Below are 1,027,874 nucleotides of genomic sequence, written 5' to 3' on the forward strand. Positions count from 1 at the left end.
AAGACATTGACATGACAAACATTAAAGCTATTCAAAAGAAACAACCAACGGCCTGATCAACGATAAAAACAATTATTGGGGCGGGAATGATATAAAGCAACCAGAACAAGGACTGAACTACAAGTAAGTAATTATTTATTATAGTTACATGTGTATCACAACATACATATACAATCATATACATAGTAATTTGATATTTACACCAGGCCCATTGGACCTATATGTTTAAGGTTTTCGCTATAGTCACTAAAATTGTCTAATGCGGTCATAGGTAGAAACCTTTGTCTAAGTTTTTCATAGTATGGACAGTTTAACATAAAATGTTTTTCATCTTCGACCTCTTGCTTTTCACACAGTACACATATTCGGTCTGGTAGCGCTTCGTTACGGAACCTTCCAGTCTTAATGCGTATAGGAAGAATCCCACATCTTAATTGGGAAAGAGCCGAGCGTTCTTGTTTAGACAGATTTGATGTGATATAATGTTCTAGTTCGTAATTTTCTTTGAAGGTCACAAATGTTCGTAGTTTCGGGTGATAAAGCAGATTTGTATTTCTATTCACTTTCAGTATAACATAAAAGTTTTTCTTTAGCTTCTTGTATGTCCACTCTTTGTTTTGTTTCATAGAGGTTACTTAAGCCAAGTTAATTAAAGATGTCCATTGTGTGCACCATAATCCATTATTCTTATACTCCCACTCGAAAAGCCGTGACTTGAACAGTGATGTCGGTTTTAAGTAGGTTTGTGAATATTTTTTTTCAATATGTAAACATGAGCTTGATATGGGAGAACGCTCATTTAAACGTCTATTTCGAATTCTAAATATGACGTGGTTTCGTCGTATAAAGTAAAATCACAAAAATACTAAACTCCGAGAAAAATTCAAAATGAAAGTCCCTAATCAAATGGCAAAATCAACCAATAAAACACATCAAACGAATGGACAACAACTGTCATATTTCTGACTTGGTACAGGCATTTTCAAATGTAGAAAATGGTGGATTAAACCTGGTTTTATAGCGCTTGTATGACAGTCGCATCAAATTCCGACATAATAGGTCAAATTGTCAAAATAGGGATACAGCAGTCATCACTGTGTCATAATTTCAATTAGAACAAAAACAGACAAATATTTAACAAAGACACACAGAAAGCAACTATCAAATAGCAAATTTACCTGACGATATCGGGATATAGGTATTTAGTTGGATCTTAACATGTACTCGTGATTTGTTTAAAACCGGTTTTGATAAAAATAAACGAAGAAATGTCGAAATGTTCAGGACTTAATTAAATCTGTATTTGGGTAAGATGGTGCAAGCATACGATTTTTATTGCGTCTTACACTCTGAGAAGCAAATAATCTTTAACTACATTATTAAAATATTGTGTAAAAACGTTAATTATGAGCTATGAAAGTCAAGTGGCTCGCGCATTTTTCTGAGGAAGTTTTAAAAAATTGCAAAGAAATATTTTTTACAGTTGGTTAGCTTTCATTAGTCTTCACTATCCTATAGATTAACAACTTTTGGTTATATTTATAATTTTGAATCATCATTGAAGGTGGAGCACGATTGCACAGTTAATTTTAATTATATTGATGTGCCATTTGTATGCAAGAGTGACATTCCTTTGTATTATGTGCCGATTCGAAAAAGGAATGCGAGTATTGTCTCCCTTTAACAGGTTCATTATTTTATAATCAAGTTTAGGTTTCTGATATAATTTTGAATAATTAAAAAATGTATCAATTCAATTTATTTCAGTTTTTGTAATTGGTGTATCAAAAACATTGATGTACGAATATAATTTGATAAATTTGAAACGTTTAAAATGATAACATATATATACCAATATAAAGAACCGCTCATCATTTTTGAAAAAGGCTATAAATGAAAATAGAATTATGTATCTCCCCTTCATGATAGATTGATTGGAAAATTAACCAGAGTTATCTAATAGTAATCACAGAGAGAGAATATCAAGCAATTTTTAATTGTAGCTTATTAAACGTTAAAACAATTTTCCACTATAAACGAATATTACTTTATACAAACATAAGGACTTTGTTAGCTAAATCTACAAATTTTATTAGATATTATGAATTTTTATTACAATAGATTAACATGCTATATCAAACTTAACATGTGTGTCGAGCCTTAACTTGATTATGTATTTATACTAACATAAATAGCTATTAAATTTTTAAAACTGTTAAACACATTTTTGGATGAATAGATGGACTCCTGTGTGTATTTTCAACGTAACTGTTAGCCTGATACCTAAAAAGAACCTGTAGTTTTTAACTTATTATTAATTTATTTTTGAGCGCATCTGCATACATCACGATGGGGAAAATATTCATCATTATTCTTTGTACGAATTAGAAGAGATAACTAATCACAAAATGAATATTACCGGGATCACAACAGGGAAATCTTCTGTATTTTGGTTTTTAGAGTCATTATAACAAAATATAACAAATATCTGGTGGTGAAGCTCATATGAACAAATATCCCAACAAATAAGAAGCTTTAACACTCGATATTATTGAAATAATAGGTTGATGATGGGAGTTTTTAACAACGTTGACCGGCTATACATCACTCACAAGGTCGGCTATTGTAACCTTGCAAATTTTGAATGGAAATTGATTATAAAAAAAAGTTATGAGTTTTTGTTTTAAACGAGGATCGACGATACATGTTTGGTTTTTTTTTTCAATGTTCAGCATAAAAAGCTCCAAATACTAAATATGTAATCGTATCCTTAAGCAAAACAGTAAATCTGGCTTCTATTTGTACATTGTTATTTACAAGAGAATAGTTTACACCATCAACTTTATTATATATGTACGTATATGACTATGAAAATTAAGTATGATTGTACAAATAGATATCTGTCATTTTAGAACCATACCTCTTAAGTTATTCATTTACCAATCATCAATTGGGAACAATGTCTTGTGTAAAGTCATTAATATACACAGCATCATTCCAGAATAATTCCCTTTTCATTTTCTGCTCCGATTATGTTTGATACATTTGTATAATGTATACTTACAACAAATTGTCACATTTCTCAAAACGTACCCACAAATTGAAATGGGTACAACGGCTCAAAAGTACAAATAAGAGTAAGCATCTTTAAAAATGTAATGAAAAACATTTCTTATCGAAAGAAAAAATTCTAAAGACAGTATTACTATATAATTGTTATCTTAATAATATTTTATATGACAAGTATTTTTTTATTGTAGAGTAAAATAAATTTGGGGAACATTGGCGCTCTATGTCGCTTTTAACATCTACAACGTCAATTATTGTCCAAGACATAATATGGCATTTCAGAAAATAGGAACTCCCTTTCAAAATTGCATGACAAATAAACAATTCTATTATGTCTAATTTATTCAAAATAAACTGTCAAATTGAGTTTCATGTTAAAACTGCCAATAACTTTACTATAGTAAAAACTGTCAATACCTTTATAAGAGTAAAACTGTCAGAATATGTTCAAGACTTAAACTCAATCTTTCCAAAACTAAACTAGAATTGAACTATACAAAAATTTTCTCATTAGATAGATAAAGCACAAAAACATCTAACAAAACCACAGACACGACTTAGCGGTTTTTATACATCTCTAACAACAAAAAAGACACAGAGAACATATATGAGAGTATCCGCAGTACCTACCGCTAAGTTGTGTGAAAATAATGAAGAAGTTGTCATCCGTTATATAGTCCACAATCTATGAATGAATAATATGACAAAGGTCAACCCGTTTAAGCTAAACAAAAAAAATGAAAAGGCCAATAGGTTGTTTTGACTAAACGAAGAAAATAATGTATACACAGCATGAATATCTAATAATGAATTACATCTAAATCTGATTCAATATAAAGGATTTAGACATCTTATCAGAACCTGTCGGAAGCTAGAGCGTTAACTTAATTCACTATTAGTATAAATAAGTTAAAACAAGAATGGTTAAGGCAAGAAATGTCGTGGTACATAAAGATCATACAAAATATACAAATGTGCATTACTTTGTAATGTATATGTTGTGTACAAGTTGTAATGGTGTACAAATTATAATTTGTACAGATTTTTTGTACAAGTTATCAGTGTTTTATGGACTGCTTAACACAAATGGATGATGCAAGCACACAGTATTTTGTTTCACAGATTTCTGTCATAGTTTCACAACTTCATCATACAGTCTAATACTGAGCATTGGTACACAAAACATTGTAAGACCGAAAAAAAGACTTTTTATGGGTATTAATGTGGTATAGGGAGAAAAATAAAATTATAATTTAAACCATTCAGGTATCCTCATTTCCAGTTTAAGGACAAGGAGACTAGCACTAAATGTTAGGTTGAAGTATCAAAATTTGAATTTAAAAACATTAAACAGTACAGTTTAGATGATAAACCTGTATCACCTGGTGCAAGAAGGTTTGTGTCAAACACTTATAAATTGTACAAAAACCCTGTACAAATAATTATAATTTGTACAGACTTTCATCTTGTACACAACATATATAAAAGCAACGTAAAACCTAGATCATATATTTATTTATAACTTTATACCACTGATACTTTTCAACGTTAACAAAATACTTTTCAAAAATTTAATATCGAAAGCTCCTGCTTTTGATTTACAAAAAAATACTGATAAACCGTGTATAATATGAACAAATTACGAACAAGTATAATTAGTTGTATAGGTGTAAACCTTCTTACCTTCAGTAAATGAATGTTCAAACAATTATATCAAGGAGTAGGTAGAAATGACCACTTATAATATAAATCTTTATATATACTCAAACACCAAATGCACGTGGTATCGTAAAATTACAATATATACATATATATATGCATAACGTTATATGATTGGTTATTCTTTTATTCTGACTTTTGAATCTTATGTTGTTGTGGACTATCCAATCCCGTTTATAGAAATGTGTCTTCTTCCCAAAGTATAATTGAATTATACCGTTTGAAAAGCTCACAGTGTTAATTAAAATTCTTTTATGTACGAGTAATTGAAAATAGTTTTATCAACATATGTCACCTCATCCACTTTCATTCGATGTTATTCAGAAGAAAATGGTGTTCTAAGGAAAATGTGTTTTTCTAAGTGAGAAACGTTTTTTCAAAGGAAAATATATTTTTCAATATTTTGCATTATATTTTTTTTGTAAAAATCTTGTTGAATAAAGTGACGCTTTTCAATTATTTTCCTGTTTAAAGATAAGTATATGTGGTATCATTGCAAATAAGACAACTAAACACCTAGGCAAAATATTTTTTTTCTTCATCAAATCAGGATACTTTTTTAATGAGAAAAAAACATACCCGCCCCCCCCTTTTTTTAAAGTCAAATGGTCATTCCCTTATCTTGGAGTCTCTGGTTTTTGTCAGCTAGCCTGTTGTCATTTTCGAAATGGCCTTAACCGGCCACACCATAAATAACTTATACATTGTAGTTTGTCTCCAATTATATTTAAAATGTTATGTTATGATAATATGTATATCGTAAAAACGCGAAAAGGCGAAGTCGAAAACGCGAAATCGATTACGCGTATTCGACTTCGCGTTTTCGACTTTTCGACTTCGCCTTTTCGCGATTTCGCGTTTTCGCGTTTTCGCCCTATAGAATAAGAAAACGCGAAAAGGCCTTAACCGGCCACCATAGTTTCTTTAGAAGCTTTTCCAAGTTGATATCTCCGTCGATAAAAGCATGGAAGGTTTTGATGTTGACCGGTTGTATCGTCAAGTTATCTAAAATTCAATGGGTACTTACTTTGCATCACTTATTGTGGACCTGTTTCTGTAGTTTTATGATTTACAATTTATAACTGAAATCAGAAAACATCTATCGAAACAAAGTCTGATAAATTAAATACTAGTAACACTTTTAAATATTTTGATGATATATTGGCTCACATTTAATAACACTATTAAACATTTTGATGATATATAATATTGGCTTCAGAATGTACACTTAAGAGATTTATCTTGCTGAACTAAATTTAAATAAAGATAAAACTAACAATAGACACTGCCCTTTCCTGGATCTCAATGTGCATACCTTTAACGGGAAGCTTAACACCAAAATTTACAAAAAATATTCATTTGTTTATGGTGAAGTTATCTTAGCTAGTTGATTTGATCGTGTATGTTTTTACGTATTTGATTTAAACGAAAGAAATCTCTCTATACTGAAAAGTTATTACACCAGGGATCTCGATATTTCAAACTTTAGACAAAACATTTATAGCCAGGCGTTGTCAGTTTATTTTCGATTTATGAGTTTGACTGTCCCTATAGTATCTTTCGTCCCTCTTGTATAGTTATGATACAGTTGTCAGGTCATGTGAGATGTTGATTCTCTAATATGGTCTTTGCATCGGAAATAAACACATTTATTCTAAAACCAGTTGTTGGAAGGATACGTGTTATGTTCTTCTCATAAATGTTTTGATGGTACAGTTTTTCTGTATGATACTTAATTTTCATATGATGAAGACATAATCTTTGAATCAGTTTAATCAGAGACATATAATTCAGTTGTTATTATATTATGTGTCTTTGGTTTAATTGAGGGCTTGTGATGACATGTCAGTAACTGCTAGTAGTACTTTGTTAATTTATGTACTATTGTTATTTTGCTTAATATTTTTGTTATCTATTCTGGCAGCGGACTTGAACTTCATTGCAACTGAATTTTATTGTACGTATTGAGATCTCACAAAACATGTTTAAACCGGCTGCATTTCGTGTGCTTGACCCAAGTCAGGATTACCTAGCCTTTGTTAGTCTTGAATATAGATATAGGAAGATTTGGTATGAGTGCCAATGAGACAACTCTCCATCCAAATAACAATTTATAAAAGTAAACCATTATAGATCAATGTACGGCCTTCAACACGAAGCCTTGTATGTTTGTTTAATATAATTTAGCTCATTATTACATGCTTTGGAGTTAAGTGTGACGTCCTTTTCCACTGAAGTAGTACACATTTTTGTTAAGGGGCCTGCTGAAGCCAGTCTCTGATTGCGGTATTTTATTGATTACCTTGGGCTGTTTTCTGCTCTTTGATCCAGAGAGATTCGTTTGCGCCAAAAATGCAACTACTTTTTTTCTCCTATGCTACGTTAGCGCCACATGTTTTAAAATTACATGGTTTCATTTGCGCCAAAAATCAACCATACGATTGCGCCAACTAGAATGACAATGACTTCTCTACTCCTTTATTCGGACTTGGAATCGTCAGTTTACATGTCAATTGTTTCCTTTTCTGAAATCTTTATTAAATATTCAGCAAAACAATTACTTTTATTCTCTCTTTGTACGTTGACTGTCTAATACATTTTAAGTCATTTCTCTCCAGATCTTCATGGTGAAATGTCTCTGAACATATGATAAGTTTTAAGCAAAAAATTAGAATTAATATACATTAATCATTTGTATAAAGCCTGATAAGTGTACAGGTAAATTTGCGCAAATGAGTTCCGAAAATTGGCGCAATTGATGCATTTAGAAAACAAAATTTGGCGCAAATGATACCCCTGAAAAACAGTAATTGGCGCAAAAGGACTGCTGCCCTTTGATCAAGCTGTTTTCCCTTTGACACATTCCTTATTTCCGTTCTCAATTTTAATAGTAACAATCAATCAATCAACCAATACATCATGGATGAATAAGTTCATCACTTCAATAACAAACCATGTAGAATAACAACGATATCCCAGAATATTTCGTTTAAGGAAATATAAATAAAATTGAAATAAATCTAGTATTAGTAATCAATCAATCAATCAATCAATCAATCAATCAATCAATCAATCAATCAATCAATCAATCAATCAATCAATCAATCAATCGATCAATAAGTTCATCGTTTCTATTAATGTTTGTAAATTAATTTTGTGATATGCTAAAGAGCTTCTTTCACTGATTTAGCCATGAGTTATTTCCCCTTGGACATCTGTTACATTTCCATAATTAGGTTTCAGAAGTACGCCTAAATATTACGTATAGATTAACTATAAACTTTCGAAAGATTCGATACATGTGGTAGACGTTATATTATACCCTGCTGGGGACGTATTATAATTGTCCATTGCTGCACGAAGAAGGGCAATATTCTTGTTTAAGAAAGAAAAAGATTTCTAATTATTTCTCCTTACGAATGTTATCATACATTATTGATTGAAACTGGACCAGACAAAAATATTTTCTAATGAATGCATTCTAAGGATAATAGTCGAAGCAACAGATGATTTACAAAGCAAAATGTAATGCTGCAGAAATTCATATAGTTACAAAACGAATTGTTAACGCTTTTCCTATGATTATAATAGAATTTCCCATGTTTTATAAAAGCCTGGATAACAATAGTGTGTCTAGTTCTCGATATCTTCCAATGAGAAAGATCTTATTGAATTGCTATAATCTTTAAATCTCTGATATGATGTCATTACAAACGCACCAGAATATTCCCAATCAAAAGAGAAGAAAACCATAAGTCGTCAAAGCTATTCTTTTCTACGGTGTTACGGCTTTTTTTTCAACTTCAGGATTTTGGCATCCATTTGATGTCGTAAACATTTTTTTTTAATTTTCTAGCATAGGGGCCTTTTTGGTCGAGTGGTATTCTGGTCTAAGTAGTCTAACTAATGTATCACTAGCCTGAACACTGAGGTCTAAGTAGTCTAACTACTGTATCACTAGCCTGAACACTGAGGTCTAAGTAGTCTTACTACTGTATCACTAGCCTGAACACTGAGGTCTAAGTAGTCTAACTACTGTATCACTAGCCTGAACACTGAGGTCTAAGTAGTCTAACTACTGTATCACTAGCCTGAACACTGAGGTCTAAGTAGTCTAACTACTGTATCACTAGCCTGAACACTGAGGTCTAAGTAGCCTAACTACTGTATCACTAGCCTGAACACTGAGGTCTAAGTAGTCTAACTACTGTATCACCTGAACACTGAGGTTTAGGTAGTCTAACTACTGTATCACTAGCCTGAACACTGAGGTTTAAGTAGTCTAACTACTGTATCACCTGAACACTGAGGTCTAAGTAGTCTAACTACTGTATCACTAGCCTGAACACTGAGGTTTAAGTAGTCTAACTACTGTATCACTAGCCTGAACACTGAGGTCTAAGTAGTCTAACTACTGTATCACTAGCCTGAACACTGAGGTCTAAGTAGTCTAACTACTGTATCACTAGCCTGAACACTGAGGTCTAAGTAGTCTAACTACTGTATCACTAGCCTGAACACTGAGGTCTAAGTAGTATAACTACTGTATCACTAGCCTGAACACTGAGGTCTAAGTAGTCTAACTACTGTATCACTAGCCTGAACACTGAGGTCTAAGTAGCCTAACTACTGTATCACTAGCTTGAACACTGAGGTCTAAGTAGTCTAACTACTGTATCACCTGAACACTGAGGTTTAGGTAGTCTAACTACTGTATCACTAGCCTGAACACTGAGGTTTAAGTAGTCTAACTACTGTATCACTAGCCTGAACACTGAGGTCTAAGTAGTCTAACTACTGTATCACTAGCCTGAACACTGAGGTCTAAGTAGTCTAACTACTGTATCACTAGCCTGAACACTGAGGTCTAAGTAGTCTAACTACTGTATCACTAGCCTGAACACTGAGGTCTAAGTAGTCTAACTACTGTATCACTAGCCTGAACACTGAGGTCTAAGTAGTCTAACTACTGTATCACTAGCCTGAACACTGAGGTCTAAGTAGTCTAACTACTGTATCACTAGCCTGAACACTGAGGTTTAAGTAGTCTAACTACTGTATCACTAGTCTGAACACTGAGGTCTAAGTAGTCTAACTACTGTATCACTAGCCTGAACACTGAGGTCTAAGTAGTTTAACTACTGTATCACTAGCCTGAACACTGAGGTCTAAGTAGTCTAACTACTGTATCACTAGCCTGAACACTGAGGTCTAAGTAGTCTAACTACTGTATCACTAGCCTGAACACTGAGGTCTAAGTAGTCTAACTACTGTATCACTAGCCTGAACACTGAGGTCTAAGTAGTCTAACTACTGTATCACCTGAACACTGAGGTCTAAGTAGTCTAACTACTGTATCACTAGCCTGAACACTGAGGTCTAAGTAGTCTAACTACTGTATCACTAGTCTGAACACTGAGGTCTAAGTAGTCTAACTGCTGTATCACTAGCCTGAACACTGAGGTCTAAGTAGTATTACTACTGTATCACCTGAACACTGAGGTTTAAGTAGTCTAACTACTGTATCACTAGTCTGAACACTGAGGTCTAAGTAGTCTAACTACTGAATCACTAGCCTGAACACTGAGGTCTAAGTAGTCTAACTACTGTATCACTAGCCTGAACACTGAGGTCTAAGTAGTCTAACTACTGTATCACTAGCCTGAACACTGAGGTCTAAGTAGTCTAACTACTGTATCACTAGCCTGAACACTGAGGTCTAAGTAGTCTAACTACTGTATCACTAGCCTGAACACTGAGATCTAAGTAGTCTAACTACTGTATCACTAGCCTGAACACTGAGGTCTAAGTAGTCTAACTACTGTATCACCTGAACACTGAGGTCTAAGTAGTCTAACTACTGTATCACTAGCCTGAACACTGAGGTTTAAGTAGTCTAACTACTGTATCACTAGCCTGAACACTGAGGTCTAAGTAGTCTTACTACTGTATCACTAGCCTGAACACTGAGGTCTAAGTAGTCTAACTACTGTATCACTAGCCTGAACACTGAGGTCTAAGTAGTCTAACTACTGTATCACTAGCCTGAACACTGAGGTCTAAGTAGTCTAACTACTGTATCACTAGCCTGAACACTGAGGTCTAAGTAGTCTAACTACTGTATCACTAGCCTGAACACTGAGGTCTAAGTAGTCTAACTACTGTATCACTAGCCTGAACACAGGTCTAAGTAGTCTAACTACTGTATCACTAGCCTGAACACTGAGGTCTAAGTAGTCTAACTACTGTATCACTAGCCTGAACACTGAGGTCTAAGTAGTCTAACTACTGTATCACTAGCCTGAACACTGAGGTCTAAGTAGTCTAACTACTGTATCACTAGCCTGAACACTGAGGTCTAAGTAGTCTAACTACTGTATCACTAGCCTGAACACTGAGGTCTAAGTAGTCTAACTACTGTATCACTAGCCTGAACACTGAGGTCTAAGTAGTCTAACTACTGTATCACTAGCCTGAACACTGAGGTCTAAGTAGTCTAACTACTGTATCACTAGCCTGAACACTGAGGTCTAAGTAGTCTAACTACTGTATCACTAGCCTGAACACTGAGGTCTAAGTAGTCTAACTACTGTATCACTAGCCTGAACACTGAGGTCTAAGTAGTCTAACTACTGTATCACCTGAACACTGAGGTTTAGGTAGTCTAACTACTGTATCACTAGCCCGAACACTGAGGTTTAAGTAGTCTAACTACTGTATCACTAGCCTGAACACTGAGGGCTAAGTAGTCTAACTACTGTATCACTAGCCTGAACACTGAGGTCTAAGTAGTCTAACTACTGTATCACTAGCCTGAACACTGAGGTCTAAGTAGTCTAACTACTGTATCACTAGCCTGAACACTGAGGTCTAAGTAGTCTAACTACTGTATCACTAGCCTGAACACTGAGGTCTAAGTAGTCTAACTACTGTATCACTAGCCTGAACACTGAGGTTTAAGTAGTCTAACTACTGTATCACTAGCCTGAACACTGAGGTCTAAGTAGTCTAACTACTGTATCACTAGCCTGAACACTGAGGTTTAAGTAGTCTAACTACTGTATCACTAGCCTGAACACTGAGGTCTAAGTAGTCTAACTACTGTATCACTAGCCTGAACACTGAGGTCTAAGTAGTCTAACTACTGTATCACTAGCCTGAACACTGAGGTCTAAGTAGTCTAACTACTGTATCACTAGCCTGAACACTGAGGTCTAAGTAGTCTAACTAATGTATCACTAACCTGAACCCTGAGGTTTAAGTAGTCTAACTAATGTATCACTAGCCTGAACCCTGAGGTTTAAGTAGTCTAACTACTGTATCACTAGCCTGAACACTGAGGTCTAAGTAGTATTACTACTGTATCACTAGCCTGAACACTGAGGTTTGGAGTTTAAATCCCGCATGTGGCAGGGGTATGCTCGACCTCAATCAGTATTGCCTAGAATTACCAGTTTTACCACCAAAAGTCGGAGTCCCTCAGGGCCTTTCAGCACCCACCACCAATAAAAACTGACTGTTCTGAAGTTGGCTTTAAACTCCGATCAATTAATCAACCAATCTCTAAAACCTTTGTAAAAGTAACATACGACTAAGGATGTTTTAGCTAAATGATGATATGCATTTTTGAGAAAAATGTCGAAGGTTTTCAGCATCAAATATTAATCAAATTTAGGGGTACTATTTTACCACCAAAGTTGAATTATCGACGCCGATTTTAGCCAAAAATATTGACAACATACCATTTAAATATTTAAATATGTTTGATCTAAATTCTTCAAAAAAAAGAAAGAACAAAGCATCGGTGATATATTTTGGGCTTGTAAGTCGATAAATCAAGACATTTTAATCCACATTCATGCATCTTTATATTTGAACGTAAGTGAAGTTTTCCATTATGTGGTCATTCATTAAAAAGAAAAAAATGCAATTTTTGACAAGTGAAACAATGGCGACAACTGGAATTATAACCTTTGTTGACTGATGTGTCCCACAAAAATCCTTTTTATTCAGGTATAACGATGATTATATTTTTAAATGAAATCAAACATGAAATCAAACAGACCTTAAAAAATTGCGATTGCACGTGCTCGCTATATATTTTGATATATATTTTTGTTTACATCAGGTTCTAGGGCCGTCAGCAGTCGTCGGAAATCATCGAAAAAAAGAGTAACATCACAAAATTACTGAAATCCGAGGAAAATTCAAATCGGAAAGTCCCTTGGGCTAATCAAATTTCAAAATCAAATGATAAAATACATCCAACGAAAGGACAACAACTGTCATATTCCTGACTCGGTACAGGCATTTTCAAATGCAGAAATGAAGATCGATTGTTAGAACATATACATGTACGTACGAAATGCTGATACATTTTAAGGAGCCTTAATGCGTTGTCAATTGATTCTTTCTGACTTTTTGTAATTTTGATATACGCTTTAGTATGTTTTGTTTATGAATTAGACATGAATTAAAGAGATAAATAAATGACCTTTCAGATAAATGTATGGGGGCTTGGATTTTTTAGTTCTTGTTGCTAAAATGAGCTATGATAATCGCGAATTCAGGTGAAACGATTGATCGGGCGCTAAAGCTCAAATATTGTATCGACGCTAATTAAGGGCTGTAAGTTCGGCGCTAAAATTTCTCTAAAATATCCTGCGTAGTATTGCTAACATTTTTTTAGTTTTTCTGTGTAGAGTAGTGTTTTTTCTTGTTGTAAGCTTTTGTTTTGGTCTGTTTTTATTTCAATTTGATATTGCCATTATGTTTATTGATTTATAACATTTTTTTTTTCTCTCCTTTGTATCTAAGATAAGAACACACCTTCCCGCACAAAAGATAAAGCATTAGACCTGCAGTTTTTCAGTTTTTGTTCAAGTAGTATTGGATTTCTGTCATAGATCTATATGGAAATCCGCATTTCTTTTTAGCTCACCTGGCCGGATGGGCTTTTGATGACATTTTTAGGAAATAAGGCGTCCATCGACGTCATCTGACGTGATTCTGTCCATCCGTGTGACGTTGCTGATCATCTCCTCTGAAACTTCTATGGAGTTATAGTCACAGAAATGTATTTTTTTAGTAAATTTTACAGTTTTTAGCTTCCAATATCTCAAAAACTTAAGAAGTTAGAGCAAGTCTAACAAGAGTTAAATGAATATAAAGCGAAGGTAATTGAAATTAACATAACAAAAGAACGACTTGATGTACGATAAAATTGAAACTGCTTAATAAATATAGGTAGCCTTTGTGAGAAATAAATAAAGATATTAAAACAAATACTTTATTCAAATAACTATATATGGTGAGAGGTATAGATATATAGATCGATAATGATTACATGTACATGTACATTTATACAAGGAAGGGTCAGAAATAATATTGACCCTATACAGATCATAGTATAAGGATGATGCAAAACATCGAGGTTGGGTTAGAATAATATTCAGTTTTCGAATCCCAAACTCATATTGCTTCGGTACAAATATGTTACTTTGAGGATAAAGACTTTTTAGTTCAGTTTTAAATTTATTTATTGATTCCGCATCACGAGTTGAATCATCAAGTTTATTCCAAAGACGTATGGTTGATGGAATAAATGAATCATTAGTCGATGCTAGTCTGCAGAATGGAATAATGATGTCATTTCCATTGCGTAGAGGATAGACCGTCATACTTTTTTTTTTTTGGGGGGGGGGGGGGGGGGGGGGGGGAAATTTGTCAAATATTCTGGAGCATTATTTTTTGGAATATTATAAAACATTTGGATTTTTCTTCTCTCTCTCCCTTCAGCTAATGTTTCCCATCCAAGTTCTTCATAAATAACCCTTGAGCTTGTGAATATAGGTAACCCCGTACCTATTCTAGCAGCTTGGAGCTGTAATTGCTCCAGTTTATTGATATAACCTACCCCAATATTATCCCATACTTCACTGGGATACTCAAGCAAAGGTCTTATAAAAACTAAATAGAGCTTTTCTAAATTGTTTTTTTTTTTTAAACATTGCTCTGTACTTATACATCCCGCCTGAGTCCCCCAAGGAACGGTACTAGGACCAATCCTCTTTCTTTGTCACATAAATGATCTACCGGATGCAGTAAACGCGTCAATCCGACTGTTTGCAGACGACTATTTGCTGTACAGGGAAATCAAAAATCAAAATGATCACAACAAACTACAAGAGGACATAAAATCAATGGCAAAATGGACAGACGATTGGGGTATGCGCTTCAATGCCAAAAAATGCTATATGCTTAGCCTGAAAAGTAAAAGCCAACGGTTCTACAACCTAAATAACCACACTCTCGAACAAGTGTCATCTAACCATTATCTCGGGCCACAAATACAAGAAGATCTTAAATGGAAGGAACAATCAACAAACACATGCAACAAAGTCAGTTCCACGCTTGGCTACCTTAGTAGAAACCTACAAAGTTGCCCTATGGAATGCCGGAAAACAGCATATATAGCACTCGTAAGATTTATTATGGAGAACGGATCAATTATTTGGGACCCATATACCCAAAAAGACATCCACATATTGAAATCCATACATAATTGTGCTATTGTAAAAAAAATTGCATTCTTGTCTTTCATTTTTGCTAAGGTGATTTGGGTAGGCCTTTTTTTAAGGCCCCGAAACGAAGTTGTCGGTGCCATATAGTTTTACCCTTGTCCGAAATTCCGTAGTTCCGTCATTTTTGGCATGCGAGTTGACAATGATGAGTTAAAGATCAAGTTTATGTTTCGTTCCGCTCCGCTAATTTGTGCTGAAATTATGGGCTTTGATAAATTATTGAAAATCACAGTTATACGGATTTTTTTTCTATACGCCTGCAGATTTTTAGCTGATTTTTGATATGTGAGACTAGTACCGTCATGTTTGTGTCCACATGTGTTATTGAAATTGCAGATTTCCCCACTTTTGAGGACGGGTCCATTCGTGTCGCTTTGACACATCTAGTTTGGTTTCTTTTATACATATGTAATGTTTATTGGTTGTTAAGGTAACAAACAAGAAGAATCTTGTTGTATATATGCATATTTCATGTAGAAGGAAGCGTTGTGTAGATTTAGACCTTCGGCGGGAGAGTCAGTGATTGGGTCCATTGGTATGAGGTACTCTTGTGTTCGGTGTCGGGAACATTTAGAGAACACCCCTATCCAGTAAATAGTGAACTCGCCCTAGAGTATATAAGTGGGTGAGGAATACAAATCGGGTTCTGTTAATGTTCTTACAGAAGAAGACTGGCTTACAATAGTAAGTACGCTACATAGCTGTAAGTTTGGGTGACAAGAGGACAATTTGTACTGGGGACAACTTGTACTGGGTACAAGTTGGTCTAACATTGGAAGTTGGAAGCAGACTGTCTCACTCGGAGGACAAGTTGTTCCAGCCCAGACTGTCTGGTAGTGACAGACTGTCCTACTAGGAGGACAAGTTGTACCAGTCCGCACTGTCTGGTAGTAACATACTGTACTCGCCCGCACTGTCGTATAGGACAGATTGTTCTATTATGATGACAGGCTGTGTTATAAATATATTTGTGTATATATAATTGCTTTTATTGTTCATTGTTACTTTGTATCGGCAAGGAGCTACTGTGTATATTTTGGTTCATTGTGAATAATATAAATAGTTATAGTTTTATGTATTGACGTATTGTTTGTGAACAACTTGGATCCAAGTATTTACTGGAACGTTCGTTTAAAATATAAACGCCTGGTTACACGTTACATATTTGGTGGCTAGCGGTTGGGATTCAAGTTGTCTATCAAATACTATTTGATTGATTGATCGTCATTTAATTTATTGTCAGTTAACATCAATGTTTACTTTAATAAAAGATTAAAGTGAATCAACCGTGAGGCATAGTTGTAAGTCACGGCTGAGTTGTAACACGATTGTATTATTTAATAAAAATTGTTTCATTTTGATTACACTGTACTGTAATAAATAATTTTTTTATGTCAAATATTGCCGATCAGATTGCTGAAATAAGTAGACAAATACAGTCTCTTAGCAAGAGCACAATACAACATGGACAAGGTTTTATATCTTCTACACCTTGAGGTCAGGGTGTACGTCCAAAAGTTGTTGAAAACAAAGAACATGATTCAGGCGTAGTGACGACAGGGCCATCTCTATCAACACCTGTAGGATTAGCCGTGGGTGATACACTACCTTTGCTAGTTAGGGATATCATAAAAAATCCTCAGGTAAATAATAGAAAATCCATAGGGCAAGATAAAATTCAAAATTTTAGTCCTAAGCAGGAATCAACAAAAAATCAAAGCACTGCTCATACTGTAAGCTCTGGATCAAATGATGTTAAAATCAAACCTTCAAAATATGATGGCCTTACTCCTTGGATTGATTATTTTTCACACTTTGAGATGTGCGCCCTTGTTAATAGGTGGTCTGAACATCAAAAAGGTTTGTACTTGGCCGTGTCACTGATTGGACAGGCCCAAGCAGTCCTTGGTGATTTACCAAAAGAAAAGAGACAAATATTTTCAGACCTAGTATTTGCACTGGAGGAACACTTTGCTCCATCCAGTCAAACGGAACTTTATCGCGTTCAATCAAAGAACGACACCAGAAAGCAAGTGAAACTCTACCAGAGTTAGGTCAGTCAGTAAAACGACTGTCTAATCTGGCATACCCTACTGCCCATTAGAATGAAGAGACACGCTTGCCAAGGAACAATTTTTGGACGCATTAATAGACTCTGAAATAAGACTTAGAATTAAACAGTCTCGTCCTAAAGGTCTCAATGATACTATACGGTTGGCAGTTGAGCTTGAAGCGTACAACAAAGCTGAGAGTAGAACAATGAAAAGCATGGGTCACTTACAACAGACTACGAGTGACGAATGGACAGAAGCATCTAATAGTCCGGATACTGTTGTCAATAGAGAACATGACGACATAGATGCAGACAATGGAGAATAATTTACAATCTTTAACGAAAGACATGATGACGCTTAAGGATTTAAATTCTCAAAAGAAATTCCAACCACGTGGGTAGACCTATAATACTCAAAGCAACAGAAAAAGGAGTGGTCCTTGTTTTAGTTGTGGTGAAATAGGACACTTTGCAAGAAATTTTCCCAATGGTATTAAGAAACAAAATGCTCGGGGAGGATATACGAAAGGACCTGATACGGACGGATCAGTCAGGACACTGAAGTCTGGAAAAAAGGTGGCAAATAAAGATAAAGGCGCTGTCAGTTCAGCATCAGAGGATGCAGGACTGTGTGTTGAGTTACTTATTCAAGATATACTAGTCAAGTTCGTAGTGGATACTGGAGCTACGTTAACTCTTGTTTCTACCAAAGTGTCTACGATCTTATTCCTGACTTGTATAGGCCACATCTGAAGGCTACTAAGTCACAAATTAAGTCCGCATGTGGAAACTTTTTGAACCTTAGAGGTAAAGGCAATTTTAAACTAGATTTTGGTACAGAAAGGTTTACTTCACAGGCCGTAGTAACCGAGCTACAAGTTGATGGCATTCTTGGTTTAGACTTCATGAAGAAAAACAAGTGTCTGGTTGATGTGTCTGAAAACATATTTGACATCGATAACCTTAGTGTTATTAGGATGTTTTAGGGTGTTTTCTACAGAATCTGTTATAATACCAGCTCGATCAGAGATAGTAGTTTCTGGGAAAGTTTGCTTGTCAGAAGGTCAGACATTGCCAACAAATGATGTTTTAGTAAAAGCTTGTTAAAATAAAGGAAAAGATTACATTTTGACGGCACGTTCCTTAGTCAAATCAAATGACAGTATACCAGTCAGACTCATGAATGTAGAGAACGAGGCTAAGACTATATTTCCGGGCACAACTATTGCACAGATGTGTGAAATCAGCCACGTAGCAAAATCTTTGCCCTCTCAGAATGACGGACAAAATAAAAAGGGGTTGGGGTCAGATATGCATGATCTTTTGAACAGAACATCTGACAAATTATCAAGGTCAGAAAAACAGAAGGTCAAAAGTTTAGTGCAAGAATATGAAAGTCTGCTGAAACAGATATAGACCTAATTAAGACTAGTTTAGTCAAACATGAAATAGAAACTGGTAATGCTAGGCCTTTCAAAGAACCTCCTCGCCGCACATCTTTTCATTTATCAAAAGTTGTTTATGACAATATATATAAAATGTTAGAAAATAAAGTTATTGAGCCTTCACACAGCCCATGGGCTGCAGGTATAGTTTAAGTCAAGAAAAAGGACGAAACCGTACCGTTTGTGCGTGGATTACAGGAAACTGAATAGCGTGACTATCAATAAAGACGCATACCCACTGCCTAGAATAGATGAATCACTTGACCATCTTGCAGGCAACAGCTGGTTTAGTACTCTTGACTGTTGTTCTGTTAACAAGTTGAACTGGCCGAGAAAGATAAACATAAGACGGCATTTGCGACTAGAAAAGGGTTGTTTCAGTTTAAGGTAATGCCGTTTGGGTTGTGCTGTGCTGTACAAACGTTTGAGCGTTTAATGGAAACTGTTCTAGCAGGGCTCCAATGGGAGGTATGTCTAGTATATCTAGATGACATTATTGTTTTTGGCAAGACATTAGATGATATATTGGTTAATTTAAGGACTGTTTTTGACAGATTAAAATCAGCAGGCTTGAAGCTAAAGGGTTAAAAGTGTAACTTATGTGTTACCATGGTTCGTTATTTAGGGCATATAATTTCAAAAGATGGCATAGCCACTGATCCTGAGAAAATTAAAGTTGTACAAAATTGGCCTGTTCCAACAAACCCTACTGAAGTTCGTTCACTTTTAGGTCTGTGCAGCTATTATAGAAAGTTCATCAAAAACTTTGCCTCAATTGCTAAATGTCTGCATGTTTTGACTGAAAAAGGAAAAATGTTTGAATGGATATCTGATTGTCAGCATGCATTTGATCTACTTAACATAAAGTTGACAAACGCCCCAATATTAATACATCCTGATTTTAACAAAGAGTTCATCTTAGATACAGATGCTAGTAATGTCGCATTAGGGGGTTTCTTATCACAAAGTCATGAAGACGGTAAGGACAAGGTTATAGCATATGCCAGTCACTCAATGTCTAAATCCGAGCGTAGATATTGCGTGACTCGCAAAGAGTTGCTAGCTGTGGTATTGTTACTTTGAATCTGCAAGGAGCTACTGTATATATTTTGGTTCATTGTGAATAATATAAATAGTTATAGTTTTTGGTATTGACGTATTGATTGTGGACAACTTGGATCCAAGTATTTACTGGAACGTTCGTTTAAAATATAAACGCCTGGTTACACGTTACATATATATATGACCTGGCTCTGTACTTTCCGTCCTTTTGTTATTGTACTATGGTAAACTATGGAATTCTTGTCTTTAATGTTTGCTAATATTGGTCTATGTGCCATTTTGTGCTTCTTTGTTACACATTTGTTTGTTTTGGTGGTGATTAAGATTGTACCACATTGACTGCTGTTCCCCTATTTTTTGACGTTTTTACCTATTATGTCTGTTTGTTTTGATCACTCATCGTAATGAATATAATGGAATTTGATGTGACTGTCATAATTTCTAAATAAGAAAATGCTTTTACTAAGACAGGAATATGACCGTTGTTATCCGTCCGTTTGATCTGTTTAATAAGCTTTTGAATTTACCATTTGATTAGGGAGCCGAATATTCGTGTGAGGTTGTCAAGCCCTATGTTTAATTGATGTTTCATGCGGAATCCGAGTTGTGATCCGGTCAATACAGTATTTTGGAACGTCTCTTGATTTTAGATCGAAAATCACGATAAACAAAAACTGAAAGTAAACAGTTGTTTGGAAGACGCAGTTTTCATCTACTCACCATAAACATGCTGAAACGTTCAGTATGGCATTTATTTCATGCTATAGACGGTCACATTTATTTAAAAGGCATTTTGAAAGCAAACAATAGAATTATTTCAGGTTTGGGGAACGAGTAGATGACACAAAGTTCATTTCTTGACGACCTCATTTCAAGATGGTACAAATCGATTTACTGTTTACTTTCGCTTCTAATGTTTTATAAACTCATTTATTTTTAAACCCGAACCAGGCATATGCATTCAGTAATTTTCCAAATATTCGTTCTTTGGTCATTTGGATTGTGGATAGTTGTATCATTTTTAACTCCTACATAATTATTTTTTTTAATATATTCAATATGTTTCTGCACAACACATGCAATGGCAGTACCTTTCCAATTACTATTTATGTGTTGCGTCTAAATTTAAGTTGTAACACTTTATACTGACTGGAAAGGGTAGAAAAATTCATCAGATGAGCAAATGCTGAAGATACCTGGAAACAACACCAGATCATTTGATATTGCATCTTATAAAAAGAAACTGAGATTTGGATTGTTCCACTTCTAGGTAAAAATGTTTATCTCTTGTGAAATAAAATTTAAAAAATCTAATGAAGATACTACTAAGTGTATTTCTGTATTGGCCTTGTTATTGGTCAGAGGATAATACAGAAATACTTACGTTATTATAGTATTAATGAATGGGTGTTTTTATAATGGCCCTGTTATATGTCCAATGTCTGTAATAATGGTCGAGGAAGTCTGTAATGGCCCGAGGCAACGCCGAGGGCTATTACAGACATCCGAGGCCATTATAACTGACCGAGGACATATAACAGGGCCATTATAAAAACACCCATTTCTTAATACATTTATTAACCAACTGAACAAAAGTGTATGTGTTGTTGCTAACTTGATGTACTGTCTTACTCTTTTAATGACAGTTTAGTTTGAACAAAATAATTTGTACTTCACCATTTTAAAGCTTTAAACATACCAAATATCCAAGATATTAAGTTGAAAGAGATATGTGTTAAAAACAGGATGAACAGTGATCCCTTTATATGGTTCTTTAATGTTGGTTGCTGGTTACTAAATTAAATAAAATACAAAAAGGTATTATACTCTTTACAACTTAGTTTTGTTAACTTTATTAAAAACCCTAACAGGGCTTAATACAGACAAACTGGGCATTAATACAGGGCCATTACAGAAAAACAGGGCCATTACAGAAAAAACAGGGACATTACAGAAAAACAGGGCCATTACAGAAAAAACAGGACCATTACAGAAAAAAACAGGGCCATTACAGAAAAACAGGGCCATTACAAAAAATATGTAATTCTTAATAAACAGTCACTTTTGGCAATAATGCACTTAGTTGGTTAATAAAATATCATAATATACAAATAAATCAACTGACTCCTTTAACGTCTTGTTTTATATGTATTTTGGCCGTTTGTTTTATGGCAGTACGGTGTTTCTGTTGTTCCGTTGTTTTCCTCTTGTAGTTAATGTGTTTCACTTTGTTTATCGAGTTATGACTATTGATCAGTGATAATTATATTACTGTTGCCTTTATTTCCCTTGAATAATTTTTACCTATTTAATGATTTTTTGGCAGATTCAAAGATACATAGACGGCAAACAAAATATAGCAAAAATCACGGCAAAATAAGATGTACAAATAATTCGACATGGTTGAAATCGTCAATTGATTCAGAGGAGAGGTGTTTGCCTTTGAAAAATGATTTATTCAATATTTTGCATTTTTATTAAACACTATAGGTGAAACTTTAAAAAAGCAAAGCATATCACCAAAGAGTATCATAAAAGCATATTGTTTTTACTAGGTGAGCGATTCGGCTTCTTGTAAACCTCTTGTTAGTCAAATATATTGCAAAGTGTATTTGGCAAAAACATATTTGCTGCAAGTTATAGAAGCCTTCTTCTGTAATGAATAACATGTTTATATGCTAGCTACTTTTAAAGTCCTGCTCCTTTAACAAAATCAATGTACATTTTGACAATTAAGCGTCTCCATAGATTGTTGGTATAGTGCAGTCCTCTACAAGCAGACTATATCCAAATATATACTAGTCAACAAAAGAAACGATACAAGACTTTTTTTCAAATTTAAGATAAAGTTTTCCGTTTATAGGACCAATATAGGAGGTAGTAATACTTAATCATTATGGAAATATAAATCCGTTTGAAAAAAATATTTTTTTGCTTTCGTGATGTTTTTTGACGATTTTTTTTTTTGTTTTTTACAAAATTTACACAAAACGACAATTTGAAAAACAGAAGTTTCAACTAATGATGCCAACCTCGCATTTAAAGGTAAAGACAATGTTTGCCATCAATTTGTTTTTAAAAATCATACAGTTTCTTCGTTTATTTGTTTACCAAAGTTCGGCCCCACGAGAAATCGTTAAAATGTATACATTATCAACTGATTTACCATAGACAGTATGTGTAAAGTGATATTCAAAAAGCGGTCACAATCTTAAAACTAATCCGAAATGTTCCAAATTTACTGTGTGTTGTTTTCATATCCAAAGCATTGATTTGAGACAAAAATAAAAAAAAAAAACACTTTTTTTCCCAAAAATTTGAAAAAACAATATTTCAACCCATTAGTTACAACATGAAACACAACTTGATTAGCATATTGAATATTTTTAAACAAAGTTGGAATTTTATTTAGTACTTAGAAAATTACGTGTCGATTTTTTATTCAACTTTCCGCAAAACTTATTTGCACCCTATAGTCGTTTACAGGAAATTTAGATACTTTCTGACAAGTTTTGATTTTCATTATCACACGTGCATACATTGCAAATGAAAGCTTTTTAAAATAGTGTATTTCATTTTGTTTTATATTTAAGACTTTTTGATAAATTTTATTTCAAAGTCGTGTATCGTTTCTTTTGTTGGCTAGTATATTCTTTCAAATTCCGTTACATTTATGACATTTACTGTTTTATTGATAAAGAATTCTTTAATTTAGATGCAAATGCACATTTTCTGGTATGTCTTATTCGATTGTATAATGCAACCTTGTATGCTGAAACAATTTTATTTTTATGAAATCACGATATTCCATAACTTGCATTTCTATTCATACGATAATATATGTACTCAATATGCAGGAGCTGTTTGAATATACTTTATAGAAATTAAAAATTCACAATGGGGACACTTATGTAATTTAGGTACTTTACAGTAAAGGAGGAACTAGTTGATCGTATATGGTAGAAATTCCATAGGAACATAAACCGATCTCTAAATCTTAACAATGCTAAACCATGTCGATGATTGCACTTGCAAAATGCCAGTGCTCGGTACTTTAACTTCTAATTTAGGAATTGTTCTACCCTGTACAATATGTACGTGAAATCTTTGAATGAATCATTTATCAATGACTTGAATGGCAACATAGAGCATAATACAGCTACAGTAGTCGCATGTGCACACAAAGTTGTAAGTATTTGATCTAAACTTGTGTTTTATGCTTTTTGGTTTGTTTTGACAAAATATGTTCAAAATAACATGGCTACTAGTGTCACGTTTTCCCCATAGACTGACATTATTTTAAAGACTTTTTATAAGGAGTTTAAAACAATTGTTGGCTGGTGTTTGGAGATTTTTTTTTTATTGTTTTTATTTTGTTAAATGTCTAGATTGCAACAAGAATCTATGTCACGACATTCAGGATTCAATTTATTAGACATTGTTGCTTACCTAAACAAATTCGAAATTAGTTATGTTTACCGTACTGTGTAATACATTCTGTTTGGATGTAAAAAGAATAATTCAATAAATTCACTTAAAAGACATACTGCATATGTATACTGTGTATGTTTATTCACACATATAAAAATGTGATTGAAAAGATGGTATTCTTTCAAAAGAAAATAATGAAATCGACAGCAGATGTTTTCTCTTTATTATAAACAGTTGTGTACGATACCATCTGTCAAGAGTCAATTATATTATGCATTTGTTATCATAATTTTTATTCAAATATTGTAACTTCTTTCTGCTGAGTCAATTTTTATCTTATTTAAAATTGCAATATTGCGCAATAAAATAAAAAATTTCTATCTTACAGGAAATAACTAATTCATTTCTACGTATTGTTTAAGATCTATTTCAATAATTTTTTTACAACATCACACTATATAAATGTTCATGCATCCAAAGCGCTTTTCTGGATTTACCTTCATAAGGTACGCTCAAAACCAATTATTTGAAAGCCTAAGATTCATAAGAACAGAAACAGTTGAAGATCTATATGACCAAAATATACCAAATAAAATAGCTGAAATCCAACTTTAACTGAGGGAGTGGAAAACTTTTTTTTTATTTAATTAAAAATTTTATATACACAAAAATAAAGTTTCAAGCTACAGAATGAATGGTGTTATACATCACATGATACAATACTTATCATTCAAAACAAAACAAACTGTTTTAGATTAATGGCAAAATTATAAATTAACTGGTTGTTGCTTGATCATTGCATCTACTGGTTTATTTTTACGAAATTATTTTTTAAAATTATTTTCCTGCATTGAAATTTTGTAGATTTACTGAGGACATTTTTTCCAGGCTGTTGGTTTCCGTCCCACTGAGATATACTATATTCTTGTTTGTTATTTTAATTTATATCATAATTGTAATTTAGTTTTCCAGATGAAGGAAGGAGCAAATAAAGGTGATATCAATTTGGTTTCATACTTTTAATATGTGTTTCAAAAGAGGGTCAATAAGATTTGTTAAATTATTTCTAAGAGCAAAAGAAATGTTTCGTTTTAGTCGGGTGATTTGTTGGAATAACATCCATCTTCAACACTTCCAGATTCAATACCTGATACACTTTTGATGAAAATACGACTATTGTATCTATCATATTCTTTATTTTGTCAACATTGTTTAAATCATGAAATCATAAATGGGTTATTTATTACACATTTCGCATGCATATGCTACAGGATAGAGCATTTTCTTTCTATATCCTAGGTTAACCATAGTTATCGTGCATTGATACTATATGGTTAATTTATAATATAAAATAAAGGAGAAGTGTTATGATTGCCACTACACATATATCCACCAAAGGCTAAATTGAATGACGTATAAGTTAATACCTTGTTTATTGGGTATGTTATTTTCTTACGGTGTTTATTTTGCGTGTTTTTTTTTCTGAATTGTTTTTCGATTTTTATATTATACAATTTTGATCAACTAATTGAGATTAAACGGTGATTTTCAAGTGGTACAAAAGTAAATTCCAACCACACATGAATCAAGTTTAGATTGCGAATTTCTGTCAGTTTCTCGTACGTGTATTCACAGCCTTTCTACCATTTTCTACACAGGGAAACGACTGTACAAAGTCAAGAATATGGCAGTTGGTTTTTTTCCCATTTGTTTGAGTTTTTCATTTTGCCATTTGATAAATGACTGTCTGTTTAGCATTTTCCATGGAGTTCGGTGTTTTTTGTTACTTTACTTTTCCCAGAATTAGTGCCGAAATTTGTGGATATTCTTCACATCACATCATCTCGTGTTTCGCTAGAATAAAATTTCAGAAAAACGTCGCCTGAAGGATTCTTTGGAAATATAGTATATTTTTTTTTTCAGTTTCACCGTCATGTGGTTAAATTGTTAGCGATTGTTACATATCTTAAAAATCATCTGTTTATTATAATGACAGAGAAATCATGAAGGATAAAAAAATGCCAAGAATGTCAAGAGAATCATACTTTCTATTGCCATTAAAAATATCCGAAGACTCTTTATAAGAATCATTGCCTTTAAATGACATACTTTTTTCTTATTGTAGAGTTCCCGCTCAAAATTTTGAAAAATACGATACACACTGTCAGACATTATGTATACGAAACGCGCGTCGGCGTAAATATAAAATTTCGATCCTGGTATCTATGATGAGTTTTATTTACAACCACTGGGTCGATGCCACTGCTGGTAGAGTTTTAATTCCCCGATGGTATCACCAGCCTGAAGTCAGCACTTCTGCGTTCACTTGAGTTATCATTGAGATGTTTATAATTATAAAATGACTGTTAACAAAACTTTGATCTTTTGAAATACTAAGGCGTTTCTACCTCAGGAAAAGATAACCTTAGTCGTATTTGGCAAAACTTTTAGGAATTTTAGTCCTCAATGCTCTTCAACTTCGTACTTTATTTTGGCCTCTTTAACATTTTTCGATTCGAGTGTCACTGATGAGTCTTTTGTAGACGAAACACGCGTCGGCGTCAATATAAAATGTCAATCCTGGTATCTATGATGAGTTTATTTACAACCTTCTCAAATGACTGAAGCTGTCAATTTAAACCTATCTAATAGAACAATTTACCTATAATGAATTTTAGTGTTGAAAACTGATCGATAGACAGAAACTGTAAACCAACCGTAAAGTAATCACAACTGACAAGACATGCTTTGCGTACAACTTTGCCACATGAAAGAAATATTCTATTCTGATTATCTGAAAAAAGGAGGTTCCGCGGGACAATCATTAGTCGAAGTACAACAAACCAAAAGCCACATAGTAAAACGATGAGAATGCAATGCTATCATTTATTAATAACAATTAAATACTGGTAATATCAATGGAAAGTCCTATAATAAATTGTTCAGATTACTGACTACTTTCTCAGCTTTTCTTGCACTTCACCAGATTCTGAAAAATAAAAATAAAGTGTGTTTCAGTTTATTAATTTTCTGAAAGAAAATAAAAAACATCTTAATTTGCTTAACTTATGTTTGGTTAGTGTCTCACTATTAAAAAATTTCTACTTTCCATCAGACTCGTTGCGATTGAAATTGTTTTAACATGCATTGTCAGCTTAAATAAAGAAAAGCGCTTCGGACACGCAAAAGTAATATATGCAATGAGATAACTCGCACAAAATATGCATTTGCATATAGACATTATTCAGGTGAAACTTTTTACAATTTTTAATAGATTTTTTGCGACTAGAAACATATTGCACATGCTGCGATAATAAATATATTTTTTTAAATTGTGTTTGCTGTAACAAATGAATTATCTGAATTGAATATTTAGTTTGTCGAACCCTTCGCACTAAAAAAAAATGCCTTACCGAACCCTATCCGGCATCTAAAAGAGCTTATATTCATTGAAATCATATACAAGCAAGATTGATATTTAAGTCACTGATTTTTTTATTAACAAAAATGTATCAATTTTAGTATAGAAAATGTTTTCTGTCTTACTAGCTACCTATATGTCTTCTTCCAAAAGCCAAAACTAAATGTCCTTTTGGACATAAATGGTAGATAATTCATTAGACGAAACTTATATAGTAAAATTGTATATATGAATTAAATATTACCTGTTGATAAACAAGCATCACATTTACAGGATCCAGCTTTTATTACAGGTATGTAAGCCTTTGTCGGTCCAACTGGGTCAACACATACAATATCCAAAATCTGGAATCTTTCTGTTGTTCCTGAACAACATTTACATTGTTTGTTAAAGGACATTGAAGTATCTATGGCGTCTAGTACAAGGAGAGGCGCCATGAAACTAGTTCCGCATCCACCAGAACAGTAGGATATTTCTATACTTCCATTTGTACGACAGAGGCTTGATCCAATTCCATATTCAAGAACCTTACGTTCAGTAACCATTTTACATGTAGCTGTAAATAAAGATATCGTTATCTATAATCTTTATATGAACACCATGTGTTATTATAATGCAAAAAACAGTTGCTGTTGTTGTTAAAGAGTTTAAATTCTTCTTTCATTGGAACTCTGTTGTTTGAGCTTTTGATTTTGCCATTTGTTGATGGACTTTCTTTGGAATTGGCATTTGTTTATTTCTCTTTTTTGTATAATTGTTGCATTGACACTAAAACCATGCACGTTTCCTTATTTTATACTAGCAGTTATACGGAATTCATCTTCTTTTATATTAAAAAAATGTTTTGTAGACCTTATATTTCTACATCTGCAAACAAATATCCATATTGCCTGAAGTTTGTTTTTACAAGCCTGCAGCAAAAAGGAAACTAGAATAATTCACTAAGGACTTGTACACATGCTGTTGATAATATTATAGGTACTTCGGATTATAAGTTCTAACCTTATATAGATAAGCAGGTACTTTAACCGATGTTCAATTGTAGATTTTAAGAGGAATACTGTCCTGGGTATTCTTGCATTAATATGTACTGTATTATGTCATGTAATGTCATTTAAGCGGTATATTTAACATTGCCATAGAGCGCAAGGTTTGGCTAGCCACAAAGCCAGGTTTAATCCACCATTTTTACTTAAAGTCTCCTGTACCAAGTCAGTTAATTTGTATGTATGTTGCATTGTCGTTTGGTTTTTTTTGCACTTCATTTTTTTCAGTTGCTTCGTTGTTTTCCTCTGATAGTTGACGTGTTCCCTCGGTTTTGGTTTGTAATGTTATGACTTTTGAACAGCTGTTGCCTTTATTTACATCTGCGTTGACGATATTATAATAAGAATCAATCATACAAATCGCAATTATATGTTTTATAAACTTACTCTGCTCTGGAATACATGATCGACAACACGCATCGTCTGTTTCGTAATCAAGTACTTCGCCCTAGAATGGACAAGAATAAAAATCATTTGGGTATATATCAAACAAATTTTAAGTTGAGAAATGGTAACTTTTCTTTTCTTATATCGGTAAACTACTGTTGCAAAATTTATCTAAATTACAATTTGGACAAATGGATCAATTTTTATAAAACGGGGGGGAAATATACATGCTCTGTGGCTCAACGATTTATAAAAAGTATATTTTCTATACACACTGGTAGTCATTCATCGTTCAACGATTTCATAATAGAACATTTACTGTACATACCGGTAGACATTCGGTAGGTTCATCACACTGTCTCGTACATTTTACTTCACCATTTATACATTCGCATATTTCACATCGTTCCTCAGAGTTTATGATGAAATCACCCGGCTGAAATATAAATAAAAATATATTAAGCACGACCCAGCCTATCATGGTACTATCACTACTCAAAGGATAATTCAAGACTACAACAAAGGAAACTATATCAACTATAAGTTGAAGGAAGAAAGACAAAACATGTTCTTTGTGTTTCATGCAATTGTTGTCTGATTGCAAGATAAACAAATTTATCATATACTTAGACTAAATAACATATGATTTTCACTGTATGATAATAGCATTAAATTAACGTAAATTCCACATTTTTCGAATTGGTGCTTAGCGGGCTGATATGAAAAGTTTATCACATGCTTCGATTGTTATCACATGCCTTTCCGTAACGTTATCACATGGCATTCCGGTGATACTCGGCAAATTCCGGAAAATACACCTCAATCAGTGGCGGATCCAGGGGGTGGTCCCACGGCGCACCGGACCACCCCCATGACGAAACTCAACTTTTTTAAAAGGTCTTTTTTTTCAATAACTAGCCAATTAACAAATTAACACTTAAGATTAATCCTTTCATCGCACTAATTGGTTATGGATTACCTGGATACCTGGAGGTGTCACAATGATAGAATACGGATCAATGCGTTTCACCGGTATACATGTAATTAAATTGTCAAAACAGCTCGTCAATGAAAAAGTTGATATTTTATTTTGAAAGGTAAATACAAATTATTTTTGTATTTCTAAGTGAAATTTCCATATATAATTGCATTGTCCAACTAACCGAGTCTCGGTTTTAAATTTCATTTATGTACATTTTATGTACATTTTGAAAAAAAACAATCATTATGAATGAATTAAATTAAATTTGTTTATTTATCTCTTTGAGCCCCGATATGAAAAATGCCATGTGATAATGACATGTTATGATCTTTTTATCATATGCTTCAACAATGGAGAAAAATAACAGATTCATATATTGAATACAGATCCTTTCATGTGGTTCCCAAATAGAAGTTCAAAGAGTGAACGTTCACGAACGTCGGACCCCAAATTTAGTACATTCGATATGAAATCTTTCTATCATATGCATCAAAAGAGAAGAAAAACATTTTAATATGGACGAATCGACAAAAAAAAAAATTTAACAATCTACATAATGAACACTGTTTGGAAAAGTCAAATTTTATAAAAGTTACTTTCTAAATTATGTTTGAAACTTTTAAAAATGCATTTATTTTGGGTTTTTTTACACAATATACTTTCCACTATTCAAAAAATTGTTTTGTACACTACTTTGTGATGTTTTTCACTGAAAACGTAGCATTGAGGTGTATTTTCCGGAATTTGCCGAGTATCACCGGAATGCCATGCGATAACGTTACGGAAAGGCATGTGATAACGTTCGAAGCATGTGATAAACTTTTCATATCAGCCCGCTAAGCACCAATTCGAAAAAATATGAAATTTACGTTAATTTTATGCTATTATACTGCAATCAGCTATTTTGCTATACAGATAAAGCTATACGTATAAACGTTAGCTTTATACGTCAATGACCCCAACTAACCTATAAGCCCCGCCTCCTTATTGTATTTCATCAACAACGTCACGTCACGACCATGACAACGTAAAGTAACAATGGTCAAACTTTTATGAATTTATACTTTTATGTCTTCAAATTGGTTTTTTATATACCATGATTATCAAATGTTATTAATTAAGTTCATTTTCCCTTTCTAATTCCTCAATATGTCAATGTCTTATCGCCTGGACTACGCTCATAGGGAAATACCCCAAAATGGTACCCCAAGAGGGAAATTCCAAACACTTTTTTTAACAATTTTTGTTATATAATTTTTTCATTTTAAAATATTTTTTTCGATTTCAGTATAAAAACAATATACGTATAGTGTCTTGAAATATGAAATTTATTTGTATTCGACACGAAACGGGAAAATGCTCGGTAGAACCTCGCATTTTCCCGTTTCTAAGCCTCATACAAATAAATTTCATATTTCAAGACACTATACGTATATTGTCTAATTATCATACAGTAAAAATCATATGTTATTTAGTCTAAGTATATGATAATCTGATATTATCCGACTTTCTTTAATTGATATTAAACCACAAAACCAACTCTTCTGCATTGCAAATTTGTTTATTTTCATGATACATCAACCCAACACAATAAACCAAGCATACTGTCGTGAATATAGGCCAAGAGACATTAGAACGTTTTGTAATGTAATTGTTTCCCGTACTTTCGCGCACACTATTGTTAATGTAACGTAACGTTATTGTTACGTATATATATATCTCATCTTACGATCATAAAGCATCTGAACTAGCAAGACGTTATTTTCTTCCACAACAAAGGTGAATAACCCTCAAGATATTGGTGCCGTGACGAAAAACCACAACTAGAGATGAGTTCGAAACTCAAAACAGTACGAGCCGCACATAGACGAGCAGTAATAAAACTACTGAAAAAAGCAGACCCGACAGAAGAACCGCAACAAGATGTTGTCAACCTCAGATCCATGATGGAGCTTATCAAAACCAAGAAGAAGACATTGTCCGACCTCAATGAGAAGATTTTAGAATCTATTGAAGAAGAAGAAAACCTCGACGAAGAAATTGAAGAAGTTGACAGATATGAGTTAGAGATTCAAATTGGAATAACGAAAATTGAAAAGTTCATAAAAGAAGTAAGTGTTAGTCAGTCTAAAAATCAATCAGCTCTTAACCCTAATGCATCAGATTTTATATGCAATAACCCCAGCGTGCAAGAACATTCTAACCAGATAATTTTCAACTCAGAGCAAACAAGCCTAAGCCAGTCAAGCATGCCCACCTCCACAGTTTCAAGTCATTATAACAAATTGCCTAAACTCAACTAGCCAACTTTCGGCGGAAATCTATTGGAATGGTCAGCCTTTTGGGATTCCTATAATAATTCCGTACATGAAAATCCTTCATTGAGTGACGTGCAACGATTTAATTATTTAAAATCGCAACTTTATGGAGAAGCTAGCCAGTGTATTTCGGGAATGCAAATGACTAATACAAACTATAATCAAGCAATACAAATTCTACACGAGAGATTTGGCCAACAACACAAAATAGTAAACGCATACATGCAAAATTTGCTAAATTTGCCTGCACCAACGCCTGGAATTAGAGGACTGAAATCGTTCAGTGACACAATAGAAAGTAATATACGTGAATTAGAAGGAATGGGTCGATATCAGGAATCGTACGGAAGCCTATTAATACCACTAATACTCAACAAGCTTCCATGTTTTGTCAGACAAAACATTACTCGAGACCACGGTAATGATGATTGGGATATTTCAAGTTTACGCAAAGCAATAAAGAAAGAAATTTGTATCCAAGAGGCCGCTAACGCCAATCCTATTGAAACCGATATTATCCCCACCGCATCGTTCGTGACAGAAACTACAAATAAAAGATGGAAGTCAACAGGGTCTAAAGATAGTGACAACAATACTCACTGAGATTGAAACTATTATAAACAATCGCCCACTTACATATATATCTTCAGATATAAGAGATCCCGAACCCTTGACGCCATCTCATCTTTTACACGGGAGGATTATTACGACCACAGAGATGCACAACGACAAACACAACGCGAATATTCAAGAACTTGATACGATCACAGCAAACAAACTATTTGAGAGAAAATGACTCTTATTAGATCATTTCGCAAAACGCTGGACTAATGAATATCTTACCGGATTACGTGAATATCATCGAGCCTCTGGAAAACATACTGGACAAGTTAACATCGGTGATGTAGTTCAACTAGGAAGTGAATCGCCACGACTTTTATGGAGATTAGGAACAATAGAAGACGTCATCAAAGGAGGAGATGGACTTATTCGAGCAGCAAAAGTACGGACTTCTAGAGGACTAGTTACCACACGACCAATTGTGAAGTTATATCCATTAGAACTATAGTAACTGTTATAGGATTTTTGTGAAGGACAGTTAACGTAAAGTGAAATTACAAAAAACTTTCAATGTGATCCATTTATAGAACTTTAAAGTTTTGATTATTTATCATTTAAAATATTTTTATTTCTTATGCATTTTGAGGCCCCCAGAATGTCGTGAATATAGGCCAAGAGACATTAGAACTTTTTATAATGTAATTGTTTCCCGTACTTTCGCGCACACTATTGTTAATGTAACGTAACGTTATTGTTACGTATATATATATCTCATCTTACGATCATAAAGCATCTGAACTAGCAAGACGTTATTTTCTTCCACAACAAAGGTGAATAACCCTCAAGATACATACCATATAATCGACGTCATTATAGCGACATTTGGCACACTCCTCAAATGTTACACATTCATGTAATTCATTCCTAAAGAATCCTTCTCCACATATACAGCCTTCGTGATCACAATCGGCACTCATTTCAACAGGACTTGTTATGTTGGCACAATACTTTTCAACACATGTAGAATATACGCTCCACATTTCATTTTCCTTCTCACATTCTAAAACGTTAACAAGAAAACGTACATGATTAAAAGAGAATTTTATACAATACAGACGTTGGTCGCAGTCATCAATAATGCCCTTATGGTTGTGGTCTGTTATCCATTTCATGAATGAACAGATATTTCTAGTATCACACTGCACGGGGTGTGATACGAACAGTGATACGAAAAATGCGTTAATTTAATTTGCTTATCCAGAATCCAGACGATATAATAATACTCCAACTGAGTATCGTTAAGTTATTGTTGACTTGAAAGGGTTGAAACAATGAACATTTCGTCCATGACATCGGACATATGACATGTGAATTCTTACATAATATAAAAAGCTCACACTTTTCACCTTAAAATCATCGTTTGTCAAATTGTATTACATTTTACTACGTTTTATTGAATTAGTTTTGAATAATTACCACATGATGGAAGATGGCATTGTTCATATATAGTATCCTGGTCAGCACAATCGTCACTACCACTTTGTAACGTGCCAAGTAATTCTCGTACTCCACTACCACAGTCTTCTCCATTGTTACTGTAACATTGATCAGCAGGGACATAGTTATAGATACATTCACCTACAATTAAAAATAACAAGTACAAGTTGCTGATTGTTTTAGACATCTTGGTGTAATCAGAGATGTACAGAATTTTACACATGTGGGTTAAGTTCTCTATTATGAGTTTATTTACTCATTTCTAGAACCGTATGTTAAATTGAAAAAAAAAATATTATGAAGAACTGTTTTTTTTTCAACACAGACGTTGTTGTCATTAGATTATATTGCAAGATGTTGCTTCATAAGACTTAAACTCTTTTATTGTTTTAATGGTAGTTTGAGGTTTAAATATGTTGGCAGTCGTCCTGATGCTAATATGTCAGTTCGATTTAACATTTTCGAATAGTCTTACTACTACGGAAGGATTTGCTTGTCTCGAAACCTTGCTGTGACAATGCAAAATCAGAAATATTGTTTGTTCCTAGCAACGCACAAAATAGAGTGGCACATAAAAGAGATTTACGAGAACAAATATATGTACATGTATATGTCGTGTACAAGTTGCGATTTTGTACAGGTTATAACATGTACAAAAATATTGTACATGTTATAACTTGTATAATGCAAAAATGCAAGTTATAACATGTACAAAAGTACCTCATACATGTTATAACCTGTACAAAATATTGCTTAAAAATGGTTTTAACTTGTACAAAATCGAAAAATAAGGATATTTTTCTATTATCGCAACAGATGATATTGACCTCAATAACATTTTCATAACTTTTTTATTATTCCTTCATGTTAGTGTGTTTTGTCCTTTTTTTGATACAGTTAATGTCCAGGGGTCGGTATTACGAAGCATTCCTAAGACCTGTCATAAAATATATCTTAGGATATGTCTTATGATCCTCTTATGACTATCTATGGACATATCTTTATTTGATGAATTATAATTGTGAGTGTCCACTTTGAAGGCAATAGTAAAATACTTTCATTCTAGTTGACACTAAAAGACATAAGAGGATAGCCAGGATAGATGTGTCTACAAATAAAATTGGGAATTGAAATGGGGTATGTGTCTAAAAGACAACAACCAGCCCATGGAGCTGACAACATCCAAAGGCCACAAATACATGCTTTCAAAGTAGAGGATATATAATTAAAATATCAAAATGACATTTGCCTCATGCAATGATCTTATAGTTTATAAACAAAAATTGAGTTATAAATTTACATAAGTCATGCTGAAGGCCAAAAATGTTGAAGAGTAGATCCAAAGATATTGATAATGAAGCGTGGTCCAATGAAAACTATTTCAGCTCTCTCTTGCTTTTACAGAGTAAGCATATAACACATTGTTTTAGTCTTTGCATGCTATAAAAACGAGAGGGAGGAGTATTTCCCAAAATTATTAGGAATCGTTCTTAAATTTTTTGGAAGAATTTAGTTACTAGTATCTAATGTAATTGTCATTGAGGAATGCAAGCTTTTAGTAAATAGTTTCACACTTATTTAAGCCATGATGGACTGCAGAAAACATACAATTACACGAAAACACATTTTGCCAACATAAGTCATGAAAAATATATTTCTGAAACTTTGTGATCATTGTCCTCTACAGAAAAAGACACGTTCTGGCCTATTTATTGTTGTTCTTTATGCATTGGTGAATTTAAATGTATATTTTACTTCATTAAGATTTATTTTAAATTTTGTACAAGTTAAAACCATTTTTAAGCAATATTTTGTACAGGTTATAACATGTATGAGGTACTTTTGTACATGTTATAACTTGTATTTTTGCATTATACAAGTTATAACATGTACAATATTTTTGTACATGTTATAACCTGTACAAAATCGCAACTTGTACACGACATATACATACATATGCAGTGTAAACATGTCATGTATTTTTAAACTTATTATGACTTAAGAGGGTTCTACATATTTTACAGGTACTTACAATTAGTAACGGTACATTCACGAGTGTCGACCAGTTCAACACCAGGACAAGTTGTTGAATTAAACGGCCCAACAAACTGGCGAGTTCGTACTTGATTTTCACCATTACTGCAACTTGTTGGACATTCTGTCCAATCGCTCCAATCATTTGTTGTACAACCTAGAGTAGATATTATACCAAATACAATGCATATTTTATGCTAACATAAATTTTATCACGGTACCATGTCCCTTATTCTCATACGATTGTCTAAATATAACATACCATAATTCATTAATTAATTTCTTGGAAAACAACACAGTAAGAAAAATTTAACGTCTGAATTTATTACTGATTCAGAAGGTTTTTTTTTATTTACTTCAAAGAAAAAATGATATTGATGAAATTGAAGTTAGTTTACAATTCAAGACTTGATCTTTAGATTCCAAGCCGAACAAAGTATAATTTTTAATTTATTGGAATATAAGAATCATCAATTAACATCCAATATCTCCATCAGTTAATTTTGCGTATATCTTGAAACTTTAAAAATATTTCAAAATAGAAGCAAAAAAATACTATACCAGATAAGATTGGAGTGTGACTTACATAAAACATCGATGTTGCATTGTTCATATTCTTGATTTTGACCTTGACAAGGTGACCCGTTACACATAGGTAGAGGATTATTGCACTGTCTTGTTCTTGTCTTCATGCCACCTTCACAAGATGTCGTGCATATTGACCAGGATGTCCATTCATTCCAATTTCCATCAACTGCCAACACAAAAATGCTTTTATCATTTTTTTTATTTGAACAGATATTTGATTAAACTTTCGAAAAGCCTGATAACATTAACAGGATAAGGATATTATTATGACGTACAACAAATATTTTTGGTAAATCCAGTTTATTTTAGATCAATGTTTTTGTATTATACATGTTCTTGGTTTTATCTTTTTAATAGCATGGTAACAACAGCTTTCCGATCGTTGATATCTTCGAGTTTTATTACAATTGGCAGTAAATAATCAGTCCACTTTTTTTTCACAGAAACATTCAAGAATGTGTTTGTGGATATTAAAAGTAGACGAAGAAAATCATTTGATTTTGTATTATGGCTATAACTGTTTATTTTTATACAAATAACAATATGTTGGTTTTTTTTGTTGTTTTTTTTTGTATTTATTAAAACCTGTACTTTGTTTTCTGGCATTTCCTGTTATGATATCCATTTCTGATATCCACGCTACCTATATGCATGGCTGTTTGATGTTTTCTTATTACTTCTACTGTACCAATAACAACTCACCGTTTGTATTTGGGTCGTTAACACACTGTGGACCACCAGAATAACAACTCACCGTTTGTATTTGGGTCATTAACACACTGTGGACCATCAGAATAACAACTCACCGTTTGTATTTGGGTCATTAACACACTGTGGACCATCAGAATAACAACTCACCGTTTGTATTTGGGTCATTAACACACTGTGGACCATCAGAATAACAACTCACCGTTTGTATTTGGGTCATTAACACACTGTGGACCATCAGAATAACAGTAACTGAAGTTGAAAAAAAAACAGAATGAATATGTAAAGTATTACGCTTTACAACAGAATTTGTAATATTCAGCCTTACAAAATATTATTCTTACTGAGCCTTTGATATAATGATTGTATGAAGATGTAATACAAAGAGGTATCTTTTACCTTTTAAACTTTTTAAACCTTTTGCATTGAAATCAAATAACATTTACATTTGACCAGGTATACTCCTTAAAGTCTGAACCTTCTTCAAAGAAAAGAAAAGAACAATGTATGGAAGTTGTGGAAAGAAAAAGATATAACAGTAAGCATTATATATCTACCATTTGACACATCCACCATTCTGAGTATTAATAAGATCTCCGAGTGCATACGATACACCATCCACCTCACACACGTGGCATTCCGTTGTGTCCTTAGGTTCACAACTTTCGGTTTCCATGTCATTACCACAAAATTTTAACTCCCCAATATTCAAGGTTCTACAATATACATTGTTAAAGTATTATTTGCATTGCTCGACTTATTCTCTATATACATGTGCATGTAATTTTATACGGACTCAGTAATTCTTTTACTGGTTTTTTTTTAATCAAAACTTTTTATTTATCATATTTGCCTAGATAATTACTTTTCGGGTTGTTTTTTTCTGTGATCAATAATACAAGAATTGTCAAAAAATTACGCAAAGAAATTGTAAGCTTTAATGTTTTGATCTCCATGTTTTTTTAAATGCGTAGCTCTTGCCACGAATTTTTAATGAAAAATGAAAAGACGCTCGGCTGAAAATGATCAATTGGTATTTATTTTTTTATTTTTTTGCATGTGCTTTCGATGCACATTTTCTGGCTAGTTGAAGTGCAATCGTGATCAGCTGTTATCGAAGCAATATGTTTGAAAATATTTAGGATTTGAATCGTTATGATGTACATATAGTCCCTTTAATACTGTTAAATAACGACTCTGTTTGTAATGTTGTCTCACCTATATCGCCTTTTGACACCAGTTTGTAATGTATTTTCACCTATATCGCCTGTTGACACCAGTTTGTAATGTTATCTCACCTATATCGCCTTTTGACACCAGTTTGTAATGTTATTTCACCTATAGTGCCTTTTGACACCAGTTTGTAATGTTATCTCACCTATAGCGCCTTTTGACACCAGTTTCACAATTAGAGTCGCATTCACCCCAGTCTGTCCATTCGTTCCATTCACAACCTTTCAAAACAAACATATTTTTTTTATTATATGCGAACAAAAACATTCCATTTGTGAATATTATATGGTAAATACATAGATTACTAGAAACAAAGTAATCACAAAATTTCTTTTCAGTGGCTTACATTTCAGTATTTTGTCCACGGAATCTGTTTGATGGTGAAATACTTGAGTGTGGCAAAAGAGGATATGGTATGATTGCCAGTGAAACAACTTTCCGCCAGAGACCAAACGATGTAGAAATTAGCAACTATAGCCGGTTTATAGACGTGAGTTTTCTGAGACGTCCAGGTTTATAGACGTAAGTTTTCTGAGACGTCCAGGTTTATAGACTTGAGTTTTCTGAGACGTCCAGGTTTATAGACGTGAGTTTTCTGAGACGTCCAGGTTTATAGACGTGAGTTTTCTGAGACGTCCAGGAAACTATAGACGTGAGTTTTCTGAGACGTCCAGGTTTATAGACGTGAGTTTTCTGAGACGTCCAGGTTTATAGACGTGAGTTTTCTGAGACGTCCAAATCAAACCAATATCAAAAATAATCAATTGAGAGAATTTAAACTTTAACCCCGAATTTCATTTTCTAAGGTGGACCGACAAAATAAATAGGAAAATCGAAAATGAAGTAAGAAACCAAAACGTGAATGTACTTCAATAGTTTGTATTGCAGATAACTGAATAAATGTAAATAGATTTAATATCAGAGTGATTTTACATCAACACATGGCAAGCAATGTATGGCTTGTTTTGATTTGAGAGTAAAGCATTATAAGAGAAGGTACAGTACTTACAATCAGGTTTTTCATAGCAAAAATAGTTTGATGGTCCATTACAAATGCTGAAAAAAGGGAAAACATTTTCTTCAAATGACCAAACGTTGTTTTCGGCAAGTTATGGAGATTATTTTCAAAATAATATCTTTTAGTATATTTGTAACACTCTCAAACGTGTCCTTCCCCCAAAAAATGTCCGATTCCCCCAAACGTGTCCTAAATATTCAATATTGCCCAAACGTGACCGATTTCATAACCCCCAAACGAGTTCGATAATTGTTATTCGCCCAAACGTGTCCACTTTAAACGCCATATCGTCTCGCGTCTTTTCGCGGTAATACATATATGTCCCTAATTACATCAATAACGTTCACGGCGGCATTTCTGTGATGGGGGACACAGTTGATGGAGTGGTCATTTATTAGCATCAGTTTGTTCAATGCCGGTTATAACTGATTACTATAACTGAAAATTCAATCTGTAACATATGAATTAACTTCTGACTGAAATCGCTTTTTGTCCAGTTGCAAGTATTTCATGCTTATTTTAATTCGAATATTGCACGGCGGGCTTTCAGCAAAATTGACTTCACTTTTTTCAACACTTCTGATATTTTAAAAGCTGTCCAAATCATTAACTGCGTAGTTCTCATGTTTTAATCCAAACTAGTATTTATCCCGAGTAACCGTAAAAATTTAGGCATAATCCTAAATTCCAGGTATGCCTGATAATATGACCTATGTCGTTCAAATAATGCATGAAATATTTGGCACTGCACGTTATGTCTCTTGTTCGTGTGTCTTTAGTGATGCCGGAAACCTAAAATTTAGGATAAATACTATTTGGAATTTGCATTTAAAAAATTTGAAGAGCGAGTAAAAAAAAACGATTTTGAATGACTTCAGTAAGAAACTATTTTAATCTTCGTATATAATAGAGGCCGTTTTAAATGAAAGTAACGGAAATTTAAAACTAGCCGAACGGACGCTACCACTTTACTAAGGTTATTTTGCCGGATTAAAAAATATATTTCTATTTTTTAATGAAATAGTAAAATGAGTATACATAAATAAAAAAAAGTAATACCTAAATAACCAACGTATTCATAATATGGACAAGAATGATAATTCCAGTAAAAGAAAAAAAATAAGCTAGATATGACCACGTTTGGGGAATTGGACACGTTTTGGCATTTGTACAAATGACACGATTTGGTGCCCTTTTACAACTAGACATGTTTTGCAGTTCAGTGATGTCGATGTGGACACGTTTGGGAGAATCAGACACGTTTGGGGGAAGGACACGTTTCTAAGTGTTACATATTTATCAGGATAGTAGAATTGACATTGTTAGCAAACAATTAATGGTTTCGGCAATGTTGACGTGCCCGGAAAAGAAACATGGACAATACACCTATTTTGTTATTGTCTTGTCTCATCCGTGCGAGAAAAAGTGTACAAAAGTTAACCAGGAACATATATATTGTTAGACATACCGTTCCCTGTGCTGATCGAACGCTATATCCGAGTATTTTCTGCTATAAAACAGAAAAGTGTGATGATGGCGTCGTATAAAATAGGCTTCGTTGACAAAAGAGGGACGAAAGATACCAGTGACAGCCAAACTCATAGATTGAAATTTAAACTGACAACGCCATGGTTAAAAATAAAAATAAAAAGACAAACAGACAAATGATAGCACAGTAGACACAACATGGAAAACTAAAAACTAAGCAACATGAACCCAATCAAAAACTGGGGGTGATCTCAGGTACCGGAAGCGTAAGCAGATCCTGCTCCACATGTAGCACCAGACAATTATTTGTCAAATTACTTGAAATACTAAAGTAATGCAGCAGCCGAAAATAGTACAAAATTATTCATATGTTAGTAAAATATATGCATAAGAATAAATAATTCGGCATATGAATTAATAATAAAGTAAATAGATGAATAAATGATCATTAATTATATCATTCTTTGTTTAACCTGGGGTCACACATTCACGATTTTTTTTCTGCCGTCTTTGACAGGACCATTCCCGATTAAAATTTGTCAAAAGTCTGATCAAGATCCTGTGAATCGTGGATGGAAATTCAAACTTTAATTAAAATTTGTAAAATAAATAATTCAATCACGACAACAATCAGATATTGTTCAGGAAGCGTCGATAGTCAAACGTTTCCAAGCGAATTTATCCCGATAATCCCGTTCTCAATCCGCTTATCCAATTTGTATCTTTCGCCTAGTAAAATTCGACCGAGGCTGTCACGACTGCGTTCCGATTCTACCGAATGTAATCCGACAGATATCAGACAGTGAACCGACGCTGACGTTCTAAAACTGTCGGCAAATTCGGGATGATCAGGTACTGTCGGAACGTAATCTATCACGGTCCGCTCTATCACATTGCAAACGGCTTTGTATGGTCTCAGTTGTATTGTATTCTGTAATTGTCGTGACTCTGACGTGGGTGTATTATCGACGAATTTCGTATTAATAACGGGACTGTTCCAGAACGGTTTCGTCAAAAACGGTTCGCAATCGACAAGATCTGGATGCAATCTGGACTCAATCGGCAGAAAAACAACAATGAAAAATTTCTCCAGATCATTCCCGTTCTACAGCACACCGTCCAGAATACACAGAACATTGTTAGGATTTTGATCAGATACAGCAGAATCTGTCACGACATAGGCACGATTGTAATCCGACTAGACAAAATCGGCTGAGTTTCCCCGAATGTTACGGGACGCACCTAACTGTCGGGATGCTTCGCCGAACTATTCGGACCCTTCCCGACCCGTAGGAATCTGTTACGAACTAAAACGACTGCGTTCAAACAATAATAGGACATTCCAGATAATTGAGGATACTAATCCGACTTTTTCACTTTTCGTGTCGTATCGCTGTCTGATCTCAAACGGGAGCAATAATCGGCAATGTGTGAACCCCGCATTACTCATATAAGTTGTAAAATCGATACATGAACATTGATGTCCCCTGCATAACGCGAAGATTTCAAATCATCAAAAACATGAATATTAGCATTTCACTAAAAGAAACATCACATATATCTAACAACAAGGAGCGAGCTAGTTTGTAAAGTATCAGTTATGTTGTTTTGCATTACTGAATCCCGTCATTTTTAATGACAAGTAATATCGTGCCAGACATATGATAAAAATACGATAATTAATATTGTCTACGGTATTACTGAATAAAGTCCGTTGATGTCTGTGTTTTTGTGTGATAATGCTGTATTTTGGGGTATCTTTCTTGTCGATCTGTAACCGTTAATTTGTCTTCATTTATTCCTATAAAAATGCTATCAAACTATATAAATATTTAAATATATTATTTAAGAATTGAATGCTCTTTTTTGTAAATGTATTGGGGTGTAAAAGCGTTGACCGAAGTACATTTTGTATGAAGCGGGGAAGCGCTTCATACTAAAAATGTGCGCACGGTCAACGCTTTTACAACCCTATAAAGTTACAAAAAAAGCATTCAATACTTATAATTACAGTTTTACCTATAAGATCATGAAAACATGCCTTTTATCAAGTTTTTATTTCATTTACCTGTGCACTTTATTGTGGACCTCGTGTCATCATGAATGAAAAGTTGCATTGTGTAATGCAATTGATTAAGGAATATCACGAGATTGCTAGTTAGCCAATCAGAATAACGTATTATAATAAAACATACATCTAATGTAATTATAACCAATTAAACATTACCATTCTCGACAGGCTGAAGGACCTGGGAAAGTCATTCCGACATTAACCGGTACTCCGTCAGATTTGTAGCATACACAGTTCTCTACTGGAATACAGTTATCAGTGGCTTCATCAATAACATATCCTTCTTTACAACCACACCTTGGTGAAAAGTCTTCATCTTCGGAACAAGTTTCAGGATTTTGTAAGGTAAAGCATGACATCTCACATCGAGGTTTTGTCAGTAAGATTCTTGGTTCCTCACAAACTGAAGTCATAAATAAACATTATTTTCCTGATAGATTTGAATTTGTTTTTATGGTTTGTATTAGCAATCTCTTTCATATCACATTTATATCATTTTTTGTTAAAATCTTTTTATAAATGAAAACCAACTTGATATTATTTTTTCCAGAGTTTAACACTGCTTGAATGGTAGTTTTTAATTGTAGTGCTATACCATATTCATTTTAAATATTATTTATTTGTAATTTATATTGGTTAAGCTTTTGTTTAACGAAACGCATTATTTAGTGGACAACAATCAAAATCAGTTTTGAATGACTGATTAATAAGGTAGTGTTTGTCTGCTGTTAAGGTGGTACATAACACTACAGGGTGATAACTCTGTAAAAATCAGCTGACTGTTTTAACCACGTTCTAGTGGTAAGGAAATATTTTGTAAAATTTTTAGAAAAATTAAACGGGCCAAATTATTTTTAAACAAGGTGTTTTGTAGAACGTTTTAAAATGGCAAATATTGTATGCATACAATAAACTAAAATAAAGTACAAATACAATAAGCATAGTTTGTAAATGCTACTTTGAACGCTAACAAATTGTCAAATTATCTCGTTTATTAACGAAAACAACAGTCATCACTATACTTGCCTGGATTTTTAGGACAGTCATTTGAACAGCTTTGTACGTCACGTATAATTTCACCAGTACAATTTCGTTGTCTCGACCTTGTACCTTCTGTACACGGTAGGTTGCTGCTGTCAACACTACAATCTGTCCAATCATTCCAGGGTCCACAAATATCCGCCGTTGCTAAGTTAAAAAAATATATGTTCTAATTGATTATACATGTAACGTTATGTGTTTTCACATACTTTTCGATATCCTATCACCAACTTCAAGTGTATTCATGGGTGGTAGATCAACTTCACTTCAGTTGCTGAAAGTCCTAGACAAGTGGACAAAGGTACTTGAAAAAGGAGGTATATTACACTTGATTTATATAGACTTCATGAAAGCGTTTGACAAGGTGCCACATAGGCACCGTGACATATGAGACTACTACACAAGATTAAACACTATGGTATCAATGAACAAATTACAAACTGGATAAGAAGCTTTCTTAGTAATAGACAACAGTGCGTACAGGTCAATGGATCAAGATCTAGTTGGAGGAATGTTACCAGTGGAATTCGACAAGGCTCTGTATTGGGACCAATTTTGTTCGTCCTATTCGTTAACGACTTGCCAAACAATGTTATATCAGATGTATTCATGTCTGCAGACAATACCGAATTATTTAGAGAAATAGTCGACCAGAACGATCAGAACTTTATTGAGGAAGACCTCGACATCCTCTTTGATTGGAGCAAAACTTGGCTATTGCAATTCCACCAGGACAAGTGTAAAGTTTTACCGATTAGTGGAAGAAATACTACACATGAACCTCCAAACTACAAGATGAAAAAGTATGAAGGCGGTTGCACTAACCTTGAAAATGTTAAATCAGAAAAAGATATTGGTGTAACTATTGACACGAATCTGACATTTGCAAATCATATTCAAAACCAAGTTAATAAAGCTAATCAGATCGTAGGCCTCACTCGCCGTTCCTTTGTCCACCTAGACAATCGCACATTTACATTAGTATTCAAGGTACTTGTAAGACTGAATTTGGAGTATGCAAACAGTATATGATCACCCTACAGGAAGACTGACATTACAAGTATTGAGAAGGTGCAAAAGAGAGCGACCAAAATGCTGCCTACATTGAGAGATAGACTTGCCACACGCAGACCGCTAACGAAAGCTCAAGCTTCCAATCCTCCGTTTCCGCCGTTTACGAGGTGACATGATAGTAGTGTACAAGTTATTGACAGGATTATACGACACTAGAGTAACAAATGGTTTACTAGAGATGCACAACACAACTACAACGAAATGATGCCACTAAGTGAAGCTTATGAAACAACGAAGTCGTCTGGATCTGAGGAAGTATTTTTTCACCAAAAGAATAGTGGACATATGGAACAGCATCCATGAAGAAGTTATATCAGCAAAAACTTTAAACACTTTCAAAAATAGATTAGATAAATTTTGGGCCAACCAACCATTAATGTATAATTTTGAAGCAGGACATGAAATTTTATCCGGAAGCGAGAAACGTACAATTAAATACATCGATCATGAGGTAGAGCAGAATATAGTGGTGCAACAGTGCCAACGTTCTGAAGATCCATAGGTATCCATAGGTATTGTTCTACTAATGTTAATAATCTCTAGTTTCCATGCTATTTTTAACTTTTTCAATTTCTGAAATCAGAAACAAGGTTTGTTCTCTTCGATAGTTGTAGTCAAACGGGTATACGTAGTGTATATTATCTTCCTTTAAACATGCGTTATACAATCGTAGAGAAAATATTTTTTACTTTTATACTTTCCTATTTGTATATGATCGGAACCAATTGACGACATTTAACATACAGTTAAACAACTAAATAGTTATTGTATCCTTTCAATACAGGTCAATGAAAATAGCAAATATCGTGCAATGTTTAAGATCTTTAGTCAAAGTTGTGATGCCATTACTTACTTGGTGTAGGACAATTGTGAATGTTACAATCTTTCGTCTGAATCAAGTCATCTGGGCACCTATCTGGAGTTGTCAGAGAGAGCTTGGTTCGTGTTCTAGACATTGATCCTACATCACAATCCCTTGTACATTTAGACCATTCTCCCCAATCTGAATATTTACAGTCTAAAACAGAAAGTATAAAAACGTTAAAAAAAATAGCAAAAGGTTTCACAAACTTTTCTGAACAACGACAAACATGTTGTTATACCTTATGAAATAGAAACTTTATCAAAAAATTAATTTGCACAACAAAAATACAACATTATATTGTAGATAATTATTTTGAAGTTTTTTTTATGAAAATTTATTGAATGTCTGTTAAAATCGGTTCTTTTTTTATTTGAATTAGAAAACTACAATGCTTGTTCAGTTTTATCCTATTAAAATCTATCAATCCTTATAATACCTTGACACTCTCCAATCTCACAGCCAATTGATCCGTCTTCTTCACATGAACTGGAAGTGTAAAACATGAGTAAGAATATACGAACATGATGAAATGAGGTCGTATTGAGGAATGTTTACGACACAAAAAAGGCCTTCATCAGTATCATTCCTTTTTATCTCCTGTATAGTTATCTTGTTGCTCAAATATTGACTTTTATAAGTTGGCCTGCTTGTACGATCCGGTACTTATTGGATTACGAAGCGTGTGATCCAAAAGGAAGGTTGACAAATAGGAAAATCTTATCAAAATACAACAAAAGCAGCATTTCACAATTCCAAGGAACGACATGTATGACAAATTTTCAAACGAATTGTACCTTTGTAGTCATTGGAGAATTTCAAAGAAATAATTTGTTCTTTTACCAAAAAATAAGACAGCTCATAATTTGTGTCATGTTTGTTTGGGTTATACGGTAAATGATACCACAGAGGTAAACATTCATATATATACTGTATATATAAGTCAAAATATACTTTACGTTAGTTCAGAAGACATTGCTTGAATATGTGAGATCATTTCAAAGTTAATATAGTATTCAATTATTTTGATTTCTACCGACAAAGCTAAGTCAATTATCTTGTGTAAAAAGTTATTTAATAATTGGCATATATGACTCCAACGGAAACTGTATGATACCACCCTATTCCCACGGAAACTGTATGATGCCACCCTATTCCCACGGAAACTGTATGATGCCACCCTATTCCCACGGAAACTATGATGCCACCCTCCCACATCCTGAGGAGACTGCGTGATGCCACCCAATTCCACGGAAACTGTATGAAGCCTCACTATTCCCACGGAGACTGTGTGATGCCCCTCTTGCGTTTGACCATATCAAATCGTTATTTTGTTTTGACCCGATTTATGTGACTTGTGGGGCTTTTTCTCATATTTTTATACATACCACACTAACACAATTTTGTTCCCCATTTATACAACGCAAGGGGCATTTGACAATGGTGTGGCAATCTTGTAAGTCTATGATAAGATCAAGTCTATGATAAGGTCAATTCATTTTCATACTTTAATCACACAATTTTCTTTTATTAAATTTTAATTTATTTTTTGCTGTATGACTTCAAACTTCTTGCATTTAATGCAACCGACATAGAAAAAAAAACTAGGTTTCATTTTAAGATCTTTTCATTATTTATAATCGGGTATTCAAATTCTTGTACATTCGAATAGTGAATTGACCCTAGCGCATAAATCCACGTGCTTAGGTCCCTGGTGTATAGTTGTCTCATTGTCAATCATAACACGTCTTCTTATTGCTAATCTATTAGGATTGAACCAAAACATTTAAGAGAAAAACACTGGTAACTTCATGTAGCCTTTTTTTTTTGTTAAACATAACTGTCGAGAGAATGTGCTAAACATCTGTTCCATAAAAACTGATTGTTTTCCATTAAGGCACTTTAATTTTTATCTTTTACAATAAGGAAAATACGTACGCAATGAGAACTACTTGTAATCGTTGCCTACTGTCGTAATTTCATATAATACAAGATACAAGATCTCAACATCTGTCTATAAATTTAAATTGTAAATTGCAAATTTTTCAAAGTTATTTGATGAGATGAAATTTGTTTGGATTATTTCATCTGAAGATTTCTTTGTAACTTCAAACTTATCTAATACCATTAACGGTACCAATTTTCCTGCACCAGATGCGCATTTCGACAATACATGTCTCTTCAGTGATGCTCGTGGCCAAAATATTTGACATCCAAAGCTTATATAAAAGATGAAGAGCTATAATCCAAAAGGTCCAAATAGTATAGTCAAATCCGTGAAAGGAATCAGAGCTTTGCATGAGGGAGATACATTCCTTAATTTATAATAATTTCTTACATTTTGTAACAGCAAATTAAAAAAAAATCCGTATTTGCATGCCAGTACCGAAGTACTGGCTACTGGGCTGGTGATACTCTCGGGAACTTACAGTCCATTGCACACCCTAATTATAGAGCAAGATAATCTTTTAGAAAATATCAATGTGGAAAGAGTCGATCAGGAGTTGTCTTCCTTAGGCTAGATCTATAAATTAGATATGAGAAAACGTATCAACATTGTTTATAGGTGTCAGACCAACAATTACTAAAGAATCCCTATCTGTTCAACAAAATTTTACAATTTTCACAGCTTTCTAGATATTTTACCTTAAGTTTAACTTCATAGAAACCAAGTATATCCTGAATTGTACATGTATCGGCTTTCTACATGCCAATTTTCAACATACTTTTTAAAGCCTTCTAAGAAAAAGAAACTGACCTTCGAACAGAGGTACTCCAAAAATAACAGAATAACATCTGGTTTTCCGGAAATCTTAAATTAGTCCTAAATTTTTAATGCAAACTTATAGACAAGTAAATATTGGCTCAAAATGGTCTAAATATATTTCTCTTTCTCTAAAAGTTTCATTTCTGCAAATTTGTTGGTTAGTTAAAGTCAAAAGCACTATTTTGTGTCAGTGTAGGGTTACTTTTACTGTATTTTTTTATTATTATTATAGTATTATAGTAATTGGTGATCTGACACCTCTGTTACTTTGTTAAAATGTATATCAATGTTAAACTTTAATCACTCTAATCATTATAATCAATCTACTTACGTTAATTGTGAAACAATTCATTTGACTGTATTGCTCAAAAGTGCATGATGATTAGTTAATAAAATATCATATCTTAAAATATCTTACCAGTTACTACATCCCACCATGACAACAACACCTGCCTCCACGGTAGATCCGATATATATCTTTTCCTCGTTATCAGTTATTCCTGGCTGGTTATCTTTCTCAATATATCCAATAAGTCCCATTTGTTCAAACCCAAAGTTGTCAAAAAACTCGTTTTGGGTAAATTTACAAAAACCTGGAAAGTAATAATCTCATGTTACTGCCAAATTTTTTAAAGATAAGATATAAACAACGACTTTTCTTTTTATTATTAAATGATATGAGCAAATCAGCCCTGATACGGACAAATCAGCATGTACAATACTTATGAAGTTTCACTGTCGACAAACATTAAGAGTTTAATATATTGCTTTTCACACCGAGCCAATACGGAAAAACAGGACTAATACAGAAAAAGTTAAAATTATGTTCAGTGTTTTTTAACGTCTTGATGTCTTGAAACGGAAATATATCACAGACTTTTCGAGTACGACTTTCGATTATTGATACTGTTTCATTTCCGTTGATCAATCATCAGAAAGCAAGTAAAAAAAATAAACTGTCTGATTATTTCTTCCTAGATACTTTGTATTTCCTAGATAGCATAATATTAAGTACTTGGACGAGAAAGCAGAAATTACATTTAACAATGTGGACAAAAAATCAATGGACGTGAATGCGAATAGACAACTTTAGATATGAAATTCTGTATCTTTTGCTAGGAATATTCTAAAGTTTAATCGAATTAATATTATTAAAATCCTTTCTTTAGAGTGCAATGAATTGGCTGCTTCTGTATTGGCCCTGATAAAGATTCTGGATCACCTGCATTGGCCCTCATTCATCGCGTCTCAGGTCTAATACAGCTAACCTTAAATCTATCAGTACTTATACCTGGAGACGGTGTTTCTTTTGCAGACGGTTGACTTGTTGTTACTGCTGTAGATGGTCCTGCAGTTGTAGAAGGTGGACCAGTGCTTACACCTGGAGATGGTGTTCCTGTTGCCGAAGGTTGACCGGTTGTTACTGCTGTAGATGATCCTCCAGTAACAGAAGGTGGACCAGTGGTTACACTTGGAGATGGTGTTCCTGTTGCAAAAGGTTGACCGGAGGTTACTGCTGTAGATGGTCCTCCAGTTACAGAAGGTGGGCCAGTGCTTACACCTGGAGATGGTGTTCCTGTTGCAGAAGGTTGACCGGTGGTTACTGCTGTAGATGGTCCCGCAGTTGTAGATTGTTGACCATTGCTTACACCTGGAGATGGTGTTCCTGTTGTAGAAGGTTGACCGGTAGTTACTGCTGTAGATGGTCCTCCAGTTGCAGAAGGCGGGACAATGCTTACACCAGTTGATGGTGTTCCTGTTGCAGAAGGTTGACCGGTGGTTAGTGCTGTAGATGGTCCTCCAGTTACAGAAGGTGGGCCAGTGCTTACACCTGGAGATGGTGTTCCTGTTGTTGAAAGTTGACTGGTTGTTACTGCTGTAGATGGTTCTGCAGTTGTAGAAGGTGGACCAGAACTTACACCTGAAGATGGTTTTCCTGTCTCAGAAGGTTGACCGGTGGTTACTGCTGTAGATGGCCCTCCAGTAACAGAAGGTGGACCAGTGCTTACACCTGGAGATGATGTTCCTGTTGCAGAAGGTTGACCGGTTGTTACTGATGTAGATGGTCCTCCATTTACAGAAGGTGGTCCAGTGGTTACACCTGGAGATTGTGTTCCTGTTGCAGGAGGTTGACCGGTGGTTACTGCTGTAGATGGTCCTCCAGTTACAGAAGGTGGTCCAGTGGTTACACCTGGAGATGGTGTTCCTGTTGCAGAAGGTTGACCGGTTGTTACTGATGTAGATGGTCCTCCAGTTACAGAAAGTGGTCCAGTGGTTACACCTGGAGATTGTGTACCTGTTGCAGAAGGTTGACCGGTGGTTACTGCTGTAGATGGTCCTCCAGTTACAGAAGGTGGTCCAGTGGTTACACCTGGAGATGGTGTTCCTGTTGCAGAAGGTTGACCGGTGGTTAGTGCTGTAGATGGTCCTCCAATAACAGAAGGTGGGCCAGTGGTTACACCTGGAGATGGTTTTCCTGTTGCAGAAGGTTGACCGGTAGTTACTGCTGTAGATGGTCCTCCAGTTGCAGAAGGCGGGCCAGTGCTCACACCGGTTGATGGTGTTCCTGTTGCAGAAGGTTGACCGGTGGTTACTGCTGTAGATGGTCCTCCAGTTGCAGAAGGTGGTCCACTGGTTACAACTGGAGATGGTGTTCCTGTTGCAGAAGGTTGACCGGTGGTTACTGCTGTAGATGGTCCTCCAGTTACAGAAGGTGGTCCAGTGGTTACACCTGGAGATGCTGTTCCCGTTGCAGAAGGTTGACCGGTGGTTACTGCTGTAGATGGTCCTCCAGTTACAGAAGGTGGTTCAGTGGTTACACCTGGAGATGGTGTTCCTGTTGCAGAAGGTTGACCGGTGGTTACTGCTGTAGATGGTCCTCCAGTTACAGAAGGTGGTCCAGTGGTTACACCTGGAGATGGTGTTCCTGTTGAAGAAGGTTGACCGGTGGTTACTGCTGTAGATGGTCCTCCAGTTGCAGAAGGTGGGCCAGTGATTACACCGGTTGATGGTGTTCCTGTTGCAGAAGGTTGACCGGTGGTTACTGCTGTAGATGGTCCTCCAGTTGCAGAAGGTGGACCAGTACTAACACTTGGAGATGGTGCTTTTGTTGCAGGAGGTACACCCGGTGTTGATCTTGACGATGGTCCGCTAGTTGTAATAGGTGAAACAGTATTTAAAACTGAAGATGGTGTTCCTGTTGCAGATATTTCAGCGGTGGTTACACCTTGAGATGATGTTCCTGTTGCAGAAGGTTGTCTGGTTGTTACTGCTGTAGATGGTCCTGCAGTTGTAGAAGGTGGACCAGTACTTACACCTGGAGATGGTTTTCCTGTTGCTGAAGGTTGACCGGTGGTAACTACTGTAGATGGTCCTCCAGTTACAGAAGGTGGTCCAGTGGTTACACCTGGAGATGGTGTTCCTGTCGCAGAAGGTTGACCGGTTGTTACTGCTGTAGATGGTCCTCCAGTTACAGCAGGTGGACCAGTGCTTACACCTGGAGATGGTGTTCCTGTTGCAGAAGGTTGACCGGTGGTTACTGCTGTAGATGGCCCTCCAGTAACAGAAGGTGGACCAGTGCTTACACCTGGAGATGGTGTTCCTGTTGCAGAAGGTTGACCGGTTGTTACTGATGTAGATGGTCCTCCAGTTACAGTAGGTGGTCCAGTCGTTACACCTGGAGATGGTGTTCCTGTTGCAGGAGGTTGACCGGTGGTTACTGCTGTAGATGGTCCCCCAGTTACAGAAGGTGGTCCAGTGGTTACACCTGGAGATGCTGTTCCTGTTGCAGAAGTTTGACCGGCGGTTACTGCTGTAGATGGTCCTCCAGTTACAGAAGGTGGTCCAGTGGTTACACCTGGAGATGGTGTTCCTGTTGCAGAAGGTTGACCGGTGGTTACTGCTGTAGATGGTCCTCCAGTTACAGAAGGTGGTCCAGTGCTTACACCTGGAGATGGTGTTCCTGTTGCAGAAGGTTGACCGGTGGTTACTGCTGTAGATGGTCCTCCAGTTGTAGAAGGTTGACCAGTGCTTACACCTGGAGATGGTGTTCCTGTTGTAGAAGGTTGACCGGTAGTTACTGCTGTAGATGGTCCTCCAGTTGCAGAAGGCGGGCCAGTGATTACAGCGGTTGATGGTGTTCCTGTTGCAGAAGGTTGACCGGTAGTTACTGCTGTAGATGGTCCTCCAGTTGCAGAAGGTGGGCCAGTGACTACACCGGTTGATGGTGTTCCTGTTGCAGAAGGTTGACCGGTGGTTACTGCTGTAGATGGTCCTCCAGTTGCAGAAGGTGGACCAGTACTAACACTTGGAGATGGTGCTTTTGTTGCAGGAGGTACACCCGGTGTTGATCTTGACGATGGTCCTCTAGTTGTAATAGGTGAAACAGTATTAAAAACTGAAGATGGTGTTCCTGTTGCAGATATTTCAGCGGTGGTTACACCTTGAGATGATGTTCCTGTTGCAGAAGGTTGTCTGGTTGTTACTGCTGTAGATGGTCCTGCAGTTGTAGAAGGTGGACCAGTACTTACACCTGGAGATGGTTTTCCTGTTGCTGAAGGTTGACCGGTGGTAACTACTGTAGATGGTCCTCCAGTTACAGAAGGTGGTCCAGTGGTTACACCTGAAGATGGTGTTCCTGTCGCAGAAGGTTGACCGGTTGTTACTGCTGTAGATGGTCCTCCAGTTACAGCAGGTGGACCAGTGCTTACACCTGGAGATGGTGTTCCTGTTGCAGAAGGTTGACCGGTGGTTACTGCTGTAGATGGCCCTCCAGTAACAGAAGGTGGACCAGTGCTTACACCTGGAGATGGTGTTCCTGTTGCAGAAGGTTGACCGGTTGTTACTGATGTAGATGGTCCTCCAGTTACAGTAGGTGGTCCAGTCGTTACACCTGGAGATGATGTTCCTGTTGCAGAAGGTTGACCGGTTGTTACTGATGTAGATGGTCCTCCATTTACAGAAGGTGGTCCAGTGGTTACACCTGGAGATTGTGTTCCTGTTGCAGGAGGTTGACCGGTGGTTACTGCTGTAGATGGTCCTCCAGTTACAGAAGGTGGTCCAGTGGTTACACCTGGAGATGGTGTTCCTGTTGCAGAAGGTTGACCGGTTGTTACTGATGTAGATGGTCCTCCAGTTACAGAAAGTGGTCCAGTGGTTACACCTGGAGATTGTGTTCCTGTTGCAGAAGGTTGACCGGTGGTTACTGCTGTAGATGGTCCTCCAGTTACAGAAGGTGGTCCAGTGGTTACACCTGGAGATGGTTTTCCTGTTGCAGAAGGTTGACCGGTAGTTACTGCTGTAGATGGTCCTCCAGTTGCAGAAGGCGGGCCAGTGCTTACACCGGTTGATGGTGTTCCTGTTGCAGAAGGTTGACCGGTGGTTACTGCTGTAGATGGTCCTCCAGTTACAGAAGGTGGTCCAGTGGTTACACCTGGAGATGGTGTTCCTGTTGAAGAAGGTTGACCGGTGGTTACTGCTGTAGATGGTCCTCCAGTTACAGAAGGTGGTCCAGTGCTTACACCTGGAGATGGTGTTCCTGTTGCAGAAGGTTGACCGGTGGTTACTGCTGTAGATGGGCCTCCAGTTGTAGAAGGTTGACCAGTGCTTACACCTGGAGATGGTGTTCCTGTTGTTGAAGGTTGACCGGTAGTTACTGCTGTAGATGGTCCTCCAGTTGCAGAAGGTGGTCCAGTGGTTACACCTGGAGATGGTGTTCCTGTTGCAGAAGGTTGACCGGTTGTTACTGATGTAGAGGGTCCTCCAGTTACAGAAAGTGGTCCAGTGGTTACACCTGGAAATTGTGTTCCTGTTGCAGAAGGTTGACCGGTGGTTACTGCTGTAGATGGTCCTCCAGTTACAGAAGGTGGTCCAGTGGTTACACCTGGAGATGGTGTTCCTGTTGCAGAAGGTTGACCGGTGGTTAGTGCTGTAGATGGTCCTCCAGTAACAGAAGGTGGGCCAGTGGTTACACCTGGAGATGGTTTTCCTGTTGCAGAAGGTTGACCGGTAGTTACTGCTGTAGATGGTCCTCCAGTTGCAGAAGGCGGGCCAGTGCTTACACCGGTTGATGGTGTTCCTGTTGCAGAAGGTTGACCGGTGGTTACTGCTGTAGATGGTCCTCTAGTTGCAGAAGGTGGTCCACTGGTTACAACTGGAGATGGTGTTCCTGTTGCAGAAGGTTGACCGGTGGTTACTGCTGTAGATGGTCCTCCAGTTACAGAAGGTGGTCCAGTGGTTACACCTGGAGATGCTGTTCCTGTTGCAGAAGGTTGACCGGTGGTTACTGCTGTAGATGGTCCTCCAGTTACAGAAGGTGGTCCAGTGGTTACACCTGGAGATGGTGTTCCTGTTGCAGAAGGTTGACCGGTGGTTACTGCTGTAGATGGTCCTCCAGTTACAGAAGGTGGTCCAGTGGTTACACCTGGAGATGGTGTTCCTGTTGAAGAAGGTTGACCGGTGGTTACTGCTGTAGATGGTCCTCCAGTTACAGAAGGTGGTCCAGTGCTTACACCTGGAGATGGTGTTCCTGTTGCAGAAGGTTGACCGGTGGTTACTGCTGTAGATGGGCCTCCAGTTGTAGAAGGTTGACCAGTGCTTACACCTGGAGATGGTGTTCCTGTTGTTGAAGGTTGACCGGTAGTTACTGCTGTAGATGGTCCTCCAGTTGCAGAAGGTGGGCCAGTGTTTACACCGGTTGATGGTGTTCCTGTTGCAGAAGGTTGACCTGTGGTTACTGCTGTAGATGGTCCTCCAGTTGCAGAAGGTGGACCAGTACTAACACTTGGAGATGGAGCTTTTGTTGCAGGAGGTACACCCGGTGTTGATCTTGACGATGGTCCGCTAGTTGTAATAGGTGAAACAGTATTTAAAACTGAAGATGGTGTTCCTGTTGCAGATATTTCAGCGGTGGTTACACCTTGAGATGATGTTCCTGTTGCAGAAGGTTGTCTGGTTGTTACTGCTGTAGATGGTCCTGCAGTTGTAGAAGGTGGACCAGTACTTACACCTGGAGATGGTTTTCCTGTTGCTGAAGGTTGACCGGTGGTAACTACTGTAGATGGTCCTCCAGTTACAGAAGGTGGTCCAGTGGTTACACCTGGAGATGGTGTTCCTGTCGCAGAAGGTTGACCGGTTGTTACTGCTGTAGATGGTCCTCCAGTTACAGCAGGTGGACCAGTGCTTACACCTGGAGATGGTGTTCCTGTTGCAGAAGGTTGACCGGTGGTTACTGCTGTAGATGGCCCTCCAGTAACAGAAGGTGGACCAGTGCTTACACCTGGAGATGGTGTTCCTGTTGCAGAAGGTTGACCGGTTGTTACTGATGTAGATGGTCCTCCAGTTACAGTAGGTGGTCCAGTCGTTACACCTGGAGAGGGTGTTCCTGTTGCAGGATGTTGACCGGTGGTTACTGCTGTAGATGGTCCTCCAGTTACAGAAGGTGGTCCAGTGGTTACACCTGGAGATGCTGTTCCTGTTGCAGAAGGTTGACCGGTGGTTACTGCTGTAGATGGTCCTCCAGTTACAGAAGGTGGTCCAGTGGTTACACCTGGAGATAGTGTTCCTGTTGCAGAAGGTTGACCGGTGGTTACTGCTGTAGATGGTCCTCCAGTTACAGAAGGTGGTCCAGTGCTTACACCTGGAGATGGTGTTCCTGTTGCAGAAGGTTGACCGGTGGTTACTGCTGTAGATGGTCCTCCAGTTGTAGAAGGTTGACCAGTGCTTACACCTGGAGATGGTGTTCCTGTTGTAGAAGGTTGACCGGTAGTTACTGCTGTAGATGGTCCTCCAGTTGCAGAAGGCGGGCCAGTGATTACAGCGGTTGATGGTGTTCCTGTTGCAGAAGGTTGACCGGTAGTTACTGCTGTAGATGGTCCTCCAGTTGCAGAAGGTGGGCCAGTGACTACACCGGTTGATGGTGTTCCTGTTGCAGAAGGTTGACCGGTGGTTATTGCTGTAGATGGTCCTCCAGTTGCAGAAGGTGGACCAGTACTAACACTTGGAGATGGTGCTTTTGTTGCAGGAGGTACACCCGGTGTTGATCTTGACGATGGTCCGCTAGTTGTAATAGGTGAAACAGTATTTAAAACTGAAGATGGTGTTCCTGTTGCAGATATTTCAGCGGTGGTTACACCTTGAGATGATGTTCCTGTTGCAGAAGGTTGTCTGGTTGTTACTGCTGTAGATGGTCCTGCAGTTGTAGAAGGTGGACCAGTACTTACACCTGGAGATGGTTTTCCTGTTGCAGAAGGTTGACCGGTGGTAACTACTGTAGATGGTCCTCCAGTTACAGAAGGTGGTCCAGTGGTTACACCTGGAGATGGTGTTCCTGTCGCAGAAGGTTGACCGGTTGTTACTGCTGTAGATGGTCCTCCAGTTACAGCAGGTGGACCAGTGCTTACACCTGGAGATGGTGTTCCTGTTGCAGAAGGTTGACCGGTGGTTACTGCTGTAGATGGCCCTCCAGTAACAGAAGGTGGACCAGTGCTTACACCTGGAGATGGTGTTCCTGTTGCAGAAGGTTGACCGGTTGTTACTGATGTAGATGGTCCTCCAGTTACAGTAGGTGGTCCAGTCGTTACACCTGGAGATGGTGTTCCTGTTGCAGGAGGTTGATCGGTGGTTACTGCTGTAGATGGTCCTCCAGTTACAGAAGGTGGTCCAGGGGTTACACCTGGAGATGCTGTTCCTGTTGCAGAAGGTTGACCGGTGGTTACTGCTGTAGATGGTCCTCCAGTTACAGAAGGTGGTCCAGTGGTTACACCTGGAGATGGTGTTCCTGTTGCAGAAGGTTGACCGGTGGTTACTGCTGTAGATGGTCCTCCAGTTACAGAAGGTGGTCCAGTGGTTACACCTGGAGATGGTGTTCCTGTTGCAGAAGGTTGACCGGTGGTTACTGCTGTAGATGGTCCTCCAGTTGTAGAAGGTTGACCAGTGCTTACACCTGGAGATGGTGTTCCTGTTGTAGAAGGTTGACCGGTAGTTACTGCTGTAGATGGTCCTCCAGTTGCAGAAGGCGGGCCAGTGATTACAGCGGTTGATGGTGTTCCTGTTGAAGAAGGTTGACCGGTAGTTACTGCTGTAGATGGTCCTCCAGTTGCAGAAGGTGGACCAGTACTAACACTTGGAGATGGTGCTTTTGTTGCAGGAGGTACACCCGGTGTTGATCTTGACGATGGTCCGCTAGTTGTAATAGGTGAAACAGTATTTAAAACTGAAGATGGTGTTCCTGTTGCAGATATTTCAGCGGTGGTTACACCTTGAAATGATGTTCCTGTTGCAGAAGGTTGTCTGGTTGTTACTGCTGTAGATGGTATTGCAGTTGTAGAAGTCGGACCAATACTTACACCTGGAGATGGTTTTCCTGTTGCAGGAGGTTGACCGGTGGTAACTACTGTAGATGGTCCACCAGTTACAGAAGGTGGTCCAGTGGTTACACCTGGAGATGGTGTTCCTGTTGCAGAAGGTTGACCGGTTGTTACTGATGTAGATGGTCCTCCAGTTACAGTAGGTGGTCCAGTGGTTACACCTTGAGATGGTGTTCCTGTTGCAGGAGGTTGACTGGTGGTTACTGCTGTAGATGGTCCTCCAGTTACAGAAGGCGGGCCAGTGCTTACACCGGTTGATGGTGTTCCTGTTGCAGAAGGTTGACCGGTGGTTACTGCTGTAGATGGTCCTCCAGTTGCAGAAGGTGGTCCACTGGTTAAAACTGGAGATGGTGTTCCTGTTGCAGAAGGTTGACCGGTGGTTACTGCTGTAGATGGTCCTCCAGTTACAGAAGGTGGTCCAGTGGTTACACCTGGAGATGGTGTTCCTGTTGCAGAAGGTTGACCGGTGGTTACTGCTGTAGATGGTCCTCCATTTACAGAAGGTGGTCCAGTGGTTACTCCTGGAGATGGTGTTCCTGTTGCAGAAGGTTGACCAGTGGTTACTGCTGTAGATGGTCCTCCAGTTACAGAAGGTGGTACAGTGCTTACACTTGGAGATGGTGTTCCTGTTGCAGAAGGTTGACCGGTGGTTACTGCTGTAGATGGTCCTCCAGTTGTAGAAGGTTTACCAGTGCTTACACCTGGAGATGGTGTTCCTGTTGTAGAAGGTTGACCGGTAGTTACTGCTGTAGATGGTCCTCCAGTTGCAGAAGGCGGGCCAGTACTAACACTTGGAGATGGTGCTTTTGTTGCAGGAGGTACACCCGGTGTTGATCTTGACGATGGTCCGCTAGTTGTAATAGGTGAAACAGTATTTACAAATGAAGATGGTGTTCCTGTTGCAGATATTTCAGCGGTGGTTACACCTTGAGATGATGTTCCTGTTGCAGAAGGTTGTCTGGTTGTTACTGCTGTAGATGGTCCTGCAGTTGTAGAAGGTGGACCAGTACTTACACCTGGAGATGGTTTTCCTGTTGCAGAAGGTTGACCGGTGGTAACTACTGTAGATGGTCTTCCAGTTACAGAAGATTGACCAGTGCTTACACCTGGAGATGGTGTTCCTGTCGCAGAAGGTTGACCGGTTGTTACTGCTGTAGATGGTCCTCCAGTTACAGCAGGTGGACCAGTGCTTACACCTGGAGATGGTGTTCTTGTTGCAGGAGGTTGACCGGTGGTTACTGCTGTAGATGGTCCTCCAGTAGCAGAAGGTGGTCCAGTGGTTACACCTGGAGATGGTGTTCCTGTTGCAGAAGGTTGACCGGTAGTTACTGCTGAAGATGGTCCTCCAGTTACAGAAGGCGGGCCAGTGCTTACACCGGTTGATGGTGTTCCTGTTGCAGAAGGTTGACCGGTGGTTACTGCTGTAGATGGTCCTCCAGTTGCAGACGGTGGTCCACTGGTTACAACTGGAGATGGTGTTCCTGTTGCAGAAGGTTGACCGGTGGTTACTGCTGTAGATGGTCCTCCAGTTACAGAAGGTGGTCCAGTGGTTACACCTGGCGATGCTGTTCCTGTTGCAGAAGGTTGACCGGTGGTTACTGCTGTAGATGGTCCTCCATTTACAGAAGGTGGTCCAGTGGTTACACCTGGAGATGGTGTTCCTGTTGCAGAAGGTTGACCGGTGGTTACTGCTGTAGATGGTCCTCCAGTTACAGAAGGTGGTCCAGTGCTTACACCTGGAGATGGTGTTCCTGTTGCAGAAGGTTGACCGGTGGTAACTGCTGTAGATGGTCCTCCAGTTGTAGAAGGTTGACCAGTGCTTACACCTGGAGATGGTGTTCCTGTTGTAGAAGGTTGACCGGTAGTTACTGCTGTAGATGGTCCTCCAGTTGCAGAAGGCGGGCCAGTGCTTACACCGGTTGATGGTGTTCCTGTTGCAGAAGGTTGACCGGTGGTTACTGCTGTAGATGGTCCTCCAGTTGCAGAAGGTGGACCAGTACTAACACTTGGAGATGGTGCTTTTGTTGCAGGAGGTACACCCGGTGTTGATCTTGACGATGGTCCGCTAGTTGTAATAGGTGAAACAGTATTTACAAATGAAGATGGTGTTCCTGTTGCAGATATTTCAGCGGTGGTTACACCTTGAGATGATGATCCTGTTGCAGAAGGTTGTCTGGTTGTTACTGCTGTAGATGGTCCTGCAGTTGTAGAAGGTGGACCAGTACTTACACCTGGAGATGGTTTTCCTGTTGCAGAAGGTTGACCGGTGGTAACTACTGTAGATGGTCCTCCAGTTACAGAAGGTTGACCAGTGCTTACACCTGGAGATGGTGTTCCTGTCGCAGAAGGTTGACCGGTTGTTACTGCTGTAGATGGTCCTCCAGTTACAGCAGGTGGACCAGTGCTTACACCTGGAGATGGTGTTCTTGTTGCAGGAGGTTGACCGGTGGTTACTGCTGTAGATGGTCCTCCAGTTACAGAAGGTGGTCCAGTGGTTACACCTGGAGATGGTGTTCCTGTTGCAGAAGGTTGACCGGTGGTTACTGCTGTAGATGGTCCTCCAGTTACAGAAGGTGGTCCAGCGGTTACACCTGGAGATGGTGTTCCTGTTGCAGAAGGTTGACCGGTGGTTAGTGCTGTAGATGGTCCTCCAGTAACAGAAGGTGGGCCAGTGCTTACACCGGTTGATGGTGTTCCTGTTGCAGAAGGTTGACCGGTGGTTACTGCTGTAGATGGTCCTCCAGTTACAGAAGGTGGTCCACTGGTTACAACTGGAGATGGTGTTCCTGTTGCAGAAGGTTGACCGGTGGTTACTGCTGTAGACGGTCCTCCAGTTACAGAAGGTGGTCCAGTGGTTAAACCTGGAGATGGTGTTCCTGTTGCAGAAGGTTGACCGGTAGTTACTGCTGTGGATGGTGCTCCAGTTACAGAAGGTGGTCCAGTGGTTACACCTGGAGTTGGTGTTCCTGTTGCAGAAGGTTGACCGATGGTTACTGCTGTAGATGGTCCTCCAGTTACAGAAGATGGTCCAGTGCTTACACCTGGAGATGGTGTTCCTGTTGCAGAAGGTTGACCGGTGGTTACTGCTGTAGATGGTCCTCCAGTTGTAGAAGGTTGACCAGTGCTTACACCTGCAGATGGTGTTCCTGTTGTAGAAGGTTGACCGGTAGTTACTGCTGTAGATGGTCCTCTAGTTGCAGAAGGCGGGCCAGTGCTTACATCGGTTGATGGTGTTCCTGTTGCAGAAGGTTGACCGGTGGTTACTGCTGTAGATGGTCCTCCAGTTACAGAAGCTGGTACACTGGTTACAACTGGAGATGGTGTTCCTGTTGCAGAAGGTTGACCGGTGGTTACTGCTGTAGATGGTCCTCCAGTTACAGAAGGTGGACCAGTGCTTACACCTGGAGATGGTGTTCCTGTTGCAGAAGGTTGACCGGTGGTTACTGCTGTAGATGGTCCTCCACTTACAGAAGGTGGGCCAGTGCTAACACCTGGAGATGGGGTTCCTGTTGCCGAAGGTTGACTGGTTGTTACTGCTGTAGATGGTCCTCCAGTTGCAGAAGGCGGACCAGTGCTTACACCGGTTGATGGTGTTCCTGTTGCAGAAGGTTGACCGGTTGTTACTGCTGTAGATGGTCCTCCAGTTACAGAAGGTGGTCCAGTGGTTACACCTGGAGATGGTGTACCTGTTGCAGAAGGTTGACCGGTGGTTATTGCTGTAGATGGTCCTCCAGTTACAGAAGGTGGTCCAGTGGTTACACCTGGAGATGGTGTTCCTGTTGCAGAAGGTTGACCGGTGGTTACTGCTGTAGATGGTCCTCCAGTTACAGAAGGTGGTCCAGTGCTTACACCTGGAGATGGTGTTCCTGTTGCAGAAGGTTGACCGGTGGTTACTGCTGTAGATGGTCCTCCAGTTGTAGAAGGTTGACCACTGCTTACACCTGAAGATGGTGTTCCTGTTGTAAAAGGTTGACCGGTAGTTACTGCTGTAGATGGTCCTCCAGTTGCAGAAGGCGGGCCAGTGCTTACACCGGTTGATGGTGTTCCTGTTGCAGAAGGTTGACCGGTGGTTACTGCTGTAGATGGTCCTCCAGTTGCAGAAGGTGGACCAGTACTAACACTTGGAGATGGTGCTTTTGTTGCAAGAGGTACACCCGGTGTTGATCTTGACGATGGTCCGCTAGTTGTAATAGGTGAAACAGTATTTACAACTGAAGATTGTGTTCCTGTTGCAGATATTTCAGCGGTGGTTACACCTTGAGATGGTGTTCCTGTTGCAGAAGGTTGTCTGGTTGTTATTGCTGTAGATGGTCCTGCAGTTGTAGAAGATGGACCAATACTTACACCTGGAGATGGTTTTCCTGTTGCAGAAGGTTGACCGGTGGTAACTACTGTAGATGGTCCTCCAGTTACAGAAGGTGGTCCAGTGGTTACACCTAGAGATGGTGTTCCTGTCGCAGAAGGTTGACCGGTGGTTACTGCTGTAGATGGTCCTCTAGTTACAGAAGGTGGACCAGTGCTTACACCTGGAGATGGTGTTCCTGTTGCAGAAGGTTGACCGGTGGTTACTGCTGTAGATGGTCCTCCAGTTACAGAAGGTGGTCCACTGGTTACAACTGGAGATGGTGTTCCTGTTGCAGAAGGTTGACCGGTGGTAACTGCTGTAGATGGTCCTCCAGTTACAGAAGGTGGTCCAGTGGTTACACCTGGAGATGCTGTTCCCGTTGCAGAAGGTTGTCTGGTTGTTACTGCTGTAGATGGTCCTGCAGTTACAGAAGATGGACCAGTACTTACACCTGGAGATGGTTTTCCTGTTGCAGAAGGTTGACCGGTGGTAACTACTGTAGATGGTCCTCTAGTTACAGAAGGTGGTCCAGTGGTTACACCTAGAGATGGTGTTCCTGTCGCAGAAGGTTGACCGGTGGTTACTACTGTAGATGGTCCTCGAGTTACAGAAGGTGGACCAGTGCTTACACCTGGAGATGGTGTTCCTGTTGCAGAAGGTTGAACGGTGGTTACTGCTGTAGATGGTCCTCCACTAACAGAAGGTGGGCCAGTGCTTACACCTGGAGATGGTATTCCTGTTATTGAAGGTTGACTGGTTGTTACTGCTGTAGATGGTCCTGCAGTTGTAGAAGGTGGAACAGTACTTACACCTGAAGATGGTGTTCCTGTCTCAGAAGGTTGACCGGTGGTTACTGCTGTAGATTGTCCTCCAGTAACAGAAGGTGGACCAGTGGTTACACCTGGAGATGGTGTTCCTGTTGCAGAAGGTTGACCGGTGGTTACTGCTGTAGATGGTCCTCCAGTTACAGAAGGTGGTCCAGTGGTTATACCTGGAGAGGCTGTTCCTGTTGCAGAAGGTTGACCGGTGGTTACTGCTGTATATGGTCCTCCAGTTACAGAAGGTGGTCCAGTGGTTACACCTGCAGATGGTGTTCCTGTTGCAGAAGGTTGACCGGTGGTAAGTGCTGTAGATGGTCCTCCAGTTACAGAAGGTGGTCCAGTGATTACACCTGGAGTTGGTGTTCCTGTTGCAGAAGGTTGACCGGTGGTTACTGCTGTAGATGGTCCTCCTGTGACAGAAGGTGGTCCAGTACTAACACTTGGAGATGGTGCTTTTGTTGCAGGAGGTACACCCGGTGTTGATCTCGACGAAGGTCCGCTAGTTGTAATAGGTGAAACAGTATTTACAACTGAAGATGGTGTTCCTGTTGCAGATGTTACAGCGGTGGTTACACCTTGAGATGGTGTTCCTGTTGCAGAAGGTTGTCTGGTTGTTACTGCTGTAGATGGTCCTGCAGTTACAGAAGGTGGACCAGTGCTTACACCTGGAGATGGTGTTCCTGTTGTTGAAGGTTGACTGGTTGCTACTGCTGTAGATGTTCCTGCAGTTGTAGAAGGTGGACCAGTACTTACAGCTTGAGATGGTGTTCCTGTTGCCAAAGGTTGACTGGTTGTTACTGCTGTAGATGTTCCTGCAGTTACAGAAGGTGGACCAGTGCTTACAGCTGGAGATGGTGTTGCTGTTGCAGAAGGTTGACCGGTGGTTACTGCTGTAGATGGTCTTTCAGTAACAGAAGATGGACCAGTGCTTACACCTGGAGATCGTGTTCCTGTTGCCGAAGGTTGACTGGTTGTTACTGCTGTAGATGTTCCTGCAGTTACAGAAGGTGGACCAGTGCTTACACCTGGAGATGGTGTTGCTATTGCTGAAGGTTGACCGGTGGTTACTGCTGTAGATGGTCTTTCAGTAACAGAAGATGGACCAGTGCTTACACCTGGAGATGGTGTTCCTGTTGCTGAAGGTTGACTGGTTATTACTGCTGTAGATGGTCCTCCAGTTACAGAAGGTAGGCCAGTGCTTACACCTGGCGATGGTGTTCCTGTTGTTGAAGGTTGACTGGTTGTTACTGCTGTAGATGGGCCTGCAGTTGTAGAAGGTGGACCAGTACTTACACCTGGAGATGGTGTTCCTGTCTCAGAAGGTTGACCGGTGGTTACTGCTGTAGATGGCCCTCCAGTAACAGAAGGTGGACCAGTGCTTACACCTGGAGATGGTGTTCCTGTCACAGAAGGTTGACCGATTGTTACTGATGTAGATGGTCCTCCAGTTACAGAAGGTGGTCCAGTGGTTACACCTGGAGATGATGTTCCTGTTGCAGAAGGTTGACCGGTGGTTACTGCTGTAGATGGTCCTCCAGTTACAGAAGGTGGTCCAGTGGTTACACCTGGAGATGCTGTTTCTGTTGCAGAAGGTTGACCGGTGGTTACTGTTGTAGATGGTCCTCCAGTTACAGAAGGTGGTCCAGTGGTTACACCTGGAGATGCTGTTCCTGTTGCAGAAGGTTGACCGGTGGTAAGTGCTGTAGATGGTCCTCCAGTTACAGAAGGTGGTCCAGTGGTTACACCTGGAGATGGTGTTCCTGTTGCAGAAGGTTGACCGGTGGTTACTGCTGTAGATGGTCCTCCTGTGACAGAAGGTGGTCCAGTGGTTACACCTGGAGATGGTGTTCCTGTTGCAGAAGGTTGACCGGTGGTTACTGCTGTAGATGGTCCTCCAGTTACAGAAGGTGGACCAGTACTAACACTTGGAGCAGTGGTTACACCTGGAGATGGTGTTCCTGTTGCAGAAGGTTGACCGGTGGTTACTGCTGTAGATGGTCCTCCTGTGACAGAAGGTGGTCCAGTGGTTACACCTGGAGATGGTGTTCCTGTTGCAGAAGGTTGACCGGTGGTTACTGCTGTAGATGGTCCTCCAGTTACAGAAGGTGGACCAGTACTAACACTTGGAGATGGTGCTTTTGTTGCAGGAGGTACACCCGGTGTTGATCTTGACGATGGTCCTCTAGTTGTAATAGGTGAAACAGTATTTACAACTGAAGATGGTGTTCCTGTTGCAGATGTTTCAGCGGTGGTTACACCTTGAGATGGTGTTCCTGTTGTTGAAGGTTGACCGGTGGTTACTGCTGTATATGGTCCTCCAGTTACAGAAGGTGGTCCAGTGGTTACACCTGCAGATGGTGTTCCTGTTGCAGAAGGTTGACCGGTGGTAAGTGCTGTAGATGGTCCTCCAGTTACAGAAGGTGGTCCAGTGATTACACCTGGAGTTGGTGTTCCTGTTGCAGAAGGTTGACCGGTGGTTACTGCTGTAGATGGTCCTCCTGTGACAGAAGGTGGTCCAGTACTAACACTTGGAGATGGTGCTTTTGTTGCAGGAGGTACACCCGGTGTTGATCTCGACGAAGGTCCGCTAGTTGTAATAGGTGAAACAGTATTTACAACTGAAGATGGTGTTCCTGTTGCAGATGTTACAGCGGTGGTTACACCTTGAGATGGTGTTCCTGTTGCAGAAGGTTGTCTGGTTGTTACTGCTGTAGATGGTCCTGCAGTTACAGAAGGTGGACCAGTGCTTACACCTGGAGATGGTGTTCCTGTTGTTGAAGGTTGACTGGTTGCTACTGCTGTAGATGTTCCTGCAGTTGTAGAAGGTGGACCAGTACTTACAGCTTGAGATGGTGTTCCTGTTGCCAAAGGTTGACTGGTTGTTACTGCTGTAGATGTTCCTGCAGTTACAGAAGGTGGACCAGTGCTTACAGCTGGAGATGGTGTTGCTGTTGCAGAAGGTTGACCGGTGGTTACTGCTGTAGATGGTCTTTCAGTAACAGAAGATGGACCAGTGCTTACACCTGGAGATCGTGTTCCTGTTGCCGAAGGTTGACTGGTTGTTACTGCTGTAGATGTTCCTGCAGTTACAGAAGGTGGACCAGTGCTTACACCTGGAGATGGTGTTGCTATTGCTGAAGGTTGACCGGTGGTTACTGCTGTAGATGGTCTTTCAGTAACAGAAGATGGACCAGTGCTTACACCTGGAGATGGTGTTCCTGTTGCTGAAGGTTGACTGGTTATTACTGCTGTAGATGGTCCTCCAGTTACAGAAGGTAGGCCAGTGCTTACACCTGGCGATGGTGTTCCTGTTGTTGAAGGTTGACTGGTTGTTACTGCTGTAGATGGTCCTGCAGTTGTAGAAGGTGGACCAGTACTTACACCTGGAGATGGTGTTCCTGTCTCAGAAGGTTGACCGGTGGTTACTGCTGTAGATGGCCCTCCAGTAACAGAAGGTGGACCAGTGCTTACACCTGGAGATGGTGTTCCTGTCACAGAAGGTTGACCGATTGTTACTGATGTAGATGGTCCTCCAGTTACAGAAGGTGGTCCAGTGGTTACACCTGGAGATGATGTTCCTGTTGCAGAAGGTTGACCGGTGGTTACTGCTGTAGATGGTCCTCCAGTTACAGAAGGTGGTCCAGTGGTTACACCTGGAGATGCTGTTTCTGTTGCAGAAGGTTGACCGGTGGTTACTGTTGTAGATGGTCCTCCAGTTACAGAAGGTGGTCCAGTGGTTACACCTGGAGATGCTGTTCCTGTTGCAGAAGGTTGACCGGTGGTAAGTGCTGTAGATGGTCCTCCAGTTACAGAAGGTGGTCCAGTGGTTACACCTGGAGATGGTGTTCCTGTTGCAGAAGGTTGACCGGTGGTTACTGCTGTAGATGGTCCTCCTGTGACAGAAGGTGGTCCAGTGGTTACACCTGGAGATGGTGTTCCTGTTGCAGAAGGTTGACCGGTGGTTACTGCTGTAGATGGTCCTCCAGTTACAGAAGGTGGACCAGTACTAACACTTGGAGCAGTGGTTACACCTGGAGATGGTGTTCCTGTTGCAGAAGGTTGACCGGTGGTTACTGCTGTAGATGGTCCTCCTGTGACAGAAGGTGGTCCAGTGGTTACACCTGGAGATGGTGTTCCTGTTGCAGAAGGTTGACCGGTGGTTACTGCTGTAGATGGTCCTCCAGTTACAGAAGGTGGACCAGTACTAACACTTGGAGATGGTGCTTTTGTTGCAGGAGGTACACCCGGTGTTGATCTTGACGATGGTCCTCTAGTTGTAATAGGTGAAACAGTATTTACAACTGAAGATGGTGTTCCTGTTGCAGATGTTTCAGCGGTGGTTACACCTTGAGATGGTGTTCCTGTTGTTGAAGGTTGACTGGTTGTTACTGCTGTAGATGTTCCTGCAGTTGTAGAAGGTGGACCAGTACTTACAGCTTGAGATGGTGTTCCTGTTGCCGAACGTTGACTGGTTGTTACTGCTGTAGATGTTCCTGCAGTTACAGAAGGTGGACCAGTGCTTACACCTGGAGATGGTGTTGCTGTTGCAGAAGGTTGACCGGTGGTTACTGCTGTAGATGGTCCTCTAGTTACAGAAGCTGGGCCAGTGCTTACACCTGGAGATGGTGTTCCTGTTGTTGAAGGTTGACTGGTTGTTACTACTGTAGATGTTCCTGCAGTTGTAGAAGGTGGACCAGAACTTACAGCTGGAGATGGTGTTCCTGTTGCCGAAGGTTGACTGGTTGTTACTGCTGTAGATGTTCCTGCAGTTACAGAAGGTGGACCAGTGCTTACACCTGGAGATGGTGTTGCTGTTGCAGACGGTAGACTTGTTGTTACTGCTGTAGATGGTCCTCCAGATGCAAAAGATGAACCAAGGCTTACAACTGGAGATGGTGTGCCTGTTGTAGAAGGTATACCGGTGGTTACTGTTGTAGATGGTCCTTCAGTTACAGAAGGTGGACCAGTAATCACAATTGGAGACGGTGTTCCTGTTGCAGTAGTTTGACCTACTGTTACTGGTACAGATGGTAATCCAACTTTAGTTGGTATTCCTGTGGGGACTCTTGTAGATTGTGATACTGTTGAAGAAAGTTGAAAAATTAAATAAGTACAACCAGGGATATTTGATTGTTTATTTTAACTATATAGTCGTTTAAGGTAGCACAATACAAAGATTTTATACCTCCAATTCTCTAGTTTTAAAATGCTGTAACTTTCTTTCTAATGCTTGAAAATTTATAAAAGTGGTATCTGTGGATAGCTAACAGATTTCTCTTTCAAAGTAATGCACAGTTAGTATTATACAACAATTATGTAATCAATTATAATTATAACTGTGTCTATAAAATTTTACAATAAATGTTCACTTTCAATTGAAATTAGCTTCTTCATGGATCCCCCGAGAGGGATGATTTTATGATATTTTGTTCCTAGAGCCATTATCTGCAAAAGGATGTCTCAGATTTTGGATAGAATGTTTAGATTAAATTTTACCCCTAATCATACACTATCTTCTTTTATGTGGTTAGGATGTTTACACTAATTACAGATTTATGAGAGAATGGAATACGATAGCGATAATTTGGGACACCATTTTGTAGATCCTGCTGTGTTGATTAAGATAACGTTAAACTTTTTTGTGTAGCTATAGAGATGAAAGAGCTAAATTCATTCTAGTGAACTGACCAAGATTTTGCCATTGATTGCATAATACTTAATTACATAATGATTGCATAACAAAAATATTGCATTCATTTAAAAGATCAATCTTTTATATATCTATGTATACCTCTTTTATTAATTTATATGCAGTTTTAAGAAAGTAACAGCATTTTAAAGATTGGAGATTGGAAAGAAAAAAAAATCTTTGTATTGTACTACATTAAGTAAAATTTTCTGATATTAATTAAAAAAAAAACGTTTTACTCATTAATACTTTATTTTATCAAAGTCCTTCTATTTGCATAGTCAGATAATTTGAAGTCACACGTATTACTGAATACTCATTTGCTAGTGTAATTATATACTGGTTTGTTTAGAATTAAGTAGAGTAGATGTTTTGCAGTTCATAATTTGATAACATACCGACGAAACAGGCGTTAAGTTTGACGTCTACATAGTACGGTTGATTAGGATTATTCTTTGTCAACAATGTAATGATAACTTTATCTGCAAACACACCAGAGGGGAATGTTGCTATTTCGTCTCCGTTGTAAACCTTGAATACAGAAAAATATAAAAAATAGTTATATAAGTTAAACAGATCAAACAAATATTCACTACAAACACGAATCACTATAAAACAGACTTTAACTGTTTGGACATCTCCTAAAGTAATATGTCAATGAGACAGCTACTATAAAAGTAAAAACACATCCGAAAGACAGCTAGTGATCATTATACAGTATTATCTATAATGTTTTTAAAATATATGAAGATATTCTGAATAAATTAAAATGGTATTTCCAACGATCTGTTATTAACACCATATCCTCAAGAAAAACAGATTTAACAAAATGTGTCATACAACAATCACAGATAAGATATTAGACTTAACAAAGGCATGTGCATAAGTGGTAGTGGTTCACTAGTTGTTTGAACATTTCAATTTTACTACTCCTATTGAGATCTTGCTGGGTGGACTTCAAAAAGTACATACATGAACAGACAGAACAATCAACACGGGAAAATGATTAAGGTTTAATGAGCCATAAATCATAACCAAAGCAATACGAAACAAGATTATATGGTATCCACAAATACTCCCATCAACTCAATGTCAGATTAAAATACCTGAACTGCTGATTTAAAATTATGTTATCTTACAGTCTAAGATCTGATGGTGTCTGTCAATGTAATTTTAAATCGTTTGTCATTGACAGTTCATAAGGATGCAATCTTATAAAATTTTAATAACAAACAGTATCTAGTTATAGCAGTAAAAACGAAAACAATATCACATTGATTGATGATATTCTTATAGTAATTTTAATCTCAAAATTGGAAATTAGCAAAGATGTAACATTGGTTTTAGAGCATGCTTCAACATCGATATGTTGTAAACAGATATCGAAGTTGTTGTTATGTTTGTTAATTTGTATAATTTTGGAGACAGTTTTATAGTGTGGGAGCATATCCTACTAACTAATAATGCAGAAGGTTTATATTTCGGTCAACTGTACTTTGTGATGGTATGGAAATGAAACGCTTCATGTTCTGCCACCTTTCGACACAATCGAAGTGGGAGATTTTTCAGCGCCATATGAACTTTATAAATCCAATACTTTCGAAAAAATTCTTTTTCTCTTTTTTTTAATTGCTGAGGGGATTGAATATTGAGGAATGAATTGACTCACCTTTCCAATCTGGTGTGGCAGTACATCCTGTGAATCTTGTACACTTACAATGTATGTATTTACATTGCTTTCATTGGAACTTGGGTAAATTTCTACACTTTCTAACTCTGGTTTCTGTCTAAGCAAAATAGATATCGTAGGGATTACAATCTTATTGTCCAATATGATTAATGAATCACCTCCAGGTCGAATTTTCTCTATATCGTTTTGTGTTGGAACATTTATTCCAATACTTCCGTCAGGAATTAATGCAGGACTTGACATACCATCGACTGAATTGCATGTTGATGCTGTAAGTTTAAACAAATTGTCTATAATATCATCAACTATTTTAGGATGCAATCCAATCTTAACAAAATCACTGCAAATGGTGTAAGCATTCATTGCAAGCACTTCGAGGAATATGCAAGACATAATAGTGTCCTATGTAAAAACGCTATCTTGTTCTTTTCAAGACAATTTTACAAGACAGTTGTTTATTCATTATGCCCAATATTCTTATTTTCGATACAGCAAGAATAAATCATGCAGTCCGATAAGTTTGAAAGTTATTTACAGAAGTAATGTTTTTATTAATACGGGAAGTTTTTCTAATGTTTCGGGCTCCAGAACACGTTCCTCGTATTTCGAGTTACAACGCGTTTGTGTTTTTTTAAATTATGTCATCAGTTTCATACGACAAAGTTAACTTTAGTGCTAAGGGTTGAAGCGTACTAATTTCTAAATAGCTGAACTAATTGAACATACAAATCATTAATGGAAACGAAAAAGGAAGAATTTTTTAGTGTAGACGTCCTAAATTGTATGAATTAATTGAAATATAGTACATAAAATGTGCCTGAGGCGAGAGATACTGATATATACACTATGTATCTATCATGCAATGATGAAAAAAAATGAAAATACCAAAACTAATAACTATTCAAAACACTTTAGTTAAATTACTATAAATAAAATACCAGCAAAGAATCAGACATATTCCTGATAGTGGTGTGCTCATGAATGCATAAGCAAATATTAACAAAACAATATCCGTTTACACACTTCTTAGTCGTTGTATATAAAGGATCAACGCTGTGGTCCACCAAATGACCATCTGACCCACTAACAGTTAAATGCAATAGAACTAATAGTTATATGAAGCACAACTTCTATAGCTTACCATTATCTAAATGCAAAAGAGATGGCACATATATCAATCTGTTATATATTTTTACCATGATTGAGGGGGAAGGAACAAAATAATCCCATTGAAAATTAGAAGTGCAACGGCTTATACATCTGCAAAACTAATATCATTGACCTACCACTAGTGGTTCTGCATAAACTGATATAATCACAAACTAAAACGGGTTAATTAAGCACAACTTTCAACGTCACTAGACCATGACCATGACCATCACCTGATTGTGTATTTTTACTTGATACCACAGAAATAAATTGATACCTTTGAAATGAAGTTTAAACAACTTTAGCGTTCTAATTGGAAAGATCAAACAATCAAAAATCTGAAATATATTTACGATGATGCAAAGCTAACTCGGTTTTAGGGAGGCCGAACATTTGTGTCGCTGTAAAATAATGTCTCACTCATATCCCTTACTATTTTGAGACAGAGTAGTAGTTCTTATAATAGAAATCAGTATATAAATGTCTATGCAAGTGTACTATCCCGTTCAAAAAAGATACTAAGACTAAACAGACGTAATTCATAGGCCTCAAATATTTACCTGAAGCTGTAGTCAAGGAAGGTATAATCGAATTTGGTTCTGAAGTCATGAGATGTTGACTTGTTGTTAAAGATGACGTTCTTGGTAGATCACAGACAACCAATTCAATCATATCAATGGACACATCATTGTCTTCAACTCCAGTAAAGGATATTTTTAATACTTTCGCAGCGTCATAATTCAATAATGTATCTTCATTACTATTAATAATGACCTATAAAAAATCATATCAAATTAGATCTAAAAATGTCAGAAAAGTAAATTATGAATAGTGGTCTATAGGAAGTAAAAACTTTCAACGTATGTGCAATTGTAGTCTTTAACAATATTTTATTTAAATCTTTTTTTTTTGGAATTTGTTAACCCTAATAAAGGATAAAAGAGGGACGAAAGATACCAAAGGGACAGTCAAACTCATAAATCTAAAACAAACTGACAACGCCATGGCTAAAAATGAAAAAGACAAACAGAAAAACAATAGTACACATGACACAACATAGAAAACTAAAGAATAAACAACACGAACCCCACCAAAAACTAGGGGTCATCTCAGGTGATCCGGAAGGGTTAAATTAGATCAATTTCACGGAGGTTTAGATAAATAAATAAAAATTGAAAAGTAAACCTTTTTTCAAAAAAAGTCTTCTGCATTCATAATCTATGTATGGTAAAATAGTTTCATACACTTACTGTTTTTATCACGTTTGTGATTTCATCTGTATAAGTCAAAGTTATCTTCTCAATATTGTCTCCATTCACATTGATTGACACAAGTGTTGAGATCTGCGTAAGTGAAATAGTCAAAGTTGATGATGATAGTACAGTTAAGCTTCTATTATCATCCGAGCTTTGAAGACCATTCAAAGTGTCAGCTGAAATTTTCTCATCGTCATATGATATTGACAGACCAATTCCTGAACCTTCCATCAAATTAATAGATGGACATTCCTCAGGTGCAGGTGATGATGCCACTGTCGCCATTGAAACTGATGTTCCTTCTATTGAACCCGTCGATGGTGTTGTCGTTGTACTCGGTGCACCTGTAGTCGAACCTGACGGTCCTGTTACAGTTGTGGATGGTGTTCCTTCCGTTGCACCTGTCGTCGATGGTGCTGCTGTAGTAGATGGTGGTCCCCCTGTTTGACCTACTAGTGGCACTGTCGTTAAACTTGGTAAACCTGTGATTCCACTTGTCGTCGGTGCCGATGTAGCTGATGAAACAGTGGTTGGACCTGCTGAGGTTGACTTTTCACATGCAATTAGTTCTATCTTATCAACAGAAACATCAATGTCCTTATTCGATGCAGTAAAAGAGATTTCTATTTCTCCGGCTATAACATAGTTCAATGGTGTCTCTTGATTTGCAACAGTAGTTACCTGGAACGAGTTTAATAACACTGTAGACATTTTATGAACGTTGCATTACTTATAATATATTTTATCTCATATTATTGTTTTTCTCGACTAAAAAGAAATATTCTATTAAAAAGTGGCGACCAATATTAAAAAAAAAACGTGTGACCAATATCATAATAACAAAATGTTGCTTATATGATTAATAATAACCTTCTTGGACTGATTGTCTTAAGACTGTGTTTAGTCGTTTGAATAATTTGCATTGATTTTTTTTGAATATTTCTTCCTCAATTTTCACTAGTAACAAGCCATGTGGCTAAACAGTAATGAGTTTCCAGTGATATTTAAGTCCGACAATTTACAGAAAGAAACAACATAATTTTATTTTGTATTTAACTACTTACTGCAATGGTTGCCTATACGTACCGTTTCTATCTGGTTTGTGGTTTCATCTGTAAAGGTCAAAGTAATCTCCTCAATATTGTCTCCATTCACATTGATTGACACAAGTGTTGATACCTTGGTAAGTGAAATCGTTACGGTTGATGACGGTGTTACAGTTAGTTTTCGATTATCATCTGAGCTTTGAAGACCAATCAAAGTGTCAGCTGATATTATCTCATCGTCATATGTTATTGACAGACCAACTCCTGAGTCTTCCATCAAATTAAGAGATGGACATTCCTCAGGTGCAGGTGATGGTGTCGGTGTCGCCATTGAAACTGTTGGTCCTTCTGTTGGACCTGTTGATGGTGCTGTCGTTGTACTGGGTGCACCTGTAGTCGAACCTGATGGTCCTGCTACAGTTGAGGGTGGTGTTCCTTCGGTTGCACCTGTCGTTGATGGTGCTGCTGTAGTAGATGGTGGTCCCCCTGTTTGACTTACTACTGGCACTGTCGTTATACTTGGTAAACCTGTGATTCCACTTGTCGTCGGTGCCGATGTAGCTGATGAAACAGTGGTTGGACCTGCTGAGGTTGACTTTTCACATGCAATTAGTTCTATCTTATCAACAGAAACATCAATGTCCTCATTCGATGCAGTAAAAGAGATTTCTATTTCTCCGGCTATAACATAGTTCAATGGTGTCTCTTGATTTGCAACAGTAGTTACCTGGAACGAGTTTAATAACACTGTAGACATTTTATGAACGTTGCATTAATTATAATGCAAGACAATTTTATCTCATATTATTGTTTTTCTCGACTAAAAGAAATATTCTAATAAAAAGTGGCGACCAATATTAAAAAAAAACCGTGTGACCAATATCATAATAACAAAATGTTGCTTATATGATTAATAATAACCTTCTTGGACTGATTGTCTTAAGACTGTGTTTAGTCGTTTGAATAATTTGCATTGATTTTTTTAGAATATTTCTTCCTCAATTTTCACTAGTAACAAGCCATGTGGCTAAACAGTAATGAGTTTACAGTAATATTTAAGTCCGACAATTTACAGAAAGAAACAACATAATTTTATTTTGTATTTAAATACTTACTGCAATGGTTGCCTATACGTACCGTTTCTATCTGGTTTGTGGTTTCATCTGTAAAGGTCAAAGTAATCTCCTTAATATTGTCTCCATTCACATTGATTGACACAAGTGTTGATACCTTGGTAAGTGAAATCGTTACGGTTGATGACGGTGTTACAGTTAGTTTTCGATTATCATCTGAGCTTTGAAGACCAATCAAAGTGTCAGCTGATATTATCTCATCGTCATATGTTATTGACAGACCAACTCCTGAGTCTTCCATCAAATTAAGAGATGGACATTCCTCAGGTGCAGGTGATGGTGTCGGTGTCGCCATTGAAACTGTTGGTCCTTCTGTTGGACCTGTTGATGGTGCTGTCGTTGTACTGGGTGCACCTGTAGTCGAACCTGATGGTCCTGCTACAGTTGAGGGTGGTGTTCCTTCGGTTGCACCTGTCGTCGACGGTGCTGCTGTAGTAGATGGTGGTCCCCCTGTTTGACTTACTACTGGCACTGTCGTTATACTTGGTAAACCTGTGATTCCACTTGTCGTCGGTGCCGATGTAGCTGATGAAACAGTGGTTGGACCTGCTGAGGTTGACTTTTCACATGCAATTAGTTCTATCTTATCAACAGAAACATCAATGTCCTCATTCGATGCAGTAAAAGAGATTTCTATTTCTCCGGCTATAACATAGTTCAATGGTGTCTCTTGATTTGCAACAGTAGTTACCTGGAACGAGTTTAATAACACTGTAGACATTTTATGAACGTTGCATTAATTATAATGCAAGACAATTTTATCTCATATTATTGTTTTTCTCGACTTAAAGAAATATTCTAATAAAAAGTGGCGACCAATATTAAAAAAAAACCGTGTGACCAATATCATAATAACAAAATGTTGCTTATATGGTTAATAATAACCTTCTTGGACTGATTGTCTTAAGACTGTGTTTAGTCGTTTGAATAATTTGCATTGATTTTTTTAGAATATTTCTTCCTCAATTTTCACTAGTAACAAGCCATGTGGCTAAACAGTAATGAGTTTACAGTGATATTTAAGTCCGACAATTTACAGAAAGAAACAACATAATTTTATTTTGTATTTAAATACTTACTGCAATGGTTGCCTATACGTACCGTTTCTATCTGGTTTGTGGTTTCATCTGTAAAGGTCAAAGTAATCTCCTCAATATTGTCTCCATTCACATTGATTGACACAAGTGTTGATACCTTGGTAAGTGAAATCGTTACGGTTGATGACGGTGTTACAGTTAGTTTTCGATTATCATCTGAGCTTTGAAGACCAATCAAAGTGTCAGCTGATATTATCTCATCGTCATATGTTATTGACAGACCAACTCCTGAGTCTTCCATCAAATTAAGAGATGGACATTCCTCAGGTGCAGGTGATGGTGTCGGTGTCGCCATTGAAACTGTTGGTCCTTCTGTTGGACCTGTTGATGGTGCTGTCGTTGTACTGGGTGCACCTGTAGTCGAACCTGATGGTCCTGCTACAGTTGAGGGTGGTGTTCCTTCGGTTGCACCTGTCGTCGATGGTGCTGCTGTAGTAGATGGTGGTCCCCCTGTTTGACTTACTACTGGCACTGTCGTTATACTTGGTAAACCTGTGATTCCACTTGTCGTCGGTGCCGATGTAGCTGATGAAACAGTGGTTGGACCTGCTGAGGTTGACTTTTCACATGCAATTAGTTCTATCTTATCAACAGAAACATCAATGTCCTCATTCGATGCAGTAAAAGAGATTTCTATTTCTCCGGCTATAACATAGTTCAATGGTGTCTCTTGATTTGCAACAGTAGTTACCTGGAACGAGTTTAATAACACTGTAGACATTTTATGAACGTTGCATTAATTATAATGCAAGACAATTTTATCTCATATTATTGTTTTTCTCGACTAAAAGAAATATTCTAATAAAAAGTGGCGACCAATATTAAAAAAAAACCGTGTGACCAATATCATAATAACAAAATGTTGCTTATATGATTAATAATAACCTTCTTGGACTGATTGTCTTAAGACTGTGTTTAGTCGTTTGAATAATTTGCATTGATTTTTTTAGAATATTTCTTCCTCAATTTTCACTAGTAACAAGCCATGTGGCTAAACAGTAATGAGTTTACAGTAATATTTAAGTCCGACAATTTACAGAAAGAAACAACATAATTTTATTTTGTATTTAAATACTTACTGCAATGGTTGCCTATACGTACCGTTTCTATCTGGTTTGTGGTTTCATCTGTAAAGGTCAAAGTAATCTCCTTAATATTGTCTCCATTCACATTGATTGACACAAGTGTTGATACCTTGGTAAGTGAAATCGTTACGGTTGATGACGGTGTTACAGTTAGTTTTCGATTATCATCTGAGCTTTGAAGACCAATCAAAGTGTCAGCTGATATTATCTCATCGTCATATGTTATTGACAGACCAACTCCTGAGTCTTCCATCAAATTAAGAGATGGACATTCCTCAGGTGCAGGTGATGGTGTCGGTGTCGCCATTGAAACTGTTGGTCCTTCTGTTGGACCTGTTGATGGTGCTGTCGTTGTACTGGGTGCACCTGTAGTCGAACCTGATGGTCCTGCTACAGTTGAGGGTGGTGTTCCTTCGGTTGCACCTGTCGTCGACGGTGCTGCTGTAGTAGATGGTGGTCCCCCTGTTTGACTTACTACTGGCACTGTCGTTATACTTGGTAAACCTGTGATTCCACTTGTCGTCGGTGCCGATGTAGCTGATGAAACAGTGGTTGGACCTGCTGAGGTTGACTTTTCACATGCAATTAGTTCTATCTTATCAACAGAAACATCAATGTCCTCATTCGATGCAGTAAAAGAGATTTCTATTTCTCCGGCTATAACATAGTTCAATGGTGTCTCTTGATTTGCAACAGTAGTTACCTGGAACGAGTTTAATAACACTGTAGACATTTTATGAACGTTGCATTAATTATAATGCAAGACAATTTTATCTCATATTATTGTTTTTCTCGACTTAAAGAAATATTCTAATAAAAAGTGGCGACCAATATTAAAAAAAAACCGTGTGACCAATATCATAATAACAAAATGTTGCTTATATGGTTAATAATAACCTTCTTGGACTGATTGTCTTAAGACTGTGTTTAGTCGTTTGAATAATTTGCATTGATTTTTTTAGAATATTTCTTCCTCAATTTTCACTAGTAACAAGCCATGTGGCTAAACAGTAATGAGTTTACAGTGATATTTAAGTCCGACAATTTACAGAAAGAAACAACATAATTTTATTTTGTATTTAAATACTTACTGCAATGGTTGCCTATACGTACCGTTTCTATCTGGTTTGTGGTTTCATCTGTAAAGGTCAAAGTAATCTCCTCAATATTGTCTCCATTCACATTGATTGACACAAGTGTTGATACCTTGGTAAGTGAAATCGTTACGGTTGATGACGGTGTTACAGTTAGTTTTCGATTATCATCTGAGCTTTGAAGACCAATCAAAGTGTCAGCTGATATTATCTCATCGTCATATGTTATTGACAGACCAACTCCTGAGTCTTCCATCAAATTAAGAGATGGACATTCCTCAGGTGCAGGTGATGGTGTCGGTGTCGCCATTGAAACTGTTGGTCCTTCTGTTGGACCTGTTGATGGTGCTGTCGTTGTACTGGGTGCACCTGTAGTCGAACCTGATGGTCCTGCTACAGTTGAGGGTGGTGTTCCTTCGGTTGCACCTGTCGTCGATGGTGCTGCTGTAGTAGATGGTGGTCCCCCTGTTTGACTTACTACTGGCACTGTCGTTATACTTGGTAAACCTGTGATTCCACTTGTCGTCGGTGCCGATGTAGCTGATGAAACAGTGGTTGGACCTGCTGAGGTTGACTTTTCACATGCAATTAGTTCTATCTTATCAACAGAAACATCAATGTCCTCATTCGATGCAGTAAAAGAGATTTCTATTTCTCCGGCTATAACATAGTTCAATGGTGTCTCTTGATTTGCAACAGTAGTTACCTGGAACGAGTTTAATAACACTGTAGACATTTTATGAACGTTGCATTAATTATAATGCAAGACAATTTTATCTCATATTATTGTTTTTCTCGACTAAAAGAAATATTCTAATAAAAAGTGGCGACCAATATTAAAAAAAAACCGTGTGACCAATATCATAATAACAAAATGTTGCTTATATGATTAATAATAACCTTCTTGGACTGATTGTCTTAAGACTGTGTTTAGTCGTTTGAATAATTTGCATTGATTTTTTTAGAATATTTCTTCCTCAATTTTCACTAGTAACAAGCCATGTGGCTAAACAGTAATGAGTTTACAGTAATATTTAAGTCCGACAATTTACAGAAAGAAACAACATAATTTTATTTTGTATTTAAATACTTACTGCAATGGTTGCCTATACGTACCGTTTCTATCTGGTTTGTGGTTTCATCTGTAAAGGTCAAAGTAATCTCCTTAATATTGTCTCCATTCACATTGATTGACACAAGTGTTGATACCTTGGTAAGTGAAATCGTTACGGTTGATGACGGTGTTACAGTTAGTTTTCGATTATCATCTGAGCTTTGAAGACCAATCAAAGTGTCAGCTGATATTATCTCATCGTCATATGTTATTGACAGACCAACTCCTGAGTCTTCCATCAAATTAAGAGATGGACATTCCTCAGGTGCAGGTGATGGTGTCGGTGTCGCCATTGAAACTGTTGGTCCTTCTGTTGGACCTGTTGATGGTGCTGTCGTTGTACTGGGTGCACCTGTAGTCGAACCTGATGGTCCTGCTACAGTTGAGGGTGGTGTTCCTTCGGTTGCACCTGTCGTTGATGGTGCTGCTGTAGTAGATGGTGGTCCCCCTGTTTGACTTACTACTGGCACTGTCGTTATACTTGGTAAACCTGTGATTCCACTTGTCGTCGGTGCCGATGTAGCTGATGAAACAGTGGTTGGACCTGCTGAGGTTGACTTTTCACATGCAATTAGTTCTATCTTATCAACAGAAACATCAATGTCCTCATTCGATGCAGTAAAAGAGATTTCTATTTCTCCGGCTATAACATAGTTCAATGGTGTCTCTTGATTTGCAACAGTAGTTACCTGGAACGAGTTTAATAACACTGTAGACATTTTATGAACGTTGCATTAATTATAATGCAAGACAATTTTATCTCATATTATTGTTTTTCTCGACTAAAAGAAATATTCTAATAAAAAGTGGCGACCAATATTAAAAAAAAACCGTGTGACCAATATCATAATAACAAAATGTTGCTTATATGATTAATAATAACCTTCTTGGACTGATTGTCTTAAGACTGTGTTTAGTCGTTTGAATAATTTGCATTGATTTTTTTAGAATATTTCTTCCTCAATTTTCACTAGTAACAAGCCATGTGGCTAAACAGTAATGAGTTTACAGTAATATTTAAGTCCGACAATTTACAGAAAGAAACAACATAATTTTATTTTGTATTTAAATACTTACTGCAATGGTTGCCTATACGTACCGTTTCTATCTGGTTTGTGGTTTCATCTGTAAAGGTCAAAGTAATCTCCTTAATATTGTCTCCATTCACATTGATTGACACAAGTGTTGATACCTTGGTAAGTGAAATCGTTACGGTTGATGACGGTGTTACAGTTAGTTTTCGATTATCATCTGAGCTTTGAAGACCAATCAAAGTGTCAGCTGATATTATCTCATCGTCATATGTTATTGACAGACCAACTCCTGAGTCTTCCATCAAATTAAGAGATGGACATTCCTCAGGTGCAGGTGATGGTGTCGGTGTCGCCATTGAAACTGTTGGTCCTTCTGTTGGACCTGTTGATGGTGCTGTCGTTGTACTGGGTGCACCTGTAGTCGAACCTGATGGTCCTGCTACAGTTGAGGGTGGTGTTCCTTCGGTTGCACCTGTCGTCGACGGTGCTGCTGTAGTAGATGGTGGTCCCCCTGTTTGACTTACTACTGGCACTGTCGTTATACTTGGTAAACCTGTGATTCCACTTGTCGTCGGTGCCGATGTAGCTGATGAAACAGTGGTTGGACCTGCTGAGGTTGACTTTTCACATGCAATTAGTTCTATCTTATCAACAGAAACATCAATGTCCTCATTCGATGCAGTAAAAGAGATTTCTATTTCTCCGGCTATAACATAGTTCAATGGTGTCTCTTGATTTGCAACAGTAGTTACCTGGAACGAGTTTAATAACACTGTAGACATTTTATGAACGTTGCATTAATTATAATGCAAGACAATTTTATCTCATATTATTGTTTTTCTCGACTTAAAGAAATATTCTAATAAAAAGTGGCGACCAATATTAAAAAAAAACCGTGTGACCAATATCATAATAACAAAATGTTGCTTATATGGTTAATAATAACCTTCTTGGACTGATTGTCTTAAGACTGTGTTTAGTCGTTTGAATAATTTGCATTGATTTTTTTAGAATATTTCTTCCTCAATTTTCACTAGTAACAAGCCATGTGGCTAAACAGTAATGAGTTTACAGTGATATTTAAGTCCGACAATTTACAGAAAGAAACAACATAATTTTATTTTGTATTTAAATACTTACTGCAATGGTTGCCTATACGTACCGTTTCTATCTGGTTTGTGGTTTCATCTGTAAAGGTCAAAGTAATCTCCTCAATATTGTCTCCATTCACATTGATTGACACAAGTGTTGATACCTTGGTAAGTGAAATCGTTACGGTTGATGACGGTGTTACAGTTAGTTTTCGATTATCATCTGAGCTTTGAAGACCAATCAAAGTGTCAGCTGATATTATCTCATCGTCATATGTTATTGACAGACCAACTCCTGAGTCTTCCATCAAATTAAGAGATGGACATTCCTCAGGTGCAGGTGATGGTGTCGGTGTCGCCATTGAAACTGTTGGTCCTTCTGTTGGACCTGTTGATGGTGCTGTCGTTGTACTGGGTGCACCTGTAGTCGAACCTGATGGTCCTGCTACAGTTGAGGGTGGTGTTCCTTCGGTTGCACCTGTCGTCGATGGTGCTGCTGTAGTAGATGGTGGTCCCCCTGTTTGACTTACTACTGGCACTGTCGTTATACTTGGTAAACCTGTGATTCCACTTGTCGTCGGTGCCGATGTAGCTGATGAAACAGTGGTTGGACCTGCTGAGGTTGACTTTTCACATGCAATTAGTTCTATCTTATCAACAGAAACATCAATGTCCTCATTCGATGCAGTAAAAGAGATTTCTATTTCTCCGGCTATAACATAGTTCAATGGTGTCTCTTGATTTGCAACAGTAGTTACCTGGAACGAGTTTAATAACACTGTAGACATTTTATGAACGTTGCATTAATTATAATGCAAGACAATTTTATCTCATATTATTGTTTTTCTCGACTAAAAGAAATATTCTAATAAAAAGTGGCGACCAATATTAAAAAAAAACCGTGTGACCAATATCATAATAACAAAATGTTGCTTATATGATTAATAATAACCTTCTTGGACTGATTGTCTTAAGACTGTGTTTAGTCGTTTGAATAATTTGCATTGATTTTTTTAGAATATTTCTTCCTCAATTTTCACTAGTAACAAGCCATGTGGCTAAACAGTAATGAGTTTACAGTAATATTTAAGTCCGACAATTTACAGAAAGAAACAACATAATTTTATTTTGTATTTAAATACTTACTGCAATGGTTGCCTATACGTACCGTTTCTATCTGGTTTGTGGTTTCATCTGTAAAGGTCAAAGTAATCTCCTTAATATTGTCTCCATTCACATTGATTGACACAAGTGTTGATACCTTGGTAAGTGAAATCGTTACGGTTGATGACGGTGTTACAGTTAGTTTTCGATTATCATCTGAGCTTTGAAGACCAATCAAAGTGTCAGCTGATATTATCTCATCGTCATATGTTATTGACAGACCAACTCCTGAGTCTTCCATCAAATTAAGAGATGGACATTCCTCAGGTGCAGGTGATGGTGTCGGTGTCGCCATTGAAACTGTTGGTCCTTCTGTTGGACCTGTTGATGGTGCTGTCGTTGTACTGGGTGCACCTGTAGTCGAACCTGATGGTCCTGCTACAGTTGAGGGTGGTGTTCCTTCGGTTGCACCTGTCGTCGACGGTGCTGCTGTAGTAGATGGTGGTCCCCCTGTTTGACTTACTACTGGCACTGTCGTTATACTTGGTAAACCTGTGATTCCACTTGTCGTCGGTGCCGATGTAGCTGATGAAACAGTGGTTGGACCTGCTGAGGTTGACTTTTCACATGCAATTAGTTCTATCTTATCAACAGAAACATCAATGTCCTCATTCGATGCAGTAAAAGAGATTTCTATTTCTCCGGCTATAACATAGTTCAATGGTGTCTCTTGATTTGCAACAGTAGTTACCTGGAACGAGTTTAATAACACTGTAGACATTTTATGAACGTTGCATTAATTATAATGCAAGACAATTTTATCTCATATTATTGTTTTTCTCGACTTAAAGAAATATTCTAATAAAAAGTGGCGACCAATATTAAAAAAAAACCGTGTGACCAATATCATAATAACAAAATGTTGCTTATATGGTTAATAATAACCTTCTTGGACTGATTGTCTTAAGACTGTGTTTAGTCGTTTGAATAATTTGCATTGATTTTTTTAGAATATTTCTTCCTCAATTTTCACTAGTAACAAGCCATGTGGCTAAACAGTAATGAGTTTACAGTGATATTTAAGTCCGACAATTTACAGAAAGAAACAACATAATTTTATTTTGTATTTAAATACTTACTGCAATGGTTGCCTATACGTACCGTTTCTATCTGGTTTGTGGTTTCATCTGTAAAGGTCAAAGTAATCTCCTCAATATTGTCTCCATTCACATTGATTGACACAAGTGTTGATACCTTGGTAAGTGAAATCGTTACGGTTGATGACGGTGTTACAGTTAGTTTTCGATTATCATCTGAGCTTTGAAGACCAATCAAAGTGTCAGCTGATATTATCTCATCGTCATATGTTATTGACAGACCAACTCCTGAGTCTTCCATCAAATTAAGAGATGGACATTCCTCAGGTGCAGGTGATGGTGTCGGTGTCGCCATTGAAACTGTTGGTCCTTCTGTTGGACCTGTTGATGGTGCTGTCGTTGTACTGGGTGCACCTGTAGTCGAACCTGATGGTCCTGCTACAGTTGAGGGTGGTGTTCCTTCGGTTGCACCTGTCGTCGATGGTGCTGCTGTAGTAGATGGTGGTCCCCCTGTTTGACTTACTACTGGCACTGTCGTTATACTTGGTAAACCTGTGATTCCACTTGTCGTCGGTGCCGATGTAGCTGATGAAACAGTGGTTGGACCTGCTGAGGTTGCCTTTTCACATGCAATTAGTTCTATCTTATCAACAGAAACATCAATGTCCTCATTCGATGCAGTAAAAGAGATTTCTATTTCTCCGGCTATAACATAGTTCAATGGTGTCTCTTGATTTGCAACAGTAGTTACCTGGAACGAGTTTAATAACACTGTAGACATTTTATGAACGTTGCATTAATTATAATGCAAGACAATTTTATCTCATATTATTGTTTTTCTCGACTAAAAGAAATATTCTAATAAAAAGTGGCGACCAATATTAAAAAAAAACCGTGTGACCAATATCATAATAACAAAATGTTGCTTATATGATTAATAATAACCTTCTTGGTCTGATTGTCTTAAGACTGTGTTTAGTCGTTTGAATAATTTGCATTGATTTTTTTAGAATATTTCTTCCTCAATTTTCACTAGAAACAAGCCATGTGGCTAAACAGTAATGAGTTTACAGTGATATTTAAGTCCGACAATTTACAGAAAGAAACAACATAATTTTATTTTGTATTTAAATACTTACTGCAATGGTTGCCTATACGTACCGTTTCTATCTGGTTTGTGGTTTCATCTGTAAAGGTCAAAGTAATCTCCTTAATATTGTCTCCATTCACATTGATTGACACAAGTGTTGATACCTTGGTAAGTGAAATCGTTACGGTTGATGACGGTGTTACAGTTAGTTTTCGATTATCATCTGAGCTTTGAAGACCAATCAAAGTGTCAGCTGATATTATCTCATCGTCATATGTTATTGACAGACCAACTCCTGAGTCTTCCATCAAATTAAGAGATGGACATTCCTCAGGTGCAGGTGATGGTGTCGGTGTCGCCATTGAAACTGTTGGTCCTTCTGTTGGACCTGTTGATGGTGCTGTCGTTGTACTGGGTGCACCTGTAGTCGAACCTGATGGTCCTGCTACAGTTGAGGGTGGTGTTCCTTCGGTTGCACCTGTCGTCGATGGTGCTGCTGTAGTAGATGGTGGTCCCCCTGTTTGACTTACTACTGGCACTGTCGTTATACTTGGTAAACCTGTGATTCCACTTGTCGTCGGTGCCGATGTAGCTGATGAAACAGTGGTTGGACCTGCTGAGGTTGACTTTTCACATGCAATTAGTTCTATCTTATCAACAGAAACATCAATGTCCTCATTCGATGCAGTAAAAGAGATTTCTATTTCTCCGGCTATAACATAGTTCAATGGTGTCTCTTGATTTGCAACAGTAGTTACCTGGAACGAGTTTAATAACACTGTAGACATTTTATGAACGTTGCATTAATTATAATGCAAGACAATTTTATCTCATATTATTGTTTTTCTCGACTAAAAGAAATATTCTAATAAAAAGTGGCGACCAATATTAAAAAAAAAACGTGTGACCAATATCATAATAACAAAATGTTGCTTATATGATTAATAATAACCTTCTTGGACTGATTGTCTTAAGACTGTGTTTAGTCGTTTGAATAATTTGCATTGATTTTTTTAGAATATTTCTTCCTCAATTTTCACTAGTAACAAGCCATGTGGCTAAACAGTAATGAGTTTACAGTGATATTTAAGTCCGACAATTTGCAGAAAGAAACAACATAATTTTATTTTGTATTTAAATACTTACTGCAATGGTTGCCTATACGTACCGTTTCTATCTGGTTTGTGGTTTCATCTGTAAAGGTCAAAGTAATCTCCTCAATATTGTCTCCATTCACATTGATTGACACAAGTGTTGATACCTTGGTAAGTGAAATCGTTACGGTTGATGACGGTGTTACAGTTAGTTTTCGATTATCATCTGAGCTTTGAAGACCAATCAAAGTGTCAGCTGATATTATCTCATCGTCATATGTTATTGACAGACCAACTCCTGAGTCTTCCATCAAATTAAGAGATGGACATTCCTCAGGTGCAGGTGATGGTGTCGGTGTCGCCATTGAAACTGTTGGTCCTTCTGTTGGACCTGTTGATGGTGCTGTCGTTGTACTGGGTGCACCTGTAGTCGAACCTGATGGTCCTGCTACAGTTGAGGGTGGTGTTCCTTCGGTTGCACCTGTCGTCGATGGTGCTGCTGTAGTAGATGGTGGTCCCCCTGTTTGACTTACTACTGGCACTGTCGTTATACTTGGTAAACCTGTGATTCCACTTGTCGTCGGTGCCGATGTAGCTGATGAAACAGTGGTTGGACCTGCTGAGGTTGACTTTTCACATGCAATTAGTTCTATCTTATCAACAGAAACATCAATGTCCTCATTCGATGCAGTAAAAGAGATTTCTATTTCTCCGGCTATAACATAGTTCAATGGTGTCTCTTGATTTGCAACAGTAGTTACCTGGAACGAGTTTAATAACACTGTAGACATTTTATGAACGTTGCATTAATTATAATGCAAGACAATTTTATCTCATATTATTGTTTTTCTCGACTAAAAGAAATATTCTAATAAAAAGTGGCGACCAATATTAAAAAAAAACCGTGTGACCAATATCATAATAACAAAATGTTGCTTATATGATTAATAATAACCTTCTTGGACTGATTGTCTTAAGACTGTGTTTAGTCGTTTGAATAATTTGCATTGATTTTTTTAGAATATTTCTTCCTCAATTTTCACTAGTAACAAGCCATGTGGCTAAACAGTAATGAGTTTACAGTGATATTTAAGTCCGACAATTTACAGAAAGAAACAACATAATTTTATTTTGTATTTAAATACTTACTGCAATGGTTGCCTATACGTACCGTTTCTATCTGGTTTGTGGTTTCATCTGTAAAGGTCAAAGTAATCTCCTTAATATTGTCTCCATTCACATTGATTGACACAAGTGTTGATACCTTGGTAAGTGAAATCGTTACGGTTGATGACGGTGTTACAGTTAGTTTTCGATTATCATCTGAGCTTTGAAGACCAATCAAAGTGTCAGCTGATATTATCTCATCGTCATATGTTATTGACAGACCAACTCCTGAGTCTTCCATCAAATTAAGAGATGGACATTCCTCAGGTGCAGGTGATGGTGTCGGTGTCGCCATTGAAACTGTTGGTCCTTCTGTTGGACCTGTTGATGGTGCTGTCGTTGTACTGGGTGCACCTGTAGTCGAACCTGATGGTCCTGCTACAGTTGAGGGTGGTGTTCCTTCGGTTGCACCTGTCGTCGATGGTGCTGCTGTAGTAGATGGTGGTCCCCCTGTTTGACTTACTACTGGCACTGTCGTTATACTTGGTAAACCTGTGATTCCACTTGTCGTCGGTGCCGATGTAGCTGATGAAACAGTGGTTGGACCTGCTGAGGTTGACTTTTCACATGCAATTAGTTCTATCTTATCAACAGAAACATCAATGTCCTCATTCGATGCAGTAAAAGAGATTTCTATTTCTCCGGCTATAACATAGTTCAATGGTGTCTCTTGATTTGCAACAGTAGTTACCTGGAACGAGTTTAATAACACTGTAGACATTTTATGAACGTTGCATTAATTATAATGCAAGACAATTTTATCTCATATTATTGTTTTTCTCGACTAAAAGAAATATTCTAATAAAAAGTGGCGACCAATATTAAAAAAAAAAACGTGTGACCAATATCATAATAACAAAATGTTGCTTATATGATTAATAATAACCTTCTTGGACTGATTGTCTTAAGACTGTGTTTAGTCGTTTGAATAATTTGCATTGATTTTTTTAGAATATTTCTTCCTCAATTTTCACTAGTAACAAGCCATGTGGCTAAACAGTAATGAGTTTCCAGTGATATTTAAGTCCGACAATTTACAGAAAGAAACAACATAATTTTATTTTGTATTTAAATACTTACTGTAATGATTGCCTATACGTACCGTTTCTATCTGGTTTGTGGTTTCATCTGTAAAGGTCAAAGTAATCTCCTCAATATTGTCTCCATTCACATTGATTGACACAAGTGTTGATACCTTGGTAAGTGAAATCGTTACGGTTGATGACGGTGTTACAGTTAGTTTTCGATTATCATCTGAGCTTTGAAGACCAATCAAAGTGTCAGCTGATATTATCTCATCGTCATATGTAATTGACAGACCAACTCCTGAGTCTTCCATCAAATTAAGAGATGGACATTCCTCAGGTGCAGGTGATGGTGTCGGTGTCGCCATTGAAACTGTTGGTCCTTCTGTTGGACCTGTTGATGGTGCTGTCGTTGTACTGGGTGCACCTGTAGTCGAACCTGATGGTCCTGCTACAGTTGAGGGTGGTGTTCCTTCGGTTGCACCTGTCGTCGATGGTGCTGCTGTAGTAGATGGTGGTCCCCCTGTTTGACTTACTGGTGGCACTGTCGTTAAACTTGGTAAACCTGTGATTCCACTTGTCGTCCGTGCCGATGTAGCTGATGAAACAGTGGTTGGACCTGCTGAGGTTGACTTTTCACATGCAATTAGTTCTATCTTATCAACAGAAACATCAATGTCCTCATTCGATGCAGTAAAAGAGATTTCTATTTCTCCGGCTATAACATAGTTCAATGGTGTCTCTTGATTTGCAACAGTAGTTACCTGGAACGAGTTTAATAACACTGTAGACATTTTATGAACGTTGCATTAATTATAATGCAAGACAATTTTATCTCATATTATTGTTTTTCTCGACTAAAAGAAATATTCTAATAAAAAGTGGCGACCAATATTAAAAAAAAACCGTGTGACTAATATCATAATAACAAAATGTTGCTTATATGATTAATAATAACCTTCTTGGACTGATTGTCTTAAGACTGTGTTTAGTCGTTTGAATAATTTGCATTGATTTTTTTAGAATATTTCTTCCTCAATTTTCACTAGTAACAAGCCATGTGGCTAAACAGTAATGAGTTTCCAGTGATATTTAAGTCCGACAATTTACAGAAAGAAACAACATAATTTTATTTTGTATTTAAATACTTACTGTAATGGTTGCCTATACGTACCGTTTCTATCTGGTTTGTGGTTTCATCTGTAAAGGTCAAAGTAATCTCCTCAATATTGTCTCCATTCACATTGATTGACACAAGTGTTGATACCTTGGTAAGTGAAATCGTTACGGTTGATGACGGTGTTACAGTTAGTTTTCGATTATCATCTGAGCTTTGAAGACCAATCAAAGTGTCAGCTGATATTATCTCATCGTCATATGTAATTGACAGACCAACTCCTGAGTCTTCCATCAAATTAAGAGATGGACATTCCTCAGGTGCAGGTGATGGTGTCGGTGTCGCCATTGAAACTGTTGGTCCTTCTGTTGGACCTGTTGATGGTGCTGTCGTTGTACTGGGTGCACCTGTAGTCGAACCTGATGGTCCTGCTACAGTTGAGGGTGGTGTTCCTTCGGTTGCACCTGTCGTCGATGGTGCTGCTGTAGTAGATGGTGGTCCCCCTGTTTGACTTTCTGGTGGCACTGTCGTTAAACTTGGTAAACCTGTGATTCCACTTGTCGTCCGTGCCGATGTAGCTGATGAAACAGTGGTTGGACCTGCTGAGGTTGACTTTTCACATGCAATTAGTTCTATCTTATCAACAGAAACATCAATGTCCTCATTCGATGCAGTAAAAGAGATTTCTATTTCTCCGGCTATAACATAGTTCAATGGTGTCTCTTGATTTGCAACAGTAGTTACCTGGAACGAGTTTAATAACACTGTAGACATTTTATGAACGTTGCATTAATTATAATGCAAGACAATTTTATCTCATATTATTGTTTTTCTCGACTAAAAGAAATATTCTAATAAAAAGTGGCGACCAATATTAAAAAAAAACCGTGTGACCAATATCATAATAACAAAATGTTGCTTATATGATTAATAATAACCTTCTTGGACTGATTGTCTTAAGACTGTGTTTAGTCGTTTGAATAATTTGCATTGATTTTTTTTGAATATTTCTTCCTCAATTTTCACTAGTAACAAGCCATGTGGCTAAACAGTAATGAGTTTACAGTGATATTTAAGTCCGACAATTTACAGAAAGAAACAACATAATTTTATTTTGTATTTAAATACTTACTGCAATGGTTGCCTATACGTACCGTTTCTATCTGGTTTGTGGTTTCATCTGTAAAGGTCAAAGTAATCTCCTCAATATTGTCTCCATTCACATTGATTGACACAAGTGTTGATACCTTGGTAAGTGAAATCGTTACGGTTGATGACGGTGTTACAGTTAGTTTTCGATTATCATCTGATCTTTGAAGACCAATCAAAGTGTCAGCTGATATTATCTCATCGTCATATGTTATTGACAGACCAACTCCTGAGTCTTCCATCAAATTAAGAGATGGACATTCCTCAGGTGCAGGTGATGGTGTCGGTGTCGCCATTGAAACTGTTGGTCCTTCTGTTGGACCTGTTGATGGTGCTGTCGTTGTACTGGGTGCACCTGTAGTCGAACCTGATGGTCCTGCTACAGTTGAGGGTGGTGTTCCTTCGGTTGCACCTGTCGTCGATGGTGCTGCTGTAGTAGATGGTGGTCCCCCTGTTTGACTTACTACTGGCACTGTCGTTATACTTGGTAAACCTGTGATTCCACTTGTCGTCGGTGCCGATGTAGCTGATGAAACAGTGGTTGGACCTGCTGAGGTTGACTTTTCACATGCAATTAGTTCTATCTTATCAACAGAAACATCAATGTCCTCATTCGATGCAGTAAAAGAGATTTCTATTTCTCCGGCTATAACATAGTTCAATGGTGTCTCTTGATTTGCAACAGTAGTTACCTGGAACGAGTTTAATAACACTGTAGACATTTTATGAACATTGCATTAATTATAATGCAAGACAATTTTATCTCATATTATTGTTTTTCTCGACTAAAAGAAATATTCTAATAAAAAGTGGCGACCAATATTAAAAAAAAAACGTGTGACCAATATCATAATTACAAAATGATGCTTATATGATTAATAATAACCTTCTTGGACTGATTGTCTTAAGACTGTATTAAGTCGTTTGGATATTTTATTGATTTTTTTAGAATATTTCTTCCTCAATTTTCACCAGTAACAAGCGATGTGGCTAAACAGTAATGAGTTTCCAGTGATGGTGAAGTCCGACAATTTACAGAAAGAAACAACATAATTTAATTGTGTATTCAAATACTTACTGCAATGGTTGCCTATACGTACCGTTTGTATCTGGTTTGTGGTTTCATCTGTAAAAGTCAAAGTAATCTCCTCAATATTGTCTCCATTCACATTGATTGACACAAGTGTTGATACCTTGGTAAGTGAAATCGTTACGGTTGATGGCGGTGTTACAGTTAGTTTTCGATTATCATCTGAGCTTTGAAGACCAATTAAAGTTTCAGCTGATATTATCTCATCGTCATATGTTATTGACAGACCAACTCCTGAGTCTTCCATCAAATTAAGAGATGGACATTCCTCAGGTGCAGGTGATGGTGTCGGTGTCGCCATTGAAACTGTTGGTCCTTCTGTTGGACCTGTTGATGGTGCTGTCGTTGTACTGGGTGCACCTGTAGTCGAACCTGATGGTCCTGCTACAGTTGAGGATGGTGTTCCTTCGGTTGCACCTGTCGTCGGTGGTGCTGCTGTAGTAGATGGTGGTCCCCCTGTTTGACCTACTAGTGGCACCACTGTCGTTATACTTGGTAAACCTGTGATTCCACTTGTCGTCGGTGCCGATGTAGCTGATGAAACAGTGGTTGGACCTGCTGAGGTTGACTTTTCACATGCAATTAGTTCTATCTTATCAACAGAAACATCAATGTCCTCATTCGATGCAGTAAAAGAGATTTCTATTTCTCCGGCTATAACATAGTTCAATGGTGTCTCTTGATTTGCAACAGTAGTTACCTGGAACGAGTTTAATAACACTGTAGACATTTTATGAACGTTGCATTAATTATAATGCAAGACAATTTTATCTCATATTATTGTTTTTCTCGACTAAAAGAAATATTCTAATAAAAAGTGGCGACCAATATTAAAAAAAAACCGTGTGACCAATATCATAATAACAAAATGTTGCTTATATGATTAATAATAACCTTCTTGGACTGATTGTCTTAAGACTGTGTTTAGTCGTTTGAATAATTTGCATTGATTTTTTTGGAATATTTCTTCCTCAATTTTCACTAGTAACAAGCCATGTGGCTAAACAGTAATGAGTTTCCAGTGATATTTAAGTCCGACAATTTACAGAAAGAAACAACATAATTTTATTTTGTATTTAAATACTTACTGCAATGGTTGCCTATACGTACCGTTTCTATCTGGTTTGTGGTTTCATCTGTAAAGGTCAAAGTAATCTCCTCAATATTGTCTCCATTCACATTGATTGACACAAGTGTTGATACCTTGGTAAGTGAAATCGTTACGGTTGATGACGGTGTTACAGTTAGTTTTCGATTATCATCTGAGCTTTGAAGACCAATCAAAGTGTCAGCTGATATTATCTCATCGTCATATGTTATTGACAGACCAACTCCTGAGTCTTCCATCAAATTAAGAGATGGACATTCCTCAGGTGCAGGTGATGGTGTCGGTGTCGCCATTGAAACTGTTGGTCCTTCTGTTGGACCTGTTGATGGTGCTGTCGTTGTACTGGGTGCACCTGTAGTCGAACCTGATGGTCCTGCTACAGTTGAGGGTGGTGTTCCTTCGGTTGCACCTGTCGTCGATGGTGCTGCTGTAGTAGATGGTGGTCCCCCTGTTTGACTTACTACTGGCACTGTCGTTATACTTGGTAAACCTGTGATTCCACTTGTCGTCGGTGCCGATGTAGCTGATGAAACAGTGGTTGGACCTGCTGAGGTTGACTTTTCACATGCAATTAGTTCTATCTTATCAACAGAAACATCAATGTCCTCATTCGATGCAGTAAAAGAGATTTCTATTTCTCCGGCTATAACATAGTTCAATGGTGTCTCTTGATTTGCAACAGTAGTTACCTGGAACGAGTTTAATAACACTGTAGACATTTTATGAACGTTGCATTAATTATAATGCAAGACAATTTTATCTCATATTATTGTTTTTCTCGACTAAAAGAAATATTCTAATAAAAAGTGGCGACCAATATTAAAAAAAAACCGTGTGACTAATATCATAATAACAAAATGTTGCTTATATGATTAATAATAACCTTCTTGGACTGATTGTCTTAAGACTGTGTTTAGTCGTTTGAATAATTTGCATTGATTTTTTTTGAATATTTCTTCCTCAATTTTCACTAGTAACAAGCCATGTGGCTAAACAGTAATGAGTTTCCAGTGATATTTAAGTCCGACAATTTACAGAAAGAAACAACATAATTTTATTTTGTATTTAAATACTTACTGCAATGGTTGCCTATACGTACCGTTTCTATCTGGTTTGTGGTTTCATCTGTAAAGGTCAAAGTAATCTCCTTAATATTGTCTCCATTCACATTGATTGACACAAGTGTTGATACCTTGGTAAGTGAAATCGTTACGGTTGATGGCGGTGTTACAGTTAGTTTTCGATTATCATCTGAGCTTTGAAGACCAATTAAAGTGTCAGCTGATATTATCTCATCGTCATATGTTATTGACAGACCAACTCCTGAGTCTTCCATCAAATTAAGAGATGGACATTCCTCAGGTGCAGGTGATGGTGTCGGTGTCGCCATTGAAACTGTTGGTCCTTCTGTTGGACCTGTTGATGGTGCTGTCGTTGTACTGGGTGCACCTGTAGTCGAACCTGATGGTCCTGCTACAGTTGAGGGTGGTGTTCCTTCGGTTGCACCTGTCGTCGATGGTGCTGCTGTAGTAGATGGTGGTCCCCCTGTTTGACTTACTACTGGCACTGTCGTTATACTTGGTAAACCTGTGATTCCACTTGTCGTCGGTGCCGATGTAGCTGATGAAACAGTGGTTGGACCTGCTGAGGTTGACTTTTCACATGCAATTAGTTCTATCTTATCAACAGAAACATCAATGTCCTCATTCGATGCAGTAAAAGAGATTTCTATTTCTCCGGCTATAACATAGTTCAATGGTGTCTCTTGATTTGCAACAGTAGTTACCTGGAACGAGTTTAATAACACTGTAGACATTTTATGAACGTTGCATTAATTATAATGCAAGACAATTTTATCTCATATTATTGTTTTTCTCGACTAAAAGAAATATTCTAATAAAAAGTGGCGACCAATATTAAAAAAAAACCGTGTGACTAATATCATAATAACAAAATGTTGCTTATATGATTAATAATAACCTTCTTGGACTGATTGTCTTAAGACTGTGTTTAGTCGTTTGAATAATTTGCATTGATTTTTTTTGAATATTTCTTCCTCAATTTTCACTAGTAACAAGCCATGTGGCTAAACAGTAATGAGTTTCCAGTGATATTTAAGTCCGACAATTTACAGAAAGAAACAACATAATTTTATTTTGTATTTAAATACTTACTGCAATGGTTGCCTATACGTACCGTTTCTATCTGGTTTGTGGTTTCATCTGTAAAGGTCAAAGTAATCTCCTTAATATTGTCTCCATTCACATTGATTGACACAAGTGTTGATACCTTGGTAAGTGAAATCGTTACGGTTGATGGCGGTGTTACAGTTAGTTTTCGATTATCATCTGAGCTTTGAAGACCAATTAAAGTGTCAGCTGATATTATCTCATCGTCATATGTTATTGACAGACCAACTCCTGAGTCTTCCATCAAATTAAGAGATGGACATTCCTCAGGTGCAGGTGATGGTGTCGGTGTCGCCATTGAAACTGTTGGTCCTTCTGTTGGACCTGTTGATGGTGCTGTCGTTGTACTGGGTGCACCTGTAGTCGAACCTGATGGTCCTGCTACAGTTGAGGGTGGTGTTCCTTCGGTTGCACCTGTCGTCGATGGTGCTGCTGTAGTAGATGGTGGTCCCCCTGTTTGACTTACTACTGGCACTGTCGTTATACTTGGTAAACCTGTGATTCCACTTGTCGTCGGTGCCGATGTAGCTGATGAAACAGTGGTTGGACCTGCTGAGGTTGACTTTTCACATGCAATTAGTTCTATCTTATCAACAGAAACATCAATGTCCTCATTCGATGCAGTAAAAGAGATTTCTATTTCTCCGGCTATAACATAGTTCAATGGTGTCTCTTGATTTGCAACAGTAGTTACCTGGAACGAGTTTAATAACACTGTAGACATTTTATGAACGTTGCATTAATTATAATGCAAGACAATTTTATCTCATATTATTGTTTTTCTCGACTAAAAGAAATATTCTAATAAAAAGTGGCGACCAATATTAAAAAAAAACCGTGTGACTAATATCATAATAACAAAATGTTGCTTATATGATTAATAATAACCTTCTTGGACTGATTGTCTTAAGACTGTGTTTAGTCGTTTGAATAATTTGCATTGATTTTTTTTAGAATATTTCTTCCTCAATTTTCACTAGTAACAAGCCATGTGGCTAAACAGTAATGAGTTTCCAGTGATATTTAAGTCCGACAATTTACAGAAAGAAACAACATAATTTTATTTTGTATTTAAAAACTTACTGCAATTGTTGCCTATACGTACCGTTTCTATCTGGTTTGTGGTTTCATCTGTCAAGGTCAAAGTAATCTCCTCAATATTGTCTCCATTCACATTGATTGACACAAGTGTTGATACCTTGGTAAGTGAAATCATTACGGTTGATGACGGTGTTACAGTTAGTTTTCGATTATCATCTGAGCTTTGAAGACCAATCAAAGTGTCAGCTGATATTATCTCATCGTCATATGTTATTGACAGACCAACTCCTGAGTCTTCCATCAAATTAAGAGATGGACATTCCTCAGGTGCAGGTGATGGTGTCGGTGTCGCCATTGAAACTGTTGGTCCTTCTGTTGGACCTGTTGATGGTGCTGTCGTTGTACTGGGTGCACCTGTAGTCGAACCTGATGGTCCTGCTACAGTTGAGGGTGGTGTTCCTTCGGTTGCACCTGTCGTCGATGGTGCTGCTGTAGTAGATGGTGGTCCCCCTGTTTGACTTACTACTGGCACTGTCGTTATACTTGGTAAACCTGTGATTCCACTTGTCGTCGGTACCGATGTAGCTGATGAAACAGTGGTTGGACCTGCTGAGGTTGACTTTTCACATGCAATTAGTTCTATCTTATCAACAGAAACATCAATGTCCTCATTCGATGCAGTAAAAGAGATTTCTATTTCTCCGGCTATAACATAGTTCAATGGTGTCTCTTGATTTGCAACAGTAGTTACCTGGAACGAGTTTAATAACACTGTAGACATTTTATGAACGTTGCATTAATTATAATGCAAAACAATTTTATCTCATTTTATTTTTTTTCTCGACTAAAAGAAATATTCTAATAAAAAGTGGCGACCAATATTTAAAAAAAAACCGTGTGACCAATATCATAATAACAAAATGTTGCTTATATGATTAATGATAACCTTCTTGGACTGATTGTCTTAAGACTGTGTTTAGTCGTTTGAATAATTTGCATTGATTTTTTTAGAATATTTCTTCCTCAATTTTCACTAGTAACAAGCCATGTGGCTAAACAGTAATGAGTTTACAGTGATATTTAAGTCCGACAATTTACAGAAAGAAACAACATAATTTTATTTTGTATTTAAATACTTACTGCAATGGTTGCCTATACGTACCGTTTCTATCTGGTTTGTGGTTTCATCTGTAAAGGTCAAAGTAATCTCCTTAATATTGTCTCCATTCACATTGATTGACACAAGTGTAGATACCTTGGTAAGTGAAATCGTTACGGTTGATGGCGGTGTTACAGTTAGTTTTCGATTATCATCTGAGCTTTGAAGACCAATTAAAGTTTCAGCTGATATTATCTCATCGTCATATGTTATTGACAGACCAACTCCTAAGTCTTCCATCAAATTAAGAGATGGACATTCCTCAGGTGCATGTGATGGTGTCGGTGTCGCCATTGAAACTGTTGGTCCTTCTGTTGGACCTGTTGATGGTGCTGTCGTTGTACTGGGTGCACCTGTAGTCGAACCTGATGGTCCTTCTACAGTTGAGGATGGTGTTCCTTCGGTTGCACCTGTCGTCGGTGGTGCTGCTGTAGTAGATGGTGGTCCCCCTGTTTGACCTACTAGTGGCACCACTGTCGTTATACTTGGTAAACCTGTGATTCCACTTGTCGTCGGTGCCGATGTAGCTGATGAAACAGTGGTTGGACCTGCTGAGGTTGACTTTTCACATGCAATTAGTTCTATCTTATCAACAGAAACATCAATGTCCTCATTCGATGCAGTAAAAGAGATTTCTATTTCTCCGGCTATAACATAGTTCAATGGTGTCTCTTGATTTGCAACAGTAGTTACCTGGAACGAGTTTAATAACACTGTAGACATTTTATGAACGTTGCATTAATTATAATGCAAGACAATTTTATCTCATTTTATTTTTTTTCTCGACTAAAAGAAATATTCTAACAAAAAGTGGCGACCAATATTTAAAAAAAAACCGTGTGACCAATATCATAATAACAAAATGTTGCTTATATGATTAATAATAACCTTCTTGGACTGATTGTCTTAAGACTGTGTTTAGTCGTTTGAATAATTTGCATTGATTTTTTTAGAATATTTCTTCCTCAATTTTCACTAGTAACAAGCCATGTGGCTAAACAGTAATGAGTTTACAGTGATATTTAAGTCCGACAATTTACAGAAAGAAACAACATAATTTTATTTTGTATTTAAATACTTACTGCAATGGTTGCCTATACGTACCGTTTCTATCTGGTTTGTGGTTTCATCTGTAAAGGTCAAAGTAATCTCCTTAATATTGTCTCCATTCACATTGATTGACACAAGTGTTGATACCTTGGTAAGTGAAATCGTTACGGTTGATGGCGGTGTTACAGTTAGTTTTCGATTATCATCTGAGCTTTGAAGACCAATTAAAGTTTCAGCTGATATTATCTCATCGTCATATGTTATTGACAGACCAACTCCTGAGTCTTCCATCAAATTAAGAGATGGACATTCCTCAGGTGCATGTGATGGTGTCGGTGTCGCCATTGAAACTGTTGGTCCTTCTGTTGGACCTGTTGATGGTGCTGTCGTTGTACTGGGTGCACCTGTAGTCGAACCTGATGGTCCTTCTACAGTTGAGGATGGTGTTCCTTCGGTTGCACCTGTCGTCGGTGGTGCTGCTGTAGTAGATGGTGGTCCCCCTGTTTGACCTACTAGTGGCACCACTGTCGTTATACTTGGTAAACCTGTGATTCCACTTGTCGTCGGTGCCGATGTAGCTGATGAAACAGTGGTTGGACCTGCTGAGGTTGACTTTTCACATGCAATTAGTTCTATCTTATCAACAGAAACATCAATGTCCTCATTCGATGCAGTAAAAGAGATTTCTATTTCTCCGGCTATAACATAGTTCAATGGTGTCTCTTGATTTGCAACAGTAGTTACCTGGAACGAGTTTAATAACACTGTAGACATTTTATGAACGTTGCATTAATTATAATGCAAGACAATTTTATCTCATATTATTGTTTTTCTCGACTAAAAGAAATATTCTAATAAAAAGTGGCGACCAATATTAAAATAAAACCGTGTCACCAATATTATAATTACAAAATGATGCTTATATGATTAATAATAACCTTCTCGGACTAATTTTCTTAAGACAGTGTTTAGTCGTTTGGATATTTTTTTATTGATTTTTTTAGAATATTTCTTCCTCAATTTTCACTAGTAACAAGCGATGTGGCTAAACAGTAATGAGTTTCCAGTGATGGTTAAGTCCGACAATTTACAGAAAGAAACAACATAATTTAATTGTGTATTCAAATACTTACTGCAATGGTTGCCTATACGTACCGTTTGTATCTGGTTTGTGGTTTCATCTGTAAAAGTCAAAGTAATCTCCTCAATATTGTCTCCATTCACATTGATTGACACAAGTGTTGATACCTTGGTAAGTGAAATCGTTACGGTTGATGGCGGTGTTACAGTTAGTTTTCGATTATCATCTGAGCTTTGAAGACCAATTAAAGTGTCAGCTGATATTATCTCATCGTCATATGTTATTGACAGACCAACTCCTGAGTCTTCCATCAAATTAAGAGATGGACATTCCTCAGGTGCAGGTGATGGTGTCGGTGTCGCCATTGAAACTGTTGGTCCTTCTGTTGGACCTGTTGATGGTGCTGTCGTTGTACTGGGTGCACCTGTAGTCGAACCTGATGGTCCTTCTACAGTTGAGGATGGTGTTCCTTCGGTTGCACCTGTCGTCGGTGGTGCTGCTGTAGTAGATGGTGGTCCCCCTGTTTGACCTACTAGTGGCACCACTGTCGTTATACTTGGTAAACCTGTGATTCCACTTGTCGTCGGTGCCGATGTAGCTGATGAAACAGTGGTTGGACCTGCTGAGGTTGACTTTTCACATGCAATTAGTTCTATCTTATCAACAGAAACATCAATGTCCTCATTCGATGCAGTAAAAGAGATTTCTATTTCTCCGGCTATAACATAGTTCAATGGTGTCTCTTGATTTGCAACAGTAGTTACCTGGAACGAGTTTAATAACACTGTAGACATTTTATGAACGTTGCATTAATTATAATGCAAGACAATTTTATCTCATATTATTGTTTTTCTCGACTAAAAGAAATATTCTAATAAAAAGTGGCGACCAATATTTAAAAAAAACCGTGTGACCAATATCATAATAACAAAATGTTGCTTATATGATTAATAATAACCTTCTTGGACTGATTGTCTTAAGACTGTGTTTAGTCGTTTGAATAATTTGCATTGATTTTTTTTGAATATTTCTTCCTCAATTTTCACTAGTAACAAGCCATGTGGCTAAACAGTAATGAGTTTCCAGTGATATTTAAGTCCGACAATTTACAGAAAGAAACAACATAATTTTATTTTGTATTTAAATACTTACTGCAATGGTTGCCTATACGTACCGTTTCTATCTGGTTTGTGGTTTCATCTGTAAAGGTCAAAGTAATCTCCTTAATATTGTCTCCATTCACATTGATTGACACAAGTGTTGATACCTTGGTAAGTGAAATCGTTACAGTTGATGACGGTGTTACAGTTAGTTTTCGATTATCATCTGAGTTTTGAAGACCAATCAAAGTGTCAGCTGATATTATCTCATCGTCATATGTTATTGACAGACCAACTCCTGAGTCTTCCATCAAATCAAGAGATGGACATTCCTCAGATGCAGGTGACGGTGTCGGTGTCGCCATTGAAACTGTTGGTCCTTCTGTTGGACCTGTCGATGTTGTTGCAATCGATGTTACTCTGGTATTAACTGAAGTTGAACCTTAAGAAGATAAAAATGATAATTAAAATCATATTGATCCTATAATTAAATGATATTGATATAAATACTTTATAAGATTGACGGTCTTATTTGAAACAACAATTAAGTTAGGTCTCTTAGATTTAGAAAATTGTGAGGCTCTGAAAGACATTCACGTAGTTGTTGTTTCTTCAGACAGACAAAATATTTCCTGCAAAGTTTAAATATTAATTATAAATTAGAGAAGTAAGAGAAAAAATATTGAAAATCAATAGAGTAAGCATGTTGTGGTTTTAAAATTAACATTAGTTCGTAAGGCTCTGGACAACGTGCTCCTCTATCAATTCCATAAAATGTACCTTCTATGCATATATTTATTAAGTCATACTTACTGGTCGTCGGAAGCATTAAATTAATACTTAACAATATGGTATACGTGTCCATTACTGTAGGTAAATAAACAAATATAGCAATATGGTATACTTACCCCCTGAAATATAACAATATGGCATACTTACCATCTGAAATATAACAATATCTGAAAATATAACAATATCTGAAAATATAACAATATTGTATACTTACCCTCTGAAATATACCAATATTGTATACTTACCCTCTGAAATATAACAATACTTACTCTGAAATACAACAACATTGTATACCTACCCCGTCTGAAATATAACAATACTTACCCTCTGAAATACAACAATATGTTATACTTACCCTCTGAAATACAACAATATGTTATACTTACCCTCTGAAATACAACAATATGTAATACCTACTCTCTGAAATATGACAATACTTACCCTTTGAAATACAACAATATATTTTATTATACTTCACGTTAAAATGCCATATTTTGATTGCCTAATACGAGGGTGTTAATTCAGTCTATCACATGGCTGAGCGGGTGACATTTTTTTTAATGTTACCATCTCGTCCATACCAATCAAAAATCGACAATTTAAAGGACAATGAATTGAATGTACATAAAGTCATTAAATACATTGCTTAAGTTCTAGCTTTTGGCTCAGGTTTTTATTATTTGACTGTCAAATTAAAAAAATAAAACATCTTGCTTAACTTTTGTTGTTATTTCTAATACCCGTAACGTCCTTATGTAAGTGACGTCATAAAAAATACTTTTAAAATAAAATTAATCTGTATAAGACAATTATGATGGGACATTCAGTATAATAAATTAAAGAGCACATAGCTGAAAGGATGATAGAGCAGATTAGTACCCCTCGAAAAAGCATTGTCAACCTTGGCTTCGCCGCGGTTGACAATGTTTTTCGAAGTAACAATCTGTTATATCACACTCTCAGCTATGTGTTATTTATATAATACTTACCCTCTGAAATACGACAATATGTTATACCTACCCTCTGAAATATAACAATATGTAATACTCACCCTCTGAAATATAACAATACCTACCCTCTGAAATATAACAATATGTAATACTCACCCTCTGAAATATAACAATATGTAATACTCACCCTCTGAAATATAACAATACCTACCCTCTGAAATATAACAATATGTAATACTCACCCTCTGAAATATAACAATATGTAATACTCACCCTCTGAAATATAACAATACCTACCCTCTGAAATATAACAATATGTAATACTCACCCTCTGAAATATAACAATATGTAATACTCACCCTCTGAAATACAACAATACCTACCCTCTGATAATAACAATATGTAATGCTCACCCTCTGAAATATAACAATACTTACCCTCTGAAAATATACCAATATTGTATACTTACCCTCTGAAATATAACAATACTTACTCTGAAAATATACCAATATTGTATACTTACCCGCTGAAATATAACAATACTTACCCTCTAAAATATAACAATATGGTATGCTCACCCTCTGAAAATATAACAATACTTACCCTCTGGTACTTAACCTTTTGGCCAATTATTTTGGTTGTTTAAACACCCGGGTATGTATCCTGCTCGAATAAGTATGTGCCCATTTGTGAGGAAATTGTTTTTCATTCATCCCTGAAATTACATGTATTAAATTAAAAATAAATGAAACTACATTGTGTTAAATTTCCATGATTTACCTTGTTCGTTCATATGAAAACAGCAGTCATCTACAAACCTCATAGTAGTTATAAACACCAAAGTTTTGTCGAAGTGTCTAACCATTTGTTCTACCACGACGGATGTGTTGTATCACCCTGCCTCTTGTGTCTTCTTATTAAAGTTTGGCCTATACATTATCCTGCAGATTTTCCATATTTGATGTATATTTGCGTATCCCCTGTAATAAATAACTGTTTTCATTAATAGAAAGATAAAATTATTCTAATTGACAGTCTGGTGTGCTTTGTTTTGATCGGATAAGTCCAGCATGTTTGCTATTTGTTCTAATTCTGTTCCTTTTCACCAACTTACCAAGTACTGGGATGGTTGAGCACTCGTATACATGATTGGCCCCACCCTATGTAGTATGTGTTTGTCACAAGTCAGGTGCCTGAAATTCGGTGGTTGTTGGTTGCTGTCTATCATATTTGGGTTTGTTCTTTGTTGTTGTTTGGTTTTTTTTTGCTCAGTCTTTTAAAAATACATTCAGGGCTGTTGGTTTAACGTTGAATTGTTTTACATTTTTCATATCTGGGCATCTTAGTCCATTATTGGTGTTAGTTTTGCTCACGGTTTTTATACATTGAACTACATTTGCTTACTTCTACGTCATTTGGTTTCTGGCTGATTGTTTTCTCATTGGCAATTATATTCTTTTATTTGTATTTACTGAGAAACAACGAAGTATATGGAATGGTTTCGTAATGTAAATACATTTTTTTTTGTATTTAGATTTTAACAACTGAATCTTAATATGCCGAATGTACATCGAAGGATAAAATCAATATATGAGATTTCATTTGTTCCTTTTTAACTTATTTTCTCTCTTTTTCATAAAAGAGGGTTGTTTTTGATTTTCTTTTTAGGAATTTTGTTTAGTTATTATGGAAGGGTGTAAAAAAAATTATGACACATACCCCGGTAATTCCAATAGCACAAACACAAAGACAGCTGATATATTCCAAGAGAAGGAAAGTCATATTGATATTTATAAGACAAAAATTTAACCAGGAAATAAATAAAGGCAACAGTAGTATACCGCTGTTCAAAACTCATTAATCCATGGACAAAAAACAAAATCGGTGTAACAAACTAAAACTGAGGGAAACGCATTAAATATAAGAGGAGAACAACGACACAACATTAAAATGTAACACACACACACACACATTCCTGACTTGGTACAGGATATTTTTAAAGGAAAAAATGGTGGGTTGAACCTGGTTTTGTGGAATACCAAACCTTCCTCTTTTATGGCCATCTGAAATATAACATTAAAACGACTACACAACATTACAGGACTACAATATAAATAAATAGGAGAACACAATTGACAAAGAAACACACGAATAATAGCTAACAAAAGGAAACAAGTTTAAATAATTTAATACGCCAGAAGTGCATTTTATCCACACAAGACTTATTAGTGACGCCCAGATACAAAAGTTTGAAAGCCAAAACAAGTACAAAGTTGAACAGCATCGAGGACCAAAAGTTCAAAAAAGTTGTGCTAAAAACGGCCAGGGTTTTCTGTTAGGTACAAGAACATCCCTATTATTTAGAATAACTTATACTTTTGCAAACAGTAAATTTTATAAAATGACTATACAAAAGATGTACATGATAAAACTGAAGTATTAGCTAATTACAGGAAACAACCGAAATACATTACATAACCCGACAAAATGCAACACATCCGAATAAGTTTAAACCTCAACGCCAAGTGACGTCATATTAGAAATTGTAAAAAATGACAAAAAAATGACGTCACATTTGAATATGTAAAACAGATCATCAAAACATGAAAAATGACGTCACAATTGAATGAATAAGATAGAATTAGGATTGATTTAAGATTATATTTGAACTAAATACTGATATTACATTTAATAACAATGCACATTTCAATACTTATTAATAGAATAGCAAACTAGGGTAGCAATTTTAAAACTGTATTATAAATGAAGGCGGTGATTAATTTTCTTTACCATAACACATGAATACAATAGAAAAGACGTCAACACATTTGACAAATCCGATGAGAATTACAAATATAACATTAAACATTTAAACTAAATACATAAATTTGGGATAGATAAGTATCGTAACACGTCTTATGGTAATATAAATTCACACTCAGCAAAACAGTCACAATTGGGAATGAGTAACGTTTGGTAATTAAAAGATTAGACGACGTAATGACAAACCACAATCTACCATGTAGTAAAAATGTCCTTAGCTAGTTTGGTCAAAGACACATCGTATGGATCCGCCAATTGGTGATGGTGTCCATAAAATTTACGGAGTGTCAATTTTAATCTGTCCTCCTCATAACTTTGTTGGAGCAGTTTCTGCGTAAGGAGCACACTCCTGTATATATATGAAGTTCGTATAGTGTGAACAAGCACGAGAATAACGTATCAATTGTGATATGTAAACACCATACGAAGGGGCATATGGTATGTTACTGCTGAGAAATGGGAAATTGATAATTGGGAAGTTGAAATCGTCCCGTTTATCATAGATTTTCGTGTGAAGTCGTCCATCTGCGTCAATATTGAGGAAAAGATCAAGGTATGATGCAGTCCTTTTAGTATCAATAGTATCCTTAATTTCAAGTTCACTGGGATACATGAGATGTGGGTAATTCAATGATAGAACATCATCAATATATCGGAAAGTAAAATTAAAGAATTTCGCAAGGTGCTTTTTCTTTTTGTCTTTTAGAAGGTTCTGAATGAATTCTGCCTCATACGAGTACAAAAACAAATCGGCTAGCAGGGGTGCACAATTAGTACCCATTGGAATACCGACTGTCTGTTGAAATATAAATCCTCCACACTCAACAAATATATTGTCGATCAAAAAGTCCAGCATTTTGATAATATCATCTTCAGTATACTTTCTGGAAGATTCAGTGTGATTCTTCACAAAATATGAATTATTGTAACCCAAAACAAGAAAATTTGTATCTACGATTCCCATTTTTATAGAAAAAGCTCTGTTTTATGAGATGGTGAAGTCAATCTTTCAACTGAGCATGGGGAATGGTAGTATATAGCGTAGAAAAATCAAAAGTTTTTATGTTGCTGCAAAATTGCAAAGATTGTGATCGAAGATTAAGCAGTAGATCTTTCGATTTTTTGAGAATCCACATCTGGTTAACACCACTGGTAGAATATATCTCATCACAATATTTTTGAAGCCCATCTTTAACTGTAGAAAGAATAGTAGTCAGTGCTTTAGAAAGATGTTTAGTCGAACATTTTGAAGACCCAGCTATGTATCGTTCTTTATATGGAGTTTTGTGTAATTTAGGTATCCAGTATAATGAAGGTAAGTTTTCTTATGTTCTTTTTCACGGGTTCAACCGAACATAAAGCATTTCTTTTCTATACAAGGCTTAATAACACAAAACACAAATATACTATGGGATGTAGGTTTGCAGCATCCAGTCTTTTAATAAAACATTCGGAACATAATAACATGTGGAAAAAAATTTTAGAATGGCAGGTGTTACGCCAAAAAACGGTCCTTATCACATTCTCTTGCCTAGAAGTATGATCAACAGCCTGAACAATCTACAAAATATAATTACAAAAATTAGAAACAATTCGCAACTACATTTAAATGAATGAAAAGAGAAATTGATTAAATACTGTAACTTTGGACAGTATACATGTGCATCTATTGAATTGTACAATTCTATAAGAATAATCTTAATATACATGTGAAAGACAGTACCTATAGAACAACAAGTGTTTTTTTTTTAAACAAAAACAAAATAAAAGTCAAACAGACCTTAACAGCAATTGAATTAAACGTGTAGACTGATTGAATGCAAACCGTCGAATGATTTAATTCCCGCTTAGGTATGCACGGGTGAATCCACCCGTGCAAATTACTACGCATAACGGTATTCGTTAAGCCTTATAACGAAAAGAAATTTATTTATGTTCTTTTTCACGGGTTCAACCGAACATAAAGCATTTCTTTTCTATACAAGGCTTAATAACACAAAACACAAATATACTATGGGATGTAGGTTTGCAGCATCCAGTCGAGACAAAAGGCGAAAGAGTGTATATTAGATGCTAAGGTATAAGAAACAGACTGTATTTCACCTATCCGTCTTTAGAATTTCGGCTCGCCAACGGCCATTAACTTTGAAAAGCATATCTGAAACACCGTTGTTTGCGGTTGAGAAGCGCCTCCTCTTCGTAAACTATACAAACTAAATTGTTTTTGTCTAACCCTATTGCACCTAAAGCTTCTCTGGCTATAGTATAAGATGAAGGCTTATATATTTTACTCAATACTAAGGTATCTTTTGGGGGCTGCAAAGAACAAAAATGTACTCCGAAGAATTAATCTTAAGATTGCTAATTAAGTCACAATAATATTTTAAAAAAAAAAATTAACAGGATAAGTTGGTATATCCGTATTTGCTATCATAACTATACTACCTTGTCTATAAATATCGGTCTTGCCATTGTGAACTATGATTTCAACGTGTGTTTTATGAAAATTGATATCACTCATTATTATAAGCAAGAGTTCTTTGTATCTAAAAAATCAAGCATGCATAAGCCAATTATAACATACAAAGTAACCTACAATAGGACAGGTTAGAATTATCATGATACAGGTTAAATAGGAAGTTAAATTCTTTCTTTTGTATGGTTTTCGCCTATCCTTCAAGTACAGAAAATCACGACCAGGTCCGTGATACAAGCGGCCAGGTCCGCATATTAAACACATTTACAATGTACAATCTACTGTTACAATACCAGAAAACAAAAATCGGCAAGGTCCACATAAAGAAATTTTTACTCAAAATTAATTAATTCATTTTAGCATCAAGTTTCAATACAACATGGAAAGATATGCAATATCCTATCCTTCAAGGACAGAAAATCCCGGCCAGGTCCGCATATAAAACATATGTACACTGTACAATCTAAAGTTACAATATGAAAAAACAAAAAAGTGGCAAGGTACGCATAAAGAAAGTTTTACTCAAAATTCATTCATTCATTTTAGCATCAAGTTTCAATACAAGACATGGAAAGATATGCAATGTCCTATCCTTCAAGGACAGAAAATCACGACCAGGTCCGTGATAAAAGCGGCAAGGTCCGCATATAAAACATAATTATGTATACTGTACAATCTACAGTTACAATATAAAAAAAACGAAAAAGCAGCAAGGTCCTCACAAAGATATTTTTATTAAAAATTCATTCATTCATTTTAGCATCAAGTTTCAATACAAGACATGGAAAGATATGCAAAATCCTATCCTTCAAGGACAGAACATCACGGCCAGGTCCGTGATAAAAGCGGCCAGGTCCGCATATTAAACATATGTACACTGTACAATCTACAGTTACAATATCAAAAATCAAAAAGCGGCAAGGTCCGCATAAAGAATTTTTTCTCGAAATTTATTCATTCACTTTAGCATCAAGTTTCAATACAAGCACATTTGAAATAAACCTATAATCGTTTAAAACCGAATTCTCAGCACATCCCCTGTTCAAAAAAAAATTTAGAAGGGGTTTTATACTCAACAAAGTCTTGCACTAAACCAACAAACTTGCCGGTGTCAACAGACTCCAGTATCGGCCAGAAAACTGTCGATTTCAGGTAAGGGATACCCAATGTACCGTTAGCTTTACATAATTGAATATGTTTTACAGTGTAAGCTATTAAAGATACATGTGACAAGAGCAAATTATTATCGATTGACCAGTCAAACGTGAATGCATCAATTATAAAAATATACCTTTTGTTAAAGGATCAAAAAGCTTTGAATTATACCTTGGGAGTTAAGCATTGTCACTATTAGCAAACCGATATAAGCTAAAAGGTCCCAATATTTTATTAAAATAATGGAAAATTCTGTCCGACAACGACCAATCGTCAAAATCAAATATTTTCCTATACTGATCCGCGGTAGTATTCAAAGTTCTTGGTATCCACTCAATTTTCAAACACATCGAATTTTTTTGTACAAACATAAAAAATCTCCATAGCTAGATTGGGCAAATCCAGTTTCATACTGCCAACTTCGAATATTTTATCTACGTTTTGGTAATCGGTGAGTAGTTTGAAATTTATTTTAAAATGATCAGGAAAGCTTTCCAAGTCAAAATCACTGCCTTTAATTCTCGCCAAGTTGACCTTGAGATTTTAGTGAAGAATGCCAAAATTCTAACTCTTTAATAGACACAAGATCTAACTTAACTCTAGAGTCCCATCGATCATTTACTAAATGGTGTGTCTTGTCAAAATTCTACATATATTACTTAATGCGGGTAATAATGCAATGATTTTACCAATATCCGCTGCAAATTTCCTTGCAGTCGTATAACAAGGATTTATAAGTGTCACTTTTCTATGAAAACACAAGAAACTTTTGTGATTCAACATGCATATCTATATCATGAAGGTACCCCGATGATGTCTTGAATCAAACCTCGTATTTAAATTTAAATAACATTTCGTATTGATGTACGTGTCTGGGGTCAAGAATCAACACCGATAAAGTATTAACAACAAAAGGGGGAGTGCTAACTTCCTTAGCGACTCCCGTAAATACCAAAAATACAGAAGTAGGTGCATCGGTAATTTTCCAAAAAAAAAAAAAAAAAAAGTTTCTCTATCCAAAATTGTAGGCTATTATACAATCGACCTTTTACATTATAAAGTTGTATTAACTCATTGTCATACTCATATGTGTCTAAACATAAATTAAAGTCAATCAAAGATAATACCTCATTTGGAACTGCTGGTGTTGTTAGACCGCTTATTTCTGGACAATTAGACGACCAATGTCCTGTGGAAAACAACGAGAAAGCATCAGCTGTAGGGATGCTAGTAGGATTGTCATCTTCACTCCTATAATGACTTCTTGCAGGTGCACATTCAGGAGAACTTTGGACTTCCTCGTCAGACATGAAGTAGAAAAAAGTCAAACAGACCTTAACAGCAATTGAATTAAACGTGTAGACTGATTGAATGCAAACCGTCGAATGATTTAATTCCCGCTTAGGTATGCATGGGTGAATCCACCCGTGCAAATTACTACGCATAACGGTATTCGTTAAGCCTTATAACGAAAAGAAATTTATTTCGTTTTCTTTGATGTTGATACCAAAAGAAAGAAGGACAGATTTATGATTTTGAAAAATTTCGTCCTTGGTAAATGTTGTTAAAGAATATGTAGGGTTACCAGTAGTTTTATTTATTCCAATAATAACCCATTTTACAAATCAATGTATGTTGCTGCTCTTAATCTTAACACTTTAGTGAACAAGTTAAGCGATTGAACAGTATCAAAATCTAGCATACAATTCGGAATCGGATTGTATTCAGTTAGAAAAGAAGGTAGTCTATTTTTTTCTGTTTAAGAGGCCTTGTCTGACAAAGTACATAAAGTGAACCTTCTGCGCTTTTGTTTGTCTGAATGCATTATGATATAAGCTAACAATCCACATCAACTATTTGACAAGTACTATCTATAAAAAAAGGACATCAGACGCATTCAGATGTGAGCATATAATTTAAAATAAACCGTACGGTAAGATCATTGCTTACATGCACTTTATTTGAATTTTGGTGGGTAGTTGTCTCAATGGCGTGTAATAAGAATTAATAAATTCTATTCTACACATAGATCTTGACAAATTGTTAGAAAAAATAGAATTTACCATATTTGCAATAAATGCTTTTTTTACGAAATGTACTGATATATTACCTCAGACGTTCGCTTAAAAAGTATGCATACATAATCAACACTTCTGACTTCATAAATTTTGTTATGGAGTCGATTAACTTTATTTGATGAAAATTAATCAATTTCCTTATATGAAAATGCATCACATATACAAAAGAAATGAGAATTAGATTTGCATTTGACGTGGATAACAGCAATTATATAGGTCAATGTACAGTCAGCTGTAAACGGCCTCAGTATGACAAAACGATAAACAATTCAAACAAGAACACCATTGGCCTGGTTTATAATAAAATTATAATTAATACTAATCAATTATGGCTGAAAGAAAACAAGCTACAATCACTGAATTACAGGCTCTTGACTACAAAATGGTAAATCTGCATTATAATCATATTTTTCCATTGTTAAAAAAGTTTAGTTTTATATTGCAGCATTTCAGCAGCACTTCCATATGCACAAATCTGTTTCCAGTTGACGATTTATTTATTACAGGGCTCCAGTTTTCGAAAAGAGTTTACTTGATTGATGGGTGTTGCTTGCATGGAGTATTTCGATTGATGGGTTCAATTACAATGGTAAAGTTGACGTCCCTTTTCGAAAGTTTAACGGGCGCTGTCATGACTTGTTTTACTTTGTCCTCTTTCTCGTCTTTTAAGTAAAATTCGTCGGACAAAGCGGCATAACTCAGATTTTAATAGGGAAGTGTTACATGTAACCAATAGAAAATTGAAATAAGATAATTAAAAACTAGATGCTTTTACGATATTCAAAATCTCCGAGGAAGATAATATGAAGTTTAGAAAATTAATTTTGGTATTATAATGCAGAACGTTGCCGCATGTATTTCATTTTTTATTCTTTTATATAAATGTGTAGATCATTTGGTGTTATGTCTGTAAAGTCTTCAGAAAATGTGTTCTTTGTTTCACCAACTCATTCATTTAGCATTCTTATATGTAAGTAGTTTCAAATAGACAATCGAAAAATCGTCCAAGTTCAATTTATAAATTTCAGTCACTTAAATTTTGATATAAATGAAAACTTAATCGATAAAAGTTTACATGTAGAATATGACAGACATGAACCAAAGACAACCCCTGAATTACAGGCTCCCGACTTGGGAGATAAACAAAACGAATGTGGTGGTAAACATGGCTGTGAGCACTCAACCCTCCCCGGGGCCAGTGGTGTTATATTAAAAAATAAAAACAAACTGTAAAAAAACAGATGCAATTGACAGAATTCAAAAGATCGGTACAAGATAAAAAAAAAATATATAAACTTAAAACATAGGCACAAAGCAACGACATGTTGTTGGCTATTAGTTTTCATAACTTTACATATATAGCGATATACATTTATATTTAGTTATGTCATAGTTTTGAAGAGAGAAAAAACAAAACTTTGTTAATTTGGTAACCTTTAAAAATAGGTTTATTCAAAGGATCAACTAGTTTCCATGGATCGTATTTTTTCCTAAATATTGACAACGTCGCCGTTATAATTTGACTGTGATTTCACGTTTTTAATAACAGCACTACCAGTACAGCAATTTTTTTTGTATCTATGAAAGAATTTGGTAAAGGTTTTAATTATTTTATGGAAAGGAATCCCTGACTTAATAATTTATAAGTTAAACATAAATTCCGTTAATAGAAATCCAAAAAAGGAATGAAATATATACATCGTAGGAAGGGACCAAAGGAAAATCGACGTCCAAATAGGGCAAATTCGAAAACGGGATCGAAAAATCGTCGCTTTTGTCGTTTTTTGTTTTGTTTTTGTGATGGAGTTCCCTGTATAGAACTGAATTATCCAAACCTAGAAAGGGACAAATATTGCTGTCTGAATAATATCTTTTATTCGAAATGAGTTCCTATGGGTAAAATTTCATCAGTAAAATAAGAAAATTCTTATTATTTAAAGGTTAAATATTTTCAAGGTAATGGTAAGTGTTAAACGTATCAATAAAATGTAATTTCGACGAATCTTTACTTTGTTCGGCCATAAACTGTAATTAATCATTATTCAGGAACAAGTTTGCTACGAAACATTTTCTTTTGAGATCATGATAATAGTCTTTGGTAAAATGCAACAAACATTGAAAAGATCAAAACTTTTTTTGTTTTCAGGGGAGGTAATATTTTGACTACCCTAGTGAAGTTGATAAAGGCGCGACCAACTATCACTTGTATCCATACTATTTGACAAAGCTTGAAGTTCTGTGATGTTTGATATAATGTTGAAAGCATTCACAAGATTCTACATGTAACACTACTGTACAGATAAAGAAAATATATAAAATTACGATACAAATTTATAGAACACTTTTTATTTCAATTTCAAAGCTACAACTTCATGTCGTATTTGTTTACTTCCGATTCGAAATAATTTGTACAAAGTGTTAGCTTCCACAGTTTTCCTTTCCCGTTGCAATAACAGAATTTGCAATAGTCTCCAAAAGAGGTCGCATCATAGGTCAGATGAGGTCACATCATAGGTCAGTTGAGGTCAAATTATTATTTTACAAGACAATAATATATCATCGAAGTTTAGGACTCATTATGCAAAAATTATACAAAAATGTGTGATAGTTAATTACGAATTATTTTCCATATTCTGTTTTTGTAAATGTATAAAACAAAGAAAATACGTTTTATTTGCCCAACTTATACTGTCAAAATCGTAGCAAATCGTAGTCAGATAAATGGCTGACCCGTGTTAAGAGAGAGCCATATCTCGTACCCGCATAGTGGAAAGGGATTAATATAAGTTGCAAAACTTGTTTCCCAATCCACTATGAATAAATATGTTTAAACTAATTACTATTTACTAATTACTATTACTTCACGTTTAAAAAATATATAAAATACAAAATACATAAATAAAAAAAATTACAAAGCACTTACTTAAAAGAATCAAACAAGCATATAAAAATTTATAAGATACTAAAAAATAAAAAAAATAAAATGAATAAAAAATGAAAAATGCATGTAATAAATCTTGTGCTTGGAATGGAAAAATAAACAAAATTTTAAATATGACTGAAAAGGTAAAAACATTTTACTCACATAATAGCTATATCTTGAAGATTGATGTTCAAATGCCAAATCTATGATATATTTTACATTATATATGAAGTTCAATCTATAAAATGTTGCGCACGCATATTAAAAAGCTGCAATATTTCATACGTGATTGATCTCTGGAGTATTAGGCTCCTCCTCATTGTTTTTTTGCATGTTGAATTATTTGACTGGATTTATGGGTTTTGGGGTTGTTTTTTTTAAATTTCAAAGCAAGAAAACTAAAACAGATGTTGTATACGTCGCACATCATGACTTCTACTGTTCTAAAGTATGGAAAATATTGAGAACATGTCCTTGGAAGATAATTTTATAAACGTAGAAATATTCAGTCTGACAAAGTAATTAACCAAATGTTAACGTTACAAATATTTTGCAAACTAATATTGTTTCCAAGGAATAAATATTCAAATGAGTTTCCTATTATTATTCAATACGTAAAATGTTTTCAGTTTGCTTTTTCTTTATATTAAACTGTTTCAATCAACTTCAAGAATTAGAATGTTACTTAATGGCAAAAGCTCAACTAATATTAAACCGCACTAAGCTTTTTTTTTTATTTTGGTGAACTAACTCATAGTTAGTTTATTATATTTGGTTGAAGTTTTCCTAATATGAAATGCATATAAAATATTTGAGTTTGAGTGTATTATTTATTGACTCAAAATATCTAAAGCAAAATAAATAACACTTTTATTGACGTCCTTCGTCTGCACAACAAAATCTTTGATATGTTCTCGTTATACTGTTTCCGTCTGATTTTCTATCTTTGATATGTTCTTGTTATACTGTTACCGTCTGATTTTCTATCTTTGATATGTTCTCGTTATACTGTTACCGTCTGATTTTCTATCTTTGATATGTTCTCGTTATACTGTTACCGTCTGATTTTCTATCTCTGATATGTTCTCGTTATATCGTAGCCGTCTATTCTCCCGGGAAATTGTTCTTATTATACTGACGTCGTCTATTCTTTCGGAAAATTGTTCTCATTATACTGACGTCGTCTGTTCTCTATTAGGATACATTTTTTTATGATACAAATGTAGTTATTTGTTCTCCTGTTCCAAGTCAGGAGTCTGTAGTTCAGTGGGTATCATTGGTTCATGTCTGACATTTATGGGTTTTTTTCTTCAAATTTATTTGTTTTATAAATTAAGCAGTTAGTTTTCTTAATTGATTTGTTTCACATCTTTCATGTAGAGGCTTTTATAGTCGATTATAATGTATAGGTTTTTCTTGTCGTTGAATGCACGCTTGCCTATCATTGCTTACATCCACTTCATTTTATTTGAACTTTGGTGGATAGCTGTCTCATTGACAAACTAACCACATCTTAGTTTTATATATATAGAAAGGAGGTTTGAAAAGGTTTTTGTACTCTATAATGGCATGACTTTTTAAATGAAATTATTCATTTGTCGTTTGGTGTTTTAAGAATGTTCTGATTTAAAAAAAATTAAAAAAGGAAGCTCTTGTCCAAATTTCAAAATAGGCTGAATATCAGATTTTCTTTAATCTAGAGTATTGCTTTATTAACAACATATTTCCATCTTTAAAACTTGTTTTAGGAAGGGTTTTTTAGAAGGACACAAACATGAAACAAGGCGTACTCTCTTTACGAACACGATCGACTTATTTTAATAGAAATGTTTTACAATAGAAAGACAGTCCAACTCTTTACATATCTTATTGTCCATGAAATTCATCAGATAACATTTTAATTCTGTAACTGAAATACTTTTGGCATAAATAAGATCAAAGTATATTTATAACCTTTTGCATTGGTAATCAGATTTATAAGATAAAAATGACAAAATTCGTAGAAAAGCATAATGAATGATTGTAAGAGGAACATATGTTCTCTTATTGCTCAGTATAAATAATAACGTCATTTGAAAAACAAAATCAATTTGAGTTTGTCAGTGACCGTGGCGTAATCAAACCATTATAATTAAACCGAATTAATCAATTAGATAATTTCTTCATAAAGCATTCGTAGTCCTTGTAAATAGTGAACATCTTGCTTTTATATCTAAAGAAATTATAATTAAATCAAATAATTCTGCACTTTTATCAATCGTTTTTATAAGAATAACGAATAATATTTCAATGTTTACTGATAAATACGTTTTAATGACATCCGACTCGGACTTCTTTTAAACTGAGCTTTACTATGCATTTTGCTGGTTTTTTTTGTTTATTCTACTAATTCTACATTGGCTAGGGGTATTAGGTGGGGGGCTTTATATCACAAAACATGTTAACCACCCCCCCCCCCCCCCCCCCGGCCGCATTGATGCGCCTGTCCCAAGTTTTGAGCCTCTGTTGTTGGTTTTTTTTTTCATCTTTTTTTCATTCTTTTTTATTAATTTTAGTTCTTAATATGTTTTGGAGTTAAGTGTGACGTTCATATTAACTGAACTAGTGCACATTTTGATTAGGGGCCAAGTTTTTTCGCTATGCTGAAGACCCACTATTTTCTGCTCTTTTCTCGCGATGTTGTCTCTTTGACAAATTCCCCATTTTCATGTACAATTTATTTAATGTACTTGGTATTTGAAATGTTTTTCTTTTAACCTGATAAATTGCAATGGCATAACGTATCCGCATCATTTATCGAATACACTGTGAAAGCAGTGTTGATAACCGTTATTACAGATATAGCGCCCAGTTTAATACATGAAAAGCGACTTCGTATATGCTCTCTCTGTATATAAACTTTCAATATTAAAGTATGTTTGTGTCATCGTTTAGACAAGTGATAAGACCAATGTTGGCTCTACTTAAGTACTTAGTAATAGAAACAGTAACTAAGTCAGTTTTCATCCTCTGCAAAAGTGAATTAAAATAGTAACAATTAAAACGCAAAATAAAATTTGAATTCAAAATAAAAAAAGAAACAACTGTAATTTCATTGGTAATATATTCAAGACGTACATTCTTTATCAACTTTTCAATAACTGGAAGAATTGTCTACCAAAGGAGCTAATATTCACCTCAATAACTGGAAGAATTGTCTACCAAAGGAGCTAATATTCACCTCAATAACTGGAAGAATTGTCTACCAAAGGAGCTAATATTCACAAATAGTTTCATCAAATTCAGAAGAGAAATGGGGAATATGTCAAAGTGGCAACAACCCGACTAAATAGTTGAAAACAGCAATATTACTGCCTTCTGCTTTATGACCGACCATTGTCGTACAGCAAGAATAGACTTATATATTCTTTTGTGTTTTTATTATTGACAATTTTATTTTTCGTTATAAATTTAGTATCGTTGCAGCGACCAATGTGACGATTTTGATGTTTTTCAGAGAAGTCAAACTTTTTGTGATAAATATTAGAAATAGCAAATTCGTCCTCTATCATCATAACACTGTTGTATCCCCTGAATAGTAGCATTATCTCTCTCCTCAGTTCGTTAGTTTCCTAATCATTTTACATTTTGAGAATCAGAGGACATTGTTTCATTAAATCGGTGTCATTCATATTGGTTTGTCATTGCACTTATCAGTTTGAGAGATGTCAACGATAGACAGAAAATACATGAGAAGAAACATAACCAAAATTTAGCTTTGAAAGGAAACTATAAATATGAGGTACGAAAGTCTATATTTTGGCAAAATTATATTCGTGAATGTTTGAATTTTGAAAGATTAAATACAAGTAAAATTAGAAACAATAAAATTCGCAATTTTATCATGATGAAAAATGATATAAACCCAGGAACAATAGAATTCGCAATTTTATCATGATGAAAAATGATATAAACCAAAATCTAATATCAAAGCCAAATTTCACTATAGTGACGAATAGCCAAAGACAAAAAAAAATCGATGACAGTGGTCACTCAAAACATGTTGTAACAATCAACGGTATAAAAATCCTCAACGAATCAGAACGAGAGAGGGGTTTGTTAGAATATTTGTAAGAACAGAGATTTACGAAAGATTGAAATATGTATGTATTATCAATGAAGCTTAAGCAACTTAGTTTTCATTGGGAAAAAAATTAAAAACTTTAACCCACTGGATAAAAATGTATTTTTACTTTTCTTGCGAGTAGACTTATTTGGTAATGTATTTTCCGTCTTAATGTTCTCTGACAATAGGAATACATTTGCACCTGAAAGGGGAAAAAATAGTGCTTAAAAATGCGGGTGGGATTCTTGCTGCCTTGTAGGCCCATTGGGCGGTTTTCCATTGTTTTGTCTGATTGTCGTCTCTTTGACATATTTCCCCGTTATCATTCTCTATTCTACTTTGATTGGAAATTGATTTGCCAATGTATGTCCTTCTCGTTCTTTATTTTGCCAAATCTTTCAAAAGCCAAGTTTACAGACATATCCTAGCAATTACAATTGGGTTAAATGTAACAAAACCTCAACACAATGTTGCTACAGCTTTAAGGTACGGTACACACATGTGAAGGTTAAGTTTGAAATATAATAAAAATACAGCCATAATGTGCAATAAATACAGGGGTGGGGGCAATTTAATTATTTAGAGATCTTTCTGTCAATGAGTACACATAAATTTCGGATTTGTATATAGTAAATCAAGTGTGTCAAACACTTCTTTACAACCTTCGGTATAATATAAATTAGACTTGTCAGTGATCTTTCTTAAGAAATACACTATGATTGAATAACTTAAATGTGTAAAAAAAATTATTCGGAAGTATTATATTTCGATACTGCATAAGTATTTAGTGTTTTTGTTTACAGAAATGATAACTAAGGTATAACATTTTACACGTGAAAGCAATTTTGAAACATAATACCTCTAATTCACGGCCGACACTCGGCTAACCGAGAGATTGGTCGGTTAATCTATATTGAGTATGCGGCTATATCGGCGGTTGGTCTGTTAATCGGGTTGGCTAAAGTCTGTTAATCAGGTGTTATCGAGAAAATCATTGAAAGTTCAGCATGTTTCATTGTATATCTTTCTAAATATATTTTCATCATAAAAAGTATTCATGTCTAACAAAACAATTCAATGTACTGAATTCAGTGGTGTAATTATTATTTTTCTAGCTTCGATGTAAGATCTATAAAATGAAAAGGCGGTTTACTCATCAATAAATTTATACACATTTTACACACATAACATGTACACAAAATGACACATTGGTTAAATTTACTTGCATTCAATATTTTGAACATCGAAAAAATAAAGGCATTATGTTTGTTAATCATATTGAAATCATTGTGTGAAAAATCTACACGAACATCTGTATTTTGGTGACATAAATCAATCTTTATTTAAAACCTGGTCTGTTTATGCATGGGTCGGATGTATAAAACCCGGTCTGTTAATTGGTCTGTTAAGAGTTCTGAATGGCAATAAAATTATAATTTTATTTGGCAATGCTATATAGATGGGGTGTTATCGGATCAAATGAGTAGGCTCAAGACGAGCGGCTAAAATATACGAAAACAATACATGAGCAATGAAACATAACATATACGGAAACAACACATGAAATTGAAAATCGATAAAAATGGTTTCAAAAAGTGTAATATTAAAGTAATATTAATTTCATCCAAGAATGATCGCATAAATCATGTTGATTCTGTTTAATTGTCATGAATGACACACATTTGTCATCTACATTGGTAACCAGAATATAAATCAGAGATGTAACTAAACATCAGTAAGTAAAATATATTGGGATGACAAAATATGAAAAATGAAGAAAGAATAACGAGTAAGATAAATAAAATGTAGAAAAAAATGACATAACAATTTAAAGAATACAGAAATAAACAACACCCCAATCCGGACCCTCATGGTATACACGAGAATCTGGATGGAAACGCAGAATATAGAATAATATATAAGGACAGTAGAGAGTGATATATTGCTAAAAACGAGAGAAAAATAATACTTGTTTAAGAATACACACATGAAACACCGATGGCTGTTGAAACAGTAACGGACTGCGATGTACTTATATTGGTGACAAATTCTAGAAGTTTACATGCGGACAACTATGGTGGCAGGTTAATGCCATTTTGCGTTTTAGCGCTTTAGCGTTTTCGCCTCACATATTCTATATGGCGGAACCGCGAAATTGCGAAGTCGAAAACGCGAAAATGCGAAACCGATTTCTCGTTTTCGACTTCGCGTTTTCGCGTTTTCGACTTTGCGATTTCGCCTTTTCGCTATTTCGCGTTTTCGCCCTATAGAACATGAAAAGCGATATCGCGAAAACGCGAAATTGACTTCACCGGCCACCATAGACAACTGTACTTCTCCTCTGCACTTATGTAGAAAGGAACTAAACGGAATAAAATTAATTGAAACTTAAAATAACCAAATGTAGCTGCATTCGCTCCTTTCCGTTTACTTCTTTAGAGTGATTTGTAAACAACATATGATTTAGTAATAGAAGAAAAGAACCAATTGGATGATGCTGACGAATTAGGGTTTAACGTCCAGTGACAAATATCATGTTCATATGGGAACGAGAACACGTTATATGTACCCTGTGTTGTAAATTATAATTAGAAAGACACTTTCAGTCGGAATTGAGAACGTGCTACTTCAAACAGACACAAAAATTAAGGCTGCTTGAAAACGTCAATAAAACATTCATACATATTCCAGAGGCCAATACATATCACGCTATATTGAAGTGACACACCCTTCAATAAAATGCGAAGAAAGTCAAAATAAAAATCCTCTTTCTAGGATACTGTGGCACCGTATTGTCATTTGTGTTTACTCAGGAACATCTCAATCTTAAATTTGTCGTGGCTAAATAACTCTTAACTGACACATTTCAATTGTCCAACCCATTAACAGACTTTATTCCCATAATTTTCACTAAAACGTGGTATTATTCATTTTATTTTACAATTATGAAATATTTACTAATGTCAATTTATTTTTTAGAACCACAGTACTATTTTTTGTCCTTTAAATGATATCTAAATTTCTTTTTTTCGCCTTTTATTCAAAAAATTGCTATGCGTATAAGCATAAATACTACATACTTGCGCGACGCCTTTTAGTTTTACTGAAAACTGCACAGACTAAGAAATGTTTTTACAAATGCAAAATGTTCTATGATAGATATCATTTTGTCAGACACTTTTCTTTTTTTGATTTGGTTCTTATAACATGCCAAAAATCTGTATATTTAATACAGTTTAACATTAAATTAAGCGTTTTACTCTTAACAGACGTATAACCAACACGATTAACAGACCAATCGCCCATATAGCTGCATACTCAATATAGATTAACCGACTAATCTCTCGGTTAGCCGAGTGTCGGCCGTGTAATTGAATTTTTCATATAAGGTTTATATTTTTATAATATTAAAACCAAAAGAATTACTGCATCACCAATCCAAACTAAGCGGATCCCTATTTTTTTTAACATGTATCATTTATGTGGGGCAATCTGAACCTTGATTATAATTTATCAATTTTTGTTGATAAATCAAAACAAAGAGTAAAATGATTAGTTTATCTGACTGTGTTACACTGATACATCACATGCCTTTGATTATCTTGTGATATGGACGAATACTTTAATCTGGACCAACATGGCGGACGTCACACAGCTGATATTCTTCACCCTTGTTATATTGACATGTTACGTTTATTCCGATGATCCACACCCCATTATAGATGTTTGTAGACAGAAAAGTCCATGCTTGTGCGAATATTCCAATGGGGACTTCGTAGATCTCACATCTCTATCTAATGATAATGACACAGAACCCAGGTAAGAGGTAGCGCCTTTTCCACTGAGATCAATTCACTCAGAAGTATATATATAGAACTTCAAAAAACATTTAGAATTTGAATAAATAGAGGAGTTTGAATAGTATAACATCAACATGTTATTCGTCGCTATACATTACTACTAAAGTCTTGATACAATAAAATTGAGAAAAGAAATGAGGAATGTCTCAAAGCGACAACAACCCGACCATAGAGCAGACAACAGCCGAAGGCCACCAATGGGTCTTCAATGTAGCGAGAAACTCCCACACTCGTAGGCGTCCTTCAGCTGGCCCCTTAAAAATATGTATACTAGTACAGTGATAATGAACGTCATACTAAACTCCGATTTATACACTGATACCACATTTGGCATCCTTAAACAACATGAACTAGTTTTATATTTATTATGATTAAATTCAAAAGTACACATAAAAAACTTTCACACTGCGCATTTTTGATATAAAGATTGAAGAACTTTTTTAAATGGCTCTGTTTTTTAAATAATATCAAATTATATCAAAAGACAAAACACTTCACTGACGACCAAACAAAAAATTACAAAACTCGAAGCCCTCCTGAAACGACGGTCAACTCAGTAGGTGATTCGGAAGGGTACGCAGTGCCTCCTATCCTGTAGGCATTCGTCATGTTCCACATGACAGTGCCAATCCGGCGATGACTCGCATTCGGAGGATATAATACAGAACTGTGGTAACGACAAGCAAAATATATCCTTGGTCAGATTTGTCGTAGATATTCTGTATGGAGCAACCAAATCCTGTACAATTGAAAACCCTTAATTGTTTCATTACATTTCACATAAGCAGCAAACCAACAAAGAGGTCATGGTAGAAAGAACAAGTAATGGAATAGTATAATATTGTTACTGTATATTTATTTTTATACATCATTTTCCAAGGAGTACACTAGAATTGTAAATAGTATATATCACTTTCAGGATCTTATTATATATTGAGCAGAATATTGTTTTCCCGTTAGATGGAGCAAATTATGATATTGACAGTGATCTTGCTTTATATATGATCTTGCTTTATATATATATTATTTAGGTTTAAAGATATTCCTTCTGAAATATTTGGTGGAGCAAAATACTCGTGGAATCCTTGTCATCTATTTAGTGAAGGAGAGTGCGCAAACGTCACGGTAACAATATTTTATCTTTAATATTGGATTGCAAATGTTCGGGATTTTTTTTTTATATATGTTTCAAATCCGCTCATAGTATTGTTTGCGTGAACATTAAAACTGTATTTTAGATTGCTGTTTAATTTCGTATTTAATTGAATTTTTATCTGATTTAAGCGTCACTGTTAATCTAGGACATCATGGTGGGTAAAGAAATAGAATACGAATAGTGACTTAGATGGAGAGTTTTCTTATTGGCACTCATACCACATCTTCTTATATTATTCTGCTCATTATAGTTAATGATATGTTCTAATTATGCAAGCATTTTACTTTGCAATGACTACAAAGGTGATAAATTTTAATATATACAGCCTCCTCCATTTATAACTGCTGTTTCCTCTTTGAATCTTAAATAGGAAATCAAATAAAACAAATGTTTATGTTATTACGCATATGTTTGCGTTATGACGCAACGGTTTGCGTTTTTACGCAAATGCTTGCTTATTTCGCAAATGTTTGCGTTATAATGCAAAGGTTTGCGTTGTAACGCAAAGATAGGAAAACAAAATTATAAAAAATGTGTGGCGCTAATACGCTTCCGTACATCTCTTTAACATTGTATATCTTCAGTTGACTTTAATTTAAAAAAAAAAAAAAAAAAAAAAAAAAAAAAAACATTGTACAAGAGAGAGACATTTTCTTTTTTAGATGTGTGAAGTTATTGCTGGGGCACCCATTCCGAAATATGTACCAATTGGAAATATGATGAACGCAAAGTTCGATCATAACGAAGTAAACGGCGACCTTCAACTTCAATATGGTATAACAGGTGAAGAGAACAGGTAATGCATCTTGTAATCGAGTTGTAATCAAAAGTACTCAGACAGAAATGAGGTATCATTCATTACCTAAATTACAAACAGTAAAGGAGTAGGTATAGTTAGACCCCTTTTTGGCCCCAAAATTTCATACCCAACTATGTCAGTCCTATTCAGGACCGATAACTCTGTCGATAGATATTATAGGATATACAATATTGTTGAAATCAGAGCAATCGTATTATAGGTCTCTGTTGAAATGTAAACAATAAAATATTTTTTACAAATGTTAAACTTCATATCGATTCATTAAATGCCTGGATTTAGCTTAAAACATTGAATTAGAAAAAAAAATTAATCATATGCAATGAAATCTCGTTGAATTTCCTATAAAATAAAAATAAAATCCACTTGAATTTAAATTTGAATCATAATATTTTTTTTAAATAATTATGGAAAAATAAAAATATTTGAAAATCTTTTAAGCAAAAAAAATATTTTCTTAAAGACATTTTCATAATATTCATAGTTTCTTAAAGTTTATTATGATAGATACTTTTTCTGATTTGAAACGGGAAAATAAGAGAAAGTTTATTTGAACATTTATGAAAACTTTTGTATATCGCAAAATTTAAACTCTGGTAATACATGTACACACAGGATGTTTAATGTCAACTGGTTGCTTTTAATTTGCACGTCTACCTGACACTGTATTGTTATGTAACATTACAACCCAAGTCAGAGTTCACCTGTTCTGTAAAGGGATGAAATTTTGGTAAACGGACAGAAAGTCACAGGACAAAAAGTCACAGGACATAAAGTCACAAATTTGGTAGAACAAAAAGTCACAGGACAAAAAGTCTCAAATAATATGTTGACAATTGTTTGAATATATAAGAGAAATATCTTGAAATATTTACTTTTTTATACATATATTCATATAAAAGCTTAGGAAATGTGTCATTATACTTGAAAAATGAAGATTTATTTAATTTTAATCATGCAAAAGAAAGATTTCTTTCTTTGAAGCCTTTCAAGTGTCAATTAAGCCATTTGACATTTTTTTTTTAACAATTATTTGATTTACTTTGATATTTTTTTGATAAATTTTGTTTATTAAGTCAGATTTCCTACAATACTTCAAAAGAAATACAAAAATATGTTTGTAGAAATAAGAATTTTTTATTCAAAGAAAATAGTCAGAAAAAATTAATTGTGACTTTTTGTCCTGTGACTTTTTGTCCGTGACTTTTTGTCCGTTACTTTTTGTCCTGTGACTTTCTGTCCTACATTCGAAATTTTAAAGGTATAGAATATTTATCTATATTAATTTTCGGGCATTGGTTTTTTTCTCATGGGATGAAAACATTTTTTGTTCTAAAAGGGATGTATAAATACATTTCTAAAGAAAGATAAAATATACCGGAAAACACCTATAAAAAAAGAAGAGAAATTTTTTTATATTGTAAACTATTTTCTGGTAACAGTATATCCTGGATATCTGTCAAACAAATGTTCCCGTGTCACACTTAAAATATTTTTTTTTATCAAGAAATTTTGAAATCAATCATACCGAAATATCACCAAAGAAAAGAACAGAAACATCAGAGATTCTGCATGAAAATATTAATATAATCTAGGAAAGTCTTACTATACAAATCCTTGATTTGATGCAACATTTCCATATTATGGGATATTCATCATCCGCCATTTTGAAAAATTCCGAAAAATTCCATTTTTTAAATCGATATTTGACCGACTTTGACATGAAATTAAACTGTTTTAAGTAGTATTTTTCGCCAGATATATGTTTTAATATACTTAATCGATTTGCAAAGTGTGTTTTTAATGTACGGAATTTCTTTATTTGTTGTACAAGTAGACATGGGTATCGGTAATTTAGCATTGAGGCAACGGAGAAATGACGAGAAAAGTGCATGTTTTTATAAGTCTAAAATGACCGACTTTAATCAAAAATTAAACTGTTAGGACCAACATTGTTTGATAAAAATATGTTTGAATATCAAGGATTGATTTGCAAAACTTAGAAAACTGGTCAGGTTTATGAGAAAATTAAACTTTATTGAAGCATCTATGCATTTTATATGGGGAAATATAATACAAAATGGCGGCCAGAATACGCCACAAAAGTCACGTGATGTCTAACTGAGTTGGATATGAGCAGTTTACGAAATTGTTAAAATATAAACTGTTAGCTATTTACTGGAAAGTAAAATACTTCTGTTACATAAATATGGGTTGTTTTTTTACCATACAATACACATATACCGAGTACTAGCATCATTAAGTCACGCTAAATTACTGAAATCTTTACAATTTTGGCATTTGAGTTAAATTTTAGACGGTTTCCGTCTTTAATAGAAGTGGCTGCATTTGTGTCCATTCTTGATATTTAAATCTAAGTTGTATGTGATGATAATGCATAACATATATAAAGGTTGAGAGTGAACATAGATGCGGCCACTTTCATTTATGGCAAAAAAACATCTGGATAGTGACACATTTTGGCATATTTGACGATAGATTTTTCATAATTTAGCCTGAATCTGAGCGTCTGTAATGATAAAAACAGTTCAAATCTTACACATAAATCAATTGAATCGACTGAAGTAGACACTTACGTGTACAAAAAGTGTCCAAAATCTTTCATCAGACGAACCTGAAATTTGGGGCCAAAATCGGCCTTTACCGGACCTACTCCGTTTATTGTAATGATGTTTAATTAGTTTAAACAATATTTTATTCAAATAAATTGAATTGGATTGGGAAACAGGCATAGCCTATGTAAGCACTCTAATAATGTTAACAAATGATTTGTATTTTATAAATCTTGTCTCTACCGACGTCGCATTGCAAGTTATGATACACAAAAAGGGATAACAGCAATGGAAAAACATATCTCGTAGTATTAAAGACCGCACCAACCACGAACACCGATCCCTCCGAAAGGAAGAAACAATGGGCAGATAACCCCTGCCCTAGACCATCCACCATATGAGGTCACATTGTATTGGATCGAATGTTTATTTATGGTTAACTGTGTTTGAAAAGTAAACGCAGATATCCAAAACAATAATTACTTTTAAAAATCTTAAAACTATAAGCCAAAACAAAGAGAGTGATTTTGGTATTTGTCAATGAAACTGAACACATGGAACATACAACATACAACAAACAATACAAGTACAAAGACTTGATTGCATTAATAAGAAGCGACAGTAGATTTCCGATGTTCAAATATCATTAAGCATTTTTTTTTAATACAACTCGCAAGTTAAGAAACAAAAACTGTCGCAATCGCATGAATTCCAAAAGGAACGTAATCGGGTACGACGACATAGAAATAACCAATAGTTGCTGTTTTGGTCACATGGCAAGAAAACAGTTCAGCTGATAGAAAATTCTTTTGCAGTACTTTATGTATCGTTGGTTAAAATTCTTGGATAGGACACTGATAACAGTTTTATAAACAAATTGTTAAATGAAAAATCCGTGTTGAATTTAGTACATTTATTATAGTACCTTGACAAATAGAAAAACAAAAATTCTAAAAACGCAGACACTTTTCAGTATCATTTTCCATAAGGACTTTATACAGTGTTCAAATATTAATGAGTTCTAAGCCACATGCACACGCACATAGAAACAGTTTAAATGTAATGTATAATCTGTAATCACTATTCACTATTCACAGGACAGCATATTTAATATTGTTCTGTGATAAAACCCAGGAAGGACAATTCATAGTCAAAGGTGAAGAGCCTGCAGGGAGTGGTAAATATGTAAGTTATCAAGTCATATACTAGTAGATCAATATCATACTTTTTATGCTTTAAAGATTTTTCATAAAATATTAACACCATATTCAATTCAAATGTTAGACGTATGATGCACTTAAAATCCATCCATTTGTTTTATGTACCATCGAGAAATACGTATTTCTTAACAAATTGTAGTCATATAGATCTGCTCGGAACGAAAAAGTCATGACCCATGTTTAAAAGAAAACATGCAAAAATCCTTTCGGGATTCTATAGGAATTTAGTACAGGAAAGTAAACATTGTTGAAGATTTATAGAACTGAAAGAAACAGACCATAACATGTATGATAGAACGAATAAATCCAAATATGATCACATCTGATTCCACAAAATACATACATTCTCATATGTTTTCGTTTGCAGTACTTTGAGTTACATAGCAAGCATACATGTCGATTTACGACGTCTCCAACTATATCAAATCCGGACAGTGGTTTGAGTGCAGGATCCGTAATAGGTATAATGTAAGTATTAATAAACGGAAGAAGTAAATGTGTAAAGAGCACACTTTGTTAACTCTTTCATTAAAAAAGTTTACACTTAGGAATATCAAATCAGTCTAATTGAATAAAGCAAGTAGCATATTACGAACATTACATTTTTGAAAACTATTTGTTAACAATCCCTATTCGAGATGTAAAAAAGGCAACATTAAGAGTGGGGCTTGTAAAAATTCTAATAATTAAGGTAGCAACCATTCAACTCCAAAGGTGGTATGGATTTTAGCCTGCGTCAGAAAAAAAAAGCGCGGAATTTTTGTTTTCTTTCTATGCTATCAATCAAATTATTTTAGAATTTAACACTATAAGGTATTATATGAAAAATCTGAATTCAGAATAATTTTTGTTGTCATCTGCTAGACCACAACCCTGAAGTTAAATGGTCGTTCCCTAACCATTTATGTAGCTCTATAAATTAAGGCACCCTTAAATGTGTATCCTGAGTGAAGATGTCTGTCCTATGTGTCTCATCTGACTTTTATTTATTTATCTCCTTTGAATGGTTTATAATTTGTCAATGTTAACTAAGTTTTCGTTTTTATGTTCTTTTTCGAGATACGTGTACTATTTTAAGTAGTATGTCAACTATAGGTGATGCATTACTTTGATTTAAGGTGTTTCAGAATTTATCTGACCTTGACCTAATTTGCATGGCTCCTTTGGAAACATTAGGTGTCTATGAGAAAGTGCGTTACTAAGATACAATTAGCAAAATGTCAACAATATTTTGAAAATAAACTGTTTGTAAGATGTATAAAAGTACGTTAGTCTGACTTTCATCCTATTTGAATGGTTTTAGTAAATATTTAGCCGTTAGTTACTCCTTTGAGGGATGTCAAATTTTGCTTTTTATCATCCTACGACTCCGAAATAAAATCTGCATGTTTAGTTCAAAAATGGCTAATATGGTGATTCTTTTTGGAGATTATAATATGTTCTTTTGCATCATATCTATCGTACTCGGGAGTAGGTTGTTTTTGTTTTTAAACCATTATGATTGACCAACACAAAATTATGATTGTTTTCGTACTGTAGAATTGCTTGTTTAATTGGAGTATATTTACTGGGAGGTATGGCATATCAAAAGATAAATGGAGCTACAGGGAAAGAAATAATACCTAATTATCCGTTCTGGTCAGCCGTGGGCTCCTCAATAAAGGTATGTACTTTATATTTGGATATTCAAAGCCTTTAGGTCTCGATATTTGCTACTGTCGCTGCACTTTCAATCCCCAAAAATATCAGCAGCCAAGTAGCAATTACTGCGGTATTTATGAATTATCAAATCTACTGTAGATTTCGAATAAAACCACCTCGGTCTATTTTTTTGTTCTAAACCATTTATTTTTTGTTTTTTCAAACTTTCCTATCTTGAGCATTGTTAATGAATTTTATACCAGATACGCGTGGTGTGCACACATAATTGTTGTCGTATTTATGAAATATAATTTTATTTTATTTTTATAATTCTTTATTTTGTATTTCTTCACCTCATACAATATTTATATGCATTTTATCAAAGAAAAATACAAAACATGTTTATTCATTTTGACCTGTCAGTGTCAGTGCTTATATGAACATCCCCCTCCCCATACAAAAAAATACAAAAAACAAAAAACAAAAAAACAAAAAAACAAACAAACAAAAACAAAAAGTACAAAAAACAAACAAACAAAAAATAAATAAAATAAATATAAAAAATCATTGACTTATATTCATATCCGATTAAATTGATATTAAACGATTATAATTATTATTAATGCAACCTAATTATTCTATTCATACATGTACTCATAATAAAAAAATAATTAAAAATAAATTGTATATATATAGTGACATATATCTATATTTTGTTGTTATTTTTTCTCCCAAAAATATCTAGAAATCATATATAAAAAAAAACAGTAGTTTAACTCCTATTATCATAACATAGTAACACATATTTAAATCTTCCATACATATATATATATAATATCTATAGGATGCACACTAACCACTGTCCAATTGTGATGTGCATCCAGTTGTTTTCAGTCAAATATGAGTTATCTTTCTTGTATCATAAAATTAGTTGTTGAAATGGTTCCCATTTTTTTTCTATTTTTTCACCTATTGCAGGAGAACTGTGAAAAGTGGAAGATAGTTTTTCAATAGTATAATATTTTTTCAATTTCTTTAGTGCAATCTTAACACAAGGTACCAGTGAGTTCAATCTACAAGAATAAATATAGTACTTCATGAGAACAGTGAAAAAATTTCCCGAGATATCTATAATATCTGATCCCAAGAGGATGTTTTGTTTTGATATCAGAAGCTCATAATTACAATCTGAAAGTAGTGTATCAACTAGTTGGAGCCAAAAGTTTTTGACAATGTTGCATTCCCAAAAAATATGTTCTATTGTCTCTTTTGTTTCATTGCAAAAACTGCATAGGTGTGTTTCTTTAAGTTTACACTTATATAGCAGATCATTTGTGCATAAAATTCTTTGCAGAATTTTGTATTGAAAAATGATCATTTTATTACTCAAAGAACACTTGAAAGGATGCATATAGAAAAGATCCCAGTTAGCTATTTCCATATGCAAAATTTCTTTCCATTTATTTTGTGATTTTATGGGGTTTTCATGATAAGTAGACAAAAATAATTTATAAAAATATGGGCATGATTTCTGATTTGTTTTCAAAAAGTCTAAATTATCACAAGTAATGTTGATTTTCTTTTCACAGTTTTTGATGTGGTCCTTCCAACTGCTTGGGATCATATGATATATACCATAGAATTGAAGAAAATTTGTATCAATATCATATGTTTCTTTAAATTGATTAAAAGACAGAAATTCATTGTTCTCGTTCAGTAAATCATTGACAAAAAATATTCCTGCCTCACACCATTTTTCATAAAAAATAGTTTTATTATCAATTTTTAAAAGTGTATTAAACCAAATAGGTTGACCCATAAAATCATTATGGTCATGGGTAGCATTCCTCAGTTTAGCCCAATTTAGTAGGATGTCCTTCCAAAATCTATTAAAATATATTGAAAGGAGTAGGTCCGGTAAGGGCCGATTTTGGCCCCAAATTTCAGTTTCATCTAACGAGATATTTATGACACTTTTTAAACACTTAAGTGTCTATTTCAATTGATTCGATAAGTTTATGTAAAATATTTTAACTGATTCAGTCATTAAAAACGCTCCGATTGAAGTTTAAATGTGAAAAATCTATCAAATATGCCAAAAAACGTCACTTTTCAGATGGTTTTCGTCAAAAATGAAAGTGGCCGCATCCGTGTTCATCCTCAACCTTTATATATGTTATGTATTATCATCAAATACAACTTACATTTCAATATTATGAATGAACGCGAATGCGGCCACTTTCATTTAAGACGGAAACCGTCTAAAATTTAACTAAAATGCTATAATTGTGAAGATTTCAGTAATTAAGCATGACTTTATGATGCTAGTACACGATATATGTACATTGTATTGTCAAAAACAGCACATGTTTATGTAGCAGAAGCATTCTTCTTTCCAAACAATAGCTAAACGATTACATTTTCACAATTTTGCAAAACTGCCTAATTTTGGGGCCAAAAAGGGGTCTTATTGAACCTACTCCTTTGTTCAATACTATCCTTATTCATCATCCATATTTTATCTGCACCATATTTTCTATATTTATCATTAAAAAGAATTTTCCAAGGAGAATGATTAAAAGGGTCTAATAATTTATAGATCCATGTCATTTTTAGTGAATAACAGAAGGATTCAATATGAGGCATCTTTAGTCCACCAGTATCATATGATCCAATTAGTACATTTCTTTTGATTTTATCTGGTTTGCCATTCCATGGAAACTTAAAAAAAATATTTTCAATTTTCTTAAAATTTTCAAAATGAAATATAATTGTCATTATAAATTTTTGATACATCGGTGGAACGTCCTCTCGTGTAGTAGTTTTTTCGGAACGTAGCAATCGATAGTTTTTAAAAAAATAATGGTACAAATATATATAAAAAAAAATATGTGGTATGATTGCCAATGAGACAACTCCCCACAAGCGACCAACTGAGACAGAAATTAACAACTATTATAGATCACTGTACGGCCTTCACCAAAGAGCAAAGCACACACCGCATAGTCAGCTATAAAAGGTCCCGAAATGACAAATGTAAAACAATACAAACGAGAAAACTAACGGCATAGATTATATAATGATATATAGTTTATACAAAACAAATTAATAATTGTATACAAAACAAAGCTTGAAGATAAAAAATGAATAAAATAGGACTGTATATTCATGAGACAAGGTGATGGTATTGATGAAGTACTATATTTCATTCAGATTGTAAACGTCCAACACTAGTTCTTATTCAGATACAGGTACAGTTATACATATGTGGAGTGGTCCGTGCAATAATTGAGATTATAATAAATAAAATTCACTAATGTGTAAAATTTAAAAAAAATAACTATATAACTTTATATAATGTATGGTATCTCTTGTAGGCTGGGGTAGTTTATGTCTTTACATGTGGAAGAAAATCGGAATACGACGAAATTGACGAAAAACAAAGAATAAACCAACAACCACAACAAATCTAAATATATTGACTCATAGAATCACTAAGAATGTCGTTCTCTGTGTGAACTGTTCGTTATTGTTTATAAAGTGACTACTGTGTGTAAATGACATATTAAAAGAGAAGATACATTTTGTGTCCTTTTATGGTCCTATAGATTCGCCAATAACGAAAAATTGACTGATCCAAATATAAGTTATATTTCAAAAATTATATTGTTCAATTTTGAACATAACCATATATTGGAATACTGTACTTTAATTTTGTACACAAAACTCCATCTTGAATTTATTTTATTCTCATTGTTACATGTTTTTCATACGAAAATGTCAGTTCTATAAATGGTAATATGATGATGATTAAGTGGAGAGAGCTGCCAGCTTTTACTTCAACTTCCACGTTGTGACGACTTTTAATCACTTTTATTTTACGGATATTACAGAATAAGAAGTAATAAAATCCCAAAAAGTTGGTCTTATTGAAATATATTTATCATAAGTCCAGTTCCGGTGCGTACAGTGTCAGGATAACGCATTTCAAATTGGTTTTTTTTCTATTCTCTATCTGCCATTCATTTAAATATCTGCAAAATCATTTTTTTTTAATGTTTTATGATAGCAAAAAAAAATAAAGCCTGTCTCTACGCAACGTTATTTCCCTTTTCTACAAACTGAATTCAATCGGCTTACATTAAATGCATGTCTATCATCTTACCGGTACTAAGGGGACGACCTTTTGATATTCTGGGGGGGGGGGGGGGGGCAGGAGGATTTTGAAAATAAATAACTCAGCCGTGATAATCACAAAAATAAATGGTTTGTTCTGTGGTAGTTTGAAAATAAATAACCTGACTTGCAATGTATTGAAAAAATAACTCAGTAGTAGGTCTAATCGAAAGTATGAGATGGCACCAGATTCTTCATAAATTCATCTTTTTCCCCAAAAAAATCGGGATACACTTCCCAATTTTTTTAATAATAAAAGTATAAATATTATTCAAATATACTTGAAATGTCTGAAAATTGGTTTCATTTAACTTGAGGTATATCGTCTCAGGAAACCTTACCCCACTTTTATTTTAACAGGGCCGTAACTACATTGAGGCAAATGCCTCATGTACGAAATTTCAAAACAAAACGCTTGTCTCCATATCAAATTGTGTTCACGGCGAGTCATACTGCTATCGGCAACATGGTAGACAAAAAGGGTATACAGATGAAACATATTAATATGGTGATATATAATAAACGTACGTTCCTGTTACCAAAAACAACACGACAAAAGTAGGTCAGCATACAAAGTAATAACATGATATCAAAAACAATGAACATTGCCAGTTGCTATCTTTGACGTACGGCGCTGGCGGTTATTTTTCTAACCTTTGAAAATCAAATTTAAGAAGTATTTTTCAGTACAATTTATTTATTATTATACAGAATACAAAATATACGGAAGTTTTTACTCTTGAACACCATTTTATTGGCCACGAAGAAATCAAATGACACCAACATTAACAAAGTAACTATTGGTCACCGTACGGCCTTCAACAATGAGCAAAGCACATTTAAAAAGATCGAATAGTCGGCTTCAATAATCGAAAAAATAACGAAAAACAAATATGTAACACAGCAACAAACGACAACCACTGAATTACAGGCGCCGGACTTGGGACAGGCACATATATACTGAATATGTTGGAGTTAAACATCTTAGTGAGATCCCCACCCTCCTTTTATCTGTGAAATCGGTGTAACAGTACAACATGAAATACATCTAACAAAAACAAAGAATAGACGTGGCCGGGTACTTGTGTATCCCAATAACAAAAAGACACTAACGGTACATATCTAAGAGTACTCGCAATTCCTGGAAGCTAGTTCACATCCAATAACAACTATAATAAAACAAATCAGGCATCTAAGACTAAATTATTCATCAGTGCACATCCAAAATCCAATGAATTTAGTGTAAAGACTTCATAAACAGTCAGAGAAAAACATGACATTGTGTAATGCCAAGATACACAAAATATGTAGTTTGCTTTTGATTTACTGATAATAAAATCAATATTAATACCAATGAAAATAATATTTAAAGATCTAATTACAGTGTTGAATCGGGAACCTTTTAGAATACGTTTATTTCAAGTTTTGATAAGTTTACCAGAATCGTTTCTAAATTTCCAGGCACGGTAAACAGCATTTTCGTAAAAATGAGGATGTGCTATCCAGTTTAGCATGTACATATATTATATGTTAAAGAAAACAACTTAGGGTATCAGTCAGATTTAATGTATGACATATTCATAGGTAATTGTCATGAATAAACATGTAATATTTGACGCTGAACGTCATTCATCCATCAACCATACAAACTTTGATCACTAGTCATAGGACAAAAGTGAGTTCCCATTCAAAAAATGTCCTATCATTTCAACTAAAATCGATATTTTTCAAAAAAATTATTACCAAGTAAATCTATGAGCGATTCTTATAAAATAAGATGCAGAAATGTCTGAAGTTTAATTTTTTACTTGGCTATAATTTTGGTGAGGTGCGTTTTTATTATCTAATTGGTTAAACACAAATGCAAATTTTCACCATTTTAATTTGGTAGTAATATACGTAGCAAACTTTTCAAGAAATATTTTTCTTTGTGCTCACCTCGTCATATATTTGACATAAGAATGAATTATCATCATGGCCAAATAAACAATAAAGCTTCACACATTTCGGCATCTTATGGTAGCTATTTTATAAAAATCGCTCATACAGTTACTCGGTAATAACTTTTTGAAAAATATCGATTTTAGTTGAAATGATAGGGCATTTTTTTAGTAGGAACTCACTTTTGTCCAACGACTAGTATATCTTTCAAAAAATTATAAAGCAATGTTTCGGGGTTGTTGTTTCTTTTTATCAAAAATAATGTGTATGGTTATTAATACTTTTTTCCCACTCCCCGAATTATATACGATATAAAGGCAAAGTGAACGTAAAAGGGCACTATTTCGAATTTTGTTGAAAGTGTTTACGCTTGTAGAACAATGTTGTACGTGCATATGACAAAGTGAAAAAAGGACAATGTTGAAGGTGTATATGACAAAGTGAAAAAAGAACCCTGTTGTACGTGTATATGACAAAGAAAAAAAGAACAATGTACATATATATGACAAAGAAAATAAGAACAATGTTGTGTATGACAAAAAACAAAAAGTACAATGTTATATTATTAAGAACAAAAAGTCAAATGTTGTATATGACAGAAAGAAAAAAAGAACAATGTTGTTATATAAATGGCAAATAGGGGGAAAGAACAATGTATTACTTTGTGATATCATAAGGCATAATTTGTTAACAGCGAAAAACAAAAAGGTAAAACATGCTACACAGAAGAACAAGTGATCAGTATGCTGGAGTTTCTTATTGACAACATATTTGTTGAGTTTGGAGGTAGACTTTTTCAACATGTGCGCCTCTCCTTGCCGACCTTTTCCTTTTTTCATATGAATCGGAGTTCCTTCAGACACTTGTCAAAAGCAAGAGGATCAAAGAAACCAGATTATTTAATTTCACTTTCAGATATATTGATGATGTTCTTTCCATAAACAATCCGAACTTTTCTGATTGGGTCCCATTAATATATCTCCAGAACTAGAAATTAAGGAAACAACAGACACGGCTTCCTCCGCCTCATTTTTAGACTTATATCTCGAATTTGACTTACACAGTCATCTTAGTACCAGAATCTATGACAAACGAGACGATTTTAATTTTGAAATTATAAATTTCCCCAACCTTAGTAGCAATATATCAACTTTACCTACATATGGGATATACATTTCCCAACTTATTCGATATTCAAGAGCTTGCAGCTCCTACTCAGACTTTGTAAAACGTCATCAGTGTCTGAGCCGAAAGTTGATGAACCAGGGGTATGTCAAAGAACGTCTCGTCCTTTTTCTAAAAAAGTGCATCGGAAGGTACCAAGACCTTGTTGATAAATATTCCGTATCAACTTCGATAAATATTCCGTATCAATTTCACAAATAATACATGATGGTCTCTGCATGCTGACGGTTTATCATCTTTACAACGTGTTACATTGTTTTTTTATTTGTCTTTGTTCTATTATTTATATTACTTTTACTGTTGGATTGTTTTCTGTGATATCCATTGACGTGGCTTGGTACTTATACATCCCGTCAATGTGTTTGTATTATATCTTTCATTTTTGCTGGTGTGTTTTCTATATGCGACTTTTTGTGTTTCGTTGGTTCTTATAACATGTATAACGTGACTCTGTACTTTAAAAGATCCTGCCAGTATGTTATTGTTCTATAATATCTCATTATGTTATATTTCTATTATGAGTCCTATAACCCCCCTTGGAAATTCCTGACTACGGGCCTGAAGTTCACGCATCATTGTAAATATAACTGAATTTGATGAGACTGTCGTTCAAAGTTAGAGGTTTAGCGCTATACAACCAGGTTTAATCCACTATTTTCTACATTTGAAAATGCCTGTTCCAAGTTAGGAATATGGCAGTTATTGTCCATTCGTTTTTGATGTGTTTTGTCATTTGATTTTGCCATGTGATTAGGGACTTTCCGATTTGATTTTCCTTTTGTAATTTTCCTTTTTTGTATATAACAAATAGGGAAAAGTACACAAACAGAGAAAAAGTCATATTGGTTTTATCTGATTGCTTTTATTAAACTGATGAAATGACTATTTATTTATCAGCTCATCAAACAAATGAGATACACAAAGTATTGATCGTACTACTGACCTTGACTTATCGCGATACACAAAATATTTTATCAATCAACCTTGAGGGTTTTCATTTTATAGATTTGATCTTAATAATAAGCCTTTCTTTTCTGTTTGATATCTTCTACAAACAAAAATCATCAGACAATTCTTTCTTTCGTATGCATGGCATCACGGTGTCTATTGGTTTAAAAGACTTTTTTTTACAAATTACATATAGAAGAAGAAGAAGATGCTTTATTTTCATAAAATGGGCTCATAAGGAGCATAATATAATATCATTATACTATTATTCTTTTACAAATACAATAAACAATACAGTATACATAGTTACAAACACAAATAAGAAACAACAGTTAACATATTATTAGTACATATATATAGGAGTATATCATGTATATATAAAACCTTCGTCTCAGGCACACCTCTAGAAAGTTACAAAAATTAATACTGTGGGTAGGTTAAATATATCTAGCTGAACTGAAGGAGGCACCAAGGGACGGTGCTATATGGCATCGTGGTGCATTTTAAAATGTGTATCGGGACATTAATGATATGGTGATATTGTAAGAAGTTGCACATAACTGGTATGTCATCATCGTGCCTGGTGCAGAGGAGTCAGTACTATTTAAAGTGACACAACTGCAAGAGGCACCAAGGGACAATGCTAATTGACATGCCAAAGTGCACCTGGGCTCAGGTGGTCGTGTGGTCTAGCGGGACGGCTGCAGTGCAGGCGATTTGGTGTCACGATATCACAGTAGCATGGGTTCGAATCCCGGCGAGGGAAGAACCAAAAATTTGCCAAAGCAAATTTACAGATCTAACATTGTTGGGTTGATGTTTAGACGAGTTGTATATACATTATGTACACAGCCATGTATCACCATCATTGATGGCGATCCGATGTATACATCTGCTGTAGAGTTGTCACTGACTCAGACGTACTTATATATATATATAGCATGGGTTCGAATCCCGGCGAGGGAAAAACCAAAAATTTGAGAAAGCAAATTTACAGATCTAACATTGTTGGGTTGATGTTTAGACGAGTTGTATATATATATATATATATATATAGTGAAACAATATTCACTTCTCATATCAATTAAAGATAAATTTTGCTTTATCAAATCACATGATAAACATCACGTTAATCTATTAAAATGGACATTTTAGGGAAAACTAAATATTCATAATTGCAAAAATGAATATCAAATTGAGCTATCTTCAAAGGAAAAATTCTTTAATGCATTAAACGTTTACTAAGAAGTGGAACAACTGCAACTTTCGTTATCCGTAAATTGTATGAAGATGACTCACTATTCATTATTTTGCCTTTTATTTGTTGTTTCACTATTGACAGAAAGATGTTATGGGTTTACTTGTGTTAAGGTAAACTCGTGTAAATGTAAACTAGATGATGGGACTGTCATCGACTTATCACCGCTGGGGTTGACGAGCGGAAACCCGAAGTAAGTTGAAATTACTCCTGCAGTAAGTTTTGATACGAGTTTTTTAAGTGCTGACAACTTAATCTTTTTTCATGTATCTGATTACCATTTCTTCAAATAATATTTCGTTAGAGAGTTTTGAAGACAAAATATTTTGAAATCAATAACACAAAAATTAAGCAACGTCATATGAGGTCCATGCTAACATGGCTAAGATATCAATTTGTTCCTCACCCGATTGTTGGCCGGATTACTTTATTTGTTATAGTTCTGAATAAGTACGAAAAAGTTGTCTTTTAACAATCAGCACACAAAAATAAACCAAAGCTGACAGCAGAAAACTGGTGAGTAGACTACTGTCTACAATTTTATAATTGACACATGTTATATGACTTTTCTGAATCATTTTTTAAAAATAAATCAAAGAAAATAAAAAAAATATAAAAAATGGAAATGGGGAATATGTCAAAGAGACAACAACGCGACCAAAGAGCAAAAAAAAAAAAACAGAAAAAAAGCTCAGTAAAAATGGAGTTTGTCAGCTTGTTTTTGTTGTGATCCTATCCGGTTTATGTCACCGTTACAAATATGTTCATCGTCAATACCAAAAGGCGAAAAACATCATTAAGGACCCATTATAATACGCATTCCATGATAATGACATCTGTGAAATAGATTTGAGAAAATCGCTAAGTTTTCTTTTTACAGCGGATGGCCGTAAGGGCATTCCGGTGTATTGCTATCGATATATTTCCATTACGTAATATTCGTTTTGGGTTTTTAACCGATTTATAAACATGCTGAATACGCTGAAATGATCGAGTGCAAAAGTGCAAAATAACGTTCTTATCGCTTGTTATAAATTCATTTCTTCATTGAATACGCATCAAATACTTTTTAAAGAAGACAAATTTATAACATTAAAATGTTTTGTTTTAAATATATATACATATAAGTAAAAAAAAAACCACATTAATATCTATGCACACGCATGCGGAAGAATATCTCAAGAACGTTTGCAATCTTAAGGAACGATAACCCCGCATCGGAGATTAAACCTTTTTTGCGGGAAAATACGAATGCCTTCTCAAATCCAATCTAGTAGAACAATCGAATTATTACAGAAGAGTGTCCACCAATCACTTGCACTGCACTATTATTAATATAGTAGAATAGAATGATATACAAATGCATGAAACTTATATATACGTGTTACTTTCCAATTGTGAACTTTCCATTTCTAAGTAGCAACATTCCAGCAGCACCTGCATACGGTGTATATATCTCCTAATTGATACGATATTCCCGTGCTTGCATTTGCTATCATGATTTTCTTGATAGAGTGTTGTTGCTCACAAGGAAGCTATTAAATCAAGAGTTCCAAATGGTGAAGTTGAAATCATCTCTTCGTAAATTTTACGGACGCCATCACGAGTTGGTTGACCGTTATGGAATAACCGTTTCACAAATGATATCGGATATGTTCCTTACGTCGTAATTACAATCCCCTTCCCTTTTATAAATGTGACCTACCAAATTAGACTATTTACCGGATTTGTTATCTCATAAGCAACACGACGGGTGCCACATGTGGAGCAGGATCTGCTTACCCTTCCGGAGCACCTGAGATCACCCCTAGTTCTTGGTAGGGTTCGTGTTGTTTATTCTTTAGTTTTCTATGGTGTGTCATGTGTACTATTGTTTGTCTGTTTGTCCTTTTCATTTTTAGCCATGGCGTTGTCAGTTTATATTCGATTTATGAGTTTGACTGTCCCTCTGGTATCGTTCGTCCCTCTTTTAATATACAAATATTAATATAATATATATCAATAAACCAGAGTATACTGATTTGTATCACTACAACATAATAGTCATTACGGTGAGGATGAATTCCCTGTCATTAATTTATCACCCACGCACAGTCACTAACTTGTCTCAGAAAAAAATAAATATCTGTACATTAACCTCATTTACATGTATAGAGATGTAATTTCATTTTCTGGGACAAGTGTTTGTCGGACCATCCACGAGAACTTGCGGCCATCCGATGTTCAGTACTTCAGTACTTTGATTTCTTTTTGTTCTTTAGTTAAATTATCTTTGCATTTGTTTTATTATAGATATAAAGATGTACCTGACGCCGGCGCTGGTGACGTCTTCTCGTATAACCCTTGTTACAGTTTTACAGAAAATGCGTGTAATGATGTTTCAGTAAGTTCTACAGTAATTACCAGTTAAAGCAAATCGCGACTGGGAAAATTATTCCAATAAGGCATGATAGTATTAACGGGTGTCATTCGTTAAATGGAGAAAAAAGATCACAAAAGAATACCTAACGGTGGTTAGAAACATATATACAAACAAACAAACAAACAAACAAACAAACAAACATTTTATTTGCCAATCATGGCGCCCAAATGAGCAAAATAATTACAATATAATTTTCAAACATAATGTAAAGTAAATTAAAAATAGGTTAAACACAGTACATAATATGATTGATTTTGATTTAATCGATAAATATAAAATATCAAAGCAAATGAAGCAAACAATTTATGATAATAAAAATATATAATATAATATGACCCTTTGTCTGTTACTCTGGTCTTTTTATTGGACAGCAAACCTCATGGTATACTAATAATTTATTAAATGTAAAAGAAATAACTATGTAAATGCATATATTATCATACATATCATTCTATATCTTTATATAGAGAAATATACATGTGTATATAATAATGTCTGTGTGGTAGTTTAGTATTACAATTGGATCGTGAAAGCTCTAGTATAGGATCGTGAAGGAAATCTTATCGAGAAAACATATGCAAGGTCAAAACGGACCCCAAATCATTGTTCTGCGGTATCCGTGGTTTCATTATATTAAAAGCACAGAGAAAAGGAAATTGGTATATATTATAGCTTCCGTTATTCATTTAGTTATTTTATTTTCCAGGTAAGGGGGGCTGCTAACATGTTTAACCCCGCCACACTCTGTATGTGTCGTCCCAAGTAAGGAGCCTGTAATTCAGTACATCTGTCGTTTGTTGCTGTGTCACATATGATTTTTTTTTTCGTTCATGATTCATCATCATTTAGTTTGTACATAAATTAGGCTGTTAGTTTTCTCGTTTGGATTGTTTCGATCTGTAGTTGTTAAATCCTGTGTCATTGTTGTATCTTGTAAAGAGTTGTCTCATTGGCAATCATATCACATCTTTTTATATTTAATATACTAGTATCTTTTAGTAGCAAACTTGTTCACTGCTGTTTCTTATTCTAACTTTTGGCATCATTTTAATATCATTTTACAGATGTATCATATTAGAATAAGAATATGGAGGTACGTTTGTTCATAAAAGAAAATATAATTTGAATATCGAATATACCAATAACACTTTGTCTAGGTATGTCAGATACGGAATGGTGCTGGGTTCAGTGCAGGAACACAAGATAGTGCAAGATTTCAGTATGATGAGCAAAACGGCCTCGCTCTTGTGTATTCAGCTACGAGTGACGTTTTAAGGTCAGTATTTTGTGTTATTAAATTCAATATGAAAATGGTGATACATGTACATGTGATAGAGGACGAAGTGCATATCACTAGTATTGGCATATAGGAAATCATATAGTATATATTATAGCATATTAGTATACTATAGGTAATCGGATATCAGGCATTTTGGGAAATCGTATGATGCTTACTGAGGTATATCCCGAAAAAGACGAAACTGCCAAGAATTATAGTACAGGGAAACGGCTAGAACTCTGCAACTAAGCTATGCAAACATAAATCAGAACGGGATTTTATATTAACACATTTATAAAAGAACATTCTTAGTGATATTACTTTTGTGTTGTCCTCAACAGTCTAATTTTTAAATTATTTGATTAGCATTTTGTAATGAACATATGACGAAGATTCTTTGGGTATCAAATAATACCATAACGGCATTCTTTGCCAAGTCAAGAAATACAATTATTAAAAATTATTTACAGAACTACATATACTTATCTCCAATGTGAACCTGATCAGGAGGGGGCATTAAATGTGCTGGGTGAAATTGTAGCTGATGGTAACTATGTAAGTTTTAACATTCTAATATGTGTTATACAATGACATAACATATACGTATTGCAAAACTGTTTACATAGCCTAGCTGTTAGTGGAACATACAGGTTCATGCACATCTATTGTAACTATTTCGTCCGATGGTTGTTCCTTCTAAAAAAAGCACTGGGCGAAACGATTTCAAACACGACAGAAATGTTATTGAAATTTGTTATGTTCAGTCCGAAGTTTTATTCGAGTTATATATTGCAGTGTGTTCTGGCCAGTAACTTAATTTTGTAGATTGAGGTTCTGTTTGCTAGTTTGGTTTGGAATTGGGTCTCTTTAAACACTTACTCCCCTACAATCTTTAAACACTTACTCCCCTACAAATCTTTAAACACTTACTCCCCTACAATCTTTATACACTTACTCCCCTACAATCTTTATACACTTACTCCCCTACAATCTTTAAACACTTACTCCCCTACAATCTTTAAACACTTACTCCCCTACAATCTTTAAACACTTTCTCCCCTACAACACTTACTCCCCTACAATCTTTACACACTTACTCCCCTACAATCTTTATACACTTACTCCCCTACAATCTTTAAACACTTACTCCCCTACAGTCTTTAAACACTTACTCCCCTACAATCTTTATACACTTACTCCCCTACAATCTTTATACACTTACTCCCCTACAATCTTTAAACACTTACTCCCCTACAATCTTTAAACACTTACTCCCCTACAATCTTTAAACACTTACTCCCCTACAATCTTTATACACTTACTCCCCTACAATCTTTATACACTTACTCCCCTACAATCTTTAAACACTTACTCCCGTACAATCTTTATACACTTACTCCCCTACAATCTTTATACACTTACTCCCCTACAATCTTTAAACACTTACTCCCCTACAATCTTTAAACACTTACTCCCCTACAATCTTTAAACACTTACTCCCCTACAATCTTTATACACTTACTCCTAATCTTTATACACTTACTCCCCTACAATCTTTATACACTTACTCCCCTACAATCTTTATACACCTACTCCCCTACAATCTTTATACACTTACTCCCCTACAATCTTTATACACTTACTCCCCTACAATCTTTAAACACTTACTCCCCTACAATCTTTAAACACTTACTCCCCTACAATCTTTAAACACTAACTCCCCTACAATCTTTATACACGTACTCCCTTACAATCTTTAAACACTTACTCCCCTACAATCTTTAAACACTTACTCCCCTACAATCTTTAAACACTTACTCCCCTACAATCTTTAAACACTTACTCCCCTACAATCTTTAAACACTTACTCCCCTACAATCTTTATACACGTACTCCCCTACAATCTTTATACACGTACTCCCCTACAATCTTTAAACACGTACTCCCCTACAATCTTTAAACACGTACTCCCCTACAATCTTTAAACACGTACTCCCCTACAATCTTTAAACACTTACTCCCCTACAATCTTTATACACTTACTCCCCTACAATCTTTAAACACTTACTCCCCTACAATCTTTAAACACTTACTCCCCTACAATCTTTAAACACTTACTCCCCTACAATCTTTATACACTTACTCCTAATCTTTATACACTTACTCCCCTACAATCTTTATACACTTACTCCCCTACAATCTTTATACACTTACTCCCCTACAATCTTTAAACACTTACTCCCCTACAATCTTTAAACACTTACTCCCCTACAATCTTTATACACTTACTCCTAATCTTTATACACTTACTCCCCTACAATCTTTATACACTTACTCCCCTACAATCTTTATACACTTACTCCCCTACAATCTTTATACACTTACTCCCCTAGAATCTTTATACACTTACTCCCCTACAATCTTTAAACACTTACTCCCCTACAGTCTTTAAACACTTACTCCCCTACAATCTTTATACACTTACTCCCCTACAATCTTTATACACTTACTCCCCTACAATCTTTAAACACTTACTCCCCTACAATTTTAAATAAGTTTTCATATAACTAATTGAACGTTATACACGAACTCTAAACCAAACGTGACCCTAATAAAAAAAACTTTATTTCTTTTGTTGTTTCTACGTGAGTTGTATCCTATCTTTACCAATTTGCATTACAGTTATGTTTTCGATTACTTTAACCTTAAAACGTAACAGTAAATACAACGGTAAAACAAACATCATAAGTCAGAGCTCGAGAAATAGAGAAATAGAAAAGTATGGTCCAACTAAAATAAACCAAATAAATACAATTTTAAAAAAGGCTCAGAAAGCAAAAGATAAGTCACCACACGTTTTAGTTAAACCATGCATGGGGTTAACAGAAATAATACAGCAGCAAACAGTGTCAGTCTCAATAGTTATACCAGGATTATAATTTTGTATGCCAGACGTGGCGGTTTCGTGAGTTATGGATCAGCTTTTCAACTGAACTATATAATGAAAAGGTATGTCTACCGGATGTTGTTACATATATATACACATTGAAGGAAGCTCAACTATCGTTAAAAAGTATAGCCATTCTCTTTAGCTGTAAAGTTAGGTTTGCGTATGGTCATCATGAAGATTTTTATTTGAAAGTAAGGAAGGTCATCACAAATACAGCAGAACTTGAAGTTAAAAGGCTTATTTTTCTCTTCTGGGAATGCCTTGCATGATATGCATCTTTTTGACATAAAGTTAATTATAAAGTGTTTCGTGAAATCGCTAAAACTAATTGTTCATATGGTGTATAGATTTTTACTTAATTTCATTCATAATTAGATTATGTATAAGGGATCATTTGAAACTACTTTCTTTATTGTTTTCAGTATCTGTATTTGGCTAGCAAATATGCATGTCCAACTAAAGACACATCCGGTTCTAGTGGTGGTGGTGGTCTGTCAGGTGGATCCATTCTTCTGATTATGTAATTATACAATCGAAATGTTAAGTTAATTTTTGTATATTTAAGCTTCCATGCATTTTAAGTCGAATCAAAGATAAAGCTCTTCGGGTTTGGTTCGCAAAAACTGAGGCACTCGAAAACAAACGGACAAAATGGAAAATGCTGAAAATTACCGAAGATGCTATCTCACACAACGGATGAACTTTTCAGATCTTTAGATTAATTCCACATGAACCGTTATGCAAAAAAACGGTATATTTTACATTTGAAATTGTCCTGTCAGTTGTTAGTTTTTGTGACAACGCAATTATATTCGAATCTTAACCTGTTTAAAATGGAGGAATGTCGAGATATTCGAACAAAATATGGGAAATTTATATTAAAATTCAGATATATTGACGATAAAGTCATGATATAAAACATAAAAGGCCTGTATTTACACCTATCAATTATTCAAGCACTCCTCGTGATCTAAGTCAAGAACAGGCTCTAATTCATTTCTAATATACCAAAATATATGTCAAGCTTTCAACACTATGAAATGATTCCACTACCAATTTCAGAGTTGTTGTGTTATTATTTGTTTACCTTATTGGAGGGTTAGCATTCCAAACAGCTGTGAAAAAGGCAGAGGGCACAGATAGAATACCTAACTTAGGTTTCTGGGTGACATTACCAGGCTTGATTAAGGTAAGTATCATTTATATTACTTCGTTTGCATTGCTTTATGGTTAATTATATGCCTTTCTGTTCAAGCAAATATTGAAGAGAAGCTGCCCAATTTTGTTATACAGGTATGATCTCAAGCCTGTCAACACAATTATATGACCTACCGAATTAGACTTATCACCAGATTTGAAGTAACATGAGCATCACAGTTGCTGCCACATGTGGATCAGAGATTGGTTTACCAGGGTACCTGAGATTAGATACCCACAGGTTCGATTGGGTTCGTGTTAGTTGGTTCGTGTTGCAGTCTTTTGTTTTTATGTTGTGTTTTGTGTTCTGATGTTTGTCTGTATGTAGATCTAATTCTTTTTTAGACATAGAGTTGTCAGTTTATTTTCGACTGATGAGTTTAAATGTTCTTTTTGTATCTTTCGCCTCTCTTTTATATATAGCTGGTTTCAAGCTAAATTCAATATAATTCCAAAAACTTTCGCTGCAATGTTTTACCTTTGTATATAACTGGGTTTGTGCCGCTAATTATATTATGCACGAAAGTTTATAACATACTTTAATGTCTATGTGCATTACCGCTGTTGGTATTATGCATGCAAGTTTTGAGCATACTTTAGAGCATGTATACTTGTATTCATACCTCAGGGTTGGTGCCGCTGGTGGTATCATCAAGCAAGTCTATAGAATACTTTAATAAATGTATTGTATTCATACCGATGGGTGGGTGTCGTTGATTGTATTTTCCACGCAAGTTTATACCATACATGCCGCTATAAAAGTATAATGTTACAGTTTATAATTATCATACATCGATCGTAAATATAAAATATGATAAGAATGAAAAAAGAGTAATGAACAAAAAGACATATTCACACTTTCTAAACGATATCCCCATTTGATTGTATTAATAAGTCCTCATAGTAAATATGAAAATATATGATTTTGTTGCATTAGTTTTTTTCGTAAAAAAATAATTTTGTTATTATTTTTCAGGAAGGATTTTCGTTTACCTTCAATACAGCAAAATTAAAGGCTGGATATAGTTCGATATGAGATACTATGAATGAATATGTCGATTATGGAATAAACATTTGGAAGCAATATTTTTAAAATGTGGCTAATTATACATGGATTTTAGACTATTGCTATTGACGGATCCTGTTGTATGAACATTCAATATAAAATATATTTGTTATAAAATAAACATGTTTTTGAATGATTTTTCTCCAATTCATAATATAAAACCGGAATACGACAAGACCCCGTTATTTTAACAACAAAATTTAATCAAATCCAAAGCTCGACTATCATTTCGGAATTTGATGAATGGATTTATTTGCAAAGTAAATGCAAATTCAGAACTAACACATACTAAAGCGATATAACTATTTATCATAATTATGTTTAGTAGTAAATACAGTAGTGATAAATAGCCTGCTGTTTAATCCATATCGCGCAACTTTGATGCGCACCCTTTATCATACCCTTTATCACACCCTTTATCACACCCCTACCCGGCCTTTATCGCACCCTTTATCACACCCCTAAAAAAAAAATTTGCAATTATTAAATTAACTCCGTTTAATTTATGCAAGCTTCGGATGAGTAATTGAGCAGTTCTTTTAAAGCTTTTAAAACAAGACAAAAGAAGAACTGAAGGTAACCCAGGTGCTAGGGATCAGAAAGCAGTTCATAGTATACTCTCCGGTTGAAATATATGATAAAGCGTATAAAACATGGCAAAATCCGTATCACATGCCGTATCACCCTCGACCAATATCATCCCTCGGGCCTAAAGACCCTTTGGCTGATATTGGTATCTCGGGGGATGATACGGCATATGATACGGATTTTGCCATGTATTATTCTCTATTTATAACCAGCTTTTTGTACAAGAACAACACAATTAGTCGCATATTTTTCCATGCTGGTTCACACTTGTTACACTGACAAGGTCAACCTACCCAGTTTGACTCCAAGCCTACTATAGTATTTACTCTTACTCATTGATGCCACGTGTGCTCAGTAAAGAAGCAGCGAATACCAAGTCTTTTGTCTTCTTACTAGATTCGTAGAGAATAATACACGACACTTGAAACTAGGGTGTATCAAAAATCGATCCAGCAATTACCTCTTTAAATGCAAGAAAACATGGTAAATAGTTGATTCAAATGAACTCACCGTATGCATTTTAATTCTCATAAATTTTAAGGAAATCTCAAGGAATTGAAGGAATTTATTGACTAACTACTGTATTTCAGAAAAACCTTGATATTGAAAATTTAACTTTAACATGTTATTGAAAGTAATAATTGCGTGATAGCTAGTTTTATAGGAGTAATCATCATCGTGAACGCTTCAGACCCCATTCTTGTAATGACCAACACACTTTGAGTATCGAAAAAGAGATACACCCAAAATAAATCATGTAAATAAAACATTTGAAGGCAATATAAGAAAACCAAAATCAAACAATCGACAATTATTATTTGGATGGATTCTACTTCAAATTGCACTAATTCTATTTTGCTATATGATGTTGATTTTGTCATCCAATCTTACTCCTTTTCCTTGATTACTCGCTTTGGTCGAAGTTTTTGTACTGCAGTCTTTTCCTTGGTAGTTCTCTTTTGGCGGTTTTTGACCTGCAGTAAAGATTTTCAAGATTTATGTGTGCATAAAAGAAGCCAGTAATTACACGATGAATTTAAGTAAGTTTTGTCAAGGATTTGTAAACTATACAAATCCTTGGTTTTGTGTCCTTTATGATATCCGATTTTTATATTAAATAAAGTTATGTAATGATTTACTTACGTTGTTTAAACAAAACACATTACATCATGTACAATGTACTGTTAGTAAGAAAGATCGAATGGAACTACGCCTTCAAAGCTAGAAATAAAAAATAGCGGACCTCTTTCTGTTACATCCGTCGAAAGATCAGTATTGTAGGGTTATTGCATGAACATTGGGGAATATTGTCCCGATTAGAATTTTATATTGCACGAGCTTGCGAGTGCAATATATGTTCTACGAGGGACAATATTCCCTTATATTATTAATTCGTATATTTTAACAAATTTGATTCGTTTAGAGATAGTCACATGTTAAACTATATTTTCGAAGGTAGAGAGAAAACGGCGGATAGCAAAAAGCATATTGACCGGCAAAAAGCATATTGCACGGTTATTTTTAGAATATCTAAAAACCGATATATACTTTGTGACGTCATGTAATGAATTTCAGGATGTTGTTTAACGTTTTGAAACAAATGATATCTGTGATCGATTATTTGACGAAAAAAAATCTTCAAATACATAAGATATAAAAAAAAAAAAAAAAAGAGCAAATGAAATAACAACTAATATGTTGTTATTGTCAAGGAGACAATGTAATATCTATAAAGTTCCAACAAACCTAAATGACGATTTTGATACAAACATGGTCGAAAATTAATAATATAACAAATATAGCCTTTGTATGAGGTCAATACAGGATATATCGACCCAAAGAAGTATATCGACCTCGGACTTCGTCAATATACTTCTTTCAGGTCAATATTATAGTATTAATGAATGGGTGTTTTTATAATGGCCCGGTCATATGTCCAAGGTCTGTTATAATGGTCGAGGAAGTCTGTAATGGCCCGAGGCAACGCCGAGGGCTATTACAGACATCCGAGACCATTATTACTGACCGAGGACATATAACAGGGCCATTATAAAAACACACATTTCTTAATACATTTATTAACCAACTCATTTATTAACCAACTGAACAAAAGTGTATGTGTTGCTGCTAACTTGATGTACTGTCTTACTCTTTTAATGACAGTTTAGTTTGAACAAAATAATTTGTACTTCACCATTATAAAGCTTTAAATATACCAAATATCCAAGATATTAAGTTGAAAGAGATATGTGTTAAAAAACAGGATGAACAGTGATCCCTTTATATGGTTCTTTAATGTTGGTTGCTGGTTACTAAATAAAATGAAATACAAAAAGGTATTATACTCTTTACAACTTAGTTTTATTAACTTTATTAAAAACCCTAACAGGACTTAATACAGACAAACTGGGCATTAATACAGGGCCATTACAGAAAAACAGGGCCATTACAGAAAAAACAGGGCCATTACAGAAAAACAGGGCCATTACAGAAAAAACAGGGCCATTACAAAAAAACAGGGCCATTACAGAAATAAACAGGGCCATTACAGAAAAACAGGGTCATTACAGAAAATATGTAATTTTTAATAAACAGTCCCTTTTGGCTATAATGCACTTAGTTGGTTAATAAAAGGATGTATCGACCTCATATGAGACAAAGGCTATATTTGTATAATATTCATGCAATAACCCTTTTATTGTATATATAGCAATATAATATTTGAAAGTAAAAATAATTAATTGATTTAAACTAAGATTTTGTCGTTGATGACGTCATGAATTTTGAAGATTTATTGCACTAGTGCAATATTATAGTGCTATTAACTGGCTGTTTCTGTATTGGCACTGGTATAAGAGTCAAGGTTTGCTGTATTGGCCTCGAGACCCGTAGGGTCGAGGGCCAATACAGCTGACCGAGAATCTATACCAGTGCCAATACAGAAACAGCCAGTTCATAACACTTTTATTAAATGTTTTCAGTGTTCCACATGCTGATATATATCCGTATTAGGGCTTATTTGCTCATATCATTTAATAATGGAATTTATTGCCACGCTAACTTTTGGTTACTTTCTGTGGGAAATATTATATTGCAATGCAACAATACGTTATACTGTTCTATGTTTGTCCGTCGTAAGACAGACGTCAGTTCAAAACATATCCTCTGAAAACTAGAATGCGAAATGGAAACACTATGGAGAATCAAATCATCACGGTACATCTCCTGTGTAATCACAGGACCTATTTGTACTATGTAGTATTGGGATTTATTTTATTTTAATCCGATTAGGGACTATCCGAACAAACAATTCCCAATATAACACGGAACGTAAACGTCACGGCATTGATGAGATGTTGTTACCATTGAAACTAAATGCCGCAAAATAAGTTAAAATCTTCTTTTCTGAAACTACTATCAATCAACTTAGTCGTGTAAGGAATAATATATGAACGATCATCATGAAGTCAAATGATCTGAAATTTAGTTATGATCTAACAATAGTATGGCAACCAATACATTGAAAAACTGTTGTGGTCATTTAATATTCCGAGGCCTGTTGTTCATAATGATAACGTAAAATGTTGGTTAACCCAAAATAAACTATTATGGCCAAATTGTGAACTTTTAAATAGCTTATAGTACCAACTAACGACAGGAGTCATTTTATGCCAATTACTTGGTTTTTTTTTCTTCGGCAGGCGGGTATCAATAGCGCCAAGTCTTATTTTTCAAATGTATCAATTGCTCCAATATTCAGTACTTAATTGCGCCAATTTACCTATACACATATAAGTTATCCTACATATTGATATATGATATATTAAATGCTTGGCGCAATGATACCAAGTAATTTTAAAACACGTGGCGCAAACATAGCATTAGAGACTTGAAAAAGTTGTGGCGCAAACGGATTTCTCCCGACTAACAACTATACGTATAATATAAAGTATGCCACTGATGTCAATACAAACAATATTAGTTTCAGGAATAACCTTGCGGAAGCAAATTTTTTGTTCTTCCCTGACTGGGATTCGAACTCGTGCTACTGTACTGAGATATCGTGGCACCAAATCGCTTTCATAATGCCCGACCGGCTAGACCACTCAACCACTTAGGCTCTACAAAAATAAAGCTTTCGGTGGACGTGTGCTACTCTTCCTGGCGTCAGTTTTTATCTAGCGTCGTAACAAATCCTGTTAGTTAAAACCATGTTACCAATTATAGCTTTGCTGTTACTTTTTATCGTTTTCATGATGTTGTAGAAAAGAATTATGCGCTTTGTGTGATGGTCCTTTTGATTCTGTTGACAGTTTTTACTTTTTAACTTTTTACATTATACTTCCACAAAATCTTATCAGACTAAAGTTGTCCTATTTAATTAAAAGGAGTAGGTACAGTAAGACCCCTTTTTGGCCCCAAAATATAGCAGTTTTACAAAATTGTTAAAATGTAAACTTTTAGTTATTTATTAGACAGAATTAATTCTGCTACATAAATATAGGCTGTTTTTGACAATACAATGCACATATATCGGGTGGTGGCACAATTAAGTCATGCTAAATTACTAAAATCTTCACAATTCTAGCATTTTAGTTAAATTTTTGACGGTTTCCGGGTAAACTGTGACGAAAGTGGTCGCATTCGTGTTCATCCTTAATATTGAAATGGAAGTTGTATTTGATGATACTACATAACATATATAAAGGTTGAGGATGAACACGGATGCGGCCACTTTCATTTTTGACAAAAACCATCTGAAATGTGACATTTTTCGGTATATTTGGTAGATTTTTCATATTTGAGCATGAATTGGATCGTTTTTAATGCCTTAATCATTTTAAAATCTTACACATACACTAATTGAATCAAATGAAATAGACACTTAAGTGATTAAAAAGTGGTCAAAATCTTTCGTCAGATGAACCTGAAATTTGAGGCCAAAATCGGTCCTTACCGGACCTACTCCTTTATGGTCGTACTGTAAATCTGAATGCAAATATGTTTGCTGAAATTTATTTAAAGCCTTTTTTAATGAGAAAGGTAAATATGCTAGATATACTTACTGGAGGTGTGATGACTTTTCAGTAAATATTCATTCAAAGTTAAAAGAGAAAGTGTCAAAGAGAGGAACAAAACATTATCTAAAATGACAAAGGTTAATGAAACATAAATTTGAAAATACATGTGGGAGAAAGGAGAATATGGATGAGAGAAGTGAGGAAATGGATATTCAAAAGTCTACCCCTCAGGCCTGTGCCCTCGTATGCATGTACTGGTAGATTCCTCCGTTATTCGGAGACCTCTCTCATTAACAGGAAATTAAAATGTGAAAAGCGGAAAATTACGGTGTGGTTTTAAAATTATAATAAAGCACATGGGAGATAACTTCAAATTTTTTATTAAAAAAAAAATCGTGAGTGTTGTGGAACTGAAATCATTTAATAAATATCCAGGGCATACACATTTTTAGTATTTAGTCATGACAGAAAAGGAAACATACATAGAGAGAACAGGTGTTGTAAAAGACGAAGCGACAGGTAATAATTGAAAAGAATTTTCGAGGATTTTTTACCCGGTTTTGTCGGTTCATTGCAAATTTGACTTCAGAACCAAGTGAAGTCTACGTCAGATTTTGTCTAGGGATGTCTATGTGCAGTTAAATTTGTACAAAATATTCCATAAGAAATTAACATCTTACTTTTTAAACTTTGTAAGTGTTAGGTACATATTTTGCAAAAATTACAATAATATTCCACAAAAGTCAAAAGAAGCAGTCTCACCAATTTGTGAAGGTTTGTGGTCTAGTGGTTAAGACCGATGGCTACAGGGCTGAAGGGCCCAGGTTCGATTCTGATTCAGAGCCGTGGAAATGTCAGTATAATAAATAAGCTTTATTTAACATCTTTAAAGTCGGGAAGGTTTACAAACAGATCTAGAGACAACGTAAGCTCTATTGAGCTTTTAACCGATATTTCAGTACATCACAAGGGTGATTTTCACACTTCCACACATTTTTCTGGTACCCAGACCTAGTTTAAACTAGAATGGGTACTTTGGGGGCCTTGGTTGGTCAAAGTTGTTCCCTGCTTTGACCTGTGATCAATCTTCTGAAATCTCTCCAGTTTGTCTGTTTCCGCCAAGTGGCCAGGTGATTCTCTCAAGTACTTTGGCTACCTCTACCATAATAAAAAGACTTCCAGGTGTCCTAGCACTCCCTTTGTGTTGGGTGGGGATTGATTGTACTTTGCTTTGGTTACCAGGCTGGAGGTCAAGTTCAATAATGACGATTTTGACTTTTACCGTTCAGGAGTTATGGTTCTTGAAAGATTGAAAAATGGTGTTTCCAGTTGTGTCCGTGCATTTACGCATGAACTGTTTTACCAAAGCTTCCCAAATTTTAATATGTTGTTACTGATGACAAAATAGAGGTCAAGTTCAATAATGACGATTTTGACTTTTACCGTTCAGGAGTTATGGTTCTTGAAAGATTGAAAAATGGTGTTTCCAGTCGTGTCCGTGCATTTTCTCATGAACCATTCAACCAAAGCTTTTGAAATTTTTATATATATGTTGTTACTGATTGCAAATTAGAGGTCAAGTTCAATAATGACGATTTTGACTTTTACCGTTCAGGAGTTATGGTTCTTGAAAGATTGTGAAATGGCGTTTCCATTCACGTTGTTGCATTTACTCATGAACCATTCAATCTAAGCTTTTCAAATTTTAAGATGTTGATATCGATACTGATGACAAAATGGAGGTCAAATTTGATATTGACGATTTTCACTTTCACCATTCATCAGTAATGGTTCCTGTGATATTGCCAGGACACAAATAAATATTAATAAATCCGGTTTGCTATCGTTGTGACAGCCTCTTGTTTTATACTTAATCTGAGTTGCCATTTATTATTGTCGGTCTGAGTTGACTCTGGGCCTACTTGTATCAAACCCCTATTCACCAAAGGCTGTTGAGGGATGTCCTATAGTCGTTTACTGTCTGGGACTAATGAATACCTGTATGTTGATGTTCTGGCATATGGTGCAAGAAATTGTGTTGAGTTTCCTCTAAACTGTCTTTAACTCTTTATTGCAGGTGAATTGTTCATTCCTGCATCAAGGCGTCCAGATGGTACTTGGAGAAAGCCACGTAAAGTGAAAGATGGATATATTCCACAAGATGAAGTCCCAACGTAAGGCTTACATTTGAAAGTCACATTTAACATGTTTAATTTGCATCAATAAAATCTGTGTTAATATTCTTCTTGGACCATTTTAAGAAGACATAGAAACATTGTAACAAGTACTTTACTTCATATCATTTAATGTCATGAATGTAGTATATCTATGTATTTTAATACATGTAGTCTCTTATAATTCTGTATAGAATGGCTCTCATTTTATGTAATGTTGTTTAATAATTCATAAAAATTTTGAATGTACTGATTTATGTTGATAGATAACTTTGATAAAACATTGAATTGGTGAAAAATTGTGCGACACATACATGATATAGAACATAATAATCAAAAGTGTCTCCTTTGTAAATTTTCAATTTGTTCAGTCTAGAAAAAAGCTTGGCTTTGATTATGTTCATACTGTTAGTACAAATGCACATGCAAGATAATTGAGAAAAGGACCAATTTTGCTAATTTTGTCTGTAGTAAGGAAGCTTGTTTAGAATCAGATATGGGAGATAATATAATAGTCCATGAATGGTACTTATACAGCTGACTGAAATGTATAGAGATGTATATGTCCAGCTGTCTGCCACACTGGTTTTAGGAAGTAATTCAGTTGTTTGAATTGAGTGTATTGTACCCATAACCACAGGTTTAGATTTGTTTGTCTTATTTGTTCTTAATGAACAAGAGTAATCATGGTTATGGTCCTTGATGGTTTAAAAAAATCAAAGTTTTTCATTTTCACAGATCATATTTAGAAATTTATTTTACTCTCAAATAACATGCATTTTTTTCATCTATTGGAAATAGATGTTTGTGGTTTTCAGGATGATGAGCCCCTACTCAAAAATGATTGAACAATGTTGAAATTTCACAGTACCAAAATTTATCCATGTGTCATGTGACTTCTTTTTCAAAAAGAAGGCCATGTGCATATTATGGTATATAGAAGAACTGTGTATTTTGTCTTCTTTGAATATACATTGTTCTTAATGTTATCAATTAAAGGTTAAAATACTGAACATTATCTGAATACATTCATGACACTGACTATCTTTCAATCATCTTGATAACATGTACATGATGTACTGGTATTGAAAAAAAAAAAGTTCAGCATTGTCAAGTTTTCAAAGATTGAATATTGATCATGGGAGATAACTGTTACAATAGTAGCAAAACATTGAAATGCACTTATCTGCCCCTGCCAGTGTGAGGTTTACCATTAAGTTTTTGGCCATGAATACTATTAAAGTTAATAGACAATCATGTGATGCTTAATGAATATCAAGTATTTAAAACATCTGATATTGATTTTTCATCCTTTCAGCACTTGTTGATGATACACTGCTAGCTATATATATAGCCTGTAGTTGAACATGGACAGTAACACATTTTCATTTAAAAATATGCCAATGGACGTTTAGCCACAAGCAATCAATCAATTCGAATAAAAATTCATTGAATTATTAAACCGGCCTAAAGAAGGCAAAGAAATAGTTGAATTATTATAGAGACAAACAAAAATTATATACCATATTTCTTTTTTTCAGGTATGAAAATAAAGGTGTTCAATGGATGAAGAGTAAACCTTCATTACCACCTGGCATGAATCCTGGACAGGAACCACCTAAAACACATGTACAGGAAGACACATCCACCATGTCAAAGTCAGCGAAGAAAAACATGAAAAGAAAAGAGAAAAAGAAACAAGGCCAAGGTGAAGGACAGAGCAGCCAAGTAGATCACCTAGCAGACTCATTAGCTAAAACAGACATAAAAACAAAAACAAAAAAATCTGATACAACAAAAAAATCAGATTTAAGAAAAAAGTCAGAATTAATATCTGTGAAAACAGTTGAGCCTGAATCAAGTGAAAATGACAAAGCCTGTATTGAGAAAAAGTTGCGTAATGTGAAAAAGAAGCTCAAACAAGTTGAGGATTTAGAAGCCAAGATAAACTCGGGTGACTTGAAAGAACCTGAGAAGGAGCAGTTGGAAAAAATAGCCAAAAAATCATCATTGTTAGCAGAAATTCAAGATTTACAATTAGACTTAAAAGCATTATAATCAGAGTTAAATGAAATAAAAATGAACTTATATAATTGCATCTATGACCTTTGTCTAATGGTTTGTTTATATTCATATTTTATTTTTTTAACTCAATTTTATGTGGCCGGAGCTCCAAGTGAGTTGGTGTACATCTAGGATAGTAAGTTGCCTTTTAAGTCCCCTACAGACAAAGTTAAAGGGAACTATAGTTTTGCTCTATGTCCATCTGTCAGTCTCCATGCAAAAGTCTGGCAAATCAATTTATCACACTTTTTCCTTCATCCTTGAAGAATATGATTTGATATTTGGTATATAGTTTTTTTTATGACCAGTTATTGATCAAGTTTGAATTTTGTTCTGGTCTGATAATTTTGCACAGAGCCCAAAGGGTCAAGTGAGCTTTTCTCATTACTTGGCATCTGTTGTCTTCAATTAATAGATTTAAGAAATTATGGTATGAGTGCAAATGAGACAACTCTCTGTCCATGTCACAATTTGTAAAAGTAAACCATTATAGGTCAAAGTACTGTCTTCAAGACGGAGCCATGACTCACACCAAACAGCAAGCTATAAAGGGCTCCAAAAATTACTACCTGTAATGTTAAACCATTCAAACAAGAAAACCAACAGTCTAATCTATATATAAAAAACAAGAAACGCTTACAACAATGTATGAATCATATCAACAAACAAGAACCACTAAACATCAGGTTCCTGACTTGACAGGTGCAAACTAATGCAGCAGGTTTAAACATTTTAATAGGTACCAAGCTTCACCCTTACCTGAAAAAATAGTGTAACATCACAACATTAAAACAAATTAACCAAACTTGACTACAATCATCATTGGGGTATCTAGTTTAAAAAATGTGTCTGATGACCCAGCCTGCCAACCAACATGGCCTACATGGCTATAAAAAGAACAAAGGGGTAAAATGCAGTTTGGCTATTATCTTTGAAACTAAAGCAATTAGAACAAATCTGACAATGGGTTTAAAAATATCTGACCTGAAATTTTCATACGATAACTGGCTAGTGGGTTGCTGCCACTGAATTGGTACATGTAATTTTAAGGAAATTTTGCAGTTTTTGTCTGGATTGACAGAGTCAAAAAGCTAGTCATTGGTATGCTGTATCAGTGGCATCAACAATGTATTATATGTTGTTATAAGGTCTAAGGTATAATATATACTTTTGCTTAGTTTGCATGTACTAGTTTGTGATTAGGTCAGTTTATGGGGAACCACTATTAGTAAGTTAATGATAATTAATATGCAGTTGTATAAGCATTGGCATATCTCATTTCCATGGAGATTATTTGGTCAAGTCCCCTCATTCATGGTCTATTGACTTTGAAATTTTTGCTTTGTTTTTGTTGAGCCTGCTACTTTTGTCACAGAAAGCTCGACACAGGGATAGTGATCCAGCGGCGGCGTTAGCTAACTTCTTAAAAAGCTTTATATTTTAGAAAGTGGAAGACCTGGATGCTTCATACTTTGTATTATGTATATGGATGCTTCATGTTACGAAGTTTCTGTCAGTCACATGTCCAATGTCCTTGACATAATTTTCATGGTTCAGAGACTAATTGAAACAAAAGTTAAGATTTTTTGTAATGTTGAATTCTCTCTTATAAGTAATAGGATAACTATATTTGGTATGTGCGTACCTTGCAATGTCCTCATGCCTGTCAGACAGTTATGAATTTATCACTTGACCTTGACTTCATTTCATGGATTAGTGAATAAGGTTAAATTTTGGTGGTCAAGTCCATATCTCAGAAACTATAAGCAATAGGTCTACTATATTCGGCATATGGAAGGACTGTAAGGTGCACATGTCCAACTGGCAAGTGTCATCTGACCTTGACCTCATCATGGTTCAGTGGTTATATATAGTTAAGTTTTTGTATTTTGGTCCGTTTTTCTTATACTGTATGCAATATGTCTACTATATTTGATGTATTGGATGATTGTAAGTTGTACATGTCTTGCTGGAAGGTGTCATCTGGCCTTGACCTCATTTTCATGGTTCAGTGGTCAAAGTTAAGTGTTTTCGAGTTTTTGTCTTTTTTTCTAATACTATATGCAATAGGTCAACTTTTTTTGGTGTATGGAAATATTTTATGATCTATATGTCAGTCGCACAGGTTTTATTTGACCTTGACCTCATTTTCAGGGTTCATTGCTCAGTGTTAAAGTTTTCGTGTTATGGTCTGTTTTTCTTTTAAACTATAAGCAATAGGTCAACTATATTTGTTGTATGGAAGAATTGTTAGCTGTACCTGCCTGCCTGTCATGGTTAATCTGACCTTAACCTCATTTTCATGGTTCATTGGTAATTTTTTTATTTTCTTGGTTAATGTTAAGTTTATGCGACAGTTGTAACAAAGTTTTATATTTAGGACTATCAACATAATATCAATGATATAAAGTAAAGAAGGCGAGACATTTCAGTGTGTGAACTCTTGTCCTGTATTAGTTTGTGATTAGGTCAGTTTATGGGAAACACTAGGGGTAAGTTAATGATAATTGGTATGCAGTTGTATAAGCATTTGCATATCTCATTTCCATGGAGATTATTTGGCCCAGCCCCCTCAGTCATAGTCTATTTACTTTGAAACTTTTGCTTAGTTTTCATGTATTAGTTTGTGATTAGGTCAGTTATGGGAAACCACTAGTGGTAGGTCAATGATATTTGGTATGCAGTTGTATTAGGATTGGTATATTTCATTACCATGAAGATTATTTGACCCTGCCCCCTCAGTAATGGTTTATTGACTTGGAAATTTTGCTTAGTTTACATGTATTAGTGTGTGTTTCGGTTTGTTTAAAAGGAACTTCTTATGTTAAGTCAATGGTATTTGGTATGCAGTTGTATAAGCATTGGCACATCTCATTTCCATGGAGATTGTTTAGCCATGTACCTTTTATAGTTATGGTTAATTGAATTTGAATATTTGCAAAACTTACATGTAAAAGTGTCGCTATTTAATTTCAATATTTTAATTATCAAAATTACAAAAAAGCGAGACATATCACTGTGATAACAGTTTATTTGTTATTTTCTTGAATATTAATATAGATTGAGGTGAACTGTAAACAGTAATAATGTTCAGCAAAAAGTAAAATCACAAAAATACTGAACTTAGAGGAAAATCAATTCAGAAAGTCCATAATAACATGGCAAAATCAAATAACAAATTGCATCAAAAACGAATGGACAAAAACTGTCATATTCCTGACTTGTAAGAACTACAAATAAGTCAACATGACCAAAATTGTTAATTGGCCCCATCAGGAGTTACTGTCCATATTTTAATACAAAAATCTTCTCCTCTATACTACTTCAGCAAATTTAAACAAACTTGGCCACAATCACCATTTGGGTATCTAGTTTGATTTTCTTATTTTGTTGCTCACCTCACAGTTCTTGTAAAATTATAAGAACATTTAAAATAAAATTTATTGAAGTTATTGGGCTTGGACAGACAAAATATGAGGAGCAGCTCGATACATTAGATTGCTGTTCATCTATTTTATTTGTTCTGTTAGATGCATGTTGCTTGGTTTATCACATAAATCAAAGGATGACTGGCTAAAATTGATTCAAAATAGTTCATTGGTTTTGGAGAATATTAATAGTTTTTAAGGTCAAATAGTGTTTATAGAATAGAAACCAAATGATTAAAAACATTCCATTATGCTATATTTTATACTTTTTTTTATTGTATATTAAAAACATTACATGTACTAGTAAATCAACATAAGTATATTTAAAAAATACAAAGTATATATGTCAATAATGGCCATCATTTATATGGTATATAGTATCAAACAGTTCTTTATATTATGTTTAAGCATCATTTTTTTTTAATAAAGGAAACTTTGACTCAAGCAATGTTTGTTATGATCCAATATCTAGTACAACAATTGGTATGTTACTGCGTCTCCTGTCTAAAGAATCATGGTGACCATGGAATGAACCATTTCAACCTGCACATCAGGATAAGCATCTCATATTTAACATTTTTGTTCAACCTTGTTTTTACGATTTCCAGATAAACTTGACCTTGAAATCTTTCAGTATCACTGACCCTAAAAAAATAAAGGTTAGTTGTTAATGGATGTATTTAAATGCAATATATAAACTTTAATGTTGCAATTGAATTTGGTTTACTATTTTAAATTAAACTAATTTTTGCCTCCCAGTTTACTTTTTTTTACAACAACATCTATAATACCAATAGCCTTGGTTGGCTATACTTTGTGGATTAGATCCATGGTCAGGTCAGACTAAAGACTTCAAAAGGTTGTGTCTTCTGCTTCAATCATATTCATGCATTTCAAAGCAAAAGCAACAAATAGTCTTACTGCAGACTATTAAATTATGAACTAGTACATGAAAAATCCGGATAAGCCACTGGAAATCTATGATTTTTTTTTAATGAAGTATTTACATTAGTAACATATCAGACAGTACGAATGTGTTGGTATTCTATAAAATGACCAGTCTTTGTTACCTTAAAGGGAGTTAAGATAATGGTATACAGTAAATTCAGAAATTATTGTGTGCATTTATTATTGTAATTTTGTCATTTTAGTCTTAAATGCGATTTTATTTTTTGCGATATTGAGAAAAATCCTGTTTAACTGATATATATACAAAATTTCAAAATGTGAGTTTAAATTTTTGCCATTATAACCCTGTCACATTTTTCCCAATAATAAAAACTGCAATAATTTCTGAATTTACAGTATACAATGAATTAAAGTCTTTCAGTAATGATGATTTTCCTAAGGATTTATTCATAATACTTTTTATGTATGTATTATTCAATAACTTCAGAAATATTTACCTTCTATCTCATGTTGAGGATACTCTTGGATTGATATTTGTTGTCAAGATAAACCATATTTTCATGTTTTCAAGTGACATCCTCAGTTTGTGCACTATCTAACTTCTCTCTGTCATTGTTTTGAATTTTGAGAAGATTGATATAATTTTGAGCCATATTTGTCCACAAATATTTTTTTACTTGTACCTACAAATAGAAAATATTCATTTTATAAAACTTTGAGTTTAAATATTAAAAACAATGCAAACATTCATTAGTATTTTACTGATGTGTTCATTTTGTTTCTGGTATCTAAATATTACACATTACAAGCATGGTTGACGTGTTTATTCTTGTTATAAAACTTTCATATACATAGAGTAGCATCAAATACTTATCAGACCAGACTTAAATGTATATTTGCATAATTCCAATTATCAAATGTTTAGGAAAAACAAATATAGACAACAACTCACAACAACCACTGAGTTACTGGCCATTTGACAACATAGCTCTGCACGACATCTTTAAAGTGATGTCATAAGAAAGATATAGTTTCAGGACCATTTTGACTAGATCAAATAAAATTTGGCAAAGAATAGATAGACACATATACACTGTATGTATACAACCAAATGAGTTCACAAAACAAGTATATATTGGATGCAAATGTATACTCTGAAGGCAATTATATGATCAAAAGACAGTACCTGTATAATACATTATTAATTTGACTGAAATACTTCTATCTTTATCTACCCTAGTTGTGTAATGGATTCACAAATGTCATTCAATAATGTACTTTTAAATATTACCTGACATATATGGTCTCTGGCTAAAGCAGGGAATTTACAAAACCGTCTTAACGATTTAATTAGTTGTTTACTGGTATTATACAAGTAAAGATCTACAATATAAAACTAGAGGCTCTAAAGAGCCTGTGTTGCTCACCTTGGTCTATGTGAATATTAAACAAAGGAAGAAGATGGATTCATGACAAAATTGTGTTTTGGTGATGATAATGTGTTTGTACATCTTACTTTACTGAACATTCTTGCTGCTTACAATTATCTCTATCTATAATGAACTTGGTCCAGTAGTTTCATTAAAAAATGTTTGTAAAAATTTACAAATTTTATGAAATTTTTTAAAAATTGACTATAAAGGACAATAACTCCTTAGGGGGTCAATTGACCATTTCAGTCATGTTGACTTATTTGTAAATCTTACTTTGCTGTACATTATTGCTGTTTAAAGTTTATCTCTATCTATAATAATATTCAAGATAATAACCCAAAACAGTAAAATTTCCTTAAAATTACCAATTTAGGGGCAGCAACCCAACAGCGGGTTGTCCGATTCATCCGAAAATTTCAGGGCAGATAGATTTTGACCTGATAAACAATTCAACCTATGTCAGATTTGCTCTAAATGCTTTGGTTTTTGAGTTATAAGCCAAAAACTGCATTTTACCCCTATGTTTTATTTTTAGCTATGGCAGCCATCTTGGTTGGATGGCCAGGTCATCGGACACATTTTTTAAACTAGATACCCCAAAGATGATTGTGGCCAAGTTTGGATTAATTTGGCCCAGTAGTTTCAGAGAAGAAGATTTTTGTAAAAGATTACTAAGATTTACGAAAAATGGTTAAAAATTGACTATAAAGGGCAATAACTCCTAAAGGGGTCAACTGACCATTTTGGTCAAGGTCACTTATTTGTAAATCTTACTTTGCTGAACATTATTGCTGTTTATAGTTTATCTCTATCTATAATAATATTCAAGATAATAACCAAAAACAGTAAAATTTCCTTAAAATTACCAATTTAGGGGCAGCAACCCAACAATGGGTTGTCTGATTCATCTGAAAATTTGAGGGCAGATAGATCTTGACCTGATAAACAATTTTATCCCATGTCAGATTTGCTCTAAATGATTTGGTTTTTTTTTAGTTATAAGCCAAAAACTGCATTTTACCCCTATATTCTATTTTTAGCCATGGTGGCCATCTTGGTTGGTTGGCTGGGTCACACCACACATTTTTAAAACAAGTTACCCCTATGATGATTGTGGCCAAGTTTAGTTTAATTTGGCCCAGTAGTTTCAGAGGAGAAGATTTTTGTAAAAGATTACTAAGATTTACGAAAAATGGTTAAAAATTGACTATAAAGGTCAATAACTCCTAAAGGGGTCAACTGACCATTTTGGTCATGTTGACTTATTTGTAAATCTTACTTTGCTGAACATTATTGCTGTTTACAGTTTATCTCTATCTATAATAATATTCAAGATAATAGCCAAAAACAGCAAAAATTACCAAAAATTACCAGTTCAGGGGCAGCAACCCAATAACGGGTTGTCGCATTCATTTGAAAATTTGAGGGCAGATAGATCTTGACCTGATAAACAATTTTATCCCATGTCAGATTTGCTCTAAATGATTTGGTTTTTTTTTTAGTTATAAGCCAAAAACTGCATTTTACCCCTATATTCTATTTTTAGCCATGGCGGCCATCTTGGTTGGTTGGCCGGGTCACGCCACACATTTTTTAAACAAGTTACCCCTATGATGATTGTGGCCAAGTTTAGATTAATTTGGCCCAGTAGTTTCAGAGGAGAAGATTTTTGTAAAAGATTACTAAGATTTACGAAAAAATGGTTAAAAATTTACTATAAAGGGCAATAACTCCTTCAGGGGTCAACTGACCATTTTGGTCATGCTGACTTATTTGTAAATCTTACTTTGCTGAACATTATTGCTGTTTACAGTTTATCTCTATCTATAATAATATTCAAGATAATAACCAAAAACAGCAAAATTTCCTTAAAATTACCAATTCAGGGGCAGCAACCCAACAACAGGTTGTCCGATTCATCTAAAAATTTCACGACAGATAGATCTTGACCTGATAAACACTTAAACTGCATGTCAGATTTGCTCCAATTGCTTTGGTTTTTGAGTTATAAGCCAAAAACTGCATTTTACCCCTATTTTCTATTTTTAGCCATGGCGGCCATCTTGGTTGGTTGGCCAGGTCACGCCACACATTTTTCAAACTAGATATCCCAAAGATGATTATGGCCAAGTTTGGATTAATTTGGCCCAGTAGTTTCAGAGGAGAAGATTTTTGTAAAAGATTACTAAGATTTATGAAAAATGGTTAAAAATTGACTATAAAGGTCAATAACTCCTAAAGGGGTCAACTGACCATTTTGGTCATGTTGACTTATTTGTAAATCTTACTTTGCTGAACATTATTGCTGTTTACAGTTTATCTCTATCTATAATAATATTCAAGATAATAGCCAAAAACAGCAAAAATTCCAAAAAATTCCCAGTTCAGGGGCAGCAACCCAATAACGAGTTGTCGCATTCATTTGAAAATTTGAGGGCAGATAGATCTTGACCTGATAAAAAATTTTACCCCGTCAGATTTGCTCTAAATGCTTTGATTTTGAGTTATAAGCCAAAAACTGCATTTTACCCCTATGTTCTATTTTTAGCCATGGCGGCCATCTTGGTTGGTTGGCCGGGTCACGCCACACATTTTTTAAACTAGATACCCCAATGATGATTGTAACCAAGTTTGGTTTAATTTGGCCCAGTAGTTTCAGAGGAGAAGATTTTTGTAAAAGTTAACGACGACGGACGACAACGGACGACGACGACGCCGGACGCCGGACGCCAAGTGATGGGAAAAGCTCACTTGGCCCTTCGGGCCAGGTGAGCTAAAAATTGTATATAACATTTTATGAATATAAATGGCCTTGCCTTTAATTGTTTTTGTTGTGTTGTTACATCACTTTCCAAGGTAAAAGAGAGACTATGTCCAAAGTCTTGAACCTATAACTAAGTAGATGATGTTGGTTGCTGGGTATTACAATTGTTTTTCTTTTACTGTTTTGTAAAAAGATCAGGCAGTTCTTTTTCTTTCTTGTTGGGCTGTTTTACATTTTGTTATGTTTTGGTCTTTTATATCTTCCTATACAGTAAATATGTGTTTTGATCATAGTTGAAGGCAATACTATGACTGATAGATGCATGCATGCACATAATAGGCTTTGTTGAATAGTTGTCTCATTGACAATTATAGCATATTGTCTTCTTTTAAGGTGGCTCGGGACTATTCGACTGCGCATAATTTCACGCATGAATTACAAAAGTATTTGTAGTAAGTTCCATATATTTTTTTTAAATATTTTGATTGATTAGAAATGTTAAATCATTGTAGTTATGCGACTCATAGATTATTTTCGTTGTTATCCGTATTTGTTTAAGGTTCAAAATGACATTTCTCCCATTTTCACCATTTTCCCGCCAAAATTTGGGTTTTAAGGCAAAATATATTTTTTTCCTTATCCGTGACCTATGTTTTTTATTTGCTCATTCTTTGAAGCTATATTTCAGCTTTTTATATAACAATTTTGGACAAAGTGTCATAGAAAGTTTTTTTAATATTCCGATAAAAATATGTCAACACCTCTATTTTCCCTATCATTTCATTGAAAAAGGGTCCCTTTTACATACCTGTTTAAAAGTAAAATTTTGAGCTAAAATGGTCCGTGACCCCCTATTTTTTTTCGACCAATTTGATTCACTTTCTGTAAAGAATAAAATAACAAAAAATACTGCACTTCTGATAGAAACTTCGAATAGGCCCGAGCCACCTTAATATCAATCCACATTGATCCTTGTACAAGGGATAAAATAACGTTTATCTGAATTGAAAAATCATTTGCGAATGAAACATAGGATTCAAGCAGAAGTACTGCTGTTATCAGGTTATCTGAAATGAGCTTAAGAACGTGACATATATGTGCTCTGATTAGTTTAAAAACAATATACCTGGGAATATTTCAGGATAAACAAGTCTATTTGGACACATTGGGTAGCAACCATAATATACAGCTTCTAACCTATAATAAAAATATCAATACTGATTCATTAAAATCTTTCATTAAATTTTCACTACAGGTACATGTATATCTGTATAGTGCATATTGTAACATGTTTAAATAACACTTTATTGCACAAGCATAAACATGCATTATCTATAATAACATATATATTACATGATACAACACAAGGACAGAAGCATAAACATGCATTATCTATAATAACATATATATTACATGATACAACACAAGGACAGATAGCAGAGAGTAAATGCTATGACAAATGAAAAGTTATGAAACTATATGCAGGGGTGGATCCAGCCATTTTAAAAAGGGGGTTCCTAACCCAGGACAAACGAGGGGTTCCAACTACATGTCCCCATTCAAATGAATTGATCGTCCAAAAAAAAGGGGGGTTCCAACCCCGGGACACCCCCACTAGATCCGCACCTGATATGTTATCTTATATTCCATTCAGTTTTTATATAAATTACAAATATTGTTATTTGATAGTGGGAGACTTATAGTCAATTTTACATTTATTTAAAAAGCTTAAGATTGTTTTTTGATTGAATTTATTGCTGTCCAGTAAACGTTTAACAGTATCTGTTTCAGCATGTAAGCTAATACTACATTCTCTAAATAAGGTTTTATTTAGACAGTACTTCATCTATGATTTTTTAATCGCCTCCCCATGTTTTATTTATACAGAAACAATTGATATCATGGAAATGTTCTCAGTATACTTACATGGAAACTCCAAAGAATTCATGTACTGCAGTTGATACTACTACATCAGCTGACTTCAGTATGTCAATATAGTCTTTTCTGCTCTCCTGGTAGCCCCAATTCACAATATGTCTTCGTAACTTCTCTTTAGCACTATCAAATACCTCTAAATTCATAGAATACAATGTTAAATACCTCAAAATTAATAAAATGCAATGTTAAATACCTCAAAATTCATAAAATTCAATGTTAAATACCTCTAAATTTATAAAATGCAATGTTAAATACCTCAAAATTCATAAAATTAAATGTTAAATAACTAAAAATTCATAAAATACAATGTTAAATACATCTTAATTCATATATATAGATATCCCCAGACTCAGTCCAAATCAGAAAAATTCTACCACAAAGTGTAATGTGAAAAGCAACATTTTTCATTATTTAAAAATATTTAATTGAAATTTGGTAATTTGACATATTTTTAAAAGAGCATAGGTAATTCCTTACAAGTAGTCAAATATAAGATGTATTTAATCCAGAGAAACTCGAATGGGTCGAATTTGGAGCTCAATGTTGTGAGAGTTACATCATAGACAATGTGACGTCAACATCAGCTAGGATAGTAGTCCCATTCAACAATGTGGCAGCCAAGGGTTGATAAAATTGTTAGTGGATTTAATATTTAATTACAGGCATCATGGATAATCTACCGAATTTGATACTTTACAAGGAACAACCATGACACTATGGAAAACATGCTTGAAGTTCCCTGGTGTAATGGGTAGACATGTCCGGGTATATAGGTTAGTAACAACCCAGGGCTATGGGTTTTATAAACCAATCAAAATCATAACAAGAGGCTGTCACAATGACAGCAAACCGGATTTATTAACATTTATTTGTGTCCTGGCAATATCACAAGAACCATTACTGATGAATGGTGAAAGTGAAAATCGTCAATATCAAATTTGACCTCCATTTTGTCATCAGTCAGAGCTTCAGATAAGCTGCGTATTTGCGTGATCACGCAATATAAATAACAAAAAACCCAATGCAATTGCACATTGCAGGGTTCAATAACCCAATTAATTCAAAGGAAAACCCAATTATACGCCAAAACCATGAGTTCTCAACCCTTTTATTGGCTACCATTTGAGTTATTTACCCTTATCTGTTTACAGTCGTCGCGTTGACTTTTTTTTATAATATTTATAATTGGAAATTTCCTTTCGTTCTAAAAATAGATCCCTGCATCAAGTAACTGAAATGGGTCCCTGTTAGAGTTTTCCGTTGTTCGATAGGTACACATGTTTTTGAAAACATTTCGATCTTCTCGGCGTTTATCCAATAGACCACTTTCGAGTTCATCCGTCACCAGCAAAAACTCGTCAATTATGCACGCCTTTATGACGTCATTTACCAGATAGAGGGGGTCGCCTGTATCCCTGCACTATTTACGTTCATCAAGCGTCTTAGTGATCGTCTTTGTGCAGGATAAACTAGAAATAATGGTTGCTCTGTAGGTACTTACTGACAATTCCCTAATGACAGCAGTGTTGATTGTCAATTTTGAGAATTCAATTTGCCGAATAATTCGTATAATATAGAATTATAGTTTTCCAACCACTCGCTCAACATTGGAAGGGAAGTGACGACGCCCCAAAACGCACAAATGACGGTGATAAAAGCGCGTATAATTGACGAGTTTTTTCCGGTGACGGATGAACTCGAAAGTGGTCTATTAGCGTGTGTCATGTAGTCAAATTTTTTTCGCATTGCTCTGGATTTATCATAACATACATTGAATTGAAACGAAAGTGAATGTCCGGTAAAAATATTGAATAGAAGCATGTTTTCTGCTTCTTTTGAAAAGCTGAGGAAAAGTTATGATGATAACAAGACTCAGTCAGTGTTTTTAGGAAGCGTCAATCGAACACACGGGCGTGTGTGCGTATCTTAACGAGAACATTGCTGATAAAAACGGGGTTTCCTCAAAAACGAAATCAGTTGGAAAAAGTGAAAGGCCAAATCAATTATGACATGATAAAGCATCAGAAACCAAAAGTTCTAATAAAAGACAACTAAACCCAGATTTATGAAAATTGGAATAAAACAAAAACATTCAAGTATAATTAGAGTTTATATACTATTTTTTTTCATTTTACGGTTAATTAATGAGCACACACAGGCACTGGTCTCAGAATTTATTATATAAAGGTATAAGACGAGTGCCTGTGAATACACATATCCGTTTTGTATCAGTTTATATGAGAAAATACAAAACTGGCAGAAGGTTTGAAAGGGAACACAAATGAAACAGCTAGCAAATGACCCTAACCCTAAACCAATTAAAACAGCTAAACAAAGAAAGAAACATCTTTAAGATGGAAAAAAATCTGGGGTTGATATTCCCTAAATATTCAATATTGTGTTGATGAAAAAAACCAATACATCAGACCTGCCAACTTTTGAAAATCTCCATGGGGGATTTAGCGCGCGACCAGATTTTTAAGGGTTACAATTTTAGCGACTTTTCTGTGTGCATTGTTTTTTACTCCTAAAATATTAGTAAAATAGTCTAAGTCCTCTTCTTTTTTCTTTCGGTATACTAATGATGAGCTTGTAGGTCTTGATTTCTTTTATTTGCATGATTCTTGAACTATTAAATTATAAAATTGACAAAATAACTGAAGAATAGAGAAAAATGGCATTAAAAATAAAGGATTCAAAGTAGAGACCCCCCCTTTCCCCCTCCAAAGACCTTCTTATCTATAAACCTTGACTCAAAAGACCTTAAACTACATGTCCTAAAGTTAGAAGGATGAAGACAGATTTTGATTTAGTCTTACTTATGGTCTTACCATCAGTATCAATGATAATGGATAAAATTTGAGTTATCTTTCTTTGTATTCAGAGGTGCTCTTACCGGCGGAGGCTTATACCGTAACACAGTAGAAGGGAATACAAAATGGTGTCGATTTGAAATCAACAGACACACGACGTCTGGTTTCAAAAATTAAACGGATTTCAAGATAAACGATGTTTTCTTGAGAGTTCATTACAGTTCTCATCTTTCAATTAATTATGATTTTGTTGTGGAACTACGGCAAATGTTGCAAATTGTGCTTGTATGATAAATTGATTAAAATTGAAAGGCTGTTTGACCAAATTTGTGTATACAAAATTAATTAATTTTGAGGACTGTTACGACCCATTAGGTAATCTGATTACCTACAACCACTAATTATGACACCTGTTGTGACTGTTGGTTAGCGTAGGATCATTAACTTGTCATAATATGTCCCCAGGTAAAATTATGGATTTTTTAAAATTGATCAGAAAATTTTCAAAATCAGTAAACAATAATTTTTTCGGGTATATTTGTTGAAAATCGGGATTTTGACTAATTTTACGATCCCGATATCGGGATTCGGGTTGAGGGATAAAAATCGGGATGATACCGCGAAAATCGGGATAGTTGGCAGGTCTGATACATTAAGGAGCTTGGTGGTGAAAAACCCAATTTGATATTTACGTGAGGGGTGAATATGAATTGATAATGCAATTAAACAACTTTATCACCCAATTGTATAAGAAGATGGTGGGTAAAAAACTCAATTTGTGAATTCTTATCTGGAGCTCTGCATCAGTATCAACATATTAAAATTTGAAAAGCTTAGATTGAATGGTTCATGAGTAAATGCAATAAAGTGAATGGAAACGCCATTTTACAATCTTTCAAGAACCATAACTCCTGAACAGTAAAAGTCAAAATCGTCATTATTGAACTTGACCTCTATTTTGTCACCAGTAACAACATATAAAAATTTCAAAAGCTTTGGTTGAGTGGTTCATGAGAAAATGCACGGACACAACTGGAAACACCATTTTTCAATCTTTCAAGAACCATAACTCCTGAACGGTAAAAGTCAAAATCGTCATTATTGAACTTGACCTCCATTTTGTCATCAGTAACAACATATTAAAATTTGGGAAGCTTTGGTAGAACAGTTCATGCGTAAATGCACGGACACGACTGGAAACTCCATTTTTCAATCTTTCAAGAACTATAACTCCTAAACAGTAAGAGTCAAAATCGTCGTTATTGAACTTGATCTCCATTTTGTTGTCAGTAACAACATATTAAAATTTTAAAAGCTTTGGTTGAACGGTTCATGAGTTAATGCACGGACAACATTTTATTGCCGCCCGCCCATTATATTAATCAAAAATATATTAAGCCAGGGATAAGACATTTATCATATCTACTGAAATCATTAGCAACCAAATTTACAAAATCAGTTGATAGAGAGTTGACAAAGTGAAACCTACAAGAGCTGAGTGCATCCTTCATATGTTTCACTTATTACCTGGTATATCTGTAAACTGTTCACCAAGTACAGACAAATCAAATCCACTTCCACTTTCAGATAATGATGTCACAACCTCAAAGAATGTATCTGGATCTTTGTCATGCTCCCTGCAACATATTCATAAATGTCCTTAAATTTGTGGGGAAATACAGGTACAAACCTTACAAGTTACAGTTAGTTTATAACTGTTAAAAGCAATGACATAGTATATGGTTAAACCAAACAAAATGTAATGAATGCCCCATCAATTAGATAACAGAAGGACTCTGCAATTTCACTAAAACCATGTCATCAGGAACAAAAAATTAAATCAATTTTGTTAGTCACCATTATACACTTATAAAGCAAATTTTTGTACATGTATTTTTTAAAAATTAAATTGAATCATGATCAATCAACTGGAAGATAGTAAACATAAATCTAAAATTAGGCTTTTTCAGCATAATCAAGGACATAACAAATAAGCCATGTGAGTTTTGACACTAAAATATTATGATGCCTTTAAAGTATTTCCATACAAGTTCATAATCAATTGACACCTAAAAGATGAACAAATAACCCCTAAATTGAATTTACTAAGTTTCTGAGATGCAGAAAATCCACAACTGAAACGAGGTCACAAGATCAATAGAACAGAAAAAGAAGTTAGAGTTACAGGACATTTGGAGCCATTTAACCAAATGTAAAATATATTATAAATATGTATTTACCATCTGTGTGCCCAAACAATATGAAGTGGCTTCACATGGCTACTATGCTTTGCTATGGGTGGACAGGGGTCTCCTGCACATGTCCGGTTGCCTTCCTTATCCTTTGTGCCCATGTCCTGTGATTTAATCAGCTGATCTCCAATTTGACATTGGCTGTCTGATATTATGTTATCAGTGTTGTTCATATAAGTAGATGGTTCAGGCTTTAAACCTTCTATAGATTGATTACCATTCCTGTCTAAATAAGTCAATAAATATCAAGAAAGATGAAACAAATTAAGCAGTAGACATTAACGTACTGCATTTAATTTAAAACATAAAGATTTTGGTTTGATCAGTCTGGAATTGAAAGTCTTCCAACGATGTCTTTTAAAAAAAATGTTCTCATTGGTCAAAGCTCATGTATGAGGGTAGTATTAATGCCCTTTACATTTTCAGCTACCGTTAGCTTCAAATTAATTAAAATTTTACCGTGATTTGTCAAAATATTCTTATCGGGATTCGTCAGAGGTCTCAAATAATTATCCTTAGAGTTATTTTTGGAAAAAAAATATTCGTCAAAATCATTCAATTTTTTTATCATCTAAAAGAAAGTGCATATTTTATCGTCATGCACCTAAAATTACCCTTAATGTCATTTGGCAAGATTTTTTACCGTTATTCGTCATGCAGGTAGCCCATTACCATCCTCATGTATGTGCTGCCATATTGGTCTTATTCAGTGTTCTTCTCACATTATCAAAACTTAAGTACAGACTAGAGTTTTTATAAACATTTAATATTTAGAATTACAAAATGTCAATTTTGGCTGTTCTTGTGTTGGCAGTAAAAATAATGCAAATGCTATTCTGGAATACATGTAGTAAGTCATGAGTGAAAATATAATTGACTTTTTTAGACATAATATTACCTGGAAAGTACAATACCTGACATTAAACTACTATAAAGGTAACAAAAAAAGAACAAGTCCTAACATTATATTACCTGGAAGGTCCAAAGGAAAGTACATGACCTGACATTTTGGTCTGATGACATCTTCTAACGCCTTTGGTCTGTGATCAGGTATCAAGTTCAGAAAGGACTTAATTGATGATAAAAATGATTCCATGTTGTATTTGGAATTAAAAACGACAGTATCAGCTACCATACTGTAATATAAAATGAAAGTTTGCTATGATTTGTTTAATCTGTTTTGACCAAATCAGGTAAAATTTTCATTTTTAGTGTTCATAAGACACATGATTTGTAGTAAAAGAAGCTATTACAAAACATAAAATTAATTTCCTTAAAGCATTTTTAAAAACTGTCAATCGTGATTTGTCTGACAGAGGTCTTAAATAATAATTTGTTACCTTTATTTAAAAAAAAAATTATATATCAAACATGATTTGTTTTTATTGTCGTGAAGAAAATGTATATAATGATATAAGTTCAATTAACGCCATATAAGAAATCTCAATCTTGCTGCTTACTCATTGGATGATATCTTACCATGATATTATCTGATTATAACCATACTGGAAGTCTCGGTCTTGCTGCTTTTTGATTGGATAAACCAACTGATTTTCATGGAAATATAGTATCTTTGTGAGTCCCTGCAAATCTGGTCGTAAGGCAACAAGTTCTGCTAGATTTAATACTGAACTGGCAAACAGAGTCCTGCAAAATGATAAGTGGGTAAAATTGAAAACATGCAGAAATGTCTCACCTGCTTTAATGACTATGATTGGTTTACTATGAGAAGTTTCAAAGATAAAGGTTTTTACATATGTGTACACTTTATAACAGTAACCATGTTAACGAGTCATGGATACATGATTTTGTTATAACCAATATTTGATAATGGTAATTCTATAACATTCTTCTTACACATTGGATACAAAGCAATGTTCTAATTCCAATAAAACATGGGCTGCACTTGATTGACATCACAAACAAAATTGCAACGTCAGATGAACTTTGAACAACAACGGAGATCAAAATGGACATTTTTGTTGGTGTTGCTAGCTAGGAAATTAAATATTAACATTCTAAAAGTAAGTTTAAACGTTTCTGTTCTTTTTTTATAGATAAACTGTTGATTTTCTATAATGTTTTTGGTACATCAAATCAAAATGGCGACATTTCCAGCATGTATTATAGCTCTGGTTTGAAGTACAAAAGTTCAAAATATTCCTATTAAAATCGAAATAATTCTATCCTGCCATGCTCTATGCTCATTTTAACATGGGTAGGCATATTTGTAAACATTTAATACCGAGCGATGATATTGACAAATATAATGCCTACCCATGTTAAAATGAGCATAGAGCATGGCATAAATGTAATGCCTACCCGGCATAAATATAATGGCTACCCATGTTAAAATGAGCATAGAGCATGGCATAAATATAATGCCTACCCATGTTAAAATGAGCATAGAGCATGGCATTAAATGAACTAGCTATCAGTTACTGTAAATTATAGATCAATACTTTGATTAATATGATTTTTATTAATTTTAGTTTCTTGTGTATAATTCGGAGTTTAGTATGACATCAATTATCACTGAACTTGTATATATATTTGTTTAGGGGCCAGCTGAAGAACGCCTCCAGGTGGGGGAGTTTCTCGCTGCATTGAAGACCTATTGGTGACCTTCTGCTGAACATTGTCGGTTCTATGGTCGGGTTGTTGTGTCTTTGACACATTCCCCATTTCTATTCTTAATTTTATTTGAGTGGAACTGATGAGTCAAGTCTTTTTCAACTGTTTTTTAAATGTTCATGATGTTAGGGTGAGGGTTTGGTTTCTGTAAATATGTTTAACTCTACCACATCCCTAATGTGTCTGTCATATGATGAATTGAATATTGTAAAAGTATAGTAACCCAACAAAACAATGAATATATTGAAAATTCTAACTGCTTCCAATGATTTTAATTTGCTTGCAACGCCTTAAACATGTTAAATATGTTAAAGAACATGACTTAATTTGTTTAATAACTGAATATCAGTTTAGATCATAATGATAATCAAACCTGTATTTATGAGAATAAGAAATTTGTTGACTGAGGTATAAAGCACTAGTTCTTGCTCTCCAGTGCCATTTCTTGGCTGGCATTGTCATCACATCACAGTCACTGATCTTAGACTGAAGTAAATCTACCATCTGTTTGTGTGATCCACCATAAAATGGTTCAACAATAAGTATCTCTGCCTTCATTATTAGTATCTAAAATAAAAAGATAGTTTGCTGTATTCCAATTATTGTCACACCTATATAATATAGTGTCCTAAGGTCCATTTAGCCTTATACAGTCAGGGGACTTATTAAAATAAACGATTTTTTAATCACTTATTTGAGTAGCAAATTCGATGTTTTGTCACAAATTGTGATTTGTAGTTTTACCAAAATTTTAAACATGTAGGTTTAATAGATAATATCTTTTCATTAGTAAAATTGAAAAAAATGAACTTTTTGCTTCTTTTAAGTAGCAAGGTTATTGCCTTTGATGCTATCATTTAACTGCAAATTCTATTTTAGTTGAAAAAATGCTATAACAATGGCTTTACATAATGAACTGATACTTTCTAAACAGATTTTTCCCAGCAGTGGGAGTATTTTTCCTGTAGAGTTCAAGGTTTCATCTTTTAGATTATGTAATAAAATTCTACTGTTCACAATGAAATTTCACTGTTCTAGGGTGTTGTAATTAGTGGGGGTTATTAAAATAATGATACTTAAAGAAGTGATTTTTGGGAAGGAAATTGAGGTATGATACTTAAACAAGTGATTTTTATGTCATTATCCTAGATTCAGTACAAGGTCATCCTATCAACACAGATGTTGGTTCTGATAATTTTAACAACATAATTAGTATGTGGATCATTAGTATTCTATATTTAAAGCTATAAAATTAAATCACTACTTCTAGTGATAATTGTTAACTACTTAAATAGGTGATTATTAAAGAAAGACAACTCTAACTTCCAACCGTTATGCACATAATGTTACTTGAATCAGCATTTAGAAAATCACTCATTTAAGTAAGTCACCTGACTGTTTTAGTTTCATAGAAGAAATTGGAAAAAAAGATGGATTGTATGGGCTATGACAAGTGAGCTTTAGAAAGTCCTCAAAACATAGTAACCAATGTAATCATTACTCCAATGAGGGTAACAAAACAAGATACCTATATTCACTCTGGAATGATGTGAATGTTTTGTGCCATATCTAAACGAAAGGTACAGATAATCAAGATTTGTTTTAAAATATTCATCAGGTTTCAAATCCAAAATAACTTACTTTTTATGCTTCGCTATTAATGTTGGCTTAACACATGTACATGTACATTATCTAGAAAGCATACCAGGCTATTACAAATAGCATGAGAGATAACCAACCCGAAAATAAGAATTGGAGGATCCTAGGAATACTAGGGAGTGAAACGCGTCTTTTAAGAAGTATTTTCTGAAAATCTCCTATCTTCTGTGTATAAGCCTCCAATAAATAGAAGCACCTCCACATTGAATTTAACCCTTCACTGAAAGATAATGTACATCAAATACACATAAAAGTCTTTTATAAATCATAAGATATCACATATGTAAAACATAACTGTAATAGTTTAAGCTTTAAATCTTGTAAATATATTTCGGAAAAGGGCGAAAGATACCAGAGAGACTGTCAAACTCATTGAGTGAAATTAAACAGTCAGACAACGCAATGGCTAATGAATAAAAACACAAACAGAAAAAAAAGTACACAAGACACAACAGAAAAAACTAAGCAACACGAACCCCACCAAAAACTCGCCGGGTTATCTCAGGTGCCCCGGAAGGGTAAACAAATTCTGCTCCACATGTGGCACCCTTCGTGTTGCTCATGTTATACAAACCCGGTAAGTTAGTTTAATTCGGTAGGTCCTATACTCGTTGTGAAAAGGGAAATGGGTTGTAGTTACGACAAAAGATACATATCGGATATCATCTGTGAAACGGTTATTCCATAACGGTCAACCAACTCGTGATGGCGTTCGTAAAATTTACTAAGGGAGGATTTCAACTTCACTATTTGGAATTCTTGGTTTAATAGCTTCCTTGTGAGCAGCAACCATCTAACAAGGAAATCATGATAGGAAATACAAGCCTGGGAATATCGTATCAATTGGGAGATATATACTCCGTATGCAGGCGCTGCTGGAATGTTAATTGCTACATAGAAATGGGAATTTCACAATTGGGAAGCTGAATTCATCTCTTTTGTCGTAAAGTTTTTTTTCAACCGACCCTCATTGTCAATTTCTAGATGTACAATTTTGAATTATTTAGTGAGAGAACATCATCTATATAGCGGAAAGTAAAGTTAAAAGATATAGCTACATTCTTATCTTTCTTCCTAAGAAGTTCCTGTATGAAGTCAGTCTCATGATAATAAAGAAACAAGTCGACAAGAAGAGGGCACAATTGGTTCCCATAGCAATGCCGACAGTCTATTGAAAAACACGTCCCCAAAACGTAACAAATATGTTGTCAATCAGGTACTAATAATCAAGCATCTTGATAATGTCAGTTTCAGAGAATGTTTTGTGTAAATCAGAGTGATTCTTTACAAAGAAGGATAAATACCTTCTCAAGACAAAATCAAACGCCACGGTAAAACCGGCTTAACAACTGTGTGTGACTGTACCAGCCTGAGGGAAGTTTCTGCTACGGGGATATTAAATGGACATCACCTTCAAACATACCCTTGTCACCAACCAACAAGCTATTTTTGTTACTAACTGGCCATGGTCAAAGAAGAATTTTGACCAAGCAAGCGCCAGGCAAAAATGAGTGATCATAAGAAAAAAAGTACCAATGCATGCCTGGCCCAAGAAATCCTCGCTAAAAATTCCGGTTGACCTCCTACGGCACTCATTAGTAGTCAAAGATTTCATTTCATTCAACAAAATTATTTATGACCTGCGTGTTCGTGTCGCTTAGAACACGGCCATATACCAATTAAATGGTCAATATTTATCATCCATGTTATTTGCTCTATGGGATGTCTGCAAACTTTCAAAGGAGGCAATTTCTTGGCATGCACCATCGTCACCAGTGGCTGCTTATCATCTTTATAACACTAATCCGTGACATGGTATAAGTATAAAAAAAATTAGACTTGATGTCCCATTGCAGTTCAGTAAGGACTAGTTCCATCAATCTTTCAAATGTACTGTGAGCACAGCAGACAAAAAAGCATGACTCTTTATTAATACAAGCCTCATCCGGCAGCAAAATCTGAGTTAAAACGATCATTCTGATTCATTTCCACCTGCCAGTAACCTGAACACAAGTCCAAAGTTGAAAACCAGGTATTGCCTGCAGTTGCTCACCAGGATTAAATATGTCATTAATAATTGAGACAACTTCTGACAAATATTTAATTTTTGAGAAAATCTAGTCTAAGCATCTCTTCAGCTTTCACTGATGTCTACAACTATAGTGTTTTCAACTTTAACTCTGAAACATATCATAGCACAACACCAGCATATGGAAGTACTTTTAACCTTTTCTTGTGAGGGATATTATGATATTCTTATTGGACATCTACCCAACTTAAACAGTCCAATAAACTCATCATTAATACCAGGATAAAACAGTTGGTTGGCCGTTATGGAATAACCGTTTCACAGATGATATCAGATATGTTCATTATGTAGTAACTACAATATCCTTCTCTTTTCACGAATGTGACCTACCGAATTAGACTTTTTACCGGATTTGTAATAACATAAGCGTGTTGGTTAGTCTTTAGTTTTCTATGTTGTGTCTTCTGTACTATTATTTGTCTGTTTGTCTTTTTTTATTTTTAGCCATGGCGTTGTCAGTTTATTTTCAATCTATGAGTTTGGCTGTCACTCTGGTATCTTTCGTCCCTCTTGTATTAACACCAGACGCACGTTTCGTCTACAAAAGACTCATCAGTGACGCTCGAATCCAAAAGAGTTCAAAAGGTCAAAAGGTCAAATGTCACCAATTGTTTGATGTGAGTTTTCTAGCTACTGTCGAAATTGTTGTACTTTTCATTTTAGTACACTTTCCAAATGGTGAATTTGCAATTGCAATCATCCCTTCGTAAATTTTACGGACGCCATCACGAGTTGGTTGACCGTTATGAATTAATAACCGTTTCACAAATGATATATATAGGATATGTTCCTTACGTCGTAACTACAATCCCTTTTCCTTTCATGAATGTGACCTACCGAATTAGACTATTTACCGGATTTGTTATCACATAAGCAACACGACGGGTGCCACACGTGGAGCAGGATCTGCTTAGCCTTCCGGAGCACCTGAGATCACCCCTAGTTTTTGGTGGGGTTCGTCTTGCTTATTCTTTAGTTTTCTATGTTTTGCATCTGTACTATTGTTTGTCTGTTTGTCTTTTTTATTTTTAGCCATGGCCTTGTCAGTTTATTTTCGATTTATGAGTTTGACTGTCCCTTTGGTATCTTTCGTCTCTCTTTTACATCTTTTTTTTCTATTGCTTCAATTGATTCCAAAGATAGTTTAATTATCTCTATAGAGCTTATCACTACTTGAGGATTTCTTTCGTTAGGAACATTGTTGTTTTGAATGGTTGAAAGCAAATGTAGCTAAACGAACAGCTTCGTCTAAATGTGTAGTCTACAGAACAGTTTTGTTGCCAGGCTTATTTGCTTTATTCTAAGTCTTGTTTCAATTATAATTTATTAATAAAATTCATGAATTAAGAATTAACGTCTTTCACGTAGCGCTAGTTGGTATGTAAAGATAGAAAGTTTCCTCAATGCCTGGCCCAGTCTCATTTTAGGCAAAATTTCCTAGGCTGTTTCCGTTCACGGAACAGAACACGATATAGCTCGGTTGGCTGGCTTCTAAAAGTACACCAATAATTACTTTTTAGACCAATCAAGCTATCTTTGATACTAACTGACCATGGTCAAGAAGAGTTTTAACCATTTTAACCAAGCAAGCGCCAGGCAATAGTGCCGGGTTAAACCGCTTATCTATAATTTGCTATTGCCAATATGCATCGTTTACTAGTATGTAGGCGCTGCTTACAGTAGTAATTAATGTTTTACTAACGAGTTTGTAATGACAATGTCGTGGTCTGAAAGTCCTGGTGCATTTCTAGTTGAATTGACAAGGGACGAGTTGTTTGTGAATACCAGATCCAATAGATTTCCCTCTCTGGTTGGTTTGTCGTGGATTTGGACAAGGCCATGTTCGACAGATATAAGTCCATAAGTGCTTGTTGTACTTCTTTGTCTGGAGCCTCTGTTTTTATTTCCATATCTTCCCAGTCAATGTCTGGACAGTTGAAATCTCTAGCGCTAATAATGTGTTTAGGTTTTCCTAAGTCGTCTTTTCTAGTGATCTTTAAGATTTGTTATGTCTTTCATGTTTCTAATAGGCATGTAATATGATGCGATGAAAAGGTCTTTGCTGTTTTCAATTTATTTGGGACCATTCAATTTCGCAGTTTGTGACGGGTTCAATGAATTCAGTTGAAATGAGATCTTCGTGTATACCTTGGAATACTCCGCCCCAAAGAGTGCATCTATAATTTCTGTAGATTTTAAAATTATCTGGGAAGACATCAGATGATTTTATTGCGTCTTTTTTCATTGGCTTTCCTGGTTTTATTAATGTGAGCCAAAATTCAGTGCCATAAATGATGTCTGGTTTGGTGTAGTGTATTGAAGCTTATAGTTCAGCCTTTGTGTCCATGATTCTGCGACAGTTTACCATCATAATACATAGGTTGCCTTTGGGTGGTAATTCAAGTTCATTTGAATTGATGACTTTAGTGGAGTTTGTACTTTGTATAAGGTTACTGTTCTTTTTATTGTTTCTACCTTGACGCATTTTGGGCTACTAGTGTGCACTTGGTTACATACTGAGGAGTTAAATGCGCTATATTTGAAAAATCGTTTTTTGAGAGTACTGAGAACATGTTAGTTGTGTACAGTTCAAAAATTGTGGTAGGTAAACGAGTCTAAATTCTAGCACATCTACTGGACATTTGATCTATGTAGTAATTCATAGTCCTGACTACAAAGTTCGATACAAGATCTGTGATGCCAAATATTACAGTCATTACATCATACGCTTTTACATGACCATGTGACAGATCTGTCACACAAACCGAAAATAATTTTGGCGATATTTCTGTTTTAAGGGCCAGGATTTTGTTGGATGTCTCCTGCTATTAGTAGAACTAGATTTAGTATACATCTTTTCAGATGGTTTGTTCAGGACTGTGTATAGATGTATATTGGTGACAGATTTGGTTTCCATACATTATTTGTGTCAGCATGTTGGCTGACTGCTCTTATATAAGGTGAAAGACTGAAAGTGTTTTTTTTTATTTTTTTTATTATCCTTTTCGTCTTTGTAGACGAAACGCGCATCTAGCGTATATATAAAATTTAGTCATGGTATCTATGATGAGTTTATTTACAACCACTGGGTCGATATTTATTTCCCCGAGGGTATCACAAGCCCAGTAGTTAGCAGTTTTTGTGCTGACATAAATTATCATTGGTATTGTTATATTTATAAATTAACTGTTACAAAATTTTGAATTTTTTGAAATACTATGGCTTTTCTACCTCAGGCATAGATTACCTTAGCTGTATTTGGTAACACTTTTAGGAATTTTGGATCTCAATGCTCTTCAACCTCGTACTTTATTTGGCTTTTTTTTAAATTTTTTTTTTAACTTTTTTGGATTCGAGCATCACTGATGAGTCTTTTGTAGACGAAACGCGCGTCTGACGTATATATACAATTTAGTCCTGGTATCTATGATGAGTTTATTTCCTTTGTTATTAGATGCTTGTGACAAAGTATTTTCCATTTCCAATCCAAGGAAAAAGGATGAGAACGAACTGGAGATCGTAGTTATGCAATTGATGTCAGAGATTGAACTTCTATAGAAACGACAAGAGTAATTGATCAACAACAGTAAGCATAAAAGGACAGATCTGATACAACATACACCTGATGAAACTATAGCATATGGACTATTGGAAAGGAATCAGAGAACACATAACGTTAGAAAATATGTTGGAGATGCGGACAACTTGGCCATATTGCTATTGGATTTAAAGTAAGACTGGATAACTCTATGAAATTTGATCGAGCCATGAATTATCAACTAGTCACAAATGATTATCAACCAACGCCAACTACATGCAAGAAAGAAGAGAGATTTTGCGAACCAGCAAATGAAGTTTCAATCAGCATAAACGGAATAGATACAAAAGCATTGCTGGATACAGGATCATCGGTTTCCAGCGACTTCGTGATGTAAATGGAGGACCTAATTTAAATTAATATAAAAGTTTCATCCAAATCTGATATACCATGCATTCCCTTGAGGTTAAAAGTTATATAAATTGAGGGTATTTTTGGTGATAACTGAGAATTGTTCTTAATAGATCAAAATCAATTAAAGGGATCTTCATGCCATGAAACGATATCCAAGTAAGTTACCCACCAATACTAAGTATTTTATTTATCATACTGTTAAAGTAATTTTATTCGATAGGTACCAATTTCCTTGGTTTTCATGGCTCAATTAATTTCTTGGTCCAACAAAATACAACAATTGTTGTCCAAATCAGCACATGGAAGGATCACCATATATCTACATTGTTACGGGCTTTTAATCCAGAGAATACATAAAATTTTAGCAAATATACTACAATGATGAAGTGTTCATTTTGTCTCCTCATAATTCTCACAGAATCAAATTCAGCTTGCTTATAAAAAAAAAAGATGTGGTATGATTGCCAATGAGACATACCCTAACAAGAGACCAAATGATATTAAGTTCATACATTTATTTTATGCTCACACCTTGCTGTCAATATAATGGAATTTTACACGTGAGAGATTTTCTACATAAGGAAATGCCTGTGCCAAGTCAAGAATATGACATAATGTGTTAGAGCTTTTGATTTAGCAAATTGTTACAGAAATTTCCATTTGAACTATCCTTGTAGTTCAGTATTTTTGTAGCATTTTTTATGTAACGTTTTTCTTTAAAGTATCTTGTTTATGATCCATTTAACGAGAGGTGAACAAGTAGGTGAAAATGCACCACAAATCACTATAAAACAACATAAGAGTATTTCAAGAATCTTTGTTCCTGATGGCTTCATACAGACCGTGTGAGGACTGCATAGCCAGTCAAGGTTGTTAATAACTTCCACTTGTATGGCTTCACTTTCTTCACTTGATTTTTTTCACAAAACTTTACCTAAGAATTAAAAAACCAATGAACATGTAACTTCTGTTTAAACCACGAAAATTTATACCCACAAATAAAAGTATTTTCACAGGATATAAATCTAAATGACTGACGAGTAATATGCTCCATACCACATGTGTCTAGTGCAGGGTACAATAAAAGTGTCTGAAATACTGTTCTGTTTAATTCAAGTTTTAAGTATAGAAATACATATTTAATGAATAAAAAATAATCAAATTGTCATATAAAACATATATAATTTTTAAGACTCAACTATTTTATTGTTTTATTGCCTTCCAAATTATTGTTTATTTACATGATTGACAAGAACAATTTCTAATAGATTCCTCAAGTGTTTTTTGCCTGCAACTGGTTCTGCTGGTGTAAAATTGTAATTTTGACTACCAAAATAACAATGTCCATTTCAACATTTGACAAGTTTACAATACTGATAACCAGAAACAGACGGTAGTCTCACCTTCCACATTCCTTGCACAAACGACTAAAAATGAAGTCAACTATTTTTAATAGTTGGTGGTGTATAAAAATTGGAGTTATTTGTTAACATGCCTGAGATCTTTACATAACCTGATTATACAGATTTTTCTGTATGCTACAAATTCTTAATTTAAAGCCATTTACAAGCTGTACACAATATATGAAAGATGAAATGACATCAACAAAACAAACCTAATACATTGATGATAATTTAATGACAATATGTGATTGATGATGATGATGTACATAAAACTGTCTCATCTATTATCAATAGATATTAATCTGAACACAATTAAGTTCAATTCTAAAATCATTGCCACTGTTTTTCAGACTTCTTGCCATATACTGTGGCACATCATTGAAATTGTTCAAGCATCAGCCTCTAACTGTTGTAACAAAAGTCTTCTCTTCTTCTCTAACTCTCCTTCACTGAGATCACTACCTGACGACGCCCAATCATTGGCCTGAAAAACAAATAATATTACTTGCATACTATTAGAATAACAATGGCAGTTAATTTACCTTCAATTTTCAGATTTATTAGGTGTGCTTAATAACTTACAAACTAGAAATAGAAAGTAATCATTAATGAATAGAACTAAGCTTCATGACTATATAAAGAGATAAATTTTCTCATTGTGAAATTTTATTTTCCTGTAGCAGCACTCAAGCAGTGCATGGAATACATATCTCTCAGTAAATACAATATTTTTAACTTTCTATTACCATCATGACTTCCTTTCTATTGATTCAAGGGTTCTTAGCACCAAAATTGAGATCCTCTCTTCAAAAGTTTTACATACACAGTTATGACATTGTTCATTTTAAAGGAATACTAGCATCTGTGTCGTAGATGACTACTGTTATGTTCATTTTGGCATTGCTGTACAACTTGTCCTATATGCTTTTTTGAAAATAACTTATGTATATAAAAATAACGAGATGAGGTATGATTGCCAGCGAGACAACTATCCACCAACATTCAAATAAAGTGGATGTAAGCAATTATAGGTACATTACTAGTACATGATAGTTATCAAAATCTCAAAGAGTGTAAGGCTGAAAATTAAAAATTAAATGTAACATTTCTTAAACTGTTGTCAAAATCATTCAATCAATATTGCAGTATAGAAAAGTGCACATGATAACTAATAATTCACACAGTGACAATTCTACTTAATATGAAAGATAGAAGCACAAAAGGTCTCAGTAGGACTAAAAAATCCTATAATTTAAAAAAAAGCTAAACGGAAAAAAGGGGTATAGTTTGGTGAAATATACATGATGACAAACAATTGTACTAAGTATTTTGGACATACAGACTCAGAGGAGGACTTATTATGCTACAATAGGCTTTTAAAAATTCAACATCCTATAACAAACATCTTCTTATCAAACTGTCATTATATTATGGTCCACTTAAGATGATGACAAACAAAACCACTCAGTATGAACTTTTTGGGCAAAAATGTCACTGAAGAATTGCATTCATTTAAAAGGCCTAATATAGTCAAATTCTAATAAACATGGCAAAATAGAAGGGCAAAATGCAAATAAAGATATTCTAAACACTTTCAGGCAAATCATCTGATAGGTGTAGCATTCACATGGTTTCATTATGCTACACTAGGCTAATATATTGCCAAAGTCCCATAAGTCTTGCCAAGGTGATTGATCTACATGTATAACTATGGACATTTGGTATGATTGCCAATCAGGCTACTATCCACCATAAGGAACATGTTGCTATCCTGTTTTTAAGATCGAATTTAAAACAACATATCCTTTCAAAAAGATAGGTCAATAAGAAACTGCCTGCTTCTAAGATATATCTATAGTAAATAGAGACTTTTCTACTAAGGACAAAGTGAAGACTTAAATATGAATATCTTGCAACCTTTTCTTTTCGTGTTTCCTGCTCATTTTTGTCTTTTTTCTTTTTCTTTGAATGTTCTTCACCACCGCTCAAACTTGATTTAGATGGCTACAAATATTATAAATATGTCAAAGCAGAAGAGCCATCAATTAAATTCGCAACCTCAACGTTGAAAAAATTAACATGGAAGGAAAAAAAAAAAAAAAAAGCCTTTGACATTCAGATTCTAATCATGTGACATAATTAATTAGTGCTAACCTGTAATAATGTATGATGTGACCCAAAGAGGTGACTGGGGGTATAGAAATATCTTTATATAGTCTGCTTCTACTAACTGTTATTTAATAATAGTTAGGTTAGAACATCTTATGTCAATTTGTTAATCTGTCAATGCCCCAATGCATTTTTATGTCAAACTATCAATATGATTATCTATCTATTGTCTTCTTGTCAATGGATCAACTTATCAATATTTAAGGTTACAATATTTACTGTCTGGTGTAGTAATAAACTAAGTCCTTACTTGAGGACTGTCAAGGCACCACATGTAAGATAGATATAAGATAGTACATCATACTATGAAGGCAAAATCAGATGAATGGAACTAAATGACAAACTGCTTAATGAATTTTAAATGAAATTAACCAGTCAGCTGAATTTTGTTATTATACAGAGCTGTTCCAGGAAACAACTAATGTGTTTATATTATACAGAATTGTCAATAGTATAGCTGTCAATGTAACTGTTGGTATACTATAAGCAAAAGGTTACATGTTAGTTTAATATAAAGATCATCCTTTCTCCCATTATTAATACATCAAACTAATTAGTGAATCTACAGAACACACTCAGATGTTATAACTTACAGATCTTGATACATGTTTCTTCTTTTTAGACTTCTTTTTGTGTTTCTTTTTACTGTCATCCCTTTCATGATCTATAAGTATAAAAAGAGAAAATCTTTCCAAAATGTACACTTTTACATGTTTGATTGTCACTAACTGTTCCTGTTTTATGTTAATTATTATTTTCCTGCTTTCATGAACAAATTCATTACAGGACACCTAATACCATTCATTAAAACCACTCTATGTTGATGGTCACCCTCACTTTTCACCTCTTACATTGATATTATACAGAGAACATTGTTGGATGTGTACTGATTGATATTTTATTCCTAGAAACAAATTTTGTTTTGTTAGTTGTAATAGGCTTTGAACTAGCTTTCAGTTACTGTGAGTACTCTAAGATCTGTACTACATCTTTTTTGTTTTTGTTTATTATGGATGTTTTTAAATATCCTGCCACGTTCGGTCTGTGTTTTTATTAGATGTTTTTCTGCTTTGTATCAATCTGAAGAGATAAGCTCTTTTCAACTGATTTATCTTGTTTGTTATTTTGTGCTGCTGTCATACGGAAGTCCAAGGTTACGGGTAGGGCCAGCAAACATGTTTCACCACATTTTGTAAGTGCCTGTCCCAAGTCAGGAGCCTGTAATTGAGTGGTCGATGTCTGTTGTTATTTATCATTTATTATTAAGTACAGTTTGTTCTTGTTTTGGTCTGTTGCACAACTTTCCCATGTTAAGTGGGAGGATTGAGGCCCACTAACATAGATCATAAATGTTTTTGTTCCTTGTTTTGAACATATATCTGGCAGTAACATTTCTCATTTTGAGTTTTATATTTCTCATTTCTGACCCTTTATTAGCTTGCTAAGTAGTAAGGATTTGCTCATTGTTGAAGGCTGTACAGTAACCTATAATTGCTAATGAACTCCTAAATCATTTGATTTCTGATGGAGAGTTGACTCAGTGGCAATCGCATCACATCTTCTTATTTTTATATTCATTTCAAATTTTATATTCAAACTTTTTGGACAGGAAACATTATTTGATTCTAGCCACTACATGTATAGGATGGAGACCCATATTTCAAAACATGCAAATAACCATTATATAAGCAACAGGAAATTGAACAGTTTGGATAAAAACACAAATTATTTCACTGTCTTTTATCCACATCTTTTCTGACATTTAATAATTTTTATTACTTACATTTGAAAGAGATACGGACAAGATCTGGTAAGGATTTCAGTTAATTAAAAAATAAAAACAATAAACTAAGTTTACTACTAATATGTGTCCAATACCTTTGAGCTGTACAAATAAACTAGCAAAATTCTAAAAAAAACAAAAAACAAAATAATCTGGCTCTTGAGCAAATGATGTACTTTTTAAACAAAATAAAAAACTCATTTCTCTAAAAAGGAAATAATTTTTTGACGATCCAATGTTAAGAAAATTTTCATTCAAATAGATGATATTTAATTTTACTTTTATAAACAATGAAATGTTATAAAGATGTCATTTACTTAACAAACTTGTAAAATAAAACCCTGTGGAACCTAAACCGTGCAAAAACCTGAAACCTGTGGACACTAAATTCTGACAAACATTACAGTTGTGGATAAAATAATCATAGATACATGTACCAGGAATGAAATTTTGTATTTGCGCAAGACGCATGGTTTGTCTACATAAGACTCATCTGTGTTGCTTGAATCTAAAATAGTTTAAAAGGCCAAATAAAGTACAAAATTTGAGGACCAAAAATTCCTAAAAGTTTTGCCAAATACAGTTGTTCTAAAAACATTTTTTTAAGAAATCCTAATACCTGTTTGTAACATTGAAAGTAAACATAGTTTCTAATCTCAATCAGCTGGAGGATCTGGATAAAATTCAGTAAATACTGTGTAGCTTAACAAAACATATCCCAACAATCATGCTTTATCCCTGTTATGTACTCACATTTAACACTGCTTTGAGAGACAGAAACGTCTTCTCTCCTGCTCATGTATCCTAAATTTCATCACATGTTAAAAGTGAGTACAAATAACCATGCAATTACAAAAGTTTGATGAAATATATCTTTAATTCATTGACACCATCAAGACACACATTTGATCAGGTCAAGTTTGTCTAATCAAATTGAAAAAGAATAATTATTGTGATATTACAACTATGTCACAAAAAGAAATGGAGACTACTTTTTATGGTTAATTTCAGAGTTTTTACTTTAAGTTATAAATAAAAGAACTAATGTAAATAACAGTGCCACTTAACCAATAAAATACCAGTGTTGTTTATAACTGTTCTTAAAGGAAGTTAATTTCAAACATTAGTTTATTTAGTTAATGTAAACTATAACTGAAAACTGGATGCAGAGCACAATGAAATTGACAAAAAATACAATATTCAATAACAAGAATATACCTGATTCAGAGAAGCAACTAGAATTTGTTCAAGCATATACATGATTCAGAGGCATAGTTAGAATTTGAAAAAAGAATTTACCTGATTCAGAGATGTTACTGGGTGACCTTGATCGGGATTCTGATCTGTGTTTTCTTTCTTTTTTCTTCTTTCTGTGTCTGGAGGAAGATGCTACAGTTTCTGCTTCAGATTCACTTTGCTGAAATTCAAATCATTGCATTGAAGGCTAGTACAGTACAGAAATGTAAGGCAATATTAGGCGTTTCTATGATCACCCATCAGATTGACCCATTCAGGTACATAGCCTAATTTACCTCCTAGTTGATATGATCTTGGTAGCTGTTTCAGACATGCTCATGTCACTGGATGCATTTAAGCCTTATTCTCATATTCTCACATTATAAATAAATCACCTATCTTTTTCTTGTTTCAGAGAATGAGGAAAAGTGGTAACTCTTTTAGAGTATGGTACCATTTAAACCCAATTATTCATGTTCTATATTTCTTTGTATAAAAAGGAACTTATGCATACTTTACTCACTGATTTGGATTTTGACCGTGAACGTCTAGTTTTATGTTTTTTTGTCTTTTTCTTTCTTGAATGATGATGACTACATGATTCCTCTAGAATTTGTTGATATTCTCTAAACAATCGAATCCTTTCAGACTCCACTGTCACAGCTTGATAGGCGGAGTCCTTCTCTAATTTCTCCCTAACCTACAAAATAAATTATATAATTGTTTAATGTTTACCACTGCTCTTATTCAATGCAACAAAACCAAACACTTCTTAAGTATTAATGAGGTATACAAAAGTTATTATTAGACATATTATTGTAACAGAATGGTTGCTAGTCTTCATAGAACCTAATATTGTATAAAAATTTGAAAAGGATAAATTAAAGCATATTGGAGTTGTAATAAGACAAGATCCCAGAGACAGTAGCAACATTATATTAGAATATATGTCTGAAACTGGCATATAAACATTATATTTTTAATTATAATTTTCAACTTTTACAAAAAAGAATCTCTACCCAGCATTAGCAATTGTTCAACATTTGAAACTGAAGTGAAGTGAAGTAAATTAAGTAATAGCAACCTTAAATCAAGATTTTATTAAAAATATAGACATGTTTTAGAAGTAAATCATAAAATTCATTAATAACTACAAATTAATACCCTTCTCACCTTTTTAATAGCTCACAGTAACAGTTAAGCAATGTTCGTTTGTGCACTTTCTTAAAATACAGAATAAATTATTACTTCAGTAGTTTTAAATTTTTTTTGGTTTAATTTACAACATGAAATAGTAAAGTGACAGAGTAGAAACATGTGTATAGTTTTATTCCGGTTCACAATTCATTGTATAACTACTCACATCTTCCCATCTTGAAGTTTCATCAATCTGTGCTGGACCAGATTTTAACAGGTTTCTAAATGAACTCTCTATTTTTCTCAACTGTTTAAAAGATAAAAGAATATATTGCTGCTGTGAATAAACAAGTTTAAATAATTAAAGAATAATTCAATTTTGGATGTAACACGTCTTCTGATTGGCTGACGTTGTTTTGTTTATCATATCATAGACACAATTTTGTCATGTGACCATGACGTCATCAAAGTTTTTTCATGATTAACGCCGGTTTAAAATGGAATTTAGAATTAAATTATAAGAAATAACTGTAGTATTATGTCAGTCTATTTGAAATAACATAACAAATGTGGTGCACACTGTTAAATAACCCACTACACGCGTTATTCAGTGTGCACCACATTTTTTAAGTTATTTCTTCATAGACAGAAAAAATATTAGTCATTACTTAAATAAATTACTGCTGTGAATATACAAGTCAAAATATAAAGACTACTGTAAATTCAGAAATTATTGTTTCCACTTATTTTTGCGATATTTTTATTTTGTTAACAATGGTTAATATCAATATGTTTTTGAATTAATCTTTCAAAATAAAAACATCTCAAAATGTCAATTGAACCTTAGACTCATTCTTTAAAACCGTTATCAACAAGTGAAAATTTGGCTAACACTTTTATATTATGTATTTTTGCAATGTCTAGCATTGAACAACATATGGTGGATTATTGGTATATATATTTCCTTAAATAGAGTTTTCTTATACTTGGCCATAAAATAGATTTTTCCATGCTGTTTACAAAATTACAATCAAAAGTATGTGCATAATTAAACTCATCATAGATATCAGAATAGAAATTTTATATTGAAGCCAGACACATTTTTCCTCTACAAAAGACTCATCAGTGACCATCGAATCAAAAAAAGTTAAAAAGGCCAAATAAAGTACGAAATTGAAGTGGTTCAAGGACAAAAAAAATCCAAAAAGTTTAGCCAAATTAAGCTAAGGTAATCTATTCCTGAGGTAGAAAAGCCTTAGTATTTCAAAAATTCAAAGTTTTGTTAACAGTTAATTCATATAATTATGAACATATCAATCACACAAGTAGTTCAAAATTGATGAAATTTCCAAAGATTGTTCATAAAAAAAACAAAAATAAAATATGACAATGTAAGTTTTTAAAAATAAAAGAAAAAATGGTGTTACCAACCTTGTTTTCTTGCTACAAGAAAAAAAATGAAAAATTTCTCTATCATTTCCAATTTTACTATTTGAGTAATCTCTTCTTAACCCTTTCAACGCTATACACGGCATATGCTGCAATGACTTACACCGGTCGCCCCTGCTATTCGTGGCATATGCCGAGATGACAATGGATTAATCATCAGGACTCTTAAACCATTCGGTTGTCATTCGGGACCCCTCTAGGCTAGGTTGACAATTTGATTCAAACAAATGCAAATATTAGGTTTTTAATAAATCAGTCTAAAAAGTGCAATTAATCAATATTTTTTTCTTTATTCGAGTAAAGAGACTTGCCCAATAATTGCCACAATCTGTCTCAAAATTGTCAGATGTAATCAAAGGAATAGACCTATTTGCTATTTGACAATCTAAGATGGTGGTATACAGTGTATTTATAACATCAGTTTTGACATCATTATACATGAAGTTTAGTGAATAACTTTATATTCTGACATAACATTAAGTTTAAAACTGTAGGAAAATATAGGCTTACTTTATCAAATGTAAAACATTTTTGTGGAAAATTTTTGGTTGGCTATATAGGGAATCACTGAAGCGTGACAAGAGGCCCAAATCTGACATAGTTTTATGACATAAATTGGGTAAATAAGATGTAATTGGACAGTTTATAAACAGAATTAAAATTTTTAAGTTTTTGAAGCTAGTAAAGATGTAACTCACCTTTCTTGCCTCTTCTTTCAGTCTTTCTTTCTCTCGTGCCTCTGCTTTTTCTATTAGCTATAATTTTACAAAATATTTATAAAGAATAATACTTCCATGTTTATTAAGTTTCTAACTATACTCACCAAAATTTGATTTTTTTTTCTAATAAAGTATTTATCATTGCATATTATTCTACTACTAAATCTTTGTCAAACAAAGGTAAAATAAAAAAATACTTTGAATTCTTCATCAATTCTAAACATTTTACAAAATGGGTATTGTTTACATGAATTTATTGTTCTATTATATCAGAAACATATATATTGACGGGACTTGAAACTACCTAATTGTAGCCGATTTCTTCGTCAGGTCATAGTTAATAAAAGACATAATAAGAAAACAGACATGCGTTAAAAAAGTACTCGCTATTATCATAATAATACCTGATAATATCAATAAAATGTCAGTCAAACTAAGTTTTAAAGTGATGCCAGTGTATTGAACTTATAATCTGATGCTTCAAATTTATAATAATTGCATTCATTTTATCAGAAAGTTACAGAATGCAAACAGCCAAACAGGGTAATACAAAAAAGATATTAAAAAACATTTTACATAAAATAAATCACATTTATTTTGGTCATTTCATATGACAAAATATATCAACTTTATGACCAAACTTGTATTTATTTAGAATTAGAATAATGTGGTTAATTTATTGAGTACTTCTGATACTTTTTTCAATCAGACACTACCAAATTTAATAAATCTTGCGAAGTTTCGTAAATTTCGAGATTTTATCAATTTTATATAGAAAAGCCTATCAGATTCATTTCCCGTTATATATATACCGTTCCAAGGTTATATAGAACTTTTGTCTTAAAAATTAAGCTTATAGTTGGAGCAGCTATAGCATTCCTGCGATAAAATTTATTGCAACCAAGAAAAGATTTATCAGTGTCAGAATCAGTAAATTCTAAATATTTTTCCAGTTAAAAACTTACACTGTTATATGTGAGTTTGATATTGCCAGAATCCAAACCAATTGCTCTTTTATCCTCAGCTATAACATAGGCCAGATCTTCAAATGATGTGGTCAGATCAATGCTAAAACCTTTGTCCTAAAACATCAAATAGAAACAATGATGGTTACAATAATTCTATACATTCTAAAAATACTACTGTATTAAAGTTTTTTGAAGATGAACATACACAGATTGCATTCTTGAACAATCAAGGTTACATTCAGCAAATTTGTAGAGGTCAAAGTTAGGTCAATCCTGTCAGACAGCTATGGACATCTTGTATTAATTCTATGATCAAAATATGCTTCACTTATACTTAACTGACCTATCAAAAAACTTTAGCATAAATCTTTGAAGCATGAAAATGAGGTCAAGTCATTACACAAGTGAAAAAAGTTATATCTATTCTTGTATGAAAGAATTACAACCAGAAATTGAAAATATATATTATGTACACTATCTGTAGAATTATTTTGAAAATCATAAAGTTAACATTTGTAAAATCTTGCAACTTGTCCATTGAGGAATTTAGTGCTTACAGCTATTCTTTGTCTTATAACATATACATTACTAACACTGATATATATCTTACTCGTAATATTTCTTTAACAACTTTCTTTTCATCATGAAATCTTGCTTTCAAATCTTCAACATAAAACTTAAATAAATCTAAAGGCGTGGAACCTGCAAATAAGAAAAATACAACAATTACAAATAAAATACAATATCATCATTACCCGTTATATAAATATTGTTGTAGTTGTAATGTGTCAAATCTATAATTTCAATACTTATAAATTAGCAATAGATCTTTTTATGCAATTGCTGAGTGTTTAATGATGTACCAAGAAAAGGGCTATTTACAATTGTAAAATAAACCATGGATTCATTTATTTTTGTTGATACCAAATTATCTGAATTAAAGAAAAATTGTGGCTTTTTGATTTGGGGTTTTGTATAACTCTGCATAAAAGCCTATAGAAGATCATTAAGATACAAGTCTTGTCAAGAGTAAAATATTAACACTTAGTAACTGTTTTTTTTCTACTTCATAGGAACCACTAAGCAAATTGTCTGATAAAAGAAACAGAACTAACTTTCCTTTGGTAATGCTTAATTCAACACTTCATGTGATAACCTCAATATAAGATTAGAAGATAAACGTTAATTTATTATGCTATATTGGATTTAAATCTTAAGTTTCTTATTAAAATTTGTCATTGAAATCCCTTTTTAACCTTCAATATTAATATGTTTTACAATATGTTTATACCTGGTTGTCCTAACATATTTGTAAATCTGACATCTTGTGTGATGATAGGATACAGGTCCATCCATAAAGACATGGAATTTAGTTTGCCCTGTTCATGTAACTCATCCAGTAATACCTACAAATAGGGCAAATATACAAAACATTATTTAGATACATTCTAGTTACTGACACATAATCAAATCAATGCTTTAGTGTTTTCGTTTGTAACTTATAGATAGATTATATCTACAAGCAATAAAGGTCCATTCTATGAACATGATAAATTAAATCCAGCATATTGATCAACAAGAATGTGTGCATTGTACACTGATGCCCAGTCTCAATCATTTTCTATGTTCAATGGACCGTGAAAAACTCTAATTTGGCATTACAGTTAGAAAAGATCATATCTAAGGCACATGTGTAATCATTTTCAAGTTGATTGGAGTTAAAATTCATCAAAAACCAACTTGACCAAAATTTTTAAACTGAAGCAGTACAGATGGACAGAATAAATATAATGCCCCTAGGGTGGGCATAAAAACATATGACACAAATATATTAAATACTGGAATTTAGATTTAACTGCTTTTCAGAGCAAGTTTTATGGTACTTTATTTACAGTAATTTTTTAGAATCAAAATTAAATATCTTGAAACTGGTCTAAAAACATGTCTTTTGTTAAGACTGTATCACAACCTCTAAATGTCTTATTAACAACTCTTTTTATTCGTAAATTTAAATTCTTATGAATTTTACCGCTCTCCATTAAGATTTCTGGAAATTACAAATAAAGTTCCTTTTCCTTTTTTCAAACAGAAAACACAATGAGATCAGAATCCTGCAATATTAATGGAATCATACTAACCAGAAAACCTTCCCTATTTTTCCTTTGTTGTCGTTTCATCCTGCGTCTTTCACGTTCTTTTTCATCATCATATTCTTGTTCCAACATTCTTATGTGTTCCTCAAAAGCTATCAATGCATCTTCTTTATCCATATCTAAAAGTATTAGTAAATAAAATTGAGAATGGAAATGGGGAATGTGTCAAAGAGACAACATCCCGACCATAGAAAAAAAAAAAACAACAGCAGAAGGTCACCAACAGGTCTTTAATGTAGCGAGAAATTCCCGCACACGGAGGCGTCCCTCAACTGGCCCCTAAACAAATATATACTAGTTTAGTGATAATGAACGCCATACTTATTTCCAAATTGTACAATAGTCTGAAAGAACTATCTAAATCAAGATTTATTTTCTTTGTACCCTAAGCTTTTCTAGATCTGGTGATGAAAAAAGCATTTAGATTCCAGAAAACAGAAAGTAGGCTGTACTTCTAACCACCATTGTGCTATTGAACACAGCTAGGCAAATCAGGGATATTAAACCAAATCTAATTATAGCAACAGTGTTCTAATACTTACTATGTAAATCTGGGTCATCTGTAAACCGGGGATTATCTAGTAACATCTGCTGTGCTTCAGACCATGTTGTACAGTATGTTAAATTAGGCATGCTGTCTAAAATCTCAGCAAACACTTTGGTATTTCTTTTTCTTAAAGTTTTGGCTTCTTCCTGAAAAGAAAGTTTGAATTGTAACTTGTAGTTGAAAATTAAATAATGTGGTTTAAAATTAAATAATGTAGTTGAAAATTAAATAATGTAGTTGAAAATTAAATAATGTAGTTGAAAATTAAATAAACAGGTTATTTGGACTGCATTCAGATAGAAACGATGACAGATTCAAAGTGTCATGACTTTAATAACAACCACTGACATATAACACAGAAGAAACTCTTGACCTCAGGTCAATACAGTCAATACATAGTGTAAGCCTGTACAGGAGCCTGATATTCGGTGATTATCATTTCCTGCTCTAAATCATATATGTTTTCTGTTTATAATTAAATTAGGCTGTTGGTTTTCTAGTTTGAATTGTATAATATTTGTCGTGTAAAGGATTCAATTGAAGGTCACATGAATACAGATTCAATGAGGTAAATTTTTTCACTTGAAAGTGAATAATTCATCATCCATGTTTCTAAGCATATATGACAAAATTGAACCATACTGGCTGCTCAAAACAAACCATTATTTTACTACTTCACTCTCATCAATAATTGAACAAAGATAATCATATTTAAATATTTTTATATATCTCGTAGCTAGTGCCCTTTAATCTGAATTAAATTTATCTTTCTTCACTCACAACCTAACAAAATTGTGGTTCATCCAAAGATTATTCTGAATGTCTGTATTACAGATAATGGATATACGATACTAGAGCAACATAAAAATAAACATGCACCTAACACCACAGGAATCTGAGATTATTTTCGTTCATGAATTTTAAAGATATATGGGTTTTTCGCAATTCAACATTAAAGGAGTGTAGTTATATCACAAGTTATGGCATAACCAATAACTTATTTATCAAGCAGCTATGATTTAAAGTTGGTGAGAAAATTTGATAAAAATGTCCTATTGTGCATGTCATTCAACAAACAAAGTATAACAACTAAGGAACTGAAATAAGTGTCACAAGGAACGTCATAACCAATGAAATTTTATGCTTTATATCAAGAATCTACCGGTACATGTACATGTACATGTATTTGCTGAGAAAATGTGACAAATTTGTTAAAGAAAAATGAAGGGAGGGAACCCACCATATTCCCCTTCTTTAAAGAATTTTCACCCAGTACATCCCCTCCTTGAGACCAGAGGTATAAAAAAAACATGCAATAAATTCTAGCAACTCTAACTTTATGTTCTGTACCTACAGATTGGTGCATATTGAACCGTAACAAAAAAAATCATTCTCACTGAGTTAAGATCTTGCAATTTTGTAAGAGGAATGACTATAACAGCATTATACTAAAACAGGCCAAAATAATTTGGACTGCTTTAGACTTCTTTGATGAAAAAGAGTTATTTTTATATAAATTCATTTCCTTTAATGTATACACAATTATAACTGATTTTTTGTCACACTGCTTAATTTTATGCAAAACATTCATTGATAATGGCAAATATTTATATTTGCAACTACTTTAAATTGTATATTTAGATCTGCACCAATCTGTAAGCTATCCAAAGCCTTACCCACCACCCATAGGAGAAAATGTCCCTAATGCAATATCATGAATAAGGTCAATATGATAATGGAAAAGACGAAAAGATGAATATTTCAGATATTACAAAGTATTAGTTTTTCTTTGTAAATTCCTTTAAATTAAGTATTTAATTCATTTTTCAAAATAAGTATCAAATAAAATATTCCTTTCATTCATGATTTACAAAATTAAAAAGGTATAATTGATTTCCTCATTTTTTCTTACCCCTAATATTTCCTGAGAAAAGTTTATTTGAAATAATAGTCAATGGAGTTTAATTAATATTTTTCTAACACTTATAATTTCAATATTGCATTCAAAATTCAATAGTGGATTAGTGGTATCAATGCAAGTCACATGATCAATTGAGATCCAATATCTTGATTAACCATACTTAAAAAATCTTTATTTTATTCAACAGCAAAAAAGACTTGTATAGTATTTTTTGTAGAAGTAAAATGAGATGATTAGTAGGAGCAGTAAAGGCTAGGTTAATCTACTGATGCTGATTTGACTGATAATTAAATACAGGTTACTACAGAATAAATATCTATATAAAACACCAGCAATATTAATATAATGTTTAGTAGCAGTGTATATTACTAAGTGTAATGAAATAATGTATGTGTGTGATTTTGTCACCTTTTCTCTCTTAGCAAGCATGTGTATGACATCATCAAATAGATCCCTTCGATCTCTGTCAGGTACATTGGCCCAAACATCCAGGTGACCAAACATGTCATCTGCTTTCCTGAAAGCATAAAACAAAAATCTGATCAGATATAAAAAACACATAAAATGCCATTTTTTATTCATCAATGATTATATAAAGTTGGTCAAGTGTCATTATGGTTCAATCAAATACATACATACATAAACATAAGCATATGTATTTAAATGATTGTTGTTTTATGGGTTATTATGAACAGATATAAATAAATTCAATATATTTAATTCCAACCTAACTTCTCTATCAGGAACATTTAACACCGAAACCTTGAAACCATGTGACCATATTGCTTCAGTGAACTATAAGGTATGAATTTATCTCATTGTTGAAGGCCATACTGTTGCCTATAATTTCTTACATCCACTTATTTGTACCTTGATGGATAGTTGTCTCATTGGCAATCATACCACATTTCCTTTACTTCAAATATGGCAGGTTTAGGACAGACATACACAATACTTTATAAAGTCATTAGAGAGCATCATTAAATGCAGTGGCAGAAACAAATAAGAAAATGTCTTTATCATCATACCTTGAATATATTCTAAATTTCCAAAAGTAGCAATTGTTCATTTATATGCAATCAATAATGAGAAGTGTGTTTTGAGTGAAATGTATTTGACTGTAGAACTAATAGTTTACCAATATTTAATGTTTGAGTTCATTTTATCACAACTCAGTAAGAACTGCTCTAAATCTTCTTTGTTCTGCTTAGCTCTAAGTCTCTGTTCCTCCTATCCAAATGACAAACAAAGCCAATTAATTTATCATCAACATATCACTATATTTTGATTCAGTTACACATTTCTCAATATAGATTATCATCTTTGTCAATCATCTCTTTTAAAGAGCACCACTGGTAATTTATTTGTATTGTTTCACATTTATTTTGACTTAAAATAGTGAAAACTTTGTTGCTGAAATTTTTAGGTCAGATATTCACCATTATCATAAGTCTTTTGAGTTTAAAATACATCTAAAATCAATTCTGTGACCCTAATATCAACTATATATTATCAAATTCATGAAGAAACAACATATAAATGTTAAAGAAAAATTTCTAAACACTATAGACAATACCATAAAATTGAGAAAGGAAATGGGGAATGTGTCAAAGCGACAACAACCCGACCATAGAGCAGACAACAGCTGAAGGCCACCAATGGGTCTTCAATGTAGCGAGAAACTCCTGCACCAGTCCTTCAGCTGGCCCCTTAAAAAATATGTATACTAGTACAGTGATAATGGACGTCATACTAAACTCCGAAATTATACACAAGAAACTAAAATTAAAAATCATACAAGACTAACAAAGGCCAGAGGCATCGACTTGGGACAGGCTCAAAAGTTAAACATGTTTATGAGATCTCAACCCTCCCCTATACCTCTAGCCAATGTAGAAAAGTAAACGCATAATAATACGAATAACCAGTTTGAATTGATAGGTTGCTACTCAACTCACAAAAGTCCATTTTTTGGTGTGTACTTAATTGGAGAACATAATCAATCCTGCTATCAACATTATTCAAATATTATTATTAAACAACTGTGATAGATTTCTACATACCTTCTCTTCTCTTGCCCTCTTTGTCTTATATTCATTGAATGCTTGTTTCCTTTCGTTCAGCTGTTTAAGAGCTCCATATCTAGGGTCATTAACTATCACTTTCAGAGCTTGTTCCCATGATGCAGTAGACGACACACCCTATTAAAATACATACTACTATGAAATTTATTTAAAGTTAGCACTGTAATCAATCGACTTGGTCTGATAGTAAGAGATCACCTCTCCATTCATTTAAAACAGTAGATGAGATGAACATAATTGTTGATAAAGAATTTTTAAAACTTTTGGTTTTACTGAGAAGTTACAAATACTTTTTTTCTATGAACTATATACATTTTGAAATAATGAATTAGAATAAATACCCTGACCCTGACGTGTCTGCAATATTTTACCTTATCACGAAGCAGGTTTTTGAATGCTTCCATCGCCTCTTTTTTATTCCTAAATACAAGTGGAGCTTGTTCTTTTTTCACTGGTCTTTCTTCTTCACTTTCACTGGAACTGAAAAGACAACAACAAATTTCACAACCATTCTGTGAAGTAATTTAAGAATTTCATGTGTCTTAAAATCACTGAAAAAAATTTAACACTATCTCCCTGTAAAGAATCCTTGCAGCAATTCAGTACAAAGCCTGTTATAAGAAAAGATTACAGAATCTAGTGGCAGTTAAGCACTTCAATCTGGTTGACTTCTTTGCAAAATCAAACTTTTGGTATAAATTGTTTTTTTGTGCTTGTTGTGAATATGCATGAAATATTTGCCTCTGGATATTAAGTAAGCAACAATCAATCATTTAAATGGAATTGCTCAAGTACAAGGTCAACTGTAACAAAAGTCATAGATAATCTTACCTGCATATTACACAATTTCATCATAAACTTCTAGCATGGTTAAGAGTAGGTGAAAACTTTTTTTTTTTTTTTATCTATTAGTCTCAGGACTGGTGTTAAGTTTAAAGAGTGTTATGCTTAAGGAAACTCACACAAGTTTTTTCAAATAAAATCTGAGAGCTTTAGTTAGGTCATAATAAGGTAATGAAGAACAAAGCTCTCACATAGTGCTGCTGTAAAAAACCCAGAAAGACTACTAATGAAGAATGCAAAACAATGGGAACAGATCACAATGACCTCCAGAGGTACTGTGAGCTATAACACACCTATATAAAACTTATGCATAATGAACTAAAATAGAAATTGTGTCTAATAAAAGAGCTCCCTACCTTTCTGCTGTGTCAGCATCAGCTGGCTGTGTTATTCCAGAATTAGGAGGAGGTAATTCAATAGATGCTAGTGTAGCTTCCATGGCTGCCTGGATGGCAGATGATGGTTTTGATGGCTGGTTTGGTGCTGTTGTTGACTTTGCTGATGAATCTGTGGTATCATGGCCTGTATTTCTATTAACATACAATAACATTGAAATATTCTCATTTTCAATTAATTTTTAGCTTTTTAATATTTTGTGTTTTTAAAGCTACTATTTTTTCCCTACAAAATACAATGTCATTATAATTCAATGGATATATAGTGTTAATGGTACAAAACATAACAAAAATCAGTATTATGCATGTAATTCAGAGTTCAATGCTATTTTATGAGTAATAAGCATATAATTCTATAGGTCTATGTTGTATAATGAGTAATATATTTGTAGTTTCAGAGGTTAATGCTGTTTAATGGTAATATATTTGTTTATAGATCAATGCTCTTTAACCAGTAAAATGCATGTAAATTGCTGTTTTTCACATCAAATTAGGTTTCAATATTTCGACTTAGTTTAGGCGAAACAAAAAACCTCATATCGTTGGAAGTATGTTTAAAAAACAAAAATCCACAGCAATTGCAACAAATCCCGCTGGAACAGTCACACTTAAATTCCAAAGTCAACTCTGTCAACCTAAATCATTATCACATATTCCCAAAATACTAGTAATATATAAGGACTTTTCTACAATCACACTATGATTTATAATGCTTGTTCATTCAATAATTTTTTTATCTAAAAATTTATTTGTTTTTGTTTATGTGTCATATATCTTATAAATTTCTTTATTATTATTCTTGTTATAGATGAAAAATTCAATTCACATTGTTAACAAATAAATTGAAATTAAAATAATCTGAATATTTTTAATATAAATACTTACTTGTCTTGTTTGCTCATAGCTAAAAAATAAATAATAATGTCAGTATAACTCTTGAAGAGGGTTATTTTCGTGCAACGTGATCACCGTTTTTTATTTCACGTTCAACATGTTTTTACTTTTATTTGATGTTCAGTCGTGCAAGACGGGTGCCTCGTTCAACGTGTTCTGCTTATTTAATTTTACGTGCATCGTGATTTTCAAAGTCTTATTTTGCGTGATCGGTATTTTTCAAATAAAATTCAAAAACTTGGCAGGGATCTTCAAGAAATACGTTTTTAAACGCCGTAAACCAATTATAACATTAATGTGTATACTAAATCGGGAAAATCAAGTAAAACAAAGAGTTAATATATACAAGAATACAGTGATTGAGTCATAAAAGGTTCACATAAAAGTATTTATTTTTCGTGCAACGTTCATTACAGAAATTATTTCACGTTCAACGTGAAATTATGTCTTATTTCACGTTTTTTTCGTGCAAGCATCCCCCTTTACCATCCTCCTTGAAGAACATGAACAATTCAGATGGGTGAAAGCTTTATATATAACAGTGTTTTCCCTAGGCTATTCATGCATTGTGGTACCACTACGCATAAGATTCGGCCGCCATGCATTTATAATAGCCCCCATGCATCCCGCTATGTGTGAAATTTTTATTATCTTAATATAATGTGAAGTGACAAAACTCGGCAGGTGTTTCAAAATCACTGGACTGATAATTAATCATTATTAGATCTGATTTTACAACCACGTTGATTAGATAGAACAACAGTCAATGCTTCGATTACATAATAGAACTCGGGAGTTCAAATTGTTTTATTGATAAATATTATGGCCTCACACAGCTTCCAAATAGCCTTCCGTTGAACATAAAAAGTAATCCTTTTGCAGCATAAATTTTACATTTTTAAATCATGTTTGACATCGATAATTTATTGATTTATTTATATATCAAGCGCAGTTGATTAGTTGTAACAGAGAATAGTATACAAATCATTGGTTTGAAAAATGATATAACTTTGACCTCTGTAGCAGAGTTCAAACAATAAATGAGTCACTGAATATTTCAGATCGTCTGTTGTTGTGATGGATGATGTCAAAGATTATTTTATTTTTTAAACTGATCTTTCAAATTAGTTTTATTTAATCCAAAAGAAAACATTGATTGACTGTACCTTAAGTTGAATATCTATATCCAAATTAAATTTATTAAAAGGGCTGTAACCCATGATCACAAATTGAATGCTTTGTTTACAGTTGTTGAATGCCATGTGCTTTTTGGAGGGAAAATTTTAGGAAACCCCTTAACAGGAAACAGTTACATTTCATTGCTATTTATAGACAGTAAGAATTTCCTTTTGATTAACTGCTCAGATTTATAAATGAAAAACTAATTATTTCTTACGGTGAAACTGATAATACTTTAATACTCTACACCTAGGGGTTTGTAAAATGAAACGGGGGGACTGTTTTTTTGGGGGGGGGGTTATTTTTTCATAATATAACAAATATATTAAGCTCACCAGTCTGAAAAGAAATGGTTGAATGGATTTTAATTCTGAAAAACTCAATGTAGTTATTATTTCCATTAAAAATCTGAAACAAGCTATATATATAAGGTATTTCAAACATATATTATTGGCTTTATAAGAACATTAAAGACTGGTATGTACCTGTAGTAAAAAAATAACCTGGTAGAGCTTAAAAAAAATTCTACAGGGGCCCTTGGAAAGAGCTTTTGAATCCAGACTAACCTTTTGAGAAAATGTTAAGTATTGTTCCAGACTGTCTTGCAGATTATTGTTAAGTTTTTAAGCAGACTTACACAATTCATTTCAATAGTGTAATAAAAATAATTCTACAAAACAACGCCACACGCCGCATTGCAAATTCACCTTAAACCCACCATGCATCAAAAATTTTCTAGGGAAGACACTGTATAATAATTAAATAATAATTAAAAAGGTCATAATAATATTCATAAAAGAACAGAATTCAATTTCCCCTGTTGTTCCACATATTTAAACTTCCAAGGACAAGGACTCCAATATATATTTTGGTTTTTCTTCCAAATTATTCATAAATATCCCACAAGAAATGAAGGTATAAGATCACTTACAATGAAAATTTCCTTAAGAATTTAATTCCTCTAAAAATCAGTAAAGATTATTGAACTCATCCAAGACTTTGTTGGAACAAATTCCATTAAAATCTTGCAAAAATGTAGGGGTGCTTACAATGATTTGCAATTTTTCACATATATATTAATTAGATTTCAAATGGGCATAATTCCTATAAAAATAGTTGATGGTACTGATTTTTAGACTTTTTCTCAGATATTGGTGAAATATACCTTTGATAAGAAACATTCATATCAAACTCTGCTAATTCCTTTTGCAAGTTTGTATGAATGAGTGGATCAATCACCATACAAATATTTATACTTGGTCTATTTAAAAAAGCCAAGGGAGACATTATTGCTGATGTTTTACATTGTACATCAAATGAGTGTTTCTACCTTCTAATTCTTCCAATTCTTTTGGTTTAGTCCATCTGGATTCTTTTGTTTCTGTATTGTGGTAATATACTTTTCCTGTATCAGATTTATATACCTTCCAAGGACACTGTGATAGCTTTAGCTGAAATGTACATAGAGTCATATGAAGAGTTAGTTGATAATTTCTACTTGCCCTGTCAATAACTTATATCTAATTTACCATGTTTAATGTATTTTTCGATAGAAGAATAAAAACTGATCAGCTCAGAGACATAATAATTAAGTATCTCAAATAAAAAGTCACTTAATGATTAAACAGAATTGAATGTAAATAAAATAAGCTGTTGAAATAGGGCTGTTCATGGTTAGTTCAGCCATATTGGATAAGGGGCAGATTTTTTTGAAAGAGGTGGAAATAGTTTGAAAGTCCTATGCCTGTTTCTAAGCAACTGCTCTGTTTTAATGAAGTGTTCTCGTATTTTTCACACCATTATTACCTCCATTATGAAAATCTGCCCCCCTATCCAATATGGCCGAACTAACTGTGAAGAGCTCTATTCTTCCAGTTAAACTACACCAAAACTTTGTCTTTCATTTTTCACAAAAAGCACCAATAATGAGTTGAGAACAGCATTTATAAAGACATGCTTTTGTCTAATTCAATTTAAGACTACTATTAATCATACTTCTGCCTTTGTTTTAAGATCATCTGGTTTCTCCCAGCTGGAATGTTTTGTCACAGAGTTATAATAGTATGTCCTGCCATCTGGTGCCTTGTGTTCTGACCACACACTTTTCTAAATTTAAAATCAACATGTTATTAACAAGCCAACAATTTAAAAGCACACCAACATGTTATTAACAAGCCAACAATTTAAAAGCACACCAACATGTTATTAACAAGCCAACAATTTAAAAGCACACCAACATGTTATTAACAAGCCAACAATTTAAAAGCACACCAACATGTTATTAACAAGCCAACAATTTAAAAGCACACCAACATGTTATTAACAAGCCAACAATTTAAAAGCACACCAACATGTTATTAACAAGCCAACAATTTAAAAGCACACCAACATGTTATTAACAAGCCAACAATTTAAAAGCACACCAACATGTTATTAACAAGCCAACAATTTAAAAGCACACCAACATGTTATTAACAAGCCAACAATTTAAAAGCACACCAACATGTTATTAACAAGCCAACAATTTAAAAGCACACCAACATGTTATTAACAAGCCAACAATTTAAAAGCACACCAACATGTTATTAACAAGCCAACAATTTAAAAGCACACCAACATGTTATTAACAAGCCAACAATTTAAAAGCACACCAACATGTTATTAATAAGCCAACAATTTAAAAGCACACCAACATGTTATTAACAAGCCAACAATTTAAAAGCACACCAACATGTTATTAACAAGCCAACAATTTAAAAGCACACCAACATGTTATTAACAAGCCAACAATTTAAAAGCACACCAACATGTTATTAACAAGCCAACAATTGTATACTTTTGTTCTGATAAATGAGGAATAATTAATGAACTTAAGGCTGTTAGTTTTCTCGTTTGAATTGTTTTACATTGTAATATCGGGGCCATTTATAGCTGACTATGCGGTATGGGCTTTGTTCATTGTTGAAGGCTGTACAGTGACCTATAGTTGTTAATTTCTGTGTCATTTTGGTCTCTTGTGGACAGTTGTCTCATTGGCAATCATACCACATCTTCTTTTTTTATATTCACATCAATTGCCAAGTATTCAGACCTCACAAAACATATTACGACTAGAAATTGATATTGTAATTGATAATTTAAGTTTATACATAAAAATGTTTATGAATTATTTTCTCATAAAACTTTTGAAGACAAAATTTGAAAAGTGATGTTTCAGAAATTAAAATTTAAAACAAAAGCATTTCAAAGGCCACAACTGTACTAAAACTTTTATATTACAGACTTTGAACATAAATGCAATCATGATAAATATAGCAGGGGTAAGTTAGGTTTACCTTTTCCTGTTTACCGTCACCAGATGAAGGAGAATTAGATGCTGAACCTGTCTGTGCTACAGCTGCCACGACGGGATTTACTCCTGCAAAACAATTTATAAGTTTTTTTATTATACTTTGTGGACAACATTTAAACATGATAAACGTATTAAAAACTAAACTCCATTTAGTGTTGAATATGTACATTGAGTCATGACAGGGTGTTAACTCCTGTCACAATTTGCAATGTGCAGTAAACCAACTTATTTTCATGGACACTATTTTGTGTTTCCCTTTTCTAGTTCTGTGAAAAAAAAATGACTGACTAGGAATCGTAGCTCTTTATGAGGGAGATCAATTCCCCGAAAACATACAATATAAATCATGAAAGCTAATGTCACCTGCTAATATGCACCTGTCTAATTCTGCTAAAGAGTGAAGGAATGTGACCATATATTTTTTTTTAAACAAAATGATCAAATAAACAATACCTGCTGGAGGAAACATAGGTGGCATTCCTGGTGGCATCCCTCCAGGTGGAAATCCTCCTGGTGGCATTCCCCCTGGTGGCATTCCTCCAGGTGGAACTGGGAAACCTAAGATGAAACAAAAATAAAGTTTTTAAATTAAATCTATAGGGTAGTACATGTATGAAGTCCTATTGTGTGTGTGTGTTTTTTTTACCACAGCACTAAGGCAAATATTTGTTTACACTTTAAATGTTCTATTTTGACACACATTATTTAGTCATTAATGGTTTCTATATAACGCCAGTCATTCATGAAGTGTAATATAACAAATAGTATTAACAAATTCTGTATCTAACATTAATGTTTAGGGAAAGTATCTTATCTAAGTGTAGATAGAGTTTGCACAATTTATGAGACAAATTATTTATTGTGTATTATAACCAATGTGTAAATCTATAATAAACACATGTACAAGTAACAGTGTGTTGATATAATAATTAAGATAACACTAATAGGGGTGTAGAATACAAATTTTGATAGTGAAATGATTTAATGGTATTGTTTCACAGAAGCATTTTGTCAGTGACAAATTAAATGTACTTGACAGAAATTATTCAACTCATCATTTTTTTAAATACTGTACATACATGACATACATGATAAAGTTTAAAGAAGACATTTTGAATCTTTACTTTAAATTTTTGATTGAACAAAATATGAAAAAAGGTTAATGCGAGGGCAACTTTGACAATCTATGCAGTACATGATTTATAGTAATTGACATCCTTAATAGGAGGATAACTAATTACTTAGTACACTACCTGTTAGGATGATAACTAATTACTTAGTACACTACCTGTTAGGATGATAACTAATTACTTAGTACACTACCTGTTAGGATGATAACTAATTACTTAGTACACTACATGTACCTGTTAGGATGATAACTAATTACTTAGTACACTACCTGTTAGGATGATAACTAATTACTTAGTACACTACCTGTTGGTGGCATGACAGGTGGCATTATTGGAGGAGCATTCATATCAGGCCCTCCTGGACCCATTGGTGGCATAAATCTTGGTGGTCCTCCAGGCATGCCAGGTGGCATCTAACAATTAAAATAAATAATATTTAGTTGTAAATAATATAAACAAAACAGTCAATTGTAAGAGCTGTAAAACAAATACCTCACAAATGTTTTCTACAGCCAGTTACATGTATATGTACTTATTTACAAATAAGTAAAATACAAAAAATATGTGCATGTTTTTTTTAAAAAAGGCAAGCAAAATGAGTTACAAACAACTTGACATAAAAACTAGTGTTGAGAAAAATTCCTGGCTATTGATTACCGGTAAATTTAAGAAAATTCAGGCCGCCCGTAAAAGTCCAAATTACTTTTTGCCAATTCATTGTCAATTTCTTAGTTTTGGGTTCTATTGTACTAAAATTTAGGAATCAAATCGACATTTAGCCTTAAAGCATAAAAAGTATGGAATATGATGCTAGATGATACATGTATATCATTTGTCTTTTGTTATTTTTAGGTTGACAAAACACTTTTAAACAGTGGACCCAAACACACCTGAATGTTAAAGATGTACCAATACTCTGTTGTTTAGATTATTAATTTACATTTTTTCCTGATTTTGTTCTTTCATGTTGACAGTGGACAGAGATGCTAATTTATTTTTAATCAGATATCATTTTGTGTCTTTCTATGGACCTTTTTAAATGTTATCATTAATTTTTATTTTTTAAGCATTTGTTTTGTCCTATTCTAACGGAAACTTAACTGTTTTATATACTATATGTACTAAAGTTCCACATAATTGTATGCAAACGATTTTAAAATAGTAACTCAAAACTAAAATGACATGTTGATGTTAATTATATATATATTATGTTAATGGAGTGAAAACAAGTCACTTGTTCTCAGGTTTGAGTCTAAACTAAAAACGCATGGCAACTAAGAGTTAGTTTTGTATTTCTTAGACTGCAGAAACTATACATATTTTGTTTTACAAACCTAATGTTCCATGCATATGCATGGATTATCTATAAAACATCAAAAATCAAAATTTTGTTAGTTTAAGTACCTACCCCAAAAGGTGACCTTGAAGCTGGATTTGGAGGTCCTGTTGGATAATCAGGTGGTTGCTAAAATTAAATTATTCACAATTTGTTATAATGATTATGATGAACGTTAAATTATAAATGAGGCTTTAAGTTATTTATAACAGAGATTTCAAAGTTAAAAGTTCATTATAACAAATGGACAAAAATGGCTGTATTTACACCTCAAAAACTACTCTGAGTACACTTCAGACTTGTCAAGTTGTTAAAGGTTTAAATGCCTGGCATCCAACAACAAATGGAAGTTTTTAACGACCTTGACTGGCTATACAGCCGTTGCACGGTTGGTAAACCTGGCATCCACTAGACATATAAAAGTTTAATGCATTTTGTGTTTCAGCATGTTCAGAGAGATATAACATGTATAATCTGTTGGGGATTTTGATGGGCATTTTTTTCCCTTTCTGCGGAAGGTGCAAAAATAAGAAAACACAGGTCTGAATTGCTTTGATTCTCTCTACTCAGTTAAATCCTTTAATCAGTTAAACCCTTTAACTCACCTATAGTTGAAGATACCTATATATATTGTCCATGTCAATTAAGGACAATCAATACAATAGTCAATACAATGTAGTTTTAACCTGAGAGGGAGCATCTCAAAGTTGTTCATAACTTAGTTTATTCTTACACCTTCTCGGCTTCTGCATGAAAAAAAAATGCCCATCAAAATATTTAATAAATCAAAGTGCTGGATAGCACCTCAGGGAAATTTGCAACTGAAGATGTGTATTATTTCAGATAGGTTATAGACGTGTATTATTTCAAATATCACAGCTTTGATGTCTTTAACTAAACCATTGTCTCTTCAGCAATTTTCAAAAATCACTTTTTTCATGTGTTCATGGTGTTTGTCATATAAAATTTTGATATTTTCTATTGCTACCTTAAACTGTAGATCTAAAAAAAAATCAAATAAACAGAAAGCGCTGTTAATTTCTTTCTGTGCCTATGCCATGTGAAGGACCTGTGATATTTTTTTTATTGATTTAGTTAGGTCCTTCATATTTGTTTTTAGTAAATTGTTTTGTTACTGATAAACCCGTTAGTTTTCTTGTTTGAATTGTTCCACAAGTTTCATATCAGGGCCTTTTTATAGCTTACTATATGCATGATATGGTATGAGTTTTCCCATTGTTTACGACTGTATGCATGGTGGCCTATAGTTGTTAATATAAATTACTCCTTTGAACTCTTTGGATAGCATTGATTCATTTGCCAAAAATACCACATCTTTTTTTTTTTAAATAACTTAAATTAAATTACTTAAATAAGTGCAACTGTTCATGAAAGTGAATTTATATTAAAGGCTTTGATCAGTAAATGTTTCCACCAAAATTGAGATTCAAGTTTGAAAGGTCCTTCACTCAGTTTTTTGGAGCATATACTATCAGTTCCGTATTATCCTTGTTTAATTTTAACATGTTCGAGCACATCCACTTGTTGATATCAGCTACGCAAGCCTCAAGTCGCTTGAACATGAAATAAACTTGTGTGTCGTCTGCATAATAGTGATAACTCATGTTATGACGTTTACATATTTCGCCAATTGGTCTTGAGAAAATGCAATAAAGTTTTGGTCCCAGGACCAATTCTTGAGGAACACCAAAAAGGAGACGAATCTCATCTGAAAGAACGAACCAATAGCCATTCGTTAAGTCCGCGTCTTGAGATACGACTTCAACAAACTAAGTGCTGTACCGGTTATCCCACAAGAGTATTCCATCCACTTTATCAGAATAGGATGATCTTTAACATCGAAAGCAGCTGATTGGTCTAGTATTAGTAAAACGACACAACAGTTGTTATCAAGTGCAACAGTGATGTCATGATGTACACGAAGTAATGCTGTCTCAGTCAAATGACACGCACGGTAGGCTCATTGTACATTGTCGTGAAGAGAGTTTGTCGTATGATGGTTTTCAAAGCGGGTCTCAACAACCTTTTTGACTACTTTGGATACAAACGGAAGATTCGAGACGGGTCGATAATTTTTCAATACCTCTTTGTCTAGACCAGCCTTTTTCAAGAGTGGTTGAACAACTGCCTCTTTGAAAGATGGTGGTACACAACACTGTTCGAGTGACAAGTTCACTATCTTGGTGATGACGGCAGCCAAACTGTTCAAACACGGTTTTAATATCTTTGTCGGAAGTGGATCTGATTCGCATGATTTTGTTGGAGCTTTCAAATTATTATACATACTTCCTGTACAGATGCAGGTGTAAAGTAGGTGAGTGGTTGGCCTTCAAATTTTAAATCGTATTTGAGTTCTTCATTCTCATATGCAGACGATTCATTCAGTAAACAAAGGTTGGTCTTTTGACTTTATTGTTTCAATTTTTCCAAGGAAAAAATTCCTGAATCTACATTTGATAATTCAATTTCACTCTGATGCAATGGCAAAACCACAATGTTTATGTTTCCCATTAGACCGTTTGTGAGCTTATGTAGTTTCTTTTGACCATGTCCAACTTCAGAAATTTTATTTAAGTAATAATCTGTCTTGCATTTGAAGAGCAGTTTGCTTGTTCTGGAACAATGTTCTTTGTAAATTTGTTTATGTACTTCAAGTTTTGTTTTTCGCATTTGGCGCTCAGCTTTGCGCCGTTCACGCTTATCAAATCGCAACTCATCAGTGTACCACTCAGTGTTTGGTCGTTGAGTGATAACTTTTGATTGTTCTAGAGCATGCTTGTCGAGGACAGTTTGAAGCACCGAGTCGTATGACGCAACAACCTGTTCAACCGAAGTATTTTGCTCATTTAGGAGAAGAGAATTGTTTATATCCATTTCGATGTTTTCAATGTTTATTTCTTTGAACTTCTGAAAACTCACGGACTTTCTTTGCTTTGGTGGTTTTGTTATATTAAGTTTACAACAGTCAAGGGACTTACTTAAATGAGTGATTTTCTAAATCACTGATTTAAGTAACATTATTTCCATACAGATTGGAAGTAAGAGTTGTCTTTCTTTAATAATCACCTATTTAAGTAGTACAAATTATTCACTAGAAGAAGTGATTGAATTTTATTATAGCTTTAAATATAGAATACTAATGATCCAGGGACTAATTATGTTTCTAAATTTATCAGAACCAACATCTGTGTTGTCTAGGATGACCAAGTCATTTCAGGTGATGACCTTGTACTGAATCTAGGATAATGACATAAAAATCACTTGTTTAAGTATCATACCTCTATTTCCTCCCCAAAAATCACTTATTTAAGTATCATTATTTTAATAACCCCCACTAATTTCAACACCCCCGAACAGTGAAATTTTTAATCGCGAACAGTAGAATTTTATTACATAATCTAAAAGATGAAACCTTGAACTTTACAGGAAAAATACTCCCACTGCTGGGAAAAATCTGTTAAGAAAGTATGAGTCTATTATGTAAAGCCATTATTATAGCATATTTTCAACTAAAATAGAATTTGCAGATAAATGATAGCATCAAAGGCATAAACCTTGCTACATGAAAGAAGCAAAAAGTTCATTTTTGCCAATCTTATTAATGAAAAGATATTATTAAAACCTATGTGTTTACAATTTTGGTAAAACTACAAAATCACAATTTGTGACAAAACTTCAATTTTGTTACTCAAATAAGTGATTTAAAAATCACTTATTTGAGTAAGTCCCCTGACTGTACAAAGAACTGCAAAATGATCTAGCGAGGAAATGCCTTTGTCATCACAGATTTGCAGATCCTCAATTGACGGCACTCTAGCAAGAATGGAACTATTCTCCCTTTTTGGAATCAGGGGACTTATTGAAATAAGTGATTTTTAAATCACTTATTTGACTTGAGTAGCAAATTCGAAGTTTTATCACAAATTGTGATTTTGTAGTTTTACCAAAATTTTAACTACATAAGGTTTAGGGGTCATCCATAATTGTCAACCATTTTCCAAAGTGTACAAAACGTACACTTTTTCAGACCCCCCACCCTCCCTCAAAAAGTGTACATCAACCATTTTCCGATTTCAAGAGAAGAATCCGTCATTCTTAATAAAATAGAAGATCCTGTCAATTATATCTTAGTTTAATATAGAAATTTGCATTGAAAAAAAAACTAAAACATATCTGACTGTTTTATTTGATGACATCTATCTGTGATGCTTGTGTTTTGTCAGAATAAAGAGTACAAAGATTAGTGTTTCCCCTATCACACAGTGGGAATGGTAAGAAAAATAAGTTTACTTCCGGTTTACTGGTTTACTATAATTTTGGAATGCGCTCATTACAAGGAAATTAATCGAAGGACCAGTTTAAAATCTTTTCATAAAATGGCGTCTTGTCAAAATCAAAACATTCAAAGAATTTAGTGTTTCCATCAATTTTGTTTATTAAACAGAGTAAAACGATATAGATCAACAATAAAGCAGGTGAAATTGACAATCGGGGTACTGAGAAATGCTTGCAAACTTTTTGTTTAAATAATTTTACTAGTTCACATTTTTGAAAGATTTAGTTTTCATATGATTTGATCTTTTAATCGTTCAATCCCGATTGAGTAGCATTATGATATAGAAATCATTATCATCAAGTAAAAAATAATAAAGAAGAAATAAGAAGAGAACCACACCCAAGCCAATTCTCGATTTTATAAATCGACTTTCCCTACGGAAACGATATAAATTCCGGAAATTTAAAAAAAAGCGTACTGTAAAAATGTTGATTTTTTAACCCCCTCCCCCCAAGTGTACGTTTTGTACACTTTGGAAAATGGTTGACAATTATGGATGACCCCTTAAATAATATCTTTTCATTAGTAAAATCTTTTAAGTAGCAAGGTTTATGCCTTTGATGCTATCATTTAGCTGCAAATTCTAATTTAGTTGAAAAAATGACATCTGGCACGCCGGCTATTTTTATTTTTTTCTGGGACGCCTTCCTACGATGTAGTTACAATGTCCAACCTTTTTGTGCTTCTTGATGCAAAATAATTCCAGAAATATCCAAAAGAAATGATAAAATAAGATACTATTCCATTTGAGGTGGGCATATATATTTTCTTGTTTTCAAAATGGTTTCCCAGAATTACAAAGAAACATCACTTCCGGAGAATATAAAATATTAAACTCAGTAAAATTTGATGGAACTGAATTTTCGGAAAGATTTTATTCACATTCAAATTTCGGGTCTGTCAAATTTTACTGAGTTTTGGGAAAAGTTGCAAGTCCAAATATTTATGATGTCTTGAAAGGCTATTTTCTTTTTTTTTCTTTGACGCCTTACATCCACTTCCAACAAAACATAAAATAACCTTTCAAGACCTCATAATTATTTTGACTGTCTATACTCAGAGTAGTTTTTGAGGTAAATACAACCATTTTTGTCCATTTGTTACGATGAACCTTATATTATATATTCTTAAATTTTCAGAAAAAAATGACATCTACAGGATAATCTGGAGGACGATAGGACTCATCTTGTGTAATCAGGACGTGTCTAGCAGACTCACAGGTTCGTGATACACTGATACTGCATAAAAAAAGTAGCTGAACGTGTACTTCACACTTGTTTAATTATTGACAAACCTGATGCAGGATATTTATCTTATCATACGGGTGATAGTAAAGGAATTTTCTTTATTTTTTGGTTGATAGCGAAACCAGTTTTCTTTTAAAAATAAAGAAATATGTGAAAACAAAAGTATTTTTCATAAAAACACGCAACCTACCGCCATCTTGAATTCGGAAGTCCTAAAAAAATATAGTTTTGGAAACAATACCGGATACATTTCCGGAATTTTATTTCAATTAGAAGGTGTCAGACCACCACTGATTATAAAATATCCCTAGTATAGATCTGTTCAACCAAATTTTGAAATTTTCACAGCTTTCTAATTTAAATATTTTAGCTTAAGTTTAACTTTATAAAAACCAGGTATATCCTGAATTGTACATATATCAGCTTTCTGCATGTAAATTTTCAACATACCTTTTTATTAGGGTCTTTCCGTTTAGAATTTTTCTCGGAGATAAGTTTTTTGTCATTTGTCATTATGCTTTTTTCTTATTTTTGATTTAAAACATACAAAAACGTATATCCAAATTTTAAAAAGTTTAAAATAAACAATTTAAAATGCATGGGCTTGATAATATGTGTATGGAGTTTCGTGTGTAGGTTTTAGTAGACGACATCTGATTAACTATATAGGGGACATCCAAAGACTGCCGGCGGTTGAATAACCCGATATAAACATAAATATAGATATGAATCGATACTAGCAAACTAGTGGAAATGGATTTGTTTAGGTTTGTTTGATTTTATCAGAGACATATAATACAATATGTGTCTCTGATTTTATCATATTGGTTTCGAATAATCATTCATCATCGTTTTACTGGTATTAGAATGAGTTTTTGTGGATCGAATCAGTTAATCAAATGGATTACCCCTGTCTCATTTTCAATTTGTTGACATTCTTGTCCTTTTAATAACTGAACACGAATAATTAATTCTTAATCCATCTCTAACTAAGGGGTTAAATGGAAGGTAACTTGAATACGAATTAAACGAGGTCAAATCTTTCACGTGTAAGTGAATAACTAATCGGCGATGTTTCTTAGCTTATTTTGACAAAATTTAACCAAATTGGCTGCTAAAAGCGATTTAATATTTCACAGTTTCACTTTATAAAGTAATGATTGAACAAATGAAAATATTTTTATTTTATTAATTTTATATCTCGTAGCTATAATGCTCCTTTAACAGTTTTTTTTTTGATAGTTAACCAATACATATTTTCAGAGGAGTGATGTTAAGGGGTTATTTTTATATGATTTAACTTCTTCTTTTAGTTTTCGTATAATTAAGGAAACGTATATGAACCTATGACAATACTGGAGTATTTATACCAGTATTGGCATGCACTTTTATTGTAGTATTGTTCCGGTATTGGTGCATTTGATCATAAGATCACTGATAACGTTTTCACCCATATGAAATCAAGTTTAACACGCAAGGTTCATTTTCATTAATTTAAGGTAGATCATAGGTATATATTTCTTGAGATAGAATTTTCTTATACTTTGCCAAAATGAAGCTTTTACTATGCTTTTTTCAAAAATATAATAAAAAGTATGAGTCTTTGAAAATTGCCTAAATTTGGTTAGATTGTTCATGAAAAAACACATTTGTGTGCATAAAAAAAATCTATCTGTGATAGAATTTTGAAATAAATTTTGAGAAGAAAGGTTTTATAATATGTTATAAAAAAAGAAAATGAAAAAATAGTGTCACGGAACTTGTTTTTAAACATTAAGAATTTCCCTGTCAGTCCAGCATACATTTTAATTTTACTAAAAGAGTTATCTCCCCTTAAATGGTTTGATAAAATTGATTCTTAAACACAGAATTTTATATTTGTTTAAATATTTTGAGTTAAACAATAAATCACCAAGTTTTCTTTATATAAATACAGAGTCTAACCTATAAATTGCAAATCTGTCTCCAAATTTGCAGATTTGGGCAAATAGCTAGACCGATTTTGAACTGGGATTGAACAATCCTAGATGGCGGTATAACATGAATCTACCTTACTATGCACAAAAATACAATTGACACTAATGCTGAAAGTCACCGGACTGTCACACTTAAATGTTTATAAATATCAATATTGCCATGAAGTTCCATGGCTTCTTTTGGTTTTGAATTTCATCTGTCGTCTGTCCCATCAAATAATGTGTAATTGAATTTTGGTACATATTCTATAAAACAGAAATCACTCTGCAAGTTGGATATAGAAATAGTTCGTTGAAACAGACTTTCATTACTTTTTTTCAAACAAACCTGGGTTATTTACAGAGAATACTTGAGTATGTCTTGTAAATTTTTACAATTCTTTTTAATTTGTTGAAATCTCGACCCCTCCCCCGAAGTGGAAACAAGTTGTTTTTCAGTGTTTAATAAGAAAAAAAAAACGTGCCCATTAGAATAAAAAGCTTGAGTTGAAGATTAACAAAATAAAATTTGAAACTTTCATATGAATTGCGTTTAAAGATTGACATGATATTGAAAAAATAATTGTTCAGTCGAATTTAAATATCTGTTAAGCACTGGAAAGTTATCAAATACTTACCTGCTATACTCAACCATATCATTCAAGATTGAAAATATACCGAAAAGGTAAGTTAATATTTAATGCTATTGAGAGATATCTCGAATAAAGGAAATATTGGTTTTTATAACAATAGCTTATTTAGACAAAAAAAAAACCAAGTATATTCTGACAATAATTCAATGTACTCAATCAGTACCAGTATATATTTACAAAAAGTTGTCTCTATATGACGAAACGTTATAAATTTGTGTGAATAATTGTCTCGTAGTTTCAAATAATTAAATGGCGAAACTGTTTGTAGGTGTTCAACGTTGGAAGAAACACTCTTCCTTGTTCATTAAAAACTTATCACAAAAGATATATGCACATTGCTATATCTGTGAATTGACAGTCACAAGATTTTTGCAGAAATAAAAACACCATGGTGGGACTGTTACATTAAACAGTTGACACCAATGTCTCGCCTTTCTCGACTTTCATCGCAGGCGAGACAAAAACCTGTCTAAGGACTGCTTTTTTTCTTATCTTCTATCTACATGATAGCTGTATTTTTAACTTTTCCAAAATAATTGGCACGGCCACTTTTTTCATGTTGCGGTGTGATTTTATACCAAATAACTCCAAAATAACCACAGCCTAATAGGTCTTACTGCCATACAGAATCAGCCACAATACCGCTAACATAATCGATCTGAGTGGATTTTAAGGGGCATTGGCTGTCAATTTATGTTCACCGATTTGACCAAAATTCTCATATTTAATTTATAACATAATAAAACTTATTCACAAATAAAAAAAAGCCAATACAGACAATTTTCAAGGCATGGACTCGATAATATGTGTCATCTTTTCATGTGTAATTTCGTCTGGACTCCATCTAAATAATTCTCGAGTTGAACTCCGAAGACTGGCGACGGCATGAAAGCGATATAGACATAGATATAGATATAAGAAGATAGCGAACTCGTGCAATTGAATTTTTAAGACTGTTTAATTTCATATTATAGGTTATAAATATATGTCAATCATCGTTTTTAAAAGTACAAGTATGATTTTTTATGGATCGAATCAGTCAATCAAATGATCTGCTTTTGTTTCACTTTCAATGTTGAACTGCTTTATGTTTTAATATCTGAACACGCACAATTCATTTGTAAACCTTCTCTAGCTAAGGGGTTAACTTGAAGGTCACACGAATACGGATTCAATTAAGTTGAATTATTCACTTGCAAGTCATCGTTATTTCTTAGCTTACTATGACAAAATTGAACCAAATTTGCTTCTAAAAGCGAATTATTATTTCACTTTTTCACGTTAATTGATAATGGGAAAATATGTATTTTAAAGTTTTAATATATCTCGTTGCTAGTGTCCGTTTAAATGATATAACTTATATGAAGTGCCGAGTAGCCATGAAAACATATATTCAAACGAATCGAAAAATTGAAACTATATTCCTGTACTAAATCAAGATAAAGATAAAACATTAAAACATAAAGTGACTATAAAGATTACAGGCTCCCGACAAGCACTTCAATCCCTGACTCAGAGAATATAGAATAATTACATTTTCTCGATTAAAACCAAGTGAACGGCAAGTTCGTCAAGTAAAATAAAAAGTTTTAATATAACGTAATCTGCAAGTAAATTGAAGTTTCTTTTGTATGAAAAGAAAATGTACCAACTTTTTTTCAAACATCATGGTATTATATACTAGGATAATCTAACCTGAAGTTAATCTATCGTGGGTATTGATAAAATAAGTTATACACAGTTGTGTTTAAAACATCACTTAAAGTATTAATATAAACATGCATGATATGCTGTAATATCAGCAGTTACAAAATACTAGGTTAATGTTATGTAAAAGTATGGTACATCTGTGTGACTAGTTTTCTCCAAAAACAATAATCAACTGTGGGCATATATCGAAGGTTAATTGGAATATCAAAATTATTTTTATTGATTTATCCAGTATATATTTAAATGTTACCAATGCATAGTTGACATACACCAGTAAATGAAATTGTGTCGTGACATAGATTAAAGTATTTCTTTTCGCTACATCCAGACACTAGCTGTATTGTCCAAAAGTTTGTCTACAATAACTACATGTTTATCATTTAATCTTTACTATATAGTTATCAAAAGTACCAGGATTATAATTTTATACGCCAGACGCGCGTTTCGTCTACATAAGACTCATCAGTGACGCTCAGATCAAAATAGTTAAAAAGCCAAACAAATACAAAGTTGAAGAGCATTGAGGACCCAAAATTCCAAAAAGTTGTGCCAAATACGGCTAAGGTAATCTACTCCTGGGGTAAGAAAATCCTTAGTTTTTCGAATAATTCAAAGTTTTGTAAACAGAAAATTTATAAAAATGACCATATAATTGATATTCATGTCAACACCGAAGTGCTGACTACTGGGCTGGTGATACCCTCGGGGACGAAACGTCCACCAGCAGTGGCATCGACCCAGTGGTGTAAATAGTTATCAAAAGTACCAGGATTATAATTTTATACGCCAGACGCGCGTTTCGTCTACATAAGACTCATCAGTGACGCTCAGATCAAAATAGTTAAAAAGCCAAACAAATACAAAGTTGAAGAGCATTGAGGACCCAAAATTCCAAAAAGTTGTGCCAAATACAAAATATAAATAGTTAACCAGATCACAATGTTTTTATTCTTTTGAAATAATCTTATCAAGTTGTTCTTATTTCAGATCTCTATCATCTTCACGGCACAATATTTTAATTCGAATTGAAAAATTGATTAAGACTAGAAAGTCAAATACCTATGTTTCCCATTACAGGTTTTTATGTGATACGCTTTCTAAAACTTTGGTCGTGATCATGTCTTCATACTTTGATAGCAGAAATGTAAATACATTTGTTATAAACTTTTGATGCAGTTTTGGTGCAGAACACTTATAATATGGCATATAAATTCCATATGTGTATGTTACCATGGACTTGAAAAATAAGCAAATAAAAAAATCATTGTATCAATGTAACTTTAATTTGAATTTCAAATTGTTGACGACCTTTAATTGACAGAATTTTTTTTTTTTAGTGTATACCCTATACTTATTCATGTGCAATCATATACTTTAAGTGAATAGAATTGTATGTCACAAGATAATTTGAAATATTGAAGCAGATTATTTTTCTTATACATATAAAACGTTTCAAACTAATTTTTGTATAAATTATTTGATCAGTACCCATGAATATGACTTGGTACATGGCATTTTAAGAAAACATGGTGGCTAGCCAAACCGTGCGCGTTATGGCAATGCTACATATAACGCTAAAAAGTCAACATTTCATGTCAGTAGTAAAGTAAAAATAAATGCAAGAACACTCAGGACAGCGAAATAAATAAAAAAGATAATATAATAGTTCATTTCGATATGTAAGCCACAGAATAACAACGAATACCTAAAATAATTTAGAACAGTACACAAAAACAGCATAATAAAATTTGCGTCACACGAATGTATCAACGCCACAAAAACTGATATCACAGGTAAATTTAAAAAATGGCTATAAGTCGAGATTAGGTTTGTAATAGTGTTGTTAAACCGTACACTTTTGCCTAACCGGAAACTCGGATAATCGTTCGACAGATTAACAGGTTAACCGGTAGTTTAATTTGGTGCTTGTAGTACCCTACACTTAGATATAAGATGTGGTATGATAGTCAATTTGTAAACCTTTCATCCAAGTCATAAATTTACGCTTTTATAATTGAAGTTTGTCCTTTGGCATTATAAGGCTTGTCTGTGAGGATTTCTGGCGAAGTTTGACTTTAAATAACCAACTACACCGTATCAACAAAAGCGTTTGTACCAACTTCAGACTGAAAAATAAAAAAAAGACTTCTTGATCTCTTAGAATTGAATATGTCTGAAACTGATCATTCTTTCCTTTTCACTTGTTGTCTCCGAAAATGATGTGGAGTGTTTCAGTTTGAATGATTAATTATAAAAAAAGAAAATGTGGTATGATTGCCAATGAGACAATTCTCAACAAGAGATCAACATGACACAGAAATTAACAACTATAGGTCACCATACGGCCTATCTCTTTACTTTGTTTGCATGTTATTCGTACTATCACGGATACATTGAGTACATTCACATTGGTTTGCATTTCACAATTTTTGAGTTAGCATTTCGTTTAAAGTAAGACTAAGCCTTGCACGACGGAGGTTGCACATTAGATGTAATTAGTCGCATTACTGATTTAGAGTTACTGTTAAAAAAACATGTATACTAATTATGTTTCTTTAAGATCCTGCCCCGAGCTGAAAGACAAGTTATAATTAATTTTATGTTTCTAGGATTAACAATAGCAATCAATATACTGGACAATTGATTTGTCTAATTAATTACCACGACGACAATTTTTAAATAAAACCTAACTATTTAATGATTTCAATACAAATTTATATCAAATCTATCAAAATTGCTTAAAAGTCCGGTTAACCGGTTAGCGTTTTTGGTATTCGGTATTTGTTCGTTCGACCGGTTAACCGTCGACAACACTAGATTTTAAATATGCTATTTTAGGTATTTTATAATAATTACAAGAAAATAATTGTGTAATAAATTGTATTATCTAACTATGAAGGTATTTCTTCTAAATCAAACTGTAATAAAAATAAATTCTGTACATATAGGTGATTTAAACTAAAATAATATAAATGAACTGGGTAATAAAATATCTTTACTTCACATACGAATAGAAAATTAAAAAAAAGAAAGAGTTACAACTACAACCGATAAGACATACAACAATATCTGATCAGAATTACACATAATTATAATAGTTATCAAAGGTACCAAGATTTTAATTTATTACGCCAGATGCGCGTTTCGTCTACATAAGACTCATCAGGGACGCTCAGATCAAAATTGTTATAAGGCCAAACAAGTACAAAGTTGAAGAGCATTAAGGACCCGAAAATCTAAAAAGTTTTGCCAAATACGGTTAAGGATTATGTACCCTTGTGTTGATTCAATGTTAAGGTTTATGCACCCTTCTGTAGCCATTTTTGTACCAACTTTTCAAACTTCAGTTGTATCTAAACTACAGATATAATGAATAATAGAGATAGGCCATTTTGTACATATTCCAAGGGGAAACTTGATGCAAAGCATTATTTTTTACTGTTCCATTGCATTTAATAGAAAAAGAGGACTTTGTGGCAAATAAATCCAGATTTTTATAGAAAATCCACAGCCTTTATCCTTGTACTCTCATATTTGGCAATTTGATGACTGATAGATATAGGATTATTGCATGCAGTGCTAGCATTGATTTCCTTAAAACAAGTTTATAAATGTAGTTATTGGTTAAGACAAGTATAAATATGGCCAAAATAAAGTACACCTTTTAGGGTGCGCTCGACTTTAGTGACTCAGCACGAGGTGTTTTGGAATTTACAGGTTACTTAGAACTTTTTGTAAAAAATAAAAACTAGCACATCATAGAAAATCAAGTGAGTAATTTATGTTTCAAATTTTATAACAAAAATCTCTATATTAAAGGCTGTGGATTTTCTATAAAAATCTTGATTTATTTGCCACAAAGTCCTCTTTTTCTATCAAATGCAATGAAACAGTAAAAAATAATGCTTTGCATCAAGTTTCCCCTTGGAACATGAACTAAATGGCCTATCTCTATTATTTATTATATCTTTAGTTTTGATACAATTGAGGTTTGAAAAATTCGTACAAAAATGGCTGCAGAAGGGTACATAAACCTTAAGGATTATGTACCCTTCTGTTGATTCAATGTTAAACATATGGAAATTTTATAGAAAACCCACAGCCTTTATCCGTGTACTCTCATATTTGGCAATTTGATGACTGATAGATATAGGATAAGTGCTTGCAGTGCTAGCATTGATTTCCTTAAAACAAGTTTATTAATGTAGTTATTTGTTAAAACAACTAAAAATATGGACCAAATCAAGTACACCTTTTAGGGTGCTCTCGACTTAAGTGACTCAGCACGAGGTATTTTGGAATTTACAGGTTGGTTAGAACATTTTGTAGAAAATGAACACTAGCACATCATAGAAAAGCCAGTGAGTAATCTATGTTTCAAATTTTAAAACGAAAATCTCTGTATTAAAGGGAAATTCCGCGATTTTTTACTTATCATCTAATTATGTTCATCTTAACATAAAAAACACATTTGCAAAGTTTTAAATTTATATTCCTTCTAATAACGGAGAAAATCAAGTATTTGTAACTTTTTTGGTTGAATTCTCGAGTGGGTCGTGACGTATTAGCCCGATTTATTGAATTCTGGGAAAAAATAAAATCTGTTTAACTCTTATAGCTTATCGACAATATACGTAATTAAAAGCGCACAGCTGACGAATGGTCGAAGTTATTAACCACAATATAAGAATGAACGAAAATGAATATGCATATACCGTTTTGTATTGATTGAATTAAACTCCTATAAAATTATCTCTAGTAAATGTTTTTGAATAAATTTAATTAATTATTGTTGAGATTTTTTTCATAAAATATTTATTGAACATTTTTACTGATATTGAACTGAAAATATTTCAGTTCTATTTACCGTTATTGTTTTGATAATCATTTCAATGCAACTAATGTGTGAGCAGAGTGTGTATATTATTTTGTAAAGGTCACTGTATATTTCTCGGCTTGAGGTCAATTCGTTTACCTTGTAGCTATTTAGCAGCAGGTGTGAGTTCAAGCGTACACAGGTATACATGTTGTTATTTGGAAAGGATAAACAGAAAGGATTAGACAGAGTATGCTGTCACGATGTTAATACACTAAGATTTAATACACGATGAGAATAAAGATACAATAATTAAATTGTGTAAATTAATTGAAAATAAAATTCAGATTCGTAATTCCGAAAGTGTATAAAAATAAAAGGAAACAATTTTTGATTACTTTCTTAGCGGCAATTGGCGTAAAGATTCAAATATGAAGCAAAAAATAGTAGTTTTAATCTTTTATAAAAACTAAATGCAATATTACCCAATTTGATATACCATTGTACATCTGTTTGATATCATTGACTTTACCGGAATTTCTTAACTTGTATTCGAATCTTGCTGTGTTTAAATGCTAATAAAACTATAATTGCAGTTTTAAAGTTTTTAATTGACAAAAAAATACAACATACAACATGCATTTTTTTTTTTAGTTTCTTTTTAACATTTTATTCTTACATAATTAAATTCATTTGACAATCATTTATACGAACTTTTTGTGAAAAGAATATCAATTATCTAAGCTAAGGCATTATTTCTTTTGAGGAATTTTGAGGATTTTTTTTTTAAATTCTATGATAATATTTGTGCAATGTTGAACATGATAGCCGTCATTAATCCAAATAAGTAATACAGTAGTTGTAATAAAAGTTATATTTTAGTCATGCATAACTGATATTGACGAATTTATAATAGTTCGTCCATACATCGTTGTTCTTGAAACAATCATTATTAGTATACATGTAAGTTTCCTGACGTATAAGAGCCATTGAGGATGAGCTCCAGAGAAATCAGACTAGTGGCGTTTCGTTCGTTTGTTTGTTGGGAAAGGAGAGGAAATGCAACCGCTTGTACAGATAAACGACAGAATTACCATACAAGCATTTATAGTCAACACAATCAGAAAGAGTTCCAATCGTTAGACGGGGAATATGAAGGCTTCCAAGAATGAACAAGTGACATGTCTAACTCTGAACAGTTAGAAAACAGACTATCGACATCGACCGCTTGTTCTTAATATTTGAAACTGTATGCATATATATACGTATACGTTTATGATATATATAATGATGAGTTCTTGCGTCTGACAAAAACTAAATTCCTTCATGGTTATATCTTGCCATACGTTTATATTGGTTTGTAAGGTGATTACTCACAATCGTTATTTGAAAATCCTGTTTGTGAGATGTAGATTCATTTCAATACAGAAATTTCGTCTATATATTTCACAAGTGTATAACACGGAGAAGCTCTGAAGGTCCATTACTCCCATTTTGTTTGGGTGTGAACCATCGATGTTTACAGCAATATCACAGAATAAGATGATGATGGTAGAAAGAACTATGTGCGTCATGTGGCAAATATTACATGCATATCGGACAATGAGTTGTCAATCTGTATGAAAAGATTTCCAATACAACCATATTATTGAGAAGGAATGTTGACATGCTATACTCTCGTACTAGTATTACAGGGTTCTTGTGGCGTTCACCTTAGACACACATCTTTTTAACGATGTTTAAAAAAAGACAGAACCAATTTAATGTCATATTTCCCTATTTCTTAAATATAACTAAAAGTCTTTTATCTGACAAGAATACCCCTATTTAGCGAACAAGTAATTTATTCTTTTTTCTGTTATTGAATACCAAGAAAGAAAATAAATCCCGAAATTAATTTGAAACTTTGATACTCAAAAGTTTCCCAGCAAAATATTCACATTCCCTGGGGATAATTAGTGTTCGTCCAGTGGCATATATAACAATTGTGATGACGAATTACTTCCTTTGTTCGAGAACAATCTTATTGAAATATAAATCTGTTATTTTACTAGGTCCACAGCTTCAATGAACCAAAGCAAAAGTTATACATCGACCTGTATTTAAATCAAATTGGTTCTCTTCTTCTTCTGGTATACAATAGTCTATCGACATTCGATGATTACATACTGTTGGCATACGTGGACTAGTCTATTTACAACACTTTTACCCCTATTTATTCAAAATATATGTTTTTTTTCTTATGTTCAATGTATACATGTATATATTTTAAATTGCGCTATAGTTCCGTAACTTTCTATCCAGTCGTATAAACGAATCGTCGGCAAGTGCGTACATTTTTTTAAATCAATATTTCTGGTCTGTTCCAATCTGTCCTTCACTATTGACAATGACTATATATTACATTTTCCCAAATTCACCCTTGGAAAAAATATTTAAATAGATTTTAATTTCATCAAATCTTATTTTTTGGGTATTATATACATATGTTTATGAATAATATTCTTTACACCAGAAATGTTATTTATAAACAAGCGTATGAGTTTAGTAATGACAAGTAAGACAGAGTTGTATATTATTCATCTGATAGTTCAAAAGTTATAAGGGTTCATTCCCTCATTCCCTCTATTCCAAAGGATTATACTGTACAAACATTTTTTAATCAACTGTTAATTGACCAGTGTTTTTTTTTATTAGAACAGGTAATAAGTTATTTTTGCATCTGTATGAATTCTGTTTTTTTTTAAACAAAATAAATAATGAAATAAAGTTAACAGTTTTCACCCATTATTTTATATCTTTCATTATTGGTCCAAGTAATTATATTTTAAAGTATACTTTTATTCCACATCTTAAGCCAACAGGAATCACCAAAAGCATTAAATTATCGTTAATTTAAAGTTACTTTGGAGTTTGAGAAATATTTATTTTGGATGACCGGCAGATATCCTTATTTCTTAAATTTGGAACTTTGAACATGAAATCTCCAATAGAAAGGCAAAACATAGAAAGAGAAAACAGAAAATGTGTATTGTGTTATTCAGATGCCATTGGTGATGAATACCATTACATTTTTTATTGCTCAGCTTTCGATAATTGTAGAAAACAATGTATTGCATTTTACAATAGAAATAGAACAAACACATTGAAGTTTTATGACTTAATAAATTCCCCAAAATGTACAGAACTGAACGAACTTTGTAAACTTCTCAATTTTATTGTTTTTTATTTGGTCGGGTTGTTGTCTCTTTGACACATTCCCCATTTCCATTCTCAATTTTATTATTAAGGAGATCAATAACAAATTGAACTTTTCTGGGTGAACAATTGTGAATGCCTCTATCTACTTTCGTACATTATATATTTATGTAATTGTATTGAAATATGTAAAATTATCTCTATACCTTTCTGTTATTTGGTTTGTGAGAATAAAGATTTATATATATATAAGATTATACTTGGTTATAATATTATTTATATGATGATTAATTAGTAAAGCAGACAATTTTTTAAAGTTACAAATTCAAAAATTATTAAAAATAAATCTGACTCCAATCTTTTTACCTGATTTTTCTCTATTTTTAAGTATTTATTTGATGAAAAAAGAAACATATTAAAATTAAATCTTAGGTGAAATTCTAATTAACCTTGATTGTTATAAAAACAAATTATTTATCAAAACATCTATTGTTATTTGCAAGTGGGAATAGAAGGAATAGTATTTTTAAAAAGTGGGAATAGGAGGAAGACACCGTTATAAGTTATCAGCCGTGTACACTGATCAATACCTGCAGAAGTGAAACGATGCATGAACTTGCAAGCCCGACAGGAAATCGCTTGAATACCTGGACATGTCACCTCACACCCCTCACAATACCTTTGGAAGTAATACCTTTAGCCATGCTGGTGATCAGATGAGGGAAGATCAAAATATATTTGTTTATTACTTTAAAGAATTATGAACAAATTAAATTTTCGAAAACAATTTTCACGGAACACTTATTTATGATTTCAACTTTGACTTTTCACCTAATTCCAATATCAACAGTTTAAAAACAACAGACCATGGTAATTTAAAAAAAGTAAGAATATTTTTCGTATCAAGTTAGTTAGTCGGATAAAACAACCGTACGATTGACAAGATATCGACACGCAATTACGACTACATCGGTTACTGTAGTTTTGTTTCTTTGTGGTTTATAGACATATCGTTTTTATTAATCGGGAAAGAAGACAAAATGGCGGATCGCAGAGAATTGATACTCTAAATTTAAAATCGATGGTGATCGCTTATCTAGCGGAATAAAACTTTAATATCTATGAATTTGAGCATTTTTATACAGAATGAACATAATATCAATTTTTGATTTTTTTGCGAAGTTTCCCTTTAAAGGCTGTGGATTTTCTATAAAAATCTTGGTTTATTTGCCACAAAGTACTCTTGTTCTAGTAAATGCAATGAAACAGAAATTACTTATGCTTTCCATCAAGTTTCCCCTTGGTATATGTACTATAAAATGGCCTACCTCTATTATTCATTATATCTGTAGTTTTGATACAATTGAAGTTTGAAAAATTCATAAAAAAAATGGCTACAGAAGGGGTCATAAACCTTAAGGAAATCTATTCCTGGGATAAGAAAAATAAAACATTATAGCTAAAAACATGAATGTTGGTTAAATAAATACCGCGACATGTCTTATAGCAATGCGAATTCACACTTAGCAAAACAGTCATATTTTGGAATAGGTAACGTTCGGTACTAAGATGACCAGACGACGTAAATGGTAAAGCACAATATATAACTCGGTAAAAAATTCATTATTTAGTTTTGACACAGAAACAACGTATGAATCCATGGTGTAAAGCGTAGAATATTTAATCTGAATTTATCATGAGCATAAAACGCGATAATATGATCTCGAAACAATTCGTGAACAACTTTCAGGACAATGATGGTATTGAAAGGCTATTTGATAATGTTTTGGACTATAAACTATAAGATTCAACACATTATCCAACCGAAACTCATAACAGAAACATCAAAAATAAATACATGCATGTTGGATGCACAAAATACCGAGACACTTCGTATAACAATGCAACATAGCAATTTAATTTTGAATAAAAGAAGATTATTTTCCACATGATAAGGGATATTGTTTAAGGTTATTCATAAGTGGTTTTAAATAAAGGCAACAGTAGTATACCGCTGTTTAAAACTCATAAATCCATGGACAAAAAACAAAATCGGGGTAACAAACTAAAACTGAGGGAAACGCCATAAATATAAGAGGAGAACAACGACACAACATTAAAATGTAACACACACAGAAAAGGACTAAGCATTAGACAAAATCCTATGAGAATAACAAATATAAATGTTATCCCGTTTAGTTCTTGTATTGTTTTTTTTTAAATCTCCTATCAATGATCATAAGAAGACAGATAACCTTTCCACCTATATGAAATAAAATTCAACACACAAGATTTATTCTTTTAACATTTAAAATGCACATCAATACATAACTCTGTCTTTATTTTAATAAATTATAAGTGGAACTAACGCTAATGGTGATATTCGTTGAACTATACTTTAGTTACACATTTAAATGTTTATAAATGGCAATAGCCATGAAGATCCATTGAATCCTATGGTTTGGATTTCATCTGTCGTGTGTGTTTGTCCAATTTTTTTTACTGTCAAATGGTTTATATGAATTTTGGTATAAATATTATAAGATAATGATCACTCTAAACGTTGAATTTAGAAATAGTTTCTTCAAAAAAAATTTCATTACTATTTTTGTAATCTATCGGCACTTCTGTATGTCTTCTAATTATCAACATATCTTAATAATTTTATTGCAATAAGTTGTTGGTATGTTCAATATGAATAACAAGCTCATTGAAGCATGCATGTGATGCAGATTGCCAAGATCAATTTGAAATCTTTAAATAAATCAAGTTAAAAGATTGACATATTATTTACATTTCCAAATTGAAAAAAAGAATAATTGTTCAATCAAATTTAGATATCTTTGAAGCACGCGGAAGTTGTCAGATACTTACCTGATATACTCAACCAAATCATTCAAAATTGGAAATATAACGAAAAGGAAAGTCCGTATTTATTTCTATTGAGACATGACATCTCAAAATAAAGTAAATATTGGTTTTAATATAGCTTATTTAAATAAAATAAAAAAAGGACCAAGTATATTCTGCCAAAAAGTCAGTATACTCAATCAGTATTTTTACATATAAAAATATTAAGTCGTCTCAATATGATAAATTGGAATCAGTTTGTGTTAAGAATTGTCAAACATATGCATGACTTTTTCTTATGTCTACCTTATATAGTTGTTATCATTTATTCCGTTTTTATTTATGTTGGTGTGTTATTTTGTAGCAGTTCATTGTTTTTATTAATCCGTCATTTTCTCTTATAGTTGATGTATATCCCTCTGTTTTGTTTTGTGACTAGGCTTTCGTTTCGCCTAATCGATTTATGACAATTATACATCGGTATACTTCTATATAATATTGCCTTTATTTATACCCGATGACTACATTTCCCCCTGTTTCACAAAATTTGAAACAGCCACGAATATGTTTGAGTTGCTGTGTATTTCTACACTAAGAAAGGCAAAAGTTCCACCATACTGACCTTGCTACTATGCAGAATTGGTCTAGGTCCTTATAACTCTCATTCGGTCTAAAGCTAACTATTTATGAAGATGATAGAACATTAAATTATATCATTTATGCTAATGCTGAGTAGCCATAAGGTTTTATACAATGTTTTAAGAAAAGAAAAAGAAAAAATGGTTTCACGGAACTTTTTTTCTTGTTACAAGTAAATATCAAAAATTTCCCTATCAGTCCAGTATATATTTTTTTACGAAAAGAGTTATCTCTCCTTAAATGAATTGATAAAATTGATTTTCAAACACAGAATTTGTTTAAATATTTTGAGTTATACAAGAAATCACCAAGTTTTAAAATAAAAAGCGTGAGTTGCAGATTACAAAATGAAATTTGAAACTTTCATATGATTGACATGTAATTAAAAAAATAATTGTTCAATCGAATTTAAATATCTATTAAACACCGGGAAGTTATCAAATACTTACCTGATATACTCAACCATATCATTTAAGATTGAAAATATACCGAAAAGGTAAGTTAATATTTATTGCTATTGAGACATATCTCGAATAAAGGAAATATTGGTTTTTATAACAATAGCTCATTATGACAAAAAAAACACCAAACCAAGTATATTCTTACAATAATTCAATATTCTCAATCAGTACTAGTATATATTCACAAATGTTAAGTAGTCTCTACAGGACGAAACGGAAAAAAAATGTGTTAAAAAATGTCTCGTAGTTTCAAATAATAAAATCGCGAAACTGTTTGTAGGTGTTCAACGTTGGCAGAAACACTCCTCTTTGTTCATTAAAAATTTATCACAAAAGATATATGCACATTGATATTTCTGTGAATTGACAGTCAAATGATTTTTGCGGAAATAAAAAACACCATGGTCGGACTGTTACATTCAACAGTTGATACCAATGTCTCACCTTCCTCGACTTTCATCGCAGGCGAGACAAAAACCTTTTTAAGGACTGCTTTTTTTAATTCACATCTATCTGATAGCTGCATTTTCACCTATTGCAAAACAAAAAACAAATTGGCACAGCCACTTTTTTATGTTGCGGGTGTTTATACACCAAGTTTCTCCAAACTAACGACCCGGCTAAGGTATTACTGCCAGACATAATCAGTCATCAAACATTTTACATAATCGATCTGAGTGAATTTAAAGGGGCATTGGCTGTCAATTTATGTTAACCGATTTGACTAAAATTCTCATACTTAATTTATTACATAATAAAACTTATACACAAATTAAAAAAAAAAGTCAAAATAGACGGTTTACAAGGCATGGGGTCGATAATATGTATCATCGTTTCATGTGTATTTTTGTCTGAACTCCATCTAAATAATTCTGGAGTTGAACTCCAAAGACTGGCGACGGCATGAAAGCTATATAAACATAAATATAGATATAAAAATATAGCGAACTCGTGCAATTGCATTTCTAGGATTGTTTAATTTTATATTTTAGGTTAGAAATATATGTCAATAATCGTTTTTACCTGTACATGAATAAGTTTTTATGGATCGAATCAGTCTATCAAATGATCAGCTTTGTTTCACTTTCAATGTTAAAATCCTATTCATTTTAATATCTGAACACGCACAATTCATTTGTAAGCCTTTGCAAGCTAGGGGGTTAACTTGAAGGTCACACGCATACGGATTCAATAAAGTCGAACTATTCACATGCAAGTCATCGTTATTTCTTAGCTTATATAAATATCTCGTAGCCAGTAATAGGAAGTGCCGAGTAGCCATGAGAACATATTTTCAAACGAGTCGACAAATTGAAACTACATACCTTTTCAAAATTAAGATAAAGGTAAAACTTTAAAACATACAATGACTATAAAGATGACAGGCTCCTGACAAGCACTCCAATCACTGACTGAGATAATGTAGAATAATTACATTTGCTTAATTAAAACCAAGTGAACGGCAAGTTCGTCAAGTAAAACAAAAAGTTTTAATATAACGTAATCTGCAAGTAAATTGAAGTTTCTTTTGTATGAAAAGAAAATGTACAAACTTTGTTTCAAACATCATGGTATAATTTACTAGGATAATCTAACCTGAAGTTAATCTATCGTGGGTATTGATCAAATAAGTTATACACAACTGTGTTTGAAACATCACTTATAGTATTAATATAAACATTCATGATATGCTGTAATATCAGCAGTTATAAAATATTAGGATAATGTTATGTATAAGTATGGTAATATTTCATGGGTACTGATCAAATAATTTATACAAAAATTAGTTTGAAACGTTTTATATGTATAAGAAAAATAATCTGCTTCAATATTTCAAATTATCTTGTGACATAAAATTCTATTTACTTTAAAGTAAATTTAAAGTATATGATTGCACACCAATACGTATAAGGTATACACTTTTTTTCCCTACCTGTCAATTAAAGGTCGTTAACAATTTGAAATTCAAATTAAAGTTACATTGATAAAATTATTTTTAATTTGCTTTTTTTTTTCTTAAAGTCCATGGTAACATACAAATATGGAATTTATATAGCATATTATAAGAGTTCTGCACAAAAACTACATCAAAAGTTAATAACAAATATATTTACATTTCTGCTATCAAAGTATGAAGACATGACCACGACCAAAGTTTTAGAATGCGTATCACATAAAAACATGTAATGGGAAACATAGATATTTGACTTTCTAGTCTTAATCAATATTTCAATTCGAATTAAAATATTGTGCCGTGAAGATAATAGAGATCTGAAATAAGAACAACTTGATAAGATTATTTCAAAAGAATTAAAACATTGTAATCATGTTAACTATTTATATACGCAAATATATAGTAAAGATTAAATGATAAACATGTAGTTATTGTAGGTAAACATTTACACAATACAGCTAGTGTCTGGATGTAGCGAAAGATAATACTTTAATCTATGTCACGACACAATTTCATTTACCGATGCATGTCAACTATGCATTGGTAACATTTAAATATATACTGGATATATAAACAAATAATTTTAAATTTCCAATAGACAATCGATACTTTTCCACAGTTGATTACATTATTTGGATAAAACTAGTCACAGAAATGGTATAGGATAATATAGGTGTGACGGAAGTATCTGTCTTTCAGAACTCTGATTTAAAAAAAAACACACGTATTTGTTTCAAAATGCAAATGAACAATTGAACGGCAGTGCTTACACCACCAACAATAATTATCTTAAAAAAACAAAGGACTCCAAATGAGAATTTCACTAATACGCGAATAAGTAAAGTTAAAAATCGAGATGTACATCTAATAATAAACGTCTTACTCCACCGGAGCACATAACGAGTTCATCAAAAAGTGATTCATGTCGCTTTTTGCTTTAGTTTTATTTGTTGTATTTTGTGATGTTCCATTTTACAGTCAAGTCTTTTCCCTCTATAGTCTTTTAAATTATGTGTACAAAAGTATTGCGTTTTCATTTCAAGTTTCAGATTCAAGTTTGTACAAATGGTAATGTCTAATGGTTAGGCATATATTTTGACTTTATATTAAATGACACATTAACTGTTATCACTCACTGTGCCGCTAGTCGCATCACGGTTTGATGTTTGGTTGTGTTGTTTAATATTAAGTGTTCTGGGAAGTTGTTTTCAAATGGCATTGTCCTCATGTTTTTTTCTTCTTTCTGCTGCGGTTAATTATATACGACATTTTGTTTGTACTCCTGCTTACCTATACGTTGTTTTAATTTTCAAAATTAAAACAATACAGATGAACTCGTCGGATTTAAATAAAATTTATCACGTAACATCCACTGAAAAAAATCAGACATGATTGTGTATAAAAATACCAAAGCCTTGGTTAAAATCAAGTATATACTAAATTTATTTATAACAGCACGAAAAAAATCAGGCTTACTTCATGCTAAATTGTGACTTAATACTTGCTAAATCAATTACAGTGACACCTTTCCTAAAACCATAGGTTTATATCTATCAAGTGGTCCAAAAACAATCATATGCATTTCTGCTCTTTTTTTCCATAAAATTGAATTGAAAAGATCGAGCGCAAAATCTTTGTTGATAAACACTACAATAATTCATTGACCTATGTGCGGTACGAATAGGGAAATACGGACTGTCAAACAGATAAATGGCATATAAAACATGCTAAAAACAATCTAAATGTTCATATAAACCCAATAAAAAGGCTATATTATTCTACAATTAACTTAAAATCAATTTTATTGTACAAAATATTTCATATTTAAAAAATTCACAGGGGCCATAATGCGAAACTTAACTTCTAACTGTGTATTGCTACCCATAACTTCCGATGATGCATCAAATTGAGGGGCTGGATATTCCGCAACTGCGCAGAATTGTGTTCAATATATACTTTAGAAACGTGATACAAGGACTCATTTCTACTTGCACAAGCGTGCACATTTTGCTCCCTCCGATGTCAAAGAAGGAACAACTTTGGTGGAAGAAGGGTCATAATAGAGGCTGCTATCTCTAATGACCGTAAAACGTAATTGGTTCATGTTCCATGTAATTTGCTGGCTCAAAGGTACCTATACGACATTCTCAACGTCACCTTATGTTATTAACTGAAAGAGGGAGTAATGCCAACAGAAAAATGAGATGCCTCACACAGCGCTTTTAACAATGGACTACCTTGAATAGAATAAAATCAAGGTGTTACCTTGAACTTTCAAATCGTCTTGAATCCTTTTGAAAATCTTTCAGATCAACTGGATTAACCCTTGCCTAAGTTCCTTGATCAGATTGACAAATGTTGCATCAGGAATGGCGAGCAACTCAACGTAAAAACATGAGAACATTGATAGTATGTATGCCGATATGGAGCAGTCTAAGCAGAGAAAGTGATCATTCACTTTAATGGCACCGAAAGTAACCCCAACTGGGATGAATTGACTTTATCTTACCTTCTATACATTTCTAGGAATATGATGGGTTAAAAGCGTCCGCGTGCAAACCGTGTATATTTGATATTAGGTTAGTAGGGAGGCGGGGCTTATTTCATACACGGTTAGTAGTGGTGTTACGTCCCTTTATATTCCATATTAGGTAAGAAGGGAGGCGGGGCTTATTTCATACACGGTTAGTAGTGATATTACGTCCCTTTATAAAAACAAAACAGTACTGGGAAAAAATCTTAAAGGTTTCAACAGACGAAGAAATTGATAATTACGATGGAAATAAATTCATAAAACACATTTAAACCTAACAAGTTGTTCTTCTTGGCATCTGTTTTTGAAGGATCAATGGAAGTAGTTTCTTAATGCTAACAGTATCGAAGACTTGCTCATTTTCATAGGTCTCTAGTCTAAACTGACACGTTAAGATAGTCAGTAAGATAAATTCGTTACAAAGTGTGCAAGTGACGTAATACGGTATATATGGGGTCAGTAAATTCCATATGGGGATTCGAGCTTCGCTCTCACTAGCACACTATGTAACTAATACTATTGATCAAACTCGAATTGAACTGTTTCCATTTTGTCTTTCAAGCACGTTTTGACTAAATATCTTTATTAGTTATTGTAATTCCTTTCAAAAGACATGTTAAAATTCCTAAAATTCGTTATATGTTTCTGTTTTTGCAGAGTATATGTACACACTAAAAATGAAAGAGTTACGGTTTTTGACATTTTTTGTAGCAATTTCATCTTAAAACAATTCTAAAAAATCAATCTTTTTCTCATGATAATGGATATGTTGATAGGCAATTCTTTAAAAAGGTGATTTTAATTGTTTCCCAGTATTTTTTCGATATTGATTCATTTTTTATCGCCATTAATCCCCTGATAATAAGATCACTGATAACTTTCCAACCATATGACACGTGTTATAGTAGCATGCAATTCCTGTGTTGCGGATTAAAATCAAAATTTGAAACTTTCATATAAATATGTTTAAAGTTTGATATAATTATTATATTTTCTATACTAATGAAAAACTATACTTGTTCAATCGAATTTAAATATCTGTTAAGCACCGGGAAGTTGTCAGATACTTACCTGATATACTCAACCATATCATTAAACATTAGGAATATACCGAAAAGGTAAGTCAGTATTACTATTGAGAAATATCCAAAAGAAAGGAAATAGTGTATACCAATAGCTAACCTACATTCAGAAAAAAACATATATATTCTAACAAAAAGTAAAAATACTCAATCAGTATTAATACATATAAAATGGAAAACGCTGAGTAGCCATAAGTAAAGGCAACAGTAGTATACCGCTGTTCGAAACTCATAAATCATTAGAAGAAAACAAATCCGGCAATAAAACAAAAAAAATTAAGAATTGAATAAAGATAATTGACCATTTGTCATGTCTTAGGAAACTTAAAATCTGCACAAAGAGACTCGAAACGAAAGAGACGAACTGTAAATATTTAGATTACAGGCTCCAGACAAGCACCCACTCATCAATAAAACAGTGTGGTTTATAACAACGGAAGAATAAAAGTTGCTCTATAACAATTTGTTGAAGATCAAGGGAGCAATAGTTATGTAGCATAATCTGCAAGGAAATTGAACTTTCTTGTGTATCAATCCAATGATATATATTAGGATTAAACATCAATTATAGTATAAGCACAGTGTTTTAATATAAGCAGCTATAATATACTAAGATAGCGTTATGTGTAAGTATGGTTATCTTTCATGGGTATCGTTTAAATAATTTATACAACATTTGGTTGAAAACGTTTTTTTATAATTTAGGAAAACTAATCTGCTTCAATATTTTAAATCATCTAGTGACATTGAAGTTAACTAACTAAAAGTATATAGTGGAGCAGTTATGTGTAGTATTACAAGGTATACACAATGACTTATTGTTCTGTCAATTAAAGGTTGTCAAAATTCAAATAAAATAACATTTATACAATTCATTTGCTATTCATAAAGTCCATGGTTACATAGACATATGAAAGCGAGATGCCATTTTTTAACAGATAGAGTTTTTCACCAACATCATAAAAGCTTCATAAGATCAAAATATGTATTTACATATGTTATTCCCACACAGTATAAAAACAAGACGGAGTCCGAATTAAAAAAAAGAAATATCCTGGTATTGGATAACTACTCGTAGTAATACATCTATTTGGTCAATATAGTTGAAATAGATCTGATTTTTTTTTATAGAAGTTTGATAAGATTAATTTAAAAAGAACAAAACATTTTAATCTAATTATATATTTATATCAAAACACGATAGTCAAGATTAAATGATAAACAGTTTTATTTGATAAATATTAAGATAATTCAACTTGTGCATAGTGTTGTGGCCAGAAATAGCCCAAAACTATGTCATGGCACAATTTCATTAATTGGTTCATGTGAATTGTGTATTGGTAACATTAAAATATATACAGGATAAATGGATAGATAGAAGGCACTTGTCTTCTATGATGTTCTACTTTACAGTCAAGTCTTTTGTCCTTTATGGTCTTGAATATTATTTGTCCAGACGGTGTGCGTTTTCATTTCACGTTTACAGAATCTGGTTTGTGTTTGAACTAAAAAAATCAAAATGTCAGATTTTTTGTAAAAGGTAATGTTTAATTGTTAACCATGCAACATTTATCAATTCGTTATAATAATATGTCTTATCGCCGATTTTTATCTGGATTCAATAATGGAACCTGAACTGAATATGGAAAGACGACGAACATTATATATTATTCAGAATGTCTTAAAAATATAGTTGGATATCTTTCTTAAAAATAAATAATTATATAATATAAAGGACGAGAAAAAGGATTGGTGCTGAAAATTAGGATGTACTGTAAAACCAATGAAGAGTATACCCCTACAAATGTACACAAAGAGAACATTGTAATGTTTGCCATATAAGTTTATAATGAATATTAGAATTGTTTCAATGTAGGCATATTTCAAATCTGTATAAGACTGCAAATCTGTGTAAATACATCTTTTTTCAAAACAGAAGTTATATTCAGTTTCTGTACGTTAGATATACATACTTTATGTATATTAAAGTTTGCATTAACTCCTTAATTCAAGCAGACATATAATGGCTACGGTATGATATGAATTAGGTCATGAAGTTAACGTTTATGACGAATGCTGGCTCCAAATTTAGTTACAATAAATGGATAAACAATTTAAATAACCCGTTTTTAACGATTACATTATAATTATCCTGTTATAATTTGAGGTTTTGTTTATCTTTCAAATAATACTTCTACTTTGACACGCAATGTGGATATGTCATATTACTTTTTTCTTTATTTACTTTATAGGAATTTTTAATTTGCTTTCCTCTCCCCCAATCATGATCTGTCATAAGTGAGGGCAGCAATCCGATTGTTTTTTCATGATATATCATTTGTCCCAAATACTAATTTTGGTTTGTATTAATTACTAATTCATTAAGTTAATGTTTTACCGTACATAATAATCATATAATACTTGGTCGTAAAAGTAAAAACAAATACGACTAATTGAAAGTCAAAGATGGATAATGCCTTGACAAGTGAAGAGCTAGACTACACGAACAAAACTAAAATAGCCATATCAGGTCAACTTCCCTGCGAGAGTAGGAGCCCTATTTTTCATGAATTTAAAAAGGTTGATATAATAAAAAAAAATGTGTATACTGTATTATATTCTGAGTATTTTCCTTGACACTCCAAAAGTATTTCACAGGGATACTTTTTTTTAGTTTGGACAGTGTAGTAAAATTGTAGTAAGCAATCTGAAGAATAAAGAATATTTATCTTTTGTTAAAAAAAAATATTTAAAAAAATATTTTTTCTCAAGTTGGCACATGGTGCAAATTTGAAATCTCCAGAATAGATTAGCAGAAGCACATTATACCTACATGTAATTATCACTTTTCTTTGAAACCTTGAAAATCATTGTGTTTTTTCAACTAACTGATTAAGATTAAACCAAATTGTTTCACAATTACAAGGATATTCCTCTCATAAACATAAATACGGTTAAAAACGATTGAAGTCAGATTTGAATTATTGTTTTATGATACGAAATAGAACAAAATGTTGACGGGCGGATAGACATCGATTGAGCGTTCCTGATGAAGGTAAATCGAGAAAAGGGCTTCGGACGCAAGAAATTATTAAACGTGTCGTTTTCAATTTTTGAGCATCACTTTATGTTAAAACTATAATTTACAAAAGTTTAAAGGGGCACTAGCTACGAGATATAATAAAAAAAATCTAAAGTATGAGTTTTTTTGTTCAATCATTAATGAAAGTGAAATTATGAAATAATAATTCACTTTAAACAGCTAAAATGGTTTAATTTTGTCAAATTAAGCTAATATGATAATGAAATATTTACTTACAAGTGCATAATTCGACCTCATTAAACCTGTATTCATGTGAACTCCAATTTCACCTCGTAGAAAGAGATAGAAAAACGCATGCATTGTCCGTGTACGGTAATTTAAAGGAAAAGAATGTCAACATTGAAAGTGAAACAAAGGTAAATAATTTGATTGACTGATTCGATCCACAAAAAATCATTCTTATTTAGGAAAAAACGACGATAAACATAATTTTTTTAATCTATAATACAAAATTTAGTAGACCTATAAAAATCCAACTGCACGAGTTGCTTAATCTATTTATATCTATGTTTATGTTTACATCGCTTATATGGTCATATAAGGTCAACTCAAAATTTAATTATATGGCGTCATTGCTAACATTCACACGAAACGAAGCTAAATCTTACTGAGACCATGGCCTGTAAATTGTTTATTTTATACTTTTGATAGTTTGGAAAAATGTTTTACATTGGTTTAAATAAAATATGAGAATTTGAGTCAAATTGGTGAACATGAATTCGATAGCTAGTGCCCCTTTAAAATAATTTCATTTACCTATTACAAAGTTTAGGAATTTAAATTATGCATGTATGATTTAATTTAATTCAAAATCATAGTGTCTCCTCATCCATAAATAAGCATGCACTATAAATTAGATACATTTAATATTACATTACCTATACATTATATATCACAAAAATGATTGAGATGGTAGGCATACACGTCAGTGTGACAGAAACCTAGCAACAAATGAACAAACTTATGTTTTAAAAAAAAAGCTAGCGTCTATACTGCGTGTTAAACTTTTGCCGACCGCTAGGCTTCCTAGTTGATATTTTAGAGACTTTTTTTTCCGTTTTGAATTTTTCTCGGAGTTAAGTATTTTTGTGATTTTTCCTTTTTATTACAATCATGAATCGCTCAGGAGAACACGATGTTGTAAAATTCCAAAAGTAAAACTTAAAAACAAAAAATAAAATTATTGAAATTGTCTGTTTTACAGTAAAGTATTACTTATAACCAATGATCATCAAAACTGTGTTATGTTTTTTTTATTATGTTGTTTCTTTTTTCAGCTGTGTGAGATTGTTTCACATCTCTGTTTTAAACATTAAGTTATCTGGTTATGTATTTGAGTTATGTGGTTACTTCTTATTCTTTTAGTTGTGAGGTTCCATGTTTACGTTCTGTAGTTTCATCGGTACGGTGTTTAGGTTCTTCTTTATGTTATGCTATTACTTTCATAGCGTTCTGTGGTTTATCTTCGAGTTCTGTTGGTTTATCTTCGAGTTCTTTTGGTTTATCTTCGAGTTCTGTTGGTTTATCTTAATTACGTCACGGGATTTATCTTGGGGTCTGTGATTTTATTTCGAAGTTCTGTTGGTGTACCTTTACTGCGTTCAGTGGGTTTATCTTGAAGTTCTGTTGGTTTACCCTTGGTGTGTTCTGTGGTTTAATCTTAAAATTCAATGGGCTTAACTTCACTACGTTCTTTTGTTTTTTTTCGTAAAGTTCTGTGAGTTTACCTTTACTACGCTCTTTTGTTTAGTTCTTTAGTTCTTGGGGTTTACCTAAACTACGTTTTTGGGGTTTACCTAAACTACGTTTTTGGGGTTTACCTAAACTACGTTTTGTGGTTTCATCTTTATGTGGTGTGGTTCTATGTTTACCGTCTGTGGTACAAGAACATATTCAATCGTTTTATAATATGTGCCTTCGTCTTTAGAGACACATATTGTTTCAGATGTTTTGTGAACCTCTAGATGTCTTTGTTTTTGTTTTTGTGCCGTTGTGTTACTATTTCATCAACGTCTACCCACGAAAACTATCAAAAATCTAAATCCACTCCGCGTGAAGAAAAATTACATTCTAAGATAATTTTATGTTCCATATGTGTGACAAGTCTATTAAGCAAAAATAGAAGCGTTTAAAGTAAAACTGAATACCTATATACTTCGAAATACTTTTTTTTTTTTTTTTATCTTGGAGCTCTGTGTGTCTACCCTTAGTGCAATCTGTGGTTTAATCTTGGAATTCAGTGGGTTAAACTTTACTACGTTCTTTGGTTTTATAGTGAAGTTCTGATTGTTTACCTTTACTAAGTTCTATGGTTTTTATCTTGAGTTCGGTGGGTTAACATATACTACGCTCTGTCGTTTCATCTTTGAGTTCTGGGGGGTTACCTCAACTACGTTTTGTGGTTTCATCTTTCACCCCTCGGTGTGTTCTATGACAAGAAAAAACTTAAAATATGCATTATCCATAACATATCTAGTGAATATTTTATAATGTGTACCTTCATCTTTCGAAACATATCTAATTGCAGACGGTATAAGAAACTTCTAGATGTCTTAGTTTTTGTGCCGCTGTGTTGCCGTTACTCACGAAAACATATTAAAAATCTAAATCCACTCCGTGAAGAAAAATTACATTCTAAGATAGTTTTATGTTCAATATATGTGACAAGTCTATTAAGCAAAAAAAGAAACGTTTAAAGTAAAACAGAAACCTACTTATTTTGAAATACTTTCTCAAGGTGATATCACCTAACGAACTCCACTTTTGATACTAAGTTGCTATCACGCATATCGATAAACGATCGTATTACAACTTGACGATTAAAGCAATACTATTTATTTTTATTTTTACATTGTTTACTGTGAACCTATTCAACAGTGTATTAGAGCACCACGATTCCGTCGTTTCAATCACTTAAGTAACTAGGACGTTGATTACTTTACCGATTGTTTCCAAGTCCAAATATTTAAGAAAAACAATTCACGATGGTATATTGAAATATGGTTTATGACTTATTGTAGCATGTGAATTGTTTGCATGTTATTATTTCATTCAGTTTATAACAGGGAGCGACATGTAAAACAAAATTGTAGTCTCCTTACATACTAGTTGTTGCTGATTTTACAATAAATCAACATACCAACAAAAAAAACTGGTTTTGCTCTACTTCATATTTTGTCAAAATCAGTATCGGAAATAACAACAACATCTACCAATAAACGAAATAAGTTGTATGTAAAAGTTTATAAACATTTTGATAATATTATTCGACAGATGATGAGACAACTGAGTTAATGTAATCAAATATGGGACTGAACAAGGTAGAAATATCTGAACTTTCGAATGAGCAAGTAAGTTTTGACCAACTATTAGACATAGCAGTGTTTTATATGAATTTTAACAGTTATGGTGTTATGATAGTTCATTAAGAACAAAACTTAATTTTCCTATTGTAATCCCTGTGTGCTACAGTATGTCTTATACAAAAATGTACTCAATACAAAAATAAAATCATATAATCAATTTCTACTTTGCTACATTTCCATATAAAGGAAATTGTTTTTTTTTTTTGTCTAAAGGGAATTTTGCGTGTGAGTATATTATATGTGTGACAAGCTCTCCATTGTGAGTGGTATCGAATCATGAGTTCCAAAACATTCTGAACTATGAAGTTTTGATGTTCAACAGTATTTGAAAAACATAAGAAAAACATAAGAAAAGGAAACAGGATAAAAATTCAAAACAAAAGGAAAATGGCATCGACATAAAAAAAGCAATGTCGTAGCTTTTACTGAATAGTGTCCATCTGAAAATTTCCAATTCATTTGCGTAATTTTTTCCTAACCATCCCTCCCCCCTCACACGCAAATCACGAAGTTATATTTTTCCTGAGGGAGGTAACATGCAATGTATAGGTTGTTGAGTAAAAGTGAATTGACTGTCCATGCTTTTCCACAAGAGTCTTAAAATGTTCATTTATTTTCGTTACTTTGTTTCGAGATGGCTATGGTTGCTCATTTATATCTTTTGTTGTTTTTATAACTTGAAATATACCCGTTTTTTCAACTCTATGATTTTTTATAGCTTATTTACAGTATAGGTTATGTTAATTGGTAGAGGCCATACGATGACCTGTAACTATGACATAAATGATAATCCGTCTTAAACAAAAGTTATCTCACAAGCAAACATAACAAATATTATCTTTTACAAATACCTTTTTTGCTGCTGGATTGTTTTATATTAGATATACAATTTTTTTTAATTCAGTTATCACAAAAATTGATTGAATGTGTCAGAAAGAAGGATGCAAAAAATGCAGCAGCCTTGATAGAAAATGGCGCTGACTCCAATTATGCTGATGAGGTAAACGTTTAATATGTTCTTAATACAATAAACTTGTTAGAAAGTTGTTTTTAGTTCTGTTACATTAACAAAATAAGTTGAACAACCTATACAGACATGAAAGCTTAATGTGACAATGATTCGGACCAAATAAATCCAAGTAACGTAACAGAATTAATCTAAGCAACGCGCGAAAAAATTTGACATTGTTGATAATAATACCGTAAATGTGGTTCACTTTCTTTAATTAGTAAAAAATAAGTTAATATAAATATTTTCAAGGTCAACAAAATAGAAACAGGATATTCAATTCAATTCAATTCTTTATTACTTCAAGCACATTATGCTTATCAGTGCAATAAATACAAATACATTTTTATAACACAACATGACAACATACATCAGAGAAGCAAATAAATATTAAATATTGACCAATTACAGTTAGGTCCTATGTTTAAGTGCATTAAACAAGAATTTACACAAATTACTCAAATCTTTTACATTTTCAGTGCTGAGAAGTTGCACTTATTTGAACGACGATGGAAGTCTATAATAATAAACTTTAATAAACTGTCTCCTTAAGTCTCTATAGCATTCACATTGTTAAACAAAATGGAAATGCATAGTAAACACCCTTTGTTCACCACAGGACCAACCACCCCCACCCCCTGTATCAGGAAAAATAGTAACCTTTAATATATATGAATCTGATGTTCAGTAGTTGTCGTTTGTTGATGTGGTTCATAAGTGTTTTTGTTTCTCGTTTTTTATATAGATTAGACCGTTGTTTTCCCGTTTGAATAGTTTTACACTAGTTTTAGTGCCCTTTATAGCTTGCTGTTCGGTGTGAGCTAAGGCTTTGTGCTAAAGTCCCAACTATATAAAGATTTACTGATCTTACATTCATTACTTTTGTATATTACAACGAAGCAAGTTAATTGTATACAAAAAAAAGATAAACCCAGGTTTAATCAACCTTTTTCTACAAAAAGAAATGCCTGTACAAAAAATACTGAAACAAACCCGAACATAATATATTGTTCTAAACAAGTTAACTAAACTATAAATTTACATTGTCAAAAAGTATAGTGTTTAAATTCATATTCATAGAGTACAATATCGTATTCAATGACAATTATTTCCCAAACCTATCGCACATCAATACCCTAATTATAAATGTAATAGTGAATGTAGAATGTCCTTTGTATACCAGTACAGAACTCTGATACGGACTTTCTCAAAAGCAATAAAACAATGACCAGTATGATAGAACGAACAAAGAGTATATATTTCTTGCGTTTATGAACTGTATATACGTACAAACATTTCTAGTTAATTTTTTTATTGGTAGAATAAGGTTTTTGTGAAATCATAACCTGCAAACTATTTATATCTTTTATCAGTATTGTTTTGTTCTTTCGTTATATTTTTGTTTTCATTTTCAAAAGTTGTAAACTGTGCGAGGCTTCATTTTATATTTTTATTTAAAGGATACGTTTAATCGACAGTTTTGCTTACTATACTAATAACAATGTTGGCATTTTATTTCATGTTTGTTTAGTTATAATATTGCATGTTTAGGCCTTTTAAATTGTATTTGTTTTATTCAAATTATTGTTATATATCGTGTTTTAAAAGCGTATGTAGGGCTGGGTATTGATCTTTGTTTTTAATTGTATTGTGTACAGAACATGCATATTTACTGAAATATCGATATAGGACGCTTTGATAGAATAATCTTTATCTTATCTTATTTATTGGTTAAGAGTATTTTCCAGTTCAAATATTATCTAAGTGTTTAAACTTTTCAGCAACGACGACTTCGAGTTCTTGTATCCAACTATGCATGCTATTGTCAATTATAATTGATCGCAGTTTTATATATTCCTTTTATATTTATTGAATAATAGTTTTGGTTCTGTTTAAGGCTGGGATTCCTTTAACTTGCATTGCCCGTGTTTCTTTTTAAAAATTATATACTACACTTTTTTTAACTGTTCCTTGCTTGTAAATGTAACAATTGCAGGAATTTTAATCAAAGTAGCTGTTTTATACCACTTTGTAGTATGATACACATTTTACCAAAATTGATATTTAATTACAGGACTAGATTAGAAAGGTATTTGACTTCTCGATTTATTTCTTTGCAATTAACCACAGCAGAAATTCTTAAATTTGTATGAAATTAATGTTTTGAACAATCACTTCTGAAGCAGGCTTTCAACGCTCACATGCAATAAAACAATCCTTCTGTATTCTTATATTTACTGCCCTCTTTCTAGATGTGTATTTTTTATATTTCCGTTTCTTTGCTGATTTCGTTTTTAAACCTTGTGAGTACGATATTCATTAAGTATAAAAGTTTTCTATAAAAATCTGAATGTTTTTATTTCAATTGTAAATAAAGCCGTTTTTGTCAAAATTATGAATGAAAAACACTGAACCAAAAAAAACCCTGCATCTTTGTAGATTGCAAAATCTGTTTTTGACAATACACAGATATAATTAAATTTCACACCTAGATTGTCGAATGACATACTAGATTTAATAAACATACGAAGCTAGATTACAGAATTTAAAGTTTAAAACACAGAAGAAATTCAAATTCTGATGAAACAAGACAAGAATATTCATGAGATGCACAATATTTGAATGGCCTTCAAATTATTCTAACTTTTAAATCGAGTTGTGACTTCAAATAAACATGACAAATGCACATGATAAAGGCAATTATTATACCGCTGTTCAATTAAGATGTAATTTAAGCGGTTTAAAGTTATATTTGACGACACGTGCCTTTTTTTATATATATATATATATACAAGTTTTACCTTTTGAAGTAAAAAACGTTTTTAATTGGGTTTTCCTATTATAAAAAATAAGTTTTCAACGAAATCTTTCCACGTGTTACAAATGTAGACACCTCAATAGTTTAAGATTATATATGATCACGATTTGGCCGTTTTCTGAAGGTTTTTATAATATGATTGTGTTGTTTTTGCCATTTAGCAGGCAGGACTTTTTGTGTTCACGATGGTAGATATGGAAGAAAAACAAATAATATGTTCATCAATCAAAACCTCTAGAAAATTATAAAATTTCTTTGTACTACCAATTTAAGACTTACCAAGGCATGGTCACCACTTAATTTCTGTAATAATTGGAAAAAAGAAATCTACATTATATTAAGTTTTCGTAAACAGTTTGTATGTAGTCCAAAAAGTGTTTGATGAATTAGCCTATTTTGTTAAAACATTTGAATACCTAGAGTTTTTATTTCTTTGTTTTCTTCACCTCTGAATATAGTCGTTTATAACTCTCCTACTATATCTTGATTATGAGATTTTCATATGTTGAACTGATATCCGTAGCTGCAGTTATTTCTATTTCATAATGAATGTTATTTGATATCTTTGGATATCCATAACTGTAGTTTAGGACATCAGCTTTAACCTAGCTGTTATAGGATGGTAAACATGCATTAGAAATGAGTTTAATCTACTCTTCGTTACAGGCTGGTTGTACCCCTTTACATTATGCTGCACTTGAAGGTTATGTTGACCTTGTAGTCCAAATGATTCAAAATGGTGGAAACGTTAGAAAAGTAGATATGGTAGGAATTTACCTTATTAAAATTATACTTCAAATAAATATGAGTTGAAATATTTAACACACCAATAAGATCGGTACATGAAAATGGAAACATGTGGTAGTTTTGGTTGAAAATAAAAGGATTGAGTATAAAACTAAATTTCAAATATTTAATAACAACTGGAACAAACCGTGACATTCCGGTTTTATTTTACCTACCTTTTTTTGTTATCAAAAAGATTAAAATGTTAGATCACAAATCTGACGACAAATCACTGTGACAATGAATTATCATGTCATTAAATGAGGATTCTAGCGTACTCTAGCTAACCAATCTGGTTACAACCGCCAATGTGTTTGTATTTTTTTCATTTTTGCAGTCGTGTTTTGTATATGAGACCTTTTGTGTTTCTTTGGTTCTTATAATGTGACTCTGTACTTTGAAAGATCCCGTCATTATGTTATTGTTCTATTATAAATTTGAAAATACTTTGAACGTCAAACGACAAAATTATTTTACTCGCTTAGTGGTATTAAGAACGTCTGGATAATTTTAAATCTCAGTATGTTTCTGAAAATTAATTCTAACATAACTTTTGATTTTTTAACCCTGTATACCACCATTCTCCATGTGAAATTGTATTTGTTTATACACTGAACGACAAAATGTCGTCCTATGTGACGTTTACATGATATGACGTCAAACACGCGAAGCAATGAATATGTTTTTGAAATTGACAGATGCTTTTTGTGATTTTTTATTAATGTTTGTTTGTTTTGAGATTGTAACACAGTGATGACTGCCATACCCATATTTTGACTATTTTACCTAGTATGTCTGTTTTGTTGACGCATCGTAGTAAATATAACGGAATTTGATGCGACTGTCATATACGTGAGAGGTTAAGCGCTATAAAGCCAGTTTTATTCCATCATTTTCTACATTTGAAAATGTCTGTACCAAGTCCGGAATATGACAGTTGTTGTCCATTCGTTTGATGTGTTTTATCATTTGATGTTTTGCCATTTGATCAGGAACTCTCCGTTTAGAATTTTCCATGGAGTTTAGTTTTTTTGTGATTTTACCTTTTCTGAGAGAGAAATTTTGCCCTCTTTAGAAAATTAATTTCATAAAGGATCAAACGATCTAATTTGCACTTTTGCATTAAACAAGTTGAGCAACTTATTTCTGTAGAACAAGTACACACCAGTACAGCGGTATTAGAAAATTCAAATAAAATAACTTTTGCTAGTCCAGGAAAAGTAAAACACTTGATCGAAGCGCTATCAAAGCAAATAAATATGCACCGAAGACCCAATTGATACATTGAAAATAGAAACTCCATTTTAAAAATGTTATATATTTACAACAACATAAAAAAAACTGCTTAGCGTGCAATTGCAATTGGGTTTTTAAGTGACTGACTTATTATTTTCAGAATGGCGAAACTGCAATTCATAAAGCGGCACGGAAAGGACACATTGAAGTGATAGTGGCGATAGTAGCACACGGAGGAGATATAAACATATTAAATATGGTGAGATACTGAGACTCGATATTAGTTACAATTAATAAAATTCCGATAATTCGTATACGAACACGTCCAGAAGCATATACCTTTTTCATCGAATTACTTTATTACCAATGTATTCCACATGGCTACTTAAAGTCATGTACACATACAAACATGCAGATATTGTTTCCAAAACAAAATCGACAACTGCTAGAGAAATTAATTGAAGAGTTGTAGGGATAAAAAGCATTCTCTAGAGTTTGTTGAAGCGATAACCGAAGAAATATGTGAATCCTCACGGTAGATATAATGTCCGGCTAGGGTCGTGGTTTTTCGAGTGAATCTGTCCATTTTTTTCGAGTGTAGATCGGGCTTTTTCGAGTGATAAAACATGCGATAAGATCAATTAATTGATATTTCGTAACTATAATAGTTTTTCACATGACTACCCATCTTATTTTTTACACTATACATGTTTTGAGGAACAAAGAAGCACAATTTTCTTGTATTCAACCAAAATATTCAATGTTTGTTAATGTCCGGGCTTTTTTCGAAAGCAACTATGAAACTATCCTGGATTTTGAAAATTGGTCCGTTTTTTTTACAGAAAATTTGAATAAGAAAATAGGTATTCTTGACTTTAAAAAAATGACATTTTCTAGTTTATGACTGTGATTAAGTGAAAGAAAATATCATGTATTTCGAAAAAATCACCAAAAACATATTTATGTAAATGTTTTGTTCGGAAAACGTTCTGCATCAACTTTATAGTGTTAAATTAGAAATTACTGGATCCTTTATAAACCGGTTTTAAGAACAATTGCAGGGGACTTTTAATCTTTAACTTCGTTTCATGCTACCATTGTTTTTACAGTTAATAATATTTAAAAAAAAGAATGAGAAAGAAACCTTCTGGACAGCAGTAATTTTCAGAAAATGCTATGTAATAAAAAAATTTCTACCATATAAGACTTTGCCTCTCCTCACCAAAACAAATCCATGAATTAAAAAAGACACACACATGCATCTGTCCCATTTTATTCCCATTGACAATAAAATTTGAATGAATTTCATATACAACTAACAATGAAATGAATCATTCATCAGCTTAAAACACTATATGTATGAACGTCTAAACCCAAATTGTCTATCCTTAAATCAGATTGTTAATATCACGAATAAATACTGTACATGTAATGTATGAGATGTGACAACCAATATCATTATACTTCACGTTAAAATTCCGTATTTTGATTGGCTAATACGATGGTGTTTACTCTATTTACAATCCTGAGCGGGTGACAATTTTTTAGAATGTTACCCTCTCGTCCAGACCAATCAAAATCGATATTTTAAAGTACAATGAATAGAATTTGCATCAAGTAATTAAATACAATGCTTGAGTTATACGTTGTGGCTCAGATTTTATATTTGCCTGTCAAAATAAAAAATAAAACATCTTTTGTTGTTTGTTTCTAATACCCGTAACGTTGTTATGTACGTGACGTTATAAAAAATACTTTTTAAAAATAAAATTAATATGTAGAAGACCATAATGATAGGACATTCAGTATAATAAATTAAATAGCACATAGCTGAGAGGGTGATAGAGCAGATTGGTACCCATCGAAAAAGCATTGTCAACCTTGGCTTCTCGGGGCAATAATCTGCTCTATCACCCTCTCAGCGATGTGTTATTTATATAATATATACAATGTGAACGACACTTGTTTATAAAATGTAAGTGTTATAAAAAAAAAGATATGGTATGATTGACAATGAGACAACTCTCCACAAGATACTAAATGAGACAGAAATTAACAACTATAGGTCACCATACGGCCGTCAACAATGAACAAAGCCCATGCTGCATAGTCAACTATAAAAGGCCCCGAAATGACAAATGTATAACAATTCAAACGAGTAAATTAACAGCCTATTTTATGTACAAAGCGATGAACGAAAACAAAAATTAATGTCGGATTGATAACATCTTTTTATCGTGAATACTAACATATATGCCGTGTATAACCTTGTATATTAAAATCAAGCTTCTATATCAAGTCTTGTCAGAAAAGATGTCTGTTTGTTTACATTTTTATCATATTCACTCGAAAAAAGGTGGTCACACTCGAAAAAAACCGATCATATCACTCGATAAACCACGATCTTAGCCGGAAACTATAACTACCGTGATCCTATAAGAATTCTTTAAGTTTGTAGTTAGGAACGAAGTTAACTCTTCAATTTCAATAAAAACGTTACAATTTAGATCAGATTTAAGTTAATTAATTTTCTCTATCATAAAATGGTTAACATGTCATATCAAGTTGTATATGTTGTGTTGCACAGGGGTATGTACAACAACATTGCAATGATACTTACTGGTTGCAAACGACTTTCACTGGATTGCTCACCATTCCAATTTTTCTTTTTAAGTGTAGATTTCTTTTGAAATTTCAGATATTTAATAAGTTTATTTTTAAAATCAAACATGTGAGTTAACAAGTGTTTTGAAGGTCCATTGGTGGTATTGGGGTGTTTTCTACCCTGTTGTTGGGTTATTGTTTCTTTGGCATATTCTCCATTTCCATTCCCAATTTCAAGTTGTTTTCGTTAAAAGTTCATAACCTAACATAACATGATGGTACCTATACAAGATCCATACCAGCAAACAGAAGCAAACATATTATCAAAATCATTTCAAATTTCAAAACAATATGCTTAAACTATATTCTTCTGTGTCTGATTCGACATTTTAAATCACATTGACATAGTGTGATATACTGTTATACCCGGCTGACATGTAACTTGGAAAATTCTGGACATATAAAACATGTACTTTGACCAAGCAGGTTCAGAATAGACTCCGACTTAATTGAAAATAATTTGACCATCACAATTCAAATACTGGGAGATTTAACATAAGTAGAATAAACTCCGAAATCTGGTTGCAATATTCATGACAGTGAGCAAACGTTCACTGCATAATTTTTTCTCTTATAATGGGCCTACAATATCTATAACAAGTCTTGTAGTTCTGTTGTCCAACTATTTGTTATCTGTTATTTTTTTCAATCTAATCATGATTTAAACTTGTTTCACCTGAATCGTTACTATAAATTGCTCATTATCGTACATGTTTCTGATCGACGGAACTAATTTCTCATATTTAGAACATGTTTGCAGCAAACAACCGGTATTTTTATGGAACGTACTAAGCTCATCTTCAAGCCAACTTTCTTCAATAATATTAAGCATACTTCATTCAAGCGCTTTCTTTGAAGAATGGATAACCATTTCAAATTTCATGTCGCTGTACATGTGCACTCATACCATATCTCCCAATATCTATGTAAAGATTATCTGCTATCACTAAAAACAATATATTGTAGTGAATATAATGAACGCATCTTTCGCATTGAAATTGACTTAAATGAATTAGCACATACAGTTTAGTTTTGTCTCATATTTTGACTTTTTGCAATTGACAATGCGGATGAGTTGAGAAAAAGAAATTACGACAAAATGTTTATTTTTTGTCGTTGTCATTAATGTTATCATGATCCTGTGTTAATGTGCATATCTAGTGAGTCAATCGTTTTCTAACATACTTTTACTGTTGTTTGTTCTTATTTTTCTATTGTTTAACCTGGAAAATGGTATGCATGTTTTTAGCGCTAGCAAACAGTATACCGGTAAAAACAAGAATAGTTTTTTATGATCACCAACGAGACAAACTGCTTATAGGAGAGCAAATGACAAAATCAGACTTTTTTCGTAATTTAAAACAAATCATTTGGAAATATAAGCCTTTCCACATTCATGATTGTTATAGAATAAATTATAAGCAACGCATTTTAACACATGCATAGTGTCTTTCAACAGCATGGTCAGAGTGGCCTTGAGCTTGCCGTAATCAGAAAGGATGCAAATGCAGTTCGACTGTTTTGTAAACTAGGGGCAGAAGCTGCTCTTCAGGATTGGGTTTGGACAATGGGTGATACTAACATGCTCGGTAAAAAAGACAAATGGGTTTTAGATCTACTTGTTTTACAGAGCAGTAGATACCCAGGATATAAGTATGGGTAAGAATAAAGAATACAACATTTTTTATGTTGCAGATTAACTTATTATAATTTTTTAGCGACAAGCTTGCTGTTAGGTATGAGCCAAGACTCCGTGTTGAAGACCGCACTTAGACCTATAATGGTTTACTTTTTCAAATTGAGACCTGGATGGAGAGTTGTCCCATTGGCACTCAAACCACGTCTTTTTATATCGTTATATTTGAAGAGCTATGTAAGAAATAAGGTCCAAACGTATAATAGCCAAATCCTTCTAAGGTCAATTTTGCATGAAGGAGTTGAAACCATTGTTAATTTCTAAATTTGTAAACTGACAAATTTAGTAAGGTTTCTTATAAATCAACACATTGTAACGACATTAACTGTGTCTGTTTCTTAATATAGGTGACAAATTTGAACGAGCTCTAGTTGATACAACCTTATAAGGGACCATGTATACTTCGATTTTTTATTCAGGTTAATGATAATCATCATTAAATCTAAATGTATATTACAAGGAACATGTCAAAGGCCTGCAAACTTTCCAAATTTGTATTTCAATGACAAATAAAGGCATACATAAATTCCAAATGTTTATTACAACGGACGAATAAAAGACAAACATAAATTTAAATTGTGTATTACAAACCATATTTTTAATCAGATATATTCGAATACAAACACGATAGATTTATACCTGAAAATATTTGAATCACGACAACAAAAATGTTCTGTAGTTAACTGCAAAATTCTTTCTCAAAAACATATGACTTCATTTTAATTTATAAAACATCTTCAACTTTGAATATCCTACTCATATTTTACTAATTTCCTGTTTTCTTTTAGTGCAATATCTTTTAAAGTATTAAAAGTTCAACCAGGAATAGACGATATCAAAATAGGAACTCTTGGAATTTCGATACAACCACACGGTATATTGAACAGTTTCTACTTATATTGTTGTAAAATGCACCCGGAATACTCAAACGCACGTGATCGTTTGCAACAGCAAGAAAGCTTATTTAGTGATGTTGTGGAACTGATTGTCTGGGGTAAAACGCCTAATTCTCTAAAGTTACAGATCACAGTACCTGGTATACCTAGTTGCAGCGAGCGACTGTCGTTGTTTTCTATTGACGGTTCAGTAAATGGAACAATTGATGGATTCGACAAAATCGAAACTGATGACCCAGACGTCTCAAATGTAAGTTAGCTTTGTCTATTTACCTAATAATGTAATTTTTCTGTCTATATTAAACAACCAAAGATTTGAAATTTGTCGAAAGAAATTCCATTTAATTATTGCATTCTTAAAACATTGTCCAGATGTTAAAACTTTCAAAGCAGGAAACATTTTCTTTTTTGAAAGGTTATGGACTGTTTATAATAGTATATACAATTATCTGACCTCCAAATCACCAAGCATTTTTTACATTCCAGTACACAAATGTAACTCTAACAATTACCTTTGGAAATAAAGACACAGTAATGTTTGCCATAATTACAACAGAAGTTCCCGAAACATTCACAGTAACAGAAGATGCTGTGTGTATACAACCTGTAATGGAACCAGATGCCAAGATAGATATACCTCAAGGGACATTTGAAGGTCTTGGTCATTTACAAGTTAATGTAAGGAAAAAATCCTCAGTTGTTTTCGTATCATTTGAATATCCGGGGTTTAACCCTGTATAAGAGCACTCTGATTAACCGTTTCGTGTCATTTTATCAATTAAGGCTGTCTTAAAAAGTTATTTTATCTGATTTGTACCGAATAAAAAAAAATAATTAAAAAACATTATACAATTTTCCCGAATGAGTCAAAAGTAAAACCATAATCTAATAATAATATTTGTTAAAAGAGCATGTTGAAATGTTTCGTAAAACATACATAAATAAGGCCGTTAGTTTTCTCTTTTTAATTGTTTTACATTGTCATTTCAGGGCCTTTTATAGCTGACTATGCTATATAGTCTTTGCTCATTGTTGAAGGCCGTACGGTGACCTATAGTTGTTAATTTGTGTGTCATTTTGGTCTCTTCTGGAGAGTTGTTTCATTTGCAATCATACAACATCTTCTTTTTATATTGGTTATGGAAGCAAAAGACTAAACTAAGACAAACCTTTATTAAAATTGGACGACTGATATGATTCTTCTTTTTATGAGAATATATTATATAGGTTTCAGAAACCAAAGATTTAATAATGGATGAAAAAGATATAGACGAACCACTACTGATCACCAATGTATTGGATTTAACAATGTCAGATGGTAAACAGCCCAAGAAAACAGTTAAAATGCAAATGCCAGTGCACACTCAGACCGATACAGATGTTATCATCCTTGGCTGTCAAAAGGAATACCCAGAAGAGGATGATGACTGGGAAATCATAGAAACAGATAACCAAAAGAAATTTGTGACATTCGACGTCAAACATTTTTCGTTGTAAGATTTTTGTTTGTATCATTTTTGTTAATACTAATGGAATAACTTTAAAACTCAACTTAAGCTTTTGTGATTTTCATGTGACTTCTCTGGTAATCGAAACCCCCCCGGCCCATGAAATCTGTAATGTGTGACTGGCATGAACACATCGTCGACACCTCTTGGCTTCCAATGGGTTGCAATTAAAAGTCTATTTGATATATATAAATAAACATATTCACATTGTTGGGCTGATATTTAGACGAATTATAAATGAACATGTGATACACAGCGGTACAAGGGACACATAGTTCTTGTACCTTAATATATCTACATAATAGTCAACCATATAGTATACGATTGTAGCCGCGAGGTTGAGTGGAATGAGTTGTGGCGTCATTTTAGATGAACATGTATAGACTTGTCGGTTTATGTTTGAATTCCTGTTTTGTCTTGGCTTTTTTTTTCTTAGTTTGTTTGTTATTGTGGATATTTTTGTAAGAAAAGACCTTAAGTTTGAATAGCTATCAAAACAATATTTTCAAGTAAGAGACACAATGGCTCACGGTTTTTTTTCCAAGAACCAACGCTTATCCATTGTATCTATTATACTTACTCACAGTTACTTAAAAAGCTTGATGCAACAGTAATGAATCGGTATTCAAATTTTACAAATCTATTTAGGAGACAGCTTCAGGATAAACAACATTTAATTGATGGAATCGCGAAAATATCAAAAGTAAAAGGCAGGTGTCGACAGGAATTACGTCTCATTTAACGTAAGCGTCACCCGCTATGCAGATCCACACTCAGCAATAATATCACTTTCGGTAAATTGAATCTAGTTCACAGCTTATTCGAATGAAGAAATAGATTATGTTTTTTTAAGGCCAAATAACTGAAATTTGTACATAAACACTTTGAGACAAAATTTCTTCCTAACAGTAGAAAAATAATTAACAACACAAAAAACTCAGTTTGTTGCATAATCAAATTTTTACATGTCTTCAAATAGAAATTCCAATAAATAGCTTGCCTTTAATCATAACACGTTGTTATTTTTTATTGGTTGTAGCTATGTTGCCGGCTCGAGAACATATTCGGAGAAGGCTGTCAAATTAGCCACTCAAGCAATTAAGAAGGAGAAACAGATTGAATTGTTTGCAATGGTAAAGTTTGAAACAGACCGAGTGTTCACCTTAATTATTGAATGCATTCTGAAGAAATCGGGCAAGAAACGACGTAAACAATGGAAAGAAAAAGGATTTGAAACTCAGTCTGTGGAATACTTTGACTGTATTGTACAGGTGTACCAACAGTTTAAGGTACAGTGACATTTAGAAGTCGGATTAATATGGGAAGATTATGCTTGTACTCAAATATTAGTGGTTTAAAGGTGGGGTACTGATTTCTTGTTGCCATTTGGTAATATTTGTAGACTTTCATGTCTTAAATCCTCTTGTCGTAGCTGTTATATAATAACTTGTTTAATATTGGCTGGTCAATATCGTAAAATATATGACAAGAACAATGCTGCTATGTTTTGAATGCTCATTTTGTGATTTCGACTTGAAGATAGGAAATAATACTAATTATCTTATAGTCATCGCTCATTCTACCATTTATCTCTATTATTTTGTATCTTCTGTTAGACATTTGCACCATTATTCTCACAATTTTCATCCTTTATTGGTTAACTCAAAGGTTACTACTGTTCACAGAATTTATTAATATTGTGTTATCATAGAAAGGAAAGTATTCGACTTTTGTTAACTTCACTTGAATATAAAACAAATCCCGAATCAAATGTGTTGACTCTTGTGGATAAATTTATTAAACTATAGGTTGCAATAATCGATATAGCATGGCTTTTGCAATTGTGTACACATATAAGAATTTATACTGGTTGATGTTTCACGCAATAATTAAACAGAAACTAACATATAAAAGAATAAAGAAAATTTTAGAAAAATTAAAATGTCACATTTTCTTATGTATTACAAGATGAAAAGCAATGTGAATTATAATAAACATCTAGTAGGAAAATGAAGTCCTTTGACGTCATACACGCGAAATTGTTTCTTTTAAAATTGTATTACGATAATGGCTGCTGTATCCATATTTTGACTATTTTATTCATTATGTCTGTTTAGTTCACATCATTGTAAATATGACGGAATTTGATGAGACTGTCGTACAAAGTGAGGGATTTAGCGCTATTAAACCAGGTTTAATCCACCATTTCTACATTTGAAAATGCCTGTACAAAGTCAGGAATATGACAGTTGTTGTCCATTCGTTTTTTGTGTGTTTTGTCATTTGATTTTGCCATGTGATTACGGACTTGCCTATTTGATTTTCCTCTTAGTACAGTATTTTTGTGATTCTACTTTTCAATTTAAAAGGTTTTATCCTAATTCAGAATTTACAGTCTGATTCAGACCAATAGTTTCAAAAAACCGATATTTGTTTTCAATTGAATAGATTTTTATGCGAATATACTATATTTGCTTTTGAGACAAAGAGACCATTCCAAAACGTTTATGTACACGGATTTTTTCTCTTAGGGGGGATAACTTCGAGTCCACATTTTGATTTAAACGAAGTTTATTCTCTTACTTTTTCTAGATAACGTTCTCAGGAGATCTGCCTATTCAAGAAGGAACAGAAGGTGACCAAATTATTATATTTAATCCAAACAAAAAGAAAAACCACAGGACTTTCAACTTAATTGATCATTACAAACTGCCTACCGGTGAGGTAACATTTGATTCACACAAACTGCCTAGCGGTGAAGTCAGAATTGACAAAATTATCGAAGTGGACACAAAGTCAAACAAGAAAGTAGATTCGAATAAAGTGCCTGAAGTAACACCAAAAACTGGTATTTGTAGTTGTTGTCCATGGTCAAAGACCACTGCAATTAAAAATGAATACGTAGAGGAGAAACAAAAGCCTCAGACTGAATATCTAACAACGTTACCAATTGCTGTCAAAATAACTGAAGTAGAAAGTGAGTTAAATTATTAAATTACTAATACATATATGTAATCTGTACCATGTGACTATTTAAGCTGTTGCTATTGTGTGGTTTTCATAATTTACGTAGTCCAGTTGCTTTCAAATCGTCTTTCGGGTTTTGTCGAATACCCAGTTATTTGCAAAAACGATATTCAGAAATCGTTTTAAAAGTTGAAAATGATTTCTTATTTTGTGTGGTTTTTTTTCTCCATTTATGACTATATGAACTACCACTTATGACAAACGTAATATAAAGGTTTAACCTGAAAAATGTTGGACAATTGACGTCGCTGTATATATATACATCCCACACAGCTAAGCCAGAATCCCTTGTGACTTCTCCAATAAAGCATATAAAACTTAAAACGTTTCTCGTTTTCCTATGCAATTTAGTTTTCGATCATGTGTGAACCAAGAATATGACAGTTTTATGAATAAATGTTTATTGAATATTTAATTTTGTACGTACATGATTTGTACAACTAAAAATAAATGGTAGTATCCTGTGAAGCAGGATTGCAATGCATATTAATTGTATAGTTGCTAACGTATGATATTCTTATCTATTGACTATATTTTAGTTCCAGATGAACTGTTAAGAGAAACCAAACTTGATCCAAATGATCCTGAATGTAAGTTGAAGATACATAATACATAATGCAAATGACAGATCCAGCTGTTAGCACAACAAAAGCAAAATTATGAGCAAGATTGCCATTTGGATGAAATTATAAATGAACCTATGATAGCAAAAAAAAAACCCAAAAGTACACTATCCAGCATGCTGTCTCAAGTTAAGGCTTGCATTATTTTCCAGATTTAGATGATACATTTTGACAGCAATCAGTATGTTTGAATTTAAAAGTGTCATAGTTGTAATGACACCCAAGTAAGTTCCTTCGAGAAGATTTACTCATCGAGAGCTTTGAATGTTCTGTCAAAGCCTTTTTAGTTTTTTTTTTATCCCTCAAACGTTTGCATTTTAATGGTTTGTGTCGGTCTCGAAACTTGACTTTGTAGTTTGGTATCGGATTTATTAGCTAATATCTATGTTAAACTCATGTCACTTTAATTTTGTTTTTTGTGTTTTCCTCCTTTTTCATTGCCTACAATTGACATTCTGTTTATTCTCAATCTTACAGAAAATAACATTTGGTTTTCAGTAATCAAATGATGAATAACTTCTCATTAAAACTAAGTATTAAGCATTGTTTCATCATTAATAATCTTGACTTGAGCTGATTCTATAATAAATACCAGGCGATTAGACACTATTTACATATCAAGAAGAAAGGACGCCTTCATGGTTGTTATTTGTTTGAGCAAACAATTTAGTAAAAACAGAATCTTTTACTTTGACATTGGTATTCTATGTCTTTTTAATGACACCGGTTATCAAAAGAAATGGACATAATGTTTATATTCAGTTATACCAAATAGCAACACGTTGTCATAACAACAACTTATTAAAATGCACACATTAGGCAACGTGTCCGCGAAGAGTAAAAGAAGGATTAAATATAAGTTTTGGCAAATATCACTACATATAGGGTAAACTACGTACACAAACCAAAACGAGGGTGAAATATAACAAGAATTTATCAGATAAAAAATATACAACAAATTGATACATGCTGCCAATCAAAATCAAGGACACTTTTGTAAGGCATTGTAAGGGTAGGTATACCTCAAATTTCATTAGCATTTATTTGGCTATATGACAACTTCTGATTTTTATAAAGACATATTTCAATTAAATATGTTAACAAATATAACAAAAATATTAAAATAATTTTAAATATGCAGCCTTTGGTTTTGTTTCAGGTCCGATTAGATGTACAGTCCTTCGATATGCGTCACTCAAAAAGCTTGGTGACAATTTAACTGAGCAAGAGTGTTTCAGATTAGGTGTTAACTTAAACATGTCAGTGGACATACTGAACGGTTTAATGAAGGAAGACAACTTTAAAGAAAATATGTTTCAAAAGTGGCGACCAAAACGACCTTACGAAAGCCTGGTAGAAAGCTTAAAGAAAGCTCTGGAAAGAATCGACAGACAAGACATTGGATGTATGGTACAAGAGGCATTTGATAACGAAGCAGAGTTCAAATTCAAAAGTGTTTGAACAAAATGTATAGATTCCATTCTCAATTTTATAATCAGTAAAAACACGAATTGTTTAAATGGAACTATCAATGATAGATTGAAGCAGAATATTTTAGTATGGTTAAATAATAAACAAAATATCGACCAAAACATATAAATAAGGAATACTTAAATACAAAATTCAAAGATACCAATATATAAAGAAGAAGATGTGGTATGATTGCCAATGAGACAACTATCCACAAAAGACCAAAATGACACAGACATTAACAACTATAGGTCACCGTTAATTAACAAGCCTGTTAATTTATATATAAAATATATAAGAACGTAAAGCAAGCAACAAACATTCAATCAATCGATCAATCATATCGCATGAACGAAATTAATGTTAAATTTGCCACTGAATCTAAAACACAACTGAAACATCATCATCATCGACTCTTTTATATAAAACGGCGGAGGGCAGATTTAAAAGAGAAAAAATCCCAAACAACTGGCTGATCATGTCATATGATATTATATGCATATTCCAACTCAAAAACATTGTCTTGTTTGCCATATCTTTTTTTTTACTACTAGTATCTTGAAACATGTAACGTTGTTAAAAAATGTGTTAACTACAGGATGGACTCCTTAATATTGATATTTATATAAAAAAAAAAAACTTCTTGATTTTGATCCAGCGAGTAAAACAAGTAAATTAAAATAATAATTGGCCACACCTTTTTTTCTGAATTTGACTGCATCAATGATATCGTTTGAAGTGTTTCATGTTGATGGCAGATCTTTGATACTGTTGATTCGTTTATTTTCGGGGATATTTAATTAAACCAGTTTGCGAAAGTCCACACCGGTCAATTGTTGAAGACCTAATGTTGTTTGATTTATGTGGAATTGTGAAACATTGTTTTTTGGGGTTTGCCCAAAATCTGCTTTTATTAAACAATTTGTTATATAAACACCAGGAATCACCAGCCCAATAGTCCACAATACTGGGTTGATAAGCAAATTCATTTGCACGGTCTTTGTATTGTATGAATCTATTGTGTATAAAATATTGTGCAACTCAAAACACTAATAATAGTCCTTCACAGACAAACATGAACATAGCTAGATGTAGAACAATCTTTGTGAATACTAGTATTTGATTGTCATATTCTTCAACTTCATATTTAATTTGATCAAAACTGATAACACCTATCTTGTCAAAATGCACGTTCGTTGTTCCAATTTTTATAAATATCTTTGTTGACATTTTAAAAACAACTGGGTCGATGCCCCTGCTGTTTGACGCTGTTAACTCCCCGATGGTATAACCAGCCTAGAAGTCCACATATCCGAATTGACATGACATGCCATTAATTGAGCTATTTTATATATAAAATGATAAACTATCCGAAACAATATGGTTTTTCTACCCCATGACATAAATGGCATTAGCCAAACCTAACGAAACTGGTTTTGATTTTTATCTTCAATTCATAAAATTCGACGGCCACACATTTTTTGTAGCTATTCAAAGAATGTATTTGTTATAACCCTTTTCTCATGTCTCGGTATCTATGCAACTTATAAAGACTAAATTTTAGGGAACTACTTGCTTGATTTATCTTAGCTTGTTATGGAACCTTTGTCTATATAAGACTGATCACGGGGGAAAAGACAAGTAAGAAAAGTAATAAACAAATCTACGTTGTTTTGGACCACTTTAATTTTCTGTCGACCTTACTATAAGAATATAAAAAACCTGCTTTTACTTTGAAATTATTAATTAAAACAGTAGCACAGTACACTATTGTTCTTTACGTATACTTGAATGTAATAATTTTAAAGCTAACAAATCAGCAATGAGCACCATTTTTATTTTAACATTTTGCTGAAGGAGATGGTGGCAATTGGTTATTCACAGCGAAGTGGTAAAGACCTGCAACAAAATATAGTATATGATGATGAGTTTATAGTCAGTCAATATATGTTAATATCAATTCTTTGTCATATTGATAAAATGCCGAAGGTCAAGTAATGCTCGTCACAGATGTTTGTAAAATTTTATATTTGTTCTTTTGTTCGATGAACTATCTAAAAATGTAATGCATTTATTTCTTTTTCTAAATATTACTAAATGGATTGTTTCAAAATAAGTAAACATTTGTACAGAAAGCAAATAAAATCAGCGAAGCATAACATATTCAATTCAAATCCATAGATTTTCCTAAAAGAAAAAGACATGTTCTTGAAACATAATTTCCATTTTCATTATATAACATACTAGTAGTTACAGGGTCATCACGTTGTTAGTCGTAATACACATTTTTTTTTTCTTCACTTTTTACGTGTTTCCTTACCAACTAGGTATAAGATTATCAAATAAAATAAAAACAATTCGATAAACCCAATATTTTTTTTTAAATAAAAAACCTAACATACACCAGAATTCCCACACAATGAATAGAATATAGGATTTTTTTTTACAAATCTCTTACGCAGAAGAAACACTCCCTGCTTTTAGATGTATTGTCGGAGGTGGATGTGATAACCATTCACCAACTTTAAAAAAAATTAAAAGACAAGCGAATGACAAGCGAATCTCACTCCCCGACAAAAGTAATCCTACAAAGTAACTGCTACAAACCTGCATTAGCTGAATGGAATCCTGCATTATAATCACAGGCTACTTCATTCTTGACGTAATCTTGTCTATTGTCTTGGTAATCGTCATTACGTCCTGGACCACCAACCATTGCACCATCAAGTTGATGGGGACTATCCTGACCGTCACTTACACACCCACTCTGAGTACAAGATCTAAAAACAAAACAAAATCAAAATTATTTCACGTTAGATTGGAAAAAGATGTATTTTATACAGGGTTTGCGTATATTTTAATTATTTGTCTAGCATTTTGAAAGTGAACGTATGAAACACACTTCTCGAATAAATTTCATAAGGCGCGATCAAGATCAAAAGTATATAACATTTGGGAGCGTCAACATCTAGAAAATCCAAACCAACTAAGGCGAAGTTTGACCACTGGAGCAGAAACCTTACTTTAAGTATAATGAAATACTGTTTATGGTCAAATTATCGAAGCATTTGTTACATTTGTACCCTCAGTGAACAACAGTCTACCTTCAGTATTACAGAACAATTAAAAGTAAACAACCGTATGCTTCCACAGGTATATGGAATTAAAGACATCTGTTATTATTCTAACTTATTTATAATCTTACTTCGTGAAGTGTTCTACCGTATTGTCTGTGACTATAAAACTAAGATAACCTTAGTTCAGAAACTGGATGATTTTTGACAAGATTGAGGGGTAAGTCAAAATTATCTTCTAGACCAATTTAGAATGGGAAATTCAATATAAATATGCTTACAAAGTATATCTTGATCTTATTGTTTTATTTGTTCGAGAATTATGGGACACCTTTTTAGAATTAACGACATGACATTTCAATATTTTTCCTTATGTTTATCCTTAATTCGTGCAGCGCATTCCATTATTTTCAGTGACTATAATGGTATCTTTCATTATTATAAGCCCCTCAGCTCTGCTAATGCGCTCCTCTTTCATAAGGTGTCTTTGTGAAACTATTACCGAATCATATTATACGTGCGCTCCTCTGAAGTGGTGTTTCATTGTAAAACTATAATCAAATTCTTATATACTTACGCTCCTCTGTGATGAGGTTTCTTATGGAATTTTTTACCGCGTTTCCCTCAGTTTTAGTTTGTAACCCGGATTTGTTTTTTTCTATCGATTTATGAGTTTTGAACAGCAGTATACTACTGTTGCCTTTAATTACCGAATCCTAATATACCTACGCCCGTCTGTGATGAGGTTTCTTTGAGAAAATATTATCGAATTCTGTATTAAACTTAGGTACCTTTGTCATGAGGTTTCTCTCGGAAATTATTACCGAATCTTTTTATGCTTTCGCTCCTCTGTGATGATGTTTCTTTGGGAAATTATTACCGAATCTTTTTATGCTTACGCTCCTCTGTAATGATGTTTCTTTGGGAAATTATTATCGAATCCTATTATACTTACGCTCCTCTGTGATGAGGTTTCTTTGGGAAATTGTTACCGAATCCTATCTCGTAGCTCATGTGTTTGTTGTTATCACCAAGAATATAATTCATCTGTGACATGGCAAATTTTTTATAAGAATCACCACCAATACCATCAGCAGCCGCTGTGACAGCAACAAAAGCAGCATTGGCTAAAAATGAAAGTCCCATATTGAATTCAGTGAATACATCTAACGATAATATAACCGATAAACCAACGCAGTGTAAATTTTTAATAACAGTTTCATACGAAATCAGTTGTAGTCTTTAACATTAAATACTAAATGAAAATGGTAAATCATGAGTTTCAATTATTTCTTTTACTATAAATGGTAAATTTTCGATCTTTAAGATTGGCTCTCAGTGCAAAAAGGTTATTTTTTTTTAATTTGACAACTATTAGGCTTCCGACGAAGAAACTAGAGAAATATGACTACTCTCTGGCAGCTAAAAAATCTACTGACAGTTAAATTAGAGCATCTTATAAAAGCATGAATACAGTATTCCTATTAAGAAGACTTGATTCATTTATCAATCTTTAAACCGAAATAGTTAAAAAGAGTTAAAGCAAGCTTGGTTAAAGTTATGATCATTGTATGCAAGAAAAGTTAAGAAATCCCCAGTTTGTGTAATAAATTAAAATGAAAATAAATCAGAGGTAAAAAGGGAGTAACAAAATGTGTTAAAAGACAAATATTGTTTACCAGCATATCTGTTAGCTCCCCATTGATCTCTCCAGGCCAGACCACATGGTGTGTATGGTACAGATCCACCCGGCATATATGATTTTACAAAGGCCTCAACTGATGTCTTATATTGAGCTTCTTGTGTGGCCTCCCATAATAAAAGCTGAAATAAGATGTGTTTTAAAAATGTGTTGTGCATATATTAATACAAAAAAGACATTATACTGGTATTATTCATAGAATGTTATTAGTACAAGTTAATGAGATACACAAAACAGCAGATATATGAATTTGTTTATAAAACGACAATCAAGTTTCCGTTACCGTTTTCCTCAAGGGTGTAATACATAAGCCTATACATAGTCTTCAAGAATTTATTTTCAATTTTCGAATATTCCTCCATCTAAACCGTTATTGGAATTAAAGTTCAAATTTATTTTCCAGAATTCTTAAATTTCATGATCCTGAAGATTTGCTCTTGATGAAAGAGTTCTGTACTATTTGTGTTAACATTATATCTGGTTACAGTAATAACAGTATCATAGTCTCCATGGTACCCCATTGTCCTAAAAGATCTAGCATATGGAGGTAAAAACTTTAAAATAGAGACTAAAAGGACAAAGGGCACCATATTGTATCAAGCTGCATGTGAAACAATTTTTTATCTTGATAACAGATCAGTAACAAATTTACACGCTGATGCAGTACAGCATCTGAACCTAAGTAATGGCCAACTAAGATAATCTTATAACTTTATATGCCAATGAGAATAGTCTTTATAGTTTTCACATGGCATGCATCATCCTTAAACTTCCTTCATTGATGATAAAACCTACCTGACAGCCTACATTCTGGTCGTCCCAGGAATATCCCCATGCAGTTCCACTATTGAACCAACCTTTAGCATCGCTTAGATATTTGGCATCTTGAGTAGCCTTGTACAGTTCTACAGCGGCTTCACACATATTATCTTTCCAACTGGTTGATCTATTGAAGTGAAAAGCGAAACGTTGATATTTCTTTGAAAACTGTTAATTAAAACACATACAAACATTCATGTGGAACACTGTAGGAATGTTAACCAGTATGTTCTTAAGCAAATGTATAAACTAATTTGACATTTTACAAACATTTGCAACAAATGTAGTTTCTGATAAAAACATTCATATTGATTGCCTTACAATGATCAACAATGCAATTAAAAAACAATTTTGGTGTGCAAATTAAAATATATATATAAAACATTATAAATGTGATGACAAATAAACACAGCATTTCGGAAAACGAATTCCCATCTACAGGCGTATAAATGTTTTATATACATCTGATGTGATTAAGGTAGACAAAGAAACCTTGTAGATATTACACATCTCACTAATTCTGTAACTGTTTTCGTCTTTCTTATTTAAACCATTACGCTATAAGGTATAACATGGTTTTATTATATGTTTCTTCTCTCAGAAGTTCAGTTTTATAATTCGGAAAGTGACGTTCTGAAATAATTGTTTCCTAAAAAAAAATGTTTTTAGAGGGGATAGTTTTTGTTTGTTTTGTACAATGATCGATGGTTATATAGCCAAATGTTAAATTTATCCACGAACTAATAAACATAGGTTTTACATGCTAACACATATATATTGAGTTAACAATTTCAGATAATTTACAAATCTTTATAATCACTGTAAAGTAAAGTGTTTTTGTATTCCTTGTATCATGAAAAATTGTTCACAAAGTAGACTAATATAAATGTTTTCAAATATATTCCAGATCAACATTAAGTTAATGATAAGTAAGCTGAAAGTAAGGTTACATCATATATGATTACCCATAGAAATCTTTTGCTTGTGGAACGCTGTTGGAATAGATACCAGGATGGGCCTTAGCAAATGTATACAAAGATTTGGCATTTTCCAAACATTTGCCAGCGAATGTAGCATCTAAAAAATAAATTTTACAATACACTTAAATCGATCAGTGAAGAAGCTAAATGCTATCACTATTATATATATATCATTATCATTTGATACAGGTTTATTCATAAATAATCTTATTCGGAAATATTTAATTAACTTATTTCTAAATGCAAATGTTATTTTCAGTTATTTGAAAAAGTAAAGTAACGAAAATAATGTTAATATATTAACTATAATAATAACAAAATGATAGTAAATAATGTGCTAGGGGAAATATATTTTATTGCCAAGTGGCTCATATGTATTCTATATGTACCGTCGATTTCAGTGACGGATGATATGTTAATCTGCAGTTAAGTTGGGAAAAAACATCAAGAGTTACTTACCCTTGTCTTTGAAAACAATATATCCGGATGCCAACGCAGCAACTGTTGTTCCAGCAACGTCACTTCCTGGGGCTCCTGCTGTTATTTTGAAAGCAGGTCTGTTCATATGCATGTCTTCAGGTCTTCCCCAGAAACTGTGGTCTGCATGTCCATCGCCTACCTGTCCAAATAATATAAATACAAATTATGAAATTTTATATGCTTAAAAAAGTACCATTTGTGAGGAAATGTGATTCTCTTTTAAAAGACTGGCATGTACCTCGAATGTATACTGATCGTGAATTATAATAATAAAAAAAAAAAGAGTAAAAAACAACAGATCCTGGCGATATTTCATATACGACAATATAATTTAACACTCTATATCAATAATAATTGATGAATATCTCAAGATACATCCATGGACTCATATATCCCCTGGTACAGCTTTATTGAATATAATGTGCCATGATTGCCAATTAAACAAATCTCAACAAGAGACCAAATGACACAGAAATTAACAACAATAGGTCACCGTTCTGTGTTTGTTTGATGTCATCAGATAAGGTAGTAATGACAATAAAGTGAACAGGCCAAAATGATCTTAACTGGAATTCAACTGGTTTATGGATGGATTCAGAGCGAATTGTTTATGAATTCATAAAATCATATTTGATATTTATTTTTGTCATTCTATTTGTGTTCTTAATAGTTCAACTCAGATACTAACTACAACACTATATCAGTCTTCACGATTAACCTTTGAATTCACAAGCCCGAAGCTCAATTTTACAACATTTTTAACTGAATTCTGTTGGCTTGTAGAGAAGAATTTCACAAGCCTGAAAGCAATTTTACAAGCATTGGCCGTAGGACTTGTGGTTAAGAGTGAAGACTGCTATAGAATCATATTCAAAACAGTGTGGCTGTGGCCATTGATTGACGACCTTAATTATCCCATTGACTGGGACAGATTAGGTGAACGTTTATCTGTATCGACCACTGCTCACTACTTACTTATTATAGAATTTAAACTGTGGGGTAACCAAAGGTTCTTAATAAAATAGTTCGAAAAATTAATCAGGAATAACCTTTATGTTTTGATTTATATTATTGATATAAATCATAACATCGTGTTATTCCTGATTAATTTTTCGAATAACTTCATTTAGGTGTTGAGAACCTTTGGTGACCCCACAGTTTAAGTGTCTTTAACAAGTACATAGTGAGCAGTGGTCGTTACAGACAAACGTTCACATAATCTGTCCCAGTCAATGGGATAATCTAGGTCGTCAATCAATGGCCACAGCCACACTGTTTTGAATATGATTCTATTTATCCTGACGATATTAGTTTTGTTTCGGATACTGAGCTAACAATACAAGCTGTTAACTTACCTGTACCCAGTACTGCTGTTTACTTGGTTCCCAACATTTCATAAAATATTCCAATGGCCACTTTACCATATCATACATCATATCTAGTTGACCTGCACCTTCATAAGCGTCTTTGAATTTCTCTAATCCCCAAGTAAGCACATGAGACGACCATGCCATAGGGAGGTTAAATTTAACATGATCTCCAGCTATAAAATAAAACAATATAATGTTAAAGTTACTACTACCTTTCTCTCTGATTTCTCACTCTTTATAAATTTTTGATTTGAATATACGCATGTTTTGCAGTGTAATGCTAGGCTTGTTATACCTTTCGAACGTGTTAAAACTTTTCGTGATTGTAAATAAAGGCAACAGCATTATACCGCTGTTCAAAAGTCATAAATCAATTGAGAGAACACAAATCCGGATTACAAACTAAAACCGAGGTAAATAACTTACCGTCATACCATCCACCAGAGAGATCGTGACCGTCGCCATTATCATTCACTGCGGAATCACTACGCCATGGGATAGGGTTGTTGCCAGGTAATCTGCCAGATCTCTGAGCATCATAAAACTTTATGGAAAGTGACATTGCCTTTCCGTAATCGTATTTCATTTTTGAGCCAGCTAAAAAAAATATAATACAATCAAAATTTACAGCGAGAAAGCAGTTTGGTGTTCAGTCGGATAAAACAGTATTTATAGTTTTCTTAATTGCACTTCCTTTATGTTCAAGTCTTTTTGGCCATTTTTTTCATTAGTAAGGGTCGTGGCATCAGAAAAGTTTGTTTAATTATAAACCCAAAGTAACGGGTATAAATTCCTACATACATGAAATAGTTTTGTGAGTGCTGGTGAAATTTTTGATAATTCAAAGCCTTCAAAGCACGAGAATGGTATCAAATTATGCCAATTACGATGCGAGAGGGAAGTATTTCATCGTCAAAATAACAAACATCCTTTATGAAGACAGATCAAATTATCTATACTTTCCGTCTTGACATCCATAGCATTAACCCATAAGAAGAGCGTCCCTAATGTAATTGGGAACGATTTTACATTTTTCTACTAATAATCTTTGGGTGACAGTGAAAAGAATTTGGAGTACAATTATCGTTTTTTTAGTAATCGACAAATTGGAACGGTCTTCCTATTCTACTTACCGACACCTTTAGCTGGTGCTGGTGTTATGGGATTTCCTGTTCCAGTTCCAGTTCCAGTTCCGGTTCCAGTTCCTGTGCCGGTCCCGGTCCCGGTTCCGGTTCCTGTACCTGTACCTGTCCCTGTTCCTGTACCCGCATCTACGCCCTCTATCGTTACAGTGGCGGTTGGGGCGGAAGTTCCAGGAGCACGTCCATTAAAATCAATCTTTAATTCACCTCCTGCATCAATGTGTTTATCATAATCTTTGTTCGTAAGAACAAACTCTGTATGATCACTGCTACTGGAAACCAAATTTGCTGTCCAGGTCTTAAATTTTCAAAATGTATAAATTAAGATGAAAGTATACGACGAGGAACATATTACTATTTAGGGCAAATCGAAGCATTTATAGTTCAATTTGGTGGTACAATTGCATTTTGATTTTCAATAAACACGCTAGTTCTTATCACTCGTTCTATAATATTAATGATATTTTAATCTTATATAGTGTCTTTAATTCTTCATGTACTGATATTACAACTTCACGACATACGTCACTTGATTTAAAAAAAAAACACCACACAACCGTACCTCTAACTTGTCTACAGCACCACTGAATTTCAAATGTGCTGTCCAGCCATCTACTGCTTGACTTGGACTAAGAGTAAAATGTCCATGGAAGCCTCCATTCCATGTATCGGTGATATATACACCTTGACTTTCACCCCTTGTTGATGATACAAACGCCAGGAAAGCTACAATTAACAAAGTCCTCATCCTGGAAAATATATAAATTAATTTTATTATCATAACTCAATGTCGACACAAATAGTTATAAGTTTTCTATTGTCCTTACTGTAGGTATCGTATGTAAAAGTCCTCGATGTCAATGTAAAGATTGAAACTGAAGCACTGATGTAAACTCTTATTGTCGTCGACAAGTACCTATTACGTCTTTCAATAAAGAAAAGTTGGACCACAAGAAAAGAAACATGTATTTCATTGGCGGATCCAGAAGGGGGGGTTCCGGGGGTTGAAACCCCCCTTTTTTTGGGAACATATACTTGGACCCCCCCTTTTTACTCTGGGTTGGGAACCCCTCTTTTTAAAATGGCTGGATTTGCGCCTGTATTTATTAACATGAACGAACAGGTTACCAAAAGGTAACCCGGCTTTTGAAGGGATTTTTTAAGAATGAAAGAAACGGGCACTCAAAACGGCAGACTGCGTAAATAACTCATAAAACCATACCATGACTTACACAAAGCATACTTTTACATATAAAATAAACACTCGATAATTGATCAATATTCTACAATAACTATAACACAGGGAAATGTCTCTGTGTACATTGGAACACAATTGACCAATAAAAAGGAATGTTCTTTCAACTTATATTAACACGATAGCTATGTCATAGGGTAATGTCGCTGTATAACTGTGGAATACAATTGACCAATAAAAAGGAAAACTACTTTAACCAATGTTAACGCGATAGCTATGCTAAGGGAAATGTCGCTGTATAACTGTGGAATGTAAAAAAAAATAGAAAGTAGGAAAGCGGTTATGCAAACGGTCTCAGGAAAGCTGCATTTACATTGTGTTATGGTGTTACAAAAAATCCCAACAATTATCAAACTCAAAACTCTCAAAAGAACTGTCATATCGAGATGACAGTAGTGTATACGTATGGCCAAACTTCACATGATGACAAACAATCTTATTAAATATGAACGATTTCTGTTAAAAAGTTAACGTGGAGTTGATTTCAGAATTTGTAACTGAGAACCAACAGTAAAAAGAAAGTTAACTATACCTACAAACAATCCTACAAATAATAGAATATCAAAACGGTCGTGAAGGAGTTGCGTTCACAAGGTGCATGCTTAATGTTACAATCATAAAACACGGTTGTTTTCGTTTCATAAGATACGTTTAATAAAATTGACACTGTTTCTGCCTCATCAAAATAAATCGTGTCTTTGTATGAAATAAGAATGCTTTTACAAAACAGAATGTACTCAAGAACTGAAGTATTGTATACTCAGATGACCTTGACTTTGATAAGTTTGATCAAGTTCTAAATGCCTGAAGATATCTCAAAAACGGAAGTTTGACAGGATTTGGCAAATTATAAGTATTAATCAAAAAAGAAAAAAAAAAAAAAAAAAAAAAAAAAAAAAAAAAAAAAACGATATTCATCACCAAAGTCCCAAACTATGATGGAACATAAGTTGTATATTGTCTGTTACATATATTTCACTTTGATAAGTGACGTGCTTCGATCCACAAACAATCCTTTAAAAATTTTAGTTATGCCCTAAAATGACTTCAAAATAGCAAAATTTAGCGCCGAATTTTATTTATAACATGTTGAAAATTGTTTGAAAAAGTATATGATAATTATAGATGCTAAGACTTTGACTCTGTGACTGAAAAGAATACAAACATGTTTACAGGGAAATTTGTAATTCCCCTTTCTTTAAATTTTTACGAGTAATGCTTAAACTTAATCAAGTTAATGTTGACAAACTGTGACATAAAATTCCACCTCAATTGCAAAATAACTCTGACAACTTATTATACAGTTATGTCATATACATATTAAGATAAGACCGTTTTAAAAGTAATACGGTAGGTCAAATTTTAGTATTAGATTCATGCAAGACGTTATCACTACGTACGACTACCTCACAACTTGGTTTTAATGACCGTGGACATTAAAGAGTGCAGTATATTTTTCAATTAATGCATAATTGTGACTGGACGGGAAGCAATCACCAATCAACCAATCAACAATCAACAATTGATCAATCAACCAATCAACAATTAACAATTGATCAATCAACAAATCAACAATTGATCAATCAACCAATCAATCAATATTTATGAAATAAAATCAAACCACAACACTGGCAAACCCCAAAACATATTTGGAGTATTACTAGTATCAACAATTCAAATATGATGTGCTTGTTTTGCATCTGAAAAATGTTGGCGCATTAATGTCATTAACTCCTCTAATAATCATAATATCTCACTAAAATGGAGTTTTTGATGTATAGAAAGTCTTGCATCACTTTCTATTGTATTGCATTAGCTGCACATTTATGGATTTCATAGAATAGATATGGCACATGTCAACTGATGATTTGACAGTAAATAGTAGTAATTGCTAAGAAACTCATTATAAATAAAAGTTTTGGTTTGAGAATAATAAGAGTTATATTCATTTTTTCAGTTGTTTAAGAAAGAATTTATCCAAGCCAAAGATTTGTTGGAAATTTTAGGCTTTACCATTACAGGGGATAGAATAGAACAGCCACAGACACGGCACAATTATCTCCCTTTCGCTTTTTATAAACTATGTTAAGTCTTAACCTATTTGTTGTCATTTTTACATGGCCTTGGTCGTTTTACTCAGAACCACATAGAAACAATAAAAACATTAAAATATTTAGGAAAACATCTAATGATTTGTTAGATAATATGGTTATATTAAGTTGATTGTTGAATTCCTTATGTTTTTTTTTCTCACTTTCTTGTGATTTTTGTAGTTGCTAGTGATCTTTAAAGTCTACATATTAATTTGTTCATAAATTTCTAAACAAGGGACGATTTACAGCGGGAATATTATTTCGACACATTTCTATTGTTGGTTACCCTTTGTTGAACTAACTAATAAAATGTAATTCGGTTATTTGTGTTGTTGGTTTGTTGTGTCGTTGAGGTATTACCCAATCTCTTTTAAAACAGCAATATACAACTAGAATTGCCGCAATATACAATTAATCGAATTGTTAACTTGAACCATCGTATATATACTATACCAATCTGTAAGACGCTGACTATAATAACAGATACATACCTGTCGGTCTCGTAGTTATGTCCACAATAGCTACTGGGACGATGTTGAGGTCTTATTATTAAACCATTTCTTATCAGCATGTTCCCATTTCGTGAACGTAGGTCACTAGGTTCTTATGCATTAATCTTCTTCATATACCGGTATATAACAAAGTCAATTTATGTAATTTTAGAAGTCAAGGCAGAACCTGCCCAATTTCAAAGGAATTTGTCATAGCACTGAATATACTTGGGGGCAAATACTAATACTACATAGACAAGAGTACCAAGTACAGTTCAACTAGTTATTGCATAGATTTTTTTTACTAAAATTCTGTATCATTTCGCAATTTGTATAACATCAAATGAAATTGAAAACAAATGAAATTGATAAGTATACATGGACCACACGACCGACACTCGGCTAACCGAGAGATTGGTCGGTTAATCTATATTGAGTATGCGGCTATATGGGAGATTGGTCTGTTAATCGGGTTGGCTACACGTCTGTTAAGAGTAAAACGCACAATTTAATGTTAAACTCTATCAAATATACAGATTTTTGGCATATTATAAGAATCAAATCAAAAAAAGAAAAGTGTCTGACAAAATGATATCTGTCATAGAACATTTTCCACCTTTAAAAACATTTCATAGTCTGCGCAGTTTTCAGTAAAAGTAAAAGGCGTCGCGCAAGTATATAGTATTTATGACTACACGCATAGCAATTTTTTTAATAAAAGGCGAAAAAAACAATTTTAGATATCATTTAAAAGACACAAAATACTACTTTGGTTCTTGCATATAAATTGACATTAGTAAATATTTCATAATTGTAATATAACGTGAGTAATACCACGTTTTAGTGAAAATTATGGGTTATAAAGTCTGTTAATGGGTTGGACAATTGAAATTGTGTCAGTTAAGAGTTATTTAGCCACGAAAATAGTTTTGCTACCTTTATATTTTCCCATTGAAAAAGTTAAGAATGAGAGATTCTTGAGTAAAAAAAATGATAACACGGTGCAGCACTATCCTTCCAGTAAACGCATTTTTATTTTGACTTTCTTTGCATTTTATTGAAGAGTGTGTCACTTCAATATAGCGTGATCTGGGTTGGCCGCTGGAATATGCATGAATTTATTATTAACGATTTCAATCAGCCTTAATTTTTGTGTCTGCAAAAAGTAGCATGTTCTCAAATCCGACTGAACGTATCTTTCTAATACAACACAGGGTACATATAACGTGTTGTCGTTCTCATATGCACATGATATTTGTCACTGGACGTTTAACCCTAATTCGTCAGCATCATCCAATTGGTTCTTGTCTTCTATTACTTAATCATCTCATTCTAAAGAAGTAAATGGAAAGGAGCGAATGCAGCTACATTTGGTTGTATTAAGTTTAAATTCATGTTAGTTCCTTTTCTACATATGTGCAGTGGAGAACTGCAGTTGTCCACATGTAAACTTCAAGCATTTGTTACCATTATGAGTACATTGCAATCCGTTACTGTTTCAACACCCAGGGTGGTTTCATGTCTTTATTCTTAAACAATTATTGTTTTTTTCTTTCTTTTTTAGCAATGCATCACTCTCTACTGTCCGTATCTTTTATTTATATTCTGTATCTCCATCCAGATTCTCGTGTATACCATGAGGGTCGGATTGGGGTGTTGATTATTTCTGTATTCTTTAAATTGTTATGTTACTTTTCTATACATTTTATTTATCTTACTCATTATTCTTTCTCTATTCTTTATATTTAGGCATCCCAATATATTTAGTTGTTTAGATGTTTAGTTACATTACGACGTTATTCTCTGATTTATATACTGGTTACCAATGTAGATGACAAATTGGTGTCATTCATGACAATAAAACAGAATCCACAGAATATATGCGACCATTCTCGGATAAAATTAATTTTACTTTAATTTAACACTTTTTGAAACCACTTTTATCAATTTTCAATATCCATTGCCTAAATTGTTAATCGTTCATGTGTTTTGTTTCCGTATATTTTATATTCCATTGCTCATGTTTTGTTTCCGTATATATTTTTATGTTCCATTGCTCAAGTGTTGTTTCCGTATATTTTAGCCGCTCGTCTTGAGCCTACCAAATTAACACACTATATAGTAATAACATTATACTTTTATTGTCATTCATAACTCTTAACAGACCAATTAACAGACCGGGTTTTATACATCCGACCCATTAACAGACCAGGTTTTAAAAAAAGATTGATTTATGTCACCAAAATACGGATTTTCGTGTAGATTTTTCACACATTGATATCAATTTGGTTAACACACATAATGCCTGTCATTTTTCGATGTTCAAAATATTGCATGCAAGTAAATTCAACACATGTGTCATTTTGTGTACATTTTGTGTGTGTAAAATGTGTATAAATTTATTGATGAGTAACTTGCCTTTTCATTTTATAGATCGTACATAGAAGCTAGAAAAATGATAATTACACCACTGGATTCAGTACATTGAATAGTTTTGTTAGACATAAATATTTTGTATGATAAACATATATTTAAAAGGTTATACAATGAAACATGATGAGTTTTCAATGATTTTCTCGATAACACCTGATTAACAGACTTTAGCCAACCCGATTAACAGACCAACCGCCGATATAGCCGCATACTCAATATAGATTAACCGACCAATCTCTCGGTTAGCCGAGTGTCGGCCGTGGACCAGTGTCTATCTTTTCGGCACATAGACATTTTGATAACCGTATATGTCTACAATTATTTGAAACAATCATTGAATGATCATTTTTTTTCCATCTTTTATTTTTGTTACGGTCTAGTCGTTCTACTCACTTGCATCCTGACTCCAAATCGGCAATGTAACTACAAAAAAAAACCTGGCCAACAAGATTAGACTAAAAGAGTTGCTGTCTGATTGCCAATGAGACAAATATCCATCAGAGATCAATCTACCTAACTATTGGTCATCGTACGGTCAACAATGAGCAAACGCTAATAATAAGCTGCGTAATGACCCGGTGTGATCAAATATGAAAGTCCGGTGTTTACTTAAAACAAATCAAAGGGAATACTAACAGCCTAGATTTTACTTAAAGCAATTGAAACGAAAAGACCTATGTGTTTTTACTTTAAACAATTCAAACGAAAAGACCAATGTGTTTTTACTTAAAATAAGCAGACCAATGTGTTTTTACTGAAAACAATTCAAACGAGAAGACCAACGTGTTGTTACTTCAAACAATTCAAACCAGAAGACCAACGTGTTTTTTCTTCAAACAATTCAAACGAGAAGACCAACGTGTTTTTACTTAAAACAATTCAAACGAAAAGACCAACGTGTTTTTACTTCAAACAATTCAAACGAAAAGACCAACGTGTTTTTACTTAAAACAATTCAAACGAAAAGACCAACGTGTTTTTACTTCAAACAATTCAAACGAAAAGACCAACGTGTTTTTACTTAAAACAATTCAAACGAAAAGACCAACGTGTTTTTACTTCAAACAATTCAAACGAAAAGACCAACGTGTTTTTACTTCAAACAATTCAAACGAGAAGATCAACGTGTTCTTTCTTTAAACAATTCAAACGAGTAGACCAACATGTTTGTACTTAAAACAATTCAAACGAAAAGAACAACGTGTTTTTACTTCAAACAATTCAAACGAAAAGACCAACGTGTTTTTACTTCAAACAATTCAAACGAGAAGATCAACGTGTTCTTTCTTCAAACAATTCAAACGAGTAGACCAACATGTTTGTACTTAAAACAATTCAAACGAAAAGAACAACGTGTTTTTACTTCAAACAATTCAAACGAGAAGATCAACGTGTTTTTACTTCAAACAATTCAAACGAAAAGACCCACGTGTTTTCACTTCAAACAATTCAAATGAGAAGACCAACGTGTTTTTTCTTCAAACAATTCAAACGAGAAGACCAACGTGTTTTTACTTAAAACAATTCAAACGAAAAGACCAACGTGTTTTTACTTCAAACAATTCAAACGAGAAGACCAACGTGTTTTTAATTTAAACCATTCAAAATAGAAAACCAACGTGTTTGTACAAAGAACAATTCAAAAGTGAAGACCGTTTTGTATTCAAAATAAAAATACCCAGGGCATGGTTTTTATTTTAAAACAAATATGTCAGATTTCACCCAAAGACTTTATATTCAAAATAAAAATACAAACGGCATGGTGTTTATTTCAAAACAAATATGTTCGATTTCACCAAAAGACTTAGGATAGGCACACAAAGACAGTCGAGTTTCGGCTTTGTCACTCAGGATAGGCACATAAAACCAGCTGGATTACAAGTTTGTGACTTGTGATATACACCCAAAGACAGCTGAATTACAGGTTTGTGACTTGTGATAGACACATAAAACAGCAGAATTACAGGTTTGTGACTTGTGATAAACACATAAAACAGCAGAATTACAGGTTTGTGACTTGTGATGGACACATAAAGACAGTTAACAACAGGTTTGTGACTTGGGATATACACCAAAGACAGCTGAATAACAGGTTTGTGACTTGTGATCTACACCAAAGACAGTTGAATAACAGGTTTGTGACTTGTGATCTACACCAAAGACAGCTGAATAACATGTTTGTGACTTGTGATCTACACCAAAGACAGCTGAATAACATGTTTGTGACTTGTGATCTACACCAAAGACAGCTGAATAACAGGTTTGTGACTTGTGATCTACAACAAAGACAGCTGAATAACATGTTTGTGACTTGTGATCTACACCAAAGACAGCTGAATAACAGGTTTGTGACTTGTGATCTACACCAAAGACAGCTGAATAACATGTTTGTGACTTGTGATCTACACCAAAGACAGCTGAATAACAGGTTTGTGACTTGTGATCTACACCAAAGACAGCAGAATAACAGGTTTGTGACTTGGGATGGACACATAAAGACAGTTAACAACAGGTTTGTGACTTGTGATCTACACCAAAGACAGCTGAATAACAGGTTTGTGACTTGTGATCTACACCAAAGACAGTTGAATAACAGGTTTGTGACTTGTGATCTACACCAAAGACAGCTGAATAACATGTTTGTGACTTGTGATCTACACCAAAGACAGTTGAATAACAGGTTTGTGACTTGTGATCTACACCAAAGACAGCTGAATAACATGTTTGTGACTTGTGATCTACACCAAAGACAGCAGAAAAACAGGTTTGTGACTTGTGATCTTCACCAAAGACAGCTGAATAACAGGTTTGTGGCTTGTGATCTACACCAAAGACAGCAGAAAAACAGGTTTGTGACTTGTGATCTTCACCAAAGACAGCTGAATAACAGGTTTGTGACTTGTGATCTACACCAAAGACAGCTGAATAACAGGTTTGTGACTTGTGATCTTCACCAGAGACAGCAGAAAAACAGGTTTGTGACTTGTGATCTACACCAAAGACAGCTTAATAACAGGTTTGTGACTTGTGATCTTCACCAAAGACAGCAGAAAAACAGGTTTGTGACTTGTGATCTACACCAAAGACAGCTGAATAACAGGTTTGTGACTTGTGATCTACACCAAAGACAGTTAACAACAGGTTTGTGACTTGTGATCTACACCAGAGACAGCTGAATAACAGGTTTGTGACTTGTGATCTACACCAAAGACAGCTGAATAACAGGTTTGTGACTTGTGATCTTCACCAAAGACAGCTTAATAACAGGTTTGTGACTTGTGATCTTCACCAAAGACAGTTAACAACAGGTTTGTGACTTGTGATCTACACCAAAGACAGCTGAATAACAGGTTTGTGACTTGTGATCTACAACAAAGACAGCTGAATAACATGTTTGTGACTTGTGATCTACACCAAAGACAGCTGAATAACAGGTTTGTGACTTGTGATCTTCACCAAAGACAGCTGAATAACATGTTTGTGACTTGTGATCTACACCAAAGACAGCAGAAAAACAGGTTTGTGACTTGTGATCTACACCAAAGACAGCTGAATAACAGGTTTGTGACTTGTGATCTACACCAAAGACAGTTAACAACAGGTTTGTGACTTGTGATCTACACCAAAGACAGCTGAATAACAGGTTTGTGACTTGTGATCTACACCAAAGACAGCTGAATAACAGGTTTGTGACTTGTGATCTACACCAAAGACAGCAGAAAAACAGGTTTGTGACTTGTGATCTTCACCAAAGACAGCTGAATAACATGTTTGTGACTTGTGATCTACACCAAAGACAGCTCAATAACATGTTTGTGACTTGTGATCTACACCAAAGACAGCTGAAAAACAGGTTTGTGACTTGTGATCTACACCAAAGACAGCTGAATAACAGGTTTGTGACTTGTGATCTACACCAAAGACAGCTCAATAACATGTTTGTGACTTGTGATCTACACCAAAGACAGCTGAATAACAGGTGTGTGACTTTGGATATCAAAAGACAACTGAATTACAGACTTGCAACCAAAGATAGGCATAAACAGCTGAGTTCATTTCTGCATATTTTCATAAAATTAAGATGATATATCAAACTTTGGTTCCCATTGTATTCAGATACTTTGAAGCAATTACAATGTACGTGAATGATAGAGACTCAATAAAATTATTTTTTTTCAGACTTCATGATATAACTGTATTAGCGGTTTTCATACACAGTATGTTTTTATCGAAAATAATCGACTTCAGAAGGGTAATATTTCAGTTGGAAGTAATATATATGTTCAGTGCAAAAACTGTATATAAAAACATATTGTTAAAATGAATTTTTTAAAAGTATTTTCTTACTGAAAGATTCAACTGTTCACTATAAGTCTACTATAGTTTGAAATAATAAGAGCACCCTAAAAATTATTCAACAAATTGAAAAAAAAAGCTTAAGAAAATTGTCAAACAAAATAAGTACATTTGAAGAATAAATTGAAATAAACAAAAGATACAAAATGGCAATTTGGTAGAATCTAACCATTCAAACAATAAGACTTTGGTCGAGAATAGTTAATAATCGTGTGTCGTTGAGAATGAAGTACAGGCACAACTTATAATAACAAACCAAATAAGATCTTCTACAGGATTAATGACAACTGGTCTCCATTTATGACACTGTCGCTTTCTATGTACCGTGTTTGTGACATTGATAAACTTACAGGAAACTTTGTAGCAGATGTTAGATAAAAGTGAATATTTGAAAATGGTGAAATCAATGCGTGCTATGATAACTTGATTTTAGTTATGTATGATCAATGTTTTATTGGAAACATTTGTGTAAACTTAATGACAGTGGTAATCTATTTTCTTATATATTCGATACATTTAGGTTTATGTATATTCACTAACAAAAACGCCAAAGGCCTCTGATGAAATAAAAATTAAAGAAAAATCCCAAATAATTGATTGAAATAGTTCAAACGTAAATCATAAACAAAAATATCTTATTGGAGTTCAAGTGTATTGGTGCTGTCACAGCAACCATTAAAGACTAATTGGTTCTCTGTTACAACAATGCTCGAAGACTGAGGTAAAATTTAACAACAATCATCGAAGAGTTATTGGTTCCGTTGCTGCATTCATCGAAGACTTAGTGGTTCTGTTACAACACTCATTGGCGACTTAGTTTTTCTGTTAAAACATTCATTGACGACTTAGTTTTTCTGTTACAACTTCATCGAATACTTTGTGATCCTGTTACAACACTCATTGAAGACTTAGTAGTTCCGTTACAACAATCATTGAAGACTTTTTTTTTTGTATTTTTTTTTGTATTTTTCAAGACGAAACATGTGAAATTACATAATACAGTATTAGACACAAAAAGTACACTTGCAAGATCGATCAAATCCTAATGGTATAATAAGATATGAATATTACAACTGATTTTGTTAATTATTTCGAACCCAATTGTACCTTACCACAAATAATAACAGATTCATCTGATAGTTACATGTCCATTTAAACTTTTGGCAGTTCTGTCATGGATTAATTTACCTGAGTAAAAAGTTTATCTGCTAAATTGATGGAAATAACATGTTTAACATTTCATAAAAACTGCATGTCATTTTGTGTTTATTTAAGAATTCCAAATTGTATGTCGAAGGAAATTAAAATTTTAATTCACTTAGTTGAGAAAAGTAAAATCTTTACTATTTAGCTAACTGAGAAACATAACAAATATTTTTATTGCAATTAACATATAATTATACATAAAAAGTAAATAAAATTTTAGTTGACAATCATAAGTCATGTCGCGAGGGGTCTTAAGTTTACGACAAAAGTTATGACAAATCGTAACGTGGGACACTTTCGAAAACATATCTTACGACTATGACATGTCCTAAGACCATCATAAGACATGTCTTAGTCATAAGATACTTTCGAAAACCAGGCCCCTGGATACTAACTATAAGTAATTTAACATACTTAAAGGAAGTAAGATAGTTTTATAAGTGGGGGTTTTAACACTTTTCGTAAATAAATGAGTTGTCAGATTGATTGTGTAATTTAATATTACACTTTTTCAAAAGTGGGGCGAGTCGGTAAACAAGAGTGGGGCGATTTTTTTATAAAGTGGCGATCTAGTGTGGGCCGTTTGGCCCGTGGGGCGATTTCACATTGTTTCATATTTAATCATCGTGGTCGGGGATCATAGAGGGTATACACTATAAACTAAATTTTATGACTTGTAAATGGTTTTTTGTCTAATCTAAAACAGCTGGGATGTAAAATAGTTATCCCATTCGGACTTGGTGTATCAGTGTTAGATCAGGTGATCTTACACTGACACACCGCGTCCTCATGGGATAGCTATTACAGAGAACAATACCAGTTGTATTTGTTAAATGGGACAATAGAACTGCCAAAAGTTTAAATGGACAGGTAACCATCAGGGGAATCTGTGGTAAGGTATTATTGGGATCGCAATAAAAGATGTTTCTAACAATTGCCACTTTTTTTTTGTGCAGAGATTAATTTAAAGAAACATACACATATTTTTCTATATTAATCCAATATTTCAAATATTCCACCCCACCATATTTTGTGGGCAATATGCGCTTACATCTACATTTGTATATAATAGCATTTAAGCAACAAGAAGATATTATTAACTGTTTTACTGATGGCAAAATCCTCAGACACACCTAAAATGACCGCTGTTGCACTGAAAGGTAAGACGATGTCATAATTTCTAATCAAATCTATAATGAAAAGCCAGAAGTTTTGTGTGACATTCCCAGAACATGTGAAAAATATTTTCTCTAATTTCTGAACAAAATGTATAGACTTCAGTTTCTTTTAATTTATATTTCAACAAAAAAAATCATTGAAGACTTTGTGGTGATGTTACAACACTCATCGAAGACTTAAGTGGTTCTGTTAAACTCTCATCGAAGACTTTGTGCTGCCTGTTCATGTTAACTTGTCAATAGTTGAACTCCTTTTCATCCTTTCTGAAGGGCTATGTTGTTATTTGTTTTTCTTCAACTAATGGATTTTGATTGTTTCCTTCCATTTTGTCCTGTTTTAAACTAAGATATTTGTTACTAAATTAACCATTAATTTTATGGAAAAACAGAGAGATGAATATTGTTTCCTAACATATCATTAGATTTTTCATTCCATATCTGATTCACAATAAATGTAGTGTCTTTAGTTTCCTTGAAAAAAGTAAAATCACAAAAATACTGAACTCAGAGGAAAATCAATTCGGAAAGTCTATAATCACATGGCAAAATCAAATAAAAAAACCGCATCAAAAACGAATGGACAAGAACTGTCCTATTCCTGACTTGGTACAGGCATTTTCAAATGTAGAAAATGGTGGATTGAACCTAGTTTTATAGCTAGCTAAACCTCTCACTTGTATGACAGTCGCATCAAATTCCATTATATTGTCACCGATGCGTGAAAAAAACCAAACAGACACAATAGGTAAAAAGGTAAAAAATAGGGGTACAGCAGTCAACATTGTGTTATCATCTAAATCACTATAAAAACAACAAATGAAACGTAGAAGCACAAAAAGGCATACATCAAATTTAACATCCTCATTTTGTTTATATTATACGATTTAATTTATCTATGTAAAATGCTCCCATAAAGGATGGAGGGTTTTAAGTATTGGTGTAAAATTGCGCGTTTGAAATTCGCACAGGTAGACATGAAATAATTTTGTCGTTCAAAGAATGACGGGATACATAAATACAGTCACGTAAAATAGATATAACAAAAACAGACTTAACTGTAAAAGTAATAATAATAGATAAAATAATAGTGTGGTTCAAAGTATGATGAGATACATAAGTACAGAGTCACGTCAAATGTGTATCACAGAAAACATACATAACAGTAAAAGTAATATTAATAAATAAAATAATTTTGTCATTCAAAGTATACATAGGTACAGAGTCACATCATAAAATAATTTTGTCGTTCAAAGTATGATGGGATACATAAGCACAGAGTTACATCAAAAGAATATAACAAAAAACAGATTTAACAAATAAAAGTACTATAAAGCACGTAGTTAAGATGATAAACAACATAAGTACGCAGAATCTATACATCAAGACCTTCGTGTATTATTTGTGAAGTTGATACAGAATATTTAACAACAAGGTCTTGGTACCTTCCGGTGAACTTTTTTAGAAAAAGGACGAGACGTTCTTTGACATACCCCTGGTTCATCAACTTGCTACTCAGACACTGATGACGTTTTACAAAGTCTGAGTAGGAGCTGCAAGCTTTTGAATATCGAATAAGTTGGGAAATATATATCCCATATGCAGGTGAAGTTGGTATATTGCTACTAAGGTGGGGGAAATTTATAATTTCAAAATTAAAATCGTCTCGTTTGTCATAGATTCTGGTACTGAGATGACTGTGTAAGTCAAATTCGAGATGTAAGTCTAAAAATGAGGCGGAGGAAGCCGTGTCTGTTGTTTCTTTAATCTCTAGTTCAGGGGATATATTAATGGAACCTAATCAGATCTTCTTGTTTTTGACAAGTGTCTGGAGGAACTCCGATTCATATGAAAATAAGAAGAGGTCGGCAAGAAGAGGCGCACAGTTTGTTCCCATAGGAATGCCGACAATTTGTTGGAAAAGTCTACCTCTAAACTCAACAAACATGTCGATAAGAAACTCCAGCATACTGACCACTTGTTCTTCTGTGTAGCATGTTTTACCTTTTTGTTTGTCACTATTAACGAAATGTGCCTTATGAAATCCCAAAGTAATAAATTTATAGCGCATGCTACCATTTTTATGTTGAAAGGCATTGTGGATTATTTCTTTTAGGCGATTTTTCAATTTCACATGGGGAATGGTGGTATACAGGGTATACCGTTATAATTTATATTTGAAGCCCGCTTTTTATTACAGAGGGTCGAAAGATACCAGAGGGTCATTTAAAATCATAGATCGAAAATAAACTAACAACGCCATGGCTAAAAAAGAAAAAGACAAACAAATTATCAATAGTACATAAGACACAACATAAAAAACTAAAGACAGCAACACGAACCCACTACAAACTGGGGGTGATCTCACGTGCTCTGGAAGGGTACGCAGATCCTGCTCCACATGTGGCACCCGTTGTGTTACTTATAGAAACGAATGTTAAATAGAGCGTTTGGCAGATTTTTCATTATAACGTTGTTTGTAAGGAAGCACACTTGTGCATTTTGGTATCCAGTGGAGCGAAGGCTGCTCACGTCTTCGTTACTTGTTCTACAAGTAGCATACCACAGACTGGTGCTGGTCCAAGAATTATCTGTGTTGGTGTTATTCGATATATCCTGAATTTCCAAGTGAATTGTTATTTACTATAATTGATAGTATTAATATAATATTTAATTAGAAAATACAATTTGTGAAGGCTTACAGTGCTATTTAGTGCCTGGTATACATGATCTCTTTGACGCATTCCCCCATTTCCATTCTCAATTTTATTATAGACAGATCTATAGCTTAAGACCGTATGTTGACCGCTAGATGGCGCTTCTTTTTTCTTGTGTTGTCTTAATGTTGTCTCATTGACGTATACCGGTTGGTTCATATTTTTTTTCTTAAAATGTCCTTGTACCAAGTCAGGAAAATTGTAATATTATAGTTTGTTTCTGTGTATGTTACATTTTAATGTTGTGTTTCTGTTGTGTCGTAGGTTTGAGTCCTCAATGCTCTTCAACTTGTACTTGTTTGGCGTTATAACTATTTTGATCTGAGCGTCACTGGTGAGTGTTATGTAGACGAAACTCGCGTCTGGCGAATTAAATTATAATCCTGGTACCTTTGATAACTAATTCTCTTATAGTTGATGTGTTTCCCTCACCTTAGTCTGTAACCCGGATTAGTTTTTTCTCTATCAATTGATGAATTTCGAACAGCGGTATACTACTGTTGCCTTTACTGAGCATAATTATTATAGAAAATGTATCAACGATATTTAGACACAATAATATCAACTATAAAGCTTAGCTATTGGAATTAAAGGGTCACATAGTATAAAATCTGGCGCAAATATAAAATATAAAATTTCAATCATGGTATATGATGAGTTTATTAAAAATTGATTTGTTTAAAACTGTATACGTAATTTGAACCCTACTTTCAAAGTACACAATTCGCTGAAAACAATCGTTGTAAGGCGAATAAACTAAACATTCCAGTAATCAGGAAAAATACATTCCAGTAATCAAAACACGGTCTGGCATATCAGGAAAAAATATCTCATTAAAATGTAATATATATTTTCAGGTATCAATGTTCATGTTCACATCATCACGCAAAGCACAACCAAACTGTCAGAAAGATGGACGGAAAATATTACATGTGTTTACTTATTATTGGCATCCTCATTAATTATGGTAAGAAAATCTTGATTAAATTTAATTAAATGACAAAATATTCAAGTATACCTTTCTACTTTTCATTAATCAGTGTACGGTTATATAAATGGGTTTAAAAACAAAAGTATGGTATTCATCAGAAATAAAAGACATTTTTAGAATATTTTATTATTAATAGTTTTAACTCCTGGTTTAGAAAGGATAATACGAACTAAAAAAAAGTAGATGTATTGATTTTCTGAATAATAAGATGTGTTTAAAACCAATTGTTTACAACAACAATGAGAGCACACCACTTCTAAAGTCTTGCAATTATTCCGATATTAGTCGAAATTAATCAATGATTTTTATAGGAACCACTGAAAGAAGCGGGGATTGCAATCGTGTCAGATGTAGAAGAATTTGTCTTGGTAGCATGTTCCAAGCCGATGACAATGGGTGTATTCTTTGTCGTTGTAAGTTTTTCTCTGCTAGTTTAGGATGTGTGTGCTGGTTTCTTGTATTTGTGTGTTTGTTATAAAAGAAAATTCGGTAAAATATCCTATAGCTTTGAACGTTATACAATTGGATTTTGTGTGTCGACTTTTACAAAGTGATGGATCATAACAACATGCAGAATTAACATTCAAAATCAAACAATAAACCGGCATATTAGAAATAATTGCAATTTATAGTTATCATATTAGCATGTAAACATAAAACCAAAGTTCAAACCCCACTTTCATTTAATAAATAGTAAACGATAATCTCTCTGTCTGAAATGTCAATCTGCACACAGATAAAGAGTGTCTGTTGTGACGTTTCTGATTTAAACGAACGTAATCTATGTATTACTGGTAAATTATTAAGCTAACTTCGTTTTCACAAATTATTCAAAACCTTAAACTCAATTCTCCCATAGATGATAAAGATTTGGTTTTGCAGTTTTTGTTATTTCAAAGGGGATAGCATATCCTCATGTTTATGGAGATGTTGTTTACCGTGCCCGGAAATTTAGAAACGATCATTGTAAACTTATCGATATTTTAAATAAACTATAGTTGTTTATTTCTGTGTCATTTTGGTCTCTTGTGGAGAGTTGTCTCATTGGCAATCATACCACATCTTCTTTTTTTTTATAATTATTCTAAAAGGTTACAAACATCATTCATTTGAATATTGGTTTTATTGGTATTAACATTGATTATGTAATCAGTAAATTAAAAGCACACATTCATGGATACAATCTGTCGATACCTTTATCTTGGCATTACATAAGGTCATGTTGTTCTCTTACTGTTTATGACGTCTTTACACAAAATACATTGGATGTCGGATATATACTGATTGATAATTTAGTCTTAGATGCATGATTGTATTAGTTGTTAGTGTCTTTGAACTAGCTGTCAGTAACTGCGAATACTCTCAGATCTATACTTAGTGTCTGTTTGTTGTTGAGATTTACAAGAACCCGGCCACGTTCACTCAGTATATATGTGCCTGTTCCATGTCAGGTGCCTGTAATTCAGTGGTTGTCGTTTATTGCTGTGTTACATACTTTTTCCGTCCATTTTTATGGCCCGGAACGAAGTTGGGAAATATAGGGAAAACCCGGCGATTACGCGCATGCCTTCTTAAAAAAGCCGATCATTTTCATCTTTTCTTTCCCTTCGGAACACTAAAATAATTACAAGAACGATTTCAGTTGTGAACTATTGCTGATATGACGAAATCATGTAATGAACGATATCACCGGCCGCGCGGAGACCGGAGACTCTACTGTAAGTTAAAAGATATACAGCTCGACAATATATTGTTCTTACCTTAAGTCACAAAATGTATACCTCCATTAGATTACAAGACACCCACCTAAATTAATTAAATATAATCTCCTTAAAAACACAAGAAACGCACCTCCACAACAATAATTACTTTCACTAAGTAATACATTCTTGTAATATTCTTTATCGTGGAATTTCCTATAAAATTACATTCATTCATGGACATAGAAAAGAGGTGAAAGGCGGGACTTTAGTTAAAATGTACACCGCGCTGAAGTACGTCCATTATTCATAGTTCATTATTCATTATTCAATAATGAACAATGAAATAGTTCACTATTCACTATTCAATATTGAAAAATGAATAATGAATAATGAAATGGTTTATGTCTCATTATTCAAATTGAAGCGGAGAATAGTGAAAAAAATATATAAAAAAAATTGACTGTGACACTATATCTATATTTTGATTCGAAATGATCATAAGACGGTTTACGGAGGACGCGTGAAAATTAATAAATAGCCAATTTTGAATAATGAAATGGATATTTTGAATAATGGAATGGACTGCGGCGACCCTTTAGCCCCTAATTATAGATAAATCTTATGCCTCATTCGAAAGCTGATTACAAGAGGAACAAAATGTATATAGTCAATTTGTTCCGCAACGAATATTAGAAGACCTAAATGCCAAAATACGCGTGAAAAAAAAAGAAATAGCCAAATTTGGATAATGAAATGGATATTTTGAATAATGGAATGGAGTGCGGCGACCCTTTAGCCCCTAATTATAGATAAACCTTATACCTCATTCGAAAGCTGATTACAAGAGGAACAACATGCTTATAGTCAATATGTTCCGCAACGAATATTAGAAGAGCTAAATACCAAAATACGCATGAAAATTAAGAAATAGCCAATTTTGAATAATGAAATGGATATTTTGAATATTGGAATGGACTGGCAGGACCCTTCAACCCCTAATTACAGATATATAGTATACCTCAATCGAAAGCTTATTCAGAGGAACAAAAGGTATGTTTACGCGTAATTCGATCTTTAAGTCCTTCGTTACTCCACTAATATGCGTTGCGGAACAAATTGACTATATACCTTTTGTTCCTCTTTTAATAAGGTTTCGATTGAGTTATAATATATATCTGTAATTAGGGGTTGAAGGGTCCTGTCAGTCCATTCCATTATTCAAAATACCCATTTCATTATTCAAAATTGGCTATTTCTCAATGTTCAGGTGTATTTCGATTTGAAGTCCGTCGTTACTCCTCTAATATGCGTTGCGGAACATATTGACTATATACCTTTTGTTCCTCTCTGAATAAGCTTTCGAATGAGGTTTAAAATTTATCTATAATTAGAGGCTAAAGGATCACCGCACTCCATTCAATTATTCAAAATATCCATTTCATTATTCAAAATTGGCTATTTCTTTTTTTTCACGCGTATTTTGGCATTTAGGTCTTCAAATCTTCGTTGCGGAACCTTTAATAGCTGACTATGCGGTATGGGCTTTGCTCATTGTTAAAGGCTGTACGGTGAGCTATAGTTGTTAATGTCTGTGTCATTGTGGTCTTTCTGGATATTTGTCTCATTGGCAATCATACCACATGTTCTTTTTTATATTTCCTCATTTTTATGCATATTGTGGCATTTAGGTCCTCCGTAAACCGTCTTATGGTCATTTCGAATCAAAATATAGCTATAGTGTCACAGTCAAATTTTTTTATATTTTTTTCACTAATCACCGCTTCAATTTGAATAATGAAACATAAACCATTTCATTATTCATTATTCATTTTTCAATATTGAATAGTGAATAGTGAACTATTTCATTATTCATTATTGAATAATGAATAATGAACTATGAATAATGGACGTACTTCAGCGCGGAAAAATGTACATTAGAAATATATTCGCTATCATCTATGAAACGGACGTTCCATAACTTGTGATGGCTGGCGTCCATACTATTTTCGAAGGGATGATTATAAATTCATCAACTAAATGTAGCATGCATTGAACAGGTCGAGACCTCTAGATTTTCTGACGTCAAAATATATTTGCATAGTAATTTCCAAAACACAAGGCCAATATGGCCTTGAAAAACTGACCAATCGACTCAATGAACTACAATGCATTGTGGGCTACTACGAGTAAACTACTATAAAAAAAAAAAAAAAGTGTGTGATAACATTGTGTGAGGGGATTCGACGTTTGCTGTACCACTGTTCACTCCAACGCAATTTATGACAATACCACTGCATCAATCTGTATGATTATTTTTGCAGTGTTTTAAAAAATGATTTTACTTTGTTGTCGCGTATTATTTTTGAAACATTCAATGTTTTAAAAAGGCGAATTTTCTGTATAAAGTCAATAATTATGTTGACTTTTGAAGCCCAAACTTTCTACAGCCTTAAATACGCAAATAAAAGATCCAAAAACTATACCAATACAGAACGACATGTTTATGGAATTATAGCAAATCTTTTGGTTTACAAATTTTTATTCGTTATTGCAAAATAATGAACTTAAAATATCTGACATTTTCTCCCTACCCAGTTTACCCCTAATATTTTTTATGATGTGGACTGGTCATTGTTATTAATTCGTACGCAATTTGATTGGATTAACTTGTAATTAGTTTACCTTCAAACTTGTTTATGCTTTTCATACATGACTATTGATAATAAGAACGTGCATGTATGTGTACGGTAACTAAAATGACCTTCAAACTGGACACTGGACGAGTCAATATTATGTTTTATCAATGAAAGTTAAGGTATGAAAGGTAAGAATTGCCACTTCTTCTATTTTCACAAAATTTTCCAACTACACAGTTGATAGATTATTTTTTAAAAGCCTATTGTGGAGATAAAAGAGAAAGTTTACAAACAAGACGTTTTGTTCCATTAAACAAGTCATTTTCTTAAGAGAAATGCCGAAATACATTTTACGCACAGCTACGGCAGGTAAAGTTATTAGTTATCATAACAAAAAAAAAGCATTATTCAGTCTCATTGGAATATGTTAATTACAATAACTCCCAAACTTAAGTAGTAGGTATATGAAGTCAAAATATGTCCGACATGCCTATTTTTGGACATCAAAAGTCAATACGATCGTTTTAAAGTCAATTTCGTCTACCTCACAAAATCTTGTTAGGCACTATACTTAAAACACGTGGAATTAGTGGGAAAACAGTCAATTAATATATTGTCTGGGACTCTCATCACCAAAGTTTTCATTCTGCAAATATATTTAATGTAAACTTTATAACGTAATCTTCAATTTGCATGCTCAGATTAAAAAAATATTGTTTATTGGCTTCACGATTCGACTTTCTTTTTCGCCTTGCAAAAGTAGTTGAACCGGTTTTGTGCTTTGTTATGAATTAAACCTGCATTAACTTCACGACATGACACAGTGAAATATCCAAATGAAGTGACCACTGTCCAGTAAGAAAATCATTTGAGCTCTTTTAAACCTGTATAATGTCATTGCAAAATCATTTCTGCCTAGAAAAACACGAAACTTTCATTGAAACACTTCTTTCTGTACTGAATGTGTATTTTTTTTTTTATCAGGACCTGAACTAATAGTAAGAACATCATAACATTCAGTATGCTAAAACGAAGTGTTATGAAAGCGGCAGGGGCGGGTCCAGCCATTTTAAAAAGGGGGTCCTAACCTTGGACAAAAGGGGAGTGGTTCCAACTGCATGTCCCCATCCAAATGCACTGATCGTTCAAAAAAAGGGATTACATCCCCCGGAACCCCCGCCCCCCCTAGATCCGCCACTGAGCGGGTACGGTATATAGCTCAATACATTTTTTATAGTTTCATCCATCGATAATATCCGTTTGTTGCTAATTTTATCACAAAATATACCTCGGAGGTTTTTTTATCGTTCGGCTGCTGTCCTGTTGACATATGTAAAATATCTCCAATATTAAAAGTCTCTGGATCATAGTGGGTGCCATATTACCTATTTTTTTTCTTTCTAAAACGTGCTTTGTATATAGAAATAAGAAGATGAGGTATGAGTGCCAAATGAGACATCTTTCCAACAAAGACATAATTTAGTAAAGTAAGCAGTCATAGGTCCAATGCTGAAAAGTAAGCTATTAATGACCCAAAAATTACTTGTGTAAAACAATCCAAACAAAAAAAAAACCAAAAAAAAACCCCCGGCCCAGTTAAAGATATAAAAGGACAAGAAATCAATCCCATAAAAAAAAAATTGTATAGGAGCCTGTATTTCAGTGGTTGTCGTTTGTTTATGTGTTACATATTTGTTTTTCGTTCATTTTTTTTTATATAATTAAGGCCGTTAGTTTTCTCGTTTGAATTGTTTTACATTGTCATATCGGGGAGTTTTATAGCTGACTATGCGGTATGGGCTTTGCTCATTGTTGAAGGCCGTACGGTGATCTATAAATGTTAATTTCTGTGTCTTTTTGGTCTCTTGTGGACAACTGTCTCATTGGCAATCATACCACATCTTCTTTTTTATTATAGATCCAACGCTGCAATTTTCACAAAACATATCAAATTTTTCACCTTGTCGCACATACATATGGATAAAATCATTACAGCTTATTTTACTAATGCATGTGGAGCTAAACTTTGGTTAGCTTGCTTGCTTTGTTTGTATATTGTACAAAATATAAAATATACAACTGAAGTTAAACTATGCCTATATATATATTGTTTAAAGATGTCAATCTTATTTTCAAAGCTTGTATAAACAACTATACAAACAAAGCAAGCAAGCCAACCAAAGTTTTACTTTGCAGGTTTAAGAAATCAGCTGTAATGATTTTTTTCAGTTTGGCAAATGCCCGAGCCAGTTAAAAAACGAACAAACTGAAACTACAGTTTCTGACTTCACTACCTTAAAAAAAAAAGGGAACAGTTTGGAAGTCCCATATACTGAAATGAGACCAACAAAAATACTTATAGATTTTGTTAACACTGCCATGTATGTAAATATTTCTTCGCCTTTTTTACGAACACAAAATCCAAGGATCCCACATTTGCCTTTAATTATCTATACGAACATTGCTGTACTCTTGAATATCAGCACCGGCTGTTATCGACGGCTTACTTAACACCAGTAAGTTTGTCTCATGGGTAATTGTGTTTTTTCGCTGTTGTTTCGTTGCTTCTGGTGGACAAATACATGAAATCTCTGTGCCATCATCAAACATGTTAATGGCTATATATCGGGTAATTCAAACCCTTAAATTTTTTCTTCGCATAGAAACAACTCGTCGTTAATCTGAGCATGGAAGTAATACTTTATATCACGAACTATAAATGAGGATACACAAAATGAAAAACTAAGCGAAATTGTGAATCCCGCATTGCACGAAAAAATGTGTTGTATTTCAGTAAATAACACGTGTTCTTGGTTGATTGTAAACACGTAGTAGTCCATCATGCATTGTGACTCATTTAGTGGATTGGTCAAAAACCTAGGTAAAAATAAATTGCGTCACATGTAAATAAACAATTACATGTGCGAGAACATAAGTATGCTAATTTATGCATTTCCATATAAGGTAGTGGTCTCGACCTGTTGAACTGTTAAATATAATATATATTTTCGTTTATGTTTACTAGTATAAACAATTCTGAAAAGAACGACTGTTGCCTTTTGAGTTTGCTTAACCCTTTTTTGTTCTCGTTTTAGGTTGTACGTCTCCAGGACCAAACTGTATTAACACAAGACCACACACATCCTTAAAGGATTTACTCAGATTGAATTAAGGATAAACTTATTGAAATAAAGAATTCTATAAAAACATGTGTAATTTGTTATTTTTAAATATCCAAACCTCACGAGAAGTGTTCATTTGTTCGTTTTTATTATTTACATTCGAAATTTGGGACGCGAGGATTGTTGTCTTCGTATTGAAATAGGATCAATGATTAAAAAGGGAAATAATATGTCTTAATGAAAATTTTGCTTTTTCCAATCCCTATGTGTAATAAAAAGTCTGTATTTGTTCACTTCTTCACAAGATATTGTATTGTTTATCATAGAGTATATGTGTGTATATTGTTGAGGAGGACGAGAACCGTGGGAAGCGCGAGATTTACTAAGCCATTCGATAGTTTCGTTCAAAATGCAACAATTGTTCATTTTTGCCGACATAGACCTAAAATTATATATTTATACTACGGATTACAACTGCTACAATTATAGTTATGCAATGTCAACTTATTTTTCCACCAATTAAACGAACCCCAAATGGTGAAAATACTACTTGACATGAAAAAGACATTGCACGAAATGTCACTTTGTTACTATATATAATTGGTAAATAAAGACCATCTGGAGTGCTCTAGCTGCCATATAAATAACGTTCTGAAATTGAATAACCATTCACTATTCATATGTAGGAAGATGTGGAATGAGTACCAATGAGACAACTCTCCATCCAAGTAACAATTTAAAAAAGTGAACCATTAAAGGTCAAGGTACGGCCTTCGACACGGAGCATTGGCTATTGACATTACTGGTATGGGACTATGCCTGTTCGAAATTAGGATTCTGTAATTCATTTGCTGTCGTTGGTTATTTTGTCATAAATCTAGCCGTTGGCCTTCTTTTGTTTAAAATACATTTTGTAAGGTCGGGATTCCTTTATATATTTTAAGACCATAACAGAGAGTGACTGTTTAGAAGTTGTTTAGAAGTTTATATACAAACTTTTTGAGAAAAAAAACCCAGACCTAATGATCGCTTTACCTGCTAGAATGGGTTCCTGCAATATATAATAACCTTGTTCCTGCAATATATAATAACCTTGTTATATATATATATATATATATAAGTCTGAAAATTATACCAAACAGTGTTAGAGTTAGATTTTATACTGACAAATTTTTGTCCGTCCCTCAGCGGGATTCGAACTCACACCTTTGATACACTACAGCACCAATCGCTTAGCCTCATGTCCAGCGCTCTAGACCACTCGACCACATCCGCTATATTAAAATATAACTTCAATAGTCGTAGTGTTATATATTTTAGACAAGGTTATTATATATTGCAGGATATATATATATATATATATAACATGCAAAAATGTAATATGCAAAAACAAATATAGACAGGAGAACCAGTCTATATATTCGTATTTATATGCTAGTTCTCGTGATATTTTGAAATTTGATAATGGTTCGTTATCCTAATGGGGACGAGAAAGAAATATATGCAACGGAAAATGTTTAAAAAAAAAAAAATTCGTATCCTCATAGGCCAAATTCTTGGAAAACGGCTAATAAGAAAGTGGTCACTGGCAATGTATTTGAAGAGGCTTACTTTTGGTTTTATCCCCCAGTATAAAATGTCATTTCTTTGATTTCCGATGCCCAGCCAATGATGATTAGTGATCATATAGCTGTATTACGTTTGGTGGCTTCTTTAACGGAGAAAGGCAATACAACATTCATACTTAGTGAACAGTGGCTTCTTTAACGGAGAAAGGCAATACAACATTCATACTTAGTGAACAGTGGCTTCTTTAACGGAGAAAGGCAATACAACATTCATACTTAGTGAACAGTGGCTTCTTTAACGGAGAAAGGCAATACAACATTCATACTTAGTGAACAGTGGCTTCTTTAACGGAGAAAGGCAATACAACATTCATACTTAGTGAACAGTGCCTTCTTTCGGAGACATTTTTTAGACTGGAACCGAAACACGCACGATTAATTTCATTGATTTCATGCTTTTGGGGTTATCTTTGGTGCCAGAAACATCCATCATGACTGATTAATGTCATCTTCCTGTTGATTAAGAGATTAAGGTAATTGATATCCTCAACATTATCCGTCATTATAGCTTGGCATTGTTAACTGATCAAATTCGTCTGTAACTGTTAATAATTCTGTTTGATAAGGGTTACTAATTATTTTGAAGTATGATTTAATAAAATTTCTAAAATTTACAGGAAACATTTGCATCTTACTAGTGGATAAAAATTATTGCAGTTATCTCATGTATCTTGAATCAATATTTTTTCTCGGATCCAATTCGGATTGTTTTCTCTCTCAAAAATGATATTCGGGTTAAGGTAGATGGGGTGTCTAAATTATAATCCATAGAATTTTTTTAATAATTTGCCGAAATGAAGTTTATATTATGCTTTTTAAAAAAAAGTAATAAAAAGAATTGGTCACCGGGCTTTTTTTCATGCTACACGGTGTTCAAAATTTTCAAATTTTGTATAGATTATGCATGGAAACCCCAATTTTCTGCAATAAAGCGTAAACTACACCATAGAATTTTGAGATAACATATGAGAAGATAGCTTTAATAGTATGCTTTCAGTTAAGAAAAAGAAAAAATCGGGTCACCAGACCTGTTTTCTTGTTACATAATAAAATAGAGAAATTCCTAACACATTCTATTGTAAAAATACCTTAATCTGAATTATCTGCCCTTGCATTTGAGTTGCCTCCCCTTATGTGGCAAAGTTGGAAAAAAATTGTTCAAACAAAAAATTTCTGTTTTTTGTAAAATACAATCATAAATATGATAAAACATGTCATTTTCTATGTAGAAGTGGAATTTCTTACACATGAATTATCTACTTCTCTAAAAATTTGCACATTCTATTAAAGATCTAGACCTTGCTTTCTGGTATTTCCAAACCCAAGATGGAGGAAGACACCCTATCTACCTTAATACTCAATACATCAACTTCAATGTTTGAAAATGATAATAATAAAAATGAACACGTTACAACAGTTTTGGGTTTGACGGCTTCAAATCCATATTTTTTTTTTACTTTTCAAGCATTTGTAAAACTTTTTTCTGTAAAAACCCAATCAAAATTTTTTTAAAACAAAATCGGTGACCTATGATTATGTCTGTTCGTTGGCAGCAGCATATCAATTTTCTAAAAACAAAATATAATTCGGTTTATACATTTAAATCTAGGTAATTCCAAGGAAGTTTTTTATCAGCATTTACGTCAGTCTTATATTATATAAAACAGCACTGTAAAAAAATATCAGATAACATTAGATTACACACACACAAATCTATGGATGCTACTTAACCAATGAAATAAAAGATCATACGTTTGTCAAGATGATTTCCTGGAAGTTCTATTGATTTCAGGGAATATGTCAAAATGTTTAAACTTGTGCACGTTACTTCAGCAGACCAATATTTGTTATAAGTAATTTGTTTATGTAAAATGTACCGTTATATACAGACATCAGTTAAAATGTCCAAACTGAAAGCATAAGGGCTTACTAAGAGTTCATTACAAGTGTCATCCGTCACAATAACAGTTGAAGCGTTAAAGATTTCATAAAAGAGACAGCAACCCAACAACATAAATAGCTAACTCATTTGTAAATCATCACAACAAAACTAAAACATGTTTCTTTATCACTTGTCATGGTCTAAATCGCCTTTTAAAACTAGGGGAAACATGATTTCAAATGACAGATATTACATTTACTATCATATAAATGTGACAATTCTATATCAGGCTGTTACGTGTACATGTAACTTCCGACGGAATTCCGTCAGTAGTGTAGAAAACATCTTTTTCACCACCACACTGGTTAAAAGTATGTTATTTTTATACATTTTAAGTGATTAATAAGATAAAATATAATAATAATCAATAGTAAGATATTGAATATGACACGAAGTGGTATCGAATAATAGCTGAGGAGGTCAGTTAAATTAATACTTTATCTTTTACAAAACGTATAAAGACGTTGAGTGAGTGAAATATACCTCCATTCTATAGATCATATATTGTTGTTTTATTCACGTACAATAGCAAATATGTCATGCATATTGTGGTCGATAATAAATAATTAACTAGAGATGTCAAAAATTTAGACTTGCAACGATACAATAAGTAGGTCCTGCATATTGGGTCGACTCAGTATCTTAGGGGAGGGGGAATTTTACTTGCTATAGACCATCTAAAGATCCACCAAAGAGCTGTTTCAAAATACTTTATTGTACATTGAGCATGGGATCCCCCTACATGAGGATAGAAGTTATCGCCACAATTAATGGACGCGTATCTATACATCCCACAAAGCCTTACTAACACCTTTATGATGGGGAAAGTCAGGGTTTTCATATCTATATATACCAAGATCTAGAGTTATAAAAGTCTTTGAAATAAATCAAGAAACTAGTCAATAAATACAGAATGTTTTAAAGTTTTACTGGTAGAACACTAACAGGAAGTCGTCATGAAACGAAACTTGGCGGGTGTGTTAAGTTTTGATAGTCGATACAATTTAGTGGTTTTCAAATGTTCAGATGGGACCTTACGTTGGTATATGAAATGATTTTTACCACTTGTTTCTCCAGTAAACATTATGAGATAAATTTGGTTTAGAAACAGAAATTTGACACATCATTTTTCTTTGAAAGATTTTGGTTATCAAAATGTTGTTAGTTCCCTTTGTCAAGCTCAACAAAACTTGGCAATGCAGACCCTAACAAGGATAACGCTGCCGGTCTCATGAACTACTCAGTAATTTTTTATCTTTCTTCAACACTTGCATACTTAAAAATTTGACAACATTCTAAAGAATGTTCTAACTGAAATATTATGGTCATTGAATGAAAACCATTAGTATAATATACATGTTGGCTACATCACTGGCTGTTTTGTCTTATTTGCTATGTTGTTATATTTTAACTTGCTCAAACATAAAAGGATGGATAGTTTTTTATGGAACGCCATGACTGCCTTATGTTGATGATCAGCATTATATATGCAGTGGTCACACCATTATATGCAGTGCTCACAACAATATATGCAGTGCTCACAACATTATATACAGTGCTCAAGACATTATATGCAGTGCTCACAACATTATATGCAGTGCTTACAACATTATATGCAGTGGTCCCAACATTATATGCAGTGCTCACAACATTATACGCAGTGGTCCCAACATTATATGCAGTGGTCCCAACAATATATGCAGTGCTCACAACATTATATACAATGCTCACAACATTATATGCAGTGCTCACAACATTAAATGCAGTGCTCACAACATTTTACGCAGTGGTCCCAACATTATATGCAGTGCTCACAACATTATATGCAGCGGTCATCTCAATTCCTCATTTCCTCAGAATGAACTTACCATAAATTAATAAAATAATGTCTGTCCAATTTGCAGACAATAGCAGTCGTTATCTTTTTCTGATAAAGTTTTCAATCGAATTGCCTTGATAACATGACTTCAACAGCGGTTTCAATTTGTTTGCGGGGCATTATCAATTATATCTGTATTCGGTATTTTCCGATAAAAAAATCCGAAGTTTACCGAATCTGAATCCCCACCACCATCACATAGATCAATCATTATCATCACCATCACTGATCATCAGTTTTAGGTCTTTCCGTGGAAAGACCTATTGATTTTGTTCTGAATTTTTTTTTCTCTTCCGCCTAATTTTTTTCTTGCGTAGTTTTGTTGTTTCATAAGATGTCGCTAAGATATTTGGAATATGATATCGTATAGTATATACGCTTTTAAAATTGACAACCGCGTAACCAAATACTTTACGTTGTAAGAGTTATCTCCCCAAACACTGTTTTTCTTGTAACCACTACTCCTTCGCAACTGTAAAAGATTACGACAAATTTATTTTACCAAATTGCTCGTTACATCTTCAGAATTAGGTTATTCATTTGGACCGAAGCTTTCCGGAGACTCCATATGAGAGTTATTTCCCCTTATGCATTTGATATTATCAATATCCGTTTCTAACTGGTAAACAATAAGTGATAGAGACCTAGGGTCTTTTGATTAAAGGTCCTTGGTTAAAAGAAATGAAAATTAGGTCAAGGTCAAGGACATATTCTAAATTTTGATTTTGGCTTATTTTCACTTATTTTCATAAAACGTATAACATATCGACAAATTATTTTTACTAAATTGTTAGTTGTGACATGTCGTAACTTATGAATTTTGGTTGAAAGGATGCGTAGACAATAAATGGGAGTTTTCGCCCCTTTTACATTTAGAATTATGCATAAAGTGATATAACTCAACTATACATATTAAGGACCTAGGGTATTTTGATTTAAGGTCGTTGGTTTGTGACCTTGAAATTGAGGTCAAGGTCATAGGTTAATAGGACGTTCTAGATTTTTACCTTTGCTCTAAATTCATATTTTACATCATAAAGCCGTTGGAACTGACATTTTAGACTGATTTTTATTATTTTAATATCAAAATATACCTTTACTGGTGGAAAGACCTTCACTTTTAATTTCTTAATATTTTGTTTTCGTGTTTTAATGTTTGTTAATATTTTTTTTTATATTTTAACTCCTTTTTATCTGTTCTTGATATAATACCCATACGATTTTATAATAACAGTAGTTGACATATGATGCCCCCCTCCCCCGCCCATTTTATGTTTGGAAAATAAGAATAGAGGGTGATCATATTTGCTAGATGTATAGAGAAGGGTTGAGATCTGACAAAACATGTTTAACCCCGTCGCATTTTTTGTAACTGCTCAAATTCGGGAACCTCGAGCTTTTGTTAGTCCTGTGTGGGTTTTTTTTAAGTTGCACGAAATAATAGAAATAGCGTAAAGCAAGCAAGAATAAATCACTAGACATAACATACAAATATCAAATATTCCACAATTCTCATCAAAAAGGGTAACTCTCATATTATAACCGACATATCCACTTTAGTGTAAGTGCTGTATTATCGATCACACAAATTATGTTGGGTAATTATCTAATTTTGGTGTCTATTTATGTAATTATTGTATAATAATAAGAACTTTTGTTAATTTATTACAAAAATGTTGTGCCAATTTTTAATAGCATATCACAGATAAAATTCTTCACGAGTTAGCAAAAACCTGAAGATATGATAAAACATGTAAATGAAGTATATTGCACGCCGGTGTTTTCTTTTCTGGGAGGATGCAAACACTGATAAAAATACGTCAGAGATGATTCTTATCAGATTTCAAAATTTAACATTATATAAATGGTCGAATCGAAAAATGTGAACACATAGCAGAAGTTAGGAAGGTAAGACATGTTATTTTATTATATCTTATTAAATAATGGTTTGATATTGTTCATGTGTTTTTGCAAAGATAAAACGAACAAGATGATCTAACCTTTGAAGTTTTTATGAAACTTTAATGGGGAACAGATTAGGAACCTCACTTATTCTTGGTAAAAAATATGGTTTATTGAGAATAAAGATATAATCGAAGCTATAAATAACCCGTGACTCTTTAATTTCCCTAGCAAGCTCACAGTTTGTTTTTGTACGCGTGTAATCATCTATGGCACATGCTGTAAAGAGTTTCCACTATCTTGACACATACCGAATATCAGTACATTCCCCCTTTCATCCTAAATTCATTTGTTGGTTTCTTATTTACATTTTTCTTTAAAAGTATTTTGCACTTGAACTGATTTTTTTTTGGCACAGCCAGTCATTTTCAAAAGAGGTATTTAGCCTTACTGGAAATTTTTATAAACTCCGTTGTCTAGTCATTTCACTCGTTGAACTTATTGTGACGCCGCCCTAAACATTAATGTGGACAGTGTTCTACTTGCAAATATTCCCATATATATACCTTCTCAATTTATTTCCTAATGTTATATGCAAAAAGCAAGCAGGGGGTGATAGTACACCGTTGGAAATCTGGGTCATGAATTTTGAGATACAGTTAAGTAATTTGGTCTAGTGAAAAATTGCAAACAATTAGTGTGTGTCAAGCTGTCAAACTGAACTCAAGTCCCCTCAACATAAGGTTTGAAGCAGATAAAGTCATCAATGCAAAAATGATTTCTTATTTTTTTAACAGCAAGTTTCATTAAGATAATGTTAATGTCAGCTTTTCCCTAATTTCGGGACCTTTATTTGTTGACAGATTATTTGATTATGTTGATGGTTTGATTGACTGCCGTTGACATTTTAATCACTTTAATGCATGATTGTTGAAATGATGTGGAACAAAACATTTTGTGCAATTAATTGCAGTCGATTGCTTACGCAGTTGGGAATTATGCAGTCCTTCTACTATTGTGCATTAAAAATTAAAACATGGAAGTTGAGACCACAAATTATCATTGCATAACAGTTATAGTTCTGTGCTTGTTATGACCTTATTGTGTTGTTCTCTGTTTGTGCACTGTCATTATTGTCATAATATGTTATTTTATTTTGCTATAGCATTATGTTTGCTACTGCAATAAAATATTCATATATTCATTCATTAACAACAAGGGATGACTGGATTTCATGTGTCGTCAACAGCAATGGATTACTGGACTATACTTGACATTAACATTATATTAAAAATTCCCTTCAGAACTATTTTTCTCGTAAATGTTACAGCAATCATATGCCTGTAATTTTATTGGAGTAAATAGTAAACGATTGTAACCTGTTTCCAAATCAGAAAACATAAATCTGGCCATTGTTTTTCTTTTTATACCCCCGCTTTGAAAAAAGGGGGGTATACTGTTTTACCTCTGTCTGTCCTTCCGTCAGTCCATCAGTCCGTCAGTCCGTCAGTCTGTCAGTCAGTCCGTCCGTCCCAAGAATATTTTTCGTCACATTTTTCTCAGGAACTACACTACCAGGATTTCTGAAATTTGGTTTCAGGCTTGATATAAGTCAGCTATACTGTGTGATGCGTTTTCAGATTCATCACTCGACAACTTCCTGTTTACCGAACACTTGTATCATTTTTACACCTGATAGCCAAGTTGAAACATTTTCGTCACATTTTTCTCAAGAACTGCACTGCCAGGATTTCTGATATTTGGTTTCAGACTTGATATAAGTCAGCTATACCATGTGATGCGTTTTCAGATTCATCACTCGACATCTTCCTGTTTACCGAACACTTGTATTATTTTACACATGATAACCAAGTTGAAAATTTTTGTCACATTTTTCTCAGGAACTACAATACAAGGATTTTTGAAATTTGGTTTCAGGGTTTATATTAGTCTGCAATACTGTGTGATGCGTTTTCAGATTCATCACTCGACAACTTCCTGTTTACCGAACACTTGTATGATTTTACATATGATAGCCAAGTTGAAAATTTTCGTCACATTTTTCTCAGGTATTACTATACAAGGATTTCTGAAATTTGGTTTCAGGAGTCAGCTATACCGTGTAATGCGTTTTCAGATTCATCACTCAACAACTTCCTGTTTACCGAACACTTGCATATTTTTACACTTAAAATTATCCACTTGCGGCGGGGGTATCATCAGTGAGCAGTAGCTCGCAGTTTCACTTGTTTGAATTGTGTCTCATTTTGTCATATCTGGGTCTTGTATAGATAACTATACGGTATGATTTTTCGTTAATGAAGGCATTAAGTTCATCTATAATGTATAGATAACTTTGAGGTACGGTTTTGCATTATTGAAGGCCTTACGAAGTCCTACAGCTGTTTACATTTTCTTCCTTTGGTTTCTGGTTAATAGCGTCTCATTCGCAATCAGACCTCATTTCGTTTTGCATGAGTCGTAAACTTTCTCACAGACAAGTATTAGTATGAAAAAGAGCCGACGTGGTGGCCACACTTAATAATATTTTTGTTTGCCCAAACCCTACCCAAAGGTTGAAATTGTAGGTAGGTAGTTAGACATTTGTTTTTTGTTCGACAAAGAGAAATTAAAGCGTCAAATGTGTTTAAGTCTCCATGCCTATCTGAATAAAAGAACAACTTTTCCACATCAGGACAATAAAAGATTTTGAGTAGGCAGCTATTTTTTGGGTAGGTAGGGTTAGGGCAAACACATTAATATTTTCATGGCCTGTGGTATACACGAGCGAGACAACAAGCCAACGAAAATGATTTGTTAGAGGGAAGTATAAGTCTACAACAAAAGAAAGGTGTCTACTCAATATGTCATGCAGAGTTGATGTTATGTCTCTTAGTAAAACAATTTAGTGCTCTGTTCTTTACTTCAAGAGCACAACTCAAAAAAGAGCTAGGAAGTTTCCGCTTCATAAATAGTATCGTCCAAAACCCAATTGTAGATTGTGAAATACAACAGTTGATTATGCACATATATATGTTTACAAATTTTGGAGATAAATTATAATTAATTCGCTGATTATCAACCATGCCTGAATAAACTGAAAGCTAACATTAATCAATCGATCATACACGCGCGAAAATGTTATAAAGCAAAAAGTACGTTAAATAATAGCAATGCTTTAACGAACAAATGCTTATTATACATTTCAGGTTACTGAATATGAAAGATATGCGATTTTCTTCAAACCATTGTCAATGCGTAGTTTATCATAACAGCCATTTATGTGTTTAATTGACGTTTAAAGGAGAAGTAAAGGAGGCTTTTGTGTTTTAACCGTTCTATAAGAAAATGATGTCGAACGTCACCGACTTGATCAATAATTATACGGATTATTTTGGACCATTTCAGACTGGATTATTTGGAACTTGGTTAATTATTATAATTATAGCTTCAATAATAGGAAATGTGATGGTTATAATTGTTATACTTCGAGACAGTAACATGAGAGCAGCTAAAAATGGCACCAATTTATTTTTATTCAACTTAGCTATTTCTGATATGATGGTCGGAATTTGCATGGCACCGGTGTCTTTGAATACACTTATTTACGAAAAATGGCAGTTTTCACAATGGTTTTGTAGTATGAATAGTTTTCTAAATTCTGTATTTTTGTCGTTATCCATTCATACTCTAATGTATATTAGCATCCACAAATATTTCTCATTGAAAAGGCACTCAAATGGAGACCGAACATTTATTTCTCGAAAAATATGTGTGTTAATGATAGTTGCAGCTTGGTTATGGGGGATCATGTTAGGTGTCGCTGCGGTTTCTGGACTCAGTAAAGCAGTCTATGGACAAAAGAAACTTCAATGTGGTCCGATGTACCCATATTTCAACATCCCAAAAGATTCAATTCTGTTTTTCGCTAATTTTACAATAAATCTCGTGCTACCAATTGTGATCATGGGAATTACATACAGAAAAATATTTACAATTCTCCATCAGTCTGCTATTTTCCGACGGAATTCCGCCAGTAGCACAGAAGATATTTTTTCTGATGACAAACGTGTTATTATCACTCTGATTCTTGTGTTGGGAGTATTCATTGTGTGCTGGTTACCTTATGTTGTTTACATATTCTTGGCTTTGATGTTAGAGGACAAAAATGATATTCCATCATACATAAATCCGTTGGTAAGTAAGCTATGTAATGATAATTGTGTAAATAAAAAAAACAATGGCACCCGAACAACAAATAGAACACTCTAATGACATCTATATGTCAACATTCCGATTTCCTTGATAGACAATTGTCCTAATTATACATGTTATTAACGGTGCGATTCTTAAGAGCGCTTTTACTATGTGCAACGTTTTAAAAAGCTGTTGAGAAGTACAAAGATTGATATATATATATATAATTTTTTATGAGAATTTCTATGAAGATATAAAAAAAGATGTGGTTTGATTGCTAATGAGACAACCATTATCAATGAAATAGCATTATTAAGACAAAAGTTTTTCGGATCATCATTTTGGTTTCTATATATATATATACTTATTGTACATATTGTAGTAATTCACACGTTTTGTAATTTTAGGTAAACAAATTCCCTTATTTACGAAGGCCCGTTTATTATTATATTGGAATTAAATAACTCTACTTGATATCAACCGATATTCAATTCACATTCGTTATGAAACTTATAACTCTCAATACATTTTTTATCACATATGAACGTTACAATATCTACTCAATCTTCTTTGAATGTTATTTTTAAATCTTTGTATTGAAGAAGAAACACAAGATATAAGTGCTATTGCATTAGCATGGTGTACTGACACAAGAAAAGCTTGTTGGATCTAAATTATTGCTTATCATTATATGAAAACTTCACAAGTACTTCAAGTACAAAACTTCACAAATACTTCACGTACATACGTGTTGCTGCTTCAATGGCTCTTGTATTATTATGTTTTACGAAAGCTCACACAGTTTAAATTTTGAAAACCAGAATTCAACTAATAAATTTGAAAAGCAGATTCGATACGCAATATACATATATTTTAACATTATAAAGTAGTCAAAAGAGGAAAGCTTTTTAGAGATACAGTTTTCAACAAACTTAGTCCTAACATTAAATTAACCATTAAACCTGTCAATTGTATAATATCGAATGAGATAAACAATCAATTTGACCTTTATTACAAATAGTGTCGGGTTCAGTATCTTTTCAAATGGGAATGAGGTCTTACGAATAACATAGGATTTCAACCTTCTATAAAGCGTCTATAATAGGGAATGTCAAACAATAAAACCAAAATGTATATTGCAATGGAAGGCTTTATTTAAACGTATGTCTAACTTATTAAAGCTATAATAAATTTACAGCTACTTTTACAAAGCTAAATGAGTAAAAAAAAATATGGAGAATGTGTCCATGGGACACAAATGATGCCTCCGCTTGCATATAACATTATAAAGGGACATAACTCAAGAACAGTAAAATGGAGGCTACCTAAATTATTAGTTTATGATCTGAATTTATTGGTAATAACCGTTGTGTTTAATTTTCATAACATTTGAGTTAGGCAAATTCAAGTTCAGAGATTTCAGCAATTTATCCATTTGTAAAGGGACATACCTCTAGATCTGTTTGAGTGAATTCATTAAATTCAAATTTGATCTGTGTTATGTGGTAATTAATAAGCTTTGGTATACATTTGTAGGTTTAATAACATTTGATTGAGGCAAACTAAAGTAAGAGAAAGGAAACGAAAAATTCAGCATTTTTTTTTTCAATTTGTAAAGGGACAAAACTGTAGAACGACTAAAGTAACGCCACCAAAATTTAATGACTTTGATCTGTATATTGTGTTAATACGCATTGTGTATAAGTTTTATAACATTTGATTGAGGCTATCTTAACTAAAAAAAAACGGAAACAAAAAAAATCATTTAAAATTAATTTTTTTTCAATTGCAAAGGGGCATAACTCTATAACAGTTAAAGTGATGCCACCAACATTCAAACTTGATATTTTAAGTGGAAATAACCACTGTGTATAAGTTTCATAACATTTATATGAGGCAAACTTATGTTGGAGAACTGGTACCAACTTTGGGACGGACAAAGGTAAAGTTTAATGCCCCTTCCGCTACTGTGGGGGCATACAGATATATTTATCGTGTTGGTATTAATTCAGACACTTGGATTGTTGGTCTCAGAACGGAAATGACTTATTGGTTTTAGCAAGGGACATTTGATTCGGTGGGCTTAATACGGAAACTTGAATTATTGATTTCTGTTCGAATAATTGACCTGTTGGTTCTAGAACTGTTCTAAGTAGAACTGTCAGAATCAGTTGTAGGTAGAACTGACTAAATCAGGGTAGAACTGACTAAATCAGTTCTAGATAGAACTGTCAGGATCAGTTCTAGGGTAGAACTGTTTAAAACTGTTTTAGGTTAGGTAGAACTGTCCAAATCAGTTTTAACCGTAGAACTGTCAGCAAAACTGACTAAATCAGTCAGGACTGTAGAAACAGTTTCTTAAAACTTATAAATCAATTCTAGCCGTAGAATTTATAAATCAATTTTAGCCGTAGGATTTATAAATCCATTCTAGCCGTAGAAGTTATAAATCAATTCTAGCCGCAGAACTGTTCTAGAAGTAGAACTGTCTAAAACTGTTCTAGGGTAGAACTGTCAGGATCAGTTCTAGGTAGAACTGTCCAAATCAGTTCTAGGTAGAACTGACCAAATCAGTTCTAGGTAGAACTGTCCAAATCAGTTCTAGGTAGAACTGACCAAATCAGTTCTAGGTTAGAACTGTTCTAGCTAGAACTGACTAAAAGGTGTCAGGCTGACAGTTCTACGTACTGTCCTAGAACAGTTCTCCTGACATATTCTGACAGATTTAATGAGAGGTTAGAAGTGATTTCCACTGTAAGGCCATTTGCATTGCTCGGAAGGACACAAGACTTAATGTTCTCATAACGGACGCTTGACGCATTGGTCTCAGTACCAACACTTGGATGTGTATGTCTCTATACGGATTACTTAATTGTTTATCTCAGCAATGTACAACAGATTGTCTGAGGGCTTAAACTTGACTTGTTGAATTTCAGTACGGATTCTGATTCTGAATGGACAATGAAGCACTATGTTATCGGGGTTGTAAATATATGAGTCGGGGTTGTAAATACAATATTATTGATATATATATATCCCCTCTACGTAAAGAAATGTCATAGATTACGTTATAATTACAATTTCCACTAGTTAGAATTGTATTTATTTAAAAAATACATTTCAATGGTATGACTTTAAATAGTTTTATAATAGTATCAACTTATTTCGAGTATACAATTTTTGGAAAAAGAATAGTAGTCTCAGTCTTTCGAAACTGCAATTACCTTTATTGATAACATTTTGTTTGTGTAAATTGATAACATTTATTTTATATTAATACTGATCAGCATTATATTTGCCTTGACATTTTAACAAAACGACGTCCTACATTGTATATCATTAGTGCAAACATCTCTAAATAAATCATTCATCAAGTACAACTAAAATAATAATAAACAAACAAGAATAAAGAAGTTATTTAAAATAGAACTAAGAAACAAATTCATTTTACTATATCCCCAAACTGCGCACAATCTATATTTATGTAAATTTACCTTTTACCGATGTTATGAGGGGACGAAATATGGTCTACATAGAATTTAAATAATACCTTTTTTTTCTCCTTTTTTTTTTTTTAATATTACACGGTTTCTTTATGAATACAGTCTTGTAGCTGCTCATCGTATTAGCTACACAGATCTCTTCATATTTCTCTTGGTATATAACAGTATTTACATCGACTTTTAATTTTAGAGCATTACTAAATGTTTTCCTCCATTTTTTCCTCATTAGCTGCATTGGTATGTATCGTGTACATATAAACTGCATTAGTCATATTGTTTATTTTTTCATACTCTGTAATACCGATTAAACTCAATTAAATGCCTTTGCCCGTTTTGATTCACTGCCTATTAAAAAATGACATTTCCCGCTGGCTATCCGATGGAAGTATTTTTTGTTTTATTCCCAATTTTGCTAAAATCAGTATGGAACAAATGGGGCCCTTTATAGCTTGCTGTTCGGTGTGAGCCAAGGCTCCGTGTTGAAGGCCGTACCTTGACCTATAGTGGTTTACTTTTATAAATTGTTATTTGGATGGAGAGTTGTCTCATTGGCACTCATACCACATCTTCCAATATCTATTTAATCTATTTGTGAACCTATATATATGTATAACTAAGTGTGGTTCTAAAATTGAGGCTATTATTCTACATGCTTTTGATTTTACGTAACATCTCTATATTGAAAGAAAAACTTAAATAAATAATAATAAAAATGATAATAAACCAGCTGTATTAAGATTCGGCATAGTATATAAAACAAGGAAATAACATAAGGTCTGATGTGTTTTTGAGCGACATAAAGGGCATGTATAAATTATATCAAAAACAACACCTGAAGCATGCACTAAGTGACATAAAAATACAAACTGAAGCCCTATAATTAAACAGGGTAGTTATAATTAGATTTATCAAATTTAATTTGATTCGATTTAATGTACAATCTTTCACTACAATTTAGTTATGTAAATTAATGAATACAATTTATAAAAAATCAATAAACATGTTACGCAAACGTCTAATTTTAAGGGATGGGATCGTTGTTCTTACAAGTGAATAATTCACCTTACATATTATTAAAGTTCTTTATATTTATAGTACGGTGACCGAGTAATGAAAAGTCGCTTATTTAAAGAGTTTAATTGTCAGTCGGACTATACGACTATAAATCACAGTATTGGTAGATCAAAGGTTAAACTTTACATTTTAACTTATCGTCAAAAAATCGTACGGTGCAATTTTTGTAAAATGGACTTTGAAGTACTTTAGTTTACTTTAAAGAAAAATCGACTTTGAAAAGTTTTGAGGTCTACATTGTAAAAGAACATCCGTGATATAATTTCTGTTATTATTTACATTGTTGCAACACCTTATTTTAACGATTTCAAATAAAGTTTAGCAAAATTAATCAGTTATTGAAGAGTTTTGGTAAAAGTTTAACAGTACGAAAATTTTGCAATTAATAGAGCACGTTTCAATTCAATTTCATCATTTGTTTTTATGGAGAATGTAAAATAGTTAACATTAATATGATTTTTCATACCTTTATTAAACAACACTATCACATTCATTTATCTCAGAAGCAATATTTCAACAATTCAAGCCAGACACAAGGCTTAACGCCTAATATGACGGAGCTATCCAAAGCTCATAAACAGCCCCTTTATAGATACACATAAGCAACAGGGATATGCTGCATCACCTATATTCAAATACTGGGATATATTTCTTGAAGTTGTAGAAAATCTGCTGTCAAATGTTAGAGCAGAACGAAAATTTAATTGGTCACTTGATTTGAGATCGTCATCTCAAATGTTTCCTTTTTCTTTGGTAAACAACCTTGCTGTGACCAATAACTCAAGGTGGATGCCAGTTTACATACTCGATATGCTTCAATTTCCTGAGAATATTCGATCAGGTTTTATAAATGGCGACTTTGCTATTAGATAGACTCCTTGACATTTTAACAGTATATATATGGACCGACACTGCAACAGAAAAGACCGTTATAAAAGAATCAAAGGGATCAGGTGGCATTTTAGGCTTAACAAATCAAAAGTCTGCGATTGTTTTATAAACTCATCACAGATAACAGGATAAAATTTTGAATCTACGCCATACAGATGGACACTTACTAGACATGTTCTAGCATCCCTTAGTCGTGTAATGCTTGAAAGGGCTGCAATTGAAATAATGCAAATCATTCACTCGAGGAAACAAACCAACAGCAATACAAAGAGATGAAGAACATGTTATTGCCATTGTGTATGATCTAGTAAGTGAAACCATGACTGATCCTTTTGATGTTAATTCTCATCCTCATCTTATCAATATTCCTCTGGAATGCATACTACAAGAAACATTCAAGATTCTTTGCTCGCAGCTGTCGAGGGAGGCTTGAACATGTCTAGACATTTCATCACTAGTACTTTTTCTGTAGTTCAGTCAAAGAGTTTTTATAGTCCAATATCAAAGTCAAAATGTTTGAAAACCTGACCACAAAAACAAAACCTTAAATGCAAATCGGGGGACATAATTTCAGGTCACATAAATCCAGAATCTATATTTAGACGTGCACTAATTTTGACAAACTGTAGAGATGATGTTACAATAGAAAAAGTGTTGTCGCACCCTGTAGGTCTCATTCCAGTTTCTAATTTTCACGATGACGTCATAATGAGAAAATCATGCAAGTCTGATTTGTTGAAGCAATTCGAATCCAAAGTTTCTTGTGCACTTTCACTACCTTCCTTTGGGCCATCACTCACAACTTACATCAGATATGGTATTGAATTGGTTCAATGTACTCGTGTTAAGAAAGACAAATTATTCGGTAACCTTGCAGCTGAATATTATAAGAATATGTTCAAATGCTTTTATATAGCGCTTTTGACCACTACGACATGAAAAACTCTATAATTTCTTCTGAGAGGAAACGCCGCACAAAGACTACAGCTGCCTCCAAAGAGTATCATATTATTAAAGGGAAGTATTCCTGACTGGAAGAAGTTTCTTTCTGTTAATAAAACAAACAAGTTATCCGGAATTTCTTTGGTACAGTTTTATTCTTCAGAACAAATCCCCTTTGATTCCACCTGATTGTGAGCTTTACTTAGCCGGAACGGTTGTAAATCCCGAAATTGTCAAAGTTATTTCAACCAACACTGTTAAAGACTGTCGTAACTTGATAAGCGCTCAAGATGAAGCCGATGCTCGTATGATACTTAATGTATTATACTTTGACACGAAGTTTAGAGAAATGGCGACAGAACATGTACAAGCACACGGACCTATGATACGGATGTGATTGTTCCGTGTGCTCACTACTACAAACATATGACCATTAGAAACGAGTTGTGGATGCAGAAGGAGGACATTTGCAGTGTAAAGGATGAACGAAAGTTTTTACTCATTCACCAACAATGTGCCTGCCTTTCCCCAACAATACTTTGAAGGACACGCACTATTTTAGTGGTTGCAGAGCTTCGGTAGAACTGACAAAGATGAAACCCTTATTTGGACAAGACAGTTAATTTCAAAGCTATATATGATTCTAAAACTCTCTTAATCATTCCATCATGATATGAATAAAATCCGCGTCAAGTTTAGTCAGATTACCTCTCTGTGAAACGGCACTGAAATAGCATGTTTTACAAACTTCGTTTTAAACTACAATTTGGACCGCATCGATCACACATTACTAAACCCCTATTTCGTCACCTTTAAAATACGGTTGACGAGAGTTAAATTATTCATTACAACCTGTGTATTCTAAAGTGCATATGTCAGTAGAATTCTTGCAAGATCTTCTGTTTTCATGTAAGGGAAAATCTCCATGTAAAAAGTCATGTGTTTGTTCACAAAAAGACCTTACATGTACGGAGCTTTGCTCCTACAAAGGATAAGAATTATGCAGAAGTTGCCAATCATGTTCCTTGACAGATGAACCAGAAGATACTCCTGGATGAATTTTGTTGTGTGGATCTCTTAGTTTAGATTTTTTTCAATTGTAACTGTTTTCGAGGTCTTGAGTGGTTTTTGGTTATTATAAATTACATAATGAACTTTAACAAATTACGCCTTCAAGATATTAGTCTTCAAGTAAAAACAATTTTGATCGTTTATTGCTGAGGTTGAAGGTCACCCGGCAAGGTAACTACTGTATCTTTTACAAAATATGTGTTGGTCTTGGATAACAGAACAAATATTTGAAAAACGCCAATTTTCAGAACAAATCGACCAACTTAATCCTTTTTTTTTTTTTTTTTTACATTTTCAAGATAATTCATTGCTAGTACATTTGGAAAAACATGTCTGTATCTGAAATTTAACAAAACTTGCTGTATATATCTTCAAATGAAAATAAAGAAGAAAAAATGAAACAGAATTTGATCTTTGACCTTATTTTATGCAAAACTTATACCACATTTCTTTTTGACGACATCAATATTTCAAAAGTACTCATTTTTCCGAATCCAATGATATATACTATAGCCATATAGTATGTTTGACAATTAAATCTAAAAAAATATTGTGTCTGGTCTCCGTACTATTAGTCGTATAGTTCTTTTTGATTTTGATTTATATAATGGTATTACATTATCTGTAAAAATACCACGTTAAATGGTCAAGTTATATGAAATAAATGTGTGGAAAATGGTAAATTTAGTAAATTTGTAAGAAAGCAACCAATTCGCTCTAAGAGATTCTTTACTATAAATGTGTTCCATGTGTTGATTAGAATTCAGTGGATAATCAGTATCAATATCTACAAGTTTAACAATCTCATCACATAATATTTTACCTGACTGTATATATCAAAACCAGCTTTCTCCTAAAATGTTTTTGTTCACAACTGCAATAGCTTGGAATTTATCAGATTTTTCACACATACAGTTAAATTTAAACTAATCAACTAACTGCATAAATTGCTACCACTATTCAAACTGAAAGTACTGGAAATATGTAATTAAATTAATGTCTAATAAATATGTACATCTTTTTTCAGGCTTACTGTTCTGGTTTTACAAACAGTATATGTAACCCGGTTATATACGCCTTCCGATTTAAGGATTTCAGAAAAGGATACAAACATATTTTACAAAGGTCGTCCTGTATGAGTGCCAGAGGTAAATGTTGTGTAAACATTAAATAAAAAAAAAAAAAAAAATGCACATTTCTAGGGAAACTATAAAAGGCCCCAAAATTACAATTTAAACGAGAAATCGAACGACCTGATTAATATATTTTTTTTTACAAAAAAAACCAAATATGTAATACAGCAACAAATGCCAACCACTGAACGGTAGGCTCCTGAATAGGGATAGGCACATGCATACATAATGTGGCGGTGTTAAACATGATAGCGGGATCCCCCTCCCAATAAACAACCCCTAAACTAGGACAGTTGTGTAACAGTGTTGTATAAGAACGAACTATAAAAATCAGTTGAAAAATGCTTAACTCATTTGAAGGATACATATAAAAATACATCTAACAAAAACAGTGTGGATGTGGCCGGGTACTTCCAAACAACATAAAGACCCTTAGTAGAGTGCTCGCAGTTACTGACAGCTAGTTCAAAGCCAATAACAACTAATAAAAAAATCATGCATCTTAAACTAAATTTTCAATCAGTACACATCCAACTCCCAACATCAAATGGATCAAGTGGAAAGACGTCATGAACAGTCACAGTAAAACATGACCTTGTGCAATGCACAGATACAAGAATCGACAGATTGATATCCATGGAAGTGCATATGTATATAACAATTATATATGGTTTGCTTTTGATTATCTAAAAAAAATATCAATATTAATAAAATCAATATTCAATGATCTAATTACAGTGTTAATTTGGTAACTTTTTAGAAAAAAATTTATTTCAAGGATCGACAAGTGTACCAGGATCGTTTCTAAATTTTCAGACACGGTAAACAACATCTCCATAAAACTTAGGATGCGCTGTTAAGTTTAAAAGCAAGTACAAGGTACAACCAAGCTTCAGAACCAAATCTTTATGTATGGAATAACCGTTTCACAAATGATATCGGATATGTTCCTTACGTCGTAACTACAATTCCCTTCCCTTCATGAATGTGACCTACCGAATAAGACCATTTACCGGATTTGTTATCACATAAGCAACACGACTGGTGCCGCATTTGGAGCAGGATCTACTTACCCTTCCGGAGCACCTGAGATCACCCCTAGTTTTTTAATGGGGTTCGTTGTTTATTCTTTAGTTTTCTATGTTGTGTCGTGTGTGCTGTTGTTTGATTGTCTTTTTCATTTTTAGCCATGGCGTTGTCAGTTTGTTTTAAATTTATGAGTTTGACTGTCCCTTTGGTATCTTTCGTCCCTCTTTTATGTCTATGAAAGAATTTAAAAAAAGTTTAAAGTAATTTGTGGTAACATCTAAAACGTCACAACAGACACGTGCATAGCGAACGAGTTGTTAAATTAAAAACACCGTAAGATTGTGCTAAGGGACATCACTATCCAAAAAAAAAAAAGAGAGAAAAAATAACAATAGGGAACAACAAATCGTCCCCTTTGTCGTAAATTTTAATGTGGAGGTTCTCATGTAAGATAAAACGTTTATTATTTTAGTCTTATTTGTAGCTAATGACCATTTAAAAAGATTATATTATACTGATTTGGTTATTTATGTGCTTTCAGATTTAAGAATGATTGAACTGCAGGAATCTCGAAGACCCTCACAGAACTTGATATGTGTAGGAACGTAACTGCCATAAAAGAATAAAGTTATAGACGAAATGGACTTTATCATTTTCTTTACAATTAATGTAATAGAAAAACAAATAGTTATCACTGAAATTTGAATCTTGCTATATTTATATTTTCTTTCGCTTATTAAATCTAAACAGGTGGTGACAAAACCATGACCAGAGATCACAGATTCAATTGTAAAATAAACTCAAATTATAATTATTTAGAAAGTAGTATATATACATGTATCATTATTAAAGAATTTTAGTCAATGACTATATAAGAAAGTATACGCGACTTGTTTTGTTATTAAACCGTCAGCAGCACAAATAGAAAAATTATAAATACTGGTTTTCGCAGCCAACATTTCAAAACTAATCATTTATCTAATATTGACTGATATTTTTGAAGCAGTGCTATTTGATAGCGTTATCTGATAAACTTTTCTGTGATTTATTTAACAAAGATAATCAGTGACATAATAAACATCTGTAGCATGTTATGATGAGTAAGACATGTTATCAAGCTGTTGGCTGTTTTAATTTTACATAATGACGACTGTGTTTTGCCTTCTTCACATAACGATGTATGTTTCAGATACACTTACAAGCCAAAGGTCAAACACATCTTGTGCAGTACAAATTCTTCCCAGTTTTAAATGGTATAATCAGCTACTGTCAGGATTATAACATAAACATTTTTACCGTTCCGTTGGTAGATTTAGAAATAATGATTAAACCAAGGTTCCAACTGCCTCAGGCATTTGATCTTAGAATGTTCTGTTTTGTAAAGAAAGGCAACAGTAGTATACCGCTGTTCAAAATTCATAAATCGATAGAGAAAAAAATATAAATCCGGGTTACAAACTAAAACTGAGGGAAACGTATCAAATATAAGAAAACTACGACACAACACCTTGTAAGTAGGTCCCTATGATCAATTAGCCTTAACATATAGAAAAGCAGTGATGATGTAAACGATACATAAATGTTGTTTTAACGTCCTTCACCAAACAACCTCTCAAAATAAAATATATCCTAAAACAATCGCGAAGAATGAAGTTACAGGCAGTATGTTAACACGCGTTATTTACTTATACATATATTAAGCATTACACAAATTTCTGATTTTCCCTAATTGCTTATTAGTATTTATTCTAAATACGTTCGAAATGTGATGAATGTATAAAGGCAACAGTAGTATACCGCTGTTCAAAACTCATAAATCCCTATATATGAGCCCTTATTCTAAATCCATTAGGTGTATACTTAATCTTAAATAACATGACTTATGTTTTACTTGTTATTCATTATTTGCGTTCAGTTAGCATGGTAAATGAGTACTCTTATACTAGTACTTCAAGTCTTTTTGTTAATTTGGTTTTGTACTGCGTATCAATCTGACGAGTCGAGCCATTTCCAACTGAATTTTTCCCTTTTGATCTTGTGTTGTGCTGATACACCACTGTCATGTGATAGTTATAGGGTTTAGCGATCAGATACATTTTAAACAACTCCGCCACATTCTATATATTTGTCTTGTGATCAACCAGTAGCTTCTAAATAAACTCATCATAGATACCAGGATTAAATTTTGTATATTTACGACAGACGCGCGTTTCGTCTATTAAAGACTCCTCAGTGACGCTCGAATCTAAAAAAAAGTTAAAGTACGAAGAGTAGAGCATTGAGGACCAACATTTCTAAAATTTTTTGCCAAATACAGCTAAGGTAATCTATTCCTGAGCTAGAAAAACCTTAGTATTTCATAAATTCAAAAGTTTTGTAAACAGCTGACTACTTGGCTGGTGATACCCTCGGGGAATGAAAACTCCACCAGCAGTGAAAAAAGGGGCCGGCGATAGTAATGAGACATGCTGGGACATGCTTATTATAAATTGGTTGAGAAGTGCAACAAAAAGTGTTTTTTTACGTAATCATTAGTCTATAATTTAATCGCTTATCAGTGTAGAATCTACAAGACCTGTTATATCTTATAAATTTCATCTCAAATACAGATGATGCAGGTATGTTGCTGCTGACAAACTGGAGCCTCATACACTCCAGTTTTCTTTACTGTATTTATCAAATAATAGATTATCTTTCCTATATGTACCACACTGATTCAGATAATTATTTTAAGTATAAATATCACTGAAATCTTCGAGTAAGCAATCAGCGGAAAACGGATATATTTCTGCAAATAAACCCATCATAGATACCAGGACTAAATTTCATATATACGGCAGACGCGCGTTTCGTCTACAAAAGACTCATCAGTAACGCTCGAGATCCAAAAAAGTTTTAAATAAAGCCAAATAAAGTACGAAGTTGAAGGGCATTGAAGCTATTCGCCATTGTATAACTTGTTTTGAAAATGTGTTTACGTACAGTGAACATTTTTAAACGTCCATATTCTTAGCGGACGTGGCTTCGTATTTATGCATTCGGCATCTTCAGTATAATCAAATTAAAATACGCATGAAAAACATATATTAACTGTGTTACTGGCTCATTCTTTAATCTGCCATACATTGATTTCTAAACGATTATGACACGAAGACAGGTACATATCGTCTATTTACAGATAAGCAATAACTCATTTAGCAGATTATGTAATGTTGGCAAGTGTGCACCGTTCAACAATATTAATTATGGTTGTATCCATTAAATTGTACATCGATTTGGTTTTTGAAGTAGGTAAAAATATTTCTTTGCGATAGATTCTAAACCAATGAATTTTTCATATCTTTGTGAGATGTAAAAAGACTGCTCATCAAGATATGGCAACTTTTTATTTAATACTTGCAAAATCCAACTTGATAACAAAGAAAAAAGACAATTTGAATTGTTGACGAAAACAAAAACAAATATAACGTACAAGAAAATGAAGGCTTTTTAATTATATATGATATAGCGGCATCTTAGTTTGTCAATTCGTTTTAATCATGCAGTGTTCGTTATCTTTGGGGCATTACAATTAATGAATGGGTTATACTGAGTCTCTTAAATACTCGAGTTACAAATATTTTATAATATGAGGAAGGCGCTACCTTAAATGCCAGCTTTATACATGTACATGTTTATGATATACCTATAAGCTGTATTGCTAACTATTAAATAAATATTTAGACAATGTCCTATATATATTGATTGGTTGTTGGTTGTTTAACGTCCAGTGCCAAATATTTCATGCATGTTCAGAACGAATGTCCCAGGCTACCATTAACATATTGTTTATGTCTAAAATAAAATTATAATTTCAGAGGGAAAATGTTTAGGGAACGATCATTGAACTTGAAAGGCAGGAGGGGTTATGGTATTTTCCCTAAAAAAATATCCTGATTCCCAAATTGATGAATAAAAAATCTGTTCAAGCAGAGGACAAAAAAAATATTTTGAATTCAAACCTTCACCAAAAATGATTTAATCTTTCAGATATGCAAAATAAATTTAACTTTTATATATCTAAAAACATTTAAAACTTCCCAAACCGCACAGATAAGTCTGTACACAGTAGTTTTTTAAGGTGATAATGGCCGTATTTGCCAATTTGTTATAATAAACCTTAATACTATTGTTAAATTTTGACTAAATAGTTTAATTGATAGCGCTGAAAGGCTTCGGTGAAAACAATCTGACTCGAATGAAAAAACATTTGTATTCCTGATCATCTTCATTTTGTGAGTCTTATGTATTCAGAGTCAGTTTTATGTCCTTTCTTGCATATATTCTTTTTTTTTTGTTACATGTACATGATGTACTGTAGATTACTTTTCAAGTTTTTATATGACAGCAGAATAAAATTGAGAATGGAAATGGGAAATACAAGCATGTCAAAAAATTTCTTTCGAGTAATGCTTAATCATGTCATAGTTGTTTTCGAGAAGACACATTTGGTTTCCACACAATAACTTGAGTATAAGTGAATGGATCTCTATGAAATTTTACTAGAAGGATCAATACACGAAAGGAAGATTAGAATTGATTTTTTTTCAAAATTTTTGGTTTTTCTTCCAAAATTTAACTTAATTGTATTGATTTTACTGGTCTAGTATATATAGATGCAAAAAATACTGATTTGGCACGAGATGCACACAAAATAGTGTGTTTTAAATATTTTATCTGTAATTGGTGCATTTTTCCTATGATGTTTACTTCTTGATAATGTCGACGTGAGTATCATGATAAAGAAAATATATTTGGTAAGTATATATATATATTCACAATTGATATGCGCCAGTGCGCTGCAAAAGGATCTTCTTTCTCTTTAATTACCAAAATTGCACATGTTTTTCTCTCTCACAGAAACACATGAGTTATTTGGTAAATAAAACACTTGTCATTGGTTGAAACTTTCAGTAATAAAAATTTAGTTTAGCCTGTTTGAATGTTTCACTTATTGTGTGAAAATGTTAACAGAAAATGTACAAAACACTTGATAAAATTGCATTATCTGTAGAATTATTGATAACTTTCCTCACTACATATTCACAAAGACATATAACTAACATATTGTCCATGCTATTCTGATCTGAGTTTTTATTCATACATACATGTATACTGGCATGACTGGTGCTGTTCCAAGTTGTCTTCTTTTTCTGTTTCTTGAGAAGTATTTGTTTAACCTGTTCAGTCACTATAAAGTGTTACAATTCTTATTTAGACACAACACATAAATAGTGACCAAAAAGGTACCTTTTTCACATGAAAGAAGCTAGAAAAAAAATTAAATGTACACATTTTCAATATTTTTGTAGGACTAGTGTATTCTGTGCTTATTTTGTAGACTATCCTTGTTTACAATATAGTTACACCTATTTAATTTTGAGTCCATGTAGAGTAATAGCAAAATGGTTTTGAAATGACCTCCAAACAATCCATGATATTGTAATGAGGTCAGTACCCAAATTCCATACATCATTACATGTATGGTTAATTTCAAATCCTTAAAACTGGAATATAAACAGATGTTTTGTTTTATTTCTTCAAATATTTCAAACAATTTGACATTATTCCACGCTTCAACTATTATATTTGAAGAAAAGGATGCTGGTAACAAATTTAATTTGCTCATTTTAAAAGATGATAATTATATAACTTTACATGGTGAAAGAAAACTTGTAAGATTTTTGCAGGTTTTTTTTCCTGAATAGGTGCAAATTGGTAACTGAGTACAATTTTGGTACTGTAATGTTATATACATGTAACCATAAGTGTGTATTGCTAAATAGGTTGAAATGTGAACCTGATAGTAATATAGTGATAAAGTACTTAGTAGAGTGAAAATGTTTTGATCAGGTTTAAACTGACACAAAAAATATATACAGGGGACTGCTGCAGCTTGAATTTTAAAGGATGTAGCACACCCATTCCAAGTAGCATGCCCTGTATATACCTATCAAAGTCATGGTATTCTCATGGGTTATCATAATCTTCCCATAAAATCCAATTTTGGACAATATGGGAGCATACAATATATACAGTACTAAATGTACTACTCAGACTCAAGTCTCCTTTTATGATTAAACTTAGAGAAAGAGAAAACAAAACAGTTCCCTTCTCTTGGGACTTATAAGGTAGATATCTGATATGTGACATAATCAATAAAAAGATTTGTTGAGAGTTTGCCAAAGGAAGTACAGAATTAAAAGATTGTGAATTATTTGAATATTTTTTTTTTTTAAACTTTTGTTATTAAAGTTGTGATTTAGTCTGTGGGCTACCATAGGCGGATTCAGGGAGGGAAGGCTTTTTCGTTGAGGAAAATTTGTTGATTATATAGGGAATCACTGAAGCATGTCTGGAGCGCCCCGTCAGCGTGCCCCCTTATGAAAAGTTCTGGATTCGCCATTGACTACATGAATAACCGTGATCACATTCAACAGTATAAACCAACGTCATTATCACTGTTCCTTGATGTGTGGAATTATCTGGCAGATGAACATAATATAAGTAGTCCTGGTCAATCAGTGCACCGGAGTTTACCCCGCATGCCGCATGATGATTATATAAAAAAAAATCCGAAATGTATTGCTTGCAGAGTTTTTTTCTGTGTTCCCATGGCTGGACGGAACTTTTACGCTAAATAAAGGCAACAGTAGTATACCGCTGTTCAAAACTCATAAATCCATGGACAAAAAACAAAATCGGGGTAACAAACTAAAACCGAGGGAAACGCATTAAATATAAGAGGAGAACAACGACATAACACTAAAATGTAACACACATAGACAAAATCCCACGAGAATAACAAATATAACATATGTATATAACATCAAAACCAAATACATGAATTTGGGATAGACAAATACTAAATATGTTATCGATAATTATGATTTTGTGACTTTTAAATGAAGTACCTGTGATTATTCAAGTAATTTGTTTTGACCTCACTGATAATGGAAAGTTGAAGCAGACGAAACATGGCGTCAGATGTTGTTGTCCTAACTTCGGTAATTTCCGTGGTACAATACAATTTAAATAAGCTACACAAGTTACCAAAATTTCAAAATTCTTGTTTCTGTAAACAAACAAAAATTCATGTCGTATTTAACATCAAAATTATTCCGATCTGTCCTGTTTTTTCAAGCTCGCGTTAAAACGTTAAATTCGGCCGCCATTAAAAAAAATAATCGTACGAGATTTAACGAGAGTGACGAAACTTTTCAGATCGGTCGTGTAGAGAGAGTTATCGTTCTTTATTCCAAAACGATGCTTCTACCATAAGTGCCAGCAATTATTGTTAATAAATAATATAAACCCTAACCCTAACCCTAACCATAACACTATACTAACCATAACCCTAACCCGAAAATTTTAAGATATCGAACCCCTGATAAAATGCATATAATTGGAAAAAAATTAAAATTAACATTTACACAAAATTTATTGCTTAAATAAAGGCAACAGTAGTATACCGCTGTTCAAAACTCGTAAATCCATGGACAAAAAACAAATCGGGGTAACAAACTAAAACTGAGGGAAACGCATTAAATATAAGAGAACAACGACACAACATTAAAATGTAACGCACCCAGAAACGGACTAAGCATTAGACAAAATCCTATGAGAATAACAAATATAACATCAAAACCAAATACATAAACTTGGGATAGATAAGTACCGTGACACGTCTTATAGTAATGTGAATTCACACTCAAATATAAGAGAAAACAAACGACACAACGGAAACAAAACGTTATAATGTAACACACACAGAAACGAACTATAATATAACAATGGCCATATTCCTGACTTGGTACAGGACATTTTTAAAGGAAAACAGTAGTAGGTGTTATTTATAAAAATGTCATGTACAAAACACAAACTTTGAAAAAAGAAAAATTGTTAGCAAACAGATGGGGACTAATTTCGATTACTAAAAAACTATTGGTTAAATTATATTGTAACGTGTAAAAGAGATGCAAACGATACATTCAGATTCATATGTCGAAGATATACCGACAACGCAATGACTAAAACAGACAAAGACAAAGACAAAGACCAAACTTACAAACAACAAAGCATAGAACATTATGAATATCTATGATTTCCTCCTTGGTAAGTGTCATGGCGATATATGTTGAGTTTCCAAGTGAATTGATTGTGAATTGATTGTACCTGATTCATTTATGAAGCAGTGTATGTAATGGGATATACTCGCAAAAACGATATTGTCTTGGGCTCTTTCTGTGGTGAAAAGTGTGATTGGCTAACGCTATCAACGATAAATGACTGGTTATCGGATAATTCACCTAAATCATCATGATATTTATAGAGTTTTAGTAATTATACTAATAAATGTTATGCTAAGTACTTATATACTTATAAACATCTTATTTATCTTTTCAGTATAAACCAGGTCACATATCGTATGTTGATCGGGTCGATCAGTATACGGTATTATGACATCACAAATATATACACAAAACATTGAAATAGTTATCAAAAGTACTAGGATTATAATTTAGTACGCCAGACGCGAGTTTCGTCTACATAAGACTCATCAGTGACGCTTAAATCGAAATATTTATAAAGCCAAACAAGTACAAAGTTGAAGAGCATTGAGGATCCAAAATTCCAAAAAGTTGTACCAAATATGGCTATGCCTGGAGTAAGAAAATCCTTAGTTTTTCGAAAAATGCAACAGGAAATTTATAAAAATGACCACATGATTGATATTCATGTCAACACCGAAATGTTGACTACTGGGCTGGTGATACTCTCGTGGACGAAACGTCCAACAGCAGTGGCATCGACCCAGTGGTTTAAATAGTTATCAAAAGTACCAGGATTAAAATTTAGTACGCTAGACGCGCGTTTCGTCTACATAAGACTCATCAATGACGCTCAAATCGAAATATTTATAAATCTAAACAAGTACAAAGTTAAAGAGCATTGAGGATCCAAAATTCCAAAAAGTTGTAAACAGGAAATTTATAAAAATGACCACATGATTGATATTCATGTCAATACCGAAATGTTGAGTACTGGGCTGGTGATACCCTCGGGTACATTGTTTCCCATTAATGAAAATCATTTATAATTGACATTACCTCATAAATTTTTCTATCGGCGTAAATGGACCTTTATATAATTTTGAGCAAGCATAACACAGCGAGAAAGATTATGAACATTCGTTCCTTTGTTACATCAGGTAGCACTGATGACATAGAAGTTATATGATGGGTCATAATTTTTCTTTATAAGTTAAAGTCAGGCGAAATAATTCAAAAACAAATTCAAACTTGTAAGCCGAAACTAACTGACAATATAATGGCATTAAATGAAAAATGACAAGAAAACAAACATCAGTATACTAATCACAACATATGGAATTAAAGTCTGCACAACACGAACCTCACCTTTCAGTCAAAAATAATATAATAAAAAAATCGAACTCCGGGACACATTCAAATCTTATAATAATAAAAAGCTCAAACTCATCAAACGAATGAATAACAACTGTCATCTTCCTGACTTAGTACGGGCATGTTCTTATGTTTCAAACCACCCAAATATTTGGGATGCAATTCTCTCAAACAGACTCCAGAATATCTTTTGTCGGGAGTATAAGTTCGATAAGAAGACAATAAGAAGAGAACGAATACCCGAAAAGCTTCATCTTTTGAGTTTGAATTAAATGAAAGCAATATTCAACACAACTGTGATTTTGAATATTTCGAATGATTTAAGATTAAAAACAAAGGAGACCAACCTAAAGGATTGAAATTATATACTCATATTTTGACACATTAAAGCAAACAAACTAATTTTTGTTTTAAGTCTCATTGTTTGAATTGCATATTAATGTGTTAGCACATAAACCTTGACTAATTATATCGAAAGTCATTTCTTTATTATTTAAACTGCAGATCCTCTTTTAACTTTCCCTTGTTTTGCAGTTTTTAAAATTCAAGGAGAAATGGTTATTTTCTAAAGGCTCAAAATAATTACAGGGGCTAGGTAGTGAGTTCTGTATCTTATAATCACAAGAATAAATGTTGTTGGATTAGTAATTGTTCTGAAAATTAACAGACAACGTCATTTATTTGACATTACAAAAACCGTACACGATCCCTGGTGCTCCAGCGTTTTGCAAACGTTTTGTCGCCCATTAGAAGTACAAATTACGTGATAATCCTTCATCATAATATTACAATCAATGAAACGAGGTTATGTTTACGACAATTTGAACAAATTTGAGGTCATATTTTGCACAGATCTTGACCCCCTTTTTAAGCCTGGGACAATTGAGTAGTAGTACAAAATGAGAAAAGACTATATCATCAGTTGAACAGGGTGTAACCCATTAGATTGATGCAAAGCAGAAACACAGACCAAATGCGTCAGGTATTTATACATCCTTCACAACAAAACACCGATCTGAGAATACTTGCAGTGACTGACAGATAGTCTAAAGCTATTAACAACTAATAAAAAAATCTTAATTATCTAAGACTATAATATCAATCAGTAAACATCCATTATCCAATAGATTTAGTATATGGAAAACTCTTTCACTAACCTGGTACACTGTTGAAAGTCTCCCGACGAAATATAAAAATAAGATGTCGTAAAATTTCCCATCCAGACAACTTTGGTTTATTATTTACTATGGCATTGTCAGTTTATTTTCGACTAATTGAGTTTGAAGGTACCATTTGGTATCTGTTTCCTATTGTTTTTTTTCTCTCTCTCTCCAAGAAACTAAATTACACAGAAGTTACAATCTACTGTTCACCGTACGACATTAAACAATGAGCAATACCTATACAGCATAGCATATTTACTCTTAATTATAAATCAGTTCTAGCTTTAAAACTGAAAAGGATTAATCCTGGTACGGACTGCTAAGCACATGATTTCATTTGATTACGGCTTATCGCATCTCCCCCTTTTTGCAAAAGAAAAATAATAGCAATAATAACCATGTTTATATAAAATGATAAAATATATTTTGGTATTAAGAACGAATTCACTGGACGTTTATCAAACAAACCCATCAATCCAAGACAGATATGAAAATTGGATTATATTGTAACGTGTTTAACGAAGGAAATGCGATAGATATCAACGATAAATGGCTGATCATCGAATAATTTACTTAGATCTTCTTGAAACTGATAGAGTTTTTGAAATTAACTAATAATGGTTATACTTTGTACTGATAATCAGTTCACATATCGTACATTGAACCCAGATCATGTCGATGATTATATTGTACTTTGACATCACGAACACAAAAAATACTATTTCATTAAAACAACTTAAAATTCCTTGACGCAATTTTTATGTTTAAAATTCATTTTATGACCTGTGAAAGATAGAGGATTCGAAAACCAATATCAAATGATGTGTGTCGTTTTAATATAATTCTTATAAACAAATATGACCTTACATAAACAAGTATTTGGCTTCACGTTTAGAAAAAGAAGAAAAAAATGTTGTAAATTAATGTTTGATCACTTCAACTTAATAGTATAATAATCAAGTAATTTTGAGTCGCTTCATGCAAATAGAAACAAAGTAAAATAACAAAAATACTAAACTCTAAGGAAAGTTCAAGACAGAGAGTTCCTAATCAAATGGCAAAATAAATGATAAAACACATCAAACGAATGGATAACAACAGTCATATTTCTGACTTGGTTCGGGCATTTTAAGATGTTGACAATGGTGGTTTTAACCTGTTTCTTTAGCCCTAAACCTCTCACTTGTATGACAGTCGCATCAGATTCCATTAAATTTATAACGATGCATGAACAAAACAGACATAAAAGGTAAAATTGTCAAAATAGGGATACATCCATCATCACCGTGCCACACAGGAAGAGAAATAAAATAATTTTGTCGTTCAAAGTATTTTCAATACTATATAAAAGCAATAACATAAAGACATTATAATAGAACAATAAATATATAAGCAACTTTGCTTTGGTCTAGTTGGTCATCTAATCTGCCGTATGGACAAATTCCACAAATTATCCCGAAAACTTTATATTACTTTACATTTGTTTCATCAGCATAAAATAATCATATATCTGTGCTCAAGTAATTTCGATTGACTTTTAAAGAGTATGCCTAACTTTAATTTTTCTTTCAAAACAATGCAGATACTACCATCTTCTACAAAAAAAGCGCATCGTATCAAGATTTGTGTCTGGTATCAAGATAAAAAAAGAAAGCACATTATAATTAACACCTGATAAAACCATAATTGTTTGAAATTTTCGTTTAACGCATGCGACAGATGTTAAAGGAAAGGAGAGACAACAAAAGGGTAATACAAATAATATTAATGGCATTTAATCCAAGAAAAACAACTATCCCATGAGCAAGAGAGAGAGAGAAAAAACCACGACAAACAATATTATAATAAAAAGAGATTGAACAACATAAACTCAACCAAGAAACTTTGATTTATTTAACCTTCAATTATTTGACCATAGAAAGCAAGATTATGTAATATTTAAGAATTATGCTTTTATGTCTTTCGAAAAGCAGTACACTACTGTTGCGTTTATTTATCGCTTATATCATGAGATGCAATCTTATACAGAACATGCCGTCAAAAGGTTTTCGCAATTGATGTATATGAAAAGGAATGTAGTATGATTGCAAATGGGACAACTATCGACTACAGACTTAACGATGATGTCAGATATTTTGGAATATCAGCCTTTAATTTACATAACTCTTGTCTAATAAGTTCAGCATGTTGGTTGAATCAGTTTACTATACGACTAGTTTTTATACAGAAATATATATCAAACCATGAAAGAAATCATAACCTTTCCGATGCACAAGGATTTACCATCTAAAAATCTTTGATATATTATGTGCTAATTAATATTTAATTGTCTTGTGATTTTGGAGACGGTTCGCTACTCCAGACGGCAAGTTCCAATTGAGATAGATAGAATATGTACATAGTGCGAATTCAAACATGTAGAATTACGATATGATTTATTTTGTGAACGTAAACACTTTATTGAAAATTTGATACAATGCGTATGGACGCTAAGTTTATATTTATAATGAGACCCGAGCAAATTCAGAAATGATTCTTTGAAATTTGACAAATATGTTTTCTGCTCTTTGGTCGGGTTGTTGTCTCTTTGAAACATTCCCAATTTCCATTCTCAATTTTATTTGTATAAAGGAAATTATTATTACATTCGCTTGAACAAAAAAAACAAATTATTTTTTGATAGCCTAGTCTTTGTCTATTTTGTTCCTTTTGGAATGATCCCGACATAATAAAACGGGAACAGTTAAAGGATTTAATTCTGATTAGATTGCTATACAGCCGTCTGTGTAGACAATTTTGTGGTGTACTGGTACATGTATCATTATATAACTTGTTTAAGCAGTATATATTACGTAATATCATAATAATACTAGATAAATATCTGCCAAAACAATCTTTGGGGGAAAAATTAATTGCTTTTTAACATTACCAATATTCAATTATAATTTAACCGTATTCCAGGGTAGTGCATTTGTGTATCTACAAGATCCGACATATCTTATAAATTTAAATCTCAAATGCAGGTGATGCAGACATATTGCTGCTCAAATTAAGATGTACAATTCTATATTTGAAATGGTCTCATTAATTTCAAAGGAGGAGTATCATTAACCCAGATTTTATGATGTATATTTGTTGATATCAAATAAACAAAGATAAGTTATTTTTTCAATAAAAATATCTTTCCTGAGTATACCACTACGATTTAGAACCTTTATCAAAATTGAAATATCAACTTGACCTTCCAGTAAAAAAATATTTGATATATTTCTGAAAACTGTTACCAATGATATAATGAGTTAGTCCAGAAACTTGAGTATATGATATAATAGTTTGTACTTCTAATAACTCCGTTGATATTTAATTGTACTATTAACTGCACTAAGTGGTTATGTTGGTTAATCGGGTCTTATAGCTCTTCAAATATGATTGATTGAAAGTTTGCTTTATACTAAGTCGCAAATGTTTCATACAAATTTAGCCGAGAACAAATTAGCAATGAATACTATAGGGAGGTTCCTAATAGAGACGGGATGTAGAGCGGATCAGTACGGACTACCATTGAAATGTATACTTGATAGGTACAGATAGTAACATTTGCAGCAGGCAACATACGGACCAATCAAAGACATTTTGCAAAGAATCTTGAACTTTAAGTGAGCCTGGCACTCTCACCATAAGGTATGAGGTTTGACGTCCTTATTCTCACCAAGCATAGCTTCGTATTTATAGGTTACAATACACCATTAGATTGTATGGGCGCAGCCATTTTATGAGCATAACATGGTATTCAGAATTAAGAGTATGGGTAATTCTGATTGGTTGATATGTGCACCCGTAATTTTTTATTATTAGAGACTTCGTGCATTCTGCATTATACCATAGGCCAAAAGAAATATTGTCCTTAGCCCTAACGGAAATGAGCTGTCTTTTCAACTCTAGGACAGGACACGTTTTTTAATTGCAAAATTGATAGGCATAGGAGATAAGAACAAAATACGTAAATAAAAGCAACACGAACCTATATTTTTTGGACCAAAAAATACTGTCCGAATAACTTTTCTGTAATTTTGGAGAGGTTTCGTTTAAAAAATCAACTTTCTAAAGTCTGTACCTCAAAAAAGGCTATCATTGTCGCCCATGGGAAAATGAATTGTTCATTTCAATCAATAAACCCTTAGGCTACATCTTTATCATGAAACTAGATTTCTTATTGTTAATGATATGAAGACAGGTATATTTCATCTATTTACAGAAAAGTATAAACACTTCTTTTAGTAGATTACGTAATCTTGGCAAGTGTTCATGGTGCAAACATAATTGTTTTGGCTGTTTGCGTTAAAATGTACAGCTATTGTTTTTTTTAATAAAGTGGAAATATTTCTTGGCATTAAACAAATGAACTTGGATATTTGTGTGAATGCAGAAACATTTTGCTTATTATTTTTCAAACTAAAAAAAAAATTAAAAGGTTTATTTAAAAGAAGGGGGAAATATACCAGAGGGACACAAGATAAGGCCACTGTATGACTTTTGTTTAATCCTAACAAAATCAAGGATCTTTCACTTTGATTTAAGTATTATATATTAGCTTTTCATATCCGAGGTGCATTATGCCCGACGATATGAGACGTTTACATCTGATTTCATAGAAGTAATACATAAATATTTTATCTTTTCTCTTGTTCTAAAAGAGTAATGAAATTTGATAAAACAGGAAACCGTGTCATTTGATTATGTCAAATATTCCAGATGCAGTAACAGTTTCAGAAGATGTTTTGCTTTACTATCTTGCCTTATTTTAGTTAAATTGCCAAAAATCCGCACTTTTTGCTGATAAATGAAAACACTTCTATGTTAGAAAACCCCATCTAACGAATTTCTGACTACCCAAACCAATATATGAAACTTTATACAAGAAGATGTAGCCTTTTAAATGGTATCTGATAAATATAAAACAACATGTGTTAGTAAGGTGCATTAAATAAATTCATGGCATGCTACTAGATCAGAACATTTAAGCGTGCCGTTCTTTTCAGAGCATTTACAAGAATGAATGCATGGTGTATAATCAATTTGTTAAAAGCTAGTACACTCATCATTTGTGTTAAATATGAATATAAAAGACAATTTACTGTGAATTTCATTCATCTGTAATTGAAATGATTCAACTACTTACATAAAATAAACTAAGAAGAAGCCCTCGCTACATGCATGGATAAAGAATAGTAATTAGCCTTTGATCTAGTAGTAAACAGGGATGTTGATATACAATGTAAATGATTGTACCTGAATTAACTTTTTGATGATCAAGGGTCAAACACTCTATCATCAGTGAAAATTTAAAGAAAATGAAACTCCCGATGATTAGCTCAATCTAAAAAATATCCAATAGTTTTAAAAGGAAAATGTATAATTTCACCAAAGAGAACAAAGCACAACTTTCTGTCATTTGAAAAAAAACAACCAAAAAACACAAACATGTCTTTTATTTAAAATACACTTAATATAATATAAAAGTGCAAGCATAACATATATAGTAAGAGATTGCTGGACAAACTAAGAATGCTTAACGTCACAAAAAAAAGTGGTAAAACATATTATAGAAAATTTAAAGAAAATCAAAACTCAGACCAAAAGCACATATTTGGAATAAGAACTAGAACCTTACTTTGCATTACAATTATATCTTGAATACTATAGGAGGTGTTTATCGGACAATGTAACTCGTTTAATTATATCACCAATAAAAAGACAAAAGTCTACGTCCTGATATTTGTGAAAAATATAAGAAAGGCTGAAATATACAAATAAGATACATATATTCGTTAAATGAACTTACACTCTACACAATAATCAAGTTATAGCTTGAATGCTGTAGAGAACTAACCGATCAAATCATATATCGTATAGATTCCTTACGACACCTGGATTGAACAAAGTGTAGACCGTTGGTTTTCCCGTTTGAATGGTTTTACACTAGTAATTTTAGGGCCCTTTATAGCTTTTTGTGCGGTGTGAGCCAAGGCTCCGTATTGAAGGCCGTACATTGACCTATAATGGTTTACTTTTATAAATTGTTGTTTTTAATGGAGAGTAGTCTCATAAGCACTCACACCACTTCTTCCTATATCTATGAGTAACATAATGGGTGCCACATGTAGAGCAATAAATGCTTATCTGTCTGAAGCACCTTGGATCCCCCGGTATTTGTCGGGGTTTGTGTTGCGCAGTTTGATTTACGTTAACTTTTTTGTCTGGTGTTGTTTGTCTTGTCGTCGTTTTTACGGTTTTTGCCATGGCGTTGTCAGTTTTTCCTCGACTCGAATTTTATACCGCAAGGTATCTTTTGCCTCATTTTCATTTTTTAAAAGTGTTTACACAAATCTACTAGACGTTAAGCAACCTACAATAATAAAAAAAATAAAATCGAATCAAACATTTGAGTTTGACTGTTCCTCTGGTATCTTTCGCCCATGTTTGATGACCATTTTTCTTTGTGATAATTGTATTGGTTAGATTATATTGTAACGCGTAAATCGAAGCAAATGCTGTAGATATACTATAAATGGCTGATAATCGGAGATTTTACAAATCATTTTGATGTGTTTTATCATTTGATTTTGCCATTTGATTAGGAACTTTTCGTTTTGAATTTTCCTCGGAGTTCAGTATTTTTGTGATTTTACTTTTTGATACTGATAGAGTCTAAGAAATTATGCTATAAATGAGTTTTATGGTAAGTACTTATAATTAACTAGTTTATTTATATAGCATGAATCAGTTCATATATCTCATATTGAACCTGGATCGTGCCGATAAGTATATTGTACTGTGACCTCATAAATATAATCACAAAAAAAATTAAATATTTCAGTTAAATAGCTTAAAATTGCCTAACATAATCTGATTCCTCTGAAAAGTGCATTAATCGACAATATTATTAATCCTAATGTGTCGTTTTAATATAAAACTGATAGATATAAAAAGGTCTGGTATGAGTGCAAATGAGACAACTCTCCATCCAAGTCACAATTTGTAAAAGTAAAGCATTATAGGTCAAAGTACGGACTTGAACACGGAGTATTGGCTTACACCAAAAGCAAACAAAAAAAGTCCCCAAAAATGACTAAGTGTAAAATCATTCAAATCCTGACATAGGACAGGTGCAAAAAAATGCAGCGGGTTTAATGTTTTAAAAGGTACAACTCACCCTTATAATTGCCTTATCTGAAACAATAAGGTTAGATCACAACATGAAAAGACACACTATATAATATCAATTGAAATGGCTTAACTTTATCAAGACATATTAACACAAGTGAACATACACTGAAAGAATAATTTTGATCTATGACACACTGTAAATGCACAATCAATAAAATAAGGGATAAAATGTTAAACAATTTTAGAAAATTAACCATAACCTCCAACAAAATGACGCCAAAAAGAACAATGTAAGGTAAATGAATTGCACATATAGAGCTTAACATATATATATATTTGGTTTTCCGGTTTAAAACACTGCTGTAATGTTCGATCACGTTCACTCTATTTAGTAGCTTTGCTTTGGTCCAATTGGTCATTTTGTCTGCCGTTTTGCCCACAGTGCTAATAATAATCCCAGTATAACACGGCCGACACTCGGCTAACCGAGAGATTGGTCGGTTAATCTATATTGAGTATGCGGCTATATGGGCGATTGGTCTGTTAATCGGGTTGGTTATACGTCTGTTAAGAGTAAAACACTTAATTTAATGTTAAACTCTATTAAATATACAGATTTTTGGCATGTTATAAGAACCAAATAAAAAAAAGAAAAGTGTCTGACAAAATGATGTCTATCATAGAACATTTTGCATTTGTAAAAACATTTCTTAGTCTGCGCAGTTTTCAGTAAAACTAAAAGGCGTCGCGCAAGTATGTAGTATTTATTAGTAAATATTTCATAATTGTAAACTAACGTGAATAATACCACGTTCTAGTGAAAATTATGGGAATAAAGTCTGTTAATGGGTTGGACAATTGAAATTGTGTCAGTTAAGAGTTATTTAGCCACGACAAATTTAAGAATGAGATGTTCCTGAGTAAACACAAATGACAATACGGTGCCACAGTATCCTAAAAAGTGCATTTTTATTTTGACTTTCTTTGCATTTTATTGAAGGGTGTGTTACTTCAATATAGCGTGATATGTATTGGCCTCTGGAATATGCATAAATTTTTTATTGACGTTTTCAATCAGCCTTAATTTTGGTGTCTGTTTGAAGTAGCACGTTCTCAATTTCGACTGAAAGTGTCTTTCTAATACAACACAGGGTACATATAACGTGTTCTCGTTCACATATGAACATGATATTTGTCACTGGACGTTAAACCCTAATTCGTCAGCATCATCCAATTGGTTCTTTTCTTCTATTACTTAATCATATGTTGTTTACAAATCACTCTAAAGAAGTAAACGGAAAGGAGCGAATGCAGCTACATTTGGTTATTTTAAGTTTCAATTAATTTTATTCCGTTTAGTTCCTTTCTACATAAGTGCAGAGGAGAACTACAGTTGTCTATGGTGGCCGGTGAAGTCCATTTCGCGTTTTCGCGATTTCGCCTTTCATATTCTATAGGGCGAAAACGCGAAATAGCGAAAAGGCGAAATCGCAAAGTCGAAAACGCGAAAACGAGAAATCGGTTTCGCATTTTCGCGTTTTTGACTTCGCAATTTCGCGTTTCCGCCATATAGAATATGTAAGGCGAAAACGCTAAAGCGCTAAAACGCAAAATGGCATTAACCTGCCACCATAGTTGTCCGCATGTAAACTTCTAGAATATGTCACCAATATAAGTACATCGCAATCCGTTACTGTTTTAACAGCCATCAGTGTTTCATGTGTGTATTCTTAAACAAGTATTATTTTTCTCTCGTTTTTAGCAATGTACCACTCTCTACTGTCATTATATATTATTCTATATTCTGCGTTTCCATCCAGATTCTCGTGTATACCATGAGGGTCCGGATTGGGGGTTTTGTTGATTTCTGTACTCTTTAAATTGTTATGTCATTTTTTCTACATTTTGTTTATCTTACTCATTATTCTTTCTTTCTTTTCATATTTTGTCATCCCAATATATTTTACTTACCGATGTTTAGTTACATTACGACGTTTATCTCTGATTTATATATATTGGTTACCAATGTAGATGACAAATTTGTGTCATGCATGACAATTAAGCAGAATCAATATGATATATGCGCTCATTCTTGGATGAAATTAATATTACTTTAATATTACACTTTTTGAAACCATTTTTATCAATTTTCAATTTCATGTGTTGTTTCCGTATATGCTATGTTTCATTGCTCATGTGGTGTTTTCGTATATTTTAGCCGCTCGTCTTGAGCCTACTCATTTGATCCGATAACACCCCATATAGCAATAAAATTATACTTTTATTGCCATTCATAACTCTTAACAGACCAATTAACAGACCGAGTTTTATACATCCGACCCATTAACAGACCAGGTTTTAAATAAAAATTGATTTATGTCACCAAAATACAGATTTTCGTGTAGATTTTTCACACATTGATATCAATATGGTTAACAAACATAATGCCTTTCTTTTTTCGATGTTCAAAATATTGAATGCAAGTAAATTTAACCAATGTGTCATTTTGTGTACATTTTATGTGTGTAAAATGTGTATAAATTTATTGATGAGTAACCCGCCTTTTCATTTTATAGATCGTACATCGAAGCTAGAAAAATAATAATTACACCACTGAATTCAGTACATTGATTTGTTTTGTTAGACATGAATACTTTTTATGATGAAAATATATTTAGAAAGTTATACTATGAAACATGCTGAACTTTCAATGATTTTCTCGATAACACCTGATTAACAGACTTTAGCCAACCCGATTAACAGACCAACCGCCGATATAGCCGCATACTCAATATAGATTAACCGACCAATCTCTCGGTTAGCCGAGTGTCGGCCGTGTATAAGTTTTCCTTAAAATAATTTAAATAAGCATAAACGGACCATATAATATTTCATTTCGTTTTTTCATTTGCCTTGAACTAACAATACGCTTAGAAAGTATATTTAACTTTCTTTCTTTAAAAAAGTGAAGATACTGTAATCTTCTACAAAAAGACGCATCTTATCAAAATAGGTGTCTGGTTTAGAGATAAAATCGAAGCGAAAATGATAAGTCATCCCGTATTGAATATAACAATAAATGTGTGAAATTTTAGGTTAAAGAAAAGCAACAACACCATGATTACGAGAAACACAAAGAAAAGACAAACAATATAAAAACACTGCATGGAAAAATAGAGATTGAGGCACACGAACTCATCCAAGAAACCGTGCAGAAAACTTATCACCTTCATTAATACCCTTTAAGTATTTAATCAAAATTATGCAAAACCAATGAATTCGTCTTTTATCGCTAATTTCACGAGAAGTACTTTGTCGCTATCAAATACAGAAAAGTCGTCAATAGCTGATCGCAATAGGTATATGAAATGAAATGCAGTATGATTGCAAATTGGAAAACTAACTGCAGACCAATAAAGGCAACAGTAAGATACCGCTGTTCGAAAGTCATAAATCAATTGAGAGAAAACAAATCCGGGTTACAAGTGTGAGGATGTAAGCATTTCAGGAATACCAACATATTTACTCAATTGTATAAGTCTTGTCAAACAAGTTCAGCATGTTTATAATTCGTCTCCTCGCCGGAGTAGTTTTTGTACAGAAACATATATCATGAAATAAACTTTTACCTTTCGGAAGTACATGCTTTTACGATCCAAAACCTTTGCTGTCTTCTATTCTGATTAATATTTTAAATGATTTTTCTTATGATTATTAACTTGTTTCTGACTTGTCTATTACTTCATTTTGTACGATAAAGGAAACTTTTATACACCTATATATAGCATAAATAATGGCTGAATATAGGCGAGTCTAAACTGTTGTGGTAATTCGTTGCATTCGTTGATTGATCGCATGCATGATTGTCTTTTACTAATTTCCCAAAATCACTTCACTTACGTTTTATGTATCTTACGTGCGTCTGTTTTGTAAAGACTTTTTGTATTATTAGGAGCTTTATAGTAGTTTAGAAATTAACCTGATTCCTATACATATTCAGGACTTAGTTCTATACAGACCTACCCTATTACTCGTAAATATACATGCATATAATATAAGAAGGTGAACAAAATAGAATTAACAACTTGTTATATTATGCTTTTAAATTGTTTTAGTGTTAAAACGTATTCATTGTAGTTTTTTTTTATTGAACCTTATTGAACATCGACCGTATAATGCATGCCCCTGCCGACACACCGGGTATCGCTCTTTTTTAAAGTCACGTGATTCAGTTATTGTTTGCTACTTTGATTTGTCTTCACAGTCGATAAAAGAGGGACGAAAGATACCAAAGGGACAGTCAAACCCATAAATCTAAAATAAACTGACAACGCCATGGCTAAAAATGAAAAAGACAAACAGAAAAACAATAGTACACATGACACAACATACAAAACTAAAGAATAAACAACACGAACCCCACCAAAAACTAGGGGTGATCTCAGGTGCTCCGGAAGGGTAAGCAGATCCTTCTCCACATGTGGCACCCGTCGTGTTGCTTATGTGATAACAAATCCGGTAAATAGTCTAATTTGGTAGGTCACACTCATGAAAGGGAAGGGGATTGTAGTTACGACGTAAGGAACATATCCGATATCATTTGTGAGACGGTTATTAAATAACGGTCAACCAAACTCGTGATGGCGTCCGTAAAATTTACGAAGGGATGATTTCAACTTCACCATTTGGAACTCTTGGTTTAATAGCTTCCTTGTGAGCAGCAGCCCTCTATCAAGAAAATCATGATAGGAAATGCAATAAGTGATATTTGAACACCTGTAAACTACTATTGCCTAATTGTATGTATTAATAAAGGATATGAAAAGTATAAGTATAAATTACAACATCTAAAAACATAACAACAGAACGGGGACAAACTATAACAATGAAGTGATTCAACAAAACAGTACCAATCATTAAAGAACGATATCAAGAACATAAAATGAAAAAACAGTAAATACACACAGGCTTTGTCTTTGTTAGCACTCATAAAAACTCTCACACATTTCATCTTCTCGATGAGCCAAGTTTCCCTAAACTATTTGCGTAATGGGTCACATTTTCGTGTGATTCGTCTGATGGTTTCATAAAATACCAGAACAAACATTGACTTTTTACGTGAATAGTTATCAAATGTACCAGGCTTATAATTTAATAGCCAGACGCGTGTTTCGTCTGCATAAGACCCACCAGTGACGCTCAGATCAAAATAGTTATAAAGCCAAACAAGTATAAGGTTGAAGGGCATTGAGGACCAACAATTCCAAAAGTTGTGCCCAATACGGCTCAGTTAATATATGCCCGGAATAAGAACATACTTAGTATTTTGAGATATATAACTTTAATAAACAGAAAATTGATATGAATGACAATATAATTGATATTCATGTCAACACCGAAGTGCTGATTACTTGGCTGTTGATACCCTCGGGGAAGAAACGTTCACCAGCATTGGCATCGACCCAGTGGTGTTAATAGTTATCAAAGGTTCCAAGCTTATAATTTAATACGACAAACGCCCGTTTCGTCTACTCATCAGTGAATCTGCAGCTCCTGTTCTACTATTGTATTCAGTAAAATCCATCCGACAGGTTAGGAGGAAGTAAGATTCGTAACAAGTTGGACAGCTCTTCAACTTCGTACTTTATTGGGCATTTTTAACTTCTTTGGATCCGAGCGTCACTGATGAGTCTTTTGTAGTGCTGGTATCTATGATGAGTTTATTCATTGTTTTACACTGCCTCCAGAAAATACCTTTTATTGGTAGAAAAAAACTTCAAAGTTCAAGTTTGTCTAGCTTTTAGGCAGGACTAACAATTGACCAGCACTCATGATTGTTACAAAATTCCACTTCGCAGAACAATGTTATATTTCAGAATACAACGTTTTTATCTTGCATGTGTTTGAGATAAATCATTTTACTGGTGTCTCCATTATTGAATTTTCTTGTATTTCCTGCCACTTATGGAATCGTCGTTTAAGGTCGCCATGGCTAAAAATAAAAAAGACACACAGAAAAACAATAGTACACACGACACAACATAGAAAACTAAAGAATAAACAGCACGAACCCCACCAAAAACTAGGGGTGATCTCAGTGAAAGATATAGTGTTTCATGTGATACATTCTTAAAAAAAACAATATATTTGCGAATACCGTATCTATGCATAAGAACAGGTAGTTTTTTTTTATACGCCCGTCTTTTAGACGGGACGTTTTATGGTATACCGTTGTCCGTCCGTCCGTCCGTCCGTCCGTCCGTCCGTCCGTCGTCCACACTTTGGACAATAACTCAAAAACACTTTCACCAATTACCATGAAACTTAGGTGAATTGTTTATATCTATTGACGTAAGCTGCCTTTCGTTTTTTTTTAATTTCAGATTTTAAGTTTTGGACTTATGGGGCTTTATTCATAAAAAGGGGGGGATTTTCAACACTTCGGACAATAACTCAAAAAGGCTTTCACCAATGTCCATGAAACTTTGGTGAATTGATTATATCTATTGATGTAAGCTCCCTTTCAATTTTTATAAATTTCAGATTTTAAGTTTTGGATTAATGGGGCTTTATTCATAAAAAAGGGGGATTTTTAACACTTCGGACAATAACTCAAAAAGGCTTTCACCTATGTCCATGAAACTTTGGTGAATTGTTTATATCTATTGATGTAAGTTCCCTTTCAATTTTTATAAATTTCAGATTTTAAGTTTTGGATTTATGGGGCTTTATTCATAAAAAAGGGGGATTTTTAAAACTTCGGACAATAACTCAAAAAGGCTTTCACCAATGTCCATGAAACTTTGGTGAATTGTTTATATCTATTGATGTAACAAATAATACTTAATAAAATCTGATGAAAACATAAAATTTGTAAAATCTTTAGTTCAATTTAAAACATTAAATTTCTTGTAAAAAATAGGTTCCATTAATGTCATACGTTTGTACTATTATTGAATGGTTGCAAGGATGAAAGCACATTAGCAGTCCCTGAGATACTAACTGTTCCCTGAGGCATATATCATTTTATGATAACATTTTTACTATCTAAGCTTTGGATAAAAATCAAATACTGTTTTTGCATATAGAATGTTTTACTCTTGTTAAAATTGGTTGCAATTGAAATCACAAATGATACCTTAGCATTGCAGCTTTTTTATAGAGTTCGGTTTCGGTGGAAGGGTTGAGCGCAATAAAAAATGTTATAAAACATAACTAGTCTACAATAGCACATAATAAGTGAACAAGTGACAACATCAAAATCCTAACATGTGACTTAATATTCCTTAAATGTTTTAAAAGGGCGTCATTTTGTGAAAAAAATAAGGAAATCAAGTCTCCTAAACATTTATCAATATGATCATCTTGTGAATATTCTAAACAATAAAAAGGTAATATCCACCATATTAAGCACCATTTGAACAACTTTTGCATACATCTTTGTATAATTTACTATGGATTCCATACTGTGTTCAACAGAATCTAACTATGAGCAATATACCCCAAGAAAATTACCTTCTTTCAAACTACTATCAAATTTGGAAATCAGCCATAGAATTACTAAAACCCATAATCATATATCACTTTCCTTATATTGCATTGAAGACTTCTATGTTATATGCCAATGTTAATGATATTTGTTTTTTATGCTAAATATTGAAAAGCTGAACTAGGTTTAATCATCAGTGTCTTCTTCAATGTAATCACTGTCCTCATCATCAGAAAAATCCTCATTTTAATTCTCAGAAGAGGCGTCCTCATTATCAATGAAATCTTTATCTTCATCATCAATGAAATCCTTTCTTTCATCACCTACTTCCTCATTTAGATCATAACTTTCAGTAGAGTCACTCTCACCATCTTCACTTTCCCTGTTATCTTCTTGCTGCTCCTCATTGTCAATGTAGTCTTTTTTGCCATTTTTATACGCCCGTCGTCAATGAAATCCTTACTTTCATCACCTACTTCCTCATTTAGATCATAACTTTCAGTAGAGTCACTTTCACCATCTTCACTTTCCCTGTTATCTTCTTGCTGCTCCTCATTGTCATTGTAGTCTTTTTTGCCATTTTTATACGCCCGTCGTCTTTCAAACAACGGGCGTATCATGCGCTAAAGCGCAGCCCTTTATTATGTTGTGCTGTGACAGCATTGTCTCAGGTTATATAATCCCCAGTGGTTGTCGTTTGTTGCTGAATATCATATTTTTTTTGCGTTTATTGTTCTCATTATATAAATCAGAAGTTTTCTCGTTTACATTATTTCACATTTGTCATTCTGGACAATTTATAGTGTGCTATGTGGAATGGGCTTTGCTAATTGTTATAGGTTACTTCGATGTCGTTGGTCTCTAGTAGAAAGTTGTCACTTATGCATTTAAACTACATCTTCTTAATTTTTATATATCATCATGTTCTTAGTCAGGAACATGTAGCTCAGTGGTTGTCGTTTGTTGATTTGGTTCGTTGGTGTTTCTCGTGTCTCATTTTTATATAGACTTCATCGTTGGTTTACTTGTTTGAATAGTCTTATACTCGGTTCTTTGTAGGCCGTACTTCCATCTATAATAGTTTACTTTTACTAATTTTGACTTGGGGTTAAAGAGTTGTTTCATTGTCATGTATACCACATCTCCTTATGATCTACTTAAGAGTGTTACGAACTGAATCACTAACCTCTATCAAGAGGAATAACTCTTAATACTAAAGTATCCAAGATGTAGACAATTGTAATATAAGCATATCAATAGGTATGATTTGGGTTATATATCAGTATACAAACTACTAGTAATTCGGTTGCTATAAAGTCATAAATATTTTATTAGTTGGTATACTCTTTTAATTTCTGAGAGTATTTCCAGATCTGGACTATGTGTATTTTGTGACTTTGCTATTTGTATGGATCTGATGAGTTGAACCATTTCAACAGATTTTAATAGTTTGTTCTTATATATGTTGTGATGTCACATCCCTATCCCAGACTACTGGATTGTTTAGGAGTCTTCAAACATATTGAGGTCATTTTGGTCTCTTGTGAAGAGTTGTTTCATTGGCAATCATAGCACATTTTCTTTTTTTATACTGTAAATTCAGAAATTATTGCGTGTATTTATTATTGCGATTTTGTCATTTAAGCCTTAAATGCGATTTTAAATTTTACGATTTTGAGAAAAATCGTGTTTATTTCATATACAAATTTAAAAAATGCAAGTTTAGATTATTGCGTTTACAACTCTGTCGCAATTTTCGCAATATTAATCCCCAAAATTCTGTATGTACCTGTAAAAAGTCAGGCGCCTGGTATTTAATGGTTGTCGTTTATTGCTGCATATCATATTTAATTTTCGCTACCTTTATTGTTTTGTATATTAAGCAGTTGGTTATTTAGTTTGAATTGTTCTAAGTCTCTTTTAATTTTTAAATTTGTAAACAGGATAATCTAAATGATTGATTGTCGGCTGCCTAAAATCACTCGAAATAAGACGATTCAAGCAGGACACTATACTTACCGTGATACAGAAGTTTTGGGTAAAATGAAATCGGAAAACAATCGAAGCATTTTACTAATAAATCAATAATAAGTCATCAATAAAATAATCGTAAACAATTTGTATATGTTCCACCCTTCGTCAAAATATGCTAAAATTACGATAAAATAAAAAATTCTCGGTTTGTATAAGTGTGTAGAGACCGTAAAACATTGGAAAATATTAAACTCCAACCTTTGAAGATGTGTTTTGATCCAAATTGCTAAATCTGTAAGTCAACATACAAACAGAAATAGAAAATATGCACTCTGGCTTCCTCTGTCAATAAAAACTGACCGTCATGAAATGGCATACTAGTGCTGAAAGTGTCGTTAAACACCACCTTTTCAACCAAGCGATCTATTCTCTCTCAGTTTGTAAATGATGTAGGATGGATACGTTGTAGATGACATTTTCACGATAAATTGTGGTATACAGATTTATGAAATTACTTGCAAATTATTTTAGAATTCCCATTATTAAGCTGTAATCAGTTCTTGACAAATTGATACAATCAAACGTAGGTCATTAAATACCGAGGAATATGGAATTATGTCACCGTTACTATTATATTCATTCAATAATAACCGTCTGAAATAAATTGACCATTATTTGATATTAAAACTGATGACGATGTTCTATATGTAATTTACTGAAGATATTAAAACTGATGACGATGTTCTATATGTAATTTACTGAAGATATTAAAACTGATGACGATGTTCTATATGTAATTTACTGAAGATGTTAAAACGCCTGTGAAATTAAACATTGCAATTCCGTAGGTGCGATGATTCGCTGACCATGATAAGTGATCTGACATGTAGGACGAACTTAATTAACAGCTAGCATTGTGTACATCAATGTACAGTATGTTTTTGTATTATTCGCGCAATAAAATAAAATAGTTCTTTCCGTTTTGATGTCGTGGGGTCGGTATTATTTACGTATAAATAAACTCATCTTAGATACCCGGATTGACATTTTATATTTACGCCAGACGCGCGTTTAGTCTACAAAAGACTTATTAGTGACGCTCGAATAAAAAAAATGTTTAAAAGGCCAAACAAAGTACGAAGTTGAAAAGCATTGAGGTCCAAAAATTCCTAAAAGTTTTGCCAAATACAGCTTAGGTAATGTATTCCTGAGGTAGTATTTAAAAAATTCAAAGTTTTGTTAACAGTTAATTTATAATTACGTATAACTTTAATCTTGTTTCGTTCAAGATTACAATAAATCAGTGAATGAATATTTATTTTTTGGCAAAAATGCAGTTTTCTCTTATATTTTGATGACTAACACATAGATATTGATGTGACAAAATTCGGTTTCCGGCTTTTATTTTACTTCTAAAACTTTCCAATTCTTTTATTCTATTATATATTATTATATTTTATATATTACAATGCTAAATTGAAAACAACGTCCAAACCTATAATATTACAAGTCTGAATTGAAAACAACGTCCAAACCTATGATTGCGTTGGATAAAAACCGTATCCAACCGCAATTTTTATACGTGTGCATGGAACAAATGTCGTTGTAGAAGGGTCTAAACACAGCACAAACAACATTTTCCAAAAGACCAAGAGAAGGAAAAAATATATTTTAACAAAACGCATTTGACTAACAGGTCGCTTACTGCCATTGGCGATTGCCAAATACAGTCACAAGGTGTAACAAAATATATCTCTATATTAACTTAATACCAAGTGGAAAACAATAAACTTGCGGCAAAGATTGTAAACCACAACATGAGGTGCTAAATCTTTTACACCATATCCGGATTTCGACAATAAATGTCTCTTCAGTGATGTTAGGGATAGAAAAATATTTGGAAGGCCATTTAATTTACCTTAATTTAGGATAGACTTTTGAGCTTTAAAGAGTCAAAATAGGTTGAACGGATTATATAACCGGAGGGAATATATAATATACAAACCCAAACGAAATAAATTGAAAACAAGTCTAAGTTGAAAACAACGTTCAAACCTATGATTGCGTTGGATAAAAACCAAAATTTGTATACGTGTGCATGTATTTTATATATTATACATACATATGTAATAAATATAATATACCAGAATACAAATATATTGTCAATAGTTATCAAAGGTACCAGGATTATAATTAAGTACAAAATAGAATGGTGCTCTTTTCTTCAGCTGTTAACTGCAATATTTTTATGCTTTATTGCTCTATATCCTGAAGCAAAGATTGTACAAGATCAACGCTGTCATATTTGCCAAGAAAAAATATTTCATAGAAGCATTTGGACCGTGTAACTGTGGACGTTTGAATATGAAATGCATGCCCTCTTTATAACAGGCTTATTTTGATTTTATAAGGATATTTTGAAACTAAGTCTTAAGAAATGCTTTAGATTCTTCCAGTTTTTCATCAAAAACTTCATCTGATTTTAATTCAACTGCATTCCTTTCAGATTCGTCTTTTTCTTCAATCGTCTTTTCTTTAAAGCAGTTAAAGATATCAAATTTCTTATCAATCGTGTTATTTGTGAAAACGTAATCTGTTAGAAGAGAAACTCCTATTATTGTTATCACACACACCAACATTGCAAATGTTTTATGTGGAAATAGCTGTCCATCTACGGGATCGTACCATGGATATTTGATGACTGCTGGGAAGGACAAAATCGGTTCCCCGCCAAGTATGCGTGAGAGCAGACCAACAACGAATCCGACAAGTGACCCATAACCGTTTGCTTTTTCAAACCATAACGCACATGTTAACTCCGGCATTTGGATGACATACATAATGTCCACACATAAAATAAACAACCCATACACACTTTTAACGACAATAGCGATCACCGTTCCCAAAATTCCTGTTAGTAAAATACTGACTCTCAGGACCCAAGTTAATTCCCGCTGTGTTGCCTAAAAAGAGTATATAATTATAGAAAAAATGTTATGAACAATATAATTTTTGTAAAATAAACAGGCTTATGTTTTAAAAAGATGTCTCACGTTATACAAATATATTTGATTGTCATGTGTATTATTATTTTAGTTCCTGTCCAGGCTGCTCTTTGGTCGGGATGTTGATTCTTTGACACATTCTCCATTTATATTTTCAATTTTATAGTCTTAACACATTGTATTGGTTTATCAGGAGCAATAGTTTTATGTTTACTGTCAAACTGTACAAACTAGCTCAGATTTCAGTTTTTGGTGTAATCTTTGAATTAAATTGGTTGTCTATTGCGTCTTTTTTAACCTTTTGATCATAATTTTGTCTACCTAACTTTGACCTTTAATATTTTATTGAAGTTTCGTGGTATCTTTTTAATTATGTGTACCAAAACGAAATAATGTTTTGTCTCATACCTTTGGTTGAAAACAGTTTTTATATAAATTATGGCTGATGACAGATCCAGTTGCAAGAACAATAGAATCTGCAGACGACATGACAGCAGCACTTATAGCCCCTAATCCAAAGACTGATACAGCCATCGGACAAAGATAGGCCAGCACCATAGGTAAAACATAACTCCATTCTTCTGTTGACAATTCGGGGTTTCCATTGTACATAGTTTGATTCCAGTCTGCAATGTAAACTTATTGTATTTTTAATGGGTTTTACTGTGAAACATTGTATTAGAAATGACAATAGTTTAGCTATTAATAAATAATGAACAATTTTATACAACACCAACTGGTAATTTCTACGATAACACGCAGTATATGGTTAACATTGTACTGTAAGAAAGTTATATGCAAAGATACCATTAGGAACAAACAAAACTCCTCGGAAGTTTTGCGAAAGAGGGAAAGATGTCACCTCCTGTTATATTCGTTACAACTAGAACATATATGCAACATCTCGGGTCCGGGACTGCATTAAAGAATCTACGCATAATTTTCCATAGAATTTACTTACCCTCTAACGCATCGTTGTCAATATCATGGAATTTGATGCGACTGTCACACAAGTGAGAGGTAAAGCTAGCTATAAAACCAGGTTCAATCCACCATTTTCTACATTAAGTTTGAAAATGTCTGTACCAAGTCAGGACTATGACAGTTGTTTTCCATTTGTTTGCTGTGTTTAAGATTTTGATTTTGTCATTTCATTAGGGGTTTTCTATTTTGAATTTTCCTCGAAGCTCAGTTTTTTGGTATCTTACTTTTTCCTCTATGGATCTGTAGGAGGTCAGTAGTGAACCGTTCATCGAATTTATCGCACATGGGGTGTTCGTGCTAAGTTATGCACAAAACTTGTTACGTGGGGTCTTCTACTTATTTATATTTCAAAATGTTTTCTTTTTTTTTTATGTTATAAAACTTTCAAATCCTACAGTTCAATATACAGAAACAAACCTGTAGCGGCTCCAATAACTCCTGCTAAAGCTGGTGGTACACCCATTAACAAAGCCAAGAACGAACTGACCAACACGGCATCTCTCGCCATTCTACTGGTTTTACATGCAAGTACACGCTGATAAAATGCCTATAATATTCGAATATAACTAAGAAGGTAACTACCGTATGTTACATGTATTGAAGAACTTTTTTATATGTAAGTCAGAGCAGAGTTTGTTAAAATGTATAATAGTAAAAATTTCTTTAAGTTTGACTTTTCTAGTGTTCATTTATTATTTTATGTCGCATCACATATCCACAATTTATTACCTGCCACGTAAAACATCCTCCAATGGTTATCAACCACATATCAATATATACACCTGTAAACTTTGGTTCCAAGCTTCCTTTCCAGTTGTCTTTTATTCTGCTCATATCAACAGCAGGATTTGTCCAAGCGAATGGTATTATTAAAAGCTGGAATATTATATAAAGTTAATGTATTACTTACATTTATTTAAATGTTTCTTGCATTCCGACCCGAAGTTTAGATCATCACCACGTGACGAATACACTAACATTTTCTAAAGTAGCTCTTCTGTGTTTTATCATAGAAATTATAAATAAAGTAAGGTTTAATTCCCTAATACAAATTTAAACATATATAGATCTGGCTTTTTTTAAGTCCCTTTTGGCCATATACATGTAGCTCTGTATGTGGTCTGGTGCTAATACACTCTCTGGGGTTCAGCGTTCCTGATAAAGTTAATAGAAAAAGCGTTGAGAAATTCTCATTTTGTATTTTATGAATTAGGGCAAAACTGTTTGATTTAAAGTTTATTTAGATAAAGATATGAATTAAAGGAGATGTGATGCATAGGTTAAAGAGAAGGACCTTTTCACACGAAAAGAAGACAACATGGAACAATTCTTCTAAATAGACTATAGCATATTAGTCTTAAGATAACAATTTCAAAATGAGAACAGAATCTTAAGAAATTAAAAAGAAACGGTGAAATACGAAGTTCAACAAAAATAATAAAATTTAGGTGATTTAAGCTTTTGAGGGAATAATTTTATATTTAACTTATCTTTAATAGATCATAATCAAACGTATCTAGAATAAGCAACATACCAGTCCAATAGATATAAGAAAAAGTTGAGCTACATCTGTATATGCAACAGAATACAATCCTCCAAAAAAGGTATAAAACACAGCCACACAGGCTGACACAATGACAGCCGTCGACATATCTATACCAAGTATTATATGTAAAGTTGAACCTGTATAAAACAATCACCTTAATATTCAAACATCTTCACCAAGTATATGTATATATGTAAAGTCTTATCTGTTAATATAATGTAAAAGACGCGATATCATATCTGCAACCGTATTACAACTTTATTTAAGCAAAACAAGAATTAAATAAAACATAGTCAAAATATTAACATGTTATGGCATTTTTTTAACGAGTGGTCTGAATCTGATTGTTTAACAAGCAACAGATAATTAGATTGGAATCTTTTTTATGAGGTTAATACATACATTTGTAACTCAGGTGTATGAATTTATAATAATGTTTAATATGTGTTCTTTTGATAACGGGCCAGACAATGCGTACGTAGCCTTCTTCGGGTACAAACAAAATTTAAAAAAAAAGATTAAGAAGTCAAAAACAAAATTGTCATCTGAATTTTTAAAAGCTGCCTTTTCAACTTTTAATTTTATTTGTTTAGTTTTTCACGCGGTACATGTACAAAGATAATATTATATATTATAAGCATACGACAATCTGTTGGTTTGTAACCCTTAAGGATTGTATATCTATTATAGTATATACCTAAAGCAGAGAGTATTGCTGATTCCCAAAATACATCCGCCAATAACTCGTTTATAAAAAGTAGTCCACCAATTCTCTTTCCATATTTTTCTTGCAATAAGTCAAATATTGTAGTATACTTCTTCTCTCTTGCTTTTGGAGCATAGAACAAGGCAGCTTAAACAAAAAAGTCAAGATTAAAGACGATCATGAAACGTCACATAGTATTGTATCTTTCTATGTTCAGTCATTTTTACCAACTTACCCTTTTCAAAATATGTATCAATTAATTACGTGAGTTTTTCCCTTTTAGAGTTGAATCTTAGTAGTAACACTATACTAACATTTAATTACATGTAGTAAATTTGTAAAGTTCATTACATTTGTTGGGTGTTTTCCCCTTTCTATGACTAGGCCTATACCGGGGCTGGTGTATTGCTAGTCGCCGATGATTTACCAAACCAGTAGCCAACATTTTCGCATATTTATAATTGCAATGACGGTATCAATTATAATTGTTGAAAAATGAACTGTTTCAATTTCTCCGTTGTCATTAGGAAATTTCTAGGTCTTAAAAAAAGTAAGGATCACCCCTCTCAGACAAATTTGGTCTTATACGGATTTGGCTATTCTTTTATGTCACCGTTTGGTCATATCTCTCTTCGCGAAATCAATTGCTTATTCGTCCTTGGTTTACAAGTTTTGTTTTGAGATTTCTTGATGAAAAACAAATCACAGAAGCGCTTCGGGCTAACCAAATGTGTTTCCTATTGATTTGTTTTAAGTAGGGAATTCGTCATTGAGCGACAATTGAAATTTCGTTATGAGATTTTGTATGCATTCAAAGAACTGCATCATAATATCTAGATATGAAGTTGTAGTCATATCTTATGATGCGATACAATTAACTTGAGTTTTTAAAATATATCTATAAATGTATAGATATGAAGCAACGTCAAAAATAAACATTTATTTTCACTATAAATTTCTTGAAAACCTGTCCAAAGAATTTTGAACGTTTTTGTTTTTATGATAAGATATTATATGCCATTGGGTTGAAGTTATGTTTTTTTTTAAATTGCTGTAAATGATAGGTTTTCGTGATTTCCTTCATCGCAGAAACATAAATAATTTTCACACTAAAAATCCTCCATATAATTCTAATCTACATGTTGTAATAAACATGTAAATGTTCATAGCTATAACAAACATATGCATAATCTTAAAGACTATTATCAATTACCGATTATGATTCCTATGCAAAAGCCAACAGGTGCAAAACACCAAACTAATCCGTCTCTACCCATGACTTCCGCTGTTCCGTTAATGTAGGCACCTCCAACCATTGTTGCTATAAATGAATAAAAAATTAATAATCAACTAAATACATGATTAGATAAGAAAAGTTTAACATTATGCTATAAACAAAAAGGAGATGTGGTATGCTTGTAAATGATACATGTATCAGGCAAGGTCAAATGAAGATGTAAGAAATTAAAGGCAACCGTGTGGCCTTTAACAATGAGGAAATACCATACCATATAGCCTAAAAAGCATCGACATAAAGAAAATTAACCGATTCAATTGATAAAGCTAACACCCTTAACAAAACAATGAACGAAAAACAGTGAACCAAGTGAATTTAAAACTTTATGTCACCTGTATTCGTCATGACCGCAACAAAAAATCCGAGGTTTCTTCCAGCGACTAACATTTCATCTGAATCGCCTTTCTTGTTCTTCTTTCTGCCAGCGATTATTCCAATAGCCAGAATGAGAAGATAGAAGATAATGATACCTATTAGTCCGGGTATATGTATCGCCATTGTCGTATTGTGTCGAACTGAAGCACGTGTACTATGGTTTTATCGTCCAACAAAATAGCATACACCTACAAAGAGAAAAACAATGGAATACAAAAAGTAAAATGTTACAAAGTTGAAGAAGTTGTTTCTTTACTGTAAACATAACCACTCAACTTCTACCAATTTTGAAGCATTACATGTTTTGACCTATTCAGCAGTAATAAGGACTCTGCCATCTTAACCAATTTATAGCACTGTTGACCAACATATTAAGTTTGCTTGACGCTATTTTGATTTTATTGTTTTGCTATACTTAACTATTGTTTTTAACAAATAAATTAAACTTGTGATTTACATTTTGGTTTACATGTACGATGATTGTTTTCCAATATGAAATGTATAATAATTTGACGGAAACAAAGCAATATCGTATGAAATTTACCAATACTCTTTTTATCAAAATAAAACAAGATACACCCAACTTGTATTTGCATGAAATTATACAATGCAACAATAATATTTGTGAAGGATGGAAACTATCTAGGTAAAACTTTTGTCTTGTTGATCAGTTTTTGCTGACCGAGTTTCTATTAACTATATTTATTATTTTAAGTAAACGAAATAGTAAAAGATGATCATTTGAGGACAATTACTTCTCAACAGAGTCGATCAAGACTGACGATTTCAACTCGATGATCAATTTGCAGTTATGTGTTTCCCTGTATATCCGATAATTTCTGCCTAAAACACAAAAAGGGTGGCACAGTTTGCTGATCTCTCTATCTGCTATAGCTTTCAGATCAAAATCAAAATAGATTCAAATCTTTTTAGCTCACCTGTCCCGAAGGGACAAGTGAGCTTATGCCATCACTTGGCGTCCGTCGTCGTCCGTCGTCTGTCGTCCGTCGTCTGTCGTCGTCTGTCGTCGTAAACTATTTCAAGAATCTTCTCCTCTGAAACTACTGGGCCAAATACTTTCAAACTTTAACTGAATGTTCCTTAGGGTATCTAATTTATAAATTGTATCCGAAGTTGTGATCTATCAACAAACATGGTCGCCATTGCTAAAAATAGAACATAGGGGTCAAATGCAGTTTTTGGCTTATAACTCAAAAACCAAAGCATTTAGAGCAAATCTGACATGGGATAATATTGTTTATCAGGTCAAGATCTATCTGCCCTGAAATTTTCAGATGAATCAGACAACCTGTTGTTGGGTGACTGCCCCTGAATTGGTAATTTTAAGGAAATTTTGCTGTTTTTGGTTATTATCTTGAATATTATTATAGATAGAGATAAACTGTAAACAGCAATAATGTTCAGCAAAGTAAGATTTACAAATAAGTCAACATGACGGAAATGGTCAGTTGACCCCTTTAGGAGTTATTGCCCTTTATAGTCAATTTTTAACCATTTTTCGTAAATCTTAGTAATCTTTTACAAAAATCTTCTCCTCTGAAACTACTGGGCCAAATACTTCCAAACTTTAACTGAATGTTCCTTGGGGTATCTAGTTTGTAAATTCTATCCGAAGTTATGATCTATCAACAAACATGGTCGCCATTGCTAAAAATAGAACATAGGGGTCAAATGCTGTTTTTGGCTTATAACTCAAAAACCAAAGCATTTAGAGCAAATCTGACGTGGGTAATATTGTTTATCAGGTCAAGATCTATCTGTCCTGAAATTTTCAGATGAATCAGACAACCTGTTGTTGGGTTGCTGCCCCTGAATTGATAATTTTAAGGAAATTTTGCTGTTTTTGTTTTTTATCTTGAATATAATTATAGATAGAAATAAACTGTAAACAGCAATAATGTTCAGCAAAGTAAGATCTTCAATTAAGTCAATTGACCAAAATTGTCAATTGACCCCTTAAGGAGTTATTGCCCTTTAAAGACTTTTTTCACAATTTGTTCATCATGTTGACTTACTTTAAAAAAATCTTCTCCTTTGAAACTGCTGTATCAATTTCAGCCAAACTTAGGCTAAATGAGTTTCAGAGTATCTAGTATAAATTTTATATTTTATTTCCTTGTATGTCAAGAAACATAGCTCCTATGGCTAAAATAGAACATAGGAGAAAATGATTATTTTTTTTGACTTTTGAAGAAAATAGGACGATCCAAAAAACATTTAAATAAATTGAAAAGCCAAAATAATCATTGATGAGAGATTTAACCAAAAGAATTAAGGTGAGCGATTCAGGCTCTTGAGAGCCTCTTGTTTTAAGAACTCAAACTGTCCGTGGCAGATTTTTCTATCTATAACGGTTTTTAAGATACTAGACAATACTTAGATATAGGAAGATGTGGCATGAGTGCCAATGAGACAATCTCCATCCAAGTCACAATTTATAAAAGTAAACAATTATAGGTCACAAAACTTGCATTTTTTGTTCTATTTTTAGATTATGTGGCCATCTTGGTTGGCGGGTAGGATCATCAGATACATATTTAAAACTAGATATCCCATGGGTTAGTAGAATACTTTGGTCCACATCGTGCAAGGTGGTGTTAAAATAAATGTAGTCCTTAATAACATGTATATATATATAAAAATTTGCGAAAGCAAATTTACAGATCTAACATTGTTGGGTTGATGTTTAGACGAGTTGTATATACATTATGTACACAGCCATGTATCACCATCATTGATGGCGATCCGATGGATACATCTGTTGTAGGGTTGTCACTGACTCAGACGTACTTATGAATATAATTATTTTCTGTGACTGTATCTTACATTAATTTGTAGGATCCTTTACTATAGATAATTTAGCTGATCTGTAACAATAACATCTTCATGCCTTATATATCATGTACTGTAGTACGCCGCTAGATTAAAACTGACGTGGAAAGGTAACACATGCCCACCGAAAGCTCTTTTTTTGAGAGCCCAGGTGGTCGTGTGGTCTAGCGGGACGGCTGCAGTGCAGGCGATTTGGTGTCACGATATCACAGTAGCATGGGTTCGAATCCCGGCGAGGGAAGAACCAAAAATTTGCGAAAGCAAATTTACAGATCTAACATTGTTGGGTTGATGTTTAGACGAGTTGTATATATATATATATATATATATATATGTTAGTATATGGGACAAATTGTGCATGCATGAGACTTAGTCGTAACTCTATTCAGGAGGGAAAAAAAGAAAACTAAAAGCAGACCAGTGCAATGACACTGTTGTTTATCGTATTGTAATTTTCCTTCACAAAACGGTTCATGTACTGGTATATGGTACAGTGTTACAGTATGAAATGACAGAAGCATGAAATGGATATTTTCGTTGATTAATTCAAATTGAAATCCTATATGCTATAGATTCTGCGTACAAATAAACTATATTACGGTATAACCATACAATTAAAGTCTTCGTGGTGGGTGAGTAGATCTTACTGCGTTTAAAAGATTTAACAAAAAAATCAAATACAAAAAAATTCGTTGTGTTTTTTCATTGAAATCTTTTATGTTGATTTATAGGATTCATTTTAAAATGTATTACCTTTTCTCTTATCTTCATATTTTTTTCCATTGAGGTACATTCTTTTATTTAAAACAGGACATATTTGTGTTAGTGTTTGATGTTTGACAATGCTGTGGCTAAATAGATATGTCTGTACAGGGATATGTCAAACAAAGATGCTTCCTTGCTATCAGCATATATTCATTATATTCCTATATAGTTGAGTAACTATGTACATTTTACGCTGACCACTGAGTAGCTTCATAGTTAGGAGTAACCAATGGTAATGTAAAAGTCGCGATTTGCAAAAACCGACACTAATACTATTAAATCAATGTGAAATATATAATTATAAATCTTAGTCAACACGTCTATAAGTTCTGGAAAAGATGTTTATATTTCAAATGTATCAATACGTTTAGTTTGTAGTGAGTGCTAACATGCATCTTGTCGAAAAGACAGAAAACATATATTTACTAAACAAAAATTATTATCGTTAAAGAGAGGCGAACGATACTAAAGGGACATTCTAACTAATAAGACGACAACAAACTGACAACGTCATGGCAAAAATAAAAGAAAAAAGAGAAAAGCAACAAAAGAAAAACAACAGTATACACAACACAACATATGAAACTAGCGATTGAGCAACGTTTATCCCCGGCTTAGTATATATCTAGGATTTTGATTGGTTAACGCTCGTCGTTACAAACCCCATAGCCCCTGGGTATTGCTAACCCATATCCCCGGACGTTGCTAACCATTATCCCGGGGAACTTCACGCAAGTTTTCCTTAGTTCCATGATTGCTCCTTGTGAAATATTGAATTCTCTAGATTATCCATGATGTTTGTAATTAAATATTTAATTCATTAACGATTTTGTCCTATTATGCCGATCATTTACACTCATTTCATTATAAATGCATCACTTGATTGCCACATTTTCAAGGAATGGGACTACTGACCTAGCTATGCAAATTACCCATGTTGACGTCACACCATCTATGGCGTAACGCTCACAACATTGAGCGCCAAATTTGACTCAATCTAGTTTCTCTGTCTCCGTATTAAAAACGTCTTATATTTGACTACCTGTAGGGTTCTACCAAAGGTAGTACCCTACACCCCGTAAAAAATATGTAAAATTTCCACATTTCAATAAAACTTTTTTAGATGATGAAAAAAACGTTGTTTTCGCGTTACACTTTGTACCCGAATTTCCATAAAACTCGCCCGATTCGGACTAAGACCGGGGATAAATTCGTTATCTACATTCATATCCGTAGATATGGATATTTTAACACCCTTCAGTACCCTGTACACCCTTCGGCTACGCCTCAAGGTGTACTGGGGTACTTCAGGGTGTTAAAATATCCATATCTACGGATATGAACGTAGATAACTTATAATAACCCATCAAAAGCCGGGGGTTATCTCATGTGCTTCAGTAGGGTAATCAGATCCTGCTTCACATGTGACACTTGCGGACATGGTACCCACAAATGCGTCCAACAGCATATGCAATGAAAATATACAGACAAGTAAACATATTCATCTGTCATTTTCATATGATTATGGACTTTTCGATAAGATTTTCCTCTGAGTTCAGTATTTTTGTGATTTAAAAGCTACTTTTTTCAGAGTTAAAAACTGGTACACCATAAAATATAAACATCTTACATAAAAGAAATGCACATTATGTACAAAAAAATATATATTTGAGTTATGTGTAATATACCACATAAACAAAAACACATTTAAACTTAAGGTTTGTGTACTTTTTACTCATATGCTGATACATCGCTAATTTCATATTCCATCGGTCATATTAATTCTAACTCTGAAATGTCTGAATGACGGACATGGAAAAATTTACTTACAGCCATACTTATGGCCAAGAATGAAATTAAATCTTACGGTTAGTTAATATTTCTATTTGTTCAATCATCTTTATGTTCAGTACACATGTGTGTAAATACCGAATCAATCCGTTATCTATAAATGTCTATTGACAAAATATGACCATTGTTATCAACGCTATGTTGGTATTTTAAGAAATCGAGGTCTCCATTTGGATATGCCAAAGAGAGCACATATGAACTGCGTTTGGATTTTAAAACATAATCATGTAATTTTTTTTAAATTAATTTGTTTTTGGTTTTAAAACAACTGATTTGTATAACACTATTATTTTATGTTTGGACTCTAATTAAATGAATTTGTTTTTTTTTCAATTTGTTTATTGAATTGGACTGCCGACTTGGATGTAAATGAACTGTGATACATTCCAATACATTATCTATCTTAAACCTAATATATCATATATAGGTACCGGAAACATTTTTCCTGATATTACAAATTCGTATCTTGTTGACATATATATAGTCTAAGAGGTAATTCGTCTATTTGTGTCTTTTGTTGCCGTCGCATTGATTTATAACACCTATCTTCTTTCATTCCTTTTAATTGACACCTCACTCATTCATGGGTTTACTGACAATAACAAGTTAAACATGTATTACATTAAAGTATAAAAGATACAGTTCTATACTGTAGAAGTTAATTCTCAAATGTGTACTTGTATGATCGAAGTCTGTACAAAGTGAGTGTATTTTCGAATATATTTGATTGAATTTGCTGAAACATGATATATAAATGGTCGTGAGAAAACAAGACTGTTACGACGACCTTGTTGATGCGTGCTCATCTCGAATGCGAGATGTCGTGGGTTTGATCCCCGGCATGTATCAAGTTTGCAGCCACGTCCGGTCAGAATGGGGACGTTAAATTCGATGCCTCGTGTACAGAGAGTGCCACACTCTTTGCATGTTAAGATTCCTTGCAACAACTCTTCGAGATGTCCGTATCCAAGATACCTTCATTTTCGAGTGGCAGTCATAATTTCCCCCACTTTCATCCCGAATTGCCTCTATCACAAGACCTAACTATTTTATTTATTGTCAACTTGATCTCGTCCTGAACATGCCTGAAATATTGGACACTGGACGTAAAGCAACCAACAATCACTCAATTGATCCCCAGTTATGTCATAGTTAGAAAGAAAAGAAACAGATGACAAGTGGACAAAGTCGACATAAAGTGAGTGAGCAACAAGAACCAAAAAATGGATTTGATCTCAGGTGATCTGAAGAATTGAAAATATTATTTGCTTCTCCTTCGCTTAGCTCGCGGCATTTAGGATTAAGAGTAAATCGGTTGGGTATACTAGCCATTGCACGTTAAACATTTCACCATAACCCTCATAAAATCAATGATGATTATATTTGCAAAACGCAATTAAAATTTAATATAAAGTTAGTACGAACATACCTTCTTTGTACAAATCCAATGAAGTATATATATACGAAAAGTTTTAAAAGTTTCACCTGAGATACATTTTTGATGAGATTTTTGTATAATCTCATATTACCCGTCAAACAACCGTTGAAGTTGATGCATTGAGGTATAATGTTTAAAGGTTAAAATTAAGTTGTGATGTTTTAAAATGAATAAATTAAGTATTACATGAACTACAAAAGATACATTGCCATCCGTAAATGGGATCATGAGAGAAGGTAAAAAATATAGTGTAGCAACATGTTGTCTCTGTAACATTATATATGTGTTAAAGAAACACAAATAAGCAATGCATACATTTTGTCTGGAAACCTTGTATGTGTAATAATAATCTCTCTCTGTTATAAACACTCATTTTCAATACACATACGGTAAGCTGTGTCGTTCACACTTTAACGTCAGTGTTATCAATGCTATCGTTAGTACAAACGCTTCGTGAGTATTTAATATGCTATACTAAAAATATCGGAAGTTGACCTACCAATGATTTCGACGGACAAGAACGTCAACAGAGGCAGACAATCTCAAATATTAAAATATTTATTGAGTGTACAATCAATCAGACAAGTTTGACACATTTCAGTGAAAGTGGGACAATAATGAACACATATATGAAGCCCATTGATTCTTATGTACAATTAATTTAAAAAAAGAAGATGTGGTATGATTGCCAATGAGACAACTCTCCACAATAAACCAAAACCACACAGAAATTATAAACAGTTTATAAAACAGTCGACGAATTCTTATAAAAACTTCATTGAACAGCCCGACAAAACGACGGGATGCAAAGAATACGCCATAAGGCGTTGGTCGCAATAATCTCTCGAAATCCTCCAATTTAGATGAGGAAGGTTTTCGCTTCATGCATAACATGTTGCTTTTCGAAGAGAAAGGTAGAATTGAAGTAAGCATGTTATGCAAAATAGACTGTTAATGAAGCAGAAAGAATACGGTGTATTAACTCATGTCATCAAATATCTACACGCATTATGAAAAAAACAACGTTAAAAAGTAAAATCACAAAAATACGGAAATCCGAGGAAAAATTCAAAACGGAAAGTCCCTTATCAAATGGGAAAGTCAAATCTCAAACACATCAAACGAATGGATGACAACTGTAATATTCCTGACTTGGTACAGGCATTTTCTGAAAGACAACCTTTTTACTTACACAGTGAAACCTCTCCGCATGGAGTAAGTGTTAACACTGCAATTCAACATTGACATTACTTAAATAAGGAATGTCACGGTTTCTTTAAATCCGGCTAACAAATTCAGATGAAAACAATAACAAAAATTCAACCGAAAGCAAGACAGAACTGCAGCAAGATATGTTTAGTATCATAATGATGGACATACATTATTTCTTCGTCCTGTTCGTTTGTCACGTTATAAAAAAAAAGGCCTGTATATATATCAAGTCAGAAATATGACCGTTGTTAAAGTCCGTTGTTATCCATTCGATTGATGTGTTTGAGATTTTAATTTTTAAATTTGCTTAAAGGCCTTTCCGTATTGAATTTATATCGGAATTCCGTATTTTGGTTATTTTACTTTTTTCATATACGTTTGGACCGATAAAACAAACAACAAGTTTCTTTATTAAAAAAAAGACACGCAATACGCGAAGCTGACTGAGTTCAGCTTTTAGTACAATTTTAACGCACTCAATCGATTACTTTTCAGAAGAAGTAAGGTCGACATGGATTTTTTAGAATACCAATATATAAACACAACTATGTCAGTCAACATTCTTTTTAAAAACTCTTAGGAGATTCCCATCTTTGATGTTCACTATCCGGTAAATATTTTCGTCTTCCTCCCTGAAACAACATCGTACTTAAAACCTGAAACTTGACAGAAACGATGTGCGGATGGTAGTATTCTACAAATCATCCGCGTTTAGATTCTGATTGGCTAATTTGTAAAAATATCCTTTGAAACTAAACGTAAGAATATTTTGGAAAGTTACAGGTTAAATAATTTCAGGGATCTTCTAAAACAATCTTTATCCAATGTTTAGTGGGTGTACTGACTGGTATTTAGTGTTGAAAAACTCAGTGTATGCATATATAAGTTCAACTTGCGCTTTGGAATGGCTCTCAGTAACTGCGAGTATTCTTTTAAAATCGTTAATGTGTTTGTTCTTAAGTGTCGACACGGCGGGTTAAGCTCTTTCCAGCGGATTACGAGTTTGTGCATATGATGTTATGTATTACATTGTACCACTTCATAAATTGGAACGATCGATACATTAACATAATTTGGAAACAAATAAGTCGAGTATCAATAATGTGTATTAAAAATTAAACTACTGGAAGCTGTTCATCATGAAAATAGTGGCTCACATGAGCCGGATTCTCATAAATTGCAAAACTAGGCAATATTATACACGACTTTTCAAGTGGAAGTCACAAACACTCACACAGTTATATTGTTACGAAGGTTGATACAGATTCACATGGAAATTATTTGAACAAAAATGTAAAGTCTTTTAAGAACGAAAACCCATATAAAACATTACATAACGATTTCCATCACTTTGTTTTCTTGTAGATCTTTTCTTGTAAATCAATTTTGATATCTAAAGCCACCCTTTATTTTTTATACCCCGTTGTTTAAAAGCCGGTATTCGGAAATAAAACGTTCCCATACAGATACAGATTATAGTTTTCAAGTAATTGCCAAAATAAAAAAGAAAGACAACGCTCAAAATTTTATTAATAAATCATATTATATCAGAAAACCACTATAAACACAGTAACCTCTTGCTGACAAGGTATACAAACATGGTGTTATCTCATCATTATAGGCTGTAAATTTGAAACCCTTGTGATAATATCAGTAACTCAATGTACGATGTAACAACTTCAACTTTAGGTAGTCGTTTAGGCAGATGTATGTCAATTTTCTCCCAATTAAATAATAATCTGAACTGATGACATTTTGATAAAAAAAAATAATCTTGGTATATATAGTTATGATCCTTTACATATGCAAATAGAAACACTATATAGAGAAAGTATATATGATATAAATCATGCAGGTAATAATTTTTATTTTTTCCATATGTTTTAGATATTTTTGAATTCATTTTTTTTCTTCAAATATGTATCTTTGAATATATTTTTCTACTTTTATGGCATATATATGGTTAACAATGTTTGACTTATTTGGTATACTGAATATATAAACATATCATTTCTCACAAATGTCAATTCATGAACTATTGATGACTCCAGGGCAGTCAAGTACTATGCAGAGAGCCTACGCTCATGTGTATGCAACTCTTTTTGGTATCTTGCAACATATTTTTACCCTGTCCAACATTCTATCTATGCACACGTGTCAGTCTAAATTTCTCGCCTTCATCACGGTCGACACCATTTGTATTACAAACATATTTGATATATTGTTTAAGTTTCATTCCGCCGAGAACCTTTTTGAAATATAAACAACTGGGCGCTAAACAATTTTTAATGTCTTAAAATCATAGTAACAACAAACCTGGAAATCTCAACAAATTTGAGATGTGGGAATAAGGATTGCAAATGTGGACCGCAATTGAAAAAATATGGTGAACTATGTTGGATAGGGACCTAAATTAAGTTATGCCAACTTTCCATTCAAAAAGAACAATTATTGATATTTTTCATAGGGATGGTTTTTAATATGAACTTGATTGTAAAAATCATGAACAGCTAATATACCTTTTGTTTTGAAGAACACAGATTTGCATCATGTCAATGTTAACGTTTAAAACATGGTCATTTATTTAAAATAAAAACCTTTCTTCATAATAATCGACAGCTCTGGAACAGATGCATGCATCTGAAAAAAAATAAGCATGAAGTAGAGATTGAAGCCTGCAGACACTCAACAACCTGTCTCTTTTTAGACTTTCAAAAGATAATTTATCTGTTTAAAAATTGACGATTATTAAACGATGTCACCCTACTATGACTGTTACAACTTATTATATAGAAGGCTAATATGTTATGTCTGCTTTTCCCCCCTTTTCTATAGTTTATTTAAAAAAAAACTAACTTAATATACATTGTAGCAAGAAAGAGATTGTAATTTGACAGAATAACTATTATCAGACAGTCTGACAAAATCATCAACCGAATACGATGCCTGATTCGTCATACCAATTTCTGTAAATATCACTAATGACAACTTACATTTAACGAACAGCTTTTTAAATTTATGTTTAATGAATCTTAAAACTTAAAACTTACATGTATGAAAATATCATATGAAGCTAGAATCATTAAAATGTTCGGTCCTCCCGGTTTTAAACAAGTAAAATATGAAGACGCGAGTTTGGCCCTTTTCTGTTCAAAAACATTTGCACATATTTTTTTTTAAATGCTTGTGTCTTATTGGACACTTGGACAAACACTGTTTAAAATTTGTACAAGATTTTTATCATTCAATATCTATAATAATTATTCCATTGATTGAAATATACTGATAGGTTTCATAACAAGGGTGACTAGGGATTTAAAATAAGGTCATCATATGTCTTCTTCCGACTGGCAGTGAAACCTTTGACAAAGTGGGGCGTCTGATTGACTGCGAATTGTATCAAGTACACAGTCACTTCTGGTCAGAATGGGGACGTTAAATATGATGCCTTGTGTAAAGAGAATTAAAATACCTCGTTTTTTGCACGTTAAGTTCCCTTACATCAACTCGTTAATGTGTTAGTAGGAAGCATATTGAAACATATATCCAACATACCATAATTTTCCAGTAAAAGTCATAATTTCCTTTGCCCCGGTCGGCCTGTATTACAAGACCTACCAATTGTATTCATTTTCAATTTGTTCTTGTCCTGAATATACATGCAATATTTGCCACTAGATGTTATGCAACCAATAATCAATCAATCAATGTGTTAAATAGGAAAGTCCGCAAGTCGGTATACTCAAAGTTATTGATTTATTTCAAGTGATAATGAGTTGTTTTTGTACTGTAAGTTGTAAAAAGAAAAACAAATTTGTCTTGGTAAATATGTTAATATATTCAAAATCATTGTTAACTGTTAATTTGTTTAAATTTTGAGAGAGAAAAAACAGCAATAATTCCAATAGTTATCTTTATGTTCTCTTTCACAGTTTAAACCTACCTCATTCGAAAAAATAGCAAAGATAGAATCATCATGCAATAAAAAATATTCTTTCAGTTTTCAGTAACAATCGCTTGTATTTTGGTCCTTGGAGTTATGGCAGCTGAAGGTACAGATACGGTGTTGTCAGATGCCAAAGGTTGTCCACAGTTGTGTTCTAGTGAATATAATCACTGTCACAAGTTGTTCATGTGTAATGAACGTAACTCCGAAGATGAAAGCATCCAGTGTTTCCAGTATTGTCTTGAAAGATTACAGACTTGCCAGAAAACTTGCAAAGTGCAGTAAAATTTACATGACTACAGAATCGTTATTGCTAAAGGAAATTAGAAAAAAGACATGTTTGAAGCACACGTATGCTTATATATTATGATTAAATGAATGTAATAAAAGAAATAATTAGGATTATTCAATATGTTGTTGAATTCTATTTCCAATACCCAAGGTGTTTGTGACCTTGTCGATAATTCGCTGGACAAAGTGTTTTGTCTTTGAAACGTAACTTCATATGTTAAGGTGTTACTCTTAGTCAAATTTCAAAATTTCTTCTGATTCGATTATTACTGCTGCTATAACATTATTCAATATTTTCCACAGCAAATGAATTTTGTCGGAAACGTAGACGAAGAAATAAGAAAATCAAACTTGTTTCATAATGATCTAAACAAAATAATATTGAATCTTATACATGTAGGGCATATCATAGTGTATTCATAATTCCCTATAGATCAAATAAACGCAACATAGATACAAGATTTGAAATTGTGTACGCTAGATAAATCTACAATAAACTCATCATAGATACAGGATTGAAATTTATGAATTTGCGCAAGACGCGCGTTTCGTCTACAAGAAATTCACCAGTAACGCCCGGATTAGACGAGTTTAAAAGGCCCGAATACAGTACGAATTTGCAGAGCATAAAGGGCAAATTTCCAAAAAGGATTTGCAAGAACAGCTTAAATAATCTGTACCTGAGATAGAAAATCCCACAAACGAGGGGGAAACTATTGAAATGATTATTTTTATCACCCGAGTATCGACAGTCTAACATTACCCGCCTTTTGCGTGTATAGTTCTCAACTCATACGATATTCAAGAGCATGCAGTAGCTACTCAGACCTTAATAGTTATAGTCTACATAAGATTCATCAGTGACGCTCATATCAAAATATTTATAAAGCCAAACAAGTACAAAGTTGAAGAGCATTGAGGATCCAAAATTCCAAAAAGTTGTGCCCAATACGGCTAAGGTAATCTATGCCTGGGATAAGAAAATCCTTAGTTTTTCGAAACGATACCAGGACAAAATAAGTCAGCCCGGGTTTTGTTTAGGAAAGTCTTGTCCTTTTTCTCAAAATATTTCATCGAAAATTGCCATATAAATATTAAGTCTAAAATTCGCAAACACTTTGACAAGATTGCGCTGAGCTTTATTTACTTTACATTTTCTCTTTATTTTTCTCTTTTTTTGTACCTTTTTTGTCATACACAGCTACTTTTGCATAGGTACTATTTCTGTACTAAAAATCTGTAGTACTGGAAATTTACTTTTAATATTCAGTACTATTTTTTTACTTTAAAATTATTGTAATATTTAGGTACCTGTATTTTACAGTACTTAATTTGTACTTGAAATTTAGGTACTACAGATTTTTGGTGTATACTAAAGTTACATTTTCAGCATTTTGAAAGTTTTTCTATTTCAAATCTCTTAAAATTATGATTTTCAAACATGGATTATTGTATGATTTCTGTACCAAAATATTTAGTACAAATCAAGTACTGTAAAATACAAGTACCTAAATATTACAACAATTTTAAAGTAAAGAAATAGTACTAAATATTAAAAGGAAATTTCCAGTACTACATATTTTTAGTACAGAAATAGTACCTGTGCAAAAGTAGCTGTGTATGCTCAGTCTTTATTTTTCTATGTTGTGTCTTTTGCACTATTATATGTCTGTTTGTCTTTTTTTTTTAGCCATTGCGTTGTCGGTTTTTTTTTATTGATGGGTTTGCCTTTCGCTCTGGAATCTTTTGCCCCTCTTCTACTTTTTTTGGACTGTAGTATTTCTAGAAGTTGCTTAACTATTTCACATTTAATAAATTGAAATAAGTTAAACATCAAAAAACAGGATTGCTTGTTGGCAGAAAAAAATGTATTGCTTATGTGTAATTTGTATAACATAATGCAAATGCATATATATTTTTTTATGGAAGTTAATAGTCCAGGACTGGTGACATTTTCTTCAGAAAAGTAGCGATATAGAAAACACAAATAAATATAAAGGCTAGACAATCACCAGCTGTGTCGGCACATTTCCCAATAGTGCAGTACATACTATAATAAAGCACTGTTTGATTGTTGACTTTCAGATTAGTTTCAGTAAAAAAAAGACCAGAAAATGCGATTATATTATCGTTTTGAAAAAAGCATTGCTGTTAAATATTGTTCAAACAATGGAAGTGTTTTTACTTTTGACACTTCATGCAAATTAAACTTTAATATGTATTTCCAGTTTATGAATGAGTGCAACAATATTTTAATATCAATACAGCAAAATAACTGTCATTAATATCCCTTTCCAAACATACTCTCAAACCACTACAGCATAAATAAAGGCAACAGTAGTATACCGCTGTTCAAACTCATAAATCCATGGACAAAAAACAAAATCGGGGTAACAAACTAAAACTGAGGGAAACGCATTAAATATAAGAGGAGAACAACAACACAACACTACAATGTAACACACACAGAAACGGACCAAGCATCAGACAAAATCCCACGAGCATAACAAATATATCATCAAAACCAAATACATGAATTTGGGATAGACAAGTACCGTGACACGTCTTATCGCAATGTCAATTTACACTCAAAAATAAGAGAAAACAAACGACGCAACGTTAAATTGTAAAACACACAGAAACAAACTATAATATAACAATGGCAATATTCCCGACTTGGTACAGGACATTTTTAAAGGAAAAAATGGTGGGTTGAACCTGGTTTTGTGGCATGCCAAACCTCCCCTTTTATAGCCATGTGAAATATAACATTAAAATGACAACTCAACACCACATGACTACAATATAAATAAATTGGAGAACACAATTGACAAAGAAACACACGAATAACAGCCAACAAAAGGCAACAAGTTCAAAATTTTAATACGCCAGAAGTGCATTTTGTCAACACAAGATCTAATAGTGACGCCCAGATACAAAAGTTTGAAAGCCGAAACAAGCACGAAGTCGAACAGCATCGAGGACCAAAAGATAAAAAATGTTGTGCCAAAAACGGCCAGGGTTTTCTGTTGGTTACCAGAGCATCCCTATTATTTAGAATAATTTATACTTTAGCAAACAGTAAATTTATAAAATTACTATACAAAAGATGTACATGATGAAACTGAAGTATTAACTAATTACAGGAAATAACTGAAATACATTACATAACCAGACATTTACAACACAAAATGTAGACACATCCGAATAAGTTTAAACCGCAACGCCAAGTGACGTCATAATTGAAATTGTAAAAAATGACAAAAAATGACGTCATTTGAATTTGTAAAACAGATCATTAAAAAATGAAAAATGACGTCACATTTGAATGAATAATATAGAATTAGGATTGATTTAAGATTATATTTGAACTAAAAACTAATATTGCATTTAATAACAATGTACATTTTAATACTTATTAATAGCAAACTAAGGTAGCAATTAACTATATCATAAAGCTATGTCCGGTTTGTTTTGGATCTAACTTGAAACGTAAAATATCGTACTGATTACGTTGAACAAAATCAAATCTAATAAATGAATGCGGTGATTAATTTTCTTTACCATAACACATAAATATAATAGAAAAGACGTCAACACATTTGACAAAATCCGATGAGAATTACAAATATAACATTAAACATTTAAACTAAATACATGAATTTGGGATCGACAAGTACCGTAACACGTCTTATAGTAATGCGAATTCACACTCAGCAAAACAGTCACAATCGAGAATAAGTTACGTTTGTTAATTAAAAGATTAGACGACATAATGACAAACCACAATCTACCATGTGGTAAAAATGTCCTTAGCTAGTTTGGTCAAAGACACATCGTATGGATCCACCAATTCGTGATGGTGTCCATAAAATTTACGGAGTGTCAATTTTAATCTGTCCTCCTCATAACTTTGTTGGAGCAGTTTCTGCGTAAGGAGCACACTCCTGTATATGAAGTCCGTATAGTGTGAACAAGCACGAGAATAACGTATCAATTGTGATATGTAAACACCATACGAAGGGGCAGAGGGTATGTTACTGCTGAGAAATGGGAAATTGATAATTGGGAAGTTGAAATCGTTCCGTTAATCATAGATTTTCGTGTGAAGTCGTCCATCTACGTCAATATTGAGGAAAAGATCAAGGTATGAAGCAGTTCTTCTAGTATCAGTAGTATCCTTAATTTCAAGTTCACTGGGATATATTGGATGTAGGAATTGGCTGAAATATGGGTTATTCAATGATACATGAGATGTAGGTATTGGCTGAAATATGGGTTATTCAATGATATATGAGATGTAGGTATTGGCTGAAATATGGGTTATTCAATGATATATGAGATGTAGGTATTGGCAGAAATATGGGTTATTCAATAACATATATAAGATGTAGGTATTGGCTGAAATATGGGTTATTCAATGATATATGAGATGTAGGTATTGGCTGAAATATGGGTTATTCAATGATAAATGAGATGTAGGTATTGGCTGAAATATGGGTTATTCAATGATATATGAGATGTAGGTATTGGCTGAAATATGGGTTATTCAATGATATATGAGATGTAGGTATTGGTTGAAATATGGGTTATTCAGTGATATATTAGATGTAGGTATTGGCTGAAATATGGGTTATTCAATGATATATGAAATGTAGGTATTGGCTGAAATATGGGTTATTCAATGATATATGAGATATAGGTATTGGCTGAAATATGGGTTATTCAATGATATATAAGATGTAGGTATTGGCGGAAATATAGGTTATTCAATGATATATAAGATGTAGGTATTGGCTGAAATATGTGTTTTCAATGATATATGAGATGTAGGTATTGGCTGAAATATGGGTTATTCAATGATATATGAGATGTAGGTATTGGCTGAAATATGGGTTATTCAATGATATATGAGATGTAGGTATAATGTTTTGCAAACATATTAAGAAAGAAAAATAAAGACATGAGGTTTATTCAAATGTGCATATAAAACAGTATCTTAGATTATAAAATATTGACATTTGTATTTCATTTTTGCTAATGTGCTTTGTATATATGCCTTTTTGTGCTTCTTAGCTACACATTTGTTTTTTATAAGGATTGAGATTGTAACACAATGTTGACTGCTATGTCCCTATTTTTAGACATGCTTACCTAGTATGTCTGTTTGTTTTGTTCACATATCTTTGTCAATATAATGGTATTGTATGCGACTGTCATACAATTGAGAGGGTTCACTAGCTATAAACTAGGTTTAACCGACCATTATCTTCATTAGAACATGCATATACCAAGTCAGAAATAAGACAGTTGTTATCCGTTCGTATGATGTGTATTGAGCTTTTGATATTGCAATACAAATTAGGGACTTTCCGTTTTGAATTTTCCTCAGAGTTTATTGCCTTTGTGTTGTTATTTTTGTTGATACAATGATTATCAATCCTAGATATTAGATATTCACCGAGGCCAACGGTCGTGTCTAAATGTCATATCTCTGATTGTATCAACTGATATCCTCTCCTTTTATTCATACTTAATATATCATCTGATTTGGCAGTTGTTTACTTTTATCAGTTAAAATATTCATTACCATTTATTAAATGAATCAATATAAAAAAAAAAATTAAAAATACATTACGTCATTGACGTTACCTCGTAATAACTATAGTTAGGTAAACGTTATGTGTTCAAAATCTTTATTAAACTTTTGTTTAAACCTTTGCAAGTCTTTAAAGTAGATAAACAGATACAAAATAAAATATTCGTTTTAAAAGGACGAATCATTTTTTCGCTCACCTTCGAATTTATATAACTAAGTGTTGTGACATTTAATTTTGGTAAAGGCCGCACAGTTATCTGTTATTTTTAAATAATTGTCTTTTGGTTTACGGATAGATATGTCCCATTCGCACACATACCGCATCCCTTCAATTTTATATACATATCCATTTGTCATTTTGAACAATAAAATACATTAATTTGATTAATATAGTTTACTCCAAAAAAAACGCTTGCCAGTTCTTAACAATAGTTACTTTGTAAGGAATTTCCATGCATTCTATCCACTTAAAGAAAGAAATATGTAATGGTTTAATCAAATACTAGTATAGAAAAATTTTCAAAATAATTAAAGTTTATACATTCAGAATTAAAGTTCCTTTGTTGTATTTATCAGAATTCATGTTTACTCTTAAAAAGTTTCATGCATACGTATGAACCTTCACTATTTAAAAATTGGCACTGAAGTGTTAACAACTTCGTGGTTTACATTTATCTTTTATTATTACCTTTAGATATCTGTCTAAAGTACAATTTCCAGTCATTCTAGGAACAAATTGTTTTAGAATTTATGAAGAAAGAAAAATAATATCATATAGGTTTAGTTTTCACGAACCTTTGTTACTTACAACATTGTTCCATAAGGACATATATCATTTGGAACGGTGAGATTTTTGAACTCTAAAATAAATGAAACATAGTCAGTTGCCTTGTTTTTGTTGAGAAAAAAGGGGTTCAAAATTTAGTATTCATGTATTAGGAGTTTCGTAAATAAGAATTGCAAACTCACAAAACCAACTCGTCAAAAATTGGTAGTTGTTGGAGACCTTTGATGAAAAGATTTACAAGGATCGTGTATCTTTCTGATTGAAACCAATAAATTAATTAAATAATTTTTCCTGGAAATGTGTTAAAATATTATATACAATGATCATTTACACGCGTTTAAAAATAAATTAACGAACAAAAAGTAAAATCACAAAAAAAAAAAGAAAAAAAAAGGTAAAGTTCCTAATAAAATTACAAAATCAAAAGCTCAAACAATCAAACGAATGGATAACATCTGTCATATTCCTGACTTGGTACAGGCATTTTCTTATGTAGAAAACTTCATAAAGACGAATTACATCTTTTACTCAAATTAAGATATTGATAGATGAGCATTTTGAGGTTCTTTAAGTCACTCCGCAGCCATAACCAATTGTTATACAGAATGTCAGTGCTGAACTTCTGCTTTTGGTTTTTGCGATGTCAAATAAGTGAATACAAAGTCGGACAATGCCTGAAAATTCAGTGTATTTTCTTAAATATGTATAATCATTAGTTTAATTTCTATTTTCTTTAATAAATTTCTGAATCTTTTAAGCGATGACTCTAAAACCCCTTCAATGTTGACCCATGGATATTTGTTAGATAACATATTCAAAATTACACATGTAGAATAGGTCATGGTGTAAATCGTTTGATGGAACTTTTTTAATCATAAATTGTTACCGTATCAATTATTAATAATAAATATTTACGAGCAAATTTAAGTAACAGTTACCTTGTTTATCCAATAGTTACTAAATGTGTGTAGATTCAATATTTTATTATAGTCTCACCCAATTACATATATTTACACGATAAAATATTTTTAAGCAGGTATATAAAACATACATGGATAACAAAAAACGTTAAATTAACATTGTAACCGCCAATCTTAAAAGATTTTTGAGAGACTGTGCTAGCAATTTAAAAAAAATCGATGATGTACATATTATATATAATATATATTTACTTAAGAATATCATTAAAATACAGGATAATCAGTTATATAAAAACAATTTCTTTTGATAAAAATGGTAAAGCAAGTTTTAGTGACACTTTCAAAAACTATCATTATTTGAATAAGAAAATGAACTTTTCATTATTTGATAAAACGTGAAAATTCACATTGAAATAAGCAGCTTCATGAAACAATGAGGGTAACAGTAGTTTTTGAGGTTGCACTTTGTAAATACAGCTGTTTCTCAAACCACGCCTCTTTTGGGGAATATTCATGAAAAAATAATTTTGTTTACATACTGGTTCTCAGTTATGCTCTCTGTGTTTCATCTCAAAGAGACATAACTTATATTTTTTAGGTAAATTGTGTCAGATATATGGTTACATATATATATGGTTACAGATGATACTGTTGTGATAAGAACTAAAAATTGACAATTTCAGGTATAAAATGTGAACTTTAATTGACAAATAGGCATACAGTAAGATGTGGACTGGAGACATAGGCAGGATTGGATATTTTATATAATCTTGAATGTTGTAATGATTGACTGCTAAACATAACATTTATAGCATTCTGAAATGCTTTCAATATGTTATCAAAACAGTTTTATACAGGTTCTAGGCATTTTATATCAGAAAATATGCAAATAGGGTAAGCTGGCAATAATTAAAGACTTGTTTTCAAATTCTTTAAAAAATTGAAACAGGGAGGGGTATAAAATGTTCAGTAAAAAAAATTAAAGTCTATACAGTGATTTCTTTCAGGCTATAATTCTGATAAATGAGTATTAATGTGAGAAAAACTGATTGTAGAGAGTTTTCTATTTGAATAAATGTTTGTATAGGTTGTACGTTGTAAATACAGATGTTTCTCAAACCACGACTCTTTTGGGGTGATTTAGAATATTCATAGAAAATTAATTTTGTTTACATTCTGGTTTCCAGTTATGCTCTCTGTGTTCTATCTCATAGAGACATTACTTGGGTATGTTACCAGTAAATATACATGTGCATATTATTTACATTGAAATATGTGGTAACCCTTCATTCGAGGTAGGGGTAGTTACGAAAATTAGTGTTAGTATAAACTCTGAAAAGTTCAGGGCATATAAACGTTGAAAATATGCCGCACAGCCCTATATTTTGACCTTTGAAAAAATATTGTAGTGCATATGAACTTTTATACTTGGATAAGATTTTTTTCAAAACTTCATAGTAAAAGTAGTACAGTTTTAGCTGTAAAAGGATTTCCTATGGAAAATTGCATTGTCAATATTTACAGAAATGCAACCTTCATGATCATTTCAGCACAGTAGGTGAGAAGCTTATTTCAAATCCTCACAAAAGTTTTAAATCTGAGAAAAGTAATAACTATGTCAAATCAAAAATAATTGATTATACTCAATTTTTATCATATACTGTCACAAATGTGGAGGTTCTACTAGGTCTAAAAAATCTAGATATAACTAAATCAACAAGATCTGATTGAGTTGGATCAAGCATTTTAAAATTATCAAGGTTGATTGTAGCATGCCCCCTTGCTTATACACATATCCTCAGTGATTAATATAATCTTGCATCCAGTTCATGTTAAGTTATGGGCATAGAAAACTCTAGAGGAAAGAACCGAATACAAGATAATATCTTAACGTTTCAGAAACCAAAATGTGGACTACCATGCACAATGCAATGCAGAAGAGCTCACTGGATATAGTGCACTGTTGTTTTTCAGTTATAAAACTACTCTGGAGCTCATAAAATGAAGCATTATAATCAACATTATTGTCATCCGAGATATATAATCTTATTTTTACCATTGTAATGAAAAAGCAAACACAAACATGCCAATATACTTGCCCTAATTGACCTTTCCCTTGAAAATCGATAAAGCGAAGGTTAGTTTTGTCAACATGATCCCATGGTAATGCTCATGTTTTTCTAATGTTGTCTCGTGCTCATCAACCCAAAATGCATACATGTAATACCAATATTGAAATATAAATATAAAAACATATCCACATTTTGGTACTTATGGGTGGGAGAGGGGTGAACTTATCAAGAACCTCATCAACCCAAACAGGCAATATGTATTGCCTGACCAAACATAGCCCTTAAACCAACCACCACTTGGATATTGAAAGAATGAGGATGTATCACATGTACTTCCGCCAAAGATATCAACCAATGAGGTTATACACATATCCTCAGTGATTGATATAATCTTGCATCCAGTTCATGTTAAGTTATGGGCATAGAAAACTCTATAGTCCATACAGCATATTTGCAGGCCAATCTCAAAATACACCACTAGCAAGGCTTTCCCTTAAGGAATAGTATTCCCAATACTCAAAACAAATTCAACACTTTTATTAAATATTATTCCTTTTAAAATTACTTTAAAACACTTCTAAACATTTAAAGATGCATGTAAACAGTTCTTTATAAATCGTTCATGATTCAATAAATTCTCATGAATTTGACCACATACGGACTTTTAAAAGTTGAGTTAAGGCAATGAACTCGTATCAAAATGAAAATTGTCATTATTCTAATAACATCTTCAGCAAGTGGAAAGCTTGTAAGCAAAGGGACTTAACCTCCAAGGCTTGTCTCTTTCTTTACTGTTGTTGAATCAAACACACTCTTTACTTTATAATCAGGAACATTGACAATTGTATTTCCACTCGATTCTTTACATGTCTGCTGAAAATATATTAACCAATAACAAATTGTTTATTTGTACTAAAGACAGCATTAGTCACACTTTGAAAAGGAAAAATCCCTTTGCCTACAATCCACGTGGAAAACCACTAGGGAATCAGTGTCCCTCGAACTGTAGACAAAGAAATTTAAATTAAAAAATTTAACCATACATAAAATTTAAGTACACATTTGTACTAGTATACAAAATCATTCAACATTATATTTATTTATTAATTTAGATAAAACAAAACAAAACAAAACAAAAATATTGCAACCATTATTTAATCTCCCAGGACAAAAAGATTTTTGTGACATATTTCAACACATCAATGAAATTAAATACACATCCAATAGAAAACATCATGAAATTACGGAAAAATTATTAGCATTACTTTTAAATAGATTCATTTGAACATAAAGCTGCTTCCATCACAGATTTTTTTTTAGTGCCGTGCCATATTGGCATCTTCTGCCTTTCTCAACACAGACATACATAATTTAGTGTAGTATCAATATTTACCCCATTCATTATTTTCCTATTTTCAGAAATCAAAACATTACTTCAATTGCAATTTGTTCTCACCATATTCTGATTAGAAAAAATCCTTTCCTTTTAAAAAGGTTGTTCGAACTCATTGACATGAATCATCGTGCAATGTCATATTACTTTTTCATTCGTCAGCCTGTCAAAGCTGTAGGTAACACCATCTGAAAACAAAAACATTCTATTCAATTCTATGTACAATCAAACAGACCGCTGAACGCGGACCTCGACGAAGACACCTTATAATTCAAGATAAAAAACATGAATATCAAGTGACATGTCACACTAAATTATTCCACTTTCTCAATAATTCTATTCTTTTCTAACAAAGTCTTTAAATAGCATTTCTATCAGTATGTACGATGTAAAAATAAATGAAAAGTCCACAACACAGTCAAAAGTAACAAAAGAAACTATTAGTACTGCAACTGACATCGAAAAAGACGCTTAGTTAACGAGTTTAATGGTCCGGGATAACACACGGCTGCAAATTGTTTTAAATGATAGAATAATATCTATATTTTAATTTCCGTCGGGTCGTAAAAAGTTTCTATGGTCACATTTTTGTATTTTATCCCTTTAATGGGGGTACCCTTCAATTTACAGTTTTGGGTAGTTACCTTAAAATCCAAAAATATATTTTTTGGTTAAATTTCCCGCTATTTTCGTAAATATTTTCTATGCACATATCATCAAGGATCATCGGAATGATGAAGACATAAATATAATACCATCTCCAAGTAAAACGTTCAAACTTAAAGTTGGCTGTTTTTTAGATAGAAATTTAACGCGTTTTTCTTTGAAAACGAGAAAACATATGATTCAAAATCAGTATTTGACTTTTAGAGGACAAAACATATTATTGCGATACTGCATGCAAATTTTGTTGGGCAAATTCCAAACAATTTTGTCAAAAACTCAAAAATAAAAACATCATTTGTACCTTTTTTAATTACGGAAATTTCCTATCCGTCAATCAGCTCCACCATTTATTTTTTCATCAACAATCAATTTGATAGTTTCGATGTGATTATGTAATTTTGTAGGAGAAGTTAATCTATTTTTGAGTGATTTGAATATATATAGTAGTTCTTTCGTGTATTTTCTGTAAATAAGATATATTTTTGTTAATAAAATTTTGACTTTATATAAAAGTTAACCAAATCCTTCGGATAAGAGGTTTTTCCGGATAATGACTATAGTTGACATTGTGTGAAAACACATTGTATGTCAATGTTTAACCTTAGAGCAATTAATATGCTTGCAAGTGGTCGGTGGAAAAGTACTATTGAAGTTTCGCAGAGATTTGGTGTGTGACAAGGTGATGCTAAAACCAACTTCTCTTGATATTCTGCTTTCCGTGGGCGAATCATCAGTGATGTTATGAGACTTGCACCAGAAGGCAAAATTGGTGCGTCTTTAAATTAGATTGATTGATTGATTGTTGGTTGCTTAAAGTCCAGTGGCAAATATTTCATGCATGTCCAGGACGAGAACAAGCTAACAATAAAAACAATAGGTAGGTTTTGTCATAATACAGGCCATTCGGGATGATAATCGGGAAAATTTAGACTGCCACTGGAAAATGATGGGATATTGGATTGGGACAGAAATTTTCCATTGTAACATGCCACCTACGGACCCCTCAAAGAGTTGATGCAAAGGTTTTTAACGTGCAAAGAACGTGACACTCCCTTTACACGAGGCATCGGATTTAACGTCCCCATTCTGACCGGACGTGACTGCGAACTTGATACATCCCGCACAGCTAAACGGACGCCCAACTTCGTTTTACTGGCGGTCGGGGGAAGACCAAGTGACCATATTTCGTTTCCCCAGTCACCCTTGGGGAACTTTAAATTAGAAACAACAGAAATCCATATATGTGATCAAACTGATCGACATGTATTCTCACAACCTGACACTTTCATACGATCTCGCGCCCAGTTTCTTCCTTGTAGTTTGGATATGAAAACAAGATTTTTGTGTAAAAGAAAAACCTTTAAAAAAACAGAAAATTACGCAAAACTGAGTCCTCTAAACGTGTGGACAGTCTTTTAAGTTGTGCTTATTAATGTGAGTAATCATTTATCCATGCATAACCAAGTACTTATTGAAGTCAACACCTGTGCAATTAAGTAAAACAGTCACTGAAAAATTAGAATTTGAACTTGCTGTCAGTTCATTAATAACGATTGTTAGTGATGTAATTTGTTCTTCCATAAAAAAAAAGCCTTTCTCATGTAGCACATCCTCTATATATACCGATCAATTTTACCCAAGATTGTCTCTGATGCTTACCAAACTGCCAAACTCCAAAACTAACTAGATATTGTGACACCTTACAATTCAGGCAGAGTGGGCCAAGGGATATGAATTATAGAGTTTAGCTCTGAACTCAATTTAGGGAATGCCATATCTGCTGCAGGAAAATTGAAGTCTATATTAAGATTTTCAGAATTACACCAAGGTGTGTCTGAAAATATCAAGGATACATTAAAAGAAGAAAAATTACTTCATCCTGCCACCAGTGCTCTTATGGGCTATGTCCTCGTTTTGGTATTTCATTGAAAATGATGCCCGCATAGCTTGTTAATAGATATAGGAAGATGTGGTATGAATGCCAATGATACAACACACCATCCAAGTCACAATTTATAAAAGTAAACCATTATAGGTCACGGTCCGATCTTCAACACGGAGCCTAGGCTCAAAAGTTCATTTGATAGTTAATCGATGAAAAATAACACAAAGGCGCTTCTGAACCGTATATTGTCCCTAAAGATAACAAAAATTCGTAAATGTATGGCTATTACAAAATGAATCGGTTCTGTAGCAACATTCGCCCCATTACATTTGGGATTGGCAGTGCAGATACATCATGCATATGCATATTGGAATATGGGTCACGAACATTGATCGAAACTTTGTACTCACATTTCTTTTGTGTTTCCTAAGCAAAGGTAAGACTATATCTGACGAGTTTGACCAAAACATGACGGTATTTACGCTCCAGATAGCATTTGTACTAAAAAACTGTGTTTGTTTTGAACAAACTCTGTCCTGCGCCGAACTTGTTCTTATGAAAAAGGGAAGTGTCTTGTAATGCTAATACGCGTACTGAATCCGCATATGATGACTAAGAGATTGATTCATGTCCCTATTTTATGAATACTTGAGCTATTGTGTGACGCTTTTAAAAGTTATATAAGGATCATGACTAATTTTGAATTACAACATTAGAAAATTGGCATTGCATTGTATAATTTTTCATCCTTCCCTTAAAAAATTAATGAGTTAACTTTTTTACCAGGATTATCCCACTAAAAAAATGTTCATGCACCAAACTGACTTTGTTTTACACTCAATTTTTTTTTAAACCTCGCATTCGCCTCGGGTGACTATAGTATATTTTGTGTTATAACTGCTCTGTCCAGACTTTACAAATACACAATATGTATTTATCTATAACTAGACACTAATTTTCACAAAATACACAACCTTTAAGATGCAAAATTAAAAACACTGTTTCAGCGCTTGAATTTTGTTTTTTTTAAAGATAGAAAAAATATTGAAATAATTTGATAAACTGGTGTTTTATACTTTAGAAAATAGTTCTGTAATATACTATAGTGAAATACTATACACAATATGAAAGTTTATGGATGTGAAAAGGTCAAGGCCACTTCTTCTTTTGCTATGTCTTAAATGGAAAAAAATCAGAAGGTTCCAAATCAACGCCATTTTGTAATGGCAGCTCTTCATATAAGTGGTCAAATTTGTCGTTTTAACATCGTTTATAGCATATGCTTATGATTGAATCGTTTTTGTAGCATTCTATTGAATAAATATCAAAATATTTCTCCTTTTTGTTCTTGTGGTTGAAATATTGATATTTTTAGGTCTGACCTTTGACCTCAATTTCACAAAATTGTGACCACTCTGGATTTTTACGACCCAACTTTTCTTATTGTACACGTTTTCCTCTTTCCATCGATATATAATTTAGGTGTGTGTTCTTCCGGACCATTAAAGTTTTAAAAAATGAACTCTGGTTGCAGTACTATATTTTCCTATAAACAATTTATTTTTCTCCTTTCAACTACAATTTTCCAAAATGGCCAGAGCCCCCACTATGACTTCCACATATATTTTATATAGCGATAGCACTTTGCCCTGCGTTTAACCGGCGCACGGCATAACAAATATCTGACCACCTGGGTTGATAATAACTACCTAAGGTCTAAATCCCAAAACATTTTGCCACCAAGGTCAAACATTACCATCAAGTTCTATCAAGAAGCCGCCAAGGCGAATATAAATGACCACCAAGGTCTTGACGCCCCCAAGGCTAGTATTTTTAATTCATTGTTGCCATCAAGGCAAATGTAAAAAATCATAAAAATGACCACCTAGGTCTATTGCCACCAAGGCATATAAAAAATGACCACCTATTGCCACCAAGCCATATTTAAATTACCACCTAGGTCTTTTGCCACCAAGGCATATATAAATGACCACCAAGGTCTTAAAGCCACCAAGGCTATATTGCCACCAAGGCAAATGTAAGTAAAAGTTAAAGAATATAGTTACTTTGCCGACAACACGTGGAGCACGACCTTCCCACAGCTTGGATATTGAAAGAATGAGGATGTATCACATGTACTTCCGCCAAAGATATCAACCAATGAGATTACACAATAAACCTTAGTTAATGTACAGGATTATTTCCTAATATATTAAAATCTGCTAAAGTTGCTTCCATATTTTCCTCTCCTAACCAAACTTCCTCTTAAACATTTGTTGTAATAATTTTTCTATAATATGTACCTATTTGAACAAATATTCGATATCATTTTATCCGTCCGAAACAAATTGTGATATATTTCATCAAGAGGAAAAAGTATTACAGAATAAATCTTCTTTTTGGGCTTATATAATATTTAGAAATTTTAATTTTACTGCAGGGTGTTATTGTGACGAAATAAAAGTGCCATTATTTTTTGGAACTAATATTATGTTGGAATGAAAAACATATGGATTCCTATTGTGAACGTATATTTGTTCTGCCAAACAGGTGCTAATCATGCTTAAGGCCGTACAGTAAACTAAGGATTTTTTTTTTATCCCAGGCATTGATTACCTTAGCCGTATATGGCACAATTTTGGAATTTTGGATTCTCAATGCTCTTTAACTTTGTACTTGTTTGGCTTTATAACTATTTTGATATAAACGTCACCGATGAGTCTTATGTAGACGAAACGCGCGACTGGCGTACTAAATTATAATGCTGGTACCTTTGATAAATTTCTACTTCTTTGTCCTTTGGTTTTCGTAGAGATGTGTTTTATTGGCCTGCATACCGCATCTCTTTAATTTTATGTACATATCCATTTGTAATTTGGATCAATGAAATATCTTTACACTTCATTGAGGTGACTTATATGTTTTACTCCAAATTTATCATAAATATAGCACTTTTGGGTTCTTCAAGTCACAATGCAACGATTAAACCAGTGTAAAATACACAATATCCATGCGTAGCTTCATACGATTGTTTTTTAAACAGCCAAAGATCGCTTTGGTTTTGACAGTTTAATATTTTTCAGAAATGATCATTATGCAGAAGAAGTTTTATAAATAATTATTTCGTAATGGATAGTCTTGCTCAAATTATTTTTAACGGATATTTAAATAATAGTTATATATATATACTTTGTTCAATTCGAAATATTTTATAGTTCAAATACCTAATGTACATTTAAACAACGGGATTGGACAAAAGGCAATGCCTTTTAAAATACGTTCCCATACACGATGGATTGAATAATCTTATAGTATATATAATATATTTCTAATAAATTGTAGATCATTCACTTTTATAGTGAGTCAGGGGAGGCAACTTAACCATTTCTTCAAATATTTTATTGTGTATGCATATATACTAAATAGTTATCAGTGAATCCTTGCAAGTTCACTAACAAAGTTTCTTATTATGGAATTTCAATTAATTAAATTCATGTAAAAAATCATAGAATGGTTACATTATATAAAAAAAAGTTATATGTTCAATAATCATATATGCATTCGTCATTTAAGTTCTTTTGTTTTATTTCTCAGAATCCATATTTATTCTTTAAAAGATTCATGTATGTATAGACCTTTACTATTTAAAATAGGCACTGTGGTGTAAGGATAAATACAACAACTTCTGAGGGTCGAGGTGGTGCCCAGACCCTGCCGAAATAACTGTCTCGTTCATACATAAGACTTGTAATAAGCGATATGGGCTTACTTCATTGTTGAAAGCCGTACGGTAACCTATAGTTGTAAATTTCTGTGTCATGTTGGTCTCTTGTGGAGAGTGGTCTCCTTGGCAATCATACCACATCTTCTTTTTTTTTAATTTCATTTCAATATTCATCAATTAAGTATGATACTAGTACTGAAAATGTGAAGATGACGATAGTAAAAATATGAATTAAATGTGTACTTGAAGGGACATAAGCTACGATTAAAGTACGATTCTTTTTGTTTTAAGTATTATTTTTTTTTAAATCCGGAATTTTGAAATAAAAAGCAGTCAGTGTTCAGCCTTTTTTTTTCTTCTTTAAAATAAGTTCAAATACATTGATAATGTATTAACCTCATTCAATTCGTATTATCAACCTTTATTCATGTGACCTTTCATTAAACTCGTCAGCTGAATATGAGTTACGCATATACTAGGTGTGTTCAGCTATTAATAGGAATATAATGTGAACAAAGAAAGAGAAAAAAGGGTTAACCATTTCGTCGGCTGATTCGATCTACATAAAATAGTGCGTATACAGGTTAACACGACGATTTATATGTTTTGTTGTAACCTAAAACATCAAATGATACAGACCTAGAAAAGTTCAATATTACGTTCTAGCAATCTGTCTTATTAATATGACTGTTGGGGGTCATTTCCATGATAAATAAGAAGGGGCATAGACAAAAATACACGAAAAATGCTGATAATACATATTATCGAGTTCATGCATTGTTAATTATTTATTTTGACTTTTTCAATTAGATATATATATATGTATAATCGGTCACGTAGCCAATAGCTTGTTGGTACTTTTTAAACCGTAATTTTTTTTTTGTCGTATTAATTATTAATAAAAGAAATTTCCATAAAACATTAAGTTATAGTTAATCACCATTCAAAACAAACAGAAAAAATGTTAGTCGGAATAAATGGTTTAAATTCAATAATGCTGTAAGTTTATCAAATATTTTGCAAAGGAAAATAATTTGTAACCGGCGAAAATTTCATGACACTATAACACTCAAATATCAATATAAGTTTTGATACGTTTTTACCGGGAATAGACTTTATGTAAATTGTGTGACTAACAGAAACCGAAAATGAATTTAATAAATTCCACTTCAAAATTATTAAAAGGACAAAATGCAATGGCGACATAACTATTTTCTAACGTAGTCGTATATAGAAATATTCTGAATCGAAATATTCAGTATGTACCAAAAGTCCCAGAAATTATAATTATATACGAGAAGTCATAGGAATAAGCATTGCGTAAATAATATTTCTGGACTAAGTATTTCAAAGGTAATTTAAAGATTTTTGTTCAAATCAAAATATTTTTTGTTCAAATATTAAACGTACATGTAAACGGAGGGATTGAAAAAAAAGGTAAAAACCTATAAAAATCCTTCACCATGGATTGCAAACGCTGATAGTATATAATATATTTCTGATCATTTATAAATCATTCATTATTGCATTGAGTTGAAACGCCCCTCCACTTCTTGAAATATTTATTATGTATGCATAGAGAATAGATAATTATCAGTGATCATTGACAGTTCACTTCAATAGTATGAGGTTTAGATAATCTCGTGATATTCATTTATCTTTAGACCTTTAAACATCAGTCTACAGTACAATTTCAAGTAATTTTGTGGGACTTCATTTTCCAGGAAATTATTTTATGAAGAAAGAATTAATATCCTATCATTGCATTGCATGTATGATACGTTATTTTGATTGGCTAACAGCAATCCTGCGTTCTGAAATTAATCTTCATTTAAGTCTTGAATGTTCTTTTTGTAAATTCATTTGGGTCTAAAAGCGTTGACCGAAGTACTTTTTGTATGAACTTTTTTTTATATATATTTGTCAGTTTTAAAGTACTTTATAAGACACGAAACAGATTACCCGTTTTTAAAGGACAAATTATTATTAAAAAGAATCAACTACTGGTAAGTGTTAAAATGATCGCTACATATAGCTTAATACCTTAATTATGCAAGTTTTTGTATAACACATAGTGAGTATAACCCAATATGACAAAACAATGAAACATGAATTCAAAAGTCATCCTGAACAAATCTACAACCATACAACTTTTGGTTAATGAACAGAAAGTAAATAAACTTAAGGTCAAAACGTTAGGTTACATAAGAAACATGTTTTCTTTATTTCACATATTATTTTGAAATGACAATATTATTTTACGCGTCTTCAATTTTATAACAAAAATGATTAATGCAAGTTGAAAAATTATTTAAGTCGGAGATAATCATAATTCTATGTTCGACCATTTTGTAAGAAACACTTCCGGTGAAATAAGTTTTTGAAAAAATTGCTGGCTTTTGTGTGTACTCTATTTGATAAAGAAAACTCATTAAGCGTGTGCACAGTTCCAGTTCATATAGGCATCGTCTGTTTTAAATTGAAATAATTTTTTTTTGTAATTATTGTGGTATTATCCCTATTACTTCAAAAATAAAACGTGTCAGATTAGGCCGATATTTGCGCTCGATCCGTCTTGTTCAGAATGCATAACAACCAGTAATTTTAGCAAAACTAGTAGAACTAATTAGGACAGTTTATAGAATTACTAAGGTATGCATTTTATCAATGGCTATTTGAAAAAAACGATAACTGTCCAATAACTTTGCTTTTTTTGTCAATGTTTAATTTTTCGGTTCAATTGGATTATGACCCCCAAGGGTGACTGGGGAATAGAAATATGGTTACTTGGTCTTCTTCCGACCGGCAGTAAAACGCTTGCCGAAGTTGGGCGTCCGTTTGGCTGTGCGGGATGTATCAAGTTCGCAGTTACGTCCGGTCAGATTGGGGACATAAAATCCGATGCCTCGTGTAAGGAGAGTGCCACGCTCTTTTCACGTTAAGAACCCTTGCAACAACTCTTTGAGGGGTCCGTAGGTGGGCAGTTGCAAGGCAAAATTTCTGTCCCTATCCAATATACCTTCATTTTCCAGTGGCAGTCCAAATTTCCCCGACCATCATCCCAGATGGCCTCTATTATTTCAAGACCTACCTATAATATTTATTGTGAACTTGATCTCGTCCTGAATATGCATGAAATATTTGCCACTGGACGTTAAGCAACCAACAATCAATCAAACAATTGGATTATGAGGATCACTAGTATATATGTTTAGTATATGTATCAATGTGTTGATTGTTTCAATTGATTTGTTTTAATTTAATCATGTTTTGTCTTTGAATAACTTTTTACCTGGTAGGGACTCGATGTTGAAGGCCGTACGAGAAGCTGTTATTGTTACATATTTGTCCCTTTGTTTATGGATAGTTGTCTCACTTGCATTCGTACCACATCTCTTAACTTTTATATGCTTTGAATTGAATATCTTTTACTTCAAGTTAATTATTAATAGAAAGTATGTTAGTGCTCTTCGTGTCACTTTATGCAGTCTGTAAACCAGTAAACTAATGTGAAATTCAAACGAATGAATTCATACCTAATACGCGGAGATCGCTCTTGGTTTTGAAAATGTCAAAGTGAACGGTTGGAAAATGACTGAATGTTTGCTAACTGTGCAATTTCCTTTTTGTACAATGAATTACCATTAATTTTTGTTTTTACTTCCATTCATCTAAAACTCTTTTACATCAAGACAAAAAATATGTCTTGGAGTTTCTTAAAATCAGTTTTTGCACCATGACATGCTCAGCTTCTAGCGGCCAAAGCGGCAAATTAGACCCTTCTAAATAACAATCTCGCTAACTAAGGCTAAGTTATGTAATAAAATATCTTCTTGAATATCTAACAAGTAACCATAAAACTGAAAACGTAAAGAAGATGTGTTATGATGATTGAACAATAATATTGACCCATGGCTGATTATTTGGATAGCATTTCCCAAATACATATGTAGAAGAGGTTACATGTACGTAGTTGAGTAATATTTAATCCCTCTGTTTATCTAAAAGTTTAACACAATAGTTACAGGGTAAGTAAAAGGTTAAAGAAAAACAGGTGGGTGGATTAAAAACAAACAAAAAGAATTTTTAGTTTTGTTCTTGTTCGTCTATCGTTTAAAGGAAATAACATTTATAGAATAAAACCAAACATTATTTAGGATATCATCTCGCCTAGAGAGTATGTATTACTTATTAATTGTTATAACGATGCACTAATGTTTATATTGATCTGCATGCTCTTATCATATATCTCATAATATAATTAAACAATTAATTACAAAATTAACAAAATAAATATATCTGTTCACCATAACCAGAATTACAAGTATGAATACGTAATAGTAACAACTACTTTGATAAAGCATAAGTGATTGTTTTAAAAATGGTGGGTGGATGGGTGGATCAAAATTGACCCGACTGGACTGTCCGAAGGTAAGGGTTGAATAATACAAAATATAGCTTTTTCGTATGTTCGCGGAAGGTAAAAACAAACGTAAAGGGAGCAATGATTTCACTCCTACGATAATACTGAGAGTATAAGAAGTATCCGGTAAAACGGCAATCTTTTCAAAATCAAATGCATCTTAAAAATGTTAGCAAATCATAAAAAAAACATGCATTTAATTTCTGAAAAGTAAAGAAAAATAGATTAAAATCCACATACGTTTAACTGTTGCTGAGAGTAACCACGCATTTGCATGGGAATTGTTCCAGCATGCATTTTATTAATGCTTAAACCATTCCTGGAAACCATAAACATAGTTGAAATTTTGGCAGAATGATAAAAAGTATCTATGATCTAGATTTAACGACAAAATTTAAAATGATTGTATGTATTAAGGAGCATACCATCATAAAATTATCAACAGGAATCATTAAGATTTACCAGACAGCTACAATGCATAAGAAACAATTGAAAATATTTAGTAGAAGGAAAAAAATACTTTGTGATGATTTGTTTTCCCATTTATCTAAGGGTTAAATGTTAAACGAAACATTATGCGACACTAGTTTGCCATCATAGTAAAAATATACTAAACGAAATAAATATTAATCGTTTAAAATTATCTTATAATTGTGGACTAGTCAGGCGTGTATTTAGAATTTACAGAAGATGAAAATTCCAGTGTCAATCTCTAGGGAAGATCAACACATGTACCCCTACAAACAGCTTTTTACACTAGTAGTTATATATAGGATCAATATCCATACCAACAAATAGAGGATTTTTGCGCCTGTCCCAAGTCGGTAGCCTCTTGCCTTTGTTGGGATTGTAAGTTTTTCTTTAAGACAATAACAATCAAAACCAAGAAGTAAACAGAGACTCACAAAACCAAAGGACATTTACATTAACAGTTATAAATAATAAATAAGAAACAACACGAACTCCACTAAAAACCGGGAGTGAAATCATGTGCTCCGGAAGGGTAAGCATTTCCTGCACCGTATACGGCACCCGTCGTGTTATTTCTTTGTTCAGTTCGGTAACGATGGGAGGTTATTATGACTGAGGAAGAATATCAGATATGATTTCTGACACACTTTTGTCATAATGTCTAATCAGCTCATGATGGCGACCGTAACATTTTTTCAGTGGTGACCTAATTTTGATTGATTCATAGCCCTGTCTTAGCAACTTTTGAGAAAGCAGTATTCCTCGTTCAACAAAAGTTTAGTTCATTTATATGTTTTGGGCTTCCATTTTTACTGAAATAGTACATAAGAGGGCCAGTTGATAAAAGTTAAACACGTAAAATCAATAAATGAACAATTTCACATTATATATTTTTCGGATTTATACTGACGGTTAAACATTAAACATGGAAGAAAACACAATTACATGCCAAGACAACGATTCAGGAGCTAAGTATTAAAACCTGGATCTATGGGTGTACATTTACACACCAAGATATGACAAGGGCTAGCGCTATTACCTATGGGATGGAGCGGATTATCTTTAAAGGTTTTTATAATATATGTTTAACAGATATTTAAAGAATTATAGTTACTTTATTCAATTCAAAATATTTATAGATCATATATCAAATTTACATTTTAACAACAAGAATGGAAAAAAGGCAACCCCTTTACAAATTCCTTCCCATACAAGATGGATTGAATAATCTGATGATTTACAGATAATTCATTATTGCAGTGAGTCCGAGGAAGCACCCCGTTTACCCACTTCTTGAAATGTTTTATTGGGTATGCATATGTAATAAATATTGATATGTAATTCTTGCCAGTTCATTTCAATAGTTATACTTTGTAGAGAATTTCCATGAATTATGTCCATGTAAAGAAGCATAGAATGGCTATATTAAATATCGGACAGTTATGAGAATAATTATCATATACATTGTATACATTCGTTATTAAAGTTCATGTGTTGTATTTCTCAGAATTCATGTTCGACTCTCGCATCTGAGTGCGGGAGACCCATTGTTGTTATTTCGTTTGCTCTTCGGTCGGTTTGTTGTCTCTTTGATACATTCGCCGTTTCCATTCTCAATTTTATTACTCATGAAAAGCTTCATGTATTACAATTGAACCTTCACAATTTCTTTATTTAAAATCGACACTGAGGTATAAAAAAATCTCGTGATTTACATTTTATTTGTTTACCTTTAAAGTTACCTTGGTTTACAGTATCATTTACAGTTATACTAGAAACAAATTAAATTTTGTAGGACTATATTTTCAAGGAAATTATTTTTTGAAGAAAGAACACATATCAAATAATTTAATTCTCCACTAACATTTGTTATATATACAATGTTGTTACATATGCCTTGATATTTGAACTATATAAAAAAAAAACTATTCATTTCGTAGAAATTGTTTGACGACTTTCCTATCTAAACCAAATTATCAAAATTGTTACATTTGGAAACCTTTTATTAAAAATTTTATAAGCCGGTTCGTGTTATTTTTTTCTGCTTGAAATCAATAAATCGAAAGTGTGTAACCGCAGTTCTTATATAAAAAAAACTATAACATCAAAAAATGTGTTTATCATATTCTCACTACATTATTTATACGAACAAATATCATTTTCCATCGTTTAAAAAAAAATAACGCCGTCGCACGTTAAATTCTAAATGCCGACAATAAAGTCTGACAAAATATTCAAGCCCTTGTTATGTTACCTATTTGGTGAAAAATTTTGCAAAATGCGCCGATTTTCTTTTTTTTTTTTAAGTTCAAAAATTATATTCCATTATTATGATAACAAAAACCTAAAAAAAAACAAGACACGAACGTGCATTTATCGCACAAACAGTTATCTCCCCTCGAAATATCTGTCAACCAATCTAATCAATACTTGGAACCTGTATTTATATATTAAAGTTCTTGATCCCTGTCAATAAACAGTCACACTATTTATATTTTGAAGTCGTTATTAAAATACGACAAAGGTTAAATGCAACCGTTGAAAGTAAACTCAAGTTGAACCTTGTTTAGACTCAGATCTTAGATAAACATAGTTGCATTCCAGTTTACAGTTATTGATCATCAGCCCACGTGATACTATAATTTTGTTAGACCACGTGGTATTTTGCTTTAGCAGGAAATGTTTAGATGATTAATATATTAAATGTGAAGTAGGAAGTAATGACATGGTTTTTATTTTAAGATTTTATCTGTTTTTACCATTACAAAAAATTGTGTTGGAAGCTAAGACACGTCTTATTAGCCGAACACAACACCTTACTAAACTTCTGATTTCACCAATGATTACGTAACACGCTGTGTGTATTAAGATAGTGTTAACCTCAGTGTTTAAAGGTATTGGATTAGTAAACACAAACAATACTTATAAGTGAGTATAAATAATGAAACTTATTATCATTCAATCATTAAAATCAATGGTCTTGTCATTCATCGTATGTATCGTATTTCAGTATGGTAGGTTACTTTCTATTTGATTATTGTATTTCACAAAACACACTCATGTTTACATATACAGTGCGTGCTTTTAAATTGAAAAGAATAAACATACATGTGCGAACTTTTCACTTGAATTATTAAGAACAAATAAGAAATTATACATGCGTGTGTTTATAAATTATAATCAATTTGAATATTGCATTACATTTAATGAAAATTAAATACGTTATGGTCAAACCGTTTTCATGAATGAATGTTCATCCTGCAGACGACATTTCGCTAAATCCAGTATTAACTAGTCGGCTGTCATTAAAAGAGATTAAGGTAAACAGTCATACATTTCACTATGTTAAAACATCTCGATAAACACTGATTAAAAATGATATATTTGATAATCATCCAATTTCTAAAAAATAAACCTGTAAATTTATTTTATTTAAATACTACATAGTTCCGTAGACAATGGTAGAGGACTTTTCGTTAAAAGTCTACAAAATTTCAAAAGATATGTACTATGAGGGAACACACGTTAATTTTGTACCCGTATTAGAAAAAAACAACAGTTTTCACTCATGCACTCTTCATTTTATAGATTTATCCTTATTTACGTTATTTACCGGTTATAGTTCTACAAATCAGTGTTCTACGAACTTAAATTCTCCCTCTTCCTGGTCTTCCGAATTTAAAGTATTAATCTCTAAATTCAATGGACTATAAACAAGACAAACACAGATATAGGATTCGAGATAGGATTAGTTGCTCGCAGTAACATATTATTTTCTCTTGTGATACAATCTTATTGTACAGATTTATTCGATTCAAACAACATGTAAATACATGACATATAACATTGTTCCTCTTTCGCATCGTTTCTTTTTCCTCCGCTAATACCTCCAACGCCTGTACGTACAACATACATAGCAGCAACTGTATATATACCAATGTGACCAACGTCAATTCGATGTAACTGCGAGCACCTTCGATACTAATTTTATTTATCACTGGGTCGATACCTCTGCTGGTGGACTATCAGTCCCTGAGGGTATCATCAGCTCAGTAGTCAGTACCGGTACTGACATGATTTAACAAGCTTTACTGAAATTGTCCGTTTATAAATTATGAAATTATTATGAAATTAAGGTTTCAACTCCCTCAGGCAAATAAAATTGAGAAAGGAAATGGGGAATGTGTCAAAGCGACAACAACCCGACCATAGAGCAGACAACAGTCGAAGGCCACCAATGGGTCTTCAATGTAGCGAGAATTCCCGCACCCGTATAGGTGTCCTTCAGCTTGCCCCAAAAAATATGTATACCAGTACAGTGGTAATGGACGTCATACTAAACTCCGAATTATACACAAGAAACTAAAATTAAAAGTTGGCTTTATATGCATTTGGCTATTTGTTTTAGATTTATTTGACATATAGCTCTTCAACGGTTTCAGTACTCATACATCTTCGGATTTCAAATGTTTGGCTTTGAGCGGTCCTGATGAAGGTAAATCCAGAAAAGCGCTTTGGACGCAAGAAATTATAAAACGTGTTGTTTTCAATTTTATACATCACTGGTTCGATACCTCTGCTGGTGGACTATCAGCAGCGCTTTTCTGGATTTACCTTCATCAGAAACAATTTTAGTAAAGCTTGTTAAAACATGTCAGTACCGAAGTACTGACTATTGAGCTGATGATACCCTCGGGGACGAATAGTCCTTTGGACGCAAGGAATTATTAAACGTTTTGTTTTCAATTTCTAATACATTTGAATGCCAACTTTATATAGTACCATTAAACCCCACCATTAGAAACAGCCACAACTGTCATCGTGCCTTATGCACCTAACATCAAACTTTATAAATAGTACATACTGTTGCAGAACCGGTATCAGAACTAGTTATACCAGTTTCCATCTATAAATAATTACTACAAATAGCAAACGGGAAAAATCCAATTTCAAATGAAATAAAATATATTTAATTTGAACCAACTCCAAAACATACTTGAATAGAATATTTGAACTGACCTCTTAGCGATCCAAAATTATGTTATGAGGGAGGATCTTAATTGCATTCCGTAAATAATTTTCGATGATTTAACATATATTCCATGCATAAAGTGACTTTTGTAATAAATTTATGCTTATTTTCATCTGTCTTTTAACAGAGATTTATGATGCGTGTCTATATACATAGTATGCGAAGAGTAGTAGTTTATAAGTTGTTGTTCTGATATATGTATTTGATAAAGTGCATTTATTCTGGGTATATTTTATACTCCATTCATGAAAATCTATAGAGCGGAGAACTTTAATTAAAATTGAAAATCAATGGAATTGTTTGTATCTATTTAAAATGTGTAGTTATCACTTCTTTAAAATACTTAGTTATAAATGGCGTCTTTCTAACAATGACTTTTTACCTTCATTAGATTAAAAATATCACGGAGGATCAAACATATAACATCAACGTTTAGTGGATCTTGAAGTTTGTCTTTAGCTATATTATATGTTGAAAGATGCTTTATGACAAATGATAAATTGATAAAAATTTGGAATTTTTCATTCCTTTAAAAGAAGACTTATCTGATTTCCGTCGCTTTTTTTTTGCAAATTGGATACCTGGTATATTTGGGTACTGCCATTTTTTCCAGAAGACCGGTTACCGAGTTTTTCTGTTGCTTTTTTCATATATCCAGGCCACCAATATAAAAAAAACAAGATTGAAGATGTGGTGTGATTGCCAATGAGACATCTCTTCACAAGAGACACAGAAATGAACAACTATAGATCACCATACAGCCTTCAACAATTAACAAAGATCATACTAAATAGTCAGCTATAAACAGGATAAAAGGCCCCGAAATGACAATATAAAAAAATTCAACCGAGGAAAAAAACAGCCTATTTTATGTACAAGAAAATGTACGAAAAACAAAATAAACGACAACCACTGACTTACAGGCTCCTGACTTGGGTCTGCATCGCAGTGAGAACATCCTGCACTTGTAAGCGGTCTTCAGCTGGTCCCAAACAGAAATGTACACACGTTCAGCGAAATGGGCACCACATCAAACTCCTAAACATAAAAATTAACTAAAAAAGTAGAAAAGCAACGTAACACAAGCCTATCAAAGGGTTGAGGTTTCTGACTTTGAAAAGGCCCCAAATGCGGTGGGGTTAATAACTATGTTCTATGAGATCTCAACCCCTTCGTGAATATATCTAGTCTCTGTGTAAATAAGAAACACACAGCAATACGCACAGTTAAACGGATAAACAAATCACAACAATACGCACAGTTAAACGGATAAACCAACACACAATACATACAGCTACTGACATGTCAGCTACATCCCTCAATTAGACTGATCGAAAGATTACATCATATGAAAATCAAGCACAAACCTAGTCATTTTCTATATCTGTTTATTTCAGTAAATGGGAAATATGTCACAGAGTGACGAAATTGTGATAACACCATTTGAACATCAAGTCGGAGGACATAAAGTTGTTCTACAAATTTCAAAAAACCTAATTTGTAAACCTAGAGAGGACTCCGAGGTTCAATTCTACCGACGACTACCTGATCATTTAAAAGAATGTGTTCCGCATTTCAAAGGTAACAATCCTATATATATTTGGATGATTAAAATGTTTTTTTTTCTCAGTCTGATGTTCAGTTGGAAACATTTCATGCATACTTAGTACGTGAACATATAAGCAAAATGGGTTGATCATGATGAAGGGTCTAGAATATATACTGCCACTGGAAAAAGAGGATGTGTTGTTTAAGGAACGAAATTTTGCCTTACAAAAGTCACCCACGGACCATGCAGTTTAAGAGATGATACAAATAGTTTTGAATGGTTTTATCTTTGTTTTTCAAATCAACAATATACATGATATATATCTTAAAACATTTAAACAGAATATTAGTATACAACATGTACAAACCATCATAAAAGCCCTTGCCTCTCTATCTAGTCATCAATTCGCATTCATTCTGAAAAATATAAAAGAAGTGAAATATTATACTCTTGTAAACGATCATGTAGTATAACAACTTATATTCACTTATGAGTATAAAACGGTATCTCTTTTTTATTAACACATGAAAGCGACATCTTCGCTACAGACAACCTATTATACATCAATGAAACTTTGACCATGAACGACACAAGAGGTTGACGGGTGTATATATATAAATGTGGTTTACCATGAACGACACAAGAGGTTGACGGGTGTATATATATAAATGTGGTTTACCATGAACGACATAAGAGGTTGACGGGTGTATATATATAAATGTGGTTTACCATGAACGACATAAGAGGTTGACGGGTATATATATATAAATGTGGTTTACCATGAACGACATAAGAGGTTGACGGGTGTATAAATGTGGTCATCCCTTGGGCTTTACCCGTCCGTGCACATAAAAGAAGTATTAACACAACTCTGAGGGCTTGAAGAAGCCATTTTATATATATTTTTTTTAAATTCTGCCCTCTAACAAACTAACCCTCATTCACAGTTTGAATTTCAAACCATTCATATCTAAGAACTCACTTTACAGAAGCGTAACCTATTTCAATAATCGATATTTTGATCGTATCTTTGATATTCATGTTCTATATTGTATCAGGGATCTTTACGAGTCATTTGGCCCATTTTTCAAAACAACTAAAAGGAGCATGCACGAGAAATATGAGGAGTATCTCTTAACAGCAATATAAAATTGTTTTAAATGTACATTTTATATGACTGAAAATATCAATTTACTCTCCACACATTGGAAAAAAATAGGGTTTTGTCTTAATTTCACTTGAACAATTTTGAAAAACTGCATTCATGACATTTTGAAGTAGAACAAACTGATCTGCTGGTAAAAACAATCTGACTCCTTAAAATGCTTAAATTTTAGTTAGGTACGCGATCCGGTTATAAGGGGCCTCTTGTTTTATTTTGGTATGTATATATTCTATTATCTTATATTTCTGCAATACTTGCAGGTGAAATTCAAGTGCAATATGTAGAAAACGACTCGGGTTTCCAGCTACGTACAAAACTGCCAATAAATTTACAACAAGATTTCCAGAATGAATCCGACATGCAAATGGACAATCATTGTATTAACGCTAATTCAAAGTTGTGTACTTGTGATATTATACCGTTAGAACATTCATCAAATAATAGTATGAAGCGAACGTCTGAGGCAAATACTAAAAGGTAAGTTAGCAGAACTTCGACAACAAAAAATAAATGCATCATGTATACGCACTTCACGTGTCGTAGTCTCTATATATATACATGATATACAATAGGAAGATTGCCGATGGTACAACTGTGGTCGCCCTGTGTCCGGGTGGAAGAAGTCAAGTAAGTCGATGACATGAAACATTGTCCAAATGAAGCGAATTCAATCAATTAGTATGATTATAGGTCACCGTACGGATTCAACAATGAGTAATACCCAAACATCATAGTCGGCTATAAAAGGGTCCGAAAGACAACTGTAAAACAATTCCACCAAGAAAACTAACGGCTTGATTACCAGTATATACAACATAATGAAATGAAAACAAATATTAAATACAACAACAAACGACACACTTTGAATTGCAGTCCGAGGGCTCCTGGTCTGGAACAGGCATATACATAATGTGGCAGGATTAAAACTAGTCTTAAGGTACTGGGATAACAGTGTAACATAAGAACATAAATCGTTTGAAAAGGGTTTAACTCGTCAGATGGTTACAAGGCAGAAATACAGTTAACAAAAACACTGAGTGGACGTGGCAGGGTACTTATACATCCCCAAAACAAAAACACACTTAGCTAATACCTCTTTAAGCAAATAAGAAATATATCAATTCTATTTTATGTCTTGAATGATTGTACTGATATATTTCTGCCTATCCGCCTTTACCTCATTTTCGTGGTTCTTTGGTGAATAGCGTTAAGTTTTCGTGATTAGCTTTGTTTATCCTACTTTTGGGTCGTTTTTATGGTTTTCTGGTTAATAACGTTCGGTTTTAGTAATTATCTCTGTTTATCTTACTTTGGTGTCAATATCATTATTCTTTGGTTAATAATGCTAGATTTTCAGGACAGTCAATTTAGGTGTAGAAATACGGCAACCTAGATTTTCCCCATCCACCAATAGATATAAAATAAAGAAATGTGGTATGATTACCAAAGAGACAGTATAAATCACCCAGCGTCCAAAATGTGCATGTAAGCAAGTATAAGTCATCGTACTGCTTTTACAATAAGCATAACCTACACCTATAGTCGGCTATAAAATGACTCGATTCTTTAAATCTAACTTGGGACGTTTGTTTTGATGTGCGTGATGTATAATTACCCTGACAAGTCCGGTCGGAAGAGGAACGTTTACTCAGATGTCTCCCTGCACGTCAAATAACTTGAAACAAATATTTCATGAATCAGTGGATGTCTTATTGCATGGCCAAAATGATGACAATGTTCCAATTCTATTTTTCACACAATGTACTCTCATTCTTTTAACCTTTAGTTCTTACCAATCTGTTTGCCACTGGACGTTAGTTAAACAACAATCAATCAACACTGATTGGCTTGCCATGCCTTGAAATCTGATCGTATCCGATGAAGCGTACACCATAATCTTGTGTCATGCGTACACTTACCTGCTCCGACTACCATTGAAGGGTTGTAAACCCGGCATTAGGTTTATAAGTATGTGCGTCACTTTATATCAGGTTAAAGTCTTTGGTTAAAGTATTTGACTAGGATTTGAGGTCACACCAACTTGAAACATAGTATCTTTTTATGCCCCATTATGTTTTCTGATCTGTGCTTCCGATCGTTCGTCCGTCTGTCCGTCCGATCGCTAGTCCGTTCATCTATCCCGCTTTATGGTTTACTTTTTTAAAATTGTTATTTGGATGGAGAGTTGTCTCATTGGCACTCACACCACATCTTCCTATATCTATTAGGTGGAAGTTTTTGATCAAGGTAGTTTTTTATACGACCGCAAAAATTGAATTTTGTTTGGTCGTATATTGGTATCACGTTGGCGTCGTCGTCTGCGTCGTCGTCGTCGTCGTCGTCGTCGTCGTCGTCAGAATACTTTTAGTTTTCGCACTCTAACTTTAGTAAAAGTGAAGAGAAATCTATGAAATTTATGACAAGGTTTATAACCACAAAAGGAAGGTTTGGATTGATTTTGGGAGTTTTGGTTCTAACAGTTTAGGAATAAGGGGCCAAAAAAAGGGCCCAAAATAAGCATTATTCTTGGTTTTCGCACAATAACTTTAGTATAAGTAAATAGAAATCAATGAAATTTAAACACAAGGTTTATGACCACAAAAGGGAGGTTGGGAGTGATTTTGGGAGTTGAGGTCCCAACAGTTTAGGAATAAGGGGCCAAAAAGGGGCCCAAATAAGCATTATTCTTGGTTTTTGCACCATAACTTTAGTATAAGTAAATAGAAATCTATGAAATATAAACACAAGGTTTATGACCATAAAAGGAAGGTTGGGTTTGATTTTAAGAGTTTTTGTCCCAACAGTTTAGGAATTAGGGGCTCAAAGGGTCCAAAATTGAACTTTGTTTGATTTCATCAAAAATTGAATAATTGGGGTTCTTTGATATGCTGAATCTAACTGTGTATGTAGATTCTTAATCCTTGGTCCCGTTTTCAAATTGGTCTACATTAAGGTCAAAAGGGTCCAAAATTAAACTTAGTTTGATTTTAACAAAAATTGAATCCTCGGGGTTCTTTGATATGCTGAATCTAAAAATGTACTTTGATTTTTGATTATTGGCCCAGTTTTCAAGTTGGTCCAAATCGGGGTCCAAAATTAAACTTTGTTTGATTTCATCAAAAATTGAATAATTGGGGTTCTTTGATATGCCAAATGTAACTGTGTATGTAGATTCTTAATTTTTGGTCCCGTTTTCAAATTGGTCTACATTAAAAGTCCAAAGGGTCCAAAATTAAACGAAGTTTGATTTTAACAAAAAATGAATTCTTGGGCTTTTTTGATATGCTGAATCTAAACATGTACTAAGATTTTTGATTATGGGCCCAGTTTTCAAGTTGGTTCAAATCAGGATCCAAAATTATTATATTAAGTATTGTGCAATAGCAAGAAATTTTCAATTGCACAGTATTCAGCAATAGCAAGAAATCTTTAATTGCACAGTATTGTGCAATAGCAAGAAATTTTCAATTGCACAGTATTGCACAATAGCAAGAAATCTTCAATTGCACAGTATTACATGTGCAATAGCAAATATTTTCAATTGCACAGTATTGCGCAATTGCAAGAAATATCTAATTGCACAATATTGTGCAATAGCAAGAAATTTTCAATTGGAGTTGTCTTTCTTTGTCGAGAATAGTAGTTGAATCAACTTAAATCATTGTTTTATACAATATACAATGTATATTCACTTTTACTACCAACTGATAAATTAAAACAATCTTTACCATTCAGTGATAACAAGCACTTTATTTTACATTTTAATATTTTATGATGTATTTAAATGAGTAGTTATTGTTGCAAACTCCATTAGAAATTTGAACTGAAATCAGTTTTGGAAAAAGGGAAAGGGGGATGTGAAAAAAAATGAGTGGGGGGGGGGGGGGGTTAAATTTTTCTCATTTCAGATTTCATAAATAAAAAGAAAATGTCTTCAAATATTTTTTTGAGAGGATCAATATTCAACAGCATAGTGAATTGCTCAAAGGCTAAAAAAATATTTTAAGTTCATTATTCCACATTCATTCTGTGTCAGAAACCTATGCTGTGTCAACTATTTAATCACAATCTAAGTTTAGAGCTGAATCCAGCTTGAATGTTGTGTCCATACTTGCCCCAACCGTTCAGGGTTCAACTTCTGCGGTCGTATAAAGCTGCGCCCTGTGGAGCATCTAGTTCATGAAGCTGAAGTCTAAGCAACTTGAAACTTAGTACGCTATGATCTTTCTAATTTCGATGCCACATTAGATTTTTTACCCAATTTTAACGGTCCACTGAACATAGAAAATGATAGTGGACCGTTGGGGCATCCGTGTACTATGGACAAATTCTTGTTTCTATTATAAATCGTATTTCCATAAAACTTATAATTAATTTAACAGGAACAATTTTATTTCAGTGTGTGGGTAAAATTTGTAATCAAAGTACAAGGTGACACTCGAAATGCTTAATTGATTAAAAATTTACAAAACAAGACAAAAAATAGTTTATTAAACTCTCACGTCATGTACATGTATATAAAATAAAAACGTCTATGTTGTGATGTTATGCTATTGTTTCAGAAAAAGGGAGAAGGTTTGGTACCATTAAAACGTTTGATCCCTCTGCAAATGTTTGCACCTGTCCTAAGTCAGGAATCTGATGTACAGTAGTTGTCGTTTGTTTATGTAATTTATACGTGTTTCTCGTTTCTCGTTTTTTTATATAGATTAGACCGTTGGTTTTCCCGTTTGAATGGTATTACACTAGTAATTTTGGGGCCCTTTATAGGTTGTTGTTCGGTGTGAGCCAAGGCTCCGTGTTGAAGGCCGTACATTGACCTTTAATTGTTTACTTTTTTTTAAATTGTTATTTGTATGGAGGGTTGTCTCATTGGCACTCACACCACATCTTCCTATATCTACGTACATAAAACATAGAGGTACATGTATGTAAAACAGAGGTACATATAAAAGATACACACCAGCGTATACATAAGGTCATTCAACACGCATGTAGTATTAATGTAGTATTAATGTGTTGTTTTTTTTAGTATAAATGATACAAATAGTTAATACTCCTTTCTATTTCAGTTGCAAAACATGTCATACTAGTGATTGGAGTAACCAGTGCCTTAAAAGAACCATGCAGCAGTACGCATTGTGGTCAACCAGTTGTTCACAACGTATCCTTACAAATGTATTTAAGACTACTTTCCATCATTACAAACTATCGCACAGAAATCATCACTAAAAAGGGTTTAATCATGGCGGTTAAGCTTCATTGGAGATGATACGCAGATAACATTATCAATGCAAACATGTAACTCCAAGTGTACATGTAACGAGGGGCTTCCTCAGAAAGCATAAATGCGTTAAATATCTCATATAAAGAGCTGAGTTATACGGAATTGACTGGCTACGTCGGTTATTTTTCTTGTTTTTAGGTCCTATTTTGTTGATTTTTTTTTGTATTTTACAGTTTTTCAACGTTTGTCTGCTATGGTTTCCGCTAAAAACAAACAAAAAAAACGGTAAAAATCGTCATTGGATATTAACTCGACTAAAGATCTCGGCTAACAACTGGCCAGTTGTTGGCATGACACGGGTTATGTTCTTCTCATATATGTTATGATGGTATGATACTAAACCCCTAACGGGAAGGATTGTGCCTGATGTTCATATGATGAAATCATAATCTTTCAGTCAGTTTAATTGAAGTCTGGAGCTGGCATGTCAGTTAACTGCTAGTAGTCTGTTGTTATTTATGTATTATTGTCATTTTGTTTATTTTCTTTGGTTACATCTTCTGACATCAGACTCGGACCTCTCTTGAACTGAATTTTAATGTGCGTATTGTTATGCGTTTACTTTTCTACATTGGCTAGAGGTATAGGGGAGGGTTGAGATATCACAAACATGTTTAACCCCGCCGCATTTTTGCGCCTGTCCCAAGTCAGGAGCCTCTGGCCTTTGTTAGTCTTGTATTATTTTAATTTTAGTTTCTTGTGTACAATTTGGAAATTAGTATGGCGTTCATTATCGCCGAACTAGTATATATTTGTTTAGGGGCCAGTTGAAGGACGCCTCCGGGTGCGGGAATTTCTCGCTACATTGAAGACCTGTTGTCGACCTTCTGCTGTTGTTGTTTTTTTTCTATGGTCGGGTTGTTGTCTCTTTCGCACATTCCCCATTTCCATTCTCAATTTTATGCTGTCTTGTATTGTAGGGTTTTTGTTTGCCGATCATTTTTGTTTTGAAAAATTTTCAATAACTGTCATAGTTTTAAGTATATTAGCCAAAAACGGACGGATATTTAAATCGTTATTTAAGGGCACTAACTTAAACAACATGCTTTAAGGATGATTGCTGCTAAGTTTTGTCGCAATTGATCAAGTAGTTTCAGAGGAGAAATAAGAAGGTGTTTGTCAAAGAAGCGGGCGACAGACGCCATGTGATGACTCCAGCTCATATTGGCCATGTGGGCCATATAAGGTTTAAAAAGACGATCGTCAAATTATAAAATTAGATACAATGTATAAACGAAAAAAAGCGACCTCTCAGCAAAAACAACATAATCGTCGATCTTGCAATAACTGCAAACTAGACCCCAAAACGGTAATTTAAACAAAGCAACCAAGACAACCAAATAATGAAATACTTATGCTATAATACTGCAACCAGTGGTACAGAGTAAACTTAACATTAACAACATTCGTAAATGCTAACTGAAAAACATATTTAAAATGTATAAAAAAATCTTTAACTCACGACTAGAGTTTATTGTGTTGGAGAACTTGCTTGCTGGTTTAAACAATCCGTGTATATTAGATATGAAGTTGGGCCGTAAACAGCGAGCGTTTGATTGTACAGAGGCCAAACGTCAGCTGTTAGAAAGTAGATGTGCAAACTCAACATCTGCCTCATTAGGATTTCGAATCTGTGGAATGCAGGTAAAACTACATTTGTCTATTATTTATCATGGAGATAGGTCTCCACTAAACGTCATATGCAATAGCAACATTCAATCAAGATGACACCTATATTAAAAAATTTCAACATATAAGTATCGGAATCCAAGATATTATTCAAAAAAAGGGGGGCCTAAAAACTGACAAAATTAACCTATGGAACAAGTGCAAAAACAACTGTCATATTCCTGAATTAGTACGGGCATGTTTTGAAGAAAATGGTGTTATAGCTGGCTAAACCTCCAACTTGTATAACCAAAGATTCGGATTTAAACAAAAACATTAAACAAAAAGTTATCAACCAGAAATGTGCCGTTCTCGTTTCTTTGCTTGAACATGTTATAATATGATTACTTTGATGTATGTATATTAACCTCTTGCGCATATTATTAACAGCTTTTCCAGAAACACACTGGCGAATACATATCACAGAATAAATACATAGGAAGAGCATTAGACGATGAGGGTGCACAGTTGAATTTAAAACAGTATTTTCATGATGGTATTACAGAAAGAAGAAAGGAAATGCTAAATATTGTGGAAAAACTTAAACATATACATATAGCAATGTCCGAACAGACTGTGTTCAGTTTTATGTCTGTGTCACTTCTCCTTATCTATGACAGTAGTGCAGATGGTAAGATAGATGCTCGACTAATTGATTTTGCCAATGCAGTAATAACAGATGAATCCTCTTTAGATGAGCGCGACAAGGAATGTAATGCAGACCTTTTGTTTGGTTTATCTAATATAATTAGTATAATACAAGGTTTCTTATCATAGATCTATCTTACCTGCAGTGAATGCTGCGAGACATACATATGGGTTTCTGACAATGTTTTCTGTAAAGTTTGCTGATGAGGCTTGTCTCAAAATATAAAGGATATGCATGTATTAACTTGATTACCCAGCACCCTTCCCAACTTTTTGCCCACCCAAAAACAAACAATTAAATTAGAATAATATCCGCTGATAAATGTTTTCAATGTTCACGCGTTTTAAGTTTTCTAAATACATTAATAATACTTATATTGATATATAACGGCAATCCTCCTTTTAATCCATAATTTTATGAGTGAAATATGTTTTATGATATTCAACTGTACGTGTGTGCTTATGTGGAAAAAAATGTGCAGGAATTTACATTAGATTTATGACCAATGACGTAAGTTTAAAAAAGAATGAAATACTCTGCCACTTTGATATTTTTATATATTTGTATTTTAAGTTTTTATGTTTATCAACTTAATGAAAAACTAGTTATGATAGATTTTACCATATGGTGTTCTGAAATATTATCAATGAAATAATAATTTAATTTTGGATGTAACGCGTCTTCTGATTGGCTGACGTTATTTTGTTATGAGCTCATAGACATAATCTAGTCATGTGACCGTGCCGTCATCAACGTTTTTTCATGGTTTTCTACGGTTTAAAATGGAATTTAGAATTAAATTATAAGAAATGACTGTAATATTTTTTCTGTCTATTCGAAATAACATAAAAAATGTGGTGCACACTGTTAAATAACCCGCTACTCGCGTTATTCAGTGTGCACCAATTTTTTTATGTTATTTCTTCATAGACAGAAAAAATATTACAGCCATTCCTTAAATGTCTCAAGAGTATAGTTATGCTATACAAGAACAGTCACGATTCAATGGTTAGTTTTAAAATTGTAAAAAATAGGTAAAAGTTATGAACTTTCATTTTAATGAAAATTATGTGGTCTTTGTATTATTTCTTTGATTTTACATTTTTGTTATTATACATATTCAATCGATATCTAGTTTGTTAAAATTTTAAGGACTTCTCATTCTAAGGACATTTGACAATCTGTTCAAAGATGGATCTCATTTTATATTTATTTTTGTACTTTCTCAATAAATTAGGATAGTGTAGCAATTATTAATCTTTTGTACCTTCAATAGCCAAAACAAATATAAATTTATAAGCATAAAATAGACCAAACTCCTCAATGGATATTTCAACTATTAATGCATATGAATGCAAACTTTTCAAGGGATAACTTTTCGACCGAGCATCATGAAAACAGTTTGCGATCATAGTCCTGACTGGTTAAACACTTTGGAGATGAAATTGCTTTAAAGTAACTGAACCATTCCAAGATTATCTTTGTTAAGATAATTGATCCAATAATGATTATTTGTAGCCGATATTTCTAACAAATGTAGCCAAAAGAAGTTTTATAAATGACACTTCTATCAATCGTAACTGGAAATAAACTCATCATAGATACTAGGATTAAAATTGTGTACGCCGGACGCGCGTGACCCTTGACCATAAAAGTTATAAAAGGCCATATAAAGAACAGAGTTGAAGAGCATAGAGGACGCAAGTTCTGCTAAGTTGATATATTCCTGGTGTTAGGAAGTCCTAAGTAAATTATAAGTTTCTGTATTTTGATGTTTGAAGATAAAGTTACTGTTTACTTATAACTTTAGTCGAGTTATGTCAATTTAGACTGGCAAATTGATAAAAAAATAAATAATCTTTACCAGTATCTTTCGAGGACTAGTTGGAAATGGTTTTAGAGAGAGGGAACACGTTTTACCTTGAAATTTTACTCTAATGAGAAAATCATTATTTCTTGTTATTTCTTGTCTTTGACACAATGTTTAACATTAATTGTAAAAAATATCTACGTTGAAGTTCACTCAATAAATTTAGGGATTCAGTATTTTATAATTTATATTTTATAACCAGTTTTATTATGATTTTCTTTTTTTTTTTTATTATTATTTTTAGTATTGTTATAAAATTATATATATTTGTTAATTTTAATTTTTTTTTATTTTCAGAATATTTATTTTGTATTATTGTGAAAGTTTATATACATGCAAAGCTAATATTTTAACCTTGTTTTACACTGCAGATGAATTGTCAATTTAAAAATTTATGCATTTGTCATATATTATTTAAAATATCACTCTTCCTGTAGAGTTGCCTCGCTTTTAACAGAAACGCAAGTAAACCATTGTTGCATATGTTATAAGAATTGCTGTATTAAACGTCTTCCATAAGTGTCTGATAGTGGAATAAACAACCTTATTTATCTTTGAAATGAAACGGAATACTATTGCATTTGAATTCTCTCGTTTAAGAGAAGTATCCAAAATCAGTAATGAAGGAAGAATATTTTTATAGTGTTAAGTAAGTTTATTTTCTCGATCAGTGACGATACTGATTTGTTGCTTTTTTCAAAATCATTAATGATCATTATTGTAATTTAATATGTGTTTGTAACAAAATGCAATATAATAATGTTCTACGACTCATATTTTTCTTATTCAAATGCCCAAATGTTTGTGATATTTTTTATATCTTAATATGTTAACGAAATATTTTATTTACATACATTTATCGCATTCAGTTCTATATGGAAGAAAACTATGAGTTCTGTTATATTACCTAGCGTCCATCTTTTTTGAAGTTCTGTCATTTTGTTTATGATTCCTTCGACTTTACGAAACTCTACACTTTACGATCACATAATCTTATCTCACAGAAGTTTTCTCATTAATCGAGTGGTCCTTTACAAATTATGAAGACATTTTTTGTTGCACCAATATAAACCTTCTGTAATAATAAAAAAGGTAAACACAAAACTATTAAGTTAAATTTAAAGATAACATCTTTGTATGTGTCTGCAATATTTTTTTTGTATTGCTTACTTTAAACATACTACATTTGCAATGGTAGCATAGGTGATTAGACACAAAACGTTACATTTATAACGTTTCAAAATGACATCAGTAATTGTTGATATTACTAATCATACATATTTTTTATATATTCTCAAATATTGTTTTATCTAAACATTTTTGATATGTAAGTTTAAGTGCACAATATGGTTTTTTTAAAGTAGGGAGATTCCAAATAAGTAATTAGAAATTATATATTTTATACATAAAAAGATAACCATATGTTCTAGTTATGAAATGCATTGTTATTTTTATAAGATAGTGTTATTTTATTTTTATTAAGTCAAAAAGTGCAATTACATTATAATGTTCAATACAAGACCAATTATATTTCAATGTATTTAGACCAATTATATTTTTGAAACTAAAATGCAAAAATAAATGATTCCTAATATAGTATTATCTTGTTTTATTTTTTCTCATAGATATGAACTTGATATTCTTACACGTATATATGTATGCGCATTAACCAGAAACATGTTTATTCCTGATTATGCTGGCAGTTTTTGAGATCAAATAATTTCCCTATCTCTAGTTTAATTATTGTTTTTCCGGCTAACAGTTTGCCTCGTTGCTCATGGGTAAGCGAACAAATACATGTCTAGGTGGTGTTTATTGTTTAGCAGGATATCGATCACACCATTATTGTGAAAACTAAGCAACAAGAGACAAATCAGTAACGCTCGATCAAACAAGTTAAAAGACCAAACAACTTGAAGTGCGAATTTGACGAACATCGAGAACCACAAGTTCCTCGAGAATTTGCTAATACAGCTTATGTATTCTATTCGTCAGGTAGAAACTCATATAAAGCTTTCGAAAAGTTCAAAGTTTAAACAGTTAATTTAAAATGATAATATATTATAAGGATTAAGGATTGCATATTTTGGTATTAATATTGATTCACTCATAGGTTCCTTGCATCAGCAATAAACACATTTATTCAAAATCCAGTTGTTTGCATATTACGGGTTATGTTCTTCTCATATACTTTATGATGGTGTGATAATACACCACTAACTGGAGGGATTGTACTTGACTTTCATATGGTGAAAGCAATCTTTCAATCAGTTTATTTGAGATCTAGAGCAGGCATGTCAGTAACTGCTAGTAGTCTTTGTTAATTTATGCATCATTGTCATTTTGCTTAGTTTCTTTTGTCACTTCTTCTGAATCCGGATTCTGACTTCTTTGAAACTGAGTTTAACTGTGCGTATTACTATGTTTCTTTATTCTACATTGGCTAGAGATGTGGGGAGGGTTAAGATCCACAAAACATGTTTAACACCGCCGCATTTTTGCGCCTGTGCCTAGTTAGGAGCCTATGGCCTTTGTTAGTATTGTGTGTTTTTGATTTTAGTTCATTTATATATGTTTTGGAGTTTTAGAGCGACGTCAATCTCAATGAACTATTACACTTTTTTATTAATGCGCGAGCTGAGGACCACCTCCGGGTGCGTGATTTCCTCGCTGCGTTGGAAAACCCATTGGTCGCCATCGGCTGTTTTCTGCTCTTTGGTCTGGTTGTTGTCTCGTTGACATATGCCCCATTTCCTATTTCAAGTTTATATATTTATCAGACAAATTTTAACAATGATCAGTTATATTACATTATCATGTTTAGAACCTATAAACAATAAATTTCATGTTTAAATTAAAAGTAAAAACACTGTAAAGATTTGGAATACATTAAGGATTTGAAAGAAAAAAAATCCTAGTGGAAAATGAAATCCCTTTTGTAATGACAGATTGTAATTATCAATATTTAGCATGTTCTCTAGCAGGACGCTAGCTGCCTCAAGTTAACAAGAAGATTAATAGTTTGATGAAAACAAAATATAAACATTGATAACTTATAGATGTCATGATACATTTCATCGTGATATAGCAAACACACAACAGAAGGAAGTAAAATTAACCTTACCTTACCTCTGTATCTTTAACCCCTTTGTAGAGGAACCATACGCTAGTATGTATAACTTGTGGCTTTCTAATATACAGTGATGCCTCCACCAAATGCTTTGAAGTGCTGAGACTATATACACGGTGAGATCCTATCCACACACAATTATATTACAATTCCATTATCCTGTATTTACAATGTTTCTGTGTTGATTAAAAGTCATGTCACATACTTTAAAATTCCTCTCTTTCTTTATATATACACTGGTATCACATTTATACCCCTAACCGATAGATGTATTCTTTAAAAATTAGTATCGATCTTTAAAAATATCAACAGCACTATTCCATAATTGCGGTAAAAACGGTAAAAAGATAAAAGAATGATGAATGCCTCTTCCTCATGAATTAAAAGTTGTATTACAAAGTAATTATCTAAAAGTTATATTCATTTCTTCTAAAAGGTCCTTCATGTATTGTTTAAAATTCTGTTTTCTATATATAATCTAAAATATTTTCACTTTAAGATCGCACACTTTAAAAAAATGTCATCACTAGCATAACTTTAGTATGTATATATATATGCTAAAATAGGTTCGCTATGTTAAATACAAACTCAAAACAATTCAAAACAGAATCAACATTATCGAATGACAAATCAAAAACTCAAACACACAAAACGAAGGGAAAACAATTGTCATATTCCTGACAAGGTACAGGCATTTCCTTGAGTAGAAAATTAGGGACTCAATCTGGTTTTATACTAACTTGTTTGACAGGTGCATTTAATTCGACTATATTGACAACACTGTGTGAGCAATACAAACATCTGTGTTTTTATGCCCCACCTACGATAGTAGAGGGGCATTATGTTTTCTGGTCTGTGCGTCCGTTCGTCTGTTCGTTCGTCCGTCTGTCCGTTCGTTCGTCCGTCCGTCGGTCTGTCCCGCTTCAGGTTAAAGTTTTTGGTCAAGGTAGTTTTTGATGAAGTTGAAGTCCAATCGACTTCAAACTTACTAAACATGTTCCCTATGATATGATCTTTTTAATTTTAATGCCAAATTAGAGGGTTTACCCCAATTTCACGGTCCACTGAACATAGAAAATGATAGTGCGAGTGGGGCATTCGTGTACTGGGGACACATTCTTGTTGTTAGATGTATTTTTATTTGTATCTATCTGATGAGTTAAGCCTTTTTCAACTGTATTTATAGTTTGTTCCTACGTTGTACTGTAATACCACTCCCAGATAAGGGGAGGGTTGGGATCCGGCTAACATGTTTAACCGCGCCACATTCTGTTTGCATGTGCCTGTCCCAAGACAGGAGCCTATAATTCAGTGCTTGTCGTTTGTTGATGTGTTACATAAAATTGAGAATGGAAATGGGGAATGTGTCATAGAGACAACAACCCGACCATAGAACAGACAACAGCAGAAAGTCACCAATAGGTCTTCAATGCAACGAGGAATTCCTTCAGCTGGCCCCTAAATAAATATATATACTAGTTCAGTGATAATGAACGCCATATTTAACTCCAAATTATACACAAGAAACTAAAATTAAAAATAATACAAGACTAACAAAGGCCAGAGGCTCCTGAATTGGGACAGGCGCAAAAATGCGGCGGGGTTTAACATGTTTATGAGATCTCAACCCTCCCCCTATACCTCTAGCCAATGTAGAAAAGTAAACGAATAACAATACGCACATTAAAATTCAGTTCAGTTCAGTACATATTTGTTTTTCGTTCATTTTTTGTTATATAAATTAGGCCGTAAGTTTTCTCGTTTGAATTGTTTTATATTTGCCATTTCGTGGCCTTTTATAGCTGACTATGCGGTATGGGCTTTGCTCATTGTTGAAGTCCGTACTGTAACCTATAGAAGATTTTCTTACATTTTTTTCGTCATAACAAGTTTTATTGTCGAGCCTGCAACTTTTGTTGCAGAAAGCTCGACATAGGGATAGTGATCCGGCGGCGGCGGCGGCGGCGGCGGCGGCGGCGGCGGCGGCGGTGTTAGCTCACTTCTTAAAAGCTATATATTTAAGAATGTGGAAGACCTGGATGCTTCATATTTTGTATATGGATGCCTCATGTTACGAAGTTTCCGTCAGTCACATGTCCATTGTCCTTGACCTCATTTTCATGGTTCAGTGACCACTTGAAAAAAAAGTTCAGATTTTTTGTAATGTTAAATTCTCTCTTACTGTAAGTAATAGGATAACTATATTTCGTATGTGCGTACTTTGCAAGGTCCTCATGCCCGTCAGACAGTTTTCACTTGACCTCGACCTCATTTCATGGATCAGTGAACAAGGTTAAGTTTTGGTGGTCAAGTCCATATCTCAGATACTATAAGCAATATATCTAGCATATTGGGTGTATGGAAGGACTGTAAGGTGTACATGTCCAACTGGCAGGTGTCATCTGACCTTGACCTCATTTTCATGGTTCAGTGGTTATTGTTAAGTTTTTGTGTTTTGGTCTGTTTTTCTCATACTTTATGCAATAGGTTTACTATATTTGTTGCATGGAATGATTGTAAGGTGTACATGTCTAGCGGGCAGATGTCATCTGACCTTGACCTCATTTTCATAGTTCAGTGGTTACAGTTAAGTTTTTGTGTTTTGGTCTGTTTTTCTCATACTTTATGCAATAGGTTTACTATATTTGTTGTATAGAATTATTGTAAGGTGTACATGTCTAGCGGGCAGATGTCATCTGACCTTGACCTCATTTTCATGGTTCAGTGGTCAAAGTTAAGTTTTTGAGTTTTGGTCTTTTTATCTAATACTATATGTCATAGGTCAACTATATTTGGTGTATGGAAATGTTTTATGATCTATATGTCAATCGTGCAGGTTTTATTTGACCTTGACCTGGTTTTCACGGTTCATTGCTCAGTGTTAAATTTTTGTGTTTTGGTCTATTTTCTTAAACTATAAGCAATAGGCTCAACTATATTTGTCATGTTTGTTGTATGGAAGCATTGTTAGCTGTACATGTCTGCCTGGCATATGGTTCAACTGACCTTGACCTCATTTTCATGATTCATGTTAAGTTTATGTGACAGTCGTAATAAAGCTTTATATTTAGGAGTATCAACATAATATCAATGATTAGTAAAGAAGGCGAGACATTTCAGTGTGTGCACTCTTGTTTACAATGCAATTATTTGAAGTATACTGTGCGTCTCCTCTTTATCTTTTAACTTGTGCTACACGTGAAGCAGATATTTGAGATCATACCCGGCTTTTTGTGGGGTTGGTGATCATCTTTGAGATTATTTGCTATGGTGGTGTCAGTCTAATTTCGAATGGTTTTGAAGTTCCCTTTTGATTTCTTTCGCCTCACTTTTTATTCAGCACCATATTGCAGCTTGCAAGTTCAAAGAGTAAAAAAATGATTATTATTTACCGTCGACAGAGGTTGAAAAGAAGCTGTATTGCTGCAATGTCACTGAGACTATTTGTTACAAATATTAATGTATTCAGATATTTAAACCAATGATTTTTATTTGTTAATTTTACTGAATATTCTCCGTGGGTATTCAATGGTAATTTAACAGGGATACTTGATGGAATGATGTACACCAATTTTAATTGTTACACAACAATATGTGCAATATACAATTAATTAGAGTGAAGAAAAACAAGATAAATGAATTAGGTATTGAGAATTCACTTAGAAACTTAGATCTGTTCATTGCGTCTTTTTGTGTCGGGATGTATGAATACCTGGCCACGTCCACTTGTATTTTTGTCCATCTGATGAGTTCAGCCTTTTCAACTGATTTTTATAGTTCGTTCTTATGTTGTACTGTTATACCACTGTCCCAGGTTAGGGGGAGGGTTGGGATCCCGCTAACATGTTAAACTCCGCCACATTATTTATGTATGTACCCGTCCCAAGTCAGGAGCCTGTAATTCAGTGATTGTCGTTTGTTTATGTGTTACATATTTGTTTTTCGTTCATTTTTTTACATAAATAAGGCCGTTAGTTTTCTCGTTTGAATTGTTTTACATTGTCTTATCGGGGCTAATTATAGCTGACTATGCGGTATGGGCTTTGCTCATTGTTGACGGCCGTACGGTGACCTATAGTTGTTAATGTCTGTGTTATTTTGGTCTTTTGTGGATAGTTGTCTCATTGGCAATCATACCACATCTTCTTTTTTATATTAACATATAATCTGACGACAATTACAAAACAGGAAAGCCTGGTTTAATACAGCTGTGTTCTATGTTTGGAACTTTAACCATAATGGAGAACTGAATCTCCCATCGCTGTATTGGATACCTAAACTGCATGAGTGTCCTTACAAACAATGGTATATTGGAGGGCATTCTTAGTGCTCCAAGAAACCTCTTTCTGAATTATTAACATCAATTAAATCAGCAATCAAAGCCGGGCTTCAAAGTTATTGCAAAACTACATATTCTAGTGGGGGCGTGAATCAGATGTGGATACTTGCAAAGATCGTTTAGAGTACATATAATCTTATACTCTTTCATCTTGCAAGAGTATTGACAAATCTGACTTTTCTGCCTTTTACATAAGTATACCCAATTCCTAACTAAAACACAAATTGAAACAGTTGGTATTGCTTTTTTCCATAGAAAAGAATGACCAACATCGGTTGTTTTCTTTAATGACAACATATTTGTTACGTTTGCAGATCGTGTTTTTTAAACAGACAATCGGCATTCTAATGGGGACCAACTGTGCATCTCTTCTTGTAGACTTCCTTCTGTCTTATCAGGCTGACTTTATATAGGAATTTCTTAGGAAGAACGACAAGAAGTTAATAGTATATTTTAACTTTTCTTTTAGCTATATAGATGATGTTTCTCTCACTTATTAAGTTATTATTCAACACATGGTGTCTCTTTTGAACGAAGTTATCATATCGAACTTGAGATAAAGGATAATACAGATACAAGTAAGTCTGCCACATATATTGACTTACATCAATAAATTGACAATAAGGGTCGGTTTAAAAACAAACTTAACGATAAAAGAATTGATTTCATCTTTCCATTTCTATGTAGCAACATTCCAGCAGCGCCTTCATACGAAATACAAATCTCCCAATTAACATGATATAACCGCTTGTATTTCCTATCATGATTTTCATAATATAGGGTTGCTGCACGCAAGGACGCAATTAAACCTAGAGTTCCTAATAGTGAAGTTGAAATCCTCCTTGGACATGTTTGACCGTATATTAAACGTAATAGAATATCCGTTTCACAGATGATAGCGGATATGTTGCTAGTGTCGTCAATACAATCCGTCCCCTTTTCACGAACGTGACTGACCGAATAAGACTTGTTACTGGGTGCCATCCAACTTGAGTAACGACATGTCACAGGATCTGCATACAATTTCGGAGCACCTAAGATCACCCCAGGTTTTGGTGAAGTTCATCTTGCTCAGGTACTAGTTTTTCTATGTTGTGTTTTGTGTGCTATTGTTTGTCAGTTTGTCGTTTTCTGTTTTAGCGTTGACAATTTTATTTTTGATTTATTAGTTTGAATGTTACTCTGGTATATTTCGCCTGTATTTCAGTAATCCCATGAAATCATTTAAATATCTTCTTAATTCACAGTTGTGTGGAAACGACAGGAATATATCCTTTAAATTCTGTGCGCTTATGTACTTGCTATTCTAACAAACAAATTCCGATTTTTCCAAATGCTAATAAATTGCATTTATATAACTCGTGGTTTCAAGTTAAATTATTGAGCTAAATAGATATTGTTTAATTATTCGACATTTTTGAAATCAATTGAATAATCTTGAGTTTTAAACTTATGGAGATTAACTATCGATTTATTTTTGTTGAAATTTTGTAGGGTTATAATTGTCATAAAATACAATGTATACGAACAATAGTAGCAATATATAATGCAAAGACAAAGATGTTTTCATCAAGTGTAGAAAAACCTTTAATATGATACTTATTAGCTTTAAATGTAGCTTGAATGATAGTTAACGTAGTATGAAGCATTTATAAAGACACAAAGGTCTGAGAAATTAACTTCCTTCTTATGCAGCTATCGAGCCTAGTAGCAGTAAAACGGCAAATGTGTGGACTTAATCACACTTGATTGCAGGTAAAATAGACATTTTTGATAGTAGGTCAATTCTTAATAGTTTGTGATAAATATTACATCTGGAAAGAGTTTACCGAAAATTACTTTTTTGTCAGTTCAAAACAGATAGATTTATTGACAGTCAAATCCACTCACGACAGTTGTTATTTTATGAATTAGTTTGATTAGGGTAATAAATTTTATGAGATTTGTTTAGAAAATTATAATACGCATAATTGTTAAAACTAATACTTCTTTTATGCATGTTCGCCTTTTTTCGTGACATCAAAAGTTGATAGTTAGAGGAAAACAAGAATATTTGACGACGTCAATTTTAAATTTGACCAAAAAAGAAATAGAATTAGACGAACCAAACCTTTGTTATACAAACACACAATCAAACTGTTTGGAAAAGGATAAATTGTGTCCGAATTACAGAATTGATAATTACATATTCAAATTCCGCGGTTAGTGTTTAACTAGTGTAATAGTCAAAACATTCAAACAATCACTTATTTGTAAAGAATCGACCTGTAAGAATTTAAAATTCTCATTATAACATTAATATAAATAGGCTATGCATAAAAGCAGACAAATTGTTGCTGATTAAATGTTCTGCGAACAATCACATCAGTTACTCTTTTATATAATCTTAAGACATCATTGTAGGAAACAAACAAAAATAAAAGAGCATTATGAACTGAGTGTGTCCAAAAATGAAATATTAATCTATCTTTGATTTCAAATTATTTTTTTATTTTGTATTCATCTCGTGTTATATTTTAGTTTTGATTTTGTATATGTTGAGACATGTTTGCTTAGAGATTGTATAAGTATTTATTGTATTAGTATTTCCGTTGAATATTTCAATATATAACGAACATTGACTTATGGTTTGATATACTTTGAGTTCATTTAAATGCATACAAAAAGGCAGTAATTCAAATCGGCAAAAAATGTCACGACAAATCAAAAATCAAGGTTCGCATCAATCAAAACACTTCCAAGGATAAAGAGTAATATAATAATAATTTCAAAATATTTAAATGCTGGTTTCATTATTTTGTTCGTGCGTATTTGTTGTTGGGGGTCTTTACGGTTGAAAGAACAATTTATAAAATAATAAAGTAGCATTATGGGCTTGTATGCTGTGTTTTTTAAATGCGCAATGAACCAACCACACAAAAAAAAACCTCATTTTTCCGTTATCTTTGAAATGCGCAGTATCATAAGTTGCATAAAATCTAACCTTAATTTGCAAACCTGAACATGTCCTGATGACAAATATATTAAATTGACCAAAATCTCCAAAAAATAATAATATGATAACATGTTCAGGAATACGTCAACATGTTGTTAGATAGTATACAAAACATGATACTTGTCTTTATAAAGATTTAAATACGTTTAACAAACGTGCCTAATGTGAAATCAATTTCCAAGATCATGGCCCTACCCCTTACAAAATGTCTCATTTGTCCAAATATAAATGGATCTCTCGTGTTTAATTGTTTGTGTAAGAATCTAGAACTAAAACAAATAAACTGTATAAGTAGGTTTTTTTTTAGCTACAAACTCTTCAGAGAATGATCAATAAAATTTAGTTAAGTTGTTACACCATTGATCATCACTCTAAAATACCTATGTGTTAGGGCTTATTGCTTTTAATTTGTTTTCATAAATATAAAAATTAAGAAGATGAGGCATGATTGTCAATAAGATAACCCTCCACCAGAAACCAAATGGAATATAGGCAAACAGCTATCGCTTTCAACAAATAGCAAACCTCATATCGCATAGTAACCTTTATTGCACCGCAGGTACATTTTCACGTTGTAATTAGTTTAACACCACTACTAGTGAACCGTAGGGGTTAGTAAATTTCGTAGGGGTTTCATGACGTCACATGTACTGTTTATGGTGACGTCATCTCTTAATGTTGTTGTGTTTCATTGTTTATTTTTCAACCCAACGCAACAGAAAAAGTCTAGCTTGCGATAAATTAGTTATACGGTTAACCACTGACCCACTACGGATCTATAAAGGGTGGGTAAATTCTACAGGAGATTCGGCTTCGGCCTACCCCCATTTGGATTTTAATAACCCTCTATATATTCGTATGTGGTCAGAAGCGAACCATACAACTTTTAATAATAACAGACCCCGAAATTACAAGTCCTTATAATTTGTTTTCGTTTTGTGGTAATATTGATTTTATACTTTTTTCATATGAAATATCATGACATAAGAATAATATAAATTGGAATTTTTGCAGAGATTTAGTATAATTAGTCAAATTGATTATTCGTCGTGCTTTATCTTAACAGTTATAAATGTATTTTAAATCTTTAGTCAAATAAATATTATATTATCATAATGCTGTCATTATTGCAAATAAATAATTTCTATTTCTATTCAGCAATTTATTTGCAGTACACAATGCAATGCGAAAAAGTGTTTCAGTAGAAATCTTGTAAAACTCATGATGCTCTAAGGACTTATGATAATGATGACAATGTACTAGTGATAAGTCTAGTAAAGATATTCTTGAAAAGAGTTCATGCTTATTTGTGTTTTACAGTTAAAACAGTTCGAACCGGCAAATTAAAATAGACTCAGTTTGACGATTTTATTACCACAAACTATACTAACAACTTAAAAAACTCTCTATACATCTTCCTACCTTTTTATTTTTGATTTTATATTTTTCTTCCGTTCGGGTTAGTGATTTTCTTTCTCTATAATATTATTAGTGTGTTGTGTCTAGACAAGCGTCTATCCTTTTGTAGAACCCCCCGCAACCATCGTTTCTTGAATATGTCATTCTGTAAATGATAATAACAACCTTATTGGTTGGTGGTTTTTTTCGAATCAAATATTTGAATGGAATATTAAGAAATGTAGCACCTAGCTTTTCCTTTATTTTAATTATAAATTTCTATACAAACATACATGTACAAAATCAGTTATAAAAGCACATACATGGTTTTTTTTTTCTGGTCGGGTTGTTGTCTCTTTGGCACATTCCCCATTTCCATTCTCAATTTTATTCCTTTTGAACGGAGATATCACGTGAACTGTTAAAGCAGCTAAACAAATTTAATCTAAGTATGTCAATAGCAAAAAGGTAGCGATTACAATTTTTCAATACATAATGCCCATTGACTTTCTTTTAAATGCATTGTGTTTGTGTCAAACATAATGTCAGTAATTCATATTTGAAAATAAAGAAATTAAGAATTTAAAATTTAATTAAAAGTGAAATCTATACTTTTTCCCAAGTTTAATGTTTAAAGGAATACGAATAAATACCATAATTAGTTCGAATCTTATATATTCGACAAAGGCCAAGGTACGATAATGCCTGCTTTTGACCTCCCTATTTTCTCATTTTTCAAATTCTGTTTTTGGAAGCTACTTATTATGTTAAAGCATTCCTTAATGTTTGAAGTTTGTTTGGATTAACTTCAAAACCACAAATTTTTGCAACTGGGGAGGTTAGGAGTTAACTTTCTGTTATTGTTCCAATATTTTAATTATTATTCATTTTGCAGTTGATTTTACAACAAATTGTTATTTTTTTGGTGCCTGCGCCATCATGACCCAGGATTTTTTTTATTCCAATGTCATGAGAACTGTTTTAATTGTTTAAATCGTCATAAATTTTTTCTGGGTCACGTAGGCGCACGTTTTTAAATTTTAAGAAACAATGGCCAAAATCGTTATTTTTCCTTCTTTTGACGTTTTTGGTGCCCTTTTACCCCCTAACCTCACCCATTTTCTGAAACTAATAGTTTTGAAGTCCATCCAAACAAACTTCAAACTTAAGAGAATATTTAAGTGTGATAAGGAGCTTTTTAAAGCAAAATTAGAAAATGAGAAAATAGAGGGGCCAAAAACGGTTTGAATCCATTTACTTAAGATTTATTATTTTGTTAGTTGGGTCTCAATTATCATGGATTTAGTTGCTATAAAGAATGAGTGATACAAGTGTTCAACAACATTCGCATATCCCTAACTGCAATGTTTTAACTACAAAATGTATACCAAATAAGGTACCATTATCCCACAATGTACGACATTCGAACCAATAAAATCTTTACTCCACAGCGCTAAAAATGCATAAAATTTAAATGTGGTTGTAAATTTACCGATAAATACATAACATTCAACATTTCCAAACATTAAGTAAATAATACATTATACTGTTTTAAAATGTTTGTATTGTGAAGTGATTTTCAAAGATCATGGGACTACCTTTTTATGCTTTTATGAAATATAGGGCGATCTTGGGTGGTGAATTGTGTGTTAGTATCTAAAATTGAAACTGAAAAACCAAAATCAGTAAAAACTCTTTATCGAATTATTAATGAAAAGTAGTAAAACAAATCTTTATAACTGATCTTTTTAGCATCAATCATTAAGTACCTACATTTAATAGTTATTGTTTATACTTTTCCTTTGATATCAGTTCCATACTTTAGAATATATGACAAATTGATAAGGATTCCACATTGAAAATATAATCTTATTTGTTGCTTCATAACTCATGAGTTGTGTCGGAAGGCAAACACAAATTGTTTTTCTCTCTTTTAATTTACAGGCACCAAAGTTTATGAACATTTTATTTGAAATGCATGTGCATAGAATTAGGATGTACTCCAAAGTGAACTCCGTGTATATGACCTACAAATTAACAACACATTTCGACTTAATTTTTAATTCAACCTTTTGCCCAAATTTTACTATTTGACAATAGATTATTCTTAACAGTTATAAACTATTTTTCTATTTTTCGAGTTTCAACATATATTACATTATCAAACGCTGTTATAAATGATTGCATATAAAACATTTTAATAATCCAAGGTGAAGTTTTACCTATTATGATGCAATGTCATTAATGTGTCATGAATAGCAATTTGTTTGAATTACATAATGTTAGATAAAAAAGTGTATTCAATTCAAATATTGTCAAGACCTGGATGTCATATCGACTCACGATTAAGGTAATATTTTAAAACAAGTGACTTTGTCCCAGTGATGAATCAATATAACTATAATATTTATGCAGGTAAAGGCCGTTTGATGTCTCAAACAACAACCTTTAAAGTGAGCATTACATTCAGTTATCGGTAATCAAATCACTTGGCCTATATATTTATCCCTCAAACGACGAATTCGTAAAGCTACTCAAGTTTCAAATAATAGATATTGGAGTCTGAAGCGAGATCATAACTATTCTTATTCTTGATTTAAAAGTTTTATGATTGAACAACAGTTTTAAACACGCCGGACAGAAAATGTTGTAATTTATGAGGACGCATCTACAAGAAAAAAAATTACACTTTCTGAATCAGTTTTTTTTTTGTCTAGTCTATAATTATAATGATAAATGGTTTCTAGTATAATAAAGAAAACGTACAATCGTATGCATGATTCAACGTTATATCTCTTATTTTATTTCTTACACCGAATACTAGGTAAAAGTTTTGAGTAGGGTGTTAAATTCAGTTTTATTTGGTTTTTTTTTTTATCAACTTATCATAGCAAAGAGATAATATATTTACTGATCTGTGCCTCCGTCCTTTCTTCCGTTCTGTTCAAAATAAGAAAATTATATACACTATTCGTGTCTGAACCGGATTATAGATTATATAAGCGTGTACCGTGTAGCATAAATTTGAGAATTAGCTTGTAGTGTACTAAAAAGTAGAATAACAAAAATACCGAACTTCAACGACGACAATTCAAAACAAAAAGTCCGTAGTAAGATCGCAGAAAAGCTCAAATATATCAAACGATTGAATAAAAAATGTAATAATCCTGACAAATGAGAAATCAAAGTATGTGTACTGTAAAAGAAAAACACAAAAAAAAAACCTATCCTAATCTGCTAATATTGTATAAGTGTAAACATATTTTATGAATTAAATGCAGGTTAAGTAATGTAAACAAATTTGCATTTACATATTACAACATTTGTTTCTGGTGTTGAAATGAAATAGTCGATATTGCCGTGTAGCAGAAATCACCATTTCCACGTTTAAAGAGAATTATTTCGGATGTTATGAAAAACGTGGTATATTTTTTTTAGTAGTTTATCAAATTTTCTTACTGGCACAGGAGACCACTTGAAATTATGTTTAAAACTAAGTTTTCTTTGATGTGTTTGAGTTTTTCATTTTGCCATTTGCTTATAGACACTTTCAGTTTGGAATTATCTCCGAAGTTCGGCTTTGTTGTTACTTTACTAAAATATCTTTTTATACTTTTAGAACACACAAGTAACAATTAAAATATATTCTTTATTCATAGTTGTGAGGAAACGTCATGATACTATCCTTTAAAATTTTGTGCACTGATAAACTCGCTAATTAACAAAGAAATTATTAAAATTTTCAAAAATACAAATAAATTACATTTTAAACTTATGGTGTCAAGTTTACTTTACTAAGAAAAATAATATCTTTTAAATGTTTGAAATGTAGGAAAATGAATTCATTTATCTTGGGGTTTAAACTTAAAGAGATAAACTATTCGATTTGATTTTCTAGAAATTTTGTAGGGTAATAAAAAATTTTAAAAAAACCAATCGTCGCAATGAGTGTAAACAAATCTTTCACAGTATACGTTTCACCTTCACACATAGCTTGAACGACAGTTCAGGTATGGTAAACCCCTTAAAATACTAAGAAGGTCGGAAAAAAATAACTTACTTCTTGAGCACACAGCGAGCTTATTAGCAGCAAAACGGCAACTTGTGGACTATATCACACCAAACGGCAGGTAAAATAGACATTTTGAAAGTATGTTAATTCTAAAGAGTTTGTGATAATTATTGCATCTGGCAAGAGTCTAATGAAAATTATTTGGTTTTTTTTAATTTAAAGTTAGACCCACTCAAATATGGCAGTTGTGAATTTTATAACTTAGTTTGATTAGAGTAATCAATTTTGTAAAATTTGTTTCGAAATGAAAATTAAATATAATAATTGTTAAAACTAAAATTTGTGACATGCCTGTATATAAACCAACTAACTGCGCATTTAAACAATCTCAAATATTTATGAAATATGTAACATCATTCTCCGCTAAGGGTTCAATAAACCCTTAGCCTGGAAAGTCACATTATATACCATAGTCTGAAACCTAGACTACAACTTTATTTATTGTTTACCGCTGTCTTATGCATCTAGTTGTTAAGGTATTTTAATATACAGTCATTATACAGTGTAGCTATACAGTTCAAGGTATATTGTTTTTACCTTAGTAGCAATATACCAACATCACCTGCATATGGGATATACATTTTACGACTCATTCGGTATGCAATAGCTTGAAGCTGCTACTCAGTGTCTGAGCAGAAAGTCGATAAACCAGGGGCATGGCAAAGAAAGTTTCGTCTTTTTTCTAAAATGTTCATAGGGATATACCAAGATCTTGTTGTTAAATATTCCGTATGAACTTCACATATAATACACGGTGGTCTTGAAGTATAGAGTCTAGGTACTGATGTTGTTTATCATCTTAATAGCGTGGTATAGTATTCTTTCCTTTGTCTTTGTAAATTATTACTTTTACTGTTTAGTCAATTTTTGGCGACATATTCATTGGGCGTGACTCAGTACTTCTCTTTGTATTATTGTGCTATGGTAAAGTTTTATATTCTTGTCTTTGGTATTTGCTAAGGTGCTTTGTATATATGCCATTTTTTTCTATTTGTTAACCTGTTTGTTTGACTTATATTGATTTAGATTTTAACACAATTTGGACTGCTGTTCCCCACTTTTGGACATGTTTACCTATTATGTCTGTTTGTTTTGTTTACACATCGTCGACAATATAATGGAATTTTATGCGACTGTCATACAAATAAGAAGTTTAGCTAGCGATAAAATCATGTTTTATCCATCATTTTCTACAAAAACAAAAAGTATGTACCAAGTTAGGAATGTGATCGTTTTTATTCCTTCAGTTGATGTGTTCGAGTTTTTGATTTGCCATTTGACTACGGACTTTGCACATGAATATTCGTGGGAGTTCAATATTTCTTTATATTTTATAACGGTTTGTCTCGGCCTTTATTTATTCTGTCGTTACGGTATTTTATTACATTAACCTTGTAGTGTTGCTATTCGTACTTAAGTACAAGTATCTGTATAATGTATTTACTTTATGAAATACTTATTTTTACGAGATACTTTTTGCAATAAAGTTCTTACCTTATATCTGCATAGTTTGTATGCAAGTTATTATTTTACCATCAGCAATGCTTAAACAAACCTGATATTTGTCCGCATACTTGAATGGTTTAGTGAATACTGCAAATTATTGCTATTTTTTATATATATAAATGTGAATAATGCGGCTGAATGAGTATCGCAATAGCATGAACTCACATTCGGATAACTGAAATATAGACCTGTATGCACCTTTTGTTTCAAAATCACAATGATGAAACTCGGACTTTTGTCCATTCTTGAAAAATAAAAATGATAAATGCACGCGATCATTTATGAATTTCAAGTATTATTTACTAGTGTAAAAATTCTTTATAACAAAAATTTCAATCATTATTTTTTTTGTGCGGTGTGCGAATAGCGCAACTTTAAATTAGACACGTACCATATACTCATGTTTTATCATAAACGAGCCTCTAACATTTTAATACTGCTAAATATTTAAAGACTATGTAATAAAGCAATGTTCGTTATAATGACGCTAACCTGGGGTCACACAATCACGATTTTTACAGCTCGCCTTGACAGGACCTTTCCCGATTAAAATTTGTCTGATGAAGATCCTATGAATCAAACTTTAATTGAAATGTTATTCCAATTTTCAATCCGATTCTTGTCCAATTAGCATGGTTAAAAACGACCGAACATGTCCCGACAGCGTCCCTATTCAATCGAATATGATCTGTTAAAGATCAGACAGTGACAAGATAGTGACCGACACTGAGTGAAGATACCAACCCAACAATGTTAGATTGATAAATTCGCGGAAGCAATTTTTTGTTCTTCTCTAGCGGGGATTCGAAATCATGCTTCTGGGATATCGTGACCCCAAATCGCATTGCACTATGCCCGAAGCGCTACACCACTCGAACACCGAGGAGCTACAAAACTAAAGTTTTCGTTGACCGGGTGTTACCTTTCCTGTCAGTTTTTATCTAGCGTCGTAACACAGGACATGATATATAAGGCATGTAGATGGAATGTTTACAGATCATCTAAATTATCTATCGTGAAGGATCTTACAAATTAATGTAGAATGCAGTCACGGAAGTAATGATATTATAGGTAAGTCTGAACCAGCGACAACTCTACGACATATTTCATCCATCGGATCACCAGTGATGATGATACAAGGCTGAAAACACATTTTGTATATATAATCGATATAAATAACAGCTCATCAATGTTAGATCTTTCGCAATTTTTTTTTTTGTTCTTTCCTGGCCGGGATTCGAACTCATGCTTCTGAGATATCGTGGCACGAAATCGCCTAGCACTATGCCCGACGTGCAAGACCACTCGACCACCTAGGGTCTACAGAAATAAAGCTTTCGTTGGCTGGGTGTTACCTTTCCTCGTCAGATTTAATCTAACGTAACACAGTACATGATAATTAAGACATAAAGATTGAATGTTCACAGATCAGCTAAATTATCTATCGTAAAGGATTTTCAAATTAATGTAAGATGCAGTCACAGAATTAATTATGTCAGAAAATTAAAAAAAAATTATAGGAGAAACAAATGTATATACATATATATATATATGTCGTGTACAAGTTGCAATTTTGTACAGGTTATAACATGTACAAAAATATTGTACATGTTATAACTTGTATAATGTAAAAATACAAGTTATAACATGTACAAAAGTACCTCATACATCTTATAACCTGTACAAAATATTGCTTAAAAATGGTTTTAACTTGTACAAAATTTAAGATAAATCTTAATGAAGTAAAATATACTTTTAAATTCACCAATGCATAAAGAACAACAATAATAGGCCAGAACGTGTCTTTTTCTGTAGAGGACAATCATCACAAAGTTTCAGAAATATATATTTCATGACTTATGTTGGCAAAATTAGTTTTCATGTAATTGTATGTTTTATATAGTCCATCATGGCTTAAATAAGTGTTACACTATTTACTAAAAGCTTGCATTTCCTCAATGACAATTACATTAGATACTAGAAACTAAATTCTTCCAAAAATTTAAAGAACGATGCCTAATTATTTTAGGTATTACTCCTCCCTCTCGGTTTATAGACTAAAACAATCACACCTTCCTATATCTAACTAAAGACTAAAAAATGTCTATATGCTTACTCTGTAAAAGCAAGAGAGAGCTGAAATAGTTTTCATTGGACCACGCTTCATTATCAATATCTTTAGATCTACTCTTCAACATATGTAAATTTATAACTCAATTTTTTTTTATAAACTATAAGATCATTGCATGAGGCGAATGTCATTTTGATGTTTAAAATATACATCCTCTACTTTGAAAGCATGTATTTGTGTCCTTTGGATGTTGTCTGCTCCATGGGCTGGTTGTTGTCTTTTAGACGCATACCCCATTTCCTTTCCCAATTTTATTTGTAGACACATCAGTCCTGGCTATCCTCTTATGTCTTTTAGTGTCAACTAGAATAAAATTATTTTACTTTTACCTTCAAAGTGGACACTCACAATTATAATTCATCAAATAAAGATATGTCCAAAGATAGTCATAAGAGGATCATAAGACATGTCCTAAGATATATCTTTTGACAAGTCTTAGGAATGCTTCGTAATACCGACCCCTGGACATTAACTGTATCAAAAAAGGACAAAACACACTAACATGAAGGAATAAAAAAAAAGTTATGAAAATATTATTGAGGTCAATAACATCTGTTGTGATAATAGAAACATATCCTTATTTTCCGATTTTGTACAAGTTAAAACCATTTTTAAGCAATATTTTGTACAGGTTATAACATGTACGAGGTACTTTTGTACATGTTATAACTTGTATTTTCGCATTATACAAATTATAACATGTACAATATTTTTGTACATGTTATAACCTGTACAAAATCGCAACTTGTACACGACATATATATATATATAATATCATAATTTCCATAAGATATTTTATTTAAAACTGGGCATATATTCAGGAATCTAAAGTTCAGAACCTTAAATGTTACTACATGTATCACATATTTATACAAGATATGTAACAGATAATATGAGTATTTGTGTCGTACGCATACGGTGCTAATTGTATACTTATACTCGTATGGTCGGACCGTATGAGTATACACACAAACAGTCTAGTACGAGCTGGGCCATACAAGTATGTCGACAATATGGGTTAATTTAGGACAGCATGTATCAACATGTTTTAGAGTTTTACAAAACAATATTATTACAATATAGTCAATAAAGTGAACACTTTGACATTCAATAAATTGAAAATGGTAGTAGCAGCATGTCAAAAGTTTTGGGTTGAAAGATGTCGGTTACATGTGATAAGGGTTTTTTCTTGTCGTAATAATCTATATAACGCATAAACCATATCAGTAGAAGTTCACCTATGTTATTACCAATTAAATACACCCATTATAGACAGAATAGTCCTTTGTTTTTCTTTTATACTGTGAACTTGATAAAGATTGAAAGACTTTTTAACAAAATCCCTTCCCCTTTCAAAATGTCTCATTTGATCAAATATAAATGGATCTCTAATGCTGAATTGTGGGTAAGTATCTTCATAAATAAATGCCTGTACCAAGTCAGGAATGTGACAGTTTTGTCAATTTGTTTGATGTATTTTATCTTTTGATTTTTGCTATTTGATTAGAGACTTTCCGTTTTGAATTTTCCTCGGATTTCAGTATTTTTTTTATTTTACTTTTTATCTAGGATTGAAACTGAAAAACTGTATAAAGTAGGATAATTTGTTTACCATAAACTCTCCAGCGTATGATCAATCAAATCTAGTCCAAAAGTCCTTAATTTTCATCGATCATTATTTTAAAATACCTATATTTTAAAGCTTATTGCCTATACTCTACTTTGATAATTATGAAAATTAAGAAGATATGATATGCTTGTCAATGAGACAACTCTTCACCAGAAACAACATGATATGTAGATAAAAAGCAAAATTTAATATTTGTTTGCCTATGCCATAATTGAATCGGTTTTAATTTTTCAATACATAATTTACATTGATTTTCTTTTCAACATAAAGGACAGTAATAAATAATTGAAAATAAAGAAGTCAAGAATTTTAAATATTTAATTATCAGTGAACTCAATTCCTATTTCAAGGTTTAATGTTTGAAGGACAACGAATAAATACCATAATTAGTCCAAACACGCAAATGGTTGTTTGAATCCATAAAATTATGTTTCATCATTCCGTGTTCGGGTTTCAATTGTCGTGGATTAAGTTGGTTTAGAGAACGATTGTTTAAAGTGTTCTACAACGTACTAATGTCCTAAATAATTTTAATTTTGGATGTAAAGCGTCGTCTGATTGGCTTGCGGTGTTTTGTCTATCAGCTCATAGACATGGTTTTGTCATGACTGTAACCGTGATGAGCAAAATGTTTGCAAGATTTACTCCGGAATGGAATTTAGAATCAAATTAAAAGGAATGATTGTAATATTTTTCTCTCTATTCGAAATAACCTAAAAAATGTTGTGCATCCCATTTTTGATGTTATTTCTTCAAAGACAGAAAAATATTACAGTCATTCCTTAAGTGCAGTGGGTTTTTTTTACTGCGAAATTAATACCAACAAGAGTGCAATCATCTGTGTAAGCACGAAAATTGAACAGATACAGTTGTTACTGCATAGTACTAAAAATTGTATAAAATGCAAACTTTAGAAAAACAGAATTCTCCATACCAAACATTAAATGCAAATATTCTGAAATACGTCAGAATGTTGTTAAAAACTCTGAGACTATACATAACTGTACTACTATGAATTGAACAACGGTTGACAGACTTTTCTAAACAGATTCTAGTGTGAAGTGAATGTCATAGATCATGGCTGTATATCTTTTTAAATGTATCATTTGACTAAATATAGGCGGATTTCTGGTTGTAAATTGTGTGTTACTATCTTAGATTGAAATGATAAAAAGTATTTGTCGCTCAACAACTTTGTGTTGCGATCGAGAGCAAACCAGGGAAGTTTTCCAATCCTTTAATTTTAAGGAATGATTTGTGAAGACACCAAAGTGAATGCACATTTTATTTAAGATGAATGTGTATGGAATCAAAATATACTCAAGAATGTTTTTTCGTTTTTTTTATTTAAATATTTGTTATTAGTAAACAACATGCTTAAACATATTTTTAAATAGAAATTTTGCACAGATTTTCTATTGGAAAATTGTTTACTCATCGTCAATGCATCCTTTTCTGTACCCATTGTCTAAATAAAATTAATCAATGTGTGGTTCAGTTCTTCATTGGTTAAAATCCGATTATGACGTCGAATATTCTTGTTTTCCTCTGAATTTCCTATTGTGACGGCATGAAAAAGGCGACCATGCCTGATGACGTAACATAGAAAGAACCAATCTTTTTGCAGATCAGTCGCAAAGAAGCAATAAGTTTGCTCGGTATTGTTTGAACATCATTAGAGAAACAGATTCCACCACCAAAGATACTTTATTCTAATTGGCTAACTGCACATCACGTGTTATTCCTTAAGCAATTACATGACTCAATAAAAAGCGCACAGGTGAATTAAAAAAACCAATTATAAAATTCGTGTTTTCATGATCATAGCTAAAATATGTAATTATAAGTATTGAATGCTTCTTTTTGTAACTTCATAGGGTTGTAAAAGCGTTGACCGTGCGAGCATTTTTAGAACCTTTGTTAGTCTTGTATTATTTTTAATTTTAGTTTCTTGTGAATAATTTGGAGTTTAGTATGGCGTTCATTATCACTGAACTAGTATATATATTTATTTAGGGGCTAGCTGAAGGACGCCTCCGGGTGCGGGAATTCTCGTTGCATTGAAGACCTATTGGTGACTTTCTGCTGTTGTCTGTTCTATGGTCGGGTTGTTGTCTCTTTGAAACATTCCCCATTTCCATTCTCAGTTTTATGTAACACATCAACAAACGACAACCACTGAATTACAGGCTCCTGACTTGGGACAGGCACATACACATATAATGTGGCAGGTAAAAACATGTTAGCGGGGTCCCAACCCTCCCCCTTACCTGGGACAGTGGTATAACAAACTATAAAATCAGCAGAAAAGGCTTAACTCATCAGATGGAATTGAAAATATTATTGGTATGTCAAATTTCTTAAGGTTAATCAATTCTTATTATTTATAGTCAATCTTAGAGTAAGGGTACGTCTTCACAATCAAGCAGCTCTTATTCAGGCCAGACACTGCCCTTTGGCGGCATTTTGAAGAACAAACCAAAACCAGCTACACAGAAACATTTTGTATTTTTATGCGATTTACATGTATTATTATTGTCGCCTTTAATTTTTCCCTATATCTTGTTCATCCGTTTTATCCGGTACGCTTCCGTTAGGTGTCCGTCTTATGCGTCCGTCGGATGTACGTTCGACATCCGTTCTGTCCGGTACGGTTCCGTTTCTCGTACGTTGCATATTCGGTGTGTGTCCGTTTTGCATTCGTTACTCGTCCGTTTTATTTGGTCAGTACATCAACGGACTCCAAACGGATAACAATTTTGTCAACGGACAACTTTTATTTTCATCCGTTAGTCGTCTATTCGTGCTATCCGGTAAGGTGTGACCGAGGCTTAAAGCCTTTTATTGATATATGTGTAAAGAATTTCCCTTTAAGAAACTTTTTCTTATAAATCATCATACGAACATAAATATAAATAGGCTATGTATAAAGAACGAAAATGGTTTCTTATAAAATGTCATTTGATCAATCATATTAATTACTCTTTTACATTAGCTTGGGGAAATTGTACGAATTTCAAAGGTTTCTTTTAATCATTTGTATACAACAGTATAAATTTGTAAACAAAACAAAATAACAAGAGCATTATCTTTGAACTAATTGTGTTCAAAAATGAGAAATGAATCCATCTATGAATTCAAAATAATTTGTATTTTTTATTCATCTCATGTTATTTTTGGTTTTAATTTTTTACATGTTGAGACATGTTTGCTTAGTGGTTGTAAAAGTAGTTGGTCCTGATCCGGTTTCTTCAATCAAATACACCTGCCTATTTCAACCACGGGTATCAACTCGATGAAAAATACACATAGTTTATTAAATTGTATAACAACAAACAGCATAAATAATGATAGTCCGAGATTGCTTTGACGATTGATTGCCTATTTAGGGACTTCTTTAAGGCATGTGATGCCGGTAGAAACGCAATCAATAGAAAAAAAAATTGCAAATCCAGCGGACTTGGGGTTGTCCTTTTCAATCTCGAAATCGGTAAAAGTTCATTCAAAAATATCATAAAATCATATGTATACATATGCCATTTCATTCAATATTCATTTTTCTCCAGGAATATACATGTAACTGCTAGTAGACTGTTGTTATTTATGTATTATTGTCATTTTGTTTATTTTTTCTTTTGTTTCCTATTCTTACATCGGACTTCTCTTAAACTGAGTTTTACTGTTATGCGTTTGTTTTTTCTTCTTTGCCAAGGGCTAGAGGTATAGGGGAGGGTTGAGATCTAAAAACAATCACCTCGCATTTTTTCAAGCTACAGGTTGTGACAAAATGACACATTTTGTAGGGATTACACAGGGGAAAAACATCATTATGTAATTAGAACGTAAACTAAATGATAGATTTGTAAAATAGAATACGTTTTTTGAAAATGCACTGTACGTTTTATCCAGTTAAATTACAGAATAGAAAAATTGCAAGGTAGAATCCTTTAGAATTTGCACCATTTCAGAGTTACCTCCCCTTAAAATACCAACTTAAAAACATGAAAAATCAAACAAAAATAATGCACACCTGTAAAAATTTATAAGTTATAATGTTATAAATTTGTTCTTTTACATGAAAATTCAAATTATCTATATGCCTTCCCGCATCAGATTTTACTAATTTGATTGAAAATCTGGACCAAAAGATCTCTGTTTTTTTACAATCAAAGATGGCGAAAGCCACTCATTCCACCTTATTTTTTTCAGGACTACGTATAAATACCATAATTAGTTCGAACTTGTATATATTTGTTTGACTTCATTTACTTCTCATTCATTTTTTTTTGTTCTTGTGGTCTCAATAGTAGCGGATTTAGTTGGTATAAAGAATGATTGTTAAAGTGTCCCGCAAAATATTGCATTTATTTTTACTGCGAATTCAATACCCACTCGGGTACATTTAGCCCACAATGCACGAAATTCAAACAAATAAAAACTTTACACCACAGCACTAAAAATTGCAAAAAATTTAATTTTGTTGAAGATTTCACTATAACAATATATAATATTCCTCATCTCTAGACATTAATGTTATGGTAACATGTTAAAAATACATCATAATGTTTTAAAATGTGTGTACTATGAAGTGAATTTTCAAAGATCATGAGTAAATAGTTATCAAAGGTACCAGGATTATAATTTAGTACGCCAGACGCGCGTTTCGTCTACATAAGACTCATCAGTGACGCTCATATCAAAATATTTATAAAGCCAAATAAGTACAAAGTTGAAGAACATTGAGGATCCAAAATTCCAGTAATCTATGCCTGGGGTAAGAAAATCCTTAGTTTTCGAAAAATTCAAAGTTTTGTGAACAGGAAATTTATAAAAATGACCACATTATTGATATTCATGTCAACACCGAAGTGTTGACTACTGGGCTGGTGATACCCTCGGGGACGAAACGTCCACCAGCAGTGGCATCGACACAGTGGTGTAAATAGTTATCAAAGGTACCAGGATTATAATTTAGTACGCCAGACGCGCGTTTCGTCTACATAAAACTCATCAGTGACGCTCATATCAAAATATTTATAAAGCCAAATAAGTACAAAGTTGAAGAGCATTGAGGATCCAAAATTCCAAAAAGTTGTGCCAAATAGTAAACCACTTTATGAATGTCTCATTTGACTAAAATATTAGTGGATCTCTGGTGGTAAATTATGTACTAGTATCTGGGGAAACTAAATCAGTACGTGTTTTTCATCACAAACTCTTTATGAATGAAAGCTAGTGACAGATTCTCTATCACTGATTGATTGAGCATCAATCATTACTTGAAAGTACCTACATTTTATAGTTTTTGCTTATACTTTTCCTCCGAATAGTTCCCAAAGCAGTTCCTTTTTTTAGAATATAAAAAGCAAATTGATCATGAGTCCCCATTGAAAAAATATTTTTATTTGTTGTTTCAATACTCTGCGTTGCTCATGAAGGCAAAACATAGTTTTTTCGCTCCTTAAACTTGAAGGCATGGTTTGCTGAAGAAACCAACGTTAATTAACATTTATTTGAAATGAATGTGTATAGAATTAGAATACACTAAAGGGTACTACTTTTATAAAGGGATAAATATACAATACGCTTCGACTGAATTCTAAATCTGATATTTTGTGAAGATTTACTTTTTGACAATGGTTTTTTTATCGTATTTTATCTTAACAGTTATCAATTCATTTTTATTTTTTCGAGTACCAACATATTTTATATTATTAAAACGCTGTCATTAATGGTTGAAAATAAAACATTTTCAAAATCCAAGGTAAAATTAACCAATTTTAATGCAATGTAATTATTGTGTCATAAATAACAAAGAATTACCATAGCAAATTCCATTCAGCAATTTGTTTGAAGTACATACATAAAGTTTAAATAGTGCATTCAATTGAAATCTTGTCAAGGGCTGGATGTCCTATCAACTCATGATTAGGTTAATATTTACACAACAGCGACTGACAATGTCACAGTGATAAATCAGTAATTAACTATTCTGGTGATGAGTTCTTGCCGATCGCAGTCTCAAGGTAAAAACTGTTTGCAAACAAATCAAAATTAACAAAATTAAGTTTCGTTTTTATGGTGAATTATTTGGTTTTTTTCGCACGCTGTTCAAGAGTTGTCTTTCTTCAACGAAATATTGTTATTATAAATTGATATCCTTTTTTCTTTAAATGTATGATAACTTATATACATGTATACACACGACAATAGCGATAATCCTATCAAATTCAAAAGGGACTATTTCTTGATTTATTTATAAATTGCATTTATACCTGTATCTTTTTTTCTTCTGTTAATTAATAGTATAATTTTGAGATGACACAGAGGTTTGAGAGTATTATATTTGAAATGATAGTTTTCAAGATCATAAAATATAAATCTAAATAATTTTTAATTTGTACTCTGACATTTGTTTTAAGTTTTGATTTTGATTTTATTCATTTGAAGACATGTTTATTTAAGGAGGCTAGAGGGTATAAAAATTTCAGAAAAAAAATAAACATTTATTTTTCATTTCAAATTTTATTTGTTACCTTTTGTAGTTGTTACTTATTATATGGTACAAAAATCATTCAATACAAACAATTCGTGTTGGCCCCAGATGACTTTTAAAATGTATACATCATTGAAAAAGTTCCAAATTATCTCCCTTTGGTGGAAAAATGCCATTTTTTGGCTTTAAAATTGAAATGTCTTTTTTAACTCATCGGTGACCTATATTTTTTAATATAATTTCCATATAAGCTGTACCTAAACTAAATTATTGTAAAATTTGAGCGATTTCTGTAATAAATTTCTTTTTTTTTTCTTCGAAATTAACTTTATTTCTCCTATTACTTCAACAGAAAAAAAACACCTTTACAAAAATGTATGCTTCTTTCGAAGGTAGATTGTGAGCGCAAATGAACAGTGACCCCACTTTTTTATTTTATTTTTCTATTAACTATAAGATAAAGTTCATTTATAGAAAAATATAGAGAAATCCTATATAAATGATTTAGACCCGCGAACCTCCTTAATATAAAAGTGTTTATTAAATTTGTATTTCAGTTAAATATTTTGATCATTGATTTTTGGAGTTATATACATTGTGTTTATTCAAATGCATACATAAAAGCAAGAATTAATATACTGGGGGACATTAGAAACGCAACATTCATTTTGTTGATTTTTTAACCAATTCATGATTGGTCCTCATACTATTCGTGCTTACCATACTTTTAGGACTTCTTTCTGATTCGCAAAATCAAACTCTTTTCGTTTTCAATCTCCTCGGAGTTCGGTATTTTTTTTACTCTTACTTTTGGTCTGTGGTTATTAACCACAACGGATTATTGAAGTCGCACAAAATTTGAAACTCATATTTGATTTTTTTCTTCGGGTAACATTTTTTTCAATCCACAACCACACGTAAGTCAGTTAAAAAAATGTTGGATCTCATGAACATGTTGTAACTAGAACATTTGACGTCTAACTGTCCTTCCAAAGACAATACTGGCAGATGGGATTTGTTGATGACCATCAATGACCAGATCAATTTGTAGTGACACCACCACGTCAATAGAATTTGAACACGCAAGTCATTTGCGACACATAATTATGGACACAACTTCAACTTCTATTAAAAAAACCATAGAACACAGATTCATGTCATAACATTTTCTTAAAAACTGAAATGCCAAGGAACGATTGCAGAAACACATTAAAAGACATAAAGTTTCTACCGAATAATTGCCAAAACACACTGTAATAGAAGTCGAATACAAACCAGAACTCAAAACATGCCCCAAAAAATGATTGACCTTTCTGACAATCATTTGGCGTTAATTACAGGCAGTCATTGTCTACGACGGTGACACATTCTGTAGTGAGGATAAAACTTGGATTTCAGTGCATACCACATGATTTGAACGTTAAAATTAACATAATCAATTCAACATTCGATCTTCTAATTCTTTTATGTTCATATATTTGGTTAACAAAAATTCCATTTAAAAATTTGGAATCAAAAAGAAAAATATAGTTTTGCGTTTCGATTCGGTTATTTTGTTCGTGGTGCATTGGTCGTTTCTTGGGAATGACATAAAAACTTTGTATGAAAGCGTCAAACAAAATACAAACATCTTTAGTACTTACATGAAGTGTTTGTTTTACTGCAAAAGCAAGTACCTAAGAGATAACAACTTTTCATCAATCTAATAAATTTGAACTAACGGAAAATGACTGCGCAGTAACACAAATTGAACACCATTCACAACTTGGTAAAGCTAAATTTATCCTTATGATAATTTATTATATTTTTCATAATCAGACATAAGTTTTATGATAACATGCACAGGAATACGTCAAAAGGTTGTTAAAAACTATTCAAAACCATGATATTGAGCATGTAATAAAGATTCAAACGATTCGGGTGTGAAGTAAACATCAAATAGCATGGCCAAACCCATTTAAAATATCTCATTTGAACAAATATAGGTTGATCTCTGGTGCTATGTTGTATTTTTGGAACTAGAATTGTATTTTGTATTCGATAAAAATGTGTCGCGAATCACAGGTTTTAATAGGCGCTTTCTGGATAAGAGAGCCAACTAGCAGATAACTTAATGTTATCAAATGTGTAAATTGCATAGCTAGTTTCGAAAGGTAATTGACGATTTTCCATTGACTATTCTTCAGGCGTTAATATAACTATCGCAGACAAACAAAAACTGCAACCATTTTTGAAACCGGAAATTAATCCTTGTACCTTGCTATTCAAGTGTTAAGTGTTATCTTTCTTCAACAAATGATTTTATTTGTACCTTCGAATACATTTTAATCTGAAAACGTATGGTATTTATTATAATTTTTATGCACGCTTCATTGTTTTCTTCGGATAACAACAATGGTATAAACATTATAAAAATTTTATATTGACGATTTTCCATTGACTATTCTTCAGGCGTTGATATAACTATCGCAGACAAACAAAAACCACCGCGGAACGATTACAAGAGTTTCGTCTAATCAGTTGAAGATTTATATATAACTAACTAACTAACTAATTTTATTCAGTATAAAATCCAGTACAAAAGGATCATCGCTGAAACACATAAACACATATAAAAAACATATACAAAACAAAAATAAAACATAACAGACAACAATTTTGACACTTATAACAAGCAAGAGACAAAACTCACATTTCAATATTATACAATTATTCCCACTGATGAATGTCTAATCAAAATACATTTGTCTATATATATAAGAAATCTGGTGAGAACATCAGTCTCCGAACAGTTCATTAAATATTTAAATTTATCAAAATTATCTAAATTGCAGAAACATGGTATAATATTAACAATGTCATCATATAACTTTTCCCTCTCCTCGTGATAGAGGTTGCATTCACATATGAAATGAAACTCATCTTCAATTTTGTTATCAATACAATGTGTACATATTCTTTGATCCAAAGGCGTTTTATTATATCTGCCTTTTTCAATGTGTAAATTGTGGTTAGAAATTCTTAATTTACATAATTGTCTAACATATTGTTTTGGGATATTTAACTTTGTATAAGTCTCAGGTTTATATTCCTCTTTTAACTTGTAATATGTGCGTAGTTTGTTTTGCTTTTCACCTGACAAACATGAGAAAAAATAATTTCCATATCTTTCTTGTAAAATCTTTTTCACTGCAGATATGAGTTTTCCTTCTGACATAGTTCCTTTATTATTCCAAACATGGTCAAAATTAATTAATTTTAGAAACTTAAAAATGTGTTTATTGAAGGTACATGGAAAGGTACAATCAACTTCTTCGATTGACTTATATGCTAATTTTGAAAAATTCAAAAGAGGGTCTTTATACAAATATAGCCAGTATTTAAGAGATTGCAAAATAACAAATATAGAGATTGGATAACGACCAAGTTCTGCCATACTTGCAATATTAGAAGCATATTTAGTGGCACCAAGTACATATTTACAATATCGAATGTGAACCTTTTCAGGAGCAAAATTTAAAAAAGTTTGTTCTAAATCATCATTTGAACCTTGTGTTAATCTTTTGTCCAGGTTAAGAATGTACGGACCCCACAATTCACTTCCATAGAGAAGGACTGGTTTTACACAGGAGTCAAAAAGTTTTAAAAGCAAAGGTGTATTATTATGTGTACAGTGAAATTTACGTTTAATCATGAAAATTACTTTAAGTGCTTTCTTACTAAGATCTTCAACTGCAGTACTGAAAGAACCCGATGCTCTCATTACAATACCTAGGTATTTATACTCTTGGATCGAACTGTTATAAAGGACGATGAGTATCTATTTCTTTTTCAACTCGTTGCATTTTTCTTTTACGATATAAATTCCCGATTTAAAATAAAGGACGATGAAACAATGGTACTTTCTGATACCATAGACTAGGTTTAAACAAAACAGATAAAAGGTTTCTAATCTACCCATTGCTAAGTAAATTATCGTCACTTGCTTACATTGTTAAACGACTCATTTTATTGATGATGATTTTCGGAAGACTTCTGCTAAATGAGATACAGTATCACAGTTTGATCGTCAGTAATTGTTTAGCTTGACAAAATCTACCAAACGTTTTGTATGAGCAAAAAGCTAGGCATACTTTTCTAATATCTTCCAGTTAACACACACAAAGCAAGATAGTCAGTTATACACCGATTTTTGTTTTTCCTACAATAATAGAACAATTAATATTGAAATATAAAAAAGCACTGAAGTGTGTACTTCTGATCCTTCCAGTGCATCATCTGTTTTTCATAGGATTTGTGTTGCAAAATTTTCAAATTTCTTTGTTACTTTTTGTTTTACTCGTATGCTTTTAAGACATGGTCATCTGTTTCTGTTTCTGATTTTGGATTTCACAAGTGGTGTCTGTTCGTTTTTATTTTATAATTGAATATAATTCAGATTGAATCAATTCAATTTGCCAGTTGAAACAGTTTGGCCATTTAAAATCAAATTCACAAAAAATTCGAAATGAAATACATCTCATTGTAGGAATTTGTGTAGGAAGGTCAGTCTTTTGAACCTTTAATCTAAAGGAATGGAATTTATTTGTTAAAATAGGGCGTTTAAGACTGGTATTAGTTTTCTCAATTTAATTGTTTCATATTTTTCATATCGGGGTCTTTTATAGTCAACGATACGGTATAATTTGTCTCAGTGTTGAAGGCCTATAAATGCTAACATGCACTTCATTTCAACTTTGGTAAAAGTTATCTCACTAACAATCATATCATATCTCCTTATTTTCATATTGGTAAGAATTTTTTTTATTAAAAGCCACCAATCAACAGACATAAAAATGAAAATAACGTACCAAGATAATTATAACAATTCATCCATCCTCAATCAGACCATAACACTCAATAGTATGAACAAACATAAAAATTGTTGCGTTTGGACCCTTTGTATCTGCGCAATTTTTCAAAATTGCTTCAAGATTTATCAACCAAATTATGTTATTGTTTCCGTTTTACTTCCATACGTAGATCATCAAAAACTTTAACCGTTCTACCAGATAAATAAAATCTGTATGGTTATAATTTTTATATTCTATTTCGCGTGATTTTGACAACCATGACGCAGAGGGTGACATGAGAATAGAATATGGTCACTAAAAATGGTCTTCTTCCGAAGGGTATTAAAACGCTTGTGGCCTCTATTACAAGACCTACCTACTGTATTCATTGTTAACTTGTTCTCGTCCTGAACATGCATGAAATATTTGCCACTGGACATTAAGCAACCAACAATCAATCAATCAATATGTAGTATATATTTTTGGGAACTTTCGTATTTTTCTCATTTGTTTGTGTCAATGTAACGGACTCTCGTAATTTATTTTTACAACTACGAAACACATCAGAATACATAGACTCTAGATGCAAATAGTACATGTATGTGCGGACAACAAGGCGACCATACATTTGATCATTCTGCTGAGTGAACACTTCTAGTTATAAAGGCTCCGTACTTTGACCTATATAAGGGTAAACCTTTATAAATTGTGACTTGGATGGAGAGTTGTTTAATTGACACTCATATCACTTCTTTTTATATCTACATCCAGTTCCATTTGCCTGAAATTCTGGTTCATACCGGTATGTGTCAAAACCCGACTGTTTTGGTTTACAAGAAGAATGCACAATTTGAGGTTCAGAGTCACAGAAATGTATCTCGACAAACCTATCTGTATTCAAAAGTATCTGCAAATTGTGTACGCTTTTGCTCTCATTATCTAGAACGGGATATATCTACGCCTTTTGGATTTTAATTTGAGCAATAAATACATGTCTTTCCCTTTTTTGCATAGTTCATGTTAAGAACGTAGATAGCTTAACTATTTCATGCTGTTCAAACTGGTTGATACATATAATAAGACAACCACAATCTCGAGTTATTCTGGTCATATTCAAAAGTTAAAGTTATTTATACATGTATTATCATCAATTTTAATGTTAAACAAAAGCTGCAGCTGCGTGTGCAATTTCATCCGTTTTAGATATATTTCTTGCCATAAACATATACGCATAGCAATTTTTACAGAACAAACTAAAATATCCGTTAAGCTAAAGTGATTTAATCAGAATAACATTTGAAAACTATTAAATAACATTGAAAATAAATCTCGAGTACGAAATCTCAATCTGTCCATGTTCCTCATAAATATCAATTACATGTATGTAGGACTATAAAAAGTTTCGCCTTTTTTTTAATATCTGAAGTATAACATTTCAGGATTGAAAAAAAAATGAAGAACAACCTGATTTTTTTTATGTGATCTATATATATATATAACAGACACTGCTGATGAAGACCAAATGTTGGCCTCTAGATGTTTTGTTTGGCTTTCATAATGCTGTGTTTGTTTGAATAGAAACCATAAAATTTATATTCGTAAATAAAAAAAAATACAGATGAAAAACAAACATTATGCTTTAAGCTCCAACATAACCACACACGTTTTTTTGTGATTCAGGATACGTTTTGCAACTAAGAAAAGGAGTTCTGGGAAATCTGTATTCAAATATTTGTTATTGAGACCACTGCGTATAGCAATCATTTCATTAACATAGAGCACATCCTTATTGGTTGTAGCATGATTAGAAAAATATAAACTGTCCAAACGGTGGTCAATAGTAAACCAATGCACTTTATTATTTTTCTAGAGAAACAATTATGACGGACACACTTCCCACAAATGGTCAGAAAAGTGAAAACACAGAGGCGTAAGTAGATACTTATTGAATTTTCAAATCTTCGGCGTTGAATCAAATATTTCTTTTCGCTGATCGACGAGTGAATTCAAAGAATTGTGCTAAATTTTCAATTTATTCCTTCTATCGTAAGTGCACTACTCCACTTGTCAAAGGGATTAAAATGTAGATAATTACGAAATTCCTAAAATTACCGATACCTAATAGGAAACATCTACAAAGTAAAATCACAAAAATAGAGAATTTTGATGAAAATTTAAAAGTGAAAGTCCTGACTTGGTACAGGCATGTTCTTATGTAGAAAATGGTGGATTGAACCTAGTAATATTCAACAGACAGGGGCTTAAAGTTCTGTTTTTGTGAAAATGGTTTCCAACTATACGGATTTAATTACCATATATGTATTCCCAAAAAACCTATCTCCAACAGTTTGTCACGTACCGGGGGTACGCAACTGCGTTACTCTGGGTTTCGTACCAGAGTCGTTTCTCTGGATACAGTCAAGGCTCAAGAATTGGTAGCGTTATTTTATCAACTGAATATTCGGATTCTCTTTATATTGATGCTGGTCGTCAAAATTAAGTAGGCTTTGGTATCAGACGAATAATGCCAAGTATGATAATTATATTGACATCCCGATATAATGCTTTATTTAATATCTGGATATACTTTTGTTTAGCCAGTGCTTTCTAAAAGCAACGAATTATTAGTTATATACTGAGCCAGTACTTTACTTGAAGCCACTGCTTTATATCTACTTTATTTGGGCCAGTGCGTGTGTTAGACTGTTTGGTCTGAGTCACTCTTTGCTCTTATTCAATGCTTTCCCCGTCTGGAAATGCTTTACCTTGTATACCGCCAATGCTTCTTTCTGAAGCCACTGCTTCTTCAGTAGCTATACTTAATTAATCACTTGGCTCCTTATTCAGGACCACTGCTTATAATTCTTATTCAGAACTATAGATTAATATCACCTTTCTTCTGTCTCTTGTTAACAATTCAACTGCTCAGCTTGAATTCCAAACCTAGAACAACGTGAACTGTGAAAACCTTGGTATATATAGTAAATTGTAGACTCGTCCATACAATAGACTATTCCAAAAACGACTTTATCACTAAAACGTTTTACAACACCTAAGCATATACGATATAACAAAGCACTATGGTGACGGTTATATACTTTGTAACAACTGATCGTGGGAATTCCGGATTTGTAGGTCAATTCCTGACCATTAAACAATTCACTGGGGTAAAGCTGATGACCGTAACTGCATTCACGGTCATCCCAAGATGTCGGATGAAAAATTAGGTCAGTTTCTGTATTGTCTGTTAAAGTGTTTCTGTATCATTTTCTTTACAAATCATACATTGAAACGATGTAAATTTATAAAAGAATCACTCGGAAATCACTAATTACTTCTGAGAAATGTGCATGAAACGGGAAATTCGATTTGAAAAAATCGCCAAGATGACCGTAAATCACAATCGAGATGACCGTAACAGAATCAGCGATTCATAACAAGGGTGACCGTAACTGCTTTTAAGATGACCGTAATTTGTAAATGATGACCGTAACTTTTAAAGGATGACCCTCAATTCTAAGAAATATTTGTATTTATATAACTATCTTTTTGTATCAAATGATTAATCGTGTTGGTATATACATATTAATATGAGAGTTTTATCCTATAGGTAGAAGAAAATAAGACGTGCTTCAAATGCAAAGATTACCATATGTATCTTTTTTACAGTAGAGAGTTTAATTTTTTAAATCCAAAAGACATGTAAATGAACAGGAAGGGAAAAAATGCTACAAAAGCGCGATAAAATGACACCTTACAAGCATAATGAAAAAAATGCGGTGCACAGCCTTCAACTGCTCGACAAAAGATTTTTTGTTTGTTTCTGGGATTCCTTTTAATGACATATAATAAATACACATTTTTAAAAATGCCAAAAAATTGCATGTACATCCATTGATATTATATCGTCTTTCATTTTGTCGTGCAAATAAAATAACAGAAATATTTTGAAAATATCATTCGAATAAACTAGTGAAAGTGAGCTCCAGCAAAGTAGATCCTTAAAATAGTATTGTACGAAAAGCGTATCACAAGGCGGAACGTTGTCAATTTGTATATATACAGAAATGTTATTCATACAGTCAGGATTCTGCTTCTTCAAAATTATCTCCCTATTACGCCAGTTCGTGCTCACAATCGTAGAAATGGAAGCCATTGTAGAGATGACGCTCTGCCAATTTTGCTCTAATTGAAAACTGATAAATTTATCCACATAGCACCATTACGATCGATCGTTATATGTCAGTTATATTTTAAAAGACAAAAGTATCTACTAGCTAATGAGCATTAGTTAATGATCTTGTCTGCATTGATTCAACTTAGAAATATTGTCTGTTCGGATGTCAGATGGAATTTTTGAAAATTCTTAATTAAATTAAATATTTCGTGGAAGGGCAGACTAAACATTTTCAGTGGTTGAAGATTATAAACCCTAGTTATCACACACAAGAAAATCATATTTTTTCGAAGATATCCATTTTCATCATCCAAATTAAAAGACTGTCGTCAAGTACTTTTAGAAAAAAATAGCTATTCGAACACACCTACTCTGTTTTTGTGATTCATTAGATAGGTATCTTACTTGACCCATATATTTCATCTTTTCGTACTGTCATTTTTTTACGTTATAAAGTCAACCTGTAGCTTTGATAGAATCTGAAGCGAGATGCTATATAAAATACTCTTGCTTTGTACGTTTTTAAGACAAAATATACACCCCAAACATGCCCTAACATAAAAAGGTGCACTCGATTTTTCTCTTTTCGATACAATCAATACCTGTTTTCGGAAATTTTTTCTTGATTCACATAATGGAAGGGTAGACACGAAAATTTCTGAACTAAAAGATTGATATGTTCTCCGTCCGTGATAAAAAAAAAATCGGAGGTTATGCATTTTCTACATCCAACTTATAGATACTATATATAAAAAAGAAGATGTGGTATTATTGCCAATGAGACAACTATGCAGAAAAGACCAAAATGACACAAACATTAACAACTATAGGTAACCGTAAGGCTTTCAACAATGAGCAAAGCCCATACCGCATAGTCAGCTATAAAAGGCTCTGATAAGAACCATGTCGTCGACTTGATATCTTATTGTTTTGCATTACTATGTAATAGATACATTGAAAACTTATGCAAATGGTGTTTTTAAAATAAGAAAATTGTCGTTTTATTTGTTTCTATTAACTTTTTAAAATTTTGATACTATATCAAACATTACAGTTAACATTTATCGCTTTCTCGATAAACACAGAGCTTCGATTCTTTTGTTCTATTTCAAAAGTGTTTCCGCCTGCATATATCAAGACAAATTAAGATTTTAATCTGCTTCCTCTGGAACCATACACATGGGCTCGATAACCAAATATTCGTATGTATTATTAATGTTTTTAATGCTCCATTTATTGGCATTATGTTTTTCTGGTCTGTGCGTACGTTCGTCCGTTCGTCTGTTTGTTTGTCCGTTTGTCCAGCTTCAAGTTAAATAAAATTGAAACTTAGCACACATTTTCCCTATGGTATGATCTTTTTAATTCTAATGCCAAATTACAGTTTTATCCCATTTTCATAGTCCACTAAACATAGAAAATAATAGTGTAGATGAGGCATCCGTGTACTAGGGACACATTCATGTTTCTTCAAATTTTCGTCGTATCGCTGTCAATTTGTGTTAAAATTTTAACGTCGATATCAATAAATATTTCATTGTTTACGAGAAATATGCAATTTACTATCATTGTTATAAATCCTAAATATGGCCAATTATAGTATAGTTTAAAAAAAGAAATTTATGAAACATATTTATATCCGCTAACCGAGCCCCTATATAGATCGACAAACTCAACAAAAAAGCTTCGAATACAATACGGATATTTCTTAGAATTGATGGTCATTCTATAAAAGTTACGGTCGCCTATATAAATTACAGTCAGTCTTTACAAATTACGGTCATCCTTTACAAGTTACGGTCATCTTTTTACCAATCACGGTCATCCTTGTTTTATGTTACGGTCATCTTGAAAATATTTTGATTATGATTTACGGTCATCTTGACGATTTTTTCAAATCGAATTTCCCGTTTCATGCACATTTCTCGGAAGTAATTAGTGATTTTCGAGTGATTCTTTTATAAATTTACATCGTTTCAATGTATGATTTGTAAAGAAAATGATATAGAAACACTTTAACAGACAATACAGAAACTGACCTAATTTTTCATCCGACATCTTGGGATGACCGTGAATGCAGTTACGGTCATCAGCTTTACCCCAGTGAAACAATTACTAATCACCCAATAAAATGTAAACAAATCGAAAGTGAAAGTAAAACAATGTGTAAATAAATGGAGGGAATGAATGATATTTCTTTCTGTTGGACTTTACAATTGGATTATAAAATGAGCAAGAACCAGGTAAGTTTGCAAATTCATCACATTTTGAAGTAGCCAACTGAAATCGACCCTTCATTTACTTTTATTGTCACTATCACGAATTTGTCGAACGATACGATATGTATCAGCTCCCTTGTGATATGTTTTTGCTGTTTCATGTGTTTCAGATTTTTAGATACGAGAAGCTGTAATTTTTTTTGCATTGCACTCCGGTGTTTACCATAAGTATCTCGTGGTCTGATCTGTAGTCTGTTCAATTGAGTCCTATTCCAAATTTGTCCCTTCGACGAATCCAATCTCACTACTTTTGGAATTCATTTATTTGTTACCTTGCTTTGTATTTTTGAAATCAATTTACAGTGATGTAACAGTACATCATAAGAACGAACTATAACTAGAGGCTCTAAAGAGCCTGTGTCGCTCACCTTGGTCTATGTGAATATTAAACAAAGGAAGCAGATTGTGTTTTGGTGATGGTGATGTGTTTGTACGTTTTACTTTACTGAAAATTCTTGCTGCTTACATTTATTTCTATCTATAATGAACTTGGCCCAGTAGTTTCAGTGGAAAATGTTAGTAAAAATTTACAAATTCTATAAAAATGGTTAAAAATTGACAACAAAGGGCAATAACTCCTAAAGGGGTCAACTGACCATTTCGTACATGTTGACCTATTTGTAAATCTAACTTTGCTGAACATTATTGTTGTTAGCAGTTTATCTCTATCTATAATAATATTCAAGATAAAAACCAAAAATAGTAAAATTTCCTTAAAATTACCAATTTAAGGGCAGCAACCCAACAACCGGTTGTCCGATTCATCTGAAAATTTCAGGCAGATAGATCTTGACTTGATAAACAATTTTAACCCTGTCAGATTTGCTCTAAATGCTTTGGTTTTTGAGTTATAAGCCAAAAACTGCATTTTACCCCTATGTTCTATTTTTAGCCATGGCGACCATGTTTTTTTATGAAATGGGAATTAAAACACAAACTTTATTTTAGATACCCTAGGAATCAATCAGATGAAGTTTGGTTTGAATTGGTTCAGTAGTTTCAGAGGAGAAGATCTTTGAAATAGTTTACGACGACGACGACGGATGGACGACGACGACGGACGCCAAGTGATGGCAAAAGCTCACATTTCCTTTTAGGAAAGGTGAGCTAAAAATACACAAAGGCTTAACTTATCAAATGGATACAAATAAAAATACACCAAACAAAACACAGAGTTGTCGTGGCCGGGTACTTGAACATGCATACAACAAAAAGACACTAAATACGGATCTGAAAGTACTCGCAGTTACTGACGGCTAGTTCACAGCCAATAACAACTTATAGACAAAATCATGCATTTCATATTAAATAATCAGTCATAAATAGAGGCAACAGTAATATATCGCTGTTCGAAACTCATCAATCGATAGAGAAAAAAACAAATCCGGGTTACAAACTTAAACTGAGGGAAACGCATCAAATATAAGAGGAGAACAACGACACAACAGAAACACAACATTAAAATGTAACACACACAAAAACAAACTATAATATAAGAATGGCCATTTTCCTGACTTGGTATAGGACATTTTAAGAAAAAAATGGTAGATAGAACCTGGTTTTGTGGCATGCCAACCTCTCCCTTTTATAGCAATGTTAAATATAACATTGAAATGACAAAATTACATGACAAGACTACAATACGAATAAATGGGAGAACATGTTGGACAAAGAAACACACGAATTATAGATAATATCAGATTATTACATGGCATTTTTCATATCGCATGTATTATCAGCCCTAGGTTCAATATCAGCCCAAGAGCCGCATGGCTCGAGGGCTGATATTGACCGAGGGCTGATAATACATGCGATATGAAAAATGACATGTTATGATCTTTTTATCATATGCTTCAACAATGGAGAAAAATAACAAATTCATATATTGATCCTTTTACGTGGTTCTCAAATAGAAGTTCAAGGACGTCGGACCCAAATTTAGTACATTCGATATCAAATCTTTCTACCATATGCCTCAGCAGAGCAGAACATATTTTTAATATGGACGACTCGACCAAAAAAAAAACCCAGCAATATACATAATGAACACTGTTTGGAAAAGTCAACCTTTTCAAAGTAACTTTCTAAATTATGTTTGAAACTTATAAAGAATGCATTTATTTAATAATTTGTTTGTTTTTTTTATTATTTTTTTTTTTTTAATTAATTTACACAATATACTTTTCAGTATCAGACTTAGTAAATAATTGTTTTGTACACTATTTCGTAATGTTTTTCACTGAAAACGTAGCATTTGGGTGTATTTTCCGGAATTTGCCGAGTATCACCGGAATGCCATGTGATAACGTTACGGAAAGGCATGTGATAACAATCGAAGCATGTGATAAACTTTTCATATCAGCCCGCTAAGCACCAATTCGAAAAATATGGAATTTACGTTGATTTAATGCTATTATCATACAGTAAAAATCATATGTTATTTAGTCTAAGTATATGATAACAAAGGGTACCAGGTTTAAAATTTAAGACGTGCGTTTTGTCCACATAAGATTTACCAGTGACGCTCGGATGAAAAAAGTTCAAAAAGCCAAAACAAGTACAAAGTTCAAGAGCACTGAGGACCAAAAGTTCCAAAAAGTTGTGCCCAATAACACATTCAATATTTAATGACTTAAGCATAAAGCTTTAAGACGTCATAAACAGTCGGAGAAAACCATGAACTTGTGAAATGCCAAGATACAGGTATCGACAGATAGCAGATCTATGAATGTGCATATGCATATCACAATCACATTTAGTTTGCTTTTAATTTACTGATAACAAAATCAATATTGATTTCAATAAAAACAATATTCAGAGATTTATTTACAGTGTTGAATTGGGGTTTTTTTCGAATAAGGTTATTTAACTAAGTAAATATTTCGCCATTGTAATGGTAAATATCTATTTAAGAAACTGATCGATTTAAAACATGTATGATGTTGAAATTGTAGCACTGAATCTTCCGGAAAAGAAAGCGACCCATATGAGGAACAGCTTAAAGATTCGAATTGTCCTTCACCAGAGAAAGTTTTAAAAGTTGGTTTTGCCATATTTCTGTTTATCATAGTGATATGTAGTGGTTTTGTAGCAAGAATATCACTGCATATCCTTATTTGGCACACGAGTCCTCCAATACAGTCCGACAGGTCCAAACTTGGTTCACTCGGTGGTTTATTGGAGTCCAACTGTTCCACGTGTTCCACGAGAAACACAACAGCTTGCAATTTGGACACGTCCCAGGTTGACGAATCTTGGATATGGGCAGTATTTCTTGTCATCATTGCACCCTATCTATTAACATTTCTGTCAACGTTTTTTAGAATTTGCTTTAAATTGAATAAAGCAATCAACTGGAAAATACTATTTGTGGTATGTATGGTGATAAGATGAAAAAAATGTGTTTTCTTTTCCTTAATACACTGTAAAACAATTGACACTTATAAAGGAAGTTCCATCGAACTGTAATTGCATACAAAAAGCACTGATAATTAAATTATGCGTTACGCGCATTTCTGAGTAAATGTGTTGCCCGGCCACTATATTTAAATTTCTCGATTAGTTTTTCTATAAATTTTGGGCTCCTGAAATGACAATAATAATAAAATTATCATAGCAGTTCTAAAGAATGTCAAATGTGTTGATAAATGAACCGGTTGATTTAAACTAGACACTTTAGAGGAGAAAATTCAGATGCAACTTAAACGGGTTTTTTTTTCCAATTTGAACACATTTACATCTGTTTAAAATACATGTCGCAGCATAATATCCCCTTTGGTTAAATTTGCTGCTACTTTTTGTCATATATGACTGAAAAAAAGGTATTTCTATTTAATCTTTATACAACAATTGGAATACTAAAACGAGTTATATTTTATTTTCAAATAATCAGCGATTTTTCATTAAATGTGCATTCATCATATTATCTATTTTATATCCTTCTTCTGAAAGTAACAATTGATAATGAAAATTTATTTGTTTTTAACATGTTTAATGAAATAATAATCACACGTTGGCTGACAAGAAGTCAATAGTATAAAAAAAACATTTTCCTTTTCAGGCAGTGTTTATTGAAACGATCCATTCTGTTGGTCTATCTATCTTAGCTTTCGTCATATTGCCTGTATTCGATCCTGCTTCTGCCTCCGTTGTGTATATGTCAGTAGCAGTGATACCGTCTGTGTTAGATGTTATTGATAAACTGGCAAGCAAACAAGCAACTCAAGTTTCTCCCAGATTGCCATTGTGCAGCGAGTACAAAAAGATCTCAATTATCTTTCCTGTTATAGGGGCGGTTCTTCAAATGACTGGAATTGGATTTGTTGCTTGGTATATAAAACATGATTTGATGGTTGGCTTGTTTGTTATGGCTAGCATTTTTGTTTCTATAAAATATTGGGAAAATTTTATTACCATTGGACAGAACTCTCAAAACTTGAATCATTTAAAAAAGCTGAAATTTGAGTTGCAAACTGGACGGACTAAGGTAGCATGCCTTGTGAGCATATGGAAGATTGTTACAACTTTTCTTGTAGTTATTGCTGTTTTTTGTGTACGATCAAATAACGCAATGGATGGTTTCAAATCTCTCTTTAATAATGGAATGACGACCTTATATGCCTTGTCTGGTACCCAGCAATTTGGTCAAAATTCAATATGCAAAGCTCATGTACCATTTTTGATAGCTATGGTTACCATTGTATGTGACTATTTATGTTACAAATCTTCAAAAATCGTGTGTGTCATTAACTGTCAAAGATTCGCTTTCAGTCCCCTATTAACTATGCTGCCTATTGTTACTACAATGTCCTTAGTGGGGTTGATGTATGATCCAAATTTTCTAAAACTTGAGTCATGTGACTTGTTTTTTTCTAACTGGTGTCTCAAGGAAGTTAATAGTCTTCCGGAAAGTTGCTTAGAAATCTTGATTGCATTTATATTGTTATCTGTTTCCATGATTTTCATAACAAGGCATATTTGGAAAGTAGATGGATGCAAGCACGGAGAGACATCGAGGTAAGTTATTTGCAGTGTACAACCTGCTCAGTAATGGATAGAAAAGCCCTTTTATTGTTTGAAATAAGCAATATAAAATGTATTGCCAAATTAGAATGAATGCTTTTCGAACGTTTTTCATAGGTCCGCAGCTACAGGAAAACTAACATTATTTTCTTAATTTTTCCTTTTAACACGAATAAGCATTTCAGTTAGATATCCATAACGCTCAGTATGAGTAGTATTAATTTATATATAATGCCTACCAATGAAAATATGAGCTTACATTAGCGATTGACATTTAAGGATTATTTTTGAATATATGAATTACACTACTCAGATTACACAGTTTTACATACTACTAAAACTAAACAAACAAAAGCTTCATTATATAAATGTTTTGATTACAGTACATGTATATTAAAATGTTAATTGAATGAACAGTTTGTCTGAATATTTAAGTATATGCAAAGCATATTTTCAACTGATAATACTGATATTTTAATGTTTGAACAGGATATTTGTGATGCCATTCTATTGTGGAATGTTTATAGACCTTTCATTGGTATTAAATCGACGAAGAAGCGACAAAGAATATGACATAGTACTTTGCACGGTAATCATTACATAATTAGTAACAAATATTTATAGAAAAAAAAACTGATGTAGATAGCGCCAAAACGGCTGTACTCGATGGTGAATACATTCTACTAGACATTAATCAACTGTAGTCTGAATCATACTTAACTAGGGATGGCAACGAGTACTCGAGTACTCGGGTACTCGATCGGAAGACCGAGTACTCGAGTACAGTTTTAGTACTCGGATACTCGTTTGCCTGTTATACAACTTGAGATATTATGTTCTCTTTACATTTCCACTCCCTTTAGTTCTGTTGAAATATTACATTCGTAAAACTTCAAAAAACAATTAAGAGCATACATATGTTTATCATGAGGTTTCTATTTGTTATAGTGGCAAAGTTCTTTTCTTCCAAGGGAATGTTTTCGTGTGCACTACTTGTAACAAAAAAGGAAAGTCAACCAGTCTTTCGTCTGAAATGGTTGACCATATCCTATTATTAAACAAGAACAAAATCAAAGTGACCTGCGATAAACCATACGCAACTGATTGGAGACATTTTTGACGGTGTTTGTACACAGATCAACTTTTCATGGATTACTAATTAACTCATCACACAAGCCGTAAAACTTATCTTTGTTTGTTAATCAAGGCTTCTATGTATTTAAACGTGATTGGTATGCGATTTGCATTTAAATCAATTTGATTACACAGTATTTGAAATTTAACTATAATTGTTTAATTTACAATTAAAAGAAAGGCGCATATATGAGAGCGGCATTCAAACTCAAAAGTCGAAAAACTGCTGACAACGTCGTGGCTAAAAAAAAAGAAAATCAAACAAACGAATGGTGCCAAATAAAACCAAACAACACAAAACAAGTAAGACTGAGAGGCACGAAAAAGCACAAGTAATTTGAAGACCAATATTATTGATGACAAGTTAGTGGACAAGTCGTATCATAAAAAATACCAACTTCCCAGGAACACTGTGTCGGACTTTATATTCAAATATTTTTTTTTTATTTTATTGAAATTTGGTTCATGAACACGTACACAAACAAAGATTGGTATTATGATAGATATGTTATTTGTAGAAACGGTGGTCGGTAATTCATTGTTAAATTGACACAAACATAAAACAGAAGAGCAAGCTATGTTTGTAAATCGTTTGACTTATGGTTATGAAAGGTAATAACAAAAACACTGCATCCCACCTTAAATCTAAACTTTTTAATAGACGTTTGAGATTCATCCGAGTACTCGCGAGTACTCGAGTATCTTGACCGAGTATCCGAGTAGTAAATTTCAGATCTTTTGACATCCCTATACTTAACAGTGTGAACGAATACAAGTGCAAAGTATTTTATGGTCAATCATGACGCCCAATATTTTTAGCAGTACAATTAAGTTTAATTTCATAAAGTTAATTAATAACATTGATTATTTAACAATGAAACATAATCAAGTCTTTCTGAGCAGAACAATTTCTACAGGAAAAATATATATTTACATAGTTTTTCAATATAATACAGATGGACAGACTAACGGTGACTAAAATGTATCTATATTTACGTGAACTGAATCTTTACTTCAGCAGTTTTTAACCATTTCAAACAGTCTAAATCATAATTGATCCAAATCTGGACCATGCTGGACCAAGCCTGAAAAATACTCGACCAAAGTATGAACCATACTAGACCAAGTCTGAGCCATACTGGATCAACTCTGCATCATATTCGATCAAGTATGAACAATCTTTGACCTATTCGTCATAGATCTATCTTAATTGGTTTTTTTTTATGTTTAGAAATTTATTTCACGTTTCTAGAATTTTGACAGATAAGATTGAAAAGATTAAAGTTTATTGGTCGAAAACGGTTCATACTTTGCTCGAGTAGAGTTCAGATCTAAAAATCCTTTGGTTGGGTATTGTTAAGACACTGGAAAAATGTCAAACACTTCTTAAGCACAGATAAAAAGAAATGGACTGTTTCAACCTGGTCGAGTATGAGTGTATATTGTTCAATATAGTTAAGATAAGGGTCGAGTGCAAGGTCAGACTGGTTCAATCAACAGTCGAGAAACATCGAGTAAAATTCAGACTATTTCAGAATGGTCGGATAAAATTGAATACAGTCGAGTACAAAAAGTATACCATTCCAGACTTTTACTAGTTTGTTGTGGATAAATATATATGTAGGACTCGGAACAGCGATGGTACATTGAACCACTATGGTCACACTGAAGTGCGATGTCCCACACTGAAATTCGTTGGTTGACACACTTTAAGGCGATGGTATAATTTATAATGCACATGTTTTAGTAGTATACTGCTGTTCGAAATTCATAAATCGATTGAGAAAAAAAAACAAATCCGGGTTAACGTTACAAACTCAAACTGATGGAAACACATCAAATATAAGAGGAGAACAACGACACATCAGAAACACATGTTTGGATTTTAAACCTTAATGAAAGTTATCAAATCGTTCTAGAAAGTAATGGGGCAAAATTAATTATAACATCTACATCGTTCAAACGCTTTATTGATCATGAATTTTAATGTTAATTTCATGTCTCCATATTAATATTGTTTATAATGTTATTATTATGTATTGTATTTGGTTCGGTTAATTATTATTTGTATGAAATGGAGAAGACGTTCTAAGTTACACAACTTGTGGCTAATCCTATTGTCAATGTTTTTGAACAATAGAATATGATAAATGATAACTGAATGATATGAAACCCATATGAATAACAACAGAGATTATTTTGGTCCACACAGCATGGTGACATTCTTAAAACAAACTATTTAACTTTCTTTGATTTATGTGAATTATGTGATTATAAAAATGAAAATTGAAATGAAAATTAAAATCAAAATCTGAAATTTATATAGATTATTTTAGTTACAATGTAGTATAAAAATATGACAGTGGTCAACACTAGATAAAAGACATTGAATAGAAACTACATAGATCATATTCACTACATTCATTTGGAATTGTCTCCACAGTTGGCACAAAAGCTCTTCCCTGTCATCAACATTCATTTTAATAGACTTATATTTATATAGTTTGAAGCATTTTTAATATGATATATTCATTTGAAAAAATAAATAAAAGCAATCAAATCATAAATCCACTTGGCGTCCGTAGTCTGTTGCCGTCATCATCGTCCGTCGTCGTCGTCCGTCGTCGTTAACTTTTACAAAAATCTTTTTCTCTGAAACTACTGAACCAATTTTAACCAAACTTAGCCACAATCAACATTAAGGTATCTAGTTTTAAAACTGATCCCTCCCGCAAACTAAGATGACCGACATGGCTAAAAATAGAACACAGGGTTAAAATGCAGTTTTTAGCTTATATCCCTGAAACTATATCTCTGACACCAAAGCATTTAGAGCAAATCTGACATGTGGTATTAATGTTTATCAGAATGAGAACTATCCGCCATGCATTTTTGAGACTAATCAGGCAACCTGTTGTTAGGCTGCTGACCCAGAATTGGTTATTATATGAACATTTTGCAGTTTTCATTATTATCTTGAATATTTTTAAGATAGAAATAAACTGTATGTTCTATAAAGAAAGGTCTACAAATAATTCAACAGGACCAAAATTGTCAAATAACCCCTTTACAGTCAAGTTTTAACAATTTTCTTACATTTTTGTTATCTTTTACAAAAATCTTCTCCTCTGAAACTACTGAGACAAATTTAACCAAATAAAGGCAACAGTAGTATACCGCTGTTCAAAACTCATAAATCCATGGACAAAAAACAAAATCGGGATAACAAACTAAAACCGAGGGAAACGCATTAAATATAAGAGGAGAACAACGACATAACACTAAAATGTAACATACATAGACAAAATCCCACGAGAATAATATATATAATCATCCTGATGGTATTTAGTAAAAGAAATGTGTCCGTTGACCCCGCCTGCCAACTAACATGGCCGGCATGGCTAACATTAGAATATAGGAGTGAAATGCTTCATCATGTTTTAAAATGTTTGATCTGAAACTTTCAGCCAATCTGTCATTGGGTTGCTGCCCCTAAATTAGTTATGTTTTGGACATTTTTCATTTGTCTGTTAATTTCTTAAATATGATCATACTTGTATCTAAATAATGTATAATATCTGATAATATATAATATCTAATAATATATAATATATTATAATATATAATATATGATAATATATAATAATATATAATAATATATAATATCTTATAATATATATCTAATAATATATAATATCTAATAATCTATAGTATCTAATACTATCAATTATGATATTAACCTTAATTTACATGATTTCAAAAATAACAGAAAATACAAGTGAGCGACACAAGGTTTTGAGAGCATCTTGTTATCCTTGCCAATAGTGGGTAGATGGAAAATTCAAAACCCATTGCTGAATATGAGAATATAAGAACAAACATACATTGCTGAGGAAAACGCAACCAATGATATAAAAAGTATTCTCGGATAGAATATGCCCATATTAGTCAATTAATGTTTACGAAATTAAGTAAAGAGTGGGGTGGGGGTCAGTAAAAAACACTATATGGATGAATTTTGTTACCCTACATTGAACTTTTGATGCCGTTCCTAAACACGCAGAAGAATGGAGTCAGAAAAAATGACTAGATGGCTCCGAGTCGAGTTTAAGGAAATGTCAAGAGTGCAAGATGTATAAAAAAATGTTCCGCGTGTCGGTCTATAGTTATTAGCAGGGTCCATCTAATTTTATTATATTTAATTTGTTCTCGTCTTATCATAGCTAAAAAATTGCTCAAAACATACATTCATTGATTTATACAATATCGAAACAGTTTTTTCGAAATAAAAGCCATCAAGTACTTACCTGCCTGACTTGTAACGAGATGTGACGCATGTTCTGTGAACCTGAGAATTAACTGCTTCTCCGCTTGGCAGTAGAAATTGAGAAGTTCACGTAGTGGCCATTCAGAGTTATCTTTGCCTAACTTGTTACAGATGATTTATACTGTAAACACAAAAAAATTAGACCTCTAGCGCGAGTATACTTACAAAGCTAAATGCATCTCAAGAAAGAAACTATATTATTTCGATTTGATATGGCAAACACATTGCTACTAATCATTTGTATTTCATAATTAAATTTTCCACACAATATCAAGTGAAAAATACTTGAAGAACAGTCATAATAAAGATCAAGATGAGGACATATAAGTAGTCAAAAATAAATGTTTGCGGCATACTTCAAAGCAATGATAAGACGAAGATCATATTTCCACAACTTTGTTTCCGATGTTTGTATGCATGACTTAGTTTTACATTATTTGTAACATCCACCGCCAATGCTCAAAACTGTTCTGAACTTGAACCGTCCATTACCTTGTTTTTCCTTTATACTATTCCGTTACAAATTTGTTCGCATGAAACATTCACCTTCAAAATCTAATCTAAACGTAACAGCAATCAAACATCATAATAAACCATCGCACTTCAGCGATAGGACCATCACATTTCAGCTTGTTCGCACTTCAGTGTCCTCATCGCACCTCCGCGTCCTACATATATATTTTCTGTACCAAAGACTTTTAATTATTTATCAATATATATGACTCGTCTAAACATAAACCCAACAATGTTAGATCTGTAAATTTGCTTTCGCAAATTTTTGGTTCTTCCCTCGCCGGGATTCGAACCCATGCTACTGAGATATCGTGACACGAAATCGCCTGCAATGTAACCGGTGCGCTAGACCACACGACCACCTGGGCTTCATAAAAATGAAGCTTTCGGTGGCCGGGTGTTACCTTTCCACGTCAGTTTTAATCTAGCGTCGTACTACAGTACATGATATATAAGGCACGAAGATGTTATTTTTACAGATCAGCTAAATTATCTATAGTAAAGGATCCTACAAATTAATGTAAGAAACAGTCATAGACAATAATTATATTTATAAGTACGTCTGAGCCAGTGAAAACTCTGCAACAGATTTATCCATCAGATCACCAGCAATGATGGTTATACATGGCTGTGTACATTATGTATATACAACTCGTCTAAATAATAACCCAACAATGTATATATCAGTTGTTTGACCTGTTAGTCAAATGCGTTTTGTTAAAATATACTTTTTCACTTTTTTGGTCTTTTGGAAAATGTTGTTTGTGCTGTTTTTAGACCTTTCTACAACGATATTTGTTTACATGATCACGTATAAAAAATAGCGGTTTTTATCCAACGGAATCATAGGTTTGAACGTAGTTTTCAATTTAGACTTGTTTATAAATATATAGTTAACAAAAACCTTTTTTTTTTCATTATGTAAAATAATTTTCTTCTACAGAAAGAAACAGATGAAGCAAATGAAACCGGGAAGAGGAAAATGTTATATGCATGTTGTGCAACAATGTGGCACGAAACACCCGAAGAAATGGAACAGTTGTTGAAGTCTTTGTTCAGGTATGAATTATATGTCATAAAATCATTGACAATTAGTCATTCTATTTATTGTGAAATCAGAAGTGATCATGAATGGCTGTTCTTTTTTTGAAGGGTTTATAGAATGATGCAAAATTATAATAAGTATTTCATGTACTATCCTTCGAAAATTGAAAACAATCGATAACACAACTGAGTCTCGTTCTTCAATAACGACATTTTAAATAGAGCAAAAATACTTGTTCAACTTGTGTATGTGGTGCTCCTCATTATGATAAAAAAAAAATTCTATAATTAAAAACACAGATATAAGTGCCGATCTACATGTAACATCCAGGACTTTCATGTGTCAACTAATCTCGCGATGTTAATCGAACAAAGACAAAAGTTAACATAAGATGATTTATAACCCTTAATTAAGTTTCTAGAAGGTATATCGTACATTACTTAGGTTGTGACATAGTTAATAACCCATTGATTATCGTCTGAAGGTTACGTATGATAATTCACTTTAATGTTCTGTACCAAGTTAAGTTAATCTGCCAACTTCCAAGCAAGGATCGAAGCTCATTTGGACCGAAGCTCATTAACTCGGCAATCAAACATAGGATTTCGGAAAAGTTCGAAAGTTGTAATTAAGTGGTGGGTGGTGCTATAACTGAGATGTTTTAAATGCCTGACTGACTGAAAACGAATAATTTCAGCAGAGTAAACCGACAAAAGTAAAAGAAATCTGAAATCTATTTCAAAATAATGAACTTATATAGTATTGCCCAAGGGAAATTAAATTAGCTGATGTTGAAAATATTTTTCCGTCGAATTCCATGAATCCTGATCTGCTGTAAGGCGTAGTTTGCGCGAACTGTGGATACTGGCGAAATTTAACATAATATATGACAATTGAGAAATCTTCAAAGAAGTCTTTATTTCATCAAATAATAAAAAAAAAAAGATTCCATTAATCTATAAGTCATCGCGTCGTTGTTATGACATAGGAAACTAGATTTTGTGTATCATTTTATCCTTCCTTCGTCTATTATGTCTTGCGTATGAATACAGTATATATGCCGATGTCCACTTTAAGCAATGCCTGATTTTCGTTTTTTTATGGGAAGTGCCATCACTAGATCCAACTGCTTCTTCCAATATTGACCAATTGCCTTGGGTAACATCTTAACCAAATCAAAACCATTTGAAGTTTATTTTGACAGCTTATGAGTAGCGCTTCTTTATTCCTCTGTCTTATTCTGCTAGGCTCGCTCGTGAGTATCAAATATACTTTATTAAAACTATCTACTGTTTCACCGGTAGTTCTAAGGAAGTTAAACGCATGTCTTATACATTACTGGTAAATATCATTAACTTTCATCAGCTAGTAATCGGGCTCCAAAATCGTTTTGCACATATTTTGGAACTATGTACAGTTATTTCCCTTCGACGAAACTTGCTTCACGATTGATGTACATTCAATAAATTTGTATCCTCACCTTAATAGTATATTACTTGTATTTAGTGTATTTAATACTCGTAGAGTTTTACTTTTGATAGATTCATGTAAATTGTTGAATTGAAGTAATACTTCATCCGTCTTGTGTATTCAAATTTCAAATAACATAATGGATTAAAAAGATTGAGTTAATTAAACATTATAAACATTCACCATTTACCTCACTACCATTTTTGGTTTCAGTTTCGGCTTCGATCTCGGCTTATGGTGAACATGTCTGAGACGAGAGTTAAGCAGCGACTTGCCATGAAATTAGAAAAATAAAATTCGTTTGTTGTGTTTGAGCATTATGTTTTGCCTTTTGATATAAGATTTCTATTTTGAATTTTCCTTGGAATTCGATATTTTTGCTTTTTCACTTTTTCCGTACTGATAGTTTTGGAGAATAACATAACTTTTATAAAAGTAATATAGTTACACTAGTGATGTGATCATTACAGATTAGACCATAGACAGTACACAAACGACTATTATGCTAGAGTAAACAAGGATGCAGAGGATGTGGAGACTTTTGATTTCGAAGGTAAATGTAAAATTAAATATGTTCTTCTTCGGAATACATGGAATCAGACTCTGAGTTAGCCAAAGGAGAAGGTCCGATAAGAGCAACTATTGGTCTAATATACGAAGTACATCTTATGAAAGATTTTTCCAATTAAAAGACTTATGTGTCTACTTTAGTCGATTTCAATTTGTGTATGTAAATCCTTTGGACTGATTTTGGCATTAAAGACGCTCAAATGGAGATTTAAACATGAAAAATCTATCAAATATGTCATAAAATGTCATAAAATGTCACTTTTCAGATGTTTCAGATGGTTTTTTTTGGGGGGTCTAAAATGTAAGTTGCAGCATTCGTGTTCAGTCTGAATGTATTATGATCATCAAATACAACCAAATGCTAAAATTGAAAACATAGAAAATAACTCAGTCTTCAGCACAGAACTCTCACAGTTGTAAAGAATGTATCCCTCCTGCATAACATCAATATTGAAAACATTAGCAGCGTATTGATTCGTGAGAATTTGTATGACAATATCGATCAAGATTATTAATTCATTTCGACTACCACCCACCAAGATAAGAATCACTTGAAATTTTACTGATGATGGATATAAGGTATCCGAAAAAATTTATATAATACAATTTTACTGTTTGAGAGCGATGGACAAAGTTCAGGCGGTGTTTTCCTGGATTCCAATAGCATGAGTTCGAATCCCTGCGAGGAATGAACAAAATTTGCTACCGCAAATGTACAGATTTAACATTCTTGTGCTGATATTTAGATTTTGTAATTGTAGGACATATTTTCTTCGACGACGCTTTTGATCCTAAAAAAGAGGGAGAAACACGGGTTGATGTCAATGAATATGTCAAAGCGTTAATCCGTGTTATGGGTAACGCTGCAAGGTAACGTGTTTAATGTTGCGTTCACATGTAATTCGACTTCTATTCGCATTACAATTGATTTATTATAATTCAATTCTAATTACAATTTAGAAAGTATGCACACCTCATTAAATTCGAATTTATGCGATTTAACTAATTCGTATTGACGAAAATGCATTTCTAATGCGAATTGAATAAAGCGAATTAAACAATTCGAATTTGATTCGAATTTTAAAAAAAAAAGAGTGTTTGAACGCGGTTAGTGATTAATAGTTATCTCACAAGGACGCGGTGTGTCAGTGTCAGATCACCCCGATGGCCGGAGGCCAGAGGGTGATCTAACACTGACACACAAATTCCGAGTGGGATAACTATTTTACATCCCAGCTGTTTTAGATTAGACGAAAAAACATTTACAATTCATAAAATCTAGTTTAGAACGCAACACAACCATTATAATATACTTTCTATATTACTATATGATGTAAATCTTTATGACCCCCGAACACGATGGGTAGATATCAAACAATGTCAACTCGCCCCACAAGCCAATCGACCCCCACTATATCGCCACTTTATAAAAAAAATCGCCCCACTCTTGTTTACCGACTCGCCCCACTTTTGAAAAAGTGTAAAATCAAATTTAACAACTCACTTATTAACAAAAAAGGTTGAAACCCCACTGAATAAAGGTCGGCCAACTCGCCCCACTTATAAAAAGATCTTGCTTCCTTTAAATATGTTAAATTACAGTTCTTATCCGGTCGTTCTGGTGTAGTGGTATGTAGCGTGGGTTGATATGCTAAAGGTCTTGAGTTCGAATCCCAGCATAGACACTGGATTTTTTCTACATGAATTGTGATAGATAGTCTTAACCGTATAAATAATTAAAAGTTTTATGGTGGATTTGACATTCCCGTCAAAATGTTATAAGGAAAGGAAAGCATGGATAACAAAGAAACTCAAACTGGGGTGATCTGGTAGGGGTGATCCGGCTCAGATCACCTCTGTTAGAACAAAGGAGCTGGGATGTAAATTCGATTCGGATTCGAATTCAATTACAATTAAACGTACGTGTGATTGATTGTTGGTAGCTTTACGCCGCATTAGCACAAAAAGTACGTACGTGTGACGAGGCATGAGAAATATATATGTATTGTATATATTAAACAGTAATTAGGTGAATTTAGGAATTACTTCTTATTGCTCAAATATATGAATTACATGTTATCCCCGATGCACTTAGTTAAAACAAGTAATTCTTGAAACTGCCCATATTTTTCAGTTTTTCTAATTTTTAAATTGGTTTTTACACCTATTTACTCACTATTTAGAACATTTTGTATTATGGCCAGCTGATCAACAGTAAGAGTATGGCTGATTAGAAGATCAGTGAATACTATTAAAAAGTGATAATCCTAAAATATACCGTAATAAGAATAACAATAAGAATACTTTAGTAATCCAATTATGGACCCTTGCGGGTTTTAAATTTTATACAATGATTACAATGATTGATTTATAACAATGAGATAATAATTAAATAAAATACCACACAACACAACACAAATTATTGAACACTGAACGGTTGTTGTATGCACATGGAATAGAAAGTAATATGGAAGACAATAAAAAAAAGAATATGTAAGGATTAATCCCCTTTTATGTAAAACTATCCATATTTGTTTGCAATGGTCAATGAGAAAAAAATTCAATGTTTCAACCAATTAATTCCAATTGCTTGTGAATAACATTGTGCCTATAAATTCATTTTGTGCTTTTGAATATAACTTTCACAAAATGTAAGGTACATAAACGAGCAACCTAAATTCCGGAATGTAAATACTACCGTGCCACCTATACAGGGCTAACACCATACTTATACATATTTCGCTGCAAATTTAGCCCAATAATGTTAGATCTGAGACGAATTATATATTCATTAATTATACCTCATATCATTTTCTACATAAAAAAAATACACAATATTTTGATTTTTTTTTCAAATTGCAAGCGTTGAACTATTTGACCGTTCAACAGTTTCCAATTATTGGACATTGGTGAAACTATTTGACCGCAAACGTCATTATACTTCGTGGAAATTCAAAATCTGCGACGGAATTGGAGGATTTGTAAAGTTGTAAAGTTGAGTGTTGACGTCTGTGTATGACGCAGCCTCAGCATGTCAGAATATTCATTATGCAGCTAAAAACCCTACATAACATTTTGATTATGATTCATTTAACATTCATTGACATTAGTGAAGATATCAATCATTTTCAAAAGTTGATGAAGGCTCCAACTTCGTTCTTCGGTAGGTTCGGTAGCAAATAGGGAATCCTCTATAAAGAGACGCTTAACATGTCTACGAATCCTAAAGAATTTAGTTTTTATTTATACTTCTACGATAAATCTATTTTTGTTTAATTGGCAAGCTGTGTTCATAAAAGAAGAGTACCACTTTCTGATGGAGAGATGTTGAGAACACCATATGGGGCACGGATAACTTGGAAACTACCCGGAGGGAATCATTTAATTGTTCATCTAAAGGATAACAACAAAATACGGAACAAAAAACGATGGAGTCAGGTAAATAGAATAGATCAACATTATGCGGTGTCAGCAATATTTGAGTATAGGGGATATCTTAAAAAAAACTTAAATAAAAGTAACATATAGGCATTTGGTAAGAAGTTTTTACCAAATTACTTTGTTTATTATCTACTTTGACGTTACACACAGTGTTCGGTTTAGTAATGGTAACGTTACTCGCCGTAGTTTTCAATTATTTCAACCGACTTCTTTACCAAACGTCAAACCTTTGCACTAATTTTAAATACAGCTGGCATTTTGATGTTTAACTACTTATATAATAAGAAGACTGTAAACATGACTGATTATATATTTTTGACAAATATATTTTATTTCCTCATGATCTTAACTTATTGAAAGTATGTATTTAAAATATTTGTCACTGCCCAAGTATGTCAATTGTTGCAAAATCCATATTCTCTTTGATGCCCAGGACTCCCTCATCACAAGTATCTAAGTCTAGGTATATTTATCGCGTGGAAACAGGCAGTACCAAAGTTCTTTAGTGCTTTAATAGTATAAATGTTATCAACCTTCCTTCAACTGTAGTTTTCGAACTACAATTATAGCGAATAATGCTACAGATACAGTTAAGTCGGCCTCATATCTTGACTTACATCTAGAAATTGACAATGAGGGTCGGTTGAAAACAAAACTTTACGACAAAAGAGATGATTTCAGCTTTCTAATTGTGAACTTTCCATTTCTAAGTAGCAACATTCCAGCAGCACCTGCATACGGGGTATATATCTCCCAATTGATACGATATTCCCGTGCTTGCATTTCCTATCATGATTTTCTTGATAGAGGGTTGCTGCTCACAAGGAAGCTATTAAACCAAGAGTTCCAAATGGTGAAGTTGAAATCATCCCTTCGTAAATTTTACGGACGCCATCACGAGTTGGTTGACCGTTATGGAATAACCGTATCACAAATGATATCGGATATGTTCCTTACGTCGTAACTACAATCCCCTTCTCTTTCCTGAATGTGACCTACCGAATTAGACTATTTACCGGATTTTTTATCACATAAGCAACACGACGGGTGCCGCATGTGGAGCAGGATCTGCTTACCTTTCCGGAGCACCTGAGATCACCCCTAGTTTTTTGGTGGGGTTCGTGTTGTTTATTCTTTAGTTTTCTATGTTGTGTCGTGTGTGCTGTTGTTTCTTTGTCTTTTTCATTTTTAGCCATGGCGTTGTCTGTTTGTTTTAGATTTATGAGTTTGACTGTCCCTTTGGTATCTTTTGTCCCTCTTTTAAGGATCTGTTTATCCGTACTATCAACATCCCCAATGTGCGTCTTTCAAGAAGATTATAATGAAAAATATTCCTTGTTCGGATCAATGGCAGAAACAGCTACTATTTATCTTCTCTTTGCTTGATCAATAATTTCAATTTCATCTTCAGATTGAAAATGGCAGTTTGGAATTGTTCATTTAGTTTAAAATAAAAAAAGTGATCTCTAGTCCTTGAATTAGAATGAGTTTTTAGCTCACCTGGCCCGAAGGGCCAAGTGAGCTTTTCTCATCACTTGGCGTCCGTCGTCCGTCGTCGTCGTCCGTCGTCGTCGTCCGTCGTTAACTTTTACAAAAATCTTCTCCTCTGAAACTACTGGACCAAATTAAACCAAACTTGGCCACAATCATCATTGGGGTATCTAGTTTAAAAATTGTGTCCGGTGACCCGCCCAACCAACCAAGATGGCCGCCATGGCTAAAAATAGAACATAGGGGTAAAATGCAGTTTTTGGCTTATAACTCAAAAACCAAAGCATTTAGAGCAAATCTGAAATGGGATAAAATTGTTCATCAGGTTAAGATCTATCTGCCCTGAAATTTTCAGATGAATCAGACAACCCGTTGGTAGGTTGCTGCCCCTGAATTTGTAATTTTGAGAAAATTTTGCTGTTTTTGGTTATTATCTTGAATATTATTATAGATAGAGATAAACTGTGAACAGCAAAAATGTTCAACAAAGTAAGATCTACAAATAAGTCAACCTGACCAAAATGGTCTGTTGACCCCTTTAGAAGTTATTGCCCTTTATAGTCAATTTTTAACCATTTTTCGTAAATCTTAGTTATCTTTTACAAAAATCTTCTCCTCTGAAAATACTGGACCAAATTAAACCAAACTTGGCCACAATCATCATTGGGGTATCTAAATTAAAAATTGTGTCCGGTGATCCGGCCAACCAACCAAGATGGCCGCCATGGCTAAAAATAGAACATAGTTGGTAAAATGCAGTTTTTGGCTTATCACTCAAAAACCGAAGCATTTAGAGCAAATCTGACATGTAGTAAAATTGTTTATCAGGTCAAGATCTATCTGCCCTGAAATTTTGAGATGAATCGGACAACTCGTTGATAGGTTGCTGCCCCTGAATTGGTAATTTTAAGGAAATTTTGCTGTTTTTGGTTATTATCTTGAATATTATTATAGATAGAGATAAACTGTAAACAGCAAAAATGTTCAGCTAAGTAAGATCTACAAATAAGTCAGCATGACCAAAATGGTCTGTTGACCCCTTTAGGAGTTATTGCCTTATAGTCAATTTTTAACCATTTTTCGTAAATCTTAGTTATCTTTTACAAAAATCTTCTCCTCTGAAACTACTGGACCAAATTAAACCAAACTTGGCCACAATCATCATTGGGGTATCTAGTTTAAAAATTGTGTCCGGTGACCCGGCCAACCAATAAAGATGGCCGCCATGGCTAAAAATAGAACATAGGGGTAAAATGCAGTTTTTGGCTTATCACTCAAAAACCAAAGCATTTAGAGCAAATCTGACATGTGGTAAAATTGCTTATCAGGTCAAGATCTATCTGCAACAACAAAAGAAAGAGAGTTTTTAACGACCTCAGCTGGCTATACAACCCTTGCACAATCAACTGAATTTTGCAGAAATCATTAATAGGATAGATTGCCCTTATATGATAATTTTTTATTACCTTTTTGGTTTTTTTGGCAAAGTGGGGGGGGGGGATGTTGCGCAACAACAAAACTACTTCACAACTTTCTCATTACTTTGCATTTCTTGTTAGATAAATTTTACAAAAATTCTCCCCTTAAACAACTGTTGAATTTAAACAAACTTGGTTTAAATCACCACTAGGATATCCAGGGACCACTGTGTATGATGACCCTGCCTGCCCACATGGCTGAAATAAAGCATAGGTTTCAAATGCACTTTTTAGTATTATATCTCTGAAACTAAACGACAGTACAACAGTTGCATTTATCATGTAACAATTGTAAATAAAAATATCAGGTGAGCGACACAGGGTCCTTGGACCCTCTAGTTTTCACATGCATGCATGTGTTTGTCGGATGCGTGGAAATGACTGTTAGTATATATAACAAACATCGTACTAGTATAAACATATATGTTACTAGGTTCCAAATTCGAAAGGTTCGGTATTATTCAAAACTTATTATTTATCAAAAACGTCGACACCTTTAAGATCAACACATGGTTTACAAAGCTTTGATGGAAGTCAAATTTTCTAGCTGAATTTTTACCTTTTAAAAGAAATCATTAAAAATTATCTCAAAACTAGAGGCTCTAAAGAGCTTGTGTCGCTCACCTGTATTTACTGATGCTTTGAAAATCATGTAAAAAAAGGTTAAAATCATAATTAATAGCATAAGATATCATGAGATACTAATAATATCTAAGATAATAGCATAAAACTGCAAAATTTCAAAAATTGTACTATTTTTAGCCATGTCTGCCATCTTGGTTCGCCGGCAGGGTCATTCGACACATTTTTTAAACTAAATACTCTTTTGATGATTGTGGACGAGATTGGTTACATTTTGTCTTAGTAATTTCAGAGGAGAAGATTTTTGTAAAAGATTACAAAAATTCAAGAATTTTTTTTTAAATTTACTATAAAGGGCAAAAACTTTAGTCATTTGACTTTATGTAGATCTTACTTTGCTTAACATTTTTGCTGTTCACAGTTCACCTCTTTCTATAATAATATTCAAGATTATAACCAAATACGGCAAAATTTCCTTAAAATTACAAATTTCGGGGTAGCAACCCAACAACCGGTTGTCCGATTCATCTGAAAATTTCAGGGCAGATAAATGTTGAATTCATAAACAATTTTATCCCTGTCAGATTTGTTCTAAATGCTTTGGTTTCAGAGTTATAAACCCTTAAATTTAGGAAAAGTATCAATGCACATAAATGAAGTATTGCTAATTAATACAAATGCTTAAAATAATAGTAATCTATAGACTCCTTACTGTTATAACCTTAGTTCGATTGCACACCTAAAGTTATCATATTTTAAAAGCAAACGAAATCTATTGAGGAGAGAAAGGGTCTTTTAATCATTTTCCAAAATGAAACTGTCTAGTCTGAGTCAGTGTGAATGACAAATCTGACTTAACCCAGACGCATATCATTTCACACCCGAAGCTAGAGTTGATATGAACAGATGTGCAATAGATTCTATGAACCAGCAGTATTCAATTAACGCCCCTACAGTGCATATCCGTCCATCAGATAATGTCATGATTCAAGTCCCGTCAGAACCGAGATCTTCAAAAACTAATTACCATAGGTTTCCAAAGTTAGACTTACCCTATTTTAATGGAGATATTCTCAAGTGTCAAACATTTTGGGATTGTTTCGAGTCATCTATACACTACAACGACACATTAACGCCAATCCAAAAGTTTAATTGTCTTAAAGCCCAGCTAGAGGGAAGCGCCTCGCAAACAGTAGAGGGATTCGCTTTGACTAATAGTAACTACGAAACCGCAGTCAACCTTCTCGGAGATCGGTTCGGACAACCTAGCAAACTTATACATGCTTACATGAAAGCACTCATGAATTTACCCACACCAACAAATGATGCTTTTAGTTTGAGGTCTTACGGAGACAGATTAGAATCATACGTACGAGGATTAGAGTCACTTGGTCAAACACCAGAGATGTATGGTTCGCTCTTGGTACCTGTAGTTTTGGACAAGTTACCAATTGACATAAGAAAATCTATTGCAAGAGAACACGGGAGAGATAATTTGATATTGCAAAATCTACGAAAATCAATAACCAATAAGAGATTGAAATACTTGAGACAGGACAGGGAGTCATGGAACCGGACAGATTGCACACCACAGCATTTTTCACAGGTACACAACCAAGATCAAACAATAAAGGTAAATTAAATGACACACGGAAGAAGGTAAATACGCATACATGTATTTTTTGTTCAGGTGAGCACTATCCGACGGAGTGCTCTGAAGTAACAGACGCAAACGCTAGGAATCAAATTGTAAAACAGAAACAGTTATGCTTTAACTGTTTAGGGTCACACCGGATGGCCGCATGTAAGTCTACAAAACGGTGTTAAAATTGTAACGGAATGCATCATACAAGCATATGGAAAGGGAAAGAGGTCAATACAGGTACGAAGCAGGAGCCGAAAATACAACAGACAGCTATCAACGTGGTTGAAACAACAAACACAACTAGCGTATTGCATGCATCACAAGTAAGTCCCGACATTCTTCTAAAAACAGCAACTGCACCACTTATATATAACGACGTAAAAATAGAATGTAACATCTTATTTGACGAAGGAGCGCAACGTACTTTTATCACTCAGAAATTAGCCGATAAACTAGAAATTAAAACAACGGGGAAAGTCAGCATTCAACTTTCTGCGTTCGGAGATTTATCTCAGAAAGTTCGTAACTTGGAAACTGCAACAATACAATTACAGACCGACACGGGAGAAAATGTGCGTATAAACACACTCATTGTACCGGAAATTGCCGTCCCGATTCATAACAATATTTCACAGACTACAAGGAGCTTGCCACATTTGAGAGGACTTAAACTTGCACATTCTGTACACAGTGGAGAGCGTTTTGAGATCGACATACTAATAGGCGCGGATTATTACTGGGAAATTATCGAGGACAAAATCATAAGAGGAAAAGGACCCACCGCTGTACAGTCAAAGATAGGATATTTGTTATCAGGACCAATTATTGCAAATATCAGCCAGCATTCAAGATCTACAGTTCTTTTAAACATCATTTCATCCCATCAATTGGAGGAGACAGAGATTGAAAAGTTTTGGTCACTTGAGTCAATAGGAATCAATACATGTGAAAACAAGGAGAACACCAACTATTTACAGACATACCAGAAGACAACTATTGATTACGAGAATGGAAAGTACACGGCAAAGTTGCCTTGGAAACTTGACCACCCAGATTTGCCTTCAAATATGGCCATTGCTAAAGGTAGGACCGAGAATATAATTAGACGCCTTAACCGGGAACCGCACTTGCTACAAAAATACAGTGAAATAATCAATGACCAAGAAAAGAGAGGATTTATAGAGAGAGTTCCAGATACGGAAGATGATAACAACAAACATATGATTCGCTATATTCCTCACCATCCTGTTAAAAAAGATTCAGAGACTACCCAAATTCGTATAGAGTACGACTGCAATTGTAAACCACAGCAAGATTTAGACAGCTTAAATGATTGCTTAATGTCAACGCCACCAAATCTAAATGACTTAACGAAAATATTAATGCGATTCAGAATCGGAAAATATGGTATCAGTACAGATATTGAAAAGGCCTTTTTACAGATAGGACTTGACAAGAAGGATCGTGACGCTACACGTTTCTTTTGGTTAGCTGACCCCAAACACCCACATGGCAATCTTACAACTTACAGGTTTAAATCGATATTGTTTGGCGCAACATGCTCACCATTTATTTTAAATGCCACTCTACTTAAGCACTTGGACGAAAATGAAAGTAGTATAACACAAACGATGAAAAGGGACTTATATGTAGACAATATTCTGTCAAGCGTTGAGACTTATGACGAAGCCATTACATATTTCAAGGATGCGAGAAATTTAATGTCAAAGGGAGGTTTAATTTGCGATCTTGGAGCTCAAACTGCAGTGATTTAACTGAAATTGCAAAAAAACGAAAATTTAGCCGAAAAGAACATAACGGTGAAAATACTAGGAATGATATGGATCACTGAAAAAGATACAATTTCTTTTCATAAAGTTAATGTAACAGATATTAAGGAACCAAACATTACGAAACGTGAAATACTGAGTCAATCATCTCGAATCTACGATCCTATGGGATTACTTTCGCCAGTGTCCGTTAGGGCCAAAATCTTAATGCAAGACCTCTGGAAAGACAAACTTGAGTGGAATGAGCCACTACCATTAAACGTACAACAACAGTGGTTGGAATTAGCTAGAGACTTAGAATTTTCAACAAACACAGAGTTACCGAGACAGTTTTTAACTGCGAGTACAGATGAACCAAAACAGTTACATGTTTTCGTTGATGCCAGCCAGAGAGTCTACGGATCAGCTGTTTATATTACAAATGGACATCAGTCAACATTAGTATTTGCTAAGAGCCGTGTTGCACCTATAAAGACATTGACATTACCACAATTAGAACTAGTGGCCGCTGTGATAGGAGCTAGAATTGCAGCACATGTAAAATCAGCTTTATCAATAAACAAAGTCACGTATTGGTCGTTGAATATAGATCAAGAGGAGAGCGTTACAAATACAATTGAAGTGAATAATACACATGGCATTCATTGCATACTGGATATTATGAGATACAGTACATTAACAAAGATACTACGTGTTAGTTCATGGATTTACCGATTCATAGCGAATTGCCGCAAATCACGCTTACATAGAATACAGAGCAAATTCATCACATGCGATGAACTACAAGATGCAACAGAAAAATGGATAATAAGTGCTCAGAGGATTTCATTTGATAAAGAAATCAAGACTTTGAAGTCGCAATCGAACACACCTAATACCTTAATTCGACAATTACGACTATATATAGATGAGAAAGAAATCATTCGTTGCCGCGGGAGAATTCATATTGCTCCAATTAGTGAAAATTCAAGATTTCCGTGTTTATTACCAAATAATTATCATTTTACTGAATTGCTTATATCGGAAGTTCATAAGAATTTAAAACATTCAGGAGTATTAGCCACAGTCACCAAGATTCGCCAAAATTATCTGATACCTAAAATACGTTAACAAGTGAAAAAAGTTCTTCGTAAATGCATTACTTGCCGTAAAGTAACCGGAAAACCGTACAGTCCGCCAGATCCTCCACCTCTACCAAAGACAAGATTAATGGAAGCACCACCGTTTACCGTCACATGTGTTGATTTTACTGGCGCGTTATTTGTTAAAGACAATAACGGACACGGAAGCAAAGTATTAATATGCTTATTTACATGTGCGTCAACGCGCGCAGTGCATTTAGAGGTCGTCACAGATCTTAAAGAAAGATCTTTTTTACAAGCGTTCAGAAGATTTACGAGCCGCAAGTCTTTGCCGAGAGTGATGATATCTGACAATGCGTCAACGTACATGGCCGCATCCGAGACTTTAGAGAGACTAACCAAATCTGAAACCTTAAATGATGCGTTATCCGTCTGTGGGACGAGTTGGAAATTCATAATAAAACGAGCTCCCTGGTATGGTGGTTGGTGGGAGCGCTTAATAGAGAAAACAACACAAGCGACATAAGTATCTACTTTATACATTAAATGTAACTTAACAATGGTATTTGTACGTATGAAGCGTCAATTTCATGTTATTTATACCTTTCAAGCATACATTGTACGTATGAAAGTGAAAATTATTAATTTGGATTGTCTTTCTTTTCCCAAAATCATTTTTAGACCGTTAAAAAGGTGAAAACTTATGTATTGCGAACTTAATCACTGACTGCATACGTAAGATGGTAAGTCGGTGATTGTTTTTACAGATATATATTTTTTTGACAGTAAGCTAAAAAAAAATACGATTTTTATAGATAAAATGAAATTTATCAGTATCTTTTAATTGAAGTTGACATATGTTATGACGTTACGCGCGATGTTCGTACCTCATTGGAAATTCGGTGTAGTTGGCAAGATGCAAGTCCAAAATATATAATTTTTTGATATCATATTCATTGATTTTGTACGTATTTTGAAAAATAACGATTTTTAAAATAAAAACGAAAAAAATGATTGTTGAAACTATGTTTTATGCTGCATGCGAGAAGCTTCATTTTAAAAAACGGCGATTTTTAGGTTGTCCCGCGTAACATATTTCATTTATTGTAACCACTAAACTATGATTTTTGTCAAAACTATTTAATATTTTGAAAAACGTTTTTTTTCATTATTAAACAGAATGGTTCATTAAGTATTTGATGCATTTTTTAATGACGTTATGATGATGTCATAGAAAAAAAAACGCGTTCCATACTACAAGGGCAAATCTGTCCCACGGTGAAAAAAAATGGGATTCCAGATTTGAGAATCAAAAAACATTTATCTAAAATGAAAAAAGTTTAGTATTTGTATTTAATTTAATGTTAATTTGCTTAATTTTATGAATTTAAAGACAAATATCCTGAAAAATGATATATGGTAATTTATGAGCGATTTTTCAAAGGCTTACAAGGTTGTCGCACCGCCATTTTTTGACGTAAAAACGAACTCAACTCAAATTTACGTCAATTGTTTGCTTATCACTGCTTTTATAATGGTAGAATTTTATGATTTTTTAAAATATTATTTTTCTTAATTTTTCAAAAAACTAAAATATATCAATTTTCGATAAGTAGTTAAAAGGCACCGTCGATTTTGCGGAGTCTTAAAAGAATGTCGCACTTGCTTAAAAACAACGTTTCAGTCCATTTTTTGGTTTGAACGTTACGAAATTTTAGCGACGTTGTGTCACGCTTTCATGTACGAACATCACGCGTAACGTCTATACATTTTTTTCCAAATTGATTATTTAAGTTTTCGGTGAAGACGACATTTGTATTTTTACAGTTGTTACGTTAATGTGCAATGTTATTTGTCAACTGATGAACATTTATTTAGATTACTAAAGGATCTTTGTAGAGTCCCCTGTCATCAATTCCAATCTTTTTAAATGCGTTGCAGCACATACTACATGAAATTGAACAAGCTTAGAAGTTTTTGCAAGGAAATAAATCAAGATTTTATAATTATAAGGAGTCAAAACAGATAAAAGAAAATGTAGCTGATGTTTGCAAAATTATTTTTTTTTGTTGCTTTCTGAAAGTTTATTCTCTTTCATGCAGAAAGAGCAAGAGCCATAACAACATATGCAAAGTAAATTTGCAGAAATTTCAGTCAAACACTGGTACACGATTTCATATTACATTCATTTTTTTATAGTCTAAGAGTAAAGCCATTTTCAATTAATATTTTATAGTGCGTCTTTTCAATTGTAATGTTATACTACTGTATCAGTTTTAGGGTGAAGGTTGGCGCCTGTTAAAACGTTCAAACCCGCAGCATATATTATATGCACCTGTCCTAAGTCAGGAATTTAAGTCAGGAGCAGTGCTTGTCGTTTGTTGGTATGTTTGATAAATGTTTCTCGTTTAAAATAATAATAAATAAAAAAAGATGAGGTGTGATTGCCAATGAGACAACTCTTCACAGGAGACCAAATGACACAGAAATTAATAAAAATGGTCACAGTAGAGCCTTCATCAATGAGCAAAGGCCATGCCGTATAGTCAGCTATAGAAGGCCCCGAAATGACAAATGTAAAACGTTTTACAATTCAAACGAAAAAACTAACGTCCTAATTAATGTACAAAAAAAATGAACGAGAAACAAATATGTAACACGGCACCAAACGACAACCACTGAATTACAGGCTCTAGACTTGGGACAGGCACATATGTACGTAATGTGGCGGAGTCCCAACCCTCCCCTAACCTGGAACAGTGGTTTTATATATATAGTACAACAAAAGAACAAACTGTAAAAATCATTTGAAAAAGGCTTATCTGTAGATATTCGGTCTCAACAGTATTTCATGTACATTGTAGAAACCCGCAAATATATTTGCTCTTCTCTTTATTTCATAGCAACGTTATATTACATATTTATATATGACCTTTAAAGCCAAGACGCAAAGATAATTATGCTGATTTAGTTTAAGTTTGGTTAAGTTTAATCGGTTATTAAACTAAATTGATTTATGTGGGACTAGTGCCTAATTAGCTATAAAACATTTTGTTGATTGATATAGATCGTTAATCATCTAGTGTTAACTAGATATATAAGTCCCTGACCTGTGAAGTGGAGCTGTAGGAGACTTTATTATATTTGTTTGTCTGTCTGTCTTGTAGTCTTTGTTGTCTGTCTGTCTGGTGGTCTTGTTTGTCTTGTCTGTCTGGTGGTCTCCTCTGTATATCTGTCTGGTGGTCTTGTGTGTCTGTCTGTTTGGTGGTCTAGTCTAGTTGTCTTGTATGTCTGTCTGTCTGTTTATCTGGTGTTCTTGTCTGTCTGTCTGTTTATCTGGTATGTCTGTCTGTCTGCATGGTGGTCTTGTCTGTCTGTCTGTCTGTATGGTGGTCTTTTCTGTCTGTCTGGTGGTCTTTTCTGTCTATCTGGTGGTCTGGTTTGGCTGTCTGTCTGTCTGGTTGTCTTGTCTGGCTTGCCTGGCTTGCTGTCTGTCTGATTGTCTTGTCTGTCTGTGCCTGTTTGGTAGTCTTGTTTGTGTGTCTGTCTGGTGGTCTTTTTTGCGTGTCTGTCTTGTGGTCTTGTTTGTGTGACTGTATGGGGGCCTTGCCTGTCGGTCTGTCTGTCTGATGGTCTTGTCGGTGTGGTGGTCCTATTTGTCTGTATATCTGTCTTTCTGGTGGTCTGATCTGTCTGTTTATCTGTCTTTCTGATGGTCTATCTGGGGGTATCGTCTGGCTGGCAAATGTCCATGATAAAATCCAAATCAAGTTCGAATTTGTTTGGGTCTTATGAGTTTGACCGAGTAATTCTCTTATATGCTGGATACTGTCCACGCTAGTCTGTGTCCACACTTGTTTCATTCGATATTTCGTATAAAGAAATTCTTCCCAAGATACTCGTTTAAAGAGATGTTTGGTAGAATATGGCAAGGAGATAGCAACTCAGATGTTCCGTTATTTTTCTTTCTAATGTTAACATCATAGAAGGAACGAACCATCTTTTTATGTGTTTAAATATTTGGTGCGGAGGGGCATTTTATTTCGTACAGACAATTTGATGAATAATATATACATGATATATATGAAGCCAAAAAAAATAAACTTTAAAAAAAATCCTTTGTTCAACCACAAAAGATGAATCGTCGACATCTAACAGTATTAACAATCAGATAGCTAACTATCAGGGGAAATAATGTTGATTTTAAGCAACTATTGGTTACCGTATGACCTTCATTTTTAGCTTTAGTCCAGACCAAGGGCTCAATTTCAGATTGCCTTAATTATGTACTGACGACAATAAACAAACAAGAACTATCTTCATACAAGATATACGACACATTTATATGTTGGCGTGAAGTTTTGTATCAACCATAAACATTTATCTTTTGATTTTTTATAATTTCACACATATGTTGATTCTGACTTGACTATAAGGTATATCTGAAGGTTTTTTCCGGAGAAAAAAAACCTTCAAAATACTAGTTATGATAACCATACGTCAAACACAACTTTAAATTAGAGATACAACCTATTTTGGTTTGAAAATCGTGGATTGACGGTCAACAAAGTGGGATGATATTTGTATTTTGAGATTTTTTATTTCAATTATAATAGTTTAATGATAATATGCTTTGACTTAATAATTAACCCTTGGCATTTTAAACAAAGTACAACAGATGTATAGCAGTGTCTCCAGTTATTGAATCCTAAACTGGATATCAGCTCTTTATACATTCCTTTGCTTCCATTAATTAGGTCTTTCCACTTTTCCGTGGAAAGACCTATTGGATTTCTTCTGATTATTATTATTATTATTATTATTATTTTTTTTTTTTTTCTTCCGCCTAATTTTTTTCCTTCGCTGTTTTTTTGTTTCGCAAGTTGTCGCTTAGATTTTTGGAATATGATATCGAACAGTTTATACGCTTTTGAAACCAACTCGTTTTAACCGAATACTTTCCCAAATGAGAGTTATCTCCCCGAACACTGTTTCTCTTGTTATCTCTAAGGCTTCGCAACCGTATAAGAAACCGACAAATTTATTTTTCCAAATTGCTCGTTATATCCTCAGGATGTTCTGTTTTATTTTGACCGAAGCCATATATAGATTCCTTATGAGAGTTATCCCCCCTTTTATGTTTGATATAAGAATTTGCATTTCTAACTGGTAAACCATAAGTGATAGAGACCTAGGGTCTTTTGATTTGAGGTCCTTGGTCCAAAAAAATGAAAATAAGGTCAAGGTCAAAGGTCAAGGTCATATTATAAATTTTGATTTTGGCTTATTTTCACTCATTTTCAAAAGCCGTATAACTTATCGACAAATTGTTTTTACTAAATTGTTAGTTGCGACATGTGGTAACACGTAGATTTTAGTCAAAAGAGTACGTAGACATTTGATTCCAGTTTTGCCCCCTTTTATATCTAATATTAGTTGTAAGGTAATACAACTCATTAACCATATATAGTAGAGGCCTGGAGTCTTTTGATTTGAGGTCCTTGGTTGATGACCTCGAAATTGAGCTCAAGGTCATAGGTAAATGTAACGTTCTAGATTTTGACCTTTGCTTTTACCTCATATGTATACATGATCAAGACTTGGGACTTTTAAAATTAGGTTGCAAGCAATGTGATCTAGAAAAAGACAACCGGAAGTGACCTTTTGTAAACCGGAAGTAGCTATATTTTGTACTTCATTAATGAAAAAGTATATAGAACCATATATTTTTGGAATCAGTGTCACTTTAACTATCAAACTATACCGGAAATAACATCGTTTGAACCGGAAGTAAACAATTATCTCCCTTATCTATATCTTTTTCCATAGAAACCATACATTTTTGGATTAGCGTTCAATAAGCTGTCATTTGACGGTACAATTGACATTTAAAACCAAATTTTAATATATTCATATAAAAAAAGGTCTTAACTGGTGGAAAGACCATCAATGGTTCTCTGAACAATTGGTTTTTAATTACGATTATGTTTCTTAAGGTTTAATGGTCAATAATTTTAAGTTACCAGAATCACTATAATTACTAAAAATCGAAACTGCTTTTTCAAGTTGAAGACGTGCATGTACGCTTAAAGATCGAGTAATTATGCACTGACAAAATCGCTATTTTGGAAAGGGAAAGGCAAGGGAATTAAAACGAGAAAGCAAACATGTGCGAACCAAACACAAATATTATAAACAGCAACAAAGTCAAGCACTGAGTAGCATACGACCGAGCATAAATTATGGCGGTGGACAAACATGTTTACCGACTCAAAATGCTCTCCTAAGTTTAGAAAGTGATGCAACAGCAGTCGGTAAAAATCAATTTAAAAAGACAGTTGCAACAATTCACACTAAATAACTCGTAAGAAAGCTAGGACATAGATTAACGATCTGAGATATTAAAGCCCGGGATGACGAAGTATGAAAATAAATGAAAGACGAAAACATTCCAAAAAGACCACACCAGACCATAAAGCATAAAACAGTCCCTTAATGGCATTGGGCTGTAACTGGTTTTTGATCGGTTTGTTTCTTACAAACAAAAAGACTTACACGTACAGTATGAAGATTGTTTTAATTGTCCAATGTATTCATGACTCCCTAACTGAAAATGAACGCTTTCCCTATGTACAACAATGTTTTCTTAATTTATATATCCTAATTAGATTAAGAAAAATATGAAGATAATGGCGAAATTATAGCTGAATGCATTTTGATATGTTTTTTTTTTTTTTGGAAAAAGGGAGACAATTCAATCTCAAATATAGTCTTAATTGTGATTTCTTACGTATACTGTATGTATGACGTTAGAAAAGTCAGATATCGAGAATTCTCTATTAGGACTAACAAAAATGTCCTTACGAAAAGTTCTTGGAAGATCGTACATTACATTGGAGGATTTACAAACAATAGTCACCAAAATTGAAGCCGTGTTGAACGATCGGCCTTTAACGTATGTGTCCACCGACATCGAGGATCAGGAACCTTTGACACCATCGCACCTGCTTTATAGTTCTTTATAGTTTCACAGACAGAAGCGACATTTCTAAACGTGCTGAACTGCAAAATTTTGTAATTGACCAATTTTGGTCGCGATGGAAATCAGAATATCTAACGTCGCTACGTGAATATCACACCCGAACAGGAGATAACGACCAGACAATTCAAGTGGGAGATGTTGTTCAAATCCAAGAAGACAAGTATCCAAGAAACAAATGGACAATCGGAGTCGTTGATTCTTTAATAACTGGAAACGATGGACTTACAAGAGCAGCCGAAGTGAGAACAAAATCCGGATGCTTTTCTCGACCGATCGTCAAATTATATCCCTTAGAGATATGTGACAATATTCACCCAAAGGAAACACGTGAAACTCAACAACCAGGAACCAGTAACATACAAAGACGATTACCGTTTCGTGAAGCCGCCGTGTGTGCCAGAAGAAAAATCCACGAATGGACTGAGAGATAAAATTAATTGTGTTCAGTCAAGGTTAAGGAATTTGATTATTTTATTTGAGATGGACATTAATTTTAAATTTATTTATCTATATTGTGAATTTACATTTTTTTATTTTCGTTACATATTGCACTTTTGTCGGCCCCCAGAATGCCGAAAAATACGCGAAGTACGAACATTACGTTATGATAACGTTGTTACCATACCGCTTAACTCTGTGACGTTATATTATATGCATTAGCTATCACGACGATTAAACGTATAGAAAAACACAACTCATGGTTTATTAAGATTCTTCAACACAGGGTATGCGATACGAGTTTACCTATGCGATATGGGGTATACGATACAGGGTATGTGATACAGACTGGAAAAAAGACCCTTCATTAGATATACAAAATTGTTGTATTTAGTATTAAATATACGATAAATAGAATTTTCACATATTTAGTACTGATATGTACGTTTTTGCATGGCTAATAAGAGCCGGAAGTCAAGGTTGGTTATCAGCCCACGGGGCTGATATCGATATCAGCTCTCGAAAATCCATATCGTGCCTCGAGTTTGACTTCCGGTGACCTGTCAATCAAATACTATTTGTAAACAAGATGGCAACTGAAGCAGACGATGAGAGGTTAATCCACAGGCACTTGTTTCTATCCATACGAAGGTCGACTATCCATATAAATAGAAGAAGGTGGCTAACGAAATTTTTTTTTAGGTCACGACAGTCTCCGCTTGGGACGCTTTTTCTACCCTTCAACTTAATGCTAAAAATCCCTACCTTATATGAATCGATTCAGTGAATATTTTCCTTTAACACTGAACTAATTTCATAATCCCCACAGTGTTCCTCTTCACGGTAATCTACTCTCAATTCACTAAACCATGTCCAAAAGTTCAACTACCATCTTTCCAATGTATCTACTTCCGGTTGTGGGCAGAATGCTATCTTTTTAAAAACGAAATGATTCTGTAAAATTACCAGTTTATTATTTTCATTATCAATATATTTTTAAAGATGAAATTTCACCGAAATAAGTACATTTATTGTTGTTATTAAAAAAATCAGAAAGTCAGAAACTAATTTGAATGAATTCGATAATACTAGAGAATTCCGAATTTATATGGTAACTCTAAAGAATTTCATCGATCTTTTATTTTGGAGGTAAAAAACGTATCAGAATTAGGGGGAAAGAAACTGAGTCAATGAAAACAAAATAAATTTACTGCGATGTCAACCGGAAGTAGATACATTGGAAAGATGGTAGTTGAACTTTTGGACATGGTTTAGTGAATTGAGAGTAGATTACCGTGAAGAGGAACACTGTGGGGATTATGAAATTAGTTTAGTGTTAAAGGAAAATATTTACTGAATCGATTCATATAAGGTAGGGATTTTTAGCATTAAGTTGAAGGGTAGAAAAAGCGTCCCAAGCGGAGACTGTCGTGACCTAAAAAAAATTTCGTTAGCCACCTTCTTCTATTTATATGGATAGTCGACCTTCGTATGGATAGAAACAAGTGCCTGTGGGTTAATCACAGTATGGAATGTTCATACCAGTAATTTCATTGAAGAAATGAAAAATGATAACACAAAGAGAAAAACTAAAAGTGACGTAAAATTATTAACTGAATGGTAAAAGGAGATCAACGAATTACGGACAATAGAGGATATATCTGTACATGAACTCAATCAGTACTTAGCCAGATTTTATTAAAAATGAGGAGTATGAGCCGGACAGCCTGAAGTCAATTCAGTCATCAACTAATAGGCACTTGATGGAAAAGAAAATATTCTTAAAGATAAGGAATTTCACCACAGTAGAGATGTGACATCAGCGAAAAGAAAGCACTTGAAGTCACAGGACTGGGAAACAAAAAGCTGAAAGCTGATCCATTCTCATGACACAACTAAGTTTTCTGTGTAATTATTGTGTGGGTAGAGCGAGCAGGGTGATGAACTATTCGGTGAGCTTACTTTCGGGTGCTGCGTGCTTCTTAAAGAAAGCTGACACAATTGTCTTTGGCAGGCCTGAAAATAGTCAAAACCAAGGATTCAATAAAAAAGAGTCTTTATTTCTTGATAGCGTATGGCAGAGTCTATAATATATATTACATCACAACATAATAATAGACAGCAAACTAACAATATCAAAATTTCCTAAACTAAGCCTTTACATGGCTTAGTAGAATAAAACCAAATAAAATATGAATTTTAAAGATAAAACATTCTGACTGATGTCTATCCCTGAATAAGGAACGTGATTTTATAACGCCTTAACCAAACAGATATAAATTTCAAATTGTATTTTTGACTAAAGATTTATAAATTTCAAATTGTATTTTTTTTGACTAAAAAATTCTTAAACATTAAATTTTATCATCTTTATAAAATATCAAAACTAAATATAAACAATCTGCATTGTTTAAAATGACTCTCCATAGACATGCCACAATGAAACATGTAATTAATCTCAAACAAGTTTATATACAAAATACTCTAATTAAAACAAACACCTGCAAACTAATTTGCATATCAAGGGGGGATAACTACTTAAGTTATCTCTGGGGACCTAGCTCACATACTAAAATAAAACATTCTGGGACTACTGAGTTAATTTACTCTAAAGTAAAATACAATTTAAATAAAGTAATATATTTAAATGCACTTAAATTTTAGGCATCAGTCTTAACTATTAGGATAGTAAAGAAACAAAGTCTCAAAATATAGAAATCACAAGGCTGGAATGGGAAATTCAGGAGAACTAATGTTTCTTTGCTTATACAAGCTTTGTTACTTGGCGACAATGGAAAACTAACATTAATGTATTGAATAATAAATGTATAACACTAACCATGACTTATTTTGGCTCTAAACTGGTGAAAATACACAATATTATTTGTCCCGCAATTTTGTCGCAAGTAAACCCTGAGTTATCTCCCATATAAATAAATCTATGGCAGCCCGCAATACCAAAACTTAACTGTACATTCAAGATATGTACACAGTGACATAATTAAACAGTAATAGTAAACTAAAACTATTACAAACTAAACTGTAACTTTGAAACAAATATATTTACATAAGTGATGTTTAAAATTTCTGTTTACCAAATTAAGTACTTTTTGCCAAAAGTACATCAGTTAACTTTTCAAATAGGATATGAAGAAACGCTTTGGATTTTCATTTTTGACGGTTTCTTAAATAATTTGAATTAAAAACCCAATATTTAATTCAACTAATTAACCTTTCAAAATTGAATAAATTACCTTCGTAGTTTAAAACATAATAGAAAAATATATATACATTAAAAACCAATTGTTCAAAGAACAATTGAAGGTCTTTCCACAAGTAAATATCTATTTTATTATCAAAATATTTAAAATCAATCTAAAATGTCAGTTCCTATGACTTTATAATGTATAAATATGAATTTAAAGCAAAGGTCAAAATCTAGAACGTCCTATTAACCTTTGACCTTGACCTCAATTTTAAGGTCACCAACTAAGGACCTCAAATAAAAATACCCTAGGTCTGTAATATATATGGCTAATGAGTTATATCACTTTAGGCATGATTTTAAACATAAAATGGGCAAAAACTCTCATTTATTGTTTACGCACCCTTCCAAACTAAATTTATAGGATCCAACATGTCGCAACTCACAATTTAGTAAAAATAAATTGTCATTATCTTGCATGGTTGTTGAAAATGAGAGAAAATAAGCCAAAATCAAAATTTAGAATATGACCTTGACCTTTGACCTTGACCTTATTTTCATTTTTTTGGACTAAGGGACTTAATTCCAAAGACCCTAGGCCTATATCACTGATGGTTTACCAGTTAGAAACGCATATCACTTATATCAAATGCATAAGGGGATATAACTCTCATATGGAGTCTCCGGATAGCTTCGGTCCAAATGAATATCCTAATCCTGAAGAAGAAACGAGCAATTTGGTAAAATAAATTTGTCGTAATCCTTTACGGTTGCGAAGGAGTAGTGGCCACAAGAAAAACAGTGTTTGGGGAGATAACTCTTACAACGTAAAGTATTTTGTTACGCAGTTGTAAATTTTTAAAGCGTATAAACTATACGACATCATATTCCAAATATCTAAGTGACATCTTTTGAAACATCAATACTGCGCAAGAAAAAAATTTAGGCGGAAGAAAAAAAAAAAAAAAAATAATAATTAAAAACCAATTGTTCAAAGAACAATTGAAGGTCTTTCCACAAGTAAAGGTCTATTTTATTATCAAAATATTAAAAATCAATCTAAAATGTCAGTTCCTATGACTTTATAATGTATAAATATGAATTTAAAGCAAAGGTCAAAATCTAGAACGTCCTTTTAACCTTTGACCTTGACCTCAATTTCAAGGTCACCAACCAAGGACCTCAAATAAAAAAGACCTTAGGTGTGTTATATGTATGGTTAATGAGTTATATCACTTTAGGCATGATTTTAAATATAAGATGGGCGAAAACTCTCATTTATTGTTTACGCACACTTCCAACCAAAATTTATAAGTTACAACATGTCGCAACTCACAATTTAGTAAAAATAATTTGTCAATATCTTTCACGGTTGTTGAAAATAAGAGAAAATAAGCTAAAATCAAAATTTAGAATATGACCTTGACCTTTGACCTTGACCTTATTTTCATTTTTTTGGACCAAGGACCTCAAATCTAAAGACCCTAGGCCTATATCACTGATGGTTTACCAGTAAGAAACACATATCACTTATATCAAATGCATAAGGGGAAATAACTCTCATATGGAGTCTCCGGATAGCTTCGGTCCGAATGAATATTCTAATCCTGAAGATGTAACGAGCAATTTGGTAAAATAAATTTGTCGTAATCTTTTACGGTTGCGAAGGAGTAGTGGCCACAAGAATAACAGTGTTTGGGGAGATAACTCTTACAACGTAAAGTATTTTGTTACGCAGTTGTAAATTTTTAAAGCGTATAAACTATACGACATCATATTCCAAATATCTAAGCGACATCTTTTGAAATATCAATACTACGCAAGAAAAAAATTTAGGCGGAAGAAAAAAAAAAAAAAAATAATAATAATTAAAAACCAATTGTTCAAAGAACAATTGAAGGTCTTTCCACAAGTAAAGATCTATTTTATTATCAAAATATTAAAAATCAATCTAGAATGTCAGTTCCTATGACTTTATAATGTATAAATATGAATTTAAAGCAAAGGTCAAAATCGAGAACGTCCTATTAACCTTTGACCTTGACCTCAATTTCAAGGTCACGAACCAAGGACCTCAAATAAAAAGACCCTAGGTCTGTAATATGTATGGTTAATAATGAGTTATATCACTTTAGGCATGATTTTAAATATAAGATGGGCGAAAACTCTCATTTATTGTTTACGCACCCTTCCAACCAAAATTTATAAGTTACAACATGTCGCAACTAACAATTTAGTAAAAATAATTTGTCGATATCTTTTAAGGTTTTTGAAAATAAGGGAAAATTAGCCAAAATCTAAATTTAGAATATGACCTTGACCTTTGACCTTGACCTCATTTTCATTTTTTTGGACCAAGGACCTCAAATCTGAAGACCCTTGGTCTCTATCACTTATGGTTTAGCATTTAGAAATGCATATCACTTAATTCAAATGAAAATGGGGAATAACTCTCATATGGAGTCTCCGTAAAGCTGCGGTCCAAATGAATATCCTAATCCTTAAGATGTAACGAGCAATTTGGTAAAATAAATTTGTCGTAATCTTTTACGGTTGCGGAGGAGTAGTGGCCACAAGAAAAACAGTGTTTTGGGAGATAACTCTTACAAGGTTAAGTATTTTGTTACGCAGTTGTCATTTTTTAAAGCGTATAAACTATACGATATCATATTCCAAATATCTAAGCGACATCTTTTGAAACAACAAAACTACGCAAGAAAAAAATTTAGGCGGAAGAAGAAAAATAATAATAATCAGAACAAATTCAATAGGTCTTTCCACGGAAAAGTGGAAAGACCTAATTAAAAACCAATTGTTCAGAGAACAATTGAAGGTCTTTCCACAAGTAAAGGTCTATTTTGATATTGAAATATGAAAAATCAGTTTAAAATATTAGTTCCTATGGCTTTATGATGTATTTATATGAATTTAAAGCAAAGGTCAAAATCTAGAACGTCCTTTTAACCTATGACCTTGACCTAAATTTCAAGGTCACAAATCAAGGACCTTAAATCAAAAGACCCTAGGTCTTTAATATGTTTGGTTAATGAGTAATACCACTTTACGCGTAATTCTAAATGTAAGATGGACAAAAACTCCAATTTATTGTATGCGCACCCTTTCAACCAAAATATACAAGTAAGGACATGTCGCAACTAACAATTTAGGAAAAAATATTTGTCAATATGTAATACAGTATTTGAAAATAAGTGAAAATAAGCCAAAATCAAATTTTAGAATATGACCTTGACCTTTGACCTTGACCTTATTTTCATTTTTTTGGACCAAGGATCTCAAATCAAGAGACCCTAGGTCTCTATCACTTATGGTTTACCAGTTAGAAACGCATATCACTTATATCAAATGCATAAGGGGAAATAACTCTCATATGGAGTCTCCAGATAGCTTCGGTCCAAATGAATTGCCTAATCCTGAAGAAGTAACGAGCAATTTGGTAAAATAAATTTGTCGTAATCTTTTACGGTTGCGAAGGAGTAGTGGCCACAAGAAAAACAGTGTTTAGGGAGATAACTCTTACAACGTAAAGTATTTTGTTACGCAGTTGTAAATTTTAAAAGCATATAAACTATACGACATCATATTCCAAATATCTAAGCGACATCTTTTGAAACATCAATACTACGCAAGAAAAAAATTTAGGCGGAAGAAAAAAAAAAAAAATAATAATAATAATCAGAACAAATACAATAGGTCTTTCCACGGAAAAGTGGAAAGACCTAATAATCAGAACAAATTCAATAGGTCTTTCCACGGAAAGGTGGAAAGACCTAAATATGTACTCACCTGAAAATAGTCAAAACCAAGGATTCAATAAAAAAGAGTCTTTATTTCTTGATAGCGTATGGCAGAGTGACGCTAATCAAGAAAAAAAGTGAATCCATGGAATTAAACTAATTTTCAGGTTTTGAGCCAATCAAAATTTATTTTACAAAATTTTCAGTGTAAAAGTGGCAGATTATCGTACCACGTGCAAAACCACTCATTGTCAATGTGGCTATTTCTATTTCCTTCTTTATCAACTTAACTTGTCAAAAGACGTCTAATTACATAAAGTATTTATATGTTTACCCTTACAAAAGAACTAATGGACATTACATAATTTAATCTGTCGCCTTGCTTTTTCATAGACGAGATAATACATACGAGATAACTTGAAAATAATCTTTTCTTTGTTTAGCAGATTTACACCTTATATTTCTGTATTAAGATAGATAATAAAGTGAAAGAAAACTTGTGAACCAAACTTCAAAATGTTTAAGCCAAATATAAAATTAAATTTCCAAAATGTCTAAATTGTTGAACATAAAAATAAGAATATTCCCTATAAAAATCTAAAGGAAATTTAATGCAATTTCTAACTATGACAACTCATCCTCTGAAATATATATGTTATTTGAACAGAATCTCCTAGGAACAGGAAGGTTTATGCAATATTATCCTGTGACTGTGCATGTACATAAAATGATAATGATATCAGCTTCAAAAATATATCTTTTAACAGTTTAAGCAGTTTAAGCAGTTTTAACAGAATAAGACGTGTCAGGCAACATCAACATAGTTTGTCATACATGTTTCAAGACAGTGAAGATGCTCTGACTCCAGTCGCTTTTATCTAAGTATAAAACGGATAATACAACATGATGCCAGTGAAAATGCTAAACAAACATGGTTTACCATGCAGCCATTGGGTAAAAATACTCTAGGAGATTTATCAAAGAAAATGTCTACTAAGTCAACCATAGCGTTCGCAAGACTACAGTTTCCTCACTTCTTCACTCCAATGTGGAGGCTACTACAGTCATGCAGTTCACAGGCCATAAGAATGTTGCTTCAGTCAAGGAGTATAGTTCAGCATCATTACATCAACAGCAAATTACGTCTAATATTTTATCTGATATTGGCTCAGGAAGCCGAGGATTAATACCACAAGAACAAACTTCAAACACTAGTTTTGAAGCCAAACCTGCAGATTTTCCTGAGGATGATATGTTTGACGGTATTGAACTAAATGAAGTCTGCAAAACAATAAAAAAAATTTGAATCTGCAGAAAAAAATGTAAAAATAAACAGTGGAAAATGTTCCACATTTTCTATTCTTCCACTAGCTTCTATTGGAAATATTACAATTAACATTTACAACTCTGAGAAATAAGATTATTGTTATATATTTGTTGAATTAATCACATCACCTTATTTTTTCACTTTGATACAAATTGTTGATGCACTGTGATACACTTGTTGGATTTTGTTTTTATTCAAATGTTATTTTTGTTGAAAATATTAAAAATAATTTGATATATGCCTTCTTTTTTGTCCAGCATGAAAATAGGTGATGAATAGATTATGACATGTAATTTTCCATATTGGCCCTGGTATCAGCCCTCGACCCATATCAAGCCCTCGGGCTAAATTCCTCTGGCTTCATATGGGAGTCTAGGGCTGATACTAGGGCCAATATGGAAAATGCCATGTGATAATCTATAAATATTTAAGTTAGGTATTTAATAAAGTGAATATGATATGGCTTTATCAAACCCCTTTTCTGTTTGACGTCATGTCGCATAAAACATGAACGTGAGGATATGATATTTTATGGACACAATCACGAATTGGTTGTTCTATACGATCTGTCTATGTTTAAACTAACTAATAATTATATTGTGGTTTAACATCTATGTAGTCTGTCTTTTAAGTATCGAACATTATTCCCGAATATGACTTTTTTGCCGAGTGTGAATTTTCATTGCTAAGCGACTTGTCTCGGTATTTGTACATCCAACATTCATGTGTTTATTTATGATGTCTTCGTTTTGGTTTCGGTTGGATATTATTTTATGTCTTATCGTTTTTGCTTTGAAGTCTGTATTTTCGGTACATTTCACATACATGTATGTCTTCTTCAGTATTATCGAGTTAATTTTCGTTTTCCATGGATAAAGGAATTATTTTGTCCAAATAAATATGACGTCGTCACATCTTTTATTTCAAATAGCCTGTCAATACAGTCATAGCCATGATAATTGTTTGGAATAATATTGTGAAAATAATTGTATGAATCTCAAGATTATATATTCTTTACAAAATTACGCCACTTTTTGTGATGTCTTGTTCTGTCGTTCATGTTCATTGTCATTCGTCTGTTCATATTGTAACGACTATTATATTATATTATTTATATGTGCGTTTCACTGTGCTATGTGTTCTTTCGTTTGTTTGTGCTGTATTGTTGTCACGACCTGAGGTAATTTTAGCGATCTTTTTTAACATAGCCTTATAAGTGAGAGGTTTTGCTAGCCATAAAACCAGGCTCTACCCAACATCTGTTTCTTAAAATTTCCTGTACCAAGACAGGAACATGGCCATTGTTATCATATAGTTCGTTTCTTTGTATGTTCCATTGCTGATCTTGTTGTTGCACTATAGTGTTTCTGTTGTTCCGTGAAATTAAAAAAACATATATTATAAGCTCTATGTATCCTTGATATCGGTATGGTAGTTTCATACGTAAGTTCAACGACTACTATCCTCGCTAAATACTCAACCATCAATAACTTACTATAATGTTAGGAGTCTTATTAAAATGACTTTCTGATATCAAAAAAACTTTTTAGAACGAGTAACAAGCGTTATTACGCATCACGTATTATGCAACTAAATGTCATTCAGTTGAACACCGCTATCGTGGATTTAAAAAAAATGGTACACGATTGGTCGAGTACTTTGCTGAAATCTGCATCGTTTGAGACTAATGGGCAATAATGTGTATGACTGTTTACTAAAGTGATGTATATATTACATTATATAGGCTATTTTAAGTACCAAATATTTGTGTTTGTTCAAATCAAATTTTCAATTTATTCATTTAAAGGAAGATATAAATCCTAATAGTATTTATAAAGGAATGTTGAGTTTTATTTTTTAACTATAGCAAGAAAGTAAATTTAGTGAGACCATTTTTTTTTTCTGGTTGAGACATCTTGAAAAGGTTAGATTATACCTTAAGTCATATATTACCAGTACGAGTTGTGACCGATAAGATCTAACTTGAAACTGAAAGTAATGTTTTTAATTTGTTGTTCTTTACAGTTAAAGTAACAGTATTTGTCATCACCTGTGAACGAATTTATTTTTCCTGTTGAATACTACATTGTACACATCTAAGTATATATGGGATTTTCCCCTGTTAATATTGTAGAATGTATGTGTTACACAATAAAATTTATCAATCCGCATGTTAATCCGTACTTCACTTTTTTTTTATAGGGGTTTTCTAATTTTTAAATCTTTTTGTTATGAAAATAGGTGATGTACATGCTTTATATACTAAAATGGAAATTGCAAAACGAGTTTGACAAATCTTGCATTCAAGATGCAGCAGAAAATACGTTTCTTCTAGCCCTTGATGGAGACGTTGATTTTGAGCCAGAAGCAGTGCTAAGTTTAATGAGACGAATGAACAAGTCAAAAATAGTTGGTGCTGCATGTGGGAGGATTCACCCAATCGGTTCAGGTATATACTGTTTATATATCTTATGACATATAAATGATACGATGTAACTATTTTTCTGTGACAATATAAAAGAAGCAATATGAACATTAAAGGAGAAGGTCCGGTATGGACCGATTTTGGCCTCAAATTTCAAGTTCATCTTACGAAAGATTTTGACCACTTATTAAACACTTAAGTGTCTATTTCATTTGAATCAATTAATTTATGTGAAAGATTTTAACTGATATAGTCATTAAAAACAACCCGATTCAAGCTCAAATATAAAAAATCTACCAAATATGCCGAAAAATGTCACTTTTCAGATGATTTTTGTCAAAAATGAATGTGGCCGCATCCGTGTTCATCCTCAACCTTTATATATGTTATGTATTATCAAAAAATACAACTTACATTTCAATATTAAGGATGAACACGAATGCGGCCACTTTCGTTTCACACGAAAACTGTCTAAAATTTAACTAAAATGCTACAATTGTGAAGATTTCAGTAATTTAGCATCACTTAATGGTGCTAGTACTCGATATATGTGCATTGTATTGTCAACAACAGCCCCTACTGTCCAATAAATAACTAAAAGTTAACATTTTAACAATTTTGTAAAACTGCTATATTTTGGGGCCAAAAAGGGGTCTTACCGGACCTACTCCTTTGTTTGGATACATGACTTTCTGCTTCAGAAAACAAAAAATATAAAAAGATGGGATAGACAACTTTCCAAGATATACCAAAATAACGTAAAAGTAAGCAATTATATGTTACTTGTAGGACCTTCAACAATGGGCAAAACAAAAACAAAATAGCGAACTAAAAACGTTATGACAAATGTTTTAAAAAAGATATCAAACAACAACAATTAAAGGTCTAATTTATGTTCTAAGATAACAATTTAACGTGGGTCTCGCTAAACCCTCACAGAACTTGGCAGGGTCAAACAAATTTGCCGTCTCCTAACCCTCCGTAAATATTGAACAGTGGTATAAAAGCACAACATAAGAAAAAAAATACGACATCAATTCAAAAACTCAAAAGATCAACACAAAGCAAACAAAAACAACACCTAACTAAATGACTAAGCACTGATAGTGATCTACCGATAGCTAATTCATAGATGAAATGTACTTCTAAAAATAAAATGACTACATCAATCACTACACGTCTAATTGATTGAGTATAAAGACGTCATAATATTGATAAAAAAGTTTTGTGTCCCTAAAAAGAAAATTAATGAATGAATGAATGAATAAAAACAATATTCAATGATCTGTTCAAAAAATTAAATTGTTAACCTTTAAAAATAAATACATTTAAAGGATCGATAAGTTTAAACAAACGAATTGTATCTAAATTAATGAGAAATTTCAACAATATCAGCATGACATTAGGATGTTAAAGTCCCTCTATCATTAATTTGCATGCTTTCAAACCAAATCTGCATTTTTTTGAAGGAATATTGTTAAGGTTCAAAGTAATTTGTGGTAACGAAAAACATGACTCGATAATAAGTTATTTATAGGTCCTATGGTGTGGTATCAGCAATTTGAGTATGCGATTAGTCATTGGTTACAAAAAGCTACAGAACACGTGATTGGTTGTGTATTGTGCAGTCCCGGTTGTTTCAGTCTATTTCGTGGTTCTGCAATATTACACTCCGACATTCTAGAAACGTATACAACCATAGCCTCTAAAGCTAGAGAGCACGTTCAGTATGACCAAGGTATCTATGATAATAAAGCTATATCATGAAATGTATGAAATCATTTGAAATAAAAGAATTATCTGCTTCATTATTACATGTAGCATAGATTTCTAGCTTGATCTTTTCCTTAATATTTACACATATTAACGACTTCCATGAAGGATATATCACAAGCATGATCACTTTCCAAGCATCAAATTCTCTGTATTCAGCAGTAACAGAACCTTTGCGGTGCCGTTTGTTGTTTAAACATATCGGTTCAAATATTACGGTATGAATACATTTGCAGAAGTGTGCTCTTAAAGCTAAAGTTGCTCCAACACAGTTATGAGAAAAAAACAAGAAATCGTCCGTCAGAAGTGTTACGGCAACTACAATGAATTGTTTTATATTTCTGCGTCTTAACTCACTAGCGAACTATATTCTCAGTATTAGATCTTACGATACCTGAAAAGACTCGAATCTGTAATTTTATCGATTGTGTCCTATTCACTATCGTGATATTTTGACTCAATAGGGATTTGCATAACTAATTATACCCGCTTATCAGGATACGATTACTATGTCGATGCAACCGGTACAACATGGTTTTTTGTCCATGATTTGTTTTAACAAGATTTAAAAAAAGGTAACTTATGCTTGACTTCACTTCAACATTATAATAGTTTTTGGATTTTTACATACTTTGTTGTCGAGCATCCATGACAATAGGCAGCATGTATTGTATATTATATGTCATGCTATTTCATGTCACCACTGAAATGGTAACTATTCTTTTGTTCATTCTTAACCGATTTATACACACACAGGTTAGTATATTTTTTTCAAATTGAAGTTGTAGTTCGCTTGTTCTCAGTTTTTCTGACTTTGATACGTGTGACTAGCAGTTGGCACTTTGTTTGTGATGTCCGGGTGTTCTTTCGTCTATATTTTCAAAGGAACAAGACCGGGATTTTCTATTTGTTCTCTTTTTTTTAAATGTTTGTGTATCGTTTTTTTTTTAGTGAAAACAATAATTGAATCACCTCAAATGATCTGTATTCAAATTATGTATCTCTTTATCTAATTTGTTACTTTAAAATACAGCCTCGAAAATTTTAATATTTTGTTTAGTTTTTACTTTAGACCATCCCTTGTCTCTATGTATAGCAAGGTTTGAAGGGTTCTTGAAAGCACCAAGGTAATGTCGGAACGCTAGGTTTTGAACAGCTTCTGATTGTTTGTGTTCTGATCGATTATAGATCGTTCGACTTTAACTAATGCCGGCGTCACACATTGTCGTATAGACCGGCGTGCACCAATCGTACAGAGAAAATTGAAAAAGTCGGTATACGTTAGTTGCACGCCAGAGGAACGCTTCAGCAATCGTTAAACGCGCGTTGCATAAGTTTGAAGTACGTCGAAAAACACAGGTATACGGTTGGTGAACGCTACAACTTGAGGAAATTTTCATGCAGCATACAAATTTTCATCCAGCTCAAGCCTGTGTCTTACATATACCTGAACGCTACACGTACGTTATACATACACTACAAGCGCGTTTAGGTATAATACCACTAATTCATAGCCCCATTGCTTTCTATGTTAAATTCTGCAATTTCAAGAATTTATGGCTACTTTGTCTTACGTTCAAATAAAGTGGCAGTTATTTCATGTCAAAACTGTATCTTATCCTAACTTGTGCTGCAAAAATCAACATACCTTTAATTGCATATTAGAGCGTACTGGTTCCCTGAAGTTTGATAGCACAAAAACAGGAATGTCTGATCTGAACAACCGGTCAAATGTGCCCTTCTATCAAAATTTCATATTCTTCTTTATTATTCAAATAAATCTTTCAACAAGGTTTGTACAGTGATCCCAAGTCCCCAAGCTTTCATTTGATACCACAGTTAACCAAATATACCCGCTATTGACAAAGATACAGCTATGCGTAGGAACTACTTTGTTTAAAATATGTACTTCTTTCTTGTATGTTCTTTCCGACCGGGCCTGAATTAGTGGTTCTATACCTTTAACGCGCTACAGATTAGTTTTAGATATGTTTAAGGCACGTTGTATACGCTTCAAGATCGTTCGACTTAAACTAAAACGAATGCGGGTTTGTTTGTAACAAAAATCTTCTAATAGAACGACCAAGACACGACCGGGACGCGTCTCAAATACGTTCAAGAAACTTTTTTCCTTCGTAGCGTGCATTTCATCTACGTTAGACAAACACCAGACATACGACTAATACGTTACTTTAACCTCCGATAAACGCTTATGTACGCTTCTCGTACGCACAATACACGCTTAAAGCTCGTTGTGTAAACGATACAGATATGATTGACAGGTTGAAAGCATCCAAAATTACTAGCGTATTTGCAGCGTATATGATTTGTTTACCACGTCCGGCGTACGTCGGAGCTATACGCTGATGTGTGACGCCGGTATTAGCTTAAGTCGATTTCTAATCAATGGTATCAAATTGTTTTTCAAACAATTAGTTGTGGGATTTTTATTTTTTTTAATTGGGAAACATTTTAATTATCAATTTTTTTTCATCTATGAATGGTATCAGTTTTCTTCTAATTTCGCTCTTAATGTTGTTTTTTTTTTTAATATGAAATTTCCTGTCCATCACCGTAACAAATTTCTCCGTTTTCTATCATTTGTTGGGAGGGTAAAGAGACTGCGGACTTCAATTCTAGCGAAATTCCAATAACAAATGATGTAATGTAAAGTTCTTTGCATGATTCGTGATTTGCGTTATGGAGATGGTTTTCTGTTTTTTTTTTTTATTTTCGTCAATATCAAATAGCTCAGATATATGACGCTTTCTTGACAAAATATTAACCATTGAATGACTAGCAAAAAACAATCAATTAATTTACTAGCAAGAAGTGTATAAGGTTTTTTTACATATTTGTTGTCAAATAAAACTTGTTGCTTTGAGGTTTTACATGTATAATCCATTATATTTTAGGAGAGGACAGATGGTTATGCACTCTGCTTTTAAAGAAAGGGTGGAAAATTGAGTATTGTGCGGAATCGGATTCATACACATTTGCACCTGAAGGGTTTTATGAATTTTTCAATCAGCGTCGCAGATGGACTCCTTCTACAATGGCGAACATTCTAGATTTAATCGAAAATTATAAGGAAGTAACGAAAAACAACCAAAATATTTCGTTCTTATACATAGTGTACCATGTCTTTCTGTTTGTATCTACATTACTTACACCAGGCTCAATATTCATGCTGATATTAGGCGCTATAATTTTGGGATTTGAAGCAATTCCACCATGGTTGGCACTCATTCTAAACCTCATTCCTGTTGGCATATTTCTGTTGCTGTGTTTATATGCCTCCTCGCAGAAACAGGTACATATATATAGTTGAAAACAACACTTTATTAACTGCATGCGGGAACATTATATCAATTGAAATCCTCGAACAACACTTGTAAAAAAGTCACATTTCATAAATTTCAAACCTAAACTTATGCAAAATAAGTATTTTATAGACGGGACTCGATATTTTTCATCCAAAATTAAACAGAACACCAAGCTGATGTGGTTATCTCTGCAGGATTAGAAATACCCACTTTAATTTCAATTTCCGATTTGGTACATGGTGTTATCTTTCTTATCTGATATATTTCCCGAATGAATATCAACCCTCAGGATCGTGTTGTTTTTGGCCAATGATAGTAATGGTCAGTAGATTGAGATCTGCCTAAGTGTGGTCAGGAGATCTGAAGTGTTTGTAAAATGACGGCCTTTAGTCTCCAACATATCATTTTTCATAGTTAAACTGCACTAAGTACACACCATGTTTAGTCTAGCAAGTTGCATAACAATATATGTTGTATTTTATGAAAATAATCTTGGTATATAGGATAAATAATTTCCCACCAGCAAGTTTTTATTTGACCTTTTGATCTCGGATAGGTTAGGATATGGTTCTAATTCTTATCAATTTTCGTGGATAACATGTGAAAAATTATAAACTGAGGTGTTATAAGAACTATGTTTGATCCCTGAAGATGCAAAAAAAGTAAACATATTCAAGCTATGTGATTGATAAAGGAGAAGGATAATATATTAATCAGGAAACCTGAAATGCAATAAGGTAACTTGTAATGTCATTTTAACGTCATAAATTTGTCGTTAATACTCACATTTGTTGGTCTATATATACAAGTGTACAAGTAAGTAAGTAAGAAAGTAAGTAAGTAATTTTTATTGGTTTAAAATCCAAAATTACAGGATTGATACCAAGACAATACAAATTTGTTATACACAAACATACAAACATATATATATCATACCAAATTCATAAACATTATATGAGGAGGTGGTACCACAAAGTTATTTAGTGCTTGATAAAGCATTTCTAGAAATGTACATGTCGCTTATAAATTTAACAATAATTCTAATTATATCAGTCTCAACACACGTATACAAAAATTTAAATCTTGCTTCATTAGTCATATTTAAAAAAGAGGGAACTATTTCACTAATTTTGGAAAACAGTTGGTCTCAAATTAGGTCTTTCCACCTTTTCTTGCGTAATATTGATGTTTCAAAAGATGTCGCTTAGATATTTGGAATTTGATATCGTATAGTTTATACGCTTTTAAAATTGACAACGGTGTAACCAAATACTTCACGTTGTAAGAGTTATCTCCCCAAACACTGTTTTTCTTGTGGCCACTACTCCTCCGCAACCGTAAAAGATAACGACAAATTTATTTTACCAAATTGCTCGTTATATCCTCAGGATTAGGATATTAATTTTAACCGAAGCTATCCGGAGACTCAATATGAGAGTTATTTCCCCTTATGTATTTGATATAAGTGATTTGCATTTCTAACTGGTAAACCATAAGTGATAAAGACCAAGGGTCTTTTTATTTGACATCCTTGGTCTAAAAAAATGAAAATAAGGTCAAGGTCAAAGGTCAAGGTCATATTTTTAATTTTGATTTTGGCTTATTTTCGCTTATTTTCAAACACTGAATAACATATCGACAAATTATTTTTCCTTAATTTTTAGTTGCGACATGTCGTTACTTATATTTTTTGGTTGAACGGGTACGTAGACAATTATTGGGAATGTTCACCCATCCTTTATTTAGAAATGCGCGTAAAGTGATATTACTCATTAACCAAACATATTAAAGACCTAGGGTTTTTGATTTAAGGTCCTTTGTTTGTGACCTTGAAATTGAGATCAAGGTCATAGGTTAATAGGACGTTCTAGATTTTGACCTTTGCTTCAAATTCATATTAATACATCATAAAGCCATAGGAATTAACATTTTAAACTGATTTTTCATATTTTAATATCAAAATAGATCTTTAGTAGTGGAAAGACCTTCAATTGTTCTCTGAACAATTGGTTTTTAATTATATTTAGTTTTGTATATTTTAAAGTGAAATGAAATTCATCTTCTACTTCTAAGAGGCACACAGGACAAATTCTTTCTTCTACAGGGGTTTTAGTGTGACGCCCTTGTTCAATTCTAAGATCACTATTACTAATACGAATTTTAGCAAAATGTCCTATTACTTTTCTGTCTATACTTAACAATAAATAGGTTTCCAATTTATAATTTTCTTTAAGCTGTTTATATGTTCTCAGCTTATTACCATGTACTGATTTTTTATCACAAAATATATTTTCTTTCCAATAATTAAGATATCTATCATTAAGTTTGGTATGAATTGCATATAATAAACGCCTTTTTGAAATAGTATCATGATTTTTCCAAACATGTGAAAAATTTAATGTAGCAAGTAACTGTTCAATCTATTTAGCAAATCCATTGGTTAATTGCAGGTTGGAACAATATACATCTTTTAGTAAACAATTGTTATCAGATTTGATCACATGCAACCAGAAGCCAATTGACAGTTTTAAAGCTTCTATAAAAACTGGATACATACCAAGTTCAGCTAGTTCTGCTAAATTGACAGCTGATTTATTTACTCCAATTAAAGTTTTTGCAAATTTAATTTGGACTTTGATGGTAGCCAATGACCAATATTTTGACTCTAGATTTGTAATATCTTTTATCATATACACGAAAACAACAATAAAACCTGTGATTGTGTTCGGTAAAACCCGCTATTGCCCTTTATTTGGCAATCGCCGATAGAAGTCAGAAGATAAATCAATGTTAACTGCTGTACGGTCCATACCAATATTTTATGACATTTTTACCTATTATGTCTGTTTGTATTGTTTACACATCGTTTTTATTATAATGGAACTTGATGCGACTGTCATTCAAGTGACAGGTCTAGCTAAATATCAAACCAGGTCTAGTCGACCATTTTCTAAACAAGGAAATGTCTGCACCAAGTCAGGAATATGACAGTTGTTTACATTTCGTTTGATGTGTTTGAACTTTTAGTTTACCATTTGCTTAGGAAGTTTCCGCTTCGAATTTTCTGTGAAGATCGGTATTTTTGTTATTTTACTTTTTCCCATATTTTACTTATTATTCAAAAAGGATATAATGAAACACCTTAGTGAATCAATAGAGTGACATAACATGTGGTACAATACTGCAATGAAATGATAAAATTTTAGATGAAAATCCCTTCATTCTTTTGTATTAATGCAAAGTTAGACCTTATATGTAAATAATATCACCTATTAACCAATTGTCTGTTAGCTGTACTTGATGTTTAAATCGTTAAAATCATTTTAACTAATTCAGGATTTTGTACATTTTGTTGATACTTAATACTTTATTTATTCAGCTGCAATATGCCGCCGTTCTGTCTGCAGTATATGTGATTGTGATGGTTATTGTCATGATTGGTGTAATACGAGATGCTTTGAATGAGGGACTATGTTCGATTACCACCATCTTACTGTTATTTGTAGCCGGAGTGTTTGTTATATCAGCATTAGTCCATCCAAAGGCAAGTGTTGCTAAATCATAATATAAGACATTATAGCTGGATCAAGGTTGATATCATTACATGAATATCAATACCGCTGTTAAAGGAGTATATAAGTAAACATTTTGATAAACAATAGTGTATTTGTTCCCGTCAAGGATAGAAAAATTCGAGGTAGAAAAATCTGTGTCAAACATATAATTGTTTACACCGTTGAAAGCGGTTTTATGCGTTGTTAAAGTCATAAGAAACCTCAAATTAAAAAAAATAATGCATATCTATACTATTAAACGAGAAGACCTCATTTTGTGTGTCGCTTCTCTTCTTTCCACAATAAATTAATCATCGTGCCTCTGTGTCCTATAGATATCATGCATAGTCGCCTTTGTTATCCATTCTTATGGGTTATTTTGGGAGAAAAACTAAAAATTAGGCATCCGACAATTGTTTCCGTCATTGGACGAAATTTTGAGTCAGACTAGACTTCCGGTTTACGTTTTTCTGTAAACTCTGAACCTGAGACTACTATAACATGTGTTATAGTAGTCTCAGTCTGAACATACATGAATAAAATGTATTTGCTATCTGCTATCATTTTGAATTTTACTATCCACGACGGTCACAGAGTTTATTAAATAGAGAGGGTCTATATAATATATAATTGACCGCCGTGGATCGATATTAAAGTAAACTAAGAATAGATGGTAAAATTTTATTTATAGTAGTGAATGTTCATATTACAAAGATAAACGCTAACATTATTGAAATTGATAGAAAACAAAAAAAATGGGAACTTTGGAGAAAAAAAAGGAGGAGCCGGGATAGAAAAACAATTATCCTGTCCCAAAGTACCTATGACTTTTGATACCTTTCCTGAATATAAAACAAAAAATTGGGAGTTTTGGGGGGGAAAAAGGGAGGAGGGTAGAAAAACAATTGTCCTGTCCCCAAGTACCTATGACTTTTGATACCTTTCATTAAATCTTTTACAAAAATTCATCTTTCAACACTTAACATACTTTCAACCAAGCTCTGAATGCACGCGATTTCGCGGGTGTGTTCTAGTGTTTTTTATAACTCAATGGATAAAATGCATTATAAAACTAATGTACATATACTTTTTTCTGAAGAAAATTCTGTTAATTTATTCATATTTAGAAGAAGTTTACTTTATTTTAATTGCTTCCTTCCAGGAAGCAATCCCCCGACATATTTTCCGTATGCAAAGTGACCTCAGTGTGACCCATCTCGTAAAAATCCGGTGATCGCAATACGCATGGATGTCCTTAAAATAACCTATTATCTGAATTTACATGTTAAACAAGTGCTCAATTTCCATGCTTTTTTGTTGATTTTTTGTCGATTGTTGACAAACAGGTGACAATCGTTAAACTTCGGCTTCAAAACACGAACTTTAATTACCTGCCATATTTTCACAATAACACTGACCGATTGAGAAAAAAAAATTGACGATTATACGAAATTTACACGAAAAAAATGATAAATTCGTGCACAGAAGACTAAGTTTATGATGTTTGTATGCATTGGTTCAAGAATTGGAAGAACATTATTTTTCACCGGTCACTCGTTTCTGATGACTTTAATAAAGGCTCTAATATCCTAACGTCATTAAGCCGTCAAATGCAACAGAAAAATATGACATAAAGATGGTATATTGCAGTCAAACTTTAGAAAAAAGTTTTGTTCAAAGTTCAATAATTTTTTTTAAATGTCGTTTTTACTGCTCTAACTATATTGACGAAAAATTAATTGTATTCCAGGAGATTTTGTGTATAATGCCAGGACTACTGTACTTCGTTGCCATACCATCTATGTCTATGCTCATGTTCTTGTTTTCCATTGGCAATTTACATAATGTTTCTTGGGGAACAAGGGAAACTAAGAAAAAAACCGAATCCGACTCCGATAAGAAGACTCATATACCAGAAAAAGAAGAAACTGGATATTTTTGTTCGCTTGGTAATTTTGTTAGGTGAGTTATTTTAAATTTGTACTTTTTATCCTTTTTAGATCACCTGGCCCGAAGGGCCAAGTGAGCTTTTCTCATCACTTTGCGTACGGCGTTAGCTTTTACAAAAATCTTCTCAAATGAAACTACTAGGCCAAATTAAACCAAACTTGGCCACAATCATCTTTGGGGTATCTAATTTAAAAAATGTGTTGCGTGACCCGGCCAACCAACCAAGATGGCTGTCATGGCTTAAAATAAAACACAGGGGTAAAATGTAGATTTTGGCTTATAACTCCGAAACCAAAGCATCTAGAGCAAATCTGACATGGGGTAAAATTGTTTATCAGGTAAGAATCTATCTGCAATTTCAGACGAATCGGACAACCGGTTGTTAGGTTGCTGCCCCTGAAATGGCAATTTTAAGGAATATTATCTTGAATATTATTATAGATAGAGATACACTGTAAATAGCAATAATGTTTAGCAAAGTAAGATCTACAAATAAGTTAATATGACTAAAATGGTCAGTTGACCCCTTAAGGAGTTTGCCCTTTATGGTAATTTTTTACCAATTTTTCGTAATTTTTTCTAATCTTTTACAAAAATCTTCTACTCTAAAATACTTGTCCAAATTTAACCATACTTGACCTTAATTATCAATGAGGTATCTAGTTTAAAATAAATGTGTGTGGTGACCCTACCAACCAACCAAGATGGCCGCCATGGCTAAAAATAGAACATAGGGGTAAAATGTAGATTTTGGCTTATAACTCTGAAACCAAAGCATTAAGAGCAATTCAGACAAGGGATTTATTGTTTTGCAAGTCAAGATCTATCTGCCCTGAAATTTTCAGATGAATATGCAACTGGTAGTTGGGTTGCTGCCCCTGAATTGGAAATTTTTAAGGAAATTTTGCTTTTTTTGGTTATTATCTTGAATATTATTATAGATATAGATAAACTGTAAACAGCAATAATGTTCAGCAAAGTAAGATCCACAAACAAGTCAACATGACCAAAAAGGTCAGTTGACCCCTTAAGGAGTTATTGCCCTTTATAGTCAATTTTTAATAATTTTGTAAATTATTGTAAATTTTAACAAAATATTTTCCTCTGTAACTAATGGGCCAAGTACATTATAAATTGAGATAATTGTAAGAAGCAAGAATGTTCAGTAAAGTAAGATCTACAAACACATCACCATCACCAAAACACAATTTTGTCATGAATCCACCTGTTTCCTTTCTTTAATATGCACATAGACCAAGTCGACGACACAGGCTCTTAAGAGCCTCTAGTTTGTTTTATCAGCTCTTCAACGTTTGTATGTGGTTATTGATTTTCAAATTCATCAAATGTATTAGCCTGCAATATCACTAAGAGACATTGATCGTCGAAATTAAATGCAATTTGATGCACTTCCAGTGTAGTCAGATTCGATTTTTTTTTTGTGGTCTTCTCAGCTTCTGTGCAAGTTGTATAAAAAGTAAAATCACAAAAATACTGAACTCCGAGGAAAATTCAAAACGGAAAGTACCTTATCAAATGGCAAAATAAAATGATAAAACACATCAAACCAATGGACAACAAATGTCATATTCCTGACTCGGTACAGGCATTTTCAAAAGTAGAAAATGGTGGATTGAACCTGTTTTATTGCGCTATATTTATCATGTCAAAACATTAATCGCAGACTTTTTTTAAATGTTAATTGTAAAAATTAAATCCGTTCATCTATCAAAAATACTGAAAATGATCATAAGTCAGCTTCAGACATTATCTATAAATCACAAAATATCTGCCATCAGTTTCATAAAATTCTATAAAGTTTGGATAAAATAATTGATGCCAAGACTATCTATTTGTTGGATGTAAAAACATAAGATTATCAGGATGCTAAAGGAGAAAGTATGATAAGGCCAAAAAAGGATAGATTATAAAACTAATCTTCAAAGAACAAAGCATTAGATGCATTGCAACATGCCTATTTTGAAGTATTAACATATAAGTACACAAAATTATCCATGCTATCATAATATGTATTAGCTACAAACCAGGTTTATTACACTATTATCTACATAGGAAAATTTCTGTACCAAGTCAAAAATATGACAGTTGTTATCCATTCGTTTGATTATGTTAAAGCTTATGATTTTGCAATTTGATAAGGTACTTTCCATTTTGAATTTTGGAGTTCGATATTTGCGTTTTTAGACTTTTTGAACAACCCTTATAGTAAAATTTGTAACTGGATGCAGCTAATGTCAGCTTTGTCATGAAAAGTTTTTGCTCTTTCAGCTGTATATTTTGTCCAACAAACAAATATACCAAAGAAGACTTTCTTTATACAAATATAATAAATAAAGTGAACGTTTTGGTTAACAAGAATGGGAACCAAGAAGGGGAGGACACTAATGAAAAAGGTATTAAAACGAACATTTTACAATTTGTGTATGTTAGGCGTCTATGTATACATTATCTCTAGTAGATGTTATGTGTTTTTGTTTATTAAAAATAATTTGTCAGTTTTTCAAAGCGTGGATATCTTTTTAATTTCATATTTTCCGATCAGTGAAAGATAATGGACGAAATATTTGTTGAAAATTAAGTGTATGTATATAGCGTAGGAAGTACAACACAAAATGAAGTTAAATATGAAGTCGTCGATAAACTTAAAACCTGTGGACATTTATGATGCTAACTTAATGAGACTTTGCGTTACTAGACTTAGACAAATATGACAGTGTGAAAGTGTAGAAAAAGAAACTTCATATACCAATGTTGAAAAAAACAGTTGTTATCATATTTATATTTAGACAAAAGCTTCACTTTATTTCTTTTTTCTTGGAATTATATCAATATGATATTTGACTTAAATATTTTCACACTGAATTCATAATATACATACCTATATATTTGAAATACCTGATAACTTGGGGTGTTGTGTATTTTTGTTGTTGTTGATGTGATAGCGTTTTATTGCATTATTTTGAAATACTTTTAGACAAAGAGGTTGTGGATGAAGTAGCTGAAGACTCAAATGTGTGTACCGATATACATGATGAAAGAAAAACTTTAGACGAGACAAAAGAAGAAAAAAATAAGGATGAAGATAGACATCACTATATCGATAAAACAGTTGCAAAGATATCGAAGGAGGAAAAGAAATTTTGGAAATCAAAAATTAAGAGATATTTAAAGCCTTTACAAACGAATAAAGAAAAAAAAACAAAAGAGCAAGAAGAACTAATTGAACTGCGTAACAAAGTGTCACTGTTTGTGTACTTGTTAAATGCAATCCTAGTTACTGTTATGTTTGGATTAACCCAAGTTAACACATTTAAGGATTCTTTGTCTATATCGATAATATGTGATAATAATCCAGTTTCAATAGTGCCAATAGCTTTACTTTTTGCTGTTGTCTTTGGGTTTCTTCTTTTGATTCAGTTTCTGTGTATGTTGTACCATAGATTTTCTACATTAATACATATATCAGCAAGCACTGACATGACAGAAAGTAGTGAAATTAAAGAGGCAAAACTGAAAAAGAATATGGTTGAACTGTTGGTGTCTCCAGAAGCTTCAGCTCCATCTAAACGCGAACCCACTTGTGATAAAGCAAAATCAATTCCAGATGGTAATAGACAAGTGCTAACAGAAAAGATCGTTCCGTTAAAAGACCTTGATGCTGTTGTTGGAGCAAATGCTGAACATCTTAAAGGTGCATTATTTCAGAAGTACGAAAAACAACTAGTTGAACAAGTCTTGGGTAGATGGACAAAAAAGGCGAAATATGTTAATGACGATAAACCAGGTATTTTACAGCTCGTACAAGAAGCTACAAAACAGAAATTAATTGGTCATAAGAAAAAGGAGAACAGCATAGATATGATGACAAAAATACCAGCTACAAAACGCACAAACAGAAACAAGGTGAAGCCAGTAGATAGTCCAGAGCAAAAAAGAAAACTTTCGTCATCATCAATTTCAAGTCAAAACGAGAGTAACGTTCGAAAGGAAAATGACAATGATTCTCTAAGTGAAAGTTACAATGGTCCTGATACTAATGACTCGAATGTTTAATAATAATAAGTTATTCTTAGATTTTTACATAACTAATGCCAATAATGGCTGCAGTTTTTATCCATTGTATTATTGTATTATTAAGGGTTTTTGTTTTTATTGATAACCACTTTTATTATATCGTTTATACTCTTTTCTAATCCTATTTTCTATAGTCTGTTATATGGATAGCGAATTGATTCGTGTTTTTGTCACTTTACTGGTTCTTCTTGGTTGATAACTTAGAACTTGACTTAGAGTTTGTTTTTTGTAATTTTTATTTATAACCAGTTGTATATACACTTATTGTACTAACTTATTAGCCGTAATAAAATTCTAAACAAAATGTAGAAACATCAAACCTTACAGTCACAAAGGTAATATGTGAAATGAAAATGTAAGATAGCATCGTAACAAAAAGAATTACTGATAATCAGTATTCATATTTTTATAGTAAATAGCGGTTAAGTATTTCATCAATACTAAATTCTGCATAGTTTTTACATTCCAATATACAGCTAACGATAAATAAAGGCTACAATTATATATCGGTGTTCAAAGGTCATACATCGATGGAGAGAGAAAAAAGCGCGTTACTAAAAATGTAATAAACACAACAACTAACAGACTGAGGTAAACAAACAAACAACAGGGACACTGAAGTGAACAACGTAACCTATTTGATAACAACTGTCATGACTTTGTACAGGAATTTTTAGAAAAAATTGTGGTTGAACCTGGTGTAATGGCTTGGCAACCGCTCACTTTATGATAATGTTTTAAAAAAATATCGCTGAAATGACAACACTACGTGACAGAAATACAGCACGAACACACGCAAATAACGGAAAACGCTCAAATAAATAATATAATACCAGTAGTTGACACAATATGCAAAATGCAGAAAAACAACGCACATATTTTACCAACAACAAATACCACAGGATAAAGAAAAACTGTAACGCGCTTACGTTACTAAAATGCTCGAAATTTTTACAATTATTTTCACAACTCTCGTCCAAAGAATTTTTATGACAATGATGTTATGTAAAGGCAATTTTAAAGTTATTTGGACTACACACGATAAGACATAACAGATTATCCAACTGAAACCATAACAAAAACAACAAAAATGAATGTATGAATGTTGGATGTCCAAAATACCGAGATACACACAAAGTAATGCAAATTTACACTAGGTATAACAGTCATAACCGTGTGACAATGACAATGATGGTATTAAAAGACAATTTTATAATTATTTGGATAACAAACGATCAGACATAACAATAACATGATTCTACCGAAACCATACCAGAAACATAAAATCAAATACACGAATGTCGAATGTACGAAATACCAAGACGCGTCGTATAGCAATGGAAATTCACACTCGGTATAACAGTCATATTTAGAAATAGGTCACGTTTGGGACTCAGCAGACAAACCGATTGCATAAAAAGTAAAATCATCAAAGTACTAAACTCAAAGGAAAATTCAAAACGAAAAGTCTCTTACCAAATAGCAAAATCAACCGAATACATAACAACTGACTTAGTACAGGCATTTTCTAAAAGAAAATGGTGGATTAAACCTGGTTTTATAGCTAGCCAAACCCCTCACTTGTATGACAGTCGCATCAAATTCCATTATATTGACAACAATGCGTGAACAACACAGACAGATATAACAGGTAAAAAGGTCAACAATACGAGTATGCAAGTCAATATAGTGTTATAATCAAACAAATATGTAAAAAAAAAAGAAGCACAAAATGGCATTAAGACGAAGCATATAAGCAAACGTTAAAGACAGGATTACATAAATTTACCATAGTACAATAACACAATGGCGGGATGTATAAATACAGAGCCACATCATATATGTATCAAAGATCAGAAAGTTTGGTACCATTAAAACGTTTAATCCCGCTGCTATTGTTTGCACCTGTTCTTAGTCAGGAATCTGATTTTCAGTGTTTTTTGTCTGTTAATGTGGTTCATAAGTGTTTCTCGTTTTTATATAGATTAGACTGTTGGTTTTCCCGTTTGAATGAATTTACACTAGTTATTTTTGGGGCCCTTTATAGCTTGCTGTTTGGTTTGATCCAATGCTCCGTGTTGAAGGCCGTACATTGAACTATAATGGTTTACTTTTATAAATTGTTACTTGGATGGAGAGTTGTCTCATTGGCACTCATACCACATCTTCTCATATCTATGTAGACAAAGCACATGGCAAAAATGAAAAACAAGCATAAAAACATGTTTTACAATAGCACAATGAATGGATGAATAAGTGCAGAGCCACGACATATGTATCGAAGTAACACCAAACAGACAAAGCACATCAGCAAAAATGAAAGACAAGAATACAATCACAAACAAGAACTTAATGACAGGATGTACAAGTATTCAGTAAAAAATTTAAATTGCACTTTCATATATCACATAATGTATTTATTCTAGTTCTAGTATATTTTTCTATCTTTACAATATATTCTAAAGTGGTCCACGACTCAGTCACAAACATAAAGATACCTGTTTAAGATCTTAAGACGTCGTTATTTTTGTAGTTATTTTTTAATTCAATCAAGTTTTCTCTGATTCTACTGCTACAATATAAAGGTGGAGGATTATTATAAGATAAGCTGAATCAGTAAGCTTTCACTACTAATTTTATTGTCCATCGCATGACTCATTTCAGGAAACATAGAAATATATCCATCCGGTCTCGTTAACGCTCTTACGTGTTAGGTCAGGTAAACGCTTTCACGTTTACATTATGTGCCAGATTTTTATTAAACTTGTATCATAGTTTTTTTTAGCATTGCCCAAAAATCGGTGTCGATCAACTTTTTCTTTTTTAATTTGTACCACTCGGATATGATAATTTTATCGGAAATCACATAAAAAGCGTTCTCATTTGTAATATTCTTGCCAGAATTTTATGAAATTTATATCATCGGTTTATATCGGCAATGTATCAAACAAGTTTAAAATCAGTGCTTAAGAACAGTTTTTAAAAGGTTATGTCCCTATATAAATCAGAAATTGCAACTACTCTCTAGCTTCATTTCTCTATGATATTTATGAAAACAAAATTTAAAGAAAAAAGAAGTCATTTTTAGTTATTGCTTTTGAACAGACAAAATATGTGCATTACGGGGAACATCGGAACTATATAACAGAATGTTTAAAACCTTGGAAGATTTAAGTGAATTTCAAAATTAGCTAGATCAGATGCGTCAATATGGCAAGCTTCTCTTTCTATGCATGCTTCACCCGCCATTCAAATCAACACTCAATCAAGATGTAAAAGTCGGAAAATGATCAAAATCGATAAGACGACTACTTTGGAGTATAAAAATGTAAAGTTGCAGAAACATGTTGCTAGTGAATTGAGACACAGACACATAGTATCAATCAACTGGGTAATAGTTATACATAGCCCCGATGTCAGTTTTTTCCAGCTCTCTCGGAGTAATTGTTATACCAAGTGCAATAAATACAGTCATTGTCAATGATTGAACTGACTTAAATGATTCTATTTTTAAATTTATATATAGGGTACACTATAACTCAGAAATAAGCTACATAAAATGTATTACTTGTGTACAGATGTATTCATCTAAGGTTAAAATAAAACAAATAAAATAAGTAGAAATGAAGCAATTCACAATCAAGCAAAAATACTTATTCAATACAACAAATTCCAATCAAATCAAATACTACAATAAATTCCTTTTACTGTTTTTAAAATCTGTGATTTTTTTCTCGTTAAAATAATAAACCTTACATTTTTTAACATCTATAAATTGAACGAAAGAAAGTGTTTGGACTTTAAAGAACAATTGTCGATATAAAATATTTTTTTTCTGTCCCAGATGTGGACACATTTATAGTTACATTTATAAAAGAGGGACGAAAGATACCAGAGGGACAGTCACTCTCATAAATAGAAAATAAACTGACAACGCCATGATTAGTTACACGTTATATATACGTTTTATGAAACATGCAACATATGCATTATAAAAAGAATTAAATAAATATCAGAAGTGTGTCATATTTTATTTACTAAACCAATTGTACAAAATAAAATTTACACAACCAAATAAACACATATATATATAATAATAATTTGACATGAGAAGCTATTTCGAAAAACTAAGGACTTTCTTATCCCAAGAATGTTTATTTGAATTGAAGTCCTGTTATGTAATGTTGTCATTTTAATGTTATATTTAACATTGCCATAAAAGCAGGATGTTTGGCATGCCACATAATCAGGATCAACCTACAATTTTATTTCTTAAAATGTCCTGTACCAAGTCAGGAAAATGGCCATTGTTATGTTATAGTTCGTTTCTGTGTGTGTTACATTTTAATGTTGTGTTTCTGTTGTGTCGTTTTTCTCCTCTCATTTTTGATGCGTTTCCCTCAGTTTTAGTTTGTAACCCGGATTTGTTTTTTTCCAATCGATTTATGAATCTCAAACAGCAGTATACAACTGTTGCCTTTATTTACCTCAGCAAAATTTGGCACAACTTTTTGGAATTTTGAGTCCTCCATGCTCTTCAACTTTGTACTTGTTTGGCTTTATAACTATTTTGATCTCAGCGTCACTGATGAGTCTTATGTAGACGAAACGCGCGTCTGGCGTATTAAATTATAATCCTGGTACCTTTGATAACTAATTAACTATACTAAACATCTTAAAGAGTGGAGCCTACTTATTTTCAACGAAATTAAATAATAGAATTTAATTAAATGAAAATTAAATTCATTTATTGAATTAACATAAACATGTATTGAGACTCGACAAATCGAGTCGTCCTTTACTCTTATTATGCTAATTTGAGCATGTGATAGTGATGTGATAGCGGAGTAGTAAAAGTCCGTGCAATTCAACGGTCACTTTTACCTTGAAAACCGAACGGAGAGGACGTTAAAAAATTAAGACCCATCCTCTCCCACCCTTAAGAATTGAACTGTTTTTGCTGCTGGTTTTATTTATTTTTCAGATGCTCCAGTCTTCATACAAATATCCGTCATGGTAACATGCTGAAGCACAGTCACACAACCGGAGCGGAATTTACTTCATTTTATGCAGACTATGGATAGACCAGCTGCTAATTCTGAAATATTGCGAAATGGACCGCCCTTCAGTACCCCAGCTTTGGATCGCCCAGCTGTGATACAATGATTAGTTCAATCGTCATCAACATTTTATTGATTGACAAATATTTTGGTTGTGTACTGTTGTTGTAACAGTTGTTGTTGTTGTATAAATGAATTTGGATTAAATGTTGTCATGACAATTCAATATCCAAACAAAATCAGTGTTTGTTATTTGTTGTAGTGAAATACAAAGCAAGGCATCAATGGCGTCTGTTCTTCAATTCTGATATTTGGTTAAATTACACCAAGTGATAACTTTGATAAAATGATATATTCAATAAATGTTCAATATTCATTGTATCTACTGATAAAAAAGGAAATTATAATTGTAAGATGTAAATGAGACCTTATTTGACTGGATTAAAAAAGGATCTTGAATGTCTTACTTTATAAAAGTGAATAATAAATTTGTTGGAATCAGATGATATTTGTTGTTGTTGTAACCGTGTATGTACATTTAAAGTTTTCTTGGTAAAATTCATTGGCATGTTGTTCGTGGCAATCAAGGTAATTGTGGTTTCTTTGATGCAGGAATCCATTAGATTTGGCAAATGCAGAAACACCAGTCATCATAAATTTCGCATTATCATTGCTATTATAAAATAGCCATATATATTCAACTTAGGTTTAATGGCTTCATGACATCACTTTTTAAATGGTCTACAATTGTCTAAAGCATCCATGATACCGAAAGCTAAATCTCCCCTATCGATGTCATGAAAAGAATTAATGAAGTCTTTTACATCCGACACATCTCCTTTTATTGATTGTTTCCAAAGCAATATCAATCTGAAGTTTTTACTTTCAACACTGCCAATCATTATTAGGACTTTGGACACAGTTCCAGCAGGAACCCCAAGTCGTATCGACAAGTCAAATCCCTCATCTTCTGACAAACAGGCGGCAAGTTTATGTAGACTCTCTGCGCTTAATAACTTCTCAATAGCTTCTGTAATACATAAAATCATGATATAAAAAGCACATCCAGGAATAAGCTGAATTCCAAATCCCTCAAAACAAGTTGATTTCAGATAAATTTGTATTTTTTAATGTTCCTTTATAGTCATATTGCTCCTAACGTTTCACATTTTCAGGTTTAAGAATTCCTGGTGAATGATATTCCGAACAATGCTTCGGAAAAAAGACAATTATAAAGTGTTATTATCAACAATAGTGAATATAATTTATGGTTCATTTACCGAAAAGAAACTTAATATTGCGGATAATTTATTTCGCTACTATATCTTTCTAGTTCCCGTCGCGACATTTCAGTTTGTGAAGGAAAGATCTAAACTTTAAATATTAGCGTTATTTTTCAACTTGCAAAATTCACGAAAATAAATTGCTCTCGAAAATTAGTTTGTTTTGATCGAAAACATATAATGAGTTTTGTGAAAACTTGTATGAATAATACTGGACAAAACTTCTTTCTAGTTACATGCAACATTTTTTTTTATATCAGCAGTAAAAGAAGGCTTCCGATTTACTTTGAAATAACGTAATCTATGTGTGGCGCAAATTGTCGATATTTAAACATAATTTATCCAAGACTTTTTGAGAAGACAAGTCCATACATATTTTTTTTCGTAAGAGAGATAAGAGAGGTGAAAGATATCATTGGTGTTGGTTTTTACGAAATTTTATTATAGCCATGGTTTTGTTTGTCGTTATAAAAACTATATCACAACTTGAATATTCTTACGTCTTCATTTAAGCGTTCATAGAGGTAGACCGCGTGTTATTTTTCTCAACGCTCATCTCACTTTTAATAACGTCGAGAATTATTTGGTGTACTGCTTATACTTTTGGAGCACCTAACATCATCCCAGATTTTTGGTTGGTACGTGATGTTGTTTTTCTGTATAGTATATTGTAGACTTGTATGTCTATTGTGTTTCATTCTTTTTTGCCGATATATTGTTTTTTTTTTTTTTTTTTTTTTTTTTGCTCCATTACTTATCACTGAATATAATTTATCACTGTCACACAGGAGTTTATCCTTGTTTTTTTTTTATTTTGCGTTGCTCGATCTTTTTTCCATGCAATGTTTTTCTTTTGTTTTTATAACTTTATATTCCCACTTTTTCTTTTTGGGGGATGATGCTGACTTGAATTCCACTTATGATTTTTGTTCTTCTTTTTTTAAAGAGATATTATCAAAATTGTCTTTTTAAGCAGCAACGGTATGAGTGTTTTTGATTTAATTCATACCTTTTGTATATTCCGGTGCTTCGATTTTGGGTACGACTGAAAAATATACAATGCAAATCAGGTAAATAAAAGTAAAAAGTAAACCTTCATATTGTTATAAATAGGGCCACAATAACTCTGTTATGTTTTTTGACCTTATAATTAAAATGTTCCCTTACATGTATCATATGTTTTAAGTGATCACAGTGATTCAATAAGTTAAAGTTATCAAGTTTGTCAACATGTCATAAATCGTAGGCAACCTTTTAAAATCATATGTATTCTTAAATTCAAGATAAGTCAATCCATTGCGTATCATGTGCAAAACAAAGGGTAATTCTTGATAAAATATTGGAACCTTTTGTGATGTTGTGTCAACTGGGAAATATAAACACTAGATGCAGGCTCAGTTGGAATATTGATACATATAAATGATTCTTTGCAATGGGAAAACAAAATCCTCTTTGATATGTGGTAATGTTCCCAACTGTCCTTCGTTGTTCATTTTTAAGTTTTACAAAGTTACGAACTTCGTTATGCTTTAAATTTGAGAATGGAGATGGGGAATATGTCAGAGACAACAACCCGACAAAAGAGCAGACAACAGCTGAAGGCCACCAATGGGTCTTTGACACAGCGAGAAAATTCCGCACCCAGAGGTGGTCATCAGCAGGTCCTGAAATAAAAGTGTATACTAGTTAAGTGAAAATGGACGACCGACTATATTCCAAAACACATAAATGAACTTAAATCAAATAACATCCAAGACTTATTCCTTTTTTACACATATATTAAGAAATAGCTTCTATAAGTTGTTACTGCCAATTTAGAAATATAACGGCTCACACTTGTAGAGCAGAAGTTGCAAATTCTTTCAAAACATCCGGGTTTTCATGATTAGTTGTGGGGTGAGTGTTGCAAAATCTTAACCAATTTTTTAGTAATATTTTGTTGACTTTTTTTTTCTTTAAATCTGTTGTTCTTGACATGTTATTGTCTGTTTTTTATTAGATCTGCTTTCTTGAGATATTTTTTCTATTGTCATTCCACTTGTCTATACTTTAGATCATTTTATTTTTAAATTTTCTACTTACCATCAAAATCTGGAATAGGTGCTGCAGTATCGATAATAACTTCATGGATAGTCTTTGTTCCGATATAAAATCGAATAACCGCTATCTTTTCCTTATCATCACAAAGTAAGGGTTTAATTCGACATTTTATTTTGAATTTCACCCGGCAGGAATGTCCGACACTAAATTGCAATGTAGGGAGTTCCTTGTAATGTCTTTGTTTGAAATTACCGTCAAGGTCAATATTTACGACTGAAGAGCGGGAAACGAAATCGATAGTACGAGAAATCCCACCATCGTCCGACATTTCCAATCGTTTATCATCTGCTAGACCAAGGTATTTACTGACCGTATTATCAACATCTGGATGTTCTACTATGCATACCCAAATGTTAAACTCCTCTTTTTTATTTTCGTGAAAGGTAAGAATTTTGCAAACACAAGTTCGTGATGAAGCAACAGAAAATCCACGTTCTAAAATCGGTTCATATGCCTTGTATTTATTTATTTCTTTGGTAACCACATACCAGAACCTGAAATCAGAGAGAAAGCTTGTTGACTTCCAGTAAAATTCCACTTACTTCACCAGTATCTTGTTTTATCGGCCTATAAAAGAAACCAATTAACAGCCATGATACATATACATCTAGTTTTTAGCGGACTAGGAAAAAATATGCGGCGATCATTCGCGATTCTTATAAGGGCGTTTTTCATTAAAAGTGCGCTATTTCAGACCTAAAAAATCGAAAAAAAATCAACTAAAAAAATGCAGCGAGTATAAACATTTTAACAGTTGTCCAGTATAATAGAGACAATGTACTTACGTTGAGTGTGTATGGTCCAGCATCACTATAAATTTCTTATCCGTACTTGTTCTACAACCGATAATATTTATTCTTCCTTGCTTCTCACGAATCAAGTATACCTCACTGTCTATCCCATATGAAATGTCATTCATTATTGTTATCAATAACGGCGATATTCGTTTAGAATACAATAATTTATTTCGTCGAATCCATAGACCATCTGATATATAGGTAATCGGGTATATAAGTCTTGAACATACGTCGTCATATTTTGAAAATCGTTCCCTGTCAATAAGTCGCACCTATAATACATATAGTCCAATTAATATAACAAAACACAACATAAGATTTCATTGTTTTCTTGCATATACCTAAATAACATAGTACCATGTACTGGTGTGTCACAATTCATAAACAAATAATAAAGAATGTAAAACAGCCAACAGATGACCATTCAGTTTAAGGGAGAAAGAAAACCATATGAGTTGGTGAAAGATAGACAGTCATTTTGGCAAAAATAGAATAGACAAACAAACTTGACCTGTAGTTGTTAATGTCTGTGTCATTTTCACAGGTCTCTTGTGGACAGTTGTCTCATTGGGAATCATACCACATCTTCTTTTTTTATATTAAGGTTGATCAAATAGTATAACAACTCTCGCTCCCTCTCGTTACTACTAATAATAATAATTGGGTTTTTTTTAATTCGGTTGTCTTGCTGTAGGAATTTATCAAATTCATAAACTATCGGTACATGAAATCTGGTGATTTTCAAACATGACAAAATATGAGTTTGTAATGATAATACGATGGTTTTTCAAGACGATTTCCGTATAACGAAGACGTTTCAATGATTTTATATAAAATCACTGAATTATGTAGTTGAATATATCATTTCTAAGGAGAACTTGTTCCATGTAAAATGGAATTTTGCGAGCAGCTGGAACATCATTGTTTTCTTATTATGTCATATTTCTTTATTTTAAGACAGATATATTCCAATTTTGATTTAAAAATAACAGTTTTACTTAATATTTTTACCTGAAATGTAACGTCTTCCGGTTCATCCAGAACTCCTCCTTTCACAGATACTTGTATGTCAGGAATTAAGGCATTTTTAAACTTGTATCCATGCTTGTCAACTTTGTAGGTGAATTGTATAAAATCGCACGTTGCAAAGAAATTTCCACGAATTTCTGTTTTGAATACCACATAACCTTCCTGAAGACAAAATTTCTAAATAAAACATTCATTTTCGGCGAGGTAAAATCGGTGAAGTCAAAATTAATAGCCCTAAGCAAATTTAAACTCGAGAAAAAAAGTCATAATCCTTTTATATATAATAGAAAAAAGACGGATAACATTATGGCGAAAAACAATCAAATTTTAACAGGCGAACGACTGGAAAATAAAATCGGATACAACTAAAAGGTGAAAGTCAAAGCAAAAAACTGGCTTAATATATTTACCATAGAGTCTGTTTTGAGTATCCATGACTAAATGTCGATATATATTAATAGTAAGTGAGTGAACATAATTTGTATATATTAAAATGTCAAGTTCAAGAACAAACAGGATTTCATAATAACACAAGTAATAGTATTTTTTCTAAAACTTAAGACAAAACATTGAATTTCCGACTTACAAATATTGAGTTTCCCGGTGTTTCCTCGAATCTAGCATCAATTCTCCGCCATACCAGTCCAACCCTCATCCTTATAAAGAATTTCAATTTTTCTGAATCGAATCTGATTTTGACCGGAATTCTCACTGTTATGATATTCATCAACTGAACACTTGGGATGTCAGATTGTAATACATATATAGATGAAATGATATCTTCATCAGGTTTAAAGTATATTTCGTTGATCATTTTCTGACAGTCCTGTTCCCCAAGTCTATCAAAGCCATCCAAAAAATCTATAGCGGCGATGTCAGCTTTTTCCAGTCCAGCTTTCAGTTCTAATTTTGGTTTACTGTGTCAGTAAAAAACAGATGGTTTACATTTTGTTTGTTCTTCGTATCACCAAAAAAACAATAATCTAAAGGAATTATTTTTTCTACCAAACTCTCTTTTATCCAGGGCCTTTATTTGATTGACACTGATTTTAATTGACTTAGATTGTCCATTTTTCTGCTGAACGTCTCCTACTACTCCGGCCTCCACCAATAAAAACTGGTCGTCAAGATATAGCCAAAAGAGTTGAATCAGCATCCAATCAACAAGTGACAAGCTTAAGGGAAGCGAAAGATACAAAAGGGAGTAGAACTCTGACTTGGAAAACCGGTTATTATTAAAGGGATTTGTGTAGTATTTATGAGGGGCCTCAGTGGCCGAGTGGTCAAAGTAGTTACTACTGCAATCACTAGCCAGTCAACACTGAGGTTATGAGTTCGAACCCCGCTCGTGCGGGTGCAGTCGACTCCAATCTTAATTGACTAGGATTGTCTGTTTTCCTATCTATCGAAGGTCGGTGGTTTTCTCCGGGCACTTCGGCTTCCTCCACCAATAAAAACTGACCGCCTCGAAGTAGCCTAAATGTGGTGCTTAAAGGTGGCGTTTAAACACACACAAGATGTATTATTTATGCTTAATAATAGCATAATTATCTAGTACTTTCGTTTCTAGTTAATAAATAAAAAAATAAAAAAAAGACGTGGTTAGAAAATACTTTAAAGTGATTTAAAAACTATTACCTTTGTAACTCCTCTGTTGATACCTCAGATCTGAAAAATACTAAAGTATTATGGTATGTGATACTAGCAGGTAAATATCAACATTACATGAGAAATTGAATAAGTATTCAACTAAAAGTTCAGTTAATAATATTTTGTAACTTATGGTATATCTGTAAAATTTCTATCAAGGACATAAACTTAAACCTTATTGTTCTGGATTTCGAAAACGCCAAATAGCTTTTCGAGCTTTTTCTCATATTTTATGTAATAAGTAAATCAAAATTACCTCTCTTTGCCCATTGTTAAATCGAACGAATCACGTCGTTCTACAGGATGCACTGTTTGTACTTCTCTGTAAATAAACACATTCATATACAACAAATGGAAGTTTTTAACGACCTTGACTGGCTATACAGCCCTTGCACGGTCGGTACATTCATATGACAATCATCTGTAAGCATCAATTTCATCTGTTATATTTACATAGTTCTAGCGTTGGAGAAAAGGATTTTTGCAGGTAAAGAAGATGTTTCATTTACAATTAATGCAAATTGATTGACTGTTATAGTGTTATGTTTCAAAAATTTTATATGTTCGGTTTACCAAACTTGGTTTCGAGTCTTTATGGTAACGGTTATTTCATGTCACATGTCACGCTGACGCTATACGTTTATCAATATATATATAATTACGGTAGGAATACACATTTGTTAGATCTCCAAATAAAATAAACAGAATTGTAGTTGTCATTCTTAGATGCGATTAGATATATTCTGTAAGGTTTTAAAACATATCAAAGAAACACAAGTACGATTAACATTTGTATATTTAACATATAGTAAGTAGACAGACCTGATAATATTTAACATAAGAAAAAGAAAATTGCTGTGTTTAACTCATTTGGTGGGAATGTATGCGTGGGTGTTACTATCATACTGACGAAATGTTTTCAAAATCTCTAGGAGAGAGAAAGAGGAAGGAAAAGGAAAAGATACAAAAAACCATGTTAATTCGGAAATGCAATGCACTTCAAACACAACCCTGGTGCCCTACTTGAACTCTGCCCTGGATCTGGTTGAAGACTAAACGGTCCCTAGAATTTTGTCTATATGCATGCCTCTTAAACATCAGCTCCCGGCATTTACTTATCAATATTACATCGTATATGCTATTTCGGATCGTATATGCTCTTTCGGATGCAACAAGTGTTAAAAGCATTTTGAAAAGAGGATGAGTTTTTCGCAATTTAATTGACTCTGAGCTCATTGTTGAAGGACGCACAGTAACCTATAGTTGTTATCATCTATGTCATTTGCCTCTGGTGGAAAGTTGTCTCATAGGCAATCATATCATGTCTTCATATCTTTATTTTTTGAGTTTAACATACAGCTGCAATCTTGTGATATGCGAAAATATTGTTTTCAAAATTTAACATTATTTTGAATGTAGTAATTAAACTATACTAGTCAACAAAAGAAACGACACGCGACTTTAGAACAAAATTTATCAAAAAGTCTTAAAACTAAAACAAAATGAGATACACTATTTAAACAGCTTTTATTTGCAATGTATGCACATATGATAATGAAAATCAAAATCTGTCGGAAAGTAATTAAATTCCGTGTAAACGATCATAGGGTGCAAATTATTTTTGCGGAAAGTTCGACACAAAATCGACACACAATTTTCTAATTACTAAATTAATTTTCAAATTTGTTTAAAAATATTCAATATGCTAATCAAGTTATGTTCATATTGTAACTAATGGGTTGAACTATTGGGTTTTTTTTCTAAATATTTGGTAAAATCTCAAAAAAATGCGAAAAAAAAATGTTTTCGTCTCAAATCAATGTTTTAAATATGAAAACAACAAACTGTAAATTTGGAACCTTTCGGATTAGTTTTAAGATTGTTAACGTTTTTTTTTTAATTTCACTTTACACATACTGTCAATGGTAAATCAAGGTTTGATAATGGTTACATTTTAACGATTTCTTGTGGGCCGAACTTTGCTTTACAAATAAACAAAGAAACTGTACGATTTTTAAAAAAGAATTGATGGCAAACATTGTCTTTATCCTTAAATGAGAGATTGACATCATTAGTTGGAACTTTTGTTTTAAAATTGTCGTTTTATGTAAATTTGGTCAACAAACAAAAAATAATAGCCAAATGACGTCATGAAAGCAACAAAATAAAAATAAATAAATAGAGAATATCATATGGCTTTTTCAATATCGCATCCGTATCAACCCGAGACACCAATAAAATCCCAAGAGTTTTGCTCGAGGGATTATATTGGTTGAGGGTTGATATGGTGTGTGATATTGAAAAAGCCATATCATATACACTTTATTATATACATATACCTCAAGTAGATGTTTTTTATGTAACATGAAGTCATACAGATTATAGGTTTGACATGACGTCATACAGATTAGGGATTTGAAAGCCTTTGCAACAGGGACTGCAATCGATGACGTGACGTCATACAGATTAAAGGTGTGATAAAGCTTTTGCAACCGTGCTGATATCGATATCATCACGGGTGGCTGATACAGCACGCTTGCCAATGATTGTATTACACATACAATTTATCTGTATTTACTACTAAGTATATAATAAACGGATTTATATTTCCATGGTAATTAAATATTACTACCTTCAATATTGGTCCTAGAAAAGGAAAACTTTATCTTTAATTTGAAAAAAAAAGTCGTGTATCGTTTCTTTTGTTGACTATTATATATAGCAAATAAACATACATCTCCGCCTTCGTAGAACTCTGAGTACCTTTCTCCTTTGTTTGAAACTGTATTCTCTTCCGTTTTAGACCACTACAAAATTAATGACAGATGAATGGTTAACTATAATGTCATGTAATTATCTATAAGTTAATAATGCACTTTAAACAACACAGATTTATTTTTCAATCTATTTATCGATTTCTAAAAAATTATACGAGATTGTGTTAACTAAAATATGAATATAAGTGAATCATCAAATAGAAAATCACATAATAACAGCAAAAGGAAAGATGCGGTAAGCTTCTCGTTATAACTTCCTGCGACATTGAGAATATAGTAGCAGAAAGAGTTGAAGACTATACATCGTAAGTTAAAAGTTATCAAAGGTACCAGGATTATAATTTAGTACGCCAGACGTGCGTTTCGTCTATATAAGACTCATCAATGACGCTAGTTTCGTCTATATAAGACTCATCAGTAACGCTCGTTTCAAAATAGTTATAATGCTAAACAAGTACAAAGTTGAAGAGCATTGAGGATCCAAAATTCAAAAAAGTTAAGATTTCCTGATACTGTCGACGCCTTTTCTGATCACAAACGACTGTCATTTTTATTATCCCAGTCGTACTGAAATGGTAGCCTTTTTCACGCACTCTAACATTTAAATTAATTCAAAACAGCGCAGCAATTCCACGAACAGTTGCGCGTACTCGATACCATCGATGAGCAACAGGTGAGACATAATGCACTTGTCCAAATTTACAAAAGATAGATATATTACTATCGAGTGTTGTTATGTCGGTGACAAAGGAGGTCTTTCAAATTTCAATCGACACATTGAGCTCGTCAATATTTATTGAATGCAACCAAACATAATTGAATTCAGTCTTAATGGCAACGTAAAAAAATAAATTCCACAAATATGCCTTGTCTAAGATCAAATCTAATTTGCTAATATGCTTGGTCTATATGCTATTTTGTGCTTCTTTGTTACATATTTGTTTGTTTTTTGGAGCTATTAAAATTATAACACAATGTTGACTGCTGTTTAATGGAAATTTGTACCTATTATGTCTGTTTGTTTTGTTCACGCATCGTTGTCAATATAATGGAATCTGATGCGATTGTCATACAAGTGAGAGATTTAGCTAGCTATAAAACCCGGTCCAATCCACCATTTTCTACATAGGAAAATGCCTGTGCCAAATCAGGAATATGGCAGTTGTAATCAATTCGTTTGATGTGTTTGAGCTTTTGATTCTGCCATTTGATTAGGGACTTTCCGTTTTGAATTTTCCTCGGAGTTCAGTTTTTTTTTGCTTTTTACACGACCTCTCTTGATGCACGAAAATAAGATAATACTTCAATGGTTGATCTTAATGTGAAGCGGGTTTTTTTTATATACATTCCACGCAACCAAAAAGTGGAATTGTTCAGTTATTACAAAAAAAAAATTAAAGCATAGCTCTGATAGAAAATAATTTGAATCTGATTTGATTTGTGTCTTATACAACACGAGCCTGGCGTTCTTATACATAAAAATGTACCTTTTACAATATATACCTTTGCGATCTCATTTGATTAAAATGAGCATATCGTTCATCATTCCTGATGTTTAGATTCCACATTTTGACTCGATCATTACCATAGTCTCTCAATGCGCCATCGACTGTTGCTCTGACCTCTGGTATTTTACTGAAGATCAGACATATCCATTATTTTAAAGATGTTTTTTTCTGATGTTTGTTATACTGACTCATATGTTTATTATATTGCAAATTTAATACTTCCATGCTTGCATTTACTTCAAGTATCTCATGATCAGGGCCGAGAGGTATATGTATTGAGTTATCACTATTCTGTAGACTCTTGAGTTGGTAAGTTCGGTAGCTCATGATCAGGGCCGAGAGGTATATGTATTGAGTTATCACTATTCTGTCAGCTCTTGAGTTTGTAAATTCGGTAGCTCATGATCAGGGCCGAGAGGTATGATCAGGGCCGAGAGGTATATGTATTGAGTTATCACTATTCTGTCAGCTCTTGAGTTTGTAAGTTCGACAAGTGCGTTTGTAAGTTCGACAAGTGCGTTTGAAACTAATCTCAGTTGACCAGGCTTTTCAGTGTCCTGTCGAAGGTCCGTTGTTTTACGCTGGCACCCAGACTTTTTCCACCAATAAAGTCTGACCGTAACGATATAGACATCAATTTTGGAAGTGGCGATAAAACAGCACCAATCAATCAATCAATTATATTTACCAGTAAATAAATGTCGATGGATTAAGACTGATATAAACACTCAGTGTTGGAGGTTTTATGTTTAACAATATTCTTAAATGAGTTGCACAAGAAATGAATTTTAACCTGTGTTAACTGCCAATGGATGCTACATATCCGTTAGAATGAACTATCTGCACTACATATTGCACTTACAATTTATTCAGCAGTTAACTTATATTATATAATACATATAAAGAACCTGCTATTCAAAATAATTTGTTTTTAAAATTTATGATTATAACATGAATGGTACCTAACGTGTTCATTATCTACCATACATTTTCTATTGATAAGTGGTTCTATCCATGATTCCCGTAAAACAAATATGATATAGGCCTTTCTTAAATTTAACGACTAGATCTATGTAGATTATTTTTATCATAATTTCATACTCTAATTTTAGCTTTATATTGTATATCCTGCGCTATTTCAAATGAAAAAAAACGACAGACCAAAAGAAACAATGTCACAACACATTCAACAAATTGAATGAAAATCTAGTTTTGAAAGTACCCGGTCAATTCATTTTTATGTAAATATGTTTGAGTTGGACATACCCCTTGAACTTGCCATAATGGGCTAGGGACTTCGGTACATCAAATCCTCCGTATGCTTGATTCGACTTTAGTTCTGTCTGATGTAGTTGACCTCTAATAAATTAAATACAATTTAATTTAAATCGTCAAGATATAACAATTGTAAGTTCAAAATAAGATTGCTGGTAAAAACTCCAAAACTCAGATGTCAGTTTGTTGTCGGGTTTTTTTTCGGGGAGGTGGTATTCGAGGAGGAGACCTCTTTTGTCGTCTTTAGCTTAAAGCGTACCTATATTATTTGCTCAAAGAGACAAAATGTCCATACACATAAGTTTTTGTAACGTATATAGTGTTCTCTTTTTCTAATACATAATAAGATATATTTTTGAAGCAATTGTTTGCTGTGTTAGTGTTATCGATAAGCTGACAGATTAAGAGACATATTGTAATTGCTTTGAGGCGCAAGCTTAGCTTGCTTCAACGGGTGATGGGTTTGAAGTATAATTAAGATTCTAGTCCCTAAATACTTTTTGTGGTTTATAATAAATGTCACTTTCATTTATTTTGAAGTTTAAAAAGTTTTTTATTATATTTAGCGCTGACTTCTGTTTGCACTGAAGACATAAGTTTTGCTATTTTGAATACTATTGTTAAATCAGTAAAGCTAGATTAGCAATATATATTATGGTCGTTCGTCCTTGTATTTGTGTTTGAACGTTCACCCGTTTGCTCATTCACAATATCAATATATGACGTGGCTCTGTACTTATACATCCCGTCATTGTGTTATTGTACTACTGTAAATTTGTGTATTCTTGCCTTTAATATTGCTAATATGCGTTGTCTATGTGGTATTTTGTGCTTTTTTGTTTCATATTTGTTTGTTTCCTTAAGATTAAAATTACAACACACTGTTTACTGCTGTTCCCCTATTTTTATAAAAAAAAATTATGTCTGTTTGTTTTGTTCATACATCAATGTCATTATAATGGAATTTGATGCGACTGTCATACAAGTAAGATGTTTAGCTAGCTTTAAAACCAGGTTCAATCCACCATTTTCTACATAAGAAGATGCATCCTGCACCAAGTCAGAAATATGGCAGTTGTTATACATTCGTTTGATGTGATTGGACTTTTAATTTTGAAATATGATTAGGGACTTTCCTTTTTGAATATTTCCTCGGAGTTCAGTTTTTTTTTGTGATTTTACTGTTTACTTATCATCTGCGATTGGGACACCAAATTGCTGTGAGCAAGTCATTGACTAATTATCTTTTCCAAATGAACATTTATGTCTCTCACAGAAAAAAAAAATGAAAACAATATAGATACAAATGAGGATGTGTGAGTTTGTGAACTCTTGTAAGAGGTTTAAGATTACCTGAACATACGTGCAGGGTCCCTGGATAGTTTGTGAGCTCTGCTAAGAGGTTTAAGATTACCTGAACATACGTGCAGGGTCCCTGGATAGTTTGTGAGCCCTGCTAAGAGGTTTAAGATTACCTGAACATACGTGCAGGGTCCCTGGATAGTTTGTGAGCTCTGCTAAGAGGTTTAAGATTACCTAAACATACGTGCAGGGTCCCTGGATAGTTTGTGAGCTCTGCTAAGAGGTTTAAGATTACCTAAACATACGTGCAGGGTCCCTGGATAGTTTGTGAGCTCTGCTAAGAGGTTTAAGATTACCTGAACATACGTGCAGGGTCCCTGGATAGTTTGTGAGCTCTGCTAAGAGGTTTAAGATTACCTGAACATACGTGCAGGGTCCCTGGATAGTTTGTGAGCTCTGCTAAGAGGTTTAAGATTACCTGAACATACGTGCAGGGTCCCTGGATAGTTTGTGAGCTCTGCTAAGAGGTTTAAGATTACCTGAACATACGTGCAGGGTCCCTGGATAGTTTGTGAGCTCTGCTAAGAGGTTTAAGATTACCTGAACATACGTGCAGGGTCCCTGGATAGTTTGTGAGCTCTGCTAAGAGGTTTAAGATTACCTGAACATACGTGCAGGGTCCCTGGATAGTTTGTGAGCTCTGCTAAGAGGTTTAAGATTACCTGAACATACGTGCAGGGTCCCTGGATAGTTTGTGAGCTCTGCTAAGAGGTTAAAGATTACCTGAACATACGTGCAGGGTCCCTGGATAGTTTGTGAGCTCTGCTAAGAGGTTTAAGATTACCTGAACATACGTGCAGGGTCCCTGGATAGTTTTAATGATGGGCCTTTTGTCGATGTGTCATCGGAGAATACTGAAAACATTCCAATATCTTCCAACATACTGATGGGATAGTCACGTAACGTCACCTTATTGGGCTCGTCATGGCTGTCCTTTGGTTTATCTATCACCTTTTCTTTTCCATCTTCTTCGTCTTTATCGTACAGCAAATGAAGTCTTTTAAGACTACAATAAAAAAAATAATGTTGTAATTTTATCATTTAAAGAACATGTTGAATGAGATATTGCATCTGATGTTGCTGTTTTATCATTTTGAAGTTATTAGTGTTTGTGCATACAACATGCATTGCCAATAATCTAATTTGATGTGGGTTTTTTTTAATTTCCAGAAATGACATCACTACAGTACCTGTGTATTCGCCCTTTAATAGCTCTGTATTTAGATCACTACAGTACCTGTGTATTCGCCCTTTAATAGCTCTGTATTTAGATCGCCACAGTACCTGTGTATTCGCCCTTTAATAGCTCTGTATTTAGATCACTACAGTACCTGTGTATTCGCCCTTTAATAGCTCTGTATTTAGATCGCTACAGTACCTGTGTATTCGCCCTTTAATAGCTCTGTATTTAGATCGCTACAGTACCTGTGTATTCGCCCTTTAATAGCTCTGTATTTAGATCGCTACAGTACCTGTGTATTCGCCCTTTAATAGCTCTGTATTTAGATCGCTACAGTACCTGTGTATTCGCCCTTTAATAGCTCTGTATTTAGATCGCTACAGTACCTGTGTATTCGCCCTTTAATAGCTCTGTATTTAGATCGCTACAGTACCTGTGTATTCGCCCTTTAATAGCTCTGTATTTAGATCACTACAGTACCTGTGTATTCGCCCTTTAATAGCTCTGTATTTAGATCACTACAGTACCTGTGTATTCGCCCTTTAATAGCTCTGTATTTAGATCACTACAGTACCTGTGTATTCGCCCTTTAATAGCTCTGTATTTAGATCACTACAGTACCTGTGTGTTCGCCCTTTAATTGCTCTGTATTTAGATCGCCATAGTACCTGTGTATTCGCCCTTTAATAGCTCTGTATTTAGATCACTACAGTTCCTGTGTATTTGCCCTTTAATAGCTCTGTATTTAGATCACTACAGTACCTGTGTATTCGCCCTTTAATAGCTCTGTATTAAGATCACTACAGTACCGGTGTATTCGCCCTTTAATAGCTCTGTATTTAGATCGCCACAGTACCTGTGTATTCTCCCTTTAATAGCTCTGTATTTAGATCACTACAGTACCTGTGTATTCGCCCTTTAATAGCTCTGTATTTAGATCACTACAGTACCTGTGTATTCGCCCTTTCATAGCTCTGTATTTAGATCGCCACAGTACCTGTGTATTCTCCCTTTAATAGCTCTGTATTTAGATCACTACAGTACCTGTGTATTCGCCCTTTAATAGCTCTGTATTTAGATCGCCATATTAAGTCTTCGTGTCTGTACTTGTATTTCCTGTTATAAAGAGATACAGAGATGCAAGAATTATACAGAACCGAATTTACCGTAACTATCATAAATTGTCGAGATGTTTTGAAACAAGTACCGTATTTGTGTCGGGTTTTAATATTGATACACGCTCCTTTTCTTGAACAGGTACAACTTCAAATTTGTGGAGAACTAGGTTTTTTTGGCAGATCTTGGTTGCTTCTGTTTAATCAGAACATTTATAGGACATGTGTTGGTTTTTAGCTTTACAAATTGTATAAATATATGTCTAGTGATGAAGACTTAATTTAACCTCTAGATGTCTTTAAATTTTAACGTTGGGTTGCTTCTCATTAACTTATACCGTTCATCTCTTTTTTCAAATAAATCAATAGTTTATTGGATCATACAAGTTTAGAAACAATCACCATACCTGATAATGGCGAAGAATTTATTAATTTATGAATAGACCAAGTTATAGAACGTTTACAGTTAAACCTCGTCACATATGCCATAGGCGGATCAGGGGTGGGGAGGGGCTTGGGGGCCCGGGCCCCCCTTTCGTGGGAAAGATTTGGTTAATTATATAGGGAATCACTGAAGCATGACTGGAACGCCCCCCCCCCTTGTTTTAGGTCAGTCAGCTCCCCCCCCCCCCCCCTTTATGATAAGTTCTGGATCCGCCACTGTATGCATGTGCCTGTTTAACGCAAGGAACCCGTTTGTGGTTGTCAAATCTTATTATTTTTCGTTACTCGTCTATTATTTTTCGTTACTCGTCTATGATTTTTGAGATAGTGTTAGTTCTTTGACATTTCCTGTAAAGTTTAAAGTCTATTTAGAACATATTGTATTATAGACATCGGTCTGTTATTGAAGATTGTAAGTTGACCTCTAGATGTCTTGTTGTTATTTGTGTAGTTATGTTGCTGTCTCATCAACGTATTGAACCACAACCCCAACTTTATCACATTACTATGAAGATCTATCTATACCTCTAGACGTCTATTAGTTTTACTTTTGTTGAATTTTAATGTCATTATATATAGACTATCATGCCTTTAGCTTATCCTGATGATACTATTTCATCTCAATTCTCCCTTTAATGATTTTGAAAAACAATTAAAGGACCCCATAAATAGATATATATATATATATATAAACACCTATTGTCATCTGATTTGTATGTGATTGGTTTCAGCATTTCATTGTATTTCTTCTCATCGTCGTCGTGCACTCCTGCCATGTTCTCTACTGCACTCCTGCCATGTTCTCTACTGCACTCCTCCCATGTTCTCTACTGCAAATGATTAACTACATTGAGAATAAGAACATTTAACAACAAAATGTTACCGTTAGAATGCATTGAAAATTTAAATTTACATAAATTAGCAAAATCATTTCAAGATTTATATTTGGATATATGTTCTTGTAAATTTTCACAATGATCACCAAGCTCTACGTAAATTGTTAATGGAACTGTAAACAGTATTGTACAATTATGTATTTTGCAGATCATAGCCTTGCAAGCCAGATATGTAAAACAAAGTGAAAAACAAATAATTTCTGTAACACATATCGTCCCATGTTGCAGTTTATACTGACTTTAACCTCACATGCATTGTAACATGGTTTTTTTTTAACTTTTATTATGGTGCCTCTAAAGTATTCTGCTATATTTAATAAAACTGAAAAAGAAATATAATACTAACCCGCGTATTAAAGAAAAAGAGGCAATGAATCCAGGATAAAGAAAATTGTATGTCCTCCAATATTACATGTATGTGGTAGACTTGGATCACTAAATTTAACGAGCACATTTAAAAATCTAGCATGAACCTAGCTCTCCAATAGGTACATACTATTTCAATTTTGATATAACTGAACATTGCTGATACTTTTATGTACCAACTGCACGATTACTTTGAAATCCGAACATTATACAATAAGTTTAAATGTACACGTTTAAATATATGAAGTTTAGGTGTTCAGTGTCATTATCGCTAATCAAGACATCATTGAAATTCGAAACTGTGTATAACATATAACAATTAACCATTTAATTATATCAATTAACAATCAGTCCCGTTATATTAATTCAAATTAACTTCCATTTAAATGCAGTTTATATGTACACAAGTTATAATTGTCTAACCAAATGAAAAAAAATTATAAAATAAGGTATGACACAGTAGTTATAACGGTTTTTGTATCGCCTGCGATACGAAAGACATGTAGGGATTACTAAATAGCTATACAGCGGCTGCGATGTTAAAACTATTTGCTTTAAATTCCAGAAGATAGATCACATGGGTACTTTGGTTCTTGTTGCAGATTAAGAAGTTTATGTCTGTTATAAGCCCATTGTCCTTGATCTCACTTTCATGGTTCAGCGACTGCTTTGAAAGATTTTGTAATGTGAATTGTTCACTTATTATGATTAATATGATAACTATATTTGGTATGTGGGTTCGATAATAGTTATACACAAACCCATTTGTTTAACCAGAGTAACATGGTGGGTGTCAGTAGTGGCGCAGGAAATGCTTACCCTTCCAAAGTACTCAAGTGTTCGTGTTGATCAACCTTCAAGACACTTGTGTCTATTGGTCAAGGCAGTATGTTGACCTCTAGATGAATTTTAATGCTGATGGTGTTAAGTTGCTGGCTTATATTGGCGATTTACAAGTTTTCTTTATGGAATAGAATTCAAACATCTCTCATTTCGTAACTGGAATATAACAGCAGATGTGTTAGTAGGTCAAAGTTACATAATTACAACAAGATGATTATATCGGTAATTGTGGGTTAATGGATCAAGTGAATGATATTTATAAATGTATCATAAATAAAGAGTTTAAATGGTAGCAGGTGAAAGTTGATGGTGCCAACATTTATTTACCTCATCGAATACGCCCAATGACATTAATATACAGGTTAATGGTATCTTATCTTTCAATAAGAAATTAAAGAAATCGTCTAAGCACGTATTCATCAGTTTTCAGATGTGTCTGACGAACATTATTTCTTTCAATAATCCAGAAATCGAAGAACAAAGAAGTACATCTATTGCATGTACTTGTCCAGTTTATATAATGTATGTTAGTACAACACTTACTGAACCTAACAACAAATGGAAGGCATCATGTTTTGTCTCTTTTCTCTTGTCTAGACACACAACAACTCCTTACCTATATCAACTAAAAGTGATTTTCAATGGAAATTTGAAGAAAATATAGTTACACACAAAGCACAGGACAACATAACAGTACAATATTCCAAACATAAGATGACAATAACATCCACACCAAAGCACTGATATAGTCAAAACTCAAATTAGGAATAAAATAAAAACAGAATAAATCGCTCTCAGTACTTCATCCATAAAAATTAACGAAAAGCAGATTTCAAATATATGATAGAATGCTTTGTGAGACGACCCAATACTTATACAGTGATCATTATGTTTTGCTGCGTTGTTGTTTCAGATTTGTTCAGACAGGATTTGTGCGTTGCTGTAGACGGTTTATTCAGAAAGGTTTTGTGCGTCGCTGTGGACGGTTTTTTTTCAGAAATGTTTTGCGCGTTGTTGTAGAAGGTTTGTTTAGAAAGGTATTGTGCGATGTTGTGGACGATTTTTTCTTTCAGAAACGGATTTCAAACACGATAAGTGTTGTTTATTTTACATAATAATTCACAAAGAACTTGAAGATATATTGAAATTTATTTGTTTGGATAATAATCGACTTATCTTGTCAGAATATTATTACTATCTTAACTTCATCATTCTTTAGACAGACATCTTATCTGCTTCATCCACATTCCTTAGAATAAACAGTTTTTATAAATTTATCTTCTACTGACAGTCACATTTTGCATATTGCTTAATTGATTTCTTTTATTTATGATGTTTACAGTTCAAACATTTAATCTTTGCTGATGATTGTAAGTTGTATTTGACATCAATCAAAGATAATTTGTTTTACTGTTACAATTTGATAGTCTAAAATCATTTAACTTTTAACAAACTGAGTCTAGAACGGTTGTTAACTTATAGTTTAGTTCTAGGTGAAACATATTTGATTGTTCAAAAAGGATAAACGAATTAGATATATAGATTCACGTAATGTATGCTTGATTGGTTAATGGTTGCTTAACGTCCGGTGTCAATTATTTTATAACAAAAAGATGGGAATGATTGCCAATGAGACAATTCTCCACAAGAGACCAAAATGACACAGAAATTAACAGCTATAGGTAACCGTACGCATAGTTAGCTATGATAGGCCCCGAAATGTATGTTTAGGAGAACAATTTAACAATAAATTTAATAGGTATAGACTCTGTAATGGAGGCCGTTCAGGATGAAGGTATGAGAAATCTGTTCTGCCTCTTGAAAAACAGGTATATTGGACAGGGGCAGATATTTAAACTTTACAACAGGCCACCATCAATGAGTTATTGCAAGGTTCTAAACGTGTAGTGAGCGTGGAACTTTCTTAACACGAGACACCGGATCTCCGGTTGAAATATTAGCATTACGATTCAGAGGGCTTAGATATTCAGTTTGTTAAAAACGTTTCAAACAGGCTATGTGCTGATCAGTCTTCATACTTTTCTGATTTTCTAAACATATATGTTTTACTGGTTTGGAATCATGTCCACGTGTTTACGTTTAGAGAATATAAATAGTCGCACAAGGTCATGTTTTTCTCTGACTGTTTATCCATTGGATATTCAATGTGTACTGATTGATAATGCTAATATTTCAACCGGAGATTTTGTCCAAATGAAAATTATCAGTCTGAACAAAACGAATGAATCAACTGTTACCCACAGACCTGAACAGTCAGGAGTCTACTTCGTCAAAATTATCTCCTCATTACGCCAGTTCATTTTCACAATCGTAGAAATGGAAGCCATTGTAGGGATGACGCGCTACCAATATTGCTCTTGGAAACCGATAAATTTATCCACATTGCACCATTACGATCCTTATATGTTAGTGACAAATGTATCAACTAGCTAATGAGCATCAGTTAATAATCTTGTCTGCATTGATTCAACCTAAAACTATTGTCTGATCGGTTGTCAGGTGGAATTTTCGAAAATTCATAAACATTTAAAAAAATTCTAATTAAATATTTCGTGGAAGGGCAGACTAGATTTTTTTAGTGTATGAAGACTATAAACCCTAGAAATCACACACAAAAAATTAGAATTTTTCGAAGATATGCATTTTCATCATCCAACCTGAAAGACTGTCGTCAAGTACTTTCAGTAAAAAAATAGCTATTCGAACACACCTTCTCTGTTTTTGTGACTCATTAGATAGGTATTTCACTTGACCCATATAGTTCATCTTTTAGTACTGTGATTCTTTTGTGTTATAAAGTCAACCTGTAGCTTTAATATATAAAAATGATAGAATCTGAAGCGAGACGATGTATGAAATATTCTTACTTTGTACGATATCAAGACAAAATACTCAACTCAAACACGCCCTAACATAAAAAGGTGCATTCGATTTTCTCTTTTTGTTACCCATTTTTTTGTTTTTTTTCTTCAGTGTCTTCAGTCACATAATGGAAGGGCAGACACGAAAATTACTAAACTAATAGATTGATATGTTTTCCGTCCGTGGTAATTTTTTCATAAAAATCGGAGGTTATGCATTTTCTTCATCCAACTTGAAAGATACCCATGTCGTCGACTTGATATCTAATTGTTCTGCTTAACTATGTACTAGATAAATTGAAAACTTATGCAAATGGTGTTTTTAAAATAAAACACCTCATAATTGAGAAGAAACCTGCAATTTTGTTTGTTTCTATTAACTTTTAAAAATTTGGTCACTATAGTAAACAATACAGTAAACATTTATCGCCTTCTCTAACTAAGAGCTTCGATTCTTTTATTCTATTTCAACCTGGTTTCCGACTGTGAATGTATCATGTCGTACCATTTCGTATTAATCAACTGTTTTATAAAACCATATACCTATATTGTAACAAACCTTATCAACTCATATAATTAACTCTTAATTATAGATCTAGACATAAAACCCGTTTGGCTGTGCGGGATGTACAAGAACGCAGCAACGTCTGGTCAGAATCGTGACGTTAAATCCGGTATCTCGTGCTGATTGATAATTTAGTCTTAAATGCAGGATTTTTTGATGAGTTGTTATTGGCTTTGAACTAGCTGTCAGTAGCTGCGGGTACTCTCAGATCTGTACTTAGTGTCTTTTGTTGTTGGGATGTAAAAGTTCACGGTAACGTCCACGCGGTGTTTTCTTAGATGTATTTCTTTTTGTATCCATCTAATGAGTTTTCAACTGATTTTATAGTTCATTTTAATGTTGTACTGTTACACTACTGTCCCAGGTTAGGATAAAGGTAAGAATCCCGCTTACATGTTTAATCTCGACATATTCTGTATGCATGTGCCTTTCCCGTGCTAGGAGCCTGATCTTAAGTATACGGAATTGTTCATGACTTACGATCAATCTTAGTGGTAAGTTTTTAGCTCACCTGGCCCGAAGGGCCAAGTGAGCTTATGCCATCACTTGGCGTCCGTCGTCGTAAACTATTTCAAGAATCTTCTCCTTTGAAACTACTACGCCAAATACTTCCAAACTTTAACTGAATGTTCCTTGAGGTATTTAGTTTATAAATTGTATCCGAAGTTTTGATCTATCAACAAACATGGTCGCCATTGCTAAAAATAGAACATCAGGGTCAAATGCAGTTTTTGGCTTATATCTCAAAAACGAAAGCATTTACAGCAAATCTGATAGAGGTCAAACTGTTCATTAGGTCAAGATCTATCAGCCCTGAAATTTTCATGTGAATCAAACAACCCATTGGGTAGCTGCCACTTAATTGGCAATTTTAAGGAAATTTTGCAGTTTTTGGTCATTATCTTGAATATTATAATAGATAAAAATAAACTGTAAACAGCAAAAATGATCAGCAAAGTACGATATACAAATAAGTTAATATGACCAGAATTGTCAATTGACCCCTTAAGGGGTTATTGTCCTTTAATGACAATTTTTCACAATTTGTTCATCATATTTGCTAACTTTAAAAAATCTTCCCCTCTAAAACTACTCAACCAAATTCAACCAAACTTCAACTGAATGATCAGTAGGGTGTATACAATAAAGTTTTTGTTTTATTTTCTATTTCGTCTAAAAACATGGCCGTCATGGCTAAAAATAGAACACAGGGTAAAATGCAGTTTTTGGCTTATATCTCAAAAACTCCAGCATTTAGAGCAAATAAGACTGAAGTTAAAGTAATTATTAGGTCACGGTCTACCTGTCCTGAAATTTTCAGCCGAATTGGGTAACTGGTTTTTCAGGTATAATGCTCCTGAATTGATGATTTTGAAGAAATTTTGCAGTTTTTGGTTATTATCTTGAATATTATTATAGATACAGATAAACTGTTAATAGCAAAAATGTTAAGCAAAGTAAGATCTACAAATAAGTCAATTTGACCAAAATTGTCAACTGACCCATTAAGGAGTAATTGCCCTTTAAAGACTTTTTTTCACAATTTGTTCATCATGTTGACTTACTTTAAAAAATCTTCTCCTTTGAAACTGCTGTATCAATTTCAGCCAAACTTAGGCTAAATGAGTTTCAGAGTATCTAGTATAAATTTTATATTTTATTTTCTTGTATGTCAAGAAACATAGCTCCTATGGCTAAAATAGAACATAGGAGAAAATGATTTTTTTTTTTGCTTTTGAAGAAAATAGGACGATTCAAAGAACATTTAAATAAATTGAAAAATTGAAAAGCCAAAATAATCATTGATGAGAGATTTAACCAAAAAAATTAAGGTGAGCGATTCAGGCTCTTGAGAGCCTCTTGTTTTGTGAAACCGACTCCTGTAATTCAAAAGTTATAGTTTGTTGCTGTTTTACATAGTTTTTATTCGTTCAATTGTTATTTTGTTGTACATTTACTGGGCCGTTCACTTTCTAGTTTGAATTGTTTTACATTTTTGATTTAGGGGCCTCTTTTTAGCTGACTATGCAGCATTGGCTTTGCTCATTGTTGAAGCCTGTACAGTGACCTATAGTTGTTAATTTCTGTGGCATTTGGTTTCTTGTCATATTACATCTTCTTTTGAATGTAAGTATGATGTATCGGGTTTCAACAATTTTAATAGGTGCTTAACGTAGATAATCACTATATATTTTTTGTCTGTACCAAGTCAGGACTATGTCGAATGTGTCCGTACTGAGTCCGGACTATTTTTGTACCAAGTCAAGATTTTCATGTGCCAAGTCAGGACTATGTATGTACCAAGGCGGGACCATGTCTGTGCCAATACCAGACTTTACATTATATTTAGCAAGTCAGGACTGTGCCTCTGCCAAGTAAGAAGTATGTCTGTACCAAGTAAAGACGATGTCTGTATCAAGTCAGTTATGTATCTTTACCCCGTTAGAATTATGTCTGTTAAAAGTCAGAAGTATGTCTTTTCCACGTCAGGACTGTTTAACTGTTCATACCTGCCCGGGCACTTGTTGATATTCTCCAAATTAGCAGTAAATAGACGGACATTTACAGATAAAGATATGTTTGAAGTTAAGTATATGTGTTATTATTCAGAACAAACCATCCTTACTTATATTGCACATATGAAATCAATTATAGGTGGGTGTATGTTTGAAACAATTACGCTTGGTTTTACTGAAAATCTATTCATTCGAGTTTGATGTTTTGTAATTTTACAGACTGTATTAAGATGATTGACTGACTAGTCTACATGTAAAAAAGAGACAGAAGATATCAAAGGCACAATAAAAAATAACGATTCGAAGAGAAACCATCAACACCTACTAAATAATGGAAGTAAAAAATCTAAATAAAAACTTTGACACTTTTTTTTAGTAGTGAAGGATATCTATGAATAGATTTCATTTAGTACATGTCATAGAGATGCTGCAAATACAAGATAACCTTCATTCATATCAGTTAAAACATCGCATTCGATGATTACCGCACATTTGATTGGTAAATACCTTATGGTAACTCATTTATAAGAATAAAGAAGCAAACATCTTTACAGTGTACATGGTGACTGCCATGAACCACAACCCCTAGTGACAACCGTTTATCATCCCACCACAGTGTACAAGACAGGGCCGTAACTACATTGAGGCATATGAGGCAAATGCCTCATGTAAAAAATTTCAAAAAAAAAAATGAAACAAAGGTTGTTTTCATGTCAAATTGTTTTCACGGAAAGTGTCTTGCAAGAAGCAAGTTCTCTTCACTCTCTGGTGTATCCCCTGGATGTTTTTTGTAATCCATGTTTCTATTTTCCTTTTAGTTTTCAGAATTGATGATCTATTGTTTGTACTTCTGTGTTCGGGGTTTGTCTTTTGTTCATTTATTGTCCTACTTTATGACTATAGTCTGATTGTTGATTTTCATTTGTGAACGTGGTTTTGCAATCTTACATGTCTCCCGATGTCCAGAATTGTGCGAGAAATAAATTTAAGAACATGCGATGCTACTCAGTGGACACAAAAAAAAATGTCCTTTCTGCATGGATAATTGAAATTGATATCAAAGAATACAAAACAGTTTGTTTTATTGTAAATAAAACAAGATAGCTGACATGGTTTGAATTAAAGTAAGGTCACATATTTCCCGGTATCAAATAATTTGAAGAAAAAAAACCAAGGTATTGCCATATATGACCTTTTACATTGAAAGGTTAAACTTGCATTAAGTCGTGTTGATACCCTTTAACAGATAATAAAGGAGTATGGGGACATAATCGCACACAAAGTCAATGCATAGAAAAAATACAAATGATCAATGGTCAAAGTTTGTGTTCCTGCTCTTAATCTTGATAGTTGCCGGATGGTCTTCAACAATACGTTTAAAGAATCATTAATACCGTAAAAGATCGTAAAACAAGGTGAAGATGGTCCCTAGTGTGGACTTGAGCAGTACTAGTACTTAAAGTATAATACTGCAATGTCACTATACTTAAATCTAGTCATAAAAAAATCACCAAAGTCTAATCACAATACAAGACAAGAACAGACAGACAGACAGATACGGTATTAATAATTATGAGAATTACGATTTTTGCTTTATCGTACATATCGGTCTTTTAATGTCTGTAATACTTAAAAGTCTTAAATTACAATGAATCGTTGTTTTTGCTTTGGGACCTGATTGTCGAAAAAAATATCTAAAAATTAATTAAGCCGTTTCAATGCTAGAAAGAGTCTGGGAAACGCTCAGAATGCACGATTTTGCGTTATTTTTCTCAGAGCTTATGGGGCCTTAAGCGGCCCCCAGACCCCTCGCCCAAAATTTTTCGCTTCGCTACGCTCGGCGAATATATTTTGCCTCACTATTATAAGAGGCTAGTTACGGCCCTGCAAGCTGACTGCCGGGAACCACGAACCCTAATGACTGGCGGTGATCATCCATGATGACAGCCGGGAACCACGACTCCGAGTGACAGGCGGTGATCATCCCGTTATAGTGTACATGGTGACTGCCGGGAACCACGAACCCGAATGACTGGCGGTGATCATCCCACTACAGTGTACATGGTGTCTACCGGGTAAATACGACTCCTAGCTTTAATGTCAAGCGTTGATCATCCCACTACAGTGTACGTTGTGTCTACCGGGTAAATACGACCAATAGCTTTAATGTCAAGCGTTGATCATCCCACTACAGTGTACATTTTGTCTACCGGGTAAATACGAACCAGAATGACTGGCGCTGATCATCCTGTTATAGTGTACATGGTGACTGCCGGTAAATACACCCCCTAATGACAAGCGTTGATCATCCTGGTAAAGTGTACATGGTGACTCCCGGTGAATACACCCACTAATGACAAGCGTTGATCATCCTGGTATAGTGTACATGGTGACTGCCGGTGAATACATCCCTTAATGACAAGCGTTGATCATCCTGGTATAGTGTACATGGTGACTGCCGGTGAATACGACCCAGAATGACTGGCGCTGATCATCCTGGTATAGTGTACATGGTGTCTGCCGGTGAATACACCCCTAATGACAAGCGTTGATCATTCTGGTATAGTGTACATGCTGACTGCCGGTAAAGACACCCCCTAAATAAAAGCGTTGATCATCCTGGTATAGTGAACATGGTGACTGTCGGTGAATACGACCCAGAATGACTGGCGCTGGTCATCCTGGTATAGTGTACATGGTGACTCCCGGTGAATACACCCCCTAATGACAAGCGTTGATCATCCTGGTATAGTGTACATGGTGACTGCCGGTGAATACACCCCTTATGACAAGCGTTGATCATCCTGGTAAAGTGTACATGGTGACTCCCGGTGAATACGACCCTGGATGACTGGCGCTGATCATCCTGGTATAGTGTACATGGTTACTCCCGGTGAATACACCCCCTAATTACAAGCGTTGATCATCCTGGTATAGTGTACATGGTGACTCCCGGTGAATACATCCCCTAATGACAAGCGTTGATCATCCTGGTATAGTGTGCATGGTGACTGCCGGTGAATACATCCCTTAATGACAAGCGTTGATCATCCTGGTATAGTGTACATGGTGACTCCCGGTGAATACACCCCCTAATGACAAGCGTTGATCATCCTGGTATAGTGTACATGGTGACTCCCGGTAAATACACCCCTAATGACAAGCGTTGATCATCCTGGTATAGTGTAAGTGGTGACTCCTGGTGAATACACCCCCTAATGACAAGCTTTGATCATCCTGGTATAGTGTACATGGTCACTCCCGATGAATACACCCCCTAATGACAAGCGTTGATCATCCTCGTATAGTGTACAGGGTGGCTCCCGGTAAATACACCCCCTAATGACAAGCGTTGATCATCCTGGTATAGTGTACATGGTGACTCCCGGTGAATACACCCCTAATGACACGCGTTGATCATCCTGGTATAGTGTACATGGTGACTGCCGGTGAATACATCCCTTAATGACAAGCGTTGATCATCCTGGTATAGTGTACATGGTGACTCCCGGTGAATACACCCCTAATGACAAGCGTTGATCATCCTGGTATAGTGTACATGATGACTCCCGGTGAATACACCCCCTAATGACAAGCGTTGATCATCCTGGTATAGTGTACATGGTGACTGCCGGTGAATACATCCCTTAATGACAAGCGTTGATCATCTTGGTATAGTGTACATGGTGACTGCCGGTGAATACGACCCAGAATGACTGGCGCTGATCATCCTGGTATAGTGTACATGGTGACTGCCGGTGAATACATCCCTTAATGACAAGCGTTGATCATCCTGGTATAGTGTACATGGTGACTGCCGGTGAATACGACCCAGAATGACAGGCGCTGATCATCCTGGTATAGTGTACATGGTGTCTGCCGGTGAATACACCCCTAATGACAAGCGTTGATCATTCTGGTATAGTGTACATGGTGACTGCCGGTAAAGACACCCCTTAAATAAAAGCGTTGATCATCCTGGTATAGTGAACATGGTGACTGTCGGTGAATACGACCCAGAATGACTGGCGCTAATCATCCTTGTATAGTGTACATGGTGACTGCCGGTGAATAAACCCCCTAATGACAAGCGTTGATCATCCTGGTATAGTGTACATGGTGACTCCCGGTAAATACACCCCCTAATGACAAGCGTTGATCATCCTGGTATAGTGTACATGGTGACTCCCGGTAAATTCACCCTTAATGACAAGCGTTGATCATCCTGGTATAGTGTACATGGTGACTCCCGGTGAATACACCCCCTAATGACAAGCGTTGATCATCTTGGTATAGTGTACATGGTGACTCCCGGTAAATACACGCCTAATGACAAGCGTTGATCATCCTGGTATAGTGTACATGGTGACTCCCGGTGAATACACCCCCTAATGACAAGCGTTGATCATCCTGGTATAGTGTACATGGTGACTCCCGATGAATACACCCCCTAATGACAAGCGTTGATCATCCTGGTATAGTGTACATGGTGACTGCCAGTGAATACACCCCCTAATGACAAGCGTTGATCATCCTGGTATAGTGTACATGGTGACTCCCGGTAAAGACACCCCCCAATGACAAGCGTTGATCATCCTGGTATAGTGTACATGGTGACTCCCGGTGAATATACCCCTAATGACACGCGTTGATCATCCCAGTATAGTGTACATGGTGACTGCCGGTGAATACATTCCTTAATGACAAGCGTTGATCATCATGGTATAGTGTACATGGTGACTCCCGGTGATCACATCCCTTAATGACAAGCGTTGATCATCCTGGTAAAGTGTACATGGTGACTCCCGGTGAATACACCCCCTAATGACTGGCGCTGATCATCCTGGTATAGTGTACATGGTTACTCCCAGTGAATACACCCCCTAATTACAAGCGTTGATCATCCTGGTATAGTGTACATGGTGACTCCCGGTGAATACATCCCCTAATGACAAGCGTTGATCATCCTGGTATAGTGTAAGTGGTGACTCCCGGTGAATACACCCCCTAATGACAAGCGTTGATCATCCTGATATAGTGTACATGGTGACTCCCGGTAAATACACCCTTAATGACAAGCGTTGATCATCCTGGTATAGTGTACATGGTGACTCCCGGTGAATACACCCCCTAATGACAAGCGTTGATCATCTTGGTATAGTGTACATGGTGACTCCCGGTAAATACACCCCTAATGACAAGCGTTGATCATCCTGGTATAGTGTAAATAGTGACTACCGGTGAATACACCCCCTAATGACAAGCGTTGATCATCCTGGTGAAGTGTACATGGTGACTCCCGATGAATACACCCCCTAATGACAAGCGTTGATCATCCTGGTATAGTGTACATGGTGACTGCCAGTGAATACACCCCCTAATGACAAGCGTTGATCATCCTGGTATAGTGTACATGGTGACTCCCGGTAAATACACCCCCTAATGACAAGCGTTGATCATCCTGGTATAGTGTACATGGTGACTCCCGGTGAATTCACCCCTAATGACACGCGTTGATCATCCTGGTATAGTGTACATGGTGACTGCCGGTGAATACATCCCTTAATGACAAGCGTTGATCATCCTGGTATAGTGTACATGGTGACTCCCGGTGAATACACCCCCTAATGACAAGCGTTGATCATCCTGATATAGTGTACATGGTGACTCCCGGTAAATACACCCCTAATGACAAGCGTTGATCATCCTGGTATAGTGTACATGGTGACTCCCGGTGAATACACTCCCTAATGACAAGCGTTGATCATCCTGGTAACGTGTACATGGTGACTCCCGATGAATACACCCCCTAATGACAAGCGTTGATCATCCTGATATAGTGTACATGGTGACTCCCGGTAAATACACCCCTAATGACAAGCGTTGATCATCCTGGTATAGTGTACATGGTGACTCCCGGCGAATACACCAACTAATGACAAGCGTTGATCATCCTGGTATAGTGTACATGGTGACTGCCGGTGAATACATCCCTTAATGACAAGTGTTGATCATCCTGGTATAGTGTACATGGTGACTGCCGGTGAATACGACCCAGAATGACTGGCGCTGATCATCCTGGTATAGTGTACATGGTGTCTGCCGGTGAATACACCCCTAATGACAAGCGTTGATCATTCTGGTATAGTGTACATGGTGACTGCCGGTAAAGACACCCCCTAATGACAAGCGTTGATCATCCTGGTATAGTGTACATGGTGACTCTCGGTGAATATACCCCTAATGACACGCGTTGATCATCCTGGTATAGTGTACATGGTGACTGCCGGTGAATACATTCCTTAATGACAAGCGTTGATCATCATGGTATAGTGTACATGGTGACTCCCGGTGAATACATCCATTAATGACAAGCGTTGATCATCCTGGTATAGTGTACATGGTGACTCCCGGTGAATACACCCCCTAATGACAAGCGTTGATCATCCTGGTATAGTGTACATGGTGACTCCCGGTAAATACACCCCTAATGACAAGCGTTGATCATCCTGGTATAGTGTAAGTGGTGACTCCCGGTGAATACACCCCCTAATGACAAGCGTTGATCATCCTGGTATAGTGTACATGGTGACTCCCGATGAATACACCCCCTAATGACAAGCGTTGATTATACTGGTATAGTGTACATGGTGACTCCCGGTAAATACACCCCCTAATGACAAGCGTTGATCATCCTGGTATAGTGTACATGGTGACTCCCGGTGAATACACCCCCTAATGACAAGCGTTGATCATCCTGGTATAGTGTACACGGTGACTCCCGGTAAATACACCCTTAATGACAAGCGTTGATCATCCTGGTATAGTGTACATGGTGACTCCCGGTGAATACACCCCCTAATGACAAGCGTTGATCATCTTGGTATAGTGTACATGGTGACTCCCGGTAAATACACCCCTAATGGAAAGCGTTGATCATCCTGGTATATTGTACATGGTGACTCCCGGTGAATACAACCCCTAATGACAAGCGTTGATCGTCCTGGTAAAGTGTACATGGTGACTCCCGATGAATACACCCCCTAATGACAAGCGTTGATCATCCTGGTATAGTGTACATGGTGACTGCCAGTGAATACACCCCCTAATGACAAGCGTTGATCATCCTGGTATAGTGTACATGGTGACTCCCGGTAAATACACCCCCTAATGACAAGCGTTGATCATCCTGGTATAGTGTACATGGTGACTCCCGGTGAATACACCCCTAATGACACGCGTTGATCATCCTGGTATAGTGTACATGGTGACTGCCGGTGAATACATCCCTTAATGACAAGCGTTGATCATCCTGGTATAGTGTACATGGTGACTCCCGGTGAATACACCCCCTAATGACAAGCGTTGATCATCCTGATATAGTGTACATGGTGACTCCCGGTAAATACACCCCTAATGACAAGCGTTGATCATCCTGGTATAGTGTACATGGTGACTCCCGGTGAATACACCCCCTAATGACAAGCGTTGATCATCCTGGTATAGTGTACATGGTGACTCCCGATGAATACACCCCCTAATGACAAACGTTGATCATCCTGGTATAGTGTACATGGTGACTGCCGGTGAATACACCCCCTAATGACAAGCGTTGATCATCCTGGTATAGTGTACATGGTGACTCCCGGTAAATACACCCCTAATGACACGCGTTGATCATCCTGGTATAGTGTACATAGTGACTCCCTGTGAAGGTGACTGCCGATAAATACGACTTCTCATGACTGGCGGTGATCATTCTTTTAAAGTGTATGTGGAGATTGTCGGTAAATACATATAATTCTTTTTGTCGCGGTTATGTTATGTGACCTTCTTTTTATTAAAAAAAATGTTGAAAAAATAACAGTTCGTATCTATTACGGACTCTTATCTTCAGAAAACTGAGAAGCGTCCATTAAATGATAGAAAACAAACCATATTCATCACTGCAACAGCGTTACCTGTCAATGTGCTGGAAACATTATAGCACCGTATCAGTTATCACTGCAACAGCGTTACCTGTCAATGTGCTGGAAGCATTATAGCACCGTATCAGTTGGAAAAAAGGAGCATGTGTAAATACATGTTTGAATGAAATGTAAGACAAAAAAATACCTAAATATGTCGTTCTTACATGAATGAATGGTTGGCATGCCATTGACAGAAAACGGAATGCAGTTTTCTATCAGCATTGATTGTATGTATCATTCTACCCTTTGATGTATGTCAAATTATGCAAGCAGTTATAAACAATCTAACAGTTGGTATTCATTCTTTTATCTTTGAAGTCAGAAAATAAGAAACATTACCTGTTTTTGCTCGTACAAGTGTTTTGAAATCTATTGGTACAACAACCTAGGATTCTGAGGTACAATACACCAAAAGGGTGTGCTGTGTATTATAACAGTTTGTTAGGCAGCAAACAAAATCGGTCTTTGTCATTACGTTGTTTTAACTAAAAATGTCTCCTACATATTTTCCTAGCAGACTCTTGTTTTCGGTGTGAAGAAATTGTTGAAAGAGAATTTGTTGTATTTCAATTAGATTATAGAAAAGCACAGTATAGTCCATTAAAAGGTTGATTGTTTTAGATATAGGAAATAGTTATCGTATAGGTAGGATTGGTTTCCGAAAGATACAAATTTGGACATAATTACCATAACTCGGTGTTTGATAATTATTTTATGTTCAATTTTACTTGAAATCTTAAATAAGTTGCTTTCCAATCAGATTAATATTCTGAAACATTAACTCGCGTGATGAGTATAATAAATTCAGAAACTATATTTGATCTTTGGTAAACGAAACACGCTACTGCAAATACAAAATTTCAATCCTTGTTTCTATGATGAGTTTATTATTAATTAGTTTACATGTAGTTTGGTTGCTTTCCTTTAAGATACAAATTGTCACCAATATTTTTTATTTCTATGATATATTTTAACATACTAACATATTCCAACAGTAAACAGAAATTTTCACTTTTATTATACTGGTATTTGGATAACTCTTAAAGTGCATATACTTCTTGTAGTCGTTTCAACTCGTTGAGTAAGATTGATTGATTGCTGGTTGATTAACGTCCAGTGGCAATTATTTCATGCAAGTTCAGGAATAGAAAAACAAATTAATTAACAGTAAATGCAGTAGGTATGTCCTTTAATAGAGGCATTCCGAAGGTGAAGGTATGAGAAATTTAGACTGCAACGGGAAAACGAGGGTATTTTGGATAACGACAGAAATTAATTTATTTTCATTGCACCTTTTCACAACTTTTTAAGCTATTTTAAAGTATCTAAATAAAAGGGAACGGTATGATTTTAAAGCCACTACAGATTTATTATCAACACTATAAGTGAGGTATACGTTAATGAAACAGCAACCCAACGCCAAATCCCAATATACATCCAAAGAAAAATACGCCAAGACCGAAAATAACTTAAAAACTATCTTAAATCTGCCGTACAATAGCAGTATGTTCAAATCGTTGTTTATCATTTATTTAATATTTTCATGTTTTGTATTTTAGATAATTTTGTATTGATGACTGATTGTTCCTTTGCAAACATGTGAACCTACACTCTGTAAATGATAAAGTTTGCCAGCTACTTGTCAACGATCGATTTTTTAACCACGTGCATTGCGTTTTCCTCTGCTTCAAAAAGACTTATATATCTACCTATAAGGCCAGTTCCGGGATACGGTTTTCTGAATCAGACGAATCTGTCAAGTAACTTCCATCAACACGCGACAAAAGAGTATGCATCGTCATTTCAAACAGATGTTGAGCAAACGGGTGAAAAAGATTTTAGAAATGACGTAATACCAACATAAAAATAAAACGTAAAAACGTTAAATGGGGAGAGTTTTACGATGAATTGAGACACATTTCAGTATCTTTTTTATCGATCTTCACAAGTCTGATGCCATCATGTATGTTTTATCGATATGTTCAAGTCTGATTCCATTATGTCTGTTTTATCGATCTACTCAAGTTTGATGCCATTATGTCTGTTTTATCGATATATTCAAGTCTGATTCCATTATGTCTGTTTCATCGATCTACTTAAGTATGATTCCATTATGTCTGTTTTATTGATCTTCTCAAATACGATGCAATTATATCTATCGCATCGATATACTCAAGTATGATGCCATTATGTCTGTTTTATCGATCTTCTAATGTCTGATGTCATTTTGTCTGTTTTATCGATTTACTCAAGTTTGATGCCATTATTTCTATTTGATCGATCTACTCAAGTATAATGTCATTATATCTGTTTTATCGATGTACACATGGATAATGCCATAATGACTGTTTTATCGATCTACTCAAGGATGATGCCATAGTGTCTATTTTATCGATCTACTCAAGTCTTGTGCCATTATGTCTGTTTTATCGATTTCCACATACATAATGCATTTATATCTGTTTTATCGATCTTCTCATGAATGATGCTATAAATAATGACTGTTTTATCGATCTATTCAAGTATGATGCCATTATGTCTGTTTTTGATGATCTACTCAATATGATGCAATTATGTCTGTCTTATCGATATACTCAAGTATGATGCCATTATGCCTGTTTTCTCGATCTTCTAATGTCTGATGTCATTTTGTCTGTTTTTATCGATGTATTCAAGTCGGATATCATTATGTCTGTTTTATCGATCTACTCATGGATGATGCCATTATGTCTGTTTTATCGATCTACTAAAGTCTGATGCCATCATGTCTGTTTTATCGATCTACTCATGGATGATATCATTATGTCTGTTTTATCGATCTACACATGGATGATGCCATAATGACTGTTTTATCGATTTATTCGAGTCTGATGCCATCATGTCTGTTTTTTCTATCTACTCAAATATGATGCCATTATATCTGTCTTATCGATCTACTCATGGATGATGTCATTATGTCTGTTTTATCGATCTTCTCATGTCTGATGTCATTTTGTCTGTTTTATCGATCTACACAAGTCTGATGCCATTATGTCTGTTTTATCGATCTACTCAAGTCTGATGCCATTATGCCTGTTTTATCGATCTTCAAATGTCTGATGTCATTTTGTCAGTTTTAATCGATCTACTCAAGTCTGATGCCATTATGTCTGTTTTATCGATCTACGCATGGATGATGTCATTATGTCTGTTTTATCGATCTACTCATGGATGATGCCATAATGTCTATTTTATCGATCTACTTAAGTCTGATTCAATTATGTCTGTTTTATCGATCTACACATGGATGATGCCATAATGACTGTTCGTTTTATCGATCTATTCAAGTCTGATGCCATCATATCTGTTTTATTGATCTACTTAAGTATGATGCCATTATATCTGTTTTATCGATATACACATGGATAATGCCATAATGACTGTTTTATCGATCTACTCAGGGATGATGCCATAGTGTCTATTTTATTGATATACTCAAGTCTTGTGCCATTATGTCTGTTTTATCGATTTACTCATAAATGATGCATTTATGTCTGTTTTATCGATCTACTCATGGATGATGCTATAAATAATGACTGTTTTATCGATTTACTCAAGTATGATGCCATTATGTCTGTTTTTGATGATCAACTCAATATGATGCAATTATGTCTGTCTTATCGATATACTCAAGTATGATGCCATAATGCCTGTTTTCTCGATCTTCTAATGTCTGATGTCATTTTGTCTGTTTTTATCGATGTACTCAAGTCGGATGCCATTATGTCTGTTTTATCGATCTACTCAAGTCTTGTGCCATTATGTCTGTTTTATCGATTTACACATACATAATGCATTTATATCTGTTTTATCGATCTTCTCATGAATGATGCTATAAATAATGACTGTTTTATCGATCTATTCAAGTATGATGCCATTATGTCTGTTTTTGATGATCTACTCAATATGATGCAATTATGTCTGTCTTATCGATATATTCAAGTATGATGCCATTATGCCTGTTTTCTCGATCTTCTAATGTCTGATGTCATTTTGTCTGTTTTTATCGATGTACTCAAGTCGGATGCCATTATGTCTGTTTTATCGATCTACTCATGGATGATGCCATTATGTCTGTTTTATCGATCTACTCAAGTTTGATGCCATTATGTTTGTTTTATCGATCTACTCATGGATGATATCATTATGTCTGTTTTATCGATCTACACATGGATGATGCCATAAAGACTTTTTAATCGATTTTTTCAAGTCTGATGCCATCATGTCTGTTTTTTCGATCTACTCAAGTATGATGCCATTATATCTGTTTATCGATCTACTCATGGATGATGTCATTATGTCTGTTTTATCGATCTTCTAATGTCTAATGTCATTTTGTCTGTGTTATCAGTCTACACAAGTCTGATGCCATTTTATCTGTTTATCGATTTACTCATGTCTGATGTCATTATGTCTGTTTTATCGATCTTCTCATGTCTGATGTCATTTTGTCTGTTTTATCGATCTACACAAGTCTAATGCCATTATGTCTGTTTTATTGATCTACTCAAGCCTGATGCCATTATGCCTGTTTTATCGATCTTCTAATGTCTGATGTCATTATGTCTGTTTTATCGATCTTCTCATGTCTGATGTCATTTTGTCTGTTTTATCGATCTTCACAAGTCTACTGTCATTATGTCTGTTGTATTGATCTACTCAAGTCTGATGCCATTATGTCTGTTTTATCGATCTACGCATGGATCATGTCATTTTGTCTGTTTTATCGATCTACTCATGGATGATGCCATAATGTCTATTTTATCGATATACTCAAGTCTGATTCAATTATGTCTGTGTTATCGATCTACACATGGATGATGCCATAATAACTGTTTTATCGATTTATTCAAGTCTGATGCCATCATGTCTGTTTTTTCGATCTACTCAAGTATGATGCCATTATATCTGTTTATCGATCTACTCATGGGTGATGTCATTATGTCTGTTTTATCGATCTTCTCAAGTCTGATGTCATTTTGTCTGTTTTATCGATCTTCACAAGTCTACTGTCATTATGTCTGTTGTATTGATCTACTCAAGTCTGATGCCATTATGTCTGTTTTATCGATCTACGCATGGATCATGTCATTTTGTCTGTTTTATCGATCTACTCATGGATGATGCCATAATGTCTATTTTATCGATATACTCAAGTCTGATTCAATTATGTCTGTGTTATCGATCTACACATGGATGATGCCATAATGACTGTTTTATCGATTTATTCAAGTCTGATGCCATCATGTCTGTTTTTTCGATCTACTCAAGTATGATGCCATTATATCTGTTTATCGATCTACTCATGGGTGATGTCATTATGTCTGTTTTATCGATCTTCTCATGTCTGATGTCATTTTGTCTGTTTTTTCGATCCACACCAGTCTAATGCCATTATGTCTGTTTTATCGATATTCTCATGGATGATGTCATTATGTCTGTTTTATCGATCTACTCAAGTCTGATGCCATTATGCCTGTTTTATCGATCTTCTAATGTCTGATGTCATTTTGTCTGTTTTAATCGATCTACTCAAGTCTGATACCATTATGTCTGTTTATCGATCTACTCATAGATGATGCCATTGTGTCTGTTTTATCGATCTACGCATGGATGATGTCATTTTGTCTGCTTTATCGATTTACACATGGATGATGTCATTTTGTTTGTTTAATCGATTTACGCATTGATGATTTCATTTTGTCTGTTTTATCGATCTACACATGGATGATGTCATTATGTCTGTTTTATCGATCTACTCATGAATGATGTCATTATGTCTGTTTAATCGATCTACTCAAGTCTGATGCCATTATGCCTGTTTTATCGATCTTTTAATGTCTGATGTCATTTTGTCTGTTTTAATTGATCTACTCAAGTCTGATGCCATCATGTCTGTTTTATCGATATACTGATGCCATTTTGCCTGTTTTATCGATCTACTCATGGATGATGCCATAAAGACTTTTTTATCGATTTATTCAAGTCTGATGCCATCATGTCTGTTTTTTCGATCTACTCAAGTATGATGCCATTATATCTGTTTATCGATCTACTCATGGATGATGTCATTATGTCTGTTTTATCGATCTTCTCATGTCTAATGTCATTTTGTCTGTGTTATCAGTCTACACAAGTCTGATGCCATTTTATCTGTTTATCGATTTACTCATGTCTGATGTCATTATGTCTTTTTTATCGATCTTCTCGTGTCTGATGTCATTTTGTCTGTTTTATCGATCTACAAAAGTCTAATGTCATTATGTCTGTTTTATTGATCTACTCAAGTCTGATGCCATTATGTCTGTTTTATCGATCTACGCATGGATGATGTCATTATATCTGTTTTATCGATCTACTTATGGATGATGCCATAATGTCTATTTTATCGATATACTCAAGTCTGATTCAATTATGTCTGTGTTATCGATCTACACATGGATGATACCATAATGTCTGTTTTATCGATCTACTCAAGTCGGGTGTCATTTTGTCTGTTTTATCAATCTTCTCAAGTATAATGCTATTATGTCTGTTTTATCGATCTTTTTAAGTCTTGTGCCCATATTTTTGTTTTATCGATTCACTCAAGTATTATTCCACAATGTCTGTTTTATGTATCTACTAAAGTCTTGTGACATTGTGTCTGTCTTGAATATTCAATTAAGTTCAAATCCATTTAGTTCATTTTATTGATCAGATTCAAAATATTGAATTGAATTCAGGTTCTTCAAGTCAACTTTGACATTTTTAAGAGGTAAAATTTTCATGGAATATTTTATTTGTTGACTGAAGATCATCGACTTTTTACGCTTACCTTGGTTTATTTTGGTACCGAGGTTGTGTCAAAATAACATGTTTTGGTTAAATAAAAAGTGTTTTGAAAACTCAACATTTTAATTTTCAAACTTTTTTCTGTCGAATGTTTCTCGAACGCAGTAGATTCATATCTTCTGAATGTCTGACTATGTCGATAAAAATATGGACAAAAAGAAATTGTAGTTATCATTAACTTCTTTATAGGCAAGCACAAATGCAGTTCAATGGTAGTTAGGATTTATGATACTGGTGCGAAATAAAAAGTTGTGATAGCAAAACAAACTTGTAAAGGGAAGACTTGTCACTTGTAAATCGGTGGAAAAGTAGTCATGACATGTTTTACACCTCATGGTCTATATTTAATCACATGTTTTAAGTCAGTGCATCTAAGATTGATATTAAAGTTTACACGATCAAAGAAACAATCAACGAAACTGAGTATTATTCTTATACACATATGCACATTGACGGTTCTAAAATTTAAAGGAGTTCGCTTCTCAGTTTCAAAGTAATCAACTTTTAAAAAAACTAGTTTATATAGATAGGGGATTAATAAAGGAATCCAAAGAGCAAAAACAAATATATAGGTCACCGTGCTTGTTTTCGAGATATTAGCCATTGAAATTTTGGCGGAAAATATTTTCTCTTGACTTTTCATAGTTTTACCCTTGTCAAGTTGAAGTTCTCCAAAACTGTTAAAAAGTAATTAAAATTTTATAAAACTTTTACAAATGGCTTATCATTATACATGTGAAAGATTTATAAAAAGAAAAATGGGGGTTACCGGGCAATTTTTTTCAAGGCATTCAAATGGATAACACCAGAGGATTCCGAAAATCTGACAAAAAATGACGTCTTTATACTAAATCCTTGGGATATTGGATGAGTACTGATTAATATTTTAGTCTGTATTAAGATAAATGATTTGTTAATGGTTGTTATTGGCTTTGACCTAGCGTTCAGTAACTACGAGTACTACTTCTTTGTATTTATTGTGCTAGTGTTTGTGCTTGTTGCTTTTTATCGATCTGGTGAGTCAAACCCTTTTCTACTGATTAGTATAGTTTGTTCTTATGTTGTACTACTACACCACTGTACCGAATTAGGGTTAAGGGTTTGGCACCAGCAAACATGTTTAACCCCGCCATATTCTGTATGTGCTTTTACCAAACCAGGAGCCACTAATTCAGTGTTGGTCGTTTGTTGCTGTTTAACATATTTGTTTTTCATTATTGTTTTGTATATACATAAGGTCGTTATTTTTCTCGTTTCAATTGTCATTTCGGAAAATTATATAGCTTACTATGCAGTGCAGCATGTATTTTTATCATTGTTGAAGGCCGAACGGTGACATATATTAATACATGAAATTGTGAACAATCATACCACGCCTTGCGCCTTCTTATATTTATATAGTCAGTTTCGGAAATCAATTAATATTTGCAAGTTTCGAAAAATTTCTCAGCAGTAACATAGATTACTCTCTGCTCTGTTGTATGGTGTTACCATATCTAAATTGATACGTTTTTTCGTGCATGTACACACTATACTGACTTCATATACAGGAGTGTGCTCCTTGCGCAGAAACTGCTCTTACAGAGTTATGAGGAGGAAAGATTAGAAATGACACTCTAAATTTTATGGACACCATCACGAATCGGTTGATCTATACGATGTGTCTGTGTCGTGTTAACTAGCTAATGACATTTTTACTACGTCTAAAACTCTGGTTTAAAATCTTTTTCGTCTGTCTGTTAAGTACCGAACGTGAACTATTCCCGAATATGACTGTTATACCGAGTGTAAATTTGCACTGCTGTAAGGCGTGTCTCGGTATTTTGTACATCTGACAATCGTGTATTTTCGAATTTTTTCTCTGTTTTGGTTTATGTTAGATTATGTGTAATGTCTTATCGTTTGTAGTCCAAATAATTATAAAATTGTATTTCAAAACCATAATGCATGATGGTCATGAAAATTGTTTGGACTGGTATTGTGAAAATAATGTTTGCGTTTCTCTTTGATGAGTGTTCTTGCGTGTGTTTGTGCTGTATATCTCTCACGTAGTGAACATTGTCATATAACCGTGAGGTTTGGCTAGCCATAAACCAGGTTCAACTCACCATTTTTATTCTTCAAATGTTCTGTACCAAGTCAGGAATATGGCAGTTGTTATCAAATATTTCGTTCTATGTATGTTTGCGTTTGTTCTTGTTGCAATTTGATCAGTGTTCCTGGTTGGTTTTTTTTTTCATCTTACAGTTTATGTGTTTTCCACGATTTTAGTTTGCTTTCCGGATTTGTTTTCTCTTGGTCGATTTATGATTTTTTAACACCGGTATACTACTGTTGACTCTATTCATTCAGATTTCGGACAATTGATTGGGCCACTTTAACAAAACATAACAATACTAATCAAAATGTTATCAGATTTATTTTAATTTGCATTCTTTGGAATGGTGTTTGCTTTGTTGCCAAAAACAAGTGTAATTCTGTGGAATAATCTATCTATAATACCTAAAACCTTCTATATTTCATAAACAATAAAAGAATAAAAGATTTTAGCACTCTCAACGCCTCATTTTCCACTTATACAGCCACATTCAGTTACAATCATATTAGGGAGAGATGTAAATATTATATTGCCATTATTATCATAATATACTATCCTTAAATGTGTACTTTTTGTTTCGGAACATGTATTGTTAGTTGTGCATGTGCCTTCACACACGCCCGTTTCAAACGATTTCGGTGCAATAATCCAGTCGGACCACCCGATAGTTTTGAAATCAACTAATAAATTGTCCATGCAACATGCAGAGTTATTTGCACATATTGATGTCTCTCTCTTTGATCGAATATAAGTTTTCACTTTAGTATGTAAAATAAGAAAAGGTCTTGTACGATTTAATCTCCGCTTTCGCCGAGGTCGTTTGATTTTAAGGTCTCTCATTTTATCCCTCGTCTTTTTAGATTTCCTGCGATTTTTTCTTTTCTTTTTATTCCTGCCACCATTGATTAAAATAAGTTGAGCTCTATGATCACAACCAACACAATTTAAATGTAAGTATAAATTTTGATCGTCTCTTTTCATTGCGTTTTCTATAACCTTTGATGGTACGGCCACTTTCAGCCATTTTGTTCTCTTTATTCTGGTTGTAACGGAAGCTACGACTGTACTAGGTTTCCCCTCCGTGTCTAAAGTCGATAGCTTTAAAAATATAGTTCTGACTTTCAATCTTTTACGTCTTCCATTGCTTCCTTTCTTCTTCCGTTTATATTTGATTTTAACCAGAAGGTCAGCACTAGTCACTTCTAGCTGACGACCTTGATTGTCTTGCACAACCTTGAACAGTACAACGTTAGCGTCACTCAGGTTTTCTGTAGAAATAATCAAACATTAAAAGTATTTTAAAAATATACAATAGTTAAGTGATAAATTCGTTATCATTGGATGGAATGTTTCTGTCCGTTTCTATAAATTTAATTTTTGGTGTGTGCATCATTGACGTTTCGGAATTATAAAGACTTCTTTGAAATGTGTTTGTCAACTGCAATGATTATTTTTTAATATTCCAAGATGATAGATGTATGTGTGTGTGATACCCTTAGTGTCTATCAACTTAAATGGTCTGATAACATGTTTTGAAAAAACTATTTACTGGGATATTGACACATCTCGTCGATTTACTTGAGTAGTAACACTACGGATGCTAATTGTGAAGCAGGATCTGTTTACCCTTCCGGAGCACATGAGATAAACCCCGGTGATAGGTTTAGTTCGTGTTAATAAGACTTTTGTGTGTTAGTGTGTGTTTCGTGCTTTTTTTTGTCATGGCATTGTCACTCAATTTGTTTTCGAATTATGAATTTGAATGTCTCTTTACAATTGGTATCATTCGTCTCTCTTTATTTACCTGGGATCTGTGAATGGCTAACGACTTCCTGTATTTCAGCATAGTATTCGCCTCTAGGTTTATTCACATGATTTACATCTTTTTTAATAGGACGACGACCGAATAATTTTCCAGTCACATGTCCTGATGCTATAGGTTTCCCGACGAATGGTCGGTCGTTTAGTCCTATCTTATTTAGTATTCTCACTTTTATAGCTGCAAGCTTTTTAAATCTTTCCAAGTCTGTTTGTATGGCAGGAAAAGAACCAAATTGTAGGGTGGATGAAATTGACATTACCATGAATAAGGTATAAAAATATATTGCATCCATTTATGGTGGTTGTCCTGTAATAAAGAAATAGATGTTTAATTCAATAATGAAGATTTGAAAGAGAGAAAAAAAAACACGTAGAAATAGATAACAGACCCCGTGTACAATTCTGTATAAGACTGTTACATGGCTCACATTATACATGATGCAATAAGTTTACAATTTTTCAGAGCTAAATTCAAAAGTAAGTCATTTGTTGTAGCTGTAAAAGTAAACAAAAAAATCTGGATTCATAGAAATTTTAAATACAATTGTTACTTGTTGAGTTCATTCAAATCTAATAATATTTCGGTCAACACAATACCAGATATCAGGTAGGAGTAATACAAGATGTTCCCGGCTGAGTATATTTCCAGAATTTTGATTGGATAACGCACGTCGTTACAAAATCCATAGCACCTGGGTGTTGCTAACCCATATATTCGGACGTTGCCACCCATTGCACCGGGGAACTTCATGCGCGTTTTCCTAAGTTCTATGGTTGTTCCTTGTGGAAATAGAATTCCGTAGATTATCCATGATATCTGTAATGAAGTATTTACTATGCCGGGAATAAGTCGTTATTACAACATAGCCATGTCGTTATTACTACAAATGATAAAAAAAAAATACTAGAAATGTATTAAAAGGCTATGTATAAAATAAGATAAGTTTTACTGTATATTCTCCCTGGATATCAGTTATAATTGTATGTAACAGGGATACTTGATGGAATGCTGTACATTAAGTAATTTGTTAAAACAGCAAAGAGTGCAATAAAGAATTTATGAATGTTTAAAAAAAAAAATTTAAATACTAGTATTCATTTTTAGCTCACCTTGTCCAAAGGGCCAAGTGAGCTTTTCTCATCACTTGGCGTCCGGCGTCGTCCGTCGTCGTCGTCGTCCGTCGTCGTTAGCTTTTACAAAAATATTCTCCTCTGAAAATACTGGGCCAAATTGAACCAAACATGGCCACAATCATCATTGGGGTATCTAGTTTAAAAAATGTGTGGCGTGACCCGGCCAACCAACCAAGATGGCCGCCACGGCTAAAAATAGAACATAGGGGTAAAATGCAGTTTTTGGCTTATAACTCAAAAACCAAAGCATTTAGAGGAAATCTGACAGGGAGTTAAAATGTTTATCAGGTCAAGAGCTGGGTTGCTGCCCCTGAATTAGTAATTTTGAGGAAATTTTGCTGTTTTTGGTTATTATCTTGAATATTATTATAGCTAATGATAAACTGTAAACAGCAATAATGTTCAGCAAAGTTAGATTTACAAATAAGTCAACATGACCTTAATGGTCAATTGACCCCTTAAGGAGTTATTGCCCTTTATAGTCAATTTTTAACAATTTTCATTAATTTGGTAAATTTATGTAAATTTTTACCAAATAATTTTCTATATTACTAATGGGCAAAGTTCATTACAGATATAATTGTAAGAAGCAAGAACGTTCAGTAAAGTAAGAAATTCAAACACATCACCATCACCAAAATACAATTTTGTCATGAATCCATTTGTGTCCTTTGTTTAATATGCACATAGACAAAGGTGAGCGACACAGGCTCTTTAGATCCTCTAGTTAACTATAGTCATAACCGACTTCCTTACAGTATAGTATTAAGTTAAGAAAATAAGTTATATGCGTAACCCAACAATCGTATGCCAGTAAAGTTGCATGTTGCATGTAAGCTGAGCATATAAATGAATGTTTATTATATATAAGTTAACTAATTAAAAAACTGTGTGCGTGATGCTATGCTCAAAATTCAAATGTAATTTGCATTATAATCACAAAGAAGTGCAGATTTCGCACGTGGCAAATTAACACCAGAATTCCAAAGTAAAATGAAAATTAAATAATTATAAAATTTATAAACACTTTCTATTTTCAGAGAAAGGTACAAGCTATTTGTATACAACATTTTTTCAATTCGTTTTAATGAACCTAAAATATATACACAATCCATGCATCTGTTAATTGATACGTTAAATTTAGGTTGATCGGTATTCTATATTTACCGTTTTAATGACTGTGTTCTATCATGAATAAACCTAATTTTAATTTAAAGCAGTTCAATTAAATGCATTTGAAGTGTAATTAAAAGTTGCAAATTAAAAAAAAACAGGCTTTACATCAGTTACAGAGTCGATGTTGGTTTTTTTAACTAAGAGTAAAAAAAAAGTAATACTGCATTTAGTCTGTTGTGAAGGAAAAAAGCGTACAAAGAGGGCAAAAAACACTAAAGTCAAGGAAGTTGCAGTGAGGTGAGATTTTTCATGCTTCGTATTGAAGGCCTCACTGTGACTTTAAGACGAAGTACCGCAATAAAAGCGCTCTTCCTTCGCTTTTTGTGTGTGTGTGTTGTTTATTAGCTGTTCGTGTACTGATTTTGTGCCATGGATGGATACCATATATCCGTTGGTTTTATTTACATTAAAAGTATGGTTTTATAGAACAATAATCTAACGATTGTTATGACTGATATTTCGTTCGAATACTCTTTTTTTTTTATACATTTGCATCAAACAGCAAAACCTAGTCACTCCCACAAGTTAATAAATAAAGAATATAATGACATCACTGTCCATTTGGTCGACACCTGTGCTAGTTGTGGGCCCCTAATTGTTCCATTCACCCAGTGTCTTGAATCTTTTTTAATATTTATAACTTTCAACATATTTCACATCATTTTAATTGAAAATACAAAGTGCATCTATTGAGAAATTCTTCAAGATGTAGACAGATTTAGTGTAAAGATCAATTAGACATGAACGGTGGCATTTATAAATGGCACATATTCATACAGTTTTATATCTCATAAAAACCACAAGACAGGTCAATTTATTTCAAAATTTTCAACTGATTTCTTGGCTACCTATTTAGTATTTTGCGTTAATTTGTATGTTTGATATTTATGATGGTGTTATCAATGATACAGCTCTGACAGACATATCAACACCAATACGCAATGAAAGATAATAATAGCTCCATCTCTGTTTACATAACCTATAACAGTTTGTAAGTCAAGGAAAGTGTCTATTATACCACTCATATCTTACCAAAATCTAAATACTTTACATATCTATAAAAATATATCTATATCTTAGAGATTATTTCATGCTGCGCTTTGCATTTTGTTATTGCTAAGCTAAGAATGCGGTGATTTACAGACTATTCAATGCCAACATAAGTATAGAAGTTATGCAATGTGTGTAGTATAGAAAGTCTTTATTCAACGTAGGCAAAATAAAAAAATTAATGATTATATCATGATGGATATCCTTTAATATGATGTGACTCGGACCCTTTTTAAAATATGACATTGGGGTATTCTATAGTTATTATATATATTTCTTAAAAATCCATGTAAAAATTTCACTGGAGCATCATTTTGTAAATATAGCTGTTTAACAAATCACTCTTAGTTTGGGATTAGTTAATTGGGGATCCTACGCAAAAACATAAAGCCAAAGGGTCTCTTTTGGGGTGATACATAGTTGTACTTTATTTATTAATAAATATTTTGTTTGCTCCTATTGCATTGACTATTTTACACAAGTGCAACCTATATTGGTCATAATAAATTCGTTCGTCAATATGTTAATGCAGTTTCCAAACTTTAAGGTTCGGCCAAATGTATAACTAACACCAATCTTAAAATACCACACCGCATTGTCTTTTTTTATAAAAAGGAAATGATATAATATAAGTACAATTTACATTCAAATCTTCTTTCAATCAAATGAAAGCAACATAAAATCTACAGTTTCAAAACGACTTTTATTTCTGTTTTTTCATAATTTGATACATTTGATACTCTTATAGTTATTTCTGTAGCTAATAAGATTTATATTTGCATGTTAAATATGTCAGCTGATTAGAACAAAACGAAATATTCTAATGACCACAAGGATCTCATTCTAATGTAACCCTTGCATATATATTCTTTGTGGCATCCAGAAGGAGAGTGACAAAGAGGGCCGGACAAAGAAGACCCTTTTCGTCGGTATTTTATTGACAGAAAAAGTAAGAATGACCTACTAAAATTCACTTTACATGTTATCCTTTTTGATCAATGTATCAGCATTCTTTGATTCTGGTTTGATACCAAATTGACTGTTATCATAATAAAGTACTTATATCTAAATATTTGTACACTGCTCTCATCTTAAAAATACATGCCAGTGTTTTAATTATACATGTAGACACAGTGTTCTTATGATAGACTAATTTATCACATGTATATCTAAAGGTGATCAAACAGACGTAGTTCATCAAATTATCATCCAGTCAAATAGGTGCAGTGAACTTACATAACCTGATAATAAGCTGAAAATTGCTTGTCAAATTCTGTAAATCCACTCTTCTGGTTAAATTCTCATCAATCAAAAAAATAATAAAAAATGTCTATCAGAGGATTAAACAGTTATTTAAAAAAATCATGAAATATGAAAAATTGTACCCTGAAAGTGTTCGCTGTTCCACAAAAGTACGCATGAAACATGGAAGATGTTGGATGAAATATTTAGTTTTGTCATGACAAGAAATGTGCGTGGTTAATTGTCAGTCGACAGAGTTTTTTATATGTCAAGTAGATACCAAAATCAACTCCTTGGAGAAGAAGGGCTAAGGTTCAGTAATCCAGGACAAACAATACCAACAAACACTTGAGAAAACTCGAAACAAAAGAACGTCTCTTTTATTGTTGTTCTTTATATCTATGTCCTAGTATGTATTATTTTTCTAACGCAGAGCATGATGTTTAAATTGACACCAGTCAATGGCTTTGGCTAGAGCGGAGATCTAGTACGTTGTCGAAAACACATTGAAAACAACAGATGCAGGGTAACACCAACAATGTATAGACATATATAGAGTGAACGTTTATAATTTATAAGTAATATGACAGTTCAATTGCTATATCACGAAACAATATATTGCTTATTACATATATATAATTTTGAGTCAACAATGTAATTACTCGAAGACACGATTTAACAATTTTGACGAAGAAAACGTTTTACTTTTTAGTGTTAATTAAATGATCTACAACTAATCACTTGAAGAAAAGGCAATGAATCTTATTCCTATTCAAGTATGCTTAATTATGTTTGAAACATATATTAAGTTTGTAATGTTGTGTTTAACTGCAAGCTCATGCATTCACTTGGTAGTAACATATGTGATCATTTGCACATTTTCATACCCGTACAAACGAAAACAAAAGAAACACAAGATGATTGTGTTCGTTGTATATTCCGACACAAACCGTACCGTACATAAGTTGCACATTTCCTACGTTTTCATTTAATCTTTTTCATATAAAAGTGTTATACGATAATTATTTACGTTCTACCTATAAATGCAAACAAGTAAACAAGTATAAAGATAGATATGAAGAATATGTGGTATGAGTGCCATGAGACAACAACTCTCCATCCAAGTAACAAATAGTAAAATTTAACCAGAGGTCAAGATACGGTCAACACGGAGTTTTGGCTCACACCAGATGTCTAACTCGCTCAATGTTAACGTTCAGGGAAAGAATAAAAACATGCAACACAGCAGTAGGACATTACCAGTTGGAGTATTTCATAATACAAGATGGAAGGAAGTGTAGTTTCTTAGCAAACTGGCACGAACATTTCATAATACAAGATGGTAGGAGGTGTAGTTGCTTAGTAAACTGGCACGAACATTTCATAATACAAGATGGTAGGAGGTGTAGTTGCTTAGTAAACTGGCACAAACTTTTCATGATACAAGATGGTAGGAGGTGTAGTTGCTTAGTAAACTGGCACGAACATTTCATAACACAAGATGGTAGGAGGTGTAGTTGCTTAGTAAACTGGCATGAACATTTCATAATACAAGATGGTAGGAGGTGTAGTTGCTTAGTAAACTGGCACGAACATTTCATGATACAAGATGGTAGGAGGTGTAGTTGCTTAGTAAACTGGCACGAACATTTCATGATACAAGATGGTAGGAGGTGTAGTTGCATAGCAAACTGGCACGAACATTTCATAATACAAGATGGGAGGAGGTGTAGTTGCTTAGTAAACTGGCACGAACATTTCATGATACAAGATGGTAGGAGGTGTAGTTGCTTAGCAAACAGGCACGAACATTTCATAATACAAGATGGTAGGAGGTGTAGTTGCTTAGCAAACTGGCACGAACATTTCATAATACAAGATGGGAGGAGGTGTAGTTGCTTAGCAAAAAGGCACGAACATTTCATGATACAAGATGGTAGGAGGTGTAGTTGCTTAGCAAACTGGCACGGACATTTCATAATACAAGATGGGAGGAGGTGTAGTTGCTTAGCAAATAGGCACGAACATTTCATGATACAAGATGGTAGGAGGTGTAGTTGCATAGCAAACAGGCACGAACATTTCATAATACAAGATGGGAGGAGGTGTAGTTGCTTAGCAAAAAGGCACGAACATTTCATGATACAAGATGGTAGGAGGTGTAGTTGCTTAGCAAAAAGGCACGAACATTTCATGATACAAGATGGTAGGAGGTGTAGTTGCATATCAAACTGGCACGAAAATTTCATAATACATGATGGTTGGAGGTGTAGTTGCATAGCAAACTGGCACGAAAATTTCATAATACATGATGGTTGGAGGTGTAGTTGCTTAGCAAACTGACACGAACTTTTCATAATACAAGATGGTAGGAGGTGTAGTTGCATAGCAAACTGGCACGAACATTTCATAATACAAGATGGTAGGAGGTGTAGTTGCTTAGCAAACTGGCACGAACATTTCATAATACAAGATGGTAGGAGGTGAAGTTGCTTAGCAAACTGACACGAACATTTCATGATACAAGATGGTAGGAGGTGTAGTTGCATATCAAACTGGCACGAACATTTCATGATACAAGATGGTAGGAGGTGTAGTTGCTTAGCAAACTGGCACGAACATTTCATAATACAAGATGGTAGGAGATGTAGTTGCTAAGCAAACTGGCACGAACATTTCATAATACAAGATGGGAGGAGGTGTAGTTGCTTAGCAAACTGGCACGAACATTTCATAATACAAGATGGTAGGAGGTGTAGTTGCTTAGCAAACTGACACGAACATTTCATAATACAAGATGGTAGGAGGTGTAGTTGCTTAGCAAACTGACACGAACATTTCATGATACAAGATGGGAGGAGGTGTAGTTGCTTAGCAAACTGGCACGGACATTTCATAATACATAATGGTAGGAGGTGTAGTTGCTTAGCAAACTGGCATGAACATTTCATGATACAAGATTGGAGGAGGTGTAGTTGCTTAGCAAACTGGCACGAACATTTCATAATACAAGATGGTAGGAGGTGTAGTTGCTTAGCAAACAGGCACGAACATTTCATAATACAAGATGGTATGAGGTGTAGTTGCTTAGCAAACTGGCACGGACATTTCATAATACAAGATGGTAGGAGGTGTAGTTGCTTAGCAAACAGGCACGAACATTTCATAATACAAGATGGTATGAGGTGTAGTTGCTTAGCAAACTGGCACGGACATTTCATAATACAAGATGGTAGGAGGTGTAGTTGCTTAGCAAACTGGCACGGACATTTCATAATACAAAATGGTAGGAGGTGTAGTTGCATAGCAAACTGGCACGGACATTTCATAATACAAGATGGTAGGAGGTGTAGTTGCTTAGCAAACAGGCACGAACATTTCATAATACAAGATGGTAGCAGGTGTAGTTGCTTAGCAAACAGGCACGAACATTTCATAATACAAGATGGTAGGAGGTGTAGTTGCTTAGCAAACTGGCACGAACATTTCATAATACATGATGGTAGGAGGTGTAGTTGCTAAGCAAACTGGAACGAACATTTCATAATACAAGATGGGAGGAGGTGTGGTTGCTTAGCAAACTGGCACGAACATTTCATAATACAAGATGGTAGGAGGTGTAGTTGCTTAGCAAACTGGCACGAACATTTCATAATACAAGATGGTAGGAGGTGTAGTTGCTTAGCAAACTGGCACGAACATTTCATAATACAAGATGGTAGGAGGTGTAGTTGCTTAGCAAACAGGCACGAACATTCCATAATACAAGATGGTAGGAGGTGTAGTTGCTTAGCAAACTGGCACGGACATTTCATAATACAAGATGGTAGGAGGTGTAGTTGCTTAACAAACTGGCACGGACATTTCATAATACAAGATGGTAGGAGGTGTAGTTGCATAGCAAACTGGCACGAACATTTCATAATACATAATGGTAGGAGGTGTAGTTGCTTAGCAAACTGGCACGAACATTTCATAATACAAGATGGTAGGAGTTGTAGTTGCTTAGCAAACAGGCACGAACATTTCATAATACAAGATGGTAGGAGGTGTAGTTGCTTAGCAAACAGGCACGAACATTTCATAATACAAGATGGTAGGAGGTGTAGTTGCTTAGCAAACTGGCACGAACATTTCATAATACAAGATGGTAGGAGGTGTAGTTGCTTAGCAAACTGGCACGAACATTTCATAATACAAGATGGTAGGAGGTGTAGTTGCTTAGCAAACTGGCACGAACATTTCATAATACAAGATGGTAGGAGGTGAAGTTGCTTAGCAAACTGACACGAACATTTCATGATACAAGATGGTAGGAGGTGTAGTTGCATATCAAACTGGCACGAACATTTCATGATACAAGATGGTAGGAGGTGTAGTTGCTTAGCAAACTGGCACGAACATTTCATAATACAAGATGGTAGGAGATGTAGTTGCTAAGCAAACTGGCACGAACATTTCATAATACAAGATGGGAGGAGGTGTAGTTGCTTAGCAAACTGGCACGAACATTTCATAATACAAGATGGTAGGAGGTGTAGTTGCTTAGCAAACTGACACGAACATTTCATGATACAAGATGGGAGGAGGTGTAGTTGCTTAGCAAACTGGCACGGACATTTCATAATACATAATGGTAGGAGGTGTAGTTGCTTAGCAAACTGGCATGAACATTTCATGATACAAGATTGGAGGAGGTGTAGTTGCTTAGCAAACTGGCACGAACATTTCATAATACAAGATGGTAGGAGGTGTAGTTGCTTAGCAAACAGGCACGAACATTTCATAATACAAGATGGTATGAGGTGTAGTTGCTTAGCAAACTGGCACGGACATTTCATAATACAAGATGGTAGGAGGTGTAGTTGCTTAGCAAACAGGCACGAACATTTCATAATACAAGATGGTATGAGGTGTAGTTGCTTAGCAAACTGGCACGGACATTTCATAATACAAGATGGTAGGAGGTGTAGTTGCTTAGCAAACTGGCACGGACATTTCATAATACAAGATGGTAGGAGGTGTAGTTGCATAGCAAACTGGCACGGACATTTCATAATACAAGATGGTAGGAGGTGTAGTTGCTTAGCAAACAGGCACGAACATTTCATAATACAAGATGGTAGCAGGTGTAGTTGCTTAGCAAACAGGCACGAACATTTCATAATACAAGATGGTAGGAGGTGTAGTTGCTTAGCAAACTGGCACGAACATTTCATAATACAAGATGGGAGGAGGTGTAGTTGCTTAGCAAACTGGCACGGACATTTCATAATACATAATGGTAGGAGGTGTAGTTGCTTAGCAAACTGGCATGAACATTTCATGATACAAGATTGGAGGAGGTGTAGTTGCTTAGCAAACTGGCACGAACATTTCATAATACAAGATGGTAGGAGGTGTAGTTGCTTAGCAAACAGGCACGAACATTTCATAATACAAGATGGTATGAGGTGTAGTTGCTTAGCAAACTGGCACGGACATTTCATAATACAAGATGGTAGGAGGTGTAGTTGCTTAGCAAACAGGCACGAACATTTCATAATACAAGATGGTATGAGGTGTAGTTGCTTAGCAAACTGGCACGGACATTTCATAATACAAGATGGTAGGAGGTGTAGTTGCTTAGCAAACTGGCACGGACATTTCATAATACAAAATGGTAGGAGGTGTAGTTGCATAGCAAACTGGCACGGACATTTCATAATACAAGATGGTAGGAGGTGTAGTTGCTTAGCAAACAGGCACGAACATTTCATAATACAAGATGGTAGCAGGTGTAGTTGCTTAGCAAACAGGCACGAACATTTCATAATACAAGATGGTAGGAGGTGTAGTTGCTTAGCAAACTGGCACGAACATTTCATAATACATGATGGTAGGAGGTGTAGTTGCTAAGCAAACTGGAACGAACATTTCATAATACAAGATGGGAGGAGGTGTGGTTGCTTAGCAAACTGGCACGAACATTTCATAATACAAGATGGTAGGAGGTGTAGTTGCTTAGCAAACTGGCACGAACATTTCATAATACAAGATGGTAGGAGGTGTAGTTGCTTAGCAAACTGGCACGAACATTTCATAATACAAGATGGTAGGAGGTGTAGTTGCTTAGCAAACAGGCACGAACATTCCATAATACAAGATGGTAGGAGGTGTAGTTGCTTAGCAAACTGGCACGGACATTTCATAATACAAGATGGTAGGAGGTGTAGTTGCTTAACAAACTGGCACGGACATTTCATAATACAAGATGGTAGGAGGTGTAGTTGCATAGCAAACTGGCACGAACATTTCATAATACATAATGGTAGGAGGTGTAGTTGCTTAGCAAACTGGCACGAACATTTCATAATACAAGATGGTAGGAGTTGTAGTTGCTTAGCAAACAGGCACGAACATTTCATAATACAAGATGGTAGGAGGTGTAGTTGCTTAGCAAACAGGCACGAACATTTCATAATACAAGATGGTAGGAGGTGTAGTTGCTTAGCAAACTGGCACGAACATTTCATAATACAAGATGGTAGGAGGTGTAGTTGCTTAGCAAACTGGCACGAACATTTCATAATACAAGATGGTAGGAGGTGTAGTTGCTTAGCAAACTGGCACGAACATTTCATAATACAAGATGGTAGGAGGTGAAGTTGCTTAGCAAACTGACACGAACATTTCATGATACAAGATGGTAGGAGGTGTAGTTGCATATCAAACTGGCACGAACATTTCATGATACAAGATGGTAGGAGGTGTAGTTGCTTAGCAAACTGGCACGAACATTTCATAATACAAGATGGTAGGAGATGTAGTTGCTAAGCAAACTGGCACGAACATTTCATAATACAAGATGGGAGGAGGTGTAGTTGCTTAGCAAACTGGCACGAACATTTCATAATACAAGATGGTAGGAGGTGTAGTTGCTTAGCAAACTGACACGAACATTTCATGATACAAGATGGGAGGAGGTGTAGTTGCTTAGCAAACTGGCACGGACATTTCATAATACATAATGGTAGGAGGTGTAGTTGCTTAGCAAACTGGCATGAACATTTCATGATACAAGATTGGAGGAGGTGTAGTTGCTTAGCAAACTGGCACGAACATTTCATAATACAAGATGGTAGGAGGTGTAGTTGCTTAGCAAACAGGCACGAACATTTCATAATACAAGATGGTATGAGGTGTAGTTGCTTAGCAAACTGGCACGGACATTTCATAATACAAGATGGTAGGAGGTGTAGTTGCTTAGCAAACAGGCACGAACATTTCATAATACAAGATGGTATGAGGTGTAGTTGCTTAGCAAACTGGCACGGACATTTCATAATACAAGATGGTAGGAGGTGTAGTTGCTTAGCAAACTGGCACGGACATTTCATAATACAAGATGGTAGGAGGTGTAGTTGCATAGCAAACTGGCACGGACATTTCATAATACAAGATGGTAGGAGGTGTAGTTGCTTAGCAAACAGGCACGAACATTTCATAATACAAGATGGTAGCAGGTGTAGTTGCTTAGCAAACAGGCACGAACATTTCATAATACAAGATGGTAGGAGGTGTAGTTGCTTAGCAAACTGGCACGAACATTTCATAATACATGATGGTAGGAGGTGTAGTTGCTAAGCAAACTGGAACGAACATTTCATAATACAAGATGGGAGGAGGTGTGGTTGCTTAGCAAACTGGCACGAACATTTCATAATACAAGATGGTAGGAGGTGTAGTTGCTTAGCAAACTGGCACGAACATTTCATAATACAAGATGGTAGGAGGTGTAGTTGCTTAGCAAACTGGCACGAACATTTCATAATACAAGATGGTAGGAGGTGTAGTTGCTTAGCAAACAGGCACGAACATTCCATAATACAAGATGGTAGGAGGTGTAGTTGCTTAGCAAACTGGCACGGACATTTCATAATACAAGATGGTAGGAGGTGTAGTTGCTTAACAAACTGGCACGGACATTTCATAATACAAGATGGTAGGAGGTGTAGTTGCATAGCAAACTGGCACGAACATTTCATAATACATAATGGTAGGAGGTGTAGTTGCTTAGCAAACTGGCACGAACATTTCATAATACAAGATGGTAGGAGTTGTAGTTGCTTAGCAAACAGGCACGAGCATTTCATAATACAAGATGGTAGGAGGTGTAGTTGCTTAGCAAACTGGCACGGACATTTCATAATACAAGATGGTAGGAGGTGTAGTTGCTTAGCAAACAGGCACGAACATTTCATAATACAAGATGGTATGAGGTGTAGTTGCTTAGCAAACTGGCACGGACATTTCATAATACAAGATGGTAGGAGGTGTAGTTGCTTAGCAAACTGGCACGGACATTTCATAATACAAGATGGTAGGAGGTGTAGTTGCATAGCAAACTGGCACGGACATTTCATAATACAAGATGGTAGGAGGTGTAGTTGCTTAGCAAACAGGCACGAACATTTCATAATACAAGATGGTAGCAGGTGTAGTTGCTTAGCAAACAGGCACGAACATTTCATAATACAAGATGGTAGGAGGTGTAGTTGCTTAGCAAACTGGCACGAACATTTCATAATACATGATGGTAGGAGGTGTAGTTGCTAAGCAAACTGGAACGAACATTTCATAATACAAGATGGGAGGAGGTGTGGTTGCTTAGCAAACTGGCACGAACATTTCATAATACAAGATGGTAGGAGGTGTAGTTGCTTAGCAAACTGGCACGAACATTTCATAATACAAGATGGTAGGAGGTGTAGTTGCTTAGCAAACTGGCACGAACATTTCATAATACAAGATGGTAGGAGGTGTAGTTGCTTAGCAAACAGGCACGAACATTCCATAATACAAGATGGTAGGAGGTGTAGTTGCTTAGCAAACTGGCACGGACATTTCATAATACAAGATGGTAGGAGGTGTAGTTGCTTAACAAACTGGCACGGACATTTCATAATACAAGATGGTAGGAGGTGTAGTTGCATAGCAAACTGGCACGAACATTTCATAATACATAATGGTAGGAGGTGTAGTTGCTTAGCAAACTGGCACGAACATTTCATAATACAAGATGGTAGGAGTTGTAGTTGCTTAGCAAACAGGCACGAACATTTCATAATACAAGATGGTAGGAGGTGTAGTTGCTTAGCAAACAGGCACGAACATTTCATAATACAAGATGGTAGGAGGTGTAGTTGCTTAGCAAACTGGCACGAACATTTCATAATACAAGATGGTAGGAGGTGTAGTTGCTTAGCAAACTGGCACGAACATTTCATAATACAAGATGGTAGGAGGTGTAGTTGCTTAGCAAACAGGCACGAACATTTCATAATACAAGATGGTAGGAGGTGTAGTTGCTTAGCAAACAGGCACGAACATTTCATAATACAAGATGGTAGGAGGTGTAGTTGCTTAGCAAACAGGCACGAACATTTCATGATACAAGATGGTAGGAGGTGTAGTTGCTTAGCAAACTGGCACGAACATTTCATAATACATAATGGTATGAGGTGTAGTTGCATAGCAAACTGGCACGGACATTTCATAATACAAGATGGTAGGAGGTGTAGTTGCTAAGCAAACTGGCACGAACATTTCATAATACAAGATGGTAGGAGGTGTAGTTGCATAGCAAACTGGCACGAAAATTTCATAATACATGATGGTTGGAGGTGTAGTTGCTTAGCAAACTGACACGAACTTTTCATAATACAAGATGGTAGGAGGTGTAGTTGCATAGCAAACTGGCACGAACATTTCATAATACAAGATGGTAGGAGGTGTAGTTGCTTAGCAAACTGACACGAACTTTTCATAACACAAGATGGTAGGAGGTGTAGTTGCTTAGTAAACTGGCATGAACATTTCATAATACAAGATGGTAGGAGGTGTAGTTGCTTAGTAAACTGGCACGAACATTTCATGATACAAGATGGTAGGAGGTGTAGTTGCTTAGTAAACTGGCACGAACATTTCATGATACAAGATGGTAGGAGGTGTAGTTGCTTAGCAAACAGGCACGAACATTTCATAATACAAGATGGTAGGAGGTGTAGTTGCTTAGCAAACAGGCACGAACATTTCATGATACAAGATGGTAGGAGGTGTAGTTGCTTAGCAAACTGGCACGAACATTTCATAATACATAATGGTAGGAGGTATAGTTGCATAGCAAACTGGCGCGAAAATTTCATAATACAAGATGGTAGGAGGTGTAGTTGCATAGCAAACTGGCACGAACATTTCATAATACAAGATGGTAGGAGGTGTAGTTGCTTAGCAAACTGGCGCGAACATTTCATAATACAAGATGGTAGGAGGTGTAGTTGCTTAGCAAACTGGCACGAACATTTCATAATACAAGATGGTAGGAGGTGTAGCTGCTTAACAAACTGGCACGGACATTTCATAATACAAGATTGTAGGAGGTGTAGTTGCTTAGCAAACTGGCACGAACATTTCATAATATAAGATGGGAGGAGGTGTAGTTGCTTAGCAAACTGACACGAACATTTCATAATACAAGATGGTAGGAGGTGTAGTTGCTTAGCAAACTGACACGAACATTTCATGATACAAGATGGTAGGAGGTGTAGTTGCTAAGCAAACTGGCACGAACATTTCATAATACAAGATGGTATGAGGTGTAGTTGCTTAGCAAACTGGCGCGAACATTTCATAATACAAGATGGTAGGAGGTGTAGTTGCATATCAAACTGGCACGAACATTTCATAATACACGATGGTAGCAGGTGTAGTTGCTTAGCAAACTGGCACGAACATTTCATAATACAAGATGGTAGGAGGTGTAGTTGCTTAGCAAACTGGCACGAACATTTCATAATACAAGATGGCAGGAGGTGTAGTTGCTTAGCAAACTGGCGCGATCATTTCATAATACAAGATGGTAGGAGGTGTAGTTGCTTAGCAAACTGGCACGAACATTTCATATGTGTAATAGAAAAACATCGGGCATGTGGTGTCCATCCATGACTCAAAATCAGTACATGCACAGCTAAACAATACACACACAAAAAAGCAAAATAAAAAAGCGCTTTTAACTACTTGACATTTAAAAGACATGTTTCGTAAACAGCAAGTAGAGCACCAAGAGTAATGAAAATGTGTGACAGGGTGTCATAGCCAGATGAAGCTAGGTGCCAAATATCAAGAAGCTATGACATGTTGTGGCTGTGAAATAATGCTTCAGAAATCTGGTTTTGATGACCTATAAGAACATTTTGGGGCGTCAAACAAAATGGTATATATCAGTCGGAACTATCTGAGCTCACTTTGTCTGAGTTTTTAAAACGGAATCATTTGCAAGATTACTGACTTTTGAATTAACAATCTAAACCTCCTGGTGTACAAATATATGGATCATGCTGTTTTAATGATGAAAACTGAAAAAAAACGTACCTGTTAGCAGCTTGCATGTATAGAAGTCCTCATGTAAATTTTAAACTATCATTTTGTCACAATTGCCTGCTGTTGTATTGTTTAAAGCATCCAATTAAGACCGTTTTGTCAGAACTTATTCTGTTGGTGCTGTTGTAACGTTACGTCAGATTTAAGTTCTGTGTGAAAGTGTTTTATCTATTTAAAGGCATTAGGTGATGATAAAATTTCAAAACTGCCACTTAAGTATAACATTGGCAATCCTCTGCATTTTTGAAATGCCCGTGGTGAAATAAAAGCTTTCTGGCAGTCTCCAGATGCAAAGTTACTAATTATTACACTTGTTTATATTCTTTCTCTCTTAGTAAGTGATTATGACTTGTTAATACTCTGATTCATTATCCACACCGATTGGCTAACAGCCTTTTGTCATAAATGTTCGGTTGGGGATTGTTAAACTTTTTAATATGCTTTTTAACTGTTCGAGATTTTTTCACCTATTCATACCGTACTCCAGTTGATTATTATTCACGAAATACAAAGAAGTCATGTACTGAATCACATTATGACTTTCACATAATTATAAAACAATTATGACATTGTTGATTCAAAGATTTGAATTGTTTTTAAAGATAAGACAGTTAGTAGACCTCTCGTAGACCTATATCTTGTGACTGACAAGCATATAAGCAATTACATTGGATTTTACCTTTACATATTGAATTATGATGGTAAACTCTGAAAGATTTTAATTTTGATACGAATAAAATCCGGAAATAGTTAAACTACCTCAAGACGGTTTGGGTAATTGTCTAGTTAACTTGTAAAAACGTTGCCGCGGAAGCATTTTATTATAAAACCGAGCACAGGTTCAATGCTTATTCCCCAATATAAAATTTGGAAAACCATTAACTTGGTCCTAGCTAAGAGATTTGTCACTAAAACATAGACACCAATTACCTCGGTCATAGCTAAGTAATGGGTCACTAAAACATGCACATCCACTAACAGGGTAATAGATGAGTAATGGGTCACTAAAACATGGGTACCCATTAACATGGCAATAGATAGGATTCTAAGTAAATGGGTTACTGAACCATGAAAACCATGTAACTCGGTCGTAGCTAAGTAATGGGTTGCCAAAACATAAACATATATTTCTTAGGTACTATTACGTAGTTATAAATACTAGTACCCTCATTCAATAACGCTTTTAAACATAACCCTCCGAAGCAAAGTAAGAGTCTTATCCGTTTTTTGAAAACCCACGAAAGCCATGTCTTCGGGGCTAGCTAAGTAATAGGTCAGCATAACACGAAAATCTCTTACCAAAATAAAAGATAAGTAACGGGCCACTAACGCATGCAAAACCATTACATCGATGGTTAGAAAAGTAACGGGTCAACTAAAAATGGAAAACACTGAACTCGGTCACATCTAAATAAGGCCGTTAGTTTTCTCATTTGAATTGTTTTACATTGTCATTTCGGTGGTGCCTTTTATAGCTGACTTTGTGGTATGGGCTTTAATCGTTGTTGAAGGCCGAACAGTGACCTATAGCTGTTTATTTTTGTGCAATTTTTGTCTCTAGTTGATAGTTGTCTCATTGGCAATCATACCACATCTTCCTTTTTTTTTATAAGTAGTGGGTCAGATCTTAACCTCAAATTCACGAGAACATGGATACTATTAACTCAATCATTGTCAAGTACCATGAAAATTCCTAACTTAGGTTAAAAAATGAGTAGTGAGTCAGTACTAAAAACTATTACATCGGCGTAAGATAAGTAATGGGTCACCAATCTTGTGACGTGGGCAAATTCAAAAATCAACTCTACGCGACGTTTCCATTACTGAAGAAATGCGATGGGTCGGAAGCGACTTCTCCGGGCGATAGAACGTGATTATTAGACTCTGCATTGAAGGCGATTTCTGGAATAGACCTTTGTTACCACTTAGCTGTGACCTTTTGATACATTGATTGCTTATTGTTTCAAGAATTGAACTTCAACGTTTTAAATTAATCTTGTACTCTCTTTAGTGAAAGATGAAAGGTTGATTTAAAACAATATAACTACAATAAGATTCTGCAAGCAGATATGAATTCCAAGAATCTTTTTGAAATCTCAGTAAAAGTTTCCAGAAGTGCATTTCTGTACGTAATGCAATGTATTTATGGGAAAAAGATATAAACGATGCTGAATAAACAATTCTTTAAAACATAATCAATGACGAGGACAACGTTCCAACGTTTATTGCACTTGACTATTATATCACATGCAGTTTTAAATTATTTAAAGAGAGTACTTAAAATTACTCTAACGCATTAGTGAGTGCTTGCTTCAAATTGAGTGTTTGTCCTATTTGGCATATTCTATAGACATGCAGTTTATACATATATTGTAAGTTGGAATTCGTTCCAGACACTTATTACAGCATGTGTATTTGATGAATGCGTAGAGAAGGTGTTAATAGCTGGCAGGCTAATGCTTGTTACTTGTCAAACATCTTTGTCATGACGAACCGATTAAAATAAGTACCGGAAGTCATGATCGCTACATTATATTTTTATATAATCCAATTCTATTCGCTTAGAAAAATACATTCTCTCACGATCCACTAAATGTCTAAACCAATTCAAATTAATATTATTAATTTTTTTTTGTGCTTTCTTGGTTTCAGAATTCTCTCGCGTGTACATTCTCGATTGTCTAATTTGTATCTCCCGCCTTTTGCTGGACATGCGCACGAAGACCTTGGGCTAGAAACAAGTTGTTGAGTGTACAATTTAGTGCTTCAGTAAGAGTATTGACATTCTATACCCCAATTATGTAAAAGTTTTGACCAATAAATGAATTATTTATAATTTTTTTCACCCCGGCTGCAAAAGATTTTTAGTGATAACAATCGATTGAATTTAAGAGATTCTTGCAGTGCAATATAGGTACGCTCTTATGTGATCTTATGTCTCAACGGGACATCATTCCCAAGAAACAAACAATGAGCAATAATAAAGTAAAGTCTTCATTATATTTGTGATCTTCGTAAAAATGCTTTTTATAAGTTTATCAACATGAATCACGCTTTTTAAAAGAATGAGTTTCACTTGTTTTTGTTAATAAAAGCACCCGTCTACACCAAAATTTGCATTTAGAACAAACAAGGCCATTCCTCCCAGTCGATTTAAGAAAGTGTGCGATACTTTGTTCTATTCGATATAATATGCTATTTTATGCATAACCACTTGGGCGATATAAAGCAGTAGCAGTATGTGGAATGTACTAAAAATGATTCTTGCTATAATGACAGTAGATATATTTATTTATTTTATATAAAAACCTCAGTCTACAATTCAGTTTCAAAATTATTGAACTATCTATAAATAGTTTAGATATAATTAACCTACATCACTTGTGAGGAGATAAGACCTCACATATTATGTCTGATAACAAATAATAATATTATTGTTCTTACGCATTTTATCAGAAAATAGTTTTTCAGATATAGAAAATAAATATCTCATTAGTCAGTTATAAACACGACAGTGAAAATAAACTGAGTGAGGTCTGGTGGTCCACAGAGTATGCATATATATCATGGAAAACGATCTTAATATAAAATATTATAATATATGACTCAGAAACATAAAAATAAAAACCACAAAATAGTGCATTTTCACACAGGGAATAGTTGATTTCTTTGATAAACTTGGAGCGGCTTACAAGACTTTTAATTGAAATTAGAAATTGGAATGCTATTTTTTGGTTGCCAATTGCACTAATATGGATTCATTGAAAATACATCACTTTGTTAAGAGCATTCTTTAGCGTTTGTTTTTTTACATAACATGACCATCTATTAACGGTCATATTTACAGAGGAATACTCGAAACAAAGATACAACATCGAATTTCATAGAATGAAATGTAATGTGCGTTGTAGAAAAAAAAACATTTACTTTTTTTTTTTAACAAAATACTTTCGATTGATGGTTATAGGTGAATTGGTGTTGGTTCTCATATGTACAAAAACATCAGATGTTTCAATCTGATAAGATTTGTTTTAGACAGTTGATTACAACGTTAAACTGTCTGATTAGAAAGCTCAGAAAGATATTTCAAGATTATAAATCCGTAATTCAAGATTAAATACCTTAAATTGTATTACCAACATTAATTTCTGAATTTGACATTTATTATTCATTCGAAATTCAATATATCTAAAATTAAAAGTTAAAAGACACAAGGTCATGTTTTTCTGTCTTTCACTGTTTATGACGTCGTAACACTAAATCTAATGGATGTTGGATGTGCACTAATTAATAATGTAGTTTTAGATACATGATTTTTTTAATTACTTGTTATCAGCTTTGAACTAGCTGTCAGTAAATTCGAAAGCTCTCAGATCTGTAGTTATTGTCTTATTGTTGTTGGATGTACATTGTGTACAAGTACCCAGCAACGTCTACTCTTTGTCTTTGTTTGATGTTTTTCTATTTATATCCATCTGATAAGTTAAACCTTTTTCAACTGATTTGTGTAGTTCGTTCTTATGTTGTACTGTTACACCAATATCCCAGGTGATGGGGCGGGTTTGGATCCCGCTAACATGTTTAACCCCGCCCCATTCTGTATGTTTGTACCTGTTCCAAGTCAGGAGCCTGAAGTTCAGTGGTTGTCGTTTGATGTTGTGTTACATAGAATCATTGTTTTTTTTGTACATAAATTATGCCGTTAGTTTTCTCGTTTAAATTGTTTTATATTTTGAAAAAAGAAAAAAAGAAAAAAAAGATTGTGATTTCAGAGCCTTTTATTGCTGACTATGCGGTATTGGCTTTGTTCATTGTTGAAGGTCGTACGCTGACCTACAGTTGTTAATTTCTGTCATTTAGTCTAGTGATGAGTTCTCTGATTGGCAATAGTACAGGCTGAGTATATCGTGTGTAAGAAGCAACCCTTTACAGCCGATTGCATTGAGTGCGTAGGCAAATGTAATATCTTTGGTTAGCTTGCTTGCTAGCTGAACCGTGAAGTTATTATTAGGTGAGGTGTACTACTATAGAATGACGATTGGTTAATACCTGGTATAGATATGATTTATCTAACTGGTACGACATGAAAAAATGACAGATTTGGATTGGTTAATGCAAATGAGTTAATTTACTCTAACCCATGGCTAACATTCTATTACCCATTACGGATACGCTTCATCAAGAGTGCGCTTGTTAATACTTATAGTTGTTATTGTATTTGAATTTAAAAGCCATTAATGACAGGACAGTAAGTACAAAAAAGCTAATAACATGACAATATTTTCTGGGGTAACAATCATATCTGAGTGCGGCATGCGGTTACTAATGAGTGACAAGAATCAAAATCATAAATCAAGTTCTAAATCATCCCGAATCTAACAGACACTCGCATGAATATTATACTAACACACAACTCCAAAATAGAGGAACTAAAGGTGACAATGGCAGTCAATAATCTCGATACGTATACCAGTAAACTTTGAGTTAAAACCTTGCGCATATATATCGATTTATCATATGCAATCGGCAAGTATCAATGGATTCTTTTGAGAATTCATGTTTTATCTCCTTCAATTCAAGTAATACCGCAACCTAAAATAAAATATGTTTTAACATTTGAATGCACATTTCTAATGCCAATAATATTACCAATGTAATATTTATTGCATTGCATTGAATAATAATACTAACTGATGTTCCTGTGTTTTCTTTGGTAATTGTATTATGAACAACAAACTAAGACAAATATTGTATAAACACAAACAATACTCACTTTCTTGAAACTATAATACTATACTATTCCATTAGTCTGAACCTTCAACACTTAGGATGGAGTAAAGTGCTTCGTTGATGATTCCTCTACTAAAAAGAACGCGGCAGTGGAAGTTGAGTGTTTCTATCTTGACGAGGTATTACGTATTCTAGTAGATAATTATTTGCAGTAGCTAGTCAATGATTTATAATGATAGCTCCCGAAATTTTTATTGGAACAATAAATTTATTTATATTTTTTTTTAAAGTCTAGACTGTTTATTGCTTATACACGAAATTTTTTCCAAACGTTTCAATTATTTCAATTTATTCCTTCTTCTTCGTGCATTTTTGAGTGCAGAAAGAACCAAAGCACTGAATTCTCATTTGTACTGATACGCAAATTGGAGATGTGGCAATTTTTAGAGCGAACAAAATGCTTATTAAAATTAAATAAATAGACTAAATTTCCTATATATTGAAAGGTAACAAATGATCTTCGAATATAAGCCATGATCTACCAGTCCATTATATGATTGAAATGAATAAATGAGCTATAAACAATTCTAACTTGTTTTATTTTTTAAATAATGGTACGTATTACAGTACAAAGAGAATTAAGTGTGAGTGACGTTATCTCAACAAAACAGGACGGGACTACAGAAATTAATTCATAATGATCCTTCATGTAATAGTGATCCGATACAAATAAATAAGAACTATTCAGTATAATTAAAAAGACTTCAGTCCAGTAATTGAATAAGCAATGACTCAAAGTTAGTATACTGTACCTTTAGGGGTGCTTCATCCGCCCTTCCGTAAAATTTTCTGAAATCTTTTCTAAATCTACCGACCTAGCAACGATACAAATAGACAGAATAAAAATGTAAAGGTGGTTTTAAAAATTGTGTTCTTTTTCATGAAATCAACCTATTGCTACAATTGATTTCAATTGGTCTTTTTCTATTTTTTCCACTGAAACAATAATGTCAATAAAATGTTGTAAATGATAATTGTAAGACCCTTTAAGAAGATTTGTTAGTTCCGGATGTCAATGATGCCACATACCATGCTATAAATGATAATAGTAAGACCATTTAAGAAGATTTGTTAGTTCCGGGTGGCACTGATGCCACACACCAGTAGGTATTATAAATCATATTTTATCTTTTTTTCAGAATTTACAAACTGTATGTCTTAAACAAACTTATTAGTTTAAAAAATGCATTAAGAATTTATAATTGTTTTAAATAAAACAATTTCATTTTGTTAAAATCAAACTATAAGTCGTATCATTTTCCCAAACTTCTTGAACCACGAAACTTGTAGAACCCTGATAAAGTAAGCATCTCTTTTAAAAGTACCAACTGCCTACTTTTTTTGCCATCCATTTCGAAGAAGACTTTGTATTTAGAAAACATTGATATTCTGGTTAATTAAGTTTTGAACATTTTTTCATTAATGATTTGGAAAGGTTGCGCAAAATGTAGAAAATATAAATGCTTTCAAAGAAAACCCTTTTTATAATTTAATCCATTTGTTTCTATATGTACGAATATTTGTTTAGTTTGTATGCCGGTTGGCGAAGAAAAAAACATTTTCTACACATATAGCACCAGGAAGATTATAAATATCTGTAATATTTCACATTTTTTTCATTACAAATAAACAATTATATATATAGATGTTCAAAAGTACTTAACATACCGATAAGATGAAGGTCATCAGATAGTGAAGAATTTCCCATAGGTTACTCGCATACTTATTTTAAATTTTCTAGATTATAAACAGACTACAAAAAGCTAAGGAAAATGAAGATGCATAGGGGAGCAATCAAAAGTCAAAACTTGAAAAAAAGACAGACACAGAAAAAAAAGGAAATATGATGTAACGACAAAAACACCGTCATTAAACACTACTGTTAAAATTGAAGATTGACTTATACCATCACAACTGGGATTGAATGAAAGTGCTTGTGAATGATTAGCAATTTCTATTCCGGCGTATATACAAAATTTAGTCCTGGTATCTATGATGAGTTTATATCCAATTGAAGCACGCGTCTTGTAACACATGACAACCAATAATCCGGGAGCAAGTCCCGTTTGGTAATTTCATGATCGAAGGAAAGGGTGTGTGATTGTAGCAATGCATACGGAACTTGATCATGGTCATCTCGGGTACGATATAGCTAGATAATAATTTTATTTATCTAATTACAAACACAATTCTATATCAATAGTATTGTAATTGTTATTAAATACATCAAATACAATAATTACAAACTTAATCTTGAATTATATCTATTTTTTAGAAATATATCTATTTTTTTTAAATTTACATGTGACGTCACTTTTGTGGCGTCGATTTAGTCGTGTGACAGACAATGCGTGGTTCTGTTGTACTGTTTTATGTCCTGACCTTGGTTGTTTTACGTGTTCGTTTTTATTCTGTAGTAAGTCATAATTTTTATAAAATTACTGTTTGCAAAAGTATGAATTATTCTAAATACAGGATGTTGTTTTTCCCGACATAGTTCACCTTAGCCGTATTTGTCACGATTTTTTTTATAATTTTGGGTCATCAATGGTCTTTATCTTTGTTTGACTTTCTATACTATTTTGACCGGAGCGTCACTGATAAGTCCAATGTTGACTGGCGCATTAAATTATTAAATTTTAATGATCTAATAATAAAATTGATTTATTGCATTAAAAATACATTTAGTTGTTTATAGTGTTTCAAAAGTCCATAAATTACGTTTTGCCATTTAAATAATTACAACCATATATTTAAACACACGAAAGAATATGATTTGAAGCGCCTCGTGGACTTTGGTCATATATAAGCACGTGCTCCCGCTAAATTTTCATTCCAAGTATATTTCAACAAGATTGCACAACCCACCATCCCTCTCTTGGCAAACAAAATTGCTGCTGTTTTTAGTTTATTTTTCAGATTACATGGTGAACAGATCCAAATGTTTTGAATGTCCCTATTAGATTGTCATGTATCATCAAAAGTGTCAGACGTTTCAATATTCATCGGCAGATCCAATGAAACCTGAATATTCTAGCAGCTAGAAATTGTTATCCATTTACTGTTGGTTTCCCTTCAGTGACCAATTGTCATCAAGTTTTAACTTGTTGGCCAGTTTGTTGATGTTGGTTGTTTGTTGGTTTATATTTTTGAATATTGTTGAATAAATGCCATGACAAATAATCAGCCAAATTTCAATTGTTTGTTTGTTTGTTGTTTATATTATTATTGCGAAAGAATGAAACAAAACAAATCTGCAGTTGTATATTCATTGCACACATTGAATATCCAATAAACCTTTGATAACTTGAATATCCAATAAACCTTTGATAACTATGAGTATGTCTAAATGTTCTATTGTAAATTTGATACGTCGCCACCTAACGTTACACACTCAAAGACGTAAGCCAAAATAAAAACGTTGGAATGTATGTTGTTCAGATGGCTTTTTACAATAAATTTTAAAGGGTTGATTTTTTTTCCTAAGAAAGGATTAATTGTTTTTTCTTAGATAAAAGATGTTAAGCTTTAGTTTTATTAACAAATTAAAAATAAAAAAATAACTTGAATTGAAACCATTTGTTTTATATACATTTTAATTATGAAGGCAATCGATTACTTTTTTAACTATGCACTGCAAATGCACTCATCTTTGCACTCTAGAATGTCAAGGCGAAAGGACTACGGCATATCTAGCATGTCAGTTCTGCACAAATATATGCAAGGGAATTAGCGGGAACAATTATCATTGCTGTTTTTTTTTCTTTTTATTTGTACTAGAACACACCCGCGAAATCGCGGTCATTCAGAGCGTAGTTTAAAGTATGTAAAGTGTTGTTAGAAGAATTTTGTGAAATATTGAATGACTGGAGAATTTCAGCAAAAGTATCATAAATCATAGGTTATTGGGGACAGGAAAATGTTCAGTTTTTTAATCCCTCCTCCTTTATTTCCAAAATTCCCAATTTGTGGTTTTTTATCAATTTCAATATGAATATACATTTAGTCATCTTCGCTAGCCAAGGGTTACGATCCACTCCCGCTCTCTTCACCCTTGGCGGATTGAGATAAAATTTCGGAGACACAGGGTAAGGATTTTTATTGGTTGCAGTCGAAACTCGAAAATCCAATCAAAAAACGCCTTTAACATGATCACGTGTATATGTAGAAAGTGTTTGTAAACAATTGCCATGTGTTTATTGTGCAACAAGTCTTTACATCCCTAAACATACGACTATATTTAGTGACAACTTGAATGTTTTTAATCAACTAATAGAAGTTCCTGTGTATGTTTCATGCACAAATGTATGAATGTTGACGTATATTTTCGTTTCCGGCTTTACCAAGTGTGTAGAATCTAGACACTACCGTGTTTTTACCTCCAAATTGAAGAGTTCAAGTGCTACCATTGGTCAAGAATGATGTATTCGGAACGGACGTGACTTAAATCTTCCGGCAGATGGCGCAACATTGTTTTCACAAATGTTGGCTCAATCCGCCAAGGGTGAAGAGAGCGGGAGTGGATCGTAACCCTTGGCTAGCGAAGATGACATTTAGTATGTTATGAACATTTAAGTAAGGAGCCTGTACTTGAGTGGTTGTCGTTTGTTTATGTGTTACATATTTGTTTTTCGTTCATTTTTTGTACATAAATAAGGCCGATAGTTTTCTCGTTTGAATTGTTTTACATTGTCATTTCGGTGCCTTTTAAAGCTGAGTATGCGGTATGGTCTTTGCTCGTTGTTGAAGGCCGTACGATGACCTATAGTTGTTAATTTCTGTGTCATTTTGGTCTCTTGTGGAGAGTTGTCAACATGGCAATCATACCACATCTTTTTTTTGTAATCAATGAATTTTGTAAAAGATTTAATGACTGGAGAATTTCAGAAAAGGTATCAAAAGTGCACATGAATAATTTTAGCGCTTATCTGTATATTATGAACATTCACTATATAAATAAAGTGTATTTACTTTCAATTCTAAGTTTTCTAATCGATCCATGGTGGTCATTGATATAGTATACAGACCCTCTCTATTTAATAAACTCTAAACGTGTATTTACTTTCAATTCTAAGTTTTCTAATCGATCCATGGTGGTCATTGATTATGATATAGTATACAGACCCTCTCTATTTAATAAACTCTGTGACCACCGTGGATAGTAAACTTGAAAATGATAGCAGATAGAATTCTGAAAATACACTTTATTCGTAGTATATATACAGAAAAACGCAAACCGGAAGTATAATCTGACTTAAAATTTTGTCCAATGACGGGACAATATCCGGATGCCCTGTTTCTCGTTTTTCTCCCAAAATAACTCAATCTGAATAATCATATGAATGGATGACAAATGCGACTATGCACTGTACCTATAGGACACAGAGGCGTGTTGATTAATTTATTGTGGAAAGAAGAGAAGCGACACCCAAAATGAGGTCTTCGTGTTGATTAATTTATTGTGGAAAGAAGAGAAGCGACACCCAAAATGAGGTCTTCTCGTTTAATAGTATAGATTATAGCGGATCCGACTATTATAGTCCGGAAAACACTTCAGTTCCGAGAGAAAATCTCTCCCAACCCCTTCTCTATGAATCGGTACTGAGCTTCAACATAAAACATTAAATTTAAAGTTTTCTTATTAAGCAACAAAATATTAAAATAGCCGTATTCCAAATATGTGAAAACCGCAATAATGACAATTAAACGGAACGTTAGAAGTATATTTTATTAAATAACGTCAAAATCGTATGTGGGGACATTGTATCGGACATTTTAGTTTTATCTCATATCTCGTATATTAGATTTAATTTATTGGAATTTAATACCAAAATAGAGATAATTTTTTGTACTTTTATCCATTATAAGATTGTTTTATGTAGCGAATGGCACTATATTGAATAAACATCATGAAAAAACAGAAAACGTAACCCAACGTTTAATTTGGTTTGAAGGGGACAAAATGTCGGACATTGCTATTCAACTCGAAAAATAAGAATTTATTTTTAAAATTCCTGATTATTGCATGAGGCGAAAGTGTGATCTTTGTACAAAATACTAGTATAAGAATTATTTACTTTCGACATGGGGATTGCTCTGGAATTCCCTTTTTTTTGGACAATTTAACAAAAATTACGACAACCTTTCGTGCATGGAACACATAATTTGTATCATCTTGATCCCTTTTTTTATATTTCCGTCTTTTCGAGAGAAAAAAATCGACATTACGTCAACGCCCAATTATGAATTGCTTGTTCTAGACAAACTTTTATATCGTTTGGTAATAAAATTTATATGTTTTTTACGGTATTCAGAATTTCACAAAACTAAAAGTGTAACGCGGGACAAGGAAATTATATTGCAAAATAAAGGTTTTATTGAGTTTTGATTAATGAAAATGGTCTGTTACATATACAAAATTGCAATAATCTGATAGAAGAGTTTAAAAGCTTTAAAATGATATACAACACTTTATAATATCAACTTTTATGTTTAAAAATTAAGAAGATGAATGTGTCTTGTCCGTGATTTTACCAAAGTAACACCAGTAGCGTGCGGCATATGATTATTTATTGAGTATTTCTCTGTCCTGAATGTTCTTGCATTTATTTGTACTGTAGTCCTGTCATGTAACGTTGTCATTTTAATATTACATTTAACATTGCATAAAAGCGCGATGTTTGACTAGCCACAAAACCAGGTTCAACCTACCATTTTTTTCTTAAAATGTCCTGTACCAAATCGGGAAAATGGCAGTTGTTATCTTATAGTTCGTTTTAGTATGTGTTGCATTGTCTTTTGGTATTTTGTTGCACTTCAGTGTTTCTGTTCTTTAGTTGTTTTCCTCTTATAGTCGATGTGTTTCCCTCAGATTTAGCTTGTAACCCGGATTTGTTTTCTCTCAATCGATTTATGACTTTAAAACAGCGGTAAACTACTGTTGCCTATATATATATAGATATTTCAAATGGTCAACAAAATCATGATCAAGTCCGTAAAGGTTTCAAAGGAATGAAAAACTCAATCATATCATTTACAAAAAGGTGTCTAAATTTTATGTAGTCGTGAAATGCAATCCCCGAAATACTATATATAGTTTTTGGGATTTATCTATATACTTCATAAGCTGGTACTTAACTAGTGATATGTGTTCCTTTGTTGACCATTCGTTTGTATGAAACAAACTTGGTCTTTCCTTTCAATTCTGTTTTAAAATAAGGAATACTGTTTGTCTTTTTTTACATTGTACGAGAAGAGGGATTGAGATCGCATGTACTCTCATAGAATTTTTGAAATTCCAATATAGCATTCCTGTTGCCTCTAGAATCGTCAGTTTGATAGAATTGGTAATTATGAAGCTCGGTTGTAATTGTCAATTGAATATATGTTATTCTATATAGAAATAGGTCGGATGGAACAATTGGTATAGAGTCAGCTATAACACTGTTTGTTTGAAGACTTCTGTAATAGAGTATCAAGTAGAGTGAAGGAAAATCACATGCTTCATTTTCGGTTCCTGGATTTTATTTACACACAAAAACAATACTGTTTTGAGATTTGTCTTTAACATGATATAGATTCCATTTTGAATAAGAAATTTTAATTATTGTGTACACATATTGTAACAGATGTTGAATTTCATACACAAAAGGGATATATATATTGTCAATATTTGGAAGAGTATAAGTACCTAGTTCTTACGTAAATTATGCCATTTTCGTGCACCTACATGCTAACATAGAGCACTCATAATAAGTAATGTTTCACAATAGATATGTGAAGATGTGATATGAGTGCCAATGAGACAACTCTCCATACAAGTCCAAATTTGTGAAAGTAAACCATTAAAGGTCAGAGTACGGCAATCAACGCGGAGCCTTTGCTCACACCGAACAGCAAGCTATAAAGGGATCCACTAGTGTAAAACCATTTAATTTTGGCAAATACCATTACTTTAAACATTGCACTAAAAATATGACTGTTTATGAACACACTAAAGTTTGTAGCAACATTCAACTAAAATGCTTAATCAATCATTTTCGTTTGACAATCGCATAATTCAGTTTTTATCATAAAATACAACATTTATAAGTCTATACCGCATAAAGAAAGTTATAGCAGTATTGGGATTATCTTTGTCCGTTTAATGTAATTAAGGTTTTAAATGGTTTCCATTTATGATTGTTAAATAACTTAAAATAAGTAAGTTCGGTCTTCAAAAATCACGAAGAAAAAAAATATTGAAGTGGTAAATGGCGAACTCATAAAACATGTTGTTTTGTCTCGATTGTATTTTCTATCAATAATACGGATACATGCCGACTATAATCGAATTTATTATATGTATCAATTTACAAATGATATCGAATTATATTCCAACCTTTAAAGGATTTCTAAATGGTTATCATCTATAGCACAGGTTCAAAGTATATTGATATAACTTCCTCCATGTTGGATAGACTTTAAATGTTTGACAAGTCAATGCATAACTATTGTGGAGCGAAATAACACCAAAGGACCTAAACACAACACTAAACCCGTCGCTCAAACTTAATTTTAAATGTTATTTAATTTTTCATACAGTACAAAATATACTGACCGTGCGAGTCCCTTGTGGGTAGCCCCAGTGGTTTAACACCCCCACAGTAGTAGTCTTGTTTCCTGTTTTGTTATCAGTGCAGTAGAGTTTCCGTAATGCTGTTAAGTCAGCAAACTGTTTAAAAAAATTTAACAAAGTCCCTAATGAAAAAGCAAAATCAAAAGCTCCTACACATCAAACGAATAGATATTTTCGACTTAGTACAGGCTTTTCTTTTGTACAAAATGGAGTATTAAACCTGGATGTATAGACCATGTTGAAGACCATACTTTGACCTATAATGGTTTACTATTACAAATTGTGACTTGGATGCAGAGTTATCTCATTGGCGCTCTTACCAAATCTTCCTATATCTACTCACACTATCTCATTACTTCAGGATAGTCATAAAAAGCCAGTTAAAAGTCGTTCAATGTTGGTCAATAAATATCAAAGGCCCACTATAAAGGTAGACAGGTTTAGCAAATCAGGATGTGTGCTACATGCAGTATGAACATATGAAATACTGAGAAAACTGACATATTGCCGCGGAAGGGGAGACCTACAAAGGTTAGAAAGTACTTTGTGTATACACAGACATATGACCTTGCCATTCAGACAGGTTATTGTACGAATATAATTAGACTAATCTAAGCACATGCATGAATTTAGCAGAAGACAATATTGACACAACTGCAAACAACATATGAACATGTTATTAATATAATGATTAACTGAATAACGCAACTGGTGTGTATCAAGGATAAATACTTTACTGATAACTCTCTGACCTAGGACACAGGGTAAGCTCCATAGGCACTTGTCTCAGAATTTATTTTCCTATATACCTTAATATAATGTTATATTAAGGTATATATTAAGGTATATATGAAAAAAAAATTGAGACAAGTGCCCGTGGTAAGCTGTCATTCCAAACGAAGCATAAGAATTCATTTCTAAAGTGTTTCAACTTCTTTTAAATTGGTCAACTAGACAGAAATGTTTCTATATAAAACATAAACGGTAATCATGGTCTTGCTCACACTGTTTTTAGACAGAAATCTTTCTATATAAAACATAACCGGTAATCATAGTCTTGCTCACACTGTTTTTAGACAGAAATCTTTCTATATAAAACATAAACGGTAATCATGGTCTTGCTCACACTGTTTTTAGACAGAAATCTTTCTATATAAAACATAACCGGTAATCATAGTCTTGCTCACACTGTTTTTAGACAGAAATCTTTCTATATAAAACATAAACGGTAATCATGGTCTTGCTCACACTGTTTTTAAAATAGAATACAGTCACTGTTGTGATGTTTAAGTGATTTATATCTCTGAACCTTGTTTCTTGTACCATATCTGACATATTCTATTTTTTTTTTAAATAATTGCTCTCAAAGGGGTCTACTTCATTAAAAAATTACTTCATTATGCAACATCCTTGAAATATTTTGACGTGCAAATTTACACGTGAACATTTCAGAGACCAACTGTGTTTCATATTCGCATTAACCTGGATTTTAGGACATTAGTTTAATCTAATTAATTATGTTTAGAAATGTTTAGAAATATGGGGCAAAAAAGTACAAAAGATGTTTAGAGTCAACGACTTTTAGTCCGATGATCTACAAAGGTTACTCTTCGCTTACCTATGATGCATGAAGATAAGATAGGTTTTTTTTATTGAAAAAAATATATGGGGAATGTCAGATTTCAAATAAAAGTCCTGAATATCATTAGCAAATTAGAATTATTGTCGGATGCAATTGTAGTTATTGCCAGAAATGCTCGTAATAACCGGTCTATGCAATGTAAAATAAATAAAAACTTGATTAGTAAGTCGTTCTTACAATGTACATTGTTCTATATTGGCTAGTGTGTCATCGAAATATTTTAAAATGCATTTATATAATTGACTTGTTAATCGCCGTTCAATGGAAGATGTATACCTCTCTAGTATGTATTTGATACAACGTTTAATATATTCTTGGCTATGGTCTGTAAAGGAGGGGCGAAAGATACCAAAGGGACAGTCAACCTCATATATCGAAAATAAACTGAAACGCCATGGCTAAAAAAGAAAAATACAACTATAGTACACAAGACACAACATAGAAAATTAAAGAATTAGCAACACGAACACCACCAAAAACTTGAGGTGATCTCAGGTGCTCAGGAAGGGTAAGCAGATCCTGCTTCACATGTGGCACCCGTCGTGTTGCTTATGTTATTACAAATCAGGTTAATATTCTAATTCGGTAGGTCACATTCGTGAAACGGGAAGGAGGTTTTAGTTTCGACATAGGAACATATCCGATATCATCATTTTAACATGAAGTATAATAATAAAAATGTAAATCTGGCTAATCATTTGTTAATACAATGTCAGAAGAAAAGATCACAACACTACAGAACTCCGAGGAAAATTCAAAATGGAAAGTTCCTAATCAAATGGCAAATCCAAAGCTGAAACACATCAAACAACTGTCATATTTCTGACTAAGGCATTTTCTTATGTAGAAAATAGTTGATTAAACTTGGTTTAATGGCTAGCTAAACCTCTCACTTGTATGACAGGCGCATAAAATTCCATTATATTGACGATGTCTGAACAAAACCAACAGACATAAAGATATAAAAATGTCAAAAAATATGGGTACAGCCGTCAACTATTTTTTATAATCTTAATCACTATAAAAACAAACAAATATGTAACAAAATTGTCATAAAACAATAACAAAATGACGGGATGTATAAGTACAGAGTCACGTGAAATGGATATCTCCAAATACAGACTAAACAGTAAAAGCAATATTCATAAAGACACATAAAAGGATACTTCAACACGTTATTAACGTTAGTACACATAATCTATACTTCTAGACCATTGCGTATTATTTGTGAAGTTGATACGGAATATGACAAGAACAATCAAAACCAAGGAGTAAACAAAGACTAAAAAAAACAAAGGATATTTACATCAACAGTTATAGATTATAAATAAGAAACAACACGAACTCCACTAAAAACCGGGAGTAAAATTTGGTGCGCCGGCAGGGTAAGCATTTATTTATCAATGATGTCTTGGTACCTTCCGATGAACTTTTTTAAGAAAACGGACGAGACGCTTTTTGACATAATCCTGGTCCATCACCTTTCTGGTGACGTTTTATAAAGTCCGATTAGGAGCTGCAAACTAATGAATACCGAATAAGTTTGGTAATGTATAACCTATAATAGTATGCAGGTGAAGTTGGTATATTGCTACTAAGCTGGGGAAAATTGATAATTTAAAATTTAAAATCGTTTCGTTTGTCATAGATTCTGGTTCTGAGATGACTGTGGATGTCAAAGTCTAGAAATGAAGGAAACCATGTCTGTTTCCTTCATTTTTAGTTCTGGGGGTATATGAATAGAACCTAATCAGAAAAGTTCGGAATGGTAATGGAAAGAACATCATCAATATATCTGAATAAGAAATTAAATAACATAGCATTTTGATCAGCTTGTTTTGACAAGAGTCTACAGGAACTCCTATTTGTATTTAGATAAGAAGAGGTCGGCAAGTAGAGGCTCACAGTTCGTCCCCGTAGGAATTCCGACAATTTTAAAAAAAGTCTATCTCTAAATTCAACAACTATGTTGCCAATAAGAAACTCCAGCATATTGACTCCTTGTTCCTTTGTGTAGCACGTTTGACCTTTATCCCAAGGCGATAAATTTATAGCGTAAAAACTATACTACCATTTTTACGTTGAAAAGCATTGTGGACTATTCAATTTAACACGGGGAAATAGTGGTTTACAGGGTTGAAATATCAAAGATTTTGATAGAACTAATTTCAGAAAAAGATCGAGATTTAAATTATCTAGAAATTCTTTAGAGGTTTTTAGATTCCACATATCGTTAATACCAGTACGCAAGTAAACAATTTTACAGTATTTCTGCGTGCAGAACTTTTGTCAATCTTATTGACAATTCTTTAGTCGAACATGCAGATAAGCCAGCAATGTACCATTGTTTGTACGCTATTTTGTGAAGCTTAGGTATCCAATACAAACCAATTTGTTGTTCAATTTAATGTTCATTGAAGCATTGAAGGACTGATGATTCGCCAAAATCTCATCCTTGTCAAAATATATGTTTTTGTATGTGGGAGTACCTGAGTGCTCATTTATTCCTAATTGTTTTACAAGACAATCGAAGTAGTACGCTTTACATACAAAGATGATATTATTTGAAACTTTGTCCACATGAACAACACCATACTTAGCATTTCACAGTATCTTTGTCTCTGAAAACCGAATTGGATCGATCATTAACACATTTTTTCAACTTAAGAATGCGACGTTTTATCAGAGATCTGATTATTTTGACCAATTATAACAAAGTGTCCAGTCCAACTTCTTCTTCTAATCTTAGCACACGCTCTGGTGTTGTCAAATGGAATAGATGTATTCTAGTCTTATTGAAAAATGTACACATATCTTATAGGTGATAGATGCACAATTTTCTTATATATATGTTTTAGATACCTTGAATATGAATACCTGGATAGTATGTCGTCGATATATTGTACAATAAACTTAGCGAGTTAATTGACGATATAATATACACTTTTCTAGTAGTATGCCGTCGAAACAATGGACAGTATATATACTTATATAGGTAGTTGAGGATACAATGTTAACCTTGTTTAATAGTCGCCAATACAACATGTATAATGGAAATTTGATTGTAAGTCGCCAAAACAATGAGAACTAGAGGCTCTAAAGAGCCTGTGTCGCTCACCTTGGTCTATGTGAATATTAAACAAAGGAAGCAGATGGATTCATGACAAAATTGTGTTTTGGTGATGTGATGTGTTTGTACATCTTACTTTACTGAACATTCTTGCTGCTTACAATTATCTCTATCTATAATGAACTTGGCCCAGTAGTTTCAGTGGAAAAATATTAGTAATAATTTACAAATTTTATGAAAATGTTAAAAATTGACTCTAAAGGACAATAACTCCTTAGGGGGTGAATTGACCATTTTAGTCATGCTGACTTATTTTTAGGTCTTACTTTGCTGTACATTATTGCTGTTTACAGTTTATCTCTATCTATAATAACATTCAAGATAATAACCAAAAACAGAAAAATTTCCTTAAAATTACCAATTCAGGGGCAGCAACCCAACAACGGGTTGTCCGATCCATCTGAAAATTACAGGGCAGATAGATCATGACCTGATTAACAATTTAACCCCATCAATTAGCTCTAAATGCTTTGATTTTTGAGTTATAAGCCAAAAACTGAATTTTACCCCTATGTTCTATTTTTAGCCATGGTGGCCATCTTGGTTGGTTGGCCGGGTCACCGGACACATTTTTTAAAGCAGATACCACAATGATGATTGTGGCCAAGTTTGGTGCAATTTTGCCCAGCAGTCTCAGAGGAGAAGATTTTTGTAAAAGTTAACGACGACGGACGACGGACGCCAAGTGATGAGAAAAGCTTACTAAAAATGTAAACTGATATACAACTTTTCGTTCCATATTGTTAATTTTCCTTTTTGAATGGTGATGTGCCTTTGGTACCATCTTACAGTTACCACAAATTACATAAAGCCTTAATTTCTTCCCAAGATGTAAAGATTTGGTTTTGAAGTTTGATTGTACCTGTAGACATCATATTTCAAACGGGATATCACATTTTCATTTTTACGGAGATACTTTTTACTGTGCCTGTAAATTTAGAAACGATTCTGTCGATACCTGTATCATGGAATTGCACAATGTCAGGTTTTTCTCTGTGTATGACGTTTTTATTCTTAATCAATTGGATGCTGGATGTGTACTGATTGATAATTTAGTCTTAGATGATTTTTTTCTTCTAAATTTGCTATTGTCATTGAACTAGCTGCGAGTAGTCTCAGATCTGTACGTAATGTCCATTTGATGTTGCTATGTACAAGTACCCAGCGACGTAAATGTAGTACTATTTATCCATCTGACGAGTGAAAGATTAACGAGTTTGACTGTCCCTCTTGTATCTGTTGTCCCTCTTTTAAGTCTCTTTCTACTGATTTTTATTTGTCGTTCTTATGTTGTTCTGTTACACCACTGTCCCATGTTAAGGGAGGGTTTGGATTCCGCTAACATGTTTAACTCCACCGGATTGTGTACGTATGTTTCCTTCCCAAGTCAGGAGCCTGTAAATCAGTGGTTGTCGTTTGTTACATATTTGCTTCTTTTTTTTTTACCTAAATCATAAGAAAATTCCTGTACCAAGTCAGGAAAATGACAATTTTTATCCATTCGTTTGATGTGTTTGAGCTTTTGATTATAGTCTTTCCGTAATGAATTTTCCTCGGAGTTCAGTATTTTTGAGATTTTACTTAATAACAATGTTACAAGATCTCGAATATCATCAAAACAATAACAAATGTATACCTGGCTAGTTTGTCGTCGATACTTTTTAAAATGGCTGGTTAGTCGTCGATACAATGACTTGTTACTTGTCAAAAAAGCGACAAATGTAGATTTTTCCCATCTTATGTCAGATTGAAGACTGTTAATTTTATTGAATGAGGTGTATTCTGAATAAATATTGCACTTCAGCATGATTATTTTCGATACAACTTGCGACTGACTATCAAAGTACTGATTTGTAATGTGCACTTTGAAAATAAAGGCAATGGGATAAACCAGGTGTTTTATGCACCAAATATCCTACTGGTCTCATAATAATATGCTCCAACGGTTCTTTTCCATTTCATCATTATAATGCTTGATTTAGAATACATGCATATGAATATGATAATGAATAAATAGAGTGTGCACGATTGCATGCTATACACATGTTGCATTAACAGTGTAAACAGCATCCAGTTAAACAAGATTGATCTGTTTATTGTCAAACTTGCGTTTTACATGCTATTAAAATAGAATTTACGTCAAGGAACTGCTTAGCTTCAAAACCTTTTTATTTATGAAATTTATAATGCTGAAATAATTTTAAAATCTATCAATCAAATTACCCATTATTTTATCGTAAATAGATATAAGAAGATGTGGTTTGAGTGCCAATGAGACAACCGTCCATTTAAGTTACAATTTGTAAAAGTAAACTATTATAGGTCATATTACGGACTTCAACACGGACCCTTGATTCACACCGAACTGAAAGCTTTAAGGGGTCCCCAAAATGACTAGTGTAAAAAGATTTAAATAGCAAAACCAAATGTCTAATCCATATGAAAAACCAGAAACATTTATGAACAATATCAGTTTCCTGACTTAGAACAGGTGTAAACATATTTACTACTTGGAACTGTAGTCTCGAGATGGTAAGATAATAATGAAGATTTGGTACCTGTACTGTAATTTAGTTGAGAGAAAAAAAAATAAGTTCATTTTCAAGGCTGTTCATAAGCTTTTTGTATTGCTTGCATATATGTTGCCAGTACATTCTGTTCAGTGACCTAGGAAAGATGAGAATGCCAATACACCTTAATATACCCGGAAGTAATAAATATTCGTGTTAATGATTTCTAAGGGAGCTACCATTTGATTTTGATGGGGGGCTAGGATTAAATTTGAAAAAAATATGCAGGACAGGAGTTTTGAGTAAAAAAAAGGCAGGATGAGACACTTGCAAAAAAAAAGTCAGGACGACAATTTTGGTAAAATAAAGTCAGGATAAACTAAAAAAAAAAGGCAGGACCGAACAGAGTGAAAAATAAAAAGGCAGGACAAAGATTGCAGCTAAAAAAAATGCAGGACAAAATTTTTCATCCTATGAGTGCCAATGAGATAACCTCCATCATAGATCATCATAGTCACAATTTATAAAGTAAAACAATATAGGTTAAAGTACGGTTTTCAACACGAAGCCTTGGCTTACATCGAAAAGCAAGCTAAAAAGTTCTTAGTGTAAAACCATACAAACGGGAAAAAAAATAATCTTATCTATTTAAAAAACGTGAAACGAGAAACACTTCTGAACCACATCAACAATCGACATTTACTGAACATCAGATTCCTGACTTAGGACAGGTGTACACAATTGCAGCGGGTTCACACGTGTTAATGGTACCAAACCTTAAAACCCTCATCTGAAACAATAGTGTATCACCACAACATAGAAAAACACACTATATAAATAACACATAGCTGAGAGAGTGATAAATCAGATTGTTACCCCGAGAAAACATTGTCAGCCACGGCGAAGCCACATCAGACGATAGGATAATTGTCATAATCCTGACTTAGTATTATTATTTCTATTAAGTAAATGGTAGATTAACCTGATTTTATAGCTAGCTAAACTTTTATGACAGTCGCATACAATTCTATTATATTGACAACGATGACTGAACAAAACAAACAGACATAAGTAGGTAAAAATGTCAAAAGTAGTGGTACAGAAGTCAACATTGTGTTATTATGTTAATCACTTAAAAAAAACAAATATGAAACAAACTTTTACCATGGCACAATACTACAATGACGGGATGTATCAGTACAGAGCCACGTCATATGAAACAAAGAAACACAAAAAGGCATATAAACAAATTATATTAGTAAAAATAAAAGTCAGGAATACAAAATTATCATAGAGCAATAACATACTGACAGGATGTATAAGTACAGAGCCACGTCATATGTAACAAAAAAAATATACAAATTATATAAGCAGCAAAGAAAGACAAGATTACTATAATTAGTATAGAACAATAACACAATGACGGGATATATAAGTACAGAACCACGTCATAGAAACGCTCAAAGGCATAAAGACAAAGCATTTTAGCAAAAAGACAACAATAGTGATCACTTTTTCATCTGTGTAGCAAGGTTTACCAGCTTGTTCACTACTAACAAAATATGCCGCATGGTATCCCTAAGTAATAAATTCATAGCGTATGATACCTTTTTTATGTTGTAATGCATTGTGGATTATTTCTTTGAGACTATTTTTCAATTTCACACTTGGAATGTTGGTATACGGGAAATAGAACTCAAAAGTTTAAATGGGACTAATTGACTATTACCGCATATACTGTTTATATCAGTGTGACTATTTCCGTGTTCTAATTAAGAAACGATTCCTTTATGTGATGCTCAATTCTAATTCATATATGGTGGAAATTATATTTGTCGATATCTCTATACGAGCACTAGTTATACTAATAAAAAAATTCAAAAGTGGACCTATAAGGCGGCAGAACCGATTGGATTTAGCAAAAACATTCTTATACACAATTTAAAGTGTACATATGAATATTGATTTATTTTTAAAAAGCTTTTATTGAATTTTATTGCAAACTTGTCTTCCACAGAAATTTAGGGTTTATTTGAATAGAGACGTCTAGCAATTGCTCAATGTTTTCTTGGTAGAAAAAACACGACTGTTTACAATGCGATAAGAGGGTAAATTATAATTATATTCAATTGCCTGTTTTCTAAAAAGCAACAATTTACAATGAAACAATTATATATACCCAAATATGATTCTCAAACAGCCTGTTCTAATGGGACAATCTGTCACACTTCAGACAGTGCGGGCTGGAAAAAACATGTCCTTTGAGTTGGCTGTCACTACCAGACAGTTCGAATTATTGCAGTATGTCCTCCGAGTGAGACAGTATGCTCTGTCAACTTTCTATGTTTGACCAACATATACTCTGTATAAGTTGTCGTCGACTTTGTAAATAATCTCATCATAGATACCAGGATTAAAAATATATATTTGCGCCAGACGCGCATTTCGTCTACAGATTCATCAGTGACGCTCGAAACAAAAAAAGTTTAAAGGCCAAATAATGTATGGAGTTGAAGAGTTGTCAAACACATCTAAGGTAATTTATTTCAGAGGTAGAAAAACCTTAGTATTTCAAAAATTCAATTTTTTTTAATATGACCATATCAGTGATAACTCATGTTAAGACAGAAAAGCTTACATAACTTACAGCTATGTAACGTACTTAATTTTGTTCACTGAACGTCTTATGAGAATGTCGACCGAACCCCAATTGTATTCCTCATCCGCTTATATACTCCAGGGTAAATACAATATTTCTTGAATTGGGGTGTTTTCGAAACATTCCCCTTTCTATAAACACAATAGTTCCTTACAATCACCCATACCCTTCGGCCCAAACACTGACTTTCCCGCCATTCGTTAAACAAGACATTGGTACAGTAAGATCATTCTTATTTGTAATCATAACGACCAATGAATATAACATTACCCACGCCTAATTTTACATGCGTTCATCACAATTAAATAATTATTTTATACCAGTAATATAATAAATAAAACTTTATTTAATCAATAAAGGCAGTAGTATACTGCTGTTCAAAAGTCATGAATTGATTGAGAGAAAACAAATCAATATCTTCCGTTTAAGATACACTTCCACTAAATATCTGAAAAAAAACTTTAGATGGCTTTTTAACTATAAATATACAGCACTACTACCTTCTTGATAGGTTGTTTCAGTCTTTACAGTCTCGTATCCAACAATGGCCATGTTTGAACTCCACATGAAACTAACAAATCTTTCCTCTTCTTTCATGTTAAACAGAGTGCCCTTCATATAGACTTTACTTTCCCCTTTTCTGGTTTGTCATCTTGTATTCCATTTCCATCAGTATACTAAATACCATCAAAAATAATCTGAACCCAGTATTCCAGTAAAAGTACTTATCACGCCTTGCAGCAGGTTTTTTTTCTAATAATTCGACGGAATTATGAGTTGCAAACAACATTTTGTTCATCTTGTCTAGATGACACCATACAGTCCCCTTTCTTGCTCTCAGTCTCTTTTAATCCGGTATTCTTCTCAAAATAAATCGTTCTCAGATTTCATGTGTCTCAATAAGTTCTTTGACTTGTCTGTATGTCTCCTGGATCCTGCCTTTTCCAATGGTCCTCAGATTTCACGTGTCTCAATAAGTTCTTTGACTTGTCTGTATGGTAGATACAGCCCTCCTCCGTAGAATTTTTTTTTTTATCTCATTCATCTTTACAGTCAAATGAAGTGGAACATTTCTACTGTCCTTTTTTTTTTCTTATTGTAATTTTAGTTTTTGCCATCTCGGTACTGCAAATATAAGACAAAAAAATTGAACCTATATACCAAGTATATATCAGTCATTCCATCTGGTCTTTTTCATTCACAACGACCTCTTTCTTCTACACTCATTATGTCATCCTGATCTATGACATCCACTATTTCAATTTCACGTGATTCTGTAACATGGGGTTTATTAATGTCTTCATACGTTTCCGCTCTCAACACCTGCTTGTGTTTTATCCAATCAACATACATACCAACCAACGTATTTTGAATTTTTCTACCATACTATCCGATTGAGGATGATAGGGTATATTCCTGGTTTTCTTGATATCAAGTACTTTACAAAACTTTTGAAACAAACTACTTTCATATTGTCCACCCTAGTGAGAGTGAATCCAAGTCGGAACTCCGAATCGAGCTATTACTTCACCTCTACAATTATTTTGACAACATTACTTGCTTCCATATTGGGTATAGGGAAAAACTCTGTCCATTTAGTATAGTAGTGTGAAACAACTAATAAATACCGATTGCCATTTTCAGTTTCCGGAAGTTCCTAAGAATATTAATTGCTAACCTTTACATAGGACTTCTTATCTCTACTATGGCCATTGGATCACGTTTCTTTTTCGTCGGGGTTTTCCTCGTAACCCACTTATCGCAACCAGCGATATATGCCCGAATGACAGATTGCAAACAAGGCCAATAGTAAGACTGACGTATTTTCTCTAGTGTCTTACGCATACCAAAGTGGCCCGCATACTTTGCATTGATCCAGTAGACTATGCGGTATGGGCTTTGCCCATTTTTGAAGGCCGTACGGTGACGTATAGTTGTTAATTTCTGTATCATTCGGTCTCTTGTGGACAGTTGTTTCCTTGGCAATCATACCACATCTTCTTTTTTTATATAAACTCTCTTTTTCGGTTAATGGAATTTACAGCTTCCGTGTTTGTTGTCGTAAAGTGTCTGAATACATCATGTTGGAGTTCTTAACTATTATACTGAATCAATAATGAACTAATAATATAAAACCTTTACCTGATAACTCATTGTATTTTGACTTTTGATCATCTGTCAGCCATTGCTTTCATTTTCAATTCTAGGTCGTTGGAATTAAATATGTCAAAGCAGTGTTGGCTGGCTAGTGAAACAGTAGTTGGACAACTCCTTTTTGCTTCAAACTGAGTACGTGCAATTGACTTTTACCGTATTCTTTTGTTTCAAAGTAACCGTTATTTATGTTTAACAAAACTACTGTTACCGTATAGTGATTATGCTTACATGAATATTAATTACAGTTATATACTAAGTATAAACAATAATGCGCAGTTTTTTTTTCACTGAAAATTATATCATATATACAGATAAACATAATAATATTCCAAATGTCAAACTAACGACGTTAATATCAGAATAAATACCTATTCATATCAGAAATGATGAATATCAACGGTTTACAAGCAGGTATCTTGGCTAAAAATTGTGAGCATTCGAAACGATGGTGGTCTGATGAATTAGGTGCAAGATATGCGATATTAATACTACAGGTCCATCAATTAGATATAAGTACTTTTCTAGTGCGAGGGGTTCGCCGCTTAAAAACAATAAGAAACTGTTGGTTATTTTTCGTTTTATAAAACTAAAAAGATATGTTTTGTTTGATAACGAGAGAAACATTCACCATATATTAAAAAACATGAACTTAACATTTATAGGTCATTGTACCGCCTTAAGCAATGAGAAAAACCCGCAAGAATTTTTAATTTTTAAGAAATTTCCAAAAAACATTTGTATTGCGAATCTCGAACACTGATCAATTAGCTTTTTTTTTATTGCGCCACAATCCATATTACTTTTGCGCTTAAGTATTGCATTTCATTTGCGTCAATAAAACATGTAAATGTTATAGAAATACTGAATTACAATGGATCCAAACTGATAGGTAAAGTTCTTGTCATTTCTTATTGATTGGCGCAAATGCAATGTATTCTCGAACAACTTACACAAACATGTATTTTAAAAATTTGACTTAAAGAAAACACCAGTAAGGATTTAATGTGTTTAAGTCTTTGTGTTCATTGCTGCTTATAAGAGTTGGCAGTTTTTAACATAATTTATTCACAGCTGATCTAAACTGGTGAATAGTTAAGCAAACTGAACAACGGTATTATATTAACATTTATTAATAGAGGCTTTGTCATGATACAGACACTATTGTTTTACGTTTGTTATTTCGGGCCTTTTATAGCTGACTATGCGTTATGGGCTTTGTTCATTGTTGAAGGCCGTACGATGACCTATAGTTATTAATTTCTGTGTTATTTGGTTTGTTGTGAAGACTTGTCTCATTGACAATTATACCACATCTTCTTTTTTTTATTTAGAAAGCTTTAACTTATTCGTGGTTTTTTTTATTGTATTACCAGTGACTTGCAACTGGTAAATTAGCTGAGCAAAAAGTGGGTGGTTATCTTTATAAGTTAGAAATCAAAATGCACAATAAGCAGAACCTACTCTTACAGGGACAAAGGTCGTGTTGCTCATTGCAAGTCAATATTTGTAAAGTGTATACTAGTAAAATACATTATTAATACCGGAATTTTATTTTTGACAACCAGAACAGCATTAGAGAGTTTTTAGCATCGAGTATGTGAGGCGCAAAAAGAAAAGATCTTACGGGACTACAAGTTATTTTCAAGCCAACAAATTGATGACAGGCGAGAAGCCTTAAGTGGGTTATTAAAACATTTATTTCCCCTAAAATAGTTTCTTTTTGTTTGCTTGACGGCAAAACATTAGCTCTTCCTCAAAGGTTGTGTAATATTACAGGTATGTAGATTCTGGTTTATCACCTTTTGTATTTTGCACCAACAAAAACAATGACAAGGTTCGCGTCTAATCAGTCTTGGAATGAGAAATATGTTGTATGTGTCACTTATGTAGGTGTTATAATCGTTCTGATAATGTAGCATTGATACTCATCTAACGTTTGCTTGTCTCATTTCATGACAACTACAAGTATTAAATATTTAACACACGCTATTGGAATGGTAGGATTGCTAAACGCCTTGTTGATTGGTACAAAATATGTTATTAATTCTTCTATAACAATGACTTGTATATTTCATTGAGAAATGTTACAAATCTTGTTCATGAAAATATATATTAATTTAACTAGAAAGTTCATTGGATGTAATTCTTTATATATAATATCTTTGGAACATAAAAATCGATACCTTTCAAAGAAAAATCACATAAACTTGAAATCATGGTAAACAGAAACACCGAGACATACATAATACTACTATTATCAGATATATGATACATTTGATAGCAGCAAAATATTTTATCTCAGAGAAGAAAATAATGCATAGGTTTTAAAACTTACTTTTTATCTGAGAGAATCATATTTTTTGTATTTAATGATTTTAAGAGGTCACACTTTTAACAATAATGCAAATAGTGGAACGATGTGAAGTTCTGTCCTATGTTGGGGACACTTTCCATTTGATTAAGGACTTTATGATTGAATTTTCCTCGGAGTTCAGTATTTTTGTGATTTTACTTTTTTCAATAAATTTCTACATTACATTTCAATGTTACAAAGTTTTATTATATTTAGTTGTTTTATATTATATTTAGTTGTTTTATATCATATTTAGTTGTTTTATATTATCATATTTAGTTGTTTTATATCATATTTAGTTGTTATATATTATATTAAGTTTTGAGTTCTCCATGATGGACATTCTTTTCTTCTATCAGATTTGTAGTTCTTGTTTTGACAATCTGATTCTTGCTGATGAAATACAAAGTAAAGATGTATAATTACCGACAAAGAACTGACAGTTTTTAGTTGATTGTTTACAGGTTCGAGTTGTTGGAAAATACTCCAAAAACTTGATAAAAATTGATATATGTCATTACATTTGTAAACACCGCCAAAACAAAGGAAAAAACGGACCAGAATATAGCCGCAGAGAACTACTTTGAGATTATCCCGTCTCAAGTGTCCACCAACACTAGATGACCATATTAACGATAATGATTTACCGAGTTATTAACCAAGCGCAACTTGCCGGCCTATTCAAAGTAGGAGTACTCTGAAAATTGAAGGGACAACTTTCTTAAAGTGACAGACAATTACAAATTAAAAAACGCTTTTTTATGGTTTAATTGTATGGTAGTTGGTCGATCTTTCTATCATTTATACTTAGTTTGCAACATTTTGTTTGGTCAAATAATGGGGATGCAAAATATATGGTTTTGTTAGCCAAATAGTTAGACTAAGGGGAACATAGTTTTGACCCGTTGAATGTTGACAGTGTAAGATAAAGAAGAATGACGATGAAAAAGAAAAGGGGGGGTGTGACTCAGGTAAACCGGAAACAGTATTTGTTCCACATTTGTCGTATTACGAATATATCAATGATTCATTACCAGTGATACATAATAGTATATATAAAGATAACAAGATGTGGTATTATTGCCAATGAGACAACTATGAAGCAGAGGCCAACAAAATAGAAGTTGACAATTATAGGTCACCACAAAGCCTTCGTCATGAACAAAACCCATACCGCATAGTCAGATATAAAAGGCCCCGAAATGACAAATAAAACACAGTTCAAACGAAAAAACTGATACGACCCGAACGATAAAGATGTATGGACTGTTTGCTTAAAGTGTAGTAGTTATAGACGTGAAGAGCAATACATTTTGTTGCTGTTATTGTTGTTGTTTAAAATTCGTATATTTCATAGTAAAGTTTGTTAAGAAAGAAGAAGAAAATGTTCATACACTGTATAACCTTGCGCTATTTGACAGACGTTCATTGTTCAAAAGTTGATGTTTGAATCCATGTTGAACCACAAGTATTCCCGAATTTTTATCGTGGTAATTTAAAATAAAGAATGTTATACAGTAAGAGAGTTAACTCGAGTTGTTATTACTTTTATCGATGAAGGCATTGATTTTATGAAGTTTGACTTAATATCATCGTTGCATATGAATGGAGAGATGTGGAGCAAGGTCTTTGGAACAGCAATCAAACGAAGAAAAACACTCCATAGTTATTTCGAAGCGTACGTTCTTTCACATTAGACAACTGTTATATACAATTTGTCACCCATTCCGAATCTTGAGAAGTATAAATTTACGATAGACGAGTTCAAAGCCCACATCAAAACCAAATCCTTTTGTTCCTTGTGTAGAAGATTTCATTCAGAAACGTCATAAAAAGTTCATAAAGACAGAACTTTGTGCAATGCTTCACATAATCTCAATACAGAAAAACAGAAGTAATAATATTATTCTTGGTTCAAACTATAAATTAGCAAATAGATGCTCATCCCGAAATAATAACAGATGAACTGATCAACAGTATTACCTCTATGAATATGCACATTATGTCAATACGATTTAGATCAGTTTTTTTAATTTATAAATTTTATTACCATTAAAAGTTGTCTGTGTAATTACATTTTTTTAATTGGAAACATCACAATAAGACCATCAATGAAATTAAAATTTAAAATTGTATGAAAGGTTGTCGCGTTTATCATGAAGATATGAAAAAAGACCCTGTCAATATTGTTGTTCACGATAACTAATCAGTTAAAATAACAGGTATAAATTTGTCCGGTTTCATTCTATACATTTTTAGACTGTTTGCATCAATATGTAATTGACTGTCTTTTAAAAGTATAAATGCTTATCATTTATCATTTTCCATATTCAGATCAGTTTAGAGACTTCTAAATCGTTACAAAATTTTCAAAATCTAACATATCGTTCAATTACGTATACTTTTCCTTTTCCTTAGAAGAAATGGTAAACTTGTAAGTACGTTCTTGAATTTTGTAATTATAATTTGAGGAATTTAGTATAGTCAACAACGTTGTTGGTGGTTTTTCTTCAAAAACAAACATAAAAATAATATTGTTTATATGTGTAATAAAGACATTGGTTTCTTGTGTTTTCGAGTTCACATTCGAAAGTATAGACGAAAGAACTAACTTACAAGAAGAATTTTAAAGACAAATTCATTAATAAATGTAAGAAATTCAATACAAAGGAAAAAAATAAAGAATAACACGCATGTACTCGTTAATCCAAAATTGTTAAATTTCTTTTTAAAATTTGATTGCGTAGTACGTACCGTAGCTATCTAGTAAATGAACATGAGTCTGAAACGGTAATTTTTATCTGTACAGGATCGGAAAAGTCAGATCAGAGCATAAATTATTCAGTCATGTTCAGCTTTATAGGCTTATCCACCGCGGTAAATACAGTGCGGTTCAGACAGATCGCTTTCAGTCAATTCAGTACTGTTCAGTATTATGTTGATGTGAACAGGTAAATTGCAGCCACTGGACAGTCTGTAAATAAATGAACAGATCTTAAATGACAGCAATATAAATGTCTGAACAGTACTGAATTTACAGCAATATATAAGTCTGAAATTTGACTGAAAAAGTGGAAATAATTTTATGTTTCAGTCTTTTAAAGAGCTGTTTAGAGCAAAATTACCGCTTTAGATCAAATTAGTTTTCAAGGGCCTGTTACATGGCTGTCATGTTGTAATACATATGATTTCTTGCAAATTTTTATATCAGATTATCAGAAAGTATTATGAATGCCTGTATCGCATCAAATAATATTTTAGTTTCCAGTTATTTTATGAAACATAAAAACAAACCAGTCATATAAACACTTTCTTAAGGTGGTACATAACACTACAGGCAGATAACTCTGTAAAGTCAGCTAAACGTTTTAATTACGTTGTGTTGTAAAAGGAATATTAAGCTTCTCGATGATCAAAATTGGTGTTTGTCAAACTGCTATATAACCAGTGTAATTTTTCTGACAAAACGGTTGGTTCAAAATATTTGAAATTTTTATAGTTTTGTTAAAGGGTCAAAGTAAATACTTTGACAAAATTTTATGAAAATTAAACGAGCCAAATTGATTTTAATGAAAGTGTTGGGTACCACCTTAAGAGGTTATTATAACCTTTTTAAAAAGAAAAGTCATTAATACTGTCATCACAGCTAACGTCATATTAAATTGGCTTTCTCTCCACTGTTTGTTTGGTGCAAATAAACCTTATTTGATGATAAATGATACGGGTTTATAATACTACATTCATAAACATTCAAAATTGTCTTCTATGAATATCAAAACAAAAAAACCTGAGAAATGTTCATTATATTAGGAAAAACTATTTGCAGTCATATTCACATGAAGAAGTGTTATGTTCATTAACCACAAACTTAGCGTCTGGTTAAAAGTAGAGCATTTTCTGAACAGCTATTGATCAATTGTATAATGACAACAATTGAAACGTTTCCCACTGAAATTGTGCGAGGACTTCATGTTTGTTTGTTAGGAGGGTTCTATACTGTTAATGTTTAAATGCGAATTCAACTTGTATGTCATTTTCTTTTTTTATATATACAATATCTTGAGTGGGTTAAGATTTAAACAATTGTTTAACTCCTTGAGCCTGTTGACATGAAAGAGTCAAACACAGTCATGGTTAGCTCATGGGTTTTAATTTCCTAATTAGTCTAGTTATCTCACTGAAACATAGCAGATAGGGCACAAGACGTTCTTAACTTTAATATGTATATGAAAGGATATACCCTTAGGTCAAACCTGTTGGTCCCAACTTCCAAACACCAGAACTCAACTGTTATGTTCAAAAAGAGCAAAAGTCCTGTAGAAAAAGCGGACATATATTTTTAAGGGCAAATTTCATTATATTGGAGCGCAAGTGTCCGTTTAAACACTCATATAGGTCAAACCTGTTTGATCCAAGTCCCAAACACCAAAGTTGAAATAGCTCAAAAGTAAAAGCGTAAATGTACTACATCATGACGTGCATATATGTCCGTCAAAAATGTAAAAGTCCTTTCAGGAAGAAGAAACGTCTCACACTAATATTATAACATTTAGGTATTCTTATGGCCCGGAATATAGAACTTATTGTGTGTAATTCATAATCCCAAATTAATAAAATGGACGAAATAGAAAAGGACAATTATATATATGTATTTATTGTAGAGAACAATTATGTAAACATGTAGTTTTTTTTATTAAGTTTTTTTTTGCCTGGAGAACAATAAATCATTTAGAAAGAAATTATCAGCAAATTTTGTTTATATTACATTTGAGAGTACCCGATACTCCAATCGTACAAAGCAAAATTTTTGTTTTTGAATACTCGTTACACTAATTTTTATAGTGCTGCTTTTTCTAGTCAACAGTTGTAAAATACATCTAATATGTCACTTAATTTATTTGTTTTTTTACAACGTTTCTTTCAAGTTTTATTAACATCTTATCCTGTCATTGGTTGTGTTAAACAGCTAATGAATGACAAGCACTGCTATTCTCTTGAGCTTATAATGAAACGTTCAAATCTTCCTATGCATATTCTCGATTGATAAAATAGAAAAATAGATCGTTGTTATCAATTATGTCCTAATTTAAGCTGAGAAAAATGGAAAATTCGTCTATAATTCCTAACAATACTACTGCTAATATTGCCTTAATACCTAAGAGTAGTAGTAGTGGTTCCGGAACAACAGATGATACATTATATTTATCAGTGTTCCTGATTTACGTACCTGGAATTGTCACGAATTTCATTTCCATCATCCTACTGTTGTCAGACTTGCGAAAGACAAAAATGACAACAAACGTTTTGCTGCTTGCCCTTTGTACCACAGATTTTGTAGCGGTGTGTCTATCGTGCTTTTGGCACATAAGCAGACGTATGGGATTGCCAATGACTTACGATTTATGTGCAGTGAAGTCGTTTCTACATCCTATAATGCCACTTTTGACCGGATCCATAAGTCTGCTGATGGCTGTAGACAGATTTTTAGCTTTTTGTAAGCCGTTCTTCTACCGTTCAAATGTATCAAAGAAGCTGTGGATGATTTGTGTATTGTTGGTGATCGTATTTCTATCCGTGATTTGTGCTCTACCACATGTTGGTTTGGGTTCACTATGGACTCCACGATACAGACGAGGCAAATTAACGTACACCTGTAGCGTCTTTACTTACCAAGAGAATTTAACAAAAAAGATTTTCCACATCAGCTACACCAGTCTAGGTTTTCTGGTAGTTTTGGGTATAATTTCATTGAACAGTTTAGTTGCAGTAGCCGTTCTTCGGCTCAGACATCGTACTATAGAAGCACAGAAAGGTCGTCCCAACCAACAAGCTAACAGATCAACGGAGATAAAGTTTGCAGCGATTGTTGGTTTACTAGCATGTGTGTTTGTAGTCTGTTGGTTGCCTTATAACGTAAGTTTTTTTCAAACTTAATAATTCAAACATTTTATAAGATATTTTTTTATTAACATCAGTTTTTAGATGGATGAACATAAAATTATATCGTTTCCTAATCAGGTTCAAATATATACTCTTAAAAGGTTTTTGTAGATTCTGTGAAGGTGAAAGTACCTTCTTTGAGACACACAAAAATAACTAACCAATCAGAAAAGGCGTACATTTTTCAGTCTCTAGTTTTTTAAGATATTTTATGTAAGCTGTTATTTGTCTTTTTGTCGTTATTGTTTTCTTGTCATGGCATCATCAGTTTGTATTCGACTAATGATTTTGACTATCCCTTTTATGTCTTTCGTCTTTCGAAATACATAAGAACACTTAATTTTTTTGTATAAAATGAACGAAAAACAGGAGATGCGGACCATCAAATATTATGAAAAAAATACACAGTGTCAAAAATAAAAAACCTTGACCTACTGAATTATTCGTGTTTTATTCCATTACATCTCTTATAAGTATGATTTACCTCAAATGGTCGCTAATTAAAATTATTTTCTGTAATTTGCATCTTTTTATCCGGATTTCAAGAGTCTTTAGGTGTCATACCACCAATTAAAAGTCCCTATCTGTTCAACCAAATTTTGCAATTTTCACAGCTTTCTAAATATTTTACCTTAAGTTTAACTTCATAGAAACTAGGTATATCCTGAATCATACAGGTGTCACCTTTCTGCATGCCAATTTTCAACATACATTCAAAATCATATAAGAAAGCAGAGAGCTTCCGAAAGGAGGTACCACTAAAAATAACCCCTGGTTTTCTGGAAATCTTAAATTAGTATACTATGGAGCGCATTAATCCTCAATTTTTAATGCAAACTCATAGACGGGTAAATTTTGGCTCAAAATGGTCTTAATATATTTCTCTTTCAACAAAACTTTCATTTCTGCAAATTTGTTGGTTAGTTTAGGTGAACAATGACATCAAATGCACTTTTTTTTGTCCGAGTAGGCCTACTTTCACATACGTTCTAAATTTGAGGGAGTAATTGGTGGTATGACACCTAAATTTCTTATGAAACCAATTTACTGGTTAACAGAAAGATATTAAAACATACAGATTTGTAAAAAAAGAGCATAAAAAGGGGAAGAACAAATGGTCGATCTTCAGAACAAACGAATATTTAATGATATAAATCAATTAATAAGTATTATTAATTCACACAAATTTTTCAATGCAATTATGTTGTTTAAAAGAAATATGCTGTAGAATTTAACAATAGTATATCTGCTTTTAAAGTAATTCAGTTTTAACGAAGTTGTAAGCAATGTAAATTTTAGAGCGGTGTGACATTTACAACATTTAAACGTCATATAATTAGTTATCAAAGGTACCAGTCGTATGATTTTATGCGCCAGACGCGCGTTTCGTCTACATAAACCTCATCAGTGACGCTAAGATCAAAAGTTTTGAAAGCAAAAACAAGCACAAAGTTAAAGAGCATTGAGGACCCAAATTTCCAAAACGTTGTGCCAAATACGGCTAAGGTAATCTATGCCTGGGATAGAACATACTTAGTATTTCAAATAATTTATACTTTTGCAACCCTTAAATTTATAAAAATGACTAAATAATTGATATGCATGTCAACACCGAATTGCTAACTACTAGGCTGGTGATATCCTCGGGGACGAAAAGTCCACCAGCATGTCTATACTATTGTAAGCGGTGAATAAATATTACTCTGTGTCTGACACTTTAATAAAGTTTATTAAATTACCAAATGATTCTTCGAATTTGACAGGCTCTTTCAAGCTGATTTGTTCTTATGTTATGCTGTGAGACCTATGGTTTTCTCGATTGGAATGTTTAACCTTTTGTCCTGTCGGAGTCTGTATTACAATCATACCACATCTCATTATCTATATATTATGTTTACATGATACTTTGTACAGTTAACAGTTTAATTATGACATTAAATATTGGAACTAAGAATGAAATAAATCATTAAAAATAACCCTAAACACATAACTCAATTGTCATTATACGAAACTTTTAATTTGACGAAAAACAAGTATATTCTAACTTATTTGAGGAACATTGATACAACAATTGATTCTAGTATCATGCAAAACAACTTATTTTAATAAGAATTAAGCAATAAAGCATGAATAATAAATGCTGTGTTCAAAGTATTCACTTTATCTGTAATTTGGTCGAAGTATGAACCTTTATTTACAGAGAAATCAATGTCCTAAGATTTTGTCGATTAGAAATCAGGAATTCAAATGATTACGAGATTTCTAAAAACTTGATGTAATAATATAACATTAGGCTGAACAGAAACTGTCTAATGAAGGAAGTGCCTTCAGTCACTGCAATGTTGCCCTGCTTTTATGACGTTTTGAGACATTCGATATAGTTGTATTGTACACCAACTACCTTTAATTAACGTGAAATCTTTCATTAGCTTATTCCTGAAATCAATGAATCCATGTTTCTTCCAGTAGCATGTCTCCAAATGAAATAAAAGCATCTATTATATAGATGACATATATAAATTCATCCTTTATTTCGTTCGATTAACATGATTTTGCTGTCTTTGTTTAATTTGCCCGTCAAATTGCAAACCAATATCTCGTAATTAGTTTTGATTATTTCAAAGGTAGCTAAGCAGAAAAGTAATGTAAGGTGTGAGTAGTTATAGTGCAAACACGACTGTGGTGACTTCTAAAGTACACATGCAATTCAAATCTAAATAAGTATTGATCTATTTATTTTTTGTTTTGCATTTATTCATTTGTAAAATTAAGGTAAAGAAATATTAACTGCGGTTTTTTTTTTATATATTACTAATGGCTTTTGATTTAAGAAATTGCATTTAATCTTTTCATCAAACTTTTCTGTAATTGCATCGGCAGTGGTTAGTTAAATACCTTGTATATGAAAAAATGACGATGTCCCTTCTTTCTCCGAATTACCGTTAAAATATCGGGGGAAAACTGCAATGTTTGTATTTTTTTTTTAAATTTAACAAACAAACACTTCCGAAGCAAATTCATAATTTATATGTATATACGTTAAAAAGTACTATAACAAAAATATCGAACTCCGAGGAAAAATCAAAACGGAAAGTCCACAATCAAAGGATAAAATAAAAAGCTCTAACACATCAATAAGCTCATCATAGATACCAGGATTTAATTTTGTATTTACGCCAGGCGCGCGTTTCGTCTACTTTAGACTTATCAGTCGAATCGAATTTAAAAAAGTTAAAACGGTCAAATAAAGTACGAGGTTGAAGAGCATTGATGACCAAAATTCCTAAAAGTTTTGCCAAATACAGCTAAGGTAATCTATTCCTGAGGTAGAAAAGCCTTAGTATTTCAAAATTTCAATTTTTTTTGTAAACAGTTAATTTATAAATATTACCATATCAATGATAATTCATGTCAGCACAGAAGTGCTGACTACTGGGCTGGTGATACCCTCAGGGAATTAAAACTCCGCCAGCAGTGGCATCGACACAGTGGTAGTAAATAAACTCGTCATCGATACCAGGATTTAATTTTGTATCTACGCCAGACGCACGTTTCGTCTTCTTAAGACTTATCAGTCGAATCGAATTTAAAAAAGTTAAAACGGTCAAATAAAGTACGAGGTTGAAGAGCATTGATGACAAAAATTCCTTAAACATTTTGCCAAATACAGCTAAGGTAAACTATTTCTGAGGTAGAAAAGCCTTAGCATTTCAAAATTTCAATTTCTTTTGTAAACAGTTAATTTATAAATATTACCATATCAATGATAATTCATGTCAGCACAGAAGTGCTGACTAACCCTCGGGGAATTAAAACTCCGCCAGCAGTGGCATCGACCCAGTTGTAGTAAATAAACTCGTCATAGATACCAGGATTTAATTTTGTATTTACGCCAGACGCGCGTTTCGTCTACTTAAGGCTTATCAGTCGAATCGAATTTAAAAAAGTTAAAACGGTCAAATAAAGTACGAGGTTGAAGAGCATTGATGACCAAAATTCCTAAAAGTTTTGCCAAATACAGCTAAGGTAATCTATTTCTGAGGTAGAAAAGCCTTAGCATTTCAAAGTTTCATTTTTTTTTTGTGAACAGTTAATTTATAAATATTACCATATCAATGATAATTCATGTCAGCACATAAGTGCTGACTACTGGGCTGGTGTTACCCTCGGGGAATTAAAACTCCGCCAGCAGTGGCATCGACCCAGTTGTAGTAAATAAACTCGTCATAGATACCAGGATTTAATTTTGTACTTACGCCAGACGCGCGTCTCGTCTACTTAAGACCCATCAGTGACGCTCGAAACTACTGGGTAACAACTGTCATATTCCTGACTTGGTACAGGTATTTTCTCGTGTAGATTTGTTACTCAAATTTCTAAGATACCACAAAAAAGCCTCATAATTTTGGAAACTAAACGGTTTATTAATTTTAACAAAGAACATCAACATTTTGATGAATAAACACACCGTATGTCTTACTTGTTAATGTTCGTTTCCTTAACACCAAATCTGACATCACGTTTTCACAATAACTAACATTTAACAACCGAATAAAACTCAACGTGATCTACACCTTTAATTAGTTCTCGTTATTATATTACACATTTAATTATAACTGTAACTGATAATATGTTTTTGCTTTATACCCGAGTCAAACACTTACTGCACGAGTTTCCCATTCCGACTTGATGTGGCTTGTATTTATACGTCTTCATGAGCCAAATGAATATAACTGTTCAACATTGGGTTAAACGTAGAATAGGATTTCCGTGTATTTTGCATAATTATATACCCAAGTAAACCCTTGAGGTTTACTAAAACAAAGATTCGCAGTCAAGAGATTAAATCAATCACTGTTAAACTAGTCGCGATTACGAATTGTTATGCTTTACAAGGTATGAGATGTTTTACTATTCTACATTTCAGCTGGTGTTGAGTGTAAAACAATTGATATTGGGATGAGCCCAAAACACCCTTGCTCTTTTTCCTTTCTATATATTATGTTGAAATTGGAACATTGCAACTATGTGGTTGACAATGTGATCTGGAGCATAATGACCTTGTAGCTCGGCGTTCTTGAGTGTTGACCGTTGCAGGTGTTGTGAAGATTTTTCTACACTGGTGATTCAATGCAGATTCAATGGCAATTACCAGCTAAAAATCTTGCAGCATACGTTGTATCATTTACAGGTTGTAAATGGCAGTAAGTGCATCCCATTTGATGCTGGTATACCCCATTTGTGTCTTTTATGGGTCATATAGAATAGTTATTTTATCTTGCGTTGGCACTGGCAAATGTTTCTCTGCAAGAAAACCCTTGATATCCTTCTTTCTACCACTTTGTCTTTGTGGGAACTCCAGTTCAGTTTGTGGTGAATTTTTGCTCCCAAATATTTTTTCTGATTCAACTTCCCAGAAGACAATGAATGTACGTGTCGGGGATTTTCGTACATGTGTTCTCTTGTTGGTAATGTGTCTTTGCATTTGATGGTATGGAATTCCATTAGACAGTCCTACGTCTATTCTTGTAGGACCCCCACATTTTCTTGGAGTAGTCAGTTTTTTGCTATTATGAATGTGCTTTTAACATCTTTTGAGATTACTAGTTCTTAAAATATACAATATTCAGTATCAAAGACATCTCGTCTTGTTCTTGATTGTATGGCATCGGCAACACTGGTGGGCATTCACTCAGTATAGTTTACTAGTATATGGTATGGAAGTTTTGATAGTACATCCCTGTATGCCAACGCCGTTTAATGTCTAGTTGATATAGTTGTTACATTGGTGATATACGGCCTACCATTGATGAACACCAGTCTATCTGTTTTCCTTCTTTTCTTGCTTCTTAAATACGGGGTACAGTTCTTTTCAATTTTCTTTTCTATCCCCGAGGGAAATTTGCACCAAAGTCACAGTTCCCCTTCCTAGCGATACGTTTTATCAAATGCATGTTCTTGCTTAATATGATTGATGAACTGAACAAATATCAGGTTAATACCAATCACTTTTGAAAGAACACTACCAAACGAAATATGTTTTGCAATATTGTAATGAACACTTCGGTCTTATATCCTGTCAATATTAATAGTTTGGTATTGCACAAGGTCATGCCTTCCTGTGACTGTTTATGATTTCTTTACACTTAAACCATATATTGTGTTTTAATTGATGTTTTAGTCTTTCAAAACATGATTTATTTAGTAGTGGTAATTAAAGTTCTATCGTTTGAATGCGTACTGATTGGTTTTTAAGTTTGGAAAACATGATTTATCTATTAGTTAGTTTCTTTGTTCTAGCTTTGAGCGACCGGGAGTACACTTTGTGTTTGTTGTTTTTAAGGCTTTGTTTGGATCTAATAGGTCGAGCTCTTTCCATTTATTTTTATATGATTTGTTTTACATTGTGCTGTTATCCACTCGTATGCTAGGTAAGGGGCAAATATGTTTAACCCCGACACATTTTGTTTATGTCTTTTCTAACTCAGGAGCCAGTAATTAAGTGGTTGTTACTTTGTTAGATGCTGTATATCATATGTGGTTTTTTGTTTGTTTGTTGTTTTATCTATAAAGCAGACCGTTTGTTTTCTCATTTAATTGTTTTAAATTTTATGATATAGGAAAAATATATAGCTTACGGTACTGGCATGAAAATACGGATTTTTTGTGTTATTAAAATTTGCTGTAACTAAATGTTATAAATTATTATAAATTAAGGAATGTATCTCCCTCATGCAAAGCTCTGGTTCCTTTCACGGATTTGGCTATACTTTTTTAACCTTTTGGATTATAGCTCTTTTATATAAACTTTGGATTTCAAATAGTTTGGCCACGAACATCACTGAAGAGACATGTATTGTCGAAATGTGCATCTGGTGCAGGAAAAGTGGTACCGTTAATGTTATTACCATTCAAGTGGTGGGGTTTTTTTTATTGTTGAATGTCGTAAGGTAACCTCTAGTGACCTACATTTTCTTATTTTAGTCCCAGTTGTGATAGCGGTTGATAGTAGCTAAAAAACCGTTCACCTTGTAAATTAAAGAAGCAAACATAAGAAATGATTTTAATAAGTTAAACCTCACCAAATCGCCAGAAATAGTTTACTCATTTGGTTTTTTTTTTTTCATCTTCGTACTAAGCGTCTTTGGTTTCCATTTACATAATGTATTTTAAAACTATACGAATGTAAATGGTATATCAATTTCTCCTATAAAAACAAATAAAATATTAGAGTGCAGATTTTATTTTGTGATAAGTTATAAGACTATTAGTCTAAAAGATTTAAAACAATCTATCCACATATATATTTCTACTTTTCGAAATTAAAATGATTGATGTTTGTTATAAAGAACAGGAAGCCGTTGTAGAAATGATACGCTGTCATGAGAACAGTGAAAACTGTTAATTTTATTCAGATTGTGTCTTTGCTATCCCTAATTTAAAGTTAAGTCAAATGTTCATTCTTACTCATTATCTTCACTTTACATATTTATATGCTATTATTACTATTGAAAACTATTATCTGATAACTTTTTAATTCTTATTTTTTGAAATTTCAATGAAAACAGAATTATTGTCTGTATTGATATTTCGTGACAAGGTCAGCTTTGAAATACTCAGACTTTGAAGAAAACCATAACTGCATTTTTTATTGGTTGCGAAACGGGGAAAGCAAAATATTTCATTTAATTAGCAGATATAACATTATGATGTAACTAAATATTTGTCAGATCTATTTAGTGTTACTTAATGACTTAAGTAAACTGCAACGAAAGGGCTAGCACAATGTTTCTAAAGATAAAAATAGAAAACTAAAGATTGAGCAATATGTAATAACATGGCAAAACTGCAGGTACTAACTCAAGTGCGCTGTAAGGGTAAAAGAGGGACGAAAGATTCCAAAGGGACATTCAAACTCATAAGTCGAAAATAAACAGACAACGCCTGGCTAAAAATAAAAGAAGAATAACAGACAAACAATAGAACACATGACACAACATAGAAAACTAAAGAATAAGCAACACAAACCCCACCAAAACCTAGGGGTGATCTCAGGTGCTCTGGAAGGGTAAGCAGATCCTGCTCCACATGTGGCACCCGTCGTGTTGCTTATGTGATAACAAATCCGGTAAATAGTCCAAAGTTGGTCACATTCATGAAAGGGACGGGGATTGTAGTTTCGACGTAAGGAACATATCCGATATCATTTGTGAAACGGTTATTTCATAACGGTCAACCAACTCGTGATGGCGTCCGCAAAATTTACGAAGGGATGATTTCAACTTCACCATTTGGAACTCTTGGTTTGATAGCTTTCTTGTGAGCAGCAACCCTCTGTCAAGATAATCATGATAGGAAATGCAAGCACGGGAATATCGTATCAATTGGGAGGTATATACCCCGTATGCAGGTGCTGCTGGAATGTTGCTACTTAGAAATGGAAAGTTCACAATTGGAAAGCTGAAATCATCTCTCTTGTCGTAAAGCTTTGTTTTCAACCGACCCTCATTGTAATTTCTAGATGTAAGTCAAGATATGAGGCCGACTTAACTGTATCTGTAGTATCCCATATCTCTAGTTCGATGGGATAGATGCGTTCCACATAGTCACCAAATTTTGAATTATTTAGTGAAAGAACATCATCTATATTATGGAAGCGCATATGGTACACCCCTTGTAAAGTTATTTTGTTGGTAATAAGTCGGAATTATAAGTTAGTGTGTGTGTTATAAGCTGGAATCTAATAATCATGTTGAGTCAACTTGTCGGAATGATGAAGAAATAATTGCATTACAATGTCGACTTTCTAATATAAATGTAATGACATAGTAATGAGAAGTCGGCATGATAAATTCAACTTGTAAATTGATTAAGTCGACAACTTGTTTATTTGAAGATGAGGTCAAACCACGTGACTACTTTGGGAAAACATAAGGCTATTTTTAAATCGAATTCCATTTTCGTTTGTTTAATGTGCTTCGGCTGTATGAGTTATTTTGTATGAAAGGGGTACGACAGTCAAATATCAGAAATAAGGTACTTAAAATAACAATATTTCGGACATAAGGGGGATAGATGCTATATTTTGATCTTCTAGATCAAAGCATCTACAAAAAACAACATTTGTTTAAATCTTGTATGAACAAAAATATTTAAAACTCCGACAAGTTGACTCCACATGATTATTAGATTCCAGCTTATAACACACAACATAACTTATAATTCCGACTTATTAGCAACAAAATAACTTTACAAGGGGTGTACCATATGCGCTTCCATATCTATATAGCGGAAAGTAGAGTTTAATGATATCGCTAACTTCTTATCTTTCTTCCTAAGAAGTTCCTGCATGAAGCCAGCCTCACAATGATAAAGAAGTCGGCAAGTAGAGGGTCACAATTTTTTCCCATTGGAATGCCGACAGTCTGTTGAAAACATGTCTTCCGAACGTAACAAAATGTTGTCAATCAAGAAATCAAGCATCTTGATAATGTCAGTTTCAGAGAATTGTTTGCAGTCAGGAGTCTACTTTGTCAAAATTATCTCCCCATTACGCCAGTTCATTTTCACAATCGTAGAAATGGAAGCCATTGTAGGGATGACGCGCTACCAATATTGCTCTTGGAAACCGATAAATTTATCCACATTGCACCATTACGATCCTTATATGTCAGTTGTATTTTAAAAAACAAATGTATCAACTAGCTAATGAGCATCAGTTAATAATCTTGTCTGCATTGATTCAACTAAAAACTATTGTCTGATCGGTTGTCAGGTGGAATTTTCGAAAATTCATAAACATTTAAAAAAATTCTAATTAAATATTTCGTGGAAGGGCAGACTAGATTTTTTTAGTGTATGAAGACTATAAACCCTAGTAATCACACACAAAAAATTAGAATTTTTCGAAGATATGCATTTTCATCATCCAACTTGAAAGACTGTCGTCAAGTACTTTCAGTAAAAAAAATAGCTATTCGAACACACCTTCCCTGTTTTTGTGACTCATTAGATAGGTATTTCACTTGACCCATATATTTCATCTTTTAGTACTGTGATTTTTTTGTGTTATAAAGTCAACCTGTAGCTTTAATATATAAAAATGATAGAATCTGAAGCGAGACGATGTATGAAATATTCTTATTTTGTACGATATCAAGACAAAATACTCAACTCAAACACGCCCTAACATAAAAAGATGCACTCGATTTTCTCTTTTCGATACAATTGTTACCCATTTTTTGGAATTTTTTCTTCAGTCACATAATGGAAGGGCAGACACGAAAATTACTGAACTAATAGATTGATATGTTTTCCGTCCGTGGTAATTTTTTCATAAAAATCGGAGGTTATGCATTTTCTTCATCCAACTTGAAAGATACCCATGTCGTCGACTTGATATCTAATAGTTCTGCTTAACTATGTACTACATAAATTGAAAACTTATGCAAATGGTGTTTTTAAAATAAAACACCTCGTAATTGAGAAGAAAATTGCAATTTTGTTTGTTTTTATTAACTTTTTAAAATTTTGTCACTATAGTAAACAATACAGTAAACATTTATCGCCTTCTCTTGTTCTTTTCAACCTGGTTTCCGACTGTTTGTTTGAATCAGAGTGATCCTTTCAAAGTAGGATTTATCCCTTCGTAAGACAAGATACTTGTATCTACGTTTACCATTCTTTTTTATGAAGCAAAGCAATATCAACTCTTTCAATTTGTCTTTTAGTTTGGAATGTGGAATACTTGTGTAAAGAGTATAAAAGTCAAATGTTTTAATACTATTACAAGATGAAAGAGAGTTAGATTGTATGTACTCTAAAAGATCTTTTGAATTTTTAAGTATCCACATCTGATTCACGCCACCTCTAGAATAGGCAGTTTCACAATAACTTCGAAGCCCGTCTTTGATTGCTGATAAAATAGATGTTAATAATTTAGAAAGAGGTTTCGTGGAGCACTTGGAAGACCCAGCAATAAACCGTTGTTTGTAAGGACACTTGTGTAGTTTAGGTATCCAATACATTGATGGAAGTTCCAGTTCTTCATCTTTGGTTGAAATTCCAAAGGAACATAGAACAGACCTATGATTATCCAGGATTTCCTTTTTGGTAAGTGTCGTGAGGGTATATGTTGAGTTTCCAAGTGAATTGTCAATACCTAATTCGTTTATCAAGCAGTTAATGTAATGAGTTTTACACACAAAAACGATGTTGTTTGGGGCTTTACAATACCTGATCATCTGGAAGCATCAACGACCAAAACCACAGACCAAATGACAAAGAAATTAACAGCTATAGGTCACATAATGGCCTTCAACAATGAGCAAAGCCCATAACGCATAGTCAGCTATAAAAGACCCCGATTATTTTAATATTTTTCATCTTTTCACTCACTTTCTAAACTCACTGTTTAAAATATAATAAAATGATCTAAAATCGGTTGAAATTATGAACAAGGTTAAATTTGATATGTACTATTCGATGAAAAAAGATGAAGAAACACAATAATGGACTTCATATTCAACGTACAATGTGTGCATTACGGAAATGTATCTACCATTAGCTTTAAGTGTAGGTAAAACAAATAAACGCAGAAAAACAAAAAACTTATTTCACAAATAACACGAACATGTGGACGCAAACACTGATTTAAAAACAACCGTTCTACAAATAAGCCTGAAATTAACCCTCTTATTTATGAACATATATCGTGTATCAATAACGTGATAGGTTCATAACAAAGTGAGATTATTTTATTTTTATTTGAATGTTCCAATCAGACGGTTTCCTTTCCTTAATCTCTTTGTTTACAAGATCAGAAGCAGCTTTTAGATTTATTGAAAGAAAGGGGTTAATTTCCTTAATATCTTTTATCCGATTTTTTATAAAGCATCCATGAGTTTACCCTAGATCAAAGTTTTTTCCATATTAGTGAGAAGACATCGATGACATGCACACTACGTATTACCGGTATGTTTCATAGAAGTTAAGTTTTAGTCTTTGTCACTTTTAACAATCAGAGAATATGGTGTTAATCTTACTTCTCTTGTTCACGCGATGAAGTTTTTGAAGTTACATATAACATTTTAACACAGTTCTTTCTACACCTTTTACACAGTACTTTATAAGTCTTTTACACAAGTCTATACGATCGGATTGTTACCACAAATATCTTAACATTTTGTTCTTAGCATAGCACTTCTAAAGGAAGCCATTCTTATCGCCCATTTTATTGTTAATTCGTTTTAGGAAGAAATTATACAGGACTAATAAAAAGAATGGAATATGATTATCATTTTCAATTAATTTCTGGTTCAAAGGTAATGTCCTGTCACTGAATATTACAAATTCAATTGACAGTTATAATCGCCCTGTTCCAATGACACAAACACAGCCAAGTCTGCTATATACATTGACTTAAATGTCTACAATTCCTTAAAAGTGGGGGGGGGGCTTGAAGCAGAAGACAGTTCCCTCTGTGAACTTTTAATTTGGATGCGGCCGTTTGCGAGCATTACCTGTGTGGACAGTATATATTACCAAGTTGAAACGAGATTTTATAGCTTGCGTTTAAAATCTGGGTTTTCTTTAAAGACGGTTATTTTCAAATAAACGAATGAAGCAAGTGTTTCATAGAATAAAGTTATCATTATGGCTTGATTTACCATCTGCTTCACATAGGAACCCTTTGTTGCAGCTACAATCCTGTTTTCCTTTTCTCGATGATGCCTTAGCACCATGAGAAACAGAACAAAAGCAGTTAGTGAACAGAAACAAAGATCATCATCTGCAAATGAGGTTAACCTGAATTGTTGGCTCCTAGTACTCAATATTTTGTTTCCTGTAAAATATTACGTTCTGTGGAGTTGTCTTTTCGTCTTTTGAGTTGACGTCGACGTACCAGGTCTCACTCCTTTTTTTTGGAGTTCACGCGATTTTTCAACTTTTGTTTGTTACAATCATTTGTCACTACCCACATTTTAGTGATTGTTTAGATCTCTTATTTTCCTATCGAAAATAAGATTGAAGATACAAACGCAACTGAACTGATCTGAATCGTTTTTAATTGATATTAGCAGAGATGTACAACTTCTAACTAAGGTATATGACAAACGTGGGGATTTCATATTTTCCGTTGTCAAGTTCAAATTTCACAGCAATTACATACCCATTGTCCATTTGTATGGCTTTTCGTTTTTTAATTGATAAGCTACGCGCATGCATATTTTACGGACTTCATTGCCAGTGTATGCAATAAGAACTGTGAAACCGACACTTCATATGTTTACGGACAAAGTTACATATTACTTGTCCGATATCATGTGTCTGTGTTTCAATTCACTACTGACATGTTTTTCAGTCTGGGATATTCAGATACCAGAATAGTCGTCACCAGCAGACGCATCCCGCCACGCTTCGATTTTCGATTCCCGCGGTTTTTTGCCAATGACATGTTTTTTATTTGATTTGAAGTTACAAGGCGAAACATTTTAAAACTTGGGTGAAATTGTTGACTTGAAAACCTCTACGCACAATCCCGTTTTTAGGTTGATGGGTAACAATCATGCATAATACAGCTTTAGGTCACATGATTCCAATGATTTTAAATCCCTTTATCGAATTTATCTATGATATAAATGTCAATTGTAAGAAAAACAAAAGGGCTTCTACAAGCATTCTTTGCTTCTGATATGGCAATTTAAAAACAAACTTTACTTCTGAAACGACACGTTGGAGCGAATTTAAACTTGAAACAAAAAATAGTCCTTTTATAAGTTATCATCTATTTGGCAACTGCAGGTTACATTTTCCGAGGCGGGCAATTGAGATTCTTTAAAGCCTTCCGTTTTTATGGCCATGGTTTTGCCTGACATTTTGATTGCTAACTTAAAACCATCTTACTTGTATGCCATATTATGTTCCCAAGTTTTCTTTTGTTAACAGATATCAAATTAAAAAATAAATTTTCCTTATGAAACCCTCCAATGTCCAAATGTGTATTTGATCCAATGAAATTGGTACCGTTTATGTTTGGGTTTTTTAATTTAACGACTTTTCATTCTCCCATAACTTCTGATGAATCTTAAAATTATTCAATACTCCTGAGTATTCGATGACAGTTTAGTACTCGGATACTCGTTTGCCTGTTACACATCTGGAGATATTTTTCTTCACATTACCACTCACGTTCGTCTGAAATTGTTGACCAGATCATGTTTCTAAATAAGAACAAAATCAAAGTGACATGCAGTGAACCCTACGCATATAACTGATTATAGACATTTTTAACTGTGTTTTTAACAGATCAACACTTTCAGGGATTAATAATTAACTCATCACAAACCTTAAAAACTTACCTTTGTTCGTTAATCAAGACTTCTATGTAAACGTGATTGGTATGAGATGTATGAGATGCATACATTTAGATTAATTCTGTATTAAAAACTTAACTATAATTGTTTAATTTCCAATTTAAAGATAGGCGAAAGTACGAGAGCAACATTCAAACCCAAAAGTCGAAAATAAACTGACAGCGTCATAACTACAGAAAATAAAATCAGACAAACGATAGTGCACAACAAAACAAAACACAGAAAAAGTAAAACTGAGCAAAACGAAAAAAGCACAAGTAATTGGAAGTTCAATATTATTAAAATTAATGGACAAGTCGTATTATATAAAATTCCAACTCCTCAAGAACAGATGATACATATATTGTCTACTTTGTCGGACTGAATATATTTTTTTAATTTTTGGAATTTGTTTCATGAACATGTACACAAACATTAACAGCTCTTATGCTAGGTTATTTCTAGAAACGGCAGGCGGTAATTCATTGTTTTAATTGACACAAAAAAAACAGAGGATCAAGCTACGTTTGTGGTACGTTTGTCTTTCGTTAGTATGTTTATAAAGGTAAAAACAAAATTACTGCATCCCACCTAAAATCTTAACTTTTCAATAGACGTTTATGTTCCATCCGAGTACTCGCGATTACTCGAGTATCATGACCGAGTATTAAATTTCAGATCTTTTGACATCCCTAATATTATGTAAATCATAAATATTTTTCTTACTCATTCTTGTACATTATCTTATTATATCTGAGTGCCTAAATGTTGATTTACAATGCTCGATGAACTTGTACTTTTTCTTTATAGTGAAAAATTGTATGAAGGAACATGATGTTTGATAAAGTAATATTTTATAAGCGAATTCAGACATGGCTTCCAGTCGATACCTAATTTAAATATATAGGTTTGTTAGAAACTATATTGCATGCAAATAACGGTTTTCATAGATATTATTGAAATATTTCTGATAGATTAGGAGGCTCATCAGACATATCTTATTGTTTTATACCAACGTTACAAAAATCAAAAGATATTTAGATGTTATTGAAATATTTCTGATAGATTAGGAGGCTCATCAGACATATCTTATTGTTTTATACCAACGTTACAAAAATCAAAAGATATTTAGATGTTATTGAAATATTTCTGATAGATTAGGAGGCTCATCAGACATATCTTATTGTTTTATACCAACGTTGCAAAAATCAAAAGATATTTAGATGTTAAATGTTCACCTACATTTAGATTAATTCTGTATTTAAAACTTAACTATAATTGTTTAATTTCCAATTTAAAGATAGGCGAAAGTACGAGAGCAACATTCAAACCCAAAAATCGAAAATAAACTGACAGCGTCATAACTACAGAAAAGAAAATCAGACAAACGATAGTGCACAACAAAACAAAACACAGAAAAAGTAAAACTGAGCAAAACGAAAAAAGCACAAGTAATTTGAAGTTCAATATTATTAAAATTAATGGACAAGTCGTATTATATAAAAGTCCAACTCCTCAGGAACAGATGATACATCTATTGTCTACTTTGTCGGACTTAATATATATTTTTTAATTTATTGGAATTTGTTTCATGAACACGTACACAAACATTAACAGCTCTTATGCTAGGTTATTTCTAGAAACGGCAGGCGGTAATTCATTGTCTAATCGACACAAAAAAACAGAGGATCAAGCTAATTGTGTGGTACGTTTATGTCTTTCGTTAGTATGTTTATAAAGGTAAAAACAAAATTACTGCATCCCACCTAAAATCTAAACTTTTCAATAGACGTTTATGTTCCTTCCGAGTACTCGCGATTACTCGAGTATCATGACCGAGTATTAAATTTCAGATCTTTTGACATCCCTAATATAATGTAAATCATAAATATCTTTCTTACTCATTCTTGTACATTATCTTATTATATCTGAGTGCCTAAATGTTGATTTACAATGCTCGATGAACTTGTACTTTTTTCTTTATAGTGAAAAATTGTATGAAGGAACATGATGTTTGATAAAGTAATATTTTATAAGCGAATTCAGACATGGCTTCTAGTCGATACCTAATTTAAATATATGGGTTTGTTAGAAACAATATTGCATGCAAATAACGGTTTTCATAGATATTATTGAAATATTTCTGATAGATTAGGAGGCTCATCAGACATATTTTATTGTTTTATACCAACGTTACAAAAATCAAAAGATATTTAGATGTTAAATACGGCCTTCAAGGACAGATAAGTGGCAATTGGTATGTCAAGCCTTAAAATTGTCCGAGTCTAGAAAGATTGTTAAATATATATTCTCCAGAAACTAACAACGAACTTTTTTTTTCTCAAGAGTATCATTCAAAAGTGTTGAAAGTAGCTAATTCATTGAAGAACGGAAAATCTCCAACTTGTAAAGGAAGTTTCTTAAGATTATCTGATCAATGTCACTAGCACACAGTTGTCTCATTTGCAATCATGCTACATCTTCTTATTTTTATATTAAAGTGTTCAAGTGTTCAATTTTAAAAACCTACCGCCATTGGTCTGCACACAAAAAAATAATGTCAACAATAACAATTTAATATCAACAACCTTAATATAACAATATTAAACAGAACTTTCAATACATTTAGATAAGCAAATAGTGCCAAAGTCGTAACTCCACTACTTACTTTGTATTGAAATAAGCCCTGCCTCCCTACAAACATAATATGGAATATACACGGTCTCCAAGCGGACGCTCTTAACCAATCCCATTCCTAGAAATGTATAGGAGTAAGATAAATTGTTATAATAGATTTTTGTGATAAATTTTCCGAATATCTTATCCTAAACATTTCATGGCGTATATCAGATCTGTAGAATCTTATAAATGACATGTATGTATGTAAAAAAAAAAAAAAAAAAAGTATAACAAAACAAACTGAACTCCAATGCAAATTCAGAAAGGGGGAACTCATATAAACTGGCAAAATCAAACGGTATCCTCCAAAGGAACACGTTAAAAACTATTGCCATTTTCCTGACCTGGTACACCCATTTAGCAGATAAATTGGTGGGTTAAACCCGGTTTTATAATTAGTTTAAAATCATCTTATAGGACAGTTGTGTATGGTTGCATTCTATTGTAAAAATTATTTAAGCAACCTAAACATACAAAATAGATATGAGACAATAATTGAGACCTAGCAGATAAAACTGCGTCAACATACATAATAGACATACAACACAAATGACTCAAAAATTAAAATAAACATTAAAATTAATCTATCAAAGACGACAACAAACAAAATGTAATTAATAGTAATAACTAATACTAGATGACATGACCAAAATGTTATACACTTTCTCTATCAAGTAAAAATATAGTTAATGGAAATGTAAGGGTTAGTAAAAAGAAATATAAGGGTGAAAAAATAGAAACAACGCTGTAAAAAACCTTGTGTTTGCGAATCACACCTGCAAGAGTAATGACCCGAATCAAAAGGTCAAAAACTCGAATACAAATTGTGGAATATTTTACATTACAACACTTCAGGTTAAAAAACTATAAATACAAACGTGTCATCACAAAACAGCTGTAAACTTGTCAAAAATAAAACGTTTGGGAGCATTAAACCCAAACGTGCGGAAACAAAACAGCTAACAACTCATCAAAGATAAAACGTTTGGAAGCACTTAACCAAAAACATGTCTTGACAAAACAGCTAAAAATGCATCAAAGAAATAAAAAATTGAAAACAACACGTTTAATAATTTCTTGCGTCCGAAGCGCTTTTCTGGATTTACCTTCATCAGGAACGCTCAAAGCCAAACATTTGAAATCCGAAGATGTATAAGTACCGAAACTGTTGAAGAGCTATATTTCAAAAATATCTAAAATAAATAGCCAAATTCATCTGAAGCCAACTTTGCCTGAGGGAGTTGAAACCTTAGTTTCTTAATAATTTCATTATCTATACGGACAAATTTAGAAAAGTTTGTTAAATCATGTCAGTACCGAAATACTGACTACTGAGCTGATGATACCATCGGGGACTGATAGTCCACCAGCAGAGGTATCGACCCAGTGATGTAAAAAAAATGAAAACAACACGTTTAATAATTTATTGCGTCCGAAGCGCTTTTCTGGATTTACCTTCATCAGGAACGCTAAAAAAATTAAACTCTCAAAATAGTCCAGTTTTCAATTTTCTGGAGGAAGTTAGAACTTCAGCCTGAAAGTAAACAAACATTTTAATTGAATCATTGAAACCCTGCTAGAACCAATGAAACACTATTAAAGGGTCAATTGGTACCCTTCTGGGACATACTCTATCGACTGTGTTATTGACGATGTAGTAGTAACTAAACAAATATTATAACGGTAGCTGAGAAAACATTCAACAATTGCGTTCACTTCTGCAGCCCTCCATTACATATAAAAAAAAGTTTCAAGAACTATTTCTTCTTTAGCCAGTTGTATACGGACACACGGAGCTTCTTTAGCCAGTTGTATACGAACACACGGAACTTATGAGACAAACTATTTGCACACATGATAACCGTGTATTACAGAAAACTTCTCAGAGAATGTATTAGAATATTCACACAGTTTTTAAAAATAGATTAAAATCGTATGGACCACCATTTAGACAAGACGCTCTAACCATTACATTGCTTAAATAGATAGGCTATTAAAACTATTAATCTATAATTTTATCTACAGGTATGGGTTCTTTATAAGCTGTTAAACATACCAATGGAGTACAACATAGTTTCAAAGATTCATTTGCTTGGAGGCTTTAATTACTCGACGGACCCATTTGTTTACATCATTATAAGGAAGTCTAACAGGAATTTGCTCGCACGTATATTTTGTTGCATTGGTATTCGTAAAAGCAAGGACCGAAATCCCTTGGAATTATCAAGTGGAAGAAATATGGATTTATCAACTCAAACCACTAGAAGTAGCAACAGTTTTTCTGATTAAATTCGACTTGTTAGTCTGCCGTTGAAATTTAATACGTATGTCATATACATTCAATATCTGTATATTGTTATCTTTTAGTAGTTTGAATAACAATACGAACTAGATTTGCCATTGCAAGCAATAATGGATGTCACCCTTTCCCCCATTGCCACTAAGCTGCAGCCATTCCAAAAGAATTAATAGTGAATCACATACATATATGCATGGCTATATATCTTTCTGTAAATTTTCAGTACATTCAGATCATCTAAAAAATTTCACATTTTTGCGGTTTCCATGGCAACGGCAGCCATTTTGAAAATTTCAAAGCCAAAAGTCTCATCTATATTTGCCAGTTAACAATAATATCAAGAAACATTAAGTTCAAAGTATTTTTAAATTCTTTGACATTTTTGCAGTTTCCATGGCAACGGTGGCCATTTAGGAAATTCCAAAGTCAAAAGTCTCATCCAGGCTTGCCAGTCATCAATCACATCAAATTTCATAAATTTTGGAGCATTTTGAAATTTTTGAAATTTTTGACATTATTGATGATTACTTGCCAGTTAACAATAATTTCAAGAAACATTAAGTTCAAAGCATTTTTAATTTTTTTTGACATTTTTGCAGTTTCCATGGCAACGGTGGCCATTTTGTAAATTCCGAAGTCAAAATTGTCATCCAGGCTTGACAGTCATCAATCATCATGATCATATTAATTTTCATAAATTTTGGAGCATTTTCAAATTTTTGAAATTTTTGACATTATTGATGGTTCCTATGGTAACAAAGACCATTCCCAAAATTTAATAGCATATACCATTTAAGTACATGGGAGGGAACATACCATCAAAGCTTCAATCAATTTCACCTACCATTTTAAGACAGTAAATGCCACTTTAAGGTTTTTGGAGCATTTTGACCTTTTTTGCATTGTTTTCATGGTAACATAGTAGTTCCAATGATTGCCAAAATCATACCAAAACCAGTGTATAGTGGGCACCTACATTGTATCAAAATATAATGATTCTATGTTTAAGCATATCCAAATAATCCACCAAAACGAAAAAGTGGAATTTTTCACATTTGTTCTGTTTCCATGGTAACGGCAGCCATTTGTTATGTTCTTAAGACCTACTGCAACCCGAAAATGTGTGTTCCTCATTATAGTTAACTTTCATTAAGATTGGTTGCATTGGCTCCGAGAAAACTGCCGGACAAAATAGGTGGAAGTATTATAACAATACAGAAAAAGAAACAGAGGAAAAGCAATATGTCACCCGACATTGTCGATCGGGTGACATAAATATACATATATGTAGTGTTTTTATTGTACAAGTAGTGTGTTGTTTCTTCTGTCTGTAAATAATGATCGTCCTAAACATGCATGAAACATTTGCAAGTGGACGTTAAGCAATCAACAATCAGTTAAGCAACCAACAATCAATCTGTAAATATTGATACTAATGATTCTCAATATATAGTTTTGTATATTGTTGATTTTTTTTAAATATAATTCTTTTACAAAATGTTTCACTTAAGGCACGTTACACGCAATTTACAAGTGTATCTTTAAATAAGAATTAAGAGTAAATAACCTATGTTAAAAAAGCATAAATTTATTTGGAACATACTAATAAAGTAATAAGAAACATGGAAGATTTTCGTACATTACATATAACTTTGCGTTATTCAACACGAATTTACTTCATATGTGTTTCATTTGTTAACACCTTATTTCTTTTGGTTCATGTGAATAAACAGGGCTTCTCAACTTTGTGCAGTACTAAGTTCTAGTATATGGTGTATGTCGTATCGTTTGTTCTAGTCTATGTTCTAGCTGTATGTTTTGTCTATGTTGTATGTTCTAGTCTATGTCGTATGTTCTAGTTTGTGTTGTATACTGTAGTCCATGTTGTAAGTTCTTTCTTCAATTCTGTATTGTATTTTCTATGTTCTAGTCCATGTTGTATGTTAGTCTTTGTTGTAAATTATATGTTGTAGTTTGTGTTGTATCTTCCGATCTATTTTGTATGCTGTATGGTGTAGTATATATGGTATGTAATATGTTCTATCCTATGTTTTAAGATAAAATTGAGAATGGAAATGGGGAATGTGCCAAAGAGACAACAACCCGACCATAGAAAAAACCAACAGCAGAAGGTCACCAACAGGTCTTCAATGTAGCGAGAAATTCCCGCACCCGTAGGCGTCCTTCAGCTTGCCCCTAAACAAAGATATACTAGTTCAGTGATAATGAACGCCATGTAAGATGTATGTTTTTGTCACTTAATATATTCGTTCTCTAACTAATAAAACTTTGTGATTACAAGAAATTCTCCTTTTTCAAAGTAAATGATTACGCTGATGTAAATTTAAGTTTGCTTCCACCATTCAATGTATATGAAAATAAATATTTAACATATTATCACTGATTTATCAATGTTCATTAAGGAAACTGCTGACTGCAGTTTAAATTCGGATATTTGAGGTATTTTCCTGAAATGCTCCAAACCTTATATCCGTATAAACTTTAAATCGACAGTGGGGGTAGTAGAAGACTTAACTTTAAAAAAGAAAGTACGTTTTCAATTCTGAACTGTCAACTTTAAGGTAACAATTTCAACAACCGTGCATACGGAGTGTAGCAGATGATACAATATACATATGATGATTGTCTTGTTGACTGTTTGTTGCTCACAGGGAAGACACTCTAGCAATGATAAATGATTTAAATGTTCAGGTTATCTTCTGCACGGCTTTTTGATGCCATCAGGACTTGGCTAACTGTGACCGAATATCAATAACATCCAAATGATCATTTGTAATTTCTTTTTGTTGTAGCCAACATCCCCTTTTTACCGAAATTTGTGACACCCAGATTTCAACTTGTTATCAGCAACACGACAGACGCTAATTGCAATAGATCTATCTCTAATCCAAAACATTTGAGTTCCCCTACTCTCTGTTTTTTTCGGTTCATATCTATTCTTTTCGGTATTTAGTTGGTGAAGAGTTTTGAGTGTTGTCTTGGAGTGGTTTTATTTTGCTATTGAACTGGTGACTTTTGATTTGTATTTCTCCTAAGATGCCTTCATTATTTCTACATCATTTTAAAACTTTCTGTACATCCACACCAGTAAAACTTTCTGTACATCCGCACCAGTAAAACTTTCTGTACATCCACACCAGTAAAACTTTCTGTACATCCACACCAGTAAAACTTTCTGTATATCCACACCAGTAAAACTTTCTGTACATCCACACCAGTAATAAAAATCCGTATCCAATATTAATCCGTCATATGATTCAATTTCAATTCTACCAAGTGTTACTGTGAAATGTAACTTGGCAAACGATATTAATATATTCACCAAATGTTTTCCGAAATAACACAGTGAGTTTATTATTTACAATCAGTTTGTCGATGCCACTGCTGGTGGAGATTTCCAGAGGGTATACAAGAGGGACGAAAGATACCAAAGGGACAGTCAAACTCACAAATCCAAAACAAACTGACAACGCCATGGCTAAAAATGAAAAAGACAAACAGAAAAACAATAGTACACATGACACAACATAGAAAACTAAAGAATAAACAACACGAACCCCACCAAAAACTAGGGGTGATCTCAGGTGCTCCGGAAGGGTAAGCAGATCCTGCTCTACATGTGGCACCCGTCGTGTTGCTTATGTGATTACAAATCCGGTAAATAGTCTAATTCGGTAGGTCACATTCATGAAAGGGAAGGGGATTGTAGTTAGGACGTAAGGAACATATCCGATATCATTTGTGAAACGGTTATTCCATAACGGTCAACCAACTCGTGATGGCGTCCGTAAAATTTACGAAGGGATGATTTCAACTTCACCATTTGGAACTCTTGGTTTAATAGCTTCCTTGTGAGCAGTAACCCTCTATCAAGAAAATCATGATAGGAAATGCAAGCACGGGAATATCGTATCAATTGGGAGATATATACCCCGTATGCAGGTGCTGCTGGAATGTTGCTACTTAGAAATGGAAAGTTCACAATTGGAAAGCTGAAATCATCTCTTTTGTCGTAAAGTTTTGTTTTCAACCGACCCTCATTGTCAATTTCTAGATGTAAGTCAAGATATGAAGCCGACTTAACTGTATCTGTAGTATCCTTTATCTCCAATTCGATGGGATAGATGCGTTCCACATAGTCACCAAATTTTGAATTGTTTAGTGAAAGAACGTCATCTATATAGCGGAAAGTAGAGTTAAAGGATATTGCTAACTTCTTATCTTTCTTCCTAAAAAGTTCCTGCAAGAAGTCAGCCTCATAATAATAAAGAAACAAGTCGGCAAGTAGAGGGGCACAGTTTATATAATCGTTTAGGAAAACGGACGCCATACTAAACGAAACAAATTAACGAACCAAAACAATACACACATGACTAACACAGGCTAGAGGTTATTGACGAGGGACAGTCGCTAAATGTGGCGGGGTTAAACATGTTTTACTAGATCTCAAAGCTCCACTATACATATACTAGTTTATGAAAAGCAGTGATGTGGTCATAAACTGTTTACAAAACGTTGAATTATTTGAAATACTATTTGCTGCCCTTTTTCGATTTGAAGACATGCAATAAGTGGTCTTAAATCATGATTAATCGAGCTGCGCATCTGGTGCAATAAAAACTGAATTTTTTCCACAAGGTTGATTCCTCTACTGGTTGACTGTCAAAAGCCCAGTACATCAGTACTTCGATAATAGCATTTACGTTGATGAATTTGATGTTATAAAGCTTCTTGGTTCAATTTTTAATAACATTTCAGCTGTCAAATACAGACTTTATTCTCATAATATGAGAGGAGTTCAGTATTTTTGTGATTTTACTTCTTAAAATATAAAGACCAGCGTTCATTGGTATAGTAAAAGCAAGAATTAAGACTTGTAACGAACATTTGCTAGTTTTCTAATCATAAACAAAGAAGAAAAACATTTCTCGATCTGCATTGCTCATTAAGAAAGACTTGGAGTACCATATCCAACAGTGTTTTGAAACAGCATTAATGATTTCTATATCAAATAATGATATGTCACTGCAATGATTCAGTACGAATCAAAAGCAAAACTTGTTGATTTATACTTATTTACTTTCATCTTGAATGGTATTCAGTACGTTCGTAAAAAGTGGTTCTCAGTTCTTTGAACCCATCTTTGGTTAAATTAAATCATTAAACGAATTATCTACGAAATGCAAATTGCATTGTACTGAGAATATCATTTAAATCACCTGTTAGAAAAACACTGACTGTTACACAATTGGCATAGATGAATATAAAGACTCACGGTGGTTTTGAATGTCAGACTAATAAGTATGAGCTTTCTCCAGCTACCGCTGTTATGTTTGGTTTGAATCAAGATGACGACTTTGAACAAAATTAACTTGCAGATTAGTATGTAATTTGAATTGCAGTGTGTGTTCAATCTGAGAAATAATAAATATCCTTGCATACCACCTATAAATGCATTACTATAACACTGATCTCTTTAAAATGAAATAGATGTAAATCGGGTTCATATTAAAGTACTGGTCAGGTACTAGTCTAACTTTCGTACTTTTTTGGGGTATATTTCGAGGGCATGTTGAGTATTTAACTAATAAAACAAACCCATGCAAGCACGAACAAACAGTAATCTCGTTTAAAATATTTTTAACCTTAAAAGTTTTAAACTAGAAATAAGAAGATGTGGTATGAGTGCCAATGAGACAACTCTCCGTCCAAGTCAAAATAGGTAAAAAGTATACAATTAGACGTTAAAGTATGGCCATCAACACGGGGCGTTTTTCTGGTTTAGACGAAAATAAAAAAAGGTGTTCAGATATTAAACTTTTACTTGTGTTCTTGTGTGTATCTTGGTTTTTGTTTGGTTATCAAGAATTTATGCTGACGGCAGAACTTTTTGTTTTGTTTTCAGAAGTTTATGCTGGTGGGAGATCTTTGATACACTTTTTTTTTGATATTCGCAACACTATAGAATTTTAGAAACGCTATATGGGTTTTAAAGACTGTCTTCTTCCAGATCGAATGAAGAAAAAAAAATAGATTGATACAATAGGAACAATCAAAAGTCTACGATAAATCGACTCCATGATCGAATGAAAAAAAGACACTTACACCTAAGAAGAAATCAAAAGTCTACCATAAATCGACAACACCAGCACAGTTTCTAAAGGTTCTACTCTAGGTCATCTATTATATTTTATTAGTATCAATGATTTACAACTTCACGTTAAACTAACAAAGATGGATTTTTCTGCCGATGATTCAGCATCGCATTTTCATATTAAGACATTTGTAGCATACATAACCAGTTTTAAACCACCATTTTCTACATAAGGAAAGGAATATGACAATTATTTTTAATTTGTTTATTTGTGTTTGAGCTTTTGATATTGTCATTTGATATAGGACTTTCTGAATTGAATTTTTCTTGGAATTCGGTATTATTGTACTTTTTTCTGTACTTATTTGCATGACAAATAAGACGATTCCCGATTGTTTACTTTCCGTTTTTTAACGTTGGTGTTCCTTTGGCTGTATCGTACAGTGTATATATTGTATAACTTGTTCTCTATGCCTGTTTCTGAAGTCTCGTTTGAGATTTCATTGAACGTAACTTATATGTAACAGGTTAATTATTTAGTCAGGATTTTCCACAGGTAAATTACCAAATTCTTTCATGGATATCAAATCCTTATTTTTACAGGATATTGTTTCAAAAGTCCTCAAATTTAAAACATGATCAAGGGAACTAATTAATCCCTTGGATTTTACTTTACTTAAAGGTACCCAGTTTAACACACTATGAAAATCTCTCAGAATTTTTTTCATCGGCACTAACAGTTATTTTAATTTTTGAAAATCTTACCTCCTGTCGATACTGATTACTTATGTTTTTGCATTGCGAGGTCATGCGTTTCTCAGAATGTTTATGACATCTTTTTACTTAGTCCGTTCAATGTGTAATAATAATTGAGACTTTAGTCTTGGAAAACATGATGTATTCATGAGTTGTAATAGGCTTTAAACTACCTTTCAGTAACTGCAACTACACTTATTTCGGTGCTTGGTGTCTACTTTTTTTTATATGTTAGTAAAACCAATCTTTTGAGTTAATCCAATTACTAAATGATATATTATATTGTTCTTATGTTATGCTGTAATACACCTGTCCCCGGTTAGGGAGGGTTGAGCGCTTATCAAAATGATATGGATAATAACGCTATATAGATTATGTAAAATTAAATGTTATTATTTTGTTACTTTTGATGGACGTAGGGTTTGATAGGAATCAACTTCTTTTATTATCATTGACTTTTTCATTTATCAATTTGAGGTAGACTTCGATTGTGCAATTGGAATGCTTCGAAGCTAGTAATATCATTGAATTTTACCTCCAGTATATAAAGATGATTCCCTGTCACTGAATTGGTGGCTTTTGCAATCGCACCTGTCACATTGGAAATGAATATGGGATTCCACAGACAAAGTAATGTCTTCTTATTGTGATCTACTATTTGAACTTTGAGTGTTTTTTTTTCAATTTTCCTATTACTTAATATGAACTCGCCATTCTTATACAGTAGCCTAGAGATGGATTTGCATATCTCACAATTGATTCGATAAGCAATATCTTGATTTCACTGTTGTTAACATTCGCGTCTTTTGATCTGAGATGGATAATTTTCACACTGACATGTATACCAGATTTCCATATTATCATTATTTATATATCTATAATGACCTATTAGCAATAGAAATGTTTGCGACTTTAGCGATCATTCTTATCTTGCAAGATTCGTAAATGATAGATCTTTTAATTCCTGACATATTTTCTTCGTTTTCTTAATTACAACCTTCTGGTTTCAGCGCTCTCAATTCTAAAAAAAAAATTAGTAAAGAAGTAAAAATACCGAACTCCGAGGAAAATTCATAACGGAAAATCCATAATCAAATGGCAAAATCAAAAGCCCAAAACACAACAAACGAATGGATTACAACTGTCATATTCCTAACTTGGTACAGGCATTTTCAAATGTAGAAAATGGTGCATTTTATCTGATTTTATAGCTTGCTTAACCTCTCACATGTATGACAGTCGCATAAAATGCCATTATTTTGGCATCAAGGTGTGAACAAAACAAACAGACATAATAGGTAAATGTGTCAAAAAGGGGTACAACAGTCCACATTATGTATGAAGTTTGTAGGGGGTGCATAATTTTCAATCATACTCCTAAGATAATACTTGATATATTATCAGTCTTTATTTTTTTAAGTCGACTTTTGAGTTCTACTAGAAGACACCCGCGAAATCGCGGGCATATACAGCTTGTGAATTGTGTAGGATGATTTTTTGTAAAAGATATTATGCATGGAGAATAACATAAAAGGTATCAAAAGCCCTCTCCCTTGTCCAAAGTCCGATATTTGTTTCCTTTCTGTTAAATTCAATTATATTCGTGTTTCTGGCCTACGACCACAATTATTCTTTTCCATTGCTACACTGCTTCTTTTGGTAAAAGTCAAATCAAATTAAAAATTTCCATCGTTTCAAACATGAAATAAATGTAACTGCTTATATATAGACCATTATTAGTCTAAAAAATATGCTTCTATGACAATCCATCAGTGATTTTTTTTTTTGAGAGCCTTATTAACATGCCAATGGTAGGATTTGAATCATGTATATACACACTCAAGAACATCTGTATCGTTTTAAAAGACCCAATAAATTCAAAAGTATCATTTACCAACACCTTAAGAAGCACAACCATCCTTTTAAATATTTAGCAGTTCAACCTTTAGAAGTAGTAAATAAGCAGCCTGGTGAATCGCATTCAAAGTTTGTACGATCACGGAAAATAATTGAATTAAATTGGATTAAAAAATTACAGACAGTTACTCTGTTCGTTACCGGTTAATAAGTTAAATAAAATTTTGGAGGATTGCAACACAATTTCATATAGCAGTCCTAAGTATGAAATTGTTCAAATTATTATGGCATATTGTTATTCTAAATTATTTCCCAAAATTGATCGCCCTGAAGATCATAAAAAACATTTTATTAAAATTAAGTATGTCAATAAAGGCTTTGATTTTGTAAATATTGCCGGTATATTTAACGACCATTCTGTTAAAGAACAAATTCCTGGATATTTTGACAATACTGAGCTACCTCTTATTTGTTATATTTACAAGAAATCTACCCGGAAATTTGTGTTTAATTATAGTCAATTGTGTAAAGATGTTAATATCAGTGAAAATACACCTACTTCATGTAATTGCAGTAATTCCGAATATATTTATGGACCCATTTCCCATGTTATAACAGGAGATCTTAACATCGTTCAAGACCGAGAGTTAAAATCATTCCTCAGTAAAGGACCTAAATATCGTCCCCCGTCAATTATTAATTGGAATGAGTGTCGTAATATCATCCACGACTCACTCCATACTTACTGTATAAAATGGATAAAACGGGAAAAAGCTGACAAAAAATCTTTGGACTCTTTTTTTAATTCAGTAATGAAGATAGTTGATATACGTATTCAACATTTTAAAGAACATTTAACAATAACCACAATAAACCTATTTCTCGTATCAAACATAAACTAAAAGAACTAGCCAAGGAATTTGTTTTTGTCCCGGCAGATAAAGCTGCTAATAATATTATTATTGTTTGACGTAAATTTTACATTGAGGTTCTGAAAAAGGAAATCACTAATTCACCAACATTCCAACTGACTCTATTTTCAGAAAACGAAATCTGTAACAAACATAAACTTTTAGCCACTGCTTTACAAGCAGAGCCAAATACAATGAAAGTCCCAACTATGTATTGGCTTCCGAAGCTACACAAAACCCCTTACAAATATAGATTTATTTCGTCTTCAAGCCATTGTTCAACTACTAAATTGTCTATTCTTCTTACCAGCACACTTGGTACAATTAAAAACCTGATAATAAATTGTTCAAATAAGGCCTTCGAAAATAGTGGAATAAATTACTTTTGGAGTGTCAAGAACTCGTTGGAAGTACTTGATAAATTGCATGCGTATATTGTTGATTTTGAATCTGTTCAAAGTTTTGATTGTTCTACCCTGTATACCACATTGCCTCACATTCTCATTAAGAAAAATTCACACACCTAATTAAATGGGCATTCAAAAAATCAGAATGTGAATATATATGTTCAAACTCTTTTAAGTCATTTTTTAGTAGCAATAAACAAAAAAACTATGTTAATTGGACATGCTTTGATACTATATATGCCCTTGAATTTTTACTAGATAACATTTTTGTTCGCTTTGGAGATTCCGTATATCGTCAGATTATCGGAATTCCAATGGGGACTAACTGTGCACCACTTATTGCGGACCTGTTTTTGTATTGTTATGAGTTACAATTTATGACAAAAATAAGCAAAGACCCTTCGAAACAACATCTGATAAACAAATTTAATAATACTTTTAGATATTTGGATGATATTTTGGCTCTCAATAATGACGACTTCAGTATGTATATTAATGAAATTTATCCTGTTGAACTTACTTTAAATAAAGCTAATACTAACAATGACCACTGCCCTTTTCTCGATCTTCATATCTATATCACTAATGGAAAGCTGAATACTAAAATTTATGATAAAAGGGATGATTTTTTATTTCCTATCGTTAAGTATCCGTTTTTAGATGGTGACGTTCCCTTGTCACCATCTTACGGTGTTTATATATCTCAACTTGTACGATTCGCTCGTGTATGTAACAATGTTTTAGATTTTAACGAGAGAAATTTATGTATTACTGAAAAATTATTACACCAGGGTTTTCGATATCACAAACTAGTCAAAACATTTACTAAATTTTATCATCGGTATAAAGACATCATTCGTAAATATAGCTCAACATGCAGACTTCTAATACGTTCAGGTATTTCACATCCAATTTTTTATGGTAATATTCTTTATAAAGCACAAAGGTGTCAGTATTCACCTCAGAAACTTACAAAACCTTTGAATAGACTTATTAAGAAGGGATATAATTACGATACTGTTGTCAAGTCATTAAAGATTGCATATTTTGGCGTTAATATTGAGTCACTGATAAGGTCTTTGCATCGGAACTAAACACATTTATTCTAAAAACAGTTGTTGGCATGACACGGGTTATGTTCTTCTCATATATGTTATGATGGTATGATACTAAACCCCTAACGGGAAGGATTGTGCCTGATGTTCATATGATGAAATCATAATCTTTCAGTCAGTTTAATTGAAGTCTGGAGCTGGCATGTCAGTTAACTGCTAGTAGTCTGTTGTTATTTATGTATTATTGTCATTTTGTTTATTTTCTTTGGTTACATCTTCTGACATCAGACTCGGATTTCTCTTGAACTGAATTTTAATGTGCGTATTGTTATGCGTTTACTTTACTACATTGGTTAGAGGTATAGGGGGAGGGTTGAGATCTCACAAACATGTTTAACCCCGCCGCATTTTTGCGCCTGTCCCAAGTCAGGAGCCTCTGGCCTTTGTTAGTCTTGTATTATTTTAATTTTAGTTTCTTGTGTACAATTTGGAAATTAGTATGGCGTTCATTATCACTGGACTAGTATATATTTGTTTAGGGGCCAGCTGAGGGACGCCTCCGGGTGCGGCAATTTCTCGCTACATTGAAGACCTGTTGGTGACCCTCTGCTGTTGTTTTTTATTTGGTCGGGTTGTTGTCTCTTTGACACATTCCCCATTTCCATTCTCAATTTTATTATAAATGACTAATACCGACTAATGCTAATTTGAGGGGTTGTCGGAGGGGTCCTGATCCCGATATCCCGAGATGCAGAATTTAAAGAAATTCATATCCCGAAATTGAAAAATATATTCTCGGATCTCGTAAGGATCAATCCCAAATTCCGCTTAAAAACACCCGATCCCGACACCCCGAAAAAATGTCCTGCCTCCTTTAATCTCTACCTAACTTTCATTTTTGCCAAATCACTTTTTTTCCTTTTAACAATAAATTTTCATGCCCCAATTATGGGCATTATCTGTGCATCCGTGCGTTCGTTTGTTCGGTCGTCCGTCCGTCCGTCTCGTCCGCCTGTCCCACTTCATTTAAAACATTTTGGTCGAGGTAGTTTTAGATGAAGTTTAGCATGTTTTACTTAATATTTTAATATATATGCAAGTGGTATGACCCCTTAAATAGTAAACATTTCAAAGAAAACAGTAAACAGAATCAGGTGCTTTCTATACTAACAGAAATTCCCTGACAGAATACAGAGAGTCTCTATATTAAAGTAGTATAATCGTAGTTTACATGTAGATAAACGCGATAAATATTTGTCCCCTCTTAGTAGGTACTAGAACACACCCGTGATATCACGGGTCCGTGACTGAATTAAAGTATATAACAATGCGCAAGCCTTATTTTAATATTAGTATTGTCATCTGATAAAGTCATGCCGATTATAAGATACACAGTTTTTCTCTGCTTTCAAGTCTTTCTGTTTGAACCCGTCGAACTGAAACAATAATAATAATTATTTGGAAAAGAAAAGGTCCTGGAATGGAGTTTTTTTTTAATAAACAGCATTGTCCCATATAAGTTATAAATAAAGTTGAATTCTTTGCTTCGCTGTTTTACGTCATGCCCACTAACAAATTGAAAACTGTACCTATACGCCTTATTTTTAGTCCAGATTTTTAGTATTCGTATTGTTATCTTAGAAAGTGTTACTGATTAAAATACTACAATAGGTAACAATTTGACAATTTAGTAGTGTCAACCCTGTGGTTATGACCCGTGTATATAGCATATTAATCCTGAATACAACGTTTGGTGGTGCGCCTGTCAGATGCGGAACGTACAGATAAGGTAATAGGTAACAGGTAACTATACTATTGGTATCGGTAGCGCACTCGACCTGGAACTTCTTAATTATTGGCAATATTAATTACGTGGAAAACAAAAGGGCCTAGAGTGGTGTAATTTTTAATCTACACCTTTGTACTATATTAGTTATATATAAAGTTGAATTCTGTTATTCGTCGTTTTTACGTGATTACGGCTGACAAATTGGACCTCGTAATTTTAGTATTATAGATAATAGTTGTGATTCTTGCGGTCTAAACACCATAATATGGAGAATGCTCTACGATTGGTTGTACTTGTGTCACATGTTTTACTTATTTTAATATATATGCAACTGGTATGAACCCTTAAGTAGTAAACATTTTTAAAAAAGTAGACAGAATACAGAGAGTCTCTATATATTAAAGTAGTGTAATCGTAGTTTACATGTAGATAAACACGAAAAATAATTGTCATCTCTTAAGGAAGTAAAATAGTTGTGGTTCTTGCGATCTAAACACCATGATATGGAATACACTCTGATTGGCTTATTTATTTTTCATTTTTGTTATCTATCATACGATTGGTTGTATTTGTCCATGTTTCAAACCGGAAGTCATATCTATGACTAAAAGTCAGTCTGATGACGGAATCATATCCGGACTCCTTTTTTGTCGTTTTTCTCCCAAAATAACTCAGTCTGAATAATCATAAGAATGGATGACAAATGCGACTATGCATGTTACCTATAGGACACAAAGGAATGATGATTGATTTATTGTGGAAGGAAGAGAAGCGACACCCAAAATGAGGTCTTCTCGTTTAATAGTATAGAAGATGACCCTTTGGTATATTATACCTCTCTTTTGAAAATATAACATGGATACAAATGCACCAGATAAAGTACTATTGCATTAAAGACAATAAAAAAGAAACCAAAGAGTAAACAAAGACTCATAAAACCAAAAGACATTTACATCAACAGTTATGAATAATAAATAAGAAACAATACGAACTCCACTAAAATTAGGTTGATAATCCTCTTTTTTTCTGTTTATAAAATGAGCCAAATTTACTTATAAATATTTGCAAAAATATAAGTATTCTATTTGTCTAATTCCTCTTAGGATTGTTTATGGATTTTTGATTAAAATAAATATTTGCCACTGAAGATGAATAGTTGCAGGATGGCATAGGGTAAAAAGTCAAAAAGCAAAAATACCGAATTCCAAGGAAAATTCAGAACAGAAATTCCTTTATCAACCAAAGGAACTTAAAATTAAAAAGTTCATTAGGTATTGAAAGGAGATATAGGTATGTACAAAGGAAGATAACTTCATTTTGTAATATTACTTTAACAATGCCATCAATTTTCTTGATAATAGATATAGAAGATGTGGTATTAGTGCCAACGAGACAACTCTCCATCCAAGTCACAATTTATAAAAGTAAACCATTATAGGTCAAGGTACGGTCTTCAACACGGAGCCTTGGCTCACACTGAACATCAAGCTATAACGGGTCCCAAAAAAATACTAGTGCAAAACCATTCAAACGGGAAAACCAACGGTCTAATCTATATAAAACGAGAAACGAGAAACGCTTATAAATGAACCACATAAACAAACGACAACTACTGAACATCAGCTTCTTGACTTAGGACAGGTGCAAACAATTGCAGCAGGATTAAACGTTTTAATTGTACCAACCTTCTCCGTTATCTTAAACAATAGTGTAAAATCACGACATAGAAATAAACACTGTAAAATATCAATTGGAATGGCTTAACTTATCTGAAACAATAGTGTAGCATCACAACATAGAAAGACACACTATAGAATATCAATTGGAATGGCTTAACTGAATCAAAAAACGTAGTAACACAAATTTTCAAGTATGCTTTGAAGACATATTAATAAATTCCTTTTGACATTTGTATGGATAGGTTGATTAACGGACTGGTTTTTTTAATCTCAAAATTGGTAATTTAAGTCGGGAATATTGATAACTATAAAAAGCCAATCACATGAGGGTATTGATGGAATGAACGCAACTTTTACCCTTAAAAGCACCTTTCAACAACTCGAAGTCAGCTATAAACGGCCACGACATGAAAATATGAAACAGTTTTAAGAGGAAAAAATAACCGCCTGAAACAATTTCAGAAAAAAAAAACAAATATGACAAACATTAAACCAACGACAACCTCTGCATTATATGCTTCTAACTAAGAACCTACACGAAAACAATTAAAACGATTAAAACTGTATAAAAAGCGCTCAACCCTCTTTGTAACCAGTGATGAAACAGTACAACACAAGAACAAATTGTAATTATCCTTCGCAAAAGATTAACTCGATAAATCGGGACAATAATATATCAAAAAAAATATATATAAAACAACAGACGCAAAGCATTGATATAAGAGTAATCGCACTAACTGAAAAAGACAGGTGGGCGAATACAAAGAGACATATAATTATATACCCAGTGACAAGTCTCATTCGTTAAGTCACATTTGGGGAAAAAGAGGACGCGGAATTGTGGTTACGACGATTGAAACATATCCGTCGTCATATTTGAAGCAGATAACGGTCAATCAACTCGTGTTTGCGTCCGTAAAATTTTCGAACACATGATATCAACCCCACTTCTAGTACTCGGAACTCTTGCATTAATAGTTTCCTTGTGAGCAGGATTCCTATACTAAGGAAATCATGATAGGTAACGCAAGCCCTAGAATGTTGTTATACATAAAAAGTTCGCATTTTGGAAGCTAAATTCACCTGTGGTTGTAAAGTGTTGTCCTTAACTAAGTCACCAAGCCTTGAATTATTTAATGACATCATCTATCTAACGGAAAGCGGAGTTAAGGATAATGCTATCTGTTCATTTTTCCTATAAAGCTCCTGTATCAAACCAGCATCATATGAATACAGAAGTAAGTCAGCAAGAAAGGGGCACAGTTGGTTCCTATGTAAATACCAATTGTTTGTTGAAAACACGTACTCCAATATGTTTACAATCAATGAATCATCTTGGTATAAATGTCAGTTTCAGAGAACGTTTTGTTTGAATCGAGTGATTTTTTTAAGTAGGAACTATTCTTCCCATACTTAAATAATTCTTGATTAATAAACGAAGAAATATCAAGAAAATAGTAAGTGCTGTAGAATCTATAATTAAATGGAATTTATCTAAGTTGTTGTCTCTTTGACACATTCCCCATTTCCACTCTCAATTTTATCTCATAAACGTACATGCAACGAAAGTTATGATGTTTTTGAACCATATGTCCAATGAGCTTCATTGGAGGGGCATTTGCTCAAAATAAAACAACACAATTTCCACCGTCAAATATCCGTATGCCAAATTTTATTCACATCTCAAAACAACGGGAATTTGTCATCTTCTTAAGCAACGTGATTTTCAGGGTTACAAATTTGTCATGGAATGATGCTATTATGTCTATTTTGTAAACGTGTCATATACGCTCGCAAAAGTGAATTTACAAATGTCTTAACTCTCCGTTCTCATTCTACTATCGGTGTTAAAATTGACATACCAGGCTTCAATACATTTCGAACTTTTCCAAGAAAGTATACCATTCACACAAAAAAGGGAGCAAATAAGTTTCAATGTACTGATCCGTGTATAAAGTGTCCTATACTAAAAGCTTGATTTGCCATTTTATAGTTACTAGTATTGCATAATTAAAAACTTCAGTAAAACTACACTTATTCTCACTTTTCTATCACAAAACTGTCAATAATGTTAGCCAAGTTTACCATTCCATAATTAATATTGTCTTTGATACGTTGTGGAAGTTGGTTGATTTTGTTGTCTGAACTTGCGATTGCTTTTTCGAAATCTATTAAACGTACTTTAAAACCTGCTTGAACATTCTGGTCGTCTACTTCCGCATTCTGTATCGACGGTGTGATGTCGGGTTTCTTACAGTCGTAAAAGAAGAACAGTGAAATGGAAAGGAATACAAAGTCGGTTTGATTTAAAATTGCAGTATGTATATTTCTAACTGTGTTAGATATATTATGAAGATTTGTGTTAGAACTATTTCCAAAGAAAGTTCTTAGTACGTCGACTGCCTGATTGTCATTTATGGACATTCCAAAGTACTTGTTGTGTTTCTCAAGTTTTCCAGTTTCCGGATGATATACCTGAAACAAAGCAAAACAAGTGTATTAACATTATCTGCGTTTTGTTTTGTTCTATCTAAATTGCATACAGCTTTTAAGTTAACATATAGTGCGAATTAGTGTGTAAGTGTTCAAAAGAACAAGAGGTTATCGTTTGTTATAGATCAAACATTGTTGTAAGCGTGCGCATAATTATTTGATTTCCTGATAGGTATTTCATTTTTGACGAAATATCAAGTATTTCCTATGATATAAACAAATGTCCCTTCATTAGATCATGCACTTACTTAACGAATAAGAAAACTGTGAAATGTAATATCAGTACTAGCATGTCATAAAAGAACCATGATCTTTTCTCGATTCCTTTGGATTTCTATTTCTGCACATAAACTAGTGAGTGGTTTCAGTTCTTTATTTGTTATTGTTTTTTTTAATATTGTTTTGACCATCCTCATCTTTGTTTATTTTTATTTTGGTCATTATTTTGCTCTTTCTGAAACACACTTCAGTTGACAGCTCTGTGGAGTAGTATAATTGTTAATTTCCTTTTTATTACATGCAATTGGTTTTGTTTAACTTTGATTTAGGTCATTTATAAACATGATTATATCGTTGCTGATGCTTGTGTTTCATATCTTTTGTTAAATGAACAGGAACTGTATAAGTTGGAACAACTTGTGTTAAATTATTCTTTTGTTTATTTCACAATGAAGTATGCTTTAAATTCACTTATAAATTGTTATAAATAGAATTATGACAGACATAATTATAGCTTTGTAGCTTGCTGTTCGGTGTGAGGCAGAGCCAATGCTGTGTGCTGAGGGCAATATTTTGACCTATAATGGTTTACTTTTACAACGTATGACATGGAAGGAGAGTTGTCTCATACCACATCTTCTTATATCTATGTACATACCTGCATTCCACAGATCCGAAACCCCAAACTTAAACTTGTCGAGTTGTTGCTCTTTTGTTCCAGTTTCTTTCTTTTATGTTCGTCTTCACATTGTCCGTGATAGTATCTACATAATTTAATGTCTAAGGCACAAGGTCGTTCAAAATCAGCCACAAGATTATCGAACATAAGGAATTCTTATGGTTAAGGAATCTAATGAAAGTACGATTAATGTGTGTGACAAACAAACTATATTTACATCGACGATAGCATATATATAATAGAAAGTAACATTATGTTTTCAGGTCTGTGCTTTCGTCCTTCTGTCCATTGTCCGTTCATGTCCAAGTGTTGGTTTAACGTAGGTATAAATTTTGGTATGCTGTAGTTTACCGTGAAGTTGTGGTTAATTGAAACATAGTGCACATGTTCATTCTGAAATGAAGTTCAAATTTATCGCCGTTCAGTTAACATGGAAATTCGTGATGTTACTGATTTTTAAAGTCAATATCTTCTCCATACATTTTTTACTATTATATTAAACTGTGTGATATTTAACTATTTCAATTGTGTTTTTGATGATATTGATTTTTTTTTGTTTCTGATAAGAGTTTTTTTGTCAGTTGGAAGTCTTTTTTCTTTAGTTATTTTACTATCCGTTTCTTTTTTCTTTTCCTTTCTACTTATGACTGCGACTTCTTTTCTTTTCTTTTCTTTTAATTTGGAAATAAATTTATCTATTTTTTACAGGTGACTGGGAAATATTGTCTGCAAAAGCTCGTCTAAGTAAGCAGTGGCAATTTATTGGAGCAAGGAATAAAATACGAAATGGGCATTGAAAACTTCTTATTAAAGAACGTTATTTTCTTCGTTTGCAGCTTACATTACTTAAAATTTAGTTCATCCAGCTGTAAACATCGACACTTTTTATACAGTTCTACCTTCCTTAACATACTAAAGGATACTTTCATTTGTGTTATCCTTCCATAAAGCCCCTCCTTCTATACAATGATTCAGACGTGACTGACTCCAACTTCCGTCACCAATGCATCTGAAAAAAATTGAAATGGCATAGTTATATTACTGTCAATTTCGTGTACAGAAAAAGTCCATAGGACGGACTCACAACGGAAAATCGATCTTTGCCTCATTTTATATCAGCTTTATAGAGATTACATTAAACAAGAAAGTTATATAATGGGGCAATCTAAGTCATACGCGAGAAAAGCATACAACATAATGGTTAAAAGAAGACAGATAACATAGATCATGGCCAAAAGATAGACAAACAACATTATGGTCAAAAGAAAGACGGGCAATATTTTGGTCAAAAGAAGGACAGATAACATCGTGAACAAAAGAAGGACAGTCATAACTTGGTCTAAAGAAAAACAGACAACATGTTGGTCAAAAGAAAGACAGACACCATCATGGTCAAAAGAAAGAGAGACAACATCATGGTCAAAAGAAATACCGACACCATCATGGTTAAAAGAAAGACAAACAATATCTTGGTCAAAAGAAAGACAGACACCATCATGGTCAAAAGAAAGACAGACACCATCATGGTCAAAAGAAAGACAATCAGCATCGTGGTCAAAAGGAAGACAGATACCGTTATGGTCAAAAGAAATACCGACACCATCATGGTTAAAAGAAAGAGAGGCAATATCTTGGTCAAAAGAAAGACAAACAACATCTTGGTCAAAAGAAAGACAGACAATATCTTGGTTAAAAGAAAGAGAGGCAATATCTTGGTCAAAAGAAAGACAAACAACATCTTGGTCAAAAGAAATACAGACACCATCATGGTCAAAAGAAATACAGACAACATATTGGTAAAAAGAAAGACAGATAATATCATGGTTAAAAGAAAGAGAGACAATATCTTGGTCAAAAGAAATACAGACAATATCAGGTTCTACCCTAGACCATATTCTGAGTTCATCCAAGAACATGCAGTTTTATTGGTACATCTCGATGAAAGATCTTCACTTTTGATATTTAAGATTCAATATTTTATAAGAGTGTATCTACTTACACAGTATATGCAAATTACAAAATGTATATAAATAATATAAAACAAACAACTTGCAAAGATAAAAAGTTACAAGTGCCATTCTATAAAGAATTATGAGAGACTTCGAAATATATTCAACATTGACCTCATATATTACATTCCACTAAAACAACTACGACTTAAGAAAATAGATGGGTAATTCATCTACTTAAAATTATTAAAGTTGAACATAAATCAAAGCGACATTAAAATGCATCGTAATTTACATACATTTGTTCTTTTTATTTGTTGCTATAGCTTTAGTTTTAACTAACCAACCGCAAACTTTAATCACTTAACGTAATAATTACAATATATTGTGGTTATTGGTAAAATTGTATAGATATCATTTGCATATGTCCGGTCAATGTTGTATACAACAATATAAAATGAATGCGTGCAAATGTCCTTTCGTGAACATGTTTAAAAGTGCAGACGTCCTGCGCCAAGTACCATTGCAAGAGTGAATTATGGTGTTTCGATGGTTGTGATAATGTTTTGCATCTACTATTGTTAAACTGAAAAACAAGAGTGAAATCGCTGAGATGACTCGCCTGCATAACTATTCATGACTGAATTCTTTCAGATCTTTTCATACTGATTTAACACTAAAGATATATGGAAATGGGGTCAAGGTCATATGACGTTTTGATTTAATCAGATATTTGTTCATACCTGTCTTTACCAGCATTTAGTCGCTGATTTCTTAGAATAGATCTTGGAACTTTGGCATAAATAGTGTGTTTACTTTCGTCTCCTTCACAGTAAACGAAAATTTCCCCTGGAACGAAAATAATTGCACGACATCAAAGCCAAGTCATGTTTCTAAACAGATCTAGTATGTTGAAAATAAAAATAAAAATATTGTATAATGAGATTTTAACGGTTTTAAGTTGACTGGGTTTTCCTATGTTGACGGGTATTGACGGATAGATTTTAATCTATTAAAAAGATAAATATAACAAATAGTTATTAAATACCATGTCGGCTAACTGCGAAAATATAAAGTGTAAATTGTATTTTGGGTTTTACTTTATTCGCATTGAATATTATCTATAGCCAGTTAGATTTGTTTTGACATAATTGAGTGTGTTAATATATATATCTTTATTTGCAAAACATACAAAACACCAATTTTGGTTGTGGCAAATACATTGACAAACAAACATAATGAAACATAATGAAAACTCGACAATATTATAAGAAATATGATAAAAACAGTTACTGTTCTCCTTTCCTCAGTTCTAATGACTCTTTAATAAAAGAAACAACTGCTTTTACATCATTTGGTGTTGATGGATTAAGTATTATTACGAGTTTATCAGTAAAATTAAGTGTATTAAAATTTACATATTTTTGTATATAATATTTTAGAAAGATTTCTCTTATATTTTTATTTATTTTACAGTTGAAGAAAAAATGAAATTCATCGTCTAAGATATTACATATTTTACGTTTTCTTTCATTTCGTGGTATTTTGGTATATCGTCCAGTGTCTATGAAGAGACAATGTTCGCTTATTCTAAATTTGGTTAACATTTTTCCTGTCTCTTTACTTGGGTGTGATAGGTAGTATTGCATTTGGTTATTTATATTAGATTTAAGAAATTTATATAGATATATTTTATTATTTTCATTTAAGTTATTTATTTTATCATCAATAACAGTTTGATAATAGTTGATATAACTTTTTTTTAATTGGGGTTTTAACATTTTAGTCTGTTTTAAAGTTTTAGTTTCCTCAATAAGTTTAATGTCAATATTTATATCTTGTGACACATTTTTTGCAAAAGTATACCAAGAGTATGTTAATTCATAAGTGTGTCTGCTATAACATATGAAGAATAAATGCTAAACCAGGAAATTGGCGGAAGTTTTTGTATTCTACAAATCACACTCGTGACAACTTATATTTAAAGTAGGGGGGATAAACAAGATGATTCTAAACATTTAAGAAATATTCAATCTTTATAAGGAAGGAGATTGTTTATAATGTCATAGTATGATGAAAAAATGTGATCACTTTAAGATGAAAAGGACTATTTTTTGCTAGTGTTACATCACACAATAAGTTGTTATATTAAGAACATTACTTTGGTAAATATAGGCGTACTCGAGGGCATGTTTTGACAGTTTTCATTTATTTAATCTAACATCTTTTATATCAACACGACAAACATGTTAACACCGGGAAAGTAGTTTCATACTTCCGCTTAGTCGTAAATTAATACGGAAATAATCTAAGTCATTTCAATTACTGATTAGCGCACTTCACACTAAAACTTAAATATTCAATTCCTTCCTTAAAGTCACTTTTGTCCACTCAAAAAAGGTTCCCTCGTGCCCCTCCTATTACTCATCATGTTTATAAGTTAACGAAATGTTGAAACTGCCTTGATCAAGTTGATGTTTTGATAATTCTTTCTTCGCACAATTATAATTCTTTATTACGCACACGGATAACTTTACATTAAAAAAGTTTTGACGGTGATCTTTTTATCCATCCGCGAACACGTCAATTATAAAATAAAAGTAAAATTAATTGCTAATTGAAATACTTTAACATGTTTTGTACATTGTTCTTGCGTCGTAAATACGACTGCTTTTTAACCTCACATTCATCGATTCAATACAGTTCAACTGAGTTTGAATAAAATCTTCCAGAACTAATCATTTTCATATTATTCAGTGGTATATTTTTGTGATTTTGGAGAAGGTACTGTAGCCTAAGACGAGTTGCGATATTTTTGTTCTTAATAAATTTCTGTTACCATTAAAATAATGAACAGAAAAATGCCTGACAATGAGTGAAGCATTTTTTTTTTTCGATATAGCCTAAAATACTTGAAGCGTAATATAATTTAAATGAACCAACCTCGATAGCCAGGAACATATGGTTTAAGCTCCTCGGGGGTGCTGTTGTAAAAATTTCGTTCCGCTTCTTCACAAGGCTTGCAAATCAAATTATCAGTAATTTGCAGTACACATTTGTGTCCACCAACTTGATGCTGGAATGCATGACAGACGACTTTTTGTTCAAATTCTTCTGCGAAAAATGGTTCCATTTGTCAACAAGAGTTATCTCCCCAGATTTCGCTACAGTCATGAATGTTAATCTTCTTGTAACCGTTAATCAATATTGTCAACTAAACAAACACACAACAATATTATTTATTGGTTGTATAAACCAGCTTGACCTAGAACTTATGTATTTATATACATTGACGGACATATCAGTCTGTAGTGTAGGTGTGTACAAGTAAATGTAGCCTATATTATATATGTATGAATGACTGGATTCGATAATCACCTGTTTCACTTATGATATATACGTGAAGGAGTTGAGGCTCTTAATGTAAAGATTTAAGTCTGTATACTTCAATAATCTAAAATGTGTCTGAATACAGACAAGGACTTAGGTGTAAACTAATGCTCTTATCAGAGAACAATACCTGCAAAAGAAAACAGTCAATTCATTAGTAAATCTCAAGGTTGTATAATGATTGATTTAAAAATGAGATATAGAATTGAACAAACTGCTTGTACCAAGTCAGGAATATGACAGTTGTTATCAATTCGTCGTTTCAGATGTGTTTGTGCTTTTGTTTTTGGGTTTTCCTCGGAGTTCGGTATTTTGTTATTTTACCTTTGGGTTGCAAGAAAATAAGTATGAAAAAAATAATACTACACGTTTGCAATAAGTTTTTGTTATGCGTACTTAATATGTAGAACGCAACATGGTTGGTTGGCGGCTTAGAAGTTTAAAAACAAGTTGCTTTCTTTAAAAAAAAAAGAAAAGCAATACATGAACCTAAGAGCGCTGACTGCCGGGTCACCAAAAGATTGTTGCTGAATTTGTGTTTGCTTTTGAATTGAAATAATTGACTGTGAATATAAGAAACCAGATGAAAGTATATATTTACAGGCTTCTATTTGAATAGTTATTTTAAAGCTCGACTATTCTATTTATTACTTGGGAATGTACATAAGTTTTCCGATTATAACCCTTTGGCAAATCCTAATTTCTACTAACCGGATGACTTATGCAAATTGCACAAACCTACTCAGTTTGCTTTATAATGTGGAATTCTGAATACAATTTTCAAAACCGTACCATATAGTACAAATATGTAGATGCTATACGGTTAAACTATTAAAACAAACAAACAAAAATTGAATTCAAATTTTATAAAAAACTAACGTTCCTGTTAGTATTTTTTTTTTCAAATTCTTTTGAATATATATATAATATCAATAAACACGAACGTCAAGTATTTACGGATGGACAGTTTATTTATCGATTGAATCTACTTTTAAATTCTAACATTCCACTATGTGAATATATTACTATACAAAATATAAGCAAAGACTTCTAAATCCATACTAAAACGTTAAAAAAAATAATCAACATTATGGTTGTAATTAAATTTTGTTGTGATTATTGTAAATTATTTTTACGGTTGTTGTGAGTTGCCAGGATTTAAAATCATGTTTTATGAATTGAAAACACACAAGTATTTTTATTCACGACCGTTTAATTTTAAATATTTACTAAATGTATCTTACTTTCCGTTTTATGGATATATTACAATACAAAAAATGAATAATAATTAATCATAAAACCTAAATACTAAAATGGTATGAAATAATTAACGTAGAAGTATAATGATTATTGTTTATAAACATTTTTTTTTGTAGGATGCAAGCATTTATTTAGATTTAATTTTTATGTTTTCTTTACAAATGAATAATTTTTATTTAAAAATACCAACGCAGAGTATCTTGAATTATAAAATACTTATTTCTTAACACATGGCAAGAGTAAAATCTCTTTGTTCTTACTGTGGTATAATCTGGATAATGCACAGCTAAGGTGTGCATTAACTACCTCAGATAACTGCACAGTTCAAATCTATTTTTACCTTTAGGGGCGGTTCTTTGATTTTGAATGGGGCGTTATTCTATCAAATTAAAAAAAAATCCACGAGTGTAGCGAGACTAAAGACAATATTGACGTTTTGAAGCTAAAACACGATACTTTGTCAAATCCAAGGGTTAACGACCTGTTCGCCCCCACCCCCGAATCTGCCATCTGCCTTGAAATTACGACAAAGATAAACTTCGTACAAACATCGTAGTTTCAAAATAGGAAAAAGAAAGGTTTCTCAAACCTTCATTTTTTTTTATCTATTAAAGCTGGGACATAAACTATTTTATTATATTTTGTGTACAACGTAAATCTATATCAGTGTTTTAAAGTAAAAAAGAAAGTTAAAACATTTTTTGTTAATTTCTGCCCAAAAAGAATTGTATCTAAGAATATCCGAATATAAAGAAATCAATCTCTGATTTAGATTAGTTTCAGACTCAATGGAATTTATAACGACTTTTTGAATATCCGAATATAAAGGAACTATTTTTGGACCAAATTTAATGAGGACCATATTTCAGTTTGTTTTAAAACAGGGGGATTAGCTGGAGATCAATCAGACTTCATTTAGATGGACGTGTCTTAAAAAGTAATACAGAAGATACAAAGAGATTGGGGGGGGGGGGGGGGGGGATTGTTAAAGTTTTGAAAGAGAAACGTATTTTCTGTTTATTTAATATTTTAGATTTAGATAATATAATATCTTCCTCGTTTCTTTTTCTCTCTAAGCATATCATTGAGGGAAAGAAATTCAAAAGCAATTATTCTGATTTAAACTCAATAACCCTTGCAGTTATTTTTTTTTATATTCATACACCGATTTGAAAGTACACAGTTTGTGAAAGTCTTAATCGTCACCAATTAAATAAAAATGGGGAATAAATTTAACGGAAATATTTTAATCAACAAAACATTTTTTTTATCATTTACCCAAGCCTGAGGAAGCGATAAAAAAAATATACCATTAAATCGCAATTTTAGAAATATGAAAAAAAATTATTAATTTTAAACTTACCAAAGTCGTATTTTCGCCTTGCTTTACCCTACAAGAAACTTTCCTAGGATCCGTGGATTGCGGAATGACGTCAACATTTCTAAAACGTTCACGTAAATTGATTGCGTCATGTGTTAAAACAGTTATTGGCCAATCAAATCGGTATATGAAATTTAATTTGCACAGCACGAGATGACCCAATAACCCGAACTCCTACGTCGTTCGGGTTATTGTGTCATCTCGTGCTGTGCAGATTAAATCCCATATACCGACTTGCTTGGTCAATAACTATAACTTAATTGCAACTCTAAAAATATTCTGATTTCAATCATTGTATATAGTTTCTTCAGAAACATAAATACAGTATATATTTTGTATATATTTCTTTGATTCCGATTGAATTAAATACTTTTGATAAGAATATTATCTTTCTGTTTTCCGATCTATTATTGATATTTTAACCAGAATCTTCTCTCCCGTACGTCTATAATGAAATCCATAATGAAATGAACTCGTGTCATAACAAAAGACTTATAATATTGTAAACTTTCAAGCCAATATTTCGTTTTTAATACCTTGAAATGTAATGTTTGCCACGGAGTGGCAGAATTCAGTCATATCATGGCGATGTCCTGAGAGATAAACTGGATACATATAATTTGACCTGTATGACTTTCTTTATCTCTTTTCTACGATGCAAAAAATCAAAAATATGTATAGAACGTCGTTTACATTACAGTAGGCAAAATAAAATTTATGTTTTCGAGCTTTAGAATCATTTTCCTGTTTCGTAGCTTATACATATTTTTCTTCTATGTACGAATAGAATATTATTCTGTACAAGTTAACTAGCCTTTTACTTCTAACCCGTTCAATGTGTTTTTTGGATGAAATCTAAATGACTTCAACTTGAACTGTGACGTAAACACAAATTTTTAAAAATGTTCGCTCACAACCAGATAAAGATACCAGGAGACAATTTCAGTTGCAGGATCGATTGCTTGATTGTTGGTTGCCAAACATCCAGTTGGTCGGTTGCTTAATTATATACTCCCTGTAAAGTATAACGTACATGGTTGATAAAACGCCTCACACAGTATAAATTCAAAACAAAAATAGGAGGTGTGATATTTATAACACCTATATTATTTGGCCCCTAAAATTAAAAAAAAAGGTAAATTTGTTTAATGACATACATGTTCATATGAATGGAATGATATGACCTATACACGTCAGTTAAATAATAAAAAATGACAATGTCACTTATTGTTTTGGGTAAAATCGAGACCTTACACAATAAAGGCAGTTTCCAGAATTGACAACTTCGTTTTAGACATCTTGAAGCAAATGTATCGATTTTGGGTAAGCCTTGTCTCAACCCTAAATATAATTAGTGACAAGATCACACACGAGACTGTTTGGGCACTTTTAAAATTTCATCGGATGGACCGAAAGACAAACAGATTTGAAGATTTCAAGAGGTATACACCCTCTTTCTGAAGATTTCAAGAGGTATACACCCTCTTTCTGAAAGGGTAAAGGTAAAAAGGTAAAATAAGTTTAGGATTGATAACAGGTGGTATTAAAAATATCATTCGGAAACAAACATTTTTGCTTAAATTATGCAAACAAGCATTAATTTCAGATGAACTTATAAATTGACATCTTTTCAAGGATTGCCCATGAAAGCACTTATTTCCAATGAGTTATTCTTATCATATATTTCTTATTAACGATGCATAAATGAAACAAATCAAATTCGGCTTTTTTCTTTTATGTGTTATTTAGATATTCAAATGTCAACGATCGATTTTTGACATATAATATTATAAATTAATTCGTATATAGGATATTATTTATTACCACACATGACTTATAAAAGGAACTATTAATCCTGTTACACAATTAATGCCATGGCCATGTGAACATACAATAGTGATATTTCACTAGTCAATTTCGACTATTGCATATAATTCGGGTAGTTAGGGGTATTTATATATATCATTAACTTCCTTGAAAGGAAAACGATAAATAATATGATGTAATGTTACATTTAATCATATCTATTTAACAGGCACGTGTCTCTGAAAAACATACTTGTAAATGATACTTTAATTTCTGTTATGGGAATGTTTTTAAGAGACAAATCCCTGTGATATACTAGCGCTTGTAGCGGCGAAAAAGAAACTGTGCAGCCTACAAACAGTCTAAAATTGACAAAAGTTTCAAGTTATAATTTATCAACATCTGGTTAAAATAATGCTTGAGAAAAATCCAGGAAAAAATACCTGGTAAGACGACAGATGTTGTATAAATATTCAGCACATGCACTTTTAATATTCGTGCGCACCAAATTGTGAAGTGTTTGTATTTTTGTGAAAACATTTATGTTGTCGTGTCTTTTCATCCCTTGTTTCTTTCCATGTAAAACATGTATTTGGTTTGTGAGTTACACTACTGTAATTCAACTCAAATTAAAAGAAGGAAATGAGTGTGTGTTTTAACTTACCCTTAAGTTGGCATCGTTGTGCCGTTAGAGTACTTTTACGCGTTTGATGTTCCTCAAATACTACCATCAGAGGTTGATAAATGTCCCAAATACCAACTAGTTCCATGAGCTATTAAATCGTATAGCGTATTTGAGTTGCTGCTCTGAATTAGCCTTTTAAAAGAAGTACAGTTTGGCCTTCGAGTCGGACACAAGAAAAAAACATGTCGGAAAGATGGACTTACTTCTATAAAATAAATAAGTGTATTTAAATAACTTTAAACTAACATATCATAAATAAGTGACTATATTTAAATAGTCCAGTCCTGGCCTCAGTGACTTATTTTCATTTTTTGGTTGTTGTCAATGACAATGGGTTTAAATTGTCTTTGTCCTTTTTAAAAGAAAATCCTATGCATTTGGTTGTTTTTAAATGATTAATGAGACCATTGAAACAAGGATTTGTATAGTAAGATTTGTATACGAGACAAATATTTGAATGATTAAAATAACTAACATTTCATGAAGTATATACATTATTCTGAATTTTACAACACAAAAGCTACCTGAATAACAAAAATCCATGTTACAATATGAAGTTTACAGACAACAAATCAATGATCTGTCACCATCTGACGAAACGCTCATTTTTAGATAAATCTAATTTGAGAAATAAGGAGATTTTTTTTTTTAATTTTCAGGTATATTGATGAATGTCCTGAATAACCCATATTTCAGTCAGTACTTGCATCTGATTCTCATATATCCATGCACTTGAAATTGTGGATTTTACCATGGAAGTATTATATTGACAGATACAAGTAGGACTGCTTCATACCTTGATCTTTTCATCAATATTGACACAGATGGACGACTTCACACTAAAATTTATGACAAACGGGATTAATTCAATTCAACTTCCCAATTATCAATTTCCAATTTCTCTGCAGTTACACATGAGTATGCTCTTTACGCAGAAACTGCTCCAACAGAGTTATTAGGAGGAAAGATTAAAAATGACACTCCGAAAACTGTAAGATACCATGACGAATTTGTTGAACTATACGATGTGTCTGTGTCTAAACTAACTATACGATGTGTCTGTGTCTAAACTAACTATACGATGTGTCTGTGTCTAAACTAATTATACGATGTGTCTGTGTCTAAACTAACTATAAGATGTGTCTGTGTCTAAACTAACTATACGATGTGTCTGTGTCTAAACTAATTATACGATGTGTCTGTGTCTAAACTTACTATACGATGTGTCTGTGTCTAAACTAACTATACGATGTGTCTGTGTCTAAACTAATTATACGATGTGTCTGTGTCTAAACTAACTATACGATGTGTCTGTGTCTAAACTTACTATACGATGTGTCTGTGTCTAAACTTACTATACGATGTGTCTGTGTCTAAACTAACTATATGATGTGTCTGTGTCTAAACTAACTAATGCCATTTGTTGAACTATACGATGTGTCTGTGTCTAAACTAACTAATGCCATTTGTTGAACTATACGATGTGTCTGTGTCTAAACTAACTAATGCCATTTGTTGAACTATACGATGTGTCTGTGTCTAAACTAACTAATGCCATTTGTTGAACTATACGATGTGTCTGTGTCTAAACTAACTAATGCCATTTGTTGAACTATACGATGTGTCTGTGTCTAAACTAACTAATGCCATTTTTACCACGTCTTAAATTGTGGTTAAACATCTATATCGTCTGTCTGCTAAGTACCGAATATGACTTTTATACCTAAAGTGAATTTACATTGATGTACGACGTGTTTTGGTATTTGTACATCCAACTTCCATGTATTTATTTTTAACGTTTTTGTTATGTTTCGGTTGAATAAAAGAGGGTCGAAAAATCCAGAGGAACAGTCAAACTCATAGATCGAAAATTAACTAACAACGCCATGGCTAACTTGGAAAAGAAAAGGACAAACAGACAAATAATAGAACACAATACACAACATAGAAAACTAAAGACTAAGAAACACGAACCCCAACAAAAACTTGGGGTGATCTCAGGTGCTCCAGAAGGGTAAGTTGATCCTGTCGTGTTACTCATGTTATTACAAACCCTGTAAATAGTCTAATTCGGAAGGTCATATTCGTGGAAAGGGAAGGGGATTGTAGTTACGACATAAGGAACATATCCAATATCATCTGTAAAACGGTTATTCCATAACGGTCAACCAACTCGTGATGGGTCCTTAAAATTTATGAATTCAACTTCACCATTTGGAACTCTTGGTTCTAATGATGATTGGACATACAAGCCCGGGAATACCGTATCATTTGGGAGATATATACTCCGTATACAGGCGCTGCTGGAATGTTGCCGCATAGAAATGAAAAATTCACAATTGGGAAGCTGAAATAATCTCTTTTGTCGTAAAGGTTTGTTTTCAACCGACCCTCATTGTCAATTTCTAGATGTAAGTATATGAGGCCGACTTAACTGTATCTGCTATATCCTTTATCTCTAGTTCAACGGGATAGATGCGTTCAACATATATAGTCACCATATTTTGTATTATTTAGTGAGAGAACATCATCTATATAGCGGAAAGTAAAGTTAAAGGATATTGCTAACTTCTTATCTTTCTTCATAAGAAATATGATGTGTTGTGTCGTTTGTTTTCCAAATAATTATAAACTTGCTTTTCAATACCATTATTAACATATTCAGGCCTGAATATAACTGTTTTAAATGAGTATTTGCATTGCTGTGCGACGTGTCTCGGTGTTTTGAACATCAAACATTCATGGATTTAATTTTGATGTTTCCGTTATAGTTTTGATTTGATAATCTGTTATGTCTTATCGTTTGTAGTCCAAAATAAAAATAAAATTGCCTTTCCTTACCATCATTGTTTTGAAAATTGTTTAATTGAATATCATTAAATAATTATATAGAGTTCGAGATTGCATGTTAGTTACGTAACGCTTCACTGTTTTTGATATCCTGAGGTGTTTATCGTTGATGGAATATGTTCGTTGTTGTTCTGTGGTTTGCATGTTGTGTCGACTATTATATAATTTGTGTGTGGGTTTCTCTGTTATGAATGTACGTGTGTTTGTGCTGTATTTCTGTCTCGTAGTGTATTGGCGATATTTAACATTGTCATAATGCAAGAGGTTTGGCATGCCATTAGACCAGCTTCAACCCACCATCGTTTATGACCCCGCAACGAAGTTGTCGGTGCCAAATAGTTTTACCCTTGTCCGTAATTCCGTCATTCCGTCATTCCGTAAATCCGTAATTCCGTCATTCCGCCATTCTGCAACAAACCATTATACTGAGTTTTTTTCTAACCGCCTGATCAAGTTTAAGTTTCGTACCGCGAAATTATGGGCTTTGGACTTGATAAATTGTTGAAAATCACAGTTATACGGAAAAATTTTCTAAACGCTTTCAGATATTGGGGTGATATTTTAGGCATGTGAGTTAACCAAGATGAGTTACAGATCAAGTTTTAAGTTTTGTTCCGCTCGGCTAATTTTTGCCGATATTACGGACTATGGACTTTGATAAATTTTTGAAAATCTCAGTTATACGGACCTTTTTGCTTTCAGATATTGGGCTGATTTTTGGTATCACATGTAAGCTTACCATGATTAGTTACAGATCAAGTTTAAGTTTCGTTCCGTTAATTTTTGCCAAAATTAAGGGTTTACAACTTTGGAAATTGTTGAAAATCACAGCTATACGGACATTTTCTATACGACTCCAGATTTTGAGCTGATTTTTGATATGTGAGACTACAATCATGTGTTATTGAAATTGCAGATTTTTCAACTTTTTGAGACGGGGCCATTCGTGTCGCTTTGACACATTACAATGTCCTGTAGTACCAAGTCAGGAACAAGGCGGTTGTTATCAAATAGTTCGTTTCTATGTGTGTTGGAGTTTGCTTTTGTTGCACTTCGGTGTTCCTTTGTTTTCCTCATTCCGTTGATGTGTTTCCCTCGGTTTTGGTTTGTTACCTGGATTTGTGTTTTAAATCAATCGATGTTTAACCTTTGAACACCGGTATACCACTGTTGCCTTTATCTATAGATGTACAAAAAAAAGTCCTCTAACTTTGATATGTAAACTTGGCACATCCCCATTATATTTTGCAATTGTATTATCAATGCTGATGAAATGTTGGTTTAGAATAGTTAACAGAATTATAAATATATGTCACGGTAAAAAACTAGTGTTACTTGTAATATAGAATACTGATATTCATCCATTATACATAATATATGTAAAAATATTCAACATTCAAATACATTGTATATATAAAGCCTTCTTTTTTTTAATTGAGTTAGATAAGCAAAATCTGTGTAAAAGTGTGATACTATTTTGGAACACTTAAAGAACAGCTAAAAAAGTTGGTACATTAGATACTGATTTCAAAGTAATAACTTCTTTTGCTAAATAAATTAGTCCAAATTAATCCAAATTAGTCCATCTTTAAAATTTTCTATGAGAAGTGTAATGTGTAAATTGAGAATCAGTACCCATGATCTCAAAATAGATTGATTGATTGTTGGTTTCTCAAAATAGAAATAGACAGATATAATACTTCATAAATAGAAAGAGATAAGTAAGTTACTTATCTCTTTCTATTTATGAAGTTTTCTATCTGTAACTTTCTACTAAGTAAAAGTATATTTTATTTAGAGTGGGGCATGATATGTACAAATTAACATATTATGATCTTTGTAGAGCTCTTAACGGAATTGATATTCAAAATGGAATATAAAAAAAAAGATATTCAAAATGCAAATGACAAATATAAGCATATTGACAGAGTACATAGCACAAATATAAATAATACAGTGAATGAATGACATGCTGTTCATCTAGGATCCTTTATTATAATTTAAACAATAGAAATTGTTAAGCAACCTATTAAATGAAATAGTTACCAAAATCACACTGAATGTTTCTATCATGATACGTTGCATTATGTTTTTTTCATACATATTTTTCCTTTATAATCTAATGTTCAACAGACACGGACATGTAACCATACTACGTGTTGATCAAAGGTTCTCCCCAGAAATAAGTTTCCATGTATTGTAGTGTTACACAATTCTTTAATGTAATCTGATCAACCTTGCAATATTCGTTTTGATTGTTAGAAGGACTGTCATGTGGAAGGAATTGACTTAAACATTTGAATACAGCTAATAGATAATTGTAGTCCACAGTATAATAGAGCTGAAGCAAACTGAATTCAAGTTTGAGGATACTCACTGCTCTGTTTAAACTACAAGCTTTTTTAAATTATTGTTATGCTTTGATGGTACATATATAACGAAACTAAAAAGGCAGAAAAAATGCAAGGTTCGTGTCCTTGTTTTTGAAAAAATAAACCTCTGAAATTTTGGAGGGAAGTCATACTCATTTCTTGCTGTGTTGAAGATCCGTTTGTGGCCTTTGGATGTTTTCGGCTCTTTGGTCGGGTTGTTGTCTCTTTGACACCCTCTCCATTTCCATTCTCAATTTTATCTCTGGATTTTCGTATAATGAACATCGGTACCCCCTTTCTTTCATAAACAATGGAATAAAACAAGAAAGATTGACCTGGTTGAGGTAGTTATTTACCCCAAATAAAATGCAAAATACAGACAGATATGTACACCATAAAATCATTACAATCACCAACTATGGTGGTTGAACCGCTTTTAGTGCCCGAGAAAAAGACAAAATCTAATAATTGACCAATGAACCATGAAAATTGGGCCAAGGTAATATAAACCTTGCCAGAAAAACATGTACACCTGACAATCGCTCCAAACATCAAATATAATTGACCGATTGCTATAGAGTATCTGATAAATTGACAAACCTACGAACACGAAAATGAGGTCAAGGTCAGACGAAATATACCAGTCGGAATTGTCTAACTTACCATTTTCCAAACATAGTGGACCTATTGCTTCTAGTATCTGCCAGTGATACACAAACACCTTACAATCATTCCATACACCAAATAAAGTTTTTCTCATTGTTAAAGTTAAAATAACTGACATTTTCCAAACATAGTGGACCTATTGCTTCTAGTATCTGCCAGTGATACATAAACACCTTACAATCATTCCATACACCAAATAAAGTTTTTCTCATTGTTAAAGTTAAAATAACTGACAAGTTTATTTCTTCTTTAGGTACTGAACCCCAATGGTCACCATTATATTCACATGCTTTAGTTGTATTAAAAGATTCTAAATATAATTTTAGATATTCTTATATTGTAGATATACCTAGGGTTCGACCAATGGTAAGAACTCTTTTAAATATACAGCTGCTGTTTTATGGAATGATCTAACTGGCGATTATAGAAAAAATGTTAATTTCAGTCAGTTTAAAAATGTTTTAAAATGAAATACTGAGAATGAAAATGACAGTATTTGCTTATTTCGTGTTTGAATCAAGAAACTGTTATCATAGATTTATGTCTCACTTTTTTGTATTTTCTATAATGCAAATGTTGAAAATAAAAAAGCAAAACTTAAACATGTAAGTTTTTTTTAACTCTAAATGGACAGCAGCTGATATTAAAGTATAGGACAGCATACAGTCAGTTATCTTTAAGCTCATCATAATACATTGTGAAGTAAAGATATTTGCTTTGTGAAAGGAAGATCATGTATTACCAGAGTAAATATGCACACTATCATATTAAGTGAATTTATCAATGTGGCCAATGATGACAAATACCAGTATTTACCATTTAAAATGGATCTCCATGGCCTGTTTAACGATGGCGCTCCGCCATCGTTCAAATGTCTTGCGCCATCGTCAAATGACTCGCTCCATCGTTAAATTATCTTGCGCCATCGTTAAATTGTCTTCCGCCATCGTTCAAAACTTCACCATTTTTTGTAGCCCGACGCCATTTTTTTTTATCAATTATAATCAAATGCATGTAATTGCATAACCCTCAGGCTTTTTGTGTTATAATCCAACACAGTTCTAACGACTGAGGGATATCCGGATTAAGATCGCTAATCACTTGTATCTGAGCTTGTACAGGTAGATCAACAAACCAGACAGGAGAATACTATCTGAGGATAGACGATCCATTTGTCGAATTAATCAACTAAGTTTCAGCAAATGATTATGATAATTTGGATTAAATAAATAAATTAATAATCCAGTTACAAAGAAAACAGTTTAACAAGTCGAACACGTGCTTTATTTTGACTTACGCAATCAGCATCCCCCTTTTTTAAGAAGTACAAAATAAGACGCAAAACAGTAAATATTATTTCATCACAAATAACTCGAGTACTGCTGTAACGATAATTTAAAATGACTTTAAAAGTTTAAAAGTAAAAACTTATAAATATTTCCTGTAAAGAAATATCGTATCGTAATTCCGAATTCATTTCGTATATTACAATCAAATTGATACATCCGCGTTTCCGGTTTCTATTCAGACTCGAAAGATGCATGTTGCACAGCATCAATTTGTCAGATAAAGTCATTAAAAACCTTTTCATTTGCTTTACAAATCTCTTTAACCTTTTACATAACCCGTACGAATCGTTTTGTTGTTGCTGCAAATCAGCCATACCGGTAATGGGTTCTGAATTTGACAGTGTCCATGAAAAATAAGCTTCCACATCATATGATTTTGACCCCCATAACAATTACCAACTAGAGGCTCTAAAGAGCCTGTATCGCTCACCTTGGTCTATGTGCATAATAAACAAAGGACACAGATGGATTCATGACAAAATTGTGTTTTGCTGATAGTGATGTGTTTGTAGATCTTACTTTACTGAACATTCTTGGTACTTAGAATTTTCTCTATCTATAATAAACCTGGACCTTTAGATACAGTGAAAAATATTTTGTAAAAATTTACAAAAATTTACCAAATTAGTGAAAATTGTTAAAAATTGAATAAAATGGGCAACAACTCCTTAAGGGGTCAACTGACGATTTTGGTCATGTTGACTTATTTCTAGATCTTACTTAGCTGAACATTATTGCTGTTTACAGTTTATCTCTATCTATAACAATATTCAAGATAATAACCAAAAACAGCAAAATTTCCTTAAAATCACTAATTCAGGGGCAGCAACCCAACAACAGGTTATCCGATTTATCTGAAAATTTCAGGGCAGATAGATCTTGACTTGTTACACAATTTTACCCCTTGTCAGATTTGCTCTAAATGCTTTGGTTTTTGAGTTATAAGCCCAAAACTGCATTTTACCCCTATGTTCTATTTTTAGCCATGGCGGCCATTGGTTGGCCGGGTCACCGGACACATTTTTTAAACAAGATACCCCAATGATGATTTTGGCCAAGTTTGGTGTAATTTGTCCAAGTAGTTTCAGAGGAGAAGATTACTAAGATTACTAAGATTTACGAAAAATGGTTAAAAATTGACTATTAAGGGCAATAACTCCTAAAGGGGTCAACTGACCATTTCGGGCATGTTGACTTATTTGTGAATCTTTTTTTGCTGAACATTATTGCTGTTTACAGTTTATCTCTATCTATAATAATATTCAAGATAATAACCAAAAACAGCAAAATTTCATTAAAATTACTTATTCTGGGGCAGCAACCCAAAACCGGGTTGTCCAATTCATCTGAAAATTTCAGGGCAGGTAGATCTTGACCTGATAAACAAATTTACCTCATGTCAGATTTACTCTAAATGCTTTGGTTTTTGAGTTATAAGCCAAAAACTGCATTTTACCCAAGGTTCTATTTTTAGCCATGGCAGCCATCTTGATTGGATGGCTGGGTCACTGGACACATTTTTCAAACTACATACCCCAAAGATGGTTGTGGCCAAGTTTGGATTGATTTGGCCAAGTAGTTTCAGAGGAGAAGATTTTTGTAAAAGATTACTAAGATTTACGAAAAATGGTTAAAAATTGACTATAAAGGGCAATAACTCCTAAAGGGGTCAACTGACCATTTCGGTCATGTTGACTTATTTGTAAATATTACTTTGCTGAACATCTATAATAATATTCAAGATAATAACCAAAAACAGCAAAATTTCCTTAAAATTACTAATTCAGGGGCAGCAATCCAACAACAGGTTATCCAATTTATCTGAAAATTTCAGGGCAAATAGATCTTGAACTGTTACACAAGTTTACCCCATGTCAGATTTGCTCTAAATGCTTTGGTTTTTGAGTTATAAGCCAAAAACTGCATTTTACCCCTATGTTCTATTTTTAGCCATGGCGGCCATCTTGGATGGTTGGCCGGGTCACCGGACACATTTTTTAAACTAGATACCCCAATGATGATTTTGGCCAAGTTTGGTGTAATTTGGCCCAGTAGTTTCAGAGGAGAAGATTTTTGTAAAAGTTAACGACGCCGGACGCCAAGTGATGGGAAAAGCTCACTTGGTCCTTTGGGCCAGGTGAGCTAAAAATACAAGAGATCTACATGGGGACCTTCATGACAGCTTTTGATCATTCTCGACTTAGGGGGGACCATGAAGACTTGGTATTTGAATGGTTAAAAACGGCAATAAATGAACATATTGACACTTCTAATTCTATAATGAAAATTCAAATAAATATAATTTCAATAAGCAATGAATTAGCATGTTCACCATTCCTTGTATGGAGGGATAAAATACTTCCGATCGCGCTACACTGTACAGCGTATACACGGTTTGTAATGGTGAAAGTTCCTCCAGGGTTCAATTTTCATCCATGGAGATCCCTGCATGATTTTATGCCGAGATTTTGTAATTAATTCTATTTGATTTGAGAACATTTTTAATATAGAGCATTGCTTTTGGTTGTCTGAATGTGACTTTCAATTGTTCCAGGTTAAGTGTTAGTGTTAAATCTTGTAAAGTTGCTAGTTTCTAAGTTGGGAAGGTGTTCTAGATCTGTAACTGTCCATATGAACGACCAAGTGCTAATGTTTCGTAATAGAAGTACTTCCTGTAATAGTAATATATATGAGATAAAAAAAGTCTGGATGTGATGATTTTTATTGATGAAATATAATTGCACGGAAACAAATATTAAGGTACAATTTATTGGTCTAAAGTTCTTGATCCCTCTAGTTACCTGTTAATGTTTTGTTGTTGGAAATACATACATGTCTTAGAAAAAAGTAAAATCTCAAAAAAACAAATGGATAACATCTGTCATATTCCTGACTTGGTACAGGCATTTTCTTAAGAAGAAAATGGTGGATTAAATCTGGATTTATAGTTAGTTAAACCTCTCACTTGTATGACAGTTGCATAAAATTTCTTAAAAGTTTGCATTAAAATACTGAATTTTGTGATTATCTTAAAATGTTCAATACAGTATAATAGTAAAATTTAAACATGATACTGTGAGGCCAAAGAAAAAGAAAATGTATGAATAACAACATGACATATTGACATAGTGATAGCAAGATTATTAAAGGAAAACTATTCAAAAATCACAATTTAAACAAATTCTGTTCTCTTTATTTTCTGCTATTTTTATAGCATTTTGACTCTTATTCTCAATTTCAAATAAGAAGCTGAATTGTTAAATTTGTAAAGTCTAAAACTTGTAACTATTTGAGATTTTTGAATGGGCTTTCGTATGACTACAAAAAATGATGGTATATATATATATATATAAACCAATATTCATTATCTCAAAGCAAGCACAGGTCAAGACTTACAGAAGTAAGTAACTGTATGTCTCCAAACTTGGTGTTGCTGAAACTATGAAAATGGTATAAAAAGAAAGTATGAAAATGATATAAATCTGTTTTTACAATTCTACATATTCAGTTCTGTGTCACATAATATTTCCACTAGCAAACTAACATAATATACTTTTCCAATGTGATTGTCTCTGTATCTTTAATTACAAGATGACAAATTTCTTAAACAATAAAAAGATTTAAAATTTAAATACAATATTTATTTTAACCTAACCTAAAGGCAAAAGCAGGTCTAGTACCAGCTAGACTCCATCCTTCCAAAACAAAACTCTTGTCAAGTTTGAAATTTTACAACATCCTGTACAACATTACATAAAATTTAAAATAACTTCATAATTCCTATTCTTTTTTTATTGTTTTATTATAAAATTGCTTTGTTTATACTTTTATAATTTTTTTCTAAATTTTTAACTATTTAATTGTTTGTAAAGAATATTTATGCCTATTTACTTTTTAAAAAATCCATCATCTTGTGATAAATCATTTCATTCACATCTGTGTAAACTTGGGAACCACTTCCTGAAGATAGGGTAAAACTTCTACATCATTGGTCTCCATTTTCTGTGGTGTAGAATAGCCATAAGGGAGAGAACTGTGATCTCGGGATATTCTCCGTTTGAAAGTCATGCTGTTTCCTCTCATAGCTCCTGTGTAACTGGTATTCTGTCCTGCTGCACTCTTAGAACTAAGTTGTCTTGTGAGATTCATATGTTTGTCTTCATTAAACGATCCTGAACTAATGAAAAATGGCATGACTGTTGGTGTCTTCTTCCTGTTAAGTACGTCTGAAATTAGAAAGCATTCAATTCAGTAATTATGTTCCTCTAGTCGAGCTGATTCAACAGCAGAAATCATGTTATAATCAACTATGGACTACCGTAGCTACTCGCCTATTAGTCGATCCGACTATAAGTCGGATGCCCTTTTCAGCTCCAAATTCTGAGGATTTAGTCTTGACCCTCGTATAAGTCAGACAAAATTTGGACATTTTTTTTGCAGCTGACAGTTACTGAACGCCGTTAAAACCAATGCAAATCCAGGAATTATATTCATTTTCTGAATGAATGTTTGTTTGGTTTGAATTTAGTTGATGTTGATTATGATAATTTATATAGCTGTTAATAATAAAGATGTATTTATTCCTGTTGTTTTGTTCACTGTTTGATTTCAGATTAGCCATGTGTTGTTTACGTAATGGCCACAGACCACAATTAATTCCTCTATTAGTTCTTTATAACTTTTTGTCTCATTAAAAAAAATGGACCTAATCTTTTTGTCAAATTTTTTGTGTGTGTAATGTATATTACTAGTCCAAAAACATATCCAAAATTCAGAAAGATTGCTCTGATGTAACTTACAATTTTAGCCAATACACATCCATACCCCTATGGACAAGTCAAGAGATGTTCCGAAAACTGAAAATATTACCTTTTTGCACTTGACCTAATCACTCTTTCCATATTAAAATCAGTTAAAATACCTTCAACAAAAAGTTATTTCACCTCTCTTCTTTCATTTCCACCCCATAAAAACTAACAAATGAATGAAAAAGGCAAAGAAAAAAAATAAAGAAAAAATACACTATAATTAAGGGGAACTATATTCGTGAACAACGAAAAGCGGGGTCATTAATTGTGGTCTTGGGCCTATTAGGGGCCAAAAACTTGACCAATTCCAATAAAACTTGGCATGATTTAAGCTTAGTGTATTATAAGTCAGTTTACAAAGTTTAAAAGCCATATGATATATATTATAGAAAATGTGGCATTTTTTATATCTCAACTTTAGTTGCTGAATTGAGACGTTGAAATAGAAAAATTTCAACTTTCAAATTTTGGCTTCAAAAATTTCCCCAAAACACCAAATTGCACTTTTTTATGTCTCAATGTGTAAGATATTATATATTCAAAGTAAATGATAGCATACTTAATGTATGAGACTTATAAAAATTTGACAAAAAGTAATTTTATATGTGCCTATGCCAAAAAATAGAGGTTTTCAAATGAAGCGAGGCCTTATATGAAATGCAATATTTTCCACTAACAACAATTTTTTGAAGTTGTTAAGTTAAAACAAAACATTTAACATATCATAAATGTTCTTTTCATGTAAATATAAGTTTCAAAAAGCATAACACATGAGTTTTACATGGTATTAAGCAATGTCAAGCTTAAAATAACAAGTTGTCAATTTAGGCCGTTCCCTATATTTCCATATTTAATTGCATATAAATGATATTGGAGATGGAAATATGCTTCTTTTTGCCAAAATCCTTGCTGAGATATGATCAAATTTGAAGCCTGGATGTAACAAGACTGTTGCTTTTAATTGTATATGTAGAAAGTATGGTCTGATGCAAAGTTTTTTCAATTTACTGTTTAAAACCTGCATGGAATTTCAGTCTTAAAATGCCAATATTTTAACCACCAGCCATCCAGCAGAAGAAAATAAAGGTATTCTGTGAAACAGACAAGTTTAAACAACCTGCAATAAGTGCTTTTCATATAGATTCAGTGCAATCTGTTTAAAGAAATACAATTTTAAAGTGCATAGAACTTCATATTTCACTTGCTTCGTACGGACCGCTAGACCTAGACTATCAAAACAGCACATTTTATACTCTTTTTATGCTTTTATCCACTTTTCCTTGTGTTCAGAGTTCACAAATGAGTAAAACACATGAAATAAATACCACAAACACAAATAGGTATCAGAAAAAAATTGTCAGAGAAAAAATAAGGATGCTGATTTTGCAAAAATGTGGAAAAAAGTGAAAAAGCTACTTTTTGGGCATATTAGCTGAAAAGTGACTTTTTTTACAAATTTCTATCAAATAAAAGTGGAAATCATTTCTTCTCATATAGTTTGACAAATCAATACCAATAGATCATTCAGAGAAGTTGTCAAAGTATAAATTCAAAATTTGCTGAAATGCGCCTCTTAGGCCACAGACCACAATTAATTCCTCTATTAGTTCTTTATAACTTTTTGTCTCATTAAAAAAAATGGACCTAATCTTTTTGTCAAATTTTTTGTGTGTGTAATGTATATTACTAGTCCAAAAACATATCCAAAATTCAGAAAGATTGCTCTGATGTAACTTACAATTTTAGCCAATACACATCCATACCCCTATGGACAAGTCAAGAGATGTTCCGAAAACTGAAAATATTACCTTTTTGCACTTGACCTAATCACTCTTTCCATATTAAAATCAGTTAAAATACCTTCAACAAAAAGTTATTTCACCTCTCTTCTTTCATTTCCACCCCATAAAAACTAACAAATGAATGAAAAAGGCAAAGAAAAAAAATAAAGAAAAAATACACTATAATTAAGGGGAACTATATTCGTGAACAACGAAAAGCGGGGTCATTAATTGTGGTCTTGGGCCTATTAGGGGCCAAAAACTTGACCAATTCCAATAAAACTTGGCATGATTTAAGCTTAGTGTATTATAAGTCAGTTTACAAAGTTTAAAAGCCATATGATATATATTATAGAAAATGTGGCATTTTTTATATCTCAACTTTAGTTGCTGAATTGAGACGTTGAAATAGAAAAATTTCAACTTTCAAATTTTGGCTTCAAAAATTTCCCCAAAACACCAAATTGCACTTTTTTATGTCTCAATGTGTAAGATATTATATATTCAAAGTAAATGATAGCATACTTAATGTATGAGACTTATAAAAATTTGACAAAAAGTAATTTTATATGTGCCTATGCCAAAAAATAGAGGTTTTCAAATGAAGCGAGGCCTTATATGAAATGCAATATTTTCCACTAACAACAATTTTTTGAAGTTGTTAAGTTAAAACAAAACATTTAACATATCATAAATGTTCTTTTCATGTAAATATAAGTTTCAAAAAGCATAACACATGAGTTTTACATGGTATTAAGCAATGTCAAGCTTAAAATAACAAGTTGTCAATTTAGGCCGTTCCCTATATTTCCATATTTAATTGCATATAAATGATATTGGAGATGGAAATATGCTTCTTTTTGCCAAAATCCTTGCTGAGATATGATCAAATTTGAAGCCTGGATGTAACAAGACTGTTGCTTTTAATTGTATATGTAGAAAGTATGGTCTGATGCAAAGTTTTTTCAATTTACTGTTTAAAACCTGCATGGAATTTCAGTCTTAAAATGCCAATATTTTAACCACCAGCCATCCAGCAGAAGAAAATAAAGGTATTCTGTGAAACAGACAAGTTTAAACAACCTGCAATAAGTGCTTTTCATATAGATTCAGTGCAATCTGTTTAAAGAAATACAATTTTAAAGTGCATAGAACTTCATATTTCACTTGCTTCGTACGGACCGCTAGACCTAGACTATCAAAACAGCACATTTTATACTCTTTTTATGCTTTTATCCACTTTTCCTTGTGTTCAGAGTTCACAAATGAGTAAAACACATGAAATAAATACCACAAACACAAATAGGTATCAGAAAAAAATTGTCAGAGAAAAAATAAGGATGCTGATTTTGCAAAAATGTGGAAAAAAGTGAAAAAGCTACTTTTTGGGCATATTAGCTGAAAAGTGACTTTTTTTACAAATTTCTATCAAATAAAAGTGGAAATCATTTCTTCTCATATAGTTTGACAAATCAATACCAATAGATCATTCAGAGAAGTTGTCAAAGTATAAATTCAAAATTTGCTGAAATGCGCCTCTTAGGCCACAGACCACAATTAATTCCTCTATTAGTTCTTTATAACTTTTTGTCTCATTAAAAAAAATGGACCTAATCTTTTTGTCAAATTTTTTGTGTGTGTAATGTATATTACTAGTCCAAAAACATATCCAAAATTCAGAAAGATTGCTCTGATGTAACTTACAATTTTAGCCAATACACATCCATACCCCTATGGACAAGTCAAGAGATGTTCCGAAAACTGAAAATATTACCTTTTTGCACTTGACCTAATCACTCTTTCCATATTAAAATCAGTTAAAATACCTTCAACAAAAAGTTATTTCACCTCTCTTCTTTCATTTCCACCCCATAAAAACTAACAAATGAATGAAAAAGGCAAAGAAAAAAAATAAAGAAAAAATACACTATAATTAAGGGGAACTATATTCGTGAACAACGAAAAGCGGGGTCATTAATTGTGGTCTTGGGCCTATTAGGGGCCAAAAACTTGACCAATTCCAATAAAACTTGGCATGATTTAAGCTTAGTGTATTATAAGTCAGTTTACAAAGTTTAAAAGCCATATGATATATATTATAGAAAATGTGGCATTTTTTATATCTCAACTTTAGTTGCTGAATTGAGACGTTGAAATAGAAAAATTTCAACTTTCAAATTTTGGCTTCAAAAATTTCCCCAAAACACCAAATTGCACTTTTTTATGTCTCAATGTGTAAGATATTATATATTCAAAGTAAATGATAGCATACTTAATGTATGAGACTTATAAAAATTTGACAAAAAGTAATTTTATATGTGCCTATGCCAAAAAATAGAGGTTTTCAAATGAAGCGAGGCCTTATATGAAATGCAATATTTTCCACTAACAACAATTTTTTGAAGTTGTTAAGTTAAAACAAAACATTTAACATATCATAAATGTTCTTTTCATGTAAATATAAGTTTCAAAAAGCATAACACATGAGTTTTACATGGTATTAAGCAATGTCAAGCTTAAAATAACAAGTTGTCAATTTAGGCCGTTCCCTATATTTCCATATTTAATTGCATATAAATGATATTGGAGATGGAAATATGCTTCTTTTTGCCAAAATCCTTGCTGAGATATGATCAAATTTGAAGCCTGGATGTAACAAGACTGTTGCTTTTAATTGTATATGTAGAAAGTATGGTCTGATGCAAAGTTTTTTCAATTTACTGTTTAAAACCTGCATGGAATTTCAGTCTTAAAATGCCAATATTTTAACCACCAGCCATCCAGCAGAAGAAAATAAAGGTATTCTGTGAAACAGACAAGTTTAAACAACCTGCAATAAGTGCTTTTCATATAGATTCAGTGCAATCTGTTTAAAGAAATACAATTTTAAAGTGCATAGAACTTCATATTTCACTTGCTTCGTACGGACCGCTAGACCTAGACTATCAAAACAGCACATTTTATACTCTTTTTATGCTTTTATCCACTTTTCCTTGTGTTCAGAGTTCACAAATGAGTAAAACACATGAAATAAATACCACAAACACAAATAGGTATCAGAAAAAAATTGTCAGAGAAAAAATAAGGATGCTGATTTTGCAAAAATGTGGAAAAAAGTGAAAAAGCTACTTTTTGGGCATATTAGCTGAAAAGTGACTTTTTTTACAAATTTCTATCAAATAAAAGTGGAAATCATTTCTTCTCATATAGTTTGACAAATCAATACCAATAGATCATTCAGAGAAGTTGTCAAAGTATAAATTCAAAATTTGCTGAAATGCGCCTCTTAGGCCACAGACCACAATTAATTCCTCTATTAGTTCTTTATAACTTTTTGTCTCATTAAAAAAAATGGACCTAATCTTTTTGTCAAATTTTTTGTGTGTGTAATGTATATTACTAGTCCAAAAACATATCCAAAATTCAGAAAGATTGCTCTGATGTAACTTACAATTTTAGCCAATACACATCCATACCCCTATGGACAAGTCAAGAGATGTTCCGAAAACTGAAAATATTACCTTTTTGCACTTGACCTAATCACTCTTTCCATATTAAAATCAGTTAAAATACCTTCAACAAAAAGTTATTTCACCTCTCTTCTTTCATTTCCACCCCATAAAAACTAACAAATGAATGAAAAAGGCAAAGAAAAAAAATAAAGAAAAAATACACTATAATTAAGGGGAACTATATTCGTGAACAACGAAAAGCGGGGTCATTAATTGTGGTCTTGGGCCTAATGCATCAATGATTTTGTAGGGTATGACTAACAACCAATTGTTTGAGAAAAGCGAACATAAACCAATATGAACCTGAAAAAAATTAAAGTCAATCAATATTTTTCACAGCACACATAACTCAGTGTATAAAAGAACATGTACACTTCATAATTCTTATTATATTGTGATGATTAAAGGATTAAAAAAAATAAGTGAAGCTAATCAACTTTATATTAAAATAACTTCCAACTCATTAGTGTCATCTGTTCACCTATCACTGATATTTTTCACACCTTTAGTGAATACAACTCTTTGTCTCTTAATTAGGGGTTATCAATGGATTATATTGGCTTGCCAATCAATTTTGTAATCTTTGTGTTTACCTGACATTTTAATGAATATTATTTTGATCTTGGGAATGAATCTTAAAATTATTTTTGATTATTGTTATATGATTTATAAGTATTGAATTGATTTCATGATATCACAATAATGACACAATATATAACTCCGCTGAATACATCCTTTTACATAGTTGGTACATTGTTATCTCGTTTTCATTTTTGGTTCTTGGCTCTTTCTTTTGGGTTTATGCACAAACCATTTGACCATGAAAATCAATACACAAACCGGAAACAGTCGGAAATTAACACAAATTGACAGAAAAAAAGTTAACAAAGTACAAATAAAACACAAAGACAGTATTGTAGTCATTTATTTTCAACAAAAACTTTTTATTCAAGGAATTATGTAGGTTTGGCAATCACCAACGTAGTTTTGACCAGGAAATTCACTCCTGACCACTTTTCTCGAGCTTGGATTTTTCCTCTGGTCTCGGGATCTCGCTTATAAGTCGGTACCCCTCTCTGGATTCTGAATTTTACTCCCAAACTTCCGACTTATAAGCGAGTATCTACGGTATTTAATACTGCTGATTCATTAATTGTCCCAAGATACCAATTTTCATGGAATTGGTCATCTTCGCTAGTCAAGGGTTATGATTCACTTCCCTCCTCTCCACCCTTGGCTGATTGAGATAGAATTTCAGAGACACAAGGTAATGATTTTCATTGGTTGCAGTCAAAACTCGTTGCATCCAATTAAAAAGCGCTGATAACATGATCACATGTAAATGTAGAAAGTGTATGTAAACAATTGCAGAGTGCTTATTTTGCAACAAGTCTTTACATCCTTAAACATACAACTATATTTAGTGACAATTTGAATGTTTTAAATCGACTAATAGAAGTTTTAATGTATGTTTCTTGCACAAATGCATAAATGTCAACCTGCTTTCCCAAATGTGTGGAATCTAGATGCTACCATGTTTTTACCTCCAAATTCAAGAGTTAAAGTGCTACTATTGGTCAAGAATAATGTATTCGGAATAGGTGTGACTTTAATCTACCAGTAAATGGCGCAACATTGTTATCACAAATGTTGGTTTAATCTGTCAAGGGTGGAGAGAGAGGAAGTTAATCCTAACCCTTAGCTAGCGAAGATGGGAATTGGTTGGTACAAGTGAACCATGAATAATCAATGAAGCATAACATTTCTAAAGATTTGTAAGGAGACTTATTTACTAACAATAATAAGGAAACCAAAGTACTTATGGATTGTATTAAAATGTCAAAATCCAACATCCAACATAAATTTAATCATAAAGTGAAGATCAAACAGAATACTCAAACTTAAGAAACAATAATAATAGTGTGTACAGTATCATAAAACATGGTTGTTTATAAATAACTATTTTCTTGCTTTCTATATCATGTTTGAATAAATCTATAGCCATGATTTTTTTTTTATTCATCTGAATAAGTTGTGGGGTAATTATCAATGAGACAGGAAATAAACCTATTAACTACATGACTTACCATCCATTGTGTTTTTAAGTTGTGTAGCTGTAGGTCTTTGATGAGGGATTTCTTCCACCATATCTTTAAGGATACATTTCATTTCACTACAGCAAGCATCAGGTATCAAACAAGTCTTAACTAGTGACGGGTTCTTTGCCAACTGAAATGAAAATAAAATTTATATTATTCAAATTACTGCTGTTTTGTAACTAACCAACTACCATTTCTATTTATCATCTGAAACCATAGTATGAAAGATGACATTACAATAACTAAATAAGGAGAAGGGAAGGAAGATGGAAAAACTGGTCAAAGAAAATTCAAATGATGCAATAAATAAAACTTTTAAGACAAATAAAACAATACCGAGTAATCCAACCCTGATATACAGGTCTGTTACCTTCATTATATGGCATGTTGGCAGTTTTCTAAGATGTGTTTGCACACAAAATATAGTACTGTTTGTCTAAGTTTTTAGGAACCATGTTGTGGAATATAGACAAAAATGCTGCAGCATGAGTTGAGGGATACAGTCACTTCTGCCAAAAAAATCTTTATTGAGATCAAATTTTAAACAAAATAAAGCAGGTAATTCTAATAACACTAGTATAAGACTTACAGAAACAAGTATGGTCTGTCTGAGTTTATTAATGGTGCCAGCATCCAGGCCATTGTAAGACATCTTCCCATTGTTGAAAAGGGAGATAACCACATGTCCCCTTCTGTAGATGAACATAATTGACAATGCCAAGGAGAAAATATCTGACTTGGTAGATATAATAAAATCTGCTGGATCATAGTTAAATAGATTCATTACTCCTGACTGGTACTTAGAGGCGATTAACTGGATCCCTAGTTCTGGAGATAGGTACTCCACTGTACACCCCATGAAGTCTGGTGGTTCTGTCACTTTCTTGGCGGATCCAAAATCTGTTATTTTAAGGCAGATGTCACTCTCTTTCTTAAGAATGCAGATATTCTCAGCTGAAATAGATATTTGAAAAAAATTAACTGAATAAAAATCATACAAATTAAATTAGGTAGTAAAATATTTCAAATAAAACAAATCATGAAATTTCCCCCCAAAAATATGATGAACAATAAGGTATCAATACAACTCACCCCACTTATGAAAATGGGTAAAATCCCTTTAAATTTAACCCTTTTCCATAAGTGGAGAAATTTCTATACATTGTATTCACCAGGGCGAGTTGGCAGATGAAGACTCAACAGGCTTTTTACTCTTTTTCATAAGTGGGGTAAGTTGTAAACCAAGAGTGGTGTAGAAAGTGGGAAGAGTTGTCATGGATTCAATAATAACTGATGCTGATTTTGAATTCTTAACCTAGATTAACTGATAGGAAAACATACAACTTTTGTCTTTCTTTGTATGTTCAAGGTTTTATCTGTCAATCAAATATATACTAGTGAGTTGGAGTACTACAATTGATTGTTAGTAGTAATGTAACAGTATAAGGTCCTACTCCACAGGGAACACTTAAAATCATATTCAAACCTTTTTTTTTAAATGGACTGAAGTACAAAAAGTGACGACAACATGCTCAATAAAAACAATTTCAGAGCATGAAATCTTTATTCAACAAAATGTGATGAACGAGAATTTGTTTCAATATGACACCATGTTGCTTCGCTCCTTCTGTCACTTTCAATTTTCAGAGAAACCTGAAATCTAGGTCAAAACCTTTATTTGAAATCATATTTCTTATTGATCTTATCTATTTTACAACTTACGTTTAATGTCATAATGAATGACCCCCTTGCTGTCAAGATACTCAAGGGCAGACAATCCTTGGTATAACATATCAATAATCTTGTCTTCTTTCAGATCATCAGATGAAGCGTCTGCTGTTGTGGTGTATTCAATCAGACTTATTCCTGAAATACATTTAAACTGTTATTCTGCAGGAACACAAATGAATGTCTGTTTTATATTTGGCACTGAACTTGAGAAAAAGATTTTAACAAAATATATTTGTATGAATATCAGGTAGTTTATGTTATTATGAACATACCTGTATTTCATATTTTGGTCAGAATCATGATCTGACTATGGAAACAAAGGAAAAGTAATAAAGACTTGACTTTTGTACAGTGACTAAATATCCAAAAAAAAGAATGCTTACAAACCAAAAGACCTATCCATATCAGCAAAAACACATTTTCTTGAAATTTAAAAATGTTCAAAATTAAGCTTATATCTATTAAAAAGTATGGGAAGAACAACACACTTTGAATTTTAAAAGAATCAAGACATAAACAGTTGATAAAAACTAATTAGTGAAATATGGAATTTGATCTTTTGAGCTAGAATGTCTAAACTGAAAGTATTTCAAATTTGTTCAGTAAATATTAAACCTGCATATTCCATAAGGATTTCTGGTACCCCATCTCTTAATACAAATCCATACAATTCAGCAATGTTCATGTGGTGCAGCTCACTAAGAATTCTTACTTCATACAGGAAGATGTTATCCTGCTTGAATATCTGTAAAATCATACATATTTGTGACTACATATATATATAAGCCATTGTAAGATATGAACGAAGACCCATACCTGACAAAAATAATTTGTTATGCAAAACAAAATCTTTCTTTAAAATAGAAATTAAACTTTGCCCTTATTTTATATTTTATCAGTTTCAAAATTCATATATTTTTACCAAGTGTACAACAAAAGAATAGTTTCTGCAACAATATTCACTCAAGTACTGAATTTTTAAACCAGGTGAGCTTGATATATGAAAGTTATTTATTATAAGTATTTTACTAACCTCTTTCTTAACAAATTCCATTCTGGTAATGTTGTCTTGACAAAGTTTGACACAGCCATATGATCCCTTACCAGCAATTTTAATAAATTTATGACCATTGCCAAAACCTTCGAATTCCTCATACTCTCCTAACTCAGTTGGCTGGTTGTTCTGTAAATAATATAAACACAACTTATATAATTGTTATAAATATATAAGCTAAACTTATACAATTTGCAATTCAAATATACAAGATATCTGAATACTAAAGACATAAATGATGCACAGTAATTATCTCCAATGGATATGTACTTATTACTGAAATGTTGGTTCATTAAATATCTGATAGTGGCAATAAAGACAATATATGCATTCAAAAGTCATACTCAAGGTTAATTATTAGTAGTTCACTTACAAGTGTTTATCATTTATCCTACTCCCTATCGTCCCCAAGTTGATCTTAGATTAATTTTGCTTTACTTTTTTAGGTTTTTTGAACATACAGCTCCTAACATTTCTTAGTATATATACATCCCTTGTTTTAAGATGTCAAGTTTGAGTGTTGTGATGCAGGTCAATTCAGAACTTCTGATGCACAATATTTGTAAGTGTTATTTTTAGGAGATAACTGTATTGTATTTTAAGCTTTGACAGCATCAATTGGTGATTTGATGGTCGCAAATTAAGTTTACTGGCAGAACTTTAGTGGAGCCAGTAGACAGTTTTTTGCGACCATCAAATCACCCGTCGGAGCTTAAAATACTATATTGTTATCTCCATTCTAATGAAACTGATAGAAAAACAACTTTAAAGCAAACGCTTAAAATCTTTCATATGTGGTCTGTGATTGTGCGTACATTTTCATAGCATCAATTTGCATGCTATGAAAATTAATGCATTATCCAATCAAAATGAACGTTACAAACGATGTTGCATAAGAATTATTTATAGCATGTCCAGTAGTTGAAGGTAAGGTTTCATGTGGTATGTTTGACGAAATATACTAGTATTAAACAAATGTCTTACTCGAGTTGTCAGAATTCCATGACAACCAATAGCTAACTCTGCAGGCTGTGTAGTATAAACTCTTAATAAGTGTGACAATGATTCCTGTGTGCCTGGTAATACATATCTATAAATAGAAAGATAATATATATTTAGTAAGGTTGGTGAAAATTTAGGAAAAAGAAATGTTCAAATAACTCAAGACACTGAAGAGCCTGTATTTATGCTTGATGTCAATTCCTTAACCCCTTTTAAATCTATTAAATTAATATTTTTAAATTATTATGTGTTTTCCTTCTTACACTTTACAAGGACAGATGACAGTGCAAACAAGGTATAATGCCCTATTTTTGAATTCAATTTTTTCTTGAAATAATTTAAGGAATGACTGTAATTTTTCTGTCTATATAGAAAAAGATTGACACTGTATTTTTTTAACACAGTTATTTAGTCTTACCCTTTCATGAATTCATGCTTTCTGAAATAATTAGAAAGATTTAGTTGTTCTATAGCCATTCTGGTAGGGTGAATGTCATTTGTATCAGCACTTGAGGGCTGACAACTCAAGGTTCTCAACTGTGGTTGTACATTTCCAATTGATGGTTTACTCTCTGGACGGATGTCATGAAACGAATTATCATCACTGATTGTGATGGTCATGTCTTCTTCTGGTGTATCGTCAGGAATAACATGCACTTGGAACTGTTTCTCCTTTGGTACTTCAAACGTATTCTCTACATCTGTGTCTGGTGCAACAGGGACACATCTCTTAGCTTTCTGGTATTGTCTAACAATTTTTTTAATCAGATCTACTTTCCACGGCTCATGGTGGCTCTGTGCCAGCTTCTGTATTTGAGCAGCAACATTTTTTTGGTCGATTTCTGTCTGATTGGCTACAACCTGGACTTTTGATGGTTGTCTGACACCACCTGATGCTTGTGCCACCATACCACGTGATTGTCGTGCATCACTAGGTTGTCCAAATCTTGGTTGAGAGTCAGTTGGCTGATAAGCTCTTGTTGTAGTCTGCGGAATAAATCTTGGGTCACATCTTGGGTCACTCCTTGCATCTTTTGTAGGTTTCCCATCAAGCTGGTCTTGAACTTTAAATGGATTAGAAACCTCTGTTTGAACATCTAGGTTAGGGGGACTAAGTGGACTTTTTGGATTCAGATTTGCAAAATCTCTTTGGAGTGTCTGCAAATCCTCATCATCCCGGGGGTCAATAACACGAGCTTCTGCACAGGATAACTGTAGGGATTTTCCACCAGAAAGGTGATTCCTAAGAGTAAATACATCAAGTTCTGAAAGTAAATGAAAAAAACATATATTCTCATTTGTAGAAATTTTAGAAATGTTTGAAAATTATTCCTTTGCAGAAGTACATGCATTAGTTTGTGTTGTAGTTTTTTTGTGTGTAAATTCAATGTAAAGTAAAAATTTAATTTAGGAGTCATCTGTGATAATGCAAATAATTCTATCCAATAATTAAAATGAAAAGTTCTCTCAAATTGCATTCTTGCAAATACATGTATATCTAAATAATTGATCTAAAAAGCCTAACAATGTTAGGTCTGGAAATTTTTATTTACCTGTTCCTCGGACATTTCTGTCGTCATCATGAACATTTGATGTATTACCATTATCAACCACCATTTGTGTTTTTCCTTTGGAACCATGTACAGCAAGATCCATGTCACTTCCCCTTTAAAAAAAAAAACAGAAATTTTATTGAACACAAACTATCTTTTTAAAATCTGATCTCATACATCATGTATCTTTTCATGACTAATGCAGCACTTTTGATTTAATAAAACAGTCACACATGCAGTTTATGTTATTCCCAAAAGCCTTTATTTCTCATGTTTTGAGTGAAACAAAAGCATTTTATATTCCCAATCATTTACAGTCATAATATACAATGTATTGTTTTTATCCTGCAATTTACATGTACACTAATTTTGACATTTTGCCCTACATCATGTACATGATGTACAGGAACATTCATATTATATTACTGTTAGTGATCAGGAATAGATGAAAGTGTTCACATCAATATCAAACTTTTGAAAATGTTCTCTTTTCTTATAAAATTGATGTTTGGATTTAGATTCTGTTTAAATATTTGACACAGCATAGGTTTCTGACACAGAACAAATTTGGTCGAAGAAGTTTCACAAATTTGATAATATGGCCCAAAATCCATCATCAAAACACAAGGTTAGCAATGGTTAGATTAAGCATTTTAATCAAAGAGCTGAATAGCTCTGAAGGGAAAGACGGCCCTTGTTTCTATTTAAATTTTTTTTTTGGAAAAAGGGGGGGGGTATCTTTTGATAGTCTTCATATAAAGAATGAAAAAAGAGAACAGCTAGAAAATGTAGAAAGGTTGACAATATTGAAATCAATTGTTGTTTAATGTAATTTCATTTCCTTAGTTTAGGATTCAATTTGGACCTGCATCTGCATCTTCTAAATCTAAACATTTGATTAAAGTTGATAGTTAATTATCTAAAATTCAACTGAATTCTGTCATTTCACAACAACTACAATATTTTTTGAAATCTTGATTGTGTACCACTGAACTGCAGACTAGGGCCATTTTCCATTTTTTGTGACAGTACTCTTAGATTTTTATTTTTTTTCTTAAGAAAGTGTGGACTGAAAAATCTATTCAGTTTTAACTTTCCATTGATAAAGTTCCCAGTTACAAATCTCATCACAGGGAAACAGGTACTAATAATCAAAGTGCTGGATAGCACCTGTGGAAAGTTTGCAACTGTAGATTGTAATATTTCAAATAGATAGTGTGTAGATTGCATGGTTACCTTTTTTTCCTACTTAAAAAAGAAAAAACTTTATCAAGAAATAATTGTAACAGGATGCTGCTACGAGTCTCCCAAACAAAGCTCTCAAAATTAGTCATTCCCACGGGTCGCCTGACATTAAGCAAAGTCCAATACAAATTGGTCCGGTCTAGTAAAGTGATATTCATGATTTGGGGTGGGGATCTAGACAGTTTACAAGTTCTCAAACAGGCAGGAGGTAGGGTGAGAGTGGCCCTAGGGGACTAGCCTTTTATTTCATCTGATTTGTTTTATTATTCCGTACAAGAATATATGTTGTTTCAGTGTGGGGATTTCAACAGTTTTCAAGTTTTCGAAAAGGGGGTGGATCTTGACTGTTTACAAGTTCTCAAAACAGGATGGGGTGGGGTTACACCGAGGGACTTAATTATATTTCACTTTATTCGTTTTATTGTCCAAATCAAGAATATTTATGATTAAGGGTTGGGGATCTCAACCGTTTACAAGTTCTCAAACATGAGGGGTTGGGGATGACTCAGAGGTACTCCCACTATATTTCATTGGTTTTGTTTTGTTGCCCCATAAAATAGAATATATATGGTTTAGGGGTGATCATCTCGACCGTATCAGTTTTCCAAAAAAAGTTGGTTGGGTCACCCCTGTGGACTTCTTCTATATTTCATTTTGATTTATTTTATTTTCTCATACAAAAATATATATGGTTTGTGGGTGTGGATCTCAGCCGTTTACAAGTTCTCAAACAACAAGGGGATGGGAGTGACCCCTAGGGACTCGCCTTCTTTTGAATTTGATTTGTTTTATTGTCCAGTACAAGAATATATATGGTTAAGGGGAGGGGATCTTGACCATTTCCAAGTTGTCAAACAACAGGGGGTGGGGCTGACCCAAAGGGACTCCCACTTTATTTCATTGAATTTGTTTTGTTGCCCTATACAAAAATAGATATGGTTTAGGGGTGGGGATCTCGACCGTTTACAAGTTCTCAGACATGAGGGGGTGGGGCTGACCCAAAGGGACTCCCACTTTATTTTTATTTGATTTGTTTTGTTGCCCTATACAAAAATATATATGGTTTAGGGGTGGGGATCTCAACCGTTTACAAGTTCTCAGACATGAGGGGGTGGGGCTGACCCAAAGGGACTCCCACTTTATTTCATTGAATTTGTTTTGTTGCCCTATCAAAAATATATATGGTTTAGGGGTGGGGATCTCGACCGTTTACAAGTTCTCAGACATGAGGGGGTGGGGCTGACCCAAAGGGACACCCACTTTATTTCATTTGATTTGTTTTGTTGCCCTATACAAAAATATATATGGTTTAGGGGTGGGGATCTCGATCGTTTACAAGTTCTCAGACATGAGGGGGTGGGGCTGACCCAAAGGGACTCCCACTTTATTTCATTGAATTTGTTTTGTTGCCCTATACAAAAGTATATATGGTTTAGGGGATGGGATCTAGACAGTTTCTAAGTTCCCAGACATGAGGGGTTGGGGCTGACCCAAAGGGACACCCACTTTATTTCATTTGATTTGTTTTGTTGCCACATACAAAAATACATATGGTTTATGGGTGGGGTGACTGACCCCTCTGGAGTTCCTCTATATTTCATTTGATTTATTTCATTGTCCCATACAATAATATATATGGTATATTGGTTGAAGTCTCAACTGTTAATAAGTTCTCAAAAAACCAGGGGGTGAGAGTGACCCCAGGGGACTCGCCTTTTATTTCATCTGATTTGTTTTATTGTAACATATAAAGAACATATAATGTTTAGGAGTGGGGATCTGACTGTTTTTAAGTATTCAAACATGAGGGGTTAGGTGGGGTGACACCATGGACTCAACCTAAATTTAATTAATTTGATTTGTTTTATGGTCCTGTGATCATTACTGAAAACCATGTGTGTCTGTCACTTACTGTTTTCTTCAAGTTTATAATTTATTATTGTTATTGAAAATTTAAAAAAAAATCCCTTAGGGTTCTTTAGTAAATTCCTCCCTTCTTTTGGCCCCTCAAAATACAACTAAATAGACCCCAAGGAGAAAAATAATAAGAAATGAGCAAAAACTTTGTTTAGGAGTCTTAATAGCAATTAGTATAATTACGATTTTTGTTATAGTCCGATTTCTTATGCCGAATATGTAAAAGGCCGAGTTTATTTTAGTCCGAGTTTGTTGTGGGCCGAGATTAGATGAGATACCATGATACTTCCGATACTCTCGGGCTTTTACATATTGAATAGAAATTTGTAAAAATCGTAGTATAAAGCGACGAAAAATGTTCATTCATGAAATATTTTAAACACGCTATTAATTTTCTCTTCAACCGGAGGAAGGTAGGAAACCTTTGAAACCGGGATTGTAGTACTCCCGTTTGGAGGCACACATATATGGATCTGACGCATGTCTGAAGAATACCGATAAAATCATAACGTAGAAACTGCTGTCTCGTGTGTGTATTGATTTTACTTTCCGCGTAGCGCAGATCCGCGAAGTAGTTTTTGTTCGTCTTTCAAATGAAGTTGAATTATTTGATTTATCGATGAAAATTCAGTGCATTTTTTATTCAAGCTGTATGCTATTAAAATAGAAGAGCTCAAAATTTCAAAAGCATCTTTCTATTATTAGTTTTCAAACACCAGTACTACATTATCTAGAAGTAGGACACACTTCCTAAAGTAAGTTAGGCTGTCTCTTTTCCGGTTAGGCCGATGCCTTAAGAAAGTTTATTGCTATAGCAAGCTATAGCAAACTTTCCAAAAAACAATAAGTTTGATGTAAACTGTGTGAAGCTTGTTTCCAAATCCTAAATTTGAAATATTTGTAAATTTATGAATAAATAGGTTGAAACTACAAAATGCAACATTTTTATCTTTTTTTTTTTTTTTTACCATTACAATGATTATGTTGGTACACAAAATTTAGTTTTAATGGAAGACTACTAATCCAATGAAATGTCACATTTTAAGTGTTTAAAATTATTTTAGTGGATAATTACTCATCAGTTAAGGTGCTCCTAATTGGAGGAAGATTCTCAAAACAGAATTTTTACAGAAAAAAATCAATAAAATCGTTTCTCTCCCCTATCTCATGTAACCCCGCGATCTTTGTTTATTTTGAAAGTTGCTGACCTACAAATTAAAGTATTGCATGTTGAAGTTTGAATTATCTACAGCAAACAATATTATGTTTAGATTTAACAAATACCAATTTGTAATAAGTGCACGATCTCTGAGAAAGATTTAAATAACCAGTGAAGGATATCCCTGCTTCTGCATAGTGTGGCATTCCAAGAATGACGTCACTATAAAATACAATGTAGGTTGGATATATTTAGAATATCTCGTCATACTGATTTTTCCGGACTGTTAAAGAAAGGTAAATAGTGTAAAGGAGAGCTCAAGATACGATAATTTCGTCAGAAACAGAAGGGAAATGTGTAAAAAAAGTGTTTAAAGTCAAACTATTCATTTCTGGGTCTCCTTCTCTTCAATCTAAGTAAGATTTGTTTGGGGGTTTTCCACACTATAAAAACAAAATGAATGATGTGAGGGAATGTCACTCTGGTCAACCCCATTGGGGATTGACGGCTTGAAGCCGTCTTTCCCCAAAAAACCTAAAGAATCCAAGCCTTTAAATTATACCCTATTGAAATTGTTCAAGAAATAAGCAATTTATACCAATTGATACATAATGTAGATTATGTCAATAATTGCAGAAAAAATGTTTTCACTCAAAGGGATTGAAATTCTACTTTCAACCAAATTTTGGTGAAATGTGTTACATTTTCATCCCCAATTTTTGCATAATTATGTAATTACAGTAAATGAATGCAGAATGTTGCCATAATTCTGGAATGATAGTCTACCCAATTCCCAAAAATTAATAAATCAGAACCTTTTTTAGAGGTATGGAATTTAGTCATATAATTAGATATCTATATATTTAAAATTCTTATTCACAAGTTATTTTCCTAAAACAAAAAAAATGTTTATTTTGGGCTCTTCCTAAACAATTTAGACAATAATTCCAGAAAATCAATCACAACCTTTAACATGTTTAATAGGCTTTATTTTGTGACGTGGAACCTTGTGGCACAATTTCATAAAGATCTGTAGTAGAAATCATCACCATAGCATTATGTGGCTGGAAAATTTTGCATTTGTATAAAAAGTATTCCAAAAATAAATTTTATTAAATGTTTGCCTAATGAGGGGGTGGGGGTGGAGTTGTACTCGGATCTTTTGACACCTGTGGTTATTTAAACACACTTATTCTAAAACCAGTTGTTGGCATGATACAGGTTACATGTAGGTTCTTCTCATATATTTTATGATGGTTACAAGTATGATTCTAAACCATTAATGGTAGGGATTGTGCTTTGATTTTCATATGACGAAAACATAATCTTTCTATCAGTTTAATTGAAGTCTGTAGCTGGTACCTCAGTAACTGCTAGTAGTCCTCTGTTAATTGATGTAGCATTGCCATTTTGCTTAGTTTCTTTTGTTACCTATTCTTAAAAATCAAACTCCAGGCTTCTTTTGAACTAGTTTTGCTGTGTGCATTACTGTGTGTTTTTTTAAATTCTACATTGGTTATTTTAGAGGTATAGGAAAGGGTTGAAATCTCACAAAACATTTTAAGTTGTCTCTTTTACACATTCACCATTATGTTGAAATAATTGATATATGTTTATATTATTAATTCGTTTAGGGATAGTCACATGTTAAACTATATTTTTCGAAGGTAGAGAGAAAACGGTGGATGGCAAAAAGCATATCGACCGGCAAAAAGCATATTGACCGGTTATTTTTAGAATATCTAATCAAAGAGCAGAATGCTCTGAGGGATACGATTGCCATATAGTTTTCATTGACAAATGTATAGCAGTTCTGCCAACTTTTCATTAAGCAAATTCGTGAGATTTGGCCAAAATAGAAAAGATCAAAGAGGAAAAAATTGATCCAAGGATACTGCTGCAAAAAAGCATGAACATGCGTGAGTCTCACACATTTTTGGCAGCCCTGGCCTTGATAGTCCAAATAATTATGACGTCTTGAAAGGCTATTATATTTTTTTTCTTTGATGCTTACTTCGACGTCGGTACAGCTGGATAGCATTATTTTCAAAACTAATTCAACTGCACATGCAAAGGTACCGGTAATATAAATCTGAATAGTCACTCAACTTTAAAAATAGCTAATCCCGGATACAAGTGTACGAGCAATGTACTTATTGTGTTTTATTTGTGTGCTATCAATTCCAAGTTTACTTTCCACAGCAGTCACTGAGAGAGAGAGAGAAGGTATTTCAGTTCATAGTTCGAGATTACTCTGATGTCCGACGGCTGATTTGCCAGACAAGCTGGGACCGTGGGGGACTTTTATGCTAGTATACTTAAATTTCAAACTTAAATAGTCCCAGTCCCATATATCATATCAAGTATTTTTGGATGCCGAATTGAATTTTAAATAGGTGCCGATTTGACTAGATGCCGATTTAACCAGGTGCCGATTTGACTTTTTCTATGGGTGCCGATTTGACCAGGTGCCGATTTGACTTGTACCCAGTAATCTCGGGACTATTCACTTCGTATCTTATCACCGTTAATTCTAGGAGGAACCCCATTTCCCAGTCCCATATATTAAATCAAATATTATTGGATGCCGAATTGACTTTTAAATAGGTGCCGATTTGACTAGATGCCGATTTAACCAAGTGCCGATTTGACTTTTTCTATGGGTGCCGATTTGACTTGTACCCAGTAATCTCGGACTATTCACTTCGTATCTTATCACCGTTAATTCTAGGAGGAACCCCATTTCTAACTCTTTAATTATTAATTTCCTTTGGGTCAGTGGGCATGAATCCTTCCGTACACACTCCTCTGTTTAAATTGAGATCGTTCTTAATATAATACGACGTTTATCGACATCTAACGAGTTAATTTTTTCTTGACGATTTTGACGGGAAATACTTCTGAAAGGGAGACAACTCGAAACGATAATATGGAAGACTCCATTACGGCTAAAGGGGTGTTATAGGTAAAACTTCATTGATTTTAATTTAAATGATGCATATGATTTTAAATTATACAACAACAATATTAAACCCTCAATAGCAGGCAGACATAGAAAGAATCCAATGAGTTTCAAATTAATTAATAAGCGGGGAATCCAGAACAACCACTCAATCTGATACCCCTTGAAATCAAGAAAACTATACGCATGCGCATTAATACATAAACAAACCCGCGACTTGCGATTTGGAACAAGAACGTTTATTTAATTTATGATATGATGAATGAGTCTCAATTTCTTTATGTGAGTACAGTATCAGTTTCATAACGGTAAAATATAGAAAACTCCACTTCAGTTCTTATATGACAGAAATAGAATTATCGGAATTCAAAGAACTCTCGCATTTATCAAAACTGGGGAATTCCCTCTGACGTGTTTCTAAATTTATAAAACACTAAATATAAATACTGCTTAATTCTGATTTTCCGTGTTGTTAAAAACACGCATATAAGTCAAGGGAAAAATCAAACATGAAGATTATGAGAAGAACATTACATGAAAGTTGTTTATGTTCAATCCTTTTGCTTGTTTTTACCTTTTAAAGCAAGACAATCATAAGAATCTGAGATGTTGCTGAATGTTTAGAATAAAACGGTTGACGTGAGGGAATGAGCCCTGAGTCAACGGTAAAAGTCTACAGATTGCTTTAAAGCAATCGTATCCCAAAAACAAATTTACTTTGTGACGTCATGTAATGAATTTCAGGATATTGTTTAACGTTTTGAAACAAATGATATATCTGTGATTGATTATTTGACGAAAAAAAATCTTCAAATACATAAGATGTCCAAAAAAAGTAAATGAAATAACAACTATTATTCTATATTGGAATTATTTTAGTAGGTTTCTCTATATGAATTGGATTTTAAATAAAAAAGCATATTCACCTGAGAAAGTGTTATTCACCGTGCTAAACGTCACGCGCTTTTACATGCAACGTAATGGTAAAATGTTTCGTGTAAAAATTTGTTTTGGTATATGTATGTCATTTAATACATTTTCTTTTCTCGGAATATGGAATAAAACAATTACTGTCTTTTGTTTCGGTAAATATGGGGTTTTATTGACTTTTGAAAAACTGATATTCACTTCGGCCGTCGGCCTCAGTGAATATCATTTTTTCAAAAGTCAATAAAACCGCATATTTACCTCTTCAAAAGACAGTAATTGTATAATATGTTGTTATTGTCAAGGAGACAATGTTATATCTATAAAGTTCCAACAAACTTAAATGACGATTTTGATACAAACATGGTCGGAAATTAATAATATAACAAATGTAGCCTTTGTATGAGGTCAATACAGGATATATCGACCTCGTACTTGGTCCTCAGTCAATAACTTCTTTCAGGTCAATATATCATTGTATCGACCTCATACATGTATATATATAGGCTATATTTGTATAATATATTTTTATTTAAGAGTGATTGACAGTATATCATCAGCAACCTTTACAAGGATAAACAATACAATAAGAAAAAATGTACAAATAAATTATCTCCATGAACCAGGAAGTTTTTATTTAATGTTAAGTTGTGCTCAGATCAATTTCATAATATAATGATTTACATTAATCTATATCTATGAACCATTCCATTAAAATAAATTAACAAAATATTGTTTATTTACTTACGATGATTAATGAAAACAAGTAAATTTCAGCTTTAGAATACTGCACTTCTGGGATGGGCATAAATGGGTATTCCCATTTGGGAATTTCCCTGAGAGGGTCACCTGATTCAGTGATTGTGAATTGAAGCAGCCATTTTGAAAAAATATTTTATCATTGTTTATCAGTTTATTGAAACGATTTAACATACAAAACACCAATGACATTTTTCTCTTGATTAAAATTACATTTCCACCAATTAAGAACTCCTCGTTGATACATGTTTAATCCACTGCAATGCATCTATTAACAATAAATGTTCATAAAAAACGTAGACATTATCTAAACTGTCATTGTCAGCCTTAAAATCAGACAGGGCTTTCGCAATATTTAAGGTTGGAGAATTTCTAGTCAAAGTTAACTTCATTTTCTTTACCTGATATAAACTTTATTTACTCTTCTTTCTTCAATGTTTTGTAAATACTCGTTGGACTAAAATCCGCTTTATCAATAAACATTGTATGTAGCCTCCGAAGAAGCTACACAAGATTTAGAGATGTTCCGAGTGGATTGGGGGAAAATTGGGGAAACTTTTTATATTGATTTAACAAGTATTTTAATTGTAGTAGAAATAGCTACGCTGTTATATTAAAGCAAACAAAATTTTATTCATATTCAAAGTAATATTTATGAGATTTTTGAAATTTGTTAAAGCTAAATACCCTCGTTTCCCATTCCTTTTCCCTTCAAATTTTCCCACCAAAATCACTTATCTGTTTGGAACGCCTTGGAGTTTTATAGGACTTCCTGTTTACTTAGCAACCTTCAATATGGCGAAGAGAATTCGGACGATGACAATGTTTTCAGACGGATAGTTAAATAGATAAACAAAATACAGTGGACCAGATCAGTGCACTAAATCAACTAAAAGAAAAACTCAAAACATACATTTGAAATTAGTTTGCTCGTTTATAGTGCAACAATGGCAACATCACACATGCAAAGAACTGGGTTAACACCAAAATCAAATATTATAATGACTGAAAACATTGTGGACAAGCCACGTATTCCATTAGTTGCTCATGTTATCACTGATGATGACATTGGATTACTCCAGGTATATACAAAATGACTATGTTTTGGGAATGTTGGTAGACATGCTATAAGTATTCGGTAAAAAAACGATTAATGGCTGTGTGTTTACACAGTAATCTCCAATCCCACCTAAACAGCTAAAGTCAATTCATCCGAAGTCAATCCTGCCCCTTAATAAAATAATGAATAATATTTCAAATCAATATAATAAAATTTACTTCAGCATTTTTCAGCAAAAAAGTCTTTTATCTTCTTCTTCTTCTTTCAGTAACTTCCTCCTGTGGTTGGGAGCACATCAATTTCTTGATTATCACAGTAGGCTTATATTACACGGACTTTTATTTGAAGTTCTAATAATTAATTGTTATATTTTTCTTTATAAAGTAACTTGCATGAAGGAAAAGAAGAAATTTACTAAATTTTAACCACTGTCTTCTCTGTGATACATGTACATGTATATATAAGAGGGGCACTAGCTACAATATGAATGAAAAATATAAAATCAGATTTTTTCATTGTTCAATCATTTAGGTAAGTGAGATAGTGAAATAATAATTCCCTTTAAGCAGTCAGTAAGGTTCAATTTATTTAAAATTAGCTAATTATATAAGTGAACCTCATTTTAACCCCTTAGCTAGAGATTGACAATGCATGAATTGTTCCTGTTGAGTTATTTAGAGAAAAATAATGTCAACATTGAAAGTGAAACAATGGTTTGATGTTTTGATCCACAAAAATCATACTTATACAGGTAAAAACAATGATTAACACATATTTTTAATCTATAATATAATATGAAATTAAACAGACCTAGAAAAATCCAATTGCATGAGTTCTTTATTAATTGCTAATAAGACCATCAAAGATCTTCAGAGGTCACCTCAATAGTTAATCAGAACATAAAATTGAGAGCTAGTGCCCTTTTAAATAAAAATAAAATCCCAATGTAGCATGTTTAGTGACTAAGTCTATAAGTGAAAAGTATTTTATATATAATAAAACATTTATACTTTTGCTAATACATTTTGTATTTTGAAGATACTGCATATGTTTTCTGTACCAGGATGAATTAGTAGTCTTTGACACATTTTATTTTAGATGCCTTCTGATTTTTTCTAGGGATTTTAATCATTACAATTTGAAAAAGAATATTTATAAGGGCCCCACAAAATGGTGGTCCCCTATAGTGATCAGTCAGTCCTTTCGTAACAAATTGTGTCCGCTCTATATCTAACAAAATGTTGGTTGAAGTTGTCATTGACAACCCTATGTCTTACAGTAAAGAACTTGTCTGCTCTATATCTTGAGAACCATTACAATTTCGAAGTTTATACTTGACATGTATATTAACCGACACCCATGGTAACATCATAATGTATGAACAACTTCCTAGGTCAAACGTCAAGATCAAAAACTTTGGTTTCAGTTGACAACCCCATGTCCTATGGTAAAGATCATGTTCACTCTTTATCTTTAAAAATGTTATGATTTTAAAGTTTAAATTACAGTACACATGTATGTTAACCAAATTAGAGTGTGTCATAATGTATGCACAATTCCTAGGTCAAAGGTCAAGGCCAAAAACTTTGATTTAAATTGACAACCCCATGTTCTATGGTTAACAGGGTTGGCAAAGTATTACCCACCCGGGAATTCCCGGGCGGGAAAACCCGGGTTTTCCCGGGCTGGGCAATACTCCCAGAAATGGGTGATAGTGGGCATTACTGGGCAATATGATTTTTTAAGCTTATTTTAACACAAAATAGTAAAGACTTGTTATAGTTTCATAATATAACAGCTAAACATATACTTTTTATACAGATAACCATTGACAGTCATTTCTAGAAAATTCAATTTCATTCTCTTCTCTCTTAATTTTATATGTAGGCAGAATACAAGATTTGCACATTTAAAGATACCTTTTAATTACCAAGTATTGTTTCAATAATCCAAACTTTGAAAAATGCATTTTATTGCAGTGTTTAAGTGAATTGTTAATTTTAATTGTTATGCATTCATATTGCTAAATAAACACCCTACAGGGTCATGCCATAAACACTTATAAAATTGAAAGGATTGATTATTGTTACATAAACAAATCTGTGTTATAATCTGAATAATTACTTATTAATTAGTGACAGTACATGTACATTATTTAAATGTGATGTTTCTTTAATACATGTAATTGTTAATTCTTAATAGGAGCTATGTTCATTTGAAAAAAAAATGATTTATTTGCTTTCTATTTACCATGTTTACAGTTTGCCAATCTAGACAAATGCTAAACAAACAAAATAGGGTATAAATATCTTATTAAATGTATTGCATTTGTGTTTATCACTGAATCCTCTTTAAAATTCAGACAAATATTTTATATTACCCAGTATTGCCCAGTATTACCCACTAAAACCCAGTAAAACCCGGGTTTTCCCAGTATTTCCCACTGGGCTGGACAATACTCATAAAACCCGGGTTTTTGCCAACCCTGATGGTTAAGATTATAAAAAATACCACACATTATTCACAGTGGGGTCAACATAGATTGATCCAATATCAATTATGTCTAGTTGTTCTATTAAGGGCCCTTGATGGGCAGTGTGACATTTACACAACAGAACAATTCACTACTGTTTTGTAAAAGCCTTTTTTTTTTTACATCGAAATGAAATATCAAATGTTTATATTGACTGAATACAATGTACATATTCTTTAATAGTCTAATATAATCTGATATTATTTGGTTTCAGGGTGCTAAACTACAGCCTATCAATTTGAACAGAGTGGTGAAGCTTCTAACAGATCCACATTCGGTAGGTTTAGTGACAATTTTAATGAAATCCACTTGTTTATTCAAATCTTTACATTTATCAATATTATCTGTCTCACACGACATAAATACCATAAGATCAATATTATCTATGATCTCACATAACTATATAAAAGACTGTTAGATATATTCCACAAAGTTTTAATTATAAGTGTCCAGTGATTGCAGATAACACAATTGTTTTTGAAATAAGTTCTTTAGATTAATTTAATGATCTGTTTTCTTCTAAGTTAGACAAATAATTGGACTATTTTTCACTCTTTTTATTAAGTTTAATACAAATGTACTGTTTCTTCTCTCTGAAACAAATTTTTCTATATTTGTCTTAATAGTTTGGTAAATTTTTGACTGATTGAAATAAACTGGTGCTTTGTCATATAAATTATATTCTTTTTTTCATAGGATTACCAATTATATATAATGTTATTGAATTCTGACACATCTTTTTTTGTTTGTAGGTTATGCTGTATGACCGACATGTTAATGCATTACAGAGATTAGTCAGACACTACCAGAAGGGATTTGTATCCTTTTTAGAATTGATTTGTACAAACAATTAGTATAGGCAGGCTTTATAAAATAATGTATTTTTTATAAACACATTTTTTATAACTGTAATGTCTAATTAACATTTTCAATGATAATTTTCTGAAATCTGCTCAATTTGTACACTGTTTGAAAGTTGTCTCATTTGCAATTATAACCCATCTTTGTATAAGTTTGTAATGTTATAAAGATAAAACAACAAGATTTATTGATTACTGTTAACACCACTTTTAGCACTATAATGTGCTTATTTTGGTGGCGAGAACCACAACCTTTGGTAGGAAAACAGATAAGCCAAGTCCATCAAGATCAGAGTCAAGCACATCTGTCACATGCAGGATTCGAATTCACAACCTCAGTATTGACAGGCTAGTGATATAGTAGTTCAACTACTGATACCACTCAACATCTAACTAATTTATAAGGCCTCTAAAAAATCCAAGAAAAACACCTATCATGCTATGTATAACATACACATGTTGAATCAAAAGGTCAAGATATAGAATATCACACATAAAAGTAGTGATAGTTGTTATTTGTTGATATATTACTTTGGAACATTATAGGGTTACATGTGTATATTCACTCTTTCCATTTTGACAAAAAAGAAAGTTAAATTCTTTAATGGGGAGAGATAACTTTTGGGATGTAGATTTCTTTGTCTTTTTTGTATTTTGTATGAGTCCTTAACTCTATAACAGCCTATGAAGGACTTGGTACAGGTTTGTAAGATATTGAATACTTGTGCTGACCGAATGCCTGACCAACCATTATATGAACAGTTGATTGTGGATATATTAAAGATTTGTAGTTACCCGTTCCTAAAGGAGAAATCATCAGATGAGTTGGTGTATGAACAAATAGTTACAGAATCTGTATCACAACTAGGTGGGCAAAACTTTATCATAGATTTATCATTATTTTATTTAAAATAATTTATTAGTACATGTATAACAGTGAAATACAGGAAAATTGTTGTGTTACATATTTTTCATAAATAAAAAATAAAGCCTTGTTTAACAAATGTAAAATCATTTGATTTTTTACAAATATGAGATGTTCACAACTAAGTATATAAGTAAGATATAAATGTAGGACTGAATATGATATCAAGCAAAATTGTTGAAATCTACTGTCTATTTTTATGTATACAAATGTGTTTACCAGGAAAGTGCATATTATTTTTTTCTGTCCTTATTGTTTTATATTTGCTCTCCAAATCATTTCAGTGTCTCCCATGATTTATATTAGTTTGTATATACCAACAGGTTATATGATGAGAGTATCCAGTCGAGACATCAGGAAACAGATTTGTTCTACTTTACATGGTTTCTACAGTGAAAAACCAAAGAATCAGAATGTTCAAAGTAAGTTCTTAAATACAATGATTAAGACATAACAGACATAGCGCATTCAGTTGAAGTTTAACACAAAATAACATAAAACCTATGAGTTTTGTAATGTACTGAGAAATGAGGTTATGAATTTTACATATACATTTAGTAAAACCAAGTTGTGAATTTTATGATTGGTATTGGTTGTGGAATTTTATATTTATAGATTATTGTTGGTCATTTCAATGAGATTGGTTTTCTCACTCTAGCCAGTACGGCGAAAGTGAGAAAAGCAATCGAGATGAGATGACCACTGATAATCTGTTAATCGCTATTTATCCTATGACAACGTTGTTAATTCGATTGACAACACCACATGTTACCTTAGTTTCTAGCAATATATCATATCACTCTACTGTGTTTAGAAAGGAAATTATAAGTCAGTTAGATCAAACGAAAATTTGTAAAATAGCGATAATAGCACATATGTGTTAGATTTCAGCAGTGTAAATAAATAACAAGGGAAACGTGGTAATCAATCTTTTTATAAGCACATAGAAAGTACTGGACTTTATTCTTTAATTTTAGAGAATACATTTAGTTGTCTCCCTTTGAATGCAGGTTTAATCTTTATTTTACAGAACACAAGGCTACATCTTTAACTTATAACCAGAACATCATAGAGAACAGTGATGTATCAGAAACATTAGTAAAGGTAAATTTTACTTTAAGTGTGCCAGCTAAAAATTTAGAATCATATCCTTTGGCAGGTGTTTCTAGCTTGATCAGTGTAGCTGTTCTTGATTCTATTATACATGTACATTTTTACCAGATATACCACCTTATTTCAAATAACTTCCATTTGAAAAATTTGGAGAGAAAATAATGTAGCCCAAAGCAATAGGGTTAATTACAACTGGACATGTTATCAAGTAAAACTCTACCATGTTTAAGGTTAATTTTATAATGTACACTATAATACAAATCCTTATGTACACCAAAACAATATTAACTAATTTATTTTCAGAATTGAATATATATGTGATTGTGAAAGCATGTATGTTAAAATCTGATTTTGAAATTTTGTAATGTATAACTTATATTTACAGTCCCTGGCTTTGATAGAGAATGAGTTGGACATGAAGCTTGGTATTTTAACTGTGCTACAGAAATTTTCAAACAAATCAGGTAGTGATGATAAAGACAAATGAGGTTATGTAAAAACAAATATTGTTTTTATGGTTTTAGCAATAAATGGCTATTAAATGGGGGAAAAAATGGTGGACTGGTCCTTTTACACAATTTTCAACACATTAAAAATGAATTTATAATTGGTAAAGGGGACAATTTAATAATGAAATTGGATAGAGATATTTAAGAGTTTAACTAAGTTAAACATATACATGTATATCAATTTATCAAATTCAGTATGAACCAAATTTCAATATTATGTACTAGGAATTGAACATAATGTTAAATGTGAAAAAAAAGATAGTTACAGTATATCTATAATGTAACATCAAGCAATATAGGAAAGGTGTACTGACATAAGTAGTCTCTAAACACATTAACTCCAAATGGAGCTTTCGTTAGTAGAAGCCATATTAACTATGTATATCAGTGAGAAAAATGTAAATATCTGAATTACGCATTTTAATGTCTAACATATTATTTTTCAGCAAAGAATTGTGATCAGATGTTACGAGCAGGTGCAGCAAATCGTATCTGTTCACGTATGATGGACCCCGATCACTCAGGACAATTGTTGTTTAGATCTGTCAATATTCTATGGAATCTATTGGAAAATGGTGATCCTGCACCACTATCAGCACAGCTAAATAATTTTGTTTGTATCAGGTAAGCATATTTGCTCATACCACTAGTAGCTTTTTTAGTTAAATATTTCACTAACATTTTATGAAATAGTTTAGACATTAAGTCTTAGACTAATGTTTTTCCAATTTTTTATGAAGTGCTTTATGTTATACAAAAAATTCGTCATTGAGGCAGCAACCATCTTGTTTAATTTCTAATCTTAATATGATTTTACTTTGCATAGGGAAGTCATCGCTATGGTTATCACATACAACTGGTCTGCACAAATATTGACTGTAAATTATTATTGGAAAACCAAACTGACATGGGTTTTAAGGCATTCATTTTCTTATTGTGAGATGTGAACTCTCACATGATACAAATAATTACATTTTTACAATGCAGTCCATCAATTGATAACCATATTGCATATTTATTTTTTCTTCTGTGTATTACAGCCAATTGAGAGATGCATTTATCTACCAGCTAACACAAGGTTACAGCCATTATGACAGACAACTAAGGAATGATTTACTGGTTTTATCTTCCCTCGTAGCCACTCACTGCCCTAATGCTCCATTTATAGAGACTGGATTTGCAAAACAACTTACTTTATTTGCAACATTTCAAGAAGGTATTGTCATATAGCTAATGTTACTGTATTAATGGGACTAAGGGAAAATACATTAATTTTTAATATTTCAGCCATCATTTGATAAAAAATGATCTTGTTGATGACACTAAATACTTATAAAAAGAAAACATACTTCAGATTTAGATGGTAGTTTTGCTTACAGAAGTGTTTGATACACTTGAAATTCAAAATAAAAATCTTCATACATATCTTATTTTTTGTGTGTGGTATCATTTGTTTATCTAATTTCAGTGAAGAGCCACAATGCACTGGTCAAACATTTGTTTATCTAATTTCAGTGAAAAGCCACAATGCACTGGTCTAACATTTGTTTATCTAATTTCAGTGAAGAGCCACAATGCACTGGTCAAACATTTGAAGTTGATGCAGAACCATGAAGACTTTGAATTGAAGAAATTATTGTTTAACATCCTGATATCTCTAAGTAAAGACTCAACAGTCATTCCAGTAAGTAACACTACAAAAGAATGTCTCTGTAAAGGTTGTTTACAGCTAGTTATATAACAGTGGACAAACAATCTTTATACAAAGTCTTTTTTACAGCCATTTCTGTACAGAGGCTTTTTCCCCACAAAGTAGACATTAAGATAAACACTTCTTGTTATTACGCAAGTGTATCCTTGTTCTGGTAAACAAGTTATTTGGAAATGTAGACAAAATTTGCACAATAGAAAAACATTTTTTTTCATATCACTTTACAGAAAATTATTTCAAGTTCGATCATGCATTGTCTAGGAATTATATTTTGTTGACCCGGAATGTAACAGGTCTTTTAACATATTGTTATTTATATATCTAGGTTTTATCAGAAGGACATTTGATGTTAGCACTGATGTCTTATGTACGAGCCAATGAGAAAACTTCTGGTCCGAGAGATTGGTCTCAAGCCCAGTTCGAGGAAATACAGCTTCATGCTTTAGGTACCCTCTGTTCACTGTGTCCACTGATGCTGGAGGATTATATGATTTGCCAAGGAAGCACCAGATTGCTGTTATTATTAGAATGGTGTACTGGATCAGGTTAGCATATTGGTATTGTCGATGACAGAAAATATGGAATCAAAGACCTAAAATTTTGATAAATCAAGTTAATGCTATCAGACTTAATACCATATATGAGAGAAAGTCCTTAATTTATATACTGTGGATTCATTTATTTTGTGGGTATCAATTTTCATAGATTGAGAAAAATTTGCATTTTCATGAATATTTGATTTCATGGTTTTGTAAATCTCCCCATACAAAGGCCATAGTAAATTTGTAATTTGTTAAACAATTGAATTTGTAGTTCAGCTGTACCCATGAAACCCATGAAAAATTGATACCCAACGATTTACAAAGTTTTGTGTTTTCTCCTATAAATTTATATTTTAATGATATAAATAATTGTATTTAATTTTACAGAGGATTTTGGTGGTCATGGTAACAGTTACCATGGAACTGGTGGTCGTGGTAACAAGAGAGCTCAGATGAGATATTGTTTACGCCTGATCAGAAGTATTGTTTCTACAGGACAAGAAACAGTTCTCCAAGATCTGGCTGACCAAGGAGCCATTAATCAGATTTCAAGTATGGAACTTATCAATTGCATTCATTTATAAGGATAATATTTGTGAGGGACCAAAAAAAACATGAATATGTCATATGTTATCGTTTCATTTTTGTGAACCTGTACAACAAGAAAATAAAAGCATACAATAAAGGAAGTGTATTAAGATATATTCTTACATTATTTGATATAAAAGACAATGGAAAGTGTAATAATAGCTGAAGATATTTGATGTAAAATCTATTTTTCTAAGAAAAAACAGATGAAATAGAACATTTTACAGTATGTGTGTGTCTAAATTAAAACAGAGAAAATATAATATTCTACATTCTGAATATGTTACAAAGTAACAAGTTCTTTTCATCTTTCAGCCATCCTCCACAATGCCACACAAAGTAAAGACAGTGACGACGCTATAGATATTGAGATGCAGTCAGACATGTTGTTTATTTTATCTTGTTTGTGTGAAGGTGATATGCACAGAAAGGTATGTTAATTTCTTATAAAATCTTTTAGACAATGAATGGCCACCTTGAAGTTTATGATATGTTGTCAAATCATTCAACCACCAGAACAAATGTATTTAATTATGGTCTTTATTGCAAATTCACTTCCCCTAAATTACAACTTTCATAATCTAAAGGGAGAAAGTTTGGATTTGCACTACATGTACTTGGAATAAGGAGACTTTCTGGAGATTAACATTAAAATCATCTGTGACAAAGCAGGACTTTGTTGGTGGTCATGCAATCACTGCTACAACATTTTCATTCTATATCAAACATATCTCTGAAATGTCTCTTCATATTTACTTGAAAGTGGTGCATTTTATTATAAACAATTTAAACTTCTATGATTTAATGGTTTCAATATAATTTATACATTTACTTTTGTACTTCAACAGGAACTTCTCGGTACACAAGGTGTGGAAGTTTGTATACATTATCTGAGGACAGACAGTCGACAGCTAAACAGTGGACTAGGTCACCATAGACTGTTGTTAGCTGCTGTAGATTGTGTATGGTAAGCATGGACTGTTTTATTTTACTTATCAATATTTTGATTGTGAATTATCTCCCCTATCTCTCAATATTACTCAAAATAGTTCTCATGAAATGGGAAAAGAAATTAATTAAGTGTTTAGAGGAAATCATATATATCATTATTTGAGAGAAAATGTACATAACAAAAGACAATTCCACCAGAATTAGCATTTGATAGAATTTAACTTAAAAATATTATCATATTTGATATTGGCAGAAAAGTATAATACCCTTTATTTAAAGTTTTTTTTTTACCAAGACATGGATTGAATGCACTAAATAATACTTTTACATCTATTGATGCTGAAATCATAAGGGAAACAGTTGAAGCAAATTAACATATACTATTGAATGTCTGACTTCTGTTTTATTTTCAAAGAAAAAGTTTGGCATTTTTTTTAAAGGGGTTTGTTTACATGATAATTTTTTGGGACTAATTCAAAAGTTTGATTTTTACCTGAACAGGTGTTCAATAATTGGGTGTTACACAACAGAAGAATTTTTTATGGAATTAGAAGGTGTATTTTTACTGATTGACTTGTTAGAGGTATGTAAATATTATTGATACTTTGATCTTTTATTGGTATTTCACCAAATTATGTCTATAGTATGTGTCTAGAAAAAAGATTGGTTTGACCCAAGATTTTTACTGCAGACTGGTTTCAACTGTAGTTTATTGGTATAGGATAAAGAAAATATTCCTATAATGATTACTTTTTGAAATTTGTGAAAAAAAATGCTAAAAACTTGAATAATTGCTTACAGTGAAGTTGAAAGAATAATGTTTCACATTTTAATAAAAAGGAAATATTTAAAGTCTTGAACATAATCGTCATTTTCTACATTAGTATAGGAAAATTTTGAAAGAATGGATCATAATGTGTTCATTTATGCTTCTGATAGAAAAAAATTGTGTAGATATTATAAAAATTGCAAACAATTCATGTTATGAATATAAATATAATGTCATCCAAATTTGTTTGGTTTAAGTTAATCCTTTTAAAAGTATTTAGTTAATAATGAAAATAGTTGTTTCTTAATTCTGTCAAAGAAAAGAAAAGTTTTGAAGAATAAAATAAATTCCAATCAAATCATGATATTACAATGTATATAGTGAATAAGTCAGGATTGTTTTTTTTTTGGTATTATAGTTAAAGCTGTACAAGACAGAGAACAAGAAATTGCAAATGTTTTGAAATGTTTATAACAGTAGAAAATCAATATCTATATATATAAACAAATCTAAATTGAAAACTACGTTCAAACCTTATAATGATTGCGTTGGATAAAAACCGCAATTTTTATACGTGTGCATGTAAAACAAATTTCGTTGTAGAAGGGTGAACAACTGATGTTCTTAAACCCTGCTGACTGCCATTGTCGATTGCCAATTAAATTGATCACAAGATGTAACAAAATGGATCTTAATATAAATTTAATACTAAACAAAAAAAAACAATGAACTTGCGGCAGAGATGTTATACCACAAACATGAGGTGTCAACATTTTTTTATACACCAGATCCGGATTTCGACAATAAATGTCTCTTCAGTGATGTTAGGGATCGATATATAGATATATGTACTGATCAATCTTCGGACAAACAAGCAAAGATTTCGTTATTCTCAATGATACTTTATTTTTTAAAGGTATGTCCTAAAAACATGCATAACATCATCTTGGGCTGTCTGCTAGACTTGTGCGAGAACCCTAAAACACAGCATCATGTTTTGTCGTGGAGAGGAAAGGGCAACTGTACTGCTGCCCATTTATTCTGTGAAATCTGGAGAAATGAGGAGAAAGACATGGGTGTTCAGAGAGCATCCGATGGCTCCATTAAGAACGTTAGCAGACCGCTGATGGGGGTACTGCAGGAACAACAAGGCATTGTATCATTACCTGCCACTATCCCAAGTCAATCAATAGTAGACGTGTCAGAAAACATGAGGGCTAAACTCTACTCCATCTTCTGTAAAATAGGTAGGTGTCTAAATCAGAAAACATGAGGGCTAAACTCTACTCCATCTTCTGTAAAATAGGTAGGTGTCTAAATCAGAAAACATGAGGGCTAAACTCTACTCCATCTTCTGTAAAATAGGTAGGTGTCTAAATCAGAAAACATGAGAGCTAAACTCTACTCCATCTTCTGTAAAATAGGTAGGTGTCTAAATCAGAAAACATGAGGGCTAAACTCTACTCCATCTTCTGTAAAATAGGTAGGTGTCTAAATCAGAAAACATGAGGGCTAAACTCTACTCCATCTTCTGTAAAATAGGTAGGTGTCTAAATCAGAAAACATGAGGGCTGAACTCTACTCCATCTTCTGTAAAATAGGTAGGTGTCTAAATCAGAAAACATGAGGGCTAAACTCTACTCCATCTTCTGTAAAATAGGTAGGTGTCTAAATCAGAAAACATGAGAGCTAAACTTTACTCCATCTTCTGTAAAATAGGTAGGTGTCTAAATCAGAAAATATGAGGGCTAAACTTTACTCCATCTTCTGTAAAATAGGTAGGTGTCTAAATCAGAAAACATGAGGGCTAAACTTTACTCCATCTTCTGTAAAATAAGTAGGTGTCTAAATCAGAAAACATGAGAGCTAAACTCTACTCCATCTTCTGTAAAATAGGTAGGTGTCTAAATCAGAAAACATGAGAGCTAAACTCTACTCCATCTTCTGTAAAATAGGTAGGTGTCTAAATCAGAAAACATGATGGCTAAACTCTACTCCATCTTCTGTAAAATAGGTAGGTGTCTAAATCAGAAAACATGAGGGCTAAACTCTACTCCATCTTCTGTAAAATAGGTAGGTGTCTAAATCAGAAAACATGAGGGCTAAACTCTACTCCATCTTCTGTAAAATAGGTAGGTGTCTAAATCAGAAAACATGAGGGCTAAACTCTACTCCATCTGCTGTAAAATAGGTAGGTGTCTAAATCAGAAAACATGAGGGCTAAACTCTACTCCATCTTCTGTAAAATAGGTAGGTGTCTAAATCAGAAAACATGAGAGCTAAACTCTACTCCATCTTCTGTAAAATAGGTAGGTGTCTAAATCAGAAAACATGAGGGCTAAACTCTACTCCATCTGCTGTAAAATAGGTAGGTGTCTAAATCAGAAAACATGATGGCTAAACTCTACTCCATCTTCTGTAAAATAGGTAGGTGTCTAAATCAGAAAACATGAGGGCTAAACTCCACTCCATCTTCTGTAAAATAGGTAGGTGTCTAAATCAGAAAACATGATGGCTAAACTCTACTCCATCTTCTGTAAAATAGGTAGGTGTCTAAATCAGAAAACATGAGAGCTAAACTCTACTCCATCTTCTGTAAAATAGGTAGGTGTCTAAATCAGAAAACATGAGAGCTAAACTCTACTCCATCTTCTGTAAAATAGGTAGGTGTCTAAATCAGAAAACATGAGGGCTAAACTCTACTCCATCTTCTGTAAAATAGGTAGGTGTCTAAATCAGAAAACATGATGGCTAAACTCTACTCCATCTTCTGTAAAATAGGTAGGTGTCTAAATCAGAAAACATGAGAGCTGAACTCTACTCCATCTTCTGTAAAATAGGTAGGTGTCTAAATCAGAAAACATGAGGGCTAAACTCTACTCCATCTTCTGTAAAATAGGTAGGTGTCTAAATCAGAAAACATGAGGGCTAAACTTTACTCCATCTTCTGTAAAATAGGTAGGTGTCTAAATCAGAAAACATGATGGCTAAACTTTACTCCATCTTCTGTAAAATAGGCAGGTATCTTAATATCGTTTATTCTTTATTCAAATGTGGAGATATTTCAATAGGTGTTATAGTGTTGTCAGATTGCTGTCTTATTGATATGTACCTATATATCTTTTTATTCATATTTATATGAACTATGTAAGCAAATAAAGCCAAACACTTTTGATTAAACTATATACATATCATTTAGCATTGAAAAAAACTATGAAAACTGTAAAATTTGAGATAAAACATGAATTTCATGCTGACTTTCACAGAGTGCAATACTAGATTTCGGGATGGTAGTTGAGTAGGCATGGAAAGTTAGTAGCTAAATTTAGAGTCATTGGTCTCCAGTAGAGAAGCTACAGAGCCACTTGTCATGTTTTCCAATTTATTTCACTCTCATGAAGTTCTTTTGGTTTTATTTTTAAATCTTCTATTTTAGGTTTCACAGATTTACCTGGGCTGACAGTTGAAGATCATGTGACTTTGGTTGTCATAGAAAAGTTCATGGATTTGAAGGTATGCCTTTTAAGTTTACATATCTTCTTATATCAGTCACCTAGCTTATCAACAAAATTTGTCATTTGAACCTCTCTATACAAGGAATAAGCTGTTAAAATTCATTTATTTGAAGGTATGCCTTAAAGTACATATCAACATGTATCAGTCACAATAAAATACATTGATTATCAGCAAAACTTGTCTACTGAGCCTTTCTATACTAGGAATCAGTGGTAAAAAATATATTTTTAACCCTTCATGATCAATAAATAAAGTAATAAGTATATAGTACATGATATTTTCACATCTAGTTGCTTACTGGTATGACATTGGACAGGTAACCAGTTGAATATATTGTAAATAAAAAGTATCTGAATGTTTCAGCTTGGAGAGGTATGGACTGAGGTGATATCTGAGTTACAGATGGAGGGTGTACGTCCAGTCACCCCTGACATGGAGGCTATAGAGGCTATATCTAGAGGTATAGAGGAGAGGGCTCAGATTGTCTGTGGTACTCAGATAGAGTTACTGGAAGCACAACAAAATCAAGATGTCCTTGATGAACAGGAATTCTATGCAGAGGTAAGATTGTTATTTCAAGTAAAAATTGTTGGACTGATGAGAGACTACAAAATCACTAATTTCTCACATGGCTGTAGAGATACATGGTTGTATATATATCCAATGGAAAGTTTGCTAAATTTTCATCAAATTAAAGTAAGTTTGAAATGCCTGATTTTGTACACCTTGTTTAAAATGGATTTCTTTCATGTTTAACTTTGGTGCTCTGTTCTTTTAAAAGAATATTTCGTTATTATAGAAGGAATCATATTATTATATTTTGCCCTATATTTTATTATTTTTGTGACAAGGAATGTATTATGACGGAGTTATTTTATTTCAGATTAGAGAGAATTACAGACAGAAGGAGAAACAGTTGAGTGACTGGACAGATTTTGTAGCCAGGACTTCAAACTTCCAATTATTAAAGGTTTGTTCCTTTCTTGTCTATAGGAAGCATGTTAATTTCCAGTTTCATAATACAAATTCCCCCATAAGGAAATTGAAGGTCTATTCTCATTTTGTAAGCTTAACACATCTTCTCTGGCACATGCATAGATGCCAACCATTACGATTTTTCCGTAGTTTTTCCGATTTTGCGATAAAAACTACGCTATTACGGTCAAAGTCGAATAGTTACGGATTCCCAATCATCGACGTTCAATTTTGTAAAACGCGGATTTTTATCATTACTTTTCCGTCTTGGTCCAGTATTTAGGAAACGCCAATGTAATGCTTCCGGTTTCTCGGGAGTTATCAACCTATTGTTGGGTAAATAACTGACTTCCGAAGAGGCAAACTTCATTTTATTAAGTAGCTTTCCCTCTTTCTCTACTTCTCCTTGACAAAACAAAAATGTTTGAGTCGAGAACATCTGAACAATTATTGAATGGAATACATACTACAGACAACATGTTAAATGACAAATTTTAGTGTACATCACTTTGCAACCACTCGTCAGTAATTTTTATTGGTAAATGCACGTTTATGAATGATTACTGAAAACTTTTCAAAAATACGGAAAATTTGAAAGTTTGTTACTGATTGTGTCAAAAGGGGGTTGGCATCTATGCACATGTCACCTGTTACCTTTTGTTGCCTGTATAGTATATGTGATATATCAATAATTTAGTCGTGTTTCCATCAGTTTGCCCCTAAATTTTTATGTGTTCACCCTTATTTTGATAGAAGAATACATTTGATCTCTTTACACTCAAATTTATCCAGACCATTGAATGATATTATCTTGCAAATAAACATAATGTGATGTTTTATGCTACAAAAAATCATTTCCTAATCATAAATAAGCTTTGTTTGACAAGTATCTGTGTTGGTGTTCATTATAATTATTAGATAATAGGTTTTCCTCATTGACCATGTTAATTGTCTACACATAGGAACTTAAGTATTATCTAGTTCAAGATTTACCAAGTGATGACCTTCAATGAGAGTATTTCAAACCATTTTGACCTGTAAATTCCATTTACCAAGATTTGGAAATTAGATACTCTTACATGTACTGTGGATTGATTTATTTTTTCGTGGGTACCAATTTTCATGGATTAAGGAAAAGTTACCTGCTTGCGGATATTAAATTTCGTGGTTGTACCAAAGTTTTCATATACAACTATAGAAATTTGTGATTTGTTGAACATTTAATTTCGTGGTTCACCTTACCAATTTTCGTGGATTTTGTAAGTATAGGTGACTTGTACTCACAAAATCCACGAAAATTGGTATCCAACTAATAATAATGAATCTACAGTATACTTTATAATAAGTTTATTGAAAAAAAAAACAATAATCACAAGATAAGGATAGATCGTCATTTTTTTACCAATGTCATGACCTACACCTACTTCTGGTTTTCAAATTTTTTGAATTACAAGTGGAAGTGAAATCTTCTTGCTTTTAAAAATCCATGTTTGGTTTCCCAATTTCCTTCCCTTTCAGCATCTCTTATGATTTCACTCAGATGCTGTTAAGGTTGGGCTTTTGTATTTTATTTGAGAATAAAATGGAATAATTACTGCTCCCTCTATTGCCCAGTGTCATCAACAGCATATATCGTACTGATGATAATTAAACAAATTTGAGAAAGAAACAAAAGAAGCCTTTATGGGTGCTTGATATTTTCCTTAATTTCTAAGGATATATATTTAGAAATACATTTACATGAAGCAAGTACAAAAAACTGGACCTATAATGTACCACACCAATCAAAATGCATCATTCTAAATATAGAAATTAAAAAGTAACACCAGCAACCCAACAACACTGAACCTAGACAGTTAGTTAAACCTTGCCATTTGATGATATTTTTTTGTTATAGTAATCAGGCCTCCAAAGTTTTTTTTAAGTTTTTGTATTCAAACTAATACTCATTTGGGCTACTGCAATATAGGCCTATAAAAATTGAGGCTTTTCACCAGGATGGAATCCTTTTTTAGGTTTGCTTGTAGTGTTTAGTTGCTGTCTCATTGATGTGGTAGTTTAGGCTCAATTTTCTTGTTATTGCTTTCAACTTTAGTGCAAAACTTGTGCTAGAAAGAAACTTGGCAAATTTCATGTCATTTCCATTTGTTTATCATTTCTGTCCAATTCACGTTAATTTATATGTGTTTTTTGGGGGATTAACTTAGAAAGATAATGATTTTTACCTCAACTATTCATGACATTTGGCATTTGATGTAGACAGAAAAGCAATGAACCTGACTTCAGTTGGCACTGCCTCATTGACATGTGACATAATGTTCTGCATGTTGAAACAGTTTTTTAGTACAATATATTTCGTTTGATATTCATTCAATGTTCTTTTTATGCCCCACCTATGATAGTAGAGGGGCATTATGTTTTCTGGTCTGTGCGTCCGTTCGTTCGTCCGTCCGTCCGTCTGTCCCGCTTCAGGTTAAAGTTTTTGGTCAAGGTAGTTTTTGATGAAGTTGAAGTCCAATCGACTTCAAACTTAGTATACATGTTCCCTATGATATGATCTTTTTAATTTTAATGCCAAATTAGAGGGTTTACCCCAATTTCACGGTCCACTGAACATAGAAAATGATAGTGCGAGTGAGGAATTCGTGTACTGGGGACACATTCTTGTTATGCCCTATTTTTATGCCCCATTTATGGGCATTATGTTTTCTGGTCTGTGCGTCCATTCGTTCGTCCGTTCGTTCTTCCATCGTACCGTTCGTCCATCTGTCCCGCTTCAGGTTAAAGTTTTTGGTCGAGGTAGTTTTTGATGAAGTTGAAGTCTAATCAACTTGAAACTTAGAACACATGTTCTTTATGATATGATCTTTCTAATTTTTATGCCAAATTAGAGATTTTACCCCATTTTCACGGTCCATTGAACATAGAAAATGATAGTGAGGATGGGGCATCCGTGTACTGGGTACACATTCTTGTTATTTCTGTTTCGATGTTTCTTAATTTAAAAAATTGCTGTCAAAATTTTTTTAAAGAAAAAATGAAAGTCTAAGTGTCTGAGCTGCCTGACCTATATAACTATATATTGTCAAACCTGCTTTCAAGGTTACTCTATTATGGTAAAACCTGTCATGTCAGATCAGCCTATTCTTGTCTGTAGAATTAACTATGTATTTTAAAGCTCCTTTCCATAGTCACCTCTCTTAAAAGGTTATTTTTTTTGTCATTAGAGTTACCTTTATATACCTTTTTGACTGTACTTTGTCTTAAAGTTAGACCCTGAAAGGCAACTTGTGGTGGCAAATTTTGTTACTGGGATTAGAACCCAGACTTTTGTCTTATCATTGCAATTTCAGCACCTCAGATCTAGACCACTCTGACAACTAGGTTATTAATGTACTTTTGTTAGTCAGCCTGAAATCGGTCTGTAATACAGTACATGAATTATGGCGGCATATAGATAGAATCCTTTACAGATCACCAGATTGTCTCCTTTGTAAACAATGATAAACCTTACATGCAGTCATAATTATAGATTTTTATTTTATACATCTTATCATATGACAACTCTTAGACAGAATTTCCTCATTAGGTAAGCTAAAGCTTAACAGGGCTTAAACACCACAAATAACATATATACTTGGTCTGCTATTTAGCCAAACATTGTTAGATCTTCTTAAACACCACAAATAACATATATACTTGGTCTGCTATTTAGCCAAACATTGTTAGATCTTCTTAAACACCACAAATAACATATATACTTGGTCTGCTATTTAGCCAAACATTGTTAGATCTTCTTAAACACCACAAATAACATATATACTTGGTCTGCTATTTAGCCAAACATTGTTAGATCTTCAATCTTGTACTTCCCTTGGTTTGGTTTAAACCTTATCTTTAAAAATTGTATGGTCAAGATCGGCTGGACATGACAACAGGGTACTTTTTTTTTTTTTTATCTAATCAGCTTCATACTGTGTTCGATCCACAGTCTACATACATTTTTGAATGTTTGTGTAATAACATTTAAGATGTACACTCACATTGTTTTCACATAAAGAGATTTTTTGTGAACCTAGTCAGATATCAGCTACATTTTCAATGCTTATTTTGTGACAGCAGCTTGTCACATCGACAACCATCAAACTTTTTTTGAATAATTAATAATACATTGAAGATATATAATGGACTTTTGAGTAAGTTTTTTGAGAACTTTTGCCAATTTTTTTTGACAGATTTAGATTTGTGAAGCTTACATGTAGTTAGTTTTCCTACAGATTGTGTAGAAATCTCTTTGTATAGTTGAATCCTCCTTTAAATTTCAACCAACAAACCTTAATATTTTTTAATATGTTTGTATATACATGTACTTAGAATATTTGTAGCCCTATAAATGTATGTATATTTTTCAGGATTTTTTTTTTTTTGGTAAGATAATCATGGAGACTAAATTATGAAGTATTTTTCATTTGTTTAATTTCAGGCTGCTAAAGAAAGACAGAAGTTATCTGTTGATGCTTCAAGAGTACAGAATAATTACAGAGAACTGTAAGTATATAGTTCACGACATAGACCTTTAGGGCAGTGTTTCAGTCACTGCATTCAAAAACTACTCCATCTTGTTTTTTTCTAAGAAGAATGCATTTACTAAAGAACTTAAAATAAAGTTTTATATACCGAATGTATGACTCCTGGGAATTGTCAATTATTCTCTAAAAATTATCAGGATCAGAACCATAGCCAAGTAATGGAATTAACAATGGAATTTTAAGCAAATAAAATTTTTAGGATTTCCAAGAAATTAATTCCAGTTATTTAAGAAAATGTTTATTTTAGTGTCTTATTTGTTGTCCTCCAATATGGAAATAAAGTGAAGTTTTCTTTAGTAATTACATATTTAGGTGTGACTCATTAAGTCATTAAATAAGAATAAAAGGTTGGGAATGATAGATGATGATGTTACAGTTCTTATTAATGTTAGATATTAATATGGTAATCTACTGGTACAAGAGACCCATAACAGATTGATAAAAAATTATTACAACCGAAGGAAATCAACGATGTCATAAAAAACCTAAACAACGGGAAAACTGATACCACAAGTATCGTGTCTATTTCCCGTCATTAATCAACGTAATCTCTTGTGGATTGAAAAACTGACAGGACTTCCGTCTCATCCATTACGTGAAGTTTGTAAAACCTTCAATAAATAACCATATTCTATAATGGTAGGTCACAAACAGATCATTTTTCCTTAAATTAACAGCTTTTTATGCACTTCAGCATACAGAAAACGGTATAATTTGGATGCAGTCTTATTTTTAATCATTTGATGATTAAACTCAATATAAGTGCGTCTCCCATTAATAGGGCAATGTCCTTTTTGTAATTAACAGTTTTTTTGTTTCACTTTGTTGTAAAAGAGATATTATTTTCAATAAAAATACACAAGATATTATGTAGTAGGTTGTTTTAATATTTGATTGTTTGTATTAGAAAGCTTTGTAGTCATTTGCGGTAATTGATTCCGTGTTATTTATCGGAAAATAATTTCCATCATTGTTTGCCATGCTGGTGCAAGAATAAAAAGTTCATTTAATTCCTTTGAACTGGGAAATTAATGTGATTGGAACCATTTTTAGTCATTTATAACAAAAGAAAAGTAAAGGGATATTTTCAATTATGTAACTTGTATTGAAATAATTTTGTGTTAGTAGTTATATTGGTTTTGGAAACTGATTTTGTTTTATTCAGGTTAATAGCTTTTTGTATTAATATTAAAAAAACTAATTGAAATTGTTGAATTAAAACCATATCAAATATATAAAAAAGATGACAAAAGTTATTTACAATGTTGGAGTAAATAATATAATTTGTTTTTCAGTGAGTCCTATCATGATACTGAGCTGAAGGATTTACATACAACAGTAAGTTTCAGTATAATCTACAATATGTTGTATACATAGAAATAAGATGTGGTATGAGTGCCAATGAGACAACTCTCCATCAAAGTCACGATGAGTAAAAAGTAAATCATTATAGGATAAAGTATGGCCTTCAACACAGAGCCTTGGCTCACGTCGAACAGCAAGCTATAAAGGACCCCAAAAATGACTAGTGTTAAACCATTCAAACAGAAAAATCTATATAAAAAATGAGAAATAAGATACATACATATTGAGATTAAAATTTGAAATAAACTATAGTTCCTTTCACAAAATATCTAGTTTTTAAGACAATAAAACAAAACTAAAATCAAGTCGTCTCTTAAGACTGCATATTTTGTGTAAGTATTTCCTATCCTACATACTGACTCATCACTAGCATTAGTAGTAATCACTCTTATTTATACATGTATTTGGGAGTTTTACATTTATATCATGTTTCAACGATTTCATGATTATAAATCACCACAGTTTTACTTAGCTATAGATCTGCATTTGACTTTGATGCTTATTTGGCATCAAGATTTGATTTGTGCTGAGTCATCAGTTTTATTTCACCAATTGATTTATCTTTTATAGTCTCTAGTAATGGCAAGTTTCCATTCTTATTTAAATTCGAACAATTAGTTAATGTGTGCATTCTGACAATTTTTGAAAAAGTCTAAGAAAAGTAAGATCAATGCACTTTTGAGAAGAATTAATAATTAATAACAGAGTAACACTAAGTTATTATTTGTGAATCACAGTTTATACATATAGATTTTAGCATTATAAACCACTGATTATGATATTCATTTTAAGATTTTTAAACAAACACAAATAAAACAACAATCAATAACAAAACTAGTGGTATCAGAAGTTTTCTAGTATTGTAGACTTGTTATCCTACAAGACTGTAACAAAACTAGTGGTATCAGAAGTTTTCTAGTATTGTACACTTGTTATCCTACAAGACTGTAACAAAACTAGTAGTATCAGAAGTTTTCTAGTATTGTACACTTGTTATCCTACAAGACTGTAACAAAACTAGTGGTATCAGAAGTTTTCTAGTATTGTACACTTGTTATCCTACAAGACTGTAACAAAACTAGTGGTATCAGAAGTTTTCTAGTATTGTACACTTGTTATCCTACAAGACTGTAACAAAACTAGTGGTATCAGAAGTTTTCTAGTATTGTACACTTGTTATCCTACAAGACTGATGAAGAAAGCAGTATTCTTTTATTGATCTCATTTTATTTATCAACACTGTTGAATAAAACAACCTTTTTTATGTAGACATTCTATTTAAAGACTGTTTAACAAAGCAATTGTCTGTTATTGTAGACCTTCTGTGGTAAATCAGTTGATGTAGAGAGTACTTCACATAATCTGACTGGTGGTCCATTTGCAAGCTATGATCCCAAAACTGGTTCCCTAAGGGACAGGAAAGCTATGAAGGCACCCAGTAATCTCAGCAGTGTGAGTATTTGTTGACATAAACCTATATGATATGTTTCGTTGATCAAGGTTATACATGTAGGAGACAGATTTTTCCAAACTTGTTTCCGATTCCCATATTTGAACTTTATGTAACATTGTAATATATATCTTGTAAATTTTCATTAATAAATACTGTTTAAACTAAGGTTATATATGTATGACGGCATCAGCAAACGATTTACTGGGTTAATTACAGAATAGGCATATTGACCTATGTAATGATTTCACTGAGAGAAAAAAATATAGATTTTTAAATCATTCAACATAAAAACAAGGTCATTTTAACCTTAAGCTGTTATATGGATGTTTGTGTTGCAATGCTGCTGTCTCATTGAAATATGTACCACATATCTTTTTATATATATGTTGAAGTGACCTTGTACACCTAAGAATTATTCAAGAGACCTGTTAATGTGTTACAGTAACTGAAATCCTTATCTTATGAAAACTAAGCAGGAATAAATGATTAATTAAAACAAAGGTTTATACAGGCATGCATATACAAAGGTGCATACAGGAATGCAAATAAAACAATGAACCTTTTGACCAATTATATATAATATAATATTGAGAAGACAATGAACCTTTTGACCAATTATATACATATAACATTGAGAAGACAATGAACCTTTTGACTAATTATATACACTATAACATTGAGAAGACAATGAACCTTTTGACCAATTATATACACTATAACATTGAGAAGACAATGAACCTTTTGACCAATTATATACACTATAACATTGAGAAGACAATGAACCTTTTGACCAATTATATACACTATAATATTGAGAAGACAATGAACCTTTTGACCAATTATATACACTATAATATTGAGAAGACAATGAACCTTTTGACCAATTATATACACTATAACATTGAGAAGACAATGAACCTTTTGACCAATTATATACACTATAACATTGAGACATAGATGCCAACCATTACGATTTTTCCGTAGTTTTTCCGATTTTGCGATAAAAACTACGCTATTACGGTCAAAGTCGAATAGTTACGGATTCCCAATCATCGACGTTCAATTTTGTAAAACGCGGATTTTTATCATTACTTTTCCGTCTTGGTCCAGTATTTAGGAAACGCCAATGTAATGCTTCCGGTTTCTCGGGAGTTATCAACCTATTGTTGGGTAAATAACTGACTTCCGAAGAGGCAAACTTCATTTTATTAAGTAGCTTTCCCTCTTTCTCTACTTCTCCTTGACAAAACAAAAATGTTTGAGTCGAGAACATCTGAACAATTATTGAATGGAATACATACTACAGACAACATGTTAAATGACAAATTTTAGTGTACATCACTTTGCAACCACTCGTCAGTAATTTTTATTGGTAAATGCACGTTTATGAATGATTACTGAAAACTTTTCAAAAATACGGAAAATTTGAAAGTTTGTTACTGATTGTGTCAAAAGGGGGTTGGCATCTATGTTGAGAAGACAATGAACCTTTTGACCAATTATATACACTATAACATTGAGAAGACAATGAACCTTTTGACCAATTATATACACTATAATATTGAGAAGACAATGAACCTTTTGACCAATTATATACACTATCACATTGAGAAGACAATGAACCTTTTGACTAATTATATACACTATAACATTGAGAAGACAATGAACCTTTTGACCAATTATATACACTATAACATTGAGAAGACAATGAACCTTTTGACCAATTATATACACTATAACATTGAGAAGACAATGAACCTTTTGACCAATTATATACACTATAACATTGAGAAGACAATGAACCTTTTGACCAATTATATACACTATAATATTGAGAAGACAATGAACCTTTTGACCAATTATATACACTATAACATTGAGAAGACAATGAACCTTTTGACCAATTATATACACTATAACATTGAGAAGACAATGAACCTTTTGACCAATTATATACACTATAACATTGAGAAGACAATGAACCTTTTGACCAATTATATACACTATAACATTGAGAAGACAATGAACCTTTTGACCAATTATATACACTATAATATTGAGAAGACAATGAACCTTTTGACCAATTATATACACTATCACATTGAGAAGACAATGAACCTTTTGACTAATTATATACACTATAACATTGAGAAGACAATGAACCTTTTGACCAATTATATACACTATAACATTGAGAAGACAATGAACCTTTTGACCAATTATATACACTATAACATTGAGAAGACAATGAACCTTTTGACCAATTATATACACTATAACATTGAGAAGACAATGAACCTTTTGACCAATTATATACACTATAATATTGAGAAGACAATGAACCTTTTGACCAATTATATACACTATAACATTGAGAAGACAATGAACCTTTTGACCAATTATATACACTATAACATTGAGAAGACAATGAACCTTTTGACCAATTATATACACTATAACATTGAGAAGACAATGAACCTTTTGACCAATTATATACACTATAACATTGAGAAGACAATGAACCTTTTGACCAATTATATACACTATAACATTGAGAAGACAATGAACCTTTTGACCAATTATATACACTATCACATTGAGAAGACAATGAACCTTTTGACCAATTATATACACTATCACATTGAGAAGACAATGAACCTTTTGACCAATTATATACACTATCACATTGAGAAGACAATGAACCTTTTGACCAATTATATACACTATAATATTGAGAAGACAATGAACCTTTTGACCAATTATATACACTATAACATTGAGAAGACAATGAACCTTTTGACCAATTATATACACTATCACATTGAGAAGACAATGAACCTTTTGACCAATTATATACACTATCACATTGAGAAGACAATGAACCTTTTGACCAATTATATACACTATCACATTGAGAAGACAATGAACCTTTTGACCAATTATATACACTATCACATTGAGTCAAAACCTTTTGACCAATTATATACACTATAACATTGAGTCAAAACCTTTTGACCAATTATATGCACTATAACATTGAGAAGACAATGAACCTTTTGACCAATTATATGCACTATAACATTGAGAAAGACAACAAACCTTTTGACCAATTATATGCACTATAACATTGAGAAGACAATGAACCTTTTGACCAATTATATACACTACTAACATTGAGAAGACAATGAACCTTTTGACCAATTATATACACTATAACATTGAGAAGACAATGAACCTTTTGACCAATTATATACACTACTAACATTGAGAAGACAATGAACCTTTTGACCAATTATATACACTATAACATTGAGAAAGACAACAAACCTTTTGACCAATTATATGCACTATAACATTGAGAAGACAATGAACCTTTTGACCAATTATATACACTATAACATTGAGAAGACAATGAACCTTTTGACCAATTATATGCACTATAACATTGAGAAGACAATGAACCTTTTGACCAATTATATGCACTATAACATTGAGAAGACAATGAACCTTTTGACCAATTATATACACTATAACATTGAGAAGACAATGAACCTTTTGACCAATTATATACACTATAATATTGAGAAGACAATGAACCATTTGACCAATTATACACACTATAACATTGAGAAGACAATGAACCTTTTGACCAATTATATGCACTATAACATTGAGAAGACAATAAACCTTTTGACCAATTATATACACTATAACATTGAGTGTGAACCTCTTGACCAATTATATACACTATAACAATGAACCTTTTGACCAATTATATACACTATAACATTGAGAAGCTGATGGAATGACAAAAACTCACAATGAATCTTGGTAAAGCACTATCTAATATATACAGTACGCAGCATCATCAGACATACACTACCTCCAGTAACTGACAAGCTTACACTTTCTGTTTACTTATGTTATTTAAACCATTTTTCAATATTTCTAATTACCATATGATATTTGATGTATTCTATATTAATTGTTTTAAACTGTTTTTTTATGGTGAATTGTTATTGTATTTCAGATTTCTCGTTATTAGAGAGGGACTTCTGACCACTTGGACCAGTCTGGCCACTGAAGAGGGACGTCTGACTGTATGGACTAGTTTGTGCTACATCTGTGATAACTTTTATAAATAATTTTCTTTCTCTGATTTGGAGAATTGATGTACATTATTATGGCATATTAATGAAGAAACACTATTGTAAATCGTCAAATATTTATTATACATTGTATGAAAGACTGTTTTGTTGGTGTAATATGAACTACCAATAAATAATTGTGTTTTAACAGTAGAAAAAGTCTTATTTATTATAAACAATATATAAACGTCCAATAATTTGAAATGAATTCCTGAAAAATAGTGAAGATCAATTTTCTTCAAAATTTTGATAGGAAAAATTATCAGTATTTAAATAGTCTCTTCAGATTTCCAGTAAGAATATTTACCCATGCAACTTTTGCATTTTAACACATCCTCCCAAATATCAATACGGAAATACATTGATAAAATTAGTCAAGATATATTCTAGAATTGTGTATATTTTTGACAATAAGTACGATAAACGGCTTTCAACTCTTTCAAAGACCTTATATAGGCTTGCCCAGTGGACTGATTTATACATGGACACACATTTTATCTGTAAACACATTCTTACAGGTAATGGTAACAATGGGCATACCTCACATATTAAAGTATCTGTTCTATGGTGAAAAATTGTCCATACCAATAATTTTATAATACAAATTAAATGGACAATAAGTCACCAATGTGACAAAAAACACAATGTTTTATAAAATGGAACAACATGAACAATCTTCAAAAAACACTCCTCTACATAGCCTTCTCCCATTCTACCAACCAAAGACATTGATCCTATTATCATGAAAACATATAACAACACATCCTTATTTGTCATGAAATGTACTAAAAAGATTTTACTATAATTATGCAAAGTATTTATTCCAAAAAATTTGAATTTCTAGTATATCAATTTTAAATTCTTTGGTTTTGATTTAGAGACATTTATGGGTGGGGTTGAGAAACAAAGTGGTAAAGACAAAAAAGAAAAAGGAAGAAAAAAAGAGAATAATAAAACAAGCAGTTGAATGAAAGAAGACATTAGATGAATTATAGAAGAAGCAGAAGAGAAAGATTTCAGATCATTCATCCTAAATTCACACAATATAATGCTATCAATTGTTTCAGCTTGAGTGAGACTACAAATCATATAAAGAAATTTTCAACTTTTCTTTAATTTCTCTATGAAAGGAATGATAGAAGAGACAAAAGAAAAAAGATGGTCAAAATGAAACGATAGGAATTTTTAAATACATTTCAACATTAGTTGTGGTACACAAAATTGATTGATAAAGAACATCATATCTTATAATACAGAACTAGAATCATTGGATTAGAGGATATTTTAAAATTCTGTTTTCGAAAAAAAAGCTAGACTCAAAATAAGAAAAATAGTCATCTTAATGTTGCATTAATACTGATGTTCAGATAATATCATTTCTAATACTAGCTGTTTAAAACTTGTACCTCTTTTGTGGCATTCCTTTAAAATGTGTTTTTTTGTTGGAATGTAGGGAGATGTTGTCATAGTAACCATTATACTACATAAATGGTCTGAGATCATTGGAAAACTGAGAAATAAAACATTGTTACAACACATGGTTAAAGCATAAAAATGAAACAAATTGTAACAATATATCGTGAAGACAACTTTCTTGAATCATAAAAATAATATAGAATCATACAAGACTAATTTGAAGGAAAATGGACTTGTTTTCTCTTCTCCAACTTAAGTCCTGTTTCCTAAAAGTTGATTAGGTAATGAAATTCACCTACAAATGTGAAATTTCAAGAAATCATACATATTTGTTTCACTACACCAGTGATATTATCTAGTGTTATACTAATGTAGTATCTTTGTTCAAGGTGTCCACTATAGTTCTACACTTCCAACTGAGTTGGTTATTTTCAACCAAAAATCCTTGCCCTTGAACTTTTAGTTATTTCGAGGCTGTCCAAGTAAATATCAGGCAAATCCTATGATATGGGTGGCACAACATCATTTTTTCCCCACTGAATTTTTGGTTCCAATGCAATGTTTATATCATACAAAGGATATATATGTCAAAGATATATTTGTATCAACAGTGGATGGCTCAGAAAATGATTTTAAAGTTCACTAACAACGCAACAAAATTTTGTGCAAAATGAAGAGTTATCTCCCCTTTTCAATGAATTTTCAGTGCTTTCTATGTATTTTTTTTCTCTTTATTTGTTGCAGTTAATAAAAAAACAAAATTCAACTTTGAGAAAGAATGAATTTGTGATAAGAAATAGATGAAAAAATTTTGAAAACAAAATATGTCATGTGCTATCCACTGCCTGGTTTTTCCATGGACACCCTCTTACATTGATTGGTTTGAAAGCTTTCTAGAGAGAGAGTGTAATTTCTGAACTAATTTCTTTGATTTGGAAATACCTTGGTAGAATGAAAAAAACAGTTCTAAGCATACACATTAACAGAACAAGACAGAAATTTGTAATATATTTTGACTATGAAGGAGGATTGAGCATATTTAAATTATATAATAGAGATGAATTTCAATGGTATCAATGAATTTCCAGTACACATGGTAATGAATTATACCTAATGGTCAATTATCTACACAATAAGTCAAAATTATATATAGTATCACATGACCATTTACGGCTCTAAAAACCAATTCACCTGTATTATTTGGCAATTCCCCCCCCCCTCAAGTATTTAATCTTAATAATTTCTTCATTGATTGTTTCCCCTAACAGCCATTTCTGAATTTTCATTGACACCAAAATAAACTAGAACATGTCCATAGTACATGGAAACCCCACTTGCACTATCAATATCTATGCTCAGTGGACAGTGAAATTGGGGTCAAAACTCTAATTTGGCATTAAAAGATCATATCATAGGGAACATGTGTACTCAAGTTGATTGGACTTCAACTTGATCAAATACTACATTGACCAAAACTTTAATCCAAAGTGGGACAAACAGACAGACAAACGAACAGACATACAGACCGAAAAACATAACGCCCCTAGGTGGGGAATAAAAAAAACTTCGGCTATGACCAACTCATTGAAATCCATTTGTCTAAAGTTGTCATGTGGCGAGTAAATAATTAAATTTTATTTGGACCAAAATGAAACAACATATGATAGACAAAAAGTGATGGATGTCAGATTAATAGATGATGAAAATTCCCAGAGTTGCTTTTACATTTGCTTTATTAAACAAGGAACCGACTTTGACTGGCCTTGTTACAGTTTTATTGAACAAGGAACCGACTTTGACTGGCCTTGTTACAGTTATATTCTAGTATTAGCTCTTATGTCACTCTAATCAATACCTGATGACTCACACAGAATATTGAACATGCTAAACTAATGCTCAGTGCAATTATTCTGATTTTATTGTAAAAGGGCTGGCAGCGATATCTTAACAAAATGTGCATCTGCTTGGCTAACAGTCTGATGAGATAATAAAGTTTATTTGCCACTTGCAGCTTTATTTTGAATCTACAGATGTTAATGTTCCTTCCAATATCTATTATTAGGTCAAAGCTAATAAAAAAAATATTGCTTCATATGAATAAACAAAATTTCTGAGTGGTTATCTATAGTACATTTTTATGTACAGCAACCTAGACCCTGAATAACAATAGTACAAATATTTACAAGTATCAATGTTGAACCCTAGGAATTGCAAGGTATAAATTCTGTTTGTCCTATTATAAATGTACCCAACCATGTTTTGGAACTATGAAATTATCAGGACGTAGCAATACAAATTTTACAGTGAGATTTTTCAATAATCTTTTTTTTCAGCAAATTCACTAAGTAGATAACCCCCAAATATACCTTGCAACTACAAAGGGAAGTAACAAAAACAAGGGAAGTAACTGTGAATACAGTTTGGTCATGAACATTAACAGTATCACAATTATTATCTACCCCTTTGACAAAAATATAAAATGAGTGATTATACATTTTGGCTAAAACACAACTATCTTTATACAATTTGAATAAGGCATTTGATCTGTAAACACATGATCAAAGAAAGTTTTACAATATTGGTATCTTTCTTTTAATTGCCACCTAAATTTGAGAATGCTATCTACATGTGTATATATACAAGTTGGTTTCTACATACTCTTGTTACCTTTATTTAACAGATGGTTTCTTGCTTAACATCCAGTGGCTTTTGTTTATTTGAATATCATATGTGGACAAAACTGGTACAAGTGTTCAGATCACAAGTAATTGCCATTTGTTTGTCATAACAAGAAACCTGAGCTAATGGAAATATAAATGGCTACATTTAGTGCATCTGATATACTGATCACAAGCATCTAGAGAAAAACACAAAATCTATGTTACCCTCAAATGTTCCTTTTAATATTTAGATATAAATACCAAATTATCTGATAAATACAGAATCAAAAGTCATCGATGAGGAAGAACTTAATTTAATAGCATTGAGTGTAAAGATTTCTGTAAAGTAACTAAAAAATTATTTTCCCTTTAATTTAAAAAAAATAGTCTTTCAAAAAGATTCATCAACAAATTTTTCTCACCTAAGTTCTGAGTTTGACTAGGATACTAATTGAAAAATTTGTACTTTTTTTTATCTATCAAAGACTCAAAAAGGCCAAAATACTTCAAAGCACCACAATTCTTCTCTGAATGAAGGTTGGTGATTAAAAAGGTCCTGTTTATTGCCTCCTCCACGAGAATGAAAATCTCCTTCTTTTTGAGAGGTTCAACAATCATATATCATCAACATACAATAGAACTAAAATATAGCACCAGATAAAAAAAAACCATCAAATTATTACACACAGTTGGGAAAGTTTAACATGGGTCAATAAAAAATAAAATGAAAAGACTAGACTAGATATAAATTCTATATACACATAACTAACACATACACATGTATACAATAGAGGAAAATAAATACTTTGTTAGTTTTCATCAAAACATAACAACCCTTTGGAATTCAATTTTTGAAAAATAAAAAAATAAATATGTTTTACATTTATCTGAGAACAAAACACACAATGTCTAAGACTGTGATCAAAGGAAAAGAAAGATTTCAATTTTAAATAAAATTAAATAATATCTTTCATGCACAAATATTTATATATATAATATACAATAATGTATACATGGTCAATGGGAGATAACTCATATCAAAACCAGACTACTAATCATTTCAAATGAATTACACATATAATTTCCCCACACATTGGTAATATGTATAGTTTTGGTGGTATATACCATGCAATGTGGAAACAATGTGACCGAAACACTTAACATCCAATCTAGACTCAATCTACCCATCAAAATATTCCACAAATGTCTAGGTATATATAAATATACAGATGTTACATCAAATGGTACAATAAAAATTAATGGTTGATGAGTTGACAATGTTAGCAAAATACCTTTGCAAAATCTAATGCATTCTGGGTAATATTTCAAAAGTGTATGCAAAAATGTTATGATTGATTAAATATGTATTTAACAATGGAAATTCAATCAATCATGTGATGTTATTCTCATTTTGTGGTACGAACAATTAAATTACCCATAGTCCTTTAGATCCTGAAATGGCAAATGCATACATATGAATATGTTTTAAAGGCATTGTAAAATTCATTCACAATAAACATAAGTACAAAGACACAGTCATTCTGATGAAAAGGATCAGTGCTGAACTTTAAACTTTTAATGTTAGTGCTAATTATATACTTGCATATATTTATATAGATAATATGCTGCTATTAAAAAATGTTAGGAATTTTTACATTATGAAGGTGAAATGATGAAAAAATTCAAATGTTATTCCATAAGATACTTGCATTAATGAATATTTTTCCAATTGATAATCTGGCAGCCAAATAAACAGTTGGTAAGACCAAAATCAAAATACAATTGGCTTGTTCTTTTCCAAGCCAACTTTTGAATACCAGGTGGGCAGGAAAGAAAAATATGACATTTTAATTTATCAAAAATTGAATGAAAAAAATAAAAATCTAAAATGGAAATGAAATAATTTTATAAAGCCAAATTTGTTGTGTAGGTTGGTAAAGAATACACTGTACATACTGTTTCAGGCCTAATGGTAAACAAACAGTATACCTTTAAATTGATTTTCAAGCATAAGATATATTGACATTTTGTTATGTTTAAATATTCCTCAATATCATTCTTTTTTACCAGTAGACCACTAAGTTAAGTGATGGACGTTATACAAAATTGTTGAAAACTCAAACTCTTTTTGGCAAATTATATAAATAACAACCTAATACATTGAAGGGTACATGTCTTTTGATTGAGTTTAACACTAACTGTAGTACTATCTTAGTTCAGTGTTGGTCCACATCATCTCTAACATTTCAAGGAGAATAACAACTAAATGCTGAACCTTCCCGGATGTAGTGACGAACAGGACTGTCTTCTTGGATAGGTATAAAATGCTGAAATATAAAAAAAAATAATTCCCAAAACTGACAGACAATATGATGCATCACAAATTTCACGGAACTTAAAACCATAATTATATTAGCATAACACATATCCATCCATCAAATTAAATTGCAAAAAAGTTTAATAGGAGAAATGATAAGCCAAATAACAGAACATACAATTCATTTTATCATCAGCTTCACATCTGCCTTTCATTATTTGCCAATAAATTCTCCGTTTATTTCAAACATTTGCCACTGTCTTTTCACTGACACTATCTCTCACTAGAAATGTTTAGAATCTTCTTCAAGACAGTCAGGGGTTTGTTTACAAAAGCTGCTTGTGTTTAGTATCAAATGAAAACCTGTTGCCCCAAAAAAGATGTTGGTTGTCAATTTCGCCACTGGACAGCTGCCAATTATACTCTGAAATCAACATTGCACAGTCTACCAAATGTTTTGATAGTAAAAAAATGATTTGATGGGAAACTGAATCTGACTAATTAACTTATAACATATTTTATCTTCTATGCTTTTTTGCCCGTTTTGTAAAAATGTGTTTGTTTTAGAGAGAGCAAGAAATCTTTTGATATATATAATACCCTTCATGAAGTGAAAGAATAAATAAATGACTTCATCAATTCACACAATTTTCACAATGATGAATTACTATGTTATTACAATAATTTAAGCTTGTTATAAATCATTAACCTGTGTAATAAAGTAGAGTTAAGGAAAGTCTTTCAACCTTTTAAATACAGAAAATGTTTGATTGATTGAATCTTTTTCATAAACTCGGCTTGATAAGGGGAGATAACTCAGATAATTAAGTACATTCATCTATGTTGCAATGTAGCAAAAAAAAATATAAGTATGTTGAACCAATCATGCTTTTTTTTTTTTAATTTTCTAAACATGTATAAGTTATAAGAGAGCTCTGTCTTTTTATCTTTCATTTCAAAATTCGATCATTTAGTATTTTTCTGTTTGCGTAGTCAATGATAGTAAAGACTTTCCATGATTAATCGATACAAATTATTGAATAAAAAAAATCAGTGACCTATCCTTTTGTTATGTTTAAAAATAAAGCTAATTATAACCTACATAAACATGATAAAAGCTTAATCTGATTTTTTTTATCATTTTTTGTATCTTGAAATTTGAATCATTTTTCTTAACTTTCCATTCACATATAAATACAATTTTCAAAGATTAAGCAGTATTAAGACACATTACTTCAATAGTGTCTTCACCAATGTTGAGCTAAAACTAATCAAAAGCAAGTTCAACAAGTTGTGTTTAATTTCTAAGAGCGCATTTGTTTCTAACCTAAACGATGTAAACGACTACGCGCATAGTCGTTTAATCCATTTGTTTCTTACATTTTTTGGTCAACGTTGACATCGTTCACATAAACGATGTACACGCAAAATAGTCGCGTAGTCGTTGATTGTTTATCGTTGAGACGTGTAAATGATAAATTTGTTTCTGCATCTGTGGTTTAAATAATTACGAGCACATGTTGTTTTCGCAAAGTCCTGGTTATTTATTTCCCGCACTTTTACCTGCTTGTTTACAGTGCGTGAGTGTTATCTATTTTTGTCTGACAACATGGGGTCGATAAAGTTTATTAAACGATGTATTTGTTTCTAGCAGCTTAACGTTTACTAAACGATAGTCATCGATGAGAAAATTTCGGGTTAGAAACAAATGCACTCTAAAGCTTCACATTTTAATGATATTTCTCTCTGAATACTTCAGCTTTAAAACAGAATAGAATGTTGTTGTACTTGTGTGTTTATTGTTTTGTTTGTATCAGTCCTGATCAAAGAATGTCTGTAAGCTCTAGTAAGTGAGATGTTTCATTAGTAGTACTTGTATCTGTAGTAGGTAATAACCAAGGTGGTTGTTGAGAGAGGAGACATCTTATATTATGTCTACCAGTTTATACATGTTGACACAAATATTTTCTTTTTAAATATTCACATAAAAAGTCAATTCATGTAAAACAAGAATGTGTCCATAGTACATGGATGACCCCACTCACACTATCATTTCTATGTTCAATGTAAAGTGACATTGGAGTCAATCTCTCATTTGGCATTGCAATAGAAAGATCATATCATAGGAAACATGTGTACTCCAACTTCATCACAAGAGTGCACACACTGAAATGTCTTGCCTTCTTTACTAATCATTGAATTTGATATTATGTTGATAGTCCTAAATATAAAGCTTTATTACAACTGTCACATAAATGATAAATCTAACATTAACCAAGAAAACTAAACATTGACCAATGAACCATGAAAATGAGGTCAAGGTAAGATGAACCATGCCAGCTGGCAGACATGTACAGCTAACAATTCATCCATACAACACATATAGTTGACCTATTGCTTATAGCTTATGAAAAACAGACCAAAACAAAAAACTTATCACTGAGCAATGAAACCGTTAAAATGAGGTCAAGGTCAAATAAACCTGCATAACTGACAAATAGATCATAAAATATTTCCATACATCAAATATAGTTGACCTATTGCATATAGTATAAGAAAAAAAGACCAAAACTCAAAAACTTTACTTTGACCACTGAACCGTCAAGGTCAGATGACACCTGCCAGCTAGACATGTATACCTTACAATCATTCCATACACCAAATAAAGTAGACCTATTGCATATAGTATAAGAAAAACAGACCAAATCACAAAAACTTAACTATAACCACTGAACCATGAAAATGAGGTCAAGGTCAGATGACACCTGCCAGTTGGACATGTACACCTTACAGTCCTTCCATAATCCAAATATACTTGACCTATTGTTATAGTATATGAGATATGGACTTGACCACCAAAACTTATCCTTGTTCACGGATCCATAAAATGAGGTCGAGGTCAAGTGAAAACTGTGACATACATGAGGACCTTGCAAGGTACACACACACCAAATATAGTTATCCTATTGCTTATAATAAGAGAGTATCTAACATTAAAAAAAATCTTAACTTTTTTTTCAAGTAGTCACTGAACCATGAAAATGAGGTCAAAGACATTGGACGAAAACTTCGTAACATGAGGCATCCATATACAAAGTATGAAGCATCCAGGTCCTCCATCATCTTGTTAAATATAGAGCTTTTTAGAAGTTAGCTAACACCACCGCTATCTCTATCCCTATGTCAAGCTTTCTGTGACAAGAGTTGCAGGCTCGACAAAAAACGACTTTGACCAAAAACTTTAACCTAAAGCGGGACAGATGGATGAATGAAGTTGGGTATAAAATAGATAATCAGCACTGATCAATTTCAAAACTAGTCAAAGCAATGCCAAGACATTGCTGAACAAAACCATGATATAAGTTTCATAAAATCTGGCAAGAATTGATCACATGAAAGTGCTGACGATGCAATTTTCCATATAGTTTATAGGTACATGTAAAGTTTCCAAGGGCATAACTCTTAAAAATAATTGATCGGCACTGATTTTTTAACTCATCCAACATGTCCAAAACATTGCTGATATAAACCTATGATATTAGTTTCATAAAAATCTGGCAAGAATTGTACTCATGTGAGTGCTTACAAGATGGACAGAAGCCTGAATTTCTATGGCCCCTGCAACACGTTGCGAGGGGGACAATATAAACATTATGAATTATCAACTTCAGTGGAAATCTTCGAGTAAAATTTGGAGATCTGTATTTCCTATTAACACTTCAAATTCCTACTTATGAGTAAATCTATTGTTAATGAGTTGATACATCTGTTGAACAAAACATGGAATAGAGGTGTATTGACTTCAACTCAATACATGCAATATATATGTTTGAATTAGATAATGGGTTACAAATGTTAAATCTCATCACAGAATTATGACAGGAAAACAACAATAAACATCTTGTCTGTTAATTAAAAAAAGTTCAACTGCACTCTAATCAACTTCCATTTATTTAGAAAAACTGACCGCAAGTTTTAGTTGTATGCTTTTTACATAACTAAGTGGTAGGCTGATGAAACACCTGCTGTACTAGATCAGAGATAAGTTTTGTGAGTCACTCATACAAGGCTTATAGGTTTTTATTTGGAGAATATTTAACTGATCAAACATCTATTGGTTTTATATTGTCTGGGGATATATTTTAGATGATCTATAGCTATGGGAAACTTCTGGTGATTTAGATGATTATGTACTTAACAGACCTCACAAGTCAAAAGATGATCTTTTATCATTGTTTATATTTAATAATTATGTAATCAGAATAATTATTAAGCCACAATGCACTTATTGTGTTGTTGTTAATTTACAATAAATGAGCGTAAATATTAGGCATCCACTACAATCCCGTTTTAATTCCAAAGATTTCTTTTCCTAAATGCAATATAGTGACCTTGAACTTTCACCCTTTAAATTTGGAAATGGTAAGGTACACATGCCAGATTCCCAATACCACTCAATCCCATAAAGTATGCAGTCTTCATGCTCAACCACAGGCCCACTAGCCCAGACTTGTCCTATACTATTGCAGGAAGGGCATAACATTCCCCCAAGGACTGGGAAAAGCCACTGAATAGAGTCAAAGCTATATGGCTACTGTGTCTAATAACATGAATAACTTACCATTTCATCACCCTCCTGTAACACTGTAGCTACTGGATTTACATAACTACGTCCTGTAAAACCAGGGCTCTGAAGTCGACAAGAATACAGGGCACATTCATCGTCTAGCAAGGCTTCTTGGTATCTCTCACTGGAAACAGTAATGACATTTCTCCTCATTGACAACCTTTTCTTTTTGGCTGATAAATCCACAGGTGACATGAGTGTATTCGCTCTGAGAGACAATGAGCCAACATTTTGATTATCATTTCTATACGGACTATGGACCCTTGTAAATGCTGATGATGTAGGTGTAGGTTTTGGCTGTGGAGAAACTGGTCCAGCACCTATGGAAATAGATGGTGTAAATGCTGCAGAATGATCATCTTCCTTTGGCCGTTTTACTGAGAGGTCAATTGCGGCTACCTGAGAAGTGCATGTTTTTATGTCATTATCACAGATTTTAGGGGTCAAGTTCTGTTGGTCTTGTGAAGCTTCACTCAAAGCTAAGGGTGTCCATAATGGAGGCACAGAAGAAGTTGAGGATACATTAACATAACTTAATTCAGATTTCACAGGAGTTGGGTGCTTGATTTGTTCCTGGAAACTTTCGTTACTTTGATTGATTAATTTTTCATCCCTCTGTGGGAATGTTTTTGTCACATAAGGTGTAATGTCAAATTGTGTATCTATAGCAATCCTTGGCTGTCTTTTGCTAGGAGTCAAGGTCAAATCTTTACAAGGTCTCCATGTTCTACTTGGTGACAATGTCTGACTAAATGCTGCTGACGAAGAGGCAAAGATGGACAATGGCTGAGATACAAAGGTCTGATTATCTTCCACTGATATCACATTGTTGTTTATAATGTTCTCTGAACATGATATCCTAAAGTTGTCACTACTTGTTACACCAATGTTACTAACAGTGGTAAAGTTGTTATTGCTCTCAATGGATGATGATGGAGTCCTGTCATGTGACACTGAAGTGGAGGGGTGTTGTTGTTGTAGTTCTTCTTCAAGTTGTTTCTGAAGAAATTGTAACTGTTCCTGTTGTTCAGCAATAAGCTGTAGTTGTTGTAGAATATTTAAGTTTGTCTGTGAACCTTCAACCTCTTTGACATCTTGCAGTTTTTCTGTTTCCTTTTGAAGTTTATGCATATGAACCTGAGATTCAACAATACTTTCATTTAACTCCACAATACTTTGGCGTTTACGACTTTTTTTCACACGACCAACAAATTTATCAACACTTTCATTGTCAGATGTTTGTGGTCCAGTCTGAGACTGAGGATCCCTCCTTACATTATCTGAATCCTCACTTTCCTCTTTTTCCTCTGTGTGCATTGCCATTTCTTGTGGATAATCTTTCTTTGACAAAAGAGTTTCACTTTTAACCTGTAAGAAGAATTTTGAATCATAATTCTACTTTAAAAATAAAACAATGTCTATATTTCAGTCAGGGCTAAAATTATTTCGTTGCAAAAATTAATTGTTGAATACACTTTTAAAACCATAAGATATATATTCAAAATTCACAGTATCATATTTAGTCAAGCCATACATTCTATTTTATGCAAACTATTTATATATTTTGTTTCTTTCATAATAACTATGAAAAAATCTGGATTTGATTTGACAACAAAATAAGTAATAGTGCATATATCTTCATTTTTCATTCTTAATATTTTGAAAATATAAATTACTTCAACAGTAAATTGAAAGCTTTTAACAGTGTGTTTTTTTTATCAAAGAATAAATGCTTTAATGCTTCATTTTTTTTAAAGAAATTTGGAATGTTAACAAATCAACCAATCAAATCTGACATAAAACATTAACAACCAATCATAAGACATCCACAACATATGGACTGGATTGGTCTGTACATCAGAACTTTGAATGAAAGGTACATGATTTCAGTGTAAAGACATCATAAATGTTTTAGGAGAGAGACATGATCTTGTGCAATGCTTAAATATAAGTAAACAGTATCAAAAAGATGTAGGACAATAGGTTCTCATAACTGTATATAAAGCAATATATATATATGTAATGTTTTACTTTTAACTTTAGATGATCATATTACATAAAAGTATCAACTCATATAACATGCAACATAGCTAGTTAATGTTGAGTAAAATTAGGTCACAGTTACCTAATTCTGCCTTGATATGTTCACCTAAACCCAAAAATGCACATTTACACAAGTTCTATTACTGAAGTTAACTTGAGCCTAACTAGAGCCTTAAAGTTAACCAACATTAACTTTGACAATAGACATAAACCTCAAATTAAATTAGAGAACTATAAAATATAGGTCACACACAATCCGTCAAAGAGACTAAGAGAACTCATACTATTATTCCTCAACAATTTTTTTAAGCAAAATAAAATAATTCATTATTTATTTAATTTAACATATTTAAATAAACCTCTAGGTATTTCAGTCAGTTTCTACATAATAATTTTGTTAAAAGTTTCAAAGAAAATTAAGACTTTAATGAAGTAGAAAAAAAAGTGATACAGGCTAAAAAAAACTGTACTTGATTACATTTTGACATGAAAAAGCCATACAGTGCCAGGTATAAAGGCCAACTTATTAAGACAGTCTCAGTATCGATGAACATTAACGAACTTAAAAGATGTTCAGAACTGGCACCTCAACAAAGACCTGCAGAATTCATGTAAATGTTTTATTAATACAGATATTAATTGAACTACCAAAAAAATCGTGATTCAGTGATCACCCCCAGACACCCAGACATACAAGCATTTAAACGATGTAGAATATTATTTCTGGCAAGCAAGTGGCACCAAGAGAGTATCACATACAAATATTCCAGACAAACCAAGTCATGACTTGTCACCTGAAACTTCCCTAAACAAAGAAAAACCATTTGACTGTGTTAATGTAGTATAGTTATTAAAACAAATAGTCAAGCAAATTTACTATAATGCAATAAAGTAAGTAGTATTAAACATTTTTTGCAGACAATTTTTTTGTTTTCATGCCAAATGTAGTCATTTATGATGTTTCATTATCAGTCGATTACAAGGGGTTATAAAAACAACCACTAGTTTGTTTGTGAAGCACTGCCAAATAGAAGTTGTTTTTTACCACAACTATCTTTGACTACTTCAAAAATAGCAAAAATAAGTGCTGTTAATTTACAGGAGATTAAAAAAATGTGTAAAGTTTGGCAACATATTTTTTTTTTCTTTAATGCAAGCACAAAGTAAAATAGTGATAATATATATATACATGTACAACTCGTCTAAACATCAACCCAACAATGTTAGATCTGTAAATTTGCTTTCGCAAAGTGGTCGTGTGGTCTAGTGGGACGGCTACAGTGCAGGCGATTTGGTGTCACAATATCTCAGTAGCATGGGTTCGAATCCCGGCGAGGGAAGAACAAAAAATTTACAAAAGCAAATTTACAGATCTAACATTGTTGGGTTGATGTTTAGACAAGTTGTATATACATAATGTACACAGCCATGTATCACCATCACTGCTGGTGATCCGATGGATAAATCTGATAAAGCATTTTTGAAAATGTTAAAATGCTTAACTTAACATTTATTTTTATAAAAAGAAGAGTTCAATACAATATTTTTTTTAGAGAGTGTTAATGACATCTATATAAACCCTATTGTACAGATGTTTGCCATTAATAGTTAACTGAAGTGCTAGAATTGTTCTCTTTATCACTTTTAACAATTGTTTACAGACAAATCATATTGTACTTTTATTTATTTCTTAACATTTAATGTTATAACTTAATACAACACAAATTATAAATCATTTTTATTAAGTATCAATGTCATCCTTACAAGTGTTTTTAATTTTCTCTTGTAACACAAGTTATAAAAACACCATCTTTATATGCTCATTTTGTTTCAAAGTACAATTTTATTGCTTACATATATTTGTACTTTATGTTTGGAAAATCTTCAAGTTGTTTTTTTCCAGATCATAAGATCAAAATAATATACATTATTTGAAACTGCATGCCAATGAACTGAATGTTTGTAAACAGCAGTATAGTCTTTATCTAGAGCAATGTTTTTTTTAGTGCTATGAATGACGAATTTTGAACAGGAATGCTTGAAAGACTATCTAAAAGCCCCTTACCTCCTCTTCTTTAACTTTGTGACATATTGCTAAATTTTTTCCCTTTTGAATAAGATATTATATTTTTATTGCCTTCTTGGTGTTTCATTTTTTCTAACGGTGTTATGTGGTTTGCAAAATGTTGCTTAGATTTTTGTATATGATATTGAACAGTTATTGCAATTTTGAAACTGACCCTGTTTACCCGAGCACTTTTTATTGTAAGATTTATCTCCCAAAACACTATTGTGTGTGCATCTCCTTCGCAACCCTTAAAGTTTAAGACAAAACTATTTCACCAATTTGCTCGTTGTATCCGTATGATCTTGAAAATAATTTTGACCGAAGCGGTCCAGAGACTCCATATGAGAGTTATTTTCCCTTCTGTATTTAACATTTATAAGTAAAGTGAAATTGTAACTGGTAAAACATGAGTGATAGAAACCTAAGTTTTTTTTATTTGAGGTGCTTGGTCCAAAAAAAGAGGAAATATGGTCAAGGTCAAAGGTCAAGGTCATATTCTAAGTTTTTAATTTTGGCTTTTTTTTAATTTGTGCAAACACTGTACAAGATTTCGACAATAATTTTTTTCTAAATTTTTATTTGTGACATGTGGTTACACGTATACAATTCTTAAAAATTCAATATTGCTTCAACTGTCTCTAATGTTTTATGATGAGTAACTCTAGTTGTATAACTATCCAGAAAATGAAGCAAAGTTTATTGTAAATAATTGTTCATATAAGTGTCCCTATATATACATGAACCAGAACTGGAGTATATATTAACTGTTTAACTGTACTATACAATAGCATGTTTATATCCATTCAAAAACAAATCCAAGCAACAATAAGGCAATCCCCTCAGACATGTAGAGAAAACTCAAGCAATTACATTATAACAAATGTATCAATGGTTTTTCAGCTGGTTTTTTTTTCCCTAAACAAAATAAAAAAAACATCAAATATATATGCATTGATCCTGATTAGTGATAGATAAATAATTATTCTGTGAAGAGGAAAGCAGTAGTAAATAACTTCAACATAAGATTCCCTCATTGATAGTGAAAATCAATGTCAACCTTGGTGAGTCATCTATTGATATCAAGGAATACCAAAATCTGTAGACCAGAGAATCAGGCTATACCCTATTAACAATAGCATTCATGTGTGGGTGGATTGAAATATAATTAAAAAACCCATAGGGCCAACATGTCAGTAGGTAGATATAGGAAGATGTGGTATGAGTGCCAATGAGACAACTCTCCGTACAAGTCACAATTTATAAAAGTAAACCATTATAGGTCAAGGTACGGTCTTCAACACAGAGCCTTGGCTCACACTGAACAGCAAGCTATAAAGGGCCCTAAAATATTACTAGTGTAAAACCATTCAAACGGGAAGTTATTAACGGTCTAATCTAAAAAAAAAATGAGAAACAAGAAACACTTATATCAACCACATCAACAAACAACAACTACTGAACATCAGATTCCTGACTTAGGACAGGTGCAAACAATTGTAATTGGGTTTAAACATTTTAATGGTACCAAACCTTCACCCTAATCTGAAACAATAGTGTAACTAAAATCAAAACATAAAAAGACACACTATAACATATCAATTGAAATGGCCTTACTCTATGCACTTTGAAATCATGTCATTGATCAAATATAGTGGTCCTATTGTTTATAATATCAAAGAAAGAACAAAACCTCAATGAAATGCCTCGCTGAGTGCAGCCTGGAAACAACCACAGAGGTCGAACTCTGAACAGTTGGGGCAAGTTTGGACACAATATTCAAGCTTGATACTGTCTGAATTTTTGACATAACATAGGTTTCTGATTCAAAATAAATGTGGTCAAAGATCTTAAAAGTCTATTGCGCAACACTGTGCAAATGAAGATTTCTTCTTGAAACTTCAAAACATATGAAATTTTCAAAAATTTGAAGAAAATAAATTGAATAAAAAATCCCCCCAATCTCTTTGAAGTAATTACCCCCAAACTCAATTTCAGCCTTCCCTTTGTGGTATGGAACCTTGTAGTATACTTTTAGAGAGATCCATTTACTTAAACACAAGTTATTGTCTGGAAACTAGAAAAATGCTTGTTTTTGTTCACTTTTTTTGTCCAAAATTCCTGCATGTTTCAGGCAATTACCCCCATACTCAGTCCTGGCCTTCCCTTTGTGATATGGAACATTGTGGTACTATTTCAGAGGTCCATTCACTGACACACAATTTATTGTCCAGAAACTACAAAAATGCTAGTTTTTGGTCTCTTTAAGGCTCCTTATTCCTAACCTGTTGGTTCCACAACCCCTAAAATCAATCCCAACCTTCTTGTAAAATTTCATAGAGATCTATTGAAATGTGTCTTCGGACAACGATAACGCAGACGACATCATAGCATTATACGCACACAAAAAAAATTTGCAGCCGTATAAAACTATAAAGTATTAAATAAACCATGAAATTGAGGTCAGAGTCAAATGAAACCTGCCAGTCGGACATTCAATTTGGAATAAGTTTCATCCATATATTCTTATTTTTCTCAATTCCTAACTCAGAACTTATTTCTATCTATTTGGGATTTTTTTAAATTTATTGTCCAATTTCACAAAAAAATAATATGATCATTTTCATATTATATGAACAATAACTGTATAAAATTTCAAGATCTTTAAAAATACTGAAGCGAAAAATGTAAAAATACATAATAAACGTATATATGTGTTATATCTAATAAAGTACAACCATTTTGCAAAAAAGATTCATCTACTTGTTTGTGACTTTCAAATTTTTTTTTTAAACATACATATAAATTCACAGTGCGTTTTTTATATAAATCAATTTCAATATTTGTTTATAAAATAAATTAAAAAAAATTCACTCTATCTTTTTTAGCAAGAGCATGTTAGCAAAAACTATGTTTACCAAAGGATGTTTAAGTAAGTTAAAATTATACTGAACTTGCTGACATTTCTTAACTGTATAAAGATGTTTATTTCAGAGTTGTAAATTTTCACAAAACTTTTTACTATGTAACCTGTTATATCATTAATATATTTTCTTATCAAGATAACTACTGTACTTAAAACAGCTAATATAAAAAAAAATAATTTGGAAATTTAAAAACATAAGTAAAAGGAGTTTTGGGGTATATAATAATGAAACAGCAGCTTAACCACAACTAAAACCAACACACATCTATAGGACAACAGAAACCACAAAAGACAGGCATCTCAACAATATAACAAGGCTTAAAATATAAAAAAGTGTTGAACAAATTGAAGACCAATTTTTCATAAGAGCAAAAAACTGTAAGATATGACATAAGACATTCACTGAAGAGGTCAGCCTTGTGATAGAATCTTTATTCTAAATCAAAACAATGAAATTATACAGCCCATTATATGATTTCACTGTAGTGTTATGTAAATACAAATCTCTATGTCATGAATTCATGCATTATATGCCTTCCGTTAAAAAAAAATTCTGATTTAATATCGTTTATACAAAAAATAATGCTTAATTCTTAACTGATACAGTCATTATAATAAGTTTATCATATAAAATGAAGATGTGGCAATTATTCTTTTTTAAATTTCATGCTGGTTTAAGCTGATGTCTATTAAATATTTTCATTTGTCAAACTTTTTTATACCTAAATCCATTAAAAAGTTATGTTTTAAAATTACTACACAAATGGCTTTAAAAAAAAGATAACAACTTTTTGGTCTTATAAATGTATGGCTATATAACCATTCCACAATATATAAACAACGGGATACCAATATACGACCAAAACATTTTCAATTTTTGCGGTCGTATAAAAATATAAAAAAACCTTGTACTTTTACCTAATTAATTTGTTCTATAAAACAGGAATCTTCCCTGGTGTAAACGTAAAACCACAAATGAAAGTACTTTAGACATGTATGGCCTTTACCTTTATTTTTAGTACAAAACGTTACAAACTTATACAAAATAAAAAGATAACATTCTTAAAATTAATTGGGTTTTTTTTTAAATCTTTTCAGACATAAAACATAAAATGTTCCACTCATCATCGTATGACTTAGTGACATTAAAATTAATGATTATACAAATTAACATTACCAATTGACAGGCTAAGGGATTAAGTTACACACAATTATATAAACAATACAAGAATCTATAATTTAATAAAAAAAACTATTTACCTAGGCTAAATTCATACACAGAATCAGCATTGGACAAGTATTTCATCTTTTAACATTGAATCAACAAACAATATCAAATATACTTTTATCAAAACCACAATTTTAACCACAACATCATTTCCAAATTCTGATATAACAGTCTGTATGTTCAGTGCTAAAAAAATGTATTTGGAAGCAGTAAAAAGTTTATTTGAAATGAAAAAAAAAATAAAAAACAATTTCATTTATTTTCATATTATTTTCCAAACATTTTTCTTTTAAATGTATTGTGTAGGACCATACAAATTAGTGTTTTCTTAAAAATATTTCATGTTGTTATAAGTTTAACTTCATTATAAGTTGTGCAAGTTCTCAGTTCAGCACTTTTTTTTTTCAATCTACTCGAACCAAAATTCAATTTTACGTAACTTCGTAAATAAATATATCCAAAGGTCTAAGGTTTGCTTTGATCATTGTATTGTCAAGACTTATATAACAATGTTTATTAAAGAATAAAGTAAAGCTAAAGTATACCCTACCTGTAATTCTAAGTCATCACAATTGTGGTTTACGGCATCATCAAATGGAACCTTTACATTTCTGAGGTTAGAATGTGAAAGGTTAAATGTAGAGCCATCTTCTGTTCCTCCCTGTTTGGGTAATGATGAAATTCCTGACTGATGAAACAACGGCTTTTCGATATTTTTGCAAATTGTCCTATATTTCTCTGTTGCTGTAACACTAACACAGTTTGGTAAATCCGAGTCATGCTTAGAAGCAGTAACAGGAATTCTCCTGGCCGCTAAAGTAGACTTGCCAGAAGTAGCATCGTGAACGTTTTGATGACTTGTGGTATTGGATGGGACTTTGCATGGTGTTGTATCTGTAGTGTTATAGTTTAGCAAAGGTTGTTGTCTTGGCTCCAATAGTTTACTATGAGTCATGGAGCATACTACAGCAGAATTGTGCGATGAGGCTGTGGCGACAAACGATGATTCATCTCTATTCTGTCCATCAGATGTGTAAGTTACATCACTGCTATTGTTGATTTCACTTTTGTCGTGCTGCTGTGAGGGTTCAATATTTTCCTTACAACTGTCACTGTCATTGTCAATTTCATCTATAGTGGAGAAAAGTGTCTTTTTCTCTTTAATCTGTGAATACAAATTTGTAAGAGATATTTATTACCATAATCAATGTGGATTTAAAGTTGCATCATATTAATTTCATCTTCAGGTGTGTAATGATGGTTCCTTCTATTATCTGGAAATCAATCTACATGGTATAATGATGTCAATTTCAAAGACAATTAGTTTCATTATCTAGGAATAGACATACTACCTAAATTGATCTTTTAATACAAATTAGTTATCCTTCAGTAATCCAAGATTGCATTTCATTAAATTCAAAAAAGGTACCTTTATTGGAAATTCCGGAGAAATACGTTTTTCTCATTTATCGGCTATCAGACAAAGTTTGATGTAACATAATTGCTTGGTATCTGTAATACCTATTCCCATTAGACATTCAGTAAATCACACAGATCAGAATAAAAAAATAATTAATTTGTAATGTAGCATTATCAGCAACCTGTGATGACACACTTATTGACCCCAAAAGTCTGTCTGGTACAATGTCAGGAATATAGTACAAAGTGGCAATGTATAGGTTTTCAGACAAATATATATACCAAGTGATGATAGTATTTTAATATCAACATTTTCCACAGCATGCTGGAATATCATTTTTCTTAATTAGAAGCTTGCTGCCGATACCACTCATTGCAATACAATATGCTTTCTAAATCCTTTATCCTTTTCAACAAGTCTTTTTCTGTATTTGTTTTAAGACAGCAATATAAAGTAATACCATAATGTTTATTGATAATAGTACAAGTTTACAAAACAAAACTAATGCTTATTTATCTTTATATAAAACTGTACTTAGTAACTTTATATGAACATGTTCATAATTTTATAAAAACCAAATTAACTTGAAATAATTTTCCTTCATAGTTGATCTATTGGAATTTCCAATGACTTTTCCAGAGGGGAATAACTCCTGCACAAATAAAGGATCTGACTTAATCAAAATTCATCAGATATTGCTGGAAAAAACCTTTGACTGACTTTCAGAAAAGACCTTTTAGAAAACTAGGTGTTAGTTGGATTAAGTGGTTGATATTTTCAAAACTTAAGGAACATGTGACTTTCAAAGTCATCTGAGATATAGCTGATGAAAACCTGAATGCTGGAGCAAGAAATTCATATGATTTACATTTCAAAAGTGGCTTTACTCTTCCTGAAATAATTTGATCAGGTCTGATTTTCAAAAAGGTGTTGCTGATATAAGTTTTATTTAACTCATAGTCTGATGATTACAGTACAAAAAATCCCTCTGAAAAGAATGTTAGTATTTCCATATCCCCAGCCCATAATTTGTGTCTGTTGATAATTTTTCGACTTACATATTACTGTAAATTCAGAAATTATTGCGAGGTTTTTATTATTTCAAAAAATGCAACAGAGTTGTAAACGCAATAATTTAATCTTGCATTTTGAAATATTTTATATGAATCAAACAGGCTTTTTCTCTAAATCGTAAAAATTAAAAGCACATTCAAGTCTAAACTGACAAAAACGCATTAATAAATGAATGCACAAAATTTTTAATTTACAGTCTTGGAAAGTTAGACTTAAGATTTGGAGTAACTTAGTTACATGAAGTTGTATGATAATGTAAATTTTGACCATTTCGTTATAAATATTTTTTATTGTAGCCTGCTACTAGACTTTCTTATTGATAACTCAATATGAATTCTAAGATCTTTTATCATTAATTAAGGGAACCTCAGTCAAAAGGTACACAAATTCATATTATGTTGATACTTAATTAACAAAACTCAATTTGGGCGTATCCAAACTAAACTTTGCCAAAATACACGAGACTTTAGAGAGGATTACATAGTACACGACATGAGAACCACTTTCTTGTGACTTGATCAAACATATGGCGTGTGATAATCCTTTAACATCTGTTGTTATTTCTTGTTATTTAGGTGCAGCAATATACCTCAAGTCTAGACTCATAAGGACATCAAAAGTTAGTTCCTCCAAAACAAATACAATGTCACCATGTCCAAAATCAAGATCAGGGATTACCATGTCCAAAACAAGTCATAATAGTCTGGGAATAAGAAAGATTTCCAATCAATTTAAGCATCTTTAGCAAGTCTTCCTTTAGAGCATCTTTAGCCAGTCTTCTTTTAGGTGTACATTATGTTGTTTGTTCTCTTTTGTTTCATTTTCATTTCGGTCTCTTTATTTGTTTTTCTTTTTTCTTTTATCATTGTATTTAAAAGTTATGGCCAATGAAGATTTTCTATGTTTATTCCCCATACAATCAATTGAATAATTCAACATTTAGAATGTAGCCTCTTTTTTTTTTAATTCTGTTTGCAAGAAATGTTAACTTTCAGAATAATATCTTTTCCTTCTTGATATGATGACCTAATAGTCAAAACTGTGAGTGTGTCTCTACTTTGTTTTTGTTACAATGTTGAAAACATGATAGCCTCAAAGACTATAGGATGAAAGATTCTGTTGTATACAGAATTCAATAACCAATTACATTTTTAAAGTATCTGAAGATCTTTTTTTCTAACATAAAAACCCCCAGATGTGACAGTTTTTGAATAGCTATAAAACAGTTCTATCTGATGAAGGACAATTGATGCACAGTAATTGATATCTATTTCTATTAATATTGTCAATTTCACATGCAATGAAATGTATATCAATCACAATCTAACTAAGCAAACATCAAAATGTCAATACATTGAAGAAAAAATGACCAACAAAAAATCTGACATAATGACATTTCTGACACTTCTATGAAATCTCCTAAATGTGATATGTGAACTTTTAGCTAATAAACAATGAAATAGACAACACAAACAATAACTGCCAAATAAACGAAGCCTAATCAATGAGTCGGATTGATTTCCCTGATGTTATCAACATACAAGTACAAAACATGACATATTTAATGAAATTAGAAAATAAACTAGGGTGTACTGCCTTATAATGATAACTAATGTCTCCATCTTTACAAGTCACTCCCTAAAGAAAAGGATCAGCAAAAACATTCTAACACTGAAAAGGTTTTATTATGGCGAATAAGAATATACATGTTTGGTTAATTGGTGAGAATCTTTTAAAATGGTTCCAATATATTTAAGAATTATTCATATGAGTCTTCCCAACACAATATTCAATTTAATCTAAAAATGGCAATTCAGAATTCATATGGATCAGTGGTTGTGATCTGAACAGTTTTTGGTATACAAGTATTTAACAAAAACTGAAATAAGGGGAAAGATACGACCCTAGCAAAAACGTATATGGTGTACTTAAAGATTTAAACTGTATGTGTCTAGGGAGTTGAGATATGTACAGTTTATAAGTTATTTAACAACTTATAATATTCTTGGGGGCAAGGCATATGATCCCTTAGGGAAAAACCATGGTTAGCTTGAAATGTCTTATCAAGGCAATTCAGCCTATATATGGTTCAACAGTAGGGATCTAAACAAGTTTTTTTTAAATGAGAGAAAAATAAAATAGATATCGTAACCTAAAGGTCAAAGTTCAAGGTTACATGAAGGTCATGGTGATATAGGACAATTATCCTAAGGTAATACACTTTCAAGCAAAACATCATATATATGCTCCTGTCAAAAGATAATAACATTATTTATAATACCAATGTTGTATGAGAAGAAGGGAGACATAATGAATTCTGACAGAAATCTTCCATCTGACAAAAGCATGAGTCATCTTTTTGTCAGAGAGGTTTTGACACAAGAGAAAGCTGACCTAATGTCTGACTTCTGTATATCAAATGCTGGTTATAGAAAAATAAATGTTCTGGCATTGGCCTAGAGATATCAACAACAAAGTGCAATATCAGTGAAAAAGATTTTGAATGTACAAGGTATGTATGGCCACTTCCCTTGTATTTGTGTTATACAACAGGGCATTACTAGATTATCTAGAAAACTGATTGAACCAGTGGAATATCATAACAAAAATATATAGATATAATATTGAGCAGAGCATTATAGCACCACAATAACTGCACACAGGAAAATACTTTGTCAAATCCATCAAATCAAATATCCATAAAAATACAATTGTTACTATCACCATGAAGATTGGCAGCGACAAAAATAAATGAATTGACAAGACCTGATTCTTTAGTCAAAATAAAAAAAAAAAAACTTTTTAAGATGCATATCAGCAAAACATGTCAAATTGTTCTGTGAATCTTATAAATTGATACTGTAAATTCAGAAATTATTGCGAGGTTTTTATTATTGCGAAAAATGCGACAGAGTTGTAAATGCAATAATTTAAACTAGCATTTTAAAATATTTAATATGAATTAAACATGATTTTGATGAAAATCGTAAAAATTAAAATCACATTTAAGTCTAAAATGACAAAATCGCAATAATAAATGCACGCAATAATTTCTGAATTTACAGTACTCAAATCTTGTCACTTGTTAATTAGCTTGTAAAGTTACAGTTTTTTTTCTGCATCAGCTGGTATCCAAGAATAATGAAATCTATGAAAGTATATAAACTAGAATTATATCTTTATATTTACTGACTATATCAAGAGTATTAGTCTTAAAATGTACATAAAATTTGACATGATATTTCAAAAGAACAAAATATGTTTTGATGTTGAGAGGTATAAGTGACAGAAACTCAGTCTTCCATTATCTACTAAACTGTGCATCTTGTTGACATGTGTTTGTAAATAAGTGCAGAAGCTGACATAGTGAACACACCCAAACAGATAACAAGTCAGATACAATGATGGATCAGTCTTATTCTTATGTCATTCTGTCTTAGTTACTAGTACAATCATCATCCGTTTATAAATATATTCCTGGAGTCATGAAGCTTGAAATCTGTACCAAAACACAATAAACCATAACCCTTTCCTCCAATTTTTCACATAAAAATGTAATATGTAAATTATTATGTGAAGCAAACTGTCAAAATTGCACATTTTGCATTAATTTACTAAGTATTTTTCAAAATTTATTCATTTATAAATTATTTTTCTAATTTTCATCAAAAATTGACATCAGAGAGTTGTTGAGCTAAGCATTCCTCCACTTCTAAATCGGAGTATGTTAAAGCAGGAAGAAGGTGTCTGAATGATCCCCAAAGGGCACACAGGTTACAACAAATCACTGCCAACATCTTTTCTGTTTACATGTATAGCAGTTTGTAGGAAAAGTGTGTTGAAAATTTCAAGTTCATTTAGTATATTGAAATTCAAATTATTAGTAAACAGGAAATAGTTTCTGAGAAAATTGCAAGCCCCTTATTATCTCAGTGACTTTTTGTGCATAACTAATTTTTTGTGATTTCTGGTTCTGACTTTCGGCCCTACATTTTCTGGTGTTATTTTGGTGTTGAATGTCAAAGTGTTGATATTTGCTGACATTTTCAAAAGACAGATACTTAATAACATCCTAGATTTTTCACCACCTTTGTAAAATGTTTGATAACATAATGATCTGATCAGAGATGTATTATGATGAATCTTCAAACTTGAAGACAGGTTTGATGATGTCTTTCTGAATGGGTTGTATAATTATTGCTTCCCTTGACATTAATTGTTTGTTTGTCTGCAGATAAATATTTGTCTTGGTTTGATTGTATCATCAGCATTAACCAAAATTATGTACAAAAGATATAATGTTTGTCAGTCTATGATCATTCACAAAGATGTTTCTCAGCTGAAAGTTTTCTGATTCTGTCTGGAGACTCAATATCATACCGTAAACTCAATGAGCCATAAATTAAAAGTGGAAGTTATTCAAGTTTTTATAAAAAAAAAATACTGAAAGTAAATGAAAATGACCTTCTCTAAGGTCACAAACCTCTGACGGAAAGTTATAACACTGAAATTTTTAACAAAACACAAATCTATTCTTTAAAAAAGGCATCTATATCATGACATAAGAACAATACAGCAGAACCTGTACATGTAAAAAAAACAAGATAAGAATGTTTAAGTCAGTCTTACCAGTTTCAGTCAAGTACTCCCCTATAAACTGTATCAAACGTTAGCAAGAGAACTTAAAATGTTTGTTAACACACAAGAAACGTGTAACAGTATGATCCCAGGATAATTATTGTGAGAGTCAATTTTTTTACCATCTGTGTCTTAGATATGATTTAATAACTGATAAACTTTCATGTCCATTTCTAATATGAAACAGATTACTAAAGTGCTCATGAGAAAAAATAGTTATTGGAAAAGTACTTCTTTAATGTTATTTTTATTTTTTTAATTGTTTTGATTTTTAAGGATGTTTATAGAAAATTGATGCATATAACACTTCTATTTGCTTTCATCAGTCATTCATGAACCATTTGTTCACAAATATATATAAAGATAAAAAATTCAATAGTAGAATCTGTCAATTATAAGATCAATCATAAACTATTATTACAATGTAGTTTTCACCTCACTCAGATGATCTACAGCAACTACATCTTAAATTTTATACATTTTTCTCGAATGCAAATTACCCATTTTAACTGTTTTGAATTGTTGCCTAATATCAAAAGAATAAAAAATATGAGATTAACATTTTCTTGTGTCAGTTTCACAGATGATAAACAAAAGAAATATTTCTCATTAAACATATGTTTGATTCCAGAATAACTAAATTTACAAATAAACAAGTGAAACAGAAGGCATTATATTCACATTTAGTTAATCACATTTAATAAAGGTGGATATCTTGATTACTTTACATTGAGAAAACAGATTTATTTAAAAGTGTTTTTGATGATTATATTGAAAAGAATTTGTCACTGCCAACTTTAATTGATATATAATAAACAACCTGTATCTTGGATAATGAAATCTGTTAACACAATAAATATGAAGAGAAACATGATTTTAACTTCCCCATCAGACCCTATACCTGGATTAATTCCAGGTGAATTGTGAAAATAAACAAATCACTCGGCACATCTGTGAATCTGTGCTTTATTGGAAAGTAATACAAAAAGACAAAGAACCTCAGAAAGTTGATGTTCACCAGAGATAAGAACTTGTCAAATGCATACATCGATGATTAAGGTAGATGTTATGCCCATCAGAATAAGGTAAAGGTACCTCAAGGCTTACCTATGGAGAGAAACTAGAGTGAGAACCGTGGGAAAGTTACCTATCGATGGCAAGCTCAAAAATATTGTTATGTTATTCCTATCCAAAATATATTATTGTGTAGCAGACATATTTCATATAGAACTAACCAAAAATTAGCATGCAATAGTATATCATATTGAACTAGTGTAAATAAAGTTACATATGTGATATGTCATCAGTGACAAAACATGTTTAATTTTTGTTTCAAGCTTTGGTGTACAAAAAAAAGTGTGATTTACAATTATCCACATATAATATACATATAATATACATGTACTCACAAGCTCATGCAATACAAAATTCTACTGGGGAGTGGGGACAATATTTACCATTTTGCATGCAAAAAACCAATATTATTGCACAATCTCTTTCATCATTCAAAATGCTCTGATTTCAATATAGAGAGAATTGAGAAACCACTGCTTTCTCTTATCACAATAAAACAAAGTATTAAATAACCAGTGGTTTCTCTTATCACACTAAAACAGATTATTGAATAACCACTGCTTTCTCTTATCACAATAAAACAGAGTATTGAATAACCAGTGGTTTCTCTTATCACAATAAAACAGAGTATTGAATAACCACTGCTTTCTCTTATCACAATAAAACAGAGTTTTGAATAATCAGTGGTTTCTCTTATCACAATAAAACAGAGTATTGAATAACCACTGCTTTCTCTTATCACAATAAAACAGAGTATTGAATAACCAGTGGTTTCTCTTATCACAATAAAACAGAGTATTGAATAACCAGTGGTTTCTCTTATCACAATAAAACATAGTATTGAATAACCAGTGGTTTCTCTTATCACAATAAAACAGAGTATTGAATAACCAGTGGTTTCTCTTATCACATTAAAACAGAGTATTGAATAACCAGTGGTTTCTCTTATCACAGTAAAACAGAGTATTGAATAACCAGTGGTTTCTCTTATCACATTAAAACATAGTATTGAATAACCAGTGGTTTCTCTTATCACAATAAAACAGAGTATTGAATAACCAGTGGTTTCTCTTATCACATTAAAACAGAGTATTGAATAACCAGTGGTTTCTCTTATCACAATAAAACAGAGTATTGAATAACCAGTGGTTTCTCTTATCACAATAAAACAGAGTATTAAATAACCAGTGGAGTATTGAATAAACAGTGGTTTCTCTTATCACAATAAAACAGAGTATTAAATAACCAGTGGTTTCTCTTATCACAATAAAACAGAGTATTGAATAACCAGTGGTTTCTCTTATCACAATAAAACAGAGTATTGAATAACCAGTGGTTTCTCTTATCACAATAAAACAGAGTATTGAATAACCAGTGGTTTCTCTTATCACAATAAAACAGAGTATTGAATAACCAGTGATTTCTCTTATCACAATAAAACAGAGTTTTGAATGACCAGTGGTTTCTCTTATCAAACTAAAACAGAGTATTGAATGACCAGTGGTTTCTCTTATCACAATAAAACAGAGTATTGAATAACCAGTGATTTCTCTTATCACAATAAAACATTCTCTTATCACAATAAAACAGAGTATTGAATAACCAGTGGTTTCTCTTATCACAATAAAACAGAGTATTGAATAACCAGTGATTTCTCTTATCACAATAAGACAGAGTATTGAATAACCAGTGGTTTCTCTTATCACATTAAAACATAGTATTGAATAACCAGTGGTTTCTCTTATCACAATAAAACAGAGTATTGAATAACCAGTGGTTTCTCTTATCACATTAAAACAGAGTATTGAATAACCAGTGGTTTCTCTTATCACAATAAAACAGAGTATTGAATAACCAGTGGTTTCTCTTATCACATTAAAACAGAGTATTGAATAACCAGTGGTTTCTCTTTTCACATTAAAACAGAGTATTGAATAAACAGTGGTTTCTCTTATCACAATAAAACAGAGTATTGAATAACCAGTGGTTTCTCTTATCACAATAAAACAGAGTATTGAATAACCAGTGGTTTCTCTTATCACAATAAAACAGAGTATTGAATAACCAGTGGTTTCTCTTATCACATTAAAACAGAGTATTGAATAACCAGTGGTTTCTCTTATCACAATAAAACAGAGTATTGAATAACCAGTGGTTTCTCTTATCACATTAAAACATAGTATTGAATAACCAGTGGTTTCTCTTATCACAATAAAACAGAGTATTAAATAACCAGTGGTTTCTCTTATCACATTAAAACAGAGTATTGAATAAACAGTGGTTTCTCTTATCACAATAAAACAGAGTATTGAATAACCAGTGATTTCTCTTATCACAATAAAACAGAGTTTTGAATAACCAGTGGTTTCTCTTATCAAACTAAAACAGAGTATTGAATGACCAGTGGTTTCTCTTATCACAATAAAACAGAGTATTGAATAACCAGTGATTTCTCTTATCACAATAAAACATTCTCTTATCACAATAAAACAGAGTATTGAATAACCAGTGGTTTCTCTTATCACATTAAAACAGAGTATTGAATAACCAGTGGTTTCTCTTATCACAATAAAACAGAGTATTGAATAACCAGTGGTTTCTCTTATCACATTAAAACATAGTATTGAATAACTAGTGGTTTCTCTTATCACAATAAAACAGAGTATTAAATAACCAGTGGTTTCTCTTATCACATTAAAACAGAGTATTGAATAAACAGTGGTTTCTCTTATCACAATAAAACAGAGTATTGAATAACCAGTGGTTTCTCTTATCACATTAAAACAGAGTATTGAATAAACAGTGGTTTCTCTTATCACATTAAAACAGAGTATTGAATAACCAGTGATTTCTCTTATCAAACTAAAACAGAGTGTTGAATGACCAGTGGTTACTCTTATCACAATAAAACATAGTATTGAATAACCAGTGGTTTCTCTTATCACAATAAAACAGAGTATTGAATAACCAGTGATTTCTCTTATCACAATAAAACAGAGTATTGAATAACCAGTGGTTTCTCTTATCACATTAAAACATAGTACTGAATAACCAGTGGTTTCTCTTATCACAATAAAACAGAGTATTGAATAACCAGTGATTTCTCTTATCACAATTAAACAGAGTTTTGAATAACCAGTGGTTTCTCTTATCAAACTAAAACAGAGTGTTGAATGACCAGTGGTTACTCTTATCACAATAAAACAGAGTATTGAATAATCATTGGTTTCTCTTATCACATTAAAACAGAGTATTGAATAACCACTGCTTTCTCTTATCACATTAAAACAGAGTGTTGAATAACCAGTGGTTTCTCTTATCACAATAACACAGAGTATTGAATAAACAGTGGTTTCTCTTATCAAAATAAAACAGAGTATTAAATGACCAGTGGTTTCTCTTATCACAATTAAACAGAGTTTTGAATAACCAGTGGTTTCTCTTATCAAACTAAAACAGAGTGTTGAATGACCAGTGGTTACTCTTATCACATTAAAACATAGTATTGAATAACCAGTGGTTTCTCTTATCACATTAAAACAGAGTGTTGAATAACCAGTGGTTTCTCTTATCACAATAAAACAGAGTATTAAATAAACAGTGGTTTCTCTTATCACAATAAAACATAGTATTGAATAACCAGTGGTTTCTCTTATCACAAAAAATCAGATTATCAAATAACCAGTGGTTTCTTTTATCACAATAAAACAGAGTATTGAATAACCAGTTGTTTCTCTTATCAAATTTAAACAAAGTATTGAATAAGCAGTGGTTTCTCTTATCACACTAAGACAGAGTATTGAATAAGCACTGGTTTCTCTCATCTCAATAAAACAGAGTATTGTATTATCAGTGGATTCTCTTATCACACTAAAACAGAGTATTGAATAACCAGTGGTTTCTCTTCTCACAATTAAACTAGAGTATTGAATAACCGATGGTTTCTCTTATCACATTAAAACAGGATTGAGTAATAAGTGGTTTCTCTTATCATACTTAAATAGAGCTTTTGAATAACCTGTGGTTTGTCTTATCATATTAAAACAGAGGATGTAACTACTTCTTTCTATGATCACACTAAAACAGATGATTGAATAACCACAGTTCTGTATGATCACACTAAAACTGAGTATTGAGTAACCACTGCTGTCTATGATCACACTAAAACTACGGAATGAGTAACCAATTCTTTCTATGATCACACTAAAACAGATGATTACATAATTACTGTTCTGTATGATCACACTAAAACTGAGTATTGAGTAACCACTGCTTTCTATGATCACACTCAACCAGAGTGTTGAATAACCACTGCTCTGTATGATCACACTAAAGCTGTAAGTAACCACTGCTGTCTATGATCACACTCAAACAGAGTGTTGAATAACCACTGTTCTGTATGATCACACTAAAGCTGTAAGTAACCACTGCTGTCTATGATCACACTCAAACAGAGTGTTGAATAACCACTGTTCTGTATGATCACACTAAAACTGAGGATTGAATAACCACTGCTTTCTATGATCACACTAAAACTGAGGATTGAGTCACTACTTCTTTCTATGATCACACTAAAATAGAGTATTGAGTTACCACTGCTGTTTGTGATCACACTAAAACAGAGTGTTGAATAACCACTGTTCTGTATGATCACACTAAAGCTGAGGATTGAAGTACCACTGATTGCTCTTATCACACTAACACAGAGGATTGAGTGACCACCTTTCTTTATGATCACGCCAAAATAGATGATTGAGTGACCACTGCTTTCTATGATCACACTAAAATCAGATAGTTGTGTACTCATAGCTTTCTATGATCATGCTTAATCTGAGGATTGAGTACTGTAACAACTTCTTTCAATGGCAACAATTACAATTTTAATTGATGCTTTGTCTACCACTGTCCCCTTAGTCAATATCCATTTTGGCCTTGAAATGGCAAACGTCCATTAGAAAAATAATTAACATATATTCCAATAATAAGAAGAATATTTGAAAATTTAGATGCTATTTGTATTAATTGTATGTTATATTAGTACCCCCCCCCCCCCCCCCCCCTACTTCAACAGACACCTGTAGCATGAAGTTTGATAACCAAGTCAACATTTCCCAGAATGCCCTCTCCAGAGAACGTTAGCACTTGACATGTTTTATAGGATGATATTAATTGTATCTACTCATAAACAGTAGGAATTATCATACAGATGTTCTTTAAGACAATTATCACTGATGACTCAATGGATTTCAAGGTTTCTGCCAAAAATTCCACTTCACGATTTCAGGTGTTTTCTCCAAAAGACAGCTATGCTTAGTTGCAGCATTTAACTTATTTCACTCAATAAAGTAAATTATGCAACATCAACAGTATATCTATTGACTTATCTAGATATGAAAAAGATTGAATTTCAACAAAAACATATAATCTTCATTTAACACTAGGTTGTCATTCAGAGGAAATATTAAATAAATATTCTTCAATATTACAGAAAAATCTATAAATTTCTGACAGCAACATGTTTCTGGACAAGTAGATAAAAAACTAGTTCATTACACCCCTTTATAATGTACAATAATTGTTTAAATATATAATATGTAGCAATTTTTGTTTTGAAAACTGATATTCACACTGAGTGCACTGGGCTAGCTAGGTTAATAGAAAATGTCCAGCACAAATCTGGAATGAAACAGACATCAATGTTTTATCACATGATACAGACAGTTATTTCTCTTTAAATGTTTTTGTTGTTGTTGGTAAGTTGATATCTATCCCTTATCTATTATATTTTTTTCAAACATTTCATTTTAATGCAATTTTTATGTAATGCCATTTTTTTTTAATTGCCTACCTTCAAATTTGCAGTGGACATAATGAATTTAGCAATTACCTAGAATGTTATAATGTATCTTCAATGTCTAAGAGAATAGTATGTTATGTTGTAACTGCAATGTCCAAGTAACCAGGTTGTCATTTTGTTTCAACAATGTCCAAGTAACAAGGATGTAATGTTGTATCTACAATGTATGAGTAAAAAGGGTGCCATGTTGTTTCTACAATGTCCAAGTAACAAAGGTGTCATGTTGTATCTACAGTGTCCAAGTAACAAAGGTGTCATGTTGTATCTACAATGTTCAAGTGACAAGGGTGTCATGTAGTATCTACAATGTTCAAAAATCAAGGGTGTCATGTTGTTTCTACAATGTCCAAGTGACAAGGGTGTGATGTTGTAACTACAATGTCCAAGTAACAAGGGTGTCATGTTGTATCTACAATGTCCAAGTAACAAGGGTGTCATGGTGTATCTACAGTGTCTAAGTAACAAGGGTGGCATGTTGTATCTACAATGTCCAATTAACAATGGTGTCATGGTGTATCTACAATGTCAAAGTAACAAGGGTGTTATGGTGTATCTACAATGTCCAAGTAACAAAGATGTCATGTTGTATCTACAGTGTCCAAGTAACAAAGGTGTCATGTTGTATCTACAATGTCCAAGAAACAAGGGTGTCATGGTGTATTTACAATGTCCAAGTAACAAGGGTGTCATATTTTTTCTACAATGTCCAAGTAACAAGGGTGTCATGTTGTATCTACAATGTCCAAGTGACAAGGTTGTCATGTTGTATCTTCAATGTCAAAATGACAAGGGTGTCATGTTGTATCTACACACTCCACATGACTAGGATGAAATGTTGTTACTACAATGTCCATGACGGTGTATCTTCATTGTACAAGTTATTAGGGTGTCAAGTTGTATCTACAACACTCAAGTAACAAGGGTGTCATGTTGCATCTACAATGTCCAAGTGACAAGGGTGTCATGGTGTATCTTCAATGTCAAAATGACAAGGGTGTCATGTTGTATCTACACACTCCATATGACTAGGATGAAATGTTGTTACTACAATGTCCAAGTAAAAAGGGTGTCATGGTGTATCTTCATTGTACAAGTTATCAGGGTGTCAAGTTGTATCTACAATTACCAAGTAATTAGGATGTCATGGTGTATCTTCAATGTACAAGTAACTACAGTATCGTTGTTTCATCAATGACCATGTAACAAGGGTGTCATGTTTCATCTACAAACTCCATGTGAATAGGATGTCATATTGTTTCTATGATGTCCAAGTAACTACATTGTCATGTTGTATCTTCAATGTCCAATTTACAAGAATGTCATGTCATATCAACTAGATTATCATGTGTTTACAATGTATGGATTCACTTGACTTAGTTTATAATCAGAATCAGAACAAACTTCTACACCACTTCCCTTACCAAACCCCTTTAACAAACAAAAACTACATGTAAAATAGAAATGTTTTCGCCAATTTGTATATACACATGTACATGAAACAACAAACATATAATAGCAATATTCAATGAGGAATTTTCACTGTTTTATGCTATGACAAAGACTTATTATATAATATCCTCCCACTATCTACTCATGCTGATTATTAGCAGGTAGATTGGTTAAACTTATTCATTATTCATTGTATATTTTATACTCCTACAATTAACCACACAGGATGTTACTGTTTACAATTATGTACTTTTATAAAAAGTTCAACTGAGGGAGAGAAAAAAATAATTTGTAGGCTAAATAAACTGATGACACAGAGAGATGTCTGGCATGTCATCAGAAAATTCAGATAAAGATAATCTGATGGCCAGCAACATTGCAACTTAATTCAAAGTTGCCCCAATGACCTGGAGGGGAAAGGCTTTCAAAATAGCCATCAAAACTCATATGTACTGATAGTATTGTAACTTTATAGAATTAAAATTGATCTATGACAAGTAGACACAGGCCAGAAGAAGATATTATTTATTCCAATCAAGGGCTAAAGGGCATAAATATTGACAATATCATTATAGTTTGAAATTAAAACAAATTCAACATTCAACAAAATCAAATGGACAAGGTTTATGTGGAATTCCCAGATAAGCCTTGGACTTGGTACTTAAGCTGTCATTCATTTAGTAGCCCTCTTATTTACCCAAAGATCAGCAGGAACTTAGAAAACCTTAAACAGATTTAAGCATTTGGTCATAATTGTGAAGAATTGAACATAGACAATAACAATAAATGCTTTCGTACCTATAAAACTATAAAAACAAATTATCCATGGCAAACAGACATTTCATGTAATATATAACGAAAAAATAAAGATGACAATTTAGGATGATGGAAAACTTCAACTTTATTGTATGGGGGATAATGTAGGATAGATTTTGGCATGTAGCTGTCCTGTTAGAGTACTTATACCATGTATACTGAACAATGATGACTTTTAAACGATTAGATTAGAAATTGAATATTGAATCTGCAATCTGATGGTATCCAACCATTTTATTACTTTATTATTTTTTTGCCCCAATTGAAAATGAATTTTGAATCTTATCATTACATGACCATACTGCCAAAAAAGATACCCATTTCAAGACCTACACGAAAACCCATAAATACCTATCACTGTCCCAGCAGTGTAAACAAACATATTGTTTCTTTTTAATAGAAACAGCGTGTTTAAATTTACAGAAAGTGCTGTGTGTGGGCCAACTGTCTTGAGGGGGTATCGACTTACACTGCAAAGAGGGTGCTTCCATTAATCCTGTTTTTTGACCATGTAGACCACCCATGTTGCCACAAGCTATCTGTCAACTCTCGTGCTGATTTATAGCTCCTTACTAATTACATATAAAATCTGTTTAACTTTTCTGTCAGCTAATGATCATAATTTAGCAAGATAAAAATCAAAACATTTTCTGTATCTATGCAGCTGTCCTCGATAAAATATTCATCCTTGTAATTTTTTGTCAATTCCAGGGAGATCCTCTCTTACCATGGGTTATTCAATGGTCAATGTATAGTGACCATGGATTCTTTAATTGTCAATAGTGATTGTGGATTCTTCAATGGTCAATAGTGACCATGGTTTCTTAAATGGTCAATAGTGACTGTGGGTTCTTAAATGGTCAATAGTGACTGTGGGTTCTTCCATGGTCAATTGTGAATTTGTGACTATGGGTTCTTAAATTGTCAATAGTGACAGTGGGTTCTTAAATGGTCAATTGTGAATTTTTGACTATGGGTTCTTAAATTGTCAAAAGTGACTTAATATGGGTTCTTCAATGGTCAATAGTGACAATGGGTTCTTCAATGGTCAATAGTGACTATGGGTTCTTACATGGTCAATAGTGACTATGGGTTCTTACATGGTCAATAGTGACAGTGGGTTCTTAAATGGTCAATTGTGAATTTTTGACTATGGGTTCTTAAATTGTCAAAAGTGACTTAATATGGGTTCTTCAATGGTCAATAGTGACAATGGGTTCTTCAATGGTCAATAGTGACTATGGGTTCTTACATGGTCAATAGTGACTATGGGTTCTTACATGGTCAATAGTAACTATGGGTTCTTCAATAGTCAATAGTGACTATGGGTTCTTACATGGTCAATAGTGACTATGGGTTCTTCAATGGTCAATAGTGACTATGGGTTCTTACATGGTCAATAGTGACTATGGGTTCTTACATGGTCAATAGTGACTATGGGTTCTTACATGGTCAATAGTGACTATGGGTTCTTACATGGTCAATAGTGACTATGGGTTCTTACATGGTCAATAGTGACTATGGGTTCTTAAATGGTCAATAGTGACTATGGGTTCTTCAATGGTCAATAGTGACTATGGGTTCTTACATGGTCAATAGTGACTATGGGTTCTTACATGGTCAATAGTGACTATGGGTTCTTCAATGGTCAATAGTGACTATGGGTTCTTACATGGTCAATAGTAACTATGGGTTCTTCAATGGTCAATAGTGACTATGGGTTCTTACATGGTCAATAGTGACTATGGGTTCTTACATGGTCAATAGTGACTATGGGTTCTTACATGGTCAATAGTAACTATGGGTTCTTCAATGGTCAATAGTGACTATGGGTTCTTACATGGTCAATAGTGACTATGGGTTCTTACATGGTCAATAGTGACTATGGGTTCTTCAATGGTCAATAGTGACTATGGGTTCTTACATGGTCAATAGTGACTATGGGTTCTTACATGGTCAATAGTGACTATGGGTTCTTACATGGTCAATAGTGACTATGGGTTCTTACATGGTCAATAGTGACTATGGGTTCTTACATGGTCAATAGTGACTGGGTTCTTCAATGGTCAATAGTGACTGGGCTCTTCAATGGTCAATAGTGACTCTGGGTTCTTAAATGGTCAATAGTGACTATGTTATCTTCAATGGTCAACATGGTCAATAGTAACTATGGGTTCTTCAAATGGTAATCATTGGCCATGGGTTCTTAAATGGTCAATAGTGACTATAGTTTTTACAATGGTCAATAGAGACTATGTTATCTTCAATGGTCAACATGGTCAATAGTGACTATGGGTTCTTAAATGGTCAATAGTGTCTCTTATGATGTATTGGAATTAAACAAATTTTATTGAGAATGTGTACCTTACTTTCAGACATCAATTGAATATAAATTCTTATTGCCAATCTTATTTCAAAACAGTGTTACACAAACAAATAAGTGAAAAGAAGAAACTTGAAAATATCTAGAAATTAATCATTTTTTGGAGAGATAAAGCTGAAAAAGTACTGTCAACTCATAAATTATTGCAATGTTTTTATTATTGCGAAAAATGCCACAGGATTATAATCGCAATAATCTAAACTCGCATTTTGACATATTTTAAATGAAATAAACAGGATTTTTTTCCAATATCGCAAAAAATAAAAATCGCATTTTAGTCTGAAATGAGAAAATCACAAAAATATATGTATGCAATAAATTCTGAATTTACAGTATAAAATCAAGAAATCATAAATGTTTGAGTTATCAAATAAATATGAGACACCCAAAAAGCTTATTTGGTGTAATTACACCTTATATAAGAATGCCAGCTTTTGATTGGCTGATAGCCAGTGTATTTTTCGCATATTCTAACATTTCTTCCTCATTTCAAACGAATCTGACTGTTTTTCACCACTGCCGCTGAATATGCCTCAAATACCATGGTATTTGCCATTTTGGATATTCCTTTTTTACCCTCGCGAGCATTTTCCCGCCATTTTTTTCGGATATGACGTTACATAAAGACAGCGCGAACGCGTATAAGTACATGTATAGTTCCCGCGGTATATTTTATGATAGTACTTGTCCTCAAATAAATATTTCCTTTTCCTAGTACAGAGAGTTTAAATTAAAATTCATTCGGTGTAATTAAACAGATATATCATGTTATGGAGGGGTATTTGAAAAAAATACAAGTCTTGGGACAAAATTTCCCTTGCCTAGCGGCTCGGGAAATTTAAGTCCCTCGACTTGTATTTTTCGCAAATACCCCTCCATAACATGATATATCTGTTCAAAATACTATGATTTTTAGGGCATATACAGGTCATTCTAGAGAACAGAAACCAATTTCAGGTTGTAGACAGACATCAGTAAAACTAAGCGTCTCCGCCATCAAAATGTGTAAGCAAACACTATTATTACAATTCCTTACCAAAAAAAGAAAATGAACTTATTGTTAGAAAAACAAATCAACAAGAGTCATTGATGACAACAGCTAAATCTGGATCTTGTTGTTAAGTGAAAGGTAAAAATAAACTGATCGATATGTCTAAAAATATATAATCTGACCATATTATATATAAAAAGAAGATATGGCATGATTGCTAATGAGACAACTCTCAACAAGATACTAAATGACATGTAAATTTAACAACTACAGGTCCATTGTATGGCCTATAATTAATTCCTGCCTGATCATATTAACTCCAGTCAAAATTCAAGGTTGATAAAAGAAAAGCTTTCCAATGTTCTAAGCCAATGCATCTAATTTATCTGTATAAAGACAATAACTCCAAAAAAAGGTTTTGATGGATTTTTAAAACATTTTCCAAAAATATCTTACTAGAAATTCTATGAGATCACTAACAATATAATTTACAAATAATTTCTTTTTTCAAGGGGCATAGCACCTGTAAAAAAGTTTCTCTAATTCTTTGTCAATTTATCCCCTTCTGCACCCATTGTATAAAAAAATTTAATCAACGTGTGGTTTGTTTGATCTCAGTTCTTCATTGGTTAAAATCCGATTATGACGTCGAATTTTCTTGTTTTCCTATGAATTTCCTACTGTCACGGCATGAAAAAAGGCGACCATGCCTGATGATGTCACATAAAAAGAACACATCTTTTTGCAGATCAGTCGCAAAGGAGGAATAAGTTTACCTGTGTATTGTTTGAAAAACATTAGAGAAACAAATTCCACCACCAAATCTCGTGTAATACAATATTTATCCACTCTCGACAGTTAATTTTAAATATTTAAAACGCTCGGTGAGCCTCGCGTTTTAAATTTGAAAATTAAACTGTCTCGAGTGGATAAATATCATATCACACTTGATGCAGTGGTAGAATCTATATGTATCTACCCCGTTTACTTCTTTGGAGAAAAAAAACTGACAATGCAAAGGCATCAAAAAAGTTCTGTAAACTAACCATTGTGTCTTTAGTAAAAAAAATGTCTTAGATTAATATCAAATGGTTGGTCAGTTATAACTTATATACAAAACATGGATAGTATATATTTTTTTCTTTCCTGAAATAAAAAGTTCTGTACAACTTGTATAAATAAAGATAAAATGTGTTAACCAAACTGTATACCTGTTTGTCTTAATGGCAATTTACACAAAATTTGATGAGTTAACAAAATATTTTCTGGAAGAAAGTTTTTTGGTTTCAATGATTGATCTGATATTCAAATCAATCAATAATGATCTTTTACTCAGTAGGGCGGACAAGATTCAGGGACATCAAAGCCATTAAAACATTCAATAATTGTTTTTCAAATAAACAAAGATTTGTTTTTTATATCAATCTTTTTCTAATTTTCACACAGACATGAACCCTATTACTTTACCATAGATAATGGCACTGGGAACATCGGCACCCCCTGGGGAGTCTGACAGTTTGTCAAAAGACCATGAAATCAAAGTAAACAACCAGAGACTCTAATATACAACAGTTGTCAATTTTTAATGATATTCGCATGTGTTCAGAATTCTATTTTATCATCTTCATCTATTGAGGTGCCATAAAGATTGTGTCAAAAATATTTATGTACTAAATTATGAAATTAATATACTGGAGATAAGAATCAGTGTTAAAACAGTTTATAGCACCTTAATATTGGCTTTCCCTTTACTACAGAATCAGTGTTAAAACAGTTTATAGCACCTTAATATTGGCTTTCCCTTTACTACAGAATCAGTGTTAAAACAGTTTATAGCACCTTAATATTGGCTTTCCCTTTACTACAGAATCAGTGTTAAAACAGTTTATAGCACCTTAATATTGGCTTTCCCTTTACTACATAAATCACACAGAAGTACTTATAGATACTGGAGTCAATAATGGCGAAATGTACATAGTTTTAATTTCATTTCTCAGCAGTGCATTGGTGCCATTAAATTTATATTTTGAAGGAAAAAATCTGAACTTAAGACAGGCTCCTAGTGAACTGATTGAAAATCTAACCAGCTGATGGTTTCTAAATTAAAAATAAAAACACTGGATGAGGTAACCAGTTTATAATTGATCAATCATTTAATAGAGTGTATGTTTTGTATATTGTATTTTATCATATAACTGTTAAAAAAAACCTCAAATATCTTTATATATAATAGGTCCTGAATTATCTACAAAATGGTCAAATGTTTAACTCTGTTAAAAACCAAGCTATACGGATTATCTTCTTTGTAATACATCTTTCTTTTTAATGCATTAATGTTTATCATTGCTATTACAGAGAACAATGAGTGACTGATTAACACCTGTTCTCATTGGATAGTAAAACTTTCAAACTTATCTTCATTATCAAATGATAATAATATGTAGATACCAGTAATAAATTCTCTGGGTTGTTGTTTACATTACAAACCAAGTATCCCTTAATAATAATATACCAAAGAATTATGTTTTCATTTCAACATCTGATTTTGTTGTAGGCATATCACTATAACTACCTGTATCTAAAATGTGTTAGGCAGGTTTGTCTTCACTGGCAACAATAAGAAGGCAAGCACTTTCTTCATTTGATTTTAATTTCTGTGAATAATGATCAAACACAGCATAGCAATCAATGCCAAAAATTACTATGGGAAACAAAATCAGAAGACCACATTTTACTATAACTTAAAGGTTACAGAGTACTACAGCTGTCTATGAAGCACTAACAATGTTATAATTATGGGTGTGATAAACTTAAATTTGGCATAGTTATACCCAAAACTTTCTTTGGCAGGACATAATTTTTTCAGGACAATAGACAAAGTCAAATCAGGTACTGAGTGTTTGCCACAGTTCAGGGATGATGTTTGTATAAACTTGATTCTGCCATTTTGTGGTTGATGTTTATATAAACACCTAAAGCTTTCAATACAGATCAAACTCAGTTTTATTTTAAAGCTAGTGAGATTGGGTTATCTTCTTTCTTATATTTAAAATTGCATACTACCAGATTTAGCTTACCATCCATACCAAATTGTCTATAAATACAGGGATTATTCCTCAATATCTAATAAAGCATACTCATTCACTTGCTCAACTTTAATCACTCAATATCTAATAAAGCATACTTATTATCTTTAATTAAATCTTTTTACTACAATTTCACTTCTGATACTTAAAACTAAACTGCACAGTTGAACAATAAGTTTTGATGTAATCGTTTAGTTGTTGAGGGAACAATCTTGCATATAACAAATGTTTCCCTAAATCAAGTAACCCAGTACTGTATATAGGCTATGTCACAGATTTTAGTAAAATTTTGAATACAACTTTGACTTGTTAAACTAAAAGGAAAAATCAGATTATAATCATGTATCACTTTTATTTTCTGAAATAATACCTTATGTATTCTTTGTTGATAGGATAATACTTGTAAAGAAAGCACATAATTTCAGCAAAAGTTTTTCTTAAAATCAATACCAATCAATAGATTTTTCTTAAAAATTGATACAAAAAATTTCTGTTTTATCAATATAAAAAAGATCTTAGGTTCACAGACTTTGTTTTTTCGTGTATTAACCAACCTGTTACCTAGTTGGTAAAGAGAATCGTAAAAAAAAATTGCACTAATTGGTTTAACTTTCAGTTTTAAACCAAGAATGAAAGGGCGCAGGACATTTGAGCGAAAAAATTGAAACTACTAGGGGACATTTGAGCGCCAACATTAGAGCCCATTTAAGCGCCGGATTAATCCGCTCACCTGAATTTTTGATAGCCCATTTTAGCGAAAATTTACCTGGTTGAATAATGCTCACCTTACTATATATACCATGAACAGTAATTTATATTGGTTTAATGTTTAAGTTGTTTATATTTTCATCATGGAAATACAAGTTGTTGAAACGAACAAAGGAAAAAATTTAATTTGTGATGGATTCCGATATAGGATAGACAAAGTATGAAAGTTATGAAAGATTTTTTCCCAAATATCACTGTAAAGTGTTCCAAGTTCCAGGCTAGAACAGACTTTCAACATCTGATTTAACCTTTTAGACTTTTAGTGCTGTATTCTAATTCAAAAGTTTTATATTGTTTTATGTTGTGCTGTCTTGAGTCTATTAGTGGTTGTATTTTTAATGGACATGTTTTATATTGTTTTATATTGTGCTCTCTTGAGTCTATTAAACATTTTTAATTTATTATATATTATTTATTTACTGAAAAGGTTTGGGCTTTGACAATTTTAATTTTCACTAAAATGGGTTAAAATTCTGGCGCTCAAATGGGTTCTACTTTGGCACTCAAACGTCCTATTTTTTTCCGCTCAAATGTCCTCCGCCTGAATGAAATGACCAACATTATTTCATTTTTATGTTTACACTATGGTAATCATTTGTATTACTTGTACCATGATTTATTTGTACATACATTCAACACTTGTTGGCAGGTTGTGTTTTGTACCTTTTTTGTATGGTATTTCTGAAATGTATATATCATTCTATTCCAACCTAAATCTAATCTTTTGAACCCTAATGGTGTAACCAACATATGATACTTGTATAATTGATAAATGGACATCATGCTTTATGTCTCTTGGTATTGTGACTTGGGTAAAATACAATCGGTATAAGATACCTTTAGCAAAATTGAGGAATACAAAAGTCACTTATTTCACCATTTAAAATGAAATTAAACATTACCTTTGGAACAGCACATGGACTGTAATATGTGCAACTTTCTAGAACATCTGACCACTTCACAGACTTGTGCTAAAAAATATATGTTCAAAAGTTTGAAAAAACAAGGAATATGTGACATACTTAACCATTGTTAACAGTATAAAATAAACAGCTACACCAAAATTGCATGAAGCACCCTAACTGTGCATATTGAAACTGCTGCAAAAATAAAATGGAATATTAAATATGCATTTCATAAAAAGCAAATAAAATGGTTCTGACTGTAAGAGCAAATAAAATGGTTCTGACTGTAAAAAAATTAGGCATGATGATATCCTTAGAAGTATGAATATTGCATCAAATATAACTGTTAAAAGTTCCATAACTCTGAAATAACAAATCAGATTTTTTTTTAAATCAAAAGTCAACATTCATCAATCCAAATAAGTGTTGAGTTTAAAAAAAAAATCCAATCCTACTAACGTTTTTATTTTTTTATAAGTGTGTTATATTCACCAATTCCAACATTAATGTAAAGTTTCCAGTAAATTAATCCAAGTGAAATCATGTAATGAAAAAAATGTGTGAAAATTTACTTTAAACTGATAATTTAAGTCCCAAAACTCTTGAACGACTAACTAGTAAATAACAAAAATCAAAAGATAGCTTCAATTTATCAATTCTATGAAGTTTTGAAAAAAAATCCATACAAGTTTACAAGAGTTCGTGAGTTATGTAAAAAATTGCCTTTAAATAATTTAAATGGTAAGTCCTGTAAATACGAAACCAAATAATGTAAAAAAAAAAGTTTTTTTTAATGGATGGGAGCTTTCTTCTGTCAATCCTAATGTTGAGTTAAAATTAAGTGAATTGGTAGATTACTATTATCTATTTTCCTATGAGTATTAACCCTTTCACCGATTGCTGCCAAGACAGAAGCTACTCTGAGACGATGGCGTCCCTGGCAACTATTACTCAAGTTGGAAATATTCATAATAAATGTCAATAAAAACTTGTTTGTAGTTATTTGTGTATTTATTTTATTCACTAAGACCATGTTCACAGTTTTGTTCATGTTTTGACAATTTTTTCTTCATAAAATATCAAAATTTTCAAATTTTCGTCATTATCAAGGTGAAATTCTCAAAATTCGACTCTTTCACCCCAAATCGTAATTTTTTAACCCAAAACGGCAAAATTTTGAAAAATTTTATGAGGCTGTACAAATTCCTCACATTGATCGATGTCCATTCCAACTGTTTTGTACATAAAACGACATTTTTGTCAAAAAAGTATACTAGTTTGGCTTCAATTCTTCCATATTCTTTCAAAAAAAATGTTCCCTCATTTCAAATTCTCGTAAATTCCGTAAATTTCCTCTGATTTTGACACGGTTTTCAACAAACGGAACCGCAATGTTTACACTTTCATCCGGGTTATCCATCAAAGAAAGATAACCCACGTTTGCACTGTTTGAGCGGGAAACATAAAAGAGGTATTCCGATCCCGGTAAAACGGGACTCATCGTCAGCTGTCTGAAGCGTGAATCCCGGTAAACCGGGACTCGTCGGCGAAAGGGTTAAAGTAACTTAACATTTGTAGCTGGAACAGTTCTCATTAGTAATTTGTTAATCTTTTTATGGGTATTTTTTCCCTTGATTATTTTAATGTATGATCAATGGGAGATAACTGTGAAATAACTAGTAGATGTGGAATATTTGTGTTTACTATCAATGGGAGATAACTGTGAAATAACTAGTAGATGTGGAATATTTGTGTTTACTATCAATGGGAGATAACTGTGAAATAACTAGTAGATGTGGAATATTTGTGTTTACTATCAATGGGAGATAACTGTGAAATAACTAGTAGATGTGGAATATTTGTGTTTACTATCAATGAAGCAAAAATTCAACAAAAATATCAAGACTGCATTTATTTGTTTGTTTTAGAAATGGAATATGTGGGTTTACTATCAATTAAACAGCAGTTCAACACACAATTTGTTCGTTATAGACATATTTGTTTTGGCTTTATAGTTCTGAATCATTAATTTGACAATATAAATATTTTTCTTTAATAAGAATGCTTTGTATGATTAGCTTGTAGCATTTTTAACAAGATCTTTAGTATGAATGAAGGTCATAACAGACTAAAACCCAAGCCTACTTTTATTTATCTAATATTATGAAATTCGTTTAGACTATTTTACACTATTCTCTGTTTTCAGTGACAACTGATGACATGTAACTAAGTTATCTAACATGGTTTACATACTACTACATGGTTGTTACTTTTGTAAACATTTCCCTGTAGAGTTAATCTTTTCTAAAAAATTAAAGAACCGTTTTGTTTAATTTGACAAGTTTTACATCTCAGGAAATTAATCCCTTACTATGAAGCTTTTTACATACTAAATATATACATAACTAAACGTATTTTTTTTCTAAGTTACTATATTTTCTTGTGATTTACCATTTCTTTGTGAAGATCCTTCTTCAGACTTTTCTGCACATGCTCAGAGACAACATTACTTGGAGAGGAGTGTTGTGATAATAGATTTCTATGTCTAGTAACAGCTGGGCTGGACATGGGATAGATATGATAATTTCCATAGATAGAATTCCTGCCCGGTCTCATCACTCTCTGTCCGAATGGTGAATCTGTTACCACAGAAGTATTTGTCTTGAATGGTGACTTACTGGTTGGTTGTTTATTATCTGAAAGGAAAATATATCATTAAGTGATGAGTAATTTATAATCAAAGCACAAAGCTCTGAAAAAACAATTTAGTATGACATCCATTATCACTGTACTAGTAAACATATCTTTAAGGGGCCAGCTGAAGGACACCTACGAGTGCAGGAGTTTCTCCCTACATTGAATACCCATTGGTGGCCTTCAGCTGTTGTCTGCTCTATGGTCAGGTTGTTGACACTTTGACACATTCCCCATTTCCTTTCTCAATTTTAATTGTCTTAACCAAAGTATGATTAATTGTTTTATTGGTATTTAATGCCCCTTTCAGCACAATTGTGCTATATTGTGGTAGACAAGCCTGAGTGCCAGGAGAGAACCATTGAAATTTGGTAGGAAAACGGACAATTATTGTCAATCAAGATTTGAAACAAGGGCAACTCCCACATGTTGAATTTGTTGACAGTGTTGACAGGCTTCTGATACAGTAGTTTGACTTCTTAGACTACTAGTCCACCTTACAATGAATGACATGTATACTCATAAATGCATTACAAGAATTATAACACTTTCTGATAAACTTTTTCCTTTCAATCAATATTAATGACTCACGTTTCAAGATACTGTATTTTATTTTAACAGTGAAAAAGCATGTAAGAATTAAATACAAGGTTAAATTGCTAGACTAAACATATTTTTGCATTATCAAATTACAAAACTATCTGCATAGTTTTTTCACCTGATCTTGTCTTGTCTCTGACCGACTGAATCAGTGCTTCCGTATCAGTCTTGGAATATGTTGTCTTAGTGATGGCCGATATACAAGACTGTCTTGCTGGTAGAGGATTGCGCAGTAAAGATGGTCTAATCTGTAAAATTAATTTTCATAATTATTCTTTTTCCTGTTTCCAATTTTCAAAATGATGACTGTATTTTTGCCAATAGGACACTTAAATATAATGGTTTAAAAAATATATGTATTCCATATTTTAAGTAGGGTTCTCTTCTTTTTTTCTGTCTTCCTCTGTACGATCAAGTTTTTCCACACCTAGACAGATCTATTCATTATGTATTGTGTGTATAGGGTTACTGTAAACACTATTTTTTAAAGGTTCTACTACAGACATATTAAATTTTCAAAATTCTCTATTTTAAACTATAGTGTCTTCTTCAGCAAATGGCAAACCATCCTCCAGCCACAATTATTTATTTAGAAATATTTCCCTCTCTAGAAAAATAATTTGTCTAACACGTATGATCCAAATTTATAGTTTGTAAGGTTTTCTTTAAAAACATGAACTTCCATTTATAAATATGATAAAGTATGCATTGACAGGTAATGATGGTTCTGTTTAACAAGTTTCAATTACATTCAAAAAATAAATTTAAACAGTCTTTTATGGAGGAAAACAACAATGGATACTAGGGTATGATTTTCAAACTAGATTCCCTAAGGAACATTTAGGTAAATATGGTAACATTTAGTCTGGCAATTTCAGAGCAGATTTTTTAGGTCTACAGCAGGGAATTATGACAATCATTCAACAATTTTCAAACAAACTAAAGAGATAATTAATAAACAGATCAATAATTTGTGTGTTCACTCGTCAGAAGATGTTAAAAATGTCCAAGTTGTTCAAACAATCTCACAAAAACCTGTAACATGAACATTTTACTCTTCTTTTAATCTTTAACCAAACTGTTAAGAGGTTCAGCATGAAATAAAACATACCACTGATCCAGCAAATGTCTGTCTGTCATCTGTAGAGGATGGTACTGTGATTCCCTCGTCATTCAGTATACTGATCAAGGCCTCAGGATCTTCTTCAAACTCTGTAATATACATCAAAATTTAACTTAAATCTAATCTCATCAAATGATGTTTTTATGTGCATGACCAAGGAACAAAATGTATTAATACAAATTCTTCTGTTTGTTGCTAATTATCTTAAATATATTTACGTCAATAACAATGGATAAACCAATCTGCTTGTAAAAATATTTTCTATTCCTAAGATAAATTTAGTAAATTCAGTATTTCCATGAACCAAAAAAAACAGTAAAGGAAAGGGTGTGATAAGGGTTTATATCCTTCAATTTTTAATTTTAAACTCAGATTTCAATTCATGTGTGCTTTTAAAGTTTAAATAATGCAAAACTGAAGACTTCTGTTTATTTACCAATGACTATAATAAATGCATAAAATGACCCTTCTACATGATTTGTGAGAAATACATAGATTTTGGTCATTTATGATGCAAGTTTGTGGACATCATTCAAATATATCATTATATAGCACACGCAAGAACCATTTAACTAAATGAACAAAATCTTTCATGTAGATATTTACATACTACTAAAATGAGCTCAATATTTCTTTTTAACAAATATTTTGAGAAAGTATGTTAATTTTGTAGAAAATTGGGAATAAGTGATTTGACTAAAATTTCTTTAATAAATATTTAAGTTTAAACTTTGTACATACTAAACAACATTTTAAAGCCTAAATCACCAAATCTTGTAATACTTCATTTTTTAGGCTGAAAAGATCATTTAGTGAACCTGTTTTTTGTTTGTTAAATATCTGAACAATTGACACACACGTGAAGAGAAATATATACTCATTCGCAATGCCAGTGTCTGTAGTAATGTTTTAATATTCAATGAATGAATCTTTGTAAAACTGGTAAATTATCAAGAATTTTGTATAAAGGGTGTGGCTTATAATCTAGGAACTAACAATAGTTTTCAACTGGTATAATGAAAGTAAATCAATCATATTTTTTGGAAAATCAGATTTCATGTGTTTTTTTTAAAGATACATGTACATTAACAACAATTTCTTCAAACTTTTATTAAATTGTTTCATAAAACAATAATTTTTTCAAAGAATGATGAAGTTTACACAGAACTTTTCTTATTTTACCAGCACTGTTAACAAGATAACCATAAAAATAAGGATGTGATTATAAGTTATATGGTTCGCTACTGACCCCCTACGGATCCATAGAGGGTTATTAAAATCCATATGGGGTGAGGCTTGAGGCAGAGTCCCCTATGGATTTTATTCACCCTCTGGATCCGTAGGGGGTCAGTAGTTAACCGTATAACGAATTTATCGCACGCTAGACTTTTTCTGCTGCGTTTTGTTGAAAAATAAACAATGAAACACAACAACATTAATAGAGACGTCACCATTAAGGCGTCATGAACCCACTATGAAATTAACTAACCCCCTACGGTCACATAGGGGTCACCACGTGACGGTGTTAAACCAATCACAACGTGATAATTTACCCTTGGTGCGATAAATCCCTATAGTAATAAGAAAACTTCAGGTACGGCCAAACTCCAAATCTTTATATTTATGAAAAAAATAGTATAGAATTAAAGTGATTTCTGGTAATGAAATCCATAACTAAATAATTTACCAGTTATCATGGTTATTCATAGAGTTTTTCCTTCACTAATTTTCATACATTAAGCTAAAAGAGAGTGTTTAAAAGCAATATCATTCTAATCTTTTTAAATGGCTTTGTGTTTTTTTTCTTCAAATTTTATGTCATACATATTTTCAAACCACATCCTAATTTTATACACAAATCATACAAAGTTGATTCCTTGACATTTGGACTTGAGCAGCCATTGTGGTTCTCTTTTAGTACTAAATAAACATTTAAACAGATATTAACTCTGCATCTCTATACTAAATGTATTATCCTTATATGAACCTGTGATGTTTTTCTTCTCTGCATCAAACTCTAATGCCTTCTTAGCACTAATGACTCTATCATCAACAGTCAGCTGGTCTGGATCACATGGTAACTCCCCTAGGATACGTCTTTTCCCTAGATTGGTACAACTTTTCTTCTTTATCTTTCCAGTACTACAAAGCAAGAGTTTTTTTTATTCATATTCATATTTCATTTAGGCATTATATAACAGGAAAAATAATATTTGGACATAGTTTGAAAAACAAACCTTTCAAAAATATTTGATGGAATTCCAAATTTAACATTAAATCAAAAAGAAAAAGAAATCCAGTTACACCACTTGCACTATCAAATTTTCATGTCAGTGATAATAAATATTTTGAGCAATAACATTCAAGATGCTTAGACTGTGACTTGATAGTAAACCATTGTAATCCTTCACTTAACAAGCATGTACTAATTTCAGACTATGTTGTACTGTGAACTAGGGTCAAAAAGTTAATCAACCAAATAAATGAAACAATTCACATAACAAGAGTGCATATGATACATTAAAATGTATCACCTCTTTCACTAATAATAATTAATTTTATGTTGATAGTCGTAAAGAGAAAGTTTTACCGCAAGTATCATATCAATTTAACATTATTAATGATTCATGAGGTCAAGGTTAGATAAACCAAGCCAGCAAGACTTGTACATCTTACAATCATTCCATACACCAAAAATAGTTGACCTGGTACTTTTAGTATAAGAAAAAAAAACACCACAAAACACAAAAACTTTTCATTGTACAATTAATACAAATTGTAATATAGACAGCATAAAATTTATTTCATTTCTTTAACACATAGAAAAATATGAGAAAATACTATAAATTTTATTAAAGGAATGACAAATATCTTTTCTGTCTATGAAGAAATAACATAAAAAATTTGTTGCATACTGAATAACGCGTGTAGTGGGTTATTTTAAAGAATGCACCAGACATATTACAGTCATTCCTTAAAATTTTATTCTTAAGCTGGAATAAACTGTGACAAAACATTGATGACGTACATGTCACATTACAAAATTATATCTATGAGCTGATAAACAACACACTGTCAGCCAATCAAAAGATGTGTTACATCAAAAATTAAATTATTTTAAGATAATTTGATGGTGCTTACTGCCGATTTTATTAAACCTCAGAATTTCAAGAGGTTTTTTTACAATACTGGTAAAAAAGAAACACTTTCTTATCCTGAAGTGAATGTTGATTAAATTTTTTTTTGATTGATTTATCTTGTTACCTCATGGACATCAGGTCCAAAGTAGTTCTGCCAGCAACCTTCCTCTCACTTAGACCTTTGTTGTGGAGAATGGTGTCTAAGGCTTTCTGGTCCAATTCAAAGTCCAATTCAAAGTCATCATCATCATTTAGGACAGTCACTTTATTCTGTACTGTGAACTTTGTTCCTGGTTTAGTTACATCAAATGGCTTTACCTTAAATAACAGAAAAGAATGATTCCAATAAATTATTACTTGGTTAAAATGATGGCATGTGGAAAATATTTCAAGCACATTTAAGCCTAGTACTATTTAATTATAAATCCAATAGGTAGGATCTTCAAAGTGGTCAACTAGGAGGAAGGGCATACAATTTTGACTGTCACTGGAAGATTGCTTATTTACTACTGAGGGGTCATTCCTATATCTATATAGTTTCATACAGCAGTTGATGGATAAAAAAATGTCATATATATATCTTATATGTTTTCTTAAAAGAGAAGATCCTCCTATCCTTTTGTAATATTCACAATAATTTATATTAACAACAAGGTTAGGCAGTAAAAACATTCCATGGTATTTATAGGTATTTTTTCTAACATGTCTGTTGCTTAAGCCAAAAAAGTTGCTGGCTAGTATTTAATGCCAAACTAAAATAATTAGAATGTGTAAAAAATTTATGTTGATAAAATTTTACTGTTTTAAACTATTCAAAGAGCAATAACTCAACCACATTCAGATAAATAGGATTTTACCTCTGTTTGAAAGAAGTTGAGACTTCAGGTAAACATGAATATTTGTATAATGTCAAAACAAAAAAGATTTGAGTATCGTAAAATTTAGGAATGAAACAACTGTTAAAGATCTGTGCAATACAATTGCTCAAGGGGATTGCTTGAGCAAACTTTCAATAACATTTGAGATAAACAAGAGGACTAAAATAATTGAGATGTGTTGATACAATGCAAGACAAAACATCAGACTTTTAAACGACTTTTTAATGAATATAGCAAAAGCAAGTTCTTGTTACTTTTCAGTAAATATCATTGCCTTGAAAAATAGGAAATTTATGTGTTTTGACAGCTATCAAGGAACAGATTGTCTAAATACGCCTTCTGAATAAAGCATAAAGAATGATGCAGCTGCTCTTTTTGTTTATCTAAGAATATTTAACAGACAAAATGAGCATTCAAAAGGACAAAAATCCCAAAGATGAAAAATTGTTTGATTTTGATTAAATGAGAGATAATGTAACTGTGACAAAGCTTAGGTTGCAATTCCCATCACTAGTGTTGATCATAAACTTAGTTGTCTTTATAGATCCTTTTCAATGTGTGTTGATTGTTGATCTTGGTAGTCACAACTTTTCTAGACTCCAGACAACTCAAATGTGATTTAATTGAACAGACTCATGATATAATTATCTATGCAGCTCTCTAAATGTCTTTTTGTTTTTATTGTCAATGTGAGTTGTATGGTGGGTCGCATTGATATTTACCAAATGGCTGAATTTCATTAAACATATTTTTACTGGACACAATTTTATTCTGACATTAAGAATAGCACGTTGTGTGGTTTGATAGGAGAGTTTCATGACACATACCTCATAAGTCAAATGAAAACAACTAACTGATCAGATTGTTGTATGTTCTAAAAATGTAACATATATATACATGATATAATCCTCATTAATGTATTATATTTGTGTTGTTCAGAAATAAGTTTTCAGCGAAATATTTTGTTGACTCTTGATTTTGATTTTTGTATCTCATTCTTTAACATAACTACATTCAGTATCATAAACAACTACTTAATTTGCTACAACAACCTATATATACAAATTATCAATATCCTACAATTGTTGTTGGTTTCTTCTTGCAGCTCAATCCATTCTGTAGTTGTTCGTCCCATTTCTTGTGTAACCTGCTGAAGTCTGGTGCTGGCCTGGCTTTCATTTTCTTCCCTGATAGCTGTGGTCTGGGGATATGACTACAATTATATCAACAAATAGGTGAAACTTTCTTTTGAGCAGTGTTGAACATCATACAAAAGCATGTTACTATTCCATGGTACAGTATGTGAAATATTCCATCTTCAGCATAACACAGCATCATCACTGGTGAAGTAGGAATTTCTTACCTTTGAGTGCATCTGAGGTCATTCATAGTTTTCGGTGGGGGGTTTCTCAAGTTGTTTGATCTCTTAATTTTCTGTGGCCTGTTAATTTTTTTTCCTCTTCAATAGACTTTTAAAAATTGGATCCCTTGGCATATTCTTATTTTAGTATAAATAAATATAGATTATATATACTTTTCAAATTTATTTTTTTACAAAATCAAAATGTATTGTTTTTATGTGTTTAAATTTCATGCTACCCATCAAGGGCTTTTCCTTGGAACAATTTTCTTTTTTATTCTTATAATTTCTAACCTTTTTGATGCAGATGACATGATTTCTTTCCTAGTTGCAGCTTTCATTGTTTTCTATATATATCCCTTTTCTGTTTATATTCCTTCGGAAGTTCCCTACAACAATATATTCATACAAGGAATTATTATTTAATAATTTGCTCTAAAAATATAAAAAGGGTTATCTACGAGTATAGTAAGTAAGTAAATTTTATTTATAGTCGGCATGATATGTACAAATCAAGTACATGTGCATGATGTGTATGTAAAACAAACAAAAAAAACAGTATCAAAACAATAAACTCAATCTAGGGTATCAGTGAATAAATGGTTGTTTGGTTGCTGTCTCATTGATGAATACACAAACACCTACTAATTTAACCATGTACATGTGTGATCAACTTCTAAATTTCATAAATACATGATGAATCATAAATGTTTCCATGTTTTCCCATTTAATATAAAGTATAAGTAATTTTTAAAGATTCTCAAATATTTTAACTGCTAGTTTTCCTTATAAGTTAGCTTAAGGGCATATGTTACAGTTACAGGGGAGGTAATGACATTGCTTACGTAAAATGTTATTTCCTAACATCAAACTATGATATATCAGGAAAAGATGCATGTTTCAACTGTTTTATATGATTTAAACTGAATTAACATGAAAAAGAGTACATGGACCCCTCTTTTTTAAAATGGCATTAGGTCCGATTATTTGTCCCAATTTAAATGAAAAAGTCAACATTGATTTTTTTTTAATTTGATAATTATACTGCAAAAAAAGCTGTTTATTCCTAAAATACTGAAACTTTATTTAAAATTATAAAAGAACTGTTGTACTTATTAAAAGAATAATTGTATACAGATTTTCATGTTTTTTCCAAATCCGCTTGTATTTATCTGTTAAAATAAAAAAAAATAGGTGTGTCTACCCATAGGATAGAAATGTCCCAAAAACTAAAATTTGGAGTAAATGTCTTAAATTTCGACTCTTTTTATCTCTTAAAAGCACATTAAGGTATATTCCTTTGTTACATATTTGAATTGCTTAGGTGAAAAATAGTTTTTATGCAAATTTTTGTTAAAAATTCATAATGGGATCGAAACTGTAGAATAAGCCCTTAAAGAATGTAACCAATTTGATGATGTCAGTGATTTTTCAGAAGTTTGGACAATGGTGTAAAAACAGTGCAGTAAATGTGGATGCATTAATATCTGCCTTTGTTACATTTGGCCTAATAAATGGATTAATAAAAAGATTTACATTGAAATTGGGTAATTTTGCGAACAAATTACTAGTACATTTGTATCTTTTTAATCTTGATTGTAAAGAAAAGGTTACATTTACAAGTCTTAATAATATTTTCTTTTTTTATATTCATATTTATCAATATGGACAGTAGACAGCTTTGCTCAAATGAATGCAATATATATACAAAAAAATTATAGAAAATTATAAAATCTAAAAAGATTGAATTGAATAGTTGTATGTATATATATGTAAAGATAAGTTTATCCCATATCTTAAAATTCTTTTTTCTTTCAAAATGTATCATGATGTATATTTTTTCCTACTTTTGTTATTTAAATATACACTGATGTATGTATGTATATTTTTAACTGAGCAGATTATTCATGCTATAGTGGATAGATCTGTATTTTATTTCTGTAGTTTCTGGTTAATATTCCTCTTGTTGGTATGGTAGCTATTCTTATGCCTTTAAATTCCCTGCAAATATAAACAGAAACAGTTTAAAAAAATAAAACAAGATTTGACAATACAAAGTACTTTCAATGAAGTCTTTAGCTCTTGTGAGAAAACACATACTACTTACATTTGGCTTAAATCAAATGAATAAAAATAAATATAAATCAAATTCAGAAATTATTGAATGTATTCATTTCTGCAATTTTTGAAGAATGGACACATATTTGTAAATGCAAGATTACAGTTTCAGGAAAAGCTGCATACTGAAATGTGATGCAGATATCAGAATGCAAGTTCTTATAATTACTGCGATACTCAGGTTGCATTATTCACATTAATAAATCCTTGCATTAATTTCTAATTTGAATTATTATTGTTTATAATAAAAATGTATCAATTGTGTACTTTTCAAAGCACAGTTGAGTTATTAACACTTTCCTCCATAATGACGCCTTTTGACGCCACCCCCTTTACTCCATAATGACGCCTTTTGACGTCTGTGTAGTACCTCAGTTGAAACGCTATGTCTCCAAAATGTCTGCATCAGACTTAAAAAAAATTGTATCCAATATGAAAAGGAGATTCATGAGAATATCTGACTTGAATTTCATTGATGAAATATTAGTTTTCACAATGCATTAACACTTTAAGCCTGATGATTTTTTTTACTGAAAAAAAACCTATGCGAATCAAGTATTTAAAAAAATAAATATCCATGGAGTAAAAGGTTAAAGTAGCTCTTTCCGCTTTATTTCAAAAGGAAAACCTTGAGAAGAACGTTCGATAAAGTTTTCAATGATATTTTTGCATTTGTGAAAAATCAAATGCATTTAAAATGTAGTTGACGATTTTTAACTTTAAACCTCTACTAATTCCTTTTAAATTTTCATCAAATAATATTTATTTATATTTTCTGGTAATATGAATTTGATTGACTAAATCATTTAGATGCAAACCGCCAAAATTTAAGAAAATGACTTTTATCAGACATATCAATGTCTTTTTTTTCTTCTTCTTCTTCCGAATACGGGAGTAGACTCCTAGGTGGGAGTGTAAAACTTCCCGGAACTTGTGTGCTATGTACATATGGACTTAATTTAAAAATAATATGACAAAGAAAAATGGTTAACAATAACATATATACATTATGTACAGTGGCTTTGTAGTTTAATAAATTGTTGTGGATCCTTCAAACGTTAGATTGGATATGCCACTTTTGAAGGATTCCAGAGTGTCAGACATACATACCTATTGCTTCAGGTAGTGTGTTCCAGTCCGAAATAGTGCGGTGATAGAATGAAAATTTATAGAAATCTTTATTTGTTGGTATTTGCCTAAATTTATGTTTCCCCCTAGTGCGTCTATCAGATATTGTTAAATTGTCCTTAGGAACTTCAACTAACCCCCAATTTATTTTATACAGCATAGTTAATCTAGCTTTTTTCTTCTTATTTCTAAATTTTCCTGTTCCAATGACTTAATTAAATTTGAAACTGCTCCAGGTGATCTGTCTTTATAATCATTGAAGACAAACCTGGCTGCCTTACGCTGTACCTGCTCAACCGGAGTGATGTGTTGTTTTTTGTACGGATCCCAGACAGGGGAACAGTATTCAACGACTGGACGGACAAGTGATGTGTACGTAAGGTTTTTAAGCTTACGTGTGGCAGTTTTTCAAGTTCCTACGTAGAAAATCTAAGGTTTTATTTGCCTTACATGTAATATTGTTTATATGTGTTCCCCAATCAAGATCATGGCTTATAGTTACGCCTAAATATTTACTGTCTTTTACTGCTTCTAAAACATGATTGTGCAATATATAATCAAAAGCGGAAGGTTTACTTTTTTTAGAACTATGAATTACATAACACTTCTCAGGATTAAAATTCATTTGTCAGTCCTCTTCCCATTTTACTAAACTAGATAAATCTTTTTGAAGTAATTGTGCATCAGAACTATTATTCACATTTCTATACAATAAACAGTCATCTGCAAAAAGTCTTGCATTGCAAGTTACATGTTCGGGTAGGTCATTAATAAAGAGTAAAAATAATGTTGGGCCTAAAACTGTTCCCTGAGGCACACCAGAGTCAACAGCTAATTTTGAAGATTTAATAGTACTTGCTGTTGCCTGTCAGCTAAAAAGTCATTTATCCAATTTAAATTTTGATTTCTAATACCATAAAATTCTAATTTCTGGGCTAATCTGGGTGATGGGGGACTTTATCGAAAGCTTTGGAAAAATCTAAAAGTATGACATCTATTTGGTAACCATATCCCAATTATTTTGCAAGATCTTGTATGCTGATGATAAGTTGGGTCTCACAAGACCTTTTACTTCTAAACCCATGTTGACTATCATTTAATATGTTATTAATTGTAAGATGTTTCCTTATAAATGTTGCTTGTTAAAATGTGTTCTAGAATTTTGCAACATATTGAATTGCAGTTAATGAAACTGGTCTATAATTAATAGCGTTATGCTTGTGACAATGTCACCTTTTTTAAATATTGGTACAACATTAGCCTGCTTCCAATCATTTGGGATTTACCAGTATCAATAGATTTTTGGAAAAAGAATGTAAAAAATGGAGACAATTCTTCTGCAAAATTATGTAAAAAATATGTTGGCAGATTATCAGGGCCAGTGGCTTTGAGTGGATTTAAGTGTTTAAGTAACTTTAATAAGCCATTATTACTAATAAATATGTCTGGAATAGTGGGGTTGGGACTTGTACCTTTATTTGGCATAGAGGATGTATCTTCGGTAGTAAAAGCCTTTTTAAATTGTTCATTTAGGATGTTAGCTTGTGTATTCGGTTCACTATATAATAAACCATCCTTTCCTCTTAATGGTGACACTCCAGATGTTTCTGTTTTTTTGCTTTTTATAAATTGATTATTTCTTGCATGTACGTGCTCTGGGCTCTTCTTATTTCTCTTTGAGCAGTAGCATGTCCAGTACCAAAATAGTTTACATTTCTCCTGGACAGGTAAAACAAGCTGTCAGAGAACTAATCATAATAAGAATCGACATTAGCAATATTGAATAAACAGTGAAGTTGGTTGAGTGAACGCAAAGGAATGACTATGGTGCAATATGATAAGGTATTGGAACAAACTTGTATCAATGGACAACACTTGTATATACATGTATGTAAACGCATCATCAATTGGTCAACTGACTGTTTTGGCTGGATGCCAATTTAATACTTTTTATTTAGGGGCCGATTTGACTTTCACCCAACCTCTCAGTCCTCTCTGTTACAAGGCAGCGCCTAACTGACTGAGCTAAAGAAGTACTTCCTTAGCTCAAGCGTTTACGGCTGACTTTGTATCTACCACATTTTCTATAGTCGCCGTCAGCTGAAATTTGTAGCGGTTATCGGTAAAAATAATCTAAACTATCAATCACGTTCACTCGAGATATAGTTTTTAACATTCCAATCATAAATCGCAAAAAGAAAAACCACTACTGACCTACATTTTAAGTGATCACACTGTAATAATCCTGACCGTCACATTTTCATAGACGATGTTGAATGGTGGAATCTGCCATTGTTTTTACCGGAAGTGTTTCCGTGGAGTTCAATTTCATAAAATTTGCATAAAGTGCAGGAAACCTTATCACATCAATGAAAAGAACATTTCAGGAAACTGCGTAAATGACGAATGTCATATGTAAACAAATGATCCTCATAGAAACGAAGATGGCGGAATTACAATGGAAAACATTCTGGAAAATGTGAAGGTCAGGATTATTACAGTGCGATCACTTAAAATGCAGGTCAGTAGTGGTTTTTCTTTTGGCACTGGCTACGGTTACATGGAAATGTAACAATAATAAAAATATTATTGTTACATTGGAGACTAATTGCCGGAATGCATGGTTGGGTAAGGAACTGTTTAATTACGAATGTAACAATAATTATTGAGGCTACGGTTACATTACGTTATTGTTACATGAAAAACAGAAATGTACGCTAGATTTTAATGCTTAATTCTTTCATATGTATTAAATAATACTTGTAATAATGATAAATAATAAATATTACTATTCAACAAAGTGCGGTGTTTAAAAAGTTTTACGTATAAATGGTTTTGATGTTCTTAAAGATACTACTCCAGATTAGGAGTGTCAAAGACGAAACATATAGTTCAATTGTTTCACTTTTAAGTATTTTAAAACTGCACACCTACTCTTATTACTGTCATTATACTTTGAACAATGGATGAAGAGATTCCTAGTACCGACTTTGTTTAGGGTGAACAATTTAAAACTTGGGATGCGTTTTAAACGAAACTGAAACAATATCAAGACACACATTTCATACAGCTATACTAACGCAGTTCTAAAAAAATGATACATCAAAAGCAAAGTTTGCTAACTGTAACTTAAATAATGTGAACTTCTGTAAGTACATGTATCCATGGAGGACGTAATTTCGTTCATCAAAAATGTGTCGGACTTAAACATGCTTTAAAAACTACTTACTGGATTGGTCATATCCAACTAAGTTAGACATCACGTGACTTTTGTGACGTATAATAGCCGCCATTTTGTATTATATTTCCCCATATAAAATGCATATATGCTTCAATAAAGTTTAATTTTCTCATAAACCTGATCCGTTTTCTTACTTTTGCAAATCAATCCTTGATATTCAAACATATTTCTATCAAGCAATGTTGGTCCTAACAGTTTAATTTTTGATTAAATTCGGTCAAATCTGAATCGTAAAACATGCACTTTTTCTCGTCATTTCTCCGTTGACTCAATGCTTAATTACCGATACCCATGTCTACTTGTACAAGTTCAACAAATAAAGAAATTCTGTAAATAAAAAAAACAAACTTTGCAAATCGATTAAGTATATTCAAACATATAGCTGGCGAAGAATACTACTTAAAACAGTTTAATTTCAGGGCAAATTCGGTCAAACATCGATTTAAAAAAGGGAATTTTCCGGGATTTTTCAAAATGGCGGCTGATGTATCATATGGAAATGTTGCATCAAATCAAGGATTTCTATAGTAAAACTTTCCTAGATTATATTTAATTTTTCCTAAAGAATCTCTGATGTTTCTGTTATTTTCCTTTAGTGATATTTCGATATCATTGATTTCAAAATTTCTTAATAAAAAAAAAATATTTTAAGTGTGACACGGGAACATTTATTTTGACAGATATTCATCCAGGAGATACTGTTACCAGAAAATAGTTTACAATATCTATAATAAAAAAAATTCTCTTCTTTTTTTAAAAGTGTTTTGAGAAACTAGCTGTCATTGTTTATAAAAAAAAAAATACAGTAAAGAAATTGTATGTAATAAATTTATGTATTGTAAATATAAAATAAATGTCTTCAACTTTTATTATTTAGTACATATTACTAGTCCAATCGTATATAGCGTTTTTTCATGTAACAATAACGCAATGTAACCGTAGCCTCAATAATTATTGTTACATTCGTAATTAAACAGGTCCTTACCCAACCATGCATTCCGGCATTTAGTCTCCAATGTAACAATAATATTTTTATTATTGTTACATTTCCATGTAACCGTAGCCAGTGCCTTTTCTTTTTGCGATTTATGAATGGAATGTGAAAAACTATATCTTGAGTGAACACGATTGATAGTTTAGATTATTTTTACCGATAACCGCTACGAATCTCAGCTGACGGAGACTATAAGGGATACAGTATATAATCTTCAGATAATGAAGGACTACTGAAAACCTAAAGAAGGGAAATAATCCCGTCACAAATGACAATGTCATTGATAAAATTAACTTTGCAGGATAGTCAAAATGGCAAAAATGGGGATAATAACTTGCCAGCAACTGTAAAATTACAGATCACGTTAAAATTACCGATATCGGTAAATTTACCAATCACTCCCGACTGCGTTGCTGGCAAGTTATTTTTACTGTTCATACTTAATTAAATTTAGGTTTTACACACATTTGTCAAAGTTTTAGGAGATCCCAGTTAATCAAGGATTCGTAATATAATGCTTTATTGGGTTCTGATTGTGGGAACAGCTTACCAAAACTTTGTTCATGTTCTTGCAGTTCAACCATCAAATTTCCCGGCCCAAATGATGTTTTGGAAATTCGGCCAATCAAGACGCTTGTTACAAAATAATAAAGCTTGGATAAAATTCTATATTTGGTTAATCTCGGGATTTCCTTTGTACAGTGTTTTGCGAGATTTTGCGAGAATCTTTAAAATAGTAGCAGAAACAATATGGCGATGACAGAACAAGTTCCGCTTCAAGTCTTCATATATTTAGGAATTATATTATTTTCTCTTGTGGATTTTATAAAAACCGAAGGTGAGTGGTGGATTTGTAGCAATTTGATATAAAAATTTCTGATGAAAACACTGAAGGTGTTCGATTTTACTAATTTTTACCTGAGATTTACCTGAGTGATTTTTTTTTTGTTTTGTATTGTAACCACATAGAACATACCGGTATGGCTTATTAGTCAAACATTATGATGTGACTGTGATTTGCGTTATATTTATGGAATCCCTAGCAATATTTCTGCTTTTATGATCGAAGAAATAAACTTTATATTTTATTTTTATTAGATTTATAAATTCCTCTGTATTCTGTATCCTAAAACATATAAAATATCTGCATGCCCTACCTTTAACGAACTTATAAAAGTTACCAGGCTTATAATTGGGTATACCAGACAGGAGTTTTCCTACCAAAAGACTTATCTGAGAGGATCAAATTGAAAAACACAGCTAAAGGAAATGTGGAAAAGTTCCCAAAATGGCAAATAATCAAATGAGTATACTATTCCTGATCTAAGCCTAAGGAATATGATCTATTCTTATATTGATTTCCTATAAATTTGTGCAATTTTCAGTTGAAAAACCCAATTAAAACACTCACATAAAAACTTAATAACCTTCACAAGTTAGTGTTAAAACTGTTTGACACATTTATTGCAGTTTTACATGTTTTAACACCATCTTCTTCCTTATGAATTTTGAATTGATTATGAATAAATGTATAAATTGAAAAGGCATACAAAATTACAAACATGTATTTTTTTATTTCAAAGAAAACTACAGGCATACATTGTAAGAGGATCTCCTATACTTAACATTAGATAAACTGGAGAACAACAAGCATGACAAATGCAAGAGTTCATTTATTTGAGGTTGATAACAGATTGGTTTATATCTTTATTTTAAAATGTATTTGTGATGATCTCATGGCAAATACATGTATGTATATGTTTAGGTGTTTCAGATCCTACATGTATATTGATTTCATGATGTCCTTTCTGGTTTTATTATGTTGTTTAATTGCCATCTTGATGACAAAATCTACATACACTGTACATATCCTTGTACAAATTTATTAGCTGAAATTTTTCTATTGCATTATACAAGCTGGCACATCCAAACATACAAACATTTTAATGAACATATCAAAAAGAAAGGCAGCAATAAAAACACTAATCCGTTGAAATCTTTATTGTCCAATATACATTTGTACTATAATTGTTAAATATGACATTATATATATACCACCAACCCCATAAATGTACGGGTATCTCTTTCTTATTTATTTATCAAAAGGTATATTGACCTCACAGTATAAGCTTTACCCCCTCCCCCCCCCCCCCCCCCCCCCCGCCCCCAACACTTTCTATATGTACATTTGTATATTATATCCATCCCATAACCCTTTCTCCTGATTGGCTTTTAAGTAAATTGTATGTCCAACCCATATCTCTTTCTCCCAAATGTCTTTCAAAAATCCATCTTTAAAATGTCTCGGATACATGTACATAAAAAATTATAAATTCCGCATCATGACCCTTTCTCCCAGATGTCTTTTAGGTTATATCCACTCAATATCCATTGTTATCCTTTTGTCTCCATCTTTAACACAAATATCCATGTACCATATCTCGTTTACTCTAGATCTACTTACATTTTTTTAGCTACTGTTTCTTCATGTATATTAATGCAACATCATATTTGTTTCTCCTCTACATCAATCATGTGCATAATCTTTTCTTGTATTTTAAACATGTATCTCTTACTCTTCAATGTCTTTTCATGTATATCATGTATATTAAACCCATATCCATTTCTTTCCAATTTATTTTCATGTACATGTACATGTTCATGATGTAAAATGATGTATACATAATAAACCCATATACATTTCTTTCCAATTTCTTTTCATGTATTTTAAACCTAAATTCCTTTCTCCCCAATATGCCTCTTTACACTTTTCTCTTTAAAGTCTTTACATCAACATTTAAATCCACCCCATATCCCTTTCTCTCTGATGATAAAATTATTATTTATGAAAGTATTGCTAAATGTTATCATAAAGACCCATCCTTAGAGGCGTCCATGTAAATCAACCCCATATCCCTTTCTCTTTAATGATAAAATTGTTTATAAAAGTATTGCTAAATGTTACATGAAGACCCTTCTTTAGAGGCGTCCATGTAAATCCACCCCATATTTCTTTCTCGCCACTGATAATATTATTTATAAAAGGATTGCTAAATTGTTATCATAATCATGGTAAAGACCCATCTTTAGAGGCCTCCATGTAAATCCGACCAAAGATACAGTCCATGGCATTATTTTTTCCTTAACAATTCTAATTTGTCAGGCAAGTCAGCACACAGTTGTATTTCCAATACAGATACACTATTTATATTTGATTCTCTAAGGAATGCTAAATATTTGCAACTATTATCAAGTGCTTGGAAAGATATTGTTTTGTTTATAGAAGAAACCAATATGGAATTTTTAGTAATTGTGCTATTGATTTTATGCTTTCTATTATGAAGAAGGGAAGTTGTTAGAAGTTTGTTTTCTTCTTGAAATCTTCAAAAGTTCATGAATATGATAACTACAATTTAATATCTTACAGTGTTTTCAAGGTTACAAAATGAGGCACAAATTACACCAAGTGCCACTATCTCATTTTAAAGGTACACAAAATGTGATGATCCGATTCATTCGTTTTTTTATGCCCCACCTATGATAGTAGAGGGGCAGTATGTTTTCTGGTCTGTGCGTCCGTCTGTCTGTCCGTCCATCCGTCCGTCTGTCCCGCTTCAGGTTAATGTTTTTGGTCAAGGTAGTTTTTGATGAAGCTGAAGTCCAATCAACTTGAAACTTAGTACACATGTTACTTTTGATATGATCTTTCTAATTTTAAAGCCAAATTAAACTTTTGACCCCAATTTCACGGTCCACTGAACATAGAAAATGAAAGTGCCAGTTTCAGGTTAAAGTTTTTGGTCAAGGTAGTTTTTGATGAAGCTGAAGTCCAATCAACTTGAAACTTAGTACACATGTTCCCTATGATATGATCTTTCTAATTTTAATGCCTTATTATATTTTTTACCAATTTTCACGGTCCATTGAACATGGAAAATGATAGTGCGAGTGGGGCATCCGTGTACTTTGGACACATTCTTGTTTCATGAATCAAACACAAGTACAAATGTACCGATTTTAAATGACTAAATATCAGTCTGCTAAATAATGATGTTAATATTGTTGACATTGGGTCCATGATAAAAAAAAAATCATAATAATATTTTAGTCATTGGACAAAAGTGAGTTCCCTTTCAAAAAATGTCCTATCATTTCAACTAAAATAAACTTTTTTTTGAAAAAATATTACCAAATTATAACTACATGGCTAATTTAAATCAAATAAATGCTATAACATGAAGAAATGTTTAAAGTTTTATTGTTTATTTTGCCAAGAAACTATTCATGCTTATTATAATTTTTTGATGAGATGAGCACAAAGAAAAGTATTTATTGAAAAGTTTGCTATGTATTTTAACCAAATTAAAATCGTAAAAATTTGTGTTTTACCCATCAGATAATGAATAAGAAAGAACCTGACAAAAATTATATCCAAGTAAACAAAATCCATAACACTTCAGACATTTCAGTTTCTTATGGTACAAGTATCTATTTTGTAAAAATCGCTCATACAGTTACTTTGTAATAATTTTTTGAGAAATATCGATTTTAGTTGAAATGATAGGACATTTATCGAGTGTGAATTCACTTTTGTCCTATGACTGTAGATATATAAAAGCCTTGTATAGAAATTGGATGATTTTACTTTAGACTTAAATAGAGGACTTCAAATTAGAACTGAAATTTGTGATAGAAAATTGCAAAAGGTCAATTGGAAATAGTTCCATGATAAACCTTATAAGCCAAATCTGATAGACACTTTTCCAGTCTACTTATAATAAAAATATTACCAAACTTTTCCAGTCTACTTATAATAAAAATAATACCAAACTTTTCCAGTCTACTTTTATTGTAAAAAGATACCCCCCTACTAACTTTTCCTGTCTACTTTTTGTACATTTTTTCCTTTCTTTAATTAAATCTATTTTATATGTTATAGAAGTTTGAACAACATTATGTTTAAGCTTTAATAAAACCTATTTATCTTGATGGTGTATTTTGCCAAGGGGAAAATATTTAACACAGATTTTGTTAATTCAGATATGTATTAAGTCAGCCTCCAAGCTGTATTGTCACCAGAAAGTTACATTTTATATGTATAAACATCTAGAGTACAAATCATAGGTAACAAAGGTGCAAAATCAATTATGTAAAGGTGAATGCATTAAGCATGGCAGGTATATTTATCATACTGACATTCTTAATTTGAAGATTATTTATTTTTTCCTCACATTTATGGGTGTTTCACTCTGTAGTGACTAGAAATTTTTCTGTGCAATGTTAACTGTTTTTTGACAAACATTAAGTTGTTACACAGGATGACGGTCAAATCTTCAATCAAAATAAATGTTTCCAAACAAATGATCTTACTAGTGGTTTGATTAATTGGGTTGATAGTTCAGTGGTTCAAACATAATATCTGAAGCACACTACACATATAAAAGAATGTTAATCAAGCTAAATAGGGGTCTGATATTTGAACTTAAACTTTTACCCCAAAATTTGGATAAATCTTGCATGATACATGTACTGACATTATCTTATGAAAGTTCCAAGTCTTTACAATTGATTCTGATCTGCTTGTCAATGTTAGTTTTGATCTTGGCAGTTTAAAGGTGATAAGGCTACTCTTGCTAGAAATAGAATGAAGTTTATACAAAATCATCTATCTTCATATATATAGATATATATGTAACATGTATTTTTGTTTTCCACCTATATTTATCTCTTGATGTCTACTTATTTACTGGTCTGTCGCTCAATGTCAGTTTTGATCCCAGAAGGTGATTATGCGACTTTTGTTAAATAAGAGTAAAATTTAGAGAAAAAAACTCTATCTTCTTGTGTTTGTTGTTCTTGGGGAAATGTGTTTTAATGATATTGGAATGCCATCACTTTTTATACGACTGAAAAAATTGAAAATGTTTTGGTCGTTTATTGGTATCATACAATTTTTGCGGTCGTATAAAAAGTGATGGCATTCCAATATCATTAAAACACTATGACATGGCGGCGTTGTCATCGTTGTCGTCGTTGTCCGAAGACATTTGGTTTTCAATTCCATGATATGCTGAATCTAACCATGTATTTAGATTTTGGATATTGGACCATAATAGGTAAATGTCCAATTTAAAATTTTTAAGTTTTTATGTTTAAGTTCTTAGACCACATTCATTCTGTGTCAGAAACCTGTGTTGTGTCAACTATTTAATCACAATCCAAATTCAGATCTGTATCAAGCTTAAATGTGTCCATACTTGCCCCAACTGTTCAGGGTTCGACCTCTGCGGTCTGCCCTGCGGAGCATCTGGTTTAGATAGTTCTAGTTCATGTACATGTAGTACCGGCATTACTTGCCAGGGAGCGTTTTTTCTTCTTTCTATGTACGGCCTTTATTTACCATGTTTACAAGAATTTCATGTTAATTTTTTTGTCAACTACTGGTAATATTCCAGTCAATCTAGCATAAATTTGACCCTAACCTTGAAGTAATTGCAACAGAAGATTTTTAAGTTTTAATCTTTAGCATTATACCCCAAATATACACAGAAAAAAGTCCCATAAAATCTAACTTGAGGAAAACTAAAAAAATATGATTTTAAAATTCCTATGGAGATTTGCATTGATATGGGAGATAACTCTGCAAAAAAGGCAGAAATATCAATAAAAATTGATACAAAATTATAACTTTACGGCTTCTATTCAACAGAATGTATTGATTCTTGATATTTTAGCTGTTTTAAGAAAATAACAAACAACTCTAAAGGTATTTTCATAATTTTTATCAAGCTGCAACCTAGATCTCATAGTTCATTATTTGACCATTTATTAGATTTTTCAGCATGTCAAGGTAAAGAATCTCAAATTGAATAAACCAATTAATAATATGTTCTTCTTTTTGTGGTTTAAAGTTTCTTTAAACAAGGTAGATGCTGAAGAAATATAACTTTCAGATATAAACAAAAGCAAATATTCACATTATTTTTTTCAAAATGGTCACAAAACCTTAAATTTGCATTTCTTTAATGAAAAATGTGCAAAAAAAAATTAAAAATACCTATAACACTTTGGTTTTGTGCATTTCATGAGCAGAAGATTGTATAAAATAGTCAATTACAAACATATAACCCTCATCAAAGTATCATATTTTACATGAATTTTAAGAAAATCAACCAAAGACTGACAAATAAAAGACTCATTTTTGCTAAGTTATCTCCCTTACCATAAGAAATTAAAAATGCAAAATTTGAGTTTTCCTCAAGTCTGATTTTACAGAATTTTTTTCTGTGTATATTTAGGGCTTAATGCTATAGATTAGAACTAAAACATTTTCTGTTGCAATTAGTTTGAGGTTCAAACTTAGTTTAACTGAACTATAAAAATCTTTATTACACATGTACATGTACCTATATAACTATATACATTTTAACTTACAAACATTTGACCTTGACCTCTGACAAATTATCAGTGATACTCATGATCATTTATTTTTGTCTTGCCTTTGACCACGATGACAAATGGCACAGAATACTACTAGTATTAAAGACAAAGAGAATAAGAGATGCTAATCTGTCATAGGGGGCCCTTTATATTTCAGAAGGTCACTGAGATAGAAGTCCCTGATAAATCATATCTTGTTGGATATATTTTGTATGCAGATGCCTCAAAGCCTGAAGTTTCTGTCTGAGATATGTCTGTTACCATTGACCTCATTTTCATGGTCCAATAACTTCTTGAATGGTATAGATTTTTTTCTATTCAGCTGTTTTGGGTAGAAGGAATAATATACTTCTTATAAAATTTAAGAATCATTGCAAGGTATACTGAAATGGACCTTAGTTCATGACTTAATGACCAATTGTTAAGTTTTCCTTAATAGATCCTTATAAAGGCTTTCATTGATACTGAAGTAATAGGTTAACTATAATTAGTTTAAAGGAAGATTGTTAGGTGTCAATGAACATGTACATTTTACAACTTGATCTCATTTTCATGGTTCATTGCTATTAAAATATTCTTAGTTAGTTTTTTTTTGCAGGTACAATTATTTAGCCGGAGTTCAACTTTATAAGGTGTATATAATGTGTATAGGTGTACCTGTTTGTTTGGTAGGGTTTATCAAGCCTTGGATGATATAATGTGTATAGGTGTACCTGTCTGTTTGGTAGGGTTTATCAAGCCTTGGATGATATAATGTGTATAGGTGTACCTGTCTGTTTGGTAGGGTTTATCAAGCCTTGGATGATATAATGTGTATAGGTGTACCTGTTTGTTTGGTAGGGTTTATCAATCCTTGGATGATATAATGTGTATAGGTGTACCTGTCTGTTTGGTAGGGTTTATCAAGCCTTGGATGATGGTTCTTCTTCACATTGGTCATGGTTATGTTTTATGCCCTGCTTATGTTTTTTTTATCTGTGCATCTGTTTGTCCTTTCGTCTGTCCTTCCGTCTGTCCAGCTGTCAAGTTAAAAGTTTTTGGTCCAGGTAGTTTTTGATGAAGTTCAAGTCCAATCAACTTAAAACTTAGTACACCTATTCCGTATGATATGATGTTTCTAATTTTAATGCCAAATTTGAGTTTTGACCCAAATTTTATATGTTTGATTTCAAAATGACCTGCACCCCTCCTAGGTTTAAAAAATTGATATGTCACTTATATGATACCTGTAGTAAGATCTGATATTTCTGAGTGTACTTTTACCTTCACCTTGACCATGTTGACTTCAAATACATTCTGCGTAGATTATTTTCTGATATGGGCATTATTCTGAGAGGGAGTCCAGAAATTTCTGTGTATTTATTATTGGTCCAGAAATTAATACATGTACACCAATATTAGTTGCATTCAAACATTTTTCACATGAAATCCTATTAAATTATGTAGCTGAAAGATACTTGGTTGACCTGCAAAAAAATGATATTCTCAAGTACAAATTTGTGTCTATGATATATGTGTTGATAACAAGACTTTGATGAATGACAATGTACTGATTGATTTTGTCAATCTGTTTATCTTAAAACATCATCAAATGAGGAGCTTTACCTTTTTGTCTATCTTATTATTAGAAAAAACATTTTGACCATTTTATCTATATTTTTATATAATAAAACATCTTCAAATGAGAATCTGTTTCTATTTTTTCCAATCTTTTTATCAGGAAACATCTTAAGATTAGGTCCTTCACTAGTCCTAAACAAAACATGTAGACATCCTCCTTACTTTAAAATATGACAATATTTACAATATACTAAAGGTCATCATTGATATGCAGTCGAAACAAAGAATACACAAAAAATACCATTGTTATTCTACAACTCCCAGTGTCGGATCCAGAAAATTTCATAAGTGGGAGCCCACTGACTGCCTAAGAGGTGGCCCGCTCCAGTCACGCTTTGGTGTTCTCTATATAAGAAACCAAATTTTTTCCCAAAAAGGGGGGGGGCTGGGCCCTCCCCCCTAAATCTGCCTCTGACTCCTTGAAAATGGCAGACTAAATAATATAAAATGATTCCCACTAAATTGACTTTCAGAGATTCTATGACATGATATGATGTTGTCCACCTGTTATTTTACATGTCTATCTTCAATTTCCTATATCAGGATGACATGGACAGACATTTCTGCTTTTATCAGTTTATTCATTGGCAACTCCTTGAATAAGGCTTGCAAGAATACTATCAAACTTAAACAGATTCTTCTAGAGGACATGACGTTGTACACCTGTTTATTTTGATATTTGATATAAAAAAAAAATTAACTATATTATTCGGAAAGAGCAGGCAACTCAAAAGTTCCTTTTACTATTTTGAGTTTTTCATCCAGAAATATTAGGTTGATATATATATATGAATCGGTAGACTGATAGATGATGTGGCATATACATGCATGTAATGTTAGTGACACAGCAACTCTTCAATACAAATATCCAATACATTCATGACATTGCAGTCTGGCAAATTGTTTTGTTTAGAATTTTACCTATTATGTTGTATGTAGTCATATTCAAATTTATGGATTACATTTTAATTTCTTTATAAGACTGGAAAGTTTTTACAACATTTCCAAACATGTACTTTTATGATGTTAGGGACAGTTTGGGTGGTCAAACAAATATCTGTAATTACCGGTACACCACTTGAGTGACTTTACTAACTTGACTGGCCACATTTTATTTATACTTGTAATACTGTTAACTAAGGTTTTATCTGTTTTGCTGTCTGTGTGGTGGGTATATATTTGATAGTGATGTGTTAAGTAAGCATGATAAGTTTTTACATTCTACAAGCTTCTGTAATAATGATTTTGGAATCAAAAATTGTTTTATTTTACATCTCTATGAAGAGTTTTAAACCCCAAAGTTGTCTCAGTGTGTCTGTTTATTATAAAGCAGGGTACTTGAATAAAACAGGACTTACTATGTAACAATCCACTGGTTAGTACAAAACAGGATACATGTATATCTGTGCCTTTCATAGCTGACTATGCAGTGTTGGTAAAGGCTGTACGGTGACCTGTAGTTGTTACCTTCTATGTTATTTGTACTCTTTTGAGAGTTGTCTCATAGGCAATCATACCACATCTTATTTTTTGGGTAAATGTATAAAGTAGAACTTTCTAAGTAACAGTCCACTGATTTGGGCACATTATTCTGAATCTCAAGCTAATGGAAAAGAGATGAAATGAGTCAATGATATGAGATGCACTAATAAAGGCATTAGTTGCTTGGGTGTATCCAATTTATACCAACATGTAAAAGCAAAGGGATAGATTTTAAGTATTTTAAGGGGGTCTTACAGCTATAGTTCTTATTTTATAGTAAAGTATGACAGATGCGGAATATCCCATTACTTTAAATGACTATCTAGTGATAGATTATACAGTATATATCTATTTCTGTGAAAGTTCAATTATTTGTACATGTCTTTTGTATGTATTGTCTTCAGAAGTATAATCACTTTTAACGATTTCCTGACTAAATAAAAAATCAGCCATATCAAATTTAAAATTGCTGCTTTATATAGATTAGATTAGATGTCTCTGTTACATGTATGCATTATGTTTTCATCCCAAGATTAATGCATATAATTAAGTCACCTATAAATTGGAAGTCTGTTCAGAATAAAGGATCTACAAGATTTTAACAGATTCCAGTGCCCATATGAATGGTTATATAATGCTTTATGTTTAAATGTTAATGGGAAATAGACATTAAAAAGAACATTGAAAGATTATCGTAATTTACTTTATATGTTTCCACCTCTTCTTTAATTATTTAAATTAGGAGGAGAAAGTAACTGGTGACAAAACTGTGAAAAGGTGACCGTGTGAAATTTTAAGATTTACTTTTCTCTTCACTAATAATTTACAATTTATTTATTAATTGCTTATTTTAGTTTATAATGTATAGTTGTACTAATTGATCATCAGTTTTTATAGTATCACATGAAAACAGTGATGGAATATATTGTTTTATCGTGTTCAAAAGTTTACAAGATAAGACATTTTTCATGTTGTATATCATCACAAATTTTGATGCATCAATTCAAATATAAAACAAGTTTATTGCATTTTCATGCAGACATGATCTCATTGAAGTAATTAATCAATTAATTGAAAGTTTTAAAAGGTGGCTATTCCACTAAACATTTATGAAGTTCATGTGCACCCTCCCTCAAACTAACATTTAAACAATTTTAATCAGAATAAAAATAAAATGGGAAACTAACCAAAATATGATTTGATTGCATCATTTTAAGCCATGACTAATTACAGGCCTGTAGTATATCTATATACTTGTTTTGTTCTTTTATGGTATAATTCGTTATTCTTCTGTTCCATACAAACATTAAAATGGGGGAAAGGGGGGAGGGGGATATTGCTTAAACCTAAATTAATGCTGCAGTTAGCTGGTTAGTTTATTTTAAGCTCATCTGCGACTTTTGTCAAGCCTACGACTTTTGTCAATCCTGTGACTTTTGTCAAGCCTGCGACTTTTGTGCAGAAAGCTTAAAATAGGGATAGTGATGTGGCATCATAAGCTAACTTCTTAAAAGCAGTATATAAATATTTCTTGCAGAGTTAATGCTAAGAAAAAGACAAAGAAGAAGGTTCACGAAGGGTTGAAATTGGCCCTGAATTTTTTATGTTTTTTTAATCGGGCCAAAAAATTACAAAGAAGTAGGTCCGGTAAGGACCGATTTTGGCCTCAAATTTCAGGTTCATCTGACGAAAGATTTTGACCACTTTTTTAAAAACACTTATGTGTCTATTTTATTAGATTCAATTAGTTTATAGAAAAGATTTCAACTGATTTAGTTATTAAAAACGATCCGATTCAAGCTCAAATATGAAAAATCTACCAAATATGCCGAAAAAATGTCACTTTTCTGATGTTTTTTTAAAAAAAATGAAAGTGGCCGCATCCTTGTTTATCCTCAACCTTTATATATGTTATGTTTTATCATCAAATACAACTTACATTTCAATATTAAGGATGAACACAAACGCGGCCACTTTCGTTTTACACCGAAACCGTCTAAAATTTAACTAAAATGCTAGAATTGTGAAGATTGCAGTAATTTAGCATGACTTAATGATGCCACCACCCGATATATGTACATTGCATTGTCAAAAACAGCCCAGATTTATGTAGCAGAAGCATTCTTCTGTCCAATAAATAACTAAATGTTTACATTTTAACAATTTTGTAAAACTGCTATATTTTGGGGCCAAAAAGGGGTCTTACTGGACCTACTCCGTTCACATAGAAATACTTGTGATAATACTACTAAGACAAAAGTATTTTTTCTGGCACTTTCCTTTACTATTTATGGAGCAATGACCCCTTAAATGAGCATAATTTGTATTAAAAGGTCAATTTTGGTACTTTTTGTCCATAATTTCAATTGTTTTTGGCATAATTAACCTTGGCCTCCATCTACGATCCAAAAAGTTTTAATTTTGATGAAATCTATATCAAAATTGGAACCTTTTGGTTACAACACATTTTGGATCGTAAGTGGCGGCCAATGTGTTTCAAAAGCTTTTAGGTCTGAAAAATGCACAAAATCATCATATTTTGACAAAATGTCCAAATGGGCTTACTTTTGGCGAATATCTTGTACTCTTATGAAAAGGACTATTAGATTTAGCATTTATACTTTTGAAATAGACCCATTTACGAAACAAAATTGAGACCTTTTTGGTGTTTTTTTGATAAAGGTGATATTTTAGACCATTTTGTGCCATTAGTGAACCTTGTCCTTTACCAATTAATGAAAAAATTGAAAAATTTATGACAAGGATGTGTTTTTATGTAAAATAAAATTATAGAAAATGCAAATCCTGAACTACAGGCAAAAAAGGATATATCTTATAAAATAATATATTTTTAAAAGGTGTAAGTTCACTAGAACAAACACTATTAATAGAGCTGGGGCCAGGAGCTAAATGAAGTCATCTGTTGGGGAAATTAGATTATGAAAAATTATCTAGAAAGCAAGTACACATGTAGTATGTTTCTAAATGGTCATATTTTGCATTAATTCCACATCTTTATTCAAATTAACAAAATGAATTACCGGTAACTTGAACCTCTATATATTCTGTCAGCCAAGATACATTGGTTTTTTTTTCTTTTGTATACTCTTCATGGATTGTTTGATACCTTAAATTTTAAAGTTATTAATTTGAAAATACTTACTTATAAAGTATATAATGTTTTGATCGGTATCATGATCAAACAAATATAGAGTAAACATACAATAGGTTTTACTTATACCATTTTAAAACCAATATTGAAGACCTCAGTGCATAGAACAATTATTTGCTCACCAGTGTACCAAAGACCAGTTGAACATTTGGCAGAAAACTATTTAGGGATATTACTATTAGTCCTGAGAACTATAATAGATAAACTAAAATAGTGAAAAAATTATCAGCAGTGGAAGATCTACAATAAACATCAATATGATTGAAATCATACTCCTTACAGAAGTTGCTTCCCATAATTATCTTGAAAACCTGAAGAAGAAAAGAATTAGACATTTATTGAGATTTAATTTTTAACAGTAAATAGAATTCAGTTTCATGAACAAAAGAAGTCCCTTTTAGAACTCTATTGTACCCTACAGGACATAAAAGCATTTGGTTTTTTTTTATCATTTATTTTGTTGCCATCAGTGTTGTGAGACTTGATGACTCTAAGATATTTTTAAATTTATTTGTTTATTTTCAGATGTTCCATACACATTGCTCAATGAACCGTCCAATTTTAACCCTGTGATAAGTTTTGAGGGACATTATAGAAACAAACGACAGGCACCATCTCCCTCCGATACAACATCTCCTGGTACAGGCACTACGTCAGGTCCTCAGAGTACACAATCTTCTTCAACATTAAGTACAATTGATATAAAGGTATGTATCACAACTTCACATACAATCAATGACTAATGAAAACAGACCTTGAAAATTACTGTTTGATATTAGAAGATGTGGTATGAATGGCAATGAGGCAACTCTCCATCCAAGTCACAATTTGTAAAAGTAAACTATTATAAGTCAAAGTATGGTCTTCAACATGAAGCCTTGGCTCACACCGAACAGCAAGCTATAAAGCTCCCCAAAAATGATTAGTGTAAAACCATAGAAGCAGGAAAACCAACGGTCTTATCTATAAAAAAAAACACCTAGAAATGAGAAACATTTATGAACCACATGAAATATTTTTCATAAAAAGTTTTTTTCGATGCTGAAGTTTGCTATACTTTCAGAAGTACCCTGGTTTATAGACTGTCATTGATTTTTTTTCCTTTTTCTGTTGTAGGATCAAGGTTCACATAAGTATTATACCTCAAAAGTTGTACTAAGTGATAAATATTGGGATGAACTGAATGATTTACCAGCTCAACATGCTTCATTAACAAATGGTCATAGAATTGCTGTGGTATGTATAACTCATTGATCAACATGTCCAGGGGAGCAAGTTCCTAATCCCCTCACCCCACATTGATCAACAAGTCCTTACAGTTTCCATGGGAGCAAGATCTGAAACCCCCTTTCTCCTCACACACACACACAACATGCTTCATTAACAAATGGTCATAGAATTGCTGTGGTATGTATAACTCATTGATCAACATGTCCAGGGGAGCAAATTCCTAATCCCCTCACCCCACATTGATCAACAAGTCCTTACAGTTTCCATGGGAGCAAGATCTGAAACCCCCTTTCTCCTCACACACACACACAACATGCTTCATTAACAAATGGTCATAGAATTGCTGTGGTAAGTATAACATTGATCAATATGTCATAACAGTTTCCAGGGGGGGGGGGCCAAGATCCTAACCCCATCCCGATCCTCCTTCCCACAACATGTTTCATTAACAAATGGTCATAGAATTGCTGTGGTATGTATAACTTATTGATTAACATGTCCTTAGAGGTTCAAGGGGGGCAAAATCCTACCCCCCCCAAACACTCACACACACACACACACAACATGCTTCTTTTACAAATGGTCATAGAATTGCTGTGGTATGTATAGCATTGATCAACATGTCCTGACAGTTTCCAGGGGAACAAGATCCTAACTCTCTTTCACCAAATGGCTTACCTTCCAGATTATTTAAAGGATTAGCCCTAAGTCATGTGTAAATGGGCAGACACCAAGTGTTCCAATAATTTTTCACATTTTTTTAAAATAGATATTTTTTAGATGACACATATGGTTTAGTACCGTGCAATATTTTTCTTCATTTGTAACTTATTTTCCTAAAAAGATTTGAATGATATAGTTGTTGTAGAACACATTTAAATTTGTAAGGGGAAAAAAAGCTCTCTATAAGTAAATCTCTACTACACCAGTCCAATATGCATATGCATATGCAGTTGCTTTCTTCAACAGAGAATATTTGTATTTCTATAACAGAGGTTTGAGAACAACCCTGATATAACAAATGTTCTTGGGAGTACTTAGCTCACATTATAAATAAGTAAAACAACAATTCAGATATATTTACAACTGCAGAAGTAATTCTTCATCTGAAAGAGGGAAACTTCATATTAATATTTCATACTTCATCCAAAAAGAGACAACTTCATATTGGTTTTACAAATCCTATTTAATCCAACTACATAGATTTGACACATCAGTGTATTATTCTCCTATTTGCTTTAATACCAAATATTATAAATGGTATTCATTTCCATTGAAAGACATTCCCTGGTTCATGAGATCATTTTTGAATGACATATCGTAAGAAATCATTCATTTTTTTACGATCCTAATAATAAACACTGATTAAGTAATATGAACAAGTGCTAATTGGTTATTTTATGTTAGGATATCGAAACATAAAATACACAGTATGCTATATTTGTTTAAATTCTGTTATTTTTATTATTACTTATTATAGCTATACTATATATAGGATCTTATAAAGTAATATAAAACACTTGGTTACTTAGTATATTTATATATATAGGATCTTATAAAGTAATATAAAACACTTGGTTACTTAGACTATGATAAAGTTAGTTTATGACAGGATATTTGTTCTTGAAGTTCATGACAATTGAGTTGTAGATGGTAAAGATGTGTCTAAAGGTGATTGTCTTACATGGCAATTAAAAGATCAATAATTCTCTCAGAAATGGGCCTTTAATGTTCAATTTAAAATGGTAGGTTAGCTGTTAAATCAATATTTCTTACCTTTAATAAGGAGGAAGTAGACATTAATACCTGGCTCCAAGCCATTTTCTTAGGACCATTTCTATTGTGACGTTGGAAAATACTTCATGCTATGTGTTATTAAAGGAGGAAATTTGTATAAATATTAAATAATAAAAATCGTAAGAAACTGAACAAATTTCCTCTTCATTTTTCAAAAAATATTTATATGGTTTTGTGATTTCTTCATTAATATACAAAACACCCAAATGTTTCACCTTAAAATGTTCTTTTTGTCAAATTTGATTGCATTTTGATTCATTCAAAAGTTTGGAAATGTCTGATATTAAAAGTTGTCTGCATTGGTTCCTAACACAATCTTCTCATGCAGACAGACTTATTTTAAGTGAAGCCTGCTGGGAAATCGAAAAACATATTTCACCAGAGCAATTAGAATTTTACCATAAGAGAAAAAAGTTCAACAACTTTGAGAATATGATGTCACTTAATATCAACTTGCTTTTTAATTTGAATGATAATAATAAACTTGCCTGATGACTCTTTAATTTTTAGCTCACTGTTCCAAAGGAATTGTGAGCTTTAGCCATCACTTGGCGTCCGTCTTGTGTAAACTATTTAAAACATCTTCTCTTCTGAAACTACTGAACCAATTCCAACCAATATAAAGCTGAATTATCCTTAGGGTATCTAGAATAAAGTTTGTGTTTTATTTTCTGTTTTGTCAAAAAAACATGGCTGCCATGGCTAAAAATAGAACATAGGGGTAAAATGCAGTTTTTGGCTTATATCTCAAAAACCAAAGCAGTTAGAGCAAATCTGACATGGGGTTAAAGTATTTATAAGGTTACGTTCTATCAGCCCTAAAATTATCAGATAATTCTAATAACCCATTAGTGGGTTGCTGCCACAAAATTAGTAATTTTAAGGAAATTTTGCAGTTTTTGGTTATTATCTTGAATAGTATTAATGATAAAGATAAGCTGTAAATAGCAAATATGTTCAGCAAAGTAAGATCTACAAATAAGTTTATATGACCAAAATTGTCAATTGACCCCTGAAAGAGATATTTAAGGACAATTTTACACAACTTGTTTATAAATCATGTTTTCAAACTTTAAAAAATCTTCTCCTTTGAAACTACTGAACCAATTCCAACCAAACTAATAAACTACGATGAAATTGGACCCTTCAACTCTTTAACCAAAGATAAATGCCAAAAAATCAAGGTGAGCGATTCAGGCCCTTGAGAGCCTCTTGTTATATTGAAATAAGATCACTCAAAATGCAAGTTGATATCAAACAATATCCGATTCACACTTGTTATGAAATTTGTAAGAAAGGTAAACACTGGACAATTTACAAGAAATATCTACAAACAAATTGTAATAGATTTTCAACATAAATGCATTTTTTCAGTAGCCTGTTTTAACAAGCTTGTGATCGAACATCTTACAAAAACTTTACACAAATTCAATTATCACATCAAGTAATAAATCTTTCAAGTTTTTATGTTCCAAAAAGGAACACCACAGTAGAAGTTTTTATGGAAAATGAATTTCCCTTTGGTCTTAAAAATCAATATCTATGTCTGAATTTGTAATTTCAGTTGTTTTAGCGATATAATTTGGTGTATACATGGTTTTGCATACAAAATAGATATTAAACTAGTACATTCACCCTTCTTCCTTAGCCATGTTTAATTGATACAAACTTTAAACAACATTACATTTCACACTGTTTCTGTGGTTAGATTGATTCTGTCTTTAATTTCCTTTGAGTTAAAAGGTTTAAGATAATTAACATATGTATACTCTGGATTCATTATTATTCGTTGGATACCAATTTTTGTGGATTTAGTGGTTACAGGTGAACCACGAATTCAAATGTTCAAAAAATAACATATTTTCAATAACCTTTGCATACAGAGATTGACAAAACCACAAAATCAAATGTCCACGAAGATGCAACAGTGCAAGTTTTAGCAATCCACTAAAATTGATACCCACGCAAAACTAAATGAATCCACAACAATAAAAGTTTGTGAAAGAGAGGGGAAACTCACATTTGATGCCAGGTGAAAGAGAGGGGAAACTCACATTTGATGCCAAGTGAAAGAGAGGGGAAACTCACATTTGATGCCAAGTGAAAGAGAGGGGAAACTCACATTTGATGCCAAGTGAAAGAGAGGGGAAACTCACCTTTGATGCCAAGTGAAAGAGAGGGGAAACTCACATTTGATGCCAAGTGAAAGAGAGGGGGAAACTCACATTTGATGCCAAGTGAAAGAGAGGGGAAACTCACATTTGATGCCAAGTGAAAGAGAGGGGAAACTCACATTTGATGCCAAGTGAAAGAGAGGGGGGAACTCACATTTGATGCCAAGTGAAAGAGAGGGGAAACTCACATTTGATGCCAAGTGAAAGAGAGGGGGAAACTCACATTTGATGCCAAGTGAAAGAGAGGGGGAAACTCACATTTGATGCCAAGTGAAAGAGAGGGGAAAACTCACATTTGATGCCAAGTGAAAGAGAGGGGAAACTCACATTTGATGCCAAGTGAAAGAGAGGGGAAACTCACATTTGATGCCAGGTGAAAGAGAGGGGAAACTCACATTTGATGCCAAGTGAAAGAGAGGGGAAACTCACATTTGATGCCAAGTGAAAGAGAGGGGAAAACTCACATTTGATGCCAAGTGAAAGAGAGGGGGAAACTCACATTTGATGCCAGGTGAAAGAGAGGGGGAAACTCACATTTGATGCCAGGTGAAAGAGAGGGGGAAACTCACATTTGATGCCAAGTGAAAGAGAGGGGAAACTCACATTTGATGCCAAGTGAAAGAGAGGGGAAACTCACATTTGATGCCAAGTGAAAGAGAGGGGGAAACTCACATTTGATGCCAAGTGAAAGAGAGGGGAAACTCACATTTGATGCCAGGTGAAAGAGAGGGGGAAACTCACATTTGATGCCAAGTGAAAGAGAGGGGGAAACTCACATTTGATGCCAAGTGAAAGAGAGGGGAAACTCACATTTGATGCCAGGTGAAAGAGAGGGGGAAACTCACATTTGATGCCAAGTGAAAGAGAGGGGGAAACTCACATTTGATGCCAAGTGAAAGAGAGGGGAAACTCACATTTGATGCCAAGTGAAAGAGAGGGGAAACTCACATTTGATGCCAGGTGAAAGAGAGGGGGGAAACTCACATTTGATGCCAAGTGAAAGAGAGGGGGAAACTCACATTTGATGCCAAGTGAAAGAGAGGGGGAAACTCACATTTGATGCCAGGTGAAAGAGAGGGGAAACTCACATTTGATGCCAAGTGAAAGAGAGGGGAAACTCACATTTGATGCCAAGTGAAAGAGAGGGGAAACTCACATTTGATGCCAAGTGAAAGAGAGGGGAAACTCACATTTGATGCCAGGTGAAAGAGAAGGGAAACTCACATTTGATGCCAAGTGAAAGAGAGGGGGAAACTCACATTTGATGCCAAGTGAAAGAGAGGGGGAAACTCACATTTGATGCCAAGTGAAAGAGAGGGGGAAACTCACATTTGATGCCAAGTGAAAGAGAGGGGAAACTCACATTTGATGCCAGGTGAAAGAGAGGGGGAAACTCACATTTGATGCCAAGTGAAAGAGAGGGGGAAACTCACATTTGATGCCAAGTGAAAGAGAGGGGAAACTCACATTTGATGCCAAGTGAAAGAGAGGGGAAACTCACATTTGATGCCAGGTGAAAGAGAGGGGGGAAACTCACATTTGATGCCAAGTGAAAGAGAGGGGGAAACTCACATTTGATGCCAAGTGAAAGAGAGGGGGAAACTCACATTTGATGCCAGGTGAAAGAGAGGGGAAACTCACATTTGATGCCAAGTGAAAGAGAGGGGAAACTCACATTTGATGCCAAGTGAAAGAGAGGGGAAACTCACATTTGATGCCAAGTGAAAGAGAGGGGAAACTCACATTTGATGCCAGGTGAAAGAGAAGGGAAACTCACATTTGATGCCAAGTGAAAGAGAGGGGGAAACTCACATTTGATGCCAAGTGAAAGAGAGGGGGAAACTCACATTTGATGCCAAGTGAAAGAGAGGGGGAAACTCACATTTGATGCCAGGTGAAAGAGAGGGGAAACTCACATTTGATGCCAAGTGAAAGAGAGGGGAAACTCACATTTGATGCCAAGTGAAAGAGAGGGGTAACTCACATTTGATGCCAAGTGAAAGAGAGGGGAAACTCACATTTGATGCCAGGTGAAAGAGAGGGGAAACTCACATTTGATGCCAAGTGAAAGAGAGGGGGAAACTCACATTTGATGCCAAGTGAAAGAGAGGGGGAAACTCACATTTGATGCCAAGTGAAAGAGAGGGGAAACTCACATTTGATGCCAGGTGAAAGAGAGGGGGAAACTCACATTTGATGCCAGGTGAAAGAGAGGGGAAACTCACATTTGATGCCAAGTGAAAGAGAGGGGGAAACTCACATTTGATGCCAAGTGAAAGAGAGGGGAAACTCACATTTGATGCCAGGTGAAAGAGAGGGGGAAACTCACATTTGATGCCAGGTGAAAGAGAGGGGAAACTCACATTTGATGCCAAGTGAAAGAGAGGGGAAACTCACATTTGATGCCAGGTGAAAGAGAGGGGAAACTCACATTTGATGCCAGGTGAAAGAGAGGGGGAAACTCACATTTGATGCCAAGTGAAAGAGAGGGGGAAACTCACATTTGATGCCAAGTGAAAGAGAGGGGAAACTCACATTTGATGCCAAGTGAAAGAGAGGGGGAAACTCACATTTGATGCCAAGTGAAAGAGAGGGGAAACTCAAATTTGATGCCAGGTGAAAGAGAGGGGGAAACTCACATTTGATGCCAAGTGAAAGAGAGGGGGAAACTCACATTTGATGCCAAGTGAAAGAGAGGGGAAACTCACATTTGATGCCAGGTGAAAGAGAGGGGGAAACTCATATTTAATGCCAGGTGAAAGAGAGGGGAAACTCACATTTGATGCCAAGTGAAAGAGAGGGGGAACTCACATTTGATGCCAAGTGAAAGAGAGGGGAAACTCACATTTGATGCCAAGTGAAAGAGAGGGGGAAACTCACCTTTGATGCCAAGTGAAAGAGAGGGGAAACTCACATTTGATGCCAAGTGAAAGAGAGGGGGAAACTCACATTTGATGCCAAGTGAAAGAGAGGGGAAACTCACATTTGATGCCAAGTGAAAGAGAGGGGGAAACTCACATTTGATGCCAAGTGAAAGAGAGGGGAAACTCACATTTGATGCCAAGTGAAAGAGAGGGGGAAACTCACATTTGATGCCAGGTGAAAGAGAGGGGAAACTCACATTTGATGCCAAGTGAAAGAGAGGGGGAAACTCACATTTGATGCCAAGTGAAAGAGAGGGGAAACTCACATTTGATGCCAGGTGAAAGAGAGGGGGAAACTCACATTTGATGCCAGGTGAAAGAGAGGGGAAACTCACATTTGATGCCAGGTGAAAGAGAGGGGGAAACTCACATTTGATGCCAAGTGAAAGAGAGGGGAAACTCACATTTGATGCCAGGTGAAAGAGAGGGGGAAACTCACATTTGATGCCAAGTGAAAGAGAGGGGAAACTCACATTTGATGCCAAGTGAAAGAGAGGGGAAACTCACATTTGATGCCAAGTGAAAGAGAGGGGAAACTCACATTTGATGCCAAGTGAAAGAGAGGGGGAAACTCACATTTGATGCCAAGTGAAAGAGAGGGGAAACTCACATTTGATGCCAAGTGAATGAGAGGGGGAAACTCACATTTGATGCCAAGTGAAAGAGAGGGGAAACTCACATTTGATGCCAAGTGAAAGAGAGGGGGAAACTCACATTTGATGCCAAGTGAAAGAGAGGGGGAAACTCACATTTGATGCCAGGTGAAAGAGAGGGGAAACTCACATTTGATGCCAAGTGAAAGAGAGGGGGGAACTCACATTTGATGCCAAGTGAAAGAGAGGGGAAACTCACATTTGATGCCAAGTGAAAGAGAGGGGAAACTCACATTTGATGCCAAGTGAAAGAGAGGGGGAAACTCACATTTGATGCCAAGTGAAAGAGAGGGGGGAACTCACATTTGATGCCAAGTGAAAGAGAGGGGGGAACTCACATTTGATGCCAAGTGAAAGAGAGGGGAAACTCACATTTGATGCCAAGTGAAAGAGAGGGGAAACTCACATTTGATGCCAAGTGAAAGAGAGGGGAAACTCACATTTGATGCCAAGTGAAAGAGAGGGGAAACTCACATTTGATGCCAGGTGAAAGAGAGGGGAAACTCACATTTGATGCCAAGTGAAAGAGAGGGGGAAACTCACATTTGATGCCAAGTGAAAGAGAGGGGAAACTCACATTTGATGCCAAACGAAAGAGAGGGGAAACTCACATTTGATGCCAAGTGAAAGAGAGGGGAAACTCACATTTGATGCCAAGTGAAAGAGAGGGGAAACTCACATTTGATGCCAAGTGAAAGAGAGGGGAAACTCACATTTGATGCCAGGTGAAAGAGAGGGGAAACTCACATTTGATGCCAAGTGAAAGAGAGGGGGAAACTCACATTTGATGCCAAGTGAAAGAGAGGGGAAACTCACATTTGATGCCAGGTGAAAGAGAGGGGAAACTCACATTTGATGCCAGGTGAAAGAGAGGGGGAAACTCACATTTGATGCCAAGTGAAAGAGAGGGGGAAACTCACATTTGATGCCAAGTGAAAGAGAGGGGAAACTCACATTTGATGCCAGGTGAAAGAGAGGGGAAACTCACATTTGATGCCATTGGAAGTAGCTTTTATTGATAGTCCCAATAGTTTCAGTTAGACAGTTAATGTATCAACTCTGCCTTACATTTTTGTACAATAACATTGGTTGAAAATTAAAGGAATTACTACACTTGTTAGTAAAGTATAATAGATGTTTAATTTGTCCACAAAAGCTAGAATCTCCAAACACCCCTACTTATTTGTTGTTTCAAGAATTGACTTATTTATACTTTAGAAAAAAACAAATGATTTATGTATGAATTCTATTCAGTCTCTAGTTTGCTTTAAGGATCTTGAAGTGGGCTATTAAGTACCCACAGAGTTAGAATCTATGTATGATTGGTGTCCAAGGACAGGATTCAAAAAAACAATTAGCCATATTATTTGATGTACAGTCTTGAATAGTTTACGTAATATAAAAGGAATGTCACACACAACATAATCAGTAGTCTTAATGAAGTTCTCCATTACTCATGTAATTAGCATGTTTAATGTTCACTTCCTAGTGACCTACTGTATATAGTATATACTGTATATAGTATATAGGAGCATCCCCTCCAAAATAAGAAAAAAAAACAATTTATGTTTTAAGAGACTAGCTGGCCCATGTGTGACCAGTTTTAAAATTTATATAAATAACCAAATTTTATTTAATATCTTCTTTCTGTACCAGTAGAATTAGAAAACAAGTAAAATTAAAATAATGTAATTGAGATTAGTATGATTAATTCTCCTTTGTGTCAAAGGCAACTTCCCTCTACACTAATGTAATGTTGTATAGTGCACATTTTACTCTTGACTAGTCAGACACAATCTTATTAGGTCAAACAGAAAGTTTTGAATTTTTCACTTATGTAAGAACAAATCAAAGTTCATCCAGGCATGTCATCTAAAATTTTGAATAGGTATTTGTAGACAAATTCAAAATTCCCATAAAAAAGTCATCTCTGGACTCGAACTGATGATAATCTAATTTTATAAATGTGTGGAAAAAAACAGAGCAAATTTTATGCCAAGTATTGAATATATATATATGTTTATTATTTGTGGATGAAGATCTATTTTATTGCATGTAATTGATTATTGATTAATAAATTGTGTTTTTGTTTTTCTTATACAGACTGTTGGTTTAACATTTGGTTTTCCTTTTTATGGCCACACTGTAAGAAAGGTCACCATAGCAACAGGAGGTAAGTTGACAAATAAAAAATGCTGTTATGAGAATATTGTCATAAACTAAAAAGGTAAAATATCAGTGGATGTCATAATGATACAAATAAGAGAAGTTTCTAGGACACAAAAATCATAAAACATCTATAAGTCATCCTTCTGTATCAATTATTTTGAGAATAGAACACCATTTAATTATTTAACAGTGACCAGAAAAGATCTTCCAAATAAACAAAATTCCCTAAATGACAAAAAGCCTAGGTATTTTAAGATATAACAAGATAACCACTGACAAGGCTCCTAACTTGGGACAGGCATATTGACATCTGGTGGGGCGGAAATTATTTTGTTGAGATCTCAGCCTCCCCTTCTCATTAGGATTATGATAATCAGTACATAAAATATTTACTGTATAATACTGTTATAAAATAAAACTAAAAAATAAGTAGAAACTGAGCAGTGATAAACAATACTGTATCATCAACCTCCTCTAATAAATAGGATTAGTGCATACTATGATAATCAGTTCATCAAGTTTTAACTGTATTATACAAGTAGAAACTCAACAATGATAAACAATACTGTATCAGCAAGGGCTCACAGTAACTGATAGCAATATACTGAAATGAAATAATGCAATTCCATACTGAGCATAAACATATACACAGTGCTTTGTTTTACTCTTACTGAATAAGGAGCACTTATTAGATATGTGTTTGGAAAATGTAACTCAATTGAATTTAAATCTGAGGTTACTTTAGAAAAGTTTACAAATCAAAAAGTATGACGAAGCAAAACTTAATGTTGAAATAATATTTTTATGTTTGCACACAGTTAATCTTTTCTTATATAATTATCCTATTTATAGGATAGGATGATCATGTTGAAATACCCCATATATCATCACAGGTCTCTGAGTAATACAGGATTAAATAGTATATATCGTGATACCATTACAATACCCTGTACTTTCATGCCTGACCTACATTGAGGACATTTAAAGTTTAGTTATACAAATTGCTTACATGGTTTCATTTTATAACCTCATATGTCCTTTTACTATGTATTTTAATGGGAAGATTGGTAACCTGTTAATCCTATGATAATATTTTACCACATTTGTGTTTGCACAAACCCTACAATATAGAAATAAGGAGATGTGGTATGATTGCCATTAAAAGACAACGAATCAACAAGGTTCTAATAAAGTAGATATAAGTAATTGTAGGAAACAGTACTGCCTTCAACAATTATTAAAAACCATACTGTATTATAGTCTACTATAAAAATCCACAACACTAAAAATATAAAACAATTTAATTGAGAAAACTATTGTCCAATTTATTACTAAACAATAATTCATTATAACTTTGCATCAAAATGTTTGCTAGGGTTTTGTAAAGTTTAATAACCTTTACTGGTATTCTTTCAGATCTTATGAAAATTTACTTAGAATTTATGTCCAAAATAATATAAATTTTGTTCCCGAAAAAGATATAATATTCTTAACTTCTACTGGCAATTTAGTTACAAGATCCATTGTGGAAATAGCAATGATAAATGGACAGATATCAACCCACATCTATGAAAACACATGCTAATTTAAAATGTTTGTGTCATCAACACTCATAGTACATGCTGTGTTTTGCATTATGTCATCTTTAATACAAACAGTAAATTGGAATCAAGTTTGATATTTTATAAATAGGTAAAATACTGACACTGCATTATTTGTCATGCATGTTATATCAAGTTTAATCAGAATATGATATCATTTTAATGGAGTTTCACAAAAACTAGCCCTCATTCATTTTAAACTATAATAGTCTTTTATACAGGGAAAAAAGAGAGACTATTCAAAATATTTCAAATTTCATAAGCAAGTAAAGAGAAAAACTTCCTTTCAGTGCAGAAGTACTGATTTGTCCTATTTATATTTGCTCAAGTACTAATGTTTAAGTATAATAAACTGAAATAATGATTATTTAAAGCTTTAGTTTTTGGCAGGTACCATCAATTTATTTGAATATACTTTAGTATTGATTTTGAAATTCATTCAACTTTGCAATGTAAACATTCACATAATACAATGTAGGTAAATGGAACGTGAATTTTAAATCTATTAAGTTTAATATCTAGAATTAAGTAGATATGTACATAATTTTTTTAACAAAATTAACAATGAGAAAAGGAAAGCTGTTATGTGAGCTTTTTAACAGACAGGAACCAAAGATAATGACTGAATTACAGGCTCCTGACTTGGGAACATGCTCTTAAAGAATGTGGCGGGCTTTTGAATGTGCCAACCTGGGACATTTGTTTAATGGTACATTTAAGTAAAAAGCTATCCAAAACAATAAACCCCAAACATGCTTAAAGGTGTTGAAAGCACTCCCCCCACCCCACCCCACCCAAAGCTGGGAAATGGTGTCACAGTACAACACACTAAAAATCAGTTGAAAGAAAAGGGCTGAACTCATAAGATTGATACAAATCAGAAAAACATTTAGCAAAAACACGATGGACGTGGCTGAGTATTTATACAGCTCCGAAAACAGAAAAGACACAGCACAGATATGAGAGTGACTCATTTACTGACAACTTATTCAAAACCAATAACAACTTATTAAAACATCATGTATCTTAAAGTAAAATATAAATCAGTATGCATCCAACATCCACTGGATTTAGTGTAAAGATGTATTTATCAGTCAGAAAAAACATGACTGTGTGCAATGCCAAAATTTAGGTATCGACAGATTGATGAGCCATGAATGTGCATATTATATAAAAAAAAAACATATTTATTTTGATTTTAAGTTACTGAAAACAAAATCAATATTTATACCAATAAAAACAATATTCATTAAAACATTCACATTAAGTTTAAATTCATCTTAAGGACTTTCAATATAAATTTAATCATGACTAATAAAGCAGACATGACATATAATCATGTTTAATGTTGTTACTTTCAGGTTTTCTGTATATGAGTCCATTTTTACACTCCTGGTTGACAGCAACACAGTATATAGCTCCACTGATGGCTAATTTTGATACAACGATCGGTAATGGTTCAGACATTTTATATAAAGATTACAGTAAGTGTATATTTTAAACTGAACATTGTACAATTGTAATGCAGATAAAGGAACGATGGATTTTGTGTACCTATTCATGCTTGGCAAACCAAAATTTAAGGAACACCATGTACTTAGATTTCTATTTTCATCTTTAAGTTCGGATTACCAGGATGTAGGCAACTTTATAGGTCCCTGTATGGTCTTCAAAAATGAGCAATCACAATACCGGTACTATATATGACCATGACATGACAATATGTGACACAATGCTAACAAGAATTTATGAAAGAGGAAATTTCTCCTTATATTCTTTTACTCTACATTAAAAATGATGAATTTACATAAATGGAACAACATTTTGATATGATCACACTCTTACGCAACATTATATAAAGTTTAAATTTACAGATTATTTTATAGAAAGCTTACTTTGATAATAATGTAGTTAGTTCAACAGTATTGAAAGTTTATCCTACAGTGTTTTCCTTAAAAGACACTGTTGTCTGTTCTTTGTTCAGGTTGTTGTCTCTTTGACACATTCCCCATTTTCATTCTCAATTTTACCAATAGATTTTGAAGAATTTTCGAAAGATGTGTTTACAAATTTTATTGAATGCTAATCCTTGTAACAGACAGGAAATTATAATATGATTATTAAATAATAGCAGCTTCCTAAGTTGTGTTTATGGGTTCAATCAGTCATTAGATGTGACTTTTGTCAAACTTAATCAGAAATTTGACAGTAGATTAGACATTATCTCCGTACAGACAAACCTGTAACACAGAAAAGCAATGTTTTATTGATTAATAGGCATACAGGAAAACAGTTTTTAACTCAATTAAGACGTGATCGAAACCTTAAACAGTTATTAGACTTGATATATCTTTGTGGAAGATTATTATAAAATGACTGAAAGTAGGCATTATCATTCTGTAAAGGAAAAACACAAAAAATGGTATGTGTAATTACAGAGAATCAATTTCTATTTTATATTGTATGTTGGTGCTATTGTTTAGGTTTGAAATAGTTGTCAAATGCAGTGTATTGTCCAATATCCTTAAACATGCCATTACCAACACCACATACAATGATAATAGCTAGTTAAATTGTTAAGTGTTTCCCAGATCATAAAAAATCAAAAAAAATCTATTGTTTTATATAAAAAGTAGTTCAAACATGTATCTAATATTGAGTTTGTGTTGTCTTCCTGTTTCAGTTCAGTAAATTTGAATAACTTTGCTTATTTAAGGTCACACACTTCAGTTTTTTTACTACAGCTTTTACACAAAGTCAATCTTTGAATGTACTCTCAAAATTTGCCCAAAAAGATATACCTTTATCCCTTTCTGTACAAGATATTTTCTTCGGATTTTTGCTCATTCTGGTCAAAGTCAGTGACTTGTTTGTTTTTATGCAGAGAGCAGGCTGCATTTAATTGATTTTAAATTCATGACATTGAATTTAATGACATCTGTGTATTTTCATCCTAATTAAGAAACTTCAGAATAGCAATATGTGATGCCAACAATATCTGAAGACATGATGTTACTCCTTGAAAAGGCAGGTTATGTATTGTGAGTCCTCAATACGTTAATAGACAGATGGTCAAATTTTAAGCAACCAGTATTTGTCATGTGAAATGAAAGCTTTACAAAGAGTATGGAAATAGATACAGCATCAACTAAATCAAATAACAAAATTTGTCATGCTACAGTCTAGCTTATCACTCAATATTTAAGAAACTAACATGTAGTTTGTTTTTTAATCAAATATTTTTGGGTTTTTTTCAGCTGATCGTTTTGTTGTGGAATGGCGAGATGTTTACCTTCAAGATCAGAATCACAGTAAGTTTCTGGCTAGTACATAAGAACTGCTGTCATGCAAACCCTTTAATGATCACGATCTTAAATGTCTATAAAGTAAAGATAATTGATTGACCTAACATGATCAGACTAACGCTGGACTTGTAATCAAAAGGTTTTCAGCGTGATATACTTCACCAGTTTAAGTGTCATTACTGCAGCCATATTTATCATTCATAAGAAGAAAATAATCATCAGAGAATTCTTAGGCAGCTTCTAGGTTACTTAGAATACTTATTGACATTGTTGTAATTATTTACATTGTCTTATTAGTAACTTATTGATATTCATGGACAGGAATGGTATCAAAGTCAATAGGAAAATTAGCTTTATAATAGAATTAAATTGGACAGTGTTTAAATGTTTTACAAGTAATTGGTGATAAGTAATTTATCAGATTGATATACTAGTACTTGCTTAAGAATAAATTGTAAAAAATATCATTTCCTGTATTAGCATCATTGTTGTCATGTTTTCTCCACAACAAGGATAAGATATTGACACTGACAAAGTTTTACACTATTGCTTGGTTCGACAAATACAAGCAGCATTTTGATAAATATTAATTTTTGAAATTGTGAATGTTTTCATAAGTATCAAATCAAATCAAATCAAATATATTTTTTGCTAATCAAAGCACCCACAAGGAGCAGAACAATCAACATTAATTACATATAAACGATTACAAGTCAGTCAAGTGATTCAATATAATTAAGACACAATGTTATAAAGTAGACAAATTTGCATGGTATACTATTTCTTGAACAACCAATTATTAATTCTCATTGCTGAACTTTAAAGTTTCTCCTCATAAGACCATTCTAAACTTTACAATAGTAACAAGAGAGCCTCTACATATCCTCAGATTTCTGTTTTGGAAATAATTAGGAGATAGCTGTATTGTATTTTAAGCTCCAACAGCATCAATTGGGGATTTGATGGTCGCAAATTAAGTTTACTGGCAACGCGTTAGAGGAGACAGTAAACTGGTATTTGCGACCATCAAATCCACAATTGATGCCGTCGCAGCTTAAAATACAATATTGTTATCTCCATTCTAATAAAACTGACAGAAAACAACGTTAAAACATGTATTTAAAAACTGTCATATGCCATGTGCGCTTGCATGTACGTCCCATAGCATCAATTGTCAATTGATGCCATGTAAGAAAGTGACCTAATCCAATCAAAATGAACGTTACAAACGTTGTTGCATTAGAATGGATGATTGATTGTATCACAAGACATAGATACATGCTATTTACCAGATTCTTATTGAGCCTTATTATAAATCTCAGAAGCTTAACATAGAAACAGTAAACTTTACTTAGGAGTCCTTTATAATTTGTCTTACATTCCAATCAGCTGATAAAGGTACTCCCACCTTACCTGGTTGTAATTACATATCATGACCAATTTTAAATGCCAGGATGTTTGACAAAATCATGAAAAAGTCAGGCTGTCAAACAAAGGAAATTGGTTTTAAGTGTATGGGGAGTGGTAGATATAAATACTGGGCATGGACCCATGTGATGGATACAAACACTTTATAGCCTCTAGTTTATATTTATAACAGTCTATTATTTGAACTTGGAATTATTTTTAATTATGGAATTTGCTTGATTTCTTGTTACTGAAATTTTTAATAAATTCCATGTTTATTCTGTACTGAAATGTTCTGTGCTGCGCACAACACTTTCTATTACAAAGAAAATAGTATATTTTCAATAGAATGCACTGTGCCGCGCACAACACTATCTAACCAAAATACATTGTATGGAAAGTGTTATTAACCGCTGAAAAGATTATGATACCAAATAAACATGGAATTTATTAAAAATATTAAACACAAGAAATTATGCAAATTCCATAATTGAAAATAATTCCAAGTTCAAATAATAGCCTGTTATATATACTTTATATTTGAAATGCCAAGTTTTACCATAAAACATGGAGTTTCTTGTAAAAAAAAGGTCTTTTAAATTATCAAAATATGATTTTAAAAAAGTACTGCTTTTATTGTCATCTTTCAGTACTATAATTTTCCAATAGCATTTCAGTATGCAGTAACCTTAACAACAAGACCTCTTGTTTTAACCTTGACAAACACACAGAGCAAGTGCAAGGGAAAAATCGGTGATGAAAGAAAAATTCAACAAACATTGGTAGATAGTGTTTATTGATTCTAAAAGAAAAAAAATAACAATTTAATTGCTATGACAAAGTTAAATTAACAAATTGGAATGATTGGGGAAATTACATTGTTCTTATATCTCCATTAGTTTCACATGCTCCATGATTCTTTGTTTTTATACGACCACAAAACTTTTTTGTTTTTCTTCATCGTCGTCCGAAGACACATTTGGTTTCCGGACAATAACTTTAAGTTTAAGTGAATAAATCTCAATGAAATTTAATAAGATGGTTCAATACCACAAAGGGAAAGTTGAGATTGGTTTTGGGGATGATGGTTTCAACTATTTAGGAATTAGGGGCCCAAAAGGGGCCCAAAACAAGCATTTTCTACTTTCAGGATAATTACTTGTGTATCAGTATTTCTCTAATTCTTCGTCAATTCATCCCTTTCTGCACCCATTGTATAAAAAAAATTTAACCAACGTGTGGTTCGTTTGATCTCAGTACTTCATTGGTTGAAATCCGATTATGACGTCAAATTTTTTTGCTTTCCTTTGAAATTCCTATTGTGACGGCATGAAAAAACAGCATGAAATATAGATTCTACCACCAAATCTCGTGTATACGATATTTATCCACTCTAGATTTGGAATCATTTTGGGGGTTATGTTGCCATTAGTTTAGGAATTAATTGGGTCAAAAAGGGTCCAAAAACAACCATTTTTGGGGAAAGACGGCTTCAAGCCGTCAATCCCCTATGGGGTTGACCAGAGTGACACTCCCTCACATCATTCATTTTGTTTTTATACATGTTATAGTGTGGGAAAACCCCCAACAAATCTTACTTAGATTGAAGAGAAGGAGACCCAGAAATGAATAGTTTGACTTTAAACACTTTTTTACACATTTCCCTTCTGTTTCTCACGAAATTATCGTATCTTGAACTCTCCTTTACACTATTTACGTTTATTTAACAATCCGGAAAAATTAGTATGACGAGATATTCTAAATATATCCAACCTACATTGTATTTTATAGTGACGTCATTCTTGGAAGAAGCAGGGATATCCTTCACCAGTTCACTGGTTATTTAAATCATTCTTAGAGATCGTGCACTAATCACAAATTTGTATTTGTTAAATCTAAACATAATATTGTTTACTGTAGATGATTTAAACATCAACATGCAATACTTTAATTTGTAGGTCAACAACTTTCAAAATAAACAAAGATCGTGGGGTTACATGACACAGGGGAAAGAAACGATTTTATTACTTTTTTCGGGTCTCACTAATTAGAGACAAGAAGCGTCAAAAAGCGACAAGAAGCGTCAAGAAGACTATTTAGCGACAAGAAAAACATATTCTTCTTGTCGCTTCTTGTCGCTAAAATTCTTTTTGTTGTTAATTAGTTAGACCACTTGTTTCTGTAAAAATTCTGAGAATCTTCCTCCAATTCAGGAGCACCTCAATTGATGAGTAATTATCCACTAAAATAAAAGTTAAAGTATTTAAACACTTCAAATGTGACATTTCATTGGATTAGTAGTCTTCTATTAAAACTAAATTTTTGTGTACCTACATAATCATTGTAATGGTAAAAAAAAAAAAAAAATTGCATTTTTTTATTAGTACCTGTTTCCCTGTGATGAGAGTTGTAACTAAGAACTTTAACAATGGAAATTTAAAACTGAATAGATTTTTCAGTCCACACTTTCTAAAGAAAAAACTTTAAAATCCAAGAGTACTGTCACAAAAAATGGAAAATGGCCCTAGCCTGCAGTTCAGTGGTACACAATCAAGATTTCAAAAAATATTGTAGTTGTTGTGAAATGACAGAATTCAGTTGAGTTTTAGATAATTATAGCTATCAACTTTAATCAAATGTTTAGATTTAGAAGATGCAGATCACTTCCATTGGTCCAAATTGAATCCTAAACTAAAGAAATGAAATTACATAAACAACAATTGATTTCAATATTGTCAACCTTTCTACATGTTCTAGCGGTTCTCTTTTTCATTCTTCATATGTAAACTATCAAAAGATACCCCCCCCCCCCCCTTTCCAAAAACATAATAAAATAGAAACAAGGGCCGTCTTTCCCCTCAGAGCTATTCAGCTCTTTGATTGTAGTTTCTGGCCAATAACTTGTGTGTAAGTGTATGGATCTCTCTGACATTGTACCACAAGGTTCCTTATCACAAAAGTTAGGCTGGGATTGAGTTGGGGATAATTGCCCAATTTATGCATGAATAAGGGGCCAAAAAGGGCCAAAAACAAGCATTTTTCTAATTTCCAGACAATAACTTGTGTTTAAGAGTATGGATCTCTCTGCAATTGTACTACAAGGTTCCATACTTCAAAGGAAAGACTGGGATTGAGTGTGGGGGTAATTGCTAAAAGGGGGGATTCAATAAGTTTTGGGGTTCCAATTTTTTTAAGGGGTTCAAATTTTTTATCTCAAATTTTTTTAAATTTCAAATTTTTGAAAAATTTCCAGACAAATCTTTTATTGCACATTATTGCGCAACAGATTTGTAAGATCTTGACATTTATTTTGTTTCAGAAACCTATACTATGTCAAAAATTTGATCACAATCCAAATTTTCCAAATTCAGACAGTATCAAGCTTGAATATTGTGTCCATATTTGCCCCAGCTGTTCAGGGTTCAACCTCTGCGGTCGTATCAGGCTGTGCTCAGCGAAGCAGTTTATTTGTTTATGAGGTCTTGATCATTTAACATCAGCATTATATGTTTTGAATCTTAATAATTAAGAGGAATACCTTTAGTGTATATGTATGCATTATTTCAATAATTTGCTTATTAATAACATTATAATTAAAAAAAACTTGTTAAAATGGCCTGACGACTGTAAATAAGAAAAAATTGCTGAAATAACCCATGACTTTATATAGAAAAACATGCTGAAGTATTTGTTGATTTATTAGAGAAGTTTTAAAGAATAACTTATGTCTACATATTGTAAATATCCTATGAAATACTGTAACCAATTTATTTTCCTTTCAGACAAAATTTTAGACAGGAAGATATTTATTGAAGTATATCAATGTTCTTGTTAACAAAACAAATGCTTGCAACCTTGTTGTAAATTTGATCATTCATTGTAAATTAGGTTTGAATATTTGACAAATGAAATGTCTGTTCGTTTTATTTCCGCCACAGATAATCCTGGTAATTGCACCTTTTCTTGTTGTAAAGTTGTTATAAGATGGTCATTGATTGGTCAGCTGTTATAAGATTGCCATCGATTGGTCAGATGTGTATGGGTTGCAAATAAGAAATGTCATACATTTGTTGTCATATGAACTCTTGAAGCTATAAGTTTTCAATTGTAAATACAAACATAGTGTGATAATATTGAAATTTAATATATTCTTCAGCTTTTTCAGTCTGGAAAGTTAACAAATGGACCATTATAATGATATTACAGTGAAACCTTGGTAAAACGAACCCTGATAAAACGAATTTCAGTTTAAACAGAACAATTTTCAAAGTCCCACAAAATTTCCCTATTAAATAATGTTAATCCAACCTGATTAAAACCAAACCCTGTCAACACCGAATTCCGAACGCTTTTTGAAGGCTAGTTAGTAAATATGTATTTGAAAATTACCTGTCAAAATCAATCGATAGAAATCAAAACAAAAAAGTATTTTTATTATTTGCATGATTTAATTAAACAAACACAGGATGACAGAGTATCCCAGAGGGTATTTGAGGTAAAATTAACTCGTGACTTGTTATAACAAACTAACTAGCATGTTTGTGTCCATGTAATCAGTGATCAAATGATTTTTTTTGTAAAGAAACGTTAACCTGCTCAGCTGCCCCGATAGCGGAAAAGAACAAGAAACGAACTTTCCCTAAGATCAATTAAATGCACGTTACTCAAGTTTTTTAAATAATCGTTTTAAAGCATTTCACTGGATTAAGTAGTCGTGGAATACAACAAAGTCAAAAACTTTTGAATTATGTTTACGGGATGCTGGATTCTGTTTAGAGGATCTATAATTCAGATGATCCTGCAGACTTCCGTTAGCTATTTTGCAACGATAAAGTCCGAGAACAAACTGGACCCCTGCTGTTGTTTTGCTCCTATCTTGTGGCGAAGTATCTATTAGCGGTTGGTCAGTTTTATAGTCTGAGAACTCTGGCGATCTCAATTCAATTACGGACTCGTCATTTGATAGTGACTGGGAATCTATATGAATTAACAGATGAGAAAATAATTTTAAAAAGCAAAATCGCTTCACGTAGGACATCATTGAACGATTTATACATTTTTACAACAGGAGCGTGATGGACGTAGTAGCGTTTGATTGATAAAAAAAATGTATCAATACGTCTATATTCATCTACTGATATTTTTACATTTACATTTACATCTAAATCAAAATGAAAATAAATTGTTGTCTGTTGTGTCACCTATTGTCCCTTGTCAGTAAGTGCCAAAATCATTTTGGTGTCAACTTCCGTTTACCTCTACAATCTGAACACCTGTGAAAACCGAACAAAACGGAAAGACCCGTGGTTGTTCATTTTGGATAGGTTTCACTTCACTTTGTTTTCATGTTTTTTAAAACACATATCATGGTCATTCTTTTCTATTTTATTGTGCTGCACCTTGAATTAAACAAGATCAGATTAAAGTCTAAATGGAGATATGTTCCAAGGCTATTATCAGTCTGGAAGCTTCCCACCATAAGGCTAACTTTTTTAAGAACCACTTAAAAGTCAAGCAATCAATATTTAGAACCAAACAAACTCTGCAGGACTTATGGTTTTTATGACAAATTTAACTTCCAAGGTGATTACTATTGTTGGTGATGCAGTACCCTACGTCACACATTTAATAAAAGCATTGGTTGCCTTTGACCCATGTGCACTGGTTGTTGTTGGTGGAAATAATGGGAAAATAATTGTCATTAAATAACACATAGAATTATATCCACCTCCAACTGACTGTTTGACCACATTCTCCAGTAAAACCACTTTGTTTAGTTGTACATTAATCAATGCTACTTTATTTTCTTTGATCATATAAAGAATTATTGAATCTTAATCAAAGAACAAAGTCCTTAATACAAAAGCTTTTATCTGTCATAGCTATAACATGATTGGAGAACATTATATATATATAGTGATAGTAGAAGGAAACAGATCTTCATTAAGAACTAAAGATTTAGACGGCCATTTGAGGAAAGCTGATTTAAAGCTAGTAATTGTCTTTATTGTCTGTTTATAGGATTCTATAATGTGATTACCTCATAGTGCTCTCTAGGAGTCAAATCTTAAATCAATTAAATGATTGACACATTTCTCACTGTATATAGTATTGATCACAGAGTTGTAACAAATGATTGACATAATCTATCAGATAGTCATTAGAAAATGTTTCTATATTCATCTGGTCAGATACTAATTATTGCTTAATAGTATGTCATTGGAGGTTGTCCTATTAATTAGGAGTTCTAAAATAGCATAATCTCATAAAACTAGTATGAATAAAGACAACCAGCCCTTAAGAAAATCCTGAGAAAGATTAATAAACCAGAAACTAAACAATTAATACATGTTATCAATATCCTTGTAATTAGCATTTTAATAGCTAACATTGTAAGTTTTCTCCGTTGAGTTAAGGGGCTAGTGGAGTATCACAGGCATTCATGTCCGATCTGGCAACCAGTTCTCAGAAACTGATAGATGACGCACATCTTCTTGGAGAGATTTAAACTATGTGCTGTAGTATGTGGAATATATTTTCTATGTTACATGGTTGAGCTATGGTTTAGTAGAATGGAGTTTTTGAGCTCATGACCTCTACCTTGGAGTTGAGATTTTAGACACTTATTGTTTAGTATTTATACCTATGTTTAGTTTTACCTCGGAGTTGAGATTTTAGACACTTATTGTTTAGTATTTATACCTATGTTTAGTTTTACCTTGGAGTTGAGATTTAGACACTTATTGTTTAGTATTTATACCTATGTTTAGTTTTACCTTGGAGTTGAGATTTTAGACACTTATTGTTTAGTATTTATACCTCTGTTTAGTTTTACCTTGGAGTTGAGATTTTAGACACTTATTGTTTAGTATTTATACCTATGTTTAGTTTTACCTTGGAGTTGAGATTTTAGACACTTATTGTTTAGTATTTATACCTATGTTTAGTTTTACCTTGGAGTTGAGATTTTAGACACTTATTGTTTAGTATTTATACCTCTGTTTAGTTTTACCTTGGTGTTGAGATTCAGACACTTATTGTTTAGTATTTATACCTCTGTTTAGTTTTACCTTGGAGTTGAGATTTTAGACACTTATTGTTTAGTTTACCTTGGAGTTGAGATTTTAGACACTTATTGTTTAGTATTTATACCTATGTTTAGTTTTACCTTGGAGTTGGGATTTAGACACTTATTGTTTAGTATTTATACCTCTGTTTAGTTTTACCTTGGAGTTGAGATTTTAGACACTTATTGTTTAGTATTTATACCTCTGTTTAGTTTTACCTTGGAGTTGAGATTTTAGACACTTATTGTTTAGTATTTATACCTATGTTTAGTTTTACCTTGGAGTTGAGATTTTAGACACTTATTGTTTAGTATTTATACCTCTGTTTAGTTTTACCTTGGAGTTGAGATTTTAGACACTTATTGTTTAGTATTTATACCTATGTTTAGTTTTACCTTGGAGTTGAGAATTAGACACTTATTGTTTAGTCTTTATACAGAGATGAATTAAAAAGACAAATCTCTTCAGAAAAATTGATTCTTTAAAATTGTTTTTTTGGCATGTGGATTATAAGATCTAATAGGATGTATCCACATGTTCCAAAAATATGGGTACCTGTACCTTTAACTTACTACGTTATTAGGAATAGAAAATTGATGAAATATCTTGTTTTTAAATATTTCTTTTGGTTTCTTTAGTGTTGTAGGCTACTGTCTTATAAATGTACATATGTATACTTTATTTCCCCTTTTATTTATATGTTTAGAACCATGTCTAAGCTAATTGAAATTAGATTAAATTTTGTATGTAGCATCGAAGAATAAAAAAACCTGATTAAGAGACTAGAGATTGAAGTCTCCACTTCTCTTCCTCATTTGGGAATATTTGTATGATTTCAGTGACCTTGACCATCTCTAGTTACTGATATGTTTATATATCTCTTGATCTTTTTTTCAGCAATTCTTGCTTCAACAGTATTCTCAAATGAATCTGTGTGAAGGAAAATAAAATGTGTTTTATTAAAAGCAAGTAGAATACATCCATTTAAGATAATAGATATTTTTGAAAATTAATCACAGTATTAAATAATGATGACATGTATAAAAGCCATTTGTACAAATATTGTCATTTAATTTTATGGGCGATTTGATTTTCTCAGGTTTGATTAAAATCGTCACTTCCTAATCAATCTGATATTCACAGCCAGACTTTATTTGATCTGATTCCCAAACAGATCTGATCAATAAAATTATAGAACAAACCAAAATACCATTTGTTTAATTTAAATTGAAGTGAGAAACATTTCAACATCATTCTTTACAAAAATAAGTTATCGTTGATAAAGAATAAGAATGAAGCACGATATTTCCTTGGAATCAACTTATAAGGGCAAATAATGAATTTATTGCAGTGTAATCAGAACTGTCTGGTCAATGTCAAAATACTTCTCAATTTTCAATTTTCAAGTAACAAGATTTGTCAGTTAGTGTTCAAAACTCAGATTTCTTTTACTTACGATATGAAAAAGTATGAGAAATAGTAACAGAACAATTTCAACTAAAGTTTTTTTTTCTAAATAAGGTCCTTTTAATTATTCAGTGTTATGGGGAAATAGTTCCTTAACTTACAATTATTAACTTGCACTAGTGATTATTCTGACTTTATAAATGCCATACCCATGTCAACTACTTTCTTATTGATGACTGATTTAAAGAAGCTAAAAAATGTAAAATGTTTAGTAATATATGGACTCAATAATGATGCTTTCAGCAATTTTTTGATTCAAATTAAATTAAGGAATAGATTAATCATTTTCAAGGGGAAATAAATTACTTCTGTCAAGAATGTGAACTGGGAAATCAAGCTCTGGGATATTTGACTCAGCTCTTTTCCACATCAAATTAATATCGAAGAAAATGAAATATTGTGAAAGTGCAATTTATTATTTCTTCAATTGTACAGAAGACATTTAGAATTGTGAATATCAAGCTGAGCTGCTCTTTCTGCTGTTGGTGGTTGGGAATGAAGTCAAACAAACACAGGCTCTTAAGCTGTTATTTCAGACTTTCTGCTGTTAATAATTTGGAATGAACTCAAACAAACATTTGGTCTTAGGCTGTCCCTTCCTCTATGAATGGTTTGGTTTGAATCTTACAAACACAGGCTTACATATTGTCCTTTCTTCTGTGAATAGTTTTGAATGAACCCAGGTAAACAAAGGCTTTAACACTGTCCTTTCTTTTGTGAATGGTAGCGAATAAACTAATTGCACCTCACAGTTCTTTGATGTATATGGTCAGATTCAAATGCAACAAACACAAGCAGACAGACTAAAAGAATATATATTTTTCCAAATAAAAGTCATAAAGACAATTCATTTTATAGACAGTCCTAACAAATGTTAACATTTAGAAAAGGCAGTTTCTTTGGTCTAAACACATTACAACTAAACAAATAGTCACAATTAACAAACACAAGAGAAAGAAACAAACAATAAATATGTATTAATCACATGTAGCTGGTTCTGTTACTCACGAATATTGAGTTAAACTTCACATCCTTAAAAGCTTTTATGAAATGTAAATTTTGTGTAGACATTGTTATTGTATCAAAGTAAATGGACTGGTTTATATAGCCATGAGTTATTTATTGTGACATCTATGCCAAAACATTGATTATACAGCCACTGACAATTAGATTTAAAGTGGTAAATTTGTTCCTATTAATCACATTGCTCATTACTAAGGCTGTTCATTTTCTGGTTCGAGTTTCAGCTCACGTTCCCATCATCTCACTAATAAGGGAAATATCCAGGCTTTATTTATATTTGTATTGTTGTGGTCTTGACAACTTGATTTGTTACAAACATTTGTATTGTAGCCTGGCTAGTAACAGTTTTGTTATGCAGTGAATACCTTATGTCTTTTGATTAGAAACATAGTTGGTTTGATAGGTTTAGGTTTTGTCTTATGTAGTAAATGAAAAAGAAATCTAATTGGCCTTCAATATGCTTTTAGAGTAATGGGTATTATCCATTAGACATGTCAAGTAGATAGAATGTTTGAATATATCCTAGTAGATAGAATGTTTGAATATACTAGTAGATAGAATGTTTGAATATATCCTAGTAGATAGAATGTTTGAATATATCCTAGGGTGCTATAAACAGTTTCGTATAAAAAACTAGGGGTTATTCCCCGACTAAAAATAACCATGGAGGGAAACCCCTGTTTATTTACTCAATTGGTGAAAAAGTATCATGTTTTTTGTATTTGATTGTAAAAATTAGTTAATTAGCTTTGAATTAAAACAGGTTGAATGATTGAAATAATTTTAAAAATTATATTAACTTTACATGTTTTGAGGGGAGACAACACTGTAAACAACCTGTTTTTTTGGCAGTGAAAATTGAAAACTTATTTGCAGCCACTGTAGCTCTTTTCGGAGCAGGAAACCGTACCCTGAAACAAGATTTTTTTGAAAGGCCAGGTAAAAACCTACAAATTTCATACAGTTTTGATTATGTAAAATGTGCATGGATCATGTCTTCATGGGTGTGCACATGACCAGGTTTCAAGTTTTTTATGTTCAAATTAGACCTTTTTTCCCCCATGTTCATTGGATGGAATATTTTTAATATATTAAAAGTACACATTATTTTTATTTCATTATAAACTAGAGAACATTCTGATTCCAGTGATATCTAGTTTTATACAAGTATCTTTATTAATCAGTCCACCACTAAGGGTCACTTATGCATGGTCCCTCAAAATGTGACGTCATAGAAAAAAACTGTTGATTGCACCCTTAAAGGGACAAATATATATTATAGTGATGTTTTCGCATAGAAATGTGTTCGCGAATGGAGTAAAACAATTCTGAAAAATATTGTACGGCACGTATACTTTAATTTAAAAGCATCAGTTTGGTATATTTAATGCAAATATTACAGATTTGTACATAGCAACCAGAAATAAGAAAACCAGACTCTGCGCGAATATTGAAGTTTTTTTCAACTTTTTGTGACGTCATGATATTTTATTCAATCTCTCATATATTTGAAACCAAAAGTTGCACATGCAAAGTGTAGATTTTTTCTACTTTGACCTGTATTTCTGATCAGTGTGACATAAATTTTAATTCATTATAATATATATTTGGTACTATTTAAAGTCATAAAAGTACAAGTGCCATCCCTAAGAAAAAAACTATTTCCATATTTTTCTCAACTCAGCTATAACTAAGTTCACATAATACTAGGGACAAAATATATTTAAAGTAACTTTATTCATGCTTATTTCATAGTTTTTATTCTATTTATTCAAAAGAAACCCTATTTTATGATTTATTTTCTTTGTAAAACTGATGAAAATGAGATACAGGAAATGTTTGGATTTTGCTGGTTAAACTGTTTGCCACTGGCCAATATGCCAGTACTATGCGACATGAAAAAAGAGCTGTATTTTCACTATTCGTGGTCACAATCCTTAAAGTCAGACATCATTTTAATCGGTATAGTGTACAGATTCAGAAAAGCTAAGAAATTTTAATATATCGCATATAAAGTTTTGCCTTAAGGGTGCTATAAACAGTTTCGTATAAAAAACTAGGGGTTATTCCCCGACTAAAAATAACCATGGAGGGAAACCCCTGTTTATTTACTCAATTGGTGAAAAAGTATCATGTTTTTTGTATTTGATTGTAAAAATTAGTTAATTAGCTTTGAATTAAAACAGGTTGAATGATTGAAATAATTTTAAAAATTATATTAACTTTACATGTTTTGAGGGGAGACAACACTGTAAACAACCTGTTTTTTTGGCAGTGAAAATTGAAAACTTATTTGCAGCCGCTGTAGCTCTTTTCGGAGCAGGAAACCGTACCCTGAAACAAGATTTTTTTGAAAGGCCAGGTAAAAACCTACAAATTTCATACAGTTTTGATTATGTAAAATGTGCATGGATCATGTCTTCATGGGTGTGCACATGACCAGGTTTCAAGTTTTTTATGTTCAAATTAGACCTTTTTTCCCCCATGTTCATTGGATGGAATATTTTTAATATATTAAAAGTACACATTATTTTTATTTCATTATAAACTAGAGAACATTCTGATTCCAGTGATATCTAGTTTTATACAAGTATCTTTATTAATCAGTCCACCACTAAGGGTCACTTATGCATGGTCCCTCAAAATGTGACGTCATAGAAAAAAACTGTTGATTGCACCCCTAGTAGATAGAATGTTTGAATATATCCTAGTAGATAGAATGTTTGAATATATCCTAGTAGATAGAATGTTTGAATATATCCTAGTAGATAGAATGTTTGAATATATCCTAGTAGATAGAATGTTTGAATATATCCTAGTAGATAGAATGTTTGAATATATCCTAGTAGATAGAATTTATTCAAGGAGGAGAAGAAGTCTCTGAAACCAGATTTGTAATATGCATGCTTGTTACTGTAATCAGTCAACTATGTTTAGATAGTATTTATTCAAGGAGGATGAGGGGCGAAAGATACCAGAGGGACATTCAAACTCAGGAATTGAAAATAAACTGACGTGTCATAATGTTTATACATTTGTACGACTTCCTACTTCCTAGGTCAAAGTTCAAGGTCAAAAATTTTGGTTTCAGTTGACATAAAGATGGTGTTCGCTCTTTATCTTTAACAGTTATGATTTCAGAGTGTATACTTAACATGTAAATGAACCAACACTAGAGGCTGTGTCATAATGTATGTAGGACTTCCTAGGTCAAAGGTCAAGGTAAACAAACTTTGGTTTCAAAGATTCCCCTATACCTTCTATTTTATTTTTAGCCATATCTGCTTGTATAATGTGTATCAGTTGTTAGTCTGGGACTCCTTGAAATTGGCATAAAAAAAATCCATTTTTACTGGTACAGATTATTCTAAAGACCATGATAGAAAAAGTACCAATAAAGATTCCATTTTTGTTTTAAATTGAAATAGCCTGGTATATATTGATGGGTAGTATCTTTAGATGTTTTGACAGTTAATGAGTAGATATCTACATAAATGTGGAAATGTCTTTAATAGAGAATTAATTCAATAAACTATTCCCTGAATCTGAATAATGTGTTTTGTCATCAGCTTTATTCCTCTTGATGTCAAATTATCGAAGCAGTGGAAACCATTCACAACAAACTGTAACTTCATTTGGCAGTTTTCTGCTACACTTCCTCTGAATTATTGTTTCAGGGAGATTGTCTAAGTCATTTTATTATATTTGTATTGACATGAAAACAGAAAAGATAAACAGGTCCAAAACAATTTTAATCTCATAATAACTAATCAGTGAAGACTAAATTGTATTAAAAAGAATAATGAATCTTTTACATAGGACTTTAATGTATATATATATATATATATATATATATATATATATATATATATATATATATATATATATATATATATATATATATATATATATATATATATATATATATATATATATATATATATATACCTGCTGACTTGTATATAATATTTGGGAAGCTCTATAGGGAAAAGCTATTTATTATATGAAATTTTTTATCAGAAATGGTGACAGTATAAATTTTAATAGCAGTATTTATATGCAGCAGTTCCTGAAATGACAATATTTTATATTTAATTTTCCTACATTGTTCCATAACAAATGCTTGCGATTATTAATAACTATGCAATATCCTGATTTTTCATGTTTCTTTCAACATTACTATGTTCGGCCAGTCTTGCTACGATCAGTAATTATCAAAGAGAATTTTGTTATCAGTTATTAACTTATATGGAAAATCATTCTATAGAGGTCAGCTGACTCTTACTGACCCTGATTTAGGGGTCTTCTAATATTCCTTTCCTGGTGATTGTAACAGGAAAATAATTATCTTTGGAATCCATTGAGTACTTGACTATTCTGCCTCTGTCAAATCCTTTCTTTGTATGAATTCAGTAATGATGTGTACATTTATTAATCTTAATTCAATTGAAAAAAACTATTGATCTATTGATAAGTGTCATTATAATGACCTTGACAGAAGGAAGTTTTTATACAAACATCCATTTTCAGGTTTACTTTCAAAATTTAATTTCAAAATGAATTCTCTCTATGCCTTGAACCAAACTTATGTCATCCTGATGAATGCAAAAGGAATGGTGAAATCATATACAGAATACACCTTCTATATTATACCATGTATAACAAGTTATTTGTCCTAATTTAGTTATTAAAATCCAAAGCCTCTAAACAAATCATTCAAAGAAATGGGATTCTGATTACAACCAAAAGTGATTCAATTTTAAAAACTTCAGTTATACTGTTTACCACATTTTATTTAAGAAGACTGAATTTTGAGTCGAAGAGTAATTGCAAAATACTAGGTTGAACTACTGGGATGAGATCAACATTTGTTAATGCAACTTATACACATATATATCATAAGTCATAAAATTGTAAATGGAAATGGGGAATGTGTCAAAGAGACAACAACCTGACCATAGAAAAGACAACAGCAGAAGGTCACCAACAGGTCTTCAATGTAGCAAGAAATTTCCGCACCGGAGGCGTCCTTCAGCTGGCCCCTTAACAAATATATACTAGTTCAGTGATAATGAACGCCATACTAAACTCCAAATTGTACACAAGAAACTAAAATAAAAATAATACAAGACTAACAAAGGCTAGAGGCTCCTCACTCAGACTTGGGACAGGCACAAAAATGTGGCAGGGTTAAACATGTTTATGAGATCTCAACCCATCTCCTATACCTCTAGCCAATGTAGAAAAGTAAACGCATAACAATACGCACATTAAAATTCAGTTCAAGAGTTCATAAGTCAAACTGATATTAATGTTTTATTAATAAATAATTAATAATATTGGTTAAAATGTATTGATTTTGTATGTACTTGGATTCCCCTGAAGATCACAGTGTTGATAAGGGAATATCAAATGTACAAATATCTGTAGACATTCATAAAATACAGTGTATATAATCCTTCATCTGTCAATGACATATCCTTTATAAAGCAGATACCACATTTATCATGAAATAAACTGTGAGGGTGGAAAGGGGATACAATATTTGGCATGAGGGTGTATTGCTATAAGACTTTTCACTTATAATTATGACCTTCATTTCACCTTGATTTATGACCCCAAGGTCGAAATAAATATTTTTAATTTACATTTTTAGCTCACCTGGCCCACTTTGCGTCCGATGTCGTCGTCGTCCGTCGTCGTCGTCGTCCGTCATCGTCGTCGTCTGGCGTTAGCTTTTACAAAAATCTTCTCCTCTGAAACTACTGGGCTAAATTAAACCAAACTTGGCCACAATCATCTGTGGGGTATCTAGTTTTAAAAATGTGTCCGGTGACCTAGCCATCCAACCAAGATGGCTGCCACGGCTAAAAATAGAACATAGGGGTAAAATGCAGTTTTTGGCTTATAACTCAAAAACCAAAGCATTTAGAGCAAATCTGACATGGGATAAAATTGTTAATCAGGTCAAGATCTATCTGCCCTGAAATTTTCAGATGAATTGGACAACCCATTGTTGGGTTGCTGCCCCTGAATTGGTAATTTTAAGGAAATTTTGCTGTTTTTGGTTATTATCTTGAATATTATTATAGATAGAGATAAACTGTAAACAGCAATAATGTTCAGCAAAGTAAGATTTACAAATAAGTCAACATGCTTGAAATGGTCAATTGACCCCCTAAGGAGTTATTGTCCTTTATAGTCAATTTTTAACAATTTTCATAAACTGTAAATTTTACTAAAATTTTCCACTGAAACTACTGGGCCAATCAATATAGATAGAGATAATTGTAAGCAGCAAGAATGTTCAGTAAAGTAAGATCTACAAACACATCGCCATCACCAAAACACAATTTTGTCATGAATCCATCTGTGTCCTTTGTTGAATATTCACATAGACCAAGGTGAGCGACACAGGCTCTTTAGAGCCTCTAGTTTATTTATCTTAGAATTTTCTTAGAATTTTTCGTAGAATTGGCAGTTGTATATTTGAAATGGTAATTGTAATAGAAAGTTTACAAGTTATGTAGCACTTAGTGAAGGGAAATCTAATTTGTTCTATTATTTAAACACTTTTGAAAATTCTAAGAGCATTTATTGATTGGTAATAGTTAAAGTTATTTGGTTATATTTGTATTCTTGGGTTAAGATAGTGTAAATAAATCTATTCACAGTGGATTTGACATTTGACAGCAATCTTGGTCTGCTTCAAATTCTATCGCCAATATTGATGTACCCTGTAATTGAGTTCATGATGCCATGCAATTAATGTGCAGAAATAATTCTTAGAAGTGCAATGAATTCTAAATGAGCAGTAATGAAGAAAATATCAGAGACAATTCTAATGTTGACAGAAGATGCCGTTCATTTTAGTTCAAAAGGACTATTACATCTATTTCTCTAAAATTCTATTTGTTAGGAAAATCAGTTTGGCATCTTCAGAGAATGATTTCATCCATTTACATGTAAATAGAATTAACAGCTCAGTATCTAAAGTGTGTTTTGTTATCGGTAGATCTGTCACTTGTAGGGTATAGGCTGACAAGACAGTGTTTGTTTTACTTTCCTAACATGAAATTAACTGATATTTTTTTGGCAATTTCCATGTTATTCCTATAAGGTTTCATCAGTCAAGCCTTTGTCTTATAAGGAGGAGAAAGGAATGCTACATATTATGTTGTATGCGTCAACATCAGCACACAAACTCATATTTTTCTGTACAGTCAAAAGATCAAAGAATAGCCTAATAAGACAACAACTCAGTTCTGTACTTTTGAAACTAAACTGTTAATGTGGTTTACTGAAAATTTTTGATTCTTTTTGTTTAACTTAAAGATTTTTGTCCAGCATTGAAAGCTGTTTATTTTGTGTTGAGTGTGATAATTTTGTTTTCTCAAACTGTATACTGACTTCATGGTATCTCATTTGGTTTTATTGTGTTGTTGTGATGCTGTCTCATTGATTTATAAGCTCCAAATATTTGACTTTGAAATCCTAAGAAAATATGAATGCAACTAAGAATAAAATCACTTTAGGAGCATAATCAAAATCAAATCAAAGAACTGTATGAAGATCAATGCTGGAGTATAGCACTATTTACTGTACAAAGGACCTGTTATAGGGAACTGTTATAGGAAACTCATTGCATGTTAATACAAATACAATTTCCTGTCTTAAGTGAGAGCATGGGGGATAGAGATTTTAATGAGAATAAGATTACCATAGTTTCAATGTGTAACTTCAGTAATTTTCAATTATTTTTTTTCTTCTTTCAGCAAACCCATTCAGTTTCCAGACCACATTACATAAAAATGGCAGTATAGTTTTTGGTTATAGACAAGTAAGTTCTGTCACTACAATAAAATAATACATAGCAACCACATCATATTAACTGACCATTGGGAATCTGTGGTATATAAAATAGTGGCTTTTAGATGTACAACAATCAATCGGTCTTTTGTGGCTTGACATTATAACTTTTATATAACATTTAGTGAGAATAGGGGCAAAAAAGGGAATGTATTCATGTATTTATTCGATAGGTAAATTACCATTGTTACAATATTATTGACCATTCAAAATTGCTCAAAATACACCACTTAGACAGCTGATTCCAAAAGGATCCAGAACAAAACTTATAGATATTGTCAATATAAGAAAAATTTGCTTTCCTTAACTGATACAATTTAAAAAATATCTATGTTTATAATGAACATAACAGGTCATTTATTGAAAATCAATATTATAATTACAGTTTAACTATTCAAAAGCTTTTTCATCAAGGCATAGCTATCATCGATCTACATGTAGCTTGAAGCATAGTATACTTACTTTTATCAATTAAAAAATGTTTGTACTAAATATACACTTGGGTTATTTGAATTATAAGATACTTACTCAGAAAAATGTGAGTTCAAAAGGACAATATGTTATAGATTAATTGTATACCACAATGGTCATAAATAAAAACTAGATTACTTATACATTTTTTGGATATTATTTTAAATGACTGTAATATATTTTACATCATAAAGTACATACAGTTGAAATCATATGAAGCATTATTACCATATTAACAATGTGATTTTATTAACCGGATTTTTGTGACAAAAATGTCGGTTATTGATTTGGGGATGTACGGCGGTCGGGCGTGCGGTCGGTCGGTCGGGCGGGCGGTCGGTCGGTCGGTCGGGCGGGCGGGCGGGAATCAAATGTTGTCCGTGCATTAACTCATGAACCGTTCAACCAAAGCTTTTAAAATTTTAATATGTTGTTACTGACAACTAAATGAAGGTCAAGTTCAATAATGGCGATTTTGACTTTTACCGTTCAGGAGTTATGGTTCTTGAAAGATTGAAAAATGGAGTTTCCAGTCGTGTCCCTGCATTTACGCATGAACTGTTCTACCTAAGCTTTCCAAATTTTAATATGTTGTTACTGATGACAAAATGGAGATCAAGTCCAATAATGGCGATTTTGACTTTTACCGTTCAGGAGTTGTGGTTCTTGAAAGATTGAAAAATGGAGTTTCCAGTCGTGTCCGTGCATTTACGCATGAACTGTTCTACCTAAGCTTCCCAAATTTTAATATGTTGTTACTGATGACAAAATGGAGGTCAAGTTTAATAATGACGATTTTGACTTTTACCGTTCAGGAGTTATGGTTCTTGAAAGATTGAAAAATGGTGTTTCCAGTCGTGTCCGTGCATTTTCTCATGAACCATTCAACCAAAGCTTTTGAAATTTTTATATGTTGTTACTGATGGCAAATTAGAGGTCAAGTTTAATAATGACGATTTTGACTTTTACCGTTCAGGAGTTATGGTTCTTGAAAGATTGTGAAATGGCGTTTCCATTCACGTTGTTGCATTTACTCATGAACCATTCAATCTAAGCTTTTCAAATTTTAAGATGTTGATACTGATGACAAAATGGAGGTCAAATTTGATATTGACGATTTTCACTTTCACCATTCATCAGTAATGGTTCTTGTGATATTGCCAGGACACAAATAAATATTAATAAATCCGGTTTGCTGTCGTTGTGACAGCCTCTTGTTTTTTCTGATTCTAAGTGTAAAGTATTATTTGGACCTGATAATTTACATATCAGAGATTAGGACTTTATGCATCAGCAGGAATAAAACATTTTTTTCGTGAATATTTTATAAAATATAACATTAAAGTTAAAAGCCTGCTGTTCAAATATTCATATACTTTTACCAGCTCTTTTTTAAAAATCAAAATTTACAATTGTAATGCATTCTGAATGAACAAAATTTCATTCTCTTGTGTGTTATACATAGCCATTACTATTCTATTGGTCCATTTAGTAACATTCCAGATCACACTTATGAATTGTCATACAATTAATCTGAACATACTCATAAAATATGAATTAATATAATATAATATGTCAGCTGCAGAAAAAAATATATCAATGGATGCATTAATATTATCAAGTTTCTATTGCTTTACTTGTAATGAATAAAACCATGTATGTCAGAATGTCAGAACTTTCTGAAAATGTATCTCCGATACAAAATATAAAAAAGAAGATTTGGCATGATTGCCAATAAGACAACTTTCTATGAGAGATTTATATAGGCCACCGTCAACAATGAGCAAAACTCATAGCGCATGGTAATCTTTAAATGGCCCAGAAATCACAAATGTAAAACAATTCAAAGGAGAAAAATAACAGCCTAATTAATGTACACAAAAAATAAACAAAATCAAATATGTAAAACAGCTGCAAACTACAACCACTGATTAACAGGCTTCTGACTTAGGACAGGCACATACATACAGAATGTGGCGGGGTTAAATAAAAATAATTTGTTACAGTTTTAGGTAGTAGAGACTGGATCCTATGGGATCTATATAAATGTTATCAAACATAATTTCTTACACAACAGTTTAAAGTTTTTTAATCTTTATCCCATTCTGATTTGATGTTTTACTATGCAGTCAGACAACCCATTTACACACCATATATGTTTATTACTTTTAAAAGTTGTTTAGACATCTTATCAAAAACAGCTACTATGTTGTATTAATTGTTTATTACTCAACAGAATAGCAACAAAATGTTTGGTATTGATTGTTGTCTGCTTAGTTTGGGAAAAACTAATTAAAAATATGAAAAATTTGGATCATTCAAATCCCAAGAGTTCTTTTAAAGAACAGCTTAATTCATATATTCTACTTAAACCTTCAATTAGGGTGTTGTAATCTTAGTTTTAGTACAATATACATGATTGTAATTGTTTTATCAATCTGTCAAAGTGTTTAGTTTTAGCAATATCACATTACATCCTGTGTGTGTTTGTTGAACTTAGTCAGATGTTCCTTTAGCAAAGGGATGAATATCATTATTTGGATAATTGCAAAATGATGGCCTAGATAAATTTGATAAATGATTTAATTGATATATTTGTGTAGGTAGGATCAACTTATGTACATAAAGATACAGAGGGATGCTTGAAAATATCAACTGGACTCATTGTCCTTGTCAGATCAATGATTCAGGGAACCAGGGTGTGCATAAAGCATTTAAATGACGTCAAGATTCAACAGAAAGTTTTAAAAAAATCTAATAAAGTAATATTTATCAAAAGTATAACACAATGTTAAAACATGATTAATTTGCAAACAAATTGTAACTTAAATTATGCCAGTATTTTTAAAACCTTTTGAAACTATACATGACATTTTTCATTGCAGGTACCACTAGATGTAACAGAAATAATAACAGCCAATCACCCAGTAAAGATAGGTGTATCAGATGCATTCTATGTTGATGCTACTGTTAGTGGTTAGTACTCAACCTTTTGTATTCTCTCTCTCTTGAACTTCACTTCAATTCTTTTTCTTTTTATGATATATCTGTTTTAACCATTTTCTATTCCTTTTATGATATTTCTGTTTAACTATTTCCTTTTATTAAGAATCCAGTTATGATTTATTTTTCATATGCATATTCTTGGCCATTCAAAACATTACAGTGGTTCAGTTTAGATTGGTGCCGTGTTTAATTTTTGTGACAATTTGTTTTAGGTCAAAGATCTAGAAAAGGTTTGTTTTCCAGTAAAGACAACAATAAAACTTTATACACTAGCAGTCACATGAGAAATATATATCTACTGCTGTTATATAAACATATGTTAGGAGGTTGTGGTTTATGGAAGGGTGTATGTTTATGCAAATGTGAAATGTCAAAAATACAGCTTTGCTATAATTATGTTCAAGTTTTGTTCTTATGTTTCATTAATTTGAATAGATAATTGAATGAAAATGCATAGTATTTTTCTGTATAATCAACAGTTGAAAAGAATGAAACGGAATATAAATATTCTGAGTTAGAAGGTAAATTACAGAGCATCATGGAATTGTCCAGCATCATGAGAATTCTCAAGAATGTTAATTAAATAAGCTTGTTATTTTGATACAAAGACACAATTTTGCAACATTTTTTGTGCATCATGTCCTATATATTATGTTTTAATTGCATGAAAAATAATCCTTAACATTTAAAGGAATTTGTACGGTAAATGGATAAAAACTTTGTTATTCCTAATAGCTTATTGTCTCTGTAAAATTGATTTAAATACTTATAAAGTACTGTTCCAAGGAAAACCCCAATTTATGTCCTTGAGGAAGGGGGACAGTTAGGGAGTTCTAGTTGTTTATCTGTATAAAGTACTGTTCCAAGGAAAACCCCAATATATGTCCTTGAGGAAGGGGCACAGTTAGGGAGTTATAGTTGTTTATCTGTAAAAAGTACTGTTCCAAGGAAAACCCCAATATATGTCCTTGAGGAAGGGGGACAGTTAGGGAGTTCTAGTTGTTTATCTGTATAAAGTACTGTTCCAAGGAAAACCCCAATATATATGTCCTTGAGGAAGGGGCACAGTTAGGGAGTTATAGTTGTTTATCTGTAAAAAGTACTGTTCCAAGGAAAACCCCAATATATGTCCTTGAGGAAGGGGGACAGTTAGGGAGTTCTAGTTGTTTATCTGTATAAAGTACTGTTCCAAGGAAAACCCCAATATATATGTCCTTGAGGAAGGGGCACAGTTAGGGAGTTATAGTTGTTTATCTGTAAAAAGTACTGTTCCAAGGAAAACCCCAATATATGTCCTTGAGGAAGGGGGACAGTTAGGGAGTTCTAGTTGTTTATCTGTAAAAAGTACTGTTCCAAGGAAAACCCCAATATATGTCCTTGAGGAAGGGGGACAGTTAGGGAGTTCTAGTTGTTTATCTGTATAAAGTACTGTTCCAAGGAAAACCCCAATATATATGTCCTTGAGGAAGGGGCACAGTTAGGGAGTTCTAGTTGTTTATCTGTAAAAAGTACTGTTCCAAGGAAAACCCCAATATATGTCCTTGAGGAAGGGGCACAGTTAGGGAGTTCTAGTTGTTTATCTGTATAAAGTACTGTTCCAAGGAAAACCCCAATATATGTCCTTGAGGAAGGGGGACAGTTAGGGAGTTCTAGTTGTTTATCTGTATAAAGTACTGTTCCAAGGAAAACCCCAATATATATGTCCTTGAGGAAGGGGCACAGTTAGGGAGTTATAGTTGTTTATCTGTAAAAAGTACTGTTCCAAGGAAAACCCCAATATATGTCCTTGAGGAAGGGGGACAGTTAGGGAGTTCTAGTTGTTTATCTGTATAAAGTACTGTTCCAGGAAAACCCCAATATATGTCCTTGAGGAAGGGGCACAGTTAGGGAGTTATAGTTGTATATCTGCAAACACATGAGAATCTGTCAACCAATGCTTTAACATTTTTAGTATTTGATTACTGATGACAAAATGGAGGTCAAATACACATTGATGCCATTCAGGAATTATGGGCCTTTATTGATTGGAAAATGGTACTTCATGTAGATTCTGTGTAGTAACTTAATAACTCTTAATCCAATCCTTTTCAAATTTCAGTAATGTGTTGCAATTGTTTCTCACGAAAAAATGGAGGTCAATATTGGTTTTTGACTATATTCACTTTTGCTATCCAGGAGTTATAACCATTGATTACGTTAACAATGGCACTAATGAATTGAACAAAATCCATGTTTACTAACATTTTGAAAGCCACTTGTTTTTCAATAATTTAGTTCTTTGCTTACAACATAACTAAGTGATACTATTATTTAAAGAAACACATTCTGTTTTAAAATTAAATAAACACAAATTAGCTCTTAAATTTTTTTTTAATCCTGTAAAACAACTATTGTAGTACTGCAAGGTTTCACTCATATACATATCAGTGTTCCAGCTAGGCCGTTTTCAGAGGGCGCGGCGCCCTGTGCCCTTTTTACAGTTTCCAGGGCGCCCTGCCTTTTTTGAAGATCGATTGCATATTAATTTGCGTATTGATATGATACGCTAATTACTAAATTTTACCTGGGGAAAAGATTATGACTTTGTTTTAAATACCACCCCAAGCTAATCAATGGTTACAACTGGTGTCATAATCTGTTGTTATAGGTAATCCGTTTATCGGATGGGTCATTAATGATCATCAACATTAATTCGTTCAAATAGAATCGGTCAGTCGGCAATTATCTTTGAAGAAATGTGCATACAACAATTTGGGCACAATTTGCGATGTTTACCGTAGTTTCATGGAAGAAACGTAATGACAGAAAGTTGGAAAACCATTATAAACTCGTTGAAGACATTGTTTTACTTGTTTTCTGTAAAATAAACAGAAAATTCAGACGTATTTGTCATTGACTGCCTTCATTTTTGATACGAAAATAACAAAATCGGCCGCCAAATTGTGATCATATTTACATCATATTTACGTACTGTTTATAATCCTCCAAAGAAGGAGCACACCCGAATAAAGAAAGATAACTCAATCTGATTTTTAGCTCACCTGGCCCGAAGGGCCAAGTGAGCTTTTCCCATCACTTGGCGTCCGTCGTCCGTCGTCCATCGTCGTTAACTTTTACAAAAATCTTCTCCTCTGAAACTACTGGGCCAAATTGAACCAAACTTGGCCACAATCATCATTGGGCTATCTAGTTTAAAAAATGTGTGGCGTGACCCGGCCAACCAACCAAGATGGCCACCATGGCTAAAAATAGAACATAGGGGTAAAATGCAGTTTTTGGCTTATAACTCAAAAACCAAAGCATTTAGAGCAAATCTGACAAGGTGTAAAATTGTTTATCAGGTCAAGATCTATCTGCCCTGCAATTTTCAGATGAATCGAACAACCCGTTGATGGGTTGCTGCCCCTGAATTGGTAATTTTAAGGAAATTTTGCTGTTTTTGGTTATTATCTTGAATATTATTATAGATAGAGATAAACTGTAAACAGCAATAATGTTCAGCAAAGTAAGATTTACAAATAAGTGAACATGACCGAAATGGTCAGTTGACCCCTTTAGGAGTTATTGCCCTTTATAGTCAATTTTTAACCATTTTTCGTAAATCTTAGTTATCTTTTACAAAAATCTTCTCCTCTGAAACTACTGGGCCAAATTAAACCAAACTTGGCCACAATCACCCTTGGGGTATCTAGTTTAAAAAATGTGTGGCGTGACCCGGCTAACCAACCAAGATGGCCACCACAGCTAAAAATAGAACATAGGGGTAAAATTCAGTTTTTGGCTTATAACTCAAAAACCAAAGCATTTAGAGCAAATCTGACATGAGTAAAATTGATTATCAGGTCAAGATCTATCTGCCCTGAAATTTACAGATGAATCGGACAACTTGTTGTTGGGTTGCTGCCCCTGAATTGGTAATTTTAAGGAAATTTCGATGTTTTTGGTTATTTATCTTGAATATTATTATAGATAGAGATAAACTGTAAACAGCAATAATGTTCAGCAAAGTAAGATTTACAAATAAGTGAACATGACTGAAATTGTCAGTTGAGCCCTTTAGGAGTTATTGCCCTTTATAGTCAATTTTTAACCATTTTTTGTAAATCTTAGTAATCTTTTAGAAAAATCTTCTCCTCTGAAACTACTGGGCCAAATTTTACCAAACTTAGCCATAATCACCCTTGGGGTATCTAGTTTAAAAAATGTGTGGCGTGACTCGGCCAACAAACCAAGATGGCCACCATGGCTAAAAATAGAACATAGGGATAAAATGCAGTTTTTGGCTTACAACTCAAAAACCAAAGCATTTAGAGCAAATCTGACATAAGTAAAATTGATTATCAGGTCAAGATCTATCTGCCCTGAAATTTACAGATGAATCGGACAACTTGTTGTTGGGTTGCTGCCCCTGAATTGGTAATTTTAAGGAAATTTTGTTGTTTTTGGTTATTTATCTTGAATATTATTATAGATAGAGATAAACTGTAAACAGCAATAATGTTCAGCAAAGTATGATTTACAAATAAGTGAACATGACTGAAATTGTCAGTTGACCCCTTTAGGAGTTATTGCCCTTTATAGTCAATTTTTAACCATTTTTCGTAAATCTTAGTTATCTTTTACAAAAATCTTCTCCTCTGAAACCACTGGGCCAAATTAAACCAAACTTGGATCTATCTGCCCTGAAATTTTCAGATGAATCGGACAACCTGTTGTTGGGTTGCTGCCCCTGAATTGGTAATTTTAAGGAAATTTTGCTGTTTTTGGTTATTATCGGACAATTTTGAACCATTTTTCGTAAATCTTAGTTATGTTTTTTTACAAAAATCTTCTCCTCTGAAACTACTGGGCCAAGTTCATTATAGATAGAGATAATTGTAAGCAGCAAGAATGTTCAGTTAAGTAAGATTTACAAACACATCACCATCACCAAAACACAATTTTGTCATGAATCCATCTGCGTCCTTTGTTTAATATTCACATAGACCAAGGTGAGCGACACAGGCTCTTTAGAGCCTCTAGTTTTCCTAGCATTGAGTAACCCATTTACATATTCTAAAATGTGTCTCCATACTTCTTGCTTAAGAATATATATGTTTAGGTATTTATTTTGAGTTATGGGAAGAGTTAAAGAGGGTCTTAGTAGCAGTGTTGGTAGGGTGCCTTGGTCATCTTTTTCTGTATTCTTTATTTTTGATACTATTTTTCACTGTTGCTTTATATCCTAAAATTGTGAATTTACTGAGCACAGCTGTTTTGTGCTGTATTGCCATCAAGCACAGCAGGGGTAGAAAGGTGAAACTGGTAAAATGTGGTAGACCATAGAAACAGTATGAAACAGATCTCCTTTCAAAACAATGAAAACATACTGCATATAAAGTTCAACTGTGCCAAGCAATGATAAAAAAACTTGTGTGACAAGCTGCTTGACAAGTTTTTCAGCCTTAAAAGTAGAAAGATAGAGTTCTATATGGGCTAAAGATGTTGTTCTGATATAACCTGTGATTCAACGAATAAACACAAATGTTTGATTAACATCTTTTATTAAAATATGCCCTTTTCATATTATCATATCGCGCGTTAAATGCCCTTTTTCAGGATTGGCACCCTGCCCTTTTGAAAACCTAGCTGGAACACTGCATATAGATCAGAATATTCAATAAAACTGTTTCAAGTTTTGTCAATAAGACAGCTATCCACAATGGAACAAAGAATGAGTTTGTAAACAATTATAGATCTCTGTCAGCCTTCAATGATGAGCAAAACCCATACTATATGACAAGGTGCTAAGGACCGTGTGCATATTGAACCATGTGCTTTTTAATATTTCTTTGAAGATAAACATAAAATGTAGTGTAATAAATGGGAACAATTTTTTTTAATTAACTAATATGATTCAAATAAAAAAGATAAAAATTCTCCTAAACCATGTGATATTTCTTTTATTTTATGAATACTTGGTCGCTTATGTGGTCCGAGACCACAATTTTTTCATAGTGCATTTCTTTTAGAACATAAATGAAAATAAAAAAAATCCCACCTGCGCTTTCTCAAAGAAACTTTTACAGTGTGTTGTACTACTTTTGGGACAAATTATATCAAAATTATAGAAAACTTCATCGGCTCTAACTCAAAATATGGACAATTTTATCTTTAGGGCGTCTTGAAATCTTTTGACAGCTTCCGAAGTGCTATTTTTCAACCTTTTTCACCTGGACCAAATCACTACTTTCCTTTAAAATTCTGGACCCAAATTTTTTTTACAGTGTAATTTCACCCCCTACTTGCAATTTGAGGCATTAAACATGGAGAAATAAATTTGGAAGGGGTATAAAAATTAATGGCAAGTAACCCACTGTCAACACTAGGGACTATATTTGTGAACAACGAAAATCAAGGGACGACAATTGTGTTGGACCATGTGCATGAATTATTGATGGCTTAGTAGTTTGCATGGATAAAGAATGGATCAGAATGGGACAATGCTTATGAACTGTTTGCATGATTTTTACCGACAAATTTTGTAGAAGCTGAATTATTTAGTGCCTACTTCAATGTATATTTTCTATTCTAATAAATTCCTTATATAATTCTATGTATGAAGCTATGCTTATAAAGTTTCATTTTATTTATCTGCTCTTTGACAAAGGGAGACAATTGTTTCAGTAGTATTTTTTCTTCTTCATATGTAAAGGTTCTAACTCTGCAAGTTTAGTCTATATTGCATTCATCTTCTTTTACTAACATCTGTTCTTGTTTGTTGAACAGTTAAAAAAACAAACTTCTGAGTTACTACCTAACAGAATGACTTTATAAGAAACTTGACAGTTGTGACCACTTTACCAATCTTCTAGCACCTACTTCCTGTTAGCCTATTCTTTGAATTGTTTGATACAACCATACTGGATCTATAGGATCACTCCTTGGTTTTAAGATTGTGCAGAATTCTGATTTGAAGACGTATGAAACTTATAATGTGTTAAAATACTTCGTACATAAGCAGTTGTAATATGTGGTAACTTTTTTAATCTGTCACGACACCTCTTCTTGTTTGCCAATATGTTGTATTTCAAGATGTTGAATAAAATTAATATTTTTGTCCCACTTTTCATTTGTACTATTGTAAAGCATTAATCAGTATTTTGTCACCTCCTTGAAGTGATCAAGTTTTAAATTGTAAACCTTTAGATCTGTTAGACATCTACTTTCTATTTGCCGATACTGTGAACACAATAATTTGTAACAAATTTAAAATTTCAATCACCCTTTTCTAAAGTACAACTGAGCAGAATATCTTCATATTTTGTCAGCAGCTTAGCAGTGGTAAGCTGTAACATGTCATGCATGTGTTCTTTTGAATCTATCTGGCATCCTGTTTTCTATACTTTGAATCCTGAGTGGGGTATGCTAAGCATGTAAAAACATACATTATAGTTTGCCAAGATGGTACCTCTTTAGTATTATAATGTGTTTGTTAGGCCTTTTCTTAACTGGAGTGACTTCTGGAGAAAGAGGTGAGACATAAATTTTCGTCCACTAAAATAGACCCACCAAATGTGGATTCCATGAAAATTTATCCTTTTTCTTGGAGTGTTATCACGTTATGGAAGATTTAAAGAACAAATATGTTGAGACTCATCACAAGGAACAATGAAAAGCTTTACAATAAAAGATAGCATTACTGAAAAACATTATTACAATCTGATAAGATACTATATTGATATGAATATATGATGAATATAAGACTTTTCTGTGTCATATAACATTTGTATGTCCTGCTTTTGCCAAGAGGTTGGCCATATAGATTGTAGTTCGCCTATTTATTTGGTTGAATATCTAGATTTGGTACATTTTAGCAAAAAAGTCTTTTTTTACTAACTTATTTAAAGTTGAATGATATTTCTTCCTTTACCATGTTTTGTATAGTTAAAAGCTAATAATCAATATTTGGATTACAGTGACCTATATTTCATGCTTTTGTGACTTCTGTTTAGTTTGATGTTTACAGCCACTGTGTACTTGTAAGGTTTAAGTTTTTCAACACAACTTGTATCATTTCTTAATTACATTTCATGCTTGAGTTACTTTTGAAGATTTTAACTTTGGTTCATTTCTGAGAATTTGGATTAATTTATCTGTTGACCACTATAGTCTAAGCTGTAATGCTACTATGGTGAACGTTGCCAATATAACTTATTCTTAACTGTCTTATCTTCTGTTTTACTCTTACTGTCAGTGGTTAAGCAGTATCTCCCATTAGGATATTCATTATAGGTTATATATAATAGCTTAATATTATTTTGTATTTGTCTAAGATATTTGTAATTATTTTCCAGGTATAACACGGAGAACTATTTATGAATACCACAGAGTAGAAGTGAATTTGACGCTAATTGAGGAAAATACAGTTGTTCTACTAGAGCCTTTATTAAGTAAGTGTAAAAAAAATCATTGTGGTACAATCTAGATAAAGTGTTTTGTTGAAATAACTTTTATATGGTCTTTTCATACCAAGCACAAAACATTGCTGTTAGTTATGAAAAACATCACATACACCTATATAACTAATAGTAACCCTGTGACAGATAAAAACTTGAAAAAAATCCATTCTTATAAATGTCTTCTGTGCAACTAAAGAAAGAGACCCATTTCACTGAACAAAAACTCTTCTGAAACCATACACAGTCAGATATATTTGTTATATAATATCACATATAAATGAAGTGATTTGTACTTCCTAAATTTGTCTTGGAAACAATCTTTTTTCCACAGAAAATTCCAAAAAAAAGACAGAATTGTAACAGGATTTTGCTGGCATCTTCTAGTAATTTTAAAAATGATTATTTCAATTCAGATCACATTTTTAAAATATATTGCATCTGTGAATATAAAAACAGCCTTGTATGTAGTAATGTTACTCTCTTTTATTTCTACTTTAAGCATGTAACGTAGCGAGTGATTGTGAGGAGTGTATACAACAGAATGCTAACTTTGAATGTAAATGGTGCTCTGCCATTAGTCGTTGTTCTGATGGTATAGACTGGCACAGACAAGAATGGATGAAAGCTGGCTGCACATCTTTAGTAAGTATTAAATACTCCCAACCATTGCCATTAGTGCAAGTTTTTTTTTTTAAAGAATATAAAGCTAAACTATTATTATTCTAACAGAAGATTAGATCCCTATGTTCAACCTAAAGAGGTATTTCAATCAGTTGATTATAGTTTAATTTCCAGGACATATTTTTGTTAATTCTGCATGTGATAAGTGAGGAGCATGTGATGAATAAGGAGCATGTGGTTAGGGAGTTTATCCTCTTTGATAAGTGATAGCATTGTTAGTGAAGGCAGTTACTCATATTTTATAGTTAGAAATATAACAGTGAAATATAAGGATAAACAATGTTGGAAATATAACATTGAAATATAAGGATAAACAATGTTAGAAATATAACAGTGAAATATAAGGATAAACAATGTTGGTTTACTGTGGATTCAGTTATTTTCATGGGTACACCATTTTTGTGGATTGAGGAAAACTCTTGTTTTTGTGGATACATATGTATTAGATTTCATGGTTTTGACAATCATTGCAAACAAAGCCTACATTAATTTTTCATTCAATGAACATTTGAATTTGTGGTTAACCTGTACCCTTGAACATGTTGAAACAAACAAAAATTGGTACCCAACCAACAATAATGAATCCACAGTTATATGGTTTAGAAACTATAGAAACTATTTATAATGGGTTTTTTTATAAGGAAAAAAATTAAACATGTCAAAAAATAAATTGATGGAAAGTTTTCCTTATTTATTACAGTCATCTTGTACAATGAACAAAAATTCTTACTAAACACAAGTATTTATAAACAAAAGAAGATGACTGTTTTCTGCAGTATTGACTATTAATATAAATGGCTGTCTTCACTCACTATCACATTTTCAATTTAGCTGCATTAAGAATGTTTAAAGCTTTGTTGATACAGTGGAGTTTGTTTCAAAGAACTGCATTACTACTACTAGATGTAATATTCTAAGAAATCCTTGACAAATAATGATATTCAGACAGAAAATGTCCTTTAACTTGATTTCAAGTAATGATTTTTTTACAGCTGAAATTTCTCATATTTTTCAGTTTGTTTTGAGCTTAAACATTTTTACAATGACATCAAATTTGTTCAGTCTTAGAAATCATTTTTCTCCTCAGAAATTGAAATGCAACAACTGTTAACTTTTTCTATTTTAAAAATGGAGATAATTTTCCTGAGACGGTTTTTAATACTAATTACTAATTTGCAGTTCTTGGAAACTTACTCCATTATTTTGTGTGGTAGTTGATTAATATCCTTTATTACATATTTTATGTTCTTTATATATGTTGTGACAAAGCTGATTTTCTTCAGGCACATGACACTGTCAGTCGCTGTAATGAAACTTATACTACCACAAAGAAACCTACTGTTACAACCTGTGACCCAATGGTAAAATAGTAGCAAGCTATGCATCATCTAGCTGTGTGTATAACACTCTATCTCTCACTATTGACCCTTATTGTACTGCAGTAGCTAATCTTAAGTTAATTGTATGCACCACTTGAAGTCTCTATCTGACTGGTAGTAGCAGGGGCTTGTCCTTATGTTTTTTCTGTTCCTCTGCTTTTATGCCCTGACCAGTACCAGTATATTTGTTCTCTCTCTTGTCTGATGTATTTAAGTCTACACACAAGTCATCTTAACTAATTTACACAGACTTAAATTGATTGATTGATTGTTTAATTCCACAGTACTATTGTGCTATTGCGATCAGTTTTTGTTGGTGGAGGAAGCAGGATTCCATAACCTTTGGTAGGAAAGCTGACAATCCTTGTCAATCACGGTTGGGGTCGAGAACTCTTGTCTATTTTATATATCAGTATGTGGTTTCAACATATAGTTAATTTGTATTAAAACCATGGATACTGAAAATATAGTTCTACAGAAAGATTTTTGGTTTGCATAGCATTTATCAATGACAAAACAAGCTTTATCTTTTTGACACTTGTTAAATGAGCAAACAATTTTGTCTGAAAACTTAAAAGTTATTTAATATTATCAGACAGTTTATATTCAAAAATTGCATTTCAGACCCCTAAGGAGTAGTTAATATTCTAAGGTTTCTTAACAATGGCATTACTTAACATCAACCTTTCATCAAATATCCTCCTCTGACTGAAAACTTATTAATCCAAACATCCTAACAGATGATTGCAGCCTTACTATACCTCACCTTCCATTTATATACATATATAAAATACTGATCTGTGTCCACACTTTGCTTACAAGGACAACACTTGGTTCTATTTTCTGTTCTGGTAATCATTACATCAGCCAAGGAATTTTTTGCCTAAATTTTTAATTTAATTCTGATGAGTCTTCAAAACAGAGAGTAGAAACAAGCTTTGTCAGATCATTGTAAGCAAGGCATAAACACACACGATCTGTATTTCAATCAGATTGTCAATGCTATGAAGGGCATATATATACATTTTCTTTTCATTTTTTATTTGCATGGTACCCTTTAATCTAGCAAAATCTGAGAAAATGTTTCTGTCTTATATATAATTAAATATTTATTGTTTTTTTTCAAACAATGTTTTTGATATAGTGGAAAGTTTGATATTAAAATATCAAACTAATATAAAATGGACCAAGTTAGATCTTCTCAGATTTTGGTATGTTTAAATGCATGAATTTAGTATAGAATATTTACTGCATGTTATATAGGCTAGTAGCAAATGTGCCAAGTCTCCTCCAACAACAAGGACTTCTAACAGGGAAACTGTAACAATAAGGTCATCAAAACCAACAACAATGGTTACAACCAAACCAAGTACTGTTACAACAAAACCAACAACAGTTACAACAAAACCAAGTACTGTTACAACAACACCAACAACAGTTACAACAAAACCAAGTACTGTTACAACAACACCAACAACAGTTACAACCAAAACAACTTCTACCTTGTTGACACAATCATCATTACCAAGAACTTCTAGCTCTGTTAAACCTTCTGAACAAGTTACTGCAATTTGTGACAGTTCATCGGTATTTTGATTGCAAGGAGGATGTCATTGAGGCCCCATTTCGTCACCAGTTTTCAGCCAAGATTCCATTTCTCATTTTGCATGCATTACACATATTTGAAAAAGAATGGAATTTTAATGCTCTGTCCATAAAGGTATTGGGTAAAAAAAAAATCAGGTCTCATGGTTTGTGTTCCACCCCCTCCATCTATTAGTCTGTCCATTGATCTGTCCAATACCAGGTTAATGTTTTTGGTCTAAGTAGATGACAATATATTTGTGGTCACCTCAAGCTGGCAAACTCAGCAAACATCTTCTATATTTGGTGTATGTTTAATACTACATGTATATACCAAATTAAAGTTTTTATCCTGAATGGAGGATTTTATTGTTTAATGAAAACATAAATCTGATGGTCAATAAGTAAATTCTCAGGTTAAATATTTGTGATGGTAGTTTTACCATCATATTTTGGTCACATCAACTCGAATCTTACGTAGTACACAGGAATATTGTGAGGGGGAACATTTGAGGTTGTATCAAAAATAACATTTTTGACAAAGATTTTTCAGCTCACTGAACATGGAAATATGATTTGGTTAAACTGAAATATATTCTTGTTTTTAATCAGGTGTTTCCTTCAAAAATTTTGCATCTCATTTTGTTATAAGCTTTAATATCTTTATTTTGAAAAATAATAAAAAGGCAGGTTTGCCTCTTTGTATATATTCAATTTACAAAAGCTTTGAAGCCGATATGGTAAATCAATGGCAACCCTTTGGATTTAGTTAAATTTGAATTTTAGAAGCGGGAGAGGGAAGTTTTTTTTTAATTTAGTGTATGTATTATTTATTTGTTTAATTGGGTGTATATATTATTTATTTGTATGATTTGGTGCACATATGTAGAATGTAAGCCACAAGTTTTGGAATCTTTAAAAGGTCTATGGTAAAAATGAAACTGGTACAAAATGTATTATGTGTGGTAGTGGAAATTTAATCTATTACTCATGGTTTATACCAAAAGCATTTGACTGACTTATATGCCCTGACAATATACAGGAAAAGACAAGGGAATGTAATAAAAGTAAAGCATTTGACCCTGTTATATGCCCTGACAATATACAGGAAAAGACAAGGGAATGTAATAAAAGTAAAGCATTTTTGCTAAATAGTTTACTCTGTACAAGCAAGGTTATTCTATATAGGTATTAAGTGCATGATAGATGATAATAACATATAAAATGTCACTACCTCTTTTATAATCAGCTATCAATTAGGTCAGATAGAGTCCCAAGTAGGAGATTAATTTCATATCTGAGTCTCAGCAGAAACTGATGGAAGATATTATAAAATATAAAAATATTAAGATGCGGTACCAGTGCCTTTAGGTTTTAGAAAAATAATAGGCTCCAGGTGGGACACTTGTGTCATAACTACACATCTTGTTTCATATTTAAAAAGAGGACTCAGGTTAACAATCAATTACCGTAATATAATTGCCTCCCAAGACACTATAATGTGCCCAAAGTTTGGAGCACTCATATTTTGTAATTATGTCATAGCTGTCAATATGTTGATACCAGTTGTTGGGTGCTGTCTCCTTGAAGGAAAGCCAATAGTTTATGATCCTTAAATCCAGTATAATTGGAGTGTGATTTTAACTAGCACATATTAAACAATAATATATATTACTTAGTGTTTCCTTATGGGATTGGATGTTGTTTAATCATGAATTATTAAATTTTATATTTTTTATTTAGATTGTTGTCATTCATTCACTAATTCAATACTTTTTACTATAACTAGTAATAAAATTAGCAAGAAAAACAGATAGTAAAACAGTAAAATATAAAGTATGTTAAATGATTTTCTACCCTTATTTCATTTGAGTGAAGAAGGTTGTTTTTGTACAATATAAGCTGTATATATTAATAAAGAATCCACACTAATATAATACTTTGGTACACAAACTTCAATGTCTACAAACTTTGGTTTTCAGATCAGCAGTGGAAAAGGAAGTTGTAGTGAAATGCAGAGACAAAAAAGTAAGTACATGTATTTGATTGATCTGATGTGTCAAAATACTCTGCTAACAAAGTAAGAGGGTATAATTACTGGCCAATATCTTACAGTGAATTGTTGGTGCATAATTCATGACATTGTTATATTTTGTTTCTGTTCTAAAGATAAAAAAGAGTTAAAAGATACCAAAGGGAAATTCAAACACATTGGTCGAAAAACAAACTGAAAATGCCATGACTAAAAACACAAAAAAACAATAAAAAAAACCAGTATTCTCATAACAACATAGAAAACTGAAGACTGACCAACAGGTACCCCACCTAGAACTAGGGGTAATTTCAATCTCTGGTATAACAGATGCAGCTTCACATGTGGCACTGGTCCTGTTGCTTTAGTAGGTACAAACCCTAGTGATCAAGTTTAATTCAGTGGTTACATTCAAGAACAAAATGACAGGATTGTAACTGCAATTGGAACATATCAATTGTTGTCTGTGAAACATAATGGTCATCCTATTCCTAATGGCTTCCAGAAAACTGTTGAAAGGATAAATTCAACTTCACCATTTGGAACTCTTGGTTTTATAGCTTTGTTGCCTAATAATTGAAATTTCTCCTAAAACAGAACAAATTGAGAAGTCTTGTATGTGTTTGGCAGGTTTCCCTGTATTAGGTGAACTATATTCAGTGTATAACATGATTGTAATATGTACATATCAGTCTCACAAGGCTCATCTGACCTTGACCTTATTTTCATGAATTATTGATAATGTAAAGTTTAAATGATACCTGTTGTAAGACCTTGGTTTTATTGGTAAGACATTTATTACCGTTACATTGGATATTTGTTGTTTTTTTATTGTAGATACACAACAAGCAGTTGGAGGGATTATAGGAATAGTTTTAGTATTACTGATATATTTGTTGTTTTACATTGTAGATACACAACAAGCAGTTGGAGGGATTATAGGAATAGTTTTAGTATTACTGATATTAATAGTAGCTATTGTTGGTTGGTTTGTTTATGCCTATAAAAATCCGACATCTGCATCAGGAATGTGGCTAATGGAGGTATGTACTAGCAAATTATTTAGGTGTTTTCTGAATTTTCTATTGTGATGTCATGAACAAAAGGCAACCATGCCTGATGAAGTCACATATAAAGAACACAACTTTCTGCAAATCTTTGAATAGAAATGATAAAAAATCATTAGAGAAATAGATTCCACCACTAAAGCTCAATTAAAACCATATTTCTCCACTCTCAACAGTTAAATTCTAATTATTTAAATAAACTCTGCAAGCCTCACACGTCATATATTAAAATTAAAATGTCTCAAGTGGAGAAATATACACACTTGTTGCAGTGGTGGAATCTATATTTCTCAGTAAGCCACACCATTGTGCTATATTTCATAATAAACAAGAGCTTTAGATTCTTAAGACAACAAGGTGCATTATTCTATAAATAGAAACATTCACAGTGATATATTCTATGCGGATCCACAAATTTTCATAAGTGGGGGCCCACTGACTGCCTAAGAGGGGGACCGTTTCGGTCATGCTTCAGTGATTCCCTAAATAATCAACTATTTTTTTTCCTCAGGATGCTACATTGTATGTCATAAAGGTATTATTTATGCTTATGTCAGTTAACTGCTAGTAGTCTGTTGTTATTTATGTATTATTGTCATTTTATTTATTTTCTTTTGTTACATCTTTTGACATCAGACTCGGACTTCTCTTGAACTGAATTTTAATGTGCGTATTGTTATTCTTTTACTTTTCTACATTGGCTAGAGGTATAGGGGGAGGGTTGAGATCTCATAAACATGTTTAACCCCGCCGCAATTTTGCGCCTGTCCCAAGTCAGGAGCCTCTGGCCTTTGTTAGTCTTGTATGATTTTAAATTTTAGTTTCTTGTGTATAATTCGGAGTTTAGTATGACGTCCATTATCACTGTACTATTATGCATATTTTAGGGGCCAGCTGAAGGACACCTACGGGTGCGGGAATTCTCGCTACATTGAAGACCCATTGGTTGCCTTCGGCTGTTGTTTGCTCTATGGTCGGGTGGTTGTCGCTTTGACATATTCACCATTTCCTTTCTCAATTTTATTATGAAAAAAAAGTAAAATCACAAAATTACCCAACTCCAAGGAAAATTCACAACTTAAGTCCATAAGACATATTCCTGACTTGGTACAGGCATTTCCATATGTAGAAAATGGTGGATTAAACATGATGATAGTATATTCATAAATTATAACCCCTGGGTGCTATATTGCATTATAAAAATCTGTAAAATATTTTAAAACATCTTCTGTTGGATGCAAAGAGGAATACATATACTGATTAAAAAGTAAAATCACAAAAATACAGAACTCCAAGAAAAATTCAAAAGGGAAAGTCCCTTATCAATTTTCACAAGCATAATATTAATAAGGGACGACATCAAAAGTTCAATGAAGGATAAAAAACTTAATTCAAATAGTTTTTTCACTGACCCCCCTGCCCCCCTATTAACTTAATTTGGGAAAAATTGATTGACCCATATGGATATATGTAAAAATCAATGTCAGATAACCAAATCTTGCAGCAGTTCAACCCCCCACCCCCAAACTATTTGAATTAAGTTTTTTATCTTACATTGATCTTTTGATGTCGTCCCTAAGAAATCGCAACTTTTGACCACTTAAATGATGGTATTTTCTGTTACGACATAATTTTGACTTGTTTAATGAATTGATATTATTGCAACTTAAGTGAATCTTAGCTCAACATAAGGTTATGGATAAAATAACAACATATACAATGTATATTCATTCTATAATTATCAGAGTAGAACCTATTTTATCATGTAATTGTGATTTTTATTTTAGCATCGACCAAGTGTGATGAAACAGAAAATGGCCAACATGAAATTCTGGAAAAGAACAACAGAGACCGGAGATAAATATAAAATAGAATCATCAGCATCGGAAGCCTAACTAAATCCATAGAATGCCTTATGAACCACCGACTGCACTGCAATCATTGTAAACTTGTCTGAAGGTTAAAGTTACTGTATGCAATAGATGTAAAACTAAAAAGTTAACTATTTTGTCTCAAGGTTAGGTTACTCTACTAGATAAACTGTATGCAAATTTAAAGGGGCATTAGCAAAAATATAGACAAATAAATAAAACAAAATAACTTTATTTTGTTTCAAACATTTACAACAGCTGATTGTTTTAAGATAATATTTTGCTATAAATGTCAGATTTCTTCATTTAAAAAAAACAAAAAACATCTGTATTGTATTATTGGCTTGCAAGTCAATAATTCAACCTGGTTTGAATCTGTACTTGTGCAACCATTAATTTGAACCTTAGCAAGAGATTGGTTATGCATGCTCTTAGTATGTTAAGTTTTTAGAATGAAAAAATATCAACATTTTAAAGTTGAACAAGGTGCCACTGGGAAGAACTATTTCTTAGACTGATTACTCAAAACGATGATTTGCATACTTTAACAAATCTTTAACATGAGATCCAACGGACCCAGAAAAAAACTCATAAATTTTGAAGTATGTTTTAGTATGTTATAAATCAAATATGAGAATTTATGTCAAATTGATGAACAAGAATTAACAGCTAATGCTCCTTTAAAATAGAAATGTCAAATTATTTTTATGAAGGTTAGATTACTCTACTAGATAAAGTTTATGCAAAACATTTTAAGCTTAATCAAAGGTCATTTTATAGTATGGGTGCATATTCTTGTTTCTAGTATTCATTAAAAGAATAGGAATTGCTAAGCTTTTTGAAGGTTTCATAATATACCAGAAACCGTTCTCTCTCATTTATATTACCTGTTTTTCTGCAGCTTTGAATTTAACGTGAAAAAAAGAATGTTCAATTAGCAATGTAAAAAAATAATCTTATTTCAAGAAAATGTTGTGTCAGGAATTTTTCCTGCCAATTTTTACAGAAAATTGAATACGACTCTGTCTAAAAAACTTTAAATCTGACAGCATAAAAAGACCGCCTTGCATCATATTTCTGTTCATAATATTTTTCCCACAGTTTTTATAAATTCTTAATGATATATGCACATCCCAAATTACCATTAAACTAATGATAATTTGAAACAAGTGATCAGTTGAATAATTGCAATCAGCCAATATCACTTGTAGAAATAGTTGGTCAAAATTTTGTCAGATTATGCATGATCCCAGAAATATTTCTAATGACATTTTTTGTACCAGATGATCAACTTTCTATACACTTTATAGTCTGTGATGTCTTAAAAAAGGGATTTAATATACAATGAACAGTTTTCATGTAACTGCGCTGACTTTTTTCTGAGGTGGGGGGGGGGGGGGGGGGGGTGTTTGACTGGAATATATTGTAATTTATAAGTCTTCTTTACATGTAAACTTTGCCCTTCAGATGAAAGTGATTTTATATTTTTAAACATTAATATTTTTCCATTTTCATTCATTGATATTATACAAATGATTCCTGATGACCTTGTGTAGGACTTATAAAATTAATAATTTGTTTACATATTTCACAAAATGGATGGTGTTTCAATAGCAATACATATATCATAATACTTACTGTACATTTTATATTAGGTTGTATTTAGATAATATGTGCAGTGTACCCTGCTTTCAAATTAACAAAAGCCTGAAATTTGAGTTAACAATACTGGTCCTTCCTTAAAAAGTTTGACCTTTGTGCAGGAAACTGCCACTAGATTGAGTCATTGACTGGTCACTTTCCTAATATCATTCTATAAACTATGTTTATAATTTGGTTAATGACCAATCATGAGAAGATAGATGCATGGTCTTTAGAACTCAAGATTCCACGACCTATACATCTGACTATCATAAAATTCAAATTATCAATTAAAAGTTGCCTATACATACAAATAAATAATGGGAACATATCAAAATCACAAATTATTCATTTTGTCACTTTAGTTAATGGAAGAAAAATTCAAGAGCTTTATTTACTCATCATATTTGTTTTTTCTTGTAGTAGTCTTTTTTTTTAAATGTAAATACTCATCTGTGTTACTTTTTATTGCAATACTTAGTAAGCAAGAGATTATAACTATGTGATGAACACAAGAGATTATTTTTACATGATGAACAACACACAAGATTATTTTTAAGTAATGAACACAGGGTTAATTTTGTTGCTCTGAATCTTACTACCAAACATATTCTGAAATTCATTATGATGGTGACAAACTGTGAATATATATTTAATTTAACTTTAACTTGTAAACAAACTTAAAGTTCAAAAACTTTCATGAAAAGATAGGATGTTAAATCTTAGAACTTCCTCTTTTTTAAATTAAAATATTGAAATGTCCTCTTGTTTTGGTTTTGATGGTCAATAGATAGACTATGCAATTTGATTATCTAGTCACTGACTTGTGTTTAGCCATCAAAAATGGTTTTAATTACTACAATAAACCGTTTATTAATAATATATATAATCAAATATTAAATTAACAAAATAAAACATATGTGTCCATACTTTAAAGTTGTTAAAAAAATGGCCGTTAAAAGTAGTTCACATCTTTCCTACCTTCAATTATTTACAAAGGGAGATAATTCATTTCAAACTTTTGCCTAAATTTAAACAATGCAATATTTTATATTAAGTTCATGATGCACAATGAAAGCAATTTTCTCCCTCAATCCTTACAAACATTCTTCTATCATTCACTTATATACCCCACATCTTTAATTCATATCTTTGTATGACACCAAAGTTTTTTGTAGAATGTCTGAAGTGTGTATTTAACATTCCATGATCATTACATATATTACCTCGGTTCCTTTGAGGGAATAAATCTTTTACTAGATGATCGTATTTTTATAATGATTGAAGATCAAATTTACAGAGAATATGGCTGAGCTAGGGTAATTTTCAGTAACTTATAAAAAAAATCTCATCTTTCATGGAATTTTCAATTTTTATATGGTTTTTTTTTAACTTTTAATGTATTTATATGTATGAAAATGAAATACGACAAATTGGTTTATCTCCACAAAAAAATGGAGGTCATTTGTATATGACCCTGACTTTCATGATTATATTTATCTACGATACTGACCTTAATAGATCTGAATTGAGACAATGACAAAGTATATGGAATCTCTTTTGAAGTGCTGCTGTCTATGTGATAGGATACTTAATGCTGGGAGATATGTATTAACAACTTTATCAATCAAAATGTTACGCAACATCAACAGGATCTCAGTAATAATTCAGTCAAACTTTTAAACTATGTTTTGGCAAGTTTGCAAAGAAAAAAAATATGATCAATATTTTCTAGCATTAAGTATTCAAATCTGTTAAATTTATGTACTAGCATATCAGTCGTTTATTTTATATTTACCGTGTTGTGTATTGGGATATTTTATGTTTGACTTATTTTTATTTATGAAAAATGTTACTTTTTCAAATTTAGACATGTTTCTTTTTACAAATAATAATTATCTATAAGCCAGTAATGAAATGTGGGATCTGTTGTTAAAACATTAAGCTGTGTTTTTGCTGTTCCTGTTTAGAAAAAAAAAACAATTGTGAAAAAAAAAGTACTTTACCCTTATAATTCTCAATCCAAGCATTGACTATTTTTATTTTGATTGAGATTCCCACTTTTTTGGAATTCCAGGATTCCCTGGTGGTGTATTGCACATTTCACAGTGAAATTAAGATAATGAAGACATAAGTTTCAAAAGTTTCATATTTGTAAATACGTAAAAATATAAAGTTATAGTGATTTCTACACTTGTACTTTTATTGTTTAAGTTTGATGGCATATATATTTTCATTGTAACATACAATTTTTATCCTATTTTAGATAACATTTGTAATGTACAATGATATGTACAGGATTTTTAACTAGTTTTTTTGACATATTTATGGGTTGAATTATTTATGATGATGTGTTTTAATATTTAAATCATAAGATATATTTGTATATGTTGAACTAATGTACTTATTGACATAATATCACGGGTAGAAATTCAGTGTATGCTCTTTAGAAGTTTTAGAGTGAAAAAAACAAAATGAGAAAAGATATTGACAAGAGTTTTGGACCAGAAACAAAATGAAGATTATCTCTTATTCTGATGTATACATTATTTCACCAGTAGCTTTAATGTTTTATTCAAATCAGTATACATCAATAATTCCTGTAAAAAGTAAGTTTTGACCAGAAACTAGGTGACTGGCTTCGTATACTGTTATTCTGATTTATATTTAATGGTTAGTGAGATGAGCCTGAATTCTCTTTACTCTAAAGGCTTTAATGGTTAGTGAGACGAGCCTGAATTCTCTTTACTCTAAAGGCTTTAATGGTTAGTGAGACCAGCTTGAATTCTCTTTACTCTATAGGCTTTAATGGTGATTTTGTATCAAAGACTTCAGGATGAAACTTTACAAAGATTTAGCCCAGCTCAGATGACAGAGATACCAACACTGTTTATTGTTTATGTTACTTTGTTCTACATTGTTTTCTTGTTATCATGTCATCATCAATACATCATTTTTGTTATAAATGTTTTCTTATTCTTTGATTGATCAAAATACATTCATAACTCCTTTTAAAAAATAACATATAAAACAAATAAAAATCAAATATCATCAAAAAAATTCCAAAATAAATGAGCTAATATTGACAACCAATGAAAAAACACATTCATTGGACTAAACATATCACCAAGGTAAAGTCATGTTTTTGGCTTGTGTCCTACCAAATTTAAAAAATAACCAATTAGTACATCTTGATATATCATTATTCTAATCCTGACTATCAATCAACTCCTAAACACGACTTCCAGAACTTAGACCATTTAATCATACATTATTTAAGAAATAATTTACGGCTGCTGTGAATTATTTTGATTCTTAAAGGACAAATTCAGTAATTTTGTTAACCGCGAAAGACCTATACATACAAAACTGATTTGGCTTTTCTGTTTTAACCAATTTTGATAATATTAATTATATTATATCATTAAAAAAAAAAAATTTTAATCACATTTTTCAATTATATATTTTCTTCCAATGTAATTGTTTTCGTTCTGAGGCATACAAGAAGCTTTAAAACGTCCGGTATTTACATTTGATTTTTTGTTTATGGAAACATAGTTGTGACGTCACCTTGTTTCGTTGCCATGCCAAGACAATAACATAATTTCGCGGAATTTTCGTTATATGAAATTTTACCAGAAATGAACGTATTTGTTTTTTTTTTTCCTGTAAAATAGAGATAAATATATTGTATCTGAATCTTGGCCTTCGTAAACAGGGGGTTTTAATGTCGAAAATTGAGAATATCTAGCAGTATAAATAAGTTATTACTGCGTTTGCGCTAAAGGTAGATATATTGCGATTATACAGGTAGTTGATAATAGGTTGTCATATTAGAATAAGGTACAATACTTTAAATGCATGTTAGGCATCAGACATTTGTGTTTTTTGGTTGAGATATTTCTGGTTGACAAGATAATTTAATTTTAAAATGGACAATTTTTTAACTGAAACAGAATGACTATTTATTAAATACAGCTTACCATCAAGCTATGACATTATGGATGAACCCCTATCAAAATCAAAGTGGAAAATTTCCGACGGGAAAGCAATCGTTGCCTTTTTGATCCAACATGTTAATACAAAAATAGTCAATAACACATGACTCTGGAAAGCATTGACACTTCTGAAAAGACATTCAGCATCTTCCCATCATGCTTAATATATATTCCCTAATGTAATTGGGCAGCCTTTAATCAGATTGACATTGACTCTAACCTGTCTTTGTGGGGAGAGGACTCTAACAATACATTATTTCATTCCTGCATGTATTTCCCTTGCCTCAGACAATAACTTGCTTGAACTCTCACAATTTTTTTATTATGGTTTAAAAACAGTTTCTATGCAAAAAGTAGAACAGTAGAACAATTATAATTTAGTATCCTGTTTTGAATACACCATTTACACTGAAACCAGAGGTGTGCATTTGAAAGGCAGGATTTTTAACAAGACAAGACTTGATTGATATCTTCAGTGTTAAGGATATATTACCCCTGAATCATGAATTTTACTAATTTAGGCAAATTGGCCAAATAAAAACATTAAAGAAGCACAACAAAAATTATCAACAGGACAAGATCTATAAATATTTCATGGTGACAAAAGTTGTCATTTGATTCCATTAAATGGTGAGTTTTACCCATTTTGTTGCATATTTGGTCAAAATTATAGTAGTGAAAGAAAAGTTGTAAATAGCAAAAATGATCAGGAAGACAAGATGTGCAAATATATACAACACGGCTTATTTTGGCCGTGGACTCCTTGTAGGCCTTATTGCCTGTTTATGATGCTATTACCCTTAAATGAGAGTTTTTGTGTTGGGCAAAAACTATACAAGATGAAAGAGAAACTTATCATAAAAAAAAATATCAGTAATACAAGATTTTCCAAAAGGTCAACAAGGTTGAAATTGTAATAAAAGTTATTGCGCTTGAATGACGATCCCCCCCCCCCCCCCCCATTTTATTCACCATGAAAGATAGATTATTATTACTGTAGAAGCTGAAGATGGTACCACACATGCGTATGCGTCGATAGAAAAACAACAGTGCACACGCTGAAATGTCTCGCCTGCTTTTATGACCATTGAAGTTGAAAGTCTTTAGGATTAAGGTTTAACTAAGAGCATCACAGAAACTTAGGTCAGACAGACTGTAAAACAAATATAGTAGACCTCATGCTTATTATAATAGAAAAAACACCAAAATAAATTGATGAAACAGAATTAAAAAGAAAAACTTAAAATTGACCAATGAACCATGAAAATGAGGTAAAGTTCAGATGATATCTACCAAACAGACACACTTATTTTTATACGACCGCAAAATTTGAAAAATGTTTCGTCGTATATTGCTATCACGTTGGCGTCGTCGTCGTCGTCGTCGATGTCAGAATACTTTTAGTTTTAGCACTCTAACTTTAGTAAAAGTGAATGGAAATCTATGAAATTTTAACACAAGGTTTATGACCACAAAAGGAAGGTTGGTATTGATTTTGGGAGTTTTGGTCCCAACATTTTAGGAATTAGGGGCCAAAAAGGGCCCAAATAAGCATTTTCTTGGTTTTCGCACTATAACTTTAGTTTAAGTTAATAGAAATCTATGAAATTTTGACACAAGGTTTATGACCACAAAAGAACGGTTGGGATTGATTTTGGGAGTTTTGGTTTCAACAGTTTAGGAATTAGGGGCCAAAAAAGGGCCCAAATAAGCATTATTCTTGGTTTTCGCACAATAACTTTAGTTTAAGTAAATAGAAATCAATGAAATTTAAACACAATGTTAATGACTACAAAAGGAAGGTTGGTATTGATTTTGGGAGTTTAGGTCCCAACAGTTTAGGAATTAGGGGCCAAAAAGGGACCCAAATAAGCATTTTTCTTGGTTTTCGCACCATAACGTTAGTATAAGTAAATAGAAATCTATGAAATTTAAACGCAAGGTTTATGACCATAAAAGGAAGGTTGGTATTGATTTTGGGAGTTTTGGTCCCAACAGAATAAGGGGCCCAAAGGGTCCAAAATTAAACTTTGTTTGATTTCATCAAAATTGAATAATTGGGGTTCTTTGATATGCCGAATCTAACTGTCATGACTGTGTATGTAGATTCTTAACTTTTGGTCCCGTTTTCAAATTGGTCTACATTAAGGTCCAAAGAGTCCAAAATTAAACTTAGTTTGATTAGTTTGATTTTGACAAAAAATGAATCAGTTAGGTTCTTTAATATGCTGAATCTAAAAATGTACTTAGATTCTTGATTATTGGCCCAGTTTTCAAGTTGGTCCAAATCGGGGTCCAAAATTAAACTTTGTTTGATTTCATCAAAAATTGAATAAATAGGGTTCTTTGATATACCAAATCTAACTGTGTATGTAGATTCTTCATTTTTGGTCCTGTTTTCAAATTGGTCTACACTAAAGTCCAAATGGTCCAAAATTAAACTTAGTCTGATTTTAACAAAAATTGAAATCTTGGGGTTCTTTGATATGCTGAATCCAAAAATGTACTTAGATTTTTTATTATGGGCCCAGTTTTCAAGTTGGTCCAAATCAGGATCTAAAATTATTATATTAAGTATTGTGCAATAGCAAGTCTTTTCAATTGCACAGTATTGCGCAATGGCAAGAAATATCTAATTGCACAATATTGTGAAATAGCAAATTTTTTTTAAATTAGAGTTATCTTTCTTTGTCCAGAATAGTAAGCAAGAAATATCTAATTGCAAAATATTGTGCAATAGCAAGATATTTTTTTAATTGGAGTTATCTTTCTTTGTCCAGAATCAACTTAAATCTTTGTTATATACAATATACAATGTATATTCACTTTTTACTACCAACTGATAAATTAAAATAATCTTTACCATTCAGTGATAACAAGCAGTTTTTTACATCTTAATATTTTATGATGTATTTAAATGAGTAGTTATTGTTGCAAACTCCATTAGAAATTTTAATTGAGATTAGTTTTGGAATAAGGGAAAGGGGGATGTGATTAAAAAAATTGGGTTCAATTTTTCTCATTTGAAATTTCATAAATAAAAAAGAAAATTTCTTCAAACATTTTTTTGAGAGGATTAATATTCAACAGCATAGTGAATTGCTCTAAGAGAAAACAAAAATTTTAAGTTCATTAGAACACATTCATTCTGTGTCAGAAACCTATGCTGTGTCAACTATTTAATCACAATCCAAATTTAGAGCTGAATCCAGCTTGAATGTTGTGTCCATACTTGCCCCAACCGTTCAGGGTTCAACCTCTGCGGTCGTATAAAGCTACGCCCTGTGGAGCATCTGGTTAATCATTCTATACACAAGATAAAGTTTACCTTTTGCTTATAGTCCTGAAAAAGCAGTCTAAAACACAAAAACTTAACATTGACAAATGAACTATGAAGATTAGGTCAAGGTCAGATGATACTTGCCAGACATACATGAACAACTTACAATCATTCCAGGCACCAAAAATAGTAGACCTATAACTGCTAATGCTACTTGAAAACAGACCAACACAAAAAATCTTGACATTGACCAATATACCATGAAAATTAGGTCGTGGTTAGATGATATCTGCTAGACAGACATGTATATCTTACAATCGTTCCATTCACCAAATATAGTTTACATATTGCTTATGGTAATTGGAAAGCAGACTTAACAACAAAAACTTAACATTGACCAATGAACCATGGATTTGGGATCAAGATCAGATGAAACCTGCCAGACTGACATGTACCCATTTCCGTTATTCCATACTCCACATATAGTTGACCTACCGCTTATTGTACGTACTTTAACCTTGATCACTGATCCATGAAATAAGGTCGAGGTCAGGAAAAATCTGTCTGACTGACATGGAGACGTTACAAGGAATCCATACACCAAATATGGTTATCCTATTACTTAGGCACTGGATTTGACTCTTCTATGTATTGATGGACACAGTTATGAACATCCATATACAAAGATTGTCGGTGTGAAATTCACAAACATATCATTCTATTGTTAAGTTATAAAAAGGGACAGAAGATATAAAAAGTAAACACCAGTCTTGCTCCTGGCAAGTACAGATCCTGTGGACAAGTCTAATTCACTGGTGTAATATCTGGGGGGTTCCAACTATATGCTCCCATTCAAATGCATTGATCGGCCCAAAAAAAAGGGTGGTTCCAACCCCCGGAACCCCCCCCCCCCCTGGATCCGCCACTGGGACTGTGGCGACAAGTAGGACAAAACTGTAACTGTAACTGTATAAACACAGTCTACCAGTTAAATATACATTGACAAAAGACAAAGTTTGAATGGATTTTCTGAATTTTTAATATAATCGATGCTATTAAAATTCACGGTATTGAGCAATACTGAATTTCATCTCAATATTACAGTCAAAGTATAGATCAGTTTTCCATGATCCATAAAATTTACCTGTTTATTTTATTGAAAAACATGGAATTATATCGACATTAATGTAGAGAGGGTTAATAATGGATACACTTATAGAAATGGTGAGTGTTCATTGATAGAATGCTTTAGTGTTTACTTTAAGTACGGAAAATCTTATATTTTTTTGTAACTAAGGTTACATTTAAAGCCTGTGTATGCTATCAGAGACCAATATGATGCTATTGGCGATTTATCATTTATCACAGAGATAAATTTAAAAAATGAGGTATGTATAAAAAAAGAATTCGTAATAAGGGTTCTTAAATTTTTTCTTCATTATAAATTGTATTTGAATAAAAGGGAGATCGATGTCAAAGAGACAAAACCAGACAACAAAGACCGTTATCTAGGGGCCAACACGGTCCCTAACTATACAGCGGTGGGGGTTTTCCTTCAAAATGTGAAGATCTAAGTCGTTCCAATTCTAGATAAGAAACGAATAAAATGTAATTCAATTAGATAACTGTCGAATAATCTCTTTTCAGTCCGATCCAAAGCATCTATTATTTCGATTATTTCCTACAATATTGATGTAAAAACTTAAAAGGACTGTCTGTATCATTATTACACTACATAAAACCCCAAACTAGTAAAACAATTGTAAAGGAATACAACGTACTGACAATTCTCTCTCGACTGACCTTGATCTTAACTTTGGATGTAAGACCATGCCTATCAAGTTATAATTTCAAATGAGCTTAATTGATTTACGTGAAGTAAACTGTTTACAGAAGAAATATTGAACCCGGCCTATTGATTTACAAACAACATGGCATATCCTACTTGTGTTGTATTCAAGCTTTTTGTAGAAAGATATGCGGTATGGGATTTGCTCATTGTGGAAGACATTACGATGACCTACAATTGATAATTTATAAGTCATTTGGTCTCTAGTTGTTTCATTGTCAATCAATCGTACCACATCTTCATACAGCAGACTTTATACTATTTAGACTGTTCTGACCATTATAGCTTTTGATCATCGGCTGTTAGATATGTCAAAGGACGCGGAGTCTTTCCTATAATTGTTTTTCAAGAAAAAATTGACACGCGCACTGGATTAAAAATCATTCTCCTGTTCATAATATTAACGAAAGAGAAGTTCAAATAAAGATAATGATCAAACTATGTGGTGTTGTTACTGTCTCGTTAATATATTAGGGAGGTATGATCGCTCACAAGCATGCTGAACATTGCTACATTCTTAAGTGCATGTCCCAAGCCTGGAAACTTAATTACCGTGGCTGTACATGTTGTTGGTCGTTGCCTGTTTTACGTGTTTTTCTATCACTTTAGGAGTATTTTTAAATTGTTGACATTTTGTCATTTCGGTGCCAGTTATATCTAACTGTAGGGTATGGATGAAGGTCGTATTATGAAATGTAACACACATTTTGTCATGAACAGTTATCTCAATGACTATCATACCATATCACCTTCTTTTTTTTTTAATATTTCGCGGATGTCACTACCTAAATATAAACATATTGAGCCAACAATGTAATGCCAATTCCATAGGAACACCTTCAAGGAAGGAAAATAACAATGAGAAAGGGAACGTCGTACCGTTTGTCATTATTTTGGTGTGTGTATTTAATGACATATAAAATTGAGAATGGAAATGGGGAATGTGTCAAAGAGACAACAACCCGACCATAGAACAGACAACAGCAGAAGGTCACCAACAGGTTTTCAATGCAGCGAGAAATTCCCGAACCCGGAGGCGTCCTTCAGCTGGCCCCTAAACAAATATATATACTAGTTCAGTGATAATGAACGCCATACTTAACTCCAAATTGTACACAAGAAACCAAAATTAAAAATAAAACAAGACTAACAAAGGCTAGAGTCTCCTGACTTGGGACAGGCGCAAAAATGCGGCGGGGTTTAACATGTTTATGAGATCTCAACCCTCCCCCTTTACCTCTAGCCAATTGAATGTAGAATAGTAAACGCATAACAATACGCACATTAAAATTCAGTTCAAGAGAAGTCCGAGTCTGATGTCAGAAGATGTAAACAAAGAAAATAAACAAAATGACAATAATACATAAATAACAACATACTACTAGCAGTTAACTGACATGCCATCATAACGTATAAGAGAAGAACATAACTCGTGTCATGCCAACAACTGGTTTTTAAATAAATGTGTCTAGTTCCGATGCAAAGACCCTATAAGTGAATCAATTTTAACGCCAAAATATGCAATCTTTAATGACCTGACAACAGTATCGTAACTATATCCCTTCTTAATAAGTCTATTTAAAGGTTTTGTTAGCTTCTGAGGTGAATACTGAGCAGACATGTTTGTGCTTTATAAAGAATATTTCCATAAAAAATTGGATGTGAAATACTTGAACGTATAAGAAGTCTGCATGTTGAGCTATATTTACGAATGATGTCCTTATACCGATGATAAAATTTAGTAAATGGTTTGACTAGTTTGTGATATCGAAAACCCTGGTGTAATAATTTTTCAGTAAAACATAAATTTCTCTCGTTAAAATCTAAAATATTGTTACATACACGAGCGAATCGTACAAGTTGAGATATATAAACATCATTAGATGTTTACAAGGGAACGTCACCATCTAAACATGGATAATTAACGATAGGAAATGAAAAATCGTAAAATCGATGATCTGTTTTAAATAAAATGACTGATGAAAACCCAAGTAGAGATCTTATAGTATTTGACTGTATTCTCGTTGTTAGTGCTGAGTCCTATTTTTTTTTATTTGTTCTATTCGTTTGTATCATTTTACATAGACAGTAGGGTGGTGTCAACTTTACCTTGTTTACAAATCAATTTTAATGTTTTCTGTCTAACAAAATCCTGCCTGTCTTGTCAAATTAAAGTCAACTTAAGTCCCTAATAAATAAAGTCCTTGTAGAATGCAGGTAAGTGTCAATAACGGTACAGTTTTCTCACAATTAAGTGAAAAGATAACGTTTAACAACAAAAGATCATACACCTTCGTTGTCGTTATAAATCTGATTTAATTTGAAAAGTTTTCTACTTTAACATAATAAATGGTATAAAAACTAGCATAATTTCACTTTTATAGGGGAAAAACAAAGCCGTCAGAACAGCTTATATAACAATTTAACAAGTCCATAAAATTCAACCAAAGTACTTTGATGATAGATGGGAACATAAATTTTACAGTAATAGACTCACAAATCAGAAAGACACCATTTGATACCCCTCGTCTCTTGTTTAAGATTAGGAAAACCGCCTCTCCTTACCGACATCTTTAAGGTCTTTCCTCTCCGCGAGGAAAGACCTTATTGTTTTTCTAATGTTTTTAAGGTCTTTCCTCTCCGCGAGGAAAGACCTTATTGTTTTTCTCCTGTTTTTTTTTTTTTTTTTTTTTTTTTTTTTCATCCAGCATTTCTTTGACATGGCCTCCCCTCGTTTCTATTGGAGTTATCAAGACCAAATATGGACAATCGGTAGAACTCATCATGAAGTATTACCAGATGAGGCTGTGTAGAATTTCATCATCCCCTTTAGAAGTTATCTCCCTTTTATTGTTTTTTTTCGACATGGCCCCCCCTCGTTGTTTTTAAAGATATCATGACCTTATTTAGACAACAGTTAGATCTCATCATGATGTGTTACCATATGAGGTTGCTAAGGATTTCATCATTCCCTATGAGAGTTACGTCCCCTTAAAGCAATTTCTTTCTTTTACATTTTTCTCAAAAAGTATTCAAGATAGAATTGATTTGAAAACGGCAACATGTACAAGACCAGATGGCAATGATAATGAACATATACAATCATTTTGTTGTTAACCCTTATAAGGAGTTATTTCCCTTGAAAAAATATACCCAATTTTTGAAAAATTGTATCTCGAGAACCGGAAGTCGTAAAGACTTGGGACCTACACCAATAATCTTAAGTTCATGTGACCTTTAATTTGCACCCAAGGTCAAAGGTCACCAAGTGCAAAAAAAAAATTACGCTGCAATTTCAAGCTTGCATATTAAGAAAACGATAAGAGTTTGCTGCATACTTACAGCGTATAAAATGTTCCTCTCTATGAGCTCTACATTTTATACACTGAGCTCAAAAGTGTCCGACTGTCTGTTCAAAAGTTACGACGGGATGATTCTTAAAAGTATAGTATTGTGTGTATATCCTTTTAAAGGTAACAGATATCAACCTACTATAAACTGCAAAGATGATCAGTAATTCAAGACCTTCAATTTGAGGTCAATGTCAGGTCATGATGAAATTTCACCTTGACCTTCACATTATACTATGACCTTGACCTTGTGATATTTGAGAGGTCAAGTGGTCCTGAGTTGAATGGTGATAGTCCCATATCTCTACGACTTCCGGTTCTGAAGTTTGGTATTGCATCATATATTTGATGATTAATTGTGACCTTGGTGAACTTTGAAATTGTCCAAATTTTTTTTCTATGATGTTGGCCTTTAACTGTAGATCATTTACCATTTAACAGATTTGAGATATCTATTGTCGTTTTAGAGATAATCCAGTTTGAAATTTTGCGAGCGGCGGCATGTATTTCTGAATCAACAACAGCTTACCACTTAAAATGTTTAGAAATTGAAGAGGTTAATATAGTTATATGTTTGACCAAATACCAAAAACATTCCATGGAAAAAAACGCCAAAAATTCAATTTGAAATTTTCAAGTTTTGCATTGACTTTGTAAGTTTCATAACTTCTATTTATATAGTTGATATTGCATCATTTTTTGCACTTTGTCAAATGGGGTCATCTGATATATCAAATTGAAGGTCTAAATGTACTCTACTTAAAAATGAAAATTTTAAACCCCCTTTTCATCCCAGGGGGACGGGTGGGGTCATTTAGTGCAAACATTCAAATTTCTCAGATGGTAAGGTTGTCGCATATCAAATGAAAGAACATAAAGCGTACATTTTAAATTTCAAATTGACGTCTCCCAAAAATGGGTTGGATGGGGTCATTGAGTGCAAAAAATAAATGTTCTTTTAAGGCAGGGTTGTTGTATATTTAAGGTCTTTCCTCTCGCTCTCCGCGAGGAAAGACCTTATTGTTTTTCTCCTGTTTTTAAGGTCTTTCCTCTCCGCGAGGAAAGACCTTATTGTTTTTCGCATGTTTTTTAAGGTCTTTCCCCTACATGGGAAAGACCTTATTGTTTTTCTAATGTTTTTTTTTCTTCCAACATTTTTTTCACATGCCCTCCCCCCGTTTCTATTGAAGTCATCAAGACCAAATATTGACCATCGATAGATCTCATTATGAGGTATTACCAGATGAGGCTGTGTAGGATTTCATCATCCCCTTTGAGAGTTACATCCCCTTGAAGAATTTTTTTTATTTGCATTTTTCTTAAAAAGTATTAGAGATAGAATAGAATTGAAAATGGCAGCATGTACAAGAACAGATGGCAATGTTAATAAACATAAAAAAATTGTAGGTTATTTTCCCTGATAAGAAGTTATTTCCCTTGAAAAATTATACATTTTTGGAAAAATTATATTTCGTGAACTGGAAGTCGTAGAGACTTGGGACCTTCACCAATATTTTTTAATTCATGTGACCTTTACTTTGCACCAAGGTCAAAGGTCACCGAGTGCAAAAAGAAATTACGCTGCAATTTCAAGCTTGCATATTAAGAAAACTATAAGAGTTTGCTGCACTCATACTGTGCATAAAATGTTCCTCTCGACGAGCTCTACATTTTATACATTAAGCTAAAAAATGTCCGACTGTCTGTTCAAAAGTTACAACAACATAATTCTTAAAACTATAGTAACAAGTGTATATCTTTTAAAAGGTAACAGATATCAACCTACTATAAACTGCAAAGATGATCAGTAATTCAAGACCTTCAATTTGAGGTCAATGTCAGGTCATGATGAAATTTCACCTTGACCTTCACATTATACTATGACCTTGACCTTGTGATATTTGAAAGGTCAAGTGGTCCTGAGTTGAATGGTGCTAGTCCCATGTCTCTACGACTTCCGGTTCTCAAGTTTGGTATTGCATCATATATTTGATGATTAATTGTGACCTGGGTGAACTTTGAAATTGTCCCAATTCTTTTTCTATAATGTTGTTCTTCCAATGTAGATCATTTATCATTTAACAGATTTGAGATATCTTATGTCGTTTTAGAGATAATGCAGTTTGAAGTTTTTCGAGCGGAGGCATGTATTTCTGAATCAACAACAGCTTACCACTTAAAATGTTTAAGAAATTGAAGAAGTTAACATAGTTATATGTTTGACCAAATACCAAAAAAATTCCATTGAAAAAAACACCAAAAAATCATTTTGAAATTTTCATGTTTTCCATTGACTTTATAAGTTTCATAACTTCTATTTATATAGTTGATATTGCATCATTTTTGGCACTTTGTCAAATGGGGTCATCTGATATATCAAATTGACGGTCTCAATAAACTCTACTTAAAAATGAAAATTTTAAACCTCTTTTTCATCCCAGGTGGAAGGGTGGGGTCATTTAGTGCAAAAATTCAAATTTCTCAGATGGTAAGGTTGTCGCATATCAAATGAAAGAACATAAAGCGTACATTTCAAATTTCAAATTGACGTCTCCCACAAATGGGTTGGATGGGGTCATTGAGTGCAAAAAATAAATGTTCTTTTAAGGTAGGGTTGTTGTATATCAAATGAAAGGTCATGATGTGTACATTCGAAATATCAAATTCCCGACCTCCAAAAATTAGTTGGATGGGGTTATTACATGTAAGTGCAAAAATCAAACTACCTAGAACATGGCGTTGTCGCATATCAAAAGAAAGCTCATCTACCCTGTGTTACATATATCATACTTCCGATCTCAAAAATGTAGGCGGATGAGGTCATTAAGTGTAAAAAGCGAAAAGTTTCAGAAGGTGTTGCTTGTCGTATATCAAACGAAAGGTCATACAAAGTACATTACGACAACATCACTTTTACAGGAAAGACCTTTCAATTGTTTTACAAACAATTGAGATACTAGTTTTTTTTTTTTTTTTTTTTTTTTTTTCATCCAGCATTTGTTTGACATGGCCTCCCCTCGTTTCTATTGGAGTTATCAAAACCAAATATGGACCATCGGTAGACCTCATTATAAAGTATTACCAGATGAGGCTGTGTAGGATTTCATCATCCCCTTTAGAAGTTATCTCCCTTTTATTGATTTTTTTCAACATGGCCCCCCCCCCCCTCGTTGTTTTTAAAGATATCATGATCTTATTTGGACAATAGGTACATCTCATCATGATGTATTACCATATGAGGCTGCATAGAATTTCATCATCCCCTTTGGGAGTAATTTCCCCTTAAAACAATTTCTTTCCTTTGCTCATTTCTCAAAAAATGTTAGAGATAGAATCGATTTGAAAACGGCAACATGTACAGGAACAGATGGCAATGTTAATGAACATATACAATCATTTTGTTATCAACCCTTATAAGGAGTTATTCCCCTTGAAAAATTGTATTCAATTTTAGAAAAAATCTATTTCAAGAACTGGAAGTCTTAGAGACTTGGGACCTTCACCAATAATCTTTAATTTATGTGACCTTCAATATGCACCCAAGGTCAAAGGTCACAGAGTGCAAAAAAAAAATTACGCTGCAATTTCAAGCTTACATATTAGGAAAACTATAAGACTTTGCTGCCTACATACAGCGTATAAAATGTTCCCCTCGACGAACTCTACATTTTATATAATAAGCCCAAAAATGTCCGACCGTCTGTTCAAAAGTTACAACGGGATGATTCTTAAAAGTATATTATTTTGTGTATATCTTTTAAAAGGTAACATATATCAACCTACTATCAACTGCAAAGATGATCAGTATTTCAAGACCTTCAATTTGAGGTCAATGTCGTCAGGTCATGATGAAATTTCACCTTGACCTTCACAGTATACTATGACCTTGACCTTGTGATATTTGAAAGGTCAAGTGGTCCTGAAGTGAATGGTGGTAGTCCCATGTCTCCACGGCTTCCGGTTCTTAAGTTTGGTATTGCATCATATATTTGATGATTAATTGTGACCTTGGTGAACTTTGAAATTGTCCCATTTCTTTTTCTATAGTGTTGTCCTTTAACTGCAGATCATTTACCATTTAACAGATTTGAGATATCTATTGTCGTTTTAGAGATAATGCAGTTTGAAATTTTTCGAGCGGCGGCAAGTATTTCTGAAACAACAACAGCTAACCACTTAAAATGTTTAAGAAATTGAAGAGATTGACATAGTTATATGTTTAACCAAATACCAAAAACATTCCATGGAAAAAAAACACCCAAAAATAAATTTGAAATTTTCATGTTTTGCATTGACTTTGTGAGTTTCATAACTTCTATTTATATAGGTGATATTGCATCATTTTTTGCACTTTGTCAAATGGGGTCATCTGATATATCAAATTGAAGGTCTCAATAAACTCTATTTAAAAATTAAAATTTTAAACCTCTTTTGCATCCCAGGTGGAAGGGCGGGGTCATTTAGTGCAAACATTCAAATTTCTCAGATGGTAAGGTTGTCGCATATCAAATGAAAGACCATAAAGCGTACATTTCAAATTTCAAATTGACGTCCCCTAAAAATTGGTTGGATGGGGTCATTGAGTGCAAAAAAAATAATTTCTTTTACAATAGGGTTGTTGTATATCAAATGAAAGGTCATGATGTGTACATTTGAAATATCAAATTCCCAACCTCCAAAAATTGGTTGGATGGGGTTATTAAGTGCAAAATTTAAACTTTTTAGAACATGGCGTTGTCGCATATCAAATGAAAGCTCATCTACCAAGTGTTACATATATCATACTTCCGATCTCAAAAATGTAGGCGGATGAGGTCATTAAGTGTAAAAAGCGAAAAGTTTCAGAAGGTATGCTTGTCGTATATCAAACGAAAGGTCGTACAAAGAACATAACGAAAACATCACTTTTACAGGAAAGACCTTTCAATTGTTTTACAAACAATTGAGATACTAGCTAAGGTCTTTCCCCTACATGGGAAAGACCTTATTGTTTTTAAGGTCTTTCCTCTCCGCGAGGAAAGACCTTATTGTTTTTCTCCTGTTTTTAAGGTCTTTCCCCTACATGGGAAAGACCTTATTGTTTTTCTAATGTTTTTAAGGTCTTTCCTCTCCGCGAGGAAAGACCTTATTGTTTTTCGCATGTTTTTTTTTTTTTTTTTTTTTTTTCATCCAGCATTTGTTTGACATGGCCTCCCCGCGTTTCTATTGGAGTTATCAAAACCAAATATGGACCATCGGTAGACCTTATTATGAAGTATTACCAGATGAGGCTGTGTAGGATTTCATCATCCCCTTTAGAAGTTATCTCCCTTTTATTGATTTTTTTCAACATGGCCCCCCCTCGTTGTTTTTAAAGATATCATGATCTTATTTGGACAATAGGTACATCTCATCATGATGTATTACCATATGAGGCTGCATAGAATTTCATCATCCCCTTTGAGAGTTATTTCCCCTTGAAACAATTTCTTTCCTTTGCTCATTTCTCAAAAAATGTTAGAGATAGAATCGATTTGAAAACGGCAACATGTACAGGAACAGATGGCAATGTTAATGAACATATACAATCATTTTGTTATTAACCCTTATAAGGAGTTATTCCCCTTGAAAAATTGTATACAATTTTAGAAAAAATCTATTTCAAGAACTGGAAGTCGTAGAGACTTGGGACCTTCACCAATAATCTTAAATTCATGTGACCTTCAATATGCACCCAAGGTCAAAGGTCACAGAGTGCAAAAAAAAAATTACGCTGCAATTTCAAGCTTACATATTAGGAAAACGATAAGACTTTGCTGCCTACATACAGCGTATAAAATGTTCCTCTCGACGAACTCTACATTTTATATAAAAAGCCCAACAAGGTCCGACCGTCTGTTCAAAAGTTATGACGGGATGATTATTAAAAGTATAGTATTTTGTGTATATCTTTTTAAAGGTAACAGATATCAACCTACTATACACTGAAAAGATGATCAGTAATTCAAGACCTTCAATTTGAGGTCAATGTCAAGTCATGATGAAATTTCACCTTGACCTTCACATTATACTATGACCATGACCTTGTGATATTTGAAAGGTCAAGTGGTCCTGAGTTGAATGGTGGTAGTCCCATGTCTCCACGACTTCCAGTTCTCAAGTTTGGTATTGCATCATATATTTGATGATTAATTGTGACCTTGGTGAACTTTGAAATTGTCCCAAATCTTTTTTTATAATGTTGTCCTTTAGCTGTAGATCATTTACCATTTAACAGATTTGAGATATCTATTGTCGTTTTAAAGATAATGCAGTTTGAAGTTTTGCGAGCGGAGGCATGTATTTCTGAATCATCAAGAGCTTACCACGAAAAATGTTTTAGAAATTGAAGAGGTTGACATAGTTATGTGTTTGACCAAAAACCAAAAACATTCCATGGAAAAAAACACCAAAAAATCAATTTGAAATTTTCATGTTTTGCATTGACTTTGTAAGTTTCATAACTTCTTTTTATATAGTTGATATTGCATCATTATTTGCACTTTGTCAAATGGGGTCATCTGATATATCAAATTGAAGGTCTTAATAAACTCTACCTAAAAAATGAAAATTTTAAACCCCCTTTTCATCCCAGGGGGAAGGGTGGGGTCATTTAGTGCAAACATTCAAATTTCTCAGATGGTAAGGTTGTCGCATATCAAATGAAAGAACATAAAGCGTACATTTCAAATTTCAAATTGACGTCCCCCAAAAATGGGTTGGATGGGGTCATTGAGTGCAAAAAATAAATTTTCTTTTACGATAGGGTTGTTGTATATCAAATGAAAGGTCATGATGTATACATTTGAAATATCAAATTCCCAACCTCCAAAAATTGGTTGGATGAGGTTATTAAGTGCAAAAATCAAACTTTTTAAAACATGGCGTTGTCGCATATCAAATGAAAGCTCATCTACCCTGTGTTACATATATCATACTTCCGATCTAAAAAATGTAGGCGGATGAGGTCATTAAGTGTAAAAAGCGAAAAGTTACAGAAGGTATGCTTGTCGTATATCGAACGAAAGGTCGTACAAAGAACATTACGAAAACATCACTTTTACAGGAAAGACCTTTCAATTGTTTTACAAACAATTGAGATACTAGTTTTTTCTTTTTTTTCTTCCAGCATTTGTTTTGATCGCCCTCCTACCGCTTCTATTGGAGTTATCAATACCAAAATTAAACCATCGATAGAGCTCAACATGAACTTTTACCAGATGAACTTTTGTAGGATTTCACCTTCCCCTTAAGAAGTTATCTCCCTTTTATTGTTTTTTTTCAACATGGTCCCCCCAAAATGTGTTAAAAGATATCACGACTTTATTTGGACAATAGGTAGATCTCATCATAATGTATTACCATATTAGGCTGCATAGGATTTCATCATCTACTTTGAGAGTTATATCCCCTTGAATCAATTTCTTTTATTTGCATTTTTTTCAGAAAGTATTAGAGATAAAATTTAATTGAAAATGACAGCATGTATAAGAACAGATGGCAATGTTTATAAACATAAACAATTAATTTGTTATTAACCCTTATAAGGAGTTATTTCCCTTTAAAAATTAAAAATATTTTTTCAAAAATTTATTTTCGAGAACCGGAAGTCATAGAGACTTGTAACCTTCACCAATAATCTTAAATTCATATGACCTTTAATATGCACCCAAGGTCAAAGGTCACCGAGTGCAAAAAAAAATTACGCAGCAATTTCAAGCTTACATATTAGGAAAACGGTAAGACTTTGCTGCATACATACAGCGTATTAAATGTTCTTCTCGACAAGCTCTACATTTTATACATTAAGCCCAAAAATGTCCGACCGTCTGTTCAAAAGTTACAATGGGATGATTCTAAAAAGTATAGTATTGTATGAATATCTTTAAATCTAACAGATATCAACCTACTATAAAGTGCAAAGATGATCAGTAATTCAAGACTGTCAATTTGAGGTCAATGTCAGGTCATGATGAAATTTCACCTTGACCTTCACAGTAAACTATGACCTTGACCTCGTGATATTTGAAAGGTTAAGTGGTCCTGAGTTGAATGGTGCTAGTCCCATGTCTCTACGACTTCCGGTTCTTAAGTTTAGTATTGCATCATATATTTGATGATTAATTGTGACCTTGGGAACTTTGAAATTGTCCCAATTCTTTTTCTATAATGTTGTCCTTCAACTGTAGATCATTTATCTTTTAACAGATTTGAGATATCTATTGTCGTTATAGAGATAATGCAGTTTGAAGTTTTGCGAGCGGAGGCATGTATTTCTGAATTAACAAGAGCGTACCTCTTTAAATATTTCAGAAATTGAAGAGGTTAACATAGTTATATGTTTGACCAAATACCAAAAACATTCCATGGAAAAAAACGCCAAAAATTCAATTTGAAATTTTCAAGTTTTGCATTGACTTTGTAAGTTTCATAACTTCTATTTATATAGTTGATATTGCATCATTATTTGCACTTTATCAAATGGGGTCATCTGATATATCAAATTGAAGGTCTTAATAAACTCTACTTAAAAATGAAAATTTTAAACCCCCTTTTCATGCCAGGAGGACGGATGGGGTCATTTGGTGCAAACATTCAAATTTCTCAGATGGTAAGGTTGTCGCATATCAAATGAAAGAACATAAAGCGTACATTTCAAATTTCAAATTGACGTCTCCCAAAAATGGGTTAGATGGGGTCATTGAGTGCAAAAAATAAATTTTCTTTTAAGATAGGGTTGTTGTATATTAAATGAAAGGTCATGATGTGTACATAAGAAATATAAAATCCCGACCTCCAAAAATTAGTTGGATAGGGTTATTAAGTGCAAAAATCAAACTTTCTAGAACATAGAGTTGTTGCATATCAAATGAAAGCTCATCTACTCTATGTTATTTATATCATAATTCCGATCTAAAAAATGTAGGCGGATGAGGTCATTAAGTGGTAAAAGCGAAAAGTTTCAGAAGGTATGCTTGTCGTATATCAAACGAAAGGTCGTACAAGGTAGATTACGAAGACATCACTTTTACAGGAAAGACCTTTCAATTGTTTTACAAACAATTGAGATACTAGTTTTTTTTTTTTTTCATCCAGCATTTGTTTGACATGGCCTCCCCTCGTTTCTATTGGAGTTATCAAGACCAAATATGGACCATCGGTAGAACTCATCATGAAGTATTACCAGATGAGGCTGTGTAGGATTTCATCATCCTATTTAGAAGTTATCTCCCTTTTATTGGTTTTTTTGGACATGGCCCCCCCCTCGTTGTTTTTAAAGATATCATGACCTTATTTGGACAAAAGTTAGATCTCATCATGATGTGTTACCATATGAGGCTGCTAAGGATTTCATCATTCCCTATGAGAGTTACGTCCCCTTGAAGCAATTTCTTTCTTTTACATTTTTCTCAAAAAGTATTCAAGATAGAATCGATTTGAAAACGGCAACATGTACAAGACCAAATGGCAATGATAATAAACATATACAATCATTTTGTTGTTAACCCTTATAAGGAGTTATTTCCCTTGAAAAAATATACACAATTTTTGAAAAATTGTATCTCGAGAACCGGAAGTCGTAAAGACTTGGGACCTACACCAATAATCTTAAGTTCATGTGACCTTTAATTTGTACCCAAGGTCAAAGGTCACCAAGTGCAAAAAAAAATTACGCTGCAATTTCAAGCTTGCATATTAAGAAAACGATAAGAGTTTGCTGCATACTTACAGTGTATAAAATGTTCCTCTCGACGAGCTCTACATTTTATACACTGAGCTCAAAAGAGTCCGACTGTCTGTTCAAAAGTTACGACGGGATGATTCTTAAAAGTATAGTATTGTGTGTATATCTTTTTAAAGGTAACAGATATCAACCTACTATAAACTGCAAAGATGATCAGTAGTTCAAGACCTTCAATTTGAGGTCAATGTCAGGTCATGATGAAATTTCACCTTGACCTTCACATTATACTATGACCTTGACCTTGTGACATTTGAAAGGTCAAGTGGTCCCGAGTTGAATGGTGATAGTCCCATGTCTCTACGACTTCCGGTTCTCAAGTTTTGTATTGCATCATATATTTTATGATTAATTGTGACCTTGGTGAACTTTGAAATTGTCCACATTCTTTTTCTATAATGTTGTCCTTCAACTGTAGATCATTTATCATTTAACAGATTTGAGATATCTATTGTCGTTTTAGAGATAATGCAGTTTGAAGTTTTGCGAGCGGAGGCATGTATTTCTGAATCATCAAGAGCTTACCACGAAAAATGTTTTAGAAATTGAAGAGGTTGACATAGTTATGTGTTTGACCAAATACCAAAAACATTCCATGGAAAAAAACACCAAAAAATCAATTTGAAATTTTCATGTTTTGCATTGACTTTGTAAGTTTCATAACTTCTATTTATATAGTTGATATTGCATCATTATTTGCACTTTGTCAAATGGGGTCATCTGATATATCAAATTGAAGGTCTTAATAAACTCTACTTAAAAAATGAAAATTTTAAACCCCCTTTTCATCCCAGGGGGAAGGGTGGGGTCATTTAGTGCAAACATTCAAATTTCTCAGATGGTAAGGTTGTCGCATATCAAATGAAAGAACATAAAGCGTACATTTCAAATTTCAAATTGACGTCCCCCAAAAATTGGTTGGATGGGGTCATTGAGTGCAAAAAATAAATTTTCTTTTACGATAAGGTTGTTGTATATCAAATGAAAGGTCATGATGTATAAATTTGAAATATCAAATTCCCAACCTCCAAAAATTGGTTGGATGGGGTTATTAAGTGCAAAAATCAAACTTTTTAAAACATGGCGTTGTCGCATATCAAATGAAAGCTCATCTACCCTGTGTTACATATATCATACTTCCGATCTAAAAAAATGTAGGCGGATGAGGTCATTAAGTGTAAAAAGCGAAAAGTTACAGAAGGTATGCTTGTCGTATATCGAACGAAAGGTCGTACAAAGAACATTACGAAAACATCACTTTTACAGGAAAGACCTTTCAATTGTTTTACAAACAATTGAGATACTAGTTCTAATGTTTTTTTTTCTTTTTAAGGTCTTTCCCCTACATGGGAAAGACCTTATTGTTTTTCTAATGTTTTTTTTTCTTTTTCTTTTTTTTCTTCCAACATTTTTTTGACAGGGCCTCCTCCCCTTTCTGTTGAAGTTATCAAGACCAAATATGGACCATCGATAGACCTCATCGTGAACTTTTACCAGATGAACTTTTGTAGGATTTCATCATCCTCTTTAGAAGTTATCTCCCTTTTATTGATTTTTTTCAACATGGCCCCCCTTTAATGTTTTAAAAGATATCATGACCTTATATGGACAATAGGTAGATATCATCATGATGTATTACCACATGAGGCTGCATAGGATTTCATCATCACCTTTGAGAGTTATATCCCCTTATAGCAATTTTTTATATTTGCATTTTTCTCAAAAAGTATTAGAGATAGAATGTAATTGAAAATGACAGCATGTACAAGAACAGATGGCAATGTTTATAAACATAAACAATTAATTTGTTACTTACCCTTAAAAGGAGTTATTTCCCTTTAAAAATTATAACTAATTTTTTAAAAATTCTATTTTCAGAACCGGAAATCATAGAGACCTTGAACCTTCACCAATAATCTTTAATTTATGTGACCTTCAATATGCACCCAATGTCAAAGGTCACCGAGTGCAAAATAAAATCACGTTGCAATTTCAAGCTTACATATTAGGAAAACGATAAGACTTTGCTGCAAACATACAGCGTATAAAATGTTCCTCTCGACGAGCTCTACATTTTATATTATAAGTCCATAAAGGTCTGACCGTCTATTCAAAAGTTACAATGGGATGATTCTTAAAAGTATAGTATTTTGTGTATATTTTTTTAAAGGCAACAGATATCAACATACTATAAACTGCAAAGATGATCAGTAATTCAAGACCTTCAATTTGAGGTCAATGTCAGGTCATGATGAAATTTCACCTTGACCTTCACAGTATACTATGACCTTGACCTTGTGATATTTGAATGGTCAAGTGGTCTTGAGTTGAATGGTGCTAGTCCCGTGTCTCTACGACTTCCGGTTCTTAAGTTTGGTATTGCATCATATATTTGATGATTAATTGTGACCTTGGTGAACTTTGAAATTGTCCCAATTCTTTTTCTATAATGTTGTCCTTCAACTGTAGATCATTTATCATTTATCGGATTTGAGATATCTATTGTTGCTGTAGAGATAATGCAGTTTGAAGTTTTGCGAGCGGAGGCATGTATATCTGAATCAACAAGAGCGTACCTCTTAAATTTTTTAAGAAATTGAAGAGGTTAACATAGTTCCATGTTTGACCAAATACCAAAAACATTCCATGGAAAAAAACGCCAAAAATTTTATTTGAAATTTTCAAGTTTGTAAGTTTCATAACTTCTATTTATAGAGTTGATATTGCATCATGTTTTGCACTTTATCAAATGGGGTCATCTGATATATCAAATTGAAGGTCTAAATGTACTCTACTTAAAAATGAAAATTTTAAACCCCCTTTTCATCCCAGGAGGACGGGTGGGGTCATTTAGTGCAAACATTCAAATTTCTCAGATGGTAAGGTTGTCGCATATCAAATGAAAGAACATAAAGCGTACATTTCAAATTTAAAATTGACGTCTCCCAAAAATGGGTTGGATGGGGTCATTAAGTGCAAAAAATAAATTTTCTTTTAAGATAGGGTTGTTGTATATTAAATGAAAGGTCATGATGTGTACATTAGAAATATCAAATCCCGACCTCCAAAAATTAGTTGGATAGGGTTATTAAGTGAAAAAATCAAACTTTCTAGAACATAGAGTTGTTGCATATCAAATGAAAGCTCATCTACTCTATGTTATTTATATCATAATTCCGATCTCAAAAATGTAGGCGGATGAGGTCATTAAGTGTTAAAAGCGGAAAGTTTCAGAAGGTATGCTTGTCGTATATCAAACGAAAGGTCGTACAAGGTACATTACGAAAACATCACTTTTACAGGAAAGACCTTTCAATTGTTTTACAAACAATTGAGATACTAGTTTTTCTTTTTTTTCTTTTTAAGGTCTTTCCTCTCCGCGAGGAAAGACCTTATTGTTTTTCTCCTGTTTTTTTTTTTTTTTTTTTTTTTTTTTTTTTTTTTTTTCATCCAGCATTTGTTTGACATGGGCTCCCCTCGTTTCTATTTGAGTTATCAAGACCAAATATGAACCATCGGTAGACCTCATCATGAAGTATTACCAGATGAGGCTGTGTAGGATTTCATCATCCCCTTTAGAAGTTATCTCCCTTTTATTGGTTTTTTTCGACATGGTCCCCCCTCGTTGTTTTTTAAGATATCATGACCTTATTTGGACAATTGTTAGATCTCATCATGATGTGTTACCATATGAGGCTGCTAAGGATTTCATCATTTCCTATAAGAGTTATGTCCCCTTGAAGCAATTTCTTTCTTTTACATTTTTCTCAAAAAGTATTCAAGATAGAATCCATTTGAAAACGGCAACATGTACAAGACCAGATGGCAATGTTAATTGACATATACAATCATTTTATTGTTAACCCTTATAAGGAGTTATTTCCCTTGAAAAAATATACACAATTTTTGAAAATTTGTATCTCGAGAACCGGAAGTCGTAAAGACTTGGGACCTACACCAATAATCTTAAGTTCATGTGACCTTTAATTTGCACCCAAGGTCAAAGGTCACTGAGTGCAAAAAACAATTACGCTGCAATTTCAAGCTTTCATATTAAGAAAACGATAAGAGTTTGCTGCATACTTACAGCGTATAAAATGTTCCTCTCGACGAGCTCTACATTTTATACACTGAGCTCAAAAGAGTCCGACTGTCTGTTCAAAAGTTACGACGGGATGATTCTTAAAAGTATAGTATTATGTGTATATCTTTTTAAAGGTAACAGATATCAACCTACTATAAACTGCAAAGATGATCAGTAGTTCAAGACCTTCAATTTGAGATCAATGTCAGGTCATGATGAAATTTCACCTTGACCTTTACATTATACTATGACCTTGACCTTGTGATATTTAAAAAGGTCAAGTGGTCCTGAGTTGAATGGTGATAGTCCCATGTCTCTACGACTTCCGGTTCTCAAGTTTAGTATTGCATCATATATTGGATGATTAATTGTGACCTTGGTGAACTTTGAAATTGTCCCAATTTTTTTTCTATAATGTTGTCCTTCAACTGTAGATCATTTATCATTTAACAGATTTGAGATATCTATTGTCGTTTTAGAGATAATGCAGTTTGAAGTTTTGCGAGCGGAAGCATGTATTTCTGAATCAACAAGAGCTTACCACTTAAAATGTTTAAAAAAATGAAGAGGTTAACATAGTTCTATGTTTGACCAAATACCAAAAACATTCCATGGAAAAAAACACCAAAAATTCAATTTGAAATTTTCAAGTTTTGCATTGACTTTGTAAGTTTCATATCTTCTATTTATATAGTTGATATTGCATCATTATTTGCACTTTGTCAAATGGGGTCATCTGATATATCAAATTGAAGGTCTTAATAAACTCTACTTAAAAATGAAAATTTTAAATCCCCTTTTCATCCCAGGGGGACGGGTGGGGTCATTTAGTGCAAACATTCAAATTTCTCAGATGGTAAGGTTGTCGCATATCAAATGAAAGAACATAAAGCGTACATTTCAAATTTCAAATTGACGTCTCCCACAAATGGGTTGGATGGGGTCATTGAGTGCAAAACATAAATGTTCTTTTAAGGTAGGGTTGTTGTATATCAAATGAAAGGTCATGATGTGTACATTTGAAATATCAAATTCCCGACCTCCAAAAATTAATTGGATGGGGTTATTAAGTGCAAAAATCAGACTACCTAGAACATGGCGTTGTCACATATCAAATGAAAGCTCATCTACCCTGTGTTACATATATCATACTTCCGATCTCAAAAATGTAGGCGGATGAGGTCATTAAGTGTAAAAAGCGAAAAGTTTCAGAAGGTATTGCTTGTCGTATATCAAACGAAAGGTCATACAAAGTACATTACGAAAACATCACTTTTACAAGAAAGACCTTTCAATTGTTTTACAAACAATTGAGATACTAGTTAAGGTCTTTCCTCTCCGCGAGGAAAGACCTTATTGTTTTTCTCCTGTTTTTTTTTTTTTTTTTTTTTTTTTTTTTTTTTTCATCCAGCATTTGTTTAACATGGCCTCCCCTTGTTTCTATTGAAGTTATCAAGACCAAATATGGACCATCGGTAGAGCTCATCATGAAGTATTACCGGATGAAGCTGTGTAGGATTTCATCATCCCCTTTAGAAGTTATCTCCCTTTTATTGGTTTTTTTCGACATGGCCCCCCCTCGTTGTTTTTAAAGATATCATGACATTATTTGGACAAAAGTTAGATCTCATCATGATGTGTTACCATATGAGGCTGCTAAGGATTTCATCATTCCCTATGAGAGTTATGTCCCCTTGAAGCAATTTCTTTCTTTTACATTTTTCTCAAAAAGTATTCAAGATAGAATCGATTTGAAAATGGCAACATGTACAGGACCTGATGGCAATGTTAATTAACATATACAATCATTTTGTTGTTAACCCTTATAAGGAGTTATTTCCCTTGAAAAAATATAAACAATTTTTTTTAAATTGTATCTCGAGAACCGGAAGTCGTAAAGACTTGGGACCTACACCAATAATCTTAAGTTCATGTGACCTTTAATTTGCACCCAAGGTCAAAGGTCACTGAGTGCAAAAAAAAATTACGCTGCAATTTCAAGCTTTCATATTAAGAAAACGATAAGAGTTTGCTGCATACTTACAGCGTATAAAATGTTCCTCTCGACGAGCTCTACATTTTATACCCGACCTCAAAAGAGTCTGACTGTCTGTTCAAAAGTTACGACGGGATGATTCTTAAAAGTATAGTATTGTGTGTATATCTTTTTAAAGGTAACAGATATCAACCTACTATAAACTGCAAAGATGATCAGTAGTTCAAGACCTTCAATTTGAGGTCAATGTCAGATCATGATGAAATTTCACCTTGACCTTCATATTTTACTATGACCTTGACCTTGTAATATTTGAAAGGTCAAGTGGTCCTGAGTTGAATGGTGATAGTCCCATGTCTCTACGACTTCCGGTCCTCAAGTTTTGTATTGCATCATATATTTGATGATTAATTGTGACCTTGGTGAACTTTGAAATTGTCCCAATTCTTTTTCTATAATGTTGTCCTTCAACTGTAGATCATTTATCATTTAACAGATTTGAGATATCTATTGTCGTTTTAGAGATAATGCAGTTTGAAGTTTTGCGAGCGGAGGCATGTATTTCTGAATCATCAAGAGCTTACCACTTAAAATGTTTTAGAAATTGAAGAGGTTGACATAGTTATATGTTTGACCAAATACCAAAAACATTCCATGGAAAAAAACACCAAAAAATCAATTTGAAATTTTCAAGTTTTGCATTGACTTTGTAAGTTTCATAACTTCTATTTATATAATTGATATTGCATCATTATTTGCACTTTGTCAAATGGGGTCATCTGATATATCAAATTGAAGGTCTTAATAAACTCTATTTAAAAATGAAAATTTTAAACCCCCTTTTCATCCCAGGGGGACGGGTGGGGTCATTTAGTGCAAACATTCAAATTTCTCAGATGGTAAGGTTGTCGCATATCAAATGAAAGAACATAAAGCGTACATTTCAAATTTCAAATTGACGTCTCCCAAAAATGGGTTGGATGGGGCCATTGAGTGCAAAAAATAAATGTTCTTTTAAGGTAAGGTTGTTGTATATCAAATGAAAGGTCATGATGTGTACATTTGAAATATCAAATTCCCGACCTCCAAAAATTTGTTGGATAGGGTTATTAAGTGCAAAAATCAAACTTTCAAGAACATGGTGTTGTTGCATATCAAACGAAAGCTCATCTACTCTGTTCCATATATCATAATTCCGATCTCAAAAATGTAGACGGATGAGGTCATTAAGTGTAAAAAGCGAAAAGTTTCAGAAGGTGTGCTTGTCGTATATCAAACGAAAGGTCGTACAAAGTACAATACGAAAACATCACTTTTACAGGAAAGACCTTTCAATTGTTTTACAAACAATTGAGATACTAGTTTTTCTTTTTTTTCTTCCAACATTTTTTTGACATGCCCGCTTCTTGTTTCTGTTGAAGTTATTAAGACCAAATATGGACCATCGCTAGACCTCACCAAGATGTATTACCAAATGACTTTGTTAAGGATTTCATCATCCCCTTTAGGAGTTATCACCCTTTTATTGATTTTTTTCAACATGGCCCCCCCCTCGTTGGTTTTTAAGATATCATGACCTTAATTGGACAAAATGTAGATCTTATCATGATGTATTACCGTGTGAGGCTGAATAGGATTTCATCGTCTCCTATGAGAGTTATATCCCCTTGAAACAATTTCTTTCCTTTGAATTTTTCTCAAAATGTATAAGAGATAGAATCGATTTGAAAACGGCAACATGTACAGGAATAGATGGCAATGTTAATGAACATGTACAATCATTTTGTTATTAACCCTTATAAGGAGTTATTCCCCTTGAAAAATTTTACATAATTTTTGAAAAATTCTATTTCCAGAACCGGAAGTCGTAGAGACTTGGGACCTTCACCAATAATCTTTAATTCATGTGACCTTTAATATGCATCCAAGGTCAAAGGTCACCGAGTGCAAAAAAAAATTACGCTGCAATTTCAAGCTTACATATTAGGAAAACGATAAGACTTTGCTGCATACATACAGCGTGTAAATTGTTCCTCTCGACGAGCTCTACATTTTATGCAATAAGCCCAAACATGTCCGACAGTCTGTTAAAAAGTTACAACGGGATGATTCTTAAAAGTATAGTATTGTGTGTATATCTTTTTAAAGGTAACATATATCAACCTACTATAAACTGCAAAGATGATCAGTAATGCAAGACCTTCAATTTGAGGTCAATGTCAGGTTATGATGAAATTTCACCTTGACCTTCACATATTACTATGACCTTGACCTTGTGATAGTTGAAAGGTCAAGTGATCTTGAGTTGAATGGTGCTAGTCCCATGTCTCTACGACTTCCGGTTCTCAAGTTTGATATTGCATCATATATTTGATGATTAATTGTGACCTTGGTGAACTTTGAAATCCTCCCAATTCTTCTTCTATAATGTTGTGCTTTAATTGTAGATCATTTACAATTTAACAGATTTGAGATATCTATTGTCGTTTTAGAGATAATTCAGTTTGAAATTTTGCGAACAGCGGCAAATATTTCTGAATCAACAACAGTTTACCACTTAAAATGTTTAAAAGAAAGTGAAGAGGTTAACATAGTTACATGTTTAACCAAATACCAAAAACATTCCATTGAAAAAAACACCCAAAAAATCAAATTGAAATTTTCAAGTTTTGCATTGACTTTGTGAGTTTCATAAGTTCTATTTATATAGTTGATATTGCATCATTTTTGGCTCTTTGTCAAATGGGGTCATCATATATATCAAATTGAAGGTCTTACTAAACTCTGCTTAAAAATGAAAATTGTAAACCCCTTTTTCATCCAAGGGGGAAGGGTGGGGTCATTTAGTGCAAAAATTCAAATTTATCAGATGGTAAGGTTGTCGCATATCAAATGAAAGAACATAAAGAGTACATTTCAAATTTCAAATTGACGTCCCGAAAAAAATGGTTGGTAGGGGTCATTGAGTGCAAAACATAAATTTTCTTTTACGATAGGGTTGTTGCATATCAAATGAAAGGTCATGATGTGAACATTTGATATATCAAATTTCCGACTTCCAAAAATTAGTTGGAAAGGGTTATTAAGTGCAAAAATCAAACTTTCTAGAACATGGCGTTGTCGCATATCAAATGAAAGCTCATGTACTCAATATTACATATATCATACTTCCAATCTCAAAAATGTAGGCGGATGAGGTCATTAAGTGTTAAAAGTGAAAAGTTTGAGAAGGTATGCTTGTCGTATAACAAACGAAAGTTCGTACAAAGAACATAACGAAAACATCACTTTTACAGGAAAGACCTTTCAATTGTTTTACAAACAATTGAGATACTAGTTCTTTTTTTTCTTTTTTTTCTTCCAACATTTTTTTGACATGCTCGCCTCTTGTTTCTGTTGAAGTTATTAAGACCAAATATGGACCATCGCTAGACCTCACCAAGATGTATTACCAAATGACCCTGTTAAGGATTTCATCATCCCCTTTAGGAATTATCTCCCTTTTATTGATTTTTTTCAACATGGCCCCCCCTCGTTGGTTTTAAAGATATCATGACCTTAATTGGACAAAATGTAGATCTCATCATGATGTATTACCATGTGAGGCTGAATAGGATTCCATAGTCCCCTATGAGAGTTATATCCCCTTGAAACAATTTCTTTCCTTTGCATTTTTCTCAAAAAGTATAAGAGATACAATCGATTTGAAAACGGCAACATGTACAGGAACAGATGGCAATGTTAATGAACATGTACAATCATTTTGTTATTAACCCTTATAAGGAGTTATTCCTCTTGAAAAATTTAACATAATTTTAGAAAAATTGTATTTCGAGAACCAGAAGTAATAGAGACTTAGGACCTTCACCAATAATCTTTAATTCATGTGACCTTTAATATGCAGTCAAGGTCAAAGGTCACTGAGTGCAAAAAAAAATTACGCTGCAACTTCAAGCTTACATATTAGGAAAACGATAAGAATTTGCTGCATACATACAGCGTATAAAATGTTCCTCTCGACGAGCTCTACATTTTATATAATAAGCCCAAAAATGTCCGACCGTCTGTTCAAAAGTTACAACGAGATGATTCTTAAAAGTATAGTATTTTGTGTATATCTTTTTAAAGGTAACAGATATCAATCTACTATAAACTGCAAAGATGATCAGTAATTCAAGACCGTCAATTTGAGGTCAATGTCAGGTCATGATGAAATTTCACCTTGACCTTCACATTATACTATAACCTTGACCTTGTGCTTTTTGAAAGGTTCAGTGGTCCTGAGTTGAATGGTGCTAGTCCCGTGTCTCTACGACTTCCGGTTATCAAGTTTGGTATTGCATCATATATTTGATGATTAATTGTGACCTTGGTGAACTTTGAAATTGTGCCAAGTCTTTTCTATAATGTTGTCCTTTAACTGTAGATCATTTACCATTTAACAGATTTGAGATATCTATTGTCGTTTTAGAGATAATTGAGTTTGAAATTTTGCGAGCGGTGGCATGTATTTCTGAATCAACAACAGCTTACCACTTAAAATGTTTAAGAAATTGAAGAGGTTAACATAGTTATATGTTTGACCAAATACCAAAAACATTCCATTTAAAAAAACACCAAAAAATCATTTTAAAATTTTCATGTTTTGCATTGACTTTGTAAATTTCATAACTTCTATTTATATCGTTGATATTGCATCATTTTTGGCACTTTGTCAAATGGGGTCATCTGATATATCAAATTGAAGGTCTCAATAAACTCTACTTAAAAATGAAAATTTTAAGCTTGTTTTTTTCCATCCCAGGCGGAAGGGTGGGGTCATTTAGTGCAAAAATTCAAATTTCTCAGATGGTAAGGTTGTCGCATATCAAATGAAAGAACATAAAGCGTACATTTCAAATTTCAAATTGACGTTCCCCAAAAAATGGGTTGGATGGGGTCATTGAGTGCAAAAAATAAATTTTCTTTTACTATAGGGTTGTTGTATATCATATGAAAGGTCATGATGTGTACATTAGAAATATAAAATTCCCAACCTCCAAAAATTCGTTGGATGGGGTCATTAAGTGCAAAAATCAAACGTTTTAGAACATGGCGTTGTCGCATATCAAATGAAAGCTCATCTACCCTGTGTTACATATATCATACTTCCGATCTCAAAAATGTAGGCGGATGAGGGCATTAAGTGTAAAAAGCGAAAAGTTTCAGAAGGTATGCTTGTCGTATATCAAACGAAAGGTCGTACAAAGAACATTACGAAAACATCACTTTTACAGGAAAGACCTTTCAATTGTTTTACAAACAATTGAGATACTAGTTTTTTTAAGGTCTTTCCTCTCCGCGAGGAAAGACCTTATTGTTTTTCTCCTGTTTTTTTTTTTTTTTTTTTTTTTTTTTTTTTTTTTTTCATCCAGCATTTGTTTGACATGGCCTCCCCCCGTTTCTATTGGAGTTATCAAGACCAAATATGGACCATCGGTAGACCTCATCATGAAGTATTACCAGATGAGGCTGTGTAGGATTTCATCATCCCCTTTAGAAGTTATCTCCCTTTTATTGGTTTTTTCCAACATGGCCCCCCCTCGTTGTTTTTGAAGATATCATGACCTTATTTGGACAATAGTTAGATCTCATCATGATGTGTTACCATATGAGGCTGCTAAGGATTTCATCATTCCCTATGAGAGTTATGTCCCCTTGAAGCAATTTCTTTCTTTTACATTTTTCTCAAAAAGTATTCAAGATAGAATCGATTTGAAAACGGCAACATGTACAGGACCAGATGGCAATGTTAATTAACATATACAATTATTTTGTTGTTAACCCTTATAAGGAGTTATTTCCCTTGAAAAAATATACACAATTTTTGAAAAATTGTATCTCGAGAACCGGAAGTCGTAAAGACTTGAGACCTACACCAATAATCTTAAGTTCATGTGACCTTTAATTTGCACCCAAGGTCAAAGGTCACCGAGTGCAAAAAAAATTTACGCTGCAATTTCAAGTGTTCATATTAAGAAAACGATAAGAGTTTGCTGCATACTTACAGCGTATAAAATGTTCCTCTTGACGAGCTCTACATTTTATACACTGAGCTCAAAAGAGTTCGACTATCTGTTCAAAAGTTACGACGGGATGATTCTTAAAAGTATAGTATTATGTGTATATCTTTTTAAAGGTAACAGATATCAACCTACAATAAACTGTAAAGATGACCAGTAGTTCAAGACCTTCAATTTGAGGTCAATGACAGGTCATGATGAAATTTCACCTTGACCTTCACATTATACTATGACCTTGACCTTGTGATATTTGAAAGGTCAAGTGGTCCTAAGTTGAATGGTGATAGTCCCATGTCACTACGACTTCCGGTTCTCAAGTTTGGTATTGCATCATATATTTGATGATTAATTGTGACCTTTGTGAACTTTGAAATTGTCCCAATTCTTTTTCTATAATGTTGTCCGTCAACTGTAGATCATTAATTATTTAACAGATTTGAGATATCTATTGTCGTTTTAGAGATAATGCAGTTTGAAATTTTGCGAGCGGAGGCATGTATTTCTGAATCAACAACAGCTTACCACCTAAAATGTTTAAGAAATTGAAGAGGTTAACATAGTTATATGTTTGACTAAATACCAAAAACATTCCATGGAAAAAAACACCAAAAAATCAATTTGAAATTTTCAAGTTTTGCATTGACTTTGTAAGTTTCATAACTTCTATTTATATAGTTGATATTGCATCATTATTTTCACTTTGTCAAATGGGGTCATCTGATATATCAAATTGAAGGTCTTAATAAACTCTACTTAAAAATTAAAATTTTAAACCCCCTTTTCATCCCAGGGGGACGGGTTGGGTCATTTAGTGCAAACATCCAAATGTCTCAAATGGTAATGTTGTCGCATATCAAATGAAAGAACATAAAGCGTACATTTCAAATTTCAAATTGATGTCTCCCCAAAATGGGTTGGATGGGGTCATTGAGTGCAAAAAATAAATTTTCTTTTAAGATAGGGTTGTTGTATATCAAATGAAAGGTCATGATGTGTACATTTGAAATATCAAATTCTCAACCTCCAAAAATTAGTTGAATAGGGTTATTAAGTGCAAACATCAAACTTTCTAAAACATTGCGTTGTCACATAATATCAAATGAAAGCTCATCTACTCTATGTTACATATATCATAATTCCGATCTCAAAAATGTAGGCGGATGAGGTCATTAAGTGTTAAAAGCGAAAAGTTGCAGAAGGTATGCTTGTCGTATATCAAACGAAAGGTCGTACAAAATACATAACGAAAACATCACTTTGACAGGAAAGACCTTTCAATTGTTATACAAACAATTGAGATACTAGTTTTTCTCCTGTTTTTTTTTTTTTTTTTCATCCAGCATTTCTTTGACATGGCCTCCCCTCGTTTCTATTGGAGTTATCAAGACCAAATATGGACCATCGGTAGAACTCATCATGAAGTATTACCAGATGAGGCTGTGTAGGATTTCATCATCCCCTTTAGAAGTTATCTCCCTTTTATTGGTTTTTTTCGACATGGCCCCCCCTCGTTGTTTTTAAAGATATCATGACCTTATTTGGACAACAGTTAGATCTCATCATGATGTGTTACCATATGAGGCTGCTAAGGATTTCATTATTCCCTATGAGAGTTACGTCCCCTTGAAGCAATTTCTTTCTTTTACATTTTTCTCAAAAAGTATTCAAGATAGAATTGATTTGAAAACGGCAACATGTACAAGACCAGATGGCAATGATAATGAACATATACAATCATTTTGTTGTTAACCCTTATAAGGAGTTATTTCCCTTGAAAAAATATACCCATTTTTTAAAAATTGTATCTCGATAACCGGAAGTCGTAAAGACTTGGGACCTACACCAATAATCTTAAGTTCATGTGACCTTTAATTTGCACCCAAGGTCAAAGGTCACCAAGTGCAAAAAAAAATTACGCTGCAATTTCAAACTTGCATATTAAGAAAACAATAAGAGTTTGCTGCATACTTACAGCGTATAAAATGTTCCTCTCTATGAGCTCTACATTTTATACACTGAGCTCAAAAGTGTCCGACTGTCTGTTCAAAAGTTACGACGGGATGATTCTTAAAAGTATAGTATTGTGTGTATATCTTTTTAAAGGTAACAGATATCAACCTACTATAAACTGCAAAGATGATCAGTTATTCAAGACCTTCAATTTGAGGTCAATGTCAGGTCATGATGATCTTTCACCTTGACCTTCACATTATACTATGACCTTGACCTTGTGATATTTGAAAGGTCAAGTGGTCCTGAGTTGAATGGTGATAGTCCCATATCTCTACGACTTCCGGTTCTGAAGTTTGATATTGCATCATATATTTGATGATTAATTGTGACCTTGGTGAACTTTGAAATTGTCCCAATTCTTTTTCTATGATGTTGTCCTTTAACTGTAGATCATTTACCATTAACAGATTTGAGATATCTATTGTCGTTTTAGAGATAATCCAGTTTGAAATTTTGCGAGCGGCGGCATGTATTTCTGAATCAACAACAGCTTACCACTTAAAATGTTTAGAAATTGAAGAGGTTTATATAGTTATATGTTTGACCAAATACCAAAAACATTCCATGGAAAAAAACGCCAAAAATTCAATTTGAAATTTTCAAGTTTTGCATTGACTTTGTAAGTTTCATAACTTCTATTTATATAGTTGATATTGCATCATTTTTTGCACTTTGTCAAATGGGGTCATCTGATATATCAAATTGAAGGTCTAAATGTACTCTACTTAAAAATGAAAATTTTAAACCCCCTTTTCATCCCAGGGGGACGGGTGGGGTCATTTAGTGCAAACATTCAAATTTCTGAGATGGTAAGGTTGTCGCATATCAAATGAAAGAACATAAATCGTACATTTCAAATTTCAAATTGACGTCCCCCAAAAATGGGTTGAATGGGGTCATTGAGTGCAAAAAATAAATTTTCTTTTACGATAGGGTTGTTGTATATCAAATGAAAGGTCATGATGTGTACATTTGAAATATCAAATTCCCAACCTCCAAAAATTAGTTGGATGAGGTTATTAAGTGCAAAAATCAAACTTTCTAGAACATGGCGTTGTCGCATATCAAATGAAAGCTCATCTACCCTGTGTTACATATATCATACTAACGATCTCAAAAATGTAGGCGGATGAGGTCATTAAGTGTAAAAAGCGAAAAGTTTCAAAAGGTATGCTTGTCGTATATCAAACGAAAGGTCGTACAAAGAACATTACGAAAACATCACTTTTTCAGGAAAGACCTTTCAATTGTTTTACAAACAATTGAGATACTAGTTTTTTTTTTTTTTTTTTCATCCAGCATTTCTTTGACATGGCCTCCCCTCGTTTCTATTCGAGTTATCAAGACCAAATATGGACCATCGGTAGACCTCATTATGAAGTATTACCAGATGAGGCTGTGTAGGATTTCATCATCCCCTTTAGAAGTTATCTCCCTTTTATTGTTTTTTTTCGACATGGCCCCCCCTCGTTGTTTTTAAAGATATCATGACCTTATTTGGACAAAAGTTAGATCTCATCATGATGTGTTACCATATGAGGCTGCTAAGGATTTCATCATTACCTATGAGAGTTACGTCCCCTTGAAGCAATTTCTTTCTTTTACATTTTTCTCAAAATGTATTCAAGATAGAATCGATTTGAAAACGGCAACATGTACAAGACCGATGGCAATGATAATAAACATATACAATCATTTTGTTGTTAACCCTTTTAAGGAGTTATTTCCCTTGAAAAAATATACACAATTTTTGAAAAATTGTATCTCGAGAACCGGAAGTCGTAAAGACTTGGGACCTACACCAATAATCTTAAATTCATGTGACCTTTAATTTGCACCCAAGGTCAAAGGTCACCAAGTGCAAAAAAAAATTACGCTGCAATTTCAAGCTTGCATATTAAGAAAACGATAAGAGTTTGCTGCATACTTACAGCGTATAAAATGTTCCTCTCGACCAGCTCTACGTTTTATACACTGAGCTCAAAAGATTCCGACTGTCTGTTCAAAAGTTTCGACGGGATGATTCTTAAAAGTATAGTATTGTGTGTATATCTTTTTAAAGGTAACAGATATCAACCTACTATAAACTGCAAAGATGATCAGTAGTTCAAGACCTTCAATTTGAGGTCAATGTCAGGTCATGATGAAATTTCACCTTGACCTTCACATTATACTATGACCTTGACCTTGTGACATTTGAAAGGTCAAGTGGTTCTGAGTTGAATGGTGATAGTCCCATGTCTCTACGACTTCCGGTTCTCAAGTTTGGTATTGCATCATATATTTGATGGTTAATTGTGACCTTGGTACACTTTGAAATTGTCCACATTCTTTTTCTATAATGTTGTCCTTCAACTGTAGATCATTTATCATTTAACAGATTTGAGATATCTATTGTCGTTTTAGAGATAATGCAGTTTGAAGTTTTGCGAGCGGAGGCATGTATTTCTGAATCATCAAGAGCTTACCACTTAAAATGTTTTAGAAATTGAAGAGGTTGACATAGTTCTATGTTTGACCAAATACCAAAAACATTCCATGGAAAAAAACACCAAAAAATCAATTTGAAATTTTCATGTTTTGCATTGACTTTGTAAGTTTCATAACTTCTATTTATATAGTTGATATTGCATCATTTTTTGCACTTTGTCAAATGGGGTCATCTGATATATCAAATTGAAGGTCTTAATAAACTCTACTTAAAAATGAAAATTTTAAACCCCCTTTTCATCCCAGGGGGACGGGTGGGGTCATTTAGTGCAAACATTCAAATTTCTCAGATGGTAAGGTTGTCGCATATCAAATGAAAGAACATAAAGCGTACATTTCAAATTTCAAATTGACGTCCCCCAAAAATGGGTTGGATGGGGTCATTGAGTGCAAAAAATAAATTTCTTTTACGATAGGGTTGTTGCATATCAAATGAATGGTCATGATGTATACATTTGAAATATCAAATTCCCAACCTCTAAAAATTGGTTGGATGGGGTTATTAAGTGCAAAAATCAAACTTTTTAAAACATGGTGTTGTCGCATATCAAATGAAAGCTCATCTATTCTGTGTTACATATATCATACTTCCGATCTCAAAAATGTAGGCGGATGAGGTCATTAAGTGTAAAAAGCGAAAGTTTCAGAAGGTATGCTTGTCGTATATCAAACGAAAGGTCGTACAAAGAACATTACGAAAACATCACTTTTACAGAAAAGACCTTTCAATTGTTTTACAAACAATTGAGATACTATTTTTAAGGTCTTTCCTCTCCGTGAGGAAAGACCTTATTGTTTTTCTAATGTTTTTTTTTTCTTTTTCTTCCAGCATTTGTTTGGCTCGCCCTCCTTCCGCTTCTATTGGAGTTATCAATACCAAAATTAAACCATCAATAGACCTCAACATGAACTTTTACCAGATGAACTTTTATGGGATTTCACCTTCCCCTTAAGAAGTTATCTCCCTTTTATTGATTTTTTTCAACATGGTCCCCCCAAAATGTGTTAAAAGATATCACGACTGTATTTGGACAATAGGTAGATCTCATCATAATGTATTACCATATGAGGCTGAATAGGATTTCATCATCTACTTTGAGAGTTATATCCCCTTGAATCAATTTCTTTTATTTGCATTTTTTTCAAAAAGTATTAGAGATAGAATTTAATTGAAAATGACAGCATGTATTAGAACTGATGGCAATGTTTATAAACATAAACAATTAATTTGTTTTTAACCCTTATAAGGAGTTATTTCTCTTTAAAAATTAAAAATATTTTTCAAAAATTTATATTCGAGAACCGGAAGTCATAGAGACTTGTAACCTTCACCAATAATCTTAAATTCATATGACCTTTAATATGCACCCAAGGTCAAAGGTCACCGAGTGCAAAAAAAAATTACGCTGCAATTTCAAGCTTATATATTAGGAAAATGATAAGACTTTGCTGCATACATACAGCGTATAAAATGTTCTTCTCGACAAGATCTACATTTTATATAATAAGCCCAAAAATGTCCGACCGTCTGTTCAAAAGTTACAACGGGATGATTCTTAAAAGTATAGTATTGTGTGAATATCTTTTTAAATCTAAAAGATATCAACCTACTATAAAAGGCAAAGATGATCAGTAATTCAAGACCTTCAATTTGAGGTCAATGTCAGGTCATGATGAAATTTCACCTTCACCTTCACAGTATACAATGACCTTGACCTTGTGATAGTTGAAAGGTTAAGTGGTCCTGAGTTGAATGGTGCTAGTCCCATGTCTCTACGACTTCCGGTTCTTAAGTTTAGTATTGCATCATATATTTGATGATTAATTGTGACCTTGGTGAACTTTGAAATTATCCCAATTCTTTTTCTATAATGTTGTCCTTCAACTGTAGATCATTTATCATTTAACAGATTTGAGATATCTATTGTCGTTTTAGAGATAATCCAGTTTGAAATTTTGCGAGCGGAGGCATGTATTTCTGAATCAACAAAGAACGTACCACTTAAAATGTTTTAGAAATTGAAGAGGTTGACATAGTTTTATGTTTGACCAAATACCAAAAACATTCCATTGAAAAAAAACACCAAAAAATCATTTTGAAATTTTCATGTTTTGCATTGACTTTGTAAGTTTCATAACTTCTATTTATATCGTTGATTATGCATCATTTTTGGCACTTTGTCAAATGGGGTCATCTGATATATCAAATTGTAGGTCTCAATAAATTCTACTTAAAAATGAAAAATTTAAACCTCTTTTTCATCCCAGGTGGACGGGTGGGGTCATTTAGTGCAAACATTCAAATTTCTCAGATGGTAAGGTTGTCGCATATCAAATGAAAGAACATAAAGCGTACATTTAAAATTTCAAATTGACGTTCCCCAAAAATTGGTTGGATGGGGTCATTGAGTGCAAAAAATAAATTTTCTTTTACGATAGGGTTGTTGTATATCAAATGAAAGGTCGTGATGTGTACATTTGAAATATCAAATTCCCGACCTCCAAAAATTAGTTGGATTGGGTTATTAAGTGCAAAAATCAAACTTTCTAAAACATGGCGTTGTCGCATATCAAATGAAAGCTCATCTACCCTGTGTTACATATATCATACTTCCGGTCTCAAAAATGTAGGCGGATGAGGTCATTAAGTGTAAAAAGCGAAAAGTTTCAGAAGGTATGCTTGTCGTATATCAAACGAAAGGTCATACAAAGTACATTACGAAAACATCACTTTTACAGGAAAGACCTTTCAATTGTTTTACAAACAATTGAGATACTAGTTTTTTTTTGTTTTTTTTTCATCCAGCATTTGTTTGACATGGCCTCCCCTCGTTTCTATTGGAGTTATCAAGACCAAATATGGACCATCGGTAGACCTCATCATAAAGTATTACCAGATGAGGCTGTGTAGGATTTCATCATCCCCTTTAGAAGTTATCTCCCTTTTATTGGGTTTTTTTCGACATGGCCCCCCCTCGTTGTTTTGGAAGATATCATAACCTTATTTGGACAATAGTTAGATCTCATCATGATGTGTTACCATATGAGACTGCTAAGGATTTCATCATTCCCTATGAGAGTTATGTCCCCTTGAAACAATTTCTTTTTTTTACATTTTTCTCAAAAAGTATTCAAGATATAATGTAATTGAAAATGACAGCATGTACAAGAACAGATGGCAATGTTTATGAACATGTACAATCATTTTGTTATAAACCCTTATAAGGATTTATTTCCCTTGAAAAATTGTACATAATTTTAGAAAAATTGTATTTCGAGAACCAGAAGTCGTAGAGACTTGGGACCTTCACCAATAATCTTTAATTCATGTGACCTTTAATATGCAGTCAAGGTCAAAGGTCACTGAGTGCAAAAAAAAATTACGCTGCAATTTCAAGCTTACATATTAGGAAAACGATAAGACTTTGCTGCATACATACAGCGTATAAAATGTTCCTCTCGACGAGTTCTACATTTTATATAATAAGTCCAAAAATGTCCGACTGTCTGTTCAAAAGTTACAACGGGATGATTCTTAAAAGTATAGTATTTTGTGTATATCTTTTTAAAGGTAACAGATATCAACCTACAATAAACTGCAAAGATGATCAGTAGTTCAAGACCTTCAATTTGAGGTCAATGTCAGGTCATGATGAAATTTCACCTTGACCTTCACATTATACTATGACCTTGACCTTGTAATATTTGAAAGGTCAAGTGGTCTTGAGTTGAAAGGTGATAGTCCCATGTCTCTACGACTTCCGGTTCCCAAGTTTTGTATTGCATCATATATTTGATGATTAATTGTGACCTTGGTGAACTTTGAAATTGTCCCAATTCTTTTTCAATAATGTTGTCCTTCAACTGTAGATCATTTATCATTTGACAGATTTGAGATATCTATTGTCGTTTTAGAGATAATGCAGTTTGAAGTTTTGCGAGCGGTAGCATATATTTCTGAATCAACAAGAGCTTACCACTTAAAATGTTTAAGAAATTGAAGACGTTTATATAGTTATATGTTTGCCCAAATACCAAAAACATTCCATGGAAAATAACGCAAAAAACTTAATTTGAAATTTTCAAGTTTTGCATTGACTTTGTAAGTTTCATAACTTCTATTTATATAGTTGATATTGCATCATTATTTGCACTTTGTCAAATGGGGTCATCTGATATATCAAATTGAAGGTCTTAATAAACTCTACTTAAAAATGAAAATTTTAAACCCCCTTTTCATCCCAGGGGGACGGGTGGGGTCATTTAGTGCAAACATTCAAATTTCTCATATGGTAAGGTTGTCGCATATCAAATGAAAGGTCGTACAAGCTACATTACGAAAACATCACTTTTACAGGAAAGACCTTTCAATTGTTTTACAAACAATTGAGATACTAGTTTTTTCTTTTTTTTCTTCCAGCATTTTTTTGGCACGCCCTCTTACCGCTTCTATTGGACTTATCAATACCAAAATTGGACCATAGATAGACCTCAACATAAACTTTTACCAGATGAACTTTTGTAAGATTTCACCATCCCCTTTAGAAGTTATCTCCCTTTTATTGATTTTTTTCAACATGGTCCCCCCAAAATGTGTTAAAAGATATTATGACTTTATTTGGACAAAAGGTAGATCTCATCATGATGTATTACCATATGAGGCTGCATATGATTTCATCATCTCCTTTGAGAGTTATATCCCCTTAAAGCAATTTCTTTTATTTGCATTTTTATCAAAAAGTATTAGAGATAGAATTTAATTGAAAATGACAGCATGTATAAGAACAGATGGCAATGTTAATGAACATATACAATCATTTTGTTATTAACCCTTATAAGGAGTTATTTCCCTTTAAAAATTAAAAACATTTTTTGAAAAATTATGTTTCGAGAACCAGTAGTCTTAGAGACTTGGGACCTTCACCAATAATCTTTAATTCATGTGACCTTTAATATGCACTCAAGGTCAAAGGTCACTGAGTGCAAAAAAAAATTACGCTGCAATTTCAAGCTTACATAATAGAACAACGATAAGACTTTACTGCATACATACAGGGTGTAAATTGTTCCTCTCGACGAGCTCTACATTTTATTTAATAAGCCCAAAAATGTCCGACCGTCTGTGCAAAAGTTACAACGGGATGATTCTTAAAAGTATAGTATTTTATGTATATCTTTTTAAAGGTAACAGATATTAATCTACTATAGACTGCAAAGATGATCAGTAATTCCAGACCTTCAATTTGAGGTCAATGTCAGGTCATGATGAAATTTCACCTTGACCTTCACATTATACTATGACCTTGACCTTGTGATATTTGAAAGGTTGAGTGGTCCTGAGTGGAATGGTGGTAATCCCATGTCTCTACGACTTCCGGTTCTCAAGTTTGGTATTGCATCATATATTTGATGATTAATTGTGACCTTGGTGAACTTTGAAATTGTACCAATTCCTTTTCTATAATGTTGTCCTTTAACTGTAGATCATTTACCATTTAACAGATTTGAGATATCTATTGTCGTTTAAGAGATAATGCAGTTTGAAATTTTGCGAGCTGCGGCATGTATTTCTGAATCAACAACAGCTTAGCACTTAAAATGTTTAAGAAATTGAAGAGGTTAACATAGTTATATGTTTGACCAAATACCAAAAACATTCCATTGAAAAAAAACACCGAAAAATCATTTTGAAAGGTTCATGTTTTGCATCGACTTTGTAAGTTTCATAACTTCTATTTATATCGTTGATATTGCATCATTTTTGGCACTTTGTCAAATGGGGTCATCTGATATATCAAATTGAAGGTCTCAATAAAACTCTACTTAAAAATGAAAATTTTAAACCTCTTTTTCAACCCAAGTGGAAGGGTGGGGTCATTTAGTGCAAAAATTCAAACTTCTCAGATGGTAAGGTTGTCGCATATTAAATGAAAGAACATCAAGCGTACATTTCAAATTTCAAATCTACGTCTCCCAAAAATTAATTAGATGGGGTCATTGAGTGCAAAAAATTAATTTTCTTTTACGATAGGGTTGTTGTATATTAAATGAAAGGTCATGATGTGTACATTTGAAATATCAAATTCCCAACCTCCAAAAATTGGTTGGATGGGGTTATTAAGTGCAAAAATCAAAATTTCTAGAACATGGCGTTGTCGCATATCAAATGAAAGCTCATCTACCCTGTGTTACATATATCATACTTCCGATCTAAAAAATGTAAGCGGATTGTAAAAAGCGAAAAGTTTCAGAAGGTATGCTTGTCGTATATCAAACGAAAGGTCGTCCAAAGTACATTACAAAAACATCACTTTTACAGGAAAGACCTTTCAATTGTTTTACAAACAATTGAGATACTAGTTTTATTTTCATATTGGTCGGAGTTCCTTCAGACACTTGTAAAAAACAAACGAAGAAACTAGATAATTTAATTTCACACTATGATATATTGATGATGTCCTTTCCATTAACAATCCAAACTCTGCCTCATTTTTAGACTTATATTTCAAATTTAAAATACGCGGTCATCTCAGTACCAGAATCTATGACAAACGAGACAATTTTAAATTTTAAATTATCAATTTCCCCCACCTTAGTATAGCAATATACCAACTTCACCTGCATATAGAATAAATGTATTTCCCAACATGGGCTCTCAGCTCCTATTCAGACTTTGTAAAACGTCGCTAGTGTCTGAGTATATAGAAGAAGTTCTCGTCCTTTTTCTAAAAAAGTTCATCGGAAGGTACCAACCCCTTGTTGATAAATATTCCGTATCAAATTCACAAATAATACACGATATTTTGAGGTATAGATTCTGGGTACTGACGTTGTCTATCATCTCAACAACGCCTTATATATAGTATTCTTTTATTTGTTTTTGTTATTTTACTTGACTGTTTAGTCTGTTTTTGTATTTGACGTGGTCCTATACTTGTAAAATCCCGTCATTGTGTTAATGTGCCATGGTGATATTTTTGTATTTTTGTCTTTAATTTTTGCTGATGTGTTTTGTCTATAAGTCTTTTTGTGTTTCTTTGTTACACGTTTGTTGTTTTGTGGTGATTAAGAGTATAACACAATATTGACTACTTTACCCCAATTATTGACCTCTTTTACAAAACTATTATGTCTGTTGGTTTTGTTCACACATCTCTGCCAAAATAATTGAATTTAATGCGACTCTCATACAAGTGAGAGGTTTAGCTAGCTACAAAACCAAGTTAAATCCACCATTTTCTCCATTAGAAAATGCCTGTACCAAGTCAGGAATATGACAGTTGTTATCCATTCGTTTGATGTGTTTGAGCTTTTGATTTTGCCATTTGATACCAATTTTCCGTTTTTAATCTTCCTCGGAGTTCAGTATTTTTTTTATTTTACTTTTGTTTTCAAAAAGAAAGCGAAGTATATCGAAAATGTAATCGGAATCTTGAAAATTAAGGGATTAGCGGCGGGACTATTTATTTTATTTCTTTAAAGAGCATAAGCATTACAAACATTGCTTCCATTAACACAATAAAGGTATGGCATGAGCCTTTATAAAACGAAAATATAAGTATGACACAGCTATAACTGTGGAATATGTATTGAGATAAGACAGGAGCTTTTGTGGTATAGGTTTAGAGATATTTTTTGTTGAACATGAAAAGAGGTATGACCGACACTTTTGTGGAATAGAAATAGAGGTGTGACAGATTGAAGCCTTTACGGAATAGGAAAAGTATGACCGGAGCTATTGTGGAATAGCAATAGAGGTGTGACAGATTGAAGCCTTTACGGAATAGGAAAAGTATGACCGGAGCTATTGTGGAATAGCAATAGAGGTGTGACAGATTGAAGCCTTTACGGAATAGGAAAAGTATGACCGGAGCTATTGTGGAATAGCAATAGAGGTGTGACAGATTGAAGCCTTTATGGAATAGGACAAGTATGACCGGAGCTATTGTGGAATAGCAATAGAGGTGTGACAGATTGAAGCCTTTATGGAATAGGAAAAGTATGACCGGAGCTATTGTGGAATAGCAATAGAGGTGTGACAGATTGAAGCCTTTATGGAATAGAAAAAGTATGACCGGAGCTATTGTGGAATAGCAATAGAGGTGTGACAGATTGAAGCCTTTATGGAATAGAAAAAGTATGACCGGAGCTATTGTGGAATAGCAATAGAGGTGTGACAGATTGAAGCCTTTATGGAATAGAAAAAGTATGACCGGAGCTATTGTGGAATAGCAATAGAGGTGTGACAGATTGAAGCCTTTATGGAATAGAAAAAGTATGACCGGAGCTATTGTGGAATAACAATAGAGGTGTGACAGATTGAAGCCTTTATGGAATAGAAAAAGTATGACCGGAGCTATTGTGGAATAGCAATAGAGGTGTGACAGATTGAAGCCTTTATGGAATAGAAAAAGTATGACCGGAGCTATTGTGGAATAGCAATAGAGGTGTGACAGATTGAAGCCTTTATGGAATAGAAAAAGTATGACCGGAGCAATTGTGGAATAGCAATAGAGGTGTGACAGATTGAAGCCTTTATGGAATAGAAAAAGTATGACCGGAGCTATTGTGGAATAACAATAGAGGTGTGACAGATTGAAGCCTTTATGGAATAGAAAAAGTATGACCGGAGCTATTGTGGAATAGCAATAGAGGTGTGACAGATTGAAGCCTTTATGGAATAGAAAAAGTATGACCGGAGCTATTGTGGAATAACAATAGAGGTGTGACAGATTGAAGCCTTTATGGAATAGAAAAAGTATGACCGGAGCTATTGTGGAATAACAATAGAGGTGTGACAGATTGAAGCCTTTATGGAATAGAAAAAGTATGACCGGAGCTATTGTGGAATAGCAATAGAGGTGTGACAGATTGAAGCCTTTATGGAATAGGAAAAGTATGACCGGAGCTATTGTGGAATAGCAATAGAGGTGTGACAGATTGAAGCCTTTATGGAATAGAAAAAGTATGACCGGAGCTATTGTGGAATAGCAATAGAGGTGTGACAGATTGAAGCCTTTATGGAATAGAAAAAGTATGACCGGAGCTATTGTGGAATAACAGTAAATGTGAGACAGGAGTCTTTGTGAAATAGCAATAGAGGTATTACAGGAGCCTTTGTTGAATAATAATAGAGGCTAGAAAAGAACAATAGAGGTATGACTGGAGATTTTTATTTTATGAATTAGAATGGAGGTATGATAGAAGCCTTTGTGGAGTTGATAAAGAGGTTGACAGCTGGGTTTTTAGCTGAACAAATTTTGTTTACATCTGGCAAAGGAAGTACGAAAAGAAACTTAATAGAACAGTAAACGAATCAATTAACACGTGGAAATAGAGATACAGCAAGAAGCTTAATATATCAGGTAATGATTACATTATACGTGGAAATAGAGATACAGCAAGAAGCTTTATAGATCAGGTAATGATTACATTAATACGTGGAAAGTAGAGATACAGCAAGAAACTTAATGGATCAGGTAATGATTACATTAATACGTGGAAAGTAGAGATACAGCAAGAAACTTAACGGATCAGATAATGATTACATTAATACGTGGAAATATAGATACAGCAAGAAGCTTAATAGATCAGGTAATGATTACATTAATACGTGGCAAAGAGATACAGCAAGAAACTTAATGGATCAGGTAATGATTACATTAATACGTGAAAATAGAGATACAGCAAGAAGCTTAATGGATCAGGTAATGATTACATTAATACGTGAAAATAGAGATACAGCAAGAAGCTTAAAGGATCAGGTAATGATTACATTAATACGTGGAAATAGAGATACAGCAAGAAACTTAATGGATCAGGTAATGATTACATTAATACGTGGAAATAGAGATACAGCAAGAAGCTTAATGGATCAGGTAATGATTACATTAATACGTGGAAAGTAGAGATACAGCAAGAAGCTTAAAGGATCAGGTAATGATTACATTAATACGTGGAAAGTAGAGATACAGCAAGAAGCTTAAAGGATCAGGTAATGATTACATTAATACGTGGAAAGTAGAGATACAGCAAGAAGCTTAAAGGATCAGGTAATGATTACATTAATACGTGGAAATAGAGATACAGCAAGAAGCTTAATAGATCAGGTAATGATTACATTAACACGTAGAAATATAGATACAGCAAGAAGCTTAATATACCAGGTATTGATTACATTAATACGTGGAAATAGAGATACAGCAAGAAGCTTTATAGATCAGGTAATGATTACATTAACACGTGGCAATAAAGATACAGCAAGTAGCTTAATGGATCAGGTAATGATTACATTAATACCTGGCACGTGGCAATAGAGATACAGCAAGAAGCTTAATGGATCAGGTAATGATAACATAAATACGTGGAAATAGAGATACAGCAAGAAGCTTAATAGATCAGGTAATGAATCAATTAACACGTAGAAATAAAGATACAGCAAGTAGCTTAATGGATCAGGTAATGATTACATTAATACGTGGCACGTGGCAATAGAGATACAGCAAGAAGCTTAATGGATCAGGTAATGATAAAATAAATACATGGAAATAGAGATACAGCAAGAGGCTTAATAGATCAGGTAATCATTACATTAACACGTCGAAATAGAGATACAGCTAGAAGCTAAATGGATCAGGTAATGATAACATTAATACCTGGCACGTGGCAAAAGAGATACAGCAAGAAGCTTAATAGATCAGGTAATGATTACATTAACACGTCGAAATAGAGATACAGCAAGAAGATTAATAGATCAGGTAAACATTACATTAACACGTGGCAATAGAGATACAGCAAGTAGCTTAATGGATCAGGTAATGATTACATTAGTACCTGGCACGTGGCAATAAAGATACAGCAAGTAGCTTAATAGATCAGGTAATCATTACATTAACACATGGAAATAGAGATGCAGCAAGAAGCTTAATAGATCAGGTATAGGAAAGGTATGACCGGAGCTATTGTGGAAAAACAATAAATGTGAGACAGGAGCCTTTGTGAAATAGCAATAGGGGTATTACAGGAGCCTTTGTTGAATAATAATAGAGGCTAGAAAAGACCAATAGAGGTATGACTGGAGATTTTTATTTTATGAATTAGAATGGAGGTATGATGGAAGCCTTTGTAGAGTTGATATAGAGGTTGACAGCTGGGTTTTTAGCTGAACAAATTTTGTTTACATCTGGCAAAGGAAGTACGAAAAGAAACTTAATAGAACAGTAAACGAATCAATTAACACGTGGAAATAGAGATACAACAAAAAGCTTAATAGATCAGGTAATGATTACATTATACGTGGAAATAGAGATACAGCAAGAAGCTTTATAGATCAGGTAATGATTACATTAATACGTGGAAATAGAGATACAGCAAGAAGCTTTATAGATCAGGTAATGATAACATTAACACGTGGAAATAGAGATACAACAAGAAGCTTAATGGATCAGGTAATGATTACATTAATACGTGGAAATAGAGATACAGTAAGAAGCTTAATGGATCAGGTAATGATTACATTAATACCTGGCACGTGGCAATAGAGATACAGCAAGAAGCTTAATGGATCAGGTAATGATTACATTAATACCTGGCACGTGGCAATAGAGATACAGCAAGAAACTTAATGGATCAGGTAATGATTACATTAACACGTGGAAATAGAGATACAACAAGAAGCTTAATGGATCAGGTAATGATTACATTAATACGTGGAAATAGAGATACAGCAAGAAACTTAATGGATCAGGTAATGATTACATTAATACGTGTAAATAGAGATACAACAAGAAGCTTAATGGATCAGGTAATGATTACATTAACACGTGGAAATAGAGATAAAGCAAGAAGCTTAATAGGTGAGGTAATGGTAACATTATACGTGGAAATAGAGATACAGCAAGAAGCTTAAAGGATCAGGTAGTGATTACATTAATACGTGGAAATAGAGATACAGCAAGAAACTTAATGGATCAGGTAATGATTACATTAATACGTGTAAATAGAGATACAACAAGAAGCTTAATGGATCAGGTAATGATTACATTAACACGTGGAAATAGAGATAAAGCAAGAAGCTTAATAGGTGAGGTAATGGTAACATTATACGTGGAAATAGAGATACAGCAAGAAGCTTAAAGGATCAGGTAGTGATTACATTAATACGTGGAAATAGAGATACAGCAAGAAGCTTAATAGATCAGGTAATGATTACATTAACACGTCATAACCATGGCGTGGTTAGTTTCTCTAGACTTATGAGAAAAGATGTCCCCTTTAATAGTATCTTTCCTCCTCTTTTTGTTTGTGTATATTTGTAAAATAGATCTGAATTTTAAACAAATCAAAAGAACTGAATTAAAACAAATGTGTTAATGCTAATTAAAAAGAACGAGTACGTGATCAATAATTAGTAATAAGTGTACAGAAAACACCCCAATCATATATACATGCACAAATTAATCCGACCATGTTCATTTCTGTCTACGTCTATCACATCTGTCTGTTTCAGTGATTTTAATCCAATTGTTATTTGAAATGTAGTTTAAAACTAATGTTTACTTGATGACAAATGACATGTTCAATGGCCGATAGATATTTATTCCATGTATATAGCGAACTTTACGGGTGAATTTATATGTGAAAAATATCTATATATAAACACCTAGAGTATATTTTTCTATTATCATTGTGTCCATTTAATTTTTAGTTCTATGTAAAGACTTCCTTTAACCTTGTGTTTATTTAAAAAAAATGTCTTACAGGGAAGTGAAGTAAAGAGATCTATAACAGGAGCATGAAATGAAGCATTAACATGTATTTCAAGTTATGTATGCTTGGGATATGGATAGTTTATGTAACGTCGAACGGTAAGTAAATAAATAGTTCAATGTATGACTGATATCAACATTTATATTTATTTTTTTACAAACAAAGTTTTAATTTCGTTTGGTCTGCAACACCAAAATATCTTGTACCAGAATTCAACTTACAAATATTTTAAAAGAAATTAGTTTTATAAATGTTTTTTTTCAACAGTGTTTTAAAATCAATTTCATTAATTTTGATTAATTCATTGATTATGGCTAGTGATTCCCTTGCCTAAAAGTGCTTATAATTATAGTTTGTTCCCAAATTGGCTTTACAAACAAAGCAGTATCTCTTATTTTAAGGTTAAGGATATTGAAGAGTGTTTTTTTATTGTTTTTGTTGAATGAGCTATGAAACAACAATAAAGAACAACTCGGAACAGTACCGAAACAAATAACTAATCTCGTCCGAAATATTAAAAAACGGACAATTGATACATGACATTTAAATCAAACAGAAATTTAAATATATATAATATTTATATAACACATTTCTAATTCATTCCATTAACGTGACTTTACGGTTAAGTGACCGAGTAAGACGAAGTGAAATAAGATATAGTATACAAAGAAAAAACATCACGAGACATAAGTTAAATGTATGTTTCATCGCCATGTGTTTACCAGGAAGTTGCATATATTTAATTAATCAAATCAATACACATAAATTATATTGTCGTATGAAACAGACTTCCAAGCGTAAAACACTTGTTTTGAAAACAAAGTTCCTAGAAACATGACATATTCTTTTGGCAGAATTCAGTTTTTTTGTTGTTTTATGAAACAACAATGTTTTTAATTCAATCATAGAAATTGGAAGAACTGCTTATATGCAGGTTGAATCTAAAACATGGGTTTATAATTCGCGTAGAATGAATATAAAATAAGAATAAAGATAAATGATTAAGTCTAAGGTAGAATTTCATGTTGTATGTTTTGGTTTTAAACGTACAAAATTTCGCTTTACCTTTCATACTAAGGAAGGAATACATATTGCATAACCAACGTCTTGGAATGTTTCACGTAATTGTAGAATTTTTAATGCTTATCATACATAATCCTTTGAAAACTATTTATAGAACACAAAATAGAGTACACAATAGACTCTGAACTAGCAAAGGAAAATCATGTTATTTCTTTCCATGATGATCGGAGAGAAAAAAGACAAGTGGAAAACAGTTGGTCTTCAAGTACGACAGCACACAGTAATATATCAATTAAACCAACGACACACACATATAGTAATGTATCAATACCAACAACACAAGTACACAGTAATGTGACTAGATCAACAACACAAATACACAGTAATGTGACTAGATCAACAACACAAATACATAGTAATGTGACTAGATCAACAACACAAATACACAGTAATGTGACTAGATCAACAACACAAATACATAGTAATGTAACAATTAAACCAACAACACAAGCACATAGTAAGTCTACAACAAATACGCCAAGTACAACAAGACTGCAATCTACAACAATAGCGCCAAGTACAACCAGACTGCTGTCTACAACAAAAGCACCAAGTACAACAAGACTGCAATCTACAACAAAATCACCAAGTACAACAAAACTGCCGTCTACAACAAAATCACCAAGTACAACAAGAATGCCGTCTACAACAAAATCACCAAGTACAACAAGAATGCCGTCTACAACAAAAGCATCAAGTACAACAACAGAAGGCCTGTCAACAGCAACTACTACAGTTTCAAAAGAAACAACGTTAAATCCACAAGAAACAACATACGTTAAGGTTTGTGTTTATTTTCATCTTTTTCAGGTTAAAAAAAAGCATAAATGTTACGTCATGTATAACACTTAAACACTTATAACATGTATTACCTTTAACACGTAAACGAACTATGCCAACACGATGAAACAAATGTGCATGGAACTATGTGTATTAGATTAAAAAAAACCGACACTTTTTATATACAATACTCAAGTAAAATTAGGCGTGACATGCTTATTTAAAGTATGCATGCATATCTCTTCAATACGTTTTTTGTTGTTGTGTAATGTTTATTGGTCGTTAAGGTTACAGTTGACTAAAATCTTAGTGTAGAAAGCATGGTTTACGCTTGAGAAAGAGTTACACAGGTTTAGACGTTTGTTCGGAAAATTAGTGGCCGGGTCGAAGGTTAAAGGGGTGATCATAAGGGACTCTCTATGCGCCGTAAGGGTAACATAAAGAGAACACCCCTATCAAGGAAATAGTGGTATCGACCACGGGTATATAAGATAATGAGAAATGGCACTCGAGACTGTAACCGACCGTGCGAGGGCTGTATAGCCAGTCAAGGTCGTTAAACACTTCCAGTTGTTGACTCGAGACTGTCGGTTGGCTGACGATGAACCGTCATAAGTCAACAGAGTGTACGTCGGTAATATTAAGTGCAGGAAGAGCTTTAATATTCAGAGGACACTTTGTACTGGGTACAAAAGTAAACGTACAAGTTGATCGGATTGACAAGGCAGACTATCCCACTCGGAGGACAAGTTGTACCATCCCGCACTGTCTGGTAGTGACAGACTGTCCCAATCGGAGGACAAGTTGTACCAGCCCACACTGTCTGGAGGTGACATACTGTCCCAATCGGAGGACAGGCTGCATGTACCAGCACACACTGTCTGATACAGACAGACTGTACCAGCCATACTGTCTGATACAGACAGACTGTACCAGCCATACTGTCTTTTAGTGACACATCGTCACATCTTGAGGACAGGCAGTTTTATTGTATTATGTAATTGTCCGTTGTTACTTTATATCGGCAAAGAGTCAATGTGTATATTTTAGTTCATTGTGCATAATATAGATAGTTGTAGTTTTTAGTATTATCGTATTGTTTGTGGACAACTTGGATTCAAGTATTTACTGGAATGGACGTTTGAGATATAAACCCCTGGTTACACGTTACAGTTGTAAGTTTTTTGTTGACACATTAACGTAAGTGCCGTTCACTTAATCTCCTTGTGATAGGGACCATAACACGCCTTCAGTGATGACATCAGTCTGAATCAAATGCTGTCTGTATACCTCCTATCTGAAACAATCTCGGATGCACTCTACTTCAAAGAAATGCAATGAGTGACTTTATTTAAAGAATAATTAAGAGGTAAACTAATTGCCTTTTGAAATGTTCAGCATTTGCAATATTTATCATAGTCTACTCATCGACAATTAAAGTAAAGATCATATTGTGATTGAAAGGTGAAAAAGAACAACATTTCCTCATGTGATATGAATGTGGGTTTGATGATAGGGTTCTGGGTGGACATTACATATAAAGATAAAATGAGATGACAAAAAAAACCGCCGACATTTAACATAAACTTTATATATTATCAAAATGTCAACATTTGTTTTAAACAAGAAATAAATATAAAAAATATGTAACCTCTATATTGTTTGGTGTTTTGAAGAGTTATATAAATTTTACTTATAAACTGCGATTCACAATAGTAAGCAATCCAATATGTGATAAAAGGGAATAGCCAAAATAGAAATAACGACTGATTACCAACTGAACATTCATATGGTAAAGCATAAAAAAAACGTATGTCATATGAACTCCAGCCAAAAGAAATCGGGTACGTCCTGAAATGTAAAGCTGTTACCCGACAGCCTCTCGTGCAACAACCGTCGTATTTCCCACTACACACACGTTTTAGAATTATGTTGCTTAGCAAGAAAAGAAATATTCAGACTAAGAAAATTTCAAACGTCTTTTGATGTGTCTAGTTTAGAATACATGTGTCAACATGTAGCAGTCTACAGTTTCATTATAGTCAATGACCGTATATTGACATTTAATTAGCTGTCTTTTTTGACATTATTTATGTACTGTCTCATTATGTATTCAACATCCTTTTATTCGCGGTGTATCCGTGTCAAAATTGTCTTAAAACCCCATAAAAATATTGTAAATCTCATTTGAGATTTTAACATAGATGCATGCAGATCAAATAACAAAAAGTTAAATATTTAAAAGACGTAGATATAAGCTGTTATGTTGATTTAAGTTCAAAGCTAAATTCACAGTAAAGTATGCACATTGCAGGGTACAAATTGTTTATCATCTCATAAAACTTGTCTATTTATACAGGTACATTGACTTGAAACATTTTAAGTTGCATGTAGGTTGAAAAAGTACATCTAATTGACAAACGAATAACTTGATAATTTCTTTATTTCATAGACTGTATAATTTTATTTTACCATGCCTCGGAGAACGTATACGAGTTTTATGCAATTTATGAATCATTATTTGAAGCTTTTTGTGAATGTGAGCGCATCGAACAAAATCAAAACGTTTCATATATTGTGTCGAGCAACTGATTTTCTACAATATCAATATGATGAAAATATGATATTCAATTGATCGATTTATATTTGTGTGTTTCCCATAATTTAAAAGATTGTTTTTCTTTGTTTCACAAACAAACGGTTATGGGCATCTGATGAGTTCGGGTCAGTGTGATGTCAGTTATAAGTTCGGGTCAGCATATTTGATGTCAAATAGTTAGATGTATAATTTTTTTAAAGAACTAACATCCAGGCAGAGGGAAGACAGATACTACGAAATTTAACACTTCTTTGGTTCATCAAGTATAAAAATCATGTGTTGTGCATTTGAATTTTTAAAAATGAATATGTACTTAAAATGTAGTTTTATTATATGTTGCCGTACTTGGTAACCTTTCAATATTTTATTTTTATGTTTTGAAAATAAACATACTTTGCTTTAAAGTACGCATTTCAGTCTTTTTAGGATATGAATTTATTGTCCTGATCAGAGTTTCCCCTGGGTCAATTATTTTTTTCGCCACCTCTTTCGCCAAAACAATATATTTTTCGCCACTTTATTATTTTTTTCGCCAAGTAACATAAATATATTTTTCGTTTAAAATTTACCTTTTTTTCTACCCCCCCCCCCCCCCTTTCCCTTAAATAAGATGATTTTGCGCCATAGTGTCTATGATTATTCTCTCAAACTTATTTTAGAGTCTATATTTTAATGAATAAACACTAAACATTTACTTTAAAACAACAGATTTTTTTTTAACTTAGTAAAAGGGAAAAATATTCATTGTATTTTCTAAATTTCTAAATGAGGGAGCAACTATACTTTTAATAACAAAGAAGATATAAGTCCTGGAATATAACACAATTAAAGGACATATTTTGATCATATAATACCAGTATAGTTCGTAGTAGGGAAAGTTTCTTTAAAAGAAAAATACTGATGTGCCCTTTTGTACTAAGACGTGGTTTTTACAACAAAACAAAAGCTTGTCTCACATGAAATTGATCCCTCATTTTTATATATATTTTATATATATTTGCTCTAAATGACTTCTTCAAAGATATCAAAATAAACAATAACGACTGTGTTTTGAATGCTATTTCTATAGCTTCAACCAATTTATTGTTCATTTGGTTTTGAATTTTTACTTTTCTCTATTTATGAAAATATATATCAATGACAGTTCCTTAAGGCACTTTGCTGGATTAACAAAGTTCCAAATGCGAGCTACAAAACCAAGGAAAAACCTCTGTTTGTCACTACAGTTCAGCATCTCTCACCAGTAATAGAACCCTGCAATTTTTATTTCATTCTAGAAGTCAAACTCTCACCATTTTCGATCTCTACCCAGCTCAGTATTTTTTATCCCTACAAACCAACTCTCTTCAGTTTTAAAATCCACACATTTTGTTGTTCTATTGAACTCCACATCGTTATTTTTCTATTCTAACAAACTGTCTCTTACCAGTTTTATACTGACGATTTTGTCACTCCATTTTCAGCAATCAGACACTCATCAGTACTACAACTCCACAGTTATTCATGATGGTAATGGCGTCTATTGGGATGAACTTGAAAACCATACCACTCATGTGGTCCTGTCGAATGCAAAATACTTATCATCAGCGGTAAATACTCTTTCTTATCTATCGTTATTCTACATTTTACCAATAGAATGAAATTCAAAACAGTGTGGCTGTGGCCATTGATTGACACATTAAATTCATCCATTGACTGGGACAATTTACGTGAACGTTTGTCTGTAACGACCACTGTTCACGACGCACCTACGATAGACATTTAAACTGTGGGGTTACCAAAGGTTTCTTAACGCCTTTGATTATAAAATAATTCGAAAAAATAATCAGGAATAACCTTTATGTTTTGATTTATATAATTGATATAAATCAAAACATCGTGGTATTTCTGATTAATTTTTCGAATTACTTTATTAAGGTGTTAAGAACCTTTGGTGACCCCATAGTTTAAGTGTCTTTAAAAGTACATAGTGAGCAGTGGTCGTTACATACAAACGTTCACCTAAATTATCCCAGTCAATGGATGAATTTAATGTATCAATCAATGGCCACAGCCACACTGTTTTGAATTTCATTCTAGGTACATGCCATGATAGCGTACTCAGGTCGCGTTGAGATAGCCGAGGGTTGTCTCCAGATGAAAGGCAAACTAGAGAATTAAAATTTTTATCTTCACCTTCTCTTACTAAGCAATTATGAAATAGATCAGTAATGGAACGGCCCCCATTATAGATATTGTGTCTAAGGTAGAGCTACATAACTCACAAAAAAAAAACAAATCCGACATAGTGTGTCATTCTAGTACCAAGGAGGTGGTATTTCTATGGGACATTGATAATCGTCCTTACTATGTTTGTTATATTGTTATATTTGTCGCTGGTCATTCAGTGTCTATTCATACATGCACTATGTATTGTGTTCACCAACCTACAGCGTTAGGAATCATATATAGAAGACTAGTTTCATCAGATCCAAATTTAAATAAAAAATATTGTGAAAAGTTAAATCATAAATCATTCGGTCAATACTTAAAGTATAACCATAAAGTTAAAAAAAAAAAGACACAGAAATACACAAATGCTGTTCATTTTCTACACCATTATTAATCCCTTCCTTTAAGAATATACATTGTTGTACTAACTACATAAAACTTGCGTATTATCTCTACTAATATTCATTTTTACAGTATTATCTCTACTAATATTCATTTTTACAGTATTATCTCTACTAATATTCATTTTTACAGGGTTTGGAATTGCCATTTACAATGCCATTTTACGGTCACAATATATCCAAGGTACAACTTACAACCGGAGGTACGTTCAATGGTAACTTATATAAGACTAACACGGTCACAATATAACAAAGGTACAACTTACAACCGGAGGTACGTTCAATGGTAACTTATATAAGACTAACACGGTCACAATATAACAAAGGTACAACTTACAACCGGAGGTACGTTCAATGGTAACTTACATAAGACTAAATGTCACAATATATCTAAGGTACAACTTACAACCGGAGGTACGTTCAATGGTAACTTACATAAGACTAAATGTCACAATATATCCAAGGTACAACTTACAACCGGAGGTACGTTCAATGGTAACTTACATAAGACTAAATGTCAAAGTACACATGAATAACTAACGAATGATCAATGCAAATATTCAAGCAACTAGAGCAATAAGCAAGAAACCAATTACAAACTGAGAAGTCGACCTTGGTTGATTTTTGTTTGGATATTTGTATTATAACGAGCTTTTTATACTGCACACATGTAGAACTAGCAAAGACGTTCATGACTTTAAATTTATCTAAACAATTTGTGCTTACTTTTTGGGTTAAGGTCTGCTGAATTCAAATGAGCTGAACCGTCAGGAGAAGAGGTGTAACCAAACAACCTAGTACCGTAACGAAACTTTTCATTCGTCATCGTTGTATTCCTTAATTTCTAATAATAATAATCTGGCTAGAAAGAAGTAACACATTGAGATCAATGGCATTGTTGTCTTTGTATATAGTAGTCTAAATACAACAACTACACATTTTAATTTGGAAAAAGATTAAATCAACGATTCATCAAAATGCATTGATGTATTTGAATATTAACTTTAATTTCATATTAATGTTGTCTTTGTTGTAGTATCAGATTAATGCTGATTTACTTTGTAGGGTTTATATACATGGCTCCATTCGTACACAAGTTTTTGACCTATTCTCAGTACGTGGCTCCACTGATGGCGAACTTTGATACACAAACTGACAATTCCGATGTATTGTATAAAAAATATAGTGAGTATATATTTTTTCGTGTATCTTTTGTTGTTTAATGCTTATTATCAAATTGAACTCACTATGATTGAACTCCACCTTAACAATAGGGCAGACACCTGTTAAAGGCCCTAAGCACTTCAACTAATAATGGTATACTTTATTTACCCCCAAATACGATGAAAATCGGTGAAATGTCCACAGCACATTCTATGTAAAAAAAAGTAACAGAAATAAGTGCATTGTGAATTTGTGGCATCACGTAAACAATAATCAGTGACCAAAAAGTGTATGACTTGCCTCGAATGGTTAAATGAAAAAAAAAAACTGTGAATGAATTGAAAAGCATCTTCATTGTCAAAAGTAATAACAATTCTTGTTCTAGAATATAGAACAATTTATTCTAGTAGGCTGTATCTCAAAGGAAGATACACGTTTGTAATTCCCTGAGAATCATAACAACATGGAATGCTTATGTAAACTATATTGTATTATGACTGTAACAATACTATATCCTGGATCATACCAACACGGAATGCTTATGTAAACTATATTGTATTATGACTGTAACAATACTATATCCTGGATCATAACAACATGGAATGCTTATGTAAACTATATTGTATTATGACTGTAACAATACTATATCCTGGAAAAAAAACCACATACGATCAAATACTGTACATGATATATCTCTTTCAGATGACAGTGTAGTAATTGAATGGCGAAATCTTCATCTAAATGATCAGCGATATCGTAAGTCGTAAATACATTCTAGTTAGACAGCAAACGGGGTCTATCAAACCCGTATTTCATATCATTCCGATGATCTCTGATAGAATGCCTGACATTTTGGGTGAACATCCGAATGCTGTGTTAAGAGGTTTCATTGGGGAAAATTATAGATTTCTTTTACTATAAAGTTGTAGAATTGCTCGATTTTAATGCATGCAGCCTAAGTTTTTTTTTCAAAAGATGGAAGTCCTACTCTTATCAGCTTCAAAATATTAGAAGCAAAAATGCATTTTTGAATTTTGAAACCGTTTTGTTTCTAGCTTCATTATCATACTAGTAGTTAATAAACATACCAGTTGTATGCGAAATCATAATATGTTGTTGTCGCCATTACAAATCGCTTTAATTAATAAATACCCTTGTATTTGTTTAAGGTGAACGTCACACTGCTGGTATTATAATTTGATATTTGAATGTCGTTCCTGTTTTAATTTGCATGTTCAGACACACTTTGAGTTGAGATAGAGTAAATGTTTATATAAAGGTCCAAAGGAATTTTTAAATATATACTTGCTGAGGAAGTAAAAGAAAAATTGTCCTGACTATTCAGAGTTTCTATTGCCTTTGCTTGTTAATTGTTAGTTCTTTTATTTTCGGTGATTTCATTTGTAGTGATTTTTGTTGTTGCTTTAGTTGATATTTCGTACAAGTTTTAAATGTACACGCACCCATTCGTGCATATTCATCGTCATAATTTCATGAATATTGGTCATCGCAATAACAAAACTGTATTCATTTCATATTATGTCGGTAATTTGTTAAGGTTGACACCGCGTTATCAACTCATTCGGTATTGAAGAGCTTGTAGCTGCTGTTCAGAATTTGTAAAACGTCACCAGTATATAAGCAGAGATTTGACGAACAAAGTCTATATCAAAGAACGTTTCGTCCTTTTTCTAAGAAAAGTTCATCGGAAGATACCAAATATTTCGTATCAACTTCACAAATAATACATGATGATCTTGAGGTATAAATTCTAGGAAGTGACGATGTTTATCATCTAAAATTACGTGTTATAGTGTTATTTTATTTTATATTGTAAAAGTATTACTTTTATTGTTTAGTTTGGTAATATCCATTTGACATGGCTTGATACTGATGCATCCCGTCATTGTATTATTGTGCTATATGGTAACATTTGCCTTTTTTGTCTTTTGTTTTTGCTGATGTGCTTTGTCTATATGGTTTTCTTTGTTGAAATATTTGGTTTTTATTCAAGGGACTGAGATTTTAAGACAAGGTTGAATGCTGTGTCCCTATTTGCACACATTGCTGTCAATATAATGGAATTTTATGCGACAGTTAGTTATACAAGTGGGTGTTAAGCTAGCTATGAAACCAGGTTCAATCCACCATTTTCTACATAAGAACATGCCTGTACCAAGTCAGGAATATGACAGTTGTCATTCATTCGTTTGATGTGTTATATCTTTTAATTTTGCCATTTGGTTAGGGATATTCCGTTTAGAATTGTTCATGTGGTATACATTGTTTTTGTGTTGCCCGAATAACTCAGTTTTTGTTTGGCTGCTCTACGATGGTGACGTAATCGATCGAATGCGGGAAGAGGATTGAATTATTTGGATAAGTTTTTTTTAGGGGAGAAGATCATTACATCCTTTAATATTAATTAGGAGACTAGTTTAAATGTTCACATCTTTGTTCTGAGGTACATATTTAACTTCACGAATCAGATATTGATACAATTTTTATTACTATTTATAAGTATGTTAGTGAAGAATAGGTATTCAGAGATCAGAAGAGATTAACATAAAAAAAATATTATATTTTGATACGTTTACAACATTATCACCGACTTTCTTCTGCAGATGGCCAATTTAGATTTCAGGCCAAATTATTTCAAAACGGAAGCATTATGCTGGTTTATAAAGCGGTAAGTAATAGTAAATAAAGGCAACAATAGTTAACCGCTGTTCAAAAGTCATAAATCAATTGAGAGAAAACAAATCAAGGTTTCAAACTAAAACCAAGGAACACACATTAACTGAAGTAATGGTACAACTTTCAAACTAGACAAATATAAGTAATTAACACTTTTAGAAATTTATCTAACGATTCCCTTGAAACTTACCAATTTATAAATATAGTAAGTGTTCAAAAGGCCTTTCTACTGTTACTTCGATATAATAAAACAATTGTGGCCCTATAGAATCGATGAATATCCAAAATTGTCAACCCTTAAAAGTTATTTCACTTCGGGATGCGCCCTCATTGAAATAACCTTCTCGTGTTAACAATTTTGGATATTCACCTTTTTAACGGGCCATAATTGTATAATATACATGCCACCATTTCATGAAAATTTATATAAAACTGTTAATACCCAAGTATCATTGTAATATGGTAAATATGTAACCAAAACTAAAATTGCCAATTGTTGACCAGCAGACATTGGTATGAAATGTTCATTTGGTAGATATGACAATGTTGTTATGTGTTGTTCCTTTGTTTAGATTCCAGCCCCCGTTATGAATATATCCACAGACAATCATCCTGTAAAACTTGGTATATCTGATGCATTTTATATGGATTACACTCGAAATGGTGAGTTGTTTTATATATTATCGCTATTTTTTGTATTTTTCCTTTGATCTGTTTTTCATATCATGCTCACCGTACCGGTATGACCGGCTCAAGCGAGGAAACCAATCTCGTTGAGATGATCAACGGTAATCTATAATTATCAATATTTTGCTATTTTTTATTCATATCTTATAAACTCATCATAGATACCACAATTGATATTTTATATTGCGTCGAACGCGAGTCGTCTATAAAAGACGATCTAATAAAAAAATGTTAAAAAGCCCAAATAAATTACGACGATCAAGAGCATTGAAGACTAAAAAACATGAAAGTTTTGCCAAAATACAGCTAAGGTAATCTATCCCTGAGGAAAAAAGCCTTAGTATTTCAAAAATTCTAAGTTTTGTAAATAGTTAATTTATAATTATGACCAAATCAATGATAATTCATGTCAACACAGAAGTGCTGACGTCTGGGCTGGTGATATATGTTTCAAACATTGTAACCATGAAGTGGATGTTTCTAAGAGTATATAGACTTATATTTGAGTATTATTTAAACATGCATACGTTTCAGGAGGATACTTAATTATCTTGTTATCAATATTAATGCCATGAAGTATACTGATGACAATTTATACGATAAATAAACGGATATTTTTAAAAGTATCATTCATATCAAAATAAGAAGATGTGCCAATGAGACATCTCTCCGCCAGTTTAAGATATGAACACAGCGAATCACTCAGAAGCATTTTTTAATATTTATGTCTAAATGTTTTAAACGTTGTAACGATACAGTGAATTTTTGTTTGTATTTATCAGTATATACAATAACGTAAGTTTCAAACTAAACTATCCTGTAATCAATATTAATGTCATGAAGTCAACTATTATAAATTTATACGATAATGAAGGATGCCTTAGTATTCATAAAAAAATTATGTGGTACGACTGCCAGTTAGACAAATCTCACCACCAGAGACCAAATGACATAGAAATTCTGTTTGTATTTTTCAGGAATACGTTACAGGCGGATATATAAGTATCATGCTGTCGACATTGAGAAGTCTTTGGTTACCAATAATACAGTAGTTATTTTTCATCCTTTACCAAGTATGGAGATTTACGTAAATTATATTTTGCATAACAAATTTTAAGTAAACAAAAAAAATCAGTATGATAAATACCTTGGAGAGTAGGAAAGAGACACATAGTGATTATTATTTTTTAACAGATATACCCAATTTCTTTTAAATTTATTTTACACAAGGGCCATTTTCAAAAGTGACAATATTCCACAAATGCCTCAATGTTTGACATACGATAACCATTAAATATGGACAGTATGTGTCTATCAATCACCAACCTTTTACTTGTTACATACGATAACCATTAAATATGGACAGTATGTGTCTATCAATCACCAACCTTTTACTTGTTACATACGATAACCATTAAATATGGACAGTATGTGTCTATCAATCACCAACCTTCTACTTGTTACATACGATAACCATTAGATATGGACAGTATGTGTCTATCAATCACCAACCTTCTACTTGTTACATACGATAACCATTAGATATGGACAGTATGTGTCTATCAATCACCAACCTTCTACTTGTTACATACGATAACCATTAAATATGGACAGTATGTGTCTATCAATCACCAACCTTCTACTTGTTATATACGATAACCATTAAATATGGACAGTATGTGTCTATCAATCACCAACCTTTTACTTGTTACATACGATAACCATTAAATATGGGCAGTATGTGTCTATCAATCACCAACCTTCTACTTGTTACATACGATAACCATTAAATATGGACAGTATGTGTCTATCAATCACCAACCTTCTACTTGTTACATACGATAACCATTAAATATGGACAGTATGTGTCTATCAATCACCAACCTTCTACTTGTTACATACGATAACCATTAAATATGGACAGTATGTGTCTATCAATCACCAACCTTCTACTCATTCACTATAGTTTGATTTGTAGTTGCAGATGCTTGATTATTGACAGTCCAATTCAAATATTTTCCACCTAACCAACAGACAATGAAGGTTTTTATAAAATACCTACCATATAATATTCATAAGAAGTTTAATTAGAAGTGATCGAATTGTTTCAATGAAGTTTATGAAAATTCCTTTTTTGGATAGTGATGTTCCTATAGCACCGTCTTACAGTGTTAATGTATCACAACTCGTTTGCAATGCCCGTGTCTGTTGTGACGTTTTGGATTACTCTAAAAGCAGGAGGCTTTTCCGTGTAAAAATGACACATAGTTCGTTTTAAGAAACGATATTGACCGTTTTAAGTAGTTTGTAGCTTTTTTGTGGATAAAAATAGAATTAAAGGTCATATCATCCTTTGTATTTAAGCATGTAATCAAGCAACTAGTTGTGATCATTGTGTATCTAGAGATATAGTTTTTGATTGTTCTTGGTGTCCGAGCGTTGGACGATGTTCTAATGGTTACGACTGGTACAGACAAGAATGGAGTGAATCAGAGTGTTGGGATAAGGTATGTTAGAATACCATTAGTTTTTCCTTTCTTCTTTAATCACTGTATTCATGTGAGTTGTTTTATAATAATAATAATGTGTATTGAGGGTAAGGCACTATATACAAATACATTATAATATTTAGGAACATAGGTAGATAAAACCTTAGGATATAGTAATTATAAGAGGATCAAAATCACCATTTGATGGTTAAAAAACCCAACATGTGGTTTAAATATATTATATCCAGCGTACATGTCTTTTTGACGGAAGCTAAATAATAATTATTAGTTGATGATAGTAAAAACTGAAGATGTTAACACAATGATAATCTACATTATGCTACACGAACTCTTTCATGACGACTTTTTATAATTGCCTGATTTTCATTTCTGTCCATTTATCAATTGACACTCAAACAAGACAGTATTGGCAACACTTCCAATTTCAAATGGAAGATTCTTTCTTCTGAACTTTAAGTTTTGACAATTATAACCTCTACTTGTAGTATAGCTTAGAAGATTATATCTATCAAACCACAAATAGTCTTCATATTGTCATTTAGCAATGCCGTTGAATCCCTGTAGAATTTTAAACCATTGTTATTTATAAAAATCGTTATACAATCTATCTAAAACAATTTAGAATTATAACAACACTATGAGCACGTGAAATCCCGTGTTTCAAGACGATTGTGTGTCCTTAATTTTTTTTCATATGCTTGTTGAATCCTTGTTGGTTGACTGGCTTGCAAAATAATCAAAAGGTATCGATATGCACAAGTTATTAGCTGTAATGAAAACAAATAACAGTTAGACAAAAAATGAAGTCAATAGAGTGACCATGAATATTTAAAATACAATTGATAATTTATATTTTATTAGGCTGGCAATACTACCGATATCTGTAGGGTGACAACAGTAGCATCAACTACAAAACTAACCACCACAACTACCATACCAACAAAACCCCCAATAACGACTAGGACACCAAGTACAACTACACCACCAAAAACTACAACTATGTCACCATCTACACCAAGTCCATCGACAACGATAGCTTCAACAGTTATACCAACGCCGGCAACAACAAGTGCACATGAAGTATCAACCCCTTCAACAAGGACTACTCCATCGACACCAACAACAATACCTTCTACTACTAAATCGACGACGAATCCAACTACTACTACGCCGACTACTACTAAATCAACTACAACTAAACCAACTACTACTCAACCAACTACTATCAAACCAACTAATAATAAACCGACGACGACTCCAACTACTACTACACCAGCTACTACTAAACCAACTACAACTAAACCAACTACTACTCAACCAACTATTACTCAACCTATTACTACTAAACCGACGACAACTCCAACTACTACTGTATCGTCGAATACAATATCGGTAAGGTATAAATGTAAATAGATGTCAGACATGAACAGTAAATGTATGCATGTTTGAGGTTTTGTTTGCGATGTAATTTTGCCATCATCTTGCGTCCGTCGTTTGTTGTCAGTAAACTTTTCTTTAAAAATATTTTTTTTCTGAAACTACTCAATGAATGGAAACCACATATTATCTGCCTCATATATACCCCATTTCTGTTTATCAATAAACACTTCAGTAGAGAAATTATCCCCAAGCAATCTCTAATGACAATATGAAAAAAAAACAATTGTCATTAAGTTTAAAAGAATACAAAACGTCAACAGGTTTGAACTAGTTTATTGAATCTTTAACCTTTACAAGCATCTGTGTTCTATGGACAAATACATCTTTTATTTCACCAGGAGAGCGATGTAGACACAGGCGTGCCTCTTGTGTCTTTCTTTTCTCTAATTGGCGTCTTTTATTGACAATAACATATATTTGATTTGATTTTTATCTCTTATTGTAGCAAATAAAAACTAAAGTACAACACTTTTTGTGTAAAAACTTGTACAAAGGAGTTGATCTATTTTATTTTTAGATGTCTGTAGATTAATTATTTTCTATTTGTTAAAGTAAACTTATATAAGAAAAATGTATCTCTATGTTTCTATTCTTAACATGCATTTATTAATTCGTTTCAGTCACCAAATCAACCCCAAGTGGAACGTCATACGCAAGTTAAAGGTAACGAGATTGACGGGTTTCACATATTTTTTATTTCTATACCCAGCAGCATTGCTTATGGCCGTCTCTGGAAACTTGTTGTCCACCAAGTGACAGCTGTTATAGCTATATATTTATATAAGAAAAAAAGCTATTTTCTACATTTGAGAATGCCTGTACCAAGTCAGGAATATTACAGTTGTTGTATATTCGTTTGATGTGTTTTTTCATTTGATTTTGCCATTTGTTTAGGGACTTCCAGTTTTGAATTTTCCTCGGAGTTCAGTATTTTTGTTATTTTACTTTTTGATACACTATGTTGGCTTTAGAATTATTTTTTTTATTTACAATTAACAAATATAAATAAAAAAGAACTAATTCTTATTTCAATAAGGGCTCAGGACTAGGAACTTTAAAAAATGAGAAAAGTTTGTATCAGTATGCGATAACTTGTTTGCCAATGGTCTGTGGTTCATTCCACCGTGTTCTATGAATAAATTATGTAGTGGCGTAAGACAATTACAACATTGTTGTGTGAAATAATAACTAAGGTTTATCATTTGCAAAATGACAGGCAAATCTGCCTATTTGTGGACTGATTTAATGCTATTGTACAATTAATACCATTTAAGGATAATATAAGACACGTAACCAAATGATAAAAGATTTAAGTGTTATTTTGCAGAGTCTTCTAACAAAGCAGCTGTGGTAGTCCCGATTGTACTGTTTCTACTGCTTATTGTTGGTCTAGTTGGTGGTTGGGTATATTACGCTTATACACACCCAAATACTAGCGCTGGACAATGGCTTATTGAGGTTAGTATCATTACAGCGACAGTGGAAATTTTTGAATAAATAAAAGCAACAGTAATATACCGCTGTTAAAAAGTCACGAATCGACTTAGCGAAAACAAAATAATATGATGTAACTGGAACAACCCATAATAGGTAAACTCAATGCCAAAAGTTGGAGTAATGATGATATTTCCTTTTTTTTTACTTTCAAGATTGCGGAATGCGAAAGTAATAATGTTTTCCCCAAACATGATTTATTTATATGTACAGTTTTACATGATGTTGAGGATAACTAACTGTTTACAACATACTCGGTCGCCATTTTTATGTGTGTCAGCAAATACTGAAAACAGTGGATATCTATTGTTCTTGTATTAAATTTTTCATTAATTTTTATGCTTGCGTTCATTTATTAGACAACGTTTTTGTACTCTGTTTTTTTATTTTTAGGACCACCCGATAAATCGCCAGAATTAACGTTAAAATATACTAAATCTATGTATATTGACGGTCTCCTTTCTCTCTATGCCAATACAAACAGACACACACACATATATATGTTGATTTTATTTTTGGAAAACAATCCTGCATGCAAATTCTATATTTTGTATGTATTTCAGCATCGACCAAGTCAATTGAAATCCAGATTTTCTGATATGTTTAAGAGGAGTACGGAAACTGGAGAAAAGTATAAAGTGAAAAACGAAGATATTGAATTTAACATGGATGATAACATGGATGAGTCAGTTGCCTAAGGCAGTATTTTTGTTTACCTATTGTATATCCGAAATACATTCTCTGTACATGGAAGTGGGAGTGCACACTTTATAACTCTACCAAATTATCTTTAACGTGTATTATAGTATCGTATGGTATTTTACCGATATGTATATATACTTGTTTAATGTACATTTTTATTATATTGGTTGGTGCTTAAAGTACAAGTGATTGAAAGTTAGCTCATATTTGTATACACTTTCAAGGGGTACAATCAAAATCACGTGATGGATATACACACACCGGAAGTAACAGTCGAGCAGACCGCTGAAAGGTAAGTAGTCGTATTTACTTGTTTATATCAATGAAATTTAATAAATAACGTAGTGCACCGAATGAAGGATACTATCTAGTTTAGAAATACACAATTATCCTTGCTGGAAAGCGTGCAGTTAATGCTAACACTTCGACACAGTTCCAAAATTTCGCTGTCGAAGTGTTTGCAATAACTGCACGCTTTCTAGCAAAAACAATTGTGTATTTTAAAACTACATACTATCCGACATTCGGTGTGCCAACTTATTAATCAAAATTTAATTGATATAAACAAGAAAATGCAACTACTAACCTTTCAAGCGGCGAGTTCGACTGTAACTTCCGGTGTGTGTATATCCATCACGTGATTTTGATTGTACCCCTTGACTTTATATAGTTCTAGTGTGTACATTTATGCAGCCTGTTTACTTTTAATGTGTTCAATGTAAAGGGAATACCGGTAGATCATATCAAAACAAACTTGAATAGATGAACAAAGTGAATAAGGTTTTCTTGTTCTCTTTTAGAGATATTGTGTTGTTTTCAGTATCATAACTGTTTTTGAAACACTTAGAAGGCTTATTTACCTTAATACATACGCGGCATTGACCTGATTAAGCATAACTGTTTAGATTATTTGGATAATAATATTCTATAACTTTGTGATTTAATTGTTTTTCCAACTGTTTTATTCGTGTTCCAATGATGAGTCAAGTATAGACTAAATCATCGCCTTGAGTGCTTAATCATCAGACTGGTATGCGTTTTAGTTCAAAATCTCAATTTACTTTGATACCTCTGTATATAAATTTTGTCTGCGTACCAGTCAAACATCTGAATACACATCGATTATAAGAAACACATATTTGTGTTTTTTCGCACAACAAAATGCGCTTTTAAAGATAATGTATGAACAGTTTTAATGATATACAAATAAATTAATAAATGCCAAACTCTAAGGTAAATTATAAAAAGGGAAATCCACTAAACATGACAAATCCCAACGCTTGCCTATATCAACCAACAGAACAACAGAAAATCGCTTTTATATTTCTGGCATCTCTCAAAAAGAATGGTTGGTTGAACCTGTTGGTGTAGCTAGCTTAACTTCCCATTGGTTGGTTGAACCTGTTGGTGTAGCTAGCTTAACTTCCCATTGGTTGAACCTGTTGGTGTAGCTAGCTTAACTTCCCATTTATTTGACAGTAATATATAGTTTCGTTGTTTTGACAAAAGATGATAAATATTACAATATTTGGGATTTAGAAGTCTAGGTGCCTAATTGCTTCTGAGTGGTATTCGCCATTATTTCAAACGCTATATTTGTATAAACGAATTGTATCTGCCGTACGGATGTGAAAATGAAATGTATTTTGACGGCAATCTAGGTTGCATTTCTGTAAATATTGACAATGTATTTTCCCATAGGAACTCCCTTTACGGCTATAACTGTACCACTTTTAATATGAAGTTTTGAAAAAAAATCATATCATAGAATGGAAAGTTCATATGCACTACTTTTTTTTTCAAAGGTCAAAATATAGGACTGTGCGGTATATCTTCAACGTTTATAGGCCCCGAACTTCTAACAGTTTAAACTAACACTAAATTTCTTAACTACCCCTACCTCGACTTTAGGGTTACAACAGATTTCAATATAATCAATATTCACATGTATAGTTACTGGTATCATTCCCAAGTTATGTCTCTATGAGATGCAACCTACAGATCAGAACTTGGAACCAGTATGTAAACAAAATTAATTATCTATGAATATTCTAAATCTCCCCAAAAGAAGCGTGGTTTGAGAAACAGCTGTATTTACAAAAAAAAAAGTAAAATCACAAAAATACTGAACTCAGAGGAAAATCAATTCGGAAAGTCACAGTTACAAAGTGAAACCTCTAGATCCCGAATCGAAATGGTGGTTGTTATATTTGGGACAAAAAATCGGATTGCAATTTGAACGAAAAACATTCTTAAGTTCTTACTGAGTTCAAAATTGATAAGAAAAGAGCTGAAACCAAGGTCGGTAATTTTTATGTAAAGTCACAATAGGACTCTACATGAAATGTTAAAGCATGTTTAATTGTTATATTGTTAATGCTTCACCCTTTTGATTTGTATATAAAATTAAAATTGACTACGTACAAGGAAAATTCACCAAAGAGAGAACAACCCGATCAAAGAGCAGCACATTTGTTCATTAAGATAACTAAGGGTTTATATATGATGAGTTTATTTTATACTTTTATACTTTATCTTTCTGATTGTCATTATTCTGTTGAAAAATGACTATATTTATATAGGCACTTTTTGTAAATTAACATTCCATTAAGTTTGGAATCATCTGTATACGTTATTGTCAACTATGTGATATATATATTTTGTTATCATTTATATTTTCAAAAAAGTTGTCATTTACTATTTATATTTTCCAAAAAAATTGTGTCATTTGCTATTTATTTTTTCAAAAAAATGTGTATCTGATTAAAAAGGTGTTTTGAAGATTTAACAAGTGAATTTTCAGAATAAATATGTATTTTTAAAACACAATCGACTACATTGACCTCCAATGCACTTTTAATTAGTTACAGGAATGTTAAATCTGATTTTTTTGTGTGTTTTACATATTGCTGTCGGTTTTCGTTTTTTGCACTGTCAGTTTGAATGTTTGAATGTCTCTTTGGAATCTTCTACTTCTCTATTAAACATCATATCGTCAAGATGCTTCAAAGGTTATAGATAAAGCAAGTTTTGTGATATGAACTCATCATAAATACCAGGCTAAATTTGATCAATAGATATGTAAGAAGGACAAGTTCAACCAACTACATACATAAGTGAAACGAAGCACCTAGATACAAGTACTCGCAGTTATTGCAGTTATTGAAAGTTATCTCAAAGCCAATTACAACTAATGAATAATTCAACCATTGGGTCGATGCCACCGCTGGTGGAGATTTTATTCCCTGAGGGCATCACCAGTCCAGTAGTCAACACTTCGGTGTTAACATGAATTATCTTTCCTTTGATTTTGATTTGATTTTTTGTGTTTTAACGCAACCTGTAAGCACCGCTTTTGGGCTATTTCGTGACGGCTAATTTTTTTTTGGTGGAGGACTTCGAAGTGCCCGGAGAAAACCACCGACCTTAGATAGGAAAACAGACAGTCCTAGTCAATTAACATTGGAGTCGAGTGCACCAGCATGACCGGGATTCGAACTCACAATCTTAGCGTTGACTGGCTAGTGATTATAGTAGTAACTACTTGGACTATTCGGCCACCGAGGATCCTGGATTATCATTGATATGGTCATCATAAATTAACTGTTTAGAAAACTTTTGAAATAATAAGGGTTTTTTACATCAGGATTAGATTACCATAACTGTATTTGGTAAATTTTAAAGGAAATTCTTGTCCTCAATGCTCTTCACCTTCGTACTTTATTTCGCCTTTTAATTTTTTTTTTTATCCGAGCGTCATTGAAGAGTGATGAAGACGAAACGCACGTCTTGCGCAAATACAAAACTTCAATCCTGGTAACTATGAAAAGTTTATTATCAGTACTGATCCAACATATTTTAATGTAAAACGTCATAAACAGTCTCAGAAACGCACTACATTGTGAAATACCAAAATATAAGTTAACAGTACCCACAAAATGTAAGATCATGATAACAAAACTACATCGTGTGGTTGACTATGATTGTTTACATCCACTTCATTTAAACTTTGGTGAATAGTTATCTTATTGGTAATCATACCACATCTCCTTATTTGTAAATAAACAATGAGTCATATTAGTGCTTTTTATTTTCTCTATAACATTTTTGCTCTGATTTATTTTTTAAAAACTTGATGATAAGACTAAGAAATAACTGAAATATAAACGAAGTCAATTGCTTTTAATGTGCGAGAAACTGTAAGTCCATATTCAGAGTTTGTTAACAAAGGCCAGGCTCCAGATTCCAACACGCTCCACTCGCTTACACCCAGTTCTCTCCCACTTCTATACACCTGGTCAGAAATTTAAAGAATCTTTTTTCAGCATATCCTTATTAGTTACCCCCACCTCTCTGTTCTCTTTTCGTCATTCCTTTATTCCTACCACATGACTCCCGCTTCCCGTCCCGAGATTAAACAAAATTTTAAGGTTTTTCGGGGTCTTTTAGGTGGAATTTTTTTAATAAAAGTAACAAAAATACCGAACTTCGAGGAAATTCAAAACGGTAAGTACGTAATAAAATGGCAAACTCAAAAGTTCAAACACATAAAACGAATGGATAACAACTCTTATATTCCTGGCTAGGAACAGGCTTTTCTTATGTAGAAACTAGTGGATTGAACCTGGTTTATAGATTACCTTAGCTGCAATTGGCAAAACTTTTTGGAAATTTTGGTCATCCATGCTCTTCAACTTAGTACTTAATTTGGCCTACACGGATGATTCTTTTGTAGAAGAAACGCGCGTCTGGCGCAAATACAAAATTCCAATCTTGGCATCTGTGATGAGTTTATTTATAGCTAGCGTAACCTCCTACTTGTATGACAGCCCCATAAAATTCGAAGAGAGGCCTTAAGCAGGGATATGGTAGCGACATGAGTATCTATTTACTACTGAATTGAATGTAAATTTACGTAATACCATACCTTATTGTTGGCTGTTGAATGTCTAACTAAAAGAAATATGAAATGTAACGTATACATTCTCTGTAAACAACAAAAAGATATGATATACTATACACCATGACTGAATACATTTACTATGCCTTTTAACTTAATTGCAATGGAACAATGTACCCTGAAATTTAAAAAATTATATGACTAATTTTCACTGGAGCTTAAAACATAAGATCTCAGAGCATACGATAGCCAATAAACTATCTTTTAGGCAATTATATTTGAATAAGAAACCAATTATCTGTGCAAATATTTTGCGTACTGCTTTAAAATATGAGCATTTTTCCGAAATGGAGCAATATATATAAACAGAATGTTATTTTGGATGTTCTACTACTAGAACAAATTACATTGCAGAATTATCTCGGTCGAGGTAAGTGCTGATGATTATAACTATGTATATACAAATTTTAATGCATGGGAAAACGACCACCCCCTTATTTCTAACGGAAAAAATTATGTAGATTAAAAATTAATGGCAATAACGTGTATACTATATAGTGAAATATGATAATAATAGAAAAATTAAAAAGGCAATTTTTGTTCTATTTTATTAATGGGCAATGATAATAAAACTGAATAAATTTCGTACATCCTTAGCGCTTTTCTGTGTTTACCTTCATCAGTAAACATTTGATAGTCAAGAATGCATACATACGACACGGTCTATTACTTGCTTAAAAGAGTTGAAACTAAGTTTCTTAGTTTGTGAACGGGGACTTACCACAGGACCGAGATGTTATAAATATACAAATATAAATATATGTCTCTTTATGATAGTTGTGTCTAAGTTGATACACCATAATAAACGATTGAAACAGTATTTAACATTTATCAATGACACTTTTTTTAAGTTTCGTGCAATTGAACTGCATTGATGAGTCGTCTTAACAATCTTACATTAGGCTTCCATATAATTATCTACCAGGATTTCGACTTTTACGACGTAACCAGTATCTTTATATTTCTGTATTTTATATTTGTTTTCTTCTTCAGTTATTCAGTATGGAATCTCCTAAGTCTCAAAGATGTCGCTTATGTAACAAACAAGCCACAAAATGGTGCCCAAAATGTGTAAAATTTGCGCCAGACATCACAACTATTCGTCATCTACAATGCGTCATGAACTTGTCAATATAGAGAACTATTTAAAATTACCCAAATCAGTTCTGTCCATTAAAGACGTTTGTATTCACCATAACAATACATACGAACTGTATTGCAAATTTCATCAAGATTTGTGTTGTACATCATGCGTTAGCGACACTCACAAGAAATGCCTCAAAGTCATCGGTCATTTTTGATAAACTGGAACAAAACCTGTCGGACACACCTACGGAAATACGATTACTGAGGAAGAAAATATACATGAATACCATTCAAATCAGAAACCAGAAGAAACAGTTCTTATCTAAAATATCAAATACTCGAACTATAATTAATGAGCACTTAGACAGACTTCAATAAGATATACAAGAGAGACTTTCTGGAATTGAAACCGAGATTCAAATAAAATTAAATAAAATGTTTTAAAGTGAAATGACAGCAAAATTAGAATTGTTTGATCAAATGAATTCAGATGTAAAAAATATCAAACTATATGCTAGTGATTTACAAACCTTTTTAGGGGTTAAAGAAATGACGGAGAAGGCTGACCATGAAAATAGTAATATAGAAGCTATGAACAATTACGAAGTCATCAAGATAGATATAACTATTTCAGATGACCTATCATCAATTGTTCAAACAGTTTCATCTTTTGGTGAAATATATACAGACACAGAACCTTCAACAGAAACTATTTCACCTAGGAGCATCGATTTTCAAGCACCAATTGAAGTGCCAACGACTTTGACAAAAAAATGTACCATTTACCTACCGCATGGTAAACATGATGTGTGTGTGTATGGTTGTGAAATATTAGAAGATGGTTTAATTCTTTTGCAGATTTCGACAATAAAAGATTAATAACATACTCTGAGGATGATGCGGATTATTTTGAATTCATGAACTTACCAGGTAAATCGTTTGACCTTGTTCATACGAAAGACGACAATATATGTGTAACACTTTCAGATAAAAAACGTATGTTATTCATAAATATATCTACTAAACTAATACTTAATTCAGTAGATGTAGGCCATCGCTGCTTTGGGATTGCTAGAGACTTGCAACATTTAGCCATTCGCGCTATCCATTTTATAACATCAGATCACGAGATCATATTTTATAATGTTGACGGCAATTTAATAAATCGTGTAAAAGTACCCGGACATTCTGCAAGACAAATCTCTTTTCGCGGTAATGAAGCGAAATGTGCTGAGTCAGATAAAAACGTAGTTTCGTGTTATACTAAAGATGGTAAACTTTCGAAACCGATTTATGTATCTAGTTGGACAGGAAACAAATAATGTCATTGTTATTTCGCCAGATGGGCAGTATTGTAATCAGATTTTATCGCTAAAAGATGGCTTAGACAAACCTTTTGCAGTATGTATCAATGTTTCAAGAAATGAATTATTAGTGTGTAACTTTTCGGGAAAGGCGTTTCTCTTTGCACTAGGTTAAAATAAATACTAAATGGGATGAACTGTCAAAAGTTCAATCCTATACAATGTCGTGTTTATATGCGTCTTGGGTGTCAGACAAACATCAACAAAAACAGAGTGACAGGGTACTTATACATCCCGACAGTAAAAGACACACAGTTCTGAGTGTACTCGCAATCACTGACAGTTAGTTCAAGCAAATAATATCTCCTAACAAATATCATACATCTATAACTAAAATATCACACAGTACACATCCAATGGATTTAGTGTTAAACTGTCATTAACCGTCAGAAACAAAAACACAGTTAGTTCCTTATAGCTGATCCCTGGTATATAGGTGTCTTATTGGAAATCATACCCCACCCTTTTGTTTTATATGCATACAATTGAAAAAATGAGTTTAACTGATCAAACAGGAACTGCTCATCATTCTGGAGCATCTGAGTTTAACCGTAGATGGCTATTATAGGTGTCTCAAAATTTAATTTTACAGCATTATGTACTGCCAATTGTTGTTTGTCGTTTCGGTGTTCTTTTTTCTCGATTTGCCATGGTTTGTTTTTTTGTCTGAGGTATTATGCAGATCTTTAAAGTAGATGGTTTCTGAAAACCTCCTACTCAAAATTTTTAAAGTTACAACCAATCGGACAAAACTTGTATCACTATCATATTAAGAGATAACATAAGAAAGGTACAATTTATTGATAAATAAATAATTCTTTAATCGGGACAAAAAATGCAGTCATAATTATTATCCTGTTCAGTAACCGCATTTTTCACTGAAGGCGTGAAGTTCTGTTGATTTTGGTGATTTTGCTGACAATTTTCTATAGAGGTATATAACAGCTCCGGCAGACGACAAAAATGCAATAAGCAAGGCCAGCAAACCAAGAATCATCGGCCATTTGTCAATGCAAACTTCACCATTGTCATCGCCATCTGAAATAAAACATTTCAACATAAGTATACGATCGGCCGCAAATTTAAAGTCAAATGTGTTAAAATGACGAAAAGACGTATCTTTTTATATATTGATTGCAGATTTATATAAAAAAAAAAAAAGGAGATGAGGTATAATAACAAGTGAGACAACTAAAATCCACTCAAGTTCAAATGAAGTGGAAATAATTATAGGCTACAGTACGGGGTTCATCGATGAGAAAAATCCATACATGGCTATACAAGATTAATTTGCCTTATAGTTTGGTAATTTCTAAATTTCTATGTTAATCAGAGCAGTTTTGGTCATAGATGACAATTATATGGTCCTTTTTATAAATTTCCTGTTACAAAACTTTGAATTTTTCGAAAAACTAAGGATTTTCTTATCCCAGGAATAGATTACCTTAACAGTATTTGGCACAACTTTTTGAAATTTTGGGTTCTCAATGCTCTTTAACTTTATACTTGTTTGGCTTTATAACTTCTTTTTTTTTATCTAAGCGTCGCTGATGAGTCTTATGTAGACGAGACGCGCGTCTGGTGTATTAAATTATAATTCTGGTACCTTTGATAACTACTGGGACTGGTAGGAGATGAAATATGTATTCCTGATGGTTATATAATTATGTAAGTACACATGTTCTGATTTGAAAGACATTTAGGATATTGGCAAATTGATCAGACTGATCTTAGATACAAAGTTCTGTTTTATTCACAACTAACAGTACCTATTATTTTATAATAAATATTATTCCTGTATTGATAGGCAGGGGTCCCAAATATGACCAAATATTGATACATATAAGAATAAAACATATTCCCAAAACGACAGCAACATAGTGACATAATTGACAACAAAATATTTAACACACAGTCTTAAGTATGAATGATCATTTAAAAAATAATTCATTTGTACAGAAATAGCGGGTAAAAACTCATAGTTGACATATTAGTCGGGCCCGGCGGTCATATAGAATAAAGGATACCTAGTTACCATGAAACTATTCAAGCTTGAGTTTCTTATAAATAACAATTACCTTCAATAACAACATCATTAGCTATAATTCTGAGCGTTGACCCGACGTTGATGTCATCAAACGGTGACGTGTCGTCTGCTGCTCTCTTCTGACGTAGACTTCCAGAAACAATGACATCCATCACATCTCTTCTTTTTCTTCCCCATCCATTATCACCACTAGAACATGTTGTCTGAAATCAAAAATATATTACAAAAAATCAAATCAGTCAGTAGAAAAATAGCTTTCGAAATACAAAACATTCATTTAGTAGTTTCAAAAATAACTAGATATCATTGAGATGGGAGCCATCTCTGTGGGCCCCGCTGTGAATAATGTGCATTAAAAAATTGTATCTTTACCATAGGACATGGGTTTGTCAACTGAAATCAAAGTTTTTGACCTTGACCTTTGACCTAGGAAGTTGTAAATAAATTATGACACACCCTTTGGTGTTGGTTTATAAACATGTCAAGTATAAACTTTGAAATGATAACGGTTCTCAAGATATAGAGCGGACACGATCTTTACCATAGGACATGGGGTTGTCAACTGAAACCAAAGTTTTTGACCTTGACCTTTGACCTAGGAAGTTGCACATAAATTATGACACACCCTTTGGTGTTGGTTTATATACATGTCAAGTATAAACTTTGAAATGATAACGGTTCTCAAGATATAGAGCGGACACAATCTTTACCATAGGACATGGGGTTGTCAACTGAAACCAAAGTTTTTGACCTTGAACTTTGCCCTAGGCAGTCGTTCATAAATTATGACACACCCTCTGGTGTTGGTTCATATACATGTCAAGTATAAACTTTGAAATCATAACGGTTCTCAAGATATAGAGCGGACACGATCTTCACCACAGGACACAGGGTTGTCAACTGAAACCAAAGTTTTTGACCTTGACCTTTGACCTAGGAAGTTTTACATACATCATGACACACCCTCTGGTGTTGGTTAAAATGGATGTCAAGTATAAACTTTGAAATCATAACGGTTTTTAAGATATAGAGCGGACACAAAGTTAAAGTGTTACGGACGGACGGACGGACGGACGGACGGACGGACGGACGGACAGACGGACGGACGGACAGACGGACGGACGGACGGACAGACTGATCACTATAGGGCGACCCGCCTTAGTCGGCGGGGCCCTAATTAATTCAGATTTATCAGTTAAAATTTACTTATTCAATGAATTTGCTTTATAAATAAATATACCTAATCAAAATTTCCTGCAATGCTGTCTGGCTTATGCATAAATTTTGATATTGGGTAGTCCAAATAATTATGACGTCTTGAAAGGCTATTATAATTTTTTTCTTTGACGCCTTACATCGACGTCATAACGCCAAACTCATAGATTCAGTTGGACTTTGAGAAGGAATTTACTGCTTTATTAAAACGTTTAGCTGATTTCTCCTAACGATGCTTCATTTTAGGTGTATAAAATATATTTTTTAACCAAACTCGGTACATTTTCACCGACCTGAATTTCCGGATAATGTAAAACAATGGTTCCGGAAATTCGGGTTTTACCGAGTTTGGTGTGAAAATTATTTTATAATCTTCTTAAAGGAAATCAGACAAACGTTTTAAAAAGTGCAGTCGACATGTTCCCGCCTCGGATGGAATTGTTCCTTATATGATTATTTCTGTAGGGATTAATTGGAAATATTTTGCACAAACAAACACATAAAAGGTAAGAATTTGGTAAGCAAAATATGCTCTCAAAGTCCAACCGAAAATGGCGGCTTCAGCATTATGACGTCGATGTAAGGCGTCAAAGAAAAAAATTATAATAGCCTTTCAAGACGTCATAATTATTTGGACTAGATATTGGGTGACATTAAAATGCGTCATCAGATCTGTTTAGGAAAAATTCGAATTTGGTATGTATATCTACAAATACTTTGACAGGCTTGATCCGGTAGATAACCTTTGTCTACACAATGTGGATCACTGTGATATATTCGTGAGCGATACACATAGAGTGTTTACTATAAATGGTGTTTATTTTTCGATTTTATTGCATAAATCAAACATTTATAGGTTTCAGCAAGTCAATATGGCGGCTTACTTCTTAATTACGACATGCCGAGTCAAATATGTGGATTATATGGTCAATCGTAGACAAAAGAAGAAAGCTAAATATAAATAAAAAATGAAATTGTTTGAGTTGAAACAGACTTTTCTTCATTTTGTGAGCTAAAGGCCACGGTTTACACGCTGTCTCACATACTTTACCTACAGGTCCTTCGTACTTATATTTAGATTTTGAGTTAATTTGATTACTCTGACTTATTTTGATGCAAATGGGAAAACCTCATTCTACATGTAGATAACACCTACAACAGAACAGCTTCCCAAACAAACTTGTAAGCTACAAGTAAACGTCATCGGAACAGATCCACCATTGAGGTCAGTTGTACGGAAAGCACCGAAAGTAGCCGACAAGTATCCTTGTGCTGGTTTAGAGAATTCTGGGAAAAGTTCTGTATCGGTTGCACATCTGAAAAATATATACATTGATTGATATATTACACAAGTATTTTATTTCGGTTAATTTTCTTCAATCCGATGTCAGGCTAAGTCTAATTAACATTGGTATGTAATGGCATTCTAATCATTACTAAAATGGTTTAAATACTACTTATCCCATCCTTATTTTATTCACATATACCGTAATTTAATTTCATCCTCTGTCTTTCTATGTTAAAACAAAACAAAACTAATTTGTATATATATGCAACTCTAAATTGAATCAGATCCTTTTTAGTGTGTCCGATGAGCGTCCAGAGAACACTTTCATCAGGAAATTTCAAACTATTTTTTTTTGAAAGTCAGGAATGCGTAAATAGTCTGCAACGGTAGGAGCTGCATGACCAAAAAAGAATCTAAAGAATAAATCACGAAAGGTTTCCATAATTAAAATCTTACGTATTTTCTGTAATTGGGATGGTTGATGCTGTGCAGTATTTCGCTTTGATATCAAAATCCTCTGAAATAAAAATAAATATTCAAACATAAATAGAAAGCTATAAATAAAACCAGAGACAATGATGGCGATTGCGTTGCTTTTTGAGCCCATTAGACACGTGGCATTTTTTTTTTTATATATATGGGACTCAGTTAACATCTCTTTGATATATTTTATTTTTAGAATTTTCAAGTCTTGTTTAATGATTTTTTTTTTACTATTCACACCTCACCTTTCAATATGAAGGTAGTTTTCTCTGTTAAAATTTCTGGTGATCTGTATGTCCAATATAAATGTTAACTTACGAAGATAATCAGCATCCAGTTCCATGGTTAATGTCAACATATCAGTCAGTTTTACGTTACCACCGGTTACATCAACTCCGTCGCTATATAACTTCATAAAAGCAGTTGGCTTTACTGTTAAATTCTGTCCGGCATCGTCATCTTTGTCCCTTAGAAAATTAACATTAACATTAATGTTATATAAACGCACAATTGCTCCAGTGATCGAACACTTTAGAGTAAACAATTGCTATTTAATAAAGGGATGTTGGCTTTGACTGATTAGTGTCGTTAAGTTACATTCACGGCCGACACTCGGCTAACCGAGAGATTGGTCGGTTAATCTATATTGAGTATGCGGCTATATCGGCAGTGGGTCTGTTAATCGGGTTGGCTAAAGTCTGTTAATCAGGTGTTATCGAGAAAATCATTGAAAACTCAGAATGTTTCATTGTATAACCTTTTGAATATATGTTTATCATAAAAAATATTTATGTCTGACAAAACTATTCAATGTACTGAATCCAGTGGTGTAATTATTATTTTTCAAGCTTCTATGTACGATCTATAAAATGAAAAGGCAAATTACTCATCAGTAAATTTATACACATTTTACACACACAAAATGTACACAAAATGACTCTTGGGTTGAATTTACTTTCATGCACTATTTTGAACATCGAAAAAAGACAGGCATTATGAGTGTTAACCAAATTGATATCATTTTGTGAAAAATCTACACGAAAATTTGTATTTTGGTGACATAAATCAATCTTTATTAAAAACCTGGTCTGTTAATGGGTCGGATGTATAAAACCCGGTCTGTTAATTAGTCTGTTAAGAGTTATGAATGACAATAAAAGTATAATTTTATTACTTTATGGTGTGTTCATTTGGTAGGCTCAAGACGAGCGGCTAAAATATACGGAAACAACACTTGAGCAATGGAACATAAAATATATACGGAAACAAAACATGAGCAATGGAATATAAAATATACGGAACAAAACACATGAACAATAACAATGTAGGCAATGGATATTGAAAATTGATAAAAATGGTTTCAAAAAGTGTTAAATTAAAGTAAAATTGATTTTATCCGAGAATGGTCGCATATATCATGTGGATTCTGTTTAATTGTCATGAATGACACCAATTTGTCATCTACATTGGTAACCAGTATATAAATCAGAGATTAACGTCGTAACGTAACTAAACATCAGTATATTGGGATGCCTAAATATAAAGAATAGAGAAAGAATAATGGGTAAGATAAATAAAATGTAGAGAAAAGTAACATAACCATTTAAAGAATACAGAAATAAACAACACCCCCAATCCGTACCATCATGGTATACACGAGAATCTGGATGGAGATACAGAATACAAAATAAAAGATAAGGACAGTAAAGAGTGATACATTGCTAAAAAAGAGAAGAAAACAAATTGTTTAAGAATAAAGACATGAAACCCCCCTGGGTGTTGAAACAGTAACGGATTGCGATGTACTCATATTGGTGACAAATGCTTGACGTTTACATGTGGACACCTGCAGTTCTCCTCTGCACATATATAGAAAAGGAACTAAACGGAATAAAATGAATTAAATTTTAATACAACCAAATGTAGCTGCATTCGCTCCTTTCCATTTACATCTTTAGAATGATTTGTAAACAACAAATGATTAAGTAATACACGAAAAAAAAAAAACAATTGGATGATGCTGAGGAATTAGGATTAAGGTGGTACCGAACACTTTCACTAAAATCAATGTGGTTCGTTTAATTTGGATAAAATTTTGACAAAGTATTTAATTTGAACCTTTAACAGAAATATAAAAATTTAAAAAAATTTGAACCAACCGTTTTGTCAGAAAAATTAACTTTTGATCTTCGAGAAGCTAATTATTCCCTTTACAACACAGCGTAATTAAAACGTGCGTAATTAAAACGTATCACTGACTTTACAGAGTTATCTCCCTGTAGTGTTGGGTACCACCTAAACGTCCAGTGACAAATGTCATGTGCATATGAAAACGACAACACGTTATATATGTACCCTGTGTTGTATTAGAAAGACACGTTCAATCGGATTTGAGAACATGCTACTTTGAGCAGACACAAAAATCAAGGCTGATTGAAATCGTTAATAATAAATTCATGCATATTCCAGCGACCAACCCAGATCACGCTATATTGAAGTGACACACTCTTGAGTAAAATGCAAAGAAAGTCAAAATAAAAATGCTTTTACTGGAAGGATAGTGTTGCATCGTATTATTATTTTTTGTCGAGCCTTCGACTGTAGTCGAAAAAGCGAGACTAAGCGATCCTACATTCCGTCGTCGTCGGTGTCGTCGTCGGCGGCGGCGTCCACAAATATTCACTCTGTGGTTAAAGTTTTTGAAATTTTAATAACTTTCTTGAACTATACTGGATTTCTAACAACCTTGGACAGAAGCTTGTTTATGATCATATTAAGATAGTATCCAGAAGTAAATTTTGTAAAATTAAAATTCCATTTTTTCCGTATTTTACTTATAAATCATGGACTTAGTTTGTTCTGCGGGGAAACATTACATTCACTCTGTAGTTAAAGTTTTTAAAGTTTTAATAACTTTCTTAAACTATCCTTAGTTTGTACCAAACATGGACAGAAGTTTGTTTATGATCATAAGATAGTATCGAGAAGTAAATTTTGTAATTAAGTAAATCCATTTTTTTCCGTATTTTACTTTTGAATGGACTTAGTTTTTCTGCGGGGAAACATTAAATTCACTCTGTGGTTAAAGTTTTTAAAAATTTAATAACTTTCTTAAACTATCCTGGGTTTGTACCAAACTTGGACAGAAGCTTATTTATGATCATAAGATAGTATCCAGAAGTAAATATTGTAAAAAGATAACTCCATTTATTCTGTATTTTACTTTTAAATGGACTTAGATTTTCTTCCAGTTAACATTACATACAGTCTGCAGTTAAAGTTTTCAAAACATTTATTAGATTCATTCACTATCCTAAATTTTTACTAAACTTGGACAGAAGCTTCTTACAATCATAAGATAGTATCAAGAGGAATATTTTTATTGAGTTTTTTCCTCATTTTTGTTGAGCCTGCGATTTACAGCAAAAGTAGGCGAGACACTGGGTTCCGCGGAACCCTTACAATATTTTTTTTTACTCAAGAACATCTCATTTTTAACATTTTCAATGGGAAAATATAAAGGTAGCACAACTATTTTCGTGGCTAAATAACTCTTAACTGACACAATTTCAATTGTCCAACCCATTAACAGACTTTATTCACATAATTTTCACTAAAACGTGGTATTACTCACGTTATATTACAGTTATGAAATATTTACTAATGTCAATTTATATTTAAGAACCAAAGTAGTATTTTGTGTCTTTTAAGTGATATCTAAAATTGTTTGTTTCGCCTTTTATTAAAAAATTGCTATGCGTGTAATCATAAATACTACATACTTGCGCGACGCCTTTTACTTTTACTGAAAACTGCGCAGACTATGAAATGTTTTTAAAGGTGAAAAATGTTCTTTGATATAGATATCATTTTGTCAGACACTTTTCTTTTTTTGATTTAATTCTTATAATATGCCAAAAATCTGTATATTTGATCGAGTTTAACATTAAATTGTGCGTTTTACTCTTAACAGACGTATAGCCAACCCGATTAACAGACCCACTGCCGATATAGCCGCATACTCAATATAGATTAACCGACCAACCTCTCGGTTAGCCGAGTGTCGGCCGTGACATTGCAAGTATATATTTAGACAAATTGGAAATCCTATCTCAATTGTGTGTTAGCCCATAGCGGGTTTACAAGAATAATTCAATTGTTTTAAATTAGACATATTTTAATAATTGCCTCGCAATTGCATCGAAATTAGGGTTGTGTTATCATACTATGCCATTATATTTATTTTAGGTATGATTTAGAAGGCGACTTCGAGATCTAAATCTTGAACACACAAAAAAGTTAAAAGCTATCATACACAGCTCTCGTGCCATATCTGTTTGTATTGATTATATGGTAGACTTAAAAACACTGAAATCTCTCGAGCCTTTAAACCAAGTTACAAGTCACAAAAAAACAGTAATTTTCATCTGATTTTGCGCCCAACTCTTTTTATTTGAAGCTCCTTTTATGAGTATTATGTAGACGAAACACGCGTCTGGCGTTCAACATCCTGGTATTTGTATGAGTTTTTTTTTTAGTATATTTAATCATAAAGAGTAAAGTTGAAAAGTATAGTACTTACAAGTTGTTAACATCCCCACTTAATGAGATGTCTGTCAGATCGGCCAAACACATAATCGGTATTTGTTTATCGTCCCCTGTTTGGTATAGTTGTTTCTTCTGGACAATTATTTTGAACGATGATTCCTAGTGAAAGTTGGACGAATTAGGTAAATACATACGTCACAATACAGGCTTTTAACAAGAGACGTGCATTTTTTCAATGTGCAATCCATGTCTGACTGTTTTTGAAAGTTTTCTACAATATGTAGTTATACACGAGAAAGTTTGATATGCTGACTTCAAAACACAATACTGGCAATACAAAAAGAAGTTACCGTGTTAGTTGATTTAATTTTTTTCCAAGTCAGGGTTTTGAACATACATGGTTATACCCAAATATTCCTTATTCGTCAATCTATCTGTTTAAAAAAGTTCCTGAGAAGAGATAACACCGGATAAAGATAAAAAATATATTACATCATTTTGTCTCCTATGGAGGGTTGTTTCGTTGGCAATCATACCACAACTTCTTATTTTTATAAATATACAATCATGAATTTACCAAAGCGCAATCTGCTATAACAATAGGTTTTCGTGATGACTTCCGGTATAGAATAAGATTCGATGCTAATCTATTTGTTTTATTCAAATACATCTATTTTTCTTCTTTTTTTTGTTATAGAATCTTCATATACAACGGTGTTTTGTGGCATTTACAGCATACGTGGTTGTGTATTATAACTTACCCATGCTATGCCACAAGCTCCAAAGTTAAATTCGTGAATGTTCGAACCGATCACTGTCAACTGTTTACAAGCCGCCCCTTGACCTTGAATATAGATGATTCCATCTTGAGCGGCATCGTTCAAAGTCAGCTTCAAACTGCTCTTTGTACAACTATCAACGGTCACTGGAACCGACCAAAATAGACATGTTACTAAATAAGCCATAAAAAAGGACACACAGTTTGTTTTATTCGAAACAGAGTCTATTAATATTTGTAACACATTTCAGAAATTCTTTAATTACAGCAAAATCATATAAAAACCTTTTTTAGTCATGTTCCCCTTAAATAAAACTGGAATCGAAAGACAGTGCAACTTTTATTATGATAAGTTTAATATCTAAAGTCATTCATGAAAGAATTGCACACCCTAATTCAAATAAATTGGTTATGATTTGTGTTCGTTTTGTTTTATAAGGTGTTTGGATATTCGAATATTTTATTCTTCGGCATTAATGAAGAAAAATGTATTGTCGAATGCGCTTTTAGTGTAGTAAAATTGAAACCGGCGTAAATGTTATAGGTGGTTTCGTTTCAAACTTACGGCTAGGACTTAATTGAGCCAGTGCCATATATGATGCTTACAATAAACTTACGATAAAGATTACATTTAGCTTTTGTCAAATTTGACGCTTACAATAAACTTGCAACTATGATTCAATTGAACCAGTGCCCAATATGACGCTTACAATAAACTTACAAGTAGGGTCAAATTGAGCTAGTGACCAACATGAGGTGTACAATATACTTACAACTAGGATTAAATTGAGCCAATGTCCCAGACGATGCTAACAACAAGACAACAAGAATTATGTGATTTTCCATTCTTCTGTAATGAAATATTTTTTATTGTTAAAAAAAATCCAAATCTTATTTGACGTCATTAAAAAGTGAATTATTCGTTTAAATCTTTTTTTAAATGCTAAACAAATTTGGTACCAAGACGAAAACCAAAGATTATCGCATATTTTGTCACAGCCGATTCCAATGGGTGTGTAAGTAAAGTTAATACCATTGGTTAGCATCCTTGCTAGCTGAAACGTGAAGTCATTATAAGTAAGGTAAACTATCTACCTTTCGAAGTAGTCTGTCTAGTCCTACAGACAGATAGCTCGGTTATCTGTCGGACTAGACTTCTCTTAAAGTAGGATAGTTTACCTAATATAATAATGACTTCACGGTTCAGCTAGCAAGCAAACGTACCAAATATATTGCCTTTCCCTACACACTCATTGGAATCAGCTGTAATGAATACAAACAGTCTTTTATTCTTACTTTTTATAAATATTCAATAGTATTCAACATACAGAAATTTCATGTTTTTTTTAATGATAAATTGGAATTAGATAGTACAATATCTGTAAATGTAAACAACTTCTCCAGTTCTGATACATGAAAATATAAACCAAAACATATGAAAAATTAAAAATACAGTTTATCATATTTTGAACAATGACAAGACTTAGACATGGGAATCTAATTCCTACTTGAAAATCTATCTATGCCTTCAAAGAATGGAACAATACTTACCTTTGTCTAACTGAGTGGTACAACCTGTAAACTAAAACAATACTACGACATTTATATACATCACTTGTTTCATAATGATATTATTTGATTAAAACATGTAATTTATAGTAAACCTGTATTATTGATTTTCATATATTATTCTTTAGAAGAATACCTATGATCTTGGGTATTCAAAGGGTACCCAAATGTTGATCAATGTAAACTAATTCACATGTAATTTAATAAAGTTAAATAAGTTATGCATTAGTAACATATTTCGTTACTATCTTAAGCATTGTGTTAGTTTTGACCCACTTCAACCAAATAATGAACCGATATATTGTTTATTAGCAAGACTATCGAAACATTACAAAACAACCTGTAATATAAAGTTGAATCTCACATCATACATAGTATGCAATAAAATTAAGTAACAAATTTAGAATAGAGTAAAACATGCTAGAATGGAGCAACCAAAAGCACAAAAATAATAAACAGCTCAAGAATTATCTGCAAGCATAAAACTCATAAATCTACATGATACCGACATATCATAACAAAGAACGAAGATTGACGAAAAGACATAATCTTCATGATACCGACATATCATAACAAAGAACGAAGATTGACGAAAAGACACGAAAACTAGAGAATGAGCAATACGAAAACTAGAGAAAGCTCGCTAACATCCAGGGTAATCAAATCCTGCTTAACACGTGACGTCCGTCATGTTACTGATGGAGAGAAAGTTTTCAGAGTTGTCTTAAGGAAAGAGGACGGCAATTTACTATGACAATTTAGAAATGTCTGTTACAATCGTTGATATAGAAATTCCATGAAGGACAACCAACTCATGATGGTGCCCATGATAAAAATTCTAAATAATAGAAAACTACGAAACAAAAGTTTTTTAATGGTAAAGTTGAGTCTACTATTCAAAAGTTTGACAGTCGACATAATGACATGGTTGGCCGTTATGTAATTCAATTTTACTAGTCGAAGTCGGAATCCCGTATCTTTTTTTCCCCGGAATATCGTTTTTGAGTTAATTTTTATTCAATAAACAACACATTGGGTGTTACTATTGATTAATGTAGTGTTTATATAAAAAAAGAAGATGTGTATGATTGTCTATAAAACCACTTTTCACAGTTCACAAGAGATCAAATGACACAGAAATTAACAACTATAAGTCACAGTACGGCCTTCAACATTAAGCCCATACCACACAGTCAGCTATAAAAGGTCCCCAAATGTAAAATAATTCAAACGATAAAATTTCATAAAACACCTGATTTCATCCCGGAACCAAGTTGGCTAATGCTGCTCACCATTTTTATGTCTAAATTTTCGTGTGGACTGGTGCTTTTTGAACTGTTGTTTTGCTTTCATCTTCAACCAACTTATCCATTTTCATACCAATTTTTGACTCCGGAATTGATATTTTTCGACGGGTAATCTTCTCTGTTGTGGTACATTCTAGTACTCGGTAAAGCGACAGCAACGTATATAAGAAAATTCAAATCGGTACAAATTTGAGGGAAAGTTTACTGTTTAAATGCTTTTTAAACACGATTAAAACATCGGAAAATAGTAATTTTTCCCCATATTGCACCGATAATATATTTGACTTTTTCTTTTTTTAGCTGCTCTTAATTGATTGAGTACCAGGATGTACTACCACAAAGTGGGTAATCTGTCGGATAATTGTTGAACCTGGAGTCAAAAGTCGATAATATGAAGTATATCATCTGTCCATGATAGACTATTCAGATTTACTTCATCTTCAATTATTTATATTAATACTTTTCGCTTTGCACTAGTATTTCCCATTCCAAACTTAATGACAAGTTGAAAGAGTTTGTCTTAATTTGTTTCATACAAAGAACGGCCAACGAAGATAAAAGTCGTAAATCGTCACGAGCGGCAAACTATAATTAATTTTTAACTCAAAATATACAATATCACATCGCTCCATTCCATTGAACTTTAACTATATGAATACATTGCTTATATATAATTTTTCAACAAAGCAGATAAACAGCTTAACGAGTTTAACAAGGATGCATCCGGAGAGTTCAATATTTCGACAAATATAATGTCGTGAATTAACCTGGATCTGACCCAATATATCAATTTAAAGATTATTTAAAAGGATGCGTATGCTATTAATAGTGGGAAATCTTTAATTATGCAGCATTGAAGAATTATAAAAAAGTATTTCAGCACAACAAACGAACTCCTAAATTTCAACCAGAGCGAGTTTTGATCAGAATCAGTCTTTTATGGTTGCCAATTTTACCTAGTACGACCGCATGTTGCATTTAAAAAGAAGATAATTTCAACTTTGAACAGGCTGTCAGAGAGACAGAAACACGGATTTTCCTGCAGAAGTGAGGCTATGAACAGTTGAGCAAGTACATGTATGGACACAACATTTGTGGTTTAAACAGCTATGAATTTGAATTGTGATTGAACATTTGATACGGCATGGGTTTGTGACACAAAATAAATGTGGTCAAAGAACTGCAAAATTTGAAATTGAACATTTAACTATTATGATCCAATATAAAAAAAATATAAGTACTTTGCTAGAATCAGCATATCAAAGAACCCCAAGAATTCAATTTTTGATGAAATACTTCTTAGTTCAACCAATTTGGTTCAAATAGAAATATTAACTCAAACTATATTTCCATAAACCACTAATGTAAATCTAAAATTAAATATGATTTTATCATTTAACTATAGACTCTAAAATAAGATATGACCTCTATTTTGTCATCAGTAACAACATATTAAAATTTAATAAGCATTGGTTGAACGGTTCAAATGTAAATGCACATATACGACTGGAAACGCCATTTTTTCAATATTTCAAGAACAGTAACTCCTGAACGGTAAAAGTTGAAATCGTCATTCTACTTGTCCTCGATTTTGTCATCAGTAACAACATTTTGAATTTTGAAAAGCTTTGGTTGAATGGTTCATGAGTAAATGTAACGATATGACTTGAAACGCCATTTTTCAATCTTTCAAGAACCATTGTCAAAATCGTCTGTATTGAACTTGACCTCCATTTTGTTGTCCTTGACAACATATTAAAATTTGAAAAGCTTTGGTTGAACGGTTCATGAGTAAATGCAGGGACAACATTTGGCTGACGCCCGCCCGCCTGCCCGCTCGATCATCCGCCGTACATTCCCATGTCAATAACCGATATATATTTTCTTCGAAAATCCGGTTAAAAATATATTATAAAATCATTGTCGAACTCATGCTATTTGGATATCTTCACTGACGAGGAAAGATAACACCAGGTCATCGAACACTGAATTGTTTTTCAGACTAGGTGGTCGTGTTGTCTAGAGCGCTAGAAACAGTGCAGGCGGTGTTGTCTCGATATCCCATTAACATGAGTTCGGATCCCGGCGAGGGGAGAACAACACAGATTTAATATTGTTATGCTGATATTTAGAGTAATTATGAATATAATATAGTAGTGCATCACTTTCACTGGTGTTCGAATGGATGAATATGTCGTAGAGTTGGCACTTGTTTAGACACACTTTATGTTTATGACTGTATATTATTACGATCCTTAACGATAGATATTTAGTTGATCTGCAATTCATTAAATCTTCATGCCTGATGTATCATGTAATGTGTTACAACATCAGATTTTACTGTCGAGACCAGGTAACACTAGGTCATCGAAAACTGTGTAACATGCCAAAAATTATATTAGAAATTTTTGAGTTACCTCTCTTTGCATATATAGAGTTCAACTATTGAAGTTTTGTAAAATGTCAAATACATTGAATTACATTAGAAATGTTTGAGTTATCTATCTTTGTATAGAGTTAAGCAAATGAAAATGATCGACAGGTGTAGTTGTGTCTCAGTTTTGTGAACAAGAATATTTGAAGATTTAAGGTTGGTGTATTTTGTAAATATTCATAATGATTGTGAATATGACTGTTTGATATAAAAGAGTTTTATAAAATACAAAAAGAACAAAAAATATGATATGTAACTGTAAATAACATTCTATATTTGTATCTGAAGTTTTGCAAATGCAAATATGATTTTGAAATTTGGTTTTATCATTTGAATTTGAAATATAGTTTTATTGAACTAATTGATAGGCATTGTTGAGAAATATTTATACTATGAAAGATGTGTTTTACATTTTAAATATAAAAGGTTCTGATAAAGTAAATATTGTTCACAGGTAGATCTATATGTGATTTTCATACTAGAGGATGATATTATTGCAGTAAAATTGTCTGCCATTTCCTTATTTAGGGTATGTATATTGAATTGTTATTATGTGCCCTTGATTGATATTATGATTATGTTTAGTTAATTTTTGATATTTCTAATTGAAACATTATTGATTATTCATAAACAAATGTTGTTTACTTTGAAGACTTTCTCTTGTGTTCATATTTTGATTTGAGAAATGTTAAGAATTGTAATATTCAGAAAGGGAGATAATTGTATTCTGATAGTCTTTTTATATAGCTTTGGATAAATTAATGTTTCTATTGTATTTAATTGATATTTCAAAAAACAATCTTTATTTCAAGTTAAATTTAATTGAATTTATATCTGCATTTCATTAGACTTATGATGTTTTGTGTTTTTCTATTTTTCCACAAATATTGAACTATTCAGCGTTGCCAATAATTAATGTTATTTTCGATATATGTATAATGTGAATAGAATATATGAATCCAGTATAATAAATTCATGAACCTTACATTTGTGCTTTCGTAAGCCAGTTTTATCGTTTTCGGAGGTTACAACTGAATTATCGTTCAGTCTAGGTAGGTGTGTGGTCTAGAGCGCCGAAGTTGTCACTTGTTTTCAGACGTTTATAAACTCTATATATATACAGGTGCAAGTAAAATGTTGACATATTGTATAATAAACACATAAATTGAAAGTTTACTATTTATTAAATTATCTCTTTTGTCGCCATGCATGTTGGGTTTTTAACCGAGCCTCATTGTCAAGACAAGACGTAAACTGGCCTGTATCTATGGTATTCTTTATTTCAAGTTTAATGAGATAAATGTGTTCAACATAGCATAGGCATCAAACTTTGAATTCTTATCACCTACATATCGACATGGGAAGCTTTAGGATAATCTAGCTTCATAATTTTGATTTGTACAATGAAGATGTAATTGTCCGTTGACTTTAAATGGACATCAACTGCAACAGTTTATATATACTTTATCTTTTACCAGATTAAAATGTATTTTAAATATAAAACAATAGCAGGATAGAGATGATTAGCAGCACAATTATATACACAAAGTAACAGTCAATTATATGATTTTTTATTTCCGTTAAGGAGATAAGAAACGGATATGTAGTTTTTGTTTAAAGTAAACAAAAGACATCGCATTTCAAACGTTTTTTTATTTGTTTTAGAGTGGTAAGTGCATTTTTTATATATCATTTAAATCATTTATAATTAAAAAAATATTTACTATGTTTTCCCCCCAGATTGATTGATTGATTGATTAATTCTTGCTTGTTTAAAACGTTCCATCGCACAAATTTCATGCACATTCAGGACAAAAACAAATTTCCGTTTATACAATAAAGTTGTTTATAAGTAAGATAACTTTATTTTTAATAAAATTGAGTTTGTAATTTTCATAGAGGCCAAACATGACAATTTTCAAATTAAGTGGAATTTCGATAAGAACCTTATAGAAAATCCAAGAATTTAGATTGTACCAAATGTCGGCTACAATATGACAACCTCCAAAGTAGTTGTTCTATAGTTTCAGACTCGTCCTTGTAAAATGTACACAAGTACTATTAACAAGTTTCATTTGAAAGAGTAGACCATTTGTCCCTTAGATATAATGAATAAGTCTTTATTGAAACCAACATAACCTTGTGTTTTTTGAAACCTTGATAACACACAATTATTTTTTCCAATTTTCTACAACTTTATTTAGAATACCTTTCTATTTTTTTTCTGCTACACAATCTGTAGGTAAAGTTCCTTGATTCAAAATAGTATACATGCATGTCCTTTGAGCCCTTTTCGGACTTGAAGAAAATATTAAAGTTAAAAGGTATAATAGCCTGATGTTTTTTTTTTCTCTTTCAGTGTTGATTCCAATGCATATACAAGTCCATAAAACTGTATACATAATTTCAAAATGTTCATATGTTAATATATTTCCATGTTCATCTAACAGGTCATTTACAGTCCATACCCAATGATGTGCCCAATTTTTATAGTAAACGCTGACATTATCAATTTTAATATGTTCATTATGCCATATAGATGTAGAAATGACTTCCTCAAAATGAAATGGATGTCTGGATTTTGACATAGTTTTCCAGGAATGTAAAAATAATCCCAAATTTTATTTTTTTATTTTTTAATAATTCCCAAATAAACCAACTCTGTAAAATTTATATTTTGGCTGGAGGTAAATAATTGAATCCATTTAGATTTTGATTTAAATAATCTTCTTACCCAAGTAAGTTTTAACCCTTGTACAAAATTTCTCAAATTAATCGTTTTTATTCTGAAATATTCTTGACATAGAAGATCCCGCATTATCTTGTCAGGCCTATCATCCTAAATGAAGGAATAAATTTTACTATTAAGTTGACTTATCATAAAACTATCTGGACCTGGGATGGACATGAACAGATGATTACAGTTTGATATAATTAGTGACTTTATAATTGTTATTTTACCAAACGGGATAAGTGACTTTTTTGACCATTTTGACCGAATGTTTGTTATGCACAGTAACATTCATTTTCATAACCTCGACAAACAGACGATCGTAAAAATACTCATTATATTTCAAAGACGGTAAATCACTACTTTATTTTAAATACAATGAACAACTATAAATTGAAATTTTCATTCCAAAATCTGAGGATGAAATTAGAATTAAGAATCGTGCAAATAGAGGATATAAAGTGACTGTTGCTTCCATTGACCCAAACGTCCCCATCGCACCTCCGCGTCCTACATATTTATAAATATAATGTTTTTTTTTAATTCACCAGCAGTTGTCTGTGGAAAAAACTCTGCACATTTTAACGGTATACACAAGATAACGGTATATGTGTATATTTTTTGTTAGAGACAAATGCATGTGCTCAATTTAGTTGGTATTGTGGTGAGCAAAATCACACTTCATCTGTACGTCGTCATGAAATAAATAAAATAGATAAACAAATAATCTTTATTTCAAGAGGATGATCCCATTATTGAAAACTAATCTTCCTGAGAGTCCTCAAAATAATTATAACATATTTATAAGTATATACAGTATTATAATGATATACCATACACAATATACAATTGTATATAGATAATGATGAAAAAGCATATTAATTTGCACAATTGATGAAAATTTTGTAACATTTTGTTTTAAAAGATGCAAGTGTATTACTCATATTTATTTCATTTGGTAAACTGTTCCATATTTGAGAACCTGAATATGTTAATGTTGTTTTTAAATGTTTTTGGTTTTGGAAGATTTGATAGTTTTTAATCAGCTGAAAGTAAATTATAATTTTGATCACCAGTAAATTGAAAATCTTTTTGTAAATAATTAGGAACCATATCATTTAATGATTTAAATACAAGTATTGCCTTTTTGTAATGAATGCGTTTTTCCACATTTAACCAGTTTAAACTATTAAATAATACACTGCATGATGTCATTATGTCATGTTCTACTATAACCCTAGCAGATTTCTCTAATAACTTATTAAGTTTAATAATTCCTTTTTCATAAAAACTCCCCCATATATTGCAACACTAATCAAACAACGGCAGAATATAAGCATCAAACAGATAACTGTCATGGAACTCCTGTCATTTGTCACAAGTGTAATGGTGAAGGCAACAAAGCAAAATCTTCTTCGATAAACTAGGGCATCGGCCAAGAAGTGAGCGCCGTGACTGGCGATAATTAATGTGAAGCAAAGTTCGGTAGGAAATAAAATGTAAGCATTAAGTGGACATAATAGTATGTCCAAAGCTAAGCCAGTTTCTTAAATAGATTTTGTTTGTAAAACATCCGAGGTGTCTCTAGCAAAACACACGAATAATAATCTTTCTACGGATAACGTAAGTATATTTTGCATGTTTGAAACCTTCTTAAAAAACTAATGATAGACCTGTTAAGCCTGATGATACGTATTCATGGACTGGAAAATGCAGGAACTCGGATATAGATAAAGGGGGTATAGGTATTTGCTTAAAATTAGACCTTCCTATTCTGTGTGTTAATGTTCTGAATAGTAAAGACGATAAATATGAGCGGTTGTTGGTCTGTCCAGAATAGGCAATACCAAAAATATTATTATAGAAATTGCATATTTTCCGACTTATGGAATTTAATCGGGAAACAAGTTTTAGCTTTCTAAAAAGCTATGGACTGCTTCGCTCTACACTAATTTAAGGTTATATTTGTGCATGTGGTTGTTAAATTAGTATTGGAAATGTGGTATTTTTAGATATTGATTGATATAAAATGGATGTACTTTACGAGTGTGCGTTATACACCCATGCTTTTAGAAAATTTAAATTTCTTGTTGAAAATAAAAACAATTATAAATTTAGAAGCGACTCTTGAGGTGTGCCTTTCTGGAGGTGTGCCTATATTGTCAGAAGTTATAAAAGACAGATAATAAAATTGAGAATGGAAATGGGGAATGTGTCAAAGAGACAACAACCCGACCAAATAAAAAACAACAGCAGAGGGTCACCATTTCATTTTTGTAAACATTGTATAGGAACACTGTTTAGCAAAGCAAATTGCAGAGTAACAAAGCAATTTAAACACGACGTCGTAATAATAATTGATATTTCAATATTGAGTTTATCTGTGAAATGTATGCATAATAAAACATACATGAATTAATGACAGTTGATCGGAACTGAAATACACATAGTTAATTTTCCGGCATTTGATGTCTTATCCTGGACGAGAAAAGTCTGTAATTCTATTAGTCCGAGATTACTCTGACGTCCAACGGCTGTTTTGCCAGACAAGCTGGGGCCGTGGGACGTCAGTCCCATATCAAAAAGTGGATATTTTCCCACCCAAAAAAGATGCGCTGCTTCGTCGCTTCTGATGCAGACTGACGGCCTTGGAATTATATAAATCGGGAATGAATCTGTTCATTTTTCATTTATCTCTTCCTTTATGTAAGTTTCACCTACCTGCCAACCTTTATTTTTCCATATTTTAACAGTTTTCACAGTGACCCATCGATTTCGGCATTTTGCCTTTCACTTTCAAATGGACGTCAAGTTACGAGAGAGTTCGTGGTCTCGAGACTAAAAATATGCAAATATTAATATTTTTTTACCTCCTTTATAGGAGATCGATGTTTAACATTTAGTAGCCAATCACGATTTTTCACCTCCTTTACAGGAGACCGGTATGAAAGCATTTAGTTCCGACCACGTTACAATCGGAAGCTCTCGGACATTTAGATAACTTGCATCGTAAATGAACGAGGTGTTACATCATGGTCATTTAGCAACTTTACCTGACCATATAGGAAAATAGGTATTCAGTCGGATCTTAACACGTACTTGTGATTTGATTAAAACCGGTTTTGATTAAAATATACGAAGAAATGTCGAAATGTTCAGGACTTAATTAAATCCGTATTTCGGTAGGATGGTGCAAGCATACGATTTTTATTGCTTCTTACACTTTGAGAAGCGAATAATCTTCAACTACTTTATTCAAATATTGTGTAAAAACGTTAATTTTGAGCTATGAAAGTCAAGTGGATCGAGTATTTTTCTGAGGAAGTTTTAAAAAATTGCAAAGAAATATTTTTACATTGGGTTAGCTTTCATTAGTCTTAACTATCTATAGATTAACAACTTTTGATTATATTTATAATTTAGAATCATCATTGAAGGTGGGGGACGATTTCGCAGATAATTAATTATATTGATGTGCCATTTGTATGCAAGAGTGACATTTCGTTGTATTATGTGCCAATTCGAAAAAGTTATGGGAGTATTCTCTCCCCTTAACAGATTCATTATTTTATAATTAAGTTTAGGTTTCTGATATAATTTTGAATAATTACAAAATGTATCAATTCAATATATTTCAGTTTTTGTTATTGGTATATCAAAAACATTGATGTACGAATATAATTTCATAAATTTGAAACGTTTAAAATGATTACATACCAATCAATATAAAGAGCCGTTCATCATTTTTGAAAAAGACTATGAACGAAAATCGAGTTATTTATCTTCCCTTGGTGACAGATTGATTGGGAAATGAACCAGCGTAATATAATGGTAATCACAGAGAGGGACCAGCAAGCAATTTTTAATTGTAGCTTATTCAACGTCAAAACAATTTTCCACTATAAACGAATGTTACTTTATACAAATATAAGGACTTTGTTAGCTAAATCTACAAATTTTATTAGATATTATGATTTTTTATTGCAATAGATTAATATGCTAGGTCATTTGCATAAATCATCACTGTTTTCTCGTGGTCACGTGATTATCTTTAAAAATGAAAGGCAAAATGCCGAAATCGATGAGTCACTGTGCAAACTGTTAAAATATGGAAAAATAAAGGTTGGCAGGTAGGTGAAACTTACATAAATGAAGAGATAAATGAAAAATGAACAGATTGATGCCCGATTTGTATAAGTCCAAGGCCGTCAGTCTGCATCAGAAGCGACGAAGCAGCGCATCTATTTTGGGTGGGCAAATATCCACTTTTTGATATGGGACGAACTCTGACGTCCCACGGCCCCAGCTTGTCTGGCAAAACAGCCGTTGGACGTCAGAGTAATCTCGGACTAATTCTATATGTGATAATTAATTTATTCAAGATGGCGTGTATTTCGACTGAAACTAATAGTTCCGCACCGTGATGCGAAGCAACAACCGATATACTCATGCATGAAAACTACTGAAAACTAGCAACAATCGATTATGAAATTTTACTAATGAGTGATTTTAATGGAAAACGTATCGTTAAGGGTAACATAACTAATTTTAATGTCATGTGTGGATTTGTTTCTTATAATGGAAAAAAAGGCTTCGTCTTTAAATGAAAGTGAGCTATATGTCACTTTTTTCATTTCATTTAATAATTAAATTGTTCATATTTAAATAAGGAAACTATACAGAAATAAGGTTTCAACGTCCTATTGCAGAGTTGACCTTAAATGGATTTGGCTATTTTTAAGGTCTTTTGGTTCATAAAGCTCTTCAACTGTTTCGATTCTTTAAAATTGTCCTTTGCTTTAAAATATTCAGTTTGAGCGTTCCTTATGAAGATAAAAATCCAGAAAAACGCGTCAGACGCATGAAACTTTGCAAAACAGTTCCGTTAAAGTCACCCATTAGTACAAAATGATGGACTAACTTTGAACAGTTTTCTAGTAATTCATTCATGAGTATTTCGGTTAGTTGTTTATCGATCGATTCATTATTTTGAAAATATACATTTCCGATAGCTGTTTTGGTTTTAACTTATCTAGACAAAATTCACAAACCAACCCCCGGAACCCCCCTCTCTGGATCCGCGCCTGAATGCATCTTTGAATAGCATTTTTTTTCAAAATTATAATACTTCTTTAATTCAGCCTTTATCTTTTGAAACTTTTTATATAGGATAAAGTTAACATACGCGATGGGATCGATTTAACAATTTTCTTGATAGACGATCGGATCCTGCACTGAGTAATATACATATATAGATGTGAAAGACAAGAGTCAAATCTAAAAGATACATTGAAATACAACACGCTCTTCGTCCTTGAATGCCCGCATTCTTTAATTTGCCGACAATCAATAGGCATTATGAAAACAATAAGATTTTCCTTGCATAATGGAAAAACCTTTATTTGTGCAGGTAAGCTTAGTCTTTTTGTTAAAATTCAAGGTAAAATTTCAATCTAATGAGATACCCCTTTTTGGCCCTAAAATATATTAGTTGTACAAAATTGTTGAAATTTAAACTTTTAGCTATTTTTTTGAAAGTAGTATACTTCTATTACACACATATGGGCTGGTTTTTTTTCTCAATGCATTTGCACATGTATCGGGTACTGGCATCATTAAGTTATGCTAAATTACTGAAGTCTTTGAAATTTTGCATTTTGGTAAATTTTTAGACGGTTTACGTCTGAAATGGAAGTGGGGGTTCATTCTTAATATTTAAATGTAAGTTGTATTTGATGGTAATACATAATATTTATAAAGGTTGAGGATGAACACGGATGTGGCCACTTTCATTTTTGACAAAAACAAGAACAGCATTAGTTGAGATCAAATATGTGACTATAAAGATCATAATTGAAGACCTGCTATAGTTTATACATATGCTCTGCTATGTGGCACATCATGGGGCTCCATACATCAGCATTTATACATATAATCTGCTATGTGGCACATCATGGGGCTCCATACATCAGCATTTATAGTTTGCATGGTATGATTCATACTTCCAATGTAGTAGATTACCTTAGCCGTATTTGGCACAACTTTTTGTAATTTTGGGTCTTCAATACTCTTCAACTTTGTACTTGTTTGGCTTTTTAACTGTTTTGATATGAGCGTCACTGATGAGTCTTATGTAGACGAAACGCGTGTCTGGCGTATTAAATTATAATCCTGGTACTTTAAATAACTATTTTTCAAGTAACGACTCTACAATTTCGTCATTATCTTGGTTAAAGAAACGAACAGAATCTTCTACGTCGAAAATATCAACAATTTTGTAGAACATTTCTGTCCGAATATGTGAAAGAGATGTACAGCAAAGTATATAATGCATAAGTATATCCGTATTATATAAGTTACACAAGGAGCATTTGCCTGTTTTGATATTATGGCTCCTAATTTCAAAAGCGTCATAAATTTTGAATTTAAAGATGGATAAGTTACCGCTAGTCATAGTAAACGATGCTCCGTCAAGCATGTATGTATTTTATAGTACCGCTTAAGTTCTGGTCGCCGTTCAACTGAGTGTTTCCATTTGTTTTCTTCGTATATGCCTAAAGTCTGTTTTACAGTTTTGCTCCACAGTAGTTTGTTTGGAAAGAAATTTTCAGCCACAAAGTTTTCAACAAAAACCGTGACATATAAAGCAATATTATAGATAGTACATAAACCGTGACATATAAAGCAATAGTATAGAAAGTACATAAACCATGACATATAAAGCTCTATAGAAAGTATATAAACCGTGACATATAAAGCAATATTTTAGAAAGTATATAAACCGTGACATATAAAGCAATAGTATAGAAAGTGCATTAACCGTGACATATAAAGCTCTATAGAAAGTATATAAACCGTGACATATAAAGCAATATTTTAGAAAGTACATAAACCGTGACATATAAAGCTCTATAGAAAGTACATATCTACACATACTATTTACCAATAAAATGTCATATCACAAGACACTTTATTGCCAATGTATTCTTACTGTAGTAGGCATTTGGCAGTGTCTACAAACTAATCAATTTCAATGTCTCTGTATTCCCGTGTTTGTCAAACACACATTCAACCTGCTGCACACTTGAGTTGTTGGCATCTGGTATGTCCCTCTTGTCGTTGAAGTTGTTCCATGAGACCCAATTCTGGAGTTGTTGACATCTGGTATGTCCCTCTTGTCGTGGAAGTTGTTCCATGAGACCACAATGGAGTTGTTGACATCTGGTATGTTCTACTTGTCGTGGAAGTTGTTCCATGCAACCTCATTGGAGTTGTTGACATCTGGTATGTCCCTCTTGTCGTAGAAGTTGTTCCATGAGTCCCTCTTGTCGTTGAAGATGTTCCATCAGACCACATTAGAATTGTTGACATCTGGTATGACTTTTTGTCGTTGAAGTTGTTCCATGAGACCCCATTCTGGAGTTGTTGACATCTGGTATGTCCCTCTAGTCGTTGAAGTTGTTCCATGAGACCACACTGGAGTTGTTGACATCTGGTATGTCTATCTTGTCGTTGAAGTTGTTCCATGAGACCCCACAATGGAGTTGTTGACATCTGATATGGGCGTTTTTCAATAAAAACGTATTTTCTTGTCACAGCCACTTTAAAAAAAACGTGTTTGATCTTTGCAAGTAATTTTTTGTGCAGTCAGTACATTGGATTAGATTTAACATTTATAAGCAAAGAAACAGTTTATTTTTAGAGGGATTGATAAGATATTGATTCCTGAATGGTCCAAAACAACCAAAATGGCATGTCCCTAGACCTCCTGTTCAACATTCATACTCTAAAATATCGTAAAAAAATGAAGAAATAAATGTTATTTTTACTTTACATAAATTCTTTAATAATTCAAAAGTATGTTCAGAGCCAACATATTTTCATAAACAGCTTTCAATATAGGATTTTTTATTTCAGAAGGTGAGTCCCTCATAAAATGTCCACTACGAAACGAAGTTATTAAAATTTGCCAGTAAACAGTTTTATAAAATCAATGTAATTTTTGTTTGCAAGAGATATAAACATTAGGGTCTTACAAAAGAATTGATGCTTTTATAACGGCAATTAAATTGTTGGTAAGAAAAATTGAGCACATCAAATGGACCAGAGTGATACCGTATTTTTGTTAATGTCCACTACGAAACGGGTCAAATCTCCTTCAGTATCTGGTTTTAAAATTATGAAAAAAATATCAGTGTACAGCTTAATAAATGCTTTGATGAATACAATCAGTCTTGTTACTATTGCAATATAGGGATTGTGAGGGGGAAAATAAAGCATGCGAATATGTCCCCTACGAAACGGTCCCCTACGAAACAAGTATGGGAGAAAAACGTTTCTTAGTGGACACTACCACTACCATGCAGTCTTTTTTTAATCTTTTTTCAATTATATTCGTGCAAAAATTAAACAAATAACAAGGGTTAGTTTCATGTAATTTTTATTATGTTTTTATAAACATATAATAGGGTTGATGTCAACTACGAAACTTTTTGTCCACTACGAAACGGTTTTGTCCACTACGAAACGCATCAAAATGTCTACTACTTAACATGAGTTGTACATTCATATGTGAAGTACTGTCTAATCTTTATCGATAAAAATGGTTTTCCAATTCAGAAAAAAATGAGATTTTTCTTGTATTTAAAGCAAACAAACTGGAATGTCTATAGGAAACATTTAAAATTGCAAAAAATATGTGTGTTTAGAAGAAGTTTCGTTTTTGTCCCCTACGAAACAGTACACAAATTATGAAAATAATATCATTTTAAAGAATATTTAAGATTGCACTTTTTGTTTACAAACAGTTCTATAATAGAGGTATTCAAAATAACTCTTGAAATTAAATTTTAGATAAGTTGATTTTCCATTTTTTTTTAGGTCTGAAATTTACGCTTTTATTGAAAAACGCCCATATGTTATTGTCGTTGAAGTTTCTCCATGAGACCACACGGGAGTTGTAGACATCTGGTATGTCCCTCTTATCGTTGAAGTTGTTCCATTATACTAAATATGTAAGGATTTTGAATTTTTAGCCTTTTCTTGATCTTGGAATGTCAGCATTCTACTTGGTCTTTCTGTTTTAGTTTAGTGCGATAAATCAGTATGAACAGTACCAGTAAGTGAATGTATGCGTTGTTTCTGTCTAGTTTTGTACTGTTATTGTGTCATTCTCCAGTTGCATATGTATATAGTAGTTGTCGAAGCATCTTGGTGCTTTAGCTATAGGAGCTTAACTTTTGTAGCACACACTTACATTTGTAAAAGTTTTGCAGATGTGATGTTAACCCCGCCCCTATAACATCAAAATCATATTGGTCGCTAAAAACGCCCATCCTTTTTCAAATATTATTATATTGTATATTAAATTTTTGTACATTTGATAGATGGGTAACAAAACTTCTCAGAGTATGAAAGATCCTTTGATGTCAGAAAAATGTCGAAATGCAAGAGAGAAAATTAAGGTCGCACGTGAGAAATTCTTGTCAGCTTTGAAAGAAGAATGTGACCAACACGATGGTGATATAGGTAAGAAATATTTTTCTCACACCGATCAAGAAAATCGCGAGGCTTGTTGTACGGGGCGCCGAATGGGACTCTTGTGGTTTTGTACAAAATTCAATTCTGTCATAACAAAATCATTTTTGTCTTACAAAACTATGTGCTACAGACTTGTTTTGTGAGAACTTCAATTTTGTGATGACAAAATTCATTTGTGTAGACAAAATTAATTTTTGTCATGACAAAATTCATTTTTGTAGACAAAATTCATTTTTGTAGACAAAATTCATATTTGTCATGACAAAAGTCAATTTTGTCTAAAAGGTATGCAAATATAAACATATTTGCATACACAATTGACTTTTGTTACCTGATATGGAAATTAAATCACAAAAGTCAATTGTGTGAGGTAAGATTCAATTTTGTGAGACAAAATTGACTTTTGTGAGACAAAATTGATTTTTGTGAGACAAAATTCAATTTTGTGAGACAAAATTCAATTTTGTGAGACAAAATTCAATTTTGTCAATTTTGTTGAGACAAAAGTCAATTTTGTTAATTTTGTTGAGACAAAAGTCAATTTTGTCAATTTTGTTGAGACAAAAGTCAATTTTGTGACGACAAAATTCATTTTTGTGACGACAAAATTCAATTTTGTAACAACAAAATTGACTTTTGTGAGACAAAATTGACTTTCGTGAGACAAAATTGACTTTCGTGAGACAAAAATCAATTTTGTTGAGACAAAATTCAATTTTGTCAATTTTGTTGAGACAAAAGTCAATTTTGTCAATTTTGTTGAGACAAAAGTCAATTTTGTCAATTTTGTTGAGACAAAAGTCAATTTTGTCTCACAAAAGTCAATTTTGTCAATTTTGTTGAGACAAAAGTCAATTTTGTCAATTTTGTTGAGACAAAATTCAATTTTGTCAATTTTGTTGAGACAAAATTCAATTTTGTCAATTTTGTTGAGACAAAATTCATTTTTGTCAATTTTGTGTAACAAAAGTCGATTTTGTATGCAAATTAGTTCACAGAAACCAAACTAAACTAATTTGAATACAAAATTGACTTTTGTCGCCCAATTTTCAAATTAGGTAACAAAATTCAAGTCTGTGTAACAAAAATGAATTTTGTCATGACAAAAGTGACTTTTGTCCGCTGATAGATAATTTTGTATGACAAAATTTTAAATTTGTAGTATGATACAAATTTTGTTAAACTGAACTTATTTTTGTTGAACAAAAGTCACTTTTGTCCGTACAAAATTGAATTTTGAGTACAAAACCACAAGAGTCCCATTCGGCGCCCCGTATGTTGAGCTTTTTAAATAGTTAAAATTTAACTGTTGAGACTGGATAAATATCGTAATACACGAGTTATATTGGTGGAATCTGTTTCTCTAATTATTTTTATCCTTCCTTTTGAAGAAAACTGTGTACTTTTTATGTGATGTCATGAGACATGGTCGCCTTTTTTCATGACGTCACAATAGGAAATTAAAAAAGAAACCAAGAAAATTTAACGTCACAATTAAAAGAGGGACGAAAGATACCAAAGGGACAGTCAAACTAATAAATCTAAAACAAACTGACAACGCCATGGCTAAAAATGAAAAAGACAAACAGAAAAACAATAGTACACATGACACAACATAGAAAACTAAAGAATAAACAACACGAACCCCACAAAAAACTAGGGGTGATCTCAGGTGCTCCGGAAGGGTAAGCAGATCCTGCTCCACATGTGTCACCCGTCGTGTTGCTTATGTGATTACAAATCCGGTAAATAGTCTAATTCGGTAGGTCACATTCATGAAAGGGAAGGGGGTTGTAGTTACGACGTAAGGAACATATCCGATATCATTTGTGAAACGGTTATTCCATAACGGTCAACCAACTCGTGATGGCGTCCGTAAAATTTACGAAGGGATGATTTGAACTTCACCATTTGGAACTCTTGGTTTAATAGCTTCCTTGTGAGCAGTAACCCTCTATCAAGAAAATCATGATAGGAAATGCAAGCTCGGGAATATCGTATCAATTGGGAGATATATACCCCGTATGCAGGTGCTGCTGGAATGTTGCTACTTAGAAATGGAAAGTTCACAATTGGAAATCTGAAATCATCTCTTTTGTCGTAAAGTTTTGTTTTCAACCGACCCTCATTGTCAATTTCTAGATGTAAGTCAAGATATGAAGCCGACTTAACTGTATCTGTAGTATCCTTTATCTCCAATTCGATGGGATAGATGCGTTCCACATAGTCACCAAATTTTGAATTGTTTAGTGAAAGAACGTCCTCTATATAGCGGAAAGTAGAGTTAAAGTATATTGCTAACTTCTTATCTTTCTTTCTAAGAAGTTCCTGCATGAAGTCAGCCTCATAATAATAAAGAAACAAGTCGGCAAGTAGAGGGGCACAGTTTGTTCCCATTGGGATGCCAACAGTCTGTTGAAAAACACGTCCTCCGAACGTTACAAATAAGTTGTCAATCAAGAAATCAAGCATCTTGATAATATCGGTTTCAGAGAATTTTTTGTTTGAATCAGAGTGATTCTTTACAAAGTATGATTTATCCCTCCCTAAGACAAGATACTTGTATCTACGTTGGCCATTCTTTTTTATGAAGCAAAGTAATACCAACTCTTTCAATTTGTCTTTTAGTTTGGAATGTGGAATACTTGTGTAAAGAGTAGAAAAGTCAAATATTTTAATACTGTTACAAGATGAAAGAGAGTTAGATTGTATGTACTCTAAAAGATCTTTGGAGTTTTTAAGTATCCACATCTGATTCACGCCACCTCTAGAATAGGCAGTTTCACAATAACTTTGAAGCCCGTCTTTGATTGCTGATAAAATAGATGTTAATAATTTAGAAAGAGGTTTCGTGGAGCACTTGGAAGACCCAGCAATATACCGTTGTTTGTAAGGACACTTATGTAGTTTATGTATCCAATTAAACTTCCACCAATCATTTGCCGAGAACAGATTTTTCACTAGTGAGGAGAAATATTTTCTCACACCGATCAAGAAATATGAAAATAGCGCAAAAAATAGAGAAAAAGAAACAGCAAACCGACCAAAGAGTAGAAAACAGCCAATGGCAAATAAAAAAATGAAAAATTCTGCACCAGGAGGTGGGCTGAAGCTGAGGAGCAATCATTTAACTTAAAAAAAAAGGGGAGGGGTAGCGGAATGGTCGATTCCTGAACAAAAAATGTACTAGTTCATATCAAATGAAAGTCACAATAAACTCCAAAACAAATAAATGACCCAAAATTAAGATAAATAAAAAATACAAGACAATGGCAAAGATAAAGTACCGGACTTGGGACAGGTGCAACAAATGCGGCGGTGTTAAACATGTTTTGTGAGATTTCAACCCTCTCCTTTACCTAGTTTATTTTTGGCTCATATTTCTAATTTATCCCACATTAACAGAAACAAACTTCTGACCCAGCTTAAACCCTAGACGGTCCCAAGATAAAAACAATTAAGATGATATAAAGTGTTACATTGACCCAGAACACATGAATGGAGTTGTAAAACATTAAGTACCGTTTTAATTTGCAATTCGAAAAATAATTGAACAATGTGGCCTTGTAGATGAGGAATGCTAATTAGCTTGTCTAAGACTGCATAAGTACAAAGACCTTTTCTATATCAGCTCAGAGTTCAGAGTGGTGTTAGCTGCTTCATCTTGTGACATCTTGTGACACCTTACAGGGTACTTTGTGATTTATACATTGATTTTAATGATTTGCAATAGAAATCAGTAAACCTTCTTAATTCCTTCTTATAAAATTATGTAAGCTATGAGTCGTATTAATACACCGAGATGTAACCATAATTTATTAGGGACCCTGGATAAATTATTTCGACTCAGAATCGATTCTTTCTTGTTTTTGCTTAAAAGTATGAAGATCCTCTTTGTCAAAATTTATTTGACTATCCGATTATGTAATGAGTAATTTGAAAAGTTCTGTATTTTAGATTTGGATTACAACTCTCTACCGCATCATGGTGATGAAGATTGTATCGAAATCGATCCATCACATTACAGTTTTCCTTTTGAGAATCTGGTACTAGAAGGAGGAGGAGTCAAGGGTCTGGTTTACGTTGGAGTTGGAAAGGTAAAGTAATGATGTAAAATCTGGTTCTGGAAGGAGGAGGAGTCAAGGGTATTATTCAAGGTGGAGTTGGAAAGGTAAAGTAATGTGTAGATCACTAGAAGGAGGGGGAGTCAAGGGTCTTATTTAAGGCGGAGTTTGAAAGGTAAAGTAATGATGTAAAATCTGGTGCTAGAAGGAGGAGGAGCAAGGGTATAATTAATGGTGGAGTTGGAAAGGTAAAGTAATGATGTAAAATCTTTTTCTGGAAGGAGGAGGAGTCAAGGGAATTATTTACGATGGATTTGGAAAGGTAAAATAATGATGTAAAATCTGGTTCTAGAAGGAGGAGGAGTCAAGGGTATAACTAATGGTGGAGTTGGAAAGGTAAAGTAATGTGTAGATCACTAGAAGGAGGAGGAGTCAAGGGTACTATTTACGGTGGAGTTGGAAAGGTTAATTAATGGTGTAAGGTCTGGTTCTAGAAGGAGAAGGAGTCAAGGGTATCATTTACGGTGGAGTTGGAAAGGTAAAGTAATGTGTAGATCTAGGAGGAGTCAATGGTTTTATTTACGGTGGAATTTGGGAGGTAAAGTAATGGTGTAAAATCTGGTACTACAAGGAGGAGGAGTCAAGGGTATTATTTACGGTGGAGTTGGAAAGGTAAAGTAATGGTGTAAAATCTGGTACTACAAGGAGGAGGAGTCAAGGGTATTATTTACGATGGAGTTGGAAAGGTAAAGTAATGGTGTAAAATCTGGCCCAAGAAGGAGGAGGAGTCAAGGGTCTGGTTTACGGTGGAGTTGGAAAGGATGTAGATCTAAAAGAATGACAAAAACGAAGTCTTTCTTGGTTACAATACTATTAAATAATTTAGTGCTTAATGTTGACATTTTTCCTGTTATGTCTGTTTGTTTTGCTCACACATATTTTCAATATTTGAATTCTATGGGACTATCTAAGTGAAAGGTTTAGATAGGTATAACACAAGGGTGCATGTGTCCAGCATTTTCCCATACCGAAATGCCTGTACATATTCAGGAACATGATATTTATTTTCTATCCGTTTGATGTGTTTGAGCTTTTTATTTTGCCATTTGATAAATTGAAATTTCGGTATTTTAGTTATTTTAAGTTTTTCGCATATTCGCTCAATGTTAAAAAAAGATAAAAATGAGAAAAAAAATTGGGAATGTGTCACAGCGAACAACCCGATCTTAGAACAGACAACAGCTGTAGGCAACCAATGGGTCTTCAATGTAGCGTGAGCTGAGGCGTCCTTCACGGCAGTTGGCCCCTAAACAAATATGTATACTAGTTCAGTGATAATGGACGTCATACTAAGCTCTGAATTAAACACAAGAAACTAAAATTAAAAATCCTACAAGACTAACAAAGCCAGAAGTTCCTGAAGCTTTTTATTTAAAGGACAGAGGTTCCTTGAATGCCTTTTTAATGGCCTATCTTAGCAATGTATTGAATTATGATAATCACTAACTAAATGAAGTTTTGCAGGAATATTTCATAACAATTGAAAAGTCACTAAGTCTATGCAGCATTAAAAATTATCTCATCATAAAAAGCAGAATTAAGATTTTGAACGCCAGGCGCCCATTTCGTCTATAAAAGATTCGCCAATGATGCTTGAATCAAAATAATAAAAGAGGTCAAATACAATATGAAGTTTCTGACGATTGAAGACCAAAACATTCAAAATGTTTTCACAAATACAGCTAAGGTAGCTTATCCCTGAAGGACAATATCCTTGTTATTTCGGAAATTAAAAAAAGTTTTGTTAACATGAAATTTATAATGATGGCCATATCAATGATTTATTATGTCATCAATGAATTGCTGGATACTGGGTTTAGTAATGCACGAATGGTAACATTACTCGACGTCGTTTTTTCTATAATTTCAACTGACGTCTGTACAACACGTCAAAGCTTTGCACCTTTTTTTTTATTATACATCTAACGTTTTGATGTTTAACAATCTATTTTAAGAAATAGACTGTTGAGATTACTGATTATGTATTTTTGACACAAAGTTTTATTTCATCATTATCATAACTTATTGAAATAGTAATTGTCGTTGCCCAAGAATGTCAATTCTTGCAAAATGTATGATATCTTCAATGATGGTCATGATTAGTAGCTAATGCTATTGAATAGTGAATTTGAATTCTTGTCAATGTTTAAATAAACCATGTTATATTTCATATTTGAAGGAGCTTGAAGAACATGGAATTTTAAAACAGATTCACAGATTTGCTGGCGCCAGCGCAGGCGCAATAAGTGCTGCATTGTACGCTGTCGGATTTAATTCATACGATGTTGAGCAAATAATGAAAGTTGACCTAGAACCTATCATTTGTGGTTAGCTATTACTATGATTATGTATTTTATACTATACCCATTGAAAAATATTTTAGAAACAAAAAACACTTGAAAGTGTGGTAACTTAAATTTTTTTTTTTAAATTTAGATGATGCCGATGAATTTTATAGAACTGTACACCAATGTGATAAAAAAATATGTGGTTGTTGTCCTCCGAGTAACCTGCGGAGGACATGGAAATACCGGGTGTCCGTCCGTCCGTCCGCGCTCTCACGGGTACAATTCCTGCCAGATTATTATAAAACTTATACTATAGATTAATATCATGAAGATCTCGGACAAGATTTATAATGGTGTACGATCGATTTTTTTAAAGGAGCTTTTCCCTTAGACATATAAAATACATGCAACGCGGGCCCATTGAAAGTCGGTTCTTTTAGTTAACATTTTATGACACAGATTACTATATTTGTTATAGATGCACCCTGTGGTTACTTCAGCCTGATCCCAAATATAATATCAGGCTATGGTTGGCATCCGGGAGTCAAATTGATGAAATTTCTTGGGGAAGTTATATCAATGAAAACTGGTGACCCAGATATAACATTCGCTGAGGTATAGTAAACATAATATCTTATTTTTGTGAATTATAATGGACCATAGAGCTTTGTTCTCCAATAAGAAAACACAATTTTATAGAGAAATTTTAATCATTCGAAGATAAGATACAATGTATACTCGTCTGATGGAACTTCATACCTGAAAGAAGTAATTAATGCGTCCAACTTCAGGCTTTGGCATACATATGCATTTTGAATTTAAAAAAAAATGTTTTGCGAAAATGATAGTAGTAAGTCAAGCCTCTTTATGCAGTCTTTGATTCAATATGTTCTAGACGAAGATGTGTTTAGAATTCTTTTTTAAAGGAATAATACATGCACATACATCTCTAATACTATAATGTTGAATACTTCCAAAATTTCGTTAAAAAATCATTTTGCTTTAAATCATATTTTGCCCGTATGTGGTGATAAATTATGTAATGAATAAATGTTTTTAAATGTATACACTAGTTTCGATATTGAATTGTGTTTTTTTTTATAAAAGAAATTTACTATCAGATTCATCAGTGTATAAGAAAATTGGTTATGCATTTTGTCATTGTAGGTATATAAGAAATTTGGTAATGAATTATGTGTTATCATTGCAAACGTCAATACTATGTCAGAAGAATATTGTCATGTAAAGACGACGCCTGATATGCCTGTTAGATTGGCTGTCCGTATGTCAATGTCTATTCCTGGTAAGATTTAGTTATTAGTTTCCAGAGAGGAATTGATATATAATTGATATGAATTTAAAATGTATTTAATTGAAAAACAGATATACATCTATTATTATTATAAGTTACATGGTATGTTGTTGACCTAATATCATATATATGGGGTCAGTAGATTCCAGTGACCTAATAAGATATATATATATATGGACCCATATATATCGTTTTAGGTCACAAGCACATAGTGTAACGAATTTATCTAGCTAACTTTATTCGCATGTGGTGTTATCTTCATCTGTGGTATTTCAATTCTCTATTTCATTTGGACTAACGGGCCATCATAGTGATTTAGTCTACAATACTTATTATTAAGAATCTAATTTCATTTGTCTATACAAAACAACAATTGCCAACAATAACAACGTGATAGCTTTAAAATTGTTTTATAGATAAATATTGCAGACATATCATTACAAAGAGTGAGGTGTGTAGAAAAAATAAGGAAACCTTTCTCGCGATCATTTGAACTGACCTGCCTGCCGTTTATGTATGGCCAGTATTTACTCATCTATGTAAAATTGTAAATGAAATTAGGAGCGATTATCAAATCGGCGCAAATTGAAAAATGAACTCGGCGCAAATGAAAGAGTGAAATTTTAAAAATCATCGCAAATGTCATACGCCCCTTGTTTAATGCATTTATTTCAATCGTGCATTATCAATTCATTTGTCTGTGTAAACCTTTCAGAATTCTTTTTTGTCATGAAAGGGAAGAAACTTCTTACTATCCCCATATGATAACTATTATTCGTGAACTTTGTAAATTTAGTTTCATTTTTTGAGTAGGAATAAATCTGAAACAATTATAAATGCTTTGCATCTAAAAAATGTTGTCCTAGATGAAACACAATAAGTTAGGTGTATATCTTCTATTTACATCGTCATTCTATTTATCTTGAGGCCCAATAATCAAAGGAAAGTAAATAAGCATATTGATATGGTATAACAGTTAGAAAACTATGAATTAAGTCTTACATTTGCATTGATATAATGATAGTAGTAATGATAGTACAAGAACACATATACGTATTAAATATGGTACAACAGTATATATATATATATATATATATATATATATATATATATATATATATATATATATATATATATATATATATATATATATGAGTCTGAAAGATTGTGTAACAATACCGATAAATAGATGGAAAACAAAACACTAAAAAGTGTTGAATATCATTGCACAAAGATGGAAAAACTGAACAGATGATATAAATTATACAATAATTGCAAATATTTCGGCTCAACAAATGGCCTTCTTCGGTGACAAAAGTTTTAACAATAATGAGATATAATGTATAAGGTGTAAACATAGATCACTAATAATACAGGTAAGTTTTGGTCGATTGATTTTAATCCAAAATCCTGAATATAATAATATTAACACTAGACTGTAAATTTAATTATTTCTTTCTATTGATTCCATCTGGATGGAGGACACCCAGTGTTTTTATCCAAAACCTCTCCCGATTTTCTCTTTGCCTATTTTGCCATGTACAATCCTGTTCGATCACAATATAAGATAAAAATGGCTCCATCTTATGCCAATATATTCATGGGTAAATTTGAAAAGCAACTGCTGGAGTGCTCCATCGAAAAACCGCTTTCCTGGTATCGATTTATTGATGACGTTGACATGAAATGGGACAAGGGAGACCAAAAATTAGAAACTTTTATAACAAATGCTAACAATCAACACCCTACCATCAAATTCACCCATGAAACATCTAATTCCACCATAAACTTCCTTGATACATCTAGCACCCTCTCTGTAGGTATAATAAACACAGATATATACTCTAAACCTACAGATACTCATCAATACTTGTCGCCTGAAAGTTGCCATCCTCCACACTGCACGAAGAGCATTCCATACAGCCAAGCTCTCAGAATAAGGCGAATCTGCTCCTCTGAAGACACTGCAAAACAACGTCTGGGGCAGCTTAAAGGACATTTAAAAAGAAGGGGATATAAACACAAAAACATCAAAAATAGTTTTCGAAAAGCGGAATCCATCCCCAGAAGCAGTCTGCTAACTTACAAAGATAAACAGAAAAGTAAAAGAATCCCATGTGTGCTCACCTACCATCCATGCCTGAGAAATAGTTTCAAGACCATTCGTGATCATTGGACAGCAATCGAGAAACATTCGAAGTTATCCAAAATCTTTCCTGAGCCTCCCATGATTGCCTTCAAACAACCTAACAGCCTGAGAAATATACTTGTCCGTGCTGACCTTTCCAAACCTAACCATACTGTAGGTAATTGTCAGCCTTGTGGGGACAAGCGCTGCAAATGTTGCAACCAATTGCAGCATTCATCAACATTTCACAGTAAGACCACAGAAAAGACATACAAGATATTTTGCAATGTCAACTGCAAAAGCTCAAACGTGATTTACGTTCTTGAGTGTCCTAGATGTGGTCTCCAATATGTTGGTGAATCTATGCAGCCATTTCACAAACGCCTCAATGGCCACAGGAGTGACCTCACAAAAAAACCGTACATTCCTGTCAGCCAACATTTCAGGTTACCAGATCACAACCTGAAAGATTTTGATCACATGAAGATACTTGTGATCGAACAGGATTGTACATGGCAAAATAGGCAAAGAGAAAATCGGGAGAGGTTTTGGATAAAAACACTGGGTGTCCTCCATCCAGATGGAATCAATAGAAAGAAATAATTAAATTTACAGTCTAGTGTTAATATTATTATATTCAGGATTTTGGATTAAAATCAATCGACCAAAACTTACCTGTATTATTAGTGATCTATGTTTACACCTTATACATTATATCTCATTATTGTTAAAACTTTTGTCACCGAAGAAGGCCATTTGTTGAGCCGAAATATTTGCAATTATTGTATAATTTATATCATCTGTTCAGTTTTTCCATCTTTGTGCAATGATATTCAACACTTTTTAGTGTTTTGTTTTCCATCTATTTATCGGTATTGTTACACAATCTTTCAGACTCATATAATTTTTCCTGTTTGTGTAGTATTGTCAATTTTGATGATCCAATACCTATTAAGTTTACTGGTTGGTAGATTCTTATAGACTCTATATTATTTTTGGGCTACCTGCATTGTGTTTTTCATGATCCCAGCAGACTTATATTCCAACTGTGTACAACATGAATTATGATCAATATTTCAAACAACTAAGGATCACTAAACAACAACAAATTAGTACTAGACACCATCTTTCTAATTACTGTCATTATATTGACAATAATGTTATTCCTAGTGGCTTATGTATTAAAGCGCTGCCTCAAACTACCGGCAACCTGTCTGATACATTTCTTCGTAGGTGGGATCAAACCCTATTTCACTGTTCCCTCCGTCTACTCATACTCCTTAGAGAACACTGTATTGAACATCTTAAAAACCTAACACGTCAATTTGACTCCTTGTCTCAGGCTTGCAAAACAGATCTAACAGCAAGCGAATTCGAGAACATCCAAGAGCGCCTGAGCGATATAACCAACACTAAGACCGCCACTCTCCGCTCCAGACAAAGATGCAAATTTCAACGGGATGGTACTTTTTTCCCATCCATTAGTACAAAAGAAAAAAAGAATAATAAAACCAAAAACAGACATTTTAGACGTAGACCTCAAGTCCTCAGCAACAAGATCAATACCGTTGTTAATCTTTCCAGCAAACAACTTACTGAGGACGAAACGTCATTACTATCCAGAGGCCTAAACTTTTGTCCAGTCCCTGGTCCAGTGAATGATACTAAATTGTCTGAGGAACTGGATTATTTTGCCAGGAGCCTCCGCATCAAGGAACATTTTGCATCGAAAGAGGACGATAGCACCACCTCAGATAGTGACTCTGATGACTCCAATGAATATAGATTTAGAAAGAAAAGCAACTGGGTCCCTAAACCAAGCAAAAACACCACCTTAGAATCATTTATAGACAATGTTAAAACGGATATACTTACAAATGTAAAAATAAACAATCAGACCTATGATAATTTAACACCTGATGAACGTGTGGCTTTGACAAATTTGAGAGATAATGACGACATTGTTATTAAACCTGCAGACAAAGGGAGTGCAGTTGTCGTCATGGACAAATCTAACTATGTCCAAGAGGCCATTCGCCAATTAGATGATGACCGGTTTTACAAAAAACTTAATTCGGACCCCACCCTCCAATTCAGCGAGGAAATAACAGAATGTTTAAAGGAAATGTGTGACAATAACATCATTGATATAGATACTTTCAAATATTTAAAACCTGAAAATTCAAAACCTGGGCGATTCTACCTGCTCCCTAAAATTCATAAACCTGGTAACCCAGGTAGACCAATCGTCTCAGCTAATGGTCATCCCACCGAAAAAATATCCGAATTCGTTGATTACTATCTTCGACCACATGTAGAAAACTTGCCATCTTTTATTAAAGATTCTACAGATTACTTACTAAAGATGCAGGATTTAAACCCTCTACCTGCCAATACTACTCTTGTCACTATGGATGTCACCTCTCTCTATACGAATATTCCCCATGCGGATGGTATTGAAGCATGTAGAGAAGTTTGGGACTCTCGATCTCCTAAAATTCCACCTACTGATTGCTTAGTTGAAATGCTTACTATGGTCTTGAAAAAGAACAACTTCACATTCCAAGGAGAACACTATTTACAGACAAATGGCACTGCTATGGGTACAAAAATGGCTCCATCTTATGCCAATATATTCATGGGTAAATTTGAAAAGCAACTGCTGGAGTGCTCCATCGAAAAACCGCTTTCCTGGTATCGATTTATTGATGACGTTGACATGAAATGGGACAAGGGAGACCAAAAATTAGAAACTTTTATAACAAATGCTAACAATCAACACCCTACCATCAAATTCACCCATGAAACATCTAATTCCACCATAAACTTCCTTGATACATCTAGCACCCTCTCTGTAGGTATAATAAACACAGATATATACTCTAAACCTACAGATACTCATCAATACTTGTCGCCTGAAAGTTGCCATCCTCCACACTGCACGAAGAGCATTCCATACAGCCAAGCTCTCAGAATAAGGCGAATCTGCTCCTCTGAAGACACTGCAAAACAAAGTCTGGGGCAGCTTAAAGGACATTTAAAAAGAAGGGGATATAAACACAAAAACATCAAAAATAGTTTTCGAAAAGCGGAATCCATCCCCAGAAGCAGTCTGCTAACTTACAAAGATAAACAGAAAAGTAAAAGAATCCCATGTGTGCTCACCTACCATCCATGCCTGAGAAATAGTTTCAAGACCATTCGTGATCATTGGACAGCAATCGAGAAACATTCGAAGTTATCCAAAATCTTTCCTGAGCCTCCCATGATTGCCTTCAAACAACCTAACAGCCTGAGAAATATACTTGTCCGTGCTGACCTTTCCAAACCTAACCATACTGTAGGTAATTGTCAGCCTTGTGGGGACAAGCGCTGCAAATGTTGCAACCAATTGCAGCATTCATCAACATTTCACAGTAAGACCACAGAAAAGACATACAAGATATTTTGCAATGTCAACTGCAAAAGCTCAAACGTGATTTACGTTCTTGAGTGTCCTAGATGTGGTCTCCAATATGTTGGTGAATCTATGCAGCCATTTCACAAACGCCTCAATGGCCACAGGAGTGACCTCACAAAAAAACCGTACATTCCTGTCAGCCAACATTTCAGGTTACCAGATCACAACCTGAAAGATTTTGATCACATGAAGATACTTGTGATCGAACAGGATTGTACATGGCAAAATAGGCAAAGAGAAAATCGGGAGAGGTTTTGGATAAAAACACTGGGTGTCCTCCATCCAGATGGAATCAATAGAAAGAAATAATTAAATTTACAGTCTAGTGTTAATATTATTATATTCAGGATTTTGGATTAAAATCAATCGACCAAAACTTACCTGTATTATTAGTGATCTATGTTTACACCTTATACATTATATCTCATTATTGTTAAAACTTTTGTCACCGAAGAAGGCCATTTGTTGAGCCGAAATATTTGCAATTATTGTATAATTTATATCATCTGTTCAGTTTTTCCATCTTTGTGCAATGATATTCAACACTTTTTAGTGTTTTGTTTTCCATCTATTTATCGGTATTGTTACACAATCTTTCAGACTCATATAATTTTTCCTGTTTGTGTAGTATTGTCAATTTTGATGATCCAATACCTATTAAGTTTACTGGTTGGTAGATTCTTATAGACTCTATATATATATATATATATATATACAACTCGTCTAAACATCAACCCAACAATGTTAGATCTGTAAATTTGCTTTCGCAAATTTTTGGTTCTTCCCTCGCCGGGATTCGAACCCATGCTACTGTGATATCGTGACACCTAATCGCCTGCAATGCAGCCGTCCCGCTAGACCACACGACCACCTGGGCTCTCTAAAAAGAGCTTTCGGTGGGCATGTGTTACCTTTCCACGTCAGTTTTAATCTAGCGGCGTACTACAGTACATGATATATAAGGCATGAAGATGTTATTGTTACAGATCAGCTAAATTATCTATAGTAAAGGATCCTACAAATTAATGTAAGATACAGTCACAGAAAATAATTATATTCATAAGTACGTCTGAGTCAGTGACAACCCTACAACAGATGTATCCATCGGATCGCCATCAATGATGGTGATACATGGCTGTGTACATAATGTATATACAACTCGTCTAAACATCAACCCAACAATGTTAGATCTGTAAATTTGCTACAGATCTAACATTGTTGGGTTGATGTTTAGACGAGTTGTATATACATTATGTACACAGCCATGTATCACCATCATTGATGGCGATCCGATGGATACATCTGTTGTAGGGTTGTCACTGACTCAGACGTACTTATATATATATATATATATATATATATATATATATATATATATATATATATATATATATATATATATATATATATATATATATATATATATATATATATATATATATATATATATATATATATATATATATAATGTAGACGTGGAAAGGTAACACCCGGCCACCGAAACCTTCATTTTTATGAAGCCCAGGTGGTCGTGTGGTCTCGCGGGACGGCTACAGTGCAGGAGATTTGGTGTCACGATATCTCAGTAGCATGGGTTCGAATTCTGGCGAGGGAGAATAAAAAATTGCGAAAGCAAATTAACAGATCTAACATTGTTGGGTTGATGTTTAGAGGAGTTGTATATACAGTGAACTATACACACTTATCGGACCACAGATGAATTATCACGTTGTGATTGGTTAAATGCCGTCACGTGGTGACCCCCTATGAGACCGTATGGGGTTAGTAAGTTTCATATAGGGTTCATGACGCGTTAATGGCGACGTCATCTATTAATGTTGTTGTGTTTCATTGTTTATTTTTCAACAAAACGCCGCAGAAAAAGACCAGCGTCCGATAAATTCGTTATACGGTTAACTACTGACCCCCTACGGATCCATAGAGGGTGAATAACATTCATAGGGGACTCGGCCTCCGGCCTCACCCCCTATGGATTTTACTCACCCTCTATGGATCCGTATGGGGTCAGTAGCGAACCATATAACTTATAATATCATGTACATGTATATGGATGTACACCATTGATATTAGACTCATATAGTATCGATTAAGAGAAATCAAATCCGGGTAACAAACGTAAACCGAGGAAAACACGGGTCCTTTTAGGTTTAACATCCTGTCTATTTTTTATGGTACTTGTTATTGTATTTCTCTTTCCGCAAACATGAATTACCCTCTTTCCTTAAACTTGAATTTCCGTTTTCTTGAAACATGAATTACCCTCTTTCCTTAAACATGAATTCCCTCTTTCCTTAAACTTAAATTCCCTCTTTTTCTGAAATATGATTGGGATGCATATGAATTTTAGAATATGATTTACTGACATGGTATATAAGATTATATTTATATACTTTAAGACATCAACTCTGTCGCATTCAGTGACTTTGGTTACAAGCAACATTTGTCGTTGTTAAAATGTAATTTTTTTCAGGTTTATTTCAAAGTCTACAGAGTAAACTGTACGACAAAACAAATAATTATGTAGATGGTGGAGTTTTTTGTAACTACCCTATTCATTGTTTTGATGGTAAGTGTAAAATCATATTGTATGGAGCCTTTTAAAACTAATCTCCAAAGCCAAAAACAATTAATTAATAGTTTAAAAGTTTTAATCAATTATTATAGTTGGGCAATTTACGATATTAACTAATCATAGATACCAGTCATACAATTGTATACGCCATTTAGGAACCAACAATAGGAAAGGTGTTCTTACTATATTATCTTTTATTTCAATTTAACAATACAGAATATATCAAACTAAGTGTGTACATTTTACATAAAAATATTCTCGAATGAAGAACGAATTACTTGCTATAAAAAAGATACTAATTTACTGAAATCAATGGAGATCCTTTTTATATGTTTGTTCTAGGATGGTGGCTTTCGATGAACCCAAAAGATAGTTTCTTAAATAGAATTCAGCCAATCAGTGATATAGTATCGCTGATGGATAGGAACAACAGGTTCCAAAGTGGAGTGGAGTCAACAAATACACTTGGGTGTATTGTCGTAAGTGGATCCCAATGCAAACTGGTATTATCAAAGAAAACAAACATCTAGTCATCTAAATCATAAGTAAAAAAAACCTAAATTAACAACCTGGAGAAAAATAACAAATGAAAAATTCCAAAACCAAAGCTCCAAATATGTTTTGACTTTACAACCCTAGACAGACATAATACTGCAATGATAATACATTTCTCTCGAGATTTAAATTCCCTATTTATACTACATAAAAAATACCTGTACCAAGTTAGAAATTTGACAGTTAATACCATTTGCTTGATATGTTTGAGCTTTTGATTTTCCATTTGCTTAGCGACTTTTCGTATAGAATTTTCCTCCGAGTTCAATATCTTTGTTATTTTACTTTGTACCCTTACAGAAAATTATTTTTAACAAAATTAGTGCATACTTATAAATGATCTACTCCTTATATAGGATGGAATTGGTAAGTCTAAAAAAAAGTATTTATTTCTTGAATAAAGGGAAGACAATACCATGGAATAAACAAAATAAATCATGACTGGGACAAAAAATAGAACATTATACACTTAAATCAAAATCTGATTATATGACGCGTTCAGTTCGTCAAAAGAAAGAAGGGAGGATAATTAAAACATATGCCTAACCGATTGTGACGCAGATAATGCAAAACGGGCATCTAGAAGCAGAATGATTAAAAGTGAAAATTTAAAAAATGACCTTAACTAAATGATAGTGATAACCAGTCTAGAAGGCCGAGATCTCCAGACCACACAACGTAGATATAGGTGCCATTATATCACAGAAGTATGGAATGATGCCCCGCACATTTTTTTTTTTGGATGAGCAGCTTACAAAGACGCTAATGATGTAATGGAAAAATTGACGTCATTTTATAGACAAACCGTTTCACAAATAATGTCGAATATGTTGCTTATGTCGCAACTACAATTCCCTTCCCTTTTTGCGAGTGTGGCCTACTGAATTAGACTATTTACCGTGTTTCAATTAACATGATTTTTAGCTCACCTGGCCCAAAGAGTCAAGTGAGCTTTTCTCATCACTTTGCGTCCGTCGTCCGTCGTCGTCCGGCGTCGTCTGATAACTTTTACAAAAATCTTCTCCTCTGAAACTACTGGGCCAAATTAAACCAAACTTGGCCACAATCATTATTGGGGTATCTAGTTTAAAAAATGTGTCCGGTGACCCGGCCAACTAACCAAGATGACCGCCATGGCTAAAATAGAACTTAGATGAATCGGACAACTCGTTGTTGGGTTGCTGCCCCTGAATTTGTAATTTTAAGGAAATTTTGACGTTTTTTGTTATTATCTTTAATATTTTTATAGATAGAGATTAACTGTAAACAGCAATAATGTACAGCAAAGTAAGACCTAAAATTAAGTCAAAATGACCAAAAATGGTCAATTGACCCTCTAAGGAGTTATTGTCCTTTATAGTCAATTTTTAACAATTTTCATAAAATTTGTAAATTTTTACTAACATTTTCCACTGAAACTACTGGGCCAAGTTCATTATAGATAAAGATAATTGTAAGCAGCAAAAATGTTCAGTAAAGTAAGATGTACAAACACATTACCATCACCAAAACACAATTTTGTCATGACTCCATCTGCTTCCTTTGTTTAATATTCACATAGACCAAGGTGAGCGACACAGGCTCTTTAGAGCCTATAGTTATAAAATTGAGAATGAAAATGGGAACATGTCGAAGAGACAACAACCCACAACCCGACCAAAGAACAGAAAACAGCCGAAGACCACCAATGGGTGTTCAACACGGCGAGAAAATACCGCATATTTTACTTGGCCTTTTGTTTTGTCGTTTGTGTCATGAATTTGTTTTGATATGACTGTTTTATATTCCTTTTATTTACTCAACCCTTTTTGTGTATGATTACTTTGATTACTGCTTACTGAATGACCTGAACATTTATGGTAACATGTTGCCCTTAAAATGAGGCAAGCAAATTATTTGTTGAATTTGAATAAATTTCATCACACTGCTTGAATAAAATGAAAATGATTAAAAAGTATTAGGAACATTTAAATCTAAAACTCTTATATGATAAGTAACAAACTTATGTATTCTTGTAACGTAAGAAAACATGGCTTCTTGGATTGCGTCTCAGCTGATAATTGTTTTTCTTTTTACAGTTTTCTTTTGATGAGGACGAATATCATAAAAAATTGGTATTAAAGAAATCTGGCGTTCCAATGGGAAAATTACCGAATACGAAATTGGCAAGGTAAAGTAAATGTCTGTTAAGTGACAGCTATTTTCGATCTATACTAGTGAACAAAAGAAACGATACACGACTCTTTTTTTTCGAAAATTCAAGATGAAGTTTTCATTATATACGACCAATACTGAAGATGGTAATACCGAATGACCACAGAACTATAAACCCGTTTACAAAAAACAGTTTTATGCTTCCATGACGTCATCGACAGAAATTATTTTTTTCGACAAAATTTACAAAAATCGACAATTTAAAAGAACCCAGACGTTGCAACTAATGATTCGAACCTCCCATTTAAAGGTAAAGAAAATATTTGCCATCAATTTGTTTTTAAAAAATCATACAGTTTCTTCGTTTATTTGTAAAGCGAAATTCGGCCCTTTAAGAAATCGGTAAAATGTATACATTATCATTTCATCTTCCATATACAGTGTTTGTAAAGTGAAATTCAAATACACGGTATCAAACTTAAAACTAAACTGAAAGGTTCCAAAAATACAGAGTGGTGTTTTCATATCTAAAGCATTGATTTCAGACGTAAACACAATTTTTAATTTTTTAATTTTTTGAGATTTACTAAAAATTAAAAAAAAAATAAAATATTTCAATCCATAATTTACAACATGAACATAACTTTATTAGCATATTGGATATTTTTAAACAAATTTGAAAATTATTTTAGTACTTTCAAAATTGTGTGTCGATTTTAATTAAATTTTCCGCAAAAATAATTTGAATCCTGTGATTATTTACACGGCATTTAGTTTCTTTCCGACAGGTTTTGATTTTCATAATTATATGCACATACATGTCAAATGAAAAGTTTTCAAAATAATGCATCTCATTTTGTTTTATATTAAATACTTTTTGATCAATTTGATTTCAAATCGTTTATCGTTTCTTTTGTTGACTAGTATACTTTACTTCTAAACTCTTTCAAACAGACAAATTAAGTTAGGAAAGGAAAAAGGACAAAATCGCATGAGCAACAATGTGGTTGTTTGACAGGGTAAACGTCTATTGCTCTGCAGGCATTATTTCCCTTGCAAATTTGTCTTGAAAATTGTACAATCGAGAATAGTAGGCAAGCGGTTCAGATCCTTATTTAGGTGTCTAAAGAATTCAGACCACGATAACTTGTAGCGACAATCAATACCTGATCATGACCGTGAAACTGTACTATCGATTACAGTTATTCTTCCTCTTAACTCTGTTGAAAAAGTCTTGTGTGACGACGCACCCCTGTTGATGAAGTTCACTAAAGTGTCAAAATGCACGAGTATAACATATTAACTGAGATATATTAACTCCATACGATGCAGCAGATGGTATGTTAAGCACGATGGATGCACTTTCTGCATATATAAGATATTATTTTCTTATTCGTGCCCTTAAACGCAAATAAAGTATTTATGAACAAAAACTCAAACATATATCTATGGGAAACAGCTCGCCTAGACGAGTGCAGCAAAGTTTATATATCAAATAAGTCAACTGTCCTCGAATAACTTTGCCAGCACACTAAGACCGCTGCAACATACATGTCTTACAAACATATCTACAATGAAAATAATGAAATATAATCTTTTATATCACAAAACTTTATTTACATAATGTTCTTTTTATCATCTGCAGAAAAAACGAAATGTGTTTACAATAATTATAAGCTTATACAAAACATGTTTACAAAAGGGGGAAGGGGGAAACTTCACTGCACTAAGACTGAGCTTCGAAGCTAGGAAAATGTATTTTCAATGTAAACTTTTACCGCAAATGACTAGTCCGTGCTAACATAAAAAAAACTTTAAACTCTTAACTTTGATAAGGCGACTTATTGTTATGCTACAATAATTTAAATATTATTGTAAACATGAACACATGTTCCCATTATAACAACAAACCCATGTGCTATCGATAGTTAATAAATACTTACATATTTTTGTATAAGTTTTAAGACCAATTTATAATTGCATTAAACATAGATATCATTTTCTTTTGAAATTGAAAATTATGAAACAAAAAGCGTCTTTAAACAATTTAATTTTCCACGATATTAAGTGAATGGCTGGACTCAAAATTGTAAGAAGCCATCCTTTTTCAAAATATAAATTAAACAAAAAGAAGACATTAGTTTGAATCACATATATTCATGTCCTTTTTGTCACAAAGGTCATCAACATCTTTGACTTTTAAATGATTGGTTTGAGCGTTCATACTAAATGTGAAACCAGAAAAGCGCTTCGGATACATGAAATTTAGTAACAGTTGTTTTAATTTTTTTTAAACATAAAATTTCACCAAATAGATTAATACACTGTTTCAAATATCGATATGTTCATCTTGACGAATTGATAAGATTTTACTTGCATTTAAAATCGTGAAATGTAGTTTTCCCGTTTGAATGGTTTTACACTAGTAATTTTTGGCTCCTTTATAGCTTTTTGTTCGGTATGAGCCAAGGCTCCGTGTTGAAGGCCGTACCTTGACCTATATGGTTTTCTTTTATAAATTGTTATTTGGATGGAGAGTTGTCTCATTGGCACTCATACCACATCTTCTTGGTAATATATTGGATATATTGGCAGGAACCTTGTTTTTTTTAGAAATTGGGCAAAAGCAGATCAAGGAAAGTGTAAAATACACAATGTATATACAGACGTATCTGAAGCTGCGACAGAATTCTTCAACGTAAGTCTTCCGTAAAATCTGATTAGTATTATAACTATAAGCATAGGTATAATATAGATTAATTAAGGAACGAAAAGAAAAAAGGAAAGTAACTAATTATACGAAGAAGTAACACTTCAGATTCATAGATAGATGTTGGATTTCGAATATTAAATTTGAGACTTCATTTATATATGCTTTCCGTTTTGTTATAATGATCTCTTCACCTTTAATTATCAAGAAATCATTTATTTTTGTATTTATATCATCTGTAGCCTTTACCTATGACATTTTGCAAATCATTACTAAAGATGACGTTTTTCTTGATCTTTTGTAGGTTATGCAAGAAAACGATTTAGATGGCAATAACGTAATTTCAAAAGAAGAATTCAAAAAAGCTTTTTCTGAAGTAAGATAAAAAATGAAAATAAAAAGATGTTGACATGTGTGATCGCTTATGCTAGAAATAGCAACCATATACCTTGTGGTGTATGTGTAAGCAAGTTTAAATCATTATTTTTATTTGAATATTTTAAAAGCCATAAAAGCGCGAGGTTTACCTTACCACATGATTAGGTTCAATCCATCTTTTCTACATAAAAAAATGCCTATACCAGGTCAGAAATATGACAGTTGTTATCCTTTCGTTTGATGTGTTTGAGCTTTTGATTTTGCCATTTGAATAGGAACTTTCCGTTTTTGTGGGTTTCGTGTTGCTGTTGTACCCCTATTCGTGAAATTTTTACCTGTCGTATCTGCGTGTTTTGTCAATATAAAGGTATTTAATGAAAATGTAATACAAGTGAGAGATTAATCAAGATTCAAAACCAGGTTTAACCCACAAATTTTTTTATAAGTGTCATGTACCAAGTCAGATAAATAGCAGGTGTCATCTTATACTTAACTTGGTCTTTGTTTCTATGTGTCTTACATTGTCGTTTGGTTTTTTTTTTGGTTGCACTTAGTGTTTTCGTTGTTTCGTTGTTTCGTTGTTTTCTTCTTATAGTTGATGTTTCCCTTCGAACAGGAATATACCTCGTTGCCTATATTTATATCTTTCAGTTGTATATACCCAACAATATAGTTCTGCTATTGTTGGATCACACTTGTAAGTCATTTCAATAACTTACCAAATTAAATTATGTATGTACCTGTAGAAAAAAATCTTTGAATATTGTTTTTACTGGTTTAAAATAATTTGTTTACCAGTAGATTAACAAATATTGCACTTATGTAATTCTACGGTGCTTAAATCTATCGATATATATAGTTTGGCATTGCCCAAGGACATGTTTTTGTCTGACTGTTTACTTCGTCTTTACACTGAGTCCATTTGAAGTTAGATTGATATTTTAATTTAGATACATGCTATTATTATAAGTTGTTATTTGTCTTTAAACTAGTTTCAGTAAATTAGGTAACAGCAGTTCTGTACTTAGTGTCTTTTGTGTTTTTGTTTTGTATCGATATGATGAGGTAAACCATTTTCAGTTGATTCTTATAGATTGTTCTTATGTTGTGCTGTTACATTACTCTCCCAGTTTACCTTAGTTACTTACCTTCGACGTCATTTGGTATCTGGTAGAGAGTTGTCTCAATAAGGAATTGTTTTGGCAATCATACCACATCTTATCCATATGATGACGAATGAAAATGTCTTTTTAATGTGTATCTCTGTTTTTTTCTGTTTTTTTTTTATGTATTCCTCATGTAACAGGTACCAAGGTTTGGTTATCAACTAAAACTGTAGTCGGGTTTAAGGTACCGATTCCGAAACTAATTTACCCTAAGAATGCATTTTTTACCAACGTAATGTCGGTTAAATGGTATATCTTTGGATATCATTTTAGTACAATTATTCAATATTTGTACAATGTAATGAATTGTTTAAGGGACTTGTTTTCGTTGGCTTCATTATTAAGACAACAGAATGGACGTCAGATCTGTAAACAGTTACCAAAGGTACCAGGATAATAATTCAATACACAAGACTCGCGTTTCGTCTACATAAGACTCATCAGTGACGCTCAGATTAAAATAGTTATAAAGCCAAACAAGTACAAAGTTGAAGAGCATTGAGGACCGAAATTCCAATAAGTTGTGCCAAATACGGCTAAAACTACAGATTGTGTCCTATTTAAAAAAAAGTGTCAATTAAGATTGATTTTACATTTAATTGAATGTGCTCTTTCTGACCAGAGTTGGTTACGAATTTATATTTCGCACAGCTAAATGTACGCCCCACTTTGTCAAAATCAAAATACTGATCTGAAGAAGACCAATATATAAATATAATTCTTTACCCCAGTCACCCTTGCTATTCTTATATAAGAATTATAGAAGTTAATTGTTGTAACTGATTTGTTTTGGAGTTTTCATTTAATGCACATTCCTTCGATGCGTCTTTCAGATTAATAGAGTTAGGAATCCAAAGCAATCTTACTTACAGTTTACGTTTTTCGATTCTTTGTAGGCCGATTTTAAAGAGAAATACAGCAAATTGTTATTCGGAGAGGAATGTGGCCCTGATCTTGCATACGATGCTTTAGACAGAGACGACAGTGGCAGTGTAAGTTTACAGAAATTGTTAAAAAAAATGTATTACAAATAATACATATTGCATCAGTACAAGCCTCACAGTAAAATTGTTAACTGTTTTATAATATTGTTGATGAGTTCTTTCGTTATCGTATTTTTAGACTTACCATTGGTATTTAGGATTATGATTTAGAACGCAAGATGTAAGTTTGATCTACAAAGACTAATCAGTGAAGCTCAAATCAAAAGAGTTGAAAAGACTGCAAACCCAGTATTCCGAAAGTTTTTGCCATTGCTCTGACATTTCTTAAAAAAATCGACACAGTTTTAACGCGCCCCACGACGAAGATCCCAAAATGAACTGGTACGGAAAAAGAAATATCCATATTAGTATTACTTGCTCAACATCGAAGCGCGATAACAGGAAACTTTATTTGTACTAATAAAGCAAAAAATATTTCTAAACCTGTAATTTGTTCAATAGTTGACTATTGGCAGGATAAATTCTATCCATGGGGTAGGAAATCCGTAGTATTTTGATGAATTGTTGTGAAAATAATTGATTTATTATTATGACCATATCATTACAGAAGTGAGGACTGCTGGGCTGGTAATAATCCTCACATAACAATCATACGCAGTGCAATCCAAGTGAGCAGGGTACCAAAAAAAACTTTTCACAGTTTGTCATGTATGCCTAGTCAGGAATATTCTAACGAACCAAATGAATTATTACTATCATTATACACCTTTACTATTGGAATTGTTAAAACTTATTTTGTTCCATTATGCATTTCAGATTGATTACAATGAACTAATAAATTTTATTGAAGTAACAGGCGTTTGCATGCATGAGACATACCTCGGGGTGAAACGCAAAGAAATCGATGGCTTTTTCAGCTTTTTGGGGACTATTTTTAATGCTCTCTCAACCAATGCCGGTAGAAAATTTACTCAGGTACATAGTTAAATAAACATATTCTAAAGGTACATAGTTAAATAAACATATTCTAAAGGTACATAGTTAAATAAACATATTCTAAAGGTACATAGTTAAATAAACATGTTTTGAAGTGCCAGCGAATTGGGGGCCTATTATTCAGAAGCTGGTATATTTCTTTTCTATTTCATTAAGGCTGTACCGAACACTTGACTAAAGTTGATTGAACTCGTTTAATTTTCCAAACAAAAAACTGTCAGGTCTCATTGCACTGATTTTGTTAATTGAGATGCTCAATATTTCCTTAAACAATAGAAAGTAATTAAATTGTTCAGCTGATTTTTCTCCCTGAAGTATTATGGTCCACCTTTATTCATTGTAATTTTACTGATACAATGTGCTGTCATCATTTCCTGTTTTATTTGTCATAAAACATTTACAAAACCTTATACTTCTATTGCCACAAAATACAATATTCGTCACACATTTTGGAAGAGCAAATCAAAAGTATCATCTTCACAACCGTTTAAGTCTATTACTATGTATATGGAGTATTAATCTTTTAAATTGTTATCAATTTTAAAAACTATTATTGTGAAGTAAAAATATGCTTGACATTTGTAATATAGTGTTAGCAATTGCTTTGTTTTCAGAGTTCTGACATAAATAGAACGATTGGAATAAGTTCATGGTACATCAAGACAACCAATTTTGATATGGAAGATGAAGACAAGAATTTCTTAATAAATGTAAGTTTAGATAATATATATTGATCCGTGAACTGCTTTTATGTGTCTATATTGTTATATCCTCCCAATTTCCTAAATTAATTTCATTTGCAGAATATAAAGGCACAGAAAGGTTGCTTATAATTTATCTTATATTAGTAGAATATTGTTATTTAATATACACACAAAATATCTTCTCTTTGACATCTCACATTATACATAACGAACACATGCTTTGCGTTGCAATGTTAAATTTGTGTAATTGTCCACTATTTTTTTTAATAGTTTTTTACGTTATTTACTGCCATCTCTGATCTAAACTGTGTTTTCTAGAGAATTTCGTGATTCAGTTATAATTTTGAAACCTTCGAATACCACTGTGGTTTAATTGCATCCATTTAAATTAAGTATTTTTGAAAGTGTGTAGAGTGTATTCTTAACGATATGAATTGAAAATTCTATCTTTAACAACATGTATTTCTAAACCTCTACATTTAAGTATAATATGTCATGAACCTTTCTGTGAACTAACTAAGGGTCCAGTAATCATGAAACTATCACATAAAGACTTACAAAGTTAAGCATGAAAACAGATTTTTGAAATTAATGAAATCAGCATTAGATATTTTAACGAGGATTGTTTAAATTGAAAGCTGTATACCAATTATATGCAGTAATAGTGCGGTGACAGAAGTGTTAAAAGTCGTCTAGATCGCGAGTTTAATCTCCCCAAATAACACACGGCTAAAAATGGTCTTAACTTAAAGAAAAATATGTCTTCTTTAGTTTTTGCCCTGTCGTCAGAATTTCGTACGGTCACTTTTTTCTAAAAAGTCGTTTTAATGACTGGTAGTATATTGGAGAGTTTCAACCCCCTTTTTCAAAATGAAAAAATGGGTATGTTTGCCTACATTTAATTGAAATAGTTTTTCCTGAAGCTATTTTTACATGTCAAAATATGCTATTCAGTATTTTATTTTCCTCTAATCTATAAAATTTGTGAAGTTTAGACTATTTAAAATTGAGGTAATTTTATTTGCAAATTCAGACTCAAACTTTAGTTTCTTCTTCATAGTAGTAATAAAAATTATCCCATGATATTTTAAGCATATAGTATTTAATAAAACTAATAAGTGATAAAAATTTCGGAACCAAAATATGAAAAAAACCTTAAGAAATCAATGGAAAAAGAATGGAGTAAAAATCTTCAATTTCAACACGGAACTCAATCACTTGCCTTCCGTCCCATTTTGTGTATTAGTCAATAATTTGCAGTGTTTTCAGTGTACACGTTCTAGAATGCAGTCGTTCATCTGGAGCGCTTGTATATTTTGTTACAACAAAACATTTTAGAAAGATAAAAAATTACTCAAGTTTGAAGCAGATGAGCGCATTAAAAATGTTTTATCCGTGTCAGATAAAGTTAAAGTTGAAATAGTTTCCCATCCATCTTTTAAACTTCAAGCACTCTGTCATTTTGGTTGCATTACAAAATATTTGCTAAAAACGGGAAAAAAAAAATCCAAACCCGTGGAAGCAGATATTTCAGAACACGATCATACTGCTTTTACTAATTCTATTTTGGCTATTGACAACGATTTAATGGTCATTCCTCATGGCACCGTTACTTGATAAATATAGATCATTTCTTCGGGCTGATTCTAATTTAGAATATTCTACATGTAAAATGCAGTTTAAACTCATTTATTTCTATAGAAATTCAGTTGTCAAACAAGTTCAAGGCAAATATAACATATTATTTAGTAGCAAATTAACTATTTTAGATGCCATATAAGCTTCTAGTCAATTGAAAACTGACCTCAAAATCTCAATGTCAACTGTAAAAGACACAAATAACGGACAGATATTTAATTCCGCTGCAAGTTTACTTAGAAAAGACATCGAAACTTTAAAGAAGACTACCCAACTTTGGATGAATTGTTTCTTCCTTCTTAATTCAGTCAATGCCTTCGTATTTATTGCAATTCATTATATGGTTACTCAATGAAACTGCATACAGCCAAGACTATTCTCAGGAAATGGCACCAGAGAAATTGTGGAAATGCTAAGCAATTGTTGAGGCAATCATTTTTGTTTTACTCCTTTTCATTTAGGATTGGCTTTACAAATGTACCGTGAGTTTGGTTCAAAATACCTTGTTAAAACATTGAATGCCAATGGATTTTATGCTTCTTAAAATAAAGTGCGACGCTATCTAATGTCTTGCCAACCATGAAATTGAGCGAATTCAAGATAGTGTGTACTTCTCGTATAATGTTTCCCCAGCATCTTTGCAGACAAGCATATGGATGTCATCACACCTTCCTAGACCCCTTATAGATCTCTGTTAAATCTTGGATGAATTGATAGGGATGATTTGAAGCTGGTATTTTTTAGGAACAAATGTCTTCGGACTTCCTACAATACGTTGTCTGTACTTGTAAAGAAAAACTCAGAATAACGTGTTTGCTTTGAGCAGAACCTTTCATGTGCAGACCTGTGGCCATGAGTGAAATGTGTAGAAATATTAAAACATGTCAAAATGTTAGAAATTATTATAAATTAAGGAATGTATCTCCCTCATGCAAAACTCTGATTCATTTCACAGATTTGGCTATACTTTTTGGAAATTTTGGATTATAGCTCTTCATCTTTAATATAAGCTTTGGATTTCACATATTTTGGCCACAAGCATCACTGAAGAGACATGTATTGTCGAAATGCGCATCTGGTGCAGAAAAAAATGGTACCGTTATTGTTGTTGCACGTGACAGTTGATGAAAATTAACATGATGGAGATAAGGGTTGATTTGGTATAAAGCTTGTGGCACTGGTACACACGAATCCAGTCCCGAGATTAGGGGATTGTTGACGTGCCCTTAAAAAAGTTAAATCCCGCCACTATCTGTATGTGTCAGTTTTAAGTTACGAGATGGTAATGCAGTGTTTGTCGTTTGTTTTTATATACTATATTAGTTTCTTTAATATTTATTTTGTACATTAATCAGGCCGTTAGATTTTTTGTTTGTTTTACATTATTCGTTTCGGGAATTGAATACTTTGCAGTATGACTTTTACTCATTGTTGAAACCCATACAGGACCTATAATTGTTTTATGTCTCATTTGGTCTCATTTGGAGAGTTGTCTCATTTGCAATCATATCACATCTTCTTTTTTATATGGAATACTTTTGAAGTATGTGGTACGTTGCAAGGGGAAAAGGGGGATATAGTTACAAAACCTATAATTAATAGATATTAACCAGAGTTAAATACACAACAAAAGATAATACTATGGTAGCAGTAATAATTGTGAAAAAAACCCAAAAAGCAACGAGTAGTCTATAAAAAACCTGAAGTATCCGCAAATTCAATTTGAGGTCATATTTGACTGTAGTGTTCGATGGCTTTGATTTCATACCTCACCCAATATGATAGTTTAAAAAATAATTTTAAAGTATTGTCCTGCATGACACTTGATTTTTACCTGAAATTGATCTTTTTCATAAGGTTAAGGTGCTCTTAACATTTTATAGGTTGAAAACTAGATTTTTAAAGTTTTGTTTATATAACGTCGTTTTAGGATTTTGTTTGATAAAAAAATCTCAATGATTAAGGTTTATGTATAATAACAAACATTACTAAAACCAAAACAGCATCATTTGTATTTAGGTAGAGTTTAGAAATAGAACAAAATGTCAAAATTGAAACCCATCCAAATTTTCACAAATTTTTACATATGACCTTTGACCTCAATTTTAAAAAAATGTGACCATATCAAGTCCTGACGACAGGCATATTATTATAGTACACGATTTCCTCTTTCCAATGATATATTATGTAGGTGTGTGTTCGGTGGGGAGATTAAATTCCAAAAAATCTGCCTTCAGTCACCGCACTATAAGATCAATGTTTTTATGCCTGTGTAAAATCACAAACAGGAAAATTGCATTTTTAAAACTTACATTTCAAACTTTAACCAAGAACAATTAATCCTTGCATTGTTGTACCGATGTCATGAAGAAAACATGTAGTCATACTGTTGTAAGCACTTGTTTAAATGAGATATAAAATGGGATGCCTTGAGATTTTTCTTTAACAAACATAACAGTTCCTAATAAAACATCATTGAGATGAAGTCGTATATTTTTGTCTTCCTGAATCGACAAGGATTTCACAAGTATAAAGTTTTGAACCAAAAAGTGTATATTGATTAAAAACAATGAAAACGTATTCATAGCATCATGACTAAATAGAATACAGATGGGCTGAAACAACCAATCGTATATAAGATAATTACCCAGGAGAACACAGTACTTACTCTTAGAATCAGTTTACAGCGAAGATATAAAACTTTCAATGCTAGAGCTTACACTTTTTGTGTGTTTTCTAATATACATAGTAATTAAAATATACTGATATAAAAATATATCTAAAACAATAGTTTAGTGAAAGAGATTTACAAAAGAATAGTGATACAGTTTATATTTTGTTTAATGAAATTCAAAACACATAATGTAAGTCCTCATTTTCCAAGTATTTCATCCAAAAAGACAACATATACTTGTTCTGTATTAAAGAAGAGTACACTTACTGTTATACTTGCAGCAAGGAAGAAAGTCTACTCTTAGATACTTACAGCATTTCGTCCGTGACAATAAACTAGAAAAAGTATCCAAAGATGTAATCAATGCCAGCGATATTCCGAATAAACCAAGTCTTACAGACGCACAGCTAGAAGCGATTTCTAAAATGTAGTAAATTTATGATTATATTTCGACAATATATATATATATATATACAACTCGTCCTAACATCAACCCAACAATGTTAGATCTGTAAATTTGCTTTCGCAAATTTTTTGTTCCTCCCTCGCCGGGATTATGCTAATGTAGTTTGATTACAGTATTATTGGTATTTGCGATGAAGAATAAATTTTTAATATTTATACAAGACAGACATATCAACAGAAAAAAAGTGTGATGGATTAATTATATGTTATATTATTGATATGATTACTGATTAATAAATTTTCATTTTGTTCTTTCATTTAATTGATTTATAACGTCAGGCTCCAAGTTCTTTTCAGGTCGGTCATGAAAAGTGGCCAACGTATTTTTTGGGTCTTTCTTTCAACGAAAACATGCCGAATCAGTATCAAAACATTATTGCCTCCTCAAAAGGTGTTCAATCTGTCAATTTTGTGGTCTGTCTGATTTTTCTTAACATTTACTTGCATTTAGTTTGGTTAGTTTGAATTCCTTGTCCATTGGAACATAAAAAAATAGATGTTCAATTACTTTATCGCCATTTGTAAAACTATAAATCCCATGCACTGTTCATTTACATTCCAAACATGAATGTGTATTGCATACAATTTATTGCATATACATGTAGTTATCAGGTACATTGAGAATGTAAAAAATACAGATGCTTTATTTACATGTATCTATACTTGATTTTTTCTATCAAAAATACTCTTGATGTAATTGATAATTCTTGAAACAAATATCTTAAAATTTTAAGGGATAATGAAATCCACCCTGTTTTTTTCAAAGATTATTCATAATCACAAATGAATTTAGTGAGTTTGCTAAATTCCTGAAACATCGAAGATTCTAAATAATCCCTGAGTATACAAATTCACCTTAACATATACATAAAAAGGCAAACAAACTAACAAAAACAAATGCCATATAGATGTTTACATACGGTCTTCAATATGACAGTCTTGAAAACACTAACAAATATACAAGTTGTTATTTTATGTATAAATGCCTCTAAAACACGCAATAGGATATCGATAAGACAATCCTAAGGCTTTTTTTTTTTAATTCTGAGTGGTTTCTCAATTTTTAATCCCAATTTAAGGAATAAAATTATGATTCATACATAGATAAGTTTACAATAAGAGAATATATAGCTTAAAATAAACATATTCTTCTGAATTGTTATAATTCAAATTTTTCAAACAAGTTTCACCTCTATAAAACGATTTTAATGGTAAATAATGTCACAAAAGGAAATTCGACACAGTAGGTAAATAATGAGACGAGTATTTTAGCATCTAAATGTCTTAGATCGGGAAGTTATATCACAAGTAAGAATGGACACAATTATAAATGTACAAACGGTTTTGTTGGTTAACTTATTTCAACCTCAAAAGGTGACTGTTGCCTATACATAGATATAAGAATATGTGGTTATGAGTGCCAATGAGAAAATTCTCTATCCAAGTCACAATTTATAAAAATAAACCATAATGTCGACTATTCACTTTGCTGTCAACTAAACTAATGAAGTGTCGATTACAGTTGTTCTTACATATAATCCTGTGTGTGCAGTTTTTATTTCATTAGCAGTTGGTTGTTTATGATGTCCATAAACTGTAAAAAATGCAAGACCGTAATTTATCTTTTGACATATGTGAAATTATTAAATTGTGAATGATATTAGCTGGGTCAGAGGTTCTGATACTGCATAAAAATATGAATTTGACAACGGGAAAGCTGAAGTCATTGCGTGTCTCATAGATTCTAATATCAAGACGTCCATATATGTCAGTATTAAGGAAATATATAGAACAACAGGACATTTGACACCAATATTAAAAAAAGTAAAAATTCCTCCAACGAACAAACAGGAGAAATATCAATCACAAATCTTATTGTTGATAAACATCACATGAATAAAAAGCAGAACAACAAAAATACCGAACTCCGAGGACAACTCAAAATCAAAAGCTCAAACACATTAAACGAATGCATCACAACTATCATATTCCTATCCAGACACAGGCATATATAAATGTAGAAAATAACGGAGCGAACCTGACCTTTGTAGTTAGCTAAGCCTTTCACTTGTATAATTTTATTAACACATAAAACATGTATACAACATGCCTAAAGTACCCCGACAAAACATATTTCCTCTCAACAGTATTTAATATCCGATACGATGATGAACCACCTACAGACAGAGTTTATTCATGATTTCCTTTTATTTATTTGTTATTAATATTGACTTATGGAATATGAACAAACACATTGCTATTTTCGATTATAAAATGTCTTATTTTTTCTTCTAAGAAAATGCATAGCAAAATGATGCCTATCTTAAAACTCGAAATTCTCTAATTTCACATAAGATTGTGCACGGTAAGGTACTAATTCCTTATGTTTAGAAGTTATCGTCTGTCTTATTGCCGCTGGATTAAGCAGTCATCCAGCATATGATGACATTTATAGTTAACCTCATTTTCATGGTTCAGCAAATGCACAAATATGGCATAGTTATTTTGTAAATCTCACGCTTAATGTGGGTGATAGGATAACTATGTTTGATAAATGGAATCCTCATTTTGTGAGTCATTTTCAAGGTTAACTTTTCGTGGCCAATTTCCATTAGTACATACCTCTGACACTAACTAATTAGGTCAAAATTATTTGGTGAATGGTGCAAATGTATTTCTGTCAGGGTTTATTTGACCGTTACCTTATTTTCATGGTTCATTGGTGATTGTGACGTTGGTGTTGTTTAAAGCCGGAACTGCACCTTCCCCTCGATTGTTATGTTATTTGTCAACTAAAAAATATGTGAATGGTATTATAAATGTTCAACAAAAGGAAGTACATTCTTGGTAAATCGTTATCTGATAACCGAGATACAAGTATTTTTTTCCATGGTGTTGTCAGATTATTTCGACGTTTGCCTCTCCTTTTCATTGTTTACCTCTACAGATCAGTTCGTAGATAAGTGCAATAAGTATGAATAAGATAATGGGGTGTGAGTGCCAATGAGACAACTCTCCATCCAAATCACAATGTGTAAAAATGTTAACAATTGTAGGTCAAAGAACGACCTTTAAAAAGGAGCATTGACTCAGACCAAATTTCAAACAATAAAGGGTCCCAAGTGTAAAACAATTCAAAAAGGAAAGCCAACGGTTTTATGATAACTCGAAATGTGTTTTATTTCCTATTTCGAAAAGTTTCCCATGAAAACTTATCTTTTAAAAAACTCTCATATACTAGAATCTCACATGTTCAGATCTATGTTGCTTCTTAAAATTGTGATTTAATAAAAAGGGTCCTTAAATGGTAATCAAAATTGACAAAACTGTTTCCTTACATATTGACATGATCCATTCCTTTTGTTCCATGTATAAACATGTTACTATTGAGGTGCTTAAAGCCGCTAACTATTTAATCTCCATGTATATATCCTTCTTACCGTACGATTATTCCGTAACACTAATACAACTAATTTAAAGCAAAGTGATACACATTTGAGGTTAAGTTCACTCTTATCATTTTGACGCGCATTTTTTTCTGAGGTCTCTTTTAATATGGTTCGGTTGTAGAGATATGACATCTCACAATCGAAAATAGTCATATGTGTATTCATATTCTACCGATCGATTCAAATAAGAAATGAATAAAAGAAAATTCAACCTTCTGTCTGTATGTGGTCCGTCACAGTATCGGACATAAGTAGATACTACTTAAAGAAGACGAAACATGTTTTGCTGGTTTACTTACAACACAGATATATAGTTAATATGGTGACTCCTTTCAAAACTATAAATTTAATTTAAATGAATTGAGGCGGATGGAACTCAAGTTAACGGGGTTTTTTTTGGTGGTGTAGGTCTGGTGAGGTATAGATACTCAGATATTTGTTTATTTGATAGGTATAACGGTAATTGTAGTAGTATCAATGATATAGTCAAAGTTAAAAATCAACTGATTAAAACATTGCATTATCGAGATAATAAGGCTTTTCTAGCACACGAACAGATTATCTTAATTGAAGTTGGCAAAACGTTTCGGAATTTTAGTTCTCATTGCTCTTCAACTTCGTATTTTATTTGACTTTTTCACATTTTTTTTATTCTTCCGTCACTGATGATAATTTTTGTAGACGAAACACGCAACTGGCTCAATCCTGGTAACTACTATCAGTCGTCAAATGGTCCATGCATTTAAAAGTGTATATAAGCTAATAAGTACTGATAGGATAGTGATATTGTATTATTATCAGATAGTAAAGAGGGTTTGCAAAAAATGTTTCAATACATTAAGTAATTATTGTTCTTCTTAGAAATTACAAGTCAATACAGAAAAAAGTAATGGTTTTCAATTCAAATAGAAAGTCTTTTAACGAATTTAGTATAATGACAAACCCTTAGAGACAGTTGGTACTTATTGTAACTTGGGTATTAATATTATACAATTACTGTCTTTTGGTGAGGTAAATATGCGATTTTATTGACTTTTGGAAAACTGATATTCACTGAGGCCGACGGCCGAAGTGAATATCATTTTTTCAAAAGTCAATTAAACCATATTTACCGAAACAAAAGACAGTAATTGTTTTATTCCATATTCCGAGAGAAGAAAATGTATTTAATGACAAACATATTATACCAAAACAAATTTTACATGAAACATTTTACTGTAACGTTGCATGTAAAAAAGCACGTGACGTTAAGCGCGGTGAATAACACTTTCTCAGGTGAATATGCTTTTTTATTCAAAATCCAATTCGTATAGAGAAACCTACTAAAATAATACCAATATGGAATAATAGCCTTTATGGCAGTTTTAATGTCGCCATCACTTCGCTTATGGAAAAAAGTTAGGAAAGCATATTTTGAATAAAGAAAACAATAGGATTAGATAACCCTTGTAAGCTTCTGGAAAAACTGTTTGATTCTTGGTAGCCCCTTATCTCCTTTATTGAAGCGAAATCTGGGAAATTCTTTCGACGTTTGATGACAGTGATGTATGGCAAGCCGTTTTACTATTTATTCGAATTTCAAGATATCTCCTATACTTTATAAGATAACTCCTTTAATATAAGATATCTTATATAACTTTATTTTTATAAGATATCTCAAATTTTATATGAGATATATTTAATGTTATATGAGATACATTGTATCTTTAATGTTATATAATATATCTTTAATGTTATATAAGATATATCATAAAGTTTATATGATAGCTTATATACTTTATAAGATATCTTCTAAAGTTTATAAGATATCTTATAAAGTATATGAGATATCTTATAAACAATTTTTATGTAAGATATCTTATATTGTTTATAAGATATCTTATATAGTTTATAAGATATCGTATATAGTTTATGAGATATCTTATAAAGACAATTATATAAGATATCTTATAAAGACAATTATATAAGATATCTTATAAAGACAATTATATAAGATATCTTATAAAGACAATTATATAAGATATCTTATAAAGACAATTATATAAGATATCTGATAAATTATATGAGATATCTTATAAACTATATAAGATATCTTATAAACTTTATAAGATATCTTATAAACTTTATAAGATATCTTATAAACTTTATAAGACATCTTATAAACTATGTAAGATATCTTATAAACCAGATAAGATATCTTATAAAGTTTATGAGATATCTTGAAGTAAGAATGAATAGCAAAACTGCTTGCCATAGTGATGTCTTTAAAAAGTTGCATATAAAAGATATAAAAGAAATCTTGGGAGTACTCTGTAAGGCCTCGAAAGATGCATGTCGTTCCGAACTTGCAAGACTGCCATTAAAAAATAGGATAATATTATAACATTATCTAGTATTAAATTCTTGGACTATTTAATCACTTCAAAAGAAAGTTTAGTTCACCAAAAATATAATGCTACAAAAAAAGCAACCCATGGGTTAAAAGGTCAAATATAATTATTCAAAATTTAGGTTAATCATATTTGTCAATTGTTAACCTTACTATTAAACCAATTTTTGATTTATAAAACAAAAACAATTGACCAGGGTTTTCAGGAACATCATGTAAATATTTCAGCATCTCCAAAATTAACATGTGTCCACAGTGTTACAAAATTAGTGAACGGGCAGCTTATGTGACGCTTTAAGAAATATATTAGATCGATCATCATTGTGTAAATTAAGAATTCGTGCTCATAATAGTTATCAAAGGTAAAAGGATTATAATTTAGTACTCCAGACGCGCGTTTCGTCTACATAAGACTCATCAGTGACGCTCATATCAAAATATTTATTAGCCAAACAAGAACAAAGTTGAAGAGCATTGAACCTTGCCATTGAAAGAGGAAGATATTTAAAAGTGCCGAAGGATCAAAGAATTTGTGAAATCTGTAAAAGTGCTGACATGAACAGCACATGCTGCTACACTCTGCAGAAGTTACTTAACAAGTATGAGAGACTTTTGGATTCAAAATGTGCAAAAATACATGAAAAAATATCACCACAGTGTTCGATAAAAATAAAATAAATCTTATACTTAATAATAAATCTTACACGGGCACTAAACGTGTCTTCTTCTTTCGTAACAAATGGTTAAAATACTAGAAGTAATCTATTGCAATAGATTTTCGTTATACCTTAAACAAAATTATCCAAATATATATTAATTGTTTGTGTTTTACTACCATGTAAATAAAGCAACAGTAGTATACCGCTGTTCAAAACTCGTAAATCTATGGACAAAAAACAAAATCGGGGTAACAAACTAAAACTGAGGGAAACGCTTTAAATATAAGAGGAGAACAACGACACAACATTGAAATGTAACACACACAGTAACGGAAGAAGCATTAGACAAAATCCGATGAGAATAACCAATATAACATCAAAACCAAATACATGAATTTGGGATAGAAAAGTACCGTGACACGTCTTATAGTAATGTGAATTCACACTCAAATATAGGAGAAAAAAACGACACAACGGAAACACAACGTAAAAATGTTACACACACAGTAACCAACTATAACAATGGCCATTTTCCTTACTTGGTACATGACATTTTTAAAGAAAAAATGGTGGGTTGAACCTGGTTTTGTGGCATGCCAAACCTCGCACTTTCATGGCATTGTTAAATATAACATTAAAATGACAACATAATAATACAGGACTTCAATACAAATGAATAGGAGAACATATTAGGCAAAGAAACACATGAATAATAGAGAACAAAAGGCATCAGGTTTAAAATTCAATACGTCAAAACCGCGTCTCGTCCACACAAGACTTACCAGTGACGCCCAGATATAAAAGTTCGAAAGTACAAAAAAAGGGAAAAACGTTGTACAGCTCTGAGGATCAAAAGTTGAAAAAGGTTGTACCAAATACGGCTAGGGTTTTCTGCTTGTGATAAGAACATCCTTATTATTTAGAACAATTTATGCTGTTGCAAACAGTAAATTTTATCAAAGGAATACAAAAGATTTACATGATAAAACTAACGTCTTAACTAATTACAGAAAACAAAACCCAAATACATAATACATTGAAGACCAACACAGAAAATAGACACACCCGACTTGGTCCAGGCCTCAACGCAAAAAGTCAATAAAAATGACGTCACATACGAAGTAGTAAAAAGGTACAAAAATTACGTCACGCAGACATTTGAATTTCTGAAACAGCACAAAAATGACGCCACATTTGAAAAACTATATCTCAAAAATAAGATAGAAATATGATTGATTTAAGATTATTATAGAACTAAATACTGATATTACATTTAAACACAATGCACATTGCAATACTAATTAATAGCAATTAACTATATTATATATATGTCCGGTTTGTTTTAAATCTATCTTCAATCATAATATATCGTACAGATTACGTTGAACAAAATCAAAACCAATAAAATATTGTCTATTGTCTTGTAAACAAAGAATTCTAAAAATATAACATTTTACAAAGAATATGGTCGGTAATATATATGCACAAACAAGTTTAAATTGCAGTTGTTGTTTTATACATGAAGTTCGAGTGGTGTTTTTACATATAAAGAAAATGTAAGTACGTTTACGTTTTATTTTTTATATCAATGATTTTTTTCGGATCGAGTTGAAACTTGTAAAAATTTTGATCTACTTATAAATAGGGCACCTCTACTTGGTAAAACAAAATAGATATGAGTCCTAAACAGGGAAAGCTGGATTTGCATATGGTAGTTATCATGTGTCTTTTTGGAGAAAGAAATGTAAAACAAACGAAATGGAAGTTCAATGTTATGTTCCATTAGTTTATTGTTTTACACGCATGTTAAAATGGCCTCGTCAACCTAGATTTTTCATCTATCGAATATTTCAAAAAGTAAAAACATGGAAATAAATTTCGTCCATGCATATTTATATTTCATGGAATTACAGTAAGCGCTTTTCTGTAAGTAAAGAACACCCTTGAAATATCAGCGGCCAAAATATTGTCCAGATGAAATGGGTCAACCTAGTGGCTTAGGAAGATGTTTATGCAAGATTCAAACTTCACAAACAGTAGAGGTCCATAATAGGGCGTGTAGTATGTGTCACAAAACGTCTACGAGTATTTTTTAAATGTTTTAAGTGTAGATTTTTGCTGTACATGCACTAAACGGATATATCTTTAAAATATTGCACACCATAAAACATTGTTCAGATAAATGGGTCAGCGTACTATTAAGATGTCAGTATCACTTTGATGACCAAAATTTTATAAAGTTTATATTAATAAAGATAAAAACAGAACGTGTTTTCCCATATTTCTTCAGTTTCATTTTAGAATAAATCTCTGACAAATTAATTTTGTTATCTTTAATAAATACTTTCGGAAAATCACCAAGGTCAATACAGGATGCAAGGAATTCAATCACTTTGTTCACCAACTATTTGTTATCTAATTGTCTCTGTATTGGCTCCTATTACATACTAAATAAAAAAGGTCATAGTTGTTCAGTTAAAAGCAAGAGGTTTGATACCCGTAACTTAGTTAATAGCAGTTGAGGGTTTTTCCGTTTTGGATTTTCCTCGGAGTTCAGTATTTTTGTGATTACACTTTTTGCATATATTAAAATCTCACCAATTGACAAAGATACAAAAGAAATAAAAAAAGACAAATTGATGGACTCGCATAAAGTTTGAATGGAGTGAGACCGACTGCTTCGACAGTGACTAAAGCAGGTAGTCATTGTTAATTGTATGTGTCTTTTGTAACTGGGGTTCATTTTGACGTTTCCAAGTTTAATGTGGCGTTGATTTTTTCGGAAGTAGTATTCAACATTGTTAATAAGTCAGACGAAGCCCTATTCATGGTGCGGAATTTTCTAGCAGCCTTGATACATTAACTTCAGCTGTTTTCAGCTCTTTATTTGGGTTGGTAAAGCGGAGTGATGTCAGAAACTTGAAAGCAAATCTTTGAAGCAGGACTTATCTTTTATCAGATTGGGTCTCTTATTGTTTTAAACCTACTGCATTTCTTATTAGCTACTTTTAATTTCGAATTTGTTCTTTGGTTTGAATAAACTCATCATAGATAACGGGATTAAAATTTTGTATTTGCACAAGACGCGCGTTTTGTCTTCAAACCACTTCTCAATGACACTCGAATCAAAACAAGTTAAAAAGTCAACATTAAGTAGATATCGGAAGATGTTGTATGAGTGCCAATGAGACAACTCTCCATCCAAGTAACATTTTATAAAAGTAAACCATTATAGGCCAATGTACGGTTTTCAACACAGATCCTTCCGTCGCTCACACCAAACAGCAAGCTGTAAAGGGCCCAATAGATTACTAGTGTAAAACCATTCAAACGGGAAAACCAACGGTCTGATCTATATAAAAACGAGAAAAGAGAAACATATTTAGACATTGATCACACTCGGGTAACTTAGAAAAACCATTATAAACATTAGAAGAAACTTGTAACACTAGGACATGATATTGCAACTCATGTAAAAATTAATCACAGAATAAAACTTTTGTTAGTGTTACAGCAGATTCCAACGAGTATGAAGCTATAGGTAGATTCTTTGGTTAGCTTCCTTGCTAGCTCAACCATGAAATCATTATTAGACCTTATTAGGTAAGGTACAACAATCATTTGGGTGGAGTCAATAGTTAAGCAGAGAACCAATCAGAACTAGTGACATAATTAAATAGTGTAAAACTAGTTTTACAAGTCAGTTTAAAAATAAGTTTTCAATCTAAATTTAAAATGTAGTGATAATTATAAGCTAATTCACACGCATGTTGTAGGTGTGTTTGATTTGTCAATTTTATTTCAATCAATTACTCAGTTCATTTATAAATCCAGTTATGTGTATGTATAAGGTTAATGACCCCTTCTGTAGCCTTTGCATTACGAATGTTTCAAACTGCAATAATATAAAAACAGCAAAGATAATGAATAATAGAGAAGGGCCATTTTGTACATTTACAATGAGGAAACTTCGATCAAGCAATATTATTTGTAGTTTTATTGCATTTAAAAGTTAAACGGGATTTTGTTGCAAATAAACCTAGAGTTTTGTAGAAAATCTAGATATTTTTGTTATAAAATTTTAAGCATAGATTACTCAGACACTTGATTTTCTATGATGTGCTAGCGTTTATTGTTTACAAAAAGTCCTAGACAACCGTTAATGTAAATTTAAAAAAATCGTCCGAAGTCACGAAATTCGAGCGCACCCTAGAAGGTGTACTTGAATTGGTCCATATATATTTGTTTAAACCAATATCTAAATTTATAAACTTGTTTTAATGAAATCATTGCTAGCACTGCTTGCAAAAATCCTCCATATATCAAGTACTAAATTGTCAACTATGAAAGTGCAAAGGAAATGCTGTGGATTTTCTATAAAATTTCCATTTGTTTAGCATTGAATCAACACAAGGGTACATCATCCTTGAACAAAACATAAACCGTAACTCCGCTTCTAATTTATTGCAATACATAGAATTGTAATTCAATGAAAAACTATAAGAAATGAAATTTAATTTGCAAAGTTGTTTAGGGAAACCTGTTTGTATGAAACATACATATTATAAACAGGCCATTGATATGAGTGTTTTCATTGGATGATGAATTGGTGCTATGCTCCTCCCAATTTTGAGGTAATAATCATTTCATGGTTGAGCTAACAAGGAAGCTAACCAAAGAATCTACCTGTAGCTTCATACTCGTTGGAATCTGCTGTAACAATGAATGTCCCATGAACATGTATTCTCACAATGGCACATGACATTGTGAAGTTGTCACAGAACTGTCAGTTCTATTCGGAAATCATCAAATTGATGACACGTATTGAAACTTGTTTCCGATGGGTTTTTTGTAGGTTTTCCGACATAACGACACTCGGATTTCCCTTTTTTATATAGGTTTATATATTTGTGATAAAAACTATTCATGTTTTATATGGTCTATACATAAATTTTCTCAGATGAGAGATCATGGGTTTTAAATAAAGTGTAATACTGTAATAACAAAAAATGTGTAGTTAACTACATTAACAAATTCAACCGACACATAATTTATGTTAACTGTGATTAAATTTATATTGCATGGGAATAAGTTTTTTTAGCGAGTAATATCACATAAATCTTGATTTGATAAGTGTTGCTACACCAATAAGCCAAGGTGAGTACATGTAATATTTCTATTTCATGTTTTTTACAACAATTACTGTTTGAAGATAGACTGTAAATTTGACCTTTTTTATTCCGTGTTATTTGTTATTACACTTGTGATTTGGACTTAATCTCCAAATGGCTTTTGTCTGCGCTGTTATGGGCCTTGGATTTAACATTAATTTTTCTTTTTGTCAATTTATTTACCATTGTTTTTATCCTATCATTTCTATTTCTTTCACGGCTTAATTAATGGAAGCCGTTCTTTTAAAATTCTTAAAAATATAATATTTATGTTTAATGAGACTGCGAAATCTGATTTTTACTTAAATTTTTTAACACAAACACAGTTGTTTGATTTTGAAATATTTTTAACAAAATAATTTCTTTTATTCTATTTTTATACAACTTTGCTCAAATTAAATATTTCGGCCGCATACTGTTTAAAAATTTTATTACCCTTAAAAGTACATCTTGCTTTCTTATTCCTTTAACGATTTTATAGGTACATGATTTCATCATCATTGCTTTAAAACGCTCGGTTCAATAAAGGCAACAGTACTTTACCGATATTTAAATCTTCTAAATCGATTAGAGAGATTCATATCAAGGAACAAAAACTAATGAAATTGATTAAATCTAAAAAAGATTGAGAATGCGCCGACGGGGTAAATAGTTATCAAAGGTACCAAGATTATAAACTAGAGTGCATTTCTTTCTAACCAAAATTTGGTAAACGATTTGTGGCGTTTGTTGTTGTTTTCTAAACGCTACAAATGCATCGTTTAATTAGTGTTTACTGACCCTGTTTGAACCTTCAATAATGCATGCACATGTTGTTGGTAAACAGACTTTTTTTTACAAACTTAGAAACAAATATATCTTTTAATCAGATCGAAGTTAGAAATAAATGTAGCGTTTGTACTATCATGGTAACAAGAATGGTAAAAAATGACATTGAAATTTCCAATAGGTAAAACACTTTTGAAGTAAGACCCTCTGATGTCCTCCTTACATTTTCAGATCTATGTTGCTTCTTAGAATTGTGATTTGAGAAAAAGGGTCCTTAACTTGTAATCAACATTGACAAAACCGTTTCCTTACATACATTTGTATTGACATGATCCTTTCCTTTTGTTCCATGCATACATATGTTACTACTGAGGTTCTGAAAGCGGCTTATTCTGCAATCTCCATGTATAGATTATTCCGTAAAATTAATACAATTTAAAGCAAACTAATACACATTTGAGGTAAGGTTCACTCTTATCATTTTGACGCGCATTTTTTTCTGAGATCTCTTTTAATATGGAAAGGTTGTAGAAAATATGACATCTCACAATTGAAAATAGAGTATGTGCATTCATAATCTATCGATCCATCTAAATAACAAATGAATTAAAGGAAATCCAATATTTTGTCTGTAGAAGGTCCGTCACCCTATCGGACATTAGATACTAATGAGAGGAGACGAAACATGTTTTGCTGGTATACTTATAACACAGAGAGATATAGTTTATATGGTGAATACTTTCCAGACTGTGAATTTAATTTAACATTTGATAAATAAATTGAGGCGGATGGAACTCAAGTTTACGGGGTTTTTTTTCGAAGAGACAACATTCTGACCAAAGAGCAGAAAGTTTATTTAAAGTCTATTGATGGTCCATGCAGTTAAAAGTGTAAATAATTTCATAGGTAGTCACAGGTAAGTTTAAACAAATTATTAAAAAAAAACTCATTTTTCACAAAGAATATGCACTTGCCGTTAATGTATATGCTTTAAATTTAAGTTGTTGTATTTATACATGAAGATCGAGTGGTGTTTAGACATAAAAAAAAAGATAACTGTACGTGTACGTTTTCTTTCCTGTATCAAGAATTTCTTATTTAAAATTTTATTTTGTTCAGGTAGATTTAAAGTTTGTAAAAATGTTGATATAATTAAAAAAAAAGTATACATTTACTTATCGTTTTTATGTCGTTATGTTGCTGCCTCGCTGACGTATACAAATAAATTTTATTCATGAGATGCCTGGAGGAGGCGACGTTCCCCCTGACGTATACAAAATTTATTTTATGCATGAGATGCCTGAGGGAGGGATCTTTCCCCCTTATATTACTAGTATTGCACACCAGAAACACTCAGAAGGTGTTTTATTTAAAAAAAAAAACATTCGTGGTGGCTTATTATGTTGGCATGAATTCATCAGTAATTTCCGGATGAAAAAGCGAAATAAGAAATGGGTATGATTTCTAAACGTGTCTGTCTGAATTATTATATGGTAATTGTTACGTGTATTTTTGGAGTAGGAAATGCTAAACAAACGGAATTGAAGATAAATGCAATCTCCCATTATGTTTGTTTTGCACACATATTAAAACGTTTTCGTCAACCTTATGTCCCATGCAATTTTTTTCCCACAATGGCACGTGACATTGTGAAGTTGTCTCCGAACTGTAACTTCTATTCAAAAATCTACAAATTAATGACACGTATTAAAACTAGTTCCTAGAAAAAACTTTTTGACATATAGCTCTTCAACGGTTTCGGTTCTTATACATCTTTGGATTTCAAAGATGACATATAGCTCTTCAATGGTTTCGGTTCTTATACATCTTTGGATTTCAAATGTTTGGCTATGAGTGTTCCTGATGAAGGTAAATCCAGAAAAGCGCTACGGACATCAAATTGATGACACGTATTGAAACTTGTTTCCGATGGGTTTTTTGTAGGTTTTCCGACTTAACGACACTCGGATTTCCCTTTTTTTTATATAGGTTTATATGTTTGTGATAAAAACAATTCATGTTTTATATGGTCGATACATAAATTTAATCAGATGAGAGATCATGCTATTTAATAAAGTATAATACTGTTATCACAAAAAAATGTGCAGTTAACTACATTGATAAATTCAACCGTGAATGAGTTATAATTAATGGTATCTGTGTTATATGAAATAAGGTGAATGAGTTATAATTAATGGTATCTGTGTTATATGAAATAAGGGGAATGAGTTATAATTAATGGTATCTGTGTCATATGAAATAAGGGGAATGAGTTATAATTAATGGTATCTGTGTTATATGAAATAAGGTGAATAAGTTATGATTAATGGTATCTGTGTTATATGAAATAAGGTGAATGAGTTATAATTAATGGTATCTGTGTTATATGAAATAAGGTATCTGAGTTATATTAATTGTATATGTGCTATATAAAATAAGGTGAATGAGTTATAATTAATGGTATCTGTGTTATATGAAATAAGGTAAATGAGTTATAATTAATGGTATCTGTGTTATATGAAATAAGAAATACATGTGATTAAATGTATATTGGGAATAATGTGTTTGCCAGAAATATCACATTAATCTTTTATTGATGTTGTTACACCAAAAAATCAAGGTGAGTACATGAACTTTTTCTATCTCATGTTTTAGCAATTACCTTTTATTGATTTACTGTTGATTGTGTCTAATTTATTCCGTGTTCTTTGTTATTTTTCTTTGTAATCTCGAAATGGCTTTGTCTGTGCTATTATGGGCCTTGCATTTTACATTACTTTTTCTTTTGTTAGTCAATATATTTATCTTTGTTTTTCTCCTAGCACTTCTATTTCTTTCACGGCTTATCTAGTGTAAGCCGTTCTTTTAGAATCCTTTAACATATAGTATTTACGTTTAATTTGATGTCGTACACTTGTCTTATAAAAGTCAAAGGATCATCCTTGTGCAGCATGTCCCAAGAGATATTTAGATAAACAGGTCTTTCATTTTCTATACTGTTTCTGTGAAATTATAAGACACTTGTGCATGATGTAAACCCTCGATTCCTCTGAAATAAAATATTTCACCTATCGAAATTTATACTATTATTTCAAATAAATAGACAGATTTGATAAAAAAAATCTACTAAACATATTTCTTGTCAATATTAAATATGATGTTTTCCATTACAGAGATATTTGAAGTTACCCCATTAGTCATAAAATATAAATATGATTTTTCACATTATTGTTTCGGTAAATCAGTGTTTAAAGACAAACATGAATTACTGCAAGAAAAAAAACCAAATGCCTATATAAAAACAAATCAAACTAAATTTCAACATGTGTATGCAAATAATCATTTCTCAGTATTACAATGGCATAAAATTCGAAAAACTAAGGATTTTCTTATCCCCGGCATAGATTACCTTAGCCGTATTTGGCACAACTTTGGGAATTTTGGATCATCTATGCTCTTCAACTTTGTTCTTGTTTTGGCATTATAAATATTTTGATATGAGCGTCACTGATGAGTCTTATGTAGACGAAACACGCCTCTGGCGTACTAAATTATAATCCTGGTACCTTTGATAACTATTTACACCACTGGGTCGATGCCACTGCTGCTCGACGTTTCGCCCCCGAGGGTATCTCCAGCCCAGTAGTCAACATTTCGGTGTTGACATGAATATCAATAATGTGGTCATTTTCATAAATTTCCTGTTTACAAAACTTTGAATTTTTCGAAAAACCAAGGATTTTCTCATCCCAGGCATAGCTTACCTTAGCCGTATTTGGCACAACTTTTGTGAATTTTTTATCAAATATGCTCTTCAACTTTGTACTTGTTTGGCATTATAAATATTTTGATATGAGCGTCACTGATGAGTCTTATGTAGACGAAACACGCCTCTGGCGTACTAAATTATAATCCTGGTACCTTTAATAACTATTTACACCACTGGGTCGATGCTACTGCTGGTGGACGTTTCGTCCCGGGGGTATCTCCAGCCCAGAAGTCAACTTTTCGGTGTTGACATGAATATCAATAATGTGGTCATTTTCATAAATTTCCTGTTTACAAAACTTTGAAATTTTCGAAAAAAATAAGGATTTTCTTATCCCAGGCATAGCTTACCTAAGCCGTATTTGGCACAACTTTTGGGAATTTTGGATCATCTATGGTCTTCAACTTTGTACTTGTTTTGGCATTATAAATATTTTGATATGAGCGTCACTGATGAGTCTTATGTAGACGAAACGCGCGTCTGGCGTACTAAATTATAATCCTGGTACCTTTGATAACTATTTACACCACCGGGTCGATGCCACTGCTGCTCGACGTTTCGTCACCGAGGGTATCTCCAGCGCAGTAGTCAACATTTCAGTGTTGACATGCATATCAATAATGTGGTCATTTTCATAAATTTCCTGTTTACAAAACTTTGAATTTTTCGAAAAACCAAGGATTTTCTTATCCCAGGCATAGCTTACCTTAGCCGTATTTGGCACAACTTTTGGGAATTTTGGATCATCTATGGTCTTCAACTTTGTACTTGTTTGGCATTATAAATATTTTGATATGAGCGTCACTGATGAGTCTTATGTAGACGAAACGCGCGTCTGGCGTACTAAATTATAATCCTGGTACCTTTGATAACTATATATCATGATAACAATTAAACAAAATAGTACAGTCACATATGTGAGATTAACACCATAAAATTCATCCAAATCGGAACTTAAATTAGTTTTAAACAATGTTTTAAAAAGAATGTGTTTTTATATGAAATAATATGGAAATTTCTAATAGGTGAAACACTTTTGAAAATATGCTATCCTTAATGGGATTTGATGTATTCATAGTATGATAGCAGAGTTAAAGTGGTATTATCCGGCAAGGAATCTTCAAAGCCTTTAAATGTATAAGGGAAATATGTTGTACCTTTGAATACAACTGGTTCTGTAAGTGTGTTCAGATTTTTTTCTATGACAACCCTGTGAATTTCTCTTCCTTTCATTTATAATATTAATTTGTGATTTTTATCATTAGATAAATGGGTAACTCTTCCTCCAAAGGTTCGGAAGATGGGTTGACAACAGCGAAATGTCGGAAAGCGAGACAAACAATCCAAGCATCTCGTGAAAAGATTTTGGAAGCTCTTCACGAAGAATGCGATAAATGCTCTAATGATATAGGTTAGTCATTACTTAAGCTTCTTCTATTTCGCTATTACGGAAGAAAATTAATTGTATAATTTGATAAATATATTTATTTAACCGAAATGAATATGAATAAGTAAATATCTGCACGAGTTGAGCAATAGTTGGTATCTCAGGGACAAAAAACTTGTTATTACCCTTATAACCAGTCAATAGGTGTATACTATTAAACTTATGTACATATACTTTTTTCTGAAAAAAATTCTTTAACTTGTCCTCATTTAGAAGAAGTTTACTTTTTTTTAATTGTTTGTTTCGAGGAAGCAATTCGAACACATATTTTCCGTATGCAAGCGACCTTAGCGTGACCCTCTCGTGAAAAACTGATGATCGCAATACGCATGGAACTGTCACTGAAATAAACTATTATCTGATTTTACATGCTATACACGTGCTCAATATCCATGCTTCTTTGTTGATTGTTTGCTATAAGGTGACAATCGGTAAACGACGGCTTCAAAACAGGACAATAAATGAACTGCCATATTTTCACACCATAAGAGAGAAAAAAAATGACGATTACACGATATGGGACAATATCCATAATGCGCCTTGAAATGAGGAACTCAAAAAGCACATGTAAACAAAAAATCTCTGTGTAGTGATATTTGACACATTTCTATGATAATAAGTGACTGAGCTTAACCATTTGTGTTAATTTAAAAAGTAGGGGAATACAGAATAAATGTGTAAAAACTATGGAGATATTAAATGTGTTCAAAGTATTAAACTTTCAAAGAACTTATTGTGTTAAAAATAGGATTGTTTACCGCGAGGAGCCGCATCACAAAAGGATACTCGGGGTTTGCTAATTTACGGAAAAAGTTATCTCACTTCGTACCCCGAAATTTAACCACATATGTGAAAATGTATCAGCTTCGAAACGAGCCATCATACATAATTTATCCAAGTTAACGATATGGACTGAGCAACAGAAGAACACGTTATCATTACCGCATATGGAGAAACTAATACGCATCTTGACCCATATGTTTGCGTAAAAAATGATAAAATCGTGCACCAAAGACTAAGTTTATGATATATACATGCATAGGTTCAAGAATTGAGTAATATTTGTTTTCATCAGTCACTTGTTTCATATGACTTTAAATAAAATTAAGCTAAACTTTATGACTTAAAGGCATATTGTGCATTATAACTTACCTTAATAAATAGATTACAAACACTTGATAGTATGACTGAACCTTTTCATACTATGTAAACATGAAAACTTGAGAACTAAGCTTATTCCAAAAATATAAAAGTTTCAGTCATACAATCAAATGTTTGTAATTTTTTTTGATGAGGTAAGTTATAATGCACAATATGTCTTTAATCATAAATGTAAGGTTGAATCTGAAAAATTCAACTAAGAAGAAAAACATGATAGTAACATGAAATAAAAAAATAACCGAATTAAAATCATATAATCAAGCGGTAAGGAGTAATGCAGGTTTTCTTAACTTGATGTTGATTTCGAGTTTTAATTAATACCTTGGTTATATTACATTCATCTTTTTTTTCTCGAATATTTAGGTGTAGCTCAACAGTTTCAAAATGCATACAGAATTTCATAAAAATTAGAAGTATCACTGAAGTATAAAGTAAAATTACAAAAATACTGAACTTCGAGGAAAGTTCAATCGTAAAGTCCCTGGATGGAAAAATCAAATGACAAAACACATCAAACGAATGGACAACAACTGTCATATTCCTGACTTGGTACAGACATTTTCAAATGTAGAAAATGGTGGATTGAACCTGGTTTTATAGCGCGAAACATCTCACTTATATGACAGTCGCAACGTTACTGTTTTAGGCTACTGATTTTCCCGGACAAGTTTGTCGGCGGTACATAAAAAAAAAATGAAGACACTGAAACTATTAAATTTAAGGAGACGATTTCCTATTGTGCAATTCTCTTGTTGACAAATATTTGCAAGCTACCATACATACATAAATGCATAAATTAGGAAATATTCTATGTAATTACAAATTTTCAACCACTTGTAGTATTTCTTTTCAATTATTGATATTTGCCTTATTTCTTGTGGCAAATATTTCAGGACATAAACCATTTTAAAGAGAGTGGGACATTTAGACTCTGTCACTTGACAATAAAGGTATATGGACAGACAGTGTTTTTTCCTTATATCATTCTGTTGGGTAAAAGAAATTGTGTTATACATATCCTTTTTAATGTAATTATGTGTGTCGAATCGGAACGTTTCTAACTATTACTTAATCAAACTTGTTCTGTAGGTTTAGGTTAATAGATTTTAGGTACGCGGACGTTAGGTGATTAATTTTTAAATTATAGAACGCCATGCTATTTTTAAATCGATTAAAGTTGTTGATTATTTATTGAATTTTACTGCAATACGATCAAATGACAACTTATTGACTTTATGTAGATTTTTAAATAAATTTATTAAACGATAAACAAGTTTTATTTGTCATCATGAAAAAAGGGTCAACAGTATATAATCATAGATAGAATTACAGTAAGTCCATTTCTGTTAGTGTATTCCATTCTTGAAAAAAATAGTGGACATAAAATAGTCAATATGAAATGGGCTTTTGATGTTATTTATGAAAGATTAAACTTGGCAATTATTAGAGCATAACAGGAGTTATGATTTGTGAAACAATTTATCTACTAAAAAAATATCTAGAAATGACTTTAATTCCCTTTTTTTAATGCTGCACATTAATGTTTAAGGATATATTTTTTTATTTTAATATTGCACACCATAAACAATCATTTGATGAAATGGTTCAACGAAGGAGGCGAAAGGTGAAAGAGTGATATGATTAACTATTAAATTAAACGTGTTTTTCAACATATTCAATGATTTATGTTTTTTTTATTGTTAATCTTTTAGAGATAGATTATTTTTTTTATTCTAAAAAAATCTTTTCAACGATTTTCTTTTTAACACAAATATATCATCAATGTCAACACAGAATGCAAAGATCTCGGAAAAGCTGGGGGCACAAATTCACGATGTGTACTGCCGTCCTTGACAGGACCATTCCCGATTAAAATTTGTTAAAAGTCTGATCAAGATCGTAAATGGAAATTCAAACTATAATTAAAATTTGTAAAAAACAAAAGCTAATCACAACAATCAGATATTGTGAAGGAAGCGTCGATATTCAACCGTTTCCAAGCGAATGTGTCCCGATTATCCCGTTTTCAATCCGATTCAAATCTGATTTGTATCTTTCGCATGGTAAAATTTGACCGAGTCTGTCACGACTGCGTCCCGATTCTACCGAATGTAATCCGACAGAGATTAGACAGTGAACCAGACAGTGAACCGACGCTGATGGAAGTTATCCGTTAGACAACTGTCGGCATATTCGGGATGATCAGGTACTGTCGGGACGTAATCATATCACGGTCCGCTCTACCGCATTGCAAACGGCTTTGTCTTGTCTCATTCGTATTGTGTTTGGTAATTGTCGGGATTCTGACGTGGGTATCATTGACGAATTTCGTATTAATAACGGGACTGTTCCGGAACGGTTTCGATAAAGACGGTTCGCATTCAACAAGATCTGGATGCAATCTCCAGATCATTCCCGTTCCATTGGACACCGTCCAGATAACACAGAACATTGTAAGGTAGCAATAAACAGTTAGGAAAAAATATTAAAATTTGCTCTCATAAATTTTACCATCCCCTTTTCATTGCTTTCTGGCAATATTAAGCTTACTGTTTGTGTAATATATGTGCATATATATGTTTATCAGAATCTTCCATAGATTTTATATCCAGTATATAAAATGGTAAAATATAATTTCTTGTGGGTGTATCCATGGCAACAATCTGCATTTATTTGTTATAAAATATTGCAAAAAGGGGGGAAAAGATGTCACATATTTCCACACAATTTGGCTAAAAGTAGAATTTCAATCGCTTGAAGTAATACCTTTTCTGAAACTCTATACATACATCATTCAGTAAATCCAATGAAAATCATATGTCTTTCATCTCCTTTTTTTGTAAAATTGCGTCAAAAACTTCGTGTAAAAAAAGTGTTTGTAAACATTACACTAATTTCTGAACCGATGGGCGGTCTAGCTATGAAAATACGAATTCTCAAACAGAAAATAGCCCATAAAACATGTAAAAAATTATCTTGATGCTCTTATAAAAGCTCTGAAAGCTAAATTAGTATTCAGCTGTCTAAAAATGAATTTTATTACACAATAACTTTCCTATTTGAAAAATCCACCGGGACCAAAATGCGAAACTAAACTCCTTACTGTGTATTGCTACCTTAATAGTAAATATTTTTTTCGAATTCTCCCTTGTAACTTATTTTCTGTGTTCTGCTAGCTAAAACGAGTAAAATGGTCTTTTAGTTTTGAAAATTGGTTGAGTAATGAATATTTTACGAAGGTTAGAAGTTGACACTTTAAACGCGACAAAAACTGATTTAAAGAAAGGTGCCAAGTCAAAATATAAAATCTTGTTTCTACCTCAATTTTTGGTAAAATCTTATAAATTATACCTCTTTTGTCAGTTTTTTAATGTTGAAAATTTTATTGGGATCTCTGATGATGCAAAATTGTACAAAATTTAGCAATTTCAAACATGAAAATGTTAATCTTTATGTTTATTGCATACCAAAGACTTGATTAAAAAATTTGGTAATGGGCAATCAATTTCTTACATCTGATTCAACTCTACATTTAATATATGAAAATGTAACAGAAAATCTTGATGAATAATAATTTGATATATTCGCAAGACAAAAACCAAGGCGTTCAATACTAAGCCTTACTACATGCAGCCCAATCCTTCAGAAGCAAGGGAAAGCCTTATGTCAAAATGTCTAATTTTGGTTACTAATGACGGTAAACAATAAAATTGACATGTATTGTCATTCTGAAACACTTAATTCCCTCAGAAGTTGATTTTGAATCTAAATATCAATAGATTTTTGGTATGAAAATTCTTAAATTATACAATTCTGAGCTTTGTAAGTATGCCATAAGGTAGCAATAAACAGTTAGGAAAAAATATTAAAATTTGTCCTCATTTTTACCATCCCCTTTTTATTGCTTTCTGGCAATATTAAGCTTACTGTTTGTGTCATATATGTGCATATATATGTTATCAGAATCTTCCATAGATTTTATATCCAGTATATAAAAAAGTAAAATATAATTTCTTTTGGGTGTACCCATGCAACAATCTACATTTACTTGTTATAAAATATTGCAAAAAGGGGGGAAAAGATGTCACATATTTCCCACAAATTTGGCTAAAAGTAGAATTTCAATCGCTTGAAGTAATACCTTTTCTGAAACTGTGTGCATATATCATTCAGTAAATCCAATGAAAATCATGTCTTTCATCTCATTTTTTTTTAAATTGCGTCAAAAACTTCGTGTAGAAAAAAAGTGTTTGTAAACATTACATTAATTTCTGAACCGATGGGTGTTCTAGCTATGAAAATACGGATTATCAAACAGAAAATAGCCCATAAAGCATGTAAAAAATAATCTTGATGCTCTTATAAACCATCCTTGAAAGCTAAATTAGTACTCAGAAGTCTAAAAATGAATTTTATTACACAATAACTTTCCTATTTGAAAAATCCACCGCGGCCAAAATGCGAAACTGAAACTGAGTATTGGTTCCTTAGGATTTTGATCCGATAAACCAGATCTGTCACGACATAATCACGCTTGTAATCCAACTAGACAAAATAGGCTGAGTTTCCTCGAATGTTACGGGACGAACCTAACTGTCGGGGTGCTTGGCCGAACTATCCGGACCATTCCCGACCCGTAGCAATCTGTTACGAACTTAAACGACTGCGTTCAGACAATGATAGGACATTCCAGATAATTGTGGATAGTAATCCGACTTTTTCACTTTTCGTGTCTTATCCCTGTCTGATCTCAAACGGGTGCAAATAATCGCCAATGTGTGAACCCCGCATTAACTTGACTCAATCAAAGGTTTATCATTTACATATGTGTTTACCTTTTCTCATATTTGAAACTTAATAAAAACAACTTCATAATAAGGTTATCGGTACCAATGCCTTTTTTATCCGTTCAGTGTTAGGACCAAATGTTAGAATTGACAAGACACTAGACATATAACATTATTTCGACGTCTTAGTATCTGTGTAATTTGGAAAGATTTTGACGTCCTATTCGAACCTGGTTCCAACGTATTGTTTTGTATTTTCAAAATCGATTCAGATCACTGTGTGATTCTGGTCTAGAAGCAGATACACAATTGTGGTAGCAAAGCCAGGGTTTCTAACGGTTTTAACATTTATACACGAAAACTTCATTTAAAGAAAAACAAAGAAACATGGTCAGGTTGTTGTCTCTTTGACACATTCCCCATTTCCATTCTCAATTTTCAACAAACAAACAAACAAAAGAAAAATAGAATTAGTTCAAGTTACAATATAAGCTATGAAATATGGTCATTGTTGTCATGTACATGTAGTGGGCGATGTTTTCAATATCAGCTAATAATTTCTTCAAAATGAAATATGATAAAAAAAATCTTGTTATAAATTATGTCTGCTTAGTTTGATTGATCTTAAATGCGTATCCAATAGATACCCTTGTGCATTTAAATATTAGTTCAAGTATACATAATTTTAGCCGAAATTGATGTAATATAATTTTATTTGATAGTTTATTTCTAAAGAAATCTTAAATAGGTGTACAGACATCCGTGTACTTTTAAACGAAATTTTATGGGCGTTTACTTTGAAATGTTCGATCTAATTTCAAAATCCAATAACTGTTTATCTATAATGCAACATAAACTACTTTTCCTGAACAGCCACGTTAATTCCTCCTCTGATCCTTTTCCCTAAATTATAATAATGGTAATGCCATTTTTTTATATAAAGTTATCCATTCTTTATTTGCAGATAGATATGGAATGTAATGATAACTATTTCAGATAATAATTAACATGTTTTTTTATTCTTAGATTTGGACGAAGACTCGCACGTACACTATGGTGATGCAGATGGTAGCAATATCGATTCGACACAATATCGTTTTCCATTTGAAAATTTAGTGCTTGAAGGTGGGGGTGTCAAAGGTCTTGTCTACTGTGGACTAGGCAGGGTAAGGTTTTATTATCTTATCTATGTCTATTTTATTATGAACTTGGTAGGGTAAGATATTGTATAAGAATAATGTTTTCTTCTTGCAGACATGAACTTTCTTCTTGTTTATTTTCAAACAAATGTGAAATCATTATTTAATGAAAAATATTTAAGATTTATATGATTTCATATACCTCACAGAAAAATAATATTAGTTACATAGTGTGCTAGTGACCTAATACGGTATATATGGGGTCAGTAAATTCCATATGGGGTGAGAGCGAAGTGGATTTTCTATAAAAATCTTGATTTATTTGCCACAAAGTCCTCTTTTTCTATTAAATGCAATGGAACAGTAAAAAATAATGCTTTGCATCAGGTTTCCCCTTGGAATATGTACAAAATGGCCTATATCTATTATTCATTATATCTGTAGTTTTGATACAATTGAAGTTTGAAAAGTTCGTACAAAAATGGCTTCAGAAGGGTACATAAACCTTAATCATCAATTTCTTCGTATGTTGGAACTTTTAAGTTTTTTCTCAGTATCGTTTTGTTTTTATAAAGGGACATACCACCATTACTAACCGTGTATGAAATAATCCCCGCCCCTTCTTACCTAATATGGAATATAAAGGGACGTAACTCCACTACTAACCGTGTATGAGATAAGCCCCGCCTCTCTACTAACCTAATATCAAATATACACGGTTTGCACGCGGACGCTTTTAACCAATCATATTCCTGGAAATGTATTGGAGGTTAGATAAAATATGATATCCATGCTGTTGTCATCAAACATTTATAACGTCTCGATACTCACGCTTTGTTTCCATTTTTCACAACTTATGGTCGATACCACTCCTGATGCACTATCAGTGACCGAGAGTATCAGCTCGGTAGTCAGTACTTCGGTATTGACGTGATTATTAACAAAGCTTTCTCAAATTGTCTGTTTATAAATTTTGAAATTATAAAGAAACTAAGGTTTCAGCTCACTCATCAAAATTGAACAGACATCATAATACTCTATTATGCTGTCATATTGATATATACTTCACAAGAAAAAATAAGTGTTATGTTCACGTTTCTGATGTAGGTAAATCCAGAAAAGCGCTTTGGTCAATAACAAATTATCCCGATATTTTTAGAATTTTCAGTCATCTATCTCATTCACGTATACTTAACTGAAAAATAAAATGAAGTGTCTACGCTTTTGCCATGACAAACTAACCCGTCTCATAAACTGATATATTTAGTATTCTCAGTCATCTTTCTCATTCATAATGTGTAATGTCTATGTTTAAGTCAAAAGTGAATTGGAAGATATTTCAATTGAAATTGAGTCTGTAGAATAAATATTAGTTAACAATGGTCACAATAATCATTAACATATGATATAATTTGTTTTAATTCTATTTCAGGCTCTTGAAGAACACGGCATTTTAAAACAAATACACAGATTTGCCGGTACAAGCATTGGGTCTATCTGTGCTGCATTGTACGCTGTCGGATTTAATTCACATGATGTTGAACAAATCATGAGTGTAAATTTAGAAACACTTGTTAGTGGTAAGCGTATGATTATCAATAGGGAAAAGTAAATCAACACAAATACCGAACTCAAAGGAAAATTCAATGCCGAAAGTCTTTTATTAAATGGCAAAATCTAAATCTCAAACACATTAAACAAATGGAAAACAACTGTCATATGTCATATTCCTGACTTTGAACGTACATTTGCTTACGTGCAAAACGATGGATTGAACCTGGTTTTTATAGCTAGCTAAACCTCTCACTTGTAAGATAGTTGCATTGAATTTTATTATGTTTACAACAATGTGTGAAAAAAAACCCTACTAAATCCATTATATGTTGGATGTGTTATGATTCATAATTTAGTCTTAGATGCCTGCTAGCTGTTATTGGCTTTTACTAGCTGTCAGTAGCTGCGAGTACTCTCAGAACTATACATAGAGCCGGTAATTCAGTGGTTTTCTTTTGTTGCTGTGTTACATATTTTTTTTTACGTAAATATTTTTGTACGTTAATTAGTTAATCTATTGAATTGATTTGCATTTGTCATTTCGGACCTTTTATAGCTGGTAAGGTGGTATGGGCTTTTCTCATTGTTGAAGGTTGTACAGTGACCTATAGTTGTTGATTTCTGTGTTATTGGTCTTTGCCTTTGGTGAAGAGATGTCTTGTTGGCAATCATACCACATCTTCTTTTTTTATATAAACATAAAAGGCTAAATTGTCAAAAAATTGGGGTACAGCAGTCAACATTGTTTTATAAAAGGAATGTTTTGTATCCATTCCATGTTCATATTGGAAATGATCTTAAACAGATACGAAAAACTGGAAATGTGATCAAATAAAAATATTTGCTACACATTATGTTTGACAGTACCAGGGAACAAATAAACGTTTATTGAAATTCTATATTTCCATCTTTCATAAAAAGGTACAGCATTATAGTTAATCAAATGTTATTTTTGACTTATTGTGACTTAATCTGACAATAATTATCAAAGGTACCAGGCTTATAATTTGATACGCCAGACGCGCGTTTCGTCTACATAAGACTCAGCAGTGACGCTCAAATCAAAATAGTGAGAATGCCAAACAACAGTATTCACAAACAGAACATTTTGTTTTAAATTCTGTATGTTATATTTATGACTTATGTTTCTTTATTAAAGATGCATCCTATGGATATTTCAGTCTGATACCTAACTTATTGTCGTACTATGGTTGGCATCCAGGATCAAAGTTTCTCAATTATCTGGGAGAAGTTTTATCTGAGAGAACTGATAATCCCGATATAACATTTAGCGAGGTAATATAATGATAATCTGGTGCAATGTCTTTTCTCAAAAACTCATTTAGTTTTGTTTATTTTCTTTAAATCAGATTGTATGTACTTGTCAATTATTTAAACGATAACCTTAGCTCTAATATAAAAATTAATTAAGCTGTTAACGATTATTCCATAATGGTGAATATAGTCTGACGATTACTGATCACAGATTAAAAACAGGATTGATGCTGTATACTTGACACTATTATTCGTTAAACATAGTTATTATCAAATATGTTGGTATAATGAGATATCGTATAAAAAGGTTTGTGCATTTAAAAAAAATAAAAGGAAATAATACTTTATATGTTTTGACATAGAGTACCGAAGCACTGCATACTGGACCAATGATACCCTGGAGGAATAGTTATCAATTGATACGATATTCCCGTGCTTGCATTTCCTATCATGATTTTCTTGATAGAGGGTTGCTGCTCACAAGGAAACCATTAGACCAAGAGTTCCAAATGGTGAAGTTGAAATCACCCCTTCGTAAATTTTACGAACGCCATCACGAGTTGGTTGACCGTTATGGAATAACCGTTTCTAAAATGATATGGGATATGTTCCTTACGTCGTAACTGCAATCCCCTTCCCTTTCATGTATGTGACCTACCGAATTAGACTATATACCGGATTTGTTATAACATGAGCAACACAACAAGTGCCACATGTGGAACAAGATCTGCTTACCCTTCCGGAGCACCTGAGATCACACCTAGTTTTTGGTGGGGTTCGTGTTGCTAATTCTTTAGTTGTCTATGTTGTGTCATATGTACTATTGTTTAAAATTGAGAAAGGAAATGGTGAATATGTCAAAGCGACAACCACCCGACCATAGAGCAAACAACAGCCGAAGGCAACCAATGGGTCTTCAATGTAACGAGGATTCCCGCACCCGTAGGTGTCCTTCAGCTGGCCCCTAAAATATGCATAATAGTACAGTGATAATGGACGTCATACTAAACTCCGAATTATACACAAGAAACTAAAATTAAAAATCATACAAGACTAAAAAAGGCCAGAGGCTCCTGACTTGGGACAGGCGCAAAATTGCGGCGGGGTTAAACATGTTAATGAGATCTCAACCCTCCCCCTATACCTCTAGCCAATGTAGAAAAGTAAAAGAATAACAATACGCACATTAAAATTCAGTTCAAGAGAAGTCATAGTCTGATGTCAAAAGATGTAACAAAAGAAAATAAATAAAATGACAATAATACATAAATAACAACAGACTACTAGCAGTTAACTGACAAGCCAGCTCCAGACCTCAATTAAACTGATTGAAAGATTATGTCTTCATCATATGAACATCATATGTTTGTCTGTTTGTCTTTTTCATTTTTAACCATGGCGTTGTCAGTTTATTTTCGATTTATGAGTTTGACTGTCCCTATGGTATCTTTTGTCCCTCTTTTATCAAAGGTACCAGGATTATAAATTAATACGCAAGATGCGCGTTTCGTCTAAATAAGACTCATCAGTAACGCTCAGATCAAAATAGTTATAAAGCCAAACATGTACAAAGTTGACGAGCATTGAGAACCCAAAATTCCAAAAAGTTGTGCCAATTACAGCTTAGGTAATATATGCCTGAGATAAGAAAATCCTTAACAGTCCATCAACAATTCAGTGCTGGGAAATAGGTAATAATGCTTTGAAAACATATATGTATCATACGAAGAAAATAGGTTAACAATTGATTTTTTGGGGTTTACACACAACAATGGTTTATAAATTGTGTCGTTGTAGGTATATAAGAAATTTGGTAATGAACTGTGTGTTGTTATTACAAATGTGAATACTATGTCTGAAGAATATTGTCATGTAAAGACCACGCCTGATATGCCTATCAGAATGGCAGTGCGCATGTCAATGTCCATTCCAGGTAGGATTTTGCTTGAATTGATCAGAAAGAAAAGGATTAAATATATTTTCAAGAGGTTGAATATATGTAAACTAGGATCTGACTCACAATTTCTTCATACAAATCATTTTAAGAGTTCTGTTTAGTTTTTTAGCTAACCGCCCCGTTTACACATCAATAATCCTATAGAAAAAATGTTTGAATTCGAAGAACAAATCCGTAAGGATAACAGACTAGGACATTGTATTTTAATCCGTTTCAAGATATCTTTGAAATAACATCGCCTAACGGAACAAGACGAGCTGTAAATTATTTTCAAAAAACTTTTCCATATTTGTTACTGGATTCTTTTATGTATCTCTGTATATGTGTTTTGATCTTTCTTTGCGGCGCATCTAAACATGCGAAGTGCATTTTTGTTTAAGAGAATGTATCATCTTGTTTCAGGTGTATTTCAAAGTGTACAGAAAAAGCTATTTGGTGTAACAAACTACTATGTCGACGGTGGAGTAATTTGCAACTATCCTATTCATTGTTTTGATGGTAACTTATTTCAATGCAAGTTTTTGTGTTAGCTTGGTAATAATGTTGTCATAAAAAGACATTTTCTTATCAATCAATGAACTGAGATGTGAATTATACGTCAACACCATGACAACAGTGACAAGACGACATAAATCGTCAGTCAGTAATATAAAAGTATATTGTAATATGTTTTATAGACACATTGCTTGAACAGTATCTGCGTACTGTTGATAAATAAAATAAGGTATCTGAATTACTAAATTGAAATAAAATTAATAATTCCGTTACATACAGATATATAATTTTAAATTGTGGAGTTCTTGTATAGAGCTTCACCGAATCTGACTTTCAAACAGACAAAACCAAAGTACTGATGAGTATTATAATGTCTTTGTTTAAGGATGGTGGTTATCTTTGGATCATCATGACAGTTTCCTACAGAAAATCCAGCCAATAACCAAAATAGAGTCAATCATGGATAGAAAAAACAGATTTGAAGTTTTACCAGGACCTATGAAAACAATTGGGAGTTTGATTGTAAGTTATTCTTACTCATTGCAAATTTCTTTGGAAACGCACTTCACTAAGCGTTTGAGTGTTCAGAGATATTGCAAGATTTGCTAGTTATATTTGATGATGGTTCTTGAACAACGGCTGCATTGAGGACCACGCCAATAATCTGGACCACTTATCAATGCAAAAATTTACAGTCATGAATCTGAAACAATAAATCAAGGCAACAGTAGTATACCGCTGTTTGAAAGTCATAAATCGATTGAGAGAAAACAAATCCGGTTTCCAAACTAAAACTGAGGGAAACACAACAACTATAAGAGAAAAACAACGAAACAAAAAAAAACACTGAAGTGCAACAAAAACCAAAACGACAATGCAACATACAGAGAAACAAACTATAAGATAACAACTGCCATTTCGCTGACTTGGAACAGGACATTTTAGGAAAACATGATGAGTTGAACCTGGTTTTGAGGCTGGCAAAACCTCACGCGTTTATGGCAATGTTAAATATAACACTAACATGACAGGACTACAGTACAAATAAATGCAAAAATATCCAGGACAGAAAAATACACAAATAAACATTACAATAGGACATTTCGACATGCTAATAGTTATCAAAAATATCAGGCTTATAATTTGATACACCATATGCGTGTTTCGTCTACATAAGACTTACCAGTGACGCTCAGCTCAAAATAGTAAGGAAAGCCAAACAAATACAAAATTAAAGGGCATTGATGACCAAAAATTCTAAACAGTTGTGCCAAACAAACAAAAAACCGAACACCACGTACATAAATAGGACAGCACAAAAAAAAACATTCATTTTCAACGACTGGATACGCTACAAAAGTGACGTCATTAATTATGGTATTTGATGTATAATATACACCGTGTAGAACGCCACTTGCGGGGTGTCGGCTATGTTTGACATGGGGTGGCAATTTTGAAGCGACGAAAAAGTAAGAAGGTAAGTTCAAGCATCAAAATTTCTTATTTCTAGAACTCTCCGTACCATATAATGTATTGCACGGAAGGAACCGCAACATAATCTATTTCCTGAAAGCAGAAGCAGTCGTTTTCAGTGCTCAGTTTTCTCAAACACCTCGCCATAGTTTTCCGTGTTGCAGATTTTGAGGCTTTATATGCAAATTTCGGTATAAAAAACTACTTTACACAGCCATCCCCCGTATCATTTATATAGAATTGTATTCCTCTCATTGACTTATACCAAATACCAGTTTCTTAGTTAAAATTAATTGGTTTTAAAACTGCTATTCATCAAAATATAAAGTGTCGCCCGGGGTGTCAGATTTTGCGTCGCAAGGGGTAGAGGCTTGTCATAAAAAAAAGAATACATTTTCTTATAAATCGATCTCTATCTGATACTTTTTAATTCAAACACACCTACAAAAATAGGAACATAAATGTAACAGAAATTCAACCCAGAAAAACACAGGTTACATCAAATTCTTCAAATTTTATTCAATTCCGGTTCGTTTAGAGATATGTATATAGTCAGAGTAGACCTTCAAAGTAGATATGATATGATAGATGTGTAACAGAAAACGGATAGTTCTAGCTGGGCGATTACGAACGAAATAACTGTCTTGAATCATTTTTTCTTGTAAACCTGTTCCGTTGTATATTGTGTACAAGTCGTTGTTTTCTTATTGACAATTGTAGTATCATCGTCTTCAGGATTACTTGAAGTTGTGTTGTCATTCGCTGAAAAAGATGCCGGTGAGTGTTTCATTGGAGAGAGTGTTCTAATTCTTTTAGGAGTAATGGATTTTTGCGGCGTGCACGAGTGCTTTTTAGATGAACCTGCTGATGAACTATGAAGCATTTTGGCTGGTGGAGGCTTCGGGCAGAGACCAAGGGCTGCAAAACTTGTGCTATTTTAATTACAGATGCTGAATTCACTAGCAATTTGACCAAGAAGTCATATTTTACCAGAAGTTACGATGATCTGAATTATAAATCGATAAATGTCGTCTACGGATTAGAGTGCAACCTTTGCGGATTGGTATATGTCGGTGAAACGAAAGGAAAGCTAAACAAACGTATGTGCGGTCATAGATCAGACATTAATTTCAATGCTAACGACATTCTATACCAGAATTTCAATCAGCCCGATCATTCCATCGTTTCTATGACAGTTCGCATTATCGAAAAGATATACCATAGCTCTAACAATCCTGATCTTTCAACGACTCTCCGTAGACAAAAAGAAGACTACTGGATTAGACAATTGGGAACTGCAACACCGTATGGCTGCAATGACAAAATTGATGGTATAGGTATTCTATCTAGTCCTTCGTGTAACTCGGTGAATGTGATGAATATTTTCAACTCGACTCCTCGACGTAGACGCAGTCATGGTCATCGTCATTATACATCACCTTCTCTGCATGATGTCTCTATTAATGACTTGCTGCCATTCATACAAAAGCCGTTAGGTATTCATCACATTCGCACGATACTTTATTCATTACCCCTTTCAAAACTTCATTCTCTGTTCAATTTATGTTTGGAATCAACTGTTACAAACCCTCATTCAAACCAATACAAACTTCAAGCTATAATTTCGGATATTGCAAGTCACAGACTTTTCAAGCCAGTTCGCATTGGAAAAGATGAAAAAGAGAAAAGATCTTTTCTAAATCTTTCCTTTGCCAACAAATGTCTCGATGGCGTCAACCTAGGCAATATCCTTCATCATAAATTAGTTCAATCGAAAATACCTCCTTATTTCAAAGACCAGTCTGTACCAATAATTTCATATACCCTCATGACACTTACCAAAGAGGAAATCCTGGATAATCATAGGTCTGTTCTTTGTTCCTTTGGTATTTCAACCAAAGATGAAAAACTGGATCTTCCATCACTGTATTGGATACCTAAATTACATAAGTTTCCTTACAAACAACGGTATATTGCTGGGTCTTCCAAGTGCTCCACGAAACCTCTTTCTAAATTATTAACATCTAATTTATCAGCAATCAAAGACGGGCTTCAAAGTTATTATGAAACTGCCTATTCTAGAGGTGGCGTGAATCAGATGTGGATACTTAAAAATTCCAAAGATCTTTTAGAGTACATACAATCTAACTCTCTTTCATCTTGTAACAGTATTAAAACATTTGACTTTTCTACTCTTTACACAAGTATTCCACATTCCAAACTAAAAGACAAATTGAAAGAGTTGGTATTACTTTGCTTCATAAAAAAGGATGGCCAACGTAGATACAAGTATCTTGTCTTAGGGAAGGATACATCATACTTTGTAAAGAATCACTCTGATTCAAACAAAAAATTCTCTGAAACTGATATTATCGAGATGCTTGATTTCTTGATTGACAACATATTTGTAACGTTCGGAGGACGTGTTTTTCAACAGACTTTCGGCATCCCAATGGGAACAAACTGTGCCACTCTACTTGCCGACTTGCTTCTTTATTATTATGAGGCTGACTTCATGCAGGAACTTCTTAGGAAGAAAGATAAGAAGTTAGCAATATCCTTAACTCTACTTTCCGCTATATAGATGACGTTCTTTCACTAAACAATTCAAAATTGGTGACTATGTGGAACGCATCTATCCCATCAAATTGGAGATAAAGGATACTACAGATACAGTTAAGTCGGCTTCATATCTTGACTTACATCTAGAAATTGACAATGAGGGTCGGTTGAAAACAAAACTTTACGACAAAAGAGATGATTTCAGCTTTCCAATTGTGAACTTTCCATTTCTAAGTAGCCGAACATTCCAGCAGCACCTGCATACGGGGTATATATCTCCCAATTGATACGATATTCCCGTGCTTTCAGGTCCTATCATGATTTTCTTGATAGAGGGTTACTGGTCACAAGGAAGCTATTAAACCAAGAGTTCCAAATGGTGAAGTTGAAATCATCCCTTCGTAAATTTTACGGACGCCATCACGAGTTGGTTGACCGTTATGGAATAACCGTTTCACAAATGATATCGGATATGTTCCTTACGTCGTAACTACAATTCCCTTCCCTTTCATGAATGTGACCTACCGAATTAGACTATTTACCGGATTTGTAATCACATAAGCCACACGACGGGTGCCACATGTGGAGCAGGATCTGCTTACCCTTCCGGAGCTTCTGAGATCACCCCTAGTTTTTGGTGGGGTTCGTGTTGTTTATTCTTTAGTTTTCTATGTTGTGTCATATGTACTATTGTTTTTCTGTTTTTCTTTTTCATTTTTAGCCATGGCGTTGTCAGTTTGTTTTAGATTTATGAGTTTGAACGTCCCTTTGGTATCTTTCGTCCCTCTTTTATATTGAGGACTATTTTGTGATGTTTTGGTTTATTGAGCCATAGCCTTGACTTTTTTTACCATGATAGTGATTGAAAAGGAAAAGAAATCGTTTACCAGCTTGAAAGCTAAATATTTTAAGCCATTTTTTTTACTATGAATGAAATCAAAAGCACATGTTTTATAAGACCAAAAACAGGCAAAATGAAAAACCCTTAATTTGTCATGGTAAAGTAGATGTGAATGAAATCAAAAGCATATATTTTATTAGACCAAAAACAGGCAAAATGAAAAATCCATGTTTTGTCATGGTAAAGTAGATGTGTTTGAAATAAAATGTATCATATGAAGACTAATTTACAAGCAAATATGTATTTTTTTTATGACAAGCCTCTACCCCTTGCGACGCAAAATCTGACACCCCGAGCGACACTTTATATTTTGATGAATAACAGTTTTAAAACCAATTAATTTTAACTAAGAAACTGGTATTTGGTATAAGTCAATGAGAGGAATACAATTCTATATAAATGATACGGGGGATGGCTGTGTAAAGTAGTTTTTTATACCGAAATTTGCATATAAAGCCTCAAAATCTGCAACACGGAAAACTAGGGCGAGGTGTTTGAGAAAACTGAGCACTGAAAACGACTGCTTCTGCTTTCAGGAAATAGATTATGTTGCGGTTCCTTCCGTGCAATACATTATATGGTACGGAGAGTTCTAGAAATAAGAAATTTTGATGCTTGAACTTACCTTCTTACTTTTTCGTCGCTTCAAAATTGCCACCCCATGTCAAACATAGCCGACACCCCGCATGTGGCGTTCTACACGGTGATATAACAATTACATTAGATTAAAATAGAATTCTGTTAGTAATTAGATAATTAATTTAATTACACCTTATGTAAGAATCCGGGGTTTTGATTGGTTGATAGCCAGTGTATTTTTCGCCAATTTGCTCTTAACAAATGAATATCGTTCAATTTTTTACGCCGCCGGAGTATATGCAAAAAAGATATGCCTTTTTTACCCTCTCTGCCGTGGTATTTGCCAAAAATACTCTATCCGACCAGACGCTTGTAACGTCACAATCATCAATGCGTTTTTGAACGTTAACATTCGGTGTAATTTTAAAACAGATATAGCATGTCCTTGAGAGGTATTTGCGAAAAATACCAGTCTTGAGAATAAATTTCCCTCGCCTTACGGCTCAGGAAATTTAACATTCTCTCGACTGGTATTTTTCGCAAATACCCCTCCTGAACATGATATATCTGTTCAGTATCATTTAGGTATGTCGGTATTTCTCCTAAAAATTCCAAAGAATGTTTACAGAACTTCAATGCTAAATCATTGTGTACACAAGATATTTTCAAGAGGTTATCATTAGTTTTGACTGTCGTCTGTGTAAATTGAAATAAATTGATTCATTTTAGCTCACGGGACCTTAAAATTAACATTTTGGCGAATGTACTCGTCGTCGTGGATATCTAGTTTGATGTTTGTATTTTTTTCAAACCAATCGACCTACATGGCTGCCATGAATATGAGTAAAACATAAGACTAAAATGCATTACTTCATGTTGCAATTCCTTTTTAGAAGTTGCCACTATAACATATTTCGATTTCTTTTTATAGTTCTCTTCAAACGAAGCCGAAGTTTACAGAGCTGAGATATTGAAGAAGTCTGGCGTCCCCATGGGCAAATTACCAAACACTAAATTGGCAAGGTATATGTATATTAATCTCACCTCCTATACATTTAGAGAAATATGATTGTTAAAAAGCATTGAAGACCGTGTTTATGTCATATTGGAAAAGTATGCGTGATTTAATTTAATACACGTTTAGTAAAACGGCGTTGACGGAAAATCTAAAAAGTTTCAACAGACGAAAAAATTGATAATGAAAAATTAAAATAAATTCATATAGCACATTAAAGTCTTACACGTTGTTATTGTTGTCATCTGTTTTTGTATAGTCCAATGTAAGAAAGATCTTATAGTTGAAGACTTGATCACTTTGATAGGCCACTAGTCTACACAGTGTGCTAGTGACCTAATACAAATACCATATGTAGTTTACTGATCCCATCTTTATGTACTAGGTCTTAGTAGTTTTAAAAATCAATTTCGGGTCTTTTCTCTTTTGAATTTATCAAAGTGCCCAGTTTGCATTCCTGGAAGAAGCCATGGTGTCCGGAGAGAACCATCGACCTTCGGAGAAAACATTCGTAATCCTTGTCAATTAAGATTGGAATTAAACGCACCCGACAAGTGCGGGGATCGAACCTTAACATAGGTTTTGACAGGCTAGTGGTACAATAAATGAACAACTTCGACCAGTGGATGCAGAGGCCTCACTGCTGCTGAAATATACTTTTGTTAAAAAACACATAAAAAATAATACTTTAGAACCATGTACTCCAGTGGTTGTCGTTTGTTGTTGTATATCATATATGTTTTTAGTTTATTGTTTTGAACATACATGCGGCCGTTAGTTTCCTGGTTTGAATTGGTTTACTTTGTCATTTCAAGGCTCCTTATAGATAACTATTTGGTATAAGTTTTGCTCATTTGTGGAATGCTGTGCTGTGACCTATGATGTTAACTTCTTAGTCATTTTGTAGAGAGATGTCTCATTTGCAATAATATCACATGTTCTTGTTTTTATATATTTATTAAAATCAATATTAAATGGGACTAAAAGGTCGATTGATGTTATTCACACAAATATTGACGAGTAACATATTTATTTATCTGTATTTGGGTTATATGAACCCAGTTTTCTAATGTATGTTAATTTTCAGAGAGTGGGTAAAAACTGAACAAGGTAAAGGGAAAAATAAACAAGGCCTATACAGAAGTGTGTGAAGCTGCAACTGCATTCATCGAAGTAAGTCTAAAATTTCAAATCACTTGTAAAGACACTTATGTCAACACACGGCCAATTTTGTGTTATTTTTTTTGTCATCCGTTTTATGGTAAGGTTTTGCTGGATTGATATTTAACAAAAATATTGAATTGAATGATTGAATATCAAAAAAGTTTAAATGGACATCTGAACTTAGGCCCTTTGTAGCTTGCTGTTTTGGTGTGAGCCAAGACTCCCTGTTGAAGATCGTACTTTGACCTATAATGGTTTACTTTTACTAATTGTGACTTGGGTGGAGAGTTTTCTCATTGGCATCGAATTGACAAATATGAGAGTACAAGGAAAAAGGCTATGGATTTTCTATAAAATTTCCATGTGATTAGCATTGAATCAACATAAGGATATAAATAAAGGCAACAGTAGTATACCACTGTTCAAACATATAATCCTTAAATTAATTTTACATGTTATTACTTATAAGTCGACTTCCTATTTATTTTTGAATTTTAGGTTTTACGAAAGCATAATTTAGATGGTAATGACGTCATTTCAAAAGAAGAATTCGAAAACGCATTTTCTGAAGTAAGATTTAACAGTGTTGATACCTTTTTTTCAGAAGAATACAGTTAATTTGTTATACGATACTCATATCCAATTAATATATCAAAGCTGTGGCAATTGTGCGAATTACCTAAGTATTGATAATAAGAGTAATAGACAATCCACCATTCCCGTGGTTAGAGGTTCTTTAGGTAATCTAGAACGAAAAGTTTATATCAAATTTACTTCGAAAATTCTCCTTTTTTCATTCGATTATGAAAAAATAAAAGAATAAAGAATTTACCATTATTTGTCATTTCAAAAGGGCGCCGCGTCCTATTTTTGTGTTAAAGAGACTACTGATTTAATAATGAATTTGTGTGTAATGTTCAGTGGCAAATAAAACATCCAATCATACAATAACATGTTTATAAAATCTTATTATGAACTCTGTTTTGTTCTTAACCGACACGATGAGCCGGCTTTCTAGAGAGCTAGTCCACAAAAAATGGATCACAGGAAGACTTGTCATCCTACCCGAACACATTATTCTGACCTTTTAATCAACTATCTGTCACAGTGCGGACTTCAACAATCAGCAAAACCCTTGCCTGGGATGGACCAGCAACATCACGTACTAAAGACTATCGCCCATTAGATCACCAAGGCCGTTCTTTTGGTGTTGGAAAATGTGTATGAACTTGTATTTTGGAAACGACATACACCTAGACCTCAGCATGTTCGATTTGTTCGGTTTTTATAAAAAAAAAAATATTTAGAGAACGAAACCGATTAAATATGTTAACCAGATGCTGAGTAATGGCATAATTCTCCTTCTATCGTACCTTTTATTTGTTTTGTTGTAGACTGATTTTAAAGATCACTATAGTGAATTGTTATTTGGGGAGGGATGTAGTCCTCAGTTGGCATTCGATGCCATCGACAGAGACGGAAGTGGGAACGTAAGTTTTATAATATAAGCAAGGTAATTGTTTCTATGGACATATCTCATCTCCTTATTTTTAAATTGCACGTAAAGGAGCTTCATTGGTTGATAAACATTACAAATAAAGAAGTTTTGAATAGGCTGGATGAAGGAGGGTAATATGCTAGATATATGTCATACTGCTGGTGGACGTTTCTTCCCCGAGGGTATCACCAGCCCAGTAGTCAACACTTCGGTGTTGACATGAATATCAATAATGTGGTCATTTTAATAAATTTCCTGTTACAAAATTTTTAATTTTTCGAAAAACTAAGGATTTTCTTATCCCAGGCATAGATTACCTTAGCCGTATTTGGCACAACTTTTTGGAATTTTGGTCCCTCAATGCTCTTCAATTTTGTACTTATTTGGCTTTATAAATAGTTTGATATGAGCGTCACTGATGAGTCTTATGAAGACGAAACGCGCGTCTGGCGTCCTAAATTATAATCCTGGCACCTTTGATAACTATCATATATCATACATTATTAACGTGTTGCGTTAAAAAAAAAAGAAAAAAAAAGGCAACATTAGCGCTGTTCGAAAGTGATTACAATGCTACATCATCTACCAGAAGACAAAAGCCATGCCCATTCCGATTACATTATTCTTGACCAATGGTAGTGCTTGAAAACCCTTCAGTGGAGGGATGTAAAAACGTTAAGAAAGGCATACAGACATTAGCAAAAAATAAAGACAACATATATACCGTATTACGTCACTAGCACACTATGTAACGTATTGATCTTACCGACTATCTTAACGTGTGAAATTTAGACTAGTGACTTATCAAAATGAGCAAGTCTTCAATACTGTTAGCATTAAGAAAATACTTTCATTGATCCTACAAAAACAGATGCAAACAATAACAAATTGTAAGGTTTAAATGAAATGTGTTTTATGACTTTAATTCAATCTTAATTATCAATTTCTTGTTTAAACCCTTAATTTCTTGTTTAAACCCTTAAGATTTTTTCTCACTACCGTTTTGTTTTGTTTATAAAAGGACGCAACTCTACTACTAACCGTGTATGAAATAAGCCCCGTCTCTCTTCTTACCTAATATGGAATATAAAGGGACGTAACTCCACTACTAACCGTGTATGAAATATGCCCCGCCTGCCTACTGACCTAATATGAAATATACACGATCTCCTCGCGGACGCTTTTAACCAGTCATATTCCTAGAAATGTATAGGAGACAAGATAAAAGTACATACAAAATAAGAGAAATAGGAAAATGATGAAGAGAATACGAACATGGATTATACTTACGACATTATCAAATACATCTAGTATGTTAAGTGTAGTAACATTGACAAAACACAAACAGATTCTTAAAATTATACCAGTGGATTTTCGGATTCTACCCAATCTCGATAGATACATTATCAATTATAAAGTCCTAGCCTCGGTGAGGACTTTAAAATTAATAACTTAACTATCGAGATTGGATAAATCTGCTAATCCACAAGTAGCTATGTAAGAATCTGTTTCTGAAATTATTAATTAAAACACATTTTTATTTTTTGTTAAACGAAAAGTTCCCTTTGAGTGCCTTCCACATTCTACAAAGTTGGCAATTTCATGAACACCTGTTACTGGTAAAACCCTGAAACTCATCCAATCATCTTCTAAGATCACCGGCAACCACACGTTGATTAATTTTTTTTATACAATGGGTTCGAACAGGGTTGTATTGTAATAAAATTAGAGAAATCATATTGTGCATGCGGTTATGCAGTTGTAAACTTAAATTCTACTGGCTGCCTTGCCATCTGCTAAATAACCATGTTCGACGTACACATCCCAATCCAATTGTCCCTCGCCAGAACCGTACAACAATTTTCGACTCCGTATAAACAATCATGTTAGTTGGGTCAAAGCATGATAACTTTATTTTCACACGATGTTCTACCTTTCAGATTACTTACAATGAGCTGATAAACTTCGTTGAAGGAACAGGAGTCAGCATCCATGAAAAATACTTAGGGTTAAAACGTACAGAAGTCAATGGATTTTTCAGTTTTCTGGGAACAGTATTTAATGCTCTGGCAATAAATCTTATGAGGATATTTATCCGGGTACTTTTATTTATTATATGGTCTGATTAACATGTTCAGGCAACTATGCCATGCATATATGCTTTGAGTACGCACATTATTTAAATATATATATTTATATGAAAAATATTGCTTAGCTGACGAATATATATTTTGAAAGATGGTTCAACTTCTAAAAGTTTTAAATTTTAATACAACAGAAACTAGGCATCTGATTCCTTAAATATTCGAGATTATTTTCTTTATCAGTTACCATACATTATATGAGGATGAATGTTCGTAGATTCATAAGGTTTTGAATACCGGTTGTTATCAACGACATGGTAGCTGTAACCTATTTAGAAAGAACATTAATGTCTTCCTCGCGATTTTACCATCGTATAGCATAACCGTCTACATATTCTTATTGTATTTGAAGTCTTTCTTTAACGTACAATATATTGTATATTTGTTACCAATTATCAAGTTTTTAGATTTCTCAATTGTTACACGCCAGGAAGATATGTCCTGACAAGATATAGCTCATATACCTAGGTAGAAATCGTTAACAAGTAGCAACAATTAAGGGAACAAGTATCCAAATAAAACGTGAAATTTTTTTCTGAAGTGGGATAGATGATTGAATCGGACGTATGGTATATAACAACATGTAATGGGAAAACAAAGGATATGGGTATCTATCGATGACAAACAAATCAAAACAGTATATGCACAGCCAAAACAAAACAAACAAAACACAAAAAGCTACCGAAGAGCACCATTATTGCGTTTCCCCATCATCAAGTCACAATGGGGCCGTCAACAGGGCGAGAAAAAAAACCTCTAACCTCAATGCAAGTATGTATTTTTCTTTTGATTGGGAACAGTTTTTTTTTTTTTTTATAATAATAGCAATATTAAAATGATAATCTTAATAAAATATAGTTCTAATTTCATCCAATGATAGAATTAATTTTGTTTTTAGAGTTCCGATATAGACCGAACAATTGGAATAAATTCATGGTACATCAAAACAAACGATTTTGGTTTGGAAGAAGGTGACAAAAAGTTTCTGGTAGACGTATGTTGATATATATCTGTTTGTTACGCTTTTTGTTTATTTTTTGGTATTTTCATGTGATTTTAACCATTATGATAGTAGGCTATTTTCCAAAGTGTCAATTCAAATGTCTAATTTTACTGTCCAGGTGTGAGGATATTTTCTTAATCTAAAAACATTTAAGAGGGTGTCCATGGAAAAACCAGGCAGTGGATGGCACATGACATATTTTGTTTTAAAAAAATTTTCATCTATTTCATATCACAAATTCATTCTTTCTCACGGTTACATTTTGTTTTTTTATTAACTGCAACAAATGAAGAGAAAAAAAATACATAGAAAGCACTGAAAATCATTGAAAAGGGAGATAACTCTTCATTTTGTAAAAAAATTTGTTGCATTGTTAATGAACTTTAAAATAATTTTCTGAGCCATCCACTGTTGATTCAAAAATATCTTTCAAATATATATCCTTTATATGATATAAACATTGCATTGGAACCAAAAATTCAGTGGGAAAAAAATGTTGTGCCACCCATATCATAGGATTTGCCTCATATTATCTTGGACAGCCTCTTTAAAATACGAAACAATAGTTTGTCAAAGGACATTGCTAGTGGACTATCAGTATCTAAGTGTTTCATCTGTCAAAGGACATTGCTAGTGGACGATCAGTATCTAAGTGTTTCATCAGTCAAAGGACATTGCTAGTGGACTATCAGTATCTAAGTGTTTCATCAGTCAAAGGACATTGCTAGTGGACTATCAGTATCTAAGTGTTTCATCTGTCAAAGGACATTGCTAGTGGACGATCAGTATCTAAGTGTTTCATCAGTCAAAGGACATTGCTAGTGGACTATCAGTATCTAAGTGTTTCATCTGTCAAAGAACATTGCTAGTGGACGATCAGTATCTAAGTGTTTCATCTGTCAAAGGACATTGCTAGTGGACTATCAGTATCTAAGTGTTTCATCAGTCAAAGGACATTGCTAGTGGACGATCAGTATCTAAGTGTTTCATCTGTCAAAGGACATTGCTAGTAGACTATCAGTATCTAAGTGTTTCATCAGTCAAAGGACATTGCTAGTGGACTATCAGTATCTAAGTGTTTCATCAGCTCAGTTATCAGTACTTCGGTTTTGACATGATTTCTGAAATTGGTCATTTTCAAATCCGTGGCCGGTTTCAGGAAAATGCAATTGAAAAAATGTTGCTTAAATTTAATTAGTAAAAGAATTTTAAAATATTGAATATTCCTAAATGCGTTCTGTGTGCTTTGTGATATTTAGATTCCTGGTTAGATTGTTTTCAGAATTCCGTTTGTTGAACACTGTCCAATCACTTTCTTTCTTTCTTTCTGTTTTTGTCTTTTGTTTTTTAGTTATTTTTCTTATTTGCAAATTTATAAAATTCTGTTTAAAATAGTTTGTGTATTTGGGGTAGGCTTAAATATTAATATCACAATAAATAGTACGCAACTTCTCATCGAATAAAATACTTGTTTTCAAGGGATAATCTACCATCGAACCCTACTAATAGATATAATTTAGCTATGTTTGAGCTGATTACAATGTTCATTAAGTGTGTCCTTTTTTCAGCAAGGACGAAGGTCTACAATCAAATACTTGCAACATTTCGTATTTGACAATGACCCGGAAAGAGTATCTAAAGCTGATATCAGTGGAAGGAATGTTCCGAGTAAACCAAGTCTTACTGACGCACAGATTACACATATCAGTAAAATATAGAGTAATACACGGATGAAGTGTAGTAAGACAGTGCATATGATACTCTTGTGAAATTTTCATGGACATTTGACCGGTAGTTTCAGTATTGATATTACATATTTGTTTAAAAAATTTTGTAATTCTAAATAAAGGATCCTTCATCTTAACTTTTATAAATTTAATATTCTTTAGAAATCTATATTTATCAACCAAGCCTTGTTAGTTCTGCATTTATGGAAATTGTAAAGTAATTGTGTTTCCTAAGAAGCATTCAAACTCAACATCGCCTGCATCGTGTCCATATACATCGCTTATTTTAACTGTCAGCGCATTGCACTTACACGTTTAAATCAAACATTGGGTCCACACAAGAATGACATAATTTGCCAATGAAGAATGGAGCAAAAATGTAACAATCCGTAAATAAATCAAGTAACGAGTACACAAAAATACTTAACAGACTGATATAAAGAACATCATAGATTGATAGTCTGAACATTGCATGTCTTCTGTAAAGTGTCAAGTATTAATTGGTTAGGGAATCCTGAAACAGATTTCAGTTTACACGCACGTGTTTTCACAAAATCTTCCATCAGGGTAGCTCGAAGTGAAAAGACCTCTCAGACCTTACAGACCAGTTCACATTGCAGAAGATGAAAAGGAGAAAAGATTTCTTAAACGTTCCTTTGCAAACAAAGGCCTTGGTGTCATCAACTTTGGCAATATCCCTTATCATGAATCAGTTCACTCGCAAATACCTTCATATAGATCCATCTGTAACAATCATCATTTATATCTATACCAAAAACATTGCAACTTAGATTTTCTTTACAAACTCAGGATCTCAACATGGACGACATCAATTCTAAACCTCCTGATTGCACCTGTGCTAGCTCCCCATTCGTAGGTATTACGTCTACCCACGTTATTACTGGTGACCTGGAAATTGCCAATACAATGAATAACCCTATGTGCAAAATATGTGTTATCCAGAGTCCCTAAATATGGTGAGCCTTAATCCATCGTTACAAATTAGCAATGCACACACTGTTCCAAAGAACTGTACCGAAATATTGAAATGGTTTTTTTTTTCTTCATAAAATTTGTTCTCGGACGTGATATGAAAAGACAATTATAGTCCGATAAACGCAAAGAATATCTTGCATTAACATTTACTCACTTATACATTAATACTCCTTTGTCATATGTGATTCTTTTTTGAAAAGTTAGCCATCCTAGTTGTTTGAATAAAGTTTTTGACGGTGTGTCATATGCTTTGTTAAGAGTGATTCTGCTGTTTCTGAAGACTGCCATTTTTTGTAATTTTAACATTTTCTCTATATTTAGATTACTTGTTTCTGTCCATATTGTACAGCAATAATCAAAGAGAGGAAGTTCCTTTTTGTGGAATATAATGCTTCAATCGATTAAGTAAACCTAGTCTAGTTGAAATCAGAGTACATACTGTAGTAGGGTGCACAATCAACGAATTTGATCGATTTGCCCTAACGAAATAACACACGGCTATATTTTATATCATTGAAAAGAGGAGAACAAGCCTTATCGAATTACCGTTGTCGTCGTTGTTGATATATGATTCCATGAAAGACAATAATCAATTATGAGTATGAAGTTATGTTTCACTGTTTACATTTTAAAAAAGAATTCCACTGTATTCTTTTTCAATGTTTCTTGTATGCCTTGAAGCTTCCTATGTGAACCAACTAACAAAACAGACTTATCTAGAAGGGATATAATTACGATACTGTTGTCAGGTCATTAAAGATGGCATATTCTGGCTTTAACATTAATACACTGTTAGGGTCTTTGCATTGGAAATAAACACATTTATTCAACAACACAAAAAAACTCTCAGTTCTTGGCATGATACGGGTTATTTTTTTCTCATATATTTTATGATGTTATGATACTAAACCCCTAACGTTGGGGATTGTGATTGATATTCATATGAAGAAGACATAATCTTTCAATCAGTTTAAGGTTTATGTACCCTTCTGTAGCCATTTTTGTACAAACTTTTTAAACATGAATTGAATCAAAACTACATATATAATGAATAATAGAGACAGGCCATTTTGAACATATACTAGGGGGAAACTTGATGCAAAGCATTAATATTTACTGTTGCATTGCATTTAATAGAAAAAGAGTACTTTCTGGCAAATAAATCAAGATTTTTATAGAAAATCCACAGCCTTTATCCTTGTACTCTCATATTTGGCAATTTGATGACTGATAGAAATAGGATTATTGCATGCAGTGCTAGCATTGATTTCCTTAAAACAAGTTTATAAATGTAGTTATTGGTTAAGACAAGTATAAATATGGCCAAAATCAAGTACACCTTTTAGGGTGCGCTCGACTTTAGTGACTCAGCACGAGGTGTTATGGAATTTACAGGTTACTAAGAACTTTTTGTAAAAAATAAACACTAGCACATCATAGAAAATCAAGTGAGTAATTTATGTTTCAAATTTTATAACAAAAATCTCTGTATTAAAGGCTGTGGATTTTCTATAAAAATCTTGATTTATTTGCCACAAAGTCCTCTTTTTCTATCAAGTGCAAAGAAACAGTAAAAAATAATGCTTTGCATCAAGTTTCCCCTTGGAACATGTACTAAATGGCCTATCTCTATTATTTATTATATCTTTAGTTTTGATACAATTGAGGTTTGAAAAATTCGTACAAAAATGGCTACAGAAGGGTACATAAACCTTAATGGAGGTCTCGAGCTGGCATGTCAGTAACGCTAGTATACTCCTTTGTTAATTTATGTTTCATTGTCATTTTGTTTAGTTTCTTTTGTTGCCTATTCTGACTTCGGACTCGGACCTCTTTTTAACATGCGTATTGTTGTGTGTTTGCTTTTTCTACATTTGTTAGAGATATAGGGAGAAAAAAAGAGATATAGTAAAAAAATGTTAAACTACGCTGCATTTTTGCGACTGTCCCAAATCAGGGGGCTCTGGCGTTTATAAGTTTTGTATGATTTTAAATTTTAGTTTATTTTGTATATTTCGGTATTTAGTATGACGTCAATTATCACTGAACTAGTACATATTTTGTTAAGGGCCACGCCTCCAGGTGCGGGATTTTCTCGCTCTATTCAAGACCCATTGGTGGCCTTCGGATGTTTTATGCTCTTTGGTCGGGTTGTTGTTTGTTTGACAAATTCCACATTTCCATTCTCAAGTTTATTTCAAATTTATATTAACTCATCAAACAACTGATATACTGGAGAGAATAGCCCGGGCACATTTAAATCAAGAGTAAGCTTACACACAAATAGTACGTCAAACAATTGAGGGAAAATTTAAAATGTAACATGAGGAACCAGGAAAAATTTGAAGAAATTAAAAAAAACTAATTGCTAAAAAAACACAGGAAGAAAACATAAAAAGCTCTTATAATTCCTTTGCAAAATTAAGTTTAAGTTTATTATATAGTTCTTTTGTCATTATACTGAAAAGTAAAAACGAATTTTATAAAAATGTATAATGAAATATAATTGGAGCGATTGCATATATGAGAGGGGAAAACATGCATGGTAAGATTAAGAAAAAGATATGTCTGGGCTATTGGAGTCAGTTGCAAATGTTACAAGTGTACATAAGGACGAGAGTATATTTTAGTGACATGAAAACGGCCCGATAAATACAAAGCAAATGTGTGTCGTATTATTAATCTGAAGCATATTTAAAACAGTTTAAATGTCCATCAATAATAATAGTCAATAAAAAGATTGTTAAATTATGCTGATTAATATTGCTCCTACATTTGTTTTTAATTGTATAAATTGCATATTAATGAATTACCTTATTGTAATATTTGTTGCTTACTATATTTAATTTTATATTTATTGTACTTGAAACCTATAAGCTGTATTGCTGTTGGAATAAAGAATATACAAAGCGAATTTCTGAACAGAATATAATATTTGTGTTTATCTTGTGAAAAAATGAAAATGATCCCCAAAAAACAATAAACAAATAAACAAATAAACCTGTGACAATTCTGCTTCTATTGGTACCAAGTTGTTTAAAATCAAACCAAAAAAGACCCAAAAATATTTTTTTGAAAAAATGTAGTTTTATATACAATATATAGCGAAAAATCTCAATTGACGATAACTTATGGCCACACTCTGTATATATATATATACATATACAACTCGTCTAAACATCAACCCAACAATGTTAGATCTGTAAATTTGCTTTCGCAAATTTTTGGTTCTTCCCTCGCCGGGATTCGAACCCATGCTACTGTGATATCGTGACACCAAATCGCCTGCACTGCAGCCGTCCCGCTAGACCACACGACCACCTGGGCTCTCAAAAAAAATGAAGCTTTCGCTGGCCGTGTGTTACCTTTCCTCGTCAGTTTTAATCTAGCGGCGTACTGCAGTACATGATATATAAGGCATGAAGATCAGTGTATATAAAGTGCGAATCCAGCTAGTTCATTTTCACTGTCATATGCGGGTATGTCTATTGTAGAATAAAGGATCATGGGAAAACTGTATTTGTTTACGTTTTGAAAATACCAAAATAATTGATTTGAAGGAAAGTTTTTACATATTTTCATTGTGATATGTCTTTATTATGTACAAACATAGCATTAAAGTTCAAATAAGTGTTATAAAAGCAACATAATATAGCATATCGATTTTTGAAAGCGATCCATTTTAACTATAGATGCGATGAATTATCACTGTTAGTGCAGTCATTTCTGATGTGGAATTTTCGAAAATGAGAGGAATTTTTATTGTAGAATTATGTGATAAATGCACTTGAAACAAATGAAAAAACTTAGTTGATGACTTTAGAATTTATGATAATTGTATTTTCAAATTGAAATACAAACTCCTCATTCATTCTTTATCAAATATAGCTTTTCAAATTTGTAACAAAAACGCTTCTCAAAATGTCATATTGTATTCTTCAAATTACGTTTTTCCTTGATTTAAAAAAAAAATTAAAAGATATTTCTGTATTTTTTTGAAGTCAAAGATTGATATTGCGGAGTTTAAGTGCAGTCTGTGTAAAATAGAGACGAGTACATTTGAGGACGTTATCTTCCACGCAATAAATACACTTGCGAACAGAGAAATGTGCATCTTGAAACGCAATGGTGACAGAAAAGCTTATAAAAGATAAACTTTCCCCAGTTGTACCCTCAACTGCTTCAATTTCCATATTCTGAAAAAGACAGTTTTGGTAGAACAAATGTTTTTAACTCGATTGTTGCTTGCATGATTTTAACTGTATAAGGTGAAACGGTATGTGACATAAATTATCCACAGTCATTAAAACATGAAATGTAAGGTGTGGGCGAACTTTTTTGTTTGCATTGGTACGTGAAGTAGAGCACCTTTGATACAAAAAAAGATTATCCGTAATGAACAGCTCGATACCAGAGGAGGATTTAGGGGGACAGGGGGTTGCCCCCTTTTTGGGAAAACATTTGGTTACTTTTATATGGAATCACTGGAGCGGGCCCGCTCTTAGGTAGTCATTGGACCCCTACTTATCAAAATTTCTAGATCCGCGAGTGGATACTACCACAGAGGTCAAACAATGCACATTTGGGTAATTGTACACAACATGCATGCTACAATTCATGTTTGATGATCTTAGACCCTTTGGACCTCTATGTGGGCTATTTCGGTAACTTGGTAAAAATCCCCAAACTGGACACAAGGTTAGATTCAGCATGTCAAAGAACCCAAATATTCATAAGGTATTTTGTCTATAAAAATGCATGCATGGGATACATTTGTTATAGAAGGCATCACTGTAACAATAGGATGAAGATAAAAAAAAATATCTTATTCTGGGGTCTCATTGGGGGGGGGGGGGGGGGGGGGGGGTCTGATCCCTGATCCCGCTTACTGCTTTATCAGATTTCCGTATCCCGATTATACTATGCAGTACTCATTTTTTTAAATTTTCCGTGTCCCGTTATACTTTATTTCTCGTTTTCACGACACAATCATTTGACTATCACGTGTCACGCTTACAAAAAAATCGGCAATTCCGCGTCACGCTTTCACCTCAACGCGACCCACTATTCTACTCTTTTCTGACTCATATTAAGCCCATTATAAATATATTTAAAAAGTGTGTTTTTTATCCCTTTTTATCCCGTCTCGTTTCGGGTTGAGTCACAGATAGATAAGATGTCATATGTGACAATGAGACAACTCTCAAAACGAGTCACAATTTATAAAAGTATACCTTTATACGGTCTTCAACATGGAGTCTTGGCTCACACCGAACAGCAAGTTATAAAGGGCCCTTGTGTAAAATCTTTTAAACGGGAAAACCAACGATTCAATCTTTATCAAGATGTACGTATTTAGTGGTGAAGTGTCATGGAAATGGATAAAAAAAAACAAGGATATGGAAATGGATAAAAAAAAAAACAAGGATAAAGATCCCTATACGATTCATAAGAAATTTTAAAAATGGAATACATTTGAAATAAATGTTATTTCTATTGAATTTATTTAGAGTGTTTTAAAACCAAACTTTCCTCCGTAAGTTAAATTTTATCAAATCCGTCTCTTACTGTATCTATTGTTTGAGCAAGTCGGCTAAATTAAGGCTTTACAGCTAATTTCCTACTGCTTGTAAAGCAAAACTTTGGTTGACTTGATTGCTTAGTTTGTATAATTGTTTATACAAACTTTGTAAATAAGATTGACATCTTTAAACAATATGTATCGGCATAGTTTAACTTGTATTTATATAATTATTATATTCGAATTAAATTGGGTGTTATCATAATGATTGTACAAAAAAAAACAAAGCAAGCACGCTAACTAAAGTCTTGCTTTACATGCTTAAAAAAATACGCTGTAATAGATAAAAAAATAAATATATCATACAGTGAAAATGCGCCGCATATACAATACTAATGAATCGCTCTACAGTGAAAATGAAAGAATAGTATCATTATTCGACAGCAAACATGACTCGCATAAAGAAAACATCATAGTGGAATTCAGTTCAATATGAAGAAACTGAATAACAAAACCTATTCTACGTTATACAACTTTAATAATTGTGTTGAAATGAATATTTTTTCTGCATCAACATCTTACCTGTTAGTTATAAAACACCTGCACGATCTGTTCGTGAAATGTCCTAAATGTTCACCTATTTTGGTATATATTTCACAGCTATTTGGATTTAGGCGCGAAAAAAACCCGTTCGCATCTCTTACTTTGTTTTATTAGTATTATGTGTTTCTTAACATATACTTTTTAACTAATTTTCTTCATTTTCTTCAAAATAAAAAAAAAGTCGTCTGTTTATTTATCATTCTACATCAATAATTTCTGGCATATACAGTGAAAATGATATTTTAGGATCCGCACTTTACATACACTGAAGATGTTATTGTTACAGATCAGCTAAATTATCTATAGTAAAGGATCCTACAAATTAATGTAATATACAGTCACAGAAAATAATTATATTTATAAGTACGTCTGAGTCAGTGACAACTCTACAACA

The 1,027,874-nt window shown here is 32.9% G+C and overlaps 26 protein-coding genes and 2 long non-coding RNA genes across 51 annotated transcripts; 15 read left to right on the forward strand and 13 right to left on the reverse strand.

The window, feature by feature from the left end:
* Nucleotides 1–27,234: 27,234 nt before the first annotated feature.
* LOC139511110 (mucin-19-like) lies at nucleotides 27,235–63,413 on the reverse strand (the record flags this gene model as incomplete). Its single annotated transcript, XM_071297682.1, has 18 exons — nucleotides 27,235–27,351; nucleotides 28,028–28,339; nucleotides 29,217–29,277; nucleotides 29,545–29,652; nucleotides 33,932–34,137; nucleotides 34,554–34,715; nucleotides 36,607–36,765; nucleotides 37,195–37,362; nucleotides 38,107–38,156; nucleotides 38,462–38,620; nucleotides 39,283–39,358; nucleotides 40,147–40,193; nucleotides 43,871–44,117; nucleotides 44,741–44,902; nucleotides 46,683–46,847; nucleotides 47,131–47,180; nucleotides 49,877–50,051; nucleotides 50,750–63,413. Coding segments are annotated over 18 exons (15,006 nt in total), but the record flags the coding sequence as incomplete, so codon positions are not given.
* Nucleotides 63,414–66,691: 3,278 nt separating this feature from the next.
* Nucleotides 66,692–95,324, reverse strand: LOC139511111 (mucin-19-like). The gene is made up of 26 exons (XM_071297683.1): nucleotides 94,608–95,324; nucleotides 93,489–94,197; nucleotides 92,411–93,120; nucleotides 91,316–92,002; nucleotides 90,219–90,905; nucleotides 89,122–89,808; nucleotides 88,024–88,710; nucleotides 86,927–87,613; nucleotides 85,830–86,516; nucleotides 84,733–85,419; nucleotides 83,636–84,322; nucleotides 82,539–83,225; nucleotides 81,442–82,128; nucleotides 80,345–81,031; nucleotides 79,248–79,934; nucleotides 78,151–78,837; nucleotides 77,054–77,740; nucleotides 75,957–76,643; nucleotides 74,860–75,546; nucleotides 73,768–74,454; nucleotides 73,078–73,291; nucleotides 71,348–71,637; nucleotides 70,077–70,209; nucleotides 67,823–69,070; nucleotides 66,741–67,732; nucleotides 66,692–66,709 (listed from the first exon to the last, which is right to left on the reverse strand). Exons 1-26 carry the CDS (start codon nucleotides 95,322–95,324, stop codon nucleotides 66,692–66,694), a joined length of 16,710 nt encoding a protein of 5,569 aa, XP_071153784.1.
* A 335-nt stretch (nucleotides 95,325–95,659) lies between these two features.
* On the reverse strand, nucleotides 95,660–102,490 carry LOC139511112 (mucin-22-like). Its single transcript, XM_071297684.1, has 8 exons — nucleotides 102,454–102,490; nucleotides 102,068–102,070; nucleotides 101,203–101,570; nucleotides 100,103–100,792; nucleotides 99,002–99,691; nucleotides 97,901–98,590; nucleotides 96,803–97,489; nucleotides 95,660–96,391 (listed from the first exon to the last, which is right to left on the reverse strand). The coding sequence occupies exons 1-8, from the start codon at nucleotides 102,488–102,490 to the stop codon at nucleotides 95,660–95,662; spliced, it is 3,897 nt and encodes a 1,298-aa protein (XP_071153785.1).
* A 19,544-nt stretch (nucleotides 102,491–122,034) lies between these two features.
* LOC139513597 (uncharacterized) lies at nucleotides 122,035–133,279 on the forward strand. The gene is made up of 7 exons (XM_071302242.1): nucleotides 122,035–122,249; nucleotides 123,322–123,415; nucleotides 124,109–124,242; nucleotides 127,934–128,021; nucleotides 128,424–128,524; nucleotides 129,596–129,719; nucleotides 133,075–133,279. Exons 1-7 carry the CDS (start codon nucleotides 122,068–122,070, stop codon nucleotides 133,168–133,170), a joined length of 819 nt encoding a protein of 272 aa, XP_071158343.1. The 5' UTR covers nucleotides 122,035–122,067; the 3' UTR covers nucleotides 133,171–133,279.
* A 5,789-nt stretch (nucleotides 133,280–139,068) lies between these two features.
* LOC139513598 (uncharacterized) lies at nucleotides 139,069–148,252 on the forward strand. The gene is made up of 7 exons (XM_071302244.1): nucleotides 139,069–139,398; nucleotides 141,498–141,588; nucleotides 142,785–142,903; nucleotides 143,377–143,461; nucleotides 146,279–146,376; nucleotides 146,919–147,045; nucleotides 148,030–148,252. Exons 1-7 carry the CDS (start codon nucleotides 139,232–139,234, stop codon nucleotides 148,087–148,089), a joined length of 747 nt encoding a protein of 248 aa, XP_071158345.1. The 5' UTR covers nucleotides 139,069–139,231; the 3' UTR covers nucleotides 148,090–148,252.
* A 5,821-nt stretch (nucleotides 148,253–154,073) lies between these two features.
* Nucleotides 154,074–158,000, forward strand: LOC139513599 (partner of Y14 and mago-like). The gene is made up of 3 exons (XM_071302245.1): nucleotides 154,074–154,247; nucleotides 155,806–155,902; nucleotides 157,444–158,000. The coding sequence occupies exons 1-3, from the start codon at nucleotides 154,190–154,192 to the stop codon at nucleotides 157,958–157,960; spliced, it is 672 nt and encodes a 223-aa protein (XP_071158346.1). The 5' UTR covers nucleotides 154,074–154,189; the 3' UTR covers nucleotides 157,961–158,000.
* Nucleotides 158,001–161,655: 3,655 nt separating this feature from the next.
* LOC139513600 (tRNA-queuosine alpha-mannosyltransferase-like) lies at nucleotides 161,656–177,897 on the reverse strand. The gene is made up of 11 exons (XM_071302246.1): nucleotides 177,843–177,897; nucleotides 176,511–176,704; nucleotides 174,983–175,150; nucleotides 174,476–174,639; nucleotides 173,492–173,729; nucleotides 172,779–172,888; nucleotides 168,427–168,571; nucleotides 167,627–167,697; nucleotides 163,595–163,686; nucleotides 162,801–162,986; nucleotides 161,656–162,039 (listed from the first exon to the last, which is right to left on the reverse strand). The coding sequence occupies exons 2-10, from the start codon at nucleotides 176,693–176,695 to the stop codon at nucleotides 162,870–162,872; spliced, it is 1,290 nt and encodes a 429-aa protein (XP_071158347.1). The 5' UTR covers nucleotides 176,696–176,704; nucleotides 177,843–177,897; the 3' UTR covers nucleotides 161,656–162,039; nucleotides 162,801–162,869.
* Nucleotides 177,898–185,018: 7,121 nt separating this feature from the next.
* Nucleotides 185,019–216,392, reverse strand: LOC139513601 (pre-mRNA-processing factor 40 homolog B-like). Of its 5 annotated transcripts, none has more exons than XM_071302247.1 (26): nucleotides 216,330–216,391; nucleotides 210,608–210,664; nucleotides 209,504–209,612; nucleotides 208,523–208,627; nucleotides 208,053–208,135; nucleotides 206,713–206,823; nucleotides 206,048–206,168; nucleotides 203,530–203,548; nucleotides 202,606–202,779; nucleotides 201,778–201,886; nucleotides 201,386–201,523; nucleotides 200,461–200,552; nucleotides 199,731–199,839; nucleotides 197,397–197,547; nucleotides 196,840–196,973; nucleotides 195,993–196,107; nucleotides 195,312–195,403; nucleotides 194,699–194,815; nucleotides 193,713–193,769; nucleotides 191,792–191,872; nucleotides 190,952–191,128; nucleotides 190,492–190,609; nucleotides 189,946–189,996; nucleotides 188,003–188,073; nucleotides 187,158–187,244; nucleotides 185,457–185,724 (listed from the first exon to the last, which is right to left on the reverse strand). In XM_071302247.1, the coding sequence occupies exons 1-26, from the start codon at nucleotides 216,387–216,389 to the stop codon at nucleotides 185,629–185,631; spliced, it is 2,634 nt and encodes an 877-aa protein (XP_071158348.1). In that variant the 5' UTR covers nucleotides 216,390–216,391; the 3' UTR covers nucleotides 185,457–185,628. The 5 variants fall into 5 exon arrangements, with proteins under 5 accessions (XP_071158350.1, XP_071158349.1, XP_071158352.1 ...); XM_071302250.1 differs by lacking the exon at nucleotides 216,330–216,391 and adding an exon at nucleotides 216,187–216,327; XM_071302249.1 differs by lacking the exon at nucleotides 187,158–187,244 and having other exon boundaries at nucleotides 185,019–185,724; nucleotides 216,330–216,392.
* Nucleotides 216,393–232,411: 16,019 nt separating this feature from the next.
* LOC139513636 (uncharacterized) lies at nucleotides 232,412–262,313 on the forward strand. 3 transcript variants are annotated; one of them, XM_071302307.1, is made up of 13 exons: nucleotides 232,412–232,456; nucleotides 244,367–244,443; nucleotides 245,363–245,458; nucleotides 248,952–249,050; nucleotides 250,468–250,566; nucleotides 254,431–254,630; nucleotides 255,456–255,813; nucleotides 256,050–256,241; nucleotides 256,791–257,056; nucleotides 258,111–258,360; nucleotides 259,664–260,048; nucleotides 260,638–260,688; nucleotides 261,881–262,313. In XM_071302307.1, the coding sequence occupies exons 2-13, from the start codon at nucleotides 244,399–244,401 to the stop codon at nucleotides 262,180–262,182; spliced, it is 2,343 nt and encodes a 780-aa protein (XP_071158408.1). In that variant the 5' UTR covers nucleotides 232,412–232,456; nucleotides 244,367–244,398; the 3' UTR covers nucleotides 262,183–262,313. The 3 variants fall into 3 exon arrangements, with proteins under 3 accessions (XP_071158408.1, XP_071158409.1, XP_071158407.1); XM_071302308.1 differs by lacking the exon at nucleotides 232,412–232,456 and adding an exon at nucleotides 236,694–236,784; XM_071302306.1 differs by lacking the exon at nucleotides 232,412–232,456 and adding an exon at nucleotides 237,971–238,026.
* Nucleotides 262,314–263,855: 1,542 nt separating this feature from the next.
* LOC139513638 (uncharacterized) lies at nucleotides 263,856–275,735 on the reverse strand. The gene is made up of 12 exons (XM_071302309.1): nucleotides 275,598–275,735; nucleotides 272,321–272,507; nucleotides 271,750–272,056; nucleotides 271,043–271,213; nucleotides 270,602–270,789; nucleotides 269,226–269,385; nucleotides 268,752–268,863; nucleotides 267,763–267,913; nucleotides 266,945–267,089; nucleotides 266,221–266,392; nucleotides 264,799–264,971; nucleotides 263,856–264,090 (listed from the first exon to the last, which is right to left on the reverse strand). Exons 1-12 carry the CDS (start codon nucleotides 275,675–275,677, stop codon nucleotides 264,032–264,034), a joined length of 1,905 nt encoding a protein of 634 aa, XP_071158410.1. The 5' UTR covers nucleotides 275,678–275,735; the 3' UTR covers nucleotides 263,856–264,031.
* Nucleotides 275,736–280,204: 4,469 nt separating this feature from the next.
* Nucleotides 280,205–281,179, forward strand: LOC139511113 (uncharacterized). Its single transcript, XM_071297685.1, has one exon. The coding sequence runs from the start codon at nucleotides 280,205–280,207 to the stop codon at nucleotides 281,177–281,179; it is 975 nt and encodes a 324-aa protein (XP_071153786.1).
* Nucleotides 281,180–288,274: 7,095 nt separating this feature from the next.
* Nucleotides 288,275–296,021, forward strand: LOC139513639 (uncharacterized). Its single transcript, XR_011662488.1, has 3 exons — nucleotides 288,275–288,451; nucleotides 288,787–288,888; nucleotides 295,910–296,021. It is a non-coding gene; the product is annotated as an uncharacterized lncRNA (long non-coding RNA).
* A 3,842-nt stretch (nucleotides 296,022–299,863) lies between these two features.
* Nucleotides 299,864–317,955, forward strand: LOC139513602 (neuropeptide CCHamide-1 receptor-like). 2 transcript variants are annotated; one of them, XM_071302255.1, is made up of 4 exons: nucleotides 299,864–299,925; nucleotides 306,497–307,484; nucleotides 315,993–316,113; nucleotides 317,669–317,955. In XM_071302255.1, the coding sequence occupies exons 2-4, from the start codon at nucleotides 306,636–306,638 to the stop codon at nucleotides 317,734–317,736; spliced, it is 1,038 nt and encodes a 345-aa protein (XP_071158356.1). In that variant the 5' UTR covers nucleotides 299,864–299,925; nucleotides 306,497–306,635; the 3' UTR covers nucleotides 317,737–317,955. The 2 variants fall into 2 exon arrangements, with proteins under 2 accessions (XP_071158356.1, XP_071158355.1); XM_071302254.1 differs by lacking the exon at nucleotides 299,864–299,925 and adding an exon at nucleotides 302,941–303,293.
* Nucleotides 317,956–346,477: 28,522 nt separating this feature from the next.
* LOC139513603 (high-affinity choline transporter 1-like) lies at nucleotides 346,478–359,296 on the reverse strand. The gene is made up of 9 exons (XM_071302256.1): nucleotides 359,196–359,296; nucleotides 352,255–352,485; nucleotides 351,839–351,946; nucleotides 350,617–350,772; nucleotides 349,908–350,056; nucleotides 349,103–349,249; nucleotides 348,791–348,920; nucleotides 347,798–348,015; nucleotides 346,478–347,347 (listed from the first exon to the last, which is right to left on the reverse strand). The coding sequence occupies exons 2-9, from the start codon at nucleotides 352,418–352,420 to the stop codon at nucleotides 346,808–346,810; spliced, it is 1,614 nt and encodes a 537-aa protein (XP_071158357.1). The 5' UTR covers nucleotides 352,421–352,485; nucleotides 359,196–359,296; the 3' UTR covers nucleotides 346,478–346,807.
* Nucleotides 359,297–361,995: 2,699 nt separating this feature from the next.
* On the forward strand, nucleotides 361,996–364,772 carry LOC139513640 (uncharacterized). Its single transcript, XR_011662489.1, has 2 exons — nucleotides 361,996–362,271; nucleotides 364,417–364,772. It is a non-coding gene; the product is annotated as an uncharacterized lncRNA (long non-coding RNA).
* A 24,444-nt stretch (nucleotides 364,773–389,216) lies between these two features.
* On the forward strand, nucleotides 389,217–405,410 carry LOC139513641 (inositol hexakisphosphate kinase 1-like). The gene is made up of 6 exons (XM_071302310.1): nucleotides 389,217–389,521; nucleotides 393,023–393,206; nucleotides 394,600–394,816; nucleotides 399,412–399,503; nucleotides 401,095–401,270; nucleotides 401,685–405,410. Exons 2-6 carry the CDS (start codon nucleotides 393,026–393,028, stop codon nucleotides 402,069–402,071), a joined length of 1,053 nt encoding a protein of 350 aa, XP_071158411.1. The 5' UTR covers nucleotides 389,217–389,521; nucleotides 393,023–393,025; the 3' UTR covers nucleotides 402,072–405,410.
* Nucleotides 405,411–412,807: 7,397 nt separating this feature from the next.
* On the forward strand, nucleotides 412,808–501,582 carry LOC139513642 (chitin synthase chs-2-like). 2 transcript variants are annotated; one of them, XM_071302312.1, is made up of 16 exons: nucleotides 412,808–413,037; nucleotides 438,213–438,272; nucleotides 445,753–446,170; nucleotides 446,859–447,814; nucleotides 448,310–448,409; nucleotides 454,738–454,853; nucleotides 456,780–456,862; nucleotides 457,641–457,749; nucleotides 460,164–460,317; nucleotides 486,397–486,604; nucleotides 488,118–488,318; nucleotides 491,269–491,666; nucleotides 495,059–495,223; nucleotides 496,984–497,195; nucleotides 499,473–499,597; nucleotides 500,179–501,582. In XM_071302312.1, exons 2-16 carry the CDS (start codon nucleotides 438,223–438,225, stop codon nucleotides 501,255–501,257), a joined length of 4,374 nt encoding a protein of 1,457 aa, XP_071158413.1. In that variant the 5' UTR covers nucleotides 412,808–413,037; nucleotides 438,213–438,222; the 3' UTR covers nucleotides 501,258–501,582. The 2 variants fall into 2 exon arrangements, with proteins under 2 accessions (XP_071158413.1, XP_071158414.1); XM_071302313.1 differs by having other exon boundaries at nucleotides 412,888–413,058.
* Nucleotides 431,811–682,574, reverse strand: LOC139513645 (uncharacterized). Of its 3 annotated transcripts, none has more exons than XR_011662490.1 (10): nucleotides 682,420–682,555; nucleotides 673,050–673,162; nucleotides 671,915–672,761; nucleotides 671,479–671,584; nucleotides 670,474–670,623; nucleotides 670,056–670,185; nucleotides 669,432–669,575; nucleotides 668,299–668,663; nucleotides 667,506–667,839; nucleotides 431,811–432,028 (listed from the first exon to the last, which is right to left on the reverse strand). XR_011662490.1 is itself a non-coding variant. In XM_071302316.1 (10 exons), exons 2-10 carry the CDS (start codon nucleotides 673,150–673,152, stop codon nucleotides 659,440–659,442), a joined length of 2,283 nt encoding a protein of 760 aa, XP_071158417.1. In that variant the 5' UTR covers nucleotides 673,153–673,162; nucleotides 682,420–682,574; the 3' UTR covers nucleotides 658,216–659,439. The 3 variants fall into 3 exon arrangements, 2 of the variants coding, with proteins under 2 accessions (XP_071158417.1, XP_071158418.1); XM_071302316.1 differs by lacking the exon at nucleotides 431,811–432,028 and adding an exon at nucleotides 658,216–659,735 and having other exon boundaries at nucleotides 667,698–667,839; nucleotides 682,420–682,574; XM_071302317.1 differs by lacking the exons at nucleotides 431,811–432,028; nucleotides 682,420–682,555 and adding exons at nucleotides 658,216–659,735; nucleotides 682,008–682,110 and having other exon boundaries at nucleotides 667,698–667,839.
* Nucleotides 505,291–524,335, reverse strand: LOC139513604 (uncharacterized). The gene is made up of 15 exons (XM_071302257.1): nucleotides 524,101–524,335; nucleotides 523,555–523,665; nucleotides 522,344–522,415; nucleotides 520,904–521,125; nucleotides 518,749–518,841; nucleotides 517,478–517,609; nucleotides 515,933–516,004; nucleotides 513,454–513,519; nucleotides 513,186–513,215; nucleotides 512,134–512,464; nucleotides 511,530–511,709; nucleotides 510,507–510,790; nucleotides 509,704–510,215; nucleotides 508,631–508,666; nucleotides 505,291–507,368 (listed from the first exon to the last, which is right to left on the reverse strand). Exons 2-15 carry the CDS (start codon nucleotides 523,632–523,634, stop codon nucleotides 507,064–507,066), a joined length of 2,415 nt encoding a protein of 804 aa, XP_071158358.1. The 5' UTR covers nucleotides 523,635–523,665; nucleotides 524,101–524,335; the 3' UTR covers nucleotides 505,291–507,063.
* LOC139513605 (inhibin beta B chain-like) lies at nucleotides 548,170–572,000 on the reverse strand. Of its 2 annotated transcripts, none has more exons than XM_071302258.1 (3): nucleotides 571,485–572,000; nucleotides 549,672–549,995; nucleotides 548,170–549,135 (listed from the first exon to the last, which is right to left on the reverse strand). In XM_071302258.1, exons 2-3 carry the CDS (start codon nucleotides 549,979–549,981, stop codon nucleotides 548,333–548,335), a joined length of 1,113 nt encoding a protein of 370 aa, XP_071158359.1. In that variant the 5' UTR covers nucleotides 549,982–549,995; nucleotides 571,485–572,000; the 3' UTR covers nucleotides 548,170–548,332. The 2 variants fall into 2 exon arrangements, with proteins under 2 accessions (XP_071158359.1, XP_071158360.1); XM_071302259.1 differs by lacking the exon at nucleotides 571,485–572,000 and adding an exon at nucleotides 565,703–566,020.
* LOC139513646 (inositol hexakisphosphate kinase 1-like) lies at nucleotides 636,052–648,558 on the reverse strand. The gene is made up of 6 exons (XM_071302318.1): nucleotides 648,252–648,558; nucleotides 642,694–643,270; nucleotides 640,494–640,599; nucleotides 638,725–638,810; nucleotides 637,781–637,956; nucleotides 636,052–636,885 (listed from the first exon to the last, which is right to left on the reverse strand). Exons 2-6 carry the CDS (start codon nucleotides 642,881–642,883, stop codon nucleotides 636,451–636,453), a joined length of 993 nt encoding a protein of 330 aa, XP_071158419.1. The 5' UTR covers nucleotides 642,884–643,270; nucleotides 648,252–648,558; the 3' UTR covers nucleotides 636,052–636,450.
* On the forward strand, nucleotides 682,551–709,784 carry LOC139513644 (cilia- and flagella-associated protein 69-like). The gene is made up of 23 exons (XM_071302315.1): nucleotides 682,551–683,100; nucleotides 685,826–685,888; nucleotides 686,364–686,429; nucleotides 687,153–687,339; nucleotides 687,720–687,818; nucleotides 688,427–688,500; nucleotides 688,895–688,973; nucleotides 689,465–689,642; nucleotides 690,059–690,234; nucleotides 690,581–690,702; nucleotides 691,055–691,274; nucleotides 691,659–691,823; nucleotides 692,175–692,290; nucleotides 692,708–692,826; nucleotides 693,312–693,393; nucleotides 694,496–694,826; nucleotides 697,016–697,092; nucleotides 697,459–697,656; nucleotides 697,979–698,065; nucleotides 702,554–702,618; nucleotides 703,955–703,997; nucleotides 705,342–705,476; nucleotides 709,508–709,784. Exons 1-23 carry the CDS (start codon nucleotides 682,966–682,968, stop codon nucleotides 709,520–709,522), a joined length of 2,832 nt encoding a protein of 943 aa, XP_071158416.1. The 5' UTR covers nucleotides 682,551–682,965; the 3' UTR covers nucleotides 709,523–709,784.
* A 5,326-nt stretch (nucleotides 709,785–715,110) lies between these two features.
* Nucleotides 715,111–765,164, reverse strand: LOC139513643 (serine-rich adhesin for platelets-like). Its single transcript, XM_071302314.1, has 12 exons — nucleotides 765,011–765,164; nucleotides 763,458–763,552; nucleotides 762,884–763,016; nucleotides 761,050–761,243; nucleotides 759,773–759,927; nucleotides 757,774–757,874; nucleotides 756,781–756,910; nucleotides 755,820–756,064; nucleotides 753,366–753,434; nucleotides 729,458–730,072; nucleotides 720,640–722,013; nucleotides 715,111–716,028 (listed from the first exon to the last, which is right to left on the reverse strand). Exons 2-12 carry the CDS (start codon nucleotides 763,502–763,504, stop codon nucleotides 715,948–715,950), a joined length of 3,144 nt encoding a protein of 1,047 aa, XP_071158415.1. The 5' UTR covers nucleotides 763,505–763,552; nucleotides 765,011–765,164; the 3' UTR covers nucleotides 715,111–715,947.
* A 6,176-nt stretch (nucleotides 765,165–771,340) lies between these two features.
* On the forward strand, nucleotides 771,341–844,183 carry LOC139513647 (plexin domain-containing protein 2-like). Of its 7 annotated transcripts, none has more exons than XM_071302321.1 (15): nucleotides 771,360–771,482; nucleotides 784,884–785,065; nucleotides 785,475–785,594; nucleotides 795,240–795,309; nucleotides 798,268–798,390; nucleotides 800,164–800,217; nucleotides 818,951–819,015; nucleotides 822,401–822,491; nucleotides 822,734–822,751; nucleotides 830,858–830,953; nucleotides 831,462–831,604; nucleotides 834,286–834,609; nucleotides 836,589–836,634; nucleotides 837,551–837,681; nucleotides 839,493–844,183. In XM_071302321.1, the coding sequence occupies exons 1-15, from the start codon at nucleotides 771,395–771,397 to the stop codon at nucleotides 839,598–839,600; spliced, it is 1,659 nt and encodes a 552-aa protein (XP_071158422.1). In that variant the 5' UTR covers nucleotides 771,360–771,394; the 3' UTR covers nucleotides 839,601–844,183. The 7 variants fall into 7 exon arrangements, with proteins under 7 accessions (XP_071158425.1, XP_071158422.1, XP_071158424.1 ...); XM_071302323.1 differs by lacking the exons at nucleotides 822,734–822,751; nucleotides 834,286–834,609 and adding exons at nucleotides 823,001–823,042; nucleotides 832,927–833,004; XM_071302320.1 differs by lacking the exon at nucleotides 822,734–822,751 and adding an exon at nucleotides 823,001–823,042.
* A 5,383-nt stretch (nucleotides 844,184–849,566) lies between these two features.
* Nucleotides 849,567–910,849, forward strand: LOC139513649 (mucin-2-like). 3 transcript variants are annotated; one of them, XM_071302332.1, is made up of 15 exons: nucleotides 849,567–849,719; nucleotides 892,861–892,965; nucleotides 894,045–894,733; nucleotides 898,793–898,918; nucleotides 900,075–900,144; nucleotides 901,007–901,126; nucleotides 901,808–901,861; nucleotides 903,730–903,794; nucleotides 904,375–904,465; nucleotides 905,467–905,562; nucleotides 906,854–906,996; nucleotides 907,861–908,391; nucleotides 909,060–909,102; nucleotides 909,767–909,897; nucleotides 910,497–910,849. In XM_071302332.1, exons 2-15 carry the CDS (start codon nucleotides 892,911–892,913, stop codon nucleotides 910,629–910,631), a joined length of 2,349 nt encoding a protein of 782 aa, XP_071158433.1. In that variant the 5' UTR covers nucleotides 849,567–849,719; nucleotides 892,861–892,910; the 3' UTR covers nucleotides 910,632–910,849. The 3 variants fall into 3 exon arrangements, with proteins under 3 accessions (XP_071158433.1, XP_071158434.1, XP_071158432.1); XM_071302333.1 differs by lacking the exon at nucleotides 849,567–849,719 and adding an exon at nucleotides 892,705–892,723; XM_071302331.1 differs by lacking the exon at nucleotides 849,567–849,719 and having other exon boundaries at nucleotides 892,776–892,965.
* Nucleotides 910,850–918,827: 7,978 nt separating this feature from the next.
* LOC139513653 (uncharacterized) lies at nucleotides 918,828–929,993 on the reverse strand. Its single transcript, XM_071302340.1, has 9 exons — nucleotides 929,956–929,993; nucleotides 929,178–929,254; nucleotides 928,388–928,551; nucleotides 927,661–927,785; nucleotides 923,397–923,545; nucleotides 923,052–923,112; nucleotides 922,464–922,623; nucleotides 920,124–920,295; nucleotides 918,828–919,083 (listed from the first exon to the last, which is right to left on the reverse strand). Exons 2-9 carry the CDS (start codon nucleotides 929,248–929,250, stop codon nucleotides 918,905–918,907), a joined length of 1,083 nt encoding a protein of 360 aa, XP_071158441.1. The 5' UTR covers nucleotides 929,251–929,254; nucleotides 929,956–929,993; the 3' UTR covers nucleotides 918,828–918,904.
* Nucleotides 929,994–935,310: 5,317 nt separating this feature from the next.
* On the forward strand, nucleotides 935,311–976,531 carry LOC139513650 (uncharacterized). The gene is made up of 15 exons (XM_071302334.1): nucleotides 935,311–935,383; nucleotides 945,832–945,973; nucleotides 949,943–950,082; nucleotides 952,289–952,436; nucleotides 952,876–953,012; nucleotides 953,565–953,700; nucleotides 961,789–961,884; nucleotides 962,233–962,369; nucleotides 964,524–964,615; nucleotides 967,213–967,297; nucleotides 967,614–967,685; nucleotides 969,750–969,845; nucleotides 970,614–970,772; nucleotides 971,408–971,503; nucleotides 976,091–976,531. Exons 2-15 carry the CDS (start codon nucleotides 945,832–945,834, stop codon nucleotides 976,238–976,240), a joined length of 1,686 nt encoding a protein of 561 aa, XP_071158435.1. The 5' UTR covers nucleotides 935,311–935,383; the 3' UTR covers nucleotides 976,241–976,531.
* Nucleotides 976,532–984,254: 7,723 nt separating this feature from the next.
* On the forward strand, nucleotides 984,255–1,020,497 carry LOC139513651 (uncharacterized protein YqhO-like). Of its 5 annotated transcripts, XM_071302337.1 has the most exons (16): nucleotides 990,722–990,842; nucleotides 991,150–991,330; nucleotides 993,745–993,890; nucleotides 1,000,901–1,001,040; nucleotides 1,002,446–1,002,593; nucleotides 1,003,727–1,003,863; nucleotides 1,005,640–1,005,775; nucleotides 1,006,202–1,006,297; nucleotides 1,006,680–1,006,816; nucleotides 1,012,741–1,012,832; nucleotides 1,013,912–1,013,997; nucleotides 1,014,487–1,014,558; nucleotides 1,015,383–1,015,478; nucleotides 1,017,427–1,017,585; nucleotides 1,018,529–1,018,624; nucleotides 1,020,202–1,020,497. In XM_071302337.1, exons 3-11 carry the CDS (start codon nucleotides 993,749–993,751, stop codon nucleotides 1,013,973–1,013,975), a joined length of 1,092 nt encoding a protein of 363 aa, XP_071158438.1. In that variant the 5' UTR covers nucleotides 990,722–990,842; nucleotides 991,150–991,330; nucleotides 993,745–993,748; the 3' UTR covers nucleotides 1,013,976–1,013,997; nucleotides 1,014,487–1,014,558; nucleotides 1,015,383–1,015,478; nucleotides 1,017,427–1,017,585; nucleotides 1,018,529–1,018,624; nucleotides 1,020,202–1,020,497. The 5 variants fall into 5 exon arrangements, with proteins under 5 accessions (XP_071158439.1, XP_071158436.1, XP_071158440.1 ...); XM_071302338.1 differs by lacking the exons at nucleotides 990,722–990,842; nucleotides 991,150–991,330 and adding an exon at nucleotides 984,255–984,327; XM_071302335.1 differs by lacking the exons at nucleotides 990,722–990,842; nucleotides 991,150–991,330 and adding an exon at nucleotides 987,654–987,928.
* The last annotated feature ends 7,377 nt before the right edge of the window (nucleotides 1,020,498–1,027,874 follow it).

This window comes from Mytilus edulis, chromosome 2 (genome assembly GCF_963676685.1).
Source record: "Mytilus edulis chromosome 2, xbMytEdul2.2, whole genome shotgun sequence".
Lineage (NCBI taxonomy): Eukaryota > Metazoa > Mollusca > Bivalvia > Mytilida > Mytilidae > Mytilus > Mytilus edulis.

What these genes read in the sequence shown, in the direction of transcription:
- LOC139513647 (XM_071302320.1), top strand. Translation starts at nt 771,395, where the DNA reads ATGGCGATGACAGAACAAGTTCCGCTTCAAGTCTTCATATATTTAGGA. An exon ending in GGTCACCATAGCAACAGGAG is followed by an intron (nt 795,310 to 798,267) that starts GTAAGTTGACAA and finishes TGTTACTTTCAG; the next exon opens with GTTTTCTGTATATGAGTCCA. An exon ending in AAGCTGGCTGCACATCTTTA is followed by an intron (nt 831,605 to 834,285) that starts GTAAGTATTAAA and finishes CATGTTATATAG; the next exon opens with GCTAGTAGCAAATGTGCCAA.
- LOC139513597 (XM_071302242.1), top strand. Translation starts at nt 122,068, where the DNA reads ATGGCGGACGTCACACAGCTGATATTCTTCACCCTTGTTATATTGACA. An exon ending in CTGCAGGGAGTGGTAAATAT is followed by an intron (nt 128,022 to 128,423) that starts GTAAGTTATCAA and finishes TTTCGTTTGCAG; the next exon opens with TACTTTGAGTTACATAGCAA. An exon ending in CCGTGGGCTCCTCAATAAAG is followed by an intron (nt 129,720 to 133,074) that starts GTATGTACTTTA and finishes TATCTCTTGTAG; the next exon opens with GCTGGGGTAGTTTATGTCTT.
- LOC139513653 (XM_071302340.1), bottom strand. Translation starts at nt 929,250, where the DNA reads ATGGAAAATCACATAATTCTTGTTGTCTTGTTGTTAGCATCGTCTGGG. An exon ending in GAGCTTGTGGCATAGCATGG is followed by an intron (nt 927,786 to 928,387) that starts GTAAGTTATAAT and finishes AACTTTCACTAG; the next exon opens with GAATCATCGTTCAAAATAAT. An exon ending in GTTTGGGAAGCTGTTCTGTT is followed by an intron (nt 920,296 to 922,463) that starts GTAGGTGTTATC and finishes TTTTGATTTCAG; the next exon opens with ACAACATGTTCTAGTGGTGA.
- LOC139513603 (XM_071302256.1), bottom strand. Translation starts at nt 352,420, where the DNA reads ATGGCGATACATATACCCGGACTAATAGGTATCATTATCTTCTATCTT. An exon ending in TGCGGTCATGACGAATACAG is followed by an intron (nt 351,947 to 352,254) that starts GTGACATAAAGT and finishes ATTCATTTATAG; the next exon opens with CAACAATGGTTGGAGGTGCC. An exon ending in AAAACTGTTTTCAACCAAAG is followed by an intron (nt 347,348 to 347,797) that starts GTATGAGACAAA and finishes TACTCTTTTTAG; the next exon opens with GCAACACAGCGGGAATTAAC.
- LOC139513636 (XM_071302307.1), top strand. Translation starts at nt 244,399, where the DNA reads ATGGGACTGAACAAGGTAGAAATATCTGAACTTTCGAATGAGCAA. An exon ending in ACTCCAATTATGCTGATGAG is followed by an intron (nt 245,459 to 248,951) that starts GTAAACGTTTAA and finishes TCTTCGTTACAG; the next exon opens with GCTGGTTGTACCCCTTTACA. An exon ending in TACCCAGGATATAAGTATGG is followed by an intron (nt 254,631 to 255,455) that starts GTAAGAATAAAG and finishes GTTTTCTTTTAG; the next exon opens with TGCAATATCTTTTAAAGTAT.
- LOC139513600 (XM_071302246.1), bottom strand. Translation starts at nt 176,695, where the DNA reads ATGAAGGCAGAGATACTTATTGTTGAACCATTTTATGGTGGATCACAC. An exon ending in TTATCCTGAAATATTCCCAG is followed by an intron (nt 163,687 to 167,626) that starts GTATATTGTTTT and finishes TTTATATTGTAG; the next exon opens with ATCTTTACTTGTATAATACC. An exon ending in CCAGAGACCATATATGTCAG is followed by an intron (nt 162,987 to 163,594) that starts GTAATATTTAAA and finishes TTCTATTTGTAG; the next exon opens with GTACAAGTAAAAAAATATTT.
- LOC139513642 (XM_071302312.1), top strand. Translation starts at nt 438,223, where the DNA reads ATGACGGACACACTTCCCACAAATGGTCAGAAAAGTGAAAACACAGAG. An exon ending in GGAGACTTTTGATTTCGAAG is followed by an intron (nt 456,863 to 457,640) that starts GTAAATGTAAAA and finishes TTGTAATTGTAG; the next exon opens with GACATATTTTCTTCGACGAC. An exon ending in GTTATGGGTAACGCTGCAAG is followed by an intron (nt 457,750 to 460,163) that starts GTAACGTGTTTA and finishes TTAATTGGCAAG; the next exon opens with CTGTGTTCATAAAAGAAGAG.
- LOC139513645 (XM_071302316.1), bottom strand. Translation starts at nt 673,152, where the DNA reads ATGGATCTTGCTGTACATGGTTCCAAAGGAAAAACACAAATGGTGGTT. An exon ending in CAGAAATGTCCGAGGAACAG is followed by an intron (nt 672,762 to 673,049) that starts GTAAATAAAAAT and finishes ATTTACTTTCAG; the next exon opens with AACTTGATGTATTTACTCTT. An exon ending in ATGGAATTCTGACAACTCGA is followed by an intron (nt 670,624 to 671,478) that starts GTAAGACATTTG and finishes TATTATTTACAG; the next exon opens with AACAACCAGCCAACTGAGTT.
- LOC139511112 (XM_071297684.1), bottom strand. Translation starts at nt 102,490, where the DNA reads ATGGTAACATTAAAAAAAATGTCACCCGCTCAGCCAT. An exon ending in CCACAAACCAGATACAAACG is followed by an intron (nt 99,692 to 100,102) that starts GTACGTATAGGC and finishes AACTCGTTCCAG; the next exon opens with GTAACTACTGTTGCAAATCA. An exon ending in CCACAAACCAGATAGAAACG is followed by an intron (nt 97,490 to 97,900) that starts GTACGTATAGGC and finishes AACTCGTTCCAG; the next exon opens with GTAACTACTGTTGCAAATCA.
- LOC139513641 (XM_071302310.1), top strand. Translation starts at nt 393,026, where the DNA reads ATGGGAAATATGTCACAGAGTGACGAAATTGTGATAACACCATTTGAA. An exon ending in TCTGAGGCAAATACTAAAAG is followed by an intron (nt 394,817 to 399,411) that starts GTAAGTTAGCAG and finishes TTTCTATTTCAG; the next exon opens with TTGCAAAACATGTCATACTA. An exon ending in TTCGAATCTGTGGAATGCAG is followed by an intron (nt 401,271 to 401,684) that starts GTAAAACTACAT and finishes TATTATTAACAG; the next exon opens with CTTTTCCAGAAACACACTGG.
- LOC139513646 (XM_071302318.1), bottom strand. Translation starts at nt 642,883, where the DNA reads ATGGAACCATTTTTCGCAGAAGAATTTGAACAAAAAGTCGTCTGTCAT. An exon ending in ATATGTTCCTGGCTATCGAG is followed by an intron (nt 640,600 to 642,693) that starts GTTGGTTCATTT and finishes TTTTCGTTCCAG; the next exon opens with GGGAAATTTTCGTTTACTGT. An exon ending in GAAGGATAACACAAATGAAA is followed by an intron (nt 637,957 to 638,724) that starts GTATCCTTTAGT and finishes CTTAACCATAAG; the next exon opens with AATTCCTTATGTTCGATAAT.
- LOC139513605 (XM_071302258.1), bottom strand. Translation starts at nt 549,981, where the DNA reads ATGGATGCAATATATTTTTATACCTTATTCATGGTAATGTCAATTTCA. An exon ending in TAGCCATTCACAGATCCCAG is followed by an intron (nt 549,136 to 549,671) that starts GTAAATAAAGAG and finishes TTATTTCTACAG; the next exon opens with AAAACCTGAGTGACGCTAAC.
- LOC139513651 (XM_071302338.1), top strand. Translation starts at nt 993,749, where the DNA reads ATGGGTAACTCTTCCTCCAAAGGTTCGGAAGATGGGTTGACAACAGCG. An exon ending in TAAATGCTCTAATGATATAG is followed by an intron (nt 993,891 to 1,000,900) that starts GTTAGTCATTAC and finishes TTTTATTCTTAG; the next exon opens with ATTTGGACGAAGACTCGCAC. An exon ending in AAACAATTGGGAGTTTGATT is followed by an intron (nt 1,006,817 to 1,012,740) that starts GTAAGTTATTCT and finishes TTCTTTTTATAG; the next exon opens with TTCTCTTCAAACGAAGCCGA.
- LOC139513599 (XM_071302245.1), top strand. Translation starts at nt 154,190, where the DNA reads ATGACAGAAAAGGAAACATACATAGAGAGAACAGGTGTTGTAAAAGAC. An exon ending in TGTAAAAGACGAAGCGACAG is followed by an intron (nt 154,248 to 155,805) that starts GTAATAATTGAA and finishes TCTTTATTGCAG; the next exon opens with GTGAATTGTTCATTCCTGCA. An exon ending in CCACAAGATGAAGTCCCAAC is followed by an intron (nt 155,903 to 157,443) that starts GTAAGGCTTACA and finishes TCTTTTTTTCAG; the next exon opens with GTATGAAAATAAAGGTGTTC.
- LOC139513601 (XM_071302247.1), bottom strand. Translation starts at nt 216,389, where the DNA reads ATGTATCCGGTATTGTTTCCAAAACTATATTTTTTTAGGACTTCCGAA. An exon ending in TCAAACTCACATATAACAGT is followed by an intron (nt 193,770 to 194,698) that starts GTAAGTTTTTAA and finishes GTAAAATTATAG; the next exon opens with CTAATAGAAAAAGCAGAGGC. An exon ending in CAGTAACATCTCTGAATCAG is followed by an intron (nt 189,997 to 190,491) that starts GTAAATTCTTTT and finishes GATGAAATTTAG; the next exon opens with GATACATGAGCAGGAGAGAA.
- LOC139511111 (XM_071297683.1), bottom strand. Translation starts at nt 95,324, where the DNA reads ATGTCTACAGTGTTATTAAACTCGTTCCAGGTAACTACTGTTGCAAAT. An exon ending in CCACAAACCAGATAGAAACG is followed by an intron (nt 79,935 to 80,344) that starts GTACGTATAGGC and finishes AACTCGTTCCAG; the next exon opens with GTAACTACTGTTGCAAATCA. An exon ending in CCACAAACCAGATAGAAACG is followed by an intron (nt 75,547 to 75,956) that starts GTACGTATAGGC and finishes AACTCGTTCCAG; the next exon opens with GTAACTACTGTTGCAAATCA.
- LOC139513638 (XM_071302309.1), bottom strand. Translation starts at nt 275,677, where the DNA reads ATGCTGATAAGAAATGGTTTAATAATAAGACCTCAACATCGTCCCAGT. An exon ending in GTGCTGTAGACAAGTTAGAG is followed by an intron (nt 272,057 to 272,320) that starts GTACGGTTGTGT and finishes TGAAAATTTAAG; the next exon opens with ACCTGGACAGCAAATTTGGT. An exon ending in ATTCCATTCAGCTAATGCAG is followed by an intron (nt 264,091 to 264,798) that starts GTTTGTAGCAGT and finishes ATTTTGTTGCAG; the next exon opens with GTCTTTACCACTTCGCTGTG.
- LOC139513598 (XM_071302244.1), top strand. Translation starts at nt 139,232, where the DNA reads ATGAAGATGACTCACTATTCATTATTTTGCCTTTTATTTGTTGTTTCA. An exon ending in TTGTAGCTGATGGTAACTAT is followed by an intron (nt 143,462 to 146,278) that starts GTAAGTTTTAAC and finishes TATTGTTTTCAG; the next exon opens with TATCTGTATTTGGCTAGCAA. An exon ending in CATTACCAGGCTTGATTAAG is followed by an intron (nt 147,046 to 148,029) that starts GTAAGTATCATT and finishes ATTATTTTTCAG; the next exon opens with GAAGGATTTTCGTTTACCTT.
- LOC139513604 (XM_071302257.1), bottom strand. Translation starts at nt 523,634, where the DNA reads ATGGCAGGAGTGCACGACGACGATGAGAAGAAATACAATGAAATGCTG. An exon ending in TCAACAGAGGAGTTACAAAG is followed by an intron (nt 512,465 to 513,185) that starts GTAATAGTTTTT and finishes TTACTGACACAG; the next exon opens with TAAACCAAAATTAGAACTGA. An exon ending in CTGGACCATACACACTCAAC is followed by an intron (nt 510,216 to 510,506) that starts GTAAGTACATTG and finishes CTCTGATTTCAG; the next exon opens with GTTCTGGTATGTGGTTACCA.
- LOC139513644 (XM_071302315.1), top strand. Translation starts at nt 682,966, where the DNA reads ATGGCAACATCACACATGCAAAGAACTGGGTTAACACCAAAATCAAAT. An exon ending in AGCCATTAATCAGATTTCAA is followed by an intron (nt 691,824 to 692,174) that starts GTATGGAACTTA and finishes TTCATCTTTCAG; the next exon opens with CCATCCTCCACAATGCCACA. An exon ending in CAGAATAATTACAGAGAACT is followed by an intron (nt 702,619 to 703,954) that starts GTAAGTATATAG and finishes TTTGTTTTTCAG; the next exon opens with TGAGTCCTATCATGATACTG.
- LOC139513602 (XM_071302255.1), top strand. Translation starts at nt 306,636, where the DNA reads ATGATGTCGAACGTCACCGACTTGATCAATAATTATACGGATTATTTT. An exon ending in CATCATACATAAATCCGTTG is followed by an intron (nt 307,485 to 315,992) that starts GTAAGTAAGCTA and finishes ATCTTTTTTCAG; the next exon opens with GCTTACTGTTCTGGTTTTAC. An exon ending in GTCCTGTATGAGTGCCAGAG is followed by an intron (nt 316,114 to 317,668) that starts GTAAATGTTGTG and finishes ATGTGCTTTCAG; the next exon opens with ATTTAAGAATGATTGAACTG.
- LOC139513649 (XM_071302332.1), top strand. Translation starts at nt 892,911, where the DNA reads ATGTATTTCAAGTTATGTATGCTTGGGATATGGATAGTTTATGTAACG. An exon ending in TTATGCTGGTTTATAAAGCG is followed by an intron (nt 903,795 to 904,374) that starts GTAAGTAATAGT and finishes TCCTTTGTTTAG; the next exon opens with ATTCCAGCCCCCGTTATGAA. An exon ending in TATTTTTCATCCTTTACCAA is followed by an intron (nt 905,563 to 906,853) that starts GTATGGAGATTT and finishes TTTGTATTTAAG; the next exon opens with CATGTAATCAAGCAACTAGT.
- LOC139511113 (XM_071297685.1), top strand. Translation starts at nt 280,205, where the DNA reads ATGTTTGTGACTTGTGATCTACACCAAAGACAGCTGAATAACATGTTT.
- LOC139513650 (XM_071302334.1), top strand. Translation starts at nt 945,832, where the DNA reads ATGGGTAACAAAACTTCTCAGAGTATGAAAGATCCTTTGATGTCAGAA. An exon ending in CTGCGACAGAATTCTTCAAC is followed by an intron (nt 967,298 to 967,613) that starts GTAAGTCTTCCG and finishes GATCTTTTGTAG; the next exon opens with GTTATGCAAGAAAACGATTT. An exon ending in ACAGAGACGACAGTGGCAGT is followed by an intron (nt 969,846 to 970,613) that starts GTAAGTTTACAG and finishes TATGCATTTCAG; the next exon opens with ATTGATTACAATGAACTAAT.
- LOC139513643 (XM_071302314.1), bottom strand. Translation starts at nt 763,504, where the DNA reads ATGAAAGCTGCAACTAGGAAAGAAATCATGTCATCTGCATCAAAAAG. An exon ending in TTGGACCTGATGTCCATGAG is followed by an intron (nt 759,928 to 761,049) that starts GTAACAAGATAA and finishes CTTGCTTTGTAG; the next exon opens with TACTGGAAAGATAAAGAAGA. An exon ending in AGGATCTTCACAAAGAAATG is followed by an intron (nt 753,435 to 755,819) that starts GTAAATCACAAG and finishes TATATTTTTTAG; the next exon opens with CACAAGTCTGTGAAGTGGTC.